Below are 1,153,433 nucleotides of genomic sequence, written 5' to 3'. Positions count from 1 at the left end.
CGCAACTGCGACAATTTATGCCCCTGTCCCGCTTATGCGAGGCCGGCTCGCTCGCTCGCGAACACACGGGAAAAAAGGACCGCGAGAAAGGGTTGGAGGATTAAACGCGCGGCTCGAGAAACGCGGTGTCTCGCCGTGCACACCTAATGGCGGCATAAACTCGCTCTAAAATCTTAAAATAGTCGCAACAATTTATGCGTCCTGTTGTTGCACCTTTGCCACTGTTCTCTGCCTCCCCCCCCCCCCTGCTGGGGTTTCGCAACGATTTCTTGCGATTTTAGAAACGTCGCGCGGAAAGGTTCGCGCGAAGGAAGAAACACGTCTGTGCGCGGGAGCTTAGGCCTAGCGACCATGGAACTCGAATTGAAATCGTTTCTTCTAAACCGTTACTCTTTTTTTAACGTAAGTTGCTTTTATGTGGTTTTCGTCCTGTTTTCATTGGAATTCGTTGAACATCTTTCAACGCTATTTCTACCGAAAATGTCAAAAGACGCCTTTTAATCATTTTTATGTAACACTATTTTTACTGAAGGGGTTAAAGGACATTTTTTAATTAACGCTTCGTCAGAGTTGGATGTCGAACCTGAAGATCTATCTCGTGGTTGACGATAATCTCCTCTCAATTTGTTGATCAAAATTTTGCGAAAGTTCAAATGTGTAACTGGCTGTTCGTTTCTCTGTCTTTTTACATGTTTGTAGAGAATGTACGAATTGATTAAACAAATTTCCAGTCCCCGGAAAAATAATTTGTGCCACCACTTCAGGGACTTTCACATAAAACAGTAGGTCGGATAATGTTGGAGATAACGAAATCTAACATAAACACCGACTGTCGCCTCTCGCTCGCCATTCGTCCTGCCGCGCGAAATGCCGTGGCGACCGAGAGTCGCCTCTCGTCCGCTAAAGGTTAAAATTTGTTGTATCACGTTCTCAGATCATTTCTATATTAACACTATGCCGTCCGGTGGCACCACGCTGGTGCCACGCAAAAACTGTCTGTTGTATGCCGGTGGTACCACTTTGGTGCCATTTTAAAAAACTGAAATAACATTTGAACTATACTTCTTGGATGTTAAAAGGCAGCAAACTAGCTATAGCATTGTGCTTATTTAACTAAGAATTAAGTACGAAAATTCTTGGACGACTTATCTTAATTTTAGGAATTTATATTACCGCCATCTTCGAAATTTTTTTTTAAATCTAAAATTTCCAAGCTATTATGCCGGCGTCAAACAAAACAATCATATCTAAGATCTGCGGACGGCATAGTGTTAATTTTAATTAAAGTTATTTTCTTTGTAATCGCTTCTCGACTTTTGCTATAGTCGTCATGAAATTAATTCGATAAATTCTATAATACGAAATATCGGTAAAAATAGTGTTAAAGCGGAATAACTCTTTTAAAAGTGGATGAAATGATTTGTAGTATTTGTTGGAGAGGCTAGTTTATTAGGCAATGTCTGTAAAATCTTTGTCAGAATTGCGATTTGTTGGAATGAAAAAAACTTGTTATCTGAGCTTATAACGAAAATTTAAACGATTCGTTTGATAGATCTCGTTATTGGAGAGATCGTTACTGGCTCAGTAATTTCAGTGTTAAGGAAAGAAATTAATGTCTACTTTCTGTATCTAGTAATTAGTGCAGACAATTTGCATTCTGCACGAAAACCGGAGTCTAGTCATGACCTACGTACAATGACACGCAATATTATTCGTACACGTTTTAAAATAATTTTTCATAAAGTGGACTAAATGACTTGAATATTGTTAAATGTTAAAGGGACTAGTTTACTGTACAGTAATTAAAATACACCTCTTAGTTTCGTTATTACTCCGAATGACAACGAAAAAATTAAAAACTCACGTTTTTTTAACTTTTTTTGTCCGAAACTGAAACGAAAATGTCAAAATCTCTAGATTCCTCACAATTTTTGGTCGAAAGTACTGGAAAACTGTGATTTGTTTGTACTTCATAAGGGATGATCTCTGTTATTTCCGGATTGCGAGACATTTTCGGGACACCCTGTACTACTTTATCGTTTCATATAACTTTTATATAATTACATAAACATTCATTGTTATTTATTACATATTTATTACCGCAATCAAATATTACTTTTATTAACTGTCTAGAGAATTTCTGCTCGTTCCTACACTCCCTATCCTCTTTTCCTACAAGGGCACCCGGCTTATTGGATAAACTTTATCATCCAATTTTAATGCCTTCCTGATAACAAAATTCTAGACTCGAAGGAGATATCGATAGGAAATGTGTCAAATAACTACGATCTGGCTAGATATAAAAATATTTCGCAGGGAACGAAAAGTAATGAGTCAAAGTTAATAATATAACAATTAAATGATACTTGAGTGGTCTAAGGCAAGTTATTTTGTTGCATAATAACGCATGCAGCGGAAGCGACCAGAGACACAATATATTCATTGAATTAGGATGTTTTTTCACATGCGGCTTATTCCCCGGTCCTAGATCGATCAGATTTTTATCTTTATCGAACTCTTCAATATCAACTAATCTACACAGTGCGACAAATAAGTTTCGAGACTCGGACCATATCTCAGTAACTAATAGTGCTACTTATGTTTTTAGATCGGCGTTTGAAAGCTGTGACATTCCTCTTTCCGGTAGTATCAATTTTGGTTCAATCCGTTGATAAATAGCAAAATTATAACAGTTCTTCCTAAACAACTTTCTCGTCGATGTTGAAATATGACCAAAAATCGTTGCGTGTCAATCATTCCAAAGAAGTCGTTGCAGCCGCCAGAAATGTTCCAAACTTCCTGAAATCAGTTGTTACAGGTAACGAAACATGGTGCTTTCGGTACGACCCAGAAACCAAGCGTCGAAGCGCGGAATGGAAATCGAAAGATTCACCACAAGCCAAAAAGCACGGAAGTTCCATCAAAAATCAAGACAATGCTCATTACATTCTTCGATAGCAAAGGAATTATCCACAGGGAATTCGTTCCAACTGGCCAAACAATTACTGGAACATATTATCTCGAAGTTTTGAAGCGTTCGATGACTAGAATCCGTCGTATTCGACCCGAATATCGTGATCCAGAGACCTGGTGTCCGTTGCACGATAATGCACCGAGTCACATGTCACTCATTGTTCGTCAATTTTTGTCTCGAAATCAAGTCTGTGTGTTGAATCATCCACCGTATTCGCCTGATTTGGTCCCGTGTGACTTCTCCCTATTCCCAAAATTGAAATTGAAGTTGAAAGGATGTGTTTTTAATGACACTTCGACCATCGAAACAGCTTCAACGCGAGCGCTAGAGGCAGTTCCACGAAATGATCCAGAACACGCATTTGAATCACTGTTGAATCGCTGTAACAAGTGTATTGAAACTGGAGGAGAATATTCTGAATAAAAGAGTCGAAAAATATTCATACATCTTGTTTCAATGATGTTTTCCTCGGCCAATCTCGGAACTTATTTGTCGCGCTGTGTATTTTTCATTATATCACTTTATACATTTATCATTAATATATACATTGATCATATTTACACATTATATCACATTATATCACTTCTAAACATCTGTAGATGTCGAAAAAAAGCATCGCCGAATTTATTAAAGCAAAGCCATCGTGTTCCTTCCAGACAGGAGATTCGTCCACCGCCTGAAAAGACGCAGAAATGTATCGACGCCGACGAGGATTATTTCGACGATTAAAACGTGATTGGATTATTTATAAATAAACGCACGTCTCGGGAAAAAATAGCCGAGAATTAATTCGTACACCTAATACATAAACGCACGATATTGCGGGCACCAAGACCACAAAAGTTACCGTCTACGCGGGTCTGAATGGCTAATACGAAGTGGCTCGCAGCGAGGTCAGAGATAGGGACGTGGACACCTTTCACGCCCACTTCCGGTCCGAAAGGGTGTTCGCTACCGGTCCAGGACAGATAACGGAACTGCTCGAATCCGTTATCCTCGACGTGCCTCTCCTGTGAAGTCGTTGTCAGGATTTGGAAAGGGAGAAGAGGAACCGTAAGCATCGGGAACGGTGTCACGATAAAAAGAGCTGTAACAGTTGGAATCCGGTTCCCGGTGAGGGTTGACAGGCTGATACCGTGGAGCCGGAAATGGGCTACGGAATCGTGGCGGCAGTTTTTAGATGAAGAACGCCGGCAGGAAATGATGTTTTCGTGTAGTCGATAATTATTGTAATTTCTGATATTCCGTTGTTCACTTCCTAAGATCTTCCACGGATGCTGCGCGAAAGCAGCGTTGTTTAAGGTGTAAGGACAGTTTGAAGATTTGGAAAGAAATTCTTTTTGTTAGATAGTGGTTTGTGTGTCTTTACAATTAAGTGCAAGAGGTTCCAGCCTTTGAAACATATTCTTTTAGAAAGCGAGGAGCTTGTATCCGGGAGGCCGCAAGTGCGAAGCAGGAATTGCTGACTAATGGTGAGCAAAGAAAACGTATGAAAAGTTACGTTTCGAAACATTAAACGCGTTCTTCTCGAAACTGCGTTTCGGATAACGTCGTGCAAGATATTTCGTAATCTGATCAATGAATTATTTCGAAATTTTGCAGATAATTTTAATATAACGTGTACCAGGCATTGACAACCGATTCTTTGTTTGTTGTGAAATTTTCGAAGCGACGAAGAAGAGAAAGCATCGAACACAGCAGTCTGAAACTTTCACTTTAAGGATTTCATAGATGAACTTAAGCAAAGAAAGAGACCGAAGGAAGAAAAAATAGCAAGTGCACAAATAAAAATGAGGCTGAAAGAGAAACACGGAAAAGTAAAAAGGATGAAATTGAGAAGAAGAGGAATAAAGGAAAGGAAAGTTGATAAGCAAATGGGGAGATCTCAAGAAAACAAAAAGAAGAGAGGAGTGGTGGGGATTGATGAATAAATAGAAAGCTGGATTTGAAGAAAGAAGTTATCCAGTATGTTATTTGTAGGGAAATGTTTCAAGAAAATTGGGTGCAGTGCATCGAATGTACAAATTGGGCACATGTTTAGTGCACAGATCGAGAAAATATCAGTTATTTTATCTCTTTGATATATATAAAATTTATATATATAATTTATATTCTATATATGACACTATAGCTGTTCAGATATTATTATATTATATATATTATTATATACACATATAAATCATATATATAAATCTATATATTATATGTATATATATATAACATATATATATTATATGTATATATATATAATATATATATATTATATGTATATATATATATATAGATATATAATCAGATATTATACATTATACTATGTATAACACTATAGCTGTTCAGATATTATTATATTATATATATTATTATATACAGATATAAATCATATATATAAATCTATATATTATATATATATATATATATATATATATATATATATAGATTTATATATATATAAAAATAAAGCTTGAACACTATCATAACAGTTGGATGCTTTCGACTAATATCTTAATCAGTTAAACCTAAAAATATGATCTTTTCCGTACTTTCACTTCGCTCAAATGATAACTTTCACATTTCTGCCAATGTTTAAGTCATGTTGTTAAATTTAAAAAATAATTAAGTACTATTTAAACTACAAAAATCAATACTCTTGAAATATAAATGATGTTCTTCCTAACCAAAAATATAACGATAAAACTAAGGGTGGTCGGTACTGTACGATTTTCCCCTTTCTCTTTAACGATCGTCATCGTAAAATTCTTTAACGCGATATTCTCTCCATTGAAGCCGTACTAATAATAAATAACAGGCACACTGCGCGAGGAACGTACGCAAGAAAGGCTGCCGGAAATGCGAAGCGATTCTCCAAGGAGCCGCCAAGACATTTTCGGCCGGGATATAGAACAATGCAAATAAACAGGCAGAATCTGGTACCGTGGTTTATTTGTAGGCAGATCCGAGGGTTCCGGATAACAATTTGTAACAACAAACCGGTCGTAGAATTTCTCGTGCGTGGAACCAACCCAGGACGCTCCCTCGGCGGCCTATCTCGTTCGTTGCACGAACGCCAACCCCTAACACGATAATCCGGCCACGAACTCGAAACGTATTTTTTCATTGCACGAGCACCAAGTACAAATCAGCCGCCACATTGCCGTCGCAAAGACGCCCTCTTCAAGGCATTTTTTCCCTCGAGTTTCAACGATCTGCCTTTGCTTCACATCTGAGCAAACGTTTTTTTTTCCCTCGGACGTCAAGCAGATTTAGATTGCGTAATTTCGGTTAAGGGATTTGCTTGGAAATGCCGCTACCTTGAAGACCGCGTCCCCAGGATACATGCCATAAGGTTCGTGCGCGTAAATCGTTCAAATGAGAATTAGAATAGTGCTGAATTTTATTAGCAACAACGTCGGATCACGTTATTAGCTTGATTAGTGCTATAATTGTTATCTTGGCGAACATTAAGTACTGCATAATCGAAGAAGAAATATTTATATTAATACTGGACACTTGTATCTATTGTATTATCATTTTTAATATGAAGTGCCAACGCAATTTATACCATTCCAATTTTAATCTATAAATGAAAATAATTCTTTAACTACACACTGCTTAAAAAATGTTTTTTATGCAGTATGTAATTGGACAGTTATTTTCATTTATAGATTAAAATCGGACGCCCTGCATATGATACTTGAATTTATTAGTTTTCTCCTATAAAAGTTTTAGCAACGAGGAATTAATATTATGTGACTTGTAAAGATAGGAGTTTACGGAAATATGAGTTAATTAACATGTCTGGATTTATGGTCTTAATTGAATCATATCTATTTTTTGTCTGCTTCAAAACAGCTGATAGTCTCATTGCATTCGTAGTACTTGTTACTATTTCTAGAAATAAAAAATATTATGTATAATAATGAGAAAAAAGGAGACACAACTACGAGAGCTAATTAGCAGATTATAGAGTATCATTTTTCAAAATATTAACTTGCACAGGTGCGCATGCGCATCCAATGAGATGAAATCTTTGAATTCCAATATGTTCTGACATTACTTTTTAAATGTTCAGCATATTGTCCTTGCTAAATGTGTGATATTACAAATACATGCTAGTTCAATGATAAGTGCGATATTATACTGTAAAATATAATTATGTGATCCTCTGTTGGATAAAACTAACAAAATTTTCTTTCAAAATTAAGTTTCTAATTTGAATTGAAGAATGCAAAATATAAAAAATCTTCGCGTATCAAGGAGAAGATATCATCTTCCAATTTACATAGTACAATCTACATATTACCTTCGTGTTAGTGGTGAAACATAGGTAGAACGTCTTATACTATCACCGTGTCAGAATTAGATAACACAAACGCGAATTTCGACTTCTATAATTCTGGTGGCATAATTTTGGCGCATTAATACAACCCGTGCAGCAGGTACTATCTCATCCAACGTGCCCTCTTCAATTTCACTTATTTCGCTTGACTCAACCTAAGCTTTTGCGTGGAACAGCTTCGAGACGAAGAGACGATCCGAAAAGTGCGTTGATGATGTCCGTATTATTCACTGTGTTATGAATGAATAATGAATATTCTGACTTGCAAATGGTCATTATCGATGTTTACCTAAAAATTTGTGCACTAACGGAGATCGAATTCTCCATATTGATTTTCGTTATGAAAGTATTCATTAGAACAGAAGTACAATAAAAATTTGAAAGGATCTTATAATTGTCAAAGAAAATTATAATTGTTACATTTAATAATTTTATGAAAATATTCACTAGAACAGAAGTACAATGAAGTTTAACTTCACTAAAAGAAGTACAATATAATTATCACAGATAATTATAATTGTAATTATGAAAAGAATCGTTTATAAGAAAATCAATATGGAGAATTCAATCTCCATTCGTACACAACATTTTGAGTAACAATCTTTGATGATTACCTGTTATTATATTAACAAGTTTTGCGGATACATATACATATAACATATCATACAAAAATTGCTGAAGTATCTGTATAGTATTTGCATATACCACAGTGTTCGATATAGTTTAAATTTACAGCAATTGATGCACAGTAATTAGACATATATGGAGCACAGTGGACGGGGCTCGGTCACTCATTACGTTTGCATGATGAGGTTGCAGCAACTACATATATGTACTAGTAATATAAAATGAAAAAGTAAAGCTTAAATATACGATTGTATTTATTATTATTATTATATATAATTGTATATATTACATATAATATTATTATTATATAATTTATTTATTATTATATATATATTATTTATTATTATCATATCTTTTCCCGCTAGGTTGCAGCAACTACATATATGTACTAGTAATATAAAATGAAAAAGTAAAGCTTAAATATATAATTGTATTTATTATTATTATTATATATAATTGTATATATTATATATAATATTATTATTATATATATTATTTATTATTATCATATCTTTTCCCGCTAGATTGCAGCAACTACATATATATGTACTAGTAATATAAAATGAAAAAGTAAAGCTTAAATATATACAATTGTATTTATTATTATTATTATATATAATATTATTACTACATAATTTATTTATTATTAAATATATTATTTATTATTATCATATCTTTTTCCGCTTTTTGTATGGAAACCGATCACTGTGCCACGTTATGCTCGAGCGACGAGCAAACCCAAAAATATGGCAACGTTGTATTTCGGACTAGGACTTGTTCCTTCTTGTCTCACCACTGTCCAACGCAAAAGAAGGAGGGGAGGACTAGAAGTGGAAAGTGTCACATCGCGTTGCTCTAGGTGAGATTCCTACTCCTTTCCTCCTCTATCGTGTTAGAAAAGTGGGGGAATTTCTGGAGGTTCTTACGGCCTCCGAGCCCTTGGTATACGTGATATATGCAACGTTGCTAAGTGTCCATAACCTCTCCCCACTCAAGGGTTCTGTCAGTTTCCATTCCCCGAAAATTCAAGGGAATTACTCATTTTACATTGCTTTCATTCAATAACTAAATGGCGAAGTGCACTTTGTTATGTGTCGATACGGATGTTTTGCACTGTGTATTAGTTTTTTGAAGAATTCTTAAATTATTTTTGCCAGGTACAGCTGAAAACGCCACTTAAGCTCGATGTAGAGATTACGCGTTAAAGATTGAAACTTTGAAGCTGCCGATTATCCCGAATTCGAGACGATGAAATTTAAAAAAATTTTCACAACGCGTAGATGACACTTATATTGATCTACAAGCAGAATTTCAAGAAATCCCTAAATAAATCACTTTCGAATACAACTTCCTTAACACTTAGCCAACAGAATGGTAAGATCTCCCCGCTTTAAATTCAGTCGATCGATGATCGATTGGTGAAATCTTCCGCGTCCGATTAAAAATAATTTCCGTCCGATTAATTTGATTAAGCTTTGCAAGAGGTACGAACGTTGGAGGAGTAATCGATGCCACATAAGTTTGCCTCGTAATTTTTACTTAACCGAATGAAATACCGTAATTTTACGAAATTTTTTAGCTTTCTAACGCGGTCGTGCAAGCGTTAAGTAGACAGTAGCCGACACATTTCCTGTAATCAGCAGTCGTTTTCGACGAAGGGAACTTTTTCAATCGATTTCGACCGTTTGCCAGAGTTTCGCGTGTCCACATCGAGCTCGATATCGCCGGCTTCACACCCCATCTTAAACAACGCCATTGAAACGCAGCCGGGAGCGGATCGAACTTTTGCAACAACAGATCGCGCGGCAGTATCCATTAGCATTCCACAATTATCCCCTTCAGAATCTCCGACACGACAACAATTCCCATCGAACAATACCGATCCCCCTAATCCGCGTGCCCCATCTGGCTCCCCCGTGGCAATATCCGCGAAGGTGCGCCGTCCAGGAAGCAAAAATCACTTCGAAACAGAAAAGGTCTTCGCCCTGGCCGCACGGCCCGGTCCGCGGTAGGAAAACCGAGGGGGCTGGACGGAGGGGGATGGAAAGACCCGGGAAGGACACGGACGGAGGACAGAGGGGCGCTGCGGGGGTAGGCAGAAATGGATCCAAGGAACGCGGGGCTCTCGGAACCGGGGCTACTCCAGTTTCGAGGTTATCCCTAGATAGGAAAAAATGTCTCGGGCACGGCAGCTGGGGTAAAATCGTATCTCTCTCTGGGCAGCGTCTCTCCGTCCCACCCCCCGGGAGGGGCAGGGGTGGCACGGAGTCGACCGTCTCCTTTTAACGAAGGGCTCCTCTCGTCGCCGTTGCCGGAGAGTATTGGCTACCACAAGCAAAAACCTGGGAGCCTTGGGTACGTACGTGAGAGAGCGAGCACGGCGGATGCACGTAGACCCGTGCACGTCTAGTGGAACGAGAAAAGAGGGTGACAGAAGAGAGCGAGAGAAGGGTGGCAGAGAGAACGGTGCACGGCTACAGAGAGATAGGGAGAGAGAGAGAGAGAGAGAGAGAGAGAGAGAGAGAGAGAGAGAGAGAGAGGGGGAGGTAGCGAGCGAGCGAGAGAGGGAGAGAGAAAGAGGGAGGAAGGGAGACGCTCGAATACAGAGAGAACGAAGCTGTGAGACTCGTTCCACCGCACACAGGCCATCCTATATTACGAAGTCTCACCCTCTATCCTGGCCAACCTTCCTCCCCCACTGCCTCCCTCCCGCCCCTCCACAACGCTGCCTCATCCCCCGAGCCCTCGAGATGAAACCCAACTTCTCTGCTACCTCGACTCTGCTCTCTCGGTCGTCCCTCCCCCTCGTTCCACGTTCCTCGTTCCTCGTTCCTACCCCGCCTCGCCCTTCGCAGCCCCCTTTCCCTTTGCGCTCGCTATGCCCTGTCGAGGAGAGTAAGGGAGTCCTTTGGGGTTGAATCGAGGATGCGGGGGCGGACGGGCGGGGCGGGAAACGGGACGGGTACATCGGCGCGGAGAAGGTAGAAGGACACGACCGGAGAGAAACGTGTCCGAGAAGCATCCCTATACTGGGTGGCTCCGTATATCATGATCCCCGTTGAATGTCTCGGTTGATTTTGACGTTTCGAGAGCACGCCGCGGGGAAACGTTATTCGCCGCGATGGCGGACATATATATTTTTTATCGGATGTTGGGATCTTGTCGGCGATCCTCCCTCTCCCTTTCGGAGTCGGGGAAGCCAGAGAGACCGGCCGGCTATGTTTATTAATGCCGCGCGCGGCAGGTGACTGGAAAATAAATTCGATTATGCACGACCCGGTGTACCTCCGGTGACCGGGGGAACAATGACATCCAGGTCTCAAGGGCTTTGCTGACGGACTTGGAATGTTCAGGTAGATCAGTACTCGTGTGTCCCTCGTCTGGCGATGGTTGCGTAATTTTTAAGGACGTGTTCGGGAAAATCTCGTTCTACAGAGCGTGTGCCGTGTCTCCGGCGTTTGATTATTGGACGATTCTTTTGTTCGTTCGCGGCGGGGGATGTTACGGGGTGAATGGTTCGTAGAAAGGGTTTTTAATCGGCCAGCTACTGCGACGTTTATTCCCACGTGTAACAGTGGTTGCGTGAGTTCGTGAAATGATTCCATGGGTGGGAGATTTAAGCCTCGTGTCGATAATAATAATAATAATAATAATAATATCCTTTTGTGCACATTCACTTCGAAATATCTTTTGTTCACCGTAAAGTATTTCAATGTCTGGCTAGGTTATGTCATTTCCTATACGTATCTGTTTCGAGTTTATAATTTTATTATAGAAAAAGTACTACAGTTGGACAATAAAGTTTGATATACCGGGTACCCGGGTATTCTTTTGCACATTTTCCTTAAAATATCTTTCGCTTGCGGTGAAATATTTCGATATACGGACGGATCTTTGTTATTTGGCACGTTATAGGAGAAGAGGATAGGGAGTGTAGAAAGCAATAGAACTTCTCCAGGCAATTAATATAAATAATATATATATATATATATATATATATATATATATATATATACATATATATATATATTGTAATATTATAATATAAATAATATTTTATCGCGGTGATAAATATAAAATAAATAGGAATGTATGTTCACATAATTATATAAAAGTTATATAGAACAGTATAACAGTCTTGATTATTGGCAGAAGGGTTAATGGATGAAAGAATCGTTTGGAGAATTACAGTAACTAGACTTTAACCTCTTTGTAATTCGATGATTATGTACTTCAACCATTAAAATCTATTCGAGTTGATTTTAATTTTTTACGATTGCAATAAAGTACACGGTCGAAATGATCTATTTTTTGGTGTAAAAATTAGTGTTTTGAATTTCTATTCTCTAATGGTGTTCAAACTAAATTCAAGGGGAGCGAAATTTCACCTGTGATAGTTTATAAGACTGAAAGACAGATGAAAGAAATGCTTCGATTATATTTCTATGAGTCGTATAAGTTGTTCATGACGTTTCTCGTTTTTAATTGTCTGGAAAATAAAATATAGATAAGTGTTACGTATATTTAATAAACTTTGTTAGTATAATCATAATGGTAATAATATTTGTATCGCGGTCTTAACTACGATCTGAAGTCTTAACTATGAACTGTCTTTAGGAACAAAAGCTCTAATCGAAACACGAGTTTCTTGTGCAATAGAATGCAATCTCGATTATTCGCACTTATTACTGAGCCAGCACGTTTCACGTGTAAGAAACATAATTCAAGGCGATCGTTCCAGCAATATTTATTGTAAAAATTAATATGGATTTAATCTAGCGTTGCATCTAAGTCACTTTCCTATTATTCGAATGTTCATGTTCTCTTAATTAGTTCGGATTAGTTCGGAGCTTAATCACAGAAATATGACTCATGAAAGTATCACTACTTAAATATTTATATTTAAATTTTATTTTAAATATTTATATATTTATATTAAATATTACCGTAGATGTAAATTATTAGTATAAAGCTTATGTTTATGAATATCTACGTTTTAGAAAACATGCGACCGATTTGTATGTTTTGAAGCTACAAAAATATAAATACCAGACGCGTATTTGATAATTACAAATCTGAACAAGTAGAAACAATTAAAAGTCATGCATCGAAATTGAACAAACATGTAAATCGAAGAATTATAACATGAAAATCATTGATATCAAAGGAACAGTGACTGTCTATGCAACTTCAAATTTTCGGTGAAATAAATAATATTTACTGGGTTGCAGATAAAAAATACCGCGCGAAAAAAAACAGTTAATCGATAAACGATACCGTTAGGTTCTCCAGAGCAAACCATGAGTACCGCACACATTCCAGTTCACCGGGATGCCACACGGACCTCCATGGTTTTTTATTTTTCCAAACAATATATGCTTATTTAGCCAAAACAATACACGTGCGGAACAGTGTCGCAATAACAAATAAAAGAAAACCTCCAAAACGTACACGCAAAAGCACCGGTTTTAATCTAAACAAAAGATACATGAACAGGGCGCATTATTTTCCGATTGTAACATTTTTAATTCTCTGCTGTATACAAGATTGTTTGCACTTATAATAATCCCCAAGGATTAATCTACAAAAGAGTAGATTAAATAAGTATTTCGTTTGAGTTGAATTTACAATGAACTCCGACTAATTTTGTATTATATTGCATACGTCCTCGTTTAATTCAACGAAAGCACTATTTCCTTCTCGTAAAAGTTCTTTTCGTAAACTGTGCGTTCCACATTATTGAGCAACACAAACACATGCAGCCATCATGACAGTCGCTGTTTTGTTAAATTTTCAGAACTTCGAAGCTTTTATTTATCCAACCTCGCAATCCTCTATTCGAAATCCGCGTTAGCAAGAGTCAACGCTTAGAAGGGATGTTTTCCAGATGTCCAATTAGTTTCGAAAAACTATGTATTAAAAGTTATAATAACTCACTTTCTATTAACAAATATGAGTGCCATTCGTCTGGAAAGTTTATATTCGTTCGTGCATGTTCTAATTCTGTATGTATGAAATTCTGTATGAAAACTGAACGAATAGCATATTATTCATTTTTCAAGCTGTAATTCGTAACACGATTCTTTCGCCTGCATAATATAATTATGAAATCTTATTTATATTTAAAGCCGAAGCTACTAATGCGCCGGACTTTGGCTCCGTTTCTCTAACGAATATCAAATTTTCCGGGCGAACGACAGTCGTATTTGTGTTAACAGAAGGCGGGACGCTATAACTTCGAATCGTTAGTTATTCAAAACTAATTGGACATCTGAGAAAGCTCTCTCCCCCCCTACCCCACCCCGTTAGAACAAAAACGAGCTTACGAAACAGCTGAACGTCTCTCGGCAAAAGGACGCGGGCAAAAGCGAAACGACGATCCCACCGTCAGATAAGTCGCTTAGTCTTTCTCGGGCTGACGCTATTAAGAGCAAATAAGGGAAAATTTATAATGGAATCCGCGAGGTAAAAAGTTAGTATAGAAAAGGCGAAAAAAGAAGAGGGAAACCGTACGAGCCACCCTGTAGAAGCGACGGTGCACAGAGTCGTGCACACACCTACATATTATATAGCACGTACGCGTGGGTCTGCGGTACGTATGTACGCGTGTACGTATATAGGTGAACGCCGCCGCTAGGCGATATTAATTTCTGTGCAAAGGCTCTCGCCCACCTACCTTCCCGCTGTGCCAGGCCCCTCGTGACCCTGCGCGAGAATGCTCTCCGAGTTGCGACTTTCGGCGGTCATTTCAAACCAACGCCAACTTCCCAGCCCCCGGTCCACACAGCCCGCAGCCCCCAGCCACCCACTCTGCCCGGTGCTCGTGCCTCTTTCCAGCCACCCATCGACCCTTCCTTGGCTCCCTATTTGACCCTTTGCAGGTAGCACTACTCCGAATCCTGGCTCGCCCAGCGAACAGCCAACCTGGCGAAGACCGAGCCGAGGCGTCTCCGTGGAAACTTTCCTGCGGAGAGGTATTCCTGGCTCTCTTTCCTACGAGCCACGCCAGGAACAAGTGTGACGCGTTTCCGGGCATGCTGACAGTGGGAACGAGCCCGAACTCCGGGGCGCTGCAATTCTCCTTTTTCTTTCTCTTTTTTTTTTAAATTGTGTCTCCTAATTTTAGGCCGGCGAGAAACGACGATGAGTGCTCGACACTTGTACAGAGTGGCGGTCGGAAATTTAAGAGCGCGAATTTTCATTTCGCTTAGACGTATCTTGTACAGCTGTGGCTTACGTAATTTTTCGGTTGTTTCGTTTCGAAATCTACGCACGCGGATATCTCGATTTCTTAACGTTCGATTTTGGCGGCACGAGGAGCAGCTGTTTTGTATTGTAAAATTATGAATGTACAATGACGGTTACGTGAATCGTTGAACTCTTTCATTTTCAGTTTTCTTGTAGACCGTACATGTTGTATAAGAAAGAAATGTTTCGAACGAAAGAGGAGCGAAATGTTTCAACGATCAGTTTTTTCGTATTTTTCCTTTTTATCAGAATGTGAAGTATTTACGCATGTATCATTCACGTTGTTCAATCGATAAACATTAACTTGTGATGCTTGCACCTTAATAATTTTTTTATTCTCTATTTAATAGTATCTGATATTTATATAATATATAATATTATATTATATTAAATATTAAATATATAATATATTAATTATGTTAAATATATTTAATATTTAATAGACTTTCGAAAGGCACGATTAAATGTTGTAATAGCAGGCACGATTAAATTAAAGAACTCAAGGTGACCCACATATTTTGATAAAAAGGGAAATAGCGAAAAATTAAGTATCGCCGTGTATGCTTCTCTTTATATCAAACAATTTTGCTTCGAAACATTTGTTTGAACAACATGTAGTTTATAAGAAAAATGAAAGCGGAGGAGTTAAATTACTCACCCTGTATATTCTTTCGACCTTTTAACGATTTTTACCATAACTAGACTGCGGATTTTATGAATTTATGAGAAAAATGAGTAAGTGCTATTACATAGTGGAAACATTGAAACAATTGAAGAATATCGACACGTTTGCTTTCAACTTGTTAAAATGATTGAAGACAGAATGAAGTATTGTAATCATCCTATCCGTTGTTTTGAAGAAAACCCGCAGTTTAATCATAATAATGTATGTTCAATTAAACTTTATTGAATAAATTCTCCATAAATGTATCTTCACAGTTTCAATAATCGTTAATTAAAAGTGATTGTAGTTGAATACTCAAATATATGTTCTGCAACTGATATCACAGTTGTAATCAATTTAAGATACAAATCACACTGGTAAAAAATAACAATTAAGAGTACGAAGACCACGTAAAAAACTAACACTTGAGATTGTTTTATTGTAAACTTAATTTTAACCCTTGACACTCGGATGTCACCGATGAAGCGATACTATACGTATAAATAATATAAAGTAATCATGTAAAATACATAAATAAAAACACGAAACCTTTCATTTAGTAATTCCAATATAATTTCACAGCAGTATAATGATTTTTATTGCAATTGAGAACTTTCTACAGCAAGATTACAATTTTTGCAAGACTTGCTCCATGTTGCTGGTAGATTTGTGAACAAAATCTTCTGACGGATGAAGAAAAAGAAGAGCATAGATGAAAAAATGGATAGAATGTGGATTATTAATTTGGAAAGTTATAGATCGTTCATTAAATATTTATTGTTCTAAAAGATGGTGTTGTGTAGTTTCCCCTATTATAGATCCACCAACACTGAGTAACAAAAATCGAAAAAGGCTCAAAAACGTTAGACACTTTAGGATTGGCAAAACTATACTATTCTCGGACGAATCAAAGTGCAATCGTATTTCTTCTGTTAGATTGCGACAAATACGACATCGTTATGGAGAAGATTTGCGCCACGGAAGATTTTACCAATTTCTTCCTTTCTTCCTGTTCGTCTTAATCTTTTATCTGCTACTGTACGTCGGAAATAGTTGCGAAAAAAACGACTAGGATAATGCTTCTCAGCTTAACCCTTCGAGGAGAGCGCCCAAAAATTCGTTTTCAATTGTCGCAAAATGTTCTAATTGTTTTTTTTTAGTAGGTATAATATTTTATTTACGTATGCTTGTAACTGGGGAAACAAAAATTCGTTGGGACTCAAAGAATTAATAATTAATGTTAAAACTTGTATTTTTTCGATATTCTTAATTTGTAACAGAGTACCTTGCCACATTGTGAATGATATCTACATAACCAAGCTTCCATAGTATTGAGAGAAGCGATTGTGTGAATTTTTGGACTAAGAAACATGTGCGGGTTAACTAATACTTTCTATTTTCATAACATATTAATATATATAATGTTATATTAATATATATAATGTTATATTAATATATATATTAATATATATATTAATATATATAATGTTATATTAATATATATAATGTTATATTAATATAACATATTAATATATATAATAACAAGTCAGAAAGAATAAGTGTTATATATTTATTTCTGTCATAAATGCGTAAAATCTGCAATCTAATTACAATTTAATGCAAAGAATCCTAACGTAACACTTCAATCATTCCTGATTCATTTAAATCAGTAAATAATGTTTCTTTCGTAATTACACGTTCTAAATTTTACTACATAAGCAGGAAGAAATCAAATAATTTGTTTTTATACGCAGTGGCTGAATAAATTTTGACAGACACTTGAACAAATTGACGAGTGTTGGACGAAATATTCAATTGTTCAAGTGAAAGTCCAGCTCTAGTGGACTATTATTGTTTTATGAAGTATTGATGTTTCCATGCTACAAATTCACATTTTACAACGCTGCAGGTGATGTTGTCGCATGAACAATAAATATATTTTTCGTACTGTAGCTTGAACAATTTGATTATCCATTGTAAATGTATGTTCTCTTTGACTCCCGAAATGAAAATGAAATATGACATTGATTTGCAGCAAATTGCATACACAAGATATCATTTGCAGTATTGCAATTGAAGTAGGTATTTATAATAGATGATTTCGATTATTTTAAGATAGAGTATGCTACATCTACCTGCTGTGTTACGAATTCATAGTTACCGCTAGACCGAGGATTCTATGCAATTACAAAAATCAGTGTTTAAAGAATTTTAAGATAATGTTCCATTGGTCTCAACTTGTGTCTATTTAACGCTTGAAATGAATCTAGCTTTCTATTTAATTTTTCTCGAAATTAATCTAATCTTCTATTTAATTTCTAAAATTATAAATTATAAATTTAAAATAAAATTTAATTTTCATTTTCCACAAAAATTCACGAAACAGTTGTTGTAACTTATTACCAAAGAACCTCATTAAATCAATAAAAATTGAAAATTTGCAATTAATTCAACTATAAAAACCGTATGAAGTAAGTAGAATCTCATTGACATCTTTTTAATAAACAATGCACGTACAAAATACTTGACAACTTTATGGTTGGAATAATAAGTGACGCGAGTCACATATTCGTAATTATGAGAAACAGGAAGTATTATCGTTTACTAACACGTGTATCGTTTACTGGTCAAATCTATTGTCAAGATAATTTAGAGTTGCTATAATTTATAATAACTTCATAATTTATTTCACTCGCCTTTCTAACATTTCGCCATATGTACAACATTTTAAAACATAAGTCAAAGTTTTCGAAAACGTGACTTGCGCCACCTATGATTCTAAACCACTCATTCGATAAATATCCTAACGCTTATGGTCTTAACCCGAGAAAGATAACCTATGTCGCAGAGGCGCCTGCGAAGACTGTTGATTTTTGTTAATTTTTCATAGAGGTCTAGTGATTTAAGTTTAAAATTACTTAAAATATAAAAAAATATAATATAAATGCATTTTATTTTTACAATAATGCCAAACCTTTAAAATGACTAGATTAACTTAAATAAATATCCATTGTTAGTATAAAATTGACGCCTTAGAAAAGCATGCGCCTCTGAAGCGTATGGTTATCTTTTACGTACGTTGTCATATGGTTATCTTTCTAGGGTTAAATATGTCAGAATTGCAAGTATCGAAACGAGATATTCCTTACCAATTGAAACAATTTGCATCGAAATTCTCCTTTTCGCGTTTCGAAGCAAAAATGTGTCCGCATAGACATAAGGATCGAGGACTGTTCAGAAATAGACGTAAAAATAAGATTCATGTCGAAATAGATGACGGAATACCTAAAATCAGCTTGCACAGCAATTTCCTCCCGAAAAAATCGTGGTTTGCTGGTTAGGGTCGTTTCAGCGTGCACGCCGAGGATTGGCTAACAGAACATTTGGGTGGGCGGCTGTGCCGAGGTAAACTTACCTGCGAACTAGATAAGGGACTGGTAATCGCAGGCAAATGACAGTTTGTTGTTGGTGTAACGTGGAAGGAGGGCAACTGTGGTCATGGTCACTTTGCTGAAGAATGGCCGTCGACAATGGTACCTGGAAATGGTCCGCGTCGATGTAGCCTTCATCAAAGTGGCTGGAAGTTGAACCCCTGTCTCGATTACTGGAATTGCCAGTAGCGGCGCGACGTTAGAATAGAAGCCCGCGAAAATACTCATCGAGCCACTGCTCCGTTAATTATGTAGCTGGCATATTTAACGACGCAAGTCGTTTCAATCGCGTTACCCCGACACCGACTAGGCGAATTTCACAAATCATACTTTCGTTTATAATTAACGCGCGAAAGAGATCGATTTAAATTATATTTATAGTGTGTCACAGGTAATGTGATGTGACACAGATAATCCTTTTACCTTTCCTCTGGCAGCCATCGACGCAATTAACCAGATTACTCGCCAATAATAGCCGAATTTCGGGAACGAATATCCTGGAAAATTGTATCTTCGCCGCGCCATATTCAACCCGGCGCTCTAACTATAGTTCACCCGGTCGATCTCGCAATGAAACCTAAAATAAAAATTAATCGATTAGAATACGAGAGCGGTATTAACGTGGCTGTTGAGCTCTGTGAAAGGCAGGATAGATTACAGATTTCGAGATTGAAATATTCGCGCGATACGATGCGTGCGTTGCTTTTCTGATTAAAAGAGTTGTATGTTTTCATGAAGGATACGTTTCGATGTGCAAAGATTTATCATATTTGTCGGGATCAAATGGCGTAACTCCCTTATTGTGAGAATCAAGGAGTATAATAATTTTTTACTAACATGTGTATTTGTTTAGGACCAAATTGATTGTTAAATTAATTTACAGGAATTTTATAATTTATATCAGTAGAATTTTAATTACACGAGCCTCTGATATACAGGTACATATACATAAACATTTTCACAAGTACAGTAGCTAACGAAAGTGTTCGAACACTTTTTTACGAAGGCAACTTTTTTCAGACTGGACTAAATGACTCGAATTTTTTTTAAATGATAGCCAACTGATTGAAATACTGTTTCTTAATTTTGCTCTTGGAATGACAAAGAAATAAAGAACTCTCGTTTTTTAACTTTTTTATCTGATATGAAATCTTTTATCTGATATTTTATCCTATAATGAAAATTTAAAAAAATGCATTTCGTAAATCTCGGTAACTTATATGCACGCTAATAATTTGATCGAAATCGGTTGAGAGATCGATTAAAGATCGCAAAGATCGCAGTTTTGTCACGATTTTTGACACTTTGGACCAAAAACTGTAAGAAATCTGCAGTTCTTTAAATCTTTCAACGCCTGTAGCTTGTCTCTGATTAAACCAATTTTTATCAAATTTTCAGCATGCATATAAAAATTACTGAGATCTACGAAACGCATTTTTTAAATTTTTGTTACACGCTCAGATAAAAAAGTTAAGAAACGAGAGTTCGTTACTTTGTTTTGTCATTTCAAGTAAGAGCAAAATTAAGAAAATTTTCAATCATTTAATCCAGTCTGAAAAAAATTATCGCGTTTTAAAAGGCGCCGAAACACTTGCGTTGGCCACTATAATAGTTCATTTTAAAGCAATTCATATGTCATTCTATTAAAATTGTTAATTCTGTAAATGAATCAGATATATTCAATTCCAAATTTACAATAAAGCATCATTGAAAAAATCACTAAAAGCTTGATCCAGTATTCAACTAAACGTAAATAAAATAAATGTTCTCGTGATTGGTTCGGATAGTAGAGGTCCTACCATAATAGAAAATTCAGTGCAAAGTAAACGTCACTAATATAGACGTTTAACATGTCTTCGAACCAGATTGTTTCCTACTTTACAAGAGTTTGGCAAGAGATTGATCGATGCGATAGGAGGGAAAAAAGGTATGTATACCTAATCAGTTACACGAGATCTAATCTCCAGTGTAGAAATTTTTGTGTTTAGGCGCGTCCACAACTACTGCTTCTATTTCTAAATCGGTGGTTGCTGATCGCTAACAGTGTTTCAAATTGCATAGTTTTTTTTGAGTCTATCGAATTTGTTTTCACGATGCTCTTTTTTCTAATAAATATATAAATAACTTAAATCTGTTGAAATTATTATAACATGCAGCGTTTTTCTGACAGCCGCAGAAATATCTTCTTGACATATTGTGTACGTGTTAAACGCTGACTTAACAAGTAATGAAATTGTGGTAGTAGACAATTCTATTACTATATACAAAAGTATTAAATTATTGTTTCTTTACAATAATTTTCAGTAGTTTCCAGTATTTTCATAAGTATTGTGTAGGTGTTAAACACTGACTTAACAAATAATGAAATTGTGGGAGTAGACAATTCTATTACTATACACAAAAGTATTAAATTACTGAATCTGTTTCTTTACAATAATTTTCAGTAGTTTCGAGTATTTTCATAAGTATTGTGAAGGTGTTAAACACTGACTTAACAAATAATGAAATTGTGGGAGTAGACAATTCTATTACTATATACAAAAGTATTAAATTATTGAATCTGTTTCTTTACAATAATTTTCAGTAGTTTCCAGTATTTCCATAATTCTTACGAGAATCGTTCACGCAATTGTACATTCTGATTCACAGGAGGTTTTAAGAAATGTAGAACGTAAAGTTCACTTCGCTTATCTTGTGCCTCTATCAAGACCTGGGATCGTAGAAACTAGTGCTGGAAGATTTCCAAATTTCGACAAACGACTTAAAAATTTCAAGGCTTTCGAGCAAATCTTGAGAGATTTGGAAGTGATACAAATGTTACACATATGTGTATCGCTAACAGTTGCCTCACATTGTAAAATTAAAGCACGTTCATGAAGTTTAAACAAGTTCATTTAAACAAGCTTAATAATATTAATGGAGACAAAGATGCGACTATTAAATATATACATAAAAGAACAAAATGTTATATAGTACAATTTTTACAGTTTCTATCGTACGTTAAAGAATCAAATTTCGCAATATTATTAGAAATTATTGCAAATACAAGATTTAAATAGTCGATGCATATAACTTCCTGCAAAATTCAAATGTTATCATTTGACATTTGCTTTAGTTTAGCGCAATGAAATAGTAACAAAAATTAATATAAACGGAAATATAAATGTAAATCGATTTTTTTCAGAAGACTGGAAGTTATACTCCTGACTTTCGGCGGTTTCAAATAAATATAATTAGTAGAAAAATTAAATAAACTGTTCGGGCGTATTTGAACACCGTAACACAGCTGTCATCCTATTGTCCTGAAGTTTAATAATTTGATTATAGCTTTTTAGCAGGACGTTTCCGTTACCGAATTCATATAATAGTTCATTCTAATATTTACCCGGACCATATGCAAACAATGTTACGTGGGTTTTCTTTGAAACACCTAACACCTACGCAGACACTAATTATTCAACAAATATACGCAAAAGTTTCGAACTGTTGAAGACGATATTCAGGGTATCCAATGTTTCTTCGCAAAACTGTGTTAGCGTGCTGTATGACAGCGGTCTTTAAATTTTATGAGTTCGGGGACCCCTTCCATGCGATGAACCTTTCGTAGAAACCCTAACCATTTTGTATACATTCGAGTAGAAGATTGATTGCATGGTACTTTAGTTACATCTTTCCTGATACATTTAGTTTACAAAACGAAGTGCCATCATGGTCGACGGTTAACAATTTTCTGCTGTATAATTTCAGGTAAAAGGAAGATGTGGATACAAACACCTTCTTTTTATCTCACACTATTTCCATCGATTTTTCGTATATATGTATCTATTTATACGAAATTAATTTTATGATCATTTTAAGAAAAGTTGAAATGTCAGTGCAGGAGAATGGATAAAGAATAGGAAATTAAAATTAAAATTTTATTTGTCCCGTGATTCCTTTGGCAAAAATACTGTTACAGGATTAAAGTCGCATTGATTTCTAAATCATTAGCATTTTATTTTATGAATGTGGAGTCTTGAAAATAGTAAACATATTTGCCATGGAAATTTGTATCAAGCATCAGAGTCTTACAAGGAAAGAGAAGCATTAATTTAACCTTTGCTATCTAATTAAATGAAAGGTAAATTATTTGCTTGCAACTTCAACTGGGCATCTCTTTGCTTTGAAAGGTTTAACCAATTTTGAAAGTGGTGTCCAGGTATCCTACCTGTACCGATAAGAATTATTTCTTTCCTGAAACTATTTCTTTGGTGAAAGAAACTGTTCCTTTCGTTCTCTATGCTCGCAAAAAGAGGCAATTTTTTTGTTAGCATAATGTTTATATTTACGTTTACTTTTAATAGAAAAACAAAAAGTTCGGTCGGATTCGATGGATCTTAATTATGAATGAAACAATTAATAATTAGTGTTAAAACTTGAATTTTTTCAATATATTTAATTTGACAGTGTATATTGAATAATATCTACTCAACAAAACTTCTAAGAGTATTTAAAAAATCGAATGTGTGGATGAATTTTTATACCGAGGAATGTGTCAGGTTCGATTAACCTTCCTATTTTGAACAAAGCGCATATCTTACTGTAAGCATTATCTTAGACTGAACATTTCTGTGCAAAATAGAAGCTTTTGTGACAATTGCAACACATAAACTCCAAATAGAAATGTATTCAATTTTAATAAGTTTGAATGAGCGAGTCGTAATCTGAATCAACAACTACTTGTATTAGTATCAACCCTTTGCGCTCGAGTGGCGACTCTGAGGCACCATTGAAAATTGTCATACCCCATTCTAAATGATTTTTAGATTATCAAATTTGTTTACATTTAGCTCTCCGCTGTTACGATGGGTCTGAATGTGCCATACTTTCGTTCGAAAAAGTGATACTGTCATGAGAAGTTTGAAATTCACAATTAATTCAATATACATACTTGGAAGTGAGATATCGAGTTCCAAAAAAGGAAACGATGTTTATTCTGCAATTTCTGGGTATCAACAGTATTGCTAGCTTTTGAGTGAAAGTCGTTTGAAAACCGAACTGGGTCAGAGTAGCCAATATGACATACGAGTTTCGAATAACAAGTGATAAAAGTTTAGCTGCTGTATGAGGCAGAAGATTAAATTGCATAGGTATAAAAGGTGTTAAAACGGCTTCGAGTTCGAAGGGTTAATAGGAAGATCGATATATTTAGAACTGCGTCAATTGTATTGGGTTGGCAACTAAGTAATTGCCGATTTCAGTTATAGATGTCTCTCACTCCCATTTTTATGATATCCGTAAATGTTATATTATAAAATTATTATTATTATTATTATTATTATTATGTTATTTTTTATTATCCGTGAATGTTAGCAACTGGACAAATTGAATGCAGCGGTCAAGGAAAAGCGACCAGAATTGGTCAATCGTAAAGGTGTCATTTTCCAGCAGGACAATGCTAGGCCGCACACGTCTTTGTCCACTCGGCAAAAATTGATGGATATTGCTTGGGAATTGATGTTACACCCACCATATAGGCCTGATCTCGCGCCATCGGATTACCACTTATTTCGATCCCTGGACAACTCCCTTCGTGGTAAAACTTTTAACGACGATGACGCTGTAAAATCTCACTTAACTCAGTTTTTGGCCGAAAAGGATCAGACTTTCTACGAGCGTGGAATTTTCAAGTTGTCAGAGAGATGGCAAAAGGTCATCGAACAAAATGGAAAATACATTACAGATTAAACTTGGTTCCAAGTAAAAAAAAAGTTTTATTTCATTGAACAAATCGGTAATTACTTAGTTGCCAACCCAATAGTATACAGTAAATTCTCCCTAATTGACGTTCACATTGTGCACAAAAATTGACAATTTGGGAAGAAGAGATACGATTATTCGAGCCTTTCGGCTCGCTTTTACAATTATTGGCAATCGGTAACTATAAAAACGAGCCGCAAGGCTCGATTAGAGAGTCAATTAGAGGGAAGTTCCAATTTAACACGCGACATTTCTCCCTCCTCGTCACACTAATCGAACCCAGCGCAATAAATTCCCAAGAAACTGCCCCAGAATCCATCAGAACAAACATTCCATATTGGAGCGAACACACCATTTCCGCTAAACATCGCCCGAACAATCTTACCCCCATTCCCATCGTCCGATGATTCATTCGTATAGGAACGCATTCCGATGTTCTCGGTTTACAGCTGGTCTAATTCCGAGCTCACCAAAATCACTACGGACATCCCACTTAATTGAACAATCGCTATGAACCAGGCGCGGGCGCGGACGCGGACGCGACGTCCCGTGGTACAACGGGCTGCGAACCGTCATCGACCGAGTCATCGCTCTCGTCCGTTCAATCTAATCTAATAACAGGCTAGCTGCTCGAAATATCAAATTATACGACGGCAAACAACAGGGCCAGGACAAGGTCGTACGACGAGGACGCTGCCGTAGCGGCGGCTGAGGCGGGGGGGTCAGAAGTCGAAAAGTAGAGTATTCCGAAACGTTTCACGTCTCCTGCTTGGTATGGACCAGCAAGTCGACGATCCTTTGTAATCTCGTTGAAAACGATCGTGGACCATCCACGGTCCGGTGGATCCCGGAATCTAAAACCCGTATAGTGGCCCGTAGCCACCCTCATCGCGCGCATAAATCACAATAGAGGCGGAAAGTGGCGTGGAGAACTTCTCAAGCAGGGATATGTTCTTGGTGTAGTCTTCCAGAGGGCCTCCTCCTCCTCCACCTCCGCCTCCTCTGCCCTTCCAACAGCAGTCGCCCCTCGTCACCCAGCGCCACCGCGCCTCCTCATGCCCCCTTTTTCTCCCCACCGCCAACGGCGCGGCGTCCCATCCTCGACGCTCACCGTCGCCTTACCACCACTTCCATACAGATTCTTTCTCTTCTTTTTGCCGTTCCCCCGGCTTCTTCTTTGCCTTCGCTCCTTTTCAACCCGACTAGTCATCCTTTTTGCGCCGGCTAGAGCCCGGGGAGCTTCTCCGCCAAGTGCCGGCGGAACCGTGTCACGGAGCTGGCACCGGGGCTTGATGCATCGCGGAAATATCGTCGAATCTTGTGCCGCGTAATGCTCCGCGGCCGCGGCAAATTGCATCGACGTTGCAATTTCGGTATCGCGGCAGACTCGCCCAGCCCTCGGGATCCACGGATCCACGGATCCTCGGGATCGAGGAGACGCGCGCCGCCGACGTCGCCGCGCCGCGCCGCGCCGCTGGCCTCGGCCGCCACCGATTTATGGGGATTCGGATGATCTTTGTCCGCCCCGTGGCGTGGCGTACGATACGCCCCCGGTCTCGGCTGTAAATTGTCCGAAGTATGAAATAGCAATAAATGCGGGGAACAGCGGCGGCGCTCAAAATTTCGCTTCCAGGATAATAGCCTGAGACAATGCGTTTGCTCCGGATTTTACTGTTGCGCCGCCTAACATGCCACGCTGTTAATGGACCGCGGGAACACTCTTCCGTGATAAAGTGTGCTTATCATCCTGCTTTAGTCGTCGTAGTCTCCGATGGGGACGGATAGAGACAATTTTTGTGAAAAATATACGTAATGTCTTTAACCCTAGAAAGATAACCATATGACAACGTACGTAAAAGATAACCATACGCTTCAGAGGCGCATGCTTTTCTAAGGCGTCAATTTTATACTAACAATGGATATTTATTTAAGTTAATCTAGTCATTTTAAAGGTTTGGCATTATTGTAAAAATAAAATGCATTTATATTATATTTTTTTATATTTTAAGTAATTTTAAACTTAAATCACTAGACCTCTATGAAAAATTAACAAAAATCAACAGTCTTCGCAGGCGCCTCTGCGACGTAGGTTATCTTTCTCGGGTTAACGAACATGTGTATTACGCTTCATTGACCACCATTGACGATTGTCGTTGTTGTGTACGACGCACGTATTAACCCTTTGCACTCGAATGGCGAGTCTGAGGCGCCGCTAAAAATTGCTATATAATATTAATATTATTGCTATATAATATTTATTAAGTATATATAGTTAATGTAATATTATTAAGATATATATTTAATATTAATATTAATATTATATAGCAATAATATTAATTTATTAAATATGTATAGCTAATGTAATATTATTATGATATATATTTAATATTAATGTTAATATTATATAGCAAGAATATTAATATTAATTTTAAATATATATCATGATAATATTACATTAGCTAACATTATATAGCAATAATATTAACATGAATATTAAATATATATCATAATAATATTACATTAGCTATATATATTTAATAAATTTGTTTACATTGAAAGAATGATTAAAAGTGTAGTTATTGTACGAGCGAGTAAACCGACTTTCGTATGCAAACGATACAAAAATAATACAACATTGGAAGAAATACCTTAGTCTTAAAGCTAAAACAGCTTCGAGTGCAAAGGGTTAATAGCAAGGAGAAGTCTTAGGTTTATAAATAATTTACTATGTACTTTTCAATCAACCTTGCTCCTTGCGCATTTATTTATATACTTCCTGTTCTTCTGTATTTTTAAATGGAGCTTATTATTATCTTTTTACTATTATTAGTACAGTCGGCGCGTAAAGTGGTAACGAATATCGAACGTCTTGATAGTGTCCGTGGTATGAACTTTATAATTAAATGTTATAATTAAACCGCAGATCTTTAAGTGAAATAAATACGCTGTTTTAACTGTGATAAATCACAGCTAACAGATTTGATCGTTTGGAAATAATGTAAGGGTGTACGAGTGACATAAAACAAGGAAATCGGCTTTATGCGAAGCGAAAAGTAAGAAAGCGACGCGTTCCTTTATATAGGAGAAAATAAATAAAAACGTTACTGTAACGTGGCTAATGAATTCAATGAATGAATTCATTTAAAACTAATGTTGCTGCAACTTACAGTTTATTGAAAATAACGGTTCCCGTTTTCGAGATCGGGCGTTGAAAAAGGCGGCTGCAGTATCGTAGATTGTATGTAAACAACGATAGATTTCACAGATTCATTAGCATTATTTATTTGATCGAATATCACTTTTCCTTATAGTGTTAACAACATAATTTCTAGTCAATTTGTCTTCTGTATTATGCAGGCTTGTACCGACGATTGTTTTACAACACGGTAATTACAGGCTAGCGACTTCGATGTTAGTTATTTCATTGAAGTATTTGATCTCTGTTCAATTATGCGCATAATAGCAATGCGTATAATACCCAGCTTCGACTACGTACATATATTTAAAGACAGGTTTCGCGAACATTTTCTTTTCCTATAATAAATATTGTTAATACTCTGCCCAATAGATTGTAATAGCATAATACACACCATGATGTTCTATAAATATCGTATTTATGCATAACGTCGAGCTCTGCACGAAAACAAAATCGCGACACGAAGTATACACTATGTAACGCAATCAAGATCATGTTATGTAACACTAATGAAGTACTACAGCTTGCGATAAGTTACTTTATGAGCCATATTTTTCAGCTACGAAAATTTCCCTGCGTTTTAAACTTCAACGTGATTTTGGCGTCCACATTCAGCCAATGAGATTGCGAACTTTGATCCGCAGGTTATGGTAAAGTATTTTCTCAGACAAAAATAAAGAACTATGCCAAATCTTGTTTAAAACGTATACAATAGATACAACACATTAGCTTCGGAATTTTTCTTTCTTTGAAACATTATATCTACGCTGTGTAACTGGAATCATTTACTTTGTACATAATATTAAAAAAAAATATATATATATATATATTATAATTAATAATAAATAAATAATATATATTAATATATTTGCAAAATATAATCACAAGATAGGAAATTGTATTTTTCAATTAGTTGTTTTCACGTGAGAAATAAATTTTCCCAATAATTTTCTATTAAAAATGATCATGACTTCCCATTAAATCGATCATTTATAACTAGACAGCGTATTTCATAAATTCATTGGAAAGATTGTGATCAAAGAAATACAGAATACTGAACAAATTGAAGGAATTTAAGGACGCTCTGTTACATTATTTTCAATTTAATAAAACAATTAAAAGAAAATATAACATTTAGTATTTCCATAGAGTATTATAATTTTTATAAATTACCAATATATTACCCGAAATCTGTAACACTTATTCCCAGCCGTCACCGCCAAAGAAAGCCGTCGATTTTCGAAACGCTCGAAATAATTCCTCAGCGATAGCGGGGAACTACCCAACTAAAATTAATTCAACCCCCACAGGGTTTACTTAACTTGCGAGATCTTCCTCAGCGAAATTTCCCTGAAAATTTACTTCTGGGTCCGAGTGCCCGATGATTAATTACGTACTGGCTCTTCACCGGTCGTTCGCGACGTTTTAATCCGTAATTTTTCTTACAGTCAATCTTATCATAGATTCCCGGTGAATCCAGCCCCAGATACAGTCTACGTAACCGCAGCTATGAAAGCACATATATACGGGGGCACTTCTGCAACGAACATACCCGCACACGAGTAGACGTACACACTGACGGAAGCACGAAGATCGTAGAGGGAACAAATATGGGGGTGGAAAGACCGAACGTCGTCCTTTATACCTTAGGTGGTCCCCGTGGATCCTCCGGCTGAGTCCTCCTTTCGTATCTTTACCCCCATTTCATCTTCTGCCACCCCGCCGGCTCCCGGCCACCCTTATTCTCTTTCTAGCCTACGCCGTGCTTCTCGGATCGAGTCTCTTAGGTTGGGTTCCCGTTCCCCCACCCCTCGCGCCTGCCGCCCTTTCGAACCGCCCGAGGCAAAAAACCTGCCAGCCCTTCGCTGGGGGGAGTAAAGGGAACGCGAGGGGGGCAACGGGTAGACGAGGGGCGGTCGAGGCGTAGGGGGCAGCTCTACCGGTAGATGAAGGTGGAGAGTTATTTTTCGAGGGCTCCGGACGATGATTTTTTGCCCCTGCTCCACATCCTGCGGAAAATCGATGCGGCACGCTTTTCTGCAACCCTTGAACATCCCTGCGATAATGTTTCTTTCGGTCTCTCTTTGCTTTTCACCGTGCGTAGTGATTCCGTTTTCACGATGGATATCCTTTTCGACAATGAGATTCTCCGATTCTGCGCGACCGATTTTGATACCAGCGTCGCACTAATAATAAATGGGGGACACAGAAACAAAGGCTTCTATCGAAATGGAAAAGTCGGAATTAAATCGTAAAAGTTACAATAGCTAAGATCGACGACGAATCCGTTGAAGCAAAGATTAGATTTTCCACATATGGAAAGAAAAGATATTTTTTAAACGACTTGACACGACTTGACAGGTTACACTAACCAATTAGTGTAAATGCGTGATTTAAGTGTAATGTCAAAGGAAATGAATAATGTTTCTCTAATCATTCGTGTATTCGTATTTTTACAATTTATGTAAGCTGAAAGAAGTTTTAAGGAAATAATTCGTCAAACGCTTCTTACAGAATATTATCGATATCTCAACATCGAATTCAAATAAATTTAAAATTACAATCTCCGAAATATGTTATAATTAATACTATTTGAAAGTGTAAAAAGTAAAACTTAAGGATCACAAAATATGTACTCTTACGAAGAATATTTATTATCTTGGATACTTTTAAAAGAATATATTTGTATACATCGATTTCCTTATTTCTTGCAAAAATTGATTGATTGTGATTCATTGAAGCTGTTACAAAGCAATATCTCAGTTATCGTTAACACATGTTGCAGTGAAAATAATTTCTTTTTAAAGGTCATATTTTTGAAGGTTTCGAGGTAATCAATATTATTTTTCTTTTCAGACGGCATTACATATTTCTGTGATTATATCATGATAGTTAAGATCAAGATGAATCCAATGACCTATAGTAATCGAAAATCGGCTACTAGCTCAATAAAAAACCGAATTAAAAAGTGTGCAAAAGTCAATGGAAATAATTTTGATCATTTATTCGAATTAATTTTTCATTGTTGATCTCTCTCTCTCTCTCTCTCTCTCTCTCTCTCTCTTACAGCTATTTCAGCATTCATATTCATTTCTAAATGTTTCAAGATTAATTTATTCATACTTACGGTCACGCGAAGATCACGTTATTAAGGTCACATTAATCACAGGTCATTGGATTCGTTTTGCTCTTAGCTATCATGATACAATGATATAAGTATGTAATCCCGTTTAAAACAACCATCGATGACTTTAAAATCTCGAAGGATGCAGACTTCCCAATTATCACAAGAATTACCACCTGCCCTAATATGGGATACGATACATCGTTTTTTGTGGACCAGTCGAGGAAGGGTGTACCGTTTTCAAAATGCAACCTCCTTCAGCAATGGAACGGCACACTCGCTAGAGGATATAACTTCCTCCCCCTATCGAACTGTTTCTTCCACAACTGGAAAGAGTTCGGGAAGTCAGTACAGAGATCACTCCTTCGCATTCTGCAAAGTCGCGTTCTGGAGCGAGAGACAGTCAAAGGTTTCCGTGTACAGCGTCATAACGAGCCAAATGGTTCACGTGTACGACCTTCGGTTTCGACATCGATAGGTGATATCGTTAAGGCGATCTCACATCACACAAGGACCTTCCGTCCTTCGTGGCCGGTACAACCACATTTTCTCGCCTGTAGCAAACGTAATCGATTTAGCCCGAACATCAACCATCTACAGTAAATTCTCCCTAATTGACGCACAACTTGTACACAAAAATGGACAGTTTGAGAAGCCGAAGTACGATTATAAATAACATTGCAGCTCGTTTTCATAATTGTTGACCATCGATAACTATAAAAAACGAGCTGCAAGGCTCGAACAATCGTATCTCCTTTTCCCAAATTGTCTAGTTTTGTGTACAAGCTAAGCGTCAATTAGGGAGAATTTACTGTATCTTGTGTCACATCACGTCACATTTTTTTACCACTTCGGAACCTTTCGCGAAGCCCTCTGCTCCCGAGGCAGGTGTTTAGAGCATCTCTGATGAAGATCCTGAAAATGATCCGGCGTCAATGTATTCTTTTTCATCTTCCTCGGAGCCGAGTTTTCCCCGGACTTCAGCAACGGTACTTGTTCTCCTTTCCTCATTTGCGAAGTCCAGTTAACGGTCATGCTTGTCCAGGTAGCAAATTCCCAAAATATTGGGTTGGCGACTAAGTAATTGCCGATTTGTTCAATGAAATAAAAATTTCTTTTTACTTGGAACGAAGTTTAATCTGTAATGTATTTTCCATTTTGCTCGGTGACCTTTTGCCATCTCTCTGACAACTTGAAAATTCCACGTTCGTAGAAAGTCTGATCCTTTTCGGCCAAAAACTGAGTTAAGTGAGATTTTACAGCGTCATCGTCATTAAAAGTTTTACCACGAAGGGAGTTGTCCAGGGATCGAAATAAGTGGTAATCCGATGGCGCGAGATCAGGCCTATATGGTGGGTGTAACATCAATTCCCAAGCAATATCCATCAATTTTTGCCGAGTGGACAAAGACGTGTGCGGCCTAGCATTGTCCTGCTGGAAAATGACACCTTTACGATTGACCAATTCTGGTCGCTTTTCCTTGACCGCTGCATTCAATTTGTTCAGTTGCTAACATTCGCGGTTAATAAAAAATAACATAATAATAATAATAATAATAATTTTATAATATAACATTTACGGATATCATAAAAATGGGAGTGGGAGACATCTATAACTGAAATCGGCAATTACTTAGTTGCCAATCCAATACATTCGTACATCACACTGACGAAGGACTCCTCGTCGGAAACGGGGAGACGCAGCTTACCAAAAACCGGCGATCTCTGTCCGGTGACCGAGAAGATCTTCACTGTCGCCATGCTGGTCGAATTAGTCTGTCCCGCAACATAATTTTTCCACGAAAGATTGACCGGTAAGCACGTATCGAAGATCATTTTCCTCTTCCCGACTCCAACGATGCCTACGACAAAGAAATATTCTTCGCTGAACAGCATCCAAGCGCAGCGCGATTAAGGGGAGGAGCAGAAGACAAAAGTCGGACAGTCCTCCTTTACTGCGACTACTTGTCGTTTTCCTGCGACCTCCTCTTCTTTCCTTTCTTAGGACACTATCGTTGCAGGTGGCCCTTCTTCCCGCAGTTCCAGCAATTCGGCAACTTCCGTTGTTGCCGAGCCGCACGCTCCGGATGTTGTTCGGCCGTTCATTCCAGCAATCCCTCGAAAGTAAACGGACGTTTTATGCTCCGTTCATGCATTTGTCTCTTTGGTGTTACTTTATCGGGAGCTTCCATCTCCAACGCTCTGGTGGACCTAGCTCCGAGAGATGCGGCACCCTCATAATCCCAATAAGCAGTAGATGCCTTAAAGACGTCTTGTTTACGTCCATTTTAGATTTTCACGTCTTACGGCTTAAAGTGGACGTCTTAAAGAAAACGTCTAATTCGGGTTCGACGTTCTTTTAACGTCTGGTGTTTGTTCGTGCCGTCTTTAAGTCGTCCGTTTCGAGCCGTTTTTAAAACGTTTGTTTCTAGACGTCTTTAAGACACTTGAAATATTTCCTCGAGGCGTTATCTACGTTTTCATGATTTTCTTTGAATAAATCATTCAAGTTCTTTCAAATAGAACTTCGTTATGGACGATGAATCCAGAAGATAAAAATTAGCACACCGATCGGCAATTTACTTTCTATAGAGATAGATTTTCCACACGTGTATATTACTCCTAATTTATTAATAGTTGATTTCTTAAAATCCGCTTCTTCATGTAATCTCTATTTCTACATTTCTCACAAATAATCTGCAAACGACCTGCGAACGGCCAACGGAAGGTCTACGAACGGCCTATAGACGTCTTAAAGACGTCCATAAGACATCTTGATTTGTAACAGGACGTTTCTAGGCCGTTCGTAGGCCGTTCATAGGACATTCGGGACGTCTTGAAGACGTCTTCGTGCTATCTGGGATGCAGTATCCTCCTCATCTCTTCAGTGGCCAGCACTGTCACGAACTGAGAGGCGGTCAAATAATTCCGAGCACCGACCGGATATTTCGAAAACGCGGATTGCGCCAACCCCTCAATTTCTGTGGTTTACAATTTTGAAACAGGATATAATTTCGTTTCATAAAATTGTTGTGCCCAAAACGGATCTGAATTGCCGAAACTATTTCGCTGAAGTCGAAATACTTATCGGCGGAAAGTGAGGTCAGTACTCCCCGAGCCGGAGTCTCGTGACGTGAAACCGTCATAGCGCGTCGACTTCACTGAGTATCCTAAATCGGACACGGAGCGCATCGTTCCTCGACCCACGGGCAACGATGGCGTCGACTGGGACGTGACCACAGGAACTGTTTCTGCAGTTGTTCGCTGATTACTTGTCGGAGGTTTGCGAATGGGATCTTCAATGCCGGTATTACATTCCCGAACGATTCATCGATCCATCGATGCCGGACGAGCTCTCAACGCTGTCAATTTCTCTTACTCTACGCGTCGCGGCATTTTTATTTAGAACATTACAATACCAAATTATATACAATAGTAATTATATAACAGACATTTGGTAGCAATAGTAAGTTGATCGTTCGACGGTCCGATCTCGACTGACGACTGTTCGTCGATGCGACAGTTGCGTGGCAATTCCTATCGTCTATTATCTTTAAATATATATGTAGGGTGTCCCAGAATTATGGTATTTCCAGGGAATGGGGGATTCTCGAAGTAATATGTAGCAACTTTTTCCTTAGCGAAAATGTTCTACGAGGCTTTGTTTACGAGTTATTAACGAAAAACACTGACCAATGAGAGGCGAGCTCGCGTAGCGCTAGTCTCAGCACTAGCTGAGCTCGCCTCTCATTGGTCACTGTTTTTTTGTTAATAACTCGTAAACGATGCCTCGGGGGAAAGTTTTGTAAAGGAAAAAGTTACTTCAAATGATCTCAGGAACCCCTCATTTCCCGGAATTGCCAGAATTTTGGGACACCCTATATATGAGCCGTTTATTTTGAAAGTGGCATAAGTCACTTTTTCAAAAAAATCGAGTTAATGACAACACTAATTACAATTGAACGGTATCTTTTCATTAAAAAAAAAGTGACTTATGCCACTTTCAAAATAAACGGCTCATATATCCTACTTAAAAATTATATTCATCTCTTACTTACAAGTATTTCCATCTTGTCTTACACTTTGTACACTAACAATATTTACACTTTCAACAGTTTTTAAAATATAAACAAAGATAATGTAAAAGTTATTTTCACACGTGATGTAGCAATTTTTTGCGGTGAAAATGTGGTGAAATTTCTTTTTTTCATAATAGTAATTCGCATTCATACAGAGAGTAATTCTTTTCTTTGGGTGCCCGTCGATATTTTGGTAAAACGAAGTGTATGTGTTCGAAGCAGGGGAAAATCTATAAGGCTTTCCTTCCTCCTCTTCTTTAGCTGTCACTAAATTTTCCTCGATATTTCTGAAACGGAGGACAAAGGCCGAAGCACGTCGGAAAAGAATGCAAAAAGGTACGCATGGGTTAGAAGGTGCCCGGGGACGAGGGTTGATATGGAAAGATATTTTTCAGGCTTCTGCCCGGTTCGCCGAGCCTTATAGAAACCAACCCTCAATCATGATCCCGGATTCCCCTCGTTCTGCGGGTTCGCCCGTTGATCCTCGTCATCGTACATCGAAAAACATGTATGTATGTATTAACGGGACGCTCGCATTTTTGGCCCCCTTCAAAGGGATTAATTACCAGAGTGATTTAATACACGCAGCGTGTGTCCTAAAATTTCTCTTGTCGCAAATTTAATTTCGCGTTAAAAATCAGAGAAATTTGTTATGTTTAGCGAATTTTACACATCATTCCCATTTCGTCTAGAGGCTGCAATTACATTGTTCAAGTTTACTAATCTTTAACTGTTCGTTATCTAATTTAAACTGTTTCCTGTAATTTAAAGACTTACTTTTTAATAAATATATTTAATATTGACTTGAAAATCTCATGTGTTACATTAAATTACATTTTTATAACCTCACAGTGTTGAGTAAAATTTTCATTTACTGTGATCTATGCAAATGTAATTATAGTAATAGTTTTGATAGCTTTAAGTAATGTGCATGTGTATATGTAGTGTGTTCTACTAGCTTTGCATGTTACTGTTTTTTTAAACCTTCCATAACCTATGAATACGTAGAGGATCTGATAACTACTTAATAATGCTTTTAATTTCAGACAATCTTCGCAAAATTTTTGTAACACCCTCGTGTGTTATTGTTTGCTTTTCCTCTGTATAAGTGCTTTATAACGTTTCAAACTTTATAATAATAAATATTAAATATCATTTTAATTAATTACACAAGTTGAACAATTATCGACAGTTTCTTATCGTTAACCTCCAGGCTGAACTTAACATTGGTCCATAAATATACAGCTTAAAAAATTATAAATTAAACAGCTTATAAATTACGTATGTAATTACAAATAATTCTTTCATTTTTATAAATAAAAAAGCTTATTCAATATTTGAATCGACTTTTACATCAGAATAACATAATCAACCAATTTATGGAAAGTACGTCCCCAGCGGGACAGGGAAGGAGTTAACTGTAAGCTTTTGATAAATATGCTTATTATTAGCTCGAATGATAATTTGTTTAGCACCTGTAACAATTCCTTATGCACATGCTATCTGATTCGTTTGCACATAATCAATTTGCTGTATAATAAACCAGTGCTGCGAGTGGTTGCAGGTGGTGGTAAAAATGCAAAAATTCATTGCTTTAGACAAAACGGTGTCCATATAACAAATATCGATCGACTGTTCGCATTAACTCCATCCTATAATCACGCTTTGTCGGTCTCTTCATAATCGTATTTGCATCCCTATTACCGTATTTTGAAGGTAACTGACAGCAGGCGGACCTTGTTCGAATGTAGCTGACGAGGAAAAGAGACACAGTGATGAACCAGTCAGCCGTAACAAAATAGAAGCGACGAATTCAATGAAACAATGACAGAACCTTGTCCACGGTTCGCTATAATCGCATTGTCGGCCCGGAGTGGCAAAACTGTAATACTACAAGCGAAACTAACGCTATAAAATGGTAATTCTTCTCCAACAGTTTTCTCAACCATTCGCTACATGAAAAACAGAAAATGTTGCGTCACTTCGCAAATGATACGCAACTCGGTTAACTCTTGAGCTCCTTTTGCATATGTGCAAGTTCATTTCCAAAGCTGATTAGTAGACTGCGGAACTTTATGCAAAATAAAAATTTCCTGCACCGATTGCAGGAGATTGGAGTCAGATTAGACTTTCCCTTCTTTCTTCCATAACTTTAATTGGTCGAAACTAGTGTATTGACATTATTTAATCATCTCAATTCTTTCATCGTTGGTTAAATCTGCAGTTTGCTGATTACATTGTTGCAACAGAAACTGAGAGGCGAGGAAGAAACAATTTCCTAATATTTGTGCAAATTTATAATTGTGCACAAATCCACTTGCATCTTGATTCATATTATTTTTGAATACATAATTCACGGCATTTTTCTTATTATTGATATATAACATGTTTTTAATAAAATTTATTAATATTTGGAAGATTGACTTTTATGATAAAATGGATATAATATTAAATGCAGATGTACGTGAACTTAGTGTGAATGTCCGGATGAATTTGATTTCCGAGATTAAAAATGCATTTTAACTTGATCGTAATGGCAATGATGACAAAAATTAGGGAAGTATTTAGTAGTGAAAATGCTTATATATATTTGGTACAGGAAGAGAAAAGAAGACAAAATAATGGTATTAGAAAAGGAATGGAAGACTAAAAGTGCATGTAAAAGAGTTATTCAAGTGAATATGGCTATACATAATAGCAATTGGGTATACATACCTTGTAGACAAATATTCAAGAATATGGATTAACATTTGAATGGAAAAATTAATAGAAAATAAAGTCTCATTTTTTAACTTGTGTGTTTTTTAATAAGAAATCTAGCTGCTGATGTCGATTTGCAATATCTTAATTTGTAACTCTAATGGTTTTCGAGATCTTGACCAAATAAGGTTTCGAGGCTGCTAAATAGGAAAGAGGGTCGATCAATAAAGATATGAGTCAAATATTTTTCTAAAAACTATTCCAAAGTTTCATCGAAATCGGTGTGTATTGTTTCAGTATATTACCTTGTTGGTGCATCAAAGAGAAAATAGATCTAAATAAGTAAGATCGTCGGATCATCTTGGACTATATTTTGTTATAAATCGAGGTTTAAATTATTACTTCAACTGAATTAATCGATATGAACGAAATTAAAATCGTTTACAAAACAGCGAATACCCAAGATTGACGAATGTGATATCTGTGACGAATACAAATAGAAGTAAAAATATTTGACTAAGTAATAAATTCGTCATATTTTACCTTATCTCGATCACCTAAGCTTCATTACTCCCACGCATCTTAACCCGATGCGTTATAAATGGCACAGATTTATTCATCTACCATTCATCTATTTTAAATCGAAATAAGATCGATTTTGTCTGTTATCGATAGTTGATCATTACAGTTGATGCGGACAATAAATATCAATTTTCCCACCGTCGTAAGAATTGACTAAGAAATCCTAGATTAAAGGGTTATCGATATCTTAACGCCCATTATCGATACAGTAGAACCTCGATTATCCAGTCCTCGAATATCAGAATTCTCTTTTGTCGAAACGCGTCTCTAACCGTTCTATTGTCTCAACGTTCACGTCACTCTGCTTAGCCCGAATTATCGAGGCTCCGCTGTATATCGAATTATCGGCAACATATCGATATTATCGATAGCCGTCGACAACCGTGTCAATAGTCACACCTCTAGTCTTCCGCGTCCGATCGGGGGAGTCCCGGAGGTCGCGCGAGGGCCGTTAACACGCGGCGTTCGTCGCGTTGCGTGAGCCGCAAAACCCGAAGAAGGATCCTCCGCGGACGGAAGGAACGCAGGATCGTACGAAAAATCATCATCAGAACGCGGACGTCTGTTCAAAGTGCATACGACTAATTGCGCGAGCGGCAGTCCGAAGTAGGACAAAAGGAGGGACGGGGAACAATGCCGGATGACCGGGCTCGAATGGTTTCTTCAGGGTAACACGTCGGGATTAAACGTTCTCTTTGTTCGTCCGAGCCAAAGTCGCCAGTCCGGTCTGTCGGTACCCCTTTGTCCTCCGGTGTCTTTTTGCAAGAAACTTCTCTTTCTATCTCTGCCCGCCCCCTGTCGGCAACCCCCGGCCCCCCGGCCCCCTGTGCCCCGGTGTGCCTCCCTCCTCGGCGTCGTATTAGACCCTTAGGTAATGCCGTCGTCCCTGCTACCCCTGTCGTCCGCACCCAGTCCCCTACAATTCCGACCTCCACCCTTCGCAGACCGAAACTCCCGGACTCCCGGCTTCCATCCAACGAACGAGCCCCCGCAGCTCTCTCTCCCACTGTCTCTCTTTCTCTCTCGCTCGCCTGTTACCATCGAGCTCCTTCCCCGGCAGGAGCGAAGGAAGGACGTCCGGGGGCCAAGAAAGGGAGGTTGGGCGGAAGGGTAAGTTTCTTGTTAGGGTCCAGACTCACTGGCGACTCCTAAGTTGCTATAGGTATGTGCTTCGCAGCACGGAACGAGCCATGGGTGGAGCCGGGGCGGGGAGCAGGCAGCTAGCGAAGGGTACAAACAACCGTGGCTCGACAAACAAACCGACCGGACTCGAGCCCGAGCCCGGGCCACCGAGTCGAATTGTTTGAAGATTAAATCAGCCTCGAAGCACGACACTGTACGACCACTTTGCTTCGATTGCTTCCATCGTGGTGAGGAACGGGGAAAGGCGGGAGCGGGCCACGTGGAGCGTACTGCCACGCCGGTGGCTTTCGATGCGGAGGACCGTCCCGAGGTGTGTCATCACGCTCCCCTAACGGCACCGCTCGCCGCGGCCGCGGCGCTGCTTCTTCTGGGATAATGGTTATTAGCTGTTTATGCTTCCCTTCGGCGACGACGTTCCCTAACGAATCTCTTTCCTTTGATGCGCCCCGATGTCCCAGATGCACGTTGCCCGGCAGAAAATCGAAGCCGTAAAGACGTTAGCTGGTTTCTGCGGCGCTGCGTTCACCAAGGTTCCCCGCGCCCGCGTGCGAACTTCATATTCACGTTTGATTTCAACTCCTTGAGCGCCGCGGATGCATTGTGCGCGGCCCGCGGAAGCTATTTGTGCGGACTGTAGCCGCATATGCGCGTCCGGCAATTGATTGTAGCTTATACAGGGTGTGTTCCATTCGAAGTTACGCACGGAATTATCTCAGAAACTAGGGTAAGGGCCCCGATTACAGACACATCCATCCCTTCATTGCCATCTACGAGCTATCTCGTGGTACACGCCTATCACGATGCCTCCATTAGTGTAACAACGAAATTGATTTATTTAGTGTTTTTTACTTATTATTATTTATTAGAAGGGAGAAATGCTGGCATCGAGAACAGATCTCTGCAAAATAGGCATGCAGGCAATGTGTTAAGCAGTAATTTATCGTTCATCCATACATTCTCAGCTGAAATTTACGTAAATATTCACTTTTTCTTGCATTAGATAATTATTAGTTCTCTCTAGTTATACAACTAAATATTTTCGGAATGTTGAAGCTTTAAATTTGATATAAGATTAATGACAAATAAAAATAATGTAATTGTCCTAAGTACCGATGCTTCGAAAAGCTATTTGTATCAGTTATACTGAAAAACCAAATACCGACCCAAATACCGATAAGTCCCTATAGTTTGTTTAAAATTCGTCTCAATTATCGATGCTTCGAAAAGCTATTTGTATCAGTTATAATGAAAAACCAAATACCGATAAGTGCCTATAGTTCGTTTCAAAAAAAATAGGTGAAATGAAACACCCTGTTTCACGGGGGACATCTCATAATGGTCGCAAATTTCTGCTAGGTGGACCTGCTTGCAATATTTCAGGTCAACCTTGATAACTTTTGAAATGGAACTGTATATTTTTTTATGTAAGCGAATTGTGCATTTCATTGACCTAAATACTTTGGTCTTTGAGCTTCACTTTGTTTACATACGAAACGATGAAATACTAAAGGGAGATAAACTTTTGGCACGTTTATCGAAGATTTAAGCAGCATCAAATGATCTTGAACGATCTTCAAAGACCATGTGTGTCATTAAATTTATTTTGAAATGCACTATTCGCTTAATAAAAATATATATATTGTTCTGTTAAAGAAAAAAAAATCAAGATAACCTTCGTGTAACCTCGACATAACCGGAAACCAGTGAATGTAAGATCGTAACATTTAGGTATTTAACAACGAATTGACGATTATTGAAAAAGTTGAATTTATTCGGACGTGTGTGGTAAAATTTAAACATTGCGATGCATAATCTCTTCGATTATGCAGGAAAAATTCTCGATAATAATATTTTAATAATAATATTAAATGGGAAATTAAAACGGTAACATGTATCTCACGCAGAATATTTTGGTGCACATTTATAATAACTTTTATCGCCACTCTCTCTCTCTCTTCATTGATCATTTAATCAATATTAATCATTCTATCACACACACACACATTTAACACATTAACTCTCACTTCTCTCACATAATTCGATTATTCAATTATATCAATTTAATCAAAATAACTCACATTGAGCTTTCTTTGTAAGCGTCCACGAAAACTTAACTAAGTCAAATAATCTCACATATTCACAAATCTGAACTAATAAAAATAATTCCACATGTTCACGCACTTCAACTAATGAAAATAATCTCACACACAGGAAAACGACATGACCAAGAAACCAAGACTCGACATGATGGCTAAAGATTAAACGACATTAACATTCACATTACTATTATTATTTTTAATTATTATTATATTATTTATTATTATATTATTATTATATTAACATTAAAAAACATTGATGAGACAGTATGTGACTTAAAAGTTACAGCGAGCTAGAACTTTTCTATCACGTTTGTCTTCAACTTATTAATATTATTAAATTTAAACTTATTAATGTTATTATTTCTAGCATTTGCAACAGATGCAGAAAAATATTTCATACAAAGATAGTCTAATCATAGTACTAACCAAACAGGTTCTTCGTAGTTGAAAATATCACTCTAAATCTAAACAATCAATACTACATCTCAATATATTTTTTTGTAAATATCTTAATAAATATTTGTGACTAACTGTATATGTGTCAACTTGTATTTTGTATTCGAAATATCAGTAAATTTTAATTTTAACTTCTATATTGATTTCATTTTTTCTAAGTACAAACTAATTTCATTCAATCTGTAACGAGCGTCGTTGTCCATGATATCCTTTCATTAATGCTAGCAGCGTGTTTCTAACCTAACCAGTTCTAAGTTTAATATACGTCTCGTTCGGAGAATTATGTGTCGCGTACGTGTTTCAAGAGTTCACGATGGAGGAAAAATCGAAATTTTTAAACAGCCGTTTGTCCCAAATGAAATAACAAAGTGCAGCAAATCGATGGTTCAAGTGGAAGTTCGAAGCGCGCGGACCCGACCGACAAAACATTTCCGCGCAAACGATTAAAGCCGAAGGTTCCGAAAGTAGGAAGCACCTCATCGGAATCGGCGTTTCGGCTTGAAAAATCAAACTTTCACTTAACGCGATTATCGCGAATATACGGCACAGTTAAACATCTTGTTTAATCAAAATTCATTCATGGAAACTCTTAATGCAATCGTTTAAAAATATCGTTTTTATTCGACTTCCAACCACTCTTCATTTTATGCAAAATTCATCTTCTTTTATTCGCATCCTAATAAAGCTATTATTACGTAGTTATCTTTCAGAGTGAAGTATGCTTGGATTGTCGAAGGAATTTCGGAATTTCTGAAGGGTTAGGGGTTTTATCTTGGAAATGAAGCATATGGTCTTGACGAGAGGGTACGTCAAAATTTTGCGAACCGGGAACTTCGGAACAATTATGATGTTATGTACAGCTCGGATAAAACGGATCGATTCTTCCACACTGAAAAATTAATCGAACAAACGGTTGTATGGAAGTGTTAGAACAATTAGCACGTTGAAGTGTCAGCAACTGTTTTAGCAGATGTACCGAGTTCTTCTAGATTTTATAATTTATTGTTTTTCAAAAATTTCCATGAACAAATGTATACGCTATGAGTCATAACTTAATGGCTACTAAATAATGCTCAATTTCTTCATCGATTTTTTAAAGTTCTAAACACAATAATCACGTTCGAAATTGTACTAACATTAATGATTTCCTCGATAAATTCTACTGTCTCAAAATGCTTCTGGAATTTTCAAAATTTGTGCACTCCAACTGAAATTTCAGAAACTCTATTTCCCCAAATCACACAACTTTACCAAAAAATATGTACAGATATTCACAAAATTGAATCCTCTTAAAGTGGATTAAGTGACTTGAATTTTTTTAGATGATAGCAGAACTAGTCTATTAGACGATGACTAAAATGCTTTTTTCAAATTTTGCTATTACTTGGAATAACAAAGAAAAAGAAAAAACTCTCGTTAATAACTTTTTTATCTAGTAACAGAAATTCAAAAAATGCCTCTCGTAGATCTCGGTAATTTATATGCATGCTGAAAAATTTTATCAAAATCAGTTGACGTTGTTACGAGTTGCAACAAATTATTTTGACCAAAAACCGGAAGAAATCTGCAGTTTTTTAAAATCTTTCGACGCCTGTAGCTCGACTCTTGTTAGAAAAAAGAGATAAAAAAGTCAGCAAAACGAGAATTGTTTACTAATTTTTGACACCTCAAGTGATATAAATCTAAAAAAATTTAAGAAAGGCATTTCAGTGATCGTCTGATAGACCAGCCCCTCTATCATCTAAAAAAGAAATTCAAGTCTCTTAACCCATTCCAAAGCAGTGACTGCGTTTCAAAGGGAGTATGCTCAATTTTGCAAGCACATAACTGTATGTGCATCAATCGTCGTCTGATCTCAACCGTCCAGCAACAACAACCGAAAATTTCCGGGCAAAAATCCAATAACTCGTAAATTCGCTCCTCGACTATCTTACCGTCTCATAATCCCCGCAGCCAGCTCCGCTCGCGCAACACCACATCATCGCCTCGTTTATCTTCGAAAGCAGCGTGCCGAAGTCGACCGATTCGAGGCGCATCCTCCCGGCGGAAACCGTAGCGCGGGCCCGGGAGAGCGCACTCGGCGCATCCGATCTTTCCCCGGCAGATGGAAGTTGTCAGCAGTAGTGTACGCTGCGAACCGTATTGATTGGACCCAGTTCCAAAACCCGAAAACCGCCCTGCAGTTTCGGCGAAGTTGCCCGGGAGTTACTTTCGAAACACCCGGTGGAATCGGGGCTCGATCGCGGCCACGTCGAATCACGAGGAAGCGGCCAAGGCGTGGAAATCGATCAGGTAGCCGCGGCGGAGCCCAAACTCGGCCAGCAGTTGTTCACCAGGTGGAACGGCGCAGATCGAAACCGTGAACGCACACGTTCGGACACGGACGGACACGTACACGGGGAGACAGACACATACGGGGACGCACACGGTTGCCGGTTCGATCGGCCTGGACTCGTCTCGGCCAGAGGTGAACGTTCTTCGCTCGTGTACGGCCGGACATTATTTAATAATGCATTACTACGTACATTAACGCGATACACCGGCGATACGTGGCCGTGCCTGGATGCACTGCCGCGGCGCGGTGTACGTGGGTGCACGGACCCGCATATACGAGCGCACGGTCGCCTATCTTTGTATACCTTTCAGCGTAGTGACGCGCGAAGAGGGGTGGCCACCCTTTCTCTCACTCGTCCGCGTCCCACCGATCCCGGCCACTCTTTATCTCTGTCGTGCGGTGCCGTGCCGTGCCGTGCCGTGCAGTGGCCACGCGTACAGGCCGCTTCATAACTCGTGGCGTCAGCCTCAAGGATGATTAGGTCTTGAACACGGTTTCGTGTGCCTTCGGTGCCTTGGCCTCGGCGACGGTTCACCAATAAATCCCACCGGGGCCAGCTTGCCCCGCGGACGTTTTACTCGAATTATATTACGATGGTAATGCGTTATGGGAAAAGAGTGTCCGGAATTTCTAAAATGCAGGCTGTATACGGTATAATGTCTCTTCAATTGACCCCCAGATTGTCCACGAAAGTGGATAATTTGGGAAGAGGAGATACGATTATTCGAGCCTTGCGGATAGTTACGAATTGTCAAGGTTATATTGAATAACAAAATGATGATGTGAATAAGGGTGACGTGGAACGTAATAACTGGTGATGGGATCAACTATGTTACAAGTACAGTGATGTCTCTCTAATTGACGCTCAGATTGTCCACAAAAATGGACAATTTGGGAAGAGGAGATACGATTGTTCGAGCCTTGCGGTTCGCTTTTATAATTACGAATTGTCAACAAGTATAAAAACGAGATGCAAGACACGAATAATCGTATCTTCTCTTTCCAAATTGTCCATTTTTGTGCACAATTTGAGTGACAGTTAGGAAGACATCATTGTACAGTAAATTCTCCATAATTGACGCTCAGCTTCGAAGCAAAAATGGATAATTTGAGAAGAGGAGGTACAATTATTCGAGCCTTGCGGCTTGTTTTTATAGTTATCAAGTATGAACAACTGCAAAAACGAGTAGTAAGGCTCGGCAAATTGTCAATTTTTGTTTCTAAGCTGAGCGTCGATTTGGAAGAATTTACTGTACTCATTTATTCATCAAAATCAACCTAGTCACCTTCAACACTTTTTCCAGTTGTCGTAATATTTTTCGAACGTTGAAGATGGCATAGCCTTCAACGCCCTTCACGACTGCTAACTTTAGACATACCGGAAGATATCTAGCAGTTTTTAACAAAATTGGAATGACAGGTGCAAGAGATTTGTATAATACGCGCCTACCGTACAAATTTTTACACAAAAAGAGTAGGAATATACGTTACGTTTTGGTTTAATTTGAGAAATGTTCGTTTATTGGGCGACTCGCTCTATCGGTATAATATAACCCCGATTATTCGTGCTAATCAAGGAAACACGACTGTTCGAATGACAGAAAAGTGACTTAACTAAAATGCTAGATTAAAGCTTTACTGATTTGTACATTAAATACTCTCTCTCTCTCTCTCTCTCTCTCTCTCTCTCTCTCTCTCTGTCGTATTCAGGTCACATTAGATCAATCCACGTTATACAGAAAAAGTATCCAGAATTTGTAAATGTAACACAAACTATCGTTTTATTAATCAAAATTGTGTGTTTTTTTTAATATTGAAGATAGTATAGCTTTCAACACGTTCAGAAAATTCTCTTTTATCTCCTGAATCGATTCAAAACGCCATTCCCGAAGTAGTAATTTGAGTTTACGACATAGGAAATATTCACTCGATTGATAACGTTTGTTAAGTTTTTACGAAAAATTCGTGTACATTGAACACGTAAATTATCGTGCTGCAATATATAAGAATTGTCTTTGCGCACATTTGGCCTTTTTCAATTCTGCATTTTTTAAATTTGAGGTTATGTGTGCCTACCTTTTGGTAAATAACCTTTGCGGTTATTCGATAATCTATGTCTTATTTGATAAATATAAAATTGATTATACCTGAAAATAAACTGAAGGCACAGTAACTGGCTCCACTACCCTACTTGCACGCAAAGAAATTCTTTCGATACATCCACTGTGGAACTTTAGAATGAGAAATTCCGGGTAAGAAAAATTTATGTGATATATCTACAAGTTAAATTTAAATGTATGAAGTGTATCTTAAGATCATCGATACAGACTTCTCTGGAACTTTTGTAAATTATAACAAGATTTTATTTTGCAGAAAGATTTACATTTTAGGTAAGAAACTATTGTGACATCTCGAACAATTTTATAGCGTTTTATTTTGTTTTCATTTACTGGATTCATATCGGAGAGAGAAATAAATTCTATTTAATTTCAATCTAAAATACAATTGACTTCAATGTTGTTGCGACTTCGGTGTTAATATATTACAATCAGTGACGAAGGAAATAACTTCCCCATTAATTGCGATCTCTAACAATTACATTAAGAGAATTTTATTTTGCGTAAAAATTCGTAAATTAATCATTACCGCTATTATTTGCATTTCGAAGTGGGCAGTGTTTTCGTGAATGATAGTAGGATGTGTAAAGATTTGTAAAATTCTCTGTTCATTAATTTCATCACCAAAATCGTATTTTATCAGTTCACGAATGAAACGTCTACACAAATTGGAACGAAACAAGAAAATGATATAGTTGTTCGAAAGTGTTTAATTTCGAAAATTCTTCGTTTTTTGGAGATTAATACTTTCTTGCAAACCACTGGTACAGAGTGTAAAGAGTGTATATGGAATATAAAGTTTAAATTATCAGATAAGGAAGCTACATTAATTAATCAGAGACTGATCTTGTTACGCGATAACACAAGATGTATTAAAAATAACACCACAAAAAGTTAATGGAATATGGATTTTTACTGTGCCTCCTCGATTCGATCAATCATTCCCCATACATTTAAATTATTTAAGCAACTGGATCGCATTTAATCAAGTAACCTGTTATTAAACGAGAAACACATGCAGGAAATCATTTGGAATAAATTAAAACAGCTGAAAGCTGGAAACTATTAAATTAAAGCAATAATTAAAACAGTATGTAATATAATCGGTTGAAACTTCTGTGTGTAAAATTAATTCTAGGATGATGTTAACAAATCACATTTATTAGACTTTCATAATCTAACAATTGATCGTAAGTCGGAATAGACCAGACCGTTGCCGAACAAATATTAGTATTTGTTAACAGAGATATTTCTCTTTGTATAACGTTGATATTTATCTTTGAGAATTATTCGGCGTTGCATCAATTGACATAATGTCGCCAAAAATAACTAGCAGATACAAATTTTAGAACAACTCTTTAATCTCTTACTTTGCAATAGCTGCACGTTTAGTCTCGTACTATTTGCAGAAGTATAGTCTTGAGTAAACAGTGTCGTAAAATCTGTATCTCTTCTCTAGAATCACTGTCACGTGAAAACGTAGCACGTTCACATGAGTAATTTACGATTTAATCCACACTCAAGTGTTCAATATCGAACGATTTAATATTTCCTACGGTTTGTAATATCCCGTATGTATCATCGACGTAAAACAACGGATATATCAGTTGTTTCTTCTCTTAAAAATAGTAAACGCTCTCAAGCTTCCTCGTAAAAATGATTCTCAAACGAAGACGCAACGTGAGAATATTTCTCGAACAGCTGACTCTTCGATTATTATCATTTGACTCTACTCCCGAACGAAGATATGCAGAAGAGCTACTCTTGAGAGTTATTCTTAACCTCTTTTCTTACGTTATCTTCCGCAACCGTGCTCATCGGAGTTTCTTTATCGTTAATAATTTCTTGGACGAAGAACGAATTACACGATTATCTCAAGTCACGTTTATTCTACGGATCAATACTGATACCAGAAAAGTAACATTTCCTTTGTAATAATATTCATAGTCATTAATTCTACACTGTTCCACGACTTAACTTTATAATATTCTGATTCATCAAAGAAACTGATTATAATATACACAGGGTGTCCCAAGAATGTCTCGCAATCCGAGAATTGAAGGTTCCCGAGGTAATTTGAAATAAGTTTGTCCTTGGCGAAAATGCAATCCACGGCTTTGTTTGCGAGTTATTAACGAAAAAGAGTGACCAATGAGAGGTGAGATATGCTGGCGTAAGGCGGCCGAGCCAATGAGCGGAACTGGGCCTCGTGCGCTCATCGGCTCGGCCGCCAAGCGCTAGGCAAGCTCGCCTCTCATTGGTCAGTGTTGTTTCGTTAATAATTCGTGAACGAAGCCACGGATTGCATTTTCGCTAAGGAAAAAGTTACTTCAAACGATCCCAGGAACTTCTCATTTCCGGTTTGCGAGACATTTTTGGTTATAGAATAGTTATATAGAATATACACCCTGTATATTCTGATTATTATGTATTATTATATATATATATATATATATTATATATATATATAATATATTATTATATTATATAATATATTTATATAATTATTATATATATTATATATATATATATATAATTAAATAAGTATATATTATAAATAAATATATATAATTATATATATTATTATATTATGTATTATTCTGTCGTTAGCCGTAATAAAGAATTTTTTTACGGAAACTTATAGGTAGTCAAATATCCACGATTGTCAAGCCTTTATTCAACGATGAATTCTATTAAAATTTTAATCATAATCTCAGATAGGCGTATGACCTACTCCTTTAAATGATTTTCACACAGACACCAAGCGTTACGATTGATCGAGTAACTTATTCGAAATGACAAAGGTAGCTCGCCCCTTTGATATAATTTCTTTAAGAACGGTTGAAACGAACTCTGATCGATACGTTACAGGTGGTTCACAGTGAACCTCATCTGAAATGCACGCTATAGTCCGACCCGTCGACAAACTTTGATTATTAAATAAGATAGAGCATCACCTTGTCGTTCATCTGTGTTCACCTCCAACTATTTTTCATTTATTCAACTTTAGAGCGGTCTTTAGAGTTCCTTGACGCTTCGAAATAATACCGAAGTTGACGTGCTGTCAATTGCACAATTGTGTGGGGGTTACGTTAACAAGAGAAACATTGAAAGTTTAATAAGAGTGTATGTATTTTTATAGGCTCTCTGTACTTCTTACTGGAACTTCTCCAATTCTGCTCTCATGCAATTTTCACTTGTGACCTATACACATAACTGGTACAAACTAGTACTAGAAAAAGTCATGCATCGCTCTCGTACAGTTCCGCATACCACGCATTACTCCACTATACACTTCGAAGTGGTTGATTGTAAAATCAGGTGAAGATAGGAATGGCACAGTATGTAATTGTAAATGAAAGGCTAATTTTTCTACCGCGGATCTGTGTGTGACATCAGAAGTTCGATAAAAAAGATTATGTTCTTTCAACTCGAACCCATTTTAACTGTAAATCTAAATTAATTTTTCTGACTTACGGTATTTCCATTTTATATGACAAAGTGCATTTTATGTATATGAAATTTAGTCTTGCGACTCGTACAACAATTAGACTTTTAACAATTTTTTACGTCTAAACTTTTATAATATAACAATTATCTTGAAACGTGATGTAACTATTTTAATGGTGCCTCAGAGTCACCACTCGAGTGCAAAGGGTTAATAATGTTAACACTAACCCAAAAATAGGGACATGCAACTGTTGTAGAAGAATGGGCAACAATTAAATGCTTTAAAAAGATGAACAAACTTTAAAATCAATTTTCTCGTAAACGGAGCCCCGGATAGAAAATGTTATACCAAATTTGTTTCTTATTTTTTCATATAGAATCACCCTCTGCTCGGTTTTAGTACGAATTCCGTTTATTCTGTTGTTAGTGGTTCGATTGGAAACTTGAGTTAAAATAATTTTTGGAAGGCTAAACAGTTTTTGTTAATCTTTTCCCCCCGAGTTGTCAAGGTCACCTTCAGTTTTTTCTTGATTCATCTACAATTTTGTTGTATCCATCTTTTAGGGGATGCTAGGACGAATTCGGCAAGCATCATAACATATAGTTTTTTTTTAAGAATGTAAACAAAAAAGATTGCAGGTTAACCTATAAAAAAAAACATCGACGACTTCGGAAAGAAAGGGTTGACAAAAACTTTGATACAATCACTTTAAAGCTCTTCTGAAACCATGTTATTTTAGCTCTAAAAATTTCCTGAAATTTGTTGACCAAATCTATTTCAATCCTTTCTTTCGGAGCATTCAAGGTTTTCTATAGAATTTCTAAGCCTACAGTTTTTCTTGTTTACGTTCTGGAAAAACCATATGTTATGATGATTCGTCAAATCAAATTCTAATCAAATTTCAAATAAATACCTTATTCATTCAAATCCCAATTAATAATAAAATCCCAATTAAATCATCGAACGGTGGTGCTTTAATTTATAAATAATAAGTATATTTTATATAGATTTATGTAACATTTTTTATATAAAATTTTACATAAATTTATATAAATTTTTTCATATAAAATTTCTTTTTAATATAAATTTTATATTAATAAAATTTCTTTTTAATATAAATTTTATATTAATAAATATATATAATAAATATATTTTAATTTATAAATAGAATTCTCATTACACTGATAAATCAATTTAATATATAACTTTATATCACGTAAATTTTAATTTCATAAATAAATGTGAAACGAAGTTCTCTTTGCCTGTATTACCTTGGACTGCATCTATTTCAGGTGGGGGTTGCATTCTACGGAAAATCTTCTGAAACCGCCTGTACGAGTGCACATGCGGAAGCCTCGCACCCGTTCGTGTTTCCAGTGGGCTGTATATTTCAGGACCGCGGGCATGGTTACTGTGCACCGTGCAATATGCACGCCGCGGAGAGAGCGAGAACAGCCGGGCAAGCGAGAGGAAGAGAGAGAGAGAGAGAGAGAGAAAGGGTGCAGCTATAGTGCTCGAAGCCTCGGAGTACGGACTGGCAGGGAGAGGGTAAAGGGTGGCCGTAGCTGAAGGGGTGGGTTTAGTGCGAAGGTATAGTGGACAGAACGGTGGACTAACTGGGGCTCGTGTTACGGTCCGCACCCCGGCGAGTTCGGGGTAGCTATACTGTCGTCGGAAAGTTTTGGTAGCTGTTCGCGAAGGCGATAAACGGCTGAAAATCGGCGTTGTATGATTAGTTGCTGAGCATAGGGTATAAATCCGGGCGCAAACAGGAGACGAAATTTCAACATATCGAGATTTCATTTCCGATAAATTCCGTTCCCGTTTATTTCGAATTTTTGTTTCGTAGGTTCATGCGTATGCTCGATACTTCTAACGAAGAATAGAGAAGCTGAAAAATCAAAAAATGTTGAATCTACGTCCACGAGGGAAGAATATTGGTCGTGAGACAATCCTGATTTCGGATGTTGTTGTAACTTGGTATTAAGAGGCGCGATCAATACTAAAAATACATTTCAAGAAAGAAAGAGCTGTCTAAGAAAAGTTTGAACAGAACATGCTTTTATTGTGTCTATTAAATTCTGTAAAAAAATATTTTCGGGTTAATTTAAATTTGTATTTAAGAGGCGACGATGCAAAACAGATAAAATAATAAGATTCGAATTGTTCGGAAACATGATGTTTTGAAACTTATCAACATGAAGATTCAATTAACAATTTAATAACATTAGATACAGTTGTAAATAATTTATACTCCTTTCCTTCGGACTTGTGCTTGTTGATGACAAACTAATTTTTAGGTATAATACATATATTCTCACGTGATCGTTTTATAATCACTGTTTAAGTGAGCGATTTTTGTTATCGTCCTTCTTTAATTACTGGTCAAATATTTAGTCAGATATTTTAATTTGCTCATCATGCTTGAATTTCGTCAGTTCAACTAATCTTTAAATTAAATCTCCTGTTGAGGAGTTAGATTTCATATATCATATCGTAATATTTCTCTCGAGCAAAGAAAATTAACAGTGTATAACGAAATTCCTCAAAAGGTGAATTACATGAACATTACTAACAAATAAGAAGATTTTTGTTAACTGATAGCTTTATTGAATATTTATAAATCACTCAAAAAATGCCATATGTATATTAACATCCGTAATCTACTAATGAAAGTGAAGTCGTCGATTTAAATGAATTTTGATCCACATTGATTGAAAAATCATAGAGCTCTGCAGGTGATCGGACGTTTACTTTCACCCAAATTAGTATATTTCTCCGAAACTTTTCGACCATGGTGTATATAACTGTCAGGGGAGCAAGGTGGATAAAGACGATGGCCGGGGGTGGCGAAAGACTGGAGAACAGAATGAAGCTGACGGGACTACGCCCTGACCAAAATGTTAATTATTTAACATCCAGGAAACTCCAGCTAACGAGTCAGAGCACGAAATAAGGAACGGGAAGGGCGGTGGGACTGTCGAATAGGACACACCCCTTGCAGGGGGGTGTTGGGTGCTCGAGAGCTTCCAATTAATATCAGAGGGAAAGATGTTCTGAAAAGAACATTTTGCAGTAAACGAGGTCACCTTGGCAGTAGCATAGAAAATATATCTTTTGGAGAATGCTAAAATTAATTATGCTACGTTAATGGGGGTACATACAAAAAAAAGGTACGTTTCTATAATTTTCAAAATTCCAGAATTTTCAGAACTTTCTCTGTGGGAATTGTTTAAACTACTTTGACTCGAAATGAATGAATTGGACTTTGTTCAGAATAAATGTTAGATGTTCATAAATTAAGTTTTATTTAATTTCTACACTTTGGTTGCATGGGATTCGTAAAATTGATGTTGTCAAAGATTAAACACTGATTTAAAATTGTCAGAAAAATATTTTATCAACACAATGGTAGTTCGTGAAAAATGGAAACAAATACGAAGCGGAAGTGTATATCGTAATATGTACTTCTTTTGTTTATTATTAGATCGTCGTTTATATGTATTTTTGAAATAAATGAGTGGCTTTCGAAAATGTTGATGTTATATGTCTTAAAATGTAATTCATACATGTCGAAATCCTAAAAAGAGAAACAAAATAAATTATAAAGTTACTATAAATTAACTTCACGCTACATTATCTTAACAACAAATTTGGTCAGTGGACAATATATATATATATATAACATATAGATGTTAGTAAATAATATTACTCTTAGGTCAATTACAAAACAGTAAAGAGCATAAAAAATTTGAGAATATCTTTACACCACGAACAATTTATTAAAATGATTAAAAGGAAACAAACAACTCAGATAAAATGGAAGAATTTTATTTAATCACATCAAACATTAAATTGTGCGACATAATTCACTTTCTCAACATTCCTACGTTTTGCGGATCCTAATCAACTTCGAATGATTACAAAATTGGCGCAAGTATTCATTTTCACAGAGCAAACAATACCGTTTGACGCGACAGTCAAAGAAGCGTTAAAAAGAGTTTCTCCGTTTTATTCGCTACGACGAGATATCTTTGAATTTGTCTTCCAATCAGGATTATCTCATGCGAAAATAAATCCGTCCGCAGTGCTTGCACCATTAAAAAAAAAAAGAAAAGTCCGCGACCGGTGCATGTTTACCTGTCCCGAAACAAATTCAGATTATACTAATGGTAAGCAAGTTACTCGCGGGAAAAGGGCGTAGAAGTCACATTTTAATTGCTCGCCGAAAGCTCAGTGAACACGTCGAAAGTAACGAGAGAGCCTGAACAATATGATAACACGATTGTTTCGCTCCCCTTCTCTCGGCCACCCTCTTTTATTCTCTTTCTCCCGTTCGTCCTGCCGCGGAGCGAAAGGGCCACCCCCTAGCAGCCCGGGAATGGGATAAATCGAGATGAGGACTTTGAAATTAGTGCGTGGACGATTTTATTAGAGCCGCTGCTTGTAATGAAGATTTTATAAGCGCGACTCAATTATTGGTCATTTAACATCGTCGCGTCTGGACGGCTGTCCTACCCACCGCCGCCGTAATTGTTTCGCCGTATCGACGAAGTATCGGAGTCCTTGGTCGACTCGATCCGATCGGAATTCCTAATTAGGTTCGCGAGTATCAGCCACCGATCTCGTAGACCCTTCGGGTTTATGGAAATTAGAACGATATAGATATGCTGCTGGATTCGCTAATTCTTCCCGTCTGTTCCCTCGGATGTTCCCTTAAGTTATGTGCCGACTGGTTGCTTCGCTAAACACAGCGCAAAAGGGAAAGTTTAAGAAAAACTACCGATAATTAACGTACGTTCAAGGTTCACAATTTTTGCTTCGTTGTTATCGAATTTTATTTCGACAGACTTGTTGTAGTTTTTAAGGCCTTAATGAAACGTGTGCAAATTCAAATTAATTGTCAGGGAGTGGATAGTCAAGTAAGAATATTTATTACAGAGTTGGACATTGTTCGAATTGTTTCGAATAAATGTTTACCTAAGATAGTTATCCGAATGAATACTTTTTAGTCGAATATTTTAGTCGAATAACAATTATTCCGTCTATTTATTCGAACGAAAAATTATTCGGATAAATTTGTATCTAGGTAAATTTGCATTCGATTGCATATGCATTCGATAGTGTCGAATAAAATTTGTTTCTTTACCTCTTATCCGTCATTCGAATCAAATTTTTTGCCTAACTCTGTTTCATTCTCTCAACATACATACGTTCGAGTTATTGCAAGGTGATCGGAGAAAATCGTGCAAGTGCAAAGGGTTAAGAGATAATTTATGCATTTGTATAAAATAAGAATTTGCGATACATAGGAAAATATACAGTTCTGTTAAAAATTTCTTCATCTTCATACGGAATTTATATTGACCACTATAATATTAGGTCTACCGGAAAGTTCTGTCCGTTTTTGAATTGAAATATAACACAATTTTCATACATTTAATAATATTTATTGTAGAATATACTTTCCATCGTTACTTATAACTTCTTGCCAGCGTGATGGCAACTTGTAAATGCCATTTTTAAGAAATGATTTATTTTCAGAGGCGAAGAACTCGACTAGTGCTTGGTTGACATCAGCTTCGGTTTTGAATTTTTTTCCTGTAAAAAGTTTTGCAAAGAGAGAAACAAGTGATAATCGGAGGGTGCTAGGTCTGGGGAGTATTTGGTGGATGTGACAGAATTTCCCAGCCTAGCTCTGCGATTTTCTGACGAGTCGCCAAAGCAGCATGTGGTCTGGCATTATCATCGGTGGCTATGTTTTCACGATCGCGTCTCACTTAATAATGACATGAGACATCTTTGTTTCAGTTTATTTAGGAGAGTACATGTGTGTAAATGCAATGATAAAGAGAGATAGTCATATATGTCTCAAATCAACATGTGCATATGGATTGAAACTTGAAGTGACACTATCGGACAGAACTTTCCGGTAGACCTAATATATTAAATATATATATATATATATATATATATATATATATCTTTTTCTTTCTCTCTCTCTCTCTCTCTCTCTCTCTATCTCTCTCTCTCTCTCTCTCTCTCTCTCTCTCTCTCTCGATTACAAAGAAGCGTTATCTCGAGAGAGAGAGAGAGAGAGAGAGAGAAAGAGAAAAGAGAGGGAGAGAGATTATTTTATATATTTTTCATTCGAAGAATGCGCTGGAGGAGGAATTAGGACCGAGTTGACATAACTCTTTAAGAATGCAGATCTTCGTGCAAATTCAAAATTGTCTACTTCAACTGCAACGAACCCAGATCAAATTGAAATTGATTTTCAATTGACAGGCTCGAAACAACATTACATCTTGATCTTCAACAGGTGCAAGCATTTTCACAATAATGACCGGATGTACTGGGGTCACGATAGACCCTAAACAGAAAGTGCAAGAAATAGCCTGAAATCCTAGACAAACTGCTATTTCATTGTTCGGCGCCAGCGTGCTATATCATTCCTGGTACATAAAATAGTAAAATCATGGAAACTTGATCATTCCCTGCAAATTGATATTTCGCTTGCGTCGCGTTTCTTCTGCTCGACATCGCCGCAAGATCCTCGGCGAGGTGGTCCCGCGAATCAATCGTTCGTTTCCTCGACTACTCGCGATAATCGCGTCAGAATTGGTTCTTCGGATTCCAGGATCGCGCGGAACGGAAGCATCGTGGAACTGCGCCGGGCGACTATTCGGCAAGTTCGCTCAACGGAGCGAAACACCGGCCCCCGAACCAAGTCCAGATTAACTAACCCGCTCGGAACAGGGCTGGATACAGTTCGGCGATCGACGCCGGAGATTCTTGGCCGGAAGTTGGCCGTCCCGTAAGTATCGACTGCGCCGTACAACAGGTTCCCGATAGCCTTGGACAGCCCATGGAGCCAGCATCGGCGGCAGCTCGCGCGAAATCATCCCGCGGCTCGGTGTCCTTCAAGGTCCCTGGCCCGGTGTGGCTTTAAGTCCGGGGATGAAGGAGACGCGCAGAAGGTCCTCCGCGATACCATGAATCCACCTAGAGGTCTGGAGCGGCCATTTTGCCCGTCTCTCACCCTCCTCGCTGACTACTGCCTCTCTACCACCCCCCTCGCCCCTTCGGGTTCTACACCCTGCACAACCCTCTAACGGCCCCCAGAGCGTAGTGGTACGAAGGGGGAGATCCACGGGGTGGCTGAGGTGGGTTGAACGAGGGTGAAGGCCTGCAAGCTATGGTATACGTATGTGTCAGTGTGTGCCAGTCTATGCCAGTGTGTCCGCGTTGTATATACGGCTGTGTACATATGTACACGTGGTATATATGGCATATAGATATACCTGGTCTGCCCTCCAGTACCGGAAACAGCTTCGTCCCGAGCTCAACTGACGGCATGGTAGCCAACATGGCGAACTCAGCGGTGCTCATATTTTCGTCCGACCGCTGACCACTGAGGTTACTACGCTACCTCTTCAACTTATCAGACCACGCTCGATGGAAGGATGAAAGGTACTGGATAGAAGCGATGCCGCGTTCTCAGCCGTAAATGGCGACTGAAGAGCCGCCGTGATACCGGCTGCATGAAACACTGAAACGGAGTAGCCTGGCTATGATTTAGGTGGATCTTTCAGTTATGCGGGAGCATTTGGTTCATCAATGAGCAGCCCACTACTGTTCCCATAATGCTAAGTGCACGCCGGCCCCAGTGACTCCGTTTGAATTTCTTGCCAAAAACTCCTCGAGATTATTTACGGTTTTTATTTCATCCTGTACGGATGCACTCAACTGAATAAACTTCTGATCTCTGCGGAGCAAGACAATTATTGCGGATCATTTTAATGTACGCGACGAGCGCTCGCGGACTTTATTCGGGTTTTTTGCGAACATTCGCAGAGATTATTTATGAATTTTATTTGATTGCGAATGTAATGTGTACGGAAGCGATCCGGGAATTGTCATGGATCATTTTAACCAATTGCGCTCGAAGTTATTTTTTCAACTGTGAATCGAAAATAATTTCTCCGACTTATGGTATTTCCATTTTATGTCACAAAGTATATTTTATGCACGTGAAATTGATTCTTGTAACTCGTACGACAGGTTACACTTTTAACAATTTTATGAATCTAAATTTTGATAGCATAAAAATTATCTTGGAACGTGGTATAACAATTTTAGCGGTGCCTCAGATTCATCGCTCGAGTGCAAAGGGTTAATACACTTGATAAGAATGTATGCAATAGTGCCCCATCTCTACAGACCATAAAGTGTCACAGTGAGATCTTTCTGAAAATTTTGTAAATCGAGTATTGTTAACATAGTTTGAGGCTACGATATCCAAATGATGAAGCGGAAGTGAAGAATTTTACTTTTGCGACTATCTTGCAATGTAATAGTGAAAGTCAATATAGTGGATCCTTGATTATCCGAACTAATCAAGGAAACACGGATGTCTGCACAATACAGCGGATACTGATTAATAGAGTAAATGTACCGATTACTGCGTTATCATGCTTCGGTCGTATTTTATTGTAATATTTCCCCTGATTTATCGTGAAATAATAATATGCTTGAGTATTTTATTGAAAAATGATGGATAACAATGAACATTGGTGGTCTTCAAAACCTAATACCAAATAAGAAAAGTATTAAAAATAAAATGGATCACATTTCGTACGTATTACTGCAGACGACAAAGAGCTGTGTACCAATTACTGCGTGCCCATTGCTACCGATTAGGATTCGAAATATATGAGCGTACAGAAACAAGCTACGCATCTGGCTATTTCCTATTTTAAATAAATCCTGAGTACGTTAATAAATAACACTTTTAATTATCACATTTTTAATGAATAAACCTTTTATTAATTTTAACAGCTTAATATAATATACGAATACTATAGTTTAATATCTAAGCAACTAAATACATTTTTTTAATAAATATTTTCTTATAGGTAATATTTATTATATTTAGTTTGAAGCTGTTTAAAATTAAATGCATTGTAAATTTCTTTTTCTTTTTGTTTTAGAAGTTCCTCACTTTCTGTTGTATGTAAATATGACAATAATATTAGCAATAATTATTAACTTAGATTTAATCTAAATAATTCTTCATACTTTTATTAAATCGAACTTTGTAGTTGTACCCTAACCAAGTACCGAGGTTACTTAACCTAAAACTTTAGGTTGAAGCGAACCTCGTTTTTAATCATAATTTCGATAATTATTGTAGGATAAGACATGAGAATGGTTGACATTTTCTTGCTTCAACAGGAATATATTTTCATTGAATTGTACAAATCTATTGTGGATAAGAATTGTATTTTTACGTATCTTAATCTCATTGGGGAAAAATAACCAATGGTGCATTCACACTAATTCTAGGATAATAGGATAATAGATAAAATGCTGGAAAGGAAAAGTCGTTCATATATAATAGAGAAATTGCTCAGTATCATGTCTCTTGATGTATCCATAGCGAATGAAGTATGCAAATAGTCGCACAAATATTGCTTTTACTTGTACAAACAGTTTATGCCTGTTATTATCGAGGTATAGACAGGTTATTTATCCTGATTGCATGTCAGCGTTAATACAATTTGATTCGCAAGGTATCATTATAACCTTCGCTCGAACAATGTATAAAGCATGAGAGATGTATTCAAAGTTCGTGTTTGCATCATATTACAGGCTGAATTGCTGTGTAAACATTGAATACAGAGGGTTCCACAATCGGCGGATAAAATTCGAAAGAGAAATAAGAATAAACAGAGAACGTAGGAACATTTGCATCGAATTGCTTACGGTCCTCCAACTTTGAAAAAGTCGAGATCAAAAATAAAGACGCATGATCTACAATAAGTAGAAACAGAAGTAATGATCAGACATTGATTAGCGACCGATTCGATCGAAAAAGCAAACTAAATCTTTCGTAAACAAAGCGAGATTCATGATGAAATATTACTTCAAAAGTTTTTTTCTCAATAATCAGTTTTTTTGCTCTAACAAATCTTCCACATTAATAGTTATTAAAACTGTAGAAATCGTAAATATCAGAGTAAGGGATAACAAGAAAATTGAGACTTATAGTTAGGTTGCAGAATTCATGTATTTATAACAAAAGTGAATAGGTGAAATATGAAATATTACAAAACTTATAAGAATTTAAGAGTGACAATGTATTATCATCAATTCGTTAAAATGATTAAAACAATAAACAAATACTTTATTACAGAACCTACAAAAACCAATTTATACTTTATTATATAAAGTATAATTATTATATAATATATTGTATAAAGTATAATTATTATATAATATATTATATAAAGTATAATTATTATATAATGTATTATATAAAGTATAATTATTATATAATGTATTATATAAAGTATAATTATTATATAACATATTATTATATAATATGTGAAGTATAAATTATTATCTTTATTATATAAAAATCTACTTATGATACCAGAATAAAATACAAAATCTGCAATTTGTTAATTGTTAATCTGTTGCTTGTACGTACGTAATATGAGATAATTAATCCGTGTAATAACATTAGCTGGTTATAATAACCCGGGTATAAAATGTCATAGTTTAAAATCCTCTACATGTTGCAACTCTTTTTGTCCCGCGTCTATCGTATGTGAACACATCGTTTTTCGCAAAATTTAGTTAAAGCGTCCGATGGTGATACATCTAATAATGAAAACACGGTTCTTCCGAGCTTTTTTCGTTGTCCCCATAATTAACACGGTGCGCCATTCGCGCCTCTAACCTCGCAAAGTAAATAAAACCATCGCAACTGTTGCCGCTTGTAACATTACGCGCTGTTTACAATGGCTCCGTTACAACAGCGTACACAAACCAGGAAACATTTTTTGAGTAAAACTCCCCACTCCTCTCCATGCAGCAACGACGAACGATTTTATTTTCAGTTCGCAGACTAGCTCGATGAGCTAAGAAGATGGAACTGATATATTTTTCTTTTGGTAAGTAATATTACAAATAATATCACAGTTTGGAATATGTTGGAATATATTTCAGTTTGGAATATGTTGGAATATATTACAGTTGGTAACATTACAGTTCGGAATATGTACCTACATTTCTCATTGTTTAAATAATTCTTGATTGTTGAACCGATTAATAAATACAATCACTGTAGAGCTAGATATTTTATTGAAAATTTTCATATCATATTTTCCTTTCAATGCTTCTTGGTCTACGAGATCTTGGTATAAAATCTCTGGCGACACACAGAGTTAGTTACATTAAATATTCGGGCACTTTTTAAAACGCAATAACTTTTTCTAAAACTGGACCAAACGATTTGAATATTTTTAGATGATAGGGGAACAGTAGACGATGACTAGAATGCTCTTTTTAAAATTTTCCTATTACCTGGAATAACGAAACGAAGTAAAAAACTCTTTTATCTTTTTTATCCGAGCCTATAACGAATATTTAAAAAAATCTGTTTTGTGGATGTCGGTGCGTTTTAAATGCTGGCCGAATATTAATGAGAGTCACTGTGTATGTGTGTCTAATTATTTGAAAAATTTTACCATCGCACGATGAACGTTTTGATGACTTAATGACAGTCATTGCTGGATCAATCCAAAATGCAAGGAATTCTTTGCAGATATTTTTTAACTTACTTCTCTGAGATCCATGTCGATTGATTATACTTATTTGATCCTTTTAGTGGATCAAACTGTAGTAGCTAGTAGTTTGAACGGGCTGCTAGAAAATTCGAATTTAATGTACGTCTTCTATAATAAATAGAAAAAGCAAGTTCGCATATAAGAATATGTAATACACTTTTGGATAAAAGTTATGAAATGTGTTACATTCTCGGTTGTAAAACCTTTTTAACATAGGATAAAGAAAATATTAATTTTGTTACGAACAATGTGTTATATGCTTCGCTGTAATAGGTATACGTATTTGTAAAAAATGTCAAATTTTACATAAATGTCAACGATCTGCCTTGAAAATGTAATGTTTCTTTACTTTTGACCGTAAGCGTGCATCGCTTACATTCTACATTACATAGAGCGAATATTTCATGAAACGATTTAATCAGATGTACAATGCGAAAATTTCATGTAATATCCAGTGTACATAATACATATAATGAACTCTAATCTATTATATCATATAATATTTCACCAATCACTATAGCGAAAATTTCATATAGTATTCAGTGCCCCTATATAATATAATATAATTAATTCTGGCCTACCATGGTCGTATAATAATTCAACAATCACTGTAGCGAAAATTTCATGTAACATTCACTGCACATGTGTATAATGAATTCAGAAGTACAATGTCACATAATAAATTCAATTGAAGATCAGTATAGCAAAATTGTTAATAACTCTTATCGAGATTTTTATTTATAGAACACATTATTTATAATGATACAAATTCGATGATCAAATTATCAAAAATATGTCTGTGCAACATTTCGAATTGAATGATGTGAACTGACGACTAATTAAATTATCAAATATTTTCACCGACGTTTAACAAATTGAGCACAACAGAGAAATGATATGGAAATCAGGGTAACCTTCGTTTCTGCTTCTGAAATTAATTAATTTTGCATGGATAGTAATACTTGTGGGAAGATCGATGAATGAGCGATTCAATGAAATTGTTAAGACTTCTTAGAATATTCCCCGACGAGTCTGATAAAGGTTATATCCGGCAGCATGCGCAGAGCCATGCTTCCTCTACGGCGCTGAATGCGCGTAAGAAAGTTCATGAGATCGCCAGCCGGATGAAAATATGGACGCCGTTGGACTCCGCAGCGAATTTAATATATCACGTTGGAACGTATCATATTTTAACATCGCCATGGATACACCGTAATACATTATTACCTGAGCGCTGCCAAAAATAATGTTGCAACGCACCGAAAGCTCGGAGTATATTTTGTACGAATGAGGACGTCCGACAGCGAATATTACCATAGCATCACCGATCGTTCTATCAGTTCTGTGGCAAAATCTGACCTCCTCGGAGTATATATAATAATCTTGTAAATATAATAATATAACCTTGTGTTCATCGATGAGATAATGGATAAAACGAAATACTTGAAAATTTTGTAGGAAAATTTAAAAAGCGGTGTATCAAAATTGAATTTACCTAGCGATTATTGGTTTCGGTCTGACAATGATCCGAAGCGTACCGATAAAATAGTCAAAGAATGGGTATTATATAACGTTCCACACGTGGTGCCACATCCACCGCAAAGTCCCGATTTAAACCCCATTGAACATTTATGAGATGAAGTAGAAAGATGATTAAGAAATACGGTTATTACTTCGAAAGAAGTGTTAAAACGAAATATTATTGAAATATGGCAATCGATAGATGCAAATGTTACTTCTAAGTTGGTCCACTCAATGGAAAACAGACTTAGGGCTGTTATAAAAGCAAAAGGTGGATCAAATTCCTATTAAAACCTTTGATCGTTCGATTTAAATAACTATTAATTGTTTCGTTCGAATACTTTTGTGAGCCATTTCTGGTACGTGTTTACAATCAATGTACTGTAAAAACGCTATATATTGTTGGATTATTGTCTAATTTTGCTTACGCAGTCTTAAGACCCATCCCTTCTTATATGTGTCATATTATATCAAATTCTTCAGTTTAACACATATATTTTATTAATTGAATGTTAGAAACGCGTAAGCGTCCGAATACTTTCGTGTATGAGTGTACATATTTTCAAAAACAAAAGGTAAACGTCGAATTCAGGCGTTGAAGGATTTTAAAAACTGCAGACATCTTCCAGTTTTTGATCAAAATCTTTAATTTGCTGTAACTCGTAACAAAGTGAACTGATTTCGATAAAATTTTCAACGTGCATATAAGTTACCGAGATCTACAAAACGCGTTTTTTAAATTTTCTTTACAGGCTCGGATAAAAAAGTTAAAAAACGAGAGATTTTATTTTTTTTGTCATTCCAAGTAATAGCAAAATTAAAAATAAAATAATTTTAGTCATCGTCTAGTAGACTAGTCTCTCTATAATCTAAAAAAGTCGAGTCATTTAGTTCAGTTTTAAAATAGTTATTGCTTTTTAAAAGATCTACGAACACTTTTGTGGGCCACTGTAAACGCATTATTTAAATTTTCGTTAGAAAAGTGAAAAAACGTAAACTGAAAAACTTATTTCCTTTCCCGTTCCAATCAATTGCTATTTAAAGAAGAATGTTGTGGACATTGCCCAGTAAACTAGTCTGTCTGTAATATCTCAAAAAAAAATACAAATCATTTCGTCCATATCTAACACTCTTTTTACCGATATTTTGTATTACACAATTTATCGAATTAATTTTTGTAGTGAGTATAGTAAAAGTGATTACATAGAAAATATAGAACATTGGAAATAATTATGTTCACATGAATGAGGTTCTAATGTGCTTGTAGGTTAAGACAAAGTGATTTAAAAAGGTCCTGTTACAATTATATAATTTTTCTACAAGTTCACCCTTTTTTACATAATATAGACAGAGAAAAAGAGAGAGAGAGAGAGAGAGAGAGAGAGAGAGAGAGAGAGAGAGTAAGAAAGAGACTTTCATCTTTTCTGTGAAAGTCTATTGAAACCAAATAAATGCACAGACGTTTTACAACGACGATTTATATCTTGCGACAAAATCTACTAAAACCGAATAAAGGCGCAAGCATTTTACAAAGATTACTTATATCGTCCCAGAGAAGCTATCAGAAGCAACTAAAAATGCAAGGTGTTCTGCGATCTGCTAAAAAATGTGACACCGGATCAAAACGTCCTTGCACCAAAGCGTGATCCACACAGCACCCTGAGCAAATCCTAAAAGCGTTGAACTGTTTGCAATCGTTGACCGCTCGAGGCTCGATTCGGTCGGCAAGATTTTCCGTCGAAACACCCTGTAGAACCATAATCACGAGTAGTGTGCAGGGGCCAGATGTGTGCGCCCGTACGTGCATTTGCACACGATGCAGATAATGTGTACGCCGCACGCCATTCGTGGGTGTGACGGGACGCCAGTGTTCAGCTCTACCTCGCGGTAGTCGTGCTTCGGTCTCCAGCGTATTCCGCGTGTATAAAACGACGACCAATCAAGAGATTAATAAGGAGGGAACTGCGCGCAGACGTTCCCTCCATTTCGCGTAAATTGTCCCTTCGTTAAACGCGACAGAGCGCGGCAAACGGGAGCATTAATTCTTTTCCTTCCTTTTTTCCCTTCCTTTTCCGGTTGTTGTTTGTCCTTTTTTTTTCGCTCTGGGTTACCCTGACCAGCCGTAAACGCCGCTTTGAAACCCTTCGCCCCATCTCGACAAACACGCGACATAGGTGCGGTTACATGCTAGCTTCTAGCTTCATTTCAGCTAATTTGAACGATGCTGCGGCACGGGTCAGCGGCACAGGCACAACCGGCCAATTAGCAAAGAAATAACCGCGGACCACGTGAATAGCACCCGCGGAATTCTGGGTGTAACTGAGAGTCCTAGATTTCGAATCAATTCGTCGAGCGAGACGCCAGCTTCCGGCTGAATTATGCATTTTTAATGGTCATTCCGGAGCTTCGGAAACAGCCGTTTGGGATGAACCGTTTCTAAAAATAATGGAATATTTCGGGACGCTTTATTTAGCGGTCGAGAAGGGAAAAAATAATCGTCTTGAAAATCTGTATCCCGAGCATTTCTAATTGACTACGAATCTTGATGGGGAAGAAAAGTCGACTAACGAACTTTATCTAAAGACTAACTAAACAGAAAAATGTTATTCAACACTATCGAATAAGTATATCGAATCGAATAAAAATGTATCTAGATAAAAATTTATCCGAATAAGAATTCATCGGTACAGGAACTCGTACGGAAAATAATCGATTCGAATAAAAATGATAGAATGTAGACTGTTTACTTTGCTAATAGTCGATCATAAATATCGATTCATTTCTTCCATATTACTTTTTTTTTTGCCAATTTACTTTTTTTAATTATTGCCAATTTACTTTGGCAATAATTAATAGAGAATAATAAAGAATGATAATTAAGAATAATAAAATAAAGAATTATTCGAATACAGAATGTCAAATTATTCGAATAGATGCAGTAAATTCTCCCCAAATTGTCCTTCAGCTTGCGAACAAAAAAAGAAACAATTTGGGAAGAGGAGATACGATTATCCGAGCCTTGCGCCTCGTTTTTATAGTAATTGACAATCGGCAACCATGAAAACGAACCACGAGGCTCGAATAATCCGCATCTTTCTCTTCCCAAATTGTCCATTTTTGTTCACAAACTGAGGAACAATTGGAGAGAATTTACTGTAGATTAATTTACGACGAATAACGAATAACTATTCTTCGAATAAAATATTACCTTAAACATCTATTTACTCGCAACAGTTCGAATAACGCCGAAATCTCTAATATAATCAAGCAAGCCCCGTTTTCCGCAAAATGCTCGATTTCTCCCGATCGAGTTCACGGAAACGGAGCTCGATGTACTGGCGGCGGATCGGCATCTTTACAGATGAAATTTCATTATAATTTTGCAGCATTCACGGTCGGTAATTTGCACAAACGTTGCTCTCATCTTTGGCTCGAGCAGCGAACGCAAACATCGAAGCCTTCAAAGGGAAACGACACATTCGGTCGTTGAACACGTACAGAGCGAGCTTCTACCTTTCACCGAAGACACGGAGCCAGGATAACTAGGAACAGGGAGGATCTCGTTCGAGTTGCAGGCTTGTTCCTGCGAAGCTCAAGTAAAGGAGAAGCTTTTGCCTTCGACCCCACGTACGGGTAGACTCAGAGGATTCGGAGAGGTTGAGAACGAGCAACCCTCAGGATTCGACCTGGACCAGCCCCTCTGCGAAATATCCTCTGGACCAAGGCTGTCTGCAACCATATATAACCTGCGACTCTCCCTCTATGTCTCTCTCCCCCACTTTCTCTATACCTGTCTCTTCCTACCGCCCTTTCTCTTTCTCTGTCTCTCGACTCCTCTCTCTCTCTCTCTCTCTCTCGACTCCTCTCTCTCTCTCTCTCTCGACTCCTCTCTCTCTCTCTCTTTCTCTCTCTCTCTCTGTCTCTCGACTCCTCTCGACTCCTCTCTCTCTCTCTCTCTCTCTCTGTCTCTCGACTCCTCTCTATCTCTCTCTCTGTCTCTCGACTCCTCTCTATCTCTCTCTCTGTCTCTCGACTCCTCTCTCTCTCTCTCTCTCTCTATCTCTCGACTCCTCTCTCTCTCTCTCTCTCTCTCTATTTCTCTCTTTCTCGCTCGTTCTCTCCACCTCCGTCTCTCTGTCTCTGTTTGTCGCGTTCTCCCACTCTCTCCTTTCGGCTTTCCGTGTATACGGGTGCGTACATACGTTACTCAACCATTCCAAGCGTTGCAGTTACTTCGCACTGTTCCACATACCCGGACCTTGCATGTATCTACATGGACGCGTAAAGTTGCTGGAATCGTTTGTTCTGTTCTTTGTGCCCACGAGTGTCTCTGTTGGAGCGCCAGCTATACGCATAATAGTCCTTTACCGTCCGTTTATTAGGGACACGAAACCGGGAAACCGTATTTCCGAGGTACCGATTTTTCGCGGCCGCGGCCGCCGAGATTAGCGATTTGCACTCGCCGCAACGGAAAGAGGCGGCCCTTTTTCCCCCCGAAGGAACTCGAATTGATCAGTGTCCGCTGGTTCGGAAATTATCAACCCTTTGCACTCGCATGTCGCCGATAGAAAGTGGCTTATCTTGTCGATTATTTTGCTTTCGCATGCTGTAAGGTAATCGTGTAAAATACATAAATAAATACACGATATCTTTTATTAATTAATTCCTGTAACATTTCGCAGCAGCACAGGATGCGGAAGAAATTCTCTCCCTTTATGAAAAACGCTTCTTTGTTCTGCAGACGTTCGGTTGTCCAAATCTATTCTGTTTTCCGAATTCTTTGTGTTCTTGTTTATATTTATTAGTATTGTTCGTGAACGTTTATATTTTCTTTCATTTTCTTTGGGAATGAAAAACGATGAAGAACGGATGACAAAACGGAGGGAACAGAAAGAAGGTAGAGAGGACGGTAGAGGAAAGAATTAAAATTATTATTATTATTCAAGGCGAATCTCCTATCGATCATTGAGGTCGACGAATGCGTTGAAACTAGATGTACAATAATGATTAATAATTTTCGAAGAAGGCTTCGAAAATGTGTCGAAACAGGGGGAACAAATTTTCAACACTTAACGTAAATTTTATTTTTCACTTTTGTGATTAAGATGTTTGTTAAACTGGTAAAATATACGGAATATTATATTGAAGTGTCCTGATTTCCAAAGCAGCTAAATATAAATATTCAGATGGAACAGAATTATCCTCGCACTTTGTATAATGATTTTTATTTCAATTCCAAGTTTGTGCAGCAAGATCACAATTTTTGCAAAATTTATCAGAAAAATATCTTCCGAGTATTTAGAAATATTTGCAGCTAAATTGTATAATATTAAACTGCAGGGATATTGCAATTGATCGACAGTTCAATGTTTGAATTCAGTCTTTCTCGAAGATCGAAAGACGAAGACAGACTGACAGACTAGAGTGGACCGAGAAAGAGGTGAATTGTTATATTCTTCGAGAACGAAGAACTAGAATTTGATTGGCTAGTAGCGAGTTGGAGGGGGAAGTAAGTCGGACACGTAGCGCACAATGGCGTAGGTAGCGGGAAAATCCCGAGCAGGTGACCGAAGCGGCGAGAGCAGGTAACCGAAACGGTGCGACCTCGATAGCTTGCTATAAGCCGAAATATACTGGCTATGAGATGTGCGGTACTATATTGTGCGGAAGTGCACTTTATTGCCGGATATAAGACGGCTAGGGTTTCTTAGAAATTGTAAATCACACGAACGGGACATTCAATTGAGTGCGTACCGTTCGTTGAAGGAGTGCAGGTATTGTCTCTCTAAGGGAAAGAGTATTTGAAAATCAAGGGATTTCCAGCTCGAAAAGTAGGCGAAATCGTTTTGAAGAAAACCAGATTGGAAGAAGAATACAAATTCCGTTTAATAAAGGGATATATAATAAAGCGTGTAGTTCATATTATTATAATAATATTATAATGCTACTGATTAGCATCTTTATAGAGCCTTTGTAGATCCGATATATGTATAGAACCTATGTAAATTTATTTTGATTTCTAACAAGTGTTATTGTAACATTTGCCGTAAGTAACATATAAATTGAATAAATAATTCATAAATGTATCTTTACGATATGAATAATCGTAGATTTTTAGAGTCGTAAATTCTCCCTAGAGCTCGGAATTGAAAATGGTAATCGCGCGCGCGCGCGCCAGACATTCAGACACGATTTTTCGGGCCTGGCGGCTCCTTTTTATAGAAACTCGGAACAGTCGACAAAAAAAGGCAGCGGCCAGCATGTCGGTGTACATTAATATGAATACATAATAATGCTAGAATAAAAACAATGACTTAACTTTCTCGTTTTTAATTTCTTGCCACGATTCGAAGACAATTCGAAGGCAATTCGGAGGCCACATGCCACGATTCGAAGACAATTCGAAGGCCACATGCCACGATTCGAAGACAATTCGAAGGCAATTCGGAGGCCACATGCCACGATTCGAAGACAATTCGAAGGCAATTCGGAGGCCACATGCCACGATTCGAAGACAATTCGGAGGCCACATGCCACGATTCGAAGACAATTCGAAGGCAATTCGGAGGCCACATGCCACGATTCGAAGACAATTCGAAGGCCACATGCCACGATTGAAAGACAACGATTGATTCTTCAAAATTGTGATAGAAAACGAATACGTAGATATGAAAATCAACCTTCAGAATGTTATAAACGTGCTAGAAAAATTATTCCAACAGTACAATTATCAAGAGAACAAGCTTTACTGTAAGAAGGTGGTCTGACGTGCGCAGCAGGTAAATTTTAGATAACATATAAATGCAGAAAGTATAATAACTTTAACAGAAGTAAAATTTTCGAGTTGAAATTTTTTTACAGCATATGTACTCCATACTGGAAAAAATATGGATATGGATTTCACGCTACGATAATTTAAAAAGAAATGTTTTTTGTCATGCAAAAAGTTTGTTCACGAAATCAAATTTTACGAATTTAAATTCAGCTTAAAAAATACTGTAAAAACATATTTTCACACCATTGCCCGCACCTCACTGAAACTTCCAATTTAAACAATATCAGTGTATATAACGATATACGCTGGTATCATGACAAACAAAATGATTTTAAAACCGTTTATATCAGAAGTTAATAAATTTAATTTGTAACTTTATAGATAAATTTCCTTGTTCAATCATTAATCACAATGGAAATAGTTATATGCTATTTTGTTCCTTTTATAAAACAATGTGCACTAGTCACGTTTAAAGCTGACTAAAGCTCGCGTTTGTTAATAACAAACAACAAGGACATAAAATATTGTTTTATTAACTGAAGACTTTGAAAAAGGAACAATTTTTCGGATCGCAAAAATAGTTCGTCTTACTCTAATTGTTTTCTCATCTATTCCAAGCGGAAATGGTTGAGGCTCTGAAAAGAATTCACCCTTTTCTTTCGATTTCCATAAAATAATGCACATAGAAAGCGAACTCACATAAGAGTTCGCAACCCAGTAACGAGTCACTACACTGCCAGCACTACATACTTCCAACCTTTATCAATTTCTCACTCGAATCTGCAAACAGCCATTCCCCATTTCAGAAGCTGTCATCGGCGTCGCTCTCGAGCCACCAATTAATTTCAATTCGACAGTAGTCTTCATATCGACTCTCATTTCAGCCGAATCATTCCATTCACCAAACCGCACTCGTTAACACCCTCGCACACCTGTTACCCGTCGCCGCTTAGGAAACGAACTTAGCATTCTTCCCTGTCTCATAAAACACAATAACGCACGCACATGTACGTAGCTGGCTAAAGAGTGGGCGTTAGGCGGAGAGAGGTGAACGAAAGTCCATGGAGAACTGCGAATTTTGCTACCTTTAATTCCTTGTAATCTTATAACAACGTTATCTGATTTCGACGAAAACTTCAGCAACTTTGGCTCACTAAAGTGTCCGTACACTTTTTAAAACGCAATAACATTTTCGAAACTGAACTAAATCACTTGAATTTGTTTCAGATGATAGAGGGATTAATCTATTAGACGATGGCTGAAAAGCTTTTCTTTTTAATTTCGCTATTACTCCGAATGAAAAGAAAAGATTGAAAGGTTTTATAACTTTTTTATCTGAGTCTATAACGAAAATTTAAAAAATGCCTTTTGTAAATCTCTGGAAGGCCTCTATAACTTATACGTGTGCTGAAAATTTGATTGAAATAGGTTAATCCAGAGTCGAACCACGGGCGTTGAAGGATTTAAAAAAACTGCAGATTTCTACCAGTTCTTGGTCAAAATCGTGATAAAATTGCGATTTTTGCAATCTTTAACTTGTAACTCGTAACAACGTGAACCCATTTCGATAAAATGTTCAGCATGCACTTAAGTTACCGAGATCTACGAGAGGCATTTTTTAAATTTTCGTTATAGGCTCGGATAAAAAATTAAAAAAAACGAGAGCTTTTTAATTTTCTTTTTCTCATTCCAAGTAATAGCAAAATTAAAAGTAAAGCATTTCAGTCATTATTTAGTCGACAGTCTCTTCATCACCTCAAAAAAATTCAAGACTCCTAGTCCAGTTTGAAAAAGGTTATCGTATTTTAAAAGGTGTACGAACACTTTTGTAAACGCATTATTCAAATTTTCGTTAAAAAAGTGAAAAAGAACGTGAACAGGAAAACTTCTTTCTTTTGTCATTTCAACCAATTGCTATTCAAAGAAGAATGTTGTAGACATGTAGACATTGTAAACTAGTATGTCTATAACATCTCAAAAAAAAGATACAAATCATTTCGTCCACATCTAACGCTCTTTTTACCGATATTTTGTATTACACAATTTATCGAATTAATTTTTGTACTGAGTATAGTAAAAGTGATTACATAGAAAATATAAAACATTGGAAATAATTATGTTCGCACATGAATGAGGTTCTACTGTGCTTGTAGGTTAAGACAAAGTGATTTAAAGAAGTCTTGTTACAATTATATAATTTTTCTACGAGTTCATCCTTTTTTACATAATATAGACAGAGAAAAAGAGAGAGAGAGAGAGAGAGAGAGAGAAAGGAAGAGAGTGAGAAAGAGGGAGAAAAAGTGAGAGAGAGGAAAAGAGAGAAAAAAGAAAGAGAGAAAAAGAGAGAGAGAAGAAGAGAAAAGAGAGAGAAGAAGAGAAAAGAGAGAGAAAAAGAGAAGGGATATTAACAGAAAGAGAGAGAGAGAGAGAGAGAGAGAAAGGAAGAGAGTGAGAAAGAGGGAGAAAAAGTGAGAGAGAGGGAGAGAGAGAGAAAAAAAGAGAGAAAAAGAGAGAGAGAAGAAGAGAAAAGAAAGAGAAAAAGAGAAGGGATATTAACAGAAAGAGAGAGAGAGAGAGAGAGAGAGGCAGAGCGAGAGAGACAGAGTGAGAGAGAGGGGAGGCGAAGGGACAGCAGAGGGAGAACCGGTAGAAACGCGCATTCGGAGCAACAAGAAGTGCTAAAAGCGCCGTGCCGTCCTCTAGAGCCGGTGTCGCTGTTGGAAAAGAAAGAAAAACAGGCGAGACCGTATATTACTTTCTCGCGACATATTCAATCTGCAGAAAGCCTCGGCCGACCGAGCCGGCTTATTGTTCATAAGTCGCGTAATCGTCGCGGCTAGGGTTAGGGATGCACGGGAGGGGGTAGCTGACGAAGGATGAGAACCTTTCGGGGGTGGGGGGTGGGTCTGGAGGCGGGAGTGAAGCGCGGAACCGCAGAACCGCGTCCCGTCGCGTCGCCTCGCGAGAGCCACCCTAAAAACTGGATCGCGCATCGATTTCCGTCGGCCTTGAAAATAACCGAGACATGCTGACCCATTTTTCCGGGCTTCGTCGCGACGCGGTCGCCCGTTTAATTCGCCGCTGTCCGGGAAGTTAACGCGCCGGAAGCGATTCCGCGTGCCAACTTCGACGACGAAAAAGACAAACGCGTCGCGCGTTCCTGGAATCGTTCTAGTACGCGCCGGCCCACGGTATCCAGCGGGGATGGTGAATAGGAACGGTGGACGGGGGCGAAACTTCGGAGAATTTATCGGTTGGCTCGTTATCCTGCCCATACGGGGAAAATAGGAGACTCGCGCGATCCGATCGAAACGCGAAGTATGCCTCGACCCACGGTGGAACGCGATGAATCAACCGTCCCTTTGGTGCCAATTAGCTGATTACCGTGTTGCCGAATACAAATGCCGGCCGGGTTAATGAATTTACTAACTGTGCCAGATAGCCTCGAGTTAGGCGCGATTTCAAGGTCGACTCGCTCGGAACCGCGATTCGATTCGTTTCGTTACGTGCCACGAAATATCGAATCGAACGCGGTTAGTATTATTTAGCAGGGTCTGCGTAATTTTCTAGGCGTTCGGTGAGTCACGATTCATCTCGCTGCTGTTCCAAGTCAATTTTGGGTTAATCGTTCACGTTTCAACCGTGGCCCGTTTATAAACACGCTGATTGCATAGATCGTTGTTATAGTCGCATAGTAAAAAAAGAAACTAAATTATAAGTTCTTCGCCATTTGAATGATTGTGTCGAGTATACTAGTTATAGAAATCAAACATGACGAATATATTCGTAACGAAAGAAAGTAATAACTAGACAATTGACGATGTTAATGGTGATTCTCAGCATTATTCAACAATTCTTCACGATACTTCACGTATACTTAATTGGTGTTTCTATTGTTCCTAGTATAACATACATTTAGTTGCACTAGGGATTAATAGACGATTATTATTAATACAGCAGATATTATTATTAATACAGCAGATATTATTATTAATATAGCAGATATTTTTCTTTCAGAAAGTGTAGGTCAAATGTGAAGCGCATTCGAAGAATATTTATTTATATTTTTATGTATATTCAAAGAATATTTGTTCTGAAAACGAATGAAATTTATGGAAACTAATTTTCTTTCTCGAAATGCCAATTATTTGTTCCGTTTACGGATCAAACTTTTATTTCTGTAAATCATATTAATGAATATATTAACAATACTCGTTATACCGAACAATGTAAATTTACAACAGTACGTATCAATCAAATAATCGCATGATCGAAAAGCTGCTTCGCTCTAACGACACGTACACAGAGACCTGACCCATAATCCAGTATTAACGAAAGGTGAAAATATTTGTTCAGTGCGGCAAAATGCCACAAACGAAACGAAAATAAAAGGCTATTGTTTGTTACGAGCAGTTTCATCGTTTACTTTCCCCAACCTAGAAAAAAAAGTGTTCTCCACATTTCAACTTCAGTAAGCGTGTTCTTGCGCCGCTAATGGAGAACATTTTTGCCGTGAAGGAACTGTTTTGCGGACCTATGTAAACTGAGCGCTTTTGACTCGTTCCAGCGAGGAAGTCGGTGAATTCTTAAATTTCCCTTTCTTTCAATAGCTCGCATTCCTTCCGAAAACAAAACGCTTTGTGTACACATCGAGAATCCTTTCACTCTTTTCCGTATATTCCATAGCGCCGCGCAAGCTCTTGCCTCGAAAAGTTCACAATTATCCAGCTCCCCTTTCTGCCAACATCTGATATTAAAATACCAAATCGCCCGTTGTAAAATTAGTAGCTATGCGGCAATCGTCTGGCGCCGATCCTCTAATTAGAGACATCCTTGGATTACATATCGACCTGTCCAACGTCTAGAGGAAGATCATACTGACATAAATCACGTCTGACCAACGAAAACCAGGTAACGGAGTTGTTGATATTAATAATAATTGTTATTGATATTGATAATTATCATATGGATCTATTCGAGATTCGTGCCAACAAAACAAACATCGTGATTTCAAGCGAACTATGTAAAGCGATTACTATTAATAACGAACCATATAAAGCAGGGGTGTCAAACTCGCGGCCCGAGATGAACATTTTTGATGTCAAGTATCAGGACGTAAACAATAATTTAACTTTATATATGTTTATTACAATGTACTAGTCAAAATAAAAATATTTGTTTCTATGAACATTGATTTTTTTTGTGGCCAACCTAAAGTTAAGCATTGTTTATTTGGCCCAAGTTAGCTTTTGAGTTTGACACCCCTGATACAAAGCGATTGTGGAATCTTTAAGCGAAATAGGGAGGAACTATTTAACAGCATAGACTTCTGTCAAGGTGAACTTTTTAGCATACAAGTTGAAAAGAAATCAAACACGTGTCAATATTCCCAGTCAAAAGAACAGCAGAATCTTCATTATTCGAACCCTCGACATCTGACGTATTTATTATCCGAATACGTAACACATGAAAATAGGTCAACCTGAGGCGATACGTAATATTGATGGTACAAGTGGGCAACATTGTAACTCAGCAGCTATTTCGTTATCCAAACATTCGTGTTTTCCTTATCAGTTCGGATAATCGATATAGAGTTAAATTTCCCAATTTACCGAAGAAAGTTTTCCGGATGCTAAAGAATATTAACAAGTTCCAACAGTTATTACAAAGTAATAAACAATTCTCTTATTTAATGTAGATAATTCTAGACAACGCAACGCGTGATTTGATCACTAGACACCGAATGTTCACGCATTCTGATTTCTAAGGACACAAGAAGCCGGCTATATATATATTTGCTATATATATGCATATATTAATATGATATATTATATGAGATATATATTATATGATATATAATATATTATATTATTATATTATATTATATGATATATATTATATGATATATTAATATGATATATTATGCTATATATATCAACAGATCAGCGATAACTAAAAGCATCGATGAAATATCTGAAGCTATTTAATAAACATTACTTTCGCCGAAGTTCTTCGAAAGGTGTCCATAGAAATCGAAGAAGCGCGCGCACGAAAGCCTGCGATCCGCTAATGACCCAGATGCCGGCCCCGTTGAACATCTGGAAAAGAAAATTCAATATTCCGAGCGTGAAAGTGACGACAGGTTCGACAGCTGTTGACGTTTTGCCGCGAACCGTTTAGTCCGGCTCCATGTTCGTACACGTATAGACACGCGGCTCCGTCGCCGTCAAAGACAAAAAGTTCGCATGAACTCAAGGGCCATTCTTCGGACGCGTCGGCGGTTGGCAAACAGAGCGGTGGCGGGTTGCTCCGGCACCGGGCAAACCCTTCTTAATCCGCGCGGTCCGCGGCGGGCAATAGTTAAAAACCTTTCGAGCTGGCAAGTCCGTCGCGGACGCGACAGTTCCGTCCGTACTTTTTCCCCGGTGGAGGAGCGCGCTCCCCTTTGGGATTGGCTCGTCTTTCCGGCAGCGTAGGGCGACGTGGATTTTGAATTCGCCAGCAGGTGGAGCACCGAAGCCCGCAGCAATCGTACCGCGGAATTATTTAGAACAGTGGATACTAGCCACGTTGTAGTTAGGTGGGCTGCGGTGTCCAGGACTACCACCCCGTATCCAACCTACCTTTGCCACCCCACACCACCGACAGAGGCCGGTGTTCAACCACCCTCTCCCCTCGTAGCCGCCCTTCTGCCCCCATACCAACCAACCATTCACTCTCCTCTGCCCCCTTTTGCCCTTCGCCAACCGCCGAGCGTACTCCACCTCTAGCCCGGCTTAGTTCAAAGCAGCCCACCACCCTCCTACTCTTCCCGCAGCCCCTCGACACACCTAGCCTCTCTCTAGCCACCCATCTACCAACCACCCCCTCACAGTAGCTCGACGTACCCTTGCGTGCCTGCCTGCCTGCCTGCCTCTGACTCTGCTTCTGCCTCTGCCTCTGCCTCTGCCACTGCCACTGCCACTGCCTCTGCCCTCTGCCTATGCCCTCTGCCTCTGCCTGCTTGCCTGCCTGCATGCCTGCCTGCCTGCCTGCTAGCCAGCCATCCACCTAACCCAACCACCCAACCCACCTACCCTACAGCCCCTACTACGCTACCAACCACCTACACTCTGCTCCCTTTACGCCCCATCCCACGGCGCACAGGCTTGCCCGCTACGCCGCAACCACCCCCGAACAGAAAACACAGCTGAGCCAACGTGCTCTCGGGCTGAAATGCCTTCCACCTTTCAGAGGAAAGAGTGTCTTGCTTCAGCCCACCGCACTCACCACCGCATCGTCCTCGTCCTCGTCCTCGTCCTCGTCCTCATCCTCTTTCTCCCCCTTTCTCGTTTCTCTACCCGATCCCGTTCCCCTCTCCGCCTCCCCTTTCGCCCCCGTGTTCTTCCCTGCCATTGACGTTGCCTCCTTTCCTCTCCCTCGCTTTCTCACTTTCTCTCCTTCCCTCCCACTCCGCACCTCGCTCTGCCACCGCGTTCCCTCTAACCGCCTCCGCTCCAGGGCCCGCGATACACACTGAAACACATAACTGATAAAATAATTGAAGGCACCGTGTAACCGTCGACGGCGAACTTTCACGTACAGAGCCCGCTCCCGCAAGCCCGACCTCTTCCGCAGCTACCTGTCCTTAACCGGTGATTCGAGGATCGTCGCTGCCAGTCGAGAATATTTTACCTGGCTCCGCAGCACACGGCGAGCCTCTTCGCTTTTCTTGCGAAGTTGCTCGTTGTCGCTGATCGTCGGCCATCGCCTGCTTCCGACGAATTTTCTCCGCCGTCGTCGAGTCAGGTTTCTAGGAGTCTTTTCGGGTTTCGACGGGTGGATCTCCGTTGCGTTTCATTTGGGTTTCGTTGGGCTTCGTTCGATCTCGTATTCGCTGGGTATTTCGTTCGATTTCGGCGGTTTTCGTCGGCCGCAGTCGAGCTTTCTCGGGTGTCCTTGGCTTTCTTTGGGATGGATGTCCAGTTTCGCCGGATTTCGTCGGCTGTCCTCGTTTGCGTTCGGTTTTCTTCGCTCGCTTCTCGTCGGGTTTGGTTTGATTTCTACGGGTTTCGTTGGGATTCGTTCGATTTCGTCGTGTATTGGCTGGGCATTTCGTTCGATTTCGTCGGTTTTCGTCGGCCGCAGTCGAGTTTTCTCGGGTGTCCTCGGCTTTCTTCGAGATTCATCCAGTTTCGTCGGATTTCGTCGGCTGTCTTCGTTTGCATTCGGTTTTTTTCGGTCGCTTTTCGTCGGGTTTAGTTTGATTTCTACGGGTTTCGTTGGGGTTCGTTCGATTTCGTCGTGTATTGGCTGGGCATTTCGTTCGATTTCGTCGGTTCTCGTCAGCCGCAGTCGAGCTTTCTCGGGTGTCCTCGGCTTTCTTCGAGATTCATCCAGTTTCGTCGGATTTCGTCGGCTGTCTTCGTTTGCATTCGGTTTTTTTCGGTCGCTTTTCGTCGGGTTTAGTTTGATTTCTACGGGTTTCGTTGGGGTTCGTTCGATTTCGTCGTGTATTGGCTGGGCATTTCGTTCGATTTCGTCGGTTCTCGTCAGCCGCAGTCGAGCTTTCTCGGGTGTCCTCGGCTTTCTTCGAGATTCATCCAGTTTCGTCGGATTTCGTCGGCTGTCTTCGTTTGCATTCGGTTTTTTTCGGTCGCTTTTCGTCGGGTTTAGTTTGATTTCTACGGGTTTCGTTGGGGTTCGTTCGATTTCGTCGTGTATTGGCTGGGCATTTCGTTCGATTTCGTCGGTTCTCGTCAGCCGCAGTCGAGCTTTCTCGGGTGTCCTCGGCTTTCTTCGAGATTCATCCAGTTTCGTCGGATTTCGTCGGCTGTCTTCGTTTGCATTCGGTTTTTTTCGGTCGCTTTTCGTCGGGTTTAGTTTGATTTCTACGGGTTTCGTTGGGGTTCGTTCGATTTCGTCGTGTATTGGCTGGGCATTTCGTTCGATTTCGTCGGTTCTCGTCAGCCGCAGTCGAGCTTTCTCGGGTGTCCTCGGCTTTCTTCGAGATTCATCCAGTTTCGTCGGATTTCGTCGGCTGTCTTCGTTTGCATTCGGTTTTCTTCGGTCGCTTTTCGTCGGGTTTAGTATGATTTCTACGGATTTCGTTGGGTTTCGTTGGTTTTTCTTGGATTTCCTTGGATTTCTTTGATCGTCGCGCTCGAAATCAAGGATGGACGGAACCAGTCGATCAAAAGCTGCTCGAGTGTCATCGAGTGGTCGTTCATAACGAGCCCCGGTAAGGGGCTGCTTATTTGATTACCGGAACGATTGCTTTCTTAATTAGCCGTAAGGCTTATTCGTTACGCTTCCCGGAACGATCGCCGTCAGCTCGAGTGGGAAATCCAGGGGACACTCGCATCTAGACGTCGCCGGCCCGTATTTCTTTGTCGGTCCCGCGCATTTATCATCCGATGAATAATTCTCGGATTGTCGAGCGCGAATATCCCGCGATTTAGCCGGGCAACGATGGATGGGAAACGCTCGGGACATCATGCGGTTGTGTGGGATGTTACGGTTTTTTGGGGATGGAATCTCAAGTATGGGGTGTATTGTAGGTCGGAGTAGTAGTAACGAAGTGCCTTTGTAGTTTTGAACGGCCTTGTTCGAATGATCGAATGAAGTTCTAAAAGATATTTTGAAAGTTCAATCTCAGGGTTGTTGAAAATATCAGTGTGATCGTTTTATTGGATCGGAGAAGATTTAACTAATTTTGGAATTCTGTTCGAGAGAAAATTTATTCAGATGATACATTGATGTAACTATTTTATAAGTATTATTTACCGTCTGTATGACGTTTGCAGTATTTTCAGACAGCACAGGTTAGTAGAGAAAATGCAAATAGTAGTTGCAATCATGGAAATATATTTGTGTTATTTACTTATTATAATCTGAAAATTGTATTTTATTGAATAAGTGATAAAAAGGTAAAAAGGTTATAAAATATGCTGATTAACTGATTAACAGCCTTTTGTTAAGCATGATATCTCCAATGGTGCATTAGAACAAATATGAACTATAAATCTCAGAAAAGTAATTTGTTAAGGTAAAATACCCTTTTTCTGATTAATATGAAGTAAAGTTAATATGCTTCGAATTATTACATGTTTTAAAAAGCAGATCGAAAATATGAAATGAGATTTCCTACAGGTTTCTGTTTTAAAGATAATTCGTTAATACCGTAAATTTATCTGACATTTTGGGCATATTTTTCGTAAGGTGCGTATCTCTTATCAAGAACAATGATCTCTGTAACGAGCGGTCGTGCAAAATTAAATACCCACGACGAAACAATTTTCCGTAAACGCATTTTGAATTCTTCCGTAACTCGCGGGAATCATCTTTAACGCGTGCTAGTGAGGCACTTTATTAGCATCGGTCCGAGAAATATTACTGCGGAAGGTCAAATGTTTGCTTTTCTTTCTTCAGCATAGAATACTTGTTTTTTCCCATTTTGTCACGGCAGCGGAGGCAAACCTTTTTCCTCAATTAGAAATAGTGTCCCCTTCGCGAGCATTTGCTAAAACAAAGGTAAGCAATTTCCTGTGTTGCTATGGAAGCCCCCTTTCCGGAACGGTAACGAGAAAATTCTCTGTTTTTGTACTAACTGCAGAAACAGATTAAAAGCAAATTTACCTCATCTAATAAATCAATTAGCTTAAAATGGTGAATTCAATTCCCACGGACGTTAAATAATGCAATTTTACTGATGCATACTTTTATTTCCTCCCTGCCGTGGAATATTCTTTCTTTTCGGCCAACCGCCATCGTAACGTTTCGAGCACTGTTGACCTCCATTACGAGAACTTCTCCCGAAACAACACATTACATAAAACACGCATAACCGATATATGTACTTCTTGCCACTTTTTCGGTAAAGAACAAAAATATTTTCACGCATTACCCACAAAATTATTCGGGTATCTTTTGCTTTTTGGATACTGTTATTATTAAACTGACATTTCTTTTTTACAACATTGAAACTGTAAATATTCTCGCTTCCAAATTGTGCACGTGAGTTCTTCATGTTGGATGCAATTTTCAGTAGATTATAGGTCCCGAGAAAGTCTTTAAAAAGTTCATATTACTCCTTCGAACACACTTACCCCTTTAGGGTTCGTCTATCTAATCATTTTGTTCAGGCGAAAAAGTTTTTACCTGTCAGCTTCGAATACCGATATTTTTGTCATTTAAAGATTAATACTTTAGGATCCGAGAGAAAACAAAACTGTATTTTTCAAATTATATAGCCGCATACGAACAATCCAGTTTCGCGCGCGCGCGCGCGCGTATAAGCAAATAAAAAGTCAATACATTAAGCTTCTGAGATTTTATTTTGAAACTGCCTTAAGCCTTCTACGACTCGCTGTAACTTCGAAGTCGTATACAGGCTTATCTTGTTTTCAATCTAATTTCATTTTCAGCAACAATGTGTCAAAATTATATTGCTCCCCTAGATAATAAAGGAGGTTATGCATAGCAATTTTCAACTGCTATTTCATACACTAGAGTAAATTCGATATTTTTTAAATTGCAAATTCGTCGTTATTTTACATCCAGAAATTGATATTTACTGCTTTCGAGCGAATATTTATCATACTTATATAAAAAATTCAGACCACGAAAGGTTAGAACACATAAATTTTCAGCATTAATAGTAAGCCCACAGAAAACGTATACGATCTTATTATTTTAATATTTCTTTGAACTGAAGTTTTAGTAAAATTTTCTTCTTTAACACTAAATTTACGGGACCCGTCAAAATGACGGGTCACTAATTTTTTCAATTTACGATTATTCATATCGTAAAGATACATTTATGAGTTATTTCTTCAATTTATATGTTACTTACCGCAAACGTTACAATAACACTTGTTAAAAATCAGAACAAATGCCTCATTGTTACTTTTATAAAAATTCACTCTGTGGAAGGTTAGAACACATAAATTTTCAGCACTGATAGTATGCCCACAGAAAACGTTCACGATCTTATCACTTCAATATTTCTTTGAATTGAAGTTTTACTAAAATTTTCACCTTTAACACTAGATTTACGGGACCCGTCAAAATTATGGGTCACTAGATTTTTTAATTTACGATTATTCATATCGTAAAGATACATTTATGAGTTATTTCTTCAATTTATATGTTACTTACGACAAACGTTACAATAACACTTGTTAAAAATCAGAACAAATGCCTCACACACACATTGTTACTTTTATAAAAATTCACTCTGTGGAAGGTTAGAACACATAAATTTTTTCAGCACTGATAGTATGCCCACAGAAAACGTTCACGATCTTATCACTTTAATATTTCTTTAAACTGAAGTTTTACTAAAATTTTCACCTTTAACACTAAAGTTTTTAATTTACGATTATACATATCGTAAAGATACATTTACGAGTTATTTCTTCAATTTATATGTTACTCACCGCAAACGTTACAATAACACTTGTTAAAAATCAGAACCTTTAACTTAAGTTTACCTTTATAAACTAATTACGAAACAGCTGTTTCTTGCGCTCCGTAAATCTAGCGTTACGTTCGAAGAAAAATGACAAGAAATACGATCGCACGTGAAACGGATCATTGAAAGGATGTTCAAAGGTGCGAAGATCGTTAAACAAAATAATGCGACGTACGTGTTCTTGTTTTCCTTATGTATTTTTCCCTTTCCTGCGGTCGCGGTGTTTCGAGCGCAGTTGACCTCCATTACGGGGACTTCTCGCGGAACATCAAACCATTAAATTTCAAACACCCCGTATATCTCCCAGCCGCGTTTCCCGCGTCTCCCTGTCAACTCTTCACCGGACGGGAAGGTAAAAGGGGTATTTCGCGAGTCGCCTCTGCACACGGTGATTACATTCCCATTTTTCCCTTGGCTCTTACTGGCCCCTGCGCCACGCCGTGTGTGTTATCTTTATTATTACTACACCGTTTTTATTTACTTCTCTCTCCCCGCCGACAGTGCCGCATCAGGTGTTCCGGTCCCCGTTCCTTATTATTTTATGCAAACACATTCTCCTCTCTCTTTCTCTCTCTCTCTCTTTCTCACCGAAGCTCTCCATCCCTCTATCCTCTATTTTTTTTCCCCGCCTCTCAACACTGTCTCCATTTCGCGCTGGCAACGCGCGAACACGTGAGCCCGTTTTCAGGAACTCCGCGAGAGGCGTCGCGTTAATAATCACTCATTTGCGTAATTAAGTAAAGAGCGACAGTAAACGGAGCGCGCACGAGCCCCCCGGTGAATTCAATATTTCCGCGTGCCGCGGGACACGATTCTTACATAATAATTTCACCGGCGTACAGCTCCGGCTGAAAGGTGTTGGTTGCGACACGCAATCACACACATACGCCCTCGCATCAACACACACACACGCGCGCGCACACACACATATATATATATATATATATGTATACGCATGACCGATTTGATCGGCATCGATCGCGCCACCAGACTCGCGTCAGGGGCTGTAAATGACAAGGTTGTGTGGAAATCAGCGATGTAAGAATTTAAATGTGATTCCGGTGTCATACGTTGCCCTGCCATATTATGCCACCATTACGCCTCCGATGGAGCGAGGCTTAGCGGTCGAGGAAAACGGAAACGAGAGTATTTTTCACCCCCGCTATCTCTTATCGCCGGCAACCACCGTTAAAACTGTTTCTATTATGTTGTAACTTCGAGGGTGGTGTATTGTGACGGTCGAATAGATTGGAGTTTTAAACATTTCATTTTCTCGCGCTGTTTCAATTACAGGCTATATCGAAATATCGGCGCATTGCAATCGGTAATCGGTAATAAATAAACGTTGCTGTGAAAGTTATATAGGCACAGATAAAACCGTTACTGGTTAAAAAGCGAGAGTTTTTTTTGTCATTCCAAATATATAATAGCAAAATTTAAAAAAGATATTTTGGTCATTGTATAGTATACTTGTCCCTATATCATCTAAAAAAGAATTCAAGTCACTTAGTCCAGTTTTTAAAAAGTTATGTTTTAAAAGGTGTGCGAACAGTCAGCTTGTGTAGAGTAACCTGGTTTTTTAATTACTCATCAGACGATAAAGAAATTATTCAATAATGTAACGGAGAGTGTAAGATTATTTTCCTTATTTATGTTTTCTAGTAGTATTATATAAATAATAGTTATTATGGACTATTATAAATAACAGTCAATAAAAATGAAGGGGTTGAACGTATGGTTATTTTTATTAAATTGAATACTCGAATGATGTGGTTGAAGCGACAGTCGATGCATTGAATGATCGAATAATGAATGAAAAATGAGTTGCTGTAGAGATTTTGATTTATACATATGCCTGTATATGTGTACCTGTCAAAATTGTATGCGAGAGACTGGTGTTAACATTTTTAATTTTCTATTTAATATTAATATAGTATTATCATCGACACGTAGAACCTTTGTCTTTACTTCTAAAAAAATGAGCAACAAAACAGAATCGTATTAAGTGCAGCATTATACATCAACGCTTCGTTCGATTTCGATACAAAGTTTTGTTTATCGAACGGCTTTACGATGAGTCACTAAACATAAAGGCATGGTAACAATATAAAATAGAAAAATGATCGTAGATTTTTCCACAAAAAGATTCCACGTTGCTACATCATATCGTAATCTAATTATGTTTTAGCCTGTGCGAATTTTTAGAACTTTTTTGTTGCTTTTACAGCTCGAGATCCTTTCAACTTGTAGCTGTCTTATCCGATACCTTTCCTTTTTCAAATGTCCTCGAGGGATATTAAAGTTGTAGCACTTTGTTTCCCACGTTCTTTAGTTTGCGGAACTGCTACCAATTCTTTTAACGTTGCGTAAACTACGTTGTACAATAAATTCTCCCCAACTGTCCTTCAGCTTATAAACAAAAATGGACAATTTGGAAAGGCCTCGCGGCTCGATTATCAACAACTATAAAAACGAGGCGCAAGCCTCGAATAATCGTATCTCCTCTTCCCAAATTGTCCATTTTTGCTTAGAAGCCGAAGGACAATTGGGGAGAATTTACCGTGTTGAATGTGACTCATGTATTAACCCTTTGCACTCGAAGCTGTTTTAATTGTAACTCTAAAATAATTTTTCTGACTTACAGTATTTTCATTTTATATGACGAAGTGCATTTTATGCATGTGAAATCGAGTCTTGCGACTTACACAACGGTTACACTTTTAACAATTTCTTTGAATCTAAACTTTGTGAATGTAAAAATTACCTTAGAACGTGATATAATAAATTTTAGCAGTGCCTCGGAGTCACCACTCGAGTGCAAAGGGTTAAATTTCTTCCATCTATTAATCGAATGTGTTTCCTAATTTCCATATTTTCTAAACCTCTTTTATCCCAGTCTTTGCTAGATTGTAAATTACATTTTCTGCGATTATGTCTCTGAGAATTGCATTTTTATCGCAGGCTATCATCATCTTAATCATCGGCGAGGGGATAAATAAACAGTTGATGACTGCAAAGAGTTTATCGCGATTTTCTAGGAGAAATTTGCTAGAAAACAACATTATTAATTAGCCGATTGCACACAAAGTGCATACGCGCAAACAGAAACGAGAAATATTAAAGTATTCGAGAATAATTAATTCATTGAATAATGCGTATAGATCTAATATCGATTCTGTATATATTTGGACACGAATTAATACTATCAAATTATAAATTATTATTGTGAATTAAGCTACATAAAATAGAATATAAATAAGCGTAAGTATAAAAATAAGCGAAAACGTGCGAAACAATTTAATAAGTTAGATTCGACGAAGCAACACAGCGAATACGTTCGGGTAACCGGCTTCGAATGATAACGAACCCATAAAAATCCATATCAAATACTTTTCGAGGCCTATTTTCCCGCATCGTTTCATAAAAATAGCCTTACACTTAAAACGCCAGCAGACCGAATAAAAACAAAAAGCACCGTTTCCCCATCTCCAATATTCAGCAACACAATCCACCTCCCTTTCCCCGACTCTTGTCGACGAGTCGTTTCCGCTCCTCAAATGAAAGTAGAGCACGAGAAATACCATTACAAACATTTTTCCAAAAGCCGAAGTTTCGTCAAGATCGGCGGCCCCGGTGCATTCCAGTTTGTTAAAAAGAGGGTCATCGAAAGCATATCTCTCGAGTTCTTCGCGATGCCGAAAGTAAAAGACGGAGAAAGCGGTTCGCGCTTGCATCTATTTACACGGGCGCGTAGAAAATCGCGCGGTGCGTGCGACGCGAGTGAATCGGAGTGAGATGGCGAGAGGGTGGCAAGGGAGCGAGAGACGAAGACTGGGGTGTGAGAGGTCTACAATATTCTCTATGTATTAGCCACGTATCCGGTACATAGGCTCTCCGAGTATATGGAAGTAATGTTTGTAAGGTGTAATACATAGGCACCGGGGTACATAGAGCTGCGCACGTTTACCTTGCCGCTCGCACACGTGCGCCCCGCCACCACATCCACGGACCTCCTCTGCTCTACGGGGGTAGTTGAGTGGGAAACCAGGGGGTGAACCGGGCTGCGAAGGGTGGAGGATGGGCAGAGGGTCCCAACGCGGCTGACACACAAACAACGTCGCCACCCTCGGCTCCTCCACCCCTTATCCTACGTTCTTCATCCACCCACCTTCAACTCTGCCCAACTAGACCACCCTGTGAAACCTACCCATTCCGAGCCATCCGCCAGCCCCCCCTTCCCCCCTCCACCCCCCGACCACCGTTAGATACAGCTGAATTACAGGCTACCGGCTAGGACTGTGCTCGACAAATTTTTTTTTCCTCTTTCCCTGATAAAGGTCACACCCAACTACCCCGCTTATTATAGTCCGCGCCGCGAAAGAAGAGGCCTGACGTGCGTTGTCGGTTATTGTTAGGCTCTGGAAGTTTATGCAAATTTAGAATTTTATGGGCACGATTATGGCTACGTTCCTCCTGCATATGTATGGCTCGAAGGGAATTTTCATTCGGCTGGTCGGTGTCGTTTCCTATTTAACCCCTTGCCGCAACCGTTATCTTGGCAATTATAACGATTAGAAGTGTTTCGATTCTAAGGATTTCTTGGAAGAAAATGAGAATTTATTGATGAGAAAGAGAATGGAATTTTATTTCGAGTTCAAAGAACGGAATAATGTTCATGCGCGACAGGTTATTACAAGAAATCACGAGTTAACCCCTTATCAAGGGGTTAACCAGTTAGCTGTTTTTGACTGGAACGTTGTTTTATGTTATGGTCAGTATACGCGACCAAAACGGCTAACTGGTTAAGTTAAGTAAATAAATAAATGTTAGCAATAAAATTAATAAATGAAACAGTCATTTCATTACAACATAATTTTATATATTATAACAACCGCAGATACTTTATGTCTGACGAGTATACTCGTCATCGCTTAATTTTTGTGAGACAATTGATAACAATTTATCCGAATAAATATATTTATTTGAATAAGAAATTATTTCTATTCGAATTAGAATTTATTTGTACAGGAATTAATTCGGAAAATGATCGATTTTACCAAAAAAATGTAGAACATAGTATTTTTCATGGTTTATACATTCATTTCTTCCATGTTAACTGTTATGATCAACTCTTTTTTTCAACTGCTGCATTCGAAAATTTATTACTTTTGGGTAGATTCATCGTTTATGCACAAAATAATAATCTTTCTTCGGATGCAAAAGAAGTCGTCGTACATTTCTGGATTCATATTTACAACATATGCACGTATAACCTTAAAAAATTTCGTAAAAACACGGTCAACAATTATTGGCATTATTATTCGAATGATTTTTCAATCTCTATTCGGATAATCTATTCGAATAAAAAATGAATAATTATTCAAATAAATAGGTCGAATAATGTGTTGCAAATAGTGAATAATTATTATTCGAATAAAATATTCGACTGAAAAGAATTCATTCGAATAATTATTTTAGATAAATATTTATATATATATATATTCAAAAGAATTCAAACAATGCCCAATTCTGTCTGTAATGATCTCTAGATTGTTAATACTTATATAATTATTATTATATAAGTATATTATTATATTATTATTATTATTATTATTATTATCGAATCCATCTCAGATGACATATTAAACTCGATCAAAATCTGTATTTTTCTGTAATCGACAAATTAGTACAACCTATAATAAAGGAATACAATGAATACAAACTTCCAAAATATATATAGTTCCAAAATACGTATATTCATCTATAAATGCATGATTAAAATTCTAGCACAATTGCATAATGAAATATCTAATTAGAACTATTGCCTTAAGAGTTATATATATATATAAGTCTACAATTATAATTTCACTAAATTTTACAAATGTAGTTTTATTAAAATCTAGTTCGATTCAGACATGAATTTAAATGAAGATATTTCTCGCAAATATGATTCATGGACGCGGTCCTGTCTATGAAAAGCAAATTGAAACGCATTGGAAAATTATGAAGAAAAATGCAAACGTTCACCCCATTCCACCACTGATCGGAAGTCGGTCCAAGTGATTCTGAAGTTGCGGCTGATAGAAGAGGCGGCGGCGGCGGTTTCACAGGGCGACCGATGGAGAGCGAAAGTTGGCGGAGTTCGATCGCTGTTGGATCGATCACGCGGCTGATGCAGCCGATTGGAGTTCAGTGGATGTATTGTCCGCTGGGAGCTGAATTTACATGCTACTGAATTCTCTTACCTGTAGAATGTGCGCCATAATACTTCCCAAATAGTGAAACATGCTTAACACTATAATATAAACAACGAATAATCATGTGCTAAAATTATTGAAACGCTTTTCGGCGTCGATATTTTCAAAATGTCGTGAAAACAGTGCCACATTTTAAACATATAATTCTACAAAATCGTAGGCAGATTTTAGAAAAATTCGCTCGAATCCGATCGTTTTGCATTTACGTTTTGCATTCTTTACGAAATTACGTTGTTAAAATTGTTAAATTGTTGAAATGTTGTACAAACGTCTTCCGTGCAAAACTTAAATTTAACGGACGTATTTAAATCTTTAAAAACCACATAAATTTCTTCTAACCGTTAAACAAAATATTGTCAACATATAAAAATATTATTACACATTCTCTTGCCTTTTTTCTTTCTAAAATTGTCTCATCTTAGTTGCAACGAATTATTAGAAAATAAGCAGTATCAAAGAGGAATTTAAATGAATTGTAAATTTTGTTTAAAATAATTTTAGTTACCTTAAGAATTTTTCGTTTCATATTAGCATTACTTTATTCATCTGTTCTATTAGAAATGGAACAGTGCCCACATTTATGTAAAATACATGTTAAATAAAACCAGAAATATTTTAGTCTTATTTTGTGATAACTGCTCGCACAGAGTTGCGCTAAATTAAATTGTCTGCAAACACATGGTTTTTCTTTATTTTAAACAAATTGTAAGCCAATGCGGTAATAGCTCCTTTTTACGCGAATATAAGTAAAATTAAATATTAATAAATAATATAATAATATAAATAAATAATATATAAATATATAAATATAATAATAAATATTAATAAATAATTAAATTAAATATTGAATATAAATATAATCCAAATATAGCGAATATAACACAAATATCATCTAAATGTCGAATCCAACAATTTTTTGGAAACTGTCAACCATTTTCTGAAAATTTTTAATAAATTCCCAAGTGCTCGTCATGCAGTTAACGAATAATAATAAATATATAAATATAATAATAAATATTAATAAATAATTAAATTAAATATTGAATATAAATATAATCCAAATATAGCGAATATAACACGAATATCATCTAAATGTCGAATCCAACAATTTTTTGGAAACTGTCAACCATTTTCTGAAAACTTTTAATAAATTCCCAAGTGCTCGTCATGCAGTTAACGAATAATAATAAATATATAAATATAATAATAAATATTAATAAATAATTAAATTAAATATTGAATATAAATATAATTCAAATATAGCGAATATAACACGAATATCATCTAAATGTCGAATCCAACAATTTTTTGGAAACTGTCAACCATTTTCTGAAAACTTTTAATAAATTCTCAAGTGCTCGTCGCGTGCAGTTAATGAATATCTTTTGTATTTTTCCAGAGATCGAAATCTACGTTTATTCACATGAATTTTCCAAAAAGTACTTTTGCGTAATAAATAATTATCAGGGAAAAAGGTCGCAGACATGGAAGGATTGAAGATGTGTGAACGAGTGTAATGTTTAATTCGAACGTGCTGTCGAATATTCGCTATTTTTAAGGGTAGCGATGTACGGGCAGCGTCAAACGTATTTCGAAATACGTTTCATAGAGAGCTTATCAGTGGCCATCATGAACCCGTCGATGCGCGATCTCAATCCTGTGTGCATTTGAATTACGCACTCGCGGAGCGATCGCGTAAAATCGAGGAAATCCGTAAACTGGAAAATCACGAGTACGAGGCGCAGTTCCCGGTATTTTTTTTTCTCCCCTCCCCATAAGAGCCCAATCTCTATCGCGAATTTTTTGAAATTCATACGATTTTCCCTGTGTAAACGGGCCGTTTGAGCGTCGACGATAAATAAAGATAAAAAATCCGGCCGGCGTGTACGCCCGGCATTATAAAAATATAATAAACGTCAATTGAAAGGGCCGCACTTGTCTTAATATATTTGTTCGCCCCGGTTCACCCCACGCAACGGCACTCGATCCTGAACACGCATCCACCGAGAAGCTCTACCCCTTGCCAGCGTCGGGTATTACAGTTGAATTACGCACCCTCGTGCTTGCCTGGAATTAGAGTGGCATGCGGAGCACTCGGAAAATTATAAAGAAACAGATGAGCGTTTTCTTTGTGGCGTGCAAAGGAAGTTTCGAAATCGCGGTAAAGAAGATTAATTGCATAGGCTCCACACGATGCTTGGGAATCACGTGAAACTATCGCGCGGTTTAAATCGCATTCCTTCGTAACGGGTTCGGTAGAAAACCGATTGTAGACAAGTTCGAAGCTTTCCTGTAATGTGCTCGAGCAGAGATCGACAGTCGTTTGAATTTAATCAGATCGGATTATTTTCAACTGTTAAGCTAGAGGATATGTTGAATTTCAACAGATAGATTGTATAGAAAAATCAATCTGGCAAATAAGTGTTTACTTACCAGCTGATATGTTTTAATCGTGAATGAACGGGACGATCTACAGGGTTATCCAAAATAGACTATAGGAAGTCCTTTTTAATAAAAAACAAACTATTATGAATTTTATTGGTTCTTTTTATTTAATTATCAAGTATCATATATAACAATCGTGTGTGAAAGTGTCAATCTATAACAATTAAGTGTCATCTAGAACAGTTCTGTCAAATAATTCACCAATTTCATTTCTAATGTTATTGTTTAGGTCATGAATTGTTGCTGGTTTGTTTTGCATCAATTTTGCTTTCCAAATAACCCCAAAGAAAAAAGTTCAATGGAGTCAAATCGTACGTCAAGTGACGTTTTCACACGTTGCCCGTGACGTAGCTCTGTCTTATTGTAAATAAACATTGCTTATATCAATTCCATTTAATTTCACCCATAAATATATATAATGTTTATACGAAATTATTTATACTGAGAAAAATATCAGTATCCTGAGATAACAAATACAAGTAAATCTTCTCGAAAGCTAGCATCCATATTTTTAAACGTATTAAAACGCAAACCCTTAAATATATCGACTTAAAAACAAAGTGACTTATGCCACTTTCAAAATAAACGGCTCAAATGATGAATAATCATTGTATTATACCGTGCACCATTCACTGTAACTGTATCTTCATTCTCGTTTTCGAAAAAGAATGGACCGATTACCCCTTTCGTCCAAAATCCACATCAAACAGTAAGGTTTTCGGGATGAAGTAATTTTTTCTTGAATAGTTCTTGGATTTTAATCTCCCCATATGCGACAATTGTGCTAATTGACGCGTCTATCCAATGGGAAATGAGCTTCGTCGTCGAAGATTATGTTGTGTAAAAGCAATGCATGAATCGAACGGCGTTGTAACAACCAATCAACGAAATTTCTGCGTTGCAAATGGTCACGTTCTTTCAATTCTTGTGCGAATTGAATGTTGTAAGCGTGCGAATGCTTAATGCAAATGTTCAATTCTTGAGAACGACGTGGAATTGACGTTGATGGTTCATTAGCAACATTTTCGCGAACGGCAGCAATGTTTTCGTTCGTACGAGCTGTTTTTTGGTCTGCCTGACTTTGGTTTATCATGCACAGATTCGCTTTTATCAAATTTTTTAACCAAATTTCGAATTGTTTGTTCGGATAGACAATTACGTATACCGAAAAAATCACGTAATTTACGATGGGTATTTTTGATCGAACATTGACTTTTAAAATAAATTTCAATAATTTTAACGCGCTCTTCAATCGTATACGACTACATCGTTAAAATTGTCTATCATTGTAGGTTGGAAAAAAAAGAAAGTGACATGAAACGAACATGGCGTTTGACAGATATTCTCATTCGACATCCTTGATAATCCTGTATTTTGCCTTCGCCGACTGGCATACTGTTAAACTGAGTTGGACCGAGTTAGTTAGCTCGAGTTAGTAGTTTATATACACTACTATATATACTACTATATATGTAGTATAGTGTAGTATATATATAGTATAATAGTATAGTATATACCTAATAATATATACTACTAACTCGATTCAACTCGGTTTAACAGTATGCCAGTCGGCGAAGGCAAAATACAGGATTATATATAGGATACAAGGATATATATATATATATATATATATATATATATATATATATATATATATACAGAGAGAGAGAGAGAGAGAGAGAGAGAGAGATTATAATTTTTTGTTATTATATTTATGAAAAGGGACAAAAGTTTTGTCATTGCATGATAATTAGGGTTATACATCAGTAAAGCATATTTTAAAAAGAAGTATCAGCATAAACAACAGCTAATACAAGTATTATATTAACGTGAAGTGTTCAAGTACTCGTCAATGATCAATACAGCAGACAAAGAAAATAATAAGACACATAAATATAGAGAAAAGCCCAGTACTACCACTTGTTGTTAACAAGTCAAATTAACTGACATTTTTACTATTTTTAATCAAGGCTAGATACATTCGATATAACCGAAATCGTCATTCTGTCTTTCATCCAGCTGGAACTATAACTAAAGAGATCTCATTGCTATACATATAGCCAAACAAATAATCTGCTGGAAAGTTCTAAAGTTTTGTGATTGGTTGCTCAACAATCATCGCACAACTTATCACGAATTCCCGGTTTGCAGTAATGCACACCGGATCATCAGCCGCCATCAGGACGAGCCGAGGCATTGGCGACCACATATGAAAGCCGCGCGCATTTTGAATCATTGCCGCGAATAAATTATCGAGCCGCGGTTCCAACAAAATGCTCGCCGCAGGAAAAGACTGGCATCAGAGAGAGAGAGGGAGTGAGAGGGAGAGAGAGAGAGAGAGAGAGAGAAAGAGACAGAGAGTGACAGAGAAAGAGAGAGAGGAAGAGACAGAGAGAGAGAGAAGGACAAAAGAGAGAGAAGTAGAGAGAGACACAGCGACAGAGACAGAGAAAGACAGACATAGAGAAATATGGAAAGAGAAAAACAGACGGAGAGGGAGAGGTAGAGAAAAAACAGAGATAGTGCGATACAGAGAAATGAAAGCAGACAGCAGAGGCAAAGAAAGACAGACATAGAAAAATACAGAAAAGGAAAGACTGACAGAGAGAAAGAGAGAGAGAAAGAGAGAGAGAGAGAGAGAGCGAGAGAGACGCAAAAAGGGAGACAGAGAAGGACATAGAATCAGAGACGGAAAAAATCGGACAGGGACAGACACGGAAAGAGAAAGTTAGAGAAACAGAGATAAAGAGAAAGAAAGATAGATGAAGAGAAGAAGGCAGAAAGGGACACCGAAAGAGGATGAGAGAAAGTCAGAGAGACAGAGAGAGAGAGAGAGAGAGAGAGAGAGAGAGAGAGAGAGAGACAGACCGAGTAGGAGATACAGGGAAACGCAGACGGAGAGAGAGAGAGAGAGATGAAGAGAGAGAAACCGAGAAAAACAGAGAGAAACAGAAACAAAGACAGAGAAAGAGAAAAACAACAGAGAGAGAGACAAAAAGAGGGACAGAGCAGGTCAGTAGAGGCACAAAAATAGCAAGAGAGACAGCTACAGAGACGCACAAAGACGGAAAAAAGGACAAGAAAAATCAAGACGGAGAGAACTAAAGAAAGAGCAAGAGAGAAAGAGAGAGAGAGAGATAGAGGAAGAGTAAAAAGGAAGAGAGAAGAAAGCGAGAAAATCGAGTTTAAACGCGGGAGGAGTGGCGTCGCGAGAATGTCCAGCGGAAAGGTCACCGCGGCTCGACCGGGATAAATTCAGAAGCCGCGTCGTCCTTTTGATATTTAGCGCACGAGCGGTGGTATTTTTTCTTTTTTTCTTTTTGTTATCAAGATCAAGTTGTCCTTGCCGGGGCGGAGAGCAGCGAAACGTATCGGCATTCTTCTGGTCGGTTTCCATCGAGGTTGCTCGGTAGCTGGCGAACGCTGGGAGCAGCTTCCTCCTCCTCGGCCTGGAAGGGAAAGCAGCTGCGAGAGGGTGGATTTCACATGGATTTCGCACGTTTCAATGGAACAAGGCACGCTGATGTCAACCTACCTGCGTTGGTTGGGTTCAACGCACCTCTAAAGCAACCACACCTCTACCCACCCTCGTGGAACGTTCACCACCTTCCCCTCTATTTCACCCTCGTCGACCGACCTCGCCACCTACCTACACTGCCTACCTACCCTGCCACCCTACCACCCTCGTCGAGCGACCTCCATCCCTGTGAACCCTCTAACCACTCTACAGCCGACCCTATCTACCCGCGTGGGCGGACGGGCTGGCTGGCTGGCTGGCGGGCTGGCGCGCTCGCTCGCGAGCCCACGCGGTTCTACATAGAACGTCCATGTAGCCGAGCCATCCATGTACTTCGGTTACATAGGCGTCTGGTATATAAGCGAGTATGGTATCAAAATGGACGCTAGCTACAGTGGTAGATATAGTGGTAGATACAGCGGTAGATATAGATACGCGGGGATAGGCACGGGGGCGGCGCACAGGGACACGGGGGGCCCCGGCTCGGCCCCGGCCCCGGCCCCGGTGGGCTGGTATGCGTGATAGCACGGCTTCGGTATCTGTTATAACGCGTGGACGCATATGCGCGGATCCGTAGGTGAATGCACGCCGGCCGCCGCCGCCGGTCCGCGTACACTCCGGACCGACGCACGCAGCGGCGCGAAGTGTGTGCGACCACAGATACGAGGACGGAGCCTGCCGGGTATCGTCGGCCGAGTTGATTGTAAACGCAGAATTAGGCTTCGGCCTACCGTGGGAACACGGGTTCGCGCTGATAATCACAGGTAACGATGCATCGCCATGAAATTGGGCTCCTGTCCAGGACTCCGCGCGCCGGCCCTAAAGGGACTTTGAAATATGGTCACGGCTCGCCGGATACATGACACAGCCGAGGCGACCGTCTCTCCTAGTGCTTCGCCCGTTCCGCCGTCGCACCGCCTCCGAGTGCGCCTCCTCGTCCTCCTTCTCTTCCTCCTCCTCCTTCTCCTCCTCCACCTCCTCCACCTCCACCTCCTCCTCCTCCTCCTCCTCCTGCTCCTCTTCCTCGTCCACCTCCTAGTTCACCTCCGCCCCCGTCTATCTTCAACCGATCCCCTCGCCGACCTCCGCCGTCGCTCTCCGCCACCCTGCTACGCCGAGTTCTCGATAATCCGCCACCTACGAATGTAGGTCGTCGACGCGACCTGACGCGACGCGACGCGACGCGACGCTGAGCGGCGAGGAGCGGCGGGGAGCGGCGCGACGGGCCGGGACAGGACGGGACGCCGAGCGACGCTGTGCGCCGGTGTGTCACGCGTGTGTCGCGGAAATTTTAATGGGCTACGGGGCGAGCTTAGGGCGGGTCGCGGCACTGAATAGACGTACCCGGTAACCGGTGATTCATGAATTCGTGTGCTTTTGTTGGGGCCGCCGTGTGATTGACGGCCCTGTGATTAACGGATCGCGAAAATGTTGCGATTCCGCGGTTTCGGCCGAGTAATTAAGAAGCTCTCCGGTCACCGTTCGCCGCTGAGTTTTTCGGAAACCGCTTCTTCTTTCACGGCTGTAATTTGTTAGCTCGCGGGAACGTTACTTTCGAGGATGCTGTGTCTCCGGGTACGCTGCGTCGTTGTATGCTCGTGTTGGATGCAGTTTTCAGGAATGAATACGTGATGTCGCATACGATGTCGTATTAGTACATTTTGCGAGCGTCGCGTTCGGCTTGGGTAGCTTTAAGACGATTTTGTGGTATCGAAGTGTTTGGTACATTTGATTTTACAGAATTCCGGTGTTGACGACCGTGATGTAGATCGCGATGAATAGATCGCGGAGTTTAAGTAGTACTATGATTTTACAGTGCGAGATAGTTGGTGTTATTTCAAACGGTAAAGAGATTCGGCGAATCTAGAAATGTTGATAGTTTCAACTTGCTGAAGCGAGCAATTTTTATTTTGTACGAAGATCAGTGATCCGTTGATGAATTTGTATCTTCTCGCTTCTTTTCGAAAACGGGAGCACGCGAAAAACGTGGATCACTTAACTATATATTAAAAATGCGTAAAAGAGAAGGAAACGAATATACTTTAGGCAACTTGCAGAAAATATCAATTAATCAGTGAACTCTTTGTACGTATGGAACAAATGTGAGGTTTTTGACGATGAACTGATCGAAATTTATTTTAAACATACGTCGGAATATAATAAATTGATCATCCGCAGGTTTAGCAGACCCAACAATCGGGTGATTGTTTAATACAGTAAAAAATGAGCTTTTAAATATGCATTTTGACTTCATTGAATTTAACAACATATTAAAAACAGTAAATGGAGAATCTACCGGAATCGGTGAAATAGGGTAGCGGAGCCAGATACTGTTGTTTGACTTGTTTTTGGACTCATTAATTTTATATTTATCGTATAAGGAATATTATATTCTTGTATTCTTTTATTTCATTTATTTTTGAATAAAAAAGTTTAACATCTCTTATTCGATAAATATAAAGTTAATTATACTCGGAACAAGCCAAATGCACAGCAATTCGTCATCCCACAGTAATCGGTCTCACTAGCCTCCATTATAATATTTTCAAAAAATTATCAATGTATTTGTTACAACAAGACGATTTACATTAACTTCAACCTATCAGATATAGATACCAACGCTGAAACAATCAATGCTTAGATAAACCATAGGACCATTATCGAACGACTTAATTGGATATAGAATGTACAGAAATGGCTTAACATTATATTAAATATTATATTATAACCGTTATTCCTAAAGCAGGGCCCGCTAGAGAGCGTTACTGATGAGTCCACTAACGAGACCAGGACGAAACGCTCTTCCTTGCTCTTTCCTTCGCCCCTCTATCTTTTATGCTCTTCCTACATTTTGTTAAGATGTTAGAGGGATTGGTTCACTAGACAGTTGCTAAAAAATTATTTTAAAAAATTGCAATTGGTTGAGACGATAAATAAATTTAAAAATGAATTTTCCGACTTCTTTTTTATCTGAGCCTATAACGAAAACTTAAAAAATACATTTTATAGATTTTTGTAACTTAGTATATCGATTGACACATAAACAAGCTGTAGCTATCGAAAAATGTAAAAATTACTTATTTTTGGTTAATATTCGTGAAAAACTGCTATTTTCACGAACATCAAATGTTGACAGCTCGTTGATTACGTCAACCGATTTCAATGAAACTTTCAGTACGAACATAAAAATGTTGAAGAAACATCATTTTTTCTTCATCTCAAACAATTGTAATTTTTGGAAACAATTGTTTCGCCATTGTCCAGTAAACTAATCTCTATAACGTCCAGAAAAATTTAGATCATTTAGCTCAATTCTAAAGAAATTCATTACGTCTCAAAAGATGTAACAATACAATTTTTACAACGACTGTAGCTGAAATGGATATTGATCAACTTAAATTTGTAACCGCCACTGTACCTTAATTACGATCGAGAAAAATATTAAACTTAAAATAATGAATCGTAAAAGGCACGTTATTATAGGAAACAATTATTTTTTATGTCTGAATTATGTTCTGAAAAAAGTATGCAAGTTTCACGTTCTTGCTTATTTGCGCGCAAACTTATCCGAGACCCGATGTAAGTTAAATTCCTAAAATTCGAACGAGCCTGTAATTACCCGCGCCGACTTCGCTTCGATGCGCAAACATTGCTCTAAAATCGGATAATTTTATTTCCAGCCTCATTTTCAACGGACCTTTCGCGCCCGCCTAATATTATTACTGTTATTGTTACTGCCTGCAGGATCGCATTATCGCGACCGTTCGAAAGGCAATTAATTACCGTGCAGCCTTCAAACATTCACGAAAGTATTCGGCTTCTCTCTCGGGCAATGCGCGAACAACGAACGGCGTTCGCATGGTCCACTGGTGCTGGCCCGTTTGTTCTCGTAAAATATGAATAGTAAAAATTTTAAATATCGCCGGGCGCTGTTTGCGAGCGCTTGTAACGCGCACATTTATAAAGAGGTCCGGCACCGGTTTAACGTATACGCGGGAATAAATTTGATTAGTTGGACACGCTGCGACATAGGCTGGTTTTATTCTGCAGGGAACAAAGGTGTGGCACTTGGAAATGCGACTGATCCAACGAAATTAGCAGAAATATGTGTCTGATTCCTCGTACGGCGACTGCGTAGTACAAAAATGTCGCTGCGCGAAGCATTATCCGAATAATGTCAGGGGACCATGGAAATTCATGCTAGTAGAGGAGATAATAAGAGATAATAGCATGAAACGTAGATACAGTAGTACCTAATTCAATCATCTTCAGCTTTTTGACAACGGTCGAATAACTTTTCTGTTGCTTTTCACAAAGTTTTTGTGTTTGGCTTTTCGTCGACTTCTCAATTTTAGAATCGCTAATTTCGTAAATGGTCTTCGTTGATAATATTGCAGTTAAACGTTTAAATTAGTTGACAGTTGTTCCAGCATATAAAACTTCACTTTTATTTGATGTAGTGTATGCATTTACAGTTCGATTACGACACACTTAGAACTTAGTTTTTAAAACATACAAATGTTTTAACTATGACTAGCGACTTCGCGTGGTCGGAGGTTGGATGTGATTTTGATATTTTTGATAAGGAATTGCGTGGATTAGCCGATCCTTCTTTCATCACCGGGTCGCAATTATTAGTAGATAAATGTTTCGTGAACTAGCTGATGCTCCTTTCATCACCGGGTCTTCAGTAGTAGGAAAATCGAGGACTAGGTGATGCTACTTTTATCAGCGGATGTCACTTCTTTCATCATCGCATTGCAATTATTAGTAGGTAAATGTTTCGTGAACTAGCTGATGCTTCTTTCATCACCGGGTCTTCAGTAGTAGGAAAATCGTGGACTAGGTGATGCTACTTTCATCAGCGGATGTCACTAGAAAGAACAGTTGTGAACTAGTCGATCCTTCTTTCATCATCGAGTCGCAATTATTAGTAGGTGATGCTTCTTTCATCACCGGGTCTTCAGTAGTAGGAAAATCGTGGATTAGGTGATGTTACTTTCATCAGCAGATGTCACTAGAAAGGACAGTTGTCGACTAGTCGATCCTTCTTTCATCATCGAGTCGCAATTATTAGTAGGTGATGCTTCTTTCATCGCCGGGTCTTCAGTAGTAGGAAAATCGAGGACTAGGTGATGCTACTTTCATCAGCGGATGTCACTAAAAGGAACATTTGTGGACTAGTCGATCCTTCTTTCATCATCGAGTCGCAATTATTAGTAGGAACATGTTTCGTGAACTAGCAGATGCTCCTTTCATCACCGAGTCTTCAGTAGTAGGAAAATCGTGGACTAGGTGATGCTACTTTCATCACTGGGTGTCATCAGGAGGAACAGTCGTGGACTAGGTGATGCTACTTTCATCAGCGGATGTCACTAGAAAGAACAGTTGTGGACTAGCTGATCCTTCTTTCATTACCGGGTCTTCAGTACAGTAATGTCTCTCTAATTGACACTCAGATTGTCCACAGAAATGGACAATTTAGAAAAAGAAGATATGATTATTCGAGCCTTGCGGTTCGTTTTTTAGTTACGAATTTTGAACAACTATAAAAAAACGAGTTGCAAGGCTCGAATAATCGTATCTCCTCTTCCGAAATTGTCCACTTTTGTGGACAATCTGAGCGTCAGTTAGGGAGACATTACTGTAGTAGGAAAATCGTGGACTAGGTGATACTGATCACTGGCTGTCACTAGGAGGAACTTCGATGCTTCTTTCATCACCGGGTCGTCGCCAGTAAATAGGTTGATAGATACTTAGAGTTTGGTTGTCTCGTAACTTTTACAAAGAAAAAATGAAGATACATTACATCGAGCGGTAAAGGTACCAATTACTGCCTGGAATCAGGAAATAGAACAATTGACTTTAACAACTAAATAGACTGATAGGGAAGATAGTAAATTACATAAAAGATATATATTAAAATATAGAATATAAAGTATATACATATAGTAAGTAAATAGTAAGTCATTTACTATAGTAGTAAATATAGTATATATGATAAAAGATAGTATATTACAAGCTTTCGGTCTATATATATATATATATATAGCCATCGTCCGACTCAGTGCGACAAACTGAGAACGCGATTTAGAATCCGCATTACACTCATACACATACAATTGTAATATATATATATATATTGTAATATATATATTACATTATTATTATTATTATAATACAATATTATATTATATATTACAATATATATATTACAATTGTATGTGTATGAGTGTAATGCGGATTCTAAATCGCGTTCTCAGTTTGTCGCACTGAGTCGGACGATGGCTATATATATATATATATATATAGACCGAAAGCTTGTAATATACTATCTTTTATCATATATACTATATTTATACTATATTATATATATATATATATATTACAATTGTATGTGTATGAGTGTAATGCGGATTCTAAATCGCGTTCTCAGTTTGTCGCACTGAGTCGGACGATGGCTTTATAACCTTGTAGCGATGTACGTACTCGGTTGAAATGCTCGAAAGAGAATCAGACTCGATCTTGCTAGCGTTCCTTCGTCAGCAATGAACCTAGGAACCAAGGAAGTCCGATTTCAGTCGAGTCTTATATATGTACTCGAATTTTCCCTGATAAACGGTAGTGGGGGATGTCCATATGTGCCCCGATTCCAGAAAGTTCGTCGTCGTACCCCTTCGAAGATGCTTGACTCGTTATATGTATACAAAGCGAACCCCCTGCCGGCGCCAGCCAACGTACGCTCCTAGGAAGGAGTCAAAAAAATACGTCTGGAAATTCTCCGCACATTACAAGATCTTTTAATTTATTGAGAAAATTAAGGTAACTTAGTGTTACGTTACAGTTGTGAGAATGTTGTGTGAAACGAATATTTAACAAAGGTTTGAATAAAATTTTACCAGTGATTCTTAACAGCTGTTTCTTCATGCGAATTCTATGATTTATGTTAGTAACAAAAGAATGTTGCTTTTGTTTTTCAAATTTATTTAGTCCGTAACATTAACTATTGAATTTTCACTATTTTGCACATATGGTTGTCACGTTGCCTGCTTATTAATTTAAGCCTCCGAGAACGGTTTAAATCTTTGCACGGTTAGTAACAATATTCGTTAGTAAAAATGTTATGATCGGAAAACATTATGAGAACATTGGATAAATGGTATAACATTTCAATCTGAAATTTCAACCCTACCATATTGAAAACATTCTTTTGTTCAGAATGTACTTAAAAGATGATTTCTCTACGTAATGATCATGTATCTAAAAATTATTTTTGCTACATTTCAGAAACCGTTCTTTAAAGTAATCTAGAAAAGTGACAGTTGTAAGTGCCGAAAGTTTATTCACTCAATTTCAGTTTTATTTGCAGCAAATATTAATGTCACGAACCATATTCAATATTTAATACGATACAGTATTTCTTGGTCAAATAATTACCATTACTATATTATTTGTATTTTGGTCACTTGGTTAGCAACAGGTACATTATATGAAACAAATGGATTCAAATGATACTGTGATGATACACCAATGGTGGTCGGAATAGTTGGCCAACTCGTTTCCATCACTTTAGTCTGATAATATTTGTGCGATGGGAGTGGAATGAAGAAGTACTCCGAATAACAATACACATAGAGATTGTTCCATGTCCTATCGTTATTATCAATGTATTCATTGTCATTTGTTCCTATAAATAATATAGGATAGAGCAGCAAATTACTGTGCCCCGTTGTTGGACTTCGGGAGCTTTCACTCCTAAAAAAACAACTTTAGCAATTTAATTGACATTTCTTAAAAAGTTGAAGATAAATTTCGAAGTTTCTTTTATAGATGTAAAGTTTCCAATGAAACAAATATCAAATCTTCTTTGAATATTGGGAGACAGGACAAAAAAAAACAATTTTAGAGCCAGTTAAAGTTGAAAAGTCTGTAAATTACTGTAATTATACTGTATACGTTTGATTTTTTCTTTTTCTTTTCTTTCTTTTAGGAAATCTCTCATAAGATTTATTACAATATGTTTGATTTTCTTCATATTTTATTTAAATACAGCATTCTCAATATATTTGCGTATATACAATATTTTATAAAATATGTAACTTAATAAAAAGTATTAAAGTATATAGTCTTCTTAATCAGTTAGCTGTTTTTGACGAGTATACTCTTGATGAAGAAATGACAACGTTTTATGTAATGACGAGGAAATTCGTCAAAAACAGCTAACGTCAAAAACATTAAAGATGACTGTTTTAATAAACTTTCAATAAGATTCGAGATTTGAGGTTATGTAGGTCTATTCTGTGATAAGTTACTGCGCACAGTAAACGAACTATTGAAATTGAAATTAGGAACAAAAATTCAAATAAATAATCGCTGGTCTGCTTTTCCGTAATCTTAATACGTGATATCTTACCATACGTTTGACTAAATATATTGATCCTCGTTCGTTCAGTATTGTCTTCAGCTTTTTATAAGCTTTACAGAAAGCCTCGCGAATTCATTATCGAAAAATTAAAACAATTGTTATGGTGTTTTAAGAACTTTCGTCTTTTGTACGTTTAATTTTAGCAAATAAATTATTATATTTTATATTATATTATATTCATTATTATATTATATATTATATTCATTGTGCTTGAAGCAAATTAACCCCACAGTAACTGACTTCACTACCCTACCAAAAGTTTGCAATCAATTCTGTACTGGTGTTACCAAATATACCAAGAAGTTATCCTGGAATGTTCAATTGAATCCATCAATACTATGGTAGACCAAGTACGTAGGGCATTGTGTGTGGTAACCAATAGAAGCCATATTGGACAATCACTACGACACAATCGCGCTAAATAATGCCGTTCCATCTGCGAAATTTTTATAGTGGTAAACGCAGCTAAACAATAAAATCGTGCGACAACATTCTGCAGGTATTTTTCCAAAAATTCTCTGTCTAATACGTTGAAAAATTGAAAAATCGATCTGCAATTGACAGTGTGGTCAGCTTCCATTTACTCTGTCAAATATTTAACGTTTTTCAACTACGAAAGGAAAATTAGGTCGCTGTCCATCAAAAAAAAAAAGGTATTGATCAGATATTATCTATTCATTCGTTCTGTTTGAATATCGATATACCCTAGAATCCCCGCGTCGTTTATTTCCCTTTTTTATCATAAATACACGTCTGCGATATATATATTGCTCGTAGAATGTTATCTATCCATTCAGTCTGTTTGGACGTCGATATATCGTAGAATCCCTATTTAGTTTCCGTTTTTCATTCTAAATACGCGATTTCGATGTACGGTTGCCAGTAGAACATTTTCGACGGCTCAACAATTAATAGATTAAACAAAAAATGAAAACTGTAGCTTGATCGATATCACAAGCAATAAATTACGTAGACGTAGGACTAGCACAGGGAAATTCACAGCAACTCAAAATTTGGCATTTCCGGGAGAAATTACTGCATCTATACATTTTCTGAACACCTGATTGATTTCTACGATTTTGTCATAAAAGGTGTGCAATATTATCGAACTTATTTGCTTCGATCCGAATGGTATTAATTCGTATTAATAATAACAATAATAATGATAATAATATTACAATAGTCCTGATTATCGGATTCCCCAATATTATAATTATCCATTGTCCAAATGTATGTTTGAATCAGATTAGTCCATAACAATGGATATGGAAAACAATTCACTGTACTAATTAATAAAGATAAAATCAGGCATTATAACCAAGTAACTGTATTCTTCCTATTATTATCATTATTGTATTATTATAATAGTAGGGTAAGTCAGGGAGAGTCTGACCAATTTTGAGAAAAGAGTCGCATTACTGTGGTTATTATATAACCAAATTACAGCAATATCTAAGTAATTTGATATAAATATATATAAAAAATATTTTGCGTCAAATTAAGATATATTCTACCATTTTCAAGCAAAAAACAAAGATACTGTAAGTGGACGATTTCGCCTGCATAACTGGGTTCGAGTGGCCACTTATTACGAGTGGTAGCAACCTCGAAATATAACCTTGACTGTGGCTTCTAAAAAGTATTATAAACAAAGAAAGTAATTCTTATGTTATCTCTTCTCCAGCTTCCCACATAAATCACAAAAATTCACATATTTGGAGCATCCCCCCTGATATCAACGATTGCATCTCACACTTTTAAGCTAGTCGTCACTTTTTGTGGTTTCGAAATAGTCCTTTCTGCACGTCACGCATTCATTTCGGTTCCATTCTCCTAACGACGTGTCACTTTCTTATAAAACTGGATTATCTCTGCTTGAGTCGAATGATTGTTCTAATTGTTTTCTACGTTTCTTTACATTGTTCCCCCTTTGAATTGAAACATTCCTATGTTTCTTTATACTTCCCTTCGTTCTTCTTTGTTTCAATGTCCTTTGAACTATTTATAACGTTTGCAAGTTGCCTACCGCGTTTTCTGATCATGACAGGTGCACTTGTTTGTGGAAATACGGCTATTGTCTCGCTAAGCCAAACGGAATTCGTTGGAAATTAAGCTATTTCCAACTTGAAAAGAAAAGAAATTCGCTTCGAAGAAAATCGGATAGAAGAAGAATGAAAATTCGGTTGAAGAACGGTACAATTAATGCGGTCGAACTCTTCTGCATTAGTATGGTCGTTCTGTATCAGAATTATGGGAGAAATCGACCGCATTTTTAATATAAAATAAAAACGAATATATACGTATATATTGAGGTTATGCAGCAATTTTATGCATAATATATCCCTTATTAACCCTTTGCACTCGAGCGGCGACTCTGAAACACCACACGTTCCAAGATAATTTTGTTATTATCAAAGTTGATATGCAAAAAAATTGTAAGTGATGTGCGAGTTGCAAGAATCAATTTCATATGGATAAAATGTACTTTGTCATATGAAATCGAAATACTCAGAATTGGAAATAGTAAGAAAAATTATTTTAGATTTACAGTTAAAGTAGCTTCAAGTGAAAAGGGTTAAAATAGTTCGAATAAACTTACCTATCTGTTAATTACTGCTAAGAATATATATTGGTAATAAAACTTTCAGATCCGCCTAAAGATGATGCAAATTTAAACGCAATTTGCAAGATTAGGATAGAGTTTCGCGATACAATTGCAATACATGATCAACAATCAATTTATTAAAGAGTTTTCCAACTTTTAACACAATGCCATATGGCGATCGTCGTTTCGAGATATTTACACTGGCCGGTCTCTATCGCTGGTCGAACTCTCTCAGATTTACCCTAATATGATACTAATGAATCGACTAACTCATTGGTTAATTTTTCTCATGTCGAATACCCAGTAAGCATAGACACGAGCAAATAAAAGCAGGATCGTTTGCGGACGATAAAACGATCAGGGTCCACAATGTGTTGAAACAATCACCCAAGGAAGTGCGTAAAAGAGACGATCTCGAAGGAAAGATGAAGAAGAGGTAACGTTCTACCATACGAAACCGTATTTTCATGGTTGAAGACTTTACCAACGAACGTGTACAGTTAAGATCGGTGATGCCGGTTCGTCGGAAGTCTTAAGGAGTGATTCCACCGCACCGGAGCGTCCCTAAAAGCGCTTTTAACGCCGCGCGCGGACAAAAGTGTGACGCTTGTCCGATACATTTTCGGAAGAGTCGTTTCAATCAGAAACCTAATATTCTTTTCCAATTTCGAGCCAATCGATCCGGCGGTCTGGTTGAAATTCCCTTTGCCACACGCTCCCAATCCGCACACATCGAATGTGCACACGATAAATCGATAGCCACCAGCGCGTATGCGCGGTCGCACACATTCCACGTGAAACGTAACTAATTACCGATGCCGTTATTGTAAAAGTAATCGTTCGTTACCACGCGGTCCGGCTCTTCTAAATGTCAGCGAAACGGCCGAAATATCAACTCGACAGACCGACGCGTGCCAGTGCAAGATCCGCGGACACGATGGTTATCGGATTCGAACTGCATCTGGCCTATAATTAAAAGTTCCATCGATTGCTGGATCTTGCCGCCGGAAGGAACGAGATTTAATGAACACGGGCTTAGAGCTTCAGCTTATCGACAGAACTACGTACGATAATGGCGAAACGAAAATTTCACACTGTTACATATTACGGTAAATTCTCGCTAATCGACGCTCGGACTGTGCAGAAAAATGGACGATTTGGGCAGAGGAGGTGCGATTATTCCCAAATTGTCCATTTTTTTGCACAATCCGAGCGTCAAGTAAGGAGAACTTACTGTATCACAAAGTGCATTTTTAACTGCACTCTCATGCATTTCTACACAATTTACGAATCTTCTAAAAAAATCGAGTTTCATTTTTCCTTGCACTATTCATAAATCAACAAAAATTGATTTACGTTGTCTGCAAATTAAAATCTGTTTAGTACTTTGTAACGAAAAATTGTTTTTCTAAAAAACTGACACCGAACGCTGTGATCTCTCACAAACAATTACAATCCACTGATATACTCTCACATTATTCTTGACCTTCCAAAAATTGACTTTCCTTTTACTTTGCTATATTTAATATTATCTTATTATTATATGTTCTTATTTTTTATTATTATATTTTTATATTTACTTTTCTATATTTAAACTTCTAAAGTACATTCAATGAAAATTCGTCTTTCATGCGAATTAACATCGAACACTACGATCCGTCAAGAACAACCGTAATTCACTGATGTTCTCGCACATTATCGTGAAGCTTCCAACAATCGAGTATTCCATTACATCTTTTTGCAATACCAATACGTCCACAGCACTTTGCAATAAAAATATGTCTTTCCCTCGTACTAATATCGCAAGCAGCGTTAGGATCCCGCGTAAAGATCCGCAATTCACGAAGGAGAACGGCGCGCGCACGTCCGAACGAGCGCAGCACGGGCAGCACAGCAAGGCTAAATAACCATAAATTAATGCATTTTACCATTCCCGAAGATATTAAAAGCCGTGGAAGGGTTAGCGCGTCTGGGTAACAGGCGCGGCAGCCGCCCCCGTCTGAGCCGCGGCGGAACCATCCCCAACTTCGTTAGCCGAGATTACACGGCGCGCGTCCTCTAAAGGGGATTAAAAAATTAAGAGGTGTATCCGATGCATCTATATTCAACTTGTGCCTCGTACTTTATCTTGCGATCCGTGCGACGACACCTTCCCGGTAGGTGTGTCGAGGTGACTCCCTTTCCCCGGTGAGCCGAGGGTTCCGTTAATCTAGAGTCCGAGGGGTGAAACAGGGCGCAGGGCTTTAATGGAGAAACAGAAGAGCACGAGATGAGATGGAACGGCAACCGGAGCAAGCTGGGAGGTGGGCGGCGAACGAGGGTGGATGGCGCGGTGTACGCCGGGGCGCGGGGATCGGCGGGGGTGAAGGAGAAGGAGGAGCGGAAGAAGCGCAAAGCGGAGACCGGCTGACAGCGAAAGAGGAACCAAGAGAAACGTGAAGTCGTCGGAGGGCGAAAGAATGTGGTAAACGCGCGCGGGGCAGCAGTGAAATACAGGAATAGTGATAGGGAAAGGTGGGAGAGTGCGGAGGGGGACGGGAACGAAAGGGGTTCCAGGACTGGGGGTTCTTGATAAAGGTGGGGTCGGTAGATCCGTTGATGAAGGTTCAGGCCAGAGGGTTGCTCCGCTCTTCTACTCTGATGGCTCCAGGGGGTGGTAGGCGAGAAGAGGGCGGCAAAGTTGGTAGCAGGGTCGGGCATAGAGGTGGAAGAAGACCGAGGGTGGGTCCAGTGCGGTCCAAGAAGCACTGACTCATCCTAGAGTTATGCCCCTGACGGTCAAGGAAGATATACAACGACGATGTATTTTCGCTGAGACCCTCTCTCTCTCTCTGCTCCAACCGCGCGACTCCGAGTCGGCCTGTCCCTCTCTTCTTTGCTGTCCGACCGTTCAAAGGGATCGGGGGATGAAGACGAAAAAGGAACAGGCTCGATGCAGCCGCACTGTCGATAACAAGGACGAGGGTCGTCTCTGTATGTGAGCACCGGGGGAAGTCGAAAGTGTCAAAATTAATAAGGACCGCAGCGCCCCATTAGCGGCCACAATGCGGTATTCTTCTTCGATCGCTTGCTTATCCACGGATCCCCCAGCAATTAGAGGATATTTTCTTTCAGCCGGTTTCGAGCTATCTCCGCGCCGACTAATTACAACCGGGCCGAACTTATCACTCATTATTGGGCCAAGGATCTGCGTGCGTTTACGGCAGACGCCGATCAATGGTGCTTAGACAAATAAACGGTTTAACCTCTTTCACGCTCTCGCTGCTCCGCGCCACCCGTATGGGTGTCCCACCCGTTGGCATTGTTTCATTACCAAGTATTTTTGTTTTCACGAAAACGAATGAAATCATTTTTTGACCAGCTTTTAAGACGGTAGGACTGTCCACTTGTCTGAACTCCGTTTATTGGGACGAAATTTTGGACAATGCCCGATTTAGCGAACTTCTGAACTATGTACTATAACCTGAACTATTATCGAGCGTTGCTCCAATTATGTGAACACCTAATATCGGGAGCTGAAAAGAATATCTTCTACCAACGAGCTAAACAACGCGAGGGGTAAGGGGAATTGGACACCCGTCCACATAATACGTTTTACTTTTTCAGATTCCCGATCATTATTGGCTAAGTAAACAACGCGAACAGCAAGGAGAATCGATCACTTGCTCCACCTAATCACGTCGAAATTGATATTGCAAATAAACTTGGTCTATATTTGCGAGTTAATAATTCTGAATACAGCTGACTTTTGTCTGTTTATTAATCACTGCATGTACTTAAAACGATTGAAGACATCTTTCCCAGAATTCGAACCTGTATTAACATATTATTTCAGATAAATAATATTATGTAAATAGTATATAGTAAATAAATAGGAAAAATATAACAAAATATTACTACAAATGAGTTGGAGTCTGCTAATACAATTTCCTAAGCAATTTCAACTTCGATTTTTTCAAAAACAATCTGCTATTAAAAGAATTTGTTACTTTACATTATTTTATACTTTTATATTATATACTTTTATATTTTATGCTTTTATACTTGGACCGATTGCTATGCATAGCAATCGGACGGTTCAATAACAAGTCAATTTGGAAATATAATCATCTCCGAAAATCCTAATTATTTCGTACAAGCGTAAAGGAATAATTAATTTTAGGTAACGTTTAACAACTACGTATTTCGCCAACAATCGATAAGACTAATTGCAAGTGCGATTAATTCTTCTCACCTTCGCGGGTGAATCTGTTCGTACAATCACTCTTTTAACATTGAATTAACACGTAATTAATTTCCGCCAGAAATATTGAAAAATTATTAAATAACAAAGAATCTACAATACTGATGAAAATGTTTGAATCGAACAACGATTACCAGTTCTGATAACGATTCGGAATGCATAATGAATAAGTAATAATTGCAAAATGCCGTGAACCGTTGCTGTACAAATTGCAACGGAAGTAATTTCCAATTAAAGAAGCGTCTAGACAATGACTTTTGATAATTAGCTTTTATCAGACTCCGATTTACGCTACATTCACAAAGCAGTAAGCTTTTACACTCGAACGACGGTGTTCGGGTACATTTGGACCCAGAATATAAATATTATTTCACTATCTACTTTCTGACAATATTAATTACAACTTTCACGCGTTTCATTAAGGCCTACGGAAAAACTAACGAGGTATCGTACAAAATATAATATATTGAGAGAAATTGTTAAATAAAATTATAAATGATTCTAAACATATTCATAAACATATTCATAAACATATTTCTGTTAGAAGGGCCCACCGTAAAGAGATTATAAAATGATGGAACGTTAGAAATAATTATTAGTCTGTTTAACACTGGCGTTAATCAGGTAGCTGTTTTTGACAAGTATAATCGTCATAAAGAAATCGCAATATTTCATGTTATGACGAGTGTACTCGTCATGCATAAAAAAAAGTAGTTACGATTTCCTCATTAAATTGCAATTTTAATGAAAGCTAAAATATATTCGTCAATTTTAAGATGTTTTAAATACTCGTAGATCAAGACGAAACAAAACGAACAAATAAAAAAATATAAATAATTATTATGAAAAAACTGTATATGGTGTGAACAGAGTACTATGCTACGTACATTTTGCGACACATTTTAGGTGCATACTTTTCAAAGGGTCGCAACAGCCGAGCTGCTAAGATGACGTGTACCAATTGTTTAAATGAATGATTATTAAATTTTTGATAATAGCAAAGATTATGGGATTATGAGACAAAGATTATGAGACATTTATGGGAAATTAATTCAATAAATTTGCTTCAATGAACACATATATCATCATAAAACTTTCTAAAAATCTTAATAAATATATGCTTGTTATTTTTATGAAGCAATGTTAAACAGCTATTCTCGATAGCCGATAAATCTAGTATTAAATATAGTTTAATAAGAGATTGTATTGATACAGATTCTACGAAACAGAAATTGTTAATTTTGAAAGTACCATAATTATCAGCAGTTTTGTTACGTCCTCTAAAAAGGGGCATCCAAATGCGAAAGAATACATGATTGTCTTGCAAGAATCAAGCGGTTGAAATATGAATTACAGAAATGATGAAAGAGGACGCACGAACGCGACGTTTTGATGTAACGAGCAACATTTTCGGGGGACTTAATTAGCCGATGACAGCCCGGATAAATGATGCACACCGTACAAAGATTGCCGGGTAAACTTCCTCCACGGATTTTTTAATCTCCTTAGTTCCTTGCTTCGGCTCTTCGGCTAATTAGCGCCAGGGTGAAACTTTAAAGAATGATTAGGCACACCGAGGCACCTTCGGAGATTTCAATGGAGTGAAGGGTTGAAGTGGTAAGGGAGGACTTTAGCAGCTTCGAGCACTTCGCACCTACTCTGCTTAATTTAGGGGACATTAAGTCCACGAGAGACACACGACGTCTTTCCTTAAATAAGAGTTCCTCCTTAATCAACACCGTTTACTTATTAACCGAATATTATTTACCAATGGTATTAGTTACTTCTAAACTTTGATCGTCGGAATAAATAGTTGTTCGCATAATGTTAGCTTTACAATATAGAGAGAAATCGAATATTGTCAAGCTTGGAACGTCGTTAATTACAAATGCGGAATCTAAAATTCAACTATATAACATTTTTGTCATTTATTTGAATCCATTTGTTTAGGAAGTAAATTAATATTGCTCTCAATTGAGATGCATCTATGAATTCATAGACAGATAAAAATTCATAAGTAAAAAGTTCTTTAGTTAACGAATAAAATATGTCGAAAATGTCGAAAATGCTCATTTTTCTCAACTTGTCATTTCATTTTAATGATCTGAGAATTAACATAAATTGACTCGAACAAGAAAACAAAACATAGATTCCTAAAGAACAAAACATCCTCTTTGGACAATTTGGGAAGAGGAGATACCATTGTTCGAGCCTTGCAACTCGTTTTTATAGTTACCAATTGTCAACAATTATGAAAACGAGCTGCAAGGCTTGAATAATGGTATCTCCTCTTTGTGCACGATCTGAGCGTCAATTAGGGAGACATTACTGTACAATTCGGATCAAACTTCCAAACAGAATCGCCGGAACAAAGAGAACGAAAAGACCCCAGCCGAAGATCTAATGTCAAAATACAATTCACCGGAGCATATGATGGCTTATGGCGGTGACTCATCGAGCAGCAACGTTAATGATACCACGGAAAGGTGCAATTCCCGAGGAACGGAAAAAATCCATATTTCTTCGATGACGAAGATATCACTTGGCCGAAAGGAAGGACAGAAAACATTTTCACCCTCCCTGAGTGTACTCACGGAGAAATGGTACGAGCATTCCATCTTGAGCTAAAACCGTGCTGCACGTCAGAGCGGTACGCCTTCGTATGTGTGTGCGAACATGATTGCATGTGTGTGTGTGTGTGTTCTATGTGTGCCGGGGTGCTGGCTATAGGGTGGCAGGGTGTTTGGAAGACGAAGAGGACCACGGAGTTTCGGAACACCGCATCACTCTGCTCTGTTGCCAACCTAGGAAAGGGTATAAGCCATTTCTAGTTTCAAACATTTACCATTTTTCCCAAGGAAGGCAACCCACGCGCTGTCGTTTTTCAGAAAAATTCGCATTCTCATGAATTATTCCGAAGCATTAAAAAGTGTCCATCAGACGAGACCACTTTGCCGAGGAAAGGCGAAGGCTAAGGAAAAGAGTGAATGGTATGAAACATAAGACGAAGATGTTCGAAGGATTTTGTTGTTACGATTACGCACGTTTTGTACGATTAGTTTCCTTTTGTAGACTATATTTTATGAATATTCCGAAATACTTAAAATATTTCGAGAAAGAGGATCTATATCTTTAGCATATGAAACGATAAAATTATTAAAGTTGAGAAGACAGGACGTCGTTAGGTGTTGAGATTATTATTTTGCTGTAAACATATTTTACAAGGGTTTCAACAAATAATTCCTACTTGGCATAAATATTACAGTATACTTAAAGCCTACATTTCTACATGTGTATATGTTGTTTTTTCAATAATAGGCAGCGATTGAACTGTTTCTTGTACTCTAAATACCTTTAGTTATGCTATAAAAGTAACGATTACATATACATATATTAACATCAGTAATTAAATTGAATATATATATTTACGCTACAAAATATGGCAATAATTATTTATAATTCATATTTTTGATTTTTAATTCAATAATCATAATAATTCATAGTATTTAAATTGTCGTTTACTTAGACATTGTTACTAACAATAATAACATATTTGTATTTTTTTAATTATGTATTTTAGAAAACATGTCAGCTACAGCAACCAAAATTTGCCACAGAAATTTCAGTCAATTAACGAAGACACACTAAACAAACGTAATCTACTTACATAGACATCCATTTATTCAACAAAACAGATGAACATCCTAAATCAATCACAAGCCTCTCTCGATTTTGTATACATATCACCAATAATTATACAAACGACATGCAAAATTAATAAAAACTCTAAATTGGAGTCACCACATAGTAAGGAAATACAAATTAGAATCATTATACAGCAGGGGTGAACGAACTTTTGATCACTACGGGCGACCTGTTTTTTTAAATTACAGGTGACGGTCTGCCAGCATCGTGTGTGTTAAGTGATCATAAAAAAAGTAGTAATTTAAAGCCAAGAAGTTTGAACTTAAACTAAACATAGATAATATCAGACAGGCGGGCGACTAGGAATAGTTACGCGGTCGACCAGTCGACCGTGGTGGACTCTTCAGCCACCCCTATTATACAGTGTGTCCCAAAAATGTCTCGCAATCCAGAAATGAGAGATACTTGAAGTCATTTGAAGTGACTTTTTTCTTTGCGAAAATGCAATCCGCGGCTTTGTTTACTAGTTATTAACGAAAAACGATGACCAATGAGAGGCCAGATTAGCTGGCGCGAGACGACCGAGCCAATGAGCGGAACAAGGCTCGTGCGCTATCTCTAGATAATGAATAAAAATAATATTTTATTGTGGTAATAAATGTAAAATAAATAGAAATGAATATTTACATAGTAATATAAAAGTTTTGTATATAATAAATAAATAAATATATATATATATATAACATTTTTATATTATTCTGTAAACATTAATTTTCATTTATTTCATATTTATTACCACGATAAAATATTATTCTTATGTGTGTGTGTATGTAGGAGTTCATCACACAGTTACCCGGTTATACGACAACATCGATAAATTTGATCATTGATTTCAGAGTTAAGCAAAAAACTATGAAATGGAGTCAACACCTAGGAAGTTATTAAAAGAGACTGGAATCACCAGCTAACAATGATCCATAAAACGAAGTTGCCAGCTGGTTTCTTGAACGCGGCCGTATCTCGGTCGTATCCGTCGCTACCCTGAGCCGCCTCTCGGGCGCCTTTCCACCCCCGAACACTCGCCCCTCGAGAAGGTCGGACGAAGGGGTGGATATCTCGGCGTCCTGTCCGTAATATCCCTAGCCCTCCTGCTTCCAGTTCCCCCACCCCCGCCGACCCACGGCTTCGCCCATCGTCCCTGAGCCATGAGCCAGCCCACGTTCACCCCCGGGGCCAGAGAGTTAGGAGGGTTGCCTGGCGCCCTTCTACCGCCCCCTCTGTCAGCCCCTCGCCTCCTTCTCACCCCCTTGACGGCACATAAAGTGCGGACGGTTAGGGGCCGATGGTTCCAGGAGGCGGTTGGGTCAGAATGGAAACGGACCGCAAGTGTACGAATATCTGTGCACGCGCGTGTTGGTGCCAGGGGGTGAGGCCTGATTTTGTCGAGCATTTATTTATTGCCGCGTCTCTCCACCCTTTGCTTCCGATGTTTTCCTTAGCGAGCGCGCCAGTCTTTCTTGGACCCTTTCGAGCGCCGCTGCATCTTCGCTTTTGTTCCAAGATCAACAAACGGATGCCTCGGAGATGTACGCTTGGCGTTCCAACGTGTTTGGTCACTTGGTGGTATCGAACCGAGAGCTCTTGTATGTAGGTATTATTAGACTGCGAATCTTTATGCTACATTATCCATAGAGAATAGTTCTATTCTTTATTCTTCTTTCAATGATTTCAAGAAATTGTTTTAATTTTTCTACCATTTGATATCGCAGCTATATGCGTCTTTGTCCTAAATGCATACAATCCGCAGCGGAACCTTGCACCAGCCCTTATCAAAGGGCGGTATGTCTTGTTAGAAGCTTCTTGAGTGAAGACACCGTTTCCGTTGTACGTGAAATATTTGTTTCTTGTCGTTGATTTAAGTCAAGCGTAAAACTGAATGAATTCGCATAATCTATTTTGCAACTATTTTCGAGGGGTCAGTTCAGAAAATTGAAATAGTTCAAACTACAACTGACTATATGCCATTTATAAAATCGTTGTATAGTTGTAATAACTTCTATGATTTTTGACAATTTTGTGTTCGTTAAGATATCAGTAAGAGGACGGTACGTAATTACGTTAAATTTCTAACCAATTCTAAGATATTTTGTTACTTCCTCCATTTTCTACGTGCTTCTAAGAAGGAAAGAACATGAACGTATGAAGTGGCCTCTTATTTGTATGTAGAACGTTCCTATTTGCATAACTATAATTTTGGAACTTCTATTTAGGCGAGACCATTTTCATTAGCAACTATTAGCTGTGCGTTAGTAAATATAAAAACAGCTGATTTTATTGGAGTGGCCGTCACTTCATATTTTCTGGAAACAATTTGAGGTGTCAAAATATTTACGGTATTATTTAATTAGGATAATACTGGGAAAGAAACGGTTTCAATTTGTATGAAAATTTTGTCATGTTATGTTATAATCACTGATAAATCTTCTTGTATAGTGCGTGCTGTTGCAGTGTACAATGCGACTACGTTGGTCTTGTATTTGTCAAACATGCATTGATGGATTATCATCAACCGTAGCGACAGATGATGCGTTACGGTGTTTCGGATCCTCTAAATCCACAGAGAGGGAGGAAGACCCTGCGTTTGACATATCCCCATAAAAAAGTCACAGGGTGTAAAGTCGAGACATCTCGGCGGCTAACGCGCGAGTGACAAATTCCCATCCCCTACTCATCCGATTCAACACTTTCAAAGATTTCCTTAACCGTATCTCTCATCGTCCTAGAAACAAATCTTTAACAGTGACTTCTCAAATTATGTTGAATAAAATTTTCGTATAGAATACTTCATTCGTATGTACATATGTATGAAACTTTTAATTTTATACAATTTCGAAGTTGTGTACTTCTTTTGTAGATTTAACTTATTTTGAAATTAATTTGTTTTCTAAGATCTTAATTTTAAATTTGACTTTTGATTGAAAATAAAAAGTAAATTTTATCCTGCTCTCTAACATTTAATTGTAGATTTAATATCGGAATTATTTGTAAGTAAAAGAATACAATAAGTCGCAAGTTTTACTAATACCATTAATCTTTTAACAGTTCATGTCAAAGTGGCATTTCTTCTTAATTATTATTTTTGTTTTCATAATTTTACAAAATCTTGTAAAATGAATAAGTAAAACACAAAATTATAGATTCCTAAGAAATTTCACAGCAGTATAATTATGGGTACATCAAAGAAATCTTCAGAGTGCTAAGGGTTATTGTAGTAAATTAGTATTAGCATAAAGCCCATTAATCAGGTGATTTAGAAGCTAAAGCCCAGAAAATTGAAAACGTTCTTTTCTATTATTATGATACTCTTCCTCTAAATGCTTTTTTTCTTAAAAGTTACAAAAGTATGAGAATAACAAGATCGCATTTATTCAGATCTGTGAGATTTTAATTAATCCTTTTACACACGAATGAACTGAAATTTTATGTGACTAGAAATATCGTTTATTTTTTAATGATAGTATGATAACGATTGAGTTGCTAGGAATATTTCCTGATGAAGATTCATAATATTACACATCAATATATAACCTTGACATAAACAAATTTTATTGAATACTCTATTCATCAATTTCTCAAAAGAGCATTTTCTTTAATCTCAATAATCTCAAAATAAAAACAATGAAATATTTGAACGATTCTAGTATTATTAAACTTGTACAAAATGTCTCACATATCATGTAAATTGATGAAACGAAGAAACTGGCGGATACGTCCTAGAATTCTTCGAAAAAAGGCTCACAATACTGGAGAAAATTTCGAATATCCACGCAACAGCATCTTCTTCTTCGTCTCGCCACGTTTCTTGACGGCTCATAAAGTGCGGACAGTTAGGGGCTCGATGGTTTCAGGGAGCAGTTGGGTCAAAATGAAAACCGACCGCAAGTATACGGATATCTCTACATGCCTGTGCCCTGTGTCTGCGAAATGATCCCGTAGTTATTGCCGTAAACGTAACCAGAAATGCGCCCTGAGATGGCGACGAGCACCCTTTGTCGCAAGGGCAAACGATTAAATTGCACGTCTTGCGGGAACTGCTGATGTACAATATCCCCGGTGTCCGGTCCAGGTTGCGACCTCCGTCCAGGTAATGAAAAAAGGATTTGGGATTCTCTTTGCTTTCATGGTCTGCGCGAACCGTGCTACAAATTTTACCGTAATAAACTATACAAGGTAATCCTTGCTCTACGGTACTAATCATTTTCGTCGGAAGCTTTCGCTTTAATGCGGGCGAAAGATTTGATGACTGGAAAAATGCGGTTACGTGTCAGAACATTTGTTTATCGTCTACGCCTATGTTCATTTGTTTATACATTTACATTTGAATCAGGAAATTGAACGTGTAAATATATATTACGCATATTAAATTAATTTATGAGGAAATGAATTTTCCAATTCTTTTTAAAGTAAAATGTCCTTTTAAAGTAAAATTTTCTTCTTTTACTATAGTTTTATTCATTTCGACACACATTTTTATATTTCTTCAGTATCATGTTTCCACTTTAAAGCAACCGTTATAATCGCCTTTTTACAACGAATATTGTACTACTATTTGACGCAATAGTAACAGTTTAAATTTAGAACGTCAATTGAACGTTCTTTTTTGAACTTTTAAAAAGTTTTTGACAGTTTGCTTAGATCCGTATCGCAGTTGTGCGATAACTTTCTTAAACATTTAAACATTGACGCATTAATGTTCATACATTGCGTCCAATTAAACGGCAATCGATTTAAACGAATTACCAGAAGGTAAGAAGCTAGATGATGTAAAACGAAAAATACTAAGTCGAAATGAACACAAACACCGCCATTCAAGAGATAAGCATAAAACATGGCGTTGCTATTATAATCGTTTGTTTATTCATTTATTAGCAGAGAGAACGATTTAGTACACAACGAAGGTAAAGAAGAACAAAATAAAAGCTATGAAAAAGAAAATGTTATCGTTTATAAAGATTAGTAAAAATAATTATTGTACATTGTGCTGCAAAGATAGTCTCTGACTTCTTAAGAATTATTCAATTATATCTGTTTCTGAGTGTATAGTTTTAACACGATTAATCATTCTATTTATACAAATTTTGCCAACCATATGTTATCCGATGATTCATGGAATAAAATAGAAAGTGATATCTTAGATATTTTGATGGCGCATACGAGAGCAATTGAATAATTGCTGAACGTTAAATATGATCTCCGATTACTTCACTTACAAACATAATATCGATATTCTTTCTTTTATTATGCAATATTCGAGGATTTGTATTTTTAAATGTGTCGACATAATTATGCGATATAATAATAATGTAGGAATCAGAAAAAAAATAGAGAATAATTGATAATTTAACCCCTTAACGCGCAGAAACGTATTAACACGGGCGTGCAAAACCGGCCAAAATGTGCAGACCCGTCGCAACTTATGTTATGTTACCTATATTAATTGAAAAACAGTACGATGGGTACAAAATTCGATCTGCAATGCGATTCAATATTCACTATAATTATTTATCCACTATTTTTATTGAATTTTTAGTAATCTTTGCATTTTTTTTACATATTTATTGAAATTAAGGTCCAAATATGTATTTCCTTAGATAAAAAAAATTGATTTTTTTTGGTCGGTTTTTTTTTTTTAAATTGTGCATTAAGGGGTTAATGTGTATATTATTGTAGCACTGCAGTTAGGGTACGTAAATAGCGTGTACGCCTTATGAATAAACGAAATCATCCACCGTTACCATATGATTGGAAAAAATAGTAACTTACGTGTATGACAGGACTATAATTCCATGTCTACGATTAAGCCGTTGCGCGTTTCCGAAACGATAGACAGCTGTAATAAATAACATCAGGTTTTGGAGTCAGTTGACTTTACACTTGCCTTTTAAACTGATCCGATCAGAAGTCAGTAGGGATTCAGTAAAGGGTACGAATGAATGTTTCGTTTCATAACGTATCAATCTATCCCATATTCAATGCAACGCGAATTTCCCTCTATTTTGTCGAATGATTGGATACCATACCAATAAGTGCAATCATTATTATTTAATAGAAAATTAACGATCACGGTTGTAACTTCGTGTAACAAAAATATCTTCCTTCTTAATTTACCAATTTGTTGCACAAACGATGTGGCTTGTTTTTCTATTTTCCTCAAAAAGTAAAATACTATAAGTAAATACAGAAAAGAAATAGCCCCGAAATGGTAAAACAAATTTATCTCTTCCGAAAAGATATCAAAACATAATCACGATCTCGCAGATATTAAATGGTCGAATAAACTTGAAAAAAAAATCAAAACACTATCACGATTAAAATTAATGCTCGTGATTACGACTTTATAGTTTACCTTCCATAAATCGAAATCGAAAGAAATTGGCATTACTTTTAATAAATAGAAATCCGACCGCTTATGAACAGTGTTTTCCTGCACGATAAATAGCGGCAATCGCAGCGCGGAATTTTATCTGGCAGTTGCATCGATGCACCCATCGATACGTATCCAATATCAATAATTACAGGGATATGTTTATCATCCAGCGATGAGGGTAAATTTAATCGGCCACGGTGTGGTTCCCTTTCATTCCCGATCTTCGTGGTACGGTTCGCGTCTAAGGGGATTATGAGTACAAGTTGAAAAGGGGCTTTTAGGTAATGTATTGTCCCCGCCGTGCATGTCAACTGGAAAGAACGATCGGCCGACCTCCAACTTCTGGACACGGTCCACTGCTTCACCCGTCAACCTGTTATTTGGCCATGCAACTAAATTATTAAATGTTTCATACGTCGCTGCAACCCTTTCCGAACGAAATTGCATGCTTTCGAAATAACTGGCGACGAGAGAATGTTCATTTCTTTTTTCGTAGCCGTTACAGTAATAGCGGCATGGGAATATTTTCTTGTTGCGACCCCTAAATAACGGATGACGTCACCTATCGTGAGAATCACTGTTACGAATTTTGCACAGCTTGTAATATTGTTTTGGTTCAAAGTTCTACTCTGCTTTTAACACGTTCCGTGCCGAGCTTTTTTTACTCGAATCTTCACACTTTGATATTTTACTAAAACTTGATGTATTACGTGCAATCATTAATTCTCGTACACATAACAACGTAACAAAAACTTATCAACGCCCATTCTTGCGGTGGAAATTGATTCTTCGGTTCTAAATTTCTTGTAAACAATTTGTTCAGTTCACTAAGTAAACGTGCAAGCGTGTACCATCGATGGTACACGTGGCACGGAACGTGTTAATACTTTCGAGGATAATTCGTATTAGTGGTTTTTGTATCTTCTGGAGGAGTTACTGTAAGCCAGGGGTGTCAAACTCGCGGCCCGAGGTGAACATTTTTGATGACAAGTATCAGGACGTAAACAATAATTTAACTTTATATATGTTTATTACAATGTAGTAGTCAAAATAAAAGTATTTGTTTCTAAGAACATTGATTTTTTTTGCGGCCCACCTAAAGTTAAGCATTGTTTTTTTATTATTATGGCCCAAGTTAGCTTTTGAGTTTGACACCCCTGCTGTATGTGATTTATGCCATCAAATTACCGGCAACCAAAGGAAACGATTTTTATATGTATTTATTGTTCATACAAACGTAGAGAAAACTATGTTAATTTTAACAAAAAATTTTTGGAGTGATACTTTTTTGTGAGATATAATTGAAATAAATTAAATAACTGATCATAATCAGAAGCAATGTATAGATTGCTTCACAGATAATTGTTTCTATTTGTTTATTGTGTCATCTTTTGAATAATACGTTATTATATAGAATAGAGTAAACATGTTTTATTAGTGCATTGACAAAATCGTTGTACCAATATTGTACATACTTATCTTTCTTTTCAATCGTTGTACTGATCACAATGTGTGTTTCGTTTAATTACTGTTTATTTTGCTCGGATATACTAATACTTTCGTACGAATGAATCCGGGCTTCTCGATTTGAAAATATTAGGATCAAACGTGAAACACTGAAAAAAACATAAACATTGTACGATAATACTACGCAGAATCTTCATTTTACATTTAAATGTACATTTTTCAATTCGATCACATCATTTCATTTTATTAATGTTAATTGAATGCCGCTCCCGTAAAAACACACAGATTAAATCGTGATTTTATTGCGTGAAGATTAATCCACCGGGAATGCCACAATGTCAATTTTACAGTTGCCAAAGAAAACCCAACTTACTACATTACATTATTCGATAAATTTTACTTAATCCACCGGGAATACCATAATGCCAATTTTACAGTTGCCAAAGAAAAACCAATTTACTACATTACATTATTTAACAAATTTTACTTAATCCACCGAGAAGACCATAATGCCAATTTTACAGTTGCCAAAGAAAAACCAATTTACTACATTACATTATTTAACAAATTTTACTTAATCCACCGAGAAGACCATAATGCCAATTTTACAGTTGCCAAAGAAAAACCAATTTACTACATTACATTATTTAACAAATTTTACTTAATCCACCGAGAAGACCATAATGTCAATTTTACAGTTGCCAAAGAAAAACCAATTTACTACATTACATTATTCAACAAATTTTACTTAATCCAGCGAGAAGATCATAATGTCAATTTTACAATTGCCAAAGAAAAACGAATTTACTACATTACGTTATTCAATGAATTTTACTTAATCCACCGGGAATACCATAATGTCAATTTTACAATTGCCAAAGAAAAACCAATTTTCTATATTACATTATTTGATAAATTTCACTTAATCCACCGAGAAGACCATAATGTCAATTTTACAGTTGTCAAAGAAAAACGAATTTATTACATTACATTATTCAATGAATTTTACTTAATCCACCGAGAAGACCATAATGTCAATTTTACAGTTGCCAAAGAAAAACCAATTTACTACATTACATTATTTAACAAATTTTACTTAATCCACCGAGAAGACCATAATGTCAATTTTACAGTTGCCAAAGAAAAACCAATTTACTACATTACATTATTTAACAAATTTTACTTAATCCACCGAGAAGACCATAATGTCAATTTTACAGTTGCCAAAGAAAAACCAATTTACTACATTACATTATTCAACAAATTTTACTTAATCCAGCGAGAAGATCATAATGTCAATTTTACAATTGCCAAAGAAAAACGAATTTACTACATTACGTTATTCAATGAATTTTACTTAATCCACCGGGAATACCATAATGTCAATTTTACAATTGCCAAAGAAAAACCAATTTTCTATATTACATTATTTGATAAATTTCACTTAATCCACCGAGAAGACCATAATGTCAATTTTACAGTTGTCAAAGAAAAACGAATTTATTACATTACATTATTCAATGAATTTTACTTAATCCACCGAGAAGACCATAATGTCAATTTTACAATTGCCAAAGAAAAACCAATTTACTACATTACATTATTTAGCAAATTTTACTTAATCCACCGAGAAGACCATAATGTCAATTTTACAGTTGCCAAAGAAAAACCAATTTTCTACATTACATTATTCAACAAATTTTACTTAATCCACCGAGAAGACCATAATGTCAATTTTACAGTTGCCAAAGAAAAACCAATTTACTACATTACATTATTCAACAAATTTTACTTAATCCACCGAGAAGACCATAATGTCAATTTTACAGTTGCCAAAGAAAAACCAATTTACTACATTACACTATTCAACAAATTTTACTTAATTCACCCAGAAGACCATAATGTCAATTTTACAGTTACCAAAAAAAAAACAATTTACTACATTACATTATTTAATAAATTTTACTTATATCCCACAATGAAACGCGTTTCACTGAATCTCAAACAAAACTTGTTTAATTCGCCCAGCAAATCTCAGGACCGAATAAAAATCGATCACGGAACCAATTACATCTGCCTCGAAAACCCGTCGTTATCCTGTGGACAAGCCCCAAAATATAACCGCGAAACCCAAATGATAACTGTTAGAAATTTGACTATTTTGGAGCGTATGTACTGGAATGTCTAATCAGCATTCTCCATTTCTCGATTGTAAATCTAACCTTCCTCTGCAAAATCTCCGAAATTTCAAATGCTTCATTCCGGGCATCAATTACGAAGTATTACGAGGAAAGAGAAAACATCGATCGCCGAATGGTAATTTAAAAAACATAAGAAATAGTTCACACATAGAAACTAATTTTAGAAACTAAAAACTAAACATACAAAACTAATACGCGGAAGCTAATATTCTTAAACAAACAATAGTCGAATGGACAACGAACCTTCGGGATTTCGAGACACAGAAACATCGAACATACGCGATACAAAAATGATCGAAATTAAGTCCGTTTCGCGGTCGGTCTCGCGTTTGAATGCTACGCGTCGCGCCGCTTAGACCGAAGCCCGTGTCGCGTCGGAAAGCAGTTAATTTCGAAGCTGTTCAATTTTTCGCAGGAGTCCGTCGGCGGAGCGCGGGTGAACGACCCGCAGATTGACCCAGTGACCCACAGCGACCCGCGTCCCGGAATAAACATCGTTTAAGCAGCTCTCCCGTCGACGTTCTTTCGCTCGTTTCAATTTCGCGTCGTCCTTGACGACACCCGGCGACGAACAAACCGAGCCCCGACACCTGTTTTAATCACCCCGAAAACCGAGCGATCCCATTGACAGTCGCCGGAGAGCCGGAGCAAGATATCCACGCCGATACGCCGGTGCCCAATATCAGTAATTCCTCCGTGGCAGTTTCACGAAGTTTCTAGGGTGACCCTCCGCCGTCCATAAAGCGTTTCTCTCGTCTCCATCCTGTAGAAGGAACGACGGGACGGAATAGTGCGCGCGTGGACTGGGGCGCGCGGGGGTGTACGCCGGGCACGTTGGGACGAGAGGTCGGGGTTGGAGTAGGGTGCGCCGGTGGGAGGTGGAAAGGTTCAACTATGAGAAGGAGGCATAGAGACACGCCGGATGTGCCGGTACGAGAGAACGAGCAGGAGAACTGGAAACGGGTAGAGGGACGTGGGTCGGTGGGATGGCGGCCGGGGTGGCAGGGGGTGAACCGGCGCATCCCCTTGTGCCGATCCATACGCACCCCAATATCGCCCCCGGGCCGTGCAATCACGGCATATAGAGAATGGGATGAGATCCAGCCAAACGGGGCGGGAAGGGGATCGTGGACGAAAGGGGACGCCGTGTGGGGCAGGGCCGCGGGACGGGGATGACGCTCGTCCGTCCACCCCCATCCCACCGTTGCCGCCAATTGTGCGTCGTTGACAGGCCTGCATCGGGGAAAAACTTATTGTTGCGCGCGGAAAACCAAAGAGAACGCTTCCACTCCCCCTCCTCCGAGGGAGCCCCGAGCGCCAAAGTTGCGGATTAAATGCCTGGCGATAGGGGTGAGAATGACTCCGGCGACTTCCTTCCTCGTTCCTTTCCAAGCCGCGTGATCCTTCGCATCTCGCCGCGCACTATTTACGTCCGAATTATTGCGGTGAAAAGGACGATCCCGCTTTGCGGCCGCGCCGATTGTGCTCGCGTCGCGCGGCGTGGAACGATACGCTCTTTCGGACGCCCGCCTACGCACCCTGTCATGATGGAAAGTAGGCGAGCGAGTGCTTACGAGGTACGGCCCTTTCACATGGCGATACGTTATGTAAAAATGTACGGCTCCGTTTATACGGCGTGTCCCGTTTATGTGTGAATGGGGTAATATTCTAGAATGGGAGCGAATTATGAAAGAAATGTTTTTACAAAAGCTGTTCGGTAGGATGGGGCACGTTGCTATGTGTTAATATTTTTTCTGTGGGCAGAGGAGATTTCAAGGTCGCGTTAATCGTTTTTAAATAGGACCACGTGTTATTTTGTGATATTATAATATATATATTAGTCTCGATACACGTCTCACAGAAAAGAATTTGATAGCTGATAATGCAAATTACAATCGTTCCAATTTATAATTTGTTACATGGAATGCCATCAAATGGCGGATCGGTGAATTTGTCTCGCCAAGTGTCGCCAAAAACAAAACATATGGTCCTATTTTTAAAAATTATCATGACAAGAATATTAAAAAATATATATATATTAACCCTTTGCACTCGAGTGGTGACTCCGAGGCACCACGAAAATTGTTACACCACGTTCCAAGATAATTTTCACAATAACAAAGCCTACGTATAAAGTATTGTTAAAAGTCTAACTGTTGTACGAGTCACAAGACTCAATTTCACGCGCATAAAATGCACTTTGTCATTAAAATGGAAATACCATAAGTCGGGAACGTTAATTTAAGTTTCCAGTTAACATGGCTTCGAGTGCAAAGGGTTAAAAAAGATATTAACACCAGGCATTATACCGAACAGTTTTTATAAGAACATTTTTTTGATAACTTGAATCCTTTCTGAAATATTCCGCCGTTTGCACTTAATCGGATCAGCCTGTATAAACTTGGCGATGGAAGACAATCGGTTCATGGAACCGGGTAGGTTCATGTGATTAGAATGCGCTGATTATCCCCACTATTTGTAACTTTTCGTTCAAATAACCGCAGATCGCACCCAGGTAAATGGATTTGAAACAGACAAAGAAAAAACGTGCTGAATTTACATTTGCTTACGTTCGCGATACCTAGGTGTTCACACGATTAGAGAAAGGATCGACGGTAAAATTTCGTTTCAATGAATGGAGTTCAGATAAGTGAAGTTCTACTTGTACACGGAATTCCTCATTCTAAAGTAGGCATCGCTGCACCCAGTTGTAACGCTGAAGCTCGATATTGATCTATCGACTGGTTCATTCATCGACAAATGCATAAATATCTCGGTCCTTCGATCGCCTATATTCAATTTTTACATTTCGTTGTATACACATGATTCGTACGAAAATTAGTATCGTGTCAAAAATAAATACAGAAATTATTTATGAAGCGATGGAAAAGTAACGGCGATCGGGAAATAAAGCGTTTTATATGTCGCGTAACAGTTTGTGCATCGACGAATTTATGGGATAGATTGAAATTCAACTTATTCGAAATTATGTTAACCAAATATTTTTTTATTCATTTCATTGAGCAGCGAACGATGTCGTCTTGTTTGTATTTCCACGGGATCACTCTAGACGTAAATACGGATTTTCGTTTCGCTTCAAACGAACAGGACACGGTGATTACACGTTAGCACGGCGGACAACGAATCATATATCCGTTTGAATCGCTGAAAGTATAAGCGCAATAAACTTTTCTGTACTTCGGCACGCGACAAAGGGCGGAATTATTTGAAATATTATTGAACCTCGGCTTTCAGCATCGAAATTGGTCGAATTTCGATGGAAATATGAAGCCCTGTTACGAGAATTATTGTTGCAAAATTAAATCGTTCGCGAGAGAAAACAGGAATTCATCGTTTCGCATCAAATTATTTTATAAGTCTTCGGGCATTATACTGTGCGAAAACTATCAACACCTCGTATCTGTATATGAACGTGTTCCTTTCAAGTCTAAATTACAGTCAAATTCATTCATAAATTGCACTCGGTCAATTGGTTGATTTTTAACAAATCGATCATTACAGATACATTAAAGGAAGCACGAAAGGATGGCAAAGAGAATGGCAAAAGAATAGGATACAGGAATTGAATAATCGGTAAAGGAAATGATTTCCTTGGGAAAATGATATCCGTTCAAAAAAAAAAACTGTAGGAGAATAAGAAACAGTCGAAGTTGTTCCTGCTGCTTCGTTTAAACGAAGAAACTGTCTATGTTGAATTTTTAAAAGATCTTCGATTCCTTCCTGTTCGAACACACATTTTTATTTCAATTACTGTAAAGAACGATGTAGGATCTTGATTATGTGAACGATGTGGGATCTTACGTCACGTGTAAACTGATTTTATGCATTTATAACAAAAATAAGCAAGTGTACAGCAGTAAAAAAAATTTAATGAATTTAAGAATGTCGACATGTTGTGTTCTGTGAATGAAATGATAATTGTATTTCGGATGAATACGCTAAAAATTATTACAATTACATTATCTTATTAAAAACACTATGAAACTCTCTCAATTTGTCAGGCGAATTTGACATAATTTTATCTGATACAATTTTATCTCTCACATTTTTCGATCACTCAATCGTGTCAATTTATACTGTAAACATGTTATATTAATAAGAATAACTGCACATATTTAACATATTGTTACGGCGACTTGTCCAAATCAAGTCACTGTAATGTGAAACTGCCCTGTTGTGAGCAACTCCTTAAAGAAAAATAGAAGAGAGGGGTTGCCACGGAGGTGTTTTATCAACGGATAATCGAAGAGTCGGGATCGGACCGTCGAGCGATCAACACCATCTAATTCAAAGATCTCTAACATAATTTAATTTAGTTGTATTATAGTTCGTGTTCTCTATTGTAAATAAAATGCCGCGACGCGGGAGAAGTGTAGTAATTCGTAACAATATTATAATAATTAACGATGGAAAGCTATTTAGCTCCCGTTTTAGTATACAGGATATATTTTGTATATTTTCTGCATCAGGATATATCTATTTCTATTTATCTCCTACATTACTTTCGACTTATTAAAATGATTAAACGAAGGAAGCGTTTACCGCTCAATTCAAGATATCGTATCTACAAGTCAAGATATCATTACACCTTATCACGGTATAATTAATTCACACGTTTATACAAATATATAATAAATGTAATCGTAAACAATTCTTATAAAACTCTATAATAATGGTACAATCACTCCCCAATGATAAAATACGAGGAGGAAAATGCAATAATCACGTGTCGTAGCTCCGCGCCGATTTTCAGAGCCGCGGAGAACGCGTGGTGAACGGAGAATGTGTCCGTCAAAAGAACAACCGAAGGACTCGTGACATGTTCTAATGAAAGAGTACACCGCCATCTTGCACAACGACGCGTCGTTCTCCGCGGTGCATCGGCACAAAAGCAGATGCCAAACTTGCTAAATTGAATGAAACTCCGCGGATGCAGAGGTTAGGAGGCGGTGTTTCGAGGAAATTTAGTACTTATCTTTTGCATGAAACGCGCACCCCTCGCTAAACACCCCTCCGCGGGGGCGGCTGGCCTAAGGGGCGGCGGGGGCGCGGAACGAAATTGAGTACGTCGGCATCAGCGCGGAAACTTCTTCTCCCGGATTTATAACGGATGATCCCTCCGAGTTTTACGATGGCAGTGAACAAGAACACCGGCACGCAGATGGTACGTTGCATTTTTGAGTTTTTCATCTACCTTTGGCAACAACCCCCTTCCGCCGTCTCGGTTTTACTCTTTTCATTCATGAAATCTTTGTCGATGACGTTCTACACGGGTTGTCGTTGCTTTCGAAATATTCGCGGCGCTCGTTCCTGTTCCGGCCCTTAACTTTTGAATTTCGACTGGTATTTTTAGCGACCGACCGGAACAGAAAATCCTGCCGGAATTCCTTATGGCTTCGCGCTGAGATTTTTCTGGATCGGTACCTGCGTGAACGCGATTTTTTTCAGTTAACGTTTAGGCGAAGCTTGGACGACCGAAATCTAGTATCGTTTGAGCTTATATGTAATAAATATATAATATGTTTATTATATAAATGTATTCACAAGATTAAAATTATGTTTTATAATGTTAGGATTCATTATGATAATTATTTTATATTGTATTTACACATTATTTTATGAGTGCAAAGTATTTTATAAATGTGTCGTACAAATTAATTTATATATATGTATTATACAAATTATTTTAGAAATTTATTATACAAAGTATTTTTTAAATACATTATGACAAGTATTTCATAACTAAACAGCAGATCTTATGTATTTATGGCAAAAATGGATAGGTAAAACATAAAATAGTGAATAGATTAAAAGAAACTGAAGATGTTGACGCAGTAATTCCAACTTGTTAAAATTATTTAAATGCGGACAATTTTTATTTTGCATAAAGATCCGCAGTCAATTCGTATCATTATCTAGGAATTTTAATCGAATATCATGAATAACTTAAATACCATCGAATTAGAATTTTATTTTTGTCATAACTGCACGAAGTCCACGGTTTGATAATTATAAAACAAAACAACTGGTCACACTGATTGAGAAAGAGTAAAAGCAGTAGTCTAACAATAGCGTTATGATAACGCAAATCAGAGTTCGCAATTACGTCACTATAAAACGCAAAGATAGAACAAGAATAGTTCGGAGCGACACTTCAAGACGTCTTTGGAGATTTAGACACGTCATCGCCAGACTGCAGTTAATCAAATTCACGTTTTCCAGGGTAAATTGATGAAACCAGAATAGAAGCTTACTGCATCAACTGAATCGCTTTTATTTTGTTGGGCTTCATTTGGTAGACTCTGCGATAAATAAACGGAGATCTTCAGTCTAGACATCATATTTGTGTTTCTCCTTATACTGTTAATATCCTAAAAGTAACACAAACAGAATATAACAGAATATAATTTTATTCTCTCTTTCGGTTTCTATAAAATGATGATTGGACTGCGAATTTTACACATTTTACACATGTATTACAATATAATAAGGATAATTTAAAATCGTAAGGAGATCAACTCTTCGTACAACAATTTTTTTTTATGACTACGTTGATTAGCACCGCTTCGTCCTTAATAATTTTCCTAATAGATCGAGACAATGTTTCTCATAAGTTTCCATTTATTTTCATTCCTAGATTTTGATAACAGAACAATCAAATTATTTTCGATTTAAAAGAAATCGTTAACATCCACATTTAATAGTTTATTGTATACAAAATCTTTGTCACGAGTCAAACTCGTTGTTATAGTACAAGGAACTAAATGAATTTATATACTTCTGTCTTTAGTCAATTAAAATTAATGGAGAAAGTAATTAACTAATTAACGCTTTAGCGTACCAATTTTTTCACAGTTAAAAATGATTAAATTTCTCTCGATTGCAATTATTTTTCAGAAAGAAAAGAAAATCCACATTTGTTATATGATTGAATAAATTTCTTAATACAAATGTACATTGTAGTAAACTTTTCGAAAGAAATTTAATTATAATCTTCTAACCATAAAAATACAGTCTTCTCATCTTTATGGGACAGCACCCTTTATCCTCTTTTATAGTAGTATCAGCAAATGAGCATTATTCGAATTGCTTCGAATAGTTATTTATCTACAATAATTTTTTTTTAGTCGAATATTTTCATCGAATAACAATTACTCCTTATTCGTCGTAAATTATTCCATCTATTTATTCGAATAGCAATCGTAAAGTTATTCGAATGATAACGCGAATAATTGTTGATCGTTTTTGTTTCCACGTAATTTTATAAGAATAATTCATATGAATAGAATTGTAAAATCGCCGATGCCTTCCTCTGCACCTGCAGAAAGATTATTTAGTTTATGCGTCAATGTTCGATCTACCGAAAATTAACAAACTCTCCGATGCAACATTCGGGAAAAGGAATATGGATGAAATAAATCGATAAACTATAAAAAAGAGAACAATATACATTCTCTATCATTTTTATTCAAATCGATTATTTTTTATATCATTAATTCCTGCACGAATAAATTCGTATTCGAAAAAATGTTTCGTCTAGAAAATAATATAATCAATAAAAACTAATCTAGAATTTATCGTCAATTAGACGTTTGTTCGATGGTGTCGAATAAAATTTGATTAGTTAGCCTTTCCCACTGATCTGGCATTCGAATAAAATTTGGCCTAACTCTGTTCAGTGTTAAAATAGGTTCAGTGTTAAAAAACGTAATAACACACATTTTGAACAGATTATTACTAAAATCACGAGTTCGACTAGTTGTCATAGCGGAAGAGAGAGAGGTTAAAAATACGAATATTACGAAGAAGTTGAAACATCGAAAATTCTACCCCGCCCATGGAAAATCGACCAGGTCAGGGATTCGCGGCAGAACGCGGCGCACACAGAGACACACCTGAAAATTTGATAGCATTGTGAATTACCGCGTCGCCATGTTGTTAAACCCAGCGGGAATACGCGTTTCACTTTCTCCGGGCGACGCTTTCAATCGACCGGCGGTGCTCCAGTTCTTTTTTCCAATTCAGCATCGCGGCCGCGGCTCGAATTGCCAGATAAATTTCCCAGCCTCAAAGCCGAACAATGTCTCCTGGCCGTCTTTCCGACATTAAGCCTCGCTCGCTGCGGGCATTATCGCTAACGCGGCTGCAGTGTTGGACGGTGTTCAGCTTCTAGGACCGTCGCTGGTCATTGCAACCCCGGCGAAGGAACAACCGGGGGTCAAATGCACCCTCCGCAATGACAAACCCCTTGGCTCGGGCAGGTCGATATGCGGTACGTGCACATGGAGCACTGTGCTGGCCTGCACGAGCAAAATTTCAACGCCAGAAATTCACTGTTATCGAGGAATAAAATAAACACTCTGCGACTATCGCGCCGAATCGTTATTTATCGCCGGACTATGCGGACAACTGGATTTTTCAAGGTTCGCTTGATCAAATTGTAATTAACCTCGTTTTTGTTTTCGATACAAGTCATTGTTACTAGGTATAACTATGTATAAGTTTAGGAGGATTTTGCACACTTTTTTCAAAAGAATCCTCACATTATTAAATTTATTTTATTGTTAAATTATTCGATGAATTGATAAATAACAAGTGGAAATATTGTAAGTTGAAACAAATGTCTTCGTTTTAGAGTTAAAATAGCCTCGATTGTAAAGGGTTAATGTCCTTAATAATATAATATAATATATTTTACATAGTAGAAATGTGGCTGCTTATCGAATACAGTGTTCACTATTGTAATTGAATGACCATAACTGAATCGATACGTTGTTTTATAAACGAGACAAAAGTGTTCGGATAACAGAATAATCCTTAATGTCAGTTATTGAGATTGAAATTTTAGTTAAATATTCCTAGACGCCAGCCATTTTGTGCTAGACGATTCTGATTAAATGTTACTTGACTTATTCGATTTTCTTTGTTAATTGTCAGATCGAAGTACTCGTATAATACTTCTTATTATAGTTAGAACATTTACAAAATTTGTTATTACAAGAAATGAGTGTATACATACGAAACAACAATAGCAGTCAAAACAATCTGAAAATGTTACTACATCATTTTCAGATTGTCTTGTTTTTGTTGTTTCGTACGTATACACTCATTTTTTGTAATAACAAATTTTGTAAATGTTCTAACTATAATAAGAAGTACTATATTAAAATCTTAAACAGTGATCTTAATTTCGAATATTGCAGAAGTATATCTTGAAATAATGGAATAATAAACATCTTATAACATTAACCTTGATTTACCGTCAATCTGAGAATTTGGAAGATGTTTTTATGTAATTCGATTTTAACTGAATAGAACAATTTCATTCAGAATTTTATCGCTTCGATTACTCCGAATTTTCAACGTGCTTTTACGCCGATTTTGTTGCTCCACGAGAGAATTGTAAATAAATTTAGCAGGTAGAGATATAAACTTCGAAGCGATTCTAGTGCGAACGAACTGGTCATTTGACAATCGAAAATTTTACTTTTAATTTATAGTTCCAACGTGGAATTGCGTTCCCTGTACTGTTCATGTTATTTATGTTTGCTCGTTAATACCACCCACTCTGTTATTTTCCAGAAAAAAAAATGAAAACTCCAATCACACGAAATTGAAGGTTATAGTATGTTAATAATGTATGTCTCTCTATTGCAGTAAAATTATTCTATAACCAATGATTCTTTATATCGTAACGTTTACATTTTTCTTCGCGCTATTGGATAATCTCGTTCACATAAAATAAATAAATAAATTATATAGAATCGTCTTTGTTTCTGCTTCATTACAGTTGTAACATTTGAGTTCTATTAATTACTGATTAAAATCACTTGACAATTACTAGTAAATATCATTTTCACAGCAATATAATAAGGTAGTGAATCCCTTATTTATTTTTATAATTTACAACAATTACAATACAATTTATTTTTACAATATTCTGATACCAAAACGTTCAATTACCTACTCATTGTAATGTCTAGATATATTATCACCTAGCAGAGAATTTGAATAAAATTTTTAGATTACAGAATATTTTGATATCAGGATATTACAAAAATAAACCTTCGGATAAGTCTCAACTGTACCAACGTTATCATAGCTTACACTTAAATAGTTAAATATATGTCAATAGTTAAATAGTTAAATATATGTAAATATCATTTTCACAGCAATATAATAAGGTAGTAGCTCCCTTATTTATTTTTATAATTTACAACAATTACAATACAACATTTATTTTTACAATATTCTGGCACCAAAACGTTCAATTACCTACTCATTGTAATGTTTAGATATATTATCACCTAGCAGAGAACTTGAATGAAATTTTTAGATAACAGAATATTTTGATATCAGGATATTACAAAAATAAACCTTTGGATAAGTCTCAACTGTACCCACATTATCATAGTTAAATATATGTAAACGTAACTACAAAAATAAATACGAATTCATGGTAGAAATAAGTATTTAACGCCTGCAACTGTAATGATCGAACAATCGAGCAAATTATTGATATTAAACAAATGAAATTGAATTGCTATTAAACTGTAACGCTGGCATAACGTTACTATCGCGGTATTAAATGGCGTTAAATCGTGGCATAAAAATGAATCGAAATTTGAAGTGTGCGTCTTCGTGTAGTGCTTCTCGGCAAAAAATTATTCCCAGCGTGGAATTCCTGATAAATTGGTATCTATGTATAAACACAATATCCAGAGTCGTCGGTAAGTCATTATATGGTGCAGAGCATTCGAAAACTGGCGGAAGGAGGTTATTGATGAGTACCGCGACGGAAGCAACCTTAAAATGTCCGTGCCGGAAAATCGGAAGGAAACCATTTACAACCGCAATACGTAAATTGATTTCCCGTTGCGATGAATATTTGCAAATGCTCGCCGACTATGGGAAATAATAATGGATGTCTACGCGCGTATATTCGTCACAATACAATAATTCTTTTCATTAATTGTTTCTCAAGTATTGTTGATGTACCATCTTTAGTATACTTGTATTAGCTTCATCGTAATTATGCGTGTAAGATTTAATCTTATTTAATTTAGATTTAAAAATCTACGCTGCAATATTAATTTTCAAACAAATATGTGCTTTGCTAACATTTACATAATTAGGAAACACGAAGGACCTTACATTCAAAGTACCTTCAATATTTTTTGTATTTTCGTGTTGGCGAACAGCACGATTATTATAAATTTCTATCCTCTTGGATAATTATAAACCAATTTACACTTGAGATATAAAAATTGTGCACTAAAATTGCAAAATATATTGTCTAGAATATTATTAATTGTCGTGGAAAATTTTTGGCATTCACATAATAATTAAACTAGTTGGAATTCGGTTCACGTTGTTATGAGTTACAAAAAATTTAAGATAGCAACAATCGCAGTTTTTATCACGATTTTGACCAAAAACTGTAAGAAATCTGCAGCTTTTTAAATCGTTCAACGCCTATAGAGCTTGACTCTGGGTTAACTAATTTCGTACAAATTTTCAGCACACATACAAGTAACCGAGATTTACAAAAGGTCTTTAAAATTTGTTAAATTTTCGTTATAGGCTCGGATAAAAAAGTTAAAGAACGAGGGTTTTTAATCTTTTCTTTTGATTCCAAGTAACAACAAAATGTAGAAAGAAGCTTTTCAGCCAACGTTTAGTAGACTAGCCCCACTATAATTTAAGAACAAATTCAAATCGTATAGTTCAGTTTTGAAAAAGTTATTGCGCTCTAAAAAGTGTGCGAACACTTTTGTGGGCCACTGTAAATATCGACAGGAAACGTGGCAAGTAACGTCGATCTGGCCGGACGTTGAAATACTTCACCGAGTAGAAAAAATATTTTACAGAGAACGTGCAAATGGGTGTCCTGGTACCCGATCATTGACGCAAGGGTACAGCACAGATTTCGTGTTCGATTAGCCCTGGCTGCCAAGAGCAGCGCCGTGCTGTAAACCCGCAGAATTCACAGTCAGCTTTCAGTCTTTAGTAATAATTACATTCGTAGGAGTTCGCCGCAGCTTGATTGCATAAGACCTCGCCGGTATCTGTCCAATCAGTGCTGGCTCTGGCAGGGTTAAATAAAAATTTCGTGTGCCAGCGACGTGAAGGGTGTCGCATCGCCGGAAATCGAAGAAGAAGAAGAAGAAATGCACTGAGTCAACCCTTGCCAGTGATTCGGCGCAACTGTTTTTTCCATGAATCCCCATTGCAGCGAGGGCCCCGGACCTTCCCTTAATTAAAATTAAAAGACGGCAAACGTCGGATTCACCGCGTCATTTTCATCCCCTGCTGCGCCACCCCGAGCTGGGCCCCACAGCTCTCCCCGTTCCGCCCCTCGTCGAGCACTCTCTCTCTCCACCCCCGCCGCCGACCCAGCGCACCGCCATCGTTGCCCGCCGATTTATATTCATAATTACAGCGCCCCACACCAGCCAGTTTCACCTGGCTTCGCAGGGGTGAAACGCTGAAGAGATTATTAGCTGACGATGGAATCAAAATGGTAGGGAAACTCGAGCAATGCAGTGCGTCCGTCGACGGGGGCGCGCTTTAAACCCCAACTAGAATTTTCCGTGCGCCGGTGCTCGTTTACCGAAACAAAGTGTCGATGTAAGTTTCCTGCGGATCATTCAAGATTGCGCCGCTGCCTCCGATTGAATCCCGACGTTTCCCTCGAGCACCGATGCACGGAGAGGAACGCTGTTTACGTGAACGTCGTTTACGTGAACGCCGTTTACGAGAATTCAACGCGTTAGGGTGAAATGACAAAGTTGCGTCAAAATCAAAGAACTTTTGATAGAAACGAGACGAAGCGATGCGAATATTTTTCTTTTCGTTGAAGCTGAAACGTTGCAGAACAAGGGGAAAATAAAGCGAATTTAGTATGAACATTTCCTAACCTCGAATATTAGACTCGAAGTATTCTAACGAAATTTATCCAATACCGCGCGCATTTGGATTTTATTTTGTGGCACTTTATACATCACTTCCCGTAGATTTTGCCGAGCTGATTTCAATTCCGGGTTGCACAATTGGTCTACCATTTCAGGATTTCGATGAAGGAAGTAACGAAATCGTGATTCTTTCGCTGAAATGATCTGATAATTCGCTGGATCGAATGTAGCAATACAAAACTAAATGAAGATAATAAAAAGTAGATGAACGTTTCGAGTTACTTGCAAGATTTGAAACATTTTATGTTGGCAGGCTTTGACTAGCTGCAACGTAAAATTGCATTAAATTCATTACAATTGTTTCTGTAAGCGTAACTTCATTTCAATAACATAAATATTTCGTCTTTTTAACTTACTCTTCATCGATGAATTTTATGACGTCTGGCGATACATTATCTTGTTTATACAATTTTATTCGATTTGTTATTATTATTATATTTCAGTAAGTACCTCAAATATGTAAATTATTAATGGATACATATTATACGAATTATTGTCGTGTTTACATTCAGTTATCAGAACGATCACGAAGATGTTAATAGAGCAGATCCAATAAATCCAGCCATTAAGTGGTTCACGATTGAATTAGAGTGTTCAAACAGTTTAAACAAACTTGCACTTGTGAATTTCTTGAATGAAATTGATTAATATGATTTGTGATACAGTCATTTAGTGAATTTTGGAATTTTTGGTACTTTGAATTGCATGCTCTCGCGAATAATAAAAATGTGTTAGGATTAGTTCAATATGAAGTAAACAATGAATTTGCTGAATATTACAAAATTGTGACATTATTATCAAATAGGATTTAAGATGTTAATTATAAGTATTCGATTGAATCCATTCATGTGAATGCAAAAACTTCGATTATTTGATCGAATGTAGTTGGGATAATCAATCGGTGAATTATTGTGCGAGAATATTAATAACTGCGGGAACAACAATTTTAACTATCTATTTTAAGACTTTGCATATTTAAGATGAAATTGATCGAACAGTTCGATTTGGGAAAATTGAATTTTGATCAGTGTATAACAGGAATTGAAAACTATGAACGATTCTCTGTTACGAGTTTGACCAACGATAATGTAAAAGAATTTCAGACGACTGCTCTCTATTACCCTCTTCTGTTCTTGTAAAAAGCCCACTGGTTCGCAATAGAATAAATGCGTATAATTCAACGGAATTGATTTCATCAAAGCAACGCACGATTGCTGCAGAACCAGATGCTCTATTAACGGACCATTAGCCGTCATATTCACGAAATATGCATCGATTTGAACACGCGCACACTTGAGCGCGGATACTGTAGACGCGAAAAAACTGCTCAGCTCGTTTATTTGATTAATTTCATTAAGCGTTGTCCATTGAAATTTCAGTTTCTGTCACGTTTGGGTCCATCGAGCGGTCATCAGGTCCGTCCGTATTGATCTGCCGTAACTTTTATTCCTATCTGACCTTTAAACTTTTTTGATATCATAAAAATCGGTGTTTTCCCGATTAGTTTGAAACGCGTAATAATATTGATAACGTTCGCCGCTTTTACCGATTTAACTAAAAACAACAAGGAAGAGTGCTACACGTATACGCGGTGTTTTAAATAGGTTACTATAGTATATTACATTTATCAATTTTTCCCGGTCCGAAACTGGAGCGAGAAAAATAATTGAAAATTACAGCGGAAATATTACGTGTTCTCGCATCGACGATCACCGCAACGATTGTTTATGAATCTTGTCGGCAAACGAAATTTTTCCTAACTTCCCTGACTCCGAACGTGCCAATAGCATAAACTATTCTCGCGGACATCGTTAATCATTTATGCAGATTCAACCGTTTCATTGACCCTAGTGAATAACTTAGAACTCTTGAAAAGGAATTCCACTTTAGCTACCTACTTATATCGGTTCATTACTTTGTCATTGCTTTAGCTTAAAATAATTTATAAACCAATTAAATCTATAGCAGATTTGGAAAACAACGGATGCTTTTTTTGTTTATACATCTTACGATTTTCATTGTTTCTTCATTATTTCTTGTACAGATAAATGTATTTATTGTGTGCATACGTTCGTAATAATACTTGAATATTGAGAGCAGAGAAACAAAATTTCACTTCGATTTGAAAGGATCGAATAACGTTCGCATTTGGTCGACTCGTTATCCTGTGCAAACGGTTTAATGCTATATTAATCATTACAGCAGCGTATTATCTTTCTGCTACAGACAGTAGTGTAATGAACATATTGTACGACGAGATATCTCGTTCATTTCATCTCATGAACAATATTGTGAAACGAGATATTTCGTCTAAACCATGTCGTGAACATCATACGACGAGATATCTCGTCCATTTCCTCGTGAAAAGCATTGCACGACGAGATATTTCGTCAATGTTATTTTAATGAACATATTGTACGACGAGATATCTCGTTCATTTCATCACGAACAACATTGTACGACGAGATATCTCGTCCATGTTACTTCAAGAAGAACATTATCCGACGAGATATCTCGTCGATATTATTTTAATGGACACATTGTACGACGAGATATCTCGTTCATTTTATCTCACGAACAACATTGTGAGACGAGATATCTCGTCTAAACCATCTCGTGAACATCATACGACGAGATATCTCGTTCATTTCCTCGTGAAAAGCATTGCACGACGAGATATTTCGTCAATGTTATTTTAATGAACGAATTGTACGACGAGATATCTCGTTCATTTCCTCACAAAAGACATTGCACGACGAGATATTTCGTCAATGTTATTTTAATGAACTTATTGTACAACGAGATATCTCGTTAATTTCTTCATAAACAACATTGTGCGACGAAATATCTCGTCCATGTTACTTCAAGAAGAACATTATCCGACGAGATATCTCGTCGATGTTATTTTAATGAACACATTGTACGACGAGATATCTCGTTCATTTCCTCGTGAAAAACATTGCACGACGAGATATTTCGTCAATGTTATTTTAATGAACTTATTGTACGACGAGATATCTCGTTTATTTCCTCACAAAAGACATTGCACGACGAGATATTTCGTCAATGTTATTTTAATGAACGAATTGTACGTCGAGATATCTCGTTCATGCTATTTCATAAAGAACATTGTCGGTGCTACTTCATAAACGACATTACACGTCGAGATATTTCCTCAATGTTATTTTAATGAACGAATTGTACGACGAGATATCTCGTTCATTTCTTCACGAACAACATTGTACGACGAGATATCTCGTCCATGCTATTTCACGAAGAACATTGTCCGACGAAATATCTCGTCGGTGCTACCTCATAAACGACATTACACGACGAGATGTTTCCTCAATGCTGCCTTATAAACGACCTTGCGACGCGAAATATTTCGTCGAAACTAACGAAGAGGTTAATGGCGACCGGGTCGTTTTGACCCGGTCGCCGCAGCCCGACGCATCTTACCTCCGGTATGCAAATAACGCGAGTCGATTTGATCGTGGAATCGCGGTCGATCCGTCGTATTTCAAGTTCAGCATTAGAAGGCGGAAGCGCCGCGGCGGCGCGCTGCTCGAGGAATATAACAGCTTCCGTAGATCGCGAGGAGATATTTACCTAACGTATGATATACCGCGACGACCGTAACATTTACCTAATAAAGCTATTGACACGGTAAACAAATCTCGCGACGTACGGACGGTCGCGGCCGGGAAGCTCGGCCACATTTTATAGTTGCTTTTATGGTAACAGGGCACCGGCATTCTAAAGCGGAATGATCAAAGCAGAAGTTACGACTATTAGATTGTTATGACAACGGGCGGGCCGCGTAAATACGGCTGTGGGACTGCCTCCCCTTTCCACGATTTTCTCTAATTATTAACGGCCAGTAAATTTCTGCTTTAATCGTGGCATCCTCGCGCCGCGCCGCGCCGCGACCAGACTATGCCGAAGGGTCGATGAAAGTCGAGATCTGTGCCAACCGTAAAGTATTGCCCGAATCCGTTCAATTCAACCGTCGAAGTTCATGGCACAATTAGAACCCCATTCCTGAGGGCACCGATTGAATTAGCGTGCATTATGAACGCGCCGGAGCAGAGCAATTTATACGTAAACGGATCGGAATCACCGGACGCCATTTTTCGAGGGTGCTCTTTCATTAGGTTATTTCAAACAGTATGCCGTCGTTCTCTTCAATAATGCTCTTTATGAAACCGTTTTATTGGAAACCTGTTAGTTTCATTTGGGAAACTTTGAATATTAAAGCTGTCGATGATAACATTTTATTAATTTATTATGTACAATATTAATATGTAAACACAAATTTCTATATTAATTTCACACGTAATGTTTTAACAAGGGGAATAACAATTTAAACCGTTTCTCACTTCTCATTTATTATTCGATCATTGAATATATCGACCCTCACTTCTATCATGTCAACTTAATAAAAATAACCACGCAAAAACAAAGTTCTTAATATACAGCGAACCCTCTCATACTCTAATTTTTTAATTAGAAGGGGTTAGGGGCTAAATAACTTATCTGCGTGCAAGATCAATTACTCGTAATACGGTTTTTAAAAGATTATATATTTGTCAAATTGAAAACAATTCTTGACTGTCTATTTGTTGATTTTCCAAATTCTTCACTTCCCAAAACAGGATTCGGGAAAGTTCCGGAACTTCTGCAATGAGCTACATTGGAATTTATTAGGTATAGTATTTTTTGAAAATATTTCTCATATCATAGGTTCCAGTAAGAACAAATATAAAAGAATTCTTGAGATTGAAGATTGTGATGTGACTGTAATTAATAAAATTTTAAACTGAAAGTTCTTCTATGACGAGAACAAATATTCTGTTGATTAATATAAAAAAAATTCTAAAATATAATAACAAGTGTCAAATGGAAAAATATTACTTAATGAATAATAATATAACAATATTATATGATTATTCTTTGAACACTAATTTATTGCATTATTGAAGGAAATATAAGATTACATATCTTTACAAGATAATTTATAATATATTTATTTATAATAAAGTCCCTGCTGCGCAAGTTAACGTTACACGTTCTTCTCAGTACAAATTTTTATATTGAAATTGCACAATTTAAGTTAGTTCAGTACAATTTAATTCAGTACAAATTACAAAAACATCGGTAAATGTTTTGCTTGTGAAATTAAATTGATTTTATTTATTCAATATCTCTAACGAGTTTATAATACTAATGTTTTGATTTTCTTACCATTTCCTTCAATTGGTATATAATATTATATTATATATTATTATTTAGTTTGTTATTTAGTTTTCTGTTTATCTTATAGAGGCTTTTTAAACAAACGTTCTAAATGAATTTGTTTCCACGAAACTTTTAATGTACAGATCCTAAAATATCTGTTCCAGGAGACCATTTGTTGAAGAAGTTCTCAAGAGGTAATTTCTTATGAAACAGATATTTTGTTCAACGAAACGTATAATTTCGAACAGAAGTTTTTCCACAACGGAAGGCAGCTGTTTATTTCGAGTCCTGTCCCAAAACGTATTTCTAAATATTGTGCTCAAAAACTTTCTTTTTAATCTTTCTTTGATTATATGTAGGCACAAAATACAAATTGTCTACATCGATTGTATGAAACAGAAATGAAAAAAGAAAATGTATTCTTCTTTTAATACTTTTAATAAATCGGAGAGAATGTTAATTTAAAGTACTTTATCTAGTCACCTTTGTCAGAAATGCATTAAATTCGTAGTCTAGTTATATAATTGCAGAGTTCGTATTTTAATTGGAGGTCCCATTATTTTGCTTAATAAAAGCATTGAAAAACGTACGCATTTGACCGCATTTATACGAAGGAAAGTTCTGAAGTAATCGAAGATTACAGACTGTTTTACACGATTGTAACTTCGAACTCTGTAGACTTTATGACTCCCTGTTTAATCATTCTCTTAATCATTTATACATGTGTAACAGAACTGTTTCTCCTTCTCCCATTTTTTAACGTCGCATAATCTACAAATCAAGACCCAACGAAAACTCAATTATTCGTTCAGTCTCAAAAGTTAAATGTTATTACATTGAATATGTATTGTTATAACCATTCTGCGAATTTTATACAATTATAACAAAACCGAGTAAGTCAAATATAAAACTGTGAAAAGATTAAATAAACTTATTAAGATTGTTAAATAAATAAATACAATATCTCTCTCTATTAATTTTCTGCTACTTAAAACTGATGTAAACAATTTTTGTTTCGCATAAAACGTTACAATCCAATTACACACAATAATCAATGAAAAGCAAAGAAAATATATTTTATAGAATTGCTTATAAACACACATGCAAACTGAGTCATGTAAAAGAAAGGAAACTTGTTTCTTAAATCCATGGCAAAGTACGAATTTCGTATCTACGATTGTAATTTATTGTCCCGTAATTCGTATTAGGTTTCGTCGTTTTCGTTTCATTTACAGAATGGTGAATTTCCATGACAAATTGTCGGGGGGCTGACATAATTTCTTAACAAATAACTGGCATTATGTCACCGAGTAATATGAATATTATGGCACACAGCTCACGATCGGGATGCTTGATCGATCGCCTATTCGCGATGCGGCAATGCTCGTTGGTAAATTAATACCGCGGAGCTAGTTCGGGATAGGTGTGATGGTATGAGCATCGCAGACACACGTGTAAGTAACATAGTTAAGGTATAATCGTGATAACTAGATCACACGTTTATGCAAATTCGCTATTTAGGCAGCGATTCGCACCAAAGAAATTCGGTGAAAATTTTATTCCTCATTCGCACGGGTTTTGTCGAATTAGTTTGAACAGTCATCGCCGAGAAATAAGTTAATAAGCTGATCAAATCGATATCAAGAATTTATTGATTAGTATATAGTATAGTATAGTATTAGTAGTATAGTATAATATTATAGTATAGTATTAGTAGTATAGTATAATATTATAGTATAGTATTAGTATATATATATATTATATTATATTATTATATGTATATTATAGTATAGTATTAGTATATTATTATATGTATATTATAGTATAGTATTAGTATATAATTTAGTTTATATTTAAAACATCGAAATTTATAAATCACAATTTAACAGTTTCCTACGTAAAACAATTAAACATTATACGTCTGTGATTATAATAGATTTTTGAAAAATCGTGTCACTTTTTCTGTTCAACTTCGTCCAAATATTTTGTTCTGTACAAAATTTTGTACTTATTTAACGCCAAGTATGTATCGTAAAATTATTTTCTCGCGTGCAGCGTTTCTGTACGACCAATTTTGTTGAGAAATATTAATCAGAGAATAATGCAACTATGATATTCCTCTGCTAGGGCATTAATTTCTTTTTACCTGAATTATGAAATGCGATTTTAATGATTTACTGGTTAATACACGAATTGTCATCGATCTTTACAAAACATAGAATGGGCGGAGCTGTGGCAGTTTCCTACTCCAATCGTAATATTTCTTTAGTGCACATTTTCCGGTTACAGTAACTATGCTGCGAATGTGCAGCTTCCGGCATGTAAATTGTTTTACTGAGGGACATACAGGGTGATTCGTTATATACCGACCTTGTTACAAGCAGAATCAATTCTGTAGTACTTGACTGTGTTCTCGAAAATCGGAATCTGAATACGAGTATTACGTCTGTGTACGATGAACACAGCTCCACTGTTCGTATATACAGGGTGTAAAAAATGTAAATGTCGCGACTATGCTAGATCGATTCTACATTCCCGATTTAGTGGAAAACAATGGAAAAAGATGCCGCAAAATTCATCTTGATTGGTTTTTTCAAGGTCAAAATGATGAATATTTGTCTTGAACGCGTCGTTTTCTACTCCTTTCAACGGCCAAATTGGTTAAAGAAACCATAGGTTGCTATAGTGCTATGGTTAGTCCTCGAAGTGAGGATAAAGCGACATCTACATTACAAAAAATATCAACTTTTTCATCTTAAAAAAACCAGTCAAGATGACATTTACGTGACATTTACTTTTTTACACCCTGTACATTACACGCTGTTTCTGTATATTGTAATCTTGGAAGCATTCAAGGCGAGGCACGTAAGCACAAACACTTAGACATTTGCATTCTTAATCGATGAATGAAAGAACAATTAAAAACGAAGTTAAATCTTCGGAACTCTTTCTTTGTTTGCATTACACGCCCTTTTTCATACATTAGTAAACAACAGAAGTTTATGTTTGTATTCGTTTACACGTTCCATCATGTGTGTGAGATGAAACACATATTAAAATCAATTTTACGACGCCAGAACAATAAACATTGTATATACGATTTAAATATTCATATTATCTACAGATTACATTGTAAACGTTCAATCAAATTTACGGTATGAGATTATGAGAGTCAGTTCAAACTGGTCCAAGCATTTGGTAGAAAATAATTAATTATATTTTGAAACTTTTTATTCATCATTATTAATTATTCACATCGTACAAAAATTATGGCATTCCTAACATTTTCAAAAAACTCCACCCAATATAAACAAAGTATACACTACTTTTAATTTAAAATACTATTACATACATTACTTCTTAATAATAATAGAAGAAGATACATATATTTGACGTGTTAGATTTAGAGATCTAATCTAATTTAAATCACGACTATGTATAGTGTAATCCAATAATTGCAAGAAGTATTTATACTCAGTTCAATATTGTAACGCGGCAGTAATAGCATGCTGCTTAATAGTAATAGTATCAACAATATTTTTATTTAAATTAGAATAAAGCAAAACAGTGAAAGAATTCAATTCCATTTCACTTAATTTCCTTTTTTTAAAATAAAATTTTGAATCTACGAAATTTTTGATTTATCAGTCGCAGTTGCAAATGCACAATTTTATTAAGCAGCAATTTCATTAAACATGTTAATAAATTACTTATGTAATTCATTTCCTACGTTATGTCAAGGTTATATCAGAGCAAATAACCTTGAACAAATTAAATATAAATTAAATGTAAGTTGAATAAATTAAAGACACCTCAAATAAGTTGAACATGCTTTAAATAAATCAAATAAATCAAATAAATACCTTGATCATCTGGAAACATTTTTCACTATTTAATTATATATTAATTCACTAATATAACTTCATTATTTTCATCTGATCAAAACTAGTAATTCTTGAGTCGCAAGTTATTTGAAAAACCTTAAAGCAGATATCTAGAGAAAGGAGGCAGAATGGCATAGTTCAGGCCAGAAAAAGTCAAAGTGAAAAAGAACCGCAAACAGGCAGCCCATTGGCGTCCATAGCCCATTGGCGTACCGTGCGCGGCTTCGTTTTGTATACCTCTGTGAAGAAGCTCGTAACGACCGTTTTAATAGAATCAAATCGAGCAGAACCGGCTGGCTCTCCATTACCCAACAGGAAAGGATTGAGAACCCCTTTGGGTAGTGGAAGCATCCCTATCCTGGCGTCCCAACACTTGTGTACCGGCACGCGTAGCTGAGAACACACGCGAACACGGTAAATACGCACACTCGTGCCGCAAGCCCACAAAAGATGATCTGAATTACGCCCTACTGCTGACTGCCGCACGTGTAAATTCATCCGCGTTCGCCACGCGTGCAGCACCGTTGTACCGGGTGGCGAACAGATCCAGGAGCGACCGGCACACCATTCGGTACCCGTACCGTTTCGTTTCTGCCACATCGAAAAACGCGGGAATAATTCGTCGCTGACGTCATCCGTGCCAACGGATCAATATCGTTGCGACCCGCAACATTTTCAAAACGATCGACAAATTCCTTTTTCCAACACGGCCGCTGCGAGCTTGTTATTGCTCCGAACAGTCGCGCGTGGTGGGCGGCTTTCGTAGTTCGCTGCTATGCGAAACGGCTGCCGGCCCTATGCCACGGATTACCAAAGCGCGTGGGTGGACTCTGACTTTTCATTCGTGTGGACCAGATGTCCCAATTACTGTCAGTGTCCCTATAACTGCTGGTTCGATTGTTTTATTTAACAGTTAGATAGTGGAAAATCGTAGAGAAAGAACAATTTAATGATGAACTCGGACTCCGATTAAAGATAGATATTTAATTGTAATATTTTTACTAATAAATAATATTTTTAATTAATAATTTTTAATAAATATTTTTAGAGATAGATATATTTTTATAAAGATATTCTCCAAAGTACCATTTTTAGGTACTAATGGGGAAACATTGCATACTTACAGTGACCCATAAAAATATTCGTACACCTTTTAAAACGTAATAACTTTTTGAAAACTGAACTAAGTGACTTGAATTTTTGTCTAGACGACGGAGGGACTAGTCTGCTAGACGATGGCTAAAAAGCTATTTTTAATTTTTTCATTACTTGGAATGAAAAGAAAAGATTAGAAACTTTTTTTTAACTTTTTGATCTGAGCCTATAGCAAAAATGTTTAAAAAATGCCTCGGTAACTTATAAGCGTACTGAAAATTTGTTCGAAATCGGTGACGATTTAAAACGATTTAAAAAGCTGCAGATTTCTTAGAGTTTTTGGTGAAAATCGTGATAAAATTGCGATTTTTGAGATCTTTAATTTGTTGTAATTCGTGACAACGTGAACCGATTTCGATAAAATTTTCAACATGCGTATAGGTTACCGAGATCAGCAAAAAATTTTTGTTATAGGCTCAGATAAAATAGTTGAAAAACAGGAGATTTCTATTATTTTGTCGTTTCAAGTAATAACAAAATTAAAGAAAGAAGCATTTCGATCATCGTCTAGTAGACTAGCTATCATCTAAGAAAAATTCGAGTCGTTTAGTTCAGTTTTGAAATAATTACTGTTTTTTAAAAGGTGTACGAACACTTTCGTGGACCAGTGTATATTTATTCGTATCAAAATTGCGACTGACATAAGCAGAGAATAAACAAAATGTCGTAATGCAAAAAGAAGTATTTTTATAATTCTTTAATAAATGAATTACTAATATATTTAAGAGACATTTTAATAATATAAACGAGTAAAAGTAATGACGTTTATTGTCAGCTTATAATAATTAATGGCAGCAGTACTGAGGATAATGTTCTTTTGTTCAGTCCACGTTACTGTCGGCAGTCATCGGTGGTGATCAGTACGACATAACGAGCCGTGCACGCATAATTATCAAGGATATTTTTATTTTTTATTTTTTAACCCTAGAAAGATAACCATATGACAACGTACGTAAAAGATAACCATACGCTTCAGAGGCGCATGCTTTTCTAAGGCGTCAATTTTATACTAACAATGGATATTTATTTAAGTTAATCTAGTCATTTTAAAGGTTTGGCATTATTGTAAAAATAAAATGCATTTATATTATATTTTTTTATATTTTAAGTAATTTTAAACTTAAATCACTAGACCTCTATGAAAAATTAACAAAAATCAACAGTCTTCTAATTGTCACAGTATACCCGGCACACATAACCTTAATCTACGTCCCCGGCTTGAAATCTATCTTGTTTGTAAGCTGTTTGTTTGATTGAAATCGTGTAATTTTTGCATGTCGTTTACTTATTACTTATTCCTTGCCTGCGTTCTTTGTAATGCATGACATAAAAAGAGCTGAAAAACCATTTTACACCTACTTGGTATCATTAAAAAGATCAATTGTACTACAACTATAATGCTTTTACATTCGCATGTCACCTTTTTCGGTATTTTTAAAAAGTATATTTCTTAAATTGGTTCTATCGAAGCAAGCATCCGCATTCATGATTAAAACATTCGCATAATTTCTTCGATCATGTAATTCGATACTAAGTGCAGAAACATCTTAACTCCAATTCAGTTGTTTTGTGGAATCCATTATAACCGTATCCCACCATCTTCCACGGATAAGTGTACGAAATTCTAGAACACATGCATTCACGACTTGCTCGTAAATTCTCAACGTTTGCAGAACGGTGTTGCGTCAGTCGCATCGTATCGCATTTATCTCGCCCTGCTTGCTCGAACAAATAAATCGTATAGAACGTATTAAATTATTTTTATCGAAAAATGAACAGAATAAAAGGGTAAAAAGATTCGACGTGTTTCATCCGACAAATAGAAAGTTAATCGTGACGGAGAAGGCAAACGAAAGGCACAGCGATTGGTCAGCGCCGCAGTAACCGGGCTCCGCTCTGGCCGACGCACTTATTAGAACTTTTATCCCTTTCATGGAACAGGTGCTACGGGCGCAGGGTCTCCCCGATGGCCGAAAAGTGGGTCGAAAACCGTGCTCGTTCGACATGCGTGGCGCCGAACGTGCGAAACACCCGGGGGATGCGTTCCGTGCACGTGCGTGTAATGGGTGGGCCTGCAATCGAGATTCATAATCGGCACATGTATCGTTGCGCAGTTTCGATCGGTCATCAGTCAGGTTGACAGTCGACGAGATGTCGATGCGGTTCTCCGCGTAATAAAACACGCGGATCTCCCCCGACATTTCGCAGTTTAGTTGCCGCAACGTTTTTCAGGTTGATTTTGCACAGGGGGGAGGGGGGGAAGGGCAGCGAGAGCGCGGCCGCGCGCACGTGATAACACATCGGCGGCCCGAGTATTACAAATAATAACGATCCGCGGCCGCGTACGCGCATACGGTGCGCACGGACGCGCAACGAAGTAATAAATCTGACACGTCAAACGGCCACTATCGTCGGTATTATAAATTATTTGTCTCCCTCCTACGATTATTTATTACACGAACGACGGCTCTTTGTTCGCCGCCCGTCGAATTACGCCGAGGAGTTCGGCAAGATCGGCCGAAATTTTGAACAAATCTGTCTCGATTCTGGCCAGCCAATCGAGAAACGTGCTCTGTGCGCGTTTATGCGCTTTTTGGTTGCTCGAGTAGGGTGTGTGTGTGTATGATAAGTAGGCTGCGGATCGTTGTGCATTTTATTTTCAAAATAGCTTGTGCATTTGATTTTGAAAATGCAAGAAAAAATCGGTAAAGACTAATAGCTTTTTTATCTTCTTTTTATAACGAGCGATCTTTTAGTCAACTGTTCGAAACAAGGAACGAGAATCATATAATATATTGTACAGGGTGTCCCAATAATGTCCCGCATTACGGAAATGTGGGGTAGCTGAGGTCATTCTAAGTAACTTTTTCCTTTGCGAAAATGCAATTGCAATTGCGCAAATGCGGCTTTGTTTACGAGTTATTAACGAAAAACACTAACCAATATTGTATATTGTATATTGTATATTGTATATTGTATATTGTATATTGTATATTGTATATTGTATATTGTATATTGTATATTGTATATTGTATATTGTATATTGTATATTGTATATTGTATATTGTATATTGTATATTGTATATTGTATATTGTATATTGTATATTGTATATTGTATATTGTATATTGTATATTGTATATTGTATATTGTATATTGTATATTGTATATTGTATATTGTATATTGTATATTGTATATTGTATATTGTATATTGTATATTGTATATTGTATATTGGATTGTAATATATAAGACTGTTCGTTTGCTATTGTAAATTTATTCTAATCCTGAACCACTTGTTATTTTAGATTAACACTTCTGATCTTTAAGAGTCTGTTTAACTCGGAGCTATTACAATGATCAGAGATATATTGGGTCGTCCGAAAAGTTGTTTGACTTTTCAAAAAAATCTCGTTCTGTAAGCGTGTTAAAAAGAGCACTTGATTCAGTAATTTGCCAATGAGAAACGGGACTTCTACGGGAATTAGATGTTAAAGCCTAATTTCTTATTTTTGCTTTAAGAAATCGTATTTCATTTTCTCGTGACAGAACAAAACAACTTTCCGAACGATCCAATAAAATAGTGCACAGAAATAATAGCAACTATTTTGGTTAAAAAATGTTCACACTATTATTGTCGAAAACAATATATATGTTACAAGATGTCAAAGAAGAAACGTGTACAGTGAATTCTACCTAATTAACCATCAGTTTGGAAACAAAAATGGACAAACCTTGCGGTTCGTTTTTATAATTGTTGACAAACGGTAACTATAAAAACGAGCCGCAAGGCTCGAATAATCTCCTCTTCCCAATTTGTCCATTTTTGTATACAGCTGGGGGTCAACTAGGGCAAATTTACTGTAAATTAAACTTGATGAGTGCGTCAAGGTGCTCTCACGAAACACAAAAAATACACGTTGCAAACGTGTAAGTTTTTATCCTCCCTATTACTACCTATCTGCATTATTCAGAGAACTATTTTACAATCATAAGAACAAATCTTTATACATAATAAGAATTGTCTGCCTCGATTGCGATAAACAGATATCGAATAAACAAGTATTCCCTGTGTTAATAAATTTAATAAGTTGAAAATGATATAACTGCATATACAAGTGCATACAATCTACTGTCTAATAATGACGAAAGAATAACGAAATCGTCGAATAGTCGAACTGAATCATTGTGAAGAGCTTCAATCGTTCTCAAAAGATCCGAATTTCGTAGATCAATTAAGACTTATTTTTGTTGCAACTTAATGTTTTGCAGCTGTTTCATTCTGAATCAGGAAAAGACAATAGAAATAACGCTAACATTTAATATTCTTCACTGAAAAGATTATCCTTATAATTCTTACCTTTAACTAAAATTAATGACAGTTTCATTGCAATAGCAAAATGATACCTTCAATGAAATATTGACTTTAAGAGTATAAAGAAGTATGTGTGTGCGTAGTCTTGGGAATCATGTTGCGTGTGCTATTAAATAGGAATCGACTGGTGCGTCTGATCATGACCTACACGTTCTACTTCTTGTAATAGGTCACGCGAACCTGATGAACTTTGAAACTCATTATTCTCGGAAACGAAACTTTAAACAAAGAAATGTTGTTCGTCCTTTCTCACTTATTTCTTTTTTATTTCCGCTTAAACAATGATCTCAAACACGCGCTTGGACCATCGCCTTTTTCGATTAATTGCAAACGATTTGTTTCTCATCACCAGTGATAATTTGTTTCAAAAAAAGGTCGATTGCATTACGTTTAAAATGCGTAACGCAAATACCGATCGTTAAGTGAATTTTTTTCAATTCATGCGGAAGACATCTTATGTGATATTCAATTGTTGTGTGCGATGCAGTTAACCTTTTTGTAATCTCTAGTACAGTTATACGACGATTCGATTCAATTATGGCTTTGATTTTGTCATCGTCGACTTCAGAAGTTCGTCCAGAACGTTGGTCATCTTTTATGTGAAAAATCTTCGGAACGAAATTTTTTGAACCAATTCTGACACGTGCGTTCTGTTAAGCAATCGACGCCATAAACTTCGCATATCCCTTTGCGAGCCTCGGCGGCTTTCTCGCCTTTATGAAAATAAAATAGTAAAATGTGTCGAAAATGTTCATCTTTGCACTGCATGTTAAAATTGACAGCAAACTATCAGTTGTAAACAAACCTACGCGGAATTTGTTTCTATAATAACCCAAACGTGTCAACTACCAAAGCTGAAGACAACAAATTTGTAACTTTAACAGAAAGAATGACAATGCAAACCGAAAATATAACCTTGACATAACGCTGTATCTATTGGTGCAAACCGAAATTACTTTCTTGCCAACCCAATAGAATTGTAGAATAGAATTCTAGGAATGTACTAGAACCGAATGGTCGCAACATTTAGGATTCCCGATCAAATAGTTCAATTTTAGCAATGTGTGTTGCAGCGAGAAATAGCGATTGAATTGCTAAAGCTGTTTTCGGTAGCAAAAACACTCGAAGTCCGCTAACAGGGCACAGTAAGCAGCTTCTTTACCACCAAAAATCTGTTCCCCGCAGCGCGATAAAACTGCGACGCCGAATTCGTGCGACGGCAACGAGAACAAATAATTACACCGGCTCATAAATGATTCTAAACACAGCCCTCCCCCGCAGCCGACCAATCCGGCGTCCGACAAATCAAGCCCGCTACTAACCCAGCGATCCACTTAATTAAACCGAAACAACATCCCGACGCGCTCGGGTGGCATCGATTCACCGGAGTTCGCTCCTCTTACCGAATCACAAGGCAGAAACAAACCGTCCGACTATAAAACCGTCCTGCGGTGGTATCGATCTCGCGAGGCGGATCCCGCGACACCTGTGCGCGAGGAGAACGTTTTCCAATCTGCTTCTTTGACGAACCGGCGCGGCACGGCTCGGCAACAAACGATCAGAGAGGATCGAGCGAGCGTAGGGTCGCAACAATCGTAACCTGTCGGGAACAATTCGAACGTAGTGGATGCCGGGAGGGGAATCTTCGGTCGCACGGAAAGAGGGATGGATAGATAGATAGATAGATAGAGAGGGGGGGGAGAGAGAGAAAGAGAGAGAGAGAGAGCTTCTTGGAAGTTATTCTAGAAATTAAAGCCCACTCTGTGACCGGCTCCGTCAAGAAGACTATTCGTGTTCTTTAAGATAGCGATACGATCTTTAGTCACTTGCCATACTTAACCTTCAAACGGATTATGGTGGTCACGACGACCCCTCGAAACTTTAAACAAGTCACGCATTAATATACGTAGCTGTAATTATAATTGTAATTCTAATTTATATTATAATTATATAATATTATTTTTCTTTTTATATATGTATATGATATTATAATTACATAATATTATAATTCAATTCTAAACTCTAATTTAATAACTGTAATTCGTGTAATTCTCTGTTAATTCATCGAGCTTGCGATGTTTCAACGTAAAAGTTGCACCTACTAATATGGAAATTATATTATATATATTATAATTATATAATATTATATTTTATATATGTATATGATATTATAATTATATAATATTATAATTCAATTCTAAATTCTAATTTAATAACTGTAATTCGTGTAATTCTCTGTTAATTCGTCAAGTTTGCGATGTTTTAACGTAAAAGTTGCACCTACTAATATGGAAATTATATTATATATATTATAATTATATAATATTATATTTTATATATGTATATGATATTATAATTACATAATATTATAATTCAATTCTAAACTCTCATTTAATAACTGTAATTCGTGTAATTCTCTGTTAATTCATCGAGCTTGCGATGTTTCAACGTAAAAGTTGCACCTACTAATATGGAAATTATATTATATATATTATAATTATATAATATTATATTTTATATATGTATATGATATTATAATTACATAATATTATAATTTAATTCTAAACTCTAATTTAATAACTGTAATTCGTGTAATTCTCTGTTAATTCATCGAGCTTGCGATGTTTCAACGTAAAAGTTGCACCTACTAATATGGAAATTATATTATATATATTATAATTATATAATATTATATTTTATATATGTATATGATATTATAATTACATAATATTATAATTTAATTCTAAATTCTAATTTAATAACTGTAATTCGTGTAATTCTCTGTTAATTCATCGAGCTTGCGATGTTTCAACGTAAAAGTTGCATCTACTAATTTGGAAATTATTATATATTATAATTATATAATATTATATTTTATATATGTATATGATATTATAATTACATAATATTATAATTCAATTCTAAACTCTAATTTAATAACTGTAATTCGTGTAATTCTCTGTTAATTCATCGAGCTTGCGATGTTTCAACGTAAAAGTTGCATCTACTAATTTGGAAATATGCAATATTAATCAAAATCACAATGTCGTCGAACAGTCGCACAGTGGTTCAGAACTTAAAAAAACGTGAATTCAAGTAATCACTTCGTTGACAATGTATTAATCACAGCGAGTAAAACTGTTTGAGAGATAATAATAATCTGATATGCATTTAAAAATTATAGTAACAGTGTTCGTATAGATTTTTCTGCTAGAATTTCTGAAACAAACGTGTATCTATCTTGTTGGAACACTGGAAATGTCTAAATGACGGAAAGAGCATACCATATTTTTATTAATGCATATCTTGTGACATTCTACAATTAGTTCTCAAAATTTATTGGGTTGGCAACTGAGTCCCCGCCGTTTTTTTTTAAATTTTAACATTCCGCATGTCGTTAAATGTTTTTGGCATACTGTTTTAAATCATTCGAAAAAGGATGTTTTGTTCTATCGGAATCTATGTTTTGTTTTCTTGTTCAAGTCAATTTTTATGCTAATTTTCAGATCATTAAAATGGAATGACAAGTTGAGAAAAATGAGCATTAATAAATGCACGAGCATTTAATAGCATTATTAGCATTAATACTAATATTTAACCCTTTGCACTCGAAGCCATTTCAACTGTGAATCGAAACTAATTTTTCTGACTTATCGTGTTTCTATTCTATACGACAAAAAGTGCATTTTACGCTTACGAAATTCGGTCTTATAACTCGTACAACAGTTGCACTTTTAACAATTCTTCAAATCGAAACTTCGATTGTATAAAAATTATCTTGAAACACGATGTAACAATTTCAGTGGCGCCTCGGAGTCGCCACTCGAGCGCAAAGGGTTTTAATTTAGTGAAATTAAAATTGCGAAATTAAGTTCTGTGTTTTTACTATGCTTGTGTGCCATTTTACTTGTATAAATGTAAATATTAATTTTCAAGTATCAGCAAATCAATCCGTCACTCACATATGCGTAACGCGGCGCTCAAAGGGTTAAGAAATAAACTGTCACTAACAAGCCAAAACAGAGAGAGAGAGAGAGGCGGAGAGACAGAGAGATGAAGCTAAAAATGGAGCTAGAGATGAAGCTGGAGAAAGGGAGAGAAAAACAGAGAGACGTGGAGAAAGAGAGAAGTAGAAGAAGTCAGCGATAAAAGGAAAAAGAGAACTAGAAAGAGAAAGGGAGTGATAAAGACAAAAAGAAAGCTAGAAGGAGGAAACGAGTGAAGTAAAGAAAAAGACAGCTGGCGAGAGAAAGAGAAGAAGAAATAGAGATAGAGGGAGAGACGGAGGGAGAGACTGAGAGACAGGGAGATGGAGCTAAAAATGGAGCTAGAGATGAAGCTGGAGAAAGGGAGAGAAAAACAGAGAGAAGTGGAGAAAGAGAGAAGTGGAAGAAGTCAGTGATAAAAGGAAAAAGAGGACTAGAAAGAGAAAGGGAGTGATAAAGACAAAAAGAAAGCTAGAAGGAGCAAGCGAGTGGAGTAAAGAAAAAGACAGCTGGCGCGAGAGAAATAAAAGAAGAAATACAGATAGAGAGAGAGAGAGAGAGAGAGAGAGAGAGAGAGAGAGAGAGAAAGAGGCTGAAGAAGAGGAAGAGGAGAAGGGACCGCGATTTTTCCGACGCAGAGGCCCGCCGTAAACCGCAATCAGCGGTTCTCGCGGCGAAGTACGATGCGTGCACGCACGTACACGGTCACATGGACGGCCGCGGGGAGGCCTGGCTTCGGTCAAGTGTGACGACGACGCAGCTCGCCGCACTCACGGTGCTTCTGACCGCAGCCCCGGCTAGCTGGCGAGCAAGCGAGCGAGCGCGAGCGATCGAGCCTACTCGCTTGCTCGCTCGCACGCTCGCGCGGCGCGCTCGGCCTGTGCCCGCCTAGGTAGAGACACGTGTGACGGCACGGCCGCACACGGACGCACACGCATACGCACAGGTGCGTGGACGCATCTCATTATAGAGCGGGCAGGCCGCAAACACGGGCACGTCGGTGTTGTCCGCACACAGATGCGGAACACGCGGCAATGGAGCCCCGGCATGGCCAGCATTCACGGACATCCATACACCGGCACGCTAGAAATACTTATAATCGAGCAGACGCATACACACGTAGGACGCGGCCGCGTAGCGGAGCGGCGCGAGCGCGAGCGCGAGCGCGGAGCGGCGTGCACGGTGACACACTCAGGCGCCCTCCAGCAGTGCCGGTTTCCCCATTATCCACTCGCCCACTCGCCCGCCAACAGACAGAATACTCGCATGATGACTATTCAGGAAAACTGCCAGGGGAGTGAGAGTGGAGCCGGCGAGAGCGAGCGAGAGAGGGTTGGGGGTGAGAGTACAGGCAAGCGGGCGGGCGGGCGGGCGAGCAGGCAGGCAGGCAGGCAGGCAGGCAGGCAAGCAGGCAGGCAGGCAGGCAGGCAGGCAAGCAGGCACACGGGCACACGGGCAAACGGGGCACGTCGGAGTGAGAGAAAGGTGGGTTGGGGCGGTGCAAGAGGGGTGTATATACCAGCGTAGGTGGGCAACCGAAGGGTGAGATGAGTAGGGGGTGGTATAAATTATACCGTTCAATCGATTTACTGTCAGAAGACCCTCCACTGGCAGCGAGGAAGCTCATACCGGTGTTGCTGTTGCTGCTACCGTTCCGCTGCCACTGTCGCTGTTGCTATCGCCAGCGACGTCGCTGCGAGCCGATATGCTAGTGTGCGTTTAACCGTACGAACAGACACGGTGGGGCGCACGTGCGTGCACGGACGGGGGATATGATGTGCATCGATGGTTGCATGAGGTGGGGGGAGGGGGAGGGGGGCGAGGGCTGACGGAACCCACGGTGGAACGGGGTTGCTACGGAGCACGGGTATGAAGCTGATTCCGAGGGGTTAAGGCTCCCTCGAACCGGGGGTTCATCTCTCGCTAGATCGAAAGGGTTAATGGGAGAGAGGGAGTCGACCGGCAACGCCGACGCGATGCGTCGATACTCGAGGAGCCGCCGGTTTGCTTTAGGGCCACGATTAACCCTTCGGTGCATCCGCAACCCGTTGACCGATATATCGCGACCCGATGCCGCGCCGCGGCTATTTACCGGGCACGCGAATCGCCCGGAAGAAACGCGCCGGATGTCTCATCGGGCGTAGTCCTCGATGCGCCTTTTGTTTTTCTTTTTTTATAGATGAACGATATTTACAATAGCAGATGTCGGCGTGCCCGATCTTCCCCGTACCGAGGTGCGCGGGGGAGGTTCCTTTTATTGCTCTTCCTCGAGGCGCATCGAGGTAAGCGTCGCGACGTTTCAGCGTACATTGCGTCTCGTAACTATGAAACCGACAGAAAAGGTTTAGTTTTTGTACATTGTAGTTGACGCTATTTTGATCGATATTTTGTGCTATACGATTTATCGAATAAAATTTGTGACGAGTATAGTAAAAGTCGAGAAGTGATCGCATAGAAAGCATAGATAACGTAGGAAATAATTTAAAGGTTGTCCTTCGACACATTCGCTAGAGAAACAGTGTTAATATAATAATGAATGAAGTTTGCCCTATTTAAGATTGCGCCGGAAAACGATATTTTTCTAAAGAAAAAGGTAAGGATAAATTGTATTCAATAAAGAAAAAGAAACACAGTGGTAGACTAATTTATTCTTATTTCGTAATTATAGCACAATAATTTAGTAATGCGTGGGTCGAACTCTATTTCCAATTAGTTCAAATATTTGATTTCCCATACTTTCAATCAGACTTTGTCGTATTTCTTTTTTTACATCTATCTACGAGAACTGACCTTTACAAGCTTGGTTCTATAGTTACGAAATACCAATGAATCAGTGTTTTTCTGTTTTTTCATTCCAGAGTGAACGTAATCTGTCCTCCTGAAAAGATACATTGTTTCTTTATATGATTTGGAACATGGCATACTTCATTCATTATTACATCTTTGAGTGGTTTTATAGTTATGAGAGTTAGTATAGTTGTGGATACGATAGTTTCAGGTTATAAAATCGTCCGGGCCATAACGTAATCATTAGACTATGGATGTTTATGCAAAAGAAAGACTATCTGCATTAAATATATAATATAGGAACCTTGTGCTATATTTTTCTTTTTTATATAATTTTAATAAATTAAAATTAATACATCGAAATTTCTTAGTTTCTTTTCATCTTTTTGTTGAGAAAGAGAGAGAGAGAGAGAGAGAGAGAGAGAGAGAGAGAGAGGAGAAGGGGAGGGAGAGGGGGAGAGTGAGAGGGAGAAGTGATAGATAACTTTATAATAATTAAAACGAAGAAATGGTTTCTTTAAACGTTTCGACAAAGATTTCATATAGAAAAATATCCTTAATTCTTATAAATGTACAGGAATCAATAATTCCTTGAGTTATTTATATTTAGTTTATAACACTAATAACGACAATTATTAAATTAGAAATTAACAGTTACAACTACGTTCCATGTTTCATTTAAATTTGTACTTTAAATAGCATAAGAAAAATTCTTTTCTCCACGACGACTCTACTCATTATAAACAAAACATTGCCACCTTCTTAAAACAAGTATAGTCGACGTAAATATCGCAAGAGTCAAAGATGGACATCTTTCGTTAACAGAAATAATTGCTTCGAATTGTAAAAAGCTATAGAAAATATAATAATTGTATTATTTAGTTCGCAAGGATATTTTAGTATTGTATGGCATCTTAATATTTAATTTTGTTTATATAATTATAACATCACTCAGTTAACAGACCCATTATGCATCCAATATACACTGATCATGTTCTACTTATAAAATAAAATGAAGAAGATATTATATACACACTTGCAATACACAAAGTCCGTCGTAATAGATGATGCAGTTAGAAAGGCGATCAATAAGCCGTAAAATAATAAGATAAAAAAGGATGCAAAAATTTTCTTTTGAGAACGTCCGTTGCAAAAATATATTGTACGCGCACATACACGCGTTCATATACCGTGCGCGCACCAATAAGCTCGACGTAAATGAATTTTATACCTAAAATGCGATAACAAAATACATGTTTCTCTCGAACGTAACTTAAATATTAAAATTACCGTGTACGTGTTCCACCGTTTCCATACGATAATATTATACAGTGTTGGAAATATTATCCATGAAATGGTGTATAATGCAAAACTTAAATATTGCAAGCGAAAGAAAATATATAAACTCCAAATATATAAAAATTTCAATTTTTCATGGTTGTCATAAATTCACATATTCCACCGTTCAGTGACTATCGTTTACAAAATATTAACGCTATTAATTATAATTATTAACACTATTACAAATATTAACACTATTGCTTTATAAAACTAACAAATTGTATTTATTCAAACCTTTCGTCATTTTTGCCCGATCAAGAAATTTGTTTATTTTTAGTAATCCTCATAATTTTAGTGACCGGTTCGCTAGGTATAATGTTAAACAATTCAACACAATTTCACCTGACAGAGAAATATGTTGTCAAAGATTCTATAAACACAGGGATAACATCTCTGATTAAAAACTATAGCAACGAAAAGACTGTTTACCTTATTATGCACGTAACGCCGGTCATTTACGAAGTACAAATTCCCCCGGTAACGAGCAATAATACTTTCATATCCACTAAAAAAAAAACCTAATTTTCCGCGTCACCGATAAACCCCGGTTCCTGCGCGCGCGCGCGCGCGAATGGTACACGCGAGGTACACTCTAAAACTTTATAGTGATTCGGAAGTTTCGAGCTAGCAGGCGCGGCGCACCTTACGTGACCGGGCAGAAAATTTTCCATTAAAATAATCCATCGCGGCGGTTCGGAAACGAAGCCGGCAAAAGAGAAGAGAAAAAAATCGCATCGATGCGGGACGTGAAGGAGTCAAAGACCAGAGCGAACCTCGTCGGAACAAAAGCAGTATCGAATACCGTCCGCCCGTTCGTTCGGAACTCTTCGATCCGCGAGGAACGAAGCAGCCGGGCGGGAGGGAGGGAGGGAGGGACAGGCAACAATCTCCATGAAATCCGAAACCGGCGCCAAACAGATTCAAACCAGGACGCAAACAGGCGCATCCAATGACGAGCGGCGGTACGGGACCGTGGCGGCAAGCGAAAAACAATTTCAATGAATCGCGCGAAAAGCGTGGGAGAGAGTTAATCGAACGTTGGTGTGTGCGCGCGCTCTGTGAGCTTGGAGAGTGGCCGAGGGTGGCGGGCGAGCGGCGTAGAGGGTCAGGGGGTTGGACCGGGGGTGACGTTGCAAGGCAGCGCGAGCGCGCGGGCGCGCGAAGGGAAGGAAAAGTTTCGCGGCAACTTTCGTAATGCACGCCGGATAGTTATACAAAATTGAACGTCGGGGTGCCTCGGAAGGCAACAACGCAACACTCCGGGCAATGTGCCGTGTCTGGCGTTCTGCGGGGGTGGGGTTCGCGGGGTTGGCGCAGGGAGACGACGAGGGGTTGGAGAGCAGCGAGCGGAGGTAGGAAAGGCGCTAGTAGGTAGAATGCGGTGGAGCGAGGAGCGATGGTGCAGGTGGTTGGGGCAGAGACGAGATGCGGGAGTGTGAGTCCAGAAAAGAGGGTTAGGTCCCTGAGTCCTCGGTAACTCACCCTCCTCCGCCGTAGAGCATCGCCAGAACTCCGGTTGTCTCCTCTGTCTCCTTCCCACCCGTATAGTTCTTGCGATCCGGTTCCCGTTGCCTCTCTATCTCCGTGCTGCTCCACTCTTCCTCGCCCCTACTCTCTTCCTCCCTCGCTCGCCGTCTTTCTTTCTCTCTTTCGCCGTGTCCCTACCGCCCCTCCGACCCGATCCACACCCTTGCGAACGTCACCCCCTGTTCCTGTTCGCCACCCCACGTCCAACACCGTACGTTCTACGGCATCGCCTTGCTTCAGGGACGCACGACGTAACCGTAAAATTCCAAAATCCAGAGGAGCTCGCGTTAGTTGCTCTTCTTTTCCCGCCGTTTCTTCATCCACTTCCTCTCGGCCCTCGGGCCATCTCTTCCTTAGCGGACGCCCACGCTCTTGCTCACCTCCGTCTCCTTCCTCATCGACCCTTCGTTCTCGCGGAGAACCGGCAACGACCCGCTCGCAACTTTTCCAACGGTACTCCCTCGGGTTAAGCATCCCCCTTCCGTGAGATGCCGGGCATTTTTTAGAGTCCCGGGAAACGGCACCGCGCCACGCCGCGCCGCGCCGCGCCGGCCAGCACGAAAGAGCAAAGCGACGTCGATGAAAGTACCAACGTAATTACTCGAAAGATTAATAATTTTGATAGGCAGCGAGCTTCTTGTATCTTCGCCCGACCTCGTTCGAGCGCGGCCCGCACAGCTCGTGGGCTAACGGCCGCCCCGCCGTTTCCGGCAAAAAAATATTTGATCGAAGAAATTGAACCGGACGTTAAACGCTCTTATTATTAGCAGCTATGAATCCGCTGGTGGAGGAGATTTAATTATGATTCTTAATTATGTGTGGCTGCACTTTACATTCGACTTCTTTAGAAGCAAGCCTGGAGCGTTATCGAAATCATTTATTTGAAAAATGATCGTTGACATAGCGTATTGTTTTATTTAATTACGTGCTATATCAAATAACTGTGCGTTCGATTGTTCGAACGATCGCACACACAGAAGTTTTTTCTAATGATATTCCGTTATTTGGATTTTAAATAAAATAATGTTTTACCTTATGCGTTATTTGATCAGAGATTTGTTCAAATATTTTATCAAGTACTCTCTGATTCTATCATGTAGCAATGTCATCTATAATTAGAGTTTATCTATGTACAATTAAATTTAGTAGAGTATAATTAATTTAATTTAATAATAGTCTTCGATTAATTTCACGCAATTAATTCAAGAATTCTTGTTATAATTCTTATTCACATTTCAGTTCCAATTAATTCAATAATTAATTTGACTTACACTTATTTGTGTTAAAATAAGAATAAAGTTAGTTTCTTATGTTATCTGTGAAATAAAGATGAAAATGATGTATTTGAAATAATCGGATTATTGCAAATAATTATTTGTTCTCTTATTCCAAATGAAATGTGCCCAAACCTTTTTTAGAAAATTGTGTAAATAGAACTATGAATGATTTGGAATATAACCTTGACATAGAATCAATTACAGTCGAAATCATAGGTTACTTAGAACAATACATATCTATGTGTGCATCTAACTAAGCTTGCTTTATAGTAATTTCAAAAGAAACGAATCTGTACAAATATTAAAAAATGAAGTTATTATGAAGCTATTTAGTACAGATATATGCAGACTAATTATCTTGGATCTAGAATCTTACACTGTTTTCAAGTTTGAATTAAAAATTAGTATTTCGTTAGATACTCTGCCTAACTTTCGCGAACAATAAGTACAATTTATTTGAAATTTTTCGATTAGCAAAAGTCCTTAAAAATCATAGTGACGACACCAGGACTGTGTGTCGTGTTCCGGAAGTCAGAAACATAGGATTTGATGATGTACGTAACAAAAAAGATCTGGATATATTGTTCGTTTTTCACATTAATTAAGTTTTTGATATAGTATAATCTAATTCTTTAAAAAATATATTCATAATACTTTTAAGAATCATCGCCCTTAAAAAGTTAATGTGTTCAATAATTATAAATAATTATATACCTCCGAGGACAACATTTATTCTAAAATAATGCCATTTTTGCGCGAGAGTTAAACAAATGTTGCGTCGAATGTACACATTAGTTCGAAAAGAATAACAAATGCACAATGAACTGCGAATTTGTATGAACCGAATGTTGAAATCTAGCATGATCATATAGTAACGCTTCGAATTTGCACAGTTTAATTTCAAACACCACTAGAACGTTTTCTTTTTATATGTAGCACACGTGACTAGTTGAAATTTCGTGATTAATTGAAAGACATTCTGCTGATTATACATATGTATATCACCTAATTCTTCAAGAGCAAACGTAACCGGAAGATGCAAATTGTGTTATTCAGATGGTTTATAAAAAGAATCGAAATTCTAGGGTGTCTTTACATACAATGTCTCAGTGTTTCAAGAAATATCATATTGCGAAGTAATTACTTCAATCTGTATAATTAATTCTTTGTACAATGAAAATATTTGATTTGTATATTTCCTAAGTATGTCATAAGATATTTTCTCAAAATAAATAATCAACGAGCGAAAAGCGATTTTTGCTATTACTTTAAGCGTGACAATATAATTTCTCACTGCAAGAAAAACGTCCCCATTGTGAAACGAGTTGAACAAAAGTTAAGCCCTCCTTGTTAACAGGATAAAATAAAAAAATGCGAAACCGGTGAAAATGACTGGTATGGTAGGTCTAGTGTTATAAAAAAGGAGAAAGAAAGAATATTCAGTACCATCATCTCCCATAGAACGAAACTAAAATAATCAAGAAAATATCATCTCAGCTGACCAGTCGGATGAGCCGATTCCAATTCCCAACTTTTGAACTTCCCTGGAACCGGAGAGAGAACTAGACCCGTTCGTCCCCGGCGCAAGGTGTTCTCCTTCTATCCGTTCCGATCAAGGCGAACAATGGGCCGGTGCACAAAGAGCAACCCCAAGCTAAACACCCTTTTGCATTAATTTCTGACTTGTCGCTCATCCGTGTAATTGACGTCATTGAAAAGCGCGAAAATATCTGTTCGAAGGGTGGCGCGGCGGAACGCATCGGTCGCCGCTAAAAGAAACACGGCCGCCCCCGCGCGCGTTGGCTCGAGGGTCCGGGTCCCCGGCCAAGTAATCGGGGCGGTGTTGGCGTAGCGGAGGCGGTCGAACAAAAACGAAATAAAATGCAAGTTTTCGCGAAACGCGACGATAATTAAGGCGGCCCTGCCGACCTCGAAAGTACTTCTCGGCCCCTGGCTACTCCGGCGTACAGGCAAGTCTGTTATCCTCTTTCTGCCTCGTTCCCTTCGTTACCCTCCACCCTCCTCCCCCCGGCCTCCCGGTGGACTGAAACTCTCTCTCCTGGCTGCCGGCTTTCCTTTCCTCCTCCCACCGTCGCGTACCACCGTTTCTCCTCGCCTTCACCACCTCCCACATCCACCCACGCCACCGACGCGCTACACCCGACCTAAGGGTTGAAACCACCCTCCATTTCCAGTGGCAGCCAAGGCAGAGGCAAGCAGACTCTGCCTGGCAGACTGGCAGGCTTGCAGGGGATGTGCACGTCACCGTCTTACACTATCGTCCCGAACAAACACCCCGTTTCGATCCCCGCGCCTGCCAGCCACCCTCCTGGCGCAACTCCGTGCCGCCATCTCCAACCTCCTTTCCACCATCCCCATCCCCAGGCCCTCGATCCGTGCGCTCCACGGTGCTCCGCGCTCTGCTCCGCGCTCTGCTCCGCTCCGCTCTGTTCCGCTCTGCTCCGCGCTCTGCTCGGCGCTGGTAGCTCAGCCTTTCGAGAGCGCATCCTCTGAGGCTGGCTCGACGTTCCCCGCGTACGTACGCGTCACGGGTCGCGCGTAGGTCGACTGCACCGATCCTCCGGCAACTCTACCAGCGTGGGCGGACCGGGAGAAGAAAATAAGGAAGATGAAGAAGAAGATGAAGAAGGCGGCGGAGGTGGAGCAGGACGAACCGCGGTAAATGGGTGATAGAAAAGAGGAGGAGAACCTTGGCGGCAGCGGCGGCGGCGGCGGCGGCTCCATGCTACGGGGGCGGAACGTCTCACGTGGCGGAGTTTAAACGCGAAGAAGAATCTCGAGGTACCTCGAGGATAAGGCATGTTTCCAACGCTCCGGTAAAATCGTTCCCAGAGAACTCCAAGAAGCGTCGCTACTTTCCGCCCTCTCTGTTTCACCCTTGGCCGTGTCTGCAGACGACTCGTTTCGCCCTACGCCGGCCACATCCTCTCTCGCTCCCGCCCCCCGTATCGATTCTTACGTAAGCGATGTTTTCTCGAGCTGGATCGACGTACCGCGCGCCGAACGAAGGGACACGATCGAACGAAAGGACCGGATCCGGCTGACCTAGGCAGAACGCGTGACCAGGGGGGGAGGGGCGCCGGAGGAGGCTGCCGACGGAAAAAAGTTGCGCCCTTGTTCGAACTCGAGGAAATGCCCGTTGAATGGCTCGCGGAGAGAGGATTGTTGTTTTTCGGCGGCAGCGACCAACCTGCCGATTTCCGCAGATTTCAACGGACGTGCCCGCCAGAGAGCGTCGTTTATGGGAAAAAAGAAGATTATCCTGTTCGAATCGCTTCCCCTGCCCCCTCCCAGCGATCTAACGCAAGCGGACTTTTTCGTTGAAATGAAAATTGAGAGGAACGGAGATCCCTTTTGTCTCCTTGCGAAGCGATTTGGGCATCGCCCTGGCCCGAGTCGTTCTTTAATTTGTATCGATCGTGCTATGACAATCGGAAGATACGCGTTGGAAGCTATGATTCATGATTACTGACCTAACGCAGATTTCAAGGACCATTGAGCGCCGTTTCAAATGGATTCGAACACGATGAAATTACTTAAATAGGTACATATCGCGTATTATAGACAATTAGGCTTCCTCAAAAACTGGATTTCTTTGTTTCATCGCTTATATGTCACTTCTCTCACTTCTATACTTTACCAGCACCGACAACGTAAATCGTCAACCGATAGAAACACAAGTCTCCTTTATATTCGAACACTTCGTACACGCTGAACATCTGAACACATCCTACTTTCAAACAGTTTACATCACTTTGTTACTTATTCGACTGCTTATGCAACCAAACGAGTGTCGAACTGAAAATGCCTCAAGTAATTAAAATGCCTCAAAGTAACTAAATAGAACATCGTAAGTTATTGTTAGACCGCGGATCTTTGTGCAAAATAAAAATTGTCAAGCTTAATTTACAAGGAACCACAGTTAAATAATAATGTATACCTTCTCTTACAATTTTAATAAATTAAGGAGAAGATGGGAACGTTTTTAATTTTTTCTAATCTGCTTGAACTTTGTCGTTTCATCTAGCAATTTTTAACTACTGTACAGCATTGCAAGAAATAGCGAAACAGAAGAAATAAAAACTACACAAAACAATGAAACATATAGATTTAATTAACTACACTTGCGTGTCTATACTTTAATTGATACTTACGTACTTTAAGTAACAATATCTTATTCTATATCTTTTACTTGCTTTCGTATATATCTTCTTTCGTTTAATTACATCAACAATTATAACTGTGTAAGATGATTATTATTATTAAACAAATATTAATAAATACTATTCAATAAATACTAACTTATAATTGATTGTTATAATTTATAATCTATTGCTTAAAATCACAAATTCCTCTGTCCCATTTCGCATCGAATTACTAATAATAGTAAAATCAAATTTTCACAGGTTTTATAATGCAAGAAGATTTGTTTGACCATCCTCCAGATTACCTTGAGCGTTCTCGCACTGCAGGAAGTCTACTAATTATACGGGCGGGAGGTAAACAATAACTTATTAACAGAGTTAATCGATCAGCGGTCGAAGAAAATCGTTACAATTCATTAAGTAAAGCGGCGGACAAATTAACCCCAAGAAACGAGGGTAAACGGCGGGTCAAATGTAACGTAAAATTCGATTTCACACTCGATAAGTGTATCCTGTTGACACCGCAACAAATTTGCAAGCGGTAGGTCGGCGCCGTTCTCAAGTTTCTGCGGGGTCCGTATCCGAATGCGAAACGCTTTCAATTCAACGGAGAATAGAATTCGAACGGGGCGTGATTAAACGAAGCAGTGATGGACGGCCCGCTAAAATCGAAGTCAAGCGGGTTCACCTAATTTACGCGAGCCACCGCGGCCTACCGACCCTCGCAGAAATATTAGGTTCGCGTATGACAAAGGGCGACCCCTCGGCGCGATAAAATCAGTTGATCTTCCAGCGACGGCCGACCGGGTGTCCGAAAAGCCGCACGCCGACAGCAAACAGGCTGATATTAATTCCCGCGGACAGTCCGCCCCCCGAAATCCATAAATACGCGCAACCATACGCAAAGTGAGGCAATCAACTTCATTTGTCAAACGTTATATGGCAGAGCGTTTAAAAATATTTGATACCGCGCACGGTTTACGAATGGAAATAGAAAACGATACCACTGCCAGTTACCTTCGATGGAATGCAAATCATTTTAAAAATATTGCTAAATATTGCAATTAATGTTTTTAACTTTGTCGATTACTTTTCGTAAATAATACGCACTGGGATACCACGTAAATAGAGGTATTCGTAGCAATTACTGTTTTCACCACATTGTTGTGTATGTATTTAGTGCAAAATAGTATTTAAAAGTATTTAAACCAGTAATAATGTTTAAAAGTATTTAAAAGTATAATAGTATTTAAAGTAGTAATAGTATTTAAGAGTACTCAAAGTAGCAATAGTATTTAAAAGTATTTAAAAGTATTTAAAGTAGTAATAGTATTTAAAAGTACTTAAAGTAGTAATACTATTTTAAAGTATTTAAAGTAGTAATAGTATTTAAGAGTACTCAAAGTAGCAATAGTATTTAAAAGTATTTAAAAGAGTATTTAAAGTAGTAATAGTATTTAAAAGTACTTAAAGTAGTAATACTATTTAAAAGTATTTAAAGTAGTAATAGTATTTAAGAGTACTCAAAGTAGCAATAGTATTTAAAAGTATTTAAAAGAGTATTTAAAGTAGTAATAGTATTTAAAAGTACTTAAAGTAGTAATACTATTTAAAAGTATTTAAAGTAGTAATAGTATTTAAAAGTAGTATTTCAAAATTTATATTATACATTTAATTTTAATCAAATTTTACGATTATAAAGCATGCTAACAGATGGATATTCGGTCCAAAACAAATAAAAACTAATATATTATTGTTTTTTTGTTCAGTTCGGTCTGGTTTGAACTACACAATATAATAAATACGTTTCTGACTACTAGTTCAAAAGAATATCAAAACTGGTTTTTGACATGACATAATTATATTTCCACTGATAAATAATTAATCAAACAAATGGTGAATTTATTAAAACAACGTTCAATAGACTTATCGTTCAATCTACTTATAACCTGGTAAATATGTATGCTATGGGCGTTCTTCTAAGTCGAAATAAAATTCTGTTCTGTTTTTTCAACAATATTTAAGCACTCTAAGGAATTACTACAATCGAAAAACTTTTAATCATAGTAATGGATAGACTGTGGATTTTATTCGTTCATGATCAAAATGGGTATATCGAATGCAACACATTAAAAGCATTTAAAGAATTTAAAAATGCTACTGCGTTACGTTCAACTCGTCGAAATGATTCGAAAAGGATTCTGCATAAAAATCAGCAGTCTAACAATGACACAGCAAACGATTAACACGTTAAATACAGCGTCGGTCACTAATGTTTAACTAGGATTTGAAATTCATTTTTATTGCGATATATTCGAACAAACTGAGCGTTATTAGAATTATTAGAATACAAAACAGTTATGCTAACATTTTCTACTGTAAATTTCAACATTCTAGTTTCGGTTTCTGTATCTAAATGAATTTAATATTGTGAAAACTATTGAGGTTCATTATTAAATGTATATACGAGGTATTTCTTTCATAAAATTACTATTATGACACTAGCCAATATATTGGCTTTCTGACCCACTAAAGGATAAAGTGTTAAATAAAACACTTTAAATTTGTAATATTTTTGAGATTGGTGTGTCAGTCAAAGGGTTAACGTGTTAAAGAACGATCTAATAGTCTTTCAATATCTAAGGTAAACAATGCACGTGCCAGATCAGTCTGAAAATCAAGTGAAATCCCGATCGCCGAAGATCCGCTCGTTTAAGTGTGTTCAACACGGTGTTTTTCCCTCGATAATGCACGAATATGAGAACGCGAGACTCGCAGTGTTGGCGCGCAATATTGGGAAAAGGGAAGCGCTGTCTCAGTGGCGTTCGCCACCTTGTTTCTCGCATTCATGCCAGCGCGAAGATCCACCGTGTTTGCAGGAGCTTTAAATCCATCCCCACCCTACCGCGAGCCGTATCCTTGCAGAATACTTACACCTCCGACCCGCGAGAGGCTTTTCACCTAACCCAGGTGGGGATAACGCATTCACGCACTGCGTGATCACCGTGATTTACCAGCGAGAAGTTCACTCGCGGAGACCCGCTCCGGGCATTGGAAGTTAATTGCGCGGAAATTAATTGAGATCGTCGCGGTAAACCGCCAGTCACTAAATTTTGTAGGAGCACGTACTACTTGCGAACGCCTCTCGAGCCGTGTGATCAGGACACATGCAGCCGCGTCGATAGTAATTACGCGGAAGGACGTTCTTTTCGCTTCGTCGGACGTTGTAATTTACGTATCGGTGACTGCGCTCACCTGTCCGCGAATTCGAACACGGATATTAACTGTATTCGCGCGAATTAAGAATCAAAGCATAATCGCTTCGTTGTCCCTAATTAGATCGTGGACGATTCTGCTAGCTAGATCTGCCCGATAATCGAATCGTATTTATAATAACGATCTATTGTAATGTAAAATCATCATCAAATAAAATCATGTCAACAATTCGATACTGGAATTATCGTACATAACGGTTAAATTGATTTTTTTGAACGTCGGTTCTTTCATTTTTTAACTATCGAGAGCATAAGCATGGCTTCATGGAGAATTCATGAAACAGGTTTCAATTATCGTTGAAAAGCGCATTAAACTCTTAACTGTGGACGATGTCATATGGAAATCGCAATTTACAATGGCAATTTACGATTTTGGTTTAAATGCTCGTGAAACATATTCATTTTCGTACATTTTAGAATAACTCTAGAGCAACTTGCCGAGAAAAAAACGTACCGAAACATTCTATTATTTTTGTTCTAATAAAATTGTATGAAACGAACGAACTTTTTATTTAGTTTCTATTTCTTCCTATCGATGTAGACAATTTTTACTTTGTATAAAAATCCGCAATCTAGTTATTAGCATACTGCGGGTCTTCATGCAAATTCTCAATTCCATGAATTTGTTTACAATTATCTGAAAAAGGAAACGATCTTTTACGCCGATTGTAGAAACCCGCGTGTACCAAAAGTGCAAAAATGCATAACAAAAATGCACAGTTTAGTAATTAGTAATTAATTTTATCGAACTTGAATATATGCCCTACGCGTCGTACGTTATAAATTAAATTCCACAATAAGGAAATAAGAGGTTAAACTCTTTCGAACGAGGTTTATAGAAATTAAGTTTCCCCTTGAAGTTTTTATATTTCGGTTCCCGTGTTGTACGAACGTAAAATTTCGAGTAGCATTTAAGCATTTGACACTCGAACCTTTTTCAACCTATTTTTCCTGCGCCCGTTCGAAATCTTTAGTGGGCGGGAAATTTGAGTCTGGAGTACATGTGCATAAAATGTATCATCCGCGTCGATTTAATTCAGCAAATGAGGAGGGGCCGCCATCATCCTACAGTTACGTTTAAAATATTATGACTTAACGTAAATTCAAGCCGACGGCTTCAGTCATAGCGTTAAAATTTAATTACTTACGAAAATCATCGTATCTGCCTCCAGCGTGACCACTTTTTATTAAATGAATAATATTAATGGACGGACTACCGACGATTCGTGAATTCCTTTTACGTTATTTTTATATTACCTTTTACGTTACGTAACAAATGTGGTCTGTCTAAATGTTTAATCAATTCTTTTAAAAGTTGGAATTCTTTTTTTGTAAAACATTCTATGCCATACAATCGTCGAAATAACTATTTTTTAGCAACGCTTCTCCATGGAAAAAGTCAAATTAAAGATCCGTAAGTGGAACTTCACTTTAGGAAATGGGTCTGTGGAAAGTCACACAAATCCGAACATGTTTAATTTACGCTCATTTCTTATACAGAACAGTTAGAGAAATGATTTTTTAATGTATTTATAGTATATCGATTTTCAAAAATCTCCTCCTGAAAATATAAAACGTTTCTTAAACTTGACACCAATGGAAATGGATTTTAACTCGCGTACCTATATGCACCGTTGAATGCTTGAACGTAATTACTAATTTCATTATATTTTCGGATCACTGTGCTAATTGATATTGATTTTTAATTGTTGCACACTGACGTTTGGTATTTTCCTTAATTTTAATATTAGAACTCTTTGCACTATATGCTATTGATATACATATATATTACATGCATTGCTTCTCACACACTGTAACTAATATAGAGAACAATGAAATCTTTACAGAATTGTAAAGGTTTCTGAAGGTTCACATGCATTTGAATCTTTCTATAAAATTGCTAATTTCCAGAAAGTTTCAGAAACAAATCAGAAACTTGTCAAAAGACTGAAATTAATGTAGAAATTGTGCTTTCGTCGCGATTGAGATAAAATGACTAGCGGAAAATGATAAAACTGTTTCGCGGGCCTCGGAAACAACGAATATCGATTTTCTAATTGCAACACGCGACAATAACAGCGACGAAATCGACGAAACACTCGCATAAAGGTGAGACGGCGGCGTCCTAAAAATCGTCCGAGCAAAGGTGAAGTATCAATTCTCGAAAAACTACTCAGCAATTTTTACTGTCGGCGGGAATACGCGGCAAAGATAATTCAAATCCACCCTCGGATCGCAATCCCCGTTAAAACACGAGCGGTGACTACCCCTTTACGCGCGAGACCACTTTAATCCTCGCTCCACGATCGCCTGTTCTCCGGGAAAGGCAAAGAAGTTTCTTTTACGAAACTCTCGTTAGTCTGGATCTGCGACAAACGCCGAATAGTCGATGCGATATACTTTTGCTCTTCGAGTTCGTTTCCTCCCCCTTTTGCTAAAGTCATCCCCCGACGTATCCGGCTTTTCCATGAAATCTCGTGCCTGTGATCGTTGTCACGTACAGAGACACTCCCTCCAAAACCGTCCTTAATGCAGTTGACGACTTTATGGAACTTCGTCAGATCCGTATTGCTTTTCTGTGTCCAAGGGAAAAAGAAATACGAATATTATAGATAAATAAGATCGCGCGATATATATATTCGAGCTCAGGTAGTACCTATCTTTCTGCACGATTTGTACAAAATATTAATAACACTGTTAGTCTGGCGGGAACTGGCATCAGTTTACTACCACGATGAGTAATATTACTATGCGAAAGAAAAGAAAAATGTTAGTGTGGCGAACCTAATTAAAAATGCTTTATTTCAGTCTACGTAACAAGCCCTTCTTAGAAAATCGTTCGCCACAGGCGATACCGTATTTATACTAAATTTATTCAATATTCTACGTATTTGTGTTTAAGATCACGTACGCTAGTTATTATACCGAATATTTATGCTAGGAAAAAATGTAGACATTTATCGTCATTGAAAATAAAGAAATGTTATGTTGTATTATAATATTATATATATTATTATATGTATTATAGAGAGTATTATAATATTATATATATATATATATATTATTATATGTATTATAGTATTATAATATTAATGCATTACATTATACCACAGTATAATCGCATGTATGTTAATTGAGTTTACTTCTTTCATCTCAAGCTGCGAATTTTTATGTAAAATGAAAATTCTCTGCACTGATCCCACAGAAACATTTAATTCTCTTCTCAATAATTTTAATGAGTCGCAAATGACACGATAATGTTTTCAAATTCCCTAAATGTTTTTATCGTTTTCCGGTCGACCCACTCATTTTTGTCGGGAATGCATAAAACCCGCAGTTTAGTAATCACTTATTCAAAGATAATAAGCAAAGAAACTATGACAAGACCAAATATTTAGGGAACACAAAACGGTGCGGCGGAAAGTAAAACATCGGAAAACAAACAATATCTCCGGGCACAAAGCGACCTGGCAAAGAGATCCGGCCGAGTTTTCGCAAGGAATCAGATAATAATTGTAATAAGTCCAAGTAGAAGTTGAACCCTTTAACATACTTTCGGGCGTAAGAAGCGACAGGACGGACATTAGGCGGCGCGGGAAGAAGAAACAGGGAAACAAACAAAGCAGCCGTTCGCTCGGAACCGGACGAAAGTTCGAGCGGCACTTGTAAAAGCGTACCGGGAACGGACAGCAAAAAGGAGATCGAACTTCTCCTCGAGCGGACCGCCGCCATCTTTAATAATTTCACACTTGAAAAAAATGAACAGACTATTCATAATCCTTTCCCTCGGCAGGGTCCGTCCCTCCCCCCCTTCGCCCTCGGCCGCCTCCTGGCGCCGCGCACCACCTAAAACCCGCCAAAAGCGATCCACGGCAGAGAGCCCCTCTCTCGGCCTCGTTTCTTCCTACCCCTTGCGGAACGCTGCCGGGTGCTCATTCATTTAATTTCAGTCATTGCTGGCAGTCGCACCCCTGTCGTGCGACCGACAAAAAATAATTAGTGAAGCCTTACACCCCTCTGCCTGGCCTTCCCTCCTCGGCAACCTCCTCGGCTCTCTCTCGCCCCCTGGACCCCCCGCCGCCCGCCGAACCCCCTTTGCCGACTTCATCCTTCCTCGGTTACGACGACGACGACGACGACGACGACGCCGACGACGACGACTACGACGACGTCGACGACAACGACGACGGCGACTCGACGCCCCCTTTCAACCCCACGTGTACGTACCTTGCGCTCGAATACCCTCTCCCTCTCTACCCTCCTTCTCTATCTCTCTCTCTCTCTCTCTCTCTCTCTCTCTCTCTCTCTCTCTCTCTCTCTGTGGCTCTCTCCTCGTTCCCTTGCCGCCCCTCAGCCCTGTTACCCTGCCAACCTAACCAACCAACGAATCACCCCCACGATCCCCCTCCCCCCGGGGACCCTCTAACTTGGCTACCCTCCTTTTCTACCGCCTCCTGTACCTCGTCGTCCTCCTTCACCTCCTCTCTTGAGCCACCCTCCTGAGCAGCAGCAGCCGCCACCACCGCCGTTCTACCGCCAAAACCCTAGCTCAGTCAGCCACCGCCGGTGCGCTCTTTCCCTCTCGTTCCCCGTCTCTGTCTCTCCCACTCGCCCACCTCACCCTCCTACCTCCACATCCTCCCGTCTCCGTCCCCTGAGCCCGCTCACCCTCGACATGGCCTCGGGCGGGATGATTCAGGCGCCAGTAGGGCGCACCCACCTTCAGCAGGGTGTGTGTGGGGTGAGTCGGGTGAACGGGCGGATGAAGGCAGAGGTGAGGAGGGTGGTGGATGTGAGTAGAGCGAGCAGCCGGAGGGACAGAGAGGGAACCGGGGGTGGCAGGACGGTGGTAGTGGGTGTCAGCGGGTGGAAATGGGGCGGCGGGAAAGGGGAACCGGCGGGCAGAGAACAGAGGAGAACAGAGAGTGTATCGGGGAATAGGAGGGTGGATAGTTGGCCGGAGGGGCGAGGGGACGGGGCGGAGGAGAGACGCGAGCGGTTCAGAGGGAGAACGGGCTGCCAGAAGGTGGATGGAGACAGAGTGTGGCAGAAAGTGGAATGAGGCGGGAAGGCAAGAGGGAGAGATACGCGCACGGAGGGTGGTTTTCCTCGGCTGAGATATAGGCACCACCGACGCCGCGGTGGGTTATATCCTGGGCTAAGTAATACAAGGAAAAGTGCTACGTGAAGCCTTCCTTTCTCTCTCCTTCTCTGCTCCTTTCTTTCTTTCTCCGCCATTCTCTCTCTCTCTCTCTCTCTCTCTCTCGCTCTCGCTCTCTCTCCCTCTTCCACGCTCCGTCTTCCTTTCTTTCTCATTCACCCTTACGGTTTTTTCCTCCTCTATTTCTCTCTTTTCCCGTACTACTCCGCATGGGATCGTCCGTTCCGCACCTCCTCCTTCACCGCCGCCGCCTCCTCCTCCTCGCGCTCTTGCTCCTTGTTCCTCGTTCCACGTTCCTCCGCCTCCTTCGCTCCCCATTTCGGTCGCCCACCGTTCTTTCTTCCGTTCCCTCTGTTTCCACGCTTTACGGTGCCGCAGTCTCGGCAGCACAGGTGCACGTCGCGATGCATTCTCGAGGGGAATGCATCGCGCGCGCGGATAGGGGCCAGCTTTGTTGCGCTGATGAACAAGGCCGACAGCGAACGCGAGAATAAGTATGAAATGAATTATCGTTGGATGCTCATTAACGGATACTTTGGCGAATTGTGTTACGCAGATGGCATGCGTGAGCTCCAAGCTGCGCGCCCTGCCGCGGGAACCGTGGCTTCGTCGTCTCTCAACTTCCTACTGTTTCTCTTCTTTCTCCTTCTACTTCTGTTCCGTCTCTCTCTCTCTCTCTTTCTCTCTCGCTCTTACTCTTTCTATCTCTATCTAACCCTCTCACTTTCCTCTTTTCCCCGGCCTCTCCCATCTCTCGCGACTCTTACCCGCTCACGCGAAAACTGTCGGGGATAATTGTTTCGATCCTTTCGTGCCTCCGCGCGCTGTTCTTACATTTCCGCCGAGCTTCCTCGGCTTCAATACTGTTGCGCGCTGATTTACGGGGTGTCTCGAAGTTACTAATGGGACAAAAAGTCGCGCGAATACCGGCCCGTACAAATTTCGACGGTTTCCAGAACCCGGCGCCGAAACAAAAACGTCCGATCGGCGACAACATTACTGGATCTGCCTACTAAATACGGTATAGTTCACTTTAATTGCAATCCGGTTTTTCCGACGCTTCGACGGCCGTTGTCACGATTAAATTTGTGACTTTGCCAAAATTTCAATTGTAGAAATTGATTTGGCGCAGTTATTCCAAGAATGTATTGTTATTATATTATATATATATATTATATTATATTATTATACATATTATTATTATATTATTATTATTATTTTATTATATATATATGTATAGGAAATATAGGAAATATATATATATAATAAAATAATAATAATATATATAATAATATACATATGTGGGTGACGGAATTCTTTAAAATTTTTAAAGATTAATATTTACGCTAATCGATTATAATTTCCTAATTTTATTAAGATTCGCAAGAGGTAAGAATCTTGAAAACGTAATTGTTGTCGTCTAATTGGATAGAGTACTTGAATTTTATGACATTGTTCAGGTTTTTTTGGTGCAGCCGTCAAAGTGTTAAAACGAAATTCTGCAAATTTGAGATAGCCACATTATATGTGCAAGTAATTCTTTGAGAAATCCAAATCTCACAGTAGACTGCAATTACGATAAAGTTACGAATTTTGTGGGAAATTGACACATTCAGAGTATTTTTTAAATAATCATTTAAACATAAAACAGTTGACACAAGAATAAGGTTGGAATTAATTTCCGATTCATAGTCAATTAAACGTTCTTGATAAAAATAAAGTAGATGAAATTTAATACAGTAGAAATATTAAAAGAATTTTAGAACGTCCATGTATTGTTTTCAACTCATCAGAATTATTAATGAAAGGAAGACATTAAAAAACATAAAAAATTTTAAACATTTAAAGTTTAGTATATCGATAATGATATAACGTCGTCGCGTCTTTCAAACGACCATAACTTCGTTAATTTTAGAATTTCGCATGTAAGGTTCCAGAGATGTATTCCCGAAACTATATCCTTTAAGAATAAGCCAAAAAAATTGATTTTTTCAAAAGTTCACACTACAATGAACCCCTTAAGTAAAGTCGAATTAAATAAATGTTTAAGGTCGAGATTAGTAACTCCAAGAAAATGAAGAGAGAAGTTTAAAAGATATTGAACGCCATTCGAGAATGGCGTAGTTTGCGCGTCAGCTTGAATCCCCATACGCATTATCACCGAAGACATGGTTATATCGTGGAAAGCAAAATCTAAGGGGGGAAAAATGCGAAGGAACCAGCTGAGGTAGAGGAAAGTCGAGATGGCAACTTCAGAGTGGATGGTGCCCGCGGCGAGAAAAATGTGAAGAGGCTTGGTTAGCGTGCTGGACCACCATTTATTTCGGTTCGATTTAATAACAGCGGCCCTAATTTTTTATTCATTTTCGTCAGCTAGAATTCTTGAAAGATTTTTTGAACACCGAAATTCGTGGAACAACTGGATTATAACAATGTATTGTATGTGGTATTCTATTTTTGCAATGGAACGAAATACACAAACCATTTTCGCTATTAAGGCGTAAGTGGGTGTAAGTGGGAGTGTATATGAAGTAAATGGCAGAAAACCACGGTGCACGAAAAAAAAATTGAAAAACACAGAGGTAAAAAAGAAATCTGTTCTGCGCCTTTTTACTGGTAGACTAGTGAACGAAAAACTCACGTGGAAAACAACGTAAGTACGACGCGCATCCGTTTTCGCTTCTTACTAAATTATTATTATTAATTATTATATATTAAATAAAAATATTGGAGTAGGTTTGCGCGAATTCTCAGTAGACAGTATTATCGAAGAAAATGTAGTTAAACATAATTTTAGGGGAAAGTATTTTTAAACTTTTAATTTGGCAGTCTTTTGAAATGTTTCAGTGCATCAATAAAGATCTATAGTTATCCATAGTTATAAAAATATTTTTAGAAGCAAAGATTTCCTTCACTTTCATACGTTTCTTTCAGTATTCTCCTCGTGCAATTTAGCATTAGTGTCTGATTATTTTGGAACAATAATCGAAGCACCATTTATTTCAGATCTACGTGCTTAATGGGTGTATTTAATTGTATTCTGTTGTAAAGGTAAAAGTTGGATGAGTATTTTTAGTACGCCGTCGTGTCTACTACATATTCATAAGAGACATGCACGCCAGATACTCGCGGTGGCTAATGCAAAAAGCCAAATTAAGGTAGAATTTTGAGTTCAAGCTACTTGCGCACCGAGTTGCTGGTAATTATGCCAGAAAAGTTTTCTACGCGTTTGTCGTAGAATGCAAAATAACACATGCGAGAAAGGAATCAAAGAATGAAAGCTGAGCATCACGTAAAATAGGTATCATTCATAAAGAGCAATTCGATTTCAGATTTATTTGAAAGAACTTCAGCAACCATAAATAATCTGACATATCCAATTATTATGTATCAAAATCATTGCTACAAACTATTGTAGCAATAAATTCTATATTTAACATATTCAATCGCCACACTTTTTATTAATCGCATGCTTGCAATTAGTATTTTAAATAAGTGCTACATTTCATTTTGTGAACAAGAATTTTTATTCGAGAAAATTGAAAATCTTTTTGCTACTTTGTAACATACGTCCACATTTTTCAACCCTGATTACATTTTTAGAAAACGAGAGAAATTGAACTAAAAAAGAAGAAGAAAATGTAAACTAAAATCAGGATACCATTGTATTAAAACGAATTGATAAATTATTTATCTAATCCACATGTAATGCAAAACATTATTAACAGATTAATAAATCAATAGATTAATCGTAACTTTCTCTCTTGTTTTTCCTTCTCAAGACTCTACTTTTTAATTCCTATCGAATTATTTTAAAAAATATTTATCATTGTTAGCATTATTGTTCTTACTTATATCATTATTTAATCTTAATTTATATCCAATACTTTTAACGCTATGTATTATGATGATTTTGACACTGTTTAATCACCGCACCAAAAACAATGTTTATTCAGTTTCGTATGAGCGTATGATACGTTAATCGCCCAGAAAAACTAATTGAAGAGAACTTTTTAGTTGAGTCGCACCCTCCAGATACAGAAGAACACCAACGAGAAAAATTCTATATCGTCGAACAAAGTAAAAAAGAAACTCACGAACCAGGAAGAGTATGGCTTCGTGTCTTCTAAATATGGTTTCCCCGCAGCATAGTATTGTAAACGCTTTAACAAATGTAAGACATAAAGGAAAGTCTCAGAAGTCGTTTAATAGCTTCTTATCATGTAAAATATCGTTTTCTGGCGATGGAAATATAAAACAATTAACAATATTCATGCTTCGATGAAAAATTACATATCGAATGTCTGTTACAAATAAAATGAAACAATATTTTATCATTGAAGAATATCAAAAAGTTACTAATTCACAATGTTGATTTGAACCTTCCACAAGTTATATAACAACACAATAAAACTTGTTAATAATATAAACTGTAATTACACAAAACTTTCCACCTTTCTGCAAACTTGCTGGTTCTTTTGGAAAAAAGAAAGGCGCGATGAAATATATATTTAGTATTTTTTTACGAATTTGTGTATACTGAAAATTATTTTGAACGTATGAAAATTGCTACATGAAAATTTATTCGTCTCTAACACATTCTGAAATGAACATTGTGTACACTTTATTTACCGGAATGAAAACCTATTATTAGTGTTCTCAATAACTGGTCTGTGTCCAAGAAAAGCCCAATAACTTTCTTTTAAATAATAATTTCGAAAAAACTTCTTATATTGTTATCTATTATTATGGATGATATTATTATAATTTCTGACAATTTTTTTAGGAATTCTTAACTGTTTTTTCAATTTTAATTATTAGGAAACTGCCGGTAGATAAAGTGTTGACATTAAATTAATTGAATTTGTGACAATTTTTCCCAAATTTTACTATAATTCAATCATTTCCTGCGAAAGAAACTTTTCTAAGTCACATTTTCCTCATTGTGAGAAATAAGGACTAACATGTGTATTCTTTACTGACCAAATTTATTGTCAAGATAATCTAGAGTTAAGCTAATTGATAGTAATTTAAACATTTATTTCACTTGTCATTGCGGCATGTTTAGATTATATTTTAAAGAGATGAATAAAAATTTTAAAAATGTGACTTACGCCACTATAACCCACTCCTATAGGAAAATAAACATTACAGATCGCAAAAGCAGAAGCTAGAAGATAGAAAAATAACATAAAATCTGCAAAATTCCAGAGAAAATGGTCGTTTTATCAAAATTTCTTCGCAAGCGACACGACGCGATTCCTCCGAAACCGCAGCCTCGTACGAAAAAATCTATTTTACATTTTCAGCTCAATCTTTCGTGCAGAACCGAGCCCCCACAATCTTGTACCACCGATTCAATGGCGCCTTGTGTACATCATCCCCCATCGCGCCGGCGGGCGAAGTGAAATTAGCAAAAGTGAAAAGTAAAGACACCCTCTGGTGTCGCTAATACCGCGGTCCAAGGGCGAGCATTCCTCCGCACAAGGGGTAGCCAAGATAAATTACATAACAATATAAGTAGGCGTCGAGAGTACGAGCCTAGAGGGATGGAAACCCCCGAGGAAGAAGAATAAAGCCCCGTGCAAACAGTCCTCGCGGAATCCACTCGGCCCGGCGAAAGTTACTTCGAAAAAAGGTCGCGTTTGATTAAACGTATTCCATGGGGGACAGTTTGAAAAAAGCCTTATGTCACTCAAAAGTAAACATTTTGAACAATCCAGGCACACAGTCCGTTGCACAATAGTCGCAAATAATATGCTATGATCTCAATTTTTCACTAGACGTTTGGGGGTTCCGTAGATAAAGATGGATTTATGATACTTCATGATGGAAAAAAATAGACTTTCGATGAATTCATTATTTTCGAAGCATTTATTTATTTATTTATTTATTGTGATTTTAGGAATCAGCATTAGATTGAAACGTTATTGACCACTAATTCCGGATCTTTATACAAATTCTCATATTTATATGTTGTTTTGAAAAAAATTAGAATTTAGGAAAAGCTTCAGTCGTCAACTTAAAGATTACTTATTGTAAAACGAAAAGAAAAATTATGTTAGACCTTGTCCATTTATTTATATCATTTACTTATTAATGCTTTAAACCAGATGGTTGATTTACATTTGTATTGTACACACATATATGTTCGATATTACTTACTATTAGTTTCTAAATTCTTAGGGAACATTGTTTTATAAAAATCTCTACGTGCCATAAGTGAATAAAGATCTACAGTTTATCGATGATTTAATATAGCTAGATGACTGTTCAGAAACTTTTATGGTGGCAGTATCTGAAATTGTTATATTATGCTATATTATATTTAAATATTATATTTAAATTGTTATATTATATGCTTGTACATACTTGGTAACAAAATTGTAAATGTTCAATACCAGTGTATCTACATGATTTTTCTCATTTAATATATCTGATTGTACTGCTTTATACTTATCACTGAATCAGATACTTTATTATTATTATTATTATTATTATTATTATTTTATTAATATAATCCGCCTACAAGGCTTAAGATGACTTATGGCTTACATTCATGTGATACATTATATATATTTACATTTATAGGTAAATATTTATAATTACGTAGAATGTAACAATATTAATTTCACGAATAATTTAACTTCAATTCTAAGATAGGTATAGTAATCTTGATAAATGAATTGCTCGAGGTTAACGTTATTTGAGAATCTACGCTAGAATGTGTTCACTCCGCTTCAACATTGATAATTGCTAAATATTCCATCCTGATGAATGGTCACTTTCTTATAGAATTTGTTTCAGTGACTTAAGTTTGTTTGCTGCATGCTGTATTCTAGCGTGTGCAAATCGAGCTTTTTAGTTATTCAGTCAATATAATTCAAGCAAATTTATGCGTTCTTGTTATGCATTGAGAATGCATCCACGAAATACAAATTCCCGTCCAAAAATCTACCTTCTCGTCTATTACAAGGAACACTCTTGTCGGAGTAATTTATTCTTTAGCTGTTTGCGGAATAATTACGCGTTCCGCCTATTTTCTTTGATAAAAAGATCAGACGCGTCGTCACTTGGAACATTCATTAATAACAAGAAAAAAAGTAAGCATCGTAAACTTGGAAGCTCGTCGAACTCCAACTTGGATACGGAAAATCAGCTGAAAAAGTAAGGCTTCTCTTTGCCTAGTTTTCGGAAAATAACACGAAATTAAAGCATAAAATAGCATCGTCAAGCCTTCTTTGTAAGTATACAAATTAGTTTCACATGTAACCCGTCAGAAATCTAAAGAACGTCAATCAAAATAAATTCGTTCAGTTGTGTACAAGAAACATTTTAAGACTGCAGATTTTATGCAATTGTGAAAAGAATGAGTACAGAACTGTTAAATTAAGAATACTGATATACCATATTCGATTTATTAAAATTATTAACAGAGAAATACACTATAATTTTCGTTCCTTAAAATTGATTTATACAATTATTTTATTGTAATTTCGACTGTAACTGTTTGACGCAGAAAATGCTTTCTTGTGCATGACCCTAAAAATGTATACATAATGAATAAAATTAGATGTGCTTTGATTTTGCTACAACTGGCTTGGACAATTACTATTTTATAAATTTTACCGTAACAGTTTGACATTGAAAAGTTTAATTTTATACATTACTGCAAATTCGATCCATTCAAGACGCAGATATGTGCATAAGTATGCGTTAATGGTATAAAACGAAGGAAATTGTTAAAATTTTGTCTTTATCTTACATAATTAACTTGGACAATTTCTATTTATTTTTCACTTTGACTGTTTGACATGGAAACATTTAATTTTATGCATAAACACACCATGATAACGAAACAGAGAAAATATCTTTTTTTTATTTTACACTGAAACCAACAAAATCCTCAACAAAAGAAAAATAAACCTACGTATAATTTCTCTACAAAAGTTTGCTCAGTACCGAGTAAGCTCGAGATCATTGATCGAATCGATAATCGTCAGTTAGATTCGGGAGAGCCGTTTATTTCACTGATACAGCTTATGAAGTTATTTATTAGATGCAACTTTGAGAAGGAAAAAGAAAGTCAGAAGAGGCTGCTAACGGAGCCATTACTCTCCGACAAAAAGCGGCCGAGGACGCGTCGCAAATTGTTCCCGTCGGACTTCATCAAAAATTCCACCCCCGGCGCGCGGGAAAATGCAAAGCAGGGATGAGACCGTGAACAGTAAGAAAAGCACGAATCCTTGGGAAACAAACGCGTGACAAATACCGGGGCGTTTTAACAACGGTGGCGCCCTTGCCGGGGCAAAGGACCATTCATTTCAGCCACATTGTTTCGGTTAATGCGTGACATGTGGTTGAAAAAACACAGTAAAACTCCGACAGCGTGCACCAAACGGCGGCGACCCCTTTATCGTCCGGAGAGGGGTTAGCGATTCATCCCTTCATTATTCGGGAATTAGTAACCCCATTCCGTTTCCTCTCTCGCCGGTTTTCCCTTCTCGCTCCTGCCCGCTGCTGCTCTCTGACCCTGTTATCTTGCTGGCCACGTCTGCCTTTTCTATCGTTGCATTGTGCCAAGTAACGCGAAGGGGATGTTAAACTGATTTTTACCATGACCAAATTCGCTTTCACCGGTTTGGATCCTGTACGCGTTCCTCATTTTCTTCACCGTCGAAGATTATAAATTGTTTTGATTCCATATTTATTACTATATTATTTGTATTACTTTATTTTATATTTATTAATATATTATCTTTAGCAATGCTTAATACTGTTAAATATGTATGTGTGCGTTGAGTACAGGGTTAAGCATCATTTAAGTAAATATTCAGTTAAATGGTTATTTGAATGAAAAAATTATTTGTTATTTAGAAGACTAAATAAAAGAGAAAAATAATTACTTACTGTTTATATATAATAGATCTAAATAAATTCTTTGTGATAATAAAATCTACTTCTAATTTATAAATACTGTTTCAGTTGTTACATACTAATTATCGTTTAATTGTTTATTATGTATCCCAAAATTCAAATAAAGATAACATTTTATTTGTAAATAAGAAATGAGAAATAAATTATTTGTGAAATTATTTAAATGTTTTTCAGTTTAGTAAAAAAATGTAATTGTCATTTTAAAATGAAATATTAATTTATTTTATAATTTGTTATTTGTTATTTAAAATAATATTTGGCCAAATCTGAGTATTACACAGTTTTTATATTTTTATGGTTTACTAATAATATAGGATAATTAATTATAAGTGATTCTCCTTACTTCTTACATCAAATATTTATTTAATTCATCTATATTGAGTCATAATCTTTTCATGTTTCCCTCTTCTTCATAATAAAGCATGTACTATAATAAATACAATAGCAGCATATAGTAAAATTATTAAATACTATTTGTTCTCATCAGCTTCGTACAATAAATATTATTATAACCACGAAACATCTTAAATGATTATTATAATTACAAATGATTTTCTGGTCTTTTATATCGATGTAAAAAAATTGCTTACTTTATCAAAGTGGAAGGATTTATTTCAGAGATTGATAATTGTCACCCATCTTCCAGAAATTACGAAACAAACAAATAAACAACTAGTGTCCTGTTTAATACCCTCTTTTAAACTAAAAAAGAAGGATGATAAAAACTGACCAGATTCAAAGTTCTTCAAGCACCTACAATTTTTATTGGACGTTAAATTCTATAGATCTCAATTAGCCAAAAAAGTTCAACTGTTCACTGAAAGTATGCTGGGAAAGTTTTAAACTAGAAACAATATTTTGAAACAAACAACATTCAAATACTACTTTATACTTTATCGTTAATTTTCGTTTCGCGAATAAAACACTGGCCTAACTAATTATTAAAAATGCTTATGAGCATAAACAATGATATCGTGACAATTTGCGAATAACATCCTACAACTCATTGTAAAATACACGTCGTTCATTTTTTTCTAAAAAATTGTATAATACAATGAAATAATTGGATAACTGAACTATTGTACATACTTATTTTTAACGTTCTTTCTGCGTTATATTTTTCAATAAAATACGAGTAAACATTATTTATGAAACGTGTAGTTGTTAAGTAACTCTCCAATGGTGTCGTAAATTCAAAAATGTTCGGGTCTCTGCGTTTTTCTGATTTAACTTAAACTCCTAACTATAAAATACGAAAAGTACAAGTAGATATTTCATCCAAATGTTTGTTCTTTTTGTAGAAGCCGTACGCAGATGCTGTTACGTTTAGAAATACCACTTAATGTATCTTATTTCGAGCGTTTCTTTTTTTCGACTGCAATCATTCCATCGGTTGTAAAAGCAAAGCTATGTCCTCGAGGAGTACCCTTTTTACATATTTTCTTCCCAAATACCTGTTGTACTGAGCTGGAAGATGGCTTGCGCGGGATACAGGGGCAAGGGGAGTATTTTGCTAAGCCCGCCTTCGACGATCCTTCTTCCTGTTTAGGAAACGGTACTCCGCAACGAGGAAAGTAAATAGAGACACGGAGAGCGAACGATACGGAGCAACAGGGACGGAGCCTGGCCCGGCGCGGCGTCGCCGTTGGCGAGAAAACTATGATGACATTTGCAACTGTCATTCTGTGGTATTTAATATATTCCGTAACCAACAGCAAAAATTTCACTATTTTTTCCTTCAACCTTTTACGCTCCAAACAATTTTATGAGGATTTTCTAGAGTAAATTGCGTGTTTCTTTAACCTTCTTTAGAATTTAAAGTTATTTATTTCATTTAAAGTTAAAACACCATCTACGAACAAATTTACAAAGTTTATTAAATTTTTTTGGTTAGAAAAAGTTATGACTGATGGCATTAGCATGGTCGAATTTCAAAATTATCGTCCCTGGTGCCCATGAATGCGGCCATAGTGTTTATCTGAAGTGACGAAACTCATTTTTTGAAGTAAAAACCAGTGGTTAATGTCATAATTTGTAAATTCTATTGCACATATTTTTATTGTATCGTATTTTATTATTCTATTTTTATTATATTAGTCTTATTATATAAGTCTGTTAAAATGACAATATATTAATTACTACGCCAGTTCTATAAAAGATAAACAAAATTAAAACATGTTTAAAAATATTGACTGCAATCTTCCCCCTTTACATGATTCACTTTTTTACTATCAAAATACGTACCAGTATTAAAATTTAATTACTAGCAAATATGGTAAAAGTATATTAGACTTAAAAAATCCTGAGAAGACGCATCTCAACAGTTGATGACGAAAATAAACAATCGTAAATTAAGAATCACAAAATGTAATGAATGTAATATGTGGGACTTCTATTGTGTCAATATACATGTAATGGTAAAGATATCTACTAGGTTTTAAACATTTTTGCACCTTTTAAGCATCGAATATTGAGTATTGCAAGCTTTCGAACTTTGAAAATGTTCGGAAAAATTATTTTAAACTTTAGCTATATTAAAAAATGGGCCCGAACAACAATATATCGATGTGTACTATAATTGAGAAATGTTGATTTCCTAGTATTTTCAATAAATAACAGTTTCATTTCTCGTCCCTTCTCGCGTTTTGAATTTTCTAATTATCAGGCTTACCAAAATTTCTGTAATTTCTTTCCGAGACTTAATCGAACTACATCAAACAGGTTCGGTATATTTCGTTGAGGTGCGATTCTTTTGACCGGCACCAAGTGAATTAAATTACATATTTCTAGCTGTATTATGTAGCTGTATTATAATATATAAGTGTGGTATTTGAACAAAATACAAAGGAAATCGAACATACACAATACAATTACACTAACTCGCAGACTCTTCAGAGAGCTTGTAACAGCTAACTGGTTAAAGCAGAAACACAAAGCAGTTATTTATTATTATTAATATTAATATTAGTTATTATACAGCAGTTATTTTCGGACCCTCCTAACCTCCAGTTAGAATCTACGAGGTGCTAGAAGATATTAACCCTTTGCACCCGAAGCTATTTGAACTGTAAACCTAAACCAATTTTTCTGACTTATAGTATTTCCATTTTGTACGACAAAGTGCATTTTATGCATATGAAATTGCGTCTTGCGGCGACTCGTAACAACAGTTACACTTTTAACAATTTTTCAAATCTAAACTTTGTTAATATAAAAATTATCGTGTAACGTGACGCAACAATGTTAGTGATGCCTCCGAGTCACCACTCGAGTGCAAATGGTTAACAAACGCGACCGATTTAAAATTCTCGACTGAAGTAACCAAATAACCCTAACCGCGTCTCGGTTCAATCGGCGACGGTTCAGGGATCGGCAGCAAGCAGACAGCTCGCAGCGGAACGGTTAATTCCGAATTCGGAACGGTATTCTTCGCGTCGGGAAGTCCTATCAAGCCCGACGTTGAGCGGCGGGCCTGGCGGGGGTGGTAGAATCACGCGTGTTTAATATTTCAGCAGTACTAACGTGCAACGAGGCGACCCCGGGGCCGTCTATCCGAGCGTGGCAGTGCGAGCGGCCGGTGTCGAAGACACGCATTACCTAAACCGAGAAACATCACGCCGATCGGCGAGATCAACGTCACGCGCGGAGGCACGACCGAAATTATTTATTTAGATTTAAACAAGCCAGCCGCGAAGCTAGGCGCGCACATAGCGTACATACGGTAGCTAGCGTACATAGAGAGGCAGAGAGAAAGGCCGACACCTCGGCGCCGAACTCACCCTCCTGAGACTCTGCAGACTCACCTCCATCCCCCTTCCATGCACCCTTTCAACCACCCCGCGGGCGAAGCATCCCAATGGCAGCCCCCGTTTCGCAAACCTACACCCTCCTCCATATTCTCCCACCCCCCTTTTGCTCCCGTTCTCTCTACTCTCTCCCCCCTCTCTCTGTCCCTCTCTCTCTCCCACTCTCTCTCTCTCAAACACACACACACAGACACACATCACCTGTCCCTGTCCCACTCCGTCTCTCATCTAGCTCGATTCTCTCTCCCTCTGCCTCCCCCATTCCCTCCACCTACCTCTCGTTCTCCCTCTCTCTCTCTCACTCTCTCTCTCCCTCTCGCTCTCTCTCGTTCTATCAGAGTACGTCCGTCTCTGTCCCCCGTGCTCCGCTCTCCGTTGCCCTTTAGCTACATCTCTCGCAAACCCTGGTCTCTCGCTACGCTACTCGTCTCGACCCGACCATCCGCCCGTCCAACCACCCACCTACCAACCTACAACTCCTACGTACCGAGCGACCCTCGAGCTATCTCCAAAATCATCCCTTACATTCTAGAGCTCGGCGCGCTATCCTCCATAGAGGATAGAAGCGAGCGGAGTCGGACGTCGTCGACGAGGCTGAAAGGGGAAACCGGCGTGGGAGGGAAGGAAGGATGAAACGAGGGTAGACACTAGCCGGGATATAGGTAGGTATACTGGATACTACGGGAAAATAAGAGATCTTCCCGCACGACTCGCGATACGAATTACAATGGCCGGCGGGGGTGGCGGCGACCTACGCCGACCCCCGCGTCCCGCTCGGCTAGCTCCGCTTGTCCTTTCTTACGCGATTTCAGTCGTATCGTTACGGTGGGAATTTTAAAACCGCCTGCCCCACCGTCACAGCTGCGACGGTCCTGGCCGCCTCTGTCTGTCGGCGGATCACGGTCCCGATCTCCATGCACCCTCGATCACCGGTAATAGAGTTGCGCGATATGCGCCCGGCTGGATATTTGTTAATAACTAGATTTACACCCGGAGAGTGCATTAGCTTTGAGCTTCTGTCCGGAGTTTGTGCTCGGAACTTCCGTCTGATTCCGTGCTGCAAATATACTCGGTGGTCAGGAATACGGGGCCGCCGCTGCTGCCCTGCTGCGCGAGTGCCGCGCCGGAATGGACGCAGAATTTCAGTTAGCCGGACGGCAAAGTTGAAAGGGAAGATTAGCCGGACCTGTTTTTATTCTTGGCGCGTCTCTCGAATGCGTCGCGCTCTCGTCGATCTTTGAATTCACGTTATTTATGGGAAACGTTGGCTCGCTACGCAGAGACGGGGTTACGTTTGCGTTCGCGTAATCTCTTTGTCAAACACGGCGCGCGTTAAGTGATACTCGTCCGTGGCGTGCAATTTGTTAACGCGTCAGCCGAAACGTGATTTTGGACACGTCGACTGGCTGTGTCACGCGCGTTTCACGTTCACGGAATTATTTTGTTTCAATAAACACGCTCGGTCGCGCTTAGCGATACCGCGAATTTAAGGATCGGAGATACAATTAAGAACGCGCGAATAATGCGCCGGTCGCGTGGGAGCGCAAACGCAAACTGTTCTGGTTCCCGCAAATTACGTGTGACGAGCTACTGACGTTACCGATTGCACACGATGCCAATTATAGTTCGTCACGCGTCCCTAGATGATCGCCGAACACCATATTCGAGTACATGGATTGTATTATATCGTATTCAAAAAAACGTTTGATTCGACGTTTCGTTAACAAAAAGCTAGATTTCTACGAGCACGAGATTTCGGACTAGAAAGATGATAAAATGAAATAGGACAAAGTGGTCAATACTTGCTCAATAAAATAGGTAGATAGCAACTAAATATTAACACTAATCCTACCGCGGTCAAAGTGACCGCTTTCTTATTTTGCAATTCTGCAAAGTTCCGGGACTCTTTCGTGGAGAACAATATATTATTGGAGCAAGTTTTATAACAAAAACTTTACAAATTCTAAGTAAATTCGATCTTCTCACTTTTGTGAAGCAGTACATGCCAGTTAGTATTACTGCTTGGTAGGTTTAGTGTTAAACAATTGTCTTTTATTTTCCGTTGAAAACACGAAATTACTTTTAAACAGAATTACTTTACACTGATAGTACGCAATTTTAACGCAATTTTTTTTTTCTTTGAGCAGAATTCTTAGCTTTTGATAGCAAAATTGAAAAGTATGCCGAAAATGCTGCTTTTGCTTCCATATTTGGCACCAAAAATCGATTGCACAGAAACGAACAAAATTGTTTGCGAATCAGTCTTGAAATGTCAGCTGTCACAATATATAATTGTCCTTATTGTACATTCAATTTTTTAAATTGTTTATAATCGGAGGACTATGTACAAGACGAAAAAGTGCACGAGATAATTATTTGAGATAATCTATGTCGTGAATCGAGAATAGATCAACGATACGTTTGGTAATTCTGTTTCTCTACTTGGCACGATACTTAATTTTATGGCAACAACCTAAAGTTTGTAAAAAGATATTCCTGTAGAAAAAGCAAAAATTTATATTTATTAACAAATGTGCAAAGTTTAAATTTCAAAATTGTAATCGTTATAAATAAACGATCCAAAATGTGTTGCTAACAATGGCATGCATTAAATGTAAATGTGAAGTACAAAAATATAGCGTATTCTAATAAAATAACTTTTTATGTACTCTTATTTCGAAAGATTACCATGTTTATACAGGGTGTCCTAAAATTATCGTATTCCCGGGAAATGGAGGATTTCTGAGGTCATTTTTTCCTTAACGAAAATAAAATCCGCGGCTTTATTTACAAGTTATTAAAATACTTAATTTTTTATTTTATTATCAAATTACTTCCTTTAATGCAATACTTCATTAACGTCATATTTTCATTTTACTTCACTTTTGCTGTACTTTATTATTTCTATCGAATTTCTTAAAGCAGAGCTTTCCGTGCAATCATTAATACGTTAATGTTTCGAGTAGTGTTTATCTTGACATTATTATTGCATTTTAATTATTAATATAAAATATTATTAATTATATATGTATTTATCCATGCAATATGTATGTATTTATTCAGAAAATTAATTCTTATTTTACAATTCTCCTGCACAAACTAAAGTACTATTATAAAATCTTTCGTAATCAATTAATCTACTAAATTCTTGAAAGTACATTAATAAACGAATTCATCTTCATCATATCCAAAAATATTAGCGATCGCTGTAAAGTCACACATTATAACCTGAGCAATCAATAAATGCTGTTTCATTTATTCTCTTATGCATTCGAAGCCATTTCAACACTTTGTTTACCGAACAACTATTATTAGAATTTTCAATGATTGTACAACTCAATAATTTCCTCGTAATTAACAATTTCAGAAGTAGTTGTCACACAATATTAATCCATATAACTTATTCAATTGTAAATGAAATTGCTGTCGCTTTTAAGACATTTTTAAAGAAACTCCCATCCATTTTAATTAACCCTAACATTAAACAGATCATTAAAGGTTGACGGGCAATAAACAAACCATTTCCAAAGTCCTAAAAAAATAATAACTTCACTTCTTTAACCCTTTTAGTGTCGAGCAACTATCGTTATCAGCTACGCTCGACACAAAAAGGTTGCTCCCTTAATATTTGTAATAAATAACAGTTCCATTTCCTAATCGATGTTCCCTTTTGAATCTTCTAGTTATCAGATTTTACTTTAGGTCTTACACATACACTCAGGCTTATCTTACCATGCTTTTTTTCGCTCGCTTACACACAGTTCTTTCGATCGACGCTGCTACCAATGTTAAACAATCGCGCGTCTAAAACGTCAAATCGACCGAAATCTAAAGACTGCCAATGCGTCCCAACAATAAATCACAGCTTCCTCGACACCGAAGAACAGCGTTCGCGAAAGAAACGGGACCATAATCGCGTTGCACGCGAATCACCGGCAGCGACGAACTCTCTGCATCGGGATTCAATGGCATCGCGTGAAAATTTCAATATCTTCGCGTTCTAATAGATATTGGCGGCGATGAACGACTGAATGGCGTCGGTATTGTCGAGCGTGCTCGTGATTTACTTTTTTTTGCTCGGGGGCAGCCTGACGCAGAGACCACGAAGAGTTCCCCGAAGAACAATGGACGTCACGCACGAGTCGTGGACGGGCCGCCGCGCCGCGCCGAGCCGCGCCGCGAGAGGAAAAATGTTAAATCGCCGTTCGATCGAGTCACGCCACTTAAACCCCGATAATATGGTCACCGCGTCCGGGGACGCCTTAATCGGCGGACCGAATTGATGAAAGCCCGAGCCGTCGAAACGAGCGTGGCCGCGGTTTTAAAACGCTCGAGCGGGACAGATAGAGCCCAGAGGCCACTGCGACGCATCCCGCGCAGTGTGCCGCGCGTGTGTATGTATACACTACGCGTCCCGCGGGGAAAGTGTAACCATTCGTTGAAATCTCCGGACGAGTTTCGGCGCCTCCTAATCTCTGCCGCGGCGGCCATTTACCCATTGTCGATGCTTCCGGCCGCCTTTCCGCCCTCCGCGATAACGATCTTCGACGCCGACGCGGACGAATCGTCGAACTCAATCCTTCGCGGTCCGAGCTATTGCTGATAATATTTTATTAAAAAAATATAATATTTATTTATATAATATAATATAATATAATAATATAATAATAATATAATAATAATATATAATATTATATTAAATTATTATATTATAATATATATAATATAATAATATATTATTATATTATTATATTATATATATAATCATATAATAATATATTATTATATTATATATATTATAATATAATAATTTAATATAATATAATATAATATAATAATAATATAATAATAATATTTATTTATATATAATATTTTATTTAAAAAATCCATTATCCTATGTACCGTTATCCTGTATGTAAAACCAAAGTTTTTACGGTTGTTTCGCGACTGGAGTACCATTCTGTTTTATTTGTAAATTTCAACTACGCCGCAGTTCTTTTTTTAGAATTTTCCTCTCCGACGGTATAAAAAATGCTGTTTCAAACAGTTCCAGTGAAAAATATGCCTGAAATACGATTTATTCATTCGATCGTACAAAGCCAATCGTCTATGTTTATGTACAGTGGTCCGTAAAAGTGTTTTTCACCGTTTAAAGCGCAAAAACTTTTTTTAAAACTGGACTAAATGACTTGAATTTTGTTAGGTGACAGAAGGACTGGACTACTTGACGGTGACTAAGATGATATTTTTTTAATTTTGTTGTTATCTGGAATGGCAGCGGAAAGAAAGAAACTCTGGTTTTTCAACTTTATCATCTGGGCCTGTAACAGGAAACTTTAAAAATGCCCTTTATAGATCTCGGTAACTTACATGTGTAATGTACATTTTAATACTCAATATAGTTGTATAATATTTGAATACTCAATACATATAATTGAATAATTTAGTACACCGTTACATTATCGTAGTAGTGAACGATTTTAAATGTGGACAAATTCTGGATGTGATTCAAATACTGTTGTTTAAAAAATGTGCATCGTTAAAAAAAGAAGCCGAAAGACAGACTTAGATACAGACTTAAATACAGTGTGAGTCGTTTAATTCTTTCACCTCAATTTTTTTTGTACTATATATATGAAAAATTGTTTCCAACGAGAGTTGTTTGAATTGTTTTCCATTACCCTTTTTTATCAAAATATGAGCGTAATCTTGAGTTTATTTACAACGTTATCAATAATAATGTTTTAATTATAATTTAATTACGCTATTGGAAAATCAATTAAATACAGAGTAAAGATATTAGTAAGATAAAAAGGTTCAAGAATCAATATTTATCGAGATATTTCTTGTTGATTTTTAATGCAAGAAATATTTAAAATGCTACCCGTTTTGATCAATGCAAACATGTTGACGATTAAGCTATACTTAATCTTCATATTTGGATGAAAAAGGAAAATTAATTGCCGCGTATGCTCCTCTTTATGACAAACAACTTTTGTTCGAAACAATCTCTTTTGTATAACATGTAGCATACAAGAAAGACTGAGGTAAAAGAGTTAAATGACTCGTCCCGTATATCCCATTGAAAATCATTTTCCTCGAGACAGTATTAATTGGGCGTTAGGTGACGATTCGACGATCCTTTCATTGAAATCTCCGCCGAATTTCGATACTTATTCCCGATCGATCGCAACGCCAGCGGCGAACGAGAAACTTTCCAAGTTCCACAATGGCTTTTAGAACCTGTATAATCGAGCACAAATCAGTAGTCTCGATCGGACAAGCACTGAAATGGCTCGAGCTTGTTTCTGAAGGAGCTCCCCCGCAACTATCGAATATAATAGCTGCTTCACGCTGATTGACACGATTGGAACTTAATCTATGCAAAATTAACTGAGTCGCAAAACCATCGATTCCAAGACCGACCATTAGATGTCGATGAAAACAAAGGTATAATACAACAAACAAAGAACTCATGTTATTTTAAAGATTACCGTTTAAGATGTAGTAATATTTAATACAGTCTCGCATACATTTTTAAATGCTACTTTATTTTGAAAATTCATGAAGATTCGAATCATTAAAAGAAGTGAAAATTTTAATTGAGAGCGAAAGAGATTACTTCGAAAACGATACACATACGTTTGTTATTTTGTAAACTGAGATATTAAGTTTCATATAGTTTACAGACAAATATCGTAATTTGTTTAGACATAGAGAAAAAATATGTTTACTGTTTTAATAGGAATACTATGTGAAATTATAATATAATAATACTGAAAAATAATCATTTTTACAACCGATTATATTTTCACGTAATTTGAGAGATGCTGTGTTTCTTTCCTTTCTTTTAAATTTAAGCTAGGGACCCCTTGCAACGCGAATATTTGGGCATTATTGATGCAAAAGAATAATGCTTGATCCCTGTTAAACAAAGATAGAACAAAGATCGATAATTTCACTCGGAGATGATGCAAGAAATTTCATAAATACACTGTGGATTTTATGCAGACAATGTTTACTATGCATAAAAACCGCAATCCAGTCATAAATGAGGCATTGTATGTAAAAACAACTTAACTCAGTTTAGTTTTGAATTTATTGATTGCATATGACATAATTAAAAGAAACGAAGTTGTCTAATGTTATCAAGGATTTTTATCACTTGACAGTAAATCACGATGAAATTGCAGTCATTTGAAGCAATCACACTCGTTAAATATGAGAAAATGCTGAAACAGATCTAAGTTAAAGCAGATAAACTTTTGTATTTAGAGTTTTTATGGATAATTTGTATTTCTTACACTGGAAAAGGTTAGAACTTAAACACATCAATCAATATCCTCGTCTGAAATTTCATTTTAACACAAATTTATTGTATATAAAATATATAAAATTATTTGCACCAAGATTTATAAAATATTTCCAAAAACACTCTTAATTCTATCATTTGGGGGTAACTGCAGAAAATTCTGTGTTCACTCCTTCGACGCGAGTCATTAAAAGTGTCTCGTTTCATAATAAGTATATATTAAATATACGAATTGTACAGATTATATTAATTAATATTATAGGAAAGTAACAATTATATTAAAACAATCTTTGACATCTTTACAGTGGCCCACAAAAGTGTTCGTGCTCCTTTTAAAACATAATAACTTTTTCAGAGCTGAACTAAGTAACCTGAATTTTTTTAGATGATAGAGGGACTAGTATACTAGACAATGACCAAAATGTGTTTTTTTAATTTTGCTATTATTTAGAATGACAAAAGAAATATAAAACTCTCGTTTTTAACTGTTTTATCTGAGCCTATAACGAACATTTGAAACATGTCTTTCGTACATCTTATCGTTGCAACAAATTAAAGATGGCAAAAATCACAGTTTTATCACGATTTTGATCAAAAACTGTAAACAGTCTGCAGTTTTCAAAATCTTTCAACGCCTGTAACTCGACTCTCGGTTAACTGATTTCGATCAAATTTTCAGCGCGCGTATCATTTACCGAGATCTACGAGAGGAATTTTGTTAATTTCCATTACAAGGTCAGATAAAAAAGTTAAAAAACGAGAGTCTTTTACTTTTTATCTGTCATTCCAAATAAGAGCAAAATTTAAAAAAGACATTTTGGTCATTGTCTAGTATACTAGTCCCTCTATCATCCAAAGAAAAAATATTCAACTCATTTAGTCCAGTTTCAAAAAATTGATTGCGTTTTAAAAGGTGTGCGAACACTTTCGTGGGCAACTGTACATGTCCCAAAAACGTTCAGACATTTCAGTGCTCAGATTAGTGCGAGACAACACTCCCACGAGGCACGCATTGTCCTTTTGGCAATCAGAAAAGATCGCTGAAACACACGTGTCCCGCCAGGGTCGGAAGGGTTAAGTATCTCGAAACACATGGTTTCAGCACGTAGGCCTGTCTTCCGAATAGCTGCTCGATTTCAAAAATCTCTCCACGTGTACCAGGACAAGATCCTACGCCCCCGGAACAGAAAAAGATCCTAAACGCACCGTAAAAGCAGTCGAAAACTCGTAAAACATCGAAACACGTCGGCCAATATCGAGCTAGAATTTAAGAGGTTCGGCGCAAGAAGGCAACGATGACGCGTCGCTGTAACGAATGAAATCCAAAAGGTTGATTGGGGGTGGGTTTGCGAGAGTGGCCATGCGGCTGGCAGGGTAACGGAAGAGGGTGGCCGGTGGGCGCAGGGGAGAGGGTGTATCGGAAGAGAGGGACACTCGGGTTTCTTAGAATCCTCGTTATTCCAGATGAGCAGAGGTGGCCGTAGCCGGGGAAAGCCACGAAATATCCGAAGAAAAACACGTTTCCAGGGGCGAATCGATAGCAACAATGCCATGGCAAAAGCTCGAGGTCTCGGCTCGCGTTGCGACGAGCGGTGGGCACCGAGACGAAGGGTGAGAGGGGTGGGTGGCATCTCGGGCGTGTTAGAGGGTAGACATAGTCGTGGTACGAGGTCTGTAGAAGGGCTGGGGAGTTAGAGAGAGAGCGAGAGAGAGAGAGAGAGAGAGGGAGAGAGAGAGTGAGAGCCGAGAGAGCGGTAACAGGCGGAAAGAGAGGGTGGAAAGCGTGGTACGAGGCAGCCTTATTGGAACCGTGGTGTAGAGGGAGGCGAGTTTTCCTAAGGGTAGACGGAGAGGCAGGGAGAAACAGGGAGAGACCGGGAGCGGAGAAGACAGGTGGCGAGGAGAGAAGAATAAAGATAGGACAGGCGAACGGGGTGACAGCGCGGGGAAGGGAGCGAGGGGAGAGAGACTTAGAGAGAGAGAAAGAGAGAGAAAGAGACGACGCGACGGCACCGGTTGATGGAACGAGGCCGCTACAACGTTGGCAACAGCCAGATGGGTAAAGGCTGCATTACCTATGGTGCCTCGAAGAAACGATCCTTATTGAGAGAACAGGTAACTTGCCTTTGCCATCTCCTCTCCTTCGTTAAAGGGGACTCGATGATTCCGTCCTCTTTGTTCGCGATATTAAAGTACATCGAGGCGCCGTGGCTACCAACCCACGTCTACCTTCCCCTCCGCCTCTCTTCACGGGCCGCTCTCTCTGCCGCTCAGAAGTGTCAATTGCGTTCATTGTTCGTTCATAGGGCAGAAGATCGACCGATCTCTCGCCAGTCTTTCTCGTTTTACTTCCTCTCGGATGGCTAGAGGACAGGGGGGGAGTGTGGGGGGACGATGGATATCGCGTGTTCCGATGCGAGCACCGATTTGCATATTCAGCTCCTATTTTATCCGGCGCGCCCTTCGTCGCTCTCGAGCGTCGCCATCGGGCAATGGGGTCTCTAGTTTAGAGAGAGAGAGAGGGGGAGGGTTGCGCTCCCGAGAGTGTGACTGTTTAAGAAGGAATGTAAGTGGCGATGACGATAAGATTTTATACGGGAGTAATTGGGGGATTTGTGCGCCACGGTTTCTCCACGGTGTTCCATCGCGCCGGCTTGATTGAAGACCATTGCTCCCGGCTGCTTCCTACGTGAACGGTATGACAAGCGTTTCCAACCGTTTAATTAGAGAGCCCCGCTAAGCAGAGAACACAAACGACTCTGTTCTTCTTTTTCGGGGGTTTTCTATGAACTGCAGTCCCATCGATCGCACGGCGAAACCGACGATGGTCGCTGTGGATGGAGAAATGATCGTACGTCGATTTATCCTGTTCGTAATTGAATTATTATTTCAGACTTTGAACCGCGGCTTTTACGAACACGGAACTGTTTAACCCTTAAATGCATATTTAGTTCCCAGTTCCACTTAATTTTATTCAGAAACCTGAGCATGTGCGTCTCCGAACACACGTTGATAATAATAGACAATAGACCATGTGTGAAAGAAGAGACTTGACATTACTTTTGGCGAGTGAGTTATATGTTTTTTGATATTTGAATGTGCTGGGTGATAACCTTCAATGTGTTACTTGGAGAGATATTTTCTTTTTTCGAGTTTTCTATAAAGGAGTGATTTATCTAATTGAAAAAAAGATTACTTCTCATCTGTTGTCAGGTAAGCTATGAATGTTTGATGTTGCATTTGAAAATTTTATTGGATATATGCCAGATTTTTCGCCATTTGTTTACGTCTACAATGATTTTAGTAATAAACGCATATTGTTGCCAAAAATCTACGTACAACGTTTTTACAAAATAAATACTCAATATTATTACCTAGATTTTTTTATTTATTTTTTACGTAACCTATGACTACATTTCTATAAAAAACGATTTTTTTTCATTCAGAACAAAAAATCATGCATTTAAGGGTTAATAGAATTTTGTAAATAGAACCATGCGTACGTAAACTATTACATATACCGTGTGTTCAGTTGGAAATTGTGAGTTTAAATGTCTCGAAAACGACACATTTGGGAAGAAATATTAAATAGCAAGGTTACTCGATTTCAATGGGGAAACACGACTTTTTTATTTACTTTTTGTTGTTAATGGCTTCGAAGGTTATTTGGAGGATAACGTTGTTTCTTTAAATGGGATAAACTTTTGTACGAAAATTTTTTAATCAGAGTTCGTCATACGAGGATATTTAATAAAATGAAACATTCGTTCACTTATGGAACTTCTTTATTCTTTTTTATCATTTTGCCTCAAGAACGATTTATTTTTTTATGAAAATAATTACTCCATTTAAATAACATTTTATATAAGATTGGATCGATACAGGTCGTACAAAACATACAATTTTTGATTTTGAAAGTACCTCAATTATCAACAGCCTTGTTTATTTCCCCTGAGAGTACGAAGGGTTAAAACAGTGAAATGAGTGAAATGATTAAAAACGAAAGAAGAAGTTCATACATACTTGGATTCTGGATCTGGCGACCGGCAGAGGTAATTGTTATTTTGCAGAATGATATTCGATTGAAATACATCGATGAAAATACAGATCGTATGTTTTCACCAAACGTGACAAAAAATGTTTATGAATGGACGATGCTGGCGAAAGTTAAACAAAAACACCGTACGATATAAACCGTAAAATCTCTCATTGCAAAGTATTTAATATCTCTACTTGTACATCGCGGATCTTTTTGTGAAATCAAAATTTTCTTTGTCAATTGGCAAAAAAATAAAAGTTAAATGAAGTTGTATTTTCCCGTTCGTTAAATTTGAGGCCTGGAAAATAATCTAGCAACATACTTAATATCTTCGAATGTATTTACACTTTCGTTCTTAAATAGTTATCTGTGATTGAAGTTGAACAAAAGTCTGATCAACATGCCATTATAATTAAAAAACATCGTTCGGCATAATAATAACTATATTGTGGATTTTTATAGAAATCTTATTTTATAGAAATTTTTTTTTTAAATCTTATATATATTTAAATTTTTTTTAAAATCTTATATATATTTAAATTTTTATAGAAATTTTATATTAAGGAAAAGATTTCTTTCACTGACAAGATTGTTAAATATTCTACGTCTCTTGCACATTTCTTGCGCATAGTGTAAATGCATAAAAATCCACAGTCTAGTAATAATTCAGTTATTATGATTGATCGTATATCATGTTCAGTAATAGTCGGAACAATTGAAAACAGTTTAACACTATTATTTTTCATTCAACTTGAATGCAGATTTCCAATAATAAAACGAGTTATACTCCATCTACGCAAATTAATCCAATTAACTGATTTTCACATGCTTTTATAATGTGCATTTATTAACTATATTTAAATCTATCATTTTATATATATATATATATATATATATATATATATATATATATATCACAACAAGAATGCCAATTGCAATGATTAAGCGTTACAAAACATAATGATTAAACCATCTTTCGTCTCAAAATAAAACCCTTTCGTTCAAGAATATCAAAAACTTAAAATATCATTGAAACCGTGCAGTTTTTACTTATACATATATGTTTGTTTCAAAACTTAAAAATTTCTTTTACTTCAATCTAGAATTTCTTACTTCAACTCACCGTACGAATATTTGCGATCCATCCAGAAACCGTTCGAAGCGAATTCATTCGAGGAAGACGTGCCTTTTAGCAAGTAGGGGTGGTGGTAAAGTAAAACGCCAACAGTTTCGGATTTTAGTGATCTCATATATTTTCCCATCTGGTTCATGTGCAATTTAAATATAATAAAATAATAATTAATAATAATAATAATAGTTATAAGGATGACAACTGTCACGGTAATAATAATAATAATTAGCAATAATTACTCATAATAATACAGTCGCGCGTTCTCACCCTTAACAACTAACTGCGCTATGATACAACGATTATATACAAAATAATATTAGATTCCGGTGCTATCCAACACTTTCCGAGTATCTCTCTCTCTCTCTCTCTCTCTCTCTCTCTCTCTCTCTCTCTCTCTCTCTCTCTCATACACGTGCCCTCTTCGCGGCTACTTTAACGACGATTATCGAACGCCTAGCAGAAAACGAGTCCGTGTTTTGATCGCGTCTTAACGTCCTAATGTACCTTCATGTTGTACTCGAGGTTCACCGGTTAACGACAAGCTATATGATACACGGAAAATCACTACCTTCTAGGCATTTAATATCATACACAAGGCTAGGCTACACGGTCAAATACGAAAAAGTTTAGCGTCGCTGAGACGACGGCGACGGTGACGGTGGGTCACACCCCCCGCGATCCACTCCCGGTCCACGATGATAGTTCCAACAACGACAAAACAATTCGGTCAAGTTCCAAGAAAATAGCAGTCGCGACTGTTCCGCCTTTGGTATACGTGACAACATTCGTGGTAAGCCAACTCCCAGTTCCTTGGAAACGATTATTCATACGTGGTCGAACGGCAACGCGCGTTCCTCGCCGTGATCTAGATTTGTAAATGGTACGAGAGATCGTGCCCAATTTTCCACCGATTTTTGTGATTTCAAGATCAGAAGAATAAATAATTCACAGACTTTTAGACTTTCGCGCGTGAAGTTCGCGATAGACCGGCTGAACAAAAGCTGGACAAATCAACGCTTCGACCACGGCATCGCTCATGCATACATGCATACATGTACCACGGAATTGTTTGTTTAAATTCGGAAATTAATTTTTCACGCTAAGCTGTTATACCTTCCTGATTTGATTAGGCTCGGCAACGTGTACAAATTTCGAGAAAGTAATTCATGTCACACAACTTAGTTTTCCAATTTTAATGAAATGTTCTCTTAATTCCATAAAATGTTCAAGGTTGTTCGTATGACAGCCAAAGCGTCGAACAACTTCATTCAACGGTGTAAGTTGGAATGATGAAATAGGGATTTAAATGCAGCTCGATTGTAATTCCAATGTTAAATCAGCAACATTTCTTTGAGATTGTTCTCTTCAATCGCGGAACAACGTCTTCGAAACGTGCGCGTGCTTTATGTTAATTAGCGGATACCGGATTCCATCGACTGCAAGAATTTGTCAAAAATAATTTTGAAAATATTTCTGAAGCGCGAAACAGAAAATAATTTCTCATTTCAACTTACGTTTCAGTGCACGTTTAATCTTTCCAACTGCAAAAGGTATAAATGTATTTTTTGGTAGCGAACGTGTTGAGACAGCGTTCTCATCCCTTATGTCACTAACTGTAATCATAAGCGCAATCCACCATTAGTGCCGCTGTCGAATTGGAACCAAATCAGGAACATTGAAACCCAAACAAAAGGAGAGCCGTCGTAGAACGTTCATTTTTCAACGAATTTTTATTGAATAATCTCCACCAAAATATTTCAGAAACGTTAAAATACAAATTGAATTCCTTTAATCGGAACAACATTGTTCACTCAAAAGATCAAGGTGATGTCAAGGGATACAGTTTCGATATCGATGGAACAATTCCGATGACAGAAACGAGGTTTCCGTATGTCAAAATACGTCCATCGACGTTCTTCAATTTTTCAACATGAAATCGTATCTTGAAATTTCGTTCTCGTTTAACTGAAATCATTCGAGCCTCGCGAAATATTCAAAAACAATTGCAATCGCATCGGTGGCTTAAAAGTAATCAAAACCTCGATCTCGGACAAGAATAAAAAGCTCTTCCGAAACAGGTCGATCGGTATCGAAAATTCGACTAATAATCGAAACGTTCCTTAAAATAGCTCAGTTCGGAGCCGACGATCATCGCGACCATCCGGCGAACACAAAAACGTTTCACTGTCGGTCGGAAATGAAGAGGAATGAGGGAGAGGAGAGGGGAGGTTCGCCGAGAAAATTTCAATCGGCGTACATCCGAAATCGGTAGAGAACGGACCGGTGACTTCCATCAATCGACAGGCAGTCGACCGAAATGGCCGCGGCGGGTCATCAGCAGCAACGGCAATCTTCGCCGATCATTAAATATTCAGAAGCTGTCCTCGCCGAACAATCATCCCTGTCGAATTCGCCGTCCGTTTCGGGTCCACGGGAGCCGGATCTTTAAATACCGCGCGTCCGCTTCCGATCCGCGGCCGGATTCGACTTGCGGCGGCGCCCCCTTGAAATCGGTGACACGCGACGCGTTCGACCCACATTTTGACAGGGCTCGCGAATAATTCGTCGCCCGTTTCACCGTCTACTATATCGGGAACACGGAACGGAACGGAGCGGGACGCGGACCGATCCGATCCGACCCGACCCGACCCGCGCGCCGGTCCGGTTAACTGACGTTGTCGCCGGAACGCCGGCAAAGTAATTGATCTTATCCGGTTTAATAGATGATCGGGTAATCCGATAGTTCGAATGGCAGGTCGGACCGGATATTAGCCGCGTTAGCGTTGCCCTCGGAGACTGCGGACAAGGTTTTTTTTTCTTTCCTAGCCGAGACTACTAACGTCGTATCGTTTCCCGATGAAACCTTAAGAATTCTATTATCTCGAAGTCCCGAACCGGAATCAGCCCAGACGGTTTGGGCCGCGATCGATTAAATATCTACATTTACACGGGGGTTAAATACATGCGTTTTTTTTTTCTTTATATCTGTTCGTCGTCCGCAGTCACCACCAGGCGATAAATAAACCTTAAATCGAATCATCGGTGCTTGGCAAATATAACGACTCATCGACCAGCGAAATGAAAAGTGTCGCTAAGGGAGACCCGAGAACGGTCTCCGCGCGCGCGCGCACGTTTTCGAGAAACTTCTCCCGAAAAAGTCCTGTAACTCCGTCCCCTGAATCGCGATAGAATGCCGCGGCTAGTGCCGTTTCTGCGAGTCCTCTGTAACAACAACAACCGACCGACCAACCAACAACTACGTCGGCATTTCCAGCACCGTGTCTGCCCGGCGCGATTGCGAGGTGCTCGAATCGCAGAGCAGAGGCGAGTGCGGCGTTCAAAGGAGGAGTTAATTAGACAACGGTAGCAGAGTTAGTCTTGATCCTTTGGTCCTTCTCGCAGTACCTATATATTCTTATTACGCGCGTCCGCGATGTCCTCACGTGCGATGCTCGCCGGTTTGAACGGACACCTCCGAGCCGATGATCATGCCGCTGGTAAGTATGTTGGCCGCCGTCGGCAGGACCAACGGGCTCGGCATCGTGATGGACGGCCGGAGCCTCTCGGTTAGGGCCAGCATCACTTGGCAGTGCAGGTGCTGAATGGTGGCCAATAGGTTCAGATTGGTATCGATCAGTCCGGTCGCCGGCGAGTATCTCTCCCTCTCCACGCTGTCGATCTCCTCGGCGGGCAGAACGGTCACCTTCTGCTCGATCTCGGACTCCTTGATCGCGGCGGCCTTGTTCTTCTCCGCCTGCAGTAGCCTCTGCTGATGCTTCAGGTATGAGGTAGTGATGGGAAGACTGTAGTCGATGGGCGTGTTCTTCGGGTCGAGGCCTGGGCTCCACGGCCTTGGCAACGGCTGGCTGGGCTGGGGTGACGGTGTCCGGCCCTCTGGCAACATCCTTTTCCTCTTCGACGAGGCAGAGCTTCTCGAGCTGGCCCGGTCCGACTCGGGGGTTCGCCTGGACTCGGGCAGAGCCTCCGCTCGGTCCGCGCTCGGCAGAAAGCCGCCGGTCACCGGCTCTTTCTTTAGCAGATTTGTGATGCTCAGGGGATTGTACTTCTCCTCCTTCTCCTTCTCAGGCTTCTCCGTCGTCGACGTCGTCGTCGTCGTCGTCATCGTCGTCGACATCGTCGTCGTCGTCGTCGCCGCCGTCGTCGTCGACACCGAAGCGTTGCTCTTGTGATGCTTTTGATGCCTGTAGCTGTACAGGGCCTTGGTCTCGCCGGGCTGATGGCCTCCGTCCCGCGACTTCGAGCCGCCCTGCGACGAGGACGACGTCGTCGACGCCGTCGTCAGACCTCCGGCGGTGCTCGGGCTCAACGGTGTCTGCGTCGTCGTTAGAGCCGTCGCGGCGTTGCTCTGCTGCGTCTGGTTGGATATATTCGTCGGGCTCGGGGTCCGCGGGCGTCGTTGGCATTCCGTGCAGCCCAACAGAAATCGCGTTACCGCCTCCCGCGGTAGGAACGCGTACGTTTCCGTGATCTGCAACGAAACCGGACAATCGTGTGAGAAATGACAATCGATGAGTCTCGAGCGGCTTTTCTTGCGATTTTCATCGCATCGCCCGCGCGACACGTGGCATGCATTTTCGTAGAAAATACAGGCTTGCCGGAGACACCTTACGGTCTAGATTAGATCGGATAACGTCTTCGTTTTTATTGCAGGATTTTTGAGCGTATAGAATACTACGTTGCACCCTTTCGCTGGTTTTTTCCACAAAATGTTCGTAGCTTTCATAGCTTTATTTCCAGATTTTACTGACAATTGATGCTCTAACTGTTGGCTCGAAGTAACTTTTAGAGTTTAGCGATATTTAAACGAAAAATAAACAGAAATATTTTAAATACAAATTAATTATATAATTAAATAAAAATTAATAGAACATCGTATTTCTATGTTTTTATATTTGAAATGATAGACGATAGAAATACACAAATACGTTATTTTGGCAAGTTTTCTTTCGTTTAAATATCAATAACAATGCGAAAGTTGCATCGAGTCTATAATTATGCTAATTATTATATGTTTCTGTGGGGGCCGAATCGAGATACATTGTCAAAAATGCAAAATTCGCCTAAGCATTGCGTTCAACTTACTTTTTTTGAATATCAACAATTATACAGTTGAAATGTAAAATTTAATACGATGATGTTAATTTCAACGTCTTTAACACGTTGAATGCAACTGACACTAATTTTTAACTAGGTTTCGTAATGTATTGAGCAAGCTATACGTGAGTTTCAAAATTTCAAGTTTTAACATTGCAGTTTCTCCTTAATTAACTCCTTAAGTGATCTGCAAAGTTCAACAATCTGGTCTAAAAATTATCTACTATATTTCTGTTATTAAAAATAGTTTACCAAGTTGTTCCACAGTCAGAAAAGTATAAATAACATAGCTTTTTACACAAGGAAAAGCGAAGAAACATGTAATCGATTCGAATACGATTAAATTTTAAATAAATGTTATTGAACAGTAAACCTTGTGATTGATTGAACCTTCTAAATTAATTATTTACAAGATTACCAATAAGTTGAAGATCTTCATTAACTATTTTGTATAGTACGGTGAATTTCAACACGATGTACAGCGTACAATGCATAGAGTTATTTTGAATTTAACCTAATTTCTTTCTTTCTTTCTTTCTTTATTTGTTCTCGACTGTGATGTTCATTACCGACGTTCATAACGAATAGCATGCATCACCTCAAATGTCAGAAGTTCGGATAATCGAGGTCCTACAGTACCCGATAATCCGTCTTATCTGTGTACTAAATTTTTAAGTATTCGTCTGATCGAGTACGTCGACCCTTAGAGGTAAATAGGTTACGAGTTCGCGAATAAAAATTTGGATGCCAGCCGTGTTGTTCTTTTGGAAGAAGAACACGGCCTACCGGAAGTCTGAACACGATAATATTGGGTTGGCAACTAAGTAATTGCCGATTTCAGTTATAGATGTCTCTCACTCCCATTTTTATGATATCCGTAAATGTTATATTATAAAATTATTATTATTATTATTATGTTATTTTTTATTATCCGCGAATGTTAGCAACTGGACAAATTGAATGCAGCGGTCAAGGAAAAGCGACCAGAATTGGTCAATCGTAAAGATGTCATTTTCCAGCAGGACAATGCTAGGCCGCACACGTCTTTGTCCACTCGGCAAAAATTGATGGATATTGCTTGGGAATTGATGTTACACCCACCATATAGGCCTGATCTCGCGCCATCGGATTACCACTTATTTCGATCCCTGGACAACTCCCTTCGTGGTAAAACTTTTAATGACGACGACGCTGTAAAATCTCACTTAACTCAGTTTTTGGCCGAAAAGGATCAGACTGTCTACGAGCGTGGAATTTTCAAGTTGTCGGAGAGATGGCAAAAGGTCATCGAACAAAATGGAAAATACATTACAGATTAAACTTCGTTCCAAGTAAAAAGAAATGTTTTATTTCATTGAACAAATTGGCGATTACTTAGTTGCCAACCCAATAACCATGTACGACGCCGGGAAAGCCTCGGATCGGCGAACGAAAATTTGGCCAATAAATCAGCTTCCCTCGGTGTCCTAAAAAAAAACGAGCTGCTTGGCCAGCACCGAGAAAGAGTCGCGTTGATCGACACCCATCATCCGAAGACTGCCGAGTCATTTGATTCGAAAGAGGGACTATTTCAAGCACACTTTCCTGTGGACAGAAATAATTTCTCGCAGACATTTGGCGTCGGCGTCGGCGTCGGAGATCGGTGGGAGCGTCGAGAAGAATTAGGAGGCATGGGGTTCGAGGTACGGGAAACGGCACGAGTGACCCCTTTCCTACCTCTGTCAAACGTCACGTGGAGCCGTTTCACGCGGAACGCCCACTGGGGAAAATTCATGAGCAGTAACGGAACTTTGATGTCTTTGCGAGGAGGTATTTAGCCGGAGGGATGTTCTCTGCCTCTTAATAGGAAACGTTTCTCCCTAAGGAGGTGGAGGAGCGGCATAACTTAATCAAGGATGGGAGCCTCCGAGCCGAGAAAGACAAAGGTTCCCGTGTATATATGTGTATGGTATATATGCGCGTGGCTCTGGGCGCGCGCGCGCGCACGCGTGCACGTATGCGTTGAAAGACACACAGCTGCGCCGGAACGGTGAGATAATTTGATAAGATTTACTTGAAGCTCGTCTGCGAAACGAAAAAAGTTCCATGGGTGAGAAACCGAGGTAATGGCTTTTAGATCAACGCGACACCGTAGCGAGCGGTTCGTAGAAGCTGCGGAGAATCATCCTGGACTTTGACGAAAGCTTTGCCATCGGGATCCCTATCGGTGTATCGTAATTGTTTCTTAAATTACAGTTCGAGCCGAGACAGTGAAGTGCATAGAACGAGATACAAATTGCACAATGGGCGACGTTCGAAGATTCACGATTTGCCAACGTCGTTGACCCCTTGCGCAACGATTTCTGTCACCGCTGCGCCGATTAGCACTTTTTTGTCCGTGACCTTTGGTCCGTAGCCGGTATTGGCGCGATTCGCGACAGTAAGTTTGTGAAAGAAATGCCTAGAGTATACAGTTGCCCACTAAAATATTCGTACACCTTTTGAAACGCGATATCTTTTTTGAAAATGGGCTAGATGACTTGAATTCTTTTTTTTAGGTGATAGAGAATTGAAAAGCTTTTTTTAATTTTGGAACTTAACTTAACCTTTCGAAATGCAATAACTTTTTTGAAACTGGACTAGATGACTTGAATTCTTTTTTTTAGGTGATAGAGTATTGAAAAGCTCTTTTTTAATTTTGGAACTTAACTTGGAACCTTCCGAAATGCAATAACTTTTTTGAAACTGGACTAGATGACTTGAATTCTTTTTTTTAGGTGATAGAGTATTGAAAAGCTCTTTTTTAATTTTGGAACTTAACTTGGAACCTTCCGAAATGCAATAACTTTTTTGAAACTGGACTAGATGACTTGAATCCTTTTTTTTAGGTGATAGAGAATTGAAAAGCTTTTTTTTAATTTTGGAACTTAACTTGGAACCTTTCGAAATGCAATAACTTTTTTGACACTGGACTAGATGACTTGAATTCTTTTTTTTAGATGATAGAGTATTGAAAAGCTCTTTTTTAATTTTAGAACTTAACTTGGAACTTTTCGAAATGCAATAACTTTTTTGAAACTGCACTAGATGACTTGAATCCTTTTTTTTAGGTGATAGAGAATTGAAAAGCTTTTTTTAATTTTGGAACTTAACTTGGAACCTTTCGAAATGCAATAACTTTTTTGAAACTGGACTAGATGACTTGAATTCTTTTTTTTAGGTGATAGAGAATTGAAAAGCTTTTTTTTAATTTTGGAACTTAACTTAACCTTTCGAAATGCAATAACTTTTTTGAAACTGCACTAGATGACTTGAATCCTTTTTTTTAGGTGATAGAGAATTGAAAAGCTTTTTTTTAATTTTGGAACTTAACTTGGAACCTTTCGAAATGCAATAACTTTTTTGACACTGGACTAGATGACTTGAATTCTTTTTTTTAGGTGATAGAGTATTGAAAAGCTCTTTTTTAATTGTACTATTACTTGGAATGAAAAGAAAAAATTAAAAATCCTGGCTGTTTAACTTTTTTCATCAAAAATGCCTTTCGTAGATCTCGGCAACTTATATGTGTGCTGAAAATTTGATCAGTTAACCCAGAGTCGAGCTACAGGCGTTATAATATTTTAATATTTTAAAAACTGCAGATTTTTTAGTTTTTTATCCAAATCGTGATAAAACTGCGATTTTTACGGTCTTTAATTTATTGTAACTCGTAACAACGTGAACCAATTTCGATAAAATTTTCAACATGCATATAAGTTATCGAGATCTACGAAAGACATTTTTTAAATGTTCGTTATAAGCTCAGCTAAAAAAGTTTAAAAAACGTGGGTTTTTAATTTTATCTTTTCATTCTGAGTAATAGTAGAATTTAAAAAAGAAGCTTTTTAATAGACTAGTCTAGTAGAAGAAGCAGTAGACTACTCTATCATCTAAAAAAGAATTCAAGTCACTTGGTCCAGTTCTAAAAATGTTATTACGTTTTAAAAGGTGTACGAACACTTTTGTGGCCCACTGTACATGTAATAATTTTTAGAATAAACCCACCCACTTATACGAGAAAGTGTGCTCGCGGCCCTCTACAGGTGCAACAATTTCCTTAACACGTTCCGTGCCACGTGTACCATCGATGGTACACGCTTGCATGTTTACTTAGTGAACTGAACAAATTGTTCACAAGAAATTTAGAACCGAAGAATCAATTTCCACCGCAAGAATGGGCGTTGATAAGTTTTTGTTACGTTGTTATGTGTACGAGAATTAATAATTGCACGTAATACATCAAGTTTTAGTAAAATATCAAAGTGTGAAGATTCGAGTAAAAAAAGCTCGGCACGGAACGTGTTAATGAAGCGAGACAATTTTTATATCTCGCACTGCTTCATTTACTTTCACCTCTAGATTTCGATAACAGAAGAATCGACTAATTAATCATTGTAACGCTGCGTGTTGAATAATACAGAAAGAGCGTGAACAGCTCTTTTTGTATTTTTCGCAGTTGATAAAAGAGTTTTCAGGAAATAGGCTGCCGCGTCGGTTAAGAAAATTACCCCGATAGCTAAGTATCAATTAGCCGCGAATCAGCACCCTCTTACACCAGTCACAACCCTCGCATTCCACGACCCTCTACTCCGCGCCCTAAATTGTTTGAAGATTTCGATCGCTAAAACTGACAATGAGCGTCTTCGAGCCTTTATTCGCTTTTCCTAGCGCCGGTTTCATTCAAAGAGCATAAAGCCAACACTCGAGGAAATTAGAATTGAACGCTTTGTCGCGTCTCTTTGACATCTCCGCCTACGAAACAATTCTGCGGGGCATGCTTTTCCGGTAAACCGAAAGTGTAAACAGGTTCACTGTAAATGTCTCGTTCCGTATAGTTTAGAATGCGACTTGAAATGGTGTTAACACTATGCCGTCCGCAGATCTTAGATATGATTCTTTTGTTTGACGCCGGCATAATAGCTTGGAATAGCTAACACTTTGCTCTGAGGCACCACTAATGTTTGTTATATCACCTTTTAGGATAATTTTGATATTAACAAAGTTTACACATTTGAAAAATTCTTAACACTTTATCGTCCGGTCGTGGTTGAGGCTGCCACTCAGTAAGGACTGGCTTAGTCGCGCGCGCATTTGCTCCCAGTACCGGCTAAATTTTCGCTATTCATTGTGTTGTGCTTATTCCTTTAAAAATAATAATAAATAATAATTATCATTATAATTATAATTCATAAGGATATGGGGAGGTCAGCATACAGGAGGTCAGCTACTAACAAAACAGTAAAGAAGCGAAAACCGTCGATAGCTAAAAGTCGATTAATAGGCTATCGGTCGATAAGCATTGGCAATCGAAAAGCCGATTAATAGGCTAGCGATCGATAAACATTGGCAATCGAAAAGCCGATAAATAGGCTAGCGGTCGATAAAGTGTTAAGAGTGTAACTATATGCATAAAATGCATTTTCTCATATAAGATAGAAGTACTGTAAGTTAGAAAAATGATTTTATATTTTCAGTCGAAATAGCTTCGAGTGCAAAGAGTTAAGTCAACTGGACCATGACTATGACAACGATCACATAATTTACCGATCCTATGCGATTCAAAGGAAGCTATGTTTTTGTTCTGATAGTGTGAAAATTGGTGTGCCTACCCGTATATTTAAATAAATTAAACTAAATCGAATTAACTTGAATTAAGTAAAATTAAATTTAACTGAATTAAATAAAATAAAATTAAACTAAATTAAATTAAATTGAATTAAATCAATAAAATTAAATTTAACTGAATAAAATAAAATTAAATTAAACTAAATTAAAATATTGTACGGGGTAAATAAAAAATCGAGGGCACGGAACGCGTTAAACAGCAAAAGGTTATTCCATTTATCCCTGATCTCCGAACCCGAGGTATCGAACGAAGCAAGCAGGTTCTCGCCGGCATCGATTGGCAGAGTAAAATCAAGTGCAATTAGGAAATTGGGTAAGTTGCAAAGTTCATAGGTCGCGCGGGTACAAAGGGCGGCAACCCAATTTCGAAGAGCCCGACTCGGCCAGCCTGTGCCGCGACGGAACGCGACGGAACGCGACGGAACGCGACGGAACGCGGCGGGATGCTCCGCGATTTGATGAATCGCGGACTGGTAACGTCGACTTAAACGTAAAACGGTTTCACGGTCGCGAGAGCTCGGTCTCGGGCTCGGGGGCGGTACGCGTGCGTGCGTGTGCGCGCGGCCGTCGAACGTGCGCGCGTGTGTGAGTCTACGAGTAAGCAGGCAATGCAACAAGTGTCCTGAGGTTTTGAATCACAAGCAGATCGCGGCGGTTCAGAGAGAGAGAGAGAGAGAGAGAGAGAGAGAGAGAGAGAGAGAGAGAGAGAGAGAGAGAGAGAGAGAGAGAGAGAGAGAGAGAGGAAGAGGAGAGGACGCGGTTTGGATGGGGTGGGCGCGGACGACGGGCTGGAGCGGATGGCGGCTCGCGGGGGTGGAGAGAGAAGCGGCGTAGAGAGCGGCGAGCGGAGAGGCGCGGAGCGGAGCGAGACGGGAAATGGGGCGGCGGGAAGGTCGGAGGGTTGCGAACGGGAGAAAGAGGGCAAAACCGATCGGGGGAGGGAGGGTGTCGGAGAACAGATATGATACCCCGGAGAGAGCTCTACGCCAACGCGCGGCCGGAACACGTGAGATGACGTGTGGTATCGAGTGTTCGACGCTTGAATGCCTCAATGCCTTCCCTCGGGAACGGTAAATATCACGTGTCGCGGCCGGTCATGCAAGAATTCGGCGTGCTGACGACACCGAACGAATTCGGGGTCATCGATGCGCCAATATATCCTCTCCCCGGGGAGCTCGTTGCCCGGATCGATTGAATTTGGATGACACTAGATACGATCTGCAAAGATTGTTTTTTCTTTTTTTTCTATGTGTGTGTGTGTGTGTCGCGAGGCTAGGGACTGGATTTTGTATCGTTCACACGGGGCTTCCGGTGTAAGAGTTACAAAGTGAAACTGTTCGACGTTTCGAGTTTTGCCCCCGTTCCGGGGGGGAAAAAAAGAAAAAAGAGAGATCGAAAACTAGTCGGAACAAAATCGAGATCAAATCCGGGATTTTTCGTTTGTTAGCCAATTGCTTTGATCGGCGGGTTAAATTCGGTTAACGCGACTGCGAAACGAAAAACAATATGTACCCGGTGTTCGAAAGAATTTCGCGTGGCTTTGTTTTCGCTCGTGACGAATTTCAGCGGCGAAAGAAATTCGGCTGCGTTGCGAATTTTGATAAATTAACCCTTCGCACTCGGGGCTATTTTAACGCGAGAGCGAAGACGTTTGTTTCAGCTTACAGTATTGCCATTTGTTATCATTGTTTATTGCTTGATACACGTGAAAATGGACGTGTATGCTTATACATATATTTGTAAGAAATTGCTATACTATTCTTAAAAGAATGTTCACGTTATTAAGTTTGTCTCTATTCGATAAATTGTCAAATTTATATAATAATAATAATAATATATATTATTATCATTATTATTATTATTATTATATAAATTTGACAATATATTATATATATATAATAATAATAATAATATATATTATTATCATTATTATTATTATTATTATATAAATTTGACAATATATTATATATATAATAATAATAATAATATATATTATTATCATTATTATTATTGTATATAATATATTGTCAAATTTATATAATAATAATAATATATATTATTGTCATTATTATTATTATTATATAAATTTGACAATTTATCGAATAGAGACAAACTTAATAACGTGAACATTCTTTTGAGAATAGTATAGCAATTTCTAGCGTCGCCTCAGAGTCCTCACTCGAGTGCAAAGGGTTAAAGTATCGTAGATTTGTACCTAATTTGTACGTAATTGTAATAATGTGAATATCATTGTAACATGTATTTTAGTATGGAGGCTGTGTAATTAAGATGGACAATGTATCGTGAGATACGGAAACCTGTATGACACGAGCGAAGGAAAATAGTTTCAGAATATGTAAAACAAGCTCAAAACACTGGTTGCAGTTTTTTAACAGTTCCCTTCGAATGAATGAATCAACGGTTAAGAATTTCTGAACAAATTGTACAAAAGCTACAATAATCTCATCCGTGATCGATGAAATCAATTAGATTGGTACAATGTAACGGGTTCATTCGAAATCATTGGTTAAAGAAAAATTGTCCAACTTCACTTCGATCGTTCGAACCCTATCGATAGGCTTCCAATAAATAAAATGGGATGCGATACATTCCAAAATTGTCGCTATCGACCGAAAAAATTGAAAAAGTTACTATTCCAAGAGTAGCGTCTCTCTACGTGTATGCACGCGTTCGTTCTCGAGTTTCAACACGAAAAAATACGGACAGCGTGTGGAAAGACCACTTTTTCGCATCCTTTCGCCGCACTACGGCCCAACTCAAACAGTTAAAAACTGGACTGCGAATGTAATTGAATCGCTAGATTCGCAACATTGTCAATTAAGAGAACCAGCCGTGGCCGTGGTTTCGAGGCTTTCAAACGGAAAGACCTGTTCCGCCTTCTATGTAATTTAACTTCTACTTGAGCAACGTGTAATTTAACTGCTAGAGTTGTATATCTCATCCGAACTCGGTCAGATTTATTTTGAAAATCGGCTAGCAAGCGAATCGCTCCACGTGATTCTGATTATGTTGAGATAAATGAATCGGTGGCGGGGAACTTTCAATTGTGAAAACGGGCATGCAGAGATAACGGTATGCCGTATTTCACATCCGATTCATAAAAGTGGAAAATAAAAAAAACCGCGAACCCAGTGACGGGTTATCGGTTGATGAACTGTGGCACGGCCCCGGACAATGGGAACCTCGTGTGCAGCAGCGCCGGAAAGGGGGTGGAGTGTTCATTGAAGAAGATAAAAGCTAATTTGTAAGCTTTTCGTAATAAATCATGTTCATCGAACGGGTTGTTCGGTTTTCGAGCGTTTCGAACACTTCCACGCCCTTGCATTCTCCATCACAATGTTGCCGATGGAAAGCTGCGAATGCAGTCCTATTATTTTTAAATAACGTGCGAAACTAAAATTCTGTATGCTCCAATAACGAAGTGGATGTAATTTATGGTCGTCTCCGACAAGCCTGCCAAAACCGATCCAACGTGTTTCAGAAGTTTCTGAGAACACTGCGGAATTTTTAGCGGAATGGCGATTTTGACGAAATCTTTAATCCAGAGGTCTACTTTTGATTCGGTGCATCGCACTGAATATACATGAAAGTAATTAGAAGAAGCGTTTGCAAACTTACCGTCCTGTACGTTCTCTTCTGACCGGCATGCTTTCCGGGACGACCCTCAAGGTCAACGTGAACAGCATGAATAATGTCGAAAAAGTTCTCCACGATCGCGACTTTCTTGTACACTCTTCCTGGTGGCACGGTACCCTCGGCGCCATTTAATGCCTGGAAACGATGCACGATACGATTAGATATTCAATCCAAACTTCATTCATGCTTTTATGAAAACGTTTAAAGTAAAACGATCAGTTCCAGCGAAATTCTCGAACGAAAAACGCGAACGTTAGTGTCAATCCTGTATTTCATTCTTATTTAAATTTATTTATTTTCAAGTATAAAACATCCCGCTCTATTATTTTGCAATTGAAAATCGGTGGTAAAATTTCTATCGCTCGATATATTAAAATTCAAAGTTCGTTCCCTTGGATGGAATTGCCATCTAGCCGAAGCTCGGCAACTGCTCTACCGACACCCCTGTCAGATTCTACCTTACCAACGGTTGCAAAACGCAGATTCCTGCAATTCTCTTACCGTCTGCCGCTCGCTTAGCTATCGTTGGTAAGGTAGGGTACACTTTACAATGTTACCTGCAGTCGATGCTGCAGAGTTTCGTCGAATTAAGATCAATATAATAATTACTACTCCGTGCATCTTCGTTTAAACATATTTTCGAAGTGAAACAATTTCTATCGTATAAAACGAACTGAAATCGTCCGAAAGCTCTCCCTGGACCATCCCACGAGCGAAGTAACAAAGCAAAAGCACTGCAAGTACTACTTTAACAATTTACAAACAGAAGGACCGAGCTGCAATATATTTATCGAAAGAAGCATCTCCTTCAATAACAAAACCGTGAAATGGCGAGCGTCGGTTTACGAAACGATTTCAGAATTCCCGTGAGAACGGTCCCCGGATGGTCCCTGGCTCGGGCAAAAAAAAAATTCATTCTTCTCCGGAAACTCAATTAACTCCGGGTACGGATGCCATCACGGTCCGCAGGCATGGCCGCGGTCAGATTGTTCGGACGAACTTTGCGACCTTAAGAAGTTGGGGGCGCATGCGCGACATTATTGTCTTTCCCTAAACACCTGTTGAAGGGTAAAGTTGAACTCGTGGGGCTTACAACTCGGTTAAGTGGCTGCGGTCAGGCAGGATAACAATGCCGATATCTAGGTGACCGCCGCCTTAAGGTAACACGGCTCGATCAAACGGCCGCGTCCCGTAATTAGACGTAATGGAGGCGGCGCGGCGCGGCGCGGCACGGCGCGGCCCCGGCGTATCTTTATCGTCGGCGATCGGAAATCGATGATTTCGTAAATATCGGAGCGAAACATTCAATTTCCAACGAGGGACAACGATAACCGTGTTGGGGGAGCGAAGCGTTCGTTATACGAACCGATCGAACTTATCGCGACGGTGAAACGTCCGCGATACGTTCGTGCCTTCGATCGCGACACAATTTTTATAGTTCACGCCGTGGAAGATACGTTCGATATTTTTACAGAAACGCTCGAAAATTCGTAAATTCCATTTAGAAACCATTCGGTCGTTTTGGGAACGTTTCATCCCAAAATCGGCGACCTTCCGGAAACGACACGAATCAAAGGAAGTTAAAAATTAAAATTTATAATTTTATTAGTTAAGCGTTCGTTATACGAACCGATCGAACGTATCGCGACGGTGAAACGTCCGCGATACGTTCGTGCCTTCGATCGCGACACAATTTTTATAGTTCACGCCGTGGAAGATACGTTCGATATTTTTACCGAAACACTCGAAAATTCGTAAATTCCATTTAGAAACCATTCGGTCGTTTTGGGAACGTTTCATCCTAAAATCGGCGACCTTCCGGAAACGATCATGAATCAAGAGGAAGTGCCGTAAGTATTTTAAATAAGACTTAAAATAATTCAACAGAAATTTGCCAATGGCTTCCTCCTCCATTACGCTGGTCCTGATTTATTCAGCTGGGACCGCGCGAAGCTAATGATTTTCATTTAATAACTAATCGAAAAGATGGATATTTACGAATGTCTGTTCGCCGTAGCTTCTCGGAAAATCCATTTCCTGTCAGATTCCGCCAGGGTACCTCTCACCCGGGACTGCGGCGTTACAGAGAAAGTTGCTGCCGGCGGAGCGCGGCAGACTCTTCGTTTATAATTAAATGGAAAATCAAATCTCGGGCCGCCGCGGTTAAAGTGCTTATCCGCGGATCCCGCGATGGAAAATCGTCCGCGCCGCGGATCCTCCGTCCCGAGGATCAAAGATAGATCGCGGCGCGTCGGTCTCGATCCCCCGTAGACACCGATAATCGGCGACGATCCAGAAGTTCCGGGGTCAGGCGGCGTCGTCCCCACAAACCCCTCTCGAGATAACCGGCCCGATCGAAACGGCTGGGAGATTAACCTACTTGAGAGAGTGTATGTATCTTCCCGTGTGTTTATGTAAACGCGTTGGGGTGAGTTTCACGGCTGAATACGCCCAGCCATGATCCTCGGCATGCTGTCGCCTCTGTATGCTCGTGTCACGCAATGCGTATTGACATATAACGAGCATACAGTCTGGCCGAACAGCGCAGCGGCGCGCGGGACAGGCCCCGTGTGCCTATGTGTTCCACGTCCGTGTCTCTGCGTCTATGACCATGGCTACGGCTGCGTAAGGACCGAATGCCAACGGCGCAGCGCCAGTCGAACCGTTCCACGTTCTCCAAGCGTTCGAGACTCATTTTCATATTTAGCCTCGCGTGACTCCGACCGGGGAACCGTAAGTGATAACTCTTCCCTTTCTACGCGATTATTTGAGTTACTTCATTGGGAACAGACCGGCCGAACTCCCGCGGACAGCAAACCGCTGTTATTCTTCGACGATCCCGGGGAACGCGTGATCGGGTTATCGGAAACCAGTTGGGATTCTGTTGGCTCTGAGATTTCTACTGTGCGCGGGCGAAGTTATTAGGGGGAGGGCGGAAAGTAATGTGTCGTTTCTTTTTTCTTTTTATATGGAATTTGTTGAAATTTTAGCCTCGAACAAAAATTAATCTATAGTTTACTTAGTACTAAGATACTAAGATATCGGTTTACATTTTCGCCGGTTCAGTCAGCGGGCAACGACGGTGATGTAAACTGTATATAGTAGATACCGCGATACATCATCACCGGTACCATTAGATATACATCGTACCCTGACTGTTTTGGGGTCCCAGCGTCACGTATACAGTGTGAAACGCGACAAATAAAACGTCTCTGATTGGTGGATAAGACGAACCCAAGAAGGGTATAAAAGAAGCGTTTTTTCTTACCGGACTCTCAGTAGAGTTTGGTCGCTCGATCGTTTTCGCCCATATACCTTCTCTCAATAAAGGAATAAAATAAAGTCTTTTTAAGAAAAGAATTAGAATCATATTAATTTTCATTCCATAATCCCAACAGAATTCAAGCAGATCAATTTTTAACTAGTTTTTAGTGTTCGATCGATGATCACCCTCGTTGTCAACAACCTTTTGCCATCTGGCGAGCGAATTTTCAATGCCGAATCGATAAAAATCGCTTGACTTTTTAGAAAAATATACGGAGATGGCATTTTCGGCATCGTCCAAGTTTTCACATTTTTTACCGCTTAGAAAATGTTGCAGCGATCGGAATAAATGGAAATCTGATGGCGCGATATCCGGCGGGTATGGTCGGCGAGACAATACCTCCCACCCTGATTCATTAATTTTATCCACGGTACGTCGCTGAAGCGATAAGTTGCATGCGGTGGATCGGTTAGCTTTGTTTTCTTCGGACAGATCATGCGGGAGCCAAACACCTGCTCTGCTTACTTTAACAATCTGCTGCGAATGTTCTTGGATGATCGACCAAGGTTGGTTAAGAGTGTTCGACAGTTCCTCAATTGTCTGACACGGATTTGCTTCCACTTCCGCCCTTAACATGTCATCGTCGAAAGTTGTTGGTCTTCCTGACCGATACGAGTCTCTCGGAAAGATCAAAATTACCGGATTTGAACTTAGAAAACCACCTTTGGCATTTTCGAACGTCTGATGCACTTGGATAAACATCGCAAACGTTTTCGGTAGCAACTGTTGCGTTGTTACCCTTGTGAAACTCAAAAAGCATACAATGCCGGATACGTAGCTCTTCTGGTATCTGGCTGGTCATTTCACCATAAGTAGCAAAAAAGATAATTTGAGTTTAATTATTTACGAGAAAACAAGTCACTCTAACCTTAAAATGTCTTTGGCGCGACTTGGAAGTACACGATGAGCTGATAAATGACAAACGAACATTACTGAAACGACATTACTTGTACAGAGCGACACTACTTTCCGGTCCCCCTAATACTATGATTACCCTAACTAGTAGTGCACGATTAAATTTACATCGATTCGGAGGACAGCGTGTAACTTAACGTGATAGACGTCGAACAGCGCTTACAGAGTATAACAACAGAACAGATTTATCATAAAAATTTCATACATGATCCACAAAGTACGAGTGTTATTCATTTCTTACAAAAAGGAAACAAAAAATTATAAAAATCTAGGAATAAAAGTAAATTGAGATGTACAAGGATCAAAAATGCTGATCAACGAAGCTGTAAAATAAATCATAGTGGTTCAAGGGACACCGTGATCAGCAAATAATAAACGTGCAACATAGAAAATTTCATTTTCAGAAATTATTGCCTAACCCTTCTAACAATTAACGCTAAACCTATCAAACCGATCAAAACGACCGTTTTCACCCATTCTGTTTCAAAGACGCTGCATGTGTTAGTTACATTCATATAAGTTCGTATAATAGATTCACTGTTAATAATCAATCTATAACAACAAGCTTATTTATGAACATAGTCTGATTTACATCGCGTTTGGATTCATCCTAATCAAAAAAATCTCAGCTATCCGTCGATGCCACAATTCCAAAGACAAGGCGTCCACTGCCGAAAATGAAAAATTTTCATTATTCCACGTCTGTTTCGTCGCTGATCGCGGTGTCCTTTGCGATGTAAATTTAACCGTGCACCACCGTGCGTCGACGGCACTACTCAGAACTGGTGGGACGTAATTCGAATTCGAGGTCGCAGAAAATAATTGAAAAGCCGGTCGTTCCTCGATAGAGCGATCAGCCGTCGCTGCGTTCGCGAGGTCCTGGCTCGGCCTAATGACAAATCCCGTAACCTCCGGGACCGGGAGTTAAGCGAGTGTAACTCGAGACCCGGCATGATCCCGTCCCATCCGGCTGCACCAAATAAGGATCGATAGCCGGGATGACATACGAGAATTCTTCCGTGTGCCTGGGCCACCTTTTGCTCCGGATGGTCTGTCGACAAATGGGACGCAGAAATCCCCGGAGGAGACGCGTGCGGTCGGCAGGGGCACGCTAGCCAGCTCTCGGGCGGCGCGGCGGCATCCACCTTCTCTCCGTCCCAACCCTTCACACACTCGGTGCTCCGTTTCGAACGGCCGCGCCGCGATAAATATTCATACTTGACGCGCGGCGACTTTCGCTCCGTAAATAGATTACGCGGCTGAACGGGAATGCCGGGACGCTCCCATGAATCCCTCGGGAGGGCGTCGGCGGCGGCGGAGGAGCTTGACCAGAATGCCCAGAGCCCGAAGGCGGCCAGAAGATAACGAATGGCCGCATCGGAGAATATTACTGGGAAACGGGGAAGTGGTTTGGCCGGCGTGAGCGCGAGAGGAAAGAACGGGTGTCCCGCCGCTGAACGCGCAAAGAGAACGCTCAAAGAGGAACGCTCTTGCTAGGTCTCCGAGGGAGAGATTTATCTATAGGCGGGGATCAGTCAATTGGCCGTTGAAGGCCAGGTCCCCGGTAGCGAGCCGTGTCAAAGGTATCTGCTTTTCCGCTACGACAATTCGCGTTCGCGGGTCTCGGCAAGTTGTCGTCGAGCGGCCCCGGTTCGAGGAGCGCGGCGGCGGCGGCGGCGGACCAGTTAAACGACGTAAAGGGGAATGTAAACCGAATTGTTAGATATAGTTGCAGAAGTACATCGAGAATGCGCAAACAATGTCGGCAAGATGGCTCCGAGAACGGGTCGGAAATAGTTTCGCCGACAGCGCGGAAGCAATTGAACGCGCTGTTCGAACGTTTGCGAAAACAAAAAAGAAACGAAAAAGAAACGGCGCTAAAACGGGAATAGTTGATATTTCGGAAGGCGGCTCCCCCGCGCGAGAAACCTCGCGGAACGCGGTTCTCGATCGGAGGAGCAACGAAATAGGGCCTGCGAAACCGCTATGCTTAACGGTCTCCGTCATCGCGGCCGTGCGCCGTTCCACGCACATGAACAAACTGAGAAAGCACTTGACGCCGGTGCACCGCGTTACGCAATCCAAAGTTACCGAAAAGGCGGTGTGCGCCGTGGTGGTTACGATACCAGCCGGTATATAACTTTCTTGCCGCTACTTCGTCCGCTCCGGCGAGGCTCGGCGCTCTCGACTGATCCCACGCGTTCCTAAATTACCAATAACACGCTTCCTGTTCTACGCTCCGTCCTAATCGGCGTGGACCGATATCGGGTAATTAACTGGAACCAACTCCGATCCCAACCGTCGGTGAAAAAGTTGTCCGCGTACCGTGCCGCGCGTACTGTCCACCCGACGGTGTTGTCGCAGTTTCCGCGAACGCGGGAATATCGCGGCGAATCAATCGACTTGCGAACAATTAGCGAAGCGCTAATAATGTCGGGACTAAGATACAGTAGACCACGAAAACGCGATAAGTTTTTTAAAGCTAAGGGACTAAGGGGCTCGAATTTTATTCAGATGATAGCTCTAGTCTAATTTTTTTCTAATTTTGCTATTACTTGGAACGACAAACAGAATAAAGAAACTCTCGTTTTTTAATTTTTTCGTGCGAGCCTTTAACGAAAACTTAAAAAATGCCTCTCGTAGATCTCGGTAATTTATATGCTTGTGGAAAATTTGATTGAAATTGGTTAACCGAGAGTCGAACTACAAACATCGAAAGATTTTGAAAAAAATCTTCTCGTTAAAAAACGAAAGTTCTTTACTTTCTTCTGTCATTCCAAATAATAGCAAAATTTAAAAAAGACATTTTGATCATTGCCTAGTACACTAGTCCCGCTGTCATCTGAAAAAAGATTCAAATCCCTTAGTCCAGTCTTAAAAAAGTTATTGCGTTTCAAATGTTGTACTTTTACGGGCCACCGAAGGAAACCTTGTCCACGTTTCCAATTAAATACTCATATACTAAGCGTAAATCGGCACGTAAACGTAACGTAATTCTAGACAGTAAAATACGATCTCTCATACGCTTCGACGATCTTTTATAATCTCCGTTGCACGCGTGCAACCGCTTGCAAATACGGAAAAACATGCGCGCGCGCGCGAGAACCGAGTCGAATCGTTCGAATCGAGGAAAGCAACGTTTTCGTTCGGCGAAAGAGCCCGCAGATGGAACGAGATCTCCAGAAAGTTCGTTGCAGCGGAACTCTCTGCAGGAGGTTTGTTACCGTCGAATATACCGGGATCGATTCGGTAGAACGGGGCCGCGTCGGAACGAGCCACCCGGTACGTGATTCCTCCGACGCCCTCCCACGCCGTTCACGCGCGCCTCGGCGCTCGTGGAACGGCAACTCCCTCGTGAATTTTTTTAATCCGATTCGCCGGCGCGTTTGCGTGGCTGCCGCGTTGTTTTCCGCCCCCGCAGCCCCGACCCCCGTCCCGCAACCCGACCGTTCGTTTAAAATGCAAACTCGTGGTCCGCGGGGTTTTAAAACACCCGCTATACCTGGATTTCGTTGCGCCGCAAACTTGGCCCGTCCCGTGCCTCATACGGATTTATGGCACCACTGACGTGCTTCTATTCTAGAGCTCATCGCCGAGAGATTTTCCGGCGTGCTACTCCTTTTCCTATCCACCCGCGCCTGGAACCGGCTGTTTTCAAAATCGCGTCTTTACGGGCTTTCTCGGAAGGAGAGCCGGCCGGCCGTGGAATTTTCGATTAAAAATACCTTAACTCCTCTCGCCGGCCCCCTCCACACACATTTTTCTAACCGGGCTCTCGTCGAACCCTCTCGCGACCGAGCCGTACACGTTAACGTTCACAACTGCCGATCTCCGGGATCAGCGGCGACTTTGACCCATTATCCGCCGCGATTCAGAAAATACGAAAGAGAAAAGAATTAAATCGAGGTTATTAGTTTACAAAATTATTATTACATATAATTATATTATATTATTATATTTAATAATAATTATTGTTATATTATTATATTTAATAATAATTATTACTATATATAATTATATTATATTAGTATATTTAATAATAATTATTACCATATATAATTATATTATATTATTATATTTAATAATAATTATTACTATATATAATTATATTATATTATTATATTTAATAATAATTATTACCATATATAATTATATTATATTATTATATTTAATAACAATTATTACCATATATAATTATATTATATTATTATATTTAATAATAATTATTACCATATATAATTATATTATATTATTATATTTAATAACAATTATTACCATATATAATTATATTATATTATTATATTTAATAATAATTATTACTATATATAATTATATTATATTATTATATTTAATAACAATTATTACCATATATAATTATATTATATTATTATATTTAATAATAATTATTGTTATATATAATTAATATTATATTAGTTTACGAACCTTGTTATTAGGTTACTATGATTCGAAACTGTGAATGTCTGGCATTTTCGATGCTATTGAAAATGGGTACTTTGTACGTTTTACGGCCTTGTCCGTTTTTCAGGTAAGACGGCCCTTGCGGCCCATCCGCAGGGCACGTGAGCGCTAAACGCGCGTCGACTCGAGTCGAGCAAATTTTGACTCGAAAGCCCGTTACACGCGGTGTGAGAACGGATTGGTTATTTATGACCACCAAGGATTTTCCGACCCACAGTTTGCGTGTCTTCCGCGGTTTTTTTAGTTAGTCGTCTGTGAGCAGCTTACGCGTACGCTCGTTGTCTCTAAGCTCTTGCGAGCAAGCCTGTATATTAGATCTTGTGTTTCCGTGAGTTCAATAAATATACTTTTACCTAAAACTCTGCCTTTAATTATTTGCAAGCAAATAATCAACAGAAACAAAACAGTTTATTCTTAATACTTTTCATGAAGCACCTGATATGTCCTCGCTGTTTTAACGCTAAACCTACCGCGGTCAAAGTGACCGCTTTCTTATTTTGCAATTCTGCAAAGTTCCGAGACTCTTTCCTGGAAAACGCTTGAATAAGTTATATTATTGGAGCAAGTTTTATAATAAAAGCTCTACAAATCCCAAATAAATTCGGTCTTCTCACTTTTGTGAAGCAGTACATGCCAGTTAGTATTACTGCTTGGTAGGTTTAGTGTTAAACATTTTTTTTCTATAAGCAATACAGGTCTCCTTGATCGTTTATTTAGCAGTGTATATTTTTTATTCGATATTTTATTTATCCATCGAATATATACCGGAAGTTATCCATTAGTTATACAATTACAAAGAAAAAGAAAAGGTTTGGAATGATTTGATATAGAATTAACACTAAATCTACCGCGGTCAAAGTGGCTGTTTTCTTATTTTGCAATTCTGCAAAGTTCCGGGACTCTTTCGTGGAAAACGCTTGAATAAGTTATATTATCGGAGCAAGTTTTATAATAAAAACTTTACAAATCCCAAATAAATTCGGTCTTCTCACTTTTGTGAAGCAGTACATGCCAGTTAGTATTACTGCTTGGTAGGTTCAGTGTTAATGCCTGTATTACATTGGCGGATAATGGGTGAACTATACATTTTTTGAACGTGTTACAGCTGTCATCGGTACTTTTGCGTCGCCGTGGAATAGTCAAGAGCATCCTTATCACAGTTATTTATTAACCCTTTGCACTCGAAACAGATTTGGAGTCGAATTAAAATTACGCTGCTCGAAGATTTTATAGGAACTGATGAAGATAAATGATCTTGCAATTATACAATAATTACAAAATAACGCATTTTACGCGATTACCTTATACCACTAAGAAAAAGAATAATTAAAAAGAGATGCCACTATGAACATATTATGCCGCCGATTCGGCGACATCCGAGTGCAATTTAACCCTTTAAACAAGGCAGATCTACAAGAATCTGCAGAAAGAAAAGCGACCTCCTTCCCACAGCGATGCTCCGAACGCGCAGCAAGCGGAGGCCGAGCGGAATGACGAGCACCGTTCGAAAGTTTTCATCAAAGCCGAGCATCAAATTTGAGTTATAAATACATTCGCACGCTTGTACGCGGCCATGGTAATGGCAACCTTCGCTAGGTTTCACGTTCGGCGGCTCGAGAGATCCGGCTTACATCCCCGGACGGTCGTTCGCGGGAAAGCGTCTACGCCGACATTTGCGATATATTCCGGAGCGTTGAAAATCTTGTTAAAACTGAATTAACCGGGGCTCGCCTACACCCCGATGACGCAACGCAGCGGCGTCTGACGTCAAAAATCGGGAAGCGTTCTGAAAATAAACGCGTCGTTGGGACGCGTCTCGTCGCGTCGCGTTGCGTCGCGGGCTGTCCTGGCACGCAGAGACGTGGACGTTGGATCTAGGCGACGCGATTCGAGGCAAGGCGAAGCGAGACGAGGCGAGGCGAGTCGAGGCGAAACGAGGCGATACAGGACGGGGATCTAACGGCTCGTCGTAGTCATTGAAACAGAGTCCCGAGGTGGCGGCGTGTCATTGCATAACAACGATACTAGGAAGTGCCGCGAAAGTGGCACGGTATCATTGCGACCGGCCGTTAAATATTCTCAACGAGGTCGGATTACTTCCATTACGCGAAGGAACGGCAACTAGAGGCTGGCAGGAACGAGCCCGCCGCCGGAGCGGTTGCGCTCGTCTTTGGGCGCTTAGGCATTGGAACGCGATACGCCTCAATCTATCGGAAGGACCGCCGCCGCCGCCGCCGCCGCCGAGTATCAGGCGTTTGTTTTTCGGGCTCCTTTCTTCTGGGAGCCGGCCGGCCCGGCCGGCCGGAGAGAGCACGGTCGGGCCGTGTCTCGGCTCGCGGTCCCGTGTGATTGGGTTAGTTTTGGTTTGTTGGGACAGGACACTGCGAGAGCCGGGCCACCCAGTAGCCGTTTAGATAAATGACCCGGCCCCCGTTGAGTGCTGCGGGACGCCCCGGTTAGGGGAACGAGGACCGCGAAGGGAGGGAAGCGTGTACCGTGCGAGCGAAACGGACGCGGTGGTAACGCACTAGGAAAAGGAGAAAGACTGACACGGTTGTAAACAGAGAGGTGGTGGCCGCGCGCGGCGGCTGGGAAGAGGCCAGGGCAGCCTCCGCTGGAACACCGAGGTCATACTCGCCGCAGACATAAAAAGTGTTTGGGTTTCGGTGACGGAACAAAGAGTCTCTCAGCCGCGGGATCCTCCTTTCACGTTCTCGTTTATTTGACGAGCCTCTCCTTCGCCCTCCCGGCCGCCGATATTTGTTGATCTTGCCTTCGGAATCTACCGACGTCTGCCGCCGATAACTTCTCTCCCACCTCCGGGCCCCCGCGGCCCCCGCGCCGGCCCCCCACCATCGTCGCCGCCGCCGCCGCCGTCTCTGGCCCGACCTCATCCTACAGCAGTCGATTCTTTCCGGGAAATTCAGCGAGACTATCGCCGTTCGAAAACCGTCCGTTGAAACTTCTCTCGCTCCTCCACGGAGAAAGCTCGTTCGCACGGGGCGGATTTTTTCGAGCCGCTCGAACTCGCCGATCTTATTTCTCGCGGCGGTGTTTCTTTTACGAGGTGATCGGACCAACTCCGGGATATCGACTTTCCTCCGGGCTCATGCCACTTACAGAACCCTCGGACTCTCGAGAGCGTTCGCAAACCGCTGGAACTTCGAGGAATTTTCTCGTAAACCGGCCCGGCTACGAGGAAACGCTCTCCGCGTTATTCCTGAAATTGCTTCCTTCGTTAATCAGACGCCTTTTGGCGAGAACGAGTCATCTTAGAAATACAGCTCTGGGGTGGGGGGGGGGGTTGGTTGCCTGTTTTCGATCGATCCCTCGTTAACGTTTCACACGTGTCTCTGTATGTGTGTGTGTGTGTGTGTGTGTGTGTGTGTCTTCCTTCCGAGCCAAAAATTAATCCCGATGTCACGCGGGCCAATAATAAATAATCCTTCCGCTGCCTCTGCCACGAAGGCGGCCTGGCTCCTCGCGTACCGATCGATTCGAAATTAGCGGCACCAGTCGGATGTGTGTGTTCCGCGGCGATTCGAACTCTCGCAGGAAATCATTACGGCCCGTTAATCCGACCGTAGAGTCCCCGGCATTTTTCGCAGCCGGTCGTACATATGAGTAACTCCTGTTTTATTTATAGCTGAACGCGCTTCGTTACCTTTCCGTCCGATTATCGATCCTCCAGACGCTAGATACTCGACATACTTCGCCGCTCTCTTTCTCTTTTCTCCTCCACCCTCCTGCCCCCCGCCCCCCACGCCGCCGCTCTTCCCGTCCCCGGCCGCTACTTACGGTATTACTTAACATTTTACCGCGTCGCCCGAAACGGCAAAAAAAAAGCCACGAATTCTTTCCTGTCGTCCAGCCCGTGGTACACGATCCGTCCGCCTCCCCCCCCTCCCCCCGCCCCTCTCCGTCGCGCTCAGAAAACACGACGAAAAAGCAGCTCTCGCGCCAGGCTCGGATTTACCGGCGGTTCCCATGGATTTTTTGCGCGTCGCCTCCGCTCGAGCCGCAAATCGCGTGGCTTTATCGAGAGCAAGGCCATCCTGGTCGACACCTCCTCGCGTTCGCCGGGTACTTAGGAAGCCCCCGAGCGACGCGGATCCCTTTGCTCCTCGGCAAGTCGTCGGCTTTTCTTTTTTCCAGCGTGGAGACTCTAAGCGGCGGCGGCGGCGGCTTCGGCGTTCGCGGCGGCCGCGGCGGCGGCGGCAGTCCAGACACCCTGTGAAGCACCTCTTCCGGCTTCCCGCCTGTTAACCGTCGCTCGAACGCAAGTAGTTCTCAAATCGCTAACGACCAGGCGCGCGAATCGATAAAGGACTATTCGACGGCGGGCAAGGCGGCGACCTGGAATCCAACGTCCCGTGACCGGAAACCGATCGTGTCGGCCGTACTAGCGAGCCAATCATCCGAAAAGCCGCGTCCGGCATGTCTGCAACACCGATCCCGGAAAACCGGAACCTCCAGCTACTCCCACTACGCCAGACTGCCCCGCCCTACGTCCGCGCCGCTATCAAGATACCGCATGAACGTATTCCGGCCTGTCCGCGTTCATTATCGACGCGCCGGACGTTTTACGGCACTTCTCTACCCGCGCGCAACGGATTGATTTCGAGATTTATGACCGGTCGGGTTTCGACCGGCCGCTCCGCGCCGCGCCGCGCCGCGCCGCGCCGCGCCGTGCCGGCCGGCCTGCCGCCGCCACGGTCTTGGGACGATCGTTGTCAATTGGTCGCGGCCGAGGACGGCCACCGGAGCAGAATGGTGTTGCGGAATGAAAGTTGGGAAAAGTTGTTCCCTGATTGGCTGAAAGTTTACGGGCCCGTTAACTTTTTCCATTAGAAGTCGCGGAACAACGAGACCGCGCGCGCTCGCGGGCCGGTTACGTGAACTTTTTGCGATCACGCGAATAGGATTACCCTTCCGTTAACACGTTCGCCCCTTCTATGATCGATCTTCCACGAGATCCATCCGTTCTGGGTGTTAACCCTTAGCGGACGAGAGGCGACTCTCGGTCGCCACGGCGTTTAGCGCGGCAGGACGAATGGCGAGCGAGAGGCGACGATCGGTGTTTATGTTAGATATTTGCGAAAATCGCCTCGTTCTGCTACCTGACTCGGCCGAAAAAGTCGTCGTCCGCTAAGGGTTAACCTTTAGCGGTCGGAGCCATTTCACCTCGAAATTCGAAATACTTTTTCCAACCTATAGCATTTCCATTTTATAGAACCCAGTGCATCTTATACATGTGAAATTGAATTTTTTGACGCGTGCAACAACTGCACATTTTACAGTATTTCTAATACAAACAAATTTGACGTTAAAATTACTTCGAAACGTGATAACAACAATTTTCAATGACGCCTTACAGTCGCCGCTCGAGTTCAAAGGGTTAAAGCACAGCCGTTAACCCGCCGTCCGGTCCGAAATCAGGCTGCGAACGCGAGATTCGGGTCAGAAGGTCGCGGCGTGTGTCCACGGAAAGTCGCCGGTTCGAATTGTAAATCAAGCCGTCCGCCTCGGATGCGAGATTAAAAAGCGTGTCCCATTCGACGTTCCGGCCCGAGCCGAAGGTAGACCGGCGGCGGCAAGCGGCGTCGGCAAGATCAATCTTCTTGCAACATGACTTAGCATATTGAAATGAGCTAGGGCCGCCGCGACGGCGGCGGCAACGGCGGCGGCGGTTCACCGCCGGTTTTATCTAGCTCCTCTATCCCCGGTTTCCGGTGAAGTAACGTCGATTATAATTGCGCCGCGGAAGGACTTTCGTCCGCGAGCCGGCGCAACCTATGCACGTAATCCCCGTGTATTAATAACGTGTCGCGAACGACGTCCGTCGAATCTGTACGAGAGCGGGAAGGTCCACGGATAAGGATAAAAGACGGCGGTTGTCCCCACGTGCGTGATTGGTACCGGGCGTACGTAACGACGCGGCTCGGCTCGGCGCGACTCGGCGCGGCGCGGCTCGGTGTATTTACAGTGCCCGTCCTTGGCGAATCACGACACCGACGTCGCGCGGCGCACGCACACACCGGACACGCGCGCACACGTACGCCGGGAAAGGGAGGTTGATCCGCCGTCGAAGAGTCCCGACAGCGAAACTAAACCGAATAAATTATTACGCAGGCTCCTCCGTCGTCGTCGTCGTCGTCGTCGTCGTCGTCGTCGCCGTCTCTCACCCTCCTACGGGCCGAGGATGGATGCCCCCCTGCAGTTAACCGTCGAGCGCGGGCCGCCCTCCGGGCACAAAGATTCATATCTGACTCGAAGCCTTGCAAGGCTTCCCTCAGCCACGGCTTCAAACGGGACCCCTGAGCCCGGAGCGGGACAGGATTCGGACAATAGTTCTCCCGTCCACGTTCCGGACAAAACTTCGGCATCCTCTGACTCCCTCTCCGTGCCGAGAGCCGAGAGCCGAGAGAGCCGCGCGGCGAGGCGTCCCTCTCGCTCTTCCACCCGTACCGGGTGTCCCATTCCCTCGTGGCGGGTCAAAGTCGCCTGCGGTGCCCGAGAGAGCCACGGGGGGAAGGAGAACAGAGAAGGACGGGCAGAGGCGCGCGGCCAATGAGACCGACGGAGACGGAGTCTGCGTCAAACTGGAAGCCAGCAGAGATACGGTGTGGGACCGTGCACGGGCCGAACAGAGACCGAGAGGGAGAGCGAGGGCACGGGTCGGAGCAGGAGAGAGAGAAAAGTGAACGCGTGGGACGAGGAGGTATACCCGGCCGATCGCGCGGTGTTGGAGTCAACGGTGGGAAGGGTAAGGGTGAGATTGAGGAGCAGGAGCAGGGGGAGGAGGAATCTCCGGAGATTCCATGCATGGAGAACCGTGGAGCGGGCCAGACCAGGCTTGTTGGTTGCACGGAAGGCAGCTGCCAGCCGGCTTACCGCCGGCGCGCATTATACCGGACGGTGGAGCGAGCGAGACCCGTCGCCGCCGCGCGCGCGCGCGCGAAAGAGAGAGAGAGTGAGAGTGAGAGAGAGAGACGCGGCAACCAGGGGGGCAGAACGGGAACGAAGAAAGAGGTAGCGCGTGCAGAGACCCGCCTGGGGAGGGGAGCGGGACGCGGACTCTGCCTGCCTGCCTGCCTGCCCGGCTATCCCGTAAAGATCAGCGCTAAAAAGTACACGATAGAACCGCGGCCGAGCCGAACGACTCGCCGACCAACAACCGAAATAACAAAAAAAAAAAGGAAAGGAAACGAATATGTGGAATCACTGACGGGGGACCGCGGCTAACTGCTACCGAATCCGGTAGCGTTTTCGTACTGATTTCGGCCGATACGCCGAACCCGATGGAGCTGAAACTCTCCGCTTCCTTTTTCCTTTTTTTCCTTTTTTTTTACATTCGAGTGGCACCATGCAGCGCTGCGAAACTTTTCGACGCTGACGAGACGCGAACCGAGCATCCACGTTTCAAAAATTTTCCACCGCGATTGATACGCTTCTGTGCTCGACCCGGGCTAATACTGGACAAAAATGAAATCCGGGGAAATTTCCTTTCGATCATGTACATCGCTCTTTTACAACGAACGAATAACGCGCGGGGTTGCTACCTTGCGTAATTGCTACTTCTTCCGACGATAATAATGTCTCCCTAACTGACGCTCAGATTGTCCACACGAAGAGAGAAGATACGATTATTTTATTATTCGAGAGTATTTTTTATTATTCGGTTCGTTTTCATCGTTACGAATTGTCAACGACTATAGAAACCAGCTGCAAACCTCGAATAATCATATCCCCTCTTCCCAAATTGTCCAGTTTTGTTTGCACAATCTGAACGTCAGTTAGGGAGACATTACTGTAATATGCGTAGAATTGTTGGCAGAATCGCCTCGAAAGTACATACGAATGCCTGTCCCATAGTGGGGGAAGAATACCGACGTTTCGATACTAATATCAATTTCCCATGATTCCTGATTCGAAGCATTTTTAAGCATTCGCACTCGAGCGGCGACCCTGAGGCACCATCGAAAATTATTATATCGCGTTCGAAGTTGTTTATATTTTTAAAAAAAGGAACATTACGAAGTGTAATTTTTGCTTGAGCCGTATGCATAAAATGCACAAGTAAGTCACACGAAATGAAAAAATACTATAGGACGAGAAAAGCTATTTTAGATTTCGAGTTAAAGTCGCTTCGAGCGCAAAGGGTTAAATGTCTGTCCGGGCTGCTCGGCATTCGACCGTTCCTTCATCTATGCGGACAACAAGAGTCCTATTTAATTCGGGCGTGTTCGGATTTTTTGATTCTTCGCGAAACGTATCGCGTAAGTGGAATACAGTAATGTCTATCTAATTGACGCACAGATTGTCCAGAAAAATGGACAATTTAAGAAAAGGAGATACGATTATTCGAGAGTCTTGCGGTTCGTTTTTATCGTTACGAATTGTCAATAACTATAAAAACACGCTGCAAGGCTCGAATAATCGTACCTCCTCTTCCCAAATTGTCCATTTTTATGCACAATCTCAGCGTCAGTTAGGGAGACATTGCGGTACCGTTTTCTGAGAAATGAACGCTTTTTGTCGTTAGTATCTGTTGGTTCGTACAGAATCGATCTGTAATCGATACCGGTCGATGATTTATTGGAAGCGATTTAGTAATTTAGCAATTAGGAGAGAAATGTGCTTAAGTAAATCGCGGTCGTAATTAGATCTTCGTCGTAAACTCGCACGAAAACGTAAAAGTTATATATGAAGCGATTTTCGAGGTACGTATTATACGTTACGTTTAGTCACGTAAACGAAGAACCTACGCCCTCATTGCTATAACAATAGTAACTCTAATCTTATAGGATATTACACCTACCTCTCAATTTTTCGCGACACTTTTTTACGCGGGACTCTCTAATTGACGCTCGGATTGTCCACAAGAATGGACAATTTGGGAAGAGGAAATACGATTATTCGCGGAGTCCTCCGGTTCATTTTTATAGTTACGAATTGTCAAGGACTATAAAAACCAGCTGCAAAGCTCGAATAATCGTATTCCCTCTTCCCAAATTGTCCAGTTTTGTTTGCACAATCTGAACGTCAGTTAGGGAGACATTACTGTAATATGCGTAGAATTTTGTACGTATTTAACGAACTGTTGGCAGAATCGCCTCGAAAGTACATACGAATGCCTGTCCCATAGTGGGGGAAGCGTTCGAATGCAATGAAGGAGAATGCGATCTACATATTAGGAGAGTGCACTGTGTTTGTTTTAACGTTGTTACACCAAGATTGTTATACGGATTAAAAGGAAGATAATCGGATTGTCCGTTTTAGACGTAAATACGTCGAATGTATGGAATACAATTTTTTCATCCACGGCTTCGTTTCCGAGAAAAATGAGTTTGAAGATTCTGCGGATACGCGCGATGTTGAATAGGAATCGGCTGACGCGTCTGTTCATGACTTACCGTTTCTACTTGTTTAATACTGGAGCACGTGAATCTGACGGATATTCGAACCCGTTTTTCTCAAACGCGGAGCCTCGAATGAAAAAATTGTGTTCTGCATTTTCCACTTATTTTCTCGTGTTGAATCACCCACTTACCATCGCAAGCTCCCTGAATACATGCTTGTACATAATAAGTGATCAAACATGCTGATACAACGATCAAAATTACTAATAAATAGCCTGCGTATCTCTTTATGTGACATACAAATTGATCAGGATCCAATGGAACGAACAGAAATTAAGTAAAATTAAATTGCTTCTTTCAAGAATTATGGTAAATGGAAAATAGCATGACAATATTATTAAATTTGTCTTACGTCTTCACAATTTTATATTTTAAATATTTATCTAATGAACTGATGGCAAATATTGATGAAGTAAATAAAGTAATGTAAAGTAAATAAATATTGATAAGTAAATAAAGAATAGCGGAGTTATCGCTACAATTTCAGAATATTGTTACATTATTCCGAATCCGTTAGAACTATTAAAAGAAGGAATACATATTTATTTGGCTGCAGTTGCATTATGATCGTCGCAGATTATTTTTATTTCGCATAAAAATTCGCGGCGCACTAATACGCGTGAAAGATGCAAATGATTTGCTATTCATTGGTTCCCGGCTGCTTGTTCGAGCACAATCAACGTTCCTGCGACGCATTAATTTTATTCGCCGGTAAAAATGGTGGAAAACGTTATCTGGTCATCCTTAACCTCTATTGCGCGTTACATTTTGTGACGTCCCAGTTCGCGTGGTAGACCAGCGTGTCGCATATGTGTCGCAGTCACGGTTTCACTTTTTTTATTTTTTTTTTTTTCGTTAAACCGATGAAGTTTGTTAACTTTGTGGAATAAAAATATTGGAGGTCTAGCGCGATCTATATACAACGGATAGAAAATAAATAACGGTAGCGTCGACGCGCTAAAATCAATACCGGTTTTGATATATTCTCAAATTCGGAGCGGTACGGGTAATTATAGATCCTCGTAGAATCGTGGAAAATTTCAGAGAACGAGAAAACATTAAACAGGGAAATCAAGAACCTGTCGCGACAGGACGAAAACCGTGTTCCCGGATTTTAATTTCCGATCGGCGTGGGACAAATGCAATTTCGATGCCCCGGGGCGATTAAACGGGGATTTCGATCTTGCCAAGAAAGAGATGCAAGATTGCTCAAACGAGGGATCCACGGCAGTCGGTAGGGTCATCCGGCGGAGGAAAAGGTCGCGAACTCTTAAACCAATTCTGGCAAGAAACGGTTCACGATCTTGGAAGAGTACCAGAAACGGCTGGGAAAGAGAAAACGTTGATGCCGCGATCTCTTCCCCGACGAACTTTCCGAGATCCACCGACGGAACCCGTCCGGAGATACAGATTTCTAATATTCCACGTGCTTACTGTCCCATATAGCGAGCGAACCAATTTCCTTGTGATCTCAACCTCTCGCTAAGCAACAAAAAATCCAATTCTACAACCGAACCCAGAAAGCTTAACTACAAAACTGCATATTCTATCGCACGAAACATGCGATTCCACTGAACGGAATACGATTTCATTCGTCGAGGAGATAATACGCGGAGAAAAACAAAATAAAAATTATACAGGAGAAAATGTTATCGCTTACATAGGCGAGTGAAAAATCATTATTGTACAATATATTCTGCAACGATGGTTTTAGACGGATTGTTCAATTATATCTGTTTTTCTTTTTTGCGTACGCTGCATACAAGGAGGACAATTGAATGGTTGCTGGAGATGAAATTCGATCTCTGATTACTTGGAAACAAAATATCGGCACTTTTTCTTCTATTGTGCAGTGTTCGAAGATTTGTATTTTTAAGTGAGTGTTCAAAGTCGCAGTTAAAAAAGTGCGGGACCAATCACTGTGTGCCTGGGCGAAGAAAGTGCTGCACTCTTTCGACGTTATTAGTATGTGACTTATAAGTATGGACACCAAATGATGCTGGCATATTTCAGAATAGGTCTTGCCAGAGCACGGTAAGAGAATTCTAAGTGTATTAGTGTTGTTGGAGAATTTGGAAACTCTGTGAATAAGTCTGAGAGAGTTGAAATAATTTGTTCATAATGTACCTTGGAAGGTAAGTTGAAAGAGAAGGTAATGCCGAAGTCTTCAACATGATCAAGTGTGGTTAGTAAAATATCGTTCAATCTAGACTATAGCGTCATACTTATAGGTTTATTATTAAGAAAAATAAGCTAATTTATGTATAACCTAGTATAACCATAAATTAGCTTATTTTTCTTAATAATAAACCTATAAATATGACGCTATAGTCTAGATTGAACGATATTTTACTAACCACATTTAATCATGTTGATGACTTCGGCATTACCTTCTCTTTCAAGGTAATTTATGGTTACACTAGGAATAGTATAACCATAAATTAGCTTATTTTTCTTAATAATAAACCTATAAATATGACGCTAAAGTCTAGATTGAACGACAATTCATTCGACAAGCTCAATTAGTTGGTACAGTCGCCGCATAATAATCGTTTCGCGCGTTGCGATACGTTCGATCTTACGATCCCAAAACGTAAGTGGCGCCGTTCTAAGTTTCGACGGGCCAATCGGCGGTCCCATCGACCAACCAAAATTCTACTAGCTGCTAATCCGGCGGCCAGACGCGGCGGTCCACGTCAAATCATGCAGAGCTCTGCGACACGGAATTGTTCCATTCAAGGACACCGGGCAACCCTTCGCCGCACACTTGGCCGCAAAACCGAGGTCGTTTTTCTCGGGCGAAATTCCACGAAATTCCCTCCAGGAGCAGGTCCGTTTTATCGCGGCCGGGCAACCCGTTCATCATTCACGGACCTATATCCAGGCGAAAAAGAGGGCTCCGATCGATCCGCTCCGATCCTAAATGCCCGTCTAATAATTCACGTAGTCGAAGGCGGGATCAGCCGGAATCACACTTGAGAGGGTCCAGATTACACGAGCGGGGCGCGATCGAAATAGAAGTGCGCGGTTCGAAAGGGAGGGAGAACCGGTGGGGTACGGCGCCGAAGGGGATGGCGGCGATGGCGAATTCGAAGCGACGGGGTTCGATGCGTGACACGGTAACGCAAACAGAAATCCGACACGCCAGCCAGACAGAGAGGACAGAGAGCCACACAGGGAGCCCAGGGTGCGGTGCGGTGCGGTACGGTGGCGGTGCGGTGCGGTGCGGCGAGGTGAGGTGCGGTGCGGTGAGGTGCGGTGCGGGGATCGGGGAGACAGGGCGGACAGGACAGACCGGGCCGGAACAGGGGTGGGCTTATGCCGTTCGTGTTGACTGTGGATCGTGCACGGGGGTAAACCCCGTGACCCCTGACTTCCCATGTCACCGCACGAGGGTGGAAACGCGGACTCGTCCCACAATGGAGGTCTTTTTTTACCGAGCAGCGAAATACGCGTGCACGGGAGAAGAAAAATTTACGGCTAACCACGGCCACTTGTCTGACCCACGTCGGTTTCCGAGTCAATTTTAAGGAGATTGCGCTGCGGCTTGTTCTGATTTTTTTATCGTTTAATTGGCTGCGGGACGGTGTGTCGACAGTTCCCCGGTCCCGAATTTGTTTAACGCGCGCCGGACCGATTTCACGTTTCGACGGAAACGCTCGGAAATGTACCCAAGCCGTTTTTGAAGCTTCGTATAATATTGTTTCGTTTGCCTTTTGTTCGTAGCACGTGTCGCTTTTTATTCGGAGCGCCGCTGGTTACGAAAATTGTAGATCGTTCTGGAGCAACCGTCGCCAGACGATCATCCGAGTTTTCAGAATGAAATTAGCCCTTCGCGTTCACGCTTCTTTGTCGCTGATGAATTTCTGGACGAAAATTGATATTTATCCCGTGCCAATCTTTGTTTAACACTCGAACGGCGTGCCTTTTCGATAAAAATATAACTGAGCATGCTTAGGATCGTTTATCATTTTATTTATCAATCTTTACCGACATCATTTTTAAGCTATTCCTTGCACGTACGATAGTTTTTCCACAGACATTAATGAAACGTAAGAAAATTTCCTTCGAAAGAGTCTTTACGCTTTTCAACAACTTCAAAATAAAAAATGTGAAACCGATCATATTTGCCAGCCCGACAGATTCAGCGTAAAATTTCTGAAAAATGATTATGATATTATAGTATGCGCTCGAATAAAGAAATACACGTATTTAAAAAAATTCCGATGGAAGCAGCTGTGTAATTTCGATAATTGTAATAATAACCGTGATATCGGTCATTTAAATTCCGATTGCTGTTTATAATTAAATCGATCACGAACTAGACTGATCTGAGAGAAATAAAAATCTTTATGAGAAATAAAAAGTTTCTGCATGAATTGTAAGAAATAAGAATCACGTTGAAAGTGTTTCTCTGCTTCGATATTTCTAGCAAAATGATAAAAATATGCCAGCATACTTAAATTTTTCGTTTGCAACCTTCTCAATTTAGCTGTAAATGCATGAAATCCACAGTCTAATTACAACCGCGACCAACAAGTAGTATTAACAGTGGTATTAACGTATCACCACCGGAGAAATGACCGGTTCAACACGTTTCATTTCATAATCATAGAAATCGTAAAGCTGCTTTCGTTGCAAATGATTGTAATTATTTTTCTCTATTTGGGCCGACGTTACTATAAAAACAGTAAAAAATTGAAATAAATTCAATCTTATAATTTCTATCAGCCTATACATGCCAGTCGCTCTTAGACATTGTTGCGTTCAGTGCGAACTATCTAAAACAGATTAACGAAAACGGCAAAAGAAAAATGCGGAAACATTTCCGGGACGTTGTCGACATCGCGACGGATCCTCGTTTGCGATCTCTCCGAATACGACGATCGAGAGCACCGCGGAAAATTACAGGTCCCCGCGCGATTAATATTTCCCGGAGCGCCGAATTTTCGGTCGGGTTTCGCCTAGAATCCGAACGGAGGCACCGAGGAACGCGATTCCTCTGCGAGTGCATTCGCGTGCGCCGCTAGAATTCTGGGAATGCGGAGGCTGCAGCGGTCCGGGAACATCAAAAAACGACTTTATCCATTCGTATCTGGACGATGTGTGCGCGCCGGATAGTATTCCTGTTGCCGGGTAACGCGAAATCTGCCATCTTTAACGTTTCCCGGGCCATTTTCATCGGGGAAGAAAGCAGCGGCAGGCACGGCTGAATCGCAAATGAAACAGCGGGTAAGGCGCCGCCGGTGGGCGATGGGCGGCGATGGGCACGGTCGCGTTTGAATTCACGGCATAAAGCGGGAACCGGGGTGTTGCGCGCGGTTTGAAAATCCGATGGCCGTGCAACCCGGAAAATGTAAAAGGCGCGGCAACAGCCGCCGCAGCAGTACGCATGCCTCCCCTTCAAAGGTTTCATCGCGCTATCCATCCAGTCGTTCATCCGTTCCACTCCAGCCCATCCCACTTCATGATCCATCGCGTCTATCCTCTCGCGTTCCTCGTCCGCCGCTTCTTCCGCCGCTCTTATTCCGACGCTTTGTTTTTCTCGCTTCCCATCGACTCGTTCCGGCCACTCGCTCGCGCCTGCGATCTACATTTTCAGAACTTTCAGACGCCGGGACCTCGCCGGCTCCGGTTTAACTCGCTTCTAACGGGAGACCCTCTGGTTCGCCGCCTTTGATTCCGCCGATGGATCGCCCGAAGAATACCGACCGGTTCGATACTAATACCGATTTTCCCATGATTCCCGATTCGAAGCATTTTTAACCCTTCGCACACGAGCGGCGACCCTGAGGCACCATCGAAAATTGTTATATCGCGTTCGAAGTTGTTTATATTTTTAAAAAAAGGAACATTACGAAGTGTAATTTTTGCTTCAGTCGTATGCATAAAATGCACAAGTAAGTCATATGAAATGAAAAAATACTATTGGACGAGAAAAGCTATTTTGGATTTCGAGTTAAAGTCGCTTCGAGCGCAAAGGGTTAAATGTCTGTCCGGGCTGCACGGCATTCGACCGTTCCTTCATCTATGCGGACAACAAGAGTCCTATTTAATTCGGGCGTGTTCGGATTTTTTGATTCTTCGCGAAACGTATCGCGTAAGTGGAATACAGTAATGTCTCTCTAATTGACGCACAGATTGTCCAGAAAAATGGACAATTTAAGAAAAGGAGATACGATTATTCGAGAGTCTTGCGGTTCGTTTTTATCGTTACGAATTGTCAACAACTATAAAAACGCGCTGCAAGGCTCGAATAATCGTATCTTCTCTTCCCAAATTGTCCATTTTTATGCACAATCTCAGCGTCAGTTAGGGAGACATTACGGTACCGTTTTCTGAGAAATGAACGCTTTTTGTCGTTAGTATCTGTTGGTTCGTACAGAATCGACCTGTAATCGATACCGGTCGATGATTTATTGGAAGCGATTTAGTAATTTAGCAATTAGGAGAGAAATGTGCTTAAGTAAATCGCGGTCGTAATTAGATCTTCGTCGTAAACTCGCACGAAAACGTAAAAGTTATATATGAAGCGATTTTCGAGGTACGTATTATACGTTACGTTTAGTCACGTAAACGAAGAACCTACGCCCTCATTGCTATAACAATAGTAACTCTAATCTTAGGATATTACACCTACCTCTCAATTTTTCGCGACACTTTTTTACGCGGGACTCTCTAATTGACGCTTGGATTGTCCACAAGAATGGACAATTTGGGAAGAGGAAATACGATTATTCGCGGAGTCCTCCGGTTCGTTTTTATAGTTACGAATTGTCAACGACTATAAAAACCAACTGCAAAGCTCGAATAATCGTATCCCCTCTATTATGCGGGGTTTTTTTATTATACTCGATGCCAATTCGCGCGATCTGAATTTGGGCAGCCAGTAAATCTTTGCAAACCTCCTGAATTAGCCAAAAAATTCGGAAATGTCAATAGACATTGTAGACATTGATCTAAACATTCAGCGAGCCATCAAATTTCGACAAAATTTAATAAAACGCAGCGAGTATCAGAAAATTTGTGAAAATTCGCTAGAAGAAATTATTGAGAAACGGTCATCCGGAAATATTTGCATTCACAATGAAAATGACGTCGTACTTCCAAATATTTCAAACAGTGAAGGTGATGAGTTCGTGCCAATTAACTAGTTTAGCTGTTTTTTCGACGAGTGTACTCGTCACGAAAAAATAGCAAAATTTTGTGTTATGACGAGTAGAGGATATACACAGAAAAAATTCTCCCTAATTGACGCTAAGATTCTGCACAAAAATAGATAATTTGGGAAAAGAATATACGATTCGTTTTTATAATCGTTTTTATAATTGTTTTCAATCGACAACTATAAAAACAAGCCGCAATGCTCGAATAATCGTATCTCCACTTCCAAAATTGTCCATTTTTGTGCACAATCTGAGCGTCGATTAGGGAGAATTTACTGTACTTCGATATTCTTTGTTAAAGTAGACAATTTACACAAGTGTCGCATTTAAACAAGATACGAAAAAAATCGAACGCAAGCAGTAAAATTAACGTACACACTCGCGGCAGTGATAGCGATACCGAATAAAATTGATATTTGTTTTCTGAAATGTCATAATCATTTTGTTTCTAAAGCTACGTGAAATGAATATGTATTTCTAACTACTTATGCCAGCTTTTATTTCCAATAGTTTTTCTTTCATTTACAGACTCTATTTACTCGCTTTTATATCGGTCCGTATATTTCGTGAAATAACTCGTTAACAAAACCGTGGAGAACATTTCCACCGAGAAAAAAGTAATTTCATATCGCCTAAGAAATCACCGCTTCCCAGGTGTGACGAGAGTTCTGGGACATCTTGCATTATAAAATCCGTGTTTAGAAGATTCTGTTCAGAAATATTATTTTTATTTCGTGAAGGCGGGCAGATTATTGAATGTAAACTATGTCGCCATATTAAGAGGAAAATTGTGAAGAAAAAAGGAGAGCTTTCCTTTTGCAAGAACTTCGCGCGTAAATCGAATGCGCTTGTACGCAATCCTTTGCGATATAAGATCTAGTTTCTGATGGAATAAATTGCTTAAACAATAAGTGAACTGCAGCGATGTCATTAAAGAAATTAACGAAACTGTGACAATGCCGTTTATCGAATAAACATAAACGGTGCGTCTACCGCGAATGCAACCGGATCGCGATATTTTTCGTTCACCATACCACTTCGTGGAAATAATTATACCGATTCGCAATGAGGAACACGACCGTTAACTTTCAAACTGGTCGAGTAGAATTTAAGATGACTACTGCGTACCTGTTCCTTGATTATAAGCCTGGACTTAGTTATAATCTTTCTATTTAAGCCGTAAGCCGCAGACCCCGTCGGCAGCTACCTCGAACGTTCGCGTTCGCGCTTTGGAAAAGTCAGGAAGAAGGATCGCCAGAGTTTCGAACGTAACGACGATTAGGGTAGTCGTGAGACAAGCGAAAACCAGGCCGTCCTAAATCATTCATCAAATCTCTCCGATAATAACAATAAAAACGAGCTAAACACGAGGCTCGAATTAGTGGGATAAAGACTCTTTTATGGAGGGAATTGAAGCACGTGTGCCCCCCCCCCCGCAGAATTTTTAGGTTATTTAAGCAGTACAGTAATTTCTCTCGAATTGTCTCTCAGCTTGTAAACAGAAATGAACAATTTGGGAAAAGAAGACACGATTATTCGAGCCTCGCTGCTCGTTTTTACAATCACCGATTGTCAATAACAATAAAAACGAGTCACGAGGCTCGTATCTTTTTTCCTCAAATTGTCCATTTCTGTTTATAAGCTGAGAGACAATTCGCGAGAAAATACTGTACTGCTTAAATAACCTAAAAATTCTAAGGGGGGGAGGGGGGGAAGCACACGTGCTTCAATTCCCTCCATGAAAGAGTTTTTATCCCACTAAAACAAAGGGAACAAAATATTCCTTCGCAACGCAGCGAAGTAAACAGTTGCGTGCAACATAAAATAATTAAAATCGATGGATACGTAAAATAGCCCGTGATATTCAAGCTTCAACAAGCGTAACAAAAACACATCCCTGCCATTTTTTGCTATCATTTCGGACACGATACATAGGGACCCGATAAACGTATAACCGATAGTTGTTTTATCGCAAGCATTCGTTTAACTAAAACGAATACATTATTCCAACAATCCCTAAAATACTCCCTAGCGATATTACAACAGCATTGCAATAGGTGTAAGTAGAATCTTAATACCTTTACAACTGTTGCACAGTGGAACATGCATGATTTTATCCTATTCGCGATGAACTGAAATTACTATTTTAGACCTTGAAATAACGCGTTTAGGAAGATAGGACCGTTTAATCAAATATACGTAATGAACGCATAAAATCGCATCGACTCTCTTTTGTCAACCGTTTTTCTTTGTTTTTCTTTTTTATAGAACCGTCGACATTTGCAAGCAGTAATCGAGTTTCCGATAATGCAGAATTGAAAATAACAAAATATTTGTTGCTTTAAAAGAGTATCCACCGACACGACGGGTATTTTTTCAATATTATACACGCCGATACCTTTCTCTGCACCCGCGGAAAGATTATTTAATTCAGCAACAATGATCAATCTGCTGAAAATAACAAACATTTCGATGCAACATTTGCAAAAAAGTGTTGATCATAAAAGGCAATATGGAGGAAATAAATCGATGAACTATGAGAAAACGCTTTGATGTTCCGTAATTTTTATTCGAATCGATTATTTTCCGTGCGAATTCCTGCACAAATAAATCCTTATTCGACTAAGAATTCGAAAATTCGAAAATGAAACATTCGATTGAATATTTAGCCGATATCGTTGAGCGAAGCTTTACTCGTTGGTATTAATTTTTTATCAGTCATCGCGAATAAAATTTCGCCCATCTTTGCCCATTAGATCCCGTAAATGATCGATATACAGGATGTCCCAAAAATGTCGCAATCCGAAAGTGACGGGTTCCTCGGGCCATTTGAAGCAACTTTTTCTTTTACAAAAATTTTCTCTGAGGCACCGTTAACGAGTTATTAACGAAAAATAATGACCAATGAGAGGCGAGCTCAGCTGCCGCGAGGCGACCGAGCCAATGAGCGGAACTGGGCTTCGTGCGCTGGTTGGCTGGGCCGCCTCGCGTCAGCCGTGCTCGATTCTTATTGGTCACTGTTTTTCGTTAATAACTCGTTAACGGTGCCTCGGAGGAAATTTTTGTAAAGGAAGAAGTTGCTTCAAATGATCCGAGGAACGCGCCATTTTCAATTTGCGAGACATTTTTGGGACACCCTGCATAGCTTTCTTTCTCCTAGAACGCCGATCAGTTCCACGGTGTGTCGCAGTCGTACAATTAAATTGTCCTGAAATGAAAACGCGAGGGAGAAGCGCGACCGTCGCAGAAATTCTCCAGCGGGAAAATCGAAAACGCTTCGAGCGGCGAGCGGTTTAAAGATCCCCGGCGCGCGAGGAAAAGCATTTTCATGTTTCGCACGGAGTCCAGTGATCAAGTAATTTTTCATAGACCTCGAAAAAGGTCCAGCAAAACGCGGCATGTAAATTCTCGGTCGCGCCTTCGGATTCGCCCGGCATCGCCAAGTTTCCAAGATTTTTCTCTTTAGGCAGGCCAACGCGTGCTGGGAATCGGTAACGCGCGGCCGGGTAACGTCCGTGCCGACGGAAGCCGTCGCGGCGCGGCGCGGTACGGCGCGTAGCGATCTCGGCGTGGAAAGGCCGCACAGTCGGCGATTTTTCGCGCGTGAACGAAACACTCTAGCGGATCGCGGCGGGCGTGGAAGATTACGCGGCGCGAGGGAGAAAAAAACGCGCATACCTGGAACGATAACCTACAAACGGGAGCGCCGCGGCAGTAAAGGGGAGACGGAGGCGGAGCGGTGAATAGCGAGATCGCGAGGCACACGCTCGAGCCAGCTCGTTCGGTCGAACGAGTTTAGCGCGGAGATCAACGCGACGTAATGAACGGGGATTTCTCTCGTCGGACTTCTTTCCTCCGTGGAGGAAATGCCCGATGAGAAGAAAGGAGGGAAAAAGTGAAGACGAACGAGTGAGAGAGAGAGAGAGAGAGAGAAAAAGAGAGAAAGGGAGGGACGGAGGGAGGGAGACGGGGAGAGTCGGGAGAACGTGGGAAGGATGAGAAAAAGGAAGAAGACGAAGCGAGAGCCGGGCGGAATTAATCTCTTACCCGCGGCTCGAGGAAGCGGCGAGTGCGGTTTCAGAAAAAGGAACGCGTTAAAGCACTTTCCGGGCGCACGCGATTTTGAGCCGGCAAGAGAACGAACGACACTCTCTCGCGCTCGCGTTTGAATGAAATTGTTCTGATGGAGGCGCGGAATAAGCGCGCGACGAAGAAAATTGATACGCCGGAAAGGCGTCCCGGGAGGAATTTCCTGCACATTTTCTGAACATCCTGCAGATAGCGTCCCCGCCGCCGTACCTCTTTTCTCACCCTCTCTCTCTCTCTCTCTCTCTCTCTCTCTCTCTCTCTCTCTCTCTGTCTCCCTCCTCTCTTTCTCTCTCTCTCTCTCTCCCGCTCTCCCTGTCTCCCTCCTCTCTTTCTGTCTCTCTTTCTCTCTCTCTCGCTGCTTCTTCCTTCCCCTCCCATCTTTCCTTTTTTTTTCTTTAACTCGTCAGGTGAATCGATGGCAGTTCGAACGGAAAGGTGAACGCGAGTCGCGGCAAGCGTTTCGAATTTCAGCGCTGATTAACGGACTTCGCGAGACATCGGTGCGATTTAGCGCCCGGAGCAGTCCTACGAGGATGTTCGAAGAATTTTCAACACTTTCCGCTGGGATGTTGCCGATACGGCGACGCTACATATTCGTGTCGAAGTGGCGTCTTTTTGACAACACTGACGGCCGGAGTCGCGTACACGAGATTTCTCGAAAATTTGAATTATAAAAATCGATGCAGCGCAGTTTTTTTACAGAAATGTATCATAATTATATTATTAACAAAATTTATTCTCTTTTCGCGTTGTGAATAAAATACATCATACTTGTATTATTAAAAAGTCGTATCATAATTACAGAATTAACCCTTTCCACTCGAATGGCGAGTCCGAGGCGACGTTAAAGATTGTTGCGTCACGTTTCAAAATAATTTTATTAGGCAAATTTGTTCGTATTCGAAGAACTGTTGAAAGGATGACTGTTGCATCAATCGCAAAATTCAATTTCATACGTATAAAATGCATTAGGTTAAATAAAATGGAAATACAGTGGGTCAGAAAAATGATATTCAATTTTACGTTAATTTGGCTTCGAGTGCAAAGGGTTAACACTTCGACGACCACGCAATCCATACGCGAGTGACAGAATTATTAAAATTTAATTTTCTAAAATTAATTTTAAATTCAATGCTATCAAATTAATTTCAACTTTGGCTGTTTAAATGTAATTTCAGATTTAATTTTTCGAAATTAATTTCAAATTTAATTCTTCGAAATCAATTTTAAATTTAATATTTTTTAATATAATTTTCACGCCAGTCCGTTATAATTTCTTGATCCTGTTAAGATTCGCAAGAGATAACAATTTGCTTCGCAACTTTAATTTAATTGAATAAAATACTATTGTTCTAGAACAATACAAAACTAATACATTATTTTGTTTCCCTACCGTAAGCTAATCGAATAAAATACACGAACGAAAACACGAAGATCTGTATTTATTAATTCCGATCAAAATTTCACAGAGCTGCGACGATTTCGATTTCGATTCGACGATCGTACAGAAAATCCGAATTTTTGCAAAACTCTCCGCGAGTCATTGACAGGCACCGTCAGAAAACTCTTCGGTGCGCAAAGGGTTAATAAAAGCCTCCGCGAACGTCGGGTTCGCCGCGTTTATAAATTCAGACGTCTACATCCGTTCGACTTGTTCGGTAATTAAATCCGGGCTTACCCGCGTCTCGCCGAGCGTACCGAGAAACAGAGTGTGTATTTCGCAATCGAGGTCGCGCCGGCGATCGCGATAAGAATAAAAAGCGATATCGGACTTTTTATTCGGTATAGATTTTCCATCCGGACGCTCCGCAAATATTTGAGGTTCCGTCTTAATCAATAAGGGAATCCGGCGAACTTTCGTCTGACCCAAACGAGCCAACGCGAGGCGCGTCTTGGCTTCCGTCGCGCACGCGTCTCGCGATCGGAGGCACCGAAGTAAGCCGTGGAACACCCGGGGACGGTGGAACGAGGGGGGTAAACCGGGGGGGAGACCGGGGACGGGAAAAAGCGCAAGGAATCTCAAAAATTCATGAAACTTCATCCGCCGTTCCCATGAATTGGACCGTCGCGTCGCGTCGCGTCGCGACGCGGAGCGGAGCGGCGGCCTCTGAATTACGGTATCGGTGTGTCCCGGTTCCGCGCGGGCATCCGAAAGCGACATCATCCAGAGAGTAGTCCCGGTGTTCCGCGGACGATCGAAATTCTGCGGTTTCATTGGTCGGCTCGCTAAGATCCGTCGGAGTTTCCTCGCCGAGCAATCAGCCGCATCGATACGGTAATCGCCGGCTCTGTAGTTGTCGGTAGGTACCACGGTCTCTGATTGCATGTGGGAATATTAATCTCCACGGGCTATGGGGCGGGTTTACATCGATGCGTACCGGTAACGACGCGCTGCCAGATGGATTTTAAATGCATCTCACCCCAACCCCTCCCGCTCTCGGCCGGCGTTAACATTATCTGGCTCGTGAAATTTATAGGCGCGTCGTCCGTCGATAAAACGCACGGCGAACCGGAGTTCCTCGAAATCCGCGAAACAGTCGATGCAAACGGATCTGGTTTCGATCGCTATCTAATTTGACCAAACGAAGCGACACTTTGAGATTCATCCTCGACGATTCACCCCCGGGGGAGGAGCAGCCTTTTTCACTTTGCGTTCTAAGATTCGTCTTTTAACGAATCCGGGAACGGCATGATTTCGTGGCAGCGTTGTTTTACAATCGATTTCGTCGGCGTTCGTTGTTAGATGTTAACGTAAAAAAGAAAGAAAAAGATTATTGCAGCAGCAGGATCGGGGACAAATACTTTATCAGTTCGCGGTATAGAGCACATGTTGCTCTCAACGGGCATAATGGTAACAGGTACGAGAGTGTACCGCGAACGGGAACAAGCTGGAAATGTGGAATAAAATTTCTTTTTTCCCTGCGACGCTTCGTTTCCGAGATAATGGGATTCGAAATTCGGTCCGATACGAGTGCATTAGTGTTTGCCGGAATTAGAAACGGCAAGTCATGATCAGGCACATTAGCCGATTCCTATTCAATAGAGCCGGCACGTGTGAAAAATTGTCGAATTCCATTATCCCGGAAACGAAGCGCGTGCGAAAAAAAAATTTATTGTTCATTTTCGATCGACCTTTGCATGTCGAACAACCATGGCTGTGCCGGTAGACAGGACCGTAATAAGCTTTGCATAAATTCTGCACATTTTTGCATATCTACTAAAATAGTTGCTTAACTATCGCCATTCGATAACGGCTGTGCCTGTTGGAATATTTCATTTAAATAATCCGCTGTACCGCGCGAGAAGAAACTTAAACCTTCGCGCTCGCGAAGCCGTTTCAACACTAAATCGAAAAATAGCTTGTTCGATCTGCAGCACCGTGCGCTCCCATTTTTATATGACTTTAGGGCGTCCCATTTGAATCTTACAGATTTTTATTTCAGGGCACGTTGTCCTACCACGGTTTTTAACCCTCCGCCGACCACCTGGACCGTTAAGTACCCGCGCGAAATTTCCAACTTTGAATACCTTCGAAGCAGAAAGGTCGGGTTACCTGGTTCCCCCGCCTAAAAAGGCTTAATCGTTAATTCTACATTAAAGCGAAAACGCGAATAAACGTCCTAGAATTTTGTCAAATTTTTCTAAAGCCTAGATTGCCGACTGCGTTAGTAAAAAGAGCGGCATGCCGACGCAGAAATTTGACATTGAAAAATAAGAATTTTTCGCGGCGCCTCGGAGCCGGCATTCGAGCGCAAAAAGGATTAACAATTAACGAACCTAACGGCCGATGAAAACGTAGAATCATCTTTCCTAGCCGTGCCGCTCGCTTCTAAGACATTTCGCCGGTCGAGCAACTAGAATGTCTTAAAACACGTGACGCGGCCGCGCCGGGAAATCCTGTTCGAGCCGACTGGATTCGAAACGCAGACATAAAAATGGTAACGACAGACTGTTCGCGTCGTATCGGTGTGTGTGCGCGTATAAAGTTCGCTCGGCTCGGGCAGAGAGAAAATTACACGCGTCGTCTTCCACGGTATTTCTAATTTCGTATAATTAAAAGCGTATCAAGCGGACCGATCGGATCGCGTACGGCGAGCGGAGCGGACCGCGCGTACGATAAGTGCCGCGTGCAGGCCGCTGAACGTCGAGCGTGGAGCACATGCAGCGCGCGCGTCCCGCCGGACAGCGGAACGACATTAGTCCTCCTCTATTCCGGATTCGACATCGATCGCGCGGCACAAGGACGCGAGCGCACACGAGCGGCGCCTCTCATGAAAAAATAATTCTCCACGGTTTCGCGGCCTGTTCAATTACGGACGCGGCGGTATCAGGCACTTTGCACGGTGGCTTCCTGGCCGGACAGTCGGTCGCAGCTGCTACCGACGACAACGTCGTCGGCGCTGTTGCTGTTACCGCCGCTACCGGCCGGCGCGGAGCGGAGCGGAGCGGATCGGCGAGACGAGACGGTGTTGGCGTCGGTGGCTGGCATCGTCGTTGGTATTGGTGCCGGTAGACGGTGGTGGTAGTGGTTCCCGTTGTAGTAGTCGTGGTATAGTAACGCTGTTGGCGGCGGCGTAGCTGCTACTGCTAGGCGGTACGCTATCGGACATAACGTGCATGTGGGAGTATGTCATTACCGTGACGCCTAGGCAGCGCGACGTGGCGCATTGTGTTCGAGGCCGGCGGAGAGGAAAGAAGGAGGATGAGGAGGACTCTACGCGGCGAAGAGGTGCAAGAGGAGGGCGTCGGCGTCGAGGGGACACGTACGATGCGCGTGCGCGCGAGCGTGTGTGCGTGCGCCTCATTAACCAGACGTTTGCGTTCGGCTGCCGAGGGTGGCGGTAGGGGGAGATCCGGAGGAGGAACAGTCGGCGGAGGCCAGGCAGGGTCGAGCACGAGGCTGTGCCAGACCGAGCAAAGCCAAGCTGCGCCGAGCCGAGTCGGGCCGAGTCGGGCCGGGCCGGGCCGGGCCGGGCTGGGCCGCGCCGCGCCGCGCCGCACAGGCACCGTACCGTGCCACGCCACACCGCCCCGCGCCGCGCCGCGCCGCCCCGCGCCAAGCCGCGCCGAGCCGAGTCGAGCCGAGCCACACCGCGCCGCGCCGAGCAGAACCACGCCGCGCCGGGCCAAGCTCCAACCTCTGATTCCCCTTCCACGGCGGCACGTTGTTATCTCCCTTGCGCGCTATTTCTGTGTCGCTCTCGCGTGCACGGCCGCGGCTCTGTCCTCTCTCGCTCTCGCTCCCCTCGCGGCTCTTCCACCGTTCTTTCTCTGTCTGCCTGTCGGACACCCCCCGTTTATCTCACTCGCGCGCTCCGTCTCGCTCGGTCCCGCGCGCTGGCTCTCACTCGGCTTGGCACCGTATCGCCGGCACGGGGAATCAACACACCAGTCGGCCGATTGCGGGCTGCTAAACGCCCGAAGCCACGATCCCACAAGCGGCGACGTTTATACCGGGTGACCCCGAGGGCCGCGTTCGTTGCACCGCGAGCAGCCTCCGCCGCGGCGTCGAGCGGCGCGGCGGCCGAATCGATCATTCGGAAACGATTCCAGTCGATCGGCCCGCACCCGGGTTCGACGTGCTGGCTCCTCGATGCTCGTTCTCTTCCTCTTCCCGAGGGACCCCGCCGATGACGATCCACCCGAACTACCGAGATTTCAGGATACCGAGCCACTGCTCCGGGAAGGAGGCCGTCGCGTCGGTAGGATACTCGAACCCTTCCCGCGACCCTTCAAATCTTTTCAAGCGACCGCCAACGTTTTCGTTAATTAATTCCCTAAGTGACTAGCTCGTGGCAACCGTAGGCTCGCGTAACGGTACGCCTTGTTGCTCGATAACATTCTGTACGCCATTTTATCTTATCTGTTTCTTCGTTTTCGTTAAATAAATCAACCGCCGTTGCTTGGCTAATCGTTTAACGACAGGAGAAAACGGTGGGCTGTTCTAGCCCGGATTCTTGAACTTCGCGGATCGCTCGAGGAGTTCATTTTTTTTTAAGGTTTCGGGATGTATGTATCTACTGTGTCTATGCTCTAAGTGATCGCGAACGTATATTCTATCGTTGGAAGTCGGCTCAGAAAGGATGCAAAATATGGAATCCAATTAAATACGACGATAACGCTGCGCGTAGTCATAAGCGGCCCTTTTCTTTATACGCTGTCAAAAAAGCGTTAAGGGCGTAAAGTAGGAGAAGCATAAAATACAGTTGTAATTATCCGGTTTTTACGCATCTTGTGAACTTATTCGAGTCTGATTGACACTGGATGGAGCACGAAAAATAGCTGTTTTATATCCATAAAAGTAACAATAAAACATTCAGTCTGATTTTTAACTATTTGCACTCGAATGGCGAGTGTGAGGCACTGCTAAAAATTGCTATATAATATTTATATATATATATATATTGTAAGAATGGTTAAAAGTGTCGTTATTGTACGAGCGAGGTAACTGACTTTCATATGCAAACATTACAAAAATAATGCAATTTTGGAAGAAATATCTTAGTCTTGAAGTTAAAACAGCTTCGAGTGCGAAGGATTTACAAGCGTTATTGTAACATTTGTCGCGAGTAACATATAAATTGAATAAATAACTCGTAATTGTATCTTTACGATACGAATAATTGTAAGTTAAAAAATTAATGACCCGCCATTTTGACGATAATGATACATGCGAATGCGCCGAATGATCTTTGTAAGTTTCACATTTACATTATAATGTAAATAGCGTATGTATATAGCGTGTAAAATCTACAATTTATTTTTTATTTTAGAAGGTGGCCTCATGCACCAAAACCGACCGTCCCTGAAACTCGGTCCCTAAGCTCTTCTATTGTCTTTGTCACTTGATAACTAATACGGATGATTTATTTCTTTTCAATCCGTTGCCCTGCGATCTCATTCATAACTCCGTCGATTAGCGTTTCTTCGGCTTTAAATAATTTCTCCGATAGAAGGAAACAATTTTTGTTTCTCAGCATTTAATTGCATGACCAGATTTTGGTAACATAATCCAGTGTCTGACTGGTTGTTACGACGGCTACGGCTTCATCCTTCGAGGACGAATGTTGGCATATTAACGACGTCAGGGATGGCGCATATTATCTCAGTAGCTTCAAGCATATAATTCGATCGTGTTCGCAATTAATAAACAGCGGATTATCGTGCGACATAAAAATTGTCGTCATTAATTGCAAGATGCCGGAACCACCTAGACTTTTGTCTCTTTTTAGAATTATTGCGAGTTGACAGCAATACAATAGTACCTTCAAACCGTTTAAATATTTCCGCTAATTCGTATCCGATCTACCTACTTTTATCATAAAAAACACAAGATCCACAGTCTAATAACAAAAGACTAAAATATACTGCTCTTCCTCCCCATTATTTAAACCTGCTTAAGAAGTCCTCGCCCACGAAAGGCTAACCCTTTGCACTCGAAGCCATTTTAACTGTAAATCTAAAATCATTTTTCCGACTTATAGTACTTTCATTTTACAAGACAAATGGCATTTTACGCGTACGAAATTGAGTCTCGTGATTCATACAACGATTACATTTTCAATAATGTTTCTAATCTAAACTTTGATAATATAAAAATTATCTTGGGACGTGATATAACAATTTTTTTTTTTTTAGTGGTGCCTCAGGGTCACCACTCGGGTGCAAAGGGTTAATATCAGCGACCAATCGCAGACCTTGCAATCCACGCTTCGACTGCAAAATGTTAAGAATCGCTAGAAACGATTTGCCACAAATATCAATATATCCCTAATAGAAAAGAGCCGTTCGATGCCTGGCAGAAAATTCGGAGGACCACGGCGCCGCATCCTGCGGAAGTCGGGGCGGGGGCAGGGGTAGGATAACGAGAGTACGAAAACGGGATAAAAAATTCCCGAGTCCATTGCACGGTGGCCGCGCAATGGATTCACGGATCGTTGCATTACGCGCCCACGTTAAAGAGCACGGCACGAGCAATTCCAAGGCGGGTCCCACTCTAACCTTTTACATCCGCTCCGGTCCGGTGCTCGTCGGTCTCTGTCGGTCTCGCAGCGAGACGGCGGCGCGGCGCCGCGTACCCACACGTACGTCGTCGCAGCCGTACGAGCGGGCGCGCGCGTTCGGTGATCGTTGTCGCGCCCGTCGGGCTCCCGCAGCCGTCTCAAGTTTTACGATCCACCGCTGCGCCGCGGTGGAAGTTTGAAATTTCGCACGTTGGGGTGGCCCCGACGCGACAGGGCGAAAACGGGGGCGGCGGAGAGCGACCGGGGAAGCCGTCGAGTAGCTAGCCGGAGGAGGAAAGCCAGCCGGAGGAATCGCAACCGAGGGAGGAGGCGGAGGCGGAGGAGGAGGAGGAGGAGGAGGAGGAGGAGGAGGAGGAGGAGGAGGAGGAGGAGGAGGAGGAGGAGGAGCAGGCGGCGGCGGCGGCGGTGGCGGTGTCGGCGGCAGCGGGAGGCAGAGGAGGAAGGGGAGGGAACTGACGTCAGCGAGTACGGAAAAGTTAGGAAGATAAGAGAGCGGAGGCGCGATGCGGGCGCCCGAACGAACGCGTCTAGTCACGGCCAACACCGCCCCCGGTGTCGTCTGTCTCGTGATTGCGCGCGGGGTTAATTCGGTTGAGAGGGACATACCAGGAGCTGAGGTGTTGTCTGGGACAAAGAAAGAGGTGAAACGTGTAGTGAGGGGGATGAATCCAATTACACGCGAACCTCGCACCTACGACCCATTACGTCCCCCTATCTCCGTCCCGCCGTGGCTTTTTTGTCCGTTGATACTTTCTTTTCCCTTTTTTTCTTTTTTTTTTCTCTCTACCGTCCTTTTTCTCTTTCTCGTGCGCCTCACCTCGCGCGACCAAGCCCCGACGCGGCTCGCAGCAGAGCGGAGCGGATCGGAGCAGAACCGCGCGACACGGCCTCGGTCCATACGACTTCTTTCTCCGACCCGCTCAACGTTTTTTTCTCCCGCTCCTTTTTTGCCTCCTCTTCTTTCTTCCGTCGCTTCCGGTCGTCTCGGTTTAGTTGTATTCTAACTCGCTTACACGCACGCGGATTTGCGGTACGCCCCGATTAGCCGCCTCTCCCCTGAACGACCCGGCACAATTCCTCGCGCACTTGTCCCTTTTTCTCCACCGTCTGGCTGTCCGCTCTAGCCATCTCTCTCTCTCTCTCTCCCTCCCTCCCTCTCTCACTCTCGCTCCCTCTCTCTCTCTCTCTCTCTCTCTCTCTGTCTCTCTCTCACCTTCTCTCCCGCTCCTCCGGCTCTGTCTCCCCCGTTCCCACTCTCTCACCCTTTCCGTCTCTCTCCTTCTCTCTTTCTCTCCGCCTCGCTTGCTCTCGCTTCCTCCTGCCCGTTCTCTGTCCCGGCCGATATCTCCCTCTCCGTCTGTCATTTCGCCGTTTCCCTCTCGCTGCACGCTCGGCCGAGAGCGCGTTTAACCGTCGCTCGTATTTCAGCGTCTGTTGGCCGACCTCACACCACGTCGGCGGGGCAACAAATTCCGCGACCCTCCAATTACCCCAGGGCCGAGTTTCGTTCGCTCGTTTTTAGATTTAAATGTCCGTGTGCCGGCTTCTTTCGCGGCGCCACCGTGCTACCGCTCGCTCTCCGGCGTCGGACGCCTGTTGAAAATCGATGATTCCGTCCCCCGCTCGCTACGCCGCTCGTTTTTTCGACCGTCCTGATCGGCGAGAAACGAAACGGCCGCGAGAGTGGCTTCGATTACCCGGAGCCGAGTTTTACGCCGATCTCCTCTCCCGCTCCCTCCCCTCTATCTATATCTCTCCCTCTCTCTCTCTCTCTCTCTCTTTCTCTCTCCCTCACTCTCCCTCCCTCTCTCGCTCTCTTTCTCTGTCACCCCTTCGCGCTCTCTCCGGCTTCATCCTGCGTGTGAAAACATGCTTTCTCGAAGTCGGCTTCGAAGCGCTCGGTACCGATACCGCCGTGGCTACCTAAATTTTCCAGCGGATTTGATACTGTTCTGGCAGATTCTGTTAGATCGGTCCTGCGCTGCTAGCAGATATACTTTTATATCAACACAATCGGATTCGAAGGATTCCTCTACGAGTTCAACTGTTATTTGTCTGTTTGCTAGTACGTTCGCTGTCCCGCGCTGGGGCCGTTACTAAATAAAAACGACGAGTTTTTGGTCGATGACGAGGGGAAAAATGACGACTCGACTGCGGATTTTATGCGAAATAAAAATTGTCTCTATCAAAGATATTGAGAAAATGATCAGAAAGTTCTTTCCTTCTGTAATTATTTTTCTAGATTGAAAATAATGTATTTATATAATTCGGATCTTTTAACAAAGTTCTTACTACTTTTTAACTATCCTTTTACTGGTACTTTAAAATTTTATCCACCCCGTTTTGTCATAAAACGGCACAAAATCCACAGTCTAGTGATGACGGATATAATTAACCCTTTGCACTCCGGTGCGAAAATAACGTTTATTTAAAAACCCATTGAGAGCGAAATTGTTGTATGAGTCACGAGGAATATATCGTAGCCCGGAAAATCTATTTTCAATTTAGAGTTGGAATGGCTTCGAGCACAAAGGGTTAAGAATGACCCGGACAGCGAACGTGCTAACAACTGCAAGAATCGTCGTACACGATGCTTTTCGGACACCCCGTTTCACGGCTATTGAGTTGGCGAACATGCTTTCGTAGAAAACTAACATCGTAGAACATTTTTGCGCAGATAAATCTTTTATAAATGTATAGCGTGCTGGCAGCGACACGAAGAAAGTGCCAAAGAGAATTAGTCAGCGGACAAATGCGCCTCTACAGGTCGCACAGCATGCGACGGTTTTCTACGAAGAGATCTAAAAATTTCTTGACGTCGCCGCGACATCTAAATAATATTACACACGTATGTATGTACACTAACGAGGAAATCGATACTTTCTAAGTGTAATCGGTCATTCCAATCGATCATTTCCAATTTAAAATCGCACGGTCGAAATAGTGTAATTTTAGTTGTCTTCCACGTAGACAGCGAATACGAAAGAAACGGTGACTCATTAGTAGACTGCGATTTTTATGCATTTATGGTAAAAGTAGGACGACGCAGTGTCACATTACTTTCCATTTATTGAAACCATTGTAAGAAGAAATAGATACGTTCCCATTTAACTACTGTTTGTTGCAATCGACGCAGATAATTTTGACGTTGCATGAAAGTCCGCTATCCAGGATACATGTCCCAATTACTGTGGGTCTCCTTGTAACTGTCACTTTAACCCTTTGCACTCGAAGCCACTTTAACCGTAAATCTAGAATAATTTTTCTGACCTACGCTGCCTCTATTTTATACGACACAGCACATTTTCCGCGCGTGAAATTGAGCCTTGTGACTTGTACAACAGTTATACTTTTAACAATGTTTCGAATCTAAATTTTCTTCACGTAAGAATTATTTTGGAAGGTGACACGAACATCTTTTAGCGGTGCCTCGGAGTCACCGCTCGAGAGCGAAGGGTTAATTATTTCACTGAACGGTGAAACGATACGTGAAAATCGTGAAGAAACGAAATTGTAAATTTTGGCTCCGTTTCAGATAATAATAGGCAAACATTGCATACTTATATTCATAAATTAATACTAAATAACGAATTTACCATAAAAAAATGCGATGGCGAATGTAGGAAACAAGAAAAAAGTCGTAGCGCAGAAAAAGAATGGTATTTTTGCCGTTCGTCTCGTATCTGTTGCAATAAGAATGAATTACTAATATATTTCAGTCATTTTAATGATATAAACGAGCAAAACGACTTTAATTGTTAGTTTGTAATAATTGGTATAACTGCCACAGCCTTGTTCTACGCTCCGGCTCGAAATCTATTTTGTTTGAAATTTGTTGGTTCGATTGAAATTTCTGCAACTTTTGTACGTTACTTGCACTCGGTTATTTGCTATGTTGTTTATAATGCATGTACATGGAATTGTACTTATTTGTGTAGAATTACATACTTATTGTCTTCGTTCAAGTGACAGTTACTGGGTCGATTTTTATAAACGACATTTATCGAGACATTGCACTTCCTTATGCATTTTCAATTAACATATAATATTCATTATATAAAGAAAAAAGTTCTTTTTAACAACAGAGATCATAAGCATCGTTATGTCGCAAATTGGAATAATTTTTAGGTTAGACAACTTCTGGAATAATCAACTAAAGTTACGCGATCAGCTTAAGGGTGGCAGTAATTGGGACATCTGCCGTAGTCGTTAGCGGTGCCAATAGTAGAGCAATTCGATATACGGGACGCGGGGTATAAGATTAAGTGGGCCAAACATATTTCAGGCGACCATTTATCTTGTTCCGAGCTAACAATATAGAAGTATGGTAGCGGATGCAGGAGACTTTCCCACCCTTGGTCGCTAAGGGGGTGGACGGTCACGCTCGAAACCTCAGGAATTTGGCCCGTGGCTCGTCCCGGAGAATAAATTGAGTTAAAACAATAAAACGCGAGGTCTCGGGGTCCCGTGAATTCATGGAGCCCGTTACTTTATCTGGGCCACAGAAGCGGGCGGGAGTAAGAGCGCCGTTTTCCGGGCTTGATTTTGACTTCCGCTCGTAAACACACCGCCGCAGTTTCGGGGAATTAGAACGACCTGGCCTGAAATCGCGCGGCAAACCACCACCACCACCACCACCACCACCCGGCACCGGGGTGGGTGTCGCGGCCGCCGACTTTTCGCAGTTACGCTCGCTCAAATGAAGAGTGGCGTTCAAAAGATACGACAGCTGAGCCAGACGGAAGTGTCTAAACGTCTTGAGTAGACCGTTTCTGACGTTCCGCCGCGAGGATGAACCGGATATCGCGTCCGCGGACGATCCATTTGCGACGCTTCCGCGCCGTTCTACTTCCGGAAATCGCGGTGATCCTTTTTTACACCACGTTTCAACCGAAGCCGGCCGCCGGGATTATTGGCCAACGTTTAATCGACCAGACGAGCCATCAGCGTCGCGAATTCGAACGAATCCGCCGAAGGGACGCCGCATTCGTCGGATTCTCACGCTGTTCTTATGTCAGAGAAAATTATTATATTTGCGAGCTATGCGCACGAAGTTCATCCTTTTGCAATTTGAATCTCTTGTGCACTGTGTAACGGAGGATATTCCCCGTTGACATCAATAAACTGCTATTATTATTGTTATTACTATTACTATTATTATTGTAACGTCGAAGGTAACTGCTATGCTTCGATACTAAAGTAACACGTACCGGCTATTTTGTAACCATTTCTAAATTGAAGATCGACAATTGAGAATTTTTTAAAATATTGTTGAAAGTCAATTTTACCCATAATTCGATAAATCATTATATATTGCGAATTATAGAAATGTTCGAAGCTTCTTTTACACGCGGCACAATCGTTGAAAATCATTTTAAATGCTATATTTAGAAAGTAAGAAAGGGGAAGAGAGAGAGAAAGAGAGAGAGAGAGAGAAAGACAGAGAGAGAAAGAGAGAGAGAGAGAGAGAGAGAAAGACAGAGAGAGAAAGAGAGAGAGAGAGAGAGAGAAAGACAGAGAGAGAAAGAGAGAGAGAGAGAGAAAGACAGAGAGAGAAAGAGAGAGAGAGAAAGACAGAGAGAGAAAGAGAGAGAGAGAAAGAGAGAGAGAGAAAGAGAGAGAGAGAAAGAGAGAGAGAGAAAGACAGAGAGAGAAAGAGAGAGAGAGAAAGAGAGAGAGAGAAAGAGAGAGAGAGAGAAAGACAGAGAGAGAAAGAGAGAGAGAAAGAGAGAGAGAGAGAGAGAGAGAGAGAGAAAGACAGAGAGAGAAAGAGAGAGAGAGAAAGACAGAGAGAGAAAGAGAGAGAGAGAGAAAGAGAGAGAGAGAGAGAGAAAGACAGAGAGAGAAAGAGAGAGAGAAAGAGAGAGAAAAAAAGACAGAGAGAGAAAGAGAGAGAGAGAGAGAGAAAAAGACAGAGAGAGAAAGAGAGAGAGAGAGAGAGGCAAAAGTAACCCCCTAACCTCAAAAATAATGCAGCAAAGTCGGATCTCCCATACTCCGATTTTAACTCACGATTTTAACCAACAGTCTGAGAACAATAAAAAGACAATCTCACGAGTTCAAATTTAAAATCAGAGTTACAAAAATTCCAAGGATCAAGCGATAGGCGATCGGATGCCGGGTCGAGGTTCGAGTCCGAGATCTACCGTATCGCTATCCGGGCGACAGCCATCATACTAATTCCAAGCTACCCGGGCTGCGATCGTTCTTCTCGAAAACGCGAGCCCGTACGGCTTCCGCAACACGCCGCTCACAAAAGAGACATCAGAATTTCCATTGGTTAACGTCGATCGAATCTCGTCCGAGCGACAACCGCAGTCCCACGGACGTTCAGTGTTTGCCTGCCGGCATTCACGTGGCCATCGCGGATTAGGATTTAACCGCTCTGGTCCGGTAAGCGTGTTGCTCTTCATTAAGGGTGGCTGCGTGCGACGAATTCGCGCGGACGGCCTCCTTCTTTCCTTTCCCCGCCAAGCGGATCGAGATTTAAAGGATCAAAGACTGATCGTCAAGATTACGGTTAAAGTGAGATTGAGAACGTCTAGACATTCCGCGGTGATAAGAAGTTCCGTGAACCCGACCGAGATTTTTGGAATTTCGTTACGCCGGCAATCGACCCTTAACCTGTCAACCGGAAATGTTTCGTCATATTAGGAAGACATCGACAATGGGGTATGGCGACTGTTCTCGTCGTGGAAACTTAAAAAAAAACGATATCTGGAGCGCGTTACGTGTCGCGCCGTTCTTAACACGTTCCGTGCCGAGCTTTTTTTACTCGAATCTTCACACTTTGATATTTTACTAAAACTTGATGTATTACGTGCAATTATTAATTCTCGTACACATAACAACGTAACAAAAACTTATCAACGCCCATTCTTGCGGTGGAAATTGTTTCTTCGGTTCTAAATTTCTTGTAAACAATTTGTTCAGTTCACTAAGTAAACATGCAAGCGTGTACCATCGATGGTACACGTGGCACGGAACGTGTTAAACATTGAAAACTAACGTAACCATATGCTAACGCTTCAATGTGTATTTTAAATATATTAGTAGACTGAGGACGCCGTTCCCTTCGACAGTCGTTATCTACTAGGACGTCCTTTTTTTGACGTCATAACCATCTCGATTAATTGAAAGAGTAAGTATGCCATCTATTTCGTCGAGAGCGAACGTAACCAAGAGGGATGAAATTATGTTATCGAAATGGTTTGAGAAAAAAATAGATAAGATATATTGTTAAATTATTATTACATGATTATTAAATTATTCAGATATATTATTACATTATTATTAAATTATTTAGATATGTTATTAAATCATTATTAAATTATTCAGATATATGATTAAATTATTATTAAATTATTCAGATATATTATTAAACATGTCCAAATTATATTAAATACGTCAAAATATCTTCAAAATAACTTTTGAATACATATGCCGTAAAACATTCCGCCAGAACAAATGATCAACAAGTGAAAAGCGATTTTTTCAAATTACTTTAAGCGCGATAATACAACTTCTCACCGCGTAGGAAAATGTCCTCATTGTGAAACGAGTTAAACAAAGCTTAATTCCCCGTTTAACAGGTTAAATGAAAATGGCGAGTCGCGTATATTTCCGAATATTTTTACGGTCCCTTTCGACCTCTGCTTGATGAGGCTTTCTAACGGAACCGAAAATGAACGATCGTTTCGATGAAAAGCAGCACACGGTAGGAATAAATAATTGTAACTTGACTGTTCAATTAATTTGGCAAACACGGCTGCACGAATCGCAATTAAATTTTTGGTTCCTTCTGAAAGCGATTAAGGTCTCAGAAAGGTCGCACGGCGGGCTGGTAGCCCGTTTATCGTGTACAAAATTATTTTAGCGTTATTAAAAGGTTCAACTGGTTCCTGAATCTGTCACGGCTGTAGTATTACGAAGTCAAAGATATATACTGATATTTAAAAAAGTTGAGATTACCTCAATTTTTTGTAAAAGAAATTGCGTGTTCCGACATTGTTTGCACCGACGTTCTTAAAATTCGCGCAACTTTAAAAACAGTCGACAGATGCTCTCGAAATTCGTACGTTGCTCTTCATAGAGCACCTAAGTAAGTTTTTTATGTAATAATTGATGCCGTCGCACATGCAATTATCTAAAATTGCTAATGAATATCGATCAGCTTCGAAGGTTTATCAATAAATGCGCGAGACAATGATTTCGAAATGTCTACGAATCGTGTACCCTTCTGACAAATACTAGAATCCATAAAACGTGTGGGACTGTTGCAAAAGCAATCGACGCGAGATGCGACTCAATTTCTCGATTTGAATTTTGATCGGTCAAAATGCTTCGACTTCGTGGAATTTTTGCGGTCGCTCGGGTGTGCCACAGTCAAAGCGTTAAACGTTCCGCCGGACCGGATAAATTAAGCATCATTTCCACTGATCGATTCCACGGTGAATATAGTTGTCCGGCAGTTTCTGTCGGATATTCTAAGTCGCCGCGCCGGTTAACCGGAGGCGTTATCGGACGCCCGTGCTGCACAGATCTGAGGTATAGCCGATAATATCGTCGGCAATATGAATGGCAGCAGGGATAGTTATCGCCACTATACGCGGCTACCTTCTGCCTGAAATTATCTCCCTCGACAACGATATCGATTGTCCCGGCAGATAGCGTGGCGTGAGTCGGCACTTCATTCTCGGTTTCGCTCCTTTTCGCTCCGATCGGCCGCCGGATAAGCTCGTCGCGGTCTACGCGTGAACCATTAAGCCGCGACTCCGGAAAAATTCCGTTCCCTCGCTGTCACCTGGCTTTAACGCCGAGCGGATACGGAATTCGTTGTTGCCGCGGTCGGATGGAACTCGATCGGCGGTTCGCGGACCTTTCCCCCCCATTGTTGCCCGCGTAAAATATTTGTTGTTACGTTGCGCCGGCTTTCTCTGCTATTCAAAACCTTACCGAACCCCGTTGTCATCCGCCGCGGGAACCCGAACCACGAAATTCCCGTTAACCGTCTCGACGAATCGATCTATTGACGAAACGAGGTAAATGACCTCTTTATACCGATCACAGGCGAGTCGAAGATTCCGACTTAAATGGGAGAATATACGATATTAATATTAATAAGGATATTAATTAAAACATTTCTAAACGTGGAAACGATTTGCTAAACGTGGATGTTATTCGCTTCTTTTCGGTGGAAATCGAATCGATTTTCCCTGTCAATGTGTACGTGGCAATCGCGATTGATATTATACGTTAGATATAAATTAAAAGAAATTACAAGTAGATTGAAATCTAAATTTTGAAATTTAAGGAAATAAATTTTATATTTGAAATTAATTAAAAGTGAAAGAAATCGGATACATTCATTTCTTAGGTTATGTCAAGCCCTAAATGCGAAGCGAAATTTTGACGGTGAATTTCTGCTTTCTTTCTGTCTAGTTGTCGGATTGATTTCTTTTTTTGTCGATCAATGTTCCATAAAAAAAATGACCTCGAAAGAAACTTATTTTTCTAATAGAGCATCAGTATCACTTATTTATACGCTGTTTCCCCTAATAATTTATTAATAATAAACCCGAATCTTGACAGCGCAGAGTCTCGCGAAGTACAATTCAGCAGAGCCAGGTGAACTATTAAGAAAAATGATCGCCGTTGCTAATCTTTCTCGCTCGAACACGGAATCGCTTGAAGATTCGAATCGATTTTCCCCGTCAATGTGTACATGGCAATCGCGATTGATATTATACGTTAAATATAAATTAAAAGAAATTACAAGTGAATTAAAATCTAAATTTTGAAATTTAAGGAAAGAAATTTTATATTTGAAATTAATTAAAAGTGAAAGAAATCGTAGCGGATAAATTCATTTCTTAGATTAGTCAAGCCCTAAATGAAAAGCGAAATTTTTACGGTGAATTTCTGTCTTCTTTCTGTCCTCTCTAGTTGTCGATTGATTTCTTCTTTTGTCGATTAATATATGTTCCATAAAAAAAATGAAGTCGAACTTATATTTTCTAATAGTGCATCGGTATCACTTATTATTTATACGTTGTTTCCCCTAACAATTTATTAATAATAAACCCGAATCTTGACAGCGCAGAGTCTCGCGAAGTTACAGTTCAGCAGAGCCAGGTGAACTATTAAGAAAAATGATCGCCGTTGCTAATCTTTCTCGCTCGTACACGGAATCGCTTGAAGATTTTACAACGGAACACGGCTCGGAAGCGTAGCGTCGCTTCGCGAAGCTGTAAATTGTTCCTGTTGGAATAGATTGTCAAGTTCAGACTATCTGTACGCAGTTTCCATTATCTTGGTTCTAATTGAAGAGACGGCGCGCGTTAAGTTTTACCTGCAATCGAAAGAACAGAGGAAACGCGAACTGCTAAATCGCAGGAATGGTGTTGTGTAATCGGTACGCAAGAAAATATGCGAACATTCAATTAGAAGCAGCTCATTAAGAACGCACGCAGATTGCAAGAACCGCAGGTGCTTCCTGGATTAATATTCCTCTTCTTAATTCGTAACTCGGCGGTCATTCGATCTTATCAAATTACAAAGAATCATTAACCAGTTTTAGGAAACGATTTAAGGGAATATTCTAGCACGAGCTTTCGAAACAATCGATTTCTTTTTACGTTTCCTTGAAGAATATAGGTGCAAAAAGAAGCCTACAAAATCTTATGACTCAATTCTAAACATCGCGGAAGTTATGGCTCGTAATACGAATTGCTATGTATATTGGTAAAAATGTTTAAAAATATTAAAATATTTCATATCTTTGTTTTTAGAGATTTAGATATCTCTAAATCTGTTTTACCAATTACCTTAAAAAATGTGCTCATTCGGTACGCTTGTACAAAGCCTAAAGGCCGTGCTGGAACCGACCCAAAAGTATTTTTACATTTTTTAGGCTCCCAATACGCCGCCATTCTTTTTTAATTTTCTGCTCTTTTTTATTTCTTATCATTCCTTAATCAGCTAGACACGTTCGTTTTTCTATCGCTCTTAATGAAACACGTGAAAGCTTCAAGTTTAAACCAGAATTGGCATCGTTCAAATTGTTTCGAATAAATATTATATTTATCTGAGATAATTATATATTTATTTAAGATGAGCTCGTTTTAGTCGAATATTTCATTTGAACAACGATTATTCGCTTACTCGTCATAAATTATACCATCTATTTATTCGAATAAAGAATCACGTAAATAATTTATTCGAATAGAGATCGCAATTCATTGCGTTCATGATTCAAACAATAATGCGAATAATTATTCACTGGTTTTGTTCTTACGTAAGTTTATAAGTAAGTTATATAATTAAGTAAGTTTATATAATTTACGCGAATACATTCGGGTGCAGTTCAATGTCAAATACTTATATACAAAATAATAAAAGATTATTCAGTTCTCCATCAATGATCGATCCACCAAAAAGTAAATATTCATCCAAGGCGTTTGGATAAATCACAATTTCGTTGAAATATCTCAAGTTCAACGTTCTTCCACATTTAAAAATGTTCACGCCACAATGTCTGAATTTCCCTTCGTTCTACAATATTTCAGTTTCAACAGAAATACATCGTCGCTTCATCTCATTTCTATCAAAAGTTGTTCGATTTTTACACGATTTCGTCGCTGTGTCCCACCGCGCGACGCGGTCGATAGGCGAGGCCCGCGGCGCCCAACGTGTTAATAATAATAATTAATTGGTTTCTCGGGGCGGTGGGACCGGATCCGCAAGATCCGGCACGACCACCGCAAATTTTTCCCGGTCACCACAAACGATTTGACCGCTCCGCGAAAAACACCGTGGCATGGCGCGGCGCGGCGCGGCGCGAGCAACAAAAGAAAGCGATGGAGACGGCGGGAATGATAAAAGAGCGCGGCCGAGGTGAGGCTAATTAGCCGTGGATAACGGATACCGGCCGCGAGGAGTTTCACTCGAGCTCCTCTCTTTCCCTTTCTCTCTGTCTCTGTCGCTCTCTATCTCTCTCGCTCTCCCTCTCCCTCGCTCTCTCTCTCCCTCTCTCTCTCTCCCTCTCTCTCTCTCCCTCGCTCGCTCTCTCTCTCTCTCTCTCTCTCTCTCTCTCTCTCTCTCTCTCTCTGCCTGCCGCGGCCGGCCCGTTCGCCGTCCTCTACCGTCACTCCCTTTCCTTCTCTGGGCATTCACTCAGTCGTGGCGATCGCCGTCCCCACGGGAACGAGGGAAACGTGTTCCGGATACTCGACCGTACTTCTGCATCGATTGTCGACAGGGGTCCGCTCTCGGACAAATCGGAAGGCCTACGGACGCGGAATTAAGAATCGATCGACAGGAAGTGGTCCGAGTCGGGGCCGGCCGAGTCGAGGATCCCCGGAATTTTCGCAAGAGACACCGACACTCGATCCACCCGTGTGGCACGTCGACTCGAGCTTTAACGGGTTCCTGGAAAGGCGATACCCGGTAGCCCCATTTTAATGGCGTTAGAATCCATTTTTACGGGGAACGACGCGCTGAACGCCGGCTCCGAAATAGAAGTCTCTCCCTGAAATTACGGGACCCAACACGGCCGGGTCGAGCCAGTGGCAATTTCTGCGGGGAATCCTCGTGCTTGGTGAAAGCACGAACGGCTGATTCGAGCCAGGAAATCTCGTCGGGGCCTAAGAAAATTCGTGGAATCCTGCACGGGGACGTGGATCGCTTCCGCAAAACAACTCCGATCGTTTCTCGTCTTCGCTACACACGATTGCATCCCATGTTTTAATGAATATTGTGAATAACATTCATATGTTATTATGAATAAGTGACACACGGCAAAATATTGTACATATATATATATATATATATATATATATATAGTGTAACAATATTATTAAATTGATTTTACGTCTTCATTAATTTTATATTTCAGTTGTTCATTATATATGTATGAAATCCCTACGTTGCAAAAAGTTTGAAAAGATTTATAAACAGTGAAGAAAAAAGGGAAAAAATATAATTATAATGAACATAAAAATATGAATAATAATAGTAACAACACACTAATAATAATAATAATAATAATAAATGGTAATAATAATATCCCTAAACGAACGTCTATATATAAAATATATATAAAATGAACAGCTGAAATATAAAATTAATGAAGACATAAAATCAATTTAATAATATTGTTACACTATTTGCAACTTATACAAATCATTGGATGAAACCATTTAGTTTTGTTTCACATTTATGTTTCGTACAACCGTGTTGGAAAATTTATATATTGCATACGGCAGTTATTTTCCGCAGTCTAATGATCGAAGTTTCGCATCCGAGAAAAATGGTTGACGCGTCTGTTCATGTCCCAGGGCACGTGAACCTGACAGATTTCACGTTACGTGTCTATATTTAAAAATCAAGACATACTATTTCCCCCAAAAGAAGCTACACAGTTTGCACGCCTATCGGAGAATCGACGATGTACCGTAAACCTTCATGCACGTTGTCGTTGTTATAGATTCGCTATCTCTTCGCTAGCGTTCGTTAACTTCTTGCGCTAGAATTTCTTGCACAGCTACGTCGTACAGCTATTTCTGCGTCCTTAACCCTTTGCACTCGAGTGGCGATTCTGAGACGGCGTTAAAAATTGTTCAGGTTATTAAATTCGTCTGTATTCGATAGATTGTCAGATTAATCGAAGTCATCTATGAGGCATAGACGTTCAATTTCACATGCATAATAAAAATAAAGATAATTGATATCAAGTGGCAATACTGTAGGTCGAAATAACAAAAATTGCTACGCCATTTTCAAAAGAATGTTCAGATTTTTTAATTCGTCTGTATTCGATAGATTGTCAGATTAATAGAAGTCATCTATAAGGCATAGACGTTCAATTTCATGTGCATAATAAAAATAAAAATAATTGATATCAAGTGGAAATACTGTAGGTGTCGAAATAACAAAAATTGCTACGCCATTTTCAAAAGAATCTTCAGATCATTAAATTCGTCTGTATTCGATAGATTGTCAGATTAATATAACTCATCTATAAGGCATAGACATAATCATACCAAATGGAAATACAGTAATGTCTCCCTAACTGACGCTAAGATTGTCCACAAAAATGGACAATTTGGAAACAGGAGGTACGATTATTCGAGCCTTGTAGCTCGTTTTTATAGTTGTTAATATCTCCTCTCCCTAAATTGTCGATTTTTGTGGACAAACTGAGCGTCAATTAGAGAGACATTACTTACTGTACCACTATAGGTCGAAACAAATGCCTTCATTTTGAAATTAAAATAGTCTCGAGTGCAAAGGATTAATAATGTCTCTTATTAAGAACGAGACAATTTTCGTTCACTTTCATTCCCAGATTTTGATAACAAAAGAACCGTCATTTTCAAGAAAATTTCAAGATTTCCATTCTCAAGAAACGAATAACATTCGGATCGACCGGATCACGTATGAAATCTTCCTTGGAAGTCCGAATGCATGTTACTACGCAACGTTGCTAACACAAACGTTGTTTTGTTCTAGAACCTCTTCGAACAGCGAACGCGCACAAAGATCCGCGGTCTAATTAAAAATGTCGAATCCTGCGAATCCGCGGCAAATCCTTTGAATTCGAGGTGCAGCGATGCTCGGAAAACGGTTCCGAAAGAATTGTTCAGCGGTCTCTGCCAATCTCAACGAATTGCCCCGGAAATCTACGAATTTACTTACGAAACGGGACGCGTAAATTTTCGTTCGCGTGCGCGTAGAAGAGGTGGAACATCGTTTTCACGCAGCTCGACCACGTAATACTCGTTTTTCACGTTGATGGAATATGTAGAATGTCGGTGCGCCGTTGCTGCTTCTACGCCTAGCACTCGCTAACTCCGTTTTTAGACCTCTGGGACACTTAGCACCGGGTGTAGTCGAGCACGTAATGCTTTCTCCTACATGGTCCCCCAATGCCGACGATTTATTAGGGTGCCGGGGCGTTTTCGGCGCGAACGGTCACCGAAGGAAGGAACTAATTTTCTTTTCCTGGATCGGGCAAGAATTCCTCGCGGTCCTCGGTCCGAACGGGCTCGGGATCGCTGGGCTGTTGCGGAACGAACGGCCGCAGAATCGAGGGAACCCAGATTAGAAAACTCAGACGGAAAACAGTGGGAAGAGCGAAGGACCTCTGTCGCTGACGGGCACATCCTTGTATCGTATAAAAATGTATGACAGCGAGGAAATGCTATTTTCCAGCTAGGAGAATTCCATGCACGAAGAGAACGAATTCCTGATGCTCGACGGAGTTCTGGTATCGATTACCAAGGGAAGGGAGAGAGAAAGAGAGCCAGAGATAGATAGGGAGAGAGAGAGAGAGAGAGAGAGTGAGAGAGAGTGAGATAGAGAGAGAGAGAGAGAGGGAGGGAGGGACTGATAGAGGAGAAGTGGCGAGAGGAAAAGAGAAAGAAAGAGAAAGAGAGGTAGATCACATGCATCCGTCGGATCGAAAAATTCGCGTATGCAGAGCCGGTCTGAAGAAGCGTCTCTTAGGATTGGAGGTGCGTGAGAAATTTGTTCGGCTTGTAGCCGCGTAGCTCTACTTATTTCGCGTTTACGGGCTCCGGGGCCGCGCGCGATCGCGTTCCGCGGGAAAACGCCCCATCCACGGGCCGGGAGAAATTTACGAGAAGTTTCCGTGCGATCGCGCTGAAACTGGCATGGGAAATCTGACCGATTAATTCCGCGGCGAATCGGTTAACTTCCTCCTCTCGTTACGCAAAAAGCATTCGGACATTTATAGCGTTGCCCGCGAATAGAATTCAAGCGTAGCGATATAATTACCGGCCAAACATTCGTAACGAGTTTTAGAAAAGTGTACCGGGGCCGGTGCGCGCTCATTAAAACGTTTCTCGATTTGGGAAACGCGGTTCGAGATATTAAACGATCCACGGCCGAAAAAAAAAAAAACGTAGAGATATTCGCGTATTCGCCCGGCAGCGCCGTTCCCCTCACCTCTCCTCGCCGCACCGCGCCGCGCCGCTACGGTTCCAGCGGCACCGAGCCCGCGCGTTCCGTTCCGATACTCGAACGGATCGAATTTTTCATGCAATTTCTCGCGCACGTTTCGCTCGAGGTATTCCCGTGCACACCCGGCGCGGCGCGGCGCGGTGCGACGCGGCGTGGCGCGGCGTGGCGCGGCGTGGAGCAGCGCGCGGAGCGGCGTGGCGAGGAGCGGAGCGAAGCCGGCCGCGGTTTTCCCCTCGAGCACGCAGCAGCCTACGCGGCCTACGTTCGCCGCGGGTCGAGCCTAACCAGTCGCGATCTAGACGCGCCGCTTTAAATCGTGCCGGTGTCAGCCGCGGCGAACAAGTGTCAACCGCACCCAGGAACGTAATCCGACCCCTCCCGTCAACCCGGCCCCCCCAGAGCACGGGTGGGCATCAGCGGCGAGCCGTGGAGATCGGAAGCGACGAGGGGATCGACGACCATACGCTCCGGGGATCCCCGGCCCGTGGAAGGAGTTTGGGAAGTTATTTGTAGGGAAGGGGGTCGTGGAAAGGGGTCGATACGTATCGCGATTTGCCGGGCGGCCGGGTTATCGGGCTCGGGACTCGGGACTCGGGGCTGAGCCGAGCCGCGGCGAGGCGAGGCGAGGCGAGGCGAGGCGTAGCGAGGCGAGGCGTAGCGAGGCGGGCGGGGCGGTCGGGGACGAAGGGAATCGGGATCTGGCCTGTCGTGGGTTGCGTGTAGGCACCTTGCCGCCTACGCCCACGTTACCGGACGCTTGGCAGATAGGGATCATCGAGGCGTGTTCTATCGGCCTCATCTCGGGCACCCTCTAACAACCTCGCGCTCTCGACTCGCCTCGCCTCGCCTCGGTCTCCGTGTTCGGGCCATGAACGACCAGCGAGTGGAAAGCGCGGCAGGGGCCGCAGAGGGGCGGCGAGGGAACCTGGAGGCGAGCCGGCGGTGGGGTCAGGAGGGCGGCCGGGGACGAGGTGGCGCGGAGGGCGTACAAGAGGGAAGAAAGGGAGGAGAACGAGGACGGAAGACCCGTTGGCGCCATTGAAGCCCGAGATACGAGCCGAGGAGAACGCTTCTATGGCACGCCGGTACCCCGTGCACAGACGCACGCGGGACGGCAGGGAGCCGGGGCTCGGGGTACGCGGGACGGGGGACGAGGGAACACGAACGGGGTCTATTTTTGTCGGGTGGCGGCGGCGGTGGCGGGACAAAAAGCCTGCGGCTTCTACCCTGCCCCTCGCTGTCTCTCTTACTCCGCTCGGCCCCGCGTTTTTTTCCTTCGTTCTCTCTCGCCTGGCTCCCCTCGCCGTTCTTTTCACTCCCTGCGCCTCTTTTTTGCTGCCACGTCGCTTCTGCCGCGCTCCGTTCCCGTCGTTTCATCCGTCCCGGTCGCGCCGCCGCGCAAATCGCTCGCTCGCTCTCTTTCTCGCCGTCGCTCCCTGCTAAACTAGCTGCTCCCGCCGCCTCGCTCCGTTCACTCCGTCTCTCTTCCACCGGCCCGCGAGTTCTCTCTCTCTCTCACTCTCTCTCCCTCCCTCTGTCTCTCCGTCGCGCCCGTTCCGGCGACGGCGAAGCAATTGAGAACGCGAACGACGAGGACGGCCGTCGACGTCGGGCAGACAAGGACGCCGAAGAAGCGGGAGGAGAAAGGAGGAAGCCCTGGCGGTGGAACGGGACAGGACAGACAGAGGCGAGGAAGAACCTGGTCGAGCCGAGCCGAGCCGTGCACGGCTCGCTTGAGTCGGGTCGGGCCGAGTCGAGCGGAGTCGGACCGAGTCGAGTCGAGTCGAGTCGCGTCGCGTCGCGGCGAGGCGAGGCGAGCCGAGTCGAGGCAAGGCGATGTGAGGCGATGCGATGCGAGGCGAGCCGAGTCGAGTAAAGGCTGAAGAAGGACGGCGAAGCAGCCGGCGCACCGATGGGTACGCCAAGGGCAAAGAGGCGGAAAGAGGAAGAGGAAAGGGAAGCCGCACGACCGAAAGAGCGAGCAGGACGGCGCGCAGCATGGGCGCAGCGGGTTGGGGAAAAAGGCTGAGGCCGAGGCTCCCTTGGCGGCCCGCTACTAATTGCCGCCGGCCGCTCCTGGCTACGGGCCGCTGAGCATCGCGCCACGCACAACAGCCAGCACGGTTATGTTCCGTGGGTTATAGCCGTGACTGTATAGCCGAGCCCGAGCTCGGCCACCGCTCGAGTTACGCACCCGTTCTCTCTCTCTCTCTCTCTCTCTTTCTCTCTCTCTCTCTCTTTCTCTCTCGCACTCTCTCTCTGTTTCTCTCTCGCTCCCTCTCTCTCTATCCTCTCGCGGCCCGGCACCGAGCTCGCGACAATTTTTTCGAACTCCCGCAGTTTTCCGCGATCCAAAAATTTTGATCGTCGACGACCCGCCGGGAAAAAGCTCGCGGACCAATTTCCCGATGAACCACTCCCGGGAATCGCGCCGCGGTGTTTCTTAGGTTAACGCTTTTTCGCTGTTATCTCCTCTTTGCGTCGCTGATAAAATTAATCGGATTTCGAACTTTTCGGTTTGACCCTCCGGCTGCGGCAGATTTTTATACGCTGCGTGCTCGCAGCATGGTCCAACCCATAACACGGGACCACGTTCGTGTATTTTTTTCGGATTTGCATTGGAATATTCGAAACATCGGACCGTATTACGTGCGTTCGTTAACGCTTGAACTGCCGAAGCCGTCGAAACGACTGGGTTCGGGTTCCTTTCTTTCACGATTTTTGATATTACGGAAACGTTTTCGGGTGGAATTTCTAGATTAATTTCTTTGTTCGAACAAATAATAGAAGAAGAAATAGAAATTGTACCGTTGTTATATAACAATCTACACCGTTCGTGATAAGGTCTCGAATGGTTCTAGCGTTAATAATAATAATTTCCGATCGCGCCGATAATTTCCGACATAGGCGCCAACGGTACTATGAGAAGCAAATTTTTAAGCCGCCCATAGGCGCCCATAGAGGCCCACAGTGGTCCAAAAGTTGAACTCAGGCAGCGGTGACAAATAAACTTATCAGCAGTTAACGGCGGAGCAGGGACAATTTCCAAATATGATCGATTTCCGCGATTATAAAACACGTCCGCCATTTTTAACCGTCGAATCGCTCGAAAAACGAACGTCCCAGCGCCGAAATGCTCGCAAAAAGCTGAAATTGCTGTAAAATCGTTCGGAACGCAACGCCGCCAAATTGGAAACACGCGGCGATTTTTTAATAAAAATGAACTGCTCGGAAATCATCTAGAATGCAACGGTTCTAGATTGAATGCGCGCGGGCGTTATTTTTTTTTTTTTATAACAACAAACTGTTCCGAAATCCGAACGGGAGGTGACCCGGGAACGGGCACGGGCGCGGATTTGCGCGGCACACCGGCGAAAATTGATTATATAATCGTTCCGGGAGCGGAAAAAAGCGGAGAACGGCGGCGACGATCGCGGAGGGCCCCGGTTAATCAGATCGTACTTAGAAAAAAGCGTTAAAGTGGAAGGAGAGGGCGCGGGCGGCTCGGATGATCTCGGGCGCAGAATCCGCCGCGGATTCCTCCGCTTTAAACCCGACACCCTTGCGTCGCAAATTAACGCGACGATCGTGGAACTTGACACACCGCTTATCGCGGCGCTTCACGCTGATAAGTTCGAGTCGTCGGCGCGGCTAATTAGCAGGGCTGGGCTCTCCGGCTGGGCTGGCTGGCTGCTGGCTGGCTGGCTGGGCTCTGGCTGGGGCGATTACCGCGCCGGAAACTTCGGTTTCGCTCGTCTTCGGGGTCGCGTGATTGATCCTGACCGGCTCGCTCGCGACCCGATCCACGAGCCCGACCATTTAGAAGCGCGCCCCCGTGGGCGTGCGAACGCGCGCGATGCTATTTCGCCCGCCTATTTACGTAGCCGACGGCCGTTTTGAATTTTACCGGCGCGGCGCGGCGCGGCGTAACGATCGATTTATATATCCACCGGCACCTATACGTATCTCTATTTATTTGCGCAACCGGCCGCCGCGCCGTGCCGCTTCAATGAAAATTATTTCGCCCAGCGACGCTTATCGCCGATGATTCCTACGGTCAACAGGATCTTCGCGTTTTTGCCTTTCGCCCGTGCGCAATCCTAGCGCTCCTAACTCCGCATTCCCAGTCGCGCGACGGCTTCTCCTGACCGGGTTCTAAATACAGCCGCGTCCGGATTAACGCTGCCTAATCGAAATCACCGAAGGTCATTAAACCGGAAATTGGCCCGACTTATCGCGGCGTTACAACGATCTCGCAACGATATTTTTCCGATGTTTCCTGGCCAAGTCGTAGTAGCGTATTCGCGAGAAAGTCGCGTCTACACCGGCACCACGGATCGTTGGACTTTTCTTTCGATTTTTCTCGGCGTTATATTAGCCTGGTCGGACAGATCGTGTTGCTTCTAACAAGCAAATGCAAAGCTTGTTATTTATGTGAAGAAATGAATGTATGTATTTAATAATTTACTGGCCGTTGTCTACAACCGAGGAGGTAGTGGGAGGTTACTATAGTAGGAGATTATAGTGGGAGATTATTATAGTAGGGAGAGATTCTACATAGAAAATTACAGCCTACATAAAAATTACATTCTACATAATATATTACATGTCTTAGTTTTCATTTAAGCCTTCGCACTCGAGTGACGACTCTGAGGCGTCGCTAAAAATTGGTACGCTATTTTTCAAGATCATTGGAGGAGCTTCAGATTCGTTTATATTTAAAAAAGAATTGATAAAATTGCACTGTACTTGACAGAAGGCTCAATTTCATGCGCATTAATCACAATAAATTATATAAAATAGAAATACTGTCGATCAGAAATCATGCTTTGGATTTCCAACTCAAATAACTTCGACAGTGAAGGGTTAAATCCACCCTGAATCCACAGAAAGTGGAGAAATGAGTCAGTTAGAAATGAGTAACACTTCTATATTAATTCTATTAATATAATTTATTTAATAATTTAATCGTCAATTCTAATTCGCTAAACGTTCAAAGTCGTTCAAATAGAAAAGGATTTATTCGTGATTTTCGATTTGTTTTTTACCGATACTGTACTACCCCGCGAAATACACGAAATACACGCGGGTGTTTCACATGGATTTGAAGCTAAATTTTGCATTTCGCACGGATTTCAATCTAAATCGTTTCTTTCTCTGTATCTCCAATGTTTTACATGATTTCATAATTCCCGTTTAGAAAAATCCCCTCTTTTTACCAGACGGAAAGCATGAACTTACGCGGCTGAAATCCTGATTTCGTCGTGGTTTCTGATAGTTTGTTGCTCTGTCCCTTTCCACCTCAAATATTCACCTTCTGCGATAAATATTATTGTAGACGATCCACTTTTCATCGCCCGTCGCCATCCTTTTGATCACCCCTTTGACATCACCCAACCTCTCCTCACGTTTCTTGAGAAAAATTACAAATGGAGATTCGATCGTTGAGATTCGCTTCGCTGAATGAGCGAAAAATCATCATTGCAAGTCAGCTAACATAACCGAGCTAATGCAAACGATTTTCTATTGTTGTTTTGGTATTTCGAGCTCTTGTGCTACGACGATTCTTATCAATTAGACGCTTTATTTGGTCCAAGTAAATGAATAAATAAATGAATGAAACGTTTTTCTTTTCGTTTCCTATTTTTCAATTTCCGTCGAACTTGCCAAGTGAACAGTATTATCAAAATCTTTGGACATAATTTGAAGTTAAAGTATTACCTGACAAGCTACTATCTGTTTTAGAGATACAAGCTCAAATTAGTTGCATTTTGGAACGCTTAACTTCAAAAATTGCCGAAAACCACACGAACTTTCTGGTCAACCTAATAACTTATTTCAATTCGTTCGCGACCTGCGAAATGCGAACGAAGTCAAAGAATAATCAACACATTGCAGATCTTAACGCAATATAAGAATTGTTTGCGTGAATGAAAAGAAAAAGATATTCAATAAAAATGCATTTCTGTCGACAGTGACACAGCTGGATTGCGGATTTTGTGCAAGATAAGGCTTGTCAACAAAAAAAACAGAATTACGTAGACATTCTCTTCATTCTTGAATTATTTTACTCAGTTGACAATAATGCAACCGTACATCTAAATTCTCTAAATGTTTTTAGCGTTTCGCGTTTGACACACACATTTTTCTTATGAATGCAGAAAATTCGCAGTCCAGTAATAATTTCAGATTTGCGCATTTATAACTAAAATGGTTGGACGAAATTTAAAGTAGGAAAATTAATTTGGTCTATCGCAGATCGATGGAATTTTTAAAATGTTGCATAGTGGTTAGTTTAGTAAATTTATTTTAGGCACTTATAGCAATCCTAATTGTATTATAATATATAATTGTATGTAATTATAATAAATAATAAATATATATTATAATATGTAATTTATATTAGTTTTTGATTTTTTCCTTTGCAATTCCTCATAATATGAAAATGTTTCCACGCGAAACTTTTGGATGAATATTTTTATTCACGCTTATATTACAATAGAAATCGTATAATAGATGTTAGGAATAGACAAATTAAGTCAAACATATATCAAGATTATCTAAGATAATTATCGGAAGGAATACTTCTTGGTCAAATATTTCGTCATAAATTATTCGAGTAAAGATTGTAAAATGATTCGAATAAATCATTTGAATAGAAATTGTAAAATTATTCGAATAAATTATTTGAATAGAAATTGTAAGATTATTCGAATAAATCATTTGAATAGAGATCGTAAAATTATTCGAATAATAAGGATCAGCTCAATTTTAATTACTTACAAAGTTATAAAATTACCGATGCTGAACGAATATAGAAGAAATGCCTCGGTGAACAACGAAAGAAACTTCATATTCTATTATTTTTATTCGAATCGATTATTTTCGGAATGAATACTTATTCGAACGAAAACTTATTCGAATAAATATTCATATACAGATAAATTTGTATTTAATAGTATCGAATAAAATTTTATTCGTTAGTCTTTATCTCATATCCGTTATCCGAATATAATTTTGCCCAACTATAATAAGAAGTCATCCTAAGCCTGAGGACAACAATTATAATAAATCTAATCTTGTCACTGTCATAAAACAGTACACGTTAGTTCCGTTAAAGTATTTTTAACGTCAATGCTCAGCACGTAAAAACGTTCGAAAGTATTCGCTGAGATTTTTACTGTCTCAAGACGGCTTCGATATTTGTTAACCCTTTGCACTCGAGTGGTGACTCCGAGGCACCATTGAAAATTGTTATATCATGTTATAAAATAATTTTCACGTTATCATGTTTGTTTACATTTGAACTACTGTTAAATGGGTAAATGTTCTATCAATTGCAAGACTCAATTTGATATGCATATATGCAATTTTATATTATATAAAATAGAAACAGCGTAGGTCGAGAAAAGCTATCTCGGATTTACAGTTAAAATGGCTCCGAGTGCAAAGGGTTAGATCGCAAGAACTTACATTTGTTTGGAGATGCGCAATCTGCGACCAAACAATCCACCGGCGGGTGAAATTGCACGGAGATAGAATAAAATGTTTAAGGATCCAACGATACTCCTCGCGACTGTCGAAGCGTGAACGCGTAATTCAGTGTGACGCAGGAAACCACCCCCGTGTCATTCTTTCTCACTGCAACGAGCCCAGACTCCGAGGCGTATAATGATAGCGCTTAGAAACGGCAGAACTAACGGTAACGATAACGTGCTTTATCCAACCGCGGCACAGATATCAGCCCGCAAACTTCCAGCTGCGTTTCAGCTCGCGTGCGGAATTTTTCACGGCGAAAAGTCTCGCGTCGTTGCCCGCCGAGCGCAACAAGAATTCGACGGAAACGTAGCGTTTTCTTAACCATCGCCGTGCCGAACGGAAGCGGAGTCGTCGGTGAAATATTTTCCCAGCCGAGAGTCCTCTCTGATTTATTTTCGTGCGTGAAACTTACCCAGTGCCGGCTTCGAACCAGCGGCCGTAAAAACTGGCCGAAAAACGTTCGTTTGGAAATTTTCATGGAACTTCGAGCCCGCGCAGAGAACAATATACATGTATGCATAGTTTTCTTACGTTTCGAGCAGAATTTTCGAATAATGTGAAACAGAGGAAAACCATGAACGCGCGGAGTTCCCGTCGCGAGCTTCGCGTTTTTCCTCTTGCAACGTTACCTCGTCTGTTTGCTGGACCGCTGAAATTTTTAAGAACAGCGGAGCACGCCGAGGCGTGGTCGAAGTTTCTAATTGGTTGATTGAATTGTTGCGCTACGGTTGCCGTTGCTGCAAAATTACGGCTGCATCCGAGAAAGTGAAAGCCAGAAATGGGCAAAAATTTACGAGCCCGAAGTAAAAGGCTTCGAAACGAAACTCGTGGCCTTAGATCGTTAAACCGCGATCATTTTTTCAGAGCATTTTGAACCTGGAACAGCCTTTGCTAGGCAAAGGCAGGAATAAGAACGAACCGTCCGGCTGTACACGGCGTTCCGACGCTCCCGATCGATGCTTTTCCAATTCGCTCTTATTATTTTGCTCGAATCTGTTGCCAGCAATTAATTTCGTCGACGCTGTGCAGAAAAACATTTCGATAACAAAAGGGATTTTTCGTAATCCGTATTTCATTTGCACCGATGTTTATTCGATTCCAATCCATACTTTTCCAAAGGCAGATGTTTATAATTTATAATTCACGGATCGGAGTCGTCGACAGGTGTGAACGCAACTATATTTATGCTTGAATGAATGGGAAGACCTCGCTTCTCAACCTATCGAGTAATTAAATAATTAACAAGCGGCGAATGAAATGTAACTTCGCTGATACAAGCACTTTCGATTAAATTGGATCGAAAAGTCGGCGATGTTAACACGCATTTGTGCTCGAAGCTATTTAACCACCGCGACGGATCATTGTTAAGTATTCATGAATATTGCTAATAAATATTTTCATTCCGTGTCGTCGTTTTCATGTTATTTATTTGAAATTAAGTACTTATTTATCGTACTATGTTTAAGTTTTCTGCGATCTGTTAAGTAGAAATAGATTTCGGGAATATTAGCATTGTTGTAAATTAAGGTGTGGTAATTTTAAGGTCGCCTCGGAGTCGTCATTTGATTGCAAAGTGTTAAAACCTCCGCAGCTGGTAGACTAATCCCCAACAAATCGAGGAAACCGAGGTCGAAAGTAACAGTTTCACCGTGGGCTACAATTATGCAAAAACCATTGCGTTTGCAACAAAAAGTTTTACGCCAAAATGTTGCCTAATAGTCTGGCATTATTTAACCATGGTACACTCGATTTGCAACAAATAATATCGCGGTTATTAACCAAAAATTGGGATCGGAAAAATATATATATATTATATATATATTATATATATATATACGATTATAATATATATATATATATATATATTTTTTTTGTTTCCGATCCCAATTTTATAATTACTTTAAATTAAAAAGAAAAAGAAAGGACGATTATAATATATATATATTTATTATAACCGTCCTTTCTTTTTCTTTTTAATTTAGAGTAATTAATCAACTGAACTGCAATAAAAAGTTAAATAATTGCGACCATGCAATAATAAATGTTCATCGTTATGGGTTATTCTTATCTTGAGTTATGGGTTATTATTTTTAATGGCTTTTTATTCTGTTCCATCTCTGTTTTTCTTCACAAATGTCAACGCAGACGATCGACTTTCGATGCCGACTGCTAATGTTGCAATTATCTCCGATATCATGGTTGTGAACTGGGATTACAATTTTTTTCACTAATTAGATGCTTAAGAGCATTTAATATTCAAACAAGACGATCAGTTTAATATTTCAAACAGAGTTAACGATTAGCAGAATGAAAAAGTCACTACCCGCGCATGAAAAAAGAAATAATATTACTTTTGACTGAATAATTTTACTTTTGAAAAAGCAGAATAAGCGATCTAATTAATTAACCTCTTAATGTATAAGGAAATGGCAATTTAACATCTTACAACAAAAATACTTCTCCTACGATTTAAATAAAAACGCTCGTGAAACATATTCGAAAATTTCGCCTAATTTAGAAAAACTCTGTGATCGATAAGACGCATAAAAAGATCGATCTAAAAAACAGATCGACGCAGCTAAGCGATTAAAGAAAAAAAGAAAAGGAAGCGACAGGCATAATTTATTCTCTGTTCACGACGAAAATCTGCTCGTCCCGCAATGGGCCGCCGCAAATGAAATCGATCATGCTCGCGTACGGTACATTCTATTCGACGCGTAATAAATGCGTAATAACAATAATCTCGGCAATCGGGCGTCCACGCGGACTATTCGCCGCGATATTAAACCCGTTCATAATTACAACGGCGATAATAAAAATTGTAGAGCGTTCTTCCGAGCTCGCTCGTGAAATTCAATGTTTCGGGATCGGGGGATCGAGATGGTTGGCGCGAGAGGGGCGGGGGCGGGGCGGCCGGGCGCATAAAATTCCCGTGAAAACGAAAAATCGAAAAAGGATGGCACCGGAACGGAAAAAATATCGACGCCCAGCCGGCCGGTAATGGTTTCCAACCCCTTGCCCTAATATATCCCGTATTCCGGATCTCGGCGAGCGCGCACCCCTTTCGGCCTCTCACCGCGGGCCAACGGCGCTCGATTATTATCACCGACCCTGCCCCGATAATGAAAGTACACGCGCGTGCTGGTATTAGTGTCGAGAGCACCGGGGTTCGCCGCCTGGCTGCATTCAGGCCCGGACACCGCTCGACGGGCCGAGGTAGAGGGGGGGCCACAATGAGGGTGGCTCCGAGCCCGTACGCTGTTTCGGCTCCGCTGAGTCACGCACCGAGGCACCGAGGAGAACGCGTGAGGTCTCCGCGCGGTCTGCGAGCCGAGGGGCGAGAGAGCAGACCGGGGGAGAAACGAGGGGCGAGAGAGACTGCCTTTCGTGGAGGAATTTTTATTTTTAGTCCGCCGGGCGTGAAAAGGATCGAACCGGACTTTTTCCCGTGGCCGACGATCGGTTCGCTGGAAAATTAATTTCGCCGTAATTTATGGGGTCGCCGGTGCATCGTGGAGGGATTCGATCCGTGTCCCTCCCCCCACCTACCCCGAATCGTCGCGGCCCCACCGTCTAACCCGAGGAATTGTGTAATTCGAAATCGAAAGAATTTCATTCGGCTGCGTTTCGAAGATTCCACGATGCGATCGCGATGCTGGCACGACTTGGAAACCTGCGAGAAAGTGGAGTATAGAATGAATTACTAATTGTAACCTTCGCAGGACGCTACGCAATCTATCGATCTCTTCGGCACCGGCCCCCACTGTTCCTCGAATTTCATTTGCTAACCGTGGTAGACGAATTAACAATTTCGCGGTCGGAGTCGCGTTCACGAGACTTCGCGAAAATTTGAATTGTCAGATTGATAGTAAAAAGTCGATCATAATTATATTATTAACAAAATTTATCCCGTTTATATTATCGATGAAGCATAACGCAATTGCGTTATTAAAACCTGCCTGTTTGTGTAGGTTCATTGTTAGTGGCGTATGTTGACGTATGTAAGACCGAAATTGTTCAAGTCTTTCGCCATTTCTATTACAATGCATGAATTAAGAAATATATTCAATAACTTCCTATGAAAGAGTCTTTATACTCTAAACAATTTAGAAAGAAATAATATGAAATCGGTCACCTTTGGTGACACGAGAGGTTCAGAGTTTTAACCCTTTGGCATACAATTTTCTTCACAAGTTACAACGATTCGAAGTTTCTCGATTGTAATCATTTCGTTGAAGTGACAGAAAATTGATGCCTAAATTGATTTAAACATTGATGACAAGAGAACGAAATTTTATTCCAATTTTGAGGAACAGAATAACACATTGTCTACCGTCGATGAGCTTATAATTTGTAAGAGTCCACAGTTGATAATGAAGAACTAGTGGAGCCGTTTACTGTGGCATGACCATTTGCTGTGCCTTAGGTTATTTTCGGACATGATTAGCTTTACATTCATCGAATAAGACACGTTTCATTTTCTCATATGCACAGAATAAAAACATTTAATATGCCTTATTTCATAAATACAAAGTTAACCCTTTGCAGTCGAATGGCGAGTCTGAAGCGCCGCTAAAAATTGCTATATAATATTTATATATATGTAACTCGCTATTAAATATATAACTAGCTATATACATTTAACCCTTTGCACTCGAAGTTTTTTTTTAGTCATATTACCAGCAACTCGAAGCCATTTTAGTGAAAAGATCATATTCACATGTAAGTTCATGATATAAGCATTAAAAGAAAAGTCATCGTTGTATGTTATTATTTTTTTAATTGTTTATGGATACAAACGTCATTTGTCACCAACAGCGAAACATCCTATAACTAATTTTTACGATTTGTTTTTGTTCTTATGTTAAAAACTGAAAATTATTTGCATTGTCTCCGTAGCGGAGCCCTCGAGTTTGAAGACAAATTTTAAATGGCTCCGCTCCGGAGCCCTCGAGTGCAAAGGGTTAATAAATTTGTTTATATTGAAAGAATGATTAAAAGTGTAGTCATTGCACGAGCGAGTGAACTGACTTCGATATGCAAACAATACAAAAATAATGCAACACTGGAAGAAATATCTTAGCCTTGAAGTTAAAACAGCTTCGAGTGCAAAGGGTTAATTATGCTCGCAAACGAACCCAAAGACAAAGCAATTCGTCGGGCCACAGTAACCGGCTCCACTATCCAAAGTCACGTAGAAAAAGAAGTTTAGGATTCCGGTAGATACAAAGTGTTGGAAATCTACGTCACGAGTCGGACTCGTCGAAGTACGGCAAAGGATTAAAAGAACATGGCGTATTATCCATTTCAGCGAGTGAAAGCTGTACGCGCGTCCTCCTCAAAGTCCATCGACGCGAAAATATTTCGTTTCTGGAAAATTGATCACTGACCGGGCCTTCGACGTCACCGAAGAGCCAGCACCCGGCCCGCGTTCCGTCGCGATAGCAAAATCCCAGGTAAACGAAGTTCTGGCCTATGCTAAATAAAAGAAACGAATTGAATAGTCGGGCACCACCGGTCGCTCGGACTGTTAACAGAGAATCCGGACCACTCGCCGAAAATCCGAGTGCACTAGTCACCGGCGGTTCTAGTAGTGCCGCATTATTTCCTGCTCTCCTGGAGGAGGTCAACTGTTTTATTGACTGAGGGGTCGAGGTGCGCGGCCTCGGAACCACGGTTACGGTTAACTGAGCCAAGCCTCTGAAATCGTAGCGGGGAATTATCGGTTCAGTTAGCCGCTCCGCTCCGTTTCCTCTTTTTCTCCGCGTGCAAGGACGTGGCATGGCTCCTTGCATCACTGGAGCGACTTGGAAAACGCTGAAATTCTGGGACAACGAGACGACAAAAGAGCGGCCGTGGTCCCAGACACCTCCTCCCGGCGGTCCGCGGAACGGAAAAATTCATAATCTTCCGCAAAATTTATACGGAACATGAAAATTGTCTGCGCTAATTACGAGGAATTACGTAGGTATTTATTCCGTTTTTCACCGACGTTTAACACTGACACTAAAATTGACTGACCCACGTTGATTTGTAAGAACGACGAGACCGTATTTATTCGGGTATTTCGTCATTTTTTACGACGATTTTTAATGACGATATTTCGTCATTATAATGTATGCTTGCGTTGAGAAATTGATTCAATCATTTTCGGTGGAAGTATTTTCATAATTTCAACAATTCTAAAATGAGGAACTATTTTTACCGTCATGGTAGGTTTATTGTTAATAATTTTAATAAGTTGAATATCGTGCAACAGTATTTTTAAATTTATTGAATGTTTCTACGTTTTATGTAAATACATAAAATCCGCCGTCGATCCGATCTAGTATTAAATTTTAGTCGGATAACCTTGGCATAACCTGAACACCGTCGAGCCCTCAACAAGACCAGCGTATAACAATGACAAGATTGAATTTATTTAAATATCACAATATATGCTCGAATAACGAAGGCCATCAAAAAGTGTCAAAGATATTTTCAATATCAGTAACTTAACAGAAAAAAGAAACAGAAACCCAATCATTTTGACTAGTTTGGTAGTTCTAGATTAAAAGTTACTAAAAATGCAAGTACCAAATTAGTTATATAACTAATATATAATATAACTTGTCTAATTTCCGAAGCTCGTATTTATTGTAACATATTCGAGAAAACTGAACGCTAAGTTGCTTAAAATTCAAAAGTAATAATAAAATAACTTTCAATAATAAAATATACAATAATAAAATATAACTTTCTATAACTATAAATAAAATGCAAGTCTCAGTTTCATTAATTAAATCATGTTGCTTCGACGCGATTTTTCGAAGTTGATTTTCGGCACCGAACGCGTTAAAGCGGTTTCGTCTTGCGATAGTAATTGAATTTAGGGCATCTCCGAGGAAGATAATAAAGTAGCGACGAAGGACGGAACGAAATACCTGGGCTCATAAGATCGGCCGGTCGTATTTTTCATCGGAACGAGTGAAACATTCGTCTGGCCGTATCGGCGCGCAGTTTCGAGGGATAGAAAAACACGGAGGCGTTCCATCGGGAAAGCAAACGACGTCCCAGCGATTAGCCAACTCACCGGATGAAAAAGGAGAGGCGAAAATCGTCGGTCGATCGTCACGGTAACAGATGCCGCGATTGCGGTGTCGGATCGACCGCTTTCTATTGAAGCTGGAGCTGGCCGCAATCTTTTCCGAGCGACACACAATGGCAGAAGGCCGCAGCAACGAAAAGCGTGGAAGCTGCGCGAAAATGATCGCCCCGACGAGCGGTTTTCCAACGTCGGAAACCGTCTTTTCGTTGAAATTAACAAGGCTTAATAGAACGTCCGCGACACCCTTACGGTTCGAATATTTTTTGCCGTTCGAGGAGGTCTCGATCGCGAACATAAAAAAGTTATTCTCGCAATAACGAAACGAACGCGCCGCCGAACGGCGCGCGAAAAATTACGGGCATGCAGTTTATCGATTGAAATTTCTAACAAACGGTAGACAATCTACCGAACGAAATTAAAGCGATAATTTTAGTTCGCCGGGCCCTAAGTAGAATTCTATCTCTCGACTCTGTTAATTCGCGATTGATTTTTACGTCAAGATTGATATTATCTGGTTTCGAGTGACGGAAACTTTTTTATATCGATGTAAAAGAATTCGTACGATAGCGGATTTACCTTTTGCACTCGTTAGACATTTTCTTTCTAAATCCAAAATAGTTTCTCTGATCCACAGTACTTTAATCCATTTTTAATCCATTTTTAATTCATTTTATGCACTCGAAATTGAGTCTTGTGACTCTTACGGCAGTTAAAATTTTAAGTTTTTAAAGTATAAGTAAATTTGATAATGTAAAAATGATTTTAAAACGCAATTTTTAGTGGTGCCTCGGAGTCACCACTCGAGCGCGAATGATTAAACAGAAATACAGGGTGAGACACGAAAAGATTGTAATAATTTTTCTACATATATTCGGGCTAAGCGATCTAAATATTTTTGTGATCTGAGAGAGACTAGTTTACGATATAACGGCTAAAAAATTGTGTTCACAAATTGCAATTGATTGGAATGACAAAACAAACGGAAGACTCTGGTTTCTTAATTTCTTTTTATCTAAGCTTGTAACGAAAATTAAAAAAATGCTTTCTAGAACTCGGTAAAGAAAGGGTTCATTTATTTTTCTGCCATTCTCCGTAACAGCGAAATTAAAAGCCAATTCACTTATTGTCCAGTAATCTAGACCCTCTATCGTCTAAAAAAAGAGAAACCACTGGTCGTTTAGTGCAATTTAAAAATAGTAATCGCGTTTCATATGGCGTCCGAATATTTTCGTGTCTCTCTCGGTGCACGTACAACAGCGGCACCGCGACGGACAAATTCGCCGAAATTAAGAGCCCGAGTTCCGTCGAATCGAATCTGTTTTCCATAAAGTTTCCCGCGCGGACCCGGCACCAACCCTTGCTCTCCGTGTTCCCGCGAACCGACTCGACCCGGCCTGGAGTCTCCCCAGCAACAGAGCCCACTCGACCCTCCTCGCGCCCCTAATTTCTTGCAGCCGAATTTCGGCCGCATTCAATACCGGTTACGGTTAAGCAAAAAAGGCAAAAAAAAAGAAAAAGAAAACAAAAAAGAACAGGACAGAAGAAAAAAGAGAGTGAAACGAAGGAAAAAGAAGGCAAAAGCAAAAGGGGCGGGGGGGAAAAAAAGGAAATCAACCAGAGAAAAACGCACGATCGGCTCCCTTTGCGCCGTCCCTCTAACAATTCCACCAATTTTCAGCCAAAAACGCGGCCGACCGTTTCTCGAACCGGTCGCCGAGTTTTTCTGGCTCTCGTTCCGGCGCGCAACCGAGCGTGCCTTTCCGACGGCGGCGTGGCGCGGAGCGGAGCGGTGCGGCGCGGCGCGGCGCGGCGTCGGTGAAACGCGTGCGTGTACACGTACGTGATCGTCACGTACACGTACGCCCACACGCAGAGGCCGCACGCTCACGGGCCCGTACTTGTACGGGACCTTTAGCGGCTCGTGAGCCGCAGTCAGGACGATCAATGACAACCCGCCCGCCTCCCAGCCGTCCCCTCGGCCTCGCCGCCCCGCGGGCCGTCCCGTGTTCACGGAAGGCACGATAAACGCTCTCTCGCTCCGGATCACGGGTCTGCGGGTCTCCGAGAGAACGTTCCCCGTCCTCCCGAGTCCCGCGCCCCTCTTCACCCTTCATCGATCCCCCTTCGCTTCCCTCTATCATTCCCCGTGCGCCCCGTGCGCCGCTCCGCCAGCGTCGTTCCTCGCTCTCAATCAAGATAGACGCGCGAGAGGCTTAGCACCGAGAGAGGAGGCGAGAGAGCGTCGGCAGAATTTCTCCGTGACTCGAGGGAGCGAGCGATAGGGGCGGGCGAGGGTGACGCGAGAGGAAGAACGGACCGAAGCCACAGGCGGCGGCGGCGGCGGCGGCGGCGGAACCGAGAAGGGAGACTTACTGCTCCGAGTCGCAGCCGGGCTGGGGGCTCGAGAAGAGGGCGGGCGGCGCGGCTAGCGATGGCTAGGTGTCCCGGATCAGCCCCGGTGGGTGCCTGGCTGCCGGTTTCGCGAACAATTTTAACGCCGCGCCGCCGAGCACCGGAGAGAAGTCTGCTTTTGCTCGAGTGTGTGCGAGCGTGCGCAGGAGCGCGCCCGCGCGATCTTATCGCCGCGCGAAGGAAATTGGCGGTATGGTAATTGACGGCCAGCCGAGGATTAATTGATGATCTCGTTTTCCTGATTACAGCGTTGACGGGATACGGCTGTCGCTCGCTGCTCGTGCCTCCTATGACGCGCGCTACCGTGCACGCCCGAGCGAAACTCGCGCGGCTTTTTGATAATGGAACTCTCGCCGCGACGGTTATCGCGTATTGTTCTTATCTGCGCCGATGTTTGGCCTGATTGTTCCTCTGCTGATTATTGGCCCGTAACCGTACTACGTTCCGTTTTGTTTTCCGCTTTTATTTTCCTTCGGTCTGCCGTATCGGGGGGAGGGGGGGGGGATCCACGATAAACCGTCGCTCGCTCGATTAGATTCGACAGGTCTGGCTACAATCCGGGGACGTCCGGAGATCGAACGATTCGGGATTGGGTACACCTTAGGATTTTTGTTCGACCGGTCGTCGGGAGAGGCTTCTCGATTCGATCATGTTGCGGGTCTAGATTTCGTTATCTGTCTGTCGGCGAGATACAGAAGCTTGTTTTTGAAAGAAAACGGAGGCAGACGCTGTCGTCGCTGCGCCGCTTTCGATTAATTTACGATCGGAATCAGGAGCTCGACGCAGCCTGTCAAGGCGTAGTTTCGTCAACGGGCTCGTCCCAGAGCCGTCATTCGACGCGAATCTTTAATTTGTAGAATAATTTCGAACATGACTGTAGTTCTACGAAGCTGTTTCTCGTTGCGATCCGAGTTAACGAAAATGGCGCGTACGAAACAGTTTTATTCGTTACAGACGATTTATCGAGTCGCACAAAGTATACGAACGTCTCTGCGATAGTTAACAAAAAAAACCTACTGAAAAAAAGAAAAATGAAAAAATTGGAACGCTTGCATCAGCAACGTTGTCGGCTACAATTTTCTACACTCGAGGAAATTGTAACTATCGTCCGAGAACTGTTCCATAGAGAAATCTCGGTGCGCCGAACCGGAACGTCGAAATCGGCCGACTTGTTCGTAACGGCGTGGTCTCGCAGCCATCGCTAAGTGTGGCCGGTATAGAGACGCGGCAAAGCGCGGCTGTGAGAAGGAACGGCGTCGCCGAGGGAAAGAGAAACGCCGCGCCGCGCCGCGCCGCGCCGAGTAGAGAAGGCTGGCGCGGAGTCTACGGCGTCGGCAGAGCGAGGGAGAGCGGTCCGGCGTCGGTGCGTGGAAGAGAGAAGCCGAGCGGATACCGGCGCAGCCTGTCTGTGCCTCTGCTTCGGAAAGTGACTAATGACTAGCCGGCCAGACCTACTCTTCTGCCACCCAACGAGAGAGAGAACGAGAAGCGTGCGCCGGCCGGGAACAGATACCGGAGAGGTGAGCCGCTGTTATCTCGCGGCCCTTGACGACGGTCAACCGTGAAAAATGACTATCGCGACGAAGAAATATTTTACGGGCGCCGCGTCGTTCGAGCAGCGTCGTTACGCATCGCGCGAGAAAGAAAGACGGAGACGCGAAATGAAAAAGAGGAAGCGTTCGAGCGAGAGACCGAGTCAGAGATAGAGAGGGAGGGAGAGTGAGAGAGAGAGAGAGAGAGAGAGAGAGGGAGAGAGAGACAGGGGCCAGCACAGACAGACAGACGGAGCGGTGTCCTCTTTTCGAGCGTGGCGCGAATCGAATGGAAGACGCCTGATCGATCTCCTGCCGACCAGCACGCGGAACTGAATCCGGATCGGATGAACGAGGGAACCGGGCAACTTTATGCTCCCGCTCTTCCTTCCGTGGGAAGCAGGGCCAATCTCTCTCTCCCGCCTCCGACGCTCGTTCTCCTCGTTACTTCCGCGCCTGGAATCCCACGCTTACGCCGCCACCGCCACCGCCGCCGCCGCTGCCGCCGCCGTCGTCGCCGCCGCCGCCGTCGCCGCCGCCGCCGCCGCGGACGTCAGAGGCGTAAATCCGAGAGAGCTTCCTGGGCTGCGAAGCGTCGCGGCGTCGTTAATGATAGCTCCGAGCCGCTCTCCTGCCTCTGCGGAGCCCCGGCCTGAGAACGAGCCTCTCCGCAGCCTTCGCTCGAAGCGGAGCCGAGTCGACGAGCCCAGCCGGGCAACTTCTACGGGATGGCGAAATACCGTTGACTTATTCGTTTGAACGGTTGAAAATGAGAACGGGCTGCTGATTGTTCTCCGGGACTTTTGTGCCAGTCCGCTACCAGCGTTCGGACTTTTTAAATGGAATTTCGAATAAGGAAAGGTCGGAATGCACGGGCCCCGGCTGTGGAGCCCGTGCCGCCGGGATTGTTTTAGAACCCGTGCTTAGCGCGGTCTCTTCGATTACGCTTTTTTCGCCATGCCGTACCGTCGGCTTACGAGCCTCGTAATTGGATTTCGAGGTCGTTTAATATATTCAGCTGCGACGGATCGGCCAACTTTCTTGCATGTAACGCTTAAACAATTGTTCGTAACGATTGTTAACCCTTCGCTGTCGATGGTATTTTTAATTGGAAATGCAAAACATGTTTTCTGATCTACGGTATTTCGATTTTATATGGTTTAGCACGATTCATTCGTGTGAAATTCAGCGTATCGACAATGACGATACTTGCGATTTTAACAGTTTCTTCAAATATAAACGAATATATGATGCTCTTACGATTGTTTAGAAAAGTATAGCAATTTTCGGTGGCGTCTCAGAGTCGCCATTCGAGCGAAAAGGGTTAATAAACAATTGTTAAATAAACAGTAGATCTGTCGGACTCCCTAAATCACAACTGTACCGAAGCCAATAAATTGCGTTTTCGTCGGAAGATAAATTTGGTTTAAGATCAACCCTTTGCGCTCGAAGCTATTTTAGCTGTAAATATAAAATCATTCTTCTAACTTATAATATTTCTATATTATATATGACGAAATGCATTTTTATGCATGTGAATGGGAAGTTGAAAATGGGGACATACGAACTTGGGACTCGCACAACAGTTACACTCTTAACAATCTTTTAAATCTAAACTTTGTTGATATCAAAATTAACTTAAAACGATCGATACAACAAATTTCAGTGGTGCCTCAATGTCACCACTCCAGTGCAAAGGGTTGATATAACTGATTGTAACACAGCTTGCAACGCGTTTATACCGATGAGACTCGATGCCGTTTACAACAAATAAATTAAAATGAAATGAAATTAATAACTATACCCTTATACACGTCTAGACATTTCTCGCATCTACTTATACACATCGTGAATTGTTACGCAAGTCTCAGAAATTGTTTTGTCGAAGGTGCAACGAGTCCTCCGTATTTTACAAGTTTGCACTTTGATTAGCGCACCGCGGATTTTTATGCATTTATGCTCAAACTGACCGGACAAGGTACCAAAACAGTGACGACCGGTCTGCTGATTTTTATGCATTTATGCTATTTAAACAATCGTAGACTACTTAGAAGACGAGCGAGTTGAAAAACGTTAATGGCATCGCCGTCTTATTTTCATATGGTAAATTATATTCCTCCCCCATTCTGTTTTTTCAAGAAATTACCTACGAAAATTGCTATTCGCATAAAGATCCACGGTCTAGCGATGTCATTATACCAGATCGACTCTTTTAAAAGTGCCGTCTATTCATCGGCAACAACAAAACATTCTATTTACTCCCGAACAAAAGCTAAAGCAATTATAGAGCAACGAACCTCACTCGTTAAAATCGCGTAGCCGAGAGATCGAACGTACAAAACGCAACCGTCCGACACCGGAAATTAGTGCTTCAGGGTTAATTCGGCTGGCCGGGACAAATTTCATGGGTCAGGCTAATATCTTCGGTTCGATAGAAAAAAAAGTCTCGGGGCGGCGCCGCGGCGGGACAGTGCCGGACGTTTCACAAAGGGAAGCCCTAAAAGCCGGTCGTGTAACAAACGATCTCGGGCGATTCAAGGAAATCGTCGGGTCGATTCCAATCAAGGATCCGTTTCTTCGTTTCCGCGATGATCCCGTGGCCGGATCGAGCGGTTCCGAGATCATAGATTATCGTACGCGTTCCACGGGCCCGCCGGACAACTTATTATCGGTTATTTATCACGGCGGCCCGTGACTGAAATTTTTCGCCGCGAACCGTTCGGCGATCTCCTCCGTTCCACTTGCGACGGGAGCCGAGCCACGAGCGGCGTGAGAAATGAAGGAGGCGCTTACACACAGACATCGAAGGCCGTGTTACGTCGGGGACCCGTGGCCGGAGAAACTGCTGCGAGCTTGATAAAGCTACGAGATCTGGGTCGAAGACGAGCGCGCCGGAACGGGAGAGAGAGGTCGACGAAAATGCGACCGCGGTTCGAAAAATTGATCCGCCGGAATTTTTGTGGCCGCGGCTCTTCGCTCTCCTCCGGAATAAAAACCGCCGAGAATAACAAGCCGGGAAAATAGTTTATGCGCCGAGACGGAAAACATTTGAATCGTTAATTTCCCGTCCCCTGTCGAAGATTAATTTAACTACGTTATTTTCACACAACGTGTCTGAAAATTAATATATTTAATATTTCACGAGGGCTTTTTCTTCTTCGAATAAATTCCACCAGCTCGTTCGCGTACACGCGCGTTCGAAATATAAATTACGCGAAATTTCTTAACTTCGCGAGGCGAAGATCGTGTTCAAATGTCTTTCGGAGAGACCTTCGGATATTTTTTAAGGAGTCCTGTAGATTTTTCCAGGGAGGACGGAGTGTGTTTGTAATTTGTAACACAGCGGTGCGAGTAATTATTGATGTAAAATTAACTTTTACATTTCTGGCGATGTTTAAACGGAACCTTAACGAAACACCTTTTTTGCATATTTCTAACGGAGAGAATATGCAAGCAGCATTTTTATTATTATACAGCATATTTATTACGGAGCAACGCTAATCAGAAATCCGGTTGAACGTGGCGTCTTCAATCTTCCTTCAAAGATACTAATATTTTGTATCTTTTGTTCGATTCGTTCGTTGTTTAATATTCGTTGAATTCATACGTGTTTTATAGTCAGAATTTATGTTATTAAATTGTTCATTGTGTTAATTATAATTTATTCGTTACTTACTATTTCCATTCTATCAATTTCTATGTCAAAGGTAATATAAATACATAAATATAGCTTTTCTTTTGGTTTTCGTTCAGATATCCGTAACAATGTAGAAGTTACTTCGAGTTTATAATTATTTAAAGCAGTGTAGGTCGCCTTCTTGAGCTGAGACTCTCTGTATATTAAAAAGGAAACATAACAAAATGTAATATTTGTATATTTATATATTATTATAATTATATATTATTAATATAGTATTATTATTATAGTATAATATATATAGTATAATATATTAATAATAATATAATAATATAATAATAATAATAATATAATGATAATATTATATAGTATAATATACTATAGTATTATTATAGTATATATTTATTATATATATTATTAATATAGTATTCTGTTAAGTTTGCGTTTAGGTATCGGTAACAATGTAAAAGTTACTTTGAGTCTATAATTAATTATATAATTAACTGTACGATACAAAATTTAAAAAATACAATAAGAGCATTGTTTAATATCCAACGAATCATGGAATTTCTCAGAGAAATTGCGTTTTTGCAATAATTCGGCATTGTTAAAATTATTATAGCGGGGAAATTTGTTCTCCCTATCCCCGATGCACCCGTACAAATGTAATTCTCCAGTGTGCAACTGACATTAGAAGGTTACCACCCACGCCACGGTAAATAACCGGCTAACTTACACGCCGTTCACTTTACTCGATCGAATAAAAATTTCCTGTAACAAGGAATATCGAATTATAGCGAATATATATGACCAGCCCGAGGATCTTTCTACCAAACACGAAATTCCGTGGAAGTTACCACGACTTCGCATTAATCTTAGTGAAACAATAGACGTAGAAACTAACATTTCGTTCAATACCAGACTGTGAATACCATATGTGTGTGATACGTGAAATTTTTTTTTTTTCTATTTAAACGCTCGCGCGATACATTAGTCGAACAATCCAAAGATAGAAATGAGAATGTACAATTAAAAGCAGTGGCAACGTTTTAGTCGTCTTTGCTTCGCAATTGTACATAGTCGGATGCCAGGATCTCGAATGTACGCCGCGAAGAACCAAAAAAAATTCAAAGCCGTAAGAAGAGCATTTTTGCGAACGAAAGGCCCATGCATCGAAGTTCCGCAGTTTCGCAAACCGCGTTTCTTTTCCTCCCGTCTCGGCGGCTCAGCTCTCGATAATCCCCGGAACCTCGACCCTTTTTCGCGCTTAGAAGAATGGTCCCACGGATTTCGTCCCGCAAATTGTAAAGCCTAATCGCTCTGTGGCGAAACTTCGACCTGGCAAGAAATTACGTGACGCCGCGATCCGGGAAGTCCGTCGTACATGATGAACGTGTTGATTTTCAAACGCGCCACGAAAAAGGAACGAACTAGCGACGCGGCTGGACAAAATGGTCACATGCTGCATATGAATTATATATTTTTTACAAACTTATTGGCAGACTGCGAATCTTTTCTTTACATCGATAATTATTTCATTAAACTTGCAGCTATTTATTTCTGTTATAAGTGTAAAATCCGCTGTCTATTTATTAGAAATTCTGTCATTGAGCGCCTTACGATGAATTTAATAATAATAAAATATATATTTATATATATAATATTATATATATTTTAATTTATTTATTATAGATATATATATATAAAACCCTTTGTTGCAAAAAGTTTAAAAAGATTTATATACAGTAGAGAAAGAAACGAAAAAAAGAAAGATAATGTCAAAGAACCGGAGAAGTAAAAATAATAACGATAATAGTAGTGAACATAGAAGCATTAATAATAATAGTAACAACAACAACAATAATAATAATAATAATGATAATAATAATAATAATAGTAACAACAACAACAATAATAATAATAATAATAATAAATGGCAATAATAATATCCCCAAACAGACGAAGAGAGACATTTAGATGAGTAGTGTAAACCGGCAACAGAAAATTGTTTAAAAGATGCAAAACGATTGTTAAAAAGATCGATGTTTAAATCCATATTTTTAAACACAATCTATTTATACATAACGCATAAATCACATATACGACATAAACAGTTATGTCGACCACAGAGACTTCGTTTAAATTTATTTAATAATTGCACAGAAAACTTTAACACTAAATCTAGCCAGCAGTACAAGTGTACGAAAATCGAATTCATCCAGATTTTGTGAAGTTTTTATTACAAAATCCGCTCTAGAAAATACAAAATCTGCTCTAATAATGTAATTTATTCGAGCATTTGCCACGGGAGAGTCACCAAAAACTGTAAAATTGTAAAATAAAAAGACGGACAGTTTAGAGACCGCGGAAGGTTCAATGTTAACAGGAAAATAAAAAATTTGATACTAGCTATTTTAGGCAATTCTAATTGTTTAAATTAAAAAGTAAAATATAAAAACTATAATAATAAAATATATAATAATATATAAATATATATAATATATATATAAAAATAATATACATAATAAAATATATATAATTAAAATAATAAAATAAAAAAATTAAATTCTTTCGATTAAACAAACGAAGCAAACCGAACGATTCCGAATGAAAATAATGTCGAGTTCGAATGATCAGAATTATGTCGTAGAACGAAAGAATTTTCGAAAGACCGAAGAAAAGGGTGCCTAAAAACGCATCACCACCAGGCGCCCGGTAGAAATTTCGGAAAACTCGTTTAAAATCGGCCTGCACGGGCAAGCGCGAACAAAGTTCTAAAGTCTGGCAAGCTCCGGCAACTGGATCGAAGCGCCGTTGCTCGACATTCTTTTTTTTTTTTTTCTCCAAGCGACGACCGCTGGCCACCGCCGGCCACGGCTACCTACGTATCCGTGTAATTAGACGTAATTAAGCAGCCACCTTATCTGAGCGGCGAGCGCCTTTTCCTCTTTCTCTCCGTTCCTCCTTCTTCCTCTCGCTCCCGTCCCGCCGCCCCTACTCCTCCTCCATCACCCCGGCTCGCGCGCGATTCATTTTCCTAGCAGTCGTGCCCGAGATTTCTCGCGGCTTTTCTACTTGCCCGCCAGATAAATTTCCGACCCGTAACCCCGCCGTTTCAGTGGACCGCCCGCGTGAATCCGGTGAGAAATCGTCTGCGGTCGACAGGCGGATCGCGGGAGCGGAGAACGTGCGCGGCCAGAGAAACCCGGTCCCGGGATACACGTACACACACGCGCGCGCGCCGCGCCGCGCCGCACCGCGCGCGCGAACACACACGCGGCAGCAGCGGCGGCGGCACACACACCGATGTTTCTCTCTTTATGACTTCGCGTGGACTAATTGATTGGCGTACCGGATAATTTATGGCGGGTATTAATCGACGGGGTCACGCGTGTCTTTACTCTGAATTTTGACGAACAATTTAGCCGGACGATGTTGAAAAGCCCTTTGACTCCGAGCGGAAGTCCGGTCGAACAGACGGTCCAACAAATACCGTTTGATCTCTTAATATCTCTCCCTTATCGGCGGCCAACGGCCGATGTAAACGTAGGCTCGCGATAAACGCTGCTCCCGCTTAACGCTCGACTGCGGATTTTACGCATTTCTGACAAAAATGCGGCGCGTCGCGCAGTTAGCGCGGCAGGGAGAGATTAACACGTTCCGTGCCACGTGTACCATCGATGGTACACGCTTGCATGTTTACTTAGTGAACTGAACAAATTGTTTACAAGAAATTTAGAACCGGAGAATCAATTTCCACCGCAAGAATGGGCGTTGATAAGTTTTTCTTACGTTGTTATGTGTACGAGAATTAATAATTGCACGTAATACATCAAGTTTTAGTAAAATATCAAAGTGTGAAGATTCGAGTAAAAAAAGCTCGGCACGGAACGTGTTAAAAGAATTGGATCGATTTGTTCGAACGATCGAAGAAGTTTGGCAATTTCTGTTGCCGTTTCATTACACTGTTTACTTATTGTTTCAAATCGATACTGCGATCGACTAGATCTCTTTTATCATTGTTACACTTCCGTCAAGCTTTCTGCTGCTAATGCCGTTCGCCTTCATCATTTGATCAAGCTATATTTCATGCATTTCTCTTTCTTTCTCGAGAGTTTTTATATTTTCAATTGTTGCATTTGATCCGTTCATTTGTGACTGCTACGTCGTTATTTTCTCGCTGTAACGAAGGGTTTATCACGTCGACGGATAAAATTATTATACGAAACGGTCGTAAGAAACGGAAGTTAAACAAAACGAAATCGTTTCTTCTAAGAATTCTGATAAGTTGAAAATAGTTTGACGATACTAATTTTAATTTATTGATTTACACATGATTTATTTATTTATAATTTATCCGTTCATTTGTGACTGCTACGTCGTCATTTTCTCGCTGTAACGAAGGGTTTATCACGTCGACGGATAAAATTATTATACGAAACGGTCGTAAGAAACGGAAGTTAAATAAAACGAAATCGTTTCTTCTAAGAATTCTGATAAGTTGAAAATAGTTTGACGATACTAATTTCAATTTATTGATTTACACATGATTTATTTATTTATAATTTATCCGTTCATTTGTGACTGCTACGTCGTCATTTTCTCGCTTTAACGAAGGGTCCATCACGTCGACGGATCAAATTATTATACAAAACGATTGTAAGAAACGGAAGTTAAACAAATTAATTTATTAATTTATATATGATTAATAATAATTTATTATATTAATTTTAATTAATTTATTTATATATGATTAATATTAATTTATTATATTAATTCAATATATTAATTTATTAATTTTAACAATATTACTAAATTCTGCTCGTGTCTTTACAATTTTTTTCGAATATTTCAGCTAGTCATTTTTGCCATAAATGCATGCAATCCGCAGTCTGCTTATCGCAGTAAATTTTTGGTGCGAGTTAAATTTTACGTGCGAGTTAAATGGTTTTTGTCGCAATCCATTCGAAAAGAACTCATTTCTAACGAACGCAGCGATCTGCTGCGTTCAGGGACATTCGGCCAAGCCTAATGGCACCGACACTTCTAATCGCATTGTACCGAGCACCATCGTGCAACGTTCGAAATACGTGATCGTGTAATAAAAGACGCGGCTGTCCAAAGGCGGCACCCGGGTTTGATCAGTCAGTGATGCAGGAAATGGTATCGGGGCTGTTGCGCCCGGCTGTCGAGGCATTTCCGGGTCGAAATTTAAAAATTGATTGTGATTTGAACCGAACCGAACCGAGCCGAAGTCTTGCGAAGCGTGTTTAGATGTGGTTAGAGTATATTCGGCGCGTCGTCGGACAAATGTGCGAACTCAATATGAAGTATTTTTAGCGTGGCTCCGTTCGGAAACGTTTGGTTACCGAGCACCGGGTTCATGATTTCGAAGTGTACACTTTGGTTCGGTTCGATCTGGTCCGGTTCGAGTCTTACATTCGATTCTCTACCGTTCGATCCGTGTAATCGATCCGAATTACTTTTTTTCGAGTCTGCGGCAGACGGAGATTCCCGTGACCGACACGCGCCGATTTTTACGAAACTTTGCACAAGTGTGCGTTAACATTTTCTTCGACTTCTTACAGCGAAGATCAACAATCGAGAATTTGTTAAAATATTGTTGAAACGCGACAACCGTTTCCTCAATAATTCAACGAATTTATTTGGATTATTACACTGTGACAATGTCTTTTGAAATTGTTATTTAACAGAAAATTATCGAGCTTCCGGTGAGTAGAGAAATCGACTCTCGTATCCGAACCGGTTTCTTTTACACAAGTGCTTACAAATCGCGAACGACCAATGATATGAAAAAATTGTTATACAGGGTGTCCCAAAAATGTCTCGTAATCCGAAAGTAGAGGATTTCTGAGGTCATTTGAAGCAACTTTTTCCTTAGCGAAAATTTAATCCGCGGCTTCGTTTACGAGTTATTAACGAAAAACAGTGACCAATCAGAGGCGAGATCATCTGGCGCGAGACGGCCGAGCCAATGAGCGGAACTGGGCTCCGTGCACTCGTTGGCTGGGCCGTCGCGCGCCAGCCGAGCTCGCCTCTTATTGGTCAATGTTTTTCGTTAATATCTCGTAAACGAAGCCTCGGATAAAATTTTCGCAAAGGAGAAAGTTGCTTCAAATGACCTCAGGAACCTCCCATTTCCGGATTGCGAGACATTTTCGGGACAAATAGTAGAATAGTTGTAGAATAAATATAGAAAAGATACCCTTTCATACTATTCTATTTACATAGGATATTATGTATATAGTTATAGTATAAATTATATGTATAGTTATAGTATATATTATATATAGTTATACTTCTCGGCCCTACAAATCGGTTCGAACATTTTCTTGAAAAGAATCACGCATATTTGTTACGAAATTCAGAAAAACGCGACTACGTTTCATTTAACCTTCCGCGAACCATGCGCGGTCAAATTAACCCGAGCGGTTTAAAAACTGCGGGATTTTGTTACAAAGCGCGCGCGAGCGACCTGGGTCAGCTCTGAAGACAAGACGTATGTCGTACCGTGTCGCGATGTTCGTCAAAAGTGGAGAAATTAAAAAATTGTTGCTATCAACGGTGAATCTCTTATCTTTCAAAACTCAGTGTTTGTTTCATTGTAACTTATCCTTATCGCAAAAACGACGAGACACCATTTCAACGTGTATCCTTATCGAAGTTACGTGTTCGTCGATAGATAATGTCTAGGATACGATTTAACCCCCGCTCGCTTCGTGAAAGGTCAAGCTCGAAAGACCGAGCTTCAAAAGTTTCACGAAAAATCGGCGAACATCGGTCGGCAGTGTTCCCGGGTCGGGAAAAGTATTTGATCTGCTAGTCGAGAAGGAACGTATTAGCCGCAAAATTTCCGTCGCAGAGATACACAACGCTGGGCGGATCGCGAAATGAAAATTCGAAACATCCGCGTTCGCGCATTGAAATTCGTGGGAGCTATCGTCCGGTCCGCGCGGGCGGTGAAAATTTTTCGTTCGAATAAGCAAATAAACAGGCGAGAGAACGGGGGGGCTGCCTCCCCCCACCCGCGTTGAAAATCAAACATCCCGAATTCCGCGGAACTTGATCGTACATCCCCGCAAAACTGTAGCCTCGATCGAATTTCGAGGCAACGACGAGGCCACGAAAAGCCCGATAATCCACTTCGGAGAGACAGACTCACCTTGTTGTGCGGCAGCTGTGTGGGCACGTACAGCGGAGGATCCAATCCAGGACTCGTCACTGCATGACGCCCGATAATCCTGTCCGCCGGTTTCGCGTCGTATCCTTCCGGCTGGCCAATGTGGAAGCCCTTGCTCTTCACCCAAAACCGAAACTTACTGTTCTCCGCACTGTTCACTTCCTCACCCCGCAGTGTTCTCAGGATGCGCGCGTACTTCTTGATCGTGATCGTTTTGGTCTTGGCCAGGTCGCCGTACGTCTTGATCACCCACGGCTGGTACGCGTTGAACATGCCGTCGCTCTGGAACTTTTTCGGCAGGCTGACGTTTTCCGGCTGGCCCTTCTGCATACCGTAGTCGCCGTTCACGCCGGAAGCGATGCCGGGGAACGGGATGGGCACGCCGGTCTTCGAGTCGATGCCGTTCCCGGCGTTCCCGTTCCCGGCTACGTAGCCCGAATTCAAACCGGCCGCGCTCGAGCTCAGCGACCCTCCGGTCATATTCGAGATGTCCAGATAGGAGACCGACGAGCTCTTGCCGAGGTTGGTCGCGTTGCCGACGAACGTCGCCATCGAGGAGGACATGTACGGTATAGGGGTGGGCATGCTGAGGCTCCCAGCGCAGAGACCGGCGTTCGGACTAGCGGCCATGCCGAGGCCGGGCACGGACGCGTAGGTCGACATGTCGGACATGTTCGACTGTGCCGGCCAGCTGGCGGAGAGCGCGCCGTTCGTCGACGCGTCTGCCCCGGAGCCCGGCGGCGTCGAGGTCTTTGCCTGCGCGGATCTCGATACCGAGCCGCCGCGGCTCTTCGAGGACGGGCTGACCTCCGGGGACGAGGAGTTCGAGGACGCCGAGGACGCAGCCTTGGTAGCGCTGGTCGATGTGCCGCGGGACTTCTTGGTAGGCGGCTCGTCCCGCGAGGCGTTCATCGAGTTCAGATTTCCGTGGGACGGGCTGTTGTTGTTCTCGGACCTCGAGCGTTTGCTGGACCCGCTGGACGCGGACACGGATTGGCCCGACGGGGTCGGCGAATTGTTCACCGGCACTCTGCGACGGAGACCCATTGTCGCGCTGGCCATTATTCCCAGCTATATTTAGGACCGCCCGGCTAGCCGGTTTCTCTGACGATCGATTTTACACTGTCACTAGTTCACCGACTGCATCGTCGTCGATCACCGAAACCGACAACCACCACCAGCATTATCCTTCTATGATGCACCGATACGAAGGTATGCTCTATATACGGATGTATTGGGGCACACAGGACACTTGCTAATTCACAGACACGCACCGGTGCCACTGGGTGGTGTGCTACCCGCTGGTGTTAACGCGGCTGACGAACGAGTCTGTCCGCGATGCGACGGTTTGGCGGCCTCGATGTCGTCGAGTTCCGGCCACGGAACGGAAAATCGCCGGGGAACCCTGGAAAAGAAAAAGACCAAGGGGAAGGTGAAAAAGTGGGATTAGCTATGCGCGATTAAGCGGCGGAAACGTTTAAACGAGGGCGCCTCGCTAATGGACTAGCGGCCAAGTAGGTGGAAACTGCGACGGGGTGGCCGAGGGGCTGGATAATACGTAGCTAAAATTCACCTACGAAATTGGTTTCTCCTACTTGCGCGTGACGCGCGCCCCCGCGCGAGCGAACACCTTTCTTCGCCGTGGAAAATTCTTTCCGCGTGAAATAACATTCTCGACCGGGACACCGTGTTACGTAATCTCCGGCGCGATGGGAAAAGATATTTCGTTGAGGAACCGGCTACCAATGCTTCCGAAGGGTAGGCCGAATTTCCTTCGCTCGACAGAATATTCAGCGTCCCACCCGTTTCATTAACGCGTCTTTTTCTTTTTTTTTCGTGAACGGAACCGTTTTTGTTGCTGGAAGCATCCGAGATGGCGTTTGGCGAACGGAAACGAGGGAGTCCGCTTGGAAAATCGTGCTACTTCCAACGAAATTCGTTGGCGTTGAAGCTACTGTGCCGCTCAAAATGGTCAGACACACATTATTTATTTAACGATTATTGATATTCTGAAGATTCTATCGCAGCTGTGTTGATTTTAATAAACTTAATTCGAGCACACAATGCAATAAAAGTAGCGAATTCAGTCTTGGCAGTTTCACAAAATGAAAAATATCTCCATCGATTGCAACGAACGCGAGACTTCTTTCTCTCTTTTTTTTTAATAATCTCTGCGAGTTGAATGTGCTCTTGAATTCTTTTAATATACAGGGTCGTTCATAGTTCGTGGTACAAATCGAGTCAGGTAGACTCTATGGAATAATAAAATGGCGCGAGAGGCTTCGTTTTCGAGAAAATTCAACTGAGACATCAGTCGACTGTACGTATATACTTAATTAACCCTTTGCACTCGAGTGGCGACTTTTAGGCACCACTAAAATTGTTATATCACAGTTCCAAGATCATTTTTATATTATCGAAGCTTAGATTTCAAAAATTGTTGTAAGTGTAACCTGTTGTATGAGTCACAAGACTCAATTTCATACGCATAAAATGCACTTTGTCATATAAAATGGAAATACTATATAAGTCAAAAAAATTATTTTAGATTTATAGTTAAAATTGCTTCGAGTGCAAAGGGTTAATAACCGATCATTGTAGGCCGTTAATACGATCGTTTGCATGCATGATACCATGCCAGGGCTTGTTTACTGTCAGAATCCTAAAATAGTCAGTGTATTTTTCAGTTCATTATTTTCAGTCAAGATATTGTTCAAAGTGCACGTGTTCGGCTGATATTTAAATTTGATTTCCTGAAAAACGAAGCTTCCGCATAATTTCGTTATTCTTGATTTTCGTCTTATTTCCAACCATATAATCTACCTGACCCAATTTGCACCATGAATTATGAAACATTCTGTATTGGTTGTTTTAAATGTCATCCGCCTACTTTCGTCATAAGTGCATAAAATCTGCAATCTTCTTATAAAGTATTACAGTAACATGCATCAGTCGCATTTAGAGTTCCGTAGGTTTAAGCGCAATCTAAAAACATAAATTATTCTATAATATACGTGCTACTATAATATACTGCTATATAATAAGTAATACTGTTAAACAAAACATCTTTAATATTCTAACTACCCGAGTTTAATTCGTAATCAAGCCTCGCGTACTAAAGAATCTTTTATCTCTAAATAAATAAATAAATAAATAAATAAATAAATATGGAAGATCCGCTTTCCACTATTTTTTAAGCAAACTCGTGCAATAAAGAAATTGTTAAGTTCTCAGCGAAACGCATTTACAAAGCAGCCGTGTGTCACAATAGTAGAATTTTTCGCGTCGTTTCAGTTACGTCGGATGATCGCAGGGTGCGAAACAGGGGTTGTAATCACGGGCCGCGCGTGTACCCGCGACCACAGCTACAAATTTCCCCCGTCGACTGACTATTCGAGCCTGTGCATCCGTACCGCTAATGGATTTTCGTAAGACAGGTGTTAAAACGGCGGCGCGACATAGATGGTATGCAATTAGACACGAGCGCGGCTCGGACGGCGCGACGAATTAGGAAACCGGTTATTTAACCAGCCTCGAACTTCCTTCGCGTGTCGAGAGTCCGCCATTTTGAAATATCCTCGGGAAAATAGCGGAATACCCTCAGTTTCCAGGAATCGGCCAGACTCTTGCTCCGGTCGATCAAAACCAAAAAGTACACACATACTGTGCCTGTTTCATTCATTCGCTTAACACTCCGTGTATAAATATTATTATTCGATTCTCTAGAAATTTAATCGATCTTTTCGCACGTTTTGTTAACCCTTTGCACCGGAAGCCATTTTAACTCTAAATCGAAAATACAGCTCTTTTGACCCACGCTATTTGCGATTCATACAACAGTTGCACTTTGAACAGTACAACTTTTTTCAATATGAACAAATGTGATAACGTAGAAATTATTTTGGAACTTGATATAACAATTTTTTAGTTAAGTTAAATTTTTTTTAATTTTTTAGTTAGTTATTTCACCACTCGACTGCAAAGAGTTAAGGTGTGTAGAAAGATTAATAGAAAATACGTCGAGAAATATTGTTGAAAATTCTAAATATAAAAGATATATAATATAATTCTATTATTAATTCTAAGTATAAAATAAATATAAAATAAATTCTAAATAATGTTAACGTACAATTGTCAGCAGTATTTTTGGCAAAATGGCTCGAGTGCAAAGCACGAAGACGATTGTAGAAGATTTTTAATCGTAATTCTTCGGAAAATTGATTGATTTTAGGGAACATTATAATGGAATTGTCGAAGCGTTCCCTTACGATTTTGCTCTCTATTACTTCCGCCGGGCTTTTTTTTGAAATACGGGGTACATATATGTTGTTTAATTGCGTTAAAGGATTTTTCTAGCGGCGAAACCGAATAACGTAAAAAAAAGCGGACGTGCTGGAACACGAAAATGGAGAAATGAACTTTCGGCGTCCCCTCGGAGGATCTCCCCGTCTGTGGGCTCCCTACGCTGTTACGCCCCATGATTCCAGCCCTATCTGAGATCAAACTAACCCCCGGCTGTTATGATCGAGACGAGACCCCTCTGATCGAGGGATGGGATGGTTGAACACGTCGGGCGCGTTCGTCGGATTAGAGTCGAATTTTGCGACGCACGTGCTTAATCACTTTTTCGACAGAAATTTTAGAACGACAAAAATCCTTCTTGATAAAACGTTCCGGAAAGTTCGACGAAACTGGATCCTTTTATAAAGGGAACTGCAATACGCTTCACCAACAGTTTCTCCCAATTTTTTCGATACGTGCAAAGCGAAACAAAAGAGCAACACACGCCTTCTTAGAAATTACATATGTAACTTCTCTCCATAGTGATGTACTAACTTTGACATTGTTACTAATATCTAAACGAAAAATTAACAAAATGTCATACTTGTATGTTTCTATTTTTTATTATTTCTAATATTGAAAATATATATTATTATTATTATATATACTATTCTTATATTATTATTATTATATACTATTCTTATATTATTATTATTATATATTATTTCTAATATTTAAAATAATATGGCGTTTCGTTAAGTTTCTGGTTAAATGTTTGATTAAATATTATGTCAAAATGACGCGCACCATGAATTGTACGATTATTGTAATTGTAAAAATACATTTTTATGGAATTTATTCGATCCTTTTTTTTCATTGGATATGCACAAAATGCGGAGAACATTCTGTCCTTATATATATCTGTATATTTATATTTAGCTGCTTTGGAAATAAGAACACTTCAATTTAATATTCTATATATTTGTCATGTTTAACGAACATATTAATCACAAAATTGAACAATAAAATTTACATTAAGTGTTCAAAACTTACACCTGTTTCACTGCGTTTTCGAAACCTTTGTCGAAAATTACTAATGATCGTCGTACACTCGGCTATTCTAATTTCGTTCCACGCATTTTGTAAAGCTGGTTTTAAGCTTGTGCAATCAATACTTGTAACCCGTTCTTTATCGCTTTTTATTTTTAAGTTCAGAGAAGACAGTAACGGATATGAACAGTACTAATAAATGTAGAAAGACATAAAGAATTCGAAAAACAAACTAGATTTGGACACTGTCCATTTGCAGAAAAAAGGGAGCGTTTTTCATAAGGGATAGAATTTTTTTCGTATCCTGTGCTATGATAAAAATTGCTGAAAATCTAAATAAATATATATGCTTCTTATTTTTATTCGCAAACCTCCGCCGAATTGTGTTATTTCGAAATAGATTATTTATCAAATAATTCTGAAAACTTAGTTTAAAATAATAAGTTTAAAATGTCAGAAAACGCCCAGATCTGTTATAACATCATTTACGTGGTATTTAGTATAAGCGACCTGAATTTACGCATCCATTGAATTTTTATGAAGTTTTTGAATTAGCAAAAAAAAATTAGGAACTGCCACAATAAACATTAATTGAAATATTCAAACAGTCTTCAAATTTCGACATGTTGCAACGAATATCAAGAAAATGAAGACTTGGTCAAAGAAATTTCTTATGAAAAAATTGAATTCTTCTTATAGAATTATTTAAAAGTTGTACTCTTATATAATTTTATATAAATCTATAATACGAAAACAATATAAATTTATAAACTTATCACAAATATATAAATTTAGTTATAAATTTTAATTGAAATCAAACTCGAATCAACAATGAAAATGAAATTAAACTTCCAAATATTTCGAGCAATGATTAATGATTAATTTGTGCCAATTAAAAAGAAAAGGTAGATTCTATCAAATTACAGCAACGATAGTGGCGCCGAAAAAATTTACTTTTGTTTCCTGAAATGTTACGATTAATTTCTTGTTAAGCTGTATGAGATAAATACGTTTTCAAAATTCACATTAGCTTTTATTTTCAATATTTATTCTCCTATACTCACAAACTCTACCTACGCGATTTTCATTCGCGTAAAAGAAGTTCACGCGAAACGGATGCTTCGCATAAATTGAGGAACGGATGTATGTATTTCGAAGCGCAGAGATTAATATTCTTGGTAGGAACTCGTTTTTCGAGGAAATCGCGCCCCGGGAAGAACGAACGAACGAACGAACGAACGAACGAACGCACGCGCGCCGCGCTCTGTTCTCATAATTTTCGCCGACGACACGACAGCCGTAACGAACGGGGATATATACAGATAACCTGTGTCAGATAATCGCGAAGTAAACCCAAGAGCGAATACTAATTCAATAAGGCCAATCGAACTATCCGCAGCGATAGCTCGGATCGTATAATGAACTCGCCGCAACGTATCCGCGCGCTCCTCCAGATAACAGAAACGGAGCTCTCGGGACGTCCCGGCGTACAAGCTCTCGTTTCCTATCTTGTGGCGTACGTCTGCGAAAAAATTTGGAGGAAATTCTCGCCTCAAGACCTGGATATCGGTCTTGCACAACGTTTTCTTACATAACAATCGGACGCAACGGAGAACTGTTAATCAAAACCCCGCGAAAGTGATTTCACCGATCGCGGACTGTGAACTTTTACGCGTTCGGAATCTCGGCAAATTGGCTCTATTATTTCTAAAAAGTGATCTCGTTATCTTTAGAACATCGAAGCCACGGGCACACCAAAGATTTTCACGGTCGTTCGCAGAGACTGTCGATTTCGGTGTAAACATTTTCGGTGTACAGCAATGTCTCTCTAATTGACGTCCAGATTGGCCACAAAAATGGACAATTTGGGGAAGAGGAGATACGGTTATTCGAGCCTTGCGGTTTATTTTTATAGTTATAAATTGTCCACAATTATAAAAACGAGCCGCAAGAATAATCGTGTCTCCTCTTCCCAAATTATCCATTTTAGTGGACAATCTGAGCGTCAGTAAGGGAGACATTACTGTAATGATACGTCGGCGTACGGACGGATAATCAGATTGTTCACTAAAATGGACAATTTGGGAAGAAGAAATACACAATCGTACAATTAAATAATCATTCGAGCCTCGTAGCTCGTTTTTTATAATTGTTGACACCTCATAACTATAAAAACGAACCGCAAGGCTCGAATAATCATATCTGCTCTTCCCAAATTATCCATTTTAGTGGACAATTTGGGAAGAAGAAATACAATCGTACAATTAAATAATCATTCGAGCCTCGTAGCTCGTTTTTTATACTTGTTGACACCTCGTAACTATAAAAACGAACCGCAAGGCTCGAACAATCGTATCTGCTCTTCCCAAATTATCCATTTTAGTGGACAATCTGAGCGTCAATTAGAGAGACATTACTGTATTCGCAACAATCGCCATTCTAACGAGCAATTTTTCGAAAGAAATATTGTATCTCGCGTCGTGGTAAACGCGACTATTGAATATCGCCGACGTAGCCCGCGCATCGCGAATGCCCGATTCGAGGTCGGAAAAGTCGTCCCTCGTTGTGAACGGAGCACGACGAAAACGCGATACAAGCGTGGTAGCCGGGAACCATTTTCGAAGATCGTTGCCCGGAGTCCTACTAGTTACGAAGGATTAGAATCCGAGGGAACGATAACGAAGCAAGTCCGAGAAGGGAACCGATGGAATGGGGCCGATAGCCTCGGCGCAATATAACCGCGCTCCTTTAGGTGGCAGAAACGAGGTCTTTAACGCCGCGACTTAAGGCGCCGCGCGCGGCTTACTGTAAATTATCTTCTGAGTCATTATCAAAGATTGCGCGCGCGACGAAGAATGAAAATTGTGGAAAAATCGCGGCGGCCAGCGCGCGGACGAGGCCGGAACTTATTTTTTTTTGCTAATCTCGCAAACAATCGACGGTCTTTTTCCGGTTTCGCGATTTTTAAACTCTGTTTTTTTTCGAACGGTTCGTTCGACACACGGTAAAAATCGTGCCGTTACGCTCGGCGTGTTTGCTTTTTCATTTTCCCGGGGAAAAGTTCAACGGAATTCGCGTTTACACGGTGCCAATTTATTAACGCTGTAATTTATCACGGTTCGCGAACGAATGGCGGCGGGCGGCGGATGATTCTAGGGGGATGACTTTTTCGAAAGACCTGCCATGCGACATTTTTTTCAATGGATCCGTCGCAAGTGCTTTCTAATCATCGGCTGGCAGAGAGGATCGCCAGCGACGCGAAATTAAAGAGAACAATAGTGGGACCGGCCGCGGAATGATGGCCCTCGTATGTATGCTCTTCGGGAGATAATCAGATGCACCTAATCAGCGGGCTGTCTCGTAAAAACTAGATCTTTGAAATTATCCCGGACGCCGCGGAATTCAGATGTCGCGGTGGAACGACGAACGAAGGAATGTCATTGGAGGGTGCTGCGGTCGCAGGTAAAATTGGACCCGTCGAATGAACCGAGCGTCGTCGTACCTGCGGCCCGAAGACGTTAATGACACAGACTTGAGGAAATTGAAGGCAAGACCTTGCGTCAATTTTCCTGGAAATCGAACGTGAAATTCTTTCGCCGGAGACGAGGAGGTTTTCTTGCCGCCGCCGCCACCGCCGCCGGTATGTACGTTCTCGGTTTTCGCGAGGTGAAACCTTAAAATTCAAGACGACTCCTCCGCGTTTCGAGGAGAATTTTTATCGGCGCCTCTCGAACCTCTCGACTTTAACTGCTTGCAAGGCGATAATAACCTTTACATATTTCAGTCCGCCCTATGCTTTATAAATATGCGTGCCGTGGTAAAATTTGGGACACCCGCAACGCTGTTTCACTGCTTCAAATTTGAAACATTCAACGGATCATTCGGACCGAAACTGTGTGTCGTCCTCGTGTGTCGTTCTCGAAAAAAACGAGATCATTAATTTTATAAGCAACACAAGTTTTTCACTGCTGCTTCTTTCACGAACGCGTTGTGTCCTTAATAATTTTTCTGCGGATTTTATGCGTTTATGAGAAAAACGTATAATAAACTAGAAATGTTGACATGTTGACTAAAACTTATTCAATTTATTTAAGAGAGCATCAAGAGATCGCAGTTGGCTCCGTCTCGCAGTTAAAGCAGACAATCTTTATTTTGCACAAAGATCCGGAGTCCAATGATAAAGGAAGAATCAAATTTTATCTCGATTTAAAACTGACTCGTTGACAGAATCGAAGGAGTTAACAAATAAACTGAATTAGAAATCGCGCTAATATTAATCACAATTTGGAATATGAAGCTGTCAATGCGCGCGAAATGCAAGCTAGTCATTTCTGAAAAGTAACGTTGAACTAACCGTATTTATTTAGACCTTTCGCTGTCTCTACCATTTTCTTCGAAACAGTCTAAACAATTCGCACGACTCTTAAAACGAGAAATGCGAAATCGCTCGCTCCGCCCGGCCCGACAGATTTACCGCGAAGAAAGGGTCGCCGTGATTCCAGCAGTTCGAAAATGAAGAATGGGAAAACCGTCGATGATTTCGATCGGAACGGTTAAAAAGAAGATGAAATAATTTGCCTCGTCACGGAATAACCGTGTTCCGTGGCAAATAATTTATGCGATGAAATCTTAATTAAAAGACGAAAAGAATTCCAGGCCGGAGTTCGCCGGAGCCATCAATTTTCCAAGAACGCGTCGCGTCCCGATTTTCCACGTCGACCCGTTCCATTTCCTCCCCGGTAAAAACTCCCCGGCAATTTTCTCCAGCGACCGCGACTCGCACACGCCGGCCTCAATGCACAATCGATTACCACGGTCGAAACTCGTGGCGGCCGATACCGGATACAATAACCCGGGCGCAAAAGCGACCGTGCGCGCTCCTTTAGGTGGCAGAAACGGGGTCCTCCGTACGACGCGACGGTGCGCCGTGTCCCGGCTCGAAGCCGCACACAAGTCACGTACCGGCATGGGACCACCAAGTATTATGGTTCGTCCCTCTACCCTGCCAGCTCCGGCAACCCTCTCTTTCTCTCTTACGCTCTCTCTCTCTCTCTCTCGCTTTCTCGTCCAGCTTGCCCCGGAGTCTCTCTGCCTCTCTCTCTCTCTCTCTCTCTCTCTCTCTCTCTCTCTCTCTTTCTCTCTCCGTCGCTCCCGGCCTTCTCTCCAGGCCCGTCGTACACATATTACCGGCGCGGTATAATGTGGGTGCCGCTTGCACACCGAGCGGCCCGGTGTCACGCTACGTGCTTCCTGCCCGCAGGCCATGGTGTGACAAAAGGCCTTATGTCCGCCCGCTCGTGGAACACTCGTGATCGCAATGTGTAATCAAGCTCGCATGGCCACTGTATTACCACGTACACCTACCGTGGCCCGCGGCCATCCGCCGCCTATACGTGCACGAGCCACACGCACGCGAGTTACACGCCGCTTTTGGCCGGCCGTTTCCCGCACAGGACGCGACCCTCCTTTTCCTCGATCGGTTTCGCAATCGAGCCGGCTATCGGCGCCCACTTTTCTACTCGATTCGTCGCGTCGCGCCGCTCCACGCCGCTCCACGCCGCGCCGCGCCGCGCCGCTTGCACGCGCGCACCGCGCCGCCGCCTCCCCCCTCTTCGCCCTCCCCACCGCCGCCCGCTCACTCTCGCCCGCCGCCCGACGACCAGACTCCTTTCAGACCGTGTCTCCGGGGACGCGAGCACCTTTTTCTTTTCTCTCTTTTTTTTTTTTAACCTTCGCCGGCGAATACTCATCGAGGATTTCAAAAGTCCACGGGACCTCCGCCGATACCCCGCGATAGCGAATTCGACGACGCGACACCCGACTTCGCGGGAACCCTCCGCGAGACGACCGAGTTACCCTCGTGTCAGTAACCTAAATTTTTCGCGATGCCACTGCGGAGCGTTTTTGTGTCAAGGCTGTAGATCGGCGTAGATTCGCTCGAAATGCCAGAACGGTTCGACGGGTAGAATTCTTAGTTATTGGCACAAGGGTGGCTCTCTCCGATTACGCTCGATTTTTGGTCGAAACTTCTAATCGGATTTAGTTGCGCTTCCACTCGCTAATCGCGTTGCGCCTAATAAGAAGGACAATATCGATTTTAATGAAATAGATCTTAACTCTTTGCGTTCGCGTGCGCCGACTCTGTGACACCGTCAAAAATTGTTATAGCACGTTCCAAAATCATTCTTTATATATAAAATAAAAATTAAAGTAATAAAATAATGTTAGTCTCCTTACACTGAAAAATTGTTTAAAAACGTAACTGTCACACGAGGATAAAATAGCGCGGCCCAGAAAGGATATTTCGGATGCAGAGTTAAACTGTGTAAAAAGAAAATTGATGAACCGTCGAAGAATCAATGCTCTGCTTAAACAGAAATAGACTTTTCGTTATCGACGCGAGGGTTAAACGGGAACAATTTACCGCCGCTGAAAATAGTCGGATCCCGAACGATCCACCCCCGCAATAATTATGACGGACGCGTGGGCCCGCTGCACCTTCGCAAACATTTTAAACGAAATTCCCGGTGGAACGGGTATTAATGCATTCTTTTCCCGACGCGTCCGGCTACTCGTTCCTTCGACACGAACAAATGTCTAGGCTGCGGAACTTTATGCGGATTCGAATTTTTCGCGACAAATCCGCGGAACTACAGATTTGCAGAATTTCTCATTTGCAATGATGAATTTGTACGAATTTCAATGAGCTCCGAACACTGCACGAAACACCGAAGATTTTTAGACTCTGCAGATACGTAGAAAGCCGCAGTCCCGCAATAATGAATGCTCTGCCCATTCGTCGAACAGTCGCGCAAGGGCTCCACGGACGGAAACGAATTTTTAGCATTTTATAGAAAAATGTGCGACAAAATATCTAGTTTGTTAGAACGTCTGCCGTTAGATCAACGTCGCCGTGTTTCCGCGTTTTTGGATAGGTAACCGGCCCGTGTCCAATAAATGCTCATTCCGGAAACTTTTCCGAAATTAAATACGAATAAGCCGGGGCAGAAAGTTGCGGCTGAAAAGGGCCAATCATCCCCGGGCGAAGCAGTTGGCGCGCGCTGTACTTTTGGCAGTTTTCGACCCGCGTCGGGACGCAGCCTGCCACGGGTAAACGTGTTTACCTAGACTATTGATCAAAGGGAGCGAGATCTTTGTTTGGCAGAGGTGCGCTGGAAAACTTCGGGCCGGGGAGTGTCAGGAATTTTTGTCGAGTTCCCCGGGCCGGGTGTAGGTGCGGATATTCCGGAGAGCAGATAGCCGGGGCCGTACCCTATGCGTCACGAAACTTTCGGGACCTCGACTCGACAACCCGACGACACGCTTTACGATCCAATCCGATATTTCCCTGGATCGATCGGTTTCCTCCCCGTTGGCCGCGCGTCACGGATTTCCTCCGGTGCGAAATTAACCGGCGATTTCTTTTTTTCGTTACCAGAGGAAGCGTTAGATTTTTCGCTATTGTTCTCGGTTTGAAGAAAGATCGGGACCGATTGATAAACTTCGCTCCGCGTTTCTTTGTCCGAAAAGGACCGAAGGTACAATTTGGAAAATGCACCGTATCCCATTAACGCGTTGAGCACTGCATCGATGCACATTTGCAAAATGGACACGTATGCACGAAACAACAAACGTTCGAATTCCAAAACTGTACACTTTCGATTGTCCGCGAAACGATCGATAAGCAAATTTCGAAGCAACCTCGACGAACTGAAAAATCGGCAAAAGTTTCGTCGCAGAAATGAAACGCCGGAAAATATAAGCGGGAAGAGCGATCGAAGGATTGACGCAGCACCGAGACGTGCCCGCCGATTTATAACGATCGGGGCGGGCGGATCTCCGCGATTCAAACCTGCGGAGCTATTATCGATAAAAAAATTCCGGTGGCGCGTCGAATCCATCCAGGATTTTCCGATCGGAGAGAAACCCGGCCGTCGAGAGTTTTTGCAGCGATCGGAATTGTTAATTCTGCGAGGAATTGTCGGATGTCTAACGGCACCGGGAACAGAAAAGCGACGCGGCAATTTCCGCGGCAGTCGGATCTAATCCGCCGCAAACAGCCGCCTTTCGTGATACCCGTTAGACCGAGGAGAAAACGTCGAAGACTTCGGTCCCGAGTGGCAGTAAGTTGAATTCCCAAACGGGCGGGTGTGGCGACCGCCCCGCAACGGGCACCGAAACGGATGCCGCTATCTCCGCCGACACCGCTACAACTCCCAGAGCGTTTCCCTGCCTTCGATTTCCAACTTTTTACATTTATTTTTCCACCGTCCCCGGGACCGCCGGGAAAAATCACACCGGGAACAATTCTTCGCACAAAACGGTCCCGAATACGCGCGCGAGACTCGCGTGTCGTCCGATGTGTTCCCCTCGCCGGAGACGATCTTGCCCTCGGTCCCGATCTCGCCGGAAAAGCCGGCGAATTAAATATCAGGGGAACACGGGAATCCGATTGGCGCGAGGAACGTGCGCGGTTAGTTAATTGCGAAAGAAAAATCTTTTACCGGGTACGGCGACCGGTGGACCGATGAGAAGGAACCCTTCGGAAAAAGTTTGCCCGTCGATCACGGGCACCGAAAACCGACGATCGATCGAAACGTCGGCGCTCGGATCGGGACGTCGTCACTGCTGTCACTGAATACCACAAAGAGAATTCCACGATTTCCACACGATAACGCGCCGGCTGCCGAGGCTCGAGCGAGCCGCTTCGTCCAAAATCGGCTTGCGTTGACAGCCACGGTTCGGCTCGTGAAAGCGTAACACTCGCGACAGCGTCCTGTCAGCGACGCGTCAATCGAACACTTTCCCGGCGTCCCGTGACACTTTTTTTTTTCGTCCGGTTTCCACGGCGGGAATCACGAGCGATATTTTTCCGAGTCGTCACCGGACCCGATCGACAGCACGACTAACTGCACGAGCGGGTCCTTCGCAGACGATCCGGGTACCTGAGCGCGCGGCGCGGCGCGGCGCGGCACGGCGCGGCACGGCACGGCGCGGTGCGGCGCGGCACGGCACGGCGCGGCGCGGCGCGGCCAGTCGACCTGTCGTCGCGTGGAAATTCGAAGGAAAGCGAGCAAACAAGCAAACGAGATCCCGTCGAACGCGACGACCGGCGAGTAACGAGAATGAAATTCGGAAACGGGGGGGAAACGGAAAAGTGTAACGTCGGCGTTCAACCGGACGCTCGTAGAACGCCGCGGCACGAGACGATTCCGTGAGCTGTAACGGCCCGTAAAACGCAAGGAAAAAAGCGCAGCCGCGGTGTAGTAACGCACGTACAATTACCGCCGTATTTTGAAATCACGGCGGAGTTATCGGCGGGACGTCGGTTACGCTTGCGGAACGGTACGGAGACGATTAAAAACAAGAGGGAGAAAGAAACACACTCACACTGTTTGCATCTGTCGTTGTCGGGGCGATCTTGCGAGAGACCGGGTCCGATTATCGTTCACTAAAACGCGAATTGAAATTGTCGACCGACCGTGTCGGATGAACAATAAAGAATGAAACAACAACAACCAACAACAGCAACAACAACAACAGCAACAACAACAATAACAACAACAACAACAACAACAACGATATCAACAATAACGATCACACGAAGCGCGAAAAGACAATAGAATGAATCACTGATTTTCGCGGAGTCACACAGATACTATCACCGACCTGTAGCAGATCACGGTAGCCAGGAGAATTCTGAATCCTCACGTATCCAGCGTGACGATCCGTGCGTGCCGCATGTCCACGTTCCGAAAGTGTCACCTCCCTCTCCAGTCGGCTTCAGACGTGCACCGGCGAAGATCCGTGAAAGGAGGAAGAAGAGGCGAGAGATCGGGCAAGCGAGTCGCGGTTGGACGATGTCGGTAGCGCGCACTTCTCTCTCTCTCTCTACCGCTCTCTCACTCTCTCTCTCTGTCTCTCTCTCTCTTTCCCTCTGTCTGTCGCTCTCTGTATCCCTCGACGTTTCTCTCTCTCTCTCTCTGCGTTCTCTCTCTCTCTCTCTCTTTGACTCCGTCTCTGTTTCGGTCGGACGGTTCTCTTTCTCTCGTAGCTGCGTCGGGTCCGTCGGTCTTTCTCACCGTTTTCTGTTTTTCCCTTTTCTTTTCTTTTTCTTCGTGTGGTTCTTTTCGTTCCCTCTCGGAAACCACCAGCTAGCCGCGCGCACGTTCGACGTCGCGCGGCGGCAACGAGCCGAGTATAGGAAGAGAGCAGCACGACGTGTCCGCGCGAGACGGAAAGGAAAAGGAGAGCGCGCGCGCTACGAACGAAGAAAGAGGAAGAAGGAGGAGAGTAGGAGCAGATGCCGAAGGAAGAGGCCGTCGGCGGTGGCGGTGGCGGCGGCGGCGGCGGCGACGGCGACGGCGACGGCGGCGGCGGCAGAGCGGCAGTGGCGGCGGCGACAACGGCGGCGGGACGCGGAGGCGGCGGAAAACCGAGCGACGGTGGCGGTGGCGGCAGACTCGGTTGACTCGGTGGCCGAGAGGTATCTCACCCGCGAAAAGCGTCCCGCGATCAGGTGACAGCACGGGAGTACACACCGGCGCTACTCTCAGGAGCGAGAAAGAGGGACACGGCCGGCACGGAACGAAAGGAGCCGAGCGAACGAGACGGTACGAATGGGCCGCTCGTGCTCCGAACGGAGACAGAAGCCGAGTGTCAGCAGTGGAGGGGCAGAGTGGTGGGACGGCGGGAGGTTAAACACGCCGAACGGCGGCCGACGGATAGAGAGGGATATACAGAGGGGGACGAGGACGAAGAGAACGATAGCCGGTGCTCGTGCGTTCCGAGTATGACTGACGACGGAAAATAGAAGGAGCACAAGGATGGGACGAAAAGAGTAGGGACAAGTAGAAGCCGAGGCGGGAGGAGAGGAAGAAGAAGTGGTGGAAGAGGAGAACGAGAAGGGCGAACGAAGGGAAATACTAGAGGGAAGGAAAAGAAGACGACGATGATCGGACGGAGCGGAAAGCGGGACAAAGACGGCACGACCGTCCCGTCGAGAAAAATGAAGAGAAATAGCGTGCGTAACGAAGGCGAGGGAGCAAAGAAGTAAAGGAGCAAAGGAGCGAGGGAGAAACGGATATAGAGGCGGTGTATAGCAGCGGGTACGCGATGCGCGACTCGCCGGGGTGGAAGAGCGCGCGCGCGTCTCTCTCTCGAAGGGGGAAGTCGAGGGAGAGAAGGGCTCCCTGATCGCTTCTGAGTGCAAACGGTTCGGCGTGCGGTGGGACACTGGCAGGCGGGCGGCTGGCTGAAACTGCTGTGGATAGCGGGTGGCGAGCGGTGCGATACTCTACGGGACGGGACGGGCCGAGAGCCGGGCCGGGACCCCCATCCACGTACGGACTCACACAGCCGCGTCGCCCCTCACACAGAGGCTCGGCGGACGCGCCACGCAGAGAGCGGTCGCACACAGGGCCGCGCTCACACGGACAGTGAGTCAGGCAGGCGGGCGGGCAGGCAGGCAGGCAGACAGGCAGGCGAGCGAGCAAGGCAGCCTCGGCGTGTACGAGCCATGGCACGTTACTACGCCAACGGCACTGTCTGCCCTCGGCTCGATTCGGTCTCGCTCGGGCGGCCGCGTTAGTCTGACTTTGCCGTCTTCGTCGGGCCGCCACGCTCCATCCTCGTCACCCTCGAGCAACTCGTCTTTCGGCGTGGCTCTCTCTCGCACCACATCCCGTTCCCTCTCGTTCCATGCCGCCGCTGCCGCTGCCGCTGCCACCGCCGCTGCCGCTGCCGCTACCCCTGCCGCCCCTCTTCTCGTTCCGCAACTCAACGGTACCCTCTCCTCGCCTCGCCTCGCGCTTCAGCCGATGCTCCCTTCCGCAAGCGCGCACGATCCCGCCTCTCTTTTTCTCCACGTTTCTTCTCCTTCTCTCGGATTCTCGCCTTTCGTCTCTGTCGCTAGCGCGGACCACCGACCTCTCTGTCCCGCCGGCAGACCGTGTGCACCGCTCCCTCGGTCTCTTTCTCCTAGCGTCGGCTTCTCTTTGTCGTTGCATCCTCGTCGTTTCGTTCGCCTCGCTCTCTCCGACCCTCCGTCACTCCTCGTTGCGCCGTTCTCGCGCCGTCCTCTTCGTTTCACCGCTGTCCTTCTTCGATCCTGTCGGCGGTTCCTGTTCAACGAGAGCGGGCGCTGGCGCGGGCTCGGGCACGGGCGCGCTCGCTGGCTCGCTCGTTCGCCCGTTCGCTTGTTCGCTCTTTCGCTCTTTTACTCGCTCGCTCGCTTGCGCGCCCACACCGGAGCGGAGCGGTAGCATATCGTAGGTCCGCCTGCCTACCGGAACTTTTCAGACACCGACGAACTCAACGGAGGCCCGAAAGTACGAGGGAGAAAGAAAAAGAGTGGAAAAAAGGGGCTGAGAGGAGAACGACGAGTGGGACGCCGAGGGAACGGGGAAAGAGAGCGAGAGAGAGAGAGAGCGGGAGAGAGCGCGAGAGAAAGAGCGAGAAAAAGTGGGAAAGAGAGAGGAAGAGAGAGAAAGCGAGAGGGACTGATGTGACCGCGGGGATGTAACGGGCGCGGATGGAACACCGGCACGACAACGACAGGCCGCCTTGTTCACGAATTTTTTCGCCGCTCCAGCAGTTGGGATGAGTTTCGGGAAGCCGGCAGCCGAGGTGGAAATTGCTTCCAGAGAAATTGGATTTCACGATAATGGCGCGAATCGGTTCCAGAGATTTTCTGGAAACCAAAACGCTGGGAAAGGAGCGGGCACCCGTTCCAGCCCGATTCGTCCCGTATTGGCGGCAGCTGGTCTCGCTTCGAATTTAGCGACGCTCGAGAACTGTCCTCTCGATCGAGCGAAGTTTGATTATATTTCAATCCGATTTCTAATTAGGATGCGACATTTGGCGCGGTACACACGGCCGCGCGGACGTTCGTTCCTCTCGGTTAAAACGCTTCGAAATATTCACGAAGTGAATGATTAAAAGGGATCGGTACGTTATTAAGGGTACGCTCGTTCGTTTCTAGTTTGATAGAGACCCGTGCGGTGCCGCGGCTCCCTTGTTTAAGCTGATTTACGTACCATCTCTGTCGCTACTAATTGGCTGGCCCTTCAAAGTACAAATCACTGCAAGTAACTATCGTAAACAGACTTATCGTTCGGGTGATTTGCGGCAGCGGAACCTTTCCCGGAACGCTACAACTGCGCCGGTTCAACTAAGCGCAGATCAAGATTGATCCAGGCGATTGTGGCCGGGGCGTTGCTGGTTCGGTTTCATCACGCATTTTCCTTTCGACACTCCGGTCTGTTTCGCAAAAGGGTTGCTTTCGCGCGTTTCCCGGTCGCAATGAACGAACGATCGGCGAGCGTACGGCCCACGCGCGACGAACTTCGCGTCGAGAATTGATAGGCGCGTCTCTCGTATCTAAACGATATTAACGCCGGGACAACGTTAATTACGAGATAAGATCTTCGTGGAGGAAAGCCGCGGAGGTTCTTTGTCCGATACGTTCCGCGGCTCACAAATAGCTACTTCTTCGAAAGACGATCCTTATCTGCGGACCTCTAATTCGGCCATCGTTGCTGCCCCGCTGCCGCCGCCGATCCCTCCACGAGCGAGCGAACGAGCGAGCGAAGCCAAGAGCAAACTCTCGATCGCTAATCTGCAGCCGAAGACGGCACCAGAAGATAAAGAACATCCGTTCAATGACCAGGTCTCGGTTCGGTCAGCGCAAAACGCGCGGAAGCCCGGCCGCTTTCGTCGCGGCGCTTCCGATCGGGGGCAAGGCGCTCTCAGCTATTCCAACAAAGTATTCCGCACACAAAGCCGCGGGCGCAGTCGCCGAGTCTCCGAAGTTGCCTTAATCTCGATCCGCCTCTCCTTCCCCGTCACTGGCAACGACAGACTTTGAGGGTGACTTTGCGTTCGAGGAGAAAGAGAAAGAGAGGGACGGGGCGAGCGACGGGACGGAGAGATCGGAGGAAGGGAGGGAAAGAGACGGAGACGGAAGTATCGGGTCGAAGCGAGGAACGGAGGAGGACGGGAATAATCCGTGTGAAGAAAGAACGCGGGGGAAAGAAAGCGAGGAAAAGAAGGCGACGTTGGAAGGAGAAACGAGAATACCTGAGCACAAAGGCATGCTCGAAATGGCAAAATGCGGGGACCACGGGCGAATACGTAGGAACTCTGGACCCGCATCTCGCGACAACCGCGTCCCTTCACGCTCGACACCGCTCGACACCGTCCGGGCCGGCCCGGCCCGGCCCGGCCCGGAGCGGAGCGGCCGGCCGACCCGGCAAACGCATTCGTTTCGGGTTACGGCGTGATTGTCGCCTATGAAAGCCAGCCCGATCTGTCCGCAGAAGGTTGCGGGGGAAGAGAACAAGGCGGGAGATGAACACAGTGGGAGGGCGGTACCCCCTTAACACCGGGCACGAGGCAAAAAGGGGTCCAGCTGCGCTGCATCCTTGTCCGGGCTGCTCCGAAGGGGGTCCCCGGAGATTATTAAAATGCTGGAAGGGTGGGGCAGCGTTCTACTGTTACCGGGGCTATGTAGCCCACGAAACCGGTAACCCTCTTCGCCTCCCCTTCGTGCTCGCCCACCCCTCCCTGCCGCCCTTTCCTCTCCACTTTCCCCGGCTGATTCGGTATTCAAGTTCGAGTCGCGGTGCATGGGCCGCTGCATAAAATTCCCCCCTACAATGATACCAATCAACTCTCCGCCACCGAGCCCACCAATCAGGAAAGCTTTGATCCGCGGCGACAAAATTTTTCGGGGTTACCGAAAACTGGTACTCCCGAATCCTGGGAATCTCGAAGACGTTCCGATACCTCGATCGTCGTCGTCCAACCGAGCTCCTCCGGTTCCAGGATCAATGAGACTCCGGAATTTTCCAGTCACTAAGTTTTCTAGTTTCAAGCCGTTCAGAAGGAAATGCCGTTTCTAATGGACCATCTCTATGTATAGTTGAAATTTTTCGTATGTACATGAAAGAGATTATGCAGCTCGAGAAGTCGCAACACATCTTTGCATATAAATCGTCTATCAAATTCTTTAGACTTATTATTTCCAATATTCTATCGCTTTGTATTTTCTTTAAAGCGTTTGTCTTTTTAGGGGGGAGGCGGGGGGGATCCGACAAATTTGATCGAGAACAAAGCAGTTGATTTTCTAGTCCTAACAAGATGGTAAAAAAAGTTGCGTCGATCATATGCGAATCTTTGCACTCAAATTAACAACAAGCAAGTTTGAAGAAATTTAATTTTCTTTGTTGCGTGAAGTAGAACAAGAAGTGGCGACAAGATATTCTTTTAAATATTGTGGTTAATGTTTCTATTAAAAATTGTTACGTCACGTTTCAGAATAATTTTATTAATCAAATTTGTTCATATTTGAAGAACTGTTGGAAGGATAACTGTTGAATCTATCACCAAATTCAATTTCATACGTATAAAATGCATTAGGTTATATAAAATGGAAATACTATGAGCCAGAGAAATTGTTTGAGATTCACAGTTGAAGCGGCTTCGAGTGCAAAGGGTTAATATCATCGTCTTAGGTGTCGATGATTCTTTTTTATTTATGAAAGAAGATCGTCTGACAGGCACATGGAGAAGAATTATATTTAAATCGTGTTTTTGCGAATATAAACACGAGTCTTCGATGTCTCGGGTAGCAAACGAGGTGTCCTCGAGCTACGAAATTCATATATTTGTAATGAAAATGGGTATAGGTGATATATTTTCAATCTATTAGAATTATTAACCTTTCGCGGGCGAAGCTTTCGTATAGTATCAAAAATATTTTCCCCAGAGAACTTGATTGTAATATATTATAATTAATATAATAATTAATATAATATTATATTAATTAGTATATTCTAATTTTATGCTTGGAACTTCTGTAATAAGAACTTCTGTAATAACAGTCCTGATGTAGTCTGTGCGTCCATATTCGTCTTGTAAGAGTCAAAGTAACAGCAATTTTCTATTTTTTCTCCCATTTCTTGCAATTTATGCAGGACGATATTGCGTCAAGATCCAATCCATTTATTAAATACTTTCAAAATAATCCTTCTCAACCATTGGTTAGACAAGTTCTCGACAACCACATCGGCATCGAAAGAATGCAAATACCAACCATACGCGACCCTCGTCTCCTAACGACCTAAACAAGAGATTCCTAGGTTTTTTTGACACCTTGCGCCGTCTTAAACACCTTGCGCACATCGACACAAAGAAACCACAAGCACGTGCAGCCAGTCCACCGGGGACTAGTTACCTGCGAGTTTTAAAGATCCTAATACTTTGTTTAGGGTGGGCCCATTGTCGAGGCAAGACCGCTAAACGATACTGTTAGACGACTCAGCTGGGTTTCAAAAAAAAAAATCTTGGGCCATTTTTTAGGATCTTCCCACAAAGAGGCTCGTCAGTGTGTTTCATCCCTTACGCGGTCGTTGAACGGTTTACGGGGATGTTCGTTTCGGTCGCACGCAGAGGATTACATTTTCAAATACTTACGCGTAGATCGTCCTTCCGGAAATGTCCAAATTCTGTAGAATCCGCGGGTTGTTCTGCGATGCACGTCGCGCGAACGTGGGCCTTTCACTGCTGGAACAAACCGTAAGAAGTTGGTGAAAGGAATATAGAATACAACCGAAGAACCGGAAAATATTGATATATCATATGTAGAAGCTATTCATGTAAAGTATATGATTACATTTAACTTCTATTTTAAACAACCGTTGTAGACAATTTTTATTTTGCACAAAGATTCAAAGTACAGAGTACCGGAACCGATTACTGTGGGTTGACCAATCGCAGTGCCTTTAGTTTGTTTTCAGACATAATTGACCTTATATTTATCGGATAAGACGTTTGAAATTTTTGTATCCGTTTATTTTCCTTATTTTCGAACAAAAAAGAATGTAACATTATTCAAGAAATATAAAGCTAATTATGCCCGAAAATAAGCTGAAGCCACAAAAGTTAGCCCGGCGATGACCGGCTCCACTACTCTAGCAATAATTAATTTAGCAAGCCGGTAGTTAAATGGATGATTTATCAGTCGTAATTACTATTAAACGTAAATCATGGTAAAGTTGACTTTACGGTGACATAAAGATCTCAACCCAGCCGCACGCGACGACGAATCTTCAACGAGCGATCATCTGTGAGCGATTAACACGACGAAATAAATGATCAAATCTGGTTGCAAAATCCACTGTTCGGATCAGAAACGGCAACGCGTTAAACATTAACCGGCCCCATCCTCGATACAAAAGTTCCGATCGAAAAATTCATCGTATTTGCTTCCGTCCAATATTTAACACGCCCTCGCGCCCAGTTGCGAAACGCGCTCGACCGTTCCGAAATTGTTAAACAAAAAAAAAAGAACTAGCGAGTCGGATAAAGTACGGCGAGCGAAGAGAAAAAAGAAGAGAGAGAGAGAGGGAGACGGGACACGGTACAGTCTACCGGTCCGCAGCATTCTTTCCGGTTTTACAACCTCCAGTCTTTTAGCTTGAAGCGAGGAACAGCTTATTCGCGGCCCAGGCGCGCATAATCGCGCGGAAACGTTCCGCAAACAGCTCCGCCCCGGGGTCCATAGATTCCCGCCGAGTTTGTCCCGGATATCGTCCAGGCCAGCTGCGGGGAGGGACCGCCGGCAACGTCCCGTCACTAATTACATTCTCCTCGCGCAATCACGGCCGCATGTACACTTACAAGCGTCCCGTTCCGTCTCTCTGGCCCGCGTCCAATTCCCTGCTGGATCAGAAGCTCCTCGGCGATCGCCGGATCCTCCTTCACGCTCACGTTCTTTCCCAAAGCGGCCTTCCCAGTACCTGTTCTCTCTCGTTCTGCTTCTTGTTCGGGCTACCTAGACACGTAAAGTAACACGCGCGCCGGCCGGCCGGCCGGATTCGGACCTCGAAACCCTGGAACACCTTGGCCACACGGACTGTATTGAGGTATCTCGCTGCGGGACGAATTTCAACGCTCAGATTCGAGCCGCTGCTAATCGAGATACCGATTTTACCCGCTACAGATCCTGGACTGCTTATGGGAGTGCTCGCTTTTTCGCCGGCCGGGGAACGTTTCCTCAGAATTTCGGGGGACTTGCGACAGCTAGTTTCACCGTGATTGTGAAACTCTAGGAAGATGTATTTTCTGGTGTAACTGGCCTGTTACGTTAATTTGTTACGCTGATCATTACGTTTCTTACTTCTTATAAGGGCGTTTGCTGTTTATTCGTTTGTAGGGATTTAGGATTTTGGTGTCTCGAGACAGCGAATTTTCAGTCGGATTACAAGACTCTGATTGGACGTATGTACTCGTAGGTGCAACTAATTTGTTACAGGAAGTAGAGTTTCCTTTATACTAATTGATCTGTTACGTTAGTTAGTATTTTTCTTAGTATTGTTCGCTTACCGAGAAGGAATCTTTAGAATTTCGGAGACTTACGACGAACAAGGTGTTTTTAGAATTTTGAGTAATGAGAATTTTATCAGTCAAAAATGTGCACAATAGGTCCAGGATATTGTTTCTTTCGACAGTTCTTGTCGAAAATTAAACGAAAAGTTGAAAGTATTATAAATAAATCAATGTGTAACTAAATTGTTAAATTTTGTAAAGAGATTACAAGTTTCCGGACGTAAAAGTAACGAAAATTTAATGGAATGAAAATTGATATTTTTACCTTCAAAAATGAATGAAACGTAACTTACAAACGATTTTAGGGGATCGTATGAGATTTGTATGTTTTGTAAATTACGATTTGAGAATTGGGGTTTTCAAGGTGTCTCCTGCAAGTTCTGGAATCTGAAATAGAATGAATTATCGTTTTGAAATAATTGTGATAGAACTAAGAAATAAGAAATTACGAACGTGTACGTCCTCTAAAAATTACATAAATATTTAAGAATATATTTTCTGATTAATCGAAATAGTTAAAAAGTACTGTTCAGAGAAGAAAATTACGAATAAACATGCAATAATCTATCCGAAACAAAAAACTACAAATATGTACATAACGTTTCTAAAAATTATAGAATTCTAAGAATATGTACACTATGATCTACGCAAATATCGTCAAGAAGAGAATATTATAAATATATGCATAATGATCTATTAAACACAGCAAACTAAAAATATGTACTAACATGTAATATATTATAATTTGTGATTAAATGAAACGGTTATAAAGAACTCTATGAAGAAACAAAAAGATACACAAAAAAATTACATGAAAAAATTACACAAAAATACTCTCACAATAACCTCTTGGGAAATAGAAGACTATGAATACATGTACATAATGTATCAAAAAATTATTATATAATTTTATTAACTTATTATATAATTAATCAACAAAATATTATATACACTATAGTATAGTGTATTAAAATTAATTAATGTCTATATACTATATATTATATATACTATACTATAGTGTATATAATATATAGTATATAGACATTAATTAATTTCAACTATTGCAAATATAATCTAACACGATGTACAACACCCAAAAACAATACATTTAACATTTTACGTTTATATCTGTGAATCAGCGCTGCAATGAAAGCGCCGAAGAATCAATTTACAGTGTAACAAAATAAAGCGTATTCGGTATAATAAATGTTGCCGAGCAATTATGAAATAATAATTACGAAAGCCACAAAAGTGAAAGGACCCCGGGAGCCACAAGTGGGCCGAAACAAAATAAAACTAATTTCACGCAGAATTCGTCAATCAACGGAATCAGTCGTAAAATCGATACCCACGATAACAGAAATAAAAAATGTAAACCGACTTCCATTAAAAGGGAAAACTGTAATACCCGAAGCGTCGAAAGCGATAAAATTTTATCAGCGTCGGAGTACGTCGTACCCGCGAGCACGCAAAAATCCATACAAGCGGCCAACCCCCCTAACACACCCCTGCATTACGGGGTGAGATCTGTAAAAGTTGAAACACTCGGGCAGGGAAACGTCGCGCGTTTATCCGCACGATTGCGCGCAGATATCGAGCCACGCCGATATCTTCTCGAGTCGTTTCCGGTATCGGAAATTTTCCAAGGAACGATGCAAAGTGGGAAAGGACCGATTATCCTTGGACAAGACAGCCAGTCCTCGTCGCCAAACCATTTCCCAACTGTTCTCCGATTTGGTCCACTTTGAACGAAAAAATTCTATTCAAAAAAATTCAATCTGAACTACTGCCGTGGACCCTCATTTAAACAAGCAACAACCATAAGAATCGATCATTCAACCCTCCTATGATTTCCCCCAAAAAGTTACGCTAATGGCGTTCGGACCCGAATAACAAAATATACGTGCATATCTTTAGAAACTGCGCTATAATACAATGTTTTTAAGCTTTTGAAGGATGTAATAATTAATATGAAGACAGACGAGGAAGAAAAAATTTATTTATTTATCTTATATATGTTCGACCACATTAATTGTCCCGTTCTTCAAGGAAATTTTTATTCTTCTTCTATCCGGTTTTCTTCAAAGCGAAATTGCTTTCAGCGAAAATTAGAAATAAGATAAATAAATCAATGTGTAACTAAATTGTTAAATTTTGTAAAGAGATTACAAGTTTCTGGACGTTAGAAATAAGATAAATAAATCAATGCGTAACTAAATTGTTAAATTTTGTAAAGAGATTACAAGTTTCCGGACGTAAAAGTAACGAAAATTTAATGAAATGAAAATTGATATTTTTACCTTCAAAAATGAATGAAACGTAACTTACAAACGATTTTAGGGGATCATATGAGATTTGTATGTTTTGTAAATTACGATTTGAGAATTGGGGTTTTCAAGATGTCTCCTGCAAGTAATTAATTTCCAGTAATTAATTAAATTAATTTCCAAAGAAAAAAAATTCCGTTTGCTTAGCGAAACAATACCCGTATTTCCACAAACTAGTGCAACTGGCATGGTCGCAAAACGCGATAGGCAACTTGCAAACATTCTAAATAATTTAGAGAACATTATGACAAAGAAGAACAAGAGAAGTATAAACATACATAGGAATGTTTCAATTAAAAGGGGGAACAATGTAACGAAACGTAGAAAATAATTAGAACGATCATTCGACTTAAGCAAAAATAACCCAGTTTTACAAGAAAGTGACACGTTGTTAGAAGAACGGAACCAAAATGAATGCGTGAATGCAGAATTAATACAGAAAGGACTATTTCGAAATCACAGAAAGTGACGACAGACTTAAATGTATGAGGTGTAGTCGTTAGTATCACGAGGGATGCTCCAAATATGAGAATTTTTGTGATATATGTTGGAAGCTGAAGAAAAAATAACATAAGAATTACCTTGTTTATTTATGATGCTTTTTATAAGCTACAGTCAAGGTTATTTTTCGAGGTCGCTTTTATCCGTAATAAATGGACGCTCTAACCCGGTGATGCAGGTAAGATCATCCATTTATAGAATTTTTGTTTTTTTTTTACTTGAAAATGGTAGTATACATTTTAATTTAACGCAAAAATTGTTTACATGTATGTTAACACTAAACCAACCAAGCAGTAATGCCGACTAGCGTGCATTGACTCATAAGAGTGAAAAGATAGAATTAACTTGGATTTTGTAAAGTTTTAATTATGAGACTTGTTTCAATAATATAATTTGTTCAATCATTCCCTACGAAGAAGTCTCCAAAGTTCGTAGCATCGTAAAATAAAAAGTCGGTCATTTTGACCGTGGTAGGTTTAGTGTTAAATTACTTAGACATTGTTATAATTTCGTTAATACAATAAAATTCTGAAAGACCGCAGCAACGCGGTTCTTTTTTCAAAAGAAAACTCAGGAAAGGTGACAGATATATTCAGTAAAGTGTATTCGGTACAGGTAGATTAGATAAAATATTGTTTCAATAAGATAAAGAAAAAGGGGGCTATATATCGAAAAGGAGTTCCACGAAGGAATTTGAGACCGCAGGAAGCAATAAGATCAAAGTTCAATCGAGGATCCCTTTTCAAGGATAATGCTCTAATTAAACCGTTCCCCTACAAGTGGGGTACCCCTGAAAAATTGATTTCCGAAATTTCGATCCGTTAATTAAAGTTTCCAGATCCCCGAACTTCTAAAGTGACTGTCCCTTGGGAGAGGCGAGGCTCTCTTGGTTTCGGGACCGCTCGCAGCCAACAGATCTTTCTTGGCCGCGGCGGCCGACTTCTTTTTGCTTCGGGGATTCTCATTAAAGTTCCCAAGAATGATGTTCAAAATTCCGCGGAGGACACTCGTGGGCCGATGCTTCGGGCGTAGATCCGCCGAGTCCCACCCCCGTAGAAGCGGGACGTTAACGACGAGAAATTTCGCACGCGCAAGGTATCCTGAACGCCGCCAGTTCTCCCGGGTAACCGGCGACTTCCTGGAGGAAGGCTCTGACCCGCGATGGAAGGGGTTGTATAGGAAACAGGGACTCTTCCTGCTCGTAGATCTGACTAACGGGAGCGAGTTATCCCGCGTGTTGATCTTCGAGCTCGCGGAACACGGCAAACACAGAGGAACGAGCCAGCACCCGGAAGTTTTCAGGAAAAATTCACCGATGAACTCGAACAATCCTCGATCCGGGGCAGAATTTTGCTCCAATAGCAAATTCGACCGGTTGATCGTTGTTTAAGATTCATAAAGCACTCCGTTCGAATGTAGCAGTTGTTGTAAATCGCGATTTTTCGATTGCTAACAATGGAGAGTTTGTTCGTGTTTGTGAACGGATTGAAGGGGAATTTTTGATATTGTTGCATCCTCTGTATGGTTGTTGAAGTGGCGTTAACACAATTGAACGCGTACAATTATGTCTGCTTATGTCTGAGTCGGTGACGTTGATGGTGTAAAATTGAGATAGTAGAATTTTGCTTTGGTTTGTAAAGTTGTACAACGTATGAGAAAACGAGAAGATTAACCCTTCGCACTCGAGTGGTGACTTAGAGGCACCACTAAAATTTGTTGCATCACGTTTTAAGATAATTTTTATATGAAGAAAGTTTAGATTTTAAAAATTGTTAAGAGTGTAACTGTTGCGTGAGTCCCAAGAGTCAATTTTACGTGCATAAAATGCATTTTATCATGTAAAATAAAAATACTATAAGTAAGAAAAATGATTTTATATTTACAGTTCAAATATAGCTTCGAGTGCAAAGGGTTAATGTAAGTTATAGCTATTAGAAATTGAAATAGAGGAAACAATGCTAGCAGTAACTAAACACTAAATTTGTTGCATCACGTTTTAAGATAATTTTTATATGAAGAAAGTTTAGATTTTAAAAATTGTTAGGAGTGTAACTGTTGCGTGAGTCCCAAGAGTCAATTTCACGTGCATAAAATGCATTTTATCATGTAAAATGAAAATACTATAAGTAAGAAAAATGATTTCATATTTACAGTTAAAATAGCTTCGAGTGCAAAGGGTTAATGTAAGTTATAGCTATTGGAAATTGAAATAGAGGAAACAATGCTAGCAGTAACTAAACACTAAATTTGTTGCATCACGTTTTAAGATAATTTTTATATATTAAGGAAGTTTAGATTTAAAAAATTGTTAAGAGTGTAACTGTTGTGCGAGTCCCAAGAGCCGATTTTACATGCATAAAATGCATTTTATCATGTAAAATAAAAATACTACAAATAAGAAAAATGATTTTATATTTACAGTTCAAATAGCTTCGAGTGCAAAGGGTTAATGTAAGTTATAGCTATTAGAAATTGAAATAGAGGAAACAATGCTAGCAGTAACTAAACACTAAATTTGTTGTATCACGTTTTAAGATAATTTTTATATTAAGGAAGTTTAGATTTCAAAAATTGTTAAGAGTGTAACTGTTGCGTGAGTCCCAAGAGTCAATTTTACGTGCATAAAATGCATTTTATCATGTATAATAAAAATACTATAAGTAAGAAAAATAATTTTATATTTACAGTTAAAATAGCTTCGAGTGCAAAGGGTTAATGTAAGTTATAGCTATTGGAAATTGAAATAGAGGAAACAATGCTAGCAGTATCTAAACAATTTTAATGTACTCTACAAATGGAGCAGTCAGTGAAAATATTTCCTTCCCAATTACGCATTACCTTTTTGCATATTTCTAATATGTACACTTCTTTCACTATTCACAACAATTACTAATGTAATCAAAACTGGGAACATCTACCAATATCAAGCCTTTTGAAATAAAGAAGTATAATCCATTCTACCGAAATCGAAGTACTTCTACTGCACGATGATAAAATAGTTAAGTATCGAAAAGATTTATGCGATTTCTTGCGTCCTTACTATAACACATGGGAGAGGCCATTACACGATTATTAATTATACTTGCAAAATTCTGGGAGCTACGGTTCAAGGTATAAAACGCTCGGAACTACCATGCCCTAACAAACACGCGAACCGAACAAATAACTACAATTTCGGCGAACTACATACTAATAAAAAAAGAAACTGGACTTGGCTTAAACAGCCTACAAGAAACAATTATTTACAAATTCGCGAAACAAACCGCGCGAATCACAATTCCAAGTGATCAAGATTCGATCACCGTCGATCAAGAATTTGTGGAAGAGATCGAGCGACGAGACTAATTATCTTTCGCGGATCATCCATCATCTCGCCGACGATCATTTCACGTACAATCATTTCAGCGACAATCACTTCATCGACTCAATTTTTCATCGACACTGAACTTCGCCAACAATATTTACTCGCTCGGCAATGTTTACTTACCGATGTTGATTTTTATTTTACGCGACTATTGTTATTTTTATTGAACCACCGATACACCACTGACACATAGACATACGTATACATAGATATGTTAGGTTGTATCCAAAATTAATTTCGTTTCGAATAATGTTTTAAGCAAACAAATGACGCGAATAAACAAGTAAAGGCTTGCGAATTAATAAAATAATAACAAAAAGCTAATTATGTTATTCGTGTATGTTCATATTTTTCAGCCAATTTAGTTCTTATCGCTCCACGTTATAAATAATTGAATTTTATTATATGTATACCTATAGTGTGACTGGTATATACTTACGTACACTTGAAAAATGGTATAACTGTTTTCAAACTAGACTAAAAGACTTGATTTTATTTTTAGATGATAAAGGGGCCAGTCTACCAGATAATGACTATAATAATTTTCATAAATTTTTATATTACTTGAAATGACAAAAAGAAGTAGAATATTCGTGTTTTTTTAACTTTTTTAGCTGAACTTATAACGAGAATTTAGAACATGTGTCTTGTAGATCTTGGAAATCTTAGAAATTTCATCGAAATTAAAGATCGCAAAAATCATAATTTTGACCCGATTTTTGACACTTCCGACCAATATGTGTGAGAAGCCTGCAGTTTTAAAAATCTTATAACTCTTGTAACTTGACTTTGCGTTAACCGATTTCGATGAAATCTTCAGATAAAATTACCAGGTTCTACAAAGTGTATTTTTTAAATTTACGTTATAGGTTCTGATAAAAAAAGTTAAAAGAAATGAGCTCTTTATCTTTCTTGTCATTCCAAGAAATATCAAAATTAAAAGAAAAAGTATTATAATCATTATCTGGTAGACTGGCTCTTCTACCATCTAAAAATAAAATCAAGACATTTAGTCGAGCTTGAAAAGAGTTATTCCGTTTATCATGTGTACATAAGTATATGGCGGCCACTGTACATTTCTCAAGAAAATTATGGCATAGAAAAATTTTGGATAAAAATTAGCCAACTTTGACTGACGATAACTCCAAGAAAAATCATCGTAGGATGACAATCTTTCCGCAACAACTAAAAGCTGTAATAACAACAAACATAACTTACACTCGATAAATGCGGTTCGAGTCGATGCTTGTAATTAAGAATATACAGGGCGTCCCAGTAACAGTATTACGACCAATGACAGAGACGATTCTACGTGAAAAAACAAATTGTAAGAAAGAAATTAATTTTTTTCATCCGAGTCTTCGTTGTCGAGAAAATCGACCTTGATATTCAGCGTAACTATGATTTAGAATAGCTTAGATGGATCGATCTCGATAACAGTCGTATGTCATTTATAAATAGTACTAATGTCATTAGTACTAGAAGACATGTAATTTAGTCACCAACTTACTTTATTAATGCAAAATCGGTTGAAAATGCTGAATATTTGCTTGCTTTCGCGAAGTCTCAACTGTACAAATTTTGTTCTTTATTTTTGATTTGTATTTTTTTAAATATATAATCACTCTCTCCTTAATTGCATCACCGACGCTGGAACACCCAGTATACGAATGTGTTGTTCGTTGAAGAAGAAATGATATATTTTGTTCCAAAATAGGGACATGCTCGTATTTTACTATATTTTACTGGTGCTATTTTTTTATTCATATTAGATAAATATTTGGAAGTTCATCACGTTATCTAGAAAGATCAATAATATAAATATAGGTTACAAGGACGACACTGTTAAGTTGTAATAACGCCGATGATAGTCTTCTGTCCCCTGAAAATATCGTTTGACAACAGATGCGTTTACCATGTTGTTTGTTCGGTTGGCGAACCAGGAAAGCGTTTGCATGCGTAAACGGAGATGAAAAAAAATGTGAGATGCGAGGCGGAGAAGAAGCGATCGTCGCCGGGGCGAGAATAAAGCGAGACATCAATGGGCCGCGAACGAGTGACGTATAGCTCAAGAGGCACCGCTAACTGCTCAACGTATAACCGACTAATTACGTTAAGATGGATTACTCGGGAGGCACATTTCAGTCGAACGAATTGGCTTAAAGGAAACAGAGGCGCGCTTTAAAGCCGATGTACGCGTCGGAGTGGCGCGCGCGCGCGCGCGAGCTCGCGACCGCACAGCGCTTAATAAATTGCTAATGCTAATAACGAAGAAGGGCTAATTACGGGCCCGGAAAAAGACGGGGGATGATCCGCGCGGCGAGCAAACACGGTTCGGGCAATTAGTTAAGCGACGGAAACGAATTAACCGACCATAAAACTCACCGTTTATGAGTGTAAATTAAGCGAATCATTTAGGGAATACGAGGAACGGATCCGACAACGGGATAAGGCGGTTTCGCGATCAACGTTGCGCGATGCTCGACGGCTGATCGGCCGCCGGGAACCGTGTCGTAACTTTTGTAATTACATTTCCAAGGTGTCGCTGGAAATTTTGAGGCGTCCGGGTCGGTACGCTGTGGTCAATTTCCCCGGAATTGTCGGCGAAATTGAACCGAAAAGTTCTGATTTCTTCGAATCTGGTTAACGCTGTTAGTTCATGACCATAAGCGTTTGTGTTAATTCAACAAATTTTATAAATCAATATTTTCGTACGATTTGATTGGCAACTTTCGTAAGTATATGCAGTTCAATGTTCGTCGCGAGAATAAACTTCGATGGAGAATGTATCAATTGGAAGATGTTCTTTTAATAGTAACGTTGAATAGTAACGTTGAGGGTGAACAAAGAAGTGAACGATCTATGTACATAGAAAGATGGAAAATGTATAGGTAGGAAGGAAGTGAAAATGTTAAAGTGCTGAGTTGTTATAGAGTCAATGATATATACAAATATATTACAGATAAATTGAAAGTGAATCGGAGAGAGAGAGAGATGGTAAAAAACGATTCAAAATGATTTGTTATCGAATACATGATCTATGTACAAAATATTTACACATTTGAGGCGAATGGAGAATGAAAGAATAAAAATGATTAAATACTGATTTCTTGGCGATTGAATGATTTATGTACAAGTGACGCAAGATCTTCATATTACAGAAGAATAGAAAACGGGACAAATGAAAATAGTTAAGTACTAAATGATTTATATATAAATGGTAAAAAATCTTTATATTAAAGAAGAAGAGAAAAAAAGAGAGATGAAAACAGCTAAGTGCTAAATGATTTATGTACAAATGATATAAGATCTTTATATTATATAGAAGAATAGAACGAAAGAGGGATGAAACCAGTTAAGTACTAAATGATTTATATACAACTGATATAAGATCTTTACATTATATATGAAAGGATTTAACATAAGGGATGCAACCAGTTGGGTACTAAATGATTTATGTACAAACAATATAAAATCTTTATATTGTAAAAGAATAGAATAAAAGAGAGATGTAACCAGTTAAGTACTAAATGATTAATGTACAAATGATATAAGATCTTTGTATTATAGAAAAATAGAAAAGATGAGGGATGAAACTAGTTAAGTATTGAATAATTTATGTAAAAATGATATAAGATCTTTGTATTATAGAAAAATAGAAGTGATGAGGGATGAAACCGGTTAAGTACTAAATGATTAATGTACAAATGACATAAGATTTTTGTATTATACAAAAATAGAAAACATGAGGGATGAAACAAGTTAAGTACTAAATGATGTTATGTACAAACGATATAAGATCTTTATATTATAGAAAAATAGAGAAGATGAGGGATGAAACAAGTTAAGTACTAAATGATGTTATGTACAAACGATATAAGATCTTTATGTTATAGATAAATAGAAAAGATGAGGGATGAAACCAGTTAAGTATTAAATGATTTATGTACAAATGATATAAGATCTCTACATTATAAAAGCATAGAACAAAAGAGGGACGAAAACAGTTAAGTACTAAATGATTTATGTACAAATGATATAAGATCTCTACATTATGAAAGCATAGAACAAAAAAGAGGGATGAAAACAGTTAAATACTAAATGACTTATGTACAAATGATATAAGAGATCTTCACATATTATATATATATATAAGAAGATAGAAAAGAAGGGAGATGAAAACAGTTAAGTACTAAATTGTTATCGAGTACTTGGTCTGTGTGTGAAGGACATTATATGACAGCTACGTGTAATGTAAAATCATTCAAATAATAATAGTTGTATACATTAAAATAGAAACGGTTTCTAATTAAACACAAAACAGAAAGAAAGGAAAATAAAATATATATACATATGTACAGTTTTGTGTGGTATATACAAGACTAATTCGTGCAGAAAATGTTGTAATTAATTACTTACAAAACTTCAAACTGATATCAGCACAAAACAATGTTACACTTGAAAGCAAGAAAAACAAACAAAGTGATAGACACTTACCCTTTCAGTCCAGTATAATTCCCTAGAGATCAACGCACTCGAATTACAAAATATCTGCTAAACATAATTATCCAGTTCGAAACTAATCCAGAAACAGAATACAGCAATATGTGCCTACAGAAATTTGATAAATGTCAATGATTAATAAATTAATATCTCCAAAGTGCAGAATTTGCTCTTAAAACGGCAATTACTTCAGAAAAAATAAAATAATGTATGTACACGTGGACGAGCAAACGACAAAGAATGACCGACTCTAAAGCTACTCTAGCCGAATAACACAATAAATACAGTAAATATATATACAAGTTGGTAAGACAGAAGAGATATAACTAAATGAAGAGTAAACAAAACTAGAAATGTATCTTCTACAAGCTTACGTTACTTTAAACGATTCTACAATAGAACAAATGGCAAAACTAAATTTTGACAGTCTACGCAAAGCCACCCCCTTGTACGGTACAACCAGTGAAATTATATTTACAAAACGCTAGTGATAAATACACTTCTACAAAACCTAATCTCGCAACTAATTTTCCCAAAACAGATTTTAAGCAAAACAAGAAGAAAAGAAAAAAGAAACGTTTGCAGGTACGAAACTAACTACGAAAGCCCTTCAACAATTTAAAGGCGATAAATTTCCATGATCAAAAAGCTGACGTCCGCTAAATTGTCCATAAACCTATGCCCAATTCCAACAAGACAGCAGAAAATCTAGTGTACTCGGAGCGCCGTTTATTAGCCCCCCAAAAATCGAGTCAGCCAAAGCCTCCCCCGAATCACAGAAAAATCACGTCCGGAAAGAGCACGATCCCGATGGAAACAGCAATCTACTTGGAGACAAGCTGCCCAAAAACACGGTGGAAGAGGATCGTCTTGTGTTCGATCGTTTCGGCTCGCGGTGCAATCACGATCGGCCGCACGGCAGTTGGAAAAGCTCGTGGAAAGCTCGAGCCGCGGCGGCGTGGAATCCGGGTCAATTAGAGCAGCAATTATCGTAATTGTAACGACGCGTGGAGTCGTAGCGGGCTTGATCTTCGGCTCCGTGGTTATCGGTCCGTCTCTTTAGCTCCTGCTCGGTCTCTCTCCACTCCTGGTCTCTGCGTCTATTCGGGCCGGGACTCGCCCCGGAACGGGACGGCGGTGTTCCTCGGTCCGAAATCGTTCGGACGTTTCGGATGTTGTTATCGCGGGAGCTTGTTTCCCTGTTCGGAGGTCGCGCGAGTAGCACGATCACGCCGAAACTGAACGCTGCGATGATTTTTCTCCGAGTGGTCCCCGGTGCTGTTCGCGTTCCCCACCCCTCCGACTATCTTGCATCGGGCGATTCTTGGAGATCCGCGTAACTCTGGACCAGTTTTCGATTCCCGGCTGATTCTCACGGGACAGCTAAGAGGGATGCTGAGAAACTGGACAACGGTCAAGCGTATCGGCCCGTTTCCAGCTAAGCGACCGGGCCGAGCTGGTGTAGGGGTTGAATCTTCCGAGATCGGAAGGGGTTGCGGTGTAATTCTGGTTTGATCCAGCGGGATGGTGGCCCCGCGTGAGAAAGGGTCCTCGGATTCGACCTCTGCTCGTCGAGCTCTCTCTCTCTCTCTCTCTCTCTCTCTCTCTCTCTCTCTATCCTTTCCTGCACGAACGACCCGCCGAGAGCCGAGCTTCCAGCGGAAACTGTTGCTCGGGTGCGAGGCGATGCGATTGGGAATCGAGAGGATATCGGACTGTTCTCTTCCTGCAGTGTAGACCGCTTTTTCAGCGGCGAGGCCTCCGCCCGTTTTTTCGGACTTCGCACGCATCGACTGGACCCGTATGTGCCTGGCCGACGCGATTCTTATAAAGCGAATGCCTATAACGCGACAAAGATATTGCGACTACCGTTTTCATGTAACGCGATTCTTTGCACAACGCGGCTGATAACGAAGCGCATCTTGCATTTAAGAATTAACCTTGACATAACTTTGATATAACGTTGACATTTTGCAGGAAGCAAGTACATTACAAGTTCCACTAATTCATACTTTTTATATGTTGTAACAAAGATAGGAATTAACCCTTTGCACTCGAGTGGTGACTCAGAGGCACCACTAAAATTGTTATATCACGTTCCGTGGTAATTTTTATATTATCAGAGTTTAGATTTAAAGAATTGTTAAACGTGTAACTGTTGCATGAATTACAAAGCTGAATTTCCTATGCATGAAATGCACTTTGTCATATAAGATAGAAATACAATAAATCAGAAAAATTATTTTAAATTTACAGATAAAATGGCTTTCGAGTGCAAAGGGTTGAATCTGCTTTGCTTGAACAGTAGGGGAGAACTATCATAAAGTGGGACACATATTGAATGGCAATTATCTCATAAAATGAAGATTGACTATTTATCTATTATTTATTCATTTATTATTTATATTATTATTTATCTCTAATTTTGAATTATCTCAAAAATTGAGAGAATAGAATAGAGATCATAGAGATCTCTATTCATATCATCAAAATAGAGATCATAGAATTATACCTGTTTTGTAATTATATTATGCACACCTAATCACGCGTAATTTGAAACCGCTACTAGTTAATACTTAATTATGTTAGACAATTAATTGTTTTGATGGTTGAAAAGTCTTCTTCTTGTGTTCTTTCTCGTGTTTATTTATTGCGTTCGGTCAGGTGTTTCTTCAAGAATGTGGACATATACTATCGGATAGGCTTGTTTTTATGATAATAATTAAACACGTGAAATTTTTAATGTTGTTACCAAGTTCATGGAATGGAACACGCAGAGCAAATGGCGAAAGGAAACATGCGGCATGAACTTTTGTGTGCATCCTAAACTTTTGTTGCTCATTATGTCATTCATTTTTGAGATATTTTTATACAGAAATTGTAGTTAATTTTCTAGCCCTGTTAACCCTCCAACAGCGGGCAAAACGAAACTAAATCTTAATCATTTGAAATTTAGAATTTTCATTGATTTTAATTATTTTTTATTTTTCTTCTTTTTATCCATTTTAACTTAATTCTTAGGACGCATCCGCATAACAAACATAACTCGGCCGCGGTTCTATACCGAAAAATCAAAAATTCGTCCGTGGGTGGAGGGTTAATAGGAGAGAATAATTACCACGCAGTGGAAATAATTTCTAAAAAAATGTGTAAAATGGACATCGAAATTCTTTTACATTCAATCGATTAATTGGACTGCGAAAGACTAGAATAGACTAGAATATAGACTGCGACTAGACTAGAATCGATTAATTAGATCTTAAACTAAAGGCACGTTCCATTGTATTTTAAAATAAATTTATAACTTTAACAATATTGATTTTATCCTTGATCTGTAATTGTAATACAGATTCAAGCTGCGACAATAATCACCTAGAATTTCGTTCACGAAAATGTTAATAAACAATGCGTATAGATTTTATTCCCGCAGAACGTTCTACTTGTCAAGTCCATGAAATATTACTGGTTGATACTTGAACATATAAAACAAATGTTGATGCAATCTTATATGACATATAATTTTATATAAATCGCACCGACATTTCGCAGAAAGTAAGTACATTACAAGTTCCACTAATTCGTATTCTTATATGTTGTAACAAAGATAAGAAATACTAGAAAATCCTGAAAAACATGAAAATATGAACAGCTGCATAATTTATCAGTAACGAATAGCATCGAAGTATCACTAATCGATAGACGTTTCTTTAATTGCATCCTCTACTTTCGAGTAGTTAAAAGACCAAGGTCAGCCCGTTAATATTTCGCGTCAGCGCGGCGCGGCGCGGCGCTGCCTTCTTTTTCACTGGCAAATCCCGACCGGCAATCTCGGTGTCAATCTTCGGTACGATCATCCGTGAATAATCAACGAAATTGATATCGAAAGTCGGGCCAATCCGGGACAGCGATCGAAGACAAAAAAGATCGACGGGCGTAGGGCCGCCCTCCGCTCCGGTCGCCGGTGCCTCGATATTTTTCAATTCGTTTTACCAGTCGACGATTAACCCGGCGCGGAAGGAACAAAAAAAGAAAGATGGAAATTAAAAGCGGTCCTGCGAATTAAGTCGGCGCTGCGGCGCGGCGGTAAAAGAATTACCCCGGCATTGTTCGGCCGACCGGGCTCACCCCTGCTGGAAACAACGGGGAGAACGAAGGGTGGCCACGGGCCACGCTTAATTCTAAGTTCGGCACTAATAACGGCCGGCCCGTGTTTCGTTAGTCCCCGGGAGATTAACGGGCCGAGGAAGGATGGCCTAATGGCGGTGGCGTGCACGCGGAATTCAAATAATATTTACCTTCGACAGGACGCACGGCCACCTACTCTACTCCCACGGGACCGGCTTAGGCGATTTTTCCCGACGCGCACGCAGAACAATCGTCATAATCGCGCGAGAAGAATCCGTTTACCGAAGATCCGATTTCCATGGGATGCCCGTCGGTTTGTATTGTTAATCCCTAGCCCGACGATTTATTTTCAAAGAAACGGACAATTAAATGCGGACAATTTAACTTGGCGCAACTCTATGTGCGAAATACGAGTAAAATATTTCTGTTTTTATCTAATGTATTTATATAAGTGTGGACACACTTTTTCAGTTGCAATAGAACGGATTAATAAAGTAATGCTAATGTTAAATAGAATTTTGTAAATATCCTTTTTAAGTTATTATTCGAAATTAAGAAAAGAATTCTTAGCATAATTAATTCATTAATTAGCATAATGTTGAATAGAAATTCATTAATATCCTTTTTAAGTTATTATTCGAAATTGAGAAAAGAATTCTTAGCGTAATTGAAATTATTGCGAAGAAAATTTACAAACTATTTAGATTCCTTTTCAATTTTGTTTATTTTTTAACAATTCGTTGTAACTACGACATCATTTTGAATAGAACAAATGGCAAGAGAACGTGTATTTTATACTTAGATGAAATTTATATGGTTTTTAAACATTTAAATCGCCCGACAAATTCAAGTTTAGGGCAGAAAATGTTTGCTGGCGAAACTCGTAATTTCCACTTAACGAGGGTAATTCTAGAACTATTCTAAACGAGACAAATGCGTATTGTTCGGAGCAATGTATGATTTCTTTTGTAATGTACAGGCGTCACGTAAAGTACGTTGACGCCTCTTCAAACGGAATAACTTTTTTAATACCTTGGCGGAATTACTTGCGCAGATTTGAAAAATAAATTGAAATTAGCAAATTCAATTATTTCATTGCATCAAATTCGAATTGAGAAGTTAAGTTTTATGGAATTTTGCGGATCCGAATAAAATTAGAGAAATATAATTTCTCAATTTGAATTTGATGCAATGATCTATCTATCAATGATCTAGCTATCTTCGAGATAGCTGCCGTGGCAGTTGATATTTTAAAATTGCTCCAAATAACTTCATTTTTTTTTTGAGATGTTCGACTGACTAATTTGTTAGATAATAAATAAAAGATTTTGTTTGAATGCAATTACAGATTGCTATAATGAAAATATCGATAACTATGTATACAGGGTGTCTCAAAATTATTGTACAAGCAGGAAATGAGGGATTCCTGAGGTCATTTGAAGTCACTTTTTATTACATATTAGATTTGTGTTGTTTTTACCTGGATGTCTAAAAAGGAGACGGCATGTGCTTGAAGCGTTGTTAATAAAGATAATCCAGGGGTGGCCATACGGCAGAATAGTAAGATAGCTCGTATCAGCTGCCTCGCGTGACCATTTCGTTTTATCAACTGATACCAACACCTCTAAGATAGTGTTCGCCATATTTGACTCGAGCTAAATATTTTTTAGTTACCGAATCCTGACATATCCCGGTAGACTAAATGACATTCATTTTTAATTCTAATCTAGATAAAAATAAAGGATAGAAGAATTTCTTGTTAAATTATTTACTATTCAATCGATAACGCATCTGTTTAACACACATCATTTGTATTTGCTAAATTATCAAATTCCATTTCCCTAAATAAAAGCCTTGAATACAGTACCGTAGAAGAATATGTATTGCAAAAGTACATTTTGTTATCATTTCTGTTCGCACGAGGAAGGATAATACTATAAATGACGAGGCAGTCAAAGAGTTGATAGAGTAATTATGACAAAGTTGTTTAATAATGCAATTATAATATATTTTGTTAATAATATAACGATGATACATTTTTCAAAAAACTGCTCTGAGTCGATTTTTATCATTCAAATTTTTGCGAAATCATGTGCACCCCGTAAATTTGTTTGTAAATTTGTAAACGCGTTTTCGGTGAACATTTATTCGCGAATAAAATTATTCACGAATAAACTATTTGAATGATTTGCGAATAAAAATAACTCATTTCTAAGCTGTTATCCATTGATTGCATGTTCATTTCTTTTGCAATGCCAATTAAAGAAACCATCGAAGCGAACCATTAAAAAATTTCAGAGATCATCGGATATTTGTTCTTTATTTTTACTTTTACTATTATTTGCTATACTACTGCTGTAAGTTATATCCTACTTTCCCTTCAAAAATACCACAACTTTCTCTCGAACAATACTTTCCGTAACGTTACAGATATGATAATAATTAACCCTTTGCTGTCATACCGGGTCAAAACAGCCTACACTTCTTTTCGAGAAAGTGAAATTAACAATTAATTAAATACACTTGGAAGCGACACATTAAGTTCTAACAAAGGAAACGATGTTCTAAAATGTTCGAATTACATCCTCAAATTTTTGGGTCTCGATAGCATCGCCAGTTTTTGAGTGACAGCTGTTTGAAAATTGTATGACATATGTGCTTCGCATGGGAAGTGTGACCGCGGAGGGCCAAGGGTGACAGCGTCAAGTGGCGCACCCTCTGCAATATCGGCGTGTGGGCAGCAATATTGCTGGCTCTGAGATCAGCATGGCGTGCAAGAAAGAAAGGAACATGTAAATAAGAAAACTGCTGACAATCAAGGAATCGAGGATCTCCAGTTCCATTTATGACTCGCGAACGACGAATAACAATCGCATTCTTATACGAATAAACATTTTCTCGAATGGACGCGGTTATTCGTCAATCGCGAATGAACTTCGTCCAGCTCTATCCTCAACCGAACTGTGCCTCGGATCGGAGCCGCGAAGTCGTCGATCTATCAACAGATTTCGCGATCGTGGAAAGTTTCCCGAAGCCGGGATGGCAATCGTCAAAAAATGTGATCATCCCCTATTAAACGAACGGCGCGCGGAGTTCTGGTCCGGTACACGCGCGCGTCTTAATTAAAATTAATTGTCCCTGCCGCGGAGCGTCGTAAATCATAATAACCTGGGCCGAAAGTTATGGATGTGCCGTGATGCTCGAACGAATCTTTCATCTCGATCGGCGATCGATGGTTAACCCCCATGGCCGCGCGCGCTCCGGCTCCGGCTTCGGCCCCGGCTAGCCGCGGCTTCGGCGCCGTTGGAATCGGGACTCCTCGTAGCCGACAGTGATTGATCGTCCGTGTGGAAGCGGAGGATCCTTCGTTCGACTACCGTTTCCTCCCCGGACACGCGAGGAAAACAAGCGGCCGATCGAACACGACGTGACACCGGCGGGTGTCAAGCGACCATGCGAGATCCTCCGCTTGTTCTCCGCAGTCGATTAACAGATTCGAACCGCCGCGCGATTTTTCGACGGCTCCTTGGCGAGCCGAATTTCGGCGGCCCGCCCGATCCCGCTGACTGATTATCGCTTGATTAATTGGCTTGTCTATTATCTACCCGAGTCTGCCCCCTTTTTTTTCTTCCAGCTGTACCGGCCTCGCGCATTTCATAAGGCTCCGACGGTATTAATTCCGCGGGAAATTGGCCGCTCCAATGTGCCCGCGCCGCGATTCCAGAATCTTTTAAATCATTTCTGTAGATTTTTACGATTTCATTCTAGTGTGCCACGCGCGCGCGCGCGGGGGTAAATTGATTTTAGTTACACGCGGCAATACACCGTGATAATTCGGAGTAATTTGTAGTAAATATTAATTTGTAGTAGTTATTAATTGTAGAAAATAGCAAAAATGATGACGATTATATCGTTTTTTTTTAAATTATATTTCAGTAACTAGTTCCGTCACTGTCCCGATTTACTTCCCAATTTAATTTTCTATTTTAAGTTAGCAATTTTCAAGAGTATAAAAATAAAAGAAAAACTTTCAGTTACAGTCAGGAAAAAACTTTGTTAAATCTTTTTTATTTATATGTTTAAAATACCGAGACAGAGCGACGGTATTATATATTTGAGAAACGAAGTGAGCAGCTTGAATTTCTATAGAATGTTAAAAAGAACGAAAATGATTGTCAGTGATATTTTTTAAAAACTGATTGATTACAATAAAATGTTACAAAAGAGTTTCTCGAAACTTGAAGATGTTCAACCACAGGCTTAATGAAAGTAATCAGCTTGATTAATCGTTGACTTTTCTAACAAATTGTCGATATATTTCTCACGATCGTTATATTCGGCCCGTTTCACCCTTGTGCATTGTTCGGAAAACTGGGATATGCATACACTTTGCTGCTCGAATTATAATTAAATTTCTGCTTTTGCAAAGTTCGCAATTAGGGACGTTTGCGAACGATTTTTAGACAGCGTTCGCCGTAGAATTTAAATCGCAAGATTCGACGCCGAGGAAATAAAATTAAAAGCAAGACATGGAAAACCGGATGTCGGGGAACAATGGTTTCCCGATTTCAGCGAATTTCGCGCAGATATCAGACAAAAGTATGAAATTCGTAACTCGAGCCACAAAGCGACATTCCACGGAATCGGGGCGGACGCATTAACATCGAGCAATCTTCGTCGAATCCACGAACAGGATTGCGTTCCTGAAACCATCGGCGCGGACCACGGGAAAAACCAAGGGAAAGTTCCGCTTACACGGCCAATGGGGAAAGGATTACGAAGGAAGCCGAGAACGACGGGATCCCAGCGAGGATCGAAGGAATTTTTCCTTGACACAGATGTCGGATAAAGAATCCTGGCGGTCGCATCGAGCGAAACACGCCGAGATATCGATCTTTTTATTGTGGAACGAAAGACGCCGCTATAGGTGGAGATTGCTCTCTCCTTTTACCAATAATACATCGCGGAGTCGCACGCCCGCGTTTATATTCTGAATTGTTGCCCCTCCGGAATCGGCCCGATACGTATCGAGATAGACGTCGATCGATATGTGTCCGGATTTTTGAAGGGATGGAAGAATTTTATCTTTGCGAATCGCGGGATTCGCCGGCCCGAACTTCTGCTCGCTGCACCTGCGTTTCCCTAAGACAGATTTGTTTCTTTCTTTTTTTTTTATTTTATCTTCAGCAGCGCTTCAAATCTTGACAATTATATTGTACTATTTCATAGAGGAAACTGAACTGTTCGGAATCTAGAACACGGAAGATTTTCTCGAACAATGCTGCAGCGAAATAGTCAATTGTAGTGGAGCCAGTTACTGTGGGGTAACTAACTGCTTCGCCTTTGATTTATTACCAGGCGATTAATTAACTCTATATTTACCCCGAATAAAAGATATTCAACTTTTTTGTCCCTTTACTTTGTTTATTCTTTTATTTTGAATTTTTCTGATTTTTTCCTTTTATTTTTGCATACAAATATTTGGTACGTTTTAATAAATAAATATAAAATCGATTATGCCCGAAGACGAACCAAAGGCACAGTAATCGGTATCGCTACCCCAATGGACATTATATATGGTAAATAACTTTCTCGATACAAAAATTTTCGGATTTCTGTGTCGTTTGATTTTGCTGTGACGAAGACTTTTCGTGTAGATACAGACAGAGTTTTGAACATTTCATTTTACTAATGAACAACGAACGTTAGACGTCTATAAATATTAGTCTATAAACACGATTGGTGATATTTTCACACAGTTCCATTTTTCTCCGTGCACACCCACTTATGCTCGTCACCGTAGTGTCATCCTAATCTATAGATAGAACATTCTCACTTGTCAAAATGGAAAATTTTCACGAACCACATGTGCTAAACCTTGCCCTCTTACGATCCAAAGTAAGTATTTACAAAGAGGAATTGAAAGAATCGCACGCTCCCGAGAAACAAATTCTTTAATTAGAATTCTACCCTAGATACTGCTAAAAATTCTCGCCTAACGACGAGAAAAATAAAAGTTACACAAGCTTACAGCAGGTTAACAATATAATCCGGTACTCTGGCGATGCACCGATCGTGTGCACATATTTACGCAATGCAGTCTCGATGTTCCAAAGACAACAGAAACGCGTTACCTAACTTAGTTCCATCGTGAATAATTAATCAGCGACTTTCGTCGCCGGAAACCCGGCAATTTTTCCTTGGCCCGCCGAAAACCGGCCCGAGCGTGACGCGCGGAATGGTAATAATTTCCCTCTAATCCGAAGCCCGCGGAAACGCGATCCCCTAGACCAAGGCGTCTGCAAACATTGGGGGTGGCTTGGGGTGGCCTGGCGCGGCGCGGCGCGGCATGGCGCGGCCCGGCTTGTCGTCGGGAGCGGGATTGTCAATTAGGACGCGGGCGACGATAACGGCGTACAGGCATCACGCATTAACCGTTCACGGCGGCGCAAACTCCGAGCAAAGCCTCGCCGGAAGGAGATCATCGCCGCGGAGGCTTCAGGTAATCCCTGCGGAGGGTAGGGTCGCTGTGTGGGTAGTCTTTATCGGACGCATATTTGCCGGCTCCTGCAAATCCCACCCCGGGACTCCGCGCCGCCAGGGGACAAAGAGGCGGCGAGAGAAAGAAGGACGGAGAAAAATTCAACGAGAGTCGGCCCACCACCACTATCGCCACCCCGTGTCGCTCACCACCACCGTCGTCGCCACCACCACCACCATCGCCGCCACCACCACCATCGCCGCCACTACCACCACCACCACCAGACGACGGCCGGCACCACTACCACCGGACCCGGGGAGCCTCCGTGTGCCACCGGTTAGACTCGTCGGCTTTGAGGGATGATGGAACGACGGGGGGTGGCAAATAGAGTGGGACAGCGCGAACAAGGGTGCCGTGACAAAAGAGCGAAGGGCCCGCGAGCCGGAGGCGGCAGAGACGGCGGCAGAGGAGGCAGAGGAGGCGAAAGAGGAGGCAGAGCCGGCGGAGGAGGCGAAAGAGGCGGCGGAGGCAGAGCGAGAGAGACCGGCGGAGGAGTGGAAGCCCCGATAGAACGAGCAAGACACAGATCGAGCGGAAAAAGGAGGAACAAAAGGCGGGAGAGAGACGGAATCGGCAAGCCGGCCCGAGGATCCGACGGCGACAGAGTAAATGGAAGTGGACGGGAAGGGGGATCGGTTGCCGGGGGAAGAGACCGACGGGGTTGAAAAGTTCAATTGCGCGTATTTTCGCAGTGACGTCTCGCAAATCCTGTGCCACCGTCCCCCTTCGCTCGCTAGCCCGCCTCGTCCCTTAGCTGGAGCCAGACCGAGGAAAACTGGAATGACACTACGGGCCCCTACCCCTCTTGCCCTCCCTCCCCGCGCCGCGCCTCGCCCTCCTCGTTCCCCTTCCTCATCCTCCCCCTCCCACCTCCACCCCCCTCGATATTTAACTCCCGGCGCTCACCCCATCGACCACCGTTCACCCGAAATCCTCGCAGACACACGCTTGCGTCGTCGCGCGTGCTGGTCAGATTAAACGTGCGTACCTATGACACATATGTATGTATCGCGACACATATGTACACCCCCGAATGGCCAGACTCCCAGCCGCTGTTCACATTTCCTCGCTGGCTGATCTCTTCTTTTTTCTCTCGTCTTCCACCCCCCTTCCCGGCCTTCCTCCTTTTCCTTTTTCCCGTCAACCTGTTCTCCCCGCCCGTTCTTCTCTGAATCTCTCTCTCTCTCTCTTTCTCCCTCTTCCTCCCCCACCTCTCTCTCTCTCACTCTCTCTCACCTCCTCGAATTTATCTGTACACCCTCCCCCTTTGCGCCAGCCACCCACCGCCCGTCCACCATTCCACCTTAACCAACCTCTATTTTTATTGTCATAACCAATTTAATTAAGTTTCCCGTTTCGACGTCGTACTTGCGGCTGTGTTAAACATTTTAATTAAGCGCCTCGCCCATTTACGCCGCCATCATCCCTCCCCCTCGCCCCTGCCCGGCCCGCTCGTCCCCCGGCGATCCGTCAACCCCTCCTGATTCGCTTCGTCATGTTTGGCTTTTTCGATAGGCGTACTCGCGGCCGTGCACACGCGGTTATGCGAGAATTAATGAACGTAAGAAGGGTATCGGGCTCGATCCGATCCAAATTAGACACTGTCGCGGACAGCGGAAGGGTTACGGTATTTTCTAGTACGGTCGCGGACGCGATACTTTCGGTCTTTATAATTATAAAGATTATAATTATAATCGGAATTATAAAATAATCATGTGTTGCCATTGTTGGTAGAGTGGGCTTTGCTTCGAATTTGATTCGAGGGACTCCTTTATAGATGTCCATTGTTCCGACTTTCATACGTGACTACATAAAGCAGCCTTGTCGATTTTATCAGGATTATTATCTGTGATTAGAGTCGGCACGATTCGGTCGATTTTTCTCGCTAGGCTTCGTTTTCGCGAATTGTTTACTTCAATTCTTCCTGTTCGTTTTTTGGAATCGTGAATGTTAGAAGCCGTGGTCGAATTTAGAGCCGCGGCTCGCTTAGGCGTTTCCGGGTAGTTCAGGGGACTTTTGTTTTCGACGTTGGCGTCCGGAGGGACGAACGCGCGCTGTCTATGTTTTCAGACTTTCACGCGTGCAGTGTACTTTTCAGAAAAACTGCAGCTCTTTCTTCGAGTGTTTTGGAAAAGTCGTTTAGAACGCTTTACGAGCCACGTCCGTGCTTAGGGACGGAGTCTGCGACATTCGGACGGATAGATACTCTTCTTTCTTTGTCAAGTTAATATTTTAAACATGCTTTTCCCTTGGAATACCGGCGGATACGTCATAGATCATTTACGTTCGCGCACTCGTCTATGCGGAGACGGTGAAATTGGGGTTGGAAAAATATCATTTGTATTGCTTTGAACGTATTTAAGTCCTTTCTGTTTAGAATCCTAAGGCTTCATTTATGACGGACGGACTTGACTTCCTGGCTATTTATTCAGCCCGGAAGGCCTGTCTCGGTAATTACGGTCATTTTCACCATAAACAGGTAGAAACTCCAAGTCGGACCCTCCGACGTTCCCGTGGCCATCGTAAACCCCTTGGAACGTGAACAAAAACTCGAACTTTCTATTTTCTAACAATCTGATGGGCGGCATTTCCAACAAAATCCGTATTGACCGGTGGATGTTCCTATCGTGCTGAAAACTCCAAGGGATAGGGATTGGAAGTCGACGTGGAATATCAGCCACGAGAACTTCATCAGAGGGGCAAGAAGAAACCAATGAGAAACAAAAAAAGAAACCGAACAGAACCAAATCAGAAGCGCAAGAAATATTAGGTCTACCGGAAAGTTCTGTCCGATAGTGTCACTTCAAGTTTCAATCCATATGCACATGTTGATTTGAGACATATATGACTATCTCTCTTTATCATTGCATTTACACACATGTACTCTCCTAAATAAACTGAAACAAAGATGTCTCGTGTCATTATTAAGCGAGACGCGATCGTGAAAACATGGCTACCGATGATAATGCCAGACCACATGCTGCTTTGGCGATTCGTCAGGAAATCGCAGAGCTAGGCTGGGAAATTCTGTCGCATCCACCATACTCCCCAGACCTAGCACCCTCCGATTATCACTTGTTTCTCTCTTTGCAAAACTTTTTACAGGAAAAAAATTCAAAACTGAAGCCGATGTCAACGGAGCACTAGTTGAGTTCTTCGCCTCTAAAAATAAATCATTCTTTAAAAATGGCATTTACAAGTTGCCATCACGCTGGCAAGAAGTCATAAGTAACGATGGAAAGTATATTCTACAATAAATATTATTAAATGAATGAAAATTGTGTTATATTTCAATTCAAAAATGGACAGAACTTTCCGGTACACCTAATAGAACAAGAAGCAACAAGAAGCGGACTAGAAGCACGATAGAAACGAAGATCGCACGCTTCAGGACGAATCTTCCGCACAAGCTCTTGCCGGCCACTGTCGACGGCCATCTTTCATAGCTCTTGCCGGCCATCATTGACGGTCATCTATCATAGCTCTTGTCGGCCATCATTGACGGTCATCTATCATAGCTCTTGCCGGCCACTGTTGACGGCCATCTTTCATAGCTCTTGCCGGCCATCATTGACGGTCATCTATCATAGCTCTTGTCGGCCATCATTGACGGTCATCTATCATAGCTCTTGTCGGCCATCATTGACGGTCATCTATCATAGCTCTTGCCGGCCACTGTTGACGGCCATTTTTCATAACTCTTGCCGGCCATCATTGACGGTCATCTATCATAGCTCTTGTCGGCCATCATTGACGGTCATCTATCATAGCTCTTGTCGGCCATCATTGACGGTCATCTATCATAGTTCTTGTCGGCCATCATTGACGGTCATCTATCATAGCTCTTGCCGGCCACTGTTGACGGCCATTTTTCATAACTCTTGCCGGCCATCATTGACGGTCATCTATCATAGCTCTTGTCGGCCATCATTGACGGTCATCTATCATAGTTCTTGTCGGCCATCATTGACGGTCATCTATCATAGCTCTTGCCGGCCACTGTTGACGGCCATTTTTCATAACTCTTGCCGGCCATCATTGACGGTCATCTATCATAGCTCTTGTCGGCCATCATTGACGGTCATCTATCACAGCTCTTGCCGGCCACTGTTGACGGCCATTTTTCACGGCTCCTGCCGGCCATCGTTGACGGCCATTTTCAATAGACGAGCGTGTTTTTGAACCGGCGAAATAACGCCATGCTTACATGATACACTTTCAACGGAGATAAATAAATCGGATTTATTCGAACATCATTGTTCCCATACGATTTAGACAGTGAGATCATTATACATTTTTCATCCATGTGTAATATCATATGATAAATGTACTCGTAAGGCATATTATTAACACATATTCGTCCGCACGACGAAAATTCGTCATTTCGAAAACAATCATCGATAGTCAAATGACGAAAATTCGTCGTTTGTATGTTACAGAAAATAATTGATTCATGTTCTTTTAATTCTAAATAAATTCAATGCAACATTCCCCTTCATACTGGAACATGTTTCGAACAGTACCATTCGCTGAAGAAATATTAATTATTTGTAAAATTAAAGATTCGAAAATAATTTACTTCGTCTAATACAAAAGAGAATAATAAGTTTGTGTTTTTGGTAATTCAATTCAATTTTGTTGTGGATTTAATATTTTTTTAACTTCAGAAAGCAAAAAAAAGATTAAAAATTTATATATAAAGACAAATTTGTTTTTATCTCGTTTTCCAAAATTTCACTGAAAAATATGTGATTTTTAACAAATTACGTTGTTCTTACATAGACCATATCATTTCTACAGTTAGTATCAAAAAATGTTCACAAAAATATTTTGTGAACGGCGGCGCAAGAAATTACCGGACGAATATGTGTTAAGTGACAACAATCATAATAATCGGTGTCACTTGTTTCTCTTATAAAAATTGTTATCATACTTGTACAAGCATGCTTCTAAACTTATAGTTGTTAACTTTTTTATCTGAGCCTATAAAAAAAATTTAAAACATCCCTTTTGTAGATCTCGGTAACTTATATGCGTGCTGAAAATTTGATCGAAATCGGTTAACTCAGAGTCGAGCTACAGACGTTGAAAGATTATAAAAACTGCAGTTTTGGTCAAAATCGTGATAAAACTGCGATTTTTCTCATCATTAATTTGTTATAACTCATAACAACGTCAACTGATTACGATAAAATTTTCAGCATACATACAGAGTATCCCAGGTTTTAATGTTCAATCTTTGTCAGTATATTCTATGGCACAGATTAAGAAAAAAATGTTATGTAAACATAGGTCATATAGAGCTTTATTAAGAAGTTATAACAAAAATTTGTTCAATGAAATGAAAGAGAATAGAGACGAAATTCGCACGGTCATAAATTCGATCTTCGATCGATGTCAATCATGGATTTGTCAACAACGGTAGACACATTTTGAAATGTATTAATAAACACAGCTTACATATACACACGGCATGTGCTGATCTATTCAAGCCAATGCTCGCAGTAACAGCAAGTTGATTACTATTCCTATTCTGAATTTTTGTTATAACTTCTTAGTAAAACTCTGTATGACCTATGATTACATAACATTTTTTTCTTACTTTGTGCCATAGTATACACTGACAAAGTTTGAACATTAAAACCTGGGACACCCTGTATAAGCTACCGAGATCTGCGAGAGGCATTTTTTAAATTTCTGTTATAGGCACAGCTAACGAAGTTAAAAAACAAAAGTTTTTATCATTTTTCCGTCATTCCAAGTAATAGCAAAATTCACGAAAATCATTTTGGTAATCCTCTAGTAGACATCTTCAGTTTCAAAAAAGTTATCGCGTTTTAAAAGATGTATGAACACTTTCGTGGGCCACTGTAAATCAAAATATAAATCAAATATCTCACGAAAATTACAACTTACGAAAGATAGCGTTGCAAAACAGTTTCGCCACTTGCCAGCAAGCGGAATGAAATCTTAATCGTAAGAAATTCGAAGCGAGTCCGTTTAATTTTTCGGAGGCATCCTTTAAAAAGAAAGGTGTTCAGCGTTCATTAAATTCGCCTGTGCCGTCCTCTCTCGCCCCATGTCCCACCATTAATCCCGACAACGTGTTTTACGCCTCGCTATACGTCGTTACCAGAAACGTGTCTACATAATACCGATTTTTACCGTGGACTCTCGCAGCTCCGCACCCCCCGGTTCCTTTTCGACTCATTGGAACGGAAGGGAGTCGTTCGACGATTTCACGAATTAATGAGGAAACGGTTTCGCTTCGGAGCGTCGCGACTCTCGGTCCGTCGCGCAGATGGGATGTCACGGTGGGGATAGAGGGGCGATGGGGGGTGAGAGCACGGCGGCGACGGCGACGACGAGGGTGGTCGCCGGTGGGTGGGGAGGTGTTGATTCTGTGATCAACGAAACTACGGGACGGCGGTTTCGAGGTACACGTCACGGTGCCGTGGTTTCGTGGTTAAGGAGAGCAACGTCACCGGATATGGGTCCCCGTAGACGCCGCCGGCGCGGCGGGGGCGCGCGCCTTGGGGAATATCAGTGGCGCGAGTGTTTCGGCGTCGCGACGTCTTCCGCCGTGGGAGGAATAGAAATCGGAGCGATGAAAATTGAAAAGAATAATTTCACGATCGAGCTACTGCCGCCGTTCCGCAAGCTGTGCCTAGACGCTTTTGATGCATTCGCAACCGACGAAGATAATCATTTCATTGGTTTCTTAACCCTTAAGTATTGCATCCGTTGAAACTCGCGTAACCGGCATTAGCGGTGCCACGGACCGCTGATGTTGACTTAAAAGTGCTAAATAACAAATTTTAATAAATTGTTCTTATTTCGTGCATCAATGACCAGATAACACGCGGCGTCTTGAAGACGAAGATTTTATGGCATCTTTAAGAAGATGCCATAAATTGTTAATTATTATTAATATTATAGATTTTATGGACGTCTTTAAGAAGTTATATGTCAGACGTTGAAACGACGTTCCGAAACAGACGTCTTGAAGACTTCTTAAAAACGTCCCGAATCAGACGTCGTTTTAACGTCTGAAATAAGACGTCTTAAAGGCGTTTTAAAGGCATCTCGAAACCGACCTTTCAAGAAACCAGTTATTACATGAACTCTACAGTTATATATATATATATATATATATATATATATATATAAATGTCATCATTCGCGATAATCTTTTTTAAGATTTTTGAAAAAAGTAATTTTTGTTGACGTTTCTTTAATAGATATACATATATATATATATATATCTATTAAAGAAACGTCAACAAAAATTATATATATATATATATATATATATAATTATATTATATATATATATATATATATATATATATATATATTGCATAATACATGTCTTCATATATATATATATATATATGAAGACATGTATTATGCAATATTTAACATTCCCGTATCGAAATAAACGTTGCAAAAACTTAAGAATTCAGTACCAAAAATATTGTCTAATTGGTACGAGCGTTAAATTACAATATACAGGGTGTCCCAAAAATGTCTCGCAATCCGGAAATGGGGGGTTCCTGAGGATATTTGAAGTAACTTTTTCCTTAGCGAAAATGTAATCCGCGGCTTCGTTTACGAGTTATGTACGAAAAACAGTGACCAATGGGAGACGAGCTCGGCTGGCGCGAGACGGCCCTAAATGCGACTAACGCAACGTTTTATGACAGACTTTTCCTTAAATTTCGTACGGTTTCTGTTATTAAAAAAATGGCCGAATAAAGAAATTTACCAAAAATTTTATAATTTCAGCAAATGTAGAGACAAAAAATCAGAAACAGGTTATTTTAATCCGTCCGGTTGTTGTAGTGTTAATCTGTTGACATGGTTAATGAAATTCATGAATTTTTGGCATGCTAAAAGAACTGTTCTCTGAATTTTTTGTTACATGCTCAGATAAAAAAGTTGAAAAACGTGGTTTATTAATGTCTTTTTGTCGTTCCGCCGAATTATTATTTTTGCAGAAATTTTCGTACGCGAAAGGAACTCTTGATTGGTCAAATTTAAGAAAACAAATTTTAATACTAAACCTGCCGTGCCAGAGCTTCACAGTTTGTCTTTCAAAATTGTTGAAATTATAAACGCTTTTACAGGAAACGATTAAATGAATTTTTAATCCAAGCCTTCGTTCTAGTAAAAATGGCGAAATCTCTAAATAGCGTTTGCCGCTTTTAATACATAATCGATAGGTTTGGCGTTAAACGAATCTGTCCGGCTGTAATTCTGCGTTAGAAGATTCTATTAATATTTAAACACAACCGTTTTTGGTACTGAGATATTAAAGTATAAGCGATACGTTACATACGAATGTATAATAAATAACGTCTGCCATCGATACGCTGTATTCAATGATTAATAATTAAGAAAAAATAATCATAAGAATTTCTGGGTTTAATTGTTAGGTCTCTTATCGACGAAGAGTGTACGTTACGTGATTGTTATTTGCTTTCGATGAATAATCAGAAAAGGAAACTAATGGCTGTATAACCCTAACTTGATATTTTTCTTTTCGATTTCTGTTGCAGTTTCGAAATAAATTTCTTACCCCGTTATACATTATTTGCAGCTTGCACTCATCGATTGAAAACTTGGACCAGGGCTTTCAGAATTTTTTATTTAAACGTCAAGTTTTTGACAGTTAAATGAAATCTTCGGATGTTCCATCAAGGCGTATAGGATAATGAACGCATTTAAAATTATTGTTAGTACGGACGACACTGATTTTTGACTGGCTTTTGAAATTCATTTGTATATACCGACAAAATCGAACGTCGTTAGGATTTCTAGAACATGAAAGAGTTAAAACAAACTATTTTCTACGACAAATTTTAGCTTTCTAGTTTCGGTTTCATTGATTAAACGAATTTGTAAGATATTTGCGGATATTTCGAGTTGATATTCGGCACTTAACGTGTCGGACAATTTGTTGAAAAATATTCCTAATAAAATTATAAATGATCCTAAGCGTACCTATTACTCTGTCATATTAACCGTTAAATGCATATTGTTGCCAATTGTCTACATTCCAGTTCCACTTAATTTTATTCAAAAACCTGAGTATGTGCGTTTCCGAACACACGTTGATAACAATAGACAATTGACCATGTTTGAAATAAAAGACTTGACATTACATTTGACGAGTAAGTTATATGTTCTTTGACATTTGAATGTGGTGGGTGATAACCTTTAATGTGTTACTTGGAGAGATATTTTTTTTTCGAGTTTAAAAATTGCTTTGTGTCGCAACAAAAATCGCAATTGCTTTGCTGCATTTCATTTATAAATAATGTGAAAATTCCTATGCTAATAGATAATATAAATACATGACCATTTGTTTACGTCTACAATAATTTTAGTAATAAACGCATATTGCTGCCAAAAGTCTACATACAACATTTTTTCCAAAATAAATACTCAACATTATTACCTAGATATTTTTATTTACTTTTTACGTAACCTATGACTACATTCCTATAAAAAACGATTTTTTAAAATTCAAAACAAAAAGTCACGCATTTAAGGGTTAATGTCAGAACGGTCCGCCGTTCGCGTGTTAAATGAAATTATAAACGCGCGAAATATATTTTATTTGATTACCAGAATTTGTAAATATTTTCATTGTCGACAGGTATAAAAGTGATTGAAGAAGTTCTGAGGTGATTCCGCGGTCGTAACCGGAGAGGGCGGAATCGCCACCAATTTTGCGGAGGAAAACGGCCGGCCGACAGATTCGAAGTTTTACGCGGCCGTTTATTGCGCCCGTTCGAATGTTATGTATGAATTATTTAACGGGTTGTCCATTAATTACCGGGGGCTGCCGATAGCCCCTCGCTGACAGTCGGAAATAATCCATGGATTTTATGGGTCTCGAGCCAGTACGGGGATGCGCGGCCCGTTTTCGTGATGAACAGCCAAGATGGTCTCATCTTAATCCGTATCGCTGCCGAATGCCACGTTGCTCAAAAAATATTCGAAAATCGGCCGGCCGATTTTATGCAGTTATTCCCGTAAAGCGTCACAGAATTTTCTACTCTAAACACCGATCGAAAAGCAGCTTTTAGTCGAAGCGTTTTATGAAATATATTCGAAATCGGATCCACAGTTACAGTGTACGAAAATCTGCGAATCGAACGGAACACAAACTTGCATGCGAAATAAACGGCTTCTTTCGTATCTAATTACGAAGCAATCTGCAGTCTGAAAATAATTTTAAATTACATCGACGCTAAGCGTGCTCGTGCGAATACATTATTGATTAATTAGTTGTTAATTTTTATTGAAAAATAGACTTCATAACATTTCAAAAAACCGTGAGAACTTAGTTGCCAATCCAATACAATTGTAGTTATAAAATTGTAAAACAAATGGTCCATAAAAGTGAGAATATTTCCACAGTAACAAAAATGAGTCTACATTTCATTGTACTGAAAAAAAAAATAATGTATCAAAATATTTTCCATAACAAATTTTCTATAGAATACGAGAACTTCCTAGTTATCTGATTGTAAACTGAATTGTTTATTAAGGAATCCGTGGGAAAAGGTCGAAGTCAGTGCTAAAAATAGGAGGCGAATAAACTGTAAAATTAAGAATCGGTTCAAGTTAACAAAAACGAGCCCATGCTTGTTTCGATCAACAATACGTCAGCCGAACTTTTTCCCATAGCGAATTTTCTATCGGAAACGAGAACTTTCTAGTTATTTGACTGTAAATTGAAGTGGTACGGTTTACTACCGAATCCGCGGGGGAGGGTTAAATAATTTTTCTCGTTAAATAGCTCTAGCTTGAAGCAGATAATCGTCGGGGAGGGACTCTAATCTCGCGTCAATTAATATCGACCCGGAAGGGGATAGCAACGACGCGATAAAGACTGGCTCCGTTGCAACCCCCGAGTCTCGAATAACACGAACTCGAGGACAGCCAGTTCCAGTTGCAAACGGTCCCGGAAAAATTTCTTCTTCCATGGTAGCCAAGGCTGCGGAGGAACTGCGCCATGAATCAAAATTAAAGTCGCTTTATCGTAAATTTTCCCCGCCACCCTCGGCTCGACTCCTCGCGGCTCTAAGCGGGGCAATTAGTCATTCTCCGCGGTTATGATAAAACATAAAAGTCGCCATCGCCGCTCCTTGGCCCGGTTTCTTGCGAAACTTTTAAGAAAACGCCGCTCGAATTCGCTCGGGAACCCGTTCGCACCTGGAATTGCCGGTTCGCGGACGATATTTCACTCGAAAATTCGACAGAAGAGTCACGGCGCGCGTACACTAATCTGTTGTAGATTTTTTTTTTCGATCAAATCGAAGACTGTGAAACGCTTCGACTTCTCTTTACCGGCTTCTTTCGCTTAGTTTTGCAGTGCTGCAAAAGAAAGAATGCGCAGGACAACGGCAACAGTTTTATGCTTTTGTCGGAGCTCGGAGAAGTTTTTATACACAGCGTCGACAATTAAAACGAAAGTGAAGTAGAGATGCAAAGGTTACCGGCACGGAAAACACCTGAAGGTCGAAACACTGTTAAGTATTTTACCGTGGACGTCGTTCTGTTGGTTCATAGCGAGATTATAGCAGGGCAGCCTATAAAATTAGTTTATGAGTTTAGTACAGATGACAGAATTAAATGTTAAAGAATTTCGACGAAATCTCCGGCATGCATTTAAGTTACCGATATTTTCTGTTTAATAAAATTAAAATTGAAAAGTTGTGTAACATAAATTACTTTTTCAACACTCTTACATTTTATTAATCCTAATAGAATTAAGGAAATTTAATATATCGATGTAGAAAGTAGTTTCCAAATATGACTAAACAATTCTGTCATCCACGACTATATGTATAGCATGATGCCGCGACTATAATAATAATATTAATAGTAACATTTATTGCATTATCCTTATATTTTAGATGTTTCCGAATATATTACAAATATTCTTTAATTCGCGCTTGTAAATTATACATTGAATTAACAACTTTTGACTTTATAACGATTCTTTTAAACAATTCCAGCATTCCTTTAAACGCTTCCACGTAAATATCTCTAATTGTGATGTTATATGGCTCGTATTATTTACGGGTTGTGAATAATAATTCTGTGCACGAACGTAATATTCATTGATTGAAGCTTGTGCAGAAATAAAAATATTATCTACTCGTAATAGTTGGAAGATTTAAGGAATATTTGATGAATTCTTGGAACTTGGGTGCCAATCGAATTATTGTCGATTATTCGACGAGAATTACATTTGTTTGTCGACATTGTGCATCTGACTTTACATCAAAAGCTTCGGGATTTTTATAAGTAGATAAGCCAATTTTATACACTTATGATAAAAATGACCAGGCGAAATATCAAGTAATGAAGACATTAAATGAATATAAAGGTAATTTATTACTCTTCTCAATTTGATCGAACTCGTCAAAAGAAGAAGTACGTTTTTATTTAACTTTTGTTAGTTAGGACAGTTAGTCAGACTGACTTTAGAAAATTTGTATTTTGCAGAAAAATCTGCAGTATACTCATGAAATAGCTGTTCCACTTTTTAGGGTGGTTATTTGTAACGTATTCTCAATTTTGGAGACTTAGAATTAATTTCATGAAAAAGCAAAGGTATTTAGAATACTATAAAAAGATATTTACAGCACAGATTATTAATTTTAATATTGAACTAACTATGTAGCTGGAATTCTGTTTTGCAAACCTAGGATTAGTTTACTAGATAATGTGTATGAAAAAAATGCATATGTAGTATCATCATAAACTCAAAACATTTTATAATATTTAATCAAACAAAAATTAGAAAGTTAACACTAGTTAATTAGAAAGTTATAGATATATGAAATAACGCATTAAATATCAGATATTTTCGACTGACTAGTTATTGAAGCAACTGTGTGGGCAGCTTTTAAAACGGAATATCTCGTTTAAAATAAGGCCAACCGAGTTGATTTTTTTTTAGATGTTGGAAGAACTAGTATACTAGCTTTTGTAAAAATAGCAATTGACTGGAAAGACAACAAAACTTTTTAAATCGCATTTTTCAACTTTCTTATTTTTACAACTCTGTGACTTTTGCTGAAAATTTCACGCATTGAAATATTTGAAAATCTTTATATTTTATCTAGTGTTTGGTCAAATGTGGTGAAAAAATGACGATTTTCGCAATTTTTAATTGTTTATAGCTTACAGCAATGTTAAAGAATTTCGACGAAATCTCCGGCATGCATTTAAGTTACCGATATTTTCTGTTCAATAAAATTAAAATTGAAAAGTTGTGTAACATAAATTACTTTTTCAACACTCTTACATTTTATTAATCCTAATAGAATTAAGGAAATTTAATATATCGATGTAGAAAGTAGTTTCCAAATATGACTAAACAATTCTTTCATCCACGACTATATGTATAGCATGATGCTGCGACTATAATAATAATATTAATAGTAACATTTATTGCATAATCCTTATATTTTAGATGTTTCCGAATATATTACAAATATTCTTTAATTCGCACTTGTAAATTATACATTGAATTAACAACTTTTGACTTTATAACGATTATTTTAAACAATTCGAGCATTCCTTTAAACGCTTCCACGTAAATATCTCTAATTGTGATGTTATAAAAAAATATTTCATATAGAATTCGACTGGTTATCGAGAGACGAATACAGTGTCAAAAATATTTTTTCCGAGATAATTTTTTTCGGAGTTTTCAAGGACGTCGACGTTGATTTTCACGTAAGTGTAATTTTTTTATTGCATCGTGTAACTTATACAATATAATATATATATATATATATATATATATATATATATATATATATATTATATTGTATAAGTTACATATATATATAATATAATCGTGTATTATATAATGACTTGACCTCGAGATGACCTTTGACTTCAAACATGAAAACGAAACGTGACATTCATTGTCTCTAGGTATCCCAAGATTTAAAGACGAATGCAACAACATGCAATGCTACAGGAGATATTAAGGTGAAAATATTTACATGAAGCACCCTGCATAGAGTTGTTCGTATGAAGCTGCGACTAAATGCATCTGTTTTAACGAAAGGTTAGTAATATCCATATAAAGTATACAGTAAAATCCACCGAGAACATTCAAGCATATATACTGGGTGTTTCTTTTATCTTGAACATTCAAATATCTTCGTTAATTTTGTCTATATAAACAAATGTGTCGTAACAAATTTATTTATTTCAAAGGTAGGAATATTATGATTGATGGATTTTTCTTCCAAGATCATTTTTCCCGAGTTTCGAAGGTCATCGTTAATTCAACAACATTTTTATATACTTACTGTAGAATAAATAAATGTATTACTTATAGAAAACAAACATTTTGCAATTTTGTTAATCCCCTCTAAATTAGCGTGATTATTTCATTCGAAGGTCATAGCGTCGTGGATCATTAAATTCGTCTCGAAATGCGCTACAACGCTGTATAATAAAGCAATAGTTGTTAATGCGCAAGAAATAACGATGAACTTCGCTGCTCGGTAAAAATGACCTTCAAAGAAAAAAATCCCATCGATCACAATATTCCCACCTTCGAACCAAATAAATTCGTCACGACACGTTTGTTCCTATAAACAAAATTAACAAGGATACGTGAACGCGCCGGATAAAAGTAGCACCCTGTACATCATGATCCTCAAAGAGCGCTATATCTCGCAATTAAACAACCAGCGGTCGGAATAATAAATTGCCGAGAGTAGCCGACGCGGTGGAGCGTGGTCTGAAAATTCCGTTTACGTCCCGGCGAGACAATCGCCCTGTGCACGCACAGGGATCTCCTCTCTCGGCGCGGCGGCGGTGTTCGCGTCTCGGCTTCTTCTCCACGGCATTTAAACTTCCCACCCCCGCGCGTCCTCATTCACAACCGGCCGGTCCATTAAGTCGTCCATTGACTGCACGTCCGATTCTTCGAGCGGACGATCGCAGGTCAGAGATACTCTCGTTCCTCGTTCGAACACGTCCATGCCTTCCCCATCGATTCCACATCGGGGGCGATAGGGAGGGTCGGCGAAGACAAGGGCGGTTTCACGGTAGCGTGCCTGCCAGCCTGTCATCCTGCCATCCTGCCTACCCTGCTTGCTTGCTTCCCCTGGGTCTGCCTCTCGATGGGGGTCGCCGCGTTAAAGGGGGAGGGGAGGGCGGCTCCGTAATAGAGGCTTGCTATAGCGTTATAGGATTATTGAGTGCGGGAGGGTGGCTCCGGCCGGCTGAAAAGTCCCGGGACCCGCTTGCCACCGCAAGGTTTATGATCCCAGGAACGGAGACAACGTGATTGCGCCCCCGTATATATCTCCCCGGCACTTGTTCAAGCCCCCCCTCCCCTCGCACGGCCGAACCCACGTCTGCCGTGGCTTCGCTCCTGCCGCCTCATCCCCACGGAATGGACGAAGGAGAAACCCAGCCTGGAAACGAATGGGACGCGTCAGCCTGGACGAATTAATGCTGCGATTTGTCGCCAGACCAGTTGTCCAACACCTCGACGCCTGTGTGCCGCACGCTCGGGTCTAGTAAATCGAGATTAACGGGCCGCGACTCCCGGTATCGACAAGCCCGAGCCTCGCGACCCGAAAGATTTCATTTTAATGAAACTCTGCGGAGCCGCGCGGCCCACGCTCCCCGCCACTGTTGCACGGGAAATAATAGTCTTCAGAAATTCACTACCGGCTGGCTGGAATTCGCTCACGGAATTGATCGGGCCCGTTCACTCGATTCCTGCTGATGCTTATTGAGGAGCACGCTGGCATGTAAAAAGGAAGGATTCTCGGTGCTCGGGCAATATGTCTCAATAGCATTCTCTGGTGACGCTTCGGCGGCCCCGGTGACGACCTTAGAAATTTCACGCGGTTAAAGTATTCTGTTTAACCCTAGAAAGATAACCATATGACAACGTATGTAAAAGATAACCATACGCTTCAGAGGCGCATGCTTTTCTAAGGCGTCAATTTTATGCTAACAATGGATATTTATTTAAGTTAATCTAGTCATTTTAAAGGTTTGGCATTATTGTAAAAATAAAATGCATTTATATTATATTTTTTTATATTTTAAGTAATTTTAAACTTAAATCACTAGACCTCTATGAAAAATTAACAAAAATCAACAGTCTTCGCAGGCGCCTCTGCGACGTAGGTTATCTTTCTCGGGTTAAATTCGTATCCTTTTTCATGGGGTTTGTATCAAATCGCCGACGATCATTTCACCGACGATGTCCTAACCTGCCTGCCAATGATAGTCATTTGGCACGGGTAAACATAAAGTCAATGTCGGTGAAACGAGCGTCGATGAAAACATTGCCGATCCCATCGTGTCGGTTACTTAATTATTGTCCGGCGAAATCAGTGTTCGGTCAAATGGTGCAGGTTAGGACATTCTCGGTAAAATGATTAGCGACAATTTGATACGAACCCTTTTTATCTAATCATCACATTTTCGACGAAGGAAACGATTATTACAGAAAAATAGACATGGACATAAAGCAATTCATTTGGGGTTTTAAGTTTTGTTTTAGGCTTTTCTAGTAACTTTTGTTTTAGGCTTAAACTCGTTCAACTGACTTTTCATCATAATTTGAGCAAATACGTTAAATTACAATGCAATTATCTAGGAATTTTACAAGATCCAAAATTAATAAATTTTCACAATTTCCCACTCGAAGTTTCGCACTAAATTATTTTCTAAACTATTGTTCGTTTAACCCTAGAAAGATAACCATATGACAACGTACGTAAAAGATAACCATACGCTTCAGAGGCGCATGCTTTTCTAAGGCGTCAATTTTATACTAACAATGGATATTTATTTAAGTTAATCTAGTCATTTTAAAGGTTTGGCATTATTGTAAAAATAAAATGCATTTATATTATATTTTTTTATATTTTAAGTAATTTTAAACTTAAATCACTAGACCTCTATGAAAAATTAACAAAAATCAACAGTCTTCGCAGGCGCCTCTGCGACGTAGGTTATCTTTCTCGGGTTAATGAAATTGACGCCGAATAGTCAAGCTGTATGACGTCGATTGCTTTTTTAATGTCCTTGTACTACCGCTGGGTAAACGTACTGGATTTTAGAACGCGATGACTCTTTTTGAAGACTGTGCTAAATGGCTGGACATTTTTTAATTTGAAAGATGCGAACGTTGCGTGTTTTTTGGGGTGAAATCCGTGAAAGGACGTTATTAATTGTTTGTAACTTATGGCAATCGTCGGCCGATTTCGATGAAATATTCGCTGTGCGCGTAAGTTACCGAGATCTACGAAACGCATTTTTTTAATTATCGTTCCAGATTCAGATGAAACAGTTGAAAAACGAGAGCTTTTTTTCCGTTTACCATTCCAAGTGTATGTTATAATAATATTATAATAATATTCCAGACATTGTATAGTGATCTAGTCCCTTTAATATGTAGAAAAAAATTCAAGTTACCTAGTTAACAAAGTTATTGCGTTTTAAAAAGTATTTTACGGATTTTAATAGAATCATAAAAGTAGGGGTAACATGGCAGTCGATGTAGTATTAAAAAGAAATGTTTTTAATCGTGATATGGCGCGGTATTTCCTAAGATTATGAAGCATTACAATAGAATTCCACCCGAGGTGGATGAGTAAAGCTATTTCAATAGCATTCTTTGTTAAATGCGAATGTTTTTAACCGTGGGATGGTACGGCGCTTCCTCGGACTACGATCTATCGCAATGGAATATTTCTAGAAATTTAGTAAAATTTATTGCAATAGGTTTAGAAATGTAGTTTAAAGATATAAAAATTAAATGTTCCAAGAAATTAAAAGCAACCTCATATTTGCGATTGTTGCGCTGCTTACTGCTTGCTTCTTGATTTACTCGAATTAAGCAATAATTGAGAAAAATATTAATTACCCCTCCGTCTACCGCGCCGGAATCACGGCGAGTAAAAATGCGGAGTACCGCAAATATGTATTATTAGTAGAATATCAGTGTGGGTCAGAAATGACTCGGAGGGTCGAGTTGGAGGTTCGCACAACAGTATTTTAGACAGAATTATATATATTTTATTATATTATATTTTCACAACAGTATTTTAGACAAAAATGAAATGCTCTACCCTGAGAAGTTTAAAAATGAAATTTTAGAAAAAAAAGATTAATTTTATAAAAATTAAAAATGTTATAAAACAACGAAGTTATTATGTATATTTGTAACCTGATTTCTTAGAACATTGCCTGGTAGGTAGAATCTAAAATGTCTAAGATCGAAAATTGTTTTCGTTCTATAGATAAAAATGTTATGAAACAAAATGTAACATTTGTACATCTTATTATGCATTTTACATATTATACATATTATTACGCTGTGTATGTAAATATACATAAATAATATGTATAATAATAATACATAAATAATATGTATAATAATAATACATAAATAATATGTGTAATAATAATACATAAATATTATGTAAATATACATGATATTACATATTATACATCTTACTTATTACGCAAACGATGGCAGTTCGAACAGGAAGAATCTGTTTGTACCGCGAAAAATCAGTTCTAAACGTCTGTACAAAATTGCCGATTATTGTACAACGCTTTAACGTCAGATCAGAACATCCATTAGACGTTTTAATTTGAAAAGATCGCCTCGACAGAACATTCTCCTCGGACAATTCAGTATTTCTAATACCCTTTCACTCGCGTCCCCGTAACGAAACTGATTCAAATATCGGAAACCAGTTTAACGTGCTCGCGCGGGACAAGAGCCACCCTCGTCCAGGTCGAAAAATTTCCGGCTAATCGAACGTCCTGAAAGACGGCGCAGGGGTCGTCGCGTCGACGCGTAACCGTCGGCGAGGCGGCAATTGCGTTAGAATTCGCAAAAATCCGTGGATTTATATTCCTTGGCGGAGACAGGAGGTGGCCGCGGAACGGAACACGCTTGATTTTCCCGGCGCGGCGCGGCGATGAAATTCGTCGACTCGTAATTTTCTTCCGGCGAAAATAGAACACGTGGAAATAGAAAGAGAAAGGCGGCCTGTGGGTGGAGGGGAGGAGGAGGGGACATCGGGCGGGTGGGAGCACGGCGCGTAACCCAGAAAACGGTAATATTTCAGAAGGCGAGACGCGCGCCGGTCAGGGAAACGTTTCGTCGCGTTTTAGATGCGCGCGTTTAGTTGCACGCAGGAAACGCGCGATTTACCTCTCTGTGCAAGGCAATTTCTATGCACGCACTGCAACCTACGTGCATGTCGCTGCCGTGCAGAAAAAAAGGTGTTGGGTACGCGACAGCTGTAAGCCTCCGGGGTATACGAGTCCTCGACTTCTACCCCCCACGCTTGCCCCCGCGACCCTCTCTCTATTCACCCTCTCTTTTTCGTTCACCCTCGTAGCCGCCACTCGCGCCCGCGTCTCTGCCCTTTCTCTTTCTTTCTTTCTTCTTTTCTTCATCTGTTCCGCGTCCGTCTCTCTTCCCTCCGCGAATTCTTTTTTAGCCGCCTTTGTATCGCTCTTCCTCTCTGGCTGGCTCCGGGTCCGCTTCCTTTCTCTCCGGGCTTCGCTTTTTCTTGATCTTTTTTCCGATTCTTTCCGAAACTTCCTTCCTTCTCTGCATCGCCGCGCTCTTTCCCTTTTTCACGGCTCCCTCCTCTGATGATTTTTGCACTCCGCCTCGTGTATCGTGTTCTTTTCCCAGCTTCCCTCTCTCTATCTCCCTCTCTCTCTCTATCTCCCTCCCTTTCCATCTCTCTCACTCTCTATCTCCCTCTCTCTCCCTCTCTCTCTCTATCTCCCTCCCTTTCCATCTCTCTCTCTCTATCTCCCTCCCTCTCCCTTTCTCTCTCTCTCTGTCTCTCTCTGTCTCTCTCTATTTCTCTCTCTCTCTATCTGTCTCTCTCTGTCTCTCTCTATTTCTCTCTCTCTCCCTCTCTCTCTATCTGTCTCTCTCTGTCTCTCTCTCTCTCTCCCTCTCTCTCTGCCTCTCTCTATCTCCCTCTCTCTCTCTCTCTCTCTCTCTCTCTCGATCTCTATCCCTCTCTCTCTGTCTCCCTCTCTATCTCCCTCTCTCTCTCTCTCTCTCTGTCTCTTTCTCTCTCTCTCACTATCTCTATCTTTCTCGATCTCTGACTTGTTTTTCTTCTCGATGGACCACCCCTTCTCGCCTCCTCGGTCATCCGTTCCTCTCCATTTCCTGGGCTTCGATGCGCGTTTCCTTCTCGCACACATAATTCCTGTGTCTCGTTCCAGCGATGTCTGCTATTCTTTCGTCGAGAATTTAGTTGTTCCTTCCGAAATTATTTTCGGTTTTTAATCGTCCCTCCTTTGGCTCGCTCTTACTCGAGCAATTTTTACCTTTCTTCAGGCGTTGGAACAGTTTCAAACGGTTACATAGGGTAGTGGAGCCAATTACTGTGCGACCTATGATCTGCGAAGACCAGGCACTGTGTTCCCTCCCTGAATATTGTGCTTCAGATAATTTGCCCTCCTCGGTTGAATTGTCTAAGATTTCTAGAATACCGATTCTGAATACAGATAAATGGAACACGGTTACTGTGGAGTGACCAATTGCTGTGCCTTTGGTTTGTTCTCGGCCATAATTAACTTTATATCTCTGTCGGATGAGATATATTAAATATTTTTGTTCTTTCACTCTGTTTATTTTGTAATGAAAAGATTTATAATGACATGCCTTATTCGATAAACGTAAAGTTAATTATGACCGAAGACGAAGCAAAGGCCCAGCAATGGGCCACCCCACAATAACTGGCTCCACTACTCTACTTCGTAGAATTCGTAACAGTTATAACATTTTTCCGGTTCTCACGACTGTTTCAAAAAGCAAAACCGATATTATAACTGTTTTCAAGCCCCGCCTTTCTCACAAGTCTGAGGTCTGCATTTCCTTTTTTGGCAAAATGTTTCTCTCCCTTTTAATTAATGTCGGTTATTTTCCTGTCGATATCGTATTTTCAATTTTGGTCCGGGTACACCGCTTCCGTTTGTTGCTCTTCCGAACCTCATTCGTTTCCTGTTACGTTTTAGTTATTAGTTTGGTATATTCTTCTTTTTCTATTTTCGCCGCAATCCTTTTGTTCCTGTTGTTTGAATCCCGTTTCTTGCTGCTCCATTTAACTCTGCATTGACTTCCCTTTTTAATATCCACTTTTCCTTCCTCTATGCTCCCCGCATCATTTTCTATCCTCCACGGTTCCATTCTTATTTTCTGCTTCGTATTCTCTTTCCTCCATTTCATATAATACTCCTACAATATTCGTATTCACTTATCTCACCTTTAATGCCCGCTCCTCGCTTTTCACGTTCCTTTTATTATTTTCTATAAACTCTTCGTTTCTTTCTGTTGGAACAGGTTTAGCAGTGGAATGAAATAAGTGCATGTTCATTTCTGTGAATCGCTTTTAATACTAATACGTCGCATACCAAAAATTTTAAGAGCTGTTTTCGGGACAGTAACCATAACTTGTAAACTAATTAATCTTCGACCTAAGTACGTTCATAATTTTTCGAAGGGAATACAAGGATGAACCGATTTGTACATGAATAATATACAGTTATGTTAAAAAGATTCCATTGATTTTGTTTTTTTTTGTTGAATAAATAAATCTTTTATCGACATTTAGTATTGCAATTTTTTAGAAACTGTCTGCCGACTAATTTTTATTCGAAACATTTTTTGTTCAAAATTACTAGGGGTCGAGTAACACACATTCTAACATAGTACATACATAACTGACACATATTTGAACGGAATACATAAACAAACAACTACATTTCGTCTTCGTTGTCCATACTAACGTGTTTCCTGAGCGTTGAGAGTTATTATTTTGTTTTTTTAAAAATTGTTTACGTATGAATAAAGACTCCAGATTACAATTATGTTATAAGAAAAGGATATTGATTTCTTTTATTCTTTTCCATTGTTCGCATTACTGTGCCTCGCTGCCAATCCCCATTATTGATCTATGATCTACATTTCATGGATTATTTGAGCCGTTTATTTTGAAAGTGGCATAAGTCACTTTGTTTTTAAGTCGATATATTAAATATAAACCCTCTCTCCTCTCTTAAATTTTAAGGGTTTGCGTTTTAACACGTTTAAAAATATAACTAACTAACTAACTTTCGAGAAGATTTACTTGTATTTGTTATCTCAGGATACTGATATTGTTCTCAGTAGAAATAATTTCGTATAAACATTACAAAATCACCACTTTTCATTACGGTAAAGTGACTTATGCCACTTTCAAAATAAACGGCTCATTTCCTGATTTACCGACACTCTCTTCTGCCAACTTCACTGCCAACTCCCGTGTCCATCCTTTCATTCTTCCACATATTTTCCTCTTCCATTTCTCGCCGACCATTTCCCTCTTCGATTGCTATTCTTGTCATCACACCCTCGCGTTTCCCGTTCCACTGTCTACTTATTCCTTTCTCCTCCCTATTTCTGTTTTTCTTTCCCCCTGCTTTCTTCATACTGCCCTCTCTATCCCCTTTTCATCCCCCCACTTATCCTTCTCTATTTTATATTTCTACACACTCAATCTTTCTCCTCAACTTTTCTCCAATATTCGCTTCTTCGTACCTTCGTACTTTCCTATCCGGGGTGTGTCTCATCCATCCCTTCCTTTCTCTTGTTTCCAAATCTCTTTCTAACCTCCCTTTATGCCCGCTGATTCTACTTTTTCGTTCTAATATTCGCTTCGTCGTCACACCCCCTATTTTGCTTTCGTTTCTTTATTTATCTCTTTTCCATTCTTATTTTTCACCCTTCCTTTCCATTCTTGTCCCTTCTTGCTCTCTTCCCGCCCATTCTTCCTCCCTCGCCTTCCCCCATTCCTATAATTTCTCTTTCCAAATATCTGCCTTCAGCTTCATACCTTTTTCTCTCATTTTCCCACCTGTATCCCTACAAATCATCCCCATTTCCTCTGCTTATTTTCATCCGTATCACCACACCTCCTCACCGTCCCTTTTATTTTCCACATGTTCCTTCTTTCATCTTTATTTCCACGTCCCTTCGCCCCCGCGTTCATTAGACCCCTTGTTATCCCTTCATTCGTCCTTTGCCAATTTCTCATCTCTTTGCATTTTTACAATATTCATTTCCCCCCTTTCCGATGCTTATTTCCATTTTTGTCATCGCGCCCTTTAATCACACACTCCCCCCTTCGTTCATCCCATTTCCCGCCTCTCAACGTGCTCACCTGCCCTCTCGCACCGCAACCAAACCGCTCTCTATCTCGCCGATTCTATCGCCGTCTCCGTCGTGCCGCGGCTCAGTTTCATCCCTTAGATTCGGCCGGTGTCCAAGTGGCGTCACTGCCCCCCGCGGGCTACACGGGCCGGCGCTGGGAACGCGAGGGTGCGACGGAACCGCCCCGACGTAAGCCAACGGTACCAGCCCGGATGACTGACGATTACGTTATTCAGGGAAACGTGCACGTCCACGGCAGATCCGCGTTCGCGTGGCCGTTTGTCCCGCGCTCGTTTCACGTGACGCCCGGTTCAGCCTGCAGGCCCCGCTGACTCCGATTCACCCTATTAAATTTAATCTCGACGCGGCTGTCCTGCGCCACCGTCCCGCCGTGGCGGCGACCCTCCATCGGATCTTTGAAACAGGGCCGTCGATTACACGTTCACGCGGCCGCGTGATCGCCGCTATAATTACCGAATGCGGAAACGATACGCCGAGCCCTTCCTGCGACCACCCCCTTCTTACCGTCGTTCGCCTTTTTTGGAAACCTCGTTTCATGATTAATTGCCGGCGGGACATTCGAGATTTTCATTCGACCCGATTCGACGGTCGATACCGTTCCGTCCGGAAACGCGGTGTTTCGAGCGACTTGCCCGAGTGAGGGACTTTATCGTAATAACATTTCATTAGTAATGATTAAATGTAATTCACTGGTAAATAACAATATTGTTACGGCGACTTGTCCAAATCAAGTCGCTGTAATGTGAAACTGCCCTGTTGTGAGCAACTCCTTAAAGAAAAATAGAAGAGAGGGGTTGCCACGGAGGTGTTTTATCAACGGACAATCGAAGAGTCGGGATCGGACCGTCGAGCGATCAACACCATCTAATTCAAAGATCTCTAACATAATTTAGTTGTATTATAGTTCGTGTTCTCTATTGTAAATAAAATGCCGCGACGCGGGAGAAGTGTAGTAATTCGTAACAATATTATACGTTCGTCCAGCACTTCCGAATTTTGAAAAGAAATCGATCCAAGTGAAGAATTATTGATGCTAAGCGACCAGATTTGAAATCGGCGAGTCAAAATCTACGGGAAATGATGTACAACGTGACGTAGAAAAATCTCAGTTTTGTTGGAATATTTTTCAAGTTGAACGTAAAGTTTTCCTTTGTTCCGAAACATTTTAACTTTCGCGTGACAAAAAAGATATCATCGCATTTCTATCAAAAGTTCCTCGATTTTGGCAGAATTTCGTCACTTCACCCCACCGCGCGCCTACCGATAGTAAAATGGGAATGATCTAATTAAGATATCAGGCGGCAGTAATCGTTTTCCCGAAGGTTTCCCTCCCTCCACGATCGTCGCCGGTTTTTCAAGCGCGGTTGGCGACGTTATATTTTATTAAGTCTGTCGAGACGCCGATCAGGGGTGGCAGATGTAAATCGATGCGGAATCAGTTTCGAGTTCGACGCTCGCTCAGATATCTGCCACTCACGATGTCATTTCTATTTTTAATGACGAGGATTCTATTCTTCATTCAGCCCTCTCGCGCGCTCCCCGATCCAGATTAATAAGTAATATACCGACCCATCTGCGCGAATAACGGGAATTTCGAATTCGCGAACCTTGTGTTCAACTAGCACACGTTGATATTATTCTACAGGCTGACCTACAATGGATGCGTCTGGCGAAATATAGATTCGTTTAATTTTAGGAACAGATAAAGTCGAAACATCGAATGTATTGCTTACGGGAGAACGCGAGGCTACGGTGCACCCAGAAAGCGAATTCTATTAAAATTTGTTGAAATTCGAATTAATTAATTAATATTAAATTTGACTGCGGATCATGTGGGAATGTTAATATTTACTGTCAAAGTTTTAACTGAGAGATTGGGGACAAGTAGAAATCTTCCCATTAAATGTCCTATTGAGATCGAAACAAAATAAAACTTGTAATAAACGTTATTAAATATTATTTTATATCAAAATCCGTAGTCGGAGGTAAAACTGTAAATATTTCTCGAAGCGTAGAGAATTCTTAGGTGTGTTTACATGTTCGAAGTTCGGTAAAATTTCAAAAAATCCAGAAACGGGATGTTCATGTAAGTATAATGTTCAAGTTTTTAATCGAAATATTTTCAAAAGAAAATATTCTCCTCGTGTTATTTTTTAATAACGCAATTCTTCATTTAGTCACGATTCAATGATTTTAATAATTAAATAATAATAATTCATAAATTATGTAGATAGGACATTTGCATATTCTGCCATATAAACTGCTAATTATTGTGATTACAAAATGTAGATCATGGTCAACGGATGATTACATTATTTTTCCTTAGAAATGACAGTATTTTTAGTTAAACGTTATTTTCTGAAAACACTGTCATCTCTTAGAAAAAAATACAGTTGCACGTTAACTATAATCTACATTTTACAATCACAGTAATTGACGATTTATGTGGTAGTAAATGCAGAAATCCTATCTGTGCGATTTACAAATTATTAATACTAATGCATCCATTTTTAAATTCATTCGAGTCTACGTTAGGAATTCTACTATTTTTGAAGAATTAATTTAACAAAAACTTTATGTGAATTCATGAAATAATTCCACATGTGCGAATATACGCATAAAACAAAAAAAGACTACAACAACAATAACAACACATTTAATACAACAAATTTAATATTTTTTAATATTAATATTAATATCAATTTTAATAATTTTAATAATGTAATATTAATATTAATATTAATATAATATAATTTAATATTAATACCAATTTTAATATTAATATTTTGCTTTTGTGTGATAATTATTAAAGCAATCACCTACATGTAACGGTACTTCGCAAGTCTTGAAATATGTAGGTTGTCTAATTTTATTCGCACAGCAAACACGACAATCCCTTCGCACACCCCTTTTTATTACTGATATTTTAACTAATTGATGTTTCATTCCTCCGGCTAACCTTTCAACTGGATCGGAGCAAACGACGCGAAATGTTGCAGGATCACCATCATTAGTTTTAATCCACGCACTTGCTAATTTAAGTAAAAAATCGTGGTAATTTAATTTCTAAATGAGATCGATATTCAAATGTTCATATATACGAAACGAGTTAAATATGGCATAATTTATTAAATAGATATAAAGTTCCTTTGTCCATTTGTTTGTATTTTTTTGAGCGGCCATCATTAAAGCGTTAAAGAATAACTTGAAAATAGGTTACTAACTGTACAATAAAAATAAAAGTCAGTTAATACAGTATTGAGAAATAAAAATCAACGGATATCTCGTATGCGTATACTTTCTCTCACTTTTTTATTTCCTTAAGTTCGAACTTAAAAAAGTGCTTTATCACGCCACTCGAACACCATCGACGAAGCATCTCTTGATGTGCCGTCGTATTCGTTCATGTGTTGAAGGGTGCGATTCGAATCTGACGTATCTTCTTCGCAAATGTTTTCATTTTCGCCAGTTTGTCCATCACCCGACGCATTTCGAGGAGATGTGCTTTTTTAAGGAACAAACAAAAAATACAGGAATTCGAGATACAGCCGCGGACTTTGGATAGCCAACACAATGCATGTATAATTCAGCACAATCCAGATCCAGTTGATCGAGGTTTTACTTGGTTTAGGTTTGTTTATACTTCTCGAAGAATGATCGGTGAAAAATGAATGAAATAAATGAATATCTAAAAGTTACCAACCAAAGCGAGGCAACAAAAATGTCTGCAATGGTAATGAATTGTAAACGAAGGACATTTAAAATAGCGAATTGTTTGGAGAAGTTTGTACATTGTTTGCAGAAGATTTCTAATTATACGAAAATTCTCAATAATTTGTAAATTAATGTGAACAGAACAAAAGCATCTAACATTTAAGCATAGTTAGTAATAGTTTAGTAATAGTTATAGTAATAATATAATAATAATAATAATATAATAATAATAATATAATAATATAATAATATAATAATATAATAATAATAATATAATAATAATAATATATATGATAGTAATAGTTTTAATTATACTAAATTTCAAAATAGGCGACTTTTATTTTTTTCATCAACTATATATATATTTCTCAATGTAGTGAAGTTAAATATTTCGCGGCAAATTCTGGATCACACTTCCAGCTTTGAGCGTTCTCTGAGTTTCCTGTGCGGTTGATAGCGAAAACGAGGATGCAATTTTCAGATAATATACACGAGCTTTAAAGCACAGGGAAATATTACGAAAAGAAAAGGGACAATGATTATGTTTGACCTCATTCGACATTCCGCCGTGTTCGACAGAATTTCTGAAAAAAAACAAACAAGCGTTTGGAAACTTTCAAATCACTGTGTATTTTCTTGACGTTGAAATTTTAAGCGAAAATACTAATGCATTCTAATGATATCTGCCCTCGTGATGTGCGAGATAATTAATAGAGATTAATTAGATGGGGAAAATAGTATTTACAGAAAAATGTTGTCAGGCTGTGCTGTTTCTTTCGTTACGATTAAGGGTGAAAGCGGAGGAAAAAATTGATCTGATCAGTTTGAAACTGTCTTATGCATTGCCAAATGCATGTCTGTCTGCAATTATGTCCAGTGATACAATTAAAATTGCTGTTCTAAAAGATTCGTACCGTTCAAGTGTTTTATTTGCAAATTATTGCAATTAAGGCATTCCGGCGAATAGACTAAGTTTGATTTCGAATATATTTCAACTTAATAACGTTTAGCTCAATAAGTTTTGATTATACTAATTGGATTGCAGATCTTTACGCAAAATAAAAAATGTCTCAATCAATTGTGAAATGTAAGTGTTGAACAGGAGAAATTTATTCCTTCTTTAATCATTCTAATTGATTGAAAATAATTCTTAATTCTTAATAGTTCTCTGATTAATTCTTAGTTCTTAATAATTCTTAATAGTTAACTCTTAATAGAGATCTTAACTCTTAATAGTTCTTATATTCTTTACCTTTGTCACACATGCATAATATCCACTGTCAAATCATAGTTTATATACTATAAAATATTCCAAGTTATTCTTCCCAAATTGTCCAATTCTGTTTACAAGTTGAGGGACAATTGGAGAGAATTTACTGTATATCGCATACAAACAGTTTACATGTATCAGATTAATTAGAATACTTAGTGTCTTTTCTGTGTCTCTGTATGTGAGAAGGCTCAGACGCAGCAAGAGTTCAAGTGGGTTCCGGGATAAGAGCAAATCCTATACGTTGTATACATACAGTGACCCACAAAAGTGTTCGTACACATTTTCAATCATAATAACTTTTTTAAAACTGGACTAAGTAACTAGAATTTTTTTTAGATGATAGAGGGACTAGTATATATACAGTGACCCACAAAAGAGTTCGTACACATTTTCAATCATAATAATTTTTTTAAAACTGGACTAAGTAACTTGAATTTTTTTTAGACGATAGAGGGACTAGTATACATACAGTGACCCACAAAAGTGTTCGTACACCTTTTCAATCATAATAATTTTTTTTAAACTGGACTAAGTAACTTGAATTTTTTTTAGACGATAGAGGGACTAGTATACATACAGTGACCCACAAAAGTGTTCGTACACATTTTCAATCATAATAACTTTTTTAAAACTGGACTAAGTAACTAGAATTTTTTTTAGATGATAGAGGGACTAGTATATATACAGTGACCCACAAAAGAGTTCGTACACATTTTCAATCATAATAATTTTTTTAAAACTGGACTAAGTAACTTGAATTTTTTTTAGACGATAGAGGGACTAGTATACATACAGTGACCCACAAAAGTGTTCGTACACCTTTTCAATCATAATAATTTTTTTAAAACTGGACTAAGTAACTTGAATTTTTTTTAGACGATAGAGGGACTAGTATACATACAGTGACCCACAAAAGTGTTCGTACACATTTTCAATCATAATAATTTTTTTAAAACTGGACTAAGTAGCTTGAATTTTTTTAGACGATAGAGGGACTAGTGTACTAGACAATGACCAAGACGTCTTCTTAAAATTATACTATTATTTGGAATGACAGAAAAAAATAAAAATCTCTTTTTTAACTTTTTTATCTGACCTTGTAAAGAAAATTAAAAAAAATTAAGTTAAACAAAAGAACGAGGTTTTTTAATATTTTCATTTCATTTCAACTAATGGCAAAATTAAAAAAGACTTTTCAGCCAAAAAAGCTTTTCAGGACTAGTCCCTCTGTCGTTTAAAAAAAATTCAAGTCATTTAGTTCAATTTTTAAAAAGTTATCGCGTTTTAAAAGGTGTACGAACACTTTTGTGGGCCACTATATATAACGCGGATGTAATTTAATTTTTCCAATGATACTGTGACTAATGAAAGAAAAAGCTATCATGAGATATGTGAGCAATACTCAGAATTAGAGCAACGCTCGAAATCATTGGAAAAACTGAGTGTCAAAACTTGAATTCTTCGGTAAAGGTCGTATTTTACGTTTTTACCAAACGATTGCACATTTCGGAAATCAATTGCTCGTGCGCCCGATCTAAATATCAAATTTAATCGAAATCGTCTGGTATTCACGCGACGGCGACTGAAACACTATTAAACTGGTGCTAATAAAATTAATCAACCCCCGCCGACCGTCAGGTCTATTTCTCTCTCTCTCCCTCTCTCTCTCTCTCTCTCTCTCTCTCTCTCTCTCTCTCTCTCTCTTTCATTCGCTCAGGTACTCTCGAATAATTTCACGTTCCGGGAAAAGAAAGGAGCAGTCTGACAATGGAGGAATGACATCGTCAGCAGACGTCAGTATGAAACGATACTGCTAAGCTTGATTTTTGGCAGGATATTGCCCCCGCCGATGTAATGATGCGGCCGCGACTGAGCGTACATAACCATTACCTAGCCGCAAGATAAAATGACGCCGTCATCGATCAATAATGCCGCTAACGGCGGGACAGAGCAAGGATCCCGCAAAATTGCACGCTCGGTGAATTTGCACGTCGTTCGAGCCGATTGCGATTCTCGCGGCCGGCTTTCGGCCTCGTAAATTCGGAATCACCGCGAACTCTATTTTTCTCTTCTTTCATTACACTCAATGGGGTAGAAAATCGGCGCAATGTCAAGAACGCGAACGCAAACGCAGACCGTTCCGCGGATTTCCGGGCAGTTTCGGCAAAATAAAAGTTCCGAAAATTTAATTAAAATGTTTAATGAACACGAAGCATTAAATGCTTCGACGAAAAGTTGATTCTTTCGATGAAAAATATGACGCGCGGAGTTAATGTTCTAACTACGTGTGCGTTTCGTAGTGAAAACCCCGGCGGAGAGTTTCCGACCAGACGCATTTGCACGAGATTTACTGAAAAATATTAATTGTTCAAAAGTTGAAAGATTAAAAATACTATTATATGCAATTAAAAATAGCGAGTTAAGGGGAGCATAGTAGTTCCAGAGTTTTGACAAACCAGAGTTTTTTATATTTTTTATATTTGTCATCCTAAGTAATAGCAAAATTAAAAAACGTCATTTTGGTCACCGTCTATCATCTAAAAAAATGCATACCACTTAGTCCAGTTTTAAAAAAGTTTAAAACATTTCCTTGGATCCAACTAAGTGTAAAAAATAATTATCATGTCTTTTATGTTTCCATTATTTTTTACTAAATGAGAAGATAGTTACAGCATTTTAATAAATATTTGTGAATTCTTATTTAGACAAGATTTCATCTCTAGCTATTTAATTATAGATTTCTAACGAAGAATCTTTAGATCTTGCGTCACGTGACATTTTGATCGCATTCTTACCCGCCGCTGATAAAAGCAAATATTGTGCAAAATTTTGCGGGACCCCCTATATACTGTTGATAAGCCTGTGAGCGAACGAGCAAAAGCAAGAAATTGTTTGCCTCTCATTATATTGACTTTTTACGATGACGCCAATTTGGTACATGGGGGATACATTAAGTTGGAAAAATGAGATTCGGATGAGGGTTAAGCCTCGCCGCGCACCACGTCCGGGTTTTTTCGCACCCAGAGCTCGAAGCCTGCATTGACCGTTCGACACTTGGTGCCGTCTGCCGTTTGCTTATGTTAGAGCAACGACGACAAATATAGAAACAATTGTAACAAATGCAATTGCTATGTAAAAAAAGTATAGTAAGATACTAATAATAATAATAATAATGATGATAAAAAGAACAAAATTTTAGATCAAAATGTTTGTATACATAATGTAATGGGTCTGTCTGGACCCGAACGTAGGGCTGTGCGTGAACGCCCAACCACCGGTACTGCGAGGGTTAATAATTTGTTTTATACATTGCAAAATTTTTTATATTACCAAAGATAGGAATCACATAGAAAAATTCATTCCTCCTTTATTAATTTGCAAATAAATGCAAATAATTTGACATTATTATTAACACGTTGAACGCCCAGCGTGAATCGGTAGTTTCTTCCGGCTCCACAAGCAAAAAAAAATTTACAAAAAAATTTAACGTCCTGAGTGTCCAGAGTCAGTCCAATTATGTTTACAATGTTTAAACGAATTTCGTCGTATCTAATAAAATGTTATAATATTTTAAAAACAGATTTAAATATGAGCATAATTTGTTAGTATAAGTATATTTTATATTTTATTACTTTATTTTATTATCAGTATAAGTATATCTTTAATGTTTGTTTTTGTTTACTTTATATTTTATACTTTATACTTTATACTTTATACTTTATGCTTTATGCTGTATGCTTTATACTTTATGCTTTATACTTTATACTTTATACTTTATACTTTATGCTTTATACTTTATACTTTATACTTTATACTTTATACTTTATACTTTATACTTTATACTTTATACTTTATACTTTATACTTTATACTTTATACTTTATACTTTATACTTTATACTTTATACTTTATACTTTATACTTTATACTTTATACTTTATACTTTATACTTTATACTTTATACTTTATACTTTATACTTTATACTTTATACTTTATACTTTATACTTTATACTTTATACTTTATACTTTATACTTTATACTTTATACTTTATACTTTATACTTTATACTTTATTGTTACCCTATACTGTCTATACTCGTCGTAGTTGCGTTAAAAATAAAATTACTATAAATTACCTCCAAAATCCTGCTTTAATTGGACGAAGACTGCGAAAACATAGCCGTCACCCAGATATGGATGACATGGCGTTCAACGTGTTAAATGCTTTTCACTTGTCCACTGTTACTCATTTTTATGATAAATGCATCGAATTCACAGTTCAGTTATCAAAATGTTGCAAATGGTACATGGATATACGAGTAGCGTAGAATGTAATGTTATGTAATTACTAAGCTGGTTAGAAAATTGTAAAGTGATCTTTCATAACAAATCTATTTGAGCCGTTTATTTCGAAAGTGACATAAGTCACTTTTCTTTTCTTTTTTTAAATGAAAAGATACCGTTCAATTGTAATTAGTGTTACCATTAACTCGATTTTTTTGAAAAAGTGACTTATGCCACTTTCGAAATAAACGGCTCATTTATCGATGTTTATTCCGTTTCTAGTGCGATCTTCTGGCAGGTTTCAGTCGATTTTAGAGGCAGGTGTACGCGCTGCACGGTTTTCGAGTCTATAGATTATAAGATTAATCGTGATAAGGTCGTTCTAAAATTGGAACATCCTCTACGGCTCCGTCCAAAAATTGTCCCGTAAGCCTAGATAATTGACAGTTCCTCGGACCGCAGGACTTACCCACAATGTACCCTTCCTAATTGAGTTATTTCAGCTATCTTTTTGCTCTGGCCGCTGCCCTCACTGCCAAGGTAGCATTATGTTAGTATTATGATGCCCTCCTTGCCACACTCGCGGTATGATAGCTTTCACAATGACTTTCCATAACCAGTTTTTGCGATCGCTCCTTTAAGTGCGAAGCGAACGTGAATTATTTTTTTGCGTAATTCCGTTCGTTATGGCATTTTTAGTAATTAACTTAATTATACGGCTTTTGGGGGAAGAGGGTAAAAAAAGAAACAATCAATTGCGGGGCGAACTTGTCCGGTCTGAATGTCGACCTATAATTGTCGAGACGGTGTCCCGATCGAAAATTCAATTTTGTACGATCATTATGTAATTCTGACGTTAAACATTCAGAATTATTGATAGGTGGTTATTTTTCATTGTTATCGCGGTTTCTATCGAGCTCGATATCAAATGTCCAAGATTTTCAGCTTTGTTCCGGGTACTATTAATAATTAAGTATATTAATTGTTGATCATTTAATTATATAGCTGATGAAGTTATTAATATTCCTATACGGTTTCTGTATAATTTATGTATTCGTACATAATTCGTAGTGTAATTCTAATGTGTATAACAATAGAAAATCCTGTCTGAAAGTATATAAATTTTATAAAACTTCTAAGGCAGAATTCTGGTGCTAAGAAATTATTAAATATATTCTATTTTTAGACAGGTTTTTCGCTCGTCCACCAGGCATTAAAGTTAATATATATATATGTAATTTTAATTATTCAATTAAAGTGCATTTAACGAATTTGCATTTACTCTTCGAAATTTCAAAGTTATCGAAAATTCTAAGTCACGCGTTACAATTAGGCTGTACATTGTTACGCATTTATAAAAACTTTCAAAATTCAGGACGAGAATGATTATATTATACAATCCCTCTTTATTCTCGTTTTAATCTTTAACTAGAAATGTATCATATAGTGAGAGACAATTATATGTGGGCACCCTTTAAAACGATATCAATTTTTCTGAAACTAAACTAAATGACTTAAATTTTTTTCGAGATGTTAGGTAGACTAATTTACTGTTCAATGGCTAGAAAACTAACTTACAATTTTGCTGTTACTTGAAATGAGAATAAAAGATAAAAAGAACTCACATCTTTTACTTTTTTGTCTGAGCTTCTCATGAAAATTTGAACAATGCGCTTTGCAGGACTCTGTAACTGCTCGCAGAAAATGTTGACCTTGTTACGAGTTACAAGCAATTAAAGATCGCGTAAATCGCAGCTTTTTAATTATTTTTATCACATTCGATCGATAGCTCTAAAAAATCTAGAGATTTTGGTATCATTCAACGCCTATAGCTTAACCGATTGCAATGAATTTTTCAGTATGCATATAAATTACCAAGATCTACATATTTATCAAATCTTCGTTTCAGGCTCAGATAAAAACGTTGAAAAACGTGAGCTTTTTATTCTTTCTTTTTAAATTCCAGGTAATAGCAATATTAAAAAAGATGCATTTCAGTGATCGTACAGTGAACCAATCTCTCTAACATCTGCAAAAAGTTCAAGTCGTTTAACATGTTCCGTGCCGAGCTTTTTTTACTCGAATCTTCACACTTTGATATTTTACTAAAACTTGATGTATTACGTGCAATTATTAATTCTCGTACACATAACAACGTAACAAAAACTTATCAACGCCCATTCTTGCGGTGGAAATTGATTCTCCGGTTCTAAATTTCTTGTAAACAATTTGTTCAGTTCACTAAGTAAACATGCAAGCGTGTACCATCGATGGTACACGTGGCACGGAACGTGTTAATACCAATTTTAAAAAGGCTCTTTAAAAAGAATGTTTTAAAAGTGTCCAAATACTTTTGTCCCCCACTTTATATGGTTTCAGTTGCCCTAAGAATGCTCACAAAATGCTTCACACAAAGGTGTCAGCACCTTGGCGCAATAATAAGGCATTACCTAACAAGAAGAAAGGTCGAGACGTCTTCGGCAAAGACACACATCCAGCCGAGGCATTAGTTTATTAACCCGCGGGTGCAACGAAAATTAAATTCGGCCGACAAACTGCATTCCGCCAGATGTTTCTCCCTCCGCCGTGTAATCCCGTTGCTCCTGCGCGAGCAGTAGGGCACAGCAAGAAGCATAGTGGCGAAAAACTGCTCGATGTTTCCGGGGACAGCCGAATAAATGGGTCGACAATTTTTCCATCGTACATCAAAACCACGGGTTGAAAACAGTTTTTATGATATCGGTTTCGGTTCTTGGAACGGTTATGAAGAACCAAAAATGTTTCATAACTGTTATAAGGTACATACGTGGTATCGGTTCTGGCTTATATCGGTTTCTGATTGAGTTCTTCGGCTCTATAAACATTAGTTTTCGGTCAGGATTTCGATTCTATGGGAGAAACAGCGACGCCTGGTGGCTGTGGTCGATTACTTGTCCGGTAATAGGTGGACTGCGGATTTTTATGCAATATAAAAATTGGCTGTATCAATCGCAATAGAAAGCAAGTAGCAACTTGATTCTTCCTTTAATCGTCTTAATAGATTCAAAATGATACAGTGACGTTTTAAAATGCTTTTAATTTTTATACTGTTTTAAATTGCAACTATCCAATCTTGCCATGAATGCATAAAATCCGTAATCTAGTAATAGAAACCAATTACTGTGCCCTATTGGCAGACTTCAGGGGTTATTGCTACTGAAAACAACTAGAACAATTTAATTAACATTTTTCGAGAACTTAAATTCCCAATTTCCCATGAAACAAATATGAGATCTTCTTTGTATATTAGGAGGAAGTAAACAAAACTTCTGGAGCCAGTTACCGTATGCCTATGACATTTTTCGAGAACTTAAATTCCCATTTTCTATGAAACAAATATGAGATCTTCTTTGAATATTAGGAGAAATTAAACACACACAAAACTTCTGGCGCCAGTTACCGTGCGCCTATGATCTGCAAGGATCAGTAACTGTGTTCTCTCCCAGAATGCTGTGCTTCAGATACTTTGCTCTTGATTTCTGGTCGTCCAAGAAATGAAGCTTAATGAAATCATTTTTAACACGTTCCGTGCCGAGCTTTTTTTACTCGAATCTTCACACTTTGATATTTTACTAAAACTTGATGTATTACGTGCAATTCTTAATTCTCGTACACATAACAACGTAACAAAAACTTATCAACGCCCATTCTTGCGGTGGAAATTGATTCTTCGGTTCTAAATTTCTTGTAAACAATTTGTTCAGTTCACTAAGTAAACATGCAAGCGTGTACCATCGATGGTACACGTGGCACGGAACGTGTTAAACAGTGAAATCAGACAAATGGAATTACATTTGGAATTCTATGAAGTAGAGTAGTGGAACCGATTACTGTGGAGTGACCAATCGCTGTGCCTTTGGTTTGTTCTCGGGCACAGTTAACTTCATATTTATCGAACAAGACATACTAAATGTTTGATTTCGAAACAAACAAAATGATAGAATGAAAAACTTTATATTTATCGAATAGAATATATTAAGTTTTTCATTCTATCATTTTGTTTGTTTCGAAATCAAATACTTAATACGTCTTATTCGATATTATGCCTGTAAACAAACCCAACAGTAACCTGCTCCACTAACCTAGTTCATAGAATTCCAAATGTAATTCCAATAATCTGCTTTCACTCACTTCAAAATTATGTGTTATTAATTTCAAGCTTCATTTCTGGATGATCATTTTGAATTTCTTCTAACAGAAGCTCGAAAATCTTCTTCTAAATAATTCAGTCGAAAGAACTTTGGCATTATGTATTATCTAAATAATTTAATGGATTACAGATGACGATATCGTAATTTTTTGTTAATTGTTTGTTAAGAAAAGTTATTATAAAACTGCCGGTAGATAATGTATTAACCCTTATCACTCCAAACGACAGTAATAATTTATTTTTTATACAGTATAATTTTTATTACAGCATAATAGCCAAGCTTTACGCAGCGTTCTACTCCAATCGACAGTGTCGCTGCCAGAATTTCGCAGTGGTATGATTATTGCATTTAGTCCACAGTAAGCACATCGTATCTGTGGAAATATCTGCCGTCATTTTCAAGTAAAATATTTAATTCAGTCTTATTATTTCTAATTTGCCCGGAGTTGGCTACAAATCGCTCTGTAAAATTTTTAGAGTTACAAGGGTTAAAATGCTTTTTATATTCGCAATCGCGAACGTATAATACGCCTCTCACGTATTATAGATTCAAAAGCAAGGGATCTGAAACGATTTTGCGATATCGCGTTAAAAAATCTGAAAGAATAAACAAAGTCAATTTCGAAACATTATATCATACATATGCATTATACATTATATTACTATGCATTGTACATATACATATTATACACATGTCCAAATTTTTCATCCAGCACTGCACCACGAACATTGCATTATGCCGAGCTTTTCGAGAAGAGCAACCGCCCCTACGAAAAGCCAAACGCAGCGATCGCGCCCGATGAAAAGGTTCGCGGTAGTCGAACAACTCGAAAGAATTCTATCAACTGAACGCGACAATATTCTCCCAGACAGCGTCCGTTCGGCCCATTACTCATCAGGCGGCAACCGATTCGCAGCGTCCCCATCGATTATCGGGAACGCATTAAAATTTTCCACGGCGGATTAACAGCCGCTCTAACGAATTTAGAGAGAAATATCTTCGAGCCGAGCGGAGCAGAGCGGAGCGGAGCGGAGCGGAGCAGATCGGTGCGGAGCGGAGCGGAACAAGGTACGCGGCTCGCTGCGTAGATATTCAAACGCCTGTGCTCCGCTCGCTTCCGGCAGTCAGAATAAGGTGGAACGACGCCCAGGCGTCCCTAATGATTGCAGATCCGTCGCGGCGCCCGTACGCCGATGATTATAATCGATAACCCAGGCGGCCTCCTACCGCCACCAGCAACCCGCTACCCGCAACTGCTACCCGCCGCTACTGCAACCCGCTGCCAGCCCCGCTCCCCGCCGACCCGGTCGTTCTCCGCTTACCAGCACGGGGGAAACCAGCACACGTGGGTCGTCCCACCGACAACTACCCTCCACCGCCCGCGCCGAGCCGGGCCGAGCCGCCGAGTCGAGTCACCGAGTCGAGCCACCGACCCGAGCCACCGATCCACCGCGCCGACCTTCTGGCCTGTCGCTCGTGCAAGCCGATATAAAGGAGCCTCTGGTTATGTTTATCGCCTCTTTATAAGCTCGTAAGCAGCCCGCGAGTCTCGTTTCCTTTCACCTCCTTCCCCACCCTCTCCCCCGCGGCGGGGAACGCTCGCGTCCTCTTCCTCCTCGCCGGCGTCGTTCCATCAAACATCCGTCGTCGCCGGGTTTCGGCGTTTTTTCTTTTTTCAGACCGCTTCCGAGCGGACAATACGCGCGGTACGAAATCCGGGTTCGGGGAGAGCGCGAGGTTCATTTGGTGGCCTGGTTCTTCGTTTCGGGACGATCGAACTATGTACGTACCCGAAACGACCCCCCACCGGGCTAGCGGAGCCGGTTGCTGTGCGGGGCAGAGACGGAGAACTATCTCTTTCTCTCTCTCTCTCTCTCTCTCTCTCTCTCTCTCTCTCTCTCGATAGTGCTATCGATAGTTTGCTATCTTTAGAACCACCGTGACAAATACTGTGGCCCACGAAAGTGTTCGTACACCTTTCCAGACGGAATAACCTTTTTAATACTCGACCGAGGGGCTTGAATTTTGTTCAGATGATTGCGGGACTAGTTCATTAGACGGCGAGCTCTGTTGATTATTTGCTTGCAAATAATTAAAGGCAGAGTTTTAGGTAAAAGTATATTTATCGAACACACGGGAACACAAGATCTAATATACAGGCTTGCTCGTAAGAGCTTAGGGACAACGAGTGTACTCGTAAGCTGCTCACAGACGACTGACTAACAAACCGCGGAAGACACGCAAACTGTGGGTCGGAAAATCCTTGGTGGTCATAAATAACCAATCCGCTCTCACACCGCGTGTAACGGGCTTTCGAGTCAAAATTTGCTCGACTCGAGTCGACGCGCGTTTAGCGCTCACGTGCCCTGCGGATGGGCCGCAAGGGCCGTCTTACCTGAAAAACGGACAAGGCCGTAAAATATATAATCGAAAATGCCAGAGATTTACACGAGCAAAGTGCTTTTTTCTTTTAAATTTTGCTGTTACAGTAATGTCTCTCTAATTGACGCACAGATTGTGCACGAAAATGAACAATCTGGGAAGGGGAGATGCGATTATTCGAGCCTCGCGGTTCGTTTTTATGGTTATAGATTGCGAATGACTATAAAAACGAGCTGCAAGGCTCGAATAATCGTATCTCCTCTCCCCAAATTGTCCATTTTCGTGGACAATCTAAGCGTCAATTAGAGAGACATTACTGTACTTGGTATGACGGACGAGATAAAAGACGAGAGTTTTTTTTAACTTTTTTATCTGAGCTTGTAACGAGAATTTAAAGAATGCCTGTCGTAGATCTCGGTGACTTATATGCACGCTGAAAATTTCATTGCAATCGGTTGACACAGAGTCGAGTTGCAGGCGTTGAATGATACCAAAATCTCTAGATTTCTTAGAGTTATCGATTGAATGTGATGAGAAAATCGTGAAAAAACTACGATTTACGTGATCTTTAATTACCTCTAACTTGTAACAACGTCAACATTTCTCGATAAGATTTTCTGCGTGCAGTTACAGAGCCCTGCAAAGCGCATTATTTAAATTTTCATTAGAAGCTTTTATTTTTGTCGAAATCAGTTGACGTTGTTATGAGTTCTAACAAATTAAAGATGGCAAAAATCGCAGTTTTGACACGATTTTGATAAAAAACTAGAAGAAATCTGCAGTTTCTTAAATCTTTCAACGCTTGTAGCTCGACTCTGAGTTGACCGATTTCAAGTAAATTTTCAGCACGCATATCAGTTACCGAGATTTACAAAAGGCATTCTTTAATTTCTCGTTACAAGCTCAGATAAGAAAGTTAAAAGACGAGAGCTTTTTATTTTTATCTGTCATTCCAAATAATAGCAAAATTTAAAAAAGGCATTTTCGACATTGTCTAGTATACAAGTCCCTTTATCATCTAAAAAAAAATTCAGGTCACTTAGTCCACTTTCAAAAAAGCTATTGCGTTTTAAAAGGTATACGAACACTTTTGTGAGAGAAATAGAGAGACAAAGAGCGGCAATTCGGTCTGAGATCTCGTAGACGAAGGGTGTTTAGATTATTTCTGTTTGTTTTTTTGTCTTTTCGATCAATCTCTTCAATTATAACTCTGTTTTCTGTGCGGAGGTGACACTACATATATTAGGAATACAATATAACACAAATATCTGCAATAGTATTTTGCTAATTATAAACGACCACCGGTTTTTATTTAAAAAAAAAATGAGAATGTCGACATTTTTTGGTTTCAGCTTTCATCGCCTGTCGGATATTATTAATACTGCTTTGCTAAATATTCTTTCCGACTCTACCGAATAAGCCGCTATGCAAAAATATGTTTGTCCATAAATCCGGCAAAGGGTTTAAAACATTTTTATTCGCTTATAAATGGTAGAAGTATTTAAATAAATGTATTATCAAAGTAGGATAGAAATATGTAAAAGTTCAATTAGACTATCGTCCAGTATATTGGCTATTCTCATTGGAGCCGTCGATAAAATGAAAAACAATCAACAGTTTTCGATTGCGAAAACTATCCATAACTATCGATAGTTCTCCACCTCCACTATGTGGGATGATCAATCGCTGTGGATTTGGTGTGTTTTCAGGCATAATATAATTTTATTTATCGAATAAAACGTATTACATTTTGTTGTTATTTTATCTTATTTATTTACGAATAAAAAAATTGAATATGTTCGATAAAATATTGAAGTTAATTTTACTCGAAAAAACGAACCGAATACATACATAGCAAGCAGCGGAATCCAGTACTCTATGTGGCAGAAAACGCTCAAATGCGGTAAAACATATATTCTGAATAAAACCACGTATTTAAGCTGAATTTTTTAAATATTTTTCAAAGGGACAGAGATCGCCAGTCCTTCCTTATCAAAGTCGAGAAGACTAATTCGAGTACGCTCTATCGAATAACGATAGTAGAAACTTTCGGTGTCCGACCGGAAATAGGATTTTCAGGGCGGATGTTGGTTTTTTAAAAATCGGACCCGCTATTTTTTGTTGCACATATTCGGATTGCGCGCAAGCAAATGCAAAAGTTTTCGCTCAAACGTTTTTTACATCTTTTATTCAAACGACGAAAACTACATTACTCTTTCGACCACCCCTAATTAGTTCCACGTCACAATGGCGAAATGAATGTTGATATCATAAAATTTGCCAAAATGGAGGAAAGTCGCTGAAGCGGATAATTATCAAAAGTTGTGCGCAGGTTTTTATAGATGCAAGTATTTTATAATGATGGAGCAGGATAAATGTATAATAAATAGGTAGAAGCTCACGTTCATGCAGTATTTATTAGCTTCTCCGATATTTTTCACAGAAATATTTCCGTTTAGAATATTTTAGAATATTTTCTTTTTTAGAATATTATATTTTTTATATAATATTATATATCTTTCGTTTTTAGAATATTTTCTTACTCCATCGTTATCGGAATTTTCAATAAATTCGCTAAACATTTCAGTGTCTATTTGTGGCATTTTTTTTTATAAATATAAGTCGAATATTCTTCGGGCATGATTGACAATTTGTGAATGTTTGCGTAAATTTATACTTTTAATAGCTACTTTGAAGAAAGTGAAATTGATTGGTCATTCGTTGCAGTAATGAGTTCGCATTGAAATATCAATTTTATGGTTCTTTAAACATTTTTATGAGCTATAAATACATCGAGATTCGGAGTCTAGTTATTTAGCAATAATGAACCGTGTTGGAACAGGCGAGAATAATAACATAGTGGTCCCTGCTTGCAGTAAGAAGCGGCTAAGAGGGAAAAAACGATAAAACCACCTGAGTTTTATAGAGTATCCAATCTTTAACCGCCGGAAGTTGCGATGCGTCAACATGTTAGAATAGTGGCTCATAAAAGTGGTCCATTTGCAGCTTCTAACAATTGCAGTACGTATGTTAAAACTGCAACAAGATTCTCATGGTTGTAACAGCAAAATTCAATATAATCATTCGTTTGAATTGCATGTGCTTAAAACTAAACTAAGTGTTTATAAATTGTTCTGTGTATAGTATAACTATTGTAAATGATAATTAGGGTAATAGGATTGTGAGTGGGTGAAATTCGGCGTATTTTAATAGCGCTATTATTAAATCTACCCTATTAATGAAACAATAATAATTTAACACGTATTTATCATTCGCAATACAATTAGTAGAAACTAGCGACATCGAGTCGCAAAACGGTATATCAAATGTTTTTATAGGCTACTGTGTCGTGTGCCTGACAATGCACAAATTAGTTTATAAATATTATTGCTTTTGAACAAAAATCATATATTACGTTGATGACGGCTGGGAAGACCATTGAAAATTACCCGACTTTATATTTTATATAATTTTTTAATACGGTCACGTTGGTGATCAGTATTATTTTAATGGGAATGATAACAATTAATGAAAATACTACCTCGCAAAATTCAATGAATCCGTCTTAAATTTCTGAGCAACCTGTGCGTACAGGATTTCTTAAACAATAAGCAATTATTATATGTGTACCGGTTTAATGTTCATATAAATTATACGTTTATTTGTCTAAAATCGATATAAAGTGTTTCTTATATTTTAATTAAAAATAAAAGACTGTTACTAACTAGGGTGTCGATGTTTTTGGAAACGTTCTATCGTCTGTGTAGTTTAGCATATTTTATTGTGGCTAGTTTGCAGAGACTAGAATTTTTATTCCAATTTATATCGTTTATAACAGGGGTGTCAAACTCAAAAGCTAACTTGGGCCAAACAAACAATGCTTAACTTTAGGTGGGCTGCAAAAAAGAATCAATGTTCATAGAAACAAATATTTTTATTTTGACTGGTACGTTGTAATAAACATATATAAAGTTAAATTATTGTTTACGTCCTGATACTTGACATCTCTCTTCTCTGATACTATCTTTCCTATTTCGGGAAAAATTTTATTGGCCGAGACTACTTTCGAAATTTCTAATTCACATTTCTATTTTATTTTTACTTTGCATCGGATATATCGACTGGGCCGCATGCGGCCCGCGGGCCGCGAGTTTGACACCCCTGGTTTATAATATATTTTGTTCGTTATTGTGGGAATGAATAAGTTTTAACAGTAGTCAATGCGATTGACTAATTAATTAATCGCCACGGCCTGAACGGCAGGCCAGTTGATTAGTAATACATTTCTCGATTAAATAGATTCTCTAATTTCTGTATTTATTCTGAACTTGTCTGACCAACAGGTCACTTGAGCGATTTAATAATTGACCAACGGATTAATAACCTGATTTATTTACATTAACTAATCGATCATTGTTCGCGTGATCGATTCATTAACTGTCAGATTGATCGATTAATTGAATGGTTAACGGATCGATTAATTTGTTAAATGACTCCTTAACTTATGAGCCGACAGTTTCAGTGGTTAAACTGCCGACGAATTCGCATCGTAAATGTTATCGGATAACTATCCAACCAATTTACTGTTCAATGTATTAACAGTGTTTAATTTATGTAATTAACTGATACCCCGCGGATTGATTAACCCTATAAATGTGTATGTGAACCGCGTGGTTGTGAAATTTCCGTATCCAATTACGGTGTACGTAAGAAATATAATAGGTTAGATAGAATCGCGTCAACTTTGTAAAAAAATGAGAACTATTCGGATACATAAAAAAGCGGTAAATTTTGATATGGAAAAAAGTAATAGAATACAATACATTACTGTACAATATTTCCTTGAAAATGTGAGGTGAAATAAACATGGAACGTATTATTAAAGGTGTAGCTTTAATCTAACAACGTGAACTATAATAAACATGTACAATAATAAATTGTCTAACGTACATGTCCCACAATAATGTCCTAATTACCAAGGTTGCACGGAATACCATGAGCATCATTTATTTTAACGATAATCACAATAACGTGGCAAAGAATTGTAAACAACAAAATTTTAATATGACATTTGGTATTATATTAATAGAATAAAACCATTCAAGTGTTTACGCTATGTTCTAAAAAATCTGGACTGGACAATTATTTGAAATTAACGATAATCACAATAACGTGGCGAAGAATTGTAAACAACAAAATTTTAATATGACATTTGGTATTATATTAATAGAATAAAACCATTCAAGTTTTATACGCCATGTTCTAAAAAATCTGGACTGGACAATTATTTGAAATTAACGATAATCACAATAACGTGACAAAGAATTGTAAACAACAAAATTTTAATATGTGACATTTGATATTATATTAATAGAATAAAAACATTCAAGTGATTACGCTATGTTCTAAAAAATCTGGACTGGTCAATTATTTGAAATTAACGATAATCACAATAACGCGACAAAGAATAGTAAACAACAAAATTTTAATATGACATTTGATATTATATTAATAGAATAAAATCATTCAAGTGATTACGCTATGTTCTAAAAAATCTGGACTGGTCAATTATTTGAAATTAACGATAATCACAATAACGCGACAAAGAATAGTAAACAACAAAATTTTAATATGACATTTGATATTATATTAATAGAATAAAATCATTCAAGTGTTTACGCTATGTTCTAAAAAATCTGGACTGGACAATCATTTGAAATTAACGATAATCACAATAACGTGACAAAGAATAGTAAACAACAAAATTTTAATATGACATTTGATTTTATATTAATAGAATAAAACCATTCAAGTGTTTACGCTATGTTCTAAAAAATCTGGACTGGACAATTATTTGAAATTAACGATAATCACAATAACGTGGCGAAGAATTGTAAACAACAAAATTTTAATATGACATTTGGTATTATATTAATAGAATAAAACCATTCAAGTTTTATACGCTATGTTCTAAAAAATCTGGACTGGACAATTATTTGAAATTATCATCGCTTACTGACGTGGTTAAGAAATCGAATTTATGTAAATAGTCGGCTTTCAGTCGACTAAAGCAGTGTTTTTAGGCTATAAAAATAATTCAACATTATAAAGAATAATATAACATTCTATAAAGAAAATATAAACGTTAACATCTCTTGTATACGTTTAGAATAAATAGAACAGTAATACATACGTACAACTGGTGCACATTTTTGAGCTCTCGTCGTATCATCGACACTCCGTAATGAATGTGTGTAGCCTATAAACTTATAGAAGAGTACCGGCTGCGATCATTCCCTACGTTCAATACAATTTGTATATCTTAACAGTTCGATTTAAGTTAGATAGGTTATCAGATAGTTACGTTAGTATAAATAAATTAAAAAATGGATCGGAAACAAGTTAGAAATATTTGGGACTTATCGGTAATTTGGCCACGGTAACTGGTACAAGTAGCTTTTCGAGGCATCGGTAATTAGCACATTTATATTAGTTTTATTTTTCATCAGCTTCACATATAAAATATAAATAAATATTCAGTTGTACAGGGTGCGACGTTTAAGCGAGCACAGTGAAATATCTCACGAGATGTTGAAGTTGTGAAAAATATATTCATAAATATAATATATTCATAAAGGACAGATTGCGAAGTTTTAATAGTTTTTCCACGGATATAATAGTGGCAGAGATTTCAACGTCGAGTCAATTTTTTTACAAGGAACAGCGTGTTTTCTTATTTACAATCTGTTGGCGTTTCCAGAGACAAATTCAAAGACATATTCAAAAGATGCCAATGTTATAATTAATGTGGCGAATTGTAAATCATTCCACACGTCATAATTAATTTCAATGTTTGTCCATTACTATTTAACTTATAATAACAAGAATCGATTAACATATTTTTGCTAATCTTATCCTTCAGCATGTCATCGTCAACACTAGATTTACGGAACCCGTCAAAATGACGGGTCACAAATTTTTTAATTTACGATTATTCACATCGTGTAGATACATTTATGAGTTATTTATTCAATTTATACATTACTTATGGCAAATGTTACAATAACGCTTGTTAGAAAACAGAATAAATGTTTTATCGTTACTTTTATAAACTACTATAAAACAGCTGTTTTCTGTGCCCGTAAATCTAGTGTTAACGATACACGTTTGTAACCTTTTTAAGAATTGTCTTTCGACAGGTTCGAACACCTTTTTCGTTACTTTCTCGCGCGTTGCTGTTATTCTTGCGCGTAAATCGTTATATGAAATGCCGAGGAAAGTTAATTTTATCGTAATTATTTCAGTTGAAAATACACATACAAGCGAACGAAAAATGATCCTTGATGCGTCGAAAATTGAGATCATTGCCCTACGCGTGCCGCGTCTAATAGCATACGATACGGCCTAGGATATCGTATCCACTGTGATCGCAGTCTTTAAACACGTCGCCCGGAGGAACCGTCAAGCCGAATGATCGTTCACTTTCCCCGAATACGGCAAAAGCGTCCGCGCGGCCAGGTCGTGCTTGATAAAACGTCGCTCCGCCGCTAATGAGCAGTTATTAATCGCTCGGTTTCCATATTCGCTGACCCAGAAATTTCCCGTGAGGCCCACGGGAATGAAAGTGGCGCAATCGGGACGGCACCGGCACAAAGCAGCGACAGAGTATCGATTATCGAACAGACGTACGAGCCCGTATCCGACTACGGCGAATAATCACGGAGAAATTCGGCATATTTGTACAGCGAACAGGCGGAGCCGGCCCGCACGAATATTTATGCAGCACGGTTATTCCGCATAAACAAAAGTCGGCCCCCCCGATCGGCTCGGCGCGATGCGAAAAAAACGCTCGCGAGCATCGCGCTCCCCGAAAATGGGCAAATTGAAAGATTATCAGAGTTTGTGCGCGATCGGTCGCGAGACTATCGACCGGCAATTTTCGTTTATAACCGTGCACGGCATTTTGGAATCGGAAAACACTGACCACGGTCGGGAGCATTACAAGCCAGCTTTCTTTCAGCGAAAATAAAAGGTGTCCCAGGCTGTGAACAATTTTATGCCTGCGAGAAGGATGTTTTGTTTTTGCTTCGAACGTTAACGAAATTATTCTGTACCTCGTTGAAAACACTTTATTCATTGTTTAATGTTAATTGTGATATTTTTTACATTAGAAATAAAATAAAATGATATTACATATCAGTCTATAATAATAGTAACACAATACTTACAGGCACTTTTGATTTGAAATAAAGATAATAAATCATATAAATTATACGTTTATTTGTCTAAAATCGATATAAAGTGTTTCTTATATTTTAATTAAAAATAAAAGACTGTTACTAACTGGGGTGTCGATGTTTTTGGAAACGTTCTATCGTCTGTGTAGTTTAGCATATTTTATTGTGGCTAGTTTGCGGAGACTAGAATTTTTATTCCAATTCCTCGAAGCATACGTACAAATAAATTCTGAAGTATTATTTGAGAAATAATTTATTTGCAAATAATTTCGTTATTTTGAATAGTAATGCAATATAACAAATAACATATACTTTTTTTACACGATAAGCATATTCGTTGCGGATGATTGTTGGCACTTAATGCAACACGATATTCAAACATATCGTCTGATAGTTGGCTTGCACTGTTATTAATAATTGTAGCAAACGAAAGGAGTCGTTCAACTGAATCTGATGATGGAAAGGGGGTGTTTTAACGCATAAATACTTTCTGCACCGATAAGTGGTCTTTTAACATATTTATATTTCTCGGTTTATCGTGAAAATACCGTAAAACGTTTCGGGAAACGACTGAAAAAATCTCCATTTTCGTGATTGGAGTGTTTCAGTTTTTCTTTTCATTTCTAAAAGACAAGATACATAAATAGCACTGAATCAAATCATCACAATAAAGTGTTTACGGTAAGCTTAAACTAATACAATTAAACCAATACAATAATAATGTAAGGCAAAAATATAATAATGTTGAAACTAACAATAATGAATATAATTATTACAAAAAAGTGTTATTTATTATTTTGCATGGCTGCGTGAAATAACGAAATTATTTGGAAAATAAATTCTATGCAAATAATCTATTTGTCGAATATATTTGTAAACAAATAAGAATATTTCAAATACAGTGATAGACTAGACGACGAATGAAATAAAAATTTTATTTGAATAATATTTGATTTCCATAGTGCCCATCCATGTTACAGACAATCATTTAGTATCCTTTAAAGAAATAAAGAAATAAAGAATTCAGAGTTTCTTAATAAATTTTGTATAAAATAAAATAATGATTTCATTTAAAATTGTCTTTCAGAAAACAATTATTAAGCCTCTTTTAAGTACAGAATAATTATCAAACAGCCTCCTGGTGGCTAACATGTGTATTGTATTTATGAATCTTCTGGTATATAGAAACAATTAAAGCCTAAATTTAAAGTTGGGAATCTCGTTGAACTTACAGTTAGTTAGTTCTTTATATTATATTATGCAGAAAGTATGTTGCGAGAACATAACATTCAAAATATTTTTTCCGATGGAAGATATATTAATTCTTGAAAGCTATGATGAAATGTCGTCATTAGACTGCGGATTTTACGTAGCGATGACAACGATGAAATGATAAAATTTGAAATTTCAAAAAGATTACGTGAATGTCTAATTATCAATATATAATAATATATTGATATTTGATATTTCAAATTTTGATAATGAAAAAAAAAATCAAAAAGATTACGCGAATGTATAATTATCAATATATATAATATATAATATAATATATAATAATAATAATAATATAATAATATATATAATATATAATAATAATAATAATATAATAATATATATAATATATAATAATATATATATTTCAGTCAGACTTATTAGAAATATCTAATTTATCGAAATCGATTAACGCATTAGAAAACATTTCTATCCAGCCCACGTTTCTTGTCGCCGATCTAGAAAATGTTTATTTAGCATAAATATCCGCAATCTAATCATCCTAATCTAATTGTATTTACTAAGATCGCAGACTGGATACATCTAAGAGAATTATGCTCGTCTCTGAAATTAAAAAAGAAATCGTGCTGATCTCGCCAAGATTTTTATCGTACTTTCGCCGCCGCGAACGTAAATACAGTAATTCTGTTACTATTTTTCGTAGAACTGATTGGTATGAACTACGAAGTTTGACGCGACACTGAAACGCGGCACTCCACGGCAGAAAAGTCGTTCGTTGCTTGCAACCAGGGCGGCCCCGAGTAGGGCACCTCGCAATTATGCTCTCACTACTCGCGGTGACTAACAAAGAACAAGGACAGTAATAAAAGACTGGGAACTCGGATTCTCGCGTTCGATGCAGATCACAGTAAATGGCGTCACACTTAGCGACTGGGTTTCCTTGAGAACGGGGGCAGACCTCGATAGCGTCTTCTCTGCCTGTTAGTCGGTTTTGCCAAAGTTCGATCGTTAGGGTCCAAGGAGGATTAGTCCAGTCGATTTCTTAATCGGCGATATTCGGCACTTGACAGTTCAACCGCGTGCAACGTTCCTCGATATTGTTCTGTCGTGTTTGTTGATTTTATCGAGATCACGATGCCCTTAATTTACGGAACGCTGTTCAACATTAATCGCTAGACTTTCATGTGAGCCGTTTATTTTGAAAGTGGCATAAGTCACTTTGTTTTTAAGTCGATATATTTCGAGAACTTAAATTCCCATTTTCTATGAAACAAATATGAGATCTTCTTTGAATATTAGGAGAAATTAAACACACACAAAACTTCTGGCGCCAGTTACCGTGCGCCTATGATCTGCAAGGATCAGTAACTGTGTTCTCTCCCAGAATGCTGTGCTTCAGATACTTTGCTCTTGATTTCTGGTCGTCCAAGAAATGAAGCTTAATGAAATCATTTTTAACACGTTCCGTGCCGAGCTTTTTTTACTCGAATCTTCACACTTTGATATTTTACTAAAACTTGATGTATTACGTGCAATTATTAATTCTCGTACACATAACAACGTAACAAAAACTTATCAACGCCCATTCTTGCGGTGGAAATTGATTCTTCGGTTCTAAATTTCTTGTAAACAATTTGTTCAGTTCACTAAGTAAACATGCAAGCGTGTACCATCGATGGTACACGTGGCACGGAACGTGTTAAGGGTTTGCGTTTTAACACGTTTAAAAATATGGATGCTAACTTTCGAGAAGATTTACTTGTATTTGTTATCTCAGGATACTGATATTTTTCTCGGTATAAATAATTTCGTATAAACATTACAAAATCACCACTTTTGCTTATGCCACTTATGCCACTTTCAAAATAAACGGCTCATGTATTGATTACAAAACTGTGTAGATGAACTAGAGATGTGAATAAATATCGATAAACATCGATAATGTCGTTAAGATAATGTTGAGACGCATAGAAGATACGAAAATAGAACGTAGCATATATTAATCGTGATAAAATCATATCAGATTAATAAATTGTAATAAAGCCATACGAAACCAGTCACTCTGTGATCAAATCATTTTACATGAATAAATTGTAAGAAAATAATCTTAAATTGATTTATTTTTGTTCGATTTTATCAGAAATTGTATCATGCGATTTGTAAAGAAACGAACGTTTTGAATTTGTCCCAAGAAACTCGTTGCAAGAACGCTATACGTATACACACATACGTAGGACGAATTCAAAATGTTTGTCTCTTTCGTCCACGGGGTTTCAATGAAATTGTTATCGATACCATATCGATATCAATCGACTGACGTTTCGTTAATTCTATCGAATGTCGATAGTTGCGTTGCTAACAATAAGAAGTATAAAACGACGGGAACATAAGAGAAGTTTCAGAACAGCGTTTACCGTTCCACATGTGAAAAAGTGATCAAATGCGGAAGTAAGTACACTCAAATCGTTTCATATGTGCAAATGTGATCGAATGCGGAAGTGAGTACACTCAAACCTGTTTCTGTACGCTCTGAATAGGGACCGTTTGAAACAAATGCACAAAAAAGGACATCCTGAAACTCTGCAGAAGTAGTAAAAAATAATTTTCGTAAAAAAAAAAAGAAAAATTGTTTTATACGGCTAATAGGGATCGCATAGAAACGTCTCGCATACGAAAAAGAAACTAAAAACCTCTCGATGCAACTAGAAATTGCCATTCCAAACAAGATACAAAAATTAATTTACATTTTTAAATATTTCAATTGTACGAATACATATATTTTTTCTACATGTAGACAATTTTCAAAATGTATATACATTTCAATGTTTTATAATACAAATTTTCTTTGCTGATTTCTTTTGAATAATATTTTTTCTCGTGACATTACCTACAGTCACTAGTCACTTTATTTATTTATTTATTTAATTTCGCATCAGCTTGATAGCAATTAGCGACAATTTGTGGGATAACATTTGTAATTTACGTGTAGTGTCATATTCAATAGTTTTGCATCACATTTTTACATTATTTTCTTAATTTAGGCTTCTTAAGTTACTGTATTATTTCGCTAAACAATTTTGTTTCTCTAAGCAATATTATTGTCAGCAATATTATTATCTTCTAAGCGATATTATTATCAGCAATATTATTTTATACATATCATGTATTTTGATGGAAAATCTGTTCATTTACTGCATAAAAAATCAGGCGAAAGAGTAGCACAAATAAAATCGCACAAAAACAGGTTTAAGTGTATTTTATTTACTTTCAGCTGTACGCAATTGATGAAAACAATTTTCAATTTGCATAAAGATCCGGAGTCATCAATAATAGCCTACTAATTATGCTGCTCGACTAGATTCGATGACTTTTCATTTATTTGTAGAATCTATTTCTGAATTATTTGTGAATTTCTTGGATCAGTATGAGCAACGCGGAGCAACGAGCGTGCAAATTAAAATTAAATAGTATTTACCTCCGTTCGTTGCATAAATATATAGCATGATCGTCTCTAATGATTGGCAGCCATCATCGTGCTGTCAATCGAATCCGCGTGATTCCAGCAAATCAACGGCCAATGAAATTTCGAGTATCTGTATGCGCTATCACAGGCAAAGACCGATGTTTTTAGACAAAACTTGGTAGTTCCTTGGTAGCGTCAGAATCTAGATCTAAACTTTAGATAATCCGTTGACTCAGAAAATATTCCAGAGCTCTAATATACAGGGTGTCTCGCGTAACTGTCGCCACGACTTTTCGAGCAGCTCCGACAGTCTGAAAAGAAAATGTTCCGAGCTAAAGTTAAGCAAGTTTTGATTAAAAAATCAAAGTAAGCTTTATCTTGTAAACGGGAACGGTATATTTTTTAAATTTTCAGATAAAAAATTTGAGAAACGAGGGTTTTTAATTGTTTCTTTTCATTCCAAGTAATGGCAAAATTAAAGAAAGCTTTTCAGTCATCATCTAGTAGACCAAAAAAAAAAATTCAAGTCATTTAGTCCAATTTTCAGAAAGTTATTGCGTTTTAAAAGATGTACGAACACTTTTGTGGCCCACTGTACATACTGAAATCAATGAATTAATATGTTTTCGTCGAAAATTGTTCTAGTTCACATTGTACCGATTCGAAGTGTGGAGCATTTATCGTAGAATTTGCATCGACACGAGCTACAATAACAAAATAAATATTATAATATAATATAATATAATATAATATAATATAATATAATATAATATAATATAATATAATATAATATAATATAATATAATATAATATAATATAATATAATATAATATAATATAATATAATATAATATAATATAATATAATATAATATAATATTATATAATATAATATAATATAATATATAATATATAAATAAATAATATATATAATAATATAATGAAATAAAACGTATGCCATTCCATTAAAAAAAGAAAAATTAAAGCGATCTTAATATTTTGCAATAAAACATTTCCCCTGAAATTTTGTATACTCCAATTTATAATTAGCCGAAAACTGATTAACTTTTGTTCGTAACACTTTTTGCCACACTGTCGAAAGTGCTCGAATGATCGTGGCGTTAGTAACACGGGACACCATGTGTTTCTTGCAACGACGAGAATCGAGCGACTAATCAAGCAGCTAAGCAAGTGAACCGATTAATAATGCGATGGTAAAAATCGTTCAACTCGTTGCACGAGTTCAATTGCATTTCCTCTTTTCTATCAGAGCTGCAAGCTGAGCGATTGAGGCACTCCGTATGCAGAAGAGAGCATACAATGAATGTGTAGGATGAAGAAGATTCTGGGTAGATTTGTCACGGTTAATTTAAACTAATTTCAGTTCACCGATGGACTTGACAGGTGGTGCTGTGACATTTTGCATCGTCGGTGAAAGTCCTTCGAAAGTTGGTTCACCCTTAACTCTATAATTACCTACAGTCTATCATTGCTTCTTGACGAAAAAACTTTCGAAAATTTTGAACAATAGGTTCAGCATGTACAGTGGGCCACAAAAGTGTTCGTACATCTTTTAAAACGCAATAACTTTCTGAAAATTGGACTAAATGACTTGAATTTTTTTTTTGGTCTACTAGATGATGACTGAAAAGCTTTCTTTAATTTTGCCATTACTTGGAATGAAAAGGAACAATTAAAAACCCTCGTTTCTCAAATCTTTTATCTGAGCCTATAACGAAAATTTAAAAAATATCTTTTGTGGATCTCGATAACTTATATGCATGTTGAATATTTTATCGAAATCGGTTCACCCAGAGTCGAGTTACAGGCGTTGAAGGATTTTAAAAACTGCAGATTTCTTCTGGTTTTTGGTGATACAAAATCGTGATAAAACTGCGATTTTTGCGATCTTTAATTTGTCGTAACTCGTAACAATGTGATAACCGATTTCAATAAAATTTTCAACATGCATATAAGCTACCGGGATCTACGAAAGACGTTTCTTAAATCTTCGTTGGAGGTTCAGATAAAAAAGTTAAAAAACAGGAGATTTTTATTTTTTTGTCGTTCCAAGTAATAGCAAAATTAAAGAGAAAAGCATTTCAGTCATCGTCTAGCAGACTAGTCCCTTTATCATCTAAAAAGAATTCGAGTCATTTAGTTGTTTTAAAATAGTTATTGTGTTTTGAAAGGTGTACGAATACTTTTGTGGGCCACTGTAGATTGAAAATAATAAATATTATGGGGATGTTATGTACTGTATAATTCTCTTCGAGTATGTTTAAATATAGGATGTCTCTGAAAGATATGTGTAGAAGCAGGTGATCTCTCATGAAAAAGTATGAAAAAAGTTGCAAAATAACAAATAACTGCTATAGCCATAGGAGTATACTCGTTACGACATAAAATGTTGCCATTTCTTCCTAACGAGTGCACTCGTTATTACTCTTTATTAAATTATACATTTTATAAAGGTGTTACATTTTAACAAAATATGAAGAAAATCAAACGTATGTATACAGTTTAATTACAGTAACTCGCACGCTTTTCAAAAAGATTGCAACAGCTAATTGGTGAACAGCTACAGATGCATTTACTTATGAATAAACTGTATTTGTGTACACTTATGGCATGTGCAAAATTGTAAATTGCAGGAGAACATACAATTGATGACAATAATTAATATTCTACGTTCTTTAAAACAATCTCTTAATTTGTTGTTGTTGCGAAAAGTATATAATATAATTTAATTATTATTAAATTATTATTATATATTATTATATTATTATTTATTAAATAATATAATTTTGCTAATATAATAATTATTGCAAATGAAAATCCGCATATTTATAGTCTATTCTTCTGAGAAAAAGAAGAGCAACACTGTGTTCACAGTATATTTAAGATTAAAATCTGGATTAAATATTTCTTCGAGATACAATCGAGCAATCGTCAAGTAAATTTCAGCCTTTCACGTGTGTTTTAAATGCATGGTGCAGGGTCAAAGAGTCGGAGGATGTGACGAAGACCATCAGCGTGTGCTATCGGTGTCTAAAGGCGTTCGTCTCCACGCGTAACAATTATGGCTACTTCTGGGCCGGAAACAGGAAGTATCTTGCTCCTGAACGTTCCACGATCAACGGGTCAGAAGAAAACAATGAACTCGAGCAAAATCCCAGTGCAACTTGCATACAGTATCCACACTATGTTGCGTCTCATTGTCAGAGTGCGACATAATTAATTCCAACTCCGTCATACATCAAAGTACATACTCTCATAATCTTCAAAATGCAGGGCGCCGAGAAAGGTTGGGACTAAATTTATACTATGTGTTGCAGAGGTCAAATAGATGAGAAACGTTCATATAGACCAGGCCTGGACAACTTGTGGCTCGCGAGCCGCACACGTCGCGATGTTACATACAGTTAACCACAAAAGTGTTCGTACACCTTTTAAAACGCAATCACTTTTTTGAAACTGGACCAAATGACTTGAATTTGAAAAAATTTTCTATCTAAATCTTAATTCTATCAAAATCTTTTTTAAAATTTTGCTATTATTTGGAATGATAGAAAAAAAAATAAAAAAACTCTCGTTTTTTAACTGTTTTATCTGAGCTTGTAACAAAAATTTAAAAAATGCCTCTCGTAGATCTCGGTAACCTTACATGCATGTTGAAAATTTGGTCGAAATCGAGAAGTACTAATGGCATTTTTGCATTTTGCTGTTAAATGCATTTTTGCAAAAAGTGAAAAAAAGCGAGAGTTTTTTAGTATTAGTAATAGCAAAATTAAAAAAGGAAGTATTTTAGTCATTATACAGGGTGTCCCAAAAATGTCTCGCAATACGAAAGTGGCGGGTTCCTCAGGTCATTCGAAGCAACTTTTTCCTTTGCAAAAATTTTCTCCGAGGCACCGTTAACGAGTTATTAACGAAAAACAGTGACCAATGAGAGGCGAGCACGGCTGGCGCGAGGCGACCGAGCCAATGAGCGGAACTGGGTTTCGTGCGCTGGTTGGCTGGGCCGCCTCGCGTCAGCCGTACTCGATTCTTATTGGTCACTGTTTTCCGATAATAACTCGTTAACGGTGCCTCGGAGAACATTTTCGTAGAGGAAGAAGTTGCTTCAAATGGTCCGAGGAACCCGCCGCTACCAGATTACGAGACATTTTTGGGACATCCTGTATATACAGTGAACTAATTTCTCTAGCATTTACAGAAAAATTCGAGTCATTTAGACCAGTTTTAAAAAAGTTACACCGTTTTAAGAGTGTCGTTTCATTTTTCTCTATCTCTCATTTCTCTCTGTCTCACTCCGTCGCTCAAAAATCTGAGGGAAACCATTTAGGAATTGGCTACTAATCGCTTGGATCGCGAAAGGTGAAGCAGACAGGAGCGGCCGAGGCAACCGGTACTTCTTAGGAGCAGCGGCCGAGAGTCGAGGCACGGGCATCGAAATTGGGGATAGGTACATATTGAACTTGATCCCGTCCCTAGCGGCGATATCGATGGCCGGAAAACGCAAGCGGACGAGCCCGCTAGCTCGGGCCGAGTTGTTCCCGGAACGTCCGCCGCTCTAAATATCCGTTGCCAAACATTCTGCCAGTCTCAGCACGTCGTCGCGACGCCGCGCCGCGCCGTGCCGCGCCGCGACGGCCGTTCCTGCAGAACGTCTTGCGGACCGCGGCGGAATAAAAGGGAAGATTGATCGCGTTTTTTTTTTTAAGCGCGGCATGCAAGCGTTACTGCCAAACGCTTCACCCACGGCGGCCACGGCGATGCCAAGCGTTGCGTGTAACGCTTCCAGAATGTCCTATTGTTCTGAAGACGTAGTGCGGAGTTTATTGCGTGACGCGGGGCCCGCCTAGCCGCGGAGCCCGAGAACTTTATTACCTAAACTACGCTGCATCGACGTTTACCGCGAAAATTTCGCCGGTCTTTCGTCGGCTTGCCAGCGCGAGTCTGCACGCCGATCGATTGTATCAGCGCCGTGGGATCGGGACCGTCTTCTGCAGGAAAACAACCTAGCCCCGCGCAACAGAATTATCCGGAATAATTACTGGAGCCCGGGAGGGGTATCCATAGCGGTTCGTTTGCTTGTTTATGACAGAGGATCGCTAGATTAGATTGCCGCTCCTATTTCGAATTTTACAGTCTTAACCGTTCGCGGTGTAAAGTGTTTTTTTTCTCTCCGTTTTATTTCCGAATTTGCTATAGTATCGTCACGATTTTTTATAGCACGGTGCAATTCTGATTATTCGATATAATCGGGGATAGGCCGATGCCGAAAAATCAAATATGCCGGATAATTGGACTATGGTGTGATCGAAACGAGGGGAATATCATTTTATAAAACTACCACGGGTAATGTAGTAGTGCGATTTATTAATAAAAAATGAAATATGTAGATAAATGCATAAAACTATCTACATACATATATTATATATTATACACATTATATTTAATACTATATATGCTATATAATATTATATATAATATATATTTATATACTATATAATATTATATTTAATTTACTATCGTAAATATCAATCAAATAGTGGAGGTGTGTGAGATTGTTTTATTCTTTCACTTATCCCTTATCTTTATTTTTACTATTATTATTATTTTTTTTTTGTTTCCTATTTTACTTTATTTTATATATATATATATATATTATTATATTATTATATTATTATATTATTATATTATTATATATATTAATGTCTCCCATACTTCTTACTCACTTATATATATATATATTTTTTTTTATTTTTTTTTATTTTTTATCATCATTTCTTTTCTATATTCTTTTATAATTATACTTGTAGAATTGCTTTTACGTTGTCCGTGTTACACAGAGTCGTCCCGTGCATGTATACAAATAAATTATTATAAAAATTGTTATCGTAAGTCGGTGAAAGAGCCATTATAAAACCAACAGGATCTTCCTCGTCGACAACATATCCTTAAAAATGTAAACAAGTTTATATTTATAGTGTGTCTGCGTTAACTCCTATAATCGGACAAATTATATATCTTATTTTCATTTAAAAATTAATATGATAACTTTGAACTGAATTATCTATTTATAACTAATTACAACTCTAATCGAAGGTCGTATTGTACGTCTAGTGCCTATCTTCTTTGAGATATCTCAGCGATTTGGTGATGTTCTTTTTGTTAACTACTGTTAACAATAACTGGGAAGTCAGTCTTTCTTGGTCCCACATCGTCGTAACAAAATTATGTTACAAACTGTTTCGAACAGTTAAAAAATAATAACAAAATTTGTATACAAAAAAATAAGGAACTATTTGTGTAAAAACCAATATCGAGTCTGGTTCGACATAGCACTGCTTCGTCTCCAATAAATTCGTGTACGAGAAAGAACATTTATATTTATTGTACGGTAACCTTCATTTTTTGGCGCTTAAATAATAACAGCCGGAGGATAAATTCGTTTTGGATTTAACAAAACGTGTAAAACGAGCACATTCGGTGCATTACGCTTCAAAGTTTCGTAACGAGCCTAACATGATCGATAACAAAAATATACTGTTACATTATTTTTTCTATTCGATAAAATGGTCAAAGGCAGAGAGAAATATCCACGAAGCTTCCGTATCTTGCAAATAATTCGGGAAATTTCGAATAATAATGAAATAATAAATAAATAATTCGGCCAAAAATCCACGGAGTCCAGCCATCGCGAAGCTAACATAGAAAAATGTTTGTATCAGAAACGCTTGACTTTCCGACCCGTGTTCGCCGAGGCTTTTTTATTCGGTACAGCGTGTCCCTATACAAATATCAAACGATTCCTTCTTTTTTCAACAGCTTGTACGCTATAAATTCCGCGCTTAGGCCGCGTCGCATATTCAGACAGCTCTCGGTGTGACCCGCGCGGGTGCAGCGACATTAGACCTGTTTGCATTTGTCAGAAGTTCACTTTCTCGCTAAGCTCGTTGAACGGCGCGGCGAGAGTCACGCTACCTGAAATTTCACCATCTGTCGCTTCGTTGGGTTTATCACGAACGCCGCTAATTCCCCTTCGTGAACGCAACACGCACCACCGCGCGACCGACTTCAAATTTTCGTCGAAAGTTTTTCTGGGTCGTGATTGATCGGGTGCACGCGCCGTCTCACTAAAAATATTCCCGACGCGGCGTCATCGTGTAACCTGAAATGCCGTCGTTCATACCCGTTTATTAACCGTAATGAGGCTCGGTACAGTAAATTTCTTTTTTTCGCCCGGACACAGCAACAAAGTTGCCTCGATCATCGGATATTCATAATATATTCGTAATATCTTTTGATCGTTAATTGCGTGGCCATTTCTTTCGACATTATTATCACGTCGTTTTTTTTATCTTCACGTATTAAGTAAAGATGCTTGCGTGTAGAAATAGTAATTCGCATAAAGCTATGCAGTTCAATTGTTAACTGCGATTAGATTTCGATTTTGTAACGTCGAAAAATTTCGAAAAGCTCCCGAAATACAACTTTCACGGAAAGATACAGTTTCCGAAAAACATTTTAGTTTTCTGAAAGTGGAGAATGAAGAAACGGAGAATGTCGAGAATAACTCGATTTTTATTGCGCGATATGTATTTGCAACAACGTAAACTTGCATCGCAATTACTTAATTGTAATTCTCTTTATTTTTAGTTAGAAACGTTTCACGGTCATCAGTCGGTTGGTACATGCTTTTCGTATATTTGCTATGTAAAACTAACTGCATCATTTCGCAGGAAAACTGATATAGCGCGGGCAAAGTATTTGCCTTGTTCTGTAAAAATAATTGGACCGTAATTATCAAGAAAGTACACGATTTTGATTGCAAAGTACAGTAATCTCTCCCTTAGTGACGCTCAGATTGTCCACTAAAAAATGGATAATTTGGGAAGAGGAGATATGATTATTCGAGCCTGGCGGTTCGTTTTTATAGTTACGAAGTGTCAACAATTATAAAAAACGAGCTACGAGGCACGAATGATTATTCGATTGTACGATTGTATCTCCTCTTCCCAAATTGTCCACTAAAATGGATAATTTGGGAAGAGGGGGTGCGATTATTCGAGCCTTGCGGCTCGTTTTTATAATTGTGGACAATTTATAACTATAAAAATAAACCGCAAGGCTCGAATAATCGTATCTCCTCTTCCCATATTGTCCATTTTTGTGGTCAATCTGGCAGTCAATTAGAGAGACATTACTGTACATACTTCTGAAAAAACAGATATATTCTGTAATTGCTACCGAAACCTTTTTTTACAGACTCAATAGTTGCAAAATAGAGAATCCGAAATTTGTTATTTTGAAGGATCCGTTAGTTCCAGTGTTCATTTAAATAATAACAATTCTCTTCCGAAGACTGTCGGCAGAAACTAAAAAAAGGTGATCAAGAATAAAATTTGCTTTATCAAGAGCCTTCTTTTTACCGGGATTAAAATCTGCAAAACGCAAGAAAATCCAAAGAGCATTCAGTATCGTACATCTCGATGCTTTCGTTGAATAAATTGTCTTAACTTTACGGTATTTTTGAGATTGCCGGAGTGGCAATGAAAGTGTTAACAGCCTATTTTTTCTCCCTTCATTAAGGCAGTGGAGGGAGTCATCATGAGATGATAAATGTTGGAGTGTCTTTGAAGATGTTAAAAGACTATTTTATTCTCTTTCTGCTACAACAATATTTGTACGAAAATTCTTTTCAAATACACGTTTGTTCAATTGTGATAATTAATGAGGACAAGAAATAGTAACGATCCCGATACAACAGTTCTCTTGTGAAGACTGCCAGCAAAAATTCAAAGAAGGTGAATAAAATTGAAACTTTCTTCATCACGCGTCTCCTTTTTATCGTCGTCTCCACTGTGGTTAGGATCTGCAAAAATGCAAGAAAAATCGCAATTTAAAGCGCATTCAGCGTCATACAGCTTATTCTTTCTCAATTGATTTTTCAATTTTTCCTAGAATGGTTATGTCTACACTGCGGATTTTACGCATTCACGATAAAAATGAGTAGATCAAATGAGTAGACCTCTAAAATATTTAACCCTTTGCGCTCAAGTGGTGACTCTGAGGCACCACTAAAAAATTCGTTATATCACGTTTCAAGATAATTTTTATGTTAACAAAATTTTGATTTAAAAGATTGCTAAGAGTGCAATTATTGCGCGAGTCCCAAGAGTCAATTTCATGCGCATGAAATGCATTTTGTCACGTATAATAGAAATACTATAAGTTAGAAAAATGATTCTATATTTAGAGTTAAAACAGCTTCGAGTGCAAAGGATTAAAGACCACAAAAATGGACAATTTGGGAAGAGGAGATACGATTATTCGAGCCTTGCGGTTTATGTTTGTAGTTATAAATTGTCCACAATTATAAAAACGAGCCGCCGGGCTCGAATAATCGTATCTCCTCTTCCCAAATTATCCATTTTAGTGGACAATCTGAGCGTCAGTAAAGGAGACATTACTGTATTGTAATACGTTCATCCCATCAAAATTATTCAGAAAGAAAATACATGTTTGTATTATACATTTACGGAGCACAAAAAGCAGCTGTTTTATATTAGTTTATAAAAGTAACAATAAGACATTTATTCTGATTTTTAACAAGCGTTATTGTAACATTTGCCGCGAGTAACATATAAATAGAACAAATAATTGATAAACGCATCTTTACGATACGAATAATCGCAAATTAAAAAATTAGCGACCCGCCATTTTGACGGGTTCCGTAAATCTAGCGTTACGTTCCTGCGCGTCTAGTTGTCTATTTGCCTAGTTTATTTATCATTTCGTATATATACGAAATGATAAATAAACCGCACGAAACAATTAGTTCCAGAAGATTGCGGGCAGAAACACGGGAAACGGGAGCACCGGTGAAATTTTCTTTATCAACAGGCTCGTTTTTATCGTGGCCGGCTGACCATCAATCTTTCGTCGCCCTTTCAGAAAAAAGAAAAAAACGAGGAGATCTTACTTGGAGTAAATAGCGTGACCCACGCGACACGGAGCACGCGGGGTCCCCTGACCGCAAAACTCGGCCGTTCCCGGATCGCTTGAAAACCGTGCAAAGCCTGCGATATAAATTACCCATATCGCGTTCCCGTATTCCAGTCGCCACTAAACTGCCAGTCCCCAACTATTCCGCACCCCTGCCCCCCCTCTCCGCCCACCGGGTTTCCGGTGGGGCGCATCAAGCGTCATCGGGGGGAGGGGGGGTTGCTGGTTCGAACCCCTCCCGACTCTCTAACCCTCTCCGACTCGCCCCGACCCTCGGCGACCCACCGGCGCGGCGCGTCACGAGCCGGGGCTCGGTGGGCGGCGCCCTTGCCCGAGACCGCGAAAACAAACGAATTTTTAATTGATCACCTGCTAATGAGCCGGCAGCGATCCGCGGGAAGGAAAGAGACGAGACCGGTTCCGGAACACACCTCGGCCGACCGGTGGGCGCCGGTTGCTCGGGTCGGAACGTCGGAAGCGGGACAGGGAGAGGGACCGAATAGGAAGAGGAAGGTGGGCTAGTGGTCTGGGGTTGAGGGGGAGAAACGCGGAGGATCAGGGAGAACGAGAAAAGGAAAGGAAAAACCGCGTGGCAGACGGTTGAAACTTCATCATCGACCGTTTCGAGTCTTCGATGAACGATGGCTGGCGGTGGAGCCGGGGACGCGGGGAGGGCCGGCCACGCTGAGACGGCTAAGAGGGAGATGTAAAAACTCAGACACGTTAACCCTTCTGCATTAATCTTTTTTACCGCGACGGCTCGGATTCGTAGATTGCTTTTGTCAGGAATATTCCCCGATGCAGGCGATTTCTGGACAATAATGGAAATGGTATTGGTGCGCGCCCCTTTTTGTCGTATGCTTAAACTTGGACTATGCGGGGCGTGGCCGACGCATGATGCTGGCCATTGACATTTTCACTTCGGCTACCCAGCGACCCTAACAATGTCAACAGGATTTTGTTTAACCCGAGAAAGATAACCTACGTCGCAGAGGCGCCTGCGAAGACTGTTGATTTTTGTTAATTTTTCATAGAGATCTAGTGATTTAAGTTTAAAATTACTTAAAATATAAAAAAATATAATATAAATGCATTTTATTTTTACAATAATGCCAAACCTTTAAAATGACTAGATTAACTTAAATAAATATCCATTGTTAGTATAAAATTGACGCCTTAGAAAAGCATGCGCCTCTGAAGCGTATGGTTATCTTTTACGTACGTTGTCATATGGTTATCTTTCTAGGGTTAACATTCTGAGCCTGTAGGCCGAAATGACCGGTTTCACAGTTTTCATTTGAACGTCGTTGAAATTGCGAAGATTCTTTTATGCAAGTATAGATTACGATAGAAACGGTGGAATGTATAAATACGTTCAGTCTTGTCATCGTTATGGATAAGACACATATTATGTTATTTGGAGTGGTCAGTATGTTCGGCGTTTACTCTTTTGCGCTCTAAGCTATCTTAATTCTAAATCCGAAATAGATTTAGGGGGTTAACGGTCAATATACTGATCGCTAAAAGTAAATAAGATGTGTTGTTTCATGACAATGACAAGACTGAACACAGACACACGTATTTATATTACATTATATTATATTAATATTATATTTATATTATATTTATATTATATCACATTTATATTATATTTATATTATATTATATTTATATCATATTTATATTATATTTATATTGTATTTATATTATATTTATATTATATTTATACTATATTTACATTATATTTACACTATATTTACATTATATTTACATTATATTTACATTATATTTATATTATATTGACCTACAGTGTTTCCATTTTATGCACTAACTTGTTGTTAGTGCATTTTACGAATATGTAATTGAGTTTTTTAAATAAAGATTAATTTCGTTTTTTTTTTACCTCAGTCGAATATATTTCACGTGATCATCTCTCGTTCAATTTCACAATTCGAGATTGTTGAGATTAATTAAACCTAATCAATTAATTAAACCTAATCGGCAGTCTTTGACGCACTGTCTCTACTTATCCTAAGCGTTGGATCACTGCGTACGGTGTATCCAAAGTACACGTGACATTTTCATTTCTGTGGACATTTGTTGGGGAAAATCTCAGGATTTTATCTTGCAATCGTTTACACAATAAAGCCATTCATTTTGAATCAGCCTATATGTTTTTGGTCATTTTAGAATGGGTTCTTTTCCGCAGAGGTCTTTCCAATACAATTTTATTGAAAGAACTGCTGCTTCCATCGTACATACCAAGAAACACGCGAACGTAAACTCTGAGAAAAATTAGAAAAGATATATTACAAATATTGTAAGTTTTAATTTCGCGCTTACAAGCACTCCTAAATTTCCAAAATATTACAACGAAAATATTTTGTGTGCCCCGCTGATCAATAACTAATACAATAAATCAATTCGCTTAAAACGGTCCATTTTCGTATAATTCTAGAAATGACATATAAAAATATCCATCGCTAACCAAAAATCATAAATCGTATAATCGTCGATCAAAGAAACATAAAAAAAAACAGTATATTTCGGACAATGAAAAAATTTCAAAAATTCTCGACAGAACTATATTAGGCTACAGATCTTCGATCAAAACACAAGTGTTCCAAATCAATTATATTTGTTCGATAATTTGAACTAATCGAAAATACCGCAATTTACTGTTCTCCCATTTGACATTTTCCATGGACACTTAAACTCTACAGATGAATAATATCGAATCGAAACAACGGAAACAACATCCAAAAAAAAATCACGATACACAGGCCCAGAGAATCGAAAAAAATTCGTGCGACTCGATTATCGGCGGCGGCGCACAGTGGGGTGCAATGACGAAGACGTGTAAAAAACCAAAGAACTTTTTATAAAATTGAGATAAAGCGACGATCGTTTTCTTAAGGCTGAAATGTTGCAAAATAAGGGAAAAATGGAGAGAATGTAGTATGAACATTTTTTAACCTTGAAAATTTACGTTAAACTTGAAGTATTCCAAATTGTGATTTATCCAATACCATGTACAGTTGAATTTTTTTCGATGACATGTTATACATTATTTCTCGCAATTTTTGACGCGCAAACTTTACCTACCACTACAGCATTTTGAGATAAAATCAGCGGGTTATCAAATCATTTCAACGAAATAATCACAAATTTTTTAGTCTTTTCACATACATCGACATTTTGTCCAAAATCCTGAAATGGTAGATAAATTTTGCAACCGTATTTGAGAACGGCGTGTCAAAATCTACGGGAAATGATGCATAGCATGTAATAAAAAAAGATCTAACTGTACATGCGGTATTGGATAAATCACAATTTGGAATATTTTAAGTTTAACATTCATCAAGGTTGAAAAATGTTCGTACCGCGTTCTCCCTATTTCTCCCTTATTTTGCAACATTTCAGCTTTAACGTAAGAAAAAAAGATCATCGCTTTATATCGTATCAAAAGTTTTTCGATTTCGACAGAATTTCGTCGCTGCGCCCAACTGTGCGGCGTCGGTCCGTCCGAAACGTCGAACGCGCCGGAACAAAATCGTTCCCGACAGCCTGAGCTGATCAATAAGCTTAAGTGATTAATCTCACCCGGTATATTAATTGAACGCGTAAGAGGGAAGCGCGGGGTACGAGGCGGGGGGTAGGAAGGTGGAAGGAAGAGAGTACGCCTCTTCGTACGGAACTTTTTCCCCGGCGCAGATTTACACGGGCGTGCGTTAACGAGCGGCACCGGTGTAATAATTAGTGGCACTATATACCGTGACTCGTCGGCGGGCAGGTTCTCGCGCGCGCACACCACGTCGGAATTTCCAGGCCGATTATCAGCGTCCTGTCGGGAACGGGCCACGAGGATCGCGCTCGGCTCGAATATCGATTCCTCGGGCTTATCGGGCCGCTTGCATACCCTCCCCTCGCCCCGCCTATATAGCGCCCCCCTTCTTTTCCCCCTTTTTGCCCCACGACGATGCTTCCATGAGATTTTCGATGCCTCGAAGGTCCTCTCCGGGGAGAGCTAAAATAACGCGACTTCGTCAGGGACGTTCGTTTTCGCCGGTACCGCGTCGCCCGTTCGCTGCCTCTTTCTCCGTGCTTTCCTCTCTTTCTCATCGGTTCTCTCTTTTTCTTATATTTCTCCCTACTTCTCTTATTCTTTCTTTCTTTATTTCTCTTTCGATCACCATCTCTCTATCTCGCTCTAGTCATTTCCCTTCCTCTTTGCTTCCCTCTATTTCTCCCTCTACTTTACTCTGTCTCTTTTTATTTCTGTGTATTTTTCTTTATTTCTCTTGATTTCTCTTTATTTCTCCTCCTCTCTCTTTATTTTTCTTTATTTCTCCTCATTTCTCTTTATTTCTCTTTATTTCTCCTTATTTCGCCTTATTTCCATTTATTTCTCTTTATTTCTCTTTATTTCTCTTCATTTCTCTTTATTTTTCTTTATTTCTCTTTATTTCTCTTTATTTCTCCTTATTTCGCTTTATTTCCATTTATTTGTCTTTATTTTTCCTTATTTCTCTTTATTTCTCTTTATTTCTCTTTATTTCCCTTTATTTTCCATTATTTCCCTTTATTTTCTTTTATTTCTATTTACTTCCATTTATTTCTCTTTACTTCTCTTTATTTCTCCTTATTTCTCTTCATTTTCATTTATTTCTCTTTATTTTTCTTTATTTCTCCTTATTTCTTCTTACTTCTCCTTCTTTCTCTTTATTTCTCTTTATTTCCTTTTATTTCTCTTTGTCTCTTTATGTCTCTATTTATCATTATTTCTCTTTATTTCTCTTTATTTCCATTTATTTCCATTTATTACCCTTTTTGTCTTTATTTCCCTTTATTTCTCTCCCTTACTCTTCTTTCTCTTTGTCTCTTTACTCCTTTCTATTTCCCTCTACTTCTCTCTTCTCTCTGTTACTTCCCTGTGTCTTTCTCTATTTTTCACCGTTCCTAAATGACAATAAATTTTTGCACGTGACTCAGTGACCAGTGTTATTTCGTTATTGAAAAAGTTTTTCCTATTAAACTTAATTGAGTGATATTTTCAAATGACACTCTCCCCCCTCTTTCTCTCTCTCTCTCTCTCTCTCTCTCTCTATTTCTCTTTGTTTCTTTCAATTTCTCTCTTTCCCTCTAATTTTCTCTGTCTCTCGTTACTTGCCTCTTTCTCTCTGCTTCTCTCTCCCTTTATCCTATTTCTCTGTCTTTCTCTCTACGTCTCTCTTTTTCTTTCTACTTTTTCTTTTTGTGTCTACGTTTCACAGTTTCCCGTTTATGGTATCCAAAACTATTTTACAAATTATTGTAGTCATATTGTGCAAATTATAATACATACTATACTGTTTTACAAAACTATTATTACAAATTTTGAGGACATAGTATCGTAGGTCGTACGTTGAATTCGTTTCGTCACCAACAATAAAATTATGAAGTCACAAAGTGTGTGGTGTGTATTAATATTAAGAAAATCGGAACTATATATATATACTTCAGCTACTTATAACAAAAATTTTGTTTCTGTAATTTTATATATTATAGTTTGTGGAACAGTTAATACTGACGAACTTTAGCCGGAAATATTTTGTTAACAGATCATCGGAAATGCGTGAAGAATCGTTGAAAGTTTCAGTTCGGCATTCAATCGCATTGGACCGGTCACGGAACGCTCAAGGATGTCCACTGCGAACGTCTGCTTGTAAAAATACATGTAGAAACTAGAACTGCAGGGAACTGCACTTAATTTCGTATAAATGAAGTTCGGTGTCTATCACTTTTAATCACTTGTTTATAAGCTTTCTCACAGTTCAAATTGATAAAACATTTGCTCTTTAACATTTGCTCTTTAACATTTGCTCTTTACGAATTAAATAATTTTTATGAAATTCGTAAATAACCGACATGTAGTTGATGAAATGTATTACACACTTTGCGTTTGATATTCTACAATAGGAAAGGGGAGTAATAAATACATTTAATTCCAGCATCGATTTGAAGATTTTCTCTTTATAACGTTATTCCGGATAAATGTGTGTGTGAGTTCTCCGTAAGAATTAATATTTATTTAAAATATTAATGTAATATTTACAGTTGAAAGATTGACTTATAGCCAGAAATTGTCGGTTCCCAGACTTCTGTGCGTCTCTCTCTCTCTCTCTCTCTCTCTCACTCTTCCACTCTCTTTTCTCTTTCTCTCTCTCTCTCTGGTTTTCTCTCTCTCTCTCTCTCTCTCTCTCTCTTACTCTTGCTGCTTCTCTCCTCTTCCCTCCCTCGCACCGCATCGCCACTCTTTTTCCTTCGCAGTTCACGGCTCTTTTTCCTTCCCCCCCTCTTTTTTTCTTCCCTCGACGGTGTTTTTTGCTCGCCGCTCCGGGCTTAGATATTTATACGTGGCCGGGCTCCGCAGCAATGAGAGGAAAAACGCTCGGTGAAATACGACGCGATGCGCCGGGATGCGTGGAGAACTTTCGAAATGCCTCCTTTGAGAGGCGTAATTGGAAGATAATGGCGGCAAGAATCCGGCGGGGAGGCGAAGCGCGAGTGTCGTCGCCTGATGAGACGCGTTGCGTCGGAGAGTGCCGGGGAATTAAACACGGTTTGCCGCGCGCAAGGTGAAAGGGGTGTGCAGCGTGCACGCTTTCAGCCGCGCCGGAACACGGAATTCGTTGTTGATTTAGAGCCGGGTCCGGGAACAGCGATCGGTTCTATTATTTTTATTAATCTTTATTAGCGAGATGGATCGACGGGACCGGGTCTCGCGATCGACAAAGCGCGGGACTTTTTGATTCGGGGGTTGTTTAACCCTAGAAAGATAACCATATGGCAACGTACGTAAAAGATAACCATACGCTTCAGAGGCGCATGCTTTTCTAAGGCGTCAATTTTATACTAACAATGGATATTTATTTAAGTTAATCTAGTCATTTTAAAGGTTTGGCATTATTGTAAAAATAAAATGCATTTATATTATATTTTTTTATATTTTAAGTAATTTTAAACTTAAATCACTAGACCTCTATGAAAAATTAACAAAAATCAACAGTCTTCGCAGGCGCCTCTGCGACGTAGGTTATCTTTCTCGGGTTAACAATGGAACTACGAAGCTCTAAACGCGACTAATGTATAGGGTAAAGGTGTTCCATTTGAGCCATTTATTTTGAAAGTGGCTTAAGTCATCTCTTTTTTTTAAATGAAAAGATACCGTCCAATTGTAAGTAGTGTTACCATTAACTCGATCTTTTTGAAAAAGTGACTGATGCCACTTTCAAAATAAACGGCTCATTTAATCATAATTTTCGATTAACCCATTATTCGCCAGTGTCCCATTTTTGGGACACCTCTTCGACATCTTTTCTTTTAAAAACTGCAACTTCTAAATAAAATACAGGCATTAAAATAGCGACAACGTATCACGTGCTCCATGAAAGTATCAAGAATTCCCGCTATTTTGTTTTAAATCATCGTAAACTTCAGGTTGAAACTAATAACCTCAATTTAATTTTTTAATTTTTTTTTCATACTTTAATTATAGAAGTAGGTACACGTTTAAGAACCAAAATATGTATTATTTTACAATCTACTGGAAAATACAGAAAAGAATTCCGCTTCTTCGCGAAGAAGGAAAAAGTAAAAGTATGCGAATTCACAGATTTGTAAACTAGGATCTTACAATAATATATGAGACCCAGTTTATCTTTATCGAAAAACTTATTTTTTTGTCTTTTCTCACACGTTGGGCGTATAAAAATTGTTTCTTCGTGGACCCATCGGGCACAAATATTCTGAGTCATAATTCTCTTTATAATCACTTTTTCATCATTTAGAATAATTTCTTCTTCATCATCATCTCTTGAACCATTACTTTCTATACGTTTTCGTTCAGTGGATTTTTTGGAATTGGTTTTGTATCATGTATATTTGTATTATGCATATTGGTTTAGCATTATGATAAAAACTTCCAAAGGTCTCATACTTGGAAACAGTAACATATCAAATATACAAGAATTTTGATGTTAACTTTTAAATTTTCGAAAATCATCGATAATTCAGTGAAATACATTACATTTCAAACAATTCATGTAGAATTTGATTATGCTTCCATGCGAGTTCCCATGCTTGTCTCGATAAACCAGAACAGTTTTCTGTTTATAATACCAGATGAATTAGCTGCAAAATCGCGTCTATAAGAATCTGAAAACTTTTTTAAATCGGATTGCATTTAGAAGAACATGCGACAAATAGGAACAATTGGAGACACGGCAGACGACTCAGAATCAGAAATAGAAAGCTTCGATGAAAAATGAACGTAACTCATTTAAATCCACGGTTGCAAAAGAAAATTTGAATTAAAGTATAACAATATAAGCGAACATATGATATTTATAAACATTTATGAATTTATTTGTAAATTTTTTGTACTGTGAAATTGTTTGTGAAATTTTAGTAAATATGGGGATTACTTAATTCCCAAGTAGTTTTGTTTTCACGAAAACGTTAATAAAATAATTTTAGCAAACTTTTGAGACCAAATATTACGGTGTGTCGATCGCGTAATCGGCTTTAGAATGTCTTTATTTTTTATTCTATGCATTTCTAAACGTGGGAGTCGGGGGATGTTAACAGTAAATCTATCTTACTGATCAAAATGACCGATTTCACAATTTTTACTCGTATTTTAGAAGTATTCATAACGTCGGGACTCTTTTTTAGGAAATGGTTGAAGACATTAATTCGAGCATTCTTTATAATAAAGATATCGAAAGATTTAAATAAGTCCCATATTATGGTAGTTACATAGATTATAGGGAAACACTTGTGAGTCACTGTCAGGGCTCAGTAGGTTTATTGTCAAATAAAAATTTATTGACAAATGCTAGCGCGTGTTTAGATACCGCTAAAAGTATTGGTTAGAATATTAGTATTAGTATAATATTAGATAATAGAGTAGAGTATTAATTAGAATAAATATTAGATGATTCACATCCTATAGAAATTGATGAAAAGCTATAGTGCTTAATATTTAATATTTTAATATTTAACAATATTTACAGAGTACTGAAGATATCCAGTTTTGCGCTTGAAATGAACAAATTGAATTTTCTAATTAAATTGTTGGAAGGACGTTGTATTCAATTATTATTAAATTGTATTATAGTATTAAATTGTATAATACTGTTACAAAAATTGCAAATTCTATAGTTCGCACATACATCGGTTTGATATTAAATGCGCGTTTACAGAACTCAGAATAATGTGAACCTGTAAATCATCAAGTTACAATATTTTTGGCACTTTAATCGGGCGATCCATTCACCTGTGAATTTTTCAAAGCAGTTTGTTTTTAAAAAACACCGCCCGCGAAAAATATTTCCATACATACCATCGATATCGTGAAAAATAATCGAACACCAAAGTAATAGAAATTGTTCTAACTTCTCGAATCCATAAAATGTTCGTAAGCAGAGAACGAAATGCTTCGAAAAATTATTATTTAACTTTCTGAATTACAAGTATGTTTATCAATACAGAAGCAATAAATGAATAAAGATAAATTAGCACAGATTGCATCAACCCCTTGCCGTACACAATTGCAATCTTTGCAACCTTTTCGATTATAATAACTTCTTAGAATAAAAAGAAGAAGTTATGCTTATCGTGTGCCTACATTTCCTTGTACGTTGAAATATTGAAAAACAAGAGGACAGAATTTTATTTTAACTTAAAAGAACCGGACAACATTAACATGCAATTATTGCAACCTTTTCGATTATAATAACTTCTTAGAATAAAAAGAAGAAGTTATGCTTATCGTGTGCCTACGTCTCCTTGAACGTTGAAATATTGAAAAACAAGAGGACAGAATTTTATTTTAACTTAAAAGAACCGGACAACATTAACATGCAATTATTGCAACCTTTTCGATTATAATAACTTCTTAGAATAAAAAGAAAAAGTTAGGCTTATCGTGTGCCTACATCTCCTTGAACGTTGAAATATTGAAAAACAAGAGGACAGAATTTTATTGTAACTTAAAAGAACCGGATAACATTAACACTCAATTAAGACAAAATTAACTTTGTGCACAAAAATTAATTGATAGAAAATATTATACGTGCTAGTGTACGAATGCAATGAAATTAATTAATGCAAATACGTAACTAATAAGTTAAGAGATTATTAAATAATCTAGCCTTACGTATAATACCCAACAAACGAAGCCATTTTGCATGAAGATTAAATTCAATGAAAACTGAATAATTAAATTTACAATAGATTCATTGTTATTTATTTATTATTCTCTACTAACATTCAATGGAATTTACCGATAAGATGTTCAACCGAGCCATAATTCGAGCGAAAGGACGCGGTCTTAAGATTTCCGTGGCAACCTCTTAAAACGGCGTGGATCACATCACCACGAGGAAATTTCGATTTTGAGAAATCCTATCTGCGTCGCGAGGGTGGTAAGTGACTTCTTCGCCCGCTGGGTATGGCTAATTATTTCGCTTAATTAAAGTGAAACCCGATGCAGGCCCGGTCGGAAATTAAACAGCGTTTTCGCAATCGAGCCGGCCCAACCCCGGCCCACACTTACCTGGATTTATTTGCGAGGGTAATCGCTCAGTTTGCGAACCCGCCGCCCCCGCAGTTACGCTGTAAATTTCTCGACGCGTACCCTGATCGCGAGCGAATTAATGACACTTTTTCTCCCGGCGTTTCCTTTCCTTTTTTCCTCCCCCTTCCTCTTCTTCAACGGCCCGACGGCCGATATTAACGGCGCGCATTTTTATAGATTAACGTTCCCCACCGTTGCTCCGTCGAAAACGTGATAACCGAGTTTATTCCTGGGCTCCGTTTGCCCCGGCACTTTGATTACTCTACGTTGAACTTCTACGTAGTTGGATCCCCCGATGCACAAATGTTTTTCCCAAAAATTCATTTTGCCACGGATTATTTGAAACGGTCACGACAAATATTTTACTCGCGATGAAAGTGCAGCCGCGAATTTCTCTTTTCGCTGAGATATCCTACAGTTGTAATTTCTGCGCGGCTATAGTCATACGATATTATCGGGAATAGCATTCTCGAAAGAAGCAATTCTCCTTTGGACAAAATCAATTCTTCCATGAGAGAACGAATCCTTCGTCGAACGAACGGATTCTTTTACGTAAAAATCGCAAGATGAACTAATCTCGTTAGCAGTTTTTCTCTTATATTCGTTAGCCGATGTTAGTGGCCAGAGAATGACAGCATTCAACGTCGAAATCTGTGCATGACTGATTCGCCGGTTATACAAGTAACCAGCGAAAAATTAAAATTGAAACGAGAAGTTTGCTCGTGCATTAGGGCGAGATCGTGCGAAAATGAGCGTTAAGCCTGGAGAATCATTAGGAAGATTGGTCAGGAGAAAGCCATTGAGACACATTCTGAATGATCAAGTAGCTATAAGTCGATGAGTACAGTGCGCAATAAAGGCGTTTTACTATCCTGATAATTACAGGGGTTGAATGAAAAGTATAATACCTCCGATTTTATAACTCATTAAAGCTCGCCACTACTAACACGTTGTTACGTGTGTCTGGTTCTTGACATCTCTACTACATCATTAATAAGCCATCGGTAGTTTTACATACGGGTTATGTATCGTTTAGTGCAGCGTAAATCACACACACTAATTGGATCTCTTGCGGTTCGAGGCATTGTTACAATTTCAATGCGCGCTATTTGAACGTGGCTTTTTCTTAAAATCGAAGGACAATCGTCGGGGCGTATTAGTTCGAGAGCGACGAGCGAGTCGGACGAGACTTTTAGGAATCCGCTCGATCCTTTCGTAGCGGCCTTTAACCCTAGAAAGATAACCATATGACAACGTACGTAAAAGATCACCATACGCTTCAGAGGCGCATGCTTTTCTAAGGCGTCAATTTTATACTAACAATGGATATTTATTTAAGTTAATCTAGTCATTTTAAAGGTTTGGCATTATTGTAAAAATAAAATGCATTTATATTATATTTCTTTATATTTTAAGTAATTTTAAACTTAAATCACTAGACCTCTATGAAAAATTAACAAAAATCAACAGTCTTCGGTTTATGGGAACAAATCCCGTAAAATATCACAAAAAATAGTGTTTTATCCTTACAAACTAGTAGACTATAATATAATCAGTGTAAAAAAAACTATAATATTATAAAAAATTTCTTTAGAGACAGTCATGACAAACGTCTTTCTTGTGTTCACCACAAACTGTCTTTTTGCATTTGGCACAGGTTATCTTTGACATTCTTTTCTTTTTAGACGTGCAAAGACTGCAATAACGCTTTTTTTTGGCTGAGGGTTCTTCTTCATCATCTGTGGAAGCCTGTGCAGCAGATTTTGGAAGAATATTTTCAATGTTGCTTCGCACATGCCTTGGCAAAGTGGGTGCTTCCAGTCTTCGCGTCATCCACGGTGCAGTCAGTTGTTTATTTCGCAGGCGCCTCTGCGACGTAGGTTATCTTTCTCGGGTTAAATTCGTATCCTTTTTCATGGGGTTTGTATCAAATCGCCGACGATCATTTCACCGACGATGTCCTAACCTACCTGCCAATGATAGTCATTTGGCACGGGTAAACATAAAGTCAATGTCGGTGAAACGAGCGTCGATGAAAACATTGCCGATCCCATCGTGTCGGTTACTTAATTATTGTCCGGCGAAATCAGTGTTCGGTCAAATGGTGTAGGTTAGGACATTCTCGGTAAAATGATTGGCGACGATTTGATACGAACCCTTTTCATCTAATTATCACATTTTCGACGAAGGAAACAATTATTACAGAAAAATAGACATGGACATAAAGCAATCCATTTGGGGTTTTAAGTTTTGTTTTGGGCTTTTTTAGTAACTTTTGTTTTAGGCTTAAACTCGTTCAACTGACTTTTCATCATAATTTGAGCAAATACGTTGAATTACAATGCAATTATCTAGGAATTTTACAAGATCCAAAATTAATAAATTTTCACAATTTCCCACTCGAAGTTTCGCACTAAATTATTTTCTAAACTATTGTTCGTTTAGAAAAATGTTTCACATGAAACTTACCCTGTTTCGAGGCAGACATCTTGTATTGGTCACTTTTTCCCAGGTGAGCGTGCTTCCGAAATTTCAGGAAGACCTTGAATTTTTTAAATGGAAGTGTATTATTTTGTTTATGTAAGCGGATTGAGTAAATGTTCTAATTTATGATAAAAACCGAAATGAAAAGTGTCATATACAAATTGATGATCTACTTTCTTTATTATGTTTACCTATTAATATGTAAAATTTAGGGAGAGTTATTACATTTTTCATACGAAAAAACGTAACAAACAATTTTTAATTGATGTTACTGCAGTTCTGCGGAATTTAGGTAACACATATGTCTTGTCGAAAATCGTAAGAAACGCTTGCTGAAGATTTTTGTATAAATTAATTATGAATATGATTTACGTCGTACAAAACGCATATTACAACGTAAAAGGATTTCATTTAGTGCTAACAATGATAAAAAACACTAATCATGCATATTTTTATATTTTTAATATAACTTCGGAAATAGGGTCAGATTGTAGAACATGTCCGTATTTCCGTTGCAATCTGAGGAGAGGACCGTTCTCGACAAATTCACGCCTTTTGGTCGAATTTGAAGAAAGTTCTTCCGTTTAAGAATGCGTTTTAAACACTTTCGCGGATGACGTGTAAGTGTTTCTCCCAAATCCGTGAGTCCAATTTCGAGCGCGGAATCAACAAAAAGTTTTTAAAAAATACTTCAGACAAGGCAGCTATCATGTCTATCAAATTGTCCAACCAGCAGGCAGACCAGCCCTTGTAGGGATGACAATAAACCAATTTCGCATCCATTGATCAGAGCCGAGCCAGTCCACTTCGCAGCCAATCAACCCGATAGACTTTAATTTTTTCAGCGATCGCTATCAGAAGGTAATCAGCCTGACAATCAGCCGGCCCACGTGGGTGGCTGACAACGCGTGCGGCTGGCTTCTCAACCGAAATCGTACGGTGGCTTTTCCCGGCATATTTTCCGAGCATAGGGAATCCTGTTAACCCATTAATAACTGGGCTGGCATCCAGGAGATCCAAGGAGGGTTCCACGGGTTCTGTGTTCGCCCATGGTGCCGCTACGGTGCGGCGGGACGGTGCATCGTTTTGCTCGCAGGATTAATGGATGAATATCCAGGTTCCATGTCTGGCAAGCAGCAGGGTCGATGCCTCTCTGCGGCCTACTGTTTCTCTTTCTTCCGCGTGAAAATAAATGCCCGCTACCAATGCTATCCGTCGCGGCGGCCGCCGCACTATGAGGCCAAGAGGCACCCAAAAGCGGTACAATGACCCGTCAAAATGAAGAAAGAACTGTACAGATTTTTTATTGAACATTTGGCTCACAATGCGGTGTATTTTTTGTTCAGTTTTATTAGCACGTTCGGTGCCGAAAATCAACTGCAAAAATTCCTACAAAATCTATATAATTTGCTTAATGAAATCAAGATTCTTCTTTTCTTGGCTTTAGTTTTGCTTACAAATAAATTATAATTATAAATATAATAAAATATAATATAATATAATAAAATATAATATAATATAATATAATATAATATAATATAATATAATATAATATAATATAATATAATATAATATAATATAATATAATATAATATAATATAATATAATATAATATAATATAATATAATATAATATAATATAATATAATATAATATAATATAATATAATATAATATAATATAATATAATATAATATAATATAATATAATATAATATAATATAATATAATATAATATAATATAATATAATATAATATAATATAATATAATATAATATAATATAATATAATATAATATAATATAATATAATATAATATAATATAATATAATATATATAATAATAATAATAATATAAAAATAAAATATAATTTTTATAATTAATTTTAATCTTAATCGGATATTTCTGAAGTTGCCAGAATTAAATTGTTAAGTTGTAAGTAGAATGCGGATTTTATGCATTTATGGCAAATTTAGGTATTTATAATTGAAAATGTTATAAAGATTAAAGAAATTTTAGAATGTCAATCTATTACTTTTAATCTATTAAAATGATTAAAGAGAGATGAACTTGCTATTTAGTCTCTAACCTGTTTTAATTACCTGTTTTTGCCAAGCAAAAAGTTTTGTTAAGATTATGCTAAGGTTATGTTAAGGTTATGTTATCTAAAGTTTTGTTAAGCAATTAAAGATCGCGAAAATCGCTGTGTTTGCGCGAAATTAGAGAAAAACTGCGACTTTTGCGATCTTTGATACATGTATATACACATCAATACTTTGAATTCAAATTTTAAAGATGTCACATTCGCAAAAAACGTTTGCACTCCTGTAACTTCCACAGTCGCAGCTACTTGCAGCTAATCTTTTATCATAAAGTTCGTAAGATTTCACTCTTTTAAATGCGAGTAATACGAACACTGAACTCCACCGAACTGATAATTAAAAAATAGAATGAAAATTAAACATATTTAATTACGTATAACTCCAAAAGTACGAATCATATCAAAGTGTAATTTGGTATAATACAAATGCATACTCTATATGTATACTTAACTCTATCACTCATAATTTAATTTAAAAAAAAAAAAACATAATTAGGTCCGATGATTTTAATTTCCAACAATTTTGAAATTGACCACTTCGAAACCGCGCAGTCGCGTTCAAAATGAACGAACGTTAAACAAGAACCATACCTGTTTACGAGCCAAACGTACGATTAACTATTGCTTAATAGTTTTTTCATTATCGCTGAAACAGCTACTTTTATAAAATAGCTACTTTTCGCTTTTTTCGGCGCAAATGCCCCACACTTCGTCGCGCCGCGCCGCGCTGCGCCGCAACGGACAGTTCTGCCGCCGCGTCAAGGTGTTATTATGCTGACGTATTGCGCGCTGACGCGGTCCCTGGTATGTATTTGCATACAGGACAACGTGGAAATAATTGGCGGATCTTGACCCCGGCACGTTGATCTTACGTGTCGTCTCGAGCGTCGTGCCGTCGCCGGTCGGCGACCGTGTGATTAGTGTGATTGTGACACTTCGTTTTGTGTGCCCATGGAACCGACCGTTGTAATTTCATTTGCAACCGCTATTTTCAAGAAAATTCTATCGGAAAACAGATTCTCTCGTTCGGTAAAAAATTCCTCGAGGTAGAACAGAGATGCACTTTTTAACACCTTCGTGACGGAAAACGTAATCTTACATCGTTTAAAGTTCTTCAGTTGAATACGAGCAACGTAGTTCTATATATAGAAAATATCTTTTTCTATAAGCATTTGTAACGTTTCATTTTTTAGAACATTGAACAGCAAATGACTATAAGCATCTACAGATTTACGTAGTCCATGAATTTATTATAATCTCTTTATATACAGTGACCCACAAAAGGCCCCCTTTAAAACGCAATAACTTTTTCAAAATTGAACTAAATGACTTGAATTTTTTTCAGACGATAGAAGGACTACTCTACTAGACGATGGCTAAAAAGCTTTTCTTTAATTTTGCTATTTCTTGGAATGAAAAGGAAAAATTAAAGGCCTCGATAAATGAATGAAAACTGCGATTGCTGTAACTTGTATGGCATAAATTATCGGTATTAAACATATAGAAAATTATGAGTTTCATTTCCAGAAGATTACACGCTATAAAATGTTGGATTTTATTATTTTTATAAAATTCCACAGGGAGAGAGAGAGGGAGAGAGAGAGAGAGAGAGAGAGAGAGAGAGAGAGAGAGAGAGAGAGAGAGAGTATTTGGGGCGTCCGCAGTAATAGCCACACTTAGTAGTGATATTGGATTTTGCATATTCCAGTTCGAATTGGTGACTTTAGAAAGGTCAGCTGACTGCGCACAGCAAGAATATAAGAAGCAAGAATGTACAGCAAGATTAATTAGACTGCTGATTTTAAAAAGGATGCCGGCTGTTGTCGTGGAACGTCTTTAATTATTATCTTGGTACTGAAAAGCACGGACAGTTGTAAGACTTTATTGGATCTCTTTTAATTGGTATTTTATTAAGCGCTTTAAAGCGATATTTCGCAATATAATCGGAATATCCTTTAATTCAATACAAACTTCCAATAAAATTAACAGATTCTTAATAATCGAGGTACTTACTTAGTTCGTTTTACAGGAGTTGTACTAGTGGAGAAGCTGAGTTGCAAAGTACATATGTATTTAGAACGATCCAATTAGGTTTATGTGATCTTTTTTTATTTAGATGATATATATATAAATTAAAGAGGAATTTGTCTAGAAGGCTAGTTTTGTTTCTGAAAGATATAATATTGAATGGTTGCAAACTATTTTTTTTGTGGAAGTTTGATGTATAGTTTCAAAATTAGCTAATACACAACCATCGTTTGCATACTTTTAGAGTTTCCTTTACCACGAAGAAATGGAATATTTTTCTTGTATTTCCCAGTAGATCGTAAAAGAATACATATATTAGTTTTGACATGTTTAATTTGCTTGTAATAAAAGTATTTTTAATCGAGAATTATGATTTAAAAAGAAATGACCGTAACTATCAACTCTCAATGATTTCGATGGGGTAGATTTCTACCCCACGCGTAATATTTGTATTCATAACTGTGACTCTGTTGCTGTTTCGTCGTTCGGGTAAACAAATAAAATATACAATCCGGTATATAACATATATTGTATTATATTTTATTGAGTTCGAAGATATGTCAGTCTTTCATTATGCCCAAAACGATTATTTCTAAATATGATACCTGCATATGAACCTAAATACAAAGCTACTTACATACTATGTCTAAAAAGTGAAGATCTTTGATTTACTATTTATTACTCGCACGATGATATTCAGCTTTTTAAATAAAACCGAGATACACAAAATAATTCTGCTTGCATTTCTACAAATTTTAACTAGAGAATCTCTTCAAAAATTGCATAAATTCGTATATTCCCCAAACCTTCGCCAAACAACGATGCTAATAATTTAAAAAAAGAACACTGAGAAAAAAGAAACATTAAACAAATCAATACCTTCTCAGTTACCAAGAAGAGCCATGGAAAAATAAGAATCCACAAAATAAGAACCCAAATCCGTTAACTCTTAGCACTCGAAAGTTTTTACTGACACGCCTATATATCAGCAACTCGAAGAAAAAGCTGTGATTTTGCTACACACAAAGTTGAGTTGAGATGAAAATCATTATATACTGCATTGAAATTTTATAGGAATTAACCCTTTGCACTCGAAGCTATTTCAACTGTAAATCTAAAATAATTTTTCTGGCTTATAGTATTTTTATTTTATACGACAAAGCGCATTTTATTCATACGAAATTGACTCTTGTGATTCGCGCAACATTGATTACTCTTAACAATTATTTAAATCTAAATTTTGTTAATATAAAAATGATCTTAGAACGTGACGTAACAAATTTTAATGGTGCCTCAGAATCACCACTCGAGTGCAAAGGGTTAATAAATTAAAGATTTCGTGTTTTTATTTGTGTATTTTACACGATCACCTTAAGAAAAGATAATTTAACGTCGCCGCATCGACGACGCGTAATCTCGATGCGTAATTCGCTGCTGGAACGTGGCCCTCGTTTCCCCGAACACCTTGAACATCTAACACGACGAGGAACCAAAAGCGAAACAAGAGAGCACACGCATACGATAAGATATCGAAAAAAGAAATGCCGACGCGTTTTCCGCGGCGCAAGTTCACCGCGAGAGTTCACCGAAACCGTTCACCGAAAGCGTTCACCGACTCCACTGCGGGACACGCTTAAATATTCGGCACACATACGTGCAAACGAACCCACCCACCCAACATTCTTTCGGGTCGCTCCCACGTTCGGCCAATTCAATCCGGAGCATAAAAGGTTCGACCGAAATTATCGGGAAGACTGGGCGTTCCGCGAAAATCGGAACGCAAAAAACGTAGATTCGGAGCGAGGGTTTTAGTTATCGCTTTCTAAGCGGCTTCTCTGTGCCGATTCCAAGCCTCCATAGAGATCAGGGAAGCGCATGGACTCGGTGGTTCCAGCGAGGATCGATATATCGGTGGTGCGGGGGGATGGGGGAGGGGGGGGCACTATAGCGAGAAGCTAATCGTCCGGTCTCAAATGCGCTCGAGCCCTGCGTTCAATGCAGAATTTTGCGTTTAATTCGTGCCACTATGATTTTCTACGGAATTTAATATACATTCATGAATAGATAATTCAGAGTGATCACGGCATGCCCCCCCTCCGTAGCGTTTTTATTTTTACACGGGGAATAGCAGCTACAAGAGGTTTTCGTTGGTACCGCCATCTTTTATGCTACGGTGCACCGTTCAGGTTACTTTTTCAAAATTTTCCGTTTAGTTTTAAACTCTTTGAAGCTTAAACTGCGCTGTTTTTGTAAAACGCCGTGACCGGATGTACATTTTCGAGGAGCTATAATTTTAAGTATAGGCGTATTCTGTAAAGAATTAGTGGATGAACATAGATTTGAAGTTCAACTGAATCATAAAATTTCATGCAAAGGAATGAACATATATTTATCATTAAGTGGGAAGTATGAGATAATATAGCAGAATTTTACGAATTTATTTTCGAATTTTTCCGTATTTATCGAATAAATTTTACGTATTTATAGCGAAAATGGGAAATGCAGAGCAATGAAAATCTTAGAAGATTATAAATATTGCAACGTTGATTATGAATTTATTCGAACTTCTTATATGTGACTGTTGTTTCAAAGAAACAAACAAGAATTCTCGGTGTTTGTTGTAAGTATACTGGCGATATTATGCATTTATAGTAAATGCACTTATTAAAATTATTAATATTATTATCCGACTTATTAAAATTATTATAAGACGAAAGATTGTTTCATTTTTGTTTCTTACAATTGATCTTAGTAAAAAGTGTTTGGCCACTCAAGTTTGCATCGAGGCGAACAATAATTTACTTTTAGATTTACAGGTCATTTTTACGTGTGCATATAACTATTTTAACGAGTGCCGAACCACGAAGGACAATGGAGTCCGAAATGCACAATTATTTACCCTGGAGATGATGACAAGTTATAAAGAATAAGCGTAAACTTCAGAGTATTTGCAGACTATTGTTCCTGGACAAATACTTCTTCGCAGGGGTAGTTCTGGTTATTTTAAAACACAGCATTGAGAGTTGACAATAAATTACAATAAGAAAAATAATACAGAACTTTTTATTCAATAAAAAGACTCATTTCGTCCTAAAATCCTCTGATAGGATCGAACACGATGCGTCTTCATGAAAATTTTGATTGATATAGTCATTTCGATGAAACTCGAGCAAATATAAAAGGGTAGTATACAAGATGTAGTATATAAACAGAAGTAGTATATAAGAAATCAAGGAGCTATTTACTTGGTATCTTTTTTAAGAGCCACTTTAAAGTTGACAAACGTTTTATATAAAAGATGATGAACATATTATTATGAACTTATTATTAAGTATTGTTATTCTCGTAAAGTCATTTATTCGTTTAAACGTTTTAAAAGTTCTATAGTATTGAATTAAACTTATAAAAACCACATTAAAGTAACAAATACTCTGCCGATGTCACGTGATTGAGGAAATTCATCGATTTCCTGCATTAAACTATAAGTTTAAATTTCATCAAAAAGTTGTTATGCTCGACAAAAACTGTGGGTGGTTTTAAAAACTACATTTCATTATTAAAACTACACAAAAGGTTCACCATAATTCATACAATTTTTATTGAAATCGGTAAGTCTTATGTTTTCGAGGTTACTCAATTTGAATACGTTATTAAAAGTGCAAAATTTAAAACGAAAAATTAGACATTACTGACATAAGCATTGTTTTTAACTCATTCTTTTTTAATATGAGTAATTTTCCAACATTTGGTTATAATCATATGATCGGAACATAAAATTTAATGTGGCAGTTTTAATTTTAACATCTTTAACATTGTTCACTACTATAATTAATAATTATATGCTGCGATTATTGTTTAATTAGTTCCGTCATCGATATTTGGCGAAGTTTCTTCCTTACGTGTAGAATTTCATGGCAACGTACAAGTAATTTTTTTATGCCATTTGTAACTCTGTCGTAGATCTTTCTTCATATCCATCAACGTCTTGTAAAATGTTCTTGTTTCTTGTAAAAGCCGACTTCATCTAATCCGAATTTCTTCTGCAATTTTTGAAGCGGTTATTGTTTCTTCCGCAGACATTTCAATCTTATGAAGTTCTTCAGGTATCTCGAGTATCTTTCATTGCAACGAGATCTTATAAACTATAAATTCTCGATTACGAGAATCGAGAACGTTACAAATAGAAACGACGCAAGTCGGAGAAAAGTAAATCGGAGTATAACTGTACTTTTTACACTGATTGTACGTACTAAAGCAGTTTTTTACTGCTACATATGTACTTCGAGAAATGCATTTCGGCCAACCTTTTGTCAAAAAAATACCACTGTGCGACGCCGATGAAGGTGACTCTGCTAACCTTGAAAATTTTCTCAAACTTGAAATATTCCAACGAAATTGCGATTTATCCAATATCACGTGCAATTGGATTTTTCTTCGTGATATATTATACATCATTACATCAAATCCGGTCGCAAAATTTATACACCACTTCAAGATCTAAAAAAAATCAGATAATCAAACCAACGTAATCGATTGTTAACGTAATCGATATTGGACGAATTACAATTTGGAATATTTCAAATTTTGCATAAATATTTAAGGTTAAAAAATGATCATTATATTCCATCTATTGTTTCCTTATACTGCAATATCACAGCGTTAACGTAAAAAGAATTATCGCTTCATCTCATTCCTGTCAAAAGTTCTTTGATTTTTACAGAACTTCGTCACTTTGTCCAACTGTGCGTCGTTCTGCAAATGGGTCCCGTGCTGCCCATGACAAAAGCGGCGTTCGTCGAAAAAAAGGCCGTATAATGAGAGCGAATGAGAGAAACGGACAGGGAGAGAGAGGGAGAAAGGGGAGTGCAAGAGTGAGAGAAAAAGAGAGAGAGAGAGAGAGAGAAAGAGAAAGAGAGAGAAAAAGCGAGAGAGAGAAAGGGAGAGCGAGGAAGAGAGGAAGAGAGGAAGAAAGCGAGAGAGACAAAGAAAGAGAGAGAAAGAGAGAGAGAGAAAGCGAGAAAGAGAGTGAGAGGAAGAGAGAGAAAGCGAGAGAGAGAGAGAGAAAAAAAGAGGGAGAGAGAGAGAGAGAAAGAGGGAGAGAGAGAGAGAGAGAAAAAGAGGGAGAGAGAGAGAGAGAAAAAGAGGGAGAGAGAGAGAGAGAGAGAGAGAGAAAGGAGAGTGGAAGAGTGAGAGAGAGAGAAAGGAGAGTGGAAGAGTGAGAGAGGGAGAGAGAGAGAAAGGAGAGTGGAAGAGTGAGAGAAAGAGGGAGAGAGAGGGAGAAAAAAAGGCGGCCCATAAATACATATTTATGCAGCGCACGGGTAGCGAGGCAGCGAGGCAGCGAGCGCGCTAGCCCCGGTGCATCGATATAATTCACGGTTATCGATCGAACGCGGCGGAAACGCGTTTCTTCCCCGCAATCCGCTTATCACCGCGACACCAGATAGGAAGGCGCGCGACGCCGACGTCGGAAGACGCCGACCGATTCGTTCAACCTGTTGCAAGGCCATTAACATCGACCCTACGTGTCCTCCATCGATTCACCCGGCGTGCAGCTACCGGCTGGGTGTGGCGGCCGACCTCAGGAAACCGGAAAAAGAGAAAGCGAGCGGAGCGGAACGAAAAGCGGACCGGCCGGCTGAAATCGGCACGCGACGCGCTCGAAACACGCACGCCCGGGATCGCATCGGGCCGACGCGATCTCGGGAAATTGCTCGGCCCGCGCCCGGCCCGCGCGCCCGGCCCGCGCCCGCGGCTCCGGACGGATCGAGGACCGCTCGCGAAATTGATCCGCGGGTTATTTTATTAGGCTGTTGCGCGCGGAGCCGTCGTTCCGAGTTAGATCGCGCCAGGAAATATGGATTCGACGATGCAGTTACCGAATTTTGCTCGCGTGATTGTCGTTGTCTTGGTCCGGGATTGTTTAATTAGTTTCGTTGGGTTATCGCTCGGGGGACCTTGCTCGCCGGAGAGAGAACATTAGTCGATCTGCATATATTTGAAGTAAAACGAAATGACCGGTTTCCGAGTTTTTTCTTTTGCAGGTGCTGGAATTGTGAGTGCCCTTTTTTTGTGACATATTTTGGTAAGTTTCGTCTTCAAGAATAGAGCAGATGCACCGGTTCTGAACGGTTCACCTTGTCCGGCCGTTTGTATTATTATGCGTGCTCTCAATTTTCATCATTTCAAACTATATTGCTTCTGGTGGATGCGTACAGTTAATGGGAAAAAGGAACATTTTTTCTACACTATAAAAAATATTCTTAGGAAAGAAACCGCAGAGTTGTGTGTTTTTCTTACGATAAACGTGAAGCTAACAGAACGTACGAAATATGTAGAACTACGATACGTATAACCTAAAAATGGCCTCAAAAAAGAAGAAATTAGTGAAAAAAGAAGGTGCAATGCAAATAAAATTAATAGTAACAAGAAGAAAACGGAAGAAATGAAGGAAACCAAATTAGAAGCGAAACGAAGGAAATTGGAAGTAAAGGAAAATACGAAGAATAAAAGAAACGAGTGCAACCTGGAAGAAGAATGCAAAGATCATAAGTAAAATAAAACTAATTTTACGTTATCATTATATATCGCTATATGTTATAACGCCAAGACTTTCAAATTCCGCAAAATAAAATATAGAAAAGCGAAATTTTTTAGAAATTTTGTTGCATTTTAATCATTTATATTGTTACAAATTTATATTACGTGTAATATTCAATTTTTGTGATGAAATAGTATTAAAAGTGGCCAGAACTGGTGACCACAAACGGTGAAAAATGCGTATTTTACTATTTTTTATCGTAACGATTCTTTAATCATTTTGTTTTTTATTTTAACGTCCTTTTAATTTTTAACCATAACTATAGCAAGCTTACTATAACAACTGTATAAAATAAAATATGCACTAAACCGGTTGAAAATAAAAGCTTTATAATTATGGATCTGTATGGCAATTAATACATTTTTTTTAAAGAATAGACAGGTGCGCGTAGACTTGCAGGCAGCCATGTGTCTTTTAACCTTTGACATCCCTCGCATATCCGATTACACCTGTTCTTACAAAACGATATACAAATTGTTCGTGGTAAACTCTTATCTTACATCAGAAAACCGATGTAACTCCTTTTACAATATAATACGTGGTATAAATTTAATCTGTAATTTCCATCGTATTTTTGTTAAGTGACAGGTGGAAACACTGAACATTCAAGAGGAATTAATGCAAATTTCAAAACGATCAGATAAGGGCAGTTAAAATAATATTTACGGCCCGAATAGTTCAATATTTTTAAGAACGACTCAATATGTCAAAGACAATTCGAAATAATTAAACGAAATTAAGGCGAACCTAATAAATTGTTAACAAGACACAGTGCTTTTTTTAAAAGCAGGGAAGGACTGATTGATTAAAAAGAATTGAATAAGAGTACATATTCAGCTTTATTACGTATCGAGGGTAGAAAGTTAATTAACTCTATACGTACGTATTCGATGCTAGTTAACAATTTTTAATTACTGAACTGAATATTCTGCCAGTTACAAAAGAACTTCAATTAAAGTTTATCCTAAGTAGATATTTAACAAACAGAAAACATGGCGTACCTCAAAAAATCAATGAAGAATTTTTAAAGAGTAAAAAGCAATTAAATATTACTAACAAACTGTTCAAAACACTGATTAGAAATATAATACAAAAAATGTTTGGTTTCGGTGTTGCACAACTATCTAAAATTTGTTCAAATCTTGTCATTTAATCGCTTTAATACATCGAGAAAAATATGAACACACAAATTCATTCGTTCATTGGCGCAGAGTATCCTGCAAAAAAAAGAACAAATTCATCTGCAGATCGATTATTGCGATTAGAAGCACCGATGGCTCCCGGGCACACCTGTCCGCGTATTAATCTTGCAGCTAATCACACAAGGATTCACGCACATGTGCTCCATCTTGCTTAATTATAACTATCGCTATATCGAATCTAGACTTTCTCTTGCTGCGCTGCCGGTCTACGAAAAATGCCGCAACTTTAATTAGAAAACAGATCGGACGCAGAATTTTCGCCGCGCGTTATCAGTAACGGGAACCGATCTAGCCTAAGGACACTTTCTCCGAACTGCAATCGAAGTAAAGTCAGTGTCAGTTGCGATCGATAGTGCCGAACAGCAGATCACCGGGGTCAGAACTGATCGCGGCCGCAGCTTAAATTAGTCCGAATCTCGCTCGATACCTGCAACTGCAGCCGTCTGGGCTTCAAGAATCACTATACATAGATGGCTCAGTATCGGCTGCACATTTAAAACTTCTAAATTCAAATGTGCAAACTCTGACCTTTTCGATATTTCTGTTTCGACACGTCTCGTGGATAAAAAAAATACATACGCATATCAGTTTGCTGCGGTTACTTGATCATCGTCAAAATGCAGAGTTTTTGTAAATCGAAGACACTATTGCAAAATCTCCACATTCTAAGGAAATCCTATTTGTCGAGATTTTATGCATGGCTGAGATGGTTTGGCAAACTTTTAGAATCTGCACTTCGATTATTTCCCTGTATGCTATTTTGATCATTAGATCTTAGCTTATCGAACGTTTTGCGATGTACGGCAAATTGTTTCTCAGAATAGCAACATTTTGACGTTTCATCGAGACGAAACGTTCGAGGAAATTCCATACGTTTGATGAAAAAATAACGTAGCTAACAGTTGCTGAGAATTCTTCAGAAATAATTGCGTAATAGATCTTAGGACAATGCTTTAATTTATAATTTTAACCTTTTAGGTACGGCTGAATTCTGCGCGAGGCTATTTTCCTGGACGGCAGAGTCTGATATGTACTGTAGCACTGAGTCTGATACTGTAAATATAACCGTCTGTATATTGTTAAGACTGTTGTAAATCGATGTGAAGACAAAATAAGTTTGAAACAATGCATATGAAGACGATTATTTAATTCAAACGGTGAACGAGTGAGCTACTAGAGTGAGTCACTATAGTGGCGCGTCGTGCCTAAGAAGTTAAGTTATGAATGTGGTTCATTCTTAATTTCACAGTTTACGATATAAATAGAAAGGAAATCAGACATTTCACATGCAGAATTTCGTATACATAAATTAGGCGAATTTTGAAGGTGAGGAACACGTAAGGGGGTTGAGAATAAACCGCAAAACAAAAATTTTCTAGCTCAATCATTACAAACGGATGCTAAATAAAATTATACTTCTTTTCCGAATGCTTTTAATAGATCAACGTTATTTAAAACTCCATCTATCGTTTCCATTAATCCGTATCGCGCCTATTCACTTCTATCAAAACTACACCAAATCGGCGGTCCAATTATAACATTGGGATCCAAAATTATTCATTCTCCTTCCCGGATGCGCCAAGATGCTGCATTCGTCTCTGCTCTATTCGATAAATCTAAAATATACAATCCTAAATAAAGCACAGCTCGTCGCATTAGCCCATTTTGCACTGTTACGAGTTAGACTCGTGACAAAGATTTCATACATGATCTAGTAAATATGAATAAGGTACGTTTCTTCTAAATAGAAACAAAATTGAGTGAGAAAAAACACTTTATGTTCTTTCATTTTTATTTAGATCGATTATTTTCCGCAACAATTCCTGTATGAATAAATTCTTATTCGAATAAAATCTTGCTAGAATGAGTTCCCATTCGATCAAAATTTTATTATTTTTTATATTAAATGTTTGTCTAGATACATTTTTATTCGAGCAGATATTTATTCGACAAATATATTTATTCGTCGAGCAAAATTTTATTCTCTCGTTAGGCTTTATCTTTTATTCCGAAATAAAATTTTGCGGTAATACTAATCTAGTATTATAATCTAGTAATAATAATATTATATATAATATATATAATATTAATAATAATATTATATATAATAAAATTATAATTAAATTATATATAATGGTATAGTATAATAATAATATTATATATAATAATATTTATATTTATATATATATATAAATTAATCTAGCCTGTACCGTATTAATATTATTATTACTAGATTATAATATTATATTATTATTATTATTATATATATATATATATATATTATTATATATATATATATATATATATATATATATATATATATAATAATAATAATATATATTATAATATATATTATATAATAATAATAATAATAATATAATATTATAATCTAGTAATAATAATATTAATACGGTACAGGCTAGATTAATTTCTGTCAGAATGAAAGTCAACGGAATCGTTCAAGAGACAAAAATTGTCTCGTTCGACGAGAGAAACGATTCGGAACGAAGAAATTTAATCTAAGTAGCTGCGAGAGAAATCGTAGTGCAAGGGATTAATGGTCGAAGGATCTGTTTCGAGGGTTAACAAAGTTCCGCGACAGTTATGCATTGTTGCCGGTGTAATAAAGCTTCTAATTAAAACAAACGGAGTACGGGCCGGTCAAGACGAGTGCGTTTCTTTTTCACGAAACGAAATCATTTCCCCGCACTCTTCCACGCAATTTAAATTCAGCTCGGAGCGTGGCTTATTAACGTCCCCACAGCGATCCGCATCGCGCAGCTCGGCTCGACTTGGCTCGGCTCGGCTCGTCTCGACTTGGCTCGACGCGGTTCGGATCTGTTCGGAACGGCGCACAGTGATTCGATTGCAATTTGTGCTAGGTGGACGAAATAATTTTTCTACGAGAATGAGCTTATACGAGTATATAGTGTATATGAATCAAATGTGTTCGTCATTTTAGCATTTTTTATTAAAAAAAAAAAAATACATTCTATAACAAAAAATCTAGATCTAGCGATTTTTATCGTAATATGTTCGTTCTAAGTATAAGGTTTATTGATTAGACCCCTCGTAAATGTATCTTTAATCGATCTTTGAATCTTGTATCTTTAGTAATCAATAATAAATTAATAAATTAAAAATGCGTCATTTCGACGGACTCCGTAAAACTGACGTTAACGTATCGCGAGTAACGAGAATTCGTCGATTTCGACGATCTACAGTGGCCTACAAAAGTGTTCGTACGCTTTTTAAAACGCAATAACTTTTTTGAAACTGGACTAAATGACTTGATTTTTTTTTTTTAGATGATAGAGGGACTAGTATACTAGAGAATGACCAAAATGACTTTTTAAAATTTTGCTATTACATATTTGGAGTGACAGAAAAAGATAAAAAAACTCTCGTTTTTTAACTTTTCTATCTAACCTTGTAACGAAAATTAATTATTATTATTATTTCGATCAAAATCGTGACAAAACCGCGATTTTTGCCATCATCGATTTGTTGTAACTCGTGACAACGTCAAACGATTTCGATAAAATTATCAGCATGCATATAAGTTACCGAGATCCACGAAAGGCATGTCTCATATTTTCGTCATAGGCTCTGATAAAAAGGTTAAAAAACGAGAGTTCCCTATTTTTTCCTTTTTCGTCATTCCAAATAATAGCAAAATTAAAAAAAGAAAACATTTCGCTCATCGTCTAGTATACTAGTCCCTCTATCACCTAAAACAAAATTCAAGTAACTTAGTCCAGTTTCAAAAAACTTATTACGTTTCAAAAGGTGTGCGAACACTTTCGTGGGCCACCGTACATCTCAGCGACCAGCCACGACGTTAGAAACTTCCAAGCAGCCCTTGATGCTCGAAGATATTAAAAATAATGAAATAATAATTTTGGAATCGTATTTCGGCCGCCCTTTCGAGAAAAGAGACCATCGTACCGCGCCGCGTGGCAACGATCGCGACCGATCCAGTCCAGCGACGATCGCATCCCCCGAAACGAGCAAAGACAGCGGCCGATAACCCTAGAGCCGGTCGCAGAGAACGTGGCCCGGCGATCGGACAGAATATCAGCGGCGGGTGCCTCTCGCGCCGCCGAACGAGGAAGGGATTAATGATTATAATAATAATAAGAGAGCCACCCCTGGGCGGCGTATCATAGACGGCGACCTATTACGCGAAACACGACACCGGCGCCGGTCCGAGGCTGGAACCACTTGTAAAAGCGAGCGAGAGGAACGCATTGGTGCGGTCTGGCCAACAGAGACGGTGAAAATCGAGGGAGACCGAGTGCACGAGGGATCGGCCGTGGCCGAGCGAGGAGGACGAGGCCGCCGCGCCGCGTCGCGCCGCGCCGCGCCGATAGCTCGGGCGAAAGCGAGAGCGCCGAAGGGGGTTGGCGGGGGATGGAGAGGGCTGCGCCACCGGTGGTGAAACAGAACGGGGCAAAAAGAACGCCGAGAACGAGCTGGCTGGCTGGCGCAGGGGAGGCAAGACGGCAGGGACGGAACACCGAGAGGGGGTGGTCGTATAGCTGGAACACGCTCGAGGGAGCCAGGCTCTGTGGGAGGGGAGAGGAAAAAGAGGAGGCGGGCGAGGAGCAGGAGGAGGAGGAGTAGATGGAGGAGGAGGAGGTGGAGGAGGAGGAGGAGGAGGAGGAGGAGGAGGTGGAAGAGGTGGAGGCACCGACGAAACGAGAGGAAACGAAATGCACAGGGATATATATCGAGGGTACGAGGGACGCTGAACGAGGCCAGGGGAAAGGGGCCAGGAATTCTGACTCCTGGATGCGAAAGAGCCAGTACCGCTCTCTCTGTGGTGTGCAAAACTTCCTTGCAATGCACCGAGAGCACGGCAGGCAACGAGGAACAGAGAACCGTGGAGAGAGACGGAGATGAGAAATAAACGAGAGAGAGAGAGAGAGAGAGAGAGAGAGAGAAGGAAGAGAGAGGGAGAGAGAGAGACGGCGGAATCAGGGGAACCGGCAGGGTGAGAGGGGCAGAGAGGGAGGGTGTCGAGTACCAGGCAGAGAGTGAGCGAAAGAGCGAGAAAGGACGAAGGCGGTGAACGGAGACGGAAAATGAAATCGTAACCCAGCTTTGGATGAGAGTCAGCATGAAACCCATGGTGTGCGAAACTCCCCGTGAGAGAATGAACGGAAAAGACAGCCGCGCGGCAGCCACGATAGCCCCACGCGCACACACATACACACACAAACACGCGCATACACATACGCTAGAAAAGAATGGGGACAGGTGCGACGAGGTGCGAGAACGTGGGACAAGGTGGGACAAGGCGCGACGAGAGGGGCGCGAGTCGGTTGTTTGCCGGTATCGTAATCAATGGGTTACGAGGATTTCGAGAAGCGGCGGCGACAGCAGCCTGTGATCCGCGACGAATGCGATACCCTTATTCTCGTCTCTGTCCGTCTTGGACTCCCCCCATTGATCCGTCCCGTTTCGGTCCTCTTTGTTTGCCGGCGCGGCGGCAGCCGGCGCGCGCGGCACCGCCGTGCAGGACGTCCCGTTATTGGGAAGCCGCCCGGCGGGCGCGGGGATTTATTTTGTTTATTTATTTATTGATTTATTTCGAATGATTTCGCCGGTCATTACCGTCCGATTGCAGGATATTATCTGCATGATAATGGCGCATGCAAACGATCCGGACGGTCGGCTTCATTTATCGGGCCGATAATGAGCAAGGAATCTGCGGCCGGGATCGCGTTAAACTCTTCGGAACACGGCACTTGCTGTTTCCGTTCTCCCCCCTTCGCCTGCCTCCGCCAATTCTTTCTCCCCGCTTCTTTTTCTCTTTCTCTTTCTCTTTCTTCTTTTCGGTGGCCCGTGGTCGCCTGGCCCTTTTTTGTTTTTCTCTAGTCCGCCGGCGGCGTTTATATATTTCACCGACGCGCGAGGAAAGATTGGGATTGTCTTGATAAATTAAACCGACACGGGGCGGAGCGGCCGAGGGGGGGAGAGGAGAAGGAGCGACGAGGAGAGGAAAGGAGAGAGGAGCGGCCGTTCGCCGGGAATTCACCGGCGGCGCCGCGTACTTTGACCCCGCTTCTCGCCGCAGAAAAAGGCACGCTTGATTGCGAACGGAATCACTTTTCTGGGAGCGCAATGGAAGCTGCCGGGACACTGGCGACTGTTAGCCCGTTTTTATGCGGCCGTTTTCGAACACGCGCGCTCGCCGAGACAGGGCCACCGGCAGTTTCTTGCCGAGCCGCGCGCTCTGTCAGCTGGTGACTCTGCGACAATAGGAGCTTCGGCGACAAACGTGTTCGCGCGGACACTGGCGAAAGTTTACGTTTTCAGTAAATTGAGGCGCGGCGTGCTACAAACGAAGGAAAATCTTTCCCGCGAAATATGAGAGAAACTTCCGGCGAGCCCGTGGCACTAAATATTAGATTCTCACCGGTACACGGTACGTTTTTAACTCGCATAGCGTACGCAACGATAATTAACCCTAGAGCGAACCCCTTTCTATTTGTCGGCATAAGTAATATCGTGGGGTTGACTGGCGACCTAAGATAAAATCTTAATAATTAAAATATTATTTATTATCTTTAAGATATATGAAGAACAATCGATGCAAATTTGTAAACAAATTCTTTTGTTCCTTCGTGTAGGAACTTTGTTTATATAATATGTATAATAAAATAATAATTTTTTGACACACACGGGCACACAAATGAATTTTTATTAAGATCTGTTAAATAAATGAAGCTCTGGTAGTGTCCACGAAGGTTACAAAAAGTTACAACGTTGCATAACTTCGATGAGCACGGTCAAATATGAACTAATAATTGGATTTTAAGTATACTTTACATACATATACACTAATATATGTATAATATATATGTATACCAATCTGAAAGGCATTATCACTGTCTTTGTTCAAATTCCCATTTTATATTCCCGTTTTATGAAAATCAAAATTAGTGAAAAATTGCTTTGGCCAACTGAAAGAATTTTCATTCTAAAAACAAAATAAATCTGCTTAGTTAGTACTTGTTCATTTACACGTATATTGACGTACCATTGAATTATTCGCCCTGTCCACCATTTAAACATTTAAATATGCCTATTGTCCGAAGCGCTGTAAAACTGTAATACCACGTTTGAATATAATTTTTGATCAAATTTGTTTACATTCGAATATACTTATACTTAAAAAAGCTATTAATATCGCAAAAGTAATGTATATATCGATAGATTCAATTTCGCACGTATACGATGCAATAAATCATGTAAAACAAAAATACCGTCGGTCAGAAAACACGTCTTGGATTTCGAATTGAGATAACATCGAGCACGAAGGGTTAACAATCGACACCACGTTCACCAGGATAAGAACGCGTCATTTTCAAATGTACGATTATTAAAATTATAAAGACACGTTCACGAGGAACACATTTAGCGCAAATTGTTCGGCAATTGTGTCGCTTTAACCAGAACTCGCTCGCGGCAGCTACGAATTTCGACCTGGCACCACGCCTCCTGCCTCGATATGCAAACCCGCCAGTCCAAGATATTCTTTCTACATTCGAACCGTCTGCATCCGCGACAGTGGAAGATATGCTAATCGAGCCGCGCGTCTCCCCTAACTGTATCTACATACATATATCCAATATACTTCTCTCTCCGGAAAAATTGAATCCGGAAGGCTGAAAGTTCGTTAAGGCGGTCGCCTCGCTTCCCCGGCGGCTTTCGGGAAAAGGGTAACTGGGATCCCGGTCCGGGCGGAACAAAAGGGGCGAGACGCCGGCCAAGGAATGATGTAAATTTGAACAGGCGAAAAGCGATACCCGCGCGATGGCGCGACATTCAAACGTTCGATGCTCCGGCGACCTTAAAGCGTAATGGTTTTACGGTACGTCAAAGCTAGAAGAGTACGGGAACTGGCCGGAACGGGGCGGGTGAAAACTGGCGGGTGGTTCCAGAAGGGGGAGTGGGCGAGGGGGCGGAATTGGGGGTGACTACAGAGAATCGAGGTTGCTCGTAGAGGGTTTGCGCTCTGACGGGGCCATTACACCCTTGATTTCATTACGGGAGCCTTGCTAGTCAACTGCAATCTCTCCTTCTGCCGCGCTCACACCCTCGTCTTTTCGTTCCACCCCCAATATTTCTCTCGCCCGCCGCGTTTCCTCCTTCCCGCTTCCCTTTTTCCTCCCTTCGCAGTTCTCACTTCACTTTTTCCCCGCCGTATCCCCTTTTCTTTCTCTCATCCAGCTTCTCTCCTTCTTCTTAGCCGCCATCCGACGTCGTCGTCGCCGCCGCCGTCGTCGTACGTTTTCTTCCCGCTGCTCTCTTCCCATCGCTTCTTCGCTTTTTCGATTAATTTTTTTACTTTGCCCTCGAGCCGTGGAAAAGAGTTCGGCGAAGTTTCAGCACTCCGATGTCCAGGTGTCTCCGCGGGAGTTCGTGAAATGAAGCGGGGAAACAAATCACGCTGCGAACGGATCCTGTTCCAGGGCTCGCGGACGACAGCGAAACCTTATTCTCCCCGGAGATAATTAGACGCAACGATCTCTAACGTCGTCCGCTGCTTAATATCGACGAGAGAATTTCCTCCCGCGACTCGTGCCCCGTGGCCACCCGCCGACTTCCCGGCTCTTTCTTCCGCCCTTCGTTCGCATCTCCTCTTATTTTTTTCCCTCCGTTCAACGTTCTACCTCTACGTAATTTGTCCCTCTTCTCCCTGTTTTTAATCTTCAATCTTCCTTGCCTAGCCAACCAGCCAGCCTCTCTAGCTCTCTCTCCTCTCTCTCTCTCTCTCTCTCTCTCTTCCAGCCCCGCGTCTCGTCGTCCCTCGTCGCTCTCGCGGCTGTTCCTCTCGAAGCCGGGCGCACAGTCTGCGCCCTCCCCTTCCACCCCGCCCATTTCCTCAACCCTCTCCGGCCGACACCTCTCCGGCCGTCCCACCGCCGCCCTCCTATCCAGTCTCCATTACAAGATTCGTTTGCCAAGCGGCTAAGATCACCGCGCGATTTTCCGCCGCCGGCCGACCTCGTTCCCGAGTCACCCCCGGCGCGGAGGCGCAAATTGGACGATGAAGTTTTTACGAGGAGTGTTGACAGTCCGCTCCGCTTGGTGTGGCGCGGCGCGGCCTGGCGTGGCACCGCTCTGCGCGGCGTGGCGCGGCGTGGCGCGGTGCGGTGCGGCGCGGCGCGGCGCGGAACTTGCCGAGGACCGACCGACAGCTTAATTGTAAACCTCGACCGGCGTCCCGTCGCCATCAAGCAACGCCGAGGGAACGATCGGAAATTGGATGGCCTCCGTGGAGGGAATCGGGCTCCCCGCGCGCAGTCCCACAGCCCACGGCTAGATTGAAATCATAGACCACCCCGTTCGCGTTGCGTTACCGACGACGGGGTAATCCGTCGAGCTTCACCGATATTTATCTTGTCGAGTTTGTCGGCAACTTGGGACCGAACGCTCGCTTGATTGACTGCAACCGAGTCGTACGTCGGGCTTCGCAGCCAATTTGCATGAGCATTAGGAGGTAATTGATAGAGAGGGCTGGCTCAAGCGTGAAACGAACGCACGGCTTAATCGGGTGCAGCTTACCACGGGCTTGCCGGCTTGGGTTTGGAGGGGGAGACGATTACGATTCAAGATTTTCGAAGATTCGCCGCCCCCGTTCAACCCCTGCCGCGCCGCTGCTGGCCGCGCGATCGACCCGATCGCGCTTTTTCATTCACTTGACCCTATTATGGTGTTCGTGCGAACGAACGCTAACCCTTTCGGTGGCACGGATGCGTTTGTTCGTTACCGGCGTGGACCAGGGGCTTGTACAGGGTGTCACGGATCTTTCTCCGCAAAACTTTGCGAGCACGTTCTACGAGTGAAAGTAAGAAAGGAATGTTTTATGGGAACATTGGTTAATAAAGAGTTATAATAAAAGTGTGAAATGATAACGGTAACTGATGAATAAAGATGGTAAATGATAACTATGTTTCGTCGACGCAGCGCACGATCGCATTTCGTTCGCATCTATTTCGTATGTTTCCACGCATTCTAACGTTCACTTGCTGTCAGTTGTGTATCCGTAAGCTGTAACAATAAGTAAGCTGAAATTAAAGCTGTAACAATAAGGTATCGATCAAGAAAACAGTGCGTTATCATTTTGGATCTTTGTCGTCTTGCTTATATAATATCTTCTTCTTATTTTTGCGCGTGGAATGTGCTGGTAAAGTTTTGCGAAAAAATTTACTCACCCTATATAAGCATCAGGATATAGTTTCTGTGTTATACGTCTGACATGATAATCATTGAGACTGATTTGGCGTAGAGATATTTGGAATTTATCTGGGCCTTTCGCCATTTTTATTATAATGTAATCTTGAGTGTAGAGATTTATTCAATCGTTTTGTAACTTTTTTTTCTAATGGTGGCTTATGGTGTTCGGATCGCATTTATCAGACTAGATACATATGTGGAATACAACATTATGTACGTAAAGGATACAATAATTAATGTGAAAGTACAACAGGTAGTAAATATTGATTTGCAGAATTTAATAAATTTAATTCCAGTAAGGTGATGCTTAAAAAAGTGGACGAGTCTCTCTCTCTCTCTCTCTCTCTCTCTCTCTCTCTAATACACAGTCGGGGTCATACAGACCTTTGTAGACGCTTGTAGACGATTGTAGACCTTAATAACTATAGCAGGGCTAAGAGCTCGTTTTTTCACATTTACTCAAAATTTATTTTAATTAATATTCAGTACAGATTATTTTCACAGATCATGTAATACTAATTCACGTATTCGAACAAGATAAAAAAAATGTTTTAGTATTAAAGAAGAGAGAAAATGAATACATATACCGTTAAAGATTTAATTAACAATAATTCTTTGCCCTCAAAAAATATTTTTATATTATTAAATATCTCTTCTTTAATACTAAAACATTTATATATATAATACCAAGAACGCTCAAAATATGATTTAATTTAGTATCTTGATTATACACAAATAATCCCAGTAATTTCTGAAAATTTGAGCTATTATATATAAAAGAAAATAGCTGCTGTTTAATCATAACTCGTTTCTAGTGCCTGGTATCAGATATATCTCTCTGGATTTTTATATAAAATAAATCTTTTTTTAACTTTACATTAAAATAGACAAAAGAGAGAGAAACTAGTACTTGACAATTAGTTTACTAATGTTTTGACATACAATGTATTAATATCCTGACGGTCGTTAACCTTTTGTTATGCGACGATACAATTGATTAATCTTAGGATACCAATATTTTTAACAATCAATTGAGCATACCTTTGTACAGATCAATGTGACAGACGCAAAAAGGTGTTTGCAACAGTTTTCATAAATAGATTTGCCGCGCAAAGGGTGTTTCTGATGCCCCGCAAAAAAAAATTGTATATTTCACAAAAATAAAAAAGAAGCACGCCTCAATAATTTTCAGGCAGGCAGTCATTGCAATTATCGATTTCGATGAATTGTCGAATTTCGAACGGTGGCCGCAACGCGCGAGGACGTTGCCTTGAATTTCACTAGCTTTTGTAACAGCGATAACTGTATCGTTTCGACTCGCAAATTCGCGTACATTCACGCGGCGAGAGCGAATTTCTGTAATCGACATTTTAAACGACCGTAAAAGGCATTCGGCTTAATTACGAACAACGACGCGCTTTGCGGAACCGTGGAATTAATTATGCGATGTCATCTTCCGGGTACGATCCCTTGAAGAATCCTAATTAACTGCTTAACAATCTGATGACAACTCTTTTAATGTGAAAAGCTGCCATTAATTATCGTAAATTATCATTAATCGTCGAGGATATAATTAATATTTTAAACGTCCTTTGTGACGTGGACGTTGAAGGCAAATTTTACATATATACGAATTATTTCCGTATAATTCGAACGTGATTTTAACGATCGGTTTCGCATATTTGGAAAAATCATGTGATTGTGTTAAATCGAAATTCTATTCTTTTACGAAACTAGCATAATATTATTCGAAAAATGTCCTTCATTTAAGAAAAATAGTAAAATCCAATGAATATTTGAACACAAATTTATTACATGGCTAATAATATTACAATCATCGAATTGATTATTATTTGGTACAATAAATTTTATGCTATATAGATATATTTTTATTAGTAGATTATTATGAATATAGAATATTAGGATTGACTATCAGCATAAATGATATCAAGCAAATATATTATTATATAAAACGAACGAAACATTTATTATTAATCAATTGATTAAACAATTCAACAGAACAATATTAATTTTTTCTGCTACTATTTCATGCATAAAAATTGGTGTAAAAAATATCGGCAACTTATTATTGGGCTAATACTTTGTGACAATGCTTGCACAATATTTTCTAATTATCATAAAATTGTTCCTGCCATTCTGTTTCTACGATTATCATTATTGCTACAATCTTTACAGCGACCTGACAGTGCGCTTTCTGCCAGGGCCAGTCAAATAAAACAAGATTCTCAGTTGCAAGTTGGCAGATCAAAGTTAGATAGAAAGCGCAACCCTTATCGCCTTCTTCGCCCCTTCCAGCGTACAACGATTGACCTTCAACCTTCGCAGCCACCCTTACCCCTCTCTGTCTCCTCTGCGGCTACAGTTTGTGGGTGACCACAAGTGGCTGAAAATCGCCGCTACGAGATTGATCGTCTCCCGGTGATTGCCGCTCCGTCTTCCGACGGCAAAATCTCGGCTGCTCTTTTACTTTTAGCAATTTACGATCCCATATCTTCTTCTTGTTTTCGAGAGCTTTAGAACGGTTAACTTCGCCATCTGGTATATCTCCCGAATAGAACTGATTAGGCGACCGAGAGACAATCTTTATAAATACGATCTAGGATCATAAATCTCGATTGCATATTTCTATCGCACGTAATTTAGAAATTCGCTATATTTAGAAATTCGCTACGAATCCAAGTTAGAGGAATCTACAATATCGACAATAACATTTAAATGCAACTGTAATTTCGGTAAACGCAATTAATAATTATTTAAATGTTTGACGTTACAGTGGAAAATCTACGTTAAAAATTGGACTAAATTGTACATATTTTATAATTAAATAGGTACATAAACGAAGGAAATCCATCACGGTATCTTAGCTTGGCGTCAGTGATTTAGATGTCAAGGTTTAAATTATAATTTGTAATTATTTTAAAATATTAATATTAAATTAAATAAGCTTGACACTGATTAAATCATCTTGACAACTAAGAAGTTCTAATGTAAGCGTACGTTTGACAGAACAGTACATAACCTGGTACAAGAACTTTATTGTATTAGACAAATAATTTCTGTGTGGAAATTCGAATTGAAAATAAATTGTTAGATGTTCATATTAAGTCTTACTTTCAAGGAAAAAGAAGTAGAGAATTTGTTAGATGCACATATGCTATCGAACGATAAACATAATAGTACTTCTGTTTAGTTAATAACAATTCCACTTAAAATGTAAAGCAATGAATATTCTTTATACTACGAGACTGCCTGCAGCCATCAGTAAACATAATTATATAAGTGACTTTTAAATAGACTGCACATTTTTATGATTTCATGCCACATATCGATGTAGGAAAATATATATTATTGTCTTAATATATATTATATATATACATATTACATTATATATGTATATATTATATATATATATATTATATATATATATATATATACATTATATATATATATATATACAATAATATATATTATTAATATAATATAATATTAATATATTATTAATAATAGATATTATTGTCTTACGTATCAAAAATCGCTGTAACGTTCCTAAAAAATAATTAGGTCCCATGAATTTCACCGACACCGAATTTTACCGACAACGACCTTTTGTTATACTAATTATTAATAATAATTATTATTATTAATAATTGATTTCCTTTTCATTATTTTGAAAATAATGTATTGTATCTAATACTTTATGTAACAATATACAAGTGTATTTTGTTCAGTTTGGTTTAATTACGTTTCTTCATATAAATCTGTCCTCTCATTCACTATATCAAGAATAAAGGACGGTAAATACAATAATTTCTCGCTAATTCACGCTCAAATTGCGCACAAAAATGGACAATTTGAGAAAAGATACGATTATTCGAGCCTTCCGACTCGTTTTTCTAGTTGTTGACAATCGGTAACTATAAAAATAAGCCGCAAGGCTTGAATAATCGTATCTCCTCTTCCCAAATTGTCCATTTTTTGTGGACAATCTGAGCGTCAATTAGACAGACATCAATGTACAGTAAATTCTCCCCAACTATCGCTCAGATTGTGCGAGAAAATGGACAATTTGAGAAGAGAAAGTAGGATTAGTCCAGTCTTGCGGCCCGTTTTCATAATTGTTGACAATCGGTAACTATAAAAATAAGCTGCAAGACTCGAATAATCGTATCTCCTCTTCCCAAATTGTCCATTTCCGTGCGCAATCTAAGCGCGAATTAGGAAGAAATTACGGTAAACCTGTCGATGAGCTGCTTCCTCACTGATTTCCATGATGTACAATGATCCGTCAAACTTGTTTACGGAAATGGATTCCTGCAGGAAGATAGCCCAGAGTTAGGCCAGAGTTAGCTTTAATTTCGCGAGGAACCTTTACACGACCACGCGTTTCAATTTTGAGTTTTTCCCGAAAGCAAGCCTCGATGAGGTGCGGGTTAAGTTTATGGCATTGTATAGAACGCCTCACGTTTTTTGAATATAGTGTGCAATATCTTATTTTAATAATTATCTCGCATATTTTAATAAAGACCTAACCCTGACCTAACCCACGCCTAACCCTGCATTTAATGTTAATAGCGGTTAATACTGTCGTCGGACTAAGGTCGCTGTCGGCAAAAATCGGTGTCGGTCGGAGTCGTCGCCGATGAAATCTCGTGTCGGTGAAATACTGTCGGTGAAAATCTTGTTTCGGAGAAGTCTTGTTTCTTCTTGCAAACGATCGGAAAGGATCGTCTTGAAACTCCGGTGTCAAATCGAACCTTTGAAAAACACGTTCGGCAATTGTAAACAAACGGATCCAGTCATCTTAAAATCGAATCGTTGAAACGAGAATATAAAAATATTAAATCATTTTTAATGAATTAAAAATATTATTTTAGGCTACTAAATATACGTATAGAACGTATAGAGTTTGTTCGACAGTTTTTCAATATTCATTTAGTATGCAGATCTTCCGCAAATACCGAAATCGTCAAACGTTTCGTTTGGCAATTGTAAACAAAACGGATCCAGTCATCTTAAAATCGAACCGTTGAAACGTTCCACGAGACCAATCGCCGAAAGGATTTCTCTCGTCAACCGATCGCATAGAATCGCGTCGAAGCCCCAAACACACAAATCGAACCTTCGGAAAAACACGCTTGACAATTGCCAAAAACAAACAATGAAAACCCAGTCGTCTTAGAAACCAGAACCCACTCGAATCATGGAACCGTTCCCAAAAAATCATTCCCGAAAAGACATCATTTTCGAAACGATTAAAACCCGATCATCTTGGAAGCTGCTCCGACCGTACGAAATTAATGAAAGCATCGATCCGGGCCATCCGTTCCATAAAAAAAAGAGGCACGAAAGTCAACAAACCGGAGCAGGACGACAGTCCTCGAAAGCCCGCTGGCCACTTGTTGTCCACCCCCGACTTCCTCGAGCCGCGTATTTCCCAGAGGGTGGAACCGAGGCCGGCCGGTTGCATGTCGACCACTTCCTTCTCCGCAGCCAGGAATTATATTCCGTCCGGCAACAGAACCACCTCCCCTCCCCCCGCGCCACCCTCCGCCGCTACGCCGCGCCGTCCCTCTTCTCCGCTCGTTTTCAGGGGAAATCTTTCCGGATGCTGACAAGAGAAGGGGTTCGTTGGATCCGGAATGAGTTGAACGACGACTCGGCAAGTAGTCCGGGACGAGGTGAAACGGGTGAGCAATCACATTACCGAGGGTACCCACCCTAGCCCTATTTCGATGTCCCCGTGTCGCCCGTCTGCACCGAACCTTCGACCCTACCCGCTTCGATCCGCCCCTCTGCCACGTTCACCCAGCCCCAACCCCGGCCCGACCCTAACCCGAACCCCATCCCCCCGATCCCGAACACACCGCTCTGCTCCTCATCCTCCTCATCCACTTCATCCTCCTCCACCTCATCCTCCACCCGCCCCCACTTTCTCGTCCCGCTTAACCGTAGCAGCGCGCGCTGGAATCGAGCTGTACTTGCTGGATTATCAATCGAGAGCCACTTTCGGCCGGTCATGAATAACTCCGTGGACTGATGGTGTCCACGGGACGCCGAGGGCAGCCCCGGCTCCGCCGCGGGCCGGAGGAAACCGTGTCCGGGGAAAAACGCGGCCGGAAGCGCCGATCGATTCCGAGAGACGGTTTTCCGCTCCAAGTGTTTGAACGTCTTCCGACGCTGCGCGGAGACCGTGGGGGAGGATTTCCCGGTATTAGATCGCCCTCGCGCTCCGCTACAGAATTTGCTAATTCGATGCTCGAACCGTTCACTCGCCGAATCGGCGGACTCCAATTTCGACAAGCTTCGTTGTCGATGGCTTCGTACTTTTTGTGTCGAAGATTTGTTTTAGCACGTGACCGGTATACGCTGGATTCACGGGTTACATAACATTGGATTTCTATCGCATTTGGTAGAGAAAGCTTAATTTTTCATGTTTTCATCGTTTTGTTCACTAGCTGAGAATAATTTATCTGGAATTAACGCGTTTTCTTGAAGTTTTTTACTGTCGGGTCTGCGACGTCTCCAACGTATTACGGTAATGTCTCTATAATTGACGCTCAGATTGTTCACAGAAATGGACAATTCGGGAAGAGGAGATGCGATTATTCGAGCTTTGCGGTTTGTTTTTATAGTCACGAATTGTTAACGATTATAAAAACGAGCCGCGAGGCTCGAATAATCGTGTCTCCTCTTCCAAAATTGTCCATTTTTGTGGACAACACGAGTGTCAGTAAGGGAGACATTACTGTAGTCATTTTTGGAAAAATTATTATAGCAGTTGAGAATAAATTTTGCGCTTGATAACGCGCGCTAACAAAAATTTCCCTTCGTCATGTAGCAATTGTAATAGTTATTTTTGGAAAAATTATTATAGCAGTTGAGAATGAATTTTGCGCTTGATAACGCGCGCTAGCAAAAATTTCCCTTCGTCATGTAGTAATTGTAATAGTTATTTTTGGAAAAATTATTATAGCAGTTGAGAATGAATTTTGCGCTTGATAACGCGCGCTAACAAAAATTTCCCTTCGTCATGTAGCAATAATATATATTATATAGCAATAATAGTTATTTGTATTAAATATTAATTATTTTTTCCGTTTATCTAACGTTTCGAGTTTAGTAGTAATAATAACGATTGCTCCAGGAATATTATATACAATCTTATGCACTTTATTAGTAGTTACAGCAACGACCGTAAAATAAAATCTTCAAAAGCGACGTACACTAATTTATACACATTATTCTACTCTCGTTGAATTAACCGATCTGGCAAATGAGTGGCCTATCTGCTGCCCATTTTATAATTGTTTTAATTAAATCGGCAACGAGGTGTTGCGTAAGTCTGTTATTCTCATAGAGCAACACACTTTTAGTTGTCGTTAGAGCAATGTTATCGGATATTTTGTCATTGAAATTTCGTTTTATACGTTTCGCACGTAGTATATGTATATCTCTGTTATGCCTGATGTTAAAAAAAGGATGCGTGGATGAAAAATTGCATGATTTCATGGGACGAACATAAATGTAGGACAAATGTAGGACTCGTGGTAATTTTAAGTCGGGTGTTTTCGAGGTTCTTTGTCGACTTTTCAAACGTGATTTATAGTATTCAAGGTCATCTAGAAGTCATGATATTAAAGATGGATGAATACTGCGTTAACGAAAATATACCATTCCGTTTAAAAATACTGACCTTAAAAGGTGGACTTAAAATGACCTCGGAAAAAATGTCCTATCTTTACATTTGTTCCATGAAATGGGACATTATTTTTTCTTATACAGCAGATACAGTAACTTCTCTCTAATTATCTCTCAGCTTGTAAACAAAAAAATGGACAATTTCTGAAGAGGAGATACAATTATTCGAGCTTCGTGGCTCGTTTTTACATTCGCTGATTGTCAACAACTACAAAAACGAACCACGATGCTCGAATAATCGTATCTCCTCTTCCGAAATTGTCCATTTTTGTGCATCCATTCTGAACGTCAATTAGGGAGAATTTATTGTACTTGTTAAATGAATATAAATCATGTCTTTAGGCCTCATACAATCCTTGGGCAAAAACTCATTCGTTTTCTGTTTTACGTATTGTATAATCTCTTTTATTTTTCTGTGGTTATATGATTATTTAATGCATTTATTTAAAGTATGAAGATATCTATTTTCGTTTACAATTAAAGAGAATTTACTGTATTTGGAAGGATAGAACTCACAAATACGGAAAATGATAAAAATGAGACATATTATGTTCATTTACTATTTCCGCATATTTCAATCGCACGCATTATTCTTTCTCAGTTTATCTGCGTACAATTTTCTATGTACTGGCAATCTACATCGAAAAAAGGAATAGGCCAAGGATCGTCGATTTGGCACCGAGCAGCCAACGCGTTTACGTGGTCTACGCAGTTTCGCAAGCTCGAAATCGCCGTTTGAATTGATCATTTCCCTTTGACCGGGTCAACTCCATCTTCAGGCGGCTTTTCAGTCGACCAGAGAGTCGCGGAGTTCAAAGAAGCTTCGACTTTCAGCCGGTTCGATAGCTCGTAAATCGAGGTCGCAAGATTAAAAAGGGCCGCGGAGTAGCTGTCACGGATTAAGCAGCGAAAATCGCATTCGCGTGGTTGCTCGCGAAGGCAGGAGGAGGTGTTGCTTTGAGTTCTTCACGGTGCTCCTCGCTGAGGAACGTCGAGATTGCTGGCGGTGCTTTCTTCCTCGGTGGAAATAAGCTGCACTAAATATTTAAGGGCGGGCGTGTATAGACAGTTCTGCAGAATAAATCAAACCTGAGTTAAAGGAAATTTGCTGCACAATTTGGTCCAGCAAAATTCGTTATTTATATATATATGTATATACTATTAAATATATACGAAGTTTCATTAAAATAGCTTTCATCTATAAAACGCCTGTTTCTTGATCGAAAATATTAAGTGCTTTCCAGAGTATCGTGAACTTTAATATCGAATAGAAATTCAACAATTATTATCGCGATTTTATTGTAATATTAAGAAACGCTCTGTGCATGCATCGTGAGAATATAAAAGTATTAAATCATTTTTAATGAATTTTTAGGCTTCTAAATATTTGAAGGTATAGAGTTTGTTGGACAATTTTTTAATATTTATTTAGCATGCGGGTCTTTCGCAAATACTGAAACTGTCAATCGTTTCGAATTATTTATTTACATAATAGAACTAGCAGTTCGTTGTATTACACAACAATGATAATATTATATAAGTTTATTCGCTTACATGGATTCCTCGATTTTCAAATAGATCAGAGATTTCTTGTCTCTGAGATAGTCTGTGAATATAAATGTTAATCTAAGTTTTCCACGAAGTATATAGTACGTAATAGAATTTCAAGTTTCATGACCGAGTAACGTTGTAAACGTACTGTTATCTGATAAGGGACACTCATTTTTTTACGAAACCTTTCAAAATACAATTTAAATTACACTCGGAACTGAAAAAATAGTTACGATCAATGGTACAAAACAATTTTCTAATTGAAACAACACTCGTTGAAACTATCAAATTATTACACAATTATTACATTGCTTCTACTATTAAATTTTTCATTCGATTGGTGGACAATGCACCAGTGCTGAATAAAATATTATTTGAAATAATGATGAAAAATATTTTCGGGGGATTACTTGCTATATTAGGTTAGCATTAACGAATTTGAAATTGAATTGAAACGATTTGATTTCGGGGTTCGTAAAAATACAGCAGCAGAAGATTTTCCGTAACAACCTGTTAAATATGAATGTTATTCCGTCCATTTAAATCGGAATAGGATTCTGTTCTCTTGTCAATAATATAATATATGTCTACTTTTACTTGTGAATGCGAATTTATATAAAATTCCTTTTTCTTATAAGAAATTATTACTGGCAAAAATGTGTTAATCACTTGTAACCGTAGAGATAACTGTACGGCAGAGGGTTGGCCTGTTAACCGGAGAATTAACTATTGTTCAACTCATTTCACAATGGCGATTTTATTTTCGCAGTGAGAAGTTATATTGTCACACGCGTACAGTAATATTTTCTATTACTGATCGCTTTTCACTTGTTGATTATTTATTTTGGCAAAGTATTTCGTGACATATTTGGAAAACATAATAGCCAAATATTTCCAATGTACAAAGGATTAACCAAACAAATTGAAATATTTATTCCGCGGTCGACATATGTATTCTGTTGTTCATTGCACAGTTTTCTTTAGTATGCGCTGACACACGTTAGTCTACTACATAAAAACGATTATAGTGAAGTTTGTACTTAAACGGCGTAAATCCGAAATGTTATCATATATTACTTCTAAATATATCAATGACGAAAAAGTCTTTTTGTTACTTAAAATGTTCTACTGCTGTATTTTTACGAACCCCGAAATCAAATCGTTTCAATTCAACTTCAAATTCATTAATGCTAACCTAATATAGTTAGTAATCTCCGAAAATATGTTTAATTCTTATTTCAAATATTTTATTCAGCACTGGTGCATTGACCACCAATGGAATTCAAAATTGAATAATAGATGCAATGTAATAATTGTGTAATAATTTGATAGTTTCGACGAGTGACATTTAATTTTAATATTTCTTTTTGACGCTTAAATTTTGATACCAGTCAGATCAAATGTTGTTTCAATTAGAAAATTGTTTTGTACCATTGATCGTAACTATTCTTTCAGTTCCGAATGTAATTTAAATTGTATTTTGAAAGGTTTCGTAAAAAAATGAGTGTCCCTTATCAGATAACAGTACGTTTACAACGTTACTCGGTCATGAAACTTGAAATTCTATTACGTACTATATACTTCGTGGAAAACTTAAATTAACATTTATATTCACAGACTATCTCAGAGACAAGAAATCTCTGATGTATTTGAAAATCGAGGAATCCATGTAAGCGAATAAACTTATATAATATTATCATTGTTGCGTAATACAACGAACTGCTAGTTCTATTATATAAATAAATAATTCGAAACGATTGACAGTTTCAGTATTTGCGAAAGACCCGCATGCTAAATAAATATTGAAGAATTGTCGAACAAACGCTATACGTTCAAGTATTTAGAAGCCTAAAAATTCATTAAAAATGATTTAATACTTTTATATTCTCACGATGCATGCACAGAGCGTTTCTTAATATTACAATAAAATCGCGATAATAATTGTTGAATTTCTATTCAATATAGGAGTTGTCATTCCTGTATAACCAAATGTTTCGTCATAACCGGTCAACAGGTTCAGAATAAATATTTGATTGATTTTGTTCTCCAACCACGTCATCCGGCCGGTAACCGTAAAATCCCAAACGATTTAATCTGGCGTCAACAAGCACCCGAAACCCGAGCAACATCGGGATCGCAACGACCGCGAAACCTGCCCCCCAAAAAAACCGAAAAATCCTAAATCTAAGGAGTCCGAAGAAACCGTTCGAATTCGCGGCGGGTATATTTCAAAAAGTCAGTGGAGCGTTCGAGTCGTCTCGGGGCGCCAGAAAATTCAGTTCCGACCGCGGCACCAAGATGCAAACACGGAGCCGCGGTCGAACTTCCGTAGCCAGCATCCGACGGGCGCGATAAACAACCCCTGTACGCGTTCGCCGGACGTCCACGAACGTCCCGGTCCAAAGCATAAGGTATTGGACACGAAACGTCAGTGCAGCCCACGTGAAAGCATCGCCGTGCACAGAGTGCGCTCTCTCTCTCTCTCTCCCTCTCTCTCTCCCTTTCTCTCTCTGTCACTATCGGTCTCTCCATCTCCGTTCCCCACGTACACTGCCGCGCATAGTCTCTCGCGCGCGGGCAGGACGGTGTCAGTTTGAAAGTGCGAGCAGGCATCGGCCCGCGGCGCGACGCATCGATCCCACTTTCCATCTCTCACCCTCCCCGAGCGTCATATCCTCTCCGGTGGCTCTCCTCCACCTCCGCCGCCACTTCCACCTCTCTAACAGCCCTCTCTCACCCTGCACCGTGCCCGGTTTTCCACCGTATCCCGACCTCGCGCTCACAGCGACCATTTATACCACTCCACCGCCCGCCCTCGCCCCCAGCCCACACGCCGCCGCCACACCGCCTCCTCCCTACCGGCCCCTGCGGCTCCCTGCAGCCACCGTGGCCCCCGACAGACCCACCACCCCCCTTCCGCCCCCTCCCCCTCCGCGTTACGTACGACGGCTAACCATGATACAGATACCAGAAATCCACTTCTACCATCGTGCAGGAATGAACGAACGAACGCGCGGGGCGTGGGTGCGCGTTTACACGCGGCCCACGTTACCCGCGTGTTACACACGCCGCTGCTCCCGTTCACCCCCTGTTCGCCGCCCCGTCTGTGCCCCCCCCCTGGAGGCCCCCCACGGTACCCCTTCCCGTTGGGCCAAGCCACCCGGACGCCAGCGTTCGCTCGTTCCGCGCTCTACGCCCCGACGAACCTACGCCGGACCGGCTGTGTACCTGGCGCCGCTGCAACACGGCTCGCCATCATTTTAATGAAGATGTAATTACGGCCGTTTCGGCGCCGGAATCAGCAACACCGCCTCTCGCCGCGGCGACACATCGACTCGCATTATTGGCTGCCTTATTAACCGGCTCCGTGCACACGTTACCTGCTCCGCCAGGTGCGCGGATCCCCACGGGGCGACGCGCAGGGGGATTCGCCGAGAACGACGCCGGTACAGGTGGAGTGGGCGGGCTGCCGGCTCGAGGAGAGCGGTGCTGCGGGAAATTGAGTGAAGCGGCCGGTCGCCGGAAGAGAGCTTCGCTCGTTCGTTCGTTCGCTCGCTCGCTCGTTCGTTCGTTCGTTCGCTCGTTCGTTCGCTCGTTCGTTCGTTCGTTCGTTGGGCTCGTTCGTTGAGCTTGTTCGAGCTCGCCGGGAAAATTGGGGAAAGTTTAGATTCGGTTATGCGGCAAAGACCGGCGCAAGCTGATTTTTCAGGGGATTCGAGACCCGAAGAATTTTTTTCCGGGAGACCAGGTTAGGCCTGGAATTGATGGATTCGAGAGGGACAAGCGAATCGGAGCCGCCCGGCTGGAAACTGGCTCGAGGGGAGCATCCGAGCGATAATTAGTTGCGTTTTAGGAGGGCGGCGAAGAAAGGAGAGCGGTACCCGTCGGACTCTGAAAAATGTCCCGCCTGGGAATACCGGGGGAATTTCGGTGCTGGGCTTTGCGGCGAAAATTCGGAAGTAAATGCGATGAAATTTAACGCAGTTTTAGCTCGGGGATGGCCGAGGATATTTCCCGCGGAGAACGAAATTCTACGGAGCGGATTGGTGTATCCGCAAAAATCGGACGGAGTTTAGATTCAACCGTGGAATAATATGTTGTATTTGCGCGGGCAAGGAGATGTTAGTTTTTCGTTTTTTTAATCCATGCGATCGTTTTATTGTAAATAGAATCATAACGGCGCGAGTGAAATTTTCGAAAATTTTGGTCTTGAAATTTAATCGACGCGTGCCGAATTGTTAAAAAGACGAGTGAAATCAATTATGACGTTACTATAAATTAACTTAATTCTGTATTATCTTAACAATAAATTTGGTCAGTGAACGGATACGTTAGTAAATAATAACACTTCTTATTTTGGAGAGTAAGGAAAATATGAATGACGCCGCTGTGATTCTAACCCCTTCGAATGTCAATTGCTGAATATGAAAAAATGTATACGAAGAATCGTAGCACGAAATGTGGGAGATTCTGGAGGATGAATGAAAAGGCATGGTTGAAGAAGATGGTTGAATTCGAATTATTGATATGTTATCGCAATTGGTGTGTTTGACGAGTGATGTATGGTTTGTTCATAAAAGGAGGGTGCTATTTAGTTTACCCTACCGTAAATTCAACAAGAAGAAAACACCGTGAAAGAATTACGAAAAATCCGAATGCTTGGAAGAAGCTACAGAAACTTCATTGTTGAAATTATTTTGCAATAGGCTAGCAACGATTTCTTTAAAAAATGCGAATTTAATACCTAAACTGGTTTTACTTTCGCAGCAAATAATATCAGTTACGTATATTTTTGATAAAAATGATTGGGTCACAAACTCTCTCTCTCTCTCTTTCTTTTTTTAATTTAACCTGTAAATATAATAAAAGAACTTGAGAATATTTTTAAAATAATTAAAAGAGTGACGACATTTTCATCTGGAGTTTTGATACAGCTAACTTGTACACTAATGAATCTTTATTTCAACATCAAAATCCACAGTCTAATCATGTTAACTAACAATGTTAAATATGGAAAATTTTGTGATGCTATAAGTAGATACTGTTGAATATCCCAAGATGCTGTTAGAAAGCCGAGTTTGCTGCAGATAAGACTTGAAAGGCAAACATATGTAGTAATTAGTACAACTTATTAAAATTAAGGAAGAAATAAAATTTAGCTCCAATTTCTTGCCATTGAACAAGTCAATTATGCACAGTCGACATTATCGTCACTTGAATATTAAAATCTATCCAAGTAAATAGTCAACAAATATTTCGTTGTTAACCCTTCACTTTCACGCTTCTTATACGAAACACATATGCCACGATAGGTCACTTAGACCCACTTTAATTTTCAAAACACTGTCGCTTATCTATCGAGACCCAAAAATTTGAGAATATAATTTGAACATTCTAGAACATGGTTTCCTTTATCAGAACTAGATATCTCAGGTGTAAGTATACTGAATTAATTGTTAATTCCATTGGTTCCACGGCAATATCATTTTTTAGAGAAAAAAATACAGGACATTTTGAGCCGGCGTGACAGCGGAGGGTTGAACAGCCATTACTGTTTATGTACATGTATACACTTTAAACGTGTTAAATCAGAAGCATTTGCACGACTTTCGGTAAAATTAGTCTTCGGTGATTAGCTTCCGTTGAACAGGCTCTGTTGGTAAATGATATTGACAAATCCGGATGCGCGAGTTAAAAAGTATGGAAATAATAGTAGAGCCGGAGTCCTGAGACCGCAAGGCTGAAAAATCTTGATTTTCCGCACTGCACGTCAGCCATGAAGTGCGCCGCATGTTTTTCCATCTGAGAACCGTGATGAATGTCCCCAATATTTCCGTTCCCATAAAAGTGGAAGCCAGCCCGTCGATATATACGCCGCGGCAGACATTTGTCATCATCGGGACGAAGATGTAATTACGGATTTCGGTATCGGGACCAGCATCGCACCTCCGGGTGCGACATATCAGTCGCATTATTGGCTGCTTTATTAAGCGCTGCCACGCACACGTCGCCTGTCACTCGATTATACATTCCGATAGACGTCGGTATTTCGGCGTAGAAAACCGTGAAGGAAGAGCGATCGCCGAAGCCAAAATAATTAGTTCTTCAAAGACCTCGATCGTTCACCAACCCCGCCGTTCGACCGTTCGTGCTACGGCCAGACTTCGATCGCAATTAGCCGCACGGATTTTCGAATGTTCTCTATTTTCATCGTGCCGCGGAAAAGTTTCCCGAAAAAGAATGTCTGGCCGAACGGGGATCAAATGTCTGCAGAGACGGATCGTTCGGTAATCGCGTTTCGTCGCAGAACTCAGAGCGCCGACGACAGAAAGCTATTTTGCTGATATTCGTGATTATAAAGTGGGGTAGTGGTTACTCGGTTACCGTTGGGAGATCAATTTCTCCGCCTTTGGTTTGTTCTCGGGTATAATCAACTGAATGTTCATCGATGATAAAACATATGAAATTTTTGTATTAAAAAATAGACAAAACAAAGGAATATAAAAAAATGTAGTACGCCTTATTGCATAAATATAAAGTTAATCGTGGCCGAGAATAAACCAAAAGCGCAGCGATTACAGTCATGTCTTTCTAATTGACGCTCAGATTGACGCTCTGATTGATAAAAATGGACAATTTAGGAAGAGGAGATACGATTACTCTCGATCCTTGCGGTTCATTTTTATTGTTATCTCCTGTTCCTAAATTGTCTATTTTTGTGGACAATCTGAGCGTCGATGTCGAGAGACATTTCTGTATTCACCGCACAGTGAATCCTAGAGGGTTAACAATGAAAATGAAGGCGTCGCAAAAAACGACCTGCGTCTACGCTCGAGGATTACGGAGACCGTAGATGGACATCGTGTGCTCTAATTTCGCGGGGTTTCGGCGAGCGACGAAAATAAGAAAACGAAAACTCGAGGCGAACGTCCGCTATCAGTTCCGCAGTCTCATTTGCATAAATATTCCGCAACGATTTCCGTTTTCAGATAATCCCCAATTTCCCCTATTTTCCGCAATAATTCAACGGCAAACGCCGGCATCGGGTCGGGTCGGGCCGGGCCGGCCCGGACCGACCCGGCCCGGGTCGAAAAACGACGATCAGAGACCGGTGCGGCGCGGCGCGGCGCGGAGCGGCGCGACAGCAAGAAATACCTCTCACCGCAAGGGGGTTAATTTGCCCGCGACCGAAACTGCCAGGCCATGCATAATTGCGGGCGACTCTTCCAAGATAAATCGACCGGCCCATTCCGAGGTATAATTTGAAATCAGATCTTAGGTCCCCAAGGCGGCGGCCAGCGCCGGCTGCAGCCCGAAAGCCAATCGAATGCCGGCCCGGGGCGCTCTCCTGTTCGTCCACACGAACAAGGGTGGCCACATGGATAGGGGCGGCCACGGGGATAGGGGTTGCACGCGAACACGGCCACCGGCACATATCCATGCGATGTGTACCGACGGGATTGCATAGCAACGCCAAAACCTCGCGCGCACGTCCTGTAATCCCGTTAGGGGAACGAATCAGGCAAAGCACATTAACCACCGTGAAGGGGATAGTTGCCCTTAACTGCTCTAATTAATATAAGGGTTTCCTCTTGGTCATTGGGCTATCGAGAGCATACGTGAGTTACCTGGCGTGTTAAACTATTAGAAAGTGAAACTACGGGATCGCTAACTTCGACGCGTTTCAGACCTTCCTATTTCGTTTCGTTGCCTCCTTCGATCTGGATTTCCTAGGCTCCTGTCTTCGACGTTCTGGACACTTTTGGGCCGACCCTTTCGATCCAGCGTTCCTTGGATCTGTCGGTGAACTACTTGCCGAACTTTAACGAGTCTGTTCGTCACGCTTGGGCCATGACCTTAAACTGTAATGATTTAATGATTAATGATGGCGTAATGATTTTTACAGAAATGAGTGGTATTCTGGGGTCATGATAGACCCCAAATGATAAAGTAATGAAACGTGCAAAAAGGTTGGTTGATTTTATTCTAGATAGATGCTCCATCGATGTTTTATTGTTAGCTAGTGTATGAAGGGATAAAATTATGGAACAATAAAATTTTACTATAAAATTGAATATACAGAAATATCATTGTTATGGAGTCATCCCCCATCATTATGGAGTCACCCATGACCCTAAAATCTGTAAAAAGTTCCACAGATTTTTATATCTATGAAAAATTAATCTTGATGAATCAGTTTCGCTGTATTAACGTGTTGACTGCAGTTTTTATCCTACTCTTACAATTAAAATTTTTCAGTAGTCGATAGTTTTTAAGAAAAAACGAACTTATGCAATTTCTTTAAACAGATACCCATAGATTCTACCCAATATTTTTATGTAAACCACATTTTCAAACATAATGATATTTGTCTTCAAAGGGTGAAAAATTAAGTTTTCCAAGAAAGTGTTGAAAATAGATGAGCTGCTCGGACAATTTTTTAGTTAATATTATAGAATTAATAGCAATTATGCTCATCATCGACGAAAAGATTATCGCCAGAAATTTTGTAGTTTATTTGAGATTATTATTTGAAAACAAAATTATTTTACTTCTTTCTGGAAATATTGAAAAGCCTATTAACGAGCTCCCAATGAGAAAAAGAATTATTACCTTGGTACGTATCGCAACTAGTTAACTGATAAAACTTAGTCCCGGAGTAAAATATACGTAATTATATGTTTCTTTCAATCGTGCAGCGACACTTCGTGCAAGTATACCAATCTCGGCTTTCAAAGTAATTAATGAACTCGGACTCTTCGATTTCATCGCCAGTGAATAGAAAAATCTCACTAACGAACAGCTTTATATGTATAAGAGGAAAGCGAGAAGAAAAATATGAAAGTGAAGAGAAAGTGAAATGATGGCTCATCGGCATTTCACTGACAAACGACTATACCGTCATAAATGAACTTTCCATGTGATTGAACGGATCGCGACATTTTATTATATTGAAACTAGTTAACGAAATCTGCATGTAACGATTTTTTTCCACGTATGGTAAAACGCCATAAAAGATCAATTTCAAGTGTAACAGAAACTTCTCATAGACCTAATATCCGTTTAGCGAGATTATCGCCTGCTTCAACCACTATAAAATTGCTTTAACGCGACGGTTTTACAACACAGAATTTTCAATACGTTTTCATAGAGAAGTTGACAAATTGAATTTCACTGGAACACCCCGCTTCGAAACAGAGCTTATAACACGCTCGCGTAAACTATACTGCTGATGGCTTTGTAAAATTTCACAACAAACTAATAATCATTTATATATGTTCCAGATGTTTTTGTTTCGTTCGGTGACGGTGTGTATAAAAAAAAAGTTGCAATAGAGTCGGAGACTGTAACCTCTCCGCCGTTGCAAAAGCTCTTGCATAAGCATCATTCACTCCCTGGAAATACTTCCACGATGGGTCTCTTCGAGAACTCTAATGATGCACTCACCACCTGCGGGGATAATGCAGCCCCAGAAATTAGTATTCCACGATTTTCTTCGTTCATTTTATTCGACGCTCTCGACTCTGATAAACTTATTGTTACAAGTCAGCTTCGGTTGAATTTTGTCTTGTTCTGGAAACTAAAGGGGTCGCTACAAAATTTTAGCAGTTTAGGCAAACATTACGAGATGCACAGAAATGAATTACAAGATACATCGTAAGGCACCACATAAAATACAAAAGCAAAGGTTTTTTAAATCATTATGTATTGAAAGTCTTAGAATATTAATTATGAAAAATTTACTATTTTGTGAAAGTTCATAGACTTCTTTTTGTCACGTATCTATAAACCGATCTAGACCTTAGTCTAATAAAACCATAATCACTCCAGCAAAGAGGACCTAAATATGAGCCGTTTATTTTGAAAGTGGCATAAGTCACTTTATTTTTAAATCGATATATTTAAGGGTTTGCGTTTCAACACGTTTAAAGATATGGATGCTAACTTTCGAGAAGATTTACTTGTACTTGTTATCTCAGGATACTGACATTTTTCTCAGTATAAATAATTTCTTATAAACATTAAAAAATCACCACTTTTCATTACGGTAAAGTGACTTATGCCACTTTCAAAATAAACGGCTCATATATGAAGCACTAGCTATCTACCGAGTTAACTTAATTTTAACAACAGAAGAATAGAATTTGATTTCTATTTGAAATAAGTAAATAATATTCGTATTTAATCTGGCACCACGTTAATAATCTCTAAACAATTGACCACGAATAACTAAGGATTTCTTTATAAATGTTTTAATGACGGTAGAAATTTTATTTATCAATCAGCAAGATGTCTCCAGCGATGTAATCTAATAATTTCTTCTTGAATTGATATCTACCTAAGAAATAGCCTCCATTTTCACATGCTTAACCTTAAATCGATACACTGATAAGAAATCAGTATGATGAAGTTTAGACAAGATCAAACTACGATTATTTGTATTCCATTAAATTTATTTGAACTATAATTCTGTTGCTCTGTTTAGATGTTCTTACATTTTATAAAACTCAGGACTACAATATATTATCTAATATAACCTTATTTTCAGCAAATCCAGCAGATCCTTCTATTTAGCTACAGGCATTCACTATATTTGCCACGTAAAACTCGCCCTCACTTTATGTTAACGTAAAAGAAAATATACACAATTTTAGTTAATAAATAATACAACTATACTTAATACTAACTATTTCTACAATTAACAAATTTTTCATAATTTTGGACTTGTGCCAATTGTCGACTAAGGGGCTCGAATATACAGGAAATTGAACTTTTACTAGAAATTGGAATAGAGGTAAAATATCGTGGCCACTCACAAGGGCACGGTTGCGTGTCTATGAAATGATAATAATTCATCACTGTCGATGTCGCGATGATCAGCGAAGTCAGGTCGACCGATGAAATGGCCACGGAGAACCGACGATGCAAACAAAAAGTGTTCGCGCGGTCGAAAAATTAGCATGCCGTTTTTACCGCGATATCTCGATCGCGGCAGTGACGTCACCGAGGTTCCAATCGCAGCTGTCGTTGAAAAGTTGACGTCAAGAATTTTCGCGCCCGGCAAACGTTGCTCCGGGCCGAACTGCTCAACTTTTAATAGAAAACAGCTCCCATTACTCTCCAGAGATTTCATCCCTCGTCGCCGGATGCGCCGGATGCGAGGGGTGGGCACGAGCGAGAGGCCGGTGACGGGAACTACCCCATCCAGTTCGGGGATGCTGCGTGGTCCAGCCCGAGCGCTGTAACCGAATCCCGATCTTGCAGCTAAGGTCGAAAGATCGTCAACGAACTTCTTGTAACGGACTCGAGCTGACCACCTTGCGTCGGGGCGTAGGGGCTCTGGAACGCTGCTAGCCGGTGCAGGCTTCTATTAGCACTTCGCCAGCTAACCAGGAAGTGGAATTACAACGTCCCGCTGCAGGAGAGCTGCAGGAGATCTGCAGGAGAGCTGCAGAAGAGCTGAGATCGCGCTGGGCTTTTTGTTCGATGGATACAGAACCAGTTGATTCGGTTACTAGACCGGAAATCGAGCTCTTGGCCCCTCCTACTTTTTCCAAATAACTTCTTCGATCGCTAAGCGCGACTGGGACATCGCCGATCTTTCTTCTATACAGACCTGTGTTTTTAATATAAACAAGCGGCGCGAGCGTTTGTTATCATTTTCTTTAATCCTAGGCTTACGAAGCACCGGAAGCAACTATTTCATTCTACTTGATAAAAATAACAAATGTGGTCAATAAATAGTGGTCACAATGGTCAATAATGGTCAACAAATAATAGTCACAAAATAATCAACGGAATAAAAGAATAAAAAGATATTGTGGTAAGGCTAAAGATTTGAATAAATTTTTTTTTTTTTTTATTATTATTAGAAATCAGCAATCAGAATACAAATTCTATGGGCCGATGTGATCGCTGGGGACTTGGTGTGTAGTCCGTTAATAGCATGATGAGGGCTTTCCCAATGAAAAGTCCTCCTGAACCTCATTTAAGGTCGATTGGCCATCTTCTTTTTAGTCTCCTGCTGTATTGTTGTTGTATGAGTGGCATAATTAGTGGATTTGTGTGTTCGATTAATTTAGTGAAGTGCTTCCTACTTCTTTCATGGATGGTGTCAGTGACGAAGGGAATACCGAGATCATTATGAATTGTTTCATTGCTAACGTACCAAGGGGCGTTAATAATTGTGCGAAGTGCCTTGGATTGTGTTCTTTGGTGAGTAAATTTGAATAAATTTTTAGCGTTGCCATAATATCTTTTTATTCTTTTATTTCGTTGATTATTTTGTGACTATTATTTGTTGACCATTATCGACCATTGTGACCATTATTTATCGACTATTTCTTGAATAGAAAAATTGTATATGTCTTATTCGATAAATGAGAGTTAATTACGCTCGGAAACGAACCAAAGGCACAGCAATTGGTCGCCGCACAGTAACCGGCTACATTACCTTATGAACTCAGATTGACTTTCAGCGAAGTCTCTTACTGCGTCGCGACGTTCCAAGCGTGATTTAAGTGCCGCTATCGATGATGAAAGATTTCGAATTTTTAATTCCAGGACATGATTAATGTAATCGCTATTACTGTCGATACTAGCAACCTACGGTTACCAGGCCCGTTCCCGCGATGTATTCGCCCCATCAACCATCGCCACTTCGTTCACTTCTCTTCCGTTTCCCGTCTGTCGGCGTTCCCGAGGAAATTCCCAGCCGCCTTATGCCCTTCCGCGTCAACTATTATTTATTTACCTAATTGCAACGCGCCGCTGCAACGTCGACCGGCACCCCTCGCGAGACAGAACGATTATTTTCCGCGACGCTCCCCTCGCTCCGGCTAAATTAATCATCGAATTATTGTTGGGGAATTAGCTTGGTCCCACGGTATCACAGCCCTCGGAAATTTTTGAAACTTTAATACGCCTGATCCCTTATGCAGCACCAGGGGCCTCAAGGAAATGAAGATTCGAGAAATTGTTCTTCTAATATCGCTGTCCAAGTCGATCGAAATCCCATATGATTGCACGCGTTTGATAACCACAGCGATTTCTGCGTCAACTTTACGCGAAACTTTCTACGTCGGTGTCAATCTTTTTTTAACTATTTTAATGTAAACGATGCTCTTAACTTCCTTCAATGGTTTCGCTATCTCCGATTTAACATATATAGATTTCTGTCAAAAATGCGTAAAAAGTGTAGTCTATATATATCGTAATAACAATTATATTATATTAGTTTCTCGTCTGGTGTTTTTCTCAAATGAATGGACTTGAATCGATTAGAACTTTAGTGTACTTTGAATGTTTAAATAAAATAAACACACGAGTGACTTCTTTTATACATTGCAGATGTTCTGTAATAAAAGGCAGGTTCTATGATCTTAACATTTCTTTTTTTTATCCAGTAAAAATATTTCTTGAAGCAACAAAACTCTGTCCAATTCCTGCGTGTTTTACGCAACGAAAACACATTCATTTGCGTAAGTATTCAGTATCTAATCGTAATTTGCAAGAAAAATTGGAACATTTTGAAGAAACGGGATGCCATTAAGGAATTAACAAATTTGAATAACATTTTACCGACTATTTTAGATCACAGTCGCCCCTCGATAACTTGAACCTCTTTAATTCGAAAATATCTATAAGGCGAAAATTTTGTTCATTCCTTTTCTGCTTGATTGTAAAAACCTCTATAAGTCGAAATAAAATTTCCTTTCACTCGAATTATTTTCCACAAGTTCAAATGCATTCTTGTATCTCTGTAACTCAAATTTAGAATAGCCAGGTCCTCTACTATAAGTCGAAGTTTGCTTCTACAAGTTAAACTTTCATCCCCGCTACCTCTATAGGGTGTCCCAAAAATGTCTCGCAATCCGGAAATAACGGGTTCCTCGGATCATTTGAAGCAACTTCTTGCTTTACAAAAATGTTCTCCGAGACACCGTTAACGAGTTATTAACGAAAAACAGTGACCAATAAGAATCGAGCACGGCTGACGCGAGGCGGCCCAGCCAACCAGCGCACGAAGCCCAGTTCCGCTCATTGGCTTGGTCGCCTCGCGCCAGCTGAGCTCGCCTCTCATTGGTCACTGTTTTTCGTTAATAACTCGTTAACGGTGCCTCGGAGAAAATTTTTGTAAAGGAAAAAGTTGCTTCAAATGGCCTGAGGAACCCGCCACTTTCGGATTGCGAGACATTTTTGGGATACCCTGTATAACTCAAAATTATAGCTGTGTCGCGTGTGAGTAATCAATCTACTGCCTTCACTGTTTCAACTGTTAGATTTCTCTCGAAACTAAATATGCAATCGTTTGTTGTCAGTCGCATATCAAATCATCACCTTTGTGTTTACGTTAAGTAAATGAGTTCTGAGAGAAAATTCAATAAATTTACACCTGCTAAGAAAGTGAAACTAATCGAGATAGCGTGCAGAAGATTAAGAGGAATTAAGGATATAAAGGAGTTAAAGGATTAAAAAGGAGAAGGTTGACGCAACCAAATTTGCAATGCTACTTTGATATAAATAAATAATGTCGTCGTGTCGGCAACATCCGAATGCAGAGGGTTAAATTGGTTGAAGAGCAGTTTTAGGTATAGTCACCTTTTGTTTCATTGCACACGTACAAGGTGTCCATTAATAAACGCAGTTTGAAATAACTGGTAAATGAAAAATAAAACGTCAAATGTAATTTTTATGTTTTTTACGTAGAGTATGTTAATGGGAGACAACAAATTTTTTAGTATGTTTGTCAAAGTCAGTTTGTTTAGATAGAACACTGTGTTTTTGTTTCGCTTCAATGAAAGAGCGTAAAAAATGAATTGAAAACACTACTTACAAGAGTTTCAAGTGACCCTCCAAGTCGTAGAAAGGGAACGTTTAATGCAACAGATGAGGATGCGCTTTTGCGTACTTTCGTTTACTTTGTCCACAGAATGCGTACAAAATTTCTTCTTTCGACTGCTAAAGCGCTGTTGCTCGACTGTTGTTGTAAACAAATCGTTCCCGAAAAGAGCACAGCAATGTTTAGCAAATTATCTTAAAGTCGTACCTTCTGTCTTGAATTAACGTATTCCACGTAAAAAAAAACCTTAGAGAAGATACATTAGACGCTCTTTAAATAGAAACAATCGTTCGCCAGTTATTTCAACCGCATTTATTAACCCTTTGCACTCGAGTGGCGACTCTAAGGCGCCATTAAGAATTGTTATTGTCACATTTCAAAGTGACTTTAACATTATCTAATTTGTTTGCATTAAATAAAAACTGTGAAACGTGTAGCTGTTGCATCCGTCACAAAATTCAATTTCATACGTATAAAATGCACCAGGTTGCATAAAATGGAAACACTATAGGTCGGAATAACTATTTCGAATTTCGAGTTTAAATGAGCTCCGACTGCAAAGGATTAATATGCGAACGGTGTTTAATGAACATCCTGTCTTTGTAGCGACAAAAGTTGCTAAAAATCGGCACAAATACATGCTCGTTATTTTTATGCAGTAACATAAAACAGCTGCCGCCTAGTATTCCGTGAAAGTAGTGTTAATTACATCGGTTGTATTTCGTAGGAATTTTTGCGGTCAAATTTTTCGGCGTTTGACCCGTCGAGTTTGTAGAATTCAAAGAAGGATCGAGCGAGACGCCGACATCGCAGGGAATAAAAGTCAGCTTCGGATAAAAGCGGCAGACATTTTCGATCCGAGGGCCGAAAAGAGTGAACGAAGTAAGGAATACCGAAGCAACTGGAACTGCTTTGTTCCCGTTAATTCGCAGCGTGGCTAATTGCGCCGCGTTCCAGCCGGCTCGTAGATCCTCGGCCCAACCCCGCCGATAATTTCCACGGGACGGAATTTTCTGGCGACAGAACGATCGCGATTAATTATTAAATGCGCCGGCACTCGCTGGCACACGGTGATTAGCAATCGTAAAAGACAGAGCCGGCCGACACATCGTTCATTGATTTTCGACGGTCGCCCGAGGTGCCAGTTTGGCGCGCGTTCAGGCAGGTATGATTATCGATTATCGCGTCTAACCGGGTCGAGCAGCCGTGACGTTTTCGTCCACCGATCACGCCCGATAATTCGAATTGTAAAACCGTATTTCTGTCGTTCGCCAGACCGCTCGATACGGTTTTTCGGCCCATTGTTAGCGCAATTCGAAACTATTCCTGTGGCCGCGTTTCTGATCGTTGTCGTTAATCCTCCGTCCCCGTGTCGTTTGTCCACTTAAATTTATCAATCCTTTACGACTGATCAATAAATTGTTAAGTTCTTAAGTAAGAAATCTTCCGAGTTGTTCGATTACAAAATCAAACATTTTTATCTTGAAAATTTCACTTTGCGACCTACCGTCGACGGTTAGGGGTCCATTTTGACCCACGATTGCAAACGTATCATCTAAATTCAATTTTACGGTAGTCTGCTTTAATTGTTGTGGCGGACCAGACATAAAAAGACACGTCCTTCAAAAGCGGGGTGTACATATGCCTTTTTCGGGTTTCCCCGACGCAAGGCGTACACACCGCAATAAAACAATAAAAACGTTGGGACACAGCTTCGGACCATAGGTCCCGGATCACCCCGGTCGGAAAATCTTCGGGAAAGGCCTTCGCCCTTCCCAAGGACTTTCCCTTACCAATAAATACGAGGACCTCTCGACCGAGAAGTCAGTTAGCAAGTTTTCCTCCGACTCTCAACGTGTTCATATTTCTGTCTCATCCGTCACTCGTTTACCTTTACCTTCTACACACTGTACCTCATCGCCTTTTGTTACAAGTTATATTAAAGTTCTCGTTATATAAAAACCAAAAAAACTCTCGGATTATTTTATATAAACCGTCGCAGTAACCTCTGCGACAAATTGTTAACTATTTAATACTTTTTAACAGGGGTATTCGAACACCTTTTAAAACGTAATAACGTTTTTTTCAATCGAACGAAATGACTTGAATTTTTTTGGAGATGTTTAGAGGGACTAGTTTACCGTTCACTCACTAAAATACACTTTTATAATTTTGCTATTACTTCGAATGACAAAAGAAATAAAAATTTGCCTTCTTTACCGGAGCCTATCACAAAAATTTGAACAATGGGCTATGCGAATCTCGGTGACTTACATGCAATGCTGAAAATTTTATCGAAATCGGTTGACGTTTTTATGAGTCACGACGAATTAAAGATGGCAAAAATCGCACTTTTATCACGATTTTGAACAAAAACTGCACGAAATCTGCAGTCTTTTAAATCCTTCCACGCCTGTAGCTTGACTATGTGTTAACCGATTTCGATAAAATTCCCATCATGCGTATAGGTTATCGAGATCTACGAAACGCATGTTTTAAATATTTAATATATAGCCTCAGATAAAAAAGTTAAAAGACGCAGGACTTTTATCTTTCTTTTCTTGGCATTCAAAATAACAGCAAAATTGAAGAAAATTAGTTTAGTTCTTGTACATTTCTTAAATAGTTATACACCAACAAATTATACACAAGATAAAAAACGGAAGTAAACTCGGAAATATTGCCATCATCCCATAAAACTGGTGTATTATAAATAGTCTGCGGACTTATATGCACACAAAAAATTGCCTGCATCGATTGCAAAACGCAGGAACCAAGTGCAATTTTGCTTCTCTCTTAAATAATTTTAATAAGTTGAGATTACTGCATCAGCGTTCTCAGCTTCTTTTAGTCATTTCACTATTTTATATTTCGTCTATCATTTTTGCCATAAGTGCATAAAATCCTCAGTCCGTTGATAAACATACAATTTATAATTATAACATACAATTAATAATTATACAATATAATTTACAATTTATTATTTATTTATTGTTTGTATTTACCTATCCACGGCAATAAATGAACACCAAGATATCTAAAAACTATTTATACCAATAAACTATTTATACAGTTCTATCATAAAAAATTGCTCACGATTCAGGAAACAACAATCTCCATTATATAAGCACACGGTTAGCCCAGCTGCACAACGACCGTTTAAACAGGTCTGAAACTTGCGTTAATTTGCTTCAAATATTTCGCATTTTGTTTTTCAAAGCGCGCGTAAACGTAAAAGTATCTAAATAACGGCCAGTTAAAACGATATCGCGATGTCGCGTCAGGCAACAAAAAAAGAAAATGATGATGATGAAGTGGGTATCTGGGTACCCGGTTGCCCACATCAGAGTTAAAGGATTAAGTCGTGAAAAACGAGTTATATTTCGTACGCCGCGTCCGCCGTGCTCCGATCCCATTACATTCCGAAAGAAAAAAACGCGTTATTATCGAGGGCAACGTTGAGAAACGGGGGCGGCTTCGAAACTCGAAGTCAGTTACATCTGCCAATTAATTGTTAAACTTAAAAATCGCCGGGACAGAAAATCGAAGGGCCGATATCGCTTAACAGCGCCGCTCGTATCTTGAAACGGAGCGGCGCGGCGCGGCGCGGCGGCCGACCCGCACCAGCTTCCGCTGGGCGCGCTAGAAATTAATTAGCAGCGAAGCACGGGCCGCGTCGCGGAGTAATTGGCAGCGCGACGACGCCCTCTCGTAGGGCGCATAAACTGCGGAAGGGATGCCCCGGAGGGGCTCGGGCCAGGGGGAGAAGGAGGATGAGAAAGAGGAGTAGGAGAGGGTGTCCAAGTGCAGCGACGAAGGGGAACGGGAATAAAGGGGCCGAACGACAGGATAAAAAAAGATCGATGTAATCTACCATCTGCTAATAATACAGGCTTAACGCCATCCATTCATCCGCGTCGCGGAGTGGTCCGCGTGTTTACGCTTCCAGCCCCTCCGCCGCCGCCGCCGCCGCTCCGTACCCGTAATTTTCAGCGATTTCCATGTAGCCACAGCGTTGCGCCATCCTCTGAAGACTACCTGCTCAAGTTACGTAATTTCGAATCGGCATGCTAGACCATAATGGACGCGGAAGAGGACGCCGGGGATACCATTACGACGGGGCCGGTCAGTAACGCGACGACGCGACGCAATGGGGGGCAAACGCACGTCAAACGCTGGAAAAAAGAACATTTTATGCCAACTTTTTTGTCTCTTTGTATTATACGGTTCAAATACATATCTGGTTTATTTTGTAGTCTTGCCTTGTCTTTATTCTCTTCGAATAACAAATTTTGTACTGAATTTCACAAATACTTGCAATCCGCTAAGATCTTTAACATTTTGTAAACATTTTGTTTTAGCTGATAGTGCAGTAGTGTGTGTATTAACAAATTAGGTAACATTTGTAAACATTGTTCTTCGTGCACTCTTTTTCCTTTACTAAATTAAGTAAATTTACAGATTCATAGTTTTTTGAACGATATCTTAAGATTATATTTTATAAGTTAAAAATAATATTTTATTGATCAGATAAGTACACTGATATCTTAAGTGACACGCGTGAACGTATGAACTGTAAGGTTTTAATTAATGTTATTATAGTATAATATTTAATATAATTATATTATATATTTTAATATAATCATAATTATAATCATATTATATATTTTAATATAATCATAATATAATTATAATTATATTACATATGTCATATATTATAACAATATATTCTGTAATATAGTATCTAAGCTGTGATAAGAAACTTGACGATGCTTCATCTATTTTTGCAAAAATATCATCAGATGATTTTTAAATTGACTACTTCATTCGTCTCTTTAAAACAGATGAATGGTAAAAAAAAGGACATAATAATGTCTAATTAACTATTGGTCCAAATTTTCTTTACTATAAGCATACTTTTATTAAATAACACTGCATATGTATACCGCGTTTGACGTGCAATTGCACTATGAACTTTTTAACAAAAATCTAAGTATGTTTCAGTTCATTTATCATGTCATTGTTGTCCGTAGCCGTTAACGCTAAACCTACTACGACGTGTCAAACGAGCTTTTTTTAAACTTTCTGGCAAAATTTCTTGTTAATTTACGTTACGTCGCCACCGTCTATTTTATGATTTTTACTATAATTTACATCCAATCTATTTTTCAATATTTATTTCCCTTTTGTATATTTTTTACTGAGAAAAAAATGCACAGCTCAGACTTCAATCAGTGTAGGTCTATTAACCTGAAAATTGAGGTAAATAAGGATTTTACAAATTAGTTGTAAAAGTTAACAATGCCACTAATAATGCGAAATAGAATATTTGGTAGAATTAGATAATACAAAAAATTATTATTAATATTTAACAGTAGTACGACCCCTTGGGGTTGCCAGTGACACCACCAAATTTTTTATTTGTCTACAAACGTGTAAATACATACTATAATGTTGAAGTTATACAGGGTGGGCTGGAATTTATGGTCCTGAAAACAATATCAAGATGTTCTTTGAAGACGAACCAAGGTCTGCACATCATCCAGAGTTTGATCACGTTGAAAAATCGTAAAGTATAATTATAGAGTATTTTGTTATAATAGTTTTGATGATCGTTAAATCAATGTTTAATATTTATACAATCATTGAAATTTTCCTTCTATCGTTTCATTCGATTCGGTTATTGTAAGTATGCAAACATATTATTTGTAAATTTTACCCTAACTCTAACATCACCTATAGTTGTCTAATTCTGTTTAATCACGCAGTAGAACTAAATGAACAAAAAGTAACATTGCGCAATAATAATATATGTATATGAAACGAAGTTATCATACTGTAACAAAAATATAAAAATTAAATACATAAACGTTTCACATTATTTGAATACTGATTGAAAAAATATACTAAAATTTAATATATAATAAATTTAATTATTCTCTTCAATTAACTCGAGGCTAGAAAATACGAATAAAAATTCTATTTAACAACACTTATACAATAGTAATCTGTACGGAAACTGGTGCTGCATTACTTTAGTATACAACTAAAAGAAAAAATGTTAAAACAACAGTCAACAATAAATACATACATCGGTTTGCACACCAAGTTTGAATTTGAACCGACGCAAACAATATTCTACAATGCAGATTGCAAATAACTGTATTACTCGGCTTGCAAAGATACGCAAGTCGCACGCAGGTATTCGGAAGTCAGCTGTACGGGATGGCATATCAGCTTTTAAATGGCTCAGATAAGCGTTAATGGAATTTTTGTCATTCTTTGAATTTCGTCGAGACCGTTAAGAGGTCTTGCATGTGGGTGGTCAGGAACACGGTGATCCATATTGACAAGTTTTAAACCCGCGCGTTTCCAAGGACCCCCGACTGTCCCCTCTTATCAGTTTTATGCGAAAAATTAATATTCGTTTAACATGAAACGGCCCATTTGCATGGAAACTACGCTACCATCTTCGAGAGCCAGTAATTATCCTTTAAAGTAAGTCATTGCTATCGTTTAATCCTGGTATCAATAACCACAATTTTGTACAATAAAATACATCCAATAAGTTTGAAGTCTTTATATGAACTGTTTATTTTGAAAGTGGCATAAGTCACTTTACCGTAATGAAAAGTGGTGATTTTTTTCATGTTTATACGAAATTATTTATACCGAGAAAAATATCAGTATCCTGAGATAACAAATACAAGTAAATCTTCTCGAAAGTTAGCATCCATATTTTTAAACGTGTTAAAACGCACACCCTTAAATATATCGACTTAAAAAACAAAGTGACTTATGCCACTTTCAAAATAAACGACTCATATCTGCATATGGCGTTCAGTATGTATTACAATTTCATCTCAATGTTAACACATTGCGGACGGCTCACGAGATATCTCGTTTTTAGCAAATTGAACGTTGCGGACGGGTCACGAGATATCTCGTTTTCATGTTATTTTTATTTAATCGGCAACTTAAGCAACCAGCCGCAAATATTTCTGTTACGTAACCATGGTAACGAAGCCTCTCGCATTCCTAAGTAATTTTAGCGAAACAAATGAATCATTCCAAATATCACACTCTAAATCAATATTCAAATTTGTATAATAAATAATAGTTAAAATGTAAAAAAATCTTATATAATAAACAGATATATAAACTATGTATATATAGTATTATTTAAGAATACTAAATGCACAAATTAGAAATGTGCGTATCCGCTTCCTGTTACTTGCCAAGCATGTTTTTGGAGCGTTCGAAAATGTGCGGTCTTTGAGGGCGTGTTGAACGCGCAGAGCCCCGTCCGCAATGTGTTAAATTTACCAAAAAGATTCGCCAAAAATGGTTTTGTGACGTTTTTAACAGCAATGGAATCTTCTGTTCGGTTAGATCAACTATAGATAACTGACAATTTAAGTTAACCACCGGAAGCTGAGAAGTTAGATGAACCCTTTGAAAATGTAGGACAGAAAAGACCCAGACAAAATATAAAATACGTGATGTCCTTTAAATCTCGCCTAGCGGACTCAGGATCCATGCTGACTCATACAATGTTTATGTTTACGTTTGCCGTGAAATCTAGTTGCGGCTAGCATCGCGGTTGGCTTATTACCCCTTCTCTCTAACCCAGACTCAGTGAGACAGCAGTCGTCGAGTGTCGCCTAAAGATATACCAGACATTATTTGAAGGAGGATGCAGCCTGTGCATCGGTAATGATGATACATATATACAGAAATGCGAAAACTGCCAGATATATATACTATATGGCAGTTTTCGCATTTCTGCATATACGTATTATCATTACATATGTAATTACATTATTACATATTATATTATTATTATTATATATTATTATTATTATTATTATATATTATTATTATTATATTATTACATATTATATTAGTATTATTATATATTATTATTATTATATTATTACATATTATATTAGTATTATTATATATTATTATTATTATATTATTACATATTACATATTATATACAAAAAGAAAAATAATATTTTATGCATTACCTGTAATAATAAAGAATAATAAATCATTTACAAATAATATAAAACAAACCTTCAATCAAACCCTATTCTAAGTAATGAAATCCAGACTTGGGTCTTCGTGGACCCCGAGACCGCTGCTCGCGGACGTAAACGGTGCGCCGTGCGAGGGTTAAATTAAATGTCTCATACACTTGACTATTCGATTGATGACGTATTTGATCGTTGGAATGAAAACAATACGCTGAACTCTATTATGTCGGATGTGTGATCAGTTTTATTTTGTTATAAGGATAGCACATATTGGTATTTACTTCTGACACGTACAAAGAAAGCCTAACATAGATCTAAACCAACCTTATTTCTCACGGCATACTAAGTAGATACCGAAATTTGATTTTCTATTGAAAGAATTGACCTTTAGATCCATATTGATTAGGCATTTTTTACTCTACTCGCTGAATGATATAAATTGTTGAAATCTTGGATCCTTTTTTTTAACACCCTGTATATTTCGACATTAGATTTACGGAATCTGTCTAAGATGATGGCTACCAAATTATTGTATTTTACAAATTACTCAGATTGTAGAGATACATGTATGATTAATATATTCAATGAATATTGTACTCGGGATAAACATTGCAATCAAAATCGCTGAACATCCGAATAAATATATTATCGTTACTCTTATTGAATAATATAAAATAGTTGCTTCTAATACTATGTAAGCTTAGTATTGTGTAGGTTAGTGTTACTTAACAGGATATTATAAAAATCTCTATCAAGGGTCAGTTTTGGCAAAATATGACAAGGGGTTAATACAGCAGAACCCCGATTATCCGAAACAATCAGAAAAACATAAATATTTGATGTGAATGAAGCAATTATCTAGTTGGCATGTTTCTTCTAAAATTAAATTATTTCATTGATGCCAACACAGTACAGTAAATAATCTCAGTAAATATTTTTCAGTTCAGTAAATATTTTTAACCCTTATTTCAAGTAATATTTTATCCCGCACTGGTACGTTGGCCACTAATTAAAATAAAAGCTAAGTACTGCAAGCAATGTCATATAAAGATTTCTTAGTCTTTTAATTTCCTCTTGCATCTGCAGTGATTAAAACTTCCTCCTTAGCAAATCTGTGGCTGTAAGGAAAAACGCGCGAGTCACAATTTCAAAAAATTTAAATTAATGCATTAATTGAATAGGATATAGGATTTACGCATTTATCAGAAGAAACATCATGAAAAAAATTCTGCAGTCTCAAAAAAATTATGCAATTCGAAACATTAACGAAGCATTGCCGATCAGAACTTTAAACAACAATATCTCGGATGTGAAAACATGTGATTTGCGGCGTTTTTCCTTATAGCCATAGATAAATTTTCTATTAACGTTTAAATATCGATAACAGCCGAATCAAAATTTATTTCGATTCGAAAATTACTTCGCATACATTCACCGCAACCATTTCTCAACTCCAAAAGTAATTTAAACTGTATTCCAACAATTCTCGTAAAAAATTCAACGTTCTATGTCAAATATCAGAACGTTTACAAAGTTACTCGGTCGTAAAATTTGAAACTGCATAATCACAGTAGTGCAGCGTTTCGTAATAGGTACATCCGTCATATATCAGTCATCGGAAAGCGTCGTTGGACTGTTCCCTATTCGGCGAGCGTGGCCGAAAAACGAGTAAAGAAGCCGGGATCGCGTAAACGGCGCGGCACGCCATCAGGATCGTAAGCAGGCGTCGCCGGGCGTTCGATACCGGCGATGGGTCCCGCGATTAACTTCCCCGGGCCGCCCATCGGCCCATCGGCCCATGGGTCGACTCCTCGTTCTCCTTTTTCTCGATTTCCTCCGTGGGTCCGGCAACGCTACCGAATCCCCCGGCCCTGAGAACACGCATCGCGTGTCCCGAAAAAGGCTTAATCCTAGGCATTCCGCGGGACGGGTCGAGTCACTCGTCCCGGGGTAGATAGCCGTGACGATAACAGGATTCCGAGAGGGCCACGAGGAAGACGGAGGAACCGCCGCGCCGCGCCGGGACGGGACGGGACGGGACGGGACCAGTCCTCTCCTGGAACCTGCCCGACCGGACGTCTATCCCCGAGGTGATTCTTCGAGGGGAGCGACAGCTATATGGTCGGGGAACGGGTCGGGACGAGAGAGCGAGAGGACCGGGGAGCGAGAGAAAAGAAACGGAGACCGTTCAAGGAACTACGGAGACAGGGCGAGGGCAAACGAGCGACGAGGAGAACTGAGCGGATCCAGGTGGGAGAGAGACCGAGCCACCGGGATCGGAGCCGAGCCGAGTCGAGGAAGCAAGAGAAAAAAGGGTGTCGGGGAAGGAACGAAAGGGAGGACGGGGTCCGAGCGGGATCGAGAAGGAGCAAAGCGGTTCGAGAGCGACCGAGCGACGACGCACCGGGGGATTAAAAAGAAGGGCTGAACGAGCAGAGAGAGAGAGAGAGAGAGAGAGAGAGAGAGAGAGAACGAACGAGAAAGAGAGGGAGAAAACGAACAAGACAGAGAGAGAGAGAAAGGGAACGAGCACGAGAGAGAAAGAGAGAGACCAACCAGGAACTGAAGAAGAAACGAGAAAAAGGTTCAAATAACAATGAGACCGGCGAAGGAGCGAGACGGTACTAGAAGTCGAGGCAGAAGGACACAAGTAGAGCTGAAGGAAGAACGGGAGAGGAATCCGGGAAAGTTGAAGAGGCGGCAAGGGAGGACGGATTAAGTAGGGCCCGGGATAGAAACCCGGAGGAGAGCGAGGACGGGACAGAGTGGTTGAAACTAGACCGGGTTGGAAAAAGATATAAAAAATCCGGAGGACTTAAGAACGCAACAAAAAGGCTGGATTCGAGCAAAGGCCAGTGCTGCCGAGAAATACTGATTGACAAAGAAATATGTGCATATAGAGCCTCCGCTCCTTCTTTCTCCCGGGCAATGTGCAATTAAAATCGTCGCCTGCTTTTTTCGGCGCGGACTCGAGCTGGACCGACGGTCGTCGCAGCTGACCGATCCGGTTCCGGAAATTTTCGGCCCGACCGTATCAATTATAGGACCATCGTTGTACATAGTTTTACGTAGAAAGTCCACGTAGGAAATGTTGATATTGAGCACATACCGTTCGGAGATAAATTCACGTCACCACCCTCGGACTGTTCAAACAGTCTACCACAGATCCCTATTTATACATACGTAGATAGCTTTAACAATGATTAGTTTTCCTGATGAAGATTTCGAACGATGGGTGCCAAATGAGAATGTCCTGACTGGGCTACGAATCTGTGTGCTGAAATTGAAATTTTTTAGATTAATTTGTGAGAAATAGGAGCCTCCGAAAAAATGTGGTTTTCTTTCTTTCTTCAGTAATTTTCGTAGATTCAGAATAATGCATTGACATTTGCAAAGCCTTTTAATCTTCCATCTGTTTCAAATAGCGCCCATTCGTTTTTCTCATAAACGTATAAAGACTGCAGTCTAAGTTAGAGCATGAAGGTTTTTTTTCTCGTGGTAATTCTACCCGCGGCCGATGTTTGCCGCGAGGCATCTTTTTTGCGTCGCTGCGACGTTATTGTATTTCTTATGCGAAATAGCGTACTTATATTCTTCACCGTAATTTCCACCTTGGCAAAACGCGGACGATTCGCGGCAACATCTCTGTTCTCGAATTTAATGAAAATTATACTGTTTCGCACTTAATTCGTCACTTTTAAGCTAACGACACCATACGGCCGACTTTAAAGTGTGAGTCACTGTATACGGCACGCGTATATGTATATTCGTACTGTGTTCATACGTACGCGCTAAAAACCTGAACAATTTCATAAATGTCAAGCATTTTATTCAATGAAATTAAACTTTCGAAGCGAAATTATACGACGTCGATTACTGTTTCAACATTCTTACGTTCGCAAGTGCGAATCTTAATGAAATTAAGAAATTCTAATGGATCAGCGTGAAAAAATTAATTTTTAAATATTAAATTTTTAATAATTCCGTCATCCACGTATGGAGCCTTTTAATAGTGCAATTATGATATACTTTATCAATAACAGAATACGCAATAACCATAATTACCTCTTTTAAAACCTGGACGGAATCGATTTCTACAATTTCAAGAAAAATTCGCCACGATTACGACATTTCTGAGATGGAAAATGTGCGACCGGTCATTTTAATCGGCATGACCAGCTTCAGTATTAACGAATTAATAACAAATTAACAATTAAAGTTCGCTACGTGTGCGACGATCACGATTTTGTACTTCGCGTGAAGAACGCGAAACTCATTTTATGAATGTTACTATCAAAAATTGCACAGCATGATATTTAGAGAAGACATAGCTGCTCTTCGACGGCATTTTGATCGTATTTTATAAGTGGATATTTTAATACGACAAATGCAATGAATTGTTGCAAACGAGCGAATCGAGTAAAGAAGCTCGAATCAGCGAATCCGCGTAAAAACTCGCGGAGCAATACGTATCCCGGGGATTTAATCAATTAGACCATTAGCAGGCATCCGATTCGAAGGAAAAATGTGGAAAAGTGTTAGGGCAGGATGCTCGGGGAGTCGCAGGCGGCTGCGATCGAAAAATTGCGAGGACGGGCAGAGGTTGGATGCCGGGGCGGTGGGGCGCCGCTGAGGTTGGAGTATCTTTAATTCGTAGCCGAACGATTCGAGCCCGATTCCCGAACGGTTCGTTTGCGTCGCGGAGCCTTTTCGTGGTATTTAGCCGAACGAGTAGCAATTTCAGCCGCGATATTCTCGCAGGAGCCGGGCATACGGAGGATAGGGAAATGAGGAAGGGTGAGATGGGAGCGGCGGAGACGGGAGGCGGCGGCGGGAGGAACGGGCAGAGAGAATTTCGAACGAGAGACCTTCAGCCAAGCGCGAATTAATTCAACGCACAGCTCTCTCTTCCTCCGGCTCGGCCCTCTCTATCGCCCGCTCATCCCTCTCTTTGTCGTGCACGCACTCACACCACGCGGGGGACGCGCGCGCCCGCACACGTACACACGGAAGCCACCCTCTTCGCTCGTAAATTTGCCCTCGCCGCACGAAGGGCTTCGGGGAAAAAGAGAGAGCGGGATGACGGACGCCCGGGGATCCTGGCAGCTCGCGGAATGATACAAAAAAAAATGGGATGAGATAGAGGGAGACGGCGGGGGAACACTGGTGGCGAAATACCGTACGTCGGAGGGGGTCAGGGAAAGGGACGGCCATCAAGTGGACCGACGACGGCTCCGGCGAGGGGCCCCGATCCGGGCCCCTTATCTGCCGACACGTGTTTTCCCCGGCGAGGAACGAGAAAACGCGGCGCGCCGCGCCATTGAAAATTGCTTCCACCGCAATGTTTACAGATAAATAAATGACGCGCGGAAAATGCGGCGCGTTGCCTAGTCGGAACCGCCTCCGACGAACATTCTGATCAAGTCTTCATTGTCTTCGATAACCGTACAGATCGGTGCTGGGCGTTATTCGAGTTGTTTCGATTAAATTTCTTCGGTGAAAAAATAAGCGAATTGTATAAATTGAGAAGAAAGAAGCGAATCGATAAGTTGTGTGAACGACGCTTTACTTTCTATCATTTTTACTCAAATCGATTATTTTCTGGCTCGTTTCCTGTGCCAATAAATATATTATTCGAATAACAGGTACGCTGTTATTCGAATGGAATTTTAATACATTTTTATTCGGATCAATAGAAAAAGATATTCGCCTTTGGGCAAATCAGCATCGATGACCTTGGAAAGTCCGAAAAATGATCTTGAAAACAAACTATATTTTACATTCCATTTTTGTCTCTCTTGATTATCAGTCGAATATTATATAGAATACTTGTTTGTAACATCATAGTTGGAGGAGATATTTAGGTAGCAATGTCTAGGTGATCCACCCTGTATATGAAATCTTCATCACGGCTCTGACTCGTTGTTATAGCGTAAGGGGTTAAATTATATAGTATAAATATAATTATACAGTGCAAATTATATAGCACAAAACTTTTTGTGCTTCGCAGAACGCAGAGAGAAAATAGGAATTCACTTTCCTCTTTAACAATTTTAATAACTTACAAGTATTGAGCCGTTATTCTTAAAAGCTTTTAATCTTTGTAGTGTTTAGAATTCCATGCGCCCATATTTTTGATAAATGCATAAAATCCTTTCTCTAATCACGAGTAATAACACAATCTCATAGAATGTAAAAGCTATTGAAGTATTTTTCAGTTGTTCTAAATATAGTTCGCAAACTTACATACCGGAATACGATTGAATTATGTCATACTATTATAGCAAATTCTAAAGTGAAATCTGTTATCTCTTATCTCTTTGCAAGTTGTAAATAACGCTTCGAACAGTTAGAAAGTTATACAACCCCTGGCGAAAGGTATTCGATCACATTTTAAAACGCATAGATTTTTTCAAACTGATCTAAGTGACTTGAACCTCTTCTTAATTGCTAAAGGGACTAGTTTACGGTACTGAATGATTAGCATACTTTTTTTAAAAATCTGCTATTATATAAAATGACAACAAAAGATTAAAAAACACTCGTTTTCTTACTTTTTTATCTGAACCTGAAACGAAAATTTAAAAGATGCGTTTCGTATATATTGGTAACTTATATGCAAATTGAAAATTTCGCTGAAATCGGTTGACTCATAGTCAAACAACGTTCGTAAAAAACTTCGATTTTTCACGATCTTCAGCTACATTGTGGCTCATAACAACTTCAACCAATTTCGATGAAATTTTCAGTATGCGTGTAAGTTACCTAGGTCTACGAAACGCATTTTTTAAATATTCGTTCCAGGTTCAAATAAAAAAGTTGAAGAACAAGCGTTTCTTATATTTTTCATCTTATTCCAAGCAATAGCAAAATTAACAAGAAGTATTTTAGTCATTGCACGGTAAACTAGTACCTTTCACATTTAAAAGAAATTCAAGTCATTTCGTGGAGTTTTAAAGAAGTTATTGCATTTTGAAAGGTGAATAAATACTTTTTGCCAGAGGTTTTAGAACAGTTATGAAGTACATTAGTATCTGAAGTATATCGAATAAAACATCTATATCCTAACGATTAGAATGATACGAATTTTTCAATTGCAAGAATCTTTTAGAAGAAGAAGAATGTTGATATTTATTGTGTTGCGTCTGCATTTACTTGAACGATTAAGTACTGATCAGAAGAGAACAGAAATGAATTCCAACTTAAAGGAACTCAGACTCTTCCATGTGCGGCAAGAGGTCAAGGAATGTAACTTACATAACTAGTAGCATGTATTGAAATTAGAAAACAAGACAGCAGGTGTGATATACCTGTGTAATACATCCATGTTGCTATGCGGGGATAAATACGAAACATTGGAACATAAAAGCCAAAGAATGTCGGGAAACAGAAAGAGAGATTAGGTTTGAGGATTTCGTGAGTGGAAGAAAAGACGAAGAGGTAATAAAGTGGCTAGGAGAGTTTCGAAATAAGAAGAAAGAGAAAGAGAGAAGATAGAATCTGAAAAAACTAAAAACCAAAGAGAGGAAAGTGCATTTCAATAAGAAGAGAAATAGATATAGGAAGTAGGTTAATAATCGCAAGTATGAATAAGAAGTGTCTATGAAATGAATGATTAACTCTTTGTCTAGACTTGTCACTACGCTTTCTCACAACCTTAAAAATTTCATGAAGTGAAAATATTTCATTTGATCGAATCGAAATAGAAAAGTAATATATCCGATGACATTAATTACACGTTGTCAACATTCTCAAGCTTTGCTAATCCTAATGAAACTAATAAGTCATAATAGAATAGCGTAAAAATTAATTTATGAATCGAAACATATGATCTTTTTTCTGTCAGCCATACATGGGTGACGCAGCAGTCTAAGAGTTAAGATGGAGTTATAATTAAACTGTGGAGCTTTATGCAAAATAACAATTGTCTAGCTTTGTTGCTAGAATCAGAAATCACATAGGAACTGTCTCCTTTCTCTAATAGCCGTAGCAGGTTGAAAGCAATGCATCGATACCAATCAATTCTTTTGTTATAAACGCGTAAAATCGAGAGTCTAGTTATAATAATATAGTTAACACTAAACCCACCGAGCTCTAAAAGTGACTAACGCGTGTTGCTTTATAAGAATTACAAGGCTGAATTTATCGAGATTTTCCGCCATTTTTATTACAGTGTAGGCCCAAATTGTGAATTTTATTCAATCGTTTTCTCTGAGGGCATCTTCATAATTTCAATAAATTTAACACTCTATTTACCATTCCCGATTGAGAACTTAATTTCAAATGTTCCATAGTTCAAAGAAGTAAGCAAAATTGAAAATTGCAAGTATGCTGCTTTTATATTGGAACATTGTACTTACCACCAACATCGATAGATGCCAGTAATTGTTCAGTAAAATGGTTCTCGCGATTTTTATACAAAATAAAAAATATTTTTTTGTATCTGTGCGTATGAAATTCGCATATGGGAATAGTCATAAATATCGTTAAATAATGTTGTGTTTTTTATTTTCTGTTATGTTTATTTTCTTCACATATTATTATCTAAGCGCAGTGACAGCCAAACATATTCTTTTAACTTGTCATCAGAATACATGGAATAGGCGGTTACAATAAAAAAATGTAAAAGCGATCACCATGAGCGGCACGGTTAGATTTGGTATTAAATGTAAATCTAGCAATTTTTCTTAGTCGTAAAGCTGAAAAGTGAAGATATTGTTATTAACCAGTTTGCTGTTTTTAACAAGTATCTAACACAAAATGTTGCCATTTCTTTATAACGAGTATACTCCACGGAAACAGCCAATTGGTTAAGAAGGATATTTGATATTCTTTATTAAAATATATATTTCACAAGAGTGTTGCATTTAAACAAAATATGAAGGAAATAAAAAATATATATATACAGTATGATTACAATAACCTACATAATAATTTTATTATTAATAATTAATTTATTAATACATCCACAGAAAATCAAATTGAACACCGCTGGGTTCCAGCCGACCAATGAAAAAAAGAAAAGAAAACAGTATATGAAAACTATAACATAAAACATATATGAAAAAAGAGGTTCCAGGGAATCGGAGGGTTTTCGAAGCGTCTGAGCGACTGGCCGCGCCGGCTCCCGAATTTGCGGAGCGGCTTCCGCGTCCGCTGAAACGGCGTCCGTGGAACACGTCCCGCGGCGTCCCGTGCCGCCCCGCAAAAAGGAAAAGTCCCCATAAATTGCAATCTGCCGCCGGCCTGGTTCCGCTATCGTCGGCGCAGTGGAAAAGGCGTCGAATAAGAGAAACGACGTGCTAATCGGCTCGTTTACAGTCACGTGCACGCCCACCGTTCGCCTGTGACGTTCGATTTGCATCGGCCATTTAACGGGTGTACATAATATATGTATCGCGGCTACGGAGACCGCAATTTCGATGTCTCACCGCCTGGACCCTCGTCGATCCTCGCTCGTCGTGTCTTTCTCGCTCACCCTCTATTTTTCTCGCCCACGCGTTCCACCTCGTCCCACTCCCTGGTCCGTTCATCCCCCCTCTTTCTCTCTCTCTCTCTCTCTCCCTCTCTTGCTCTCACTCGCTCTCTGTGTGCCTCTGCCTATCCGGTCGGTTTCCCGTCCCTGTTTCATCCCCCGGCTGTCTCCGTTTCTCCCGAGAAAAGCGTCTGCCTCCCTCTCGGCACGTTCCCTATCCTCTCTGTCTGCAACTCGCCCCCTCCCCTCGGACGGCTCCCACCCGCACTCGAGAAAGCATTTCCACCCAGTGCTCCCTCTGCTCTCCTCTCCCGCGCCGGTCTCAGCTCCGCTCGGTTCGGCTCGGCTCCGCTCCGCTCCGCGCCCACGCCGCTCCGCGCCGCGCCGGCGAGAGTAAAGTGAGTTGGCCCGGAGAAACAAAGACGGGGGTGGGTCGTGGCGCGAGTGCCAGAGGGCAGGGGCAGGCCACCCCTACCTTAACAAGCAACAAGGGTGGAGAATTAATGAGAGAGGGCGCTCCGGCAGACACTTGTGGCTACCGCCCAACCCCAGCCATCAAACCGAGCAACGATCCACAGAAAACCCTCGAACTTAACGCACCACGCCTGCCGCTTTTCGATCGCGTGCCCGGGAGAGAGAGAACGCGCGCGGCAAGGAAACTCTACGCTGGCCGGCGGCACACACGTACACGTGCACGCGGCACCAACACCGAGGGGAAACCCGCCGGATGTATTGGATTTTTGGCCCCGTTTTTTCCCTCCTTTTTCGGCGCTGCCGAGACGAGGGTGTATTGAATTTTTGGACCAAGTTAGAACCGGCCGCGGGAGAAGGGTTGCCGCGGGTCACGAATAGTCGATGTAAATTATGGCCCGAGGAGAATTAGTGGGACTTCCAGTTGCGGAAAAATTGATGCCGGTTGCGGTCGACTTCGTACACTCCACGCCCTGCCCGGGTTCTCCTCTTAATCCTCTCATAATTGCAGCCGAAGAATAAGTTTCTCGACCAACCTGCTCCCGGCTCGATCGTCATTATACGTGTAGAAATTGTGGGAAATTTGCAGAGGTCGCGGACAATGCAACAATCGTTTTATAAACAAATTTTGTCGGCTTAAATAATTAAGCTGTTTTGTCGTACCGGGAAGAGAGTTTTAGGGAAGAAGAATTTGCAAAAGTAACGTGTGAAGCGTATTACGTTGTTCTTACCCGTTAAAACCTAGCGTGATCGTGTTTTAACAATTCGAATTTGCACAGTATAGTTTTAAACACCGCTGCAACGTATTTTTGTGTGTGGTAGACTGAGGGTGTCAGGATATACTAAAGAAAACCGTGTAACAAATGACAGGATATATTTTATATAAATATACTCGCATAAATATTCGGTTTCAAAACAGAATAATTACAATATAATTAGGCCAAGCGATGTAAATTTTTTTGAGATTCTAGAGGGATTAATTTGCTGGCTAACAAATTGTTTGTAAAAATTATAACTGGTTGCCATGATGAAAACAAAATTAAAGAAACACGTTTTTTAACTTTTTTATCTGAGCCTACAATAAAAATTTAAAAATTGCACGTTGTAGATATACACATGGTTATGTATATACATCAAAGCTTGTACGCATGCTGACAATTTCATCGAATACGTAGTTTTTCTTCTTTTCTTTTTATCATCCCAATCAATTGTTATTTTTGAAAACAATTTTGCAACTATTGTCCAGTAAATTAAAGCCTCTAACATCTCAAAAATATTTATAAGTTATTCCGTTTCTAATTCGTCTTGAGCAAGACGTCTTAAAGACGTCCATTTTAGGGCGTAAGAGGTTCAGACCTAAAATGGACGTGAAATGGACGTATTTACGTGGTGCTTATTGGGTGCGAGTCACTATATGTATTTTTAACAACCACGAAATATGTATTAATACTTTCTAAATTGGAAATATGTGATTTATATATTTTCTAAATATATCATAAAATATTTTGTGAAAATGAATAATTAACAAGTGAAAATATAACTTCTCAATGCGAAGGAAACAGGACCCATTGTGAAACGAGTTAAACAAAAGTTAAACAGGTTAAACAAGTTGATATTTCTGGTTACAATTTATAAAAGTTTGTTACACTCGTATAAAGACTTCTGGTTTGAAGAATCTGGTTTTGAAGAATTAATTAGAATTCGGAAAATCGAGATTCTATTGTAAGGCGTCAGTTCGTGAGGACCGCTAGCAATTTTCTACAATTTCCTACTGGAACAAGAACAAAATTGTACATATTCAAACGTTGCAACGCCGAATGAAACATAATTAAAATCCGTTTCCTGCACAATGAACTTTTTCGGATCGGTGTAGCCGGTGTAAAAATAAAGAAATAACTGTTGAATGCTTTTAGGCGGACAGCGAAGCGTGGCGAATTTAAAAAATTAAACACCTAATATTTTGTATATCTGCTGCAAGCACAGGGAAGTTGTTATGAACCTGAAAATTTGGTATCAAGTGTTGTTATTTCATTAGTTCGCATTTTTTTTCACGGGTATACGTTCGGTATCCACGAAGCTTCGTTAATTGGTGGTTGCGACACTATTTTCGGAGTGGCTGACAGCCCCCGCCGCAAATGCGTGCTGTGCGTGAAAATGTAGGAATGCAATTATACATTTGTTTTATAGCTATGGCGCGTTGGAAATATCGTCGAATCAACCATCGGTGTACAACGTTAACACTAAACCTACCAGGCCCGTCGAAATGACGAGTTTCACGATCTTCATTTTCAGTTCCTTAAAATTATGACAATTCTTTCTTGACAAATGTTCGAATAAATTTCTGATAATGAATAAATTTATTGGAACTTATATCATAGCAAAAGCATTGAAAAATTTAAATAAATTCAGCAACACAGGTTAGTCATTTTCAGAGCTCGGTAGATTTACTGTTAATTAAATGCATGACGAAGGGTGGATCGTTAACGGACGATGAATATCTCTGAGAATTCGAAGGTGTAAATATTAATAGCCTCTCGTTGAGAGTTATTGACCGCAACGCAGTCGAAGTCACTCATTAAGAAAATAATTTAATTTGATTAAAGGTCCACGTTGTTAAAGAAACACCCCGGAAATCCTCTCGAACCCGTATCACAAATTAATCCCCCGCCGAGGAATTGGTTCGTTCGACGACGTCAACCACCGGCGTGAAGGGTCGGCGAAAAAGCCAGTACGGAGAGGAAGAGCGATTTCCGACAAGCACGCTAATCTACCGAGTGTTAATTAAAAGGAAGACTTGACCGCAGGATAGAAATTAATGTCTGCTAATGACAAGACTTCAATGTACCCGCGAAGTTTCAGAAAAGACAATTACGTGCATGGAAAATTGTATCGTTTTGAAGGGTATCTTAAGTGTTTCGTTTTGCGAAACAGTGAAACGAAGAGGAGCGAAGAAGACAAAAATAAGACAAAAACAAAGAAGACCAAAAATAAGAGTTATTTAATAAATTTCTATAGAGAAATAATCAATAACCGAAACTTGTTTCTTATTTAAATTGAAAGGATTAACCACAAGCTGAGATGAAATTTTTATGGTAAACCACATGATTAAAAAGGTTTTGATTTTTAGCAACCAAAATAGATAGTTTCCCTCATCGCTAATAGTTGTCGGTAATGACAATGATTTTTCCGTCGTTCGTAATCATTATTTGTAACAAAAAGTTGGTAACAATGTTTAGTCAAATAAATAATTGTTATTCTATGACCGTTTCTCATTACTGTTGTAACTGTTAGGGCCTCTGCTATGAAACGAAAAGGTAGAAATCTGAGAAATCTTTTTCGTCAAATGTTTATTACGACGTTTCTCAGGAGGAATTTAATCATTTATAATATTGAATAAATTTATTTAGATACAAATCTTGAATCAAAAGCTTGAAATACGCATATGTGCGTCATCCGTTATTAATGTATTAAAGTCAAATTAATTTGGTTTGAATAGATTTGACACTCTTGAGATTAGCTTCAGTATAATTATTTCTTCTAAGGCTGTTTATTCTTGTAATTATATTAAAAACGTTACAATTACTAAATTATTATGTATAGAATATTAATAAATTATATAAGCGTTCTATAATATTAAAATTATAAATAATAGATATTATTTAAGAAGTTAACATATAAAAGTATCGACAACATATAAATATATAATAATAATTATTATTATTATTATTGACTGAAAAATTACGTGATTAAATCTCTTCAAGTGAAATTAGAGAAAAAATTGGGAACTGTAAATTCAATTGATGCAATTTATTAAAGCAAAGAATGAAATATATTTTTCATATTTCGCTACCTTTACAAAAATTCAAAAACATTCTTCAGTATGATTAAGTGCATTCAAACCGTTTGGCAGATGCGAAAAGCGATATCTTTTATTCCGCAATGTACAACTTCTAAAGAAGACGATTATATATTTCGCTAAGAAACGTTTATATTCAATATTTTTTTGTAAAAAAAAGAAAAAAAAAGAAGAGTACTTACAATTAGTCCTAAAAGCCCCCTAACTCCTCTCGGAGACAAAATTTCAAAAGATTGCTCTATTTAATTATTGAAGATGACCCAATCCTTACAGCAAAATTACAAATTTTACACGACGTTCAACAACGTACGATTGAAAAACATCAACGCAGCAGTTTCAATCAATTAAAATTATGAACAAAAAAATAAAATGTCCATCTAGCTAGAATGTCTTACAATTGATGCAAACAAATTTGCTTTCGCACAAAGATCCGCAATTCAACAATAACGTTAAGCACATGTTTGTATGCCTCCACTGAAAACCAATTTACAATTATCCAAAACAATAGAAATCTTTACCTTATATTGCTCGTCGACAACGACACGTACAACTGCGTGCCGCAGCACCGACATGTGAGTTAACAATTATGAACAGAAATACAGAAAAATTATTCATAAAAATCGTTTCGTTGCGTCAGGCCGGCGAAACGTGCGAAAATGTTCGAGCGTCGCGGTTGATCGACGACGTATTAATATTATTCAAATCCCATTACTCCCGGCAGGCATACTTTCCTCAAAGGGGATGTTAGAGAGGGGATGGTCGCGGGGGACGACCAGATGTCCGTAGCCGGTCGCGTGACACATCGCTGTCGCGTTTTTGAACCGGGCAGAGCCGTGAATGCGATGTGCTGGTTAATGCGACTACCTATGGACGCATGCTTAATTGCTTTAATTAAAATTCACGCTGCGCGCCAGGACATCGGTGCACCACGTGGTGGGAGCACGGAGCCTCTCCCCTTCGGGTGCTGGCATAGTGGCCGCCGGTGATGGTAGGCTACTCCCTGCATACCTCGTGACGAGTATAGAGAGGGAACTTTACGTATAGTGCGCGAATACCTAACTCTAACTACGCCGCGTTCCGATTCGTATCGAATGTTACTAGACACGTGTATAGTGCGTGTATAGAGAAAGTCCAAGTGTCCAGTGAAGCAAAGATAGCTGATCATTCTGATGTCACACGGAGAGTAACGGATGATCATTCGAAATCACTGACTTGTTATCAGGCTTCGAGTTCACGTTATGCAATTAATCAAAATACTAAGATTACATTCTTTGCTAATCGGTAATCATAAATAAGTAGCTTTTCTCCAGGCATCTATGCATTGTTCTTATTACTTCTTTAAGCTAGAATAAATTATCAGGAAATAATTAAATATTATCAACGGCCCAATTAAACTTTAAACGCGTTCTGCGAAATTATAATTCTCAAAACATGCGTGTATCATACATAATCGATAGAATTTGTTTTCTAGAAGTTGAACATTCGCAGATATTTGTTACTCTCGAGCATTAAAACAATTTATAAAATTTCGAACATCTTTTAAAATTGCAGATATGTCACACTAGCATAGTTTATACTTCTTGTTCATTCAGACGTCGCGTAGATGATTTTATCTTCGCTTCGGGGAAATTATCTGAAGCCGTGTCCATAGGTATATATGTATGGTCTAAAGTCGCGGGGAGGAGGGAGGGATGCGTAGGCACGTTTATTCGAATGTTCCTCGATGCGTACGCGAAAGGAAACGGTACCGGCTCTTTCTGCATCGCCACGACTTCGGGCCACGGTAAAAAAAGGAACGGCAAAAGCTAAAAGCCGGCGCGACGCGGCGTTCGTTGGTCTCTCCCCGGCCCGTCCCAGCCCGTCCCGGCCCGGCCCGGCCCGCCCGGCCCGCTCGGCCCGGCACAGCCCGAGCCGGCCGGTTCTCTCCCGGCTGCTTCCGGTGAGATTTTCGGACCGGGAGCCGGCACAAGCTCCGCCGACCGAAAATGGTTTCACGTTTCGACTGGACGAAAAAGTTGCGGGAAATATACCCCACCGCGATATACCTTGCGCCGTCGATTAAATTAACGATCCGGTTGGACGAATTAAAAACTGAACGGGAGGGAGGCAAATGAAACGACGCGACGCGATATTTCGACAACCCGGGATTCTTGAATTCCAAAATTCAATGTTTTCAGACAATTTTCAATTTATCCTTGATTTGGAAGCAATATCTCGGTGATCCAGAATATGCATTATTTTTAATGTTATAGTAGAAATTGTTTGGTGTTTAATTTGATTGGTATTTAATTTGGTTGTTGTATTTATTTTGATACCTATTTCACTCGTTAAGGAGTGTTTTTAATACAATTTTCTTTAGAAATTGTCTATATGAAATATACGATAGTTGGCAAATTATAATAATTATAAATGTTATAATTATTATAACGTTTTTAAATATATATTAATTATTAATTATAACAAAATCGAAGAGCTTCTAATTAAATACCAATATCAAGAAGACTAAAAACTTCACTATGTGCGCAAATATGGGCCCCCTTCTTTACCGAGCATCTAAAATGAAGTCTTGTTACTAGAAAAAAATTAAAATTAAAAAAACTTTACGTCTATTTGCGGATTTGAAAGTCCTACTATTTTTTACGTCGTCTTAGACTGCGGTTACTGATGCGTGTTCACATAACCTATCTTTGATATGGGCAGTTTTTTCTTGTTCGACGTCAAATAACTCACAAAATATTTGTTGTACGAAAAAATGTTTCAGATTGAAATTTCATGGCTTTCAGGGGAACATATGGTATTGTTATCAGCTTTATGTTATTTTCCTATTTTTTCTAGGATAATTAGATTACATATTAAACACATAACACTAAAACCGATCTACATGTGTTGCTTTACAAGAGCAACGAGACTGAATTTATTGAGACCTTCTGCCATTTTTTTTACAGCGTGTACTCGATTTGAGTTTATTCAATCGTTTCCTATGAGAAAGTCTCCATAATTTTAATCATTTTCAAATAAAACATATGAAACACAGGTCGTTTTTACCGGCATGATTTAGGGTTAAATAATCGGAAAAGTGGACAATGCATTCTGATCTAGTGATGCGTATGCGAGCAAATTATTTGAATCCAGCTATTATTAGAACGACATGTGCAACATTGATATTATCAATGTATCGACTTTCATTCTCGAAGAGTTCAAAACAATATCTGGCAAATGCTGCGATTTCGAAAATTTCAAAAACTCCAATATCAAAAATGTCTAATATTTCTATTGGAAATTGTGCTGTCGAATAAAACACTGTGGAATACTTTTCAATATAATTATAACTTTATTTTAAAAATAAGACACGTTATTAATGCAGGACTAGAAAATCCAGGTCCAGAGTGGCGAGTCAAGGCAAACCTCGTCAATACAAAAAGGTAGTATAGAGGATAATTTTTGAATATTTATCAGATATACATATGTATGGCCCACAAAAGTGTTCGTACACCTTTTAAGACATAATAACTTTTTTAAAACTGGCACTAAGTGACCTGGATTTTTTTTTTAGATGATAGAGGGACTAGACAATGACTAAAATGTTTCTTTTTTTAATTTTACTATTATTTGGAATGAGAAAATAGAAAAAGAAATGAAAAAAAAATAGAAAACTCTCGTCTTTTAACTTCTTTATCTAAGCCTATAATAATAATAATGAGAGTTTAATAGCGCCTAATTTTAGCCTAATAATAATGAGAGTTTTTTTAGAGTAAAATGAGAGTTTTTTTATTGTTTTCTGTCATTCCAAATAATATCAAAATTAAAAAACGACATTTTGGTCATTGTCTACTATACTAGTCCGTCTGTCATCTAAAAAAAGAAAATCAATTTAGTCATCGTCAAAAAAATCATCCAGTCGTTTAGTCCAGTTCCAAAAAATTTATTACGTTTTAATAGGTGTACGAACACTTTCGTGGGCCACTGTATTTATTTGGGTTTCCAGCGATTCCAAAATCAAAAAACTCGAACAATCCCCGGACCGACCGAGAAGTTCCAGCGTGAAGAAAAATTTGCAACAAGTCCGCTCTCTCCCCGTTGCCCCTGTAATCTCTCGCTCCCCTAGGAAGGCCGACAAAGGGCGTGCAGGGGCCAGCCAGGAAATGCAAAACAGGACGATTTTCTCTCGGCCGGGAGCAAACACGGTAGCTCCGTTTCTCGCTGGGTGAACGCGACACCCACGCACACGCCGGCGTGTCCCGCGACACAGACACGGTGTTCCGGTATCGCCATTTTTCTAGTCCTCCCATCCCCGTAACTTAATTCCTCGATCAAGTCGAGGAAACGAAGGCGGCGCGGGGTGGGGCGCGAGGGTACCAGCGGAGGCGCTGGAAAAAGAAGAAAAAAAAAGAGCGATTCCAGCGGAATCGGGAAGGGAGTAGGACGTAAAAACGGTGGCAGGTACAAGGGACGTACGGTCTCTCCGGCTCGGAGCGTTGCAGAGCTGTGCCGGTGGAGCGGTGCGCGCCGGTACGCTCGCGTCTCGTATCGTAAAAATCGAATATTTCCACGAGCGTGGGCGAGCGCCGGCACACGCGAGGCGCACTAGAACCACCTTTATATCTGTAGACGTGACTCCGGTGCCGCCGCCACCGCTGCCTTTAGAAATATATGGTGCCGTAACGGTCGCTGGTGCGAGAGCTCGTGCATCGGCCGAGGGAGAGACAACGAGGAGGATAGGGAGGGGACAGCCGGCGACAGAGAGCGACGGAACACCGACAGAGACAGGCTTACGCCTTCCTGTCCGTTGACCTACGGGACCCTCCTGGCTCTGGCAACCCTCGCGACCCTGTTATTTGCATACGCTGACCTCCTTTACCGATTTCCATGGACAAACACAGACATCCCGCGGAATCTCCGGCAGCCTCCTCCTCCTCCTCCTCCTCCCCCTCCTTCTCCTCTTCCTCATCCTTCTCGTCCTCCTCCCCCGCAGCCACCACCCCCTACTCCGACGCCGACGCCGACGCCAACGCCGACGCCGACGCCGTCGCCGCGCCGCGCCGCGCCGTTTTCACAGCCTGCGAAGTGTTGCTCGGCCGTGGAAAGTCTGAACGACGCGACGAGGTCGCCGGGAAAATACGTGTGCGTTACACTTGCGGGATTGTGGGACGTGGGTGAGGACTTCTGGAGAAACGGCGCGGAGCGGCGCGCCGGTTGCGGCATGGGAACCGTGAGATGCTGCCTCTGCTGGCCCGAGTCCCATTCGCGGACCGGGTAACGCTCTTGCCCGACGAAAGCCCGGAACTGATCCGCCGTCGTTCCCACCGTGCCACAGTGCCGCTGAATTGGAGAATTTTCGACAGAGATCGGAATACTCTTATAAATGCACCGATGGTTTTTCTTTCTTTTATTTAGCGCTTCGGACCTCGGCGATGGTTTATTTTTTGGCCGACATGGATATTTTACGTTTGTTGCCGATTTGTTGGTGTAATATGTATTTGTCTGGAGTAACGAATTTATCGAATAAGTAACTTATATACATGTATAACTTATGTTATACATTATATTATTACTTTGTATTATATGTATAATTTATATTATATACATTTGTAACTTATAAATAACTTATAAAATATAGCCTAAGGTATTTTTGTAATCTTCGTGTGAATAAAGATTCTTGTAAAAATGATCTTAATGATCGTGAATTAGACAAATTTGTAACCCGTCAATTTCATGTATATAAAAATTTAAAATAATTTATGTATGCAATATGTATAACTTAGATACATTTGTAACTTATAAATAACCTATAAAATATAGCCTAAGGTATTTTTGTAATCTTCGTGTGAATAAAGATTCTTGTAAAAATGATCTTAATGATCGTGAATTAGACAAATTTGTAACCCGTCAATTTCATGTATATAAAAATTTAAAATAATTTATGTATGCAATATGTATAACTTAGATACATTTGTAACTTATAAATAACCTATAAAATATAGCCTAAGGTATTTTTGTAATCTTCATGTGAATAAAGATTCTTGTAAAAATGATCTTAATGATCGTGAATTAGACAAATTTGTAACCCGTCAATTTTACCGCATCACTACACTTTGCGTTAAGGAATGCAAAGATGTAAAGGCACGCCCTGAAGTATGGATTTGAAAGATAAAGATAGTAATTAGAATTTTAGTAATTTTTGAAGGTCACTCGCTACTTTCTAATTTGATATTTTTCGTTTCGGTGTTCTGAAATTTACTTATGGACTGCGAAATTTTGTGCGGAGTAATAATGATGTGCATCTGGTACAACAAACTGGAATATTTCTATTTCTATTTTTTTTTTTAATATATTAATGTTTCTATTTTTCTTTTAATATATTAATATTTTTAATTATTCTCTATAATCTCTATATTAATATCTTTTAATATATTAATATCTCTGTTTTATATAAATAATATAATGAATATTAATATTTCTATTTTTCTTTTAATATATTTAGCAAGTCGAAAGTTGCTTGTTGATACTTCGCATTCTTTCTTAATCTGTTTTCCATTTTATATTGTTCAATTTCAGAACGATCTTTGTCAGACTTTTTTGAAATCCTTATTCGATGTATGGATTTCTCTGGAAAAAAATGAATAACTTCAAGTGTAACAGTTTGTTGCAGAAAAATATTATATAGCTATATAAATCCCATACCTTGTTGATACAAAACGATTAAAATTGTAAGACATTTTGAGTCGTTTTCATCTGAATCAATTTTTTAAGAAAACAGATATTTTTTTATTGTAAACGAAAATTATATGTACTTTTGTTGAAATTCCCTATATATTTAAGGTATCACGAACACTATTTAATATTCGTTAACAAATAACAATATCCAATTTATCTCAAAATTATGGTACTTCCGGGAAATGTGGGATTTCTGAGATCATTTAAAGTAACTTTTTCCTTTACAAAAATTTTCTCCGAGCCATCGTTAACGAGTTATTAATGAAAAACACTGACCAATGAGAATCGAGCTCGGCTAACACGTGGTCCAGCCACAGTTCCGTTCATTGGCTCGGCCGTCTCGCGCCATCTGGTCTCGCCTCTCATTGGTCACTGTTTTTCGTTAATAACTCGTAAACGAAGTCGCGGATTGCATTTTCGCTAAGGAAAAAGTTACTTCAAATTATCTCAGGAATCCCTCATTTCCTGGAAATACCATAATTTTGGGACACCTTGTATATTGAACAAATCAACTGATTTTCTAGTAATTACGTTGTGAGGTATATCTAATTGTAGCTAAATGGCCTATCGATTTTTCAAGAATTAATGTTTATATGTTTAAATGTACCATCGAACATTTTATTAAAAATTGAACAACAGTTCTTCTATTTTTATCCGTGGTAAATGCAGAATACTTGAGCATCTTAGTTTACAGTGTCTCTGAATGATATAATTTATAATTGCACCTGTAGATTGTTTATGAAAACGTCTATCGATTTTGTTAACCTCTAGGGAAGGGGGGCACACACACACAGCAGACAATTTTGGATTAAAATATTGGAACTTCTTTTATGGAAAAATGCTGGGTAGGATTTACATGTTCCGCAAAGTTACCGAGTTTGTTCCTGGCCACTATGGCGACCACTGCGAAATTTCCGAAATTATACTTGCATATTAACCCTCGCCCGGCCTAGCCGGGTTACTTTTGATCGATAATATAAGCGTTACTAGATGATGTTTAACATCTAACTTGATCCGGGTCGAAAGCGACCCGGCACGACTATTTTTTCGTTGGCGGCCTCAGGGTTAAACAGTGGCCCACCTTGGAGCACCATACTGGCCACTTATAGGTGATTTGAGTCAAGGAATTAGTATTGTATCAAATAAATATAATTATAAAAATTATAATTATGATTATTTATTAAAATTAATATATTAAAATTATAATAATGATTACCATTAATTAAATTATAATTGTTCGTACAGTTAAGGTGAAAATATGACGAAATCAAATGTGGCGGATAAATCAAAATTCGGGTAACCATTTTTATTTTGTCTTTAGTAATTTTAAGTAATACTTGACTTTCGTCAAGTTGCAATATTTCTATTGCAATATCGCTCCGGATTCTTTGTTACAGTTTTACAGCGATTATCATTTCGCAAAATAATTTATAACGCAAGGATTAACATAAGAAATGAAAAAATTGAGTACTTATGGACCCCTTAAAATTAACATTAAATGAATTGAAACAAATTGCTATATCATATTTTCTTTATTTATATTATACTGCCTCGACATAATGTTCCATATAAATTTTGTAACAAAATGAACGACAGAACAATTTAGAGTGATGTTAGTTCGTTCTTTCACAAGGCAACAAAAGATGATTTTTTTTTAATATTCAGAGTAAAAAAAAAGAGAGAATTTTTTGAGATTTTTCTGATAGCTTTGAAATCTCACGCAGAAGTTCTGTTTGACGAAATACCGAATCAAGTGCTTTTTTATAAACGAAACACACACGCATAAAACGAAATTTTTTTGGAAAAAGAAACAACTTTCCGAATAATATATTGTATATGCTAACGAATAGAATTTTCGAAGTGTCTGTCCGTCATCCTTGTTCGAACGTTCGATTTATTGTGTTTCACTTTCATATGCCACGGTGGATCAAGGTCGAATCAAAAAAAGTAGTGGACCGTTGGTAGCCCATATGTGGCTTAGAAGGCTCATATCGTGGATTCTGAATGTAAAAAGATACAAAAATCTCGGCAACGTTCGAAAACCAAGCGGTTAACCTAACAAAGGCTATAAAGCTAATGGAAAGAGGACTTCGTTCGGTGACTTAACGTTTTAGCCACCCGATTAAACTAGATGAAAAGTGTCTTCTGGAACGGAGAATGAGTTATTAATCCTTTCATTACGACGCAGGTAGATCCAGAAAAAAGTGTGCTGCCCAGAAGTGGCAGTAGTATAGTAATATCTATCGCAGTAGGCGACTCCAGCATCTCCTGCAGTGGTCCAGGTAACTCCACGCAGCTCACAATAAAGCGCGATATCCGCGGACTTTCTACTGGCACTTGTCGAGTCGCTCTACGACTTTTTTAGACAGGGTCATAGGTAGGGTAGGGATCAACTTGCGTGGCAGGCCATCACTAGAAACGAGCCGTACATGCTTAACAATGAAGTTAACCCTTTGCACCCGAAGCCAAATTACCGTAAAATTTCAAGTAGTTCTCCTGGCCCACAGTATTTCCATTTTATATGATACAGTGCATTTGAAACATATGAAATTGAATTTTCTGCGTCGCGCAACAGTTACGCTTTCAATATTTCTTCGAACATAAACAAATTTCATTAATAAGATTATTTTGAAACGTAACGTGACAGTTTTTAATGGCGCCTCGCAATCGATACTCGAGTGCAAAGGGTTAAAGGAGTTTGGGCGTTGGAACAATTGTTCCTCCGAACCAGCATCACTTTCAGCCAGCTCAATACTATCAAATTCGACGTACCTCATCGTCGAGTGAGAAATTCTCCTATGCAAATCTTTAGCAACGACGTAACATTATAGAAAACAAATATTTTGCAATTTTTTGATCGCCTTCAAAACTAGCGTGATTACTGCGATAAAAGGTCGTTTAAAGGTCATAGTGTCGTAGGTCATTAAATTCGTCTTGATATGCACTACAACGCTGTATTATAAACAATAGGCGGTATACGCGTATGAAACGACAATGACCTTCAAAACCTGGAAAAGAGTATCATAATATTCCTACCTTTGAACCAAACAAATTTGTTATGAAACAATTTTCTCATATAAACAAAATTAACGAAGATATTTGAATGTGCAGGATAAAATATAATATTTCATAATATATATAATTTTATAATATTTTGTATGTTATTGGATTGTTCGGAAAATTGTTGTTTTTCAATCAATTTCGTTTTGCGAGGGTGTTAAAATAGCAATCGATTCAGTATTTTGCCAATGAAAGACAGGATACCTACGAGCAGAAGATTTCAAAGCTACCAGAAAAATGGCAAAAAGTTATTTTTGCTTATTATACTATATTTTTAATATTTATTTACTAATTTAAGCATTTACTATACTTATCATACTATATTTTTAATATTTGATCTACGGAGCACCGAAACTTATAAAAGTTCACTCTCTGAAAATAACAAGTTCCTTACAACAATTGCGCCTGTAGCGATCATTTTTACAGATTCTACAATTCCATGTGTTGTTAAACCTTTACAGCAGAATTATAGCTCCGAAGTGCCATTAGAAATAATTATACCATAACTCGAGTATTCTGGATGAAAAGAAAAGTCTATTTTAGGACAGAAGAAAAATTAATGTTTAAGTTCAGCGCGCAAGAAATCCTGTGGAATTTTGTCAATTATCACCTTTCTTACATGCTCCTAAAATGGCCCAGTAGTAACATTTCACACGATCAATAGAATCTGTTTTCATTTAAACACAATATAAGCAAATCGCTGTTCCTCCCTCGACATTCTGTTTCGCGTACGACATAACGTTAACCAAAGAACAGCAGCACATTATCGTTTACCATGATGCACGTTATCTATTCAAACCAGAAGAGAAAAATATAACATTTCCTGTCGCGCGGCGGATCGTAACAAGATAACCGATTAATCTCGTTCGCAGCGTTGACAGAGCAGAGCTTGTTACTTTCATTCGTCAAAAAGTAATTCACGGCGGACGGCCGTAGTCGTTGGACAATATTCGTCGACAAACAGGGCTTCCTAGTTATTTTTCAATCCGTGAATTGAATGTAACCAATTCCGGTAGAACGGCTCGATTCCTCTTACTTCGACGCCGACGTGCGCCGATTATTGGATCTGTGAAGGCTGGCTGCTCTAACTGCGGAAATTGCATCGTACTCGCGAAACAGCTGCGTTTGGAACAGTTGCCCTTGGTCGGCTATAAACTCGACGCGGTATAATTTTCTTTCGCGCGGGATCCACGACCACGCACCGATGACTTACCTCGGGACCACCATTTCGTGCTAACGTGTCCGGACTGACAAGGGAAACCGAAATCGAACTGCGAGTTACGATTTCTACGGTGCACAGTAATGTCTCTCTAATTGAAGCTAATGTCTCTCAAAAATGGACAATTTGGGAAGAGGAGATACGATTATTCGAGCCTTGCGGTTCTTTTTATAGTTGCGAATTGTCGACAACTATAAAAGCGAGCCGCAAGGCTGGACTAATTCTATTTTCTCTTCTCAAACTGTCCATTTTCGTGCACAATTTGAGCGACAATTGGAGAGAATTTACTGTCCAGTAATGTCTCTCTAATTGACGCTTAGATTGTCCACAGAAAATGGATGATTTGGGAAGAGGAGATACGATTATTCGAGCCTTGCGGTTCGTTTTTATAGTTGCGAATTGTCAACAACTATAAAAGCGAGCCGCAAGGCTGGACTAATTCTATTTTCTCTTCTCAAACTGTCCATTTTCGTGCACAATCTGAGCGACAGTTGGGGAGAATTTACCGTACAGTAATGTCTCTCTAATTGACGCTTAGATTGTCCACAGAAAATGGATGATTTGGGAAAAGGAGATACGATTATTCGAGCCTTGCGGTTCGTTTTTATAGTTGCGAATTGTCAACAACTATGAAAACGAGCCGCAAGGCTGGACTAATTCTATTTTCTCTTTTCAAACTGTCCATTTTCGTGCACAATCTGAGCGACAGTTGGGGAGAATTTACTGTATAGTAATGTCTCTCTAATTGACGCTTAGATTGTCCACAGAAAATGGATGATTTGGGAAGAGGAGATACGATTATTCGAGCCTTGCGGTTCGTTTTTATAGTTGCGAATTGTCAACAACTATGAAAACGAGCCGCAAGGCTGGACTAATTCTATTTTCTCTTCTCAAACTGTCCATTTTCGTGCACAATTTGAGCGACAGTTGGGGAGAATTTACTGTCCAGTAATGTCTCTCTAATTGACGCTTAGATTGTCCACAGAAAATGAACAATTTTGGAAGAGGAGATACGATTATTCTAGCCTCGCAGCTTATTTTTATAGTTACCGATTGTCAACAACTATGAAATCAAGCCGCAAGGCTGGACTAATCCTACCTTCTCTTCTCAAATTGTCCATTTTTGTCTCCAAGCTGAACGTCAGTGTCATTATACAGGGTGTCCCAAAAATGTCTCGCAATCCGAAAGTGGCGGGTTCCTCAAGTCATTTGAAGCAACATTTTCCTTTACAATAATTTTCTCCGGGGCACCGTTAACGAGTTATTAACGAAAAACAGTGACCAATGAGAGGCGAGCTCGGCTGGCGCGAGGCGACCGAGCCAATGAGCGGAACTGGGCTTCGTGCGCTGCTTGGCTGGACCGCCTCGCGTCAGCCGTACTCGATTCTTATTGGTCACTGTTTTTCGTTAATAACTCGTTAACGGTGCCTCGGAGAACATTTTTGTAAAGGAAGAAGTTGCTTCAAATGATCCGAAGAACCCGCCATTTCCGGATTGCGAGACATTTTTGGGATACCCTGTAGTATTCCCGTGAGCTGAGCATCTGGTACTTAATTGGAACATTCAGACACTGGTTGATCCTTTTACATCTGGATATCACTGGCTCCTTGATAGTTCGCTGTGCCACTTGACCCTGATGAGTATTAAATTCTTCTCTTATTTATGAACTTCATTCGCGTAGCTCTACGCTACGAAAAATCGGGAGGTCCTCAGGATTGTAGCGATTCCTAGGTTGAAAACAAGGAAATTGAAATGTTAAAAAATCTTCCTGGCCTAACTACATTAATGTCTCCCTAACTGACGCTCAAACTCTGCACAAAAATGGACAATTTGGGAAGAGGAGATACGATTGTTCGAGCCTTGCAGCTGATTTTTATAGTCGTTGACACTTCGTGACTACAAAAATGAACCGCAAGACTCGAACGATCGTATCACCTCTTCCTAAATTGTCCATTTCTGTGGACAATCCGAGCGTCAATTAGAGAGACATTACTGTACCCATTTCCTGCATCGCAAAGTTACTCCCTTATCGTTGCGTTGCAATCTGTTGCGGAGCACATCGTCCTTAAGATTCCGCAAATCCGTGAAGAATCCGGTATTTAGCAGGCTTCGTAGAACGCGACCGAGAACCCATCGGTATCAACTAAAGAACCGCGAAGGACACGATTGTCCGAGCACAAAGCGTTGAAATTCCCGAAAAAGGACGAGCCTCTCCCCGGAAGAGTACCGCGATAGAAAAGCCCGGAGAGATCGCCGGCCAGATGCGAAACGAAGCAAGAAACCTGCTAATGATCGGGTGATCGAATATCAGAACAAAGAGGGACACTTGGTCGCGCAGAAATCAAGAGAAGCGGAGTACCTTGGAGGCAAGACAGCTCAAGAGAGGTTTGCAACAAAGGGAGTTCAATACGGGAACAGAACGAGCGAGGGGCGGAGGGGGGAGGCCGCAAACGGCGGAGAGAAGCGGAGAGGAGTCAAGTCAAAGGGAGAACGAGACGAGACGGCGGAGGATGGACGAAGACGGTGCAGCCAAGGGGGAAGGTGAGGCCGAAATAGGAGGATAATGTAAAAGCTCGTGAGCCTATTGTACGATGCGCGGAGCTACGACGTCTAACCGCGTGCGCGTACGTACACGCAGGCTGCTTTATTGTCAAGTGCATTCCGCTTACGACTTTTGGGCGACAAAGGGACGACACGGCGAATGCGAGCTACGAGGCGGCTGCCAAAAAGCTGATGACACGACGATACGCAGCCAGCCGACACCCGCACAATCTCACAAGCTCCCGTCGCGACGCGTCTCGTTTAGAGGGTGCGTCTGCTAATTCGAGGTCCGCGCGCGGGAAAACGAACTCGTCGCCGCCCGAAGCACGATTTCGGCGATCATTCTGTGCCGGATACCTACTGCGCTCGCCTCGAGGCTAATTACTCTTGTCCCACAACTACAACGACGAACAAGACTTCCGTAGACGAGGTCCGCCCGGGAAGCATTCTTCGTTGCGGTATATCAGGCGAAAGGGATAATTTCCCTCGATGGTAACTACGTCCACTTCGATGTACCACCATCGAGATGCTACAATCTTCTTCCAGCGAATCTCGTACTTGCGGAAGCACTTTCGAAATTCATCTACCGGAATTGCCAACAGCTGCCGCGTCGCGGTTCTTCGAACGTCTTCCACTGCGGCGATTGGTGTTTTGTCTCAGGGTCGGAGGCTCGGACAGGATATCAGGATTATTTTTGATCAGTCTCACATTGTATTAAGTTGCTGATAGCTCGTTGATAGTTTATCGGAATTTCGAAGCTTGTTTCCATCTCTCAAACGTCCGTCAAACGACGATTCTCTTCGATTGAAACTGAAACTCGATCAACATTTTCGCGTGTCCTTGACGCTGCAGGCCTTCGAACCGTCCAAAACCACTTCGAAATTCGTCGCCAACTCATAGATTGAATGCCATGAACTTTTCGAATCATACCAATTGTTTGAAGCGGTCGCTTTTGACGCGTTCAGCGCCGATAATCAACCACTGAAATTCCCAAACAGTCGAAGCAATTTAATCAATTAAACCGAAACTAGAAAATTGAAATTTATTGTAGCGGATTACATTCGAATTCCTTCGCATCCGAAACATCCTAGTCAAATTTAATTTGTTCGAATATATTAGAATGGAAATGAAGTTTAAAAATTGGTAAAAAATTAGTGTCACCCACACGTGACCAACGCGGATTGATACATATAGTACATACAATAGATAATTATAAACAAAATTATACAAAATTATGGTACTTCCGAGAAATTAGAGATTCCTCAGGTTATTCGAAGCAACTTTTCCCTTTACAAAAATTTTCTCCGAAGCATCGTTAAGGAATTATTAACGGAAAACACTGACCAATGAGAAACGAGCTCAACTGCGCGAGGCGGCCCAAGCCACCTAGCGCCAGGCGAGCTCGCCCCTCATTGGTCAGTGTATTTCGTTGATAACTCGTAAACGAAGCCGCGGATTGCATTTTCGCTAAGGAAAAAGTTGCTTCAAATCACTTTAGTAACCCGTCATTTCTCAGAAATACCATAATTTTGGGACACTCTGTATATTCTTTGCTCTACGCCTATGTCTCATAAAGATAAAGATAATATTCCTTCAGTCATCGACCGGATTTCGGTGATTGTAACAATATGTAACAGTTTTTTTTTATGCAGTGGGCCCTCGACTTTCACACACAATTGGTTCCTGAAAGTGTGTGCGAATATTGAATGTTCGATAGCAGAGGGATGTAAAAAGATATTTAAAGTAGTTATTTATTTATTTAGCTTTTCGGGTGTTTTCTTTATAAACTTGTCAAGAGTTAGTTGAGTGCCTCCTTTCTTTTTTCTTTTCGTGAAAAAGTTTTCTATAACACGCAGTGTCTTTTTGTATTGCCCTACGTACTTGAGATATACGTTCTCCGTTAGGATCGCATTCTTCCATAATAGTTAAGAATTTGTCTAGATGCATGAAGGCTTCATTCATATTTTTAATCGTCAAAGTCTTGACCTCTCGATCGGAACAACATTGTAATCTGATGGCTTAAGTCTGATGTACCCTGAGAGGGGGCATCCAATTACAATGTAGCCTGCTCGACTCACGATGCCCGCTCAGAGGGAACATTCGACCGCAAAGGCTTACAAAGTTGAATTTTTTCAAATGTGCGAAAGTAGAAAGTACGAAAGTCGAGGGCCGCCTCTACCTGTTAGAAAAGCTATAGATATTTATACATAGAAAGTTGTGCGTGATCTTTGCCCTACGAAGGGTCTGGGGTAAGTACCAAGCGGCCAATGTCCTCTTACCAAAAGGCATTACCTTCCCCCACTTCGTGGCCAGATCCTTCAGGAACGAAGTCCCAATTCTTTGGCAAGGCGGAGTCGGGCCGCTTACCTTATTCAAACATACATTGTCTCAATCAGCAACCTGAGGTGCCCGATAACCGGAAGACCCAATGTGTTCTCCAACCGTCGTCCGTCGCCAGGTCTGATTATATACGGTCACTCTTGAGGCATCTCCAGACCCTATCGTAAATCTGTCAAAGGTCCTAGTTCGGTAGTCCTTACCGAATTTTCTCTCTCTCTCTCTCTCTCTCACTCTCACTCTCTCACTCTGTCACTCTCTCACTCTGACACTCTCTCACTCTCTCACTCTCTCACTCTCTCACTCGCTCATTCTCTCACTCTCTCACTCTCTCACTCGCTCATTCTCTCACTCTCTCTCACTCTCTCACTCGCTCACTCTCTCTCTCTCTCTCTCTCCCTCTCTCTCTCTCTAAAAATGTATTGTCGCTAACGTATTGCCTACGTTCACAATTTACGAAACATTTTCCAAAAATGAGAATTTAACTATTCTTTACTGCTTCGATTCTGCGTAAGATAATGGCAATTTTTTATATAATTTCTGGTTCGATGTTATATCAATCCTAGTTGCGTTATATACATATTTTGTCAGTCTTCTTTTCACGATAGACAACAAGTTCTCTTTTGGGTTCATGTTCAGGCTTTGTGATAGCCATCAGAGAGCAAGATGATCTTAACGCTAGAAGTACCGAACGATAAACAATCTCTGGCAAAAAATATTTGTTCACCTTTTAAAATGCAATAGCTTTTTTAAATCTCCACTAAATTACTTAAATTTCTTTTAAATGTGAAAGGTACGACAAATGTGAAATGTGCAATGACTAAAATACTTCTTGTTAATTTTGCTATTGCTTGGAGTGAGACGGAAAAAATAAGAAACGCTTGTTCTTCAACTTTTTTATTTGAACTTGAAACGAAAATTTAAAAAATGCGTTTCGTAGACCTAGGTAACTTACATGCATACTGAAAATTTCATCGAAATTGGTTGAAATTGTTATGAGCCACAATGTAGCTGAAGATCGTGAAAAATCGAAGTTTTTACGAATGTAGTTTGACTATGAGTCAACTGATTTCAGTGAAATTTTCAATTTGCATATAAGTTAAAAATACATACGAAACGCATCTTTTAAATTTTCGTTCCAGGTTCAGATAAAAAAGTAAGAAAACGAGTGTTTCTTAATGTTTGTTGTCATTTTATGTAATAGCAGAATTTAAAAAAAAACGTATGCTAATCATTCAGCATCGTAAACTAATCCCTTTAGCAATTAGAAAGAGGTTTAAGTCACTTAGACCAGTTTGAAAAAATCTATGCGTCTTAAAATGTGATCGAATACCTTTTGCCAGGTGTTACATAACTTTCTAACTGTTCTAAGAATTATTTACAACTTGCAAACACATAAGAAATAACAGATTTTACTTCAGAATTTGCTACAATAGTGTGACATGATTGATAGTGTAACAAGCAGCACATTTGGCACTGAATGCTTTTTGCATTTCAATTGAAATAATGCTGCTGATGCTTAAGAAATGATTTGTTCGGCCTTAGACTATGGTACTGTGTCTCACAATACTTCCAAAATTAGTTCTAACGGTTCCGAATCGAAAATTGAACGTCCTGGAACCCTAAGAAAAATGGAAGGCGGTGAATTAATCTTCGAAATACCAGCTATTGGAAGAAAATCCTTGTCCAGACTCAGTCAGAGCTTGCTGGCAGTCGGAGTAATACAACAAACAATTTTCGATGGGATCAGCAAAAAAGCTGAGAACAATTCAGAAAGTTGGTCACTGAGTTTACCGGCGGAAGGACTGGGCAAGTGAATTTGTTGCATGATAACACACGACCACGTGCAGCGAAAACGACCGCAGAAACAGTACACTAGCTGGGGTGGATAGTTCTCCCTTATGCGGCATATTCTCCGGACCTAGCTCCATTAGATCTTTATTTACTTCGAAAGTCTTCAACATCATCAGTCGATTTCTACTTTCAAATATCTTTCAAATATCGAAAAAAGCATTGCTTTCATTAAAATAAAACCGCTATCTTTCTTCGGACAGAGGCAAGAAAAACTGGCAAGAATATATTGATGCTGATGGGGATTATTTCGACGGTTAAAAAGTAATTTAATTATTTAATTAATAATATACAGGGCGTCCCAAAAATGTCTCGCAATCCGAAAGTGGCGGGTTCCTCAAGTCGTTTGAAGCAACTTTCTCCTTTACAAAAATTTTCTCCGAGGCACCGTTAACGAGTTATTAACGAAAAACAGTGACCAATGAGAGGCGAGCTCAGCTGGCGCGAGGCGACCGAGTCAATGAGCGGAACTAGGCTTCGCGCGCTGGTTGGCTGGGCCGCCTCGCGTCAGCCGTACTCGATTCTTATTGGTCACTGTTTTTCGTTAATAACTCGTTAACGATGTTTCGGAGAAAATTTCTGTACAGGAAGAAGTTGCCTCAAATGATCTGAGGAACCCGCCATTTCCGGACACCCTGTATATTAGTAATATATTGATTTATAACAATGACAAGATTGGATTTATTTAAACGTCGTACGATTTCTATTGTAACATATACTTGAATAAAGGAGGTTATCTAAAAATTTCTCGTAGAAATATTTTTGTGATATCAGGAATTGGAGAAGAGAAAATCAGAAACCAGCCATACTCGGCCAGCGCCGGTATTGAAGGGGTGAAAACAGCCCTCAAAGTTGAGAGTCAAAAATTCGTTTCTTGAGATATCTCAGAAACTATCGATCGACAAAAAATTGAATTCCCTTTAAATTGTGTGTTTTTGAACGGGAAATTCGGGCGTTCAAACAAATTTCGTAAAAAATTATCTGTTCACAGTACATTCACAGTGCATTAAAAATTTGGCTTTTGTTTGCAAATTATTGACACTCCTCTCGCAAATCTATCAGTCTCTCTCTCTCTCTCTCTCTCTCTCTCTCTCTCTTTCTTTCTCTCTCTTTCTCTATTTCTCATCTGTCACTTCACTTACAGATCCGCCAAAAACCCGTGGCCACGACGTGAAACCGTAGATTTCCGATCTCTGCGGCATGCCTCATCGAGCCCTTTCGATGTCGACTTGTCTCTAGTCACGGTACTCCATCCCGGATACGACAGTTTTTATTCGAGCGCGGTTACGTTCGCTTTTACGAAGCCGCAGACTCTTATGCACCGACCGACTTCGGGGATCAGTGATCGATTTAGCGTTTTGAGCCGTCGTCGACTCGGTTTTCATGGGAAATCCCGTCGAGCTCGATCACTGAAAAAAGGTCCGACGCCGCGGTTCATTGCTGAGAATTAATTGCGTCTCCTTATTTCGCTCGGGACTGATTTATTAATCCTCGCACGCTCTTCGAAAATGGTTCGCAGGAGACTCTTATTTAACGACCTTCCATTTCCGTGCACTCGAACTGTGACAATTGTGTTTTAGCTCGTTACTTCATATTTTGATTTTGCAGAAAATGTTATTAAGTATTTTGTTTATATGTATTATAAGTATTATATAAGTATTTATAATATTATTATATAATATTATATAAGTATTTATAATATTATTATATAATATTATATAAGTATTTTGTTTAATAAATACTTTATTTTTAATTTTAGGAAGATTATTTAGAATTATTTAGAATCGTCAGCTTCGTAGTCAAACTTTAAAAATTAATAGACAAGTGGAACGAAAATATAAATACTGAATGATACTTCTTGCATATAAAAGTTACTGTAGAATATTATGTACGATTTAATTCCTTCATATCATAATGTACAATGACTCCACAGCCTATCAGATTCCTAAAATTTCCGTATTCGCGTCGTTTAATCCGTGATGACGTTGCAAACAAATGTGTCAAATCACTTGGCAAATGGAAAATCGAATTTGTATTGTTGTTTATACGGAACCGGTTTATACGGACTATTTCATGTTTTCATGAACATGCTAATACGCGTCGAGAGCGCGTTTTTGACGAGTAGACACATAGAACGAATGATAAATAAATTTCGGTATCATCTGATGAAGTTAACAGAAAAGCCATCGCGCGAACAAGCTCCGTGCTCGTTGTTTAAGCGGCGTTAACGACCATCCGCAATTTCGGGGACGATTGTTCACAAATTCGATGCACTTTCCGCAATTGCCGCCGATAATCCCGGACAAGAAGCTCCGGCGACGGTCCTACTTGGACGCTTCGACAAGTTTCAGCAGCCGGCCGCCGTGATATCCCGTAAAAGGATAGGCTGTTCGCTGGATGGCAGCCAGGACTCATTCAGAAGAACGTGCCTGGATGGCTACCAACTTGCTAATGTGCTGCGACTCGCATGAGATACGTGTATGCATGAATTTTAAGTATTTTTTTCGAAATTTCAAAATAATTGTTTACCCCGGCGAGACGATCTCCGATCAACAGTTCCACCATATTTCACTGGATACAGGATATTAGAGGGCTCCGTTGATGCTATAAAATGTCGCAAGCTGCTATGGTAACTTTTAGAATAGAAATCTCGAAGTCAACGTGAAATTAGCACACCAGTCTTAAAATTGTCAATTACACTAGAAATAAGAGATCTCTGGAAAACCGTCATGGAGGATACAGTTTATGTGTGTCGTTCGCATGTAATAGCATGTTCATGAAAACATGGCATAATCCGTATAAACAACAATGCAAATTCAATTTTCTATTTGCCAAGTGATTCGACACATTTCTTGGCAACGTCATCACGGATTAAACGTCGCGAATACGGAAATTTTAGGAATCTGATAGGCTGTGGAGTCATTGTACATTATGATATGATGGAATTAAATCGTACATAATATTTTACAGTAACTTTTATATGCAAGAAGTATCATTCAGTATTTAAATTTTCGTTCCACTTGTCTATTAATTTTTTTAAGTTCGACTATGAAGCTGACGATTCTAAATAATGCACGTTGATTCTAAATAATTCTAAATAATCTTCCTAAAATTAAAAATAATTGATTATTCATTGAACACCTTGACGTATACATTATAAACAAAATACTTAATCACATTTTCTGCAAAATCAAAATACGAAATAACGAGCTAAAACACAATTGGCATAGTTCAAGTGCACGAAAATGGAAGACTTGGGGAAGCTAGCAAGGTGTGAAAAACAAGATTTTTGTGGTAAGGAAATATAGATATTTATTCCGCATTTTGCAACTCGTAGCGTCATTCAACATTTCAATATTTAAACCTTTGCATTCTGCAAAGTAATCTCAAAATGACTGCCCTGTTAATAGCAATAATATTATTTATATTCATATTTGAATAAAGCAGTCGATAAAAGATATGCACATAATTGTATAGCATTGTATTTCGAATTTTGCCGTCTCAGAACTAAATCGTTGGTTTTCAGGAGCATCGCTACAAAAATTGAACCTGTCGATAACATGAAAAATCATTGGAGTTTTAAGGATTAATGTCATCGGATCTCTCTCATATTTTTCTATAATAATTTTACAATAATATTATACTATAATTCGTTGTGCATACGAATCTAAAAGTGAAAATTTCACACGTATAAGTGCTGACAAACACTGCAGCCATCTAGTACTAATGCAAGAAAGCTAAAGAGTTATTGACAAAATGATTGAAATATACCGACGATGAAAACAGTAGTACACCTTATTTCTTACAGATGCAATATCAGCTTTCCACTATACCAACACCTAGTGATAACTACAAATGAGCCGTTTATTTTGAAAGTGGCATAAGTCACTTTTTCAAAAAAATCGAGTTAATGGTAACAATAATTACAATTGAACGGTATCTTTTCATTTTAAAAAAATTTGCAATCAATAAGTTGAAAACTATTGAGATTTGTTCGAGAGAAGTTTTGCTAATTAACGGTATAACAAATATGTTTATTTTGAAAGTGAAGTATTGTTTTGAATTATTTTCAGTATTTTTAAAAAAGTTGTGATCACTGGACTTATTTTTATAAGTGCGAAAGAGAATATTGCAGTTTTGTAAATTATATTATATAATATATATATTATATTATCTTATACGCTGGATCTCGTCCTGTTTCTTCAGCAAAATACAAAGACATGATGGACTTGCTTAATCATATGCCCCCAATATACCACAGTTATTTTAAAAATTTGAATATGTTCATGGTATAAATTATTATTATATATGTAATTTATTCAACAATTTTAGTAAATCACTGTCCTTTCAAAACATCACTTCAGTAAAATACGTCGGACAAAATTAATATATGTCAATCATTTTTCTAAATTATTTATTTTGAAAGTGGCTTAAGTCACTTTACCGTAATGAAAAGTGGTGATTTTTTAATGTTTATACGATATTATTTATACTGAGAAAAATATCAGTATCCTGAGATAACAAATACAAGTAAATCTTCTCGAAAGTTAGCATCCATATTTTTAAACGTGTTAAAACGCAAACCCTTAAATATCTCGACTTAAAAACAAAGTGACTTATGCCACTTTCAAAATAAACGGCTCAAATATAAATTGATTTGAAGTTGAACTGTTTCGAGCGGCTCGAATGTGAGCGAGCAATTCGAACGCATTTCAAGCGGCTCTTCGTTTTAGATATTTTTCTTTCGAGCTATTCGATCCTTTTGAACAGCTCGGTTTTACCAGCTCGGTTTAGTCGGTTCGAAAACCGAGTCCCGGCTCGGTCGGGATTTCGAGCCGCGTTCGAATATTCGAGTACTCCGACAGCCATAATTTGAAAACTTCACGAATACAACATGGCCGTGCAGATTTCGTTACAGAAATGGTATTACCCAGAGATGTGCAGCAGTTTGATAAACACGAGATGGAGCCACTGGCGTTTTCTATTAGGAATGAGAAAGAAACTCGATTGAATGAGACAGTACTGCCAACTATGTACAACTGCACAATGTATGTACGTACGCCCCATTGCCATTCTCGTGTCAGGCCCAGCGTTACCGATATGTAAGAAATTTAAACTTCCAGGAAACTAACGAAGTTCCCTCCTCTCATCAATTAGTGAGTGAGCATTCAAAGTACTATCTTTTTTATTATATAGAGATTGTACAGCATTTTAACGAATACAGTGAGTGTACAGTGACAGTCCGGCAATTCTTTGAGTGGTAATCTGTTTCCTACTTAGGTACGGTCTTTTTGCTCGCCGCGATTTCTTAGGATTGTTTCAAGTTCTAATAATTTTATTCCGAAACTGCCGAAAGATTAATCTTTTATAACATGCGATTATCGTAATACGAATATTACAAAAATTATATTGGTGCATTTATTGTATTAACGTATTGAATAGCTTTGTTCCGTCTAATTGCATTAGCGATCACGTGCGATAAAACGTTTCCCGATAAGTGAAACATATTTGATTGGAGTCGAAAGTAGACTTTCTCTTTTGTTATGAAATTATTACTAAACATGTTTGAACATGTATTGAAATTATTATTATGAAATTATTATTGAACATGTTTAAGCGAGCCATCTCGCTTGGAGAAGTTGGTTAGATTTGTCTTTTCGATCGCGATTGTCTTTAACCGGAGAAAATCGTTTCGAACTAGTAAAGTTATTAAAAAATCGAAGGATCTTAGCCGAGGAACTAACGACTCTTTTTAAACAGGATTTTCAGAGATCCGAGATTCCACGTTCTTTGTTCGAATTCTTTCGAGTGCCCAAGCGTTATTCGGAGGGTACAAGGAACAGCACGTGGAATAGTATTTACGCGCGCGCGCGCGTGCGTGTATGTGTGGTTAGGCAGTGAATTTTGCGTCGGTTTGGAATTGAAACTAGCTTCAATCGAATATATTAATAAAAGCCTACAAAAGTCTTGAGAAATTCAACTCTACCGAGATGGTATTTATTCTGGAATTATTAGTATTACTAATAAATTAGAATCTCTAACTAACTATCAATCGATTTCAGAAACTAACATGTACTTTAGTGTGAGAATGAATGATTATGTTGAGGTGTCACAGGCATCCCGGAATGTTCTCCGTGCCTATTTTTCGCGAACTATCGATAATGCTGATTGCGACACGAAATGATAAGGGACACTAGAGCTCCCCAAAGCTGAGACAGAATAGCCCATAAGATACAATGTCTGCACGGATCCTAAGTCTGTGCTACGAATCAAGTGAGGACGCATCAGTTACCGACGTTACAATACGTTGATATCATTTTTATCAGAACATTAATGAACTATAACACCATACACTATAGACCGTGTGATTGCACTATATGACGTCTGGAAATCCCTAGACAGTATCCATGGCTTTGTAAATGAAAATTATATGTATGGGAAATGTACTTCGCAAAATTTTTCATATACGATTGTTTACGAAAATGATCAATATTACAATGATCGTATCGATGAAAGTCAGCGAATGCCGAGTTAGGGATAAACGAATATTGTTATCATCCAACCTAAAGGGAATTTAGTTCTGTCCAACACAGGAGTCCCTCATTGTCAGTCGAATTGAGCGGCTGTGACAGTAATGGAGAAAGTGTACGTGATGTGAAAGATTTTGAAGTTCTCTGGTCATTTTGTAGATTTGTTAGATCAATTTGAAACCATGGAAGAGGTATTTCAAAACGGGAATTACCAGAGAGAGGCGAATGCAAATATGACCACTACGGAATTGCAGAAAGAGGTAAGTAACGCTTCGATTCTCTTTCCGTTTTAATTCGTCCGCCAAATCGATATATGTACATCGTTGGATTCTATATTTTAAACAATACCTTTTGAATAGTTATTTCAATTGTACAGTAATCACTTTGTTCCTGCAAGTGGACGAAATTCAATGTTGTTTAGACGAAAGACTTGTTCAATAATGCCGAAATCGTATGCGTGTTGCAAGAGAATCGAAATGACGCTCAGTGTTTCTCATGTTCTGTTGTTGTTGATACACTACAAATTATTAAAAGTCTGTGTATCTCCGTGTTCAACATTTGTGTATGAATTTGTTTTTAACAAATTATCACTACACTCTTATTTTTAATATATTTACGTCATTCTTTACTTTAACTTTTACTTATTTATTAACAATGTACTCGTTATGGAAAGACTGACGGGCGTTACATTAATGTTACGTATTTGAAATGGAAACATATTATTTATATTATTTAAAAAAAATTTTCTCAGTATATATATATAAAAACTACAAATATATATCTATGTGTGTAAGGTCATATAAAATCAACAGTTAGAAACTCGATGAACTGTTTGTTTGAGCACCATTGCACAGGTGTTGGCGGTACTTATAGTAGAGCGAGTACACACGCGATTTTTATCAAGTATGTCACATGCATATGACTGATTGTAGTTAGATTAAAATTGGCTTTATGAACTTTAACTTGCTGTTCGTTCCCATTTTTATTTTAAAAATTCAACAATATTTGAACAGCATCTTTTACAATTTTTATTTTATAAAAATTAAAATTTTGTTTCATTTAATTTCATAGATCATTATTTCGTCTATTATTTCAGTGCAGTCCTTTTTATAAATATATAATACAATATAATACCTATACAAATAAATTGTTTGGTATTGAATGATATAAGTAATTATACATATGATAATATAGCTATTGTATTATATATTAGGATTCATTATTTGATCATATGGAGATTTCTATTGTTGAGGCTGAAAAACGTGCAAATGGAACATTGAATTTAAGAGAATTTTATATAGTCTACCTCATTGAGACTAAGTGAGTATGATGAGATTAATAGGTATACCTTATCATAGTCATTGTTTCATACACAGGGAATTTTGTTATATTCTTGTAGAGTTACTGATGCTGATTTTAAAGGAGCACTTAGCAAAGTAAGTTCTCTATGGCGTCGATATACGGAATTTGAATTGCTCAGGGCTTATTTAGAGATTTCATATCCATACATTGTGCTGCCTCCGCTACCAGAAAAGAAAGTTCTCTATCCCTGGCAAAAAGTTACTACCGATACATTTGATCCAGATTTTGTTGATCGACGTAGAGCAGGACTTGAGGTATATCTATGTTATTCATTTTGTTTTTATTTACTCAATCATTTGTTTAGTATTATACATCTATTTAAAAGTTTTTTACAAATTTCTCTTAAGAATTTCCTTCTGAGGGTAGCATCACATCCTATATTATCTCGTGATGAACATTTCATGGGGTTCCTGCAACAAAAGGATGGTTGGAGAGAAAGCGTTAAAGAGACTGGTAAATTATAATTAGTTAAGATAAGATAATGAAGATAAATCTCTTAGATAAGTCACTGTGAACATATGAAACATATAATAATCTTATATCTGTTAACAGGATATTTACAATTAGCAGAATCAAAATTAAAGGCTTTGAGTGTAGCAGTGAGATTAAGGAAACCAGATAAACGATTTGAAACAATAAAAAATTATGGAATTGAACTACAGGTATACTGTACATTCAGCTGATTATTGGTCTCTAACTAAACAGTATAAATACTTGATACTATTAATTTAATATTTTTTTTAGAATAATTTATGCAATCTTCTTCGGGTACGAGCGCGTTTAGTAGAGAAACAATATAGTTTGTATAAACTACATGCAAACTATGGTCGTGTGTTCAGTGAATGGAGTGCCATAGAAAGGGAAATGGGTGATGGATTGCAGGTACTTTGAGTTTTAGGCACTTTAAGATATTCTAATATTCTCATACATAAATAGTAAAAATTTTAAATGCTTCTGTATGTTTGGATAGTTTCTGTATATAATAAAATAAGACTGTGATATGTCCTAAGTATATGTATTGCAAAGCACACTGCATTACAGCTTGTTTTCTTAGAAATCGGGCCACTATCTGGATTCATTAGCTGCAACAATAGACACAACTCTTGAAGAAGAAGAATTAATAGCAGATCAATTAAAAGAATGGCTGTTTGGCGCTTCTGCATTACAAGCAGTTGTCAAGCGAAGGGAAGCTCTACAGTTAACTAAAGACGAAGCACATGATTCTCTGACTACTGCATTGGAACAAAAAGACAAAGTCATGCAAGGTTTTATGCTATATATAATATGCTAATAATATATATTATTATAAATAAAAAAAATATATACAATAATTTTTAAATATAAATTTAAAAATTAAAATATACAATAATTTTTTTTAATAGTATTAATGCAATAATATTTTCTGTTACAGGAAAGTCAGGGTTAATGTCACGGTTATTTGGTTCAGTAGATACAGAGGAAGTTCGTGAATTGAAAATATTGCAATTAGAGCAAAAGATTGCACAGCACGAAGAGGCAGTCAAAAGGGTAGATGAAGATTTAAAGTGAGTTAAAACAATCGTACATAATCCAATTATGGAAATATTTTATATGAAGAATAATAATAAAAAGAATTCATATTTACACATTCTATATATAATGCTTTCAGGTCTTTCTCTATTAAAGCAATGATGGATATAGAGAGATTCCAACATCAAAAAGTAGTAGACCTGAAAGAAATTTTGGCTGCATATTGCATTTTACAGTTTAAGCTTGCTAGAAAGGTAAATCATACACGTTTTCTATGGATTATGAATTAATTCTTGTTTCTCATCTGAATAGATAAATACGATTGCAATTATTATAGGGTCTACAAGCTTGGCAGCATATCAAAAGCTGCCTGGAAAGTATGCCATAAAAGTCGTATCTTATTTCAGCTGACGAAGAACAATAACTGTTCTCACACCTCTTGCGCGATATACATTCCTATATTTGTAAGCTCACTCATACTATACGCTTATTATTACATGAATGTACAAGATTGTTTCTATTATTTAATGTTACATTAGACAATATTACACACACACACATACACACACACACACACATTTCATGTTGGATATATAGATATGTGAAACATTATTTAATATTTATATGCATTTAGTACGTCCTTGTTATATATGTAAGATATGGTTAATCAGTTACGTAGATGTTCAAGCGGTACTTAAGGATCGTCATAAAAGAAAAAACGTGGTTTATATGTGATATAAACCATTCATTGAAGTTTTTTGAATCTTATCAATGAGAGTTCGAAGTAATATCGCTGAAAATTTTTATACATCGTCTCCACTATCTGCTCAATCAATTCTTCTATTTCATCGCCGTCAATGAAATATCTAAATCGTATCTTATTTATTGATACAATTGTTGCATTTATTTTTCGTAATAATAGAGGTCTTGGCGACGTCGTTAAATGATAAAATTTAAGAGTCTAAATGGTATTTTATATGTGTAAAACTGTTTTTCTACGTGTACACCTACTTCAGTACAATTCAGTAGCGCAGCCCAAAAATGTATGTGGACACGTATTTCCTGATGTCGGACTTATTTATATTTACAGATCATACAATGTACTGCAATTAACTAAAATTGATGGATGTCTAGTATACAAATGTTACAATCTCACGATATCTTCTGTATAATAATAATAATTTAAATTATTATTCTGAAGTTATTTATATACACTTTTTAGAGATAAGTTCATTTTTCATACTCAGATTCCGTTATGGTTTTCAAATGCAAATGACACATTATCACAATTTGTTATCTAACTGCAGCTCACTCTTATCATTTGTAGGTATTCCTAGCAGGTCATGTAAGCCGACAAATTTTACATCCATTTGTCACGAAAGTGACATAATCTGAAAACACATGTTTTCTAGGAAAAAAGTAAAATTGTTTTCGAACATAATGAGATATTAGAAATCTAGATTTGCAAATACTAATTCTGAAAGATCTATAGAAACATACGATATATAGTGAAATAATCAAATAAATCGAAAGCGGGAACAAATAAATTAAATCGAGAAGAAATTAATTTTATTATTAAGAAAGAATAGGATAGCTCGAAGAAAAGTATATAAAGTTTCATACTTTATTAAAAAATGTTTTAAATTTGTATTCTTGTTCTTAGTCAGTATATTTCACTTTACAATAGTACAACAAATTCTAACTTTGCAATTATTAGCTCGATATTACTCTTGATTCATAAGGTATCATGGCTTACAAGAAGGTATCCTGGAACACAAACTTTGCATTCAATTAATAGTTGGAAGATGGACTATTTAGCTGCAAACTTAAATGTTATTAATAATTAAATTCAAATAACAAATCTAAGAGACAAGAAATTCTGAAATAGGAACTGTTCAAGGTAAGTCATTGTAGCATTGGAAAACTCTTAGTATCACAAGCTAGCTGAAGGTAGAATCAGGTAGTTCACTTAGAAGACGCAAGGTCCACTCTGAATTAATTCAGGATAGACTAATAAGGTAGACCAAGGTGGTAACTTTGTATACTTACTACACACACATAGAAGAAACTATACGTACACATATGGTTTCAAGCACTTGTGAGAGTTCCGGATATTTCTTTTTGACATTTCAGCATCGCAATGAATAGTTCGGGAGTGATCGATTGTATTTCTTAAAAGTCCAGACTATGTCTGCTTGGTCTTCAAAATACCAATTTTTACATTATTGTGGAGTAATTTGTAATATCCGGGCAGCATACCCAGTGGCGTACATTTTATGACATCGCGACATTACTATAATAGTACGTTTCTACATACGTTTAAATGCTTTTTCATTTTCAGAGAACATACACACAGCGAATACCAAGGAGGACAGGCGACATTGTAGCACATTTCCCACCAATAAATAACAATTAGATCTAAATTCTTTCATTAAAAATATCATTAAGAAAATATTTTTAACCGTCTAGAGATGCTTTTCTAATCCATACGAGTCTAAAAACGAAATAAATCGAATAATAACGTACATTATTTGTTGCTTACGTAACTCCTTTTCGTAGAGTATAATATTGACTGTGTGTTATCCGGGATGGCTGAATTTAAAAAATTCTGTAGATTCATAAACTAGAAACCATTAGCTACAAATGTAAATTACAGATTTTCGAAAATTTTAATAATTGTAGAAATGATCTCAAATTATACCAATCCTGAATAATTTTTAACTTTAATTCCTTCGAACTCTGAGTTTGAGAATTTTTTCTACAATTACAGAATGGTACATAAAAGGATATTTGTCAATTATGAAATTAAAAATTCGATAGTTGGATTTCTAGATATTTTTTATTAAACGGATTTGTACATTGCGTGGAAACGATTTATGCAGCAGGATCATCACCCTTGGTTGTACGTGTATAAATCAATTGTGCATGGTGCTGCACAACTTGTTTGATAAGTCCTTTCTGTTGCAATTCAATTAGCGCTCTCCTGGCGAGTGAACCACGGATCTTCAATCTTTCACTGACAATAGATGGTGTGATCAATTTGTATTGTGGTACTTCCATCAGCAATTTGTCATATGTACCCTTATCGAATAACACTTGGTTATTCAATTTGTCACGTACTTTTCCTTTGGACCACTTCTGCAATAATAAATCAAGGTGTCAATATACATCCATTTAAGTTAGGTCTAAGGATATGTGTATCATCCTATTCCACATTTTCACGGTTTATCAAGGAGATAAATTTTCATTATAAAACATTCTCGGATAATATTCACAGATATGAATGAATAACAAGTAGCAGTACCTTCTTCTTGGCTTTACCGCCGGATCCTCCCTCTTTCTTCTTCTGGGTCTTCTGGGGTTGCTTAGAAGACCCCTTTGTATCCTTTTTAGGAGGCTGAAAGGAAATATATAATTAGATAAAATGTTCGAGGTATTATAAATTGTGGGTCCACAAATACAGTAGTGATCAGGCTCATTAAATCAGTATTTTGCTATCAGGAATATCTAGCATGAGTCTTTCATCATGAAAGATTAATTTCTATTTGGATTGTTACGTGTCAACAAGCAAGCAGGGTTGTTTTTCATGATCATACAAGTAAAATGGACGTTAATCTTGCTCGCATTTAACACATATAAGTTAAACTCAAAAGATCGATTCAATGAAAGTTTATTGTTACTAAAAAAACTTATGATCAAGTGTATCGTATGCATAGTGTTCACCATGTGGATGAAGTCACTGACAAAGATTAAACGGTTAATCACATGCGAAATATATATTATGCTATTTTCTAGAAATCTCTTCTAATAGAAGTTTCACTGTGTACTTTTAGAAAGATTTTTATTTCACTTTTGTGGTTATTTCATTTAATTACACTGCTAAACAACAAGGAAAAGTGCACGTCGAATACTTACCATGATGACTGTCGAGTCGGAAAGAAAAGGGAAGTAAGCAGGTCGCCATATCTAAATCATATTGCCCTCAGCGACCTCTGTTGCACTACGTTAGTCAGTTTTGTCACCGATTAAAAGCAGAGATCATTTACCGAAAAGGGCTATCATGATTTAAATGATCCATATATAAATTATATCTAATTTTTTTTTTGGGAGATTAAGAAAATTATAAATTAAAAATAGGCACGTGGTGCAGATTTATTGTCCAGCTGTCAACCGTTCAGACATTAAAGATTTGTATACGTAGATTCAAAACTCGATTTTTAAATACACGAATTTCTAATTCGCCTGCGTACACAAGTTTGTATACTTTGAACATAGCTTCAGAATTATCTAAAATGGATTACATAATTTACAATTTTCAATACAAAGTATAGGAACATGAATATGTATTGTTACAAATGTAAGAAATAATTTTTTATGTATGATGTATATTTTATAAAATTAGATACGTGTATTAAATTCTACTGTATCACATTTCAAATATTGCCACGATTGCTGATATTTTCAATTCTTGTCATTTAATTTAGTGACAGAAATCAACATGCATATCTTAGGCTCGATAGAAATTAGTTTCACGCCTAGTATAGTACGTAATCTGTGGCTCAGGAGTGGCTGCAGCGTGTTAAGCATGGCGCTCTGCCAAGCATTTTCGGAGCCCGGTTTTCTACCTTTCTGACGCGTTTGCAACATGTATTTGCTTTAAGAATACAATTTGATGTCGCCAAATCCATCCTGAGTCTTCGCTTTTATACGCAGCTTCGTAGTAAAAAGGTATTTTCCATTGCATAAGTCAGGCTCTTGTAAGGTTAACAAAACCTTTCACCGTTGTGACGTGTCAATTGTGTTTTTATTTGGTGCGACTTTTTAATGGTCTGTGTTTGATTGTAGTAACGTAATCAGCTTGTACGGCACAAATCCTTTAGAACAGCGTGTCTAATTCAGGAGAACAATTCCAGGTGTTGTTTTAACCGGTATTATTCACTGATAAGCAATGCTCTCATATAATCAGCTGTGTGACTAGCGACTTTGCTGGCAACATATTTTTAATTATGTTTGACAATTGTTTTCAGTGACACGTATAATTCGCGTGTAAATTGTACTATCATTGTGCATGTTGAAACAATTGACTAATGTTTATTCAGAAAAACGAAATTTCGGGGTAACATATGTAGCATCTACAGTCAGTCACAAAAGTGTACATACACGCCCATAAATTTGAGATATGACGATAACGATAACTTTAACACGTGTTTTAATGTTAGATTCTGTATTAATTGATCTCAAACACACCTTAAAAAGGTAACACTATTTATTGCATTTATTAACAAGAAAACGAAAAACGTAAGAAAGGAGTGTACACAGGTTTAATAGTTATATGAACTGATTACAAAAATGGATGTAATAATTATGCTAATATTTTCTAGGTTCCCGACTGGTTCCAATAACGGCTTCCAACCTTCTGAACAAAATTAAAGGTATAAGATTCATTATAATTTCGAATGCGAACATTTCTGACTGATCGTGTTGTATTGACGAATTTTGTCTTTATAGGGAGATCATTTGTGAACAAAGCCCTGGCAATTTTGCAAAATGCTTCCTCTTTCGCACAAAGACCAGAGGAATCTGGGGAGCCGGATAAAGAAGAAGCTACTAGGATGGAAACACCTAATATTTTCTGACAAAAACACCAGGAACTTGTTTCTATTCCTGCTGCTGAATCTGTCCTTTGCATTTGTTGAATTATTGTATGGAGTATGGACAAACAGTTTGGGCTTGATCTCAGATAGCTTCCACATGTTCTTTGATTGCACAGGATTGTTGTTTGGTTTAGCTGCATCTGTTATTACAAAGTGGAAGGCGAATGAACGATATTCCTATGGATATGTTAGAGCAGAGGTTTTGGGAGGCTTCGTTAATGCTCTATTATTATTCTTCATTGCTCTGTTCATCATGTCAGAAGCTGTAGAAAGGTCTATCGAACCGCCAGAGGTGAAACACGAGAGACTTCTCGTTGTATCTGTTCTAGGACTAGTAGTTAATTTAGTAGGAATATACGTATTCCATCATGGACACGGGCATGGTCATGGATCGGGTCATGGCCATTCTCACTCCCATTCTCACGGTGGCCATGGACACTCCCATTCGAACCACAGTCACAGCCATGATCACCACGACATTGAAATCGATCCCTCCTTCAGTGGCACAAATTCTCAGATTATGAAAGGAGTGTTCCTGCACATCTTAGCAGATACTTTGGGATCCGTGGGCGTAATCGTATCGGCAGTGCTGATGCGCCTGTTTGGCTGGTTCATAGCTGATCCAATCTGCTCGATGTTGATTGCAGTATTGATAGTTTTAAGTGTACTTTCGCTGATGAAAGACTCATGGGAAATATTAATGCAAAGGCAGCCGGCGGCACTGGATCACGTTCTGCCGCAGTGTTACAACAAAGTGACCCAATTGGCTGGAGTATACAGTGTACAAGAACCGCATTTCTGGACCTTGTGTTCGGACGTCTATGTCGGGTGTTTGAAGTTGGAAGTGGCTAGAACAGTAGACCCCAAATACGTCGTAGCGCACACACAGATGATATTCCAAGCAGCTGGAGTAAGGCATTTAACGGTCCAGCTGGACTCAGCACCTATGTGATCTAGGAAAGACGTTAATGTCATGAAGTGTTCTTACAAGTGCTCTAAGACTGTATCTGTCTGCGGGGTCTGCCAAAAGCAAACCAGGAATTTAGCCGTGCTGCAGAACATCTCTGCCATCCTAAAGCTATGCAGACGCATTGTTCTGAGCAACAGTAAATATCAACTCGGATTACAAATTGTTTAAAAAATCGTCAGGAGACACAGGATCCGAACATACTAACGACTATATTTCATTTACAACTCTCATTCCTTCATTTTTGCTACTGTACATATGTAGACATTAAACAACTATCCTTTGCCGAATTAAAAATCAATCTTCGTTTACGGAAACTACGATACTACAACACTCACTCACTGAAAGTCACAGATTAACTTTTGTATCTATTCATCGAAGCCTTTACATAAGATCGCATTTAAATCTTAAAAAGGAACTACTACTTGTGCGTAATGTTAATTAGGATTTTTTACGATCGCAGGGCTAACGTCAAACAGTGTTCTTAATTTGCATTAGGTTGTCGTCATAAGTTTTTGTGTACATCGTTATTTATAACGCGAAACTCGAGCGTTATGTAGACAACTAGTCATTACTAACGAAAGAATGTGTGAAATGTATACTGTATGTGTATATTATATTACATATATACAGGGTGTCCCAAAATTATGGTACTTCCGGGAAATGGAAATTTCCTCAGCGAAAATGCAATTCGCGGCTGCGTTTACAAGTTACAAGCGAAAAACAGTGCCAGGCGAGATCAGCTAGCGCAAGACGACTAATCTTGCGTCAGACACCGAGCTGGCTTCTCATTGGTCAGTGTATTTCGTTAATAATTCGCAAACAAAGTCGCGGATTGCATTTTCGCTAAGGAAAAAGTTGCTTCAAATGACCTCAGGAGCTCCTCATTTCCCGAAAATACCATAATTTTTGGACACCCTGTCTATATACATATAATACACACATACGATCACAACTTTATAACATGTAATATAAATTGAGAATCTTACGTTTGTGCGAAGTTACGCTTTCTTCAAGATTGTATTTGCGTTGTACGCTCGAGTGAGTGGTGATTATGCAATGATTGACTTTTGAATGATAGTGCTCGGGTCCATTTTGACCCGGAGCTGCAAAGGCATTAATCTAGCTATGTATCTAGCTGCTGGCAAGTAATTTAGATTCATACGAAAAACAGCTTAAATGGACCTAAACTCCGTCAACTTCGAGGGTTTATATTTAACAGAGAATAACTAGAGCTCCATAAGTGAATAACATCAAAATGAGCGTACCGTAGAGAGAATTTGCGAACTTTACAATGCGGGCATGACATTGTGTTACATGTTTCACGAGAAAGATCATCGTCTCCGTATCATTTTCACCGGCGCGATATCATCCTTGACGATCGATAAGCGGAAACATAGCCACAAAAAGAAAGAAAAAAGAAATGGCATGAAAATAAACGAAGCTTTAAATTAAGAACAGTTTACAAGATTACGTTTTTAGTCGATAGAATTTTTCTAATAAACGGGAAACTTGTCGGCACGGCTCTGCGTAAATCCTAAGCATAATCAGGACATTCCATGTAGCCGAGATATGAGTATGGTGTTACATTTGAAGTTGTGATGACGTTGGGGAGCAGCATCGAGACTGGAACCGACAACACAGCAGATTTTTCTACATGATAATCGTGCGCGTATAAACGCGAGAGAGAACATGACGAACACATCGGACTCTTTTTACTTACGAAGCATCATGCAATTTCCAGGATGAAAGTGAACGAGTTATGAAAATTACGAAGTTTTATTGTTACGTTTTATTAACATTAATGTATAGATCGAGGACGAAAGGGGAGAAACCTCAGTGTCGACAGAGTGTAAATAATAAAGAAACATACTTATACTATATCCGAGACTCTCTTGTCAACTGATAAAATTGCATTGTCCGCGGGAGCACCGAAGATCGTAAAGAAACTCCCAATTTGTAAATATCTAGACCTGTTGTTTAAAAGTTTCGCGTGTAATCTCCGATGAGGGCAAGGATAATAACCGATGGGAAAAAATAATTGGACCGCTTGAAACACATATTACATTTATTTGAAGGATATGTATACACATATAAATACATAAATATTTATAATAAAATCGCTGAAGCTGATCCCACTTTAGTGCCAGCTTCGGGCTTCACCCGTGGTGTCAGCGTTCATCGTTAAAACGGCTCGCAAATATAACAGATCGTACATTTAAATATCTCGTCCGCCCTGTACGGTGTCAATCAATGCGTCTTTTATATACACATAGTAAACTATCAAAAATGAAAAATCGTGAGGAACGCTTGCCCCTGGATACCTAACGAGGGAGCTCACGCAAAGCGTTGCGCGTCGACTTCAACAACGAAACAGATAATTAAACAAGCGGTAAATTTCTCGAGCCGAAAGACATGACGGAGAACAGACCCCGGGTTGCTACGGTCTGTTCTTCGAAAGAAGAAATTCGAGGTACATCAATTGCCACGACAAATAATATGAAATAGCGTAGATAGCTATTAATGTTCAGGAGTTAACGCAATATTTTGTTTTTTGAATTAATTATGCAGCCAGAAATATTAGCCTTGGGAACCTCTTTGGAAAGAATTCTTACGGAACAAATTATTTTTTCGACACTTCAGTCAAAAATTTCAACTGTGAATTATCTCTACATAAATATGAAAAATATTATTTATTAGTAGTATCCGGTATTTAGCACAATAACTGAGAACTTGTTAATTACGAACGAAGTATCCGCACTCGCCGCAGACAAATTGTCTATATTCTATTCAAACTAAAATTGTTACTTTCACGAGTAGTTTATCGGTTCTTATCGGAACCGTGAATTGTCTACTTAAATATGAAAAATATTGTTCACTGATCACCGAGAACTTTTTTTTTTAAACGTTTACGAACAAAGTATCTCCCTTTTGCAGCGGACATCTGTGCAAACTAATTAATCGTTCGGCTGTTAAAAAGAGCACTCGATTCAGCGCTTTGCGAATAAAAAAGCAAGACTTCTACGAGCATAAGATTTCAAAGGTACCAGAAAAATGTCAAGAAGTTTTTTTTACTCTAAACATTAAAAAATCGTCTTATCATTTTCACGCGAAAGAACGAAACAGCTGTCCGAACGATCCGACAGCATTTTCAAGAACGTTTCCTTATCGTTTCTCGTTGAAAGTCGCAAAATGGGAAAGAGTTGAATTTAAACAGAATTCATTGAAAAGTTCCAACCAGATCTAACCAGACCTTTTGACGAACCTCGGACCTCTCCTCCCGAGTAAAAACGTCGAACAACTTACTCTCGGATCACTATGAAACGTTGGATCGGTGAGTAACGCTCCGCGTGGATCCCTCGCGATTGGACGATAAAAGGTGATCGAAAAAAGTTCGTTCCGTTCGCGAAGTAATCGCACGTGGGACCGAAGAGGAAAATCACCTGCGGTTCGTGGAACTGTTTCGCGCGAAGCTGAACCGATGCCGATCGAATTATCTCGATCCAAACAGGTGCATGGCAGTTACAGCGACCCCCTGTAAGTCAGCTGCTGGTCGCAGTTTCCCAGATGGATCGCGTGAAATCGCACCCGACGCTGGTTCGGCGATCATCGATCAATAGAGATCGCTGGATCGCGGCGCTTACCCTAGAAAGTGTGACGAACTAGGTTGATTAATACCGGCCTAGATCGCGGTCGAAGTCTACGATTTTACGATTTTGGCAGTCGTGTTTGCACGTCCTCTCGTTTTCGTCTGTCTCCACTTCTTTTTTTTTTTTACAATACAATAGCCGTTCACTCTTAATAATAGTCCGCGGAACACCGGACACGTTTTTTTTTTAATTTTTTTTCCTCTACGCGCTACTATATAGAATATATAATATATATATATCTATAAAATTTCTTCAAGTCTCCAACAAACGCGCCCCTCCGTCCCCCGTAAAGCCATTTTTCACTCTTGGATCGTCGATTGCCCGTCGAATCGATCGTTAACACTCGATAATCATGATTCAAGAATCTATGCTCTAATAATAATAATAATAATGACGATAATAATACAATATAATAATCCTGATGATCGGTGAGTCGCGCAATAATGACGATAATCATAATAATATATTACTCTGAGTCGTATTTTACAGTCCATCTAATAACAACGAACGTATCTAGTTTGCAACAGCCTCTTTCGTGTTTCATCTCGCCCCCGTTCAATAATCCTGCCGGTGTGTGAATCCGTATCGGTCGGACACGCTGTAGAATCCTCCCGGAGAAAACAAGGACACCTAGACCCGCGCTACCCAAGCGATCTGCCGTTTAGGAGGGCGACCAGTCGCGTAAAAGGAAATCACAGTAAGACGGAGATCCAGAAAGTGTCGGCCCCATCGATCCTCCCCTCCGCCGCGTGTCCGTAAATCCTCCCTTCTTAATCTTCTTAATCATCCTAGGCTGCCTCTTATGGCTAAAAATCGTCGACGATACACGCCTTTTGTAATTACGATCGACTCGTTTCGTCCTAATGCTACGCTCTTACGTCCTCTATCTAGGTGCCTCCGGCCCAAGATCCGTTTCACCGGATCGATCATCCTTTAATTCTCGATCCTCGTCATCGGCTCCCGTCGGCCACGACGCTTCCTGATCAGGCAACTAAGAATCCTCTATGTGTCCCGAGCGTTTCCCGGTGCACGGCTCTCACTTCTTCTTGGACTTGCCGTTCTTCTGGACCTTGGTGATCTTCAATCTGCAGTTCGAGCCGCCCGTGTAGACCACCTCGGCCCTGCCGCCTTCCTCCGCGGCGGTCACCAACGCTTTCACGGACTTTACATGGACGTCCTTGGCGCTGATCTCCAAAGAGGTGCCGGGGAACCGGTCCCGGACGCATTTCCCCACGCTGGACGCCTGCGTCTCCGTCAGCTCGACGCCGTCCAGGCACAGCCAGGTGAGGTACTGCAAGTGCGTGACCAGCGTCTGCACGAAAACGTGCTCCATCTGCACCTTCTTCGCGCTGTCGGTCACGATCAGACCGTTCGCCTTCAGGAAGCTCAGGTTGCACAGCTTCAGGTACTTGGCGATCTGGCGCATCGTCTTGTCGCTGTCCTCCAACGTCACCCGCCAGAAGTTGATCCTCAGCGACTGCAGGTTGCGGAAGTGAGAGGACAGGCAGCCGAAGAACTGCTGCAGGATCTTGTCGTCGATGAACAGCAACGAGCCGCTGCTACCGCCGATCGTCGACTTGTCCAAGGACAGGTCGAGCTCGCTGAGAGCGGTGAAGCCGGCAAGGAATGGCAGAAGAAGCGGCCCGCGTAGCGCCAGGCGATCGTTCACTGTCACCTGGAATCAGAAATAATGCGCTCAGCTTTGTCCTCCGCAATTTCACCCTCGTCGTCGTCGACGTTTTTTCTTTTTTCCGTTTTTTTCTTTTTCACGATTCGCCGGCTACCGGTAACGAAGACGAATGAGAACTTCCGGGAGAATTCTGATCGTCGGGTCGGCTCCGGAAAGAATGGCTGTACTGTGCTTGACTAGGGATTCGATGGGTTCGACTGGCAAGGTCGCTGGCCCTGAAGACGACGCGAGAGTCTTGTCTTTGCGAGGGTGAATAGCTTTCGTCGCGTTCGGACCGTGGATTTGATTCATTTGGCGGCGACTAGACTGCGGCTTTTATGCATTCGTGACACAAGTGACACAAGCAGACATTCATTATATTATTTGTAACTTGTTAACATTATTCAAGGAAGCGAGAAATGTTTATGTAGTTGCTGCTTCTTCCAATCGGTGCACTCCATTTTGCGTTTGCATGGAGATCCGCAGTCTAGTTATGAAGGAGTTGGTTGTTACTCAAATGAGTAGAGGTACAAGAGTCTTAGAACAGCGATACATTAAGTTCAAATTATTCAAATAATCAAACGTATGATTTCATCATAAGTGGAAATTTCTAAGTAGGTTATTACGTATACATTATTATATTCACTCAATATTATACAATCATGAGTAGAATTTTCTGAGTAAACTAGGAACTATTTTTCATTATTACACTCATTCAATATTATACCATAATGAGTGGAAATTTCTGAGTACATTATTACGTATACATTATTACATTCACTCAATATTATGCAATCATGAGTAGAATTTTCTGAGTAAGCTAGAAGGTATTCTTCATTATATTCATTCAATATTATACCATAATGTGTGGAAATTTTTGAGTAGACTAGGAAGTATTCTTCATTATTACACTCACTTAATATTATACAGTCACATGAGTGGAAATTCCTGAGTAGATAATTACGTATACATTATTACATTCACTCAATATTATACAACCATGAGTAGAATTTTCTGAGTAAGCTAGGAAGTATTCTTAATTACTATACTCACTCAATATTATACCATAATGAGTGGAAATTTCTGAGTAGACTAGGAAGTATTCTTCATTATTATACTCACTTAATATTATACAATCATGAGTGGAAATTCCTGAATAGACTGAGAAGTATTCTTCATTATTATATTCATTCAATATTATACCATAATGAGTGGAAATTTTTGAGTAGACTAGGAAGTATTCTTCATTATTATACTCACTTAATATTATACAATCATGAGTGGAAATTCCTGAATAGACTGAGAAGTATTCCTCATTATTATACTCATTCAATGTTATACCATAATGAGTGGAAATTTCTGAATAGATTATTACGTATACATTATTACATTCACTCAATATTATACAACCATGAGTAGAATTTTCTGAGTAAGCTAGGAAGTATTCTTAATTACTATACTCACTCAATATCATACCATAATGAGTGGAAATTTCTGAGTAGACTAGGAAGTATTCTTAATTACTACACTCACTCAATATTGTACCGTAATGAGTGGAAATCTCTGAATAGACTAGGAAGTATTACTATCAGAAGCAATCTTTTAGTTCTGAAAAAGAAAGTTTCTTACTTCAAGCTTCATAAACTCGGTAACGAAAATGAGAGTTCGCATAAAGTTCTGCTGTCTAGTCACGACGAAATTAGATGCTATTTACAACAGTAGCAAAATTGAAAGAATTTAAGAACATCGATACGTTATTTTCAACTTCTTTAAATGATTGAACATCGTCATCAATGAAATCAAATTTTATTTCGATTTCGAGGGAAAGAATAATGTAAGAGAGAGAATATACTTATAATAATAAATATTCTTACAATAATATAAGAATAATACAATAGCAATTACTGTTTCATCTCTTCATTATGATTTATGCATTTATGGCAACCATGAATAGGTATAGCTTAAAACAAACTAAGAACATCATTGTATTCATTTTAGCTTATTAAAATGACTAAAGGAAGAACAAAATTTGTGCTTGTCTCTTCATGTCTTGTAATCGATACAGACAATTTTTATTTTGCATGAACATGCGCAGTCTGTTTATTGCTCTTGCTTGATATTATGTCATTATGAGAGGTGATTTTTTAGTAGACTAGCAGATATGATTACCAGAAGCAATCTCTCAGTTCTTGCAATGAAAAAGACAGTCTCTTATTTCAAGCTTACACTGTCTCAAGGTTACGCTCATAAACCAGAAACTAATAACGAAAGTTCGCCTAAAGGTCCATAGTGTAATCACGTCTCTCTCTCTATTTCCAAGACTTCGGTGTTTAACTCAAGCGTGCGAGTTATTCTCTAGTGAATTGTTTTCCAATCAGATAATTCGGTGTATATTTCGCTCATGAACGTTTCAAACCTGCATCGAGTTGGTTTGTCGACACGGTCCCGGAAACCAGTTCCTCACGGATGGACAACCGCGGGCTAGACCGCAAACGAATCATCCTTGGCCTCGAGTTACGTATCATCCGGTTCGAGCCGGCTCGAATGTCTCAGCAACACGATACTTCGACTTCAGGTCGGACCTGCTGGTAATCGTATGCCTAACAGACCGTTTCTGGTACACGCGTACGCACTTAGAACCGTAGAAACTTAAAGGGCCTATTCCAGCGCGAATCTTTGAAAGAATCGATTCCCTTTTTCACACTTTCTTGAAAAAAATCAAAAAACGTCTACGGAATCTTATGTCTCTGAATTCATTGAAGTAAGAAAGTTATTATTAAGTTATATTATTAAGATATAACTGAATGATCTTTGAAGTAAGGAAGTTATTATTAAGTTATCTTAATAATATTATCTTAATAATAATAATTTAATCAATATCTTAATAATCTTTGAAGTAAGAAAGTTATTATTAAGTTATATTATTAAGATATAACTTAATAATAACTTTCTTACTTTAAAGATTATTAAGATATAACTTAATAATAACTTTCTTACTTCAAAGATTATTAAGATATAACTTAATAATTACTTTCTTACTTCAAAGATTATTAAGATATAACTTAATAATTACTTTCTTACTTCAAAGATTATTAAGATATAACTTAATAATAACTTTCTTACTTCAAAGATTATTAAGATTATATATTATATATAATCTTTTTATAATACATATTATATATTATATATTATATATAATCTTAATAATCTTAATAAATCTTGATAACTTAATAATAACTTTCTTACTTCAAAGATTATTAAGATTATATATAATATATAATCTTAATAATCTTAATAAATCTTGATAACTTAATAATAACTTTCTTACTTCAAAGATTATTAAGATTATATATAATATATAATCATAATAATCTTAATAAATCTTGATAACTTAATAATAACTTTCTTACTTCAAAGATTATTAAGATTATATATTATTAAGATAAGAAATATAGAGATATATTACTAAGATAAGGAAATTATATTATTAAGATCATTTACGATATGATTTTCTTCATATTTTCATATTCTTATATTCATATTTTGTATAAATACATTTTTATATAAAGTGTGTAATTTAACAAAGAATATTGAAGTACTACATGGAATTAAAAGCAACGGGCCTCGCGTGACAGAGATGTCACGGCTAGTATCAAATTGTGTATATCATTATTGAGAACCATCCTTTAGAGGCCTTCATTTCAAATTTCATGACATTTCATTCATTAGTATTCGAATGACAACCGATTGTGTCGGACAAGTTTTGGTTTCTTGCAAACGAGATCTACAAAACGCATTTTTTAAATTTTTGTCACAGGCTCAGATAAAAGAGTTGAAAAAACGTGAGTTTTTTATTTATTATTTTTTTAGTCACTTCAATTTTCAAGTGATAGCAAAAATGTAAAAAAATGTATTTCTGTCATTGTATGGTAAACCAATTCCTCTGACATCTCCAAAAAAAAAACATTCAAATGATTTAGTCCAGTTTTAAAAAAGCTATACCGTTTTTTGGTAGGTATACGAATACTTTTTCCCGGTTCAGTACAACTTCGTTATCTTTAAAAATCGGAAGAAAACCTTTCGCAGACGCCACATTAAAATCGCATACTTCAAAAAGGCACGATTAAACGTCGAATTCTTCGAGCCACAATATTCCCTTAAAAACCAATATCCCGAACACGAACGAGCTCCTCTAAAGATGAAACAGCATCGAAATGAAACTGCAAGCACGCAGCCGCCGTTAAAATCGCGGAAGGCCACTCCGCCCGACACGGCCGGTCTTAACTCGTCGGAGCGTCGCTCGTTCAATTTGCAATGATCGCGGGAAAGACACGGGAACTCGGGGCGGAAGCTTATACTTAAGAAGGGTGGGGTTGTCCTCCGTGTTATCCGTCGGAAGTCCCGCCACCGGGGAATCACGGTTTCGTCGATTCGTTACGGCCAACAATCTAATTCGTAATTACGAAACTCCGGTCGGAGAACGAAGAGGAATGGAAGCGGATCCATCTCATACTTCGATCCGCGGCAGGGACAGACGTTGCCGGTCCGAAAGCGGATTACTTACTTGAAAACCGGCTAGCCTGAGGAACACAATCGCGGGACAGGCGGGAGGCGGTGCGGCCCTCAGGAGCTCCGCTCCGGCGTCGTCACGACGCCCTAATCTTGCCAGAGGACCCTCGTGCACCGCCAGATGCAACCGGGCGTTGCACAGGCTCAGCTCGCGGACGCTCGTGTAGCGAAGGAGCTCTGAGAACACTGCCAGGCTGTCCGATTCCTGAAAACCATGATTTTTCATTGCGGGTGTTATCGTCGATTTTATTACAACTCGCAAGATGATTAATAGTAAGACGGTTAATTTTGATGGGTCCATGATAACAATATTTAATTTAATTTAACTTGAGTAGTATCTTAGTGCTTAGTACAAGCTATAATGTTTACCATAAACTAGATGCCGTTTTAATTTTTCTATGCAAATTCAATATAGTAATAATAATAGTACAAATGAAATAATAAAAATGAAAATGAAAGCGACATGATTATATTATACTAAGCATAGCAAGCAAACAAATCACATATACACGGTGTCCCAAAATTATGGTACTTCCGGGTAATGAAGGGTTCCTGAGATCATTTGAAGTAACTTTTTCCTTAGCGAAATTGCAATCCACGGCTTCGTTTACGAGTTATCAACGAAAAACAGTGACCAATGAGGGGTGAGCTTGGCTGGCGCGCGGCGGCCGAGTCAACGAGCGTATGGAGCTCGGTTCCGCTCATTGGCCCGGTCGCCTAGCGCCGAGCGAACTCGCCTCTCATTGGTCAGTGTTTTTTATGAATAATTCATTAACGATGCCTCGGAGAAAATTTTTGTAAAGGGAAAAGTTGCTTCAAATCACCTCAGGAATCCCTCGTTTCTCGGAAATACCATAATTTTGGGACACCCTGTATAGTTGATTTTTAAATTGATTAAAATCACCAATGGAAATGTCCGTGTAATTAATGTAAATGTTAGCCAAATAAAGAATCCTTTTCAAAGGATCAGTATAGAGATAACGAGGGACATAATGACGAGTAGACTGCGAATTTTATGCCTTTGAAATACAAAACAGTGAAGTCATTTCAAGAATTGTAAGGGATTTCTGTAGATGAAGAGTATAAAAAAGGGTACAAAACAGTGAAGTCATTTCAAGAATTGTAAGAGATTTCTGTAGATGAAGGAGATACCGACTTCAGTCTTATTCCAACACAATACAATAAAATAACTTCCGTCTCTGCGTGGCGTCACCGAAGAAGTGACTCATTTGTTTCACGCAAAATCCATTCATTCAGATTTTCCTTGTGTTTGTAAAGCTTCTGCATCTTCCAGTCGATGCCGACAACTTTTATTTTGCACAAAAATCCGTAGTCTAGCGACGAGGCACGAAAACTCGATGAATTCTCGTAAAAGATCGCCGATTGTTAAAACGAATTGGATAGATAAAAATATTATTAAAAAGCTCGAACGTTGTTGCCGGATATAAAATTTCATCTACTCACTTACTTCGTAAATACATAAAACCTCCAGTCTAATTATCAGAGACCGGTCTCAGATTTATTTTTTATTACACTACTGAATCTCTCCGACGGGGATATCAGCATACAAATAACGTACAAATAATTACATACAGAAAGAAGGAAAAAAGAAAAAGAAAAAAAAGAACGCGATAACAGCTACAGGAACGTTTGTTATTTGACAATTGCCGAAAGTAAAAAGATGTCTTCGGTCCAAACAAATTCAATGTTGTCCTGTTTGTAAAACGACACGGTCCGGGTTACGTTTAAGGTTCGGTAGGTTCGGTGTTAAGGAAGATAAAGAGCGGTGGCTTGAGCTATTGGAACAGCGCGACCCAATTAGGCGACACGGTTTCCCAGGGAGGCGTCATTAAGTATCTCCTCGTGGCAGTTTCAAAATTGATCTCGACGCGGTTCCAATTTGCCCGGGCTTCTCTAAGGTAACCGAACCTTTTGCGATAGTCCGAACTACCCCCCCACCCCCGTCGGACGATTTTACTTTGAAGTACACATAGGGCAGTTTTCGGGAGAAAGCCGGAGAAGTCGGAAAGTGGCGCTCGAAATCGAAGCGAGGCGACGTCAAAGTGTCGCGTCGCATCGTCATTTTGCAAACCTTCGAGTTTCAAGGGACTCGTTGACTCGTGTTTGCGAATATTAAATTAACGCGACAGACTCCGGGCGTCCTTTTATATTTCCTCGGGAAATATTTGCCAGCTAATGAACGCAACAAGTGTCGCCCGGGTAAATTGAACTGCGAGTTTCGCCTACACCCGGCGAATCAATTCATCCCCCGATCCGCGAAAAGGCTTGCAACCCTCGGCGTACTCCGACGAGCCTGACTAGCGATGCCGATTTAGAAATCGTTATTCGAGTAATTATCTGTTAAGTATGCTGTTCCGTTCTTTTTATAAATAAATATAATTCTGTTCTCTTGTCATCGATACTCGAGCAATTAAGTCAACGTAGGTACACGATAAATATAAATTCTCTTTCTCTTCTAAGAAATTATCATTAAACTGAACTATAAAATTGTGGAGATGTAAGGCAGACTTAATAATATTGTTACACTATTTTCGACTTGACAAGATTGTTAAAAGAAGCAGTTTATTTTTATTTAATTTCTGTTTCTTATAATCGTCTTGGAAAATGTCTATTTTTTGTAAACAAGAGAGACGAGCCAAAGGATAATTGTATTCTTTATTTGATAATTTCAGCGAGTTCAAAGTAATACATATATGTCCTTAAATTCTTTTAGTATTTTCATTGTTTGAAATGTCACCGAACCATTTTTATTTTATTATAATCTTATCTTTTAATTATATCTTTTATTATAATCTTTTCTTATAATCGTCTTGGAAAATTTCTATTTGTCGTAAACAAGAGAGACGAGCCAAAGGATAATTGTATTCTTTATTTGATAATTTCAGCGAGTTCAAAGTAATACATATATGTCCTTAAATTCTTTTAGTATTTTCATTGTTTGAAATGTCACCGAACCATTTTCATTATAAATGCATGAAATCCGCAGTCTCATTATTGCAATCGAGAAAGTTACTCGTCATAACTAGACTGCGGATTTTATGCAGTATAATAAAAATGGGTAGGCGACATTTCATTTGAAATATTATATATATAATAGAATTTAAGGACGTATCATTTTCAACTCGCTGAGATTATTAAATAAAGAAAGAAATTTTCAGTTAATGAAGATAAGTTTTATATTGCATAAAAATCTACGGTCTAGTTATAACTGTGAAGGAAATGCATTTATTTATGAAAATGTATTTGTATATTATGAAAATATATTTGTTTCATCTGGCTTTAAGCGAAATTAGAATAACCAGTTCAGTGAATGAACTTGCTCTCAACTTGCATGTTTGTTAAAATGATCGTCATTTCATCCCTTGAATAATATTATCGTAAGTAAATGATATTAGTAACTATGTCCATATATTCCTCGACAGAATTCTAGCATATCTGGATAATTATAGCTATTTTTGAAAGAGTGTAGTATCAGATTTAGTGAAAACACGTCGAAGGATCAATGAATAGAACTGTTTTTTTTTTATCACAATAACAATTCCAAGTCAATTATAGGTGCACAATAGATCTACAATATTTAACCCTTTGTGCACTCGAAGTCAAATTAACGCAAAATTTAAAATAATTTTTCCAACCCGCAGTATTTCCATTTCATATAACCTAGCGCATTTTATACATATGAAATTGAATTTTGTGACTCATACAACAGTTTACGCTCTTAAAAGCCCTTCGAAATATAAACAAATTCTATTAATAAAATTATTTTGAAACATGACATAACAATTTCCAATGGCGCCTTGGAGTCGTCACTCGATTGCAAAGGGTTAAATGTGAAAATTGTATTATAATATTGTATTAATTATTATAATTAATATTATAATTATTATATAAAAATTGTATTCTCATATAATTCGGGAACCGTTCGTCAACTTTTAGGGGAGGACTGTGTTGTTCACTCATTACGCCTATAATTCATTATCTTTCGAGTCGCTCAGAGATAATAAATCGGCGTTATAAAACGTCCGAGATTATCGCGCGCCAAATTGGCACAAGGAAACCGTCTGGTCTAAAAGCTGGCTGAGCTCGGGAGCCCGGAAAAACGCAACAAGTCCCGTAAACGTGCATTTATTATGGAGCACTTGTTTGTCGCGTGGCTGCGGAGAGCGACTGTGCGCAGAGCCGCTGACAAGTCCACAAGAGTTAACTATTCCGTGTGGCGCGACAAGCGGCAGGTCGCATTTGGCGAATCGGCTTTCGTTCCGCAACGTTCCCCCGTAATTATTAACGACGCTTCCTCGTCGCCGGCTTTCAACGCCGACACTCTCCGTCGTTTCTCTCTTTCTCGAAAATTTCGGCGATCCCGCGGCTTCCGCGAAAACATTGAGAAACTTGCTAAGAAAATCATCCCCTTGATTCTGCAATCGCTACAAAAAACAAGAGTCTACGCATAGTAGCACAGAAACATCCTGAAATATCTATACGTATATAATACAGCAGAAATAAGGAATTACAAGATCCAATTTTTATAACGCAAATTGCAAATTGCAAATTGCAATTCCTTCTGATAAGATGGAAGAACGATGGATTGTTAATTTCACAGTTGGGTTGATTGGCGCATAAATTCTTATGCGAGAAGAAAGATCGGCACATTTTCCGTGTGCGACTAACGTGTGTGCTGCTTAAAGCAAAGCTTTAATATAAAGCTAAATATTTAAATAAATATAAATAAATATAAATAAATATAAATAAATATAAATAAATATAAATAAATATAAATAAATATAAATAAATATTTAAAATAAATTTATCTAGACTGTTTTGCTATTTTTATTAGATAATGTACGGTGGGATTAAGGAATGTATTCGATCATCGTCTACGAAAAAGCCAATATTACTTCAACAATTTTAAAATAAAAAGTGTAAAACCGGTGATTTTGATTAGCATGATAGATTTAGCGTTACTGGTTATTCCAAAGTAATTAGTAACATTTTAACCGGCTAGCTGCAATTATAGATACAGCTACGTTTGATTTTCTTCATATTTCGTTTAAATACGTGCAATTCAGTAAAGAATATGACAGTATACATCCTTATTTAATTATATTTCTATGTGATTATGGTTACAGCTGATCATACTATTGTTATACTTTTTATTACACTGTTAAACTATACACATTGTATTTTTATATAATTTTTATTACAGTTAACCACGGTTAGCTGTTTTTGTGTACTCGCCACGAAGAAACGGCAACATTTTTTGTCACGACGAGTATCCTCGTCGAAAACCAGTTATCCGGTGAATTCGAAGCAAGCGCATGTACTGTAACGTCTCCCTAACTGACGCTCAGATTGTCCACAAAAATGGGCAATTTGGGAAGAGAAGATACGATTATTCGAGCCTTGACATAACCTTGACAATTCGCAACTACGAAAACGAACCGCAAGGCTCGAATAATCGTAACCCCTTATCCCAAATTGTTCACAAAAATGGACAATTGAGCGTCAATTAGGGAGACATTACTCTATTCATTTTTCGATTACGGTCGAGAATCTCGCGGCGAAGCATCCGCGCCACGCTGTTTCAGCGCAATGGGTCGATCGCGTTGGTTTCGCGCTGCGAAAATCGCGCCGGTTCGACGCGCAGGAACGTGTTAAATCGCTGCGAGGGCTAACGTACAGGGCTTTAGCCGCGCCGATGAAAAATACCAGAAGCGGTCGCATAAATCCGATGACTCGGCGGCCGCGGCACGGTTCCTTTTAAATGGAAATCGGCCCGGCTCGTGACAGCCCGAACAATAACCGGGAGAGAATGTCGTGTACCGACTCCCGCGCGAAAGAGAGAGATAGAGAAATATAGATAGATAGATAGATAGAGAGAGAGAGAGAGAGAGAGAGAGAGAGAGAGAGAGAGAGAGAGAGTGAGAGAGAGAGAGAGAGAGAGAAGGGAGAGGGAGGCGTCCAAACGAGCTGCATTGTTTATAATCACCCCCGCGAGTTAAATTAAATCTGGCCGGCTCGGCCCCGTCCGGCCCGGTCATTGTTTCCGCGCGTGATATCGCCGGGGCCGCCGGCAGGATTTTACGGTTGTACAATTTATCCGGGGATATTCTGCGAATTACGCGCTTTTCGAGCCGCACGGTACCGCGTATACTGCGACGGCCCCGCGGCCCGCGCAGTTTACCCACGTTACTGACGCGATTAAGCGAGCCCTCCGCTTCATCGGCCAAATCGATGGACCCCGAGGTAAATCGCCGAGCAAGATGCTTTATTTATGTCCGGCTTTAACGATTGTGCATCCTTCTGAAAACCGACCTTTGACCTCCCAGGGAATGCCTGCGCGCGCGCGTAATTTTATACGATTTTCATGGAAAGATTTGTTAACCTCGCCGTAGGGTTCTAAATTAGATTAGACTATTTAAGTTATAGTTAACTTAAATTATAATTAATTTAAATTATAGTTAGATTATACTGTTGTTTTATTTCACAAGCATTTCCATGCCTCTGGGGTCACATTTGAAATAACAGTATTTGAAATAATTATCCGGGTTCATTATTTGAAACAATTGTTTGAGATAATTATTTGAGATAGTTAGTTGAAATAATTGTTTCAGATGATTGTGAAAATCTTCAAAGAGATTATACGGTGATCTAATTATCTCTATATTCCAGGTTCCGATAAGAAAGTGAGCAAACGAATCTTTCTCTTTTTCTGTCATTCCAAGTAATAGAGAAATTAAGAAAAAAGGAGAACATTTTAGTTATTGTACAGTAAACTAATCAACTAATCCCTCTAACATTTAAAACAAACACAAGTCGTTTGGTCCAGTTTGAAATAAGTTATCGTGTTCTACAAGGGTTTCTTATTTTTTCTATCATTTCAACCAATAGTACCGAGATTAACAAAAAAACGTTTCAGTTATTGTACAGTGAACTAATCTCTGTAACATTTGAAACAACCTCAAGCCACTTAGTCCAGTTTTATAATATGATCGAATACTTCTTGCCAGTAGTTACAGTAAATTGCTGCGAGAACAGTTTTCACGGCGTTCGCGAGTAAGCGTGGTTCGAGCACAAGTGGCGTTTAAGTAAAAAAAGAAGCCGGCAAATACATTAATAACATTTTGTTTCCCAAGTGCTCGAGAATCTCTGTTTCTCTCGGATCCTCTCCTCGATTTACATAATATATACAACGGTCCTGAGGAGCGCGTCCGGACTATCAGAATCGACACGGATTCGTGGCCCGTGGAAAGGAATAATTTAGGATGGAAACTGGGTCGAAGGGTGATTCCGTCGAACGAAGTATTTATAAGATTCTTCGCGTAATTTATGCCCGGGGTGCGAGGCGGAGAGGGGCCAGGAATTCGCCGGCGCCGCAAACTGTGTTCGACCCTCTCGCCTATTTTCCCCAATCAAGAAACAATTTATTGAAATTCTTCGAGGGGTGAACAGGGTCGCGCGCACGCGCGAGAGAGAGAGAGAGAAAGAGAGAGCTGCCTGTGCACGCCATAAAATACTTTTCTTAGCGGGCCATCGGCTTCTTCCGTGCCCGTGGATTCTACGAGCGCTGAACGTCGGCCGCGATATTGCCCGCCGATAAATTACGTGGCACCCCATTCCGGCGCGACGCGGAGTATCTAGTGGCCCCATACGCGATCCTGACCACCGTGGATCCTTGAATATTTCCATGTGAATAAGTCTGACGTGGACCGGTTTGGATCCTCGTAGCATTATGCAAACCGATTCGCGTTTATTCTGTATGGGACTCCCAATGGGGAGTGTGCGTCTCGGGCGGGAACCGGGGGAGCTATACTGTTTCGTTTATTCTAGGTGGCTTTATGCGAAGAATAGGGTGGAATTGCGAGTCTTTTCAACCGGCTCCGACACGGTGTAACTTCGAGATTACGTAATTTTATCACGTTCGTTTTAATCTAATTTCTGTTTCAGACACGATGCTGCTGCAAAAATATCTTGTCCCCTTTTCTTTTTCTTCGAAATCGAGGATTTTCCATTTTTATTTTGTAGTATCGTAATTTATTAGGCAATAAAAAGAGAAACGTTGGCGAAGGCCGGGTCAGATGGAAAAAATCCTTGGCGACGGAGACCCGGCGGATGCGATCGCCACGTTTTGAGAAAAGGGCAAGCAGAGTGTGTTCGAGAGTCGTCGAGTGAGGAACGTTACGAGTCGTAGAGTTAAGCGAGTAGTTATAATCTTAGTTGTAGATACGGTACGCGATATTCTCTGTCTTCATCACGCTCAGTCCTTTCCTAGTCTCTACAGATTCAATATTGTTTAAATATTGAACAAATTTCTACAATTTCGCTGAACGTTTTTTTTACCTCTGTTTTCACATATCAGAGAAAGTTCAGCTTGTGTAAATTTGATAGTTCCTTGTTAATTTGTATAGTAAGGAGTAATTAAGTTAATTTAGAAGCTTACGAACGATTTAGACCGGGGGATTACAAGAAAAAAGACACTAATCGAATTATGTATTGCGTTTAGATAGGTGTAGATGATAAGAACACTAATATTTTACATTATGTGCGATAGAAATTAGATCTCTCTCTCTCTCTCTCTCTCTCTCTCTCTCTTTCTCTCTCTCTCTCTAGATTTATAGAAAATTAGCTAATCTGAATGAAAAAGTTCATTGATTATAAATCATATTTTTATTTTACCTATTTATTTCATTTCTAATATTTCAACCCTTTACAATATTTCAACGTTCTGTGCTACAAAGAGAATATATTTCCAAAGAAATTATATTTCATAATAACTAATATAATAATTCGAGGTAACTATGGTATATATTCTCTGTTTTTAGAATATATTTACATTGAATATATTTTATCATTGTAATATATCGTATATTCAGTTTATCTATGGTTATCATAATTTATACATTTTATTCTCAAAATTAGATTAGATTGTACAGTTTATTCTGTCTTATGTTTAGTTTATCTTTATTTATTATATTTCATGCGTTTTACACTCAAAGTTAGATTAATCAAGCACTGTAAGTTAAGTTGGAGTACTAGAAGTAAGAAGAAATAAATCGCCAGCAACGTCACAAGCGTACAGTTATATTTATTGTTTTTATCGTATTAAATAATCGTATTTAAATCTCATAAATTCTCATAATAATCTCATAATCCTCATAAATTCTCTAAATATCATGGTGTGTTTTACAATTTGAAATAATTATATTCACAAAATTAATTTGATGTTCTTCATGTGAAATACAAAATCAATGGTTGCAAACTTAAACCTAATAAATATAATACTAATAAGTATGATAATAATAATAATAATAAATATGATGATAATAATAATAATAATAATAATAAATATGATGATAATAATAATAATAATAATAATAATAAATATGATGATAATAATAATAATTATAATAAAAATCTGCAATCGCTGTTTAAGAAACGAAGAGTATTCAGCGTAAAGCAAACGAACAAAGTAGCCGAGAGTCTCGGGTCTAATCGATTACTTAAAAAAACCCAGAAGAACGTCCGCGACTGAGCTAATGACGGATAAGCCGGAGTTTATAAATCATCCGGATCGTTTTGCATGCCTTAGATCCGGTGGACGATAAATAAGGGTTCCTCCACTCGAGGAAGCGTTCTCCGGGTAACGGTTCGGTCGTTAAATTCCTGGCCGATGATCGATTCGCCCGCTTAATGCCGCCATTTCTCCTGTATTCTATTTTCCTGGGTCGTGTCGCGTCGGTTTCGGGCACAATGTAGCAGAGCCGCCGCGCCGCGGCGCAAGATTTAAGTAAATTGGATCACACGGCCGAGAGTGCTCGCCGGGGCATTTTTAATAATGGAGAATCCATTTGGCCGTGTCGCGGACATATATCTTGTTTGCTTGGCTTCCGTTGAGCGTCTCCGCGTTCGGTTGTATTATGCTTTATTCCGTGCCACGGGTCTCGCTTTTAAATAAATCAGATCCGCGAACGGGTCGGCGAACGCTTTCGATCCGTAACTTTTTCCATACGACGCAACGAAAACACGCGGCGCGATCGCTTTCGCTTCGCTTTAATTAAATTTGCCCGCTCCCTATCGTCGCGCGATCGACCGGTCCGTTTAAGGGATGATCTATGCCGCCTGCGACGCGCGATTTTTAAACTGCGATCTACTGGAGAATTGTTGATTTAAGTTTCTGATTCGAGGACACTTGCGAAAGAGCATTTTTTAAGGGAAGTCCCTTTTATTTTAAGGGTATCTTGTTTGTAACGAAATGATCAGGATTGAGACAGTGGTTTAATAATGTCACTAGGTTGTAACGAGAGCCCTTGAATATTTATTTATTTGTTATATGTATTTATTATATATTTATATATATTATTTTTATATATAATTATATATAAGAATATAATATAATAATAATATAATATAATATAATATAATATAATATAATATAATATTATAATATTATAATAATATAATATAATATATTATATATATGTTATTTATATATATATATTTATTATATATTTTATTATATTTTTTATTTATTTATTATATATATTTATAGTTATATATAGTACACAATGCATAAAGTTAGAATAGAGAACAGTTACAATAGAGAACAAAGTTGTCACGAAAAGAAAATAAGTGTAATAAAACCATAAAATGATGCATCGTACAAAATAAAATGGACATTAATATGCAAAGTTTAGTCATCGATTACGGACTTGATTTTCAAAAGAAGTAAACATCGTTCAATAAAAATCTTAAAGGAAATATTAACGAATAGCTCTTTTGAAGTTCCTAATTTTTTAAGAAAGTCCTTTTTGTTGTGGATAAGGTCGCCAGGGTATAACAACAGCCCTGGAATATTAACAAATATTTCTCTTGCATTCTTGCATTTTCTAAAATATCTGTCTCCGTTACTATATAATTCTCGGGCAGCCTGTAGATTGAAAATATAAGGGAAAGCGACCGGACGTGAACAGGTTATTAGATTGTACCTAACCTATAATTTCTATGTAATTAACGTCACGAGTGTTTCTCTCGTTCGAGATACACCGTTAGATTCGGACCAATTTATAATTCGCGGATAATTAAGAAAGTCGCGGATAATTCAATCTAATACCATAGATTTCCGTTAATTAGGAGCGAATATTTCTTTCTTCTCGAAGATCCATCAGCTTCGATCAAGATTCGTTTCTTCGGCGTTTTAAACGCGAACGTTCAGTGTATACACTGCTGCCCGAACGTTTGTGGTTATAATTAGAGTAGAAGTTCGTGCAAATTTGCACTTTCACGGGCAAATTGTCCGGAACTGAAACCGGGCGAAACTTTCTTTACCTCATAAACTTCGGGGCGCGATTTTAAAATCGTAACGAGAGACCGCATTAGATTCGATTAAATCTTTCACTGCGCCGTTTGCAGCGCACCGCAAAGTTGTTCAATGAAATCTTTATTTGCCGAAGGAACGCTCGACTGTTTCTGCAATTATGAAACCGCTCGACATTTTAACGCATCGTCGGACCCGTCGTAATTACGGTAAATTATTCTCCCTAATCGACGCTCAGATCGTGCACAAAAATGGACGATTTGAGAAGATACTATAAAAACTAGCTATATAAAATTTATATATATAGTATAGAAAAAATTTATTTATTCTCATTATATATATATAATGATAATAAATAAATATTTTATGTAATATATATATATATTACATAAAAACGAGCCGAATAATCGTATTTCCCCTTCCAAAGTTGTCCATTTTTGTGTACAATTTGAGCGTCGATTAGGGAGACTTTACTGTATGCAGCGACACTAGAACTTTAGCTTCTTAACACCTATAAAATGCGGAAATTAATGTTTTAATTTGCTGCTCATGTTAAAATGACGCATAATAACGAGAATTTGCAGAAAGATTCGCAATCTAATTGTCACTAGACTGCGGATTTTACGCATTTATGGCAAAAACGAATAAGTATAGTTTAATGTATTTTGCTCTATAATAATGACAAGATTAGATTTACTTGAACTTCGTATAATTTATATTATAATATACGCTTGAATGAAGAAAATTATCTATTTGTCATAGAAAAATGTTTAAAATGACAGGAAGTGTAATAGAAAAAACCAGAAACCAGTCATTTTAACTGATGTCGAGAGCCTAGAAACGTTTAAATAGACAAGAAATAATCGAACTGCACGCCGTTCGCCGCACGAAATATAAACAGTTTGTAAATTCGATTAAAGGGATGTTGTTTTAATTGAAGGAATACGTATAAAACGGAAAATATCGAATTAATTATGAATCGATATTTGTAAAGCAAACAACGACGCTTGGAAACGAAAATTTGCTTTCGGACGAAATTGATAACGGAGGAATCAACGAGAGCGAGCAGACTGCGTCCAAAAAGCTTTCGCAAAAATCATCGACTGTTCTATTCATCTATGTACTTTTTCGGGGCATTATCCGTATCGAGAATTATCAAATGATTTCTATTGTTTACTTAGTTCTCCATTTACTCGATTTTCGTTAGCAATTGTAGTCGTTGAAAAGTTTACAAAATTGACGATACGGCAGCGTACTTTTTTAACGATCGGTTCCACGGTGACCGTGATACAGCGCGTTTTAAAAAATGTACGTACACGCGCGCATAGCTTCAAGATGAATTGCAACGGTTCGAAGAAAAATGGAGGAGCTTGATAAGGAGGAGCCGGATAAATCGGCCGCTACGAACACGCAATAATTCCGCGAAAATGCCGAATCTATGAGCGGCTGTCTGCCAAAGCAATCTCGACAGGGCTAAAAGGAGCAGTCCGTCATCCATCGCGGCATTTGTTGGTCGTCGCGGAAGGGGTCGCCAGGCACCCACGCGGCCATTAACAGCCTTTCGGCGCTCCGCGGATTTAAATAAATAGGTCGCATCGACGTCGCGACGCCTCCGCAACACGCTCTGAATAATGGATCGGGGGCTCGCTTATAAATCCCGTCGCCGGAAAAAGCGCGCGCCGGACGTTCGTCGCTCGAACGCGGGATAAACCCCCGCGACCCGTCTTATCGCCGGCCCGACCCGAGCCCGGCCCGACCGCTCTCCACCCTCTCCTCGACGCGCTCTTTCATCATCGTGGAACAGTGTCGTGGGAGCGCCACGAACGAGATACGAACTTTAAATCGAATCGAATGGAGACGGCAATTTGATGCTCGGTACAAAAGCCATCGTGGAAAATGGCGGCGCGACGGGCGGGGCCCGCGGGGGCAGGGGGAGGCTGGAAAATCGAACGCGGAGAGAGAGAGAGAGAGAGAGAGAGAGAGAGAGAGAGAGAGGAGGCAATGAATCGAAACTTTATGAAACTCGAGCGATCGACTACTTACGCTTCTCTTCCGCTTTATACGAGAGTTTTACGAGACCCGCGACGCTCACGCACCCCCACAACGGATAATTTCGCGAGCGGTTCCGACGACATCCGGGCCTCGTGATTTTTCTTTGCATTTTCCCGGGGATCCGGGATCCTCCTTATCCGCTCTCCCACACCTTCTTCTAACGGCGCGTATTTTTAGAAGGAACAAAGGCGACCGAGACAACGATCAGTGGTAGAGGCAGAATTTCACCCGGCGACAGTGGAACGAGCCGTTTCTCGTTCAGACGATCGAATGTCGCCGGGAGAAATTTGTAATATAGCGATAATAATTATTAGACTGCGGATCTCCGTGCAGAATAAAAATTGCGTGCACGTATAAGCTTGAAATAAGAGACTGTCTTTTTCATTGTAAGTACTGAGACATTGCTTCTGGTAATCATATATGCTAGTCTACTAAAAAGTCTGCTCTGATAATGATATAATATCAAGCAAGAGCTGTAAACAGACCGCGAATGTTTATGCAAAATAAAAATTGCGTGCTCCGATTGCGCGACACAGGAGACGAGCATAAGTTTCTTTCTTTCTTTCTTTCTATCATTTTAACGAGTTCAAGTTAATACATCGACGTTCTTAATTCGTTTTAACACTAGAACTGCGACATCTGTTAAAATGACTGGTTTCTGGTATTTTCTTTTACACTCCCTGTCATTTTAAACATTTTTCTATGACAAATAGATAATTTTCTTCATTCGAGCGTATATTATAATATAAATTATACGAAGTTCAAGTAAATCTAATCTTGTCATTATTATAGTGCAAAATACATTAAACTATACTTATTCGTTTTTGCCATAAATGCGTAAAATCCGCAGTCTAGTGACAATTAGATTACGAATCTTTCTGCAAATTCTCGTTATTATGCGTCATTTTAACATGAGCAGCAAATTAAAAATTTATTTTCCACATTTTATAGGTCTTAAGAAGCTAAAGTTTTGATTCGGCTATGAAAATTATAGATCAAATTTTGTTTAAAAAGTTCAAAGTCTAATTTAATAATGTTGTTTTTAAATATAAATAAAATAAGTAAAATATGTAAAATAAGTAAAATAAGTAAAATAAGTAAAATAAGTAAAATAAGTAAAATAAGTAAAATAAGTAAAATAAGTAAAATAAGTAAAATAAGTAAAATAAGTAAAATAAGTAAAATAAGTAAAATAAGTAAAATAAGTAAAATAAGTAAAATAAGTAAAATAAGTAAAATAAGTAAAATAAGTAAAATAAGTAAAATAAGTAAAATAAGTAAAATAAGTAAAATAAGTAAAATAAGTAAAATAAGTAAAATAAGTAAAATAAGTAAAATAAGTAAAATAAGTAAAATAAGTAAAATAAGTAAAATAAGTAAAATAAGTAAGTAAAATAAGTAAAATATAAATAAGTAAAATAAGTGAAATAAATAAGTGAAATAAGAAAAATAAGAAAAATAAAATCACGAGGCCCAGATGTTAATTTACCCTATATTTGGGAAGAAATTGCGGAACGAAGCTGTAAATCGCCAGAAACATCGTCAATTGTACAGTTGTGAAAATGGGGTTAAACAGTGGCACAAAGTGCCGTCATATCTAAAAACCATTGCAACGTCCGAAAGGACAGAACTTCGAGGAACTCGGTTGCAGCTTTGTCGCCCATCGAAAGAGCCGAATTCAAGGTGCGATTACAGTCGGAAGTAGCACTCGCGATAAGCACTTACAAAGGTTTCGAGCCGGGTGGGATCCGAGGCTACTTAAAAATATTGCTCTACTTCGCGGAGAGTGCTCGCGAAGTGTTCGAAACTATTCGACGAGATTGGAACCTACTTTAGATTTGCTTTAGCCCTCGTCTCGGTTGATCGGCGGCGCCAGGGGGTGGAAACTTCGATTCCCTCCGACCGTTACGTTCCGACGGGAACGAAGATTGTTTCTTCGCCGTTATCGGCTCACCAGGGATCCTGTTTACAACAGCCTTGGGATCCACTTCGCGAACTATCGCGGACTATCGCGAGCGCAGACTAGAATCATCGCCGATAATTCCGGCTGCGCGAAGCGTTTCGCTAATTAGCGAGTCGTTGCCGTTTTCGGAGCGCTTCCGCCCAGTCCATAATGGCCGCATGAATAATAGCGGAGATCCCGTTTCATCCCGAGCTGAGCGGCTATTATCCGTCCGCGCCCCGCGAAAAGAGAAAGTGTTCCAGCAAAATGATTCCGACAAATACGCGACTCGCTTTCACGGTCGGCAATCCTCTTCGAAATAATCCTTCACGGGTCTGCGAACTCGCGTCATTTTCTCCGTTTTTGCGACACTAATTTATCCATGACGAAAGTTCCAGGTCGCATTTCTTATTGAAGGCTCGCGGCGGAGTTGGGTAATATTTTATACGGATGACGTGGTAAGGATTAACGAACCGAAACGACGTTATCGAATAAATATTTAGTCGAGTAAAAATGTATCTGGGTAACAATTTATCCGAAGCAGATTTTATTCGAATCGAAATTCATTTGAATCGGATTTGAATCGGATTTGAATCGGATTTGAATCGGATTTTATTCGAATTTATCCGAATCAAAAGTTGTTTGTTATTCGAATAAGAATTTATTTGTATAGGAATTAATTAGGAAGATAATCGATATTTGTATAAATTACAAAGAATATAGTGTCTTTATAGTGTCTTAATTTTTACAATTAACTTTTTTTCAGCTGCTGCATCGGAAAGTATGTTACTTTTACATATTTACAACAAATACGTATTAAAAAGTACGTAAAGAAAAGACGGACAATGATTATTCGTATTATTGTTCGAATAATTTTACAATCTATTAGAATAATTTATTCCAATAAAAAATGAAGTATTCGAATAAAAAAGGAAGTAGTATTCGAATAAGAAAAGGAAGAGGTACTCAAATAAAAAAGGAAGAAGTATTCGAATAACTTATTCGAATAAGAAAGGAAGAAGTACTCGAATAACTTATTCGAATAAGAAAGGAAGAAGTACTCGAATAACTTATTCGAATAAGAAAGGAAGAAGTACTCGAATAAAAAAGAAAGAAGTATTCGAATAATTCATTCGAATAAGAAAGGAAGAAGTACTCAAATAAAAAGGGAAGAAGTATTCGAATAACTTATTCGAATAAATAAGGAAGTAGTATTTGAATAATTCATTCGAATAAGAAAGGAAGAAGTACTCGAATAAAAAAGAAAGAAGTATTCAAATAAAAAAATGAAGAAGTATTTGAATAAAAAATGAAGAAGTATTCGAATAACTTATTCGAATAAGAAAGGAAGAAGTACTCGAATAAAAAAGGAAGAAGTATTCGAATAACTTATTCGAATAAAAAAGGAAGAAGTATTCGAATAATCTATTCGAATAAAAAAGGAAGAAGTATTCGAATAATTTATTCGAATAATCTATTCGAATAAAAAAGGAAGAAGTATTCGAATAATTTATTCGAATAAAAATGAAGTATTCGAATAAAAAAGGAAGTAGTATTTGAATAATTCATTCGAATAAGAAAGGAAGAAGTACTCGAATAAAAAAGAAAGAAGTATTCGAATAATTCATTCGAATAAGAAAGGAAGAAGTACTCAAATAAAAAGGGAAGAAGTATTCGAATAACTTATTCGAATAAATAAGGAAGTAGTATTTGAATAATTCATTCGAATAAGAAAGGAAGAAGTACTCGAATAAAAAAGAAAGAAGTATTCAAATAAAAAAATGAAGAAGTATTTGAATAAAAAATGAAGAAGTATTCGAATAACTTATTCGAATAAGAAAGGAAGAAGTACTCGAATAAAAAAGGAAGAAGTATTCGAATAACTTATTCGAATAAAAAAGGAAGAAGTATTCGAATAATCTATTCGAATAAAAAAGGAAGAAGTATTCGAATAATTTATTCGAATAATCTATTCGAATAAAAAAGGAAGAAGTATTCGAATAATTTATTCGAATAAAAATGAAGTATTCGAATAAAAAAGGAAGAAGTATTCGAATAATTTATTCGAATAAAAATGAAGTATTCGAATAAAAAAATGAAGAAGTATTCGAATAACTTATTCGAACAAAAAATGAAGAAGTATTCAAATAATCTATTCGAACAGAAAATGAAGAACTATTCGAATAAATAGATAGAACAATTCGTTACGAATAAACGAATAGTCGTCAATCGAATATTTCATTCGACCAAAAAAATGTCGTTAAAAAGATCAAGCTTTTAATCGCTTCGCACCTACTCTCACCAGATTCCGTTCGAAACCGTCACCGTGAATCCGACTGGCCGTTGCAGGACAAGAAGTTTGACGCTAAAGATGTATTTCATTTCGTACGGTGCTCGCAGCCCGGTTGCTTTTAAACAAATAAAATCAATTGGCCGTGTTCCGGGGCGCTCCGAGTTTCCCGTATTTCTTGCAGAGTCCACTTACGGGTGCACCGAGTTTTTACATCGGTGCACCTGCCCCGGTCTCTTCTCGGCGAGAAGCTGTGCTGTACACGCTCGGCACGATAAAATTCCCGGTGACGGGGGTTCGAGCGGAGCCAGTTGATTTTATCCGGGCCCTAGATTTCTGCGCCCGCGTGTATGTACGGTGGTGGTACATAACATAAATAGGACGTCTAGTTGTTCCTTCCATTGAACCTCTTAACCCCTCCCGCCCCATCCCCCGGCTCTGCAGCTTCGTCGGAGCCATTGTTGGCGACGAGCCATTATATCCGGTGAGGTACGAGTGCCTCGGTTATAGGGTGGAAAGACACCCGAAAACGCCGGGGGAGGAGACGGAGAACACGGCCACGGGATAATCGCAGCAGGTGCATCCGTGGATTAGCCCCCCCTCCCCCCCAGGGTACCGGGTAATTAATTATCGCCGATCTCGCGACGGCTACACTGGCCCAGAAAATAGAGATAAAGGCCGGGCAAATGGCACCCGACCTGTATAGTTCTGCGCTTTAAACCTGATTGGTTCGGAAACAAGGTCACTGGGAGCTTTCGAAATTATAGCGCCCGAATTATGCGATTCAATGGCTCCGAACTTTCGTCCTTCTTTGGGCTGGCTGCTTCGAATGTCGACCTTAGGTCAGAGTTCGTGGAATCGTGTGATTAATGACTAGCGATTATTGCTAACTTGGAGTCGTGTGATTAATGATTAGCGATTAGTTCTGACGTGGGAACATGCGATTAATGATTACGATTACTCGGTAATCAAGTGCTTATAATTAATGAGTAAGTAATCGAGTGATTGTAATTTATGAATAACTTAACTCTAATCATGTGATCATCATTGACGAATTACTTGAGTAATCAAGTGATAATGATTAATGAATAACATAAGTAATCGAGTAGTCATGATTAATGAATAACATAAGTAATCGAGTAGTCATGATTAATGAATAACATAAGTAACCAAGTAATCATGATTAATGAATAACATAAGTAATCAAGCAATCAAGTAATCATGATTGATGAGTAACTTAGAGAATCAAGTATTCACGATTAATGAAAAATTCAAGTAATCAAGTAATCATGATTAATGAATAACATAAGTAATTAAGTAGTCATGATTAATGACTAACATAAGTAACCAAGTAGTCGTGATTAATGAATAACTTAAGTAATCAAGCGATCAAGTAATCATGATTAATGAGTAACTTAGGTAATTGAGCAATCAGGTATTCATGATTAATGAATAACTTAGGTTATGTCAAGGTTAAATAATCAAGCAATCAAGTACTCACGATTAATGAATAACATAGATAATCAAGTATTCACGATTAATGAAAAATTCAAGTAATCAAGTAATCATGATTAATAAATAACTTATGTAATCAAGAACTCATGATTGATGAATAAGCAAAAGTAATCGAAGCAAATGACTATCGTTGGCCATGATAAACACGGTAACCATTAATCATGTAATGATTATTTATTTCGATTTGATTATCCTTTGATTATCATTAACTGTAAAATTTGATATTATAGTAGTTAATAAGAATTCTGAATAGTTTTTGGAAAATCTGCATTTTTTTATTTCATGACTCAACGGAAGACTTTCCTTATCTTGGCACTATAAAATATAATAAAATAATAATAGGTATAATAAAATATAGTAATAGATATATTATAAAACATATCTTTGTAGCGAATTAAATTTATTTAAATGGTACACGCGACCTTGATAGGATATGTAAGGGTTAAAAACGATTATTTGCAAAGTGTACCTCAAATGTATGTGAAATGTACCTGAAATGTAGCTAAAATGTACGTCAAATGTACGTCAAATGCGCGTCAATTTCCAAACACTCCTCATTTCAAAAACGACGTCCCACATTCTCTTGGCCAAGAATTCGGCTGGTGCTCTCTTTCCCGCCGGTAATCGTACCACTGTCTAAAATCCCGAGCATATCACAGATACAATTCGTGGAAGGAACACGTCTCCCGCGTCGAGTCGACACCGCGTTAACGCGATTTTCGCCGGTGGGTTCCCGCCGAATTAAGTTTCACGGCGGCGGTCGGACAGTTCCTTCGGTTTCACTCGGCGCTCGTTTATTTGGCAAGAGAACCGCCGCGGGGAAACGCGTTTCGTTCCAGCATCGGCGAATTAAAGAGGATTCGATGGGTAGGAGCTCTCCGCGGCAATCGATATCGCCGTCGAATCGCATTCGGAATGTCGAGGAGGCGAGTCGGACAAGACGGTTCTCCGGTTACACGCTCGAGGTTTCGAAGTTACGGACGCGCCGGGATCCGTGAAAGAAACTGATGGGGTATCCGGGGTCTACTAGCAGTAACTTTGGAGCCTCGTAAAAAGAATCGCTCGGCAGCTCTGCGGTTTCGTGGACCGCGGAACGGACGGGAGCCCGAATTTTAATGGCCGCTGAGAGACCCAGAGACAGATTCGCCTCTTTAAGATTCCGTCGTTCCCACGGGCCGGTAGATTTTTACCGCTCGTCAAACTGTTTACCAGCGAGGACCAGCTGGTCGGGCGTTTAACGGTGATCCGGAGAGAAAATCCCGAGAAAAACGGCGCTCAGCAAACACACCCGGGACTGACGACTGTTTTCTCGGCCGAATTTCCCGATTTCCCGCGATTCCGTTCCACAGTGTAGCGATCGATGCTAATTACGTTGGACTAAAAACTCGTGTGAAGTAATGTTTTACACAATGAGGATATTCATACCAGATTTACGGAACCCGTTCAAATGGCGAGTCATTAAGTTTTTAATTTACGATTATTCAGATTGTGAAGATACGTTTATGAATTATTTATTCAATATATGTGTTACTTGCGGCAAATATTGCAATAACACTGGTCCAAAATCAGAATAAATGTCTTAACGTTACTTTTATAAACTAATTGAGAACAGTTGCTTTTAATATTTCGTAAATCTAGCGTTAATGTTTAAGTATTACTCCTGAAGCCTGTTTTATCAATACGAATGAATTAACACTTTCGATACACATTGTATTACATTTCTTGAAACAGAATTTTGTTTGCATTGCCTAGTAAACTAGTGTCTCTAACATCTCAAGAAAATACAAGACATTTCGTTCACTTTTAAAAATAGTTATATAGAAACCATTTTAACTCGAAATCCAAAATAGTTTTTTTTCTGACCTATAGTATTTACATTTGATATAACCTAGTGAATTTTACAAGTATAAAATTGAATTTTGTGACTCATGCAAAACAGTTACACGTTTAACAGTTTTCTAAATGTAAACAAATTTAATAATATTAAAATTATTTTGGACTCGTGATATGGTATTTTTTAATGATCCCTTTGAGTCAGCATTCGACTGCAAAGGGTTAACGCGAGTCACTAGAAAAATAAAAAAACGCGAGTTTCTTATCTCCTTCTCTCATTCCAAGCAATTACAATTTTTTAACAAAATTTTGTAGACATTGTTTACTAAACTAGTCTCTCTAACAACTCAACAAATTTAAGTCCTCTTTTAAACGTTTGCAGTCGAATGGTGACTCTAAAGCACCGTTAAAAATTGTCACATCACGTTTCAAAATAATTCGAACATTATCAAATTTGTTTATTTTTAAAAAACTTAAAATTGCAACAGTTGCATGGGTCACAAAATTTAATTTCACGTGTATAAAATGTATCATGTTATACAATATACAATTAAAATACTATATGCCAGAAAAACTATTTTGGCTCCGACAGCAAAGGGTTGAAAAGTTTGTTTTAAAGTCTGTTTTAAAAGGTGTACGAATACTTTCTACACTCACTGTACATATATATGGGTTCGAGACCAGTTACGGCTATATAGTTCGTTGAATAACTCGGAAGATAGCAACTTTTCGCGACAAAAGTTTTTATAACATCAAAACGTACTATTCGACGAATAGAATGCCGGAATAAGAACTCAAGATATTTCGAGCCGTGTTTTTTAAAACCTTATCCGAAGTGTAGGAAAATAAATCGAACTTAATTATTTCACTTCGAGTCGATTGCATATAAATATTACAAAATCTCTATAGATTAATTACAATTATACAACGCCTGGCCATCATTTTCTATAAAGATCGCTTCGTAAAGCGGCCTTTTGTTTCTAAGACAATGTAAACAAACTGCCTTATGAACCAACGTACTACATTTGATTTTTCTAATTAATATTCTGCTCAATTTTCTGAACATTCCGTTGCTAAATATGATTATTCAGATATTCCGAAACATCGTACGTACAGTTTTGAATAGATTCGAAGCAGTGTCTTTGTTTCTATTTTGTCCATTGACTGTCGCACTGTGACGCTGTTCTATGCCACGCCATGCCGTGGTGAACTTTTCCGACGTTGTTATCGAGACGGTGCGCCGCGATGGCGGCTAGTTGAAATTCCGTGCTCCCGTTCGTCGGACGCGGTCGGGACGTTATGCAACTCCGTGGTGCAACCGGGTAGGGCAGCCCGCGGAGGTGCAGCAGGATATTACCAGCCAGCACTCTCGGAATTGCCGGGCCACCCCGAGGAGGAAGCACGAACGCTCGAACGGTTCTCGCTCTCGACGGCTCCTCCCTTTTATTTTTCCTCCAGGGAGTTCCGCGAGCTCCACGGTTTACTCAGCGAATACGAATCTCCTCTTTCCTTTGCAAATCATCGCCCTCTGCCGAGCTAATCCCTTCGACACACGCTCCACCTTCCGCCTCCCCTTCGTCTGGTCGTTAAGAAAACGGAAGTTTTTCCGAGCGAAAACGGATTCGCGGGATTCCGCCGGGCTGGATAAACTATTATCCGTTTATTTAAAAATTAACCGAGTTGTTGGCGACGCGTCGACAATGGAAAGACAGTAGGGAGATACTTTTAGAGAATTGATCCTCGCGCGCTTTCGCTGCTTAGACTGTGAGGGTTGTTTTCATTGTACGCGAGTGTGAACCTCGATAATTCGAATCTCAAGGGGAAAGCGAAAATCTTCATCTTTATTGTAATGTATTGGAGAAGTTGAATGTGTTACTGGAATTTTTAGAATGCGAAAGATTTAAACTGATATCTCATATGGTAAATTTTAGACTTTCAGTTTCGGTTTTATTAATTTAAGAACTTTTATATTGCGGGCATTTTTGGAGTTGATCTTTGAATCTCGACGTATCAACCATCTGACATGACAATGCTGTTATTATATGTCGTGTTATTAAAGCTATTATAATAGAAGGTGTTCCATAATTATGTTAGCATCCAGGAAGGGGTGATTCTTGAGGTTATTTGAAGCAACTTTTTCCTTAGCGAAAATGCAATCCGCGGCTTCGTTTACGAGTTATTAACGAAAAACACTGACCAATGAGAGGCGAGCGCACCTAGCGCTAGGCGGCCGAGCCAACGAGCGGTCGAAGCCCAGTTCTGCTGATTGGCTCGGCCGCCTAGCGCTAAGTGCGCTCGCCTCTCATTGGTCAGTGTTTTTCGTTAATAACTCGTAAACAGAGCCACGGATTGCATTTTCGCTAAGGAAAAAGTTACTTCAAATGACCTCAGGAATCACCGCTTTCCGAGTGTTGATATAGTTATGGAACACTCTGTATAGTAACAGAAATATGTACAGTAAATTCTCCCTAATTGATCCTCAACTTGTACACAAAAATGGACAATAACCTTGCGGCTCGTTTTTATAGTTGTTGACAATCGATAACTATAAAAACGAGCCGCAAGGCTCAAATAATCGTATCTCCTCGTCCCAAATTATTCATTTTTGTGTACAAGCTAAGTGTCGATTAGAGAGAATTTACTGTTCATTTAAAAAGAAGATCGATGACCTAGAAATCTCGAAAAATATGACTTAAAAAAAAAATTATTTCCACCGCAACCTTTCAAACCATACAATCTGTTCCTTTAGCATTTTTTTACGATAGTTCATATCGTAAATATACATTTATGAGTTATTTATTCAATTTATATGTTACTTACGGCAAATGTTGCAATAACACTTGTCAAAAATCAGAACAAGTGTCTTATCGTTACCTTCATAAACTAATATAGAACAGCTGTTTTTTGTGCTTCGTAGATCTAGTGTTAATGATAACGGCGATATTGCTTTGTAACAGCTTTAGTGAATTATCCTGCACTGTTCACGACCTAATAATGACTTGTTTAAACCGTCTTCTTTCACTATATTTGTATACGCTCGCAATTCTTTCGTACGAAATCGTTGTAGAACAGTTAGGAGTGCAAACCAAGTTGTATAGCGAACAGAACACCGGACTCACCTCTATTCTGAAGGTCCATCCCTCGAGGCTGAGGAGTTTAAGGGTGGTGTTTCTGGCGAGAGCATGGCAGAGCAGCCGGGAGGGATGATCGTCGAGGGCGAGCCGAGGGCTAGCTAGGTCCAGCAGCTGCAGACATGGCGCCTCTGTCAAGGCGAGGACCAGCGGCATCACGTCCGCAGGTCTGGACGCCCCAGCAGCCCTTAAAGCGTCCAAATTCCGCGCCCTTCTGACGGTCTCCCCCAAGCAGCCCGCATCCAGTCCGCCGAGCAAACACTTCGACACATTCAGCGACCTCAGCTTGCAGTTCGGTTCTCTGGAACAAATCGGCCTCGATCAATCCGATTCTCGAGCTGTACGAAACTAACTAACACAACCAACATCATCCTTGGAAAGCACAAGAGAATGTTGGACATCGATCTATAATGTTCTTGTTGGAAGTAGAAAAGCATTTGACGTTCTATCAACGCGCCATTCATTTTTTGATTGTGGATTTTAATGATTTATTTCTCCATCTGAATCGAGATGATTGTCATATTTGTATAAATTATTTGTGTCGAAATAATTGTTTCATTTTAGAAAATAATGTTTTATACCTGCTCTATCATTAATTCCATGGCGCAAGCATAATCAATTAAGAATATTACAGCTGTGCGAGTATAATAAGTATTTATTTAACTTTTGTTTTATATAATAAATGTATAAGCTTCTATCTGCTTGATTTGATGCAAAATAAATCGGACAATCATTTCGATACGAAACCGGTAATAAATAATAAATAGTAAATAATAAATAATAAATAATAAATAATAAATAGGAAATAGTAAATAATAAATAATAAATAATAACAATAATTTGTGACGAAAATTAACCTATCGCATACAAAAGGAAGAATTTAGAGATATTGTCACGTTATTGTCAACTGATTAGAGTTATTAACCGTTCAATTGATTCGACGAGTATACTCGTTATGAAAAAAATCTGTTTAAATTCTGTTTAAATTGATATTTTAGTGAAAATTAAAATATATTCGTTAAGATGTTTCAAATATTTTCGAGGCCAAGAGACGAAATAAAACGAACGAATCAGAAACTATAGTTAGTTTATTCTTTCCTTTGTGATACATTTTAGGTACATACATTTCGAAGAGGTCGCAACAGCTGACTGGTTAAAAAAGAAAAAAACATTTTCATTTTTAACTTGTGTCTCTCTCAAAATTAACTTCGACAATCCTTATTTCATTTTTTTGGTCAACCGAATATAGTTTTTGTTTTTATTGATCACTAGACCGTGGATTTTTACGCAAAATATTATTACAAAATAAAAATTGTTTGCACTATTTGCAAGATACAAAACCTACAATTCTTTTAATATATATAATATTTCAAGCAAATAAAATATTATTGGAACTATAACGACGATCAAACACAAGTTATACTGTAACGCACAATGACCTAATGTAATCGTATAAATCACTCCTCGCGTTACAGTAAACCGTAAACAAATTTACCCATAATTCCATGAGGGAATCGATTGTAAATGCTCTCAATCAATAAGCAAAAAAGAAAGAAAAAAAGAATTATGAATATAGCTCAAGCAAGTGAATCTCGTTTTTGTTATTAATTGATGTATATATTTATATATTTATTATATATATTAACGTACTTAATTAAATATAAATAATTATATATAATTATTTATGTATATATATATTATACTAATAATTATAATATACATATATTTATAATATATGTATATATTTATATATATTTATATGTATATATTTTACATTAAAGCATTATAACAAAGTTTATATTTGATCAATATTACGCGATTTTGCCAAAAACCCAATAATTACTTCATCTTCTTAATTGACCCTCTGTTAACACTTCAGCTGGGAATTGCACTTAAATCGAAGCAATTTATTTGATGAAAATTCGGTTAAATGAAGATGCACGAGTGCTCTTCCGATCCTTCTGCATTTTGCAGATCCCAACTAAATGAATTATTCAAATTTGAGAGCGACGTATTAAAATGGGGCATTCTAATTTTAGTATCAAAGCGGAAGAGGTTCGCCACGATGAAACTGATGGAACAATCAAAGTATGAAATTTATTTCGTCGAAGCTCGAAACATGAATTTTAAGCGAAACAAAAATGAAAGAAATCCTTTCGAATGGTTTTCGATAATCGAAGCTATTCCAATGTCTCTCTGCGACCATGGTAAATTGCTAGCGGAGAATTTTACCAATAAGTTCCCATTGCGTAACGAACGAGTTCGTCGTAATAAAACCAGGTCCCAAGGCGGATTTCCAATCTGCCTCCAATTCCTCGTGGATTCTGCGACTACGACAACGACGACGAGGACGACGACAACATGTTTTCTAATAATACTGCAAACGCGGTCATCTGGTATTCAAACAACGTATCGAGTCTTCTTTTTTCTTTTACATTTATTTAGCTCGACGTCTTCGTAAATGCAAATACAGTGGCCGAAATAATGATAAGTTCGTCTCATTTTTGTGATATAACAACGGGTTTTACGTAATAACTGTTTTTTTTTTGTTATTAGTTGTTATTGGTTTCTCTGCAATGCATTTAGTAAAATTGAGTAAAATACAATATTATTTAAATAATATAATTTTTATTAATACGATTATTATATGTTATACGGTTATCGATATTAAAAAAATTCGGAAATTTTGTGCGAAATAAACATAGGTTCATTAAATATTTTTCTTTTTAATTCGTATAATTTTATATAATAAATATAATTTTAATATTTTGTCTCATATTTGTATTTAAAAAATGACCATAAATGAGATTAAAAATCAATCAATTACAAAGGAATTTTTATGTTTAGTTGATTCTCCATTGTTTTTTATGATCTCGAACGTCCTTTGCGACATTGAGTCTATTAATTGTTGCAACGTTTTTGGCCTCTTTCATGTCACTTTTTTAAATTCACTAACGTATTGTGCATCGTTTATCATTGCTGTAAACTTTTACTGCCGAAACGGCCCATCGAGAACCTATGAAGAATTTTATGCCTCGCGTGTGAATCACTTTTATGAACCACTAACAAAAAAACAAACAAAAAAAACAGAAATATTACGTGAAACATTCTGTTACATCATAAAACTGACAACGAATCGATCATTCATTGTTTCGGCACTGCGTTTTATTTTGTATAGAAGGTACATTATCTTGTTTATTATCGTGTACATTATAAAATAACATAAAACTCGGCGAAGCAAAGCATTTGCCTGTATTTCTAGCAATTATATTTTTATCGTTGCATAACGTTTTAATAAACAGTAAGACAGGAAGGGGACGGAGACAAGGAGGCGGAGAGGAACGGTTTAATCAAAGCAATTGACAAGATAGTAATTACACGAGATCGATGGGGCTGGCCCCCTTATTAATGCAGCAGCCAGACTTTGAATTATATTTACATATATGCATCGCGCTCGACAGATCCGTCTGGAGAAAAGGAAAAATAGGGTCGAAAATAAACGCGATTGCTAGCAGAGCGACGAAATTCCACCGTCGACAAATATCCGTCGATAACGATCGAGTACGATTGTACTTTCTCTTCATTTTTAAAGTAACCCTTCCCCGTATTACTTTTTTTAAGGTTCCAACGATTGGAGCGTCTTTGTCGTTAACGATTTCTCAAATTTTTATTTCATTGCTTGAAAACTGTATTTCGGTTTGGGACAAATAAAAATTCATATTTAACGGTGTCTGCTCGAAATTTTCGACTACGTTGTTAACCCTTAGCGTTCGAGAAATCTTTTCTGACAAGTCTTGCAAAAAAATCTGATTTTACTGTAGAAAGTCAAATTGAGATAAAAATGAGTAAAATTTTGTAAAATTTTGTAAAATGCTGTAAAATTTGATAAAAGGATTTTGTGTTTTCATCTATGTATTTGATCTGATTACCTTGCAATGATGAAACAAAAAAATAAGATAAGGAAAAAGAAATGCCGCTTTGACAAGTGTTACATACGAATCTTTCTGTAAATTCCATAAAAATTTATCAAAATACAAGTCAAGACCATAAGTTCTAAATATTCAAAAAAGACATATATAACAACTCTATATTTGCAATTATCATACTGTAGCATAAATACAGTAGCTAGAATCAGTGTGTACAGAAATTTGTCTGCGATCATGAGAGGTCCTGGGATAACATTTCAAAATTAACCCTTTGCACACGAAGCCATTTTACATGGAAGTCCAAAATAGTTTTCCTGACCTATTCTCATTTTATACGACTTATTAGTGCATTCCATGCATATGAAATTAAGTCCTGCGACTTGTACATAAATAAATAAGGCAGTAGGTGTGGGGTGAGGAGTTGGGATGGGTGGGTTAGGGTTCGGAGGATCTATTTACAAGGGATGTGTCGGGTCCTGTCCAGGGTAAAATTTCTCGAAACTGTGATTTCTCGAAACGTTTTTCCTTAGAGCCACAGAATGAATCGCGCGAGCCAAAACGTTCCCGGGGCAGTGAATCAACGACAATAATAAAGGCCGGTGACGATCGATAGTCCGAGGCTGCTCTAGGTTGCAGAAGCGTAAACGCGGTCTTCCCGAAGCCGCGGTGCCCTCAATGAAGCGGGCGCAGAAAGCTCTGGTACCCGAGACCTGGACGCGTGGGAACGTCACGTAACGGCGGGTACGCGTACCTGCGTTTAATAGGAACAATTCAAGTCGCTCGATCGTCGGGATCGCGTCTGGATTTAATGGTATATACCCGTTCGGACGATATTTACTCGGCTATTAGGGTGGGCGGCCGGGGGGGAGCGCGGCTAATGGCGCGCCTTTAATGGTATCCAGCACGAGTAAATCCGCTCGAGTGCCCTCGACGTATCTATCCGAGCAAAAATACACCGGCGGCCGCTCGTGCTTTGAATCCGCGGCGAAAGTAAACATTTTATTCGGCCCGCACCCGGCCCGGATAACCCGCCACTCGGCCAATAAAAGTGATACCCTAAATCAAAGCTCGTATCGGCCACCTTCGCTTATTCGCTCCCTCCATTTTTCACCCTTTCTCTATTTTTCTCTATTTTTCTCGCTTTTTTTTCTCTCCTCTCTTCCTCCACTTCGCCGCACAGTAGAACGAAACGACAGCGATCAAAAATCGATTTTCGAAAAACTGTAAACTGAAAGAAATCGTTGTTACTTGAGAACGTGCTAGTCATTTAATATAAATAAATTTATTTGTAATGAACTCTTCATTGGTTGGACATCACATACTGTACAATTTAATAAAATAGATGAGATACAATAAGAAAATAAAGTGAAATAAAATGGGATTGAATAAAACCATTTTTAGATTATTATATAATATAAAAATTGAAAACTTTTGTATTATATTTTTTAAAATTTTATTATATAGTTATATATTATATTTGTAATAATAATATAAAATAACTTTAGTAACATGAAACGATTATTATATAATATAAAAATTGATTATTTTGATTATATTTTTAAATTATTTTATAATATATATATATAAATTATTTTGTATATTTCTTAAGAAATTATTATATAGTTTATTTATTTATTATTAAAGATAACTTTGAATTCTTGAAGTTAAAAAAGAAAGGTTTTATTTATTAGCTTTTACTTATTGTTATTTTAAACTTAATATATAATATAAAATAATATATAATAAAAAATATATAAAATATATATAAATAATATATAATATAAAAATTGAATATTTTGATTATATTTGCAAATTATTTTATAATATATATATATAAATTATTTTGTATATTTCATAAGAAATTATTATATAGTTTATTTATTTATTATTAAAGATAACTTTGAATTCTTGAAGTTAAAGAAGAAAGGATTTATTTATTAGCTTTTACTTATTGTTATTTTAAACTTAATATATAATCTAAAATGATATATGATAAAAAATATATAATATAAAAATTGAATATTTTGATTATATTTGCAAATTATTTTATAATATATATATAAATTATTTTGTATATTTCATAAGAAATGATTATATAGTTTATTTATTTATTATTAAAGATAACTTTGAATTCTTGAAGTTAAAAAAGAAAGGATTTATTTATTAGCTTTTACTTATTGTTATTTTAAACTTAATATTCTTTTTTTACTCGGTATTATTTATTTATTTACTTAAAAAGAGGGAAATGTTTGCGTCTAGAACCGACATCTCCAAAGTCGGCTTTGCCATAAATACTTTATTTTGAAAAAATCGGTTCCTTAATTCCTAAAAAATTATCGACCGAGCACTCCGCGTATATCTTCCAATTTCAGCTGTGTATTCGGCCGTTGCAGAGGAAACGTTCTCCTACGTGGAAATGAACGGCCGCTGGAAAGGCAATGGATCACGGGCCGACGCGTTTTAGATACCGCGTTCCGCAGTTCCAATGGCGAATTGATTTCCCCTTTGAAGAATGGACCGCCGCGGCAACACGCGTGGAAATTGTAGATTTCGGAGGGCTCGGCATCCCGGGGAACCGAACCCCCGGCTCGAGAAATTTATCGAATTATCGGATTTATTGCGATTCTGCCGTACAATCAACCGTATTCTATACGGCGTCTACTCGGTTTGTTACGTTGCTCTCGTTTGTCCCACTCTCCGTATCTACGCAGTTTGTAATCTCTTCTGCGCTTTCGTTAATCTTCCTATCGGCGTCTACTTTTGTTCGAATCTTTTTGCCGCGCTCTCGCCGGTTCCTGTATCGATGTTTACATAATCTGCTTTTTCTGTTCAACGATGCGGCAACAAGAGTAAAACGACTTCTTCCTGGCTTAATTTAACGGTCACCTCTTAATCAGTTAGCTGTTTTCGACGAGTATACTCGTCGTAGTACAACATTTTGTTGACGGGTATACTCGTCGTAGCGTAAAATGTTTTTTTATGAGTACACTCGTCGTAACATAAAGTGTTATCTGATTAACCCTTTCGCTACGGCGGTTCAGTCCGCCGTAGCGCCCCTCCTGAACGGAACCACCCGCCGAAATTGTGCACATTGCGCGTGGATAGTGTATTTGGGAAGAAAAGGGATTTTTCTTTAAAACAATATAGTTATAATTTCTGCATAAGATATAAAGTTATTTAATAGGTAAAAAAAGTTTCATTAACAATGGAAAAAGTGAAGAAATAATATATAATATACAGTAATAAAATAAAACATAATATTCATAATACAAAACATAATACATAATAATTAGTCCTAAAGTTAGTACTTTCGATTTTCTATCCCTTTATGACATGTAACACAATAATAATGGGAAATGCAGGTAGAACAAATATAACTTGAATGGTGTGTCGTTTATTTCGGACTGTCGTTTGTTTGTTTCGTCAAAAGATTCACGCAATACCAGCATGTCGGATATATCCGGCGTTCGGCTCCGCGAGTGTTCATATGGATGACGGATATATCCGTCGTTCGGAGCGATAGGGTTAAGAAGAATGTAACTTATTTTTTTGTTCAATTATATACTTTCTAAAAGTGTTCTACTTGAACAAAATATGAAGAAAATTAAACTTATAAGGAATTATTGCAGTAACTTGCACACACGCAGGGGCATTAAAGTTAACTAGATTAAATAACGCTGGACAGTCAATAACATTATTAATAATTTTCAGTAGAAAAAAGTGTCTTTTCTTTTCATTCCTTTTTTTTATTTTATTTATTACTTTTATTTTATTTATTCCTTTATTATATACTTGCTACACTGGTACAGTGAATTCTCCCCAATTTTCCTTCAGTTTGTAAACAAAAATGGACAATCTGGGAAGAGGAGATTATTCGAGCCTCGCGGCTCATTTTTGCAAGCCTCGAATAATCGTATCTCCTCTTTCCAAATCGTTCATTTTCGTTTACAAGCTGAAGGAAAATTAGGGAGAATTTACTGCAATAATCTCTGAACTATGTAAGTAGTACAAGTCAATAAAAAGTTAGATGGCAGAAATTACTTTTTCGATGCAAGTAGTACAATTCGTAACAAATCAGGCATCAATAATTTTATGGGTTTTATTGCATTAACTTTTGTATTATTTGTAGAATCTGGAAAATTTTCAGAAATTTCAAGAGTTTTGCTAGCAGTATCACTAAATAGCAAGCAGTATCACTAAATAGCAAGTAGTATGTCTAAATAGCAAATAGTACAATAACTTAACAGCGAAAAGTTTCCGTAAATTTTCAAACAATTTTAAACTGCAAGGGGACTCGTTCCAATGGCAAAATGATTAAAGCAGGAAACACGTTGCAACGCGTGTTATTGCGAGGCTCTTATTTTTCAAATTTCCAGTGAAAATTTCATTTTGATACCGCCGGATAGCGGCGTTGCACCAAAACGTCAGGAAATTCATCGATCCTGCGAGGCCGCCCCGGGGCTAAAAGATGAGAAAATAATGGCGCCTAGTCGCACACCGTGCTTCGTACCACCTGGGACGTCGAGGGAGTGGAAATTTATTGAGCAATTCATGCGACGACTGGATCAAATCAAATCTCTTGCGACGGCAAAGGGTCCTTCGGTTTTAATGAAGCTACAAATAAATCCAGACGGTGCTGTAATTTTTCAGGACAGCTTTTTCGAAATTATTCGACGGGACATTTACGACGCGGGAATGACAAAATCTCTTCTTTTCTTACAGTTTTCATTTTCAGTTTTATCTTTCAGTTCGGACAAAATAGTTGAAGAACGTGGTTTCTTTTATTTTTCTTGCGATTTCAGCAAATTGTATGGAACGCAAATATTTTGTCATTCGTTGTCTCATCCTGTAAAAAAATGATTCGGTCAGAATCAAATTATTTGGTCCAATTTTAGAGAAGTATTTCCGTTTTGAAAGCTGTCTATTTGTCGACGACTGTATATGCAAAATAACAATCGCTAGCATCGATTACAAACAATAGCAATCAAATAGAAAGCTTAATCGAACAGATGATAGTACGACAGTATTTCTAAATTCTTCCGAGGCCTTTATCGTTTCCCATTTCGTACTTCAGTCGTAAACCCATAAAACTCCTAGCTGGCAATACACCGCGATAAACCTCTGTTTGCGCAAAGCTGTGCAACAATTTGCAACTCTCCTAAACAAAACGCGCTTCGGTCAACAACTCCGCGCCCGTCTCGAATTCATAGCTCCGCTGGAATCCAGCGGAATTCCCTATTTTTCGGAGCCTGTTCCGCGTCGCGAACGCATAAACATGTACAGTAGTAACTCAATAAGCAAAAGGCAAGGCCGTAACAGTTTCGAACTCATTGATCATCGTGTTTTATTATTTTTCGACAGCGTCTACCGGCTCTAAAGCGACGCAACTTTTATGGAAACCGGAGCGGCGACGCAGAAACCACTCCAAACGCGGCACAAAACATTCTCCGACCCAAATCACTCGTGTCCAACTCTTCGATGCTATACGATAAGTATTTATATACAGGGTGGACCACGCAACGCGATCAGCTTAAGTTATTCTGTTGCTGATGGTTCGATTGGAAATCTTTCGAGCTAAAATAACATGGTTTAAGGAGAGTCTCAAGATGATTGTACCAAATTTGTTGTCAAACTTTTTTTCCTCCGGAGTTGTCAAGGTTACCTTCAGTTTTTTACAGGTTGGCCTACAATCTTTTCGTAACCATCGTTTAGGAGATGCTGAGACGAATTCGGTAAGCATCATAGTACATAGTTTTTTCAGAATGTTAACAAAAACATTGTAGGTCTATTTATAAAAAGCTTTGATAATTCCGAAAAGAAAGGGTTGACCAAAAACTTGGTACAATCATCTTAAGGTTGTCCTTAAACCATGTTATTTTAGCTCAAAAGATTTCCCGAAATTTGTTGACCAAACTTTTTGTCAACACTTTCTTCCGGAGTTTTCAAGCTTTAATTTGAAAGAAAGATCATCATCCTATGACGATTTTTTGCAGAGTTGTCGTCAGTCAAGGTTGTCCAATTTTTATCCAAAATTTTCCTGTGCTATAATTTTGTTGTGCGGTGTATAAACAAATTTGGTCATGTGCAAATTATTTTGAAGCGAGACAAAACAATTTTGAATGGCTCCGTAATCACTACTCGACTGAAGGGTGGATAATTAATAGAAATAAAACGAAAATTGTATCATATTATGATCCAAATTTTCAATTCATTATCTGTATAGTTTTTTTTGTCAATTTTTATCGTTCGGTAGCGCTTGGTAGCCCTCGGTAGCGTTCGGTAGCGCTTGGTTGTGCTCGGAAGCGCTCGATAGCGCTCGGTAGCGCTCGGTTGTGCTCGGTAGCGCTCGGTGGCGCTCGGTTGTGCTCGGTAGCGCTCGGTAGCGCTCGGTTGTGCTCGGAAGCACTCGGTAGCACTCGGTAGCGCTCGATAGCGCTCGGAAGCGCTCGGTTGTGCTCGGTAGCGTTCGGTAGCGCTTGGTTGTGCTCGGAAGCACTCGGTAGCGCTCGATAGCGCTCGGTAGCGCTCGGAAGCAATCGGTAGCGCTCGGTAGCGCTCATTAGCGCTCGGTAACGCTAGGTTGTGCTCGGTAGCGTTCGGTAGCACTCGGTAGCGTTCGGTAGCACTCGGTAGCGTTCGGTAGCGCTCGGTAGCACTCGGTAGCGTCCGGTAGCGTCCGGTAGCGTCTGGTAGCGTCCGGTAGCGTCCGCTAGCGCTCGGTAGCGCTCGGTAGTGGAGAAACAGCGATGCTAGAGTCGAGAATTCGCGAACGCCGTGCTTGTTCCGGAACGTTCGTCGGAAATGAGCGGAATTTAAGCAACGCTGTATCTCGGCGCGCGATAAAATTGCCGTCGTAAGTCAAAAGGCCGCGAGGCTATTGCGTTCAGACGCGCTCCAGTTTCGACAGCTTTACTGCCGGGGATTTCGCCGCCGATGGCTGTGCAGCCATCGGTTCTCGGCGCGAGGGGCGAGAGGCGGAAAAACATTTTTATCGCGTTAACTCGCTTTATCGTCAGCCGTCTCCTTGACGGTGCTGTCTCGAGCGTTTCAAACCCGTTGCCTTTTCTCGACACGATTTCCGAAATTTCGAAACATGGAGTGTTTTCTTTGCTCTCGGCGTGAGATCGATCTCTGCTGTGAACAGGACACGTTTCTGGCTTTCCACTTTATTTTAGAGATTCGATTTGATTCGTTTTATTGTTAAACGTGCTTCACGAGCTTATTTGTACGTAATAAGTAGACTGCGGATTTTATACATTTATGACGAAAATCTGTATTAAAGGAAATTAAATTAAAATGTTCCTCTTATTAAAGGAAAAACGATGCTCCTAATTGACTCTTGATTTCTGCAGTAGATGCAATTTTTATTTTGTATAAAGATTCGCAGTCCATTAATAAGGTTCAAGATGTCGGAATGATATACAATGACTGAAATATTAAGGGTGAGACTAAAACTAATCTAAAGTTAAAGCATAAAACTGAGTCGTATACTAATGAATAGGCTACTGGTCCTTATGCAGAATAAAACTGACATAACCTTAATTTCTAGGAGAAACAATGAAATATAAATATATTTCTTTTATCAATAATTTGGATAAGTTGAAAGCAATGATATGGTAATCTTACAATACTCCTTATGTTTTTAGTTCTGTTTTAAATTTCGAGTTTTCAGAGTTTGTTCGGATGACGGACGGAGAGATAGGCAAACGAATAAAATTTTATTCGACGCTATCGAAAAAAAAATGTCGAATCGAATAAAAATTTATCTTGATAAAAATTTATACGAATGAGATTCTATTTGTATAACCTATTCGAATAAAAAAAAGAAATAGAATTTTGCATAACTCTGATGCATAGACGGCCGCAGTACCAATAAATACTACTAAAATTGAAAGAACTCGGACAGCGATAAAGTTTTCGACGTGAAATTTTTACTGCACCGTGCACGATGTCGATGAGAATTGGATACGAACACCGCGACCCGATTACGTTCTCGCATAAAAAGAAACGTTGTTACTATCAAAAAGAAATTTGTTGGCGAAACAACTTGCACGCGATTCGAATCTGCGCGGAAAATGCTGTCGATACGCAATGCTTTCAAAGTTTCATCTTCCTTGAGAACGTCCTCCCTCGAATCGTTTGCAAAGTGGGGCAAAAATCGCGTCGCTTAGAAAGAGTTTCGAATCCCGCTGGATTATTAAACGCGCCCGCGAAAAATGGTATTCGCTGGCGAATAATCGGATTAGCGAAGATAACGAGGAGATTAAAGTCGACGCAGCGGCGGGACTCCGGTATTGCGTCGTCGACGGACGAAAAGTAGAAGTCGATGGGAACACGTAGCCATTGTATCGCGTAACGAGATAATTGCGCTGCTCTCGAGAAGTTCGAGTCTTCCCGTAGTTTCCCTTTAACTACCCTCGAAGAAGATTGTCCGTAGTTCCGGGACCGGCCTAAGTATAACCCGGCCATCCGGATGCTTAACGACGTTAACTGCGCCGCGTTTCCAACGATACTTTTCCACTTTCCACTTTGTTCCTCGCACCGCTGTTCCGGCACCGGGGCTCGTCGGGCCTCGCCGCCCTCCAAACTTAAACGAAACTTCGTTCCCGATGGAAATGCTCCTCGGCTCTTAAACACGTCGGTCTTGACGCGTTCCGCCAACCAATTGCAGACCCTTCCAGCCTTTGGCACGCGTAACATCTCCTGCGATCGTATCCTTTTACTTTTACTGGTCTAGTTAGTCGCGAAGAATTCTTTGTCCTTCTAAGCAGAGCAGCTTCGATCGTTCGCGTCTGTTTAGCATCCGATGATCACGAGCTGAACCGTGCTTTCAATTAACCGTTTGCAATGCGAGTTCTATCAGAGATACGCTGATTAGCACTTACGATGGCGAATTTAACCCTCAGCGTTTTCTTTAGGGGACCGAAATTTGTTGGCTTTTTATAGTACATTTCCGTAGACATTGTCGAGAAAACACTGAAAATGCAAGTTTCAATGTGCGGAACTCGTTGGTTCAAAAGGTACGCGTGTCCAAAGTTAACGGGTCAACGCGCCGCCATATTGCTTTGCTGTTGAAACGAATAGTTACACTTATCGTTTGAATAATCAACGGCACATTTATCATTCAAAGTGCTGTAACATTACGAGAAGAAATCGCAGCGACTTCATTCGCCCCTCGAATTAAAGAGAAAAGTCGAAACTTTATGATGATTTAAACAGCATGCTCGAGAAAAATGTTTCCACGTCCATAGAGGCCGTTAAACTGTGCACTTTTTTCGGTGTCACGAATGTGCCCTCAGATTCAGAACATTACTTTGTATCTAATTTGTAGTTAAATTTACTATTATTATATATCAAAAATTAGAATACGGTATCGTAAAGTAGAGATTCCAAGCTTTTAATTAAAAAAGAAGTCATGATTTTATGATACTTTTTAACGGAATTATAGGCGTTCAAAGAGTGTAAATTTTTTGGCCAAAATGCGATGATTTATTTTTGCAGTCGAGTGTATCTACTCTAGAGATGGGTCGCGAACGACCCACCGAGGAGCAACGCAAGCCTTGGAGGCTCGCCAGTAGCCCGGCGCCCGAAAATCAGATAAAAACTGTTCCACTTCGGCCGAGAAGAAGATCTCGATTGAAGTGCTGCTCGAAAGTTCGACCGTCAGGCGCCGAAATTCAAGAACGAGGTCGCTTGGCAGTTTTTCAATTTTCCGAGGGTTTAACAGGAACGGCTGTCAAAGTAGCTTAAAAAGCGAGAAGACGAGCACGCGTCCGTCCGTTCTTCGAGCAACAAAGTTGCATGGTTCGCGGCGGAATGCGAGCCGGTCGCATTCCCGCGACCTCGTCGCGTCGCGTCGCCTCGCTCTCTTAAATTTCCAGCGAGCCGGGAACTGCTCGCTCCGGAAGATACGCGCGTATGAATGGCGACAGTGATATTTTTAATTAAAAACAGGACGACCGGACCCGGGTCTGTCCGGCGCGAGTAAATTGGACCTCCGCCGGGGAAAATATTCCCGGGATTATGCATCTGTGCTCGGCTGGCTGCTCGCGTGTCCGCGCGGTTCCCTCTTCGTTCCTCGGTTGGCGCGCAGTCGGCAAAAATGGCCGAGTTTCTGTCAAAATCGCAAAACTTTCGACAGAAATGAGATAGAGAGATGACTTGTTTTTTAAATTAAACTTAAAGCGTTCTCTAGAATAAGGGAAAATTATAGGGATTGTCGCACGAACAACTTTCAGTCGTGGAACGTTTAGGCCAAATTTGATAGTTTTCGATCAAATTTTCGTTTATCCATTGTGTCGTGCGACTGGATTTTTCTCTTGATTTGTTATACGTGATTTCTTATATTCAATTTAAATCTTAACATTTAATTTAATCTCACATCAAAATTTCTAGGAGTTCAGAATTGGAGAAAAAGAAAATGGTTTAATTAAGTTTTCTCATTTATGTATGTAGTTTTACTGTATGCATTGGGTTTATTCATGTACGTATAGTGGAAAGAGACAGGGAGAATTCCTGAATTACATAGAATTACATAGGAAGAGTGTACATTTTAAAAGCACTCAAAAATTACTGCTGATTATTTGGATCCTCATGTTCTAAATTTTCAAACCTTCGAAAATTATAATGCTCTCTGTGATTCTGTCTTTGTATACATATATGTTTATATATATTCTCTCTCTCTCTCTCTCTCTCTCTCTCCATTATATGTATACGAATAAATACAGTGCATACAATCGAACCAAACGATTCTACAACTATTTTCAAGAGAAAAATGAATGAAATTTATTTTGTCGAATAACAAAATTAATTTTGCCGACATCTATCAAATTTAATATAAAACTATTTACAAGAGAAAAATGAATGAAATTTCTTTTGTCGAATAACAAAATTAATCTTGCCGATACCTATCAAATTAAATATAAATTTTCAATTATTGAAAATTGAAAATTTCTGTTGAACAATTTTCGATTGAAAATTGTTCGTGCGACGTTCTCCCATAATTTTACCCTTATTCTAGAACATTTACAGTTTAATCCAAAACAAAAATCATCTCTCTACCTCATTTCTGTCAAAAGTTCAACGATTTTGACACAAACTTGGCGATATTTCACCACCGTATACAGCGTCTGCTCGTTCGTTTCAACCGACTCGCTTCAACCCCTTCAAGCATTTCGCCATTAAACTACCCCGTTCGCTGTCACAGTGCTCTGCTTCTTTTTTTTAAACGAACCACCGGCTAATCTGCTGACAATATTACTTTTGCGTACACTCCGATGTTACGGTACGTCCTGCATGAATCTTTCAGGGGCTGCTGCACAGGGGAGGTTTCCCCCTGCAGTGCAATTTTTCAAAAACTCCAATCTGCCGAGTTTCGTCTGAATTTTTTTCCAGCGAGAATTGACCTCGGCTCACCACTCTGTTTTCTGGTGCAAAGGGGTGGCAGGGAAAATTTAATTCCGCGGGGTGAAAGTGAAGGCCGAGTTCTTTGGAATAGGTTGTGGTAGAGTGTCCCACGATTTTTTGTTAACAATGTTGCTACAGGTTAAATATTGACGATTTTAATCCAGGATTCGGCGATTCGTCGATGTTCAGATTATGCGACAGACTTTTGTGACTGGCTATACTACTTTGTAGCTGTGAAGCATGTACAGAAAGAATTCCTAACAAAGCTAATTAAATAAAATTGCAATCTCTCCAGCTCATTTCGAGTCATTCATTAAAATTGCTAATTATCAAACGTCAGGCTTTTTATTCAATTGCGAGGAATAGAATTTAAATAAAAGTGTAACCTTTTAAGGTTAAATTTTAATAAACTGTTTCAATAAATTCCTTTAATAAGGAAACAGTGCAACTATGTTTTACAATCTTTCCAATTTTTACACGCTTTCATGTGTTACCTATTCGTTTGCAATCGCATAAGATCTACAGTCGAATAACCACTTTAACTCTCTTAGCGTTGGCTTCGATAAACAAGTATAATAAATATTTAACATTATTTTATACCATATTCATATTGTATACAATTTAGATAATATTACTTGTACTTATGTTATATTCATTTAAACCAGAAAAACATTTGGAGATGACATAAAAGAATATTTCAATTCACTCGACGACTCAAAAGACTATTTCAATTTTATTTCTTGTATAAATTATGGTATTTTATTTGGGTTTAATATATTGTATTTTATTCTCTGTTCTATTTTATTTTATTTCTCTCGTTTTATTTGATTTATTTTATTTTATCGTATGTTATGTGAGATACAACCAACGAAGTTCATTTTTTCGAAATGGAAAAGGAGAACCTTTTTGCAAACAATCACCATAGGTTAAATAAAAACAGATTTCCTCCGTTGATAATTTCACCAGCGTCTTTACAAAAAAGAAACATTCACCTAAACATTTTATAACATCGTCTTCCCAGAGGTGCTTCTACAACGAATCGCTTTCAACGTCTCCGCACCTCCGCTGTCTTTCACCGGCAAAAATCCGCGATCTACTCGCGGTTCGCGTGATCCCCGATAAGCAGCTTGCAAATCCGCAGTTTCGCGTCGCATCGCCTTTTGGAGGCGTGTTAATTACACAGCTAATGAAAGCTCGGCGAGACCGCGGATACAGAGAAGATCGAGAGATTCGAAACAGCAACCGGGGCCCAGAAGAGCATTACGGGTCGCTGATGAAAGCCGATGGAACAAAGACGGGGATAAAGCGAAAGGACGACACAGGGCGAGTTGTTTCTCGCGTGCAATGGCTGCCGGGAACACGAGGTCTGCTCGCAAACGAGGAAACAATGGGTCGCTGGCATCGGGCTGGGCTACAGCCTGCCGACTTCCGGTGTCGCTCGTAAACGGATTCGTAATGGCGGCCGGTGTTCTTTCAGCTTTTGCATCGGGCCCGACGGTCACAAGCGGTGTCGCAGTTTGCCGCGATCCTTTTTGCTTTTTGCTGGTGTTTCTTCTTGTTTCGTTTCGAGCCGGAGCGGCGTTCGAAGACGCCGGCTCGGTAAATTGGAAAAGCCTGCGTTTTTAGAGCGCAGTAAATTTTCCCGTTGACTGTTTGCAGAACCGGTTGCACCGCGCGGGAACTGTGCAAAGGTTGCACGCTGCGAGGAGTTACGGGAAGGGGAGGGTGCACGGAGCGAGCTGAGAAGAGAAATTAAATTTCTCACGTCTCTTGGTGTTTTTTAGCCCGCGTTTGGTGCAATTGCTTATTGCAATGTTGCTCGCATAATGGTTGTAATCTCTTTGAAAGATATTGTGTTGATTTTCTTCGTATTTTGTTTAAATATACTGCTCAAAAAAATTGTACCAATTGTCCAAGTTTGACTGACGATAACTCCACGAGAAATCATCGTACGATGATGATCTTTTTTTAAAATTAAAGCTTGAAACCTGTACTTTAAGACACTGTTCCCTCGATTTTAAGTTTGTTGTAAAGCCACGTTTGTCATATTGAAAATTGCCACGTTTGTCACATTGTAAATTGCCAAGTTTGACGAAATGCACGGACTCTGTACAATTGTTTCCGGAAATGCTGTTCGCAGCATAATGAAATTCAATGTTTCCCTTTTAATTTAAAAAAAGAAGAAACACGGCTGCGATCTTTTTTCGCACAGTTGTTGTACTTTAATGTTTCGACACGAAATCAGAGCCTCAAACTTAGTGGGTTACAAGGGTGAGAATGCATCAAAAGTAAAATTCTGAAGTATTATTTTGAAGTGGAGGCTTCGAGCTTTAATTAAAGACAAAATCATCATCCTATGATGATTTTTCGCGGAGCTATCGTCGATCGAAGTTGGGTTAATTCTTGTTAAAAATTGTTTTACGCTACAATTTTTTTTTAGCAATGTACAACACCTAAAGATAACGTAACTATAATTCTGAAATTCTTGTAATCTAATTCTGGAGGTTATGTTAGAGCTATTCATTCTTGTCACAAATGTTTAAAATCTACGATATGTTGATAATTGATAATACTTACCCCTTTTTATTCTTCGGCTTAAATAATATTATTTGGTTACAAGCAACCCAAAATAAAATCTTAACAATTGAAATATTATTTATAGTTTTCAAAAAAAATATAGTAAAATATTTTATATATTATAGGTTATACATATAGTATATTATAGCTTTTTGTTACAAATGCTTCGAATATACAATATAGTTGATAGCACTTAGCATTCATATTCAACAATCTTATAAATGGAAATCGACTGTACTTTTTATTAGGTTTTGTTTTAATTTTAGAAATAGGTATAACTATTCAGGTTAGATAATTTTCTAAAGAATAGAATTTTCTGAAATTAGTAACTCAGAATTATTAATTTCATACAGAGGCATATTTAAAATACTTTATAACAATAAATTTATATTTATTACATAAATAAATTTTTATTTATATTTATTCAAATTTTAAGTATTGAGTCCAGAGTCTGGGACTTGGAACAAAATTGTTGAGCTTAGAAAAACATAAACAAAGGAACATCCAGAGAAGCGATAAAATTGTTGACAATTCGAAAATTTGGTTAGGTTAAACAAAAATTAAGTTAATCAAAAGTTGAATTAAACGAACATAAAAATGATTTGTTACAGTAAATTATAAATTATCTGCGACACTGGAATGCTTAATTCATGGAAGAATGCGAGTCACGCGAGAACGAGATCGATAAAAATGTCAAAGTATCGTTGGCCCGAGGTCAAAAAAACGTTTGCATTTCATAGAAAGATCGTAGAACTCGCGGGAACACGGTTAATAAAAGCAGAAAAGAATCGTCAAAAGGGTTGACTGAAGAAAAAAGAGCGTTTACGTTCCGTGGAAAAAATTCAAACGGCGCCAAAAGCGGGGTTAGAAATGACAAAAGAGGGGTTGTTGCGCAGCCAAGCTAGAAAACAGGAGCGTCTATGGTCCACGCGAAAATCGTGCAGAACAAGAAAGCAAGGATTAACAGGCACAATGAAGTGTTGCTGGGTGGTTGACTCGAGTGTACGAGAGGGACCAGCGTCTGCGAAAAATGTGAAACTCGTGGAAAAAACGCGCAGGCAAAGTCCGACAGGTCTGTTGGCTGGAACACGAGCGGGTCTAGGGCCCGCGAACAAATTGCGGGCCGCAAGAAAGCAGGACTAACAAGCAGAATAAAAGGTCGTTGATTCGAATGTAAAGCCGACTCGGGTCTACGAAAGAAATGTCAAACAACCGAAAAAACACAGGAAATTAAAAAGGGGTCGACGAACCGTCCAGAAGGGCCGGGAGGTATGCAGAAGGAAGACAAGGGCGCGCGGAATCCTAAATTCGTCGCGATACAGCTCGGATTTCAGTGTCGCTGAACTGAAACGAAATTCTTTGAAGGCAATCGAGACGCTCTGTTCTAGCGGCATAGCCTGCAGCATTATGGCAGACAGAGGGGGTGAGAGATCCATTATGGTCTGGAAAGCTGAAAGGGCTTTCCGAAGCCGCACGCGAGTAAGGACAAGAACAATGGTGTCCAGGTGGCGGCCAGGTGAGGCATGAAATTAACACTGGACTGCGTCAACGCGACTGGGAGGTGACAGAACTTTTTTTTGCTACGTTGCAGAGAACGTTCGAAGCCTTCGATTAACGCGTCGCAGCACGTATTAATGTTATTAGGTTATGCGATAAGTCCGTTCGCGGGCCTCTGACAACTAGGAAAAGACGAGGAAAATTACACGAATTCAAAGCGATAGTTCAGATGAATTTTGGGACACGTTCTCGTGGAGCTATTTCTATGAAACTTGGCTTAAATGGAAGCAGGAAATGTCTACTTTGAGACAGCGTAGATTAGATCGCAATAGAACGACGAGGTCATTTTAAAAAATCAGATGGAATCGACCTCTGACATCATGGAATTTACAAGATTTAAAAGGAAGAGTTCAGATGGATTTTTAGACACGTTCCCGGAGAGCTATTTGTATGCAACTTAGCTTAAATGAAAACTGGAAGTGTCTACTTTAAGATAGGGTAGATTAGGATAGATTAAAATAGGCTGGAATTCTATAATAAATCCGTTCTCGTTATTACACGACCCAATTTTTTCGGCTATAGGCGCCATCAAGAAACCCATTAGCGGGTCCGCGGTCGGAAAACTCGCGGCAGTCGAGAACTTCCGGTCTCAGCAGCGAATGTCGAGGTCGTGGAAGTTTGTGATTCGCAAGAGTCATCGGCTCACCAACGGCGCCGGGGCAACTTTCGCAATTTCGACGACCTTGCGAGCACGATGTTGACGCAAACCTCTATCTTTCTCTCCCTCGCTCGTTCTTCTTCAACCATTGCCGGACTTAAACTCCTCGCCGTCCGGCAATCGGCCACGCGGGCGGGGGAATCTCGCGGAACTTTCCGCCGGAAGTTCGCATAATTTCGTGAACGGCCACTCTCGCTCCTCTCCGTAATTTACATAACTCATACACCGGCCGTTCGAAAGATCTTGGGAATTCGCGCGCGAAAGTTCGACGACGTTTCTTGAAATTATTTCGGCTTTTGGTAATTGTTGAAGAGGACGAATAACCTTGTTAATGCGATCATAAAATTATTTTCTTTTCTCGCTAATTTTTGTATTTAAGTTTCTTTCCCTTTTGTAGCTCTAAGCTTTTCTGTTGCATCCCCCCTTGCGTGATTGCTACATTATTATTATTTTCTCTCACTGTGATAAAGGGTTTATTCCGTTGATAAATAAAGTTATTACTATTATTAGTATCACTATCATAGTTCTGTTAATGAGATCAAACTTTTGTTAATAAGATAACAGTTTTGTTAATTTTTAATTTGTCTGCGAACGCGTACAAATATACTAAAACATTGAGGTTATATATTACATAACCTATAACGTACTGAATTACCTATAATATATTAAATAACCTATGATATATAAATTACCATTATTAGTATCACTATCATAGTCCTGTTAATGAGATCAAACTCTTGTTAATAATATAACAGTTTTCTTGATTTTTAATTTGTCTGCGAACGCGTACAAATATACTAAAACATTGAGGTTATATATTACATAACCTATAACGTACTGAATTACCTATAATATATTAAATAACCTATGATATATAAATTACCATTATTAGTATCACTATCATAGTCCTGTTAATGAGATCAAACTCTTGTTAATAATATAACAGTTTTGTTGATTTTTAATTTGTCTGCGAACGCGTACAAATACACTACAACATTGAGAGGTTATATATTACATAACCTATAACGTACTGTACAACCTATAATATATTAAATAACCTATGCTATATAAAATGTTTTACTATATTTCGAAAGTCATAAATAATACGTTAATTATTAAGATTTTATTTTAGGTCGTCTACACCCCCACAATGTTACTTAAGCCGAGTAATAGAAGGGTGTAAGTACTGTAGATTCGAAGCATTTGTGATAAGAACGTATAGCTGTAACATAACCTCTGAAGATATTGCAAGAATATAAGAATTATAGCTACGTTATCTTCCGCTCGCTAAAATCATTAACCAGTCAGCTGTTTGGTATTCTCGTCGTAACGCAAAACTTTGCCATTTCTTCACTAATTAAATCATATATTTTCTGAGAATGTTGTATTCAAACAAAGTGCGAAAACAATCACAAACATATTTAATACAATTACAGTAACATCCGAAAGAGATTGCGACAGCTAATTAGTTAAAAAAAAGTGCACATTCTCGGTCAACTTCTGTTTCTCACAGCCGACTCGGAAAATGCATGCCCCTTCTAATGTGCTTTCCAAGGGGTTAAATCGAAAAGTGGAGAAAATGTCGGCGTGGTTTACTCACCGGATGGCGTTGAAGATCTCGTGGAAGCCGGTTCCCTGATGGCTAGCGACGTCGCAAGTTGGCAGTGGGTGGAGCAGCGGCAGCCGATGGCAAAGCACGCTGTCGCTGTTCCTCTTGCTGCTGCCGTTGCTGTCCCTGTCCCTGTCGTTCTGCGGCAGCGGTCCGTTTCCGGTGGCCGGCGCGGGACCAAGGCCAAGACCCAGAGGAAGCCGCGGCAGGGTGGCCGGCCTCGTCAGACTACCGTAAACTGCCAAAGCGCCCCTTGGCAGGGACGAGTAGCACCGGTTAAGTGGCAGGGTGCCGAGGGTGCTGGAGGCGCAGCCGCTGCTTCCGGATCCGGAGCCCGAACCTACGCAGCAATTTCGAGCGTGTTCTGATTCCAGCGGTGTCGGTGGCCTCGTTTCGAACCGGACGCGTCCGAGAAAGTTCATTTAGACTTTAATTGCTGGTTAAGCGAGTACGATTGGCCGCGCTCCGTGAAATGCCCGCGGATCCGCCGACCAACGTTCCAAGTTTACCTCGTTAACCGCTCGTGCGAGCTCTCCGGGAAACAAATTAGAACGACCGACCCGCCCGAGCCCCTCGGCTCTGCTTAGGCGATTCGATCTTAGCCCTTTCCTACGGTTTACCCGGATCAGCGAGTTTAGACTCCGGAACGCCACGGTACATGCCGGTGTTACGCGAATTAGAGGCACTTCTCCACGCGTCTCCTATTAACACGTTAACTGCCGGAAATCAACCCCGAAAATTCCTGCGGGATCAAGGTCATTTAATTCAGGAATCCGCGACTGGATAGTTCAAGTCTGTCATAGCGGATGATACCTTAACCATTTTTGCATTGTGAATATAATAGTATAGTATATTATATAGTAATATTATAATAATATAAGTAATATATATAAGTATATATATATAATATGTAATATATATAAGTATATATATAATATGTAATATATATATATAAGTAATATTATAATAAATATGAATTTTGGAAACTAGGAAAATATTAGGGTTATCCTTGCGCGATCCGCACAGCACTTAACGTGTTGAAGATGAACGTTTCTTAGTTGGTTAGACATTTTCTGGAAACGACGTTTAAATGTTTGCAAATTTTTGTGATTAATATTTCTCGTCTGAACGTTCTACATTTCTTACAAGGGATGGTCTCCAACCCAGAAGTTGAAAAAATTGTGAAACTTTGGCGATATGCAGAGTATACGTAGATATGTATTACACAATTTTTTTTCTTCCGTGAATTCACTTTTAAGGGTGTAAATCAACCCCCAAATATTCGGCTATTTCTTATTTTATTGTTACAATTCGCAAAGTATACGAGATACAAAAAGATTCTCCAAACGAAAAAGTTACTTCTTTTGTTCAAATCTGTCATGTGGTATACGATTTGCTATTTATGTAAACAATTGGGAAAAGTTATAAACAAATAATCGATATTTTTCGTATACCACGTGATGGAGTTGAAAAAATGAAGCGGCTTTCGCTTGAATACTTTTCCTATCTTGTATAATTTACGAATTATTTAATTCAATTTTAGTTTAATTTTTAATTTATTTATACATATAGCTGAACACCCATTTTTTATAATTATAGTACAAAATCGTATAATATTTAGACCGACAGAGAATCAGCGAATCAGTAATTATATCAACAGGATAAAAAATACCTGAATATTTAGGGGTTAATTTCTACCCCTTAAAGTGAATTTACGTAAGAAAAAAAAAAAATATATATATATATATATATATATATACATTGTGCGGCACATATCATTGATTAAAGTTTTGTTTTCATAGAAAATTTGTCTTTCATTTGCTGAGATAAAAAACGCAATGACTTATTGGCCAACCCTCAGTGCTCCATAAATCTAGCGTAAACATATTACTGCAACATAACCTCAATTACCACGATGTTTCCTTTTCTAGCAACCAGTTTCAACGACTAACTGCCGATGTATCCAGTTCAATAAGAGAGATATCTCTCGATTTCAAAGAAATACATTCGAGAACATGCAAAAGCTAATTAATGCGGAACGCTTTGCATAAATTTAATCGCGGCAGCCATCAAATCGACGCGCAAGGGTTGCCGCAGTCTCCCCATTCAGCTCGGAGGAAAATTAGCAAGCAAGGGCCAAGGGTCCAGCGCGGAGTCGCGTTTCCAGGACTGGGTCGGAACAGTTTCGAGCCGATTCGACCGTCAGAAGTCCCGTCTTCCGAGGAAGACGCGGCAAGATTCCGTGCGGCTGCATAAACCCGAGCGACATTAGACTGCATTAGACGGGACACCGTGAGCCCTTAAGCGCGTTCAGTCGAGTTTACTGGCCGTAAAGCCTCCTCCGCGTGGAATTAATATGAACGAAGTGTACAAGGGAGAAAGGCGGCGTCGACACGGCTTCCACGTTGCTAAGCGGCTCGTAAAATAAGCGACAGACTCGGGGATGCCGGCAGGAAGCGGTTACGAAGGGAACTCTATTAAGGGCCATCTACTCCTCCGACCGAGCTCCAAGATAATGGCTCCAATGACGAACAATGCGCGGACTGTTGCCGGTCGTCGGTCGTCGCGGGTTGAACGCTCTCCGATGAATAACACCGCGGGGCAACGCGGAATCGTGCCGAAATTCACCGGTCGCAATTCAGATTTACCGTTCTGTCCCCCAGATTTTGCTAATTTTTCGCATCCGGCACCGAGATCGAACGATTCTTCTGGCACACTCGTGTATTTGTTCGTATAGGAACACGATCGAAATTTATGCATGGGGTGGCAACCCTGCGAAAATCAACCACCAGTAACTTTTTTAAATTCTGAAAGCGTTCGTGTTTGTAGTATTTTTTACGATGAATTCAAATCTGTAGAAATTAATTTTGTAAACATACAGTTTACTTGTGAAGAAAATTCTTTTTTTTCGAAAATGTCATCGGAGCGTGACATCCATAGCCTTATTCTTTTTAGTATCGTGAAGATATGTTGTAAAAGAAACTTTCAGCTCAAAAGCTTTATTTATATTGTTATAATGTGTTTCTTATTTTATTTGTAATTTTTATTAATAATTCTGATATTTTTTTAGCGATCAATTTATGAGACGCAGATTTTTATGAAATATACATTTGCAGATCAGAGTAAGAATTGATTTAAGTAAAAATAGAAAGGTATATGCTTTAAGGCAGCGCCATTTTCAAGTTTTTAGGATTCAATTCTGTGAGATGAATAATGTTATACATTTTAAGGAGCGATGCTGCAAGAAGCAACTGAAGATGAAAATTAAAAATGGCGACTTTGATGATTGTCGAATAATTTAAATGTACAGTAGACATAATCGGGCACCGTTTAGAATATGCTATAAATTGAAAGTAATATTGAATATAATATAAATAAAAAATAATATTCAATATAACATAAATTGAAAATAATATTGAATATAATATAGACTGAAAATAATATTGAATATAATACAAATTGAAAATAATATCGAATATAATATAGCTTGAAAATAATATCGAATATAATGCAGATTGAAAATAATATCGAATATAATGTAGATTGAAAATAATATCAAATATAATATAAATTGAAAATATATAATATTGAATACAATATAAATTTAAGATAATATTGTATATAATATAAATTGAAAATAATATCGAATATAATATAGATTGAAAATAATATCGAATATAATATAAATTGATAATAATATCGAATATTATATAAATTTAAAATAATATTGAATATAATATAAATTGAAAATAATATTGATTATAATATATGTATAAATTGATAATAATATTGAATATAATATAAATTGGAAATAAAATTTAATATAATATAAATCGAAAATAATATTGAATATAATATAAATCGAAAATAATATTGAATTTAATATAAATTGAAAATAATATCGAATATAATATAAATTGATAATAATATTAAATATAATACAAATTTAAAATAATATTAAATATAATATAAATTGAAAATAATGTTGAAAATATTAAACCAGAAGACAATGTCTAATTCTTAGCTCGGCTTATGACATTCTTTACCAATCAGGGTCCAGCAACAAAAATAGCATGAGCCTTTATGATGAATGGTACCGAGAGATGGAGTATTTCGTTTTACAAGCTCCCTTTGCTTTACGAGTATCTCTGGCTCCCTCCCTCCCTCGCAACAGTCTTCGACGATACGATCATGAATACTGGAAAAAGTTTATCTCGAAGTTGCACGCATCGACTCCGAATGAAAAGCGTAAAATGTTTACGAGTGCTCGGATGTGGGGGATGGTTGGATCGGGGCCGAAGGAATTTATAAAGTCGGCTGTCCGCCAGCCGATAAAACTTTGCACAAACTTTTACTTGTTTCTCGATCCGCCTCGTCATCGATGGCAACTTTCTTCAGAAGCTCGGATGTTTTTCTAGAGAGCGAATTGAACCGAAATTAGACCAGAAAATGTCCCGGCAACTACTGTTACTCACGTCGCGCCGGTGAGATTTTTACAGCATTAGTCGAAATTCAAATTATATGTATCAATTTTGCAATTTCCGATTACTGATATTTTACAGATGTATTTATGGAGAATTTATTCAGTACAGTTTCATTGGACATACGCTTATCGATAAAAGTACTGTATCAACACAACAATATTAATTTTATTTTTTATCCTTTCCTAATTTTCAATTTTTATTTTTTTATTTCTTTTAATTTGAAAACCTGTTTTCATCTTGTTTCACTTTTTTTATTTTATTGCACTATATTGCAATATTTATTTATTGCTTTATTTATCTTATTATATTGCAACGTAAATAAATATGTTGCATCAATACAAGCATGTAATCGTTAAAATATCAAATTTTACTGAAATGTTAACGATATGTAATTTAGCTTTCGTGAGCACAAATGTGTATTATGATAAAAGTCTCAAATATATGTTTCTTATTTCAATCACGTAATAAAAATAACTTTTTTTTAATAAAAAGATTTGCTTCTAATTTTCCGTAAACCTGGCGTTAATTTTACGATGGTAAATTATTGTAGCACAATTCCCTCCTCGATTATGTCGGTGCAACCATCGTAGTCGTCCGTCTCGCTTTCCACGCGACAACGTTGAATTTATTACAAATCCTTGCTGGCGATTTTTTCTATGTCCCCGCGTTTTGTATGTCAAGCGAACGCCAACAGCGTCAGCGATATTTTTTCGCCGCGATACCCGAAGCTCAAACGAAAATAAATGAAACGTTTCAAAGCTATATATAAGCGCAAATAACAATACTCTTAAAATACCCAATCAATATCATTTAAATAGAATTCGATTTTAAATACTGTGCTCAAAGGGTTTCACATCCAAACAAATATTTCATTTTCAAACAGGCGCCTGCACGCGATCCGAGATAAAATGGACGCTTTCATTTTGCTTTGTAAACGGTAGTTAATATAAAAGAAATCTAAAATATAAAAGAATTCCATCATAATTGGTGATTTTATTTTATTTAATTTTTTTTGTCATTCCAAGTAGTAGCAAAATTTAACCCTTTCGCTACTACGGACCACTATAGTGGCTTTCCATATGATGCCACTGAGATACTACGGACCACTATAGTGGCTTTCCATTTGGTGCCACTGAGATACTACGGATCACTATAGTGGCTTTCCATAAGATGCATTATATTGCATAATGTTATTTCCTCTCATACTGTAAATTAAAGAGCGCATGCTAAGACGTTATAAAATACCCTGGAATACCCTTTATTTATAAATACCCTTTGGGGAAAAATTCATTCAATTCAAACAGCTTAGGTTCTCCGCCGACCGCCGCGGAGTACCGACTTCCGCTGACGATCGCCGTCGCGTAGCGTGCAGTGATGTCGCAGCGCTCTGTTCAGCAGAAGTACCGCGACGGAGAATCCGCCCGTAGCGAAAGGGTTAAAAAGAAGCATTTTGGTCATCGTCTGGTAGACTGGTCCCGCTATCGTCTGAGCAAGATTCAAGCCCCTCAGTCCAGCTTAAAAAAAGTTATTCCGTTTCAAAAGGTGTACGAACACTTTTGTGGCCCACTGTAAATCACCATCGCGTGCCAGACTCGCCGAAGTATGGCAAAGGGGATGAATCCTGCGGGCCGTTCGACACCATGTCGTTCGGCCCTAATCCACGGAGATTGGAAACCGAGCGTTCGCGTTTTAGAAAGCGTCGATACTTTATGAATGCAGAGCGGAGTGACTCGATTAGCCTTGGAGCGGTTGCCGGCGGCCGTCCGGGGCGATTTCAGGGCGGAATCGTGTCCGGCCGGGAACGATAACCTTATTATAACCGGGGACATCGGCGAGGAGGAAGGAAGCTCGGTGGTGTGCCCGCTGCGATAGGTTTAATTCGAGCCCGGGGTTTCGGGGCGGGTTCCGCGCGGGTTCCGAGCGGAGTTAACAAACTCCTTTTCGGACGTGATCTCATAGAGACGTGCCGCGCACGGATTACCGGAAATCCGAGGAGGTGGCCGACGGTTTCCGCGGCGGAATATTAATTCGGCTGGAATTCTTTTTCGAATTCTTTTCCGAACACGGCACGACGAGGTTCCATTAACGCCGCGCCGCCGATTCGTCGACCGCGGCAACCTGCCGGCGCACGCTGCCGCCAAAGGCATCCAAAAGCGGTGAAAAACATTTCCCGATCGAAATCGTATATTTATGATCAATTTATGAATCAACGGAAGTTAGTTTTCGTCGTTTAAGTGAAGGGAAAGCTTCGGTCTATGAGATGAAGCCAAAACGAAAATTATGAACACGACGTTTATGATTTTTAAATAAAATGAAATTTTGACATATTCAGTTAAGTATAATCGAGAAAGTAGCACAGATACGAAAACGATATTTCGTGTAGTTCAGGTATATAGGCAGACTTGATTCTGTCGATCATTATTTAATTTAAAAAAGTAATATATTTATAAACGACGATTTTATTTTGGTATGATTTCGAGATTGGCCACTTTCAGAGCCCTCTACTCATCGCCAAAATTAATTAATAGTAGAAGAAATCATGGCAAATCATGGGCTATATTCTTAAGAAACTACAGAGTGTTCCAAAAGTAACTCAAGATCGGGAAATGAGGGGTTTCTGAGGTTATTTGAAGTAACTTTTTCCTTAGCGGAAATGCAATCCGCTGCTTTGTTTACGAGTTATTAGCGAAAAACAGTGACCAATGAGAGGCGAGCTCGGCTAACGCGAGGCGGCCAGGCCAACGCGCGGTCGAAGCTCAGTTCCGCTGATTGGCCGCTCGGCCGTCTCGCGCCAGCTGATCTCGCCTCTCATTGGTCACTGTTTTTTATTAATAACTCGTGAATAAAGCCGCGGATTGCATTTTAGCTAAGGAAAAAGTTACTTCAAATGACCTCAGGAATGTATACATTCATGCAATATCTGCATTTAAGCTACCAAATCCTTGCACTGAATCGACATAAAGATTTCGAACCTAATCTACTAAATATAGATATGATACATTTTTCCTTTAAATCGAAACAAGATTCCACTATTTTGTGATCAATATTTAATCATTAACACTTGAACGGCTGGGTCAAGGCCCATTCGGGCCCAGACAGCTGACAGCCCTGACAACTAACACCAATTTTCTTATGTCTCATTAATGACTATGGAAAATAGCTTAAAAATTATGTTGGTAAAGCTTGATAAATAAAATAATAAACGAACCTAAGCATACTCAGTTATATTTTTATCGGAAAATATTTTTATCGTTCGAGTGTTAAACAAAGATTACGCTAAAGATTTAGCACGGGATAGATATAAATTTTCGTCCAGGAATTCATCAGCGACAAAGAAGCGTTAACGCAAAGGGTTCATTTCATTCTGAAAACTCGGATGATCGTCTGGCGACGGTTGCTTCAGAATGATCTATATTTTCGTAACCGCCGGTGCTCCAAATAAAGAGCGACGCGTGCTACGAACAAAAGATAAACGAAACAATATTATACGAAGCTTTAAAAACGGCTTGGATTAGGAGCTCGTTAGGGACTTGCCACAGGAACTCCTCACTTCCCAATTCTGAGTAATATTTTTGGCAGCGTGTATATACGAATTAATTTTTGATTATACAAGATGCATTGTATATATATGACTGTTTACCGCTTTTGAGTGCCTTTGGTCCCACAGTGGTGCGGCGCGAACGTCGGTGTTAATATTTCTGTTGACTTTACGGGACGGGTCTCACTGAAACGAGGAAAACGGACGTCGCAGCGAGTCAGGAAATGAAAGCCTCGGCACGGAGAAATAGATTCAGTGGAGAGCGAGAGCGAGAGAGAGAGCGAGAGAGAGAAAGAAAGAGAGAGCCGCCTTCCGCGAGGAATTTCTGGCTGTCGAGACTCGTTAGATCCGGTCCCCGGAACGATTAGCAGCGAGAGCGAACAGGCAGCCAAAAGTAATAAGAAACCGCGAGACCGCTGCGAGGATTAATTATTCTTTATGGCGCAGAGGACGAGGCTCTTGGAACGCGGTCTGGTAACGACGACTTGGACTGTCGGAGCTCAGTGCTAACAGGGTGACCGGTCACTGTCGAATCCGGGTACGGGAGCCGGCGATAATGCGCTGCGTTTGCTACTTGTTGCCGGCGGAACCTTCTCCTCCTTCAGAGAAGAACACCTTTTGAAACGCAATAACTTCTTTAATGCCTTTTTAAAATTTTGCTATTACTTGGAATGATAAAAGAAAAAGAAACTGTCGTTAACTTTTTTATCCGAGCCTATAACGAAAATTTAGAAAATGCCCCTCGTAGTTCTCGGTAACTTGTATGCATACTGAAAATTTTATTGAAATCAGTTGACGTTGTTACGAGTTATATTAAATTAACCTTTTAGATACGGCTGAATTCTGCGCGAGGCTATTTCTCTGGACGGCAGAGTCTGATATGTACTGTACAAAGTCTGATACTGTATATTCTGTCTGTATATCGTTAAGACTGTTGTAAATCGATGCGAAGACAAAAGAAGTGTGAAACAATGCATATGAAGACGATTATTTGATTCAAACGAGTTATGAGCGAGTGAGCTACTAGAGCAAGCCACTATAGTGGCGCGTCGTTCTGAAAGATGACATCCGCGGAAGCCACTATAGTGGCGCGTCGTTCTGAAAGATGACACCGCGGAAGCCACTATAGTGGCGCGTCGTTCAGAGAGATGATATCCGCGGAAACCACTATAGTGGCGCATAGTTCAGAGAGATGACATCCGCGAAAGCCACTATAGTGTGTGTCGTTCTGAAAGATGACATCCGCCGAAGCCACTATAGTGGCGCGTCGTTCTGAAAGATGACATCCGCGGAAGCCACTATAGTGATGTGTCGTTCTGAAAGATGACATCCGCGAAAGCCACTATAGTGGCGCGTCGTGCTTAAAAGATTAAAGATGACAAAAATAGCAAATAATACAATAATTAGATAATAGAACGTTTGGATACCAGAGTATCGGAAATAAAAATCTTCGGATAAGGAAGTCTTTACTGTATATGTACGGTATCTCACATTTTTGAGAAAGTAAAAAATTATTTTCTGTGCAATTTGAATGGTATCGCGTGGTCAATAATTCTACAGAGGTTGTTTTATTAAAATGTTGTTTTCTTTCACAGTTTTCAGGGTCATCAGTGTTTCTTTAAATAACTACATTGTATTTTCGTGTTGCATCACGTTTATTTATATTTGTCGCGGCAATTTGTTTTTTTATTTATTTTTATTTACTTTCATTTACTTTCTGTTTCTTAATCGTTGTGAAAAAACTTTTCTTTAGCGTTCAGTCTACTTATAAGGCTGAATTAGACACCTTGCTACTTTTATTTCAATGCGAGTTTGAATGAAAAAATTTATTGGATCGTTTTGCTACGAAAGACTCTTTGTAATTTCAACAATTTCAATATAAAAAAATGCCAAAAATCACTGGACAGGACACCCTAGGCGCAAGGAATTGTTTCCTTTGTCACATTTCTATAAAAAAATTCATGGAACTTTATATTTTATATTTTATACAAACATCCACAGTCTACTGATAATATTCCAACTGTATAAACTGCAAAGGAAAGCCTAAATTTTCCAGCAAGTACATTTTCGATCTTAGTCCGATATTTTTTGTCCAGAAATCGTTTCCTACGAAAGCCACTTTGAAATTTTAGCATAAAAAATATGAAATCACTGGTTAGGGTTTTTACAGCCCAGTTGTAAAAAAGAAAACATTTTTTTCGTCACACACTTATAAAAAAATTAACGAAAATTAGAATCTGAGCCGAAATCCACGATCTACTGACAATGCTCCGATTGCATGAAGTGCCAACAAAAGCCTAAGATGATTTTTTCACTAAACATATTCAAAACCACGATCCGATATTTTCTGTTAGGAACGGTGCCCTCTAGTTCTCGTCGGTCCACGGCAATTTTTCCTTTTCAGCGAGCGCTCCGAACAAGTTAGGAGGCCGATTCGTCTCCCAGGATTAGTTGTTTCCGGTCCATAAGCCGCAACAGAGTCGAGGCCGGAGCGGGAAGCGGAGGGTAGAGGTCCTGTTCGATTGCTACCGGTAAATTCCATCGATAAATCGCACGCGACGCTTTTCTCTCGCCGCTCGGCGCCGCCAGCGGCGGCGATTTTCCGCGGCGGATGAACCGCAGCCGTGGAACACCTAAACCCGGCCAGGTCGCGTAATTAATCCATCGCGTTTCACGTGTCCGCACTCTTCGCGAGCGCGTTTCGAGGCGTAACACGAGACGGGCAGAAGGAACAGCCGCATCGCTTTGAATAAGACGGAAACGCGGTCGACGTGAAACCTAACCGAGCGGCCACTCGTTTCTACCTTTGCCTGCTGTTCGATTATTCGTGTTTCTCCTTTGTGCGCGTTATCGATCCTGCCATTCGATCTCTGACAAATTTTCTTGGCCCCCGATCGAGATAAGTTCGCCGTCCTGCGGGGCCGGTTGCGGGCAAAATTGCTTTCGAAAAGCTGCGTCGCGTCACGTGGTAGTGGTTTGTGCATACTAATAAGATAATAATAATAATTGATAACAATAATAAGAATTGATAACAATAATAAGAATTGACTACAATAACAATTGAAAATAATAATAATAATGTTTATTCTTTTAATATGATGAATTCCTTGTTATGCAATACAAGAATGCAATAACTATCAAACGGAGTGAAGTGATGTAACAGAAATTTAGGTAACTGAATAGATAGTTTGTTAATGATTGTTTATTTTTGCGTTCATGTCATGTGGTAGTGGTTTGTGCATACTAATAAGATAATAATAATAATTAATAACAATAATAACAATTGATAACAATAATAATTGAAAATAATAATAATAATATTTATTCTTTTGGTATGATGAATCCCTTGTTATGCAATACAAAAACACAATAACAATCAAACGGAGTTTAGTGATGTAACAGAAATTCAGGTAACTGAATGGATAGTTTGTTAATGATTGTTTATGCTTTACTTAATCCCTTGCACTATAGTTTCTTTCACACCTACGATTTTCGACATTTTTTAACGGTTTTTAAATAAAGTACGAATTTTACTGATTCGAAGAAACTTGAAAAAGAAAGATTGACTAAATATAGCTAGATTTATTTGTCATTTTTGTAAAAATAAAAGAAGAAACATTTCACAGAATAATAATTAGTATTTAATTAATGAACGGTACCGTTCAATCGGAATCAGAAGCTTCTTGAGTTATTATTATTTTAAATATGTAGTAGTTACAATTCCATAACACGGAATTCTTTTTGTAAAATAGTAATATAAATCAATAAATACAAAAATATTCCACTGTCACGTATTTGTCAAAGACCAGTCATTTTAATTGATTCTGGTAGAAATAGCTTTTGGTAATTCTAGCGTTAATCGTCCAATCACTGGGGGACATATAGTGATATGAATAATTACAGACTCAAAATGACTTTTACATTTTTAGTGATATTTAATCAAGAACTTACCAAAAAATCGTACTTGCATATTTCCATATTAGAAATAATAAAAGATAGAAATATACAAATATAATATTTTCTGGTCCTTGCTTAAATACCAACAAAAATGTACAAATTAATTTCAGTTTATAATTATTCGTAGCACTGTAAATGGCATCCTCCAGCTGACACAGCCTGTGCCTTTAAAAAATCCTAACAAAATATCATATTTATATATATTTCCATATTAGCAATAATAGAAAATAGAAATATACAGATATGATATTCGATCAAGTTTTCGTCCAGATATCAGCAACAATGTAAAAGTTACTTCGAGTCTACAATTGTGCGCACCACTTCTTTACCAACTTTTTCTCGGCGAACACAAATCATGAAAGCACGAGGCGTCGAGTTTCCGGGAAATCGCAGCTTAGCCTCTCGCAAATACGAAACTTCGAGCATTACGATTTAGAGTGCACGCATCAGCTTCTCAGGTAATAAAATTCGGAGGGTCCCCTCCCCCGGCCTCGATAAAACTTCACGCATACGTTTCCGGGATGGCGGGCGGGATTTAATAACGTCTTGAAAAGCTGCCGTCCGGCGACAAATTGCCGATCGATCCGGTTACCGGCGCGGCGGATCCGCCGTGCAAGCAAACAGGCTCGAAACTCGATGAACTCCGGGGTCTATTAACAGGCTCCGCGGAGTCCTCGAAGAACAACACGGCGGGTGTCGCGCGATTTAGAGACCTTGCCGAGCAAACGGCTCCGCCACGTCCTGCGGGGAGATCCGAACGAAAGTTTGGGTTATTAATGCGGCAAGTTCGCGAACTTCGCCGGCCGAGTGATACGCAAACAGTTGACGGCTTGCTGACGGATCGCCTTCTTTCGCGGCCGACTTCTTGAACCCGAGCTTAACGCTCGAAGTCGAGCCTCGCCTCGGCTCTCTCGGCTCGCTGAATTTGTTATCCTCGCGGGTTTCGGGTTGCCGGAGAACTTGGTCTCTGTGCCTGGAGAAGGTTGCAGTTTGCCGGCAGACTTTCCTGGAGATTTTACTACTGGCGATTCTGATGGAGACTCTGGTGGTCTACTCGGATTCTGGAGCGGGGAAGGACTCGCTGGGTTCGAGTTGGAACTTCCTGGCAGACTCTGTTTCGGAATTGTTGGGCTGGTTGGTTCAGAGATCTGAGGTGTTGTGCGGACACTTCTGACTTGATTAGAGACCGTTTTGCGATGTTCCGCATCGAATCAGGGTTTATTTTATGCAAAATAAATATTTTCCAAGAGAATATTTTCCATTGTAAAGAACAGGAATGAAATAGAAATTGTGATTGTTTCTTTTAATATAACAGTATTATTAGATTATTGTTATGTCTTTGTAAGGTTATATTTCAGCTACTTATTTTAGCATAACAAAAAAAGAGAAAATCATTCTGGTATCGTCGATAATTTTCTGGAAACGTATTTTTGAAGCGAGATTAATTTTTGATGTTCTTTTCGGAGAGATTCACTCTTGTGTATTCCAGAAAAAAGGGTTCGCGTGCTCGTGCTCTGACCAAAATTGGGCAAAAGGTAATCTGATTAATGATTGACGATTTGTAACTCGTTAGTTATTACAACTAACTTATAATAATTGGGCAAAGAGGAATATGAATAGTGAAATTATATTATAATATAATGTTGACTATATTATATTATATTATATTATATTATATTATATTATATTATATTATATTATATTATATTATATTATATTATAATATTGTGTTGACTATATTAATAGTCAACAATTATAACACATGGTTATTGTCGAGACAAAATAAACTGGTGCTGCGACATCTGTCGGTGAATGCAGGAATGAGTGCTGGTCCGTGCGCGTAAACCCCGTGCATGCGATCTTTTTTGTTTTCTTATTGCATAGACTACTAAGAGTTTCTGTATCAAAGATAATTTCTTCATTTATATTAATGTTACGTTAAATATATGTGTACTGTGTTCTTTTCCACAATCTTTGCAAACATCTTTTCCAATCCACATAACCTCAACAGTTATTACAACTAATTTATATCAATAATATATATAATAATATATAATATAATATATATATATATATATATATATATATATATATATATATATATATATAATATATAATAATAATATATAATAATATATAATATAATATATAATAATAATAATAATAATAATATGTAATAATTTATAATTTTAGGTCAAGTCATAAATAACTTCCGATGCAGCCAAGAAGAATCTATTTTCCGCATTTACCCACTACGAATCACTTGAATCACCTATTCGCTTTCACTAAATAAACAAGGGTTCAGTATAAATAAAATAAAAGAAAACGACAAAAATAAATGAAAGAAAAAGCACAAAACAAATGTCTGACAACAAAACGGAAGTTATTTATGACTCTACCTAACAACTAACGAGCTGTAACCGTTAATCATTAACCAGATTACTTTTTGTCGAACCCCGACACTGACCAACAAACAGACGGCCAAACGGAGCCAAGAATAATGTCTCCCTGTAGCCGAAGGAGGTCCCCAAGACCCCAAGAAAGTTCATTCCCGTATCGTTAAAATAAGTTTCCCGGAGAAAAATGAAATCTCTAGTTCTCGTCCCATTTAAAAAGCTGATTATCTTTCGCGGGATTGTCCGAGGGGTGCTGGTTAGCCGGCGAACGTGTTAAGGGCCGGCACTCGTTGCTCAAAGGAACGGGGTCGTCAAAGAACGTCACCGGTCCTCCGGCGGGCCCTCGCCTCGCCTCGCCGCGCCGCGCCGCTCGCATCTAAATTCATTCGCTCTTCCGGCAGAGAACAAGCGGAATCGCAAAGGGAATAATAAACGATCTCGAGCGTCTTGGTCCGTTTAATTCTTCCCTCTCGGATTTCATTAAAGTCGAGAGGAATGGTCCCCGCGTCACGGCTCGCAGGATAATTACGTAATTCGTTAAAAACAGACAAGAAGTGCAGCGGGATGAGCCCTATGCGCGTTCTCTCTTTTTTTTGACTTGCGACAAAGAGCTCGCGCGCCAGCTATTTCTTCTAGTACTCGTGCCTTCGCGTTACGATTCTGGCTATGTATTTCTTTTTCTCCACCTCTCTCTCTCTCTCTCTCTCTCTCTCTCTCTCTATTTCTCGCTCTGTCGTCTCGAGGAAATAATTATCGGAGAGTGCAGTTCACAGCGAGCCGAACACCGGTTAATAACGCCGCGGGGATTCAATTTCTTCGCGATGCAATTTCGCCAAGCGATACCTTATACTCCCGGATGACGTTTCTGCTTCTCTTTTTCTCCCCTGCCCGCCTCCGTTCTTATTTCTCCCTTATTTCTGTTTCTGTCAGCGGCAGAGGAACATTTATCAATTAGGTCTTGCGTGTCTCGACTTCGGTACACGGTTGTGGAACTAGTTTACGGGGCATACGTACAGGTTGGGTTAGCAAATTCGATGATTACAGACGAATCTGCGGATCTCTCTGTGCGTCGATAGGGGACATCGAGGTTGCGTAAAAGTTTATCATATATTTGATCATTCCGATAGTCTCGGGATAGCGATCTTACTCTTTTCTGTTTCATCTGTTCGTTTTAGCAGTGTCGGGCAAAATTGTATTCGGATCATGGTTAAGAGATAAGGGTTAACAATTGAAATTTTATTATAGACGTTATCGAATAAATGTACAATCGATTAAAAATTGATCTAGATAACAATTTATGTCAAGTTATGATTTCATTCGATTAAGATTTCATTTGAATAAAAATTAATTTCATTAAGAAGCTATTTGTTACTCGAAAAAGTCGTTTTTACAGGAATTCATTCAGAAAATAATCGATTCGAATAAAATATATAATATATTTTATATTACATTATACATATACATATAATATATATTATATATTATACAAAAAAGTTTGTATGTATGTATTATTTGTATGAATATATATATATATATAATTACATATATATATATTTATTTATATATTTTATAAATTATCGATATAAAATGTATAGAATATATAATATATATATATATATATATATATATAATAGAATAGAATATATATAATATATTCTATACATTTTATGTCGATATACATATATAATAGTGTCTCCATATTAATTTCTTCCACGTTCATTTTTACAATTAAAATATTTTTCAACTGTCGCATCGGAAAGTTTGTTACTTTTAGACAGATTGAACATCGATGCACGACTAAATAATTTATCTACAGACATGAAATAAATCATCGCACATTCCAGGATTCATAATTGCAACACGTACACGCTTAACAACTTAAAGAGAAAGAAATCGTCAACAATTATTCGCATTATTATTCGAATAATTTCACAATCTTTATTCGAACAATTTAGTCGAATAATTCTACAACCCCAATTCGAATAAACAAATGAAAAATTATGCGAATAAAGAATAACCTTGTTACGAATAATGAATAATTGTCATTCGAGTAAGAGCTGTTATATAATATAACAAGTTCTTTCGAAATTACTATGTACACGAAAATGATCGAGCTTCTCTTAGACACAGTTCAGTCTTTGAAAAGGCTATCAATAGGTTTCCGGTGAACAATGTGTCAATATCGATGGTTTCCTCAACTTCCGGGCAACAAGTAGCTCGTTTTATATTCGATGATTCGTCTCGAAAGAAAATCGTGCGGGGTCCTTTGGAGCGTTAGGATTCCAACTATTTCGCTCGTTGGATCGGAAGCCTATTGGCCGGGCATCGGTAACCGATCCGGAGGAATCGGTGCTTGTTGCACGGCGAGCAAAGAACCAAGAGAATCGATGACAACCGCACGCATCATGGCGGACCGCACTCGAGTGCAGTCGCAACGCAATTGCAGCACTTTGATGCAACGATCCTACGCGGAAAGCGCGTTGACCTATAAAACCGGCACGCTGCAGACGCGTGTCGCTGAGTATACTGGATTATTTGGGACTGGAAAGTACCATCTCGTCGTCCAATCACGGTTGTGCACGACAAAGTTCCGGAATCATCTTCTGGATAATGATGCCATTATTTCTCTGCTTATTAGTATTTTGTACTTATTAGCTTTTGCTGATTATTATATTTTAGTTGTTATTGTTTTTTACTTATTATTATTTTTTACTTATTAGTTTTTACTTATTAGTTTCTCTGCTTATTATTATATTTTGCTTATTATAATTATTTTTTGATAATTGGTTTTTACTTATTATAATTTTTTCTTGTAACTATATTTTACACATTATTATCTTTTGCTTAAAATTATATTTTATTTATTATTTTGTACTTATTATATTTTACTTATTATTTCTTGCTTATTATTATATTTTAGTTATAATTATTTTTTGCTAATTGGTTTTCACTTATTATAATATTGTCTTATAATTATATTTTATTCATTATTATCTTTTGCTTACAATTATATTTTATTTATTATTCTGTACTTATTATATTTTAGTTATAATTATTTTTTGCTAATTGGTTTTCACTTATTATAATATTGTCTTATAATTATATTTTATTCATTATTATCTTTTGCTTACAATTATATTTTATTTATTATTCTGTACTTATTATATTTTAGTTATAATTATTTTTTGCTAATTGGTTTTCACTTATTATAATATTGTCTTATAATTATATTTTATTCATTATTATCTTTTGCTTACAATTATATTTTATTTATTATTTTGTACTTATTATATTTTAGTTATAATTATTTTTTGCTAATTGGTTTTTACTTATTATAATTTTATAATTATTAATATTTTACTTTCTTCTTTATTTTGCTTCTTTACTTATCATAATATTTTACTCATTATTATCTTTTGCTTAAAATTATATTTTATTTATTATTTTCTACTTATTATATTTTGCTTATTATTTTTTACTTATTATTCATTTATATAAAAAGAAAGAAATGTTGGCATCTAGAACAAATTTCTCCAAAATAGGCTTCACACAGCGAACGTGTTCAGCAACGTTTGAATCGCAAATCATTAAATCACCTTCCATGGCATGATCGACAATAGCAAGCGCCGCGAAGAGGAGAAACGTAACGGTGAGAATACGTGAGCGAAGACAAGACGCGCGAGAACGCGGAGGATAAGATATCGACAGAAGCAGCTGCGAATTATGCGAGGATCGACGTGAAATATCGAAACGTATGTTGCCGGAATGTAAAGAGTTCTCGGGAGGGAAAACGCTAGATCAAAATGAGAAGGCAACGGGAGGAGAAGCAAAGACGCGCCGTCGTGCGGCTGCCAGTAGTAGAAAGGAAACGAGAAGAAAAGGGTGGATAATGGGGCGTGGGAGAACGGGACTGGCTGAGTAAGCGAACACTGGAAAGATAAGGTATTTTCAAAACTAAGTCCTTTTCCCTCGAGCTCGGAAAATAATGCAATTCTTTTCTAGTCGAGGTAAGCACTCGTCGAGCTGTTTTCGATGATTTGTCTCTCTGAGCGTGGCTGCTGCAATTCCTTCCCCGCGGTCTGCGGCTTTGTCAAAGAGAAGTTCGAAAGCTTTCCGAAACGGTAAATAATACTCGACGAACCGAACATCGAATTACAGAACGAAATTTCCGATCGTCTGCCGGGGCTCGAATGGAACTGTTCGAAAAAAATTCAATTGGTTCGGATGTGACAGTTATTTTTCGAATTGTTTCACCGTTCTGTTCTAAGGAAACAGTTATAGATCCACCGATACTTCGATTCCGCGTGTTTATAGAAAATTGTTAGTTTTTTTCGCAAATAGGAAAAAGCTCCGATTAAACTATCAGTTATTCTGCTTTGAAAACGTTGACGTGCTTTCGAACAGAGTCGGCCGTTATACGAATTGTTTCGAATGTTAATGTAATGTTAGCTTGAAACAGAAATGGAAATAATACAGAAGTTAAAAGATGATAAAAGTTCACGGTGAAATTATGGTTGAACTCGCGAGCGCTGCCGTTAACAAAGTATCCACGATAACAGAAAGAACATTTTCAGCAGATCAAGCAATTATGCAATTACAATAGCATCCTTTTCTCCTTTGCTTGTTTGTCCGGCAAAGGAGAATATTAAATCCGCGTCTTTTGTTGAAATTTTCACCCGGATGGACTTCATTCAGCAACGTTTACAATCCATGCTTAAAGATCAACTGGGTTGCAAAGGAAGCTGCCTCTTTCATGTCCATAATACATGTAATCAGTAAAGCCTTTCAAACGTTTGGATTTATCCACTTATAGAGAACATTCAGTTATGTAAACAAAATAAATATTCTTAGATATTTATTACTTAATTCATATACTTATTATATAAGTATATGAATGAATCAAATATAAATAATATATAAATATATATATATATTTATTTATTTATTATTTATATTTTATTCATTGATATACTTATATATTAATATGTATACATACATATATACATATCTTATCTAAGTTTTGTTTAAATATACTCTACAGTAGTGTGCATAATTATAGACTCAAAGTAATGATTACATTTGTTCCTGATATCTAAACGGAAATTTAATAAACTATTATATTTGTATATTTGTATCTTCTGTTATTTCTAATATAGAAATATACAAATATGATATTTTATTAAGTTTTTTTTTTAATATACAGTATTACAGTACTGTGAATAATTATATATATAATTATAAAATATAAATATTATATATATAATACAGTATTTTTAATATACAGTATTACAGTACGGTGAATAATTATAAATTCAAAGTAAGTTTTACATTTTTTAATGATATTTCAAGAAAAACCAAGAAAAAGTCTATATTCGTATATTTCTATATTATAAATAATAGAAAACAGAAATATACAAATATGATATATTGTTAAGTTTTTATTGTTTTATCAAGTTACTTTGAGTCTATAATTATTCGCACCACTGTATTTATCTTTAAAATGTTTACAAGAAGGACTACTTTATTCGCGGTCAATTCAACTATCTGAGTAGTGTTTTTATAAATGCAAATAAACCATAACCATAACTTTGAGCTTAATATTGAACATTATATATCACCTGCTATATACGACTAACTTTATGTACCAAAGGGATTCGACCCGTTAATAAGTAAAATAAATGAACAACTAAATAAATTCACGTTTTTTTCTTTTTTTAAAGAACACCAAACCGAGAAAAGACGGAAGAAAAAGAAGAAGAGATGTCGGACGAACCGAAGCGAAATTGCAGGCCAGCGTTCACTGGCGAACTGCAATATATCAAATATCGCGGAACAAGTCTTTATTGACACGCCATATTGCGCGAAAGTTCAATATACACTGGACAACAATATTCCGCGACGGACAATTTCGTAGGGACATTATTGCCGGTCCAGGGTCCACTCAAGGTCCTTCGAGAGGATGCTCGATGGTCCACTTCGGCTCTCGGAGGGGTTCAAGGTCTTCCGTTTCAATCTTCGAGCCCACGGAAATCAGAATTTCGAGTCTGCCCTCTCTATTTTCTTTAAACGGATAACAGCGGGATCGAGTTTACTTCTGACGGGCTGAGAGAAGTCCCTCAAGATTACCCGGCAACCCCTGCGCACCGTCGTCGTGCCACCCTCAAATCGAAAGCAATCTTTCTCGGGGCGACGTCGAGTCTATAGCACCGTAGACAAATCGAATCTTTCGGTTTGACGGTTCCTCGGGAGAGAGGGAAAGAAGAGAGCCCGATGATTCCTCTCCGCCATTTTTCGATTGTTTCTCTATGATACGCGCGAGAACGAGCCTCGGGGACAGAGAAAGCCATCCGTTCGATGGGAAACACGACGCGTTTTGTTAACTCCCCAGGCTATTTCACGAATTTTTCGATGTTCTCGGAATTATAGCACCTTCTGCAAAGGATGGGACATTTTCAGATTATTTAATAAACGTGTATCGCAAGTGAAGATGTTATAAGCAATATTAATTAAAATTTAATATTTCGCTACATTAAAAATTTATTTTTACAATGGAAAAAGAATTTCCTGAATTTTTATGGTATTTAGTAAACGTTCGTCACAAGTAAAGATATTATTATGAAGTAGATTGCACCATTGAGAGTGGATTCTTCATTCTCGCAGTGTGAAAACAATTTTCTAAATTTTTATATTATTTAATAATCATTTGTTGCAAGTAAAGATATTATTATAAACTCCATTAAAGATGGATTTTTCATTTTTACAATATATAAAACAAATTTTCTGAGTTTTTGTGATCATTTGTTGGAAGTAAACATAGAGAGCAATCGAGTAAGCATATACTCGATATTGTATATACAGGGTGTCCCAAAAATGTCTCGTAATCCGAAAGTGGCCGGTTCCTCGGGTTATTTGAAGCAACTTCTTCCTTTACAAACATTTTCTCCGAGGCACCGTTAACGAGTTATTAACGAAAAACAGTGAGCAATGAGAGGCGAGCTCAGCTGGCGCGAGGCGACCGAGCCAATGAGCGGAACTGGGCTTCGCGCGCTGGTTGGCTGGGCCGCCTCGCGTCAGCCGTACTCGATTCTTATTGGTCACTGTTTTTCGTTAATAACTCGTTAACGAAGCCGCGGACTGCATTTTCGCTAAGGAAAAAAATACTTTAAATGATCTCGGGGACCCCGTATTTCTCGGAAATAGCATAATTTTGGGACACTCTGTATATATTATATATAACAATATATAATAATAATAATAATAATGTAAAGGAAGAAGTTGCTTGTGTTTCCACGTTTATATATATTTGTATATACTTTACAAATTTGTTTATTTTGTTGACATTGGTTTTGTCAGTTTGAGAACAATAGTAACAGAGAAAATAAGCGAACAAGGACTACAGATTTTAACGGATGCATCCACTAGTCCAATAATTCCTGCCAAAGGGGGGTGCGAGGAGGTTTTCTGTTTCAATCATGAGTTTCATTGAAAAAGTTTCCGCAAGGTTGAACGATCGATAGCCGACTTAAGATTCAATCGGCCTTCGCCTAAGTAACTCGCGCGAGAATCAATTCCGCGGCCCAGATACGATTCCCTTTTTTTCTTCGCGACTGTTTCGGCACCACATTACAACACCGTGTTCTAATTATGTTACTTATCTATAACACGAAACTAAATCTTGCGAAATCTGCGTCTAATCTTATCAGATAAAGTAGAATTGGATGCGCACACTTGTTGACGAAAGTTAAGAAATTCTGCATATCGATAACATTTGAGTAAAATCTGATATTTTAATAATTATAAGTCTCATTAAATTAAAAGTACATACGATAGTGAAGCATAGAGCACACTGTTTATATTGCAAAATTGTTTCATTTAGTGCGTACGACAGATAATAAAAATAATATAATATAAGTAAAAGAAAATAAAAAATAAATGAGTATAGAAAAAATATAAGAAGAGTAGAAAAAATTAAAAGAGAAGAACGAAATACAAAAATATAGTAATTTGACACTATTTTTACCAAAGATGTAAAAAAAGACACCTTGTGAAATTTTTAATTATTTCCAAAGTTCAATGAATTGTTCCACTTCTCCTATAAACATTATACAACTAATATGTCAAAAATAGGTGTACACAAAGGATCGTTAGAAATAGTGTCAAAACAGTTGCGCGAAGCAACTTTCTTCTCTTTGCTGACGTCATTTGCTAAACTAATCCATCAAATTTCCCAACGAATTTCGTGTAATTCCGTTTACCTTCGGGAAAGTTTTCGAACAACGTCTCGGCTCTGCGAACGAGCCAGCCCCTTACCTTCGATGCCGACGAAGCCACGGAAGTTCTCGCGGAGGAACAGGCACATTGCGTCAGGTGTTTGTAATTGCCGAGGCTGCGAGGGAGCAACAACCCCCGCCGGTTACGACGGGGGTTAACACGCGCGACGCTGTTTACCGACACCGACCGCGACGATAACATCAACCGCGTAGACGATCCACCGTTTATCTAAGTCGACGAGACAAGAGATCGTCGAGAGAGGACTGAAGAAACTCGGCAGGGGTAGTTTCTCGAGTGTTAGCGGCCGCCGCGGAGTGGAAGGGTGGCCCACGTGTTTGCCTGCCGGTGTTTACCTTCCCAACGGCGCCCGTGCACCTTTCAAGCGTTTATTTCGCTACCTGTTACCGTTCCAGTTTTCCACCGTTCTACTCGGTCGCCGCTTTATTGGCTCGCTTCGGCAAACTTCTCCTTCCATCGTTGTTTCACGGAAAAATACTTGCGGAACCGTGACCTTCGCGCGACTACGTCGACAAACGCACTTTATAGGGTAGTGCAGAGAAGGGCAAAATTTTATTCGGATGACGGATGAAAGATAAAGACTACCGAATGGAATTTGATTCGACGCTATCGAATAAATATTCAATCGAATAAAAATTTATGTAGATCCAAATTTATTCTAATAAAATGTTATTCGACGCTATCGAATAAATATTCAGTCGAATACAAATGTATTGTTGATAATTTATTCGAATTATTCGAACAAAGAATTGTGTTCGATTTATTCGAATTATACGAATAAAAAAATTACTCGAATGAAGAATTATTGGAATTATTCGGAGAAAGAATTTCTCGAGTTATTCGAATAAAGAATTATTGGAATTGTTCAAAGAAAGAATTATTCGAATAAAGAATTTTTCGAATTATTTAAATAAAAAATTATTCGGAGAAAGAATTTTTTGAATTATTTGAATAAAAAATTATTCGGAGAAAGAATTTTTTGAATTATTCGAATAAGGAATTATTGGAATTGTTCAAAGAAAGAATTATTCGAATAAAGAATTATTGGAATTGTTCAAAGAAAGAATTATTGGAATTATTCAAAGAAAGAATTATTCAAAGAAAGAATTATACAAATAAAGAATTTTTTGAATTATTCGAATAAAAAATTATTGGAATTATTCAAAGAAAGAATTATTCGAATTAAGAATTTTTTGAATTATTCGAATAAAGAATTACTGGAATTATTCGAAGAAAGAATTAGTCGAAAAGAAAGAACTATCATTCTTTGCAATATAATACTACACACAAAATAACATAATTTCTTTGAATCGACCTACCCAATAAATTCGTAGCTATCGCGTAAATCGAATAAACGATCAACAACACGAGCGTTTAACGAGCGTTCCAGTAAGTGATCGCGTGGACGGGGTTAATCGTCTAACCTAAACTAGTTTGCTCGAGTCAGGTGAATGGTAATCGCGATCGACCGGGTCCGATCGGGCCGATTATGGCAACGCTTCGCTGAGAATGGTAGCCTCCCTCGTAAACCACCAAGGGTGTAAAGTTTACGAGCCTCTTTCCCAGCATTCGAATTCTCCTGATTCGAGGAAGCCACTCTGTGGACCTCTCCGCCCTTTTATGACTGAGGGGGCAGGAAAATGCCACGAGGAGGCAGGAAAAAGGTACGTGGCCTGGATCGAGCATATTTCCGCGACGACAGCCGCCGGAGTCCTCATCCTGGGAAGACGAACGGGCTGCTTTGCAGCCGACCACGGTGCAAACGACACTTTCCAACTGAATTTCCGGCCCGAAATAACGTATTAATCATCCCCCGTGAAGCAGGCGCTTTGTTATACTCCTGAATTCTCTCTGCCCCCCCCCTCTCTCTCTCTCGCTCTTTGAGCAATCCCTTAACGTTCCCAACCGACGCCATTCGTCTTTTGCACGTTGTCCAGCTTTGTCGCAAAGCCTCCTACGGGAAAGCACGAGTAAATTTGCCAACGGAGTGGTTGCCTTCAGCCTAGACAGGCGAATCTTAACGCTTCACGACGTGACGCAGAGTGGCCGATTTGACCCGAAAAGACGGACAAATGCGTACTTCAGAAAGTTTGCATGATCTAACAAATTGTTGTTTCTCTAAACAGTAAAATGTACGACGAACAATGTGCCAACCTTTTTCTTTTTTTAGACAACTCTGACAGCAATGACATGTCTTGAAAGTTTAAAGATTTTCTGACTCTGCTTTCGTTCGAGCCCTTCATGAAAGCACCTTTCGTTTGCTAATGATATTTCAATGTTTTAAGAAAATTGTATAGATTGTATAGATTTATTTATATTTGTTATTCCGTTTAATTGTTAGATACTAAAGACAGTTTTTTAGTTATCAAATAAATATTCATTACATTAATGTCATATCTATATTTTTATATATCCATGAATTAAAAATATTTGCTTTCAATAAAGTTTAGTCTATTTAACCTATTTATACGTAGACGAATATTTACAGTTATCATGATAAATATAATCAAGAAATAATATGAAGAAATTCTTTCAAATTAACATACTCACTTATACCCCGGTTTTACGTTTTAAACACCGATTGCGATATAGATAATATAAAGAATTAAAAAGTACGGAGTATAAACTTTAATATGTTTTTTGGTTCATTCGATTCGAATGAATATTAACAAAGTCATGGAAGTTTAAGATTAAGCTGCTTTTAAGATAGTCGTATTCGCCTTTAACCCTAGAAAGATAACCATATGACAACGTACGTAAAAGATAACCATACGCTTCAGAGGCGCATGCTTTTCTAAGGCGTCAATTTTATACTAACAATGGATATTTATTTAAGTTAATCTAGTCATTTTAAAGGTTTGGCATTATTGTAAAAATAAAATGCATTTATATTATATTTTTTTATATTTTAAGTAATTTTAAACTTAAATCACTAGACCTCTATGAAAAATTAACAAAAATCAACAGTCTTCGCAGGCGCCTCTGCGACGTAGGTTATCTTTCTCGGGTTAAGGGTCAAATCTACAACAGTGACGGCCCTCTCCGCCGACAATCACACTCGCCAGTAAATTGGCATATGATTTTACATTAGTCGCACATTGAAATTTCCACAAATCTTCCTCCAGGAATTGCTCTCAATTGTCGCTAGTGTGCGCGTGTCCTATTAGAGGGTGGTCCGGTCTTCGGTGAAGACGATTTCTACCATAGAAACGAACGGAGAAATGACGTCCCCTTTCTGCAACGTCGCAAATCCACACCCCCCCTCAAACCGGACCGGACTAACTCTCGTAGTCAGTCGCTCTTCATGATCCCTATGGTGACTAGGAAAGCAATTCCCGTCGGAAGCTTCGCTTTACAACGAGGATCCGCCCACCAACCGAACCAACGCTCAATAATCACATTACTTACTCGGTCACAAGTTGTAAGGGAAAGGGCGAGGGGTAAGTCGACGACGTTCGCACTCCGAATTTGAATAGGGCGAGTGAGATACTTCCGCGGGGTCGGCCCAAGGGTGGTCTGGCAGAACCAATCTCTCTCCGAACCCTAACGAAACCCGTAACAATTACAGCACCAACTCCGTGCCGCAGACTCATCGATCATTTTCGGACACCCGGTATACACGGCGGTTGAGTTTTTCCTCTAGCCGCGTTTCTTTAACCCTTTCGCTACGGCGGTTCAGTCCGCCGTAGCGCCCCTCCTGAACGGAACCACCCGCCGAAATTGTGCACATTGCGCGTGGATAGTGTATTTGGGAAGAAAAGGGATTTTTCTTTAAAACAATATAGTTATAATTTCTGCATAAGGTATAAAGTTATTTAATGGGTAAAAAAAGTTTCATTAACAATGGAAAAAGTGAAGAAATAATATATAATATATAGTAATAAAATAAAACATAATATTCATAATACAAAACATAATACATAATAATTAGTCCTAAAGTTAGTACTTTCGATTTTCTATCCCTTTATGACATGTAACACAATAATAATGGGAAATGCAGGTAGAACAAATATAACTTGAATGGTGTGTCGTTTATTTCGGACTGTCGTTTGTTTGTTTCGTCAAAAGATTCACGCAATAGTAACAAGAGGCGGTGCAGACCAAAAATTAGGTCGCGATTTTACCAGCATGTCGGATATATCCGGCGTTCGTCCCCAGAGGGCGATCATGTGGATGTCGGATATATCCGGCGTTCGGCTCCGCGAGTGTTCATATGGATGACGGATATATCCGTCGTTCGGAGCGAAAGGGTTAACGTTGAAATTCGATCCTTACAAAGGCACGGCCTTGGGCGCTCCGCCCGCTTTGTTTACGCTGCGACGCGTCCCAGTCTCGGGAACCTTCCAACGTTTCTAACGGAATTCGAACGAGCTAATGTATACAGGTGTAATAATAATAATAATAATGTATACAGGGGTGATTTCAATCGAGATCATCCGAATTTTTCCAACTTTTAGTTGGTTTTATCGTTGGCAATAAATAGGTGGAATAAATTCATTGACAGAAAAACGCCAATGAAAGAACTTCGTGTTGACGATTCGTGAGCAGCTGAAATATGGAAAACGGTTTTTGATTCTTAGGGAAAAGGATCGACTCTTGAAAAAACGGACAGTAGAAAATCGATGAAAAAGAACGATTTTTTTAAACGAAAGAATTGATTCAAGAATCGTCTTCGGTCATCGTTTAAACGGCACAGGGACGTTTGATGATGCCGTAAATAAAATATATTGACCTAATAAATAAATAAATTTAAAGTGACCGAACTTTATCTTATGGTAGTATGTAATATTGAAATTGATAGTATGTAATATTGATAAACTTTTATATTGGGATCAGCAATTGTATAAAGAGATGGAGAAATCAATGAAATTGAATAAATCTTTTAGTTTTAGTTTAGTTATCGAGACTAATTCTTGTTCGATTATTATTACGTAGATTAAAATTGTATTAGAATAAATTTATATCGAGATAAAGTTTTTATTCGATAGTGCCGAATAAAATTATAATAATAATTTTTTTATGTAGACAACTTTTATTCGATTGAATATATATATAATCGATAGCGTCGATTAAAATTGTATTAGAATAAATTTGTATCGAGATTAATTCTTATTCGATTATTATCATGTCGATTAAAATTGTATTAGAATAAATTTACATCGAGATAATTTTTTATTCGATAGGATATTTATTCGATAGTGCCGAATAAAATTATAATAATAATCTTTTTATGCGGACAACTTTTATTCGATTGAATATACATATATTCGATAATATGGACTAAAATTGTGGTAGAATAAATTTGCACCTAGACAACTGTTGATTCGATTGGATATTAATCGATAGCTGCCGAATCAAATTCGATTTGCTAATCCTTATCTTTCGTCCGTCATTCGACTAAAATGTTGGCCAAGCCCGACACGTGCACCCTACAGTTACGACGGCGTCCTAAAGCTTTCGGGGCTGTCGAGAAAAATGTCCAGCTCGTCGTTAGCATTTCGAGCAAGACAGCTCTCGATCATCTTGGTCCCAGGCGGAAACAATTCGCCAGGAAAAGCCTGATCGATTTTCTCGGCAAGACAGAAGAGGAAGAAGGGTGGCTCTCGGATAAAATGACGGTGAAACTAATTCGAACGCGAATGGGAGAACGTCGTCCGTGGGCATTCGTTATCCGGGACGAATGGCGCATTAGGCTGCCGAGATTGTAGCTTCGTTCTCGAGGAAACGGCTGGGCTCCGCTTCATAAATTGAACGTCCGTTTGCCCTTTTACGCGTTTACGTGGCGCCGGTCGCGCCGTGCCGCGGCCGCTCGGCTAAATAACGCGGCTTAAACTTCGAAAGGGCCGAAGTTTCATTCGGGCACGAGTGGAAAACACCGACAACACCGGGAACTTTGACTCCCGATTCGCGAGCTGCAGGCCGGGAACTGCTCTAATTCGAACTTTCTAATTCCGAGGCCATTAGCTGGCTACGCGCGCCACCGACGCGACACGCGGCGGTACTTTTTTTTACGAAAGGTGGTGCAAAACGCGATTTTCGACGGATACAGGGTGTCCCACGTAATGGTGGAAACGCTTATAGGTAAAAGAAAATGTCACCAGGCAAAGATAAATGGTACAGAATGGAGGATATCATGATATTGGTTGCATGCATTTTTAGGCACTGGTACAGCTAAAAAATGCACCTGTTTTTTATATCGCACCCTGTGCTTTTAAATGTATTAATCGGTGCATTTGTTTCTCCTGTGTGTTTATTTATTTATTTATTTTATATATACGGATGAATACCCATTTTTACGATAATGAACAGAAAGTAATATTAATGCAGACAGGGAGTATATTATATTTTCTATGCTGTATTATATTTGTTTTTTTTTCTCTATATGCTCTATATTGTTAGAATTAAAATGGTTCCGGCTGCAAATGGGTAATTTTGGAGCACCTTTTAGAACAGAATAATATTTTTGAAGAGTGATCCGAACGACTAGTGCTTTTTTTTGAGATGTTAGAGAGATTAGTTTACTAAACAATGTCAACGAAATTTTGTTAAAAAATGTAGTCGAACTGACACGACGTTGAAAATGTTGCGTCGTATTTTGTTAAGTTACATAGAATTGGAAATTATTAGAACTTATAAATTACATAGAAAATTGGAAAAAGCACAGATGGTGATGTAAACTAGTATTTTAATACTCCTAACTGTGTAATTAAATCAAATGCTTTGAACCTCTCGTACCTTCAAAATTTTAACTTCACAACGTTATATTTAATTACAGAGTTACGTGATAAATAATAATATTCAGGTTATCGAAGTTTCAAAGGGTCATCAATTCACGAGAAGAAACATTTTATCCATAAATTACAGTTGAAAAACCGATTTTTCGCCAAAAATTACCTAGCTTTAGATCACTATACGCAGTAACTGGTTCCACTGCAATACAAAGTGGATGAAATATCGTGTTATCCAGGCCAGGGGATGATTCTACGTGCGAACATAAGTCGAAAAAACGAATAACATTTTTTCATTTAAGACTGCGTTTTCGAGAAAAAATGGATCGAAAAAATAATACTATCGAATAGGAAATCAAGTGGCGCGTCTGGACATCACATACCAATTCTACTTCTCGTCATAGCCACAAGCCAGATAAACCTGACGAATCATTAAACGCATTTAACGTAATTAAATTTATTAAACTTAAATGAAAAAATGTTACTGTTTTTTTCGACCTATTTCTCCATGTAGAATTATCTCCTTGTATGGGAGGAGGGGGGGGGGGGAGTAATTTCGTTCTTTTACATTAAATTCAAACAGATCAATTTTTAACTAGTTTTTATCTTCAATCAATGATATAATTACCCTCGTTATCAATAACCTTTTGCCATCTAGCGAGCAAATTTTCAATGCCGAATCGATAAAAATCACTTGGTTTTCGAGAAAAATATCCGGAGATGGCATTTTGGACATCGTCCAAATTTTTTGCCACTTAGAAAATGTTGCAGCGATCGGAATAAATGGAAATCTGATGGCGCAATATCCGACGAATATGGTTGGCGAAGCAATATCTCCCACCCTAATTCATTAATTTTATCCATGGTACGTCGCTGAAGCGATAAGTTGCATGTGGCGGATCGGTTAGCTTTGTTTTCTTTGGACAGATCATGCGGAAGCCAAACTCCTACTTTGCTTACTTTACCAATCTGCTGCAAATGTTCTTGAATGATCGACCAAGGTTGGTTAACACGTTCCGTGCCGAGCTTTTTTTACTCGAATCTTCACACTTTGATATTTTACTAAAACTTGATGTATTACGTGCAATTATTAATTCTCGTACACATAACAACGTAACAAAAACTTATCAACGCCCATTCTTGCGGTGGAAATTGATTCTTCGGTTCTAAATTTCTTGTAAACAATTTGTTCAGTTCACTAAGTAAACATGCAAGCGTGTACCATCGATGGTACACGTGGCACGGAACGTGTTAAGAGTGTTCGACAGTTCCTCAATTGTCTGACACGGATATGCTTCTACTTCCGCCCTTAACATGTCATCGTCTAAAGTTGTTGGTCTTCCTGACCGATGCGAGTCTCTCTCTCTCTCTCTCTCTCTCTCTCTCTCGAAAAGATCAAAATTACCGGATTTGAACTTAAAAAACCACCTTTCGCATTTTCGAACGTCTGATGCACTTGGATAAACATCGCAAACGTTTTTGGTAGCAACTGTTGCGTTGCCACCCTTGTGAAACTCAAAAAGCATACAATGCCGAATACGTACCTCTTCTGGTATTTGGCTGGCCATTTAACCATAAATAGCAAAAAAATTTAAGATTTAATTATTTACGAGAAAACAAGTCACTCTAACCTTAAAATGTCTTTGGCGCGACTTAGAAGTACACGATGAGCTGATAAGTGACAAACGAATGTCGACATGCACAGAAACGACATTACTTTTCGGTTCCCCTACTATTATTTATTCCGCGTTTCTCTCAATAGCACAATTCATTAGCTCTAAATATTTATCTGATGCGTCAATATCAAATAGTAACAACATTTGAAAGAATTAGAAAATTGTATTCTATTATTTGTAACTATTTTATTCTACTATTTATAATTAAAGAAAGAAAGAAACGTTTACATAGCACGCTGTGTTTTGAAAGCAACGCGGGCAATTTTAATTTTACATAAATATCCGTAGTCTATTAATTACAGATCTTAGCTCAAATTCAAGAAGAAAGCCATTTTCAAAACTTAGATGCATGAGCTTCGAGTACGCAAAAAGTTCTCAAACAACCCTTAAAATTAAGAAAAAAGTCAAATAAAAATTCGCATCGAGTATGCATAGCAGATTCGTAGCAAAAGCTATTAAAAAATTCTCGGACAACCCTTAAAATTAAAATGAGAAGCGAAATTGAAATTCGCTTCAAGTACACGATGAGCTGATAAATGACAAAGGAATGTCGACGTGTACAGAAACGACATTACTCTCCGGCCCCCCTAATACTACGACTTTTCAGCCACCCTGTATAAATGTTCGAAGATCACCAGCGTGAAAGAGTTATGCGAATCCGAAACTTGGTTTTTAGCTCGATACGTCGTTTATGCGACGAGTAGCGCGACGTGTAGAGCGACCGATCGCTTTTCGATGTCCAAGGTAGCCCATTCGGGACGAGTTTCGAGTAGTCGTCGAGTCCACTCGGTCCGCGGCGCAGTCCGAGTGCATCCGGATCGCGCTATCATGCAAATCGAGCCTAATGGCAGCGGACACCGTTCGGATCCGGCGAAATTTCGATCGCGATTTTTCCTCCCGGCGGATCGGATCGACCGGTCGATCGACGCCCGGCGGGTCGAGTTACGGCTCGTTTGACCCGGCGCGATCATTAATTCGGCTCGTCTTAAGCCCCGGGGCTTCGTTAAGCTCACGCTCGCGATCCCGCTTGTTGATCGAGTGACCGATGAACCGTGCCCCGGCGAGCTTAAGCGACCTTCTCGTCGCAAAACTCTCGCCGCTCGATTTCTCGAGAAGCGCCGGGGGATATGCGTGCTGTTGATTTTCGGCCGGGTAAAAACGGTTCGTTGGATCGCGACGCTTCGATCGGCCGAAACAATGCCGCGAACTATGATACACGCCGGATTCGTTCGAACGACAAACAGATCGTACAGATTTCTTAATTGAGACTCGTGCGAAGCGTTCAAACGGGAGATGACATTTGGCAATTTTTTTGTAACGTAAGATCTTGACGAAATTTATCGCCGCTTGGTATATGTATTTTTTAATATTTCAAGATACAAAATGTTTTTTTTCGTTCCATTTTATCGACTCTTAACGAAATAATATACGTTCTTTCTTATGGATCGCTCCGTCGACGACGCATAGTCTAGCATTCTTTTCCTTTGATTTGGGACGAAAAATCACAAACGACTTTTTCTTCGTAATATTAATAAAAGTAGTCGCGTAAGCGACGTGTGTGTGTGTGTGTGAATTAACATCCTTCATAATAATAATTATTTAGACTATGTTTATTGCACAATTTTTGTTGTATCTATTTTTACTTAAATATTTTTTAAATATTAAAAATAACATTTTTAGTACATTAAAAAGATATTTTTAAAGTCATGTAGATAAACCATGTGTGTGATATGAGATTTGAAAAATAAAGTGTACCGTAGGGATTCGAAACCCCCACAATTTTTTCTTCCTTTTAAATCGTATTTTCTACGCAAAAAGTTCCTTGTTCCAATGTAATAACGTTTAAAATTACTTAATCTATCTTTGCCGTCAACTCAACAAGTACAACATTCTTCCTCATAGCAAAAACGTCAACAAATTCGGTTTCCATTCTTTTTTTTACAATGATACAACCGGACGAAAAATCTGAAAAAAATTGATATTGTTTGTGATAGCATAGATGTTTGCTTGTGATAGTATCTTATCAGGGAATCAATATAAAAATTTACCATACTTTTGTTTTCGAGAAATCTCCAATTTTCCGATCTTTTTTTGCTTGGTTTTCCATATTTTATAATTACAGTATGCAATCGAAAAATGTGAAAAAATTCTACAATATGCAGCTTGATCTCCAAAATAAGCCACATTTTTTTCAAAACTTTGAAGAGCCACTGAAGGGGAGAAATGGACAGAAAAGCGCGCAATTTAATTTACCTTGTAACTATCCTCACGGACAAGTTACACATTTTACATAGATGAATTTTTCTTGGTCAGCTATCGAATAGTATAATAGTCATTAAAAAACCTCTGAGCTCAATTTTGACCATCGCAATCGGCAAAGCTCTTTATGACAAAAATCATTTTCCTGTGTTAAAAGCCGCGTATCTCCGACAATTTTGCATTTGTTTAAAGATGAGCTCAGTTCGTACGACGCGTAACACTATTACGAAGAAAGTGTAGTTTGATTTTTCGTTCTAAATCGAACGAAAAAGAAATGCTAGACTGTCCCGTCGACGGGGCGATCTATAATGAACATGTAACATGTACTATTTCATTAAAAGTCGATAAAATCTAGGCGAAAGTCTAAGCCATTTGGCACATAAGACATCCTGCGCATACGAAACCGTTCTTTTTCCATAAATTAGTGTTCAATTATTTCCGATGTACCAAAAACACCGACGCAATCAACCTATTTCCATCTACGAAGAACAATCACATTTTGCACAAATGTCCTCGTCGTATTTGTGCAGCCGCGTGCGCTCGATGTTCATGGCACAGCCTCCGGCAACCAGCTGACTGGTGCCGAAAGCCGAATAGACGAGCGTGCGATGGTAAATAAATAAAGAAAAAAAAAACGTGAGAATGTAAAGTTTTACCCATACTGATTCCAGAGCTGGACGGGTCCTCGTTCTTTGCGCCCCAGCTACCGGCGAGATTCAGCGCCAGCAGAGGCCTCTCCTTGAGCAGCTCGGCGACCGAGGCCAGACCCTCGCAGCCGCATCCCAAATGGGGCAAGTGCAGCGCCTGCACTTGAACGCAGCCGCGGAGCGCGTCGCAGACCCGGGACACTTGCTCGCCGGACAGATTCATGTCGAGGACCAGCCGGGCCAAACTGCTCGACGCGTGGCTCAGTCCTCGGCAAAGGGCGTTCACCACGCACTCCAGCCTGAAACAAACCGATCGATCCCTTTGTTTGTTACAAATGCCTCGGTTGCTGGCCGGCGGGTGTTGTTGCTGTTGTCGCGCGGGACCGCTCTCTGATCTGACGCGCGCGAGCGCTAATTGCGACTCACCGACACCCCGATTTCATTTAATCGGACCCGATCACGAGCCCCTCTGCGACGATCGACGCGATTTTGTTGTTGTTTCGAATAAAGCGGCGCCTCAGTTCGTGGAACTAATTGCGGGGACCGGAGCGTTTCGATTAGGGGACGTTTATTTAGGTGCGGTGCCGGGGTTAATTTTTGATGATTTTCACTGCCGCGGAACCGCGAATGTCTGATCGGAGTTCTACTGCCCTTTGCTTAACGATTGAAATTACCGTGAAGGGCGTCGAAATTATCTTTTCGGGCATTTATTATAATTAGACTGCGGATTTTATGCATTTATGGCAAATATTGAGTAGGGTCATATATAGGCTTGAACTTATTAAAATGATTAAAGATAGAAAACAACTTGTGCTTCATTCCTGTGTCTTGCAATTTTTATTTTGCATAAAGACCCATAATCTGCTTATAATTATTGCTAATTTTCATCATATTTTAGTTTACAAAATTTTGTACGAACTTTTATAAAGTATTATAATACTTTATATTATATTATAATATTATATTATAATATATAAAGTAATATTTTTAAGTTATATTATATTATAATATAAAGTATTATAGTATTAAAAGTAAAGTATTAAAGTATTATTATATTATAATATACTTTATATTATAAAGTATTATATATATATATATATATATATATATATATATATATATATATATATATAATACTTTTTATAAAGTACATAAATAATTACGTGAGGCAGTTTTCTTTCTTCTTGTTTTTTCTATTTTTTGTTAAGTAAAGGAGAACATTTTTTGGAGAAGAAAAAGAGTCTAAGTTTTCTCTAAGTATTATTATTATTATTAGTACTATTCAGTTTATTCAGTAAAATAGGAAAGTATATCAAAACGTTTAAAATGCTATGTTTTTCTCATAAATGACTTGAAACTGAAATGATTTGAAACAAAAAAGCAATCTTAATAAATTTTAATAAAATCTTAAATACAATTTTTAGTGAATTCCAGATGATTCTTAAATAGCGGTACTATACCCGGTACAACGAGAATTGGCAGCAAATATAAACAGCTACGCGCGATCGTAATTCAACGTAAATGTGATATCGTTAATTAAATATCAGTAATATTATTATACAATGATGTAAATAAGGAAGCAAATGGAAGTACAAATCGAGGTATGCAAAACTATAGAATTTCTACATGTGATTTATCTGTTTATTACACGTGCATACAAAATGTATTCCGGTTCTGTGCTCGGACTGCCAAAATTTCAATTAATTATAAACGATACCGTTAATGTATCAATATTGTTATCCAATTGTCGAAATTTATGTTCGATAACTCGAACAACGTGTTCAACACATTTTCTCCTGTTTTCAACCGTAACACGTTCTAATGACTCGAGAAATAATCTTTTTGCATGCAATTGTTAATTAATGTTAAGATTATATTTAATTCCCAGTGATTGTATTTAATTCCTCATGTTTCTTTCTCTCTACTTTATATAAAATATATATAATAATAGATAATATATACCTTATTGTGTTCAACAATTTGCAAAGAAATTAAAAAGATGAGATAAAAACGCGAGCAATAATTAATGTTCTTTCATAATCTTTGAAACATCTCAGTTGAAATAAAAAAATGTTTTGGTTCTTTCTATGCGCTCTTTGATAAGAAATTTAAGTTTATCTGTTACAAAAATTAACGAATCATCTAGAAAATTAATAAAAATTCTTCTTCTTCATTATTTTTTGAAATTCCAAGAGTATGTATTTAAATAGGGAAATATAGATATATAACAACTTCTTTAAATCTGGACCAAATTATTTGAATTTTTCTGACATGTTAGACCGATTAGTTTGTTAGAGAATGAGTAAACAAAAATCTTTTTAGATTTCAATTGGCTGGAACGAAGAAACAATCGAAAAGCGATGTTCTTTTTGCAACCTTTTCATCCGAGCTTATAACGAAAATTGAAAAAAATGCGTTCTCTCGATCCGGGTAACTGACATCTCAAAAAATTCATACAATCTGGTTCAAGTTTAAAAAATTTATCACACATGTATACTTCTCTATTTATATGCTCGTCACTGTACGTCGACGAAAATACTAAACAAATCCAGCATATTCGATCGTTATTTAAAAATCTCTCAGCTCTGAACCAACAAACTCTCCTCGATTAATTCTACACCCTCTCGTAGAAAGACCGAGATAACCCGCATTCAAAATTCCGGTACAATCACCCGATGGCAGACAATTGGTAGACGTTCGCCTGCTTCATTATTTATGAAGCTCCAAGAGACTCGTCCCGATTCATCCACGCTCCACATTTACAACGCGCGGATCCATTGATTTACAGGAGCCCCGATTCGGTTGCGCCCGATTCCATCGTTCGTGTTTTCGATGCCCGATGAAAGGACCCGGCGATTCGATCCGCTTCGCTCCGTTTTTGCACGAAAACAACCGTCGATGCAGATCCCGCGGATAGGGGAGCCCCGAAAGTTAAGGAAGCGTTGCAGTTTTCCAGCGAACGTTTCGCAACCGCCGCAGTTCCCTTCATCAGTGGCTGCTTGACACAGTGCACCACCTGACGGTGCCGATACACACGGAGAACTGCAGTGCACGCGAAAACGCCGGCGAAGATGCTGAAAATGTGGCCGGCATTCGCGGATCAATAGGAACAAGTTTGACGGAAACGACCCAGATAGCCGCCGGGTTATCGGGCAATCAGCAGATTCGCCGGAAGATAGGATAGAGGAGCCAATTGCTGTGCCCCGTTAGCAGCTTTTAGAAGTATTCGCTACTAAACGCAACTGTAGCATATCAAATGACGTTTCTTAAGGGCTTAAACGTAAGTTTCAAAGTGTCTTTCGTCGATAGAAATTTTTCCACGACACAACTGTCAAGTCTTCTTTGAATATTAGGAGCGAAAAAATGTTCTGGAGCCAGTTACCGTGTGCCCATGATCTACAAAGATCAGTTACTGTGCTCCCTACCTGAATACTGTGTTTTACGAACTAATTGCTTCTAATTGTTTCTCTTTAAAAAGATAATTGCTTCTAATTGCTTCTATTTAAAAGCATAATTGCTTCTAATTGTTTTTGTTTCAAGAAATAATTCCTTCTAATTGTTTCGGTTTCAAAAATTAATTCCTGCTAATTGTTTCTCTTTAAAAACGTAATTGCTTTTAATTGCTCCTATTTAAACAAATAATTGCGAATTTGTGCATAATATAAATATTTTTAAATATTCCTGCATGTAAAATTAGATAACTAGACTGCAGATTTTTATGCAAAATAAAAGTTGTCTCCACTAATTTGTTTGTTTGTTTCCGGGCATAACTAATTTCATATTTATGTGCACAATAATCATAGATGTTACATTTTATACAAAAATGTAATATAATAATAAATACTTTAAAAGTTCACATTAGAGATGACTGCTTTAACAAAATTTCCCTTTTATATTTCTCCTTTTTGAAAATATAACAGTGTTGATTTGAGATTTGAGGTTATGTAAAAATAGATTCGCTTACTGTGCACAGTAACTAACGCATCGGACGGAAAACAGGTTCAGTTACCGCGTTACTACTGAAATTGAAACGAAAAACAAAAATTCAAATAAATAATCACCGCTTCGTTTTACTTAGAACGATTTATTTTACTGAATATCGATGTTCATTCGTTCAGTATTTTCTGATGCTTTTCATAAGATTTACAGAAAATTTCGCGAATTCGGTATCAAATAATTCAAACAATTTTCGTGGTATTTTTAGAGAATTTCCGTCCTTTACATGTATAATTTGAACTAATTTAATTTATAAAAATTAATGTATTAATTATACATTTATTAATATGTCTTTTAAATAAACATAAGGCACTGTAATTGACTAGCCCGCAGTAACTGGCTCCTCTACCCTATTTGCTCTCTTTCGAAAAACTTTTCTATTGCTCGAAACACGCTTCCCAGGCGAGGTTTTCCCTGCGAGTTTTTCCGAAACGCGAAACCCTCGATATCCAGGCATTTTTATACCTGCAAATTGGGCCGGCACGGTTGTTTATTGTTTGCCACGCGTTGTTGTTCTTATCCGTTATGGAAAACCGACCGGGAAATGAAAACATTTCTGAAATACTAGTTACTGGCCGGTTGTAACGATCTGAGCGGCGAACATTTTTCTGTTCTCTCTCCCTCTCTCTCTAGGAGCATTCGTTTATTTCCTATTGTTTTCTTAACCCCTTGCCGTACTTTGATGAGTCTGATGGAAATTTCTAGTAATAACCCGGCAAGTACGATTGTTATCCTCTTCTTTGAGTCAGAATAAAATTCTGTTCTATTGTCATACTCTGTTATAATGACATATTTAACCTTCCTACGACAAGATTCGTATGAAATTATATGTATATAATATTATGGATTAACCCTAGCATGTTTAAGGGAGGGTAAAAAAATGTCTAGAAAATTTTGAACATATACTCTTGTTCTAGCAATTGTGAACTTGCTTTAAATGTCAATTAGTGAAAGAATGTTCACTTAGAGAGAGGGAGAGAGAGTGAGGGAGAGAGGGAGAGAAGGAGAGAGCTTGAGATGTAAGAGAAGTGGTAATGTTAATGTATACTAATTAAACATAGCTCGTTGTTATTTGATTCACATCGTTATAAATCCAACAAATGATGCTCATGAGTGATTCAACCAAAAAGTTTTTGAAACGTAAGTCACCCAATAATAAACTCTTTATAAACAGACTACGTATTTTGTGCATTTACTGCAGAATTGAGTAAACGCAATTGAAAAATATTAAAACGATGAAAAGTATTTTAAATTAACAATGACTTATTTTTATTTTATTGAAACAAGTAAACGAGAAATGAACTTGCAAGTTAGTTTCAACTTCTTCCAATCGAAGTAGACAATTTTTATTTTGTTGAAAAATCCGCAATCCACTTATCAATTACAATATACTAAACTTTAAAAACAATTTCATTTTTCGAATTTACAAATTCGAATAATACAAAGGATTCGAGTAATTTGAATAGTTCGAATAATTCGAGTAATTCGAATAGTTTAAACAATTCAAGTAATTCGAATAATTCGAGTAATTCGAATAATTAAAAAAAATTGTATAGAAGAAATGAATTGGTAATCTATGAAAAAACACTTTATACTCTATCATTTTTATTCAAATCAATTATTTTCTGTATGAATTCCTATATGATTAAATTCTTATTTGAATAAATTCTTATTCAAATAAATATTTTATTCTAATAATTTGATTAATTTGAATAATGCAAAGGATTCGAGTGATTAGAATAGTTCGAGTAATTCGAGTAATTCGAATAGTTCGAATAATTCGAGTAATACGAATAGTTCGAATAATTCGAGTAATACGAATAGTTTGATTAATTTGAGTAATTCGAATGGTTCGAACAATTCGAGTAATTCGAATTTCATTTTTCGAATTTACAAACAAAATTTCGTCCGGTACGCGGTCTACTTATCAAAATTACAACATACAAAATTTTGAGAACACTTTCATTCATGAAATTCGTAAAGAAAATTTCGATGTTACGATCACTTTAATAATGTCGAACAACGGTTCGCTCCATCATGACTTCGTTTCATAGAGAAACGCTAAAATGGTTTTCGGCTTCTCCGACCAGGTATATTCCGCCATTACTTCGAGCAACGTCGTGTTATGCGAAAACAGCGAAGCGCGGCAGTCGTTCCCCTGAGAATCGCGAACGAGAGCGCGAATTTACCGGCAACGGAACTTCAGGATTCTCTTGTTGACAAACAACAGCATGCGGATCGACAGGATCGTAGGGTCGGAAGACATGTTGATCTCGCCGGTGCCGATCTTCCTTCCACACGCGATCCCGGAAAATGTTGTTGCAGCCGGCGACGGGAAAACAAACGCTTCCGTGTCACGCGCGCATATTCATGAATCGCGTTATTTAACAAATAGTGCCCCTTTCCGCCTTCGATTCCAATATTTTCGAAATTCAATCACCGGCAGATCGGCTCGAAGTTAATTAAAGTAGCCCGGGGCTCGGTTAACGACGACGATTTAATTGACGATCACGCAATTGACTAAATCCATGTGCAACAAAAAAATACTCGAGCGCGCGCGCGCGTCTCTGTGGACACACGGATAGGGTGAGTGTGTCAATTACTGTGGCCATTCAAGCGATGCCCGAAGTTTTTGGCAAATTAAATAGTCTTTTTCTTCACCTATATCGCAATTCTTAAAATATTTGGGTCATGTTATTATTATTAATGTTATTATATTAATATTATATATATATTATATTAATATTAATGTTATTATTAATGTATAATATTAATATATAATATTAATATTAATGTTGTATTAATGTATAATATTAATATTAAATGTTATTATTAATATAATATTAATTTATTCTAGTGAGATCGCATTAACTGCGAGATCACTGGCGATCACGTGGTTTACAATTAATTATACATGAAGACTTATGTTTTAGATTGTAATTAAAATTTATATTGACGAATTTTTGCATAATTGAGATATATAAAGAATTCCAAATATTTAATAAAATGTATAAAACAGTTTTTGCTCGAGTTATTGTGGTCTTATGGAAATTACTGTGTAATTAAGTACTATGTGTGTCAGTTTCTGTGCACTGATCTAGTTACTGTGTGTCAATTTTTGTATACTGATCTAATTACTGTCTGTCAATTTTTGTACACTGTTTTAATTACTGTGATCAGTTCTAGGTGAATAATCCTAAAACAAAAACGTGATAACATGAAATATTCTGTATTAAATCATTTAACTTAATTTATTATATACGTTTAAAAAATCTCTTGTAGCGTACATACATTTCACGGACCTGAGGAAGTAAATTTGTTTTGCTTACTGTATTACTTTAAATAAAACGATTATTATTATTGTTTTTCTGTAATTCGAACGAATTTTACGAATATAATCGTTTATTTTTCTGTTTCAGTAAACATTGTTTTTTATGTTTATCAACTTCATTTGAAACGTATTGCTAAATTTATTAATTCTTAAGTTTGTTATTAAAGTTGTTATTAAATTCATTAAGTGTTGTTGTTAAGTTTATTAATTATTAACTTTATTAAGTGTTTGTAAGTTTTTTTTAACACGACCAGGGCAACAACACATCAAAGTTTTGGCTCGATTATAAAAATTACAAATTTAAATATTAATTTAATTAAATATATATTATTTTTTATTTATTAAATATATATTTCTAATTTAATAATATTGTCTTCAAATATAAGTAAAATTATTGTAAATGCACATTACCCAGAGGGGCACACTAATTGACGCAATTGTATTAATTAACATTTCCAGCGATTGTAATCGATCGTCACGGCAGAAGTCGATTCGAGAATTTCGGATTCTACGGTGAACCAGTCTGCCCGAATTTTCGCAGCCGTAGCCTCGATGGTTTTTCATCGTCGTGGCGCAACAATATATACCGGGAATCTCTGAATAGCCGAATTCGCCGGCACGGCGTGTTGATTTTTTCGCGAATGGTAAAACAAACGGGATATGTTCGCTCGGCGACTCGGATTTTTGTAAGGGAACAGCGGCATTTTTTCGAACCGAGCTCCGTCGGATTTATAAATACCATTAGACAGCCGAATGGACATTCTCAAGCAACAGGAAAATATTGCCACTGATTTCGAAACCTTGTCGACCTTTTGATTTTTGCACGTTGCACTTTCCAGTGCGTCTTTTTCATTTATAGAGTACGCATTATGTCTGGGACCATTGTCTCTCGAAATAAATTTGGATGAAAAGCTTCGAAAAAACTGCTATCCTAATAACACGATTGCTTCGAACATTTTTCGGACACCCTCGACTATTCACAATCTCATTAACGTTTCAATTATTTACTCGGATTTGAAAATTAAGTTCCACGCTAATCTATTATATCTTTCTAATTAAGGTAATAGAAATATAAAATTAATATTATATAATATATGATTTATAAATGTCCAAAATAAATCTATAAATTTATAAATGTCTGAAATAGTGTCATAAACTTTTTTTGGAACAGTAATTGCATATGAAAATAGTATTACAAATATATTTAACTACGTAATATGTAACTGTTATTTGAAACAAAAATTTGATTTGCCAAATTCTGTATTACGTGAGAAGATAAAAATATTTATAGTTTACTTACTGCTTAAAAAAATTATTTTTTCCCTGCTGAAATAACATTCAAGCCCAATAAATTCCCGAAAACGAAAATCCCTCATTTCTATCAAAAAGTTAGATACTTCTCTCGAGAATGAAATTTCCGAGAAGTCAAAGCTGGCACAGAAAATCGTTCTCTAAATTCGAGTTCAGCCGATGGAAATTCGCGGAACCATTTCGTTCCGGCGCACAGTGCGGCGCTTATATGAGCATCCGAGACAAAAATCATAACAATTATCGACCGAAATACCTTAATAATTTGTCAAAGAAAATACAAAGATGCATGGGTCTGCATAAAACAATTATATGATTTCATAAAAAAATTTCTGTTTATTTTTTTATTGAATAAAATTTTATTTATTTACTTTTTTATTGAATAAATTACATTATTTCATAAAAAATTCTTGTTTATCTTTTTATTGAATTATTAAATCTCATGTTTCTTTAAGTGAATATCCGCGTACAAAGCTGTTGAAAAATGGCTACATATTTTGTTAAATAATTCTGCAGACCGCAACTTTTCGCTAAAAATATTATTATAGTATCAAAATGTACTATCCGACGAATACGTCGGAATAAGAATTCCGCGATATTTTGAGCCTTTCTGAGCGTTTTTCAAAAATACCTTATTTAAAGCGTACAAAAATAAATCGAGCTCAATTATTTCATTTCGTGAAATTGATAATGAAATTGCTGTAGATTAACTACAATCATGTAACTCCTGGTCATCATTTTCTATAAAGATTACATGGTAAAACTGCCTTCTGTTCATAAGACAATGTAAACAAACTGCGGCTGCAATTCTCCTAATCGGCGAAATCTCTTGAAATGAATTTCCTGCTGAAATTTTTGAACATTCTGTTGCCAAATACGATTATTTAGAGATTTTAACGCATCGTGCACATGGTTTTGAATACGTACGAAGCAGTGACTTTTCTGAATTTCGACCATTGACTGCCGTGCTGTGCGGCGACGCGAAAATAGGGAGCGAACGATGTTGCAACGCGATGCGTGAAAGTAAACGATGTCCGACCAAACACGTCTTTCACTACTAGCGTGAAAACGGTTTGGTTTTCGACGAACCGCGCGGCCGAAAACACCGGCGATCCCGCGGGAGCCGGGTCTTCATTTTTCAACGCGTCGAGGATGTCCGCGTTTGAATATCGAAAGCCCGTCCGGCCAAGCACGTTCGCTATCACTTGCACGCGTCGACCACTGGAAATATTCCGTCAGCTGTCAGTCAGCCGGGGCTCGCGCCGCTCGACGAGTTTCATCCCGCCGGCGCACCGGGCTTTTATGAAACGCGGCGGCGCCTCTTCATCAACGTCAGCAATCCTTCCAGATTAGAATCGGGGCCCTGGCGCCGGCAAATTAATCGACCGATACTGTACCGGTCGATCTTCTTTTTTTTTCACGCACCGACGCAACGCTGCGGTCGCGAAAATCGAACTTTGCAAATTCGCCACGTTGTGTACCACGCGATCAACGATTTTTACCGATTTTGTTGACTCCGTTGCTGGACGAGGACTTTCCGCACACGGGTAAGTTCATTAGTCGAATAATTCGAAAATTCTTTGTCCGAATAATGTTTAAGTCGAGTAATTTGAAAATACTTTATTCGAATAATTCGAAAAATTCTTTATTGGAATAATTTTAATTCCAATAATTCGGAAAATTCTTTATTCGAATAATTTGAATAATTCGAATAATACAAAGGATTCGAGTAATTCGAATAGTTCGAACAATTCAAGTAATTCGAATAATTTGTAAGAATAGCATGGAAGAAATGAATTGGTAATCTATGAAAAAACACTTTATATCTACCATTTTTATTCAAATCAATTATTTTCTGTATGAATTCCTATACGAGTAAATTCTTATTTGAATAAATTCTTTATTCTAATAATTTGAATAATTCGAATAATACAAAGGATTCGAGTAATTCGAATAGTTCGAGCAATTCGAGTAATTCAAATAGTTTGAATAATTCGAGTAATTCGAGTAATTTGAATAGTTCGATTAAATTGGAGTAATACGTATAGTTCGAATAATTCGAGTAATTCGAATGATTCAACTAATTCGAGTAATTCGAGTAATTCGAATAATTTGAAAGAATAGTATGGAAGAAATGAATTGGTAATCTATGAAAAGACACTTTATATTCTACCATTTTTATTCAAATGAATAATTTTCTGTATGAATTCCCATATGAGTAAATTCTTATTTGAATAAATTCTTTATTCTAATAATTTGAATAATTCGAATAATACAAAGGATTCGAGTAATTCGAATAGTTCGAGCAATTCGAGTAATTCGAATATTTCGAATAATTCGAGTAATTCGAATAGTTCGAATAATTCGAGTAATTCGAATAATTCGAGTGATTCGAATAATTCGAATAATTTGAAAGAATAGTATGGAAGAAATAAATTGGTAACCTATGAAAAAACACTTTATATTCCTACCATTTTCATTCACATCAATTATTTTCTGTGTAAATTTCTATACGAATAAATTCTTATTCAAATAATTCTTTATTCAATAATAATAACCTCGGTAGCATGTGTAGCGTATGAATGGAATAAGAATGGGAAAGTGAAGTGTATGCAACAACGATTGCCCGAAGAGAATTGAAAGAGAAAGTATGTTCGAGAATATAGTGAACCAACTAAGAGAGAAAAAGAGTGAAAGAGAGAAAGAGAGAGAGAGTGCAGTTTATTTTATTTCAACTGAGAGAAATGCAGTTTATATTATTATTCGTTCTTCTGTTGTTATTCTGTAAATGTGAACGACCAATGTGATCGAGCTCTCACCTGTAGCTCCTACATGTTCGAACACTTTTTTCCCGCGAGGTGTGCTTATTGTTTAAACTTTGCATTAGCGAGACCCGTAAACGCGGGATCCGCAAGAAGGAAATTCTTTGTTCGGCCGTAAGAAGCCGAGGGGGAATCGACTTATCCTTCCGCAGGCTGCTGGAAAATTTCTCGTAACCTTGTTTTCTCCGTTTAACGAGGCCGCCGCTACCTTAAACCTGCCCCGGGTTATTGTTCTCGAAGGATTTCAACATAAAGTGAGTCCGCCTCCTCGTTAATTTCCTCGGGAAACCAGCCACTTTCATCGATCCGACAATCTTCCACGACTCGATTTTTCCCTTCCAGCTACCGTTCTCTTTTGAATTCACTGCGGGCTCGCCGGGAAGCACGAACGCTGGCGCCGAAATTTATGCTTTCAATATGTGCGTGGCAGAAATTGAAAGCGCGGACAGGTGGACGACGTTGTATTAGAATTTTTGGTCTTCGTATTTCCAGCAGGGTAGCATGCCGAGCGCCTGAACCGGTCATTCGTAGAATTTTTTTATCCCGGTCGGAATAGAATTGTTAAAGAAACTGTCTTTTGGAGAAGTCAGTCGAAATGCGATTGTCGAAGATGTTATCTCTTAAAGAAGAGATTCGATGTACACGATTGCTAATGAATTTATCTCCTGAACAAATTATTCAATATAAGAAGTTATAACAAAAATTCAGAATAGGAATAGCATAGCTATTTGAATTCGAAATCCAGAACATGATTTCTGATCTACAGAATTTCTATTTTATACAGGGTGTTCCAGGTTTTAATGTTGAAACTTTGTTAGTGTATTCTATGGCACAAAGTAAGAAAAAAATGTCATGTAAACATAGGTCATATAGAGCTTTATTAAGAAGTTATAACAAAAATTCAGAATAGGAATAGTAATCAACTTGCTGTTACTGCGAGCATTGGCTTGAATAGATCAGCACATGCCGTGTGTTTATGTAAGCTGTGTTTATTAATACATTTCGAAATGTATTAATAACCGTTGTTGACAATACATGATTGACATCGATCGAAGATTTTTTTTTATTTTTTATTTTGTTTTCAGTTGATTACTATTCCTATTCTGAGTTTTTGTTATCACTTCTTGATAAAGCTCTATATGACCTATGTTTACATAAACATAAGTCAACATTAAAACTTGGGACACCCTGTATATGTGTTATACCTATATTGCCCAAAAACAGTCGTTTTGACTGCTTGGGAAATTTAAAATAATCAAATGACTCTTATTATTGAATTGAGTAAATTTCTTATATGATCAGCTCGGATTTGTACTGAAATAACATTTTTCATTTTTTTCGATTACCGTTATATGTTAACATACAAGGACATGATAAATTGTCGATTTGGGCGTACACTAGATAAGTTGCAGTTGCTCAATAAGCTAAAGTAGTACTTGTTATTCCTATCTTAAATTTTGTTTATTGTTAATATTTACTAATAACCTGTTATATAAATGTGTAAATAATATAACAAAATATTAAAAATTAATTATAAACAAATTTCTTTACACATTAGTTATTCTTTCACAATGCAGTCATTTTTACTGTTTTTGGGCAATATAGGTATATACTAAGTTTCGGTCTTTCTAGTGTTAAAAAGTCGATTTTTCAAACTGATTTTCCACCGCTAGGTGTGTGAGCAAAACTCGGCCTGTGTGACCCGCGCAAAACGTGTGAAACGAGCGTTCGGAATTCCAGCAGCCACCCCCATTTTCGGAGAAACTGTGCGATCGAATGAGAGCGGCGGGGACCTCGGGGAAACGCCGGGAAATGAAATTACAAGGCAATCGACGGGGGTGGCGAAGAAGCCGCGAAGCATCGCGCGGTTCCCTCCGCCCCTTTCCGCCGCGTTCCTGCTTGACGCCCGCCGAACAAGAGGACTCCTTGTATCCGCAGCAATCCATCGATCGGCCGGTGTTCTTTCTCGTGCCACCCATCATCGCCTAGGAGACCCGGGGCTCCGATCTCGAGTGGTTCTCGTCGGCCGAGGAACGCCGCGACGACGACGCGACTGCAAGTGGAACGAACGAAAGTGCTGGGGAAAGGGGCAGAAGGCTGTCTCGATGCGCGACAATGAGCCGATAGGGTGAGAGTTGTTCCGCTCCGGGGCGAACGGCTGTTCGAAGCCCGCCCTTAGACCCTGCGACCCTTTTCACGTGTCGCGATACTTCCTCGTTGCCGATTCTTCCGTTAAACCGGACTCGGGTTTACCGAGCTGTGGCCGATTGGAGATTATCGAAAATTGTAGTGATCTTTCTTTTTCCTTTTTCTAATTTCTTTTTGAGGTTAGGTTGCACCCGAGGGTCATTAGTAGACGTCGTATTAGTAGAAATGATCGTATTAGGCGAAATAAAAATTGACTAAGTTCATTTTCTGAAACATGAATTAGATGAAAATGTCTTCCTTCTTTTAACCCTTTCGCTACGGCGGTTCAGTCCGCCGTAGCGCCCCTCCTGAACGGAACCACCCGCCGAAATTGTGCACATTGCGCGTGGATAGTGTATTTGGGAAGAAAAGGGATTTTTCTTTAAAACAATACAGTTATAATTTCTGCATAAGGTATAAAGTTATTTAATAGGTAAAAAAAGTTTCATTAACAATGGAAAAAGTGAAGAAATAATATATAATATACAGTAATAAAATAAAACATAATATTCATAATACAAAACATAATACATAATAATTAGTCCTAAAGTTAGTACTTTCGATTTTCTATCCCTTTATGACATGTAACACAATAATAATGGGAAATGCAGGTAGAACAAATATAACTTGAATGGTGTGTCGTTTATTTCGGACTGTCGTTTGTTTGTTTCGTCAAAAGATTCACGCAATACCAGCATGTCGGATATATCCGGCGTTCGTCCCCAGAGGGCGATCATGTGGATGTCGGATATATCCGGCGTTCGGCTCCGCGAGTGTTCATATGAATGACGGATATATCCGTCGTTCGGAGCGAAAGGGTTAACCTTTTGAGCTCTGAATACTCCTGGCCGAAACGGTTCGTAGGGACGGAGCGCGGCTATCGCTGACCATCGCTAGGGGCGGAATACTTTTTTGCCGCACCGAAGTGACTATTCAAGGCGCAAACAGTAATAAATTATAGTGATTCTTTTGCAGAAGGTTAAATAATTAATCTTCTGATTCAATGTCCGATGATAGTGATTCACTATATTCTATTTCACTGTCGTCCCTTGTGAAATATTCCTCAAGATTTGACATTTTGTAGGGTGTCACGAATATAAAAAAAATCGAACAAGTTATATTCCGCACTATCGTTGTTGACGCGAGCGAGACCGTGAGTCGTCTTGAGTGCTTTGAGTCGCGAAAAGGTGACAGTGCAGGTAATTATTTTGAAATCTAATTGGTTAGAGAGTGGGACATATAAAATGGGATTTCCGTTTCGGAAATTCCCGGAGATTTCTATGACCCTAATATTGCCCAACCGCTACCTAAGGAAGGCAAATTAGTAACGAGTGCCCCTGTATTAATTTTACACGAAAATAACTGCATATTGATTGAAAAAATCGCCAAACGCATATATGCGCCCTTAGTCCAGGCCGATGACTTAGAGAAAACACATAAATGCGGCCTTAGGCTACACGGATGACTTTCGACAAACGCATATATGCGTCCATAGAGCTCTAAGGGTTAATGATAGTAAGAAGTTGAAAATATAAATATTTAAAAATTCTTCTAATGGCATTACTGTTTTGCATTTGATCCAGCTGTTTTTGCCATAAGTGCATAAAATTCGGAGTCTAGTCAATAGCAATCGTACAAGTACAGTGGTTACGTACATAGTAATTTGATACTATATTTGTTGATGTATATTAATAGATTTAAGAAATTGTAATAGTTTATTGTATAAGTTGATGGAGGTGGTTTTTATTTGACTTTCTTTTGACAGTTTTTGACAGCGGTTTCCTGGCTGATGGTTTCCTTATTTCACACTTTTCTTCCTTTTTTCTTAGGTACTTAGATGCTTTTTCTTTTTATACTTTTTTTTCGTTTCGCTTGAATTATGTTCATAATACTCTGTTCTTCCATTTCTTTTTCTAATTTCTATCCATTCTGCTCGAAAGAATTATAGCACAGACAAATGTTCAACCAAAATTGGCGACGATAACTCCGCGAAAAATTATCACTCTTTTTTTTAAATTAAAGCCTGAAACTTCTACTTTAAGACGCTTAATACGAATTATTCAAGTGTCTCGTTTCAAATGCATCACCCTATATACAGCAAGAAGCAACAGTATCCCCACACCTAAATTACTCGAATTTATTTGTAAATGCTAGAGGGACCAATTCACTGTACAAAATTACTAAAATACTTTGTCCTTAATTTTACCGTTGCTCGGAATAAAGAAATGTACAAAAACTTTCGTTTCTTCACTTCTTTTTATCTGAGCCTGTAATGAAAATGTAATCGATGTTTTGAACGTTCTGTTGCCAAATACGATTATTGGGACATTTTAACACATAGTACACATACTTTAGAGCAGAGATACGAAGCAGTCACTTTTCATATTTTTGTCCATCGACGGCCGCAAAAACGACGCGTCGTTCCAAAAATGAGCGGCGTCGAAGTGTCGCGAGTAGGATGTCCCGCGGCGTGCGAAATTATGAATCGCCCTGGGAGGGTAAACATCTCGAAAAGTTTTCAAGCCGGAGTGCCGCGAAAGAAACAGGGGACCGAAGAAACAACACGAAGAAAGCGAAGAACGCGGCGAAGAAAGCGAAGAACGCGGCGAAGAAAGCGAAGAACAGGCGAAGAAGAAGAGGCCGCGAAAAATGCCGGTATCAAGGCGAGGGAAACAAAAAGCGAGAGGACGGGGAAGAGAGCTCGAGAGCCGAAGGGAGGTTGTCGAAAGGAGGTTTCGGGGTAAACAGAAGGGGCGGCAGCTCCCCGAGACGGGTCCACTCCTACAAAAACCCAGCCCGCGTCCTCCTTAATTTCTCGCCACGGCCCTCCCCGGCCACCCTTGAAACACACCCTTTAAAAACCGCGGCCGGCCACCCTCGTTTTCTTCCGCCGCATATTGTTCCGCCACTTTCCCGGCTTTTTCGCCGTGCGGAGACTTTATGCAGCCACGATTCAACCCCCACTTGACAGCCGCCCATTGTTACACCGCTCTTGTTGCCGCGTTTCGTGCGGGGGTGCGGCCTGGTTCGTGCTTTGAATATCGAATTCCGGTCTTTTCGTTCACGGGGCCACCGCCGAGGAACACCCCGCCGATGCACTGGGTGTCCCTGCAGTCTTATCTCCGTAAATGAGTTCGTTTTTCAAAATAATTAGAAAGCTGTCAGCTGAACGAATTTTTTCGGGGGTGCTTTTCGAGAGCTGCGAATGAAACGATTTCTAGATATGAGCCGTTTATTTTGAAAGTGGCATAAGTCACTTTGTTTTTAAGTCGATATATTTAAAGGAATGCGTTTTAATACGTTTAAAAATATGGATGCTAGCTTTTGAGAAGATTTACTTGTATTTGTTATCTTAGGATACTGATATTTCTCTCAGTATAAATAATTTCGCATAAACATGAAAAAAATCACCACTTTTCATTACGGTGAAGTGACTTATGGCACTTTCAAAATAAACGGCTCATATGCTTCAATTTTTTAAATGAACTGAAATTTTATGGCTAGACCTAGTTCAGGTCTTAAAATATAAAATCATAATGTATGCAATATTATTATAATTTTGATGGTTCGATTTTACAACGGTTACAAGATGTTAAATTCACCCTCTCAAAACAATTACAGCTTAGAACAATTGTGGTTTAAAATTGGTCAATTTTGACTGACGATAACTCCGCGAAAGATCATCGTAGGAAGATGATTTTTTTTTAAATTAAAGGGGAAGGATCCAATTTCGTTCGGCTGCAAATGGTATCTCCGAAAAATTTTTTACAAAATCCGGGAATTGCATCAAACTTGGCAATTTTCAATACGACAAACTTGGCAACAAGTATGGCAAACATGGCGTTACATTGAAATAGTTACAATGGCGAGGGTGCGTCGAACTTAAAAGCCAGAAATACTATCTTTAAGTAGATGTTCCAAGCTTTAATTTAAAATAAGAATCATTATCCTACGATGATTTTTCGCGGAGTTATCGTCAGTCAAAGTTAGCCAATTTTTATCCAAAACTTTTCTATGCTACAATTTTTTTGGGGCAGTGATAACTCGTGAAAAAATATGAGACAACTTTCAGATTGTGTAATCAACTCAGTATAGGTGCAAAGTCTATTGAAAATTGGAGGAGGCAATATTTGTGCTCGGGATCTATCGTAGAAGCTGATTTGTTTCCGCCAGTAATACCGTTTCGATATTATCGCACACTTTCAACTTCTTTCTGGAGCACCCAGTGTGCAAACTTTTTAGTAACAGTCCTCGCGAGATCTCTACGATCTGGAGTTCCCAAGGACGGACAGCTTGCCAGGGAATTGAAAATTTTTCGGTAGCCATCCTTGGATATGAAAACCTCGTTCTGTAAATGAATCTTGGCAGCGCGTGAACTGCTCGAAATTCGTTTCGTGTTGGTGCGACTTGTCTCGAACATGTTCACAGCTTCTTCACAAAGCGTGCTTTTTAATCAACTTCCTCTACATGCCAAGTTCATTTAACGTGTTCTTCAAGAATGAAGGACGATCGACTTTTCTAAACAATTTATTTGCTATAATAAGCAAACTATAGATTTTATGCATCTAATGCAGAAATTTAAAACGTGAAAGATACGAAATGTCGAAATGAAATCTACAAATCAAAATAAAACAGAGAAAATTTCTTGATATTTATGAAATCTTCAGAGTAAGGGATGAAATCTAAACATTACAGTTTACAAATTACGCCACACTGAATGCATTATGTCAAAATATTACAATTAACAAATAGTAATTACAAAATACTAAAATAGTGGTCACTAATGATTGATACGAGGAATTTTATTAGGATGCTTGAAATCGAAAAAATTGACGTACCATCCGCTATGATCGCTTCTATCTTTCTAGTTTTCGTTTCATCTTAAATTATAGGAATAACGAATACAATTTTATTCGTAGAATTTAGTTTCTTCGAATAAAACTTTATTTGAAATAGGGAGAACTTATTCGAATAACATTATTCGAAGAATTTCGAAATATTATTTGAATCGTTATTCGAAATATTATTTGAATCATTATTCGAAATATTATTTGAATCATTATTCGAAATATTATTTGAATAAAACTTTATTTGAAATATTATTCGAAAAATTCATTCGAATAAAACTTTTTATTTGAAATACTCTCTCTCTCTCTCTCTCTCTCTCTCTCTCTTTCTCTATTCGAAGAACTTATTCAAATAAAATTATTCGTAGAATGTATTCGAATCATTATTCGAAATATTATTCGAATAAAATTTTATTTGAAATACTATTCGAAAAACTTATTCAAATAAAATTATTCGTAGAATGTATACGAATCATTATTCGAAATATATATATTGTTCGAATAAAATTTTATTTGAAATACTATTCGAAAAACTTATTCAAATAAAATTATTCGTAGAATGTATACGAATCATTATTCGAAATATATATATTGTTCGAATAAAATTTTATTTGAAATACTATTCGAAGAACTTATTCAAATAAAGTTATTCGTAGAATGTATTCGAATCATTATTCGAAATATTGTTCGAATAAAACTTCATTTCAAATATTATTCGACAAATTCATTCGAATAAAACTTTATTTGAAATACTCGAATTCGAAGAACTTATTCAAATAAAATTATTTGTAGAATGTATTTGGATAATTATTCGAAATATTATTCGAAGAATTTATTTGAATCATGATTCGAATAATATTTTATTCGGAATATTATTCGGAGAATTTATTCGAATAATACCTTATTCGAAATATATCATTCCAAGAACTTCACGATTCGAATAAAACTCTATTCGAAAGATAAATCGAATACATTGTGTTCGCGTTGAATGTTATTCGAATAATGGCCACCAATTTCGAGCGCCGTGTCGCTGTCTTTTCTCAGTGCAGAACATCCGAGCACATTGTTAGAGTCAGGAAGTGAATTAAAAAGTTTACCCAGCCCTCTCGCATGACAGAGGAGGAAGACATTCGCCGTTGGGAACGTGGCTGGGGAGGAAAAAGCTCGTGTTTACCCTGCGTGGTTGGAACGCGGGCAGGGGATGATGTCGGTGCGCTCGCCGCTCCCCCATTTGCATAAACGCTCTGGTTTGGTCCGCGTGTGCGCCGCCATTGGCTGTGTTGGGTGATCTGCTTTCCAACGTTTGTTTTCACGAAGGAGCGAGAGCAGCACAGCGCGCCGCGCTGGGAAATCGAGAGCCCGGGCGAATTGTTCGCAGCCACAGCGATCATTTCCGAACGTTCTCGAGATAAGTCGTACGCAGCTCGCGTAAAAATCTCGTCATTTCGCGGCGGAAGTTCCGATCGAGCCGAGAAGCGGCCTCGAAACTGGGTTAAGAATATTCTCCCTGCAAATGTAATCAAGATTTCCCACCAGAGAACTCGTTAACGCGGCGGGATTATTAATTTCTGCTCCTCTTTCAATTTATTTTATTTAAATTGTCTGCACGGGAAAAGGTTCTAAATAAAATACGCATTTTTGCCATGTTTGCGAATGTATGCCAATACAGCTTTTCAAGTGAAATGGGAATTTTTTCATTTTTTTTTTCTGTCTGGAGGATTATTTTTGCGAATATAAACATAATTGCACTGAATTATTAACAGATTTTTAATTTATTTCGAATTGGCCAATATCACTGTCCGTAAATATTTTGAGTGAACGTATGTTTCAAATGAAACACGAATTTTTGCCATTTTTGTCAGTCGAATTGCTTTCATGAATATTCACGTGGATGATAATGAATGATTAATAGATTCTTCTGCCTCTGTGAATTTATCCCGAGGTTTTCAATATCGTCTATTTTGAATTTTCCATATGGACGAAGCTTTAGATGAAAAACGATTTTTTGCCATTTTTGTTTGGAGTATTATTTTCACGGATACATGTACATATACGTATACCCGTGGATGAGAATGAATGCGTTATGATACTTCGAATAACCATGGAAAAATACAGTTTATCGAGCTTCACCTTGTTTAGACAAATGGAGTGCCATTAAACGAAATGTTACCGTGAAACTGCGAGAAATACGGCCGGCTGAAATTTCTCCGTATATTTCAAAGCTGAGTACTAAACCATCATCGAACTAATTATTCCATCGAATTGCTAGCTGTGCGATGGAATGCACTAAAGAGATCTATATATACGCGAGAAGAGACCAGCGATGGGCACTATTGACACACACACACACACACACACACAAAATATTATTAAAATAATGATTCAAATGAAATTTTTTTTTATTTGTTACTTGGTCTATTACTGTATTTGAAATAATGTTATTTGTGCACCGATATATTTGACAAATAGATTATTTTAAAATAATTTACTCTCCAAATAATTAGCAATATTAAGCAATATAAGCAATGCAAGATAACAAATAACAATTTTTACTGATAATTATATTCATTATTGTTAGTTTTAACATCATTGTATTATCTATATATACACGAGAAGAGATCAGCGATGGGCACTATTGAAACACACACACACACACACACACACACACACACACACACACAAAATATTATTAAAATAATGATTCAAATGAAATTTTTATTCTATTTGTTAGCTGGTCTATCACTGTATTTGAAATAATGTTATTTGTGCACCGATATATTTGACAAATGGATTATTTTCAAATAATTTACTCTCCAAATAATTAGCAATATTAAGCAATATAATAATAAGCAATATAAGTAATGCAAAATAACAAATAACAATTTTTAGTGATAATTATATTCATTATTGTTAGTTTTAACATCATTGTATTATCTATATATACGCGAGAAGAGACCAGCGATGGGCACTATTGAAACCAAATATTATTCAAACAATTATACAAATGAAATTTCTATTCTATTTGTTACTTGGTCTATCACTGTATTTGAAATAATGTTATTTGTGCACCGATATATTTGACAAATAGATTATTTTCAAATAATTTACTCTCCAAATAATTAGCAATATTAAACAATATAATAATAAGCAATATAAGCAATGCAAAATAACAAATAGCAATTTTTAGTGATAATTATATTCATTATTGTTAGTTTTAACACCATTATACTATTGCATTATTATTATATCGATAGTGTCTAAACTTACTGTAAACATTTTATTTATTTATTGTGATGGTTCATTCAGGTCTAGGTGTAAATGTAAACAAAACTGAAACACTCCAATTACGTCAAAGAAATTTATCACTATTAAATGAAAATAAATATTACATGGAAATGGAAAACAAATTTATCATTATTAAATTAATTTCTTTATCAACTTTATACTATGCTTTCAAATTATATAAACCAAAATTAAAAAAAAAAACAGAATTGTAAAAAGAATTAACAGGAACTTAATCAAAAAAAGATTAATTGAACAATGATAAATAATACATTTTCTATTTTTAACACTGCCACAAAAATATATTCATTAAATTGGATTCTCTTCAATTTTACCTCTAAATTAAACTTCATTTAAGATTTAATTTTAGAATTTTAAAGAAATGATTATAATTGTAGTTATAAAAAATATAACATTTAATATTAATAGATATAATAATAATCAATGTATACGTCTAATTTCTACGGTAAAAGTGTAATTAATTGTAGTATCAATTACGAACGTTAATGAAGTAGTTGCAAGAAGAATATACGCTTGAAATTCCTTGAAATATTTTCTTGCCCGGCATATCGCGTGAGATTCTCCGTAAAAACAGAGCCCGATCGTGTTCAGTCTAGTGTTTCCCAGCAGAACAAACTTTTTTAATCCACTTTCCGACATTAGCCGAGGTCCACGCAGTCGGTCCAGGGGCTTAACGAGCATTTCCCTTCCCTTAAAAACTTTCCCGGCTCTGTAATGTTATTGCTATCGCGTGCGAGCTTCGCTTCGAACGATTCCTAATTCCTACCTAATTTTTCGGCGGTTACAATGTGGAAGCACGGGGGAATGTTCCGGTCGCAGCAATTTTATCGACCGTGCGGTCGCGGTAGTGAACATGTCAGGGGGTGAGAGAACTCCACGCGAGAAAAGTAATAACGACGCGTATCGGGGAAAGTTTTTCGGTCTCTGACAGTCCCGCGTGTCTCGGCGGATTGAAGGTAGACCGGATGCGCGTGAAAATGAGTTTTTAGTTGGGAGGCCGTGCGAAAGGAGACTCCGCGGTCGCGGTGTAAAGTCGTTCACCCCACGACCGGGACCTTTCATCCCTCCGTTCCTGAACTCTTTAATTCGCGAGGCGCGCGCAAATTCAGACGACGAGAAGAAGCCGCGCGAAAATTATTCAAACGTTTCTGCTTCTAACTAGGAACAAATTGTACCGAGCCTTCTTTACGAGGCGCTTCGAAACCAGCAGTTATTGCTCTGAAATTCGATGCTCGTACAGGGTGCGTCGTTCGACGCATCAACCCTCTGCTGTGTTTACAGTTGCAATGATCAAAGCTTTTCTGATTGTAGGGATTTCTTATAAGTAACACAAAATGCATAGAGCAGTGGCAAATGCATAGGGCAGTTGCAAATGCATAGCGCAAAATGCATAAATGCATAGGGCAGTGGCCAGTTAAATTTTTTTCGAAATTAAACAAAATAAAAGAAGAAGGAAAAGGTAATATGTCTTATTCGATAAATGCAAAGTTAATTATTAGATTGCGGATTTTATGCATTTATAGTAAAAATGAATAAATGATTTACAGAACAGGAAAAGCTCCAGAAGAATGTCAGATTATGCTCCTATTGTTTTTAATTTATTCAAGCTATTAAGATAACAGATAAATTTTTATATGATCATTGTTAATCGCAACTGACGCAAAAGGCTGTGGATCTTTATGAAAAATAAATATCTTTTGCGTCTGTCGCAATTAACAAGAATTATATAAAAATTTATTTATCTTTCGTTATCTCAATAGCTACAATAAATTAAAAACAATAGAAGAATAACCATGAAATTCTTCTTTATGTAAAGTAAAAATTGTCTAGTTTAACAAATAAAAGATTTTGTGTTTTTTTTACGTATTTTACACGATTACGGTATTAATAATCAGTATTAAAGTTATATTGCATAATATTACAGTATGAATTCAGTATTAAGTTAAATTGTTTAAATGTTTTCACTGTTTCGAATTTCATGTATTATTCATTTTTGCCATAAATGCATAAAATCCCCAATCTAGCTATAACAGAAAAATAGACATTTGTTCTAATTTAACCCTTAGCCGTACCATTTTCTTCGCAGTTGCGATGATTAGAACTAGTTCGATTGAAAATAATAATAATATAAATCACAAGTTTCGGCTGAATTTGAAGCTAAATCGTATGTTCCGACTAAATTTAATGCTGAATCCTATGTTTGGGCTAAAGTTGAAACTAAATCCTATGTTTCGACTGAATTTGAATCTAAATCATGTGTTTTGTTCGAATTTGAATCTGATTCGCGTGATTCCGTTATTTATATTAATCATTATTTCTTCGAATAAGAAGAAAATTGATATTTATTACGTCCGTGCACCTTACTTAAATGCGATTTAACTTCAACAGAATTCGATTTCGACTTGCAAGAACGCATACAACTGGAACAACAAAAAGAAAGAAATACCAGAAATTTCCATCACAAATTAGACTTTCGGCTAAGTACCCAAATCTCGAAAGTTCCTGTAAAATTGAACTGCCTGTACTAATCGAGCTAATTGAACTAATTGTACCGGACATTGTGCTCGACGACAGTTCGCAAATCATCGACCCACCCCTCACCGAGAAAAAGAATCTCTCTCACCTGTCGTGCGCAGCTTCCTCCAGGCAAGTGATGACCAGCTCGAAGTCATTCAGCTTTTTCTTCCCTAGAACGCTCTTCAGATGTCCGGCCAGCCTCTGCGCCTCGTCGGCCGGGAACTCTTGGCCAAGCAGAGATGTGATCCTGACGAGCTTGACGCTCTCGTTCCCGGCCAGAGCCTCGAAGAAGTCGTCGAGATACCTGGGGTCGGATCCTCTTTCCACTTGGAAGACCACCTCGAGCGCCTCCAAAGTGCAAGCAGGACTTTCGAGGATCCTGGCCCAGCCCTCCAGCTCGAGGGGTGAAGTGTGAACGAGGGGAGCGGGAGGTCTTTCGTTGGGGGCCGGTCCGAAGCCTGGACCAGCTCCTACCAGCCTGCAGACGGCGCTGATGTTGCCGTCGGAGGCTCCGGCAGCTTTCAGCAGAGAGAAGACAGCCCTCGGAGGGACCTCCAGCGGGCAGAGCTGGTTCAAGATCAAGTGGGTCTTGGGCCCCAGGAGGCCCGCCAGGTGACTGATGATGCCGGTCGGCAGACCCTCCAGCTCTCTTCGCAAGATGTTAGCGTACTGAGCCACCGAGGTCAAGTAATAGGCGGCCAGAAACTCTGCCACTGCCATGTGAACCGGCGAATAAAGGTCCGGCTTGCGTCTCTGGCCGAAGGTCAGGCCCTTGGTCAAGAATCCCAGCCTGGTGACCTCGATGCCACCGCCCCGGGCTCTCAGCTCGGCCTCCGTGTAGCAACATCTGCCTTCTCGCAACGCCGCCAATGACAGCTTGCCGAAGTCCTCCAGCCTCTTCCTGCAGTGGCCCGGGATCTCCTCGTTGTAGGGCACCGGCGGGTCCAAGCTCCGTTTTACGATGCACTTCACGGCCGCCTGCACCAACGCACTCGTCTCCGACGGCAAGCTACCGGAGTCCTGGAACAGAATCGGCCGGCGAGTGAGAAAGACGGCGCCGTCGTTCGGAGCGCGCAGACCTTTTTATTGCGGCTACGGCTGCTTTTTATGGGGAACTTGGTCAACCGGGGTTCACTGACCGCACTTGGAAAATCACCGATGAAGCGGCGAGAAGGTTTATCGCTTCGTTAACTCCAGGTTGAACCTAGTTCGCGGGATGGAGCCTGGTTCTGGGGAACTCAAAGGGCTGCTGATTTAGGGGAACGTTGGGGATTTCGGAGCATCTTGGAATTGGACTCGTTGGGAACACTTGGAGGATGTGATTGAGTGCGTTGCTCTTTATTGCCTGAGAATCTTTTACATGCACGGGGTGTAAGGTAATTATTTGTCAATTATTTGTGTATCCCAATTGCTGGTTCGACACCTTTCGGATTCGCAGAGATTTGATTCAGAAAGTCGTTGCAAAAATTGACTTTGAGCATGATTTTCAAAGTCGTAATTTTGTTTAATCTCTGCATCGTATAATACTCGTTAGGAGGAAAAATGGGAGGGTGTGTCCCAAAATTATGGTACTTCCGGAAAATGAGGGATTCCTGACAGCATTCGAAGTAACTTTTTCCTTTACAAATATTTTCTCCGAGGCATCGTTCACGAGTTATTAATAAAAAAACACTGACCAATGAGAGGCGAGCTGGCCAACGGCGGCTAAACCAACGAACGGACGAAGCTCAGTTCCGCTCATTGACTCGGCCGCCTCGCGGTAGCCGATCTCGCCTCTTATTGGTCACTGTTTTTCGTTAATAACTCGTAAACGAAGCCTCGAATTGCAATTTAGCTGAGGAAAAAGTTACTTCAAATGACATCAAGAACCCTTTATTAGGAAGGACCGCAATTTTTGGACACCCTGAACAATCTCAAAGGTATCATTGGATCAGAACTGACCCGTTCTCTTGGCAATTAATGTTAAAGCTTAAGTAGGATTTAAAGTTATGTTTTTTTCTGTGTTCTATGTATTCTACACTCTCTCTCGACTTTTGCTATGATCGACAGCAAATTAATTCCATAAATTGTGTATTAGTCAAAATAGTGTTAAATCAACTAGAAAAAAATTCCTAATAAAATGCTCCAATGAAGTTAAAGAACATCTTTCAAAAATTTTCTATGTGATCATTTCTCGACTGTTGTTACAGTGAACATAAAAATAATTCAGTAAATTGTATAATACAAAAAATGTCGGTAAAAGTATTATTAAATCATCTAGAAACTGCAGCATCCAATATTCCTAATAAAATGCTCCAAAAGGATTAAAGGACGCCGTTTAATGATTTTTAATAAAAATGATTTCCTACGATCTCTATTTTCTGTCTGATCAGTTCTCGGCTGTTGCTATAGTAATCGCACAATTAATTCGGTAAATTGTGTTACAAAAATACAAAAAGATAGATAAAAACAATGTTAAATCACCTTAAAAATTGCAAATTCTCCGGGTTAATTGTGAGAAACGTAAGTTCGATGAAAATGTCGTTCCCCATTTAATAATTGTAACAAGTTGAAGGTAATGTAATAATATCCCTAAACTCTTGCAACGTGTTCACAGATTTGTGTTTTACAAATTAATGTCGTAAATGCATCAAATCCGTGGTCTTCGGCAACCTTTAGGCCCCAACTTTATTGCACCGAATAAATTTCCAGAAATACCTGATAAAGGCAGCAGAGCATGATCCATCCGAGCGGGTGTTGGCCAAGCTGTTTGACAGTCTGCGGCTGCACGTTCAGCGCCTCGAGGAACTCGCAAGCCTTCTCAGCGATGTCGTTGTGGATGAAATAAGCGACGCACAGCCTCTCAACGTGCGGCCACTCCAGTCCAGCCAGATGGATCCTCCTCTGGACGAGAGGAGACAAGGCGGCCGCGTTGCTGGGCGAACAGGTGACCAAGATCCTGGCGTCGGGGAACAACCGGCCTTCGAGGAGGTCCACCGCGTCTCCCAAGGCTGCTCTGCCGCCCACGCACTCGTCGTACCCGTCCAGAATGAACTGGACCCGATCCTCCATCAGGTGCAACGTGCGCCACACCTGAGCGACCGCGTCCCCTAAGGCTGCCGTCCTTGGGAACAGTTCGCGGGACAGGTAAGTCAGCACCGGGCTTCCTCGCAGCTCTCGCAGGGGAATTATGAACGCCAGGGCTGGACCATCCCCCTGGATCGCCCATTGGTGCAGCAATCGCAGGCACAGGGTTGTCCGGCCGCTTCCCGGGCCACCTTCGATTGCTACGCGCCGGGGAGCTTCGGACACCGTGCCGTCGCTCAGCTGTGAACAGGAGAGACAATTTCGATTAGGGTGTCTTTGCGCTTCTTTTAACGAGGTTAACACTAAACCTGCCGCGGTCAAAGTGACCGCTTTCTTATTTTGCAATTCTGCAAAGTTCCGAGACTCTTTCGTGGAAAACGCTTGAATAAGTTAGTAAAGTAAGAATCATTCAAAGAGCATAAAGCCAACACTCGAGAAAATTAGAATTGAACACTTTGTCGCGTCTCCTTGACATCTCCGCCTACGAAACAATTCTGCGGGGTACGCTTTTCTGGTAACCGAAAGTGTAAACAGGTTTACTGTAAATGCCTCGTTGCATATAGTTTAGAATGCGATTTGAAATGGTGTTAACACTATGTCGTTCGCAGATCTTAGATATGATTCTTTTGTTTGACGCCGGCATAATAGCTTGGAAATGTTAGATTTAAACAAAAATCTCGAAGATGGCGGCAATATAAATTCCTAAAATTAAGATATGTCATCCAAGAATTTTCGTACTTAATTCTTAGTTAAATAAGAACAATGCTATAGCTAGTTTGCTGCCTTTTAACACCCAAGAAATATAGTTCAAATGTTATTTCAGTTTTTGCATGGCACCAGCGTGGTGCCACCGGACGGCATAGTGTTAATAGTTACAAAAGAAAAAGAAAGTGACATGTTCGGTACAACAAATTAGACAACAAATTAGCTTTAACACTAAACCTGCCGCGGTCAAAGTGACCGCTTTCTTATTTTGCAATTCTGCAAAGTTCCGAGACTCTTTCGTGGAAAACGCTTGAATAAGTTAGTAAAGTAAGAATCATTCAAAGAGCATAAAGCCAACACTCGAGAAAATTAGAATTGAACACTTTGTCGCGTCTCCTTGACATCTCCGCCTACGAAACAATTCTGCGGGGTACGCTTTTCTGGTAACCGAAAGTGTAAACAGGTTTACTGTAAATGCCTCGTTGCATATAGTTTAGAATGCGATTTGAAATGGTGTTAACACTATGTCGTTCGCAGATCTTAGATATGATTCTTTTGTTTGACGCCGGCATAATAGCTTGGAAATGTTAGATTTAAACAAAAATCTCGAAGATGGCGGCAATATAAATTCCTAAAATTAAGATATGTCATCCAAGAATTTTCGTACTTAATTCTTAGTTAAATAAGAACAATGCTATAGCTAGTTTGCTGCCTTTTAACACCCAAGAAATATAGTTCAAATGTTATTTCAGTTTTTGCATGGCACCAGCGTGGTGCCACCGGACGGCATAGTGTTAATAGTTACAAAAGAAAAAGAAAGTGACATGTTCGGTACAACAAATTAGACAACAAATTAGCTTTAACACTAAACCTGCCGCGGTCAAAGTGACCGCTTTCTTATTTTGCAATTCTGCAAAGTTCCGAGACTCTTTCGTGGAAAACGCTTGAATAAGTTATATTATCGGAGCAAGTTTTATAATAAAAACTTTACAAATCCCAAATAAATTCGGTCTTCTCACTTTTGTGAAGCAGTACATGCCAGTTAGTATTACTGCTTGGTAGGTTTAGTGTTAAACATTTTTTTTCTATAAGCAATACAGGTCTCCTTGATCGTTTATTTAGCAGTGTATATTTTTTATTCGATATTTTATTTATCCATCGAATATATACCGGAAGTTATCCATTAGTTATACAATTACAAAAAAAAGAAAAGGTTTAGAATGATTTGATATAGAATTAACACTAAATCTACCGCGGTCAAAGTGGCTGTTTTCTTATTTTGCAATTTTGCAAAGTTCCGGGACTCTTTCGTGGAAAACGCTTGAATAAGTTATATTATTGGAGCAAGTTTTATGATAAAAACTTCACACAAATTCCAAATAAATTCGGTCTTCTCACTTTCGTGAAGCAGTTCATGCCAGTTAGTATTACTGCTTGGTAGGTTTAGTGTTGAAATCGGTTCCCGATTTCTAGAACGCGAGATTATTTAGAATGTTTAGAATGGTTATACGGTGGTCTCTTGAGTTTGGGAAATTATTGTAGGGATTTGAGTGTGCAAATAATTTTGAAAAAATCTTCTGACATAGTTTCAAGTGTACAGTTCAAGGCTGTAAAATGAATTTTTAAAAAACGCTGATAAAGTTGTGCATTTGTAATTATATTGCGGTACTGTAGATTATCTATGCAGGACATCTACATCTGTCAAGGTTCACTGAATTTTTACGGGTTTTCAAGCGTGTGAAAAATTTTGAAAAAATTTGCTTCATTTACTTTCAATCATCCAGTTTAAGACCATAAATTTAATTTTTTAAGAAACGTCGAGGAAGTTGCGTGTTTGCAACTATGTTGCGATTATTGGTCATGTGTATGCGTCTTTCGACTTTCAATTAATTTTTATAGGTTTTCAAGTATGCGGAAAACTGTTGAAAAAAATTTGATGACACACTTCCAAGTATCCAGTATAAGACTATGAAATTGAATTGTTCAAAGAACACCGAGGAAGTTGTGTATTTGCAACTATATTACGGTTCCGTTCTTATGCACCACATCTGTGTCCTCCGAGTTTGCATTAATTTTATATAATCTTTGGAGTACTTAAAAAATTTGGAAAAAATTTCCTAAAGCATTCTCTTTACATAGTTTCACACTATAACGTTTAAATATCCCCCCAAAAAACGGAGAAGTTTCACAGTTCTCTCTAAGTTTTCTACAATCCAATTTTCAATTGCAAAATGTCATACCGAAATGCCCCGCCTTTCTGTAGCATTTCGAACCATTAGAAAACTGAAAAATATTTGTTTAGAGATCTACAGGTATTGTTAATATTATTTTGTTTCTTTTACATCTTTTTTATTCTTCATATTTATTTGCGTACGTTCAACATGGGAAAATAAATTATTATTTAAAAATTAAGGAAGAGAAGTCTATTGATTATATCGTTCCAATTTAACATCGGGTTCCAATAAATTTGATATTTTCAAATTTAATTACGTTTTATTTGGATAGTTTATAAAAAGAAAACAGTCCGAAACATTCGCAACCGTAATTGTTCGAGCGCGAATTGAAAAGTTATCGCATTCGCAATTGCTTCTCCACGGTTGGATAAATCAGTGTAACGTGATTAAATTGTCCAGCATTTAATTGCAGCTGCTTATCGGCTAATTCCATGTTCACGCGTGTCCGGGCAATGTTTTCCGTTGGAAGGCCGCCCGCTGGAATATCAATAGGTTGCGCAACGGTGAACAAGATCTGGTCAGCTCGGAGAAACGGCCGGGCCGTCGAATAGGATTAGTGGTTCACGCGGGTAGGTTCTAACTTCTAATTGGTAGCTAGCCGAGGATCAGGAAGCCGAGAAGTATCCGAGAAGCTGGTCACGAAGCCGCCAACTTTTGTTCTTATTGCTGGTCTGGTTGTCTATCCCCGACGAACCAGCCACCGGAACACGGGCCGAACTGTCCTCCCGCAAACCTTTTTCCTCTTATTTCCCTCAAATTCTTTGGACGTCGCGAGCGATTCGTTAAGAAGTAACGAGGTTGTTGTTTCTCATTTTTGCGGAACGTTTTCGCGCAACTGCTACTGCAATCAGTTGCTCTTGCGAATTGAATTGAATTATTTTTACAATTTCTAAGTTGTAAAGCTGCGGAAAGCTGAAGTTTTTGTGTTTTGTCCATCACTTTCGGTATGATTTGTCTCTCTTATAGTTACGTTGATTAGCACTTCGTGCTTAACTCTTCTAGTTTTTGGCATCAGTAACGTTGCGGGCGACTCAAAGTGAAGTCTTAATAATTAAAATATTATCTCTTACTTTATTTCTTATTATTTATTATTTCGTATATATTTCATATATTGTATTATTGTATTATTATATTGTATATATATATATATATATATATATACTTTATTATTTCTTATCTTTATTTCTTATTATTTATCATTTCGTATATTTTTCATATATTGTATTATTGTATTGTTATATTGTATACTATTATATAATAGTATAATAGTATTATATACTATTACTATTATATATATATATATATATATATATATATATATATATATATATATATATATATATATATAATAGTAATAATACTTTAATTATTAAGACTATATTGTATATTGTATATATTATATTATATTATTGTCATGTATTATATTGTTATTATATATTATTATTATTATTATTATTATTATTATTGTTGTTACATCTTATATATTATAGGGTAGGTTGAAACCTATTTTTTTTATGTACGAGTTAATATATATCTCCAACGTTTAACCTAAAATATTAAAAATTTTCTGAGGTACTCGTCGTTCTAGGGTTAACAATCTTTTATGATAATCATTTATTTACGGGATTAAAATCCTTTGTCACGAAAGAAAAAGAGAATACAAGAGGAGACGAGGTATAAATAAAAGCTCGCGCAGAGGATAATAGTCATTCGTAACGAACAATTGATTGGCTGAACAATCTTCATAACTGTTGCTTCAAACACGCGACTGATTGGCCAAAAATGTCAATATCTGTGTGCAGTAGATCGACGTTGTTAATCATGCGATTGATACAATCTGTCCGCTGTGATGTAACATGTATCGTGGAGAAATTACGCATTCGCCAGGTAGGTACATTTAATGGGAATAATTCAATGATTGGGGAATTGGATCTTTTAAGACTCAGCTTGTAAACACAATATCGAACAATTTCCTCCTATTATTTAAGTCTGAAAACTCATTTGACGAACAATGTAAGAAGACAATTTTTTTATTAGAATAAGACATGTTTTGTTTCCTATATGTCTTTACTTATTTTCATTCCTTGTTTCGATTTAGAAGAAATTCATAGCATTCATGTTTAGTAGATTATGCCAGTTCACAGTTTTCACTTATGAATTCACCCTGAAAAAGTCTGTTACGTCAAGGTTATAATCCGCAGTTCGTATTTCGTTTCACAGATTTTTATACAGTTAATTACTTTATATTATTATATTATATTATATTATATTGTATTATATTATATTATATTATATTATATTATATTATATTGTATTATATTATATTATATTATATTATATTATATTATATTATATTATATTATATTATATTATATTATATTATATTATATTATATTATATTATATTATATTATATTATATTATATTATATTATATTATATTATATTATATTATATTATATTATATTATATTATATTCCATTATATTATATTATATTGTTTTATACTATATTATATTATATTGTATTGTATTATATTATATTATATTATATTATATTATATTATGTTATATTATATTATATTATATTATATTATATTGTATTGTATTGTATTGTATTGTATTGTATTGTATTGTATTGTATTGTATTGTATTGTATTGTATTGTATTGTATTGTATTGTATTGTATTGTATTGTATTGTATTGTATTGTATTGTATTGTATTGTATTGTATTGTATTGTATTGTATTGTATTGTATTGTATTGTATTGTATTGTATTGTATTGTATTGTATTGTATTGTATTGTATTGTATTGTATTGTATTGTATTGTATTGTATTGTATTGTATTGTATTGTATTGTATTGTATTGTATTGTATTGTATTGTATTGTATTGTATTGTATTGTATTGTATTGTATTGTATTGTATTGTATTGTATTGTATTGTATTGTATTGTATTGTATTGTATTGTATTGTATTGTATTGTATTGTATTGTATTGTATTGTATTGTATTGTATTGTATTGTATTGTATTGTATTGTATTGTATTGTATTGTATTGTGTATTGTATTGTATTGTATTGTATTGTATTTATTATATTATATTGTATTATATTATATTATATTATATTATATTATATTATATTATATTATATTATATTATATTATATTATATTATATTATATTATATTATATTATATTATATTATATTATATTATATTCCATTATATTTATATTATATTTGTTTTATACTATATTATATTATATTGTATTGTATTATATTATATTATGTTATATTATATTATATTATATTATATTATATTATATTATATTATATTATATTATATTATATTATATTATATTATATTATATTATATTATATTATATTATATTATATTATATTATATTATATTATATTATATTATATTATATTATATTATATTATATTATATTATATTATATTATATTATATATATTATATTATATTATATTATATTATATTATATTATATTATATTATATTCCATTATATTATATTATATTGTTTCATACTATATTATATTATATTGTATTGTATTATATTATATTATGTTATATTATATTATATTATTATTCATATTACGCTGAATACGCGAGTACACACTGTGCCGTGATTGTTCAGTTTAAATAAGCGCTTTATTATAAAGTATAAGCTTCAACAAAATAAAACGCAGGAGTCAATTGGATGTCGCTAACGGTTTTAAACATATTGAACATTAATTCCAGAAAATCTAAGACGATGGCTTCCCGGGACCATTCTTCAAAGCCTCGACTGCTGACCTGGCACCCATAAAAATCGCACAAAATCGAAGCAATTTACTTAATGAGGCAGAAACTGGAAGACCAAGATTTATTGCAGCGGGTGTAGGTAATTTATAGTTTAACCTCGCTGCACTTCATAAATTTCAACCAAATTTTCCTTACTCAATAAATCATCATAAATAAGCTAGCTTCTAACTTTGATCTTCCTCGAGTCGCCAATGTAATTTACAGATATAAACGAATGTTTCAATATCAATGCTCGTTTCAACGATGAACCAATATCTTGCCCTCGATAACATATCCAATAACTGTCTTGGACTTTTCAAGACCCGAAGGAAGAATTTACAGCTGCTTTTTGTTCTAACGCAGCTATTAAAAATACCTAATTAAAACACTTTTATTAAAACCGCGTTATTTCTTTCTTTATCTAGAACATCAACAAATTCTGCATCATTTTCAAACGTGATGAAATACCGTTCGCAAGCGACGGATTAAATTATACACAATGAATGAACTTTTAATAATATAAAATACAATTATAGAAACACGTTTGATGACACTGATAGTCGAGCAACGAATGATGATGACAAATGACTGAAAGGCACTCAACAGGAGAATTAAAGCATCACTAATTTTTGGCCGAAAAATTGTCAATCTTCGAACAGATTAACTCCGTTAAAAGCTGCAAAGTTTTAACGCTCTCTATGGACTTGGAAACATTTTTTATACTTATTTCGATATTTTTTCTTCTTTTCTGCTTTTTCCTTTTCTCGTTTTTTATACTGATGCGATTGCTATAGAAAATTTCTCTATTTGTTATCACTTCTTTTGTAACAAAGGGTCTTTCTCTATCTGTATTATTATTATTATTATTATTATTATTATTATTATTTATTATTTATTATTATTACTATGCTTCAAAAGTTCGGATAATAAAGCTTCAATAATGAGTTCGTGTATCCATGGTAGAGTCCTACTGATCTCGTTGTTTTCATAGTGAACGGAGAACTGTGGAGCCGTTTTCCGCGGAAATCCTTGGACGTCGACAACGTGTCGAACTCGGCTAACGAGACACGGCGGCTTTTAATTGCCACGCGGACTACATTTATCGGGCTTGCTGGGCCCCGGACGAAAAAGAGACGGCGAGAACCGGCCAGAAAATTTCCTCGACGTTCCGAACACATCGGCCGCCGTTTTTTCGCCAACCGAACGAATTTAATCAGTGCCCGGCGATACTGTTTTTTCCCCACCGTAAAGGCGCGCTTTGTGCGCGGACAACCGGTTCGCCCTATTGTTCTCGAAAATTTACTGCGTGCCGCGCCGTCGTGGAGCTGGAACAATAAACCGGGCGAAAATCGTTTGTTCCCGATCGATCGATCAGTTGACGAACGACGCGCGACCTGCAATCACGCGAATTTCGAGATTATTTTCGGGCAGCGTTTTACGAAAAAATAAACGTTCTTGTCGCGCATTTAAGGAATAACGTGCGGGAATGTTGATCAGAAAATTCCGTTGAATAATTTACAAAATTAACGAAGTTACAGCGATTCGAGGTTTCGGTTCATTGTGACCGCGCCACCGGGAAATTCAATTATGCTGCCAGCCGAACTATGTTTGTCAATCGAGCTCAAACTTGGTGGGAACGGCTGGCCGTTGCCTGTCAGTGTACGTGGTCGCGAAATTACGGAGAGAAAACGAATTTCTTTCGGTGTCGGTTTTGCAGCGCGAGGATCGTCAATGGATCGACTTTTATATCGTTTTAATTAGATTGCGGTTGTTTGTGCAAAATAAATATTATCTGTATCGATTGCAAGGAATAGAAGTTGTATCGAACGTTATCCGTTGTCTTAACAATTTTAACGAATTTGTGACAATGTTGAATTCGTAACAATACTTAAATTGGTCTAATGGCTCTGCTATTTTTACACTCGATTTTTTGAACGTACAGATGCCTTTCGTAAAACATAAACGAATAAAATAGGTTAAATTCCAGAGTCAAGTCAGACATAATTGAATAAAACAGGAATAATATAATTAGACCGCGGATTTTATGCATTTGTTATAAAACTAAGTATGCGTAATTTGAAGCAGTTGAAAGATTACATGCATTTAATAATGTTGTTATACTACTTTGGACCTACTAAAATGATTAAAGGAACGAAGCTTATAAGTCACTTTAATGATTTTTTACTTCGATGCAATTTTCACCGTGTATATAAATTACCGAAAAGTACCAGATACATTTTTAAATGTTCATAATAGGCTCTGATAAAAAAGCCAGAGTTTTTTTACATTTCTTCATTCCAATTAACAGCAAATTTAGAAACGAAGAATCATTTTGCACAATGAACTACTACTACAATGAACTACTGAATTCAAGTTATTTAGATCAGTTTGAAAAATATGTGTACAGTTTCAAAAGGTATGTGGACACTTTTGCTCCTTACTGTACATATTATAATATGTATAAGGTGTCTCTCGTGAATGTGGCCCTCCGATTATCTTCATTAACATTGAGAATGTGAACAATATTTATGTGTATTTTGAACGATATCACGTGGTCATTATCCCAAAAGGGTTGTCTTTCTTAAATAACCACATATATTGTCGCGTTGCATCATGTAAGTCATAGAAAATACATACAAATACTAGTGAGATTCAGAAGGGCTAGTTTAAAGTGCTGTAATTTTGCAAAAAAGAATCGCAGCCACGTTTCCTTTTTCCTTTTAAATTAAAGTAGAAGGATCAAACTTTGTTCTGCTGTAAACTGCGTTCCAGAAAAGAATTTTGCAGAGTCTGTACATTTCGTCGAACTTTGTACATTTCGGCAATTTTACAAGTGACAAACATGGCCTCGCATTTAAAGAATGACAGTGATGAGGGTGCATCAAACTTCAAATCGAGAAACAGTGTCTTAAAGTAGAAGTTTCAAGATTTAATTGAAAAAAGAGTGATGATTTTTCGCGGAGTTATCGTCGACCAAAATTTGTTTGTATTATAATTCTTTCGAGCAGAACAGATAGAATTTAGAAAAAGAAAAGAAATAACAGAATGTTATATAATAATTCATTAACATAACTATTACCGTATTAATCATTAACGTAACTAATTAACCCTTTTCACTAGAAGCCGAATTAACGTAAAATTTAAAGTAATTTTTCCGACCCACGGTTTTTCCATTTTACATGACCCAGTGCATTTTATGCATATGAAATTAAATATTTTGACCCATGCAGCAGTTACGTTTTCAACAGCTCTGTAAATATAAAGAAATTCGATGAATAAAATTATTTTTAGACGTGACATAACAATTTTCAGTAGCGCCTCGGAGTCGCCACTCGAGTGCAAAGGGTTAACATAATTAACCCCAGAAAGATAACCTACGTCGCAGAGGCGCCTGCGGAGACTGTTGATTTTTGTTAATTTTTCATAGAGGTCTAGTGATTTAAGTTTAAAATTACTTAAGATATAAAAAAATATAATATAAATGCATTTTATTTTTACAATAATGCCAAACCTTTAAAATGACTAGATTAACTTAAATAAATATCCATTGTTAGTATAAAATTGACGCCTTAGAAAAGCATGCGCCTCTGAAGCGTATGGTTATCTTTTACGTACGTTGTCATATGGTTATCTTTCTAGGGTTAATTAGAAACGCGAGAGCACCTAAGTGCCTGAGAAAAACGAAGTCAAGTGTTAAAATATGGAAACCATGAATCAGGAAACCGCTGCTAAAAACTGTCAAAAGAAAGTCATACAATAATCAACCTCGTCAACATCAAAAAGCGAAATATTTTGGTTATTTCGTACGGTGAACCAGTTCCTCTAACATTTACAAACGAATCCGTGTCGATTCGACCAAATTTGATCAAATTTATACCGTTTTAAAAGGGGCGCGGAGACTTTTGCTCCTTACTGTATGTCTGATGGGGAGTTAATGGGTACTGCGCGCCACGAGTTCCAGCAGCCCCCGCACGGATTACGATTATCGGGCGCCGGGTGTTTCTGGATCGTTCGATCATCCGTCACGGGTTACGAGCTCGTTAACGATGTTGGCGGTACGTGATACGCCGCTCGAACATGCCCGGAGGAAACGCGCGCCAGTTCGAAACTCTTGTTTGGAAGAATGTTCCGGCACTTCCGTTCACTGTCGTCTAAGGTAACTCCCGAGGAGCCGAGGCTATAGAGATTCTGCGGCAGCGTGGATCTTGATACGGAGTTTCCGTGCAACGAGCTCCTCGCATATAGTGCACTCGCGCGATACGTTTTCGGTCGTCGAGCCCCGGGATCACAAAGAACGATACACAACCGCGGCGCACCGCCGGCAAAAATATTTTTACAGCGAGCAACAGCATCCTGTGCAACAACGTTTTATAATATCGCCGGAGTGAGTGATTCGCACATGCTGCTAATTAATTTTCTATCGGAAATTTTCTGATCTAATCAATTTGCTTTCTATCCACAGTTTGCTGCACTTAATTTGTACGATCTTTTATTTATTTAATGTACAACGTTTAAATGATCTGTATCGATTGCAAGGAATAGGAGTTGTATCGAAAGTTATCCGTTGTCTTAACAATTTTGACGAATTTGTGATAATGTTGAATTCGTAACAATACTTAAATTGGTTTAATGGCACTGCAATTTTTACACTCGATTTTTTGAACGTACAGATGCCTTTCTTAAAACATAAACGAATAAAATAGGTTAAATTCCAGAGTCAAGTCAGACATAACTGAATAAAACAGTAATAATATAATTAGACTGCGGATTTTATGCATTTGTTATAAAACTCTGTATGCGTAATTTGAAGCAGTTGAAAGATTAAATGCATTTAATAATGTTGACATACTACTTTGGACCTACTAAAATGATTAAAGGAACGAAACTTATAAGTCACTCCAATGATTTTTTACTTCGATGCAATTTTTACCGCGTATATAAATTACCGAAAAGTACCAGATACATTTTTAAATGTTCATAATAGGCTCTGATAAAAGAGTGAAAAAGCCATAGTTTTTTTACATTTCTTCATTCTAATTAACAGCAAAATTAGAAACAGTCATTTTGTACAATGAACTACGCTCTCTAACATCTACAAAAGAATTCAAGTTATTTAGATCAGTTTGAAAAAAATGCACACAGTTTCAAAATGTGTGTGGACACTTTTGCTCGTCGAGTCCCGGAATCACAAAGAACGATACACAACTTCGCCGGAATGCAATGGGCTTCCGTTTTGATGCGCTGCTGCTAATTAATTTTCTATCGACAATTTTCTGATCTAATCAATTTGCTTTCTATCCGCAGTTTGCTGCACTTAATTTGTACGATTTCGTTATTTAATGTACAACGTTTACATTTTACTTGACCTCGTGTACTGTGGCAATTAATTATGCATCGGAATATCGTGTCGTTCTCAATTTGATTTGTATTCGCACTTTATTGTTTTCTAATTTTTAACGCATATTCGTGTATTTTTACAATTCAATTTTTAAGATTGCTATTTTATGTTATTTCATGTATCGCATTTTCGAGGATTTATTTTGTAGTGGGATTTTCCGCCGTTGTCAATTTGCTTTTCATTTCCGGTTTTCTGCGTTTTATTTTCAACGTGATTTTATATATTTTCATGATTTAGTGTTTATTTGATGCATTGTTCTTTACTCGATGCATTGCATCTGGAAATCAACTTCCTATTGGAATTTTATGTCCTTATCCATCTGATTTGTTTCTGCATTTTATTGTTTTTTATTTTTATCGTGTATTCGTATATTTTTATTTTTCAATCTTCAAGATTTGTATTTTATTTTATTGGATGCATTGCATGTGGCAATCAACTTCCTATTGGAATTTTCTATCGTTATTCATTTGAGTTGTATTTGCATTCTATTGTTTTTTATTTCCATCGTGTATTCGTATATTTTTATTATTTAATCTTCAAGATTTGTATTTTATTTTATTGGATGCATTGCATGTGGCAATCAACTTCCTATTGGAATTTTCTATCGTAATCCATTTGATTTGCATTTGCATTCTATTGTTTTTTATTTCTATCGTGTATTCGTATATTTCTATTATTTAATCTTCAAGATTTGTATTCTATTTTATTGGATGCATTGCATGTGGCAATCAACTTCCTATTGGAATCTTCTATCGTTATCCATTTGATTTGTATTTGCATTCTATTGTTTTTTATTTCTATCGTGTATTCGTATATTTCTATTATTTAATCTTCAAAATTTGTATTTTTTTTATTTTATTGGACGCATTGCATGTGGCAATCAATTTCCTATTGGAATTTTCTGTCGTTATCCATTTGATTTGTATTTGCATTCTATTGTTTTTTATTTCTATCGTGTATTCGTATATTTTTATTATTCAATCTTCAAGATTTGTATTCTATTTTATTGGATGCATTGCATGTGGCAATCAACTTCCTATTGGAATCTTCTATCGTTATCCATTTGATTTGTATTTGCATTCTATTGTTTTTTATTTCTATCGTGTATTCGTATATTTCTATTATTTAATCTTCAAAATTTGTATTTTTTTTATTTTATTGGACGCATTGCATGTGGCAATCAATTTCCTATTGGAATTTTCTGTCGTTATCCATTTGATTTGTATTTGCATTCTATTGTTTTTTATTTCTATCGTGTATTCGTATATTTTTATTATTCAATCTTCAAGATTTGTATTCTATTTTATTGGATGCATTGCATGTGGCAATCAACTTTCTATTGGAATTTTCTGTCGTTATCCATTTGATTTGTATCTACATTTTATTCTATTTTACTTTCAACGCCTATTCGTATATCTTCTATCATTTAATCATCATTCTATTTGACGTATTGCATTTTCCAACGTACTTTCGTTTGCAATCTGCAGTTTAGCTGTCCTGAATTCGTAACGCCTGTGAGTTTACATCCTTTAATTATTTAATGTCGCCAATTAACACTTCGTTTTATTCGACTCTTCTGTGCGAGAATTAATTTCACATTGTAATTCTCTGGGATGACAAGTTTGTGTTCTCTGTCCACAGTTTATTCTACTTCACACTGTTTGTATAATATTTTAATTGTGTTCGACGTTAAAAATTTCTATTTTATTTGCCCCGGAGATTTACATTGTACATACACACAACTTGCTTGTTCACCGTTCCAATTCGTATTTCGTTTGCATTCAGTACCGCTGGCAAAACACCCGCGAATTAACAAGCTCGCGCCGTCGATTTTTAGTGTTATAAAATTCCTGTTTCATCCTATACAAAAGTCTGTATAATGCTGTGTCTCGCGTTCTCCGCTCGGCGGGTTCATCGAAACACAAGCATATACAAACTTCGTTAATCTGCTCTCTGTACGTTCATTATGGAACTGCGAACTACAAAAAAAAAAGAAGAAAAGAAAACGCAGGCACGTGTTAAGCAACAAAACGAATGCTCGTAACGTCGATGTTTTGCGCCATGAATTTGTTACTACGAATTGCATGTACGCGCCGCGAAGGGATTCCCTGTTAACGAAGGCGGGAAACATCGTGCGGTGAAAGTTTAATGAAATTCATGAACCGAAATGAAACACAGATAATTCATGCGCAGCCACACGCTCTTGTACGAGTTACATCGCGCTGTTACAGGATAATATTATCCTACTCGGTTAAGTACCGCGCGATATAATATACTTGGCCGACGTTACCGGATCGCGTCTGATTGTTTAAGAGCTGCTCGCTGTTCCTTCGTTAACAAAGTCCGGGGGAACATTCCGCGACGGTTTAACGGAACGCACGCGCCGAAATCGCGTGCAAGTAATAATAATTCATAGAACCGCCGAGTCCGCGAAGCCTCTCGCCCGCGAGTTGTTACAAAATAATATTATCCTGCTTCAATTAATCGCGGACTCCGGTGGTATAATTTCGGTCAGCCGAAACGTAGCAAGCGGACCGCTCGGATTTTATACGCTCGTAACACCGTAAAAGTTACCTTCGATCCCACGATTCACAATTTATTCGCATCACCATGTTCGCGCATTTTCATATCACTTCGTGCACAAATGTTACATGCATTTTGCATATTTATCATGCTTAAACGCATCTTGAACAAGAAAATACAGAATAATTCTAACTTCCGTGTTTATATTATTATATTATATATATCGTAACAATCACCGAAACGTGCGATTCCATCGAAATTCAAGACACGGTTTCGCCAGCTTTTTCTCGAGCCAAATTAACCGCGGGAGAAATTCCTGCCGGAACATTTCCCGATCCGGTAACTTTCAACATCGATCGAACATCTCGAGAACCGCATAATTCTATTTTTCGTTGCACCAGTTACGGTGTAATTTCGAACACCGTACGAAAACATCCACGGCGATATAAACACGGAAGTTAGAATTATTCTGTATTTTCTTGTTCAAGATGCGTTTAAGCATGATAAATATGCAAAATGCATGTAACGTTTGTGCACGAAGTGATATGAAAATGCGCGAACACGGTGATGCGAATAAATTGTGATTCGTGGGATCGAAGGTAACTTTTACATTTTTGGTGATATTTAGGCGAAAAGTTAACAAATGATCGTATTTGTATATTTCTGTATTAGAAACGATAGAAAATAGAAATATACAAATATAGTTTCTATTTTTTTATTTAAATTGTTTTGGGTTTGTAATTATTCAGAGCACTGTAGGTGGCCTTTTTTTTAGCCGAGACACCCTGTATATTTGAAAAAAGAAACTAAACAAGATATATTTGTACATCTTCATATTAGAAATAATAGAAAATGTTTATGTGCAAATATGGTATTTTACATTGATATTTATTTCATATTTGTATACATATAAATGGTATTAGCATTTTTTGGTTATGATACAAGGGCTGACTAATAGATTACATTAATTTAACAGAATAAATGGTTCAGATTTACATGATATATGCATGTATGTATACGGCAAATAACATGCAATATATTATTGCAATGTACATATATGTGTATATTTGTAAATTTTGTAATAAAATATGTAAATTTTTATACATTTTAATATATATTATTGAACGTAAATTTGTATACATTTTAATAGAAATTTGTATACATTTTAATAGAAATTTGTATACATTTTAATAGAAATTTGTATACATTTTAATAGAAATTTGTATACATTTTAATATAAATTTGTATACATTTTAATATAAACTTGTATACATTTTAATATAAATTGTTATACATTTTTTATTCAATTTCAATATACAATTTTACACATAAATATGCGAAATATATGCAACATGATAAATATGCAAAATAAAAACTATATTTTTCAGATCACCTGGTCGTTATTGGAACAAGTTTCATAACAAACATTTCACAAAATCGAAACGAGTACGATGTTCTCACTTTTACGAGACGTTGCACGCGTGTCCCTGTTACAGGCAAGTAATTGTCCCAAAGTATAATTTCACCGAAGAAGCTTCTCGTAAATCTTCTTACCCTGGTTATATCGTCAACGAACACCGCGAACTTCATCGCTTTGCGAAACAGTTATATTCCCAATTATTTTCTGCGCTCGTTAAAGCAGTCTTCCCAGCCGTAACTTCGGGATCGCTAATCTCGCACGCTAACGCGAGTGTTAGCAGCTTGTGATGTATAATGTTGGCAGTTGGAGGAGAGTCTTAGGAGGATCTACGATCGACGTTTTAATACGTCCTAAGCGATACAGAGGCGGCAATTAAGCGAACACGTAACAAGGGCCGAGCAAGCGTCCAAGTTTCAATTACTTTAGGAGTTGCCCAAGTCCCATCGAAATCGTGTGACACTTAGCGTTTCGCGCAAGTACGTCTACCATTATAAAGGGAGCTATGTTCCTTCTGGACTGTCCCACTCAGTTATGTAGCTGCTTCACCGCAAGAGACTAGCTCTCCTGTGATCCATTACCCATGTGATCCCGGCCCCTTTACGGTCTATTACTTGGCGCAGTTCTCTCTCTCTCTCTCTCTCTCTCACTCGCTTCATCCCCATCAGAGAAACCATGCGATTCTCCAGTATATTATTACTACTGCTTCCACTGTATATTCTAATGCCACCATTACCAGATCCATCTGGCCGGGTCTTTAGCCGCTTCCTATCATTTCCAGCCCCTTTGCGCTTCATCATTTGAATCCCGCTGTACAAGATGCTTCGCCAGGACGAGCACGACCACCTCTGACCTGTCATTTAGTACTAGAGATTCCTGTTTCACGTGTATTTAAGTACACGTGTACACACGTGTAATTAACACAGCTGCGAACTTCAAACCGTGTAATTCTTAATACACGTGTACTCCTATAATATTATAGATGTCTCGGAAAAGTGATATCGCCGGCAGAAGAATGAAATGAGCAATCGAGTCGTTTATTTTGAAAGTGGCCTAAGTCCATTTATGTTTAAATTGAGATATTTAAGGGTTTGTGTTTCAATGCAATTAAATATACGTACAGGATACTAATGAGTCATACTGCTTAAGTGTTCCTATTAAAATAATGGCAATTATTAAGTGAATAATGTAGGTTTTCTTACCAAGAATGGAGTTAGGTCACTTTCAAAATTAACAACCAGATTGATTATAAATATAAAAAAATTATAATATAAAATATTAAATATATAACATATATTTAATAATATAATATATATTATAATATATATATATATATATTTAATAATAATATATATTATAATATATATATATATATATATATATTTAATAATAATATATATTATAATTAATATATATATTAAATATTACAATATTAAATATTAAATATATAAAATTTGAAGGGGAGCCCAAGCCAATTCAACATAATTTAAGGTGCTTCAAATTATTTAATTAATAATATTTAATAATTATAATTATATATTTTAATATTTATTAATATTTAATATTGTTTAATCTTTCGCACTTTTTGGATGTATGTTTCATCAATCTTTTCTCTATTGTTATCTGTATCTTCGTCCCTTGATAACGAACATTGTTCTATATTTCTCTTTCTTTTTCGATTTTCCTTGAAATCGTTAGTTACTAATCCTTCTTCACTATCTGAACTAAATGGTCTTGTCGTTTTGTTCTAACCCATGGGTGAAATAGTTTCAAAAATTTAATATTAAATTTTAAGTTTTATATTTAACTGTAAGTATGTACATTGCGTAATCTTTTTTAACTGCATTAATTAAACGTACTGATTATTCGACCAAAGCAATTGTCCAAAAACTGAGGTTAACTTGTTGAATACTAATTAATTAAAATTACCTTCACCACTGCCTTCGGACATTATTAATAATAAATATCTCAATTTAAGTATAAATGGATTTAGGCCACTTTCAAAATAAATGGCTCAATTATTGAACTAACTATGAAAACTTATTACAACGAAATTATATATATAACAAAGAACTATAGTACAGACAGAAAGACATAATAGAGCCAGAATAAAAGTATAAATTATGAGTTAGAAAACAGAACGAATAGTGAATGCTTAAAAATTTCTACATCGTTGGTAAAACAAGGACAATATCAGTGGAGTAATAGTTTGCCGAGAAGAGAATTCTATGCATTAGGTCCATATTAGTAAACCTCATGACTTGATACTTCGGTCTAAATAAAAGTGGTGACCTTAGTGACGGCCTCGGAATATTGAAATTTACGTATCCAAGGACAGTAGAGTTATTTACCGCGCCCCTGATTATCTTACGTAGAAAAAGTAAATTACAGATAACCCTCCTATCTTTCAGGGGAAAAATATTATAGCAAATCGTGATGTAGGAATAATCATGATCCCTTGACGACTTGGGAGTATCCGCTTTAAATGAAAAGTATCGGAGTGCATTTTGCTGAACAGTCTCTGACCGATTATATACTTTGTTTTTGAAAAGTCGGATCCCAAATTATCGTTTGTAGAATCGTAAAATTCGAAATCGGTCATTTAGACGGTGGCGATTTGGAAAACTCGGCATTTAACCCAAAAATGGTATCAGGTTTCAGGCATACTTCAAGGAAAAAACGATCTCTAATATCTTTATTATATCTATTACTTCTATTTATAAAGCTCAGCATTTATCTCAAAAATGGTATCAAGTTTCAGGCATACTTCAAGGAAAAAACGATCTCTATGATCTTTATTATCTCTATTACTTCTATTTATATATATATAAAACTCAGCATTTTTATCTCAAAAATGGTAACAAGTTTCTGGCATACTTAGAGGAAAAAACGATCTCTATGATCTTTATCATCTCTATTACTTCTATTTATATATATAGAATTCAGCATTTATCCCAAAAATGGTATCAAGTTTCAGGCATACTTCAAGGAGAAAAACGATCTCTATGATCTTTATTATCTCTGTTACTTCTATTTATAAAACTCGGCATTTATCCCAAAAGTGGTATCAAGTTTCAGGTATACTTCAAAGAAAAAACAATCTCTATTATCTTTACTATCTCTATTACTTCTATTTATAAAACTCAACATTTATCCCAAAAATGGTATCAGGTTTCAGGCATACTTCAAGGAGAAAAACGATCTCTACGATCTTTATTATCTCTGTTACTTCTATTTATATAAAACTCGGCATTTATCCCAAAAGTGGTATCAAGTTTCAGGCATACTTCAAAGAAAAAACGATCTCTATTATCTTTACTATCTCTATTACTTCTATTTATAAAACTCAACATTTATCCCAAAAATGGTATCAAGTTTCAGGCACACTTCAAACAAAAAACGATCTCTATTATCTTTATTATCTCTATTACTTCTATTACCGTTTCTCATACAATCAAAGCGAAATTGAACACTTCAGTTGCCGGACGTTTCCAACGCGAACTCGGCAACGAACAAACGAGGTTCCGACACCGCAGATTACAGTGAATCGAATTCAACTGGTTTCGACGTGTCGAAGACGCCATCAACTCTTAGCTACCGTCTCGCAGCAGATGCTTCCAGCAGCCTCGATCCTGCACGCATCGTATCAGCGATACTAATCCCGGTATACTCCTCGTTTATCTATCAAGGCGCCCTAATTCTGTTCCGGCTAATCACAGCGGAGCTGCCAGAGCAGCTAGAATAGCTGTCGTCTCGATGAAAGCCGCGCCAGTTTCCGCGACAGTGGATCCAGCCAGTCTCTTGTTAACGTTGTCGATTGATTGATACGAGCTAGCTAGCTTCCAAGGGGATCGGTAATACTCGAGCTCGTTCCAGGAGATCGAGAATACTCACAATCGCGATTCTGTCCTTGTTTAACAGCCGTGTTATTAATCAGCTGCGGATCTTTATGCGAAATAAACTGTTTCGCACGACGATCGTGAGAAAAGGTACGTAAATGAAAAGAAATTGTTTCTTTTTGTCGCAGTTCAACACTGAAACTGCCACACCAGTCGAAACGGCTGCAATTTCATTATAAAGTTCTTACTTCAGGTGTAATATAACGAATTTGATTTCTGTTTCATTTGTTTCATTTATTCGGAATGAAAATAATTTTGTACCATGGTTGCTTGTACCGATAAGCAGAAAGCGGAGAAGTGTCGTATAATTATCGTATAATATCGTTTAACACGAAAGCGTTTATTACACGCTGCGACAAAACTATAAGACAAGTTAGGATTTCCGTAAAAAATCGACACATAAAATTCTATTCGTTACTTTGTAATAATATGTATTTCTGCCATTCCTTTTTACCACTTCCAACATTCTTCGTGGTAAAGATTCATACAATTTTTTAATTGTGTTTCGCTGCAAATTCTTCTACGTATTTTCAATAAATCTTTTTAATTCTTCTATGGTGTTAAATTGCTTTCCTCTTTAGTATACTTTCTTAGCTGGCAGTCCCGAACAGTTTTCAGTAATATTCAAATCCTGCGATCTTGCTGGCCATGGTAAAATACAGTGGCCTACAAAAGTGGGTCCATAAAAGTTCGTACACCTTTTAAAACACAAGAGCTTTTTCAAAACTGATTTTTTTTAGATAATAAAGGGACTAGTCTACTAGACGATGGCTAAAAGGTTTTTTTTTAAATTTTGCTATTACTTGGAGTGAAAAGAAAAAGTTAAAAACCCTCGTTGTTTAACTTTTTTATCTGAGTCTATAACGAAAATTCTGAAAATGGTTAACCCGGAGTCAAGCTACAGGCGTTGAAGGATTTGAAAAACTGCAAATTAACTGAATTAACTGTGCAAATTAAACTCAAAGGATATTGGAAGAATTGATATTGTCGCGGCGACTTGTCCAAATCAAGTCGCTGTAATGTGAAACTGCCCTGTTGTGAAAAACTCCTTAAAGAATAATAGAAGATAGGGGTTGCCACGGAAGAGTGTTACCAACGGACAATCGAAGAGGCGAGATCGGACCGTCGAACGAGCAACATTTCAAATTGAAGGATCTAAGATATAATTGTATCGAGTTGTGTTACAGTTAATATTCTTTATTGTAAATAAAATGCCGCGACGCGAGAGAAATGGAGTAATTCGCAACAATATCGTTGAAACAAGAATAATGCTTGAACTACCGTCTCTTCTGATTCATTTTCGTTAAGTATCTTGCACGAAGATCCGCAGGTTATCGACGACATACGTATGTCCTTTTTAATTGTATTTACAAACGGTACATGAAATTTAATCCGGACGCGAATTGTTCCTCTTCGAAAATGTCCAACTTTTCCCTATCCATCTCCGACGCTATTAATTGATTTCGAGGACAATGAGGCTGATCCGACAAAATCGACGAAGTTTTATCGATTCCCGCCGGCTCATGAAAGCTAGTAAACCCATTGTCTCGAAAAATAGATGAAAGCGATGGAGGGTGGGGAATATATCGCGAAAAATATCGAACCAATTGTCCCCGGTAAATCGCACGGATAAAGCGTTTAGCCATGGAAGCGGTCTGGCATTCTTCGTACGTGAATGCGAGTGCTAGCTGGTCCCAAAAGATAAATCCATGGAGCCTCGGCAACATCGGCGACGATCCGGACGAAGGATCGTAAGCTCGTTACAGGATAAGCTCCTTCCACGCTGGCGCGACGCGCTCGGATCCTGCTATCGATCCCTCTCATTGTTCGCGACGGTCTGTTTCAGCGGTCCCTGACGGCTGTTCGAGGCCTGTCCGACAACTAAATGGCCCCTCGAATATTTCGTCGCGAACCGACCATTTTCGGACCGACCGGGACCATCCTAAATATGTAACTATGATCTGTACGTAGCGGCTTGGTGTCACCCTTTGCAATTTTTTCCAACTTCTTATTCCTATGTGAAACCTCGAGCTGAAGATGGAACGATCTCCTGAGACATTGCAGATATGGAACTGTTTGTTCACGGATCAGAATTCTTGCGCTATTAGATTCGATGTAACAAAATTTTTGAAATAAAATTTTATTCGTGTAATAGTTCGAATAAATTCCATCGATCAAATTTCATTCGAATAAACTATCGAATACAATTTTATTCGTATAATATTTCGAATGAATTCTTTAAACAAAATTTTAGTCATTGAATATTTCGAATATATTCCATCGATAAAATTTCATTCGAATAAACTATCGAATAAATTCGTCGAATACAATTTTGTTCGTATAATATTTCGAATAAATTCTTCGAATACAATTTTATTCGTATAATATTTCGAATAAATTCTTCGAATACAATTTTATTCGTATAATATTTCGAATAAATTCTTCGAATACAATTTTATTCGTATAATATTTCGAATAAATTCCATCGATCAAATTTCATTCGAATAAACTATCGAATAAATTCTTCGAATCCAATTTTATTCGTATAATATTTCGAATAAATTCTTCGAATATAATTTTATTCGTATAATATTTCGAATAAATTCTTCGAATACAATTTTATTCGTACAATATTTCGAATAAATTCTTCGAATACAATTTTATTCGTACAATATTTCGAATAAATTCTTCAAGCAAAATTTTATTCGTGTAATATTTCGAGTACACTCCATCGATAAAATTTCATTCGAATAAACTATCGAATAATATTCGAATAACATTCCGAATAAATTCATCGGATCAAATTTTATCCGAATAACGTTTCGAATGAAATGGTATCCGAATAACGTCTCGAATAAGATTGTACCCGAATAACGTTTCGAATAAATTCTTGGAATAAAATTGAACATACGGACGTATATTTCAATAACGATTTGAATAAATGTCTGGAATAAAATTTAATTCGAATCAATTCCACGAATGAAATTAGGTTCGTCATTCATTATTCGAGCGAACTATGCCGAACTGTGCCGCGAAGGACCCAGATCTCGGATTTCGCACTTTCATAGATCCTTTTCAACCGGAATCGAAAACGGCGAAGAACAGTTTGCCGGCGGAAACGGTCCGTCATTCGAATTGCCGAAATTCGCCGTCACTTTTTCCCGGACAATGGACGTTTAATCAAACTCGCAGCACCTGCGACGAGTCCGGAAAGCGGATCGCTATCCTCGGCGATCCGGTTATTTCACGCGGCACGTTCGGCCGGTTCTCCATGACGCGAATTCGTTCGCGTATCGCGACGAAAGCTTGCAGCACACGCCTCGCTCTTTCTCTCGCCCTTTCTAGCCGGGTTCCGGATGGCACCGTTACGAGGCTCATTTTTCGACGCGCGCGTTTCCGGGCGACGACGACGTGCCGCATTGTCTGCGTTTCTCTGTTATCGACCTGTTCGGCTCAGGTACATGCTCTCGTCGTTTTCGCACGACACCGTATGTCCAAAGAGTGGAACCTTACACGGAAGTGATAGCGGGAATGCGTTGCGAGACGTGCGATCCGATCGCCTTCTAATCATGGGACTTTAGAGAGATAGAGATAGAGAGAGAGAGAGAGAGAGAGAGAGAGAGAGAGCAGAGAGATTTATTATTTTTATTATTATTAGACTGCGGATCTTTATGCATTTATGACAAAAATGAGTCGATGAAATCATAAATAGCAAGAACATTTAAACAATTTGAAAATATTATTGTACTAATGTCAACTTATTAACATGTTTAAGAAAATAAATAAATGTTTATGTAGCATTTTCTATATATCCAAAATCCATTGTATATATCCATATCCAGCATTTTGTAATTAATAAAAACAATTTTTATTTTGCACAAAGATGCGCAGTCTGATTGTTATTATGGACTGCGGATTTGTACTATAATAAATTTGATACTATAACGTATTGTCCTAAGTGTCCAGAGTCAGTCTAATTATGTTTACAATGTTTGAACGAGTTCCATCGTAACTAATAAAATGTTATAATATTTTAAAAACAAATTTAAATATAAGTATCATTTGTTAGTATATTTTATATTTTATCATTTTATTTTATTATTACTATAAGTATATTTTTAATGTTTGCTTTTGTTTACTTTATACTTTATTGTTGCCCTGTATTATTGTAAATGCTCGTCATACTTGCGTTACAAATAAAATGACTATAAATTACCTCCAAAATCCTGCTTTAATTGGACGAAGACTGCGGAAACATAGCCGTCACCCAGATATGGGTGACGCGGCGTTCAACGTGTTAAGCATAGTGGTTTCATTTATCATTTAATATATGTGTATGCTCATGTCAACATTTTGTTTAATGTCGTACAACTTAACATTTCCATTTCAATTCCGGTTAAATATACCACTTTAATTTTATGAAATTTTTGAGGCCGTTGGTGCGACAGACAAAGCGTTGAACGATGTTATCACAATTACTATTCTTTCGCTTTATCTTCTTAGGATAAAGCTACAATCTGTTTTGAATTTCAGTTTTCAGGATACTAAGAAGCGAGACTTACGCCACTTGTCAATTAAGAGGCTTAAAAGGAAAGCTGCATTTTCTCATCGTGGATCAAAAGAATACGGAATTTCGAGCATAAAAGTATAAACACCTGAAAAGCATAAACCTAATGGTTAACGAGGATTTAAGATAAGGTTCTCACGCGAGAAGAAGGCACCTTTGTGTTCACATTGCCCCACTTACTAACCGGTGGCAGTGGGACAGCTAGTAAGAGGGGGAATGTGAACACAAAGATGCCTTCTTTTCGCGTGAGAACAGTAGACGCACGATGCCGCTGTACGGGATTCCCAGCGGACGCGTCATCACTCCCACTCCTTGCGTAACTTATTTCCCTGGGAACGTCGGTTATCTCAAATTTCCTCGCCACTTCTTCACAACGAATCACGTCGCGTTCACTTATCCCTCGCGTTTATTTTCGCGTAATAAAATCCGCATGCTTCCGAAAACGAAGAAGTTGGGAAAGAAGAAGCGAACGAGTGGCTGCTGTCTGGTTCACGCGAGGCAACGTCTTGCTTCGCGGGTTTTTTCTTCCGGATCGGCGGCGCGCGGCTGGGGCGAAGCACCGTCGACGTTTTCCCTCCCCTTCGGATATCATTTACATTTTCCCGACTCGGTCGAGACGAATGCTCTCGACGAGCGAGCTCTCGGCCGACGATTCGAGTCGGCCGAGTGGAAACGATTCCTTTGTCTCGCGGCACTTCTGCGAGAGCACGAGAAGCACGAGCACCAGCACGAGAAGCACCGGCACCGGCACGAGATGCACGAGAAGCACGGAACTCGCGCGAGCACGAGCGTTCACGGGCGATGCTGCTTGGACGAGGCTCGTCGACCGAATCGCGGACATTGTTCCCTCCGCCTTTCACCTGTTGTCTCGCTGTGCTCGAGAAACCAAGGGCCATCGTCGCGGCCCGCGCGTCCCTCTGTCAACAGTATTTGCCGACACGCAGCGCTGACGCGGCCGAATATGATGCACCGGTGCAGATGCAACGATCCGCTACGCCCGATTTAGCTCTCTCTCTCTCTCTCTCTCTCTCTCTCTCTCTCTCTCTCACTCACTCTCTCGTCTAACCGTGAACGACGACGATTCTCTGCAACCAAAACGCCCGCCGTCGCCGCCTCGTTCGAGTGGAAATCGAGGAGCTGGCTTTGTGGATCTTCTGGACAATGATCTTCGGTAATCAAGATCGCGGATGCACGTTGCACGCTGGCGAATTTCATGGCCGATGAGATCAATTGAAGCGTTCGCTGCGGAAACATCTTAACGCGAGTTCAATTGCTTTTACGGAATCTATCGTGATCGCGTTCTTCGACAGGGCCGTGGCCAGGGTTTCGTTTAGGGGGGGGGGGGGGGCATGAATGTTGAACTAAATTAGATTGTTTAATTTTACGTTGATTATTTATCATTTTACATGATACGTGAAACAAATAAAACGAAGGTTTCCATGATGTTTAAACGAAATTTTATACAATATTATACATATAATTATATATATATATATATATATATATATATATATATATATATATATATATACAATATTAACTCTTTCCACTCGAATGGCGACTCTAAGGCACCATTAAAAGTTGTTATGTCACGTTTCAAAATAATGTTATTAATCAAATTTGTTCACATTTGGAGAATTGTCGAAAGGATAACTGTTGCATCAGTCACAAAATTCAATTTTATACGTATAAAATGCATTAGGTTATATAAAATGGAAATACAGTGGGTCAGAAAAACTGTATTAAATTTTGCGTCAATTTGGCTTCGAGTGCAAAGGGTTAAATTATATAATTATACGATATTACGTAAACAATATTATGTAATTTCTTGTACGTCGTATTTAAAAAATTTAGCTTAAAATCAATCTGTCAGGATACTCAGCGAATCTATATTGTCCGGGATTAAGATATCAAGGCGGTTTGTCGCGGTTCACGGTTCGATTTTTTTGGATGCCATTCGTAGAATTATTGTGCCACCTTTCCACCAGTTATTTCCAGGAACAAAATTATCTCTGAATTTTAGTTCTTTTTCTTCTTCTTCTTCGATCTTTTGCGAGTAAGTTGCAGAGACTCGCATTGATATTCGGACACTTTTTAACACCAGGTTCGCGGAGCTCGTCATTAATTTTTTAAATTTACGATTATTCATTTATGATATTCATTTATGATACATTTCTGAGATATTTATTCAATATATGTATATTACTCGCGGCAAATATTGCAACAACACTCGTTCAAGATCAGAATAAATATCTTTTAAAAACAATTAATATTATTTTTATGCATTAACATAAAATAGTTGCTTTTAGTGCTTCGTAAATCTATTGATAAAACAGAATAACTTTTTAAAAAGTGGACACAACGATTTATACTTTCTTAAGACGTTAGAGAGACGAATTTATTAGACAATGTCGACGACATTTTGTTAAAACATTACACTTGGTTGGAATGAAACGAAAAATAAGAGACTCGCGTTTTTTAGTTTTTTATCCGAGCTTATGGTGTATATTCGTGTTAACCCTTCTTAGTCGAGTGGTAACTCTAAGGCACCGTTAAAAATTGTCATATAATGTTTCAAGATAATTTTAATATTATCAAAATTTGTATAGACAAATTTGTAACTGTATGTAAATGTAACTGTTGCATGAGTCAGAGAATTCAATTTTATATGTGTAAGGTATATCACACTTGTTTACTCTGCCATTTGTAATTCTATGCAGCAGTCGGAGGACGTTCACAATTCTTCCTCGACTAAGCGCTACGATATTAAATTTACTCATAATATTGTTATAATTACGATATAATATTTTGCCGACAATGCAACAGAATATTATTCCGACTTAAAGAGACGAAATAGCATACATACTTAACAGGTTATTTCTGGAAATTTTAATCACGAATCATATCTACACGTCGAAGTATGACAAGGGGTTAATTTACGTTAATTTACAAAATATTGTTATAATTGTGAGAAAATATTCACGACAATGCAACAGAATATTATTCCGACTTAAAGAGACGAAATAACATACATACTTAACAGGTTATTTCTGGAAATCTTAATCACGAATCATATCTACACGTCGAAGTATGACAAGGGGTTAATTTACGTTAATTTACAAAATGTTGTTATAATTGTGACAAAATTTTCACGACAGTGCAACAGAATATTATTCCGACTTAAAGAGACGAAATAACATTCTTGCCAACAGGTTATTACTAAAAATCTTCGTCGACGAGTCATACTCGTTGAAGTATAACAAGGGGTTAATTTACGTTAATTTACAAAATATCGTTATAATTGTCGACATATTATTAACGACAATACAACGGAATATTATCCGAACTTAAAGAGACGAAATATCATTCATACTTAACAGGTTATTACTGGAAATCTTCATTACGTCGAAGTATGACAAGGGGTTAATTTACGTTAATTTACAAAATGTTGTTATAATTGTGACAAAATATTCACGACATTGCAACAGAATATTATTCCGACTTAAAGAGACGAAATAACATTCTTGCCAACAGGTTATTACTAAAAATCTTCGTCGACGAGTCATACTCGTTGAAGTATAACAAGGGGTTAATTTACGTTAATTTACAAAATATCGTTATAATTGTCGACATATTATTAACGACAATACAACGGAATATTATCCGGTCTTAAAGAGACGAAATAACAATAATACTTAACAGGTTACTACTAAAAAACGTCATCACGAATCGTACACGTCGAAGTATAGCAAGGGGATAATTTTCGTTTCCTTGCACTTCAAAAATCTGCACACGTCATAATTGCACAAAGATCCACAGTCTATTATCCATATTGTGAAATTAAGGGTACGTGACTAATGGCGATATACTTTACACAAACACACGACTCGCAGCCGGGCTCCGCGCGTCGTTCGGCGTACAAAGTTTGCTGAGAATAACCGTAAGCATATTACTTAAGAGAAATAATACGGAAAAACTTGGAAGTTCACTCGGCAAACATGCATAATGCACGGTTCGAGTTACTCGCGTACGTCTCTCCAGGCCGTGTGCCACTAAATTACGCGGCGAGTTTCTCATACGTCGCTCTCCATTATTACATTCTTTTGCCCCCTGAATTACGAGCACTTTCAGCTTTTTCTTTATTTAAAAAAATCCACGGAGAGCTTCCCCCGGCGAGCTTCCTACCGTTTAGCGATACTTTGCTCGGCGCAGCACCGACGTTTTCCCAAACGCTCGGATATGTTTACCCGAACGTCTTTCCCGCGAGCATATTTCACATCGCGCAGCCGCCTCCAAGAATTCGTAATTAGAAAACTGAATTTTCTCCTCGCTCTGACGTTTCAAATACGATACATTTTCATCTCGTTCGCGCGGCGAACGCGCACGTACGAATTTCCGCCTCCGCGTCGACCAATTTCAAGGCGGTGTCCTATTAAACGGAACTTCAATCTCGCTCTCGGCAGTAGTAATGATAAACGAAACACAACTGAAGATTCTACCAATTTATACGGAACCCCGTATTTCACGATGTTTCAGATTCAATTTCAGTTCAGCCGCCGTGCTTCCTCCTCCTATATGTTGCTCCGCGATCTATGTCGCTGCGATGTTGATTAAAACTTAACGTTCACCGTGCACGTACGTTTACTCCACGGACGAAGTATTGTTAACATAGAGTCCCTCTTCGGTTTGAACGCACGCAAATTGAACAGACTGTTCGAAAACTTCATCGCTGGATAGCGGATGGATCGTGCGAAATTAAAATCGTCTGCGACAATTTCGAGAAATAGGGGAAGTGTACGGTGGCCCACGAAAGTGTTCGTACACCTTTGAAAACGTAATAACCTTTTTAAAACTGGACTATGTGATTTGAATTTTTTGTTTAGGTGATAGAGGGACTAGTATACTAGACAATGACCAAAATGTTTCTTTTTAATTTTGCTAAATTTTGGACCGTTTACCTGCTAATATTGATGTAACATGGGAAAAATCAATCAAAAATGCATTCTAATTTTACAAATTTCTTCAGATGCATTAACAAATTAAGATAACAATTTATATTTATACGTGTTTATCTCCATAAAGTGAATTCGGTCATTCGAGTTGCAACAAAAAAATACATACTATAAACAAATTATAAAATCGTATAAAATAGAGATAAAAACCGACATCGATCTTAAATAAATACTTATTTATAAAATGTCAAATTTTTTGAAACATAAGAATTAATAAACAAGTTTATTTTTATAACTTTTCGACTGAATTTTATAAGGCGTTCGAATCAAAGATTCGATGTTCCTTTATATTGTTTTAATTACGTAGATAACGTTTTACTCTAAATCGAAAGTTTGTTCTATTTTGACATTTAACTACTCTACTTTAATGTACTGTAAAGAATTTTTCCTCTTCAATTTATATTTATTTAAATATATGGCGTAGAAGTGGAAGTTATATTAGTGTTCGAAATATATTATTATATTATTATATTTATTATATATTATTATATTATTATATTTATTATATATTATTATATATTATTATATTATTATATTACACTGTGCTAGTAAATAATATTTGAGAATAGATGAGAGTGACAGTCTATGTCGACCTTTTTAACAAAGCAACAATTACTTTCTCTAACAATAAAGCTAAAATGAATAGTTTATTATTAATTATCAAAATATAAATGCCTTTCGAATCAGCATTCACGACTGCTGTTACAAGTATTTCATAAGATTGAACGTTGTCATAAGCTTCCGAGAATATCAAAGTCAATAAATGAATTAAAACTGCGATTGCTGTTACTTGTATGTCATAAATTATCACTATTAAACATATAAAAATTATGAGACTTTTATAAAATACCACACTTACCCTAGAAACTAAATAGAAAAGTGTTTCTTTCTGTAATAATTTTAATCGTATCGAAATAGACGTTTTTTAATTGTTTTAATTTTTCTAATGAGAACTACAATGAATAGGACGAATATTAAAAGGGACATCACCATTATCTAAAAAATTATCGATTTTTCTACATGGTGTCCCAAAAGTCACTCGCAAGCAAGAAATGAGGGATTCCTGAGATCATTTCAAGTAACCTTTTCCTTAGTGAAAATGCAATCCGCGGTCTTGTTTCCAAGTTATTACCGAAAAGCACTGACCAATGAGAGGCAAGCTCGGCTGACGCGAGGCGGCCGCGCCAATGAGCGGAACTGAACTTCGACCACTAGTTGACTCGGCCGCTTCGCGCTAGCCGAACTCGTCTCTCATTGGTCAATGTTTTTCGTTAATAACTCGTAAACGAAACTCCGGATTGCATTTCCGCTAAGGAAAAAGTTACTTCAAATGATCTCAGGAACTCCACATTTCCAGGAAGTAACATAATTTTCAGACACCCAGCGCAGTATAAAAGAACAAGTATCGCTATTAACACGGTCTTATTATGAACATTTCTCTCTTGCAAGTCAACAGAGCCCGTCTACAGCCGTCCAAATAAATAACCAGAGAAGCGTATAAAGTCACCCTTAGTTCTGGTTACGTTTGCGATTTCCCCGCGATCGTTCTGTGTTTCCGTGTCGTTGGCTCGCCGTGCCAGCGAGAAATCGAAGCGGACGAGGTCGGTAGTTTCCGGTTAGCGAGACCGGAATACGTGCGCACCGAAGATAAGCAGATTCCGCGTCTGTGCGGATTTATCGTGGCTTCGATAAATCTTTGGTTTGCAAGGCTGACGGTAGATACTGCCGCGGCATTAAGGCAGGGAGATTGAGATGTTTAGCGACTAGGCGGACAGAGGGAAATCGAAACGACCGGTTTCGACAGGGCGATACGAGTTTCGTGCCGGCTCTTCCGAATTGACAGGCTGTTTCGGTGATCGATGCTTCTGCCTGTCTTCTCGCTGCTTGATAAAGCTTCCTTGTTACCCTTAACATTCCTGTGTAACCTATGCTACAATAAATACTATATCCAGTCGTCGAATCAAACATTTCTATTGTTCGGTTCCATCGAATTCCATTTCTGTGCTATTATTTTTTCATACGTGTTGCTTGGCATTCTAATTTCTTATTCATTTAAATTACCATGTTATTTGGCATTTTAATTTGTTCTTCAATTTAATTACCATGTTGTTTATCATTCTAAATTCTTAGTCAATTAAATTACTGTGTTATTTGTCATTCTAATTTCCTCTCCAATTTATTCATCATGTTATTTGTCGCCCGAATTTCTTATTTAATTTAATTATCATGTCATTTTGTTATTATAATTTCTTATTCAATTTAACTACCATGTTATTTTATTATTATAATTTCTTATTCAATTTAACTACCATGTTATTTTATTACTATAATTTCTTATTCAATTTAACTACCATGTTATTTTATTATTAAAATTTCTTATTCAATTTAACTACCATGTTATTTTATTACTATAATTTCTTATTCAATTTAATCACCATGTTATTTTATTATTCTAATTTCTTATTCAATTTAATTACCATGTTATCCGTGATTCTAATTTCTTATTCAATTAAATTAGCATGTAACTTGTCATTATGATTTCTTATTTAATTTAATTACCATGTTATTTATCATTTTAATTACTTTTTTAATTTAATTACCATGTTATTTGCCATTCTAATTTTTTTCCAATTTAATTATCACGTTATTTGTAATTCTAATTTCTTATTCAATTTAATTACCATGTTATTTGTCATTCCAATTTCTTTTTCAATTTAATTACCACGTTATTTGTCATTCTAATTTCTTCATCAATTTAATTGCCATGTTATTTGTCATTCTAATTTCTTAGTCAATTAAATTAACATATTATTTATCATTCCAATTTCTTTTTCAATTTAATTACCACGTTATTTATCATTGCAATTTCTTCTTCATTTTAATTACCATGTTATTCGCCATTCTATTTTCTTATTCAATTATAATAAATTACCATGTAATACAATTATCATGTTCTTTTTTATTCAGGGTTTATAATTGCATTAACGTCTATGCTCATGTGAACGACTCGATACATTTTCATTAAAAAATTCTACGTCGTATTACAGATGAGCAATGCGTATACGTATAGCGTATCTTATTTTTAATTTTGATTTTTTTGAACTAGGAATTGCATGGTCGACACTTCCTCGCGTAGGTTGTTATTTCATTTGCATCGTTTTCGACTTTACATTTTTCTTAGCTTCGTTTATACGATTGCAGCTAAGTACGGTTTGTTTTCGTTGCACACGGTACATTTACGTACTGCTGCTTTGAAAAACAAGTAAGCCTGCGTCAATTTGAATGTCAAACAAGGTACCGTGTATTTTCAGTTACGAAATACGAATTACGAAATAACCGGAATATTCCTTATACCGAACATACAATAACAGCTCAACCAACGCTCTTCGTAGTACAACGAGAAATGAATAAATCAATACAACAGCTTCAGAGTGTTCTCCGCAGAGCAGCGTCTTGAAATCGAGGAAATTTTGACGAAGGTCGGATTTCCGGTGCTCGCAGCGTTACAACGACAGGAGTTGTCAGCGTTCGATCGGTAAAAAGCCATTCGAGAAACGTTTAACGAAGCGAAGTCCGCAGTCTTATCGAGCCTAAGACAGAACAATGCCTCGTTACGCGAACCTGAGCACAATCCTGTTTCCGATCGTCCTGCGAATCTCCGCGTTAGTCGCGATTAAAACCTCCTTTATTCGTGGATCTCCAGACTTCTGCTCCCACGGCAACACTCCGCTCCCGAGATATTATCGAGGGACAAAGTGAAAACACGATTCGAGACCGCGGGATGCTCTTATTCGGTTCTTGGTCTTGAAACGACCCGTCCTTTACTCTGTTCTAGTTACACTGTCCGACAAAATCAAACTTTTTTTCTGGGTTCTTATAGCCACTATGAAATTCTTGTAGAGCTTCACTCCCTGAACAAGAATCCGAAAACGAAATTGCTCCATCACCCTCAGTTTTTTAAATAAACGAACTTTTGTAAAAACCCAAAATTTTCGACAAAAATTAGGTATTGCATGAAAAGTACAAACGTTAGAAAGTTCTAATATGTGTTAAAAGATAGAGGAAAGTTTCCCGACTATAGTGGCATGCAGTTTATTAATTGTTTTTGGTCCTAAATAGCAATAAATTAATGTCAAAGTTTAAAAAAGTGTCGACGTGAGCAGTTTCTGCGCAATATTTTTGTATTTTTACGAAAAGTTTTTTTGTTCAGCACGAAAACTCTACGCAGGATCGGATTCTGTAGACATTTCTGAAGAAGAAACGGCCCGGTAAAAGTGTCGGAACGATATACATTTCGAGTAGATCGAGAAAATGTTCGACGACAACATGTACACGACGTTTTGCCGCCATGAGCTTCGCTGCTCGCTTCTCTCTGTCCGACAGGGCCGAAGCTATGGGTAATTACTTCTTCAGAAATGTCTACAGAATCCGATCCTGGGTATAGGAACCCAAAAATCGTGTCGGACAGTGTTATCGTTCCTTTCAGGTTCGCGACCGAAGATTTCTCGGAATTAAAATGACATGGTAACGTCATAAATATGATCTCTCTTTTTATATTTTTATTTTTACTGTCTAACAAGTCGTTCTAAATCTTTGTACCTTTTCCTTTTCTTGTTTCTATAAATATTATTCGTAATTATAATTTCTTCTTCAATTCAAGTACCATGTTATTCGCCCTAATTTTTTATTCAATTATAATGAATTACCATGTTGTTTGGCATTCTAATTTCTTATTCAATGATAATAAATTAACATGTTACTTGTCATTCTAATTTCTTATTCAATTTAATTAGCATGTTATTTCGTTATTCTGTACTCCTATTAAATTAAATTACCATATCATTTGTCGTTCTAATTACTTATTCAATTAAATTAGCAAATTTGTAATTCTAATTTCTTATCGAATTTAATTACCATGCTACTTGTCATTCTGATTTCTTATTCAATTTAATTACCATGTTATTCGTCATTCTATTTTCTTATCCAATTTAATTACCACGTTATTTGTCATTCTGGTTTCTTATTCAGTTTAATTACCATGTTATTCATCATTCTATTTTCTTATCCAATTTAATTACCACGTTATTTGTCATTCTGGTTTCTTATTCAGTTTAATTACCATGTTATTCATCATTCTATTTTCTTATCCAATTTAATTACCACGTTATTTGTCATTCTGGTTTCTTATTCAGTTTAATTACCATGTTATTCATCATTCTATTTTCTTATCCAATTTAATTACCACGTTATTTGTCATTCTGGTTTCTTATTCAATTTAATTACCATGTTATTCATCATTCTATTTTCTTATCCAATTTAATTACCACGTCATTTGTCATTCTGGTTTCTTATTCAGTTTAATTACCATGTTATTCATCATTCTATTTTCTTATCCAATTTAATTACCACGTTATTTGTCATTCTGGTTTCTTATTCAATTTAATTACCATGTTATTCATCATTCTATTTTCTTATCCAATTTAATTACCACGTCATTTGTCATTCTGGTTTCTTATTCAGTTTAATTACCATGTTATTCATCATTCTATTTTCTTATCCAATTTAATTACCACGTTATTTGTCATTCTGGTTTCTTATTCAATTTAATTACCATGTTATTCATCATTCTAATTTCTTATTCAATTAAATTACGATGCTATTTTGTTATTCCACTTTCTTGTTCAATTAAATTAGCAATAATTTGTAATTTTAACTTCTTATCCAATTAATTACCATATTACTTGTCATTTTTTCTTTCTGTGATTTCATTAATAATGGGTAACATCCCCTACATATTCAATAAATAAATAAATTTATTGAATTTATTGTCTGCATTAATTGCAAGATCTATAAACTACAAAGATATTTGTTTCTTTTTGTAATCATTTTAATGGGTTCACAGTAATGTAAAGATATTTTCAAGATATTTTCTTATAAATGCATAAAGATCCACAATCTACTAATAACCTAAGAGACCTTAAACGCGAAATGAAAGGAAGAAATCATTAGTCATTTTTGCCGATTACATTTCGCCCAACTCCGTTCGTCAGCCAATTTTCGCCGACGTTCAATTTCTCCTAAGATTTCGCGTTATCGATCGAGAGCGGTTTTTCCTCTCGCCGAGCAACCAGAGGAAAACATCGAGTTTCCGTTCCGCCGCGGGCTCCCTTAATTGCGGCCCGGTTAGATCAAGCTCGAAGATATTTGTTCTATCCGATCGTTGCGTCGGTCGGTCCGCGATTTTTCTCGGAGAAAATTTGCATTCCTCGAGGGCTCTCGCTCGCTCCAAGAAATTTCGTACGTGGCAGGAATGTCCGACGGATCTTCCTTCTTTTCCAAGTCGCCAACATCTCCCAGGACCCCGCCGCGCCGCCGCCATTTTCTCGTGTTCCGGCAAAGAGCACGGGATTTATCTTCCATCGACGCAGGAATCGAATCGCTCTCCTCTCTCGCTGGAATCGAATCGACGGAGTCTGCGAAGATCTCCGAGGCTCGTAGATAGAGTATTTGCCGACTTCGCTCCTCGGAAACCTCAAATTCACAGTTCATGTACCGTGTCGAATGAAAAGATCTTTTCAAAAACAAGAAGTTTCTGTTCTTGTCGGGTGAAAATGAACTTGCGATTTTAACCCTGGCATGACGACGAACCGTAGTGGCCGGTGACCAAGACTCGCATGATCCGTACCAGCATCTACAGGGTGTATTCTTGAGGTCATTCGAAGTAACCTTTTCCTTAGCGAAAATGCAATCTGCGGTTTTGTTTCAGAGTTATTAACGAAAAGCACTGACCAATAAGAGACGAGCTCGGGTGGCGCGAGGCGGCTCAGTCAACGAGCGCACGAAATCCAGTTACGCTCATTGGCTCGGCCGCGTCGCGCCAGCTGATCTGGCCTCTGATTGGTCACTGTTTTTCGTTAAAAACTCGTAAACGGAGCGGCGAATTGAATTTTCGCTAAGAAGAAAGTTACTTTAAAGGAACTTAAGAATCTCCCATTTCTGGATTGCGAGACATTTTTGGGACACCGTGTACATTGTACGCGTTCATCGTCTTGCCGGACGAGTCGCTTTAACAAGTTCCAGGTTCATAGTGAAACAACATTTCGCTTATAAGGCAAGTAGAAAAATTGTAAATAGTGTTCTACGATAGAAGAATATTTTTGGAAATTAAATAATTAAAGATACTATAGCGAATACAATTAAAATTAGTAGATTCAATGAAATTGTTTGAATGAATGACTTTAACAGGTCTCAAATTTGTATTAAAATAAAATTTAACTTAATAAGAAGCAATTAGAAAATTTGTAAATAGTGTTCTACTAAATAATTAAACATACTACAGCGAATACAATAAAAATTAGTAGATTCAATGAAATTGTTTGAATGAATGACTTTAACAGGTCTCAAATTTGTATTCAATTAGAATTTCACTTAATAAGAAGCAATTAGAAAATTTGTAAATAGTGTTCTACGTCAGCAAAATATTATACATCCGGAAAATAAAGAATTGAATATACCATAGTGAATAAAATGAAAAATGATCATCCGAATTAAATTGTTTAAAGGAGTCATTTTAACAAGTCTTAAATTTGTATTAAAATAAGATTCCACTTGATTTAGGGGCAATTAAAAAATCTGTAAAATAGTCGAACATATTATAGCGAATACAATGGAAAATGATCGTAAGAACAAAATTGTCTGAACAAGTTTTGCTTTAATACGATCTTAGATTTCTATTCAAGCTTGTAGACTACATTTAAATCACACAAAGAAAATTTCTCCTGATAAAAAGCAATCAGGAGAATCGTAAATAGTGTTCTACAATAGTAGAATACATGAAATTTAAACTTGAACCCACGAATACAATGGAAAATGGTAGACCTAATGTAACAGTCTGTACGAGTTACTTTAACAGGTCTCGAATTTGTATTAAAATAAAATTTCGCTTAATAAGAAGCAACCAGAAAATTTGTAAATAATGTCAACAGCGAAGCAATACGTCAGCAAATTAAAAAAATAAAACACACTATAGCGAATGCAATACAAAATGGTTACCTTAAAATGCTCGTCCGAACGAGTTAATTTAACGCGATCTTAACGCAGTATTTAAATATGTGAGCCATAGTTAGATCATCCAAAGAAAGATTGTACATAATAAAGTCTTGGAACGATACAATAGATCTCTCAGCAAATTAAAACGAGATATAAAGAGAATTCATCGAGGGAAACCAGCGCGACGCAGGAAAACTCTAGAAAAGAGCAAGTTCGAAATATTTTATTTCGCCGTTTACGTTTTGATTGGCCCGAGTGGGCGTGGCTAGATTGCTCTGAATCTTTTCGGAGCCATCCAGCGCCCCACAGAGCAATCTGTGCCAGCGTCAGTTGGAGTGGCTCTCGCCGGGAATATTCGAGCGGCTTCATCTTCCCACCGTGCCGGGGCAATCTCTTATGCTTCGCTTTTATTTTTCGCAACAATCTGCGTCTAGAGAGAAATGCCACGAAATTCAAGCCGGACTCGGAGAACAAAGGGCTTCAAACGAATTTACCGCGATCGAGCAAGTCGAAGGAGACGGTGAAATATTGTACGCGACACCGGCCAATCTCGTTCCGTCCGCTCATCCTCGGCTCGGCCGCTGCCAACTTTCGTTCATCCTCTCGTCTACTCCGCGAAAGTGCACCATTACGGTAATGCGTTTCGTTCACAGTACCCGTCGTCACCCTTCCCGCGATTCTTCGTTCCTGATCGACTCGACGTTACCGTACACCCTAATCTCTCGTTCGCGGATCGGTGTCGGTCCATCCTCGTAATACTTCTCGCGTTCTACGCTTTGTATTCTTGTAATTTTGTCGAATGGACCGTGTAATCGATTATGAATTAGCGATGCGGAATTGCTTTCGCTTTATACTGTACTAATTATATTCTACAGAAATTTTTATTTTGCATTGAGTATAATGTACTGATTTTGTATTGTAGTGATTATACATATTGTACTGATTATATTCTATTAATTATATTGTACTGAATATATTGTACTGATTATATATTGTATTAATTATATTCTACAGTAATTTTTATATTGTATTGAGTATATTGTACTGATTATATTGTACTAATTGTAATATACTGTTTACATTGTATATTATATAATCAGCACAATAAATATAATCGGTGCAATATACTCAATACAATATAATCAGTAAAATATAATTACATAATTATATAATCAGTACAATATAGTCGGTACAATATACTGAATACAATATAAAGATCACTGTACAATAAAATTACTATAACATAATAAGTATCATATAATTATATAATTATATAATCAGTACAATACAGTCGGTACAATATACTGAATATAATAGTAAATATATATATATATATATATATATATATATATATATATATATATAATTGTATATATATAATATATATATATTATTAATTATATTATTGATAATATCATTATTATTATTAATTATTTATTATATTATTAATATATATATATATATATATATATATATATATATATAATGAATATATATAATATAAAGATCACTGTACAATAAAATTACTATAACAAAATCATTACAATATAATCAGCAGTGTATAATCAGTACAATATGATCAATACAGTATAATTAGTACAACATAATCAGCACAATAACGGAAGAAGCAAATAAAATTGTTTTCGAACGATTTGCACAGATGTTGATCATTAAATCAGTACAATATAACGTGCTCATTATAACTAGAGTACATATCGTTCGAAAACAATTTTATTCGTTTTCTCCGTTCCTGTACTTCGATTGTTATGAAACGCTAGCAGATGAAACAGAGAACGGAGTAACTACAAGAAAAATTGAAAAATTGTGCTCATTAAAACGGTCGGTGAAAGGATAATCCATTTCCATGTATCTTTAATTTCAAGCTATTGATTGCGTAACATTTCTGTTTCGCAGATAGATCCACAGCTCATAATTAATAACAGATATGAATAGCAAAATGTCAATATCGGCACCGCTGAATTAATATTAAAACAATCCCATCCGATGAATATTCAGACGCGATCTCTGGTTATAGAATTATTAATGGATGATTCAACTAATTTCCATGATCCGATCGGCTGTATATCGTTTGTTGTCGTACTACGAGTTTTCTAATCCAGGATTCATTTAAAACTATTATAATTCCTTCTAAAATGCGAAATGCACCGACGCCCTCAAACTGATTCCACAGAGGTGTAGGCACGTTGCAACGCAACGTTACACAGTCTCGCGTTAACAAGCGTATTAACAGGATACAATTTTCGCCGGTTCAGTAATTCCGTACTTGTGCAGCGAGCACATTAACACAATCGGACACGAATTATGTAACCATGACACTATTGATTGTCAATTGGGTCATGACAATACAGCGGCCGCGAGTGTTTTACTGCGACCAAACCGTTCATAATTGTTGCGCGGATAACTACGGCAGGGGAACCAATTACTGTGCCCTGTTAGCAGCCTTCCGGAGTATTCGCTGCTGAACACAACTGCAGCAATTTAAATGACATATCTTAAGAACTTAAAGGTAAATTGCAAAGTTTCTTTCGTCGACAGTAATCGAATCTCTTTTGGATATTGTGAGAAAGTAAAAAAAGGTTTTGGCGCCAGTTACCGTGTGCCTACGATCTACAAAAATCAGTTGCTATGCCCCCTCCCTGGATACTGTGTTTCAAAAACTAATTGCTTCTCTTTTAATTAATTTAGTTATTTTAATTAATTGTTTCTCTTTTTTAAAAAATTGCTTTTAATTGTTTCTCTTTAAAGAAATAATTGCTCCTAATTGTTTCTGTTTCTAAAACTAATTCCTTCAAATTGCTTCTGTTTAAACAAATAATTGCGAATTCGTATACAATATAAATATTTTGAAATATTTTTGTGTGTAAAATTGCTAACTCGACTGTAGATTTTTATGTAAAATAAAAATTGTTCTCGCTAATTACAAGATGCAGGAGCTGCAAGATGCAAGGAGGTTTGTTTTCGGACACAAGCATCACAATCGAAATTAAATACTTGACATTCTTTCATAAATTGTATATTCTATAAAGAAAATTTAATATAATAATAATAAGTTATTTAAAAGTTTACATTACAGAGAGAGAGAGAGAGAGAGAGAGAGAGAGAGAGATGCTTGCTTTAACGAAATTTCATATTTACATTTCGCATCTTTAAAAATACGGCAGAGATGATTTGAGATTTGAGGTTATGTAGGCCACCACGTGGTAAGCGGCACAATAACTGACGCATCGAGTAAAAAATGGATTCACTTAATGTGCACAGTAACTAACGCATCAAGCGAAAAATAGGTTCAATTACCGTGCACAGTAAAGTAAACTACTTAAATTGAAACTAAAAACAAAAATACAATTAAATAATTACCATTTTGCTTTCCCATAATCTTAATACGTTTCACTGATACAATTAATATTGTAATATCTTGCCTAGAACGATTTCTTGTACCGAATATTCATCTTCATTCCTTCAATATTTTCTGATGCTTTTACATAAGCTTTACAGAAAATTTCGCGAATTCGGTATCACAAAAGATTGAAATAATTTTTGCGGTATTTCAAGAACTTTCGTCTTTTACATGTTTAATTGTAACAAATGAATTGAATTTAAATATAAAATTTTGATATTTCTTATATAATGAATACACAGTCAATTATGCTTGAGAATAAACGAAAGGCACAGTGATTGGCTACCCTACAGTAACTGGCACCGCTGCCCTGTGCAACTGTGGACGATGTAGTGGCTTCTCCGTTTCTGTTTCGCACGAAACAACGGTTTCGGGATTTACGAGGGAGAAAAAGAGGAGGATGATGCGGTTAACTGCGAGTTCCCGAAGAAGTTGCTGGAAGTCGAACTTTGACAGAGAGCCGTCGCGGCTAACTTGGCTCTCAGGTTCGGCAAGTTTTCGCGTTCGACGAGGAAAATCGTGGTCGTCGTCGACGTGCCGGCTGTCCCGGCATACCACGCCAAGACTTTCGCAATTACGTAGTCGATATCATGTAAATCCTACGGCAGCCGTGCGGTACAATTGACGAACGACGAATCCACCCTTCGCGGAAACTTTTACGCGAACGGTCGACTAATATCCCGGCGGGGAATTCGTCGTCACGCGCGCGGATCTCGGGCACAAAACACCGAAAACTCAATTTCCATCGCGGTGACGACGTAAACCAGAAATATCAAGTGGCACCGAAAGATTTTCAGACCCACAGCGCAGAAAAACGAAGGAGGATGATATGGAATAACTAGGCTGCGGATTTCATGCGTTTATTAGAACGATGGGCAAACGTAACGCAAAGCTGTGAACGCACGAGAAGACTATAAAGAACACCGTTGCTTTATTTCCAGTGTTTCTCTCTAATTTCTGTTTTGTATAATCGACAAGGAAAATGTTTATTTCGCACGAAGATCCGCAGTTTAATAAGAATGTTGAAAAGGTCAGTTTAACCTTATCGAAGTATCGAAGTATAGGTCATCTTTCGGAATTTATTGCAGGAGAACAAATAGATGCAGAGGCTGAAATGTTTTTGGCGTTTCATCAGGCGTTCTTTACTATTGTAAGAGAATTTTTGTTGCTTATGGTATTTAATGGTTTTTTTTTAATGCGAAGTTGATTGACTGTTCAGAGAAAAATCGCTGCATTTTGGGTGGTCACTTTAAGTCGATTTTGAAATATATTCTCGTTGGAATTTTTTAACTTCATTAGACTCAAATTAAAGCTAGATAAATCCACTATGAGACAGGGTTACTCTAATTTCAACGAAAATTGAAGATCGTGTCGAGAAATAATAATATAATATTAACGATGAAATCTGGCTCCACATTTCATTGAAATATGCCACTGTAGGGGTCCCTTTAAATAACCCATAAAATCCATTCTCATCGGAATTTTCAAACTTTATTAGTCTCAAATTGAAGCTGGAGAAACGCGATTTATAATAGTTCCATTCGGGATAGTAGAAAAATTCTGAAACCTATCAAAAAGTTGCCTCGAAGTCACGAATTATTCTAAACAATGCTCCACCCAGTCCACTCCATGAAAACGTTTTTCAACCGACTTGTTGGTTAGATCATCTCCGCAGTATCACATTCACAAACTATCCTGAAAGAAACCCCTTCGAAAGACCCTCAAGAAGACCCTTAAGAAGACCCTCCAGACCAAGAACCGGCTTACAAAGAAGGAAGACAGAGCAAGAGTTAAGAACTCGAGATGCACACGTTTCCCCATCGAATCTCTCCTCTGGGGGTACAAGCGGGGTCGAGATTCCTCGAGAAATGTTCTCCGGGGGGAGAACAAGTCTCCGACTCTTCTTCCGGAAGCGCGGGCGCATCGGCTGCATCTCGAGATCGGGTGCAGCCGCGAGAACCGGTCGCCGGGAAAAGTTTCACGTGCGAGCGGACGGCTTCGTATCCGAGCGATGATTTATGAGACTCACCCTGACGGGGGCGAAGATCTGGTCGGGCTTGATGTTCTCGAGCCTGTGTTCCTGCTCGCCTTTGTGCAGCAGCTGCAGGTGCGGCTGGAAGTGCGCCGGACAGAGGGTGCCGAGAGGCAGAGGCGACGCCCATGCTGGAAGATGGGGTGGGTCCCGGGTGCCTAGTTCCCTGTAGAACGTCTTCAGGAATCTGGAAACAACGAGTTCCGCGGTTAATCGTCGTTTTACCGTGCGCATCCCTCCTCGTAAATTCGCATAACGCTCGGATTAATACGGGATACGCGGAGCTTTGATGTCATTGCGAGGTTATGTTATCAGTAGACTGCGGATTTTATGCATTTATGGTCAGAACGACATTATAAAATACATTAAAAATAATTCTTTTATTCTTTCGTTTTGTTTATTTTTGAATAAAAATATTTAATATAGCTTATTCGATACATATGAAGTTAATAATATGGGGTAAGAATTATATACAGTATACAGTGTGATAATTTTAAATTTGAATAAATAGAACAAAAATAAATCGTTTATTCTTCTAGTTTGTTTAGTATGGAATAAAAATATTTAATATAAATATTTAATATAAATAACGATCAATATGAAGTTAATAATATAGTGTAAGAATTTTAAATATAAATAAATAGAATAGAAATAACTTTTTTATTCTTTTGTTCTGTTTATTTTTTAATTAAAAAAATCTACAATTCTAAGCACATCAAAAAATTTGAGGACGTTGTTATCTTTTCTTCTATGTATTAAAATTAATAACAACAGAAACAGATTTTTATTTAATTTCTGTTCCCGATAATTCAGGTGGACAGTTCTCATTTTACAAGAAAATGACAAGAAAATAAGAATATAAAAAAATAACAAGAATTTACAGACTTTTATTAGATCCTTGTGTTTGCTGCCTTATTACGGTATTGCTTTTGCCTTTTAGAACGTTTCTTTAATCTTGTATCTTTAATGGTGAGCGAGTTAATTTCGTGTATGCACAATGTTAGTGAAAAAATATTTACATCTTCAATTTCCCTCTAAATGAAATTACACGGATCGCTTTGAAGTCTGTTTAAAAACTACCTCGAACAGAAATGTAAATAATATATACAGTTTTGCTTTCTCTGCTTCTTATTATTTTTTAAATAAAATTATTCTAAATCTATTTCAAATGTATTCTTATTATTTTAATCTGCTTCTTATTATTTCCTTAAAGAACAATAATTTTATTTCACCATCGTGAAGTGCGCGCCCGCGGCGACACTGCATTTAAATAAATGTCCCGTTCGCAAATGTTTCGAATAAATTAACGATACAACGAATAATAAATTTTACAAATGAGATCTGTGACTCTCCGCGGAAGCATTAACACTGCCGAAATGTTCATAAAATTCCGCAAACTAGTTATAACATTGAACGAGTCGAATAACCTGGACTCCGTTCCCTGGAAATCGCGCAAACGAACGTTCGAACGTTCCTGTAATTCAAGTCAACGCACACAGAGCAGCGGAATCACGCGACGCAATTATTAATCCATATTTATTTTAAATTACTGCCTCGATAACTCTTCCCCTGTGAATGCAAATTTTACCATGGAAATTTAATTACCTAACGAGCAGTCGAAACATTATGACCCTCGAAGTGCAATGAAATAATTTCAAACGTTTCTGTGCCGCGATGCAAAAACCGTTCATTGTGCGTGTGCGCGCACGCGCGCGCGTGTCCGTGTGTCCGCGAACTAGAGGGAAAAGTCAATGGAACGTTACTGGCTAATTAAAATAAAGGACGGCCGAGGTGTTGTTTGTATTTTCACCCAGTAAACCATGATTGCTACCATCGGCAAAAAGTATTTTATCGTACGTATCTTTGTTACACAAATTACGTGCACAATGAACAACAAGAACATTTTATCCAGCAAAATAAAAGCTACTCTACATGCGAAAAGAAGACAAAAATATAGGCTAATGCGTTTCTATTTAAGGCTGTGTTTTTTTAGGGAAATTATTTGAAAGATGCGCCAAGTTTGCGTGGTTTGTAGTATGGCAACAATTTTATTCCTACACGGTAGTATTATCTTTCAAACTAATTTCTCTCAAAAACAGAAAATGAAAACCGAAATGAACAAAATATTATTTTATATTTTTCTCTGATTTTTGTATGTAGAATCATCCCCTTCTCGGTTTTACCACTAGTTAATGACCACCCTGTATTTGAAAGTGTCCGCTCAATAATATTCCAATTATTTTCGTAAATTCCACGATAATATTAAAAATCTTTCAAATTTCAGAGCGCAATTTTGGAGCTTCGAGGAGCTGGACCGAGAACAAAGGAAACAAAGTGAACTAAAATTTAAACGCTCCCAGATCTCCCCGACGCCCATTGCTGCTGAGAAAATACGGTTCATACTACAGACAATTATTCCCGAAGGAGCCTCGGAAAAGACTATAATAAACCACCCCGTCGCGAGGATAAAGAAACACGGTGGAAGAACGCAGTTTCAAGAAAGGGTCCAGAGCTCGAAAGAAGATGGTGGAATGTACCACCCAATGGAATTTATTTTTTTTTCGACCATTCGATAGACCATTCAAGGGAAACCCTTTCAGCGAAGTTTCAAGTCGCAATTCCCACCACACAAGGGTAGTTACAGTTATTTCTTCTGTTCCGCTCAGCGGAAAATTCTGGAAAATGCACTTTTTTTTCGAATTTACAACGGTTTTAAATTTTGTAATAACCGCAAAAGGTAGACCGCAGATTTTAGGCAAAATAAAAATGTTATGCATCATTTGCAAGATGCAACAACCGCGTAGAACTTTTTTTCGTTAATGATTTCAAAACTTCGGAAACGACGTATTGATGTTCCTAAAATTTTTCTTTTATCCGTTCACTGTTTTAAATTTTACATAGTCAATTTTGCAATAAATGCATAATATAAGAATATAAACATGTTGTCCTTATAACAATTTCGATACGAAATCAGCATTTTCAAGTTTCCGGATTTCTTAAGAAATTGATTTTGCAACTCAAAATTCTGAAAAAAAATGGCCAGTTGTGCCGTATCGAGTAGAAATTTCATGAATTTTTTCATAATTTTCCGTCGAGCAGAACGGGAAAAATAGAGCATAATCTGTTAATTCGATTTAACCCTGTAACTACCCTTGCGGCAGAGTTGAGCAGGAACTGATCTGATTAATGATTACTAATGATTACTGAGTTATAATAATGCGGCAAAAAATAATTAGGCAAAATATAACCTGCTACTAATTATTTATCCATTATTTCGTAGTTGTTATGACTAATTTATAACGATTTCACAATAATTAACGAGTTACAATCATCAGATCAGATTACATTTTGCACAGTTGTTATAAATTGGTTACAATCGTTAATTGTTTTAGCAGATTAGATATCGCCCAATTATTATAAATTAATCATAACCGTTAATTATGAATCAGATTAGATTTTGCCTAATTAGTATAAATTAGTTATAATCGTTAATTATTGATCGGATTACATTTGGCCCAACTCTCCCCAAAATAACCTCGAACGGTCTAAAGAAAAATCAACGTGGTTAGAGGGCGCATTTGACCATCTTATACCCTTTCCGGATTTATACCCTTCTCAGATTTTCCCTGCCGGAAGTTTAATATTCGCCTCACAGAGTGGACGTTAATGGCCATCAAGCTCGGATCCGTCGACAACCATGGAACGTGGGGCAAGCCCGTGAAAATTGTCACGGCTGGACCTGTCGAAGCAATCGGCCGGAAGCCGTAAAGCCAGTCCCTATCCACGTCCGGTCCCTTTCCACGCTTGATCACCTTCGCGCAGGCTCCCGAGATCATCAATCTTCGCGCGGCGCCGCGTGTACAACGAATGCATCATTCACCGTGAAACTGCCACTTAGCCTGACTACGGTTTCGTCGCTTGGGAAATTAACCGGCCACTCGATAAACGAGCAACTTCCAGCTGGTAACCTGAGCACGGATTAATTGGAATTTTAACGGCCTTAGACATTCACCTCAAACCAAAAGTGAATATCTCTTCCTGTCAGCTGACATTTACCACTGGATCATTTAAAGGACGATACTCTGTATATCTTTTCTCTCAACGGTCTTGTATATCCATGAAAATGGACACCTGGTATATTGTACGTCAAGAATACGCTTTAAATATTATAAAAATCAATGCTTCGCGTGCATAGTCTGCTAACATTTTTGTGCATTATTGAAAAATAAAATTCGGAATAACATCGTGAGTTCAAACAGGACACCCCATATATATTGTACACTATAAATGCTATTTAAACAGTCAAAAAACAGTGGTACGTATGCACATTCCTCCGTCAGTTTTATACACGATCGAAAAGAAAATTAGGAATCAAGATCTTCGATTCAAATGAGACACCCAATATATTGTACATTATAAGTACACCTACAATATTTTGAAAAACTATCGCTTACATACGCTCTCCTCGAGCGTCTTTCGTATACGATCAGAAATAAAATTTGGAATCAACATGCTCAGTATAAATGGGCCACCCGGTATATTACCCATATTATAAACACACTTGAAATATTTGGAAAAACAATTTCTCGTATACATTTTCCCCTAACGTTCTTCGTATATGATTAAAATTACCATCGAACATGAGTACGCTGAATTGAAACAAATTATATATTTACTTATTTATTTATGTATTATTTATTTACACTGTCTTCCAACCGGTTTTATTTCAGATGAAAAATAAAATATCTACTTTTGCGACGAGCCATAGCAAGCACTCTGTCTTAAATTCTCCGGAATAGATTGGTTTGTTTCGAGTGTAAACAGATGTACTCTGTCCTCGTCCCTGTCTAAAGCGATGCAAAGAGGTCGTAGGTGTCTAGCAACCCTTGAGCAAGATGTTCGAACTGACCTTAAGAGTCTTCCCAAGGGATCCCTTTCCGGAGACGGCGGTCCTCCGATTCCGCTTCCGGCACCGAGTCTCCTCGAGGAAGCACGTGCGCTCGATATGTAAGCGGCAGGGGCTGGCGGTGGACTGCAAGGCGGGCAACAAACGGGGCTGCTACCCCCCGGGGTCGAAAGTGTATAACTCCTCTCCAATTCCTGAAACAAAAGAAGAGGAAAGCCGCTTTAGCAGGTCCCTCGAACTCCGTGTCCCCATCTTTCTTCGCCCAGGTAATGTTGTCGATGCAGGTGTATTATTCTTTTTCTGTTTACCAAATAACAATCTTGGAACTTAAGAATATGTTTGTTTACGCTTCAACTTCTGCACACAGCAATCTTACGTGTAATGTTTATTATATCTGCGGTCTCCTAAGAGTTGAGATTTCAAGAATACGATCGTATTGTATATGCTGGTCCAAAGGGGCGTGGCCTCGTTGCTCTCGATTGTTTTCAACGTGCACATTCAGTGTTTCAAACTGAGCGTTTAATTTGTGTCCATGTTTGTAATATTCAAGGTTTTCGAAGTATCTAGATCTGAAGCTAACATTTTAAATTGCGATTTAAAGGGGCGTGGCCTCAGTGATCTCGATTTTGAAGAAGTTAGAGCAATGTCTTGTAGAACAAGCTATATTTGTGCTTGTTATACTATGATGTCTATTAATTATTTAGATTTGAAGACTACGAGAATATTGCACAGGATGATCTAAAGGGGCGTGGCCTCTTTGCTCTCGATTATTTTTAAGGAGCCGGAGTAGTGTCTTATATGAATAAGCTATATCTCTATGCCTGTTACACTCAAAGTCTGCTAACAATCTAGATTTGAAAATTACAATAATATAGTATAGGTTATAATAAGCTTGTATGTATAAGGGGGCGTGGTCTCAATGCTCTAGATTCTTTAAGGAGCCACAACAGTGCCTTATAGAATAGGCTACATCTATGCTTGTTATACTCCAAGTCTTCTAACAATCTAGATTTGAAAACTACAACAATATTGTACATTAGCATATTATAATAAGCTTGTATATCTAAGGGCGCGTGGTCTCAATGCTCTCGATTCTTTAAGGAGCCACAACAGTGCCTTATAGAATAAACAACATCTATGCTTGTTATATCCAAAGTCTTCTAACAATCTAGATTTGAAAACTACAACGATATTATACAGGTTATAATAAGCTTGTATATCTAAGGAGGCGTGGTCTCAATGTTCTCGATTCTTTAAGGAGCCACAACAGTGCCTTATAGAATAAGCAAAATCTATGCTTGTTATACCCAAAGTCTTCTGACAATCTAGATTTAACACTACAACAATATTGTACAGGTTACAATAAGCTTGTATATCTAAGGGGGCGTGGTCTCAATGCTCTCGATTCTTTAAGGAGCCACAACAGTGCCTTATAGAATAAACAACATCTATGCTTGTTATATCCAAAGTCTTCTAACAATCTAGATTTGAAAACTACAACGATATTATACAGGTTATAATAAGCTTGTATATCTAAGGAGGCGTGGTCTCAATGCTCTCGATTCTTTAAGGAGCCACAACAGTGCCTTATAGAATAAGCAACATCTATGCTTGTTATACCCAAAGTCTTCTAACAATTTAGATTTGAAAACTACAACAATATTGTACAGGAAGATCTAAATGGGCGTGGCCTCAATGCTCTCGCTTTTTAAAGAAGTCAGAGCAGTGCCAGGTAAAACAAGTTCAATGATTATACCAAGGATACTAAATATCTCCTAAGTATCTAGATTTGGAAATCACAACGATTTATCTCCGAGTATCGTACAGGGTGATCGAAAGAGGCGTGGCCACGTCACTCTCGATTTCCACGGAGCAATGTCAGTGCTTCAAGGAGCAATCCACGTTCATGCCCAGTCTAAGAGGCGTGGAGACTAATGGGTGCGAGCATGCTCGACTCAACGCTCGAACCATCAACCTTCTCGTTAACCGGAGGTAATCGATGGTCAAATGCCGAGTCGTTAGCTGCGAAGGTGCCCTAATTAACGGCCTTAAGGATCGAGTTCCTGTCCCATGCTAGCTTCATTTGATCGGAATCCTTCGGTTTGCTGAATACATTATTCAAAACGTCCCTCGGTAGTCACCTGTCCCCATTTATTAAGTGTTATACAAGCAACACCTTCGGTTGAAACCCGGGTAAAATAATAAAATAACCCGGGAAACACCCGGTATATTGTGCACCGTAAATGCACATTGAATATTTAAAGAAGCAATCGCTTGTATTATATAAGGTACATTATTTTAAAATTTGTCTACGTGATCAAAAATAAAATTGGAAATCAGGATTCGCAGTTTAAATGAGATACCCAGTATATTGGGTAAAGAAAACGTATTCGGACGTCTCTTAAAACGGTATCACTTCTTCAAAACTGGACCAAATGATTCGATTTTTTTTAGCGGCATTAAGAATACTAGTTTACTGTACGATGACTAAAATATATATTGTTTAATTTTCCTATTACTCGGGATAACGACAAAAACAACAGTACTCTCGTTTCCCAACTTTTTTTACGCGAGCCTATAACGAAAAGTCATTCGGTCCAGTTTTAAACAAAATTATACCGTTGCAACGGTTACTTTTATGTGCTGTAACTTTGCGAACAAAAATCGTAGCCAAGTTTCTCTTTCTTTTTTAATTAAAGGGGAAGGATCAAACTTCATTCTACCGTAAACGACATCACTGAAAAAATTTTTACAAAGTCTGTACACTTCGTCAAACTTGGCAACGTTCAACATGTGACAAACATGGCCTCACATTTAAAGGGCTGCAATGATAAGGGTGCATCGAAATCAAAATCCAGAAACAGTATCTTAAAGTAGAGATTTCGAGCTTTAATTCGAAAGAATAGTCATCGTTCTACGATGATTTTTCGCGGAGTTATCGTCGGTCGAAGTTGACCGATTTTGATCGAGAATTTGTCTTTGCTATAATTTTGTCGAACAATATAAGACGTTAAGTAACAAATCAGCATCGCGTGCGGTCCATTTCCCGCAGCGTGTTCCCGATCGAAAAGGTCACGTTCGCGGCCGCGACGATTTTATCGAGAATTCGTTAGGAGCGGATCGACGATAATCTGGCTGCGAGGCCCGTAGCATACGTTGTCCCGGGCCCGTTCTTTGCCTTCACGGTTCTGTTCGCGTGAGCTATCGCGGGCTCACGCGGTCACGTCGGCGATCAGCAAGCGAGCAAGAAAACGCTTACGGTCAGCGATAGCGACCGCCTTTCAATCGCAACGTTTCACGCCGGCTACGTGACCCGAGATAAGTCGATCAAAAACAGCGAAACCAAAGAGAGCCTCCGCACCTAGCCGATAGCCGATTTTCCATCCCCTGGACGAAAGCTTGTGCAATTTTCTGTAACAACTTCACCCTCTCGAACGTTCTGACCCGTGAATTTGGTTGCAATTGCTTTTGCATTATATATTGAACATTACACATTATTAGACTGCAATTAATAATATATGCACATATCGTTACGGGTGCAACAATTTGTTCTCGAATTTGCCCGTTTCATTCGGACGATTAATAATTTTAGTCCATTTACTATTAATTTGCTTCTAAATATACAGGGTGTCCCAAAATTATGGCACTTCCGGGGAATTAGAGATTCCTCAGGTCATTCGAAGTAACTTTTTCCTTTACAAAAATTTCCTCCGAGGCATCGATAACGAGTTATTAACGAAAAACACTGACCAATGAGAGGCGAGCTCGGCTGGCGCGCGGCGGCCATACCAACGAGCCGTCTCGCGCTGGCCGAGCTCGCCTCTCATTGGTCAGTGCTTTTCGTTAATAACTCGTAAACGAAGCCGCGGATTGCATTTTCGCTGAGGAAAAAGTTACTTCAAATCGTCTCAGGAACCCCTCATCTCCCGGAAATATCATAATTTTGGGACACCCTGTAGGTCTATACCCGATTACTATATATTTTCATATTATTTTCTATTTCTATTATATATTATTTATATTATATTATATTATATTATTTATATTATATTTCTTTTATGTATTATATATATTATTTTATATTTCTATTATTACTATACCGATTGTTATCCAATCTATAACTAGGCAAACACATAAGGTTATTTCAATAATTGTTCAATGAGTTATATCGTTCGGAATATTCGATTGCAATTCATAACTGGCAAAATTTCTGCAAACACGAGGAACGAAAGGACGGTCCCAGAAAAAATATCGAAATATTTCTGAACCACCAGTTAAATAGAGAAAAATATTGTTCGACGATAAATCGAGAAGACGAACAGCATGAAAAATTGTTTCGATTTTTGTTCTCTTCGTGTGGACGATGTTAAAACCCATAAAAATTCGTATGAATTATTTCCTTCTTCTAATAAACAATGTACGATACATTAAAAGCATGTTCCACGTATAGAATGCTATTAATCGGCGTACGATAAAAATTCGTATTCATTGAATAAATTATTTTCCTTTTTCTACTAAACAATATACTGTAAATTAAACTATGATGCACGTATAGAATAATGATAAATTTACGTACTATATAAAAATTCGCATTTATTGCATAAATTATTTTCCTTTCCTACTGAACAATGTCTAATAAATTAAAGTCATGTTGCAAATACGGAATGACATTAAATTGACATGCGATAAGAATTGGTATTCAGTGAATAAATTATTTTCTTTTTCTATTGAGAATAATGTATGATAAATTAAAGGTGTGCTGCACGTATGGAACGATTGTAAATTGACATGTAATCAAAATTCGAATTCGCTGAATAAATTATTTCCCTTTTCTACTAAACAATACACCGTAAATTAAAGCTATGCTGCACGTGTGGAATAATATTAACCCTTTGCACACGGTCGGCCACTCTGAGGCGAGACTAAAAATTGTTATAGTATTTTTTTTTAAAGAAATTAATCGTTATAGTTTGTATTCTATAAATTATAAGAAAATAGAAGTCTTCCATAAGCAACAGGTTATATTTCCAATGCATCAAATAAAAAGAATCGCGTCGAATAAAATACTGTAGCTTGCAACAAACGCTTTTATTTTGGAGTTGAAATAGCTTTGACTGCAAAGAGTTAAACCGACGTGCTATAAAAATTTGTATTCATCGAATAACTTAGTCCGCTTTTCCAGCAAACAACGTACGACAAGTAGTGGGCGCCGGGTCCATTTGGACTCAGAGTGACAAAGATTCCATCTAAATTCTAATTTTGTAATTAATAGTTAATTAATAGTAAATAAATAATAGTAATATTAGTAATAAATAATAATTAATAGTTAATTAACAGTAAATAAATAATAGTAATAGTAGTAATAGTAATATTAGAAATAAATAATAATTAATAGTTAATTAATAGTAAATAAATAATAATAATAGTAGCAATAGTGATATTAGTAATAAATAATAATTAATAGTTATTATTAATTTTAATATAAACTATTAATATTGAAACTAACAAAAGGTTGGTCCCCTCAAAGAGGTTTGAATAACATATACGAATGAAAATTAATCGTACAGATTTGAATGGATCTAATCATGGCTGTCATAAATGCTGAAAAACGTCCGCCCGTCCAAAGGTTATAAGTGGAGAGCATCGATTGTGCTAATTTCCAGAGACATTTCCATCCCATGAACTCGCCAGCCCGATAAAAAGTGAACCTCCCTCCGCGAAGACAGTTTCGCCGGAACTGGAGAACGACACGGCAACGTTCTTCGCATGGTATTTCCGACGGCGTGCCGCGTTCTCCGCAAGAAACGCGCCGGCGAACGTACGCGGATTAAGTTGCATCCGTATCGCGTCTCTACGGGGCGCATTTCGTTGACCAAGTTTGTGGCCGCCGTTTGATCAACTTCGCCCCGGCACGGGAAACGCGGAAAAAGCCGCAGGCGGGATCAAACTGGAGGAGAGGCCAGAAGGTAAATAATTAAACGCCGGAAAACGCGACCCGAATGGAGTCCCAGCCGACAAAAAAGCGGGGGTCGAACGGGTCGATCCCGAGGAACGGAACGTGGGCGAACCTTGCGTTGTGTTTATACCACGAGGGAAGTCAATTACCAAATGTGCAAAAAACTTATGGTCGTTGGTATGTCGCAGCTGCCTCGGCCAAGCTGTAGAGTCTCTAAAAAATTTGTGGACCGCGAGAAAAATTCAGACTTGCTGAACAGGGGGGTCAAGAATTTTTGACTGCCACGCTAACAACATGAAAGGTTTTATCAAATCAAGGCAGTATATTTAACCAGTTATTTAGCTGTTTCTTAAAAGTATACTCGTTATATCTCAAAATTTTGCCTTTTTTTATTACTAGTATACTCGTCAAAAACAGGTAACTGTGGTTAAAGAGGATATGTACTTCGATATTCTTTATTGAATTATGTTTCATAGACTTTTCTCACACGAACGAATAGGAATTGATAGCGGAGTCAATAACGGGTCGAATTCGAATTCAAATAAAGCAACAGTACACTCGACCGATGTAGCCGTGACTGAGATTATCGTGGTATTAACGCATCACTGTAGTCAAGCGTGATAAATAGCGGATTTCATGCATTTATGATCAAATTGACGAGACATTGTTCAAAATTGTGAAGATGTTGCAAGAATTTAAGGACATTGTTCCAGTCTCTGCGATTTATAAAAATTATTAGCAGAAGAAATACTTTCGTAATCATTTCACATTGTATAGATATTGCAAGAATTTATGGACATTGTTCCAGTCTCTGCGATTTATAAAAATTATTAGCAGAAGAAATACTTTCGTAATAATTTCACATTGTATAGATATTGCAAGAATTTATGAACATTGTTCCAGTCTCTGCGATTTATAAAAATTATTAGCAGAAGAAATACTTTCGTAATAATTTCACATTGTATAGATATTGCAAGAATTTATGAACATTGTTCCAGTCTCTGCGATTTATAAAAATTATTAGCAGAAGAAATACTTTCGTAATAATTTCACATTGTATAGATATTGCAAGAATTTATGGACATTGTTCCAGTCTCTGCGATTTATAAAAATTATTAGCAGAAGAAATACTTTCGTAATCATTTCAAACTGTAAAGATATTGCAAGAATTTATGAACATTGTGTCCCAGTCTTTGTAATTTATAAAAATTATTAGCACAAGAAATACTTTCGTAATAATTTCAAACTGTAAAGATATTGCAAGAATTTAAGAACATTGTCCCAGTCTCTGCAATTTATAAAAATTATTAGCAGAAGAAATACTTTCGTAATCATTTCAAACTATAAAAATATTGCAAGAATTTAAGAACATTGTTCCAGTCTCTGCAATTTATACAAATTATCAGCACGAGAAATACTTTCGTAATAACCCTCCGTTTTTTATGATTCAATTTTAAACAATTTTATTTCGCATAAACATTCGCAGCTTAGCGATAATAATAGAAAATAATATATAAAATAATAATAGATGCTCGTAGAGATTAATTCCTCGACATTTTGATTATAGAATTGTACAATTCTAGCTATTAGAACAATTGTCTTAGCTATTAGTATAATTATGCTAACTATTAAATACGACTTGAATCGCATTCAGCAAGTTTTCTAGAGTCTAAAGAATTTTTAAAAAATTTTTGAAGTGTGAGAGAAAGAGCAAACGTTTGCAGAAACAGGTGCCAGGAGATGAAAATTGAAAGTGGTGTAGAGAAATAACTTCGGCGAGTGCGTTTCATTGCATGATGCTTTTCATCGGCTTGCATTGCACCGAAAGTTCCGCGTGGCGCGCGCAATTACCGAGATAACGAGCCGCATTCACACAGCCGGCTTCTATTAAAATCATGAAAATTGTCTTCAATGGAGCGCGTCCCCTTAACGAGCGACTTCGATGACAATTAAGCTAGAGGTCCCCTTTGAAATCCCGCAGATCGATCGCCGGGGCGTTCTACAGGCTGTTTCAGGATTAAATACGAATTTAGGAGCGTGAAACGAGGACATTTTTTCTTTGCATGGAATGCTCGCAAATGCTTCCTTCAAGAGTAGAAACATTAGGTTGGTGCATATCAAATGTCGGATTTTCTTTACATGCGAACGTTTGTCTCCCTGTTTTCGTTATGCTTTTGTTTTTGGCATTACCTCGTTTATAGTCGTACTCTGTCCATTGCCAGAGTCACATTTCAGCAAAAAAGATTTTCTCAGAAGTGTTCCATTTTGTTATTCGTTTTGAATATCGTAAGCATACGAATTCAACCGATATTCGTGTAATTTTTTTATATGAGTATAAATTTGGCGATAATGCTGCAAAAGCTGCACGCAATATAAATCAGGCGTTTAGGGAGAATACTGTTAACAATCGAAAAGTGCAGCGTTGGTTCGAAAATTTTCGGTCTGCTGATTTTTCCTTACAAAATGAACCGCGTGGAAGATTCAAAATGTTTGTGAAAAATGATGCTCTGAAAGCATCGGCGGAAACGAATATGACTGGAGTAATTCACTACTCGTTCCTTCGAACTGGGCAGACAATTACAACCGAAAATATACTGCCAGCACATTGATGAAATGCATACAAAATGGAAAATTATACGCCCGTCGCTTGTTAACCGGCATGATCCAATACTTTTCCACGACAACGCTCGACCGCATACGTTGTACAAAACAATTATGTAATTAAATGGATTAAAATATGAAAATTTGCAGCACCCAGCTTATTCGCCAGATCTTTCGCAAACCAACTCTCATTTTTTTTAAACATTTAGAACAGTTTTTAGGGGCTAAACTGTGTGAAAATGAAGACAGACTGAAAAATTCCATATCAAAGTTTATTTAGTCTAAAGATCAGAATTTCTCTAAGACAAGCATCTATGCATATTTTGATTAAATAAATAGCTTTGAAATAAAGCTGTTATAGCATATAGGCTAAATAAAGATATGCAGTTTCACATATTCACTTAAAAATCCGACATTTCATACCAACCCAATAATTCAGGTTTATCGCGTGTACCATTGAAGAAAATCGTGTTTGATATGAATACAACTTTATCACGAATAATAATATAAATAAACTGCTAAAAATGCAGATGTTGCACGAGCAAGCGACCGATTGCAAAAATCGAGGAAGTATAGAAATCTTCTAGGTCAAAAGAAATGTTTAAAATAAAAAAAAAATGAAAGAAAGAAATAAAAGAGGAACAAAATAAATGTCCGATAAAAAAACGGAAGTTATTTACGACTCGACCTAATAACTATCAATTTTCAATTCGCATAATCGAAGTTCTACTCTGGTAGAATATCTCGAAATCACGTTTTATTTTCAAATGTCTCAGTATTGAATTAGAAGAACGATGTGTGTCTGTGAGATTATTAAACCGGCGAGGATAGGATAAGAGTGAAAAACGACATTTGCCCCGGAAAGACCGGGAAATCATAGATCGACGATGCGATCCGGCCTCGCAAGGGGGTTCCATGGTGAAGGTTTTCGGCGCAGGTTTCGCCGGGTGCCCCGGGAGACGACCCCTCCTCGGAAAATATTGTAATACGAGGCGAGGACGGATGTCGGGGCCAGACAAAGCTCGCGTCCCGGGACAATGCCTCTGCAAAACTGTGGCTCGCGGAAGCTCGACGTCGCAGCCAGACGGTCGTGGCGGGCGGGGGCGGACGTTCCCCAGCATTAATTCGAGGTAATTTCTGCAGCAGACGACAAAGGGCTTCCGCGTGTTCGATAGTCGCGTCGTCTTGGGGGATTCGCGAGGCGCGGCGAGCAAACGGGATCTCAGGACCGTGCAGGAGCGTACAAGTGCGAGCGTACAAACCGGATCAGAAGAGATCAGGAGAAAGCAAGTGAGTGAGAGAGAGAGAGAAAGAGCAAACGAGATCACGAGAGAGCAAGGGCGAGATCAGAAGCGTGCAAGAGCGTGCAGAAGCGAGTCGAAGCGAGCAGGAGCAGACAAAGGGTTTCTCTTGGCGGATTACCGGAGCCGAGCGTCTTCGTGCTTGTCGACGACGCACCCCATACCGTGTAATACGACGGGGTAACTGCGGGGCAAATACGTCGTTAGAGCATTCCTAAGCAAATTCGGGAAGGACGAGCGAGTGTTGCTGATGGCCCGTTCAATTGCCTGAGATGCTGCTCGCAGAAGTGCTTCGCGATCATCGTTCCGACGCCCGAAATTCGGCGACAGCTCAATCGGGCTGCGATCTATGGTCTCCGTTTACGCGAAGGGTAGGGCAGATGTCCCGACTTTCGTGCCTTTAACACGTTGAACGCCATGTCACCCATATATGGGTGACGGCTACGATTCCGCAGTCTTCGTCCAATTAAAGCAGCATTTTGGAGGTAATTTATAGTCATTTTATTTGTAACGCAACTGTGACGAGTATAGACAATACAGGGTAACGATAAAGTACAAAGTAAATAAAAGCAAACATTAAAAGTATATTTATGCTAATAGTAAAATAAAATAATGGAGTATAAAATATACTAACAAATTATACTTGTATTTAAATTTGTTTTTAAAATATTATAACAGTCTATTAGTTACGATGGAATTCGTTAAAACGTTGAAGACATAATTAGGGTGACTCTGGACACTCAGGGCAATACGTTATAGTCTTTTGTATATTTTTTTTTGCTTCGTAGCACCGGAAAAATCTCTACCGATTCACGCTGGGCGTTCAACGTGAGAAGCCAGATTTTTGCTTTGTCGAAGCTTTCATTAAATGACCCTAATTTTTATTCACTGAAATTGGATTTCGATTTTTCAGACGTTTCCATTTTCAGAAATATCTTTTTGCGTGACAGAAATTAGTAATTTCATCACGTTCTTAATAAATTATTTCTTTGTTGAAGCTTCCATTAAATACAATAATTTTCGTTTTATGAAATTATTTCTCTCTTCAGAAATATCTTACTGAGTGAGAGAAATTAGTAATTTACATAATGCTTCTAATGAAATAAAAAATGATGTTTTTGACTCTAACTCTGTGCTTCTTTTAATAACGTTTCCGATCCGTTCTACTTTTTTTCCTAATATCGTTTTCACAAAGTGAGGTTTGGTCTAAAATCTGACCCTACTTCTGAATTTATTTAAAAAATATAAAAATAGGCATAATTCATAATTTTTAATAACGATATCCTATCTGCTCTTCAAATCCATTTAATTAAGGGTAACTGCCCTAATCATTTTCGAGGGTGTAGTATATTGAATAAATAACTCACAAATGTATCTGTACAATCTGAACAATCGCAGATGAAAAAGTTACTGACAAAATTTGTCATTTCCACGGTTTCCGTAAACCTAGCGTTAAAATATCAAGCTTTCGCGCAACACCCTTGTATAGCCAGCCAACAGTTCCCAACCCGTTCCCTTCGAAACTACCGGAAGTGTATCTTCAGTAGCCGCAATCGGTCCGCCGCGATTATCCACACGGTTCCCGTAAAAGAGGAGCGCAGCAGCAGTCATTTCCTGGAACAGCCGGCTGCGATAATGGACCGGGGCGCGGCATTACACCGTGCATACGCGACACTCCGAGTCCGCCATTTTGTCGTGCCGTCACGGCCGGAAAGATGGGGCCAATTTGCGCGCGACTGCGTGTCCCATTCGAGACAGACGGAATTATTAAAAGCGCGTCGTAAAACGCGAATAGCCGCGGGGGAATAACTGCGCGGATGCATACGGGGGCTGCTTTTAACAGCAGAAACCCGCGTCTCGTTTCTTCTCGGCGCGGCCCGTTCCGCCTCCATTTTATTCGGGCCAGAAGGAACTGGGGAGGGCGCTCTCTCGCCGTCGACGTTTACCGGCTCTACCTTTCCATCGGGATTAAGATTCCCCCGGGAACTCGCAAACCCGAGGAATCTTCGAGGAAATCCATGCTGCAGAATGCTCGTGGGATGCGGACGCGTATAGTTTGTGATCGTTGCACTTGCCGGAATCCTGACTGTTCCAGGTATTCGGCTGGATCGACTTAGCTTGTTACGTTTCTTTTCGAACAAGTCTTCACTTGGTTCTGAGCATTTTTCTTTGCACGATCTTTTGCTTGTTTATAGAGAGATTTTCAATTGTTTGGTGAACGTTCATCAGCTGGACAGAATTCTGCGGAATTATGATTGAATTACTCAAGGAATTATCATTACAAAGTAATTCAATTACATTGTTATCCGTAATTCGGATCGTCGTTGAATTATAATTGCAAAGTAATTCAATTATATTGTAATCCGTAATTCGGATCGCCGTTGAATTATAATTGCAAAGTACTTCAATTATATTGTAATCCGTAATTCGGATCGCCGTTGAATTATAATTGCAAAGTAATTCAATTATATTGTAATTTTTAATTCGGATAGCCGTTGAATTATAATTGCAAAGTAATTCACTTATATTATAATTTTTAATTCGGATAGCCATTGAATTATAATTGCAACGTAATTCAATTACATTGTAATCCGTAATTCGGATCGCCATTGAATTATAATTGCAAAGTAATTCAATTACATTGTAATTCGTAATTCGGATTGCCACTGAATTATAATTACAAAGTAATTCAATTATATTGTAATTTTTAATTCGGATAACCATTGCATTATAATTGCAACGTAATTCAATTACATTGTAATCCGTAATTCGGATCGCCATTGAATTATAATTGCAACGTAATTCAATTATATTGTAATCCGTAATTCGGATCACCGTTGAATTATAATTGCAAAGTAATTCAATTATATTGTAATTTTTAATTCGGATAGCCATTGAATTATAATTGCAACGTAATTCAATTATATTGTAATTTTTAATTCGGATAACCATTGCATTATAATTGCAACGTAATTCAATTACATTGTAATCCGTAATTCGGATCGCCATTGAATTATAATTGCAAAGTAATTCAATTACATTGTAATTCGTAATTCGGATTGCCACTGAATTATAATTACAAAGTAATTCAATTATATTGTAATTCGTAATTCAGTTCGCCATTCAATTATAATCACAAAGTGATTCGATGACTTCGTAACCCGTAATTCGGGCCACCATTGAATTCAATTACAAAATAATTCAATTATATGTAATTATATGTATTCAATTATATGTAATTCGTAACACAGATGGTCGTTGAATGAAATTACAAAATGATTCGATGACGTTGTAACTCGTAATTCGGATCGCCATTGAATTCAATTACAAAATAATTCAGTTATAATATAATTCGTAATTTGAATCACCATTGAATTAAATTACATTGTCCTTCAATTACCTTGTATGTCAATTATACTCGTGATCAAAATAGTTGGTAATTGAATTAACTCAAAGATTTGAATTACTTAATTGATTTACAATGTTATTCAAAGCCAATGTAATTCAAATACAATGCAATTGAATTACAATATAATTCAATTAGCACAACTTTGCAGTTGCAGGATGAGTGTCGTTGAGAACAGTAGTCCTTTCATTACTTTTTTTCAGGGTTCTTCGAGATGTAGCCTGGAACCAACCTCGGCCATTTTTATTGCAAGTGATCTTTGTCTATCTGATGGAGGGATCTGCAATCGTTTGTTAAGTGTTCTGAGACTGGTAGGATGGAAGTCGCTGGAGACAGTGATCCTTTCATAACTTTTTCTTCGAGGTTTCTTCTGGATAGCGACTTTGTCCAATCTTAGCCAATTTGTCCAATTTCGGTTCTAGCTGATCTTTTTCCAGCTGCTGAAGGGATTTTTATTCGTTTAGTAGATGTCCTTTAGCTGTGAGAAGTTTCCTTCTAATCGATCTACGAATCATGTTTTCTTCTAATCAACATGTTGAGTGCCGCGTCGGTTACGTATGGTTGATACTAATTAAATTTTGTGCATCATTTTTTTTTAATATATTGAACAAACTGAATGTTATTAGCCTCTTTAGAACGTAAAAAAATTGAATTAATATTTGCTATGGTCGTAATAAGTTGTAATAAATTGTAGTAAGTTGTAATAAGTTGTAATAAGTTGTAATAAATTGTAATAAGTTGTAATAAGTTGTAATAAGTTGTAATAGGTTATAATAAGTTGTAATAAGTTGTAATAAATAGTAATAAGTTGTAATAAGTTGTAATAAGTTGTAATAAATTGTAATAAATTATAATAAATTGTAATAAATTGTAATAAGTTTCTTGCGAAATTTCAGTAATAGAGTAGAACTATTACAACTTACATAATTCGAACAATTTTATAATCATTATGGCTGCCTGCTTTTGTTTAAAGTTCATTTAATTAATTAGCTTTTAAAGATATATTCTTTACAATTCGATCTCCATGTATATTATTTGTTTCTCTCGCGATTCAAACCCGAATATAAATAAATAAATCAATAAATATAATAATATAATATAATTATAATAAATATAATAAATAGTAAGAGAAAGCTGCAACTATATAACACTTTAACCTGACAATTTATTGTCCAATTAATTGTTACGGATGAACGCGCAGCAGGAACTAAACAAGAACCCAGAAAGAACGGGCGAGTTGCATCTTAGCTTCTCGCGAGGCTAAATTTCGGATCGGAGGGGATAACAATTGTAGAAATAGCTGAAGTTAGCAGAGTAAGAAGTGAAGTCTCTACGGTTCCACGGGCAGAGTTTCCGCTTTCAACGGGAACCGGAGCCCCGGAGTTCAAGACCCGGAGACGGAAAAATGGATTTTTCTCTCAATTTCTCGACTCCGCGATTATATTCCCGCGAGGACTCAAACTTCTCCGTCATATTTCTAAATTATAAAAAATATGCCCCGGATCCGCCAATGAAATATTCCTCTCGAAACACGAGACCCGTTCGCGTCGCGTTCCCTACTTTACTTCGAAATTACTTTATATTATTCTCCGAGGATCTCGACGTCTCATTGGACGACGACACGACGACATAGCGCGACCGGTTGGTTCCCCTTTGCTTAACTTTCTCGAACTTCTTCGCCGGTCGTGTCTCATCGGGTCGGAAGATATTGAAGAACGACCCGCTGTCCCTCCTCCGAGTAGTATATCAATCTTTCCGTCGCGGGAAAGAATAGTGAAACGTGTCAGCGAAACATCTTTCCGGAAATCGTGTTCGAACGAATGTGAATCAAATGACGAAATAAAGGGAATCATATTATCGCGAAGTTTAAAAGGGATGGGAGAACATCGAGTCTTAGAAGACTTGAAGAAATTAACAGAATTAAAAGCTGTGAAGATCGAAGGTTAACAAAAATGGAAGAGAATAAAGATTGGAGACAATTAAATATAAGGGGACTATTACAGAAATTGTAAAATGAGATTTAAAAGTGTAACAAATTGAGGAAAGAGGTTAAAACATGTTGTTGGGAAGAATAAATTTGGAAAGTGTCAAAATAAATCGAAGAATCCAGTCGCAACGAGTGTGAACAAAAATTTGAGAAAATCCAATATAAAAGACCGCTATAGAAATTGTAGAATGAAATTAAAAACTGAGGAAACTTGTACAATATCGTTAAAAAAATATATAGAACCAAATTAAAAATTGTTAAAATAAACTAATGAATGAAGTTAAATAAAGTATTGGAAAAGACTGTTACAGAAATTGCAGAATGAAATTGGAAACTGCGAAAAATTGAACGAGGACATTGTAAAATATCCAAAAAAAGCACAGAAGAAAATTAAAAAATTGAAATAAAACGAAGAATCTGGTTAAATTAAGTGTTCGAAAAGATCGGATAAAGTCAAGCCTAAAAGACAGTCGAAAAAATCGTAGAACGAGATTATAAACTGAAAAGACTAAAAGCTTAAAAAACGGAACAATTATGTCGAGAAATATAGAACAAAATAAGAAGGTGTTAAAACGAATCGAAGAATCGGTTAGCTGGAGTTGTACGAAAGGAAAAATCGAAGTAAATCAAAGCCGAAAGACCGTGAAAGGAAATCGGCGACCAAGTTAAGAAGCAAGTCGAGAAAAATTGTACGACGAGGCGGAAGAAAATGCAGCGTCCTGGTGTTCCTCGGCGAAGAGAAAAGATTCATCCTTTATCAATCCAGATAAAAAAGAAGCGTCGGTTCCAGCGAAGGCGAAACAGAGGCGCAAAGTCGGGAAGAGAGTGTTCCGTTCGTTCGTTGTTATCGATTCGCGAATTCGCTCGGAATGGCTCCGTATATTAAAGAATACATCGTTCGGGACGTTGCTGGGGCCGGTGCGTGCGTGTGTATGTGTGTATATGTGTGTGTATGGAAGATGCTTTCACCTGGTCGGTGGCGTTAAGTTTCCGGGTAAAGATTCACGAGGGACGTCTGGAAGGGAATATATGAAGTTTCCACCCTCGTTCCCCGTTCTACCGCGTTTCCCCCATGATGCAGGGCTTCTCTCCTGCAAGGTAGGAAAAGTCCGTGACCCGGTTGCGAAAGGGTTCATTACAACGTAGCGGGAAGATAAACAACAACGGCGAGAGGAAGGAAAGCTTTCATAAACCCCGTTCCACGACGCTGGAAACCATGATATAGTTTCCAAGGAGAGAAAAACCAGGTTTTCCAGTGCCGGCCACTTTCTTCGACGCGTCCCGAAGACCACGGGAAACCTGTCCGGGATCGGAAATGCGAACGTTTCGCCCCTCGACAAATTATTCCCTCGTTCGGTAATCACTGCGACCGTTTCGATCAATTTTCATTGATATTTACTGCCTACGACTGCCGACTGTTCGTCGGATGACGAACAGGAGAACTACTGTGCATGGGACACATATCGAATGGTGCGTTACTACATCTTTGTGCAAGATAACAATTCGTTGCGTCGATTGTCGCAACACGAATTAGTCAAGTATAATTTTTGTATCTTTCTTTTTCAACAATTTTAATAAGTTGGAATTAATACGCCGACTTTTTTAATTCTCTTTAATCTTTTCAACGTCTTCGGTGAATCTCCTTGTAATAAAATTATACTTGTTTTGTAACTGTATTATTTATATCGAATCACGAGTAATTTGAAGACGCTATCAGTTAATACGTAACTATTTCAGATTAAAATAAATTTTTGTTATGCTTGAAAATAATATTTCACCTGCTTTCTCGTAACGTTGTTGAGTTTTTATTGATTTCATGCGAGCATATGGCATCGAATATCATAGTAATCGAACAAATTAAATTTGTAAGTTTATGAATGGGTCATACAGAAATATTAACGAATGGCGTGGAAGGTGTCCTAAATTATTTTTCCTAATTTTTTGCTAGATTTTTGTTCATTTCTTTCAGTTTCTCTTTATTAAAGGCATTATTTTTTGCATAAAATACTGACACATGATATTAACCCGAACATGTGAAGAAGATTTATATACTTTTTAGATTAGTATACAATATTATATGTACTCGAAATGAATGAAAAGACGGTGCTTATAAGATTAAAAATAATAATAACAATAATAACTCACTTGAATTGATGAACGGATCAAAATGTACTTTTCAAAACAATTTGAAACGAAGCAAGTAAACATGGAAGAAGCATGAACCAAATCAACGAAGAATAATTTTAACATGAAAAGCGTGTTCTGTAACGTAAATATGCTCGTTAGAACTAATAATTTGCAGGAGTAGGACAAAGGGTAACGATAGCGATGTCTCTTGGAGACCGGGGATATTGAAATTATGGCAAGATTGTCTTCAATTTCGATACACAGAGGCTCTCGAGCAGCTGTGTAGAACAGGACATCGCATAACCAACCCGGAAATATGGACGAAACGGGTCGGGTTTGGTGATGACGAGGAGCCAGGATTTACGGACGCCATTTAACGACCGCCGAAATGCGGCCGGCAGATCGGCGATCGCAAATTTACGGTAATAACAGCGATCATTCATGGCCTCGATCGACGAGCCTGTCATTCAGCCGCTGCTACTGTCTAACAACGAGAAATAGTCCCACAAACGGTTTCACCGATGCACGATATTAACCGACGTGATTGTTTAAAACTGCGCTGCGGAACGACGAACGACCAACGGGAGTCACAGAGAACTCGTTGATATTCGCACTGTTGCAATTTGGTAAAAGAGCACCGTTTGACAATAAACTCGGACCCATTTTGAAGCTCGAAGCTTCTACTTTCATATTCCAGTGTGCAATTCTTTTTTTCTGGAACGCTTTTAAATGCGGCGAAGGTGAAACTGGAGGCCCTTTATGGGTCGAATATGCAAGGATTGCTTTGAAGTGCTATAACTTTGCGAGAAAAAATCGCAGACAAGTTTCTTTTGCCTTAAATTAAAGGGGAAGGATCGAACTTTATTCATTCGTAAACGGCATCTCCGAAACAAATTTTATAAAGTCCGCGCATTTCGTCAAACTTGGCAATTTTCAATATGGACTTACGAACGTGGCCTTACAAACACGGTCTCCCATTTAAAGGGTTACAATGGTGAGGATGCATCAAACGTAAAATCGAGAACCAGTATCTTAAAGTACAGGTTTCAAGCTTTAATTTAAAAGAAAAGTCGTCATCCTACGACAAGTTTCCGCGCAGTTATCGTCGGTCAAAGTTGGCCAATTTTAATCCAAAATTTGACTATGCTACAATTTTTTTAGTTCTACATCAGAGTTCAAATTAATGGAATATTCAATGGAATATGCTACGCTATCCGGAAGTCCGGTCGACATTTTGCATCATTTGTTCACGTAGATCGTTATTTAAAACCCATCGCGTTCATACGCGTCTTGTAATCATTTATATTACAGTAGAACTTCGATTATTCGACCTGTTAAAAGGGACATAAGTGTTCGGATGACAGAGCGGTTTTACATAATTAAAATAACAAATTGAATGTTTATTCGTTTCTATAATAGATACTGTTGCACACGGATCACCTCAGATTGAAATATTTACATATGTAACGTATCGAGATAATGAAGAATTCAGATATCATAAGTCCGATTAATCGAGGTTACGTCAAGGTTATTTTATTATATTATTTATTATACATATTATTATAATTTTATTGGTTAATTCTGATTTTATTATATTTAATTCCCATCTCCATTCTGTCACAATTAGTTTCAAACCATCGCCGTAAAATACCGTGACGTCATCAGGATTCGCAAAGCGCTGCAAAGGGCCGCGTATTAATTTCGCGTACCGCGCGAAAGTCGTAAAAGGATCCGTCCAATGAGCCCGTCGAATCCCTCGGCCACTTATAATCGAACCCAGGGAGCATTGCGAGAGGTATCGCTGGAAATGTGCCGCGAACTTCAGAAATTCGATCTTCAGAAATCTCCTTCCGACTTGGATCCGACGGATCGTTCTTTCGGCGTGGCCGTGCCGCGCTTCTCCCGACTAATCCCCGTGTTTCGCTGAGAAATGGATGTTCATTAAGCGACGAGGCCGCCGGGGCACTCGGATAAATTTCAAATAGACCGGAGCGGAGAGGCGATACTTTGTTACCGGGACGTCTCGATCGAGAGGAATCGAAGGGCCGGGACGCGTAATTGAAATCGTCTTATCGCCGGTGCCGTCCGCGCTAATTCCGACGCGATGGCTCCGTCCGCGGCCAAAGAGTCCTCTCGTTTAACGCTAGAACTGTACCACATCGATCGAAATGATCGGTCTTACAATTTTATTCGAAAATTCTTACTTCGTGGTACATTTTTCTTCCGAAACGATGCGACGACTTTTGCTGCGATTAACCAACGATAATGGAAGCATTCGAATAGTAGTATAACTTTGATTTCTGCGCCATATATTTCAATAAATATACATTGAAAGGTATATTAAAGTAGAGTATATAATTATCAAAATACAAATAACATTCGATTTCGTATAACTTTACCTACATAATGAAAAATATATAAAAGAGACATCGAATTTTCACGGAACATTAGCATTCGCACGCCTTGTACAATCAAGTTGAAAAGTTATGAAAATAAATTTTTTTAAAAATTTGTATTACTAATTTTATACCTCTATTGTTTAACAATATGTTTACCAAGAAATTTGACACTTTAAACATTCTTATTTATTTATGATCGATGGTCGTCTTTCATAACCTATTTTACACGTTATTTTATGATTTGTTTACAGTATGTATCTTTTTTGTTGCAACTTATACGACCGAATTCATTTTATGATGGTGGACAGTTATGAATAATATAACACACGTGTAAATATAATATTTTATCTTAATTTGTTAATGCGTCCGAAGAAGTTTGTAAAATTAGAATGCATTTTTGGCCCATTTACCCGCTAATATTGATGTAATATAGGAAAAATCAACCAAATATGCATTTCAATTTATAACAATTATTATTTACGATTGTATTTATAACTTTTCAACTGAATTTTATGAGGCGTTCGAATATTTATGTTACGTGAAAAATTCGATGTTTTTTAAATACAATGGAATTTTCTGATATCGAGGATGGTGAATTGTATGAGCATGAAGAAAGTGAATTATCAGAGGAAAATTAAATTGAACTTTATAGCGATAACAGCGACAATAATGATAATAGGATCCGAGACAAAGAAAATGTTCAGAAGTCTTCGAAAAGCGAATTGGAAAATATTTCGAATTTACGTAAAAGAAGACTTGTGATTGTGCGCTTTCAAGCTCCGAAGATGAAAATGATAATACACGTTATTATCTTAGGTCTACCGGAAAGTTCTGTCCGTTTTTGAATTGAAATATAACACAATTTTCATACATTTAATAATATTTATTGTAGAATATACTTTCCATCGTTACTTATGACTTCTTGCCAGCGTGATGGCAACTTGTAAATGCCATTTTTAAAGAATGATTTATTTTTAGAGGCGAAGAACTCAACTAGTGCTTGGTTGACATCAGCTTCAGTTTTGAATTCTTTTTCCTGTAAAAAGTTTTGCAAAGAGAGAAACAAGTGATAATCGGAGGGTGCTAGGTCTGGGGAGTCTGGTGGATGCGACAGAATTTCCCAGCCTAGCACTGCGATTTTCTGACGAGTCGCCAAAGCAGCATGTGGTCTGGCATTATCATCGGCAGCCATGTTTTCACGATCGCGTCTCACTTAATAATGACATGAGACATCTTTGTTTCAGTTTATTTAGAAGAGTACATGTGTGTAAATGCAACGATAAAGAGAGATAGTCATATATGTCTCAAATCAACATGTGCATACGGATTGAAACTTGAAGTGACACTATCGGACAGACCGTTAGACCTAATAGTTATTATAGTTGTCATTGTATAATAGTTATAATTCCATAACATGGAATTCCTTTTATAAGATACTAATAAATCAATAAATATAAAAATATTCTACCGTTACGTATTTTTTAAAAACCAGTCATTTAGACTGGCACTGGCAGAAATAGCGTCGTCTTAACCGTCGGTAATTCTAGTGTTAATCAAACGGCCGTGTAATAATCCGCGCGGCGATCTTCCTTTTAATTGCTGCCGCGAACTTCCGCCGCCTTTGTTCGCTCTCTTGCCCTCGCTCGCCTCGAACACAGCCGCGGAGAAATCGGCATCGTTAGCCCTCTTTGCCATCGTCGCGAGCCGCGCCGCGGATCCGCGCCCGCTAATTAACACGCCAAAAGTGCCGCGCGAATTTCGAACGCCTCCAGCGAATGGAATTCGTTTCGTTCCCAGCGCAGATAACGGCCGTGGTAACTGTTATCGGGCTCGATTCAACGGCTTTCATCCGATGCTGTTGCCTTGCCCTGCTTGATTACTATACTGCGTTCTGCGAAATTAACGTCGTTCGCGTCACCTGTGCGCAGAGATCGGCATAGTTTATTTTAAATAAAATTAAATAATAATTGAATTTATATATAGCAAGTTGCTAAGTAAACTAATGTCTTCGTTTGCAAATAATAATTGGATTTATAAAATGACAAACTGCAAGTTAAATTAACATTGCATTTGTAAATGATGATTGAAGTTTTTAGGCAACTAAAGAAGCACTGAAATAAAAATGTTACATTTTATTCGGACTTTAGAGAAAGATCTCTCTCAATGATAAATCATTTTTGCTTCTCCTTGACATAACCTTGACATAACACTTTATTTATTATTCGAATTTCGGTGAAAAGCAAGTAATTTTTGTTCTTTTTTCTCGTTTATCGTGTCACGATTATTAATTTCCATTTATTATTATCGAAGAACTTGCGTATTTCTTTGTGAATTCAATGATATCGCAATCTCTATTCGAATAAATTGTTCCAATAAAAAATGAACAATTATTCGAATAAGTAGATAGAAGATCTTGTTGCAAATAAATTGATAGAAGAATTTTTTACGAATAAATAAAGAGAAGAATTTCTTACGAGCAAATAAATCATGAATAAATAAAGAGAAGAATTTCTTAGGAATAAATAAAAAATAAATACGAGAATTTCATACGAATACAAACAATTTCTTACAAACAAATAGACACAAGATTTTGTTACAAATAAATGGACAAAATAACATGTTACGAACAAACAGTTAAGAAGAGTTCGCCGCGAACAACGAAGAATTGTCCCAATAAAATATTCGACTAAAAAGGATTCGTTCGACGAATTATTTTAGATAAACATTTATTCGAATAACGCCGGACTGTGACAGCGCACAACAAATTACGCTGGCGATCGTTCGATATTCATTGTTTCGCACAATTCGAAGTAATTACCTGCGGCAATTTGGTGTTCGCTAAATTCCGGGAAAGACAGATTTATTATCATCATAATCGTTATCGCAGCAACAATTTTGCTTCCGGTTGACGCGTATTTTCTATGGGAAAGAGCGAGAAGGGGACGCGCGATATTTCGGGATTCGTCGGAATAATTGAACGCGCGGGGGCGTCGACGTTCGGTCGCGATAAATATCCCCGACGTAGGAACGTTTAACCCTCGGCCTGCGATTGCCGGGTCGTTTTGACCCATTGTATTTGGATGAACGAGTGAATCTTTGTATCAGCTTTCTGGTCTAGAAATGAGCCGTTTATTTTGAAAGTGGCATAAGTCACTTTGTTTTTAAGTCGATATATTTAAGGATTTGCGTTTTAACACGTTTAAAAATATGGATTCTAACTTTCGAGAAGATTTACTTGTATTTGTTATCTCAGGATACTGATATTTTTCTCAGTATAAATAATTTCGTATAAACATTACAAAATCACCACTTTTCATTACGGTAAAGTGACTTATGCCACTTTCAAAGTAAACGGCTCAAATGGTCCTCTGTCTTTACATAATTATTTACATTTCGTTTTCCCTTTTAACTCACTTAGTTGTGGGATTTGTTCTGTTATCATTATTATTATTATTATTATTATTAATTATAAGTTATTACTATTATTATTAGAATTAACTATAAGTTATTATTATTACTATCAGTATTAATTATAATATTATCAGTATTAATTTATTCCGTCCACGAATAAAGTTATTAGAAATATGTTCGGAAAAAGTGATAAACAGAGCCGCGAATCGTCATAAACATCGTGAATTGCACAGTCGTGAAAATGGCCCGCCGTTCGAGAGTTAATCCGGAGCTTGTCGTCCGAGTTGTTGACCGGGTGGCCGCGCGTCTTCCGGCAAAAAAATTCCTCGAACGACCTCGCCCCAATTTCTGATAGGAAAATAGATGTTCGCGCGGCCGTTTTAAGCGTTATTTATGAGCAGGCCGGCCCCGAAATTATGTGGGCCAGCGAATTGCTGGCGGATCCGGAATCCGGAGGAGTTCGCAGCCGAATTGCCGTGGAACGAGTTCCGCGAATGAACGATGGCCTCCGGCTGGGAGCGCGATTGTTACGAACGGGCCACCGTCGTCGAGCACGTGCGCGAAACTTCGCCATTTTTCCTGCCGTTTTACGAACGCGAGGCCGCCATTTGTCGGCGAGCCTTAACCCTCGGTGCCGGTCATCCGTCAAAACACCGCTGGCGATTCCGACCTCGGTGAAACAGTCGTAACAATAATAATCGGTCAGGCCAAACGGCGGCCATTGAAACCGACGAGATCAAACACGAGCAATTTACCACGTTCTGATGATTGTACACGCAGCAGCGAAATCATTTTTAGTCTATTTAGTTTTGTTACAATTTATGCGATTTCGGATTTGATAAGACAAATAATACGTTGGAGGAGGTTGTCGGTCCCTATAGTATCGATTTAATACATAGTCATTATTTGGTTATTTATTCCTTTACAAACTTGTTTATTTAATATTGTATTTTAATATTGTATATTTAATATTGTATTTCAATATTGTACTTCAATACTGTATTTTTAATATTGTATTTTAATATTGCAAATTTAATATGTATTTCAATATTGTATTCTAATATTGTATATTTAATATTGTATATTTAATATTGTATTTAAATATTGTACTCCAATACTGTATTTTTAATATTGTATTTTAATATTGCATATTTAATATGTATTTCAATATCGTATTCTAATATTGTATTTTAATATTGTATATTTAATATTGTATTTCAATATTGTACTTCAATGCTGTATTCTTAATATTATATTTTAATATTGCTTATTTAATGTGTATTTCAATATTGTATTTTAATATTGTATTTCAATATTATGCTCTAATACTGTATTTTTAATATTGTATTTTAATATTGCAAATTTAATATTGTATATTTAATATTGTATTTCAATATTGTACTTAAATGCTGTATTCTTAATATTATATTTTAATATTGCTTATTTAATGTGTATTTCAATATTGTATTTTAATATCGTATTTCAATATTATGCTCTAATACTGTATTTTTAATATTGTATTTTAATATTGCATTTCAATATTGTACTTCAATACTGTATTTTTAATATTGCATTTTAATATTGCATATTTAATATGTACTTCAATATCGTATTCTAATATTGTATTTTTTAATATTTTATATTCAACATGTATTTCAATATTGTTTTTTTTAATATTGTACTTCAATACGGTATTTTATAGTGACATTTTCATTTACAAATGTCGTGAAAAAATGAAGTTCGCAATTTGTTCCGTGATTTCAATCATAACATATCCGCCGCATTTGGGTGCTTTTGCGCCGCATAGTGTGGCCGTCCATTCCAGTCTATTCGAGCATCCATCGCAGAAGCGGGCTGTCGCATTAGCCGCGATTTATGCGGCCCGCAGTCGAGCATTTTCTTCGTTAGTCGCCGCTGCGGAATTCCCGCGGAAACCACTTGGAAGCTCCGGCTTTATGGAGTTCCATGTTTTTCCAGAGGGAACAGCGTGTCGCGCGGACGTTTACGCGCGAGCGTCACGTAAGCCGCGCGCGTTACACGCGCTACGTGCTCGCCCGCAGCCACCGTAGACACGCGTGCTCCTGTTTAATGAAACGTCCCTCGCTTTAATTACGTTCTTTTCGTACTTTCTTTCTTTCTTTCTTTCTTTCTCTCTCTCTCTCTCTCCCTCTCTCTCTCTCTCTCTTTCTCTCTCTCTCTCCCTCTCTCTCTCTCTCTCTCTCTCCCTCTCTCCCTCTCCCTCTCTCTTTCCCTCTCTCCCTCTCTCCCTCTCCCTCTCTCCCTCTCTCTCTCTCTCCCTCTCTCTCCCTCTCTCTCCCTCCCTCTCTCTCTCTCAGGGATACATCGCACAATTATTTTTTTCGAGAGTAACTGAAACTCTTCGTTGTTTGGATACGATGTCACATGATCATCTTATTATCAACTAGATATTTCCGTCCCCTAACTGTAAGTTTTCGAGCATCTTTAGAATCCACGTATTGTTGACACGGCAAGGCAGTGTTGTGCACCAAGGAGTTATAATTGCGAAGTGATTATGTTGGAATTTGTAATTGTTTATTTGCTAATAATGCAATACAAATATAATACAGTGATTGAAAAAGCACCTAGCGGATATAAAACGTATAATACGTGTATGTGTGATACAAAATGTACTTTATGTGAAGAAGATGTACTGTATGTGAAGTCGCGGAGATACTGTCTGACTGATCGTCTTCTAGGCTGATGAACGCCTCTGTAGTTCTCTGGGAAGAAGTGTCTTGCACTGGAACGTGCAGTCCTTTTATACTATTCCTTCAGGTAAATTCCAGGTAAATGAAAGTCCTAATGTATACCCGTTTCCCGGACAAGCTCGGGCTTGTACCTGCATTTATGAAGCTCGGGCTTGTACCTGCATTTATGAAGCTCGGGCTTGTACCTTTATTTATTGCCCCTATGTAGACTTAATATTATATTTTAATATTGCTTATTTAATGTGTATTTCAATATTGTATTTTAATATTGTATTTCAATATTATACTCTAATACTGTATTTTTAATATTGTATTTTAATATTGCAAATTCAATATGTATTTCAATATTGTATTCTAATATTGTATATTTAATATTGTATATTTAATATTGTATTTCAATATTGTACTCCAATACTGTATTTTTAATATTGTATTTTAATATTGCATATTTAATATGTATTTCAATATCGTATTCTAATATTATAAAAAATCTACTGTTAGATTATCTAATATTATATATATATAAAAAATCTACTGTTGCAGTAGACATGTGTGTGAGTATCGTTGTATATACCAACAGATTACATTACATTCTATTAAGGGGACCGGAAAGTAATGTCGTTTTTTTACATTAAATTTAAACAGATCAATTTTTAACTAATTTTTATTTTCAATCAATAACGTAATCACCCTCGTCATAAACAACCTTTTGCCATTTAGTGAGCAAATTTTCAATGCCGAATCGATAAAAATCAGTTAGTTTTCGAGAAAAATATCCGGAGATGGCATTTTGAACGTCATCCAAATTTTCAAACTTTTTGCCACTTAGAAAATGTTGCAGCGATCGGAATAAATGCTTAATTATAGGTAATTGGAGGTTGAAAAAACAATGTGAAGGTTTCAAATAGTGGAACGTTATTGTTGTGTCCTCCACGTACAGTTGCTCTCATAAATAACGAATTACATATTAAATCGGTATTTCGTTCGGAAATAATAATTAACTTTTTTATTCGATGAAAAAGTCATCTGATTAGAAAACGTAAAAATGTATCTCGCTTCATTAAAGTTCTGGGCTGAGTAAAATTTTGAAAATGTATGTCGTAGCAATTTTTTACGCTGTATCGAGTTACGTCGAAATTAATTTCTCAATTTCCATTTTCTTATTAAAAAGAAATCATATTTCTGCGATACAAAAACCGCGATGTAAAATCCATACACGATTTTCTTCGATATCGTGCACACAAAACACGGTAAAAATTTCAGTTTGAAAAACCCCGTTTTTGTTCGAGTTATTTTAATTTCGACGAATTACGTGCAAATTACTATTCGAACCTCCATTTTATTATTAAAGATCATTATTTTCCGTTGGAAAAATTATCGTGCTGTAAAATCCGTACGCAATTTTCTTCGATATTATGTTCAGAAACGGCAGTAAATTTTATTTTTATTTTTATTTTATTATTATATTATTTTTATATTATTATTATTTATATTATTTATATTATTATTATTATATTATTTTTATATTATTATTTACATTATTTATATTATTATATTATTTTTATTATTATTATTTACATTATTTATATTATTATATTATTTTTATTATTATATTATTTCCCTCCCAAAAAAAAAAAAATTATATTATATTATTATTATTTATATTATTATTATATTATATTATCATTATTTATATTAATATTATATTATTTATTATATTATTTTTATTTTTATTTTATTTTTAATCGAATATTTTTAATATTTTTAATTTTATCGTAAGACACCGCGCGAAAATAGGCGCGTTTCATTTCTCAATCGCAGATCGAGTATGCCGTGTCTTCTCGGAGTGGCGCACAGGTGTTGCGTGCAGAAGGGAACACGGTTTCGGGATCCGGGGCCCGGGTGTATTTATCTACCGGCGAGACATTGACCCGGCTAGCTTGAAAGGAACAGCGTTTCTCAACGTCGCGGAAACAAATGGATCGCGATACGGGTCCGCCCACGCACACGAGAACGCGAAACAATCGTGCCTCGCGATATTTTTCGGGCTGAGACGCCGTCGCTCGAACGGGCCACGATCGATTAAGCTCTTAATCTTTTTGCCCGAGACGGCGCTGTTCCATTTTTATTTATCGTTTTGCCGCCACGTCTCCCCGTGCGCTGTGATTAATGACCGCGATGCATCTATACGACGTGCCCCGTTCAGTTTTTGCTTCGCGCATTTGTACGCTAAAATTTCTAAAGCATAAAACCAAAATGTTTGCATTTGTACTTTGAACCGGTTATGGCACGTAAACTTTTATCAACTTGGTTTTCGTTCTCTTCACACGATAGATGCCTTTTTATGTAAATCCTACATTCAATTACTGATAATAATTTTTTAGGTTCCTTAAAAAGCACGACATACATACATCCTTAAGCGTTGGATATAGTGCTTCATAAGTTTCATGTATCCAAAGTAATGTGTAATAATATTGTATAATATATTGTATATGTAATAGTAATTTTGTAATAATATATTACAAAATATATTGCTAATAACCTCGTAGGGAGTTTCGTAGCTTAATAAATAAAAAGAAAAAACTTTGATTGTTATTTCCGCTATTATTGTTAAACCGCGGATTTGAGGAATTTCTGACTAAAATGAATAGATCAATTGCAAAACAACAAAAGCTATAATAATTACATTTTTCATTTAATTAAATAGTCATTTAATTAAGACAACGTAAACTTTAATTAAGACAACGTACTTCTTCGAAGTTCTGAGCTGAATGCAATTTTGAAAATATTTCGTAGCATTTGTTACGCTGAATCGAATTACGTATACAAATTGAAAATGAAATTATTGTCAACTTATTAGAATGATTAGAGAAAAGAAATAAATGTCTACGTAATTTCTACATATTGTAATTAATGTAGACAATTTTTATTTCGCATAAAAATCCCCGGTCTACTTGTTATTGTATGTTCCACTCGTTAAAGTGCGTTTTTAATATTTTCCATTTAAAAATTGTCCACATGGAGTGTACGATAGCTTGCAAAATATAATCGTAAAAAATCGAAGAACTTTTAATTGTGTACTAATATTCTGAAGACCAAAACTTCACTATACTGGCAAATATGGATTTCGCACTTTATTGAGGATGTAAAACAAAGTCTTGGTTACTAGAAAATTGAGAAAAGTTTTGCATCGACTTGCAAATTCGAAAGTTCTACTATTTTTTATTACTAATGCGTGTTCATTGTCCACAACCTGTTCATAACCTATCAACAATGAGCGTTCAGTTCGTCCGAAGAGAACAAAAAATAAACAAACGAATAAAGAAAAAGGAATAAACAAGAATTTTCTTTAACACGTTGAATGCCACGGGGGCCACCGGTGACCGGTGCGCCCAAATTGATAGAAATATATATAATTGAAAACAAATGTCAATATCTAAAATTTTGTATTATTATCATCGTCAATTCAAACAGTGACTCCTGTCGCAATTAACATGTCAAACATGGTTATACACTGTAACTTATCTATTGCAGATAATATTTCAACATTATATGTATCACATAAAAGAAAATTCATCGTGGCGCCACGGACAATTTCTGTAAAACCGGCATGGCATTCAACGTGTTAAATTACATATGCTTATAAATCAACGTTCCAAGCAAGTATACTTATTATGCTCGCTATACATATATACTTCTTTGTGTTCTTCGTGGCTTGTACCTATCTTATTCTTCCTTTTTCCTCTTTATTCGCACTCGTGCGATTCTTACATAAAATCTCTCTACTATTCTACCCATATACCCGGATAAACAAATTAAAAACATTAAAAAGAAAATAAGAACGATTTGCGACGAACGGGACCGGCTCTGCGGCGACGCGCGATCGACATTAATTTGGCTGGTAGGCGTCCGTTGTTCGAGCAAGGTGGTATATAACGCATCGCCGTTTCCCGTCCGATTTATTGGCTAATCCTATATTTATTGGACGCTAGGCCAATTTCCAATTTACGCAGTGGTTTAACTGGCAGGGCCGGCCAGCGTCGGCACGTTAACTGCCGACGCGCCCAACTGCACCTACCGACGGCAGGCTTAGCGTTCTATCCGGTTTAATTGGATCGGGATTAAATTAACTTCCGGCAGTGATGGAACTTTAACGCGCGGATTCCTCGCCGCCCTCGCGTTTCGCTCCCTTGTCGCGTTCATCCAAGCCACCCTCACGGACGACCCTTGACAACCTCTGCGGATTGTCCTGCGAACCTTCCCGCGCTTTTGTCGCTCGATCACGATAGTCGATTCGTCCCGAACACCGTCATTTTGTCCCCGGCATTGTGTTCCGAACGCTATTATTCCTAACGCCGCGGCCGCCCTTTCGTTTCCGGGCCACGGTAATTCGTCGAAAGTTGTTAATTACCGCCGCGGCGGCGCGCGCGATCTATCTATCGTTCGTTCGATTCATTGGACGGGATCACCGTAATCTGGGAACCCGGGGATTAGGATAATGCACGCGACGTTAACTCGCCGATGACGCGCGGTTCAAAACTGTTCGGACAATTAATGCCACGTTGCGCGGCGCGTACGATTTAGGCGCGCCCGTAAACCGCTCCGCGCGAAATCGTAGGAACGTTCGCGTGATTTTCGTCGATATTTTGCAGCAACGGTCGAGAAGCGATTGCATGGAGAACGTAGAAAATCATTTTTATTGGAAATTATTACGAGAGGTCCTTTAGTATTCTATTAGGAATTTTGGATGCTGCTGTTTCTTAGTGGTTTAACACGATTTTTACCGATATTTCGTATTGTACGATTTACCGAATGCATTTTCTGGTGACTATATGCAGCAAAAGTCGGGAAGTGATGAATATATAACGTGGGAAATAATTTTTACTAAACACTAGGTTCACGGAATTCGTCAAAATGACGGGTCACCAATTTGTTCATTGACGATTGCTCAGGTTGTAAAGTAACATTTGTGAGTGATTTATTGAATATATGTGTTATTTTCGGTAAATACTACAATAGCACTCTCAGCTGCTTTCAGTGCGCTGTAAATCTAACGATTAAAAATGATTAAGAGTAAAATGATTTGGTAAAACTAGTGTTAATTGGAAATTGTTAAATGGTGGCTTTTGATTCTGTTGGTAAAAGTAGTGTCGAATTATCAGCCAAAAATTGTCGAAACTTCAACAGGTGAAGAAAAGTGACGCCCTGAACCATGTGAGGTTAATTATACCCTGAACATTATCCATTCACTAGTACAGGGTGTCCCAGTTGTCCCGCAACACAACTAATATATTCTACAAGTAAAAATAAAAATAAAACTGTTATATGAAAAAAAAGCTAAAATAAAAATACGAAAGGTATAACGGACTGCTTTTATTATTACTATTATTATTATTTTTATTACTATTATTACTCTTTACTAACAAGCTTTATAAAAACCCTTTTATAATACAGATTTATAATACAGATAACATACATTAATTAATATAAATATTATCATTTATTTGACGTATTTGATACCTTAAAAAAACTGTAATCATAAAAAAAGAAATGCTACAATTGTGTTCGCAGATGTGTAAACGTACACTCGGCAATAAAATAGCTCGTTTACGATAACATCATTCGGGACGTTAAATGACGATTTGCGAACGATCATTGGAACGAACGACCATCGCTGAACAGGCGATCCTAAAGTTGCACGTACAAATGCATATGGAATTAAAATCTCTAGATTAAAAGTGAAGAATGTGCAGTACGCGAGCGCGCGGTGCGATTAAGTCAAGTAAGAGATCGTTCTGATCAATTATGCGGATCACGTTGCGGTCAACGTTTTTGTTTCTTTTAGACGGGTTTTCGGGATAGATTGGTTTCGAGCACGGGCCAGAAAGTCGTTCGGCTCCCATAATTGGCGCCGTTAATTTTTCATTTCTCGCCGACAGGCCTGCCCGTGAAATAATAACGCGTTACTACGTAACGGCGCGGCGGGGATTTCGCTCGCTCTCGAGGCAGTCCCGAATATTGAATTACGACGCTAATTGTAATTTCAGCCGGTAATTCCGTCGGACGGTCCGGAATGACGCGACTACGGATGAAATAAAGATTGCCGCCTGTAATTAACGTCACTTTGTACCGATCAATGGGATGAAATAGTTCACGGTTAATCGGCCCCGGGCTGCTTTAATATTCAATATCGATGGATAACAGTCGATCATAGACGGAGACGATCGCTCGCGCATTGCTCGCGATCGTTAGCGATCGTTCTCTCGCGATTCATTATTCTCGATCTAGGTAACAATTCCTCGATACATATAAAACGATTTATTCGATTTAAACTTCTACGAAAGATCTGTCAAAATTGAAATCTCTATTAAAAATCTATTACAAATCAAAACAATAAAAATTCACTCAATTTTGTATAATAATCTATTGTAATTAACTTCACCGCTATTTAAAATTAATTACAATTTAATGTTAATTCTATTAACAAACAATTGTAATTAAAAATTTCTATTTTTTTCTGTTAAAAATTCATTATAATTAAATCATACGAAAATATATTATAATAAATACTAAAAACTACCTATATATATACTTAATAATATAATATATATTATATACTATATAATATACTAATATATATATAATATAATATACTATATATTATATACTATACTAATATATATTATATAATATATAATATATATTTAATAATATATAATAATATAATAATTAATAATAAAATAAGTTTCCATTAACAACCTGTTACAGTTAAAAATTTCTATTTAAATTTCTATTAAAAATTTATTATAATTAAATCATACGAAAATATATTATAATAAATCCCGCCCCTACTTAAAACTGATTATAACTTGAGTTCCCATTAACAACCTGTTATAATTAAAAATTTCTATTTAAATTTCTATTAAAAATTTATTATAATTAAATCATATGAAAATATATTATAATAAATCTCACCCCTACTTAAAACTGATTATAACTTGAGTTCCCATTAAGAGAACCTGTTACAATCAACAATTTCTACTTAAATTTTTATGAAAAATCTGTTAAAACTCGAAGTTACATCGTAAATACGAATCGTATTCGTTCCTTCTAAATCGAAGCAAGATCTGATTCTTCTTATTGCCTTCACAACTCTATACATATTTCAACTGCACGTATTTGCCATGAGCGCATAAAATCCGCAGCGTAACACCATCGGCAACGTAATCTAATTTCATTTTGGATTATCATAAAACGAGAGAGATATTTAAGATTCCTCTTGGTACAGCACTGGTACGTACTGAAAATCCCGTCAATAGGCTCGAGGTTCATAAACCGTCAAAGAAGCATAAACGCTTGTAAAACCGAAAGCCGCACGCAGTTCTGCATAGCCGAAGATTTGCAAAGCTTGCGACCTGCTTCCAGCCAGCAATGATCAAGATTGCAAAGGCCCAAGGCGCTCCAGGCTCGTAAAGTGAGTCACTAGGGAATGGAAATACTTCCCGGAGAATCTTGAATGACTCCAGACCGTCTCTATCCTTCCATCCGTCTCGTTTTCCAGCACGATATCCCTTCATTACGTAACATGGATCCGCTGCAACGACGTCGCCTCGCTCTAACTATCTCGTTAGTTACCCGGCTAAACGCGTCGGCTCGCGGAAAATCGTTCGATCAATTATTTAACAGAGATCGGCGATCTTGTTATCGCATCGCGCGTGCACTCTATCCACGGGATGGTCAAAAAATCACTTTCTCGATTCAGAAAAGTCCGTATATTTCGATCCTAATCGTTTTTCCGGGTTTCCTCTTTTCCAGAAATAAATTTCAACAGCCCGTTGTCACACTTTCTGCGCTCGGTTCAGCTTTCAAACACGCTGTCACTAAAAAACTAGAACTCGATATCTCACTAACGAGTATATTCAATTAACTGTTCATTTAATTATTCTCATGGCGACGTCACTGTTCCGATATTTAATCATAATGTCATTAATCCAGGACATTTCGATCCAGCGTGAAAAAACCGTTCGCGTTGATAGATAATTTCCTAAGTCAATTTTGCGCTTCCATTTGGTTTTTTTTTTTAGCAAAAATGGAAAATCAGAAAGTGACTATTGGCTCACCCTGTTGCACTCTTTTTTCGGAACAATCCTAGGATCGATTGGTTCGCGCAGTTTTTAATGAACTAGTTAGGTTTCCGCGAATCGGCCACTTTTCGCGAGGGAAAATATTGTAATAATCATCCCCTCCATTTGATTATCTGGTAATTGGGGGAATCATTAGCGCGATTCCCGTTCAGGAGCAATGCTCTGATTACCAGGCCACCTCATTTTTGACAATTACGCTCGCGCAAATATATGTTTATCTGCTACAGAGCGCTTGAATATATGGATCACGTCACTTTTGCGCGCAACGATGATGCAGCGACATATGTACTCCTCTACTTGATACGCTTATTAATGCTCCTCTAATTAATACGCATTTTACATTAAGCAATAGAGTTATCTCGTAATTTTTTTTTGGAAAGTAAGCAATTGATTTTAGTATCCAAAGGTATGTACAATAAATCCTCCAAACCTCATTTTTACTGCTTCATAAGTATTTAAAAAAATGACTCAAGAAAGTCTTGTTTCTCGATCACTAAAAGGGACATGACCCCTTACATGTGTGTATAACTGAAGGGTAAATATGTCTACCCCGTTTAATAAATTATTATTATTATTATTATTATTATTATTATTATTATTATTATTATTAATATTGAAAATGGTTGTGACATCAAATTGGCAATACTTAATATTAGATATAATATTCTATTAATTTATAATATTCTTTAATAATCTTTATTTCAAATAAAGCAGAGCTGCATCGAGAAGAAGCGTGCCAATTTAACCCCAAACAGCAACCCCAAAAGAAATGATTAAACAACCCCACTCGACCTCATTAATTAATTTACGATTGAGATTGCAATCGCTGCAAAACAGCTGAACAACGTCACTCTTCATTCTACGATCTTTTATGAGACTGGTTAATCATTATCGTTGATCCTGCCATTAATTACGGCGCCGAGTGATCTCGACCGGCACTGTCGATTGGGCGCGTATCCAGAGGAAAAGCGTACGAATGAAAAGGGAAATAGGTAGAAAGCGGGCGCAGTGTTCGCGTCGCGCATCGGTTACCAAAGTCGAATCTTTTTAAAAAGCACGAAAGGGCCCGGCACCCGCGCGCTTGTCATCGGTCGTTTACCTCGTCACGAGGTTTGCGCGGCTTTAAATGTCAAGAGGCAGCCAACTCGCGGCAGTCTGTACACTCGTCGTCGCCATTTGTAGACCGACTTCCCGCCCACGCCACCCTCCGGGCTTCGTCTTTCAACAGTTTTCCCTCGCCGACTGTGTTTTCGCGCGTTTAGGAACCACGCGACGCTCTTTCGCTTTCCGGCGCTTCTCGCTCGAGACCAGCCACCGAATTTATGAACGCGCATTTCTCCACGTCCACGAGTGAAACCCTCTTGGTAAACGCTCCGTTCCATCCGTGCGGCTTTAATTGGTTCGCTCATTTATTAACATTATTTCTGGCGGACGTGTCTTTCCCCACCTTTTAATCGTTTCTATTCGATACTGTATTATTTGTTTTTAGATATTTTGTATATTTTTGGATCATCGAAACGTAAGAATGTTGAAAAGGTAGTCGGGGCGACCAATTGCTTTTTTATCGAATAAGATAAATATCGTTTATAATTAAATTATATATTATAAAATATTATTATATAATAACATTAATATTATATATAATAATATTAATATTATATATAATATATATAATATTATATATATAATACATATATATAATAATAATATTGATATTATAAAAAAACTAAATAAGATAATTATCGTTTTTGTTTACCCTTTCATTTGATTTATTTTAGAATAAAAAGATTAAAGCACGACTTATATATTCTGATAAATATAAAGTTATTTCTTTTTTATTAAAAAACGAACGAGATATAAAAATAGAGTAATTAAATATGTCTTATCCGATAATCTTGTATTGCTATTATATTAAATTATATAATATAAAAATATATAATATATTAAATAATATTATATTATAATATTATATTATATTAATATTTATATTATAATATTATATTATATTAAATTATAAAATATAATATATTATTATTATATTGATATTAAATTATCTTGTATTCAAGAGTAAACGAATCGAAGGAATTATAGAAATTGATATAAAGTTAATTATGTCCGAAAACAAACCACAGGCAGCTTCGCAATTTAAATTGATTGCTTCATTTAAATTTAAATTGAATCGCTTCTTCTAAATTTAGATATAATAGCTATAATTCTGTAACAATTGTGTTTAGGTTTTTGCTGTGACAGTCGAAGTGTCATTGTCGTGCAGACGATGTCAGATTGCCGATTGCCATCACGGTTTCCACGAGGGACACAAAGAGCCTCGTTCATCGCGTTCTGTAGTTTCACGACCGATTCGGTTTTTGCGTTCCCCCCCGCATCGCGACCTTCCCGCCGAACGGATCTTGCGTTTCGCGGCTGGAAACCGAGCAACGTCGTATCCATTATTTATTGCGCGACTCGCGTTGCACACCGAGGTGTTAAGTTTCCTCAAGGTCCTCCCTCGTCGCGGACCGCACGCCGTTTCCGCGTAATCCTGCATCTTCGGGACCGTCTCGCGTTCACGCGCGAAGCACGAGGAGCTCCTATCGATAAGCAATCCGAACTGTCTCCTCTCCTTGAACGTTCGTTCCGTCCTTTTACGAGATGAAACATTGCGTTCGTACTTTGTCTAACTCGGCAACTTTCAATACGACGAACATGGCTTTACATCGAAAAGGTTGCAGCGGCGTGGATGCATTTAATGTGAAATCCAGAAAGTGTATCTTAAAGTAGAGATTTCAAGCTTCTATTTAAAAGAAAATTCGTCATCCGACGATGATTTTTCGCGAAGTTGTCGTCAGTCAAAGTTAGCCAATATTTATCAAAAATTGTTCTGTACTATAATTGTTTTTGCGCCACGTGTATAATTTAATAAAGAATATCAAAGTATACAGGGTGTCCCAAAAATGTCTTGCAATCCGGAAATGGCGGGTTCCTCGGATCATTTGAAGCAACTTCTTCCTTTACAAAAATTTTCTCCGAGGCACCGTTAACGAGTTATCAACGAAAAACAGTGACCAATAAGAATCGAGAACGGCTGACGCGAGGCGGCCCAGCCAACCAGCGCACGAAGCCCAGTTCCGCTCATTGGCTCAGTCGCCTCGCGCCAGTCGAGCTCGCCTCTCATTGGTCACTGTTTTTCGTTAATAACTCGTTAATGGTGCCTCGGAGAAAATTTTTGTAAAGGAAAAAGTTGCTTCAAATGACCCGAGGAACCCGCCACTTTCGAATTGCGAGACATTTTTGGGACACATTGTTTATCCTATATACTTGTCACGAGGAAATGTCGACAGTTTGTGCTCCGACGAGTATACTCGTCAAAAAGATGTACATAACTGGTTAAGAGACTAAAAAGAGAGCAAGAATAGTTGCAGCAGAGAGCATTCGTTCCGCGCAAGGATCGTATAATTATCGAATAATTTGTTGCTGAAGTTCGACTTATGAACTTTGAACAGCTTTAACAGCGTTAATCTTGTAAACCTAGTTAAACGCCGCAGTCTGCGCATAATTATGCAGCGGAAAGATGCGATGCTCTAGCTCGGCAAATTTTAGAGGCGATTGTTGGTTGAAGCTGCCTTTCCCGTGCACAATGCGCGCTGCGTAAGAGGTGTTAAGAGGTTATCATTGCCCCGGCACGATTTAGTACAATAATAGAGCAATTAGCGTTCCAGCACCTTTAATAGACTAGCGAAAGTCCTCTAATAGAGCGGCGCGCGATATTTCGGCTCGCACAGTCAAACGAATTCACCGGGTTTCATTTCGACCAATTAAAAATCCAATTTCCTTCTCTAGCTTTTTCATTCATAATAGCGGAGAATAGAGACCGCGGTTGCCGCGGATACAATATACCGAAATAAAATACTCGGCCGTTGGTCGTCGCTTGCGTTTAAGGGGCTTGCATCCCCGCGAATATCAGCTACCGGTAATTGTTAAGAGGAAATTCCGATAACATGTGCTTTCGTAGTATTATTTACTACTAATTCAAATACGTAGAAATTAATTTTGTAAATATATCTAATAAGCAAGAAGAAAGTTTTTTATCGAAAAAATCGTAGGAGCGTGAAATCCACACCCATATTTATCCAGTACCGTGAACGTGTACCGTGAAAATAAAATTCAGCTCGGATACATTATTTTTGCGGAAGTTGTAACGTATTTTGTATTTTATAATGTAGCGATATCAAAAATGTTATAACTTCCACAAAAATAAAGTTGTGAAATTTGTTACTGAAATTTTTTTAACGGTATATGTTCACGGTGCTGAGAAAATATGGGTATCGATTTCACGATCCGATGATTCTTTCGAGAAGAAAGGAATTTTTTCTTGCGTAAAAAATATATTTCGAAAATTCATTTCCACGTACTCGAAATTTGTCGTCTTATGATATTTATAGCACATTTTCAAAGTTTAATCTTAACAATTACTGACAGCCGATGTTCACAGGCTTTCCACCCCTTTAATTAGAAAACCCTCGAAATGCAGTCGCTTGAACATTAGCAAACTTTAAACACCGTGCGGCCGGCCGTGGGACGCTCCGCCCGAAATCCCTCGAGTAACTGGGACACCGAGGTGAACGCCGAGGTGAGAGCACGCTGGTCAACCCGCAAAGTGTCCGTTAATTGCGGTCCTTTATCAACAATCGCCGACAATCACAGTGCACGCGAGCCGACTGACGCAGTGACGTCACGTCTCGTCGATGCGATTTCTCGCGCCGTTATGCGGCGAAAAGAAACGCGAACAAAAATTTAATACGATTTCGACAGTTATTTCACCTTTAGAACAGCTTCTTGGTTAATTTCAATTGGAGGATTCGTTTGAAGACGCATAACATTGGCAGTCCTTGTATTATTTCATCAAATTTGATAAGTAAAATTGAATAAGAAAAATTAAATTGGATACAAAAATTATTCGAGTACAGAATTACATATTCGAATCAAGAATGATTCCTGTAAAGAATTATTCGAATAAAGAAATATTCATAGAATTAGATAGAATAAAGAAATATTCGTAGAATTATTCGAATCAAGAATGATTCCTGTAAAGAATTATTCGAATCAAGAAATATTCGTAGAATTATTCGAATCAAGAATGATTCCTGTAAAGAATTATTCGAATCAAGAAATATTCGTAGAATTATTCGAATCAAGAATGATTCCTGTAAAGAATTATTCGAATAAAGAAATATTCGTAGAATTATTCGAATCAAGAATGATTCCTGTAAAGAATTATTCGAATAAAGAAATATTCATAGAATTAGATAGAATAAAGAAATATTCGTAGAATTATTCGAATAAAGAAATATTCATAGAATTATTCGAATCAAGAAATATTCGTAGAATTATTCGAATCAAGAATGATTCCTGTAAAGAATTATTCGAATAAAGAAATATTCGTAGAATTATTCGAATAAAGAAATATTCGTAGAATTATTCGAATAAAGAAATATTCGTAGAATTATTCGAATCAAGAAACATTCCTAGGATTATTCGAATAAAGAAATATTCGTAGAATTATTCGAATCAAGAATGATTCCTGTAAAGAATTATTCGAATCAAGAAATATTCGTAGAATTATTCGAATCAAGAATGATTCCTGTAAAGAATTATTCGAATAAAGAAATATTCGTAGAATTATTCGAATCAAGAAATATTCGTAGAATTATTCGAATAAAGAAATATTCGTAGAATTATTCGAATCAAGAAACATTCCTAGGATTATTCGAATAAAGAAATATTCGTAGAATTATTCGAATAAAGAAATATCCGTAAAATTATTCGAATAAAGAAACATTCGTAGAATTATTCGAATAAAGAAATATTCGTAGAATTAGATAGAATAATTACTACAAGAAAACGAAAACAGTCAACAGCTATTCGCATCATTATTCGAACAATTTTGCAAACCCTCTTCGAATAACTCGTTTTGATATAAAGAATTAAGCGAATAATTTGTTCGAATAATTCTTTATTCGACTAAATAGATAGAATAATCGATGACCTCACAAATGATCACTGATTAGTACTAACCAGGCGCGACATCAAATAAATAAATTGGAACAGAAAAAATTGATGGCGAATAATGAATTATTCGACCGAAAGGATAATTATCTTTGATAAATATTCATTCGAAGACAATCCGAATAATGCAATCCGAACGCTGTTTAAATCTCGACGGGGAACACATGCGAATGCTGTCACAATCTGTTCAGATGACCCCATTCCCAGTGATTACCGTAGGATTCTCAGATAGGAAAAAGAATAATGTTTACGCTCGGAACGAGGGGCGAGCGGGGGATCGCGTAGCTCGTGCCCGGGAACCGAATGGAGGGTAAATAATTGAAAAGCATCCAGAGTCGCGAAATCAAAGCTGTCCGGGACGCAGTCCGGGGCGCGTATTCCGGCTTGCCGCTGGCTGAAATTAAAGTCGAGCTCGGCTTGGTTACGTAAAGGGAACCAGATATCGGCCCTTGCGGTCCGTACATAAATGGCGATATTATTGCGGAGCACTGCGGAAAAATATGTGTCCTGCGGATCGATAGCCACCGCCGCGACTATCGTGCTGTGTGTGTGTCTCAGTCTTCTCTCTCTCTCTCTCTCTCTCTCTCTCTCTCTCTGTGTGTGTGTGTGTGTGTGTGTGTGTGTGTGTGTGTCTCTTGCTCGCTAGCTCGCCCTCTCCCTCTTCTTCTCGTATGTCGAAATAGTAGACGACGGTTCGCGGTTTTTCTTCGGCCACCCTGTATCGATGTCCTCCACCTCGCCCGGTTTTTCGCGTTCCCGGTCATGTTCGCGTTTTGCGCGACCGAAACTGCATTCGTTTGTCCGACGACCGGGTAAACGCTTTTCCATTTCTTTCCGATTTTCCTCGGCGGTTTTGCAATCGTTCCCGCCGACTCGTTTCGCCTCGCTCTCCTCAAATTTCATTCCGTTCGGTCAACCGCTCCTTCCTGTGTTACCTGCTGCTATCATTCGAATAACTTTTTATCTGGATACTTATTCGAATAGAACAACTCAATAATTTTATATTCGCGAATGAGTCGCTGTTACCTTATTCGCGAATAAATAATTCGAATAATGTTGGAGTCGCGAGTAAATTGCTATTACCTTGTTCGTGAGTAAATAATTCGAATAATTTTACATTGGTAAATAAGTCGCTATTACCTTGTTCATGAGTAAATAATTCGAATAATTTTATATTGACAAATAAGTCGCTATTACCTTGTTCATGGGTAAATAATTCGAATAATTTTATAGTCGTGAATAAGTCGCTATTACCTTGTTCATGAATAAATAATTGAATAATTTTATATTGGCGAATAAATCGTCATTACCTTATTCACGAATAAATAATTCAATAACTTTATATTGGCGAATAAGTCGTCATTACCTTATTCATAATTTCATATTGGCGAATAAGTACTATTATATTACTTATTATTATATTACTTTATTCATGGATAAATAATCGAATAATTTTACTCGCGAATAACTTATTTGCGAATAATTCATTCGCGATTAACACGTTCTGCGCCGACAATGGACCACTACAATTCCCACAAGGTTAAAGCAATTTAATTAATTACATCGAAACTAGAAAGTTAAAATTTATCATAGTGGATGACGTTAGAACTCTTTCGCATCCGAAACATCCTAGTCAAATTCAGTTTGTTCGAATAAATTACAATGAAAATGAATTTTCAACATTGATGAAAAATTAATGTCACCCATATGTGACCGACGCGGCACTCAACGTGTTGAAACGTTGTCTGTCTTTGCGAATTAAAATAGCGACGAACACGTGAAAAGCGTCAAACCACCAGCGGACCACGGAATAACACACACACACACACACACACACACACAATACAAACACGAAGAAACCGTGAACAGTATCGAGGGAGCGCAGAAGTTCTCGGCGGGAAACGGAGAACGAAAAATGAAAACGGGTCAAACCCGATCTCAGCCTGGATTTTCGCGAGAATGTCGAGATATTGGATCGAGATATTGAAAATCGTGTTCCTTGTTCGAATCGGACGTGTATCCGCCAGTTCGCGAACTCCGTTTCGAGTGCGTGTCCGAGCAGCGGAACATGTCAATCCGCGAAACTCCAGTAATTTCTGGCCCGATCTTGTCGAAAGTGCTTCCGAGAAAATTGTTGATGCGATGTCGACGAAATATCTACCGAAGTAACGTTGTTGAATTCTACTTTAGTTTATTTTATTTCATTTTATATTATTCTAGTTTATTTGATTTCATTTTATATTATTCTAGTTTGTTTTATTTCATTTTACTTTATACTCTAGTTTATTTTATTTCATTTTACTTTGCTCGAGTTTATTTGATTTCATTTTATTTTATTCTAGTTTATTTTATTTCATTTTATTTTATTCTAATTTATTTGATTTCATTTTATCTTATCTCATTTTGTTCGAGAAATATTACGAATAAATCCCTCGAATGAAATTTTATATGAATAATATATATTGAACAGATTTTTCGTAGAAAGTTTGGCTCGAGAAATATTTATCGTACGAATAAAATTTCGAATAAATTCGTCGAATAAAATTTAATCCTAATAACATTTCGAATGAAATTTCGAATAAATTCGTCGAATAAAATTTAATCCCAATAACATTTCGAATGAAATTTCGAATAAATTCGTCGAATAAAATTTAATCCTAATAACATTTCGAATGAAATTTCGAATAAATTCGTCGAATAAAATTTAATCCCAATAACATTTCGAATGAAATTTCGAATAAATTCGTCGAATAAAATTTAATCCCAATAACATTTCGAATGAAATTTCGAATAAATTCGTCGAATAAAATTTAATCCCAATAACATTTCGAATGAAATTTCGAATAAAAAAATGGAGCCGAATAACATTTCGAATAAAATATGCTCACAAAATAAACAAACTCTGCTCCTTTTCAGCGGCTCGGCCGTTCCCGTAAAACCCATTCGCATTGTTCGAATATCATTATTCATTGTGATACGTTCTAGCGAAGAGAGACGTGGTTTTGATACACGCGTTTAAAATACGTCGCGTTTGTATACGCCAGGCGGAAAAAGGACGGCGAAGAATCATGCGCAAGGCTAATGAGAAGAAAGAGAAGTGGGAACCGGAGGAAAATGATGAGAACGGGGACAAAAGTTGTCGCGCTACTTCGCTGAACGGAACAGATATATACGAGTGCGCGTGTTTTTGCAGATTTCGAGGCTAGAAACCCGGATGGAATGCATTCTGTGTGCGCGTCCCGTCGCATCTCGTCGCGTCCCGTCGCCGTGCCACAGGTTGCATAGTGCGAAGTCCGACGCGCTTCTTGTCGTCTTTGTCTCGTCAACTGTTTCCGCCGCATCTGGATTTTATTTGATAAAACGGTTAACGTCTGAAGGAACGTGGAACTGGCTTGCGGATTTTTATGCACTCGTCGCGATTGTGTGTTTCTAAGGTAGCTTGCATTTGGTGGCTGTTCAGAGGGATCTTTCGGTCTCAGACACACTTCTTCTGTTTTTTTTTCCGTTTCATGAAATTAGTTGCGAAAGAAGCTGTTTGTTGCTGTTTTCCTTCTTCGTTTGTTTCTTTTTGTAGATTTGTTATTTTATGATTGGTCCACAAATTTGGCAACAAGTTTGGCAACAAATTTGGTCTACAAATTTTTGCAACGCAAGAATTTTTTTAATAGATATCATAGAAAATAGTGAATTTTATCTTTAAAAAATTGTTCGTTTAAAATATTATATTCTTGTGTATCGAGAAGAAGTCGCGTTTGATTGAATTAAATTTAAAATTAAGATTTTACAAATAATTGTCGAAGTTTAATTATTTGTAACAAAACTCGAATTAAATTTGAAAATTGTATAAAGTTTCATGTAAACAGTGTTGATATTTATTTCTAATAAGATTTTTGTTATTTTGTAAATGGATGTGTTAATTTTTATCTATAAATTGAATGAAATCTTACAAACTATTATTGAAGTTGTATTACTTTGAATTTTCATATTAAAAATTTGAAAATTGAATAAAATTTTATAAATATTATTGAGATATATCTATAAATTTGTATTCATAAATTGAACGAAGTTGTACAAACAATGATTTGAACATAATTACTCGCAGTTTCCGTGTTAAATTTAAAAATCGATTGAAATTTTATAAATAAAATTGAGTCTAAATCATTTTTAATATCTTCAACTACATTCCAAATGATCGTTGAAGTCTAATTATTTTTCATTTTCATGTTGAATATAACAATTGAATGAAATCCTGTAAACTCGATCTTAAAAAAATATCAGAATTGTACATAAAATACGGAAATAAAAGTTTCCACACAGCACACTATAAATTGCATTTTACGTTGTATGCGCCGAGACGCGTACTAAAGAAATATTACGGACAAAGGTATTTGTGAAAGCATCCAAAATAAAAATGACAAATTATACCCGATCAAAAATGGCGATTTTAAGACTAGCGAACTGATTCGATATTTTCCTGCAGCAATCGCTGGTCCAACGAACACCGCGTCGATTCAAAGAAGTATTAAAATCGTATCTAAGGAATAAATGTGCTATTCAAGCATGAACTTGATTAAAAATGCAAGAACGTCGAAGAGATCGGCACGATTCCGGATCGACGATGGCATATAATGCCTGATCTAAAATGCCGATTTTAACACTTCCACGACCGCGCTAGAAACCTCAAAAACTTTCATAAAATTAAAATATTTCATTCAATTAAACAAAAATTACGAAGCAAACTTATATGGCATAAATTACTTCTTCAGCGTTCGGACCTCTTGCAAATCTTAATAAAATTAAGGAATCGTTTTTAATTTTTCATTAATTATCCATTCTATCATCAGTCGACTGAATTTAAAACCCGGAGATCTCCCCAGTCGGTTGGCTAAGTGTTAAGACTAGCGAACTGATCCGATATTTTCCTGTTGCAATCGCTGGCCCAACGAACACCGCGTCGATTCAAAGAAGTATTAAAATCGTATCTAAGGAATAAATGTGCTATTCAAGCATGAACTTGATTAAAAATGCAAGAACGTCGAAGAGATCGGCACGATTCCGGATCGACGATGGCATATAATGCCTGATCAAAAATGCCGATTTTAACCCTGAAATGCATGATTTTTTGTTTTGAATTTTAAAAAGTCGTTTTTTGTAGGAATGTAGTCATTGGTTACGTAAGAGATATATAAGAAAATCTAGGTAATAATATTGAGTATTTATTTTGAAAAAAGGTTGTATGTAGACTTTTGGCAATAATATGCGTTTATTACTAATTATTATTATATTATTATACATTATATTATATATTATTATATTATTATTATTACGTGAACAAATGGTCATGTATTTATATTATCCATTAGTATAGGGATTTTCACATTATTTATAAATGAAATGCAGCAAAGCAATTGCGATTTTTGTTGTGACACAAAGCAATTAGATAAATCACTCCTTTATAGGAAACTCGAAGAACGAAAATATCTCTCCAAGTAACACATTGAAGGTTATCACCCACCACATTCAAATGTCAAAAAAAAAATAACTTACTCGCTAAAAGTAATGTCAAGTCTTTTATTTCACACACGGTCTATTGTCTGTTGTTATGAACGTGTGTTCGGAAACGCACATACTCAGGTTTTTGAATAAAATTAAGTGGAACTGGAATGTAGACAATTGGCAACAATATGCATTTAAGGGTTAAGACTAGCGAACTGATTTGATATTTTCCTGCAGCAATCGCTGGTCCAATGGACAGCGTATCGATTCAAAGAAATATTAAAATCGTATCCGAGCAAGAAATGTGCTATTCGAGCCTGAACTTAATTAAAACTACCAATAACGTCGAAGAGATCGGCACGATTCCGGATCGATGGTGCCGAGGACACCCGGTGCCTGTCAGAGAGACAATATTTTCGCCCCGGACGTCGACGCCTGAATTGTATAATCGGATTATTAAATAATACTGCACAATGCTACGTTCTATCATTCCGGGATAATACCCGCGTAATCCTGACAGAAAATTGTTCTGGATTCAACGTTCTCTTTCTGAGAGATTAATGGGCCGGTCGAACGTCCACAAATTCCCGGATTACCTGGGCTCGGACTCCTTCGAATCCGGTTACAGAATGCGTCTCCGAATTACCTTGTCCCGGCATTACATTATTCGTTAATGTTGCTCATCGTCCGTCCTCTCTCCAGCAAACATTTATTTTCTGCTGCGTTCAAATACGTTCGTCGGAGATTACGAGCTCTTCTTTTCCTCTACGCAACGAACGAAATTTATATTTGTCATTAGTCTACATTAACGCTTTGTCTAACGACGGTTTCCAAACAGTTCTTTCATACTTGAAGAACGACAATTAAAAACTGTTTAACAAATTGTCCGAAAGCTACGACGATATTCTCTTCAATAATCCATCAAATTATTTAGATTTACAATTTGCACTTGGACGATGCTTGGATGACGATGCGGCGACGCTAAATTATTATTAGACCACAATCTTTATGCAAAATAAAAATCGTCTGCCTTGATTGCAAGACAAATGAGCTAGCCATGATATCCTTTCTTTCTTATACAATTTTAATAATAATAGTAACATTAATATTATTATTATATAATATTATACATATATACATGTTATATAATATATTATTATATAACGTAATAATTTAATAATAATAACATTTCGCGTAATCTTTCCTCTGTTTTAAGTTTAAACACGAGTTGAATGAAAGTTTAGTCCAAATCTAAAAAAAATCTAGTAGTTTTAATAAATTGAAAGCACTGTGACGACATTTTGGAACTCCACCGATGTCTAACCTATCCTGTACAGTAAATTCTCCCCGATTGTCCTTCAGCTTGTAAACGAAAATGAACAATTCGAGAAGAAAGGGATACGATTATTCGCAAATTATCCATTTCTGTTTACGAGCTGAAGGACAATCCGGGAGAATTCGCTGTAATTCGCGTACCAATTTTTCCAATAAATGCATGAAATCCACATTCCGAGCATGTAATCGTGTAAAATACATAAATAAAAATACACAATCTTTTACTTAATAATTCCTGTAGAATTTTACAACGGTACGATGATTTTATTACTTCAATTCAACTATTGTAACATCAAAAAAATCTTTCGATCACGAAGCGATCACAATAATATGTGTGTCACAAGTTCTGTTAAAATTGTTCTTCAATAGGATTCTATCGATCTTCTTTCAGATTAACTAGCTTGATCGCCGGAAAACCGCCTAAAACAATTTCGCAACACCAAAAGGATCTCATTCAAACGAATTAAAATTGAATGCTTAAATTGTACGTATATCGTACGACATCAACTGCCTATGAATGTATTCGACAATGTTTAATCCTTTGCACTCGAGGGCTCCGGAGCGGAGCCATTTAAAATTTGTCTTCAAACTCGAGGGCTCCAATGGAGGGCTCCAATCGGAGACAATGCAAATAATTTTCAGTTTTTAACATAAGAACAAAAACAAATCGTAAAAATTAGTTATAGGATGTTTCGCTGTTGGTGACAAATGACGTTTGTATCCATAAACAATTAAAAAAATAATAACATACAACGATGACTTTTCTTTTAATGCTTATATCATGAACTCACATGTGAATATGATCTTTTCACTAAAATGGCTTCGAGTTGCTGGTAATATGACTCAAAAAAAACTTCGAGTGCAAAGGGTTAATATAAGCAGCTTCGTGACTTCGATAATTACGAAACCAACATTTGAAACCGGCCATTCGACCAACGATGGCCGGTTTAGCGTTAAAAGTCCCATGGAGTCCGAAAGCGTAGCTCTCGAATCGATCGGATCCCCGTGATTTCGGTGCGCGGGTTTGGCCGGCGCGCAGGCTCTGCTGCAAAACGAGATGAATCCGTCGAAGCCCGACGACAAAAAGTGCAAGTTGCAATATTTCGTTGCGCAACAAATGGAAAGCCGGCCCGCGGCGATGCTTGGACGTCCGGCGCGATGGAAATCGAGCGAACAAGCCGAGCGAGCGAGCGAGCGAGCGAACGAACGAGTGCTATTTCGGAGCGGATCCCGGCTCGGGAACAGCCCCGGAAGAGGGTGGCGCGATGGCGCGGGGGTGGCCGGGGCGGAAAAACGAATCGAACGTTACGACAAACCGTTTCATCGAGTTATGCGGCCCCCGGCTCGCAATCGGAGTAAAACGTTCTGTCATGCCGGCAGTCGATAAGCTCGTACCTGCGAGTGTTATTTACGCTCGGCCTTTGAGCGCGTTACGACTCTCTCTCTCTCTCTCTCCCTCTCTATCTCTCTTTTTCCCTGTTTCTCTCGCTATTTCTCTTTCCGTTTCTCTCTTTCTCTCTCTGTTTTCCACTGCCTTTCTTTCTGTGTTTCTCTCTTTCTCCGTTGCTCTCTGCTCCTCTCTTTGTTCCTCTCCATTTCTGTCTCTCTCCCTCTCTCGTTCCCCCCCTCGCCTCGCCTCCTTCCTTCCTATCGGTTTATTTAATCGTTCGATTTCTGGACAGAGAGACCCGGGAACGCTCGGACGTTTCTTCTTCGTTGCACCCGCGGGCGAATTTGATTGTCCCGGCTTCGCAATTTCCTCGATAAGTCCCGGCAACGGGGATCCAATTCTTTTTTTTCATTTTGCCCGCGAGCGTGTTCTGGAACCGCGAAAGTGTTTGCTCTTTCTGGGCTTGTTTCCTGGAGAGCCTTTGCTTGCCGGAAATATGGACGGGCGCGGGGGGTTTGCCGATATTCGCGCGCAAATCGAGTGGCTCTTCGACAATGATTTAATACAGACTCTTATCTCTCCCGGCACAATGACGCTCGCTCTTTCGGCAGCGATTCGATGAAGCGAAATCTGCGAGATTGTTCTTATTGCGAGTTCTGAGAACTTGGTTCAACCCTCGGAGAGCGGCGGTTGCGTCAATTTTCACGCGGACTGTTTAAATCGTTCGCTCAACCCTTTACATTCGGAGCTATTTTTAGTCGAGATCGAGAATATATTTTTTGTCCTACGGTAATTTCGTATTGCATGATTTATGGCAGATTATACATATGAAATTGAAAATTAGCGCGCAGAAGACCTGCAGTTTTAACAGTTTTCTAGAAGTATAAACAAATTTGATACTGTTGAAATTATTTTGAAACCTGATGTAGCAATTTTCAGTGGTAATCCAGAGTCACCATCCGAGTGCAAAGGTTTAATTACTCAATTTTTTGCAGTTAAATGAAAAGAATTGTTGTTATATTAGGAACAACAGAAAGGCCTGTAAGGGGTTAAAATCAGCGCGAGTCCCATTTTCGGAAATTTCTACTTGTGCCTTAAAATGTAATGTATGTAAACATAATATATAATACTATATATATACATAGTATTATATATAGTATTATATATATATATATTATATATAGTATAATATATATATTATATATAGTATTATACTATAGTATTATACTATATATATAATACTAATACATAATATATGTATAATACATATATAATACTTACAACAATATTTTGAAAAAATGTTTGAATTTATCGAATAAGATGTATAAAATTTTGTTATTCTTTTATTTCGTTTATTTTTCTATAAACAGCATTTGAGTTTTTTCTTTAAATTTACATCGCTTCAAGTTAAAATTTTGCAAAGTTTAAGAATATGTAGCATATCTTCAGATGAAATGCGAGATAACAGCATTCAAATACAGTTCAAATGCGAATAAACGATTTAAAATTGTACACCTCTGTTTTGCAAATGAGATTTCGATAGTTGGAAAACGATGTTTCGTTGCAAACAATTATAGACGTGATATCTGTTGTTTGGCGAGCTAAAAATGTATACAATTTCTAATTTTAATGCTTCTTCCATTTTCTTTTCCAACGTTACCGGAATCCGGCAATTTCGCGGAAAAATCAATTACACACATCGAAATTAATTACCCGACACGCAAAACATTTTCGGACCGACGCTGTTCAAAAGGCTAATTGAATTCGCGGATCGGATTCAAGTTACGAAATCGATATGCAACGTCGAATGAAAATTACGCGGAACGGAGGCGAGCCGAATCCAGAAAATTCAATCTGGTCGACCCGATCGGGATTTGTTTGTTTCAGTAATTAATTCGACAAACTTCTGCCGTGTCTACGGAATGATGAAGAACGTCGTCCGGCAAGCGCGTGAGCAATTAAGGGAAGCAATAACGCAACCAGAATTAATACAAATTACGTGTTGCGCGGGACTCATTAATTCCGCCGCTATTACGTACTCCGGTAATGAGATGTGTTTTTCGCTCGTGATTCGCATGGTCCGGCAATCCCGTAACAATGTTCGAACCTCCTTCGATTAAACGTCGGACACTGTTCCCGTATTCGTACGAACTGCATATGCGATTTGTAATAGGTAAAACGACCATGTGGATGAGATACGAAATTTTAAGTTTTAGATTTTGTCGCAGCGCATCGAACATTGTTTCCGAACATTCTTTTACTTTAATTGAGCGAGTGGGAAATTTTTGTTTAAAATAAAATTAATCGAAGTTTACGTTCTTAATATGTAGATATACGTACGATTCTAGTTAAGAGTAGACTCTTATTTAATTCTATTTAATTCTATTTAATTCTCTTTAAATAGATTTTTATTTACTTCTATTTTGACTTAATTCTATTTAAATAGACTTTTATTTACTTCTATTTTGATTTAATTCTATTTATATAGACTTTTATTTACTTCTATTTTGATTTAATTCTATTTAAATCTACTTTTATTTAATCCAATTTAATTTTATTTAAGTAGACTTTTATTTAATTCTATTTCATTCTATTTAAATAGGCTTTAATTTACTTCTATTTTGATTCTATTTAGATAGATCTTTATTTAAATCTATTTTTATTTAATTCTACTTAAATTCTATTTCATTCTATTCAAATAGACCTTTATTTAAATATATTTTCATTTAATTCCATTTAAATTTATTTTTATTTCATTCTATGTAAATCTATTTTTATTTGATCCTATTTAATTTTATTTAAGTAGACTTTTACTTATGTCTATTTCATTATATTTAAATACATAATTATTTAATTCTGTTTAATTCTATTTAAATAGCATCCTATTTCATTCTATTTAATTCTGTTTAATTAGAATTGTATCCAATTCTATTCAATTCTGATTAAATCGAATTTTATTCAAATAACCTCTATTGTACTTAGAATGCACTTCTTTTTTTCTTTTTTCTTTTTTTCTTGATAAAAATGCACGGTTATATTTTTCATTTATCTTGCAGATAATAAAGTCTACAAACATGTTTTTCATTGCAGATATCCGACGGAGCTTTTGCACGTCGATTTTTCGTACATCGCGTCGTTCTATCAAATTCGTTGTAACAATACTCCGTTGTTCACCACTGTGCCGTTAAAAATTGAATGTTCTTCTATCGTTAAAAATCAATCTTTCAATCCGTACGCCCACTGTATCAAATTCGCACGGGGTTCGACGACCTGTCCGCCGGCCAGGCACGCGTTTCGCACCCTCTTACCTTGTGTTCGTCGTGACTGTTCGCCGACTTGCCGCGATCGTCCTGCCTCCGTCTTCTCTCGCGATCCCTCGCGAGGCCGTTCAGGCTTCTGTAGGACAGCAGCCGACACATGTCGCTGGTCAAATCGGGCAGACGACTCTTGCACTCGCCGCAGTGGAATTTTTGCTGCGGCATCGCAGCCCGGCCGATCTCTCCAGGGAAAACCGGAACTCGCCCCGAGACGGGACACTGCTCATCATCTTCCCCGCATCCGAGACACGCTCGAAACCCGCTCGAACGGCGTCCCTATCCGGTTTAATTGCTTCCCAGCGAGAGCAGCTCCCGTGTCGCACGGCGATCCTCCACGATCTCCGCCCCGCTGTGCGACAATGATCGCGCGCCCGCTGTTCCTCGCGAATCAAACGACGATCACTGAACAGCATCCACACAGTTCCGCGAGCTTCAATGTCCGCGAGCCTCTCGACGGAGATCACTCGATGATTAATGAGTATTTTTTTTGTTTTGAAAGAGATCACTGAATGTTTAATGACTATTTCTCGAAGCAGATCACTGGATGTTCATTGAGTACTTTTTCATAGAGATTACCGGATGCTTGGTAAATATTTCTTCAAAGGGATCACCGAACGCTCGTTCTCATCCCTTTCGCTGCCGATTAAGTTTCACGATAGATTGAGATCATTTTTGTTTCTCGTAGGGATAATGACCGACGAGTAATATTTTAATCGACGCTATCGAATAGATATCCGAGCAAATAAAAATTGATTTTAAGATTTCATTTGTGTGAGAATGTTTAATTGTTAACCTGTGAATTCAGCGTTTTTTGAATAAATTTAAGGAACTGTTCTTATACGAACTTCTCTATATTTTTGTGGAATAAATTTTGATATTTTAATTATGCTGAAGATATATATATATACCGTGTTTTTCCTTTCTGTATACTAATTTTCTGCTCGACCTAGCAATTATTTCCCAGCATTTCTTCTGTTATATTGTATTGCCAAAATTGTTTACATTTTTATTAAAAATAGTAGTGTTCTTACAGTGTTCGTAGAGAGATTTTGCATATCGTAGTATTTCTTGCATAGAACACATGATATTATACAGAGTGTACCGAAAATGTCTCGTAATCTGGAAATGGGAGATTCTTGAGGTTATTTGAAACAACTTTTTCCTTTGCGAAAATTTTCTCCGAGGCTTCGTTTACGAGTTATTAACGAAAAACACTGACCAATAAGAGGCGAGCTCGGCTGGCGCGCGGCGGCCCAGCCAACGAGTGCACGGAGCCCAGTTCCGCTCATTGGCTCGGCCGTCTCGCGCCAAATGATCTCGCCTCTGATTGGTCACTGTTTTTCGTTTATAACTCGTACACGAAGCCGCGGATTGCATTTTCGTTAAGGAAAAAGTTGCTTCAAATGACCTCAGGAGTCCCCTACTTTCGGATTGCGAGACATTTTTGGGACACCCTGTACGTACTGCGTAACTATTGTGTAATTATCTATGTGTAATATATAAATAATAAGTATGAGTAAATAAAGGATAATATTAAAATATGCATCAAATTCTCTTCGATTAGTTAATAATATACGTTGTACGACAATGCATGTGATTTATTGGAGGAAAATAAACGTAACGTGTGATTTAATGATAAAAAAAGGATATGCAAGTAAAGGATAATAAGTAAAAACTTTCTGTTACGCATAAATTATTTCCTAGCATTCTTTCCGTTATGTCAAGGTTATACATATATTAAGGTTATATATATATATATATATATATATATATATATATATATATATATATATATATGTCAAAGTTATATATAAATATATATATTATATATTGCAAGATTATATATAAATATTCTTCACATTTTTATTGAAGACACTAGTGTTCTTATAGAAATTTCGAAAACTGTTATTTTTCATGCGTAAACCACATGATATTATACTATATACTATTATACTATATAACTACTATGTAAATATCTATAATATATAAATAATAGATCTTCGAATAAATAAGGACTATGCAACAAATTCTCTTCCATTAGATAATAATACATGATGTACAACAATACATGAGATTTGTTGAAGAGCAAAAATTGTAACATGTGATTTATTGACAAAAAGAAGAAAATGTAAATAAAGGATAATAAGCGAAGAAGAAATGAAACTTTCGTTTGTGATGCAGTGTTTCGCGAAATCCACGGTGTATGTACACAGATCGTGTTTTGGAGCAGTGCGAGCGCTGGGACGCCAGGGTTGCGTCACGAAGTCTGTCAGGGATAGCTAGGGAATTGGGGGCGATCGAAAGAAGAAAACTCGGCCCCTTGGCACGGTTTCGCGGAGATCGGTGGACAGTTTCCACTTAGTTTGTTGGCCACGGTACACAGAGACCCCCTTTCCTTTCCGCCTTTGCTTTCACCGGGTCGGCGTCCCACGACTTACCTCGCGGCTTGCCGCGCCGCGCCGCGTCGCTCGGATGAAAAATTGAGGGTGGCCAACCCCCTGGTCCGCGGGTATTTTAAGAAATCGGGGACAAGGCGACAGAGCCGCCGAACGAATTCTCTGCGAGCGCGAAACTTCTCGAGATATCGGCCGAGATCGAACAATTCCCTTGAAAGCTTCGCGACGACAACGACGACGACGACGACGACGATTGTTTCGCGATACTCGAAGCGGGACGGCGCGGTGCATAGTGGACCAGATCGAGAAATTCAGTGGCATTTTGGCATAAAATCAACTGTCTCGTATCGTCATTTGATTAATGCATATCGCTTATTAAGTGTCCGTCTCACTCGAAACCCGAAATAGTAATGCAATTTAATTAGAAATGAACTTTAAGTAGAGAACAAACACAGAAAGTTGGACATTTTGAAGGTAGCATCTTTCACGTGAAAATATTGGCTCCTTTCTTCGAGTTATCCTGAGAAGAAAAGTGAAGACTTTCTGTATCGTTTTCGGACGACTTTTAATGCTTAATACGAGTATAAATCACTATCAGAACAATAAATATCGGATTGTAGAGAATTTATCTAGATGATTAGTTCTATTTTATTTTATTTCTTTTTCTAACATAATGAGCAATCCTCCACGATGAATAGTCATACCTTACATGAATAATTATCATGCGTAATATATAGAAGAAATAAAATTAAATGAGACGAAGAAAATTCTCAACATTCGCTACGTTTTACAAGTAATCCCTTCGTAGTCCCAAATAGTCTCAAGTTTTGACAAAATGGAATATTTTCAGCACACTTTGCATTACATACCTGTGTAAAGATCATTTCCTACCTCGACCAAGCTCCGAAGTTATTATTGTTTAAATCCGTTCGAGTCTTGAACTTTTTTTATACGATAAAAGAACTAGTCTGCTTGACAATGATAGAAATACTTCTTTTATATTTTACTATTACTTGGAATGACAAAAAAAGCAGTTCTCGTTTTTTAATTTCTTTGTCCGAGCCTACAACGAAAATTTAACCCTTTGCACTCGAAGCCGAATTACCGCAAAATTTAAAACAGTTTTTTCGACCCACGGTTTTTCCATTTTATACGACCTAGTGTATTTTATGCATATAGAATTGAATATTGTCACCCATGCAACAGTTACGCTTTCTACAGCTCTTTAAATATAAACAAATTTGATGAATAAAATTATTTCGAGACGTGACATAATTATTAATGGCACCTCGGAATCGCCACTCGAGTGCAAAGGGTTAAAAAACACATCTTGTAGAAAATACTTTTATTATTAAAAATATTATCGAAATCGGATGATGTCGTTGTGAGTTATAAACAATTAACGGCAACAAAAATCGCAGTTTTCCACGAGTTTCAGCTAAAATTTGTATATCTACTTAATTCAATTAATTTTTATTTCTATACTTCGAAGATCGAGGTCGAAGGATCAACACTCTTTTCCGTTAGCAACGCACAGTGCTAATCAAGGGGAACACGAGTCGGGGAAGCGGGGAACACAGGGAAGTTAACACTTTAATTTTTGACCTTCGCTAAACTCCAAGTATTTCATTCGATTCGACGAACAATGGCGAAGCAAAATTGCACGACATCAATTGCTACTCCGCCAACGGAAATCTGTGCACGAATGTCGAATTAAACTCACTCATCATCGATTGCAACGACCGCCTAATTTATCGATAATTTCATTCCGTGATTAGTTCGCCGGTCTAATTGCGTTTATAATTTATGCGGCGCGCCTGCTCCCATTCGCGAAGTTAATTATTAATATTTGATGCTCGGCGGCGATCAATTATTTACGAGCCTTTGTGCGCCGACTTTTCAATCGGCCGCGCACCGTTCCGGTTTCCGAAATGTTTGTTGTCATTGTTGAGCAGCACACGGAACGCGGAGCATTTGATTCGACGGAATGCGATATTATAATGGCATCGCGCGGTATTTCCAGGGGTTTATCGTAATTTATTTTACATGCCTGGGCGCCGCGGCCTGCACCTGTTGGCAACCCAGCACCCTTCTGCCTTTGATTTTCCTCGTATTCGTTCGTCGCTCGGGTAATAATACACAATGTTTCCGTGCTCGTTGATTTGCTCGCCGCAAAGTACACCGGTAATGGGGGGAAAAAAAAGGTGGACGCGAACAATTACGAAGTAATTTCATTCGTTGCGTTGCGATTTCGTTCGGTCGCGAGATCGTTAGCTTTTACGACGACAGCTTTAGCGACCATAATTTGCACTCCGTGTTACGTCCGGGTGAAAATATTAGTCGTCCATGAATCTTCCGAAAAATATCTCAGAAACTCATGAATCGCGGGATTTAGTAGAACTTGACCCTTAAATGGTTCCATTAATTAAGTGGTTAATAATTCATTTTCATTGTCACGCTTTTTAGTGCGACAGAGTTTGAATTGGATTCGTAAGATCTTAAAGATATTTTTAAATATATATATATTTAAAAATTTCTAAATAATATTAACTACGAATAGAATTCTATTGAATTCTTCGTACAAAATTTCATTCGATTAATATTCTGAATAATTTCTTTGAATAAAATTTAACTCGAGAAATATTTCGAATGTATTCGTCAAATAAAAGTTTCCTCCAGAAGTACTTCGAATAAAGTTTTCTTCGAGAAATATTCCAAACAAATTCTTCGAATAAAATCTGTTTCCTTCGAGAAATATTTCGAATAAATTCTTCAAACGAAATTTTCTTCCAGAAATATATTTCAAACGAATTCTTCAAACAAAAGGTGTCTTCCAGAAGTATTTCGAATCAAATTTTCCTCGATAAATATATTTCAAACAAATTGTTTGAATAAAGTTTTCTTCGGGAAATATTTCGAATTTTCTCGAATAAAATTTTCGTCGAGACATATTTCGAACAAATTCTTTAAATAAAATTTTGTTCGAAATCGAATCAAATTTGATTCGATATATATAGTAGATATATAGATATATGTATATATAGATATATAGATATCTATAATATCTATAATATATAGATATATGTATATATAGATATATAGATATCTATAATAGATATATAGATATATAGATATCTATAATAGATATATGTATGTATAGATATATAGATATATATAGAATAAACTTTTATTCGCTTAACATTTCGAATGGATTCTACAAATAACATTTTATTCGCTTAACGTTTCGAATGAATTCATCAAATAAAATGGCATTCGTTGATCGTTATTCGAATAAAAAATACTAGACTTCTGTCAAGCGGCTATTACCAGCGAGTGAAAAAGGTAACAAAGAACCGTCCTTAACGTCTCTACAGCCCTCGTCAAAAACAGTAAACGAAATTGCGCGCGAAATCCTGCAGGAAAAAGCGATTCAGGCGGTCGACGGGCCAATGCTAATTACTCGCGAAGGGTCGTTCCCCGACTAATTGAATACATCGACGTTGATTTCTCAGTCTCCATCCCCGTAGTTCTTCCAGCGAGCCGGGGAGGACTCGGGGAGGTGGAGGAACTTTGTTTCTTTTGCCATCGACGCGGCCTGGCCTCGAGAGCTCGAGTAATTGGATTCGCCGGTAATTAAGAGGTGGTCGGGAGGGAGGCTAGTTTATGGTTTATGCAGGCGGCGTCGCGAGAAACGCGCAATTAATGTCAAATTAACCCCTTGATCGGCGTCGATTCTTCTCAACGCCCGATGATGCCCGTTGGTGTCCCGGCCACTTTCCCTATCGGCGCTGCCGCACAGCGAAAGCTGTCTTTGATCCGCGGAAAATCGCGGAATTTTAGAACAATTGAGCTGTTTCTTTGTATTTTTGATTAGGTAAATAGCACGGTTGGGGAAGAATAGATTTTTGAAATAGTTCGTATTCTCTCATATAAATAGACTCTCAAATAAACCTTCCTTGAAATAGCAGCTACACATGGAAACAGCATTTTCAAATATATTTAACCACGTAATAATATTACATGAGAAGAGAAAAATATTTATAGTCCATTTACTAGTCCAAAAATCTATTCTTTTTCAACCCTGCTAAATAGTCGTAGAGCTTTTCATTTAATACACTGGACGGGCTGACATAACACTTTGATGTCATCAAATTAAAGTGCTCTCTCCGTATCGAAATGATTGTTCGATTTATAAATTTGCATCGAATTGAGGAGATAGAAGCTTTTATTTTTATTTTATAAAATATTATTAATATAAATATTTATTATACCCATATAGTATATAATATAAATATAAATAATATAAATATAATATAAGTTATGCTTTCGCCTTGAAACTAGTGATAGAAAACATTATAAATTATAATAATTATAATAAATATTATAAATAAATATTTATTATACCCGTATAGTATATAATATAAATATAAATAATATAAATATAATATAAATTATGCTTTCGCCTTGGAACTAATGACAGAAAACATTATAAAACATTATTTGTTAAAATGGGATAATCATTTCGATACAAATAATTTGTGCAAATTGAACAATCATTTCGATACGGAGTATTTCTTCTCAATTCAATTGAAATTGCAAAGAAAAGTTATATCGCGTCAAATTACTTCATCAACATATATTCTTAATTCTTGTGAATCTTAATAAAATTAAGAAATTATAATGGATTAGCGCAAAAATTAGTTTTCTTTTTAATTTAAGCATTAACGTTCTTTTCTGAGGGCTTATCTTTTTCTAATTTTCGGATGATCTTGAAAATTATAGAGTAACAGAGTAAAGAGTCATCATTAATATTTATTATTTATAGAGAAAAAATATTTGAAACACTATTTCAAATAATAGATTCTTCAATGGACATCAAAAATTTCAGTGGATAAAATATTTGATTTTGATAATTCACAGTTAAAGCATGAAATAAACATTTCATTTTGATAATCCACAGCTGAAGCATGAAATAAACATTTCATTTTGATAATCCACGGTTAAAGCACGAAAGAAATATTTTATTTTGATAATCTAAAACATAAAATAATAATTTTTTATTTTAATAGCATAAAGCGTCAAATAGAATGCTTCCCATGGTTATAGTTTTTAGTTCATAATTATTTAAATTAAATTATTATAAATCCAACAAAATTAACATCTTAAAAGGTATCTTTCGAACCGTTCAGTGAAAATAGTGTTACCGTTTCAGTCAGCTTTGCTTAACTTCTGTCGCGTCGAAAGTGCCGAAACACAATGTTTGCACAAAAGCAAGCCATTCAATTTTCGTAAATCCTTAAAATACTAGCCCTGTACGATTGCTTTTTGGGGCAACACGAGGATATCCGAAGACCCGCCAACAAAGTGAGCAGTGATAAAATCCAAACATTTTCTTTTGAGGAATTTGACGAGCTCAGGTCCGAGAGCTAGCTCTCGTCAATCCTCTCCGCGACGGTGGTGATGAAATAAAATCGGGCGCGTCGACGACGACTCGTTTCGTCTAATATATTATTATAATATATTTTATAATAATTATATATAATAATCATTTCGACGGGTTAATATCAAAGTCAACTTGAAACGAACCAGTGTTTCGCGCTTGCAACGAAACGCTGACTTCAATGTTTATGTGTACTTTCTAAAGGAAAAAACATAACACGATAAACATTCTTGCTTGTCCAAGCGGTATGTTTTACAATAATAATTACTATAAATATTTTTACGAAAGTGAACATCTCAGCGATTTAGCAAATCACCAAAAACTGAAGATTTATCGGAGTTCCATTAGAGCAAAACAATGCCTCCCTTATGTTCTCCGTTTCGTGTATTGTCTTAAACGATGTGTTGCAATGTACTTAATAACATGTAATTGAGCCCATGTGAGGTAACTTGCGGTTCTGTTCAATATAATCAATTAACTTACCACTAGATCGCGGATTTTTATGCGAAATAAAAATTGTCCGCATCAATCGCAGGACATGAGAGTCAAGTGCAACATTTTTCCTTTCCCAAACAATTTTAACAAGTCGGAATTAATAGATCAAGATTCTTAGTTGCTTTTCTTCTTTTCACTATTCTGTATTTTTGCCATAAATGCATAAAATCTGTAGCCTACTTATTACATTCCTTACTGAGGAAAATGCAATAATTAACTGGTTATTTACTTAATGAGCTTAAACGAGGCTATTGTTACATTGTTTGTCAATTAATGGCCACATCTTAATACGTAATAATTGGAAAAATATAGAAAGAAGAAATAATGGAGAATAAAAAAGAATAACAAAAAAATGTATGCTACAGTAACGTTTAATTATAATTTTGCACTGGACACATAAGTATAAATAAAGGACTAAAAAACGAAGAAAACCCGGTATTTAAAAAAAAGAGCAATAAAAAGACCGCATCTCTATACAACCTCCGGAACTACTATGCGTCGCCTAGCGTCGCCTAGCGTCGGCAGCCGTCTCCAGGGAGCGTCCCGGCGTCGACGACGGCGTGTCAGATATAATGCAATCACGGGAGTGGCTCGTCCCGACCCGACGTCGACGAGTACGCGACGAGAGTCTAAGTTTGTTAGGAGGCTGCGCCAGCAGCCGCTTTCCTCCCGGATAAAAGGATTCAAGCGGAATCCTGGCCGGGAGAGACCGGGGCGAGATACGAAAACTCTTTTCGAAACTAATAACTGAAACTTTCGACCCGTCGACGATAAATCGTAAACGGTGTTACGAGCCGCGCCCGGAAACTTTCCTCTAATTATCACCGGTCTGCGTTTCATTATACCTCGGCCGCCCACGCCCGGCCAACTATTACGCTTCTTTCTTTCACTCCGCGCGAATGCCCTCCGCGAATATAGTAATCGGCCCAATCTATCAAACGGACTTGGCCATTATTCGGACTTTTTTCGAATAAATACTTAGCTAAGGTGATAATTATCCGAATGATAATTATCTTTATATCTCCTTTCAGTCGAATAATTTATTCGAACGATTCTTTATCCGTCGGACATTATTCTATCTATTATATTTAGTCAAGCGATTATTCATCCGTCGGACATTTTATTCTATCTATTATAGTTAGTCGAGTGATTATTTATTTGAACGATTCTTTACTTGTCAGACTTTATTCTGCCTATTATATTTAGTCAAGTCATTATTTATTAGAATGATTCTTTATTCGTCAGACATTATTCTATCTATTATAGTTTGTCGAGTGATTATTTATTTGAACGATTCTTTACTTGTCAGATTTTATTCTATCTATTTATATTTAGCCAAGTCATTATTTATTAGAACGATTCTTTATTCGTCAGACATTATTCTATCTATTATAGTTTGTCGAGTGATTATTTATTTGAACGATTCTTTACTCGTCAGATTTTATTCTATCTATTTATATTTAGTCAAGTCATTATTTATTAGAACGATTCTTTATTCGTCAGACATTATTCTATCTATTATAGTTTGTCGAGTGATTATTTATTTGAACGATTCTTTACTCGTCAGATTTTATTCTATCTATTTATATTTAGTCAAGTCATTATTTATTAGAACGATTCTTTATTCGTCAGACATTATTCTATCTATTATATTTAGTCAAGCGATTATTTATTCGTCGGACATTATATTCTATCTATTATATTTACTCAAGTCATTATTTATTAGAATGATTCTTTATTCGTCAGACATTATTCTATCTATTATATTTAGTCAAGCGATTATTTATTCGTCGGACATTATTCTATCTATTATATTTAGTCAAGCGATTATTTATTCGTCGGACATTATTCTATCTATTATAAGCGATTATTTATTCAAACGATTCTTTACTCGTCAAACTTTATTCTATCTATTATATTTAGTCAAGCGATTATTTATTAGAACGATTCTTTATTCGTCAGACATCATTCTATCTATTATAATATATTTAGTCAAGCGATTATTTATTCGTCGGACATTATTCTATCTATTATATTTAGTCAAGCGATTATTTATTCGTCGGACATTATTCTATCTATTATATTTAGTCAAGCGATTATTTATTCGTCGGACATTATTCTATCTATTATATTTAGTCAAGCGATTATTTATTCGTCGGACATTATTCTATCTATTATAAGCGATTATTTATTCAAACGATTCTTTACTCGTCAGACATTATTCTATCTATTATATTTAGTCAAGCGATTATTTATTAGAACGATTCTTTATTCGAACAATTATTCGTCACACATTATTCCATCTATTTATTGGAATAACTCTTTATTCGAATAACTCGAATAATCTTTTAATCAAATTTTTTCGACGAATTGCACCGGTGCCAGTCGAAAGAGACTATCGTTACGAGCGAAATTACGCTCATTAACGATCGTTAGATCGCTGTACGATTTTTTCGCGGCCGAGTTCTACAACTTCGAATAGAAAATCATAGCATTCAGATCGCACAGATTCCATTCTACGATTAAGTGGCTATATCTCTGCGAGAAATATTCGCAGCATCGCGATCTTTGTCTCATTTTAAAGGAAAAAGTCTACAGATTCGAAGGAACATCCGTCGAATCGTCTGCGAACATTTCTCGCTCCATGCTACCGTGTCGAAATCTCGAAAGCAGCGTACACCATAGATACGGTTCCAATTCTGCATAGAACCTTCGAAGCGCACCTATGCGTTCGCCGATCCAGCGCATTGTTAAGCTCGAGAAGGGGGCGTGGAGAGATTTGTCGAGCTGTCGTGAACTTTTCTACGAGCCCGGGTGCAGTCGCGGAGGGGGTCAGCAGAGCAGGCGGGACACAATCTTGAGGATAATAACAGTTCTCCGGGTGGCATTCTTTCCGCGAAGGCGACCGTGGCCGCGTCAATTCCCGGGAAACAGAAACAATTTCCATTACGGTGAACCGTGCCGGCGTTACGGGCGCCGAAAGGCGTAAAATTTGCTCCGGTTCGGAGGCGAAAAGCAGCCGTAATTATCCGTCGACCTGCTCGAAACGACCTGAACAGCCGCCGACGACGACGCCGCGCGACGGCAACGACGAGCTCGCAGAGGTCGTCGTCGTCGTCGTCGTCGTCGTCGTCGTCGTCGTAGTCGCCGGTGGTTTTGTCGCGGAGCACCGCATTATTTCCTCGTCCCGGGGCGACTTCGCAGCCGCGATTTTAATCCAGATATCATTTATTTGCGAAACGCCGTTTATTTAATCCGGATGCCATTTATTTGCAAGCGACGCGACGCACGATGCGGCCGGCAATGGGCAAAATTTTAAAAATTCGCTGCTTCGTATCTATGCAAAAACTACGCGCACGATGTGTTAAAGCGTCTAAATAATGATATTTAGCAACAGAATGTTCAAAACATTGAGCCGGAAATTCATTTCAAGCGAGTTCTTCGAGAGAATACATATTGGGAAAATTAAATTGTACGTTGGTTCGCAACAAAGGGCCACTTGTCTTATAATCAAAATGCCACTTTACGTAAGTAATCTTTGTAGAAAATTATGGCCAGGCGTTATATGATTGTAATTAATCTGTAGAAATTTTATAACGCTTATATGCAATACAATAATTGACCCGAAATGAAATAATTAATTTCGATTTATTTTCCTACGTTTTTACCTTCCTAAGATTTGAAAAAGAAAACGGCTCGAAATATCTTAGGATTCTTATTCTAATATATTCGCCAGATAGTACATTTTGATATTATAGAAACTTTTTTTTATGAAAAATTGTGGTCTTCCGAGTTATTCAACAAAATATGTAGCCATAACCGCATTCTAAGGCATTAACGCGAAATTAATGGCTAACAATAAATTGGGTTAATGAAAATCTGCATCAAAGTTTTTATTCAATAAAAGATGAAGGTGGCAAGAATTTTTTTTATGAGATTATATCATTTTTGGCTAATCTTTACTTTAAGGGTCCAGAGATTTTTGGCTCATTTATGCATATTCCCGTACATTTTGTCGAGAAAAACATAACAAATTCAAGTCACAAAGTGCGCAAATCATTAGTTAAAAAAGTTATACGCATTCGAAGTTGTCGAATTTCAAGAGTTTTCGACATATTAGCGCGACGCCATATTGGTATATACAGTGAGCCACAAAAATGTTCGTACACCTTTTGAAAGGCAATAACTTCTCCAAACTAATAATATATAACTAACTGAACTAAGGAACTTGCATTTTTTCAGATAATAACGGGACTAGTCTACTAGACGATGACCAAAATGCTTTTTTTTAAATAAAAAAGGAGTTAAGGTTAGGATTAAGATTAATTTGCGTCAACTTTGAACGCGTATAACTTTTGAACCAACGGTTTGCGCACCTTGTGACTCGAATTTTTGGAATCTTCTCGACAAAATCTACGGGAATGTACATAAGAAAATCCAAAATCTCTGGACCCGTAAAGTTCAATCCAATTTTCTTGTGCAAATCGACGCATCTTCGTATTTTCTTTGACAAATTATTAAAGCATATTACGGTAGAAAATTGATTAGCTTAAAAATTATGTTTCTCGTCCCAGACGCTCGCATAAACGACGCACGGTGCGATGGCGGCAAGGGGACGGGAAACTACTGCAACGCCATTGTTGCAGCAGTTTCTCGCGGCGGAGTTATTGCAGGCTGCGCAAACCCATGCTGGCCCAGCAATCGGACCTCCGGTATCCGCGTAGCCGTGTTACGGCCGAGCAGAGTTTCTCTTTCTTATTGAAATGCTAATAATCCCGCCTCCTGCTCCTCCCACACCTCGATCGCTTTCTTCGCTTCCGTCTCCAGGTTCGCGCAACCTCTCGCTCTCTTCCGCCTTATCTTCCGCGGGTGCGCTCTCCCGACTAACGTTATTGGGTCAAACGGCCAGCTTCCGCGACGAACCACTCGATACGGAGTTTAGAGACCCCGGTAAAGACATCGGCGTCGAGGTCCGTGAACTCCGCTCGATTTTTCGGCTGCTCGCCGTTCCGTTTACGATTCTGTTTGCGTTCCGAAAAGACGCGGAATTAGTGCTCGCACAGCGTACAGTGTTCTGCTGTGAACGATGCACTATCGGTAAAGAAGATCAGTTCTCCATTGAATAGTTATTTTCTAATACTGTTAATAACTTAATCGTATTTATATTCAGTAAATGTGATATTTTAATATAACTTTCGACATGAAATAACTGATAAAATATAATGGCGAGCAATTATAATAATCAAGAAATATTAATTTATTGCATTAATTAATTTATTTATTTATTTGTTTGTTTGTTTGTTTATTATTACAATTTTTTCCCACACTATCGAGTAAATATTCAGTGGAATAAAAATTTATCTAGACAGAAATTTATTCGAATAAAATTTTGGTCGAATATGAACTGATTCACCGTAAAATTGTATTCCCATAAGAATTTATTCGATTCGAATAAAAATGATAGAATATAAAGGATCTCTTCATATTTGATCGATCTCTTTCATCCACATTACTTTTTCGAGGTAGTCGAACAAAGCATTTTTCAAATTATTCGAATCAAGATTTTTTGGAATTATTCGAGTAAAGAATCGTTGTATGATCGATTTAATTTAGAAACAATGTTAACAAAAATCGCGATATGTAGAAATCATTTCGCAAAGGATTCTTGGTTAATGTTCGTTCGTTTCACTTTCGTTTCAAGACCTCAAATGTTGCTTCATTTTTTTAAAAATTCAATTCAATTACCAGATTGATGATTTCACGCAATTACAAGCACGCCGAGCGGACGCGATACAATGCGATCAAAAACGCTGTTCTATTATTTGCAAACTATTGATTTTTTTTAACTTTTCAAAAGTTCTAAAAATTCAATCAATTATTAGATTAGTTATTAGTTATTAGATTAGTTATTAGAAGAATCCACGCAATAACGAGCTCACTGAGTGGATGAGGCACCATGATTGCCAGCATGCGATTTAGAAACATTGTAACTTCAACTCAGACTTTCTAACCTCTCCGCGAATAAATATCCCGCGCGTTCTTTAAGATGCCGCGGAATCGTTGCCGGAATTTCGGATCGGTTTCCTTTGTCCGCCGATTACGAGCGTGCTTATCGGTTTCTGCGAGTCCCGAGCCCGGCCGCAACGATACCGGGAAGCTTTCCGGGCCGATTCCTCCGGTTTTACGACTCGCATAAACGTCTCCGGAGCGACCCAGACCCGGTCACGATTCCCCCCAGTCTCTCACAACAATTTTAACGAGCTCATCCGTTAGTTTCCGCGAGGCACGGCGCGCCGCTGCGGCTCGGCTCTCGGGGCTCGCCGATTTATCCGACAGAGCCTTCGACTGAATGGCGAATTTTACCGCGGTGAAATGGGTCGCGTTCGTGCTCGCCGCGGCTCGAGAAAACTCGATACCGCTGACGCAACCCCCGAAGTATGTTTAACAACTCTGATTAAACGATTCGACCGTTCACGTTCGCCGTGCACAGTGTTCGGCTCGAGGTCGTTGATTCAGCCGATCGGGCCGTTGTCGTTGCTGACAGAAACGCACCTGGTCGACTATTTATGCGCGCTTTGCGATCATTCTCGCTCGGTTAATTAAGATGTTTGTTATTAAAAGTCTCCTAAAGGAGACGTTGCCCAATTTCTTTCGTTTGGCGCGGGTTAACCCTTTGCACTCGAGCGGCGACTCGAGAGGCGCCGTTAAAAATTGTTACGCCACGTCTTAAAATAATTTTACTAATCAAATTTGTTTATATTTAAAGAGCTGTTGAAAGTGTAACTATTGCATATGTCACAATATTCAATTTCATGTGCATAAAATGCATCAGGTCGTATAAAATTGCAAAGTTGCATAGGTCACAATATTCAATTTCATGTGCATGAAATGCATCAGGTTATATAAAATGGAAAAACCGTGGGTCGGGAAAACTATTTTAAATTTTACGTTAATTCGGCTTCGAGTTAGGGTTAAATTATTCGAGTTAGCGTTAACTAACCTCGAGAAAGGGTTAAGCTATTAACTAACTCGCTCGGTTAATTCTCGCTCGATTAATTAAGATGTTTGTTATTTTAGGAGATGTTGCATTCGAGCGGTGACTCGAGGCGCCGTTAAAAATTGTTACGCCACGTCTTAAAATAATTTTACTAATCAAATTTGTTTATATTTAAAGAGCTGTTGAAAGTGTAACTGTTGCATATGTCACAATATTCAATTTCATGTGCATAAAATGCATCAGGTCGTATAAAATTGCAAAGTTGCATAGGTCACAATATTCAATTTCATGTGCATGAAATGCATCAGGTTATATAAAATGGAAAAACCGTGGGTCGGGAAAACTATTTTAAATTTTACGTTAATTCGGCTTCGAGTTAGGGTTAAATTATTCGAGTTAGCGTTAACTAACCTCGAGAAAGGGTTAAGCTATTAACTAACTCGCTCGGTTAATTCTCGCTCGATTAATTAAGATGTTTGTTATTTTAGGAGATGTTGCATTCGAGCGGCGACTCGAGGCGCCGTTAAAAATTGTTACCTCACGTCTCAAAATAATTTTACTAATCAAGTTTGTTTATATTTAAAGAGTTGTTGAAAGCGTAACTGTTGCATATGTCACAATATTCAATTTTATGTGCATACTTTAAATTTTGCGTTAATTCGGCTTCGAGTTAGGGTTAAATTATTCGAGTTAGCGTTAACTAACCCCGAGAAAGGGTTAAACTATTAACTAACGAATATTTTTATGTATACGTCATTGCGGAATTGAAATTCAGTTTTTAAATTTATTTTTCATTGCTAGTGAGAATAAAATATACTAAATATACTAAATATAGAAAATTCAACAGGAATTATAGATACAGATTTATACTGAAATTAATCTGCTAGAAACTGGAATATCGTCTCGAATTTAACAAAGTTTATACGATTTAGAATTTTAGCTAAGTTAATGTTAATTCTATTGGATATCGATGAGTTCTTGAATATTACTTCTTGAAAATTCTTGAAATTTTTTAATTATTTCTTTAGATATGGTTCACAACTATCTAAAGAATTTAATCAAGTTTATACGATTTTAGATTAGATTAGATTAGAAGCATTTTTTTGTTAAGTTAATCAAGATCCTATTGAATATTCGAATATTATATATTTGAATTCTCGAATATCATTTCTTGATAATTAAAAACTATGAATTATTTCTTCAAGTCAAAAATAATGATAGAATGACGATACGAAATAACGAATAAAAATTATAATATACGCAACGACTAAATTCAATTCAATTCAACGAATAAATACAATGAATTATCGTGGTGTAAGTCACATTTTCCTCACTCTGTTATTGTTTAGTAAGATCTATATTTTTTACGAACCAAATACATCGTTGAGATAATTTAGAGAGAGAATTGAGACAATTTAGAGTTAAGATAATTTAGAGTTAAGTTAATTTCGAATTAAATTAATTTGTAGTAACTTCATAATTTATTCCACTTGCCTTTTTAACATTCTGGCACTTACAGATCACATTTTAACACATTGCACTCGAGTGGTGACCCTGAGGCACCACTAAAATTGTTATATCACGTTCTAAGATCATTTTTACATCATCGAAGCTTAAATTTTAAACGTTATTAAAAGCGTAACTCTTGTATGAATCGCGAGACTCCATTTCGTATGCATAAAATGCACTTTGTCCTGCAAAATGGAAATACTGTAGGTCGGAAAAATTATTTTAGATTTACAATTGAAATGGCTTCGAGTGCAAAGGCTTAAGACCCAAGTCAACACTTTCGACAATTGATTACCACTCTGATTCCAACCAATTCGAACGATACAGAACATTAGTAGTATATAAAAAAAAAACTTCAAAAACGCCACATTCAACCAGATATCCGGATAGAACATATCTCCGCGAACGATCTAACGTCTGACGAATGCAATTCCATTAAATGAAACGACGAAGTAACGAACGGGAGACGCGATTGTTTCCTCGGGATTCGAAAAATCCGCTTTAGCCATAAATGCGAGAAGCTCGTTCGTCGCGAGCAGAAGATTTCCTCGCTAAGAAGGTCCTAATAAAATCGCAGTTAAGACGTCGGGCAAGTGGAATAAGCGATTTTTCGAGCGTGCTTTCAATCAGTCGGAGGCCCTCGACGTCTTAATTATTCGAACGAACGTCGATTGGATTTCCGGCGGGTTTCAACGAGTCGGTGGAAAGGACCGCGGAGCTTTCTCCGCGAGAGGAAATTTCGATTCGGAACAAGAGCAGCGACGCCGTCGTTCCGCGGCGAGCAACGACGGTGAAAAATAACTGGTGGGAACTTTTGTCTTTCGATCGGGAATCGATATTCGGAGGACAATGCCGGCGAAGCGGCGACGCAGCGCGATCCTACGGCCGTTTTATTTACGATCCGGTTCCGCGGATCGTCCGTCAACGGCGCCTTTTACTCGGATTTTATGTGGGTCACGTTGGCTTCGAACCTCGCGGTTCTACTTCGCTGATTTTACGGCGGGGACTACGGCCGAGCGATAATCCCGCAGACCGATTCGCCGCGGATTCATTTCGCGCGGAAACGCAGCGAGACGGGCGGCGGCTGACAAATTGATTGAGACGATTCGCGGAGAAAAAGCACAAGCGAAACAATTTCTGCGAGCACCGATGCGGTTGCGTAAACGGGGACACGGGCTGTCCTTGAAGGCTGCTCGATGAAAGTTAGTCACTTTTGTCGAATGTTACCACATATTTTATGCTTTAACTATAGAGGTATCGTACCAGTCAAGACGACCGGTTTGCTGATTTTTTTATTTTAGAATTCCTGGTATCGTAAAACAGTTGCTATGAAAATTTGTCACAAAAACATATTTGTCGTAGAATTTTGTCACAATCTTGTTTATCGCTTATTTTCCAAAAGCCACGTGGAATAAATAAACAAAATTTATGTTCCTACTTACTTTAAGAAGTGCTTTATTATATGAGAAAACAATTGATTCAATTCTTCTAACAATATGGTATCCAAATATTAATGCGAGTCACTGTATACGACTTTCCTTTAAAAACAATAATTTATATCTATTGTATGGCAGCGTTTCTTTTTAATTTAATGTCTAATAGAATTTTATTTCGCTTTAAAAAGAATATAATTCTCATATTTCATAAATTAGATACGTAGAAATGAAATTAGGAACAGGACCAAAAAAAAGATAGTGAAAAATAAGTATAAGTCGTTGTGAATTTATTGTTATATTCTTTAATGTATTTATTAATTACTTTAGTGTTGGAATAAGTATAGATGAGAGAGAGAGAGAGAGAGATACCTATAAATGTAAATCTAGGCAAGGCTTATAATAAACGATAAATAAATAGAAATTTGTGGTATACATTATTGCAATTTAATTGAGTTTGATTTATTGTATTTTATTCTATTCTATGTTATCCTACTTTCTTTTGTATTATTTAATTTTCTTGTTTTACTTGATCTATTTTATTTTATTGTATGCTTTGTGATGTACAGGATGTCCCATAATTATGTTAACACCTGAAAAGGGATGATTCCTGAGGTCATTTGAAGTAACTTTTTCCTTAGCGGAAATTCAATCTGCGTCTTTGTTTTCGAGTTATTAACGAAAAACTCTGACCAATGAGCGATGAGCTCGGCTGGCGCGAGGCCAACCAGCGGACGAAGCCCAGTTCCCCTCATTGGCTCGACCGCCCGCGTCAGCTGATCTCGCCTCTCATTGGTCACTGTTTTTCATTAATAACTCGTGAACAAAGCCGCGGATTGCATTTTCGCTAAGGAAAATGTTATTTCAAATCACCTGAGAAATATTCCCTTTCCGGGTGTTAACATAATTATGTCAATTATGCTCTTTGGCCTCGCTCGGTGTCTCATAATTACGGGACACTCTGTATAAGAAAATGGACCACTTGTAAACCGCAAGGAAATCGATGAACAATTTATATTGTACAATAGAGCTTTATGGGCCGTCCAATAAATAAATAAGAAGAGTAAATAAAGTTCATTATAATAAATAGAAATTTTCGAAATAAATAATAGGGTTAACAACTCGGGGGGTGAGTCGCAAATATATCGAAATAAAATAGAACATTCTGTACAGCTCGCGGCATAAAATCGCTAGCTAATGCTGCCGCGAGTCGGCATAAAAACTATAATAGAGGTTGACCAAGGTTATGTCAAGGTTATGTAAAATAAATAAAAAAGTAAATAAAGTTCAATATAATAAATAAAAATTTTCGAAATAAGTAATCGAACTGGATATCATGAAGGATAGGGTTAATAACTCGGGGGGTGAGTCGCAAATATGTCGAAATAAAATAGAACAAACAAAGAACTAATAATCAACGTCCCTTCGCCGCAAAGCTCGCACTGAATCGTTAAAATATGAGGCATTCTGTACAGCTCTCGGCATAAAATCGCTAGCTAATGCTGCCGCGAGTCGGCATAAAAACTATAATAGAGGTTGACCAAGGTAGCCGGCACTAAAGCGGCGAGTTTTATTTAACGGTGTTCGAGGCGGGGGAGTACGAAGCTCGAAATAAAGAACGGGCCGCCGGTCTCTCAGAATTTGTTGGCCGTCCAATCACGCCTCGAGCCTGTTTCTCTCGGCGCCCCTCCGTAAAATGCAGTCGCATTATCGGCCGGGATCAGCCCAGTCTTTCGCGATCCTTTCCATCACGAACTTAATAATCCCCCGCTGGATGGAAGTTCGAAGCAGCTCAACTTTCCGGGCGGTTTACGTCCCCGGGAAAATTTCCGGAAAACTCCGTCGCGGGAGGCTCCGGCGTATAAACGGCCCGAGAGCGGGCTGGTGTCGGGGTCGCGCGGGGTTCGAGATCAAGAGCTTCCAGCGCTAGGGACTCTATAGGGTCCTCCCAGCGATGCTGCAAGTTATCGTTGAGAATGAGGTGCGAGATTGTTAGAGGTGCGGCGATAATTAAATTTTGGCTTTTGGTGGAATTTTTATTTCGTTTTAAGAGGGTTGTTCGAGAATCTTTTAAGAGCCGCGGCTTTTGCTATGAATCTGCTATATATGTATATTCGAAGCGAATTTTTGTTTCGTTTTTCTTTTTAATTGCAAGGGTTGCTCGAGAATTTTTTAAGAGTCATAGTTTTTGCCATGAATCTGGTATCTATGCTCGAAGCATAGATATCTATTTATTATAGTATTATATTTAGTATAGTATTATAGTATATATAGTATATATTTAGTATAGTATTATAGTATATATAGTATATATTTAGTATAGTATTATAGTATATATAGTATATATTTAGTATAGTACTATTATATATATAGTACTATTATATATATATTACATAGTACTATTATATAGTATCATAGTATCTATTTCGCTTTTCATTTTAATTTTAAGGGTTGTTCGAGAATATTTTAATAGCATTTGCTATGAATCTGCTATGCATACTCGATGCGAATTTTTATTTGACTTTTTTCTTAATTTTAAGGGTTGTTTGAGAACATCTTAAGAGCCACTGCTTTTGCTATGAATCCTCTATGCATACTCGAAGCTCATGCATTGAAGTTTCGAAAATGATTTTTTTCTAGAATTTGAGCTAAGATCTGTAATTAACAGACTACGGATATTTATGTAAAATTAAAATTGCCTGCGTTGCTTCCAAAACTCAGCGTGCTATGTAAACGTTTCTTTCTTTCTTTAATTACAAATAGTAGAATAAAATGGTTACAAATAATAGAATAAAATTTTCTAATTCTTTCAAATGTTGTTACTATTTGATATTGACGCATCAGATAAATATTTAGAGCTAATGAACTGTGCTATTGAAAGAAACGCGGAATAAATAATAGTAAGGGGACCGAAAAGTAATGTCGTTTCTGTGCATGTCAACATTCGTTTGTCACTTATCAGCTCATCGTATACTTTTAAGTCGCGCCAAAGACATTTTAAGGTTAGAGTGACTTGTTTTCTCGTCAATAATTAAATCTTAAATTTTTTTTGCTATTTATGGTGAAATGGCCAGCCAAATATCAGAAGAGGTACGTATCCGACATTGTATGCTTTTTGAGTTTCACAAGGGTAGCAACGCAACAGTTGCTACCAAAAACGTTTGCGATGTTTATCCAAGTGCATCAGACGTTCGAAAATGCCAAATGTGGTTTTCTAAGTTCAAATCCGGTAATTTTGATCTTTTCGACTCGTATCGGTCAGGAAGGCCAACAACTTTGGACGATGACATGTTAAGGGCGGAAGTGGAAGCAAATCCGTGTCAGACAATTGAGGAACTGTCGAACACTCTTAACAAACCTTGGTCGATCATCTAAGAACATTCGCAGCAGATTGGTAAAGTAAGCAGAGCAGGTGTTTGTTTCCCGCATGATCTGTCCGAAGAAAACAAAGCTAACCGATCCACCACATGCAACTTATTGCTTCAGCGACGAACCATGGATAAAATTAATGAATCAGGGTAGATGGTATTGCCTCGCCGACCATATTCGTCGGATATTGCGCCATCAGATATCCATTTATTCCTATCGCTGCAACATTTTCTAAGTGGCAAAAAATTTAAAAATTTGGATCATGTCCAAAATGCCATCTCCGGATATTTTTCTCGAAAACCAAGCGATTTTTATCGATTCGGCATTGAAAATTTGCTCGCTAGATGGCAAAAGGTTGTTGATAACGAGGGTGATTACATCATCGATTGAAAATAAGAACTAGTTAAAAATTGATCTGTTCAAATTTAATGTAAAAAGACGACATTACTCTCCGCCCCCCCCCCCAATGATATTGGAGATTAGTCAACTTCCTGATATAACTGATTATTCAATCCGCGAACCGTTGAATTTAATTAAGATATCGATAAATGTCTTAAATGGTACGATTTAGATTACCCACCCCTATGCCACCCTCGGTACATTGGCGCTCAAAACGACGCTGTAAAAGCTTCTATTAACAAAATCTTCAGGCCAGGCGAACCGTCTTCAGAATTTCTAGAGGGAAGGACATTCCTGCGAGTCGAGAAAATAGTCGAAGATTGAAAAATCGAGGCAAACGCGAGGCGACCTCTGCTTCGCTCGATCCTCGTGCTTCCAATTAATTTCGCGCGACCTATTAGTTACCGGCGACGGGTCCGAGCGGAGCTTTATCACTCCTCGGAGGGAGAGAAAGAACAAAAGAGAAGAGGGAGAGAGAGAGAGGACAAACGGTCCCGGAAAATATTTCACTGTCCGTGCCGGGGCGTTCCGCTAATGCTGATAAAATTAACGTACGAGCGCGGCGTCTTTCATATTTGATAGGAGATAACGCTATCGCGGCCCGTTATTAAACCGAGTCGCGGCAAGAAGCTCGCACAAAACGTCGCTGAATAATTAACGCGCGGCGCCTCTCTCTCCCTGGAACGACTAACGAGAAACCCGAAATTATACGGCAGCTGGAAGCGTTCCGTCCCGGCGAAACTATCGCGCGAGTATGTAAGTCGCGCGCCGATCTTCGTCGCAATTGCACCTCGAAATGCACGATGCACCGGTGCACGCGCACGCTGTTGGCCGTATGCGTGCCAAACGCGGTGAAAGAACATTTGATGTCCGAAATCATGTCTTCGTGTCAGAAATCGTTGTTTCTTTATTTTATACAACATTTTCTTTTATATAGCATTAAGTAAATTATATTTGCTTTCATGACGCTGCTCTAACTCGATACTGAGATATGCCTAAATAATGAGGTTTAAAGAATTATTAAGGTTAGATTAGAGATTAAAGAATATTATTTGAGATTTAAAGAATATTTTCCCGATGATAATTTGATTTTTGAAAATAGTGAAGTGTTGTTTTCGCGAAATTTTGTACTAATGTATATTGAAAAAATAAAATAATATGAAATAAATTAAATAATATAAAATAAAATAAAATAAAAATAGAATAAAATGTAAATATAAATAAATATAAGAAAAGAGAAATCTATATAAATATAGATGCAGATAATACTTGGTATGAAATATAGTAAAATATCTCCAAATCCAAATTTTTCAAATGTCTCAGTATTGAATTAAAACAGCGATATGTTCAAAAATATGTCTTCTCGCAAGAATTAACCTCGCATTCCACTGCATTCATATCTAAAGAAATAAAATCATTATACCGATTCGGCGTAACTCAAAATGTATCGGGAGACATAAAAGTGTAACGAATTTAAGCAGGCACATGCTTGGTGAACTTGTTTCTATTGCTTGACAAATGCGAGCATAATTGCAGAAAGGTCAAAGAATGTAATCGCTGAATTTCATTTCACACAATTCTCAGATTGGCCAATGCAAAGTTATCCAATTCTGTTCAAACCAGACAAACGGTAAAAAGGGGCATAATACATACATAGCAGTTCGTATTATCTAATTAACTATTGGTCGACGTTTCGTTTACCGTAAGCATACTTTCATGAAACGACTTTTTTTACCATGTTGGACGCTTGTCCCGATGCTAGCCCCGAGAAATGAAAAATAATCCTCGCTGCAGCCTATGTTCGCCGGTTAATTAAGGATCTCGGACTACGGAGTCGATTATCGTTTTATTTTTCTTCGGAGAGCGCTGCGTTTCGAATGCCGCGCAACGAATCACCGCTGTAATTGCGTATTAACGCGAGACCAATTAGCCTAATGGCAGTGTCTTCTGGAACTACCTTCGCAGAGTTTCACCTGAGATTCTATCGGTTTTTATGGAAATTATAACTAGAGAGGAATTCCGTCCGAGGGCGTTTGATGGTTTTGCGGGATCTGTGTGCGTGTGTGTTGGATAGCGTCGCGTCGGTGAAGTTTGATCTTTGTGTAGGCGAGCAGGTATGCGTGGACCTATTTAGTGTAATTTCTCCAGAGAATTTATTAGTTCGACACTTGGACTATCGTTTGCACCGGGAGCATCAAACGTTGTTGTTTCGCTACTTTCTTTCTGACAATTAATTTCTAATAATAATAATAACTTTATTCATCGACAGGATAAACCTTTCGCTATGATTAGAGAAAGTATTAATACGTTGAACATCGAATAAAGAAGGAAAGTAATAATAAAATGTGCAGTCACGCAAAGACGGATAAAATACTTTTTTTAATTAAATTTAAATTCTTATGTGTTGCATTAAGATTTGTAGAAAAATTAATTCGTTCGAAGATAATTGCAATGTTATTTTCACTAAATCTTTTACTAATGTGTATTGAAACAAATAAAATAAATATAAATATAATATAAATAAATATAAATAATAAATATAAATAATAAATATAAATAAATATGGTAAAAAAAGATCTATATAAATATAGATATTTTAATATCTCAACATTTTTCCAGATACACGCAAAGAACGCAGAAATGGAACAGTGGGATATGGTGATTAATGTTTTTCCCTTGTACATTTAATTGACATAAATACGTCAGTATTGCATTATCCAGATGATATTATTTGGTACGTAACAATAGAATATCTCCAAATCACCCTTCTTTTAAAATGTCATTTCTCAGTGTCGAATTGAAACAGTGACATATATATATATATATATATGTCATAAGTTTCAAATAAAATATAAAATTCAACGAAATCTAAAATCGCTGCCCATTGCACAACATTCAACAAATACAACATTAACCTCTGGTACGTGAATAATCAAATTGTTTAGGCGTCGCAGTTACCGGAACGGCGACATCCATTCTCGAACAGCTAACGATCAAAGTGATTTCGCGTCGAATCCAATAATGCGAGAAATAACGGACGAAATTACGCCCGATCCCTAATAAGTTCCTTAATCCGCCGATAACTCGGAAGCGGCAAATACCTCGCCGACCAAAGCAGATTAAGCAGGGAACACGAGCGGGTGGACCGGAAGTTGGACCAGTTAGGTTCGTTTTCGACTAGCTGCGGGCCAAACGAATTCACCGGCAAGTAGTTACGGCCGGCAGAAATTCGGCCACGGTAAATAGAATCGGGCCGAGGTCGGACCGCATTCTTGTTCGGGCATTCTACGACAATTTCGGTATCTATTTCGCCATCGTCTTCTAAAGTCTACGGCACATTTGATTTCGAATTTTGCGAATATTACTACTATAAAGTAAATACTATAAAGTTCAATTAATTTTTGCGTGATTTATGATCATTTCTGAGTTAATTCGATGACTTTTTCATAGCTTCTGAGTTAATTCGATCATTTTTTCATAGTTCCTGAGTTAACACAATCGTTTAAATAATTTCTGAAATAATTCAATTATTTTTGCATCATTTCTGAGTTAATACAATCGTTTAAATAATTCCTGAACTAATTCAATTATTTTTGGATCATTTCTGAGTTAATTCAATCATTTGAATAATTTCTAAGTTCGTTCAATATTTTTTGGACAGATTGTTGTGCGTGCATTGTATATTAGTATCTTTGTAATCTATTAGAAATTTATTTAATTTATAAGGGAAAGTTTCTTTAAAATTTAACTTATAAGGAAATAAATAAGGAAAAAATTACTTCAAATGACCTCAGGAATCCCTCATTTCCCGAAAGTACCATAACTTTGAGACACCCTGTATATAATTTGGAATATTCTTTTCATTCAATAAAACAAACTATTATTATTCGGTGTGTGTGACATTAATGCCGACCAATGTTAGTCCAATTTTATAATCATTTATCATCAGTATCATTGCCATTTTATTATTATTATTATTATTATTATTATTATTATTATTATTATTATTATTATTATCGTTATTATTATTGTTATTATTATTGTAATTATTGTTGTTGTTACCATTACTTTGCTTATGATTATTATTATCATTACTATCTTTTTACTTTTGCATTTCTTTTATACTATATTTCCTTTTCTTCTTTCTTTCTATCTATTGTTCTCAAATCTTCTTAAGCTTTTTGTAACACAATAAATTCCTAGTTTAATATATTATTATTATTATTATTATTATTATTATTATTATTATTATTATTATTATTATTATTATTATTATTATTATTATTATTATCATCATCATCATTATTATTATTATTATTATTATCATCATCAAAATATTGTGTTATCTGAAGCGTGAGTAGAACAGTAGAATGTAATTTTTCGTCCACCTAGTACATACACCGTTGGAATAACGCCTAGTCGCGAACAGACCCCGGAAATCGTCGATTCCGTCGGATCGGCGTAATCGGTCGAATTGCCGGCTCGGCGGAGAAACTTTCGCGGTTATTAACGAACGATAAGTCCGGGAAAGAGAGGATCGTAAATCTCGGGGCCCGACAGACAGAGGATGGAAGCCATTGAGAAATGAAAATCGCGATTCGATGCGATACTACTTTCTATCGGTGGAATTCCTTGGCTCGCTCGATTCCGCCGGGCCCGGCCCGGCCCGGCCCGGCGCGGCGCGGCGCGGCGTTGTTCACGCTCAGCTGACTCGAGGTCTCGTGGAAGCGTTCCCCTTCGTGTACCCGGCACGCGTTCGAACGCGTACTCGCGTGGCCGCACGATTTAACTCTACGGAAGCCGGCGCGTGCGCGAGCAAATCTTCCACGCGATCCCATCGAGTTCCATCGAATTGTAGGTTTTGCTTCAACACTACCGAGCCCTAACTGTGACTAATTATAATACAGACTAATAAATACAGCGGTGTGAATGATTATGCCAACTCAAAGTAACTTGAACACTTTCGGTGATTTTTCTAATAAAAACATAACGATATGTCAATATCGTATATTAAATAAATATATAATATATATAATACTATACTATAACTATATTTATGTGTTTCTATATTATAAACATAAAATATAATAAATATAATATAAGTATAAAATAATGGAAATATTGAAATATAGAAATATATTTATAATATATATAATAAATAAATATATTTCGATATTTCAATATTTCTATTATTTTATATTTATATTATATTTATTATATTTTATGTTTATAATATTAGAAACACATAAATATAGTTTTTCTTTTAGTTTTTGTTTAATAGGGACGACAAGATTGGCTTTATTTAAACCTTCTATGATTTTTATCTGCTCGAATGAAGACGCTCATATAAAAATGTTTGACAAACACTTTTTTATTATAATAATAATATTATAATATTATAATAATAATATTATAATATTATGTATATATGGTATATTATATATAATATTATATATATTATAATATTATTATTATAATATTAATATTATTCCTAATATTATAATATTAGGAATTGTAAAAGAAAAAATCAGAAACCAGTCGTTTTGACTAATTCGATGCTTCTAGTACTAAAGTGCTGTCCACATCGTTTTTTAATTCTTTCATCCTGCCGATCAGTTGCATTCTTCGAAAGCAACTTTTTATAGCCATTTCCTAGAAAACTAAACCACATAACATCCTAAACGAATCTAGATTCGAGTCGAACGAATTCGCTCGGCCGAATCGTAACGAAGTTATTCCGTTTTAAATGCTACACGAATATTTCCTGCAGCGGTTGTAGTCATCGTGCAAATATTATCCGAGCCGGAGCCGGTACCTAAGAAACCATACCGCCGCTGATTTCGCGGCGAGAATTTTCCGTGCCGCATTTTCCGCGCAGCGAGATCGCGTGTCCGCGCTCCGTGAACGGCCGGTCCCGCTTGTTTCCGGAAACAAACGGCGGTTGGCGCGACGCCACGGAATTTTCGGAATTTCAAATGCGACCATCGACGCGTAAGGCAAACCGCGCGGTCGAACCCGGCGAGTTTTCGAATAAACTGCGAGGGAGCACCGGGCGGGCCGAGTCGGGCCGATGTATTTTTAAAAATTCGTAAAAATCCAGAAACAGAGAGTGAGAGACAGAGAGAGAGAGAGAGAGAGAGAGAGAGAGAGAGAGAGAGAGAGGAGGGAGAGAGGAGGGAGACACGCGAGTGGAATGCCTGCGGGATCGACGCGGACGTCTTTGGTCTGTCGCGTCACTTCGGAATCCACGGTATTTGAAAGTGAAATGCTCGGCTTCTGGAAAACTGTCCGCTCGAGCGTTCCCGGCTGGTCGACGCTCGAATTACAAGCACCGCCGTCGCCGCCACCGCCGCCGCCGCGGCGTGTTTGCGATCTATCGATCCCCTTTTGTCGCCCGAAACCCGCGAGATACTGGATCCAACACGGCCAGACACTGGGCGACACTCGTTCCGATGTAAATACTGTCGCGATTCGAGTGTGTACAGCGTTTCGGCAGGCACAAAAATATTTTTTCAATTTTATTAGGGGGGCCGGAAAGTAATGTCGTTTCTGCGCATATTTATGTGTTTGAATTTAATGTAAACAAACGACATAACTTTCCGGCCCCCCTAATATTTTGTTCGGCATCAACGACCCAGATAATTGCCCCCTTAATTATTCTACAAAAATTCAACATCGTGATAATAACATTGAAATAATAATAAAAATGAAAATGGAAACAATACGAAACAATACGAAAGCAAATACAAACTGAACATCCTAGCATTCCACAGAGTAGACTGTACGTGAAACATATGAAATATGAAAAATCGAAAGTGACTTTGACAATTCCGGAAAATAAGAGTCGATCGAAAATTTGACACGATCGTCTTTAAAGTTCTTCTTAACCCGAGAAAGATAACCTACGTTGCAGAGGCGACTGCGAAATAAACAACTGACTGCATCGTGGATGACGCAAAGACTGGAAGCACCCACTTTGCCAAGGCATGTGCGAAGCAACATTGAAAATATTCTTCCAAAATCTGCTGTACAGGCTTCCACAGATGATGAAGAAGAACCCTCAGCCAAAAAAAGGCGTTATTGCAGTCTTTGCACGTCTAAAAAGAAAAGAATGTCAAAGATGACCTGTGCCAAATGCAAAAAGACAGTTTGTGGTGAACACAAGAAAGACGTTTGTCATGACTGTCTCTAAAGAAATTTTTTATAATATTATAGTTTTTTTTACACTGATTATATTATAGTCTACTAGTTTGTAAGGATAAAACACTATTTTTTGTGATATTTTACGGGATTTGTTCCCATAAACCGAAGACTGTTGATTTTTGTTAATTTTTCATAGAGGTCTAGTGATTTAAGTTTAAAATTACTTAAAATATAAAAAAATATAATATAAATGCATTTTATTTTTACAATAATGCCAAACCTTTAAAATGACTAGATTAACTTAAATAAATATCCATTGTTAGTATAAAATTGACGCCTTAGAAAAGCATGCGCCTCTGAAGCGTATGGTTATCTTTTACGTACGTTGTCATATGGTTATCTTTCTAGGGTTAAACTGCGTTAGTTTAGCTCGGCAAATTTGTCAAACGGGCCACTGGCAGCAGATTAAATTAATTTCCAGATTTAAAAAAGATAAATAATATAATAATTACCAGATTTTTTAACGCTAAACCTGCCACGGTCCAACGGCCGGTTTCTAATTTTACACGCTTTTATGGGAAATTTGTGAGGACGCTTTTATCGATCAACATTGGAGAACAGTTGCCGAAGCTGCTCGACCCTAATTTCCCGAACAGCTAGTTCGAACTATCCACAATTTACATTAGATCGAACACGAAGATCAAGGCAGGTCTCGAAGGAACACGTTCAAGAACGCATGAAAGAATGCTGACACAGATACCAACGAACGGAACCATGTCTGCTTTAAAAATAGTTAATATCGCGACTCTAGCACGCAAATCAACGAACCCCGAGAGACCGTCAATGAACAAGCTTCGATGTTTATTGATCAATTTTAGAGAATTATTGCCGAAGCTACTTCATTCGAATTTTCCATCAGCTCAGTTCGAACTATTCGCGGTTTCGATTAGATCCATCTGGGTAGACTTCTCAAAATCATGCTAATTTTATCAGAGCTTGTTCGGTCATCTTCTATTGGTACCCTCTGAGAAATTAGTTACATACTGGTCTAGTTATTTATCTAATTGTTTGTCTCTTAATAGCAAAGATAAAATCTATTGTTCTATTACATTATTTTAGCCATGAGCCAGCAAAATTGAATAAGAGAATATTAGATTAGACACTATAAAAGAAATGAGAACGAGAGGAAAGAAAAGAAGACACATATTTCATATGTACAATGTGCAAAAGTTAAATGTAATAAATTCAATTTGTCGTATGTATATTTGCATGTTTTGGCATTTTTTAATTTCATATCAAATTTATCTTATATGTATATGTACTTATTATCGTACATGTTCTTACATTTTTCGATTTCATATTAAATTTATATTATATATATTGATTGCATACATATAACAAATAATTAACCCTTTGCACTCGAGTGGTGACTCTGAGGCACCACTAAAAGAAAGAAAAAGATTGTTATATCAGGTTCTAAGATAATTTTTATACTATCAAAGTTTAAACATAAAAAATTATTAAGAGCCTAACTGTTGTATGAGTCACAAGACTAAATCTCATATGCATAAAATGCACTTTGTCATGTAAAATGACAAAGATATATAAGTCAGAAAAATTAATTTAGACTTACAGTTAAAATGGCTTCGAGTGCAAAGGGTTAATATGAAATAAAAGAATATAAGGATATGCAAATACACGTCCGATAAATTGAATTGATTATATTTAAATTTTATACACGATGAACGAATGACACATATGTCAATCAACGTATCCTATAACGAAAGAATGCTATAACGAACGAGGTTCTAGATCGAACCAGTTCGCTATAAGATACCCCACTGTAGTTGCTGAATCTTCTAAACTCGAGTTTTCCATCAACCAGTCCGAGCTATTCACAATTTACGTGAATATCCATCGAGACAGAGCTCGCAGAACTACACTTAGAACCCAAGTAAAAGAATACCGCGGCAAATTCCGACGTATGGTATCCACTGCCGGCACAAAAATCATCAATATTCCAGTTCCCGCTAAACAAACGAACCTCGGGAAGCCCGTCGAAGCTGCAGTAATTGCTTCTCGACTTTCGCAAACAGCCAGCCGAAGCTTTCTCGACTTGCGAACGCACTTAGCGAACTTCCGATCCAGCTTTTCGACACTTTGGCACGTCGATCCCCGGAACGAGCACGTAGCACTGGAAAACTCGACCCGAATCGTTTTCGTAGATCACGGTCCGTGGATCGCGGCCCGTGAATCGCGGCCCGTGGATCGGCCGTGTTCGCAGACGAGGCGGATCGGCCTTGGAATCCCGCGAATCGCGAGGAGGAAACCGATTTCCACGAGCAACTCGCGACGATGGACCCGGTTAACTCCCGGGACTCGCCACGAATGTTGTCCAACGCCTCTCTCTCTCAGTCGGCGACTCGCACGCTGCTCGATACAATCTATTTACGAGTAAAAGCACTCGCGTTGCATGCCAACGCGCGCGGCAAGCACTGGCGTGTGCCGGCCCGGCTCCGATCCGCTCCGATCCGCTCCGCTCGGCTTCGCAGCGCCGCGCCGAGCCGAGCCGAGCCGGCCGGTCGGCCCTGCCTCTGCCTCTGCTGGGACAAGTTTTCACGGCGCACGTGTACCGAATCGAGACGATGACACATCGATGAATCATGGCGCCGATTTGACGGCCGCAAAACGCGATGACTTTTGTCCCTTTGCCTTCGCGGCGGTCGCTGAAAGATCTCCGCGATGAATAGTCCGCCGTGATGCGCAAATCTGCCAGTCGCCGTTTAGTCGTCATTTAGTCGCTATTTGCTCGTCACTTGGTCGCGACGTAGTCGCGATTTAGTCAGGATTTAGTCTTGTGATCTAATCTTGATCTAATCTTCGTTTAACCGGCATTTAGTCTCGAATTAGTCGCCATCTAATCTTGATTTGGTCTTAATTTAGTATTGATTTAGTCTTGACTTAGACTTGATTTAATCGCCGTTTATTCACGATTTAGTCGCGGCTTAGTTCGTGCATCTAGAATTGAAATCGTTGATTGCCGCATCGATTGCGTAATAATGTACTTTGTTGAGTGAAAAATGTAGGAATGATAACGATTAGTTCAAGAGGTTAGTTTATGCTATTGTATGCTTTCTTTGTGTTAAAAAAAGTTAGTTAATTTTGTGTACTTTTTAGTTCGTTGACAAATATTTGTCATGTATTTCGTTCCATGCCAATTTGGATAATGAGTGTCGTTTGCAACAAAGTGGACGAACTTAATTCAAGGAAACGATTCAACTTGACCGAAGAAAGTGGTTGAACTTGTCTGAAGAAATTGACCTTGTCTGGTCAAAATGCTTGGACTTCGTTAGAGAAAATAATAAAACCTGATCGAAGGATGTGATTGAACTTGATTGAAGAAAATGGTTTAACTTGATTCAAGACAATAATTGAAGTTGGTTCAAGAAAATAATTGACCTTGATTTGAAAAATAATTGAACTTAATTTGAGAAAATAATCGAACTTGATTCGAAAAATAATTGAACTTGATTGAAGAAAATCGTTGAACTTGAATCAAGAAAATGGTTGAATTTAATTTGAGAAAATAATTGAACTTGATTCGAGAAAATAATTGAACTTAATTAAAAAAAATCGTTGAACTTGAATCAAGAAAATGGTTGAACTTAATTTGAGAAAATAATTGAACTTGATTCGAGAAAATAATTGAACTGAATTCAAAAAAATCGTTGAACTTGAATCAAGAAAATGGTTGAATTTAATTTGAGGAAATAATTGAACTTGATTCGAGAAAATAATTGAACTTCATTTAAAAAAATCGTTGAACTTGAATCAAGAAAATGGTTGAACTTGATTCGAAAAATAATTGAACTTGATTCGAGAAAATAATTAAACTTGATTCAAGAAAATCGTTGAACTTAAATCACGAAAATGGTTGAACTTGATTTGAAAAATAATTGAACTTGATCCGAAAAAATAATTAAACTTGATTCAAGAAAGTCGTTGAACTTGAATCAAGAAAATGGTTGAACTTGATTTGAAAAATAATTGAACTTGCTTGAAGAAAATTACTAAAACCGCTTGAAAAACATGATTAAACCTGCTCGAAGACAATGATTGAACCAAATTGAATAAAACGATTAAACCTGCTCGAAAACCAGATCGAAAAAGCTGATCGAACTCGTTTAAAAAGAAAGTAATTGATTCACTAAACCTCCCTGGAACAACCATAAAAGTAACGGGAAACCTTGAAACACACGGAGAGCTGCTTATTGTCTCTAGGTCTCTAGCTGCTAGGCCCAGAGTTTCAGCTATGCAGCTTATCCAGACTCTCGACGACACTTTCTTTCGCGGCTCGCGACACACGCACACACTTTTCCAGTCCGAGCGTAAGTTCTCTTGTCTGGGTACGTGGGCGAAGCTGCACGGCGCCCACCACCTACGTGTCTCAACCGAGATTTCTCACTGACCTGGGCCAACGTCGCGCCGCGAACCCGTCTGCCTTTCGAGGGCGGTCCTCGGGCTAGGTCTGCACCGTCATTGCACCGGAATGCCCTCGCGTGCTGCTGCACATCCATTGCCAGACGACCCACACTACGCCGAATCGATCCTCGCGAATTACTTAATCCTTTTGTCGCTACAACAATATTAACCGACGCAGTTGGATCCGTTCCAAATTTTTTCTACGTCAATTGTTGTTTATAGATTTCTCGATCGTACTTCCTGATCGCTATTTCAGACGATCGTTGGTCTCCTTGGATTAGTACTGGTTGCTGGGCTCATTCGAACCTTTGCGTTGCAATCTTTGTTTGCGAATTCTTCGAACTTAATCCTTTTGAGTCAACTTTGATCATTTCGTTGAATAATAATGCTAGTAGTAGCATTTTTGAACCGACTTCTTTGGGATCGGCTTCGACCATTTTGTTGAATATTAATATTTTTAGTATTTTTAAGGGTGTTTCTTTAAAATTAACTTTCAGCATCCTATTCAGTATTAATATTCCTTGTATTTGGTATCCTAATTTTTTCAGATTAACTTTGAACATCCTATTGAATATTAATATTTTTAGTATTTTTAAGGGTGTTTCTTTAAAATTAACTTTCAGCATCCTATTCAATATTAATATTTGTCGTATTTGTTATCCTAATTTTTTCAGATTAACTTTGAACATCCTATTGGATATTAATATTTCTAATACTTTTTATTCTACTTTTTCAAAAATTAACTTTGAACGTCCCATTGGATATTAACACTTTGCACTCGAAGCTATTTTAACCGTAAACCTAAAATAATTTTTCTGACTTATAGTATTTCCATTTTATATGACAAAGTGCATTTTATGCATATGAAATTGAGTCTTGTGGTGACTTGTACAACAGTCACACTATTAACAACTTCTTAAATGTAAACTATGTTAATATAAAAATTATCTTGAAATATGCTATAACAATTTTAATGGTGCCTCAGGGTCACCACTCGAGTGCAAAGGGTTAATATTTCTATTACTTTTTATCCTACTTTTCTCAGATTAATTTTGAACTTCCTATTGGACATTAATATTGCTGGCATTTTTTTAGCCTACTTCTTCGAGATCAACGTTGATCATTCTATTGATATGCGTTATTATATGAGAATGTGTTTAAATTTCGCACATAAAATAATATGGTGATAAAATTATTAAATAAAATTATAAGCGAAGCACGTCAAGGGTTCTAGCATTTTTTATCTTCATTACAATGAAGTTATTTAAGAGTTAATCTCTTTGCTGAAACCAATACGAGCAGCCAATTCGAATTGGCTGTTGAAAGAATTTCACAATTTATAATTTACAAATCTGTGTAAATAAATTTTAAGAATGTATTCAATACTAGAAAAACTTCCCCTATTATTCCCCTGCAAATCGATTCACGAGAAATACAAATTTAGGGGCGCGAAGTCTCCAGATCGAAGTGTAAGATAAGAATTATTCAGAATTCATATAAAATCATATCGTTCCATTTCTCTTTGCACCGTTGGCACCGCTTCCATTTCTCGTGTGACCGTTTCCTCGTAAAAAGTCCGCAGACAAAAATGTTTGCGGGTATATTTGTTGAACCGCAGCAAAACGTAATGGTTGTCCGAGGGCGAGCAGCCAGAGATCCCCGTTCCGGATATCGACGACCACGCGAGCATCGTTTGACGGATGTCGACGTCCACCGTGAAATATCGTCGACCGACGCTGCCCGATAAGGTGCGGTTTAATAACCCTTTTCTTCCGACCAGGGATTGTTCGTGATTTATGTAGTCATCCGCGAACATGAAAATCACTTTTTCAATCCCACGGATATTGATACGGACGTTCCGCTGGTCCGATGGGATGGTCCGAACTTCCGGGAAGAATTTTTCTACGCGGAAGAACCGAGCTGTAATCCTTCCGCTGTGACGGTAACTCAATGGCGCTAATGAGGACGTTCGTACAATTTGAATCTTTCAAATCAACTTCCTGCCGGACGCTGTTCGTTAGTATTTTCTGTCTAAAAAATTCTCCTGGACACATGGAGGTATAGTAAGTGCAAAAGCTGTACTTTGCCGTCGTAGATGTCGTCGTAGACAGCTAAATAATGTATTAAACGATAACTAATTTATATATTAGACGTTGGTTAAATAATGTATTAAACGATAGCTGATTTATGTATTAGACGTTAATTAAATAATGTATTAAACGATAGCTAAACAATGTATTAAGCGACAGCTAAGCAATATTTTAAATAACAGCTAAGCAATGTATTAAAATCAGCTGAATAATGTATCGAACAATAGTTAGACACTCTATGAAACGACAGGTAACGGATATGTTAATTATGTTAGTAAATATTATAATAAGCACAAGCGTGTAGCATCTATATTCTAATATTTTAATAAAATTTTCTGTACACTGACATCTCATGGACGATTGAACATTGCAGCGTTGTTGTCATTTTGAAGTGTCGCAGCAAATTTCTACATACTTTTCTAAAAGATTGCAAAGGAGAAATTTTTAATCGCAATGCAATATATCCTCAAATATAAGCTTCATCTAATTTTATCTAGACAATTTGACATTGCTGGCTTGAACTACATACTTTGAAGTATTTTAGCAAATTTTACCAGATTTTTCTAAACGATTACAATGGGAGAGAATATTAGGGAGAGAATAAGGAGAAAATATTACGACGTGTGCTTTAACTCTTATCCGCAACATAACCTCAAATATGAATTTTGCTCAATTTTATCTAGACGATATGACATGGCGGCCTTGAATTACATACTTTTAAGAATTGTAGCAAATTTTAGTAAATTTTTTTAAATACTTTCAACAGAGAGAGAGGAATGTCTGCAACATAATCATAAATATCAATTGTATTCTATTTTATCTAGACAATTTGACATTGTAGTAACTTTGAAATAATCCAGCATGTTTCTGCATCATTCTGAAAAACACTCTTCCTAGCCAGCCCTTAGCAACAAGACACAAAGGATTTTTCAACAATAACCATCAACCAAGAGTCTCAAAAAATCAACTATTAACAAAGAGCCTCTAAAAATTAACTATTAACGAAGAGCCTCTAACAATCAACTATTAACCAAGAGCCTCTAAAAATCAACTATTAACCGAGAGCCTCTAAAAATTAATTATTAACCACAAGCCTCTAAAATTCAACTATTAACCGAGAGCTTCTAAAAATCAACTATTAACCACAAGCCTCTAAAAATCAACTATTAATCAAGAGCCTCCAAAATTCAACTAGTAATCGAGAGCTTCTAAAAATCAACTATTAACCGCGAGAGCCTCTAAAAATCAACTATTAATCAAGAGCTTCTAAAAATCAACTATTAACTGAGTGCCTCTAAAAATCAACTATTAATCAAGAGCCTCTAAAAATTAATTATTAACCACAAGTCTCTAAAATTCAACTATTAATCGAGAGCTTCTAAAAATCAACTATTAACCAAGAGCCTCTAAAAATCAACTATAAATCAAGAGCCTCTAAAAATTAATTATTAACCACAAGTCTCTAAAATTCAACTATTAATCGAGAGCTTCTAAAAATCAACTATTAACCAAAAGCCTCTAAATATCAACTAGTAATCAAGAGCCTCTAAAAATCAACTATTAATCGAGAGCTTCTAAAAATCAACTATTAACCGAGAGCCTCTAGAAATCAACTATTAATCAAGAGCCTCTAAAAATTAATTATTAACCGAAAGTTTCTAAAATTCAACTATTAATCGAGAGCTTCTAAGAATCAACTATTAACCAAGAGTCTCTAAATATCAACTAGTAATCAAGAGCCTCTAAAATTCAACTATTAATCGAGAGCTTCTAAAAATCAACTATTAACCAAAAGCCTCTAAATATCAACTAGTAATCAAGAGCCTCTAAAAATCAACTAGTAATCAAGAGCCTCTAAAATTCAACTATTAATCGAGAGCTTCTAAAAATCAACTATTAACCAAAAGCCTCTAAATATCAACTAGTAATCAAGAGCCTCTAAAAATCAACTAGTAATCAAGAGCCTCTAAAATTCAACTATTAATCGAGAGCTTCTAAAAATCAACTATTAACCAAAAGCCTCTAAATATCAACTAGTAATCAAGAGCCTCTAAAAATCAACTATTAACCAAAAGCCCCTAAAATTTAACTATTAATCGAGAGCTTCTAAAAATCAACTATTAGCCGAAAGCCTCTAAAAATCAACTATTAACCAAGAGCCTCTAAAATTCAACTATTAACCAAAAGCTCCTAAAATTTAACTATTAATCGAGAGCTTCTAAGAATCAACTATTAACCAAGAGTCTCTAAAAATCAGCTGTTAACCACGGGTCTCTAAAAATCAACTATTAAACTAAGAGACTCTAATCATCAACAATTAGTTAAACGTCTATAATAGATCTAGCCTCTTCGATCACGTGACAAACAAGCAAACGAGCATAGCAGTCAGTGAATCACGCGGCGTTAAAGACCGACTCTGTTCAATGTCGTCGCACACGGTAGCGCAGATCGCTCGATTCGCGCGGAAGTTCCAGATTCCTTCGAAGAATGACGAACGACGCGGCGAGGTCGCGGTTCAGCGCCGCGATTACGTCGATTCGTTGCGTAGAAGCGCAAAGTTGCAAAGCGTATCTATCGCACCGTATGAAAGCGGCTTTGCAGAGCGTGTCGTTCGACCGAACGCGAGAAATCCGCGCGCAACTTGTCGACTAACACGGTGCACGGCCACTCCCGCTCGTTAATCTGCTTTGAACGAATGATTAGCGCGAAACGTTCCGGCGCTCTCGTAAATGTTTCATCTACCGTGCGCATCGACCGGTCGATCCTTGGAAATTCAGGAAGTTCGGGCGCTTCTGGGAATTGAACGCGACCGGCTAGACCGGTGATTTAACGCATCGGGGAAACGCTATTCTCGCGGTACCGCGAATCTCGCGAGTACGTGCGAATTAATTGGCGGTGAACGGTTCCGCGACTCGGGCCGGAATGGTCCGCAATAGCGTCCATAGTCGATCGCAAATCTATGATATGATTGCAGAGCTGTGTCTGAATCCGTTTTAATACGTCGCTTTAATCAGTTGTTCGCAGAGTTTCACACGTAATTCGTGGACTCGGATAGAAATTTCGTTCTTCGAGTTGAAAATAATAAGTAGGTGTCCTTAAGTTCTTTTAATATTTTCAACGTTTTCAATTTTAATTACCTATTTCTGTCATAAATGCATAAAACCAGCAGTGTAGTGATTAAATAGTGGATTTTACGTATTTGCGACGAAGATTGGTAGATGTAATTTATACAAAGAGAAAGATTAAACGAGCTTTATATTGCTTGTAATATATATTAAATACATAAGAAATTAAATAAATGTGGTATTTTATATAATATATTTTTTAATAGGAATAATGATTGATTTTAAGTAGGAGATGCAATTTAGTTATGCGCACATTGTGTACAATTTATTGAAAATTAAGGTAGAAAGACAGTATTATTTGCTTCCTGTATTTTGCAGCAATCATCAATGCATGTATTCGTAAAGAGATATTAAGAATTCGATGAGGTTGAAGTTTTAATTAAGAATTAATTTTTTTCAATGAATATTCTGACGAATATGCTAATCAATATTGCATAGTAATTAGAATGTCCATTAAACTTGTTGCAGTAATGATCAATAACTCGTAAAGAAATATTAAGAAGCCAAAGTAATTGAAGTATCATTCAAGGATTCAATGTATTAGGTCATTAGTATGAAATGCATACTTTACTGTATTATTTTACTATAAAATTGTTGACCTAATTTTTCAAGTTTATTCAAGGAGTACAATGTAGCACAAGTTTTATTTAAGAATTCAATGAAATTCAGATTTTATTTAAGAATTTAATGCAATTCAAGTTTTATTTAAGAATTCAATGTAATTCAGGTTTTATTTAAGAATTCAAAGGAATTGAAGATTTATTTAAGGATTCAATATAATTCAAGCTTTATTTAAGGATACAATGTAATTCAGATTTTATTTAAGGATTTAATGTAATTCAAGTTTTATTGAACAACTCAATGTAATTCAGGTGTTATTTGAGAATTCAAAGGAGTTCAAGTTTTATTTAAGAATACAATCTATTAGGGCACTAAGTATGAAATGCATGCTTTACTATATTATTTTACTGTGAAATTATGCATTTCATACTTAATGTCCTAATAGGTCAAGTTTTATTCAAGAAGTAAATGTGGCTCACGTTTTATTTAAGAATACAAAAGAGTTCAACTTTTATTTAAGAATTCAAAATAATTTAAATTTTATTTAACAATCTGGAATAGCTCAACGTTTATTTAAGAATCCGGCATAATTTGTGTGTGTGTGAATTTTATTTAAGAATTCAAAATAAAATTTAAATTTTATTTAACAATCCGGAATAGCTCAACGTTTATTTAAGAATCCAAAGTAGTTCGATTTTTATTGAAGAATCTATAGTTCGCATAAATATCCCTTAATTGCCACTAGATACAGCAATAATTGCATCACTCACGGTACTCCTAAACAAGTATTAACGATCTAATGAGCAACTACTAACACCATCGAAATTGCATACACGCGAAATTGTAATGTGCTACAGCATCGAAATTGGAAGAAGTATTTGTTTGTATAATTCGGCTTCGAAAAAAAACATTCTGTTAAACAATTGAAAAAGGTATAACAAGCATTAATTGTTCAAAAGTCGTAAAAATAGTTTAAAAATCACGAAATTCAATTTTACAGTTACAATTGCAAGTCTATTCAGGTGCACAGAAGCCCGGCGAGAAGCTGTCCAGCTGAGGCAAACGTTGAAAGGAAGGTGCAAGCCATCGGCAGGATGAAAAATCGCGATCGGGAAGAACAGAAAAAGCTGGTCTCTTCAAAATTCCTGCTTCATCGCATTTTACCAGTGTCCCATTTCAGCGTTGCAGCTCGACGTTCCCCGGAAGAGCTATTAAACTAGGAAAAAGGCTGGAACTTGTCCAGTGCGTCGCCAGCGGGCAAAAAGTCCAAATAAATTCCCTCTGTGTTATCCTGACGCGTGGAAAATACATGAAATCGTGGCCGTTCGACGGCAAACATTCCGTGAAAGAGAGAGAAAGAGAGAGGGAGACACGTTGGACACCAAAAAGATTCGAGGTTTTGCTTTTTAATTTCAACGCCGGGCACTGGATTTTCTTGGGGACAACGGAGCCGCAACAGAATTCGACGGAAATATTTATGGATTCGAGACGAGACCTGGAGAGCAAGAGCGAGCAAGAGAGAGAGAGAGAGAGAGAGAGAGAGAGAGAAAGACAGAGAGAGAGACAGAAAGACAGAGAGAGAGAGAGACAGAAAGACAGAGAGAGAGAGAGAGAGAGAGACAGAAAGACAGAGAGAGAGAGAGCAAGAGAGAGAGAGAGAGAGACAGGAAGACAGAGAGAGAGAGAGAGAGAGAGCAAGAGAGAGAGAGAGAGAGAGAGAGAGAGAAAGAGAAATGGAGAGAAAGGGAGACCCAGGTCGCTAGAATAACAACGCTGTCTCCGCATTTGCATATCGCCTTTATTTCCGGGAACGACGTGAATCATGGACTAGCTCGGAACCGATGCTTTTAATAAGAATAGACTGCGAGTCTCGGGTCGTCTAATGCTATTCTATCCGTGGACCGAATAAGGAAGTCCGATCCAATAAGAAATCAAAGTAGAGAGCGGACATTAATAACGCGGATACTGTCGCATGATGAAGTAATCGAATTTTTCTTTCGATTAAAGAACAGTTCGAACGTTCAAGTAATTTAGGAAATGCTGCGAAAACAAGACTTGAATTTTCAAGTACAGCTGTTTTATTTAAACGATCAGACGCTTCGTTCGTATGAATTTATATGGGTATGGGTATTTATATGGTAAATATAGTATATACATATACAATGATACATATTGTATACAGAGTGTCCCAAAAATGTGACTCATGCAACAGTTACACTTTCAACAACACGTTTTAAAATACAAATAAATTCGATAACGTTAAAATTACTTTGAAAGCGTGATATATAACAATTTTGAATGGCGTCTCAGAATCGTAACTCGGCTGCAAAGAGTTTTAAAAGTGCAAATATCTGCTCGCAAGTACTATTTTAATTTATGATATTCTTAGTTTATAATAGTTCACAATATTCTTGTATAATTACCACCAGTATATATGTTACGAACTAACAAATTGAACCCTGTAGATTCTTGGTGGGTCCTTTCCCAAAGAACTATGCTGCAATTATTTCTCTGTAATTAATTCGAATCCTATACGCCCGGTCAATTATACAGTTTCCCAAAAATGTCTCGCAATCCGGAAATGGCGAGCTCCTCGGATCATTTGAAGCAACTCCTTCCTTCACAAAAATTTTCTCCGAGGCACCGTTAACGAGTTATTAACGAAAAACAGTGACCAATAAGAATAGAGTACGACTGACGCGAGGCGGCCCAGCCAACCAGCATGCGAAGCCAAGTTCCGCTCATTGGCTCGGTCGTCTCGCGCCAGCTGAACTCGCCTCTCATTGGTCACAGTTTTTCGTTAATAACTCGTGAATAGTGCCTCGAAGAAAATTTTTGTAAAGGAAGAAGTTGCTTCAAATGACCTGAGGAACCCGCCACTTTCGGATTGCGAGACATTTTTGGGGCACCCTGTATAAACATATGTATGTATGTATGTATGTATGTATGTATGCATGTATATATGTATATTATATGTCAAGAATGAAAAATGTCCTTTGCCCCGAGAATGCTCGAAATCGGAAGAATTCGAACGTGATTAAAACAGCATCGAGTTGAAAGAGTTAGCATCGTGTGCGAACGATAAAATAGCACCGTTTTAAATACGACAGTGTCAGTCTGCAATCCAGACGCAGCGTTTAACGCGGTAAGAGCCAAGTCCGAGCCGCGCCGTTTTCGGACATCTTTTACGAGCTGCGGACACATAAAGACCGTAGTAATTAGCGAGAACGAGTCTCGGTGGTGAGCAATTCCACTCAAAGAAGCGCGCCAGGGCCAGAGAGACACGGGACACGGAGCCGTCCGAAATAGAAACGTCCTCGCGTGTTTCCGACAGTGACCATTTCCGAGCCAGGGCAAAAAAGGTAACGCGCATCGCTGCTCGTTATTACTTTGTGTGCCCGACCCGGACCGACTCGGCGCGGCTCGATCTTCTTCTCAAAGAAGAACAGAAGGAAAACGACGCGACGCGACGCGACGCGTCGCGACGCCACGCCGGAAGGAGAGTCAGCCGCTTATGCCAATAACTGCTCGCGCGGGCAGACGCGCGTAAACGCCGCGTCGCCCGAATGCGTCGAGAGAAATTCACGCTGTCCTGCGACGAGCGATGTGGCTCGACCGCGTGGAAGCAGCTTTGCTCGCAGCCGGTCGCGTGCCCGCACCGAATCAGCTGCGAGAAGCTTCCATCGTGACAACAGAGTTCACTGGCTCGTCGCGAAAACTACCGTGACAAGGACTTTTCCGTGGCTAAGAGTTTTCCTGTTATTCTTGGTTTTCGTCTTATTTCTAATGGAATTATTTCTGACCCAATTTGTGCGATGGATTATGAAACACCCTGTACAGGGTGTCCCAAAAATGTCTGGCAATTCGAAAGTGGCGGGTTCCTCGGGTCATTTGAAGCAACTTTTTCCTTTACAAAAATTTTCTCCGAGGCACCGTTAACGAGTTATTAACGAAAAATAGTGACCAATGAGAGGCGAGCTCGGCTGGCGCGAGGCGACCGAGCCAATGAGCGGAACTAGGCTTCGCGCGCTGGTTGGCTGGGCCGCCTCGCGTCAGACGTACTCGATTCTTATTGGTCACTGTTTTTCGTTAATAACTCGTTAACGGTGCCTCGGAGAACATTTTTGTAAAGGTAGAAGTTGCTTCAAAAGGACCCGCCATTTCCGGATTGCGAGACATTTTCGGGACACCCTGTATATGAAACGGGACATTTTGACCGGCTCGGTAGATTCTGCGTCAAAATCGAAGTCGTGCAGTCGAGAAACTTTCCTTGTAAGATCGTGCATCCTGGACGAAACTATAATTCAAATTCTTGCAATATAACCCTATAGGGTTATTATAACAGTAATATACAGGGTGTCCCAAAAGTCACTCGCAATCGGGATATTAGGGGTTCCTGAGGTCATTCGAAGTAACTTTTTCTTTGGCGCAAATGCAATCCGCGGTTTTATTTACGAGTTATTAACGAGAAACACTGAACGGTCACTATTGGTCACTATTTTTCGTTAATAACAAAAAATATATATAATATGTATAATATAATATAATAAATATATAATAACAGAAACAATATGATGGATTGTATTTACGCTAAGGAAAAAGTTACTTTAAATGACCTCAGTAACCCCTTATTTCCCGGAAGTACCATAATTCTGAGACATCCTGTATATATAATACTTTAGAATATTTTTTTCATTCAATAAAACAAAGTATGTTTTTTCGGTTTAATGCAGTCCAATTTTAGCCCAATTTTATAATCATTTGTCATTTGTATCATTATCATTTTTTATTATTATTATTATTATTATTATTATTATTATTATTATTAATATAGTTGTTATTATTATTGTAATTATTATTGTTGTTACCATTACTTTGCTTACGATTATTATTATCATTACTATTTTCTTACTTTTGCATTTCTTTCTTTCTATCTATTGTTCTTGAATCTTTTTTCTCAGTTACCCATTCTATTCTGTGACTTCAATGTGCACAAACAATTCCATTCGTTCCAAACACTTAATCCATTCATTGAAACTACTTACGTTAACAGTTCAACCGTATTAGTCCTAGTCTTAATTACTGACTCTTAATCTCATTGCAAATCTGCTAATTCTTTTAAAATTTTACTTCTTTGTCCTACCCAACAAAGGGTTTTCCCGTTGAAATCGCCAAACAAATAAGTAACTAAAAAATCAATATTACATCAATATTATATATATAATATTATAATATTATATATATAATATTATAATATTATAATATAATAATAATATAATAATAATAATATAATATTATAATATATATATATATATATATATATAATATTGATGTAATATTGATTTTTTAGTTATTTATTTGTTTATATATATATTGTATAATATTGATGTAATATTGACTTTTTAGTTATTTATTTGTTTATATATATATATATATATATATATATATATATATATATATTGTATAATATTGATGTAATATTGACTTTTTAGTTATTTATTTGTTTATATATATATATTGTATAATATTGATGTAATATTGACTTTTTAGTTATTTATTTGTTTGGCGATATATATAAATTCGATCGTAATAAATTATATATATATATATATAATTTATTACGATCGAATTGGTCCATAAAGTCTTGCAAACAGTTTTGCCGACAAATTGCTGACTCGATAAATGCAAGTAAAGTCTGTCCGCATATGTATGTATGTATTTCGGTCGCGTTTTCGTCAGCGGGACGAGTTTCTTCTCGGTCTTGATTTGACGAAACAAGCCACGAATTTGCATAAGAGAGAGGCTCGCGTACGAGCACGGCGAAACAAAGAACCAGGGAGGAATCGGTCGACGGAAAAGGGGCGGCGGGGCGCTCGCTCATCGTTGCCCGATGATTTTCCGAGGGAAACGGAAACGAAGCCGCCGATAATTTTCTCCCGCTTGGGAGGCTTCTTTACGGTTCATTTGCATAAATACGAGGTCAAAGGCTGTCGATTAGAAGCGGCCCACCGACGACGCCGCCGCGTCGGTGCTCGTTAACGAAATTCGAGACCACTCGTCGGCCGGCGCGGCCCCTCGAGCATCTCTGAACTCGTTTTTTAAGACGAACAGAAAACTTGTTTCTCGTCGTTCCCTTTCGTCGTTCGCGACGGAGCATCGCTGGCACGGTTACCTCGTTCCACCCATCGGGCACCGCGATATTTATCGAACGAGCCACCCCCAAACATTCTGCCCGGCGAAAAACTGCGCCGAAAAATGTGGAACACCGTATTTCCATACGGGACTTCGTTTCCGTGGGAATCCACTTTTAAGCAACGGGACGCGGGAAAACATGGTCAGACACATACTTTATTCAATTTCAAACTCGCTTTTCTCGAATATACGCAAGCTTGTTTTAGACAATTTCACTTCACATTCTCCGCTCGGTTTTTCTTCTAGCTTACTTCTCATGCTTTTTAGTTATTGCGAATATTATGGATTGCGGGACAATTTTTATGCATTTATTAGAACGTATGTATTGTTTTTTAGACTGCGGACTTTTTTGTGCAAGATGAAAATTGTTTGCGTTCGTTACCGGAGCTACGTGCATGGACATTTTCTCATTCTCGATGGTTCTGCGGCGAGTCGGGAATTAATGCGGCGGTGGCTTTTTTTAGATTCGTTGAAAGTTCTCTCTGCTTTTCCATTCGGTGGACTAATTTTTTTAATGGTTGTAATGTATTCAATCCGTTAGTCTACTAATTTCACTGATACCAGCGAAATAGAAATCTTGCTGATTTTACAATGTTGGTTGTAGCCAGATAACGATCGTGGCAACGACTCTACTTTCTCCGATTCGTTTTACGTGATTGGAAAATATAATTGTTTAAGTATGAACTATTTATGTTATTTTATCACATTTGTCGTCGGTAGACCGTGGATTATGTGCATTTATGAGAAAAAAAGAATAGTTCAAATGGAAAATAATAAAAACATTTCAAGAATTTGCGCACACTATTATACTCTTCTATCACCTCGTTAAAATTATTAACCCTTTGGACTCGGAGAATTTTCTCTGATCACGCATTTATTGATAATGTTGACGCTTTAAAAAATATATATAAAGTGATAAAACTGTTGAAATATTTGGTCTTCTTAAATAAAAATTGAAAGATTGAAAATGATTCTTTTACGATTGAGAAATTATTAATTTTGATAGTAAAATAATTAACAGCAGTTTTGCTCTGTCTCTTGGGAAGAAACATTCTAGTGCAAAGGGTTAATAAGACAAATCGATATGCATGTAAATGCCGTATCTTGCAATTAATGCGGATAGGTTTTATTTCGCATAAAAATCCGCTGTCTACTCATCGGCAACTTCATCCTACCAGACCGGCGAAAATAATCTGTTTCACACTTTTTATTTTATAGTTGCTGAAACGATAAAGACTGTCATAAATAATTATTGAATAACCTTAACCCTTTGCCCTGTAATATCGTGTTAGACTTGTTATGAAAATTTCGAACTTTCCCAGTACTGCTACAAATAGCAGATTCTTGCAAAAGAATTCTTTCCTTTCTAAAAAATATTGAACTTCGCCATTTGATATAACCACAGACTAAAAAATAAATTGTATTTAATTGCATATCCTTCCAACGTGGTCTCTAATAACCTAACAGAGTTGATGAGACCTTAAACACTAAACTAAGAAAAGAAAAAACATTTAGAACACGGTCCATTAAATCCAGATATTATTATTATTATCATCATTCGCCTCTTCTAAATCGGATAATTAAACATTTAACTGAGAATCGAGAAAAATAAAAAAAAATATTTATATTTGATTTTGATATATTTGATATATTGATTTGACCTGGTTTGACTTGATATATTTGATTTTGACCATTTGGTCAGTTTCTCGTAAGAATTACATTAGAGAAGTGGTAATTAACGTAGCTGCGAAATAAATCAGAGTACAATGTGGCAATCGAACCATACTTTACAACGAAAATATCGAAAGTAATAAATAATGAAATAAACAGAACAAATGCAGTATTTTCAAAGTACGTGTTCGGTTTGTACAGCGTTTTTTCCCAGTACAGTAATGTCTCTCTAATTGACCCTCAGATTGTCCACAAAAATGGACAATTTGGGAACAAGATTATTCGAGCCTTGCAGTTCGTTTTTCTAGTTTCGAATTGTCAACAACTACAAGAACGAGCTGCAGGGCTCGAATAATCGTATCTCCTCTTTCCAAATTGTCCATTTTTCTGCACAATCTGAGCGTCAGTTAGGGAGACATTACTGTAAATCTAGCACCTCGATGTAGCATCTCTGACTTCTCGAATCCAATTGACTCTGTAAAAACGGCGTAACAAACGCACGCGAGCTCTCTCAGTCACGATTTGCCGGGGTTTCGAGGCACCCATAGGTTAATGAGCGCCTTGACCGGCGAGCGAAGATTCGCGACGGCAGCATTCAGCATGTTTTAAAGATGCCTGGGAAGAGTTCGTTTGCCTGGAAAGATCCGCGACAGCTCCACCGCACTCTGAACAACGTCTCCACCTTTGACGGCACTTCCGCTCGGAAATTGAAAGGAGTTTCCAGGTGTGCGTCGCGTCGCATCGAATAAAACTACTCTCTCTCTCTCTCTCTCTCTCTCTCTCTCTCTCTCTCTTTTTCTCTTTCCAGCGACTGTCTCGACGCGCTTCGCGAACGTGTTCCTCCATCTTTCTCGATTTTTCAGCCGGGTCTCGACGTTTCTTGACACGGCGGGAACGACCTCGCACGCGTCTGGTTACATCCACGGGATCCTTTTACCCCGAAAGAGGCCCGCGAATGCAAATCCGACGCGACAGCACGGATTTCGCGATGTTTGTCTCGTGTTCCGAGGACTCGCGGAACGATCTCCTACGTTCTAACCTGAAAAGGATTCGCCGTCCTTCGAGACTACTTCTCCGTAATTACCGTCTTCTTCTTCTTCTTCGGCGGCGGGATGCTTCGAGAGGAAATATTACTTCGGCGAAGCGCAGTTTTTTAAATTGCTGCCGCGGAGGAAGCTGCAGGGGGAACGATCAAAGCGCTGCTCTCGGAATACTGACTGGCGATGTTTGCCTTAAGAGAATTTTCAGGTCGGAGCTATGTACTTCGTAAGTATCTCTTCCATTTAGATCTTCTCAGTTCGTTATTTGTAAGCGTTCTATTAACCTCTATTGTTTATTAATCCCCCTTGCGCTACAACAACGTGTCAGACTCGTGACGGCCATTTTTATACGTAATATACTGAGTGCGAATCTTGTTCGCTTCTTCTAAATCGTAGGAAAATTCCATTTTTTCATTATTAAAGTTTAGGAGTGAAAGTAAATGAAGACATACGAGAAAGAAATATCAGAACGAAAATGTTGAAAATCATTTGTAGATCTAAATAGTAAATTGAGAAATGGTGGTATAAAAAAGATCGCGATGTTCGTAAGAACAAAAAATTATGAAAATCACAAGAAACAAAAATTGTCTCGAGCTGTTGAAAAGATTATCAAGAACGAAGAAGTATTGACCCTTTGCACTCGAAGCCATTTTAACTTTAAATCCAATAGCAGTTTCTCTGACCTACAGCATTTCCGTTTTACATAATTAATTGCATTTTATGCGTATGATATTGAATTATGTGACTCATACAACAGTAAAATAATAAATTCATTTTTAACAGTTTTTTTTAATAAAAAGATAAACGAATATGATGCAACGTAAAAATTATTTTGGAACGCGAGACAATTTTTAGCGGTTTGAAGTCACTTTTGAGTCACCATTCGAGTGCAAAGGGTTAATGAACGCAGTTGTGGAAGAAATTCTAATGCATGGGGTTGAGGATTGGAAAATATGGATCTTGATTTATTGATATATGAGTTATTTGTTTCATCTCCTAAAATGTACCTAAAATAAATCCACTATGATAAATTTTAACTTTCTAGTTTCGGTTTACTTAATTAAATTACTTTGACTTTGTGAGCATTTTTTAGTACTTGATTGTCAGAGCTGAACATATTAAGACACAAGTCCAAATTTTCAGAAATATTGGTTTGGCAAAAAAGCAAGGGGTTGAGGATTAGAAAATATGGATCTTGATTTATTGATATATGAGTTATTTGTTTGAACATCCTTGTAAAATATGTATACCTAAAATGCACCTAAAATAAATCCACTATGATAAATTTTAACTTTCTGGTTTCGGTTTACTTAATTAAATTGCTTTGACTTTGTGGGAATTTTAGTGGTTGATTGTCGGCGCTGAAAATATTAAGACGCAAGTCCAACTTTTCAGAAACATTGGTTTGGCAAAAAAGTAATTTCGGTTTGCACCAATAGATAGCGTTATGTTTGCATTGTCATTCTTTTGTTAAGCTTGCAATTTTTTTCTCTTCAGCTTTGGTAGTTGACACATTTAGGTTACTATAGAAACAAATTCCATGCAGTTTCGTTTACAACTGACAGTTTCCTGTCAATTTTAAAGAATTGGCTCACAAAGAATTGGTCAGAATTGTTTCAAAAAATTTCGTTCCGAAGATTTTTTACTGAAACATGACCAACGTTCTGGTCGACCTTCGTCGACGATGACAAAATCAAAGCCATAATTGAATCGAATCATCGTATAACTATCCTAGAGACTGCAGAAAGTTTAAATGCATGGCACACAACAATTGAATATCACATAAGACGTCTTGAACTTGTTAAGAAGCTCGACGTTAGAATTCCGCATTGAATCGAAAGCAATTCACTTAACAGAACGAACCAATGTTTGCGATACGCGTTTCGTAAAAACGTAATGCAATCCGATTCCAACCCATTCCTATTTATCCGCGACTGTAATCGAATAACAATTTCGATCATCCGGTTGAAAATAGCCGCAGGTTCTTCTGATTTCCCAACCAGGTGTTCCACGTGACGAGTGCTCAGCCTATTAGCTCGAATCCCGGCCGGGCCGGGTAATATTGACAGATTTCCGAACGGCGTCTACCGATTACACGAGCAGAATCGAAAGAATACTCGATCGCGGCGGCAACGACAAAAGGATTCTTCTGTCGGCCGAATAAAAAGGGATCGCGCGCGAGAGAGAGGGGGGGGAGAGGGGGAGGGCGACGTCCGCGCAACGAGTTTTACGATTATCGATCGTTTTGTCTGGGGAGTCGGAGAGGACACTCGCAATCCGGGCCGGCTTGAAAAGCGGACAGGTGACAGGCCGCGCGGATGAAAACGTTGATTGGCAGAGGCTGATACGTCCGAACGGCTGCTCGGTGCCGCACGATAACGGCGCTCGTGTTCGTTCGCGTTATATCAATTAAGTACCCGCCAGCCTCGAAATTGATCTACGCTTAATTGGAAACGCGGCTGGGAGAGAGAACCGGCTGGAGCCGGAGAGAGACGGAGAGAGAGAGCGAGAGAGAGAGAGGGAGAGAGAGGGAGAGAGAGAACAAGAGAGCCATCGCGGTATTTACAGTTCGCGCGATCCCGATCCCGGCGCGCGGCCTCGCATTATCGCTTGTAATTTCGTAAATGCCCCGTAACGGATCGACAGAGTCTTAATCCGAGAATGATATAACTGCGAACATCGTTTCAGTCGCGTTCATTCGGCTCGATGTTAATCGCTGCAACGCGGGAATTTTCCTCCGTCGAATTTTCTTCTACCGACTGCCGTTGTTGTAATTATCGAAGGCTCGTTGTTTCGACTTATCAATGGACCGACTAATCGGCCTGCGGGGACGGTGTCTTGATCCGACGAAGTAATTAGCAGGCTGCGGAACTTTATGCAACGTATTGGGTTGGCAACTAAGTAATTGCCGATTTCAGTTATAGATGTCTCTCACTCCCATTTTTATAATATCCGTAAATGTTAGATTATAAAATTATTATTATTATTATTATGTTATTTTTTATTGTCCGTGAATGTTAGCAACTGGACAAATTGAATGCAGCGGTCAAGGAAAAGCGACCAGAATTGGTCGATCGTAAAGGTGTCATTTTCCAGCAGGACAATGCTAGGCCGCACACGTCTTTGTCCACTCGGCAAAAATTGATGGATATTGCTTGGGAATTGATGTTACACCCACCATATAGCCCTGATCTCGCGCCATCGGATTACCACTTATTTCGATCCCTGGACAACTCCCTTCGTGGTAAAACTTTTAATGACGACGACGCTGTAAAATCTCACTTAACTCAGTTTTTGGCCGAAAAGGATCAGACTTTCTACGAGCGTGGAATTTTCAAGTTGTCGGAGAGATGGCAAAAGGTCATCGAACAAAATGGAAAATACATTGCAGATTAAACTTCATTCCAAGTAAAAAAAATTTTTTATTTCATTGAACAAATCGGCAATTACTTAGTTGCCAACCCAATAAAATGTTTCTTTGTGAACTGCGGGACACGGAAGGTGGATAAAAATTGTATTTCTTCGTTTAGCAATGTTAACGTATCGACGACAATGGGAACAGTGGTCTTGGATTCGTTGAAAATATTTACAAGCTGTACCTATTTTACGTACTCAGTTTCATTGTAAAATTTATGGTAGGTATAAATGCATAAAATGACGTGGAATTATGGATTTATACTATATAATTCATAATATAAATTTATATTTTATGCATTAAATTTCACGTATTTATATTGTATTTATGCTACAAATTTTATGGATTTATACCGTATAATTTATAGTATAAATTTGTGGTATAAATGCATAAAATCCGCAGTCGAATAATTAGGTACCTCGACGTTTAACAATCTGACTGCCATGTCAGATATTTACTCAGATTTCGAAATTAATCGATACCCTAATCTTCCTAATTTCAAGTTTCACTAATCTCCTTTATCTTAAAACGTAAAAATATTTGAAAAATAATCGATGTCATGCAACTTCATTTTTCAGTTTTTAATTTTACTGAATAAATTACTTTAATTTTGTGCAATTTTTTATGTTTCTCTTTGCGTGACGGTCAAAGTGTTATATGAAACAATCGAAGCGTGTCAGAATATTTTTTAAATTTCTCCTCTCGAAAATTATCTCTTCCAAGAAAAGATTTTGTCTGCAAAAACCGTAACAGTATTTACTAGACGCGTTATATTTGTTTACGTCTTCTAGAAGAACGGGGATATTGAAAAAATAATTGATGTCATAGAACTTAACTTTTCAATTTTAATTTTACTGCGGAAAATACTTGAATTTTTGGACATTATTTTAACGTTTTAATTACAAATTATAATTAATTAATGTATTAATAAATTATACCGTTCCTATTCAATTTCAAAGCAAACAATTCTACAAGTCGTTAAAATCAACAATAATGCAAATTCTTCCTACTGTCATTGTGATTATCAATACCAATTAGTCTGCGAATTTTATGCATTTACGACAAAAATGAGTAGATCGAATAAAAAACTGAAACCGCGTCGGAAGTATTCAAGGACAATATCACATAATTTTCAACTTATCATGATTATTAATACGAAAATAGACGCTTCCATGTAACGTACATTTCTTACGGTTAACTTTCACAATTTTTACCTTGCATAAAGATCCGCAGTCTAGTACTGATCAATTTGCAAAATCTTACAAAAGTATTAGGACGAAACGTACTATGAAACGGGCGTTTTTGTTTAATCAGCTGCGACCGAGGGAGGTTCATTGTAACGTGCGCTCGATATTTTTATTTATAAATTTTAAAGGTACTCTTTTTACTCAATTCGTAAAATTTTTCCGCGTCTGTATCCTATTTTTATTTGTTTTTTCTCCGAAACCAGATTGCATCTACTTTTCTTGTACGCGTTCAAATTGAATCATAGCGCAGCTCAAGCTTCGAGAAACATTAATCAAGCATTCAGTAATGAATCCATAATGAAAAAACAGCTCGATATTGGTCGAAAAAGTCGTAGATGCCAACGGAAGTTATTTCGATCGAATATCACGAATAACGTGAAAAATTGCGCTTTTTGATTTTCATTTTTACTCGACGCCCGTTTCACAGTTTCCAACCTAATAAAAAACAACAGGAGCAAGAGAAAGTAATGATCCCGTAATTACACGACGCCGTTTCTGTAGCCGGTATTTTGAGTTGCTCGTGAATACAAAGCGCCGAATAATAGAAACAGAAGGAGAAACGCTCGCGAAATAAAGGACAGCGGAATAAAAGTGGACCGGAATGTGTGCATACAGTTATTTCTTCGGGAGCGAGGGGTTCTTTTGAAAATGGAAGCGGGGAGAATTGTTCGCGGGAGATATCGGGTTCCCTCGCGGCGCCACTATCTGGACGAAATAGAATGATAACGGCAATTTCGGATCGCATCTTGTTCAAGAGAACGGTGAACACCGGCGACGACGAGGAACAAAAGGAGCGCCGAGGCGTGCCGGTGAAGCGGCATCGGATAATTGTAAGAGAGTAAAACTTCTCGCGAAGCCAGACAGAAGCCGCCCACACCCTTCCATCCCCTGCCGAACCCAGCAGCGCCGTGGAACAAGTTACTTGAAACTGAAACGCTTTCGTTCCGCTTCGATCGCCGAAAGGATCGATACACAAAGCCATCGATAACCATTATCGGCGCAATCGATGCATGCGGAGAGAGCCCGCTCCTCCTGTCGCCTACTCTCTACGAGATTACTGTCCAAACAACAGGTGGTTCGGAGAACAGCAATTAATTGAAGGAGATCATAATTCACGGGCCGCTATTACTTTCCGAGACGCCCGTAATCTCGGCGAGCCGCGCCTGGAACTCGAACAACGAAGAAATCGACAGTCGACCTAATTAATTAATAGTCGCGGGACAGCCGGGCCCCCCTTAATCATCTTAAAGTTTGTCGCAATTTGCAATCGTCTCGTTCTAGGACAATCACTGTCGATATCCGAACTGTTCAAAGACCTATTCATAGTTCGTAGCGTTTTCGCTTCGTTCGGTCTAAAGTGATTAAAATAGAATCTTTTTATCCCGGTCGGAATAGAATTGTTAAAGAAACTGTCTTTTGGAGAAGTCAGTCGAAATGCGATTGTCGAAGATGTTATCTCTTAAAGAAGAGATTCGATGTACACGATTGCTAATGAATTTATCTCCTGAACAAATTATTCAATATAAGAAGTTATAACAAAAATTCAGAATAGGAATAGCATAGCTATTTGAATTCGAAATCCAGAACATGATTTCTGATCTACAGAATTTCTATTTTATACAGGGTGTTCCAGGTTTTAATGTTGAAACTTTGTTAGTGTATTCTATGGCACAAAGTAAGAAAAAAATGTTATGTAAACATAGGTCATATAGAGCTTTATTAAGAAGTTATAACAAAAATTCAGAATAGGAATAGTAATCAACTTGCTGTTACTGCGAGCATTGGCTTGAATAGATCAGCACATGCCGTGTGTTTATGTAAGCTGTGTTTATTAATACATTTCGAAATGTATTAATAACCGTTGTTGGCAATACATGATTGACATCGATCGAAGATTTTTTTTTATTTTTTATTTTTATTTTAGTTGATTACTATTCCTATTCTGAATTTTTGTTATAACTTCTTAATAAAGCTCTATATGACCTATGTTTACATAACATTTTTTTTCTTACTTTGTGCCATAGAATACACTGACAAAGTTTGAACATTAAAACCTGGGTCACCCTGTATAGTTAATTAAACAAAATTATCTGTTTTTAAGAAATCATTCACGAAAAGATGATCAATGAATTGATTTTCTGAAGACGCCAGTCTTCAATGCAATCGTTAAAGAAATTATCATTTAAAGAAATCTCGTTCGACATACGATAATTATTAATGAATTTGTTTTCTGGAAAAATCATTACACACATGTAATGATTATGTGACATACAATGGTTGCAAAAAGTACGTCTTCAAGACATCGTTTAACGTGCGATAGTGAATGAATTTATCTTGTTAAGCAGTCGGTGAAAATTCGATTATTAAGAGAAATTATTATGTTGAATGTTTGTAGGAGAATTGAAGGGGAAAAATTAGATGCAAAATTAATTAAAACTAAATAACACGAACAAAATAATATAATAATACAATAATATAATAATATAATAATATAATAATATAATAATATAATAATATAATAATATAATAATATAATAATATAATAATATAACAATATAATAATATAACAATATAATAATATAATAATATAATAATATAATAATATAATAATATAATAATACAATAATAATATATAATAATAATAAATAACAGTTCCCCAAGAGCAACCAACAACGTTATATCGTCGTTCGGCATTAGAAGGGTTGAAAATATGATAAAATTCGCAGTTCTGCACATGAAATGTTTATGTGCGCGGATGTAGATGACAGTAATCCCATCGATGCCGATATCTCGATCCTTCTCGCACGATTTGCCGACAGGTTGCAGCTACCTCGGGATCTCGTCGCTCGACTCAACTCGACTCGACTCGGCTCGGCTTGACGCGATGCGACGGGACGCGACGCGACGCGGCGCAGAGGAAACTCTTTGAAATCGTCTCGAAATGCACGAGTAACGAGCCGACAGGTTGGAATTTCAATTCACACGCGACACGGCGCGGCGGTTTGCCAGGCCAGGGGGACCCCGGTGGCCGTCTCGTTGGTCGTTTTCTCGAGGTCGTCGGTAACTCGATTTCACCGGGACGCATCGATTCGTCGCGGTTCGCGCGATCCGCGAGGGATCTCTTCCGAGCCGTTTCAGGATTTTCGGCTCCTTTTTCGAGCCCACCTCCCGACAATCTAGGTATCCACGCCCACGCGGCCACACGTACACTGGCGCATGCATGTGTATGTGTGTGTGTGCGCGCGCGCACTACCCTCGGGGGATTTCGAAGGAAACTTTCCGACGGCGATTTATTTGCTCCGGGCGGACGGTGGACAGACTTTCGCCGGATTAGCGAATCGCGGGGTCGATTCTATCGCGACAAGCACTCTGATCGATTATTCAATTACCTGGAGAGCCTTTCTCCTTTTCTAGAACCCGGGACAAATTTTGTGTTCGGTGATATGTGTGATAGAGACTGGGGACTGCAGCTGTATTGAATTTTGATTCTTAAATATATTTCGCTGTAAATTGTTTTATTTATTTCGTTTTTCTTTCTTATATTTTTCTTCTTCTTCTTTCTTCTTCTTTCTTTATCATATAAGGCGATGAAATACGTTTTTCTTGTGACTTTGTTGTTTTTCTTATTATTAATGTTATTATTTATTAAATAATGGGATGACTTGGGATGTCTTGTGACTTCGTCGTTTTGATTATTATTAATGCTATTATTTATTAGGTAAAGGGATGAAATCCATTTGTCTTGTGACTTTGTTGTTTTTATTATTATTAATGTTATTATTTATTAGATAAGGGGATGAAAGCCATTTGTTTTGTGACTTTGTTGTTTTTCTTATTATTAATGTTATTATTTATTAGATAAGGGGATGAAAGCCATTTGTCTTGTGACTTTGTTGTTTTTATTATTATTAATGTTATTATTTATTATATAAAGGGATGAAATCCATTTGTTTTGTGACTTTGTTGTTTTTCTTATTATTAATGTTATTATTTATTAGATAAGGGGGTGAAATCCACTTATCTTGTGACTTTGTTGTTTTTATTATCATTATAATGCTATTATTTATTAGGTAAAGGGATGAAATCCATTTGTCTTGTGACTTTGTTGTTTTTATTATTATTAATGTTCTTATTTATTAGATAAGGGGATGAAAGACATTTGTCTTGTGACTTTGTTGTTTTTATTATTATTAATGTTATTATTTATTAGATAAGGGGATGAAAGCCATTTGTCCTGTGACTTTTTTGTTTTTATTATTATTAATGTTATTATTTATTATATAAAGGGATGAAATCCATTTGTCTTGTGACTTTGTTGTTTTTATTATTATTAATGTTCTTATTTATTAGATAAGGGGATGAAAGCCATTTGTCTTGTGACTTTGTTGTTTTTATTATTATTAATGTTATTATTTATTAGATAAGGGGATGAAAGCCATTTGTCCTGTGACTTTTTTGTTTTTATTATTATTAATGTTATTATTTATTATATAAAGGGATGAAATCCATTTGTTTTGTGACTTTGTTGTTTTTCTTATTATTAATGTTATTATTTATTAGATAAGGGGATGAAAGCCATTTGTCTTGTGACTTTGTTGTTTTTATTATTATTAATGTTATTATTTATCATATAAGGCGATGAAATACGTTTTTCTTGTAACTTTGTTGTTTTTCTTATTATTAATGTTATTATTTATTAGATAAGGGGGTGAAATCCACTTATCTTGTGACTTTGTTGTTTTTATTATCATTAATGATATTATTTATTAGGTACAAGGATGAAATCCATTAGTCTTGCGAATTCGTTCTTCTTCTTCTTCTGATTATTATTATTATTATTATTATTATTATTATTATTATTATTATTATTATTATTTATTATTATTTATTATACAAGGTGATAAATTTGTCTTAACAGACGTACAAATATTATCGTACGCCATTATTACAACATGATGTTGTCTGCATCGCACCGTACCTAGATACGATTCATATAACAAGTTAATTTACATGTGTAGAAGGACTTAATGGTAATAAATGGAGAATGTACTATATTCTCATTTCTATTTTGTATGAAACATTCTACAAGCGCGGTCTATTTCGACGCAATACTATTTCCACAAAGATATCTGGTTCTTCCATCATATTGTCATCTACATTTGTATAAGTTTCATTGTTTCATTGTCAAGCCTGGTCATAATTTTCGAGCCACTTCCATCGTTAACTAAATGTTCTATAAATTCTTGATATCTCGTTATAAATTTTCGAATGGTACATACTAGATAAATAATAATAATGACAAGTGAAACACCTTAACCAAAGTGTCGCCTGATTGTATATTATCTCGTCGTTCGAAAGATTGTCTCGCTGTTTCACGAGAAAATGGAAGACGATATTTTAATGTTCAGAGTAAAAGAAAAAGAAAAGAATCTTTTATTATTTTTTCGGTAACTTTGTAGAATAATATCGTACAATAATATTATGAATATTATTATTATTGTCCGAATCAAGTGCTTTTTTAACACCCTCGCAAAACGTAATCTTTTCTTTTTTAAAAACGAAACAACTGTCCGAACGTATCGGATATATTACACGATTTACGTGAAGAAAGTGAACGCACGCGTTTCTCTTTGCCAGCATGAAAGCAAATTCTACTTGTTCGCGCGGTCGTACAAAAAGCCGGGATCGCAATTAATCGGCAATTATCATGTTCCGTATCCAGCTGAACACAATCGAACACCTGTAACACTTAAGTCGTTGGAGCCACTACGAAGATCAAACGGGTGAAAAAGCGAACGGTCTGACAACGCGAGAGGTTCCGGGACTGAGAGAGGCAAACGGTCACAAAGCCGATGGAAAAATGTATACATGGATTCGCACGATTCTTCGATTGAGCTCGGCCGTGTAAAACGCTCAGGGTCTAATTAGCCCTGACGATTGATGCAGAGTGCGCGACCGATCGAACAGAGCAACCGGGGAGTGGTTGTAGGAACGCGTTTGATTAAAACCCATTTATCATTCGAGCCCGTTCCCGGAGCTCTCGGCTGCAAATGCTCGTCTCTCTATCTCTCTCCAGTTATCTCTCTCTCTTTCTCCCTCTTTCTTTCTCTCTTTATTTCTCTCCCTCTATTTCTCGCTCACTTTCTCTTTCTCCCACTTTCTTTCTCTCTCTATTTCTCTTTCTTCCTTCCTTTACCTATTTCTCTTTTTTTCTTTTTCTTTTTCTCACCATTTCTCTCTTTCTCCCTCTTTCTTTCTTTCTCTCTCTCTCTCTCTCTATTTCTCTTTTTCTCTTTCTTTCTCTCACCATTTCTCTCTTTCTCTTTCTTTCTCTCTTTATTTCTCTTTTTCTTTTTCTCTCTATTTCTCTCTTTCCCTCTCTCTATTTCTCTTTTCTCCCTTTCTCTCCCTATTTTTCTTTCTTCCTCTCTCTCTCAATTTCTCTTTTTCTCTCTAGTTCTCTCTCTCTCCTTTTTCCTTCCTTTCCCTATTTCTCTTTCTTTCTTTTTCTTTTTCTCACCATTTCTATCTTTCTCTTTCTTTCTTTTTCTTTTTTTCACCATTTCTCTCTTTCTCTTTCTTTCTTTCTCTATTTCTCTTTTTTTCCTTTCTCTCTCTATTTCCCTCTTTCTCTCTCGCTCTCTCTATTTTTCTCTATTTCTCTCTTCCCTTTTCTTTCTTTCTCTATTTCTCTTTTTTCTTTTTCTCTCTATTTCTCTCTTTCCCACTCTCTATTTCTCTTTTTTCCTTTCTCTCTCTATTTCCCTCTTTCTCTCTCTCTCTATTTTTCTCTATTTCTCTCTTCCCTTTTCTTTCTTTCTCTATTTCTCTCTTTCACTTCCTTTCTCCCTATTTCTCTTTTTTCCTTTTTCTCTCTATTTCTCTCTATCTTTTTCTTTCACTTTCTCTTTCTCTCTCTTGCTTTCTCTTGTTCTTCCTCCATCTATTTTCTTTCCTTTCTCTCTCTATTTCTTCCTTCCTCTCTCCATCTTTAATTTCTCTCTTTTTCTCTCTCTGTCTTTCTCTTTCTCTTTCTTGCTTTCTTTTGTTCTTTCGCTATCTATTTTTCATTCTTTTTCCTTCTCTCTCTTTCTTTCTCTCCATCTCTGGGTCTCTTTCTCTCTTTATATCCCTCTCTTTCCTGTCTCCCTCTCCCTCTTTCTCGCTCTCTCTCCCCCTCTCTCTCTCTCTCTCTCTCTTAATTTCTCTTTCTCTTTCATTTTCTCCCTATTTCGCTGTCCCTCGACGCGCAGCAAGCTTTTCATTCGTCCATACAATTGTTTCCCGTTTCTCGTTTCTCATCGTCGGATCGCGGTTCCCTCCGCCGTTATACCAAATAATAATCAACGACGCCCTCTCCTTTTCCAGTGTCTTCTGCACACGGTCGTCGGCGATCTCTTTTGTTCCGCGGTCTCGTAATAAACCGGCTTCAAGAACGCCCACTTGAACACGCTGTTCGCGCCGCGGCATTTTTTCTCGACTTTACGGCACCTTTGTGGCCGCGTTATTGAACCACGTTTATGCAAATTTTTCGTGTGCATCTTGGTCGTGCCATGGCTAACTGTGCCGGAATATGACTGGATTTTCTGATGGTATTGTACGAATGACTCGGGAGAACGAAATTGTGTGCGAACGTAGATCATTTTCGTCTTTGATCGTCTTCGGGACTAGATTCTCTGTACCCTTGGTATATTTATTATTTTATTATATTTATTGGTGCCTCTCTTTTTAGCCAATGCATCTAACAGATGCTTTGAAAAATTGTTCACAATATTTGTCATAATCGATACGGTAATAAGACGACATTGGATAATTGCCGCATGAGTTCGACTTCAACGCAGCGGATTCGTTATTTTGCTTGCTTCTTAATGAAAAATTGTTTCGTTTATTTTTTTATGAAAGATTATTTTGTTTATATTTTTTTATGAAAAATCATTTCGTTCAATTTATAATGAAAAATTATTTTCTATACGGATATAGAAAATGATAGATACTTTCTATATCCCCGTATAGAAGAGAGAGAGAGAGAGAGAGAGAGAGAGAGAGAGAGAGTAGAGAGAGAGTAGAGAGAGAGAGAGAGAGAGAGAGTAGAGAGAGAGAGTAGAGAGAGAGAGAGAGAGAGTAGAGAAAGAGAGAGTAGAGAGAGAGAGTAGAAAGAGAGAGAGAGTAGAGAGAGAGAGTAGAGAGAGAGAGAGTAGAAAGAGAGAGAGAGGAGAGAGAGAGAGTAGAGAGAGTAGAGAGAGAGAGAGTAGAGAGAGAGAGAGTAGAAAGAGAGAGAGAGGAGAGAGAGTAGAAAGAGAGAGAGAGTAGAGAGAGAGAGAGAGAGAGAGAAAATAATTTTTCATTATATTTCGCTCGGAAGCGAAGAATTATTTTCTACGTTCCGATGAAAATGGCTCGGGCAAGCAAAATCTGTGCAGAGTCTACGCGGATGTTAGCATCGATAACTGTTTCTCCGTGCAAGTCCTAAGTCAAAGGAAGCATCGAAGGGAGCGTGGTCCGATACCTGGTATTAATTCGTCAGCAGACAAGGAAAATCTTTGTCGTAGATTTACGACCGACTGGTTCGGAGTTCACACTGCGCCAGGGAATCTCCGTAATTGGCTGAGAAGTGGCAGGGGGGAGATCGTTACTCGTGTAGGTCAAGATCAGAGTTCATCGGTCATCCGATGGAAAGTTCGAACCGTCGCCGACGACGCCGGCGTTACTAAACTCCCCGTTGGCCGGTGTAACGCGATCGAATGTTACTAACAATTTCATCGAACCGATATTAAAATCAACATCGTCAACATCTCTAAAACTAACGATTTTTTTACACAAATTGGTCAATACTTTCTCGTAAAGGATATCAAGACGTGTCAGCTGATGCATTAAAAAATATACGATTCCATTTAGAAAATCGTTAACGATCTTCGTGTGTCCTCTACCCGTCCACAGTGGTGCGAATAATTATAGACTCAAAGTAACTTTTACATTTTCAGTGATATTTATATAAAAACTTAACGATATATCATATTTGTATATTTCTGTTTTCTATTAATATAAAGAAATATACAAATATAGACTTTCTCTTGGTTTTTGTTGAGAAATCAATAAAAAATGTAAAACTTACTCTGAGTTTATAATTATTCACAGCACTGTGAGTGATCTATTTTAACTGAGTCATCCTGTATATTTAAAAAAAAAACTTACCAAAATATCATATTTGTATATTTCTATATTAGAAATAGCAGAAGATACAAATATACAAATATAATAATTTGTTAAATTTTCGTTTAGATATCAGGAACAATGTACAGTAATGTCTCTCTAATTGATGCTCAGATAGTCCACAGAAATGGACAATTTGGGAAGAGGAGATACGATTATTCGAGCCTTGCGGTTCGTTTTTATAGTTACGAATTATCAACAACTATAAAAAAACGAGCTACAAGGCTCGAATAATCCTACCTTCTGTTCCCAAATGGTCTATTTCTGTGCATAATCTGAGCGTCAGTTAGGGAGACATTACTGTAATAGTTACTTTCAATCTATAATTATGCACACCACTCTACCAACAAGGAAACTGGTATAATTAGAATGTGCTCCTCTCGAAATTTCATTTTATTTCATCTCAAACATTTTTCGCGTAATAATACTGACGCAAATCAAGATAGCAATATACAGAGTGTCCAAAAAGCTACTCAAAATTGTAAAATGAGGGATTCCTGAGGACATTCGAAGTAACTTTTTCCATAGCACAAATGCAATCCGCTTTGTTTATTATTAACGAAGAACACTGGCCAATGAGAGACGAGCTCGGCTAGCGCGAGGCGACCGAGCCAATGAGTGGACAGAGCCTACTTCCATTGATTGGCCTCGCGTCATCTGATCTCGCCTCTTATTGGTCAGTGTTTCTCGTTAATAACTCGTAAACGAAGCCGCGGATTGCATTTTCGCTAAGGAAAAAGTTGCTTCGAATCACCTGAGGAATCCCTCATTTCTCGATTTCGTATAACTTTTGTGGCACTCTGTATATTGCTATCTTGATTTGCGTCAGTATTATTATTCCATCCTGTATAATTGCATTCTAACCGTTAACTTGAACATCCTGTAGACATCGCTCGCCAGTTCTCCGGCTGAGCGACCCATAAAACCCCATAAAACAATATTCGAAGTCGTAGACAGATCGCGTTCGTTTCGTTTTCCACTCGCGTCTCGTATTCTTGGCAGAATTGCGCTGCTTCGAGGAAAGATTCCTGGCTAACGTTGCAGAGCAGGCGAGGATCTAAAAGGGAGAATTCACGTTTCGTTAGTTTGCTCGTCGGTTTGAAGGAGAGCGAGCTGAAGACCGAGGAAAGAGCAACCAGAGGGGGCCGGGCAGGGGGAGAGAGGGAGAGAGAAAGAGAGAACGTCGAATCCTCCGGCTCTTGATTACTTGACGAGAGCCACCTCGAATCGATAATCGAGCCGCAATCCCCGCCGGCTAAAATGATAATGTTCCTGCGGGAAATCCGGCTTTCCGCTCGCTTCTTCGCGCCGTAACAGGCTGCCGGGATTCGAGAGGGATGCTCCGCTCTCTCGGTGTTCTTTTCTGGGGCGCAGATTACCTACGTGACTACGGGCCGCGGCCGAGAATCAGCCCCCCACTCCCTCCCCACTCCGCCCGTCGTCGGTTTCTTTCGGTCCCCGCCGTTCCGAAGAACACCGGTCGAAGTTAACTTCCCCCTTTTTCCGAACTCGCCGCCTCGTTAAGGTAATTACTGGCTGCGGATCGTTAGGCGGAGATGATTTATAGGGATCAGGGGGGCAGTTTTCGAACGTCCGGATGCACAGGTGTCTCGATCAAAAATCAATTGTGACGCCGAGAATTGATAAGGAAAAAGTACCTGTTACGATACGCCGCACGATCGCGAACACTTTATCGAAACGCTGGCGCAAACAGTACAATGAAAAAAATAGATAGAGCGTACGAATGTGGACGTGAAAATTCTACCCATACTTTCGAACGGTCTTCTTTCGAAATTCACTCGCGCGAATACCGTTATGCAACGATCGGACTGTAACAGAAAATGTTTGTTCGAACGCGGGTGTTTCTAATTAATCGCTGGATTATATCAATAATAAGATTCAATAATAACCTATGTTTAGGAAATTTTATGAGATCGCTGTGTACATTTTTAGCGCGACTGTGAATTTTTGTATAATGTTATTGTCACTCACTTGGCATTAACCAGTAGCTTTTGCAATAATTATAAATAATAAGCTCCAATAGTCTATGTAAACTTTTTCGACGATTTCTATTGTAATTATAAGATTGCGGATCTTTATGCAAAATAAAAATTGTCTGCATCAATTGCAAGATATGAGAACCAAGTGCAATGTTATTTCGCTGGTAAATAATTTTAATAAGATGCAATTAGCATAGCAACATTCTTAGTTTCTTTACATTATTTCACTATATTTCAGTATTTATATAAGTACATATTTCCCATAAATGCGTAAAATTCGCAATCTAATTATAATATATGCTTCCATAAAGTAGTAAAAAAAATTACTCACAGAAATGTTTTAATAATATCTGAAATTGTAAAATAAAATAACAGAGGCCAGTTATTTCGACTGGCAGGTAATTCGCCCCGACAAAAATAACGAAGATATTTCAACGTGCAAGATAAAATAAAATACCCTGTATAAAGCACCATTGCAAAATATTAAAAAATTCGGCATAAATTCGGTGGTGTACTTACACAATTATGAACTCAAAGTAACTTTTACATTATTACTGATATCTAAAAAAAAAACTTAACGAAATATATTTGTATACTTCTATTTTCTATTATTTCTAATATAGAAATATACAAATATGATATTTCGTTAAGTTCTTTTTACAAATATATAAGGTGTCTCAGCTAAAGAAGGCCATCTACAGTGACCTAAATAATTATAAACATGATGCAACTTTTACATTTTTACTGATACTAGAACGAAAACCAACCGAAAGCTGTATTTCTATATTTCTGTTTCCTATTTTTATATATTCATTTGTATATTATTTTATATATTATATATCTTACATATTATTTGTATATTAAAAATATACAAATAATATATTATAATATATAAAGCATCTTCCACATTTTTAATGAAATTGAAGAAAAAATGTGGAATTATTATAATAATAATAATTATTATTATTATATTATAATATAATTATATAATATAATATAATATATATATATATAATTACTATAATATAATAATAATAATAATTATTATTATTATTATTATTATATATATATAATAATTATAATAATTTTTGCTTCAATTTCACTAAAAATGTGGAAGACGCTTTGAGTCTATAATTACTCACACCATTGTGTGCGATTCCAGACAGAAGATATTTTTCACCGCTTACAATTAGGTACATAATTCTCGAACTCGTCGTAAACCTTGAGAAACAGAGGGGGGAGGATTTTAGGGGAGGTTGAGGGTGAGACGCCGAGGGGTGTCGGCGAAGAATCGGTCTCTTTTTCGGGGAGAGTTAATTACATCTCGCCGGGTTCTTGGTTAACCCGTCTCCGTCCGAAATTTATTCCCGCGAATCCGACGCTGCCGGGGCGGCGTCTAGGCTGTGCAACCAGACGCGCGCGCTTTAATCCGTGTTTACGTTTAATCCCCGTACAAGCGAGCGACGGCCAGTGCTACTTCTATTTGTGCACAGAGAGACATCTCTCCAGCCCGTTGAAACAACACGGTCGAAGATGATGTTACGCTCCTCCGGATTATCTCGCGTCCGAAACTTTTGTGGATCAAAGAGATCGTCGTCCGCGACGAACCACCGGAAGCTGGTCAGAAACCGAGGCGACGACTACATCACGAGGACCAGTCAGCTTTGGCTAGACCATAACTTCGGCAGGATTGTGCAGGAAAATGTTCTGCTTTCGACGTTATTATCGCACCGACTCGAAAATAGAATTAAAATATTTCATTGCAGAAAATTAATGATATGATATTAATTACATTTTCTGGAATCTTACATTTCGCAAATATTGCAAACCGTGTATGCATATCGTATATTGCAATAATTTCGTTTTTCATCGATTAACTTCAACAGTTTTTTAAAACTTAATTCGGAACTGTATTGTTATGTTACTAGGACTGCGGATTTTTGAGCAAAATAGAAATTGTCCGCGTTTGTTATACATATAGAACAAGAATTAAACAGGAATGTACGTTTGTTTTTAAAAGTCTCAATAAATTAAAAACAGTGCAATAACATTATTAAATTCTTTTAAACCTCTTCACTAGCCAGAATTTTAAAATGCATTGACTGCTGGCATATCGAAGCTTATTCGTAAAGAATTTTGTTCGATTCTGTGCAATTCTTTAAAATTAACTGGTGCGAGTTGCCTTGTAAAAATGACAGTGTTGAATTCTGATTTTTGAACAATGGTCTTCACTAGAAGCACCTTTATGAATTGCGAAATAATAAATCTGGAATCGAACGCTTAATTAGTTTAGTCTTTAGTTTAATTATTACACTTTTACAAATTTAGTAGTTTACAAATTTTGAAATATAAATCTGGAACTGATCAATTGGATCAATTGGACAGAACGTGTAACTTCAATGTTGCATTTGAGATATGAAAGATTCTCCTTATTCAATCAGATCTCAAATATTAATTTCAGAATTGGTTACTTCATTGGATAAATTTAGAATTAGTTAGTTCATTGGATAAATTCAGAATTAGTCATTTCATTGGACAAATTCAGAATTAGTTAGTTCATTGGATAAATTCAGAATTAGTTAGTTCATTGGATAAATTCAAAATTAGTTATTTCATTAGATAAATCCAAAATTAATTAGTTCATTAGGTAATTTCCGAATTAGTTCATTATATATATTTTCAGTTGATTACGTATTACAACTTGGATATTGAGTCTTCATACCTATTCAATCGAATATAACCTAAATAAGATGGCTTGATACCTATTCAATCAAATGTACTTTGGATATCAAAGCTTTAATGCCTATTCAATCAAACATTATACTCGCATCTGCATATTACTTCAAGCTGGTTCAATCAAATGGTGGGTACTACAGCTTTTAACTTATTCATCGAAATATTAGATATTAAAGCTTCAGAAACCATCCCGGTGAGGTAACTTCCAAACTAGAATTTCCAACTGGGTTTCGCCACATTATTCATGCTGTATTATTCATGTGGATTGTACAAAAACGAAGAAATTTTTTGTAGCTCCACGGATATGCTTCCAGAATTTTCCTTGAACAAACTGTGCAACCTACGTTTATGAAATTTTATGAGATCGCTATATACATTTCTACCGTGTCTGTGAATTTTTGTATAACGTTATCATTATCCATTTGGCATTAACAAGTAGCTTTTGCAACAATTATATATAATGAATAGACAAAATAACGGTGCAAAATAAAAATTGCCTGCATTATTTATTGCAAGATAGAGAAGCTGCGCAGACATTTCTTTCATTCTTTAATTAATTTATTCAGTTGAAAATAATGCAACAGTATTTTCAAATTCCTTAAACGTCTTTACTGATCTGTATTTGAACTACTCATTTTTATCATAAATACGTGAAATCCGCAAACCAACAAGAACGTATAAAAATTTGTACATGTAGTACAAATATTGAAGGAAAAATTCCCGAAGTTCCATGAAAATGTCTCTCTCATTTTATTCCCAAAAAGATCCTAAAATATCCCCTCGAGACACAATCCGGAATGAGGAGTACAATTCCGAAACGTCTGTAGAATTGGTTAAAAGTGTACAGGGTGTAAACGAAATAAATGTCACGACTATATGCCTTGACACGAATGACCTTGGACGACACCCAAAGACCGACGTATTGTAGGTCAATAAATTGACTGCACAATCCATTTACGTAGGAAAAAAATGTACAGACGGTTTCATTAACCCTAGAAAGATAACCATATGACAACGTACGTAAAAGATAACCATACGCTTCAGAGGCGCATGCTTTTCTAAGGCGTCAATTTTATACTAACAATGGATATTTATTTAAGTTAATCTAGTCATTTTAAAGGTTTGGCATTATTGTAAAAATAAAATGCAATATATTATATTTTTTTATATTTTAAGTAATTTTAAACTTAAATCACTAGACCTCTATGAAAAATTAACAAAAATCAACAGTCTTCGCAGGCGCCTCTGCGACGTAGGTTATCTTTCTCGGGTTAAAGAGAATCGAGGTCATCTTGAAACGTGTGAAGCACGTCCACCCAGCAAAAATTTGCGATCATTATAGGTATGTCCTGCCCTCGAAGCGGGGTAAGTTTCATTCGACACATTTTTTTAAACGAACTGTAGTTCAGGAGCCGATTGAGCGCGTCGCTACAAATGGAGGACACCCTGTATACATTGCACCGAAACGAAAGGAAATTACCGGGGGAATACATACAGTTCTACGGTAAACATAAACACGCAGATAGTGATCAAAGCCGACGCGGTGGATCCAGAGTCCTGGTTCACGGTTCCGGAAGAGAGCGCGGAATTTCTAACGATCGCTGGCGCGACGTTATTTATGGCTTTATCGGGACGCGAATTACAGGGACGGGGAGCGTGACACGTCGCTGTAACGTATTACAGAAGAGCCGTCTGCGAATACCGGTCTCAGACTTTCTCGAGCACCGATTTCTCAAGGGTAATCTCGGCGGCTCGAAGCCGGGCCGAACGCCGTCGTAATTGATACCGTCGGCGATGATCGGTAAGGCTGTTGCAATTAGAAAGTCAAGGCTGAACATGCCAACGAGAGAGAAAAAGAGAGAAAGAGAGAGAGAGAGAGAGAGAGAGAGAGAGAATAGATTCGGTTAAAATTCATGCGGAACGATAATTCGAGGCAACAGGTTGGCCACCATTGATTTTTCACCGCAGCCGCGGCCACCAGACCGTGACTCCCGAGGTCGTTCTCGCCTCTAACCCGAGGTGACGGCCGATCTAAATTTCAAGACTGATCGGCAACCTTCCGATGAATTACGAATTATCGACTTTCGCCTTGCCGCAAGCTTAAGTAATCGCGTTACGTCCGGTCGCGCCCTGGATCGATCGGGATCGATCAGCCCGTCAACGTTTCCATGCCTCTTCTCTCAGTCACGGCTATTCCGCTGCGTTTAAGAGAACTTCTTTTAAATAGATTATTAAAAGAGGATTTTAAAGGATTTTTATGCAAGATTTTATGCATCTATTAATTATATTTATACACTTGTATATTCATATTCTCTTGAATATGAATTATTGGGTTGGCAACTAAGTAATTGTCGATTTCAGTTATAGATGTCTCTCACTCCCATTTTTATGATATCCGTAAATGTTATATTATAAAATTATTATTATTATTATTATGTTATTTTTTATTATCCGTGAATGTTAGCAACTGGACAAATTGAATGCAGCGGTCAAGGAAAAGCGACCAGAATTGGTCAATCGTAAAGGTGTCATTTTCCACCAGGATCTCGCGCCATCGGATTACCACTTATTTCGATCCCTGGACAACTCCCTTCGTGGTCAAACTTTTAATGATGACGACGCTGTAAAATCTCACTTAAACCCAGTTTTTGGCCGAAAAGGGTCAGACTTTCTACGAGTGTGGAATTTTCAAGTTGTCAGAGAGATGACAAAAGGTCATCGAACAAAATGGAAAATACATTACAGATTAAACTTCATTCCAAGTAAAAAAATTTGTTATTTCATTGAACAAATCGGCAATTACTTAGTTGCCAACACAATACATTTATGCAAGTGAATATTTCAATCGTACTTAAATTTATTGGAGGTCAACGATGTTTTATGGTGTCGTGTGAATGCGTGCGCATGGAGCTGTTTGTTTTGATTTCGGGTTTTCGACAGTGCCACGGTCGAAGGGACTCTGATTCTATGAGTTTGTAACCGTTGAGTGTCTTTCAGTTTCGTCCGAGTCGCGCAGCAACGTGCAATTCTTATTTCGTTTCACAAGCTTTTGTATACGAATGTATACATATTTTGATTGTTTCTTTAAGTTAATTGCTTTATATTATATTATATTATGTTATATTTATATTTTATATTTATATTATATTTATATTATATTATATTATATTATATTATATTATATTATATTATATTATATTATATTATATTATATTATATTATATTATATTATATTATATTATATTATATTATATTATATTATATTATATTATATTATATTATATTATTATTTTATTCAATACGCGAGCACAGACCGCGTTGTGATTGTTCAGTTCGAATAAATATTTTATTACAAGTAATAAACTGCAACAGAATTTGATCATCATTATACTGAGGATATTCATGCAAAATAAAAATTGTCTGCACTTATCGCAAGATACAGGAGCTACAGAAATATTTATTTCTCTTTTTAATAATTTTAATGAGTTCAAAAGAACACACGTTCTCGTCATAAATGCATAATATCCGCAGTCTAATTATCATATATTCAAGAAAATATATGTATAGTCGACCATTTGTTGACGTACAAATATTTCTTCGCAGCGTATTCGTTCAACGACGCCGATCAAATTGCTCGCGAAATATTCTCGTATGTCATTTCAATTGAAAAAGGCATTTATATTGCCAAGTGGATATTGCCATCGTGCATTAAACGAAATAAAAGAAGAAAGTCTGTTTCAATGAACGCCGAATGAAACACTTATCGAACTGACGGATTCAATAAAAAAGAACCATGCCGTCGGACAGTGGTTCAGAAGCGGACAAAATCATATTTTCACAATGCTGGAAATGTATGTTATTTAGCGCGATTTTAGAGAAATGAATAAACAAATAATACTACTCTCGATAGATTTGCTACTCATTCGAAGGTAAAGTACCGTATTTTTAATATCAAAAAAAACTTAAAATGAACTTAAAATGAACCAGTGTTTTGCATTTGTAATGAAACGCTGACTTTGATATTTATTTGTATTTCTTAAAGAAAACATAACATAATAAATATTCCCGTTTGTTGCAGCGATATGTTTTACAATAATAATTGCTATAAATATTTTCGCGAAAGCATCTCGATTACTTAGCGAGCTACCGATCTATTAAATCACCCAAAAATAAAGATTTATCGGAATTCCATTAGAACAAAACAATGCTTCTCCTCTATTCTCCGCTTTGTGTATTGTCTTGCAATGTAGTTAATGGCATGTAATTAAGATTAGGCGCGGTAACGCGCGCGGTTGTGTTCAATAGAACCTATTAAATTATCACTAGACTGCGAATCTTAAAATAAAAATTGTCTGCAACATTTGCACAAGACAAAAGACGAATATAGATGTATTTAATCTTTTAATGGTTTTAATAAATCGAGAATAATGTAACAAAATTCTGAGATTCTTTCAATGCTTTCACTTATCCATTTTCGTTCCCTAATTGATAAAATACAGTCGTTGACTAGTTGTTTACTTGATCAGCTTAAACGAGGGTTGTTCGTTAATCAATGGCCACATTTAATGTGTAATAATTGAAACAAAATAAAAAAAGAAAGAATAATGGCCATATTTAATATGTAATAATTGAAACAAAATAAGAAAGAAAGAATAATGGCCACATTTAATATGTAATAATTGAAACGAAATAAAAAAGAAAGAATAATGGCCACATTTAATATATAATAATTGAAACAAAATAAAAAAGATAGAATAATGGCCATATTTAATATGTAATAATTGAAACGAAATAAAAAAGAAAGAATAATGGCCATATTTAATATGTAATAATTGAAACAAAATAAAGAAGAAAGAATAATGGCCACATTTAATATGTAATAATTGAAAGAAAATAAAAAAGAAAGAATAATAAAAAAATATATACTACAGTGACCTTTAATTATAATTCCACTGGACACATAAACATATGAATGAAAGGCTAGAAAGCAAACAAAACCTTGTATTTAAAAAAACAAACAAACAAACAATAAAGACTGTATTTCCATAGCACTGTGCGTCGCCGTTCCCTGAAACTGATCAAATAAAAGTCAAACGCGGCGGAAAGCCGGCGCGTTCACAAGTTGTTCGCGTGCCCGTCATCGCGACCCGAATGAATCCCGGCAACTTTCACGCGGAAATCTTGATGCGCGGCGAACTGTGACGAGGACCGCGTGCAGAAGCCGCCTGTCTCTCCCCGGCAAGCAAATAATCGGAACGGATATTAGGAAACGCGCGGAATCAATGGAAAGAAGAACACGCGCTTGTTCGCCGACACGGCGGGCACCGGGTCCGCTATTCAGGCCCGATACTCCCGTGTCTCGCGACATCCGATTCTACACGGTGGCCTTAATGAATTCCAGTCGTGACTCCCGAGCATTCTTCCGATTGCCGAGCCACCGATGCATGGCCGGCTAATCGAGTTACGAGCCTGACACGGCTGCCATGCGTTCCACACGGAATCGGCGCTCGTCGATTTTTCGAACGGGACGGCGTCGATCTCCCTATCACGTGTTAATCCGCCACGATTTTTTTTCTCCGGATAAGATACGCAAAGGAATCTTAATTAAACGACGGAACGGAACGGTTCTATCCGGTAAATCAGGAAAATAGTGCCGCGGAGAATGTCTCTGGAGACCTCAATTCATTTTTCAGCAATTAAATTCAGTCGTTTCTTTCGCGCGGATTTCTTTCTCCATCCGTTTGCTGGCAGAGAATTTATGCTACTTTGAATCCTACATCTGTTAAGAGCATTAACAATTAATAAGTGAATGTACAAGAATCTTATACAAGAATCTACTAATTTTTGTGCCTCATTAGTATACGTCGGAATTCTCAATATATACTTATACTAAAACTTATATTAACGACATTGACTCTTCTTCGTTAATGATTTTAATCAATTTAAATATCAACACTATTGTATTTATTGATATACTGTAATCGCATTTCTTTTCATTTTCACTTGTATTATTATTTTATTATTATTGCTATTATTCTTATTCTTATCATTATTATTGTGTTGAATTTTCGTAGAAAAATTCAAAGGGCATTTTTCCTGTTGATGCTAAATAAATAAATGAATTTTAGTTGAGTTTATAACTTCATGTCTCTCAATTGTTTCTAATTCAATAAAATAAAATGGATAGAATAAAACAAGAAAATAAAATAAAATAGAATAAAGCACAATAAACTAAACTCAAATAAAATAGAACAGAATAAAATGCTATAAATTACGCTAATATAAAATAGAATAAAATACATTGAATTAAACTCAAATAAAATAGAATAAAATAAAACACAATAAATTAAACACAAATAAAATAGAATAGAACAAAATACAATAAATTAAACTTAAATAAAATAGAATAGGATGAAATACAATAAAATAAACGCAAGTAAAATATAATAGAATAATATACAATAAATGAAACTCAAATAAAATACAATAATTTATACAAAGAATTTAAAATTATACCCTTATTAAATTATTAATACCATTCATAGCAACAAAAATTATGAATGCAATTAAGGATCACCAATATTATTCCACATACCTTTTTTTGACGGAAGAGTTACTCTAATATCGTTACTTTAATATCGAAGGCTCGTGGCCCGACAGGAAAACCGACGTGTTGCAAGGTACTCTAGGTCGTGATTAGGGGACGATCCTGTTCAGAGCTAATGCGTGGGCACGCTCAACACCCATTTGCCGGCAAGTAGATCTCATTGAGATCGGCTTCGTTCCGATTTACTGGGCCGGGGCAATTGATTAGGCGAGCGGATCACGCGAGGCGAACTAAGTAGGATGAGCCACGATCGCGGACTCGTGATAGAATAATTCAACGACAAGTGGCTGCTTATGCGATCCGGGAGGGCATAAACTTGCCCTGCGAACTCCTCCCCCTTTTTATCGCGTGGTACACTTCAATTTCATCGCGGACCCCTAATTCTCGAAGCGAAGTTAAAAATACCCGAGACGATCGGCGTGATCATTTAACCCGGACCTTCCTTGCTTCGATCATCGTTGAACACTTTGAACGCCGTGTCGCCGGAATTATTTGTTCAGACTTGAAAGTGAATTTTTACGCTATTTTAAGTTTTACTAATCTCCTTGATTTTTAAACGTGAAAATATTTAAAAGATAATCAATGTCCTACAACTTAATTCTCCAATTTTAATCTGACCAGATAAGATAAAAAGAGCAACAAGAGTAACTGATATCACGAAATTTAGCTTATCAATTTTTATTCGATTGAACGAGGTGATTCAGTTTTCTGAAAATTTTGAGGCTGTAAAAGTGTTAAATTTTAGATTTATCTTCAGATTTAAATTTAGATAGCTTTTATGTGTGGTTGAAGAGCGACAAATTACCACACTGAAAATTCGAGTTCTGATTAAACTCTTACAAACAGATTTTTTTAATATTTTGCATTCCTAATGTATTTAATCATAATCAAAATGTTATAAAAAGATATACTATTTTATTTGGGAGAGTTTACAGAATCGTTTCGTGTAAGAAACATTTAGATAACTTCTATAATTGTAGTGCAATAAATTTCCAAAATTGATAATTCGACTTTTGATAAAAACATTTTAAGCGGAGTGTTCGAAACATTTTATATTTGCATTATATTTTATTATACTCAGGATATTATGTGGCATATACTATTTTATTTGGAAAAGACTAGAATTTTTTCACGTAAGAAACATTTATAGAGGGTGTCCCATAATTCCTGAGGTAATTTGAAGTAACTTTTTCTTTAGCGAAAATGCAATCCGCGGCTTCGTTTACGAGTTATTAACGAAAAACCGTGACCAATGAGAGGCAACGAGCAGTCGATGCCCAGTTTTCCGTTAATAACTCGTAAACGAAGCCGCGGATTAAAAATATTTAAAAAATCTCTTTGTAGGAGTTTTTGATCAGAATTGGAGAGAATTTTCAATGCGGAAATTCATCGCGTTTTAACCATAAAAGCTATTAAATTAAAATCTAGAGATGAATAAATATTTGAAACATTTACCACCTGAAAATTTGCAGAAAATTGAATCACTTCGTCCAATCGAATTAACATTGATAAGCTAAATTTCGTTATATCAGTTACTCTTGTTATCTCCCTTCTCTTTTTATTTTATCCAGTCAAATTAAAATTGAGAAATTAAGTTGTATGACATTAATTATCTTTTAAACATTTTCGCCAAGGAAAATGTTCCTTCAATTTACCTCAGGAATCACCCCTTTCGAGGTGTTAACATAATTATGGTATACCCTGTATATCTTTTAAGTTCGAGATACAACAAATTCCCAAAGTTGAAAGAACAACTTCAGATCAAACGTAAGCACATCTTTTAAACATTTTATATTTGTACTATATTTTGTTAGGATATTATGAAACATATACTGTCTTATGTGGAAAAGACTGTAAAATTTTATCACGTAAGAAATATCTAAATATCTTCTATGATTGAAGCACAACTAATTCTCAAAGTTGAAAGTTCAACTTCAGATCAACCGAACAAGTGATCAAATTCAGCGACTTGATACCAGTATGAATCTCTGGATCAAATAATGAGTAATTACTAAAAAGAATATTATAAATTATAATATTATATAATATTATATATATTATTATTATTATTTTATAATATTATATAATAATATATAATATAATATAATAATAATAATATATATAATATATAATAATATTAATATAATAATAATAATTATTATTATTATTATATATATTATTATTATATTATATTATATATTATTATATAATATTATAAAATATTATAAATTGCTAAAAAAAAAATTAAAGAGTAATTGCTAAAAAGAATATAACAAAAAAGCAATGCAACTAAATATGTCATACGAGTCCAGTCGTGCGCAACACGGTGCACAACCGGAAATATCCGAGGTACCTGATAAATTCCATCTAGAGGTCTAGGACTATGATCTAGGACACAACACCGAGACACCGAGGCGAAACTCACCAAGAACTCGCCGCTGCCTAGGCTCTGCTGGGATCCGTCAGGCGTGACAGCAAGGTCGGCAACGATGGAAGTGGAGAAGCTCCTTCTGGCCTGATGATGGCACTTGTGCGGCCCGTTGATCCTCTGCGTAGCATAAGTGGACACATGATTCTCGCTGAGCTTCGAGGTCCAGATCTCTTGCTCCCTCTGCGGGGACTGGCTGATGGTGCGGTGCTTTGTGAACCTGGAGATCCTCTCCGTCCTGACCCAGTCGTGATTGGGTCTCGGCTGCCGCGTGATCGTCTGAAGGGACTTCATGGCGTTGAACCTGGAGAACCCGTCCTCCATTGCCGCGGCCCACAGATGATCCGGAAGGTCCTTCGATCCTCTTTGGGTCTCCACGGACTGCCTGTCCGAGGAGGAGCCGAGGCCCGACGTGGTCGGCGTGTTCGGGTAGTATCTTCTGTAGGTGTCCTTCGAGTCCTCGATGTCCGTCGAGTAGAAGTCGCCGTCTCTGGACTCCAGCGACCGGTTGTTGTCGTGCAGGTTCAAGGACGAGCCGATCCCCGTCGACGTCGTCGACGTGCGGAAGAACTTCGCCTCGTTCGCCGACGTCCATATCTCGTCCGTCATCGACGAGTCGATGCCCGTCGAGGTCGTCGGGGTTCTGCGTGATGGATGAACAGGGTTCGGTCGGGAGGCTCGCTCGACAGTGTCGATAGCTTTTATTCGTGAGATTCTCGGGTACCCGGGTTACTCGGACGATGCCCGGATAGAGAGAAATGTCCCGGGTACCCGGAACAGAGTGTCCCAAAATTATGGAATCTCCGGGAAATAACGGATTCCTGAGGTCATTCGAAGCAACTTTTTCCTTAGCGGAAATGCAATCCGCGGCTTTGTTTACGAGTTATTGACGAAAAACATTGACCAATCAGAGGCGAGCTTGGTCGGCGCTAGGCGGCCGAGCCAACGAGTAGACGAAGCACAGTTCCGCCCATTGGCTCGGCCGCCTCGCGCCAGCTGATCTGATCTCTCATTGGTAACTGTTTTTCGTTAATAACTTGTAAACGAAGCCGCGGATTGCATTTTCGCTAAGGAAAAAGTTACTTCGAATGACCTCAGGAACCTCACATTTCCCGGAAGTACTATAATTTTGGGACACCCTGTTTGTACGATATATATGAAATACACGAGGAAATAAAATCGCGTACAACTGTTACTAAAATTCTGATTTAATGATATCGAAATTGAACGGTGGAAGTAATGTAATAAAATAATGTAAAAAAGTTGTTTTCATATTAAGACACTGTTTATCTTTTTATAACTATTACTTGCAAAGGGTGTCCCGTATCATGTGAGACCCACTTTGGGGATAGAAACTCCCCATGAAAACAGTAATAAAATTTCACATAAACAAATGTTCGATTTAACTTTGCTTTTTTAAGTTAAGACGAGTTGTTGCGAATGTGAGCAAACACAATGCGTTAAAAAAGAAGCTGTCCTAACCTAAAAAGAAGTCGAACAGGACGTATGTTTATATGAACGATTTTTATTGTTTTCATATGTAGAATCCAGTCCTGAAGTGGATCCCACATGCTACGGGTCACCCTGTATATTTCAATGACGAGATAATTAAAGTAGAGATTTCAAGCTTTAATTAAAAAATGAAAGACATCATTGTACGATAACAAACACCAAGATGAAGGTCGAGATATTAACCCTTTGCAGTCAGAACCATTTTAGCTCAAGGTTAATTTTATATAACCTAGTGCATCGAAATTGAATTTTATAACCTACAATTACATTTTTAACAGTTCTTTTCAAATATAAACAAAAATTCAATAACATTAAAATTATTTTGACTTGTGATCTGACAATTTTTACATTGCCTTGGAGTCAGTCGCCACTCGACTGCAAAGGGTTGTAGGTATCCCGGTAAAAACGGAGGATCTAAAAGGGTATGGCTAGGCAGGATGGGCCTCTACTGGTCTACTCGGTAAAAGAAGGGGTGTTGCGGTACCTGTACGAGAGGTTCCTCTCCCTCCAGAGGTCCTCGGGGTTGGCAGCCGCATGGCCCGTGGCAGAGCTGGTGAGGGTGGTGTGGTGGTTGGCGTAAGAGCACCTCTGGGGGAAGCCCATGCCGTCGTCGAGGCCAGCCGCCCAGAGGGACTCCAGGGGTAGGTCCTGGGTGCCAACCGGGGTCCCTACCCCCCTGCTGCTCCCGTTCCCCGGGCCGTGTTTCCCCCCGTTCGAGGGGAACACTCTTTCGGCACCCTGAAGGACGCAGCACATGCTCGTGCTACCTCCCCCAGCCCCGCCGACACCGCCACCCTCCTCCGCCTCCGACCCCCTGGAACCAGAGCTTTGCAGGCAACCTATTGTGACCGAGCTTTTAACCTGCGAGCAGGCCTCGACCCCTTTCTCCGAGGGGCTGACGACCTTCCCTCACGGTTCCTGCTTCCTGCCTCGACGGAGCTCCACGGAATTCACGGCCTCGACAGGCCCGATTCAGGGCCGACCCTTCATCCCCCCCTCCTCCTCTTCAATCCGGAGCCCTTTTACGCTCGCTGGCTCTCGCCGGCCACTTCACAGTTGCTCGATCGATCCCGCGTACCTAACACTATTATTCCGACCACCGCGTTCCACACTATTGCCCGCGATTCTTCTTCACTGAACACTTGCTGCGTCTGTTTTCGGATGGTCTTCGAGACGGCCCGATCTGTGCGGGGAAATAAGGGGACTGTGTCAGACGTCTGGTCGCAGAGCTTTCGGCGGCTATAACCGTTTCACTGTGACGGACCGTTTCATTGTGGTGCTTAGTATACTTAGCGTATCCCGTATTGTTATCAAACGCGTGTATGGTAATTGTTTAGCACAATTGTTTCCGATAGAAATATTCATACGAATGGACTGTTCCGATAGGAATAGTTGATTGTATTGCGTACGGTAGTTCAGACTAGACAGGTCAGGTGAAAGGATCTAATACGCCAGTAGTGAAAGGGTTAATAAAGATTCGATGCATCGGCGAGCATTTATTTTTAGGTGTGGGTAATTTATCTGTGGAATTGGGAGATCTTAGGTCAAGGTTAATTCGAGTTTCGGCGTAGAAATAAATCGGAAACAAAATGTTCGTTCGTCAATTAATCGCATATTCAATTTCAGTCGAACCTTATTGTTAACCCAGAATTTTTGTATATTTGTATTTATTTATGTTATTTGTGCACAGAGTGCGGCGTGTAACTGTGGCCACGATTTTTCAAGCACTTTCGACGGTCTGAGAGTAAAATGTTTCGAATAAAAGTTAATTAGTATTTAATTGGCTGTAGATTGTGATATAAAAAAATTTCAAAAACTATTGTTTTTCGACTAAATGTCAAGGTCATCTTAGCACCCTGTATTTTTGACTTCATAGTGTTATTGCTGATGGAAAAATGAATTCAACAACCTACTGTAGTGTAACCTTTCGATAACCTTAACTTCAGCAAGTTAGGGTGGAACAACAAAAGTGTTAACATCGAAAGCTATTTAATTTATAATAACTGCTCGAAGCGTAGTCCCCCGTCTGGTCTCTATTGGACTTTCTTTTGGGTCTACAGAATACACTCTACGATCTGCCATTTCAAAGTATTGAACATTTGTTGCAGCGAATGCACACAGCATGTGAGGAGGTTCGTCGTTAGAGTATTATAACTGCAACTGATCGTAATTTGCTTACATTACTGTAATTGTGCTTACAAGAAAATGGTTACGTGCTACACCCTGTATATTTGCATATACTATTATTAGTATCCACTTGTATCTACTTGTATTGATTGTATTGTATTGTATTGTATTGTATTTTTTTTAATATATTTGATATGTATATTTTTATATACTTTATATATTTTTTATATATTTGTATATATTTATATGCTTGTTTATCTTTGTATATATTTGTATATATTCTTATACATTTTTATGTATTTATATACTCGTTTACCTTTGTATACATTTGTATATATTCTTATACATTTTTATGTATTTATATACTTGTTTACCTTTGTATACATTTGTATATATTCTTATACATTTCTATATATTTTTATATACTTGGATATACAGGGTAAATCGTTAAAATCTCTTTCACCTTAATTTTTCATACATATCGTACAAAAGTTTTTCGATGTAAAGAGGAGCAACATGCGACAACAATTACTTTCTTGCTAATCTTGACAAAATATTCAGCACTTTTGCCCGAAACATTTTTTTTACACGTACAGTTGACAATAAAGGTTAAAGCTCTTGCCCAACTTAAGAATCACGAATAAAGAAACATTCCAACAAAGATTCATAGAAACATTCAAAAAATTGTCTCCCAAAATGTCTGAAAAAGTCTTCACCAAGCAAAACCTGCCGTCGAAGCTATAAATTCGCTGAAAGTTCCGAGGTCTAGCAACTTCGCGTCGCGTTACATAAAATCGCCGAGCCCCTCGGCAATCCTCGAGACTCGATTTTCTCGAAACCGTAAACGAACCCCCGAAACAATCATAACCATCATCTCCTGTCCATCGTCGGTCTCTCTCGTCGCCATGGTTTCTCGAAGCTCCGTTGCCGATCTCGAATCGGGAGCGGAAGGAAAGTCAGCATCCCGTCCCGAATTTCCCAATCGATCGATCCTCGACAATGCCGGTAAGGGACCGGCGTCGTCGCTCGAGCAAATTGAAAGCCGCGTAATTCGTTATTTGCCGACGTTGTTGCCGGTCGCAATTGATCCGGGCCGCGGGATGATTTACCGGCGGCCCCCGGGGCCCTATTCGCCGTGGCCGAACGATTTACGAGCGATGTCTGCCTCTCGCAGAGACTTCGCCGCGTCGTGGCTTCTCCGCCTGGCCTGCTGGCCGAGTTGCGTGACCGTGTTCGCGTTCATGTCCGTTCACGTTGAAAGCCGAGTGTCGGCGCGGATCCCCCGGAAATGTGAAACGGGTCGCCGGGGCCCGGGGGTTGTTTCGATAACGCTGTTTGGCGAGTTCCGTCCGGCAAAGACCGGTCTTTTTCGGCAACGGCTCTGTGCATTTATTCCCTGGAGATTGCCGATCGATCTGCGCCGACCTTGCTACTTGGCTGCAGATCCAACGACTCCTAAACTGAACCACGCAACTTTGCACCCTCGGCTCGAGAAATGTCGGTTAAGAGGTTGGCTGGTGCAGCTTGAAGTCTCTTTGAGGACTGAGCTAGTTACTGTAATTATACAGTGCATGTTTGATATTCCTTAACAGCATTATTTTATTTAACAGTATTTATTTCACGAGAGAACTCTGGTTTGTTTCACGCTAAAACTGTAATTCGTTTGACACTCGAGCTATCGAACCAGTCGAAGCTGGTTTCGCAGTTTTTCGTTTACAGTTTCTGATGTCACGAAAAAGTTTCTGCGAGAAGTTTGTAGGCAAACTTCTTTATTCCGGCATGTATTTTAATAAAAATCGTAGAGAGTTTAAATGTGAATCCAATCTTGTCATTGTTATAAAACAATATGCATTCGTCTCTATGACTTGGTAGTTCTGGCGTTAAATGCAATCTGCAACTTTAGAAAATATACATATACAGGGTGTCCCAAATATGTCTCGCAATCCGTAAATGGCGGGTTCCTCGGATCATTTGAAGCAGCTTCTTCCTTTACAAAAATTTTCTCCGAGGCACCGTTAACGAGTTATTAACGAAAAACAGTGACCAATAAGAATCGAGTACGGCTGACGCGAGGCGGCCCAGCCAACCAGCGCGCGAAGCCCAGTTCCGCTCATTGGCTCGGTCGCCTCGCGCCAGCTGGGCTCGCCTCTCATTGGTCACTGTTTTTCGTTAATAACTCGTTAACGGTGCCTCGGAGAAAATTTTTGTAAAGGAAGAAGTCGCTTCAAATGATCCGAGGAACCCGCCACTTTCGGATTGCGAGACATTTTTGGGACACCCTGTATAGCAAGTCCCCTAGCATCACCGAAGGAATAAGATTAGTCTTTGCTAAGTATAAACAACGGTGTATCGGCCGCCTTCACGCGTTTGCTGAAGGGAAAGCAGTTCAAACAGGGCGACGACGACGTTAAAAAGGGTGAAACGGTGGAAAAGGCGGCGCGAAGGGGGCAGCAGGCAGCAGGTTCCCTCGGCTGGGAAGGTACATATTCCGCGGATAAGCCGTGGCACGGTCGTTGCATTAGCTATCGTCAGAATCGTAATTGCACGCTGGTCTCGGTGATATATCGAGAACCGCGGTCCTCGCTTTCACCGGGGAGCCGGAGCGTGGCTGATGAGGATTTACGAGGTAAAAATACACGGGCCGCGCGGATAAGAAGGACGTGGCCCGCAGAAACGAGAACTGATGGCCGATACTCGAAAAATCGGATAATGTCGCCGGACCCGCCATTAATAACCCGCTTACCGCCGTTACGCCGGTAATGTGCCGCGCGTGTGCCCATCCGTATTAATATAAATTACATCGCGCGCAACGCAGCGCAACGTCGAGCCGCGCCGCGTCGCGTTGAACCGTTATCCGCTGCGGATTTCGAGCCGTGTTACGCCGGATGTTCACCGACTACAATATCCTTCCCTGTTCCACGCGATTTTACTTCCCCCGAATCGACGATAATTGATCAATTTCACGAAAATCAGTTCCTTCCACTGTGCCGCGTGCCACGATCTCGTTAACCGTTCAGTTTAGGATCAACGTGCAGCGACGGGCTGAAGTGTTTCTACATTTTTTGATCAGAATTGTGCTATTCGAAAATTACATTGTAATTCGGTTACATCGCGATTGATATACGTGGTAATACGATTAAGTAATTCGAACCTTTGAAATCATTCAATGACTAATTATTTTTATTTTCATAATATTATAGATTACTAATCAATAAGAAATAAATCCGAATCCATGTCAACCTAATATAATTCTGAATATTTTAGGACTTAAAATTATTAAACGTATAGGTATAATAAATAATATTAATAAGTAAATAAAACGAAATAAATTTATAATATATAATATCTCTGGTGTAATTCGTATACAATGTGATTCGAATGGAATGTAATAAAAATTGAATGTAATTCAATTACAATGAAAATTCTATGATACATTGGAAATTCTCTCAAACACAACATAATTGAAATACAATGTAAGTAATATACATAATATTGTAATTCGCATAGAATATAATTCAAATAGAATGTAATTCAAATGCAATGCAATTCAAATACAATGCAATTGAAATACAATGCAATACAATTTGAATGTAATTCAAATACACTGTAGTTGAAATACATTGTAATTCGAATAGAATTTAATTCAAATGCAATGTAATTCAAATACATTGCGTACACACAAATACAATGTAATTCAAATACAATATAATACAATTTGAATGCAAACCATGTAGAGTGTAATTCAAATACAATGTAATACAATTTGAATGCAAACCATGTAGAATGTAATTCAAATGCAATGTAATACAATTTGAATGCAAACCATGTAGAATGTACTTCAAATACAATGTAGTTGAAATAGTTGAAATAAAATAGTATTTGAAATGCAATGTAATTCAAATACGAATCCGTATCTTTTTAATGTTTCTTGCACATGTAAGAACGAGTGTCGGACTACTAAAAGTAGTGATATGAATGTGAATGTAAGTGCATGGTGGAGTTGGTAAAACAATTGAATAATAGGGATCCACCAATCGATATCATCGAGCAGAATCAATATATTCCATATATTCAATATATTCGATATAGTCTCAATATATTCAATGTATTCAACGTATCGTAACGTATGTATTCAATGTATTTAACGTAATGGATTCAATTGTATTTATTTTATTTAATGTACTCAATAAATTCAATATATTCAATGAATTCAATAAATTCAATAAATTCAATAAATTCAATAAATTCAATAAATTCAATAAATTCAATAAACTCAATAAATTCAATAAATTCAATAAATTCAATAAATTCAATAAACTCAATAAATTCAATATATTCAATAAATTCAATATACTCAATAGAAATTATTAGAATAAACGTCTCACTGTTACTTTTATGAGCTAATATAAAACAGCTGCTGCTCCGTAAATCTAAGATTAAATAATTTCAATATTTTAATTACTCCGTATTTCTCATCAACATTTATTCGGTGTGACTGAATTGGCACATTTTCTTATCGCTCTCCCAATCAGTAAGTGGCAGGAACGCGCGAAGCTTCGCAGTCGAAATGCAAGCCGAAAGGAAACATCCTGAAACCAGGACGAGATCTACGGAGACCGATGCTGCGGAAGATGAAAGATGTTAAATAGACTACGACCGGCAAATTATCAACTCCGAGATCGGCGCAGTTTACGCGGCTATCTCCGAAAACCGGACGCCGGAAACGGGAACCAGAGATCGTCCAGGTAACGGCGAGCCATAAACGACTCGAGATGCTTATCCGGAAGATACCACGAGCTTGAACGACTCTCCGGCACGGGACCGGAAACAGCGGACCGTCGCGCTGCATCCCGTCGCAAGCCGTTGCAGCGCGTCGTCCCGGCGCTCTTGATGAAAGCCGGCGAATTAAAGCCGGGGCCATCCCCGTTCCGAAATTCGGTCGCGCTCTCGGATCTGTCGCGACCCATTTTATTAAGTCAGCCTTTCATGCCGGTGAATGCGTCCGCCGACTCTATACTCTTCCTTCGCGTGGCATAGCGCGTGTGCACGACGGAATATTAGCCTCCTCTCGCGATGCAATCCCTTTTCTAGTCCCTCTTTTCAACGATCTCTCCCTCGCTCCCCCCGAGCGATACTCTCGAGTCTTCGAGTGCGCCTCGATTCTTCGGGATAGAATATCCGTCCTCGATTTTTCGATATTTGGGGGAACCCTCTTGAAAAGCGACTCGATTCGACAAGCTCCTGGGGCGGGGGTGGGGGCGGGGGGCGGAAATGTATACGAATCCTGGCGCGAAGATACGCGGAAACGTTCCGTCAGCGATTCAATGACGACTACACGCTGCCAAGAATGCCGGTGGAACGTCGGATATACCCCTATTTTACACGCATGAGCGTTTCACGGGCTCCAGGATCGTCGGTGGCTTGTTTGGGAAATGACAGCTCTTGGATTTCCCTTGCTTCCAATTATTTATTTATTTGTACAATTTACTTATTTACTTATGCAATTTATTTATTTATTTATATATTATTTATTATGAAAGAAAAACCAATCAGTACATAAAAAATATATACGGTGTTTATTTTGTCCTACACATTGAAATATCTTTTTGTTATTTTTGTTGATTTAAAAATATCTTTCAGGACAAGCTTATTCAATTCAAAGCTAAGAATATGTTATGATTATATTTATATTATGTTATAGTTATGATTATATTTATATCATATTATAGTTATGATTATGTTTATATCATATGATGGTTATGATTATATTTAAATTATATTATAGTTATGATTATATTTATATTATATTATATATAGTTATGATTATATTTATATTATATTATAGTTATGATTATATTTATATTATATTATAGTTATCATTATATTTATATCATATTATAGTTATCATTATATTTATATCATATTATAGTTATCATTATATTTATATCATATTATAGTTATCATTATATTTATATCATATTATAGTTATGATTATATTTAAATTATATTATAGTTATGATTATATTTATATTATATTATAGTTATCATTATATTTATATCATATTGTAGTTATGATTATATTTATATTATATTATAGTTATCATTATATTTATATCATATTATAGTTATCATTATATTAATATCATATTATAGTTATGATTATATTTATATCATATTATAGTTATGATTAACATTTCTTTCTCTCAAGATCATCTTTTACAAGTATTGAAGGTCATTGGAATTTTTGCACATTAACCTATATTTTTTAAAGGCCATAGCGTCAGAGGTGGTTGAATTCGTCTCGATGTGCACTATAGTGCTGCGTTATAAAAAATAGGGGTTAAAAACGGCAATTAAAAAATAGGGATTTGCGTGCAAAGAAATGGCGATGACGTTCGATACTTGAAAAGAAATGACCTCGAGACAGAATTATCGTGCAAAATAAAACTGATCCGTACTGATTGCAAGATACAGGAGCTACATAGAAATTTCTTTGATTTTTCAATTATTTTATTGAATTGTAAATAATGCAACAGTATTTTTAAATATTCCTCCTAAACGTTTTCACTGATCCGCGATCTAGTTAGTAATTATCGAAGAGATAATTACACAATAAGAAAAATTACATTTAGCTATGAAAATGTATATTTCGCAAGATCATAATTAATAGAAAGACTCTACCATGCGGGGCAAGAGAAAATAATCTGTAGCTATGAAAATATCAAACTGGCAGCATCGTAATTAGAGAAATTATGTCCAGTTATGAACGTACGAATTTTACATGATTTTAATTAGTAGCGAGATTCCGGACAGGCAAAATTATTTTTAGCTTCGTAAATATCAATTTCGCAAGATCCTAATTAGTAAAGAGTTGCTGGTATATACGAGACAAGAAAAATTCCATCCAGATATAAAAGCACGAATTTTTTGAGATCGTAATTACCAGAGGAGATCCTGTCATTCAGGACACGAAGAATTGCATGCAGTTATGAAAATATAATTTTCGCAATCCATCGCAGATGAGAGGCACTGCTGCCGCTTAAACGAGTCAAAATAGATTAATCTCCCTGGCGCATCGATCACCGGGAGTTACAGAATCTATCGCATACTGTTCAGTAAATATCATAAATCGTATGGCAACGCGTATTAATCAACGCGCGAGAAACATTAATCTACATGCTCGTTTGGACAACCAATGCTTCTCATCATTAGTTCTTATTAGAGCACGTAATGCTCGTTAGCCGACGTTTTTGTTGTTATCATAATATCGTGTTAATAATATTAACAATTAATATTTTCACGCAGGACAAATAACTATGTATCTCTGGATCGTCGCACTCATCGTTCTCATTTATCGTTCGATCATACGATGTATAGATTTCCGCTTCTCTTACGTCATTCGATTATTCAATTATACCAATTTTATACGAAACGCGTCGAAGTCTAAAAGTGACTGGCATACAATCTTATAAAAATTATAAGATTATATATAATAAGTATACAATATAGGTATACAATCTTATAAAAATTATAACATTATATAAAATAAGTATACAATATAAGTATACAATCTTATAAAAATTATAAGATTATATACAATAAGTATACAATATAGGTATACAATCTTATAAAAATTATAAGATTATATAAAATAAGTATACAATATAAGTACACAATCTTGTTAAAATAATAAGATTATGTACAATAAGTATACAATCTTATAAAAATTATAAGATTATATACAATAAATATACAATATAAGTATACAATCTTATAAAAATTATACGATTATATAAAATAAGTATACAATATAAGTACACAATCTTACAAAAATTATAAGATTATAATATACAATAAGTACACAATCTTATAAAAATTATAAGATTATAATATAGAATAAGTACACAATCTTATAAAAATTATAAGATTATATACAATAAGTATACAATCTTATAAAAATTATAAGATAATATATAATAAGTATACAATATAAGTACACAATCTTATAATAATTATAAGATTATATACAATAAGTACACAATCTTATAAAAATTATATAAGATTATATACAATAAGTATACAATCTTATAAAAATTATAAGATTATATACAATTAGTATACAATATAAGTATACAATCTTATAAAAATTATAAGGTTATATACAATAAGTATACAATATAAGTACACAATCTTATAATAATTATAAGATTATATACAATAAGTACACAATCTTATAAAAATTATAAGATTATATACAATAAGTATACAATCTTATAAAAATTATAAGATTATATACAATTAGTATACACACAATATAAGTATACAATCTTATAAAAATTATAAGGTTATATACAATAAGTATACAATATAAGTATACAATCTTAAAAAAGTTATAAGATTGTATTGTATAAAAATATTGCAAGATTGTGTTTCACAAAAATTGTAAGATCGTATTTTATAAAGCGATTATAAGATTGTATCTTACAAAAATGATAAGACTGTATTCTATAAAAATATTATCAGATTGTATCTTACAAAAATTATGAGATTGTATTTTATAGAAATATCATAAGAGATTGTATTTTATAAAACTATTGTATTTATAGTCTTCACACAAAAAGTTACAAGATCGTATTTATTAAAATTTTTCACAATTTTTATGAATTACGAATTTTCTGAATTCTTCTGGCCGAATAGAAATATGTATCCGTCAATTTCCAATGTGGTCGGATTTATGATGTCGATAACTATGAAATGAGAAATGTGAAATCGATCGCCGGCGGTACTTTAAGGTTAATAAAAGGAAACTCCGCAATTTTCGCGGCTCGAATTTATTAGCTGCAGAAATGAACCAATTGTAGACTGAAATTATCATTTCTCCAGAACCCGAAATAAAACGGAGCTTTTTCATAATAGAACTACGCGTCGAATAAGCTCAAATGTTAAAAAAAAAACAAAAGTGCGAGAAGAATGATAGGACGCTGCTCTGCAAACAAAGGACAGATTTTTATCGCAACAAAAATTTTACGCAATCACGTGTTAGCATTCTTTTTGTATTTTTTAAGATATGATTCAGGTTCATGCGACGCATAGTTCTATTATGAAGAAAAAAACTCCGTTGTATTCTTCGCGTTCTAGATCGAAGGGAGAAAATATTGGACCGCGCGTCGATCAACACCGTCGATCGGCAAGTTCGTGGAGACAACAAGACTTGTTATTTCAGTAAACGTCGATAAACGAACAGAAATTAATCTACCTTGAAATGTCAAGGAATATCTACGGACAGTAACGAAAAGTTTCACCAATGTTTCACACGTTGCAAACAGAGTGTCGAAAATCATGCTTATTTTAACCCGAGAAAGATAACCTACGTCGCAGAGGCGCCTGCGAAGACTGTTGATTTTTGTTAATTTTTCATAGAGGTCTAGTGATTTAAGTTTAAAATTACTTAAAATATATAAAAATATAATATAAATGCATTTTATTTTTACAATAATGCCAAACCTTTAAAATGACTAGATTAACTTAAATAAATATCCATTGTTAGTATAAAATTGACGCCTTAGAAAAGCATGCGCCTCTGAAGCGTATGGTTATCTTTTACGTACGTTGTCATATGGTTATCTTTCTAGGGTTAAGGGTGTTCACTCGAGACTCCTCCCTTGAAACGGATCGTTCGCTGGTTCGGCGTCGTGAAGAGTCGAAGCAGATTCCTTACGTAAAATCGGGTTAAGAAGGATATCCCATCCCGGACGAGAAACAAGAATGGGATCGCGTGGGCGTATAGAAGAGCAGAAATGCCGAGTCAAGCCTGGGAATACGGTAAAGCACGTAGCCCGACTGCCGCTCATTGAATATTTATAAAATGGTCGCGGGTTATAAGTAAAACGGGGTATCGTATCGCTTCCGCGGACCGTGTAGCTGCCGGCTCGCGCGTAAAGCCATGATTTCCATTTAATGCCCCATGAATATCGCCCTGTAACCGCGGATATCGCTCGCGATTTCGCTACGACGCGCGTCGTGCACGCACCTTGCGGCACCAGATCGGCTCGCCACCGTAAACTGTCTTTCCATCAACCGGATTCCATCTCGTTCCCCAGTTTCTATAAGGTGTGCAAGCCTCTTTGAAGAAACGACGCTGTTCAGACGACTCGACGATCTCAGCGAGAGAAATTCAGTGATTCAGAAATTCAGCAAATGATCGCGAATGTTCTGCGAAAGCCCAGAATTATTATTCACGAGCAATATTGAAATTATAGTGTTAAAAAAAACCATTCGATATTTATATGGTATATAGGATGCATTGTAAAAAAGCTTTAGTAAACATAGGTCGAGAGGTCAACCGTTTCTGAGATATAAACATTTTTGTTTGCTGGTATCATATTCATGTTGAATGTTTTTTTTTAACACCCTGTATATTTGACACTATTTTTAGCGATATTTTGTGGTTTACAATTAAACGACTTAATTTTCTAATGACTATATGCAGCAAAAGTCGAAATAATTTTTATTAGAAATTATTAAAATTTCTTAATTTAATCTTAAATTATTAAAATAAGTTGATAGTTGGAGTTTTTATGTGATTCAACACTATTTTTACCGATATTTTGTATTACAAAAATTACCGAATTAATTTGGTGTCGAGTACAAGTCGAGAAATAATTACATGGAAAATATAGAACGTAGGAAATAATATTTATTAAAAATTATTAAAAGACGTCCTTTAACCCGATCGGTAAAAACAGTGTCCAATAAAAATGATTAAAATGTATCTTTTAATACCTTCGGTGGAAATAGTGTTAAAGAATATCTATAAAATGCTTCATAAAATAATATAAAGTTACATCTGTTTGACATATGTATACCAACGAGAGAAACTTTAAAAAACTGGAAATTTTTGAAATTTTCTTTGAGAATTTTTAGGACGCGTCCTATTGTCGTGAGAATAAAATAAAATAGAAGAAACTATTGTGATTATGAAAGAAAGAATATCGCGAAAATCAATGAAAATATTGAGAAAAAATTCATACGAAAAATTGTACGTTAACAATGAAAATGAAGTCGAACTTCCAATGTACTTCAAGCGACAACGACGACGAGTTTGTGCCAATTAAAAATGATAGTAAATTACAGTGGCCATAGTGACATCGAATGAAATTTCCTTTTGTTTTTCGGAGCGTCGTAATTAGTTTTTCGTTGCGCCACGTGAAATAAATAAAGTATCTCTAAAACTTCTGCTAGCTTTCATCGGCAATGTGTTTCCTCTTGCGTGCTCGCAGACTCTATTTAACGCGATTTTCATTTGCGTAAAACAAATCTACGCGGAACGTAAATTCGTGTAAATTGAGGGTGTACTCTGTTCCGGTGCACGGCAAGTCGCAGTGTTAATCACGTTCGACGTTTCGCCGTCGTTAAACCTGGCGCCCCGCTTCAACGAGCTCTGAAATACAATTCGCCTAAATTCCGGCTTGTCTCCGTTCCGTTTACAGAGGCGTCTGCGACTGCCAGAAATTCTCGTTGAATACCGGAGTTCTCCCATGTCCGTTAGACATCATTTTCGATCGTCCCAGCCTCTCAACGGCGATACAGGATTCACGCTAGACAAGACAGACGGGCGAAACTTTACCTTGGGGGACCAAAATTTGTCGACTTTTTATGGTATGCTCTCGTTGATATCGTCGAGGAGACACCGAAAATGTAAGTTTTAATATGAGGAACTCGTCGGTTCAAAAGTTATACGCATCCAAACTTGAATTTTCAGCGTTTCTTGGCGGTTAATCGCGCTGCCACGAGTTCCGCATGTAAAAACTTCTATTTTTGGAGGGTTTTCGTCAATGTCTGCGGAAATATACCATAAAACGACGATAAATTTTGGTCCCCTAAGGAAAAGAATAGTCGACAGCCGAGCGAAAGACGAAACATTACGACGGCCTAAGGAACGAAGAAAAGCGGAGCCGGTAAAAAGTAACGGGAAATGGTGACGAAGAGAGGGATTGTAACCCAGCAGATACTCCGAGGGTGTTTCTCAGGCGCCGCGAAGCGACAACTCTCCATCGGATCTAACGTGAAAACAAATGTGCCCGTTCGCGACGCTCGGGAAGAGGAAAAAAGGGACTCGCAGCTGGTTCTGCAGCAGTTCCCTCCTTGTTCGCGAGCAAGTTTATGCTTGGAGGACCGCAGAAATCCTTAGAAGCGACGTTTTTCCTCTGGGAAACAAGAGAGGATCCGAAACTGTCGGGTCGGGCCGGGCCTGGACCCCAAAGTAATAATTCTTTCCATTGTTTTCTTTCTATTATTATTTTACTATTATTAGAAGAGGGCATGGTCTTGAAAGTAATAATTCTTTTCATTGTTTTCCTTCTATTATTATTTTATTATTAGAAGAAGAGGGTATGCACTCGAAAGTAATAATTCTCTTTCCATTGTTTTCCTTCTATTATTATTTTATTATTATTAGAACAGGACCTGGACTTGTAAGTAATAATTCTGTTTCCATTGTTTTCCTTCTATTATTATTTTATTATTATTAGGAGAAGGTATGCACTCGAAAGTAATAATTCTCTTTCAATCGTTTTCCTTCTATTATTATTTTATTATTATTAGAACAGGACCTGGACTTGAAAGTAATAATTCTTTCCATTGTTTTCCTTCTATTATTATTTTATTATTATTAGAACAGGACCTGGACTTGTAAGTAATAATTCTCTTTCCATTGTTTTCCTTCTATTATTATTTTATTATTATTAGAAGAAGGTATGCACTCGAAAGTAATAATTCTCTTTCAATCGTTTTTCTTCTATTATTATTTTATTATTATTAGAACAGGACCTGGACCTGTAAGTAATAATTCTCTTTCCATTGTTTTCCTTCTATTATTATTTTATTATTATCAGAACAGGACCTGGACTCGAACGTAATAATTCTTTTCATTGCTTTCCTTCTATTATTATTTTATTATTATTAGAACAGGACCTGGACTCGGAAGTAATAATTCTTTTCATTATTTTCCCTCTATTATTATTTTATTATTATTAGAAGACGGCATGGACTCGAAAGTAATAATTCTTTTCATTGTTTTCCTTCTATCATTATTTTATTATTATTAGAACAGGGTTAGGTCAGGTTTATAATTCTTTCCATTGTTTCCATTCTATTATTATCTTATCATTATTAGGTTGGCTTTAAGTAAACAAAGCTGAAATAAGCCTCCGCCGAGGTTTCAGCTGCCAAATGGAAAGAAAAACCATATTGGAAAACATGATTCAGGGAGGAACGCGTTCAAAGTTTAGATCTGACTTAGGCTGCACAAGGGACATATAAGTTTGGCAATCTTGCCCGGATCAACTTGAAACTTTCGTGGAATATTTTCCAGATGTTGCACTTTGAGAAAATCGCATGACCTAGTGGCGAGTGCTTTATTAAATAAAATGATGCTTCGGGCAAGTTCTCTTGAAGCATACGCCTGAAATACGGAATTTTTCGGCTACACAGAGTGTTCAGAAATTTTGGCACCAAACTTATGCTATGCATTAGCGACGTCAAATAGATGAAAAAAGTTCTAATATACATTGCTAACACATCCCTATGCGTTCTTGCAAGGGGTTGGAATTTTCAAACGTTTCTTACAACTCGACTTACGAGATACAGAAGCTACATAGACTATATTACGAGCCATAATTATTTTAATAACTTGAAACTGGTGCAACAGTATTTTTAAATTCTTTAGATGTTGTCATTGTTTCTCGTATCTGATCAACTCATTTTTGTTATAAATGCATATAAAATCGGCAATCCGCTTATAACCGTCGTAATAAATCATGAATACCTTGAACAAATTTATCTTCTCAATAAAACATTTACAGACACAAATATACAAGGTGTTTCGTCCAATTAAGTACAGTGAAATATCTCGGAATGATTTGAAGCTACGAAAAGAATGTTCATACGAAAGCTGTTCAAGTATAAAAAGGTGTCCCTCACGTAGTATCGTCAATTTTTTCATTCATGTAATGGTGGAGGATATATTTGAATATTAAATCAGAATTTATATTAAAATTTATATTAAATTTATATTAAATCAGTATTTGATTTATTAAATCAGACTGTACATTTTTTTATTCGTATTACAACTGTGTTCAGTTAGACAAAAAACCCTGCAGATGAATTTTTCTCTTCTACTTCGCTGAGGAAAAATTTACTTCAGATAACCTCAGTACCTCAGGTACTCGCTATTTTCGGTTGTTAACATAACCATAGTATTAGTTTGGTTCCTAGCTTTTTGGACACCCTGTACGATATTTTTTCTCCGGTATTCCGTCGAAAGGCGAAGAAGAGTTTCCGTGAAAGAAGTCGCTGATGGAGTTCCCGATCGATGCAAAGACCATTGTTTCGACGCGTTCGCTGAAACAGGCGGCCTGCAGCTATCAAAATACATTGTCCTCTAAATGGATGCAGTTGGATCGCTTTAAATCGCTTTAATTGCTCGTATCGCTGTTGACCCCGTCGAAACGATCAAGCTGGCTTGACGTCCCGTTACGTATGGCTTAGAAAATTGCCGCTGGTCTCGCACCATCGCGTCATCCGATAAAAAACGGGAAGAGGAAAATTATTTCCTTGCTATTCTATTGTTCTCTCTAGTTGTCGTTGCAATAAAACTGAACGAAGATCACTAATTTTGTAAACATACGTACGAATATATCACGCATAATTTTGTATACTTTTATTACATGGTTATATTTTTTATTATATAGTAACATTAAGAAACGCAGTTTATTATATAGTATCTTTATAATTTATTTCTTTAGTCGTTCTATTATTTTAGCATCGTAGTTTTTAATTTTAAGACTACACCGATGCCGGTGATGCATGATGAAAATGCAATGGTTACTAAAAAGTGCTGTAACATTGTGAAAAAAAATCGCAGACACGTTTCTTTTGTTCTTTAAATTAAGGGGGCAGGATCAGACTTTATCCCATTGCAAATTTTACGAAATCCGTCAAACCTGCCGATTTTTAATACGACAAGCATGGTCTCGCATTTGAATTGTTACGTTGGCAAGGGTGCATCAAGCTCGAAATCCAGAAAGAATGTCTTAAAGTAGAGGTTTCAAGCTTTAATTTAAAAAAAAATGTTATCATCCTGCGATGATTTTTCTCGGAGTTATCGTTAGTCGAAGTTGCCTAATTTTTATCCAATATTTTTTTCGATACCACAAGCATGATCTCGCATTTGAATTGTTACGTCGGCAAGGGTGCATCAAACTCGAAATCCAGAAAGAGTGTCTTAAAGTAGAGGTTTCAAGCTTTAATTTAAAAGAAATGTCATCATCCTATAATGATTTTTCGCGGAGTTATCGTTAGTCGAAGTTGCCTAATTTTTATCCAATATTTTTTTCGATACCACAAGCATGATCTCGCATTTGAATTGTTCCGTTGGTAAGGGTACATCAAACTCAAAATTCAGAAAGAGTGTCTTAAAGTAGAGATTTCAAGCTTTAATTTTAAAAAATTGTCATCATCCTACAATAATTTTTCGCGGAGTTATCGTTAGTCGAAGTTGCCCAATTTTTATCCAATATTCTTTTCGCTACCACAAGCATGATCTCGCATTTGAATTGTTACGTTGGCAAGGGTGCATCAAACTCGAAATCCAGAAAGATTGTCTTAAAGTAGAGATTTCAAGCTTTAATTTAAAAAAAAATGTTATGATCCTACAATAATTTTTCGCGGAGTTATCGTCAGTCGAAGTTGCCGAATTTGTATCCAATATTTTTTCTACGGTACAATGTTTGCCCGGCAAATATATGTGTACGGTATGTCAGTATCGAGCAACATAATCGTTTCTCCTCGGCTTCGAATCTAGGCTCCGTATCGAAGTTGTTTAAGTTCCGCCAAAGTTTATGGAACGGCGTGGATCGCGACGGCGACGGGAAAGAAAGTTCCTCGAACAGTAGAAATTCCCAGGTCACAATATTTTCGCTCGGCGGCCGATAGGATCTGTGGTAGTGGCTCGTAGCTTGCGACCGAATGGACTGTCCCCGTAGGTGGAAGTGCTCCCGTAAGGCCTTTATCGGGGCAATAGTCGGCCAACAACTCGCAGTTATCGTCAATTGTGCCAGTGAGCGGCGCTGATAGGGCCGAGGGAATCACGGGACTCGCCGGAAGAACCCGTCCGACCCGCCAGAAAACCGGCGAAGGTGTAACGTTCACACCGGCCCTCGAACGATTTGTCTTCAATTACGGACAGGTGAGCAAACGTTCCACGCCATGGAGCCTCTATCTCCCGCTGGACCGTAATAAACGCTTCCGATGCGAACACACCGATGCAGAAAGTCACCTTAATCTCGGACGCGAAATATTCTTTCAACGATGTTACTTCTTTTTCTCGGTGAAACGGGCTTACGTTTGTGTTAGTAATTTTTCTAGCAATTCTCGTGTTGCATTGAGAATGTACCGAAGCGAATAACGATAGCGATTGCAGGTCAATAGATTCATCTCGATGCAAATTTTCATTTCTATTGGTCCATTTTATTTACAAATCGAAACTGCTTCGACTTTCCGCCACATTATTGAATGTGCATCATTGAATGTATATTATTGAATGTATATTACGCAATGTATATAATGGAATGCATACTATTGAATCTACATTGCTGAATGTATATTAATGAATGTATATTATTGACTATATATTATTGAATGTATATTATTGAATGTATATCATCCCATGTATATTATTAAATGTATATTATTGAATGTATATCATCCCATGTATATTATTAAATGTATATTATTGAATGTATATTATTGAATGTATATTATAAGAATACATATTATTGAATGTATAGTACTGAATGTATATTATTGAATGTATATTATGGAATGTATATCTTTGACTGTATATTATTGAATGTATATTATTAAATGTATATCATTGCATATATATTATTGAATGTACATTACTTAATATATATTAATGTCTGTATATTATTGAATGTACATTACTGAATGTGTATCATAGAATGTATATAATTGAATGTATGTTATGGAATGCATATTATGGAATGTATATTACTGAATGTATATTATTGAATATACATTACTGAATGTATATCATAGAATGTCTATGATTGAATGAATATTATGAGAATCCATATTATTGAATGTACATTACTGAATGTTTATGAATAAATGTATATTATTGAATGTATAATACTGAATATACATTACTAAATGTATATTATTGAATGTATATTATTGAATATACATTACTGAATGTATATCATAGAATGTATATGATTGAATGAATATTATGAGAATCCATATTATTGAATGTACATTACTGAATGTATATGAGTAAATGTATATTATTGAATGTATAATACTGAATATACATTACTGAATGTATATTACGTAAAGTATATTATGAAATGCATATTACATTACTGAATGTATATTAATCAATGTATATACAGTTACTGTATATTATTGAATATATATTATCGAATGTACATTACTGAATCTATAATATTGAATTATACTATCGAATGTATATTATGAGAATGTGTATTATTGCTTTGAAATTGCTATTTGCTCATTCCACGAGTGATGTTACAGTTCGTTCGTGAAACATTTAATCATATAAAAGCATCTGTTATTTAGTTTTCTCTATCATAATCGTACCGAAGTCAGCGCGAAAGGAAAGAAAAGGATAATAAATTCTGGATGTGGAAACGTATTTCATCCACGGCCAAGGGGGAATTTAGCCGAAAGGTGGGCGGCGAATTAATGCGGGTAGCTAATGGAATTTTTCCGGGGTTGGGCGGGGGTAGTTTCGAATCGTAATCGAGGGTGTTTCCGTCGGAAATTTATCGTGGACAGGAACACAACTATTTCCCCGAGTGAAATACACCCCGTCCGGCCGGCAGCGAAATGCACGGCGGAACGTAATTCCGATGCAACAAACCGCATCACTTGCACCGAAGTTACACGAGCTACTGCGCCGCGTTACTATTTCCGCCGGAGAAATGCAGATAGCGTCGGGCGAACGCTGATACAACTATTACAATATCCAAGTCGTGATAGTTATGGCACCGCCACAAATTTCGGTTAATGGTCGCTCGTATAGAGACCCGGCGCGGCGCGTCGGATCGCTGCTTGCGAAGCGCCACGTGTTGCGTGGCTTGCAATTATGGGGATAAGGGGACTAGGATCCATAGGTCGGACCTAATCTGAACGGCCGAGCAGCCAAGATTTCCTTCTCAATGATTTCAAACGTTTGAACCATTCATTTTCATTCGATTAGTTTAGAAACGGTTTATTCACTCCGAATTGTCCCTTGCGACGGGGCGTAGATTAAAATGTGTATCTGCGGGAATTGTTCAACTTTCGAGGGCTCGAATTAAAGCTGCGAGAGTCTACTTTATGATGGAATGACGTCAATTGAATAAAAACGATTTAATTACGGCGAAAAAACAAGGAATTCTGGCCGGCAGAATTCCAGTCCGTTTCGGTGAAAAGTACCTCAATTTCTCCGATCGATTTTAAATGGTATATACGAGGGAATTGTTTAACTTTCAAGAACTGAAATTATAGCTGGAAGAGTCTACTTTAAGATAGTATTACAGTGATTTAAACAAAATTACAGAATCGTTTCGGGTCATCAAAAAATCACGATCGCTGCTTCGGTGAGAAATGGTGTAATTTTTAAGATAAAATTCGCATCGAATTTAGATTCTATTCCCACGGGAATTTTGTAACTTTCAAGGGCTCAAATTATGGCCGGAAGAATTAACTTTGGAACCGAATCACTTCAATTTAAACGAAATCACGAGATCGTTTGAAGAAATTAAAAAATCTCGACCGTCGCTTCTTGACCATTAATTTACCAATTTTCAGGATATTTTAAAATATTTGAAACATCGCGTGCCGTTTACCATTTAACCAAAGTTAGAATATTCTACATACTTCATAGAATTCGAAATATAATTCCATTTATTCGTTCCCACTTATCTAAAAGTGATTGTACTCATTTGAAGTTCCATTTTTTGGACGATCATAAATGTTAGTCAGAACAATTCAACTAAGCAGGGCAGAATATACACTGCCCCCCCCCCCCTCACTCGTTCATACAGCCCTTCCCTTCTCCGTCGCAGCATCTCCGCATCCACGCAGCTTCCAAGGAAGCGAGGGTCCCGAAACGAAGGAGCCGAACGGAACCGCCGCCGCGACGCGGAACGAGTTCAAGATTGAACAGCACGCGACTCTGTTTAATCGGAAGTCTCCGGTTCGCCGGCGCTCTCGAAGCTCTTAACAAGAAGCCTGGGCAAACCCGGCGAATCAGGGCGCATTGTCGAGGGCCGGTAAACAGGTAGGTGGGTACCGCGAGGGTGGAGGGTTGCATAGTTGCACGGGCTGCGTCGCGCCGGCCGATTCCCGATGTACCCGTCTCGGCTTAGAAGCTCGCCGAGAGAGTAATGGTAGCCGCCGCGGCTACGAGAGAGTTAGATTGGATGGAATATATACGGAACGAGGCTCCATCTCCTTAGTGGATCATTTGTCCAAACTCGAAACTCCGAAATTCCGGGAGGTAGAGGTTTGAACGGGACGCCGCACCGCCGCGCGAGCACCTTCTCTATTACTCCCGTTACTTAGCCATTCGTCGTTAATTTTAATCGCTCGTTCTCCCGGCGGAGTACATCGGCAGACGTTGTTCAACGGCGCCGACGCGCGACGGGTAACGCCGCCGAAAATTAATTGTCGCGCCGAGAACGAGGCTGCCGCGTTCCTTGGCAATCTTCGCGGCCGATCGGTATCGGAGGGACGGGATCGAAGGCTTCCCAAGTCTAAGGGAACCTGAAACATCTACGGCTAACCTGCCTGTTATGGAACGTTTCCCGAGTGGTATCGGATTAACATCGATTTTCGAGCAACTTATTCGCCGGCGCTACGATCTCATTCGTAACTGCGTTAATTAACGCTTCTCCAACGTTAGTCATTTCTTGGACGGAACGAGGCTGTTTTTGTTTCTTCTATTGGGTTGGCAACTAAGTAATTGCCGATTTGTTCGATGAAATAAAAAATTCTTTTTTACTTGGAACGAAGTTTAATCTGTAATGTATTTTCCATTTTGATCGATGACCTTTTGCCATCGCTCTGACAACGTGAAAATTCCACGCTCGTAGAAAGTCTGATCCTTTTCGGCCGAAAACTGAGTTAAGTGAGATTTTACAGCGTCGTCATCATTAAAAGTTTCACCACGAAGGGAGTTGCCCAGGGATCGAAATAAGTGGTAATCCGATGGCGCGAGATCAGGCCTATATGGTGGGTGTAACATCAATTCCCAAGCAATATCCATCAATTTTTGTCGAGTGGACAAAGACGTGTGCGGCCTAGCATTGTCCTGCTGGAAAATGACACCTTTACGATCGACCAATTCTGGTCGCTTTTCCTTGACCGCTGCATTCAATTTGTCCAGTTGCTAACATTCACGGATATTGGATTATTTTCTCTCTTTTGAATACTCAGAAGTTTTTCCTTCTAGCATATAAGTTACAAAAACGAATCGACGCCGAGAGTCTCGCCAGAGTACCATTAGATAAACAATGATTTCATATGTATATAGAACAGAGTGCTCTTTGTCTTTAGGTGACGTTTTTGGTTTCGTCTTTGTGAATAGTCTTCAGTCTCCTGGAGCAATCAGGAGAGTAAAGACGGTCCTTCCTCGTACATCAAATTAATAAACTAAAAGGGATAAGTTTAATTCACTGCGTTTTACTTTTATTTATCTACCCATTTCCAATAACGGATAATAAAAAATAACATAATAATAATAATAATAATGTTATAATATAATATTTACGGATATCATAAAAATGGGAGTGAGAGACATCTATAACTGAAATCGGCAATTACTTAGTTGCCAACCCAATATTTCTCCATTTACTTTAATTCCTAGATTATGATAATTAGACTATTTTTGTTTATTTTATTTCTTTATTCACCTTAATTCCTAGACTATGATAACTAGACTGCGGATGTTTAGGCATTAATGGCAAAGATGAGTGGGAACGATTTAAAACAGTGGACAAGTTAAGATAATTAAAGAGTGCCGTTGAACTGTTTTCAGCTTGTTAAAATGATTAAAGTGTGAATTATATGTACATGCAACACCGGTCTCATATAACTGATGTAGAACATTATTATTTTGCATAAAGATCCGCAGTTTAATGATGACAGAATACTACAGGTTTGTTCCGATTTAGAAGAAATGAATAACGTTTACCTTCAGTGCATTGTGTATGAAATCATTATCACGAATCTGATGCGTTGTTGTAGTGCAAGGGGTCAAAGGTGTCATTGTTGAATGTTATGAATATAATTGAATATTATCAATATTACTGAATATTAATGAATATTATGAATATTATGAATATTATGAATATTATTGAATATTATGAATATTATTGAATATTATGAATATTATTGAATATTAATGAGTATTATGAATATTATGAATATCATTGAATATTATGTTATGCTACTATTAAATAGTTTGATGTTTCTAAACAACGTATGGAGCTTTAAAATATTTATTTAATGTATGAATAAAAAAATAATACAAACAAAATAGTGAAGTTGGCCAATCTGGAATGCCCGTTCCAAAATAGGGACAGTGAATATGAAACACCGTAGCCAACGCGTCTTGCCATCGCGTATCAATTTTACTTCTCGTCACACTACAAATTATTTGCAACTTAAACGAAAAAATGTTACTCTTTCTTTTCGACTTATTTCTTCGCGCAGAATCATCCCCTGGCCGGTTACACCACGATTTTTCATCCACCCTGTATATCGCGGAAACGAAAACCCACGGTATAGAAATGAAATGAACTAAGAAATATTAAAAATGAGAATATAAAAATGTAGAGGAAGTTCCCCGAGAAATCGACGCACCGTAAAGATCCCTAAAAAACTTATTAAAAAATCTTTCAAAATTACAGTTCCACTGAAAAATTAAAACACAGACACTTCTCGCAGGCGTCCAATACACTGCCGTCCGAAAAGACAATAGAGCGTGTTGGAATCGCGAAAATTTGATGAACATCCGGCCAGAGGAAAATCAGCGAAACATTATTCGGCGTGACATAAAACTTTGATCATGGTTTCAATTAGATTAGACCGGGACGCGCGACAGGAAGAGAGACCTCTCTCGAGGAAACTTTCACGGCGTAAATTGCAGCGGCGACGGAACCGCAGAGAAAATGAACGGATCGTCCGTTTCCCGTGGTCTCCGGTGGCGGGAACGACCGTTATTGTATTCCATCTCGCGAGAAACCAGATTTTCGGCCCTCCCTCGCGGATCCCACGGCGCGGCTCTCTGTGTATACCCCATCCCCGATGGAAAAGCCACGGTGAAATGCTCTGCCTTGGTCATAGTCACAGCCTCGTCGGAACACTCGATTCGGCCCATTATGGTTCTATCTCCTATCTGTCGCGGGAAAGCTCTTCGACACTCCTCCCCAACCCCCTTGAACCATTGTTCCGTCCACTTGCTTTTTTTTTAAGCCCGATATAACGCGGCCTGCACTTGGCGTGTGGAAGATAGAGCTCCGAGAACGCCATTAACGCTGGACCGGGAGAATCGAATGGCGGGATGATCGTCGAGACGATCGGACATCGGTTTGCTTGTTAAACGCGGCGATTAGGGTTGCCTCGATAACTTCCCGGAATATTCGACGGAATTATTCGTCGACTTCCCGTCAGCAATTTTTGCCGGATTTCGTTCTTGCGAGAAGTTGTGCTACTATTTTTTACGCCCAGAATGTACTCAGACGATAATACTATTGTATTGATAATAATAAATAATTATTTGCATGAAATATGGTATAATTTTCGTGGAACAACGACCGAAAAAAATCAAGAAATTCTGAAACTTTATATATTGTTACGCAATTTTGTTTTCTTCCGTAAATGCATTTTAAGGGATGGAAATTAACCCCTAAATATTCGGCTGTTTTATTGCTATAATTTGCAAACTGTACGGGACAGGAAAGAAATTCTTCGAACAAATGTTACTTCTTTTGTTCTAATCTATTATGTCGTATACGATTTGATAATTGTTGAAACTATTGAAAAAAGTTGTAAGCAAGTAATCGATATTTGTCGCGTATCATATCTCGGAAAACGTTTAATGAATGTATTTTTACGTTAAAAAAGTGTTTGAGGCGGCTAATAATTTGTAATTAAATGTTTTAAATTACACACATTATCCTTCTATACGGAAATTTTAAACGAGTAGAAAGTGACGTGCCAATTGCATTTATTTTTTATTCGCAATTACAACTTAATTAACGTTATTCGCGAATAAAAAATTGGTGAATAAAAAAATAATTAACGTTATTCGGGAATAACAAATAATTAACGTTATTCACGAATAACAAATAATTAACGTTATTCGCGAATAACAAATAATTAACGTTATTCGTGAATAACAAATAATTAACGTTATTCACGAATAACAAATAATTAACGTTATTCGTGAATAACGAATAATTAAAGTTACTCGTTATCATTTCATTCATTCGCAACGTTTATATTAGGTCTACCGGAAAGTTCTGTCCGTTTTTGAACTGAAATATAACACAATTTTCATACATTTAATAATATTTATTGTAGAATATGCTTTCCATCGTTACTTAGGACTTCTTGCCAGCGTGATGGCAACTTGTAAATGCCATTTTTTAAAAATGATTTATTTTTAGAGGCGAAGAACTCAACTAGTGCTTGGTTGACATCAGCTTCAGTTTTGAATTTTTTTTCCTGTAAAAAGTTTTGCAAAGAGAGAAACAAGTGATAATCGGAGGGTGCTAGGTCTGAAGAGTATGGTCGATGCGACAGAATTTCCCAGCCTAGCTCTGCGATTTCCTGACGAGTCGCCAAAGCAGCATGTGGTCTGGCATTATCATCGGTAGCCATGTTTTCACGATCGCGTCTCACTTAATAATGACATGAGACATCTTTGTTTCAGTTTATTTAGGAGAGTACATGTGTGTAAATGCAACGACAAAGAGAGATAGTCATATATGTCTCAAATCAACATGTGCATATCGATTGAAACTTGAAGTGACACTATCGGACAGAACTTTCCGGTAGACCTAATAAATTGTCATTCGTTGTCTACGAAAACACCTAATCGAACGTTCTATCGTACGAATGTCCCCGCGACCGCGTTCTTTATCATTGTTCTTATTTACCGGTTGAACGGATCGAGCGCGGATCGTGCTGGTCAGTTTGTTGAAATGTTCTCCCGCGCGCGGGTATTTTTACCGCTGTCGCTTGGTCCGTTTAATTTCTGGATCACCGATGAATCATGAAGTCCCCGAGTATTTGTCGGCTGCCGTCGTGATCGACGGGCCGTGGTTATTACAATTTTCAGCCGCGCGATAAATATTTGCAGACCGACGCGGAAACGTCGCGTCCCGTTGGCTCGCGTCCCTATTGATTAGCGCGCCGCGCTGCCGCGGCGTGTCCGTCGATGCCGTTATTATTCCCAGCGTCGTTTAAAACGATATCGCTTCGTTATCCTCCGAACGGTGGGGGGAAGAAGGGAGGGACTAGTCGGAAATGAAAGCGGCGGCCGGAAGTGGTTTCTCGACGTGGGAAACTTCCACGGGGAAGCTCGCCGTTATGGAAAACAGCGTCCGATCGACAATGGACGAATAAAAAGCTGTCGCGTCGTCGCTCTGTGCTATCTATTCCAAAAAAGTTGACAACGATTCGTAACTTCGTACGATTTTTATGAAATCGTTTGCTCTCGAGGCTGCTAAACTTGAATACGTTGACGAAAATGGATATTCAACGTGGCAAATCAGACACCAGCGACGCCAATGACATTTTCCTAATTATATAATTAGAACGGAAAATTTAATATTAACCCTAGAACGACCCTCTCCTATTTTCCCGCATAAATAAGATTGTAGGGTCGCGAGCGACCCCTAAACAAAATCTTAATAGTTCACAAATAGGATGTACTATTTTCAAAATATAATAAAATGATGTTTCAAAATATAATAATATGTATGTTATTATATATTATTATTATTATTATATCGTCTTATTTTGTTTTTATATTTTGTTTATTTTTTAAATAAAAACATCTCTCTTATTTCATTCTTCTATTTTGATTATTATTGGTCGCCTCACAGTAATCGGCACCATTAACCCAGTGTATCGGTTTTTCAATTGTCCAGTTAACAATAACATTGTGGGGTCGCGAGCGACCCCTAAACAAAATCTTAATAGTTCAAATAGGCTGTATTATTTTCAAAATATAATAAAACGTGTTATAATAGTATATTATATATGTTATTATATACTATTATTATTATATTGTCTTATGTTGTTTATTTTTTAAATTAAAGCATCTATCTTATTTCATTCTTTTATTTTGATTATTATTGGTCGCCTCACAGTAACCGGCATCATTAACCCAGTACCGGTTTTTCAATTGTCCAGTTAACAATAACATTGTGGGGTCGCGAGCGACCCCTAAACAAAATCTTAATAGTTCAAATAGGAGATATTATTTTCAAAATATAATAAAACGTGTTATAATAGTATATTATATATGTTATTATATACTACTATTATTATATTGTCTTATGTTGTTTTTATATTTTGTTTATTTTTTATATAAAAACATCTCTCTTATTTCATTCTTTTCTTTTGATTATTATTGGTCGCCTCACAGTAACCGGCACCATTAATCCAGTACCGGTTTTTCAATTGTCCAGTTAACAATAACATTGTGGGGTCGCGAGCGACCCCTAAACAAAATTTTAATAGTTCAAATAGGCTGTATTATTTTCAAAATATAATAAAACGTGTTATAATAGTATATTATATATGTTATTACATACTATTATTATTATATTGTCTTATGTTGTTTATTTTTTAAATTAAAGCATCTCTCTTATTTCATTCTTTTATTTTGATTATTATTGGTCGCCTCACAGTAACCGGCACCATTAACCCAGTACCGGCTTTTTCAATTGTCCAGTCAGGACACAGGGCTGTTATTTTCAGGGATGTTTATTAAAGCGTTAACTAGACGCGTCCGGGAACGACGTCGGAGCGTATTTTGATACCCGGTCCGCTGGGATATCATCGAGGGGCAGTAATACGCCGCACTATCGCTCCACAGAGATTTCGTACGCCATTAACTAACCCCGGCGAACCACCCTCGCCCTTATTCGAGGTGACGTCGATGACCGGCGCTAACGAGGCGTCCAGCTGCTCTGCTTCGAACCATTGTACACTTCATTGTGGCGGGCTATATTAGTCTGGCCCCTTGGATCACGCTTGCTTACAACAATAACAACGAATCGCGGGGATGGGACGACTAAGAAAACTGATTCAATTAATCAGTCAGCTGTTGCGACACCTTTGAAACGTGTTCCCCGAAAATGTGTCGAAAGGAGTGAGCGACTAGCTCTGATATAAAACGACGCGTGAATACTGAATGAATTATGATAACAATAATGATAATAATAATAATAGCAATAATAATACTAATACTACTAATAATAATAATAGCAATAATACTAATAATAATAATAATTTGTCGCAGGGGTTACTGCGACGGTTTGTATAAAATAATCCGAGAGTTTTTTTGGTTTTTAAATAACGAGAACTTTAATATAACTTGTAACAAAGGCGATGAGATACAGTGTGTAGAAGGTAAAGGTAAACGAGTGACGGATGATACAGAAATATGGACACGTTGAGAGTCGGAGGAAAACTTGCTAACTGACTTCTCTCGGTCGAGAGGTCCTCGTATTTATTGGTAGGGAAAGTCCTTGAAATTGGTAAGGGAAAGTCCTCGGGAAGGGCGAAGGCCTTCCCCGAAGATTTTCCGACCGGGGTGGTCCGGGACCTATGGTCCGAAGCTGTGTCCCAACGTTTTTATTGTTTTATTGCGGGGTGTACGCCTTGCGTCGGGAAAACCCGAAAAAGGCATGTGTACACCCCGTTTTTGAAGGACGTGTCTTTTTGTGTCTGGTCCGCCACAATAATAATAGCAATAATATAATACTACTAATAATAATAATAATAGTAGTAACTGTTGAGGTTACAATAATAATAATAATATAATAATAATAATAATAATAGTAACTGTTGAGGTTACAATAATGTCTCTCTAATTGACGCCCAGATTGACCACAAAAATGGGCAATTTGGGAAGAGGAAATACGATTATTCGAGCCTTGCGGTTTATTATTATAGTTATAAATTGTCCACAATTATAAACATGAATCTCATCAAATTATTTAGTGGACAATCTGAGCGTCAGTAAGGGAGACATAACTCTATATGGATCGGGAACGACGTTTGTAGGTTGTATAGAGAATACTGTTTACATTTAATATACTATTGACGTTGAACAGAGAAAATAAACGTTGAAGCTTTGGTAACTAGGAATAAAAGAACAAAAGTGATCGCACGCACGCTCGGAACACGTGTATCGCACTGGAGAACAAATCGTAACGAGCGAGCGAACGCAAAGAAGGTGACGCGCGGGCGAACACGAGGCCCCGCGGGGTTTACACGTACGGATCAGCACTCGTTCCTGCATTCACCGACAGATGTCGCGGCACCGGTCTATTTTGTCTCAACAATAACATAATGTACAACCGAGTTTCATTGTTCCATAGCGAGATTTATTAAAAATTGAAATCGTATTCAAAACGAATGCTTTGTACACCGTGTTGTTTGAATTATTTCTTCTGGTTATTGTGTGGCGACCAATAATAATCGAAATAAAAAAATGAAATAAGAGAGATGTTTTTTTAGCACTGAAGGGGAGGTTAGCGAATCGGAGCGCGTGTTTAAGGTTACTATTAATGCAGTTTATTGAATTGCTATCGATGAGCGCGGGCGCGACTAGCGTGACGTCGTAGGACTAGCAACTTAGGACAGACTGAGCTCTTGGAGTTGCGCGTTTGTCTCTTTTATAGTGGAAGAGAAGAAAGGAATAGATGGACTTTCGTAGGAAGGGAGAAAGTTGGGAAAGTCCCGCGCGGGTCGAGGTGTCCAGATGTGAGGAGAATTGTTTTATTAGGCGTGCGTGTTTTTTAGGGAATTTTGAGGATTAGGAACGGTACTTGTTTTATTGCTAGCGGCCGCGCTGAGGTAGAAGCATGCGACGCCACATTTTTATATAAAAACTAATCAAAATATAAAAACAATATAAGAACTACTTCTTATTAAATAACAGAACTACGTTACTTATAATCTTCTAACTATGGAACAAAACTTAGCAAACTTAGCAAACTAACCCTTTGCAGTCGGAGTTATTTTAACTCGAAGACCAAAATAGTTTTTCTGATTGTTTTATTTCCACTGTTTTTCCATTTTATATAACCTAGCGCATAACCTTTATGCATATGAAATTTTGAATTTTGTGACTCATGCAACAGTTACATTTTTAACAGTTCTTTAAATACAACAATATTTCATAATATTCAAATTAATATTAAAATGCCTCAGATATACCGACCGTAGTGTCAACTGCAAAGGGTTAATAACAGACAAACGATAAGTAGTTTTTAGAACAGATTCTTCAATGGTGTTGATTGCAGTCTCAATAAATATTACTATAGAAAATACATCCGCGTAAATAACGAACAGGTTCGTTTAAACTTGATCTGAAAATAAATCAGAGAACAGAACAGTAGTTCCATCTACTAGAAACAGAGGAAATCCGGGCATGAATATTTTGGTAGATACAAAACTACTATAGAATTAATATTTGCAAAGCAATCGGCAGTCTATAAATAACAAAGAAATATTTGCAAAACCGGTCACGAAATAAATTGGGGACTTCGCACCGAGCGTCGCCTTTGAAATAAAGGAATCTCGTTAAATAAACGATAGCTCGGTGCGTGTGCAGGCGCAATTGAATTTACCGCAATTCTATCCCAAGAGTTGCCAGAAAAGAAACTAAAATATTTCCGTTTCTATTCAATATATTTATATACATGCGATAAAAATCTATTTCAATTGCAATAGAACAGATTAATAAAGTAATGCTAATATTAAATAAATATTGAAAAAAAATCCTTTCCAAGTTACGATGAAATTAGGAAAGAAATCGTCAACTTAACAGAAATTATTGCCAATAAAGTTTACGGAGTATTATACTATATTATAACAATATAATAAAATAAAATAATATATAATAATATCATGAAATAATATAAAATCAAGTCAAATAAATTCCTGTTTATTTTCTAATCATTCATTTTAACTATTGGATTGGCAACTAAGTAATTGCCGATTTCAGTTATACAGGGTGTTCCACAATTATTTTAACAGCCGAAAATGAGGGGTAGATGAGGTCACTTGAAGTAACTTTTTCCTTTGCGAAAATGCGATCTGCGGCTTTGCTTACGAGTTATTAACGGAAAACGCTGACCAATGAGAGGTGACGGCGCGAAGTTCGAGAGCCCGCAGCACGAGGCTTTGACAGATGGTCGGGGGATGGACTCGAGCCGCGTTCGAAGTATTGAACAAATCACGAAGCGAGAACTTTCCGGATTTTTTTTTACTACATAACGGTGATATTTTTAAGAAAAACGCTGTTCACCTTTACTTTAGAACGTCTGAAGAATATTTACTAATTTTTCGGACCCGAAATAGTAAGTAATTTAAGCGTGACGGCCGTTTTAATTTTCTAGTGTGCATGACACCTTGTGTGTAACCTTGACATATCAAGGCTATGTCAAGGACATATCAAGGTTATGTCAAGGTTATCTCAAGGTTATGTCAAGGTTATTTCAAGGTTATGTCAAGGTTATCTTAAGGTTATGTCAAGGTTATTGATAATATTCTTCATATTTCTCTAAACAAACATATCCCTTACGTCCTTTAACACGATTATTATTTATTAAATTGATGGATATTGCTTGGGAATTGATGTTACAATATGATGATTATTATATATTATATGATGATTATGATCTCGCGCCATCGGATTACCACTTATTTCGATCCCTGGACAACTCCCTTCTTGGTAAAACTTTTAATGATGATGACGCTGTAAAATCTCACTTAACTCAGTTTTTGGCCGAAAAGGATCAAACTTTCTACGAGCGTGGAATTTTCAAGTTGTCGGAGAGATGGCGGAAGGTCATCGAACAAAATGGAAAATACATTACAGATTAAACTTCATTCCAAGTAAAAAAAATTCTTTATTTCATTGAATAAATCGGCAATTACTTAGTTGCCAACCCAATATAATGACATGATTTTAGGTGGATACGGTATTTAACCGTTTAGAGACTCGACATTTCCACTGAAGAGAGACTAATACGACCACATATACATATAAAGTCTCATTGTAAAAAATAAAGAAATTCGGCATAAACATGATATTTTAATCCGAAAGTATTTGTTCCCGCTTTCGAGTGCCTTTCGCCGATAATACGACGCGTTCTGGGTTTCCGTTACGCGATCCGCGGATTGTCTAGCGAACGCTGGAAGGATCGATGCTAATTTAAAGTTGGAGGGAAACGAGCGAAGACAGGGGCGGAAGAAGGATTTATCGCGTTACTTTGCCGGCGTTCTCATCCCGGGGAAAGTATCGCGATTCCACGGCGAATGATTATAATTTCTTGCGGCAGGGCTGGCGGCCCGGTTAGGGCCCGGTCCGCTCGACTTCGGCTTCTCGCGGGATTGCCCGCGAGAGTTCGCGGGCGGAGAGAACAGTTCTCGCAAGTGGTTGCCGCGGAGCGTGTGTATCCAATTACGGTGACGAGAAGCGCGGGTCCCGTGGCAGCACGCGCGGCAACGATACCCGCTCTCGGGGCTCGAGTCCAAGCCAAAGCCGTAGCAGGCTGCAATTGACAGAACGTTTCCGTGCCGCGTGACAGACGGTGATTAACGACCCGTCTGTTTTCCGAATGAACATGTACGCCCGGCTAACCGTTACCTTCGTACCTTCCTACCTCGTGCCGGCGAGGTTGTTTGCTCATCCCGAGACACACCCGCCGAGTCGCGAAGCGTCGGGAAACGTCACAAAGCGTCGCGAAGCGTCACAAAGCGCCGCAAAGCGTAGCGGAACGCAGCGAAACGATACCCGCGATTCACCCTGTTCCGCTTGCGTTCAACTATCATCCTTGAACCCACTGAGATTTAAAAGCGACCAACAAGTGTTATCCTGTAAGAACAGAAGGACAGAATTATCTTTCGTAAGGGCAGAATTTATTGAAAATTTTCACAATTCTCATAATAGTTTGTGCGCCTGAATAAATAAATAAAATCAAAAATTTTCAACGGAAGCAGCTCTACGACTTCGGCAATAATGAAATAAAAAATGCGCGTCCAGTTATAATTGTATATTCAGATAATTCTTCAAACAACTCTAACGTTGATAATTCTCTGTCATGTTTTTATGATAACCGTTAATATAAATGAAAGTGACGGTGTTCCGGACAATCTCGATAATTATAATGAACTTTATTGATTTCCTTACGGATTACGTATAGTTCATTTCCTTATGCACCCCTTACTATTTAATGAAACAGAATAGATAAAATAAGACAAGAAAATAAAGCAAAATGAAACAAGTTAAAATAATATAAAATAAAATAGAAGAAAATAGAAGAAAATAAAAGAAAATACAATGAATTAGATTCAAATAAAATACACCGATTTAGTCAACGTCGACCTTGGTAATTGAGAACCTAAGCGTTGGGACGCGGCAGGGTGCAAACAATGCTGTTACCCTTGCATCCCGGCGCACCAAGAATAATCGAACTGCACGGACTCGTCTTAAAAGAGTTCGCAAAAGCCTCGCGGCCATTCCAGGTAGCCGAAGCTCCAGCCAATCACACCGGTAACTACCCTAAACACGAATCCCCGACTTCCGAACTCGAAGAATCCCTAAAAGGCATCGCGCTCGCTCGATTCGAGTTGGATAGCAGACGTCTCGCCGAAGAAAGACGCCCGCTGAAGAGTCTCCGGGTCTCGTCGAACCTTCCCGAGATTCCTCGCGCGAATTCCAGGCTTCTATAGAAAGTTCCGTCGCCGGCAGACGTCGAGTCGCGCGCCGCTGCCTTCCGATTCAATTTCCCGGCGCCGAGGTAACCTTCGCCGGAAAGAATCGCGACGCTCCTGACATTTAACACGAAGCCGGCGTTTTTCGAGGGCGGCTACGGCCCGCGGACAAAGGGCCCGACGTGTTTGATCAGGGATCGAAAGATCGGCCGCCTTTGTGGTGCCGCGCTCCGATCGAATCGAGCCGGCTCCGCGCGGCTTCCTCTCCCCCGGCGATATTCCCGGCAACTTTTCCTCGGAAAGTTGATCAGAGTTAGCGGAGCGAAGCTTCCGAGATGATCGCGCGCGGAACCACGTAATCTTGGATCGAGTCCCGATTCGCAAATAACATTCTAACTATCCTCGCCGGGATTCGACGAGGTCGCGACGCTTCGAACCGGGTCAACTTTCTCGAACCTTGATACTCGGTTACAAATGAACGCCACCGGAACTCCGTGCGATTTTTATCGAGAGATTCGATCTACCGTGGATTCGAAGATCGAAGCTTGCAACGACTCCCTAAGAGTTGATCCGGGATTTTCTTTTAACGCGTCGCCGAGCTTTCGGCGAACGATGTGCCGCCAATTTTAGAACGGAATGCCGTATTTGCACGATCTATGTATTTATTTCATAGTCAACGAGCATTTCCCTTTATACAGGGTGGAAGAGTTCAAGCGAACTTTTTTGACCCCGTTAGGTTCCTTGATTCACATAGGATCAGGGTCCCGATTATCGAGATTGACGTTGTATGAATTATTGTATATTATCTGAGTCTATTTTATTCTATTTTATTCTATTTTTATATATTCTATTTTATTCTATTTTATTCTATTTTATTCTATCGTATTATATTTTATTATATTTTATTCTATTCAATTCTATTTTATTCTATTTTATCCTATTCAATTCTATTTTATTCTATTTTATTCTATTTTATTCCGTTTTATGCCATTTTATTCCATTTTATTCTATTTTATTCTATTTTATTCTATTTTATTCAATTTTATTACATTTTATTCTATCTTATTCTATTTTAGCCAGTTTTATTCTATTTTGTTCTATATTATTCTATTTTATTCTATTTTATTCCGTTTTATGCCATTTTATTCCATTTTATTCTATTTTATTCTATTCAATTCTATTCAATTCTATTCAATTCTATTTTATTCTATTTTATTCTATTTTATTCTATTTTATTCTATTTTATTCAATTTTATTACATTTTATTCTATCTTATTCTATTTTAGCCAGTTTTATTCTATTTTGTTCTATTTTATTCTATTTTATTCTATTTTATTCCGTTTTATGCCATTTTATTCCATTTTATTCTATTTTATTCTATTCAATTCTATTTTATTTTATTTTATTCTATTTTATTCTATTTTATTCTATTTTATTCTATTTTATTCTATTTTATTCTACTTTATTCAATTTTATTACATTTTATTCTATCTTATTCTATTTTATTTTATATTATTTTAATCTGTTTCATTTCATTTTATTTTCTTGTTTCATTTTATCTATTTATATTTATTTTATAATTATTTTATTTATTATATCTATTTTATTTTATTTTATTTTATACAGGAGATGGACCATGCGTAATCTGTAATGAAATCATTAAAGTTCACTACAATTACCGAGATTGTCCGTAATACCGTTACTCTTTTATTCATTTCAACGATGATCACAATTGTATGACAAAGAATTATTCCCTTGGGACATTATATAATTAATTACATAATTAATTATATAATTCATTATAACATTAATTATTCTCGCGCATCCCACTTCACGTAACTTCAACTGGTACGCCCGGCCCAGGGTTAAGATGCCGATTGTCTTCTGTCCGATAAAGCATAATAGCAGGCTAACGTTTGCATTATTGTTCGAGCCTTAATTAGCCGGCGTCGGATTAGCAAACGTTGCGGTAATCGCGGACCAGCAGATTATAAACGATCCGGGATCACCCGGTGTGTGCGCGTCTCGTTCGCCATCGGCAGCGGGAGAGTTAGTCCACCGCGTGTCCCGGCTTCGGAGGGCCTCGTTTCACCAGGAGATTCGATTCAAGTTGGACAAAAGCCGGGAAATTAAATGGCCTGTTCGGCGATGCTTACGGAATCGAATTCCAATTATGTACCTCGATCGCTTCGGAGCGCTACGAGCAAAGGCTCTCCTTGCTATTCCCGGGTAGGCTGTGGAATCGGCCGCGTCGATTCATTCTTTTGGATAAATAAACCCCGCTTAACGAGTCTTTTGACCATTTCTGTACGATACCTCGCGCATTTCATTCGACGTCAACGCACAATTCAACTGACGAATTAATATTTCTCTCGTTGCGGATATTAACGGTGGATTTACTGACCACTGAAAGCAGCTGTTTTATATTAGTTTATCGAAGTAACAATAAGATATTTATTCTGACTTTTGTACGAGTATTATTGCAACATTTGCCCAGAGTGAAACATATCGCTGTTCTAATTCAATATTGGGACATTTTTTAAAAAATACGTGATTCTATTGTTTCATAGCAGATAGCATTATACAGGGTGTCCAAAAAATGTCTCGCAATCCGAAAGTGGCGGGTTCCTCAGGCCATTTGAAGCAACTTCTTCCTTTACAAAAATTTTCTCCGAGGCACCGTTAACGAGTTATTATCGAAAAACAGTGACCAATGAGAGGCGAGCTCAGCTGACGCGAGGCGACCGAGCCAATGAGCGAAACTAGGCTTCGCGCGCTGGTTGGCTGGGCCGCCTCGCGTCAGCTGTACTCGATTCTTATTGGTCACTGTTTTTCGTTAATAACTCGTTAACGGCGCCTCGGAGAAAATTTTTGTAAAGGAAGAAGCTGCTTCAAATGATCCGAGGAATCCGCCATTTTCGGATTGCGAGACATTTTTGGGACACCCTGTATGGATAACATAATACTGACACATTTTTAATTGTATAAGGTATCCTAGTATTCCATTTCTATGTTCTTTGCGTGTATCTGGAGAAATATTGAGATATCGAAATATCTATATCTACATAGATTCTTTTTATTATATTTATTTATATTTATATTGTTTTATTTTTTTTGTACATACATTAGCACAAAACTGAGTGAAAATAAAATTTTGAGGACCAAATTATTTTATTCATATCTCAGTATTGAATTAGAGCAGCGATGTATTTAATAAATAACAAATAAATGTATCTTTACGCGATCTGAATAATCGGAGATTAAAAAATTAGCCACCCGTCATTTTCACGAGTTCCGCGAACACAGTGAAAACATGTCGAGGTCTGTGCAAATTGAAAATAAATCAATAATAATTCTATTTTACAGGTTATGTACGTTCAAGTAAAATAATACGATAAAAAAAATAAAACCTTGATTCTTTATGAAATCGCACCAAGCGTGCACGAAACGTGGTAAACTCTGACGTAGTAGCGGGCTATTTTAGAGCAACTTCGCAATTTTTTGCCGCGAGACCGCAAACATTTTTATTACGTAACTTCCGTACGTAGCCGGCAATGTTCGCGAACTTTTACACGGTCAAACAATCGAAATTCAGTTTGCCGTAATTGACTGAACGCATTCGTGAAAAAAAGCGCTGGGATTGCAATATTCTAGACCAATCCGTTGATTTTTTTCGCCATAAAACTACAAAACCTTTTACTATCAAATTTGATGCGCATATTCATCCGCGTTCCATCGATGCCGACAAAGCTTTTTATACGTGCTAACAACCAAAGCTGCACTTGTTTCATTCACGCGGTTACGATCGTCGCACCGATTTCGATGGAATTTTCAGCGCGCGCGCGTAAGTCACCGTGATCTGCGCGACACACGTTTCTTAAATTATGGTTATAGTTAATTTAAAACAAAAAGAACAAGTCATTTCGACCACTCCGTTAGAAGCAGCTATACTACTGTGATCAAAAAGTAAGGTGAAATTGTCATTTAAAACTCCCGGACATTAGGAAGGCAGGCAATTGTTTCTTTCCTAGGTTGGTAGGACTGTCTATAACAATTGCCAAGCGTCTGTTTGTTAAAAGGTTTAATTATCTCCGAGTTACACGTGTTTTAGTAAACGACCAAAAGTGAATTTTTCGATTTTTACAATGGGTGATTTTGTTGAGCAAAGAACTTGCATCAAATTTTGTTTGCGGAACGAATATTCTTGTGCGGACACGTTGAAAATGTTGCGGAAGGCCTTTGGTGATCAAACTATGGCACAAAAAAACATTTATAAGTGGTACAACGAGTTCAAAGCGGGCCGAGAACGCGTTGAAGACGAACCGCGCTCTGGACGACCATCAACGTCTACCGACGAGGGCCACGTCCAAAAAATCGAAGATTTGGTGCTTGAAAATCGTCGATTGACAATAAGAGACCTCGCTGATAGTGTTGGAATATCATTTGGCTCAGTCCAAACCATTTTGAAGGATGTTTTGTGTCTCAAACGCGTCAAGTCTCGATTGGTGCCATGTCATACTGCATTGGTTCTTCGCGACTTTTTTGCCAAAAACTCGACTCATATCGTTCCGCAACCACCGTATTCGCCTGATTTGGCTCCGTGCGACTTCTGGTTATTCAACAAACTCAAAAAGCCAATGCGGGGACGCCGTTTTGACACGATTGAGGAGATAAACACCGAATCGAAGAAGGTCTTGAAGGCTATACCGGAAAAAGACTATTCCGACTGTTTCGAGGACTGGAAAAAGCGTCGGAAACAGTGCGTTTTATCGGACGGGGATTACTTTGAAGGGGATGAAATTGATTTGGAAGAATAAATAAAGAATTTACATTTTATAAACAAATTCACCTTACTTTTTGATCACAGTAGTACGTCAGCCGTCGCGCGGTACCAGCGCTAAATCCCTTGTCCAGGCTGCGGTCGTGTATCTCCGCCGTTGGAAATTCGAACCGCCTCGTACAGGGTGTAAGAGGGTGCGAAAGGGGTGGCAAAGTGGAAAAGAACCGGCAAAAAGGAGGGAAGAAGAAAGGCTCCGCCGGTAGAATGGGAAACGAGGAAATTGGATCGCAAACCGTATCGTCGGATTTAGCGGGTTATAGGAAGCGAACGAGGACGTCGGGTTCGGGTTAGCTACGGTCCCGGGATTTCCGATTATTTATCGCTGACGCATTACCCGGCCGAAAATTGCACGCACGCCGAAATTATTTCCCCTTTTGTCTTCCGGCCGCCGCGTTCTCCCACTTCGATCCCGCGGAATATGATGAATGAAGCATGCAAGGTTATGGTAGATACCGGGTAAATTAGATCGCGCATTTAAACGCACACCAAATTATAAATCAGAACACTAAGTCGCTAATTATCCGGATTAGTGGTCAACGCGGCTGAAACTAACCGATATAAAACGAGAACAAAAGAAAATATTACACTATTTTCATATTAACCCTTTGCAGTCGAAGCTATTTGAATTCGAAATCCAGAACATGATTTCTGATCTACAGAATTTCTATTTTATACAGGGTGTCCCAGGTTTTAATGTTCAAACTTTGTTAGTGTATTCTATGGCACAAAGTAAGAAAAACATGTTATGTGAACATAGGTCATATAGAGCTTTATTAACCCTTTCGCTACGGGCGGATTTTCCGCCGCGGTACTTCTGCTGGCGCGCTGCGACATCGCTGCACGCTACAAGACGCCGATCGTTGCGGGGGTACCGCAGCGGAGAACCCGCCCGTAGCAAAAGGCTTAATCCGAATGAAGTTAAGCAAAATTGAAAAAAATAAGGCATATCTATTTATCTGTTGTTGAGAGAAAAATAAGGTGAATTAGCTTTCTGCAGTAAGCACTGACTTTATTCGCTACAAACGATAGTGGCCTGTAGTACCTGGGTGGCATCTTATGGAAGGCCACTATAGTGGCCCTTAGTACCTCGATGGCATCTTATGGAATGCCACTATAGTGGCTCTTAGTATCTCGATGGCATCTTATGGAAAGCCACTATAGTGGCCCGTAGTACCTCGGTGGCATCTTATGGAGGGCCACTATAGTGGCCCGTAGTACCTCAGTGGCATCTTATGGAAGGCCATTATAGTGACCCGTAGTACCTGAGTGGTATCTTATGGAGGGCCACTATAGTGGCCCGAATACCTCAGTGGCATCTTATGGAGGGCCACTATAGTGGCCCGTAGTACCTCGGTGGCATCTTATGGAGGGCCACTATAGTGGCCCGTAGTATCTAGGTGGCATCTTATGGAGGGCCACTATAGTGGCTCGTAGTACCTCGATGGCATCTTATGGAAGGCCACTATAGTGGCTCTTAGTATCTCGATGGCATCTTATGGAAAGCCACTATAGTGGCTCGTAGTACCTCGATGGCATCTTATGGAGGGCCACTATAGTGGCTCGTAGTATCGAAAGGGTTAAGAAGTTATAACAAAAATTCAGAATAGGAATAGTAATCAACTTGCTGTTACTGTGAGCATTGGCTTGAATAGATCAGCACTGTGTTTATTAATACATTTCGAAATGTATTAATAACCGTTGTTGACAATACATGATTGACATCGATCGAAGATTTTTTTTTATTTTTTATTTTTTTTTAGTTGATTACTATTCCTATTCTGAATTTTTGTTATAACTTCTTAATAAAGCTCTGTATGACCTATGTTTACATAACATTTTTTTCTCACTTTGTGCCACAGAATATACTGACAAAGTTTGAACATTAAAACCTGGGACACCGTGTATATAATCTTTGCATCGAATATTGTAAATATTACTACAAATTACGTCGCAGAATAATCTCCATTGTAGGTCGAAACTGCGTTCAAATAAGAAGTAATTAAAATAATTAACCCTAGAAAGATAACCATATGACAACGTACGTAAAAGATAACCATACGCTTCAGAGGCGCATGCTTTTCTAAGGCGTCAATTTTATACTAACAATGGATATTTATTTAAGTTAATCTAGTCATTTTAAAGGTTTGGCATTATTGTAAAAATAAAATGCATTTATATTATATTTTTTTATATTTTAAGTAATTTTAAACTTAAATCACTAGACCTCTATGAAAAATTAACAAAAATCAACAGTCTTCGGTTTATGGGAACAAATCCCGTAAAATATCACAAAAAATAGTGTTTTATCCTTACAAACTAGTAGACTATAATATAATCAGTGTAAAAAAAACTATAATATTATAAAAAATTTCTTTAGAGACAGTCATGACAAACGTCTTTCTTGTGTTCACCACAAACTGTCTTTTTGCATTTGGCACAGGTCATCTTTGACATTCTTTTCTTTTTAGACGTGCAAAGACTGCAATAACGCCTTTTTTTGGCTGAGGGTTCTTCTTCATCATCTGTAGAAGCCTGTACAGCAGATTTTGGAAGAATATTTTCAATGTTGCTTCGCACATGCCTTGGCAAAGTGGGTGCTTCCAGTCTTTGCGTCATCCACGGTGCAGTCAGTTGTTTATTTCGCAGGCGCCTCTGCGACGTAGGTTATCTTTCTCGGGTTAAAGGAGAAATGAATGAAAATATACAAAGAAGAAAATGTCACGTCGAGTGTTAGTAATTGCGGCTGGTGCACTTTGAAGCGGTGCGTCGTTCGCAGAAGTTCGGAAGTTCTGATAAAATCGGGGCCCGTAAATTTTTGAGCAAGACCGTGGTAGGGGCGGTCGAGGGTCGGGAAGACAATTGAAAGCGTCTCGGGAGCGCGGCCGATTCGAACATGAATATGTAAGACGCAATGCGGAGAGGCGAGATGAGGCCTGGATAAGAAAAGGCCGCGGTATCTATGGAAATGGCGAGGCGGGAAACGTCAACAGGGGAAATACGAGCCGCGTAATAAGAGTTGCGAGAGATAGCGTGGGGCGTCGGTTGCATCCCCGCGGAAACTCGTTTTCGCCGCGTGCTTTCCGCGGGACGGGAGCGGGGACGGGGCGTGGACGGGCTCGGCCGGAAAAGCGGGAAATCGCGCCGCCCGGAAGCAGATCCCGTGGAAAACAACAGACAGACCGCAGCAACGGATACCAAGCCGCACTGTGCCCAGGTGAAAAATCGAATGGTGTTCGGTCGCGTCGAATTTATATTTCAATTTGCCGGCGAATCGAAAAACTGCCGTCGAACCCGCCAGGAAAAATTGGTGACGCGAGACCCGTTGATAGGCTCGACGGTCGGTTCTTTATTTTTACGATTTTCATCTGTTTTCCCGGCTCCCGACCCCCGGCCACTTCCGCGGTTCGAAATCATTTCTGATACCAGACAAGCTTGTTTCGACCGCCCCCCCCCCCCTGTCTCTCTCCGATCGATTTGCTAACGTTTTCCATCGCCGGCGGAAAATCGTTGAATGGAAAAACGTGAACACCCATTTTTAATTCGCCGGAAATTGCGAAACTCCTTCTGACGATTCTTAAGCGCGTGCAGCAGGTTTTGACGTGCTTATCGATTGCTATACATAGATATGTCACATTTTTCGAGAAAGCTCTTTTTAAAGGCTTCAAAAGCCTTGAACGGAAATGAACGAAGAAATATTGAAACGCGTGAATGGTGCAAAGATTTTGTGATTGTGAAAATCTTATTGTTATATACTTTTCATATTATATGTACTATTATTATATGATAGAAATATTATATACTTACACTCTTGTTTTCAGACAAGTTAAATAATATAATATATAATATATATTAATTAACTCTAGAATTACCAAATAAGTCATAATGACTGGTTTCTGATTATTTCTTTTAGAATTCCTGATGCATATTATGAAAATGTTTCTATCACAAATTTTTAGATAAACTTAAAATAAGAAGAAAAATGTGTAATATGCATTATATTATTTAATTTGTAATATTCAGTATATTATTTAATGTGTAAATAGCTATTAAAACATTGAGATTATATATTATATAATCTATAATATACAATACATAATAATAATATAGTATATGTATATAATATAAAATATATAATAACAGTAATAGTATATACTATTATTATCATTATATATATATAAATATATTACTATATATATTGTTTATTTTTATATATAAATATATTATTATCTATATTATTTATTTATATACATGTATAAATATATTATTATGTATACACATATTATAGTAGAAAATAATAATAGTAATATATGTATACACAATATAAAATATATAACAATAATTATTATTATTATTTAATGTGTAAATAACTATTAAAACATTGAGATTATATATTATATAATCTATAATATACAATACATAATAATAATAGTATACGTATATAATATAAAATATATAATAACAGTAATAGTATATGCTATTATTATTATTATTATTTTGTATATATAAATATATTATTATATATACACATATATAGTAGAGAATGATAATAGTAATATATGTATACAATATAAAATATATAATAATAATAATAATAATAATAATAATAATAATAATAATATAATATGTATGTATTTAATATAAAACGTATAAATTAAAAATTTTATGGGGTCGTCGGCAACGCCAGCAGGTCGACTTAGGGTGAAAGCGCAAAAGGTTCCAAGACGTCTTGCTGGGATCGATTTTTCCGATAGGCGTCGACCTTGCCCGTTACTCCAGTGTTCCATCGCCGCGATGGCGATTAATCGGCGCGCAGAGGTCGCCGATTGAGGTATCGATCCCTCGAAAAGTAAAAGGCACTTAGCTCCGCGAGACGCTCGCAATTTACTCCTCCGGCCGGCTCGGAACTCGCGATCACGAACTTTCGCGTGCAATTAAAGTGGCTGGTAACTCTGTTCCGCGAGTTTAGTAAGGAACCCGTTGTTATCCATCCCACGTAGCCCGGTAGACCGACTTTTTCCGACCGGGCGAAATTCTTCGCTCCACAGAACCGGACTCCTTAACCCGATCCCGTTGTCCGATCCACGAGAGCCCGGGAAACTTGGCCGGTCTTTCGGCGCGGTTCTTCCGCGATCTTTTCACCATTTAAATGCTTCCTTCGTCATAAATCGAGGATCTTTCGGCGGTTGCTGCGCTCGCCGAAACGTCGAGTGCAGTGAAATGAAACGGTATAATCGATGCGAAACGATGAAAGAAATTTGAAGCACGCCGAGTGTTCCACTCGACTCCTTTTTTTTGTTTAATCTTCGTCCGCATTTTTGGAGATGTAGAATGCAATGAAACGAGAGTCTCAGCGCTGGCGACGTAAAAGCTTCCACTTAATTTTTTCTTCGTTTAATTCTTCACTGCACTTCTTGAGATGTATAATTCTGTGAATTGAGAGTCTCTGTGCGATCGATGCGAAAACGTATTCAAAGTATGCAGGGAGTTCCACTTAATTTCTTTTGCTTAATTTGTTTCACTGCGTTTCTTGGACAAGATAACTCTGTAAAATAAGAGTCTCATTGTCAGCGTAATTGATGCGAAGCGAAGAAACGAATTCAAAGCTTACTAGGTGTTCTACTGAACTTTTTTCGTTCAATTCTTCATGGTACTTCGTTGCAGTGAATTACCAGTCGCAGCGTAATCGACCTAAAATGATGAAATGAATCTAAAGCTTACAGAGTGTTCCGCTTAATTATTTCTTTCAATTCATCGCTGCGCTTTTGGAAATGTGAAATGCAGTGAAATCAGCATCCTAATGTGATCAATGCGAAACGAAGAAATGAATTCAAACTATACAGGGTGTCCCAAAAATGTCTCGCAATCCGGAAATGGCGGGTTCCTCGGATCATTTGAAGCAGCTTCTTCGTTTACGAAAATTTTCTCCGAGGCACCGTTAACGAGTTATTAACGAAAAACAGTGACCAATAAGAATCGAGTACAGCTGACGCGAGGCGGCCCAGCCAACCAGTGCGCGAAGCCCAGTTCCGCTCATTGGCTCGGTCGCCTCGCGCCAGCTGAGCTCGCCTCTCATTGGTCACTGTTTCTCGTTAATAACACGTTAACGGTGCCTCGGAGAAAATTTTTGCAAAGGAAAAAGTTGCTTCGAATGACCTGAGGAACCCGCCACTATCGGATTGCGAGACATTTTTGGGACACCCTGTATACAGGGTGTTCCATCTAATTACAGTACAATCTCGATTATTGGGTCCACCGATATGAAAATTCGCTATTGTAATTGAGCATTTTAACTTAGTAACCGTTCTATTATACGAACATTAATGTCATTCTGCTCAGTTCGGATAACTAATAAATAATAAATCAGTTCTACTGTTAATCTTCTTTTGGTATCTGACTGCATTTCTCGAAACGTAAAGTTTAATGAAATCAGAGTAATCGATGTGAAACGAAGAAATGAATTTAAAGTATGCAGAGTGTTCCATCTATTTAAGATTTTTAGTTTCTCACTATATTTCTCGAAACATCGGATGCAATGAAACAACAAACGATATAAAACGAAAAAATGTCTTTGAAGAATGCAGAATGTTTTATAATTCAATTCTATTATTTTCTTTAATCCATTTTTGCTTCTTTTATCTATAACTTGTTCCATTAATGTATTCCACGCGAACTTTACTATTATTGTAATCAAAAATTATTATTATATTATATTCGGTGTATATCGATTATTCGGACCTCACGCTCATTTTTATAGTTGCCAATTATCAACAATTATAAAGACGAAGCGCAAGCCTTGAATAATCGTATCTCCTCTTCCCAAATTGTCGATTTTTGCTTGCAAGCTGAAGGAAACTTAGGGAGAATTTACTGTATACGCTGATTTCGTAGCATCGCAGCTAGAGAAAGCGACTGAATGGATGGCCCGCTTCAGGCGAAACACTCTGTATATTTTATGTTTCGCGTGTTTGATCGCAGGTATTTCAAGAATTACGGCAAATAAGAGTCTGCCAGAAGTTCCAGTAGCAGCTGATATATTTCAGGATTATTGGAATCTCTCCTAGCAGAGAAGTTTCAGGAATTCTTTCCCCCCCCCCCTTTTTCATTAAACTTCGTCGCACATTATGTAGCGGATATAACTGCTTGTTATATACTTCGGTTATACTTCATAGAACTAGTTTTCGAGTCCCGAAGTTTTGTTCTCACGCTAATATAATTTGCAGCAAGCTTCTCCTCCCTCGCAGGATTCGTACGAAATCGAATCTATTTGTCTCAGCCATAAATATATTTCTAATAAGAAACATCAAAATGTGCTCGTTATTGTATTGCGAATGTTCTTGGAAACAAATGTATCCGAGAATTCACTTACGAAAATAAAAGTTAATGAAAAGCTGCTGTAATTTTTGTTCTCGGTATGATTTAAATCTACGAAAGATCATGAATTTAACGAATTTATTACTTTCTGTTCTTACGATTTTCGTTAGAAAGGCACAATTTGAAATCGAAGGAGATCGTACTTCGATTAAAGAAATATTTATTAGATGTGTCAAACGAAAATTTAGCTTGAAAATTCAATGGCTGCCACCTCGATTGCGATAACCTCCAAATACAGTAATGTCTCCCTAATTGACGCTCAGATTGTGCACCCGAATGGACAATTTGGGAAAAGCAGATGCGATTATTCGAGCCTTGCATCTCGATTTTATAATTGTTGACGATCGGCGATTATAAAAATACGTCGTGAGGCTCAAATAATCGTATTTCCTCTTCCCAAATTGTCCATTTTCTTACACAATATGAGCATCAATTACGGAGAATTTACTGTACAGTAATGTCTCCCTAATTGACGCTCAGATTGTGCACAAAGAAGGACAACTTGAGAAGAGGAGATGCGATTATTCGAGCTGATATATTTATTCGAATAATTCATCATTTTTTATCAGAATAAATGGTGCCGATTGTCAACAATTATTATATAAAAACGAACCGCATGGCTCGAATAATCGTATTTCCTCTTCCAAAATTGTCCATTTTCTTACACAATCTGAGCATCAATTACGGAGAGTTTACTGTACTGTAATGTCTCCCTAATTGACGCTCAGATTGTGCACAAAGATGGACAACTTCAGAAGAGGAGATGCGATTATTCGAGCTGATATATTTATTCGAATAATTCATCAGTTTTTATCAGAATAAATGGTGCCGATTGTCAACAACTATTATATAGGAACGAACTGCAAGGCTCGAATAATCGTATTTCCTATTCCAAAATTGTCCATTTTCTTACACAGTCTGAGCGTCAATCATGGAGAATTTACTGTACAGTAATGTCTCCCTAATTGATGCTCAGATTGTGCACAAAGATGGACAATTTGGGAAGAGGAGATGCGATTATTCGAGCTGATATATTTACTCGAATAATTCATCATTTTTTATCAGAATAAATGGTGCCGATTGTCAACAATTATTATATAAAAACGAACCGCAAGGCTCAGATTGTGCACAAAGATGGACCACTTGGGAAGAGGAGATACGATTATTCGAGCTGATATGTTTATTCGAATAATTCATCATTTTTTATCAGAATAAATGGTGCCGATTGTCAACAACTATAATATAAAAACGAACCGCAAGGCTCGAATAATCGTATCCCCTCTTCCCAAATTGTCCATTTTCTTACACAATCGGAGCGTCAATTAGGGAGACATTACTGCAATATACAAAAATGCTAAAGTCACCAGAAAAGTCACTAGCACCACAACCCTATTATCTAACAGTCCCACAAATATGTCCAAATACAAACGGGCAAAATGTCCAAAATTACAAATTCAACTGGATACTTCGGCAGCGACAATACGGTTCAAGTTTCTGCGCTCGCTGTTATAGTTGCGCTGATTACAGCCCCGCGTGGAATGTTAATTTTGGCGAACAAAAGCCAAGACGTCCGACGACAATTATCCGTATCCGTAGGATCCTGTCGACAAGGCACGATACGTGGACAGCCGCGTAGGAGGGGGGGGGGGGGGGGTAAGGTGGGGACTTCGTTACCGGTTGCCAAGTTATCTCGGCGAGGTGGCTACGCCTTTGCACGAGCGTTGTATCGCGGTTTACGAGTCTCTTCAGCATCGAGGATGGCTCTGCGAGCCACTTGGCCGTTGGTAACGCGAAAACCATAACTCCCGGGCTGTTGATCGCGTTTCCCGTCGACCGTAAACCATTCCCGCGTCTCGCCGTAACCTCTGGCTCCGGCAATCGATAATTGAAAATGGACCCTTCCCGTCCATTTGGTCTTTTGCAGTTCAACGATTTCCACGCGTCCCCTTTGCCAGCTTTTCTCGCCCATACTCGCGTGTATATTTCCCGTTTCTCTCCGTTTTCTAGACGAGTCTGCATTATCTTTATATTATTTCGTTTATTTTCATATATAAGTTTGTTTCGTTTAATACATAATTTTAAAACAATTTTTATGTAATAACGCACTAGTTAAATCGTCTTAACTAACATTTCTGATCATCCAAGAAGTAAAGTTTTGGATCAATAAAATCATTTTGATGCAAGTGAGAACAAATGTGGATGGAATTAAATTTGGAACTCTACGAAGTATACAGGATAGTCTAGCTTTGCTTAAGAAGGTAAAAGGCACGTTATATTGCAATTATTTTCAAATATCCTGGAAAGCGACAAATTAGTAGTGTATAGAATATTCTTGCTTTGCTTAAAAAGGTAAGAGGCACGTGATATTGCAATTATTTGCAAATATCATGGAAGGTGACAAATTAGTAGAAAAGATCATTATTATTATTATTATTATTATCATGTTTATTGCTATTATTAGTTATTTTAATTAAGGACTGCAGTATTGTGGATCGATGATCGTCTTTCGATAGCAGACGCACATACAGGGTATCCCAAAATTATGTTACATCCAGGAAATGAGAGATTCCTGAGATCATTTGAAGTAACTTTTTCCTTAGCGAAAATGCAATCCGCGGCTTTGTTTACGAATTATTAACGGAAAACAGTGACCAATGAGAGGCGAGCTCGGCTGGCTCGGCTGTCTCGCGCCAGCTGATCTCGCCTCTCATTGGTCACTGTTCTTCATTAATATTTAGCTAGCCAAATAAGGAGATCTCTCCGTTTTAAATTCAGTCTATCGACGACCAAATGGGGAAATCTTCCGCTTCTAATTTCTAAAACTGAAAAATGACTGCTTAATTTTATTAAAATTTGCAAGAGGTACGGCTGTTGAAGAAGTAATTGATGCCATACAAGTTTGCTTGGCGATTTTTACTGAATTGAATCAAATACTTTGATTTTGTAAAATTTCTGTGGTTTTCGGCGCGATCGTGAAAATGTTAATAACTCGTAAACAAAGCCGTGGATTGCATTCGTGTTGAGGTAAAAGTTACTTAAAACGACCTCAGCAAGCCGTCATTTCCCGGGAGCAACATAATTTTGGGACACTCTGTACACGAACTCTAAGACGATTTGTGGATTAACCCCATGTCGTACCATTTTCTTCACAGTTACGCTGATTTGAATGGCTAGGAATATAAGAATTTCTTAGAAGCTGGAGAAAATTAATATTCATTGTGTGCCTATATTTATGCGCAAGCTTAAATATTGATTACAATGGAACAGAACTTTATTCCGGCTTAAGAAAAACTGAATAACATTTATATTTAACAAGATGTTACGAAAAATCTCCTTCACGAATCAGATGCGTGAAAATATTGCAAGAGGTTAACCCCTTAATGCACAATTTAAAGAAAAAAAACCGACCAAAAAAAATCAATTCTTTTTATCTAAGAAAATACATATTTGGACCTTAATTTCAATAAATATGTAAAAAAAATGCAAAAATTACTAAAAATTCAATAAAAATAGTGGATAAATAATTATAGTGAATATTGAATCGCATTGCAGATCGAATTTTGTACCCATCGTACTGTTTTTCAATTAATATAGGTAACATAACATAAGTTGCGACGCCGACCGTATATATACGGGTCTGCACATTTTGGCCGGTTTTGCACGCCCGTGTTAATACGTTTCTGCGCGTTAAGGGGGTTAAGAGATGAAGAGAGATATTGTTATTTAGAGGGATCATTTGGAAAGAAATTTCTCCATCGTTCCATGTATCATGATTTGAAGCACATGATTTTATTCACAAACTGACTTCTATCCGTTACTGTATCCGTAAATTATTATAAACAAATAGTTTATAAATAGAAATAGAGATAAAATTCGAATAGCTCGGATCGTTCGCGAATCATTTTCGAATGGAACTGAATGAAAACAAATGAAAATAAATAGTTCCGACGGTAGCAACAAATAAAAGAACCAGTTCGGATCGGCTTCGATGGTTTTATCAAGACTGCGGTAAAAGGTTCTGGAACGGTTTGCAGGAACAAGTTGCATAAAACAAGTAGCTCGGAATGGTTGGAAGAAGGAAACGAACGGGACTTTGGCGGTCGCGAAAATAAATGGAACATCTCTGATGGCCGAAGAGAATAAAACAACTAACTTTGACGAGATCGCGAAAATAAATGTAACATCTCTCCGACGGCCGCGGAAATAAATGAAACGTCTCTGGCGCAGTCGTAAGAGAGCGTTTCGCAAATGGAAACAGATCGTTCGGAAATGGTAGGAGCCGGCCGATCGCTCCCGACGCCTCGCTTCATTAAATTACGTAATATCAGGAATTCCGCGGACTCGAAATCCCTCAGAGGGAAAGCGAGTGGTCTCCCTTTCGCGCTCCATCGGTTCCCACCCGTCTGGTTCTCGCCATTGATCCGCAACGCGCCGGCATTCGTCGGCGTGTTCCCTCGGAAAATTACTTGGAGCGTCTCGGAAAAGCGGATCGCTGTGCGTTTAATTTGCTTTCGACGCTATCGCATGGATTCGCGATAAAGCGGACAAAGAGAGAGCGAGCGAGAGCGAGAGGGAGATGGAACAGTCCGAAATCGTTTCCGCGGTGCCATTTAATTTGCAACGCCGTACCGAGGGTAAAGGAGCCGGCGGAACTGCTATGGTTGCAGTTGATTGTTTATCGTCAATGGGGCCGGATGTTTCGTGCGAACTGCGGACACCGGCAGCCGGTTTCCATTCCGCCGCTCGCAGAACCTGTCCGTCCGTGTCGTTCCGCGATTATGGTTCCTCCCGGCGACCGGCCAGGAACCTGTTTCCCTTGACAATCATCCGGTTTAGTGGAACTTTGACACAAAGTCGTTCGCGGAAAATGATTTCGCGCCGATCCCTGTCTAATCGGGAATTCTTTGCGATTCGTAATTTGCACGAATTGGTATATCATCGTTATTCTGTAATAATCCTGCGTTTCTCCTGTTTTCTTAACCCTTTGACTGCGCCGTACTCTCGGATAGAACCATCGATACAAGCGAAATATCGGTCGCTGCGACTGGCTGTCGCTTGTCGTTGCGAAGGTAATCGTAACGAAGGAAATTCGATATTGATAATGAATAACAAGCTCCAAAAATTTTGCTACGAAAAATGCCATATTCCTCTCGATGCCAGAATAGACGAAATTCTCGGAGAATTGGATATCGCTGTTCCGAATGTTGAACAGACATTACCGACACTTCACTCGCAAATAATAATTAATCGAAATTAGAGATCAAACCACAAACAGCTCCGACAAGGTAGTTAGCCATGCATTTATTCAAGTAAATGACGACGAAAGAATCGCTGGAACTGTTGTTAATGACAGAAAAATCAAGTGTAAATTTTCCATTACACTTTCAATGAAATTCTTTAGTATCTATATTGTTCTTCTCGCAATAAAAAACTCGAAGATTGAAAAAGAATACTTCCATGTAATTTCTGTTGACAATCCCAACACACACACACACACGCACACACACACACACACACACACACACACACACAATCAAGAAAGTAAAAAATCCCTTCGATTCTAACGATTTAATCAGTGATTTGCAAAACGAGTTATTGAAACGAGATATTTGCAAAACGAGATATTGAAATTCCAGGATAATAAATAAATGTGGACTTAAGGCACATTGAAATCCCATTTGAGGATGCTCAGAAATATTTGGCATAAGTGGAACCAAGAGTGGATGCATTCAAACCCCTCTCTCCTACATGAACTCAGAGAAAGTATATTCTCTACCAATCCAGCAGTATATTAAAATTTATTATTATTAAAATTCTTAGGATGCGAAAGCGTCTAATATTTCCTACAATAAATTTGAACATTGTCAATTAAATGCCTTTGGCAGTGTAGGAATTGTTGTATTTGATATTCGATGCTTGACATGGTATTATTAATACAAGTGCAAATTACACATTAACAATCAATTATAAATAAAGTACGAATTAAGTTGAACGAAGATAGTAAAGAAAAGAAGGAAGGAGGAGAAAGATAAATAAAAATAGAAAATCAAAAACAAAAGAAGGAAAAATATAAACAGATTATTACAATAGATATTTTGTTTGATTCCTCGAGTTCCAATTTCCACGGATCATCATTATAAAAATCAAGAACGATAGAAAATTTATTTTCCGATTAATCCTTTCCATTCGAATGGCGACTCTCGGAAGCTACTAAAAATTGTTACATCATTTTTGAAAATGATTGTAACAGTGCCACATTCGTTTACACTTAAAAAACTGTTAAAATTGCAATTAATGTACTTGCCAGCAGGCATAATAATTTCGTATGCACGAATCGCATAAAATATAAAAATATTTATAATAAATATTATAAATAATTTATTAATATATAATAAATATAATATTTAATATTATATATATTTATATTTATAATATTTATAATAAATATTATAAATATTTTAAACGGAAATACCCTGGATCGGAGAGCATGTTTCGGATTTCGAATTAAAATATAGCTTCGACCGCAAAGAATTAAAAGATCCCGCCAAGCAAAAATACAGTAGCAACGTTACATCTGCCGTAAGTCAATTAGCGAATTTCAATGGTTGATCAAATAACCGCGTAAAAATCGGACGTCCAATAATGGAGACACCCGACGCGAATCTTTGAAATGTAATTCGCTAAAAGCGGGAGGATCGTCCGAACCGTCCGCAGCCGGAAACTTTTCGAAAACCGAGGCTTTCGGAAATTCGAAACTCGCCGGCGGGCGGGTTAATATCCGCGCCGGCCGCGGCCGAGGTGCAATTAGCACGGACGATGACAGACGGTTGAACGGGACACGACAAGCCGGGGTGGTCCTCGTTGGCCAAGTATCCCCCGCGCCATTGCGACGGCCGCGGCCCCCGCGAATTTGGCAGCGCAACAAACTCGGGGCCCGTTCATTCGACGTCAAGTGTAGACAATGGCCCTGCTAGTAATTAACAGGGTTACAAAGCAATTGAGTAAAGCGGACCGCTGCCGGATTCCGCGTTTACCGAATCCACCATCCCCGCAGCCGCCCCTCGATTCTCTGCCGAGCCGAGCCGAGCCGCGCTGCGCCGCGCCGCGACGCGTCGTTTCGCTCCCCGGGAGAGAGCTGCACTTAAAACTATGTGCTGGCACGGTCCGCTCAAACAGATTCTAGACTCTGGATAGCATATAACCGTCGATACCTCTAACCCACGCCTCTCGAATTAACCGGGCAAAGTTACGCGACCACTGGGACGTCTCTACGGTTTTCCCGGAAACCATGTTTCCTGGCGGATCGGCTCTGCGAAGCTCCGCGCTTCTCTGTGATCTACGAGGTATTTGGGAGCTGGTGCCGATTTTTAGGCTGGTAAAGACAAGATTGAATTAGGTGAAAAGCGATAGTATAGAATTGTGTTGTATAAAGAACGATAGTTATTTTTTTTTTATGTGTGATACACGATCAGAGTCAGTTTTCGTGGATTTTTCTTGGTAGATGATCCGGGCATTAGGGATCTATCTCTGCTGCGATCTATGAAGTATCTATGGTGCCGATTTTTAGGGTGGTAAAGACGAGGTTGAATTAGGTGAAAAGCGATAGTATAGAATTGTATACAGAACGATAGTTATTTTTTTTTATGTGTGATACACGATCAGAGTCAATTTTCGTGGAAACGATTTTTCTTGGTAGATGATCCGGTTATTATAGATCTATTTCTGCTGCGATCTATGAAGTATGGTGCCGATTTTTATGGTGGTAAAGACAAGGTTGAATTAGTTGAAAAGCGATAGTAAAGAGTTGTGTTGTATAAAGAACGATAGTTATTTTTCTTATGTGTGATACATGGTCAGATTCAATTTTCGTGGAAACGATTTTTCTTGTTAGTTGATCCGGTCATGATAGATCTATCTCTGCTACGATCTATGAAGTATCTATGGTGCCGATTTTTAGGGTGATAAAGACAAGGTTGAATTAGGTGAGAAACGATTGTAAAGCATTGTGTTGTGTAGAGAACAACAGTCATCTTTTTCAATGTGTGGTACACGGTCAGAGTCAATTTTCGTGGGAACGATTTTTCTTGGTAGATGATCCAGTCATTAGAGATCTACCTCCGCTGCCATCTATGAAGTATCTATGGTGCCGATTTTTAGGGTGATAAAGACAAGGTTGAATTAGTCGAAAAGCGATAGTAAAGGGTTGCGTTGTATAGAGAACAATAGTTATTCTTTTTATGTATTATAGACAATCAGAGTCACTTTTATCTGAAAACGATTTTTCTTGGTAAATGATCCTATTTGGATAGATCTTCACTGCAAGCCGATATATTTGAAGCTGGTGCCGATTTTTAGGGTGGTAAAGACAAGGTTGAATTAGGTGAAAAGCGATAGTGAAGAGTTGCATTGTATAAAGAACGATAGTTATTCTTTTTTATGCGTGATACACGATCAGAGTCAGTTTTCGTGGAAATGATTTTTCTTGGTAGATGATCCGGTTATTATAGATCTATTTCTGCTGCGATCTATGAAGTATGGTGCCGATTTTTATGGTGGTAAAGACAAGGTTGAATTAGGTGAAAAGCGATTGTAAAAGTTTGTGTTGTATACAGAATAATACCTATCCTTTTTATATGTATAGGTGATCAGAGTCACTTTTTTCTGAAAACTATTTTTCTTGGCAAATGATCCTATCTGGATAAATCTTCACTGCAATCCGATATACATATTTTGAAGCTGGTGCCGATTTTTAGGGCAGTAAAGAGAAGGTTGAATTAGGTGAAAAGCGATTGTAAAGGATTGTGTTCTATAAAGAGATTGTGTTGTCTAAAACATTGCTTAGACAACAATCTAATTTAATTTTTGAATTTCTCTTTTTACTGTAGATCCGTAATCAGCGACCTCGAAAACTCCCGTATACTAATTGTTGCCTCAATTACAGTTTTCTTATCGATGCATTCACACTTTTCCCGCACTTTGAGCAATTCGAACCGCTGTGCGGCGTTAGCTGCGGGGTCCGACCGTGAATGCAGCATCGTAGCTCGCCGCAAATGCCATCGAAAATCGAAATCCCCGTGTATCGGTAGACAAAAGCCCGCAAGGATGATCCACGACGGTCTACGTATCGCATCGATTCCCGACGGTATTTTTGCCGGGTCGCCGCGGGGCCAATCGCAGCTTAGTATAATCCGGAGCTCTCGATTCTTGTTATATAGACCTGCTTGCAGTCGATATTCCGTCGCGCGGCCCCGTTCACCGGAGGGTGGCTGGGGTGAGAGAAGAAGAAGAGAGAGAGAGAGAGAGAGAGAGAAAGAGAGAAAGAGAGGGAGAGGTTAGACCGAGGATAACTGTTGCTTTAGCATTTTCGCCACCGTAGGATATCTCGTAAATTCACCGCTGCACGCTCCTCCGCGATAACATCGGGAACCCATTCCATTATCCAACAGGAAACGCTCTCTTCCTCTTTCTCTCGCAGTCACGCTGCCTACGCGGTACAGGATCGCATTGTGCGGGTGGAGAAAGACCGGAGGGATGCGTTTCTTCCCGTTTCTTCCCGTTCCTCTCCGCCTACCGAGAGTCCCGCGGCCGATTTATAATATCTCTAACTGCGAACAATCTGCTCGGCCATTCGATCCCGTTCTCTCTCTCTCTCTCTCTCTCTCTCTCTCTTTCTCACTCTTCTCATTCCTTCTTCTCGATCTCGCCCCTTGTCGATCTTCTTTACGTGGATCGCCTGGAGACCCGTTACGATCGCTCTGCGTTACTGTTATTGCTTCATTCGACAGACCTTTCCCTGCTACTACGATCCCCACGATTTTTTACTGCAACTCCTACCGGCGCGAAAGACCAAGCTGCTTTCAATTGGCGTTCTTTTAGCGATCGCAAATACCAGACGCAATTTATTGGTCTCTGAGAAGAATTTTCACCGTGGTGCGCGATACTGAATCATTCGCATTTGGGAGAATTATTTGGTTGGCAAGAAAGTAATTTCGACTTGTACGAATAGATAGAGTTATGTTTGCATTGTCGATCTTTTGTTAAGGTTTAATTTCGTTGTCTTTAGCTTTGATAGTTGATACGTTTAGGTTACTGTAGAAACAAATTCCGTGTAGTTTCGTTACGTTCCTTTTTTACAAATTTTCTTACAGTCAACAGCAAAATTAAAGCATCCTTAATTTATAACCGAAAAATTGTCAATCTTTGAACAGCTGTAACGCCATTAAAAGTCGTCATAAAATTATGACTTTTCCTCGAAATTAGAGCTTGAAATCTCTACTTTACGACGCCATGTTCTAAGATTTAATTTTTTGCATCCCCATGACTGTAGTATCCTAAATGTGGGGGCATGTTCGTGATACCGAAACAGCGGGTAGTTTAACGCCCTCTACGGACTTGGAAACATTTCTCTCGGGCATGCCGTTCACAAAATCACAAAAGCTCAGACTTTCCTCTTGAATTCGAGGGCCGAGTTACGTCGCTGCGATTTTTGCTCGCAAAGTTACAGCACCTTAAATGATAAACGTACCGCCGGCGTTAAAATAATCCAAGGCACACCACGAGGAGGTTGCACTGTCAGACTTGTACCTCGGTTATAAAAAAGAACAAATTAACAATTTTATGACAGTTTTCAACGGAGTTACAGCTGTTCAAAGACTGACAATTTTCTGGCCAAAAATTAGCGACGCTTTAATTTTGCTGTTGAGTGTATTATCACCAGAGATGAATCAGTACAGTAATGTCTCCCTTACTGACGCTCAGATTGTCCACTAAAGTGGATAATTTGGGAAGAGGAGATACGATTATTCGAGCCTTGCGCTTTATTTTTATAGTTATAAATTATCCACAATTATAAAAACGAACCGCAAGGCTCGTATAATCGCACCTCCTCTTCCCAAATTATCCATTTTAGTGGACAATTTAAGCGTCAGTAAGGGAGACATTACTATAATTAGTAGCGGTCTCAGAATCCGGCAATAACAGTTAGGGATTAAAAATAGCTGAGGAGCATAGAGCTCGTCAAAACGTTCTACCAGCATCCAAATACGAAGCAGAATCCGGGTAGCTCTAATATACAGGGTGTCCCAGGTTTTAATATGTTCAAACTTAGTCAGTGTATTCTATGGCACAAAGTAAGAAAAAAATGTTATGTAAACATAGGTCATACAGAGTTTTACTAAGAAGTTATAACAAAAATTCAGAATATAGGAATAGTAATCAACTTGCTGTTACTGCGAGCATTGGCTTGAATAGATTAGCACATGCCGTGTGTTTACGTAAGCTGTGTTTATTAATACATTTCGAAATGTCTACCGTTGTTGACAATACATGATTGACATCGATCGAAGATCGAATTTATGACCGTGCGAATTTCGTTTCTATTCTCTTTCGTTTCATTGAACGAATTTTTGTTATAACTTCTTAATAAAGCTCTATATGACCTATGTTTACATAACAGTTTTTTCTTACTTCGTGCCATAGAATATACTGACAAAGTTTAAGCATTCAAACCTCGGACACCCTGTATAAAATTGCCTAGGCCGAAGAAGAGCGCGAGGGAGTTTTAGCACTGAAGGGAAGGTTAGCGAATCGGAGAGCGTGTTTAAGGTTACTATTAACCCTTTCGCTCCGAACGACGGATATATCCGTCATCCATATGAACACTCGCGGAGCCGAACGCCGGATATATCCGACATCCACATGATCGACCTCTGGGGACGAACGCCGGATATATCCGACATGCTGGTATTGCGTGAATCTTTTGACGAAACAAACAAACGACAGTCCGAAATAAACGACACACCATTCAAGTTATATTTGTTCTACCTGCATTTCCCATTATTATTGTGTTACATGTCATAAAGGGATAGAAAATCGAAAGTACTAACTTTAGGACTAATTATTATGTATTATGTTTTGTATTATGAATATTATGTTTTATTTTATTACTGTATATTATATATTATTTCTTCACTTTTTCCATTGTTAATGAAACTTTTTTTACCTATTAAATAACTTTATACCTTATGCAGAAATTATAACTATATTGTTTTAAAGAAAAATCCCTTTTCTTCCCAAATACACTATCCACGCGCAATGTGCACAATTTCGGCGGGTGGTTCCGTTCAGGAGGGGCGCTACGGCGGACTGAACCGCCGTAGCGAAAGGGTTAATGCAGTTTATTGAATTGCTATCGATGAGCGCGGGCGCGACTAGCGTGACGTCGTAGGACTAGCAACTTAGGACAGACTGAGCTCTTGGAGTTGCGCGTTTGTCTCTTTTATAGTGGAAGAGAAGAAAGGAATAGATGGACTTTCGTAGGAAAGGAGAAAGTTGGGAAAGTCCCGTGCGGGTCGAGGTGTCCAGATGTGAGGAGAATTGTTTTATTAGGGGTGCGTGTTTTTTAGGGAATTTTGAGGATTAGGAACGGTACTTGTTCTATTGCTAGCGGCCGCGCTCAGGTAGAGGGATGCGACGCCACAGAGTTTTCCCTGATTTTCCGTAGAGAAGTCGGAAAAGGGGTGACCGGAAGATTGAAGGAGAACGCAGCCAGAAAACTCGGGAGCTCTTGTTAACAGCCACTCGAGGCTGGCCTGGGTTACTGCGCGGTATCTTCCTTTTATCTCCGCGTAAGAGCCCTGCCGCGCCGTGTCTCCTTTGATCCAGCCCCCTTCTGGGGTAGTACATTGAATTAGCGACGGCGGAACTTAACATTGAACCCTGTCGGAAGCATTATGAACATGCCTGGCGCAACTTTTTCGATCAAAGTCCCTCCCCCTCTCTGTCTGTCTGTCTCCCTTTCTCGCAAAACCCTTAACAAAGACGACGAGCTAGTTCTTCGGAGACTGTTCGCCATCCTCCAGCGGCTGCGATCTAGCGCGAGTAAACACAGGAGATGGATCGAGATAGAAACGGTCTCCGAAAACTTTGGAATTGCAATCGGGAGGTTCGACGAGCTCAAACTTCCTGGGATAGTCTCCTTCTCCCTCTCTCTCTCTCTCTCTCTCTCTCTCTCTCTCTCTCTCTCTCTCTGTCTCTTTCCTCTTTCTGGCCTCGTTAGGGTGTCACGGTCCAAACGAAGGGAACCGTGTTTGCCCGTCGAGCAGCAGCCAACTTTCCGAACGCGTTATTAGGACCGCGACTTATGAATAATTGAAAATTCACGGCCCTATTAGCTCTCGCGGGAATTATTCCGCCGGTGTTCCATAATTGATGAGCAGCCGAGCGCGTGTCCCGAGATTTACGTTCGATGCGCGAGGGCTGGGGACTGTCCTGCTGATGATCTGCAACTCTGCTCCCGGAACCATCCGCGTGTAAGATTTCAAGATAATCCGCGACTCGTTCTCGTTTCACGTTTCGAATCTGCAGATTGTTTCTGTGCAGCGTCTTTACAGCGTAGTAAATTGTCTCTCGAATTGTCTCGTAGCTTGTAAAGAAAAATGGACAATTTGGGAAGAGTAGCGACGCTCGCATAATCGTATCTCCTATTCCAACATTGTCCATTTTTCTATACAAGCTGAGGGACAATTCGAGAGAATTTGCTGTAAATGGAAATGAATTCAAGGGCGTGATACGATTGAAGGTGTCGATTAACTAATTTAGCTAATTTCTGACTAATATACTCGTCATAACCTAAAATGGTGCCATTTCTTCGAGATGGGTATATTCATCAAAAACAGCTGTGACTATTAATATACATTAATTAATATATTATTATAATATAATATATTATATATATTAATATATATTAATTAATATATTATTATAATATTTTATGTATATAATATACGTATAAATTCATACATAAATTCATATAAATTTTTTAGAATACGTTTTTAAGAATAATAATAATTTATTAAAATAGGAATATATTTTGAAATAAATTAACATTTATTATTATGAAAATATTTAATAATAAATCCTAGGAATAATAAATATAATTAATAATAATTAATCAAGGATATCAAAATATATATGTGTCTATTATAATATTGTATATATTAATAAATATATATTGCACGCAATTCTTAAACAACGACTAACAGAACGATTTAATACGCAGACCGAATGTCGAAATAGTTTCAGTGAAAAGTTTTGGGAGCGATCGCAAAGAATCAGGCTTCCGAAATCAACGTTTCGGGACGAAATCGCATTGAGAGTTCGGTTTCGAAGTTCTATCGTGAAGAGGAGCCGGCCAGTCGTTCCCGAAAGGGGTTGAGAGAAAAGCTTGGGGATTCTTCTCGGGCCGGGGAACTTTATTACGAGTTGGATCGCTTTGACAAGCGGTGGCCGGCTCGCGCAGCCCGCCGGGAGTGTCCTATTAGCGAAACGTCGAAATTCCATCGAGAACTTTGGCCGAGATACCAGCCCAGGATTCCAGACAGCAACCCTTAGGGTCCCTAGAGGGGTGGGGGGGGGGGGGGCACGAGGCGGAGCTTAGCGGGCCACTGTGGCCTATAGAATGTCCTTAGACCGCGACGGTGCTTCTCTATTTGTGCGCGAGTACTCCCGCCGAGATACAACCCCGTTCAAAAGTGCCGCCGAGATGAACGAAAATTTGGGAAAAAATGTTTTGAACACTGATTTAGTTCTCTGATTTAATTGAATTTGTTCACATGTACTGTTATACACCCGTTTGTACAATAATAACAGAACACAAATATTGTTTATTTCGAATGACAGGGAATCAGGGAATCGGCAAATTATGCAAACAGTTTATGAAAAATTGTTTGGAATTTTGCGACATTCGCTGCATGTTGAAGTATCCTGTCAAAAGGATATTTAATAATAATAATAACATTTTCCTTAAACGCTCTTTCAATCTCGCTAATGAACAATTAAACCAAGTTTATTATCAGTGATACGATCTCACACATTTATGGTATGTGCTGATTTTTAAAATGCAAGAAGTTCATTTTTATTTTATTTTTGCAATAAATAATCTTGCAGTCTCACAAAAGCACCTCTTAAATTAATTAGAGAATTAGATGATCATTTTATTGGGTTTCGCAAAACGTAAAAATATTGAAAAAGTAATCGATGTTATACGAATTTTCCTTTCAATTTTAATTTGTCAAAAATGAAATACTTTAATTGAATGAAATTTTCGAGGTTTTGAAAATTTGCAGAGGGATCCAGAGTTGCGGAAAAAGCAGTCTGATCGATGTTTAACGATTATAATCCGTCAGTTATTATAAATTATTGCTATATAGTAGTCACAAAAATTATTTGCATAGAAAAATATTAGACGAAATTTGGCCAATTTTGACGAACGATAACTCCGCGAAAAATCTTCGTTGAATGATGACTTTTATTTGAAATTAAAGCTTGGAGCCTCTACTTTATAACAGTTTTTCTTGATGTTTTTAAAGTTTGATGCACTTTCGTCACTGTAAACCTTTAAATGAGAAACCATGTTTGCAAGGCCATATTGAAAATTGCCAAGTTTGACGAAACGCACGGACATCAAAGTGCTGCAACTTTATGGAAAATAAATCACAGCCAAGTTCTTTCTTCTTCCAAATTGAAAAGAAAGGATCATACTTCGTTGCGTTGCAAACCGCATCGCTGAAAAAAAATTTCACACGCTTCGTGCGTTTCGTCAAACTGGGCAATTTTCGATATGGCCTTGCAAACGTGGCCTCTCATTCGAAGGTTCACAGTGACGATAGTGCATCAAACTCAAAATCAGAAACCACTATTCTAAAGTAGAGGCTTCGAGCTTTAATTTCAAATAAAAGTCATCATTCAACGAAGATTTTTCGCGGAGTTATCGTTCGTCAAAATTGACCAAATTTCATCTAATATTTTTCTATGCTATAATTTCGTTGAGCACTATACAACAATAATTCATAACAACTGACGGATTATAATAATCAAACATTGATCAGACTGCTTTTTCCGCATCTCTGGACCGCGAATTCTTATGCAAATTCTCAAAAGCTCGGAACATTTTTATCCAAAATTTGTCTGTGCTATAATTTTCTCGAGCAGTGTACAGTACATCGTCAATGATCAATCGCATTATTCCTCGCCTAATTATTATAAATTAGTTAAAAACAGCGACCGTTCGATGCACGACTATCAATTTTAATTTGACAAAATTAAAATACTTTAATTGTATGAAATTTTCGAGGTTTTGAAAATTTGCAGAGGGATCCAGAGTTGCAGAAAAAGCAGTCTGATCGATGTTTAACGATTATAATCCGTCAGTTATTATAAATTATTGCTATATAGTACTCACAAAAATTATTTGCATAGAAAAATATTAGACGAAATTTGGCCAATTTTGACGAACGATAACTCCGCGAAAAATCAAACAAACGTGTTCTAATCGTTAATCATCGATCGGACCACTTCCTAGCCAACTCGGCCGCGGTCTGATAACAACGACGCTGGTTGCAGCCGCTTATGGCCGAGGGTGTACATCTCGCGAGAACCGTGGACCTTGACGACGCTTTGTGTACTTGCTCTCGCGCACTCCGCAACAGTTCGGAACTGCTCCGAGGTCCGCGCCTCGGGACAATGATACGTTAATCCAGTTGGCGCGCCGCGGTAATGCGAAACTGCAGAAACGCGAGACGCGAAACGCGGCGCATCGGTTGCCTGGATTACTCTCGCGCTTCTGCAGTACGGGACGCGCGAACCCGATCCGTCTCCCCTTGCCGACGGCGCTCGAACAATTTGCAAATTTATGCGCGAACAACCCCCGTCCCCCTACCTTCGGCCCGCGTTCCATCGTCCCCCCTCTCGCCCTGCTGCATCATATGTTCCTTGTCCCGCTCGCGGCGGATCTTGCCACGGTATCGGGCTTTTTGCAATTCAAATTGTAATTCAGTGCTCCGAATATCGGCTTCATAATACCCGAAGAGTACTTTCTCGTCCGAGTTGTACACGCCGGCCGGGTTTTAAATGCACCGTTTCGGCCGCGAACGCGCCGCCCGCGCGCGCGCTGAATATGCAAACGCGGCCCGATCAAACGGGAATTATCGGATCCGACGGCGAAAAAGAAACTCGACGCGACTCGGCCGAACTCTTTCCATCGTATCGGAGATATTCATGTTAGATTGGTCGATGAACGATCCGTGGGTCAGGTCGCAGGTGATCGGTCAGCGCTCAGGTTAAAGCGCTCGGAAATTGCCTCGCGGGCTTCTTCTTTTTTTCTTTCGACCCATTGCACCACGATTTCGTCCGTAGCCACGCGGACTAGCGCTTCCTCGACTTCGATCATTTGCTTAATAAAACGAGACTATTTTGGTTTCTTTTATATCTTTGTTTAATTTCGTGGACTTTGATAAGAGAGAATTTTGTTTCTGTCGTAAAGATCATGGTTAAATTTGATAGTTACAGTTTAAATTAGCGTAAAGAGTACGAGCAATTTAAAACGTCGATGTGTTATTTTTATTCTATTAAGATGATTAATGGAAGAATGAGTTTGCTACTTGGTTTCTATTTTTTGTTATTGATGCAGATGATACTTCTTTTTTGAAAAATCCGCAGTCCACTCGTAACATCAGAATTCATGAAATCAGGTTTGAATTGTCGCAAAGTTTATCCTTTAATTGTAAAACAATATTTTTTTCTCGCAGTTCACTGTTATTTGAAGAACATTGTATAAATGTGGGTAGATTAGTGTGAATAATTACAGACTCAAAGTAACTTTTACATTTTTAGTGATATTTAAACAAAAATTTAACGAAATACCATATTTGTAAGTTTCTATATTAGAAATAGTGGAAAATATAAATATATAAATACAATACTCTTTTGGGTTTTGTTTAAATATCACTAAAAATGTGAACGTTACTTTCAGTTCATAATTATGTACGCCACTGTATGGCCTATGAAAAATCAAATTAATAAGTTGTATTTCAGATATATTGTCCGCTTGAATCGTTTAAAATTGTATTTTTCATACCATCGGAGAGAAAAATGATGAATTTCGAAAAAAAAGATAAAATCTAAAAAATTGTCGTACAGTAAAAATTTGTAAATAAAATGAATTAGGTAACTGTAATAAATAAAATAAATAAAGTAGATAAATAGAGTAAATAAAATGGATAAATAAAATTAATAAAACAGAAAAAATACAGCAAATAAATTAGAAAAGATAAAGTGAATAAAATCGATAAATAAAATTAATAAAATAGAAAAAATACCGTAAATAAATTAGAAAAGATAAAGTGAATAAAATCGATAAATAAAATTAATAAAATAGAAAAAATACCGTAAATAAAATAGAAAAGATAAAGTGAATAAAATCGATAAATAAAATTAATAAAATAGAAAAAATACAGTAAATAAAATAGGAAAGATAAAGTGAATAAAATCGATAAATAAAATAAATAAAACAGATAAATAAAATAAAAACCAGAGTACCCCGGTTGCCAAAGGACAGTAAAAAATTGTCTCGCTCACGCGAGGTATAAATATAATAAAAGAACGGATTTGTGTGCACGAAGGATGCAGAAATTCTGTTCCGGACGGCGGTACGTAAATTTTCGTAGTCAGAAATTGTGCAGCCCAGCGGCTCGAAAAGTGTCCATGCACCGCGCGTGGCAAGTGCACCGTGAAGATCCGGAAGTGGCCCAGAAGACCGGCACGCGGGCAAAAGTGTAACGGTGGCACGACACCTCGTAGGCGAGCGTGTGTGCCCGCGCGCTCGGAAAATGTCTAATTACCGTGGCCAGCGACGTTTAATATCGGCAGCCGCCGCGTCGCTACATTCTCACGCGCCATTAACCGGCAGAAAAGTTACGATACAGCTAGCCCGCCGCGCCGTAATAACTCTTCGATCTAACGAACCGGAACTAATGCCTAAAAAGCGCATCCCTGCCAGGCTTTGAGAGCGAGCCCGAGAGTTCACTGGGAGAAGAGCGAGCCGGCCGGCCGGCGAAGAAGTACGGTCGGTAAGGTTACGTATGGATGCAATCTCCGGTAATGCATCGACGGTTCGCCGATCCTGCCGCTTCCAACCGATTCAATTCTTCCCGTTAAAACGCCCGAAAATAACTTACACGCTCGCTGGATGTTTATGGTCACTTTTCTTTGCCGGAGACTTCATTTCTTTAGTCTCTGTGGCGGCTACCTCCAGACCTGCCAGCAGAGGGCTCCTCTTCCCGCTAGTAGCCGATCCGCCTCGATCCCTATATATACACCGAGACTTCGTCCTACCCTTACATCTAAGGCAAGGGCCCGCTAGGATAGCCTTATTGACGAGTCCTCTAGCGGGCCCCGGACGAAACGTCTCCCCACTCCTTTCCATTCCCACGACCTACGAACCGCCGCCAAATCTCCGTTATCGTTAACGATACTAACAGATCCTAGAGGAACAGATTGTATCGTTCGAGGGGATTATGTCAGGTTATGTCGATCTTATGTTATATTATGCCAAGGTTATGTCAAGGTTATGTCAGATTGTGCCAAGATTGTCTTAAGGTTATGTCAGATTGTGCTAAGATTATGTCAGGTTATGCCAAGGTTTATGTCAAGGTTATGTTAGATTGTGCCAAGATTGTCTTAAGGTTATGTCTTGTGCTAAGATTATGTCAGGTTATGCCAAGGTTATGTCAAGGTTATGTTAGATTGTGCCAAGATTGTCTTAAGGTTATGTCAAATTGTACTAAGATTATGTCAGGTTATGTCAGATTATGCCATGGTTATGTCAAGGTGCTAGCATTTTTTATTGTTCATGATAATGGAGATGTTGCTTTGTAACAGCTTTAGTGAACCACCCTGTATATATCTTATCACATATTTATGTATGTATGTATATATATATATAAATTTATAAATATAAATATATAATATATACACATCAAAAACGGAACCTTAAATGAAAAAATGTTATTCTTCTTTTTCGACTTATTTTTGCATGTAGGATCATCCCCTTGTCGGATGTACCACGATTTTCCGAACACCCTGTATATACATATGTATTTCCTTCAATATCATCGAAAGGTGATCGTGTAGTAGGTCATTGAATTCGTCTCTACGTCGCCTACGACACTGTGAAATTACAATTTCCTAGTATCATTTAAAAATATAGTGGCGTCCTTGTATTTTTTATCGAAAATCGATTTGTTTTTAATTTTAAACAACTGCAATTTGTTGTTGGTTAAATAGTAATTAACTATGACAGGACAAATTGTTTTGTCCGACTCGTCAGGGTCCGAGAAATCGTGGGGACTAATTTGTGTCTCACCCTGTATATGTATACAGTAATTTCTCCCTAATTCGCGCTCCTATTGTGAACAAAAATGGCTCAATTTGGGAAGAGGAGATACGATTATTCGAGCCTAGCTGCTCAGTGTTATAACTGTTGACAATCGGTAACTATAAAACCGAGCCGCATGGCTTATTATTTTTATTTCTTATTTCTTATAATGATTTCTTGTAATTTTTATTTCTATTAGTGACAGTTATACAAAAACGTTTTTGCAGCAACAACGTATTTTAACCCGTTCACCAGAATAAATCGTTATTATTTATATGAATCGCCTCTGTCGGAGCATTGAAGATGACAGAAAATCGCGCATTTAACGTCGCGTAAAAGGAAGCCACCATCGCCGAGCGACAGCAAACGGAAACACGCGACCGTCCGCGTGAAAAAGTTCGAACCATCGCGAAGTTGGTTCGTTAATCGTCGTCCACGGGATCGTTTCGAAAGTAGTTTCGCGAAATCGGTCGCGCGATCGTCGAACGGCGGCGGGCCGGCGATCGGCTCGCAGAAAATTCCAACCTCGGGTTGGAAAATCTGCGGAAAAGTTCCGTCTAATCTCGTCGGTCTTAATTGAATTTCTTGGGCGGAACCGGCCCCCCGGTCCAGCGGGGGCTACTTAATACTTATGGATTTTCTGCGGCGAGGTAGAATCGAGAGGGTGGCGCGGGGATGAATGGCAGGGTCAGTGAATTCGCGCGGTATCAGAAGTTCCACGTTAGATCGGAGCTCGTCTAATAACCATTTCCTTTCTCGGCCCGCGGTCCACTCTTGGAGCCTCGTTCCGCCGTGGTTAATTGTAGATTAAGATTAGCGACCATTGGATTTCTCCGTGTCTGATAAAAGGATGCTTCCCTCGTCCGTTTGTCGAGGCCATTTGCACCTGCGATTCTAGACGGATTCTATGGGCTTTTGTGCGCGTGTACAGGGTGTACCTTTTATCTTGTGCATTCGAACATATTCTATACGAAGAAATGTGTGGTAACAAATTTGTTTGGTTCAAAGGTGGAAATATTATGATCGGTAGGTTTCTCTTTTTGTTGAATATTTACAGGCAACGTAAATAATCGTAACAGAATTAATTTTAGTGAGAAAGCTATTTGTTGAAAAAAAGAAACAAACATAAAGTCAACTAATATTACGGGTGATGGTTCGGAAGCAACGGTAGGCACAACCACACGCCTCGCTCGTCCGCAGGCAAATAATTAAAAAAAAAAACGAAATTTTTGGCCCTAGGAGCCTCAAAAATGGCAACGCAGTGCCAATAGACCATATGCGCAGAGGAATGCGGGTCTACGCTTGTCTATTGTTTAACACGTTCCGTGCCGAGCTTTTTTTACTGGAATCTTCACACTTTGATATTTTACTAAAACTTGATGTATTACGTGCAATTATTAATTCTCGTACACATAACAACGTAACAAAAACTTATCAACGCCCATTCTTGCGGTGGAAATTGATTCTTCGGTTCTAAATTTCTTGTAAACAATTTGTTCAGTTCACTAAGTAAACATGCAAGCGTGTACCATCGATGGTACACGTGGCACGGAACGTGTTAAGGACATCTTGTCCAGGTAGACAGTCGTCGCACTTTCTCGCCAGATTCGACGCAGCCCATCATAAAACAACATAATAACAAAATTTATAATATTATGTCCCTCGCAGGGACAACCTTCGACACTTTTAAGAACATTTTTTCCCGAGTTTTGAGGGTCCTCGTCATTTCTTGTGTACGTAAAACACCTATTGTTTATGATATAACATTGTAGTGTGTAACAAGATTTCTTTTTTAATTGAATGACCTACGACGCTGTGACCTTTAGATGATCTTGAGTGAAAGAACCACGCTAGTTTAACCCGAGAAAGATAACCTACGTCGCAGAGGCGCCTGCGAAGACTGTTGATTTTTGTTAATTTTTCATAGAGGTCTAGTGATTTAAGTTTAAAATTACTTAAAATATAAAAAAATATAATATAAATGCATTTTATTTTTACAATAATGCCAAACCTTTAAAATGACTAGATTAACTTAAATAAATATCCATTGTTAGTATAAAATTGACGCCTTAGAAAAGCATGCGCCTCTGAAGCGTATGGTTATCTTTTACGTACGTTGTCATATGGTTATCTTTCTAGGGTTAAAGGCGATCAAGAAATTGCAAAATAAGCGCTTGCAAAATAAAATCGCTTCTATAAGTAATCAATTTATTTATGCTATAGTAAATGTTCAAAATCTTGTCTATTGACTTAGAGACATTTTCGGGCACGGGAAAAGAAATTTCGGGCCCGAATAAAGAAATATGTTCGACAATTTCTAATGGAAACAGCATTGTGACTTCGATAATTATGAAATGAAAAGTGTGAATCCGGTGATTTGATCGGCGGTGATTGGTTTAGTGTTAATAATTAGTAGACCGCGGGATTTAGGCATTTATGGCAAAAATTGGTGAGTGAATTGCGGAACAATGAAGTCATTAGAAAAATGTAAGAATCATGTCACGCCATTTTCAGCGTGTTCGAAATATTAAAAGGAGAAATACGTGTATATTTCACTCTTGTTCCGTACAATTGATATAGGCAGTTTTTATTTCGCATACAAATTTCGCAGTTTAATAATTATCTTGAAAGAATTGATTAAATTGTGGAGATTTATGTGCGTACGGTTTATGCATATTCAGCATTTTCTTTGTAACGTTTACCTCGACAAAATTTATGGAAAGAATTTATTGTATTCTGGATATTTATGCATGCGCGGCGTATATATATATCCATATTAATTATTTTCCTTTTACCAACCAGCTTGAAAGATTTGATTAAATTCTGTATTTATATGTACGCATGGCGTGCGCATATTGGTCATATTATTTTAAATAATTAACTTGGAACAATTTATTAAATCCTGTATCTTCATGTGTGCATGCACGATGTGTGCATATTGGCCATTGTCTTTTTCATAATTACTTTAACAGAATTTATTAAATTCTGAATCATCGTGAGTGCACGACGTGTCCATATCGGCTAGTTTCTCTTTTTATTAATTACATTAATAGAATTTATTAAATTCCGGACCTTCATATGTGCATAGTCGGCGCATGTTCAAAATGTTCTTTTTACTAATTTGCTTGAGAAAATTTATTGAATCATGTATCTTCGTGTATGTACCGTATGCGGATATTATGATCAGTTTCATTGTTATAATTACCTTAATAGAATTGTGTAAATTCGTAATCTTTATGTATGTATGCATGATGGGCGCGTATTCATAATTTTTGTTCTCATAATTGCTTTAACAAATGAATCTTTATATATGCATGATGTGTCCATATTGATCGTTTTCTTTACAATAATTAACTCGAAAGAATTGATTATATTCCGGATATTCGTTCGTGCACATTGAATGTGCATGTAAATGTTATGTAAATGGGAAAAATGCAAAGAGACTTGCACGTTAATCATCGTAGAATCTTCCCGACAAAAATGTCGAAATCTTCTCTGCCAAAAATATTTATAAAAAGACGTCGAAATCACAGTTCGGCAAAATTGGAATAAATTTTATTCATATAAAATATAAATAAAACATATAATATAATATTTATTATATATTATTATTATATGTATTATTATTTAGAGATCTTTTTTAGGCAAGAATTTATCCGTAATTTGTAAATAAAATAGATTGGGTAACTGTAATAAATAAAATAAATAAAGTAGATAAATAGAATAAATAAAATAGATAAATAAAATTAATAAAATAGAAAAAATACAGTAAATAAAATAGGAAAGATAAAGAGTAAATAAAATAGATAAATAAAATAAATAAAACAGATAAATAAAATAAAAACCAGAATACCCCGGTTGCCAAAGGACAGTAAAAAATTGTCTCGCCCATACGAGGTATAAGTATAGTAAAAGAACGGATTTGTCTGAACGAAGGATGCAGAAATTCTGTTCCGGACGACGGTACGTAAATTTTCGTAGTCAGAAATTGTGCAGCCCAGCGTCTCGAAAAGTGTTCATGCACCGTTCGGCAAAATTGGCATAATTTTATTCACATGAAGTATAAATAAAATATATAATATAATATTTATTCTATATTATTATTATTATGTATTATTATTAAGAGATTTTTTAGACAAGAATTTATCCGAATAAGATTTAATTCGACTAAGAATTCGTCCGAATAAGATTTAATTCGACTAAGAATTCGTTCGAATAAGATTTAATTCGAACGGAATTAAATCAACATGGAAAATAATCGATTCGAATAAAAATGATATTATTCGTAAAAACATATTTTTATAAAGTCAAGTAAGAAATAAAAACAGTCAAGAATCATTCGCATTATTATTCGAATAATCTGAAAACATCTATTCGAATAACTTATTCGAGTATAGAATTATTCGAGGAAGTAGAATAATTCATGACGAATAAGTAATAAATAAAATAGAAAAAGTAATACGAAAATAATTCATTCGGATAATTCGAATAATGCGCGACTCTGTCGAAAAGTCTCTACGAAATGAATCACAGTCTGGCCAGAATCAGCGAACGTTTTCGTGGCAGCCGGTGCCCTTCCAGCGAAGCGATTCGAAGCACCAAACAAGTTCGCTCGGGGAAACTGGGCCGAGAGAGCAGCCAGCTTTAAAATCAAAGATCCGTAGGATCGGATCGAAGTAGGAAAATAAGATAGCGCCGTTAAAGAGGCAACCGATCGGGAAGTGGGGCCCCGCCAGGTGAAGGATGCACGGAGGTGGTCTTTTTCGGGCAATCGCAGCTTTCCTTTCCGTGCAGACGTTCTTCGACGGCTCATCGAGCTTCGAGCCACGTCCTTTCGACAGCGAATCTCGATACCGGGAATAAGGTAGGCCGAGTCGATCGCGAGCGGGCCGGGCAAAGAAAACAAGGAGAAACAAGCTCTTTACTCGAGGCTTTCCCGGGGGATTTTTAGCCGGGATAGCATCGACGAGAAGAAGGAAACGGGGAGGATTGCTTCACGGAGAAGCTCGTATCCGGTGGAATCGACAAATATTAGGTCACCCGGTAAGTTCATGCCCGCTCACGGTTCCCATTTTCTTTAAATATCTGTGGACTGATGATTCCCGGACGCTCGAAATTTCAGACATCCCTTGGACAAAGAAATTTCGCGTTTCATTCGGTACATCGGGCGCCGGCAATCTTCCTTCGCTGCGGGCGAAAATCATTTAACCCTTTCGCTGCGGAGCGCTCGCGTCAAAATGTGATCGTTGTGAACGGAGCGTATTATTGAGTAGTTGGCACTGAAGGACGGAATGTATTTCTGCTTCCAGTCCAAATATATTCCGATTTTTGTGATCTTGAGCACGTTACTGTTTGTCTTGCACGGCAAACACGCTTTCAGTATCGGTATTTTCACTTTCAGCATTTTCACTATCACTCGTGAATAATATATTCTCCCTAAATTTTCTTTCCCCATGATTTGATAATGGGTCTAAAAAAATTGAATACTTTAAAACTCAACATATTATCACAAAGGCAGAAATTGAGTATTTATCCGTGAATTATTAAAATGAAGCCAACAAAATTATTTTAGAACTATAAATTCGTGTAAACCTTTTTTAATCGCTACTATTATAAATTGCTGGTATATATCCGTCGCTGGCAATGTTCTAAAGAAGACTGAAACTGTGTATCTATTATTATTATTATATATATATAATTTTATATTATATATAATTATATATATATATATATATATATATATATATATATATATATAATATGTAATTTTATATACATAATATATTATTAGGGGGACCGGAAAGTTATGTCGTTTGTTTACATTAAATTCAAACAGATAAATATGCGCAGAAACGACATAACTTTCCGGTCCCCCTAATAATATATTATGTATATAAAATTATGTATATATTATGTATATATTATAATAAAACACAATATCGTCTTGTCAGTAGTGTTATATTTCATGATAGTCAATTGTTTAAGGCATGCAGCCATGCCAGATTACTCGATTAACAAAAGTATCTCATGTAAAGTATGAAATAAAAGTATATATGGCATGAACGTACATATACGCTCTTCGTACCCGCGCGCCCACATTTCCAGGGCGTACATATACGCTCTTCGTATATGAATGGTCATTCTTCGAGGGCGTATATATACGCCCATCGGAGCAAAAGGGTTAAAATGTGACTATTAACGCTATACAGTCCGAGCTGTTTACGTTAAAGTTTTAACTATTAAGTTTTGACTGTTCTTTGTTTTCCGGTATTTCACGAGCAATCAAGAAAATGACTATTTTTAATCATCCAAATGATAGTGTGTTAAGATGACATTTCGTGTCAGCGGTATTTACATTTTAAAACAGTGTTTTAGCGAGCGATTAGCAACAAAGCCGCTGTATTTTTATTGCGAAACTCGAACAGATGCCAAAAACTAGTACTCACTATTGGTTCTTCACTCCGCAGAAGACGAAGTGCTTGTCGGTCGCTAATTTCTCTTTCGAATGCTCCTTTCAGACTGAACTCGACAGTTGGAACTGTTTTCCTTCGCTCATCGTTCCGCTTTTGTAAAACACACTGTCCACCATACGTTATTTAATCAAGTTGTATTAGGTGTAGTAATAGTAATAATGAGAGTAATAAATTGATTGTTGATCACTTGCTGCAATTGTCGCGAAACCGTATCCTAATTTTGCAAATTGTGTTTAAAGCTTTAAGCGAATCTGAAAGATTTTTCACTAATATATATTCTTAGCAGTAATTAACAAATAGGTAAGTTTATTTACACTATTTTAATTTTAAGGGATACATTATGCATAAAACTACTGTGTAACATCAAGAATACGCATGTATTCATTTCTATTTTATATTAAAAATGCGCTCGATCTCTCCTGTAATTCTGGTACAGACTGACCATACTAATCCGAGAGAGTATCGACCACATTAATTGTTTCATTCTTCAACGGAATTTTTATTCTTCTTCTATTCAGTTTTCTTCAAAGCGAAATTGCTTTCTTTTCGAGTTGCAAATAGCTTAATGTCCAAAGAATTCCGTTTGGCTTAGCGAGACAATAGCCGTATTTCCACAAACAAGTGCAACTTTCATCGTCAGAAAACGCGGTAGGCAACTTGCAAACATTATAAACAGTTCAGAGAACGTTAAGACAAAGAGGAACAAGGGAACTATAAAGAAACAAAGGAATGTTTCAATTAAAAGGAGGAAGAATGTGGGGAAACGTAGAAAACAATTAGAACAATCATTCGACTCAAGCAGAGATAATCCAGTTTTATAAGAAAGTGACACGTCGTTAGGAGAGTGGAACCAAAATGAATGTGTGACATGTAGAAATGACTATTTCGGAACCACAGAAAGCGACGACGAGCTTAAATGTGTGTTAAAGTCGTTGCTATCACAAGGGATGCTCCAAGTATGAGAATTTTTGTGATTTATGCAGGAAACTGAAGAAACAATAACACAAGGATTACTTGCTTCATTTATAATACTTTTTATGAGTTACAGTCAAGGCTATTTCTCGAGGTCGCCCTCCATTTACAGTATTTTTGTTTCTTACTTGAAAATAGTAGTATTATATATATTTTAAATTGATTGTACAAGATTGTATAAATTAAGTTGTTTATGTATATTTAGAAGTTTCTGTAATTTCGTTAATACAATAAAATTCTGAAAAACCACAGCAATACGATACTTTTTTCAAAAAGAGATCAGATTCTCCCGGATCTATAATGCTAATAACCCATGTGATGGTTTCTATAGCATAATTAAAAAGAGAAAAATATTTACGTTATATAATATACGTTATATAATTACGTTATATAATATTTACGCTGCTTTCGACTACATATGCCGAATTCCCTCGTCCCGAAGGGTTGCAAAAGCATTAAGGGTCCCACATTGTCAACGAATTATTTTTGAGGTTACGAGTATAGGCGGAAAATCAGGTATCGAATCGGGCAGATCGCGGCGTGCCGGGATACTTTATTTGCGGAGGAACGGCCGCGAGCCGGGGCATTTGTTTGCGCGGCCGACGGGTTTTACGTGTTCCGCAGAGGATACGGGATCCCTTTTTTGCCGCGGCGATACGCGAGGAACAAGCAACTTGGACGCGAAATAAGCGGGCCGCGTCGAAAGCTTGGCGAAAGAATTAATTTAATGCCGCAGCCGCGCCGCGCCGTGCCGCGCCGCGAGGTCCGGTCCTCTTCAAATGAATCCCTTCGGGCGGAAGTTAGTTAAACGCCGGGACCGCTTTGTGTCTGCGTCCATTTCGACAGCTGCGGAAGCTCCGCGAAAGCACCGCGAAAGCTGCGCGAAAGCTGGGCGAAAGCTGCACACGCACGGACGCTGCGAAAAGCTCGAGCGACGCGACGCGACGCGAAACGCCGCGCCGCACTCGAAATTGTGGCTAATCGCCGGCGAGTACCCGTGAGAAGATTCTTCATTTCCGGCGTGCGGAATCCTTCCCGAAGTTTCGAGTCCCGAGGAATTCTGGAAAGGTTGCCGGATCTAGCCCGCGGGAGAGGATTCGATGGTCGTTTAGGATTCTAGCGAGTGGTTCTTTGCTAACCTGCGATCATTACGGGCAGAGCTATTTGCGTTGCTGAAATCCTTCGAATTCTGGTCCGCTTGTACTCTTAATAACTTTGGGTTGATTATTATCCACGGTCCTGGAAATCTTGGGGAATTATGACCTAGAATCTATGCTCTGGGTCCTTACCTGGACTTTAGAACAGCGGTGCTTTACGCGTCCCGAAGACTTCGCGTTACATTTTCATCTTTTATCACTCCATTGTGCACGAAGACGTTTTAACTATAAATATTTGAATTTTTAGAATATTTTGAATTCCTTATTTCCGAGTTTTTAGATACTTTAGACTTTCTAGAATTACTGGAATTTTTAGAATTTTTAGAATTACTAAAATTACTGGAATTTTTAGAATTTTTAGAATTACTGGAATTTTTAGAATTTTTAGAATTGCTAAAATTACTGGAATTTCTAGAATTACTGGAATTTTTAGAATTTTTAGAATTACTGGAATTTTTAGAATTTTTAGAATTGCTAAAATTACTGGAATTTCTAGAATTACTGGAATTTTTAGAATTGCTAAAATTACTGGAATTTCTTGAATTACTGGAATTTTTAGAATTACTGGAATTTTTAGAATTTTTAGAATTGCTAAAATTACTGGAATTTTGAGAATTTTGAGAACTTTTAGAATTTCTAGAATTACTAGAATTTCTTGAATTACTGGAATTTTTAGAATTACTGGAATTTTTAGAATTTTGAGAACTTTTAGAATTTTGAGAACTTTTAGAATTTCTAGAATTACTGGAATTTTCAGAATATCTAGAATTACTGGAATTTTTAGAATTTCTAGAATTACTGGAATTTTTAGAATGTTTAGAATATTTTTAGTATTTTTAGAATTTCTAGATTTTTCTTTACTGGAATTTTTAGAATTTTTAAAATTTTTGGAACTTTTAGAACTTTTAGAACTCTAAAACCTCTAAAATATTTATATATTCTTGTCAAAGTATCGTCTCTTTTTAATTGTTAATTCTTTCCTCATACTGTAAGGTAATCGTGTAAAATATGCAAATGAAACCACAAAATCTTTTTCTGTTTCGTTAGGCCTCGAATGGAGGATAATTTTCATAACTAATACAATTATCGCTGTTAACGATCTTTCTCAGCTTCATTCATCAATTTTTCAAAAATATATTTCATATTACTTCTACATCTACGCTATCTGTTATTTCCAGCGCAACGGTAATTTTTTCATTCTAATTGCCGAAAATTGAACGAATTCGACGACGATTCGAATACCCAGAATCCAAATTGAATCCGGTAATCGCAGTCCGTCTGTTAATTCCTATAAAATTTCACAGCGGTATAATGATTTTTCTTTCAATTCGTCTTCGCGTAACAAAATCACAATCTTTGGAAAATTTGCATCGAGATGCTGGTAGGTAGAACGGAAAAAACTTGCAAATGGTTAAAAAATGACGGCACACTAACCGAAGCACTGCATATCGCACACTCATTCGACAGTTTTCTGTTCCGCAAAAATTCCATAAAAAATATTTGTTGAATAATACAGCTAGCAGTTGGAAACTGGTGCTCTAATCCCATCGAACACAATTTCCCGAAACAACAGGAAGTCTCCTCGCAGCCGACACAGAGACATCGGTCCGGTAAAACCCAGCACCGATACAAAAGTGTCGATGTTCGCCGAGAGATTGATCGATCCGCGTGTCCGATAGGCTCGATCGAGCATTTCGAACGGTAAATCAAGGCTCGACGGTTGATCGGGGGTTGGAACGAAAATCAAAAGCATCGTCAGTAGGCCCGACGCGCGGCGACCAGGGTCCCCAGAGGTGATTCTGCCGGCCAATAGGCGTATTTCACCGCGCAACAAGCGATAATCGTGTTTCGCGTGCGTTCGGGCTGCGCGAAACGCTCAATCTCGGCCCGCGGAAATTGCTGGTCCGCGAATCACCCGGCTGATTCGAGCGTAATCGAGAGCCGATGGGAATTAACCGATTTTGGGCGGGCCAGAGAGAGAGAGAGAGAGAGAGAGAGAGAGAGAGAGAGAGAGAGAGAGAGAGGAAGAGAGAGAGAGAGAGAGAGAGAGGAAGAGAGAGAGAGAGAGAGAGAGGAAGAGAGAGAGAGAGAGAGAGGAAGAGAGAGAGAGAGAGAGAGAGAGGAAGAGGAAGAGGAAGAAAGAGAGAAATAGATATACAGGGTGTCCCAGGTTTTAATGTTGAAACTTTGTCAGTGTATTCTATGGCACGAAGTGAGAAAAAAATGTTACGTAAACATAGGTCATACAGAGCTTTATTAAGAAGTTATAACAAAAATTCAGAATAGAGGAATAGTAATCAACTTGCTGTTACTGCGAGCATTGGCTTGAATAGATCAGCACATGCCGTGTGTTTATGTAAGCTGTGTTTATTAATACATTTCGAAATGTCTACTGTCGTTGACAATACATGATTGACATCGATCGAGGATCGAATTTATGACCGTGCGAATTTCGTTTCTATTCTCTTTCATTTCATTCAACGAATTTTTGTTATAATTTCTTAATAAAGCTCTATATGACCTATGTTTACATAACATTTTTTTCTTACTTTGTGCCATAGAATATACTGACTAAGTTTGAACATATTAAAACCTGGGACACCCTGTACACAGGATGAGGTACCTAAAATAGGCAACCTGAATAACTTGCTTGCGTATAATAATAGAAAAAAAAGTGTCAGGCAAAAGTGTTTCAGGCACATAATATAATAACAATAATTCTTTTGTTGCAGACGTGGAGGAAATATGAAGGTCGAACTTCACTTTTTAAATGGGACAACATTGTTTTATATTTATCTTCTGATGGAGTTTTTCGAGACGAATACAGTGATTTATGAGTGAAAGTTATTCAAGGTTATGTCAAGGTCAACTGTAGTATGTTACTTATTTACATATTAGCGCACTTACTGGCACAACAAGTGGTCGACATGATTATCTTGTACAGTAAATTCTCTCCGATTGTCCTTCAGCTTGTAAACAAAAATGGACAACTTGGGAGATGGGGATACGATTATTCGATGTTACCGATTGTCAACAACTATGAAAACGAGGCACGAATAATCGTATCTTCTCTTCCAGAACGGTCCATTTTTCTTTGCAAGCTGGAGGACAATTGGAGAGAATTTACTGTACTTCAACGTAGAAGTGACTTGAAATCATTTATTGGATGACCTTCATTTATAAGTCATTGTACTCGTCTCGAAATGCTGTATCAGAATATAAATAAAAAACAATGTCAAACTATTAAAAAAAAAACGAGCTTGACCTTTATATCTTCTCCACGCCTCCATCAACAAGAAAACTATTGATACTATATTATGTGCCCGTCGAAATCAAATATATTTTATCTGACACTTTTTTTCTATTTTTATAAGCAAGCTATTCGGGTGGCCTGTTTTTGGTGTCTCACCTTCTATATAGAAAGAGACAGAAATAGAGATAAATAGATAGAGAGAGAGAGAGAGAGAGAGAGAAAGAGAAGGAGAAAGGAAAAGAGAGAGAGAGAAAGAGAAAGAAAAAGAGTGAGAGAACAAGACAGAGAAATACAGATAAATAGATAGAGAGAGACAGAGAGAGAGAGAGAGAGAGAGAGAGAAAGAGAAGGAGAAAGGAAAAGAGAGAGAGGAAGAAAAAGAAAGAAAAAGAGAGAGAGAACAAGAGAGGAAGGAAAAGAAAAAGTAGAGAGAGAGAAAAAAAAAGAAAAAGAGAGAGAGAAAGAGAAAAAAAGAGTGATAGAACAAGAGAGAGAGAGAGAGAGAAAAATAGAGAGATAAAGAAAAAGGAAAAGAAAAAGAAAAAGAAAGATAGAGAGAGAGAGAGCAATAGAGAAAGTGAGAAAAAAGTGAGATATAGAAATAGAGAAAGAAATGAAGAAAGAGAGTAACGTTGTTATCGTCGTCGTTGCAAAACTGGATATTCACTCGTATAAATAAATAAACAAATATATATATATAGAACTGTATACGCGTATCTGAGAGTATTCGGTCTAAGTAGTATCGAGCAATTTGCACGTGGAACACGTATCGACCACAAAGAACTCGGATATCAGAGCTTCATTAAATAAATGTCTCTCGCGGAGAAACGATTGCACGGTAAAACTACGTACGCGAACTTTCACCGTTTTCAAACAACTGTTAAACAGTCACGTTCGTATGTCGGACCAAACGCCGCATTGCATTTTCCACACAAATAGTTACTTATATCGCAGATCTACGTGTATACACGAATAACATTATAATTGCCACGATTACGCGAAACGTGAAAACAGAAGGGAACGCGCGATCGAATTCTACGAGGGTCCAGCAAATTCTATTAACCTATTTATCTCCGGAATGAAAATGGCGTCTGACCAGCATTCGCGCTACAAAGTGATCTCTCTGCCAAAGTCTTCTCCTATGTATACAGTCCGATCTGTCGGTTGACGGCAGCAGCAAAATGTCGGGCACCGGTAAGCTTCTATCAGGGGCTGGATCAAAAGGTGGATCGCAAAGGGCGGGTCGATTGACGAGTCCGGGTGCGTAATCCACGGCCAGCAGGTTCATTGATCGATTCGATAGGGCACGCTCGCCGATAAAACAATCAACCGAACCCGGCACGGTGCATTCGTTAGCCTCGTTTGGCCCGATGACACGTTCCGGTCGCGTTTTCGGGGCTTGTTTCGCTTCCCGTTGGTATCGGCACGTATATCGACCTCGCTCGCCGCCGCCGCGTTCGGCCCGGCCGAGCCCGACCCGACCAGGCCCGTCCCGGTCACGCGTTCAACGTTGCATGCGTTTTAATGTATGTATGCGCGCCGAACCGATATCAATTGATAACACATTCCGGCATAGTCCGGCACATTTTTTTCAGGCACGTATTGACCCCCTGCTATTAATAAATTCCCACGGTCGCGAGCGCGCTTCCGTTTTCATTTCGCGCGATCTAATATATACAGGGTGTCCGAAAAATGTCTCGCAATCTAGAAATTCGGGATTCCTGAGGTCATTTGAAGCAACTTTTTCCTTTGCAAAAATTGTCTGCGAGGCACCGTTCATGAGTTATTCACGAAAAACGCTGACCAATGAGAGATCTCCGTCCTCGCGGACACTGCCGCTGCGTCAGCTGGCCGGCGCGACGCGGCATTGGCCGCAAGGGCGAGGCGCCGGCCGCAGTCGCTCTCCGATTGGTCAGTGTTTTTCGTTAATAACTCGTGAACGGAGCGGCGGATTGCATTTTCGCTAAGGAAAAAGTTACTTGAAATTACCTCAGGAATCCCCCGTTTCCGGATTGCGAGACATTTTTGGGACACCCTGTATATTTCTTGTATAAATATAAAATAATATATATATATATGGTGATAATAACATATACGATAGTTAAAATTATTAGATCATGTTAAAAATGATTATAAATCAACATTTTGTTATCATAACATATATAATATAATAATAAAATATATATTACTATTATTATTATTATTATATATTATTTTAAATTTGCATAGAAAATATGTATATATTATGTTTACAGAATGTTGTTCTATAATCAATTATTTTTTAATCATGTGATTTAGTAATTTTAAATAAAATATATATCATTATTATTGCATATTACTTTATATTTTTATTGTATATATTTAGTAATCATGATTAAAACATGATTGATTATAAAGCAACATTCTGTAAACATAATATGCACCTATTTTCTATGCAAATTTAAAATAATATATAATAATAGTAATTACTGTCACGTTAAAGAAGATTATAAATCAACACTCCAAGTGATCGCAATGAAACGCACAATGGAAACGAAAACAAAGAAAAACAGCTATCGCGAATTAAGTCGCCCTAAATAATCGACATATCACACTATGCGCCGGCCGAATGGCCCGTCACGAATTTACGGTTTATTTGCTCGGCCCCCGCGGAGTTTAATTAAAATTCTTCCCGCTTTCCCCGGCACTCTTTTCAACCGCCCTCGCTCCCTACGCTGACGGCGCGCCCCCTTCCCGCCATTCCGCGGCTCTTTTTGTTTCGTTTCTTCGCTTTAATTTTCCTGGACCGGAATGATTACTCGCCCCAGCTATTGTCGGCATAGTTCGCGGACGCTGTCCACGACACGGGACTTTAATTGTTCGCGACGCTCGACGTTGATGCCCGTTGTTACACCCGGCGAATCTCGGGACAGCGGGCATTCCTACGGCCGGCTATGGTCGTCGACCAAACATTACTCGATAGAGCTAATGGTCCAGCGCTCTCAAATCGTAAAACTGAATTTTTTTTCTTGTAGGGCATATCGCTGCTGCAATCCTCGCTTTATTCCTCGGTCCTGGACGAGCGAACTGTTAAGCTTTAATTATTACACAGGGTGTCCACGAAGTTATGGTGCGATCGTAAAATTAAATTTTTTTTTGTAGGATGTTTAGGTGCTGCGATATTCGCGATTATTTCTCGGTTCTGGAGAAGTGAACTGTAAAGATTTAATTATTATACGAGGTGTTCCCGAAGTTAGCATAGTATCGTATAGCATATCGCTGCTGTAATCATCGCTTTATTTCTTGGTCCTGTACAAGTGAACCGTTAATCTTTAATTATTACTGCGGGTTAGATATATAATATATTGACAATATTATTTTGCCGTTTAAAAATTAATTAGTTTCATTTTAATATTCAATTAGTTCGATGATCCGCCAGGTTCGCCTGGTTTATAGCGCGGCAGTAAGTAGTATTGGCAGACCATGATCAGACGCGTCGTTCGATTCCTGATTATTATTTGCGTTTTTATTTTTCAAACTCATTTTTCTCGTGTACCGGTGCCTCGAACGAAATATTATTACTATATTATTATTAATATAAATATAAAAAATTAATAGAGATATTATTATATTATTATGAATATAAATATAATAATTAATAGAAATATTATTATATTATTATGAATATAAATATAATAATTAATATAGATATATATATATATATATATATATATTACTATATTATTATGAATATAAATATAATAATTAATAGAGATATTATTATATTATTATGAATATAAATATAATAATTAATAGAAATATTATTATATTATTATTAACGTAAATATAATAATTAATAGATATATTATTATATTATTATTAATAAAAATATAATAATTAATAGAAATATTATTATTGTATTATTATAAATATTATTATTCGACTTATTTTCGCATTTTCGCAATTTATTACCAGACTGTGGATTAACAGAATGCAGAGACCAGAAGAACGCATGAGTCTTGTCACACTGTTCTCAATTCATTAAAACTATTGCCAAAAGAAATATACAGTTTTATATTTAACTTCCGTTTTGTACAATCGACGCAAGCAAGTTTTTCATTTCATTCTGCCGTTTATGGTTCGTGTTCTGTACGAGTACAAATGCTGGCTCTGGCAGAAGAGAGCCGAACGAAGTGATTCACGCACGGTGATCGAAGGAATTATTTATCACGATCGACCAAGTTTTCTTTTTATTTTTACCACAATTCAGAACATTATTGAAAAGCCCGTTTCATAATACGCAGCGCCAACTTTATCAGTATATGTACATACAGAGAGATACAAGAACAACAGAACCTCCATTATCGGAACTGCTCGAAGAGACGTTAATAATCGGTTGTCCGAACTAATTAGAAGGAAATTAATATTCTACTATCCGAACTAACCAGAGACAAGTTAATATTCTATTGTCCGATCTAATCAAGGAGAAGTTAATATTCTACCATCCTAGGTTACTATCTCTGTTATCGGAGCTATTCATGTTCGAATAATAGAACAGTTAATAGTTGAGCCTGTCAAACTAAATCATGATTGATTAGCACGATTAATTGTGTTCAATATGGATCACTTCGGATGAAATAGAGAACTCAGATAGCGGTGTTACGGATTATACAGTGTATCACTGCTGACCTTAATACACCCTTGTCAATTTTTTTGTTTCAATCCAGGCCAAGAAAATAATTTAATTTGCCGTGTAAATGGTATCTAATTAACGATAATAATGAGATAATAATAAAACTCTTCTATTCAAGTGTGTATTATAATAAACATAGATAATATAAATTAATGAAATAATATAAATTAGTCGCGTGTAATCTGTAACCGGTATAATAACTTTAACCAAAAAACAGAAAAAAGATTGACACATTACGGTTACGACTAGGCTGCGGATTTTATGCATTTACGAGAAAACTGAATAGATCAAATGGAAAACTGTGAAGGCGTTAGAAGAATTTCAGGATGTTGTTACATTATATCCAATTATATTATAATTATATAATATAATATATTAAAATAATATATTAATATAATATATTAAAATAATATATTATTATAATATATAATATAATATATTATATCATTTATATTATTATAATAAATATAATATATTATATAATATATAATTATATTAAATTATAATTATATTATACTTGATATATATATCGAGTTACAATTATTAAAACAAGAAAGACATTCTCACAGAAATAACGTTCCTTAAAATGGGACAATCAAATGTGACAATTTTTATTTAGCACGACGATCCGCGGTCCGATCATAATGTCAGTCACCAAATGAAAGCAATGCAAAGAGATGCATCAATTCTAAGCTTCTAATTTCTGCATACAATTCCAATTAATCCTAGATAAATCATCCGGCATATTTCATTCTCACTTAATGCCTGAAATAATAGAAGCACGGAAAATGAAATTTGCATTACAAACTGAAACGGAGACAGCAATTCAGGGTCGAGGTAAGTTCTACCGTAAATGTTCTTGCGTTCTGACTATTCGGAGCACGGCATAAGCTCGCGGAGGGTCCGCAGTGAAACGTGCACCACGACAAAGACTTGTCCCAATGTTTCGGTAGCAAAGAGTCGCCGGATTCGACGGAAATCGGGGGTGGAAAAATAAGCAAACAGTGTCGAAGGGAGTCGGCCGCGTCTCCGGAGTTTGCTCGCGCATCGGAGCGGAAACGAGCGTGGCCCGGGATCAAGGGTGGAAGAGTGAAATGGCGGCAGGGTGGAAGGGCGAAAGGTGGATAGGGTGAGGAGCGTGGTGGCACGCGTGGGTGGGGGGGATGTTACCGGGCCGACGTCGGCAAATATTGACCAAAGCTCTCCGGAGGCGATTGAATTAACGATTCCATTAAAATCTCGTGGAGGGTCTCGACCCGGTCTGGTCTTTCCTTTTCGAGTCTCCTCGGGGAAACGTGCGCGTTCGCTCCTAAACATTTCACCCCAACAAGGCTCCCGTGGGCCCACGCGCCAACCCCGCATACCTACAACTAGAGGCGCGACTATTCGCACGGTTATCGATAAATATCAATGTCAATTTGTTACCAATTATTTATATTAAACCATTCGATATTTATATAGTATATAGGATACATTTATTCGTACATTTATTCTGATAAAAAATGAAGAATTATTCGAATAAATATAGAGTCTCTCAAATTCAACAATTGTCCCTTGGCTTGTGAACGAAAATGGAGAATTTGGGAAGACGAGATACGATTATTCGAGACTTGCGGTTCGTTTTTATATAATAGTTGTTGGCAATCGGCACCATTTATTCTGATAAAAAATGAAGCATTATTCGAGTAAATATATCGAATAAAAAGTGAAGAATTATTCGGGTAAATATGTCGAATAAAAAATGAAGAATTATTCGAGTAAATACGTCTCATAAAACATGAAGAATTATTCGAATATATGAATAATTCTCGAATAATGAACAATTGTTATTCGAATCAAATGTTCAACTGAAAAGAATTCGTTCGAATAATTATTATAGATAAATTGATCAATTTGAAACAATTCGAATAACGCCAAACCCTTGTGCTATATATTTAACTATTTTCAATTGCAGCCACACAATTTTCACCACGAATGCGTAAAATTCGCCGTCTAATTATTATATACATTATATTATATTGCATAAATATTATATATATTAAATTATGTTGTATAAATATTATATATATTATATTGTATGAATATTATATATATTATATTATATTATATTATATTGTATAAATATTATATATATTATATTATATAAATATTATATAAATATATTATATTATATATATTATAGTCATTTCCCTTTAAAATTGTTGTATAAAGTTGAAAACGGACTTCCGAGAAATTAGATTGGTGTTTACCGAAGGACGAAGGGGACCCTTCCTCTCGCGGACAGAGTTCCGAGGCTTGACGCTGGCCGCCCACGCGGGTCGCAACATCCTGCCAGTCTTCCGTCCGAAAATATCGAGCAAATATGGACCGAATTAACCCCGCAGACGACCATAGATCACGGCCGAAACAAAAGCAATCGCGCGACTGCGAAATTGCCGTGGCGTAAATCAAGCCGGTAGCGCGATCGCAATGTCGGCTTAATGAATTTATTTCCGGCGGACACACAGCGCGCGGACGGCGTTCAGTGGCAGTCGGTGTTAAGCCGATTCAAGGATTCGTAATACGACCATCCGCACTCTCGCGTCTCCCGCGGAAGTTCTTCAAGAAATGGGCATAGACTCGCAAGATTTAATTCCCTGTGGACTACATTTTCTTTTTATATAAGTATAAGAGAGAGTGAATACTTCGCATATAAATTAAAGCTAGATTTACGGATGTCACTTTGACACGTTCAACAATTTTTACTTTATGATTATTGATCTATGATTAATTTTACTTTATTATTTTCAAGATACATTTGTGCGGAATTTATTCAGTTTCGTTGCACATATATGTATTATATTATAATATATATCGCTGGAAGTTTGAACAAATAAATAAATGCTTGTTATTTTTATCAAGCAATGAATTCGCGAATTTTAACAAACTGCATTTTCCCTGATGTGTGAAGTGATAGTTGGAAAACGCGTGATGCATAATTTACACGATAATGGAGGAGAAACGACGGGACGAGATATTTATGCAATAGTGTGGCCGATAACGAAACTAGGCGATCGAAATTAGGCTACGCCGAGCGTCAGATGATTAATAATACCGGTAGATAATTTTTATACTGAATAGCAGAATATTTGATATTTACACATTTCACTGTCCTAATTCAATACTGAGTTACGTTTAAATAATGAAGTTTAAAGAAAAAGGCATTTGAAGTTTTATTTTTCCAATAATTTGGATTTCGAAAATAATGAAACATTATTTTGTACTAATTTATATCGAATTCGTCATGCATTTAAAGATATGTCAGTATTGCATTATGCAGGTATGATATGAAAGAGTAGAATATCTTCAAATCATGTTTTTTTTTAAATTCCTAATAAAAAGAATAGTATAAATAAGAGTTTCAGTATTGAATTAGACCAGCGATTTGTTTGTGAAAAGAGAAAATTTCGAGAATCAGGTTAACTATTTTCAAGAGAGAGGGTTAATCATAGATAAATAAACCAAGCAATAAATTAGCTTAACCATAAATCAAATTAACAAATTAACTCCAAATTAATTCAACTACAGAATAACCCAGCAAAATAAATTTAGTTACTAAATATTACAATTGTATTAGTAAACGATAACATTCTTTGTTTCTCACAATGGGAAAAATATTGCCTGCACCATTTCAACTTCAACCCCCTAATGTTATGAAAATAAAAGATAAAAAATTGATTCTTTAAAAGTTCAAAACTAGGACATCTACTTAACCTTTAACTGCGACACCTACTAAAATTTATATAATCACTATTATCAATCTCACAAACCGTCAACGTTTATGACATTATCACTAGACTGCGGATTTTATGCATTTATGGCAAAAATGCATATGTCAAATACAAAACCGAAAAATACATTAAGAGAATTTAGAGCTACTCTTACATAAATTTCAACTTATTATAATTATTAAAAGGGACAAAGCATTTTCATCCAAATTATACTGCTTACAATTACTTTAGACAATTTTTATTTTTCATCAAGACCCGCAGTCTAGTTATTACGACATGTAAGTGTTAAATAAAAAATCGAAATCAATTGTTCTTACTTCGCACATTAATAATCAAAGGGTCCAACTTGGACAGTTCGATTGAATAGAATAATATAAACCCTCTATTAACCCTCAGTCTACGATTGCCGGGTATTTTTGACCCCCGATGTATTTAAATGACCACCTGTAATTAGTCGACTTTCAGCAATTAAATGAAATAAATTACTGTGTTACACTGACAACAACATAAATATTAATATAAGTCTACGTGAAATATCTTGAAAATATGTTTGGACATTGTCGAATAAAGCACAGAATTGTTCTAAACATCGTGAATATTGCATAGTTGTGAAAATTACAATTTCCATTAGAATTATTATCTATTATCGGCACAAATGAATAAGGAATTAATAGCGGTCTGACAGAGCGGGAGTAGTAGTTAAGGATTAAGGATCTTCGGATAGCGATCAGAGGCGACCGTGAGGGTGGGTTCTTTGTGGTAGTTGGTCGTCTTTCCGAACCGGCGGAATCTGGGTCAGGCATTTCCCGCTTCCGGTCCACTCGAACCGGTCCCCACCGTCGTTCGGTTTCCTTTCGTGAATGTAAATACTGGCTTCATGGCCGACGTTCATCCTCGAAACTTCGGCATTAGAGCAACTTGGGACGAGCCCCATCCCCCCCGCTTCCAAAATCGCTTATTTCCTACGGCGGTGCCCGGCTCCGTCGTCATTCTTTCGCTTCGGAATCCGTACGAATCGACGATCCACGTGTAACTGGAAGCAACTGGGTCGTGGACTCGACGGTACACAGCGTACAAACCTTTTCCAATTGCAAGCCGTCCTGCATTTCGGTATTCTTTCGCGGACCTAACTGCCGACGATCGAAATTGCCGCATCGCTTGCATCTCGGCCGACTGTATCCGACCGGTTGTAACATCGCGGGAGAAGATCGGGCGACAACGAAACACCGCTCGTTTTAAAGAGAAAAGTCTCTACTTTTAGGCGCCATAGTTGTTTAATCCTTTGAGAATGCTATTCTGCCGAAAAGTGAGCAGAGAAGCGACTGTGGTATTTTCTTCTTGGAAATATTGTTAGGCAGATTTGAATCTTCGTAGGGAGTTTAAAAGTTTCATTTGGCTTATGAAATTAGCGCGAAATTGAAGACCGGAGTCAGCCCTTTAAAACGAGACCAGAAAAGTTGATGTACGACGTTCTGGCGCGGTTCTGTAGCGCTTTCAATGGAAGCTGCGTCGGCGACGTCGATGCCAACAATTCGGAAGTCTTTGTCCGCGCGCGATGAACATTTAAAAATCGCGGTGAATATTCAAGCGAAAGAGATCGACAGAGAAATGTCCGCGCAAGGTAATTAAAAGTTCGCCGACGGACCAGATGAAAACCGCTTAAAGAATTCACGGGCGGACAGCCGCGATAAAACGGAATGTTTAATATTATTCCCTTATTCCCGACAGGGAGAGCAGGGGCTATGTATATATGTGGACTATATATATATATATACATTTTTTTATCGAGGAAATATATATATATATATATATATATATATATATATATATATATACATTTTTTTATCGAGGAAATATATATATTCCTCGGCGAAAAAATGAATGAACAAATTAAACCGCTGACCCAACAACAATAACAAAGTCATAAAATCCGCGGGTTTATCTCCGGCATTTTATTGCGAGCCTAGTGTTTCAGCGAGCGCGCTAAAAAAACCTGGATAACCCCGTTGATTATTTAATCGCTCCAGCAGGCGCGTCGTTTCCGACAAAGAAGCTCCGCGCTTTTGCTTTTCCAACGAAAATTATCGCTCGGTCGGCAAGGTGATTTCGCGTTTAATTAAAATGCCCCGCGCGGAGCCTATTTTTTTCGTCTGTCCGGATGTGTCCGTCGCTTCGTAGGACGCGTTTAATTCAATCACGCGCGCGGTCATTATCGTCGGCCGCGCGGAAACGTGTCCGAACGGAAAAGGGTCACGTGTCCGGGAAAAGGGGCGAAAACTTTGTCGGATCGAAGGAACGAGAGTGCACAAGGAGAGAGATAGATAGAGAGAAAGAATTTATTGCTATAGTTCGAAAGACTTTATATACTCTATACAACGCGTTCCAAGAATATTGCAAAGGTGACTTCAAAGCGCTGTATCTTTGCGTGAAAAAATCGCAGCCGCTTTTCATTTCTTTTAAATCACAGAAGAAGGATCAAACTTCATTTTGACGGACAAAATTGTACAAAGTCTGCATTTCGTTAAACTTGGCAATTTTTAATGTGGCCTTTACAAACATGGTCCGACAAATATGGTCTCGCATTTAATGAGTTATAATAGCGAGGGTACATGAAACTTAAGATCGAGAAACAGTGTCTTAAAGAAGAGGTTTCAAGCTTTAATTTAAGAAAAGATTCATGGGCTTGCGATCATTTGTCGCGCAGTTATTGTCGGTCAAAGTTGACCAATTTTCGTCTAAGATTTTTCTGTGCTATAATTTTTTTTTTTCGTTTGAGCAGTGTATAATATATATATAATATATTATACTACTACTAATATATAATATAATATAATATAATATAATATAATATAATATAATATAATATAATATAATATAATATAATATAATATAATATAATATAATATAATATAATATAATATAATATAATATAATATAATATAATAAATATAATATATAATATAATAAAATATAATATATATATACTCATACAGCGTTATCGTCGCGTTCCATAAAAAAATAGAAAGACAGAGAGAAGGTGAGAGAGGGAGAGATATTGGAGAGATAATTATCAAATGCGAGAGAGTGAGAGAGAGAGAGAGAGAGAGAGAGAGAGAGGGCGAGAAAGAGAGAGAGAGTCATAGAAAAAGAGAGATAGTGAAAGAAAGAGATAGATATCCATAAAAAGAGAGAGAGTGAGAGAGAGAGTGAGGAGAGAGAGGGAGAGAGTGTGTGTGCGTGAAAAAATTGAGAGATAGTCATAGAAAGCGAGAAGATGGAAGAAAAAGAGAGGGGGACAGCAGGGAAATTCGGCGAAAAAATTTCACAACGGGCCGTGCCGCTTTTGCGGAATAATCTTTCCCCGGCCGATGCCGCGCCATGATTTTTCCCTGCTGGCTTATGCGATACGTTCAGCCCGCCCCGCTCTGCTCGGCTACGCGCGAGGATGGAAATTACGATTTCATCATCCAGCCTCTGCACCGAACAACGCCCCTCTGCGTTTATTCAAGAACCACTCCGCTTTCGCTGCTCGAGCACGTTGCTCGCTATTTCCTGCCGTGACGAACGCGTCCAACTTTCCGCGCGAAGATAAAGCTACAGTTACGGAGTCGGTTCGCGAGTTTTATGCAACACTATAGAAAAATTAAACTGAGATTACACCGGATTAGATTTATCCTTTGTTTTTCTGTTCAAAGTTTACATTCGTCACTCTTTTACAACGCTTCTATTAGACCCAAAGCAGCCTCGGGTTAAAATTTCGTTACCATTTGTGCTTCGCCGAATCTTGTTGGCTCTCGAAATTCTCGCGGTCGAGATTTTTGACCGAAAAATCACCGAAAATTCTGTTATGTGTTACCAGGTGCGCGTATAACGTACGATTTGTTTCAGAATTTTCACTTGCGATTCGATCGAAAAATCCGTACGGAGAGAAAAAGCGTGTAAGTGATTGATCAGCATCAAGCATTAGAGAATATTTTTATTCCATGTACAATCTTTCAATATTTTTGAAAGAGTATTGACACTGTAATCTGACTTATATTTCTCGCAATTGACTCAGAAAATCTTCATTTCGCATAAAAATCCGCAGTCTAACTGTAACAGTCGTCGATTAGTTTCCAAACCGAAGTTTCCATCGAAGGAATTTCTCTCTCTCTCTCTCTCTCTCTCTCTCTCTCTCTCTCTCTCGTACATTATATCATCATACGAGCCGTTTATTTTGAAAGTGGCATAAGTCACTTTGTTTTTAATATAATATTTAATATAATATTAATATTATAATAATTATAATATTAATATATTAATATACATATAATATTTAATTTAATATAATATTAATATATTAATATGAATATAATATTTAATATAATATTAATATATTAATATGAATATAATATTTAATTTAATATTAATATATTAATATGAATATAATATTTAAGGGTTTGCGTTTTAACACGTTTAAAACTATGGATGCTAACTTTCGAGAAGATTTACTTGTATTTGTTATCTCAGGATACTGATATTTTTCTCAGTATAAATAATTTCGTATAAACATGAAAAAATCACCACTTTTCATTACGGTAAAGTGACTTAAGCCACTTTCAAAATAAATAGTTTAGAAAAATGACTGACATATATTAATTTTGTCCGACGTATTTTACTGAAGTGATGTTTTGAGAGGACAGTGATTTACTAAAATTGTTGAATAAGTTACATATATGAGCCGTTTATTTTGAAAGTGGCATAAGTCACTATTTTTTTTTTTTAATGAAAAGATACCATTTAATTATAATTAGTGTTACCATTAACTCGATTTTTTTGAAAAAGTGGCTTATGCCACTTTCAAAATAAACGGCTCATATATATTTCAACATCAACCTGTTAATGACAACAGCAGCAAAACAGACATATTTGCAGCCAATATTTCAAGATTCCAGCCGAATTTATACAAACTGTTTACCTAACTGCCGACTCGCTGATTCTCGGTCTGTATCAATATTAGCTTTTGTTCTTCATTGTAAAAATGGGTTTTCGTTCGTGTGTACAGTTAAAGCGATTTAAAAATTTCATTGTGCAGGGCTGACTTTAAATTATAAACAAAAGGACATGTTTTTGTTAAACAGGTGAATATTATATTTTGCCGAATTCCTTAAAATTACTTATCACTTTAAGTATAATATAAAATTTAAAATTTACTAATTTAATCATTATAGTAATATATTAATTATTTACATTCTTTTTTTATAAATATATACATTTACTATAAATTATTGAACTTTAATTTAAATTATTAAATTATCTTCAAGATTAACAAATTTTAAAACATAATAACACCTTTTTTACGTACACCTTTTAAAACATAATAACTTTATTAAAACTGGAGTAAGTGACTTGAATTTTTTTTAAATGATAGAGGGATTAGTCTACCAGACGATGGCTAAAAAGCTTTTTCTTTAATTTTGCTATTAGTTGGAATGAAAAGAAACAATTAAAATTCCTCGTTTTACAACTTTTTTATCTGAGGCTATAACGAAAATTTAAAAAATGCATTTTGTAGATCTCGGTAACTTATATGCATATCGAAAATCACATCAAAATCGGTCGCCACTGAAAGATTTAAAAATTATTTGCTTTTGGTTGAAATTCGTGAAAAACTGCGATTTTCGCGATCTTTAATTGCTTGTAACTCGTGTCAAGGTAAACCTATTTCGATGAAATTTTCAGCACACATACAAGTTACCGCGATGTACGAAACGCATTTTTTAAATCTTCGTTATAAGCTCGGATAAGAAAGTTTAAAAAACATTATTTTTCCATTCTTTCATCTTGCCAACAAATTGCAATTTTTGAAAATAACTTTTTAGCCATTGTCTAGTAGACTAATCTCACTATAATCCCAAAAAAATTTAGACCCCTTTGCTTCAATCATAAAAAAGTTATTCCGTTATTTAAAAGGTGTACGAATACTTTCTACGCCCGCTGTACGAAATAAAAGGAATAAAATCAAAATGGAATATAACGCTAAAAAGCTGGCTCGACTCTAAGCAAACAACGAATCGCATTCGTCCATTCCAGCTTTAATGAAAACATCTGAAAAAGCGCGATAAGATGCTCGTTGAATTTCGATCACGGTCGGAGTTCGGAACGGATTGGCATCTCGGACAGGAAGAGCAAACAGCGGCATAAAGCTCGAAATTTCGCTAAAGTTCGAGAGTTCGTAAATAGAGGACCGCTCGCGGCGTCCTCTCAGCTAGCAAAAGGAGAACGGAAAGACGGAACGGTTGAATTTCAATAAGCTCTCGAGCGATTGGCTATCAAAGCGCATTCAAGTCCGCAATTCCGGAACAAAAGCGTCGGCGCGGCGGCGCGGCGCGGCGCTTAAAAAGCCGAAAAAGTCGGCCGCTTGAACTTAGACGGGATCGATGTCACGGGAACAGCGATCCCGGGGAGGACAATGGCGACAGGCAAACAATGGGACGGTTTCGGGCGGCGCGGCGGCCTGGCCGGTGCACCCTCCATCGGACACGGTCACCGTGCGGCCGGTTTTAACGCGAGCTTAATCGCCGAGCAATTAACTCGTTACTTCACCTTTTAATCGAATTTTAAGCCGCGTCGCCGTCACCGGTTTCCCGGCCGGCGGTATTTCGATCCCGAAAGCGGCGAAAGATCCCGGACCGGCGCAACAATTTCCCGCGGATAGTTTATTAAACATATTCGGACGCGCGCATCATTCGTTTCCGCGTTCGTTAATCTTTCAAGCGTAAATGGCCCGCCTAAAAATGCATGGCAACTGATATTGTTGCCTCCGGCGTTCGAATTGCATTCTCGTAAATTTTTGGAAAAATATCTTCCGACGTTCTATTCGGAGTAGGGTAAATTTTGCTTGAAATAATAAATAAAGCGTTATGGATTACATTAATATTACACTTGCAAATAATAATGCAATTTTTTTTATTTACTTAACACGTTATTTAAACAGTATAGATGTTTCGTACATTATTTTCGCAAGAAAAAGGTTATTTTTTATTTTTTTTTATTTTGGTGAGAAGCGAATAATAAGCGATTCCAATTAATTTTTATTTCAATAAATAATACATAATAAGCAACTGCATGATAGTTAATAAGTAAAATGCTACTTTTTATTCGAATTGTGATGAGAAGCGAATGATAAGCGATTCCAATTAATTTTAATTTCAATAAATAATACATAGTAAGCAACTGAATGATAGTTAATAAGTAAAATGCTACTTTTTATTCGAATTGTGATGAGAAGCGAATGATAAGCGATTCCAATTAATTTTAATTTCAATAAATAATACATAGTAAGCAACTGAATGATAGTTAATAAGTAAAATGCTACTTTTTATTCGAATTGTGATGAGTAGCGAATGATAAGCGATTCCAATTAATTTTAATTTCAATAAATAATATATAGTAAGCAACTGAACGATAGTTAATAAATAACAATTAAAATTGTATTTATAAATAAGACACAAATATTATTTTAAGTAATTTATCTAGACCCATATAAATGACAAGCATTTTTAATAGAGATTTTTATGTTTCATTTAAACTTCCATGTAACGAATAATCTTTTATTTAAATAATCATTCGAATGGTCACTTTACTTAAATAATGTCCAACTCCGTCTTTAATTTATACTCCTCGAAAATCCTTTTTTAAATTAAAGCTAAATAATGCGATTTAAATAAATCGCAGTAAAAATCTGAAACTACTTTTTGTTACTGTGACATTTCAATAACGATTCCACAGAGTTGAACAAATTCCTTCTCATATTCAATACAACGTGCTCTTATAGAGGAAGTTTTCACCTTTACAATGGCGTCTCAGAAGTCGATCTACGATTTTCCCCCGCGATTTCGCAGCGCTTTACGCGATAACTGTGTCACTTTTAATTTTGCAGAGCAAGCCTATGAGCTTAGCTGGGAAAATACTTTTCTACCGATTTCAGAATCTAAATAGCCGAATGGTTAGCATCGGGACACAGAGGGTATCGCGAGCGAGATCGAAGCTCCCGCACGTGCGGCCGCTTTAATTAAACTGCTTGAACTGTTTCGGCGCAGCGTTTTCGCGACTAATTCGCAGCCGATCCGCTCGAATTCTTCGAGAACCAGAATCCTCGTAATATCTGTCGGTCCACGGGCACCAATTACATTTTTAGAGAAACTAGAGAATGTGCCCCCGCGGTCACCAACCGCGGAGGTCACCGGAAAGGGGCAGCTTCAGGGGAACCCTGGTATTGATTCCTGTAGCTGAATATTTGCGACATGCAAATCCGCTTCGTAATACCGTACAATTCAACTTTCTGCATAAACATATACGTTACACCACATAATTTAACTCTTTACATGAGCATATACGTTACACCATAGACTCTGCATAAACGTATAAGTTACACCGTACAATACAACAATACAACAGCATAAATGCATACAGTACACCTTTTGCAATGCAATAACTTTTTTAAAACTGGGCTAAGGGACTTGAATTTTTTTCAGATGATAGCGGAACTAGTCTACCATACGATGACCAAAATGGTTTTTTTTTAACTTTGCTATTACTTGGAATGACAAAGAAAGAAATGAAAAGAAAAACTCTTAGCTTCTTAGTTTCTTCTAGTCTTCTTCTCTTAGTTTCTTAGCTTTTTTATCTGAGCCTATAGCGAAAATTTATACATATAAAATATATATATAAAATTTATAATCTCATAGATCTCGGTAATTAATATCTTTTTATATCTAAGTGTTCTCTTTCAGTATTAAGTTTTCGTATTTTTATTCGTCCTCGTGTGACTGCTAAATGGGCTATGTGCAATTTTAAACGGAAGAAAGAGTGAATGAAACAGAAAGTATCGACGCATTGTCTTCAAACCTACTTAAATGATTAAAGAAAGGAAGTAAAAGGAAGTTAAGAGACTGAAGTGTGTGTGCCGATGTGCTTGATTATTGCAATAAGCGTAGACAATTTTTGTTTTGTATAAAATTGTACCTCACTGTAACAAAGGGTTCACCTCGTCGACAAATAAAATTATTACTATTATTATTATTATTATACAATCGTAGAATTGACAATGCTTCAGGAACACTCGCAGCATTGTTCAGCGATTTATCTTAGAATACAGTCCCTGCAGACATTATTCTTGCCGCTGTTCTTAATGAAACAGAGAATCGTTGGGGATTTTAATTTACGACCCCCGAAACTTCTGCCTCCGGCGCCGCCGTAGAAAAAAGCTGAGCGGAGATGGAATGAAGGTAATTACCGAACCCTCTCCTCGGAGCTTCCGTTAGTTTTTGGGGCGTCGGGCCGCCCCGCGTCGCGTCACTCCGCGCCGCGCCTAGTGTTCCGATAACGGGCGCGTGCGCGCGGCTAAGCGGATTTCGGAAAATCAGTCCATTTACTCGAACGACCGGTTTGAATCGGTCTTTCGTTTAGGAGCTTACCGGAGAGGCCGGAAAAATTCCGACCGGGAGAGAGCGGATCTGCCGCGACGCGACGCGACGCGGAAATTCAGAGCTACCGATTGTTCGCCGGAAATTCCGGCACGGGATGCGATATTTTAACCCGGATGTCCTCTTCAAATTCTATTATGTGCTTTTCCTTTCCGCTAAATGGAGCGCAAGTGCCGTACTAATTGATGCGCAATTATATTATTATTATTATCGTTATTTATTAATAAACGGGCTGGAAGCACTTTGTATACATAATGGTTTAAATATGGCAGCAGTACATTGTACGCGTTTTGTGATTGGATTAGTGGTAATAGTTCGCGATTGGTCGAAATGCAAGGGTTACCTTGAAGTGCTGTTACATCGCGAAAAAAAAAGTAGCCACGTTTCCTTTTTTTTTCTTTTTTTAATTACGGGAGAAGAATCGAACTTCATTTCGACAAACTTGGCAATTTTCAATTTGGCAGACATGGTCTCGCAATTAAAGCGTTACAGTGGCGGGGGTGCATCAAACTTAAAATTCGGAAATAGTGTATTAAAGTAGAGATTCCAAGCTTCAATTTAAGAGAAAAGTCATCATCCTGCGATGATTTTACGCGGAGTTATCGTCGGTCAGATTTGGCCAATTTTTCTCCAAACATTCTCCAACGTTGTAATTCTTTATTCCCCTATCATGTGTGAATCCAACAAATAATATCTACAGGACATTTTCAAGATTATAAATGTCAACAGTTTTGCCGATACTTTAATCTTGCACTCGCTACGAAGTCGAAACAAAACTAATCCCAACTCAACTCTCATGCTACCATACATCGACGATTATTTATAAATGCAACGAACGTTCGAATAAAGTTTTCGCATTCGAACGAAAACAACATCCGATCCGAAACTTCACGCTTCGATCCGTTGGCGAACGATTTAAAGAAGCATCGCCAGATCGCGACATGATTCGGGGGAAATCAAGCTTGAATTTCCATTCAACGAGGGGCTTAATTACGGTATCAGTTGCACCGCAGTAATTATAGCGACAGGTGACTAAACCCAATAGATTCAACGAGCCCCGAGACACCGTATCAACCGATTCCACATGCCCAGTATCAAGAAAACAGACTATCAAACCGGACCTATTACACTGCAGAGCATGAGATTTTGATGAATAATTATATGCTCAGTATACAGGGTGTCCCAAACATGTCTCGCATTCCGAAAGTGGCGGGTTCCTCAGGTCATTGCAAGCAACTTTTTCCTTTACAAAAATTTTCTCCGAGGCACCATTAACGAGTTATTAACGAAAAACAGTGACCAATGAGAGGTGAGCTCAGCTGGCGCGAGGCGACCGAGCCAATGAGCGGAACCAGGCTTCGCGCGCTGGTTGGCCGGGCCGCCTCGCGTCAGCCGTACTCGATTCTTATTGGTCACTGTTTTTCGTTAATAACTCGTTAACGGTGCCTCGGAGAAAATTTTTGTAAAGGAAGAAGTTGCTTCAAATGATCCGAGGAACCCGCCATTTCCGGATTACGAGACATTTTTGGGACATCCTGTATAATCAATGTATCCAATAGCAGAATTCGTTTAACCATCTAAATGGATTAAACGTGCTTCAGAAATCGGTGATAGAATTTTATTTATTTTTTCATTTATTTTCTTTCGTTAATTTACTTATTCATTCATGTATTCATAAACGGGTTTAAATACCCTTTTTTACCTGACCGTAGAACGAACATGTTAAAAATGCGTTTCATAGATTTCAAAGGATATTTAAACCCGTTTATAAATATATGAACACAATTGTTCTTTAATTTTGCTGTTGCTTCGAATGACAAAAAATATTAAAAGCTCGTGTTTTTTAACATTTTTACCTGACCGTAGAACGAACATGTTAATAATGCGTTTCATAGATTTCAAAGTTAAAAAACACGAGCTTTGAACATTTTCTGTCATTCGAAGCAACAGCAAAATTAAAGAACAATTGTTTCGGTCATCACCTAAAGAAAATTCCACCCTTGAAAAAGTTATCCTGCTCGAAACGGTGTACGATGCTGTAAATCGACGCGATTGTTCACTTTGTTCTTCCCACGGCAGCATCGCATTCTTGTTAAAGAAAATGTGGCCCGTTTTGACCGAGCGCGACAGCGGAGGGCTATGTTTCGTTTTCATTTCTCGCTAAATTTTCCAAAATATCTAGAGCGCGAACGCCGGGTTGTCCGCGGTCGGAGGGTTAATTTCGAGCATTTCATTATTTTCCGAGGGTATTCCCGTGGCGCCCGGTTCCCTAAGAAAACACAAAAGAATAATTCGTCGGGAGCTCGGCAGAATATTCCCGAAGCTCTCGAAAGAGGGCCGGCGCGGCGCGCTGCACCGCGGTAATTTACCGGCGCTCGGAGAAGTCCCTGGGGCAATTATCAGGAGATTATAAATTTCCGGAGGAATTAATTCGCAACACGGTCGCCGCGGCATTTTTTTCCCCTCCCCCCTCCACGATTGTTTCCTCGCGTTCCAAGCGGCGGGGCTTGGAAACAGTCGACGGCGTCGCCCCGTCTGATTATCCGCCGGCTGGAAACTCGAATAAATCAAATCCGCGGGTTTCACGTACGCGCGGCATGCTCGACGAACTTTTAATGGGCTTCTGAATCTGAGAAAAAGGTGCGGGGAGGAGCGGCGAGGACGAGCATGGACGGGGGAGCGCGGTCAGAGAGGAGAGGCTCGAGGGCGAAAAAAAAATGCGAGGCACGTCGGCCCCGGTCGATTCCGGAAGATTTAATGCAAGCTCGCCGATGCATTCGTGAATCTTTACCGCCGAGCCGCGAAAAACTCTGCGACGACTTACTGCTGCTTGCTGGTGCTGACTTACGATCGAGCTGCGCCGGGATCCTTGATCCTGCTGGATCGGCCCGGCGACAAAAACCGTAGAAGGAAACGTCACTCGCGGGGCTTCACTGCTCGCGCACCAACTTTATCATCCTACTGCTCGCCGCGATTAATTCGACGATCGACCGGATCGCTCTCGTCGCGATCTAGAATCGCGTTAACCGTGATCCTCTCTCTCTCTCTGTCGCCGAGAGATCTCGGCAGTCGATCTCGACCGTCGGATGCTGACCGCCGGGGAACAAGATTTCACTCGATCGGCCGGGCCTCGGTGAACCGCGATCGATCGGTTAATATTCGTCAACGGAGCACTCGATGTTTATCGTTCGCGATCTCCGCCTGTCGACGACGATCCAGATCGCTCCGCGATTCGTTTACTCGGATTCCGGATCCGGTTCGGGATCCTCGTCGATGATAACTGAAGAATATTCAACGAGGAATGCGATTCTTTTCGATTGGCAGTGCTCTGGGCCTGATCTCGCTGTCGCTGACGAGACAGTCAAGATCGAGATTAGCTAGCAGCTCTAGATCCCCTCCGTCGAAGGCCTCGATCGATTCTCGATCCTGATCTACGGCCCGATCGCCGAGAGAACTAGACTGCTCGGTCACCCGATCCTCGATCGCGGACGTCGATGACTATTAATTAATCAGTTAATTAATATTGATCGATGCGGCACTCGATTCTCATCGATCACGGCCTTCTCCTCCTCCTCCCCCCGTCGACGACGATCCAGGTGATTGTAATTCTTCGGGTTTTAGATCTGTCGATTCGCGATCCGCCGTCGTCTTAATCGAGTAATATTCGAGCGGTTCTTTTCGATCGGCAGTGCTCGATCTCGCTGTCGTTCTTGTCGGGATAAAGATTATTTAGATCCTCTGTCGAAGGCCTCGATCGATCCTCGATCCCGATCCACCGTTCTGATCGCGGAGAGAACAAGATCCCTCGAGCACTTAAGCGTCGATCGTGCAAGTTGATGACTAATATGATCGATATAATTAGTTAATTAAATAATTGCGAATAAAGCACTCGATTCCCATCGATTACGATTTTCTCCTGTCGACGACGATCCAGATCACAGGTGAGACATTTCTCGGATCCTAGATCGAATTTATACTGTAGTATTCTCTTTTATTTTGTTCATTATCACGTTATTTAGATATCTTGATCGCTTATTTTTTTATTGTATCTTTTATCGTATCTTTCCTTTTATCGTGTCATCACTTTTCTTTTTTTCTACTTTAATATGCTACTTGCGCGACATATGCTATTGTAACGCAGGGACTTTCGTTGATGAAATAAATATTATTATTACTATTAATTTATTATTACTATTATTACTATTATATTACGAGCAATAATCAGTTTATTACCTTCAATGCTCCTTCTCGCTTTACTAGCTCAGCACTATCCTTTAAAAACTCGGGCTATCTCATGCTATTTATCGAGATTTAGCGCGATTAATCCATTTACTGGATATTTTAATTCGTTAACAACAACAGCGATAGATAAACGAATGTTACAAATTTCTTTCTTTTTATTTTTTTCTGTTATTTTAACTTTGTATCAACTCGTCTTAAACCTCCGTATTTTATAATTTTCTTTTCTTTTTGTAATTTTATAACTAAATATGATAATACCATAATACTATAAATAAGTAAATAAATAAATAAATTTGGAACAAGTCTTTATAAACTGATTACCTAATTTACCGATTCACCGCCGTTCAAAGTAAGACACGTTTCTGTTTCTGTTATTGTAAAAAAAATGAAGTGTTTATCCTGTGTATAAATAAATCAATTAAACGAAATTAATATTCGACGAGCGATTCTACTCGAATGCCTGTCCCGGCTCGATGCCGCTGACACCGTCGAAGATAATCGACCGATAGGGTTAATTAACTACGGATCGCCAATTGAATTTGCAGCGCGACGCCACTTTAAAAGATTAACTTTCACCCTCGAAAATTACAGGCTCAATTTCGCGGCGACCCTCTTTGACCCGCGAACTCGAGCCGTTTTGACGTCGCCGTGGAAAAAAAGAGCGGCCGACTGCGACGACGGCGACGAGCTTCTCACCGAGCCACGCTCTTTTCAATTAGGCTCGACAACCCCTCCGGTGTCCCGTAACACCTGCACTCTCACCCCCCGGAGACCGCCTGTCGATTAATCTTTTTAGCGGCACGAACGGAATCGCTTCCTAATACGATTCGGGCGACCATCTATTTGGTAACTTAGGAAGCGTTGCAGAAGAAGTAAGAAAATAATCGCGTAGACGGTAATAAAGTGAAAAAAATGACTTCATTCTGATATAATAGAATTCTTTTAATCATATCTTTTGCTCTAGCGAGCGACATTTGACACAGTCAAATTTAGTCACAGTTAAATGTCCATAGAATTTTAAACATGCATTTTGTTTTCTTTTGTTTTATTTTATGCTTTTCTTTTTTCTTTTTTGTAATTTTATAGCCTATGTATATGTATTCAATAATTCCCGTATATATTCGATAAATAAATAAATAAATAAATTTTCGTTCTTTTTGTTCAAATTTTTTTGTATCTTCTTCTGGCAATTACCTAACTGTATCATTCAACAGTGTTATATAAATAAATATACTTGGAGCAGGGAAAATAATATTTGTAGTTTTGTTAACCTTTTGTTCGATAAATTAGGAAATATTAAAGAAGGAAAAATATTATTATTAATTCTAATTACTATTAACTCTAAATCCAAAATATTTTCACTGACCTACAATATTTACATTTTACAGCATTTATTGCATTTTATGCTTATCAAATCGTGACTATATTGGCCCGAACAATATTTACCGTTTTAACAGTTTCTGAAATATGAACGAATTTGATACGGTCAAAACGATTTTGAAACGTGGTATAGAAATTCTTAATGGCGCCTCAGGGTTGTCAATAGAGTGTAAAGTAAAGAGTGCTCCAAACACCTCGCCAAAAACCGGACGACAGCAGGAAATTATTCGACGTTTTATTTGTTATCAAAGTTCTAACTGATCATAGTCGTGTTAAAGCATCGCTGAAAAATTTAAACTCGATGTATGTACCGAGTAAAAATCTTCGTCACCATGAACTGTTACACGTCAAATATCGTCGCACTTGTTACGGATTTTTTAATCGGATTTTAACAGATTTTTTTTACAGTCTTATGCTTGCCAATAACGTTCATACGTATGCCAATCTTCGCAGTAATTTCGCGCCCTTCATTGTCACCGCAATTATCTTCGCAGAATTATCAGATATGCAAACCCTGTAGCAACACCATAAATTTCTGCTGTGACTGCGAAATCTTCCGACGCGATTTACACTATGCATTTTCGAATTAAATATATTATTATATATTATATTATATATTGTATTCTCTAATCTATATGGTATTTTGTCTGCTCAATTAATAAACAATAATAATTCTACTTCCGCGCTCAAATATTCTCTACGTGATATCTCTATTTAACTTTATTCCGTCGCAGTAATGTTCTGCTCCTTGAATAATTGATTTCTTTCGCCCGTAAATAAACAAACAAATAAATAAATAAATAAACGTATCGATGGATCACGATTACCCCGGATCACTGTACAATATCCAAACCGCGAAACAATAGCGTCGAACAATCTCCTGTTAATGCTACTTAAAGCAAATGCTAATTGCATTGAAAATTACTCAGACGGATCGTGCACTGCTTGTAAATCCTTCGCGAATCTCACAGGACCGTCGTCGAAGGAGTTATCATCGGGACGATCTCGCCTCTCCTCGATCAATGTACCAATAGTTCGCGCCCGTCCTGGATCACTATGCAACATTCAAAACGCCGAAACGATCTCGCCACTGCCAATTGTATCAAGAATCGCAAGCCGTTTAAGGATCTCGCATAGATCGTGCTCTGCTCCTAGATCATCCAGGAGCGTCGTCGATGGAGCAAGGCACCTAAACGTTCTCTCCTCTCGACGATCGACGTCGCGATCAACCACGTTCGCCTTCGATCACTGTAGCAACATCCAATCCCCGAAAACAAGTGGCCCGATCTCCTACAAAGTCACTGCCAATTGTATCAAGAATCGAAGCTGTCGCGGGATCTCGATCGCGGACGGCTCCTAGATCCTGTCAGATCGTCGGCCGATCCTCCGAGACCGTCGTCGCAGGAGCAAAGATCGATCGCCGGCGCGAGATCGAAGATTCACGGTCGCGATCCCGGCGCACTTTTTCTTTCGTTCGAGGGTCGAAGATTCCACGGTGCACAATGATCCACAGAGCGACGTCGGCTCGCGCCGGTTTCGGGGCGGATCTAGGTTTAGGGGATCGCGCGGGGATGATCACCGGGGATCTACGACCAGCGTCGGCTTCGATAAGCTGGCAGGGGTCGATCGGCGTCGCGTTGTACGTGGTCAGTTCGGCGTCGTGGAGCGCACTGAGTCTAACAGCCCCACCCGCTACGAGGAAACTCGACGCCGGGCGTCGCGTAGATTCATCCCCATCGGTTGCCCGGAGCAACGCCGGCGTACGCGAGGGAAGCGTCGCGACGCAAGCGTCCCAGACCAGCCAGACTTCCGAACAGGTCCAGACGACGCGCCGCGACGCGCCTCGACGCGATCGGTGCGTGCTGCACGAGCACCAACTTTCGCGATCCGACCACCCTTTTCGTCTCTCCGCCACCTCCAATCGTACCCTCCGCCTAACTCCCACGCCTTTCTTCGCTCCCTTTGATCGGTCTTTTAATTCTAGTAATTACCTTTTGATCGACGAACTGGAGTACGAGCGGCTACGACTTCAACCCGTGGAAATGTTCGATTTTAACTCCGGACGAGGTTTGCGATGGTTTGAAGGGTCGTTTGAATTGTGCTCGGTCGATATTGTCAGGCGATTTGAAGCAGTCTCGACGGGAATTTTGTGGATCAGGATGGAGGAATTTTTTAGTTTGAGATTTGAGATGGTTTGAAGAGGCAGTCGGTGGTTTGATTCGATTTGGTTAGAATTACTCTGTGGAAATTACCTCTCTTGCATCTACCTACTATGTTCGATTTTCTGTGCTCCCTTAGATCAGTCTTTTAATTCTAGTAATTGCCATTTGATACTCCAAAACACGGAAATGCTGGATTTTTAATACGGCCGCGGTTTGCGATGGTTTGAAGCGTCGTTTGAACTGTGCTCGGTCGAAATTATCAGGCGATTTTAAGTAGTCTCGACGAGAATTTTGTGCATCAGGATGGAGGAATTTTTTGGGTTGGGATTTGAGATGGTTTGAAAAGGCAGTCGGTGGTTTGATTCGGTTCGGTTAGAATTACTCTGTGGAAATTACCTATCTTGCATCTACCTACTATGTTCGATTTTCTGTGCTCCCTTAGATCAGTCTTTTAATTCTAGTAATTGCCATTTGATACTCCAAAACACGGAAATGCTGGATTTTTAATACGGCCGCGGTTTGCGATGGTTTGAAGCGTCGTTTGAACTATGCTCGGTCGAAATTATCAGGCGATTTGAAGCAGTCTCGACGAGAATTTTGTGCATCAGGATGGAGGAATTTTTTGGGTTGGGATTTGAGATGGTTTGGAGAGGCAATCGGTGGTTTGATTCAGTTTGTTTAGAAATACTCCGTGGAAATTATCTATCTTGCATCTGCCTATTATATTCGATTTTCTATGCTCCCTTGGATCGGTCTCTTAATTGTAGTAATTGCCATTTGATACTCCAGAACATGGAAATACTGGATTTTTAATACGGCCACGGTTTGCGATGGTTTGAAGGGTCGTTTGAACTGTGTTCATGCCACATTGTCAAGGGATTCGAAGAAGTTTCAGTTGGAATTTTGTGGATAGGTACAAGGGAATTTTTTGGTTGAAGATTTTAAGTGGTTTGAAGAGGCAGTTGGTGGTTTGATTCAATTCGGTTAGAACTAGTCTGTGGAAATTATCTATCTTGCATCTACCTACTATGTTCGATTTTCTATGCTCCCTTAGATCGATAAGAATTTGTTTGTCGAATGTGGAATTTTCTGGTTGAGAAGTAGAAATAGTTTGAATAAGGGGAGCTGATGATTTAATTGTTTGCAGAGATTTGAGAATTGTTGGGCTGCTTGAAATAGCTCAGATTGAAAATTATTTGGAGTATGTTTTTTGAGTTGCATCTAGTGAAAGTTGAGGAGTTATGAATTGATAAACTGTTTGAATTATTTATATTGAGTACTGTTAATTCGTTTGAATTAGTTTGAATTAGTTTGAAGTGTACCAGAACTAACAATCACGACGTCTAAAAATAGTTTAGATGAGAATCGATTTAATGAATTGTTTCAGCTATTTCTATTAAACATTGTGAAGCAGTTTGAAGTAGTTTGATTAAGTTCGAAGTATTCCAGAACTGAGAATTACCACGTTGTTTGAAAATACCTTGGATGGGAATAAATTTGATGAACCGTTTCAGTTACTTTTATTTAATATTGTGAAATAGTTTGAACTAGTTTGAATATATGTTTGAAATATTCCAGAACTAAGAATCGCGACATATTTTAAGAATAGCTTAGATGGGAATCACTTTGATGAATTGTTTCAACTATTTATATTGGACATTGTGAAGCAGTTTGAACTAGTTTAATTATGTTTGAAATATTCCAGAGAATAGAGAATCGAAAAGTGATTTGAAAAAAGCTTGGATGGGAATCGATTTGATGAACCGCTTCAACCATTTGTATTGAACATTGTGAAGCAGTTTGAACTAGTTTGAATATGTTTGAAATATTCCAGAGAACAAAGTATCAAAAAGTGGTTTGAGAAAAGCTTGGATGGCAATCGATTTGATGAACCGCTTCAACCATTTGTATTGAACATTGTGAAGCAGTTTGAACTAGTTTGCATATGTTTGAAATATTCCAGAATTGAGAACTGTAATTTCACTTACTTCAAAATTCCGTATTATACTCCAGCTTGGAATGTTCCGGAATGAAGAGTCGCGTTTAAGTGTTCCACGGTGCTTGAATAAGCGAGTACTATCCGAATTATTCGCATAAAAACGTCGCACGCTAAAGAAAGGGAACATTTCCGCGAACGAAGCCGGGAGTACGAAGTTCAAAGGTGTCTCTCCAGGATACATGGTTTCTTTCCGATCGTTCCTTAAGCCAAGTTGGAATTACTTTTGAAACCGATGAACGGGAAGCGTCGTTAGGTTTTGTAACTCCCGTAGCCGGCTCCCAACGACTAATTAAACTTCCATGCAAGAAAATGCCTCGGAAAATTCCTCACTCCATCCCCAATAATTTCATAATAATTTCACCTCCGATTCGATTATCTGAAACCGCTCGTCCAATTTAAATTCCGACTCCGTTCCATTATATGTACTCTGTTTCTCATCTGGCACCACTGTTCCGACACGATTCCGAAAGAAAATTAGTACATCGTCACTGCTGTCTCCAGAATGTTTCTAGACAGTTACAACGATGTTAGTAAGATGCAAAATTACGAAGTTAATTCTTTCAAAAATAGTCAAATCAATTGAGGTGACGCTATACCGATTTCTAAGTGAATGCGGACGAAATTTAAGTCTGAAACATTGTCGAGAAAAATATTTGATATACGGGAATTTTTGACAGCTGTTTTTAATTTTATACTGGTGCAAAAGAAAAGATTCTGAGGGTGGAAACGATATTATTTTAAATATTTTGAGAAAACCCAGAGATAGCGCTAATTTCTTTTTAAACAAATCATAACAGTTTTTACAAATCTCTGAGAGTTCTCTATTTCTTTTCGGTACAGAATACAACAATTTTTACAAATCTCAGACAATTCTTTATTTTCTTTTAAACAGAACACAACAATTTTTAAATATCTCCGAGAATTTTCTATTTTCTACAAAAGTTAACAGAACAATATTTAAAAATTTCTATGAATTCTCTATTTTCTTCAAAATGGAACATAACAATTTTGAGAATTCTCTATTTTCTTTAGAAGAGAGCAAAACAATTTTTAAAAATCTCTGAGAATTCTCTATTTTCTTTAGAAGAGAGCAGAACAATTTTCAAATATCTCTGAGAATTTTCTATTTTTTACAAAAGTGAACAGAACAATATTTAAAAATTTCTATGAATTCTCTATTTTCTTCAAAATGGAACAGAAAAATTTTGAGAATTCTCTGAGACTTATTTATTTTCTACAAAAAATAACACAACAGTTTTTAGAAATCTCTAAGAATTCTCTATTTTCTTAAAAAAAAAGCAATCAATTTTCAAATATCTCTGAGAGTTTTATATTTTCTACAAAAGTGAACAGAGCAATATTTAAAAATCTCTATGAATTCTCTATTTTCTTCAAAATGGAATATAACAATTTTGAAAAATCTCTGAGAATAATTCATTTTCTACAAAAAAGAACAGAATAATTTTTAAAAATCTCTGAGTATTCTCTATTTTCTTCAAAAGAGAGCAAAACAATGATCAAATGTCTCTGAGAATTCTCTATTTTCTTCAAAATGGAATAGAACAATTTTGAAAAATCTCTGAGAATAATTCATTTTCTACAAAAAAGAACAGAATAATTTTTAAAAATCTCTGAGTATTCTCTATTTTCTTCAAAACAGAGCAAAACAATGATCAAATATCTCTGAGAATTCTCTATTTTCTTCAAAATGGAACAGAACTTTTTTGAAAAATGTCTAGCGGATTCAAGGGAGGCATTCACCTAATAATCCAAGTTTCTGTCAATGGAGAAAATCCGCGGATATCAAGAATAAACTCGCGTTCTCTTCAGAATCATCCGTAGCACCATAATAAAACCGAGCGTCGCAAACCCGAAAATCCGGTTCGAATTCCCAAACGAGCAAAGCCCGTCGAATCGAATCGGCCGCAGGGAGGTGTCCGCGATTTCCCACGACATCTGCGATCATCCTGCCGCGGCGCGGCTAGCATCTGGCGTGATTCGCGGATTCGCAACGAGGAAACTGGCCGAGCTTCTTGCTTCTTGATCCCGTTACGGTGGTCACGGTGCTGGCGCGACGCGCAGATTGTTCTCTCGGAAGCGACTTGCTCCGGTATCGCGACACAAAAGCGTCTTCGGAGGTCGCGCGACACCTTGGCTCGCTTATGCCGGCAGTCCGGCAAGATCGATCACACCTTTGATCGCTGGTAGGCGGCTTTAATCATCGTCGATAACGTTCGATCGAGCCCGGCTGTGTATACAGCCCGCGGCGAAACAATCTCTGCCAGGATCGCTTCTTCCGGAATAAGATAGCAGATGGCTGCATAGAGACTGATGCTATTAAGGGCTATGTGCAAGATAAGAGGTATCAAAGCAGAGAAATCAATTTCATATGTAATCAAATATTGGGTTGGGGAATAAGTTCGTAGCGTTTTTATCAAAGACTCTTTTCTTTGTTGTCGTTAAGAGCTCATGAGGCACCCAGGCTCCCAATTTTTCGGCAAATCCCATTGAATGAAGATGACTGAGAATCGTTTTATGATCGCAGTTAATTTTTTCGTCCAATTCACGACTTGTTTGGTGAGCGTCCTCCTTCAAAAGTGCTTTGAGACGCTCTTCGTCGAATTCAGGTCTTCCGCTGCGGGGCGTGTCGTCGACGTCAAAATCGCAATTTTTGAACTTCGCAAACCATTTCCGTGCTGTAGGCTCGCATATGACACCTTCTCCGTATACGTTGCAAATGTCCCGGGCTGCTTCAGCAGCTTTTTGGCCTCGATGAAAAGCGAAGAAGAGAAGGTGTCGAAAATGTTGCTTTTTACCTCCTGGATATTCCATTTCTAAGCCTCAAAAGTAATAAAAAATAAAATTACTCAAAAAGACGATTAGCACAGTTTTGTAGAGCAGAAAGAGCTCTATCGAATGAATATTATATAAACTTTAAATAAAAGAAAATATAAAAACGCTACGAACTTATTCCCCAACCTAAGTTTTTGGAGACCGCGGTGTTAGATGTACAGTTAATTATTATTTTAATCATTTTAACAAATTAAAAATGGTTCATCGATCGTTATTTTACATCTTCGATTATTTTACCTCGTCCACTGTTTTAAATTGCTCTCACCCATCTTTCGCCATAAATGCATAAAATCCGCAGTACATGTAATAATTATATGCGGATAATAATAATGTCCGAATATTGGAGTCCTTCGTAATTAATTTCCGATACAGAAAACATCACCTGTTTTATTGCAGATTGAATGAATATAATTTTTGTTGATATACTTTAATTAATTATCTTTCTGTCTTTTGGTGCGAAAAGGTCGATGCGTTTCACGTACAATAAAATGGAAATATACAAGAATGTTCCACGGATTATATGTGTAACATAATATATAGATGTATATAATATAAAATTATAATATATTCATTATAATATACAATATAATATATATTATATTGTAATCAATATATAATCAAGTAATGTATATTCGATATAATATACATTTATAATATATTAATTACATTGTATATAATTATAATATAAAATTTCTAGGGCGAAATTCTACCGCGTGATAATGTAAATAAATTCTCATATGAAAGACGATTGTTCTTCGCACAAGGAAGAATTTTGAAAGCGGAAGAAGAGAGTTTAGGAGACTGAAATAAACAATAATTACGCGTTGTAACTATAATGCAATTTTATCACGCTTTTATTACGCCTCGTTCTTACAATATAAATAGGACATAAATAAAATGCTTGCATGGACACGCATTTTCATTGTCACAAGAAAAAGCGTTAAAAAGAAAAAAGAAATACATAGAAATACATAGAAAAATTTTATTTATGTTCTATATAAATCGTACGAAGGAGAGAAATTATTTTAATAAAATTGTATTATAGTCACAATATGCGTACAATACATCTTCTATTTTGAACATTCCTCCGCGTGCGAAGGTAGGCGTCTTTCAAAAACGTTCTCCAAACAAGAATTTATTTATAGCATCACATAGTGGAATTTCATCCAAGAATCTTTCAGATGAAGATAAAAAGAGCGTAACACATCGAAAACGAAAAATTGTATGAAATCGAAACAAGTACATTTTTTGTTTACTGCATTTTATACTTTTCTCCAGACAGTGTCAGTTCATTTCTGATTTTCTTTCTCAAACATTCTCGACGTGTAACACAAACGCTTAAGATCCTCTATACTCGCCCTAGAGCTAGTAGGCAATATAAGAATAAACAAGCAATAAAAAAATAATAAATGATTGCGAAAAAATGTCTGGTCTCTAATTTATTTGTCCAGCACCGTGTTACATTCGATCGAGAAGGATACTGGCAACGTGAAAGCAATACGATTTTACCGGACCGAGACGGGACCGAGACGGGACCGGGACCGGCACGATAGCGTGTTTCAGCCGTAAGGAGCAATACTATAAGAATAACCAAACAATTAAAAAATAATAAATGATTGCGAAAAAATGTCTGATGTCTAATTTATTTGTCCAGCGCCGTGTTACATTCGATCGAGAACGATACTGGCAACGTGAAAGCAATACGATTTTACCGGACCGAGACGGGACCGGCACGATAGCGTGTTTCAGCCGTAAGGAGCAATAATATAAGAATAAACAAACAATTAAAAAATAATAAATGATTGCGAAAAAATGTCTGGCAACTTGAAAGCAATAAGATCCTACCGGACCGAGACGGGACCGGGACCGGACCGGGACCGGCACGATAGCGTGTTTCAGCCGTAAGGAGCAGAGGACAGGCCGTGGATCGGTCGTGTCAGACGGGCCGATATTAATGGAGGCTCGAGTGTACTTGCAGCGTGCATGAGCTATGGGTCTGTCGTCTGGTCCCGGCACCGGCGGAACGAGGCTGTTGGCGTGTTTTGATGCACGACCGACCGCAATTCAATTATTGATCCCTGACTTATCGGCTCGTTCGATTTGATCCTGCCGAATTGAATCCCGAGCGGGATCCTGCCTCCTATTGCTCTTGCTCCTGCTGCCGCAGCTGCAGCTGCCAGATGCTCGGGCTTTTCGCTCCTCCGCATCGATCATCGCGTCCTCCTCCAGGTCCAGGCGTCTTTAATTGAACTTCCAGTTGCTATCGAGCACGGATCAGTCCCGAGATTCGAGCAAGTTTCGAGCCTTTGCCTCGTCTACGCTCTCCGCGACACGGGAAGTTACGGTGTCCTTAGAGCGACGGTGATCGAAGAGCAATTTGATGGACGCGTTGCGGAGGACGGTGTCCTGCGAGCTGTCGAGCCCTTGGAGAAAGTGTTGGGGTTGCTGGATTGCAGAGGTTTTATTCCAGTGTAATTTGGAGCGAAGAGGAATTTCGCGGAGATTATGGCAGGTTGTAGTTTTCGAGCTTGCAAGCGGAGTTGGGCATATTTTATTCGAATAATGGACGAGATTTTATTCGAATTTATTCGGAATATTGTTCGAACAATTTATTCGGGATATTATAATATTATTATAATATTATAATATCATATAATCCTATAATATTATTATTATTATTATATTATATTATATAATCCTATAATATTATTATAATATTATAATATTATATAATCCTATAATAATATACAATATTACAATATCATATAATCCTATAATATTATTATTATTATTATATTATATTATATAATCCTATAATATTATTATAATATTATAGAAGTTCTATTCGAAGTGTTTTTATTCGATACATCATCAGAATACAATTTTATTCGAAGAAATTCTTCGAAGGATTTATTCGATATATTATCCGATTAAAATTGTATTCAAAGAACTGACTCCGTGTATTATACGAATGAAATTTGATTCGAAAGATCGTTCGAAAAGTTTATTCGAAGCGACTATTATCATAAAATTTGCTTTGTGCCCAAAGCGAAGATCATTACGAAGAGATTGATTAGACTAAGGAAATTGCTTAGTTTATTTGATGTTTGTTTTGTTATTATTTCTGTGCAGTAGGTCAAGCGAACCGCAAAATCGCGATTGTGATTTATAAATTCGGCCGCATTAATTGTTCGTATTTTTAATAATAAATCATGAGATCGTAGCCGTACGCTTAAAATCTTAATCAATTTTTACGCCGACAGTTTACGATCACATATTTGAGAACTTAATCAATTTTTAGATGCATGCTTTATGTTCATATATTTGAAAATTCAATCAATTTTTATGCCCGCGTTTTATGCTCGTGTGTTTGACACTTTAATCAAGTCCTCAATACGTCAACGTCCGAAATGCCTTTCGAAAAATTTTCGAAATCGGATATTTTGTGAACGTGCGCAGTCGTTCTGTCATGTCGGCCGTTCGATAATTGTTGTATTTCGATATTATCAAAGGGCCGAAGTTCTATCTTCGATGGCGGTGGTGTACGTTCGCGTTAATTAAAGTAGGCAGAATTGGAAATTAATGGTCTACATAATAGGCATTCGGTAAAATGGAACATTGTCATAATAGAAAGTTGACTTATGCATCCACGAAACCGAAATTACATTTCCACCGAGGTAAATATCTGTACTGCGTATCGCGCAATGTTTATATGAATGCAAATGTCACTGTTATTTATGGACAGATATAGCTCGTTTGGTCACGCAAACTGAGTGACAACCTCGTCAAATGTAATTGTGCATTATTCAGAGCTGGTATTCATATGTTTTATGGTTATTGCATATTTTGTATGGACGTACGAACTCCGCGATAACTCTGTCGAATGCAATCCTGCATTATTTCAGGGTTCGGACGAGACCAATTCATGATTTATAATTTTCCTAATTTTTCAGTGTAACTTGCGGAATATGGTAACGCTCCAGACAACATTTCCACTGTCGTAAAAACAATTCAAAAGCTATAGAAACATCGTTCCGTAATCTGAACAAAATTCTCAAGCTCGAGAGAAAATTTCAAATCTCTCAGAAACGAATTTGGAAGATTTCGAACGATTTATAAGTTTGCGAACAATCACCGTAGGATCGTGACTTCTTTTTTAAATCGAAGCTTGAAACCTCTACTTTAAAACAGCGTTTCTCGATTTGATGTTTTATGCACCCTTATCGCGGCAACCCTTTAAACGCGAGGCCATGTTACTGAGACCATATCGAAAATTGCCAAGTTCGACGAAATGCGCGGACGTTGTCAAATTTTTTTCGGAGATGCCGTTACAGGAAGTTTAATATTTCCCCTTTAATTTAACCTTTTGCGCTCGAAGCCAAATCAACGCAAAATTTAAAATAGTTCTTCTGACCCACGGTATTTTTAAATAATATAATGCATTTTGAACATATGCAATCGAATTTTGTGACTTCGACAGTTCTTTAAATATAAACAAATTTGATTCATAAAATTATTTTGAAACGTGACGTAACAATTTTTAATGGCGCCTCGGAGTCGCCACTCGAGTTAAAAAGGTTAAAAGGAAAAGGAACATGGCTGCTATTTTGCTCGCAAAGTTGCCGGTAAACACCGGTGAAACATGATCAAAATGCAAGGGTTACCTTCGAAAGTGCTGCGATAAATATAAAGATTCTTTTTCCCTCGAAGAAATAATTATGATCGAAAGAGTTCCAATTTGTTCTAACTATGAAAATAATAGCACGGCATGGGGTTCAAAATAAACGAACAAAGGAAAAGGTAGAATAATATGCGCGCGGTGGAAAAGGTAGAATAATAGGTCGAACAGGACGGACAATGTTCTGCGTTACGCAGCCGTTCAATGCAGCTTTGCTACCTCGTCGAATCCGCTCGTCTGTTCTTCTCTCGCGCTCGAAATTTACGCTAATTAAGCGTATTCCGTTAGCCTTGCGTCCCGACAAGAAATGCCACGCGGCGACGCACCACGAGCATGTCCCGCCCCGTTCATTGTTCCTCAGAGCGCGGCTTCCGCAGCCCCGAAGTGTCGAATTTATCTCGAGACAACGGTGCCGACGACTCTTTGCGCGCTCGCCGGCTACGGAGGACGAAAACAGGGTTGATAAGCAGCTCACGACCGTGCGCTTGATCGACGTGGAACGCGCGGCGAATAGTCGAACGGAATTAGCCACGAAATACTCTAACTCGGACCGGTTCGGCGGAATACTGTAGTTGCAATTTAAAGCTCCACTTTTTTAGCAACAATAAAGCGAGTCGCTAAAACACGCTGATGCAACTACTCAATTTTTTTCTGGTACATAATGATAATAATTTATGTCGTGCAAGCAGGTAAAATAATCCTTTGTTACAGAGGAAGAACTTTAAAAAAAGGGAGATTTTGCGAAGCCGTCACACGGGAACAATAAAAATAGAAATGAAAATAGAAGTATAGTACGTATCAGGACATAACCTAAAACTGGAAGAATTTGAAAAAAGGGAGATTTTTGCGAAGCCGTCACACGGACAATAAAAATAAAAATGATAATAAAAAATAAAGGTATAATACGTATCAGGACATAACCTAAAACTGGAAGAACTTGAAAAAAAGAGAGATTTTGCGAAGCCGTCACACGGGAACAATAAAAATAAAAATGAAAATAGAAGTATAATACATATCAGGACATAACCTAAAACTGGAAGAACTTGAAAAAAAGAGAGATTTTGCGAAGCCGTCACACGAGAACAATAAAAATAATAATGAAAATAGAAGTATAATACGTATCAGGACATAACCTAAAACTGGAAGAACTTAAAGAAAGGGAGATTTTGTGAAGCCGTCACACGGGAACAATAAAAATAAAAATGAAAATAGAAGTATAATACGTATCAGGATATAACCTAAAACTGGAAGAATTTGAAAAAAAGGGAGATTTTGCGAAGCCGTCACAGGAGAACAATAAAAATAAAAATGAAAATAGAAGTATAATACGTATCAGGACATAACCTAAAACTGGAAGAACTTAAAGAAAGGGAGATTTTGTGAAGCCGTCACACGGACAATAAAAATAAAAATGAAAATAAAAATAAAAGTATAATACGTATCAGAACATAACCTAAAACTGGAAGAATTTGAAAAAAAGGGAGATTTTGCGAAGCCGTCACACGGACAATAAAAATAAAAATGAAAAGAAACATAAAGGTATAATACGTATCAGGACATAACCTAAAACTGGCCACCTGAATAACTTGCTTGCTTGTAATAATTGAAAAGAAAGCGTCAGGCAAAAGTTATCTGATTTCTAGGGGCACGTAATATGATATCAATAGTATTTTTTTGTGAAGGCATAGAGGAGATATGAAGCTCAAACTCTTGCTTTTTTTTTAAATAGTACAATATCGTCTTGTACTTATTTTCCGATAGAGCCTTTCGAGACGAATACGATGACCTATAAAAGAAGGTCATTCGAGGTTACACAAGGTTACACAACGCGACTCACGTTCACCAATTCGTGACAAGAAAACAGAATATATTGACCGGTACTGACAAACAATTTATTTAAAAATTCTATTCGATTTTCCGCGCAAGAGATCTTCCGTCTGATTCGTTTCAAATTGTTCAATTTCGATCTTCGAATCGCTAAACAATTCCCTGTTTTTCTTTAACGATCCTCCTGCTTAACGATCCGATAACAGATTCTATTCCCCTCATGTTCTCACTTATTAATCATTCGTCCTTGTCGATCGGAGATACGTTTCGCGCGTGATTTCTTTCGCGATCAAGTTGGTATCGAAGGCTATCCTCTGGGAACGTTACATCGTGATCGACGCATGTTACATGGACGCGTTGCAACGGCTGCGTTGCAACGTTGGATAGCCTCTGGTTATGTTTCCATCTTGATCGCTAATGAATGAAGACTGGCTCGATGGACGTTATTCGATACGCGATAGAATATTGAGCACGTATCGGTGGTTCGACCGTACGCCGCGTCGTCCACGGAAACGCTCGATTTCAATGCCGTCGAAATTCTGTTAACATTTGAACCAGCAGATTCTACAGTTTCGACAACCCCGTGATACTTCGCCTAATTAGTCGATCATAGTTAACTTTCGACGGTCCGTTTGCTTTTCCAGCCTCTGTACGCGCGCGCGCGTGTATGTGTATGTATGCGTGTGTTTGAGAGAGAAGTTTGAATTGCGAACCATGCTCTAGCTAACTATGTAAAATTGAACGTTGTGTAGAGTAGTGGAGCCGGTTACTGTTTAGTGACCAATCGCTGTGCCTTCGGTTTGTTTTCGAGCATAATTAGCACTGGATTTACGGAGCACCGAAAGCAGCTGCTTCGTATTAGTTTATGAAAGCAACAATAAGACATTTATACTAATACTTAATACACGTACTGAATGAATAAACATATATTGAATGAGTAAATTCGTATTGGATAGATAAACGTATACTGAATAAATAAACACGCATTGAACAAATGTAAATGTATCACTACGCTCTGAATGCATAGTAAATTAAAAAATTAATGACCCTCGTGAAGTAAATAGTGGTGTAAAAGATTAGCAACTGCTTCGTATTAGTTTATGAAAGCAACAATAAGACATTTATACTAATACTTAATACACGTACTGAATGAATACACATATATCGAATGAGTAAATTCGTATTGGATAGATAAACGTATACTGAATAAATAAACACGCATTGAACAAATGTAAATGTATCACTACGCTCCGAATGCATAGTAAATTAAAAAATTAATGACCCTCGTGAAGTAAATAGTGGTGTAAAAGATTAGCAACTGCTTCGTATTAGTTTATGAAAGCAACAATAAGACATTTATACTAATATTTAATACACGTCTTGAATGAATACACATATCGAATGAGTAAACTCGTATTGGATAGATAAACGTATACTGAATAAATAAACACGCATTGAACAAATAACTCGTAAATGTATCACTACGATCTGAATGCATCATAAATTAAAAAATTAATGACCCTCGTGAAGTAAATCGTGGTGTAAAAGATTAGCGAAATTGTTCATCGGATAAGACGTGTGAAATTTTTTGTACACAGTCGAATAAAAATGTATCAGCTCGGTAAATAAGTCTAATACGTTTGAAATAACGTAACAGAGTTCTGAAGTTTTCGCATAACTATTTTAATACAGTGGCCCACAAAAGCGTTCGTACGCGAAGCATTTCTTAAATTTCCGTTACAGGCTCAGATAAAAAAAGTTAAAAACGAGAGCTTTTCATTTTCTTTTGTCATCCTAAGGACTAGAAAAATTTAAGAAAAAAGGGATTCTAGTGATCGTCTGGCAAACTCATCCCTCTATCACTTAAAAAAAAAGTTCAAGTTACTCAGACCAGTTCTAAAAAAGTTATTATGCTTTAAAAGATGTACGAACACTTTTGTGGGCCACTGTAAGTTTCGTGAACAATGATATTCAACTATTTCTCAATTATACAAGCATAAGGGAATAAAAATTCCACAGTAATAATAATAACAATAATAATAACAATAATATACAAAAATCAATCATTCTGAACACGACAACAATGGTAAGAACATTTTTACGATAGAGACACTTACATGAACTTGACACGGGCCGTTCAAGATAGACACAAACTAAAGGGGAAATCCTCTGAGAACTCGCGAGAACAATAATAATAACAATAATAGTAATAATAATAGACACAAACCAGAGAGGAAATCCTCTGAGAACTGGCGAGAACAATAATAATAACAATGATAATAGTAATAATAGTAATAATAGTAGTAATAATAATAATAGTAATAATGATATATATATATATATATATATAATAAATAATAATACTAATAATAAAAGTAATAATAATAATAGGAATAATAATAATAGTAATAGATAGTAATAATAAGTAACAATAATAATAAGTAATAATAATAACAGTAATAGCTAATAATAATAAGTAATAGTAATAGATAGTAATAATAAGTAACAATAATAATAGGAATAATAATAATAGTAATAGACAATAATAATAAGTAATAATAATAATAGTAATGGCTAATAATAATAAGTAATAATAATAATAGTAATGGCTAATAATAATAAGTAATAATAATAACAGTAACAATAACAAGTAAAAGTCACAGAGTTCGAGGAACTCTTTGTTTCGAAAGGACATTGTGAAGATCGTTCGAGACAAAGTTAGCCCATTCGGCCCGACTCAACGGACTCGGTAATCGCTCTCTCACTGTTTTTCTTCGATTCCGGAGCCGCGGGCCGGACTAAGATATTAAACGCGGGAGTCACGAAACAATTTAGCTCGCTACTGCAGATGGTATTCAGGCTACGTCAAGAGGAGAGGGACATTTCGGTGGGACACCGGGCAGAGGGGTTGCTCCTCCTGGACTTTCGTTCCCATCGGTTCGGATAGACTCCTCTGTCCTGGAACATCGACGAACCAGTCGCCACGTTTCGTCCATTCGTTCTTCCTATCGGATCGAGTTCTTTCCAGCGGAACCCTCTTGGATCATGCCTTCCGTCCGCATTCCTTTTTCATCGTCGTCGGTCGAACGCGATCGGTTCGTTATCGGTCGGCTGCAGAAGTTTATGCAAATGCGAATTTTTTTACGGGAGATAGTTATAAAATGGATGGATCAGAGGGTTCCAGAAATTCATTTCAGTTCATTTTACACTATTTGCATAATGCACGCGCTTCGCGTACTTATATTTCGAAACGTATGCAATCACATATTCTAGGCATATTGGTCGTTCTTCTATAAATTAATGTCGCCGATTAACGATAATTCTGGGAAAAAATGCTCGCAATTTATTGTCAGGCGAACACGAATTTATCGGAATAATTGTGGATATGCATTATTATTATTATATGCATTAATTATTTATATATATATATATAACTATAATAATAAGAATAATAACTATCTATTTATTTCTATCACAAATGCATAAAATCCGCAGTCTACCTGTCAGCTTTATTTTATCGAAAAAGTGCGCCATTCGAGTGTTAATGCAACCACGCTGAAATAAATAAACTTATAATAATAACAACAATAATAATAATAATAACTATATATATAGTTTCATCTAATATATAGATGAAATAATAATAACAATATAATATATAATATAATATAATAATATAATATATTATAAGTTTATTTATTTCAGCGTGGTTGCATTAACACTCGAACGGCGCACTTTTTCGATAAAATAAAGCTGACAGGTAGACTGCGGATTTTATGCATTTATGACAGAAATGAATAGATGAAATTCAAAACAGTGATAACTAGACGGCGTATTTTATGCGTTTATGGGAAAAATGTATAGGTGAAACATAGAATAGTGAACGAATTAAAAAAAACTAAAAATGTTGATACGTTAATTACAACTTATTAAGCTTATTTAAGAGACAAAGAGGATTGCACATGTCGCCTACGTTTTGCAATTGATGCGGACAATGTTTATTTCGCGTAAAGACCCGCAGTCTAGTGATAGCATTTAAATAATTTAAGGTAACTGTCGCATCACATTCGACGCGTTAAAATTATTAACAAAGGAACTAAATGTTCGTTAAGTTTCTGCATTTTGCGGTCAATGCAGACAACGTTTATATTTCCGGTAAAGATTCGCAGTCTAGTGATAGCATTTAAACAATTTAAAGTTACTGTCGCATTCACATTCGACGCGATAAAATTATTAACAAAGGAACTAAATATTCGTTAAGTTTCTGCATTTTGCGGTCAATGCAGACAACGTTTATATTTCCGGTAAAGATTCGCAGTCTAGTGATAGCATTTAAACAATTTAAAGTTACTGTCGCATCACATTCGACGCGATAAAATTATTAACAAAGGAACTAAACGTTCGTTAAGCTTCTGCATTTTGCGGTCAATGCAGACAACGTTTATATTTCCGGTAAAGATTCGCAGTCTAGTGATAGCATTTAAACAATTGAAAGTTACTGTCGCATCACGTTCGACGCGTTAAAATTATTAACAAAGGAACTAAACGTTCGTTAAGCTTCTGCATTTAGCGGTCAATGCAGACAACGTTTATATTTCCGGTAAAGATTCGCAGTCTAGTGATAGCATTTAAACAATTTAAAGTAACTGTCGCATCACGTTCGACGCGTTAAAATTATTAACAAAGGAACCAAACGTTCGTTGAGCTTCTGCATTTCGCAGTTTACTAACAAGTGCAATGCTTAGGATCGTGTATCGCTTTGTCCAACAAATTTTTCTGCGTTTCTTTTCCGTGAAACAACGAACGTCGGTCGGATTTAGCGTTCGTTGGGTTTCAATCTCGAAAAAGCAGGACGATTTTCGCCGACTGGAACTTTCCGAGCCGAGTGTACCGATCGAGAAGGTCATTCGTCCAGGCGATGGCGATTCAACGTTCTCGTTTCCTTCTGCAGTTACGGGAGGACACAGGGCGCGCGGAGCGAAAGCGGCGAAAGAATAAGAAAAAGCGAAGGAAACTAGTATTACTGCTCGTCCAGCATAAATTATACGAGAACAGGACGTACCGTTCACGCGGATCCCAGCGTAAATACGTCGTACAATTACCGAAGCGGCCCCGCCGCGTGCACCTGCTCTTTATTTACCTGCAGGTAAACCGTTTTTTGCCGCGACCGACGTCCGATCGCAATCTACAGCATCCGGCGCGCGTACGCGAGAGAAGATCGTTTCTTCCAGCATTTCGCGACACGACGGATAGAACCGAAAGGGGGAGGAGGGGGTGTCGCTCGTTATTCCGCCGGACTGACTAATAACCTCCGGTCCACCTTCCTATCCGCCTAACCTATTCAACTTCTTTAATTACTATGATAAAAAAAAGAGATAAAAGAAACGGAAGAAAAAAGATGATAAAAAAATATAACCTCGAAGGAACGCCCGATCGAATGCAATAAATAAAAACTCGGTCGAAAGTGACAGTAGTTTAGAGAACGTTGCGAGAGAAAAAGGAAAAATATGACTTTCAAGCATAAAAATTGCTATTAATAATTGTCTGCCATAATCACGTATTAATCGGTAGCGGCTGTCAAATTACGCGCGATTAGTAGACTCCGGACATTTATGCGAAATAGAAAACCGTTTGCAATCATTGCAAAATATAAGAAAGCTACATAAACATTTCTTTCTTTTTCCAATTATGCGATTGTGCTCGAAATAATGCAACAGTATTTTCAAACTGTATAATATGTAATATAACCTTGACATAGAATTTTAAAGTTGCCCGGAAGAATTTATTATTATTATTTATATTATAGTATATATTGTATATATAATATATAATTTATAATATATATATATATATATATATATATATATATATATATATATATATATTATTGTTATTATTATTATATTTTTATATTTTTATTACTATTATTATTATTATATAATATATTATATATTATATTATTATTATTTATACGCGATCTATTATTATTTAGTTGCCCGACGTGAATTTGTCGCGGAATTAACGCGTTCTACGTTAAGATTCGTACATTAGAATTCATACAGGGTGTCCCAAAAGTTACTCAAAATTTCGAAATAAAGGATTCCTGAGGTCATTTGAAGTAACTTTTCCCTTAGCGAAGATGCAATCCGCAGCTTTGTTTACGAGTTATCAACGAAAAACGCTGACCAATGAGAGGCGAGATCAGCTGGCGCGACGCGGCCGAGCCAATGAGCGGCACTAGGCTTCGTCCTCTCATTAGTCATTCACTCGCCTCTCATTGGTCAGCGTTTCTCGTTGATAACTTGTAAACAAAGCGGCGGATTGCATTTGCGCAAAGGAAAAAGTTACTTCAAATAACCTCAGGAATCACTCCTTTTCCGCTTATAAAATAATTTTGGGACACCCTGTCGCAAAGAAAAGAAAATTATTTAGAAAATAAGTCTAATTGTGTTATAAAAAGATTCATAATTTCTGATGCAATGGTAATGTCTCATTCGATATGCGTTCCATTCATGTTAGTTCTCCCCTAAACGATATTTTCGGGTACCCGAATACGTTGAACTTTTTGAACCCGACCCGTGCCCGATAAAAAAATACCTGACCCGAACCCGAAATGTCGGGTACACCCGCCCGCTCCTATTATTAGCGCAAATATCAAGACGGCCGTTTCCATTGTCGATTTTCACGAGCGCTCCGCGAGAGGGTAAACAACGCGGGCGCATCGCACGGCTCCAGCGATGACGTCAAACGCGGGATAAAAGGAATCGACGGGGTCGAGTACCCATTCGTTCGACGATTGAAAATTACATTTCGTCCAGGCTATTCTATATTTGCGATTAAGAGCCGTCCCCGTTCCTCTGACCCGTTTGACCGCGCATTTCCGCAATTTTTTGTTTCAGATCGGACCCGATCGAGGATCTTTGTGGAACTTCGACGATTTGTTTCCGTTCGTTTGAACAGCGTTCTTGAATTCTCTCCCGTCGCTGTCGTTCGAACTCTCATAGCTGTTCGCGCCTGATGAAAATGATCTGATCGGGAAGGTCGCGCTATCATTGCATGTGGTAAGCCTGACTTTTACAATAAATTCTCCCTAATTGACGCTCAAATTCTGCACGAAAATGGACAATTTCGGAAGAGAAGATACGATTATTCGAGGCTTGCCGCTCGTTTTTATAATTGCTGGCAATTGATAACTATAAAAACAGCAGTGACATAACCTTGACAAAGTTTAAAGATTATCTGTAACTCTGATTTCGTTTCTAGCCACTCGTGAAAGCACTTTTCATTTGCGATCGGTTTTTCAATGTTTCAATAAAATTTTACAGATTGTTGCTTATGGGAGCTTTTAAAATAGGTCTACGCTACAACCTCACGCAGCTGTTGCTTCTTTAACATCTATATTCGCGTAGTTATTAAACTTCGAAAAGAGAGTATAATTTATTCATATCCTATGGAATTTTCGACTTTCATTAACGATTTTGTCATATTTCCGAGTTCGTCCTAGCACTTTTATTGGTATCATTGTATTTGGGAAAGATTCGCGATTACAACGGCGCGAAAATTTTTTCCGGACTCGTTCGGATAACAGAGTTATCTGCTAATTGAAGTTGAAATGTCGCAGCATTTTGCGCGCAAGCTTGTGCGCGAGCGCGCGAGGAACGTTTCGTTCCAAGCCATTCATGAAAGCACCTTTCATTTCCTGCCTATTTGTTTATTTATTTGTTTATTCATTTGTTTATTTATTTGTTCATTTATTTGTTTACTTATTTCTGTACTGATTTATTTATATTTGTTATTCCGTTTAATATATATATTTATATATATTTATATATAGCACCTTTTATTTCCTGTCTATTTGTTTATTTATTTCTGTACTGATTTATTTATATTTGTTATTCCGTTTAATATATATTTATATATATATATTTATATATAGTACCTTTTATTTCCTGTCTATTTGTTTATTTATTTGTGTATTCATTGGTTTATTTATTTGTTTATTTATTTGTTTACTTATTTCTGTACTGATTTATTTATATTTGTTATTCCGTTTAATTGTTTGATATTAGAGACATTTCTTTAGTTACTAAATAAATATTCATTATATCAATGTTATATCTACTTTTTTCTAATATATGCATGTATTGTTAGATATTAAAGACATTTTTTAATTACTAAATAAATATTCATTACATTAATGTCATATTTACTTCTTTTTTTTAACACATCCATGTATTAAAAACATTTCCTTTCGGTGAAGTTTAGTTTATTTAACTTATCCATACGTAAACAAATATTTACAGCTTGTGGTGGACAATCAATATCAAAAAATTCTTTCAAATTAACATACTTCCTCGTATCTACCCCGGTTTTATGCTTTAGACACCGATCGCGATGAAGATAATATAAAAGATCAAAAATTAGCAAGTATGAACTGTAATATGGCTTTTCGATTATGACGAATATTTGCATTTGGATGAATATTAACGAAGTTAGGGCAGTTCAAAGATTAAGCCGCTTTTAACCCTAGAAAGATAACCATATGACAACGTACGTAAAAGATAACCATACGCTTCAGAGGCGCATGCTTTTCTAAGGCGTCAATTTTATACTAACAATGGATATTTATTTAAGTTAATCTTATTTTAAAGGTTTGGCATTATTGTAAAAATAAAATGCATTTATATTATATTTTTTTATATTTTAAGTAATTTTAAACTTAAATCACTAGACCTCTATGAAAAATTAACAAAAATCAACAGTCTTCGCAGGCGCCTCTGCGACGTAGGTTATCTTTCTCGGGTTAAGATAGTCGCGTTCCGTGCATTACGGGCGAAATCGGCCACTGTGGCGGCCCACTCCGCCGACAATCACACTCGCCAGTATATTGGAAACGGCATCGAGTGCCTTTAACGCGCCGCTGCACGTACGGGTGCATACTCATAGGGGCGCATAATGCGCCGGGAGCCGGGAATTCCGCATCGCATCGCGTCGCGTCGCGTCGCATCGCGTCGCGCGTCGGCCGGAACCGGGCGGCTGCATCGCGCTCCGCCCGAGCGACTAACCCGGTTTATTGTTTCGAGTTCGGAACTGTGTTCGGGCAAATGCTCGGGAATTCTCCGTGCTCCGAGCCCCCTTCCCCGAAAGAGTCTCCGCGGATCGCTTCGCCATGGGACGATCAATTTTCTCCGAGTCCAACGTTCGTATCAAAACATTGCCAAAATTCCCCGCGCTCTTCGCCCGGTCGCGCCGCCCGAACACAATGGATTCATTACAGCGGGAACACAAAGTTCGTAATCAACGAAACAAAATACCTCGGCGACTCGGCCTGTTTTCGAAACGCCGTCCTCGCATCTGAACCGAATCTACGCGGAACGGAACTTCCTTTGATATTCCCTGAAAAATTAGATACAGTGGAACCTTGTGATTATCCGGATCTACGATTGCTAAATTCTTCGTTATCTCAATACGTTACACATGCAAATGTTTCAATCAAAGCTGATACATGTGTAACAGTGTCTATTATAGAAGCGAATAAAAATTCAATCTGTTACTTTAATCATGTAATCGCACTGTTATTCGAGCACTTATTATATTATATATACTTATTATTATTATTATATATATATATATATATAATAATAATAATAAGTATATATAATATAATAAGTGCTCGAATAACAGTGCGATTATATATATATATACTTATTATTATATTATAGTACACTTACAGTGGCCCAGAAAAATGTTCGCACACCTTTTAACCCTTTGCACTCGAATGGTGACTCTAAGGCACCATTAAAAAATTGTTACATCACGTTCCGAAATGATTTTTATATTATAAAAGTTTAGGTGTAAAATAGTTGTTAAAAGTCTAATTGTTGTATGAGTCACAAGACTAAATTTCGTGTGCATAAGATGCACTTTGTCGTATAAAATAATGGATATATTATATGTCAGAAAAATTAATTTAGATTTACAGTTAAAATGGCTTCGAGTGCGAAGGGTTAAAATGGAATAACTTTTTTTGAAACTGGACTAGAATTTGTTTCTGATGACAGCAGGACTGGTCTAGCAGACGATCACCAAAATGCTTTTTTTACATTTTGCTATTACTTAGAATTATAACAAAAAAATAAAAAAGCTCTTGATTATTAACTTTTTTATCTGAGGCTATAATGAAAATTTAAAAAATGCTTCTCACAGATCTCGATAACCGATTTCGATCAAATTTTCATTTTTTTTAAATTTTCATTACAAGGTTATATAAAAAAGTTAAAAAACGAGAGTTTTTTTATTTTTCATTCCGAATAATAGCAAAATTTAAAAAAGACATTTTGTCTAGTCATTGTCTAGTATACTAGTTTAAAAAGATTTATTTATTTATTATTTATTATTTTATATATATTTATGTATATATTTATATATATTTATTATTTATTTATTTATTATTTATTTACTTATTTATTCATTTAGTCCAGTTGCAAAAAAGTTATTGCCATTTAAAAGAATATAAACATTTTTGTGGCCTACTGTACGTTATTTTTAATAGGCCGGATAATCGAGATGCTACTGTAACTCGAACAATAATCAAGCATAAGGTTGAAGAGTATTCGTTACGGATTTTTCAGTTCGACTTTTTTCTTTATGAAACAAAAGTTTGTTCATTATCGAACAAATTAGTTGGCAAAATAATTCGGACATAATTCGAGTCAGCGTGAATAATGCTATCAAAATTTTATCTGGAAAATTAGTGATAAACGAATCTTGTCTGCACGTGTTCCATTAATGTTTTAATCAGAGTTGGACCGAAATCGATTATTTTGTGGCGGACAATTGAATTTAGCGCAACTCTATGCGAGGAATAATCACAAAATAAAATGTTTCTCTTTTTATTGAATATACTTACATAGTAAAGTAATGCTGATATTAAATATGATTGAAAAACATTCTCTTTCCGTTCCAATGAAATTAAGAAAGAAATTGTTAAGAAAATTAAAATTAATTTCAACGAAGTTGACAAACTGTTTGAATTCACTTTCAACATTGTTTATTCACCAATAATTCGTTATAACCGTAATGATGCAATGTTAAAGAAGAAATAAAAACAAGAAAATGTGTAAATATTGTAATAATTTTTTTGTTAACGATTAGAAGAAATTTATTATTATTATTATTATTATTATTATTATTATTATTATTATTATTATTATTATTATTATTATTATATATTATTATTATTATTTATTATTAAAGCAGAATTTTGGAGGTAATTTATAGTAATTCTATTTGTAACACAACTGTGACGAGTATAGACAATAATATAGAGTTATATTAGTATAAAGTATAAATATACAGTATTAGTATATATATAATTATAATTATAATATAATATAATTATAATTGTTAATATAAGTATAGTTTATATTTTATTACCTTATTTTATTATTATTATAAGTATATTTTTAATGTTTGCTTTTGTTTACTTTATACTTTATATTAATGCTTATACTATAGACAATAATATAGTAATAAGTATATATGAATATATAGTATATAGTAATAAGTATATATATATAGTATTGTATAGTAATAAGTATATATATATAGTATTGTATAGTAATAAGTATATATATACTAATACTGTGTGTATATTTATACTTTATACTAATATAACCCTATATTATTGTCTATACTATAAGTATTAATATAAAGTATAAAGTAAACAAAAGCAAACATTAAAAATATACTTATAACAATAATAAAATAAGGTAATAAAATATAAACTATACTTATACTAACAAATTGTACGTATATTTAAATTTATTTTTAAAATATTATAACATTTCATTAGTTACGATGGAGCTCGTTCAAACATTATAAACATAATTGGGGTGACTCTGGACACGCAGGACAATACATCACAGTTTTTTGTAAATTGTTTTTGCTTCGCGGCGCCGGAAGAAACTCCACCGATTCACGCTGGTCGTTCAACGCGTTAAAGGGATGTCGAAAAACCTTGAGCAAAGTAGACGCGAAAGCATGTTCCGGATAACAAATGTACGCTATGAGAACCGTGTCCCATTTCACGAAGATGATCCAGCGAAGATAGCCGCGAACAGAAGTTATCGCGGCAGATCCCCGCGATCGGCGCTGACAACCTGTGGCAGGAGGTACTGAAGGGGTTGTAAGGGGTGGTTCGGGTAAGTAAAAGTGATTCGCGAAGCGGTCGTTGGGGCGTCGTTCCGAGGAAAACGCTCGAGGGTGTCGCAAAGCTGTTGCGGGGGTGGTCGACCCTCGCTCGGGGTGTCGCGGAATGCCGAGGGACCGGGACCGCTTCGCAGTTATTCGCGCGAGCTTTATTTACACTTCTCGCTGCGGGCCGGCCGTTGATTTCGCTATTCGTGCACACACGGCCGGAGTAGTGGGAATGAGTGAAAGCGAGAGGAGAGAAAAGAGAGACGGCGAGGGAGAAACAGAACAGGCGTTGTTCCCTCGGTCGTTGTTGTTTGCCCTTCGCACACCTATCGTCGCCCGTGGCTCGTGCCGGTTCGGTGCTTCGTGGGATCGAACGATGCCGAATTAGACTCGCAGAGAATCGCGTGCGTGCTCGTGCTAGGAACGACATACACAATCTGTTTTTAAATGTGTTGATACATTGCGTGCCGGAATTGTTTGCACTGATTTGGAAATTCATCTTTATGCCGAGGTGCTCAGCGTATCTGAGTCGGTTGGCATCGGCGAAGCGTAGAAACGTTGAAAGACATTGTTGTAGGAGTCGGGAAAAAATTGGAAAATTTGCGGAAACATGGCAAAGCCCAAAGGAAGATCGTAATGATCGTAGAAAAATTATGGAGCTTGCAGAAGAATATATATAAACATAGATAGAGGAATCGTAGAGCCGTTAGAAAAATTCTAGAGTCTAATGAAAAAATGATAGTGCTTACTGAAAAATCGTATAGCTTGTAAAAAAATGATAGAGCTCGGAGAAAAATCATGGAGCCCGCTGAAAAGTGGTAAAGTTCATAGAAAAATTGTAGAATGCACTGAACATTTGTACAACCTTTAAAAAAATCGTAGAACTTATACGAAAATCGTGGTGCTCATAGAAAAATCGTTAGAGCTCCCAGAAAAATGGCAGAACCTAGAAAAAAATCGTAGAACCGAGAGAAAAATTGAAGAGCATAGAGAGAAATCGTAGAGCTCAGAGAAAAATCATAGAGTCTACAAAAATATCGTAGGGCCCACAGGGAAATAGTAGAGCTCAGAGAAAAATCGTACAGTCACCAGAGAAATGATAAAGCCTAGAGAAAAATCGTAGAGCATAGAGAAAAGTCGTAGAGCTCAGAGAAAAATCGTGGGGCCCACAGGAATATAGTAGTACTCAGAGAAAAATGGCACAGTCACCAGAGAAATCATAAAGCCTAGGGAAAAGTCGTAGAGCAGAGAAAAAAGTCGTAGAGCTCAGAGAAAAATCATACAGTCTAGAGAAAAATCGTAGAGTCCTCGGAAAAAACGTAGAGCCGTTCAAAAAATCGTACAGCCTGAAATAAAATCGTGGGGCCCACAGAAAAATCGTAGAGCTCAGAAAAAAATCATAGAGTCTACAAAGAAATCGTGGGGCCCACAGGGAAATAGTAGTGCTCAGAGAAAAATCGTACAACCATCAGAGAAATCGTGAAGCCTACAGAAAAATCGTAGAGCATAGAAAAAAATCGTAGAGCTCACAGAAAAATCATACAGTCTAGAGAAAAAATCATAGAGCCCTCAGAAAAAAACTTAGAGCCGTTCAAAAAATCGTACAGCCTAGAATAAAATCGTGGGGCTCACAGAAAAATCGTAGAGCATAGAAAAAGATCGTAAAGCCGTCTAGAAAATCATAGAGCTTAGGAAAAAGATCCCGGAGCTCGCAGAAAAATCGTAGAGCTCGGAAAAAACTCGCCGAGCCTATAGAAAATCTGCGTCGTCGATAAAAAGAATGGTAGAGTTTCCAAAAAATTGTAGGCCTCGCAGTAACGTTGCAGGTCCTAAAAATTGTAACTCCTGTATAGGAAAGCTCCAAACTGAAGAAAGAAAAAATTATGAATGTGCTTGAAAAGAAATATTGCATTTGCCGCATAAAAGTTGCAGGACCCGCGCAGGCACTGCGAACTTCGCCGAATGGTCGCAGGACCAGCAGAAAGATTGCCGCACAGAAATCAAAGTTTTCGCACGGCGCATCACCTGGGATCTAATCCGTTCCGAAGCTGCAGCATGCCGCTGTTGCGCGCACTGTAATTCCGGGAACAAATTTTCGCGACAGATATTTCCGGTGGATGTTCCTGACGTATCGAAATATCGAGCCATAAATCCCGTTTAAAGCGACACCTCGATCGCGGGACACCGTCGCGTCGGAACGCTTGGAAAATACGTATGTTGGCGAAACAAAAATTGACCGAACGAACTGTTCGGTAATCTGTCGAGAGCGGAGGATCCGTCGGCGATTGTCGATAATTATGCGCATAAAATGCATCGTTAATTACGTGCATATTAATCGGCGTTATAATTATGCGCGGAAGCCCGAGATGCCATTTGTTGTTCCGAAAACGATTCCCAGGATACAGACAATTATCCCGTGTGAATGTATTATTTCCCTTAATTAAAGCGCCCGGCGTCCATTGCTGTTTATGCTGACAGGACATTTAGAACGAAACCGCGGGAATCGAGCCCGCGATTAACTGCGAATCGAATGCGAATGAGACCGGGAACAGCGGCGAAACGGTCACCGCCGGAAACGGCGGAAAAATCGGCGACGATCGGGGATAACGCGCGAAAAATCGGCGCCGTCCGATCCGCTCCGGGATCTCGCGATTTGTCCGCCGATTCCCGCGAGACGTTCTCCTCGTGGAAACATCCCCATCGCGGCTTTTTCATGCCATTAAGCCGAAGGGCGCGCCCAGTCGCGCCCCGCGATTCGAGGCGAACGGTGTTTTGCTTATCGAGCCGCGCAAATCGACGCGAGTCACGCGGGACGGGACACCACGGCTCGTCGTCGCTCCTAATGCTCGTTTTTACGACAAAGGCAATCGCGCCGCACCGAGTGACAATGCCCGTCATCCTCCGAAACGACGCGCGTCGACGCGGCGCGACGCTCTGCCTTTTCGTGCCTCCTTTTGTTCCCGCTTCCGTTTTCCTGCCGCGACGTTCCGCCGATAAGAAATCTTCCTTGCGGCCCCGTAATAATATCCTTCGCTAATTGCGCGCGGTCCCGGGCGGATTCTCTGCGATCGATGCCTACGCTTGGCAAATTCATTGCTCCATGTGTTTACTGGCCACGTCGTTTGTTGTTTAAATAATTTAGGGTCGAGTTAATCTTTAATAGCTTTGTCAATTATCTCACTCTTCTTGTTGTCTGTCTGTTCAATATTCGAATCAATGTATTTGTTTCTCATAGTTCTCATAGTTCATAGTTTCTCATGCCTACGCTCGACAAATTCATTGCTCCATGTGTTTACTGGCCACGTCGTTTGTTGTTTAAATAATTTAGGGTCGAGTTAATCTTTAGTAGCTTTGTCAATTATCTCACTCTTCTTGTCGTCTGTTCAATATTCGAATCTCTCGATGCATTTGTTTCTCATAGTTCTCATAGTTCATAGTTTCTCATGCCTACGCTCGACAAATTCATTGCTCCATGTGTTTACTGGCCACATCGTTTGTTGTTTAAATAATTTAGAGTCGAGTTAATCTTTAGTAGCTTTATCAATTATTTCACTCTTCTTGTTGTCTGTCTGTTCAATATTCGAATCAATGCATTTGTTTCTCATAGTTCTCATAGTTCATAGTTTCTCATGCCTGCGCTCGACAAATTCATTGCTCCATGTGTTTACTGGCCACGTCGTTTGTTGTTTAAATAATTTAGGGTCGAGTTAATCTTTAATAGCTTTGTCAATTATCTCACTCTTCTTGTCGTCTGTTCAATATTCGAATCTCAATGTATTTGTTTCTCATAGTTCTCATAGTTCATAGTTTCTCATGCCTACGCTCGACAAATTCATTGCTCCATGTGCTTACTGAGCACGTTGCTTGTTGTTTAAATAATTTGGGGTCAAGTTAATCTTTAGTAGCTTTGTCAATTATCTCACTCTTCTTGTTGTCTGTCTGTTCAATATTCGAATCAATGTATTTGTTTCTCATAGTTCTCTAACGAAGAAATCAAATTGAAATTTATATTATAAAAATATCTATATGGACAGTGGCCCACAAAAGTATTCGTACACCTTTCAAAACGTAATAGCTTTTTTGAAACAGGACTAAATGACTTGAATCCTTTTTTAGGTGATAGAAGGACTGGTATACTAGACAATGACCAAAATGTCTTGTTTAAATGTCTTGCTATTATTTGGAATGACAGGAAAAAATGGAAAACTCTCGTGTTTTAACTTCTTTATCTGACCTTGTGACGAAAATGAAAAATTTGATCGAAATCGGTTAACCGAGAGTCGAGCTATGAGCGTCGAAAGATTTTAAAAAACTGCACATTTCTTCCAGTTTCTGGCCAAAATCGTGATAAAACTGAGATTTTTGCCATCTTTAATTTGTTGTAACTCGTGACAACGTCAACTGATTTCGATAAAATTTTCAGCATATATATACATATGTATATTACCGAGATCTCTACGAGAGGGATTTTCTAAATTTCTCTGTTCTAGGCACAGATAAAAAAGTTAACGTGAGCTTTTAATTTCGTTTTTTTTTTGTCACTCCAAGTTGTAATAGCAAAATTTAAAAAGAACATTTTGATCATTGTCTAGTATATACTAGTCCCTTTATCATCTAAAAAAAATTCAAATCACTTAGTCCAGTCTTAAGAAAGTTATTATGTTTTAAAAGGTGTACGAACACTTTTGTGGGCCACTGTATATCTAAATCTATATTACAAAAACACAATATATTTTAAATAAACCAACATTAAGTTGGCCAGAATATTAAACGGGTGAAATTCCTGGACAAGATCTTGATTAAAGGGCATCTTTCTACGTTAATGAGCTAAAAAACTAGATCAATGAAACGTTCGTTTGCTTCCTAATGAATGATCATTGTTCCAGTACTATATCCTTCTAATTTGACTTTTAAAGTGACGATCATTAAATCGACCAGAATATTAAAAGGATGAAATGTTCAACTGTAGAATCTTCATGAAACTGCATTTTCTCATGCATTATCTCCTAGAGAGACAATTATTAAACTAGCCGAGAAAGTAGATCATTGAAATGTTCGTTTCCAGAGTCCCTCTATATGAATGATCACTGTTCAAATACATCCTTATAATTTGCTTTTTAAAGAAACGAACATTAAGTTGACCAAAATATTAAATAAATTAAATGTTAGTGGTTTTTGTTCAAGTATATCTTTGTACATGAACGTTTAAAGAAGCAAATACTAAATTAGCTAAGAAGAGTTAGATGAACTTTCGTGAAATTAGATGAATGTTTACAGTTCTTCTGATAGTTTGTTTTTCGATGAATCGAATATTAAATTGATCATGAAAATATAAATCGATGCATCGTCAATTTATAGTTCTTTAGTGTAATAAACACTTTAACACTCGGACGGTAGGAATCGGGTCTCTATAGACCCTAAATATTAATATTGTTCTAACACAGTATCAAGTTTCTAACAATTAATTTAAATTATTACAAGTTTCATTAAGGTTGGTAGAAAATACCCTGAAAATACGTTGACAAATCGTGATAAATAAAATGTTAAACGTTGCTAAGCGTACCCGGTTAAATATTCGTCAGAAAGTTTCGCCGTTTAAAGCGTAAAATTTTCAGTGAAACTTTTTATGAAAGTAGTATGTACGTCCGCCTAATTTGTCCCTGGACTGGACTGAAGGAGCCAGGACCTTTCCTTTCGGCATCGAACAATTTAATCCTCCGAAAATTTCAGTTGCCCGAAGACCGAACGGCTCCGAAGAAAAAACAGTCTATTCGAAAATAGCAGGGAATAATCGTCGCGGCGCAACGGATCCGTTCGCAAAAACTCGCGTAAGCAAATGTTTACGATCGCCGCGCTGCTGCAGCGAGGCAGTATCTCGATTCGCCGGACATTTATCGCTCAGCGATTCCGATATTAGGCAAACATTTACGATGTCCGCGGCAGAGCCCAGCGTTGTCCGGCAAACAGAAACAATTCGTATAGCGGATCGATCGATCCGCCATTTGTAAAAGGTACGAAGCAGGACGAAACAGGCTGCTCTCGTTTGGCGTAGACGTGATTCGACATCGTCGACGGATATCGTTGGGGTATCCCATCTGTCGTTTCACTGTTCCACGGCAGAGGCACGTTTGGAGAAGTTTCGCTAACGACTAAAAATATGACTAATGTTAATCTGGTTTAACTAGTCACAATATATACATATAAATTATTATAATATTTAATATTATATAATATTATAATATATAAATGTATATATTATATTTTTATATTATATTATAATATATAAATATATAAATTACAATATATAAAAAAAATATTATATAATATATATAATATTTAATATCGTATATAGAATATATATTGCATATATGTATATTTAATATTATTTGATATATACTATTTTTTATTTACTTATTTTATTAATTAAATTTAATTATATTTAATATATAATATTATATATAATATTAATAATATATATAATTATTTATATAATATTATACACATATGACTGCTACCGTATTATTACTCATTGTAGCAAAGTGTTTGTCCCGTTGATGAATAAAGTTATTTTTACTATTTTTATTACTATTTTTATTATTATTATTATTATTATATATTAATATATATAATATAATATACTAACCCTTATGCACACAAAATCGAGTCTTACCCTTTTAACAATTTCTTAAATATAAACAAGCATGATAATGTAAAAATTATTCTGTAATATGATACAAGAATTTTTATCGGTACGGCAGAGTCACCACCAGAGTGCAAAAGCTTCATATATGTATAATATAGTATATAATATAACACAATTAACATATAAAATATAATATAATATATAGTATATTAATATATAAGCATAAATTTGTCACAATTCTTTTCCTCAGGCACCTGTACAATAAAAAGAAATTCGAAAGAAACGATTTATTGTATATTACGGTAATATTGTATAAGCATTTTCATCTGATATCATAAACACTTTTATTTTATCTGTTATACCAGGTTATAAAAAATTGAAAAAAATTATTAAGTTAGGGATTTATAATTTCTTATAAATCGTTTAAAGAAACGATTTATTGTATATTACGGTAATATCGTATAAGCATTTTCATCAGATATCATAAACACTTTAATTTTATCTGTTATACCATGTTATAAAATATTGAAAAAAATTATTAAGTTAGGGATTTATAATTTCTTATAAATAGTTTAAAGAAACGATTTATTGTATATTACGGTAATATCGTATAAACATTTTCGTCAGATATCATAAACACTTTAATTTTATCTGTTATACCATGTTATAAAATATTGAAAAAAATTATTAAGTTAGGGATTTATAATTTCTTATAAATCGTTTAAAGAAACGATTTATTGTATATTACGGTAATATTGTATAAACATTTTCATCAGATATCATAAACACTTTAATTTTATCTGTTATACCATGTCATAAAAAATTGAAAAAAATTATTATCTTACCGAAAAACGAATAAATAATTCGCGTGAAATTCAAGTTTATTTTGGTCGAACGTTTTTTGCCCTATTCTCGAACGAAATTCCGGCTACGCCCTTGATCATCGCTCGTTTCTCCGATTACATTTTGCTGGAACACTGTTCCACGGTCGGACGGCGCGAAGTTCGCCGAGTTTCGAAGACGATGGACGGATAAATATTGAGCAGCCCCCCGGGGACCGAACGAGATGGCGTCTAGACACCGTCAGACACAGTCACGACGTCACGATCGGGCCGCGGCGTCGAATCGACGGTAATAATGCCGCCTTCCTTTTGATCCCCTCGCCTTGTCCCGTCGCCATGGGCAACCGTGAGCAGAGACACACCGGCTCGCAGCCGAGCCTCTTGAAAAATATTCGCGACGGAACCGACTTCTATGCCCGCAGCGGCGTAGCTCTCTCTCTCTCTCTCACTCTCTCTGGCTTTCGCCTAAGTGCCTCCAACCCCGAGGGGGTTGGCTCTCCGACGCGTTACGGCGCGCGAGCCAAAACTTAGCGCCGATGGTGTTCGACGGTGTTTCACGGTGTTTGCCGAACCGGAAAAGGGTGCATTCGATGGGAAACAGGTGGCGCTCGTGCGAGCACTCCGCGGCGAGAATCACTCGTCCAAACACGTTTTCACGGTGCCGTCTTTTGGCCGAGCTGTTCCCAGCCACTTGTTTTCAAGTTTTTCTTCTTTCTTAACCAGTTTCAGCTGATGGAATTGCTTTGGGAAGCGTTGTAGGTTACTGTAATTGTGCTGTATGTGTTCGAGTTTTCCCCTGTTTTGTTGAATAACATTTTATGATTTATTAAATATATGATTGATAATTGTATAAAATATATAACTGATAGTTATAACTTATATAAAATATATGACGAGTCTGACGCACGTTTTCAGTCTCAATAAAATTCTGATTTCTTGTTATCAATATTTAAACATTTAAGTAAATCTGTTCAGTTATTTGGATAATTCTTTGTTTCTTCTTCGAATAAATTATTCGAATAATGCGAACAATTGTTCATCATTCTTTTTACGTAATTTTTTCAGCATGTATGTGTGTTGTAAACATGAATCCTGGAATGTAGGATTACTACCTACAGTATAATTATTATATATAGTAATAATAGTAATAATAGTAATAATTATATAATATTATATATTATATATTATATTATATATTATATATATATAATATTATATAAATAATATATTATAATATAATATATACAATATTAATAGTAATAATTATATAATATTATATAATTATTACTATTATTATCATCATTACTGCTATTAATGACGAATTATTATTAGTAACAAACTTTCCGATGCAACAGCAATTGAAAAGTAAGTTAAAATTATTCAATTGTAAAAATTTATTTCGAAGAAATTGATGAATAAACCATGGAAAAACATTATATCCTCTAATTTTTATTCAAATCTATTATTTTCCAAACGTGTACAAATAAATTCTCATTCAAATAACAAATAACTTGTTATTCGGATCAACCTTTACTCGAATAAAATCGTATTTTTTATCGTACTAACACTCACACGTCGAACATTTCGTTTCTGTTTCATACGAGCGGAATGTTTCTCCCGAAGATTTCAAGGTCGAGGGACTAAACGAATTCACAGGCTACATAAAAGATGTATTAAGGTCAGAGAGGGGTGCTCGAAAAAGAAGATACTGTTATAGTCATTCCACGGATCTTTTTAGCCTATCCCCCCCTCCCATATTGTCGGGCAAAGAAGTTCCCCAAAAATACAAATTCTGACGAGAAGTTTCGCAGAAGCCTCCCCACGTCTGCGATGAAGAGGATTTAGCGGAATTCGAATAACCTCCCTTCGTCCTACGCCGTTGAAACCCTTCCCGGGCTCCCCTCTGTAAACGAATAGAGTTCGGGAAAGTTTAAGAAGCCAAACTCGACGGCAAACTCGAACTTGCGACTTCGGTCAGCCGCGGCGGAGGCAAACAAGACAACGTTCGGGGCTTCGAACAATCATCGACAGCTTTGGATCATCTCTACGGGAACTATTGTTTGGTCTTGTAGAAATGAATTGCGGAGAGTTTCTAACTATTCATCTATTATTGGCTCGATTAACGCATCGTCGGCGATTATTTCGGCAAAGTCTGAATCTCCGGTATCGACATCCGATGAAATTATCATTGAGCGAGCGTGTAAATTACTTGTAAAAGACAATCGTGTAATAACGATTATATTATATAATAACAATTAATTATAGCAACGTCCGAAGTTTTCGACAAATTAAATAATAAACAAATTAAATAAATACCTATATCACACTTCGTAAAACATTTCAATTATACGTTGATGTCTTCTATATAAGCACGATTTTTTCGTAATTGATAATACGTTAATTGAAAAAATATTTAACAAAATCGACAAAACAGTTTTTAAGCGAGTTTTTGGGTTTTTAAAATGATTAAAAGCTAATTTCTCCGTGTCAGAGTATTCATACACTGATTTAGTTACTGTGTGTGTCAATTTCTGTACACTGATCCAATCACTGTGCTTCAATTACTGTGATCAGCTCTGGGTAAATAATCCTATAACAAAAATGTAAAAAACGTGAAATATTTCGTACTGAATTATTTAGCATTGTTTATTATATATGTTTCAATACTTACGATATTATTTAAAAAAAAGAGAGAATATACACATTACATGGAGTAAGAAAGTGAGGTTATGAGTAACACGTGGTTTGCCGTGAGAGGGCTCAGTAATTAGCGCACGCATCGAAAAGTAAGATTTAAGTTTAGCAAGGGATTAAACACTTTGTGAAATTTTATGAAAATTGAGCTTTGTGCTCCAAACAACCCTTAAACTTTTAATCGATTTTTAGAATATAAACAAGTCTAATAATCCATAAATTATTTCGAAATATGTTATATCAATCTTTAGTGGTTCCTAACGATTTTTAGTCGCCACTCGGATTAAACCTCTCTTTTAGCACTCGGAAGATTTTTCTGATAAATATTGCAAAAATTGGGATTTTGTTATGTAAAGTCGAATTGAAATAAAAATCATTACACTGCTGTGAGATTTTATAGGAATTACAAAATATAAAATTTTGTGTTTTCATTTATGAATTTGACACAATTGCCTTACACTGTAAAACAATCATGTTATAGTGTATTATATTGTAATTATATTGTAAGACTTGCAGTATGAAAAAAAATTATAATTAAAAAGAAATGTCACTTTGACACGAATGTGTTTATTTGTTTCAAAATTTAGAGGCATATGAGATTATTTCGATTAAAATGGTATAAAATTAAATGATCGAATGATAAAAAATGAGAAGCGAGAGACGATTGAAATTGTCATGTGTGTGTCAAAATATCGCAGAGATTTTTGTTCACATCACGACGTAATATTCAATAAATTGTTCAAATATTATCATCACGACGTACCTGAAAATCGACGCGCTGCAAGTAGATCTCGGACTCGTCCGACCAAAACAAATTACAACTTCGTTACCCCGGCGATCTTCCTAGCATACCTTCGAAGAGGGAAGCGCGCAGTTTTCCAATATCGGACTTTTGACTCGGACGAGGGCGGAATTGATTTTTCGAACTCGTTACACGGGAATGACTTCTTAAAGCAGCGCAGGGAAGACGGCGGCAAGATTGCAGAACACGTTCGTCCAGGACGGAAATATCTACTTAAAGACCCGCCGCCCCTCGAGTAACCTACTAATCCGTTTACCGAACGATGGAGCGACTCTGTTCCGCGTCTATAAAGCCCGAGGGCTGCCGTCTATTCCTCTTATCCCTTCTACCAGTCGACGAAACACCACTATCGAAAACGCTGTTTAACCTCACGGCCGATATTCTGACCGGAGAGTTGGGCATTACTCGAATTGTTTCGAATATACATTTATCTGAGATAATTAGTCGAGCGAATACTTTCTGGTCGACTATTCTGGTCGAGTAATAATTTATTTATTGTTACAATAATAATTTGTTCGTCATTCGAATAGCAATTTACTAATTATTAGAATAGTTAATTCATTATTCGAGTAACAATTTATTCATTATTCGAATAATAATTCATTCGTTATTCGTCACAAATTATTCTATTTATTCATTCGAATAAATTATCCTACCTATTTATCCGAATAGGTTATTCTATCTAATAATTCGAATAATTCTTTATTCGAATAAATTATTCTATTTATTCGAATAATTCCTTCTTCGAATAAATTATTCGATCTATTCATTAGAATGATTCTTTCGTCGAATAAATTATCCTATCTATTTATTCGAATAAATTATTCGATCTATTTATTCGAATAATTCTTTCTTCGAATAAGTTAATCTATCTATTTATTCGAATAATTCCTTCTTCGAATAAATTATTCGATCTATTCATTAGAATGATTCTTTCGTCGAATAAATTATCCTATCTATTTATTCGAATAAATTATTCGATCTATTTATTCGAATAATTCTTTCTTCGAATAAGTTAATCTATCTATTTATTCGAATAATTCCTTCTTCGAATAAATTATTCGATCTATTCATTAGAATGATTCTTTCGTCGAATAAATTATCCTATCTATTTATTCGAATAAATTATTCGATCTATTTATTCGAATAATTCTTTCTTCGAATAAGTTAATCTATCTATTTATTCGAATAATTCCTTCTTCGAATAAATTATTCGATCTATTCATTAGAATGATTCTTTCGTCGAATAAATTATCCTATCTATTTATTCGAATAAATTATTCGATCTATTTATTCGAATAATTCTTTCTTCGAATAAGTTAATCTATCTATTTATTCGAATAATTCTTTCTTCGAATAAGTTAATCTATCTATTTATTCGAATAAATTATTCTATATATTTATTCGAATAATTCTTTCTTCGAATAAGTTAATCTATCTATTTATTCGAATAAATTATTCTATATATTTATTCGAATAATTCTTTCTTCGAATAAGTTAATCTATCTATTTATTCGAATAAATTATTCTATATATTTATTCGAATAATTCTTTCTTCGAATAAATTATTCTATCTATTCATTAGAATAATTCTATCTTCGAATAATTTAATCTATCTATTTATTCGAATAATTCTTTATTCTAATAATAATGAAATTAATTCTTTATTCGTACAATAAAGCGAATAATTCCTTATTCGAATAATAATACGAATAATTCCTTTTTTTGAATGCTAATGCGAATAATTGTTTATTCGAATAATAGTGCAAATAATTGTTTATTCGAATAATAATGCGAATAATTGTTTATTCGAATAATAATGAGACTAATTATTACAAATAATCATTTCAAACAATTATTTCAAATAAAATAACATGTTACTTGAAATAATATCTCAAACAATTATTTCAAATAAAATAACACCTTATTAGAGATAACATCTCGAATATTGTTATATCGAAAGTGTTCACGTGCATGAAACCAACTATAACATAAAAGAACATGTCATTTGAAATATTCCAATTAACGTCACTTCAAATGCATCCAGCTCCGCTTATAAGACAACGCACGTTAATCACGCTCAGCGATCGGTAGGTTTAGTGTTAATTAGAGGATCCAGCAACCGATGATTCTGCATCGAGATAGGCACGATCGAAGAAGCGCTGATCAGTGGAATGCAAGCACACGATCATCGCACGCCGCGCCGTTTCTCGCACAAAGCGAATCCCCGACGCGACACCGACGGGGTTGAAAGCTTGAATAGGTGGAGAGTTACGCACCTCGCTAATATCGGCCTTGCCACGTGCACCTGAATCCGTGAACGTGCATAGATCACTCGCGAGTTGCATCATCGTGGCCGGCAGCGTCCGCACGTGCACGCACCGCACCGTGAAAGCGTCGAGATGACTTATGCGAAGAGCTTCACGCACACGCGCACACATACGCACACGCGCGCGCACACACGAAACACCGGAGGCAGGCTGTCGGCTCGAAAGTGCTTGAATTATTTCCTGGCACGTGACCTCGATCGTTAACCCTCGCGCCGCGCTAATTACTTTATCCGACCGATCTCGGGGAGCCGTGATTTCGAAGTCGCGCGGCGCTCTGAGAACGATCTTCGATGTTCTTTCATGCTCTTCGATACCATACGATAGTCCACGAGACTTCCCGAGCCTTTCTAACGATGCTCATTCATGTGATTTAGTTCTATTCTTCATTATTTATTCACGTTGAGCATTAGTATTTGGTAATAACAACGAAAACCAAAGGCAGCAGACGGTTCATCTTGACAGTTCAATTTCAAGTTCTCGTACATCAAAGCACGTTTATTTTGTCGCGATAAAAAGAACGCTAAATTAAAGGGCAAATTGTACACAATAATATGCTGCAAGCCGTTTTTGAAAATCTTCTCCCATTTTGTGAGAAAATATGAATCATCGAACAAGTCAATGGTACGACCACCGTTTAGGAGTGGCACAAAAGGTCAACTTCAAGACCGCGTATCTCAAAGCACGTTTACGTTATGTTCATGCAAAAAATACTAAATTAAAGCTCGAAGTGTGCACAATAAGCTGCCGGAAGTCATTTTTGAAAATCTTTTCTCATTTTCTAAGGAAAAAGTGAAACGTCGAATTAGTAACCTGTTAGATCTCCAAAATTGCTAGTTCTTAATAATTGTAGTAGTAAATATCTCTTGTCGGATGCATTTGCCAGCATTCTTACACAGCAAAAATTTATTTGTTTCACTGTCCTAAATTCATATCTAACGTATGTCGGTTTAGTCTTGCAACACCCTGTATAATTACACAAAATAATAGGATAGGCTCAACAAAATAATAGGATAGAAAAATGTTAGGAGAAGAATTGGCCAATTTGACTCATGATAACTCTGCGAAAAGTCATCGTAGGATGATGAAATTTTTTTTAATTCAAAGCTTAAAACCTCTACTTTAAGATATTGTTTCTAGATTTTAGGTTTGATGCGCCCTCGCCATTGTAATCCTTTAAATGCGAGTCTATGTTTGTCAGGCCATATTGAAAATTGCCAAGTTTGACAAAATGCACAGGCTTTGCAAAAATTGTTTCAGAGTTACCATTTGCAGTAGAATAAAATTCGACGCTTCTTCTTTAACTTAAAAAAAAATGAAACGCGGCTGTGATTTTTTATCGCAAAGTCACAGCACTTGAAAGTACCGATGATTTCTCGCGGAATTACCAATCAGTCAAAGTTGGCCAATTTTTATGCAATATTTCTCTGTACTACGATTTTTGTCAGCAGTGCAGAATATTATAGAATACTATATTATAACAAAATTGACTTCTCAGATGTGAAAGATCGCGTCACTCGTATACGATCGTCCAGTGAAAAATCTTCGAGAACGAGTCTTGGAGATTGAGGAGAATCTCAGAAAACGAGACAAAGACCGTCCGATCCGCCCGTTACGTCCAACAAGTAAAGATCCGTTTTTCTTGCAACAGGTACACGAGACGGGACTGAGACGGACCCGCGAAAATTCCGCAAGCCCGGGAAAACGGGTTTTCGGAAGAGGTCGGAAGACAGAAGCCGAACAGAGGTCCGCCGGGCCGAAAAACCGTCGCAAGACACCGGTAATTATTCTGGTCGAAGCCGGCGGCGTGTATCGCGCTTTTTGCAATCAGGCTCGTCCTGTACGGGAACGACTTCCGACATCCGTTGCACGTGACGCGAACATATTATCGCCGGCACATAACTCCGCATCTCCTCCTCCTCCACCACCTCCTCCGCGAGGGCCCGGCTTTTACCGGAAATTCCAGTACACGCGGGTACAGATAAGCGTGATAATTCACCGTCGGGCTGCAGCAATTTTTTCCCACCCCTCTGCGGCACGGCTGACGAAACCAGAAATTGCACGTAAACCGTGAATATTGCTGCACCCCTCCTGCCCTCATCCTCGCCGCCGCTCTCCCGGTGTGCACTCACCCGCGTACACACACCCACGCCGCGGACAAACCGTATCACTCGTTCGCTCCTTTCGCGTGTTGTTTGCAACGTTTGCACACCGCGCCGATACGTCGCGCTCTCGATAATCCGTCGTCCGCGAATCAAACGATTTAACGCTTTACGTCGACGTTTATGCTTCGAATTTATGCTCGCGGATTCCTTTTTTTTCTGCATCTGTTTATACAGTCGTTCCGAAGCTGTCGAACGCGTAACGGCGCGTATTGAGTTATATTTCGTGCAGCACATTGCGGGCTCGTTTTATTCCCCGCGACGACTTGAACGACACTTTCCTCGAAACAACGTCGCGTTATTTTCGTGGGAACGAATTTACGCGGAGGCTTGAACGGCGAAGAACGAGCTGCGGGGAACCGCTTTTCGAAATCTCTCGTCGTTCTTCTAGGCGAAAAGAAATCGCGGAAGACGTTGGTACTTGGCCGCGTATCTCGAAGCGCTCTTGTCTGTGATTTGCATTTGAAAAGTGTAGAATTAAACTTGGAATTGTATAGAACAATCTAGCTGAAGTCGTTTTTGGAAATGTTGCCTGGTTCTCGCGTGAAAAAATTAAACTCCGAGCAAGTCTGCAGTGTGAACATCGTTTGGACTCGATGCATAAAATTTATCTCGAAGGGTAACTTCAAAGCCGCGTACCTTAAAACGGGTTTACCTCAACTCCAAGCAAAAAATACTAAATTAAAGCTCAAGGTATGCACAATAATCTGGCGAAAGTCGTTTTTGAAAATCTTTCCCCATTCCTCAGAAAAAAATGAGCCATCGAACGAGTCAACAGTGCGATCGTGATTTAGGTGTGTTACGAAAAGTCATCTACAAGTGCACGTATCTCAAAGCACGTCTACCTTATCTGCATGTAAAAAATACTGAATTAAAGCTGAAAGTATGCACAATAATCTGCCGGAACTTGATTCTGAAAATCCTTTCCCGTTTTTTAATAAAAAAGTGAACCATCGAACATGTCAGTGGTACGAACACCGTTTCGACTTAGTGCAGGAAGTACATCTCAACGGTCGACTTCAAGCCCACGCATCTTGAACCACGTTCACCTAATCTCCATGAAAATAATACTGAATTAAAGCTCAAGGTATGCGCAATAATCTGGCGACAGTCGCTTCCGAAAATCTTTTCCCACTTTCTAACAAAAAAATGAACAAGTCAACAGTACAACCATCATTTTGGCGTGCCACAAAAAGCCAACTTCGGATGCATCTATCTCAAAGCGCGTTCGCCTGATCTCGATAAAAAAATGTTCAAATTAAAGCTCAGAGTATGCAAAATAAACTGCCGTTAGTCGCTATTCAAAACGATTGTCCGTTCTCCGGGGGCAAAGTCCGAAATCCGTCGGAAGCCTGATTGAAAGCCAGGCTGGGTCGCGCGTCCGTCAAACGGTTAAATTCGCGGACAGAGAAAAGGCACAAAAGAGGCCGGGATCGGACTTATCTGCGCTTTCCCGGGAGCTGCAGCGACAGTCGCAGGTGCAGGGCGAAGTTTCATCGCCGCGACGTCTGCTCCAATTCGCCGGGAACGGTCTCTGAATGAGGTTCGACCGATAATCGTTGCGCGGATCATCGCCGTTTAATGGAAATGCTTCGGAAACGAGAGCCGCGGCGTGTTATTTCGCGAGAACAATAGGTAAACGGCGCTGCTGCTCGCGTGCCCGGCCAGCATTAATATTATTATGGAAATGGTGTGTTGCGCGATACGCTGACGCTTGTTAATTCGCGCTGGCACGCGCACGCGTTCGCCGGCTGACCCGGGGACCATGACGATCCCTCGAACGATACCATCGACTCGCGTCGACAGCGAACGCGTGGGTGGTGGGGATCTCATTGTTCGCATTGTGCATCTTACCGGGGAGCAAAAAAACGCGTCGGAGTAAATGGAGAACGATTCCGTTCGCGAGAGCGCGCCGCTTAATGGGAGGCGCCGCGATTCCCAGAGAAATCGCGATCTAGCGAGCCGATCCTCGCGAGCCGATTCCGATCGCGAACGGTTTCCCTCTTAATGCCGAAACAATCGAGTCGAATAAAACATGAGAACAAGACTTGCCTAAGCGGAGAATCAATGTCCGTGGGTGTTCGCGGCGTCATTTACAACCGAGCGTCATCATTTCATGCTGTCTCTGATCATTGGAAACTCGGGATCTTTTTTTACACAGTTTCGGAAATTTCGAGTGGCGGTACCATTATTTTCAATTAATCGGCGCGGTTCGTCGTGTCGTAAATATTTGCCGATCTTGTTGAGATTAAGTCTGAATGCGATTAGATCCATTGCGATACTTTGAATCCGAAGGATTTAATTTCTTAACCCGAGAAAGATAACCTACGTCGCAGAGGCGCCTGCGAAATAAACAACTGACTGCACCGTTTTCATAGAGGTCTAGTGATTTAAGTTTAAAATTACTTAAAATATAAAAAAATATAATATAAATGCATTTTATTTTTACAATAATGCCGGACCTTTAAAATGACTAGATTAACTTAAATAAATATCCATTGCTAGTATAAAATTGACGCCTTGGAAAAGCATGCGCCTCTGAAGCGTATGGTTATCTTTTACGTACGTTGTCATATGGTTATCTTTCTAGGGTTAATACTTTTTTCACTGTCTCTTTGGTCCCCAATTTCTTCATCGTAATTTAAAACACAATTTTTGTTAAAATCTATTTGATAAACCAAAGTTTGTTAGAATTTACAGCAAACAATAAGGCGAAGGAATTAAATGTTGTAACAAGTTTCGTCATTTTTTGTCTTATGAGTAAAGTGCTGATTTTATTCATTAACGAGACAAATAACTGGAAAAAACACCAAACTGTAACGTTCGAACATTGTAAACACGTTGGAAAAATTTAAGAACATTGATACTCTCTGTTTTTAATTTGTTAAAATTGATTTATTTTTTTCAGGTGGACAACATTTTTTCAGGACGTGTTACCTAAACATTTTCTATTTTCCAGAATGATTTTACAGAGTCGGAAATCAGACTTTGAATCCATTTTGTGCAAAATAAAAATTACCTGCATTTGTTTTGTAATGTAAGTGTTACTCAAACATTAATTTATTTTAAGAACAATTCTACCAGATTACAAATATTACAACAGTATTTGCTAATCAGACGTTGGAACCTTTTTATGCAAAATAAAAATTGTCTAAATATGTTTTATAATACGAAAGTTATTTCGTTTTTGAATAATTTTACTAACTTAAAAATAATACGATAATATTTCCTAATCAGACTTTCGAGCCTTTTCATGCAAAATAAAAACTCTTTACGTATATTGTATAATTTAAGAGTTACTCGAATGTTTATTTTTGTTCTGAATAATTTTACTAAATTAAAAATAATACAACAACGTTTCCTAATTCTTTGAATGTTTCAACACTGACCTGTATTCGATCTACTCGAGTCTGTCGCAAATCCATAAAAGCTATTCAGCGACGCATCATCGAAGCACTCCGCGAATAAAATTCAGCAGAGTGAAATGAAGCGAAGACGTCGGTACATAGAACTGACATAATTCCTCAAGCAAAGGAAGCAAAGGATCGACTGCGATTCAGCGTGATATGGGACAACGATGACAGTTAGAGAACAATTTCCTTTGATTGAAGATACCGTTGACGGTATCGATGACTGCAGGCGATACCCTATTTTTCCAAAGGCCTGTCGGGGAATCGTTCGATTTACCGAGATATCCACGGCAAGGATCGCGACCCTTAGGTTTTATAGGGGATCGAGCTACACCGACTAGTAGTATCGTCAAGTTCCTTAAAACTGATTGATAGCGTGCACCGTGGGGCAACTTTCGGCAGGAAATTACCTGGAAGATGGACGGCTAAATCGAGCCGGATGAATCGTGCGTCGTAACGATTCCGACGTTTATTAATATTGGCCTGCTTGTCAAATCTTTATATACCGGTGCTTCGAGGAGCCGTGCTTTAAAAAATTCAGATAGCGAAGTTATCGGAGATTGGTCGAGAGGCGGACGACTTCCGGTACGCGAGACACGAGAGGATCGTAAAAACTGACGCGCGTAAGGAGATCACGAAGTAGAAAAGACACGTGCATTTAAAGGGAGAGAAAAAGCAACTTATATATTTGAGTTCTTCTGTTGTTTCATTTGTTACTAGTTCGTAAGATCGTGTGTAATTAAGCAGTTCGCGGTTTTCGACGAGTATACTCGTCGTAACACAAAGCGTTGCCATTTCTTCATGATGAGCATACTCGTCGTAATATAAAATGTTGCCATCCTTCATGACGAATATACTCGTCAAAATACAAATGGTTGCCATTTTTACATGACGAGTATACTCGTCGTAACAAAAAATGTTATTTTTCCTTCATGACGAATATACTCGTCGCAACACTAAATGTTGCCATTTCTGGTATATTCGTGGTAATAGAAATAATTGCCATTACTTCATGACGAGTATACTCGTCGTAACACTAAATGTTGTTGTTCCTTCATGACGAATATACTCGTCGCAACATTAAATGTTGCCATTTCTAGTATATTCGAGGTAATAGAAATAATTGCCATTACTTCATGACGAGTATACTCGTCGTAACACAAAATATTGCCATTTCCTCATGACTGTATTTAGTCATAACACAAATGGTTGCCATTTCTCCATGACGAGTATACTCGTCGTAACACTAAATGTGTTGTTGTTCCTTCATGACGAATATACTCGTCGCAACACTAAATGTTGCCATTTCTGGTATATTCGTGGTAATAGAAATAATTGCCATTACTTCATGACGAGTATACTCGTCGTAACACTAAATGTTGTTGTTTCTTCATGACGAATATACTCGTCGCAACATTAAATGTTGCCATTTCTAGTATATTCGAGGTAATAGAAATAATTGCCATTACTTCATGACGAGTATACTCGTCGTAACACAAAATATTGCCATTTCCTCATGACTGTATTTAGTCATAACACAAATGGTTGCCATTTCTCCATGACGAGTATACTCGTCGTAACACTAAATGTGTTGTTGTTCCTTCATGACGAATATACTCGTCGCAACACTAAATGTTGCCATTTCTGGTATATTCGTGGTAATAAAAATAATTGCCATTACTTCATGACGAGTATACTCGTCGTAACACAAAATGTTGCCATTTCCTCATAACTGTATTTGGTCATAACACAAATGGTTGCCATTTTTACATGACGAGTATACTCGTCGTAACACAAAATGTTGCCGTTCTTTCATGACGAGTATACACGTCGTAACACTAAATGTTGTCATTTCTCCTTGACTAGTATATACGTGATAATAGAAATGTTTGCCATTTCTTCATGACGAGTATACTCGTCATAGCACTAAATGTTGCAATTTCTCCTTGACTAGTATATTCGTTGTAACAAAAATGATTGCCATTCCTTCGTGACAACTATAGTCGTCGTAACAGAAAATATTGCCATTAAAACCAAATAAAAATTAAGGTGGAAGAATTAAATGGCTCACCCTGTATGGACACATCAAATCCACAATAGAATAATATCTAATAATAATTGTATATATAGTCAGAAAAAAATGTGAAATCTTTCTCAACCATTAATTTTGTTGCATTCTTTATAAAACGATGCAAATAATCGAGCTGACAGTTGTAAGCATTCATGATGAAAATAAACGGGTAAACTATAAAACTACATCCGGTGAAAAAGTCGTGCAAGAATGACAATTAGAAAACTAGAGAATGTCGATGGTACGCGTTTGCCAGTCGGTTCGAGGATTCGGTATCTTAGGTGATCAAAGATGCCGCAACAGTGTCTGCTATACGGAGGTTTGTCGAGGAAACGAAAGGCTCGCGGTGGAACAATTTCCTTCGATACGGTTCACGGTACGGCAATTAATTTTGATTGTGCGTCGGCGAACAAACCGTGGCTTTTGCGGCCCGGTTAATTACGGAAACTAATTAATTTCGCTCGAACCTGTCGCGAGTAACGTTTCCGCAAACTTGAACGACACGGCCAAAGAAAAACAGTGCTGCTACTGCACAACAGACCTCCGAATTTAGACGATCCCAGACATAATTATACTCTCTCGTTGCTGAACCATCTGGATCACCGTAGAAGTGCATAGGATGCAACTCCTCTATTTGCGAACCGCTATCTGCTATCTTTCTATTATTTTAGCTTGTAGTTAATTTTACGGATTTGCAGGTATGCGTGCTTACATACAATTGCGCTATAACGTGCTAAAGGATTATTGCGAGAATAATCTAATAATATTATTTCATTTCGTGAAAATGTTGTAGTTACAAGGACGTTTTATATTTTATATTTTTCTAGATATATTTTTTATTACAGATATTGAGTGAAATTTCGAATTTGGAAGATTCATTAATTGGGCTATGACACGCTAAATTGTAGATCATTTTGTATATAGGATGCATTACTTCTTTTTGTGAGAAAATTTGTGTTTATTATTTATTTTTACATCTCGATATTATAGTTCTTTTATTATATCTTTTTATTATATACTTTTATTGTATCTGGATATTATAGTTCTTTTATTATATCTTTTCATCATATACTTTTATTGCATCTCGATATTATAGTTCTTTTATTATATCTTTTTATCATATACTTTTATTGCATCTCGATATTATAGTTCTTTTGTTATATCTTTTCATCATATACTTTTATTACATCTCGATATTATAGTTATTTTACTATACCTTTTTATTATATACTCTTATTACACATCTCGATATTATAGTTCTTTTATTATATCTTTTTATTATATACTTTTATTGTATCTGGATATTATAGTTCTTTTATTATATCTTTTCATCATATACTTTTATTGCATCTCGATATTATAGTTCTTTTATTATATCTTTTTATCATATACTTTTATTGCATCTCGATATTATAGTTCTTTTATTATATCTTTTTATCATATACTTTTATTACATCTCGATATTATAGTTATTTTACTATACCTTTTTATTATATACTCTTATTACACATCTCGATATTATAGTTCTTTTATTATATCATTTTATTATATACTTTTATTACGTGTCGATATTATAGTTATTTTATTACATCTTCTTCTTATATACTTTTATTACAGCTCGATATTATAGTTCTTTTATTATATTTATTTCTATTATATTTTCTTTCTTATTCTTCGTATTTTGCATTTCATTCGATTTCTCTCTTTTTACTTCCCAATTTATTTATCTTAATTTCTCCTGCTTTCTCCTGTTTTATTCTTTACGCTATTAATTTCATTTGCATTGTACTTTCCATCCATTGGAAACAATAGCTTTAATATTAACTAGTTCGAAGGTCTTTCGATCGCCAGGAACCAACCTCAGAGAAGAAAATATGAATAATAATGCAGATGGCCAGAAAATAGATGCACTGGCCGAAACCGGTGCATCCACCCGGCTGCTCGAAAATGTGATCCGATACGATTAATCAGCTCGCGGCGCGATTCGTCGGAATTTCGGCCAGTGACGCGTCTTCAATTAGGAGGAAGGGAAGCAGTGTCAGTCGGCGGAAGCCAGAAAGTCGACGTAAACCTTGTCGCGAGCAACAAGAGAGCCCACGACGAGGGTGAGTGGCTCCCCAGCCAGCACGAGCCACCAGCTAATTAAGTCTGCTCGAAACCACTGCCGCGAGAACTTTATTAAGCTGCCGGGTCGCGCGAGTACGTTCTTCCTAGCAACCACCAATCTACGAATTGGCTCCATCGCGCTCGCTCCATCGGTCTGCCAATGCTGGCTAGCTCGGAATGCAACTGGTGCACAGGACCAGCGAGAAATATTGAAATCGTGACCGTTCTCACCCTGCATCTTGGTCCCCTTTAAATAAAGCTTCTTTTTCCGGACTAGAAGAATCGACTTTCGTTGGAAACTTTTAACCCGCGTACGTCTCTAGTGTAGGTTCGACGCATTTTTCACTCGTTCTAAGTACATAGTACAGTCCGTGTAGAAAGTATTCGTACACCTTTTAAAACGGTAGAAACCTTTTTATAATTTGGGCGAATTAATTTTTTTTGGATGCTGGAGGGGTTAGTTTACTAGACAATGGTTGAAGAATTGTTTTTATAAATTGCAATTGTTTGCGATGGCAAAAGAATATTAATAAAAGGACGCTGTTTTGAACTTTTTGATTTTCTTTACTGTATTATAATACTGCGCTTTATGAAGGTATTTAAACGTACTGTGAAGAAAATCGAATTTATACTAGACTGCAGATCTTTATGCAAAATAAAAGTGGATAAAATTAATTTGAAAATATGTAATTTAGATGGAATTAGTTTTTTCTGATTTAATAATTGTTTTTCGAAAAATTTCGTTTTGCGAAGTCGTTGAAAAGGTCCTTAATTCAGTATTTAAGAGTGAACATCACAGCTACCAGAAATTTTTAAAATGTAATTTTGAAAAATCTCTGCTTTTGTAGCATTTTTTATGACGAACTCAAATATGTAGAAATTAACTTTGTAAATATATTTTTTACGCGCGTAAGGAAACAATTTCTTTACTTTCTTAGAAAACCATACCTTTACTTTTTCAGTACCACGAACATATACAGGGTGTCCCAAAAATGTCTCGCAATCCGGAAATAGCGGGTTCCTCAGATCATTTGAAGCAACTTCCTCCTTTACAAAAGTTTTCTCCGAGGCACCGTTAACGAGTTATTAACGAAAAGCTGTGACCAATAAGAATCGAGTACGGCTGACGCGAGGTGGCCCAGCCAACCAGCGCGCGAAGCCCAGTTCCGTTCATTGGCTCGGTCGCCTTGCGCCAGCCTAGCTCGCCTCTCATTGGTCACTGTTTTTCGTTAATAACTCGTTAACGGTACCTCGGAGAACATTTTTGTAAAGGAAGAAGTTGCTTCAAATAACCCGAGGAATCCGCCACTTTCGGAATGCGAGACATTTTTGGGACACCCTGTACGGTACAAAAATCTCAGCTCAAACACTTCATTTTTGTGGCGGTTATAACATTTTGCATATTAAAATAAAATTAAACTAAATGTTCATAAAATGAATTTCTACATATTTGAATCTGTCGTAAGAAATGCTATAAAATCACACATTTTCATAACTTTGTCTTACAAATTACTGGTTGTTGATATTTACTGGTTTGTCACCCCCTCCCCTATCCTACCCCGCCTAAAAGGACAGGACTTACACGATTTCCAAGACTCCAAAGCTACCAGAAAAAAAACAGTCGGAGTTCGTTCTTTATGCCGTAAACATTAAAAAATAATTATCTCGCGACCATGAAAAAAATCATTTTCTCGCAAAAGAACAAAACAACCCCGCGAACAACCAAATAGTAACAATTCACTGCAGCGAGAAGCTACACTCCGGTGGTCTTACATTCTGTCGATCCAGCTTGTCGCGCATAGATCCCAAACTTAGCGATAATGGAACGCGGAGGTAGAAAAAGAGACGAGAGCGATATCCCGTGGTTTTTCCACGGCCGTTATCATCCCCGCGATGGTCCTCGCGATCCCGTCCCCGACATTGTTCCCACTGGCACGGTTTTTTTTCCGGCTACCACGCTGCTTTTCACGCCCGCCTGGACATTGTTATGGACTCGGCGTTTCTTTCTCTCGCGATCCGAGAGATCACGGGCCGTATTTAGAACGGGGTTCGTAAATCAGAAAATCCGCGGTGCGGCGACGTTATCGTGCGAAAAAAGGGGAGGGAGGAGAGAGAGAGAGGATCGGCAGGCTGTCGGCCGGCGGAGTTATCGCGGCCCATAAATACGTGCATATCTTTATGCCGAGTCCGCGTTCCGAGTGATCGACCAATTCGACGCCGGGATACAGCGTCCCAGGCGAGCATGATTCTCGGATGAAAGCTGACGAACGTGAGGCATTTCGAGGGAAGGTTTCAAGCGGGATCCGAGGGATCTACATTCGTCGGAATTATGGTAGATTCATTCCAATGTCGATAATAACTAGACCGCGGATTTTATGCATTTATGGCAAAATCGAGTAGCTGGAATACGAAATTGTGGACACGTAAGAACAATTGAATAATGTTGTTACACCGTTTGCAACTTATCAAAGTTATCAAAAGAAACGAAGTATCTTTATTTAGTGCCTGTTTCGTACAATCGTCTCGGGAAACTTTTATTTTCCATAAAGATCCGCGGTCTAATAATGACGAAAGAAAAGTTAAGTTGATGACATTTTTATATTTTTTTTACGCGCTTGTATTCAGCACAACAGGGTGTCCCAAATGTCACTCCCAATCGGGAAAGGAGGGGTTCCTGAGGTCATTTGAAGTAACTTTTTCCTTAGCGGAAGTGCAAATCGCGACTTTGTTTTAATATAAACATTGTTTATATTGTATTAAATTATATTATATTAATTCCGATTATCGGAATACCTCTAAGAGCGAGCGAGAGAGAGAGAGAGAGAGAGAGAGAGAGAGCAGAAGAAAGAGCACGCGACAAACACAAATCGCATGCGAAGCCGCGCTGTGCGTCGGGTTATGTCACTAGAGAACGTCTAAAAAGTTGTTTTCAAAAATTGCAATCAGAGCGACAGAAATATACGAAACTCGTCCGGTATGCACGTTAGTTATCTAGATCCACAAAACGCATTGTTGCACAGTTTTTATTCCAGCCGTATAAAAAAGTTAGCAAATGCAATTTTTTCATCTCGTTTACCATTTAACTTTTACTTTAACCATTTGTAATGTTTGCGAACAATCTTTTTTAGCTGCACATTTTATCTTAGTTGCGGTGATTTGAATTGTAGGATTTTTCCGTTTTGAAAAACGAATGAATATTTTCGTGGCTCACTGTACATTTATTTATCTCTCGAATAATTGCTATAAATTAAGAACAGTATTCAATTATTGGGTCGATCGGAAAGTAATTTAATATTGCAAAAATATTTTCACTTCGTCAAAAAAGCGCTTGATTTATTATTCTTTCAATAGTGAACGGGACCAGAAAAATGTCAAAAATGTTATAGAACAATAAATCGATAAATCGCTAAATAATATATTTATCGTCGTCTTTCATTTTCTCGTGAACTTCATTTCCTCGTAATTACTTGCCGAATAATTCGACATTTTAATTTGTTCACTGTTTCAGTTGCTCACATCATTTATTATCGTTATAAATGCATAAAATCCACAGTATTGTTATTATATTTATATTATTATGTTTGTATTATATTCGTACTATATTTGTACCATATTCGTATTATATTCGTATTATATTCGTATTATATTCGTATTATATTCGTATTATATTCGCATTATATTCGCATTATATTCGTATTATATTTATTTGTATTATATTTGTACTATATTTGTACTATATTTGTATTATATTTGCATTATATTCGTATTATATTCATATTATATTTGTATTATATTTGTACTATATTTGTACTATATTTGTACTATATTTATACTATATTTGTACTATATTTGTATTATATTTGTATTATATTCGTATTATATTCGTATTATATTTCATTATATTATAATTATTGTTGGAAAAATTATCACATTTTCGCGGAACGGAGAACGTTTAGCGGACGTGCACGTCAAATTTTCTATAACCAGGCGCATGATTGCGAGCGCAGCGAAAAATTTCCGAGTCACATAACCGCGGAAATTAGTGTCGGCGCGGTGATTTCGCCGGCTGGCGATCGAGACCGCGCCAGGAAATAGAATCGCGATCCCGGATCCGAACGGCGTTTTCTGATAAAACTTTTCGCGCGCCGTCTCGCTGCCTTTATTTCGCAGTTTATGACGCTTCCATGAAGATTAATGGCGTCCATTGTTTGCGCCGCGACCGGCCACCCCCGCGCAAACGGAAAAAAACACCGCAGCACCGGGGATGGGAGATAGGATGCCGAGGGCTGGTTCGAGGAGGCGGGATTGTTATTTTAACAAGACTTTGCTTTTATAATAGAATCAAGAAAATCGGAATCATTGAAGTTTATTCGGGACATGGAATTGGCGAGGACAATGAGAGAAGAAGTTTTCTAAGGGAGCGTTGGTGAAGGAACGAGAGAATCTCTTCTTTGACTTCCTTGGGTCAACTGTCTCGAAAATGTTATTTAATTCTGGCGTACACACTTGCCGTCGACACTTAAGAAACACAACAATACATAAAGTAATCTTGGTTTTTTTGTACGGTATTTATTTGGAAAATCGAAATTACTTTTGCAACAACCCAATACACTTAATTGAATAAAACGTACATTTATTAAAATATCAAATTTAGTCAGATATTAACGATACGTAACCACCTACAGTAAAATTTGATATTTTAATAAAACGTACATTTATTAAAATATCAAATTTTGCTCCGATATTAACGATACGTAACTATCTACAGTAAAATTTGATATTTCAATAAATGTACATCTTGCTAAATTAATCCTTTGCACTCGAGTGGTGACTCTGAGGCACCGCTAAAATTTGTTACATCACGTTTAAAGATAATTTTTATACTAACAAAGCTTAGATTTAAAAAATTGTTAAGAGTGTAACTGTTGCGCGAGTCCCAAGAGTCAATTTCATATGCATAAAATGCATTTTATCATATAAAATAAAAATACTGTAAGTGAGAAAAATGATTTTATATTTACAGTTAAAATAACTTCGAGTGCAAAGGGTTGATAGTGTTGGAGGTTGTCACAAAAGTAATTTCGTTCCTTCAAATAAATACCTTACAAGAAAAATCGAAATTACTTTAGCAACGATCCGATACATATTCCAGTGAAGCATGTAACTAGTCTGCGGATTTGTATGCGAAATAAAAATTGTCTGCTCTAATTACACCAATTACACTATTTAATCGTTTTAACGACTTGGAAGTACTGCAACCGTGCCTTGAAATTCTTTAAGCGATTTCACTGTTTTACATTCGATCTATTGGGTCGTTCGGAAAGTTGTTTCGTTCTTCCACGAGAAAATAAAAGACAATTTTTTAACGTTCCAAATAAAAAAAACTTTCCGACATTTTTCTGGTGTTTTCGAAATCTTATCCCGTAGAAGTCCCGTCGTCTGTTATATCACGTGCATCTTTAACGAGCTTACAAAACGAAATTTTTTTTTAGAAACGAAACAACTTTCCGAACAACCCATTATTTTTCTCACGAATGTATAAAGTCCGCAGTCTATATATATATACATATGAGCCGTTTATTTTGAAAGTGGCATAAGTCACTTTGTTTTTAAGTCGATATACTTAAGGGTTTGCGTGTTTTAACACGTTTCAAAATATGGATGCTAACTTTCGAGAAGATTTACTTGTATTTGTTATCTCAGGATACTGACATTTTTCTCAGTATAAACTCAGTATAAATAATTTCGTATAAACATTAAAAAATCACCACTTTTCACATTACGGTAAAGTGACTTATGCCGCTTTCAAAATAAACGGCTCATATAACGCATTGTTTATATTGCAATATTGTTTTATTTAGCGCACGCGACAAATGACGAAAGTAATTAGTGCGTTTAGAACATTTTGAAATGAACAAAAGAAATTCTTTTAAGTGTGTTACGAGCCGCGACGGTCATTCTACAACATTTTGGTTTTAACGTAAAAAAAAAAGAAAACGACGTCGCTTTATCTCGCTTCTATCGAAAGTTCTCCGATTTTCGCGCAACTTTTTCATTTGGCCCCACTGTGCGGAGTGGGTCGTAGGGTTCACGAAAAACGACCGGCCGTGGATTTCTCGAAGGGCCGAAGATTAAGGGATCCTTCAGGGGATCGTTCCGACGATCAACTACCCTGATTTCGGACGCGCTAACGATAATACACTCGGCCGTGTCTCGCCCTTAAATCTCCGGACTCGGCGGACAATGCTCTCTCTCTCTCTCTCTCTCTCTCTCCCCTCTCCCTTCCTCCCTTTCTCTCTCTCTCTCTCTCTCTCTCTCTCTCTCTCTCTCTCTCTCTCCTGCTCTCTGTTCCTATCCGGCGAACAACAATAGTCGGAAAAACGATTCTTTGCTGGCAAAATATGGCGCGTTCGCTCCCTCCCCCGCGTTGCAAAAAAAAGAGCGGAACGAACAAATAAAAGATGGAGGAAATCCACCGCAAAAACCCGGACCGCGTTGCCGGCCACCGAATTTCCCGAATAAATCAGACACGCGCGCGCGAGATCCCGCGACTTTGCAAAGTGTCGCGCGTAAATCAACGATTTTTTTTCGGAGCCCAGCGTGGACGACGGATAACCATAAGCCCGCTTGATCCAACGATCCTCTTCGAGTGAGCTTCGCTCGCTCCTTGAATCGGAATAACGGAAATTTCAATTGTTCTCGTAGTTGTCGCTGGTTTCAGAGATCGAAGTGATATGAAAAGTATGCGCGTCATTTTCGGTGTTTCTCTCGTATACGGGTCGCATATTGCAGATTCTGCGTGGTTGTCTGCAGGATTTGTTTATTAGTGCCATTAAATATGTACGTTTGTTTAACGATTTGCTCGCGTACGTTGCCGGTCTTGCATAATAAGCTGTCTGTGAATTTTGTGCCGTCGTAACGAAAATATTGCGGCGGGGTAGTGCAAGCAATTATTAAAAGGTACTCACTGTAAAATTACTGTAATTATACAATTATGTTGTTTCCATTTTAATTAATTATTATATTAATTTATTATATTATTTATTATATTAATTATAGTATTTACTCAATGATACTACTGTAAATTCGTGATATTATCAATCAATATTTCTGTTGCAGCTTCTAATATTTTTATTATTATTAATAGGTGATATATATATAATAAATTAATGCTAGAAACTTGTCGAGGCATCGTCAAACAGTTAACAGAGCACATTACTATATATATATATATATATATATCGACAAGTTTCTAGCATTAATTTATTAAGTACAAACGTTATTCTGTTTTAATAAGTTAGAATAAAATTTTGTTCTCTTGCAGCCAATATTTGAGTGTTCGAAATAAAAAAAGAATTATAAAGAAGATAGGAACGAAGAAAATGAAATAAAATAATTAGATATTAATATCAATTTTTGTTTATTTCATCATAATAAAAATTGTGCTTTACGTTATTAATAGCATCGTTATTTTCTTATAGCCAATTTGCAAAATCTTTATTAAGGTTATAAGATGAATGGATTTACACACTGATTGGCTTCTGAGCATTCCAAATATTTGTCGGTTAAAAAGATCAACAGAAGAGAAGTAAATATTGTATCTGATAAATTCGATGCATATTTCAATGAAAGTGGCGAATTCAAATAACTATGTGGCAATAAAATAAACAGAACAGAGGTAAATATCGTATTCGACCAATTCGATGTGTTTTTCAATATTAGTGGTGTATCCAAATAACGAAGTGATAATAAAATAAAGAAAAAATAAATAAAAATCCACGAAACAGAAGTATAAATATCGTGTTCGATCAACTCGATGCATTTTTCAATATACATTGACAACAGTTCAAACGTCGATGCGACATTTGTTATTTCCAAGAAATTCCGACAGAAAGTTTAAGAAAGTCTATTTATCCCTTTGTGGTGAATTTATTGTTAAATTCGGCGACTATTAAGTTTAACGAGCCACCTGTGAAATCGCGTGCGTTTCGATCGACCGGCGAATAATTTCGCAGCAATTTCAGCGACTCTTCGGACCGTCGCTGGCCGAGCCCTGACGACGCGGATGGTTTTTCTATGGCGCGCGTCCCCCAGAGAACGCAACCCCGTAAAAACTGTGTCACGGCGAGGCGCGGTGCTGCGCGGCGCAAGGGACGAAGTTGGCAGCGGGTGGGAAAGTTGAGCGATAAAATTCATCCCAGGGTTTCCAGCGGGGAGACCCGGCTCTGCCAGCCAATCCGCCGGCTTATACTCGCGATAAATACTAATTAACCCCATGAGCGCGGCCGCTCGAGGCTGATCCGGCATCCCCCGAGATAAGAATTTCCGTTATTCGGTTTTTACTCGGTCTTTCGATTTCAGAGGCAGTCGAGGAAGCAAAAGCAAAAGCAAAAGCAGAAACAGACGTAGGAAGCGGAAGAAGAAATTGACGGGAAAGCAGAAGCGGACGCAAAGGTGGAGGCAGAAGGCGGAAGAGACTCGGCGGAAATTTAAGGCCGCGCGCGGATTCACGTGCCGCTCTTATTGCCGTTGCTTTAATCCGCATAAGCCGGGGATGAATTAGGTACGAGAGACTAGCGGTGTAAGAGGATCGTTCGCGAGCACACTTTTCTTACGATAAGTTCGGCCTGGGATCGCTGCTGCCGCCGTTACCCTTTTCGTTTCTTACTACGGACTCGGGATCGGCCGTTTCCGCTTCCGGAGAGAGGCGAACGAGCACGTACAGTATCAAAGTCACTCGATCGACGCGGAATTAAACCGGGATGAAGTGAAATCTTTCGGCGCTGGCCTCGTGACGGGCTTTCTCCCACGATTAACGTTGCAGTACCGAGCTCCGTTCAAGCTGCCTCACGATTCTCAGATGATCTCAAGAGCAAGAGGTGAAGAAATTCATGGACATCGATGTTCGATGATGATTTCTTGGCTTTTTGGTGGCCTGGAGATTTCTTGGAGATTTCACGGAGATCGGTGTGGAATCTTCGTGATGGATTTCAAATGTTAAGCTGTTCTGTGCTGCTTTATATTTAAAACCGAGCAATCAATATTAATATTTCAATTCGACCGAACAATATCAACATTTTTAATCAACCGAACGATATGAATATTTTCAATCAATCGAGCAATATTAATATTTAAAACTGAGCAATCGATATGAATATTTTCAATAAATCAATCGATATTAATATTTAAAACCAAGTAATTTGTATTAACATTTAAAATCAAGTAATTACTATCGATATTTTAAATCAATCAATATTGATATTTAAAACCGAGCAATCAATATTAATATTTCAAATCAATCAGTCAATATTGATATTTTAAATCAACCAAACAATATTAATATTTTCAATCAATCGAGCAATATTAATATTTAAAACTGAGCAATCGATATGAATATTTTCAATAAATCAATCGATATTAATATTTAAAACCAAGTAATTTGTATTAACATTTAAAATCAAGTAATTACTATCGATATTTTAAATCAATCAATATTGATATTTAAAACCGAGCAATCAATATTAATATTTCAAATCAATCAGTCAATATTGATATTTTAAATCAACCAAACAATATTAATATTTTCAATCAATCGAGCAATATTAATATTTAAAACTGAGCAATCGATATGAATATTTTCAATAAATCAATCAATATTAATATTTAAAACCAAGTAATTTGTATTAACATTTAAAATCAAGTAATTACTATCGATATTTAAAATCAATCAATATTGATATTTAAAACCGAGCAATCAATATTAATATTTCAAATCAATCAGTCAATATTGATATTTTAAATCAATTAAACAATATTAATATTTTCAATCAATCAAGCAATATTAATATTTAAAACTGAGAAATCAATATGAATATTTTCAATAAATCAATCAACATTAATATTTAAAACCAAGTAATTTATATTAATATTAAAAATCAAGTAATTACTATCAATATTTTAAATCAATCAATCAATATTAATATTTAAAACCGAGCAATCAATATTAATATTTAAAATCAACCGAACAGTATCAATACTCTTAATCAACCAAACAATATTAATATTTTTAATCAATCAGCCAATATTAACATTTTCAATCTAACAATCAATATTCATATATTCAATCTATCTATCAATATTAATATTTGTAATCAATCTATCAATATTAATATTCAATAGCAAGTAACTCTAATCAATATCAATATTTTTAATCAGTAAATCAATATTAATATTTAAAATCAATCCATCGATATTAATATTTTAAATCAATCTTATCGATTGATTGAACTATTATCAATTTTATTGCACTAGATTTGTTACATTGAATAGCAAAAGCTTTAATGCGAACATTCTACTCTATGTATACATTCTCTTCCAACAAATGTATTCGTGTCAAGTATTTTATTTCTGAGTAGCAGATTGTACATTAAAAATTGTTTACATTTAAAAAGCTGCTGAAAGTGTTTTACTCAATTTTCATTTGCATAAAATGCACTAATTATAGATCATGAGAAAGTGAAAGTACTGTAATTCAGATAAACAATTTTCGGTTTAGAGTTCAACTGTTTTCGAGTGCAAGACGTTAATTTCATAACGTAAAGTCTTAATGATTCTTCAACGATTATTCAACGACGATTACTCAAAGATATAAGAAAAGAATCCAGCGAGATATTATATTAGAAAAGGGCTCTTTTGGAGAAGCTCTTGGAATTGACGAATCTCATAAGCCGTTCGCCGTAATAAATCATAAGGCGGATGTCTAAGAATAGTACGAGAGTCTATAGTAGTACGAGACAAAGGAATGGAAAATCGTGCGAGGTCCGGGATTTATTTACAGTCGTCCTTTAAATCTCGTCCTGCGAGGGCGTGCGTCTCCCGGCGCGCGCGTGCGCGCGTTACAAGAGAATTCCATTCCTGGAAGGAGCCGTGCCCGGCTCTAAATAATTTCCGAAGATCCCGTGGAATTCCTCGGTCGCGGCGCGAATTCATCTGAAATTCACGGCGCGGCGCGTCGATCCGTTATATTTCTCTCGGACACGGGGTCGACATATTTTCCCCGGGCCGCTCTCTCTATTACCCTCTTTTCCACCCTTTGTCACCTTCTCCGCCGTCTCTCGTCCTCCCTCTCGCCCCCCCTTTATCCCTTCCCTTTGCCTTTTCCTTATCGTCTCTTCGCCCGCGAAGACGAACAGTGAGCAAAAACGACCAAGTTCGCGTCAAAATCGTTGGAACTTTGAGCAGAGACGAGATAGAGGGATGATCTTTCGTTTGGATCGAGTTTAAAACGTTTTACAGGGTGTCTTGGTTAAGTGACTGCAGCAGGATATCTCGAAGGAGTTATAGTTACTATTAGAGTATTAGAATATATATTTTATAGAATATATAAAACTGCATATCTTTTTTCAAAGGCTGTTCATTTCATCGAAGTATGCTCCATTTGATTCAATACACTTTCTGCAACGAGATATCCTGCTGCATTCATTTAAACAAGACACCCTGTCGAATTAGAGAAAATTACAGGGCACATCGTACGGACAATTTTCGACAATGAAAATTTCTGTTAAATTGTTTCGAATCGTAAACACATCCTATTTGTCAAATTTTTATGGAAAACACTCTGTGAACAATGCAAAAATAAATTAGCAGTCAAAATGTGCCAATAGAGCTTTTATTTTATATTTTATTAATTTTTAATAATTATTATATTATTTTCTACACTGTTGTTATATATGAAGCGAAATAAGCATATGAAGTGATATATATTATATTACTACATAGTTATTAAATATGACAAGACCAAATTATAAATGAATTTTAAACAGCTTTTAATTGTTTCTAGTTTCTTTTACCATTTCCAATAATTTTTAATACCTTGCAATAGTTTTTAATGGTTCTAACACTTTCTAACAGTTTCACATAATTTGCCATGACCTTTTAAGTTGTTCATGATTATTTCATATTTCTTTTACACGTTCTTTTAATAATTATATACCCTTTACAGAATAACTCCCACTACGTTAGAATACCATAAATAAATAAATAGGCAAGTTAAGCATCCATTAAATAATAAATATAATATTTTGAATATTTCATCAATAATTTTGACTTGTTTACAATTATTTGCATTCGTTTATAATAAACACAATATTTCGAATATTCCATTAACGACGTCGGCTTGTTTACCATTGTTTGTATTCGTTTACAATGATTTTCTCTAAGTTAAAATATAAATAAGGTACGCTATAAATATAAGCTGGTAGACACACTGTGTAGACGCGTCGTGCGAGAAACATAATTTTGTCCAACGAAATCGGGCAAACTGGCCGCCGTGCGACGCGCCGGACTCCGTTTTTATCCTTCGTTTCCGCTTTATCCGAACGCGAGCAGTTGTTTAACGATGAATAATGCATGGAGTGGATAATGGATCAGGAAGAAAACGCGCGTGGCCGCGGCGACGATGAAAGAGCCTGTTTAAAAAGGGTTCGCAATTTCCTGAAGTGGCGCGCTCGTCTGCCGTGCATCGCGGCCGCGCAACTATGCATCTCTGCTGCACCCGTGCAGCCCGAGAGTGCGGCACACTCGGCTGCACAACCGGCTCCGAACTTTATTAGAACGCGCGCGCGCGTGCGCACACACACACACGCCGCCAACAAGCCGACGGCCGAGTAAACTCGCCGGTGAGAGCGCAAACTACAAGCAGCCACCGAATTACAGGACGCCCTGCGATTTTTCGCCCAGGTGTATCCGATACCGATCCCGTGAACTTCGATCTTACACGTGCTGAACGTCACGATCTTAACGTCAACCTTTTATTCGGCAACCTGCTTCACGGTTTTCTTGGGCGACCTGCTACGTTACGGTTTTCTTGCGCGGCGCGCTACTATTGGGTCGGCAAGAAAGTAATTTCGGTTTGCATCAATATGTAGATAGCGTTATGTTTGCATTGTCATTCTTTTGTTAAAGTTACAATTTGTTTGTCCTCAGCTTTGATAGTTGACACGTTTAGGTTACTATAGAAACAAATTCCGTCTAGTTTTGTTTACAACTGATAGTTTGCTGTCAATTTTAACACGTTCCGTGCCACGTGTACCATCGATGGTACACGCTTGCATGTTTACTTAGTGAACTGAACAAATTGTTTACAAGAAATTTAGAACCGAAGAATCAATTTCCACCGCAAGAATGGGCGTTGATAAGTTTTTGTTACGTTGTTATGTGTACGAGAATTAATAATTGCACGTAATACATCAAGTTTTAGTAAAATATCAAAGTGTGAAGATTCGAGTAAAAAAAGCTCGGCACGGAACGTGTTAACAGGCAGTGCAAAAATGAACATTTTCGACACATTTTACTCTTTTATTTTCATAAAGGCAAGAAAGCGGCCTAGGCTCACAAAGAGATACGCGAAGTTTATGGCGTCGATTGCTTAAAAAATAAATAATAGAGAGTACTGTACAAAGTCTGATACTGTATATTCTGTCTGTATATCGTTAAGACTGTTGTAAATCGATGTGAAGACAAAAGAAGTGTGAAACAATGCATATGAAGACGAATATTTGATTCAAACGATGAGCGAGTGAGCTACTAGAGTAAGCCACTATAGTGATGTGTCGTTCTGAAAGATGACATCCGCGGAAGCCACTATAGTGGCGCGTCGTTCAGAGAGATGATATCCGCGGAAGCCACTATAGTGGCGCATCGTTCAGAGAGATGACATCCGCGAAAGCCACTATAGTGTGTGTCGTTCTGAAAGATGACATCCGCCGAAGCCACTATAGTGGCGCGTCGTTCTGAAAGATGACATCCGCGGAAGCCACTATAGTGGCGCGTCGTGCCTAAAAGGTTAACAGAACGCACGTGTCAGAATTGGTTCAAAAAATTTCGTTCCGAAGATTTTTCACTTTAAGATAACCAACGTTCTGGCCGACCTTCTGAAGTTGACGATGACAAAATCAAAGCCATAATTGAATCGAATCGTCGTATAACTGTACGAGAGATTGCAGAAAGGTTAAATGCATCGCACACAACAATTGAATATCGCATAAGATGTCTTGGACTTGTTAAGAAGCTCGATGTTTGGATTACGCATGAATTGAAAGAAATTCGCTTAACACAACGAATCGGTATTTGCGACACGCATTTTAAACGTAATGCAATCGACCCTTTTTTGAAACAAATTATCACTGGTGATGGAAAATGGATCGTTTGCAATAACATTAATCGAAAAAGGTCATGGTCCAAGCGTGATGAACCAGCACAAACCATATTGAAAGCTGAATTGCATCGAAAAAAGATCATGCTGTCAATTTAGTGGGACTATAAAGGTGTTGTGTATTTTGAGCTGCTTCCTAGCAAACAAATAATCAACTCAGATGTTTACTGCCAAGAACTTATGAAATTGGAGGAAGCAATCAAAGTGAAAAGGCCAGTATTGGCAAATCGCAAAGGAATCGTGTTCCACCACGACAATGCGAGGCCTCACACATCTTTAGCAACACGTACAAAATTATTGGAGCTTGGTTGGGAAATGATGTCGCATCCCCCATATAGCCCGATCTTGCACCATCGGATTATCATTTATTTCGAAGTTTGCAAAACTTTTTAAATGGTAAAAATTTCAATAATATCGATAGCCTCGAATCGCGCTTGATTGAGTTTTTTACTGATAAGGACCAGAAGTTTTATGAGCGCGGAATCATGAAGTTACCAGAAAAATGGCAAAACGTTATCGAACAGAATGGAAAATATTTGACCGATTAAACTTCATTTCTTGTATAGAAAAAATTGGGTTTTATTTCACATTGAAATACCGAAATTATTTTCCTGCCAACCCAATACTTCACGCTTTTCTGGACAGGAAAATCCCGGTCGCGTCTTTTGCTTTCGGAAAGTATGTATTTTGGAAATTATGGTTCTCGGAGAAAATTGTGCGATAGGTACTACGCCTCGTATACCGATGGCAATCTATTGTTAAACTACGTGACTTCGGGGAAGACGTTATTTTTATTTCTCGAGTGCGAGTCGAGCCGCAAGTTCCTGTTTCTAAAAGCTGTTTTATGCGACACTGTTCTAGCGTGCCGGCATAATTTTTACGGTACGAAGAACCGTGAGATAGGGAATTGAAGAAATTTGGATCGATCGAATCTTATACGTTTACGAGAGAAATATCGAGAGCATTTTAAAACATCGATGTGCAATAGTTTGTTTATTAGAAGAGTCGTAACCGTGAAATAGAATTGGAGAAAGCTTGATTTTCCGAATTTTATATTCTCTGATTCTTTCTCACGGTTACGACTGCGCGTAATAATTCTAATAAATAAACCATTGCAAATCGATATTCTTCAATCCTCTCTATGTTTTTGTCACAAATATACAGTAGCGGACATATATTTAAAACCGCATGGAAAACGGTATAACTTCTTTAAAACTGGACTAAATGACTTTTTTTATAGATGATAGAGTAATAGCAAAATTTTAAAAAAGTATTAGAGTCATTGTCTAGTATCCTCTATCATCTAAAAAAAAGTTCAAGTCATTTAGTCCAGTTCTAAAAAAAAGTTATACATATACAATATATATACAATATATATCTTAAATATATGCCGCTACTATATATTTGTGACAGAAATATAGAGAGAATTGAAGAATATCGTTTTGCAATGGTTTATTTATTAGAATTATTACGAGCATTCGTAACCGTGAAAAAGAATGAGAGGAAGTTCGATTGTTAGAGAAATTCTGTTTTCACACGGTACTAGACACGTTCTAGAAAAAATCGTGTAAAAAGAGACGTCGTGTATATAATAGAAAAACGATACTGCCCTAAATATATCTAGAAAATTGCAGTTATTGGAAATAATTGTCGAATCTTAAACCGAGTGAAATCGTGTTAAAAGAAAATTGAATAGATTTCTCTAGACAGTGTTAAATGAAAAATCACGTAAAAAAATAGCGCATAAAAATTGAATTAAATTCGTTAAATCAAATTGTATTCGTTGCTAGTTATTCGAATAAAATATGCCCAACTGACTCTGCTTATAAATATTCTTCGTCTGTCAGCCATTATTGTAAATTATTTTCTCAGTTCGAAAGAGAAGATAAATGAATTACATTACCTATAAATAAATCATCTTACCCGTAAATAAATTATTGCTTACATAATCAAATGAATAAATAAAATTCACAAAACAGAACGATAAATCCGGATTTCGATCCCGTTGTTCAGCCCAGCTGTTGTTAGTAAACACGTGTCAGCGGGACAGTGAGCGAACAGATGTTTCAATCAAGGTCCTTCGTTTCGATGCAACTCGACCGCTAATCGATCCCGCTCGATCCATCCTCGGGCGCGTTCTTCCCCCCGCGTAATTCGAACTCTGGGAACCACCGGCGGCCCCGAAATTGTGCAGAAAATCTCTGCCGTGTCGCCACCACGAAAACTAGTGACACGATGTCCACGGATTCGCCCCCAGATTTATCCCCCTCCCCGCCCCCTCTCCGCCACCGAGCAGCTTAATCCGATTATCCCCGGACACGGGAGCGTTTAACCTGTTAACCGACCGATCGTTCGGCCGTCGACGCTCATACGAGCGGGATCGAGTGCCCGTAAAACTGATTTCGTCTGATTTATCTCTATATCGGCGCACACGACACCTAATTCGTACCCTTCGTTACGCTGTATTTTGTATTTGTACGTTTCGCGTCTCAGTTTTAGGTTTAATATTTAATTTATATTTATAACGTTTTATAAATATTTAATATATAACGTTTTATCGAATTAAAATAATAGTAATTATATTTTTTAACTTCAGACATTTTGTTATAGCGAGTGTTATAGTGAGTTGTATATGACTGCGGATCTTTCTGCAAAATAAAATGTTTCTTTAACAATTCCAGTAAACAAGAGCCACGTAGAAGTTTCTTTCTTTCATTCTTTCTATAATCATTTCAGTAAGCTGATAATAATATCTGAACAATGTTAAATTTTTTTACATTCTTCTGACATTTCAAATATCCTCTCGTGATCTTTACAATACTGCAAATCTCAATAAAGATGGCATAGTTTGTTGAATACAATTTATTATTAGCAGACCGCGGTTTTGTATGCAACATAAAAATTGTTTGCATCGATTGCTAGAAAAAGGAACGAAATAGCAAGTTGTTTCTCTTGATAATTATTTTAACAAATTGAAAATAATACATTGACGTTTCGTAATCATTTGCACAAATTGAAAAAAAAGCATTGACATTTTGTGATTATTTGAACAAATTGACAATAATACATTGACATTTTCTAATCATATTAACAAATTGAAAATAGTGACACTATCTAATTATTTTCACACATTAAAAATAATTACATTATCTAATTATTTTAATAAATTGAAAATAATTACATTATCTAATTATTTTAACAAATTGAAAATGCTGACGTTTTCTTATTATTTTAACAAATTGAAAATGCTGACGTTTTCTAATTACTTTAACAAATTGAAAATAGGGGAAACCGGAGCTAGAAGTTCCGGGAGTAAATTGTTCCGATGGTAATATACTTTCAATATAAAAGAATTCCGTTATGTTTTCAATTGTTTTGAAAGCGTGGACAAATCACACTACGCCGACAACCATTTTAGTGGCGTCCGCGACAGCGAATTGTGTAGCTTTTTAGAGAAAATAGTAGTCACACACCAGATAAGTAAATATTTATTACTTTTCTGCCTAATTCAATTATTTGATGTCAATATCGTCATTATATGTATACGTATATTCAATTATTTGAATATATATACACAAAATATTTTTATATGTTGCCATATATTTCAATTGAGGCTAGTTGTTCCCATAACTCGGGACATATTGTTACAGTAACAATGTATCCTACCCCAAATGTACAAATAGTTCCTGTTGTGTTGCGATGCATATTCTAAATCACAGCCCAGGGAAGAACGGATTTAGTATATGTTATGGAAGAACTATATTTATGAGTGCATAAAAAAAATAAATGCTGTATCATATATTTGCCCTAACTGTGATTCTGGCGAGTCGTTTGACGATATCTATTTTTTTCTGTTTAAAAGCTTACTTTTATTAAGGTTAAGATTTTAATATTATTATTATATTAGATTTTATTATTTTATTATTATTATATTAGATTTTATTATTTTATTATTATTATTTTATTATTATTAATATTAGATTTTTTAACTACATTAATATTTGTGCCAAAGATAGTATATTTGTTCCTTTCAAAAATATGTATATATTTTTGTTAATCCGAAGTTAATAAACAAGCTTCATTAATAAAATTGTATTTTATTACATCAGTGAATGAAACACCTCGTTAGAAAGCAACATTTATTTCTTAGTTACAACTTATCCCAGAACGTTAACAACTTTCCCTACGACGGGGTAAGAAGTTCCGCTTGAGTTGAGCACAAAAAAGTAGCGTAGAGTTTCTATGAAAAACTTATTGCAATATATTAACCCTTTGCACTCGAAGCCGTTTTAACTACAAATCTAAAGTAATTTTTCTGACTTATATAGTATTTCCATTTTATATGACAAAGTGCATATGAAATTGAGACTTGTGACATCAGTTACGCTTTTAATCATTTTTTAAATCTAAACTTTGATAATATAAGAATGATTTTGGAACCGTGATATAACAATTTTAGTGGTTTTAGTGGGCGACTCAGACTCGCCACTCGAGCGCGAAAGGTTAAATTTGAGTCGACAATCTTAAAGTAGAATAAGTTGAACAATAAATTAGTCAGAAACGAAAAGAGTGCCTGCATCATTTCTTAGTCAATTTTTATGTTTTCTCTAATCGGAACTTCTAGATATCATATACAGGGTGTCCAAACTTTCTTAGTGTATTCTATGACACAAAGTAAGAAAAAAATGTTATGTAAACATAGGTCATACAGAGCTTTATTAAGAAGTTATAACAAAAATTCAGAATAGGAATAGTAATCAACTTGCTGTTACTGCGAGCATTGGCTTGAATAGATCAGCACATGCCGTGTGTTTATGTAAGCTGTGTTTATTAATACATTCCGAAATGTATTAATAACCGTTGTTGACAATACATGATTGACATCGATCGAAGATCTTTTTTATTTTTTATTTTTTTTTTAGTTGATTACTATTCATATTCTGAATTTTTGTTATAACTTCTTAATAAAGCTCTGTATGACCTATGTTTACATAACATTTTTTTCTCACTTTGTGCCATAGAATATACTGACAGAGTTTGAACATTAACACGTTCCGTGCCGAGCTTTTTTTACTCGAATCTTCACACTTTGATATTTTACTAAAACTTGATGTATTACGTGCAATTATTAATTCTCGTACACATAACAACGTAACAAAAACTTATCAACGCCCATTCTTGCGGTGGAAATTGATTCTTCGGTTCTAAATTTCTTGTGAACAATTTGTTCAGTTCACTAAGTAAACATGCAAGCGTGTACCATCGATGGTACACGTGGCACGGAACGTGTTAAAACCTGGGACACCCTGTATATATCCCGGTCTTCCCTACCGAGGGGAGATTATTATTATTATTTTCTAATTATTTTAAACATTCTCCTGCTTTAACCTACAATTACTCAATTTTACAATGAAAATATAAAATTGGCAGCCTAATTATTAGCTCGCGTCTAATTATTAGCTAATTATTAGCTTGCGTTCGCGGCGAACGAGCACACGGAGCATAAAACACAGACAACAAATAGCATCGCGAAGACTTATCGAAACTTAATCCAGCAAACATTTCAAGCAAGAACAAAGAAGTCGCTAACTCTCAACCGGTGAACTTTCGGGCCCCGATCGGACCACAATGGTTTCTGCAACAGCCCGAAAGTTACGGATCCGAGTCCGATTTCCGCGCGGCCCGTATAATTACTATTCCCAATGTAATCTTATCTCGCCGCAGGAGAACGAAGCGTGGCGAACTTGCCGCGAATCGAGGGAAACTTCCGCGGACCTGGCAACGGTATCTCAAAATACGTCTGGAAATTTGAAATAACACGGGCACCGTGATTACGGACGGAATTCCGGGGGAAAATACGAAAGTGCGTGGCACATGGTTCCCCGCATGCGTATTTCCGGCTATGAAATTCCAGAGGACCAGCCTCGTAACTCTTCGGGAACCCTGTGGTATGACGCTACCTACTACCATTATCATCAATTTTGTCCTACCATTTTCCGTTTTATTCGCCATGAAATTCGGTCGAAAGTACTTTTCTTAATGTGGCCGTTTCACGTTGTTCGCGCTCCGGCGCAATTTGTTTACCGATTTCGCATCATCGATTTACGCGTTGCAAAGAATCATTCTTAAATCTAAACAGGTATTTTCGTTATCTGGTGTACACGTAACACGGCACTATGCGATGGAACGTACAGGGTTATATAAAATTTATTACGAGTTTTTTTTTATTCAATTTATATTATGAATTTATTACTATTATATATTTATGAGTTTTATGCAAAATGTAGAATTGTTTGCATCAATTGATAGGAAACGAAAGTATGAGAAACATACAGAAACGAAATAGTATGTTGTTCCTTTCAATAACTATTTGAGCAAATTGAAAATGATACATTGACATTTTATGATTATTTGAAAAAATTGAAAATAATTCATCGACATTTTCTAATTACTTTAAGAAATTGAAAATAATACATTGATATTTTGGGATTATTTGAACAAATTGAATAGAATACATTGATATTTTCTAATTATTTTAAGGAATTGAAAATAATACATTGACATTTTGTGACTATTTGAAAAAATTTAAAAGAATACACTGATATTTTGTAATTATATTTGAACAAACAAAAAATGATACATTGAGATTTTGCAATTATTTGAACAAATTGGAAAGAATATATCGATATTTTGTAATTATTTGAACAAACAAAAAATAATACATTGACATTTTGCAATTATTTGAACAAATTGGAAATAATACATTGACATTTCCTAATTATTTTAACAAATTGAAAATAATACAATGACATTTTGCAATTATTTGAACAAATTGAAAAGAATACATTGATATTTTCTAATTATTTGAACAAACAAAAGATAATACATTTACATTTTGCAATTATTTGAACAAATTGAAAATAATATATTAACATCTTCATTTCTAAATGTTCAAAGTTCAATTTATTTGCACTCAAGGTCACACGAAGGTTACGTTATTGCAGGTCGTTGGATTCGTCTTGATCTTAGCTATCATGATATAACAATAAAAATATGTAATCCCATTTTTTAAAAAAACTCCGATTATCTCGAAAAAAGAACTTAGAAAAAGAAATTCTTCAAAAAGAAATTATTTCCACTGCAACATGTATCCCTTCGAACCATACAATCTGTTCCTCTGAATCTATTTTTGAGCATCGTTAACGATAACAGAGATATTGCTTCGTAAGCAAATCTCTGCGAATCCACCCTCTATATGGTCTAAGTCTGAAACCATCTATCTCGAGCCTCTCTATACCAGTCCCTCTATCCTGGCCCCTCCATCAGCTCCGAATCCCATCGAATGAACAGCAGCGTTGAGTTCCAAAAGCGTTCCTAAACACCGGAAACAGGCTTTATCTGGCCGCAATTCCACGCGAGTGCTGCTAGAGAAGCGGAATAGCCTAAGTAAGAAGTCGGAAGAGAACCGAAGAGTATCGGAGGAAAACGAAGGAGATCCTGGAGCTTCTCTCTCTGCCTCTTCACTTCTCTGTTTTCCGCTGTGGCCTCGTTCTCCTGGTCCTCTCTCATATTCTTCTCCGACTGCAGCTCCTCGATCTTCCGCTTCCTTTACCGCGTACCTGCGGTATTCCGAGCTCTTTGCCAGCCAGGATGGAGGATCCTTTCGGAGCCGGGTCCGATCTACATGGTGTCCCAAAAATGTCTCGCAATCCGAAAGTGGCGGGTTCCTCGGGTCATTCGAAGCAACTTTTTCCTTTACAAAAATGTTCTCCGAGGCACCGTTAACGAGTTATTAACGAAAAACAGTGACCAATGAGAGGCGAGCTCGGCTGGCGCGGGGCGACCGAGCCAATGAGCGGAACTGGGCTTCGTGCGCTGGTTGGCTGGGCCGCCTCGCGTCAGCCGTACTCGATTCTTATTGGTCACTGTTTTTCGTTGATAACTCGTTAACGGTGCCTCGGAGAAAACTTTTGTAAAGGAAGAAGTTGCTTCAAATGATCCGAGGAACCCGCCATTTCCGGATTGCGAGACATTTTTGGGGCACCCTGTATAGCGGTGTCCTTGCGTCGAACGGAGGCCGAGTTATAGGCGGCCGGGATCCGAAACATCTCATCCTCATCGAGGATCCGTCGCGGGCAAGCTCGGGAAGCCTCACGAAATTCCCGGCGACCGCCGGGACTGACTTTCTTCGCGACTGACTTCCGCTCGGCACGCCAACTATCTCGCAAAAGACGGGATAAGTTGTGCAGGACGAATCGAATGTGCCCTCCGATTTCTTCAAAGACTTCCTTTCGTCGGCGTCGGAAGCCTCGAAGGTCGTAGATCGCATCAAAATCTTTTGGTGCGACGAGGGTGAAACAATCTGGTGGCAATTATTTCGCAAAAATGTGAAGCTGATTGTGTCGAACAGACTGAAACAGACACTCGAACGGATCTTCGTGCAAAAGTAAAAATTCCCCGCGTTTAAGCGCAAGGAGCAGCAGCCAATTTGGAATTTCTCTCTTTCCTGGATATTTTGGTGGTGCTGTGAACCTCGTACCATATACACTGTGACCCAGAAATAGGTGACTATCGATAGGTGACTAATCCGACAGGTGAAATAGGAACTTCGGTATCGTATTCCGCACCCCCTAAGGATGAGGTCATGGGCTAAAGGTAAAAAGGTAAAAAGTCACGTACAGGATGTCCCATAATTATGTACGTGTTACGAGTCAACAAGCTGTCGAAGCCCAGTTCCGCTCATTGACTCGGTCGACTTGCGCCGACCTCTCATTGGTCACTGTTTTTCGTTAATAACTCGTCAACGAAGCCGCGGATTGCATTTTCGCTAAGGAAAAAGTTGCTTCAAATGACCTCAGGAATCTTACTGAAATTTTAAATAAAATTATGTGCAACAGATAAAAGAATATCATCCAGTAAACTGTTTAATAGACACGTTCATTACTGTAAATAGAACAAATAAATAGATTTTACGGCGTTATTGGCAATAATCAGAAAATAAATAAATCGATTGCACTTTCGCTAAGGAAAAAATTACTTTAAATGACCTCAGGAATCACCCCTTTTCGGGTGTTAACACAATTATGACATCCTGTGTACATAGGTCTGGAAACTCTTCGTTTTGAAGATATATTTTAATTTTTACGCTATTTTAAATGCTGACTACCCAATTTTGCAATAAATGCATAAAATCCGCAGTCTACCAATAACTTTAACGTTAATGCAGCCTCATCGAAGTAATCCCAAAATGATTTAAATACATCTACAAAAATTACAAATCGATGGTCAAGTTTCCATTAGTTTCCTCACTGCAAAACTGCAAAAATCACTGAAAAGCCAATTTTTACAATTACAACATTTTTTAACCCCGAGGTCATTCGAAGATCACTCTATTCTATCAAATTAATAAAACAAAGATTATATCTGCACTTGTAGCATATCCTAATTAATACTATAATCGTATAATTAATGTTATAATTAATAGTATAATCGTATAATTAATGTTATAATTAATAGTATAATCGTGTAATTAATGTTATAATTAATGTTGTAATTAATAGTATAATCGTATAATTGATGTTATAATTAATAGTACAATCGTATAATTAATGTTATAATTAATAGTATAATTGTATAATTAATGCTATAATTAATAGTATAATCGTATAATTGATAGTATAATGATATAATTAATAGTATAAACGTATAATTGATAGTATAATGATATAATTAATAGCATAATAAATCATATATAAAATCGTATAATTAATAGTATGGTAGTATATTCGTATAATTAATAGCATAATAGTATAATGATATAATTAATAGCAAAATAGTAAAATCGTATAATTAATAGCAAAATAGTAAAATCGTATAATAAATAGTATGGTAGTATATTCGTATAATTAATAGCATAATAGTATAATGATATAATTAATAGCAGAATAGTAAAGTCGTATAATTAATAATATAATAGTATAATCGTGTAAGACACTCGCCAAATTTTTCAGTTCCTTTATCCTCCTCCGCCAGGCAATTGGAAAATTGTCTCATCATTTCGTAGCATTCCAGACTGTCTCGTGTGTCACGAATTATCTAAGTGTGCAGATTCTAGGCGAGATCGACTTGACCGAACGGATCCAGACGGATCTATAAGCGGGATCCTTGTCACGGGATCGAACCGTTCCCGCGAACATCCGTGTTTACGGTGTACCCAAAGCCGCAGCAGCCGGCAGGCTTTATCTCCGGGTTGTTTCACGCGTGCCTATTGAGTACGCGGCCTGTCCGCATTATGAGCCGTTTGTTGTGCAACTGAGCAAACGCGTCGGGGATTTGATTCACCGACTCGGAGGGGATCGAACAGAGCTAAGCAGCAACCAGCCCGGAACAAGGTTTCGCTCAAAATAATTGACGTAGCTCGAAATCCAACGGACCCAGGAACGTATGTCATCGTTGTAAATTAGCAACGAATTCTCAAAAAGGTGAAACAATTGGCGCGGGATACTACATCGTGGTTGGAAATGAAATGAAATTTAGAGACGTCGATCTGCTATTGAACAAGTACAAGTCAAAGTGATAGAAAAAAGCTTTGAGAAGCGCATGGTATGCTCCGCTGGATTTGTCGACATTAATCAAGCTTTTGATAGAGATTTGCACATGGGCTTGTTGAATATACTATTATATTATTATTATATACTATTATTATACAAATCTATTTAACTCAAATTTCTATTAAAAATCTATTTAACTCAAATTTCTATAAATTATTATAACTCAAATCTATAACAAAAATTCATTATAATGAATACCCCCTCTGCCCCTGTTTAAAATCAATCCAGTTAAATTTCCACATTAAATGGAAAGTAAATTATCAAATAAATTATCTTAACAATGAATTTGTTCAATAAACAATACACATGTTAGCATATAATAATATATAGTTATATATATAAAATGACAGGTTAAATTAAAATCCTATTTAAATGGCAGAGGTTTTACCAGGTCAACCAAAACGGCAAATACTCGAAGATTTGTCCTATACAGTAACGAATGTCTCCCTAACTGACGCTTAGATTGTGTACAAAAATGGCCAATTTGGGAAGAGGGGATACAATTATTGGAGCCTTGTAGCTCGTTTTTTATAGTTGTTGACAATTCGTAACTATAGAAACGAACCGCGAGGCTCGAACAATCGTATCTCATCTTCCCAAAGTGTTCATTTTTGTGGACAATCTGAGCGTCAATTAGAGAGACATTACTATACTCGCGGGTGTTCCCCAAGGTAGCATCTTACGACGAGAGAATGTAATTATTAAAAGCCATATAATTAATTCATCGAATATAATGTAATTTAGTATAACTAAAAAAAAAGAAACATCGATAAATCAGTGTACCACTTCGCGTAAGTGACATTTTCCTATCTGTGGGAACTAATGAGTATTATTATATGCTAACATGTGTATTGTTTACTGAACAAATTCATTGTTAAGATAATTTATTTGATAATTTACTTTCCATTTAATGTGGAAATTTAACTGGATTGATTTTAAACAGGGGCAGAGGGGGTATTCATTATAATGAATTTTTGTTATAGATTTGATTTATAATAAGTTTTTATAGAAATTTGTGTCGTAATAGATCTTTAATAGAAATTTGAGTTAAATAGATTTGTATTATTATAACTCAAATTTCTGTAAGAATCTATCATAACTCAAATTTGTAACTCAGATTTACAATAAAAATATATTATAATCAACATTTCTTCTGTTTAAAATCAATTTATTTAAATATATTATTATACTCTATTATTATATACTATAATATACTATATTATATACTATAATAATATATTTAAATAAATTGATTTTAAACAGGAGGAATGTTGATTATAATATATTTTTATTGTAAATCTGAGTTACAAATTTGAGTTTGATAGGTTCTTACAGAAATTTGAGTTATAATAGGTTTTTAATAGAAATTTGAGCTAAATAGATTTTTACAGAAATGCGAGTTACAGTAATCTTTTAATAGAAATTTCTGTTATAACAGATTTTTAATAGAGATTTCAATAAATTGATTTTAAATAGCAGACATGTTAATTATAATGAATTGTAATTATAGAATCGAATACGTAATAAGTTTTTATAGAAATTAGAATTACAATAGATTTTCGCAGAAATTAGAATTATAATAGATTTTTGCAGAAATTAGAATTATAATAGATTTTTGCAGAAATTAGAATTATAGTAGATTTTTGCAGAGAAATTAGAATTATAATAGATTTTTGCAGAAATTAGAATTGTAATAGATTTTTGCAGAAATTAGAATTATAATAGATTTTTGCAGAAATCTGAGTTATAATAGATTTTGATTAGAGATTTGAATAAATTGATAATAAACCGAAGGGATGTCAATTACAATGAACTTAACGAAAATAGATATTTAACAGAAATTTTATCACACACACACACACACACACACACACACACACAGAGAGAGAGAGAGAGAGAGAGAGAGAGAGAGAGAGAGAAAAACTTTGTATTACAATCGCAAAGAAAAGCGCGTATGCATACATCTTCCTCCGAACTATAGAAAATCTTGCGAAAAGAGAACCGGCGTTCAAAGAAGAAACTACGAGTCCGACACTGTCGCAAACGCCTCCACTGTTCAATCAAGGACACCCATCCCGCGCCGAAAAGATTCCGTCCACCTTCCGGTCCGGATTAAAAAGCCCGATGTATTCGTTCCGTTACTCGAATTCCGGCCGGCCAATCCGAACAGAGACAGCGTCGCGAACGTAAGAATATTTGAATTCCCGGAGTTGCGATCCGAATACCTCCCGTGGCGGCCCGCCGCGTACCGTAGAACACGGATCGATAACAGACTACAGGAAAGTCGGGGAAAATTCGAAACCGATTTTCTTCGCGAGAAGCTGTTATCCACGGAGGGGTGGGGCGAAACTTTGCCGACGTTGCTCGGCGAAAGTTGCCCGTTTCGGGGTAGCGGAACGGTTTCGCATCGGGCGACCGAAAGGATAAGCGATCGAGAAGGATAGCCGGGAGAACGTAACCGGCTCGGTTTACCATTTTTCCCGCCAACTGTGCTTCCGCACCCCGCCGCCCCTCCGTCGATATTTTACGGGCACTGTTGCACCGCTCCCGGGGAGATAAAAGTCGACGCGGCGCAGTGCCGCGGCGGCTCCTTCCCATGGAAAATCGAATTTTCTGCCGAGCGATCGAGGAGAACGGAACGCGCGATATTGATTGAAATTTCCCGAGTCCGTCACGTGCTTGCTTGCCCGATTCGTCGCGGCTACGCGGTTGTTCCGACTGCCCGGATTCTCCTGCGGAACAATTTCAGCGTCGGCTCATGGAAACGGGAACCGGCCAGAATGTTCTTCGTTTCTTTGGGTACCGACATTTTTTTCAGACGGTTTTTACCCGCTGTTTGAAATATTGTACAATCAATGCTTTTTTCTTCATTTTTGTTTTAGGAATCTGCGGAAATCGCGGTTTGAAAAATAACGCGTCGGTTTTCGTTTGAACAGAAGGAATATGTTTACAACTGGCAGCGTACACGCGATAGAAAAATAACACATCGTTTACGATAGGCAGTCTAGTCGTAATAGAAAAATAACACACCGTTTACGATTGAAGAAATGGAATACATACTTTCGCAACTGTCTGTCCCCGTTCGTAATAGCGAAATAACGCGTCGTTTTTTATTGGAAAACATATATATATATATATATATGTATTTACAGCCGACCGGCCATTCGTCGTAGAAAAATAACGGAGCAATCTTTTATTCGAGGAAAGAAGTATTTTTGCAACTGAGCGTCTATTCGTAATAGCGAAATAACGCATCGTCTTCGATTGAAGAAAAGAAATATATTTACAACTAACTGTTCATTTTCGTTGTAGAAAAATAACGAATCAATTTCTATTCGAGGAAAGAAATATTTTTGCAACTGAGCGTCTATTCGTAATAGCGAAATAACGCATCGTCTTCGATTGAAGAAAAGAAATATATTTACAACTAACTGTTCATTTTCGTTGTAGAAAAATAACGAATCAATTTCTATTCAAGAAAAGAAATACTTTTGCAGCTGAGTGTCTATTCATAATGGAAAAAGAACGCATCGTTTTCGATCGAAGGAAAGAAATACATTTAGAATTGATAGTATATTCGTAATAAAAAAAATAACACAATTTTTTCGATTGTAGAAAAGAAATACATTTAGAATTGACAGTATATTCGTTATAAGAAAAAAAATGGCACACCGTTTACGATCGAATAAAAGGAATAATTTTGCAACTGACGGTCCATTCGTAATAGCAAAATAACGCGTCGTTAAAAATAACGGAACAATGTTTTATTCAAGAAAAGAAATACTTTCGCAGCTGAATGTCTGTTCATAATAGAAAAATAACGCATCGTTCTCGACCGAAGGAAAGAAATACATTTAAAATTGACAGTATATTCGTAATTTAAAAAATGGCACAATTTTTTCGATCGAGGAAAAGATTTAGAATTGACAGTATAGTCGTAATAAAAAGAAAATGGCACGTCGTTTTCGATCGAAGAAAAGAAATGCATTTACAATCATGAGAAAAGTTAATTCCTCGGTTAACAGGTTAACCCTCGCCACGACCGTGTCTTCCAGCTATTAGATTGAGTTCTAAATAATTTCCGATGCAGCTAGGTAGAATCTATTGTTCGTATCTACCCACTGTGAGTCCCGGGGACAAACATGTTTTTGCTTTCAGTAAATAGATAAGGGTTCGAAATAAATAAGATAAAATAAAACAACAACAAAAATAAATGAAAATAAATGAAAATAAATGAAAGTAAATCAAAATAAATCAAATGAAGTAAAACAACAACAAGAATAAATGAAAATAAATCAAAATAAATAAAATAAAATAAAAGAACAACAAGAACAAATGAAAGTAAATCCAAATAAATAAAATAAAATAAAATAACAACAAAAATAAATGAAAGTAAATCAAAATAAATAAAATAAAATAAAACAACAACAAGAATAAATGAAAATAAATCAAAATAAATAAAATAAGATAAAACTACAGCAAAAATAAATGAAAGTAAATCAAAATAAATCAAATGAAGTAAAACAACAACAAGAATAAATGAAAATAAATCAAAATAAATAAAATAAAATAAAAGAACAACAAGAACAAATGAAAGTAAATCAAAATAAATAAAATAAAATAAAATAATAACAAAAATAAATGAAAGTAAATCAAAATAAATAAAATAAAATAAAACAACAACAAGAATAAATCAAAATAAATCAAAATAAATAAAATAAGATAAAACTACAGCAAAAATAAATGAAAGTAAATCAAAATAAATCAAATGAAGTAAAACAACAACAAGAATAAATGAAAATAAATCAAAATAAATAAAATAAAATAAAAGAAGAACAAGAATAAATGAAAGTAAATCAAAATAAATAAAATAAAATAAAACAACAGCAAAAATAAATGAACATAAACCAAAATAAATAAAATAAAATAAAACAACAACAAAAATAGATGAGATTAAATCAAAATAAATAAGATAAAATAAAATAACGACAAAAGTAAATGAAAATAAATCAAAACAAATGTCTGATAAAGAAAACGAAAGTTATTTACGACTCGACCTAATAAAAATTCGTTTTCTCCCGATTCTTCGACGCTTCATTCGACGATCAGCGAAGACCAGAATTTACATAAAGATCCTCAGTCTAGCAATCAGTCTGTTCGCCGTCTGAAAAGGACCGAGCTGCGTAGATGGTTGATAGAGGGACGTGACAACGGGGTCGGAGTGGAAGGTAGACGCGAAACCGAGCGAAGTTACCGGGTAGAATCTAATATCCTCGCACCTCGTCGTCGCTGGATACTTCTGTTCGGCCCCTTCGCCGAGAGCTGGAGCAAGGGAAGCGAGTTGAACGGGGTCGTAGGCGGCGGTAGCAGGCTCCCCGAGGCCACATAATATCCTCCCGAGGATTGGACGCAGCCGGAGGTAGCTTCGACGTACCGGGAAACCGAGAATTCTTGACAGAAACAAGGGGATGCCGGTCTAGGACCTGCCCCGACGACTAAACAGTGGGAACTGTTTTAAGGGAAGATACTCCGGGAGTCTAGACTACGACGAATTGCAACGGGCCTGATGGATGACCCTGCGTTCGCACCGGAGTCTTTTCTGTCGCCGGTCTGTCGCTGCGAGATACCACCGACTTGACAGACGTCTTCGTTTTGAGGGAAACGGGAGGGATACCGGAGAATAATTCTGGATTTGCCTGGATACCGGATGCCCTGCGTTCTGGGATAATTCATTCGGGCGCTGTGTATACAATGGCGATTTTTGAAGCGTTCGCGCTAATCTGACAAAAAAGTGTTTGGAACAAGAATTAGCATGGTGAATGACACGTCAGACATATTTAGATGACGGCTATGTTTGCGCGGTCTTCGTGCAATTAAAGCAGGATTTTCGAGGTGATTTATAGTCATTTTATTTGTAACGCGACTGTGACGGGTATAGACAATATAGAATAACAATATAAATAATTCACGATATTGGTGTTCGACGTGCAAAGTGTCATTACGTATTGTTCCTTGCTTTGTTGCAATTTGAAATCTTTCTCTGCAGCAACAATTTGAATTTGTAACTTTTATAAGTATGTGACTTTCACCCGCGTTTTTCGTTCATTATATATGAAGTATTATGTTACTGTTAAGCGAATAAGAAAATACTAGTAACGAAATTGTTAATTTTATAAAATAGAGTCTTTTTGATCCAATATTTTAACAGCAACACTTACTCTGTGTTTGACGAGTATACTCGTCGTCGCTCGATTCTCGCGACACATATAGGTCTGCGCTCTGAAAAGGAGACGCCGCAGCTAATCGGTTAATGCCAAAGGCGATAATAGGGGGCAACACTCGAATGTGACACCCTGTACGATTCGATCCAGAAAGGCACAGCTCCACGGTTCCCCAATTTTTCCCAAAGCCGAGAAACTCCCCGCAAGCATCTCGCCCGTGCAGACCATAAAGCACCGGGTGACGAACAGCAGGAATGATCGACGAAGAGCCGAAAACCGAGCCATCGTATTTCAGCGGCTCGGTTCCGTCGATCCAGCAGTAACGGTCCTAAGTTCATCTTGCAGCGTGCTGGCACCGGGACAAGAGGACGCGTCGTCGAATTGTTGGCAGCGCGGCGCTTTACGAGCGCAATAAACCATGCGAAACTGATACAGCCGCCACGGCCGTTCGTATTTTCATGCCGGGCTCCTCGGTGACGTTGCGGATCGGGCAATTTATACGTAGCCGGTGTGTTCGGGAGCCGGGACGGTGCGTGACACGCGCGAAACTCGTAGGTCTTCGTCCGTATGGAAATCGATACGTCGTCGCGGCGCGAGACGCGAGAGGATCGAGACGCCGCACAGCTCATTCTCGCCCGGCGAGCCGCGTCTTAACGCGCCCCAAGCACACACACACACACACACTCTCTCTCTCTCTCTCTCTCTCTCTCACTCACTCACTCACTCACTCACTCACTCACTCACTCACTCACTCACTCACTCACTCACACACACTCACACACACACACACACACGCCGCGAGCGATTGCTTCGCCGCGTACGCGCTGCATTTCCTGTGCTGACCTCACGAAAAAAACCGTGACACCGGCTACCATATGCATATGCATCGGCTAATAACGGCGCGCGAAAGCCGACGCTCGCGTTTCACCGTCGGAAATGGAATTCTCCGTTCGAAAACATTTTTTCAAAGTCCCTGCGACCCCCTTTTTTAATGTATTAAACAAAATTTTACGAAGTCCGTGGGTTTCGTCGAATTTGGCGATTTTTCAATATGACAAACATGGCTTCGGACTTAAGGGTTGCAGCGGCGAGGGTGCATCGAACTTAAAATCCAGAAACGGTATCTTAAAGCAGAGGTTACAAGCTTGAATTTAGAATGAAAATCATCATCCTACGATGATTTTTCGCGGAATTAGCGGCGGTCAAAGTTGTCCAATTTCTATCGAAAATTTGTCTATGCTGTAATTTGTGTAAGCAGATTACAGGATTACAGGATGTTCGTCCTAACGGTCGCGCCGATTTTTGTGAGGCATTTACACTAATCTGACAAAAAACTGTTTGCAGCAGGAGTCAGCGAGTACTTTGAGGGGAACAAAGTGCGATCGATAATCAAAATTTCGAAAAAAATCTTTTATTCGATAAAAAACTCAGGTCACCGTGACTTTTTTAAATAGCACCATATATTTTTGATTTTGCGGCGATTTTACTGACGAAAAAATGAATTCGACGACTTACTATACGATGACCATTGACACTTTGAACGCCGACCGTGAATCGGTAGAGTTTCTCCCGGCGCCACGAAGCAAAAAAAATTTACAAAAGACTGTAACGTATTGTCCTGAGTGTCCAGCGTCATCCCAATTATGTTTTCAATGTTTTAACGAGTTCCATCGTAACCAATAAAATGTAATAATATTTTAAAAACAAGTTTAAATATAAGTACAATATTTGTTAGTATAAGTGTATTTTATATTTTATCATTTTATTTTATTATTAGTATAAGTACATCTTTAATGTTTGTTTTTGTTTCCTTCATACTTTATTGTTACCCTATATTGTCTATACCCGTCACAGTTGCGTTCGAAATAAAATTACCATAAATTCCCTCTAAAATCCTGCTTTAATTGGACGAAGACTGCGGAAACATAGCCGTCACCCAGATATGGGTGACGTGGCGTGCAACGTGTTAAATGGGATTACATGTTTAGCTAAGATCAAGCCGAATCCAACGGCCTATAATAACACGAGCTTCACATATTTTTAGGTTAAGAAAGAGAGTTTTTCTTTTCGAAAAAGTCATAACTGTGAAATCCATACCTTTACTTTTTTCAGCACTGTAAACATGCAATATAATGTAATCAAAAATGTTTCTGAAAGTTATGACGTTTTTTCTACTGCCATATTGCCTGTGCTACCCGCTGGCACAGGTTTTTAAACAAACTATATTATTGAAGCTCGTATCTCGTCATAAATTGTCTAGTGTTAATTGATTAATGAATTTATTCATTTATTCGCGGAATAAACTCTTGTGTACAAAGAAAAGGTATTACGTAAAGAGGAACGAAATAAAAATTATACGATCTCGTCGCTTATAATAAAGTTAATAAAGTTTGTAAAAATAATCACTGTGCAATACGCTGCGACACGATGGTTAATGAATAACAACCGTGAGAACGGTGCGAACGGTGAAACAACGAAGGCGAACGGGACGAAATTTAAATCGCAAGCCGATGCAGCCGAGAGCGGCGTTCAAGTGGCCGTGGTAAAATTGCAAAAACGCATCGTCGAATGTCGGCGTCGTTGAATATTCAATCGCGACAATCGGCGAATTATTCTGCGCGCAAATAATTCGTTGTTCCGTGTACGTCGCGCCCGGGCCGTTCGTTACATTTTAATTATGGTACTGCGGCGGAAGCGCGAGGACAAAGCGGAGTCGCGCATAAAGGTTTCACGCGGAGAAACAGCGCGACGATATTTCTCCGGTGTCCCGTTTTAGCGGCGGCCGGCTCTCTCTCCGCTCGTCGTTCAAATTCGCCGGGACATTATTAACGATTAACAGCGCGATCATTATGTCTCCGGACGGTTCCTCCGTGCCGGGACGAGAAACAGGATGGGGAATAAAGGGCGATGAATTTTTCAGGTGAGCGGCCACGGCTATGTTCGCCGGCGAGAGCGGAGACAGGGGGGAATTAGAGGTAGATGGAAAGGGAGAGAAAGAAACGAAAAGAGGGAGAGACAAAGAAATACGAAGACAAAAAGAGAGAGAGAGAGAGAGAGAGAGGGAGAAAGAAATTCGAAGACTCGCACACAGAGAGAGGAAGAAATACGAAGACAAAGAAAGAGAAAAATGATAACGAAAAAGGAAAAGAGATGAATAGAGAGAGAGAGGGTAAGATTACGGAGAGAGAGAGAGAGAGAGAGAGAGAGAGAGAGCGAATTAAATATTTAGGAAGAAAAGGAAAGAGATGAGAAGCGAGATATGTATTTAAAAAGGAAAAGAAAGGGATGAGAAGAGCGAGATATATATTTAAAAAGAAAAAGAAAGGGATGAAAAGCGAGATATATGTTTAGAAAGAAAAAGAAAGGGATGAAAAGCGAGATAAGGGTTTAAAAAGAAAGAGAAAAAGATGGAAAGAGAGAGGGTAAGATTATGGAGAGAGAAAGAGAGAGAGAGATAAAAAGCGAGATAAATATTTGGAAGGAAAAATAAAGAAATAAGAAGCGATATATGTATTTAAAAAGAAAAAGAAAGGGATGAGACGAGCGAGATATGTATTTAAAAAGAAAGAGAATGAGATGGAAAGAGAGAGGGTAAGATTATGGAGACAGAGAGAGAGAGAGAGAGAGAGAGATAAAAAGCGAGATAAATATTTGGAAAGAAAAATAAAGAAATAAGAAGCGATATATGTATTTAAAAAGAAAGAGAATGAGATGGAAAGAGAGAGGGTAAGATTAGAGGGAGGGAGAGAGAGAGAGAGATAAAAAGCGAGATAAATATTTGGAAAGAAAAATAAAGAAATAAGAAGCGATATATGTATTTAAAAAGAAAAAGAAAGAAGAGCGAGATATGTATTTAAAAAGAAAGAGAATGAGATGGGAAGAGAGAGGGTAAGATTACGGGGAGGGAGAGAGAGAGAGAGAGAGAGAGAGAGAAAAAGCGAGATAAACATTTGGAAAGAAAAAGAAAGAGATGACAAGCGAAATATGTACTTAGAAAAAAAGAGAAAGAGATGGAAAGAGAGTGGGTAAGATTACGGAGGGGGGGGGGAGAGAAAAAGCGAGATAAACATTTAGAAAGAAAAAGAAAGAGATGAAAAGCGAGATATGTGTCTAAAAAGAAAAAGAAAGGGATGAAAAGCGAGATATATGTGTAAAAAGAAAAAGAAAGGGATGAAAAGCGAGATAATAAGGGTTTAAAAAGAAAGAGAAAGAGATGGAAAGAGAGAGAGAGAGACAGAAAGGAAGAGAAAAAAATAAAATAAAGGAAAAATGGATGGAAATAGGGAGAGTGGAAAAAATAAAGGGAAAGGGGTGAAAAGAGAGAGAAAAGAGAAAGAAAACGGAGAAAAAGATGCAAAGAGGGAGAGGGGAGAAGAGAGCGAGCAAGAGAGCGTTTGCATCGAAGATTAAAGGGATTTCCCGCGGAAGGTATAAATTTGACGATAGAACGTTTCGCCGCGGGAATCCGGCCGTATAATTTTCATTTTCTCTGGCCACACTTCGGGGGGGCGACGCGAAATATTTAAAAGGATTATCCTGCCGCGCTATGGCCGGCTAATGGGCCAGTCTGGATTTTTCGCTCCCGGGAATACTAAATGTTTCCGGTTGTCGCGAAATCGAGCGCGATTTAACTGCGAAGCCTAGGTGACACGACCGGAGCGATCGCTAAACTGCGGATTTCGCGCTGTTGCGAGCTCTGACACGGCGGCACACAATAATGTTTAGCAATTGCGTTTAGCGATTATTGAATATTGATATCTAATATTTATTGAAAACGAATCTTTTTTGCACAATCAAGAAGTTGATTTCCAGAAACGGCTGCGAGAAGCCTTATTTTGCAGAATGAATAGAATAAACCAGGAGAGTCCGATGAATTATTTTTAGAATATTTTTGTCGCATACTTAATTTATTTATTTATTTACTTATTTATTGAATATGTACGAATTATCGAATAACAAAAAGATAAAAAAAAGTCTAGAAGCATAGAACGACTTGATACAGAGTCAAATAAAAGAATAAGATGACCGGAATTCGTTTTAAATTTGTATCGACAGCGCATAAAATCTGCATCATGGATTTTTAGCAATAATACGCGCGCATTCTATTGTGGTTATATGTATAAAGTGTTGTAGGGTGAATGAACGAGAAACTATTGCTGTTGCAAATTGCTGAAAAATATCGGCGACGGGGAATGGATATTTCCAAATAAAAGTTGTAAAGGGTCGGGTTGTTTTTGTAAAACAGAAAGAAAAACCGTGATGAAAAGGAACCCATCGAATACACATCGCATTGATAACTTTCAATTAAAACTGCGTGTGCGGTCATCCGATCTTTGCGGCTATGATGTTTTAAATGGAAAGACTATATCAAAAACGGATCAATTTTTGCAAGTACAGGATTAAAGGTGCGGTGTCAGAGATCTGGATCGCTTTTCATGAAACATTTTTCGAAAACACGCCTCCATTCGATTCGATTACCACGTAATTCGTAATTGCAATTCGAGTCGGATTAAATTACAGTGTATGTAATTTGTAGATGAAATTGGAGTGCAATTACAAAATACTAAGTAATTCAATTGCATTAATTACGAATTATCATGCAATTGAATTAAGATTACGAGTCACGAGGTAATTGAATAAAGATTACGAATCACGGTGTAACTGAATAAAGATCACGAATCACGATGTAATTAAATTAAAAATACGAATCACGGTGTAACTGAATAAAGATTACGAATTACGGCATAACTGAATGAAGATTACGAATCACGATGTAATTAACTGAAAAATACGAATCACGATGTAATTACGTTAAAAATACGAATCACGATGTAATTGACTTAAAAATACGAATCACTATGTAATTGAATAAAGATCACGAATCACGGTGTAACTGAGTAAATATTACGAATCACGGTATAACTGAATGAAGATTACGAATCACGATGTAATTGACTTAAAAATACGAATCACGATGTAATTGACTTAAAAATACGAATCACGATGTAATTGAATAAAGATCACGAATCACGGTGTAACTGAGTAAATATTACGAATCACAATATAATTGTACAAAGATTACGAATCGCGATGTAATTAAATAAAGATTACGAACCACGGTGTAACTGAATAAAGATTACGAATCACGATGTAATTAACTGAAAAATACGAATCACGGTGTAACTGAATAAAGATTACGAATTACGATGTGATCGACTTAAAGTTAGCAATTAAAAAATAATAAATTAGTAAATTAGAAGAAAAAGAAAATACGCAGAAGAGAGAAGAAATGAGTATACGTCGGTATTAGTTCTACAAAGTGTAATTCGAAGACCTGTATTTCAATTACATAGTAATTTAATTACATCGTACTTCAATTACCTCGTATTTCAATTGTGCACTGTATCCGAAATACACTCGCGATTAAAATAACTACAGATTGAACGAACCGAAAGGTTCGAATAACGTAATTGAATTACAACGTAGTTGAATCACCGTGTAATCGAATATTGCACAACTCTGAATCGCATGCAAATCGGCATTGGAATCGTTAAAAGAATCGCTGTGCCGGCCGGACGGGAACAGTAGCAGTTCCACTGACAGAGGAACGATGCACTCGCTGTCTAATAAATAATTCCGACTAATCTACACGAGCAGATAAGTAAATCGACACTGTCACTCGAGTAGCCGTCTATCTTCTCTCCTCGGCACTCCGCACCTGTTCCTCCCTTTCACCTGCGGAGGAGAGCCTCAGTCCCACTACGCGCAGATTCTTTCACGCTCCATTGGTATTCGAGGTTCGAGGTTCGAGTGCTCGGAGTCGTCCCGCGATATTTACGACTCGCGTTAGCACTCGATATCCGCATAAAATTAGCCGAAAGGTTCTTCGAACCCGCGCCGTAGACGTTCCCCGCGAGTCTAGCGGTGGACGGATCGGGCCGTCATTAGGATCCCCATTAACCTTTTAGGCACGACGCGCCACTATAGTGGCTTTCGCGGATGTCATCTCTCTGGAAGACGCGCCACTATAGTGGCTTGCTCTAGTAGCTCACTCGCTCATCGTTTGAATCAAATAATCGTCTTCATATGCGTTGTTTCACACTTCTTTTGTCTTCACATCGATTTACAACAGTCTACAGGGTGTCCCAAAAATGTCTCGCAATCCGGAAACGGCGGGTTCCTCGGATCATTTGAAGCAACTTCTTCCTTTACAAAAATTTTCTCCGAGGCACCGTTAACGAGTTATTAACGAAAAACAGTGACCAATAAGAATCGAGTACGGCTGACGCGAGGCGGCCCAGCCAACCAGCGCGCGAAGTCCAGTTCTGCTCATTGACTCGGTCGCCTCGCGCCAGCTGAGCTCACCTCTCATTGGTCACTGTTATTCGTTAATAACTCGTTAACGGTGCCTCGGAGAAAATTTTTGTAAAGGAAAAAGTTGCTTCAAATGGCCCGAAGAACTCGCCACTTTCGGATTGCGAGACATTTTTGGGACACCCTGTATATACAGTATCAGACTCTGTACAGTACACATCAGACTCTGCCGTCCAGAGAAATAGCCTCGCGCAGAATTCAGCCGTATCTAAAAGGTTAAATAATCGCCGGTTAACGTATTTCGACCGATTTCCGCGCATCGATCGACGCGCTCGATCCGTGACCGCTAGGAGAACGCGCTTGTGCAGCTGCATTAGCTGCATACACAACGGCGACCGTGTATAATCTAGCTGTGTTGCGTCGAAATCACCGGAGGATTAATCGAGAGGCAGCCACTGGCCGCGACAGGGCGTTGTCTGCGGGCAACACGTGTCCCAAATGCAATCGACTGTGCGTAGATCGATGCACCGGCGTGCACCGCCCTGCAACTATCCGGTTCTACAAAAATATTTGCTCCCGCCGAAACCTCGGACTGCAGTCTACGTAGCGAGATTTCAAGTTTTCTTCGAAAACACGGATAAATGCACAGTCGAGCCTCCTGGAACCAGAGTTCTGCTAATTGAATTACATTGTAATTCGATTAAGCAATTGGAACCTTCGAGTTCATTCGATTACTAATTATTTTGACCACAAGTGTAATGGAAATATAACGTAATTGAATTATTTTGTAATTGAATTACTTTGTGATTGAATTACTTTGTGATTGAACCACTTTGTGATTGAATTACTTTGTGATTGAACCACTTTGTAATTGAATTACTTTGCGACTTAATTACTTTGTGATTGAACTACTTTGCAATTGAATTACTTAGCAATTGAATTACTTAGCAATTGAATTACTTTGCAATTGAATTACTTTGCAATTTAATTACTTTGCAATTTAATTACTTTGCAATTGAATTACTTTGCAATTTGATTACTTTGCAATTGAATTACTTTGCAATTGAATTACTTTGCAATTGGATTACTTTGCAATTGAATTACTTTACTTTGTAATTTATTCCAATTGCGATGTGAATTACGAATTACAATGTAATTGAATAAAAATTGCGGAATAAATCTCAGCATTTTTTTAAACATCGTCCACGGTACAGTTGTGAAAATGATCGGCTCTCCGAGGGTTAAGAAAAATTTCGAATCGACAGAGATCGAAAAGAAATTAATATAAAATTAATATAAATTAATAATTTCATACAACAAAAACAATCATCGAACATTTTCTTGCAAAACTAAATCAATCGAACGAGATCCGATCGTTCATTGCGATTAACGATAAACGGTAAATAAACATTTCACTTGATAAATACGATTAATTTTTATTTAACTTAATTTAATCTATTTATATGTATAGTAGGTAAGCCCGAATAATCAATAAAAACAAAAGCCAGACTTTCGCGCGCTCTTTGTCTACATCCATAAAGAAGAAGCATTGACAAAAGAAATACGCGTGCACTTAGCTTTGCACCTATCCTGCAACGAATGCGAACAACTTTTATTTTGCATAAAAATCCGCCGACTATTAACGAGTGCATGACGATGATCGAATATAAATTCCGCTTAACGATTGAAAATGCCAAATCCAATCGTCAGTCGCCGATGCATTTTTCGCCGAGTTCTGCCTAAAAACCGTGATGAAAGCGAACGAACGTTCGGAAAGCTCGAGTTTCGTGTAACGGAACCGTCGCCGGGTAATTCGGTTGAAAGCCCCGCTAATAACGGCAATAACAATAATCGCCGTTGGAAATTCGTCATTGGCGAGGCAAGCAAAAAGCTAATGAGATCCGTCGGTTACACGATCGCCAGTCGGGAATTCGAATCAGCGGGAAAGCCGCGTGTTCGAAAAGCGTGTACGCGCCGGGGCTCGCCGCGAGAAGCGCGGATTAAAGTCGTCTGTCGTTAATCCCATTTGAAAAATTGTTGGCACATCGAGCGGTTTGCGGTGCAAAACCGGACGAATGATTTCAACGGACTGTGAAGTTCGGTCGCGGCGCCGGCGGCGCGCGGCGGCCCGGGCCCGTCCCGGGCCGCAAAGCCCGGCGTAGCCCGCCTCGCCTCCGCCCGGGGTCGGCCGTGTTTACACGCGTCCGAGTGCACTCCGGTGTTCGCGGACGTCGATATTCCGTAAATCGTTCATGCGCCCTTACCAATTCATGCCGACGGACCCGCGCACCTTCGGGTTCCCTCCGCGCACCTGCGATCTGCCCGCTACCGGAACCCTTGGACGATTAGGGCTGAGCTTGTTATGGCTGCGGAGTTTAACGAGCTCTCGTTTCGGGCGCCGCGATGCAACTTTCAGGTCTCCGTTACGTTCAGAATTTTCGTGGACACTTTCACTGTCGCCTCAACCACCTGGTTCTTTTTCACGCAATTACGTCAAGTTTATTTATTACATTTTTTCTCATTTTCTATTCAATCTACTGTCGGTGTAGAAAGTGTTCGTGCATATTTCAGAACGGAGCTTCTTTATGATTGAGCCAAGCGAATTAAATTTCAGGGGTGAGGGAGGCATGTTAGAGGGTTTAGTTTAAAATGGCGAAAAGATTGTTTGGGAAAATTGCAATTTGTTCGCACGAGAATTGAGAAATTATGTTTGTTCAATTGTTTTATCTGAGCCTATAATGATGATTTAAAAAATGCATTTCGTAGGTCTCGGTAACTTCAATAGACGCTGAAACTTCCGTTGTAATCGGTTTGAATCGGCGAATAAAAATCACTTATTTCTAAAGTGTGCTATCTTCTTGTTTTTTATCATAGAAAAACATGTCAAAGGAAGGCATTGGTTAATTCCTGTGGTCAAATATTATGATGAGTACTGAAATTTGTTCAGGGTTCTATTATATTCAACATCATTTATAAAACCTGCATTTATCCAGAAAACCTTATCGGATATAAAAAATGCTTTTGGATGATCCAATCAATGCTTTTGTAATGTGATAAAAGAATTTCAACAAATCACGATGTCTTTCCACAATTAATGACTTTCAAATAGTTATTACGTCATAGTAAAAGTTCCCATCAAAATATAATTCTTATTCGTGCAAACGCTTTCGTGGAATCTGTTCTCATTATTTATAAAACACTGCATTTATACATCCTTATCAATAAATGGTTGAGAACGTAGGAACGTCCTTAACCCCTTACATCTTTATTGCTTGGAATTTCACTTAGTCATTTTTATGCGCAATGCATAAAACCCGCAGTCTACTTATCCAAGACATACGCCCCGCTTCAAAAGTATTGAGACACTCGTTTATTTGGTATAAATTGTAATTTTTCATTCAGTTCAGGCAATGTCTGCGAGTTTCATGGCATCATACACAGTGCGACAAATAAGTTTCGAGACTCGAGCCGATATCTCAGTAACTAATAATGCCATCTATGTGTTTTAGACCGGCGTTTGGAAGCTGTGACATTCCTCTTTCCGGTAGTATAAGTTTTGGTTTAATCCGTTGATAAATAGCAAAGTTATAACAGTTCTCCCTAAACAACTTTCTTGTCGACGTTGAAATATGACCAAAAATCGTTGTGTGTCGATCATTCCAAAGAAGTCGTTGCAGCCGCCGGAAATGTTCCAAACTTCTTGAAATCAATTATTACGGGTGACGAAACATGGTGCTTTCGGTACGACCCAGAAACCAAGCGTCAAAGTGCGGAATGGAAGTCGAAAGATTCACCGCAAGCCAAAAAGCACGGAAGTTCCATCAAAAATCAAGACAATGCTTATCGCATTCTTCGATAGCAAAGGAATTATTCGCAGGGAATTCGTTTCAACTGGCCAAACAATTACTGGAACATATTATCACGAAGTTTTGAAGCATTCAATGGCCAGAGTCCGTCGTATTCGACTCGAATATCGTGATCCAGAGACCTGGAGTCTGTTGCACGATAATGCACCGAGTCACACGTCACACATTGTTCGTAAATCTTTTACTCGAAATCAAGTTTGTGTGTTGAATCATCCTCCGTATTCGCCTGATTTGGTCTCGTGTGACTTCTCCCTATTCCCAAAATTGAAATTGAAGTTGAAAGGATGTGTTTTTAATGACATTTCGACCATCGAAACAGCTTCAACGCGAGCGCTAGAGGCAGTTCCACGAAATGAGCTAGGACACGCATTTGAATCACTGTTGAATCGCTGTAACAAGTGTATTGAAACTGGAGGAGATTATTTTGAATAAAAAAATCGAAAAATATTCTTGTTCCAATGATGTTTTCCTCGGCCGGTCTCGAAACTTATTTGTCGCAATTGTGTATTGCTCAAAGTACAGATTAAGTTATAAGTGATTGCCACGTGTGCAATTAGTTTGCCCATTGATTGCACTTTGCTCACTGAACCAAGATATTTTTTTTAATATACGTGGAACATACTGTAAAATGCAAGGAACCAAATAGGATCGGAGATAACGAAGAAACAGAGAAACCCGTTCAAAGTTCAATGTGTATGCCGTCGAAAATGTTCCATAGATCTCTGGCGATGACAATCGGATTCTACGCGCCGGAATTCGGCAAGTCGCGGTTCCAGGGGGCCCAGAGGATCGACCAGCAGCCGGGAATCGGTGACCACGCGTGCACGAGAGATACGGCGGTGAATCGCGCGAGGATTAATCGTGTCATAATTCGTCGCCGGGGTGGTGTATCTTGCTCCGCGCGTGCACAATACGACGAAGGAGGGGTTCGGCCAGATATGCGGAGCCCGGCATATGCATCGATATGCACGCGTACGTGCAGAAATGCATAGGCACGTGTCGCCGCATACGGATACGCGGGGGTGGCCGACGCGTCGCGACGCGCCGCGGCGTGGCCGGTGCATGCGCGTGCTCCTCGATCACAGCAATTTACGAGCAGATGCTCCACGCAATCCGCTGCCGAATATGACGAGCGCAGTTTATGTCCATAGGGAATTTTCGCGGCCGTTCCGCAGAGGCACCGATGCCCGCTTCCTCCTTTATCGTCGCGTCACCGGTAAATCGAGCTCTCGTTAACGCTGAAACTACCAGGAAGGGACAAAATCACTTGTTCGGCATTTATACCATAAGTTTTATACTGCTTCGTATAAATTTTCCATTATTTATGTAATAATGTACAATTCGTTATATTAAATATTATTATTCATTATTATTCATTACAATATTCTTAATTATTCATTATATTAAATATTATATATAATATATAATGTATAATTTATATAAATTATATACGAATTTGTACAAATTTTCTATAATTTATATAAATTGTACACTAATTTGCATATGTTTTCTATAATTGATATAAATTTTTGTACTGATTTGTACAAGTTTTCAATAATTTATATAAATTGTATACTAATTTGCATAAGTTTCCTATAATTTTTTTACTAATTTGCATAAGTTTTATACCGATATTGTATAAGCTTGCTATAATTTATATAAATTTTGTACCGATTTATCTAAGTTTTCTATAATCTATATGAATTAAAATACCGCTTTGTATAAATTTTCTACAATTTATACGAATCGCATACTAATTTGTTTAAATCATCTACAAGGTGAGGCACAAATCAGTCCCCACGATCTTTCAATCCCTTCCGATGGTTTGACAAAACAATGTTTCCTGTCAAAGTTAATTAGTATTTAACCGATAAGAAATTGCAATTGTTTAAACTTAAAAACAAATTGATTTTCGATAAAAGAAAAACATGGTCACCGTTAACTTCATAGTATCGTAGGCGACATCAAAACGAATTCAACATGATGACCTCCAGATATTCAAGAAAAAATTGCTATAAACAAATGAACGTGAAAATTACAAATGCTTATTTATTCAATTTCAGATCTGAACACATAAAACGAAGGAAAGATTTATATAAAACCAAATATTGTAGCAACAGATTCATGGTAATTTTTCCTTCAAGGTCATCCGAAGGTCATCATGTAGCAGATCGCTGAATTCGTCTCGACGTCGCCTACAATGTTACGAAATTAAAATTACCTAGTTTCATTTGAAAATCTAACGGCAACCTTGTTTTTTTTATCGAAAATCAATTTGTTTTTAAATTAAGGCGATTGTAATTTCTTGTCGGTCAAATACTAATTAACTTTGATAGAAAAAATATTTTTGTCCATCGAAAGGGGCTGAAAAATCTTGGGTACTAATTTGTGTCTCACACTGTTTATAATTCATATAACTTTCATATAATTTCTTGCGAGAACATTTGAAAATGTCGATTTACAGGGAAGTATGGAGATACATTTTCGGTCGTATGGCCGATAACGAAATTTCGACTGGTGTACGAGAGGGAGGGGGTATCAGCTCCGCCACTGGCTGGCCACCAGTTCTTTGAAAAGCCTGGGAAATAAGAGAATACGAAGGCGTTTCATCGAGCGTCTGCAGATGACGGCTCGTTGGAAGTTAATTGAGCCCGTGGATATACGGTGTGGCTGAAAAACGCGATTCCTTCGTGGGGTCTCCACCTACGATCCTGACCGTTCGAACGGCACGTTATTATTTTTATAATTTCTCCCACACGAAGATCCCGTTACTCCGCACTTTATGTCGGGAACGATCATTTTTCCCTAATATCGCCTTCCTCGAAAATATTGCGAGATCCTTAACGGGGGGTTAAACGTACGTTTTTTTTTATAGTGCTTGAGGTGTAAATCTGGTGGCTCTCGAAATTTAATTGGAGATAGATATTTAAGGACACTGGTACAATATTTATTACGATTTTTATACAATGTTTCGTTCGCGTGAAATATCTGCGGATGAAGAAGTTCAAATTTCTGCAATCTGATTCAATAATTAGGTTAGGTACTTACAGTTTACAACATTCCGTTCATATATAATATTTATAATATTTATAATAATATATATAATATTTATAATATAATATTTATAATATAATAAACTGAAGTTTTTCATATTTTTTAAATGCGTTATATGATAAAAATATTATAAAGTATTATCGAGAGTAAGTATTATCGAGATTTTTAATTTACAGTAGCTCGCGGTATAGTAATTTTCATGCGATCTATAGAAAGCGGATTTATGACAGATACGAATATGAGAAGTTTGTTAGTTGGAGAACTAACAAAACTTAAGAATATTGTTACATCTAACTCGCATACCTTATAATTAACTTAGACCATTTTTACTTCGTATAAAAATCCGCAGTTTGTTAACCAAAATGCGATATTATTTTCGCTTTCAAGTGATCGCTGATCGAATATTTCGCAACGTTTCAAATCAACGGAACGGCCTGAATCGTGCACACCAGCAAAACACTATTTATTTATTTTTGATCTTCTTAGTTTCCTTACGTTAAAAAATTTTTTTAACGTTTCTAATTTCTTTAAGATGAACTGAATTTATGTTAGAATTTACGTGCATTAACATATACGTTAAATGTTAGTAAATACGTGTGTCTAAATCGACGAAAAAGAAATATGTTCCGTTTCCTTAAAAAAAAAGAATTCCAGTAAGCTTCCTATTTTTCAGTTTGCATTGTTTTTCTAGCCCCGCCGATTTTCCCGGCACCAATTTCACAAGCAGTTTCATCTGCCCGACAAAACGCAGCGGCGGTTCAGGAAGAAGGGCTTTAATCATTTACGCAGGAACCGTTCCCGAACAAACTTCTGCCATTAGCATATTCATGTCCGCGTTTCTCGACCCACCCAATAGAAGAATGCCGGTGTTCGCTTCCTTAACGAAGCCAGCGCCGCGAAAAACCACTTATTAATCCGTCCCATTAACGTCTGCCGCGTTGAATGGCATCTTTATGCGCGGCTACGAACTGGCTGTCGTCCAATCGCCGGTCGCGTGTCGTGAAAACGATAGAGCCATTCACGCGGCAATCTCGAGGCTCCCTCCGTAGATGCCGGCCGAAAATTAAAGACCCACAAATCACCGCTTACGCCTCCATTTTATCCTTTGTTCCGTTTGCAACGGCAAGAACATCTTGAAGCACCGCGACTGTAAAAAAAGCTTCTTAGAACGGACCGTAACGCGAACCATTAAAAAATGCATCGTGTCGCTCGCGGCTCCGTTTTATGCAACACGGTGCGCCAAACGCTGCCGTCCGAAATTATCTTATTTGTTCAAACGACGAGGAATACTTTTGATCTAGAATATTGTTGCACGTACTTTTCTATTTTTGTACTCTCTTGTGTTCTCGTATTTTTTGGTATTTTTGTGCATTTGTATTTCTGTATTTATGTATTTTCTTTGTATCTTTTGTGTATTTGTATTTCTGTATTTCTGTATTTTCTTTGTATTTTTGTGTATTTGTATTTCTGTATTTCTCTGTATTTTCTTTGTATTTTTGTGTATTTGTATTTCTGTATTTCTGTATTTTCTTTGTATTTTTGTGTATTTGTACTTCTGTGTGTATTTCTCTCTCTCTCTCTATATATATATATATATTTGTGTATTTGTATTTCTGTATTTCTATATTTTTCTGTGTATTTGTATTTCTGTATTTCTATATTTTTGTGTATTTGTATTTCTGTATTTCTATATTTTTGTGTATTTGTATTTCTGTATTTCTGTATCTTTTTTGCATTTTTGTGCATTTATATTTCTCTATCTTTTACATTTTTGTGTATATGTATTTCTGTATCTTTTTGTATCTTTATGTATTTGTATTTTTGTGTATTTGTATTTCTGTATCTTTTTGTATTTTTGTGTATTTGTATTTCTGTATCTTTTTGTATCTTTATGTATTTCTATATTTTTGTCTATTTGTATTTCTGTATCTTTTTGTATCTTTATATATTATATTTTTATTTCTGTATGTCGTTTCAGCTGAAGCTTACATTATAATATTAGGTTGGCAGTAATGGAATTTGTAGTTAATAATATTGTCAACTTTAACAGCTTATTATTCGACACTGGCTTAATATTTTACCGTTCTGATCTTTTGTTCTTTTTGTTAGAAAGTTACACATCTCGCCTGTTTAAAGAAATCATTGTGAGGTCTAAAAAATATTAAAAACCTCTTTTTAGAAATTAATTTTATTGAAAATGGAAATTCGCTCTATTATGAAGTATGAGTTTTTACGTGGAACTACGGCATTACAGACCGCTCGAAACATTAACCCTTTGCATTCGAAGCCATTTTAACCGTAAATCTAAAATAATTTTTCTGATTTATAGTATCTCCATTTTATATGACAAAGTGTATTTCATTCATACAAAATTGAGTCTTGCGGTGACTCGTATAACAGTTGAACGTTTAACAATTTTTTAAATTTAAACTTTGTTAATATAATACAAAAATTATCTTGGAGCGTGAATGAACAATTTTAGTGGTTTCTCAGAGTCACCACTCGAGTGCAAAGGGTTAATAGTATATTTAGCTCTAGTGTCACTACACTGCAGTATCAAAGTGCATTTAACTTTGACCTCACAAATGAACCAAGCAGTCGCCCAGTATTAAAGGTTATCACACCTGTCTAGCCCAGGTGTGATCCATTGTGATTTCATGAAACCTGGCTCATCGATCACAGTAGAAATATACTGCAACCAACTGGACGAAATGATGCAAAAACTTGAAGAAAAACAGCCTAGATTGGTCAACAGATCGACTCCTATCTCATTGCATGATAACGTTAGACCACACACTGCACAAATGACTGTGGCAAAACTACAGGAATGGGAGTTGGAACTTCTTCATCATCCTCCATATTCATAAAACCTAGCCCCCACTGACTACCACTTGTTCCGCAATTTGGACAACTTTTTAATAGGAAAACGATTTAATTCCGACAATCCTGTAAAACTGGCCTTCCAGGAGTTCATTGACTCTCGTCCGCCAGGATTTTATACCACCGGCTCGAACAACCTGCCGCTTAAATAACAAAATTGTGTAGACAATATTAATGCATACTTTGATGAATAAAGTAATTCCTTATGTTTGTAAGATATCAAGCATCTTTGCCTTCTTTTCTACAAATTCCATCCTTGACCACCTGATAAAAATGCCATTAAAGCCTAAATAAATCCAGTCTTGTCATTTTTATAAAACAGTTATAATATATAAAATATATATATAATAATCTATAAAACGCGTTAAGCACACTGTTCGAGCTCGGTAGGTTTAGCGTTAATTTTCTGCAAGCGCCCAAATACAAAAACAAAGATCCGCAGCCCGAACGTCGTTGTTCTCGTGCAACAGTTGCAGGCGTGGCCGGAAAGAGTCGACCTTGAGACCGTTCCTCTGTCAAGGATCTCCGGGATTTTCGATGGCCGAAGAGAGCCGAGGCCAGGAATAACAGGAATTATCGTCGGAGAAGGTAGTCGGCCCGCGAACGTGGTCGGTCCCGAAGCCGCACGATCTCGGGACACGACCTCGCGCAAGATACCGAAGAGGTAGGGATTTTGCTTGAAGAACGAACCGGTGGGAGAGCCGCACGATTTATGATTCAGCCCGGCTGGGAACCGAGCATTAGGTATGCGGTTCATAGTACGCTTTAACGCGCAAGAAAGATGCAATAAATTGTAGCACGCGTGCTGTTACGTCCCGATGCCTCCGAGAGAAAGATGGGAGGGAACGAACACGAAGCCTTCACCCTTAACGAGGTTTCCTAGACGTTTCCCGTTTTTCCCTTCCCGCGTCCCAAGGACAGCGTAAATTAATTCCAGCACGCCTCTGCCGAACCGGGCCCAGAACCTTCGAAGAGTTAACAAAGATGGACGGCGTCGGGGAGGACCCCGCTGATCAACGGAAATATTGGATACCTTTGAACAAGGCGAAGAGGGATGCTCCTGGCACACTTGAGAATTAGGAATGATACGGATTTTTCGGGGGTGGAGAAACTCTGGGTTGTTGATTGATTGAGGATTGCGTCGGGGTTTCGGGATTCGTCACAATTTAGGGTATTTATTGATGCAGGCTTCTGGCTTATTTACTAATTTACTATTTACGGCTACTATTGGGTTGGCAACTAAGTAATCGCCGGTTTGTTCAATGAAATAAACAATTTTTTTTACTTGGAACGAAGTTTAATCTGTAATGTATTTTCCATTTTGTTCGATGACCTTTTGCCATCTCTCTGACAACTTGAAAATTCCACGCTCGTAGAAAGTCTGGTCCTTTTCGGCCAAAAACTGAGATAAGTGAGATTTTACAGCGTCATCGTCATTAAAAGTTTTACCACGAAGGGAGTTGTCCAGGGATCGAAATAAGTGGTAATTCGATGGCGCGAGATCAGGACTATATGGTGGGAGTAACATCAATTCCCAAGCAATATCCATCAATTTTTGCCGAGTGGACAAAGACGTGTGCGGCCTAGCATTGTCCTGGTGGAAAATGACATCTTTACGATTGACCAATTCTGATCGCTTTTCCTTGACCGCTGCATTCAATTTGCCCAGTTGCTAACATTCACGGATAATAAAAAATAACATAATAATAATAATTTTATAATATAACATTTACGGATATCATAAAAATGGGAGTGAGAGACATCTATAACTGAAATCGGCAATTACTTAGTTGCCAACCCAATAAAAATAGACACTGGCGTAAAATCGATGAAAATATGGAACCGCGTGGATCGACAATAGTACCAACTCGCATGAATCGACAGAAATGTAGACTCACATAATAGATGTATAGATCGTTACAAATATGTCCTATAAATGATGCAGACAAACTTCAGTTGACTTCAATGTTTTACAATTGATGTAGACGATCTTAAATTTTACACCAATTTTTTTTATAAACGATGAAGACAATCGTTGTTTAACTCCACTACCTTCTACAATTGGTGCAGACGATCATGAATTGTCTTCTATGTCCTACAATTCATGCAGACAATCTTCATTTTATCTCCTATGTCTTACAACTGATGTAGACGATCTTCATTTGACACCTATGTATTACAAATGATGAAGACAATCTTTGTTAGACTCCTCTATGTTGATGCAGAGAATCTTTAATTGATGTCTATGTCCTACAACTGACTGTCTTACAACGATCTTTATTTGTCCCCTATGTTCAACAATTGATGTAGAGGATCTTCATTTGACACCTATGTATTACAAATGATGAAGGCAATCTTTATTTGACTCCTCTATGACTTGTAACTGATGCAGGCGATCTTTATTCGTCTGCTATGTCTAACAACTGATGCGTACGATCATTATTTGACATCAGTGTATAATAAATGATGGAGACAGTCTTTGTTTGACTCCTATTAATTTGATGCAGATGATCTTCAATTGACTTGTATGTCTTACAATTGATGCAGACTATCTTCATTTGTCTCCTATGTCCTACAACTGATGCAGTCGACCTTTTCTGGCTCCTATGTCCTACAACTGATGCAGAGGATCTTCATTTGTCACCTATGTTTTATAAATGATGAAGGCAATCTTTATCTGACTTCTCTATGACTTGTAACTGATGCAGACGATCTTTATTTGTTTGCTATGTCTAACAACTGATGTAGACGATCGTAAATTTGATATCAATGTTTTATAAATAATGGTGACAATCTTTGTTTGACTCCACTAGCTCCTACAATTGATGCAGATGATTTTCAATTGACTTCTATGTCCTATAACTGATGCAGACGATCTTTTGGGCTCCTATGTTCTTTGTTTCTATACGATCTTTGTTTCACTCCTGTGACTTGTAACTGATGCAGAGGATCTTCACTTGTCACCTATGTCTTATAAATGATGAAGGCAATCTTTATTTGACTCCTCTATGACTTCAAATTGATGCAGACGATCTTTATTCGTTTGCTATGTCCAACAACCGGTGTAGACGATCTTAAATTTGACACCAATGTCTTATAAATGATGGTGACAATCTTTGTTTGACTTTCGTTTGACGTTTTACAATTGATGCAGACGATCTTCAATTGACTTCTATGTCCTACAACTCATGCAAACGATCTTTTGGGCTCCTATGTTCTATAACTGATACAGACGACCTTTGTTTGACTCCACTATGTCTTACAATTGATGCAGGCAATCTTCAATTGACTTCTGTATCCTACAACTGACGATCTTTGTTTGACTTCTATGACTTGCAACTGATGTGGAGGATCTTCATTTGATACGTATGTCTTACAAATGATGAAGACAATCTTTATTTGACTTCCCTATGACTTATAACTGATTCAGACGATTTTTATTCGTTTCCTATGTTCTACAATTGATATAGACGATCTTAAATTCGACAGTAATGTCTTATAAATGATGGAGACAATCTTTGTGTGACTCTTCTATGTCTTACAATTGATGCAGGCGATCTTGAATTGACTCCTATGTCCAACAACCGATGTAGACGATCTTAAATTTGATATCAATGTTTTACAAATGATAAAGATAACCTTTGTTTGACTCCACTAGCTTCTACAATTGATGCAGACGATCCTCAATTGACTTCTATGTCCTACAATTCACGCAGACAATCTTCATCTTATCTCCTATGTCCTACAACTGATGCAGACGATCTTCATTTGACACTTATGTCGTACAAATGACGAAAACAATCTTCGTTTGACTTCTCTATGACTTGCAACTGATGTAGACGATGTTCATGTGACACCTCTATGTCCTACAATTGATACAGACGATCTTGGTTTGACTCCTATGCCTCGCAACTGATATAGAGGATCTTCATTTGACACCTATGTCTTACAAATGACGAAGACAGAGTTTATTTGTCTCCTCTATGTCTTGCAACTAATGCAGGCGATGTTCATGTGACACCTCTATGTCCAACAATTAATACAGACGATCTTGGTTTGACTTCTATGCCTCACAACTGATATAGAGGATCTTCATTTGACACCTATGTCTTACAAATGACGAAGACAGTCTTTATTTGTCTCCTCTATGTCTTACAATTAATGCAGGCGATGTTCATGTGACACCTCTATGTCCAACAACTGATACAGACGATCTTGGTTTGACTCCTATGCCTCACAACTGATATAGAGGACCTTCATTTGACACCTATGTCTTACAAATGATGAAGGCAATCTTTATTTGTCTCCTCTATGTCTTACAATTAATGCAGGCGATGTTCATGTGACACCTCTATGTCCAACAACTGATACAGACGATCTTGGTTTGACTCCTATGCCTCACAACTGATATAGAGGATCTTCATTTGACACCTATGTCTTACAAATGACGAAGACAGTCTTTATTTGTCTCCTCTATGTCTTACAATTAATGCAGGCGATGTTCATGTGACACCTCTATGTCCAACAACTGATACAGACGATCTTGGTTTGACTCCTATGCCTCGCAACTGATATAAAGGATCTTCATTTGACACCTATGTCTTACAAATGACGAAGACAGTCTTTATTTGTCTCCTCTATGTCTTGCAACTAATGCAGGCGATGTTCATGTCCAACGACTGATGCAGACGATCTTCATTTCAGATCCACATCATAAAAATGATACGGACGATTTTAATTTCGCTTTTACATGTTACAAACGAAGTAGGCAACCTTCGTTTGACATCACTGTCTTACAAATGATGCAGACAATGGTCATTAGACTCCTACAACTTACAACGGACGCAGGCAATCTTCATTTGACTCCTACGTCATACAACGGACGCAGACGATCTTCACTCCGTCCAAAGATTCGCAGTCAAAGATTAACTTTCAACTTACAGCGAGGTCACCGTGAACCAGTCTTTCGAATTCCGCGCAAAATCTCCGCTAAATCGTGACCAGAATAAAACGGAAGAGCGTCAACCAGAGCTGAATCCACTTCCAAATGAACTTTCTTCACTTTCGCCGCGATCGCGACTAATTATCGCAACCTCTTCGAGAGCGGATCGATGGAAATCGGGCCTTCGGAGAACCAGCATGCCATAAAATCGGCTCAAGAGCCTTTCCGAAGGCAACCGTGCGCCGATCGAGCGTGCAAAAACCCATCGGCTAAGAAAGAATCGCTGTACTTTCGACTTAATGAGCTGCAACGAGGATCGCGGACTCGCGTTTCACGCGATCGTTGGCTTGCGGCACCGCCACGGTCGATTTCGACCGTTTCGCGCGGAAACGAGCCGGCGGCTATGTTGTATCAGGTGATGACGCGGTTTCACGCTTCGCCGGGGCCGGCGCCGGCGAAATTTGTGAAGTTCTAATCGCGGTGGCGGTGCTGGCTGTGGCCGGGCTCCGCTGCAAAACCGTCGCGGCAAAACGCCGCCGGGAAAGAGGCTGTCGCGTAATGGCGGTTCGTTGTACACGCAATCGAGATAAAGAGCAAATGGATCGTGGCCCGGCCCGACTTGTAATTGCCGTTCGAAGGACCACTGACTCGGCAGCACGCGGAACACAACGCGGCCCGCCGATGCCAACGGCCAATGTAATTATTGGCTTGCTGTCAGCCGTATCGTTCCAATGAAGCTTATCGCGGATCGAATTAAAACGGGACGGTTAACGCTGCCCGTTGACTCGCCGCCCGTTATGAAACGCTATCAAACGCCATGGAACGCGGTGACGTCCGCGCATCCGAGCCGTGAAAATCTGACGGAACGCGCGGTGTACCTGGCGAGCGTCTTTTCGTGGCCAAAGTGAAAAACGAGTATTACGGTAGCTTATTAAAGAATTCGAACACGTTTTAAAATGCGATAACTTTTTTCAAACTGTGTACTAAATGACTTGAATTTTTTTTAGGTGATAGTGGGACTAATCCGCGAGACAACAATTGAAATGCATTTTCTTCATTTTGCTCTTACTTGCAATGACAAAAAAGGAAAGAAATTCTCGTTCTTTAAATTTGTTATCTGAACCTGTAACAAAAATTTGAAAAAATTCCTTCTGCGTATCTCGGTAACTTATTATGCATGCTGAAAATTTTATCGAAATTGGTTGACGTTGTTATGGAGTTACAAATAATTAAAGATCGCTAAAATCGCAGTTTTGTTCCGATTTTTAACACTTTCGACCAAAAGATATAGGAAAGCAGTTTTTGAAATTCAACGCCTTGTCAAGGTTGAATTGAAAACACGTGCTACAGTGAAGCATGAAACACGTTGTTTATATTGAAATACTATTTCATGTAGTGCATACGACAAATAATGATAATAAAAAAATATTGACCAAAAACAAGAGAAAAAAGTGAAAATTAAAAATTCAAGAATTACAGAAAAATAATTGCGTCCTTCCACATTGTAAAATCGCTGATTCTCCCAGCGACTAAATGGCACCTTTGTTACGATTAAAATTATTAAGAACGGATAAAAAATGGAACATTAAAAATGACATTTTATCGATTCACCATTCTTTCTTTTTAACACTAAACCTACAGCGGTCAAAGTGACCGCTTTCTTATTTTGCAATTCTGCAAAGTTCCGAGACTCTTTCGTGGAAAACGCTTGAATAAGTTATATTATTGGAGCAAGTTTTATAATAAAAACTTCACAAATTCTAAATAAATTCGGTCTTCTCACCTTTGTGAAGCACTACACGCCAGTTAGTATTACTGCATGGTAGGTTTAGTGTTAAACAAACCCGTTATTGTGTAACTGTTGTTCAAGCCATACGCGTGTAACAATATTATATAATAATATCGACACTGTTAATGCAAATAGCTCCTTTGTTCACTTTGGAAACTGGCGTAGTCAGTTATTGTTACCGAAGTGTAATATTCGTGTAAACACGGCTTTCGTTAATTTTTGCTTTTATCTGAATGGGATCAGTACGCGCTTCGGAGATCTATCGCTGACATCGAGACAACGCGATCCTGATATGTATTTGGCGGGGAAAAAAAACAGCAGCCTGCAATGGCACCGTTCAAATTTAGCGTATCCGTTCGTCGAACACATTAGCTCGAATTAGTTTTATCGCGAATAGTTAAACGGGATACAAAGCAGACAATACTCTATAAAGTACGGGGAACAATGTTGCAGTAATGGGGCGAGGAACATAAATGTTACAGCACTTAAAATCGTTTACGGAATTTCAGCTCGTGCCCGGGCAAAACTGCGCGATAGGAATCCAGCATAATGAAACGGATTCAACAAAATTTCGACGCGAGTCCGTAGAAACAATTAACGATTACGCCCATAAAAATATATATGTACATATATATAAAATCGTACCGAATGTTCGCGAAAAATTTCAGCGAAAATCGACGTGAAAATAAATTCCTGTGATCGCGATGCTCTTTTAGATAGAACAATTATTAATTTGTAGTAACAATGTCCATCATTAGAACACGTACAAAATGAATATTTAAAAATAATTTTAGCAGAAATACTTCCCTAAAATCCATGCGAGATTTTAAAATGGAAAGAATCGACCTAAAAATAAATTCCTACAATCACGATGCTCTTTTGAAACAACGAAATCGGTTATTGGTTTATAGTAACAATGTCCATCATTAGAGATATAACAAATGCACCGAATATTCAAGAAGAATTTTAGCAAAATCTCCTCACGATGCTTATCGTCCCACCAAAATTCATGCCCTTTAAAAATCGATTTTCGTAATGCAACGGAAAATAATTCCTGCAAGCACGACAACGTTTTAAATTAATGAGTAGATAGCTGCATAAACGTTCCTTCCTTTCTTTAATTAGTTTATTTTGTCGGAAATAATACAGTATAATAGTATATTTAAATTTAAAAAAACAATTTTTACTTTTTAAGTAAATTTTAATTTTAACTAAATTTTACTGTTTCGTATTTGATCTATTCATTTTTATCATAAATGCATAAAGTCCGCAGATATATTAATGAACTTGAAACATTTATTATTTTATAGAAAGAACTGCCACTAAAATATAACTTGTATAAAGTATAATTAATAACGTGAACAAACTTAAGTGAGATCGTTTCTTCATAAAAAATCGCTGTCTTCCAGAAATCGAAAATCGATAACAGTTTTCTTTTACAAATTTTAGAAAATTCGAACACAAAAATGACGAATATAAGCTCAATGCTCCGCTACGAATTGTTATATTCCGTTTCAAAATAATTTTTACATTACACTTAAAATTTTTATCATTATATTTATATTTAGAAAACTGTTAAAAGTGTAATCGTTCTGTGAGACACAAGGCTAATCTGCACAAAACGCACTAATGTTAGTCGTACGAAATGAAAATCTTGTAGGTCGGGAAAAACTATTTTGGATTTATATTTATTTTATTTTTGCTTCGGCGTGCGAGGCAAAAATAATGAATAACTAAAAACGTTCGCAACAGTAAAATGAATTACAAGCTGGTTCCAAACTCGTATTACCGCCCCTGATATAATGAACGGTGAGCACGACACTATCTCGAGTTAATTAAAATGCAACGAAAAAGATGGTTAACAATTCAGGAACGCTATCGTCAACATTATGTTTCCCGGCCGGCCGCAGTGTACTTCGAAGTTTCGATCTGTCCTCCCCGATCGAATTCCACCCCGATATTAATTCCGTCCGCGTTTCGGATTATTTTCGCCGGGCATCGGCGCGAGGCGACGCGCGACGCGTCCGCGGCGTTCTAATTGGAGTTTCCGCGTATAATTGAGATACAGCTCCCGATAAAGCTTATCTAGGTATAATTCGCTCGGCACCGCGCGCAATTAACGCCGATCTAGTCGGCCGCGGAGCTATAATTTACGAGCAAAGACCTGCTCGGAACGAGTCGGGCCCTCGCCCGGGTGAAAGCTGGAAGGTGCGAACCACGCAACACCTTTCTCTCATCTAACAAAAAATCCCTGGAGCGTTATAATTTCCAGAATCCGGTCGTCCTATCGGATCGGTGCAAACAGTGTTCCCAAACGACGCAACAGCGATCACTAAAATGAACTTTTCCGCTGTGAACAGGGCAGTGAAGCCGATCACTTTCATGTACAGCGGCCCACAAAAGTGTTCGTACACCTTTTAAAATGCAATGACTTTTTCAAAACTGAACTAATTGACTTGAATTTTTTTTTAGATGATAGAGAGACTAGTCTCTTAGACGATGGCTAAAAAGCTTTTCTTTAATTTTGCTATTACTTGGAACGAAATGAAAAAATTTCAAACCCTCGTTTCTTAACTTTTTTATCTGGACCTATAACGAAAATTTTAAAAATGCCTTTTGTAGATCTCGGTAACTTATGTGCGTGTTGAAAATTTGATCGAAATCGGCCAACCCAGAGTCGAGCTACAAGCGTTGAAGGATTGAAAAAACTGCAGATTTCTTACGGTTTTTAGTCAAAATCGTGATAAAACTGTGATTTTTGCGATCTTTGATTTGTTGTAACTCGTAACAACGTGAACCGATTCCGATAAAATTTTCAACGTGCATGTAAGTTACCGAGATCTACGATACAGATTTTGTAAATTTTCGTTATAGGCTCAGATAAAAAAGTTAAAAGACAAGAGAGTTTTATTTTTTCGTAATTTCAAGTAATAGCAAAATTTAAAAAAAAAAAGTATTTCAGTTATTGTCTCGTGGATTAGTCCCACTATCATCTAAAAAAAATTCAAGTCATTTAGTTTAATTTTAAAATAATTATTACATTTTAAAAGGTATACGAACACTTTTGTGGGTTACTGTATATAATTTGTCGAAATAATTTCTGATAAAAACTGACTAATCTGGAAAACTAATGAATTCTATTAAATTTTAAATCGATCTATACAATTTTATAAAAACCTCATAATTACTACAATAAATTCACACTGTTGTATTGATACTATGGGTCATTACTCGATTGGTATTACTCTTAATTTTAGAATTATAAAATCATAAAATTTGTGCTGGTTAAATTAGAGATTTACCTACAAAACTAACGTCAATTTAAAATTAAAATTCATTTTGTCATCTACCTCTCTCATATAATTCGTCGAAATAATTTCTAATAAAAACTAACTAATCTGTAGAATTAACTTTTTGTTGCGAATAGGATAGTGGAACCGGTTACTGTGGGCTGACCAATTGCTGCGTTTCTGGTTCGTTTTCCGGCATAATTAACTTACAACAAAACGTGTTAAACTTTTTTATTAACACATTATATGCTGGAGAGGTATCAATACCTTCTTAAAAAATGTAATCATTTTTAATTTAGTTATATATTTGAAAGAATCCCTCTGTGTAATCCTAAAAATCCTCGTTACATACTTGTTATAAAAATCTCACTATCAATTGAAATATCGGAAAATATTAAATGTTCTTTAAAATATTAAATGTCCAAAATTTACGAAATAAAAGAATAGAAAAGTTTACGATGTCTTATTCGGTAAATATGATGATAGTTACGCCCGTAAACAAACCAAAGGCACAGCAATTGGTCACCGCACAGTAACCAAAACTCCAGCACCCCACCGATTCCTAATTGAATTAAAGAAGATATTTTAAGACGTGAACCACACAATTTCACCGATCGGAACCATTGCGCGACGCGATCGCTGATCCCGCTTAATCATTGTCGCGTAATAAACGAGCATAGAAAAGGTTCGGTAATCACTCACCGCTTTCACGGACTCGAAGTCGCCCTTCCTGAGCAGATCCATCAGCCTCTGCCGCTCCATTTCCTCCTTTGTCACGTACACCTTGTTCTCCTTGAGCCTGGCATCGCGGGCGATCTCGTAATTGTCGCACAACACGTTATGAAACCCGGGGGCCGGCTTCTGCTGGCCGGCATGATGCTCGACGGCCCGCGGGCAGCCGTCGTTCTCCGGCGAGCCCTTCGCGGGCAGGTCCTGCTTGAACTGCAGGTTCTTCAGCAGGACCTCGTTCACCACCTCGGCCCTGTCGCCGAGCTCCTTGGCCCGCTCTTCGTCGACTCTCTCGGCGGCCTCGTTCTTCACCTTATCCGCGTTCTTGGTCTCGGCGTTGAACCGGGCCTCGTGATCGGCGCTTAGGCGAGCGCAGGCCTCCTCGGCCTTGAACTTAGCCGCCTGCCTTTCACTCTCCAGCTCGTCCAGCGGGATGGTCGCGGTCGACAGATTGCTGTTCTCCCTGGTGTGACAGGACTGCTGGCTCCTGTCGAGCGTCTCGGACTCGTACGGGACCTCGGCGTCCTCGAGGACCATAATCGGCTCCGCGGCGTCTCGCGGTTCCTCCCGATCGTTGCCCGCCGAGCAACCAGTCTCCTGCTGCAGTTGGCTCTGCTTCCCGGACTGGAACGTGACGAACGTCCTCACAGGGTCCGATTGATCCCTCCTCGGGCTCATCGAGTCCCTCCTCTTCGCGAGCTTCGATCTCCCATTAGCCAGCCCCTGGATCTTCAAGCACTGGCTCAACCCTACCTCCGGGTACCTGCAGGCCGACGCCTCGCTCTTCTGATCGTCCTCCTCGATAGTCTCCAGCTGCTCGTACCTCAGCTCGCCGATCCTCTCGTACATGTCCTCCTCCTTCTCATCTCGCGGCTCTTTGCCAGGCAGCTTCGCCTCCGCGTCTCCTTGCTCGCCGTACGCGGAGACCTGCAGAGACGGTCTCAGCAACGACTCCAGGTCGTCCGCGTGGATCACCTGCGGCTGCAGGCTGCGCTCGTAGATCTTCTCCACGTGATTCGGCGAGGTGTAGTGGGACTTCGCGGCGGACTTCGCGGCGTTCTGCTCGTTTAACTGTTGCAAAGCGTTGTAGACGGTGTTGTTCGGCTTGAAGGTGGACTGCGGGGATCCCAACGGCGAAGTCCTGCGCTCGTTCTTGCTGTCCTGCGCGGTGGAGGAGTCTCTTCTCGGAAGAACCGGCGGTTTTCTAGCTTCGGGCGGCAGCGGAGCTTGGAGATTTCTCGAGCGCGCGACTCGCGGCTCCTGTTGACCTTGCAGGGTCCTCAGGCGAGCTCCAACGGTCCCGTACGCGGCCTCCTGCCTCTGCTCCGGTTTGCCCTCTCTCCTCTCGCGGCTCGGATCGCAGAGGATCCTCGCGGCCCGATCGCTCCTCGAGGCTTCCATCGATTTACAGGCCGCGAGGCCGACCGTGGAATCGGCTGGTTTATCACCGGGACCCGGCCGCCTACTTTCTCCGTCCTTATTTGGCGAGATCGGCTCGCCTTGGTCACCAAGGTTGCCCGGGCCCTTCGGAGCCCCTCCCACCGCTGCTCCTCCGGCTCCGACTGCTACGACTACTCGGGGCCTCGGGCCTGTCTCTTCCTTAACGAGCGGCCTGCCCGCGCCGCTGCTTTGATCGTGGCTCGGGGAACGCTTGAACGACGCGCGTCTGCAGGGGATCACCGATGGAGACGACGCTGCTGCTGCTGCTGCTGCTGATGTTGCTGAACCGCCCGCAGCCGCTCCACATATTCTGCCATAATCGGACTCGTTCCTGCTCTTCGACGGGCCCGATGCCACCACTCGGACCCGACAGCTACGCTCCTGGAACAGACCCGGTTTGTAACGGCGTTCTCCGGGATTGATTGTCTTTGGCGCTGCATTCGCGGCCGAGCGATTCAGTCGGATCGTTGCGCTTTTGGGGATATTTGTTTTCAGAATTTTCGGCAGTCATTTTAATCCCACAGCCGGGGGACAAGGGTATTCGTGCACCTTTCAACGGTCATATGGCGAGGCTCGGGTCCATTTGAACTCGGAATATATGTACAGTAATTTCTCTCGAATTATTCCTCAGCTTGGAACGAAAATGGACAACTCGGTAAGTGGAGATACGGTTTTATATTTGTTGGTAATCGGCAATTATAAAAAGCAACAGCAAAGCTTGAATAATCGTGCCGCATCTTCTATTTTCGTTCCCAAGCTGAAGGAAAATGTGATAGAGATTACTGAATTGTTCTTTCACTGTCTAGTTTGTGACAGTTAATTAATATTGTCAGGAGAGTCGTTAAGCTTCATATACACAGTGCGACAAATAAGAATCCGATTGTCATCGCCGGAGATCTATGGGACATTTTCGACGGCATACACATTGAACTTTGAACGGGTTTCTCTGTTTCTTCGTTATCTCCGATCCTATTTGGTTCCTTGCATTTTACAGTATGTTCCACGTATATTAAAAAAAATATCTTGGTTCAGTGAGCAAAGTGCAATCAATGGGCAAACTAATTGCACACGTGGCAATCACTTATAACTTAATCTGTACTTTGAGCAATACACAATTGCGACAAATAAGTTTCGAGACCGGCCGAGGAAAACATCATTGGAACAAGAATATTTTTCGATTTTTTTATTCAAAATATTCTCCTCCAGTTTCAATACACTTGTTACAGCGATTCAACAGTGATTCAAATGCGTGTCCTAGCTCATTTCGTGGAACTGCCTCTAGCGCTCGCGTTGAAGCTGTTTTGATAGTCGAAATGTCATTAAAAACACATCCTTTCAACTTCAATTTCAATTTTGGGAATAGGGAGAAGTCACACGAGACCAAATCAGGCGAATACGGTGGATGATTCAACACACAAACTTGATTTCGAGTAAAAGATTTACGAACAATGAGTGACGTGTGACTCGGTGCATTATCGTGCAACAGACTTCAGGTCTCTGGATCACGATATTCGAGTCGAATACGACGGACTCTGGTCATCGAACGCTTCAAAACTTCGAGATAATATGTTCCAGTAATTGTTTGGCCAGTTGAAACGAATTCCCTGCGAATAATTCCTTTGCTATCGAAGAATGCGATAAGCATTGTCTTGATTTTCTATGGAACTTCCGGGCTTGCGGTGAATCATTCGACTTCCATTCCGCACTTTGACGCTTGGTTTCTGGGTCGTACCGAAAGCACCATGTTTCGTCACCCGTAATAATTGATTTCAAGCAGTTTGGAACATTTCCGGCGGCTGCAACGACTTCTTTGGAATAATCGACACACAACGATTTTTGGTCATATTTCAATGTCGACAAGAAAGTTGTTTAGGGAGAACTGTTATAACTTTGCTATTTATCAACGGATTGAACCAGAACTTATACTATCGGAAAGAGGAATGTCACAGCTTCCAAACGCCGGTCTAAAAACATAGATGGCATTATTAGTTACTGAGATATGGCTCGAGTCTCGAAACTTATTTGTCGCACTGTGTAAAATCGGATGTATCTTTACATTAGAAAATATGTTGAAAAGTTTGCTGTACAGAATTATAGATGGTAATTTATATTTCTCTCAAAAAGTTCCGCTGTTTGAAGATTGAGTGGTGGTGAATTGCGAATTTCGCTGTCTTTAATTGTTTGTAACTCTTATCAACGTCCACCGATTTCGATGAAATTTTTTGCAATTTTCGTTAGAGGCCCGGATAAGAATGTTGAAAGGACATTTTATAATTTAATTTTATCGTCGATTGAAGTTCAATTTCAACAAATTGTTGATGTTGCCGATGTGCCCATTCATTCATTTATTTATCCAGTCAGAAACAAAAATTTATTTATTCAGTGTTTCAACACTGACCACTTTTAGTTTGGTCCAGTACTCAAGCAACATAGTCAAAGCCGAGGCGTGCCTCAGAGTGGGGGTAGTAGTGGGGAAAGCATCCATGACCAGCATTCACAGGAAAAGTCTCTATCTGCTCATAGTTCAAAATTATAACGTCCGATGCATTGGGGCAAATTAATCCTCGCACTTTAAAATAAAGAGTTGAAGCTGAATTTTAATGTTCATCCGGTAGACGCGACACGTCGCTATACGCCGTGCACGCGTCACCAGACAGGAAAAGTAGCTACGCAAGGAGTGGGGGCTGACGACGCATGCGCGGAAGTCCCGCAAAGCAGCGTGGAGCATCTGCAGGGCGAACATTACAATTCTGAACTACGATCGGACGCTACGTAGAGCCTCCGTTTGATTGTAGTTCAGAATTGTATTGAAGTCGTCACCCCACTCCTTGTCGTAGCTCATTTTCCTGTGAACTCCGTCTCATGACTCATGCTACACGATTCGAACAGTACATGACACGTTGTCGCGTCAGATGGCGTTGACCGTCGTGTACCATGTATAACAAGGACTTTTACGCCAGTGTTCACTACCACCCCCACCCCGAGCTCCTAGCGCCAGTATCCGCCGCAATCTGGTCACACTGGGCCAAGGTTACCAACATAGCATCCCCATAATTACCTCGTTCTCCGCCTGGCCCTCCTCGTTGCTCGCTTCCAGCCTCCTGGACCTGAAGCTGGAGCTGAGAGGACCCCTCTGAGGTATCCTGGACGCTGTCGAAGGACTACAGTCTCTGGTCCTGCCGATCAGGTTGCTGGAAGCGCTGAAACCATAGTCCTGCTGCTTGCTCCTGCTCTTCAAAGCCAGATACTCCTTGTACGTCCCTCGACTGGTGTTCACGCCGACGTTCACCTTGTCCACCTTGCGGTCGACCTTCTTCTCCGCTCGGCTGAGGTCGTCGTAGCTCGAGGAAGTCCCGTTCAGCTTGTCCCTGCCTTCGTCGATCGATCTAGACCTCGAATCCTGGCGGTAACGTCTCTGCGTTTTCTGGTCGGCGCTACTGTTCGACCTCGTCAGAGGCTTCTCGCGGGTCACGGGGTAGTTCTGGCTCTGAGCCTGGCTCAGCCACTCGTCCACCCTCTTCTGAACCTCCCCCTTGCGCAGCAACACCTCGGGGACCTTGCTTCTGCTGGCTTCGACGGTTACCGAAGGAGGGTGGTTGTCCTCCGCGAGGTGTTTCGGGCAGTCTTTCTGCCTCTCGCGCGAACGCTGTCGCACCTGCGTCTGCTGGTTCACCTTCAGCACCGGCTGAGGATTCTCCCGAGCCGGGGAGCACTTCGGCTGGGCCCTGGCAGCCAGGCCCTTCGGCTTGTCCTGCTGCTGCTTCTTCTGCTGGTCCATCATGACCGCCTCGAAGTTGGAGACGCTGATGCTGCCAACGTCGCTGAGATCGGACGACCTCCTGCAGTCCAGATCCTCGTACTCGTCCAGAATGTTGTTCACCGACTGCGTGTCTATCGAGCTGATGCTCTTCGACTTGTTCCTGACGACGCTCTCGTCGCTGGACGAGTAGCCGTGGTTCTGTTGCTGGGACTGCTGGCGATCTCTGCTCGCTTGCCTCTTCGGTCTGGACTTCGGCTTCTGGTACCTCAGCACAGCGTTCTCGTAGCGGTGAAGGGGATTCTCCGGGCCGGGTTCGGCGGCCTCCGGTTTGTTTCTCTTGGCACCTGGCGACTGCTTGATGTATCTGTGCTGGCCGGCATCCTTTTGGCTGCTCGGGGCGTACGTTGTCTTCTGCATGATCGAGACTCCGCCTCGATTAGAGGGGTCCGCGTCCTGGCCGGCTCTCTGCTGCGTTATCGAACGAAAGGTCGTGAAACTCTGACCGTATCTCGAGCTTAGGCTAGCAGAGGCCGTCTCTCTCGCGAACTCTCGCCGCGTGACGTTCGATCGAGCACGCTGGTGGTCAACGGCCGGTAGCAGACCATCCTCGTCGACGAATGGAATGTTGCTGCCGGCGGTCAGGCTCTTCATGATCATTTCATTGCTCATTTTCACCGAGCTCACATTTTCGGGGCGACTCGGCAAGTGAATCGGCTACTCCGGCGGTTCCTGCAACACACGTGGCCCCGCGGTCTTTAGATTGCTGGGATTCGTGGCAGTTCTGCAATTATAATAGAGTGGGATCCATTATACATATAGCGAGGTGTACATTGCCGTCGGTACAAGAGTAAGTGGTCGCTTCGTTAATTGATTTAATTTCATTCATTTGTTGTGCGGGCAAGGTTGCCCCTTAATTAGAGAAAGTGCAATAACAGCGAGTAACACGAGCACGAGTGGGTAATAACTGGACTGCAGATTTTATGCATTTATTGAACAGATATACGAGTAGATCGAATGAAAAATAGCGGAAACATTTTAACGATTTCAAAACGTTGTTATATTAATGTGAGATTATAAAAATCACCAAAGGAGGATATAAATGCTTATGGGGTCCCTTCATCGTGCAATTAATGAGAACAATTTTTATTTTGCATAAAAATCCGCAGTCTAGTAATTTATATTGTATGTTATATTAATGTGAAATTATAAAAATTACCGAAGGAGGATATAAATGTCTATGCGGTCCCTTCATCTTGCAATTAATGAGAACAATTTTTATTTTGCATAAAAATCCGCAGTCTAGTAATTTATATTGTATGTCACTTGTTGTATGTATGCCATATTTTAGTATGTTTATATTGCGCGCAACTTATTCATTACTATATCTTATATTCATATTGTACGTATATCACTGATTTTATACTATATTTTTTTATGTTCATATTGTATATCTCATTTATTCTATACTGAATTCTAGTATATTCATAATGTATGTCGCTTACTCTACACTATACTCTAGTATACTCATATTGTGTGTCACTTATCCTATACTACACAGGGTGTCCCAAAAATGTCTCGCAATCCGGAAATGGGAGGTTTCTGAGGTCATTTGAAGCAACTTTTTCCTTTGCGAAAATTTTCTCCGAGGCTTCGTTTACGAGTTATTAACGAGAAACACTGACCAATAAGAGGCGAGCTCGGGTGGCGTGCGGCGGCCCAGCCAACGAGTGCGCGGAGCCCAGTTCCGCTCATTGGCTCGGCCGTCTCGCGCCAAATGATCTCGCCTCTGATTGGTCACTGTTTTTCGTTAATAACTCGTCAACGAAGCCGCGGATTGCATTTTCGCTAAGGAAAAAGTTGCTTCAAATGACCTCAGGAATCCCCTACGTTCGGATTGCAAGACATTTTTGGGACACCCTGTATATTCTATTATATTCGTATAATATTCTGTATCACTTATATTACTGAAATTTTAAATAAAATTATGTGCAATAGATAAAAGAATATCATCCAGTAAACTGTTTAATAGACACGTTCATTACTGTAAATGGAACAAATAAATAGATTTTACGGCGATATTGGCAATAATCAGAAAATAAATAAATCGATGGTTATAATATGCTATAAAAATGCTAGTATAGGCCATGCTTGACCCGGCCACCGGCCACCAAGGTCCGTCATGCGAGAATCAATCCAACGACTAAATTCTCGATTTCACTTAAAACCGCACGAACGTCCGAACTATTTCCTTCAAATTTCCAGCGATGCATTTCAACCCGACCTCGTCTATTTTCCGATCGTCCCTTAATGAAGTCTATTCCAGCATCGGAATGTAAAAATTTCACTATCCGATACCGCACGATCTCGTGGAATCGATTATTAGCCGGGACGACGTTCGACTGCGCTAGGATGCAGTTGAAACTTGCATAGGACGGCCGGGCCGGCGATAGGGTGGGGGAGCGAGGTGGGTGGGTCCTCTTTGAAATTCCGTGCCGAAATTCGTAATTGGAAAGGGAAGCTCGTTGCGAAAGGCGCCGCGTTAGAGACACGTCTTCCGTGAAACGGTTCTCTCTCCGCGATCGGCTTCCGGTAAACCGGCGCCGGGCACGTTTTACCGGCGCGCAGGAATATCCGGTAAGCCGGCCGATATCCGGCTGGAATTAATTCGGTTTTCGGGCCTCGGCCGCATTAGATATTGTAATGGTTGGCCATGCGCCCGTGCGTCGCATCGTTAAAGACCATAACGGCCGTTTCGAATTCAATATGCCTGTTCGATCGGCGCCCGGTTGAATATTGACTATCCAGAAGTATGTTCGACTTCCTCGCGCATATTTATTTCCCCGTACGTCCCGCCCATGTCCTTCCCTAAAACAGTCACCGTCTAATCGTGCCTGTCGCTTCCTAATTACGCCGTCGGGAAATTATTTGCATGCTTCTGGGACGATTATGTCATTCGCACCTTCGTTACGTGGTTAGCATAGTACAGTCGGAGACAAATATGTTTATGTGCCCTTTACAGCTTCCCTCCGCCCCTTACCAAATAATATATGCACCCTTTAACACTAGACTTGCCAAGCGTTAAAAGTGACCGGAACGATTTTCCTTGCGAAAAAGATATATTGAATTTATTTAGATTTCGTGCGAACTTTATTAGAAAATCTGCCCGGGTTAATGTGTCAGAGGAATTGATTACGTCATCTCCCATAGAAACAGCCTTGTAATTTTAATAATCGTTGAATAAAACTTATGCAACAGGTCATTCGACCGGCTCCTGTTGGTTTAGTGTTGAAACGATATGACCCCTTTAAGACTGGACTAAATGACTTGAATTTTCATTAGATGACAGAAAGACTAGTCTGTTATGTAGTAACTATAATATTTTTTTTAAATTTTGCTTCTACTTGGAGTGACAAGACAAAATTAAAAAAGCATCGTTTTTCTCATTTTTTATCTAAAGCCTGTAAGGACAACTTTAAAAATACGTTTTGTAGATCTCGGTGATTTATGTGCACGCTGAAAGTTTCAGCTGAAACGAAATTCAAGTCGTTTAATCCAGTTTCAAAAATCTTACACCGTTTTGAAGGGTTCGAACAGACATGATGAAACGTGAACATTTTAAATTATGCTGAAATCAAGATAAAATTCTACACCTTTATCGCCAATATTCGATCATTAAATTAAACGTCGGCATACAAAAAATATAAATCGTCTCCTTCTCGCAGGAAATTTTTACCAATGAAACAGTTCAAACCAACACAGCTTTCGACGAATTCATAGGGCAAAGGGTTAATATTGTCATCCTTATATTCTATTTTTATCACTATCTCTCATTAATATTACATTGCATCTTCGCGTATTTTACATTATTCTAAAAATTACTTCGAAAGCTCGGCATTTATCCTAAAAATCTTAGCAATTTATTTATTCCTTCCGTTCCATCCCCGCTGAAACGTTTCTCGAACTACTCTCCCGAATGCTCCCTATTTCGGCGGCGTCGATGTCGCGGTAAACATTCTTATTTGCTGTGCCGGTATATGTATGTATATTTGCCTAAATATCAATGCGTCAAGGGGTGCGCCATGGCCTCGAACGTTCCGGCGATAAGCATTGGAGGCAGCCGTACACGCCCCCGTCCAAGTTTCAATTCGCACAGGGGAATAAGATCACGAGCGGCGTAAATTGAATTAAACCGACGCCCTCAACCGAGAGCGTACTCCTCGCGATCGCGCTGCTAACGATTCCCACGCGACCGGGAAACGATCTCCTAGCCGGAATTCTACTTTTAGATCGCCGGGCCGAGATATCGCCGGTGGGCCACCGCGTCGCCATGGGACTCTCTTCTCTCTCTCTCTCTAGCTCTATCTACCGCTCTCTCTATATCTCTTGTTTGTCCATTATTCTCTCTTTCTCTCCCTCTCTACCCCTATTTCTTTCTATCTCTCCATTTCTGTCTCTCCCTCTCTCTCAATCTCCCTCTCTTCCTCTCTCTCAATCTCTCTCTCTCTCTCTCTCTCTCTCTCTCTCTCAATTACTCTCCATATTGTATATCTCTCTCAATCTCCCGCCATCTTTCAATCTCTCTCTTTCTCTCTCTCTCCCTTTCTTAATCTGTCTCTAGAATTGTCTATATTCATGTCTCTCTCTCTCTCTCTCTCTCTCTTAATCTCTCTCTCTCTAGATTCATCTATCTCCATGTCTCTCTCTCTTAATTTCTTTTTAGATTTGTCTATCTTCATCCCTCTCTTTCTCTCTGTCTCTCTCTTTTAATCTCTCTCTAGATTTGTCTATCTTCATCTCTCTCTTTCTCTCTCTCTCTCTCTTTTAATCTCTCTCTAGATTTGTCTACCTCCATGTCTCTCTCCCTTAATTTCTCTCTAGATTCGTTCATCTCCATGTCTCTCTCTATTTCTCTCTCTCCCTTTTTTTCTTTTTAGATTTGTCTATCTTCATCTCTCTCTCTTTATCTCTCTCTCTCTCTCTCTCTCTCTCTCTCTCTCTTTTAATCTCTCTCTAGATTTGTCTATCTCCATGTCTGCCTCTCTTAATTTCTCTCTAGATTTGTCTATCTCCATGTCTGCCTCTCTTAATTTCTCTCTAGATTTGTTCATCTCCATGTCTCTCTCTCTTAATTTCTATTTAGATTTGTCTATCTCCATGTCCCTCTCTCTCTCTCTCTCTCTTAATTTATCTATCTCCATGTCTCTCTCTCTCGTAATTTCTCTCTAGATTCGTCAATCACCATGCCTCCCTCACTCTCTTAATTTCTCTCTAGATTTGTCTATTTCCATGTCTCTCTCTCTCTCCCTCTATCTCTTCCCCTCTTTCTTCCAATCTCTTTCCATATATCTCTCTTTCAATCTCTGTCGCCATCTTTCAATCTCTCTCTCTCTCTCTCTCTCTCTAGATTTGTCTATATCCATCTCTCTCTCTCTCTCCCTCTCTCTCTTTTTCTTTCTCTCTCTCTCTCTCTCTCTCTCTCTCTCTCTCTCTCAATCACTCTGTATATATGAGCCGTTTATTTTGAAAGTGGCATAAGTCACTTTGTTTTTAAATCGATATATTTAAGGGTTTGCGTTTTAACACGTTTAAAAATATGGATGCTAACTTTCGAGAAAATTTACTTGCATTTGTTATCTCAGGATACTGTGATATTTTTCTCAGTATAAATAATTTCGAATAGACATTTAAAAACCACCACTTTTCATTACGGTAAAGTGACTTATGCCACTTTCAAAATAAACGGCTCATATATTTCTCTCAATCTCTCGCCATCTTTCAATCTCTCTCTCTTTCTCTCTCTCTCTCTCTCTCTCTCTCTCTCTCTAGATTTGTCTATCTCCATGCCTCTCTCTCTCTCTCTAAATCTCTCTCTAGATTTGTCTATCTCCATCTCTCTCTCTCTCTCTTAATCTCTCTCCACATCTGTCTATCTCCATCTCTCTCTCTCTCTCTCTCTCTCTCTCTCCATCTTGTTGTCTCTCTGTCTCTCTTCTCTCTCACACCCTCCGTCTGTCTCTCTTTCTCCCGGAAACTGACCCACAATTAAGACGTCGCCGCGAGACGAGTAGAAAGCGCGAGGAACGCGGACACGCCGCGAGGGCTGACCGCTAAATGCCCGACAAAAGCGATTCTTCTCCCCGAAGACAATGCGGCCGCGACGGACAATGGCTCGGACCGTAATCAAAAACGAAATGAACGCGCCGCGGACGAAGGAGAAACGAACGAAACAGAAGGCTGCTCTCATAATTATCATCTTGGAAAGTACATTGCCGTGGCCAGGAAGGACGCGACGCGACGGGGTTGAATACGTGGAACCATCTGCACCGCCGCGGAATATGTACCCCTCGCAAAACCTATTTTTCGGATGCGCTGACCTGGATCTTGCCAGTGCCGACGGGAGACTGTTATCGCGATCGTGTTACGGGACAAATAACCAACGGGGTTGACGATCGGGGATCGGCGGCGACGATCTTTCGCCGTGGTGGGTTCGGGGACAGGATAAACCGACCAGATTCGTTGTCCGAACGAAATTCATAATTTCGAGAACTTTTTATAGAGATATTTTTTAGTAGAACGAACGGGGTTGTCGTGGACCTCGTAAAATTTTTAATATGTCTGCAAACTTGTGAATCAGGCTATCATTCTGATAAGCGATTTCAGAAGCGTTTCAAGTGCCATCTAGGCTAATATAATTTGTTGAAACTAAAACTTGTGAAATTTCAATTTAAAGCTTCGATACACAGGGTGTGTGACATAATTCGTGACAGAAATTTGGGTCAGGTAGATTCTATGGCTGGAAATAAGACGAAAATCAAGAACAACGAAATTGCATGGGGACTTGTAGCATAGGTAAAATGTATTCCATGAATTATGCATCGCTGTAGATGCGATAAATAAACGGACCTGGCCGGAGAATGCTGCCGAATTTACTCTTGCAGCTTTTTCAACGAATATTACACCGTTCGATAGTTGGATGGAGAAAATCCTCCAGGTCAAATTTCAACTCTGAAGCATACAAGGATGGTAGGTACAATGTAAATTAGACCACGCAATTTCCCGCGCTTTTAAAACGCAAATTATAAATTTAAAATCATATATAAATCAGATATAAATTATAAATCCGAACACTGAGTCGCTAATTATCCGGATAATAATAACCAATATAAAATAACCAATATAAATGTTATTATTATCCGGATAATAGTAACCAATATAAAATGAGAACAAGAATAGAATTTATAAGCGCGCGCGCGCGCGATATAATATATTATATTATACACATATAATATATTATATCATATATATTCTATTCTTGTTCTCATTTTATATTGGTTATTATTATCCGGATTATTAGCGACCTCAGTATTCGGATTTATAATTTATATATGATTTATATATGATTTTAAATTTATAATTTATAATTGAAATTTATATATATATATATATATATATATATATATATATATATATATATATATACATATATATAATATAGATAGATATAATATATTATATCGTATATATTCTATACTTGTTCTCATTATATATATAATATAGATAGATATAATATATTATATCGTATATATATTCTTTTCTTGTTCTCATTTTCTATTTATTATTATATCATTATCATTATTATATCGTATATATTCTATTCTTGCTCTCATTTTATATTGGTTATTATATATATAATATATGTTTTGCTATGGCGTACCTTACCAAAAATCTGAATTGAATTGAGAACGCTGCTTGTTCTTGTTCTCGTTTAATATTGGTTAGGTACGCCATAGCAAAACATGTCTATATATCCCACGACCATATGTCGGAGATGTTTTTTCACAAACGTAACGATATACACCGTTTCTGTCAAATCATCTCCGATATATGTTTTTCTCTCCCAACTAGTAAAGCAACACGGAAGATGAAAGAAATACGACCATGTTGAAGTAGTGCGCTTTTGGTTGAAAATACCCGGTGAAATATCGAAAATCCTCAATACGGGATTCGAACCGAGCAATTGGCCACTTGTAAACATGCGAACCTTGTATTTAACGAGCACGACTACCGTGACTGTTGTAATTTCCCCCTCGAAGTCGACTTTTGGTTAATTTGGAGCTGACAGTAGCGCAATATTTTTCTTATCAATTCAAAATATTTATTGGTCCAAGATGTATCTTTTTGCTCCTTATAATTTATACAGGGTGTCCCAAAAATGTCTCGCTAAAAATGTCTCAGGAGGTTCCTGAGGTAATTTGAAGTAAATTTGTCCTTGGCGAAAATGCAATCCACGGCTTCGTTTACGAGTTATTAACGAAAAAGAGTGACCAATGAGAGGTGAGATATGCTAGCGCAAGGCGGCCGAGCCAATGAGCGGAACTGGGCTTCGTGCGCTCATTGGCTCGGCCGCCAAGCGCTTGGCGAGCTCGCCTCTCATTGGTCAGTGTTTTTCGTTAATAATTCGTAAACGAAGCCACGGGTTGCATTTTCGTTAAGGAAAAAGTTACTTCAAATGAACCCAGGAACTTCTCATTTTTGGGATACTCTGTAGAGAAAATTTTTCTCTCTCTCTCTCTCTCTCTCTCTCCTAATCTCTCTCCATATCTCTCCCTCTCTCTCAATCACTTTCCATATATGTATATCTCTCATCACTGCTAATAAAGTAATACTCAACACTGCTTGGTAAAGATGACCACTGAAGATATTACATAAGGTTGCAGCATAGATTAAATATATTCTATCAATTATGCTGTTAATGCGATAAATAAACGGAGCTAACCGGAGAAGACGGTCGAATTTATTCTCGTAGCTTTTTCAACAAATATTACACCGTTCGATAGTTGGCAAGAGAGAATCATCCGTGCAAAATTTCAACCCTGAAATGGAAAAGCCGAAACATGTAAATCCGGCCGTCGTGGTGATGGGAAGTTGAATTATTGATGCGAACGGGTTAGTAATGAACGCGTGGATATGAGGTTGGTAGTATGTAACAATGCGTGATCTATATTAGAATGTGAGGTTATGTGTGCCTTCGATATTTGACGCTCCCTTAATATTTATTATTAATTATTTATTATTATTTATTTATTAACCGATCGAAGAATATACGTAAAACGCAGAGTAATAAAATGATCAGTGTACTTTTCATTGAATTTAGTTTATTATTTTCAATGAAGATATTGTTCGAAATGCATGTTCAAAGGGAGGATATATTTTTATTTCATTTCTGTTTCGTTTGACATAGCACACTTTGACAATTAACGTGGAACATTATTTCACAGTCTAGGAATTATAATAAATTCTGTAGGGTACTTATAACGAAATTCTGTGGGATACCAATAACGGAATTCTGTGGGATACCTGTAACGAAATTCTGTGGGGTACCTATAACGAAATTCTGTGTAGCGTATCTGCATATAACAAAATTCTGTATATCCTATAATAAACAATTTCACACTTAACGTGGCAAAATAGTGTAGTATTTAGTAAAAATTAAAATTATATGCAAGTTTATATTTAAATTTCTAATAAAAATCTATCGCAATCTAAATTACAATTCAAAATTTATTGTATAACAAGAATTTCCATTTGAAATCCACTAAAATCTAAATTTCTGTTGAATATCAATTTGTAAGTTTCTATTAAAAATCTACTGTAAGCTAAATTTCTATTAAAAATCTATTGTAACTTCAATTTCTATTAAAAATCCATTATAATCTAAATCTCTATTAAAAATCCATTGTAATCTAAATTTCGATTAAAAATCTATTGTAATCTACATTTCTGTTAAAAATATATTGTAGCCTAAATTTCTATTAAAAATCTATTGTAACCTAAATTTCTATTTAAAATCTATTGTAACCTAAGTTTCTATTAAAAATCTATCGCAACTTAAATTTCTATTAAAAATCTATTTTAACCCAAATTGCTATTAAAAATCCATTGTAACCTAAATTTCTATTAAAAATCTATTACAATCTACATTTCTGTTAAAAATCTATTGTAGCCTAAATTTCTATTAAAAATCTATTGTAACCTAAATTTCTATTTAAAATCTATTGTAACCTACGTTTCTATTAAAAATCCATCGCAACTTAAATTTCTATTAAAAATCTATTTTAACCCAAATTGCTATTAAAAATCTATTTTAACCCAAATTGCTATTAAAAATCCATTGTAACCTAAATTTCCATTAAAAATCCATTGCAATCTACATTTCTGTTAAAAATCTGTTGTAGCCTAAATTTCAATTAAAAATCCATTGTAATCTAAATTTCTATTAAAAATCCATTGTAACCTAAGTTTCCATTAAAAATCTATCGCAACTTAAATTTCTATCAAAAATCTATTTCAACCTAAATATTCATGAAAAATCCACTGTAACCTAAATTTCTATCGAAAATCTCTCGTAAAACAAGTTTCCATTACAAATCCGCTATAATCGGAAACCGGCTACTTCGTTGCATTAACCCATAAATAACAGCATTAATGGTAAACACATTTCACTATCTCGGCGATATTTCAAAGGCAAAATAAGATATAGTAACGGCAGGTAATAGAAGCGTGGTCCATCGTCGCGGAGTTAAGCGTCGCTCGCGCATAAAGACCGGTCTAATAATGCATTAGCGGCGCGATACGGTGCGCGGCGCGGCAGGTCGTTGGAGGTTGGATTCGCTAATCGAGAAGAATGCGGCTCGCGAATCTGCATTTCCTTGATTAACAGGATCCGGGGGCCCGGCCGGGGCCGGGGCCGGGGCCGTGGCCGACCGGCCGGCCGGCCGCAAGAGCACGCGTTCCGCCGACCCTAATAGCGAGAGCATACGAGATGCATCGCGGTGATTTAGCACGATTACCACGATTAAACGCGGCTCGCGAGATATCCGGGCGATATCGTCTCATTAACGCGAGCAGAGAATGCGACCGGCCGCGATATTTCTGGCCCGAGGTTATGCTTTCCTTTCTTTTTCTGCCTTTTTTCTCCTTTTTTCTTTCGCCAGCGATATTTTCACATTTACGTTGGTGTTCTACGTTGAAACAATGAAACACGACGGGATATCTGCCCGATTTCGCTGGCCAGAAGTCGATATTTTTTTAAACTTTCTGTCTTTTTTTTATCTTGCAAGAAACTGTTACGTTATTACAGTAGCGATGTCTTACAACCGATATTTTGAAAATATTATACAGGCTTGTAGATGTAATCGAATATAATTAATAATAATTTTCTTTATTCCTGTTAAAATTAAAGTAAATAATAAAGTTGTCGACGGCTCGCTACTTTTTTTTATTCGATCTTCATCCATATCGTGGGAGAAAGCATTATTATAACATTCTTGCGATTATGGCATACGCGCAATTGTGGTATTATTAAGTAATCAGGACGTAATATTTATAAATTTATAGTAGATTCCTCAGAAATTTTTGTTAATAGTTTTAATATTCTGACTTCGAAAATCTATATTTAACATCCAATAAATTCTTGTAATATTTGAAAAATTTCTTTGCGCTCCTACTATTTATCAACTATGTTAATAGTTATTTATTTATTAATAACTAAATTAATAATATTATTTGTGTATTTATTAACCTTTATGTGAAGACTTACTTTAGTTTATTTAATAAAAAAACAGTACGTACTCATTTTACTTAATAAATTAAAGTATGCCCTTAATTTGTTTAATAACATAAAGTATTTACTTACTTTATTTAATAAAATAACGTATGTACTTACTCTATTTATTTAATAAAATAAAGTATGTACTTACTTTATTTAATAAAATGAAGTATGTACTTACTTTGTTTAATAAAATAAAGTATGCACTTACTGTATTTAATAAAATAAGGTATGCACTTACTTTATTGAATAAAATAAGATATGCACTTACTTTATTTAATAAAATGAAGTATGTACGTACTTTATTTAATAAAATAAAGTATGCACTTACTGTATTTAATAAAATAACGTATGCGCTTACTTTATTTAATAACACGTCTTGCTCTTGGTGCTCCGTAAATCTAATATTAAGCGAAGAAAATAATTTTGGCCAGCAAGATCGTGGAAAGAGCCCACTGCGCGAGTCGGAATCCTTCTTCCGGAAGCAATCCGCGTAATCGCCGGCCTCCTTAACGAATATTAATCCGCAAGAAACCGATATTAGACTCCGGGGAAAGACGATTACCTCGGGAGAACCATTACTGGGAACCTCGATGATACACGAGGTCCGAGCACGATCCCGCCGGGATCGACGTAATCCACCGCTGGATTGAAATCTCCGGGATAGGCCGGGGTTTTCTAGGAATCAAAGAATTAACTCGGTCGACGGGATTACCCGGCGGCCACCGTGACTGACCACTGTCCTCTGCCAGAAAAACCTCTCTCTCTCTCTCTCTCTCTCTCTCTCTCTCTCTCTCTCTCTCTCTCTCTCTCTCACTCACTCTCTTGGCTATTTAAAAAGCTAGACCCGAGTTCGGCCGCGAATAAATTTGCATTAGTTCCCGGCCGCGCGGCTGAAAAACCGAGGATCGACGGCTAGATGGATCCTCTCGTATCAACGTCCGCCAGCAATTACCGGCTCCACGAAGGAATCGGCTGGAGAGCCTTCTGTCTGGCTGTCGAAACGATCGACCGGGGTTCAATGCGTTGTTCTGTGCGAGAGCCAGCCTGCTTTCTGTCCGGATATCGGCCGGGAGGATCGAGTAGAGATCGCAGCGGGACCACACGCGAGTAGCGAGCCCGCAAAAAAGGGTTTGGGGCTGTAATTATATTTGTACGGAATTATAGGGCGTTGGAGAAAATTAGGGGGCGATGAGAGGACTGTTGGATCGGTGGAAACATTGTAGCATGTTTTTAGAGAAATTTAAGCCGTTACGATAATGTTGCACTGGCAATCTTAGAGTCTACATAAACATTGTGTAGAACAATAAGAACGTTGCAGGGTGCACAAAAATATCGTAGCATCTCTGGAGAGCCCTTCATCATCGTTAGAGCCCTTAACAATATTTTGCTAAGGTAACGAAACAATTTTAGAGCCTCAAAAATAATCAAAAGTTGTACGTAACAATGATATAGTATATATGATAGCAATGATATAGATAGTGATATTATAGGGAGAACGAAAGAATTGTTCGATTATGGACAAACTGCAGGAAGCAACAGTGGGAAAAATTGTAGCACATTTGGAAAAATTTTAAGAGACGCGACAAAATTGTACAGGTAACGTACAATTGTACAGGTAATTCTAGAATCAATGAAAGAATCGTAGAATTGATAAAAAAAGGTTATAGGACACATGAGGTAGAATCGATGTGAAAATTTTAGAATCAATGTGAGTGTCGTAGAATTAATGAAGAAGTTGTGGAATTAATGGAAAAATTGTAGAATTAATGGAAAAGTTGTAGAATTGATTGAACAGTTGTAGAATTAATGGAAAAATTGTAGAATTGATTGAACAGTTGTGGAATTAATGGGAAAATTGTAGAATTAATGGAAAATTATAGTATTAGTGGAAAAATTGTAGAATTAATGGAAAAATTGTAGAATTAATAGGGAAGCTGTAGCATTAATGGAAAAGTTGTAGAATTAATAGGAAAGTTGTAGAATAAATGAGAAAGATGTTGAATTAATAGTGGTGAAGTTGTAGAATTAATGTGAAAGTTGTAGAATTAATGGGAAAATTGTGGAATTAATGAGGAAGTTATAAAATTCATAGAAGAATCTGTAAAGAGGATATAAAAATTATAGAGTCACTAATAATATCCTCGAATTTATGGAAAACCTGTAGGGTTCATGAAAAATATAGTAAGTTTCTTGGAAAAATTGTGAAACCTATGAGACCTTGTAAAGTCGACATAAGAATTGTAATCTCAATAGGGATATTCTAGAGTTCGTGGGAAAAATTGAAGGATCCATGAGAAAAACTGAAGGATCTATATGGAAAAAATTGTGAGGCTCACAAAAAATCTTTTTTAGCCAGCGTAGAATGGAATTCGTGCGATGCAGTATCCATGCTTCGGTATTTCAAAGCCGATACTGGCATACCTAATGCGACACACTTGCTATAATAAGGCGTGAATCTCGCCTACGAGTTTATCGTTGCGTGGGCCATACTGCGAAGACTGCTTTCGTGTTGCAATTTGTAATTTTTTCCAGTGTGGAATTCTTGGCTCCTTTAGTACAGAAATTAACTAGGTTACAGTTAATTAGGTTTACCAGTTTAGGTTTAAGTTACTAGTTTTAACTAATTAACCAGGTTACAATTAAAACTTAATTATTGAGTGCAGCAATTGTACTAATCATTGATACGAATGGAATTCATGAGTCTTATACTTGTGCCTATTTGACAGTAACAATTTTATAGATTTTTTACAGTAACAATTTTATTTATACGAGTTTAATAACATTTTTATAGGAATTCTAATAAAAGTACTTTTGCAATTTTTACGAGGAATCTATTACGATGTACTTTTGTCATTTTTACAAGAATTCTGTCACACTGTACTTTTGTAATTTTTACATGAATTCTATCATAATGTACTTTTGTCATTTTTACATGAATTTTATCATAATTTACTTTTATCATTTTAATTCAAGAATTCCATCATATAATGCACTTTTGTCATTTTTATAAGAATTTTATCATAATGTACTTATTTAATTTTTACAAGAATTCTATCGTAATGAACTCTTGTATTTTTTACAAGAAATCCATGGCAATGTACTTTTGTCATCTGACAAGAATTCTATCATAATGTACTCTTGTAATTTTTACAAGAAATCTAACAAACGTACTTCTATAATTTCTAAAAGAAGTCTAACGAATCTGGTCCAATGATTTTCAACATCTTGTAATTTCTAAGAGAAATTAAGAAGTTCTTTTAGTGAGTAGATTGTCAGGGGACACTTTGACAAAAGAAGAGGGTTGGCAGGGTGATCCCTCGATCCCACGAGGAATGATTAATACCATTTTATCGCGCCCATCGAGCCAACAGAAAAAGACTTCAGGTTGACATTGTCGAAATAAATGACAGGAGAGCGCGAAAAAAGGGGGACGTTACACGTCGTAGCAGGCAAGAAACCAACGTCACGAGGGCGCTTCTCGATTTATTCGCATCCGGACCACCCGGATTACACGGGGTGTAAATAAAGGCACCCCTATCTATCGCGGAAGTGTTTTTTCTCTCCAGACGATGTCCTTTAAACAAACGCTTCTGGTCCGGTGCCAGAAGCCGCCGGACCGGTTACATTGAAATTATCGACACGTATCCCGCCGACGCTATTTTCGCCGATACAAATCCAGTCGAATCAAGGTTGACTTCAGTCGTGCCCGTTCCAATAGCAATAAATTAAAACCCGGCGAATTTAATAAATGTTTTCCACAGTTTTCACTAATACCGTTTCGTCGCGCGACGACGTATTTTCCATCGAAACTGCAATAAAACGGCTGCAAACATAGCCGGTTTTTATTAGCTTCTTGTAAAAAGTGGATTTCGAGCTTTAAATTCATTGTAATTCGAGTATCGTACAAAATTGCCGGAGACTCTCAGGGACGATCGAAATTGCACAATCAAATATTCAGAAGAATATGTTTGTTATCTGCGTGTTTCCGGCTGGTTCTTGATAGGGAAGCATTTTTTTAGACCGGTAAACAATTCAGTGGAATCAGAGCGGAGACTTCGTTCTTTAAAATGAGCTAGGATACGCTGTGATACGATTTTTTTCACGAAGTTACAGCTCGTTTTATGCGGATGATCGCAAATTCTTTTCAAATAGCGTAGAACTTTATTCGGTCAATTCAACTGTCCGAATAGGATTACTATAAAAGTAAACAAATATTGTAACCGTACTTTCCTAATTCTTTCAATTCTAATCCTATTTTTTTTAAATAACCATTCTAACCATTAGTTTTGATATTAAATATTATAATATCGCCTATGATGACGTGCAACTAACTCTAAGAGGGTTTATACCCGTTTAATCAATAAATCGACAAAACGTCGAGATTAATCCCGCAACAAAAAACAATCTGGTAGAGCCAAAGTAGATGTTCCATTCTTTAAAACGAGACCAGGCAGACGTTCATCCGATTTGTCTTGGCAGAGTTACAGCCGACTGACCGGCAACTGTGCGTCGTCTCGAAGATTTAACGCCGCTCCAATTTCGACGGCCAATGTACAAACCCGTAAAATTCACGATCCATCGACTGCGACGGGAGATCGATGTCACAGCGAGCTGTCGATAGAAAAGTAAGATGGTGCGCTCGATCTGGCCGAGGTGGGAATGCGACCGGCGGCCGTGGGCTCCTCTTCCTTTAATGAGTTAATAATCGTGGCACGCATCAATCGCGAAAACAGCGGCGCGCGTTAGGAACGCTCGTTAAACGGCTCGTTCGAGTGGCTTATGCACGGTGCTTAAACCGTTTTGACCCGTCAATTGATCGCGCGACGAGATCTTTAATCTCTCTCTCTCTCTCTCCTCGCCGCTCTGCACCCCGCCGATTCGATTCCCCGGCCAGTTTTCGCTCGATCCTCGATCCGCCAAGGGATTTCAATATAAACCGCCTATTAACCCCCGCACGTCCCCGATCATGCCCGTTTATTCCTCAACGATATCCTTCGATCTTATAAAAGCTGCTTTCTCGCCTGATTTTTACACGCGCCGGACGTCCCGCTACTAGTTGCCCGTAACAGGACCCACAAGCCGGCCGAACTTTATTAGAATTTTAATTTTACCGCCGCGGTTAAGGGGGATCCTATAAACCCGTTAACTGCCGCGGTTTATTAATAAGATTAGGAATTAATGTCGTTCGAGTCGTTCGCTTTACGATGGAAGTTTATGGAACCATAAACTTGTTAACTGATTAACAAGGAACGCTCGACAGCCAATCAACCGGAGGCCGGAGGATTTGTAAGTCATTGTTTCGAGCAGAATTCGGCATTGTTCGAATTTTCTGGAATAATTATTTAGCGCGCCGGGATCGTTGCACGAATGAATCCTTTTCAGGCGAATATTTTATTCGAACGACGATTATTCATTGTTCGTTGGAAATTATTCCATTTATTCGAATAAGTCATTGTTTGTTATAAATTATTGTTGATATTTGTTCGAATAATTCTTTATGTGTTATGATTTGTTCTATTTATTGGTATAATTATGCTATCTATTTATTCGAATAAATTGTTCGCATCATTTTTTACTCGAATAGGGTAGAACTTCATTTATTCGGCATGCTTGAGGGACAAGACTGGTTGCATAATTGAATTTGTTGGATAGTAGGAGTCCGATTTTTCCCTTTTTCGATATTTATTTATTCATATAATTGGAGCTAAGTTTCATATAACTGAATTTTGTTACACATTACTTTAAATATAAGGGGAAGCATTCATTTTACCATCATTTAACATCTATGTGCAATATATTTTATCAAATTACAATTTATACGTACATCGATGTAACTAAATTAAAGAAGGATATATTTGCCAAAGTAATATTATAATTTACAGAAGTATGATACAAAAGAACTATTCACATTGTGATTAAATATCAAGTAAGTGCGAGTAAAGACAAATATTTATTGTTTCATATATTGGCTAATGTGCTTAAAGATTTTGTAGTAATGAGATTTTTTACGTTGTTAAGACACTGCATATTTTCCATGTTCATTCTCTAATTGTGCTTCATACCACTTTATTACATTATATACACCTCTCAGTGCACCAGCAGTACTAATATTTGACTATTCGTTTGCATTATTGTCTTCATTATCGTCTTCATCCGATTGTATATTCACTTCAGATCGATTCTCTATAACTTGAGATATTATTTCATCGTCGCCTAGAATATTAAATATTCTTATCTATAATATAAAGAATATTAATCATTTTTCGTCACTTTTAATCCACTTTGTCACATCCTCTACATCGCGCTCTATGTAGTGCGGAATGCAGCTTGCGACGTTACATAATTCTGCGATTTCGGTTTGTTCGCTAAATATGATCTTTCATTCAAAGATGAATTACCTTCGCTCACACGTAGAAGCTGTTTCCAAGCATTGCGTAAGATATCTGCTGTTATATATACAGGGTGTCCCAAAAATGTCTCGCAATCCGGAAATGGCGGGTTCCTCGGATCATTTGAAGCAACTTCTTCCTTTACAAAAATTTTCTCCGAGGCACCGTTGACGAGTTATTAACGAAAAATAGTGACCAATAAGAATCGAGTACGGCTGACGCGAGACGGCCCAGCCAACCAGCGCACGAAGCCTAGTTCCGCTCATTGGCTCGGTCGCCACGCGTCAGCCAAGCTTGCCTCTCATTGGTCACTGTTTTTCGTTAATAACTCGTTAACGGTGCCTCGGAGAAAATTTTTGTAAAGGAAAAAGTTGCTTCAAGTGACCTGAGGAACCCGCCACTTTCGGATTGCGAGACATTTTTGGGACACCCTGTATAGAATATATGTAGTATACTATATGTAGTGTACTGTACTATATGTAGAATCCCAAGCGTCATATATGACGTAACAACAGTCTTTTAATGTGAACTGTTTTATAAATGATAATATATTTTCGTTCTGCTCATCCACGATTAACGCGCGTTTTAGGACATTCTTTTGTTAGTCTTTTCGCTTTTAAACACTTCGTCTGTTATAAAAAGGTCTTTCGAAATTTTTGATGGTGCATTGTCCAATATAAGTAAATTTTCATATTTTCGATTCACTTCCTCTTGATATCTTTTTACGCTAGGAATAAAGCATGTACAATACCATTCCCTAAAAACTTTTGAATCCATTCAACCACTTTTTGGAGCTTTGTAAATGTCAGGAAGATTTGATACGTGTTTAAAATATCTCGTTTATTAAGATTTTCCGATCATAAGTAGTGGAAGTTTGTGTGTTCCGAAAGCGTTCGAGCAAAACATTATTATTACTCTTTCTTTTGAATCTTTATAAAGCTGCAGTTTCAGAGTTTTCTGTGTAGTTCTCCTGACCTATGAGATGTTGGATGTATTTTTAAAAGTTTTCTGCATTTGCGATGTCTGCAGACAACTTTTTCTCCTTGAATATTTAGGAGTCGTATGTCGTGACGATTTAAAATATTTCTCAACCATCCATTGCTGTGTGTGTGGCTCTGAAATTAATATCTCCTTGCATCTTTGCGTTCTAAATTCTTTATTTATTCTACCTATTTCTAAATTATTTATTGCAATGCTTCTAAATTATTATTTTCAGCCTTTGAAATAACCTCTTTTTTTATTCGTTTTATTCATTTACTCGCATTTGCTGCAGCATCTTCTTTGTATTGTAATATATTATCTGGGAATTGTTCCGCCTTTTTTTAAGCGTCTAATAATTTGAAATTTTTCGTCAATATAATACTCTTCTTCTTTTTTCGTTTGATTTGTGAGAAAATATACTGAGAATATATATATATATATAGTTTCTGGACGAATCACACAGATATGAATAACTGAATTAAATCGTTACTTATCTGACATTACTACGCAGAAGGCTAAGCTTGAATTTGTAAGCAGGAAGCAAAGAAAGACAATTAGGGAGAAATTACTGTACTCTGTCGAATAAACATAATCCAGATAAACAGAGTTCTACTGTAATTTATTCGAACAGAGATTGTAAAATTATTCGAATAATAATGCGAACAATTGTTGACTGTTTTCGTATTTGTAATTCTCAAAAATAGAAATCTCAATAAATTATTCTCACATAATCTGAACATTAAATATACGACAATTTTGAATGATTTTGTTCTGACTTTGATAATTTTTCGCAAGGAAATTAGTGAACGCATCGTCTCCAAACTATCAAGACACATTTAGCAAACCCCAAGAAAGAACACGAACACTTTTTTCTATGACAACAATAATGATTCCATTCAAGACCATAGTTCGTACGCACACGCTAACAGAAATTCTCGGATCAGAGAAGAAATACGGTGATCATCCAAGATTCATATGATCAGCTGACGCTTCCTGTATCTCGGCGTATTTCATACCGAACTAGACGATCAAAAATATTCTCGATATTTCAAAGAACCGTCTTCGGTTCACAGTTAACAAAACTCTGGGATAAAGCAAGCGGTTTCGGGACGGTTTCGAAACGTCCGCGAATAAATCGTTTCGCCGTGCAAGGGGAGCAAAGAGAACCGAGCAGTGCTATGAACAGAGGCGACCGAATTCGAGGCAATAACGAGGAGTATAAATAAGCAGAGCACAGCGAGGACCCGGCAAACAAAAAGTGCATCGAGCATCGCGGTGGCGCAATATCGTGCACGAGACAACACGATGCGTTCCGTCGGGCACGTGGTTTATTTGCGAGGCTGAACGACAGTCAGCTGCCCCACCCTTGCGAAAACCAAAAGAAGGGGAGAAAGCGGGAGAGATCGAGGGAGACCGAAAGGGGACCATGATCTCTGGGGAGCACATCTGCGGGCCAGAATTTGGGCCCCACGTGGCGAGACCGTGTTCTCTCTTCTTGGAGAGAGGATTTCCAGAAAATTGGCTCCATTGAATAGAAGGCAGATAGAAATCTCGAAACCAGCAGCTTCGATATTTCCTAAGGCTGTGGCTAGTATCCTTTAGATAGAAGTGTGAGTGTCAAATATATATTATAAATGTTTATTGAAGATGCTATACTGCGAAGCAGTAGAGATTGAAGCTTCAGAATGAAGCACCTTAAATATTTCTTATACGTGTTATGGCTGTTTTATTTCAGATGGACATGTGAGTCAAATATATTTTATACATGTTTAATGATGATGCTATTGTGCAAAGTAGTTGAAATAGAAGTTTGACAATGAAGTACTTAAAATATTTCTTATAGATGTTGTGGCTATTTTACTTCAGATACATATATGAGAGTTAAATAGATTTTATAAATGCTTACTGAAGATGCTATTCTGTGAAGCAGTTAAAATAGAAGTTAGACATTGAAGTACTTAAAATATTTCTTATAGATGTTGTGGCTATTTTACTTCAGATAGACATGTGAGAGTTAAATATATTTTATAAATGCTTACTGAAGATGCTATTCTGTGAAGCAGTTAAAATAGAAGTTAGACATTGAAGTACTTAATATATTTCTTATAGATGTTATGACTATTTTACTTCAGATACACATGTGAGAGTTAAATATATTTTATAAATGCTTACTGAAGATGCTACTTTGTGAAGCAATTGAAATAGAAGTTAGACATTGAAGTACTTAAAATATTTCTTATAGATGTTATGACTATTTTACTTCAGATACACATGTGAGAGTTAAATAGATTTTATAAATGCTTACTGACGATGCTATTTTGTGAAGCAATTGAAATAGAAGTTAGACATTGAAGTACTTAATATATTTCTTATAGATGTTATAACTATTTTACTTCAGATACACATGTGAGAGTTAAATAGATTTTATAAATGCTTACTCAAGATGCTATTTTGTGAAGCAATTGAAATAGAAGTTAGACATTGAAGTACTTAAAATATTTCTTATAGATGTTGTGGCTATTTTACTTCAGATAGACATGTGAGAGTTAAATATATTTTATAAATGCTTACTGAAAATGCTATTTTGTGAAGCAATTGAAATAGAAGTTAGACATTGAAGTACTTAATATATTTCTTATAGATGTTATAACTATTTTACTTCAGATACACATGTGAGAGTTAAATAGATTTTATAAATGCTTACTGACGATGCTATTTTGTGAAGCAATTGAAATAGAAGTTAGACATTGAAGTACTTAAAATATTTCTTATAGATGTTGTGGCTATTTTACTTCAGATAGACATGTGAGAGTTAAATATATTTTATAAATGCTTACTGAAGATGCTATTTTGTGAAGCAATTGAAATAGAAGTTAGACATTGAAGTACTTAAACTATTTCTTACAGACGTTATGTATACTATATTTCAGATAGAAATGTAAAAGACAAATATATTGTATAAATATTTACTGATAATGCCATTGTGTGAAGCAATTGAAATAGCAACTAGAAAATGAAGCACGAAAAACTATTTACTGCATACATTATGGATGTTCTGATTGTTAATATATAAAATAGTTATAATAGAAGGTCCAGAATGAAGCACCTAAAATATTTCTTATATACTTTATGGCTACTATATTTGAGACAGAAACCTTACAGTCAAATATGTATTGAAGATGCTGTTACGTGTAGCAATTGAAGTAGAAGCTTGAGGATTAAGCACCAATAAATATCTATTATAGGCATTAGGGATATTCTGATTGACACAGACACTTAAGAGTCAAGTATGTACAATAGAATCTCAATTACTATAGCTAATCAAGGAGTTCTCATGAATGCTAATTCTGAAAGAGCTAATCATGAATGTTTGGATAATAGAATAGTTACATATCAGTTACATATTTGCTGAATCCAGCTTTTTCTGATTTCTACAATAAACAATCAGCATAGTAGATAGACAGGTATAGGTATACCTTAATCGTTCATTGAAGACATTATCATGCCCAATAATTCAAATCGAAACCAAATAATGGTGCTCATTAAATATCTATTACATTAAATCGAATTACAATTAAATGAAATTAAAAGTAAAAACAACGGCTGACCAAATCTTATATTATATTTTCATACGTTTCTTAATCTATCCGTTTTCAAATCATTTTTCTAGCACTACGATGATTTATTAAAAACAAACGAGCGCTGCGATATGACGCGAAAGAATCCGGATAGAACGGTGCATAGAGAAGCAACAATTTAAATTACTCATTCCATCACCTAATGACCCATGTTGGGTCACGCCGTTCTGAGCGTGTTAATGACTATGTTTAGAACCACTCCGGAGGCTAGACAACAAACAACGCGCTACTGCACCTTATTACGTGTCCCTGCATTATTTAGTGTCATCATAGAATCCTGACTACTAGAGTGCTGCGGATGTTCATTACAAAACGTTCCACCGTTTCGCAAGCTTACGCGGCCACCATTAGTCATCGAGACAGTGGTATGAGGTCCAATTTTGCTTCCTGTACAAAAAGTAAACCTTCGGTATTTGGAAAATTTCTGGTTCCACGATCCTAAAGCAAAAACCCAATAATCTTTCCGATGGAACTCGTGACTATATCACAGCTACATAAAATTGTTTTCGTTGGTTCGAATTACTTTTGAAAAGTGCTGCAATTTTGTCTTGGGCATTACAAACGTTTGCTATAGCACCAAACAATTTTCATCGCGGGCTCAAACATTTTTTCACGGAAGCTGCAATTTTCTTCATGCATCTTTTTAGTTCACTATAACTTCGAATAATTTTTCTTCTTAGTTACAAAATGTTTGCGCAAGTGCTACGCTTTTGCAATAGTTCTCGTTGATTCAGACAGCTTTTCCATAGGTAATTAAAATTTCATTAGAGGTGTATCATCACGCACACACACATAGAAATATTATTTATATTATTTTATATCATAGAAGTGTATTATTAGTTGGAGATGTGGACCAATGTTCAAAACAGTTGCACATTGTTACAACAGTTACATCGTCTACAGTACAAATAAGATCTTCTGAAATTAACTCCAACGTGTCTGCAACGGACGAACACGTGTCCGAAAATGTTTTCATTAAAACAGCGTTCGGTTACAGCAGTTCAAACACAAAAAAATTGCAACATCTCCGCAAAAGAGAGTGATACTCGTCCGAGCTGAAGGATAACGCTGGATCTATAAACGACTGCGCGGGTCTTAAAATAAAATCACGGGCTCTAAACACAGCGTCTAACGAGTTAATTGGACAGAACACTGTCGGAAGGGCCTTGAGATTGAGCCGTGCGAATGTTTTCGAACCGGTGACGACTTCTTCGTAATTGTAGTCGTTCGCGTGTGGCACAGTTGTAAACCATGCCGGGTATGATAAACACCGAGTAACGATCAAAGGGAGCACGCGATATGAGCAGAAATAGCGATCGTTTCACGGGGCATTTCTATGCGCGACTCTCTGTCTCCCCGTGCTTGTTCTCGCTCTGTCCCTCGGTGCAGTCGCAGTTGCACGCAGGTCATGCACCTCAAAGGCCGGCCCTGTCAGGGCCGTGAATAGCCCATCGGCTTAGGAGAACCCGGTGGGGAGCAGGGAAGAAGGTTGTGAAAGGGCACGCCGAGTGTTTTCAGATGGTACTCGCCGAGAACAGAGCGACCATCGAGAAGAATGGGAACGAACGATACATGGGGGGGGGCGAGAGAAAGATACTTATTCGTGGAAGCTGCGAATCTCTATCACGGCGAGCTTGTTTTCGCGGGTCTTAGCGCCAATTGAAACAGCACACTGCAAATTTCAATAGCACGTTGCCGATTTCAACAGCATGTTGCCAATTTGGAACTATACGCTGTCAATTTGCGACAATGCACTTCGAGTTGCTAGAGCACGCTTCCAATTACAACTGCACTCTGCCAATTTTTAACTGGACACTGTTAATTTCGCAACATTAACTGCCAATTGCGGCAACACACTTCCAACTGCAACTGCACTCTACCAATTGCGGTAGCAAATTGTCGATTTCAACAGAACACTGTCAATTTTAACAGCAGTACAGTGCAATGTAACAGTACACTGCCGATTGCAATGGAACACTGCTAATTTGTGACAGCACACTAGCAATTAAAAAGTCACGGTACGAATTCGAAGAACAGACTATTAATATGCAACGATATATTGCCAATTACAAAAGCACTCTAACAATTTTTAAGTGTACACTGTCAGTTTTTAACTACATACTGTTAATTTTGCAACATTAGATGCCAATTGCAGCAGCACACATCCAACTGCAACTGCACCCTACCAATTGAAGCAGCGGGCTGTCAATTCCTACAGTACACTGTCAATTTTAACAGCAGACTGTTAGTTGTAACAGTGCACTGCCAATTGCAATGGAACACTGGCAATTTGTGACAGCACACTATCATTTAAAAAGTCACGGTACCAATTCAAAGAATAAACTATTAATATGCAACGAAATATTGTCAATTACAAAAGCACACTTCCTATTTCTAACTATACACTGTCAATTTTGCAACATAAACTGCCAATTGCAACAGCACACTTCCAGCTGCAACTGCATCCTGCCAATTGAAGCAGCGGATTGTCAATTCCTGCAGTACACTGTCAAATTTAACAGCAGACTGTTAGTTGTAACAGTGCACTGCCAATTGCAATGGAACACTGCCAATTTGTGACAGCACACTACCATTTAAAAAGTCACGGATCCGATTCAAAAAACAGACTATTAATATGCGATGATATATTGCCAATTTCAACAGCACATTACCAATTTTTAACTAGACACTGTCAATTTTGCAACATAAACTGCCAATTGCAGCAGCACACTTCCAGCTTCAATTGCACTCTGCCAGTTGAAGCGCCGAACTGTCAATTTCTGCGTTACACTGTCAATTTTAACAACACACTGTCAGTTGTAACAATGCACTACCAATTGCAACAGAACACTGCCAATTGCAGCACCACACTTCTAGCTGCAACTGCAGTCTGCCAATTGAAGCTGCAAACTGTAAATTCCTGCAATACACTGTCAATTTTAACAGCAGACTGTCAGTTGTAACAGTGCACTGCCAATCGCAACAGACCACTGCCAATTTGTGACAACACACTACCATTTACCAATTCAAAGAACAGACTATTAATATGCATCGACATATTGCCAATTACAGCAGCACACTACCTATTTCTAACTATACACTGTCTATTTTTAACTAGACACTGTCAATTTTGCAATATAAACTGTCAATTGCAGCAGCACACATCCAACTGCAACTGCACCCTGCCAATTGAAGCAGCGAACTGTCAATTCCTACAGTAAACTGTCAATTTTAACAGCAGACTGTTAGTTGTAACAGAGCACTGTCAACTGCAACAGAGCACTGTCAATTTGCAACATGACATTGCCAATTTATAACAGCACACTGTCAATTTGAGACAGTCTACGAAATTAGGTATGTAAGCGAGTTCCAAAAGCTTGAGATTCGAATAACTCTGACCTCAGTCTCGGAGTGTAGCAGCGGGAACTCTCTAGAGTCTGGAGCATACACGTATCCGGCGTCGTGTATTTCCAGAACGCTATAATAAAAAGCTTTAATTAATAGCAACGAGCCGGGCATGAGAGAGAGAGAGAGAGAGAGAGAGCCGCATTTCGAAAACTCACGAACGAGCAGCGAGACGTGTCTTCGGGTGCTGTCCCGGTGCTCGCAGCCCACTTGCACGCTGAAATATTTTAATTCCTGACGGTTTTTCCCGTGGCCCGCGGCTCCAGAAATTTTTATACGCGACAGTACTTGCAATTCCTTTGATCTTCGCCGGGGAAAACTCACATAATCGCGACGCTGCCGCCTCCGCGGCAACCGCGGCTCGAAAAATTCCACCCAACCCGATGCTGCTGCTTGTTCTCAGACAGCGGCGCTCGCTATGAGTCGCGTCACGATTCCTACTTCCGGTCTACTCGGAACCAGAGGATCGATACGGAATTTCTTCAGGAATTTCCGGATCGATCGTCCTCTCCATACAGGGTGATCTACTTAAATTAAACCATCGAGTTATATCAGTAACTACGAAAGCTATGGAAAAATAACAAAGTGTTATTTAAATGGTTCCGAAGCGCGCATCTGAGGGTGACAAAAAATCGTTCTATCAAGGTCATTTTTACGATTTTTTTTCGAGATCGTCGACGTTTTTTTTTATACATTAATGTCCATTTTTTTATAGTGCGACATGTCCGCCGCATTTTTTAATCACCTCTTGGACTATATTCGGCATCCGTTTTATCACCCCTCTTATTTTTATTGTTCCTGATTCTGTTTGGTTTCATGCATTTTATATTATATGCTAATTTTAAATTAAACAAATCTCCCTGACACAATCTCCTTGCAATTTCGTAATTTAAAAATGAATGGCATATAATAAGCAGAAAATGATTTTAGGTTATCTTCTCGTTTGATGTTTCATAAACTTGGTAACAATGTTAGAGATTCAACTTGCTTAATTACTATCATAATAATGACTATGCAATATTATAACGTCAACATTCTTAAAAAAATATCTAATCGAATGCAACAAATAAATACTGAATCAAAAGTAACTTTCTACAACGTAACGAGAAAGGAGGAAAAATATTATTTCCAAGAAGAAAATTAATTTTTAACGAAAACGATTAATTGTCTGACGAAGTTACGTATTAACTGATAGAGGTGTATCTGAATATATATATATATATATATATATATATATTATTTATATTATATATTATATATATATTATTATTATTATTATGTTATTATATTATATATATATATGTATATATATAACATACTAACATAATAATAATAATAATAATAATAATAATAATTTTATAATATAACATTTGCGGATATCATAAAAATGGGAGTAAGAGACATCTATAACTGAAATCGGCAATTACTTAGTTGCCAACCCAATATATACTATATACTTTGTATACTTTTTGCCAGCCGTTGTATTACAGAAAGATTCACAATTTTTTAAATCATGGTATAATATCTAGACTACGAATTTTATGCATTTTTAACAAAACCAACTGGGTGGTGAATAAAATTATGTAGACACGAGAGAGACGGATTTGAGAATATTTTGATATCACAAGTAAAACTTATTAAAATTATTAAAAGCGAAAAGACATTTTCGTCTAATATGTTTTTCTTACAATCAACATTGATCATTCTTATGTTGCATAAAGATCCGCGATCTAATAATGTAACCCTTCGATACGCGCGCCATTCATGGTAGTTCTCTCTCGTACGCTATTTTTCGCCGCGGTATCATCGTAGTCGGGGCGAGAACAGCGCCGGCGGCATTAGGTGCCGATTCATATTGGCCCCGATTATCGGCGTCTGAATGAGACAAGACCGGACAATGCCGCGAGGATGACCGTCGGTCGTGCCCGTTATCTTCGTGTGAATGCACTTGCGTCGTCGGCGTGGCGTCGGTCAGTTTCGAACGGAGGAAAATAGCCGGCACGTAACGAGTGTATCCGGTACAAAAGCGAGATCAAAGGCGAGGTCGGCAAGCCTTCTGCCGCGCCGCGACGATGCGAGGAATCGAAACGCCTCCTCTTTCGATTCGACGCTTTCTATCGCACTCGATACCGTTCGCGGGAGACCTACACATACACAGCTCCGTTTAACAATCGGGTCTCGAGCCAAACAGAGGTAGAGAATGCTTTTTCGTCGGCACTGAAATTAATCGTTGAATTGCACGTGAACGTCCTGGCCGCGACAGCGACCGAATTAAACACTGTTTGTATTTAATAATTAACTTCTTGCGTTGTATTATAATATGTATTATAATAGTTGACTGTTCGTATTATATTGTCATATGTATAATAATGATTAATTACTTGTATTTAACATTGATCTTCCTGTATTGTGTTGTAATATGTATTATAATAATTAATAACAATTAATTATTTATATAAGTATTAACAATAATTAATCACTATTCTAATCATTAATATAATTATTGATAATAATTAATCATTAATATAGTTATTAAAAATAATTAATCACTAATATAGTTATTAACAATAATTAATCACTAATATAGTTATTAATAATAATTAATCACTAATATAATTATTAATAATAATTAATCACTAATATAGTTATTAATAATAATTAATCATTAATATAGTTATTAATCATAATTAATCACTAATATAGTTATTAATAATAATTAATCACTAATATAGTTATTAATAATAATCAATCACTAATATAGTGATTAATAATAATTAATCATTAATATAATTATTAATAAAAAATTAATCATTAATATAATTATTGATAATAATTAATCATTAATATAATTATTAATAAAAAATTAATCATTAATATAATTATTAATAATAATTAACTTTGTGTATTGTATCATAATATCTATTACAATAATTAAATTCTTGTATTATTATATTATAATATCTATTATAATAATTAACTACATTTTAATACTTTATTTCTTTTCAATACTGTAAGATAATTATGGAAAATACATAAATCGCGAAACATACAATCTTTTATTTATTTTACGCATTTATGACAAAAATGAATATTCGTAATGTGAAGTAGAAAGATTAAAAACACTTGATAATGTCAACACATTACTTTGGACCCACTAAATTCATTATGTAAAGAATGCAATTTTTAAGTTACTACTATTTCTTGCAACAGATGCATACAATTTGTATTTTGCATGAAGATCCGCAAGCTAATAATTACCATTCTTTCACTTTATTCTCTTACAATGAAGCTACACTATGTTCTGAATGTTTAACGAAGCATCGTACAAATGTCCAATTTTTTACAATAATACTGAGAAACGGGGCCTACGCCGCTGGCGAACCGAGAGGCTCGAATGTCTTCGTGCCGGTCTGAGAAGTTTCTAAGTGTCGGCGGGATTGGCCTTTTCGTTCACGTTATGCGGGCATCGTGCGGGATCAACAAAATTTGTCCGGCGGATCGTTAAACGCAGATAAAACGTCCGCGAAATACGTTACGACGGTAATTACGCCGGATAAGGGCCCGGGATCAATTTATCGGCGAAGTTAAACGGAAAAGGCGCAAAGTCGTCGGCGTTCGCGCGAGTTAGCCGGCCCGAGCCGAAAGCAGCCTCACGGTAATGAGTTACCGCGCCCATGGGACTTTCTTTATTCGCGTTTCGCTCGGCGACCGGCTCCGGACGCGCGTCCTCCCCGATCGCCGATCGCGCGAGCGTAGCACGCCCACGGATCCAGCCGAGGCTCGTCATTCGATACGATCTCTGGATCGCTGCGATCCACCGGATCATTGCGTAGGACTCGATTTAAACAGGGAGAACCTGTATCTCGGACCAGAAGAATCGATCTTCGCGGACCTTGAGACAATTTGTTTAATTGCTCAACGATCTCGCCGCGTCAAAAAATATTTTGAATCACTTCTTAGCGAAGTTTCGAGGAAATATATTCTTATTTAACAGACAGACCGTTGCACATTGTTTAAGTTCACGTGATGCGTGCAGTTAGGAATTCTCTTTCGAAACTGACGAAGTTTCTCGATATTTTGCAGCTAAAATCTCGAGCCGAAAATTTGGCAAAAATTTGTGATTGTTAGGAGTCAATGTCGCAGCACGTGAGATTTTTTCAGAACTTTTATGCAGGCGATTCTTTGGTTTCTATTGTTTAATTTTTCAACAATCTCTCGTGATAGGTGTAGTTGGGATTCTTTTTCGAAACTGACGAAGCCTTGGTTATTTTGCAGCTAGAATCTTGAACCAAAAATTTGGAAAAAATTCGTGATTGTCAATGTGTCAATGTCGCAGTGCGTGAGATTTTTTTCAGAATTTTTATGCAAGCGATTCTATAGTTTCTATTGTTTAATTTCTCAACAATCTTTCGAGATAGGTGCAGTTGGGATTCTTTTTCGAAACTGGCGAAGCCTTGATTTTTTGCAACTAGAATCTTAAACCAAAAATTTGGAAAAAATTCGTGATTGTCAATGAGTCAATGTCGCAGCACGAGAGATTTTTTTCAGAATTTTTATGCAAGCGATTCTATAGTTTCTATTGTTTAATTTCTCTACAATCTCTCGAGGTAGATGCAGTTGTGATTCTTTTTCGAAACTGGCGAAGCCTTGATTTTTTGCAATTAGAATCTTGAACCAAAAATTTGGAAAAAATTCGTGATTGTCAATGTGTCAATGTCGTAGTGCGTGAGATTTTTTTCAGAATTTTTATGCAAGCGATTCTATAGTTTCTATTGTTTAATTTCTCAACAATCTTTCGAGATAGGTGCAGTTGGGATTCTTTTTCGAAACTGGCGAAGCCTTGATTTTTTGCAACTAGAATCTTGAACCAAAAATTTGGAAAAAATTCGTGATTGTCAATGAGTCAATGTCGCAGCACGTGAGATTTTTTTCAGAATTTTTATGCAAGCGATTCTATAGTTTCTATTGTTTAATTTCTCAACAATCTTTCGAGATAGGTGCAATTGGGATTCTTTTTCGAAACTGGCGAAGCCTTGATTTTTTGCAACTAGAATCTTGAACCAAAAATTTGGAAAAAAATTCGTGATTGTCAATGAGTCAATGTCGCAGCACGTGAGATTTTTTTCAGAATTTGTATGCAGACGATTCTATGGTTTCTATTGTTTAATTTCTCAACAATCTCTCGTGATAGGTGCAGATGGGATTCTTTTTCGAAACTGACGTAGCCTTGATTTTTTGCAGCTAGAATCTTGAATCAAAAATTTGGAAAAAATTCGTGATTGTCAATGAGTCAATGTCGCAGCACGTGAGATTTTTTTCAGAATTTTTATGCAAGCGATTCTATGGTTTCTATTGTTTAATTTCTCAACAATCTCTCGTGATAGGTGCAGATGGGATTCTTTTTCGAAACTGACGAAGCCTTGATTATTTTGCAGCTAGAATCTTGAATCAAAAATTTGGAAAAAATTCGTGATTGTCAATGAGTCAATGTCGCAGTGCGTGAGATTTTTTCAAAATTTTTATGCAGGCGATTCTTTGGTTTCTATTGTTTAATTTCTCAACAGTCTCTCGTGGTAGGTGCAGTTGGGATTCTTTTTCGAAAATGGCGAAGTCTTGATTATTTTGCAGCTAGAATCTTGAACCAAAAATTTGAAAAAAATTCGTGATTGTCAATGAGTCAATGTAGCAGCGCGTGAGATTCTTTTCAAAATTTTTATGCAGGCGTTTCTATAGAAAAAGAATTAAAATACAATCAAGTGAATATACATCCTTAAAAAATAAACGCAGTGCGATTGTATAGTGTTCGTTTCGATTGTTACGTGAGATCGTATTCTGTTTAATTGTAGAAGCGAAGTATTACTTTCAATGAAACCTTCGTTCAACAAACATTTGCTTCTGGCACCATGGAATGACAATTTGCTCCGTACTTTTGGCCCGCAGTGTACAACGAGCCTTCAATTCCCGCGACGGAGTCGATTATTGTCGGTATATTAACGAGCGGACAATTACCGCGGAGCTTCGGCACTAATGAAACCTTCCTACGAGTGGGAGAAGTTAACGCAACAAAGTTTGATCGTTAAACCCTTAATTGGGAAAGACGAGTTAATTTGTGTTCGGCTCTTTCACTGATTCTTTTCAGTTCCCTATCCGCTTAACCCAGACCGCAAACGTTCGCATACGATCCGTAGAAACATCCCATGAACGTTCGGCTCGTACACTCTCTATTTATTAAAAACGGCAAAACAGAAAAATGTCCAATTACCGCGGCCTTAGAAATTGAACACCTCCTTAATCCTTGAACTAATGTGGCTCCGCGAATCCAATCTCTGTGCGGCTTTAAACGAGTATCTACCCAGAGCATGCATGCCTATGCAACTATCTGAACAATGCAGTTATCATACATTGCTTTTACTTTATTTTATAAAATCCTACGTTCTGTGGTAAAGATCTGATAAAGATCCATAAGATACAGCAGGACAAAATTTATAAATATTGATTCTTAAAATCACTTCCGTGTTTTAGCCGTTTTAATGAATTTGGTAAATAAATTCATCAAGTTGTTCAAATTTTATATGAAGAAATCCGAACTTCGTATATGTCCTTAAAGATAACCTTAAAATAGTTCGAACATCCATACTATTGGACCATTATTAACAACTATTAAGCGTTTCTAGATCGTACAGGCGAGAGCCACATTGTTTAATTTATTGTTTAATTATGATAAATATGATCTTCCATGATCTTTATGTAATTTTTAATATGAATATATTATGCACGTAATTATGATCTGAATGACATTCGTATCATACGAATATAAGAGAATATAAATAAGTATATAAGTAAGTATGTAATTAAAAATATGTAAACAAGTATATAAATAAGTATGTAATTAAGAGTATAAATAAGTATGTAAATAAGTATGTAAATAAGAATATAAATAAGTATGTAAATAAGAATATAAATATATACAGAAATAAATATATCCCGGAAATCAACCCCGAAAGTTCCCCTAAATTCTAAGTAATTTGATTAACACTATTTCTACCGAAGTTATCTCAGAAGACACCTTTTAATAATTTCTATTTAACACTATTTTTACCAAAGGGGTTAAAGGACCATCTTTTAAAATAGCTTAATAAAAATTATTTCCTATGTTTTATGTGTTTTTCTACGTAATCGCTTCTCGACTTTTGCTATAGTCACCACTAGACTATATATAATATATAGTATATGTATAGATATATTAATATTAAATAGAAACAAACTGTTTCTTCCAATAATTTTGATAAACTGAAAGTAGCGTAATGAATTTATGAAATTCTTCTTATGTCTTCACAATGTTATATTTCAGCTGTTTCATATACAAGTACATATTTTCCCATAAAAATGAGGATTCGCATCCTAGTTGTCACAAAATCAATTCAGTAAATTATACAACACAAAATACAATCGGTAAAAGTGTTATTAACGAAACTAGAAAAATTCAAGTTTATTATAACAGAAGATATTTAACCCCTGTCGCATCTCAAACATCCCAGTAACAGCATTCTGTTTATTCGAATCCACTACAAATAAAGCTAAATTTCGAAGACTACGTACGCACATGGTCGAAAATTAGCGCCGCCTTTGTCGTAACGGTTAATTTAAACGGCCTCGATAGAGTGGGCATTTTCGGCGTTGATATCCGACGACAACGGACCCGTTAACGAAACATCGCCAGCCAAATCAACAGGTAGACCTACCGCGAACAGAAGCCGATAGCGTACACTCCGTGGCAAAACGGCTAGCCAAAAATCAGAGGAGAAGACAGAGTGGTTGGTAACGCATGGCGAAGCAAATGGGAGCAGCAGAGACGGGGAACGGTAGCCAACGGTGCCCATAGATCACAGTATCACAGCTCCACAGCTCACAGTCTACTTTCGAGGGCCGGCCGTTATCGCGAGCACGTGTAAATGTAGGCGCATAATGCACGTACCTAGGCTCGGCGTAGGCCGCCGCCGCTGCTAGGGGATCTCGCTCCTACCGGCTACCCTCTGTAATCGAGTGCGGCCGCGTTATCCTGGCAATTCCTGGCTGCGGTGGCCACTGCGTAATTTCGTCGTAGGCGGCATTAACCGGAGGAGCACGTAGCCAGCCGCTCGTCGACTATGCTGCCGGGCATCGGTGATCCCTGATTGCGCCCTGTATGACTTGCCATCAGTCCGGCCTGTCCCGTGCACTGCTCGCGCCACAAACACTCGCACACCGTTCCAAATTATCCACGCGAAAAACCGACGCACCGTTCCAAATTATCCGCGGGAAAAAACGCGCGCACTGTTCCCGCCGCTGAAGCCTTGCTTCTCGCGTGTTTCACGAATCTCGATTAAATTGAGCTGCGGTCGAAGGTAGCACCGAAACAACCTCGACGATCGTTTCGGGAGCAAGATTCAATTCGTTGATAGCTCCGGAAGAGGACAACGTTAGATCGAGACACGTTGTGTCACGGTTTTTGCTTCCAAGTCGATGTACAGTTACAAGAATGCAGGCTGTTGAGAGAGTTCGATGCGGCTGGCGCTATCTCCTGCGACTTTTGGCTTCGAAAGAGGATAAGATTACGCCGAGGCAACACTGTTCGACAGCACTGTCTTCCTGGTGCGCGGAATGATCGTTCGAAAGAGCACTGATTTCTACGGGAGCGGCACGCGGCGGGGAAAAATAATCCTGATAAATTTCCCGGCGTCCGTCCCTCTCCCCCCTGCCCCTCGATTCCAGCTCGATAGTTATTCGAAAGTACCGCGGCTTTTTGCGCGAGCACAACGAGGACAAGATCTCCTCTCCAACAGCAGCTCCCGAAAGCGACCAAAACGACGCCGAGAGCTAAACTTTCCTGTTCCAGGCGGTATCCTTCTGCGATCTTAGCACGAAAAAGGGAACGACGCGACGCTGAACTAAATTCTTTCGTCGCGCAAGCACAATCTTCCTCCCTCGGCTTCCAGGGGACGTGACGCGAACACAGAGTCAGGCGCGAGCAATTTTTTTCACCGGCATTAACGCTTGCCCTCTCCGATTCGCGGAGGATGCATTCGCTCTGCGGTGAGCACACGACGAACACTTTCCAAAACGAGAACGAAACACAGACGATTCGGCTGCGAACAATGCTCGTTCGAGGAACGACAGACTCGATGGAACCGTGAAAAGGACGAGACAACGACGATCGACGCTTCTTCGCCAGCAGGCTTTTTCGATCGCGGCAAGAAACGCTATCGGCGTGTTCACGCTCGGTCGATCAGCAAGGACATTGGCGTTCACGAAATCTCTCTCTCTCTCTCTCTCTCTCTCTCTCTCTCTCTCTATCTATCTATCTATCTATCTATCTATCTCTTCACGCAGAATCCGGCTAGCAGCGTTACAGAGCTGCAGAGACACACCGCATCGCGGTGATTCGTGCCGCGTAAACACTGTAATTTCGCTGGATTGATTCACCGCGCACGGATCGCATTCCTCTCGCGTCGAAGGTCTCGCGCGGAGACGTAATCCCGGCTCGAGAGCACGGCAATCGATCAACCGCTTCTATTTCAGCAGACGCGGCCGACCCGCCGAAAGATCCCGCGAGGAAGACGAGGAGAGAGGCCCGAGAACAATCTGAACGATTTTATTTGGCGTCGAGATCGATTCGGCGATTCGGTGTTTCTTTATGCCGAAATCTATTTGTTGATCCGGTGTATGTTCGCGCAGAATCTGCCTGTTTCACTCGAGAAATTTGATTCGTCGTTCGTTCATTGTGTTCTCCGCTTTTGAGAGTTATTTTATTCCACTCTTCAGTCACTCGAGAAATTTTATTCTCATTTCAGTGTATCGCGGTCTGTGCCTTCGATTTATTCTATTTCATTCTTCATCCACTCGAGAAATTTTATTTGATATTTAGTTCGTTGTATTTTGGTTCTGGTCTAGTTTATTTGTCTCTTTTGTCACTTTAGAAATTTTATTTTATATTTAGTTCGTTGTACTCTGATTCTAGCTTATTTTACTTTTCTCTTCTGTCACGCCAGAAATTTGATTTGATGTTTGCTTCGTTATAGTCTGCTTCTGGTCTATTTTATCTTACTTTTCTGTCACTCCAGAAATTTCAGTTCACTTCTAGATCGTTGTAGTCGTCTATCAACGTGCTTTATTCTACTTTACACTTCCAGTTAGTTGTAGTCTTCCATTGATATACTTCATTTTATTTCACACTTCTGAAATGTGATTTGATGTTTGCTTCGTTATAGTCTGCTTCTGGTCTATTTTATCTTACTTTTCTGTCGCTCCAGAAATTTCAGTTCACTTCTAGATCGTTGTAGTCGTCTGTCAATGTGATTTATTCTGTTTTACACTTCTGTCACACCGAAAATTTCGTTTGACTTCCAGTTGGTTGTAGTCTTCCATTGACCTACTCCATTTTATTTCACTCTTCTGTCACTACCAGAAATTTGATTTCGCTACGGTTTCGTTGTGCATTCTTCTATTAATCTATTTCATTTCACTCGACTTGCACCTGATCAATTTTTCAAATTCTATTCCACCTCGATTCGATTTGCGTGCAGCCGCCAATCGACGAATCCTCGAGACACGTTATTCTGTTTTGCACAAAGCGTTGCACACTCGACAAACCACTGTAATTTCGACGTTCCGCGACTATTATACCCTGACGAACGCTTCTCCGAAACGATTCGATTTTCCACGGCCCGCCGAACGAACTCCTCGCGATTTTATTTGGCGCACTGGACGAAGCACAGAGAGATTCGAAGATGCACAGACTCCACACTGAGACGATCGACGCACCGACGCGCGACGCTTGTCGAGGATTCGAACCTTTCACGGCCGTCTAATTGTGGCACTGGCCTCTCACTATCACCCCGACACAATAACTGACAGTACAAATACTGTTATCGGTCGCGAGGACCGAGCACGACGGTCAACGCTATCGCGCGATGACACGCAAACCGCGCGAGATGATTTCTGGAAAACGGCAGGGGCTCGTTAGTACATATCGGCCGCAACTTCCGGTTTCCGTGGGCCCTCCGGCGAGCTACGGAATTATAACAACGCGAGATTATTAATTAAACCGCGATAAATGTGGATCGCTGCACCGTGCGCGATGATCGAAACTCCGAGATCGTGATTTCGCGCGATCGATTCTCGAAGGACGAAAAACGAGAAGAAATTAATCTACTTCGAAGAATGCACTTGCGGATAGTAAAGTGTTTTTAGTAATAATATGTTTTTATTAAGCGAGGAGGTATTTTACCACTGGACTGTGGATTTTATGCACTTAGAATAATTAATCAATCGGATCTAAGCAGTGAAGACAATTGAAGATTTGGAAAACACTGTCGCACTATCTTCGACTTGCTAAAATTATTAACGAAAATGTACCTATTTTATTTCGACGAACATGTAACTGAGGATAGTTAGGATTATTTATAATTCTATTTATCAATTTATTTTTTTACGTATTGTCAGAAACCAGATAGTCAATAACAATATTTATAATTTAGGTGCAAATGGCCTCATCATTCGAATGTTAAAGGAAATTAATATCTATGTACATACTTCTAGCATCGTACAATAAATGTGGACAATTTTTATTTTGCATGAAAATCAGCAGTCTAATTATCACTCATGGTTATACTAATATATGTATAATTTAATGTATAGCGCTGTTCCATAAATTAATACATAATTTTATAGCTAAATCCCAATGAAGATTATTTAGAATTTGTACGATTGTTCGGCTTGTAAATATACAGTCGTATACTATAATAGAAATTGGAAACATGCGAGTAGATAGATTCTCATTATTTCCACAAAGTGAAGTGAAATAATCATCTGTAGTGCCCCATAGATCTAACGATAAGACGATGCACAGATGGTCACTAATGGCTTTCCACCCTAATTCGAACAGCCTCGATAAAATACTAAATACCAACCACTAAACAGCGTACTCGATACTTGATCCATGCACATGAATTTCGAACTAGAACTCTTCATTACTTTACTGCGGATTTTACGAATTTACAGCAAAATCGAGTACATAAAATATAGGGCAGTGATGACATCGAGAAAATTTAGGATTATTGTGACGTTATTGTCAATTTATTAAAACTATTAAACGAAGAAATGCATCCTTACTTGTCTCCTGGAGCTAACAACTAATGAGGAGAATTCGTATTTTGCATACAAATTTACAAATCGTCCAAGTCAATTGTCAAAAACAGAAATTCGATAAAGACATATTTTCCTTTTTTTTAGAATTTGTGTAAGTCGAACTTATTGCAACAATGTTCTTAAATTCTCTTAATGTTATCACTGAGACTGCGGATTTTTATGCGAAATGAAAATTGTCTGTATTTATTCATCTGAGTCTGTGTAGTTGCAAATAATAAACATAAAAAAAGAGAAAAAAGATTTATTGCAAGCTACAGAAATTATGCAGATATTTACTTTTCTTTTCTTAAATTTAATGGATCGAAGGGAACGCAATAATATTTTCGTAACTTCTTTAAACGTGTTATTAATTCAATTTATTATTAATTTAATTGTATTATTGTTATATTGTTCCGTATTTAATCCACTCGTTTTCGTCGCAAATGCAAAAACTCCACAGTCGTATTTCACTTAATCAATTCGATCGTAAATCCATAAAATCCTCTGTCTACTTATTAACGAAAGTTTTCGCTGTTTAATTAAACGACGACGAAGACTGCGAGCAATGATGCTACGCGGCACAAATTCCGTGATCACACCGAAACTCTCTCTCTAATCCAACACAGCCCAGTCTAATTCCCGCACTACGCAACCACGATTAATTAATTTCTTTTTGCTTGTAATTAGCGGCGGAGAGTACAAACAATATGAAAGAAAGTACGAATTTTTTCGGGCGCGTTTCTCACGCAACTCAGCTTCTGGACCGCTCGTTAGCCTGGTCGTCCGGTCGAACTTCATCGAAGTGATTAAGGACCGGGCCCCGGGGTCTGTTCCAAGAATCCGTGGACGGCGATTCGTCAGAGCGACGGAAGATTATAAATCCCGATAACCAGTCGATATCCAAGGAACAAGAAATTAGAAGGGGTCAGGTATTTCCTGCGGCCTAAAACGAGCAGATAACAAGGGGAAACGAGACGCGGCGGCACAGTGGGCCCCCGCTCGAACCATTCAGTGATGTTCTATGAAAAAAATCAACTTTTCCAAATTGGTAATCATTCAGTTTGTATTTCTTTGTAATGATCTATATGCCGCGAAAACGAAGAAATTAATGAAATCGAATAAATATTCCGGTTCCTTATCGAAATGATTGTTCGATTTATAAATTAGCATCGAATTAAGGAGATGGAAGCTTTCATTTCCATTGCATAAAATACAAGTTTACAGCTTGAAATTAACGATAGCGCGGGTATAAAAATCGGACGATCATTTCGATACAAATCATTCGTGTATTATATAGGGAGGGAGTATTTTTTAAATATTTTTTAGCGACAATTTCGTTGCGCTATCTGCAATGATTCGAAAATTGCGACAACTTGTCACTCTGAATTCTTCGAACGGGGCCCACTGTGCGCCGACGCGGGACCAACGACGGGAACCACCGAAAAAGGAACAGTCGTAGATAAAAAGTGGCCGCCGCGGCTCCGACAAAAAACCAGCTAAGCTCCGGCGAGAGACAATGAATTTTGGATTATATCGCGGCGCGGTTAAAGGACGGCCGAGAGATTAAACAAGCTTAAGACTACAGCCGGACGGGGTGGGTATTCTTCTTAAGAAATTAACTGGAGAGAATCGTGTAAGCGCCGGTGTGATCTTTCGGGTGCTGGAATAATCGTCTGCCGGATATATTTCTGTTGGAGCCGGAATAAATTTTCGCGACATCCGTACACGTCTAACTCACGGTTATCATTAGTTTCGTTTTCGGGTCAAATTAACTTTATATTCATCGAATAGGACATGCGATTTTTTAATTATTTTATTTCGTTTATACTTGTGATAGCAAAATGACTTCGCATTTATCGAATGGAATATATTCGATTCTTTTATTATTTCATTTTGTTTATAGCTCTAATAAAAATATAACTTTATTCTTGTACTCTCTTTCGAGAGCGTGCAATTTTTTACATATTTCATCATTTGACAGACACGTTGACAACGTGAGAAGTTCTCAAACACGAGAAAATTTGATGCAAACGAAGTCGAGTAATTTTCGAAATAATTTATTTCATCGCTGGAAGCGTTTGCTATAGTTAATTATTTCGATAGAACGGAGATGTTTTTACTAGAAAAAGTAAAAAGAAAAAATATAGAGGACACTATTAACGGTGCAAATAACACAACGTTTACCCATAGAAAATTATACGACTGTGAAATGCCTGCTTCGTTTGGAAGAGGCTGCAGTTTAAATTATTTGTCATAAAAGATTAAACGTTTGTCCTGGATTATTAATTATGCACGTCAGAAATTGTACACGCCATCAAACCCTACATCAATCTTTAATAAATTGATTTCAATAAATATATAATAATCAACACTAGCAAATATCGAGCATTCGCGCGAAACTTTCACCGTTCGACCCCCTGCTAACATTTCAACGGTCACGATAAATCATTAGCTATCAGAATTAAGATCAAGCAAGACGATTGACGTTGATCTCTCAAGGAAGTAGCGTGAAAAGCATCGAAAAGACAACCGCCAGGAAGCATTGCTGCCATAAAATCGTCAAAAATGTGCAACGAGCAAGAATTCAATATCATCGAAGATAAAACAGAATATTGCGATTCCGCAACCAGTTGCATTGCACCGTCCGCAGCATTTATCCTTCACAGAGAAGACGAGCTATCGGAATGCTCGTGGTGTTCCATGAAACAAGCGAAGCTCAAGCAACCCCATGAGAAAGCGTTCGCGAGTTAACGACACGCTGGACGAAGAGGAATACGGGAAGATTAAAGACGCTTTTCAATGGACAACCTACGCGCTGCGTGCCGCTAACAGTTCTAGGGTGCAGCGAATTTGACAGCGGGACGACAGCGTTAATGTCACTGTCACGGAGGAGATATCGCGGCGGGACACGATAGCGTGGACGTACTTGCTGGTTAATTTCTCGTTTCACAGCACTCACTTTTCGGAATCGCGAGAACACTTGGAAAGATGATCGAGGAAACACGGAGCGCAGGCGCGATGCACGGCATCGATCCTCTCGATCGCGCTGGCGCGGCAAGACTGCCGCGTGGATCGGGATCGGATCGAGGAACGAGCGACAGGGGCGGAGCAATCGTGGCCCGATCACTATTGGGCCCCTACTTGGGTACACGTGCCTCTGTTTCGTTTACTTCGCACCCACTGGCTGTGGAATTTTCTTCGCCAGCTTGGTTCTTTCATTTTTCATTCAAATTTTTGAACATCATTTGCTTATTTAACTAATTAACCGGCATGGAAACACGCTCGTGACGTAGCATAAAACAAGTATATAATAATAGTACAAAAAAAATGCAACACAAAATACAACAGAAAATAATAGTACAAACAGAAAGTACAAAAGAATAGTACATAAGCGATAATACAAAACAGGTGACATAGTAATCGCTAGACTCTGGATTTTATGCACTTATGGCAAAAATGAAGAATTAAAATGTGAAATTGCGAAGACCTGAAAAGAATTTAATAATATTGTCAAAGTATTTTCAATTTATATTGGGATTGCTTGAAGAAAGAATTCATTTCTATTTCATTTCTGTTTTGTACAATTGGCTTGGAACATTTTTATTCTGCACACAGATTCGCAGTCTACTATTTATGACCTTCTTACAAAGTTTTTTTGGGAGGTTTTCGCCACTTTTTAGTAAATCAGTTTTATTTCTAAGCTTTTTATTTGCGTTGCTGTCTCAAGACTTTCGAACCTTGTATGGCAAATTCGACTGCCTCAAGTGTATCTTTATTAATGTAAATAATAATTAATATTAATGTAAATAATAAAATTTCCTCTTAAAATTTTAAGCATCGATTATTATGTGTACTCCGATTCAGTGATTCTTCGTGATAAGTAGGCTGTGGACTTTTATATAAAATAAAAATTGTCAAAATTGCGAGATACGAAAACTACGTAGACATTTTTTACTTTCTCTAATTATTTTATCGACTTGAAAATAATGCAAGTAACATTTTGAAATTCTTTAAATGTTACTGTTGTTTCGTATTTGATCTGTTCATTTTTATCATAAATACTTGAAGTAGAATTTATAAATTCTTTAAATATTAATGCTGTTTTGTACATGATCTATTCATTTTGATCGAAAGTGCATAAAATTGTTTTACAATCTTTCACACAATGCTCTTTTAACATTGTTTTATGATGCCTCTGGTAGAAACTATCGAAGATAAAATCATTACATCGAATAATAATAAAATCAACCATTTCTATTACAGATTAATTTTTATTACAGAGATGCTGTTTGGAAGAATGTTTTAAGACAAAATTCCTGGAGATCGTTAGAGTATATACAATAAAAGTGTTGTACATCTAAAAACTTTAGCATGAAAAAATCAATAGCACTCTAATTTTATTGGTAGAAAGACTCTGCATTGATTAATAAATTTCTCCAATCTTTTCTCTCAATATTCTTTCTCAAGTGAAAACGATGCTGCGATTAAAGGAGTCGACGATTTATTCTCTTTAAATATTCCACCTCTTAAGGAATATTTAAGTCGATTTCGTGACTCAGAATCAGTTCGCTACTGAATATTATTCTTTGACGCTTCGAAAACCGAACAATATATCGACTTAACATCGAAACGTCCGCGATGAGGAACGTTTCAATGTAGAACAGAAAGGAAAAATACGACAATAAAACGCACGTGTCGCGTACCGCTAGTGAATCAACTAGGTAAAACAGTAATGGACGTACAGTGCCACCAAAAAGTATTCCAACACGAAGTTCCCGATTTTTCGAAACACAGCTCATATTCAAACTGTCATAATTCCGTAAAAAAAACATCGTGGAACTACGAATCCGTTTTCATTGGAAAGTTGAAAGCCTCTATTTTCATCGTCCATCATTCATTCCCTCCTAAAATAACTCTGCAGGTCATACGCCAGATGGGAAACCGAAGACACGACTTCTCTCTCGATGTTGCTACTTCAATCGTCTGTAAAATCCTTGGAAAACTTTCTTCGCGACTCGAACTACGTTCAACTCGAAGATTTGATCTTTCTCTTTCCAACGATCCCCTAAAATTAGCTGCACGATTTTTTCAAACCAATTTACAGAGCCTTGAACGAAAAATCGTACCGCTAACTTTACACCAAAGTTGGACAAAATTTCATTCGATTGATGAATAACAGATAAGGATTATCGAATACAATTTTATATTCGCGATATTATCGGATAATTATTCAATCGAGTGAAAATTTATTTAGGTAACGATTTATCAAAATAAACATTTATTCGAATAAATTCCAACTCGGCCTCACACAGTCGGACTTGGTCTACGTTTTCGCTCAATAAAACAGTAAGAAAAAAAACGCGGATCTAATTATCGGGTGTCGTTATAAAGAGGAAGCTTTAATCTGCAAGACCATGCTAATTTCAATGAGAGAAAAGATCTTTCGAATGCTCCCAGCGACGTCTGAAAGATCGGTGCGGTGGAAGAGGAGGTTTCGAAAATAGGAAACGCGGGGTCGGAATACTTTTTGCGGCCACTGTAGGCAGAACGGGGCCGGCAACAATTCTGTTCCAATTCCGGAGACAATTTCCGCGGAGAAAACACGGATAGCAACGATATCGGAGCGCAGCCGGGTCTCGAATTCTCGATATTATTTTCTTTGCGCGCTCACTTCATAAATCGTGGTTCGCGCGACCCGGCCGCTTCAATTTCGCGGATCTCGGCGGCTGCTCGGTTTTCACCGTTCCTTCGACCGCCCCCGGGGAGGATCGAGATTTTGGCCCCGGAGAACCGGAGGAACGAGAATAGTGGAGAGAGAGAGAGAGAGAGAGAGAGAGAGAGAGAGAGAGAGAGAGAGGAACGCGCAGCGACACGCTGCGCCGGTTCCCCGGCTCTCTTCAATTAAATTAATGAAACATCACAATCCCATTCTACCGGCAGGGGCCGCCTCCGCAAACAGCGTTTCAACGGAATTAAACTATCGGCGCGGCTCCTGGGACGAGCCAGTCAACTTTGTCCGCGACCGACTACCGAACTCGAACGTTGCATCGACAATCACGTGGAAAAACGGGGCATTCCGATGTACAAGCTATCTTTTCTCTGATAAATAATAATAATCGTAATAATAATTATTATAACAATAATAATCATAAGAATAATAATAATTATTATAACAATAATAATCATAATCATAATAATTATTATTATAGCAATAATAATCATAATCATAATAATATTATTATTATAACAATAATAATCGTAATCATAATAATCATATATAATAATTATAGCAATAGTAATCATAATCATAATAATAATTATTATAGCAATAGTAATCATAATCATAATAATTATTATTATAACAATAATAATCATAATCATAATAATCATATATGTAATAATTATAGCAATAGTAATCATAATCATAATAATTATTATTATAACAATAATAATCGTAATCATAATAATAATAATCATAATAATTATAATCATATTAATTATAACCATAATAATCATAATCATAATAGTTATAATCATAATAATCATAATAATAATAAGCATAATCTTAATCACAATAATCATAGTAATAGTAATCAAAATAATAGTCATATTCACAATAATAATCATAATCATGATCACAATAATAATCATAATAATAATCGCTATAATAATGTTTATACTTTGACAGGATGAACTCTTTGGTATACAATATATCATAATAACAAATGCTCGAGTGACAGCTATAAGAATAAAAATGATAGTAACAACAGTAACAGTGACGGTAGCGGCGGTAAGATAACAAATAATGATGATTGCGTACAATAATAATGGCAGAGCGTTTAAATCGGGTAAATGAATTACAAAAGAAAAGTAAATGTTTCAGTAAAAATGTCACTTCTGTGTTAACATGAACGATGATATATTTAATTATAACGAAAATGATTTGCATACACTGTAGACGAAACAACGGGAATTGACATAACCTCACATCCTACACAGATCACGCACTCTTACATATGTACATTACTACCAGCCTCCTATCCACGCATTGATTATCAACCCACATTTACGCTACTGTCATTCACATACTAATTCACACTCATACAATGTACACTTTCAATATCCGTCACATTCATCTTCAATCTGAATTATTATACGTATTAACCCTTCACGGTCGAAGCCATTTTAATTCGAAATCCAAAATAATTTTACTGATCTGTAACATTTCCATTTTATACAGTCTCGCGGATTTTGTACATATGAAATTGAATTTTGCTACTCGCACGATAGTTACACACTTTTAACAATTTTTTTTTAGTGTAAACGAACTTGATAATGTTACAATTATTGTTAGTAATAACTAGACCGTGGATCTTTACGAACAATAAAAATATACTGTGCCAATTTCAAAAAGTCAGAATATTGCATAAGAATGTATCATAGTTCTTAAGAGTTTTCATTATTTAATAAATAACATGCCTATGTTTCTTCAGTCGTTCGATGTTCATCCAATATTGTATTTCATCCAATTTTTTTTCCTAAACGCATAAAATTCGCAATCTAGTAGTAACCTGTTACGCATGAATCTCATTCCGATCTAGAAATCACGTATACACGATTACATTCGTAGATATAATATTCATTTATAAATAACGATTTAAATGAATTGTGCCAGTACGTACCAACTTAAGAAAAGGAACCAACATTGCACCGCGTTCACAAATAAATATTATATCTGTAAATGTAATCACGTATACAGTTTCTTTTAATAATCCTAAAATACTGTTCCTGTGTCACTTTTTCATTGTCATGGAATAATTAACCCTTTGCGGACGAGAGGCGACTCTCGGTCGCCACGGCGTTTCGCGCGGCAGGACGAATGGCGAGTGAGAGGCGACAGTCGATGTTTATGTTAGATTTTATTATCTCTAACATTATTCAACGTACTGTTTTATGTGAAAGTCCCTGAAGTGGTGGCGCGAATTATTTTTCCGTGGACTGGAAATTTGTTTAATCAATTCGTACATTCTCTACAAACATGTAAAAAGGCAGAGAAACGGACAGCCAGTTACACATTTGAACTTTCGCAAAATTTCGATCAACAAATTGCGAGGAGATTTTCGTCAACCACGAGATAGATCTTCAAGTTCGATGGCCAACTCTGACGAAATTCGTCTAAACGGAAAACTGCACGTAATTGTTACTGGCACAGAGAAAGATTGTAAAGTTTGTTCCAGTCGAAACAGACCAGAGGGAAGACATGAGACGACCTATTTCTATGATACATGTCCAGATAAACCAAGAATGCATCTTGGTCAATGTTTTATAAACTATCACACCGAACGAAACTACAAATCACAATTTTTGTAAAATTATATTCATAAAAGTGTGAATATAGATAAAATAACGAAATATAACATTTTTGTAAGATAATTTATATGTAAGATCATTTTATCATACCATATAGGACATTCGACATATTTGCAAAAACCGCCTCGTCCTGCTACCCGACTCGGCCGAAAAAGTCGTCGTCCGCTAAGGGTTAAAAAGATTTCATCGAGATCTATTGACTTTATGAAAAAATTTCGTGGACTGTACACAACGAGTTTCTACGAAATTGAGAGACGCTGCGGAATAATTAAGTTGCCTGTTATCTTTTTAAACGGGATCGGCGCGGTATAGAGATTTTTCTGCGAGTATCGCTACCGTGCCACATGTTCACGGTCCCTTGGCCAGAGATCCCGGCGAGTCGCGTGGATCGTGGATCTCGATCAGCGAGAGTCACGAGGACGAGAGGAGCAGCTCGTGACGAAACGCGAAGTTCCCAGGTAGTCAGTAGGGAATGCGGCGAAGCTGGTTCCGATAGGACGGAGGTGGACCAGCTGCGTACCACACGGTTGAAGGTATATGCGTATACCCACACATCTGACCGCTCCAAGCTGCATACACACTGTCACGTACGCGAGCTTCTCCCTTATTAAGCGGTCTCCCCACTTTCGTGGCTTCGAAAGGTCCAATCTACTTTTCCCTTCCGAGTTTACTGCAATTCCGTTCCCCTGCGATTTTCCTATTTTCCCAATGTTTCTGCCTTTCCAATTCTCCCGCAATTACATCGTCCCACAAATTTCCAGCAGTTTTTATATTTTTGCCTTTATATTCCGTCTTTATAGTTCGACTTTATATTCTTGCCTTTACATTTTTACTTTCATATCTTTTTTACGATTTTCCTATGACCTTGTTGTTGGAATTTGCTTACAATTTTTCTAGAATTTCGTCTCCTCTCGATGTCCTTCCATTTTTCTCTACGATTTTGTCTCTTCAATATCCTTCCAATTTTTCTGCAATTTTTTGTCTTTCCGATTTCCCAACAATTCCCAACAAGTTTGACTTTTCAGCATTCTTAGAATTTTTCGAGAATTTTCCTCCTTTCAATTTTCCTACAATCACATCTTCCGAATTTTTCTGCCATCTTCTCTTCTCATCTTTTCTTTTTTCCCTTAATTTTGCTTTTGTAATTTTCTTAACGTCATCCTGCAATTTGACTTTTCGATGTTCACAAGATTTTCCTCACAGTTTTCGAAACTAGACGACGCGTCCCATCTCTCTCGCCTCTGTCACCGATAAATGAAAAATAACATTACATTGTGCCAGTCATAACGTCGACTCTCATTCCTTTCATATCCAGCAAATGCGACAAATCTCTCAGTCCAAAGAACAACGCGTTATCTACGGTATCGCTTAGAACGCTTACCCTTAAAAATGACAAAAGGCCCCGAGTACAAGAAAATGATCCGTTGGCTAACGAAGAAGCTTACCACCAAAAAATCCCCTTGGGACAGAAAAAACGTCTAAAAGAGTCTCGTCGGACATCTAAAAATTCTCCCTTGTCCTTTACCTCCTTCATCCCCGATGATCCCTGCACGTAATCTCCCTTAAAAAGGACAATAAAATAACCGACGTCCTTAATTCACACAGTCGGTCTTCTCGACTTGTAACCGGCGCAGAGGCCGCGCAGAACCCTTTCCGGCGAGCTTGGTAATCTTCGGTGGGTATTTGTGGCCGGGGACTGCGTCGTCAAAAGGACAGCTTTTGTTTCTTAATTCGCGAAGGAGCAGCGCGACGTTTCTTGTTATCGCAGTTGCGAACTAGTTCAACTTTCTTACAGGAAAACTTTCGAGTATGACGCGGAAGGAGATAAAGAAAGGGAGAAAGAGACGGAGAGGGAGAAGGAGAAAAAATCGGGAGAACGTGGACGACAAACAGAGAAATAGAAAAAGAGAGGAAGAGAGAGAGAGAGGGAGAGGAGAGAAAGAGAGAAACCGAGTCATAGAGAAAGAGAGAAAGAGAGAGAGAGAGGAGGGAGACAGAGAAACCGAGAAATAGAGAGAGAGAGAGAGAGAGAGAGAAGAAGGGTGACAGAGAAACCGAGAAACAGAGAAAGAGAGAGAGAGAGAGAGAGAGAGAGAGAGAGAGAGAAGAAGGGTGACAGAGAAACCGAGAAACAGAGAAAGAGAGAGAGAGAGAGAGGAGGGAGACAGAGAAACCAAGAAATAGAGAAAGAGAGAGAGAGAGAGAGAGAGAGAGAGGAGGGAGACAGAGAAACCAAGAAATAGAGAAAGAGAGAGAGAAAAGGAGAAAAAGAGAAACCGAGAAACAGAGAAAGAAAGAGAGAGAGAGAGAGAGAGAGAGAGAGAGAGCGATGAGAAGGGAAAGAGAGGAACCAAGAAACAGAGAAAGAGAGAGACAGGAGAGGAAACGAATAGAATCTCGTAGGGAGATTAAACTTTTGTTCGCAGTTTCCTGAAGCATTAATGCGACTCTGCAGTATGCTGATCTACATTTAGGTCAGCCCGGGCTTCGTCTCTCCGGGGTCTACGATCCATAACTTTTTGCGAATGCAGTTTTGATGCGAGCCCGGTGGCCACGTCTTTCGTGCATTATTTCGCCGGCTACTAAATAGACAATGCCGTTCAGTTTTCGGGGAGAAAACAAGACCGCGGGGACCCGGCGAGCACCAACCAACACCCGGAGGTTTCTTGCCCGATCCTACCAAGGGGCTGACATGTTAATACGCAAACTTCCGCGTTCACAATTTGACTTGGAAACTCCGTCCGCGGCGATGCCTATGATTGAACGACGAAGTTCACGCTAGTTGGTAATTTCAGCTGCGACACTTGAATTCCTAAGATTCGCGGGGAATTCCCGGCGTTAAACAACGCCGCGCGAGCTTGTTTCGGCGAAGTAATACACACAGGTGCTTCGCCTAACTTCATCACCTGAGATATCACCGGCGCCGTTACGTTTTCTGTAACTACGGAGGCTCGACATAGTTTTGCTGCCGCCCTCCTGGCGCTCGTAGCTTTATTTCGGTGGAATATACGCTCGCTACGGACGACAATTTATGCGGTAAAAGTACCCTATTCTGGAACGATTTCCATTACAATTAAAAGCGTTATCGTTGAATGTTTGTACAGTAATGTCTCTCTAATTGACAATTGGATTGTCTAACAAAAATGGACCATTTAGGTAGAGAAGATACGATTTTTCGATCCTTGCGGTTCACTTTTATAGTTACGAATTGTCAACAACTATAAAAACGAACTGCAAGGCTCGAATAATCGTATCTCCTCCTATGCAAAATCTGAGCGTCAGTAAGGGAGACATTACTGTATTGCGGTTCGATGGATTTGTTTAATACGAATAGAAAATAATGCAAGGAGGAAAGCGAGGTACGAGCATGTACCTATTATGGAACACTTCATTTTTTTCATTACCTCGATTCATGCAACATAAATCAAATATAAACTGGAACGGAAAATAACCTAACCTAACTATAATATGTTGGTAACTGTTATAGAATATATATAATATAAATTGAGATAATGAAAAAATTAAACTACACAATATATGGAATCGCATGTTCTTGCTTTCGTATTCAAATAAACATCTTTTTTACAGCTGATTGGTACGCAGCAGTGTTTGTATGAGCGAATTTAAGAAGGGCAATATTTAAGAATATAGGTAGAGTTTTTATTTTTATTTAATTTTTATTTCATTTTTATTTCTGTTTAATTTTCGTTTTCATTTAATTGAATTTTCTCCATGCAAACTATGATTTAACAGTGTAAATAAAAAATGTAATAAAGTGTCTTGTGACACGTCAAATCTGCGAATCCTCGAGCTAATTGCAAGCCGAAATTATACTCAGCAAAAATGAACGTTCCTGCTTAAAATGTTTGAAAAAAATCTTGATGGAATATTTGCGCGAAATGTCTCGACTGTCTCGGCTAAAGTGCTCAACAAACGCAAAGTCGCTGCAGTGGGCGATGATTATAAACTGCGCAGGATCTACAGGTAGCATAATGCGTCGCCAGCATCCGGCAGCTTAAGAAACACTCGGCTCCATAATTTCCTCCAAACAATCCCGCGTTTCTTAATCCGGCCGAGTTAAACTTCGTAGTCAGCGGATCGTGAATGGTATTAATTAACACTAGCTTTACGAAACACCGAAAGCGACTTGTTTTTCTGTTGCTTATAACTAGGCTAAAGGATTATACGCGTTTCTGACAAAAATAAGTGGACCGAATACGAAACGGCAAATGTGTTTAAAGAATACGAATTGTTTGTTGCCTTTTAATCTAAACTGGTGAAAATTGATTAAGAAAGGAAATGAAACATTGCCTATACCAATTACAAGATACAAGAGCTACATAGACATTTATTTTCTTTCTTAATCAATTCTAACCAGTTGAGAGTAAAATGCAACAATATTTTCTATAAAAATCCGATTTCTACTTATAATTTTTTCCACTCACAAGGGATGATTCCCAATCTGGAAGATAAAAAATTTCTGAAACTTTTGGGATGTGTAGAATATACGTATGTATGTATGTGTTACGTAATATTTTTTCTTTCCTAACTTCACTTTTAGGGGTGGAAATTAACCCCTAAATATTGGTGCCATTTTATCGCTATAATTCGGAAACTGTACGAGATGGAAAAAAGGTCTTCCATCAAAAGTCACTTCTTTTGTTCAAATCTATCATACGGTACACGATTTGTTAATTGTTTAAACAACTGGAAAAAGCTATGAACAAATAATCGATATTCTTCGTGTATCGCGTGATAAATTTGTACAAAAGAAGTCACATTTGTTCGAAGACTTTTTCTATCTTGCACAATTTTTTAACTATAGCAATAAAATGAAAAAAGAGTCGAATATTTGTGGGGGTTAATTCCTAACCATTAAAGTGAATTTACGCAAGAGAAAAGATATAAATAAAGATAGAAACAGACGGAGAAAAATAAAGAGGGAGAGAGAGGGAGGGTGGAAGATAAATAAATAAAGAATGAGAAAAGGAAAGACGGAGATAAAAAAAGAAAGAAAGAGAAGGAGAGTTTAGAAAACCGCGGGCGACCGTAGCAGCAAGAAATTACGCCGTCGAATAGGCATAGCACGTGGCGTGAAAAACACGTGACATCCACGCGAGGAGCATTCGAGGGTGAGGGTGATTATGCGAACGCGTCGACCGACAATAAATCCGCGACGGGATCTTTTTTTCTTCCGGGGCGACGATGTAATCGTTCCTTTCGCACGCGAAGTCGTGGAAACGATTCGAGGAAGGATCCTGGCTCTGCAAGGGAACAGAGGGAACAAAAAGAGGGGTTGAAACCCAGGCGACAGGCTGGAGGGAGAGAGAGAGAGAGAGAGAGAGAGAGAGAGAGAGAGAGAGAGAACGTGTTAATACATTCGCTAGCCTTCGCGAATGCGAGGTTCCCGAGTCCCGAGGTTAAATAGCGGAGCCACGTGGGACCGGGATTGCGAGGGACGTCTGTCTCCCTTGTCGAGGCCCAGCCATGGGGTTTTGTTATGGTGTGCCTGCCACCAGTCAGTTCCTTAAGAGGCCTACTACCATGCGATTCTGCTTACATACCTCGAGGCCTGTAATTTCTAGCTAGATATTTATTCGCTGCTTACTTCGTCACTGAATTTTTAACTACATAATTTAATTACATTTGTTCGACTTACACTGGTTAAAATGCGCTCATGATAGGAGGCCGTAAAATGTGTAGTAATACTATTATAATAATATTATTATTGAATGTGATTGTATTTAATGTATTTAATACTATTTGATGCTACTGTTAAATGTAATATTGTTTCAGTCTACTGTGAAAGGTAACGCTTTTTTTTAATAGTGTTGTTAAACGTAATATTATTTAAGACTACTGTTAAATGCAATACTATTTGATGCTTCGCTGTCACCTTTCCCATGCGAAGCACATACAATTGTCAAACAATTGTCACACGAACAAAGGCCCAAAACTTTGAGAATAGAATTTGAACATTCTAGAACATCGTTTCCTTTATTAGAACTCGATATCTTACTTACAAGCATATCGAATTAATTGTTAATTTCACTTTTTCGAAAACGAAATCTGGGTCATTTTGAACCAGTGTGACAGCGGAGGGCTAACGTTACTGCCAAATCCAACACTACTTAATAATACTGTTGAATTCGATACTATTTAATACCACTGTTGAATGCAATGCTGTTTAATACTACTGTCGAATAAAATACTATTTAATATTATTATTAAATGCAGCACTATTTAACATTATTCTTAAATGTAATACTACTTAACGTTACTGAATGGCATAGTAATAATGGCATAATAATTTCTGAATCTGAAAATTTTGTAGCTATACGAATAAAACATTGCAAGTTGCAATAAAAGTCGGACAAAATTTATATTACACATATATGTTATACATACAGTGGGTGTAGAAAGTATTCGTACATTTTTTGAAACAGAATAAGTTTTTTATAATTAGACCACGCGGTCTAAATTTTTTTGGGATGATAGAAGGATTAGTTTATTAGACAATGACTAAAAAAATTTTCAATTTGTTGGCATGGTTAAAGAATTAAAAAACGATGTTTTTTCAACTTTTTTTATCTGAGCCTATTATGAAAATTTGGAACATATCTTTCATAAAACTCGGTAACTTATATGCATGCTGAAAATTTCATCGAAATCTCTTAATCTTGACGTGAGTTATGAGTAATTAAAGATCGCAAAAACGCAGTTATTCACGAATTTCAACCAAAAGCAAGTAATTTTTACATCTTTCAGTGACTGTAGCTTGACTATGCATCGACCGATTTTGAGCCTTTCCCATTGAGTGAAGATGCTTCTCTATAGCAGAGTGTGGGAGCACTCCATTTTCTCTGCTAGTTCCCTTGTCGTTTTACGCGAATTTTCGTGCAAAAGTTGGTTCAATTGCTCTTCATCGAACTCAACTGGTCGGCTAGAACGAGATGCGTCTTTGAGGTCAGAATTTCCATTTTTGAACTTGGCATACCAATCACGAGCGGTTCTTTAAGCCATGGCACCCTCTCCATACACAGCACAAATGTCGCGAGCAGTTTTTGCGGCCTTAGAACCTTGATTAAAAGCAAAATGAAGGAGGCGTCGAATATGCTCGTTTCTCTCAACTTGACATTCCATTCTAATGATCTGAAAATTAACAGAAATTAATTCGAACAAAAAATAACGAAACATAGATTCCGGTAGAACAAAACATCCTCTTTCGTTTCAAACATTATGCCAAAAACACTTCATGACTTGCGGAATGTTAACATTTAAAAAGGACTTAGTTGCCAACCCGATATATCGATTTCGGTATTATAAAGCTATTAACCCTTTGCGCTCGAATGGCGACTCTACGGCGCCATTAAAAACTGCTGTATCGCGTTTCAAAATAATGTTAACCTTATCAATTCGGTTCACATATAAAATTTGCTGAAAGTGTAACCGTTGCATGAGTCGTAAAATGCAATTTCATATGTATGAAGTGCATTAAGTTATATAAAATGGAAGAGTCGAATAAACTATTTTGAATTTCGGGTTCAAATGTCTCTGACTGCAAAGAGTTAATAATAATAGAGACATCTTTACTCGCGACATTTGTGCTGTGTATGGAGAGGGTGCCATGGCTTAAAGAACCGCTCGTGATTGGTATGCATTAAGTTATATAAAATGGAAGTCGAAGAAACTATTTTGAATTTCGAGTTCAAATGTCTCCGACTGCAAAGAGTTAATAATAATAGTGTTAATAGAGTTAATAAATAATAATAATAGAGTTAACAGAGTTAATAAATAATAATAATAGAGTTAATAGAGTTAATAAATAATAATAATAGAGTTAACAGAGTTAATAAATAATAATAATAGAGTTAATAGAATTAATAAATAATAATAATAGAGTTAATAGAGTTAATAAATAATAATAATAGAGTTAATACAATTAATAAATAATAATAATAGAGTTAATAAACAACTTCGCTGTCACAATACCTTTATCAAAATCATACCGATGTAAAGTCTCTGCAATCACTATGATGCAAGACGCAACAATCGTTGGCGAGTCCCGATCGTCGACCACCAAAGCCAGCCAGACAGGCTCCGAACGAACTGAATCGGCCACTCGAAGCCATTGTCCCTGTGGCACGGACTTCTCTGCAACGAAACAATGGGGCTCCAAGCGACCTTGAACAGACGGTGCCACGCCGAGACATTCGGCGCAGCCCGCTGCCGGGTTTCGCGAACGAGAGCCCATGGCGTCGCGACGCGATCCGGCGCGACGCGCGAGTCGCGCCCACCCCGTTCAATGCGTTAACACCGAATTCACGCGGCGCCTGCATGGCAGCTGCACACAATCTACCTGCATAGCTGCGTAATTCGAGGGAACGCTAACTGGCCCACTGCGCGACACGCCGCGAATGCGAACCCGCTGACAGAAATGCTCGCGGAAATGCTCGCAGAAATGCTAGCGGAAATGCTAGCGGACCGGAAACCGGCGAAGCATGATTCAACGCTGAGCCGAACCTGAAGAGCCGTTTCTTCGGCTCGCATCGGAACGCCACGGCGTCGTAATCCCTCCTGAAAGCCGGTTGATATTTGAACCAATTTCTGCCCCGGCCGTAAATTATAGGGGACCGTTCCCCGCTCCGGAGATGGTTTTCTCAAACCGGTTCGAAGGATACGACCTTTTCGGGACCTTGACTCGCGACTAGGTCTCTGTTCCGGCTGGCGGTGTTGCTAATGGATTTTCCTTGATACCGGCAAAAAGTCGGCGCGATCTTCTTTCGATGCAATTCAACCTTCGCGGCGTGGTTCGCGCTGCTTGCTCATTTTCATCGATGTTATAAACGATTGATTATTAACACGTTGAATGCCACGGGGGTTACCGGCGCGCTCAAATTGATAGAAATATATATAATTTAAAATAAATGTGAATATCCAAAATTTTGTATTATTACCATCGTCAATTCAAACAGTGACCCCTGTCGCAATTAACACATTAAAGGCGGGAGTCGATTTAACTACGATTTATCTCGACTTCTCATAAATATGTACTTTAAAACATTTTTTGTAATTAGTGTTTAGTTCTTTTTTAATATTTCTTTTAGTTTTAAGAGTTTAAATAAACTTTTTTAAGTCTAAATTTTTTTATGATTATACAAAATATCGCCCGCTCTAGGACGAAAAACGAGGCGGGGCGGTTGCCGCGTTACCTAGCATACTTTCGTCAAGATCCCCCGTCGTTAATGTGTTAACATGTCAAACATGGTTATACACTGTAACTTATCTATTGCAGATAATATTTCAACGTTATATGTATCACATGAAAGAAAATTCATCGTGGCGCCACGGACAATTTCTGTATAACCGGCGTGGCATTCAAATCGTGTTAAATCGTGTTGAAGATCGTGTTAGACGATCCATTTTTCATCACCGGTCATCATTCGAGGTGCAGATCACAGATGTCGATGCGCTGTGTTGAGTCAGTGGTCGGCAAACTAAAATTAGGCAACAGAGTCGGATATCGCGACAGTACAATCATTTAATTATCTTTCGAGAGCCGAATTTAAAAAATTTTAATTAATTAAATTAGAGTACTCTTAAGCTGGGCTTTGCTAAAAACATCCTCAATCTGAGGTAGGAAGAGCCACACTTAAGCGAATCTCTTTCGATTCATGCGGAACCGGAATATCGAGATTTTTAACGCTTCGACTGCCACGCTAAGAACTTCAAACATTTCACAAAGTTAAAGTAATGTATTTAATGAAATTGAGATTAAATTCAAGAATTAAATTGTATGGCAATTTAGTTGATCATATAAACTGGTCCGACCCAGTTCTACAGGGTTGGAAAAATCCAAAAATGCATTGCATTATGGAAATAGGGAGGTAGTTGAGGTAGCTGAGATAACTTTTTCCTTAGCGAAAATGCAATCTGCGGTTTTGTTTACGAGTTATTAACGAAAAACACTGATCAATGAAAAGCGAACTACAACATGGTGAATGAAAAACGCTGTTCATCCTTATTTCAGAATGTCTGAAGCATATTTACTAATTTTTCGGATCCGAAATAATAAATAATTTAACCATGACAGCCGTTGAAATTTTCTTAAGTGCACGACACCACATGCGTCGATTCGCAGAGCTAATTTAATAATAAATAATCGCGTTAAAGAACATGCAGGATAAAATAACAGAAGAACGAAACGAACTATCTAATTTCAGTTTGAAGCATTTGAAAGGTCAGTCCAGTGTCAATAAGTTTCTCCTACGTTTACTTGTTTTATTTTCAATTTTGTGTTCAAAGGTGCATTTTCTTCCATTCATCGACTCTTTGTATCGAATGGGACAGGCATATTCATGAATGGGATAGTGTAACAAAATAAAGTAATCTTGGTATTCAAATCTTGTAAGTACTGTTCCTTTATTGATTTTGTGTAAGTATATATAATACTATACAGGGTGTCCCAAAATGGTACTTCCAGGAAATTAGTGATTCCTGAAGTCATTCGAAGCAACATTTTCCTTTACAAAAGTTTTCTCCGAGGCATCGTGAATAAACATTTTTTGGAATAGTACTATGAAAATAGCATTTTAAATATATTTAACTACGTGATATCCATATGTAATTACTACTTTAAAAACAGTTCTATATTATACGTGATACATTATATATTATATATTAAATGAAATATTTATAATCTGTTTTTTCCTAGCCCTGCTGCTCCAAGTATAGCTTTATAATCTAATTACGGGACAAGGTAGACGGTGCAGCAGACCGAAGCAGCGATCAGACAGCATGTCAAAGATCAGTAGATCATCGAGACCGTCCCAGCTCATTTTCGCAAGCATCATCGGAAGCTGAGAATGCAATTTACTATACTTACAGCAGCACGTCCGATAGACGTGCGCGCCCTTTCACACTACTCGACAACCCTCGAGCTCGAGAACCCAAGTGTTTGATCCGGGTTTCCCTGGAAAAAAAGCAGACCATCTAAGTAAACCTTAAGTGGAACCCCGCGAGATCAAACTATCTCGAATGACTAAGCGTGTCGTCGGTGCTCGTTTCACGGTGGTGAGCGCGTTGGCACTGGTAACCTCGAATCCGGAGCCGAGTCAGGCCAATAGCAATCTTCGGCCGGATAGAGATCAAATCGGAGCGAAGCCGTGATTAGATCCGCCAGGTTTTTCACTCTGTAAAGCGAACCGTTACGAGGACGTGTAACTGCCGAGTCGATTCGCCGTATAGTTTTCATCCGAACCGACTCGTGTATACAGGGTGTCCCAAAAATGTCTCGCAATCCGGTAATGGCAGGTTCCTCGGATCATTTGAAGCAACTTCTTCCTTTACAAAAATGTTCTCCGAGGCACCGTTAACGAGTTATTAACGAGAAACAGTGACCAATAAGAATCGCGTACGGCTGACGCGAGGCGGCCCAGCCAACCAGCGCAAGAAGCCCAGTTCCGCTCATTGGCTCGGTCGCCTCGCGCCAGCTGTGCTCGCCTCTCATTGGTCACTGTTTTTCGTTAATAACTCGTTAACGGTGCCTCGGAGAAAATTTGTGTAAAGGAAAAAGTTGCTTCAAATGACCCGAGGAACCCGCCACTTTCGGATTGCGAGACATTTTTGGGACACCCTGTTGGTATAATATCTTCACGAGAACTTTGAAACCGTTCCGTTCGTCGTCATATCGTGTTTAGAAAACTCCGCGACGCGCCGGTTCGCGATAACGGTCGGACAGGCGGCGTGCAGACACGCAAGCACCTTTCAAAAGCGGAGTGAAAACCAGGTCTACGCTGGAAACGAACGACGGACTCGGTATATCTCGTTTGATACGCGCGCCAAGCACGAAGGTCAGAGCATCCGCTATCGGCTCCTACGAGCGATACTCCGCGGCGATCGTAAATAAAGAAACGATGTTCCATAGTCGCGTGGATAACGGCACGACGATTGCCGTGAAACGAATGAAACGGATGCAATGGACCGTGATCGTTAGACTAAAGGCGGATCTTTGTGCAAAATAAAAATTGTATTTGTTGCACGTGCACTTGTAACTGTGAAATACGTGTCACGGTCGGCAAGGCAGGGATAACTAATGATCAGTTTTACGACGGCATCTGCTGTCTGGCTATAACGATTAGACTGCGGATTTCTTTGCATTTACAACAAAAATGAGTTGGTCAGACACGAAACTGTGTAAAGAAATTAGAAAAATTTAAATGCTTCGTTATACTATTTTCGACTTATTAAAACAGTTGAAAGCGGAGATACATTTTCATTTAACTTCTGTTTCTTGCAATTCGCTTAGATCATTCTTATTTTGCATAAAGGTCTCCCCGGTCTGCTAATGACCGATGATTTAGTTGATAAGAAGTAGACCTAAGGAAACATTCATAATGTGAACACGTGTTTCCGTATTCTCTAAATAAGTGTTGCAATGCAATGATTAAAGATATATAAAAGTGCAATCCGCTGTTTGAAACTAAGATTACATAGGAGCCGAGTAACAGACATTTTCGTCCTTCAAACATTTTAGCAAGTTGAAAATAGTACATATAAAGAATGTTAAATCTTTAGAAGTTGTGTGACGTTTGCAATTTTATTTACTAATTTTTACAATAAATGCATAAAATCCCCGGTCTAATGTGATCGTTTTATCTTGCCTCCTACTGGATTCTGGGACCGAATGAACAACAGGTGGATTAGGCACAGTCGATCGATTTTGGGGAGATGCAGGCGATTATAATTTACCATGGAAAAGGGAGGCTTCTGCTGGCCAATCATAGTTGTTTAACGTAGCATTCAATATTTAACGCGTTGAATACTGCGCCGGCGGTCACACATGGAACACTAATTCTTGACTACTTTCCAAAATTCACTTTTATAATAATACATAATACAATATATAATAATATATATAATATATAATATAAAAAATTTATATAATAATATAATATATTAATAAAATAATAATAATAACATACAAATAATTTGTTTTATGTGCTATATAAATCGGTAGAAAGAAGGAATTTAAAAATAATGATCTTCCTATAATTACAAAACATTGCATATAATATGTAGCATTATTGAAATTTCTGTTTGTAGATGTGTACAGTGGGTGTAGAAAGTATTCGTACACCTTTTGAAACAGAATAAGTTTTTTATAATCGGACTGAGCAGTCTAAATTTTTGTTTGGAATGATGGAAGTATTAGTTAATAGGCTCGGATAAAAAAGTTGAAAAACATAATTTTTTCATTCTTTTATCATGCCAGCGAATTGCAATTTTTGAAAATAATTTTTTATAGCCCTTGTCTAGTAAACTAATCACTCTACATCCCCAAAACAATTTAGACCGCATCGCCCAATTATAATAAAGTTATTACGATTTAAAAGGTAACTTTTAAGTAACTACGAATACTTTCTACACCCACTGTACATGTTTTCTTGTTGCATCTTCCATATTTATTAGATTTACTGTTTTTCGCAATCATTTATGGGATGACGTCCACATTTCCATTAATTAATTGTTTCGCATAAAATATAAGTACAGGTTAAGACTACAGTTGCGCTTTTCACCAATCAAAGGCATTTGCGAAAGATTACGAATCGCTGTAAAAAATCACCTCGATTGGGAACAAACATGATCGAATCACCAGCGATCCAAAAGTAACAGCTCTAGCCATCGCCACCAGTCTATGTCAAGTGCAACGCGTTCTAAGATAATTCCCCTCCACCTTCCCCACTCTAGGTCTTTCCTACATCTGGCATAGGGTGGCAAATTCGAAACAGCAGTAAATTGCCACGCTTTTGTCCCCGCGAAAGCGAACGTTTCTCGAGCGGCTGTATATTAGCCGTAGGGCGGGACAATGAGCCGTCGACCGAGAAGCAAAGAGGGCAGAAAAATCGCGCGAGAAGAGAGAGAGAGTGAGAGAGTGAGAGAGAGAGTGAGAGAAAGTGAGAGAGAGAGAGAGTGAGAGTGAGAGAGAGAGAGTGAGAGAGAGAGAGAGGGAGGCGACGCGTCGCGACGAGAGAAGGGGCTGAAAAATCGGCGGGCATTGGCGGTAAGACAAAGATGCAGCGGGGCCCGACCACCAAGGATATATTCATGGTGTTCGCCGGCTTTGTCCCGGCGCGGATTCTGTCTGTGCCGAACGAGAGCGCCAGATGGCGAGAATGCATCGCGTCGCGGCTTTTATCGGCTCGGCTAATTTCGCGAATACGCCCGACGGGATCCGACCATGCAGTTTCCAGTAGTCATCGGACCGCGTTCCGGCCAAATAGAGTTACACCCTTATCTAGCCAGTGATTGTACAAGGTGTGTAATTTTAATCAACGCAGTCGCGAACGACCCTCGCTGCATTAGCCCGCGGTGCATCCCAGGAGCGCATCGGTGCACTCCGGGGCCACAGATACTGTTTTGTAAATCTCTGGAATTATCTAGAATTATCTACAATTTTTTTCGAATGCTCTAGAAATTATAGGAGTGCTCTATAATTCCCTAGAAGACTCTAGAATTTATTGGAATACTTCACAAATTTTCTGGAAAGCTCTCGAATTTATTGGTATGCTCTAGAATTTTTTGGAAAGCTTAAGAATTTATTAGAATGCTCTACAATTTTATGGAAGGTTCTACAATATTCTTAGTAGTTCTAAAAATTTTTTTATGCGATCTACAGTTTTCAAGAAGTCTCTGCAGTGTCTTCATGAGCTCTGCAATTTTTGTATGAGGTCTACAATTGTTTTATAAGCTGTAAAATGTTCTCAGATGTTTTACGCACTTTATTGTAAAGCCCTATAATTTTTCTGGAAAGTTCTCCAATGTTTCAGAAACTCCACAATTTTTTGTAAAGCTCTAAAATATTCTTAGCAGTTCCAACAATTTTTTATGCGGTTTACAATTTTCAAGAAGTCTCTACAATGTCTTCATAAGCTCTGCAGTTTTATTTACAAGGTCAACAATTATTTTATAGACTGGATAGACTGTAGAATCTTTTCAGACGTTTTGCAAACTTTATTGTAAAGCTCTACCATTTTCTGGAAAGTTCTCCAATGTATCAGAAATTCTACAATTTTTTTGGAAAGCACTACGATATTATGGAAGGCTCTAGAATTTTTTGGGATGCTCTACAATCTTATGAAAGGCTCAAGAATTTATTAGAACGCTCTACAATTTTATGGAAAGCTCTACAATATTCTTAGCAGTTCCAAAAATTTTGTATGCGGTGTACAATTTTCAAGAAGTCTCTACAATGTCTTCATAAGCTCTGCAGTCTTTTTTATAAGGTCTACAATTGTTTCATAAGCTGCAGAATGTTCTCAGACGTTTTACACACTTTATTGTAAAGCTCTAACATTTTCTGGAAAGTTTTACAATTTTTCAGAAACCCAACAATTTTTTGGAAAGCTCTACAATCTTATGGAAGGCTGTAGAATTTATTGTAATGCTTTACAATTATTTGGAAGTCTCTAGAATGTTCTCAGTGATTCTACAATTTTCTCAAAGGCTATGAATCATATAAAGTTTTGTCGTTGTTCATTTAAGATGTTAGAAATTTTGTGGAGTTCGTGGTAATGGGAAATTCATCAAGACCACCAAATAAATTAGAATCCTGAAGAGGGTCGCAAGTCGCCATGGGATTTCAAGTTGGCACGGCCCTGAGCAGGCTAACCGCGTGTACCCACAGTATTTATCATTCGAACGTGACTTACCTCTGCCGCCAACGACGACCAACAGGAGGCAACAATCTCCGCGACTCATCCCAACGCGTTTCCGGGAGAAACGGCCGTGAACAGGCTTCTCTTGGTCACGGGCACCGTCGTTGACATTCCGACCTAGAATATGCATTAACTATAACACCCCTGTGCTTTACAAACATTGTATTAACCACAAAACAAAAAGATTTCAACAAAAAGAGATAAGACACAAAAATGGTTAAGGGCGTCTTTCTTAATTGTGCCTTCTATAAATATAAACGATTGTTGCTTCTCCACTGTAAAAATATTTTAGTGATTTATTTTAGTGAACTCAAGATCTGGTTGAAAAATTTGGTAATTCAAATATCATAATACACGTGACTTATAAACATGGCAACGTTCGTTTTCTGTAATTGCAAACGATTATTATTACTTCCACAGTAAAAATATTTTATATAATATTATATATATATATATATATATATATATATATATATATATAATTATTAATATAATAAATAATATATAATATTATTATATTAATAATTATATATAAATAATTATTAATATAATAATACAATAATATATAATAATTATTAATATAATTAATATAATAATTATATATTATATAATTAATAATATTCAAATTCAAATATTTCGCGGTCCATTTTACGAAGCTACCTTGGACAACTGAGAAAGTATCGCACCTCTGCAATATAAATATTGAATCGTTTCATCCTATTTCCTAATATTCTAACGCATCCATCCACGCCTGCGGCCATTGCTATTTAAGCCGTTTTCCAAAATGGCGGATCAACATGGCTACAAGTGGAAAGTGCTCGTTATGACTAGGACTGTCAGTCGCAGAATAAAGAGGTACGAACGTGTTTTATTTACTACGATCTTGCTCACTGATTCTACGGTTCAAATTTGAACGTTCGTCTGCATTTCTACGAGACCATTTTACAGGGGACCAGAGGACATAGCCGATTCACCCCCTGTAAAAACACGGTCGCAGGCAATGGTGTTGCCGGTGCTCTCGTGAAAGCGGTTCGTTTGGAATTCAAATCGTGGTTCGCGCTTGACTCACAGTGTATCCCGTAATGGTTTCGTCGCTAACGATGCAAACACGGCCCTTTTGATCGCGACGAGAATCAAGCCAAGGTTAGATCGAAATGCAGCGTGACGCTACCGCGCCTGTTAAACTGTTGCGCCATTTACTTTCTATGGGTACGAGAAGGACCGCGTTTTCCATCGCGAATTAACGGTGAGTTCTTTAACTTGAACCTACAATATTACCTCTCCCGGGTTCCTCGGTGTGTAGAGACCGTTTTCTCATCTCGAATCTCGCATGGGGACGCATTATCGTTTCATTAAGTAATCACTAATTGCCGTCTTGAGGTTCTCTGTCTTCGCCGAAATGGTCTGCTTAATTCGGCGCTGTAATTCGCAGTTCTCCGCCAGAGACCGCTACTGCGCGATGGGTCTGCGCAATCTCTTTGCGCGGCGAAGTTAGAACGATGCGATTCGTACAGTTTAGTTTAGAAACTATCGAATTAAATTTCATTTATATATTTAACGTTTTTTTTAAGGAATAATGGGATAAATATTCGAGGTATAATGAGCAAACTATGAATTTTATACATTTATTGTAAAAATTAAGAGATTATATAATAAGAGAATATAATGATTTATATATATATATAATATAATATAAATAGGAGAATTTAATGATACTGTTTTATTATTGTTGACTTATTAAATTTATTATTTATTTATGATCTGGTAACTTCATGATTCCGCGCTCATAAAACTTCTGGTCCTTATCAGTAAAAAAAACTCAATTAAGTGCGATTCGAGGCTATATCGTAATTTCTCGTACAGTTATACGACGATTCGATTCAATTATGGCTGTGGTTTTATCATCATTTCATTTTGTCAACTTCAGAAGGTCGCCCAGAACGTTGGTCACCTTTAAGTGAAAAATCTTCGGAACGATATTTTTTAAAGCAATTCTGACACGCGCGTTCTGTTAAACTATCGACGCCATAAACTTTACTTTCTTGTCTTTATGATAATAAAAAAGTGAAATATGTCAAAAATGTTCATTTTTGCACTCCATATTAAAATTGACAGCAAACTATCAGATGTAAACAAAACTACACGGAATTTGTTTCGATAGTAACCTAAATGTGTCAACTACCAAAACTGAAGACAAAAAAATTATAACGTTAACAAAAGAATGACAATGCGAACATAACGCTATCTACTGGTGCAAACCGAAATTTTCTTGATAACCTAATATATTATATCAACACAAAGAAATACTTGTGTTACCAACAACAATTAACATAATAAAAAATATACAATATATATAATAATACATAATATAATATAATATAATATAATATAATATAATATAATATAATATAATATAATATAATATAATATAATAATATAATATAATATAATATAATATAATAATATAATATAATATAATATAATATAATAATATAATATAATATAATAATAAATATGTAATAATATAATAATATATAATAATATATAATAAAATATACAAGTATGATCAAGTTGCGAAACACCGATGGCAAGAACAGAATTTATAGAACGTTTAAATTCCAGCTTCACAAGTTTTTCAAATATAAAATCCTAACGTTTCGGGTAGACGGCTTCAATATCCCAGTCTTTAAGAGGACCGTACGAAGACGCGAGAAAACGATTTCCACAAGCCGTTAAATAAAGCATGCCCCTTAACAGCGATTTCTCGAATAACCGGTGATTACGGGGCTGGTGGAACGAGATGATTAATGCACCGCTTCCGGGGAAGGTTCAAGGATAAGGTGCGCCAAGGTCGAGGACTCGGCTACCCCCAGGATAATCGGACGCGAGTTAAATATTTATGCTCCAGATAATATCGGGGACCGGATCATGTTAAGGGCTGTCTACGAAGATGGCTACCCGAACCTGGCTGCGGCAAACTAAATAAACTCGGGTTTCTCTGGATGTTGTTGCGGTTGCCGTTGCTTCCAGAGAAGTTGCCGCGGCAAGCCCCCGAAACGACGGATGTTGATATTTTGGGAGCGATAGCGTTAGTCGGCGGACGCGGGAGAGGATCACGATGCTTTTTGAGGGATCGCGGCTTCCTTTTGTTCCCTAACACGCTAGCTACTGACGACACATGTGTTGCGGTCGTCTACTTTCCGAATATGTTCCTCCATCTGGTCGCGCCGGCCTTTGTATCTTTCGGAACTGTCAGGATAATTGCGGTATGTCAGAAAGGGTCTCTGATATCCTCTTTCCAAATGCTCATCTTAGAAGAAATTATGTTTTTATATTGTTCCGTGGTATTGTAGTTGTTTCATTCAGGTCCACATCTTTTTTATCAATTGTGTTACATAGAAAAAGTCTACCAGAATTTCCATCGGAAGTAAAATCGTGTATAGGTTTTGCAACAATTTATTTTCATCTTTTACACAATCTTGTATCAATCATCCATATAGGGAAGTTACTTTTGTTGTTACGATTGTTATTACTGTTGCTGTCGCTACCTTTTATTATCATTATCGATTATTGCTTTCTGTTTTTCATTATTATCTTTTTTTTCTTTTATTTTCTTATTATTATTATTTTATTATTATATATATATTATTATATATATTATTATATATATATTATTATATTTATATTATTATATTTTATTATTATTTTTATTTTCTTTTTATTTCTTATTTTTCATTATTTTCATTTTCATTATTATCTTCTTTCGTTTGTAAATCTTCTTGAACTTTTTGTTACTATTCGTCATCTCGTTACCTATTTATCTATTCATTTATTTTAACACTCTGGTTTTGCTTACCATTAGGGAGACAGTAAAATCTCCCTAACTGACGCACAGATTGTGCACAAAAATGGACAATTTGGGAAGATTGGGAAGATTGGGAAGATTACTGTGTGTAATTTTTTAAAATATAAATTTTTGAAATCGGATGATTCTTTCCGGGGAACCCTGCATATATCTTTAAAATTTAAAGAACTTTGAAACAATTTAAAAAAAGAAGAAGAACGCCTTATACACAAAAGTGCCCTCTTAACCGTTAAACTCTAACCGATTACGACTGGTTCTTACGAAACTCACGGCGATTACCCGGTTCAAGAAATCACGCTGGCGAATGATAACGATCCCGCGGCGAAGCGCTCGTTAAAGGCCGCATTTGAATAAGATCCGTGGTTGGTATGAAGCGTCCAGGTAATTGGTGGACAATCCTCTCGACCCGGAAACCGCTGATCCTTTATCCGCTGACATTTCGAACAGAAAATATTCCTCTCGGTAAGAAACCGCAGCCGGCCCTTTGAGGGCCGACCGACGCGACCGCCGCCATTGTTCCGTTTCGCGGCCCCACGGCCAACAGCCATGACCAGGCATGGTCAATCTGGAGTGCTGCCGGAGGCTGCCGAATTACAATGGGGAAAGAAACTGGCTTTCTCTTCGCTTCTCTTCTCGGGCGTGCACCTCGTTGCACAACGGTTGCACCGAGAGCTGCACCGTCCGGTCCGAGCCGGACACACAGGTGCATGCAGATAACCGGGCGCCGCACAATGCGGGCGCCGCAACCTGCCAGAACTTAGGCTCTCTCTCCTTTTTCTCTTCTGCCGTGGCCTCTTGCACACGAGCTCGTAAATACGGTCGGCGAAAGAGGGCTCCGGGAAGAAACTTCGCGAGGAATTCGCGGAATTCCGAGCAACGCGCTGACCGTAATGGTGATCGCCCGGGATTTTCGTGAAATGCGAATAAACTGGTAACGCGGCGATTATCTGGCAACGCTAATTCGCGCGCTAAGCAGGAGAAACGGTTCCTCCGTTCGCCATACTGCGGTGTATGTAATTGTGGAATAATTCGCGAACGTCTTTCGCAATTGTTTTCGCGAAGTTGTTAAAACTTAGCCGACCGCGCGCGCCACAGAGACCTGTACAGTTTCCACCGCGCTCGGGAAAGCCAAACTGCGCTGTCCACCGCGCATTTTTCTGAGGTAGCACGGACTGAAATTCGCTATTTGAAATCAAAAACGTCCGAAAATTATTTATTTGATCAATTATATCTTACGGTAACAATTTCGTTCAACGATTTCACATATTGCTTATACAAAATTCGAATTTAAAAGTTTATAATAATTATTCTTTAATGGTTATTCAAAAAGTATAGTTAATAGAGTCAGAAAATTAAGAACAGTAAAGATGACGGATAAATAACATAACTCAAATATGGAACAAAAAAGCAGTAATATATCGCGATGTTCAGGCATTGTGTTGATGCATGCAGTTCGACCATATGCTTCAGTTCAACTCTAATATCATCTTCTGTCCAATCATCGACGCCATTGACAATAACATTTGATTCCGAGTCATCGGCAGAATCATCTTCCGATTCACTCAAAAGGATTCGTCGATTAGTCTGAAATATGGGAACGATGATGCTATTATTGTCGTCAACTTCGCAATCACTTATCAGTAGATCAATGTCTTCAGAACAGTCTGATAGTATGTCCATAAACAACTCATCATTTGAATTGTCACTCATGTTTCTGGACATTTTTAGGGATATTTTTTCTGTACTTCGTTTCACACCACTTGTTGAGAGTCACAGCAAGGAGCTTAGCTTCTACACTAATATTTGCAGTTTGAGCGGAGTCTTATATATTCGAAAAAGTTGTGAGAGTCGTGAGAGGTAGCATTTCGATTTCTAATGGGTGTGGTGTTGGTGTGCTGGTGTCCATTTTATTATATGTTGTACTCTATAGAAATAAGAAGCTCTATAGAGAAAGAAGCGTTCCTCAGGTCAAAGTGGTAGATCTACCCGATCGGTCGGCTACCGACTAGCTTGGAAATGGGTAGATCTACCCGAGCGGTCGGCCACCGACTAGCTTGGAAATGGGTAGATCTACCCGATCGGCCGGCTAAGTGTTAAAACTTGGCGAGCCCAACGGGGAGATTTCCCCGTTTTAAACGAAATCGCATGATGACCGAACGGGAAAATCTCCCATTTTTTCTCAAATCTATCCATATTTTGAAAAATAGAAAGACACTGTTCACACTGTTTCGATGCTAACAATACTGTTTATTAGATAATAATTAGACCGTGGATCTCTATGCAAAATAAAAATTGTCCGCACCAATCGCGGGACTCAGGATCCAAGCACTTGCTTTTTTCTTTCATTAATAATTGGAATAAATTAATGCATCAATATTCTTAGTCTGTTTCAATCTTCACGCTGTTTTAACCTCTTGCACTCGAGTGGCGACTCTGTTATACCGTTAGAAATTGCTGTGTCAGGTTTCAAAATAATTATGATTGTATCTAATTTGTTTATATTTAATTACCGTAAAACGTGAAATTATTGATCGCATCAAAATCATATAAAATTAAGATACCGTAAGTCGGGAAACAGTTTGGATTTCGAGTTCAAGTTATCTCGAATGCAAATGCTTAAATTATACCTACTCATTTTTACTATAAATGTATAAAATTCGCATTCGACTAATAACTTAACACTTAGTTAACTGAATGAGGGAGATCTACCCGTTTTAACCCTTTTAGTGCCGTGCGAAAGTATCGCATCTATGCGAAAAATACCGGACAAATTTGTCAAATTTGCTAATGTTTGGGGAAAAAGCTCATAAAATTCAAGAAGAAGCATATTACGAAATAATGGGAGGATAAAGTGACGCCAATTGTATGTAAATGTTTGTTGAAAATCATACGAATAACATAAATGTGTACCATAAATGTAACCACGTGTACCATAAATGGTACACGATGCGATAACTGCTCTAAACAAGCTAACTACTTATGGATCGACGATGTAATAAAATATTGCATGACAATATATCAATCTTTAGTCGAAACATCGAATGGCCTGAACGACAAATCGAACAAAAACGGCTTGGCACGGAACGTGTTAACCCTTTGCACTCGAAGCCATTTTAACCGTAAATCCAAATTAATTTTTCTGACTTATGGTATTTCCATTTCATGTGACAAAGTGTATTTTGTGCATATGAAATTGAGTCTTGCGACTCGTACAACAGTTAGACTTTCAACAATGTTTTACACCTAAACTTTGATAATATAAAAATTATCTTGGATAATATAAAAATTATCTTGGATAATATAAAAATTATCTTTAATGGCCTCAGAGTCACCACTCGAGTGCAAAGGGTTAAGAACGACATCGACAAGTGCAACGAACTTTCGAGTTCCCAATCTCTAGACTTTCCATAACGAACGCATTAAGGATTCAGGTTCCTAGGAAAATCGTCAAGCATATCACGGGAGAATGTTAATTTGAAAGTTGACATAAGTTCCGCTAGATCGCTGAGATCTCGTGTCGTGTGCGACGCCCAGGAAGACGTTCGTTCCAAAGAATCGGCGGATCGTTCTGCCATTTTATGTGACAAAGTGCATTTTGTGTATATGAAATTGAGTCTTGCGACTCGTACAGCAGTTAGACTTTCAACAATGTTTTACACCTAAACTTTGATAATATAAAAATTCTTTTGGAACGTGATGTAACAATTTTAGTGGTGCCTCAGAGTCACCACTTGAGTGTAAAGGGTTAAGAGCGACATCGACAAGTGCAACGAACTTTCGAGTTCCCAATCTCTAGACTTTCCATAACGAACGCATTAAGGATCCAGGTTCCTAGGAAAATCGTCAAACATATCACGGGAGAATGTTAATTTGAAAGTTGACATAAGTTCCGCTAGATCGCTGAGATCTCGTGTCGTGTGCGACGCCCAGGAAGACGTTCGTTCCAAAGAATCGGCGGATCGTTCTGCCATTTTATGTGACAAAGTGCATTTTGTGCATATGAAATTGAGTCTTGCGACTCGTACAACAGTTAGACTTTCAACAATGTTTTACACCTAAACTTTGATAATATAAAAATTCTTTTGGAACGTGATGTAACAATTTTAGGGGTGCCTCAGAGTCACCACTCGAGTGCAAAGGGTTAAGAGCGACATCGACAAGTGCAACGAACTTTCGAGTTCCCAATCTCTAGACTTTCCATAACGAACGCATTAAGGATTCAGGTTCCTAGGAAAATCGTCAAACATATCACGGGAGAATGTTAATTTGAAAGTTGACATAAGTTCCACTAGATCGCTGAGATCTCGTGTCGTGTGCGACGCCCAGGAAGACGTTCGTTCCAAAGAATCGGCGGATCGTTCTGCCGGAAGGAGACGACGCGACGGAATCGCGCGGCATTCCGATCGGTGGTCCGGTTTTTCCAGCAACGTCCGCAGAAACGCGCAATTCCTCGATGACGGGTAGCCATAGCTACGCGTCCGTTTCACCGCGGCCACGGCCCCGACACGGGATCTCCATTCCTGTCCGACTCGTTTATCCTCGTAACCGAGTTTTTACAGCACGGAGAGGACAGCGTCGTGCCTGGCGTCCCGTCAGTTGTTGTCTCTTCTCCATTGTTCCACTCGATTTTCGCCTGAGAACCGCGTGTCCCCGACCCCGCCGCCGATACGCGACCATGCGTCGCTACCCTCCGCTGTACCAACCCTCTAGAGCGACCCCTTTTCGGCCGATGCTCGGTTAATATCTCGTTGCGAGGCCATCAGCGCGAGAACCGACTTCGCCGGATATGAAATCGTCGAAGCTCGTCGTGCTCGCTCGATCGCGGGGGCCGCCCCGCGGACAAATTGCTGCAACTATTTTTCGAATTTCGCAAGACTGAGAGCGATTCGCGCGAATCACGCTCCAAGTTGTCGGAAATCGTGGCAAATATCGTTTGACCGTTCGCTTTGCGCCTGATGGGCGCGACCCGGAAATGTCGCCGTTGAAATCACACGAAAATCGAGGAGCTTGATTGCTTCGGCGCTTTCTCGATTCGTGGGAGTAGGGCGACCTTGGTTGTAACACCGGGACGACAGTAACACGTTAAATATCTCAAAATATAGTGTCGAGTTATAAATAATTTACGTTTCTTTATTAGACATTTGTTTCCCTTTTTTTGTATTTGATTTTAGTTTTGCTTTTTATTTGATTTATTTTGAACCCTCATCTATTTAGCGAAAGCAATAACTTTTTTGTTTGTCCCGGCGACTTATACGAACAATAGATTCTACCTAGCTGCATCGGAAGTTAATTATGATTTCACTTAATATATTTACAGTGGCCCACGAAAGTGTTGGTACACTTTTTATAGAACATAATAACTTTTTTGAAACTGGACTAAATGACTTGAATTTTCTTTTCATATGATAGAGGGACTAGTATACTGGACAATGACCAAAATGTCTTTTTTAAATTTTACTACTATTTGGAATGACAGAAAACAATAAAAAAACTCTCGTTTTTTAACTTTTTTATCCGAGCCTATTATGAAAATTTGGAACATATCTTTCATAAAACTCGGTAAGTTATATGCGTGCTGAAAATTTTATCGTAATCGGTTGACGTTGCCACGAGTTACAACAAATTAAAGATGGCAAAAATTACAGTTTTGTCACGATTTTGACCAAAAAGTTTTCAAAGTTATCAAAATCTTTCAACGCTTGTAGCTCGGTTAACCGATATCGATCAAATTTTCAGCACGCATATAAGTTACCGAGATCTACGAGAGGCATTTTTTTAATTTTCGTTACAAGTACGGATAATAACAATTTCACATTTGAATTAACAATTCGCCTCGATACAGGCTGCTGGGTGTTGGCCAAAGTGGAATATGGATTTTAACAGTCTTTTCTTGTGCAAAACATTTTTTTATTGTGAAATAGTTGCATACATTTTAAACTGTACACTTTACTCTGCATATACTCGATATTATATTTTAATTATAATTCGATATTATATTTTATATACTACTGTATATAAAACGAGAATTTTTTTTATTGTTTTCTGTCATTCCAAGTAATAGCAAAATTTAACAAAGACATTTTGTCATTATCTAATATACTAGTCCCTCTATCATCTTTTAAAAAGTTCGTGTCAGTCCAGTTATAAAAAAGTTATGTTTTAAAAGGTGTACGAACGCTTTTGTGGGCCACTGTATATATAGTCGATGTGCAAAGTATTCGTACACCTTTTAAAACGCAATAACTTTTTTATATCCATTGGGTTGGCCAGTAAGTGATTGCGTTTTTTCCCAATAGATGGCGATACAGCGTTTACAGTGTAGCTAACCTCAATTCAAACCGCAAATTCGCTGCATATCCGTTAGGTTTAAGTTTAAGCTTGTTTTTAGAAAAAGTCTTACGCAATCTTCTTTAAGACTGTTTATTCGACATTGATGTTGATACGGATAACTTCAAAGAAAATATGACTTTTCGTCACATTTTGCTCTATTACTAGGAAAAAATGCTGCGCGGGCATATGAAAGGTTATGTGACGGTGGAGACGTTTCAAAGATACGACAGTGTTAAAATTGGTTTATAAAATTTCGATCCGGAGATTTTGTTATTAGGGGTGCTCCACGCTCAGGAAGACTAATCGTAGTTGATGGCAACGAAATACAGTCGTTGATCGACTCGAATCGACGTTTAACAAGAGTGGCTGCTGAGAAATTTAGCAGATCAAAATCGAGTGTCGAAAACCATTTGAGACGACTTGGATACGCTAGTAATGAAAAAAAAACGCAATGACTTGTTGGTCAACCAAATAAATTTTCACCACCTTACCACTTGAAATTATTTCAAGCATTAGCCCCTTAACGCATAGCTTTTTTGAAAAGAACCGGCCAAAAAAATCAATTTTTGGTGGAGAATTTTGTTATACTGCGCTTTTGTTCCATGGAAAAAGGCTATATTTTTTTCTTGAATAAATAAGTGTTATAGCTTACAATCCCATGTAAATGATAAATATCAATAAAATGATCTCTATTCTTTGCTTTCACATTGTTATTTTCAATTCTCGATCATATTCGAGTGTGAAAAATTCTAGCAGCATAAAGTACAACGCCGCTCGAATTATCTCGAGTGTGCACAGTTTGGCCTGTTTAGCGCGCTCGAATTAACTCGAGCGTACAAGTTAAGGGGTTAAGAAGTAACATGATCGTTATTCATTCTTTAATGAAACTTTGAGTTTTGAAAGTATAGCGTATAGGGTGGATATAAAAATTTTTCAATGAATAAATGCTTTCCCCAAGGAAAGCTTCAAAACTCTTATCTTTTTACGGTCAAGCTACACGAGTCTCTTTGAGCTACCAAAAAAAAAAAAAAATAGTAATCTTACAAATTGTTCAATGAAACTTGCAGAGTATATACAGAATAAAGTGTACAGTTTGAAATGTATGCTACTATTTTACGATAAAAAAATGTCCTGCATAAGAAAAAACTGTTAAAATCCATATTCCACTTTCGTCAACATCCAGCAGCTTGTATCGAGGCGAATTGTTAATTCAAACGTGAAATTGTTATTATTACGACGCGATTCGTCGCGGAAGTTTCAACCGCGGATTCTTTACTTCTGAAGGAATATCGAGTAACAGATAGGATGTTAAATTGTACGAACATCGGTGTTCAATTAAAAGCAACGGCTCGTCCACAATCTCGATTTTAATATTCATGGACTCGAGGCGGTAGCAAAGTGCGTCGCGATCTCGTCGCGTGAATTATGGCTGCGTCAGAACCGATTCTTTCGTTTATTTATTCATTCATACATCGCAGTGGTTCGCAGCCTGTCATTAATCTTCCTTCTCTTTCTCTCTCTTCCTTTTGTTTCTAACGTCTTGTTTAATCATCACTAGACCGCGAATCTTCATGCAGAATCAAACTGCTTTGCATTTGTTTCAAGAAACGGCACTGAGGTCATAAAATAAATTTCTGCAATTCCATTCATTTGATTAACAATTCATTTTCATCTTTTAAATGATCTTCTATCGATCATCTATGTACGGGTATTGTTATTATACAAAAATTAAAATAATAATAGTAATCGTAACAATAATAAAAAAATCCAAATAATAATAATAATCATAACGATAATAATATTATTGTTATAAAGAATAATAATATAAATCATAACAATAATATTATTATTGTTATGATGATGATTATAATTATTTTAATTTCTGTATTATTCTTATTAATTATATCTTTTTGTTTTGCTCTATTATTGCCATTTAATTTACATTCATTATCATTGTTATTTCTGCTTTTTCATCTCTTTTACACTATATCTTTTTCTTCTCTTTCCTTTCCCTCTATCGTTTGATAAATCATTCTAAACTTTTCGTTATAATTAAATATTTCGCGAACTAATTACCTGTTTATTTATTCGTTTACGTTAATGTGTACCAACGAAGCGCAACAGAAACCGTTTCTCTACGCTCAAAAATTTATTTTCGTGTTTCGTTAAAGATTATCTACAAAAGAATCAACAGAGCGCAGTAAATTGGCGAACACAGATCCTCTGTGTCTCTCGCCGCGTCGCGGATCGAGAACGAGAAAAATAATCGCCAAAGAATCGCAAATCAAGCGAGAGTAAAACAGAAATCGGTCCCTGGTTCCCAAACTCCGAATCCCGCTCGATGAACCAGTGTAATCGACTCAGATCGGAACGAACGAGGGAGCAAACCATCGGTGAACACGAGTCGCACGGCTCGCTGTCGCGTAAAAAATTAGCCGTTTCGGGCGAACCGGAAAAAAAGGGGGAAAAAAGGGATCGCGCGGAGAGCGCGGGGGCGGCTTCGACTGGAAAATCAATCGACGGACGCGCCCGGATAGCTTTCTCTCTCTCTCCCTCTGGCGCGCGATTAGCGCGGTTTGCCTCCTATGGGGTTCCATCGAAATTCCTCGGCGTATTATGCATTTACACTGCTCCGCAATGTCGATCGATCTCGATATCGGCGAACTTTCAGCTGCCGTAATTTCGCGCGAAAAAATCCGAAAGCATGCTGCCTCTGTTCAGTTCCAAGGATCAGCGAGTCCGACCGGTTCATAAACGAGATAGAGTCGGACATCGAGCTGCTGTAACTCTGCGGAAAATGATTGTTGCAGCATCGTGTCTGTGCTCGTTTCAAAGGGCGAGATCTGCACTTTCATGTACATATGCTTAGACCAAAGTGATCGAAGATTTTCTATTGATATAATACATCGGAAGCCGGAATAAATTCCGATTTTTCAAGTTTCTTCGAAATTGAGCAAATTCAAACCAGTCTATCGAGTCGATTAATGTTTTCTTCGTAATTTGATTCTACGCTGTCTCGTAGAGTGATGTTCACTCTTTAAAACGAGCACTCGAAGGTCGATCTACGATGTTTCTTCACGGCGTTCTCATGCTTCAGGCAGAAACTGTGCCAGGTGGCATTTGTCGGGACAATTTCGAACGCGGTTTCAGTTTCTCGCTCAGTTTTGTCAAAATCTAACCTGATCTCTCATCTTTGTAAAAATCGAACCGCAAGCGGATCAAAGTAGAATCTTCAGTCTTCAAAATGAGACCAGAAAGAACTTTCAACGATTTTTCTACTCGGAGTCACCCGGAGCTCAAATCTTACCTACATCTCCGAAACGAAGAACACAATTTTAGGAATTCTTCAGCTCTGCGCTTTGCTCGCTTTTTTAAGTTCCGAAGCTACGCGACATCGAACATCAAAAATTTCTCTGTTACAATGAACCGATTTCTCGATTGTGCGGAACAGCGTATAGTCGTTTGGAAGTCGGCGCATTCGCTGTAAATATTTAGAACGAATCGCGTCCCGTGGCCGCAGAGCCGCGCGAAGATAGCCGTCTAGGGGAAAATATTCCGCCGTCGGCGAAACAGGTGCACGGGTGGATGGAGGGCATCCTCGTCGAGGATGTCAGCGTCCACGAAATTCCGCGGCCGTGTTCCGACACGGCGGGACCGCATTGCGTATAATTCCCGCGGAGTCGAGCGCGGAGCACACGTTCGCTCGCATATTTCTCCGGGAACGGTGGATCTCGACGTGTCCGGGTTCGAGAATTCTCTTTCATCGATTCTCATCAGTCGGACGAGCTCCGCTGGCTGTCGGTGCCGTGCTGAAAACGGTTCAACCTGTTACGATATTCCCCGACGGAGCCCGGAGCACGGATCCCGAGGCCTACTTTGTATCTGCTGTGATTCCGCAGGGACTCCTGGGACTTCTTCAGCTCGTCTATCACGTATCGCGTATCCTCCGCTTCCAGCCTCGAGTTTACGCTGTCACCGTACGTGCTGACGCACACCGTCGCAACTGGATCCTCGTCCGAGGACACTGCAGTCGGCTGGATCGACGGATTATTGTTTAGCGAGCGATTTCACGGGAGGTCTGACAATGGAGTTCCGATTAGAGCGTGTTTCGTCGATAAACATCGCTTCGTGAACGATTCGGATTGTTTTCTCGGGCATCGTCGCCGAGGTACGGTAAAGTCTCCCTAATTGACCCTCAGCTTGTACACAAAAATGGACAATTTGGGAAGAGGAGATACGATTATTCGAGCCTTGAGATGCGAGGGATGTTTAATCTGTTAACTAAATATGACGAAATTTGTATACTGTTCAAAAATATTGCAGTATGGACAAATTCTGGATAAAATTCGGCAAATTTTGACCGACGATAACTCCGCAAAAAAATCATCGAAGGATCGTGACATTGTCCTTAAAATGAAGCTTGAAACATCTACTTTAAGATTGGTTTTCTCAATTTGTAAGGCTATATTGAAAATTGACAAGTTTGACAAAATGCATGAACTTTGTGAAATTTGTTTCGAAGATGCTGTTCGCAGTTGAATGAAGTTTTATCCTTTTTCCTTTTAAGTAGAAAAAGAAGAGAAACTCGGCTGCGACTTTTTTTTAAAGTAATCCTTGCATTGTTGTCGTTACCAGAAAGGTTTTCATTGTGGAACAAGTTGAATAATTGTCCGGTTAACAGGTTAAAACTCGTGTGTTTTTTTTTAAGAGCGAAAGATTTAAATAGTAGGTAACATGAACAATACGTCCTGATCTTTTGTTACGTATGCACGTAAACGAATTATATCCCAAAGGATTGAAGGTCTGTAGAGAAAATTTTAACTTCTTCGAAGCGTAAAAAAAGATGTAATACGGTAAAGAGATTATTCTTCGGCTCCTTTTTCTACAAGGGATTTGCAGTACAACGATTATCAGACTGCGAATTTTATGCGTTTATCCCAATATTGACTCGGTCAAATATCAAACAATGAAGACATTAGAAGAACTTGAGGATGTTCTTACATACTCCATAGTTGATTAAAATTATTAAAAGAATTATTAAAATTAAAAATTTTTTCAATATTAAAATGATTAAGATTATTAAAATGATTAAAATATTAAAATGTTAAAAATATTAAAATTATTAAAATTTTTATTGAACTTCTGTTCTTTAGAATTTACTAAGAACATCCTCATTTTACATAAAGATTCGCAGTCTAGTGATTATATACGTATATACAGGGTGTTCCACAATTATTTTAATAGCCGAAAATGAGGCACATTTCCGTGCATGAAGTGGATTTACATCTAAATGGGTGAGTTTCTTATTGATTATATTCTTCATATTTCTCTAACAAACATATCCCTTACGTCCTTTAACACGATTATTATTTATTAAATTAGCTTTGCGAATCATTCGTTGAACTGTGTTCGGACACGGAATTATTTAAATTAAAATATCATTTACGTACTTTGTTAATCTTCACTGTACACCTTGTTTAAAAATTTCATATGTTACATACAAGGTGTCATGCACACTAGAAAATTAAAACGGCCGTCACGGTTAAATTACTTACTATTTCGGGTCCAAAAAATTAGTAAATATTCTTCAGACGTTCTAAAGTAAAGGTGAACAGCGTTTTTCTTAAAAATATCACTGTTACGTAGCAAAAAAAAAATCCGGAAAGTTCTCGCTTCGTGATTTGTTCAATACTTCGAACGCGGCTCGAGTCCGTCCCGACCATCTGTTAAAGCCTCGTGCTGCGGGCTCTCGAACTTCGCGCCGTCACCTCTCATTGGTCAGTGTTTTTCGTTAATAACTCGTAAACAAAGCCGCAGATCGCATCTTCGCAAAGGAAAATGTTACTTCAAATGACCTCAGCTACCCCTCATTTTCGGCTGTTAAAATAATTGTGGAACACCCTGTATAATATATGTATATACATATACATACATATGTATATAGATCGTGTGCTAGGACAAAAATTAAATTCTGATGATGAAGGAACTGTGTCACGTACACATGATCGATGCGCCAGTCGACGTAAGGGGAGTTTTTGAGGGTGACTGGTGGTCGCCCCAAAAAGAACTAATTTAAAAATGATAGCTACTCTCAACCTCTTTCGATCCCCAGAATTATTATACCATTGTCGGACCTCGTATAAAAAGCAGAACTTGTTCTCCGCACTTTTTACCTTCAACTCCAAGTTGCTATTGTTTTGAGTTTGGCTCGAACGTTCAGATTTTCTTTTATTACGCCAACGACGAGACGCGAACGGGTAAACGAAGAAGAATACCAGGTTCAAGAGGAACTCTAATTTCCTATAGGGAAAGAAATATCGTGAATTTGGATAGTGAATGTGATTGCTGGTATTTGGTAGTGAAGCTGATTGCTGCGGAGTGACCAATTGCTGTGCCTTGGCACTCTTTTCGGGCATAATTAACTTTATATCTATCGAAAGGGACATATTCTATATTTTCATTCTTTTATTTGTTTATTTTTGAGTAAAAAAAAACTTCATATTTATTGAATAATACATATTCAATCTTCCTACTCTTTTATTTTCTTCATTCTTGAATAAAAAAATTACTTTATATTTATCGAATGAGACATATTCAATTTTTCTACTCTTTTATTTTCTTTATTCTCGAATAAAAAGATTACTTTATATTCATCGAATAAGACAAATTAAATTTCTTTATTCTTTTATTTTGTTTATTTTTGAGCACAAAAGGATTGGATACGTCTTATTCGATAAATATAAAGTTTTAAATAACAATATTTAATAATATTTAATATTTAATATTAATATTAATATTAATATACAATATTTAATATTTTATAACAATTTCGAATAACAATATTTAATATGTCTTCTGGGACAAATATAAAAAAGAGAGAGAGAGATTAATTATACCCGAAAACAAATCAAAACCATATTACTACCTGTTGCAAACTCTGACTGTCTTCTGTTGTGTATCTGGATGCACAGGAGTCCCATGTTGATCGAAGACGACCGATCTTGATTCCAAATCTTTCTCAAAGTAGGCGTTCATTTTGCTCGCTCCGACTACGGTGTCTAGGCCCCAACGACTTACCGTTGGCTCGCAGAGACCGATTAGCCATTTTAAGAAACCTGTGGACACGTACGGATGCTATTAATTTAGTTAACTAATAAACCACACGCACAAGTTACCAAGATCGACAAAACGCATTTAAATTATCGTAATAGTCTCAGCTGAAAAAGTTCAAGAAGCGTGAATTTTGTATCTCCTTGTAATTCCAAGTAACAAAAACATAAAATAAATAATAATAATAATAATCGCACAATAAACTAGTCCTTTTATTAACTAAAAAAAAGTTTAGACCGTTTAGTTCGATTTTAAAAAAGTTACTGCGTTTTAAAATGTACGCGCACCCTTTTGTGGGCCACTCTGCAACATTTATGGTCGCCCCTGAAAGGGTTAACAGTTTGAAAGCTGTTTGAAAGGCTCGTAAAACAAATTAGCAGGCCGCGACGATTTACCCATGAGAAACAGGAGAACCAGAAGCGTGATCAGCGACAAACAAAGAACGACGACAGCGGCGCGCCAAGCGAAGAAGTCGTAGGGCCTCGAAGGCAGGAGGCCGCGGAAGCCCGCAGCGTGATAGTTTTCCAACGACATGGGTTCGCAGCCGTTTCCATGGGCGTACCCTTCGCACGAGCACTCGCAATGGCGCACGCAAAAGCACCGATCCATTTTTCGTACTTTTATTTGCCTCCTGGCTACCGGTTCTCCGTCACGATTCAACAACGCCACTGGGGAGCAAAGAAGGCAATCAAAAGAAGAAGAAGAAGAAGAAGAAGAAGACGAAGAAAAAGGAGGAGGAGAAGACTCGTTTTTCACGAGCGATTTATTCGCCCTTAACGAAGAAAAAGTAATAAAGTCGAGGGAAATTTCATTGATTAAGTCGGGGCCATTTACCAGAGCAAGAGAATTCGCTTAATGAAAGACTGCCGTAGAGATCGAGGCCCATTTTACGATCGTGATGCGCCGAAACAATCTTCGTGGGGCTCTCGACCGTGGACCACGGAAGTCCCGGTGGACAGTCGGTAATCCGGATTCGATAAGAAGACGAGTACGAGCCCTTATTTGTGATCAGCGCCGTTATCAGCGTGTAATCCGCCCCGGTGCTGTCCGAATACACCTCGGTCAGCCGGCCGAACGATCTGCAAGTCAATGAAAAATTCTCCATCCGCGTGTAACGTGTACGATCAACACGAAATTTCAAGCTGCAGCCACAGATTCATCATTCCACACACCTTTCATCGAAAAGGCGATTTACTGCAACGCGTGGAAATCTACGCCACTGCAAAAATTACAGAATTTGTAGATCCTACAATTTTAAATATTATTTATAAAAATATCAGATTGTACAAGTTTTTCGGTGGCGCACATTCCACGCGTTGCGCAAAATTGTAGAATCTAATTTTTAAATGGATTCTACGAGTTTTGATTTCTAAATGGATTTTACAGTTTTTAATTTTTAAATAGATTCTACGATCTTTGATGTATAAATGGATTTTACAGTTTTTAATTTTTAAATAGATTCTACGATCTTTGATGTATAAATTGATTTTACAATTTTTAATTTCCAAGCTGATGCTACGATTTTTGATTTCTGAATAGATTCTACGATTTTTGATTTCCAAATAGAGATTTTACGATTTTTAATTACTAAATGGATACTACGATTTTTAATTTCCAAATATATTCTGTGACTTTTAATTTTTAAGTAGACTCTACGATTCTGAATTACTAAATTGGCTCTACGATTTTTAATTTCTAGATAGATTCTACAATTTTTAATTACTAAATGAATTCTACGATTTTTAATTTCTAAATAGATTCTACGATTTTTAATTTCCAAGTAGATTCACACGATTTTTAATTTCTGAAATAGATTCTATGATTTTTGATTTATAAATTGATTCTACAATTTTTAATTTCTAAATAGATTCTATGATTTTTGATTTATAAATAGATTCTACAATTTTTAATTTCTAAATAGAGATTTTACGATTTTTAATTACTAAATGGATACTACGATTTTTAATTTCTAAATAGATTTTACGATTTTTAATTACTAAATAGACACTATACGATTTTTAATTTCTAAATAGATTCTACGATTTTTAATTTCTAAATAGATTTCACAATTTTTAATTTCCAAGTAGATTCACACGATTTTTAATTTCTGAAATAGATTCTATGATTTTTGATTTATAAATTGATCTTACAATTTTTAATTTCTAAATAGATTCTATGATTTTTGATTTCTAAATAGATTCTACAATTTCTAAATAGATTTTACGATTTTTAATTACTAAATAGACACTATACGATTTTTAATTTCTAAATAGATTCTACGATTTTTAATTTCTAAACAGATTCTACAATTTTTAATTTCTAGATAGATTCTACGATATTCAAGTTCTAAATAGATTGTGCAACTTTTAATTTCTACTGAATTGCTTAGAAAATTGTTTCGTTTCCCAAAAAATTCGTTTTTCGAAAAAACGGACTTCTACAAACATACGATTACGAAGCTACCAGAAAAATGTCTGACAATTATAGAATACTACATCATTAAATATTATAATTACTCTAAAATTTAAAAAATCATCTTCCAATTCTCATGAAAGAACGAAATCAGCTACTAAAATATCAACGAATTGGAACAGCTGAAAGGGAACAATGTAAAACAACGGACGTACGTCGCGTCTTTAAAACAGACTATTCCGATTCGAAGGTATCGCGTTCAATTTTTCTACGCGTCCGCGGTACCGAAGTGACTTCCTTTACGATCTACATATCTCCGGTCTCATCTTCCGGCGCGAACCGCGCGAAAGCCATCGATCCGGATACTTGGCGCGTTGGGGTAAGTTTTCTGACCGGGTCGTTCGGCCGAGTGAAAAAAGGACGCGGCGGACAGGCACAAAAGCCGCCTCTCGGAAATCCAGTGGAAACATATCCTGGAAACGATCATCACCTCTGGAACTCACCCTGCTCTAAGGAGGGCATTGTAGTCGGCCCCGAGCTCGACGTCGATCACGGACACGTGCGGCGAATGGTACTCGAGGGCGAGGAACTCGCGGCTTCCGGTTCCGTTCACGTTGTACTTGATGGCCTCGCTCGGCACCGGGGCGAAATTGCTCAAGAAGTAGCAACCGGCCCTCCCGGACTCCCGTGCTTCCTGCCGACACGTGACATCATCGGATCGAACGTGCTACCCTCGATAATGCTCGCCGGTTTTGCGGACACGGCGCCGCGGAAAATCGGCGAACTGCCTGTCGTCGCTTTTCGTCCCGCGGAAATTACATCGCGATACCGATTTATCCTTCCATTGGAGAACGATTTCGTTCGTTCCAGCCTGTCTCGCGTAGCTACCAAGAATTAACCGTTTGGCAGCCGGAGCCATTTTCACTCGTAATCCACAAAACAGTTTTTCCATTTCTATTTTATACGATCTAGTTTGTATGGGTGAAATTGAATTTTGTGACTCGCGCGACAGTTACACTTTGAACAGTTTTTAAAGTACAGCGATCAAGAAGATTATAGCATAGAACAATTTTTGATGAAAAGTGGCCAAATTTAAAAGACGACGAATCCGCGATAAATCGTCGCAGGACGATGACCTTTTTTTAAATTGAAGCTTGAAACGTCTACTTGAAACCTGAATGTTGGTATGCTAATTTTAGCTTGTCGACATTATGAATTAGAAAATAATGAATTGGCAGCTAATGGTGGAGAAGAAAATACATAGAAGAGAGAGAGAGAGAGAGAGAGAGAGAGAGAGAGAATGGATATATGAAAGAGGAATATAAAAATGTAACTCACTTTTTTAAAGTGCTAATACTGTAATTTGGGAAACTGTATTTCGATTATATTGTATTTCAATAACTTTGTATTTCAACAAAATTGTATTTGAAATTGCATTGTACTTGAATTACACTCCTGATTAAAATAATTAGCAATTAAATGAACTGAAAGTTTTGAATAACGTAATTGAATTACAACGCGTACGCGAATGACTATGTAATTGAAATATAGTGTAATTAATTTACTATATAACTGGAAAACAATGTAATTAATTTACTACGTAATTGAAATACAATGTAATTAATGTACTACGTAATTGAAATACGATGCAATTAATTTACTACGTAATTGAAATGCAATGCAATTAAATTTCCATGTAATTGAAATACAATGTAATCAATTTACTATGTAATTGAAATACAATGTAATCAATTTACTATGTAATTGAAATACAATGTAATCAATTTACTATGTAATTGAAATACAATGCAATTAAATTACAACCAAATCGAAATACAATGCAATTCAATTACTACCAAATTGAAATACAATGCAATTCTCTCTCTCTCTCTCTCTCTCTCTCTCAATTACTACGTAATTGAAATACAATGTAACTAAATTGTGAATTTATATAAATATAAATATTTAATATAGAAAACAAATATATGTACGCTGTATGTTACTGTAAGCTTCATATTTCTGCAATTTCTCTTTAATCGAACAGCACAGAAAGACTGCGACGTCCAATATGAAACTTTTCGAGCGCAATTACGTTCGACAACGTCTTTATATAAATTCCTAGTGCATTGTAAATAATGAAACATTTGTTTTGTCATCTTACACGGTGCATTATAAACAAACCGCAGACCTCTGTACACGCTACAAAATATTCTTCGATAATATTCTCCAAGAATCCAAATTTAACCCACCGAATTTCTTGGCTCAATAATCTTGGCTCAATATCCGAACATGATACACGGATATCCCGAAATTCTTCTGCTGTTTCCGCTGTGCTGCATTACCCCACAAGCGCGTAAAATCCGCGGTCGAATCATGCTCGACGAGAGAGCGCGCGGCAACGGCAGTAAAATTGAATTTAAAACGGCCCCGTAATTGCTCGAACGGAAAAGCACCGAATTAATTCGCCGCGCGTCAGTTCAATCGGTCTATTAATTATTGTTAGACCGCGGATTTTTATGCAAAATAAATATTGTCCAATTTAATTGTAAGTCATAGAAACTAAATAGCGATTGTTATTTCCTCATTATCTGTATTGTACATTAAACAAATAAATTAAATAACTAATAATTCATGAAGTGAATAAATTAATAGATAAATAAATAAGTAAGTAAACAAATAAATAAGTTCGTTCTTTCTTTAGGACTATTGAGCCCTAAACGCAACTAAATGTATATTGTTTTATAATAATGCCAAGAGTGGATTTATTTAAACTCTGTATAATTTATATTGTAATATTCACTTCAATAGAGAAGTGTACCAAAAAATTTCTCCTGAAAATATTTGTACAACATCAGGAACTGTAAAAGAGAAAATCTTGACTAATTTGTTGGTTCTGGTGTTAATCGTTTTAACACTCGCACTGCAGGGCTAGGGTCCATTCGGACCCATCTTGTAAATATTGTCACTCGACTATTTAGTTTCTGGCAATTAATTTAAATTTTCACACGTGTCATTAAGATCTCTAGAAAGACCAATATGCCTAGATGGCTTACATTAAGAAATGTAACTCTGGAAAAATTAATGAATAAAATTATAAATCAACATGTTACATTTTTTACAATCTTTGTAAAAACGGTCCTGAAAAGGGTCCGCCATTCGAGTGTCAATAGATTGAAAATAACACACTTACATTTTCAAATGCCTTTTGCCATTTTAAACGGCAACTGCTCGTATTTGCCATAAATTGCATGAATTCCGCGGTCTAATTATTATGCTTCGGACGAACGGCGTGCTTTCGTCGGTTACAAACGCGATCGCGTTTACACGATTACACGAGTCTTTCGAAGACGAGATCCCACGGCATGAAAGCGTCCCCGGCGCCCGTTCGTTCATCCGGCGCGGCGGTTCTTCGCGCGCAATCGTTCTCGATCATGTTTATTTAAATGAAATTACAGCGGCGGTTCGTACACGCGTTGAATCCACGGTTCCCGGGGCCCGCAATATTTTACGAGGCAACATATTAAATTCGCAGCTGACAAATCGCGGCCCATAATATGGTTCCCGCTCGGAACAACCCTCGACGTTGCTGCTGTGGGGAATTGCGGGGGCGTGCGACGATTCGATGCGGTGATATTCGTAGCAGCGTGTGCAGCGAGCGCGGCGACGTCGCTTTTGTATCATGTCCCGTTTTTGAAATGCTGCTCGGAAATTTACGCACGCTCTTTCGCTTCTCTGTCTTGTTTTCAGACACCGGCGAATCGATCGATAATTTCCGTGCATTTTTATGAACGGACTCCTGGATCTCTGATGCAAATGACAATTTTCCGAGGCTGTTTTATAGCGGTTCAAACACCGGACGATTTTGTTCTATTAACCGTTTTCACAGTCGGAGCCATTTCAACTCGAAATTCAACATAGTTTTTCCGACCTATGATATTTTCATTTTACGCAACCTGGAACGTTTTGTACGCGTGAAATCGAATTTTGCGACTTATTTAACGGTTATACTTCCAACAATTTCTTTTTTCTAAGTATAAATAAATTCGGTAATATCACAATTATTTTGAAACGCGATATGACAGTTTTTAGCGGCGTCTAAGAGTCGCTATTCGACCGCAAGGGGTTAAGCCTAAATGAATGTTATACAGGGTGTCCCAAAAATGTCTCGCAATCCCGAAATGGCGGGCTCCTCAGATCATTTGAAGCAACTTCTTCCTTTACAAAAATTTTCTCCGAGGCATCGTTAACGAGTTATTAACGAAAAACAGTGACCAATAAGAATCGAGTACGGCTGACACGAGGCGGCCCAGCCAACCAGCGCACGAAGCCCAGTTCCGCTCATTGGCTCGGTCGCCTCGCGCCAGCCGAGCTCGCCTCTCATTGGTCACTGTTTTTCGTTAATAACTCGTTAACGGTGCCTCGGAGAACATTTTTGTAAAGGAAAAAGTTGCTTCAAATGATCCGAGGAACCCGCCACTTTCGGATTGCGAGACATTTTTGGGACACCCTGTACTTGCATAGGCTGCGCGATTGTTATGCGAAATATTTCAGAATAAAGTCGGCGGTATTCGATGCTCGAATTGATCCTTTAATTGATACTTCCATCTATGTAGTCAAATTCAAACAATTTATTTTTGCGGTTTTGGGTCTTCGCGAAATTTTCCCACTGTGCAAATGCGTATTTTTCCTCTCTTAAAACGTTCGTCGCCACGTCACCCACATCTGGGTTACGGCTATGCTTCCGCGGTGGTGACGCTCTTTTCGTCTGGTTAAATAGGATTTTACAAGTAATTTATAAAAATCCAATCTGTAACGCAAGAATTTAATAGAATAAGCACCAGCACACAAATATAAAATATACGTAATAAAAATATCAAAAATATACACACTATATTATATATATTATACAGGGTGTCCCAAAAATGTCTCAATAATAGCGACGTAGATATAAATTTTACAGAAACAGAAGCAGTAAACGAAAATAACGATGAGAACGTGCCTTCTCATGTCGAAGCATTTGAATCATTTGAAAATGGATTTCGATGATTCGAGGCACAACAAGAATGTAATTCTACGCAGCTGTTTACAATAAAACATTTATGTTTAGCGGTTAAAAAGATATGGGATCTTTAAATATTGAAAGAAACTATCAACTTTGTTAATCTCTACTTAAATGAGTGAAGTTGAATGCAAAAGAAGATGATTGTTCTGTTATCCGAAACTTTTATTATCTGGCCACTTTTGTCACCCTATTAGTTCGAATACGGGAGTCTCTACTGTACATTAATCTGTATGTAAAATATAAAATATAACATTATACTATGCGCTCCAACTACATTTGGACGTGTTAACCCTTTCGATACTACGGGCCACTATAGTGGCCTTCCGTAAGATGCCACCGAGGTACTACGGGCCACTATAGTGGCCCTTCATAAGATGCCACCGAGGTACTACGGGCCACTATAGTGACCCTCCATAAGATGCCACCGAGGTACTACGGGCCACTATAGTGGCCCTCCATAAGATGCCACCGAGGTACTACGGGCCACTATAGTGGCCCTCCATAAGATGCCACCTAGATACTACGGGCCACTAAAGTGGCCCTCCATAAGATGCCACCGAGGTACTACGGGCCACTATAGTGGCCCTCCATAAGATGCTACCGAGGTACTACGGGCCACTAAAGTGGCCCTCCATAAGATGCCACCGAGGTACTACGGGCCACTATAGTGGACTTCCATAAAATGCCACCGAGGTACTACGGGCCACTAAAGTGGCCCTCTATAAGATGCCACCGAGGTAAAACGGGTCACTATAGTGGCCCTTCATAAGATGCCACCGAGGTACTACGGGCCACTATAGTGTCCCTCCATAAGTTCGATCGTTTGTAGCGAATAAAGTCAGTGCTTACTGCAGCAAGATAATTCACCTTATTTTTCCCTCAACAACGGATAAATAGATATGCCTTATTTTTTTCAATTTTGTTGAACTTTACTCGCAACGATCGGCGTCTTGTAGCGTGCAGTGATGTCGCAGCGCGCCGTTCGGCGGAAGTACCGCGACGGACAATCCGCCCGTAGCGAAAGGGTTAAACACTTGAAATATCTAGGAAACGATGGAAGCTAACGGCGAGGAAATAAAATGGCGCTTTCCGCGATGAGAACTTTGAAGAAAAATTAAAGAGAATGAGAGAAAAGAGCAACGTTGAACAGAATGAACTTTTTCTCCACAAAACTGAACGCGTTATTGGGACTATTCCCGTCCCGCGGAGCGGTTCAACGTTAACGAAAACGTAACTGATGGGCCGAGCAACGCGGCGCAAACGAAGCGTCGCGCCTCGAAATCGCGGGACATCAAAGAAAAATCGCAGCGACACGGCGCGGCGCTTAACGCGTCCCCGGTTTTTGCATTTCCAACGCCGGCGACGCGTTAATTATGATTACCGGGGATTTTCATGCGGCGAGGGCCGCGGAACCGCGAAAATATTGCGGCGGACCGCGCGGCGTAATACGCTAAAAATGTCGGCCGGCATAAGCACGAAAAACACCGGCCATTGAAAAGCGCCGGCCGGACGGGTCGGAACAAATGGGCCGCGGGGAGCCGGAGGGACTACACTCCCAGACAAAAAGTACGAAGCGAATTTTCAAACTCGATTTTCTCGAGAATTAAGTCCCAAACGATATACAGGGTATCCCAAAATTATGGTATTTCCGGGAAATGAGAGGTTCCTGAGATGATTCGCAGCAACCTTTTCCTTTACAAAAATGTTCTCCGAGGCATCGTTAACGAATTATTAACGAAAAACGCTGACCAATGAGAGACGAGCTCGCTTGGCGCTAGACGGTCGAGCCAATAAGCGGAACTGGGCTTCGCGCGGCTCGTTGGCTTGGCTGCCGCGCGGCTGCCGAGCTTGCCTCTCATTGGCCAGTGTTTTTCGTTAATAACTCGTTAACGATACCTCGGAGAAAATTTTTGTAAATGAGAAAGTTGCTTCGAACGACCTAAAGAATCTCTAATTTCCCGGGAGTACCATAATTTTGGGACACTCTTTATATTTTATATATTTCTCGCGATCTGTTTTGAAGACGTGCCCGCTTGTACACATCTTTCAGGTACATCCTGTATATTTCAGCAAGATAATGCTGCTACGCGCAGCGAAGATCGTGCATGAGTATTCCCAAAAATTAAATATTCCTGTTCCTGATTGGCCAGAGTGTTCGCCCGACTTAAATACAGGGTGTCCCAAAATTACGTTATTTCCGGGAAATGAGTTTGTTCTCACGGAATAAATCTCGATGATTTTTTAGTCGATGCTTTCGTAGCGTCGGATATGTCAAATAAATGTGCGAATAAAACTCGATGTCGGTGAAGTGATCGTCGATGACGTCAAAGTAACCCGAAAACCCTTTTTACGCGCATCTCAAAATTTTTGCTTCGTCGCAATTATCTCGCGAGGAATTCAAGATAGCGCGCGCGTGCTATCTTTTTGTCCGGGAGTGTAGGCGCTTTCGACGTGGCCGCATTTATTGCGGCTGTCATCTACGTATCCGCGCGCGCACGTACCGAGTCGTGTCGCCAATAGGCCAGCGGCTGATTTTTCAAACAGGTCCCTCTGACGCGTTCACACCGGTCCGGCTGTCCAACGAATCCCGCGAATCCGATGCCAGCTTTGTCGCACTCGTCCGCGTTTTCGTTTATCTCGGCCGCCTGCAGCACCAGGTACTCGCCCGGCCACTCTAATTCGACCAATTAATCCATTTAGCTAACGGCAATTGACCAATGATCTTTTGTGATTTCAGCTGGGATCAGCTGATTTTTTGCATGGTTGTGGCAAGGCATTTTTATTGTTGCGAGTGTTCAAAATTCTTAGCCTGTAAATGACGTTAAATTTTGTGCAGTTTTTTTGACGAAAGCGGGCGAGTGTTATTTTGAACGGTTGAAAGACTGAAAGAATTTTGGGATGTTAACACTATGCCGTCCGGTGGCACCTCGCTGGTGCAATGCAAAAAAACTATCTGTTGTATGCCGGTGTACCACTTTGGTGCCATTTTAAAAAGGTGAAATAACATTTGAACTATATTTCTTCGGTGTTAAAAGGCAGCGAACTAACTATAGCATTGTGCTTATTTAACTAAGAATTGAGTACGAAAATTCTTGGACGACTTATCTTAATTTTAGGAATTTATATTACCGCCATCTTCGAAATTTTTGTTAAAATCTAAAATTTCCAAGCTATTATGCCGGCGTCAAATAAAAGAATCGTATCTAAGATCTGCGAACGGCATAGTGTCAATACGTTTCTTTGATGCTAATTTCAATAAATATCCGTAGTTTGATTGACTCCTTGTCCCACGATTTAATACTATTTTTTTACGTATTTTTAACGAATTAGTTTTATAATTATTATTGTGGGAACAATTGGAAAACCAGTTAAATCGAAGTGATGATCTTTTGTTGGAAAGTAATTTTTAATTTTAATTTTGGAAAGTACTTATCCCTGTGGCGAAAGTAGTACAGTTAAATTATTAATAATTTTGATCAAAATAGTGTTGAATTAAAATTTGGAAGGGTGTCTTTTGATCTCTCTAGTAAAAATGGTATTAAATTAAAATTTTAAAAGCCGCCTTTTGACCCTTTTGGTAGAAATAGCATTAAATTAAAATTTTTTAAGTTTCCTTTGATAAAGATGGTATTAAATTAAAATTTTGAAGAGTGTCTTTTCGTCCCTTTGGTAAAAATGGTATCATATTAAAATTTTGAAAGCTGTCTTTCGACCCCTTTGGTCAAAATGCCGTTAAATTAAAATTTTGAAAGACGCCTTTCATCATTTTGGTAAAATCAGCGTTAAATTAAAATTTTGAAAGACGCCTTTCATCATTTTGGTAAAATCAGCGTTAAATTAAAATTTTGAGAAGTATTGTAACCTCCATGGTGAAAAATGGTGACAAATTAAAATTTTAAAAGCTGTCTTACGACCCCTTTGGTAGAAATAGTGTTGTATTAAAATTTTGAAAGCTGCCATTTGATCATTTCGGTATAAATACCGTTGAATTAAAATGTTAAAAGCTGCCTTTTGACCCCTTTGGTGAAATCAGCGTTAAATTTAAATTTTGAAAAGTATTGTATCCTCTATGATAATGTCAAATTAAACCACCAGCTAAAAATAATGTCAATTCGAAAGAATTGACAATAGAATTGACATGAGAATAGCATCTCATATGCAACAAAAATGTGAATTAATACTAAAATTGATAGACCTTCGTTGTTAAAGTGGTTCGCTCCATTTCCAGAAATCGACGACGGCACCAGCAACCGATCGTTCTCATGATCCAAATCGAACCGACTCTTCTTTACATTCGGATCGTTATAAACCAGAGCCACGGTATCCTCGAGATTTCTATAGTGTCTATCCAAGGTGCCCAATCTGATGGGATAAACGTCCTGTGTAGCGTGAATTTAGTGACTCCACGATCTCGAACGCACTCGAACAATCTCAATTCTATTCTGAACCGAAAAACTTACCTAATCGACGATCCATTCGCTAGATCCTTCCAGTAGATCGATCCGTCAGCTTTGGTCCTTTTTTCGTAGATCTGCAGGTGCAGCTTGTGATCGATGACGGGCTGCTCTAGCTGGTAAACCGAGTACCTGTAAACATTTACAAACAATGAAGCAATTTATCTGAAGCAATTTAACCTTCGTGTGTTAATTAACCCTTTACGCTCGAAGCCATTTTAGCCTTAAATCGAAAATCGTTTCTTTGACTTACAGTATTTTTATTTAACATGGCTCATTGCATTTTCTAGGTACGTAAATGAGTCTTGTGACTCATACGACGCTTATACCCATAACAGTTTTTCTTAAATATAAACAAGGTTGATAATGTTAAAATTATTTTGAAACGATATGTAACAATTTTAAGCTGTAAGTCGGAGTGCAAAGGGTTAGAAATACTTGTATAAAAAAACCACGAGTGTGAAATCCTTGTACGAAAAATCCAGCCGTGGGAACATTTTGAATGACATTACTTGAAATATTATTTTAAATAACATGTTATTTTATTTTACAATCGTTTTAAATAATTATTTGAGATAATTGAGAAAATCTTCATTAGAATTATATGATGATCTAATTATTATTAGAGTTCCGAGTCTGTTTTACACCGACATCCTTCTGGCAAAATCTGTTTTGTTGCACATTATTTTGAGGATTATTTCGTGTGTCATATTTGAAACAAAAAATTAACGGTATAATTTATTCTTCGAAATCTTTTTTGCTAATATCTTCAAATGGATCGATAGTATTATTATTGTCAGATAACAGCGTTTGAACATGACGATCCGAATTATGAATTATTTATTTATTATTAATTAAATTAAAATTAATTATAATTTATTAAAATAAAATTTGCCCAGATCTGCCCCAATCCCAAAACGAGAGAACACATAATCTCTTCGAAATCAGTGAAAAATCTATCTATGTGTCAAACAATCTAGATTTATTTAATAAAATTGATAAGCATAACACAGCGACTTTTAATTAAAATTTGCAGTTCGCATATATTGGCGCGCAAGATGAAATAATTTTCTTTAAAACCCGCAGTGATACCAAACTCTTCTTGTACATTAATGATGACTTGTTTAAATATTTGTATATTTGGAAATGATTTGTTTGTTAACGATGATGCGCGGGTCGATAAATTTTCACCTCGAGGAACGAATAACGCTTGAACCGAGAGCGATGAGAAATGTTCGAAGCGTACCACAATTCGCTGAATCGCAGACAGTGCGCGGACTGTAGATATCCGAACAGATCGACATCCGGAGGATGCCTATGATCCTCGCAGTCCTGTCCACCCCTGATCTGCGGTTCCCCGAGCAGTCTTCTCGCCGATCCCCGCTCCAAGGTTCCAGCATCCGGATCCTCGGTCAGCATCAGCAAGTTCCTCTTGAAGGGCCACTTGCTGGTGCCGCTATTGTGGTCCTTCTTAATCCTGTCTTTCTTCTTCTTCCTCTTCGTCTTCCTCCTCCGTTTCCTCTTGTTCGCATGCCTGGCGTGCCTCCTGCCTCGAGCAGCGCCTTTGTTGCCCGACGAGTTAACATCGCCGCGAGATACGTCTCTTTTCCGCTTGGCATTAGGCTTCCCCCGCCTGGAAACCTCGTTGTCCCTCTCCGAGGACTCCGCGGAGGTCTCTAGACTCGATCGGAGGACTCCGTCATCGACGTTCTCAAAAGAATCGGCCGCTTCCTTCGGGGAGACGTCGGAGTCCTTTAACGAAGCTGCCAGCTTCCCGTTGTTTCCATCCTCTGGTCCACTTTCGCTGACGCTGCAAGCGTCCGATCCTCTTCTGGCGTCGCAGCATTGACCGTCGGACTTCTGACAGCCGGTCTTGCCGCACCGACTGCCAGCCGACACGTCCCGCTTCATATTATCACCTCTGATCACCGAGCCGATGATCTCCTTTATTAAGTCGGAGCTGCCCGTCTCGCCGGAGACCTTATCTTCCTCCAGAGCTACGGAGCCGTCCTTGTCGGCCATCGAGGGCACCTCTCCCGCAGCCTTGCGCGCCGGCTCCGAGAACTCCTTCACGCTCCACAGGGTCCTGTTATCAGGCACTATGATGAACTTCTTCAGGTGGATCAAAGTCCGACCGGTCACGTTCGTGGAGTTCCCGGCGTCCGACACCAGCTTCTCCAATTTCTTCACGAAGTCGGACATCGCCATCATGTTCTTCTGCTCCGCAGACTCGCCGCCGACGTCTGCTTCCTTCGTCGACTCGTTCTTCGGCGATTGGAAAAACGCGGAAGCTTTCGGCGGCACGGTTCGATCCTCTTGAAAAATGGTCGTCCTTTCGTCTGCCCGAGGCATGATGCTGGTCGCTCTCTCGGTGTGTCCGACAGTCTCGGAACTGTTCGAAGCAGCGGGTCCCCTGGCAGTGGTTTCCACGGACTTGGCATGCCCGTCGGGCTGTCTAGGAAGCTCCGTACCTTCCGAGCGCGCTTCCTGCTTTCTGACGGTCACCCGAGACTCGGTGTAGTAGTCCAAAGTCGTGGCCTCCACCAGGTCGAGCTTCAACGTCGTACAGCTCCCTTCTTCGCACTGGCTGCTGTTTATCCGGATAGTGATAGGTCGCAGACCTTGTCCGATGTCGCTCTCACCGTCCACGGCGTCGCCAGCACGACTGGACACGCTGGCTAAGTCTAAAGCCACCTGCGGCGCGTCTCCTAAGAGTTCGTGCAACGTCTTCTTCGAGATAACCTCGCCGGAACGCTCTCTGCTTCGATCCTCGACGTCCGAGGACCCGCTCTCGACGTCCGGCGACTGCTCGTTCTCCCTCGCGTCGGGCTCTTCCGGGACCAAGCTGGCGTCTTGGCCGAGGCTAGGAGACTCCGGACTCCCCGTCAAAGTCTTCGGATCTCCTCCATTCGAAGGATCTTCGTCGATCTTAGCTCCACCGGTCTCAGCTCCGCTGATCTTTGCGCTGTCGATTCCAGGCTCATTGGTCTCAGCTCCTTTCGAAGACTCCGCAGCCCAGTCGCCAGGGTTCACAAAAGGTTCAGCCGACTTCTTTCGCAAGCGGAGCAGCCTCTGCCGATTATGGTTGCCGGCAGCCCGGCTCTTCGCCCGAATCAGCCTTAGATAGTCCCTTCGGCTCGATCGATCGACGTCCACGTCGTCGATGGGAGCAGGGTTAATACCCCCGGGCAAAAAATTAGCATTGTCCGCGGCGAGTCTGTCCGTGCTGTCCACAAAGGAACTCCCTGACTCCGGCGATCGATCCCCTTCTTGGTCGGCCAGCCCCTCGGGAATAGAGTCTCCGCTCGGTGATCCCGCGGCGTCGAAGCTGACGGACACCGGCCGGCCGTACTCGTCGTTCTCCAAGTGAATCTTCCCGGTCAGCGAGATCTCGAAGTCTTTGCCGGCCTAGAGATCGCGGTTTAGAGAACGTGAATTGAATATATATAGTATATAGTATATGCGTATATATATATAATTTTATATGTATAATAATATATATATATATATATATATATATATATATATATATAAAATATTATATACATAATAATAATATATATATATAATATATAGTATACGCAAACACGTGCACATCGTAATATACGGGATGAAGTACGTGTCACAATAAGGACACACGTGTACCCGTGAATGATTTCACGTACGTTTACGTGCACGTGTATTAATTCGCGTGTATCTCGTTACACGTACATTTATATATTTTCATTTAAATTAATGTAATTTTTGGAACATCGGTATTAATTTACCGATCGAAGTTATGGTTCTACAAGTATCGAGGTTTATGGAAATATATCTGATCTAAGACGTCAGTTTCATTTTATTAAAATTTATTCGACCAGTTCTGTGTGTTTTTATAAGAAAGCTATTGTGTAACAATTTTTTTTATAAAGCTTATGATAAACGTATGTTTACTCTCTTGCCATTATTTTAATAGGAACTATAAATTTAACTCCTTTAGATACACTTAAGCAATATGACTCATTAGTATCCTGTACGTATATTTTTAATTGCATTGAAACACAATCACTTAAATATTTCAATTTAAGTATAAATGGACTTAGGTCACTTTCAAAATAAACGGCTGATATCTCATGCGTTAAAAAGCATTATGTTATTGAAAGCCATACTCTCGAACCAGAAATTACTATCGATATTTTTAAAATTACGTATAATCTAGAAATAAAAACGTATTGATGCACGTGTAATTAAACGCACGTGAAATACTACACGTAAAATAATTCACGGATACACGTGTTATTAATATAACACGTACTTTAGTATAGTTTTCACGCGATAAAAAGGCACCTTCGTGTTTACATTCCCCCTCTTACTGACCGCTCCACTGCCACAGCTAGTAAGAGGGGGAATGTAAATACAAAGGTGCCTTTTTGTCGCGCGAAGACTATACCTGTATACGAATTTTATGAATATACGTGTATTTACAGTGGTCTATAAAAGTGTTCGTATACATTTTAAGACGCAATAACTATTTTAAAACTGAATTAAATAACTTGAATATATTTTAGATGATAGAAGGACTGGTCTACTAGACGATGACTGAAATGCTTTTTTTTTTAATTTTTTCTATTATTTGGAACGACAAAAAAAAATAAAAGAAACTCTCGTTTTTAACTCTTTTACCTGAGCCTATAACGAAAATTTAAAAAATGGCTTTTGTAGATCTCGATAACTTGTATGCATGTTGAATATTTTATCGAAATCGGTTATCACGTTGTTACGAGTTACAACAAATTAAAGATCGCAGAAATCATTCCAAGAAACAGCAAAATAAAAGAAGGTAGTACAGTCATTGTCTACGAAATTAGTCCCTCTGGCATCTAAGAAAAATTCAAGATCTACGAGAAGCATTTTTTAAATTTTCGTCATAGGCTTAGATGAAAAAGTTAAAAAATGAGAGTATTTAATTCTTCCTTTTAATTCCAAGTAATGGCAAAATTCAAAGAAAGCTTTTCAGCCATCATCTAGTAGACTAGTTCCTCTGTCTTCTAAAAAAATTCAAGTCATGTAGTTTAATTTTCAAAGTATGCATACGTGAAATCGCAACATCTACCTGCGACTCGTCCTCGGTCTTCGACCTGTCCGCTCGGGCCTGGCTCTGGATCTTCAGTTTCTCCGACAGCTTGTCCAAGTGCACCGGGATCGGCACGTCGATCATGTTGTACGAGTCGTCTTGCAGTGTCTCGGAGTCCTTGGACGCGTCCGGCGGCGCTTCCTCTGCAGAATCGCTCTGGTAGTCTGTCGGCAGTTGTTCAGGGTTGTCGGAATCCAGCGGCGCTTCCACCAGAGGCAGTCCGTCTTCGTATTCTCTGTCTTCGGGCGAGAGATAGTCATACGAGTCGTCCGCGGACGACGACTGTTGCTTGCTGCTACGTTTCGCAGTTTCTTTCTTCTGCTTCCGCGCGACGACCCGTTTCTTCGACTTCTCTTGGTGCTTCGGCCGGGAGGGCTTCAAGGTATCGCGACGATCCGAGTCCGGTTGATCGTAATCCGTTTCGCGATCCTTGACACAGTGGCCAGCTTCGATCTTCTTTCGGTCGTCCTTCCGCACGTGTTTCGCTGCTTTCAGATGGTGCACGGATAGCAAACGCCTCCGACTCGCCCCGGAATTGTAGCGATCTGTCTCTTCGACGGCGGTAGTTCCTTCATCCTTTGAGCAACGCGATTCCTCAGGGTTAGTCCCCGGGTCCTGAAGGGACATAAGACGTCGCTGATGCATCTTCGCCTCGCACCCTCTACCCTCGGCGACTCCGTGATCCTTATCCTTATCGCAAGGTGGCAAGATCCTCCCAGTCACGTCTCCCACTCGATGATCAGGACTCTTCCTAGCTCTGTGCTTATTCTTGAAAAACGACCAAGCGGGTCTGACGGTGTACTCCGCAGCATCCGTGGTCGACATCCAAGGATGCTCCAGAGTATTCCTATCCACGTCTCTATCCTGGACACGATGATGCTTACTCTTTCTTCGAGGCCCGTGCTTCCCCGAAAGAGCCCCTCCTTCAGCACCGTCGACGCTCAATTGCACATAATTCCTCTGCTCGCGAACGAAGCTACCCGTCACGCCGGCCTTCTTCTTCACCAGGCTCAGCTCCCTCGCCTCCACAGAGAATTTCATCGCCGACTCCGGATCCTTCCTACTCCCGTAATACCCGGGATTAACCCTGCCGAGCCCAGTCCTGCTGCCCCCGCACCCTCCGACCTCGTGGTACACCGATAAATCCTTCGTTTTAATCATCGCCGGCGTTGTCCGCTTCTTTTTTCTGCCCGGAAAGCCCAGCCGGTTTTTCCTGCTCCTCTGAGCCGACTTGCCGCTCGACGGGATCGATTCTAGGCCCGATAGCCTCTGCTGCTCGCGTCTGGCAAGCGTGGTAGGCTCCTCGGTTTCGTCGGGAAACGTGACGTCGCCCAAAGATATCTCATTGCGAAGCCCAATAAGAGTTTGCCTCGCCGCGTCTTCGAAAGGCTTGATCGAGGGTCTGAAGGCCGGGTCGGTGATCATGGTTGTTCCGCCGGTGGTGGGCTCCAAGGTCGAGTTCGGAGCATCATGTTTTGAAGCGGTGGAGGTCGTGGACTTTGTCGAAAGGACAGTGGTGCCCTCGGTCAGCTCGAAGGTTCTTGACGCAGGTCTGAAGCCTCGCGACTGCATCGCAGCTTGCTGGTCCATCCTCCGCGACTCTTTCCCAGAGATTGGCGCCGTCTTCGTGGTTGAGGCGGCAGCAGGGCCCGCAGCAATCTCGAAAACGTCCACCACGATCACTGCGTTCGTCGCGTCCCAGTCCTCGGACGTCGCGGAGGGAAATTGAATCACTTCGATCGACGATAATCCTTCCGGGATCACGGGACTCGTCGTCGTCGTCCTTGCTGTCGTCGTCGCAGTCGTAGTCGTCTGCCGAGCGTCCATTAAACCGTCTCGTCGACCCGGCAGCAGTCGCGAACTCTGCTCATCCACTTTCCCGGGCTCTAAATAGATATCCAGGTTTTTATTGGCCCCGTCATAGTCGCCGATCGACCGATCGGCGAGCTTCTCGTCGGGCTCGTTCGCGTTTCCGTTCGCGTTCGGCTCGCTGACTCCGCCGGTCCCGTTCTCCTCGTCGGCTTCGTTATTTCGCCGACGGGAGACGTCGCTCAGTTCGTTAAATTTATTCCGGGAGCCGCTGCTCCTTTCACTTGTCACGTCGACGGACGTTCTCCTCGGCTCCGTCGATGACGCCCCGGAGACCGGCCCCGTACCGTCTTCCTTCAAAGCGTCGCTGATGCGGCTGAACTTCTCTTCGATCTGTTTATCCACGCTGTCCTGACGATTGGCCTCGTTCTCGGGCTCGACGCCATCTTTCTCCAAGCTTTCCTCTTCCTTTCCTTGGTTTGGCGATGATGTCTCGTTGCCGGCGGGCCGCGGTGATTTTTCGGTCGATACAGTTGGAAATGATCTCGCGTCGTCTATGTACCTGTACAAATTAGGGATACTATTTTATGTTTTTTTTCTTCTAGCGGTTTTCTAATTTTCATAATGTTTCGAAAGGCATTCGTTCGAGCTTGTTATATGTGGGTGAAGCTGACGTGAATGGACTCTGTTGTCCTTAGTTGAAATGACCGATAATAGTGCTAATAACATTATTTACTAATTTGTCATTTCGCAGGATATTTTTAAATATTTGGAACGTCGCGCGCCTTTTACATTTTCGACAAAGTTAAAATATTCTGTATACTTCATCGAATTGCAAATACAATTCTATTTATATAGAATTTGTGGGAGTCCGGCATATTTCTGAGGTGTTGTGTTTATAAGAACTGAGAGAGAATGCTTTGGCAGTCGGACAAAATAGCTCAATTGGTTAAAGCGGCCGCCCGGCAAGCGAATGATCCGGGTTCGAATCTCGGTCCCGATCTTTATCCGATCACTCGACTTATTTTCCATTACAAATTCGAATAAAGAATTCTATTCGAATAAAGAATTATTCAAATAAAAGTAGATAGAATAAATAATTATTTGGATAAATATATAGAATACACAGAATTATTCGAAGAAAAATAGCTAGAATAAAAAATTATTCGAATAAATAGCTAAAAGAGAGAGGGAATATAGAACTTTTTCGAATAAAATAGCTAGGATAAAGAATTATTCGAATAAATAGAGTTAAAAAATGATTCCAATATGTAGATTAGATTAAAGAATAATTCGAATAAATAGCTAGAATAAATAATTATTTGGATAAATATGTAGAATACAGAATTATTCGAAGGAAAAGTAGCTAGAATAAAGAATTATTCGAATAAATAGCTAAGAATATAGAACTATTCGAATAAAATAGCTAGAATATAGAATTATTCGAATAAATAGCTAGTATATATATTCGAATAAAATAGATGGAGTAAAAAATTATTCCAATATGTAGATTAGATTAAAGTACTATTCGAATACGTAAAATAGAATAAAGAATAATTCGAATAAACATCTAGAATAAAAAGAAACTGTTCGAATAAATAGCTAGCACAATTAATACCAACTAATGAAAACTCATAATTCGAATAAAACATTCGACTAAATATTTATTCGAAACAGTTCGAATAACGCCCAACTCTGATCAACTGGAAACAATACAAACACTTGAATCGTCTGAGCAACAGCCTCCCTCTTCTCCTCCACATTCTCGGCGCCCCTTCTCCTTTTCAAGCCACTGTTCCACCCACCGTTGCGTCTCCCGCGCCGGAAATATCTGCCACCGCGAATCGCAATATCGGGCCCGAAGTCTTCGCGACTGGGTCTCCGGTGCTGTTCGTAGGACACATCCTTCAGCGTCCTCTTCTGCGGCGTGTAGTTTTCGATCAGCTCCCCCGCCACAAACTCGCCCTGGTCCCGATGGCCCGGGTTCGGTTCTGGTGTCATCCGGCCGGGACGTTCCGCCGACCTATCACCCTCGTTACCGTCCGATTGAAAATATCCGTCCGCCTCCTGTTTCTCGTTAAAACTCCTGGCTATAATATCCGGGCGGCGCGCGGCCCCGCCTTCCATTACGCTATTTAAATTACCGGTCCGGGAGCAGGACGATCCCGACGGCGTAGACCTATCGCTATTCAATACACCTGTCGACAAATTTTTTAAAGGCTCGTTTAAATGCATAGCAGCTCGATTCGCGGCGGAATCGATTGCCGCGTCGGCGTCCTCCGCTTTGTTCCTCTTCGGTCGTCGAGACCCGCCGACTCCCAGCCTCCTCCCGCGGTCCTTCCATCCCTTCCGACTGGACGGCTCCTCTCCGTCCCCGCCGGAAGCCTTTCTCCTACTGCCAGCCTTCTTTCCAGCCGCGTACTTCGAACGGAATGGACTCTCGAAACCAATTGCCGACTGATTCGTTCGTTTAGCGGATTTCTTCTTCGCGAAAGGGTTCTTCGGGCGTGCGCCCTCGCTCCTCCACGGGTTAGACATGCTGCGAATCCCGCTACCCAGAATCATCCCCTTCATCTCGTCGTCTGGAATCATGTTCTCCTGCATCGATCGCTCGAAACTCTCTTCCACCGTGATTTTTGCGAGCTTGTCGCCTTCTGCTCCAGATACAGGAGTTCGTGTCTTCTTCTCTGGCCTGGTGTCTCTTTCTGGAGCCAGCTTTTCAGCTGTTTTGGCGGCCAATGCTGTTCCGTAGCTATCTGAAGTTGGATCTCGAGCCGATTCGATGCTGGATGCTGCTTTGTAGCCACCTGGAGCTTCATTTAAAGCTGTTTCGTAGCTATTTAAGACTAAATCTTTAGTTGTTTCGACGCTTGATGCTGTTTTGTAAACACCTGGAGCTCGAATTTGAGCTTTTCCAATATTTGACATTGTTTTGTACTCGTCTGGACCTAGATCTTGACCTGCTTCATCGCTTGATGCTGTTTTGTAGACACCTCGAGCTTGATCCTGACCTGTTTCGTGGCGACTTCGCGATTTGTCTACACTTGCTTCAACGCTCGATGCTGTTTTGTAGTCATCTGGAGCTCGATTTTGAATTCTTTCAACATTTAATACTGTTTTATAGCCACCTGGACCTTGATCTCGACCTCCTTCAACACTTGATGCTGTTTCGTATCCATCTGTAACTCGATTCTGAGATTTCTCGATATTTAGTTCTATTTTGTAGCTACCTGGAGCTAGATCCTGATCTGTTTCAACTTTCAATGCCGTTCCATGACTGTCCAGCAGTTTCGCAGCGTTTAACGCGGAGGACATTGACGACTTCAAAATGGACGAGCCATTATTTTGGCTTCTCCTGCATTGTTCAGCTTCAGGATTTGTAGGTGAAGACTCACAGGTTACCTGGTTGAATACTACTGTAGAATGTGTAGGTCTCGCGGCTCCTTTGAATCCTGCTTGCCGAGAGAAGCCGTCGGCATCGATGGAAGGGACTACTGATTCACTTCGAAGATTTGCGTCCGACGTGTTTGACTTGCTGCGCGATTGAACCTTCGTCCCGCTACTCTGGCTCGGCGCCATCGGATCTTTGTCTGAGCTCGCACGCTCGCTCCCAGACAGTAACCTGTTGCGAGGTTTGTTTGCGTCGTCGATGCTTGGCTCGCCTGGCACCGGCGAGGTTCTCGCCGAGATGTTCCGGCCCGGAACGGGCTTTATTTTCGGGTCGCAGGAACAACAGAAGCCCTGGAATCGGTTTGCGAAGGCGGTCAGGCAGGAAAATCGACGGCGGTAATACGTTCGAAGGATTTTGATGGTTCTTTTTTCGAGTAGACTGTTTTCATTGTTTTGTTAACACTTTATCGACCGCTAGCCTATTTATCGGCTTTTCGATTGCCAATGCTTATCGACCGATAGCCTATTAATCGACTTTTAGCTATCGACGGTTTTCGCTTCTTTACTGTTTTGTTAGTAGCTGACCTCCTGTATGCTGACCTCCCCATATCCTTATGAATTATAATTATAATAATTATATTATTATTTATTATTATTTTTAAAGGAATAAGCACAACACAATGAATAGCGAAAATTTAGCCGGTACTGGGAGCAAATGCGCGCGCGACTAAGCCAGTCCTTACTGAGTGGCAGCCTCAACCACGACCGGACGATAAAGTGTTAATATGAACAATTTTTTGGTTTCGAATAGTTGGATCGAGGATAATAGAAATACGAATGAAAGTTACAAAACGCGATGAAGAAAGTTTTCGAAGCTTGTTTGGGGTTAAAGAATCGCAATGTATGATTTAGATCATTTTGAAAAATTGTATGAAGGTAAAAGTCTATACGAAGCTAAAAAATTGGCGGAAGTTGCTGCAAAATACCTCAAAAAATTATGTGAAGCGACACTTCGAAAAATTATATAGAATACGAAAATCGGTAATAAGTATACTAAAAAATTGTGTAAAGTGCGAGAGTCACGAAATATTGTGCAGAAGAATCACGTCAAACAATTCAGAACATTTTCAAAAGTTATATAAAATTTAAAAATCAGTAGAAGATGATGAGAACTAATAAAAAAAATTTGTGTACAGTTAGAAAATCGTAAACGACGATACAGAACAGTCGAAAAAATTTTGTGATGTTCAAGAACTACGACAGATGATTCAAGAGATTTTAAAAAATTACATGAAGTTCAAAAATAGTAGCCCAGTAAATGATGCAAAGTCGGAAATGATGCAAAGTAGCCCAGAAAAATTGTACGAAGTTGAACAGTCACAAAAGATGATGCAGAACATTCTAAAAAATAATATCAGTTTAAAAGAGTAGTGGTAGATGATACAGAACATTCTAAAAAATGTAAGTGAAGTATGGCCTCGAACACCCAAAAAAATCATATCAAATGAAACAATCTACAATGAATAGACTGCACGCGTCACTCATTTATGGCAAAATCGAGTAGTTGCAATGTAAAACAACGTAAAAATTCAAAAGCAATTAAAAAAAATGTCACTATATTATTTTTAGCTTATTAAAATGATTAAAGAAAATAATGAATTTGCTAGTTGGTTTCTATTCCTTGCAATTGAAGCAGACAATTATCATTTAGCATTAAACTCCGCAGTCTACCGATGAAAAAAAAATCGAAAAAAGTCCTAAAAAGAAACAGGATCTCATAGAGTACCTGACTTAAGGGCACAGGCTCCCCTCTGATCAGCGTCTGGCCGCAGGTAGGGTTGTCCGGATCGACGCTGCAGCCCCTGTAGTTAGGGGTCTCGTTGTTGATCACATCCTCCCTCGCCTCTGCGTTAACAACCTTGTTCAAAGTCTCTCGATCAATGATTTTGCCCGCGAGATTCCGCCAGGCCGCTCTGCTGGTAGCCGATCGGCAATCGGTAAAGCGACGACCCTCCGATAAGCCTGCTCTTGTCAGGGCTCGATAAAATAGCGAGTCCGCGTGACCCACGGCGGGCGCCGGGCTCGCCCGCTGCGATAAGTTACCAGCAGAGAGACTGGATCGATCGGAGAATAATCTTGCGCTCACACTTTGGAATTTCAAGCCGTAGAGCTGCAACACGGCTTCCTGTCGGACCTTGATCACGTAAGGATTCCGAAGCGGGAATTTCTTCATGGTCGCCGGATCCACCGCGTGATCGATCACCACGAATTTGTCCCGCGTGTCGGTCTATTCGATCGGAATTTTTAGGAAATGAGGAATTTGGCGTTCAGGAGAGAGAATCAGAATAATCTGCGGAATGTTTGTCTCACCGTTCCGATGTTGTTCAGTTTCATGTTGATCACGATCTTCTGCGTGCAGTTCTTGATCGTCAATCGATCGTCCTCTGGGCTGCGCTCCTCGCGACTGTAGAAACTGTCGTCTTTAATGAACGATCTAGAGAGAATCACGAAATTCGGTATCTCTGATTGCAAGAGTTTTTAGATTGAAGTAAACACGGTGAGAAACAAAATTGAACCAATCCATGTGCTTTTGTATGTTAATTTCAGTATTAATATTAGTATTAATATTATAGTAAGTTATAATTACTATATTATTATAATATATATAATATATTATTATTATAATATTAATATAATAATAATATATTATTATTATATTATAATATTAATATAGTAATAATATATTACTATATCTATTACTATCTCTCTCAGTATTAATATTATCATAAGTTATTATTACTATATTATTATAATATACATAATATATTACTATTATAATATTAATATAATAATAATATATTATTATATTATTATGTTATAATATTAATATAGTAATATTATAATATTATTCTTTATTGTAAAAATTGGTTTCTCACCCATATAAATATAAGTGAGCAAATAAATAAAAAAATGTATACTAATTTCGTAATAAACGTACATGAGTTTTATTGTACTTTATTGTATAGTTCCTCAGCTGTACAATTATAGCTGGTATGTTTATTACATTAAAACCGAATGCGAATTATCATATAAAAGTGGTTGGATCGGTTCAATCTTGTTCCTCGCAGTATGTAATTCAGTTTGAAAACTTGCAATTAGAAAGACTGAAATTCGTGATACGATAATAGCTGGGAAACTATATCAAGTACAATGAAAATCTTGTATGTTTATTAAGTGAAAATAAGTGTAAATTAACGTATACCACTAGTTTCTTCCATTTCCTACGACAACATAGAAATAAATTATCATATTTCACAAAAAGCACTTGCGCTGGTTCATTTTTTATTCCTGCCGTATCTATGGTTGCAAAGAAGACCACATGATTTCACTTTCGATATATTGTCAATTAAAATTCTGATCACTAATGTCTTGTATCATTAGTGTTTCAAATCACATTATTTTTTCGAGCCTACCAAATCTGTTTTAATGCTGTATACATATTCGAATAGATGGATCAATCCTATATTTTGCAGCTCGATTAATGCGTTAACTAAAATTTAAACAATAGAAAAAACTCAAATTTTTTGAAATTGTGACATGCGGCATTTTTCCATAAAACCACAGATGTAAACGAAACCTTTTTCTTTAATCTAGTCCAATTAGATCTCTTTCTTTTTACTTCTTGTTTCGTGTCAATGACATTGTTTTTCTTTTTTTTAATTATGTAAACGATTTACTTGTCCAGCGCGAAGATCGAGCAAGGCGCGAGCACAGCTCTGACCTCGATCGATGGTCGATCGAAAGCATGATCACCGGCGTTCTTTCGGTCAGCAGTGTATCGAGATCGGCAGGCAGGATTTCTCGAGGGATGAAGCAGCGGGTCGTACGAAAACTCTGACGCGTGGGGCGACGATGTTAACGTCATTTCTGTGCAATCTATCAGTGCCATCTATAGATCGATGGAAGAATAATTAATTAAAGTACTCGAAATAATAATAATAATATTAATAATAATATTTATTTGGTCAACGTGAGAAGGTCGCTGTATTACAATAATATGACAATTCGTCGCAGAGGTTGCATAACAGAAAGGAAAATAAGTAAGAGAATAAAAAGATACAATAGACGATAAAATCAGTGATCAAGATGATTAAATAAAGCACAAAATTGGGAAGAAAATAAAGGATAATATATATTAGAATAAATAATATAAATAATATAAGTGATATAAATAATGTAAATAATGTAAATAATGTAAGTAATATAAGTAATATAAGTAATATAAGTAATATAAATAATATAAATAATGTAAATAATATAAGTAATATAAATAATATAAATAATGTAAATAATGTAAATAATGTAAATAATATAAGTAATATAAATAATATAAATAATGTAAATAATGTAAATAATATAAGTAATATAAATAATATAAATAATGTAAATAATGTAATTAATATACGTAATATAAATAATATAAATAATATAAATAATGTAAATAATGTAAGTAATATAAGTAATATAAGTCATATAAATAATATAAATAATGTAAATAATGTAAATAATATAAACAATACAAATAATGTTACAATACAAACAGTATAAATAATATAATAAATAATACAGAGAGCTTATGCAGGAAAAAAACGATATATTATGAACGAAAAAGTGCTAATCAACGGAATCATGAGGTTTGTTCTCGAGGATAATTATAGTTCGCTGATTTTTACCCAGAGGATCAGGAACTGCCAACCAGCCGGTGACATGTTAGGTCGTCTGTCCGTGAAATCATTCTTGGACGCAGGCCCGCAGCCTCGAATTGTCAGCCGATTCAAACGCGATGGGAAACGAGGAAACTGGTACCATTAACGGGCAGATGAATTGGCGACTAATTGGCTTGCGTTTTCGTTGGCCGTGGGGTTAGATGCAGAGAAACGGCGAGATTCTCTGTTGTTTTGCTGATCGAGATGCGAAACTCGAATCGGGGACAGAATGTGTTCCAAATTAGCGGAATTTCGTTCCTCAACGACTTCATACTACATTGGATTCTTGGTATAATTTTTAGCAAATAGTCGATACTGTGCTTGATAATATCAGTGATAAAAGATATGTATGTAGAGAAAATGTTAAATAAATAGAAGGAATTTTATCAATTTCTGGCGATCGACGAGATCGAGAACCTTCGTATGGTATCCTGACTCATGCGTCATTTTTGTTAGGTACTCAGCTTCCATCCTTTTTTACTACTAATTTCAATTAATACTTAATTTTTCAATTCCAAATTAAATTTATCCAAGCAGTTTGCAATTTAATTTCATATTTATGTTACTTAGATATTGCAAAAAGTTTTTCTTCCATCTCAATTGAATTTGTGATCGCAGCTTCTTTCAATTTGAATTCTCATTTATCCAATTTCCATTTAAATTGATTACAACCTCTAGCGATTCAATTTAATTTTGAAAATTCTTCTCCCTTGAGCTTCGATTTCGATTAATTTCACCTTTCTGCAATTTAAATTAATCTTTCTTCAATCTTCTGTCGCGTCTTAAATTTATAACAACCTTTTGCAGTTCGATTAATCGAAACTTGTTCCAGCTCAGAAATTGATTCGATTTTCTGCTAAAAACTGTTACATAATATTACATCAACTTTCATTCGTTCTTTATCTGTGCAATTAAATGTACCACTGTTCAGAAGAAAGATCAACGATATACAAAATAAATATTACAACGGGATGGGTAAGGTGTCCATAACGTTCGACAGAAGGATTGTATATAAATTTATATTTATTTATTTGCCATATGAGTTGTCAGCCATTTACATTTACAACGGCGTTTAAATAACGCGACTTTATGCTTTCGGCTGACTGTATGACTTTAAAATATCTAATAAAAATGTATGACTTTATTCTTATTCGTTCTTTATCTGTGCAATTAAATGTACCACTGTTCAGAAGAAAGATCAACGATATACAAAATAAATATTACAACGGGATGGGTAAGGTGTCCATAACGTTCGACAGAAGGGTTGTATATAAACCATATTTATTTGCCATATGAGTTGTCAGCCATTTACATTTACAACGGTGTTTAAATAACGCGACTTTATGCTTTCGGCTGACTGTATGACTTTAAAATATCTAATAATAACGTATGACTTTATTCTTATTCGTTCTTTATCTGTGCAATTAAATGTACCACTGTTCAGAAGAAAGATCAACGATATACAAAATAAATATTACAACGGGATGGGTAAGGTGTCCATAACGTTCGACAGAAGGATTGTATATAAATTTATATTTATTTATTTGCCATATGAGTTGTCAGCCATTTACATTTACAACGGTGTTTAAATAACGCGACTTTATGCTTTCGGCTGACTGTATGACTTTAAAATATCTAATAATAACGTATGACTTTATTCTTATTCGTTCTTTATCTGTGCAATTAAATGTACCACTGTTCAGAGGAAAGATCAACGATATACAAAATAAATATTACAACGGGATGGGTAAGGTGTCCATAACGTTCGACAGAAGGGTTGTATATAAACCATATTTATTTGCCATATGAGTTGTCAGCCATTTACATTTACAACGGTGTTTAAATAACGTGACTTTATGCTTTCGATTCGACGAGGGAGGAACCGAGCTGCGTTCGCCGATAGACTCGCGTCGCGGAACGACGATACAGGTCTAAGAGATCGGTGTTCGTTCCGTTTGTTTTGGACGCGGGCGTCGTCGAGAACACGCGTCGGTAACGATCCCTCGGCTCGCTTAAGTACTGCTTAAGAATATCACAGATCGCAATCCTTTGCGTAAACGCACTAAAATTGTAACAACCTTCGCTAGCCGTCGGCTCACGACGATGAAACGTCTGCGGTTCGCGGAAACGGTTTCTCCGCTCGACGATCCTGGGAGATTACGAGCCTCGCGACGAACAGCGTGCTCTAATTACTGGACTCTGCGAATTTTATGCATTTATTGGACAAATTCGTAAGACAAATATACAGAAACATGAAAACGTTAGAAGAATTCACGAGTATATATTGTTACAGAATTTTCAATTGACGAACACTGTTAAACGAAGAAATACATTGTTGTTCGATCCTCGTTTCGTAGAATTACTCGAAAAAATCTTTATTTTGCATAAAAATCCGCAGTATAGCGAATACTATGACACGGTCGATGGACTGCGGATCTTTACGCTGGAAAACATGGTCAAATTCTTTTTTATATTTTAACTTCTTTTTCACGTTTCTTCGTTTTCAAGATTCGACTCTGAGGTTTCGAAATCAAACGCAGGAATTAATTGCGAGTAATATTTTGCTTATGCGACAGTGCGAAACAAAATAGTTTGTATTGCTCGGAAAGAAATGCAGAATCGTTGCTGTTACAGCTAGTTTACGACGAGATATTAAAAACAACGGAGCTTGACTTTCGAAACCCATGACGTACGATTTCAGTTAATTAATTCAATTGATTTCAATGAATTTCGCATAAAGATTCGCAGTCCAATCACGAAGAACATAAAAACGCTTTTATATAACAAAATACTGATCTTTCTGACGAAATTCAATTCTGTGAAATTCACCAGTTGATCGATATTTTCAAAAATTCACAGCTACGAACAAAATTCTCAATATAAAATTTTAACAAAATTCTCGAAATAAAATTCTAAGAAATAAAATTAAATTCTGAGAAATTCACCAATTGATTGGTATTTCCAAAAGCTCACAGCTATGAACAAAATTATAATCAAATGAATTGACTCTGTTCCTCAATTTAAAATTCTAACAAAATTCTAAGAAACAAAATCAAATTTTGTGAAATTCACCAGTTGATTGGTATTTCCAAAAACTCACAGCTACGAATAAAATTATAATCAAATGAATTGACTCTGTTCCTCAATTCAAAATTCTAACAAAATTCTCGAAATAAAATTCTAAGAAACAAAATCAAATTCTGTGAAATTCACCAATTGATTGGTATTTCCAAAAGCTCACAGCTATGAACAAAATTATAAGCAAATGAATTTGTGACTCTGATTCTCAATATAAAATTCTAAAAAAAATCTCAAAATAAAATCCTAAAAAACAAAATCAAATTCTGTAAAATTCACCAATTGATTGATATTTCCAAAAGCTCACAGCTACGAACAAAATTATAATCAAATGAATTGACTCTGATTCTCAATATAAAATTCTAACAAAAATCTCGAAATAAAATCCTAAAAAACAAAATCAAATTCTGTGAAATTCACCAGTTTGGTATTTCCAAACACTCGCAGCTACGAATAAAATTGTAATCAAATGAACTGATTCCGATTCTCAACATGAAATTAACGAATTTTCGACAGAGCCGAAGAATTTCAATTTCGTCGAGTCCGATTTCGAGACAGAGGAGCAATTTCTCCGAAAATAAAATTCGCACGAGAATGAATACACGTTAAAAAGAAACACCAGCTGCTCGTCGTGATCGGCCGAGGTTAAACATAAGCCCGTAACATTTCCACCGAGAACCGAGCGAAACGGTGTCACGAATAAAAGCGAAGCATTCGGAAAATCGAAGAGTCTCGTGCCCGTACAGAGGAGAACCGAGCGAAAAATTACGGGTGTGAATGAAAGCGCGCGCTAAATCAGCCTGGTCTCTAATCCCTCGCCGGCGCGTTAATAACGTGTACTCGCGTGAACCAGCCGAGAGCTTGATCCTCGGCCGCTCACCAAAAATCCGCGGGCAGGGAGCTCGTGTCCTGTGGGTGTGTGTAGGTAGTATCAACTAAAACTAAACTGAAAAGAGAGACAGATCGGGGGAACGTTGTTATTTACAGTGTTTATGTTTACAGTAAGAAGAGCGAAGACAATCGGTGCGCGAGAAACTAAATACATAGATCCGCTTCGTAAATGTTTGCAGTTTACGTTTCCTAAAACCCCCCTCTGTCTAACCCCAACGGCCGCCCTCTCCAAACTCCTGCGACGCGCCCTCGCGAATAATTCGTTAATTTGAAGCTGCCAGCTCGAACTATACCGGAAATTAGATCTCCCCTCCCCACCCCTCTAAATCCACGGAAATGTCCCGACGGTTCCCTAATTTTCTCTCGATATAGGACATCCGCTTCGTTCTCGAAATCCACGAAAAGGTCGCGACGATCACCTAACTTCCTTCCGACGGACAACCCCTCTCCTCTATAAATCCTTGAAAATCTTGCAATCTTGCCTCAATTTTCTTTCGATGGCCAAAAACGTTCACTTCATTCTCTAAATCCACGAAAATGTCGCAACGATCGCCTAATATTTTCATCCGACGACCAAGGACATCCCCACTCCCTTCTTTACATTTACGGAAACGTTGCAACATCGATCTTCTAGTTTTCTTTTGCCAACCAAGGATATCCCTTTTCTTCTGTAAATCCATGAAGATCTTGCAACGATCCCTTTAATTTTCTTTCGGTGGCCAAGGACATCCCCACTCCCTTCTATTCATCTACGAAAACGTCGCAACGATCTTCTACTTTTTTTTTTGCCAGTCAAGGATATACCTTCTCCTCTGTAAATCCATGTAAATCTTGCAATGATCCCTTAATTTTCTTCTGGTGATCCAGGACATCCCCCCGCTCCCTTCTTTAAATCTAAAAAAACGTCGCAACGATCTTCTAATTTTTTTTCTCTTGCCACCCAAGTTTAATCCCTTCTCCTATATAAATCCATGAAAATCTTCCAACTGATCTTCTGATAAACCAGGACATCCCCCTGTTCCCTTCTTTAAATTTAAGAAAACGTCGCAACGATCTTCTAATTTTTTTTCTCTTGCCTCCCAAGTTTAATCCCTTCTCCTATATAAATCCATGAAAATTTTCCAACGAACCCCTAATTTTCTTTTAACGATCAAGAACATCCCCATCCAATTTTTTAAATCCACGAAGACATCGTAACGGTATCTTAGTTTTCCTCTATCGTCCAAGGACACGTCCTCCACTCTCTAAGTCCACAAACACGTCGCAACGATCCTCTAATCTCCTTCTGCCACCCAAGAATATACTCCACGAAAATCTCGACAAGGACAACCCATCTCCGTTCTTTCCAAATCCACCGAACCGTCGCAAAGAGCACGTAATTTTCTTCATCTATCCAAGGACCTCCCCTCTCCCCGTTCCCTAAATCCACAAAAAACGTCGCAACGATCGCCTAATTATCTTCTGCCACCCAAGAATATACTCCACGAAAATCTCGACAAGGACAACCCAATCTCCGTTCTTTCCAAATCCACCGAACCGTCGCAAAGAGCACGTAATTTTCTTCATCTATCCAAGGACCTCCCCTCTCCCCGTTTCCTAAATCCACAAAAAACGTCGCAACGATCGCCTAATTATCTTCTGCTATCCAAGGACCTCGCATCCCCTTCTCTAAATCCAGAAAAAACGTCGCAGCGATCCCCTAATTTTTCATCTGCTGTCCAAGGACATCTACCGATAAACGCTGCTCTCGCAAACTGAACAATCGAAGCGCTTTTGTAATTTGCTTATCCTGCGTTGTGTACGTGTGTGTTTACTCGTGTGTACGTCATCTTCAAATATATTCCTTTTTTTTTGTCTTTTTTACTTTTGCTTGTTGTCATTCACTCGCTTTCTTTCTTGCAATCTTTCTCTTACTCTCTCTCTCTCCCTATTTTTCTCACATTCTGGCACGCATACTCTTTCATTCTCTCGATCGAGTCTGATGTCCCGTATAATTTTCTTTTTTATTGCTTTCACTAGAGTAAATCCTAAGGTCCTCTAAAGCGTCGTAGGGGAGAGATATTAACGTTAATGGCGCGATATCGAACGAGTGTTGCGTCGACCGACGCGGTCGTCCTCCTGGATCTACCGGAACACCAAGACGATCCCAGCGAACGATCATCTCCAAGATCGAAGGACCGAGGACTCGATCGTTGCTCGTCCTCACGCGATGGCTAACCTTTCGCTTCGATCGTTGACGTAGAGTTCCTGTGGCAAACGAAATTCTTGCAATTAGGGCGACTTTGAATTGGGGGAGGGGGGTGTGGCGGATTTATTGGGTTGGCAAGAAAGTAATTTCGGTTTGCACCAATAGATAGCGTTATGTTTGCATTGTCATTCTTTTGTTAAGATTATAATTTTTTTGGCATCAGCTTTGGTATTTTATGTTACTATACGCGTTTATGTTTACAGTTGATTGATATTTCCAAAAACTCACAATTACGAACAAAATTGTAATCACATGAATTGACTCTGATTTTTCAATATAAAATTCTAACAAAATTCTCGAAATCAAATTCTAAGAAACAAAGTCAAATTCTTTAAAATTCACCAGTTGATTGGTATTTCCAAAAACTCATAGTTACGAACAAAATTATAATCAAATGAATTGGTTCTGATTCTCGATATAAAATTGTAACAAAATTCTCGAAATAAAATTCTAAGAAACAAAGTCAAATTCTTTAAAATTCACCAGTTGATTGGTATTTCCAAAAACTCACAGCTACGAACAAAATTGTAATCACATGAATTGACTCTGATTCTCAATATAAAATTGTGACAAAATTCTCGAAATAAAATTCTAAGAAACAAAATCAAATTCTTTAAAATTCACCAGTTGATTGGTATTTCCAAAAACTCACAGTTACGAACAAAATTATAACCAAATGAATTGGTTCTGATTCTCGATATAAAATTGTAACAAAATTCTCGAAATAAAATTCTAAGAAACAAAATCAAATTCTGTAAAATTTACCAATTGATCGATATTTCCAAAAACTCACAGTTACGAATAAAATTATAGTCAAATGAATTAACTCCCATCCTCAATATAAAATTAATGAATTTTCGATTGATTGAATTATTGAATTTTATGTTACTATACAGGGTGTTACTAGAAAGGCAGTACAGTAATGTCTCCCTAACTGACGCTCAGATTCTGCTCAAAAATGGACAATTTGAGAAGAGGAGATACCATTATTCGAGCCTCGCAGCTCGTTTTCATACTTGTTGACAATTCGTGACTATAAAAATGAACCGCAAAGATCGAACAAATCGTCTCTCTTCTCCCTAAATTGTCCATTTTTGTGGACAATCTGTGCGTCAATTAGAGAGACATTACTATACCATCGGACAGGTGGTGATTCTACGTGCGGAAATTCTCGGCCGCCTCATGCTAGCCGAGCTTATTTCTCATTGGTCAGTGTTTTTTAAAATTAATAACTCGTAAACGAAGCCGCGGATTGCAGTTTCGCTAAGGAAAAAGTTACTTCAAATGATCTCAATAATCATTTATTTCCCGGGATTAACCCTTTGCACTCGAGTGGTGACTCTGAGGCACCATTAAAATTGTTACATCAAGTTCCAAGATAATTTTTATATTACAAAAGTCTAGACGTAAGAAATTGTTACAAGTCTAATTGTTGTACGAGTCGCGAGACTATAAATTTCGTATGCATAAAATGCACTTTGTCATATAAAATGGAAATACCGTGAGTCAGAAAAATTAATTTAGATTTACAGTTAAAATGACTTCGAGTGCAAAGGGTTAATTTTGAGACATCCCGTGTAGCTCGAGCAATATAATAAATCCGCTATCGGGCGTGCGAGAAAGGGATTCTGGAGTATGTTTTGGCGAGTACTTGAACTGATTCCCTCCAGCGCAGGATCGCTCGACAAACGCTGCAAAAATAATTGGACCCCGTTGGTCGATCGGGTCTCCAACTGCCAATACGCCAACCGCAAGTTCCGAGCCGCGTCCGAATAGTCGACAAACTGTGGTTCCGTGAATGAGGTCTGACTTAAGCCGGCGAACGATCGTCCTTCGCGCCTGATCATCACCAGGTGGTGCACTTATTCGGGGGGTTCATCTTGGTTCCGATCGGGCAGCGGAACGCGTCCGCGAATGCTTGGGAGTTCATCATTATACCGTTGACTCTGCGCAACATCATTTCGAAAACACATGCTGTACTCTCCACGAAAAGCTTTCTTCTTTCAACGAAATTTCGCTGGAGCTGTAGAAAAATCTACAGCTTCTAAAAATTCTATTTTTTTCTATTTTTCTACAGCTTTTCGAAAAGCTGTAGAGAAATGGAATAAATGTTATAGAAATTATTTCTAAACTTGCAAATAATATATTTTTACAAATGAGAAGACGTTACAAACATTTCCAAGACGTCGAAAAGAAACGAATTTCTTCTTGTATAATTATACAAGAACTTGCAAATAATACATTTTTACAAATGAGAAGACGTTACAAACGTTTCCAAGACGTCGAAAAGAAACGAATTTCTTCTTGTATAATTATAATATAATGTTAATTATTTATAATAATATAATTGTTAATTATAATATAATTATACAAGAAGAAATTCGTTTCTTTTCGACGTCTTGGAAACGTTTGTAACGTCTTTTCATTTGTAAGAATGTATTATTTGCAAGTTCAGAAATAATTTCTATAACATTTATTCTATTTTTCTACAGCTTTTATTCCTATAGCATTAAATTAGTATGCTAATTAGTGCGTTAGGGGCATCGATAAGGGAAAATTGATGCTTAAATTCAGCTTGCAACAAGTTCTGGAAAGTTTCCTTGATCTTCCATTATTCTACTTGTTCCGAAAGGGTTGATTATCAAAATGTTCAAACTGTCATAACTTTTCGTAGAGATTGTTTATGATTTACCAAACAACTTATTATCGAAAGACGTACAGTAATGAATAAATTATTGATTAATAATACAGTTAGAATATTACAAGGGTAAAATAGATTTCTGAAATTTTATAAGAATTTGCTGTATAAATAAATATTGATTGCTATAAAGGACATGAACTGTCAATCTACTTGCACTGTGGCTATAATTGCATGACCTAATTGTATTGTGACGACAATCGTGAACCTGATCATTATCATTCCCACACGCCACCTAATCAATAATAAATAAACAGAAATCAATGTCGAGGATAGTCCGCTAAGGGAATATCACAGCACACGTGTCTTCCCGAATATTCTGCTTCAAGATGCAAATTCGTTAAAGATTAATGTGACATAAAGATCTTGGGGAACTGGTGGGATCCCGGTGATGGATAATGCTCAGGTAATCAAAAGCTTGATTGTATCGGCTGGACAATTGCTACGGTAGAGATTGCTATAAAATAACTGAAAACACTGTAATATCATTTAATTCTCTATAGTCAGGAAAATTAACAAAATGAAACCGTTTTATTTGAAAATTACTGGAGTTAAGACGAAAAATTCTTTGTCGAATTAAGCTGTTAACATTCTGTAGCTAACAAATAAATAAATAAATAAATAATACTAATAGTAATAGAAATAATAAAAATTAACAAAGTGATACCTTCTTTTTAAAAATTAGTAAAAAGATATGACGAAGAATTCTCTGTCGAATTAAATTGTTACAGAAAACAGAAAACACTGTAATATCATTTAATTCTCTATAGTCAGGAAAATTAACAAAATGAAACCGTTTTTTTTTAAATTACTGGAGTTAAGACGAAAAATTCTTTGTCGAATTAAGCTGTTAACATTCTGTAGCTAACAAATAAATAAATAAATAATACTAATAGTAATAAGAACAATAAAAATTAACAAAGTGAAGCCTTCTTTTTCAAAATCAGTAAAAGGATATAACGAAGAATTCTCTGTCGAATTAAATTGTTAACCATCAGTAGCCATCAAATAAATTAACGAATAAATAAATAACAATAATAACAATAATAATAGTAAAAATTGACAAAATGAAGCATCTATTTAAAAAATGTATTAAAAAGTTGCCACGACTCAAAATTAACAGAATGGAGCCTTTTTAAAAATCAGTAAACAGTAAAGTAGTAGTAAAAACTATTAAATAATGAAAATCTAGGGTACTCTGTCGAATCAAATGAATTGGAAGAACGCACAGAAGTGTGACAAAAACGTGCAGTCGTTCGATGGCTCACCTTTCAGGCTGAGGTGTGTGGTAATCGAGTTCAACGGAGAGAATATAGGCCTCGGCAGTCATATTAGAACAATAAGTCTGAAACAACGGTAAGCAGTGTGTCAAACTAGACGCGGGCCACGCCGATGTGCGAACGTTAATTGACGGGTTTGATCGATCACCTGGGCGGCGCTTATGAAGAAAAGCTGGCTCGGACGAAGCCCCTCGAACCCGGGAAGACTCCGGTCCTTCCCGTTCGTCAAAGTGTGCCAAGTTTTATAAGAAATCTGCAAGGCTCCGATGTCCGCCACGTTCTCGTTTCTCGTCACGTTCCAATCGAACTGGAAACGGAATTCCCGCGTTCACCTACCGGGGCCTGATCGCCTTAGGACAGTTATCAGTGTTACCTGTACGGCGACGTCGTTCCCATAAAACTGAACCTTCTTCCAGAAACTCCTCGCGTACAATCTCGCGACGCACTCTATCCTCGCCTCGAGCCGCTTCCAGGACTCCGGGGTGATCCAGAGCCATTGATCGACGTTCAAATCGGGATCGAGGGGCAGCCGACGCCGGTGGAGATCGAACGCGTGCAGGATCTCGTGACCGATCACCGATCCCAACGTTGCGTGCGCCGCATACGCCGGACCTCCGTCCCAAGACCATGACCAGGCCGTCATCATCGCCAATGGGATGCCTGAAACGTAAGAGATTTTTAGGTACGGCATCGGACAAAATTGTTCGAATTTTAAGTCAGCAAGTGTACTTTTAGGAATGCCAATTTATTTCAACGGTTGGTTGGACGGGTGTTCGACGACGGTGCTATTGGAAATGATACAATCGTTTCTGCTGATTTTTGCTCGAGAATTTTTAATGTTTTTCAAGTCTGTGTACAAACATTGTGTAGTAAATATTTTCTAAGCTTTTATACATATATTATAGTATTGTGTAATAAATATTTTCTAGGATCGTGTATGAACATCATAAAATTTGTGTAGTAAATATTTTCTAAGCTTGCGAATAAGAATTATAAATATTAATATATTTAGAAATAGAAATATATTTTCTAAGCTTATATACAATCATTATGTATGATTGTATGATTAATATTTTCTAGGTTTTTGTACAAGCATTACATCATTGTACAATGTAACATATATTTTCTAATTTTTTTCTATAAACATCATAACACTCAATAATAAATGATTTCTAAGATTGATAATGTATAATAAATATTTTCTAGGATTATGTATGTACATCGTCAAATTGTATAGTAAATATTTTCTAGAACTAGTACGTATAAACATTACGACTACATATAATAAATATTTTCCACTGCACAATGGTATCCTAACAGAAGTATTTTAGGAATAATTTTAGGAAATATAATTTAAGGAAATATAATAATTTTAGGAAATATATTTTAGGAGATATAATTATTTTAGGAAATTTTCGCCAAGTGTTGCGTTACCAGAAAGTTAGTCGGTGTTAGGGAAACGATAAGGTTACATTTAAGAAGATCTTTGAAAAAAAAAGAAAATTCATTTCTTGCAGCGCAAGTATCGAAGCTACTTACAGTGTTCGTACACCTTTTAAAACGCAATACCTTTTTTAAAACTGGACTATGTGTCTTGAATCTTTTTTTAAATAACAACAGGACTAGTTTATCAGATGGTGATCAAAATGCTTTTTCTAAATTTCATTATCACTTGGAATGACGAAAAGAAAAAAAGAAAATACTCTCGCTTTTTAACTTTTTTGTCTGAGCCTGTAACGGAAATTTAAAAAATGTCTTTTATAGATCTCGGTAACTTATATTCATGCTGAAAATTTTATAGAAATCGGTTGACGTTGCTATGAGTTATAACAATTTAAGGATGGCAAAAATCGCAGTTTTATTTTGACCAAAAACTGGAAGAAATCTGCAGTGTTTTAAATCTTTCAACGGCTGTAGCTCGACTCTGGGTTAACCGATTTATAAAAAGATAAGAAACTCTCGTTTTTTAACTTTTTTACCTGAGCCTATAACAAAAATTTAAGAAATGCCTCTCGTAGATCTCGGTAACTTAATAAGTTACAAAAGTAGTCCAAATTTCCGGATCGGTTCTTATAAGTTGAAAGATTTAAAACACTGCAGATTTCTTCCAGTTTTTGGTCATAATTATGATAAAACTGCGATTTTTGCCATCCTTTATTAATCGTTATTAATCGTTATTAATCGTTTATTAATCGTTAAACTTATTAAGTTACCGAGATCTACGAGAGGCATTTCTTAAATTTTTATTATAAGCTCAGGTAAAAAAGTTAAAAAACGAGAGTTTCTTATCTTTTTTTGTCATCCGTTTATGTAATTTAAAAAAATGGTATTTTAGTCATCGTCTAGTAGACCTCTGTCACCTAAAAACAATTCAAGTCACTTGGACCAGTATTAAAAAAGTTATTGCGTTGTAGAAGGTGTACGATCACATTTGTGACCTAGTGAATATTTGTGCTTTATTTTCTTGTGAACGTTTTGAGAATAATTTGAAGAGTATCGCTTACCAATTGTGTTTGTGGAGGACTCGTAGTAGGCGTTCACGCTGTAAGGATAACGGCGTCTGGAATACAGAGTCGAGAATTATAGAATAGCCTGAGAAAGCTGGAAAATCTGGGAAATCTTCTCGGATTAGGCTCTTACTTCTCGGTCACGTTCCTCCTGAGGACTTTGTCATCCACCGTGCGGACCTGCCGGAATCGCATTAACACGCTGCGGAAAAAATCGTCCGGATCGATCTTCACCTGTCGGGATCGATAAACAGCCATGACGAATCGATCCGGAAATTTGATCACATAATACATACACGCAGTCTATTGGGTTGGCAACTAAGTAATTGCCGACTTGTTCAATGAAATAAAAAATTTTTTTACTTGAAACGAAGTTTAATCTGTAATGTATTTTCCATTTTGTTCGATGACCTTTTGCCATCTCTCTGACAACTTGAAAATTCCACGCTCGTAGAAAGTCTGATCCTTTTCGGCTAAAAACTGAGTTAAGTGAGATTTTACAGCATCATCGTCATTAAAAGTTTTACCACGAAGGGAGTTGTCCAGGGATCGAAATAAGTGGTAATCCGATGGCGCGAGATCAGGACTATATGGTGGGTGTAACATTAATTCCCAACCAATATCCATCAATTTTTGCCGAGTGGACAAAGACGTGTGCGGCCTAGCATTGTCCTGCTGGAAAATGACACCTTTACGATTGACCAATCTTGGTCGCTTTTCCTTGACCGCTGCATTCAATTTGTCCAGGTGCTAACATTCACGGATAATAAAAAATAACATAATAATAATAATAATTTTATAATATAACATTTACGGATATCATAAAAATGGGAGTGAGAGACATCTATAACTGAAATCGGCAATTACTTAGTTGTCAACCCAATAGAAAAACCTATTAAAAATTTGAGAAAAGAACAATGAAGCAATTAACTAACTTAGTTGTATTTTCTTGACGTGTCGGACTAATAATTGAGATTTACAGTAATAACCTGTTAAGCTTGAATGCTCATCCGTTTCTTTTAAAGTCTGAATAAAATTCTGTTGTATTATTGTCAACATTTGAGCACAATATTAATGTAGGAACACAATTTTGTGGGTTAGAATCATAGTAAATTACTGTTTTAAAAATGTTAAAAACATTTAAGTTACTGTTACGTAAAAAAATGTAAAAATAAAATATACAAAAAATTATCTTAATTATAAGGAGTTACTGTAGTTACTGTATTATGTAAAAGATGTTAAAAAAGAAATTTAAAGAAATTACCTTAATCAATTTTTCTACATAAGTTCTGATAATTATGGTTCGTTCTTATGACATTATTATTATTACATCTAGCTGCTCATTTCGTATCACGTATTCTTTCAATCGCACACACGCTTGATAAATAATATATTAATATATTAATAATAAATTCTATCGCAAGTAATACGCTTAAAAATGTTTAAAATGGTCAATAACTTTGATTTATCATATTTACCCAGACCCTCGAAAATTGTATAAACTTTATCCTTTTACTCGAAAATTTAATTTGTTCATTTATTTTATTATTTCTTATTTTTGAATGACCAATAACATAATTAACATTGTTAGCGACTAACAAATAATTCAACTCGGTCGTTATCATTTTATTCGTTATCACATTTGCCCATCACTGGCTGAATGGAGCACGTCGATACTTTTCGATTGCTTAATCATTTGCATTTAGTTTCTTTCAGAGAAATGTTTCTAAACAAGATCGAAACATGTTTCGAAGTTTCAGTGGAACGATAAGATTTTGAAATTGTTGCGTCCGAGTGGCGAGTCCTCGCGGCGGTTAATTTCTGGCCAGGTAGTTAATGAATTCCACTATTTCCGAGGGTCCTAAACATCGTCGCAAACGACGTCTCACCTCGGCCATTTCGCGGGCCAGAAGGCTCTCGTTGTAGAAACCAGGCCACACGTGAAATCTACCCCTTAACGAGTTCAGCTTCAGCAATGCCTGCGTCCTTGTCTCCTCGTCCAGCCAGGACTTCACCAGGATCCGCTCGGCGACGGTCTCCTTTACACGCTCGAACAGTCCTCCCACCTGTTCTCGGACCGATCCGATTCGATTAGCATCGATCGATCGCGCCGACGGCTTAAACAGTCTCAACCAGGCCGACGATCTTTATGCACTCGCAATTTATGCAAATAGCTAATTTCTATTCCCGCCTTTAACAACGAATTAAATATTTTAGGAGCTACGCGTTACGAATTTTTCGTAATTTTATCCTTGGGAAAATATATTGAAATGTGTACCACAGGACACCCTATGTATTTTAGGATTTCAGAATCGTGCTAGTTTATTGCAATTATTAATCTTTGCTCCGAGCATTGACAACATTTTATTCTGAAAATATTTTCAAAAATATTGAATAATATTCGATAATATATATATTAATAATATATAATAATATATAATAATATAATAATATATAATAATATATATATATATATGAATAACATTCCATCAATATCTTCTTCAGTTATTGATATAATTGAAATATTAATGAAATATTTTTCTTTCTAATGTTGCTGATACTATAATAAAAATAGCGAGAGCTATAAACAAATAGAGTGTTTTTATCGTTACAAAGTAACACATGTTAGTTACATTTAGGACTCGGAAGTTTTAGTGTTAACAGTTTCAACTGCTTTAGCTTCACAATTAAAAGAGGGTTCACTTTCTAGAAATTAACATTAACATTAGTTTTCAATTTGAAAAGATAGAAGCTTTAAATCAAATTAAAAAATTCGAAATCAGTTTAGAAGAAGAAAAATGAGTCTGTATAATCTACAAAAATCACTGCACAACGAAAATTTATCTTAGAGATAAAATTGCACTTGGAAGTAACACAATCTAATCTTTTTTAAAATTCTTTCCTCATTTTTTTTATATTAATCATTCTTTTGTACTTTTATTTTAACAACGGTATTACTTGTATGTCTGATAACCTTTCATTTATTATATTTCCTGAGCTGAACGTAAGTATTATATCTACCATGTATTTATTACTGATTTATAACCACTGTACAGGGTGTCCCAAAAATGTCTTGCAATCCGGAAATGAGGGATTACTGAGGTCATTTGAAGTAACTTTTTCCTTAGCGAAAATGCAATCCGCAGCTTGGTTTACGAGTTATTAATAAAAACCGCTGTCCAATGGGAGGCGAGTTCGGCTGGCGTGAGGCGACCGAGCCAATGGGCTTCGTGCGCTAGTTGATTCGGCCGCCTCGGGCCAGCCAAGCTCGCCTTTCATTGGTCACTGTTTTTCGTTAATAACTCGTAAACAAAGCCGCGGACTGCATTTTCGCTAAGGAAAAAGTTACTTTATTACTCAAGAATCCCTTATTTCCAGATTGCGAGACATTTTTGAGACACCCTGTATATACAACACTATTTCTCACATTTTCTTCTCACTTCCTGTATTACATCATTGTGTATATTATTTTAAAATATATTTGTATTTTTATAGAAGATTACTATTCTTCAAAAAGACTCAAAGAAAAATCTATCATATTTTTATTTGTATTGTACTCGTGTGACGGCTATAAGGAATCACTTTCCTTCGCTTCATTCTTTTCGTAACAAAGAGTTGTTTTTACCTGTAGAAACGAATTAAAATTATTATTACAATTATTAACTTTTCTCGTGGATATTTTGACAGCAAAAATTGGAGTCTGCATAAAGATGGTCGATAGGCTGTCTAACAGCGATTTACCCTGTTCGCCAAGGTTTCAAGATGCTGAGGACTATACTGCTGCACATAAAGGGCACCGACGATCTCGCTGAACACCTCCTTGGTCAGCTTGAAGCAGGACAATTCCCAATTCTTGCTGGCGGTCACGTTCACGATGTCGTGCAACGTGTCTGTCGCGTACAACAGCAACAGTCCGTTGTGAATGATCCTGTTGGTAACGACACGAATTAGGTGTGTACGTGTAGGTCTCCACGGGCGGCAGTGAGAAGTCACGCCGGCCTGGGTAAATGAACATATATATATGTATGTACTATACTGGGTGTCCCAAAAATGTCTCTCAATCCGAAAGTGGCGGGTTCCTCAGGTCATTTGAAGCAACTTTTTCCTTTACAAAAATTTTCTCCGAGGCACCATTAACGAGTTATTAACGAAAAACAGTGACCAATGAGAGGCGAGCTCTGCTGGCGCGAGGCGACCGAGCCAATGAGCGGAACTGGGCTTCGCGCACTGGTTGGCTGGGTCACCTCGCGTCAGCCGTACTCGATCCTTATTGGTCACTGTTTTTCATTAATAACTCGTTAACAGTGCCTCGGAGAAAATTTTTGTAAAGGAAGAAGCTGCTCCAAATGATCTGAGGAACCCGCCATTTTCGGATTGCAAGACATTTTTACCCTGTACATACATACAAGAGTATTCATCCTAAGAGTCCCGTCGATTTTTCAGGCATTTACATTGATCTGACGAAAAAATGTTTGGAATAAAAGTTAACTGGTATTTCGAGGTGAACATGGTGCAATAATAAAGATTTCGAAAAAATGTTTTATTCGACAAAAAGTTCTGGCCACCTTGACTTTTTTAAATGGCACTGTGTATTTTTTACTTCGTAGCTTTATAGCTGACGAAGAAACGAATTTAACGATCTACTACACAATGATCTTTACATGAATGACTTTTACTGTTTATTAATTAGTAAAATGATTTCCTCAATCGTCGCGAATTTCTAAGCTAAAATTCATTCGAAGGTCATCGCGTAGCAGGTCGTTGAATTCGTTTTTAGGTCAGCTGTAACGTTATGGTAATTAAAAATACACAGTGACGTTTAAAAAAAGATCATGATGACCTGAGCATTTTATCGAGCGAAAGATTTTTCGAAATTTTTGTTATTTCGCTTCGTTCTCATCGAAGCAATTTTTATTAACTTTCATGTTTTTTTATTTTATACCTCAAAAATCGGTACGATCGTTAGGATGAACACCCTGTGTATTGATAGAGGGATATCTGGTGTTCCGGTGGGAAACGGACTGGGGTTTTCGGGTCGGTATTATCTCCGCTGGATGTTCGTATAGTAATAAAAGCGATATTTCACCGAAAGGATAATAGGCCCGAGGCTGTAATAATGAACAGCTGCCCCCGAAAGCATAACGAATTAGTGGTATCGATTCTTCCTGGCGACGGCGCCGCCTCCGGCCGGAAGCGCGGCCTCTTTTATGCCAACCACGAAACGGCAGTTTTTTTATTTAAATAAAAGAAACGTTCCTTCCTCCGTCGGCGCCAAACGAATCGAAACCGGACGATTTGTGAATTTCATAGTTCTCCGATCAGTTCGTGGCGGACGAGGCGAAAGAGCGCAGGATCGAATTTTCGTCGAATAAAAAATAATTCATCGCTTTGGAAAATAAATTCTCTTG

General features: G+C 38.4%; 6 protein-coding genes, 2 long non-coding RNA genes and 2 pseudogenes across 18 annotated transcripts in view; 2 read left to right on the top strand and 8 right to left on the bottom strand.

Moving 5' to 3' along the window:
- Positions 1 to 56,589: 56,589 nt before the first annotated feature.
- On the bottom strand, positions 56,590 to 57,790 carry LOC143260466 (uncharacterized). Its single transcript, XR_013034687.1, has 2 exons — positions 57,605 to 57,790; positions 56,590 to 57,496 (listed from the first exon to the last, which is right to left on the bottom strand). It is a non-coding gene; the product is annotated as an uncharacterized LOC143260466 (long non-coding RNA).
- A 142,615-nt stretch (positions 57,791 to 200,405) lies between these two features.
- Positions 200,406 to 314,144, bottom strand: LOC117224890 (uncharacterized). 3 transcript variants are annotated; one of them, XM_033478091.2, is made up of 4 exons: positions 312,540 to 314,144; positions 297,522 to 298,944; positions 214,710 to 214,862; positions 200,406 to 204,798 (listed from the first exon to the last, which is right to left on the bottom strand). In XM_033478091.2, exons 2-4 carry the CDS (start codon positions 298,599 to 298,601, stop codon positions 203,749 to 203,751), a joined length of 2,283 nt encoding a protein of 760 aa, XP_033333982.2. In that variant the 5' UTR covers positions 298,602 to 298,944; positions 312,540 to 314,144; the 3' UTR covers positions 200,406 to 203,748. The 3 variants fall into 3 exon arrangements, with proteins under 3 accessions (XP_033333982.2, XP_076382054.1, XP_033333985.2); XM_076525939.1 differs by lacking the exon at positions 312,540 to 314,144 and adding an exon at positions 312,261 to 312,531; XM_033478094.2 differs by lacking the exon at positions 312,540 to 314,144 and adding an exon at positions 311,375 to 311,763.
- On the bottom strand, positions 218,149 to 218,982 carry LOC143260468 (uncharacterized; annotated as a pseudogene).
- An 89,174-nt stretch (positions 314,145 to 403,318) lies between the features above and the next one.
- On the bottom strand, positions 403,319 to 404,775 carry LOC117224930 (uncharacterized). Its single transcript, XR_004491372.2, has 2 exons — positions 404,669 to 404,775; positions 403,319 to 403,558 (listed from the first exon to the last, which is right to left on the bottom strand). It is a non-coding gene; the product is annotated as an uncharacterized LOC117224930 (long non-coding RNA).
- Positions 404,776 to 508,683: 103,908 nt separating this feature from the next.
- On the top strand, positions 508,684 to 514,246 carry LOC117224905 (sorting nexin-4). Of its 4 annotated transcripts, none has more exons than XM_033478120.2 (12): positions 508,684 to 508,808; positions 509,413 to 509,645; positions 509,715 to 510,442; positions 511,396 to 511,502; positions 511,582 to 511,798; positions 511,892 to 511,997; positions 512,097 to 512,206; positions 512,289 to 512,426; positions 512,599 to 512,809; positions 512,956 to 513,088; positions 513,193 to 513,307; positions 513,391 to 514,246. In XM_033478120.2, the coding sequence occupies exons 3-12, from the start codon at positions 510,365 to 510,367 to the stop codon at positions 513,439 to 513,441; spliced, it is 1,266 nt and encodes a 421-aa protein (XP_033334011.1). In that variant the 5' UTR covers positions 508,684 to 508,808; positions 509,413 to 509,645; positions 509,715 to 510,364; the 3' UTR covers positions 513,442 to 514,246. The 4 variants fall into 4 exon arrangements, with proteins under 4 accessions (XP_033334011.1, XP_033334010.1, XP_076382127.1 ...); XM_033478119.2 differs by having other exon boundaries at positions 508,736 to 508,932; XM_076526012.1 differs by having other exon boundaries at positions 508,736 to 508,932; positions 511,279 to 511,502.
- A 1,627-nt stretch (positions 514,247 to 515,873) lies between these two features.
- RpS25 (ribosomal protein S25) lies at positions 515,874 to 517,120 on the bottom strand. Of its 2 annotated transcripts, none has more exons than XM_033478073.2 (3): positions 516,969 to 517,120; positions 516,358 to 516,450; positions 515,874 to 516,191 (listed from the first exon to the last, which is right to left on the bottom strand). In XM_033478073.2, the coding sequence occupies exons 1-3, from the start codon at positions 516,969 to 516,971 to the stop codon at positions 515,928 to 515,930; spliced, it is 360 nt and encodes a 119-aa protein (XP_033333964.1). In that variant the 5' UTR covers positions 516,972 to 517,120; the 3' UTR covers positions 515,874 to 515,927. The 2 variants fall into 2 exon arrangements, with proteins under 2 accessions (XP_033333964.1, XP_033333965.1); XM_033478074.2 differs by lacking the exon at positions 516,969 to 517,120 and adding an exon at positions 516,777 to 516,796.
- Positions 517,121 to 517,589: 469 nt separating this feature from the next.
- Positions 517,590 to 521,557, top strand: ZnT86D (solute carrier family 30 member 7). Its single transcript, XM_033478035.2, has 3 exons — positions 517,590 to 517,781; positions 518,435 to 518,485; positions 518,562 to 521,557. The coding sequence occupies exon 3, from the start codon at positions 518,601 to 518,603 to the stop codon at positions 519,657 to 519,659; it is 1,059 nt and encodes a 352-aa protein (XP_033333926.1). The 5' UTR covers positions 517,590 to 517,781; positions 518,435 to 518,485; positions 518,562 to 518,600; the 3' UTR covers positions 519,660 to 521,557.
- A 167-nt stretch (positions 521,558 to 521,724) lies between these two features.
- LOC117224855 (uncharacterized) lies at positions 521,725 to 1,069,987 on the bottom strand. 4 transcript variants are annotated; one of them, XM_033478031.2, is made up of 13 exons: positions 1,069,853 to 1,069,987; positions 1,062,737 to 1,065,808; positions 1,028,036 to 1,029,518; positions 1,023,511 to 1,025,358; positions 684,707 to 684,897; positions 679,795 to 679,984; positions 636,373 to 636,981; positions 633,782 to 634,695; positions 609,374 to 609,663; positions 575,382 to 575,730; positions 553,646 to 553,958; positions 529,558 to 529,767; positions 521,725 to 524,999 (listed from the first exon to the last, which is right to left on the bottom strand). In XM_033478031.2, the coding sequence occupies exons 3-13, from the start codon at positions 1,029,404 to 1,029,406 to the stop codon at positions 524,361 to 524,363; spliced, it is 6,924 nt and encodes a 2,307-aa protein (XP_033333922.2). In that variant the 5' UTR covers positions 1,029,407 to 1,029,518; positions 1,062,737 to 1,065,808; positions 1,069,853 to 1,069,987; the 3' UTR covers positions 521,725 to 524,360. The 4 variants fall into 4 exon arrangements, with proteins under 4 accessions (XP_033333922.2, XP_033333923.2, XP_076382126.1 ...); XM_033478032.2 differs by having other exon boundaries at positions 1,028,036 to 1,029,466; XM_076526011.1 differs by having other exon boundaries at positions 609,380 to 609,663; positions 1,028,036 to 1,029,466.
- LOC143260488 (uncharacterized) lies at positions 605,416 to 606,496 on the bottom strand (annotated as a pseudogene).
- A 71,410-nt stretch (positions 1,069,988 to 1,141,397) lies between the features above and the next one.
- LOC117224888 (neprilysin-1) overlaps positions 1,141,398 to 1,153,433 on the bottom strand; it is a 323,108-nt gene continuing 311,072 nt past the window's right edge. For both annotated transcript variants that reach the window (XM_033478087.2, XM_033478088.2), the window contains 9 exons: positions 1,151,767 to 1,151,953; positions 1,149,915 to 1,150,091; positions 1,148,159 to 1,148,259; positions 1,148,023 to 1,148,078; positions 1,145,892 to 1,146,178; positions 1,145,667 to 1,145,825; positions 1,145,507 to 1,145,583; positions 1,143,192 to 1,143,486; positions 1,141,398 to 1,141,539 (listed from right to left, as the gene is read on the bottom strand). In XM_033478087.2, coding sequence (XP_033333978.1) covers positions 1,143,387 to 1,143,486; positions 1,145,507 to 1,145,583; positions 1,145,667 to 1,145,825; positions 1,145,892 to 1,146,178; positions 1,148,023 to 1,148,078; positions 1,148,159 to 1,148,259; positions 1,149,915 to 1,150,091; positions 1,151,767 to 1,151,953 — 1,144 coding nt within the window. In that variant the 3' untranslated portion in view covers positions 1,141,398 to 1,141,539; positions 1,143,192 to 1,143,386. The remainder of the gene's footprint in view (positions 1,141,540 to 1,143,191; positions 1,143,487 to 1,145,506; positions 1,145,584 to 1,145,666; positions 1,145,826 to 1,145,891; positions 1,146,179 to 1,148,022; positions 1,148,079 to 1,148,158; positions 1,148,260 to 1,149,914; positions 1,150,092 to 1,151,766; positions 1,151,954 to 1,153,433) is intronic.

This window comes from Megalopta genalis, chromosome 13, assembly GCF_051020955.1.
Source record: "Megalopta genalis isolate 19385.01 chromosome 13, iyMegGena1_principal, whole genome shotgun sequence".
Taxonomy (NCBI): domain Eukaryota; kingdom Metazoa; phylum Arthropoda; class Insecta; order Hymenoptera; family Halictidae; genus Megalopta; species Megalopta genalis.
This window is presented reverse-complemented; position numbering and strand designations above follow the sequence as displayed.

Coding starts and splice junctions, on each gene's coding strand:
- LOC117224855 (XM_033478031.2), bottom strand. CDS start 1,029,406: ATGAGCAATGAAATGATCATGAAGAGCCTGACCGCCGGCAGCAACATT. Junction 684,898..1,023,510: donor ACTTCGAGTCCGTGAAAGCG/GTGAGTGATTAC, acceptor CTTTTGTTTCAG/GAATTGGAGAGGAGTTATAC. Junction 553,959..575,381: donor GAGATCTTCAACGCCATCCG/GTGAGTAAACCA, acceptor GATTTGTTCCAG/AGAACCGAACTGCAAGCTGA.
- ZnT86D (XM_033478035.2), top strand. CDS start 518,601: ATGCTTCCTCTTTCGCACAAAGACCAGAGGAATCTGGGGAGCCGGATA.
- LOC117224905 (XM_033478120.2), top strand. CDS start 510,365: ATGGAAGAGGTATTTCAAAACGGGAATTACCAGAGAGAGGCGAATGCA. Junction 511,998..512,096: donor AGAAAGCGTTAAAGAGACTG/GTAAATTATAAT, acceptor ATCTGTTAACAG/GATATTTACAATTAGCAGAA. Junction 513,089..513,192: donor AGGGTAGATGAAGATTTAAA/GTGAGTTAAAAC, acceptor TAATGCTTTCAG/GTCTTTCTCTATTAAAGCAA.
- RpS25 (XM_033478073.2), bottom strand. Junction 516,192..516,357: donor GCGGTAAAGCCAAGAAGAAG/GTACTGCTACTT, acceptor TTATTATTGCAG/AAGTGGTCCAAAGGAAAAGT.
- LOC117224890 (XM_033478091.2), bottom strand. CDS start 298,601: ATGGCCAGCGCGACAATGGGTCTCCGTCGCAGAGTGCCGGTGAACAAT. Junction 214,863..297,521: donor CACAGCTGCCGCACAACAAG/GTGAGTCTGTCT, acceptor CATCGTTTCCAG/GCATTAAATGGCGCCGAGGG. Junction 204,799..214,709: donor AGAAGAGAACGTACAGGACG/GTAAGTTTGCAA, acceptor GTTTCGTTGCAG/ATCACGGAAACGTACGCGTT.